At 35.9% G+C, this 1,053,556-nt stretch overlaps 19 protein-coding genes, 8 non-coding genes and 1 pseudogene across 30 annotated transcripts; 18 read left to right on the forward strand and 10 right to left on the reverse strand.

Annotated features, from left to right (window-relative positions):
- Positions 1 to 16,500: 16,500 nt before the first annotated feature.
- Positions 16,501 to 31,694, reverse strand: LOC128549002 (5-hydroxytryptamine receptor 3A-like). The gene is made up of 4 exons (XM_053524907.1): positions 31,566 to 31,694; positions 18,353 to 18,453; positions 16,859 to 17,380; positions 16,501 to 16,657 (listed from the first exon to the last, which is right to left on the reverse strand). Exons 1-4 carry the CDS (start codon positions 31,692 to 31,694, stop codon positions 16,501 to 16,503), a joined length of 909 nt encoding a protein of 302 aa, XP_053380882.1.
- A 1,815-nt stretch (positions 31,695 to 33,509) lies between these two features.
- On the forward strand, positions 33,510 to 365,974 carry LOC123562048 (uncharacterized). Its single transcript, XM_053524913.1, has 82 exons — positions 33,510 to 33,669; positions 39,939 to 40,103; positions 41,135 to 41,256; positions 50,976 to 51,072; positions 51,267 to 51,712; positions 51,958 to 52,057; positions 53,494 to 53,741; positions 56,298 to 56,409; positions 65,192 to 65,392; positions 68,945 to 68,974; positions 69,898 to 70,003; positions 73,578 to 73,912; positions 81,415 to 81,564; positions 82,437 to 82,466; positions 90,611 to 90,731; positions 94,872 to 95,041; positions 120,949 to 121,148; positions 122,635 to 122,731; positions 123,590 to 123,622; positions 128,742 to 128,847; positions 139,148 to 139,299; positions 142,626 to 142,778; positions 143,206 to 143,358; positions 143,989 to 144,042; positions 145,301 to 145,406; positions 145,975 to 146,242; positions 150,659 to 150,851; positions 153,695 to 153,709; positions 158,860 to 159,018; positions 165,522 to 165,692; positions 175,522 to 175,633; positions 177,045 to 177,177; positions 184,461 to 184,767; positions 186,057 to 186,216; positions 198,448 to 198,733; positions 211,513 to 211,790; positions 216,588 to 216,946; positions 227,053 to 227,214; positions 236,086 to 236,194; positions 237,500 to 237,810; positions 238,206 to 238,352; positions 240,313 to 240,366; positions 241,369 to 241,477; positions 242,639 to 242,841; positions 243,208 to 243,306; positions 244,339 to 244,482; positions 250,385 to 250,490; positions 259,225 to 259,385; positions 263,318 to 263,497; positions 265,789 to 265,965; positions 270,092 to 270,200; positions 270,542 to 270,693; positions 277,351 to 277,656; positions 278,200 to 278,311; positions 281,638 to 281,966; positions 283,579 to 283,737; positions 286,688 to 286,843; positions 287,284 to 287,445; positions 289,088 to 289,196; positions 292,854 to 293,302; positions 301,815 to 301,923; positions 303,111 to 303,433; positions 305,418 to 305,585; positions 307,200 to 307,307; positions 309,415 to 309,570; positions 310,962 to 311,126; positions 312,243 to 312,404; positions 318,853 to 319,020; positions 320,752 to 320,913; positions 327,999 to 328,166; positions 329,405 to 329,560; positions 333,021 to 333,185; positions 334,531 to 334,692; positions 335,961 to 336,122; positions 338,282 to 338,449; positions 343,983 to 344,147; positions 346,094 to 346,255; positions 348,818 to 349,090; positions 360,087 to 360,242; positions 360,813 to 360,974; positions 364,483 to 364,641; positions 365,775 to 365,974. The coding sequence occupies exons 1-82, from the start codon at positions 33,510 to 33,512 to the stop codon at positions 365,972 to 365,974; spliced, it is 13,872 nt and encodes a 4,623-aa protein (XP_053380888.1).
- On the forward strand, positions 199,493 to 206,231 carry LOC123547130 (uncharacterized). 2 transcript variants are annotated; one of them, XM_053533196.1, is made up of 2 exons: positions 199,493 to 199,791; positions 205,223 to 206,231. In XM_053533196.1, exons 1-2 carry the CDS (start codon positions 199,509 to 199,511, stop codon positions 205,252 to 205,254), a joined length of 315 nt encoding a protein of 104 aa, XP_053389171.1. In that variant the 5' UTR covers positions 199,493 to 199,508; the 3' UTR covers positions 205,255 to 206,231. The 2 variants fall into 2 exon arrangements, with proteins under 2 accessions (XP_053389171.1, XP_053389164.1); XM_053533189.1 differs by lacking the exon at positions 205,223 to 206,231 and adding an exon at positions 203,353 to 204,153.
- A 5,462-nt stretch (positions 365,975 to 371,436) lies between the features above and the next one.
- On the forward strand, positions 371,437 to 481,698 carry LOC123562051 (proprotein convertase subtilisin/kexin type 5-like). The gene is made up of 31 exons (XM_053533205.1): positions 371,437 to 371,591; positions 374,622 to 374,771; positions 376,535 to 376,690; positions 377,966 to 378,124; positions 378,751 to 378,912; positions 381,578 to 381,739; positions 385,764 to 385,925; positions 389,596 to 389,757; positions 399,470 to 399,631; positions 404,929 to 405,048; positions 405,792 to 405,950; positions 408,938 to 409,108; positions 412,359 to 412,526; positions 414,137 to 414,301; positions 415,598 to 415,768; positions 415,961 to 416,125; positions 416,597 to 416,752; positions 424,677 to 424,832; positions 430,735 to 430,887; positions 431,063 to 431,224; positions 433,827 to 433,976; positions 436,607 to 436,837; positions 449,852 to 450,061; positions 459,829 to 460,047; positions 463,177 to 463,353; positions 466,516 to 466,680; positions 468,322 to 468,492; positions 471,727 to 471,882; positions 472,913 to 473,042; positions 474,612 to 474,931; positions 480,583 to 481,698. The coding sequence occupies exons 1-31, from the start codon at positions 371,576 to 371,578 to the stop codon at positions 480,702 to 480,704; spliced, it is 5,088 nt and encodes a 1,695-aa protein (XP_053389180.1). The 5' UTR covers positions 371,437 to 371,575; the 3' UTR covers positions 480,705 to 481,698.
- Positions 481,699 to 492,817: 11,119 nt separating this feature from the next.
- On the reverse strand, positions 492,818 to 578,005 carry LOC123563563 (uncharacterized; the record flags this gene model as incomplete). Its single annotated transcript, XM_053524919.1, has 37 exons — positions 492,818 to 495,438; positions 498,767 to 498,793; positions 502,419 to 502,609; positions 504,219 to 504,333; positions 509,111 to 509,221; positions 509,779 to 509,922; positions 510,547 to 510,711; positions 512,357 to 512,521; positions 512,705 to 512,866; positions 514,010 to 514,174; positions 515,381 to 515,551; positions 516,326 to 516,499; positions 518,564 to 518,722; positions 519,536 to 519,694; positions 523,027 to 523,191; positions 523,965 to 524,126; positions 525,611 to 525,775; positions 526,592 to 526,753; positions 527,927 to 528,100; positions 529,024 to 529,191; positions 531,281 to 531,442; positions 537,523 to 537,684; positions 537,942 to 538,118; positions 538,995 to 539,091; positions 543,715 to 543,793; positions 547,140 to 547,434; positions 555,995 to 556,207; positions 556,886 to 556,981; positions 559,066 to 559,212; positions 559,610 to 559,941; positions 560,966 to 561,208; positions 563,953 to 564,118; positions 564,850 to 564,996; positions 568,496 to 568,612; positions 573,777 to 573,901; positions 575,759 to 575,955; positions 577,982 to 578,005. Coding segments are annotated over 37 exons (5,706 nt in total), but the record flags the coding sequence as incomplete, so codon positions are not given.
- Positions 578,006 to 578,061: 56 nt separating this feature from the next.
- Positions 578,062 to 707,377, reverse strand: LOC123562053 (uncharacterized). The gene is made up of 47 exons (XM_053524923.1): positions 706,831 to 707,377; positions 695,678 to 695,781; positions 692,956 to 693,059; positions 691,617 to 691,859; positions 691,418 to 691,513; positions 688,381 to 688,502; positions 687,523 to 687,739; positions 686,568 to 686,740; positions 683,951 to 684,158; positions 682,931 to 683,124; positions 681,428 to 681,587; positions 676,146 to 676,349; positions 675,455 to 675,631; positions 672,400 to 672,594; positions 663,699 to 663,881; positions 662,441 to 662,560; positions 661,049 to 661,249; positions 660,298 to 660,477; positions 657,318 to 657,512; positions 652,401 to 652,592; positions 651,821 to 652,003; positions 650,748 to 650,990; positions 649,243 to 649,503; positions 644,858 to 645,046; positions 643,203 to 643,466; positions 642,157 to 642,372; positions 638,009 to 638,272; positions 637,440 to 637,643; positions 634,757 to 635,019; positions 630,027 to 630,264; positions 628,365 to 628,517; positions 615,729 to 615,905; positions 615,359 to 615,517; positions 612,259 to 612,429; positions 610,948 to 611,106; positions 608,114 to 608,281; positions 605,883 to 606,062; positions 604,524 to 604,604; positions 602,232 to 602,345; positions 597,607 to 597,739; positions 591,454 to 591,602; positions 591,006 to 591,227; positions 590,164 to 590,415; positions 588,017 to 588,102; positions 583,510 to 583,684; positions 580,786 to 581,022; positions 578,062 to 578,105 (listed from the first exon to the last, which is right to left on the reverse strand). Exons 1-47 carry the CDS (start codon positions 706,909 to 706,911, stop codon positions 578,062 to 578,064), a joined length of 8,334 nt encoding a protein of 2,777 aa, XP_053380898.1. The 5' UTR covers positions 706,912 to 707,377.
- A 7,266-nt stretch (positions 707,378 to 714,643) lies between these two features.
- On the forward strand, positions 714,644 to 736,259 carry LOC123562630 (spermine oxidase-like). Of its 2 annotated transcripts, XM_053533212.1 has the most exons (6): positions 714,644 to 714,776; positions 716,160 to 716,294; positions 731,224 to 731,342; positions 732,255 to 732,382; positions 732,831 to 732,983; positions 733,368 to 736,259. In XM_053533212.1, the coding sequence occupies exons 4-6, from the start codon at positions 732,261 to 732,263 to the stop codon at positions 734,518 to 734,520; spliced, it is 1,428 nt and encodes a 475-aa protein (XP_053389187.1). In that variant the 5' UTR covers positions 714,644 to 714,776; positions 716,160 to 716,294; positions 731,224 to 731,342; positions 732,255 to 732,260; the 3' UTR covers positions 734,521 to 736,259. The 2 variants fall into 2 exon arrangements, with proteins under 2 accessions (XP_053389187.1, XP_053389190.1); XM_053533215.1 differs by lacking the exons at positions 714,644 to 714,776; positions 716,160 to 716,294 and adding an exon at positions 720,842 to 721,074.
- On the forward strand, positions 715,405 to 715,574 carry LOC128555410 (U2 spliceosomal RNA; annotated as a pseudogene).
- LOC123565106 (U2 spliceosomal RNA) lies at positions 716,956 to 717,149 on the forward strand. The gene has a single exon (XR_006689098.2). It is a non-coding gene; the product is annotated as a U2 spliceosomal RNA (small nuclear RNA).
- On the forward strand, positions 717,822 to 718,015 carry LOC128555409 (U2 spliceosomal RNA). Its single transcript, XR_008370048.1, has one exon. It is a non-coding gene; the product is annotated as a U2 spliceosomal RNA (small nuclear RNA).
- On the forward strand, positions 718,708 to 718,900 carry LOC123565104 (U2 spliceosomal RNA). Its single transcript, XR_006689096.2, has one exon. It is a non-coding gene; the product is annotated as a U2 spliceosomal RNA (small nuclear RNA).
- A 1,780-nt stretch (positions 736,260 to 738,039) lies between the features above and the next one.
- Positions 738,040 to 746,843, reverse strand: LOC123563566 (3-mercaptopyruvate sulfurtransferase-like). The gene is made up of 3 exons (XM_045356423.2): positions 746,173 to 746,843; positions 740,518 to 740,703; positions 738,040 to 740,003 (listed from the first exon to the last, which is right to left on the reverse strand). The coding sequence occupies exons 1-3, from the start codon at positions 746,750 to 746,752 to the stop codon at positions 739,870 to 739,872; spliced, it is 900 nt and encodes a 299-aa protein (XP_045212358.2). The 5' UTR covers positions 746,753 to 746,843; the 3' UTR covers positions 738,040 to 739,869.
- Positions 746,844 to 747,024: 181 nt separating this feature from the next.
- LOC123563565 (uncharacterized) lies at positions 747,025 to 763,975 on the forward strand. The gene is made up of 10 exons (XM_045356422.2): positions 747,025 to 747,173; positions 753,016 to 753,153; positions 754,099 to 754,203; positions 755,233 to 755,303; positions 755,479 to 755,551; positions 756,167 to 756,265; positions 757,842 to 758,078; positions 758,423 to 758,543; positions 760,108 to 760,174; positions 760,616 to 763,975. Exons 1-10 carry the CDS (start codon positions 747,042 to 747,044, stop codon positions 763,311 to 763,313), a joined length of 3,741 nt encoding a protein of 1,246 aa, XP_045212357.2. The 5' UTR covers positions 747,025 to 747,041; the 3' UTR covers positions 763,314 to 763,975.
- A 20,328-nt stretch (positions 763,976 to 784,303) lies between these two features.
- Positions 784,304 to 827,598, forward strand: LOC123562054 (uncharacterized). Its single transcript, XM_053533241.1, has 19 exons — positions 784,304 to 784,463; positions 785,142 to 785,231; positions 802,023 to 802,201; positions 802,535 to 802,702; positions 802,854 to 803,010; positions 803,759 to 803,894; positions 805,339 to 805,470; positions 808,509 to 808,588; positions 812,863 to 813,051; positions 813,435 to 813,613; positions 814,103 to 814,241; positions 816,624 to 816,792; positions 819,467 to 819,672; positions 820,059 to 820,173; positions 820,484 to 820,686; positions 820,968 to 821,150; positions 821,663 to 821,853; positions 824,925 to 825,105; positions 826,032 to 827,598. The coding sequence occupies exons 1-19, from the start codon at positions 784,388 to 784,390 to the stop codon at positions 826,133 to 826,135; spliced, it is 2,877 nt and encodes a 958-aa protein (XP_053389216.1). The 5' UTR covers positions 784,304 to 784,387; the 3' UTR covers positions 826,136 to 827,598.
- On the reverse strand, positions 787,132 to 812,010 carry LOC123563568 (galactose-3-O-sulfotransferase 2-like). Of its 2 annotated transcripts, none has more exons than XM_045356426.2 (3): positions 811,663 to 812,010; positions 792,889 to 792,957; positions 787,132 to 788,682 (listed from the first exon to the last, which is right to left on the reverse strand). In XM_045356426.2, exons 2-3 carry the CDS (start codon positions 792,927 to 792,929, stop codon positions 787,431 to 787,433), a joined length of 1,293 nt encoding a protein of 430 aa, XP_045212361.2. In that variant the 5' UTR covers positions 792,930 to 792,957; positions 811,663 to 812,010; the 3' UTR covers positions 787,132 to 787,430. The 2 variants fall into 2 exon arrangements, with proteins under 2 accessions (XP_045212361.2, XP_045212360.2); XM_045356425.2 differs by lacking the exon at positions 811,663 to 812,010 and adding an exon at positions 798,367 to 798,828.
- A 680-nt stretch (positions 827,599 to 828,278) lies between the features above and the next one.
- Positions 828,279 to 854,074, reverse strand: LOC123563567 (LIM domain-binding protein 3-like). Its single transcript, XM_045356424.2, has 9 exons — positions 853,975 to 854,074; positions 853,717 to 853,836; positions 838,185 to 838,333; positions 837,102 to 837,192; positions 836,115 to 836,523; positions 835,167 to 835,250; positions 832,467 to 832,556; positions 830,776 to 831,448; positions 828,279 to 829,335 (listed from the first exon to the last, which is right to left on the reverse strand). The coding sequence occupies exons 2-9, from the start codon at positions 853,819 to 853,821 to the stop codon at positions 829,065 to 829,067; spliced, it is 1,872 nt and encodes a 623-aa protein (XP_045212359.2). The 5' UTR covers positions 853,822 to 853,836; positions 853,975 to 854,074; the 3' UTR covers positions 828,279 to 829,064.
- Positions 854,075 to 858,958: 4,884 nt separating this feature from the next.
- Trnar-ucu (transfer RNA arginine (anticodon UCU)) lies at positions 858,959 to 859,031 on the reverse strand. Its single transcript has one exon. It is a non-coding gene; the product is annotated as a tRNA-Arg (tRNA).
- A 13,102-nt stretch (positions 859,032 to 872,133) lies between these two features.
- On the reverse strand, positions 872,134 to 872,206 carry Trnar-ucu (transfer RNA arginine (anticodon UCU)). Its single transcript has one exon. It is a non-coding gene; the product is annotated as a tRNA-Arg (tRNA).
- Positions 872,207 to 874,175: 1,969 nt separating this feature from the next.
- Trnar-ucu (transfer RNA arginine (anticodon UCU)) lies at positions 874,176 to 874,248 on the forward strand. Its single transcript has one exon. It is a non-coding gene; the product is annotated as a tRNA-Arg (tRNA).
- A 6,615-nt stretch (positions 874,249 to 880,863) lies between these two features.
- LOC123562055 (uncharacterized) lies at positions 880,864 to 882,432 on the reverse strand. Its single transcript, XM_045354710.2, has one exon. It carries the CDS (start codon positions 882,430 to 882,432, stop codon positions 880,864 to 880,866), a length of 1,569 nt encoding a protein of 522 aa, XP_045210645.2.
- Positions 882,433 to 883,777: 1,345 nt separating this feature from the next.
- Positions 883,778 to 883,850, forward strand: Trnar-ucu (transfer RNA arginine (anticodon UCU)). Its single transcript has one exon. It is a non-coding gene; the product is annotated as a tRNA-Arg (tRNA).
- A 5,821-nt stretch (positions 883,851 to 889,671) lies between these two features.
- On the forward strand, positions 889,672 to 889,747 carry Trnar-ucu (transfer RNA arginine (anticodon UCU)). The gene has a single exon. It is a non-coding gene; the product is annotated as a tRNA-Arg (tRNA).
- A 10,290-nt stretch (positions 889,748 to 900,037) lies between these two features.
- LOC123563569 (chymotrypsin B-like) lies at positions 900,038 to 909,056 on the forward strand. Its single transcript, XM_045356427.2, has 6 exons — positions 900,038 to 900,194; positions 902,722 to 902,872; positions 904,581 to 904,668; positions 906,505 to 906,667; positions 907,839 to 907,993; positions 908,792 to 909,056. The coding sequence occupies exons 1-6, from the start codon at positions 900,143 to 900,145 to the stop codon at positions 908,954 to 908,956; spliced, it is 774 nt and encodes a 257-aa protein (XP_045212362.1). The 5' UTR covers positions 900,038 to 900,142; the 3' UTR covers positions 908,957 to 909,056.
- Positions 909,057 to 916,046: 6,990 nt separating this feature from the next.
- LOC123563571 (uncharacterized) lies at positions 916,047 to 933,129 on the forward strand. Its single transcript, XM_045356429.2, has 5 exons — positions 916,047 to 916,233; positions 927,906 to 928,165; positions 929,252 to 929,407; positions 931,713 to 932,358; positions 932,901 to 933,129. Exons 2-5 carry the CDS (start codon positions 927,940 to 927,942, stop codon positions 932,908 to 932,910), a joined length of 1,038 nt encoding a protein of 345 aa, XP_045212364.2. The 5' UTR covers positions 916,047 to 916,233; positions 927,906 to 927,939; the 3' UTR covers positions 932,911 to 933,129.
- Positions 933,130 to 933,669: 540 nt separating this feature from the next.
- Positions 933,670 to 949,606, reverse strand: LOC123563570 (uncharacterized). The gene is made up of 5 exons (XM_045356428.2): positions 949,352 to 949,606; positions 938,906 to 939,515; positions 937,793 to 937,951; positions 937,354 to 937,687; positions 933,670 to 936,562 (listed from the first exon to the last, which is right to left on the reverse strand). The coding sequence occupies exons 2-5, from the start codon at positions 939,446 to 939,448 to the stop codon at positions 933,873 to 933,875; spliced, it is 3,726 nt and encodes a 1,241-aa protein (XP_045212363.2). The 5' UTR covers positions 939,449 to 939,515; positions 949,352 to 949,606; the 3' UTR covers positions 933,670 to 933,872.
- A 21,701-nt stretch (positions 949,607 to 971,307) lies between these two features.
- LOC123562631 (uncharacterized) lies at positions 971,308 to 979,051 on the forward strand. The gene is made up of 3 exons (XM_045355253.2): positions 971,308 to 971,593; positions 971,868 to 972,020; positions 976,451 to 979,051. The coding sequence occupies exons 1-3, from the start codon at positions 971,362 to 971,364 to the stop codon at positions 977,020 to 977,022; spliced, it is 957 nt and encodes a 318-aa protein (XP_045211188.2). The 5' UTR covers positions 971,308 to 971,361; the 3' UTR covers positions 977,023 to 979,051.
- An 11,752-nt stretch (positions 979,052 to 990,803) lies between these two features.
- LOC123562632 (neuropeptide FF receptor 2-like) lies at positions 990,804 to 997,713 on the forward strand. Its single transcript, XM_045355254.2, has 5 exons — positions 990,804 to 991,792; positions 994,546 to 994,979; positions 995,426 to 995,527; positions 995,753 to 995,918; positions 996,333 to 997,713. Exons 1-5 carry the CDS (start codon positions 991,441 to 991,443, stop codon positions 996,407 to 996,409), a joined length of 1,131 nt encoding a protein of 376 aa, XP_045211189.2. The 5' UTR covers positions 990,804 to 991,440; the 3' UTR covers positions 996,410 to 997,713.
- Positions 997,714 to 997,942: 229 nt separating this feature from the next.
- On the forward strand, positions 997,943 to 1,002,765 carry LOC123563572 (QRFP-like peptide receptor). The gene is made up of 5 exons (XM_045356430.2): positions 997,943 to 998,844; positions 999,346 to 999,740; positions 1,000,706 to 1,000,804; positions 1,001,274 to 1,001,445; positions 1,001,836 to 1,002,765. The coding sequence occupies exons 1-5, from the start codon at positions 998,493 to 998,495 to the stop codon at positions 1,001,991 to 1,001,993; spliced, it is 1,176 nt and encodes a 391-aa protein (XP_045212365.2). The 5' UTR covers positions 997,943 to 998,492; the 3' UTR covers positions 1,001,994 to 1,002,765.
- Positions 1,002,766 to 1,053,556: the final 50,791 nt, after the last annotated feature.

The following is a 1,053,556-nucleotide window of genomic DNA, read 5'->3' on the forward strand; positions in this document are numbered from 1 at the left end:
TTTAAAGGCAAAGAATTGTCGGGAAGCATGTTATTCCCATTACTCAGCGTATTTTCTGAATATGTACTTTCAATATAGGGCAAAATATATGTGTATTTCGAATCTCCTTGAAAAAAAGTGTCTTTTCAATTTAAAAAGTTATTTAATATTATGGATCTGTGGCCCACAAATGCATTTTACTTTACAATGATGTAAATTTCGATTTTGAACGGTAATATGATTTATCAAAAGTTATAACTTCATATCCGTGATTTAGATTTTTAAACGTTTAGACAAGAGCTGTGATAATTGTCCCTAGCCGCGGGGCATGTCAGACAATCAGACACTAATCCAATTATAATTACCATAATATACAGAAATACGAGATGTCAGCATTTTATATGACAATGCAAAAGTGATGCTTGATTGGATTTTATCATGTACAGATATGCAATAATTACAATAACTGCAGCCGAATAAAATATGTTTTCATATTTTCCCATTACTTTTAAATGAAGTATGTGAAAAAGAGGGAACTCGAAAAAAAAAGTTAACTGCAAATGTATGTTATAAACTACATATTACTTTTAATGTCCACGTGTTCTTTTTACAAGTACAGTATTCAAGTTTAAGTATGAACATGTAGTTCTATATGTTAATCAACTTCATGATATGAATGTTATTTTAATGCAATGAATAATTCAAGTAGAGTTAGTGAAAACTAGTATTTAAATTGATTAAAAATAAAATATTTTATATTTAAATATGTAGTTCAAAATAACATTTTTTTTTATTTAATCTCACAAAGTAATGACATTAAACACGGACTTAGAATCTAATTCAGAGACTTGTACCTGTTTATCCGGTGTCATCAGTACACGTGTACTATGACGGGCAAAATTTTCCAAATTAGTAAAATCAGTGATATTCAAACGTTTAGGGAAGCAAGAAGACATAAAAATAACTTAAAAATAAACTCATTGAAAGAAAAATTAACTTTTCCAGTTTACTTCAATAACTTAATAAATGTTGTGAGATGAGTATAAATATGAGAATATATCGTTTAAAAAGACCACGGAAAGCTTAAAATCTGTCATTTCCTACAGAAATCAATGGAACTCGGGATCAAAAATAGTTACTTATTTCAAACGCTCAGGGAAGCAAGAAGATCATATTTTATTTTATTAAAAATTATATTGAAAGAAAGTGCAAATATTGCAGATTACTTCAATAACTTAATAAATATTGTCAGATAATGCTTTTGATGTCATTTGATGTGTTAAAGTTTTTTCCCTGCTATATTTCAATAGGCGTAAATTGACCGATACTGGCTAATCGATACACTCGATAAGCTGTTTCAAGGGAGACAATTTCGTCAATAAGCCAGCAAATTGACTTAGATTTCTGGGTATGATTACAAAAAAAATTAAGAACTTTTAATACAATTAACAAGTATTTTCTAAAAAACAACAAGACCGGTCTCAGAATTGGTAGTCTAACGCCCTGGCCACTCGGGCATGGACACTGATGCTAATAATTTGATTGATAGACGGTATCGTAGGTAAATCCCTGTCTATTTTGGTTCCTATTTTTAATCGATGATTGAATGCCGTAGTTAAGTGTAAAGGTCGAATTTTTCTGACTTTCGTTGTTTTATTTTATTACTATCAGTATGTTTTACTGTATCGTCTGTAAATGGGAGCATCAATTGACTGATGTTTACCTTCAAGGGGCCTCAATTTCTGCGCATGCGCACTGTAACTGGAATTCCCCTGCGGTTGACAATCTCTTTTGTAAACATTACATCGAAGTAAGTTAAAACAACCGGGATTTTCAAATAATAAATAAGTTCGGTAATGCTAGGTTTTCACTGCTAGGTAAAGGCAACAAATGTCTAGATAATATGATATTGTTACCCAGATGTTTTACTACGGCGTAAAGTCTATACAGCACGAAATGTGAAAGGTCCGGAAAACTACTTCGGTCCGGAAACTACTGGGAAACCAGTATGTCAAATATAATAAAATAATATTTTGATTGATGACAGACTTATTCACCGGACAGGAAAAAAAACCCTACTGATCTTTGACTTCCGAGTGTGATCTTGACCTTAAAACTAGGGGTTTGGGTGATCCGAATGACATAGAACCAGCGTTTGCTGGTACTCCACGTACGGTTGAAAGAAATACTTGCCGCGTTAAGTAAATGTCAGTCTCTCATGAACAGATTCAGTCAAACTGAAACTACTATCATTTTGCTTTCATTGGTAGTATAGGTTAAAATGCAGTAATTCGGTCCAAAATGTGCTTCCGTGGTGTAGTCGAAAGAAGTCCCTAATAAATAGATCCTAATTTTTCCATTTTTTGCGGATTTGCGCGTAAATCGGGGGCCAGATGGGCATTATTTCACTCGTGGAATGAATTTTACATAAAATAGGACACCTTTCATGCTAACACTTGCATGTTTTCGAGTTGTTTACTTGAAAACGAAAGTAGGGTGTTTATTCTGCGGACCGCTTTCTGAAATGCGGCAGTATGAGGGTACCTGACTTCAGTTGACTTGCATTTCACTGCATACTATTCAACACCCCTTTTTCTTTTCGTTTTCTTGAAGCAAATGTATGGATATCTTGTGGAAAATAGGTCTACGACGGAGTGAAAATCTAGAAACTGTAACAAAATTGTTCTGAAGTAGCTGAATTTTATATGAAACAAAGAACAATTTCTTTTATTTGTATACATCCTATACACACATTAGTTTAACTGGAACAATGCAAGGGAAATAAACTCTGAAATCTGTTTTGTAGGGTAAAATGCAGTAATTCGGTCCAAAATGTGCTTCCGTGGTGAAGAAAGAAGTCCCTAATGAATAGATCCTAATTTTTTCCATTTTTCGCGCATTTACGCGTAAATCGGGGGCCAACTGGGCATTATTTCACTCGTGGAATGAATTTTACATAAAATAGGACACGTTTCATGCTAATACTCGCATGTTTTCGAGTTGTTTACTTGAAAACGAAAGTAGGGCGTTTATTCTGCGGACCGCTTTCTGAAATGCGGCAATATGAGGGTACCTGACTTCAGTTGACTTGCATTTCACTGCATACTATTCAACACCCCTTTTTCTTTTCGTTTTCTTGAAGCAAATGTATGGATATCTTGTGGAAAATTGGTCTACGACGGAGTGAAAATCTAGAAACTGTAACAAAATTGTTCTGAAGTAGCTGAATTTTATATGAAACAAAGAACAATTTCTTTTATTGGTGTATAGGCTTATAGCCAAAAGTTACTAGTATTTACCTTGCAGGCAAAAAAGGATAAGTATGAATTATAAATACCTTTTCTTTTACTGTTGGGAATTATGGTATAATAGTGTTACAGGATTTTTAATCAACTGAATTTTCTCAGTTAAATATTAAAAGAAACTAATGTGTTGTACTTTACATAAATTGTACTATGTTTGACTATAAATTGTACACATGTATGCAATTTTGTGTTAAATAAAATATATGTTATGTTATGTTATAATTTCCACAAAGTGTATAAAATATGTCGTACAACATGTTAAAAGAACGCATGTCGCACAGTGTATTGATAATTGTATGAATTTAAACATTAATAATCATCTGATGGCGGCTTAGACTTATAAAATATTCCACTCATGATGGAATGTGAACTGGACTGATCTCATCAATATTCAATATATCTGGGCCACACATGTTTAGCTCATCTGATTTTTGAAGGAAAAAAATACGAGTTATTGTCATCATTTGATCGGCGTCGGCATTGCCTGGTTAAGTTTTATGTTTAGGTCAGCCTTTCTCCTAAACTATTAATTTAAAGCTATTGTAACACTTGTTCACCATCAATAGCTGACTCTGTACAGCAAGAAACATAAATCCATCCTGCTTTTTGCAAGAATTATGGCCCCTTTCAAACTTAGAAAATATCAGATTTCTTGGTTAAGTTTTGCGTTTAGGTCAACTTTTCTCCTTAACGGTCAAAGCTATTGCTTTAAAACTTGGAGCAGTTATTTGCCATTAAAAGTTGACTCCGCACAGCAAGTACCGTAACTATACATTGCTTTTTGCAAGAATTATGGCCCCTTTTGTACTTAGAAAATCAGATTTCTTGGCTAAGGTTTGTGTTTAGGTCAGCTTTTCTCCTAAACTATCAAAGCTATTGCTTTAAAACTGCAACACTTGTTCACCAGCAAAAACTGACTCTGTACAGCTAGAAACATAACTCCATCCTGCTTTTTGCAAAAATTATGGCCCCTTTTGGACTTAGAAAATATCATAAAAACACACGGGTAGGACAATATTTCTATTATACAGAGACAAAAAAATCAGATGAGCATCTGAACCCGCAAGGCGGTGCTCTTGTTATAATAATGCTTTTACGTCTATTTTTCCATCAGTTTAGAGCCTTATACCTATGTGATTTGCTATAGAGCTACCGCATTACGTAAATGAAAGTATTTTTTGATCTAATGAATATATTCGTTACCCGAATGATTGTCTCTTAATTTAATAGACGGTACTCCTATAGCACAAGAAGTAATATTATTGTCAGATATTAGAGAGTTTGAGATTTCAACCTTCGCCTTCCCCTTCAACGTCTCTCATATATATTTGGGGTAAAACGTCACCGATATGCGTGTATTTTATTTATATCAGACGTTGCTACTAAAGTTTTCCATGTAATATCAAGTAAGCCTAAGACTTCGCTTTATTACTATGTGAAATAAAAAGCTTAGTTTCAGGATTTCTGCTTATTAAGTTATTCGATTATCCATATGTATAATTGGACTAAATTTGATGCGAAACACGATCAATAAGTAAAAGAATAATGAAATTTTGTTTGGCTTATGATTTTAACTAAATACATTGAATTGAACCTGGAAGTATGAAGTTATCAATTGATTTTGAGAAACTTTGAGATTTTGTTTAAACTTTAACTTCTACGGCATATTTGTGTCCTCAGGCGGTATTGATTATACCAGATGGGCCTTTTTGTCGTAAGAAGTGAAGTTTTGAACGTCCGAAGATGTGATATCACGAAAGTCAAAACTTCAGTCTTTGTACATATACTCTGTCCACATACTCGGCATCAAAGACTGAAATCTGGATGAAGGCACATGGCATGACAGTCATTTTACTTGAAAAATGAATGATAACGCGCGATTATCATTTGGTGGAACATTTTATTTTAACTTTCAAATAAAATCAATCCGTTTCTGTCGGACACTTAATAAGACAATTACGTTTTAATTATAAACATAAAATGGTACTAGTAAGACGGAAATTTTTTTCTGAAGTATCAGACAATTTCAGATCTATGATATCATGATGCGAGAAGTTTCCTGTTATCCGTATTGGATAACTCCATTCTTTACATGCACGGACCCAGAGCCTGGCAGAGGAGCATTGTGGGTCAATCCCCCTTTGATTCTTACATATTACATAGAAACTCGATGTGACTACCCCCCCCCCCCCCCCCCCCCCCCATGAATGGGTGACCCCTCTTTAAAGTTGGTATCCCTCTAATCAAAATTCCTATCTGCACATACTTTACTTATGAAATAGTATATTCAAACAAATACGTGCATATGCCCACATGTTATTTTGTGCGACAATTTTCGTCTCCACCTAGCAGTTCTTGACTGTTTCGCTAGACACATGGTGACTTGGCACGATTATATTGTGTTGTCTGAGAGTTTGGCATTGTACAGAGTCAAACTGAGTGTCATGATGCCAAAACGTATGATATCACAAGAGTATCTTACATTTGTTTCAAATCGCCTGTTAAATGTATTCATAAATTGCGTATATTGGCTCATGTTATAAACATATCTTTTAAAAGGTTAGGTTTTCAACAGGTACAGTCTACAAGTAAAACGCGTCTTTTAAGGAATTCGATGTACAAAGTACCAATTCAAAGTAAAAAAATAAAATTTAAGAAAAACTATGAAATACTAGTCAACAGCCTTTTGTGTTTGCTTTATCTCATATATTTAACTTAACTTCAAAGTATATCGAGAAATGCATTTGTAGTAGTTGTAGTCTCATGTTTTTGTTTAAAGAATATTAACTGTAATATATTTCAAGAACACCATCAACAATAGAATACGTTGATATGATTATCATTTTTATTTCCTCTCATGTATAATTTACAATCGTGCATTGTATACTGACATCATTTTATATAAAATGATTTTTTTTTGTAATCGCACTAATATCCATGCGATGATTATGTTAACTGAAATGTTTTTATTTAATTTTTATTTTTAAAACCTCTTGTAAAAGTCCTGCAATTTCGGACAATTGATATCAAAATGCACGAGAAAAACGATCATAATTACAGATAAATTGAATGGGCGGATTAAAAGAAGTAAGGTTCATTCTAAAGTTTGAAATCTCAAGGAATTTTAATCGAACTTCAACTTCATACGTTAACTTCGCAAGAGACGTTGAAGGGGAAGGCGAAGGTTGAAATCTCAAACTCTCTATTCTTAATAGTTCAACTTCCTGTATAAAAAATAGATTTTTTGGAATTTTGCAATATTTAGATAAACTTATCAGATACAGACAAACTTATCAGATACTTATCAGATAAACTTAAGGTAAGAAAGAGCTAATTCTCTCTCCATTTATACATCTTTTGAACTTTTATTGCTTTATGATAACATTTTAAGTTACGTTTGTTTAAAATAATATCATGAACTAGCTCTTGAACATTCAATATTAGCATGTATAAATTGCCATTTATCTCCATGTAAAGTGCTTTTAATTGTGTTCAATAGATGTGTTTCTCTATGTACTGTATGTTCAGATTTCTTTATTATGATGTGATTTGTATGTGATTTGTATGCTTCTCATCTTATGTTGGAATAAAAGATATATCTATGTATTTAAAGAATAAAACTTGACAAAATTTATGACGAAACAAACCATCCTTAAAGCATCACATGTGTAGTGATAAAGTATAGACGGGCCAGTCACTTAGTATGTATTTTACGATCCTTTTTAATACACTTTGCAGAGTTACCACAAATATTTGATCAAAATTAATTCTATTTGTGATTCGTCGTTATATACTATTATATCCCCGTAGTATTTTTGGTGTACAATACTAACTTTATTTTGTATAACTTTAAAAGTTCAGACTAAATGGTAAATTGAAAAGGCTTTCCGTAGTTTGTAACAGAAACATTGTTGTTACAGCATTTCTTATCATATAGAATATTTTATTTCAATATTCTAATTCGTGCTTGCTGTTGAAACACAAATTCCGAAAATGTAGATTCTGTAGGATATCATTCTGTGGGCATCTCCATTTAAGTGTGGAGAACTGACAATATGAGAGCTGAATTGTCTAATGGTAACAAGCTTGACTGTTAATCAAGAAGTCCGGGGTTCGAATCCATGTCCAGGCACTGGAATTGTTTGAGATGCTCTGCAGTGTCTCCCACTTAACTAAGAGGCCATTACTGACTCTTCCAAGGTTTTGTTAATCTGTTATTGTGCTGGATAAACATAGTTTTACATGTTTGAGAAGTAAGCGTTTTTAATATTTGAAATATCGATAGTGCGCGACTTTCATCGGGACCCTAAGAAAAAAGTCACATATGACAGGGAGTCTGTAAAAACAGTCTCAAAATATAATGTAATTTTTTCTGCAATAAAAGTAATACTGTTTACCAAGGTATTTTACACTACGAAGGAGTAATGATTAATACAATGTTATCTGTATACATTTTAATGCATTTATATAATATTTAATCATTTCACATTTTAGATTAAAGTGTTTTTAACAAATTTGCACTGTGATTGCTTATTTTACTATGGCCTATTAAAACAAGAGGACCATGATAGTCCTGAATCGCTCACCTGTCCCAACATGACCCAGTTTTGAACTGTGTATCACGTTGTTTTTTCTATTATTTGACATAGTGTCCTAGTTTTTGAGCTCATGTGATCCTGTTTTGAACCTGACCTAGATATCATCAAGATAAAAATTCTGAACAATTTTCATGAAGATCCATCGAAAAATATGGCCTCTAGAGAGGTCACAAGTTTTTTTATTATTTGACCTACTGACCTAGTTATTGACGGCACGTGACCGAGTTTTAAACTTGACCTAGATATCATCAATGTGAACATTCGGACCAATTTTCATGAAGATCCATTCGAAAGTATGGCCTCTAGAGAGGTCATAAGGTTTTTCTATTTTTAGACATACTGACCTAGTTTTTGACCACAGTTGACCCAGTTCGAACTTGACCTAGATATCACCAAGATGAACATTCAGACCAGCTTTCATACAGATCCCATGAAAAATACGACCTCTAGAGAGGTCACAAGGTTTTTCTACTATTTGACCTACTGACCTAGTTATTGACGGCACGTGACCCAGTTTCAAATTTGATCTAGATATCATTAAGGTGAACATGCTGACCAATTTTCATGAAGATCCATTCAAAAGTATGGCCTTTAGAGAGGTCACAAGGTTTTTCTATTTTTAGACATACTGACCTTGTTTTTGATTGCAGTTGCTCCAGTTTCAAACTTGAACTAGATATCATCAAAATAAACAGTCAGACTAAATTTCATACAGATCCCATGAAAAATATGGCCTCTAGAGAGGTCATCAGGTTTTTTTATTATTTGACCTACTGACCTAGTTATTAATGGAACGTGACCCACTTTTGAACTTGATCTAGATATCATCAAGATAAACATTCGGACCAATTTTCATGAAGATCCATTCACAAGTATGGCCTCTAGAGAGGTCACAAGGTTTTTCTATTTTTAGACCTACTGACCTTGTTTTTGATGCACGTGACCCAGTTTCAAATTTGACCTAGATGTGATCAAGATGAACATTCAGACAAACTTTCATACAGATCCCATGAAAAATATGGCCTCTAGAGAGGTCACAAGGTTTTTCTATTATTTGACCTACTGACCTAGTTTTTGAGGGAATGTTTCCCAGTTTCAAACTTGATCTATATATCATCAAGGTAAACATTCTGACCAATTTTCATGAAGATCTTTTGAAAAATATGGCCTCTAGAGAGGTCACAAGGTTTTTCTATTTTTAGACCTACTGACCTAGTGTTTGATCGCACGTGACCCAGTTTCAAACTTGACCTAGGTATCATCAAGATGTGCATTCTGACCAATTTTCATAAAGACCCCATGAAAAATGTGACCTCTAGAATGGTCACAAGCAAAAGTTTACGGACGGACTAACGGACGGACGCATGGACGACGGACGCTGCGCGATCACAAAAGCTCACCTGTCACTTAAAAATCTGTAATTTTTGTGTTATTTTTTTGGTTTTGGTATTGCCCAAGATAGTGGACAGTTCGTCGTCTAACTTTGACACTGCGATGCGCTGGTTGTTTTGCATATTTCTATGTCCGGGTTACACTCGATTGCTTCGGGTTTTATTTACTGTGGGCGATTTCTTTTTTATTTTATTTGTCAGGGACCCATTTTCATATGTTTACATAAAACAATTAAGTATCTAACCTTTAATCCCCCTGTAAATCGTGTTATTATCGTTTATTTGTATCTGTGCAGACCAGGAAGTGTTTTGCATCCGCCATATTTTTTTATAGCACGTTTTATGACGTCACGTAATTCATGACGTCATAGTGTTTCTAGCAGCGCGTGTTCTGTCCCTTAGGCTACCTACGGGTCGTGTGGAATTAAAGATTTAACTATTATACCCTTTTAGCGCATCAAGCTCACCCTACTCTTTATTCTGTAATACAATACTTGTTTGATTACATCGTTCGCATAATTGTTTTGAATCGAAAGTTAAATGTTTACTTTATATTATATGTATTGTGGGAGGTGTCGGATATGTAGGATCCCCGTTTTGTACCTCTTTCCCGCACCCGTTCAGCGATGTCGGATCTTGTGGGACGGGCAGATATTTAAGCGCCTGTCCGCTGTGGGAAGTCACTCCGCAGCTTGGAAATCCTAGTGTCAATAAGATCTAAGCCATTTTGAAATGTATTTAAATTTAAAAGCATTAGTCAAAGCTATTCCTTGTTTACCATTTTCAGTCTGGTAAATCATATCTTTATAATGGCTCTATCATACTTAAGTAATCAGCCTTAAGTAATACTCGCTACAATAAAAAGTTCATGTTTGAATAGCTAGATTTTTTTCTCTCTTTCTTTTCAAGTATACTTGTTGATAAGTAACTTGTAACAAGTAAAGTTTTCTTTTTTCATTTGTCTCTAAATAAATTTGACGCAAGTAGAAACTACATTTATAGATTTCTGGATCTTCATGAATTAAGTAATTTTATTAGTTGTTTCTAAGTCGCCGACACCTCCCCGTATTTACCAAGAATTTCATTGTTTTGCCTTTATAAAACGCACTTCGGTCTTTTCCTGAATAGCATTACGGTTGCTAAGTAGATCTTCGTGTATTTTTCGGTAGATTTTTCTATTTCTGCAAATGATCAATGCTTACTGGTATATAACATTAAAATTGATAGACCGAAACTTGGCTTCATTCTATCTTATAAAACATCCCAACATCAAGTACACTGCGAAGTCATCTGTTGCTTTCACAGCACTGGATTTCCAACACATGTGATCACTCTTTGTCCGTCGTCTATGTTAGTATTAGTTGTTGTACTAGTCAGCCTGTTCGTCCGTCCGTCTGACGACAAAGCAAGTGTTTAAATTAAATCATTAACAGAGGAACCACACCAGGTATTGCGTCCTACACGATATTTTTCTGGGCTCAACTGAGATCAGCGCATCTAGGTGCAGTAATTTAACTGGTATCTGGTTTTTGTGATCAACTCGCGTCTGTGACTGATTTTATATTGTGGTTGCGGGAAACGGACCAAGAGTCAACGCTACCCATATTATCCTTATCTACCCGTGCGGCTCGCAACAACACTAAATCCATAAATTTGATTTGACCTGTGTGTAGAGGAAAGGCCTTCAGCTGAGAGACCATGTTCGTTGCTTCCACAAGTGTAGGCACCTGACAAATATTTGAGGTTAAAGTCTAATCAGCCTCATCATCACTTCCACTTTCACAATCATTGCTTAGTTCAGTCAAAATCTCCTTTGATGGCCTGTCCCAGTCAATTGGGTTTGTTTCACATGTTTGTACGTGTTCATCAATGTGTTCATCAATTTTCACAAGATCATTAAATGAGCATCCAAACAGATCATAACTCAGTTTAATAACAGCAAGGGGTATATCATCATCAGTATCACCAATACTCCCTTCGTTATCTGAGTAACATTGGTTTCTTCTGGCGACATGAAATAGAATCCAGCTTTTCGAAAACATTTTTCAATTGTTGATTCCTCAACCTCTTGCCAGGAATTATGAATCCAATAAATGGCGTCCTAGACACTGATTTCTTTTAGAAGATACGGCCTAGAAACAGTTGGCTGCCTGTCCATCTCTTTCACCATATGTGTCATCTTAAAAAATATCAATTGTGGACTTTTTAATCTTTATTTATTTATTTTTCATATTTTTAATAATTATTATTTTTTTCTAAATTTTATTTACTTACGATACATGGTAAATATTTAGAATTGTCATTCTAAAGTTACTTTACATATGTTAAAACAATAAAGCGGATATTCCAATACAAACCTGTCGGTTTCTGAATTTCAGCTTCGTAGACTGAATGATCCTTGATCCATAGGCTGAGTAAACGATGTAGTGTTAGGTGGAAGGAACTTCACTGTAATATTGCTATTTTTAGTTTCTGGGTGTGACGGTGCGTTATCAACAAACAGCAAAACATGTCTATTATGTGATTTCATTTTGTGATTGAGTTTTTTTTTCAATTAGTCCTCATAGATTTTACTATTCATCCAGGCTTTAGAATTGTAATAGTAATGAACGGGCAAATCTTCTGCTTTTGCACATAAAAGAACAGTTATTCTCTCCTCTCCTTAGATCTCTTTCCACCTGCACAATCGTCCCTCTTGAAATGAAATGTCTTACGCGACGTGAACCTATAGAAAAGACCTGTCTAATCCATATTCAGAATATCTGTGGCATCGTACCCTTCACATATTTCAACTAATTTAGTTTTCCAGTCCTGTACACACTAAACATTTACATCTCCACGCTCACCACTCATAGTTCTATACACCAAATTATTTCTAGCTTTAAAACTTTCCAGCCAACCTCTTCTTCTTCTACGATAATGGCCTCGTTCAGTTACTGATACATTTTGGCCATGCGGGGGTGTTAAAAAGTGAAAGACTATCAGGTTTCCCAAGCTACTCAGTCCACCTAGAACTCCTTGACAGTTGTGATAAAAAAGTGCAAAACCTAACACCTTATAGCCCTAAATGTAAAACATGTACATACATAAGCTGTTGTGCAGGAAAAGAGAAATATTAGTAGGCTTAAAAACAGGATAAAAGCAAGTGTATATAGTAATTATGGTTGGAACATCGATGCAGCCAGTGCTGATTTGAATCCGAAGATTGTTTCAGCACTGACTACATGAGATGGTAAGATGTTCCACTCTGCCACAGTTCGGGGGAAGAATGAGTATTTGTAGTAGTCAACTGTGGTAGAAGGTATTTGCTGAGCTAAGTGATGGTAATGTCTAGATTGTCTTGTGATTGGAGCGAGCTATTGTTTAGGATCGACATCAACATGATTATGAACCATTTTATAAAATAAAACCAACCTACTATATTTCCTTCTGGATTAGAGGGAATTCCAATTTAAATTTGTTAGGATATTTGTGACTGTGCCCGAGGTCTTGCTATAACTATTAACTACAAATCTCGCAGCTTACCTCTGAATGTTTTCTAATTTATCTATATCCTTCTGATGATAAGGATCCCAAACACTGGAACAATACTCTAAAGTTGGTCTAACAATTAAGTGTTATAAGCAGCTGTTTTTGGTACAACTCTTAGCAGAATGTATATTACGTTTTATGAAACCAAGACTTTGACATTCTTTACTAGACATTTTGTTTATATGAGGGGACCAAGCTAAGTTAGATGCCTTAAAGTTTGAATTACCCAAACTCGATGCAAATTCCAATGCTTCTGTTTGAATAAGTGGTCCTGTAACGTTGATCCTTCTGGCTACTGCGTCTTTAACCTATGCTAAAGTAAGATCGTTTATTTCTTCATTCCCATTTAAATAACGGCGCCGTTTTGACTGTCCAGGCACATTATTTCCGAAGTCCGAAATTAGTTCATGTTTCCTTTTTCGTAACGACTGAATCTGTGTTTTGCCGACCCCAAGTTCTGTTCCTATTTTATATGCGGGAGTGCCCTGATCAAATTTTTCAATGGCTGTAATTTTCTCTTCTAGTTTGAGAACAACTCTCTTTTTCTTGTTTTCAGCCATTTTTTTTCAATCAGCTGATGAGATCTCGCGAGAAGCATCGGCCGACGCTATGACGATAGTTAAACACAGTTCCCTTAGCGAAGGGATCTTCTCAAAGACGTTTTGAATGTGGGACCGACTCAAAAGTCGTTTAATACGGTCAAATTCGCGCGACAGGACTGCAAAATTACGGTCGCTTGTCACGTAAGACAGGGAGTCGTTTAATTCAGCCAGTTTATATAGGAAATTACAATGGGCGGACTGAAACACAGTGACATAAGACAAAGAGTCGTTTATTTAACGGGGCCGCTCAGACAGTCTAGACTGTACTTTGATATAATTAAAAGTTGTTTCTATAATGTCAATTCAGTTACACATTTATGCATAGCAGTGTTTCAGTAAATCTACAATGAGGAAAATGCAGTTATTTCACGATGGAACATCTATTATTTGTAAATCTGTCTTATTGCTAAGTCTAATTAATGTTTTATCTAACAAACATCGCGATATGCTTCACATACCTGATAAAGTACATGAGATATATTAAAATTTTGTGAAATTAATAATTTGAAAAAAAAAACTTTTTCTCATTGCATACCAAATTATTGCAAATTTCCTTGATATGTTTATTATGTTGTCAAACAGTACAAAGGGTCGAACATTCATAATTGCATATTAGCGCACATTTATAATGTTTTTATAACTTATTATAATATCTCACATCGATATAGCTAAAGTCATATTACGATATTCCAGGTGCTCCTCCGGGCAATATCTCAGGGACGGATGCGCACCGGCGTAAAACCATCAAGTCAGCAAACCATGTCGAACACAAGCATGATTGTAAATAATAGAGAGTTTGAGATTTCAACCTTCGCCTTCCCCTTCAACGTCTCTTGCGAAGTTAACGTATGAAGTTGAAGTTCGATTAAAATTCCTTGAGATTTCAAACTTTACAATGAACCTTACTTCTTTTAATTCGCCCATTCAATTTATCTGTAATTATGATCGTTTTTCTCGTGCATTTTGATATCAATTGTCCGAAAGTGCATGACTTTTACAAGAGGTTTTAAAAATGAAAATTAAATAAAAACATTTCAATTAACATAATCATCGCATGGATATTAGTGTGATTACAAAAAAAACAACATTTTATATAAAATGATGTCAGTATACAATGCACGATTGTAAATTATATATGATAGGAAATAAAAATGATGATAATATCAACGTATTCTATTGTTGATGGTGTTCTTGAAAGATATTACAGTTAATATTTTTAAACAAAAACATGAGACACCAACTACTCATATGCATTTCTCGATATACTTTGAAGTTAAGTTAAATATATGAGATAAAGCAATCACAAAAGACTGTTGACTAGTATTTCATAGTTTTTCTTAAAGTTTCTTTTTTTTATTTTGAATTGGTACTTTGTACATCGAATTCCTTAAAATACGCGTTTTACTTGTAGACTGTTCCTGTTGAAAATCTAACCTTTTAAAAGATATGTTGATAACATGAGCCAATATACACAATTTATGAATACATTTAACAAGCGATTTGAAACAAATGTAAGATACACTCGTGATGTCATACGTTTTGGCATCGTGGCACTCAGTTTGACTCTGTATAATGCCAAACTCTCAGACAGCACAAAATAATCGTGCCAAGTCACCATGTGTTTAGCGAAACAGTCAAGAACTGCTAGGTGGAGACGAAAATTGTCGCACGAAATAACATGTGGGCATATACACGTATTTGTTTGAATATACTATTTCATAAGTAAAGCATGTGCAGATCAAGGAATTTTGATTAGAGGGACACCAACTTTAAAGAGGAGTCACCCATCCATGGGGTAGGGCGGGGGGGGGGGGGGGGGGTCGGGCTTAGTCACACCAAGTTTCAAGACCGATTTTCTTGGTAAAATGTTAAAAATCAAAAGGGGGATTGACCCACACTGCCCTTCTGCCAGGCTCTGGGTCCGTGCATGTAAAGAATGCAGTTATCACATACGGCTAACAGGAAACTTCTCGCATCATGATATCATAGATCTGAGATTGTCTGATACTTCAGACATTTTTTCCCCGTCTTACTAGTACCATTTTATATTTATAATTAAAACGCAATTGTCTTAAGTGTCCGACAGAAACGGATTTTTTTTTTTTTTTTTTTGGAAGTTAAAATAAAATGTTCCACCAAATGATAATCGCGCGTTATCATTAATTTTTCAAGTAAAATGACTGTCATGCTATATGCCTCCATCAAGATTTCAGTCTTTGATGCCGAGTATGTGGACAGAGTAGATGTACAAAGACTGAAGTTTTGACTTTCGTGATATCACACCTTCGGACGTTCAAAACTTCACTTCTTACGCCAAAAAAGGCCTTTCTGGTATAATCAATACCGCCTGAGGACACGAATATGCCGTAGAAGTTAAAGTCTGAACAAAATCTCAAAGTTTCTCAAAATCAATTGATATCTTCATACTTCCAGTCAAGGTTCAATTCAATGTATTTAGTTAAAATCATTAGCCAAACAAAATGTCATTATTCTTATACTTACTGATAGTGTTTCGCATCAAATTTAGTCCAGTTATACATATGGATAATCGAATAACTTAATAAGCAGAAATCCTGAAACTAAGCTTTTTATTTCACATAGTAATGAAGCGAAGTCTTAGGCTTACTTGATATTACATGGAAAACTTTAGAAGCAACGTCTAATATAAATAAAATACACGCATATCGGTGACGTTTTACCCCAAATATATATGAGAGACGTTGAAGGGGAAGGCGAAGGTTGAAATCTCAAACTCTCTAATATCTTTTCAATCTCTTACTTGGTGGTTACCTTTTATTTAATATGGATCTTTTGTTTCTGTTATTGGTTTTTCATTCAGTATTTGCTTCTATGAAAACCATTGATAAAAGAGCAACATTCCATGTTAGCGATAGCCAAAAACATGCTTTATCCAAACAATAAGACGCATTTCTCCATGCTACTTGCATATCGTCATTTTGATTTATTTTCGTCTTGTCCAGTTCGTCTAAATCAGTCACATTATTCCTATCGGTTTTGTTGTGTGTTCTTCTGATAGCAAAAACAAATCTTAATATTCTTGATTTTAAAATGTCCCGCTTGCTGTGGTAAAGTGCTAGACTACAGATCGTAAAGACAATAAAATAAGAGCACTTCCAATCATTTGCAAACCAATATACGCAACAATGACAGGCACACCGTCAGATGTCTGTGGCAGGGAGTTGTTTACTATTGAGAAAAACACAGCCAATGTAAGGGATATTCGTTCCCCACTGTCAACAGGGAGTAAGAACGACAAAGGATTCAGTAACGATGTTAAAACAACTGGTGCTATTAAGTTCAAAATCACGTATGACCATCTGCGTTTGACAGTAAATTTGTACTGGATTATAGTGTAATTGTTCGCATAATTATCGTATGTCTCCTTTAATCTATTCCTTTCTAGTTTTATAAGATCCCATTCCCCAGTTTACCTGAATTGTTGTAAAGAGTCATTACTTTCCACGGCTTCCTGAATGTCTAAAATGTCTAACTCACGGTCATTGTTCAACCACGAACTGAATTCGAATTCACATACTTGTGTGTCAAATGGATATTTATGAATGTCTAAATCTACTCCTACCTCAACATTTAGATACGGCCAGGCTTCAACAAGACCACTGTTATGCAGAATAACTTTTTGCACGTTCTCTGGTTTAATAAACGTCAACAAGTTTTCTTTATTACCTATAAACAAATCAGGCAGCCAAATCGACTTTGCTTCTATGGACAATTTAGAAGTGTTTCTCAATTCTGAAGGATTCCATCTTAGGTATTCGTCAATCCATGCAACACCGAATATAATACGAGCACTTGCAATCTTGTGTTTAATGTCCAGATGGTCTATAGACATATGATACAAGGATAGATTTAGTAACAAAGCGTCTTGAGTTTTTAAAACTGGCAACATATTTTTGCTGTATCCGTCAAACAACATATCCACGAATTCTTCACATCTTGAAATGTAGGAAATATTTTGTCACATAAACAGTCCTTGTATAAAATCCATGAACATATTATGTTGATTAAAAACAACATGTTGTAGATTAAGAAAATAAATATGAACATTAAGACATTTTTATATTTTTATTCTGATATTCTCTAGTTTTTTTTGTAGTGTGATTTCGTTTTCTACACTGTCGTTTCCTAACTAGGATAACATTTGCCCTCAATGACCATATTTGCAAGGCGAATGCAATTAGCAAATGACTACAACTACTCTATGTATTTACATATAAATATGGAAAAGAAGCATTATAAATCTTTGACCACATATCTGTTAACCAGCAATTTAGTTAATAGTTTATATTGATACAAGTCCCAGATGAGTATCAGTTGTCACACGGTCTTGACGGCTATTCAGAACACTCAATTTCTTCAGAATAATTGCCTAAAAGCATCCTCATTCAGTACACAAAGTTTAAAGAAATTCTGTTCGTAGGAAAATTTTTGCCCTTTATACATATAGGCAACTGTGTCATTTACCTTTAAATGATTTTATTCATTACACTAACGCGGAGTGATCATTACAACTATTTTGATGTGTATTTAACGATATTTGCGTGTTTTGGAGGAAATATTAGTCTTATTCCGGACCTTAACAGTGGCTTTAACCTGACTGATGTCATTTGATAACGAATAAAGACTAAAAATGATTTGGTGCACTATACCGTACAGAAAAATGTGAATATCACGAGATATTGAATTAACAGAGGACAAAATGTAGTTTGGCGTGTTCGAAAACATGGTTTCAACCAATTTTATTGGAATAATTAGAATTAAGAAGGAATTCACATTAACTAAGCAACGGATTTCATAAATTGGTACTCAGTTTTGAATCAACTCGCACCGTGTTCAACTGAGGTTGGCGTCGCCTTTATTTGACTGAGGACGGACACTTTGATTGCAATTTTCCAGTCTGCATTTACTTGGTTGTTGACAGATGTCCTGATTGGCAGTTGGAAGTCATGCTTTTCATGACATAGAAGGTTATTCTGATCCAGGTTCCCTTCTTTGAAAGTAATTGTGACTATAAATTAAAGCGCAGTTTAAATACAAGAATAAAAAAAAGATGTTCTGATGTCTTTTTTTTATTCACAACATAGTGTGATAATGAAAGAAGATAAAGTTTTTAATGATATTATACAGTTTATCAATAAAATAGTCATTACATTTATTATTTCATATTCGCCCTGGATTGTCGTATTTGGCAAAGTAAATATGAACTCACCTAATCAATAGCTTTATAAAACCAAGTAAGTTTTCGAATGACAACGTTAAGTTGAATTAAGAATGGATAATTGATAGTATTTAAAGGCAATCGAGAACTGGACTGTATTAACCAAACCAATAAAAAGGAAATCAGTCTTTGTAACTTTTAGGGTTTTTTTTGTGTTCCATGATGGACATCGTTCAAATAGCATTGTTGTGACTGAAGAGCATAATAGGCATTTTCTAGTATTACTAATCATTGATGTTTGTTAAGTATTAAGTAGTTTGTTTTTGCTTGATTGTTACGAGTAATAAATGTTCCAGAAATGAATGCGAGTTTAATTGTACTAATGGAAAGGTATGGATTTTCTTTGCAAACGAAGTCAAACATGACGCTTTAGACGGTGGCACTAGGATGTTATCGATACAAAAGCAAGGACATATTGTCATAAAGAGGCGTATGTAAAATTGATGACCTTTTTGCATGTAGAAAAATATCGACAATATTAATTTTATTAATATTCTTAATATATAGTAAAAAGTTAAGAGTTTATATTATACAAATAAAATATCTACTGGTGAGTTTTTAATACCTAAAGTATTTCAAAGTTTCATTTCTCGATTCAACATATTGTTATTATGTCAAATTGTTAGAAAGATGGGTTGCTGCACGAAACCCTTTTTTGTCGCCTGATTTGTATCTTTTCTTCCATATTATATAAAAAGGACTAAATGTTTTTGGTTTTTTACATTTTCCTGTCCGGTTTTCTTGGAGCACTGAGTCCATTTAATATATTAATTAACAACGTAGAAACGTTAAAACAAATGACATTTAAAGCAGTTTCTATCCCAACTAAAAAACAAATGAACCGGCTTGCAACTCATTAGAGAATATATAAATATATGTGGTAATTTCCCCATATTGCTGACTTTATCGAGGCATCACAATCTGTTAGAATTAATCTTACGTACCTACACACAATTCAGTTCAATTCAATTCGAAATTCATTTATTTATTTATTGACGGTGAACAATCTAACATTACAAACATAAGCTATGTATAACTTTTGACCGACATATTAAAGACAAACAGACCTGTCAATTTGCTTGTTTTCTAGGCCATTCAGTGTATAATTGATAATATAAGAATGTGCATTATTGAAATAAATAACTGTTTTATGTAATTAATCAAGCGATTTCATATTGGTCTAGTAATTTGTCCTTTGGCAGTCGTATTTGCCCAATACGACAACCCTTTTACAAACATCAAGGCCAGATTGAAATCACTTGATTAATAGCATTATTGGATCGATTGTCGATCCAATGTTAACAGTGTAGAAATTCCTTACAGCGGACCGAACAAAAATAGTGTCACATTCAAACAAATATAATTCCATGCGATACATTTTGTCAATTATCAAAATATAATTATTTTGGCACAACGGTATTTTCAGCTGTCGAACGTAAAAAATTACAAAAATTTTAACGTATTTTTCAATCAGTATGATATACATTTCAGTTGTTTTTTCTGACTGCAGTAACATATTAATGCGCGAAAACTAGGTCACCGAACAAACCTAGGTAAGGTAAGGGAGTTAACCCTGTTACAGTAGATATATATGACTTTACTTCATAGGATAGTTGAACATAGTGACTGAATCCATTAGGCAAACACATGCATTCCTATATCAAAAGTAAAGGTCATACACATGTGGCTAAAAGTCTAAATTTGTATACTCTTGTGTCTCCAGTTTATAACTTTAATCTTGTAAACGTTCTCCTGATATTAACACATATATGTGTAAAATCTGTGTTGTTCAGAGACAATGGATCCTCCAGTACTTCCTGTCCTTTGATATTACTTAATGCAGTTATAATATCCGCACGCGTGTATGGAGAAGGTTCAGCATAAAAACAAATATGTGACAAGAGGTGCACAGTTTGTTCCTATAGCAATACCAATTACCTATCGGTAAACTGCATTTCTTTTGAATAAAGTCAGTAAGTTCTGCGAAACACGTTTCGATACATATCTTGCACTGAAAAAAACTGAAAAATAAAATTACGGTTTGCAATTCGCATCGCAAAATTCAAAATTATTTTTGCTGTTTGCAATTTAATTACAAAGCGTTAAAAAGATTTAAATATTCATTTTAAGTCTAAAATGCCCTAAATACTATATTACTTGGAAACCGGATCGACGTTTAATATATATCTTGAATAGACCTAGAAAAAAAAACATTTTGCTATACGAATAGCAATCAGGGCGAAATATATAATTTAAACCCTAAAATGCTGTAAACAATACTATCTTTGAGAGAAACCAAATCAAGTATTGATACATCGTATCTAGAAAATTGAAAAATTACAAGGTCGCGAAACAAGGTTTTCAACGTAATACAAACTTACGTTAGCAACTGCGCATCTGTAATGTTCATCAAAGTTCAGAGAACAACTGAGGTTCAGGACACTCTCCAACTTTTGTCTCATTAAAAGCCATATACACACTAAGACTGAAGCAAATATGTCTACCCAAGCTAAAGATATCGAGTGGAAAATGTATTTTGTCCTTTATCTTGACTCGAGTGACCAAAAGTTACTGTCCTAAACTTTTTCTACATGAAGTTGTATACATAACAAGGCTAAGTTATGTACACACCAACTTTACACTAAATATCATTCTTAACTAAAGTTACTGAGCGGGAGCATTTTTTAAAAAATAGTGAACTGACCTTGACCCAAGTGACATAAGCATCAAGTTTAGTGACAACAGATGTACCCAAACTTAATGTACTGAGCGGAATCCATTTCTTAATTTAGTTACAGTATTAGTGATGTTGACCTTGACCAGTAACCTCAAATAAAATGAAATTTAACCGCCTTGGTAGCCTAGTGGTAGAGCATCCGCTTCGAGTGCGGGAGGTCGTGGGTTCGATCCCCGGCCGCGTCATACCAAAGACGTTAAAAATAGTACTAGTAGCTTCCTCGCTTGGCGCTCAGCATTAAGAGGGTAGTGCTAGGACTGGTCAGCCCGGTGTCAGTATAATGTGACTGGGTGGGGTATCATGTCACGTGTCTACGGCGTGATATTCCAGTGAGGCAGCGCTATAAATTTGGGCATTGTGCTCACTGCTACAAGCAGGCACCGTCGTTTATATGACTGAATAATTGTTGAAAAAGACGTTAAACCCGAACACACACACACACACACACACACACACACACACACAAATACAATTTTAACTGTCATCATCTCCACCTAAGCTACCTTAGGCCAATGAGGAGATACCGTTTTTTTCTATTTTAAGTAACAGTGATTGGCCTGGCTGACCCCAAGTACAATCGAAATCTTTTTTCTCAATAAAAGCTTTCTACATACAAAATTTAGTAACAACAGGTTTAATTGAGTGAAAATCATTTTTAACTATTACTTATTGTGACCTTGACCTTGACCCAGCGATCAACACTGCAGTTTCTACTTTCATTTCTACTTTAGTCACCTGCAAATACGTTTCACCTCTGATTCTCATTCCTAGCTAAAGTTATTGAGTGGAAACCGTTTATTTTCTACTTTTAGTGACCGTGACTTAAATGACAACAAACTCAAAAATGTATCTATATACAAAGTTTGGTGACAATAGGTATACCCAAAAATATATATATCACCTTTTTTCTATTTCAGTAACAGTGACATTGACTTTGACCAGAGTGACTTAGTTAGGTGCATCATTTTTGGTGCCGATATGTAAACCTAAACTAAATACATTTTGAATGTTAAGCGGAAATCATTTTTTTTTATATTTTTACTTACAGTAAAGCTTATGTTTAGACATTTAAGAGAAAAGCCACAATATTTTAAATATGCTGAAGTCAAATCAATGTTATATCTTGAAAGTCAAGAGGAAAGCCACAATTTCAAAATGCTAAAGCCATATCCATGTTATATATCTAGACAAAAATAAGGTCGCAATATTCAAACCATACTGGAGCCAAAACATCTTATATCAGAACAAGCGGATTACATATCCCGCTGTCAGTTTAAGAATTTCTTCAGGGTTTTTCTTTAAGTTCATTTGACTCGAACATGTCATTATTAGTATTTCATTATTCTTATGTAGAAATGCCCCTGTTGCTGGTGATGTAAAATTGTATCTATTATTGTCGATATCGAAATGTCTTAGTTACTGTCAATGTCGTTGTAAAATGTCTTTATTGCTGATTATGTAAAAATGTATATGTTGCTGTCGATATAGAAATGGCTCTTGTAAAAAGAAAAGGTAAAAGCACATTCTTAAACACTCATTCTTTTTTTTCAGACAAATATAGTAAGATTCCTCGAATAAAATACTTTCATTAGCGGAACATGAAAAGGAAAGAAATAGTCCACCGCTTTGGAACTTCGATGTCTGAGGAAAAAACCTGATACAAGATTTGTATCGTTCAAATTACGTTGATTATATTTTATAAATACATGACTGTCGATATAGTTGAATAAAACACAATAAATTTGGCCCTCGGGTAGGGATGGAACGTCAGTAATGTTAGATATTCAGATATATGATTATCTATTCACACATGATTCAAACGTATTCCTTCAAGCACATTATTTACTTGAATATAAATGACAACAGGCTGATGTTTCTGAATATCGATTTGTATATTGCTTATGTCACTACGTGCACCTTGAGACAGACAGGAATATCATTGTTTAAGCGTGTTGATTCACAAATATTTTAAAGGCGTTCCGTCTAGAAAGGATAACCACTGACTCACTCTATAAAGTTATATCATCCTGCTTTGGCAGACACATACTCGTACTTATACCTACATACATTTTTGATGAGACGGGTGTGGGTGGATAGGAGAACAATACTTATTAAAAGATGATGCTAGTAAAGGTAGAATACAATACTGATTCACAATACTGATTCACCTTTTATACAGCCGTTTTACATTATACCATTTAAAAATGTTAAACATTGGTTCCTAACATTATAAAATAAGAAGGAGAAAAAACGGGACCGGGAAAATCCACTCGAGATCCACTAGATACGAAATACTGAAATAACCGAAGTCGAGATAACGGTTTTTAGGCTGGCGATATTCGCCAGACTATTATAACCATATATCGAGTTTCTGTAAAGTTCAACAGGTGCTGAGACTGACAACACAAAATATAATTTCATGCGCAATTCAGATAGTCCGCCACGTTAATCAGTTTTGCCATAGAGTTGTATAAAGATTGTTAAACTTACCTATTTCAATAGATCTACTTGCGCAAACATGTTATTATAATGTTTTATTTTTCTAACGGTAAACACTTGAAAGATAACATTAGAAAACATTACATAATGATGGTAAATTAATTCGCCTCCATGAATGAAATTTCCGTATGAATGGAACTAACTCAACGTTGACCGCTTCGTTATAGATTATGACCTCCGTCTATAAGGAGCTAAGTAAACAAACGCTGGTTCCGAGAAACAATCGTCGATATGAATTATACTGCGCATTATTCGACGAACTGACATAACGTGGAAAATAAGAAATATGAAATATCAATTAAAATGAACTTATAGTGATATGAGTTATGTCAGGTCTTATATTTAGGGCTTAAGTTTTAAGAAACTATTCTTTCAGATCATTTGCTGTAGGTACTAAGGGACGTAATCGCTGCGTGATTGCCCCAGTAACGTGATAAGAAACAAAGACCACATTATACCTGTTTTAGGCTATTTTTATACTAAATTCGTTTTAAACATTCTGACGAATACTGAAAGATATAATGTAAAAAGCGCTTTGTCACCAATTTGCTTTAAGGGTGGGGGTGTAGATGTAGCGAGTTTTGTTTAAACACACGTTTTCAACTTTTTTCAGGTTATATTAAGATAGTGGACCCGTATTGGTAATGTTTAACAATTGCACTAACTTGATACAGTTCTGAAGTTAACATATTTCGCGCTGTGATTCATTTTTAAATGACTTTTACCGTGTCGTTGTTGTTTGCTTGTTCGTTTTTTATTTGATAAATTATGTCTTTTTTCCTCCAGCTGAAACAAAGACAAATTTCAAAGTGATAGCCATTGTGCAAAACGATCACAGAGAATTCATTTTACCAAATTTTTTTCTAAATGAAACCTCAAAATATTGCGTAACAATTATAAAACACAAAATAAAATTGGCGATAACAATTTTTCTGGGGAGCCTCGAGTAAAAGGATTTAATCGGAAAGAAATTAAGCTCCAACTTTTGAAAATTATGACCTTGCTCTATGCATAAAGAACCATAGGGCAGAAGTAAAACCTACCTATATACATTTATTCAAAACTTTGTAAAAATAAATGCAAAATCAAGAACTTTTACAAATGTAATTAAGTAATTTTCAAAGATGTCTAAACATTCACCTTTCAGGTCAAATTCATGTGAAACAGCAAGAAATGACTAATCGAATAAAACATTTCCGCTTTTGTACGACAGATCAATGATAATATGTCTTAAAAAACAACAGTTCATCTTGCTCGAAAAAAAGTTTGGTCCTAGTAGGATTTGAACCTACGCCCTCCTGAAAAATAGTTAAAGTAATCTCATGGTAGGAATTGAATACTCTTTAAAAAAATACATTATTACGGGTACGTCAATTTTCCTAACCATCGTATTAAGGAAGCAACATGACTAGACAATAATCATTAACAGTCCGGTTTATAGCAGGGTTCGAGCCCAAAATTTCCCTCATATCGACAAGAAAACCGACCCATTTGATCAATGTTCATACATTCACACATAATGTGTGTGTTGGGTGGGGGATTGCATATCGAAATATAGATGTTGTGTTTGTTACCTTTATATTTTATCTGATATTATGTCCCTCAATGTTGATTATCGCTTCGTAAGAAACATATATAAACGGTTATGGCACGCCAATTGTCCAATAATAACATTAACCCAGGTTTACGGTAAAAAAAGTAGAATTAACAATTACAGATAAACAAGGGTTTTCGAACGTAAAACCAGGTTTTTCTAATACTTACCCATATTTAGCGAAAAGACGCTCGTGAACCCAGGTTTCAACTAGGTTTTTCAATTGAACTTTGAATTTCGGCCGTTATTTTAAGTTCACGAGCGTGAACCTATGTTTATGGGAGTAAACCAGGGTTCTCGGGTGTAAACCATAGCTTACGAACGTGAACATATGTTAACGATCAAGAACTCAGGTTAACGACCGTGAACATGGGTTTACAATCGTAAACATAGGTTAACGCTGGTGAACATAGGATAATGACCAAAAATCATAGTTTTGTTCGAATAACCAAGTTTTTCGAACTTAAACCTACGTTTTCGTTCATAAACTATGGTTCACGCTCGTAAACCCAAGTTCATGGTCGTAAACATAGGTTCACGTCCGTATACAATGGTTCTCGGCAATCAAATTATCCAACAATTACATTCTTTGTCGAAAAATTATGATTATCGAATACTAACATAAATTTTCGAGCGAACACACAGTATAACGGGCTTAAACTATAGTTTACTCTCTTGAACCCATGTTTACGTCCGATAAACTAGGTTTCTCGATTGAACTTTAACTTGGATGCACAAGTTAATCAAGATCACAACAATACCCTATGCTCCCCTTAGTTTAATATGGAAAACCCATAATATCTAAGATTTTGCAAACATCTTTCCCGCACAGCTTCCATTCAGTGTTTTGTGGTAGCCAGCCTTTCTGTACTTTCAGTACTTTGATTGACATATGTTCTCAGCTGATATCAGTCAAAATATGGAGGTCAACAGTCGAAGGCATGTGCAGTGTAACAAGAAATGACCGTTTGGTGAATTTTCAACGCACTGACTCGGTAAATAGTTTGGGGCATGACCGTTCGGTGAATTGCATACGCATCGGCGGCGATTAAATAATTGACCACTAAACTATCTATTGTTTTGATAATGGATATTAAAGCATTTACATTAATTAATTTATGTACATAATCAATTCTGCAAATCTTGAAAGTCACTAAATATTTCATTAATTTGGCACCACTGTTATCTGACCAGAACATTTTATGTATTTCTAATATCGTAAAGTCCTATGACCTTCCACTGCAGCACTTTCTACTTTAAATGTATATGCAGTGTTGTAATAGTCTAGGTAAAGGATACTTTACGTTACAAAACGGCAATATTGACGTCACACCGACATATTATTTTGCGTCATACAGGCGTCCCACATTTGATCTACTAGTTTATACAAAAGACGTTTTAGAATTGAAATAGTATGAAGACACATAGTTACACACCGCATTGATTATTGGGCACGTAGAATAACTCACTTGACGTCTTCATACTTTTAAGTTATTTCGCAGCAGATGTTACTTCCCGTATCTTATAACTGTTACGATACGGTTACGCGAGGCGACATTCTATATTTGGCTCCATACATGCGCCGTGAAATAATGCTTCGAAATTTCATCTACTTGCTTACATAAAAGACATATTAGAGTAAACAAAATATATATAAGAACCATGTTTAAACATATCTCAACAACACGAATCGGCTACACCCCGCGTGTATAATTCACAGTGGCTACCCACTTGTGAAATTATTCCACAGTCATATAACGTCTTCGTATTAATTCGATATTTAAAACATGGCTCTGCTATGTGCCATTTCTTAATTAGGACACTTTTAAAAACTAAAAAAAAATGGTCGAATATTTAACTGTACAGATCATGATTCTAGTGTACAACATTATTTTTACAATACCATCAATTTGCAAAACGATATTGATGTTTTTTCTATTTTTTTTTATTCTGACAGAATAATAAACAATGTTCAAGTAGAAGTGTTTCCTCTGAAACTACTTTTACTAATATTCTTAATTTGAGAATTGTCTCAACGGTAATTTGAACTGCTGCTGTACTTCAGATAAGATTTTGGTATTTTCATGTATTTCTGTGTGAATGAATTTCATTTTCATTGTCAAGCATGGTGAGAAATTTCTCACACAACCTTAGTGGAAGACCACATCAATTATTGATAGATTTAAACTTTAAACATGTTTTTCTAAACTGAAAACTTATATTCACAACTGAAAGCGGAAACAATTTTGTGTTTTACAATATATGTCCGTTGGCAAAGTATCTTGTCCGGCTCAACAGGCAATGCAATCTATTAAATATTTATACGAATTAAACATGTACATTCTATTAAAATACTACATTAAATTATTTAGAAAGTCGCAACGTTGGTGTTTGGATGTATTTCTCGCCGCAACTTAACAAAATGAAGGTAAGACATTTTTTTATTAAATTAGATAGAAAGACATGTGAGGATATATTCACATATATAACTTAAAACTATTTCTGTACATTAAAGATTTTTTAAATCAATAGTTTAAAAGATATTTTAATATAGGGACAAAGCCCTAGTCGTGAAATACATTAAATGTTTTGTCAATAACTTTGTCTCTGCACGGAGAGTCCAGCGAAATAATAAGAATGTGGTTAGAACCTTGCAGATGGGTGTATAAAATGTTCTATTACAGTTTACTGTCATTTAGGCTATATTGAATAAGAAAGCGCTTTATGACATCCCATCATTTAGGAAAATGTTCAACCCTATGTAATGGTGTTATTTTTTACTTAAAATAAGATACCACCACGAAGACAATGTGTACAAATGCTGAATAAAAGACATTTAGTATTTCAATAGGTGGTAAAATATAAGAAAAATATGTTTAAAATAGCTTAGAACCCTTCATTTTATGATAATTGGTATTTCATACCTGTAGACTATAGATATCGGAAATTTCAAGATAACTTTCAATTTTCAAAAATGCTGCAATTCTTATGACGTTTCATTTTGGATGGAATGTTTCAGTCATACTATGGGCAGTGAGGAGCATTAGACCCGCCCGCGGGATGCTACCTCGTTGTTTTACTAAACTTATCCGTTGTGTACAAATCCATACATACATTTCTGTTGAGTTTATTTTTACGGGACTATTTTCAGTTATCTTAATATTAACAGTTTGAATGGCCATAGAATGTGTGTATTTTAGAAAACAATAGACACTCAGTCACTACAATATCATCCTATAGGTTACTCTTCTGTGTTTATAAATGTTAGGTTACTATGCTGTATCTTGAAATTTTGTTATAAGTTAGGTACCAGTCTGATAATGTATTAAGAATGAAGAAGTGAATTAGAGTACCACATGGGTTTTTCATCAGTTCTTACAAAATTATAGGGGTTTTTTTTTTGGTTGTTGTTGTTGTTTTTGACAAAGTTTTAAAATCAGAACCACGATATACCTTGCAATGTATTCAGGAAATCTAAATCTGTGAAAACTACACCATTAGTAGTACCAAAAATATACAATTATCTTGCATATGGTTCTATTTGACATAATAAACATGACTTATTTGAGTGGTATATTAATTCATGTGTTTGACTAATATTAGCAAGACTACCTGAAGTCGAAAATTATCTAGATGAATCTTAGTGGATAGAAACTGGAGGTCATCTGAACGAAAAATAATTCGTTCGAACTACGTTTCGTCCGCCGCATTATGATCATGATTATTTGAATATATTTTTGCCTTTGAATTTTGTTAGAACATCTTAATTAATTCTTGGCGACTTAAATGAAGATCAACTGAATATACAAAATAATAAGTTTCGTAATATTTTATTGGTAAATATTATAACCAAGCAAACTTGAGTGACTACTCACTAACTGACCCTAATTGATCCTATAGCAGTTTCAAATTATATACCTGCTATGAAATCAGGTATTAATATTACGCCTAAAGATATCCGTGATTACTTTACATTCGTTTTTAATCGATTTGGATAAACATCTTCTGCTCCAAATAAAGGTCGAATACGGAATTACAAACAGCAGATTTCCTATTAAACGATTTTCAAATCGAATTACAGACTGGTCTTTTCTTAATCTTAGCTTGCGTTTTATTCATAGCGAATCTTTCAGATTTAGCAACGCAATGCATACTTACTAGTATAATGTAACTGTTAAGCCCTATGACAGGCCGTGGAATGACTATGTGATTCGTCGTCAAATATCGCGTAAAAGAGATTGTCAAAATTCTATTAAGCCATTCGACTTGCCAGCTTTCAAACGAATAGGAATTTGAAAAACCACGCTCTGTACGAAATATGGTAATAGTAATTCATTTTAAATAAACATATTGTTTGAATGATTACTTTGCCTCTATTTCTACCATTGACACTTCCAATACAGTAATACCTTAAAAAATATAAATATACATGACAAGGAAATTATTGCTATTCAAGTTGAGCTCATTAATTAAAAAAGCAAGCGGACCAGATTAGTCACAGAATACTAAAAAACTGAGTTAACTGTATGCGTGCCCCTATATGTATCTTGGACAATCTATCTATCTTCCGTTACTGTCTAACCCTTAACAAGGACGTAGACACTTTCGTGCGCGTCAAGCCACAAAGATTGTTAGTAGAAAAGAAAAGGAAATCGGATCAAAATAACAGGGAAAGGGAAATTTGTTAGTGATTTAAAAGATAAAAACAGAGGTGAAGAGCAAGGTTACATGGTGAAGTGTGTTCAATGTTGCAAACAGCTGCATTGAACTGCTTAGGGGTTGGAAGAAAGGGATTGTCATGTGGAAGATTATTCCATAGGACTATAGTCCTCGGTAAAAAGGAGTATTTGTAGCAGTCAATGGTTGCAGCGATTAACTTGTAAGACAGTGGGTGATAATGGCGTGATTGCCTAGTTACGGGGATGAGGTAATCTTCCATGGGGATTGCAACCAGCTAATTTGAGATTTTATACACAAGAGAGAGTCGGGTGATATTACTTGCGCCATTTTAGACTGTATAGCATGTCAGTGACACTTGAGGTGCGGCCAAAGCCTGATATGGCCGAATGCGTGTACGTCTATAAACCGCTTCTATTTGGGTTTGTGTATACGGAGACCAGACTTCGGAGCAATATTCTAGCTGTGGTCTGACGAGGGTCTGATATGCCATGGACTTGTAAACCTTTATATTCCTGTGGAGGAATCCTAGTTTGTGAGTTGCCTTTTTGGTTGATCTATTTATGTGGACGTCCCACGACAGATCGTTTGAGATATTCACGCTTGTACTGTTTAGGATCATGGATTGAAGTCGGTTGTCATCCATTTAGGGTTTCACCACGTTGACCGTAGTTATGCATTTTAAACAGGACTTTCTCATAGCTCACTATATAGAATGCTTTGTTTAAATCTAAAAGTATCAGGTCAACATGTTGTTTGTTGTACACTGATTTGACAAGGTCATTCAAAAGCAAAATTAGTTGTGTCACACGGATATTTTTCTCGGAAAACATGTTCATGATGTTGGAGATTGTACAGAATGCCAAGGTTTGTAAAGTGTTTTGTAACTGATGAAGACACTTTATGCTCCATGGTTTTGCAAAGTACACATGTGAGGGATAAGTGTTTGATAGATTTTTGGTAGAAATAATTTATCACGATACTTAATCGGCAGTTTGTTTTGCCCAACGCAGTAAAATATTCCAGTTAATTGCATATCTATTTCTTTGATTTGAATTTGTGTTAATTATTCGTAAACATGTTTATAAATTTTACTTTGATAATCTTACGTATTTACCCGAAACAATTCGGTTTTTTACCTGGTCTAGGTAGACCATCCCACATGACTTTTGGATTCCGTCCACCTGGAGTTAACGTCTCGATTCAGCTGTCATTTTGCCTATATTTGTCTAATTACGTGGCTGAATTTCATAAAATAATGTGTGTCGAAGACAGCAAAAATGGATGCTATCCTCCACACAAAATGTCTGCAATCAGTTTTCAGTATTTTTCTCTAACACGTCGCCAATCTATACAGTTAGTGAAGTATAATAAGGAAAATATAGGCAAATTTACCTGAATTGGTACATTTTCTCCGTGTGTACGATTGGGTTGACTGCTCTGCTGGTCATTCCACTGATAAACAGTTGAAAGATAGTTATCGTCAGATATGTCAGGCTTTGACAGAAGACAATCCGCTTGCATGGCTCTAAAGCCGCTGATATTTGGTATGATATGCTAATCTATTAATTACGTCTATTTGAGATTGCAACGGACAAGTAACGACCTCCCTAACTTGAGTCAAAAACTAAAACACACAATACCCCGAGAATCAGTCCTCGATCCTTATTCTTTTTAGATTTTAGTATATGCACATTGCAGCCATAACTCGCCTTTTTGCCGCAAGTTCTCTACTAGCCACAAACTTTATAGAAAACACTTTAAATAGAGATCTTAGTATACTACAGGAATGGCCCCACTGGTCACACTGGTGGTTAATTAATTTTGATAAAAAACAAGAGCTGTCACTAATGGTGACAAATGCCCCCGCAGCACCTTGACCTTTGACCTGGTGACCCCAAAGTCAGTAGGGTTGATGTACTCATAAAGTACTATCAGTATGTAAAGTTTGAAGGTACTGGGTGAAGTGGTTCGCGAGTCAAGTGCCTTCATGCAAAAAGTTAACGTTGGCCCCTGTGACCTTGACCTTTGACCTGGTGACCCCAAAGTCAGTAGGAGTGGTGTACTCAATAAGTACTATCAGCATGTGAAGTTTGAAAGTCGTGGGTGCAGTGGTTCGCGAGTAAAGTGCTTTCATGCAGAAAGTTAACGTTGGCCCCTGTGACCTTGACCTTTGACCTGGTAACCCCAAAGTCAGTAGGGGTGGTGTACTCAATAAGTACTATCAGCAGTTGAAGTTTGGAGGTCCTGGATGCAGTGGTTCGCGAGTAAAGTGCCTTCATGCAAAAAGTTAACGTTGTGACTAACGAACTAACTAACTAACGAACGAACGAACGGACGGACGGACAGTTGAAAACTAATATGCCTCCCTTCGGGGGCATAAAAACCAAATCGGAATTCTCTTTGAGTGAGGAGTAACGTCTGTTTCTTCTTTTTTTGTAAGGACGCAGTTAAAAAATGCCGAATATTATAAGCATCTTTGAGTTAGGCGAATTGCACGAACATATACGTTATATTATGACAACTGCTTTTAAAGTTCTTGGTTCCGTTTAAACTAAATTCCTTAATCAAAGCTTCATTCCTTGCATGTGACTTATTCCTGAATAGATACTCTGATATATACAGACACTAGATAAAGTTGATCGCATAAATTTTGAAACTCATATTCTTGGGGACATTAACATTAAGTACATACCTAACAAAATATCAGACCATTTTGTTAATAAAAAATGGCAAGATGTGTTAATGAAATCTGGCTTGACACAGTCAACTTACCGACACGTGTTACAAAGGACAGCTCGTCTATCATTGATCACAATTACACAACTGCGATCTAATAACTTAAGTATTAGTACCCGCTTATAGTATTTATAAGTGATCACTTCCCAATATGTTTTACAAAATCACTAAAACATACAAAAACTAAAAACCAAAATAAAACACATAAAACTATAACTTACAGTTCTTTTAAAAGATTTGATGAAGTAAATTTTAGGAAAGAACTCTCTATTGCGCCATTTGATACTATTGAAACAGTGAATGACCCCAACCTGTCTTTACAATTATTCTATAACATTATTAATAATGTTCTTTCAAAACATGCGCCTTTAAAAACAAAAAGGGTTAAACGTGATACTCAGCCAGCATGGTTTAATGAAGAAATAAAATATGCGATTTTTCAAACCAACTGCATAAGAATAAAGAATTTAAAAAGTATAAAATTCTGCATAATAAGATTTCATCAATGAAGAAGAAAAGTAAAAAGGATATTTACAATCAGGCTGTAAAAGAAAACAAAAGCACAAACTATCTTTGGAAAAATATAGAAATATCTCAAACATGAGTACTGTAGACGAGGGCATAGCATTACCGGCTAAGTTAACGAGTAATGGTCGAGTTATGGAGGGACAGACTAAAATATTAAATATGCTACATGAACATTTCAAGAAAACAGCTTTTGTAGAATCAGATTTCACAAACCTAAAGGACTTCATTGATAGTAAACTTAGCACCAATACATATTTTGTTATTGAACCTATAACACCTTTCGAAGTTAAAAAATATATTGATAAATTAGATGTGCATAAGTGAACAGGATCGGATAGAATCGGTCTATATATATTGCGCTACTATGGTGACCATATTACAACGTCGATTGCTTTTATAATAAATACAAGCATTGTAAATGGTTTATTTCCCGATGCTCTCAAAGAGGCTTACGTTCTCCAAATATTCAAAGGTGGTGATAAAGAAGACCCAAATAACTACAGGCCCATATCTATTTTGCCAATAAATTCCAAAATATTTGAGAGACACATAGCCAATCAGATTCATTTATTCACAAAACTCAATCAGGATTTAGACAGTATCATTCATGTCATACAGCACTAACTAGACTAATAGAAGCATGGCTTTCAGATATAGATTCTGGTAAATATGTCGGGACTGTACTTTTAGATCTACGAAAAGCTTTCGATCTTGTTGATCATAACATTTTATTGCATAAATTGAAACTTTATCATTTTTCAGATAAAAGTGTTGAATTTTTCAAATCATATCTATCAAACAGAACCCAAATGATAAAAGTGGCAAACACAAAATCTAAAAGTATGCTTGTAACCTCTGGAGTTCCTCAAGATTCTATTCTTGGCCTCCGTTTATTCTTATTATACATCAATGATATTGCTTTAGCTTCAAAGAAAGGCAATATAGACCTCTAACAATTGTAACGAACTCTTTTTTAAGTATTTCCAAGCAAGTATAGAAAATGTCAAGGTTCAAAAACTATTAGGTATTTATATATACAACACATTGTCGTGGAATGTTCAAATTGAAACCGTTTGCACTAATTTAACTCAAAAATAGCATTGTTGAGACGTATATTGTACTATTGACAGATGAAATGGAAAAGTTATTCTATAATGCATATAATGTCAATATTTGGTGTCAAGGAAATAAGAGTTCCTTTAAGAAAACAATGAAAAAACGTTCCAAACAAGAACAAATGATATGCTAAAAGAACTTGGGTGCATGTCATTTAATGAAAGAAGTAACTTCCACACGGGCTGTCTCATTTACAAAGCTTGCAACAATTTAGCACCTTCATATATCTCTGAAATATTAACCTTTTTCAGCAATGAAACATACAATCTAAGATCTGCTGCTCATAATGACATAGTTATACCTAAATATAGTACAAATTATGGTAAAAAAAACATTTGTTACAATGGTGCAAATGTTTGGAATTCAATACTAAATGAAATTAGTTCCACATGTTCTCTAACATCTTTTAAAAAGAAATATAAAAAGTATATCTTGCAGCTGACTGCCTAAATAATCTCTTTGTTTATATCTGCTGAAATATAAATATGCCAATGTAATATAATTGATTATTATAACTAATTGATTGTCTAAATAAAAATTGTATAAATGGATACTTAAAGGCAATATCTGTTTTTAGGGGTATTTGTCTAAGAATTAATGTGATATTAATAAGGATGAATGATTAATTAGGTTATGTGATAGTGTAAATTGCATTTGGATGTTGTTGTTGTTTTTCAGAAGGCCACATTTAAAATTAAGATGTATCATTTGTACTTTGTACTGATCTATATCTTCATTTGCTACCTTCTATAAATAAAGATGTTATTATTATCATTATTATTATTATGTTATATATATACTCTGGGACGGCTGCACAGAAAATGGTAAGGTCGAAAAGTTATGGTGCGAAGCTGATGGTGCAGTGAATGGTCTCACTACATTCGTTGTAGTTGAAAGACTTCTTAACATCGTTGTCAGATAGTTTACTAAGACAGAAATTACCTTAGTGTTACGGTTTACATAGCTTATTGTGGCATTAACAAAGTAAATTCCACACGAAACGATAACGATCACGTGACGACTGATTATCGCTTTAATCGATAACTTGAATATTTCTGAACCACCTACTTTTCCCAGGTTTTTCCTAAATAGAGAAAGAAGTCTGACAGTTTACCATGCACGTGTACGAAATTGTTGTACTAATCTTAATGCAGATTTTTGCAGAAATAATTTGAGGATTAAACGCAGCCTGTAACCGTGAAACAGTAAAGTGGATGCAGAACATTTTTACCCTTTTTTCCCTAATGCCCTTTATATAATTATCAAGGAGTGCAACATTTTTTTATGCACGACAACCTCACCATCAAGTCTAAATACTGTCTTATTTGGAAAGAAACACTTTCTGGCGAGGAAATATTCATGATGCACTCAACGTTTTGAAATATATACATATTGTAATTAAACCCCGCTGTTTATGAAATATTTGCCTTAATATATATGTTTTATATAGAACATTAGTAAAAAGTAACGCTAAACGTAGTTTGGGCGGTAGCCTGGGAAGCTGTTGATAATATTTGTGCTTTGTCAGAAGAAATCATACCTAATATTTATGCATTAAAGATATCACTGAATTTGCGCTAATTAGTGTTAACTGGCATTCATCGAGTTTCTGATATTATCAACAATTTGCAGGTAGAAAAAAGTTAGAAATTGGCAGACTGGATTCCCAGGCTATTTGGGCGGCAATATTGTATATATAATATTAAAAATAAGTTTGTATCAAGTGATACGCTTGTCTGTACGTCCCAAGATGCTATAATCTGGGTTAAACTAGAAAATGCTTTTGTAAAAAAGCGCATGTCTCCCCCAATGCAAAGTCCTATAGGCAAGAAGTCAATAGGGGTCAGGAGCAAAAATCAAAGAGACACTGATGGTTGGCTGCAATAGGGATCATCTACTTGGTATGTCCAGTCATCCCCCTAAATTTCAACACTCTTGGCCTAGTGGTTCTCAAGTCACTGTTCAGGCTCCTGTGACTTTGACCTTTGATCAAGTGACCTCAAAATAAATAGGGGTCATCTACTCTGCATGTCCAATCATCCTATTAAGTTTCAACATTGTAGGTCAAGTGGTTCTCAAGTTATTTCCAAAAAAATGATTTTACATGAACAGGCCACTGTGACCTTGACCTTTAACACACTGACCACAAAATCAATAGGGGTCATCTACTCTGCATGTTCAATCATCCTATGAAGTTTCAACATTCTGGGCCAAGTGGTTCTCAAGTTATTGATCAGAACTGGTTATCAATGTTCAGGCCCCTGTGACCTTGACCTTTAACGGAGTGGCCCCAAAAACAATAGGGGTCATTTACTCTGCATGAACAATCATCCTATGAAGTTTCAACATTCTGGGTCGAGAGGTTCTCAAGTTATTGACTGGAAATGGTTTTCAATGTTCAGGCCCCTGTGGCCTTGACCTTTAACAGAGTGACCCTAAAATCGTTAGGGGTCATCTACTCTGCATGACCAATCATCCTATGAAGTTTCATCATTCTGGGTCAAGCGGTTCTCAAGTTACTGACCGGAAATGGTTTTCAATGTTCGGGCCCCTGTGACCTTGACCTTTCACAGAGTGACCACAAAATCGTTAGGAGTCATTTACTCTGCATGACCAATCATCATATTAAGTTTCAACATTCTGGGTCAAGTGGTTCTCAAGTTATTGACCGGAAATGGTTTTCAATGTTCAGGCCCCAGTGACCTTGACCTTTGATGGAGTGACCCCAAAATCAATAGGGGTCATCTACTTTGCATGTACAATCATCCTATGAAGTTTCAACATTCTGGGTCAAGTGGTTCTCTAGTTATTGATCGGAAATGGTTTTCCATGTTCAGGCCCCTGTGACCTTGACCTTTGACGGGGTGACCCCAAAATCAATAGGGGTTGTCTACTCTTCATGATCAATCATCCTATGAAGTTTCAACATTCTGGGTCAAGTGGTTCTCTAGTTATTGATTGAAAATGGTTTTCAATGTTCAGGCCCCTGTGACCTTGACCTTTGACGGGGTGACCCCAAAATCAATAGGGGTCATCTACTCTTCATGATCAATCATCCTATGAAGTTTCAACATTCTGGGTCAAGTGGTTCTCTAGTTATTGATCGGAAATGGTTTTCAATGTTCAGGCCCCTGTGACCTTGACCTTTGACGGAGTGACCCCAAAAACAATAGGGGTCGTCTACTCCAGCAGCCCTACAATCCTATGAAGTTTGAAGGTTCTAGGTCAAATGGTTCTCCAGTTATTGCTCGGAAATGAAGTGTGACGTACGGACGGACGGACGGACGGACAGGGCAAAAACAATATGTCTCCTGGGGGAGACATAATTATCTGCCGAAAATGTGGCAACTGACAAAGGTTTTTATATCGGTATGTGTTATATAATTCCTGGTGAAAGTAGTAGATAGTTTATGGTTGAAAATAATGCTTTTGATAGGCTAAATGACACACTTGGTGAATATTATTGTTCTTTATTTGGTGACTTTAACTCACGTACATCTACACTTTCTGATTATGTTGAATTTGACACCTGTATTGATGATATTTTGCCTGATGACTATCAGATTGATACTGGTATGCAGAGATTTTCTCAAGATCAAGGTCATTTAAATAATAAATGGTCGTTTACTGTTAGATTTGTGTAGGCAAACAGGTTTGAGATTAGTTAATGGCAGAATAGGTAACGATATGAAGGTATGAAAATATACAAGGGAATGCCATGTTCTTTAAAAACAGTCACACTACAACGTAAACCACAATAGCGCAGACACTCATGTACCAAAGATAAACACACAACTACGATCAACTAAATAACATAGAAAAACGAACAAGCAACACATAAGAAAACAGTAGGGCACCGGTATAGACTCACAACCTTACAAACACACACACACACGTAGGAAAAACAATCAAGTACCGTCTTGGGATTCGGCTGCCAAAACAAAGGAGAGCCACGAAAACTTACTAAAAGTAAAGGGGGAGGGGATGCAAAAAGTAGCTTAAATACAAGGGGAAAGAGAGGGCAATAGGGGGAGTGGGGCGGAGGGAAAACGCGTACAACAAACAAGAAAACATACGCAACAGACAATACAAGACAGACAAAACAACCAGTTGAAAATAGGGGCATCAGTAACCTAAATAAAGGAAACTGGGGGTTTAAACGCATGTCAACCTCGCACTTACCCTATTTTCAACAAGTTAAACAACACAATGTAAATAAAATCTCCGCTGAGAAAGGCTCTAACATCAGTACAAAAGTAGCAGACAGATAAAGCAAAACATAACATTAAGGTAAATTTAAGGTACAATTACAAAAATGTACTCAACAACTTGTCTGAAGTCAGAGCAACAAGAGAACTTTTAAGGGCACGACTAAGAAAACTGTAAGACAAAAATCAACTCCCTCCGTCCGTTGTATGTAGGATTTAGGAGAAAAGCATCATGGAGTCCTACACTTTATTAGTCATCGCACCATCAAATAAAGCGTAGCAATTAACTGTAGAGGGGTCAATCGCTAAACATGCACTGTGCTTCACGATTTTCGCATCGTATCCTCTTTTGATAAACTGTTTAACCAATTTTACAAAAATTGGATTAACATAAGGGGTATGTTTAATTTTCCAAATTTTATAAACTACATCTCCATAGTATTCCGGGTGTGTAAGTCCACGTTTTAAAAGTGTTTTAAGGGGCGTATTGTATTTTCCTAACAGTTCAGACGATCTGTAGTACAATTTACTAAAAGCTTTCCGTAGCTTATGATAACGGTAACCCTGTTGTAACAATTTCTTGGTGACATGAAGATTTCTTTCATTAAAATCATCTGTCTTTGAGCAAGCTCTTGCAAAACGAATAAGCTGTGAAATATAGACACCGTATGATGTTGCTCGAGGAACATAGAACGATGTAAATAGAATACAAATGATTAAAGCCTGATCAGAATATAAGAATGTCATTAGAAAATGTAGATTTATTTATGACAAAAATAAAACAGATAAACTATTATACGCTAAACAGAAAAATGCACGTTTCTACTGGAAAATGTTAAAAGAGGCTTCCGGTGTAAAACAGTGCAATATATCATTATCAACTTTTGAAAGGTATGTTCAAGCAATTAATGATCCGGAGGACAGGTTTTTCACCCCGGACGAAGATGTACTATATTTTATCGAAAATTACGAGAGAAATGAATATATGGTTATGTTTGAAGAATTGAATATATGTATTACTTTTGACGAAATTAACTTAGCAATTAAACAGTTAAAACAGAATAAATCTGCTGGGCCGGATTTGCTACTGAATAAGTTTTTATCGTAGGTAAAGATGTTTTATTACCTGTATTATATACTTTGTTCAACAACATATTTGAAAAAGGTTATTTTCCAGATAGATGGTCCGAAGGTTATGTGATACCATTGCATAAGAAAGGAAGTATAAATGATGTCACATGGGCAGAAAATAATCGTATATACATTGAAGCTCAGGCAGGTTTTAGAGCAGATATGAGTACAGTAGACAACATTTTTGTTGCCTGCGGCCTGGAGTCCGCAGGTATATTAGAATACAACAAGCAGTGTAGCACATGGAGACTGGGTGATTTCACGTAACTTTTTACCGATATGCGATTGGCTTATAGCATTTATGGAACGCCGTTTTTGCAATATAGCTGGCACTGTATTTGAGATATATAGAGAAATGTTTGTGACTTGAATTCCTCATTCATTATTTCATATAACTTATTCAAACATTCAGTAATGAACAATATTGATACCTAATTGTGCATAAGGGTTTTTGTGTGAATTGCTCTTCAATTTCCTGGATTATGGTTCTGTGTTGTCAAAGAAGTCCAGGTGAAGGCATGAATCACATTTGTGAAAGCTCTAGTAAAGTATTTCAGTAGTCAAGGAATGTGACCACTTGAGCTAAACGTTATGTTATACATGAAGGGAAATATAGTTATTTTTGCTCAAAACAATAACTTTCAGAATTAAGAAATACATGTACATATTCCATAGCCATAGATCTACTTGTAAATCATGTAGAATGGAGTAACATTTCCTACATTAAAGCGTAATGGTATAATAAAAAAAAAAAACAAACGCACGTCATTCACCCATAAGTTACTTTTTAGGCTGAGTGGTCACACATACGTCCGTAACAATTTCTGGTCTGTATAACTTCTGGCCGCAGGAAATCTTTCGACTTGTTTTAAATGGTTTAATATCACATGTTCTCAATCAAGGAAAAACACTTTTTACTCTTTTTGTTTACTTTACAAAGGCATTTGATTATATTGTACGTGACAATCTTTGGTATAAATAAGGAAAATATTTTGAACATTGTAAAGTCAATTTATGACTCAGTAAAATCACGGGTAAAGTATTGTAACAGTTTAAGTGAAGAATTTACATGTGTACTTGGTGTAAGACAGGGCGAATGTTTATCTCCCTTTCTCTTTTCAATGTTTATTAATGATTTAGAAGAGAAATTTGTGCATAACAATCTTAATGGTATAGATCTCGATATGTTAAAAATATTTATGTTATTATATGAGGATGGTATTGTTATATTTGCTAATTCAGCTAATGAACTACAAGATAGTATCAATTTGTTGCAACAGTATTGTAATGAATGGAAACTTCGTGTTGCTATTACTAAGACAAATATTATGATATTTAGAAAAGGGGGGTTAGTTTCACGTTATGTAAGTTTTTATTGTGAGGCTGAACCAATAGAAATAGTTTATAAATTTAGTTATTTAGGGGTAGTGTTTATCCCTGGTGGTTCTTTCGCTACTGCACAACATACATTTTCCTGTCAGGCCCAGAAAGCATTGTTCCAATTGAATAAATACTTATACAAATTTACATATATAACGCGAAAGCATAAATTAAAATTATTTGATAAATTGATTTCACCTAATTTGAACTATTGTTGTGAAGTATGTGGTTTTGCAAACTATTTATCAATAGAAAGAGTACATATGCAGTTTTGCAAGGAAATTTTAGGAGTTCAGAAAACCACACAGAACGATTTCATTTATGGAGAACTTGGTCGTGTGTCTTTTAAAACTGTACAACTTCTTAGATCAGTTAAATACTGGTTGAGAATTTTACAAATGAGTGAGCACAAGTATGTAGCTATTGTATATAACTTGTTAAAAAGATATGTAAAGATATCCTGATAAGACAAATTGGTGTACGTTACTTAAGCATTTATACTCCAGGTGTGGTAGATGCTTGGATTTTTCAAGGTGTTGGCAATGTTACAATGTTTTTTTCTATTGTAAATCAAAGACTGTATGACCAATTCATCCAAAATTGGAATTCTAGACTTAATAATTCTGATAGAGCCCGTTTCTATAAAACTTTTAATGCATTTCAATTTCAACCATATTTCGAATGTTTTACAGCCAATAAGTTTTGTCAAGCATTAACTAAATTACGAGTCTCATCACATAGATTACAAATTGAAGCTGGATGATGGATTAGACCTGTAAGAATTCCTATTGATGAAAGACAAAGTTTTGTTTGTAATCAATTGGAAGATGAATATCATTTTGTTATTGAATGTAGTTTATATAATGATATAAGGAAGCAGTATTTACCACGAAAGTATTGGAATAGACCGAGTATGGTGAAGTTTGTTGAACTTATCCAGTCAGATAATAAAAAAAACTTATAAGAAATTTAGGAATGTTTACTAATTATGCATTTGCCTTAGGAGATTCTACATTGTCCTTATTGCTCATAGTTATATGTGAAATAAGGCATGGATTATATTGGTCAGTACATGGCCTTCTCCGGTTCTGATACTGTTAACATGAATAAAATAACTTAAAGGAAATAGAAATTTGTTTACAGTTATTAGTTTATGTAAACGTTAAATGTTATAGTATACAAAATAACATATACGTAGTTAAAGTTCAATTTTAATATCATGATGTTAATAGTACTATCTATTTAAGTGTCCTGAAACATATACTGTACTTAAATGGACTGAAGTCACTGATTATGTCGATATGTTTTCATAACATGTTACATGTTTTCACACTGTTCATCGTGTATTATTGTGTGTTATTATCCTCATGTATTTAAAAATGCAATGGATCTATCTATCTATCTATCTAATTTTTATTTCCACTCCAGATAACTATAGGATAATGGACTCTCAAAATCATTTTGTTTTTGTCTTTTACGTAAATATGTTTTATCTAAGTAATTGCTATGTTTATTTGTCTTTTTGGTATGTATCAGTCCAGCTACAATACATTTGTGTGAAAGAACCGTTTACTGACTTTATCAGAGCTTGTGGTGCAACCCTTTTTGCTACTTTGAATGATGATACAATGTACATTCATAGTTATTATTGTACATGTATTAGCAAAAAAGCAATTACATATACGTTTTAATTAAATAAACTTGGTCTTTCTTCAGAATTCTATTCATTGGAAAGTGTTTATTGTATTGAAACTTATTCAAGTTTAGAGAACAGCACATTTTTGACATTTATGCGTCATTTCCTCGTAATATCCCCACCTAGAGAATGAATATTAGATGTTAGCCGCATGATTGATGTACGTCCATCCCGCCGGAAAAAACGTAAATTAAAGCGCCACATTAAGTTTTATATTTACGAAAATCAATTTTCATCCCCTAAAGGTAAAACAGCAAAATATTTTACCGCAGTTTCAAAGAATGACACATCGAGAGATACATCCAAACACGGAGGTTGTGACTTTCTAGAAAGTATTTTACTGGAATTAAAATACATCTTGAATTTTGTGATTTCGGGATTCATAGCTATATGAATTAGTAACAAATGCAGGTTGGTACATGAACAACATTATTATGTAAAAGTACTACAGTTAAGCCTACTGCAACTATATGGTCACATTAATATTACAAACCAGCCTGTTGAAAAAAAATAGTTCCAATGTCAGGGTTGCTTTTACTTACTTATTTATTATAATTGTTTTTGTCGTTATATATTTACATTCACTATCTATAAACTTTGTATAGAAAGAAAAAATCGTTTATTCTCGTATAAACAAATTGATGTTACGTAATGATATCAAGGGTGGCATTTACCCGGCGAGATTACACACGCAATCTGACGTAATTCACAAAGAAGCATGAGCATAATGGAGTCGTTCGAAACATTTTTTATTTTAATTGGACATCGGGTTTAAAAAAGAAATGTAGCAAACACTGACTACTTTTTTTTCTGACGGAAAAGATCAAAATTTGATCGGTATAAGGCGTAAAAATCGTTTGTTTCCGGTATCCCGACCTACTGTAATTTTTTGGCCCGACTCTAAAAGTTTTGTGGCCTTGGAGAATATTTTTTCAACTTTTTAACAAAAAGTTGCAAAACCTTTTTTTATGTTTTAAACATGGTCAGAGATGTTAGAAATCAACTTAATGATGCTCTAAAGGTATACCCCCTTATTCGCATTCATTTTTTGATGCAAAAATAATTTCTGAAAAGTCTCAATTAATAAAAATATAATTAAAAAAAACCCCAAAAAATCCGAGGTACATTGCATAATTTGACCTACATTTGAGCATGTTACCGGAAACAAAGAATTTTTTAGGCCTAACCGTTTGATTTTCCCATAGTGCGACTCATGGATTTGCAAGATGTGCCAATGTTGTTTATGCCTATATATTTTCTGTTTTAATCTGTACTGAAAATTTGCATTGAAAGAGCGTTAAAAGGGCGTATCCCGTGTTACACGAAAAAGAAAACAGAACTGATGCCCCCGAGATGAAAAGATATCCTAGACTATTTAATTATAATTACCTGATGACCAAAAGCGATTAGGGATTACTTGACTGTGACCTTGACCTACTGACCTACTTTCTTGTTTTTGTAAGATACAGCCTTAAAATTTTCATGACCTGTACAGTATAGCACACAAATCTTAAAACTGACTTTCGGTAACCATGAATGTGACCTACTGACCTACTTTCTTGTTTTTTATTGTTGTTGTTGTTTTTTAAGATACAGCCTTGAAAGTTAGATGATATGTACTTTTTGCACCCTAAACTTAAAACTGACTTTCTGTGAACATAAATGTGACCCACTGACCTGCTTTCTTAATATTTTAGCATCAGTTTGACATTTGAAACATTTAGCTCATATTACTCAGATGAGCGATCCGGGGTCATCATGACCCTCTTATTAGCTTTACTTCTTTAACTAAATATACCAAAAAAACAAAAATACGGCGACGCCAAGGTTTTTATGAAAGGCCTAAAAATGTTTGTTTCCGATATCCAGACCGACCCTAAATTTTTGGCCCGACCCTAGATGTTTTTATGGCCTTTGAGAACTTTTTTTCCACCTTTTTAACAAATCGTAGCAAAACTGCACTGTTTATGATTTAAACGTGATCAGTAATGTTAGAAACCAACTTAATGTTGATCTAAAGGCATAACCCTCACGATCGTATTCAATTTTTACATGAAAATATTTACCGAAAAGTCCCACTTTCTATATTATAGAAAAAAAATGCCAACCTACCTATTTCGCTGTATTCATGAGAACGTGTATGTCGCTGCATTCATGAGAAATTATTCGTACATGTCGCTATATTCATGAGAAGCAGATATTTCAACATTTCACTGAACTTTATGATTTTTAGTTTCTCAGACAATATATTATTCTGCATTATAAGCACTGAAGGTCGAAAACCAATATTAGCAAAATTAAAAATGAACATAATCATCATGTTTAGGCGCTGTTTAAAATTTATGGTGTTTACACGCACGTGCGTATTTTTGAAGCTGTCACTTTGACACGGTTCCGTGTCAGAATTTGTACCGGATGATTGACTTTAAGTGATACTAGTAGTATTATTAGCACGTGCCAAAACCGGAAAGGGCTTGTGCATGCACGTTTTTTTGTAAGTATTTAGTAGATCATTTAAAACTCAAAATGCTCGTATTTCATCACATAATTTAACCGCTCGACGAAGTCGGAGTGGTATAGTTTTGGCGTTGTCCGTCCGTCCGTCCGTCTTTCAGGGCGACTAAAATGAATGAGAGGGCCATCTTCCAGTAAAGAAAACAAAAGAGAACAATAGCTTCAATCCGTTCACAATAGAATAAAGGGCCAGGGCCCCCTACTCAAACAAAACAAATGACCCCTTTTCCATTTCGGCCGAGCAGACGTCCGTCTGTCCGTCCGGAGCCATATCTAGGAAGTGGTTAGGAATATTTAAATAAAACTTCATTTACGTGTTCACCACTATGAGGTTATACGGCCCTTCAAGTTTCAGTTAGATTGCCCAAGTAACGCCAGAGTTATGGCCCTTTGAAGTTTATTGTGCTAACTTTATAGGGTACTATTTAAATATATGGCAATTTCTGCTTCATAACTTGTGATATATTTGAGCTATGACTATGAAATATAAAATGAATTTATATCACCATAATGCAGTTGAGCACACACAATTTCATTTGGATCTCTTTACTAACTTCAGAGTTATTGCCCATTAATTGTAGAGATTTGTTCATAACAAATCAACCACTTGGTAGAATTTCATTTAACTTCTTTCATTCTTTTCCATGAACATTTATTATAAACATCTACAGTTGTGTACCCTCACCTGGTCACCCACTTGCCTTTGTCACACCCCCTCCCCCCTCCCCTTTAACATGATGTGACCTTGCACACTCTGCATTCTTCTTGAGAATCTAAGTGCTTATTACAGAGTTATGGTCCTTGAAATAGCCAAAATAGTGGATTTTTTGTTCGTGATGCTCATAGCTCAAAAAGTATACGGCCTAGAATAATGAATCCTTTTCATAAAATGTTTGTTGAGGCTATACCTCATTAATACTGCAAACATTTGATTTATTGACCCTTATTTATGACAAGTGTATGACACAGGCACATTCTAGTTTTGATGTAGCTTCACTATATCTTTATTATAACTTCAAGGATTTGCTTTAGACTTTAGATAGTTAATCCTCACCCACTCATATGACACAAGCGCCAGAACTTCCACACCAATGTTTATTGAATTATCCCCCTTTTAATACAGCGTTTTGATGCATATTCACTCAATATTTGTGATTACTACAAATAGAAATGAATTTAAGGTATCTAATCCAGACATGGATAACATTTTGACCCCATGATTTTTTGAAATCATTTGATCGAGCTGTGTCTGCTGAACAAGAATTCATAGCATAATAATATGCTTAAATAACTATAGTCATGTTTTTTTGACTGCAGAATGATTAATCATACACTGTAATAACTGGATTTCTGTTTAAGTATTATTGAAAAGTATAAAGTAAAAAAAACAATTCTATAGCATATTTTTTCAGTTGACAATACACTTTCAAATGATACCAAAAATATATGAGCTTACAAGGCATCAATATTTGATATATTTGATATATTTTGATAGCACTGTTATATAGAGAACTTGCTTATTTACAGATCGGATACCATGTGCAGAACTCATGAGTCAGCCATACATCTTTATGTTGTTGGGTTTAACGTTGCACCGACACAATTTAGGTCATATGGCGAAGTTCCAGCTTTGATGGTGGAGGAAGACCCCAGGTGCCCCTCCCCCAGGTGCCCCTCCGTGCATTATTTCATCATGAGCAGGCACCTGGGTAGAGCCACCGACCTTCCGTAAGTCAGCTGGATGGCTTCCACACATGAAGAATTCAGCGCCCCAAGTGAGGCTTCAACCCACATCGATGAGGGGCAAGTGATTTGAAGTCAGCGACCGTAACCACTCGGCCATGGAGGTCCCTGACTTAAGGTCAAGGTCACAACTTAGGGTCAAGTCAAAGGTCACAACTTAGGGTCAAAGGTTTGAGCCTTCCATTTTGCATCCGCTCTGTATCTCCTAAACCCCTTGACGAATTTTCATGAAACTAAGGTCAAATGTTCACCTCATCAAGACGATATGCAGAACTTATAAGACAGCCATGTTGGCTGAAGGTCAAGGTCACAGCTCTGGGTCAAAGGCTTGAGCCTTCTATTTTGTGGCAGCTCTGTATCTCCTAAACCCCTTGGAAGAATTTTATAAAACTTAGGTCAAGTGATCACCTCATCAAGAGTCAGCTATGCCCAATCAATGTCAAGGTCACAACTTAGGTCCACTCTGTATCTTCTAAAACCCTTCAAGCATTTTCATCAAACTTTGGTCTCATGACCATCTCATCAAGAACTCATGAGTCAGCCATGTCAACTCAAGGTCAAGGTCACAACTCAAGGTCAAAGGTTTGAGCTCTGTATCTTCTAAACCTCTTGAAGGATTTTCATGAAACTTGGGTCAAATAATCACCTCATCAAGACGATGTGCATATTTCATGAGTCAGCCATGTCAGTTCAAGGTCAAGGTCACAGCTCAATGTCAAAGGTTTACCCTTTCACCATTCATAATAGTGGCGGGGGATTTAGCTGTCTTTCAGACTGCCTTGTTTCAAATAAGTTGTCAGTTGAAAAGACAGACTAGTAGAGCATTAACCTTTTTCGCTTTTCGGGGCCTCCGTGGCCGAGTGGTTAGAGTCGTTGACTTCAAACCATTTGCCCCTCATCGATGTGGGTTCGAAACCTCATTTGGGGCGTAGAATTCTTCACGTGAGGAAGCCATCCAGCTGGCTTACGGAAGGTCGGTGGTTCTACCCAGGTGCCCGCTCGTGATGAAATATGCACGGAGGGGCACCTGGGGTCTTCCTCCACCATTAAAGCTGGAAGTCGCCATATGACCTAAAACTGTGTCGGTGCGACAATAAACCCAACAAAATAAATAAATTTTTCGCTTTTCAATGTTTTAGATATAATAATTCCAATGTGTATTTGATTCAAGCAATTTCATTGGTTAAGCAAAGCCTTTCACACATTGATGTACTTCTTGTTTGTCATTTTTAGCTCCACTATTTGTAGAATAGGGGTGCTATTCTACTTGCCCCAGCGTCGGTGTGAGCTTTCTTGGTTAAAGTTTTTCGGCAACCTCTGTTTTTTTTTAGTTATTGTGATTACTCGATGTCCGTTGACTGTCGTCCGTCATCTGTCTGTCGTCTGTCTCTTTGTCGTCTGTCAACAAATAGCTTGTGTATGCACTTGAGGCTGATCTTCATGAAATTTTGTCAGAATGATTACCTTGATGAAATCTAGGCCAAGTTCGAAAATGGGTCATCTGGGGTCAAAAACTAGATCTCTAGGTCAAATAAAATCAAAGAAAACCCTTATGTATGCGATAGAGGCTGTATTTTTCAATTGATCTTCATGATATGTGGGCAGAATGAATGCCTTGATAAAATCTAGGTCAGATACAAATATGGGTCATCTGGGGTCAAAAACTAGGTCACTAGTTCAAATAAAAGAAAAACCTTGTGAATGCAATAAGGGCTGCATTTTACACCGGATCTTCATGAAATGTTTGTCTGGATATTATCTAGGTCAAGTTTGAATATGGGTCATCTAGGGTCAAAAACTAGGTCACCCAGTCAAATTAAAGAAAAACCTTGTGTATATAATAGGGGCTGCATTTTACACTGGATATTCATAAAATTTAGTCAGAATGATTGCCTTGATGCAATCTAGGTCAAATTAGAATGTAGGTCATCTGTGTTCAAAAACTAGATCACTAGGTAAAATCAAAGAAAAACCTTTTGTATGCAATAAAGAGTGTATTTTTCAATTGATCTTCATGAAATTTGGTCAGAATGATAGCCTTGACGAAATTAAGGTCAAGAATGAATACAGGTCATCCGGGGTCAAAAAGTAGGTTGCTAGGACAAATGAAAGAAAAATGTTTTGTGTGTGATAGAGGCTGTATTTTTCAATTGAGGTTCATAGAATTTGATCAGAATGATTGCCTTGATCAAATATAGGTCAAGTTTGAATGTAGGTCATTTTTGCTAAAAAAAAAACAACAAATATAGGTCACTAGGTCAAATTGAAGAAAATACTTGTTTATACTTAAGAGACCGTATTTTTGGTCCAATTTTAATGAAAATTGATTAGAATATTTGTTTCCATGAAATCACTTGCTGAAACATGTTTAAACTGTTATGGTTTGTTTCTCAGGTGAGCGACCTAGGGCCATCTTGGCCATCAATTTTGTAATGGAAGTATGTTAAAGAGGTTGTACAATGTGAAACAAGTGTGTGAGAAAGTGCTTAAACACATTCTTACTATATCCTATGAGACTAAATATTTCCCAATTTGGAACATTTGCGCGTAAAAATTCCCAATTTTGGGGATATAGGCTATGTTCCCAAATTAGATAGAAAAAACCCTGCATCAAGGTGTTATACTTAGGTTATTTTTAAGGTTATAGCTTTTTGGCAACCTTTGTTTTTCTGTCATGTCTTTGTTACTATTGCTAATATCTTACTGTAGCTTCACATAAACATTGTCTAGCATACAAACAAAGTATGTGCATACTTGCAATTATTTTCATGTTAATTTTTTTCGAAAGCGTTTGAATGAAACATTATAAAGAGTGAGCATTTATTTTTATACGCCCGAAGGAACTTACTATGTTATGGTCCCGGTGTCCATCTGTCTGTCCGTCCGTTTGTCCATCCATCCATCCGTTAGCAATTTAGTGTCCGCTCTGTAACTCTTGAACTGCTTGAAGGATTTCAGAGAAACCTGGCACAAATGTTTACCACACTGAGACAACGTGCAGAGCGCTTGTTTCGGATGACTAGCTTCAAGGTCAAGGTCAAACTTAGCAGTGAAAGGTCATATATGACTTTGCTGTGTCCGCTCTGTAACTTTTGAACTGCTTGAAGATTTTCAAAGAAACTTGGCACAAATGTTCACCACACTAAGGCAACATGCAGAGTGCATGTTTTGGATGACTCACTTCAAGGTCAAGGTCACACTTAGGGGTCAAAGGTCATATATGACTTTGCTTTGTGTATATTGCTATGCATTGCAGTGCTCTTGTTTTTATTTGGCAGATCCCTTTTTGTTCTCTTACAGTAATTTTTTTTTTAATTACTTTCCTTTTTTGTTACTATAAATAGCTTATTTTGAAACTTTTTTATTATTGGCAGTAGGGAAAACCCGAGACCACTTGTCTGTGGTACAACATGGATGGTACATCCAATTTTTAGATGTATCTTGACATAACTTTGCCTGGTAAGAATTTTTGTGTGGACTTTTGTTGTTCCTGTCCTTTGGGCTTCAACAGTCAAGTTCTTTAAATTTTGCTACCATCCTCTGATGTAACCCTTCGGCGGTATATTGCCCCGCTTGGCGGCACTCTTGTTTTAGTAAGATCATATTCAGTTCAGTAATTAAGGTTTAGATTAAAATTTTGACCAAAAAGTTGTTTCAAAATTATTTGTGCAGAGAGCAAAAAAAACCTAGAAAACTTAAAGAAGAATGCTGACAGCTTGAAGTGGCAAGTAGATGAACAAAATGTTTCAGGTTCCAGGGTTTAGAACATCTAAATATAGAGAATGTAAGGAAAATGACCAGGTACCGCATGCATTGCTGAAGTCGTTGCTTCTGCTCAAACCATCAAGTAAGTGGTCGTGCCAGCCCTTTTGATCATACATCAATGCTGTATTAAGTGGTGGTGCCAGCCCTTTTGATCAAACATCAGTGCTGCATTAAGTGTTTGTGACAGCCCTTTTGATCAAACCATCAATGCTGCAGTATGTGGTGGTGCCAGCCCTTCTGCTAAATCATCAATGCAGCATTAAGTGGTTGTGCCAGCCCTTCTTCTCAAACCATCAATGATGCAGTATGCGGTGGTGCCAGCCTATCTGCTAAAACCATCAATGCTGCAGTACACAATGATGCCAGACCTATGTGATGGTGCCAGCCCTTCAGCTCAAACCATCAATGCTGCAGTGAGTTGTGGTGCCAGCCCTTTTGCTCAAACCATCAATGCTGCAGTAAGTGGTGGGGTCAGCCCTTATGCTCAAATTATCAATGCTGCAGTGAGTGGTGGTGCCAGCCCTTCTGCTCAAACCATCAATGCTGCAGTGAGTGGTGGTGCCAGCCCTTCTGTTCAAACCATCAATGCTGCAGTGAGTGGTGCCAGCACTTATGCTCAAACCATCAATGCTGCAGTAAGTAGTGGTGCCAGCCCTTCTGCTCAAACCATCAATGCTGCAGTGAGTGGTGCCAGCACTTCTGCTCACTCATTCAATGCTGCAGTGAGTGGTGGTGCCAGCCTTTCTGTTCAAACCATCAATGCTGCAGTGGTTGTGCCAGCCCTTCTGCTCAAACCATCAATGCTGCAGTAAGTAGTGGTGCCAGCCCTTCTGCTCAAACCATCAATGCTGCAGTGAGTGGCTGTGCCAGCCCTTCTGCTCACTCAATCAATGCTGCAGTGAGAGGTAATGCCAGTTAATAATACATTGTGTTGACACAACTAAATCTTTCTTTTTGTACCTTTCAGGTTCACAGAAAAAATTCGAGCAGTCTTATTGACAAACTTGTAAAATGGACTGGATTTGTGTTGCTTATAACATCAACTTCACTTCCAACAATACAAACAAGTAGGTGTGATAAAAAGTTATTAAATGTATAGCACTTTATTTTTGCAGCATTTGACAACAATTGTAGATTAATAGGCATTCTGTGATATTTTCATAAAATTACTTGTTCTAGCATATTAGTTAAACATCATCCAATTATTCAGCATCAAAGTTTTGAATGTGATCTGTCCATTTTTTATGCCTGTGTGAAAAACAGTAGGGGAAATTAAATGATGGGACACTGGTGCGCACGGGTGGCAGCGTATCATAAGAATTTGTCCGCTATGGCATATCTCTTCAGCATGGAGGATTTTGTGAAACTTGGCACAATTTTCATATGAGACTGGTGTATGAGAACCATGCCTAGTCTAAGGTCAGGTTACTTAGAGATCAAAGGTCAAATTTAAGAATGGCTTGTCAAAGCATATCTTCTTCATGAATAGAGGATTTTGATGTAACTTGGCAGTTGTTCCTCATAGACAGAGTGTCATGCAAAGACCAGGTCCCTAGGTCTGGTCAAGGTCCACTTAGATGTCAAAGGATACAATTAATGGTTCAACTAGATATCTTTTTGTTTACCTAGCATTTCTGTTCACATATTAGATACAATGCATTATGCTAGAGGGATTTTGATATAACTTGGCGAAAATGTTCACCACCATGAGACGGAATGTCATGCGCAAAAACCAGTTCCCTAGGTCTAAGGTCAAGGTCACACTTGGAGGCCTAAGGTCAGATACAATAGTGACTTTGCCCGGAGCATTTCTTCTTCATGCATGGAGGGATTTCGTTGTTACTTGGCACAATTGTACACCGTCATGAGACGGAGTGTCTTACACAGGTCCCTTCTTTAGAATTACTTCCCTTTGTTGCTACTATAAATAGCTTATATTGTAAATGGTAGGAAAAAATCGGGGCCACTTTTCTATAGTACAACATGCATGTTACATCCAATTTTGAGGTAGACTTGAATTTTTATTTATTATTATAATTTTTTTTAAAAGTTTTTAGGGAAAAACCAAGACCTCTTTTCTGTGGTACAACATACCGTAGATGTTATTTTCATATTTTAGGTGTATTTTAAGGTATCTCTACCTCAGGTTAGGAGTTTTTTGTAGGTTTAGAAAAATAAAAGAATTACAATAATTACTACACAACCACAGAATTAGAATTCCATTTGCAAATACTGGTGCTAGTGTAAAATAATTTGCTCTGATGGGCGTATATCGTGACATTCTGGCACTCTTGTTCTATTTTGATAGATTATATGACATGAAACTTTGCTTGAAAGAACATAAATATGCCATTGACCATTTTCAAATTTATCTGGTGATGTGAGTCCACAGTAAAAAGCCGACATAGGAGGTTCATACAAAGATACAGAATTCATAACTCTCTTGTTTTTGTTTGTCATTTAGTTTTAAGGTAAGGTAAATGAAAGTTTTATTTCTTTTCAGCTCCAATATGTTATGGCAAAATAGATATTATTTTTGTCATCGATGCATCTTACAGTATCCGTCCTGAAGACTTCACGAAGGTCCTTGAGTTTGTTTCAGAATTATATTCCAAGATCTTTGTGGATGTAGAGGATAAACTGCGTGCTGGAGTGATCCCTTATGCATCAAGTGTATATGAAGGGGACCAACAGATAAGTCTAAGTGGTGACCAGAGTAAAATTAAAACCATGCTGGCAACTTTCACACGAGTGAGTGTCATAAAATAATTTTTATGAAAGTAAAACATCAAAAACAAAACTTCAAATATATATCAGACATTTAGATTATGCAACAGTATTGTATGTATTGTCTGTATCTACTGAAATGATTAGAAATGAACAAAGAAAACGGATAATAAAATAAATCAAATAATAAATTTCAAGGGTTCAACGCAATAAGGGCGTATCTGCATATAATAATCATAAGTAGATATGCCTTATTGCGTTGAACCCTCATATCTTTTTGACATACTCATATATACCCAAGAGAAAGGTGCTTCCATGGCATAGAGGTTAAGGTGTCAAATCTCGATCAGATCAGTTGCCCCTCACCTTTCTTGGTTTAAGTAAGCTAGCCAGCTTTCAGGTGCTTGCCCTTTGCCAGAAATAATCATTAAGGTAGTTCTGCACGTTTGGATCAAACTTTTTTCTACAATGTAGAATTTGATTAAACTTCTGATTTTTCAAAACTTCAGAATATACCTAGAAAATTCTGCCAATGAAAAGGATAGGGCCGTGTGCTTGATGTTTTGCTAGACTGATTTGAAAAATTTGGCCCCCAAGCAATTTTTCATAATGGGAGTTTATGGGAAAATAGCAACTTTCATAACATCTTTGCAAACAAAATTTTCCACAATGTAGATTTTAATGAAACTTCTCACAGTTGTTAATAAACATATGGCCTTTAATAAAGTGAAATAAAATGTATAAGTCCCTAAGCTTATTTCTGAGATATTTGGCCATGATTAAAGTGAACCGCCTATTTGAAGCTAATTCTAAAACATTATTTTGAATTATTTAACATGTCAGTGTTTCAATATCCTATTTTAAATGCAGAAAGATAGTTACTGTTACAATTTCATATATTTATTCAAAGGTTGCCATTGATTTGGATTTCCATATGCCGAATCCAGGCTTTATTTTAGGTAACTTCCGGATAAATTACGTTACGCCATCACTTCCGGTTTATCAAACGTGCAGAACTACCTTAATGCTGCAGGGCACCTGTTTTATTTCCACCACTATTAAAGCTTGAAAGTTGGTATATGGATGTATTGTATGACTTAATAAATTAAGCATGCAAATACACCAGTCTGACACTATCCAGTATAATGCCTTTACCGTCACATCTAGGACGCTAAATGCCATACAGCCAAGAGGAGTGGGCAGCAAGATTGGGACTGGAACTGATGGCCTTGGAATACCATTGTGATGCTTTACCAAAAGTCCCAAAATACATTTTGATGTCACATTTTAACTTAACTACATGAATTTTTCAAGAAGACTTGTTATCATCCGTTTGTTATTATAAGGATCCACATTCTTGTCCGCATCACAGAATTTTTGCATGTAAGCAGGTTTCACAAAAACAACTCGGCCAAAGCTTTCAAACTTTGCACATATCTTCAGTACCAATTGTTGACCTTGCAGGACAAGTTTAATATTTCTAGCTTTTATTTTGATAAACCTATGCCTCTATTTTACATAATTTAATAATTTCAAGTTAAAGTTTTGCATTTAAGCGGGTATCTCAGAAACTTGCAACATACTTTCTAGTATCGTGTGATGACCTTGCTGGATTAGGTGCATATCTCTGTAAGGGTCATTTGCTGATCATGATTAAAATCCTTATCAGCTTTCATGATCCTAGGCCCAAACGTTCTTGAGTTATCATCCAGAAACTGTTCAATTGTGCCTGGTCACTGTGACCTTGACATTTGACCTACTAATCTCAAAATCAATAGGGGTCATCTGCTGGTTATGACCAACCTCCTGATCAACTTTCATGATCCTGGACCTTAGTGTTATCATACAGAAATGCATTGGTCTACATACTGATTGACCGACCAACATCTGTAAAATAATATACCCATCCTTTAAGGGAGGTGGGTGTGGGGAGGGGAATAAAAAAAACATGTAGGAAAAAAACAACAGTATTTCCTTGTTTTTTGTACATGGTATGTGGTTTCAGGTTGTCTGTCTGGCTGTCTGTCTGTAGACACAATCTTGTGCGCACCAACTCTTCTCATCTCCTTAATAGAATTTAATGAAACTTAACACAATTGGTCAGTACCAACTCTAGTTGTGCATGGGGCATGTTCTTTCAGAAAAAAATAGTACAGGTATGGGACTATGTTTTTTGTTACTATGCTACATACATAGAGTCTGTATATATGCAATCTTGTGCGTTCCTAATCTCCTGAACCCATGCACACAGTTGAATGAAACTTCACACCAGTTATCAGTACCAACCTTACTTGTGCATTGTGCATGTTAGGTTCTTTCTGAAAAATATTTTGCAGAGTTATTGGACTTTGTTTTTGTTAATTTACTATATACATAAGGTCTGTATGTATATATACATGCAGTCCACATAATTACGCAATTTTGTGTGCATCAAATTGCAAGTGTCAGTGTATGTGTGTTTGGTGGGGGTACATTCATCACCTTCAGTGATAGCTCTAGTTATAATCAAAAGTCAAAGAAATTGAGCTTTTCAACCATTTTTCTGTTAAACATAATGTAACAAACAGTATGTATTTACAGGACAATGGAAACATCAGGACAAACACAGGGGCAGCACTTGGAGAGGCCTATAAAATGTTCACTGAGGAGGGTAGGAGTGACGCTAAAAAAATTCTGTTTCTGGTTACTGATGGTAAGCAGATTAATGTTACATATGTTGACTGTTTTTTGTCTCATGAAAATACTTGACATGTTAAAGTCTTTGCTTTGGGTTTATCACTGTTTTTTCATCAGTATTTCAGTTAGGTAATGGTGGAAAGTTAACCTAACTATAGACTGTCCCTGGATTCTGTACTAGAACAAATCTGTTCTCTCTAGTAGCCTACAACTTCCCCACATGAATCAGTGATGGAGGACAAATGATTTCATCACAATGGCTTTTATTAAATAGGCCCTGTCCGGGGACCAAACTTGCAACTCCCTGCTCAACAGGTCTGCACTCTTCCTATTAAGCTAAACACATGGGCTGTATTAATTATGTCTCCCCCAGGAGACATACTGTTTTTGCCCTGTCCGTCCATCCGTCTGTCCTTCCATTCGTCCGTCCGTACGTCACACTTCATTTCCGAGCAATAACTGGAGAACCATTTGACCTAGAACCTTCAAACTTTATAGGGTTGTAGGGCTGCTGGAGTAGACGACCCCTATTGTTTTTAAGGTCACTCCGTCAAAGGTCAAGGTCACAGGGGCCTGAACATTGAAAACCATTTCCGATCAATAACTAGAGAACCACTTGACCCAGAATGTTGAAACTTCATAGGATGATTGGTCATGAAGAGTAGATGACCCCTATTGATTTTGGGATCACTCTGTCAAAGGTCAAGGTCACAGGGGTCTGAACATTGAAAACCATTTCCCATCAATAACTAGAGAACCACTTGACCCAGAATGTTGAAACTTCATGGATGATTGGTCATGAAGAGTAGATGACCCCTATTGATTTTGGGGTCACTCCGTCAAAGGTCACAGGGGCCTGATCATTGAAAACCATTTCCGATCAATAACTTGAGAACCACATGACCCAGAATGTTGAAACTTCATAGGATGATTGGTCATGAAGAGTAGATGACCCCTATTGATTTTGGGGTCACTCCATCAAAGGTCAAGGTCACAGGGGCCTGAACATTGAAAACCATTTCCGATCAATAACTAAGAACCACTTCACCCAGAATGTTGAAACTTCATAGGATGATTGATCATAAAGAGTAGGTGACCCCTATTGATTTTGGGGTCACTGCATCAAAGGTCAAGGTCACAGGGGCCTGAACATGGAAAACCATTTCCAATCAATAACTGGAGAACCACTTCACCCAGAATGTTGAAACTTCATAGGATGATTGTACATGCAAAGTAGGTGACCCCTATTGATTTTGGGGTCACTCCATTAAAGGTTAAGGTCACAGGGGCCTGCACATTGAAAACCATTTCCAGTCAGTAGCTTGAGAACCACTTCACCCAGAATGTTGAAACTTAATACGATGATTGGTCATGCAGAGTAGATGACCCCTAACTATTTTGGGGTCACTCTGTGAAAGGTTAAGGCCACAGGGGCCTGAACATTGAAAACCATTTCCAATCAATAACTTGAGAACCTCTCGACCCAGAATGTTGAAACTTCATAGGATGATTGTTCATACAGAGTAAATGACCCCTATTGATTTTGGGATCACTCCGTTAAAGGTCAAGGTCACAGGGGCCTGAACATTGATTACCAGTTCCGATCAATAACTTGAGAACCACTTGACCCAGAATGTTGAAACTTCATAGGATGATTGAACATGCAGAGTAGATGACCCCTATTGATTTTGGAGTCAGTCAATTAAAGGTCAAGGTCACAGTGGCCTGTTCATGTAAAATCATTTTTTGGAAATAAGTTGAGAACCACTTGACCTACAATGTTGAAACTTAATAGGATGATTGGACATGCAGAGTAGATGACCCCTATTTATTTTGAGGTCACTTGATCAAAGGTCAAGGTCACAGGAGCCTGAACAGTGACTTGAGAACCACTAGGCCAAGAGTGTTGAAATTTAGCGGGATGACTGGACATGCCAAGTAGATGATCCCTATTGCAGCCAACCATCAGTGTCTCTTTGACTTTTGCTCCTGACCCCTATTGACTTCTTGCCTATAGGACTTTGCATTTGGGGAGACATGCGCTTTTTTACAAAAGCATTTTCTAGTTTCATCTTACATGTGGTTGGTGCAGAAGCTTCTTCTTTGACCACATTTTTAAGTGGAATTCAATATTCTTTATTTTTGGAAAATGACAAATGTCAAATCAAGCCAGAAAAGTCTATTTTGGAAAATGACAGACTTTAAATCAAGCCAGAAAGTCTATTTTGATTATTATCTCCCAAGATACATATATTGAGTCATGGGCAACAGTCTGTCTGCCTAACTTTTAAGGTTTATGTCCTAGAATATTCGTCAAGAACAGATTTATATTCTATGTTAAGTTGTACTAGTCAAAATCTGTTGTTGTTTTTATTTTTTGGGGAGTGGGGATCTTACATTTGTTTGTACACTTTTTCGCCTTCCATTGTTTGTTTGTCAGTCTTTCAAAATTTGTGTTGTTCATATCTCACAATATAGGATTGTTGTTCAAGTTGTTCAGCATGTGAGGTATTGCACCTAGGGTTTTGTTTGGGATACCACACAGTCAGACTGGAGTTATGACCCTTAGAATTAAATGTGCATGAAAGGCTTAAAAGTGTGTGTGTGCTACATGTATCTTACTGCATAGTTAAAAGTGAAACCATATACTATTATTCAACATGTGGAGTTGTGCATCTAAGATTTTGTTTTGAATGTAGCTCTGCACAACCGGAGTTATAACCCTTGTCAAGTATGTATGATTGTGTGAAGTTGTATACTTGCAGTTTTATTTGAGATTTGCTCCCCCCACTCCCCACTTCCCCTCCTACAATCCAGCAAAAAAAAAAACAAAAAAAACTATCCAGCAAAAAAACCCCAAAAAACTTAAACCCTGGTGCAACATATTAAGTAATAAATTAAACCATCTCAAATGGCATCTAAAATATGGCAATAGTACTTCACACAAATACACGTACCTTAAGCATATGGCTTACTTAAGTTAAGTGCTGAAATTTGATACCAATTATCCTGTAAAGATTCAATATTTTGATATTCAAAAATCCCATTTTTGATGTTACGCTGATCCTTCATTCCCATATCTCGGTGTTATCTCATAAAAAGTGCTTGGAACACATTTTATCTATTCCCTTTCATTATTAAATGTCACAAGTTGTTCGACTCGTGTAATAAGCCATCACTGACTATAAAATGAGTTAAAATATGCAATAATGTATCAATGAAGGCTGACGAAACACAGAATTCGCCACTAGGTCAAATTTTTCAAATCCTAGGGTTAATGATCTACTAGAGTTACATAAAATTTTGTCAAAAAAAATTGTTTAAAAGAAATCTTGGTCAAATTTGATACTAGGTTGTCTGGGGTAAGAACTAGGTTAAGTGAGCAATGCAAGACCTTCAGGGCCCTCTTCTAAATATCAGTCTCAGTGAATTAAATGTTGGCTTGGAATTCATATGCTAAGAGTCGGCTTAAAATAATAATTTTACCATTTTGTTTATGTTTACTTGAAGTTCTATTTTTGTGCCCCCCCATGAGTGGTGGGGGCATATAGATTTGGTCTTGTCCCTGCGTCCGTGTGTCTGTCTGAGCACATGATTGGTACCTTAGGTGGTAGGAGGTGTGGTGCGGCCTAGGACAATAGAAATCCTTTGTATTCATTCCATAACCACTTAATTCTTTTGTTCCTTAGTTGGTCATTCTATTGTTTTCAAACAATGGAATGACCAACTAATACATGAATTGTATGGATGTCCGTCCGTCTGAAGTTCGTGACACGCCTAGCTCAAAAAGTATTTGATATAAATTGATGAAACCTTGCATGAGTCTTTATCATGATATGAACTTGCGCACCTCGATCCTATTTTTCGTCTAGCTTCGCCTCCTATTTTTAGAGTTATGGCCCCTGAAATAGTCAAAAATGCACATTTTTACCTTGTGACACTGTCACCTAGCTCAAAAAGTATTTGATATAGGTTCTTGAAACCTTGCATGTGTATTAATCATGATATGAACTTGCGCACCTCCTATTATTTGTTTGGGTCCACCCCCTATTTTCAGAGTTATGGCCTCTGAAATAATCAAAAATGCACATTTTCACCTTGTGACGAGCCTAGCTCAAAAAGTATTTCATATAAATTGATTAAACCTTGCATGAGTCTTTATCATGATATGAACTTAAGCATCTCCTATTTTTCGTCTGGCTCCACCCCATATTTTCAGAGTTATGGCCCCTGAAATAGTCAAAAATACACATTTTCACCTTGTGACATGCCTAGCTCAGAAAGTATTTGATATAGATTCATGAAACCTATTTTTCATTTGGGTCCGTCACCTATTTTCAGCACATTTTCACCTTGTGATGCACGGTAGCTCAAAAAGTATGATATATAAATAGTTACAAACTTGCATAAGTCTTTAACGTGATATAAACTTGCACACCTCTTTTTTTTTGGCTGGCTCTACCACCTATTTTTGAAGTTATGGCCCCTGAAATAGTAAAAAAATGCATATTTTCACCTAATTATGTGTCAAAAGTATTTGATGTAAATTCATGAAACCTTGCTTGAGTCTTTATCACGATGTGACCTTGCACATTTGGCATTCTTCTTGAGAATCTTATTACTTATTACAGAGTTATGGCCCTTGATATAGCCAAAATAGTGGATTTTTTTGTTTGTGATGCTCATAGCTCAAAAAGTATATGGCCTATAGTAATGAATCCTTTTCATAAAATGTTTGTTGAGGCTATTCCCCATTAAGACTGTAAGCATTTGAACTATTGCCCCTTATTTGTGACAAATGTACCAGTGGGGGACACACCCTGTGTCCTACAGACACATTCTAGTTACTATTAAAAGTGATAGTGTGTAAGTTGCTAAGAAAGCCATGTTATACTCCTTACAGTCCTTCTTGGGTTTTCTTCTCATAATTGAGCCTCACCATGAGAAAACCAGCATAGTGCATTTATGACCAGCAGTATCTTAAGTACAGTTGCGTTTCTAGTTACAGTTTTTTTTATTCAACTAAGAATATTAGTAAAAGCAGTTTCAGACTGAAACATTTTGCTTTGATATGTTTTATTATTCTATAAGAATTTAGAAATTGCAAAGAAAAACATCACAAAAGGTGTGCTAACAGTTTCTCTAATTAATCCCCCGCCATGGCGGAGGGATTATAGGAATGGTCTGCGTCCGTCCTTCCGTCCGTCCTTCCCTCCGTAACAAAATCGTGTCTGGTCCATATCTCCTAAACCCCTTGAAGGATTTTCATGAAACTTGGGTCAAATGATCACCTCATCAAGACGATGTGCAGAACCCATGAGTCAGCCTTGTCGGTTAAAGGTCAAGGTCACAACTCAAGGTCAAAGGTTTGAGCCTGCCATTTTGTGTCCGCTCTATATCTCCTAAACCCCTTGAAGGAATTTTATAAAACTTGGGTCAAATGATCACCTCATCAAGACGATGTGCAGAACCCATGAGTCAGCCATGCCGGCTCAAGGTCAAGGTCACAACTCAAGGTCAAAGGTTTGAGCCTTCCATTTTGTGTCTGCTCTATATCTCTTAAACCCCTTGAAGGAATTTTATAAAACTTGGGTCAAATGATCACCTCATCAAGACGATGTGCAGAACCCATGAGTCAGTCATGCTGGCTCAAGGTCAAGGTCACAACTTAGGGTCAAAGGTTTGAGCCTTCCATTTTGTGTCCGCTCTATATCTCCTAAACCCCTTGAAGGATTTTCATCAAACTTGGGTCAAACGATCACCTCATCAAGGCGATGTGCAGAACTTATGAGTCAGCCATGTCAGCTCAAGGTCAAGGTCACAACTGAAGGTCAAAGGTTTGAGCCTTCCATTTCGTGTCCACTCTATATCTCCTAAACCCCTTGAAGGAATTTTGTAAAACTTGGGTCAAATGATTACCTCATCAGAACGATGTGCAGAAATTATGAGTCAACCATGCCAGCTCAAGGTCAAGGTCACAACTAAGGGTCGAAGGTTTGAGCCTTCCATTTGGTGTCCACTCTGTAGATCTCCTAAACCCCTTGAAGGATTTTCATCAAACTTGGGTCAGCTGATCACCTCATCAAGAACTCATGAGTCAGCCATGTCAACTCAAGGTCAAGGTCACAACTGAAGATCAAAGGTTTCAGCTCTGTATCTCCTAAACCCCTTGGATTTTCATGAAACTTAGGTCAAATGATCATCTCATCAAGACGTTGTGCAGAATTCATGAGTCAGCCATGTCAGTTCAAGGTCAAGGTCACAGCTAAAATCAAAGGTTTACGCTTTCACTATCCATAGCAGTGGCGGGGGATTTAACTGTCTTTCAGACTGCCTTGTTGCAATAGACTTTGAAAGCAAACAGCATGGATCCTGCTATGTTGTTTTTTTCATGGTGCGGCTCACATACTTTCTGTATTATCAGGGAGTTTAGCTCTCTGTTTCATGGGTTTATAAACTTCAAGTCATAAATGTTTGTTGAAAATATGTCTTTCATGGTTAAAAACAATCTCCTTACAGCAGTTGTCAAATGAAAAAGTTACATTTTCTTTGCAAATGAAAACTTAAGATATTGGTGTACTTTTTAATATAATTTTTTTTATTTGCCTGGTGAGCTTATTTTACCCCCACAAATGAAGTTTGGTGGTGGGGGGCTGGGTATATAGGAATGAGCTTGTTGGTCGGCCAGTTCGTTGGTTTTCATGGTTTCTGGGCAATGACCTACGAAAGGCTTGACAGGTTTAAATGATTTTTGGGACACAGGTGTAGCATCTTAAAATACAGGTCTTGTTATTTATCTTTCCAAAATCACCAAATGACAATGTACGTATTTAGAAAGAGATTACTGTTGAATGAAAAATATATACTGGCGAAAAGTCAATTTGAATATTACCAGTTTAATGAAAGGCAGCCGTTTGGAACATTTAATTGTGACATGCATTATCTTTCACAATTTGGTTTCAGGTCAGTGACTGGAGATTCTTGGGTCTGAAAATGGTCAAACAAAAGTTTCTGCTCTATAACTTAAAGAACGCTACAAACTTAAAACTTCATATTAGGATGATTACATGTGGTCAGTAAATTACCCATATTGTTTCTGCAAAAGAACTTTTACCTGTAGCCTTCATAGGATGCTTGCTAATTGTTGGAAGATGATCCCTGTTGTTTTTGAGTCCCCATCTGGTCAAAGGTCAAGGTCACAGCATACACAATTACATACCCGCTTGTCTTGCCATGATTGAGACATAGGTGTTTTATAAACAGCTCTTGTTTTGCTGATGTTGATCAATGTGTTACCGTACTTTGTCCATAAATTGTTTGGTCACTCACATTGGGCATATTGTGGTTAACCTAATGCTACTAGGTCACAGTGATTTGAGACCAAAAACTGGAGAATGCATTGATATTCTTGTGTCAGTTGCCTGTGATCAGTAGATGACCCCTATTGTTGAGGGGTCACAAGATCAAAGGTTGAGGTCACGGTGAACTTTATAAAGAAAACCGGTTCAGACAAGTAACTGGAAAAGTCTCCAAACTTCATAGTCTCGTGCCTACGATCAGTTGATGAACTCAGTCGTTTCTGGCATCTGTAGTTTAAAGGTCTATCATGGTCATATTGATTTGAGATTGAAAAACAATCCGACCATTAAGAGGAGAGTACTTTAGCCTAACATTGTCAAACTTGATAACTAAAATACTTATCTGTTGACAGCAGATAAACCATTTGGGTCATTAGGTCAAGGTCAGTGTCAGTGATCTTGAGACCCAGTAACTGAAGAATGCCCGGTCCGATGTTTTGTTATCTATGGTCAGTAGATACCTGCTTACTTTTATGGTTCGATATGTGAAATATCAGAAACTGAAGAACGCATGGGTCTCGTAAATAGATAAATGAGCCGTGCCATGTGAAAACCAACATAGTGGGTATGCGACCAGCATGGATCCAGACCAGCCTGCGCATCCGCGCAGTCTGGTCAGGCTCCATGCTGTTCGCTTTTAAAGCCTATTGGAATTGGAGAAACTATTAGCGAACAGCATGGATCCTGACCAGACTGCGCGGATGCGCAGGCTGGTCTGGATCCATGCTGGTCGCATACCTACTATGTTGGTTTTCCCATGGCATGGCTCAAATCCTTTCGTTGTGATCATAATTACAAAAGTTGGGGAATACTGCTATGTTTGTTTGTCTAACTTCATTAGATTCTAGCCGAATGGAATTACAAAACCTCTGGTATTTTAGGGTTGGACCGTTCAGCATTTCGAAGTTAATGCCGCAGTGACTTAAAAATAAATACTATATTCGTTCATTTATAGTATTCAAGACTGACAGAGAACATTAGTATTTTTTTGCGGGAAACCTACTTACTTGAATTTATTACATGTACTTGTAATTTTCAAGACCATGGACGTTAACCAACACTGCTATGTGGAATCTACTGCAAGCGGCGTCTTCCTGCTGATTAACGGCAGTAAATATGAGGACTGAGGTCAAAGGTCAAAGTCACAATTAAATTGTTTCCATTTGATAATGGAGACAATTTGAGAACAGTGGCATTATAAATTTTGGTACACATGTGTAACATTATAAAATACAGGCCAAGTTCAACTTTGAGGTCAGTAGGTCAAAGGTCAAGGTCACAGTGACAGTTAAATGGTTTTCGGATGATAATTTTAGGGATCATAGATTTTGGTACTGGTACACAGGTGTAACATCATAAAATACTCAGGGAAGCATGGGTAAAGTGTCAATGGGGAAAGGTATTTTTAATGCATAGTAATATATTTGAATATATTTCCAGGTAGGGCAGATGACTTGGAGGTAATGAATACAAATGCTCGTAATATCAAAGGAATTGGGGCTCATGCAGTGGCAATAGGGATAGGAGAAAAGGTTGACAGAACGGAACTGAATACTATAGCATCCAGTGTGGATTCTGTTTACATCTTCACAGAAATAACAGAAGAACTTAAGACGAAGATACAGAAAGATATATGTGGACGTATGTGCAATTTATGTTTCTTTCTAGACAAGTGGAAAAAGATTAGAGAATAGAATAAAGCAACTTTTTTGCCTCGAATGGTTTACAAATATTTGTAAAAGATTTAATAAAATTGCAAATAATAGTAATTTTGCAGGTTATGTTCATCAAAGGGAATCATGTCTTTGCATGCGACAGTATGTATACACTTGAAAGAAACATGGGGTAATATGATATTTTGAGCAAAGGTAGTCATGCCTCAGATGTTTATTGTCAGTTACATAACTTTTACCTTTACAGCACAGGGCGACCAGATGTTTGTTATTGTCAGTAACATAGCTTTTACCAATACAATGCAGGAGGACCAGATGTTTGTTATTGTCAGTTACATACCTTTTACCTATACAACAGAGGGAGGTGGCATATGTTGTTATTGTCAGTTACATACCTTTTACCTATACAACAGAGGGGGACCATATGATTGTTATTGTCAGTTACATACCTTTTACCTATACATGTACAACAAAGGGGGACCAGATGTTTGTTATTGTCAGTTACATCCCTTATACCTGTACAACACAGGGAAACCAGATGTTTGCTATTGTCAATTACATACCTTTTACCTATACAACACAGGAGGATAAGATGTTTGTTATTGTCAGTTACATACTTTTTACCTATACAACAGAGGGGGACCATATGCTTGTTATTGTCAGTTACATACCTTTTACCTATAGCAGACAAGGGGGCCAGACGTTTGTTATTGTCAGTTACATACCTTTTACCTATACCAGACAGGGGGGCCAGATGTTTGTTATTGTCAATAACATACCTTTTACCAATACAACATGGGGTGGGAAACCAAATGTTTATTATTGTCAGTTACATACCTTTTACCTATACAATGCAGGGGGACCAAATGTTACATACCTTTTACCTATACAACAGAGGGAGAGGGGCAGATGTTGTTATTGTCAGTTACATACCTTTAACCTTTACAACACAGGGGGACCAGATGTTACATACCTTTTTACCTATACAACAGAGGGAGAGGGGCAGATGCTGTTCTTGTCAGTTACATACCTTTTACCTTTACAACACAGGAGGACTAGATGTTTGTTATTGTCAGTTACATACCCTTTACCCATACAACACAGTTGGACTAGATGATTGCTTTTGTCAGTTACATATCTTTTACCTATGGAGCCCATGGAGACGTAGACCTACATAGGGCCACATAGTTTTCGTCACATAATCTAAGTCATATGATAATTAACTTGACAGTTATAATGTAAGCAGCAGTGTTGAATTTTTAATAATTTTCATATTATGGTGTTTTGCTTGTCAGTCTGGTGGTAGAGTATTTGCTTTCAAATTAGTAACTAGAGAATGCTTTAGTCTATAGTTATCAAATGTCATAAAATGATTACCTTTGGCCTGTAGTTGACCTTTTTAGCTCAACATTTTGAAATACAGTTATTGTGGTCACATGTTTATCAATTTGCATGGTGTCATTAAGTTTTGTAAATTACTTTGGCAAATGTTCACACATACCTTCTGCATCATAGTATGACCTCAAAGAACAAGGGATACAAGTTAAAGCATAGCAAAAGTTCCTTCTAGGGCACATCTATATAAATATAAAATGATCATCTTGTAAAATTTTGGTTGCATTATGTCTGTTTTATACTGCCAAATAATGTCAGGTAAGTATTTACGCTAGTTATTTAACATAAATTGTTAAATCCAACAACAAATTAAATCTGTTACCACTTTCAGTAGAGTAAATACGGCAATGGACATTGACCCGGTCATTCCATTACGATTCGATGCATGAATTTGTTGCGCATAGTTAGAGGGTCGCAGTGGGGTTTGTTTTCACATATTAACCATGCATTTGAATGATAATATTTAGTTATTTACATTTAAATTTGCTGATACATGTCTATCTGGTCGACTGAATGTACATATGTTATATTCTTCAAGAATGGAGGAAATAAAAGAATCATGCAATCAATCATCCTCTGGTTTAGTAATATGTAATCCATGGAACGCGTTCAGTCAGAGAGTTGCCTCAATTAGGAAAGAATAGTTTAACGTCAGAGGTTATTTCTAAGGTCAAGGAGTTTAATTGGCCAGCTTGTAATTACAGCAGCTTTTGATATCAGTAGCTCAGTCAAATGTGACTTACCGAACTAAAATATTCCATCTCGAGAGATGGAACAATAACGCAAGCTTTTATTTTGTCAAAATAATATGCCTGTTTACTTTAGAATTTCAGGTTAATGTTTTGGATGTAAGAAGGTTTCATCATAGGATGACCTGACATGGCAAGTTTCATAACTCTGGCTTACATTCTAGTAAAATTATGCCCCTGTTTCAACTTCAGTTTGTAAGCCAATATTAAGTGGAAGTGCCTCAAATAGACAAGCTCACTGTCATTAAACAGCTGTTGTTTATTTTAAGGTGCAGTAAGTCTAAATTCAATATGACTGACCTTGAGACTGAAAACTTTTTCTGTCAAAAGCTGAAGAAAGTGTTTGCCTATATTTGTCTAACTAGGTAGGATGATTGAGGAGTGTCAGTAAATGACCGCTATACTGTTTTTGGATAACAGTAAGCCAAATATTAAGATTGAGACTGAAAAGAGCTAGAGAGTGCTTTGGTATACAGCTGTCAAACATTTTTAGATGATTGTTTGTGTTCCATAAATAATCCTATCATTTTGGGGTCAGTTGATCAAAGGTCAAAGTCTCAGTGACCTTGAGAAAATGGTTTCAAATCAATAACTGAAAAATGCTTTGGCATTTGAGGCCTGTCAAACTTCCGAGGATAATTGGATAATTGATTGTTTGTGGTCAACAGATGATTCTTGTTTCTTTTTAGGGCTTATCGGTGAAATGTCAAGGTTACAATGAAGGCTGAAAATTACGCAAACACACACTCAGTGCAAGTTCAGCTCATAGACAAGGGTTACTCTAGTAAATACTAATCATACCTTCTTCATAGAAGAGCTGAACTCTTAATTACTCTGCTATGAGGCAGGGTTGACTGGTTTCCAGCTTGAAATGCTCATGCATGATGAGCATGACAAAAGCAGTGAATTATTGCCAAGGTCAAGCCTGTGATTGGTATGTCACTTGATCGTAAGAGGCGACTAATAGGGTCTTAACACTTGGGTTTTGCTGTAACTCTGTGATTCCAGCAGGTATGCAAATTTTGATTCCATGCCTCATGTTTTTATTTCGATGTTAATGAGATGTGAAACCAAAATTTGTAGTCCTGTTTGGCGTCATATAACCTATACTGTGTTGGTGCGCCGTAAAACCCAAATACATAAATAAATTGTCACTTGGAGTAATTATATTAGCATACAGCCTACCCCACCCTAGAGTTTTTCAGTTGAACTCGAGGACAGGCCATCGTGGAGGGGTATACATGTATATGTTTTACATACAGTTCTTGTTATTTGTTATTTTTTTGGGCTTATTTAACTTATTTTAATCTTTGTTTATTCGATTTTCCCTGACATTGTATGCAGAAAATTAACTTGTATAAATGTTTGGTTTTCAGAGACCTTGGATAGCAAAGTGCCTCCTACAGGTGAGTGAAATTAATACAAGTCCTGTACTTTAAGGACATTAATATCATTATTTCTTGGGGAGTTGTCTTACTATTTATTCACTACATTGTGATATCCAAAATTCATTTTGTGATATCCTTAATTCTGTTTAATGATATCTTAATTTCATTTTGTTGTATTGGTGTAATTATTAATTTAAGGATATCATAAAATAGATTTGAAAAAACAATTAAATTTAACTCAGAATATCACGATATAGAACTGATTTTAAGATATCAGATTATTGAACTATAGATGTCTGTAAATTGTTTCGAGATATTGTTAAATGTATTTAATAATATCCAAAAGTAATTAATATACAAGATGAATTTGTGATATCCTTAAAGAATAAATGATTTACGAGTACAAAATGAATTTGTAATCTCCATGAATGATATTCGTAAATTAATGTTTGACATCACAAAATAGGGAATAATTAGTGAAATAGTGCCTCATAATGTTAAATTGTTCTGAGATGTAGGCATCAAATCTACAGTCTGGTCTTACAATTCTACTTTTCACTGCCATGGATAATGTAAAATTTATTTTCAGTCAACAAATATGTGAAAATTTACTTGAATTTGGTTGCCAATATGTATATTTATTTTCAGTTAACAATAATAATGTGAACTTTTATTCAATTTAAGTTACCAAGAATAATATGAAAATTTATTTTGAGTAATGTGAAATTTTATTTAATTTTGGTTGCCAAGTATAGTGTGAAAATTCATTTTGAGTAATGTGAAATATTGATTTAATTAGCCAGGAATGGATGAAAGTTTGGTTCAGTTAAAGTTACTATACATAGGAGCCAAGTTAGTGTAATTTCACCTCACAGGAAAAATGTTGTATTAATTCTTATTACTAGGGATTACTCAAATTTATTCACTTTCCTTTATTGTAGTTGAGAAGGATGATGTACAAATGGATATATACTTTCTCTTGGATGAAGCAATCTTACCCCAGGATTTAGATATAAGCAAACGATTCATGAAGAACATACTGCAGACGTAAGTGTTAGCATAATTATGTAGATGCCACTGTATGGCATATTATCGCATAGTGCGGCAGTTTTCCTTTGATCTTTGCAGTATGTTAAACATGGTAACACACATTTTTACTACAAAATCTGTGCTGATATTTTACAAAACTGTTACGATATATATCAACACAGAAATCTCTATAGAGTTTCATTAGAAAAAAAACTGTTGCGATATTATATCGGCACAGTAAAACTGTTATATATATCAAAACACTTTTTCTCTATTGAGGTCCTATCAAGGGAGTATAATTTTTCCCTTTCAAAGAAAAGATGATTTTAGCTCCAATTTACAGTTCACAGAGAAAGAATTATCACAAACACCTACATTTAAAGTAAAAGAATAAATAAACTAGTATATTTCAAAAACTCAATAGTTATCGCCAAATTCAGAAATACATGGAATATATGAAATTCTGAGATTTCTCAGTTTGATTTTTTTTTTACAAACAAAACAACAAGTTTTACAATATGTTTGGCCAATGAAATGCAAAGATTTAAAACCAATGCAGAAATCTGTTGGATACTTTTATCTGGGGAACACATTTTCTTAAACAGAAGTTTTAGTGTTTCAGTCAGCGAGGCGCAGAAAGGGAATCAAAAGAGTAAAAATAATAATAAACAAATTTAAATGAAAATGATATGTAAATTTTAATGATAAAACTATGCGATAAAACAGTTATAATATGTAATGCTTGTGTGTTAGGCGTAAAAAAAAAGTTGTTTGTTTCCGGTATCCCGACCTACACTAAATTTTTGGCCCAACCCTAAATGTTTTTATGGCCTTGGAGAATTTTTTTTTCATTTTTTTAACAAAAAGATGCAAAACTGCACTTTTTATGCTTTAAACATGGCCAGTGATGTTAGAAATCAACTTACTGATGCTCTAAAGGCATAACCCCCTTATTTATAATCATTTTTTGACAAAAAAAATAATTTCCGAAAAATCTCCCTTAATAAAAAAAAGTTAAAAAAAACCATATTTTCCAACCTACCTACCCTAATTTTTTTGAGCATGTTACCGGAAACAAAGAATATTTCTTTTTAGGCCTTATGAGGATATATCAGAGCTAGGGGTACATCTCGGTATTTTTCTCTGCACATATCTGTCTCGGCCTACCGGCCTCAACAATATGGGCAGACAAAAATACCCTTGATGTACCCCTAGCTCTGATATATCCTGGTAACACACTCTCACACATACTATAACTATTACAAATTCATGCAGAGCAGAACAGTTACTGTTCTGTCATTTGGCAAAAAAAACAAATATGTCGGTTTAAATTTGATGTGTTGAATTCATACATTTTCATTGAATTGATATGAAATAAACAGACAGTTTATGAATTATTTCACCTTGAGGCTTTTGTTATATTTAGCACACCAGATTTCAGGGTGCTCAAGGTGAGCTATTTTGATCTGTTGTCATTTGTCTGTTAACACTGTTTTCAGATGACACCTCTGAAACAATTTGATAGGAGTTGATGAAATTTAGCATAGATGTTTCTAGAATGATTTTCAAATAATTTATCAAAAGTTCTGTGTGGCTGCACATACAGCAAGAGCCAAAAAATAGAATGTATTGAAATAAAATCGATATTCCTCTTGTTATAACCCATCATCACATGAAAAATGATTTACATAGAAGCAACAGAGTATCTTTGTACTCACAGTTACATTTATAATGATATGCTGTATGAAAGGAAATTATTATTTGAGCCGCACCTTGAGAAAACCAAAATAGTGCATTTGCGACCAGCATGGATCCAGACCAGCCTGTGCATCCGTGCAGTCTGGTCAGAGTCCATGTTGTTCGCTAATGGTTTTTCTAATTATGTCTCCCACCACACAGTGGTGTGGGAGACATATTGATTTACTCCAGTCTGTCTGTCTGTGTGTGTGTCTGTCACAAAGCTTGTCCGCACTCTTAGTCGAACATTTCTCATCCGATCTTCACCAAACTTGAACAAAATGTGTTTGACCATAAGACCCCAGCCAAGTTCGATAACTAGCTAAATCTGCCAAGACACTTCGGAATTATGGCCCTTGACAATAATTTATGAATCACCTAGATGCATAAAAATGCTGAAGTCTTCATTCTCAAACATGCACCAAAAACCATTCATCTTGTCTGCACTCTAAGTCAAACATTTCGTATCCGATCTTCACCAAACTCGAACAAAATGTGTTTGCAAATAAGGCCTTGGCCAAGTTCGATAACTAGCCAAATCGGTTAAGACACTTCGGAATTATACCCCTTGACAATAACTAATGAATCACCTAGACTCATAAAAATGCTGAAGTCTTCATTCTCAAACATGCACCAAAAACCATTCATCTTGTCCGCACTCCAAGTCAAACATGTTTTATCCGATCTTCACCAAACTTAAACAAAATGTGTATGACCATAATCTTCTCCCAGGTTCGATAACTAGCAAAATTGGCATAGACACTTCAGAATTATGGCCCTTGAATTACTGAAAATCAGCCACTTTACTCTTCAAATGTGTATTTGTTGTGACTAAACAGTATAAAAACACTGACTTAGTGTTTAGATGATTAGGCAGTTGTGAGAGACATGCGCTTTTCTCAAAAGTAGCTCTAGTTGTAATAGGCTTTGAAAGCAAACAGCATGGATCCTGACCAGACTGTGTAGATGCACAGGCTAGTCTGGATCCATGCTGATCGCAGACACACTATGTTGGTTTTCTCATGGCGCAGCTCATTTTTTATGCCCCCGAAGGGAGGCATATAGTTTTTGAACTGTCTGTCGGTCTGTCAGTCTGTCGGTCTGTCAGTCAGTCGGTCTGTCCGCAATTTTCGTGTCCGGTCCATATCTTTGTCATCGATGGATGGATTTTCAAATAACTTGGCATGAATGTGTACCACAGTAAGGCGACGTGCAGTGCGCAAGACCCAGGTCCGTAGCTCAAAGGTCAAGGTCACACTTAGACGTTAAAGGATAGTGCATTGATGGGCGTGTCCGGTCCATATCTTTGTCATCGATGGATGGATTTTCAAATAACTTGGCATGAATGTGTACCACAGTAAGACGACATGCAGTGCGTAAGACCCAGGTCCGTAGCTCAAAGGTCAAGGTCACACTTAGATGTTAAAGGATAGTGCATTGATGGGCGTGTCCGGTCCATATCTTTGTCATCGATGGATGGATTTTCAAATAACTTGGCATGAATGTGTACCACAGTAAGACGACGTGCAGTGCGCAAGACCCAGGTCCGTAGCTCAAAGGTCAAGGTCACACTTAGACGTTAAAGATCATTTTTCATGATAGTGCATTGATTGGCATGTCCGGTCCTTATCTTTGTCATTCATGCATGGATTTTAAAATAACTATGCATGAATGTGTGACACAGTAAGACAATGTGTCGCGCGCAAGACCCAGCTCTGTAGGTCAAAGGTCCTAAACTCTAACATTGGCCATAACTATTCATTCAAAGTGCCATCGGGGGCATGTGTCATCCTATGGAGACAGCTCTTGTTTACTTTAGTATTTTTAATCCATACTGGACATATTCACATTTCAGTTTTGTAATTGGACAAGGCAAAGCACGTGCTTCAGTGTTCCTGTATGGGGCGTCGACAGGTCAGAACTTTGCTGTTGATGTCTACACAACCGAGACAACTTTATTCAATGGCATAGATAGGCTTTCACTGACCGCTGCCAATAATGATGAACGTAATGTTGCCAACATTTTCACTACAGTGGCGGCACGAATCACCAGTTCTTCAACAAGTGGTCCTGTTATTGTGGTGCTGTTCCTTACAGGATCTGTCGAGAATTCTGCTTTGGCTATACAGAAGGCAAATGTATTCCGAGAGTCATCCGGTCCAAGGATATATCTCATGGTGATAGGAATAGGTAACTTCATATCGTAGCACTCACTTTTTTTTGTTAGCATTTTTGGTTGCGGGTTTATCCCGCTACCAAAGTTAAGTGTATTTCTGACAATCATGTAGCATCTTTATTTGATTCCAAATCAGATCCAAAGGAATTTGTTCATGTGCTACACAAAGTAGTCCCATTCATGAACAGTGCAGATGAATTATCAATGATCAAGCAGTTCTTATTCATCCTCTGTCCATTCACTCTGGCCATTTAGATTATATAAGATCAGTCAATGATTAGGTATTCCAGCCCATGGTTACATCACTGACTTCCAGCTGTTCATGTAAGGTCAGGCAGTGTTTATCTTAGATATGAGGCACATTAGTATTTGTTTCTTATACATGTATATTTATAGATTGGCATTTAAAATGAAAATAACTCTAGCAAAACCCGCAACCATCAGACATCTCAAGGCTTTGATTTTCTCTGACATCTATTGTTTAAGGTTTCGATGGAGGCCTTGAGAAACAAAAATCAAACAACAACAAATCATAGAAAGAAAGAGTTGTTTGACATGAAAATTGAACAGCATGTAAAACATGTATATTACTTTACGAAACAAGTGTCAGTATACTGATATAAACATTGAATTCCGGAAAAGGGCTGCCTAAAGGGGCTCCACTTACGGACAGTTAAACGCCTTTAAAAACTCACCATTTTCAAAGAACTGTTACACATGTTTGTTTTGATGCATTTGCAATAGCGTGCGAGTGGTGAAATTTCACGTAACAAGGTGGAACATAGTTTTCAGCAATTGTTTATCTTTTTTTCTTTACAAATGGCATTCATTTTCAAAGGGAGACAACTTTTTCTCAAAGATTACTTTAAATAATCGGAAAAAGTTGTTTCCCTTCGAAAATGAATGCCATTTGTACTTAAAATAATCAGGAACAGTTGTCTCCCTTTGAAAATGAATGCCATTTGTAAAGAAATAAAGATAAACAATTGCTGAAAACTGTGTTCCACCTTGTTATGCGAAATTTCACCACTCGCACGCTATTGCAAATGCATCAAAACAAACATGTTTCATCCAAACTTCACAGGAATGTTCCTTGGTTGAAGCTCTACAAAAATTGTTCAAAGAATTGAATTCCATGCAGAACTCTGGTTGCCATGGCAGCCGAAAGGAAAAACTTTAAAAATCTTCTTCTCAAAAACCAGAAGGCCTAGAGCTTAGATATTTGATGTAAAGCATTGCCTAGTGGACCTCTCTCATGACCCCGGGGTCAAAATTGATCCCGCCCCATGGGTCACTTGATTTTACATAGGAAAATCTTAAAAAATCTTCTTCTCAAAAACCAGAAGCCCTAGAGCTTAGATATTTGACATGTAGCATTGCCTAGTGGACCTCTACTAAAGTTATTCAAAACATGACCCCGGGGTAAAAAATTGACCCCGCCTCAGGGGTCATTTGATTTTACATAGATTTCTATAGGAAAATCTTCAAAAATTTAAAAAAAAATAAACCAGAAGGCCTAGAGCTTAGATATTTGACATGTAGCATTGCCTAGTGGACCTCTACAAAATTGTTCAAATCATGACCCCCGGGTCAAAATTGACCCCACCCCAGGGGTCACTTGATTTTACATAGAAAATTTTCAAAAAAATTCTAAAAATAAACCAGAAGCCTAGAGCTTAGTTATTTCACATGTAGCATTGCCTAGTAGACCTCTACAAAATTTGTTCAAATCATGACCCCCGGGGTCAGATTGACCCAGCCCCATGAGGTTACTTGATTGTACATAGAAAAATCTTCAAATTTTTCTAAAAATAAACCAGAAGGCCTAGATCTTAGATATTTGACATGTAGCATTGCCTAGTGGACCTCTACAAAATTTTTTCAAAACATGACCCCCCAGGGGTCACTTAATTTTACAAAGGAAAATCTTCAAAAACTTCTAAAAATAAATCAGAAGGCCTAGATCTTAGATATTTGACATGCAGCATTGCCTAGTAGACTTCCACAAAATTTGTTCAAATCATGACCCCCGGGATCAAATTGACCCCTCCCTATGGGCTTACTTGATTGTACATAGAAAAATCTTCAAAATTTTCTAAAAAAAAACCAGCATTGCCTAGTGGACCTCTACAAAATTTGTTCAAATCTTGACCCCCCCCCCCCCTCCCCAGGGTCAAATTGACCCCAGACCCAGGGTTACTTGATTGTACATAAGGAAATCTTCATAAATTTGCTAAAAATAAACCAGAAGGCCTAGATCTTAGATATTTGATATGTAACATTGCCTAGTAGACTTCTACAAACTTTGTTCAAATCATGACCCCCCCCCCCCCCCCCCCCGGGTAAAATTGGCCCCGCTTCAGGGGTCACTTGATTTTACATAGGAAAATCTTCAAAAATTTTCTAAAAATAAATCAGAAGGCCTAGAGCTTCGATATTTCACATGTAGCATTGCCTAGTGGACCTCTACAAAATTTATACAAATCATGAACCCCGGGTTTAAATAAACCAGAAGGCCTAGAGCTTAGATATTTCACATGTAGCATTGCCTAGTGGACCTCTACAAAATTTATTCAAATCATGACCCCCGAGGTCAAAATTGACCCTGCCCCAGGGGTCACTTGATTTTATATAGGAAAATCTTCAAAAATTCTCTAAAAATAAACCAGAGGCCTAGAGCTAAGATATTTGACATGTAGCATTGCCTAGTGGACCTCTACAAAAAATGTTTAAATCATGACCCCCAGGGTCGAAATTGACCCCGCCCCAGGGGTCACTTGATTTTACATAGGAAAATCTTCAAAAATTTTCTAAAAATAAACCAGAAGGCCTAGATCTTAGATATTTCACATGTAGCATTGCCTAGTGGACCTCTACAAAATTTGTTCAAATCTTGACCCCCCCCCCCCCCCCCCCCAGGGTCAAATTGACCCAGCCCCAGGGGTTACTTGATTGTACATAGGGAAATCTTCATAAATTTGCTTAAAATAAACCAGAAGGCCTGGATCTTAGATATTTGATATGTAACATTGCCTAGTAGACTTCTGCAAACTTTGTTCAAATCATGACCCCGGGGTAAAATTGGCCCCACCCCAGGGGTTACTTTATTGTACATCGGAAAATCTTCCAAAAAGTTTCTAAAAATCATCAGTTTGACATTTGAAACATGTAGCTCATATTACTCAGGTGAGCGATCCAGGGTCATCATGACTCTCTTGTTTCTTTGATGTTAACCGTACATATACAGAAGATGCATTACTACAAAATCTAGCCAAATTTGATAACCAGCAGTTATGGCCCTTGAATTGGTCAGTGTTGCCCAATTGACAGTGTCCGCACAATAACAAGAGTAATTCTTTTTTGATGTCAACCATACTTACACAGAAGATTTGTCACTATAAAATCTAGAACAAATTTGATAACCAGCCAGTTCAGGCAGGTATCTCCAGAGTAATTACCCTTTAATTGGTCAAATTGCCAAAATTGACGGTGTTTGCTCAATAATTAGAGTACTTTTTTTTTCAAAACTAAACAAAATTTATACAGAGTGAATCTCTCTATAAAATCTAGTGCATGATTGATAACAATCCAGTTCAAATCAGTATCTCTACAGTTATAGACCTTGAATTAACCAAAATTGTAAAAATTAACAGTGTCTACTGTCTTACTTGAGTAGTTCAGTAACCAATCAATCTTTAGTTATGGCTCCTGAATTACTAAAAATTGCGAAAATTGACAGTTTCAGATTTTGAACTTAAGCATTTCATTTCCACAAACTTAGTTAGAATGTTTATTGGCATATTCAGAATGTTTTTTCTTGGCCAGATTTGATAAACAGGAAGATAGTCTTAGTCTCTCTGGAGTTATAGCCCTTAAATTAATCAAAATTCTCAAAATTGACAACTATAAATCTGGTCATTGAGTATATTGAGTACAGTATTTTAAAAGTAAAAATGAATTAGCTGTAAAGGGTGTATTTTGTAAGTTTGGCATCAAACCTTACAGGATTGATCAGTGCAGTCTTATTGTGCATAACGTCAGCCTGTTCCATTTCAGTGATTTTCAGTGGAATAATAGCCCTTTATTTCTCATATTTTATTATGTTTTTGGTACTTCTTCAACACCACTAGTAAGATTTCCAGCTAACCTTATAAGAGTTCTCAGTTTCAAGCATAGTTAAGTATGTCATTGACTTGTTCTGGTTCAGTGATTATCAGTGGAGTTATGGCCCTTGATTTGTTATATTTTTCAGTGTTTATACACTACTTGCCATATATCATTAGGCTGAATTTTACCAAGCATCATGAGTGTACTTGTGTATATCATTGGCATGTGTTTGCTTTATGATTTTCAGTGGAGTTTTGACACTTGTTTTGTCATTTTTTTGATGTCTGTGCTACTTCTTCTATACTACTAGCAGGAATCTGACCAAACTTTGCAGGAGTGATCAGTGCCAAGCCTAGTTTTGTGTTGGAAATTGTTATGTTTCAGTGACTTTCACTGGCCCTTTATATGTGACATTTTACAATGTCTTAAGTGTTAGGTGTACGGAGAGTTACATAACTATGTTGAAGTTTAGGGACGCCTGTTTTTACACTTGTAGTTACCTGATACGCATTGTAAAATTGAAAATGGGAAAGAACTCATCTGAGCAGATTTTTCTTACCTGACTTAATTCATTCTCTTAGAATTGCCTCTAAGGTTGATATAGGAACTCAGATTAATTATTAACCCTTACCATGCTGGACATGATTGGTTTTGCCTTTGCAACCAGTGTAGATCATGATCACCCTGCACATCCATGCAGTATGATCATGATCTGCACTGTTTGCTATTCAGCCAGCACCCCTTTTAACAGTTAATGGTACCGTCTAAAATGGAAGATGGACAAGTTCATTATAGAAATTTAGCAAGGTAAGGGTTAATGACGATTATATTAGTAAGGGTTGCTGCAAATGAGCAAAATTTGTGTAAAAATTAATGAATGCTTTAATTTATTATAACCTGATTTGTCAAAAATTGGCCAAAATGGGAATGGTCATCCATCCATCTAGGTTCAGCTTAAATTTGTGATCAAACAGAATTAAATAATTCACTTTGGTATAGAGCTGATACTAGACCATAAATGTTGTAGAAACACTCAACATTAATCTTTAATATTTTCTCATAAATCAAAGTTTTAGATGCTGGTCAGTCAGTTGAAGTTTGATATGGGATAGGTTTGACAAGATTGGCAATGTCGGTCACTTGTAAGGTTTGAGTAACCTGAAAGCAATATATATAATATAAACAAAGGAGCGTAACGTCCTACCATTTGGCACCATATGTGCACCTATAAACAGTTCTATCATATTTTATCTAAATTTTACAATAAAAGATAAATTAGAATCAAAATAATTTTATAGCAGAACCGTGTTTTAACACTTTTATGCACTTGGGCCTTTTATGTCATATGAAATAAGTTTTGCCCTCGTGAAAATATTACGCCCAGTGTATAACTGCTCATCATGAAATAGTGTTAAAACACAGTTTTGCTATAAGTTGTTTCTTAATTAAATACTGTTTAAATGACACTTTTATTATATACCGTATTTTCCCAAATTAAGGCCCCCCCCCCCTCTAATTAACGCCCCCCACCCATTTTGGAGGGGAAAAAAAGTCAACAAGAATGGGAAAAAAATCACCAACCTCATTTTTATAAGTCCATGTAATAAGTAATTTACAGTACTAAAGTCCAATGTATTAAAAATTAAACACACTTTTAAACAGTCTATGTACGGTAAGTCCAAAACATTTGTACTAAGTACGGTACGTATCCAATCATCAAACAGAAAATTAAACGGTAAATACAAGCAGCATGTCAAACCACTGACATTGTGTATTGCGCTATTAGCTACCCGCATGTACTAACGAAAATGTTATCGGAGTACACAGCTGTTTGGGTCATGACGTAATGTGTAGTGTCGCGAGCGTGTCAAAATACACGAGGTATCGATACCGTATTTAAATGCATAAAAGACACACTGCATTAAATTGGATGCCAAATAATTACGTTTTGGGGGGATTAAACAACACAGAAACACTTTACAGCTAGTTTGAACGATGTTTTTAAGTTTTGTAAAAATTTTCAATTTTTATTTTTTTACCTCAAATAAACGCCCCCTCTTTGGAAAATGTAACGCCCCCGGGGGCGTTAATACGGGAAAATATGGTACATATATGCCCTCTTGAAAATATTACGCCCAGTGTATAACTGCTCATCATGAAATAGTGTTAAAACACAGTTTTGCTATAAGTTGTTTCTTAATTAAATACTGTTTAAATGACACTTTTATTATATACCGTATTTTCCCGAATTAAGGGCCCCCCCCACCTCTAATTAACGCCCCCCACCCATTTTGGAGGGGAAAAAAAGTCAACAAGAATGGGAAAAAAATCACCAACCTCATTTTTATAAGTCCATGTAATAAGTAATTTACAATACTAAAGTCCAATGTATTAAAAATTAAACACACTTTTAAACAGTCTATGTACGGTAAGTCCAAAACATTTGTACTAAGTACGGTACGTATCCAATCATCAAACAGAAAATTAAACGGTAAATACAAGCAGCATGTCAAACCATTGACATTGTGTATTGCGCTATTAGCTACCCGCATGTACTAACGAAAATGTTATCGGAGTACACAGCTGTTTGGGTCATGACGTAATGTGTAGTGTCGCGAACGTGTCAAAATACACGAGGTATCGATACCGTATTTAAATGCATAAAAGACACACTGCATTAAATTGGATGCCAAATAATTACGTTTTGGGGGGATTAAACAACACAGAAACACTTTACAGCTAGTTTGAACGATGTTTTTAAGTTTTGTAAAAATTTTCAATTTTTATTTTTTTACCTCAAATAAACGCCCCCTCTTTGAAAAATGTAACGCCCCCGGGGGCGTTAATACGGGAAAATATGGTACATATATGATTATTTTTAGTGTTATGTTAGTCAAACTTGCTATAACTTCAGATAAATATGACAGAAAACTAGGGGGCCTTTGGCTGAGTGGTTAAGGACACTGACTTCAGATCACTATAAGACTTGCCCCTTTCCGATATTGGTTTAAGCCTTACTTGTGGCATAGAATTCTTTGTGTGAGGTGACAGCTCATGACTAAATAATGCCCCGAGGGACTTCTGGGGTCCTCCTCCAAATGAAAAGCTGGAAAGTCTTTGTATTTTTGTGAAGTTAACAAAAAAAAAAAAAATAACAACAGAAAACTCATTTGAGATTATAAATGTTTTGACAAATTGAAAGTCATTATATAATTTCTGATACCATATTTGACATCACAACTAAAGCAAGTAGTCCAACCATTGAATATTTTTTCGTATCCGCTTAGAGTTGAGTTATACTATATATAATTTGAATACAGAATATTGTTTTGTTAGTGAAATACATGCAGCTGTATTTCAGACAGAAAATTCATAAGTGTATAATAAGATATTTTATGGAAATTTTCAGGTGCAAGTACAGAAGCATTGACCAGTGAGCAAAACAGATTGGCCTATGATGTAGGGACAGCATTTCAGGCTGAGAATTTTCTCAGACTTGCTGGAGAAGACCAGGCATCCATTGATCTTGTATCTGATATAAGGAAAACTATTTTCCAGCGTAAGTATAACATTTAACCCTTAAATTATCATGCTGGATCTGCCTTTGCGACCACTGTAGATCTTGATCAGCCTGCACATCCATGCAGCCTGATCAAAATCTGCACTGTTTACCATTCAGTCAGTATCTTTAAGGTAAGCACCCCTTTTAACAATTAATGGTTCTTCAAAAATAGAAAGATGGACAAGTTCATTATAGAATTTTAGCAGACTAAGGGTTAAAGTCACACTTTCTGTAGCATACTATAAGAAGGAGGTCTTACACTTTTAGTTTATTTTGTTTTCCAAATTTTGCTTATCTGATTTTTCATAATGTTAATTAATGAAAACTTATTTATTTAAAATCAGCAAGATGAAATAGAAAGACAGCATCAAATTGTTCATCATTTATCAGTTACCATATAAGCAGTATGAAGTAATGATAAAATTATCATCTATAGAAAGCCTGATGCTGATGTGTCAAACTGTTAAGGAGTCATGAAATACCATACATTCTAATATACTCCTCTCTGTTAAAACACACTTATGCTAGAATGATGTCATGTTAACATGTGGTGACGTCAATGTTTTTGTTGCGACCAAGAAAGAGCGCTACTATATTTTATCTACTGTTTTAGATTAAGGGCATATTAGAATCGAAATAATTTATACCAAAACCATATATTAGCACTATTTATACACTAGGGAGGTAATACGTCATACAAATAATTTCACTCGGGATGCGCCCTCATGAAATTATTACACCCGAGAAATAACCACCCATCGTGCATAAATAAGTGTTAAAACACTCTTTTTGCTATAAATTATTTCTAAAGTAAAGTAAGTTGAAAGTTGTCATTGTTTCAATATTTAATGCTGTTTTCTTTTTTACAGTTGCCTCGGGGACATATGTCACAATAGGAGGTATGCTATAAACTTCTTAAATTATTGCTAATTAATGAATCTTTCAGTATAATGCAGTTAAAGTAAAAAAAAAATAATCGCTTCATGCAGACAGACCTTTTTGAGGCTGATTTAAAGAACATTTTTTTAAACACCTTTTTAGCTCACCAGAGCACAAAGTGCTCAAAGTAACCTATTGTGACCGGTCATTGTCCGGCGTCCGTCAACATTTGCCTTGTGAGCACTCTAGAGGCCACATTTGTGACCCAATCTTTATTAAACTTGGTCAGAATGTTAGTCTTGATAATTTCTAGGTCAAGATTGAAACTGGGTCATGTGGGGTCAAAAACTAGGTAAGTAGGCCATATCAAAGGAAAAGCTTGTGAACACTCTAGAGGCCACAGTTGTCAACCAATATTTATGAAACTTAATCAGAATGTTTGTCTTGATGATTTCTAGGTTGAGTTAGAATCTGGGTCATATGGGGTCAAAAACTAGGTCACCCGGTCAAATCAAAGGAAAAGCTTGTGAACACTTTAGAGGCCACATTTGTTACTCAATCTTTATTAAACGTTCTCAGAATGTTTGCCTTGATGATCTCTAGTTCAAGTTTGAAACTGGGTTATGTGGAGTCAAAAACTAGGTCAGTAGGCTAGATCAAAGGAAAAGCTTGTGAACATTGTAGAGGCTACGGTTTTGACCTAATATTTATGAAATCTGGTCAGAATATTTGTCTAGTTTGAATCTGGGTTATGTGGGGTCAAAAACTAGGTCACCTGGTCAAATCTAAGGAAAAGCTTGTGAATACTCTTGAGGCCACAGTTGTAACCCAATCTTTATGAAACTTGGCCAGAATGTTAATCATGACAATTTCTAGGTCAAGTTTGAAACTGGGTCATGTGGGGTCAAAAACTAGGTCAATAGGCCAGATCAAAGGAAAAGTTTGTGAACACTCAAGAGGCCACAGTTGTGACTCAATCTCTATAAAATTTAGTCTTAGAATGTTTGCCTTGATAATCTCTAGGTCAAGTTTAAATCTGGGTTATGTGGGTCAAAAACTAGGTCAGTAGGCCAGATCAAAGGAAAAGCTTGTGAACACTCTAGAGGCAACAGATATGACTCAATCTTTATGAAACTTGGTCAGGATGTTTGTCTTGATGATCTCTAGGTCAAGTTTGAATCTGGGTCATTTTGGATCAAAAACTAGGTCACATGGTCAAATCAAAGGAAAAGTTTGTGAACACTCTAAAGGCAACAGTTGTGACTCAATCTTTATGAAACTTGATCAGAATTTTTGTCTTGATGATCTCTAGGTTAAATTCGAAACTTGGTCATGTGCAGTCAAAAACAAGGTTAGTAGGCCAGATCAACTCTGGTGAGCGATATTGGGCCATCATGGCCCTCTTGTTGTATCATATGAAAGTTTTTGCATCAGTTAAGTGTAATCTGTATTCCCCTAAATTATGTGCAAACTCCGCCAACATTATTTCTTTAAAAGAAAAGATGAACTAAGACTACCCTTACAGAAGAAAAAGGCCTGCTGCGTACTCTTGCTGTGTACATACAGCGTATATGATGCGTACATGATGTGTACTGAAATCAAGGGCTTTAAATAGTACGCAGGATATACACCGCACATACACCGATAGTACGTTTGTAGTACACTTTTGACATGCAAATGAGCTCTGCCGCGTACTACTTGCTACGTACATGCTGTGGACTACATAGTACACAGGATGTACGCTGGAGGAATTTAGTATGCGGGAAATAGTACGCAGCATGTACGAGGCACATACACTTTTCACATGCAAATGAGCCTGCGGTGTACTACCCCTGCGGTGTACATGCTGTGTACTCCTGCGGCGTACATGCTGTGTACTCCTGCAGCGTACATGCTGTGTACTCCTGGCCCGAGTCCTGCGGCATACATGCTGTGTACTCCTGCTGCATACATGCTGTGTACTCGTGTGGCGAAACTGCTGTGATAATGTAAATTCCTTACCCCACCAACTTTCGTATGCAAATGCTGATCATTTGGACAGAAAAAAAACAGAAAAAAGATAAGTGACATGCATCAATAAGTATTTACCCTTACCAAAATAATGTAGATTGATGTTATCAAATAAATTAGTATGCTTTTCTTCATCCACTTTTCAATGAAATAAATCAATTTTTCTAGCATGTAATTTGGTAAACATTTAAAGAAAATGGCGTAACTGCATCAAGGGGAAACAACATTAATGCAACTAAATATAAGTGTTATGATTTATTATAGATGATGTGTACGTAGTATGTATTTATTTTGATTAAAATCCAGCTGAGAACAATCTAGGACTGGAATTATATAAGCATTTATACACTTTTACGTCCGTAAAAAGTAGCGCACCAAAAAATTTTGGATTGATTTTTTCCAATGGGGCGAGCGCAATTAGCCAAAAACGTTCTGAAAATATACGAGCGGCAAATCCGATGAACAACTTTTTAATTTGGTGAGGCCTTAATGAGTTAACATAATGAGCATTAAAGCCTTTATAAAACATGATAGAATGGTGTTTTGCTTAAGAGTATTCAAATAACAGTGAGAGCTATTAATTCTTCTCATTCAGGCGCTGTTGAGGCATTATCTTGGTAATTATTTCATGTATTACAAAATGTAATGCAACGAAGTTCAAATAAGGCTTTTCAATGATCCAAGTTAGAAAGCTCCAGGATTAATTCAAAATGAAAAAGAATATATTTTTACACTGTTTGCAAGGTGCAGCTCAGAAATCACTAAGATGTAAGCTTCACAAATGAACATTGCAAATAGTTTGGCAAATTTTCATTGTTCAGTATACCAGTAATCTGATCTATTCTATGCTATTAAGATAAAAGTTACTCGGAAATCAAGTTCTTGCTTCCAAAAAAAAAAAAAAAAATGTACAAATCCTTCCTGCATGAAGTGTACTTCAGACTTTTACCTAAAAAAATTCAAAGTATAAACACCAAAAGAAAATGAACAAGTCCCTCCCGCATATATGAAGTTTACTTCAGACTTTAACTTATAAAAAAAAAACTAAGTATAAAGGCCAAAAGAAATTGTACAAGTCTTTCCCGCGTATATGAAGTGTACTTCAAAGTATCTGCGGTGTACATGCAGTGTACTATTTTCTTGTACAAGTCCCTCCTGCGTACATGCAGTGTACTCCTTAAATTTTCAGAGTCTGTGCTGCGTACTTGAAGTGTACTAGTGACCTCCTGTGTACATGCTGTGTACTCGTCGAAATAGTACGCGGCATGTACGCGGCATGCGGTGTATGTAAAATGTACTCCTCTGGCGTACTACTGTGTTCGCTTCATATACACAGCAAATACGCTGCATGTACGCCACAGAGGCTTGCTTCTGTAAGGGTATTTGAAAAACGCCTTTAGAGCTTTCAACAGTAATGTGTATCTAATATACAATGATATATTAGAATTTGGAAAAGGAAATGGCCAAATCTCCCATGGGTCAAAACCCCCCATTTAGATTTATTGAGTCAAAATACTTGTAATATACAAAAACATATATTAGTTTATACTAATTTATTTTAGCTCGATTGTGATGAAAGCTTAAAGCTTATTTGAATTACAACCAAGTCCTCTTCCTGGAAAAGCCAGTACTGATGTCATATGAGAAGTCATGGTCAAGACCCCTCTGGGGCTCAAACCCATGACCCCCAGGTTGAGCGGCCGACACTTTAACCACTAGACCACTGCTCAAACAAAAGCTTAAGGAAATATTTTGAATATCATTAAATGACTGAAACTTCCGCAGCGGATCATTCTTGATGTATAAATATACCCCAGGTAAGGACAGTGTAGAGAAGTAATAATTCTCTCAGGATTACCTTTTGATATTTACCAAATGCAAGTACCCCGGTATAACTCCATGATGTGGAGGACACATCAAAAGCCTTCTGTACAAAAACAAACAACTAAGGCCTAAAAAAAATTCTTTGTTTCTGGTAACATGCTAAAAAAAAATAGGGTAGGTAAGTTGGAAAAAAAAATTTTTTGAACTTTTTTTAAGACTTTTAGGAAATTATTTTTATGTAAAAAAATGAATACAAATAAGGGTGTTATGCCTTTAGAGCATCGGTAAGTTGATTTCTAACATCACTGACCATGTTTAGAGCATAAAAAGTGAAGTTTTTCATTTTTTTGTTTAAAAGTTGAGAAAAAAATTCTCCAAGGCCATAAAAACATATAGGGTAGGGCCAAAAATTTAGGGTAGGTCAGGATACCTGAAACAATTTTTTTTTTACACCTTATGCAATTCTGGGACAGCTCACATATAAAAAGAATGGGAACCACTGTCTTACGAGGGGTGACTGATAGATTCTGAACACTAGGGTTTTACTGTATTTTTGTGATTCCACCAGATAAAAAACTTCATAATTTTATTGAGGTAAATGAAATACAAATCCAAAATTTTGGTCCTGTTAGCCACCATTTTAACCATTATAGCCTGCATAGAGTTGGTGCACCATTAAACCCAAATCAAATCAACCTACAAAGACAAACTTTTTGAATTTGGGAACAAAAATATCTTAGTTTTAGTTACTACATACTAACTCGTGATTCTTATTTGCTCTCACACCACCCACAAACCTAGACTCAAAATAATCTCCCTTTCAGCATATGTGCTCTTGTTGAACTTTCCATTTTAATTTTTCATCAAGCATCATTGCTGACAACTCTCCTTATTCTGTAATATGGAATCACCATTCATTACAGTAATGAAGTCTTCAGTATTCATTTATAGCTTAACTTGTATGAACTTTAGCAATGCATTTTACTTTCTAAAAATAACTTATTGAGGGAAGCCTTAATAATAAGAGCCTGATAGCTTCTTGATAATCTATTGGAGAATGCATGATTAAATTGCAATAACAAGAAAACAACTTTTTATGTGGGTGTTTTAAGGAAGAATGCAAATGCAAAATTTGTTATTCTGTTCATTTCTTAATTCTGTCTGCTTAGCTCAAGGGAGAGCTCATATCTACGGATCACAGGGTCATGACTTTGATCATCGGGTGAGGCGTATGTTCTCCCTGACAATTTGATGAAAGACATAAATTGTGTCTGACATCTTTCTTCCTCCACCTCTGATCCATGTGGGGAAGTTTGCAGTTACTTGCGGAGAATACATTTGTACTGGTACATAATTCAGGAACACCAGTAAGGTTAACTGCCACAATTATATAACTGAAATGTTGAAGAATGGCGTTAATTCAAAACAAAGCAGAACTGAATTCAGTCATTTTGTTTCATAAATCTTTCTGTAGTATGTGTCTATGTATCCTGTCAACATACTTGCTTATACATTGATGGCCAGTGTACCTGGGCTTGTTTCAACGATACATGTTATCCCTGGCCATTTGGCTATTTTCTACAAACCCTTCATTACTAATGTAGCTGCCATGACTATACAAAGTATATAGAGATCTATCTTAGTCAACACAGCGTCTGCGTACCTGTCACTGTCCGTTCAGTATTCATCATACCTTGATTAAAATTTTTTTACACTTTGGGATTATCTCTGTTATTATTTGATGGATTTGCTTTAATCTAAAAATAATTATTCATCATGATACACAAGAGTCATAACTCTTGCACCAATATTTCATGAGTTATCTTCCTTTTTACTTAGAATTTTCAGTTTCTTTTGATGCATTTTCACATTTGTTTTTGTTATTACAAAAAGGATAAATTGATTCAAACTTAAAGTAATTTTTCCACATCATCACCCACATCATATGATACAAGAGTCATAATTTTTGCACCAGTATTTCATCAGTTTCCCCCCTTTTTACTAAATATTTCATGTTAAAGTTTTGAAACACTTTCACTCCATCTCTGTTATTTATAATGTCTCCCCTCTTCCACCCTCCCCCCACACACACTTTGGGAGACATACTGAATTTGTCATGGCTGAACCGTATTTTTTGGGGGGGAGTGGGGGTCACTAAATCAAAGGTCAAGGTCATTGGGGCCAGAACATGGAAACCGTTTCCAATCATTAATTTGAGAAACACTTTACCCAAAATGTTGAAACTTCATAGGATGACTGGATATGCAGAGTAGATGAACCCTATTTATTTTGGGGTCACTTGATCAAAGGTCAAGGTCACAAAGGCCAGAACATGGAAAACCATTTCTGATCAATACCTGGAGAACCTTTTGCGCTATAACCTTCAAAAATCATAAGGTGATAGGGCTTACAGAGTAGTTAACCTCTAGTTTAGGGTCACTTGATCAAAGATCAAGCTCACAGAGACCTAAACATGGAAACCCATTTCTGATCAATACTTTGAGAACCACTTGACAGAGAATGTTGAAACTTTTGATGATTGGACATGCAGAGTAGATGGCTTGGCATGTCTTATTATTCTTATTGGCTTCTTCCCATTCACTAATTTTCAAGGGAGTTATGTCTCTTTTTCTCAAATTTTATAATATTTTGGCCATTTCTCTTACACTATTGGACAGATTTCCCCCAGATCTTACTGTTTGCTTAGCCTAGTTGTCGAGCCCGCTTGCAGTGAGCTTGATATAGTCGTCGCTTTTGGCAGGTCGGTGTATATGCGTCTGTGCGTGCATGCATTCGTCCAATTTTGTCCAGACCATAACTTTGACATGCATGGGCCAATCTTGTTTATATATGGCATGGATATTTACCTCAATGAGAAGAAGTGTCATGCAAAAACCCCATGTTCCTGTCTCCAAGGTCAAGGTCACAGTTTGAGGTCAAAAGTCAAATTGAAGTTTGTCCGGAGCATTTCTTCTTCATGCATGGTGGGATTTTGATGTAACTTGGCATGAATCTTCACCATTATGGGACGAAGTGTCATGTGCAAGAACCAGGTCCCTAGGTCTAAGGTCAAGGTCACACTTAGAGGCCAAAGGTGCTGGCAGGCTCGACATTCTGCCCGTGGGCATGCAGAATGTATTTCTAGTTATACATAGTGTTGTTATGTTCTGGTTTAGTGAATTTCAGCAGAGAAAAGGCCATACTTTACAGTGTTTACACTATTTACTGAATACAGTTAGGCAAACTTTCATGAAACCTCTTGAGTGATTATTTGCATAGTATGTCATGTTTTTCAATGGTGTCATTCTTTGATCTGTGCTATTTTTCCTATACCCCTGGTTGGAATTTCACTTAACTTCACTGAGTTACCACTGTGCCAAGCCTAGTTGTGTATATTATTGGAATGTTATGGTTCATTGATTTTCCTGGGAGTTATGAGCCTTAATTTACGGTAGTTTACAATTTCATCTTTGTTAAAGGTGGTCAATCACATTTAAACAACATTTAATGACATTTTTTACTTTTTGTATATTCTGGTAGAGAATTATTTAAGGAACAAAAAGACCGATTACATAGAGTTAGATTCCTATTTGAAATGTATATTTTATTATTTTTATAAAATTTTGTAATTACTCCCCTTTAATATGAAAGTATATAAAAAGCTGGGTATTTCTTTTTATTTCGATACAGTGTCTAGTTTTACATTTGCATTTGATAGACATATCAACTATTGAACAATCTGAACCAAAATGCAAGTTTTAAAGCTGTGTGTAACTTCTGAATTCATTTATATCCAATCTATCTTGGTTGCGCAACCAAGATAGGCAAAGGGAGGTAATAATAATTTTTCAAACTTTCGTTTCTAATGAATTCCATCTAAATACATAATTTTTAATGCAAATTTATTACAATATGTCTAATATTTATACATTTCCTTAGGCAAAGTATGTTTATCAAATTTATACTTATGATAAAATAACTCTATCTTGGTTGGGCAACCAGGATAGGAAAATGAAATTTTAAAAATACCTCCAGTGAAAATCTAATTTGTATTAAGTGTTAAGTGAACATAGATGAGTGTAAATGATCAGATGCTAAAGTTTCGAACAAATCCGTTACATGGCCAAAATCTGATTATTCACCTTTAAAGTTGGGAGACATATATTTTTAGAGAGAAAAAATCTCTATTTTGTAAGATGATTTTCATTTTCCAATGTCTGTTATGCCTATTTTTTATTTTTTTTTTTTGAAATAAATGATGTTACACCATAACTAACTATTTGCTAAATGTACAGAACTACCTTAATATGATGTTACATTTTACTTTCAGGTATATCTTATAGATGGGAAAGTATGTTTGATGTGGTCTTTATGATTGATGGATCCTCCAAGATGTCACAGTCTTTTAACCATCTAGTGGTGAAGTTTGTCATGAAAGAACTCATTGATGAGTATGTATTATTAGTATATACAGACAAACTTTGTTTGCTCAGACTCTGCGGAATTGGAAAAATTTGTTTGAGTTATCACTAGTTTGAGCCATCAAACAATATACATTAGACAGGGATTTTGCCCGACCTGTCAATGAGTTTGTGCGAAGGAAGGTGCACAGATTATACGAGTTCGAGCTAACGGAGTTTGACTGTATAGCATATATAATATACAGTGTTTAGGTGTTGGCACCAATAAACCTGTATGACCCAGATTCTGTACCAGTACAAATCTGTGTCCCGCAGGAAAAAGAATTAAAATATAAATTGCATTTTAAGTAATTTTCTTTGGAGTATGAAAGTACAAGCAGTGGCCTTTGTCAGTAAACATTTCCATGTATTTTGTATCCAAATGTGAACTACTGACTGCATTTTATTTTTCCCTTGCTGGACACAATTGATTCTGCCTTTGTGACCAGTTTAGATCATGATCAGCCTGCACATCTGTGTAGTCTAATCAAGACCTGCACTGTTTGCTATTCAGCCAGTATCTTTTTGGTAAGAATCTGTTTTGACAGAAAACTGTTAATGATACTGTCCAAATTTAAAGATGGATAAGTTCATTATAGAAATTTAGCAGAGTAAGTGTTAATGGAACAATATAGACCTTCAAATACAGTCAGATCTGTATTATATTGATTAAAAAGTAGGACTTGGATGATTACTTGGTTAAGGTAGTTCTGCACGTTTGAAAAACCGGAAGTGATGGCGTAACGTCATTTATCCGGAAAACGTAGAATAAAGCCTGGGTTCGGCGTACGGAAATGAAAATCAACTTATATATAAATCAAAAACTGTGCGTAAAATTATTACAATGGCACTTTTGCTATATTTCTAAAGTCAACATATGATATTAAAACATATGGTATGTTAAAATATTAAAAATGATGTCTTAAAATCAACGTGAAATGTCCAGTTCTCTTTAATCATGGTCAAATATCTCAAAAAGAAGCTCACGGACCTATACGTTTTATTTCACCAAATAATTTGCCGTATGTATATTTACAACTGTGAGAAGTATCATCAAAATCTACATTGTACAAAAAAATCTATTCGCGAAAATGTTATAAAAGTTTTGATTTTCCCATAGACTCCCATTATGAAATATTGCGTGAGGTCCAAATTTTTCAAACCAGTCTAGCACAAAATCAAGCACACGACCCTATCTTTTTTATTTGCTGAATTTTCTATGTATATTCTGAAGTTTTGAAAAAATGGAGTTTAATCAAATTCTACATTGTAGAAAAAGTTTCGATCCAAACGTGCAGAACTACCTTAATTGGATCCGATTCAATTTCTAGTTGAAACCGGTTTCAGTTTTGCAAAACCGCTGATCGCTCTTAAACAATAAGCATCACATATCATACTTTATCTTTATATACAGAGCTCCAGATAAGCTTTTGGTGCAATTGGGTATTTACCTATCACTTTTTGTCTGAATTGGGTACTGGAAAACTGAATTGAGTAAAAATAAAATTATTACCCAGCCTTTTCAGAAGTAATTGGGTATTTGCTAAAACCAATTGGGTATTTCACTAATTTCGCACAAACAGTTGAGTATTTTCTGCTTACAGTATATATCATCATAATCATTAACCAGGATTGACTAACTACATAAGTAGTTTAATATCACCCTTCCATGATTAATAGAAAAATTTGTTTAAAACTGTAATGAAATGTGATTAATTAAAACAGTACACTGTCTTTTAAAATGTTTTTACATGCCTGTAATCAATGTAAAAATGTGTATTTTAATTCATAGTACCAATCCGAAAGATGTGTACACTGCAATATGCGTTCTTTCATAAGATTTAGTTAAGTATCGGTGACACTACATCGTCACAAAGAGATCACTGTCATTGTTGAACAGCAAAATATCCCACTAATTTGTTTGTTTGTGCTGCAACAATGTTTTTTCTGCCCTCTTTTACATTTAATCGGCGTAGAGAAAAACTTTACAAAGCCTCCAAATAACACCGACCAGCCGATTGATTGGTCCTGTGATTTTTCCAATAAATAACAACCTGTTTTGCCGTACCGTATAACCAGTCAGTTGTCTAGCGTTAAAGTCTCGTTCTCGTTCAAGAAATAAGGAAATTGTGATACATAAGCGATTTTTTATGAATTGGGTATTAGGAATTTTAATTGCGTTTTAGTACGCACACTGTATGAATTCAATTGGGTTTTCTGCAATTTTAAATGCGTAAATACGCAAATATGCAGCTTATCTGGAGCTCTATATATATTTATTTGACCAGCACATTGACCCGCAGTTTATGTCCGCTAAAACACATCTATCAACATATTAATCAATAATCTCGGATTCGCCTGTCTTGATATATTTAAAATGAAATACACCAAAATATGACTTACTAATTATCAAACTGCTTGCAAACGATAAAGTCCGCCAGTTCCTAATGAAGTCAGAGGCTGGAAGTACCTTGATACAGCCATCAGGAAAGAAAAGAGCATTTTCAATATGGCGGCCAATTAACCGGTTCGATTGGATTTCATACAAATGATTAAACAGTTTCAAAATTTTGGTATCGTCTCGGCTCTATTAAAAAGAGCAGCTCCAATAAACAACACAGCTATATAACCTGCAGTGGAAGATTACCATTTTTGCATCCCATGTATTAAAACGCGATAACTTCCTTTATTTACTAATACCGGATCAGCCCATAACAATGAAATAGGGAATCAGGTGGACACATTATATGACAAATATATAATATCGCAAGACCGATGTACGTAGCAGAGTGGTCTAGTGGTTAACATGTATGATTTATAAACTTACGGTACCGGTTCAAATACAGGACAAGCTACTTTTTTATTTTTCCAGTATGTTTTTTTTTTCTTGATAAGGAATACAAGTAAAACTATTTGTATCATGATTTTATCGTGCACTTATACTAGGTACTTATTGACATTGTTTAGAGGATCTTATAATGGAAAAATATGATAGATATTGAATCTATTAACATTGCAAAATGAATACAAAAACTCTTGCAAGGAAAATAAAAAGAATAAATTAATGAAAAAAGAAAAGCAAAAAACAAAACAGAAAAGACAATATAAAAAGGACCTGCAAAAATAGAATTTTAAAAAAGAAAGGCTCGAACCTGCCCCATACAAACTTAAAAGGAATAGAGGTCCAACACTATCCACTAGACTACAAGTCTGTTATTGAATAACGCATCGACTTTGAGTTAAAGATACTACAGTATACAAATTAACACCACTTATCGGATAATACATCTGTTTTACCTGTTTTTGGATTTTACCAAGTACCGTTAGAACAAAATTATCGCGATCCATTAATACCTATTATTTGCAGTACAATTTTATCTACTATGAAAGGCCACCTATTGACAACTTGTTTTATTGCCCTGAAGAAGACTTGTGAGTGTAAAACTTGGGTTATTTTTCAGTAAACAAACCTTAAAACTATCCTGTGTTGATTGTTCGTTCTACTTTTCCCACTTTTATAGTAACTTATTTTATTGAAGGAACAGTAAAATCAGTAGTGCAGTTTGTTCTGTGAAATGGCTTGATATGTTAAATTCTTAAAACAAGTAAGCTTGTTTTTTGCGTCATTTTATTTGAAAAAGTTGGCTATATTGCCAGTTACCAAAACAAGGTTTTGTATTTCTGAGATGATACAAAATAAAATTTGCAAATACATCATTGTCTTAATAAAGATATATAGCTTCTGTACCAAATGTTAGAGATAAAAAAAGCATGGTGAGCCCGCCCGCTTAGCTCAGTAGGTAAGAGCATTGGTCTACGGATCGCGGTGTCGTGAGTTCGATCCTCGGGCGGGGCGTATGTTCTCCGTGACTATTTGATAAACGACATTGTGTCTGAAATCATTAGTCCTCCACCTCTGATTCATGTGGGGAAGTTGGCAGTTACTTGCGGAGAACAGGTTTGTACTGGTACAGAATCCAGGAAAACTGGTTAGGTTAACTGCCTGCCGTTACATGACTGAAATACTGTTGAAAAATGGTGTTAAACCCAAAACAAACAAACAATAAAAAGCATGGTCTTACTCATGAAGAATGTCTATGAAAATTAATTGGATCTTCTTTTTATATTCAGATTTGAACTTGGTCCTGAGAAGGGCCGAGTGGCAGTGCTGGTATTTGATGCAGCTGGTGTGTATAACATTATAAGATTTGGCACATATAACGATGATCATGCCACTCTCAACACTCGCATAGACAATCTACAATTGATACAGAGGGTCGATACTGTAGACAACACTATCGGTAAGTTTATAGTCTCATCAAATGAGCCATGCCATGAGAAAACCAACATAGTGGGTTTGCGACCAGCATGGATCCAGACCAGCCTGCTCAGGATCCATGCTGTTTGCTAACAGTTTCTCCAATTCAAATAGGCTTTAAAAGCAAACAGCATGGATCCTGACCAGACTGCGTGGATGCGCAGGCTGGTCTGCATCCATGCTGGTCGCAAACCCACTATGTTGGTTTTCTCATGGCACGGCTCAGATGTGTGTGTGTGTGTGTGTCAGTTTGGGTTTAACGTCTTTAGTGAAATAAACTACAGTGTCTACTTGTAGCAGTGAACACAGTGCCCATCATTATAGTGCTACCTCGGGCCATAGACATGTGACATGATACCCCACTCAGTCACATTATACTGACACAGGGCTGACCAATCCTGACACTATCCTCTTAATCCTGAGCACCAAGCAAGGATGCTAATAGTACCATTTTTTAGGTCTTTGCAATGACGCGGCTAAGGACGACCTCCCGCACTCCAAGCGGGCTTTCTACCACTAGGCTATTGAGGCAGTACTGGCACATACAGTAACAATTGTGCATCAGACAGAAATTATGATATAAAGATTTGATTCTGACAATGACATGCACAAGTTGTATGAAGTTTTTGCTGGTCTGCAGTTGCAATATAACAAAACTTGAAATGCAACAGTTTTTGTTTGCCAATATCTTTTAAATTACTTAATTAACATATTTTAAATTTTACGCAATGTTTAAAAGATCTGTTGTTGGTAATGTGTCAAAATTACAGGAGAACTATTGTGCATTCATATGATTTATTTATCTTAATACTTCAAGCCATTTTAAAAAGTCAACAAAAAAGTATTTATAAATATATTGCATTTGAGCCGTGCCATGAGAAAACCAACATAGTGGCTTTGCGACCAGCATGGATCCAGACCAGCCTGCGCATCCGCGCAGTCTGGTCAGGCTCCATGCTGTTCGCTTTTAAAGCCTATTGGGATTGGAGAAACTGTTAGCGAACAGCATGGATCCTGACCAGACTGCGCGGATGCGCAGGCTGGTCTGGATCCATGCTGGTCGCAAAGCCACTGTGTTGGTTTTCCCATGGCACGGCTCATTTATTAAAGTAAGCCACTTACATTTGTATGGTAAATTGGAGTTATGAACGATATTTCCAACTGCATTTTTGAAAGTGACATTCATGCCAGTTATTAGGACGTGAACTTCTGCAATCTGACCCTGTTAAGGTCAAAATATTTTGAAAGGGGGATAACTCAGTCATAGGCACCTTTGAAAGGAGGAATAGAATTAATGTTTCAGTGTTGCTATATTTTTCTGATCCTTTTGGATCATGGAATACATTCAATATCTAGATAATAGAATTCCACTTAAGCTAGTGCTAGGGGTCGTGAGACGTGTTGCCTATTTCATTACCTCTCATGAACAGACTCGATCAAACGGAGTCTGCTATTATTTTGCTTGGTTGCATTCTGTGCTTCCAAAGGATCTTATTGAATTCTCGGCGATATATGACCATTTTGTGTTGATTCGCCGTAAAGCCCAACTCACTCACTCTTATTGAATTTGTTGCACATGTTTGATAAGCATTTACTGAGGGATTTCACTTTGTTGTTTTCAAATAGAAAATATGCTTTCTGTATCAAACTTGGAGTATAGTTATGAAGATATATGTTATCTGGAACATAATATGGCATGCCTGTAATAAAGGGGCCTCTGGGGCAAAGCAGTTAATTTGGCTGACTTTGAAACACTTGTCTCTGACCAGTGTGTGTTCGAGCCTCACTTGGGATGTCGAATTCTTCATGTGAGGAAGCCATCCAGCTGGCTTACAGAAGGTCAGTGGTTCTACCTAGGTGCCTGCCTGTGATGCAGTAATGCACGGAGGGGCACTTGGGTTCTTCCTCCACCATCAAAGCTTGAAAGTCACCATATGACCTATAATTGTGTCGGTGCAACGTTAAACCCAACAAAAAACAAAGCTTGTGATAAAGTTTTTGCTGGGATTTCTATGAGAGACAATGAGAGTGTTGACAGAGTATCTGGTGTATGATATAACTTGACAGCTGATCACTCAAGCCTATTCTTTATCAAAGGACAGGAAACTTTAGGAATAATGTTAACCAGTCATAATACTATATAAATAACTGTAATACACTAGAAAACTTCATTAACAGCTAACAGCAATGATGTTGATAATAGAAAATACAATTTATAGATTGATTGTCATCCTGACATGTACAATGGACTGAGGCACTTTACTGCTAATTAGGGCAATTGAGGGTCCCTCTTGTAGATGTACAACATCTGATGGTTTTGAGGCTTCAGTGTTTTTTTTTTCAAAATTGATGAAGGCCTATTGTAGGCTGGGAATGGGTGGAGGCCAATACCATGGCATCATCTTATGTCCACGTTTTTGATACCACCTGTTTTAAACTACTAAATGGTGTATCATGTTATGATTAGAGAGCGCCTTTGTCCACAGTTTTATGCAACTTCTTCAAAATATTTTGATAGGTATATACCATTGGTTCTGTTCTATATAGTATGTAAAATAAGTAAAATTCTAACATGACCAGCTAATAACCTACATACTTGTAGAGCAAAATCTATTCTGCAATAAACTGACCTTGAACTATGTTCACTGTGTTTTGGCAAATGCTACAGCGGTAAAGCACACAGTTGTAATTTACGTTTGATGAAAATACTCCTCTGATTCTTGGTAAAGTCATACTAGAATCGAAATAATAAGTATGTAAATAATGTTTATCGTAGAATAACCCTCATTTGTCATTCTTATGCATAGAAATATAGCACTCAGGCATTTGGCCTTCATGATATATTCATATGCAAAAGAACTCCAAACCTGGGTCATTCCACAATAAACCTAATTTTGATACTTTCATTTCTTATATAATTGTCTTAAATGCTATTCAAACAGTGAATTGTGATGTAAAATGGCAGGACATTAGCTGTATTTTCTAGAGCACTCAGTTATTTTGTACTTAAATGATGATGACTTTTGAATATGATTTTTGTCTGGAAACATGTAAGTATATGCAGTACATTTTGTTGTGACAGTCCCATACAGTCTTTAATTCTCTCATGTGGACAGTATAAATGCTTTCCAATTAGTTTTGGTTCATGTTTATGTATAAATCAATCATGAACTACCATAATGGCCCAGCACAAGGAAATTATCTACATACATGTAATTGGAGAGGAATAACATCTAGTTGTATCCTGTACCTGTAATGAGTTTCGTATAAGAAGACATTCCGTTTTTCTTGTTCAGGAAAAAAAACCATCAGTCATGAAAATCTTATTTTCCATTACCCCTTTTATAAAAAAGAAATACCTTTAAATGACTTCTTTTAATGGATTTTCATGAAACTAAAGGTATGTAGCATCGTTATAAGGTCCTCTCCCAAGTTTGTTCAAAAGGGGACACTTAGCTTTTTAGGGGTTAGGGGTCGCTAGAGCTAAAAACAGAAAATTAATACATTTAGATTACTTTTTCTCATGAACTGGTTAATGGGTCTTCATAAAACTTGGTCTGTAGCTTGAAGGTCTTCTCCCAAACTTGTCCAAATGGTGACACAAACAACTCGTAAACCCTTCCTCACACTTTAGGGTCAAAGGTCATTCTTGTATTTTCTGGACTGTATCTAATGAATAGGGCAATCATTTTTAGCTCGACTTTTCGAAGAAAAGGTAGAGCTATTGCACTCGCCCCGGCGTCGGCATCGCCATTGGTTAAAGTTTTTGATAAAGTCAAATGTCTCTGTTACTATCAAAGCTATTGACTTAAAACTTAAAATACTTATTTACCATCAAAGTCTACACCAGAAGAAACAATCTCCATAACTCTGATTTGAATTTTGACAGAATTATGCCCCTTTTTAACTTGGAATTTTTGGTTAAAGTTTTTGATAAAGTCAAATATCTCTGTTACTATCAAAGCTTTTGACTGAAATTTAAAATACTTATTTACCATCAAAGTCTACACCAGGAGAAACTATATCCAAAACTCTGATTTGAATTTTGACAGAATTATGCCCCTTTTTAACTTAGAATATTTTGTTAAAAGTCAAATATCTCTGTTACTGTTAAAGTTTTTGACTTTAAACTCAAAATAGTTATTTACTATCAAAGTCTACACCAGGAGACACAATTTCCATAACTCTGGTTTGAATTTTGACAGAGTTATGTCCCTTTTTAACTTACAATTTTTTTACTGGCAAAGCTCTAATTCAGAGTCAAGCGCTGAGAAAAGTCGAGGGCGCAGTCTTACGGACAGCTCTTGTTTTATTTTGCTGAGAGGTTTGCTTCAATGAGAATCAATATTAATATATCTAAATATAGTCTCTAATTAAGGAAATCAGTTTCATTTTATTAAATCAAATCAATTAAATCAATTCTAATTTATCTGGACTCTTTTTAATGATATTATTAAATGAATTTTGTGATATCACTGAATAGTCTAAATTGTACAATAAAACTGTTGTTCATGAATTATTGATATCCATAATTTATTTTTTTTAATGTCATAAAATCAATGATATTTTGAGATATCCTCAAATGATTTATGGATATCATTGAAAGTGTTTTCAGATATAAAAAAAATAAATTAATGATCTCATTTAATCGAAACAAGGATATGAAATGATATTCATATTTAGTGATATCCAGTTGTCAATTTAGCATATCACAAAAATACAATTAAATAAATGATATCTTTAATTAAATATCATGGTCTCATTAGATATATCATATCTAAGATATCACAAAATATACTATTTAATGATTTAATGAATGATATAAGGATATCACAAAATGAATTTTAGATTACATAGTTAAATAGCACCCCCCACTATATTACTGGTGTCAGTGAGAATATTTCATAGTGGCCAACTGTCATACATGCCATATCTTCCGCTGGGAGTCTTTTTCTCCTGTATTTTCAGTATATCTCCCGGTCTCCCGCCGGGACATGAAAACCTCCCGTAAAAAGAAAATAAATAAAAAAAAAGTCCTCTGTCAATAAATCGTATCTCGGACCCAATGTAAACCTTTAGAAAATACTTAAAATTCAATATTGTGTAGCCCGGAAATACTCATCAAACATAATTTTGATAGTTGTCTATAATCCCTAGCTTGTTTATCGAGAGATACACGCCTGAGACATTAATTAACTTACCACCTACTGTCACCATCTGTAAACAAGCATTTAATCTTACCCGTAGGCAATTGTAAACATGTGCATGCAAGACTTTAGACTGATTCAATATACCATCAAAGTCCTGATATTTAGTTTTCAAAACAATATGTAAACCAGTCTTAAAATTACGTCATTTTACCGCCACCTCCCAAAGTGTACTTTCGTTTTCGCTGATGAGACAGGTTAGTGCTAACACCAAGTTTATGCTTCTCAATTTAAATACTTGCACAACATGCAAAAAATCAATTATGATTTAACAAAAATTGGCGAGTTAATGTCAGACTACACAGAATTTCCGACAGGCATGAATACGGATAAGTGAATTTTATGAAATAAATTGCAAACCATACTGCCTGAAGAATTGACTGCCATTCCTTTGTGATATTGTCATGTTGTAATAATTAACAGGAGAAGAATTCCCAGTTTAAATACATGTAGTTTTAATCTAAATATGGACAATCAAGCAAAGGAAGGACTTTCATTTTTTTTTTAACAACTTCATTTCTGAAAAGAAATGACTGCCCTTAAAAGACTGTTTTGACATAATATCTCTGCAATCTTTTGAGTATTGTATGCTTAAACATGTCAAAAAGATCACTCTCTCCAGATGCAGAAACATCAACACATAAAGCAAAAACAAAGTTCAATCTTTCATGGAATTCTGAATTTCCTTGGATTAAGTAAAGTGCTATAAGTAATAATCATGAATTCTGTACACAACTGTTGGCTCCACTCATCAATTCAATATAGAATACTTGATGATTTTTTCATGAAAATGGCTAATTAGCACGTAAAAATGAGCAAATAAAAGTCTCCCTTATTTTTACCCAAATCTCCCTTAAAAAAAGCCCAGTTGAGACAAATCTTCCTTATTGACTGTCTGAAAATATGGCATGTATGAACTGTTGTTTTTAGACACACTGCAGTTTTTTTTGCCAATAATTGGAATCTAATCCTAGGCTTCTGTAGGCTTTTAACTGCACTGTCAAGAAAATATTAGTGCAAAGGAGTAGCAAATTGTCTCTTAACTAGAGATTGCTTTTTAGAAAAAGAGCATGTTTACCCATTGTGTTATATTTAAATGAAAGTGAATGATAGTAATATCTGACCACTGCACAAGAAGACCTTAAACTGAAATTGCTAATTGTTATGTTCTGCACACCTCCACATTTATGTCGGGGGTATATAGGGTTGCTGCTGTTTGTCTGTCCGTATGTATTTATGTACATCTCAAAATCTTGTGTGTCCAACTCCTCCCACACTGCTAGCCTGATTTGGTTTAAACTTTCATAGACAACAAGCTTGATATGCAAATGACTATAAAGGAAGGACCATTTGCTGTGACTATTTTTAGTCCCCTACTGGTTAAAACTAGTTTCAGGGACTGTAGGTAGGTCAAAGGTCAACAGGGCTTTTTTCCTGTCTGGTTCGTAACTCTGCCATCCATGAAGGGACTTTAATATTACTTGGCACAAATGTACCCCATAATAAGTCAATGTGTCATGCACAACTTTAAGACCCCAAGCTCAAAGGTCAAGGTCACAATTGGCAGTCAGATGTTAACATGGCATGAACAGGGTCTGTTACGAGTCCAGTCCATAACTCTGTCATTCATCAAGAGATTTTAATATTACTTGGCACAAATGTTCCCCATGATAAGATGACGTGTCATGCACAACACCCAGAACCCTAGCTCAAATGTAAGGTCACAATTGGAGGTCAAAGGTCAACATGTCTTTTTAGCTCCACTATTCGGAGAATAGGGGGGCTATTCTACTCAACCCGGCGTCGGCGTGACCTTTCTTGGTTAAAGTTTTTCGGCAACCTTTGTTTTTCTGTCATATCTGTGTTACTGTTGCTTACATGTTACTGTAAGTTCACATAAACATTGTCCAGCATACAAACAAAGTATGTGCAGGGACTGGGCCCATTATACCCAAGGTCAAGGCCACCAAGGTGTTATACTTGGGTTATTTTTAAAGTTAAAGTTTTTTGGCAACATTTGTTTTTCTGTCATATCTTTGTTACTGTTTCTTATATCTTACTGTTAGTTCACATAAATATTGTCCAGCATACAAACAAGGTATGTGCAGGGGCTGGACCCATTATACCCAAGGTCAAGGTCACCAAGGTGTTATACTTAGGTTCTTTTTAAGGTTAAAGTTTTTCGATAACCTTTGTTTTTCTGTCTTACCTTTGTTACTATTGCTTATATCTTACTGTAGGTTCACATAAACATTTTCCAACATACAAACAAAGTGTGTGCAGGGGCTAGGCCCTAATATACCCAAGGTCAAGTCACAAAGTTGTTATACTAAGAATTATTTTCATGTTAAATTTTTTAGAAAGCTTCGTTCATAGACATATCTTTGGTACTTTGAAAGATAATTACTTGAAATTTAAAATATTTCTTTATAATCATCATTTGTATGTGTGGTTACAATCCCCATGACTAATTGTATTTTTGACCAAATTATGCCCCTTTCATACTTAAATTTTTTGACAAACTTTGTTTTCTGGACATAACTTTGGTACCATATAAGATAATGACTTGAAACTCAAAATATATTTTTACCATCATCATCTGCATGTGTGGTAACAATCCCAGTAACTCTCTTATTGAGACATATATTCATTTTACTGTCAAACCGCCGAATAGTGGAGCGCGCTATCTTATGGACAGCTCTTGTTTTCCTGTCTGGTCCATAACTCTGCCATCCATGAAGGGATTTTAATATTACTTGGCATAAATGTTCTCCATGATGAGATGACATGTCATGCACAACACCCAGAACCTTAGCTTAAAGGTCAAGGTCACACTTGGAGATCAAAGGTCAAAATTTTTTTTTCTGTCCCGTCTATAACTTTGTCATGCAAACAGGAGTTAAATATCATTTGGCACAAATATTCTCCTGGATGAGACAATGTGTTATGCACAAAACTCAGACCCTTAGCTGAAAGGTCACAAGGCTTTTTTCTTGTCTGGTCTTTAACTCAACAATCCTTTAAGGGATTTTAATATTACTTGGCACAAATGTATCCCATGATAAGATAATTTGTTGTGCGCAACACCCAGACCCTAACTCATAGGTCAAGGTCACACTTTGAGGTCAAAGGTCAATAGGGGTTTTTCCTGTATGATCAATAGCTTTGTCATCCACGAAGATATTTTAATATTAATGTTAAAAAATTTCATGATGAGACAACTTGTCTTACGCAAACCCTTATCCCTAACTCAAAGGTCAAGGTCACTGTTAGAGGTCAAAGGATTTTTTTCCTTTCTGGTATATAACTCTGTCATCAATAAAGGGATTTTAATATTACTTGACAGAAATGTCCACCATAATCAGACAATATGTCATGTGCAATACCCAGACCCCTAGTGTAAAGGTCAAGGTTGCACCTGAAGGTCAAAAGTCAACATTGATCTTTTCCTGTCCAGTCTGTAAAATATTTTTATATAAGCTCATGTGTCATATGGACCCAATTAAAAAAATTGTTGCTGTATTTTGTTCAGAATTGTTCCCCTTTAATATGATGATTTCTCATATTTTGCCACCAATCAAAATGAAATGTTTTAAAAATTGAAATTAAATACTTTTTGATACTTATAGATGTTATGAAACATCTGCAACTGTAGGTTTTTGTTGATGCAAATTTTAATCCAAGTGTTGTATATATAGTACAATATTGTTTATACATAATTGACAGATATCAGTTCATTATGTTACACTGCAGTAGAGAAAATTTAGGTGCCTTCCAGGGACGCATGGCAATACTTCATTCACTTGTTACTGCAGTTATTGCCCTTTGATAGTTTTACTATGTAGAACTTGGAGAAAAATCTTGTGTGTCCAACTCCTCAAACACTATTGAAATGATATGCTTGAATCTTTCACAGATGAAGGACCTTGATGTGAAGATGATCATAAATAATGTTCTATGGTTATTTGTTCTAGAATTATGGCCCTTCCTTAATTTCACAAAGAAAACCATATTGAAGAAATTAGGTGTGTTCAACTCCTCATACACTATTTGAAGGAATTGATTTGAAGTAGCTTTGAAGCACAACTTATCTAAATATGACCATAAAGGCTGGCACAGTATGTGAGGACATCCAAGTCCTATGGACACAATTCTAGTTAACATCTCTGACCTTTCACCCCCCAAATGTGACCTTGAACTTCCAAAGAGATAAAGATCTTTAATGTTTTATCTAATGACCTTAATTCTGTTTAAAGATATCGTAAATTTACTGTGTGATGTCAAAAAATATTTATTAATTAATCATTAATTTATTAATTATTTGAATTCAGGATAACATTAAATAAAACTTAATTCAACATATCAAGTAATCAAATTACAGGCATTAATAAATCCATTTGTGATATCATTAAATGAATTTGATAATATCCAAAAGTACTTAATGATGTCATAAATTAAATCTATGAGATCCCTAAATGAGTCCATGATATCCAAAATTAGTTTGTGGTATAGCATGATTCATGAACAAATGTGGTTCATACCCAAGTGGATTCTAAATGGGGGCCTCCATGGTGGAGTGGTTAATGTTGCTGACTTTAAATCACTCCCCCCTCATCGATGTGGGTTCGAGCCTCACTCAGGGCATTGAATTCTTCATGTGAGGAAGCCATCCAGCTGGCTTACCGAAGGTCAGTGGTTCTACCCAAGTGCCCGCTTGTGATGAAATAATGCACGGAAAGGCACCTGGGGTCTTCCTCCACCATCAAAGCTGGAAAGTCACCCTATGACCTAAAATTCTTAATGCAGAAAAAATAGCATTTAATTCTTAAAGGCACTGACTTCCAGATTTTGGCTGAAAATGATCTTTCTTTGAAATTGAAGAAAACAACAAAATCTGTGAGGACAGGTAAAAAGAGTAAGATTCCCAGCGTGCTCAGGCTTTTTCACTGCCAAGCTTGGCTCAGTCCCATATTCCGTTGGTTGAAAAAATGGCGTGAAAGCTACCTTGTCATATTTTTAATATACCGTAGATACCCATGTATAATGCGCAGTTTTTTGACCCCCGGGACCACCCCCGAATCGTGGGTGCGCATAATACACAGGTATAGACAATTTTCCAACTTCAAAACAAGTTTGTTACCGATGTTCGCCATTTTGGTAAAGGGAAACTACTCCCCGCGCTTACTGTCTCCGCTAAAATCTAAGATTGCCGTTACGTTCCGTAAAAGATCGAATTGTTTATTTTTCTTTCAAACAAAATTAATTTCATATAAATTTAAAAGTATTTTGACGAAAGAAATGTTTATAAATCACAAAAATTATGTTACTAATTAAAGATCGAGAATTATCTTTAACCGAGATCAAACTGTGAACAACATAATTGACACGAGGTGACACGTTGATTGCCGGTAATTACTGGCTTTATGATCGTGACAAAAAGACTATCACACCTTTTGTTATCAGTTTAAATTGAGAAGCTCATGTCATTTTGAAAGATACCGTTCCGAAATATTGAATCAGCTGCTATTTATTTATTCAAAATAGTGAATTAAAAAAGGTAAAACAACAAATATAACAATAATTTACTGGTTTTATTTTCGAGAAAACAAAAATCGATAGTACCGTGAGACGATGCTGCTCTCCGCTGTGGAGATAAAATTTATTACCGGTGTCGATGTAAACTCTACTTTCGTTTTCCATCCACCTCAAAATTGACCAAAATTTTTTTTTTTTTTTTTTTTTTTTTTCCCAGGATTTTGGACTAAGATCGGGGGTGCGCATTATACACGGGTGCGCATTATACACGGGTATCTACGGTAATCAGCAAAATCTGAATAATTTAAAGAAGCATTTAAATCAAAAGCCGTAGGTTATTTCATAACTATAAATGTAAAGAATTTCAAATATGAGAAATAATGGTCAAATCACAGTGGGTAGTCAACACGACAGCTGGGGGTACTTTTGGTTTACATGATTGAAGTTTTGCACCAGCAGGAATTTGGCATTAGATTCACTCAGTATGTACAAAATCATTGCTCTTGCATTTGACAAAATGCCATTTTTGAATCACACCTTTTCAACGAAGATTGTATACATGTTGAAGCCACCTTACTTCAGTCAGTTGAATAAGTAATATCAGTGGTATAATTTTGAGACATGTCATATAATTAGCTGAAATAACTATACTTAAGGGGTTTTTTTTATTTTAAATTTTATGAGTTTATGTATTGTACAGGGGGCTGGAGGGCAAAGGAAGTTTATTGGAAATTGTTAACCACTGTAGCAAAAACAAAATTAGTTATAAATTATTGCACCTTTTTCTAACCAATGAAACTAATATCAAAGTAATATTTAAGCCAGACAATCAATCATTTACCTATCCTTTTACTTGAATCAAATGTAACTGCAGTTTATTTTAGTATATAAGGCAGGAATATATTAAAATTTTGCAAGAAAATATATCTTGAATGCACTATGAAATAAAAGAAGGCTTCCAATTTAAAATGATAACATATAAAACAGTAAACAGACAAAATTACTCAGTCTTGAGAGCATTTTCCATAGTCTGGCAGCAGTGTATGCAAAGCTCTGTTTGCGATATAAGGTTCCAGCCTTTTGAACTAATATACATGACTTAACCGTCAAGTCTCCCCACTGGGCTCATAGAGAATATTCATACTGTAAAAGAATTTGCCTAAGCTGGTCACAGTTAGGGGGTGTGAGGGTTGTTCCCCATTTCAGTATCACTCATGGACAGACTTTAATAGCCAAACCAATTCTGCCGTTATATTGCTACGTTGTGTTCTAGGCTCTTTTCCCAGATTTTATTATGGTCCCTTACCAGCATGTTAACTTCTATCGTGTCCAAAAAATAGGCTGGGGAACTATTATAGTCCACTTCAAGCATGATAGTATTTACTAAAGCAAATGTTTTTTGTTTTCTTATCATTATTTACAAAAAATACACATCATGTGTGAAATGTGAAAATATTAATCACTGAACTGAAATTAATCTGAAATTCACGTGCATGAAAAGTCGCTCCTTGTAAATTTACCGGCTTCAGAGATTTAGATCGATCATCAGTAGATGATTTGAAAGATTCTTTACATTGAAGGAAACAAAATTGATGACAGGAAATTTGTTCTGGAAGTAATATTTCAAAATGCTACAAAATTTTCAAGTATTTTGAGCATGTAAATGCTTGTTTAAACTGTTTAAAGATGGACTTTTTTGGCTGTGTGAAATCCATGCTTTATACTGAGCTTGTTTGAGTTTAGGATGTTGATATGTTAATGATTGAAAGCATGTGATATAACTGACAACAGTCACATTATTGTCATAGGAGTGATCTCAAAAGTTGTGGGGGTGGCCAAATGGGTGTTTGGTTAGAGATGGCTTCAAATCCTTATCAGTGCATCTACATGCTCTCTGAAATTGGCCTTTTCCTTTATTCACTATTATTTCAAAGGAAAATCGGTTTTTGAAGTCAATATTTAGGGGTCCAAATCCCCCTTACCTCACCACCAACCCCCACAAAAATGCTCCGGTCTCGCTTTTCTTCAGACAACATCTGTGAAACATATGGTGGAAGTTGATGAAACTTAGCTTGAATGAACCTTTGTTAGTTTTTTCAAAGAACTTTATTTCATGCAGAACTCTCATTGCCATGGCAACAGGAAAAGAAAATCTAGTGAGGTAAAAATTTGCCCCTCTTTGGGGTTTACTTGTTTTATACAGACTTACCTAGAAAAACTTTCAAAATCTTCTTGCCAAAGACATAACTTCCTGAGCTTAGATATTTGGCATGTAGCTTTGTGTTCAGGTCCTTTATCAAGTTTGTTCAAATTAGGCTTGGACCTGTACATGAGGGACACTTGTTTTACATCACCTTATAAGAAAATCTTGATAATGCAAAATTTTACAGTATGATCATAAGTTGCATTATGTTGCATAGTCACCACCTTGAATGCATAAAATCATAAAAATTTGCTTTCATATATCAAATGTTAAAACCACCATTGAACTACAAGCATCATTACACATTTTAGTCAGGTGAGTGATATAGGGCCATCATGGCCCTCTTGTATTCCCTGATATCCAGATCTCTGCAATGCTTTTAAATACCAAATTAGTATGACCAGAGTTATTGCACCTAGATTAATAAAATGTGCATTTTTTTTTTTGTCCTTTTTGCATATCTTTATAAAGGAGAGTCTCATTGAGTTAGTTTATTGTATGCTTATAATTGCTTCCCTGTAAACAGTGTTAAATCAGCCATATGTTATCAGAGTTAATGCCCTTGATTTGGTTAAAGTAATCAGTTTTTTGTTGATATTTCATGCGAAATTCTATGAATTACACTGGATATTATTTGTTAATGTTTGTATAAAAATGTAGGGGACTGGTTTGCTTTTCAGCAAATCAGAATCAAATTTACACCACAGTTATTTCCCTTAACTTTCAATTTCAAACCTCTAGTTTAACCCAGTTACTTGCACACAAATATATCTTACTTGCCCTATTTATTTGACAGTTACAGTTTCTGAAAAGCAGAAAGACAGCTTTTTACCTGCCTCATATATATATATATATATATATATATCATGAGATTATTATTAATACCGTTTTGCGTTGGATGTGTACATATCCAACACATTTTGGTACTATTTTTTGTACATTTCATGGGGATAATAATTCGTAGTGACTCATGATAGTGACAAATGGAGTAAAAAACAATAATTGTTGAAAGCAGTTTATTTGTGTAAAATGATGACCATGGTTGACCATGGCTGACTGTGCTCATGACCATGTTTTCATCATGGGTTTTGATAGTTGACCAAGTTTTAACATGGTCAGCTATCAAATACCATGATGAAAACATGGTCAAGAGCACGGTAGGCCATGGTCAGAAAAGATGATCAACAGTTTGACCATGGTCTACTGAGATACATTTTACTGTTGCATTTCATTAAATCACAGAAAGTCATGTAATTGATAGCCATATATGTGTAATCTCTTTCAAATATCATGTCTTAAACAAATGACTTCTATGCCGATGATCCTTAAGGTATTGACAGATACCAGTTTCAAAACATTTCTTTTAGAACACTGCAAAAGAAATAAATGTAAGATATTTTAGTGTAATTATGCGTACATAAAAATAACTAAAAGTTGCATTGTTCCTGATGATCTCCGTCCATCATTGCTACTCTTGGGCTTTTACACTGTAGCTCCTGCAGTTCTATACTGTTGTCGTTCTGTTCCAGAAATTTCTGCCTTTGTGTGCTCAAGAGATATATCCGACTGACTAGAATCCCATTGTCAAACACTCCAATTTCTTTCTTTGGTTTTCTGCAGCAAACAAGATATATTACTTCCCGTCGAAATTTAGAACCACTGAGTATATACAGTACCATGTTGAGTGCCGCGTTCGTCTCCCATAGCCCATTCAGCATTGGTCCCCAGAAGCCCTTTAATGATGCCAGCTCCTGAGAGTTCAAATGCTTGAATACATAGGGATCTATAATTGAAAAGATATAGATCGGTCCGACAGTAAGTGTGAACACTATATTGACAGTGACAAGGATCAATGAAACCGACAAGTTTTTCATAACTTTGGATTTAGTGAGGTGTTTCCTCCTCGCACGAGTCACCGCCAGTTGACGAATTATGATAAAATTTCCTATAGATATAAATACAAATGGAAACGCAAAACATAGACAAAAATCAATCCATGGTAGCGCATACCTTCCAAAATTCATATATTTGATGGCAACCCATGCACAAACTTTGTTGTAATTATGTCCCATTCCTAACAGGAAATGTACGTTAACTGAATACAGTATAACCCATGTTACAAGAATAACAATATAGGTTATCCTAGTGCTACAAGAGGATCGAACCCAGTATGGATATTTTACGCTGATGGCCTTCTCTATTGTCACAGCAGCCAGTAACCATGACGACGTACATGAACTCGAATAATGCATAAATGTTTGAAGTTTGCAGGCAAAACTTCCATGGTCTCTGATAATCACTTTCCACATCACCTCTAACCAGTCGCAGAATGGACCAAAAATTAGAATGAGTATATCAGAAATAGCCAAAGCTGTCAGGTAAATTGCTGTTGATGACTTCCTGTTCCTTTTATTGGTTAGGATGATAATTGTCACTCCATTACCAACAAGTCCTATCAGAGTGATTAAAATTTTATAGATTTTCTCCACAAGAAATGTTGAGATGAATTCTTGCTCACCAGAAAGGGTGTACGACAAATAAGTCTCGGTACTCTGGGAAGTTGAATCGTTCATTTTGACTTATATAACCTTGTGAACTCCTGAATTTTATATATGTTACTTCAAACAAATAGTCAAAATTTACGTGAAATATTACCATACACAATATTTACTATCATTTTCTGTATGAAGGTTACTCATTTAAAGTTTTGACATCCAAGAAGTTTTATTGCTGTTTTGAATCACTTCGACTTCCTTGTCAGAATGTTTTACTGCCTGTACTCTCTAATAGTGTCTGCTCAAAGTAACGATGTCTGCACTATGTTATTATGTTATAATGTCCTCTCTATGTAACTGTATCCTTGCTATGTAAATATATCTTCTCTATGTAACAATGTCCTCTGATCATTAAATAATTGTCAACTCTTTCTTTTGTAGAAAAATAAATTATTTTTCTTCTTTAACTAACATCGCAGTATCTAATTCCAATTTGTCCTACTCCTTTTTTGATGCTACCTCTTTATAGGTAAAAACTTTGAAGATTTCTAGTGTCAGTGTTATTGGTAAATTACAGCTGTTAGTTGAATGGCTGTTTTGTCTCCAATTATAGGCTCATCGTCGATTGGTTCCAGGCTCAATTGATTCCACTGATAATTGTTATTTTATGGCTTTCGTAGAAAATGTCATGCAGAACAGTCACGAGCTGCACTTGCAGTCAGACTAAAATTAAAGAGGTAGTTGATAAGGCAAGCCCTGTACTTGCTAATGTGGCGCCCCCTGATGGCAGGGAGGTAATTTTGATAAGAGTATTCAGTGTAAATTTGGTTGGTCTTTATGAAAATCAGCTTCATGGTCATCAGCAGATTTGTCTCATTAAGTAATGAGAAACTGAATATATAAGAGATGTTAAATCGCATGGTCTAATTTGGAAAAGTAAGATCATTAGCTAATGAAAAATGTTAGTCTGTCTTTTATTGGGAAGGACATTTTTTTTTAACAGCAGTGAAGAGAATGTAAGAAGAGCTGTCATAGTACAGAAGGACTTGGCATTTCAAAAGCCTTGTCACTGAAAAAGAGTTAAATAGAATGAAAACATAGACATAAGCAGGTAGAAACTGGGCAAAATTAAGATGCAAATTGAGGTAACAGGTTACACCAAACAATTGCTGTGTTGAAAAAGGGGCATAACTTTGGGAAAATGAGAAATAGAGCTTTGGAACCTGTGAATCATATGGAATATTATCACAGCTTGTGAACAAGTGTTTGAAGTTTCAATCAACTGACAAAAGTGGTTACAGAGGTGCAAACCTACTGGTACATACAAAACTTAACAAAAAAAAAATCGAAGTTAAAAAATGGGCTTAACATTGTACAAATGCAAAACAGAGTCATGGAATCTTTGAACTGCATGACGGATCATCACATGGAACAAGTCTGAGAAGTTTCAGTCTATTCCCACAAGTCATTACTGAGACACCAGCTAACCTACAATAACTTGACCATCAATTGCCAAGTTGAAAAAGGGGCATAACTTTTTTAAAAATAAAAAAAATATAGTTATTAAACCTACACTTTACATGTCAGATAATCAGTGAACAAAATTAATGTGTGTTGTTTCAGTGTATTCAGCATAACATTGTTAAAAAGCACAAAGGGGGACTGTTTTCTTTTATTTTGGGAACATTTTACATTCACTTCACAGAAAAATTCAGTAAGGGCAATCTAATGAGTTAAATTTCATCATGTTTAAAGGTTAAGAAATAATTATGCATTTAATTAAGTCCTACTCATGTCAAATTTCAAGCTAAAAGTATCATCTTGTGTTCATGTTTTTAGCTCACCAGAGCACGAAGTGCTCAAGGTGAGCTATTGTGACCAGTCACTGTCCGGCGTGTGTCGGCATGCGTCGTCTGTCGTGCGTAAACATTTGCCTTGTGAACACTCTAGAGGCCTCATTTGTGACCGATCTTTATGAAACTTGGTCAGAATGTTAGTCTTGATGATCTCTAGGTCAAGTTTGAAACTGGGTCATGTGGGGTCAAAAACTAGGTCAGTAGGCCAGATCAAAGGGAAGGGTTGTGAACACTCTAGAGGCCACAGTTGTGACCCAGTATTTATGAAACTTGGCCAGAATGTTTGTCTTGATGATTTTTAGGTCAATTTTGAATCTGGGTCATGGGGGCTCAAAAAACTAGGTCACCCAGTCAAATCAAAGGAAAAGATTGTGAACACTTTAGAGGCCACAATTGTGACTCAATCTTTATGAAACTTGGTCAGAATATTTGTCTTGATGATTTCTAGGTCAGATTTGAAACTGGATTATGTGGGGTCAAAAACTAGGTCACTAGGCCAGATCAAATGAGAATCTTGTCAACACTCTAGAGACACAATTTAAGTTTGAAACTCATGAGAATTAGTCAGAATGTTTGTGTTGATAATCTATAGGTCTATTTTGAATCTGGATTATGTGGGGTCAAAAAATAGGTCATCTGGTCAAATCAAAGGAAAAGCTTGTGAACACTTTAGAGGCCACAGTTGTGACCCAATCTTTATGAAACTTGGTCAGAATGTTTATCTTGATTATTTCTAGGTCAGGTTCGAAACTGGGTCATGTGGCTTTAAAAACTAGGTCAGTAGGTTAGATCAATATCAGTCTTAGTGTTTCTCAGTTTGTTGTGTAGAGTTTTGTTTGGTACTGCATCAGTCTAAGTGTTTCTCACTTCACAGTATAGAGTTTGGTTTAGTACTGCATCAGTCTAAGTGTTTCTCAGTTCGCAGTGTAGAGTTTGGTTTGGTATTGCATCAGTTTAAATGTTTCTCAGTTTGCAACTTTGCAGTGTAGAGTTTGGTTTGGTACTGCATCAGTCTAAGTGTTTCTCAGTTCGCAGTGTAGAGTTTGGTTTAGTATTGTATCAGTCTAAGTGTTTATCAGTTCCCAGTGTAGAGTTTGGTTTTGTACTGCATCAGTCTAACTGTTTCTTAGTTCGCAATTTAGAGTTTGGTTTGGTACTGCATCAGTCTAAGTGTTTCTCAGTTTTCAACTTTGCAGTATAGTGTTTGATTTGGTACTGCATCAGTCTAAGTGTTTCTCAGTTTGCAACTTTGCAGTATAGTGTTTGGTTTAGTACTGCATCAGTCTAAGTGTTTCTCAGTTTTGCCTTTGCAGTGTAGAGTTTGGTTTGGTACTGCATCAGTCTAAGTGTTTCTCAGTTTGCAACTTTGCAGTATAGTGTTTGGTTTAGTATTGCATCAGTCTGAGTGTTTCTTAGTTTGCAACTTTGCAGTGTAGAGTTAGGTTTGGTACTGCATCAGTCTAAGTGTTTCTCAGTTCGCAGTGTAGAGTTTTGTTTGGTACTGCATCAGTCTAAGTGTTTCTCAGTTCTCAGTGTAGAGTTTGGTTTGGTACTGCATCAGTCTAAGTGTTTCTCAGTTAGCAACTTTGCAGTGTAGAGTTTGGTTTGGTACTGCATCAGTCTAAGTGTTTCTCAGTTTGCAACTTTGTAGTGTAGAGTTTGGTTTGGTACTGCATCAGTCTAAGCATTTCTGAGTTTGCAGTGTAGAGTTTGGTTTGGTACTGCATCAGTCTAAGTGTTTCTCAGTTTGCAGTGTAGAGTTTGGTTTGGTACTGCATCAGTCTAAATGTTTCTCAGTTTGCAACTTTGTAGTGTAGAGTTTGGTTTGGTACTGCATCAGTCTAAGTGTTTCTCAATTTGCAGTGTAGTGTTTGGTTAAGTATTGCATCAGTCTAAGTGTTTCTCAGTTTGCAGTGTAGAGTTTGGTTTGGTACTGCATCAGTCTAAGTGTTTCTCAGTTCGCAGTGTAGAGTTTGGTTAAGTATTGCATCAGTCTAAGCATTTCTGAGTTTGCAGTGTAGAGTTTGGTTTGGTACTGCATCAGTCTAAGTGTTTCTCAGTTTGCAGTGTAGAGTTTGGTTTGGTACTGCATCAATCTAAGTGTTTCTCAGTTTGCAACTTTGTAGTGTAGAGTTTGGTTTGGTACTGCATCAGTCTAAGTGTTTCTCAGTTCGCAGTGTAGAGTTTGGTTAAGTATTGCATCAGTCTAAGTTTTTCTCAGTTTGCAGTGTAGAGTTTGTTTTGGTACTGCATCAGTCTAAGTGTTTCTCAGTTCACAGTGTAGAGTTTGGTTAAGTATTGCATCAGTCTAAGTGTTTCTCAGTTTGCAGTGTAGAGTTTGGTTTGGTACTGCATCAGTCTGAGTGTTTCTTAGTTTGCAACTTTGCAGTATAGAGTTAAGGTTGGTACTGCATCAGTCTAAGTGTTTCTCAGTTTGCAACTTTGCAGTGTAGAGTTTGGTTTGGTTCTGCATCAGTCTAAGCGTTTCTGAGTTTGCAACTTTGCAGTGTAGAGTTTGGTTTGGTACTGCATCAGTCTAAGTGTTTCTCAGTTCGCAGTTTAGAGTTTGGTTTGGGCACTGCATCAGTCTAAGTGTTTCTCAGTTTGCAGCTTTGCAGTGTAGAGTTTGGTTTGGTACTGCATCAGTCTAAGTGTTTCTCAGTTTGCAACTTTGCAGTGTAAAGTTTGGTTTAGTATTAGAGTCTGTTTCTGAGTACCCAGCGTAGGGTTTGGTTTGGTACTGCATCAGTCTAAGTGTTTCTCAGTTTGCTGTGTAGAGTTTGGTTTAGTACTGCATCAGTCTAAGTTGAGGAGTGAAAACAGTCTAAGTGCTTCTTTATCTATATACACTTAGACTTCTTTTGTGTTTACCCTTCAAAGTGTTTGTTAGTTTTCAGTTTTGAGTCTTGTCTGGTACTGGGTCAATCTGTTTCTTAGTTTTCAAAGTAGAGTCTGGTATTGGATCAATCAAATTTTGTTTTATATTGCAACAACAACAGTAATTGTTATAATTTCCAGTAAAAATAAGTTACATAGAAACCTGATTGAACTTGTAGGTTTAGTTATATTTTGGGGATTGTCTAAAGCAGTTTATGTAAATAACTTTCTTAATGTAATAGAAAGTATTTGCGTAGGTTTTGTAACAACAGATAAACTTCCCTAAATTGTAAATGCAATTTATGCTAAAGAAGTTTCTAGACATTTCCATTAAGGTCTCCTGAAAGTCTCATGTGTTTATGTGTCAAGGGAGAATTTGCCAGTATGAAGAAATATTTTAGAAGGATGAGTAGATTGTATTACTAAAGTTTAAAGTATTTTGTAAATCACAAATTTTTATAATTGAAAATAATGTGTCACATTTTAAATGTTTTTAGCTCACCTGAACCAAAGGCTCATGGTGAACATTTGTGACTGCTCAATGTCGGTCGTCCATCCTACATCCGTCAACAATTTCTAAAACAACTTTCTTCTTGAAAACTACTGGGCAGAATTACACCAAACTTTACAAGAAAGTTCCTTGAGTGGTCTCCTTTCAAAATTTTTCAAAGAATTGAATTCTATATGGAACTCTGTTTGCAATGGCAATCAAAAGGAAAAACTTAAAAAATCTTCTTGTTCAAAACCACTAGGCATAGAGCCTTGATATTTGGCATGTGACATCATCTAATGGTTCTCTATGAAGAAGTTCAAATTATGCCCCTAGGATGAAAAGAGGCCCTGTCTCAGGGGTCACAAGTTTTACATAGACTTATATAGGAAAAAAATCTTCTTGTCTAATACCACAAGACCAAGGCCTTTGATATTTGACATGTAGATTGCCTTGTGGTCCTCTACCAGAATTGTTCAAATTATAACCATGGGGTGAAAAGAGGCCCTGCCCAGGGGGGTGGGGGTCTCAAATTCTACATAGACTTATATAGCAAAAACTTTAAAAATCTTCTTGCCTGAAACTGCAAGGCCTAGGCTTTTGATATTTGGTACTTTTGCATTGCCTTGTGGTCCTCTACCAAAATTTTACAAATTATTTCCCTGGGGTGAAAAGAGGCCCTGCTCTGGGGGTCCCAAATTTAACATGGACTTATATAGGGAAAATAAAATAAAAATATTCTTGTCTGAAAGTTCAAGGCCTAGGCCTTTGATATTTGGTTTGTAGCATTGCCTAGTGGATCTCTGACAAGATTGTTCAAATTATGCCCCTTGGCTGAAAAGAGGTCCCGCCCTGGGGGTCATTTGTTATATGAGTTATATAGGAATAAGTACTTAAAAAATTATCTGATCATATTTCATAGACTGTTTAATTATAATTACCTGATGACCCCAAGCGATTAGGGGTCACTTGACTGTGATCTTGACCTACTGGTCTACTTTCTTGTTTTTACCTCACCCAAGCATGAAGTACTCAAGATGAGCTTTTGTGATTGCCCTGTGTCCGTCATCCGTTGTCAGTTGTCAAGTTTGACTGTTAGCACTCTAGAGGTCACAATTTTGGCCCAATCTTAATGAAACTTGGTCAGAATATTACCCTTAATAATATCTTAGACAAATTTGATATTTCATCAACTAGGGTAAAAAACTAGGTCACTGGGTCAAATCACAGGTGGCAGTAACGTACCTAGGATACAGTATGGATCCATGAGCCATATGCACTTAAATTTACTACAATTATAATGTTTTCTTAGGGGAAAAATGACAAAAAGCCATTTTGAAAAAAATTTTGCTCCTGTGACAATGAGCCATGAGAAAGGTGATCAAGAACAATTTGACATGTGCATTGCTTCCAGGTCCGTATTTTTTTTTTAAACAATATTTCCTTATCAATGGTTGGCCGCCTTTTCGGCAAAAGATTAATCTTTCAGAAAAATCTTACTTCAAAACCCAGTTCCAAACCGTTAACGCATCACGAGCGAGCAACGGCATACGAAACGATAGTGATTTCTCCACCCGAATAAATCCCACACATTTTTCGCATCGAAGTCTCCCCCCTAAAACACATCAAGCTCACAATGCGAGTTTAAAATAACGTAATAACCGTTCATAACAGACTAAACACAAAGTAACAAGACCGAAAACTAGGTTCAATCCTACTTTGTTACTTACAAATTCGCTATTTAACATTTTCGCTTTCGGAAATTACCTTCGCCTGCCATGATTACCGTTGACAAGACGGTGGTTGTAAAGAACGTTTTCATTGGCGGAGACAGTTTACGTATTTCAAACGTAGCGATAAAATCCAAAGAGTACCCGAATATAAACAAGCAGCGATGGCTCACGAGGATTATTTACCAAATTCAAATAAATAACAACTGGTAAGTAATTAAGTAGAATTGAACCTTATTTTTAGTCTTGTCAGTTTACATTTAGCCTATTCTGACTGCTTGCAGTGCTATTTTTAACTGACATGGTGTACTTGATTTGTTTTACAGGGGAGACTTCGGTGCGAAAAATGTGTGGGATTTCTTCGGGTGGAGAAATCACTATCGTTTCTTATGCCGTTGCTCGCTCGTGATGCGTAAACGGTTTGGAACTGGGTTTTGAAGTAAGGTTTTTCTGAAAGATTAATCTTTTGCCGAAAAGGCGGCCAACCATTGATAAGGAAATATTGTTTTGAAAAAAAATACGGACCTGGAAGCAATGCACATGTCAAACTGTTCTTGATCACCTTTCTCATGGCTCATTGTCACAGGAGCAAAATTTTTTTCAAAATGGCTTTTTGTCATTTTTTTCCTAAGAAAACATTATAATTGTAGTAAATTTAAGGGCATATGGCTCATGGACCCATACTGTATCCTAGGTACGTTACTGCCACCTGTGGGTCAAATCAAAGGAAAAACTTGTTAACACGCTAGAAGCCACATTTATGATAATATCCCTGTAAAACTTAGTCAGAATGTTAATCTGACTTAAGCAAATAATCGTAATCTCAAAAAACGAGCAAAATAGGTAAAGCAGTATAATTGTTTAATTCAGTAACCAGCGACAAATTCAACGCTACATTGGTTACAATGTAAGATAGATCGCCAAGAAATCAGGTTGCCGAATATACTACATATCCTGCACAATAATGCAGTGGACCGCCGCGAAACCATGCCCCGCTAGTTCAATTAAAACGTACAATAACACTCTATAGACCAGATTTATGATCATATCTTAATGAAACTTAGTCAGAATGTTAATCTTGATGATCTTTAGGTCAAGTTCAAGTCTTAGGTGGGTTCAAAAACTAGGTCACACGGTCAAATCAAAGGAAAAGCTTGTTAACACTCTAGAGGCCACATTTATGACAGGTACTCTATGACACTTGGTCAGAATGATAATCTTGATGATTTTTAGGTCGAGATCAAATCTGGGTCAAGTGGGGTCAAAAACTAGGTCACCAGGTCAAAAAATCAAAGGAAAAGCTAGTTAACATTGTAGAGGCTATATTTATGACTGTATCTTCATGAAAGTTGGTCAGAATGTTAATCTTTATGTTCTTTAGGTCAAGTTCGAATCTAGGTCATGTGGAATATGACCAACTGACCTACTTTCTTGTTTGTTAAGATACAGCCTTGAAATTTGGATGACATGTTTAGTTTTGCACACTGATCTTAAAACTGACTTTCACTGACCATGAATGTGACATACTGACCAACTTTCTTGTTTTTTAAGATACAGCCTTGAAATTTGGATGCCATGTACAGTTTTGCAGACTGATCTCAAAACTGAATTTCAGTGACCATGAATGTGACCTACTGAGCTACATTCTTGTTTTTTTTAAGGTACAGTCTTGAAATTTGAATGACATGTACAGTTTTGCACACCAGTCTTAAAACTGACTTTCAGTGACCATACATTCTTAATATTTTAGCATCAGTTTGACATTTGAAACATGTAGCTCATATTATTCAGGTGAGCGATCCAGGGTCATCATGGTCCTCTTGATTAAGATACAGCCTTGAAATTTGGATGATGTGTACAATTTTGCACACCAATCTTAAAACTGACCTTCAGTGACCATGAATGTGATCTACTGACCTACTTTCTACTATTTTAGCATCAGTGTGCCATTTTAAACATGTGACTCATATTACTCAGGGAAATGATCCAGGGTCATCATGACCCTCTTGTTTTTGTCTGTGTTTTAGGTTAAAATTCTTGATATTTAACTTCCCTTGTAACATACACTGTTATAAAGGATTTCTGGTTATATTAGGAACATTGTTATAAAGGATTTCTGGTTATAAGGAACAAAGTTATAAAGGATTTCTGGTTACAAGGAACCATTTTAGTTGTCCCAATTTCCCCTTCTTTATTCAATGTGAAATAGTGTTAATAGTGAACATGCTTATAGCAAACACATTTTTAAGACCAATTTCTAAACAATACATTGAACTATCATCAGGTATGGTGAACACAAACAGTTGATAATCAGAATTTTGTATAAGCATTGTGTCTAATGTATGCTTATTAAGGTTTGATATTGTTTAGAGAAAACAGTGAATTATAAAAATACCTTGTGAAAAAAGTACATTGACAGTTACATGAGCTCAGCAAACTGTCCAATTTCTAAAGCTTAGACTTGCAGGTTAAAAAGCCTATGGTTTTAATATTTCACTTTTAAATTAATACTTGTTAATAATATTGTTCTGCCAGCACTCCTGCATAGGTCAAGGTACAGTTATTAATGTCAGGTAAGCAAATTCGGGCCACTATGGCCCGTTTGTTGAATTAACTCCCTTTATTTTACTCATTATCAAAATGTTTCACAATGTGTTTGATTTTTATTAGCATGATAAGGAACAGTTAAGGAGCTGAAGTGTATATAAAATATAACTGATGCCTGCATATTGAACATAGTAATCTTGATAACACTCTTCTCTTACTAAAATGCATACATTTCATCATTTCAAAATATTTGCTCATCTTGGCCAACTTTCTAATGAAACAGTTGTTAAGGTGCTGTCCAAGGTGACGCCGTCCAATGTGACACTGTCCAAGGTGCTGTCCAAGGTGACTCTTGTCTCTTGTCTCTAGCACTTTGACCTAATGGCCTTTATCAAAAAGATAAATTTCAAATTTAATAATTACATCTTGGCTTTCTTGGAATACATTGACAATTGGCATTTTGATAAAGGCTATGAAGTCAAAATGTTAATGAAAAAAGTGTGAAATAGAGAGCTTTTGTACATGATGGATCCTTCCATACCTCATGTTTTTATTTCGATTTAAATGAGATGTGAAACCAAAATTTGTAGTCCTGTTTGGCGCCATATAATCTATACTGTGTTGGTGCGCCGTAAAACCCAAATAAATAAATAAACATGATGGATCCTTCTTTAACCTTTAGCCTGCTGGCGGCAAGTGGTTCTACCTTTGCGACCAGTGCTGACTAAGATCAGCCAGCACGGATCATGGTCTACACTGTTCACTATTCAATCAGTAAATTTTCAGTGAAAACCCCTTCAAATGATGAATTGTGTTGCCCAGATTGAATGACATACCAGTTCATTTTAAGAATTTAGCAAGCTTAAGGTTAATTACTTAAAAGCAGGCAATGATTTATCATGACAAAGATTTTCCATTGCTTTACATCAATAAGCACTTCATGATTTCAGGACTGAAGGCCATGCTCAGATATTTTCTTGACAACAACAGGGAGTCTGCCAGCAAGCTAGGTTACCTGATAACCCTTGGCCAGGCCAGAAACAAATTGTTAGCTGAAGCAGAGGCTCGAGCCCTAGCTCTGGAGGGTATTCAACTCATGGTGATTGGTATTGGGTCTGGAGTATCAGCAGATGAACTCAACAATTATCAGGTATGCTAATAGAACTGTAGGCTGTTCCAGATGCACAAATTAAAACTAAATGCTAATAGAACTGTAGGCTGTTTCAGATGCACAAATTAAAACTAAATGCTAATAGAACTGTAGGCTGTTTCAATTGTACAAATTAAAACTAAATGCTATTGGAACTGTAGGCTGTTTCAGATGCACAAATTAAAACTAAATGCTAATAGAACTGTAGGCTGTTTCAGTTGTACAAATTAAAACTTAATGCTTTTTGAACTGCAGGCTGTTTCAGATGCACAAATTAAAATTAAATGCTATTGAAACTGTAGGCTGTTTCAGATGCACAGAATAAAACTAAATGCTATTAGAGCAGAAAGGGCTCTTTCAGTTACTTTTCCCTATATACACACATGGAAACTTTATAGAAATTGCTGGCCCAATTTCAAAACTGATTGCACACACTAAATCAAGATTAAACAAATCATTTCAGTTAATCAAAATGCATTACCACAATAGGGGTTGGGTCACTATTTTGAAATTTTAAGTCTTCATCAAATACTGCTGCTTAGCTTGATTTTATTTCACACAATTTTCTTATCATCAGCCAGAGTTGTTAAAAATATTTTGATTTTCACTAAAAAGATGGCCCCCAGATTGCATGGTCACTTTTTCCTATATTTAAATTTAGCAGAAACTTCAACAAATCTTTTGTAGGAAAACCACTGACCCAGTTCATAAATAACTTCAGGGCTATCTTTGTGGTTTGCTGTTCCACTAAGTAAATATTTTTCAAGCCCAGTTGATATTTCTGAAACAAGGGCCCTTTTGGGGCAGGGCTTGTTTTATCTCTGAGGCTAAATGAAATACATTTACTTAAATCTTCAGGCTGGCTTTCAAAGTAATTTTGCAGAAATGTTATTTTGATGACTACCAGAACAGTTTTTTGTTGCGGGTTTATCCTGCTACCAAAGTTAAGTGTATTTCTGACAGTCATGTAGCATCTTTAATTGATTCCAAATCACATCCAAAGGATGTTCATGTGCCACACAAAATAGTCCCATTCGTGAACAATGCGGATGAATTATCAATGATAAGCAGTTCTTATTCATCCTCTATCCATTCACACTGGCCATTTAGATTATATAAGATCTGTCAGTTACAAGGTATTTAGATTATATAAGACCTGTCAGTTACAAGGTATTCCAGCCCATGGTTACATCACTGACTCCCAGCTGTCAGTTAAGATAAGTTCATGTAAGGTCAGGCAGAGTTTATCTTAGATATGAAGCACACTAGTATTTGTTTCTTATACATGTATATTTATAGATTGGCATTTAAAATGAAAATAAATCTAGCAAAACCCACAACCACCAGACATCTCAAGGCTTTGATTTTTTTAGGAGAACGATATGGGACCACCATGACCCTCTTGGTAAAAATGACCTGACAGCATAGGGAAATGGCTGTTTTTACGAGCATATTGTTTACCTTTATGTATACAATCTAATTTCAGATGTTTGACCGTGTAGATGGACCTGTTTTGATTTCTCCAATAGCAACTTTAGCTTCCACACAGAACCTAAGGGAGCTCAAAGATGACCTTTTGAAATGTAAGCATACGTTTTGATTTAGCTACTTGTCCAGTAATTTAGCAATGTTGAAGTGAAAACAGTTCAAGATTTTGTACCTAATTCATTGTTTCTACATATGGTGCTGTGAATGGTGCACACATTAGTCAAAGAAATATCAAAGTGTAGAACATAGTCATGTCTCAATTTGTCTTTAGGCAGTGTGTGCAAAGTTTTCACTATGATGCTTTTATATTTGTGTAATTTGATCTGATTAAACTTTATATTAAAGGTGGTCAGTCACATTTGAGCAACATTTTATGACATTTTTCGTTTTTTTAATATTAAATATTATTGGAATATTTCAACTAACTGAAACAAAAGGCAAGTTTTTAAACAGCATATAAGCGTCTAACTACTCCTGTTCAGGAGAAGTCTGTGCTAAATTTCACAACTGGCTTATTTAAATTCTCTGTATTTATTAGTTGTTTGCACAAACCAATAGTTACATGTATACATGTTTATGATTTAGTACAATTTCAGTATGTAGACATGATTGCTCTTTGAGCCGACATGGATTTTAACCCTTACCCTGCTAAATTTCTATAATGAACTTGTCCATCATTCAATTTGGACAGTACCATTAACTGTTAAAAGGCGTGCTTACCAAAAAGATACTGACTGAATGGTGAACAATGCAGATCACGATCAGACTGCATGGATGTGCAGGCTGATCTTGATTTACATTGGTTGCAAAGGCAGAATCAGTTGTGTCCAGCATGGTCGGGGTTAAAAAATCTGCATATATCTGTACAAGTTGATTACTCATTTGATGGCATAAAGCTCTAGACTTGTGTATCTGTTTCAAGAAGACTTAGACTGTGTACTCGATATTTTCAGATGCTACGATCTCAAGACCAAGAGGGCTATATTGTAAGTTTGAGATATTATTACTAAAATTTGTCTTCATCTGTTCAATTTTTGTTCAAAGTATCACATTTAATTTTTTTTGACAGTGTAGACAGCAGCTTTTTACAGGATTTTTGTCATGTCTAATTTGACATCAGAAAAAAATTCTAGGATGGAGTGTAGAAGCAGCGCTATTTTTCCAGTTATGTAACTGTCAGTGTATTGATAAGAGTTTCATAGAAAACATGAATGCTGAGACCTATTTTTCCCTTATTTGGCTTCTATTTAGACTTGAATTGATCGAGAAAATACAGAAATCCACCAACCCACTTCCTCTTTTTTAAGAACCACTGGATGTTGGTTATCCATCAGTCCCTTTTGGCTAATTGATTTCCTACACCACAAGGCAAATTTCAACCAAATTTAGCAGAAATGTTACTTAGTAGACAGTCTTTCAAAATTATTCAATGAATTCAGATCCTCGCAGATTTCTCAGTGGTTGCTTTGGAAATCTAAAGGAAAAACTTTAAAAATCTTATTTTCCAAAAGCTTAGTTATGTACAGCATTGTCTAGTAATGCTCTGCTAAACAGCTCAATCCATTTTATATAGCGAAATAGCATTGTATTTCATGAAAATACAAAGTATGATTATAGACATTAATTCAAATTCAATATGTGTTCAAATATATTAAGTGACTTTATATACTTTTCAATTACCAAACAATGAAAGTCTTTTGCAATCTTGATGATATCATTACAAGCTTGAGATGATATCATGAAGTTCATTAACACAGGGTAATCATTTATGATTAAATGTATCAATGTTGACAGACTTTATAATGATTCCTTTGCTGGCCCACTGTCATTATTGGACAGTATTATGGTGTTTTGAATTATAAACAAAAGAAAAACATAAGATTAAGTCGATACACAAAGTTTCCAATGCAAAGAGCTTTTTCTTCGTTGGCCAAGTGGTAACACCATCCATTTCATACTTTTTCATCACGAGTTCAATTTCCAGACCCATACATTTTTATACGCCCAAAGGGACATATTATGTTATGACGCCGGTGCCCGTCTGTCCGTCCGTTAGCAACTTCATGTCTGTAACTTTTGAACCCCTTAAAGTATTTCAAAGACACTTGGCACAAATGTTCACCACATCGAGACGATGTGCAGAGCGTATGTTTCGGATGGCTCCCTTCAAGGTCAAGGTCACACTTAGGGGTCAAAGGTCATATATCTTTGTTTCGTGTCCGCTCTGTAACTCTTGAACTGCTTGAAGGATTTTAAAGAAACTTAGCACAAGTGTTCACCACATCATGACAACATGCAGAGCACATGTTTAGGATGGCTCGCTTTAAGGTCAAGGTCACACTTAGGGGTCAAAGGTCATTTGACTTTTTTCATGTGTATATTGCTCTGCATTGCAGTGCTCTTGTTTTTTATTTGGCAGATTCCTTTTTAGGTCGACTATTCGAAGAATAGGGGAGCTATCCTACTCACCACGGCGGCGGCGTGAGCGTGAGCATTAGTTAAAGTTTGCGTACCACCACTAATATTTTCAAAGTCCATTGAGATATTGCTTTCATATTTTGCGTACTTGTTTACCATCATGACCCCAGTCTGTTAAAAGGAGGAGGCAACTCTATCAAGCATTTTGACTGAATTATGGCCCCTTTTCGACTTAGAATAAATGTTAAAGTTTGCGTACCACCCCAAATATTTTCAAAGTCCATTGAGATATTGCTTTCATATTTTGCATACTTGTTTACCATCATGACCCCAGTCTGTAAAAAGGAGGAGGCAACTCTATCAAGCATTTTGAGTGAATTATGGCCCCCTTTTGACTTAGAATAAATGTTAAAGTTTGCATAGTGAAAAACCGAGATCACTTTTCTGTGGTACAACATGGATGGTACCTCCAATTTTTAGGTGTATTTTGACATATCTGTACCTGGTAAGGATTTTTTATGCCCCCGAAGGGAGGCATATAGTTTTTGAACCGTCTGTCTGTCGGTCTGTCGGTCTGTCCGCATTTTTCGTGTCCGGTTCATATCTTTGTCATCGATGGATGGATTTTCAAATAACTTTGCATGAATGTGTACCACAGTAAGACGACGTGTCGCGCGCAAGACCCAGGTCCGTAGCTCAAAGGTCAAGGTCACACTTAGACATTAAAGGTTATTGCATTGATGGGCGTGTCCGGTCCATATCTTTGTCATCGATGGATGGATTTTCAAATAACTTTGCATGAATGTGTACCACAGTAAGACGACGTGTCGCGCGCAAGACCCAGGTCCGTACCTCAAAGGTCAAGGTCACACTTAGACATTAAGGGATAGTGCATTGATGGGCGTGTCCGGTCCATATCTTTGTCATTGATGGATGGATTTTCAAATAACTTGGCATGAATGTGTACCACAGTAAGACGACGTGTCATGCTCAAGACCCAGGTCCGTAGCTCAAAGGTCAGGGTCACACTTAGATGTTAAAGGTCTTTTTTCATGATAGTGCATTGATGGGCGTGTCCAGTCCATATCTTTGTCATTCATGCATGGATTTTAAAATAACTACGCATAAATGTGCGACACAGTAAGACGACGTGTCGCGCGCAAGACCCAGCTCTGTAGGTCAAAGGTCCTAAACTCGAACATCGGCCATAACTATTCATTTAAAGTGCCATCGGGGGCATGTGTCATCCTATGGAGACAGCTCTTGTTTTTTGTGGAATTTTTTTCCTGTCGACTTGGAATTTTTAAAAATGTCTTCCCTTTGTTCTTCCTGTCCTTTGGACTTCAACAGTCAAGTTCTTGAAATTTTGCTCCCATCATTCTCTAATATAACCCTTGGGGCGTATATTGCCCCACTTGGCGGAGCTCTTGTTTGTTTTTAGCTCACCAGAGCACAAAGTGCTCAAGGTGAGCTATTGTGACCGGTCATATTCCAGCAACCGTCAGCATCCGTCATTGTCGTTCGTCAACATTTGCCTTGTGAACACTCTAGAGGCCACATTTTTTACCCAATCTTTATGAAACTTGGTCAGAATGTTAATCTTGATGATCTCTAGGTCAAGTCTGAAACTGGGTTATGTGGGGTCAAAAACTAGGTCAGTAGGTTAGATCAAACGAAAAACTTGTGAACATTGTAGAGGCCACAGTTGTAACCCAATATTAATTTATTGAAACTTAGAATGTTTGTCTTGATGATCTCTAGGTCAAGTTTGAAACTGTATCATATGGGGTCAAAAACTAGGTCACTAGACCAAATCAAAGGAAAATCTTGTCAACACTCCAGAGACCACAATTTAAGTTTGAAATTCATGAGAATTAGTCAGAATGTTTGTCTTGATGATCTCTAGGTCATTATTGAATATTGGTCTTGTGGGGTCAGAAACTAGGTCACCTGATCAAAGGAAAAGCTTGTGAACACTCTAGAGGCCACAGTTGTGACCCAGTCTTTATGAAACTTGGCAAGAATATTTATCTTGATGATTTCTAGGTCAAGTTTGAAACTGGGGCATGTGGGGTTAAAAGCTAGGTCAGTAGGCCAGATCAAAGGAAAAGCTTGTGAACACTTTAGAGGCCACAGTTGTGACTCAGTCTTCATGAAATTTGGTCAGAATGTTTGTCTTGATGATCTCTAGGTCCAGTTTTTAAGCTGGGTCATTCGGGGTCAAAAGCTATGTCACATGGTCAAATCGAAGGAAAAGTTTGTGAACACTCTAAAGGCAACAGTTGTGACTCAATCTTTATGAAACTAGGTCAGAATGTTTGTCTTGATGATCTCTAGTTTAAATTTGAAACTAGCTCATGTGGGGTCAAAAACTAGGTCATTAGGCCAGATCAGCTCTGGTGAGCAATTACCAGTAATTATGTTTATCTACATTTTATGTTAAATATAAACATAGGTCAAAAAGTATAAGATATAAATGGGTGATAACTTGCATGAGTCTTTATCATGATATAAACTTGCAAACCTCTTGGTCTTTGGCTGGGTCCACCCCCTATTTTTAATGACCCCTGAAATTATCAAAAAATGCACATTTTCACCTAATTATGTGCCTAGCTCAAAAAGTATTTAAGGTAAATTCATGAAACCTTGCTTGAGTCTTTATCATAATGTGACCTTGCACACTTGGCATTTTTCTTGATAATCTTAGCACTTCTTACAGAGTTATGGCCCTTGCAATAGCCAAAATAGTTGATTTTTTGTTTGTGATGTTCATAGCTCAAAAATTATATGGCCTAGAATACTGAATCCTTTTCATAAAAATTAATTAATTGATGTTAGTTAAGGCTATATTACCCCATTAAGACTGCAAACATTTGAATTATTTCCCCTTATTTGTGACAAATGTAACAGCAGTGTGTGGGTGGGGGCGGGGGGGGGGGGGGGGCACACCCTGTGTCCTACAGACACATTCTAGTTTACAGCTCTCCTGTATTATTTTCAAGCATAAATGGTTAGTTCTACAAATATTATGACCACTTTAAATAGCATTACCCTGCCATAATTTCTGTATTGATTAAAATAAAGATACTGCCGATTTTATACAAGAATAAGAACAAAACAATAAATTAGACACTGCATGGAGAAAAACCATCTTGCACAAAATAGGTAAAACAGAATAAAAACAGTTCTTAGGTGGATGCAAGATTCAAAGAAGTATCAAATACAAAATGATTAGAGCCGTATCATGAGAAAACCAACATAGTGGCTTTGTGACCAGCATGGATCCAGACCAGCCTGCACATCCGCACAGTCTGGTCAGGATCCATGCTGTTCGCTAACAGTTTCTCTAATTGCAATAGGCTTTGATAGCGAACAGCATGGATCCAGACCAGACTGCGCGGATGCGCATGCTGGTCTGGATCTATGCTGGTCACAAAGCCACTATGTTGGTTTTCACATGGCACAGCTCATTACATTTCCGCTACCAGCAAGACAACTAATGATCTGACTTTGTTTTTATTTCATTTTAAAACAAGAATGCTACTGATTGTTTATTACAAAATGCTAAAAATAAAAAGGCCATAATACTGTACAGTACTTCTAATATCTTGTTTTCATATCTTGTTAGTTTCTTGTTCACAGTTGCATAACCTTTTTCAAGACCTAATGAAATTTGATATATTCTAGTTCAGTGGGATGCTGCCTTTGATTTGATAGTGCTGGTGCATGATGAAAGTGGACGAGCAGACGGTGGAGCAAGGGTCAAGTATTTCCTTCAGGACATATTCCATAGGTACATCCTTGTCTATTTTGTTTACTGGTACTGATGATAAACCCGAACAGAAAATGAGTTTTTTTACCTGTAACTTTTTTATTTCTGCAATTTGTAATCAGTGGTTGGTATCAAAATAAAGCTTAACATTTGCTGAAAACTTTACATAATTCAAATTTATATTTAGTTAGCAAACTCACACGAAGCGAGGCCCTGAAACGGGTTAGTAAAATGGGGACTGTAAGCAGGCTGACTGATGATAAATTCGAACACTTTGTCATCTACAAAATTTTTTTCGTAGTATTATATTGAAATTTTCCCCAAAAAGCTGCAACAGTCATTCCTGATCAAGTAATGAAAAGTGACCCAATGTCAGGCCTTCATGTGGCGACAGTGAGTATGGGCAAAAAAACACCCTCTTCCCCAGTAATTTTGGATAAATATTTTTTATACAGATAAATGTAAGTCATTTATTTATACAGAATATTTACCAATTTTGTTTTTATTTACACCAGTTGGTGTTGTAAATGGAAACTATTAGATGGTGTATTCAATTTTATAAATAACTGATTGCAATAAAATATTTCCAAGGTGGTCGACTTTATCATCTGTCTGGGTTTATCATCAGTACCAGTATTTAAGAAATGATTTATAGCAAAAGAGTGTTTTAACACTTATTCATGCACGATGGGCTGTTATATGTCGAGCATGGTAATTTCATGAGGGCACAGCCCGAGTGAAATTATTTGTATGACATATTACCACCTGAGTGTATAAATAGTATTAAAATATGGTTTTGGTATAAATTATTTCGATTCTAACATGCCCTTAATCTAAAACAGTAGATAAATATAGAAGTGCTCTTTCTTAGTCGCAACAAAAACAGTGATGTCACCACATGTTAACGTGACCTCATTCTGGTGTAAGAGTGTTTTAACAGAGAAAAGCATACTAGTATAGTAATTACCCAATTATATGATTATATAAGTCAACCTAAATGCTACAAAATAAAACTTTGTTTCAGCGGCTTAATTGAAAGGAAGTTTTTGTATACAACACTTTTCTATAGGCCAGTGAAATGGTCTTGTCAGTTTTGTAGACTAGGTATAAAAACATTGAAATTAACCCTTACCCTGCTAAATTTTTATAATGAAATTGTCTATCTTCCACTTTGAACACTACCATTAAGTGTTAAAAGGGGTGCTTACCAAAAAGATATTTGCCGAATGGCAAACATTGCAAATCTTGATCAGACTGCACAGATGTGCAGGCGGATCATGATCCACATTGGTCGCAAAGGCAGAATCAATCATGTCCAGCATGATAAGGGTTAGTTTGGGAAAATGTGTGTAACATTGAGATTTAGGTCTAGAATATCATCATTGCAATGTTTTTGTGAACTTGCTCTAATGGTATGGTAACATGTCAAAATATCTCACTTGAAATATGTCTGAAATATGAATTGTCTGAATGTAGGACAATATCCCCGCAGGACTGAAAACCCACCCTGCTCAATTTGAGCAAAGTGGACATAATTCCCCCCATTGATTATGTGGAATAAAAGCTTTAAACTGATGAAAAACACATTAAAAACTACATTTTTGAACATGATAATTATCAATTTTTAAATGAAATGAGGCAAAAATTTGAATACAGGGGAGATCGCTGTGACGTCACACATTATCATTTGTTTATCTGGTGGTGGGCAAAAACTGTTTTTCCACCATTTGTGTATAGGATCAGAATCTTTTTTATTTTGATAACTTTTTTGCTCATTTATGGATTTTCAAAATTTAAAAAGTTTTGAAATACTATTTTCATATTTTCTTATTCAAATATCCTTTTTTAATGAATAACCGTTTTAGACGACATTTGATTTTAATAGTGATGATGTTCAAAACTTTTAGAACAACGCTGTAAGTTAAAAGTTCATAATTAATCCATTTTAATTTGAAATAATAATTTCTTTTTATTAAATTGCTTGTTTTATAAGCTTTCCATTGATTAAAGAAATATTTATATAATTTGTGTTTTAAGAAAGTTTAGGCTGATAGAAAAACATCACTTTTTACAAAAAACATGGACGTTCGGTGTCTGCCCACCCGATCAATGTCTTATCCATTCTGAAAATACAAAATGCTAATGATTTGTATACAAACCGATCTCTCCTATAATTGAAAAAAAAACTAACGGGAGTTTTTGTGTGCCTCTGTCTGATTAAGCAGGGGGAATTTTGTCAGGGGTTCGTATCCCATATAGTCTAACTACGAAATGCATGTAACTGTGCCGGGGGAAGCTGATTGACACAGTGAGATTGATATTTACTTTTTCATCATATAAAATGTTTGTTTTACTACCTCATCGTTCTTGTATCAATATAGAGCTAATTTGTTTCTTATGTTATCAGTACTTCAGTTCTGTAATGGGAGAACATTTTATTTTCTATATCTATACTACCACTAGAATCTTTCACAGTAAAATTTGCTGACTAAACGTTTAACAGTTAAACGGTTTCCGGATGATAACATGAAAACACTTGGGCCTAGGATCATATACTTTGGTACACAGGTGTAACAGCATGAAATACAGGTCAAATTTGACTTTGGGATCAGTAGGTCAAAGGCCAAGGTCACAGTGACTCGGAACAGTTAAATGGTTTCAAGATGATAACTTGAGAACGCTTGGGCCTAGGATCATAAATTTTGGTAAACAGGTGTAACATCATGAAATACAGGTCAAGTTCGACTTTGAGGTCTGTAGGTTAAAGGTCAAGGTCAAAATGACTCGGAACAGTTAAATGGTTTTCAGAGGCTAACTTGAGAACGCTTGGGCCTAGGATCATAAATTTTGGTACATAGGGGTAACAACATAAAATAAGGTCATGTTTGAGGTCAGTAGGTCAAAGGTCAAGGTCACAGTGACTTGGATTAGTTAAACGGTCTCCGAATGATAACTTGAGAACGCTTGGGTCTAGGATCATAAAGTTTTATACACTGGTGTAACATGATAAAATACAGGTCAAGTTTGACTTTGAGGCTAGTAGGTCAAAGGTCAAGATTATAATAACATGAAACAGTTAAATGATTTCCAGAGAACGCTTGGGCCTAGGATAATGAAAATTGATAGGGAGGTTGGTTATGACCAGCAGATGACCCCTAATAATTTTGAGGTCAGTATGTCACAGGTCGAGGTCACAGTGACCCGGAACATTTAAACGGAATTTGGACAATAACTTCAGAATGCTTGGGACTAGGATCACAAAACTTAATAGGGAGGTTGTTCATGACCAGCAGATGACCTGTATTGATTTTGAGTTCCAAGGGTCAAAGGTCAGAGTCACCCTGAACATTTAAACGTGAAACTTCATAGGGAGGTTGATCATGACCAGTAGATGACCACTATTGATTTTGAGGTCAGTAGGTTAAAGGTCAAGCAAGTTCAGCTTTGACATTGGCTTAGTTCTGTCACAAGGCCATATTGTGGGTGTATAATTCATCACACCTGTGACAAATCTAGTTTCAATTTCGGTAAGTCTGTTACAAAAAAAATTCTCGATGAAATAAGGAAATACAATTTCTGGACACATGTTTGGAAGCGAATAGTAGATTGATATGAAGCCACCCTGATCATGTTTCAGTATTATCAAATCACAATAAATTGGTTACAGTCTTGTTGAATGATTTAAGAATTTGTAAATTTCTAGGGAACCATGCTCAACATGCCTTACAATGTATTCATATTGTGTGAATTCAGTGTCACACTGTTTTGTTACAATATTTCGATTTTGAAATCTTTTTCATAATAAATACAGTTAAATATCGTTACCTCGATATCGGTTAGCTCGATACTCCGGTTAGCACGATGTGTTTGAGTCCGTCCCGATTTTTCCCTATTTATCTTAATGTAATTATTTATCATTACCTCGATATGATTAGCTCGATATTTCGTTTAGCTCGATGAGACTTTTCAGTCCCGTCAACTTACCTGTACTGTTTTTACACCTGTTTTCGTCGATATCACAGTTTGTCAAAAATATCCATGTTATTTGTAAGGCGTGAAAATTAACCTATTGTTGTCCGGCGATGTATTAATTATATTCAAGTTAGTTTGTGTGTTTGTTTTGTTTGTTATTTAATCTTTAATCCAATTTAAATGTCAGCAAGTTTTGCATTTAATTCCCAATAATTAGTCTTATAAAACACCATGCAAGCAGGAAAGCTGTTTTCCATTATAACAACTAATTTGGATGGAATATTTTCTGTTTGACGGAGTAAAAATCTACCATTTAGGATTGAGTAACAATATGTGTATTTAACTGGCAAATTTTCGTTATCGAAGCACAGTCAAATTGATTACTCAACTAGGAACTTTACCGCTGCATTCAGACTTGTTTAGGGAAGGAATCATAATACTAATGTTTAAATGTATATTTTCAAAAATTAAAAAGTTATCATACCCAACTTTTTTCTTCTTAGGCGTCTTATCAAGCTATCCGCAGCGGGGTGCGAGAACAGCCGCCCATTTGCATTTAAAAACGGCTAAAATTGCATTTTAGCCACTCTGCCCAAAATGTCCGAGTTATTCTGTTAGCTGATAAGAGTCTCTGCCTTGCCTGAAGTATTCCGTAGTAGAGGCAAAGATGTTAGAATGGCATTATCGTAGCTAGAATACAATTGTATAGCTTAAGTTTTTTGACTGATTGTTTAATAATAAAAGATAAAATATTGTCTTTATCACATTTTGCGTTACATATCGTTTATTTTATGTAAAAAATCTGGTGTCAAATATTACTCTGTATTGCGATCAATGTCAAAGCCACGTGTCATTGTTGCGGTCAAAATTGTAAACTGTCGCAACCACGTGTCATTAAAATATTCGGGGTCTTAGAATGTAACAGATTGTTACATGTGTAATGTCAAAATCACAGTTTATAGTTTTGTAAATTTAACATCCGCGCTACACTGTGACTGACAGAATTATCGGTTGCACATTTGTAAAAGTGAAATAAATGAGATATTATTTTATTACTCAAAATAAAAACCAATTATCTCATACAACACTCTTTATTCATCAAGAATATGCATTGATACTTACAACGATAGTTAAACATACGCATGATACATTTTGTAATAATTTAATTAAATTCAGTAAAAGTATATTGACAATATTGGGAGTTGATCGGCCACTCATGACTCAACAAGGGTCTCACCATGTAGAGTCGTTAAAAGCACAGCAAAATCCGTCGAACGAGAGGAGAACAGATGCACCAACCCAAGGCTTGCAAAAACAACGCAACTGCGCAATCCATCGAACTTCATATTGTGAATCCAACCCAGCCCGGGTGTCACCGGGATGCGGTCAAATGCACAACCCTAGCCAATGTAAAGCGAGGCAATATAACACAACGGACCACAAGGCAAAGCAATGCAAGACACTTTGTACTTTGTAACAGGTATCACTCAAACAACGCAAAGTAACGCAAGACACTTTGTACTTTGTAACAGGTGTCACTCAAAGGCAAAGCAACACAAGACACTTTGCACTTTATAACAGGTATCACTCAAATGCAAACACACAACAATTTCAATTGAACGTCGAGCTACCATTCCACCCATTTCGGGTTTCACCGAGAATGAGCGAAACCGCAACACGAGTCAATGAAAGGCAAGGCAAGGCAAGGCAAAGTGACACCACTGAGAGCAACGCAACATACGCAACACACGCAACACTAGGAATTGCCAAGTACTAGGGCAAAACCTTTTACTATCCAGTTAACACAAACTGGTGAACATATGATACCCCAAAGTACGCAACTTGAATGCAAACATACAGACACCGTATCCGCTCACCTCACGGCCGACAGAATTTTACCGCTAACATATTATAAGCGACAATATCCATCAAGCCAGTATTATAAATAAACACCTTGTACTTATAGTATTATGACAAGATGAAGAAAAACTAATATTAAGGTCTATCAAATGTCACAGTTAAAAAGCCAGTGTCCTACATAATAATTGTTACCACAAATAATAGCAGAATTTTCTTAGTGATATCCAGCTGTGAGCACAAAGTTTTTAAGTTCACATGAAATAATATTTACGACAGTCAATACTTCCTATAATTATTTTCCTGTCCTTGAATTTCATGTCAATACGACACATTTAACTTAAAAAGTGAAACTTATTCTAATAATTTTATTACTTCACTATTGTCTTCTTGTACATTTAGTTTATATATTTTAATACTAGAAATACGTATATTAATATCAATCAACTATCCCGTGCCTTTTTAAAGAAGTATAAAATCTTTCAAATTATACTGGAGAGTCTTATACAAATATAGTCACGCCCATGCTAAACCGTTTTCTTAAATAACAAAATTTATATACACTGCATCAAAATGTCTCAGTTTTTTCTTCATAACACGGTATGAACATCTCACATTTGGAAGTCCTTGGTCACGTAACAAGATGACATCTAGCCCCGTCATACATTTTGATGGCTGGATGTGTTATCTCCTGCGGTGTTATTGCTATCCGGTATATCACCCTCATCAATTTACTTTGGCACGGTTTAACCCTGCAATTGTAAGTAAAAAGACGGCAGTACCTAACAACTCAGTCGTCAAGACCGGGTGGACAATAACAATTAACTTGAACTAGAAGATCAACGTTAGCTATTGCTAAATAGATGGACTTTATGCAAATTTCCTTTACAACTTTGAACCAATTTCATAAAACATTCCACAGATGATGTAAGATCAACATAAATAGATCAGTAAAGTGTATATAAAATACTGACAAAGTATTCTAGCAAGTTGTTAAAACTACAATACTAGCCCGAAATTAAAGATGCAAAACTCTATGTTTCGAAAGTTTCCTATAAATACAGGGTGTGGCGGGCGGGTAGTTTTGACGTTACCGACGGTGTAGCTAGCAAAATGTGAGAGAACAGCACGAGATATTGGTATTTATATTATATCGACTGGGTACCAGTATCAATAGGAACCAGTTCAGATCAGCCAAGTGTAACAATATCGATGACACGTTTATCTACGAAAACAGACGACAATTTAATAAACTAGCAGACGGTAATTAACAAGCAACAATTTGAGAAAAAATAAATTAAATTATTTTAATTCTAAAATAATTATCATTAGTGCCTGCGAAATAAAAATAGCATAACTTTTGAGATTCAGTTTAGAAAATATAAAAAAAAAATGAGAATTCTTATAACCTTTACAGAGTTTTCGCTTCCATAGTTATTCATCAGAATCAGATTAATGCATAACAGAATAAATCACAGCTATATGAACATAAGACTATTATTAGCTCATCTGATTTTTTGAAAAAAAATGATGAGTTATTGTCATCACTTGAGCGGTTGTCGGCGTCGGCGTTGCCTGGTTAAGTTTTATGTTTAGGTCAGCTTTTCTCCTAAACTATCAAAGCTATTGCTTTGAAACTTGGAATACTTGTTCACCATCATTAGCTGGCCCTGTATAGCAAGAAACATAACTCCATCTTGCTTTTTGCAAGATTTATGGCCCCTTTTGTACTTAGAAAATATCAGATTTCTTGGTTAAGTTTTATGTTTAGGTCAACTTTTCTCCTAAACTATCAAAGCTATTGCTTTGAAACTTGGAATACTTGTTTACCATCATAAGCAGACCCTGTACATCAAGAAACATAACTCCATCTTGCTTTTTGCAAGAATTATTGCCCCTTTTGGACTTAGAAAATCAGTTTTCTTGGTTAAGTTTTATGTTTAGGTCAGCTTTTATCCTAAACTATCAAAGCTATTGCTTTAAAACTTGCAACACTTGTTCACCATCATAAGCTGACCCTGTACAGCAAGAAACATAACTCCATCATGCTTTTTGCAAGATTTATGGCCCCTTTTGGACTTAGAAAATATCAGATTTCTTGGTTAAGTTTTATGTTTAGGTCAACTTTTTCTCTTAAACTATCAAAGCTATTGCTTTGAAACTTGCAACATTGTTCACCATCATAAGCTGACCCTGTACAGCAAGCAACATAACTCCATCCTGCTTTTTGCAATAATTATTGCCCCTTTTGGACTTAGAAAATCATTTTCTTGGTTGAGTATTATGTTTAAGTACCGGTATACTTTTCTCATAAACTATCAAAGCTATTGCTTTAAAACTTGCAACAGTTTTTCACCATCATAAGTGGACACTGTACATCAAGAAACATAACTCTATCCTGCTTTTTGCAAGAATGATGGCCCTTTTTAGACTTAGAAAATCATGGGTAGGACAATATTTCTATTATACAAAAAAATCAGATGAGCGTCAGCACCCGCAAGGCGGTGCTCTTGTTTTTATTGTTATTACTAGTTTATGTATGACAAGACTGCTATATGATATAATTGATTGACAGATAAATTTAGCACTACTGGAAGTATATAAAATATGCTACTGACACACAGATTCGAGTACATATAATTTTATTATCAGGTTTACGAAGCTTACAGTTGAACAAATAATTGTCTAAACTATTCTAAGTCTAAATGAGAACGATGGACTGATATGATATATCTTTTAACTTGATATCTTTTAATTTAAAATGGATTTTAGTATTACAGTAATATTGCTTTTAAAATAAAAAAGCATATAGCAGGTTTGACTTTTTGCTTAGTATTCACATATATAAGCGTGTAATGTGTTTCTGATTAATAGCAATGTGTTAAGTATAGTAGCTGTCAGCATGATCATACCATAAAACTTCTGTAAACACAGCAGGTATCCGCGCCTGTATAAGGGTCAGTTATAAAAAGAAAAACTTTATGATGAAAAGAAATGAAAGAAAATTAACTAGATTTTTAAATAAATCATCATATTTCTATACTAAAAATCTATCCTATAACGTTGACTTTTTCGGAAATTTTTATGAATACTTTTGATCACAGAAATGCGAATTTACATAACTGCATGCAGTGTGCGCTATCCATACTGATATACAACCAGATGTTCTGTTGCGCAACATATTATACTTAATTAACTAAGCAAATGCAAATGAGACAGCGGCCAGATTAACCTAAAGATTTAGTACTTAATTATTTGACTGGTGTCTTAAATTGTCATTTCTTTCTGTACTGTTACATATTGTAAATACATGTGTTTTTAATTGCTGCAAGTAAAACTTTCCACAATGTCAGACTGCCTTAGTCCATTTCATAGCTTGTACTCAAAAATGAACTTTCATTTAATAACCAGGCATCTCCGCACCGAAAGAAAGCCTAGAAGCAAAACGTTATTGTAACACTAAATGTTACAAATCGAGTTTTAAAAGCTGTTGATGAATCAAAATTATCTTATCTGGATACCTATAATTCACAATTTGAATGTTTTCAATTAAAATGTCATTCGCATATCACTGCTGAAAATGATTTTTATGATTTTAATTTATATGACTATATTACATCATAGCTATGTTTTAATGAGGTTGGTTATTGATTCCGTTCATATTTGAGGTGATCGTGAAAATATTTTATCCAATAAATTCTTGCATTAAATATACGGACTCCCATTCCGTCCTTTCTATTCTTTTATGGATGATAATGACAACACTGTTTATTGGTGAGCATTCTCGCATACCAGAGGTCTACCATGGTTCTCCGGTTCGTGTCGGGTACCATGTCGAACATCTGATGGATCAGAATGATTGGTGATAACATACGTTACCTTACGGGCAGATAAGGGGAGAAACTCGCATATCTAATATGTCTTATCAACGGTAAATACAGGGTATTGTCCCTTGATGAAAGAAGACTTTAGTTTGACATGATGTATGTATTTGATTAACATGTTTTATTTGTCAATAAAATGAAAATCATATTTACGTTTAATATTATTTCTTTCCACTTTCAAGCCCTCTGGAAAAAAGCATTAGATATAATGACAATATAGACGTCCAACACAAGTAAAAAGTAGTCCCTAATAGTCGATATCGTTACGTCGAACTTCGGATACGTCGATGCAATTTTTACAGTCCCTTGAATATCGAGGTAATGGTATTCGACTGTAAATAAATGGTAGCACTCCTTCTTGATGTTTATTGGCACCAAACCTTTTTTACTGATTCTTAAATAAAGAAGATTCTTTATACTAAAGAAATAACATCATGGCCCAGATATAATGTTGTGTCCCTTTACAGTTTGTATCAGATTTTTGACACTATTTATTGTCCTTGAACTATTATATTGGTGATATTCACTGAACGTAACAGTCTAAGAAGGTGTATAGTATGAGGATTTGTAACTTATAGTACTTATTAAATCACTTATATTTATGACAGATACCCGATTGGTGTAAACGATGTACTAGGTGGAGTAATAACGTTTGGTAAAGACGTAAATACAGGAACAGGGAAAGAAATAGCTTTGGGAACTGACAAATTCTACTCCGCTCTTTATGTTAAAATTGCTCAGCTTGATTTGACACCTACAGGTAAATTTGATGAATATTTATCCTTGTTTGATATTTGTCAAACATGGGTTTTCAGCATTACCTTAAAATCTTTAGAATAAGCCATTTTTAGTTCACCTGAGCCAAAGGCTCATGGTGAGCTTTTGTGACTGCTCAATGTCCGTTGTGGGTCATGTGTCGTGCATCCGTCAACGATTTCTAAAAAAATCTTCTTGAAAACCACTGGGCAGAATTACACCAAACTTCACAGGAATGATTCTTGGATGGCCCCCTTTCAGATTATTCAAAGAATTGAATTCTATGCAGAACTGTGGTTGTCATGGCAACCAAAAGGAAAAACTTTAAAAATCTTAGGTCTAAAACCGCAAGGCATAGAGCCTTGGTATTTGGCATGTGACATCATTTAATGGTCCTCTATAAAGATTGTTCAAATTGTGCCCCAGGGGTGAGAAGAAGCTCCACAACAGGGGTCACAAGTTTAACATAGACTTATATAGGAACTTCTTGTATAAAACCACAAGACCTAGGCCTATGATATTTGGTATGTAGCATTGCCTTGTGCTCCTTTACCAAAATTGTTCAACTTATAACCCTGGGTTGAAAAGAGGCCCTGAAGAGGGTTTGAAGTTTTAGCTAGACTTGTATAGGAAAAAACTTTAAAAATCTTCTTGCCTGAAACTGCAAGGCCTAGGATTTTGATTTTTGGTATGTTGCATTGCCTTGAAGTCCTCTTATCAAAATTGTTTTAACTATGCCCCTGCGGGTAAAAAGAGGCCCTGCCCTGTGGGTCCCAATTCTAACATAGACTTGTATAGGGAAAAAATAAGTCTTCTTGTCTGAAAGTTCAAGGCTTAGGCCTTTGATATTTGGTATGTAGCATTGCCTAGTGGATGTCTAACAAGATTGTTCAAATTATGCTCTTTGGGTGAAAAGAGGCCCTGCCTTTGGGGTCACTTGTTACAAGAATTACAGGAATAAATACTTCAAAAATTATCATATCATATTTCCTAGACCGTTTAACTCATTAATACCTGCAGCCATATCGCCGCTTAATTACTGGTATCAATTTTCCGATACATTTCTGAGCCACTTATCAATTTATCTGCTTTGTATGCCCATGGATTTTCACTGATAATCAATAATCGATAAGATCTAGGCATCCTTTGATCAAAATTAGGGACAAACATCTGTTTATAAAAGATGAATAAAACTTAAGTTTTCAAAACTGATACTACAATTCATGATCTTATGAATAATTTAAAATTTACTATTATTTTGATTTGCAAAATTATTTTACAGGCCAACTGAAGTAACATGAATATGGAAAACTGCAATATTCAAGAAAAACAGCCATTATTTGATTATTTTATATTTATTCAAATATCATCTATTGCTAAACTTTAAAGCAAATGACATTATGAAAGAACAAAATTATACTTTATTTAATAAAATTAAAATTACTGAATAAAAAAGAAAGATTCTGCGGTATAATAGAATGAGAAGATAAAACAGGCAATACCTACAAATAACTTTCTTATCCCGATATTTAGTGATGAGCATATTTAAAAAAAAACGTGCTTAAATAATAAATATTTTGATTGTTTCGATCCCTTCCGGGTTTTATAAATCTTTAGAGTAAAATATTTTCATTGGTTGACTTTGACAGCAGTTCAATCGTTGGTACTTTTACAAACGTAAAATCACATCACGCGGCATACAGTACTATCAGGCGGATAGCGCATTTATGCGATCCTCAGCATACACGCCTGTTATCTTTTGACAGATAAATACGACATGCGGTACTCGATACGAGTTAAAATGAACGCATAAATGCGACTTGCGTCCTTAATGAGTTAATTATAATTACCTGATGACCCTGAGTGATTAGGGGTTACTTGACTGTGGTCTTGACCTACTGAGCTACTTTCTTGTGTTTTTAAGATACAGCCTTGAAATTTGGATGACACATACAGGTGTGCACACCGATATTAAAACTGACTTTCAGTGACCATGAATGTAACCTGCTGACCTACTTTCTAATACTTTAGCATCATTTTGCCACTTTAAACATGTGCCTGATATTACCCTCTCCCTCCCCTCATGAGTTGTGGGGGCATATAGATTTGGTCTTGTCAGTCCATCCGTCCGTTTGAAGTTTGTGACGGCCTAGCTCAAAAAGTATTTGATATAAATTGATGAAACCTTGCATGAATCTTTATTATCATATGAACTTGCGCACATCTTATTTTTCGTCTGGCTTCGCCCCCTATTTCCAGAGTTATGGACCTTGAAATAGTCAAATATGCACATTCTCACCTTGTGATGCACCTAGCTCAAGAAGTATTTAATATAAATTTATTAAACCTTGCATGAGTCTTAATCATGATATGAACTTGCGCACCTCTTATTTTTCATTTACGTCCGCCCCCTATGTCCAGAGTTATGGACCCTGAAATAGTCAAAAATGCACATTTTCACCTTGTGATGTTCCTAACTATAAAAAAAATTACGTATAAAGTGATTAAGCCTTGTGTGAGTCTTTATCATCATATGAACTTGCGCACTTTCTAGTTTTTGTCTGCCTCCACCTCATTGTTTAGAGTTATGGCCCCTGAAATAGTCAAAAAATCACATTTTTCCCTTGTTACACACCTAGCTCAAAAGTGTATAATATAAATGGATGAAAACTTGTTTGAGTCTTTATCATGAAGTAAACATGCACACCTTTTATTTTTTGGCTGGGTCAACCCCCAATTTTGAAAGTTATGGCCCCTGAAATAGTCAAAAATGTACATTTTCACCTAATTATGTGCCTAGCTCAAAAAGTATTTGAGAATCTTAGCGCTTATTACATGTTTTGGCCCTTAAAATAGCAAAATAAAGGATTTTTTTTTATGATGCTCATAGCTCAAAAAGTATATGGCCTAGAATAATGAATCCTTTTCATAAAATGTTTGTTGAGGCTATACCCCCTTAATACTGCAAACATTTGAATTATTTCCCCTTACTTTTGACAAATGTACCAGTGGGAACACACCCTGTGTCCTACAGACTCATTCTAGACAATCCTGCACTCCACAGATCTGCGCTCTCTGCTCTCCCTATTGAGCTTAGCTTAGATGATGTCTTTCTTGTAGGATCAGAGTATCATTGATTTGTAAAAACCATACTTTCAAAATGTTTCATCTTGTGTTAAACAAAACAGAATAGAACATAAATTTTATTCATGCAATGACAGATGTTTCGATTTTACTCTGAAACAAACATATATCCTAGCAGTATATATTTTCTGGCACAGTCAACATCAGATTCTGTGTATACATTATCTAATTGTTTCTTGTTCTCAGGAGGCACCAACATGCTGGCAGCTCTCGGTTATCTGACGACTATGTTCAGTCTTCATGGCCGACCTGATGTAGCAAAAGTTGCTCTGTTGTTAATGCAAGGAGATGTGGTTCTAGATGATCTTCATGAAGGAATACAGAAAGTCAGAGATGCAGGTATATCTTCAAGGGAAATGAGCCGCACCATGAGAAAACGAACATAGTGCATTTGCGACCAACAAGGATCCAGATCAGTCTGCGCATCCGCGCAGTCTGGTCAGGATCCTTGCTGTTCACTTTCAAAGCCTATTGCAATTAGAGAAACAGCAAATAGCATGGAACTGCACGGATGTGCTGGCTAGTCTGGATCCATGCTGGTTGTAAATGCACTATGTTGGTTTTCTCATGGTGCGACTCCAATAAATATTTACTTCCATTAAGTATATAGGGAGAATGATACTCTATGGTACTGAATATTCAGCACAGAGCAGCATTCAGTTTAAAAAAATGAAAGTCATTAAAATCATCTTATTGATTTAAATAAGAGGACTAACAGATAAAGATACTGTCAAGTAATGATATTCATTGAATTTTATTTCTGAAGGCATTGCTATGGCAACTGTTGGTGTTGGACCAGAGACAGATATGGTGGACTTAAAGAACATGGCTTATAATAGCGAGGCTGAGCTTGCATTCCTGCAGACCAGTTGGCAGATGTTACGTTTCACACCTGAAATGGATGCTGCACTCATTGCTTGTAGGAATATTTCATTGTTTTATCATTTACTTGTTTGTATTCTCCTGTGTGTTTTGTTTGCCTTAAATAACTTTCATAAAACTTTTACAGAATTTTCACTCAGAAGTCCTACTTGGGTGATTGGCCCTGGCTCATATTGAACTCTTTGTTTGTTGAAATGTTATCCTGTGTAACAATAATTTGCATGCTTACTCCTTCGTAAGTTTCAGTCCGATGGAATTGGAAATTGATATGTATCACCAGCATGAAGTGGACACACATATATTACTATGAACTTTATGCTTGTTTACTTTTCGTTATTTATGCCCCAATTTTGGACTTTATATTGTTTTATCAAATGGGAGCATATAATGTTTAACCCTTACCCCGCTAAATTTCTGTAATGAACTTGTCCGTCTTTCAATCTGGACAATACAAAAGGGGTACCTGCCAAAAACATACTGACTGAATGGCAAACAGTGCAGATCTTGATCAGACTGAACATATGTGTATATAATGTTTTAATCACTCTTGCTGACCATTAAGTTGACTTGATAAAAAAGATACAGTACACTCAAAATATTGACGATTAGGTAAAAATTCTTAAATGGAATTCTTCATCTTTCAGTAGAGCGTGATTTCTTTTTTCAGTGGCAAGGGGCAATTTTCAAGCCCAGGGAATTGGAGATATTCTTAGGTTGCCAAGTAAGTTTTTTTTTTAGCTCATCTGATTTTTTGAAAAAAAATGATGAGTTATTGTCATCACTTGAGCGGTTGTCGGCGTCGGCGTCTGCGTCGGCGTTGCCTGGTTAAGTTTTATGTTTAGGTCAGCTTTTCTCCTAAACTGTCAAAGCTATTGCTTTGAAACTTGGAATACTTGTTCACCATCATAAGCTGACCCTGTATAGCAAGAAACATAACTCCATCTTGCTTTTTGCAAGATTTATGGCCCCTTTTGTACTTAGAAAATATCAGATTTCTTGGTTAAGTTTTATGTTTAGGTCAACTTTTCTCCTAAACTATCAAAGCTTTTGCTTTGAAACTTGGAATACTTGTTCACCATCATAAGCAGACCCTGTACATCAAGAAACATAACTCCATCTTGCTTTTTGCAAGAATTATTGCCCCTTTTGGACTTAGAAAATCAGTTTTCTTGGTTAACTTTTATGTTTAGGTCAGCTTTTATCCTAAACTATCAAAGCTATTCCTTTAAAACTTGCAACACTTGTTCACCATCATAAGCTGACCCTGTACAGCAAGAAACATAACTCCATCCTGCTTTTTGCAAGATTTATGGCCCCTTTTGGACTTAGAAAATATCAGATTTCTTGGTTAAGTTTTATGTTTAGGTCAACTTTTTCTCTTAAACTATCAAAGCTATTGCTTTAAAACTTGCAGCTCTTGTTCACCATCATAAGCTGACCCTGTACAGCAAGCAACATAACTCCATCCTGCTTTTTGCAATAATTATTGCCCCTTTTGGACTTAGAAAAATCATTTTCTTGGTTGAATATTATGTTTAAGTCAACTTTTCTCATAAACTATCAAAGCTATTGCTTTAAAACTTGCAACAGTTTTTCACCATCATAAGTGGACACTGTACATCAAGAAACATAACTCTATCCTGCTTTTTGCAAGAGTGATGGCCCTTTTTAGACTTAGAAAATCATGGGTAGGACAATATTTCTATTATACAAAAAAAATCAGATGAGCATCAGCACCCGCAAGGCGGTGCTCTTGTTTAAATCTTACGTTAGTTTCAGTTTTATTTTCTACAATGAAAATGAAAGTAATGTTTTCTATCTTGTATTTTAATAGTAAAACTTTTTGTGATAATTTTAAGACAGTTACAAGCAGGTTAAGTCTTAATAACATCCAAATGCAGATCTAAAGAAGTTTTTTAAACATGCAAGTCACTTTATCAGATGAAAATTTCAGGAAACTGTTTTCATCCAATTTTCAGCTCAGTGTAGCGGAAATGCTGGAATTTTGTTTATACTGGATGCTTCAGAAAGTATAACCTCCATTTTTGATGATGTGAAAGCTTTTACTGCAGCCATCATGAGTGGGTATGTAGGGATCATAACATTATAGCTACGTGTTTGAAAGCGAAAAGCTCGTTCAATGTTATTCAGTGCAGCTATTGTTATACTGTAAGATGTCACTATCATTTAGCATAGACTTTTACCTCCATTACATGCAGAACACATCATCACCTCAACACAAGAAGTGGATAACTGCATAGACTTAAAGAAGGACTTATTCACTTCTTGCACTAAGGTGATGTCATGTGTGTATACTTCGCGGTTAATTGTTAATAAAAATCAACCAAAACTCTGTATTTTAATGATATATGAAATCTGAATATTTTGCCTTAAGAACTTATCTGATTCTATTTCTGGAAGTTCAGAGAGGTTAAAAACTCTATCCAACATAATATATATATATATATATAGAGAGAGAGAGAGAGAGAGAGAGAGAGAGAGAGAGAGAGAGAGAGAGAGAGATTTTTTTATAAAAAGCTGATGCATAGTATTTATATTTTTCAGAATTTAAAAACTTTGCTACTTTTAGAATAAGTGAAACAAACATAAAATATTTTTATTACAGGATGAATATATTCTGTTTTCTTTCTAGATTTACAATGCCGGAAGTAGATATGGGAGCTCTTGCATTTGCTAACATAGTTTTGCCAAATCATATAGCACTTGGACAATACAAGACTTATGTTGAGTTATATGCCCATTTCATGGAGAATATAAATATCAACCCAACATACAAGACAACCGGCACAGCTGCAGCAGTTAATAAGATGGTAGAATTGTTTGATCCGTCTGCCAAAGAGAAAAAAATCGCTGTGCTTTTGACAGATGGCAATTCTGATGAATCATCAGAAACAACAAAGGTATGCATTGGTTTGTTTTTGTTTGTCTAACACATGCAAAATACTGTCGGACCCTTATCAGCTAAACATAATGTTGTATAGCCTGATAAACTAACCAAAATTGTATACCTTAGTAGAGTGTATAACAAAATCCAGTCAGTAAAAACCCCCTTGGCTGGAAAATGACATAGTGGTAAAATCCCTTTGATGGACATAATCCCCTTGGCATTGAAAATGATGGTGTAGTCAAAAAACCCTTGATGTGTAGTTAAAATTCTGTAGATTCTTAGTCAAAATATCCTCGGCGATACAAAATTTTCAGGCAACATTTCATTCTTGAAACTGTGTTATCATTCTGATTTTTTCAATTTCAATAAAATCAAGATATAATTGCTGTTTCAACTTGTTGAAGAAATAATTGATACAGAAAAATATACAAACAAGTAATAGTAACTGTTTATCTGTTTACCTACAACCTTCAAACTTCAGAGGGTGATAACCTTCAAACTTCATAGGGTGATAGAACTTGTAGAGTAGATGACCCCTATTGTTTTTGGGGTCACACCTTCAAAGGTCAAGGTCACAGGTTGTTTTTATGAAATGGAGGGGGCATATAGTGTTACCCCTGTCCATAGGTGTTTGTGTGTTTGGAGAAAGGGTAGTGTTCGTGTCCGGGCCATAACTTTGACATGCATGGTTCGATTTCAGAATAATTTGATAGGAATGATAAGCATGGATAGACAATATGTCTTATGCAAAAACCATTTCACTAGCTCAAAGGTCAGGGTCACAGTCCTTGGTTGAACTTAGCCAATTTTCACTACTTAAGTGGTTTTCGTGTCTGGGCCATAACTTTGGCATGCATGGTTCGATTTCAGAATAATTTGACACAAATCATAACAACCATTTCATTAGCTCAAAAGTCAAGGTCACAGTCCTTGGTTTAACTTTGCCAATTTTCGCTACATGTACAGATTGCTAAATTTTCTGGTTTTCCTACAATATATTTTTTTGTAAGTAAATAGTACAAAGGGTCCTTCTTTTAGTTTGTGAGCAGTACCATGCCTATAACCTTTCTCATGTTGCGGGGGCATCAGTGTCTGTGACACATTTCTAGTTTTTAAATAGTTGGTGAAAACGAAACTCTTTTTATGGAGCCTAAATACTTTGTGTTTCAGTGTGTTTTTGTAATTAAACATAGTACCTTAGAAAATATTCATCTGTGGTAAATCTGCGCACCTTTTTAGCTCACCTGAGCACGAAGTGCTCAAAGGTGAGCTTTTGTGATCGCCCTGTGTCCGTCGTCGTCATCGTCAACAATTTGGCTTAACACTCTAGAGGTCACAATTTTGAGCCAGTCTTAATGAAACTTGGTCAGAATGTTACCCTCGATAAAATCTTGGACAGGTTTGATATTGGGTCAACTGGGGTCAAAAACTAGGTCACCAGGTCAAATCAAAGGAAAAGCTTGTTAACACTGGAGGTCACAATTTTGGCCCAATTTTAATGAAACTTGGTCAGAATGTTATCCTTAATAAAATCTTAGATGAGTTCGATATTGGGTCATATGGGGTCAAAAACTAGGTCAACAGGTCAAATCAAAGGAAAAGTTTGTTAACACTCCAGAGGTCACATTTTTGGCCCAATCTTAATGAAACTTGGTCAGAATGTAACCTTTAATAAAATCTTGGACTTGTTTGACATCGGGTCATCTGGGGTCAAAAACTAGGTCACCAGGTCAAATCAAAGAAAAAGCTTGTTAACACTCTAGAGGTCACATTTTTGGCCAAATCTTAATGGAACTTGGTCAGAATGTAACCTTCGATAAAATCTTGGACGAGTTTGACATTGGGTCATCTTGGGTCAAAAACTAGGTCACCAGGTAAAATTAAAGGAAAAGCTTGTTAACACTGTAGAGGCCACATTTATGACTGTATCTTCATGAAACTTGGTCAGAATGTTAATCTTGATGATCTCAAGGTCCAGTTTGAATCTGGGTCATGTAGGATCAAAAACTAGGTCACCAGGTCAAATCAAAAGAAAAGCAAGTTTACACTGTAGAAGCCACATTTATGGCCATATTTTAATGAAACTTGGTCAGAATGTTAATCTTGAGGCTCTATAGGTCAAGTTCAAATCTGGGTCAGGTGGGGTCAAAAAAAGTTCACTAGGTCAAATCAAAGGAAAAGCTTGTTAACACTGTAGATGCCACATTTATGACTATACACTCGAAACCCGTTATAACACTACTCAGTATACGTTATAACGCGGTAGGCCCTTGGCTCCGGAATTTTCGGGGGTTAAAAAAAAAACGAGTCCGCGGATGTTATTTAATTTGATCATAACCAGCGTTAAAACTACATGTAACTGTATACTTTGTACTTTATCACCTTTGCCATGACAACTGTGTCAGAAATCAATAATTGTCTGCTAGCTTGCTACTTGTTTGCATATTGCCTTCGTTAAAGTTTTAATACATATAGATATGTGACAATTAGGCAATCAGTACCGTGTCAAAATTAGATTGTTTGCATAACAAGGGTGTAACATTTGTCAGTCAGCTATCAAATCGTTTAAGTTTGCACCAATTGACATGAAGTGGATGACATGAACACTTGAGTGAATAAAAAATCGAACAACATGCCCAGTTTTGTAATAAAATGCAGCCGTTTTTCGTAATCATCACACTCAGTTCATCGGAATTAACGAAGATTCAACAAACTGAAAACCATATTGAGAATGTTCTCCCTTTTTAATATCGTATATTAACGACGGTGATTTAACAATTTTCAATCTTATTTATCGATTTTCTTCATGTTTTCAAAATTAAATTTTTTAAGACTGTCCGCGTTTTTTCTCTTTTAGTTACATGAACCCCCAGTGCAGTTGTATTGCATATGTAATTCTCACGACCGCGCATTCCTCACACAGCGTTATATATGTTTACTTCCGGGATACACAATTCCAACTTTCTTTTAGAATCATGACAAAATGAGAAGATGACACAGCGTTATAATTCTTTTAATGTATTTTTCAGTAGCATTTAAGGTAAATAAATGTCCCATTTATACGATTCTTATTTCTTATTAACAAAAAACAGTGTCCAAAATACGTCTAATACATTACCGATGGGTGGGGTATTGCATATACCGCTGATACGATCAACGCGCGTTATAAATTTAACCCTGCTAGATTCGCGGGTCTCGAACCTTGGACCCCGACTACAGCGTTATAACGGGTCCCAGTGTATCTTCATGAATCTTAGTCAGAATGTTAATCTTGTTGATCTTTAGGTCTTGGATGAATCTGGGTCATGTCAGGTCAAAAACTGGGTTACCGGGTCAAATTAAAGAAAAAGATTGTTAACACTGAAGAGGCCACATTTGTGACTATATCTTCATGAAACTTGGTCAGAATGGTAATCTTGATGATCTCAAGGTCCAGTTTGAATCTGGGATATGTAGGATCAAAAACTAGGTCACCAGGTCAAATCAAAAGAAAAGCAAGTTTACACTGTAGAAGCCACATTTATGGCCATATCTTAATGAAACTTGGTCAGAATGTTAATCTTGATGATCTTTAGGTCATGTTCAGATCTGGGTCAAGTGGGGTGAAAAACTAGGTCACCGAGTCAAATCAAGGGAAAAGCTTGTTAACACTGTAGAGGCCACATTTATGACTGTATCTTCATGAAACTTGGTCAGAATGTTAATCTTGATGATCTTTAGGTCAATAGGTCAGGTGAGCGATACAGGGCCTTCATGGCCCTCTTGTTATGCTTGGATTAAGGACATGGTTGTTGGAAGTTGTAACTCTAACAATATTTTTATGCCCCCCTTCAAGAAAGGGTCATGAAAGATGATAGAGAGGTTCATCATGACCAACAGATGACCCCTATTGATTTTGAGGTAAGTAGGTCAAAGGTCAAGGTTACAGTGACCCGGAACATTTAAACCAGTGCCAGGCAATTACTTGAGAATGCTTGGGCCTAGGATCATGAAACTTGATAGGGAGGTTGGTCATGACCAGTAGATGACCCCTATAGATTTTAAGGTCAGTAGGCCAAAGGTCAAGGTCACATTGACCCGGAACAGTTAAACTCTTTCCGGACAATACCTTGAGAACGCTTGGGCCTAGGATCACAAAACTTAACATTAAGGTTGATCATGACCAGCAGGTGACCCGTCTTGATTTTGAGGTCAATAGGTTTAAGGTCAAGGTCACATTGAACTAGAACTGTAGAACTTCTGTTTACAGTGAGCATATAATTTCTGTTCCTTGTGCAATTACTGAATGCATCACAGCGGGCATTTTTTGTTTGAAGAGCTCTTGTTGTTTTTGTTTCTTTTGAGCAGAAGAGAAGATATTGCTTAAATTCAGCCTGCAATTTACTTTAAATTAGATTGGAAATCAAACTTGTTTTGTCTTGATCTACAGGAGGCTAGAAAAGCTCGGGAGGCAGGTATAGACATGATAGTTATTGGTATCGGCAGTAATATATTTGAGGATGAGTTGGACACTATCACAGCAAAAAAGACAACAGGAGGTGTGCCACATAAGTTTATATTTTCAACAAGCGATCTGACTGATCCAAGCAAACTAGAAGATGTTCAGAATCTTATTTGTACTTGTAAGTATACTTTTATAGTACTTCATCGCTTTTCTGTTTTATCAAATAATGAGCAAGAAATGAGTGGCGCCATAAGAAAAAAACCAGCATAGTAGGTTTGCGACCAGCATGGATCCAGACTAGCCTGCGCATCCCCAGCTGGTTTTCTCATGGTGTGGCTCAAATGTCTGCAGACCTGTCTTTGTTTGAATCATAATTTTCAACGTTTCTTTTTGGGATAGAATTACGCCACAAATATGTTTATCTACTGAAGCCACTGTTTCTGACGATGGTCTCCAGTTGGTTCTGGGGTAAGGTTGTGCATAAATGATAAAGGGCATTATGGCCGTAAAACATCTCGTACATTGAAACCATTTCTATACTAATTAGGGAACTGTTAAATTCTCTAAGAAAGCCTTATAAAGCAGATGCATGAGATCTTCAAGTCAGGGGTGGCAAATTCAATTGTCCATATTGCCCAGGTTGTCCCAAAGCTTGTACGGACAAGTGAAATTTGACCAGAATTTACTATATAACTATCATACGGACAAGTACAAAAAAAGCAATTAATAAAAACAGACAAGCAAGTCAAAATCAGATTTCGCCATCCCTGAATTCTTGGCTCAAGATCAATGTCAATCTGGATGTCTTAGATCTAAGGAACCTTTTTTTTGTCTCTTGAATATCTTGATTTCTTGCATACCAGATGGGGATTTCCGGTATTTTTACTGGTGCTGGAAAAATCCATCTTACACCCTGGGGTGTAAGATGACTTTCGTGCTGTAAATGACGTATTACGAACTACATATATGTAGAAGATTTATGTAGTAATTTATGTTTTATTTAAAAAACGGAATAAAAGTTCAATAGCTTGACAGTTCCTATTGGTTCCTGATAGTATATTTGTCGATTCAAATCACGTTATTTGATCAAAAATTCATAACGTTACGCTGCAACCGATAAAACAAAGAATGTTTCTCATTGCAGAGTTGGTGCAGCCGTTCGGCGCATGCGCGGAATTATTATCAAATGGAACGCACGGCAAAAATACTCATTTTTTTGCATGTCCGCATGCATTTAGTGTATAATGTGCATAATATATTGACTAAAGGTTAGGGTTAGAATCACCATGGTTACAAAATATATACATTTAAGGTATTTTTGTTCAAATTTAGTTAATCCGGTATATACCGGAGTCTGTAATATATCACGGGCGCACCAACTCTGTATTTAGTCACAGCCTAAAACAAAACCGGGACTGAACATTGTTATTTGAAACGTCATGACGTCTTGCCTGTTTACGGACGTTTGTTTAAATACACTGCTATAAGAAATAGTTCTTAAAAGAAAGCTGCTCGATTGATTTTATTGTACCCCCCGACAACAAAGTTGTAAGGGGGGGTATACTGGTTTCAGGTTGTCTGTCTGTCTGTCCGTCTGGCCGTCTGTCCGTAGACGCAATCTTGTGCGCACCATCTCTCCTTATCCCCTTGACAGAATTTAATGAAACTTCACACAAGTGATCAGTACCAACAGTAGTTGTGCATGGGGCATGTTAGGTTCTTTTAGAAAAAATATTTGCAGAGTTATGGGACTTTGTTTTTTGTTACTATACTATATACATAGACACAATCTTGTGCGCACCATCTCTCCTCATCCCCTTGACACAATTTAATGAAACTTCACACAAGTGATCAGTACCAACAGTAGTTGTGCATGGGGCATGTTAGGTTCTTTCAGAAAAAAAATTTGCAGAGTTATGGGACTTTGTTTTTTTGTTACTATACTATATACATAGACACAATCTTGTGCGCACCATCTCTCCTCATCCCCTTGACACAATTTAATGAAGCTTCACACAAGTGATCAGTACCAACAGTAGTTGTGCATGGGGCATGTTAGGTTCTTTCAGAAATTTTTTTTGCAGAGTTATGGGACTTTGTTTTTTTTGTTACTATACTATATACATAGACACAATCTTGTGCGCACAATCTCTCCTCATCCCCTTGACACAATTTAATGAAACTTCACACAAGTGATCAGTAACAACAGTAGTTGTGCATGGGGCATGTTAGGTTCTTTCAGCGACAAAAATTGCAGAGTTATGGGACTTTGTTTCTTGTTAACATACTATGTACATACAGTCTGCATAATGCAATCTTGTGCGTGCCTAATCTACCAAACCCTTACACACAATTTAATGAAACTTCACACAAGTGATCAGTACCAACCCTAGTTGTGCATGGTGCATGTTACATTCTTTTAGATAAATATTCTGCATAGTTATGGGACTTTGTTTTTTGTTACTATACTGTATACATACAGTCTATATACATACAGTCCACATAATTATGCGATCTTGTGTGCATCAAATTGCAATGTACTGTGTCAGTGCATGCGGGGGGTACATTCATAACCTTTAGTGATAGCTCTAGTTTTTATTATTATTTCTTGAAATCGGTATGCAAGAAAAAGATTCTGTCACTGGTTATAGGTGCAGATGGAAATATCCGGCTCTCGGGTAACTGTTTAGGCGGTAACTCGGCAGGGAGCCTCGTTACCGCCTAAACAGTTACCCTGGAGGCCGGATATTACCATCTGCACCTACAACCAGTGAAAGAATCTTATATTCTTGTACATCTTGGATAATTTTTTTCTGCTGTTACTATTATTTCTAACCTGCCGTTGGATATTACATCATTATGAAAATGTATAATTTGCAAAAAATGTATTGAAAACATTAGCTTAATACTTATGTTCATATAGCATGGTAAACAAATTATAAAGTCACCTCCATAGCAAATTTTATCAATTTGAAAAAAAAACAACAACAACACACATTTATATTCTTTCTTACTTTTCAGTAATCAGACCTGGAGGTAAGTAACAGTATTTATTGTAGTTTCTGCAAATGGTACATACAAGGAAGCTGTATATTTAAAGTATCATTGTTCAAAGCCAGGCGTGACAGGAAAGGCCGTACCGGCAACAGTAACCATCAGAACAAATCAACACCCTTTACAATATTTACAAATTTATTTACATATTAAGATGATTATTTACAATGAATAGATGATATGAAGAAAAAAAACTGATTATAAGAAAAAAATAAAAGTTCAGTATCCCTAAAATATATAACATATGGTAAGCACCATAGCAAAACAAATAAGTCAGGGCATAAAACTGCTCCTTTGGGTACACCATACCTCCGTAGCCTCCCATAAATAATACGTGCTACTTATACAAAATATATGTGCTACTAAATTCAGACGTCACGTGATTAAAATACGTCACTAATTACTTCCATTATTACAAAAATTGCTTACTTAAAAGACTAAAGTCTAAAGTTAAAGTATGAAAAAGATATGAAAAGTATATGATGAAACATTATAGATACGGACATGATAAACTGCAGATATTATTTACAACTACAAATTAAAAAAATTCAATATAAATCAAACGTTATATCATAGTTGGTATCGATATAATATATAATGCCATACACTACAACGGACATTAATTAGATGTGCTATAGACTGGCACACAATTACAAATTACAATAATATATTACATACATGGTACTAGACTTGCCATATAGATTTATACATAACAATACAATGCAGTAATGGCGTTCCATAATTAACAAAATATTTGACATAAGTTTTTGAAACAGTGCTTTACAATTATCACGATACAAATTTCAGTATAAATCTAACATCTTATATAAACGAAACGTTTTAGACTCCTCGTTCTAAATAATTTACAAAAGTCTGAAAAATTTAATAAATTATCCTGACATACCGAAACTAGCCAAAATCATATGCCGAAAAGTAAATGTTACAGAATTCTGTAGAATGAACAAAAATTTACCAAATAAAAATCGTAATGCAAAAATCATACAAAAATCTAACAAATAAATTTCTTACCTCGATCGAGCATAAATTTCTAACAAGAAAATAATTCAGACATAGATTCGTCTATAATGTCGGAAGGTGGTGTGCGCAAGGCATATCTAGTCCAGTCTATTTAAAGGATAATGTCCCGCCAAATACTAAATTTCATGGGATTCACGGATAATCGGTGTGCTATGACTATTGTCATTTTCACGGGATTCACGATATAGCCGGGGAATCTAACTACTTTGGCGCAGATTTAAATTGACAATTTGAGGCCCATTATAGTGGTTTTGGGGATAAAAACATAAATTACAACTTATTATAAATATCAACTTTCTTATTACTGAACCAAATTTAATGAAATTTACATGGAAATTTAAGTTATGAAATACAGAAAAACATGAGAGGTATTTTATGCATGAAATCTGACATTTACCTCAATAACTCAAAAATTTACAAAAAGATGATGCAATACCTGCATTTACACTACAGATAAAATAAGGCCCGTATGTCAATTTGTGACACCAGGACAATTATGATATAATTATATTCCTTTTTGTGCTTTGAAGCTGTGATGCTGCTAATCCTCCTGTTGTCAGAACCTTAGAGAAGGCAAGTTGTGATTGAATTGTCTGTTTTCTGGCAAGTCTGTCCATCACACTACCTCAATATGTACTCAACCCCTACTTTTTCGGTCAAATTGAAACCTCACCAACATGAAGTAGACAAACTGTCGGACTTCCATTTATCTTTTTATCTTTAGATGAGTAAGTAAACCAAGAACAATAACTCAGAAGTATGGAGAACACAAGCATAAGTTTGTTGTAAATATTTATAACATATTGTTCTCAGTTTTTAGCTCACCTGAGCACAAAGTGCTCATGTAGAGGTATTGTGATCATGCTGTGTCTGTCGTCCATGTGTGCATCTGTGCGTCAAGTCATCCGTCGTCAACATTTGTGTTTAAATGACATCTCCTCCAAAATCACTGAATGGATTTTGATGAAACTTGGTCATTATGTTCCTTAGGTGGTCCTCTACCAAAGTTGTTCAAACAATTCTGCTTGGTTGCACATAGGGGCTGCCAGAGCTAAAAATAAAAAAAAATTTGAACGGCATCTCCTCAATGGTCCGATTTTGAAATAATTTCACACAAATAGTTCTTATGCTACCCTCTACCAAGATTGTTCAAATTATACCAATTCATCAATAAGCATGGCCGCAAGAGGGTATGGTAACTTTTCCCTATATGTAACTGTATAGAGGAAACTTTAAAAATCATATTGTATGGAACTGCTTGTCAGATTTTAAAATGTTTTTACACAAATGATCCTTGTGTGACCCTCTACCAAGATTGTTCTGATTATTTTGATTTGTCAAAACACATGGCAGCCACAGGGTGTGGTCACTTTTCCCTATATGTATATAGTAGAAACTTTAACAGTCTTCTTGTGTGAAACTGCAGGCCCAATTTTAGAATAATTTTACACAAATGGTCCTTGTGTGACCTTCTGCCAAAGTTGTTAAAATTATTTTGATTCGTCAAAAAACATGGCCACAAGAGGGCGTGGTCACTTTTCCCTATATGAATATAGTTGAAACTTAAAAAATCTTCTTTTGTGAAACTGCTAGCCCGATTTTATAATAATTTTACACAAATTGTCCATGTGTGACCTTCTACCAAGATTGTTCAAATTATTTTGAATCATCAAAAAACATGGCTGCCAGAGGGCGTGGTCACTTTTCCCTGTTTGTATATAGTGGAAACTTTAAAAATCTTTTTTTGTGAAACTTGGCCTGATTTTAAAATTATTTTGCACAAATTGTTCTTGTGTGACCCTCTACTTATACAAACACGCTTGAAGCCTTGTACGCAGGTGAACGCTTTAGGGTCAATGACCCTCTTGTTCAAACTCTTTTCACACTCAAATGAATACAGAAAGTAAATTTAAATTCTTCGAAGGGAATTTCATGTAACTTGATTCAATGATAAAATTGAAATAAAGGGAAAAGCACAAGAATCATAACTCTTTCTGGAATAAGTATAAAATTATACTCTTGATTGATTAGAAATGGTTCTCTTAGTAGTATTCAAAAGGATACATTGAGTGTTATTTATTACCACTGCAAGACTTTATTTGGGGAATGAATTACTTTTAATGAAGACTTTAGATTTGATATTAATCATTAAAACATATTGATGCAATAAAGATATCTGATCAAATGCTCAAAAGGTAAATAAATCAAGCAAGCTACAAAAAGCTAATCTTTCTTTACAGCATTTTCAAAAATTTCAGAAAAAGTAAATAGGAAATATACTTAGTGTTTGTTTATCTTCATCTTGTTTTTAGACATTAAAATTAGCTTTGCATTCATCAAATTTCTATTCAAACATTTTGCATTCAGTTACTAAAGTGTAACAGCCTTTTTTAGCTCACCTGAGCCAAAGGCTCAAGGTAAGCTTTTGAGACTGCTCAATGTCCGTCTTGCGTTGTGTGTCAACAATTTGTAAATAAAACTTCTTCTCCAGAACCACTGGGCAGATTTACACCAAACTTCACAGGAATGATCCTTGGGTGGTCCCCTTTCAAAATTGCCCTAAGAATTTAATTCCATCCAGAACTCTGGTTGCCATGGCAACTGAAAGGAAAAACTTTGAAATTCTTCTTGTCAGAAACTGTTAGCTGGATATCAAAACTTAATTTTGTAGAAATGATCTCTAGGTGACCTTCTACCAAAATTGCCTAAGCCATTCTGTTTCAGTAAAAAAACATGATCGCCAGGGGGCAGGGCTTTTTTCCCTATATGGCTTAATTAAAATTTCTAAAATCTTCTTCTTCAAAACCACTGGGCAGATTTACACTAAACTTCACAGAAATGATCCTTGGGTGCCCCCTATCAAAATTGCCCAAAGTATTGAAATCCATGCAGAAAGAAAAACTTAAAAAAACTTCTTGTCCAAAACCACAGAAGCTAGGGCTTTGATATTTGGTATGTGGCATCATCTGATGGTCCTCTACCAAGTTAATTCAAGTTATCCCCCTAGGGTCAAATATGGCCCGGCCCTGGGGGTGATAATTATAGTTTACGTAGTCTTATATAGAAAAAACTTTGAAAATCTTCTTGTCCAAAACCACAGGGCTTAGGGCTTTGATATTTTGTATGTAACATCATCTAGTGGTCCTCTGCTAAAATTATTCAAATTAACCCCATAGGGTAAAACATGGTCCTGCCCCGGGGGTCACATGGTTTATATAGACTTATATATGGAAAACTTTTTGAAAATCTTCTTGGCCAAAACCACAGGGCCTAGGGCTTTGATATTTGGTGTGTAGCATCATCTGTTGGTCCTTTACAAAGGTTGTTAAAGTTATCCCCCTAGGGTCAAATATGGCCTCGCCCAGACCCAAGTCACATGGTTTCCATAGACTTGTATAGGAAAAAAAATAAAAATGTTCTTGCCTGAAACCACAAGACTTAGGCCTTTGATGTTTCGTATGCAGTATTGCCTTATGGTCCTCTACCAGGATTATTCAAATTATTACCCTGGGTTGAAAAGAGGCCATTCCCTGGGGGTCCATAGTTTTGCATATACTTATAAAGGAGATACTTTAAAAATCTTCTTGTCTGAAACTGGAAGGCCTAGGTTTTTGATATTTGGTATGTTGCATTGCCTAGTGGTCCTCTACCAAGATTATTCAAATTATGCCCCTTAGTTAAAAAGAAGCCCCACCCAGGGTGTCCCAAGTTTTACATAGATTTATATAGGAAAAAAAAATCTTCTTGTCAGAAAGTTCAAGGCCTAGGCCTTTGATATGTGGTACGTATCATAGCCTAGTTGATTTCTAGCAAGATTTTTCGAAATATGCCCCTTGGGTGAAAAGTGGCCCTGCCTCTACCTACTTTCTTGTTTTTTAAGATACAGCCTTGAACTTTGGGTGACATGTACAGTTTTGCACCCTGCTCTTAAAACTGACTTTCAGTGACCACGAATGTGACCTACTGACCTACTTTCTTAAAATGTTAGCACCAGTTTGACATCTGATACATGTAGCTGATATTACTCAGGTGAGCGATCCAGGGTCATCGTGACCCTCTTGTTCATGTTAATACATGGATTTAACCTTTCACAGAATGCCCAGCTGGATCATTCAGAGACCCTGTTAGTTTGGTATGCAGTGTGTGTCCAGTTGGCACTTACCAGCCGTTAAGTGAACAGCTGTTCTGTAAGACATGTACACTTGGATATACTACGTCTGATCCTGGAGCAAGCATGGCCAGCCAGTGTATCCGTGAGTAATAATCTCTCTTTCATTTTCATTTCATCAATAATAGAAAGAAAAATGGCAACAAGTATTGAAACAGTCACTACAAAACGCCTAAAATCAGCAGATTTTACTTCAAGAAAAGGGAGCCTCTGCGGCTGCAATTATTAGTTAAAATGGCCGACTTCATATCAGTTGCTTCACCATTGTGGGTTTAAAATCTCAGAGCCCTCCAGCTGACTTTATGCAGAAGTTTAATAGTTCTACACATGTGTCATTCCATGCATAAAATAATACCCTGAAAGAGCACCTTGGGTCTTCTGAAAAGCTGGAAAGTACAATATAGACCTATAATTGTAGCAGTACCACCTCCCATAGAAAGAAAATTATTAGATTATTTCTCAAAATTGACTTTTTGTAAATGGACACATTTTCCAAAGAGAGAGCAGGATATTTTTCAAATTATGTATTCTAAGTATTTTCATGGCAGGTTTCTAAATAATAATACCAATATAAAGCCTACAAGTCTATGAAAGTGGTATAATTACAAAATAGTCTTTAAAAACTTGTAGGTTTATGTATTTCAGTTGTATGAATTTTCAGATTTGAGTGTATGGAAGTTCTAAATAATATTTATGTCTCCCCCAGGAGACATATTGTTTTTGCCCTGTCCGTCCGTCCGTCACACTTCATTTCTGAGCAATAACTTGAGAACCATTTGAACTAGAACCTTCAAACTTCATAGGGTTGTAGGGCTGCTGGAGTAGACGACCCCTATTGTTTTTGGGGTCACTCCTTCAAAGGTCAAGGTCACAGGGGCCTGAACATTGAAAACCATTTCCGATCAATAACTAGAGAATCACTTGACCCAGAATGTTGCAACTTCATAGGATGATTGATCATGAAGAGTAGATGATCCCTATTGATTTTGGGGTCACTCTGTCAAAGGTCAAGGTCACAGGGGCCTGAACATTGAAAACCATTTCCGATCAATAACTAGAGAACCACTTGACCCAGAATGTTGAAACTTCATAGGATGATTGGTCATGAAGAGTAGATGACCCCTATTGATTTTGGGGTCACTCCATCAAAGGTCAAGGTCACAGGGGCCTGAACATGGAAAACCATTTCCAATCAATAACTAGAGAACCACTTGACCCAGAATGTTGAAACTTCATAGGATGATTGTACATGCAAAGTTGATGACCCCTATCTATTTTGGGGTCACTCCATTAAAGGTCAAGGTCACAGGGGCCTGAACACTGAAAACCATTTCTGGTCAGTAACTCGAGAACCACTTGACCCAGAATGTTGAAACTTAATAGGATAATTGGTCATGCAGAGTAGATGACCCCTAACGATTTTGGGGTCACTCTGTGAAAGGTCAAGGTCACAGGGGCCTGAACATTGAAAACCATTTCCGATCAGTAACTTGAGAACCACTTGACCCAGAATGATGAAACTTCATAGGATGATTGGTCATGCAGAGTAGATGACCCCTAATGATTTTAGGGTCACTCTGTTAAAGGTCAAGGCCACAGGGGCCTGAACATGGAAAACCATTTCCAATCAATAACTTGAGAACCTCTCGACCCAGAATGTTGAAACTTCATAGGATGATTGTTCATGCAAAGTAAATGACCCCTATTGTTTTTGGGGTCACTCCGTTAAAGGTCAAGGTCACAGAGGCCTGAACATTGATAACCAGTTCCCATCAATAACTTGAGAACCACTTGACCCAGAATGTTGAAACTTCTTAGGATGATTGAAGATGCAGAGTAGATGACCCCTATTGATTTTGGGGTCAGTCTATTAAAGGTCAAGGTCACAGTGGCCTGTTCATGTAAAATCATTTTTTGGAAATAACTTGAGAACCACTTGACCTACAATGTTGAAACTTAATAGAATGATTGGACATGCAGAGTAGATGACCCCTATTTATTTTGAGGTCACTTGATCAAAGGTCAAGGTCACAGGAGCCTGAACAGTGACTTGAGAACCACTAGGCCACGAGTGTTGAAATTTAGCGGGATGACTGGACATGCCAAGTAGATGATCCCTATTGCATCCAACCATCAGTGTCTCTTTGACTTTCGCTCCTGACTCCTATTGACTTCTTGCCTATAGGACTTTGCATTGGGGGAGACATGCGCTTTTTTACAAAAGCATTTTCTAGTTGTCCTCAAAATTCAGGCTGAAATTAATTGTCATGCTAATGGTATGCATAAATAAAGATCATTTGTTAGTTTCAACTTAGGAGAAAATAAGAATAATCTCAACCCAAATAGAGGGGAATCAAACAGGGGCCTCCATGGCAGTGAAAACTTCCCCAAGGACTCGGACCAATACTCCCAAGGAGGAATGATTATTTATGTATTTGATGGATGTAAATATTCTGGTACCAGTTACAAACGCTTTTCAATTTTGTATTGGAAAATTAGTAAAACAAACTAATTTATCATGTGTTTCCATATAAGTTGTCCACCTTTTTTGAAGAAAAAAAGAGGTGATATAGGAATGGGCTGTGGCCTTCCAAGTGTTTGTCCATCACATGTTGTGTCCTTGTGTGCAGTCCATAACTGCCATCCATGAAGGGATTTGAAATAATATTTATCAAGGGATTTTAAAATGATTTTCAAAGTCCATTTAGATATTGCTTTCATATTTTGCATACTTGTTGTTTACCGTCATGACCCCAGTCTGTAAAAAGGAGGAGGCAACTCTATCAAGCATTTTGACTGAATTATGGCCCATTTTCGACTTAGAATATGCTTATTGTAATGTTAAAGTTTGCATACCACCCCAAATATTTTCAAAGTCCATTGAGATATTGCTTTCATATTTTGCATACTTGTTTACCATCATGAACATAAACATTGTCCAGTATGCAAACAAAGTATGTATAGGGACTGGGTCATTATACCCAAGGTCAAGGTCACCAAGGTGTTATACTTAGGTTATTTTTAAGGTTAAAGTTTTTCGGCAACCTTTGTTTTTCTGTCATATCTTTGTTACTATTGCTTATATCTTACTGTAACTTCACATAAACATTGTCCAGTATGCAAACAAAGTATGTACAGGGACTTGGCCCATTTTATCCAAGGTCAAGGTCACCAAGGTCTTATATTTAGGTTATTTTTAAGGTTAAAGTTTTTTTTTTTGCAACCTTTGTTTTTCTGTTATAACTTTGTTACTTTTGCTTATATCTTACTGTAAGCTCTCATAAACATTGTCCAGTATACAAACATAGTATATGCAGGGACTGGGCCCATTATACCCAAGGTCAAGGTCACAAAGGAGTTATACTTGGAATTATTTTTATGTTAAATTTTTTCGAAAGCTTTATTAATAGACATATATTCGGTACTTTAAAAGATAATGACTTGAAATTAAAAACGTTTGTTTATAATCATCATCTGCATGTGTGGTTACATACCCCATAACTCTAATTGTATTTTTGAAAGAATTATGCCCCTTTTGTACTTAAACTTTTTTTGCAATCTTCGCTTTCTGGATATTACTTTAATGCAATATAATATAAAGACTTGAAACTTAAAATGTATCTTTATCACCATCATCTGCATGTGTGGTAACAATCCCCATAACTCTGATTTGTATTTTTGACCAAATTATGCCCCTTTTATACTTAATTTTTTTTAACAAACTTTGTTTTCTGGACATAACTTTGGTACTATATAAAATAATGACTTGAAACTCAAAATATATCTTTACCATCATCATCTGCATTTGTTGTAACAATCCTAATAACTCTAATTTGTGTATTTGATGGAATTATGCCCCTTGTTGTATTTTCCTCTTACAGTAGAGGTCTCTTATTCAGACATATATTCATTTTACTATCAAATCCCCGAATAGTGGAGCGCGCTGTCTTACAGACAGCTCTTGTTATGGTTGGAATATCCCAGTTGATAGCCATCAAGAAGATGTTTAACTAAGATCCAAATAAATACTCAGCTTTTTAGCTCACATGTCACAAAGTGACAGTGTGAGCTTTTGTGATCGCGCAGCGTCCGTCGTCCGTGCGTGCGTGCGTCAGTGCATAAACTTTTGCTTGTGACCACTCTAGAGGTCACATTTTTCATGGGATCTTTATGAAAATTGGTCAGAATGTTTATCTTGATGATATCTAGGTCAAGTTTGAAACTGGGTCAACTGCGGTCAAAAACTAGGTCAGTAGGTCTAAAAATAGAAAAACCTTGTGACCTCTCTAAGAGGCCATATTTTTCAAGGATCTTCATGAAAATTAGTCAGAATGTTCACCTTGATGATATCTTGGTCAAGTTTGAAACTGGTCACATGCCATCAAAAACTAGGTCAGTAGGTCAAATAATAGAAAAACCTTGTGACCTATCTAGAGGCCATATTTTTCATGGGATCTGTATGAAAGTTGGTCTGAATGTTTATCTTGATGATATCTAGGTCAAGTTTGAAACTGGGTCACGTGCTGTCCAAAACTAGGTCAGCAGGTCTAAAAATAGAAAAACCTTGTGGACTCTCTAGAGGCCATATTTTTCAATGGATCTTCATGAAAATTGGTCATAATGTTTATCTTGATATATCTAGGCCAAGTTGAAATGGTCACGTCAGTCAAAACTAGGTCATAGGTCTAAAAATAGAAAAACCTTGTGACCTCCCTAGGGATATTTTTCAATGGATCTTATGAAAATTGGTCAGAATGTTTATCTTGATGATTCTAGGCCATGTTTGAAAGTGGGTCACGTACGGTCAAAAACTAGGTCAGTAGGTCTAAAAATAGAAAAATCTTGTGACCTCCCTAGAGGCCGTATTTTTCAATGGATCTTCATGAAAATTGGTCAGAATGTTCATCTTGATGATTTCTAGGCCTTGTTTGAAAGTGGGTCACGTGCGGCCAAAAGCTAGGTCAGTAGGGATAAAAATAAAAAACCTTGTGACCTCCCTAGAGGCCGTATTTTTAAATGGATATTCATGAAAATTAGTCAGAATGTTCATCTTGATGATATCTAGGTCAAGTTGGAAACTGGGTCACGTGCTTTCAAAAACTAGGTCAGTAGGTATAAAAATAGAAAAACTTTGTGACCTCTCTAGAGGCCATATTTTTCAATGGATCTTCATGAAAATTAGTCAGAATGTTCACCTTGATGATATCTAGGTCAAGTTTAAAACTGGGTCAGGTGCGGTCCAAAACTAGGTCATTAGGTCTAAAAATAGAAAAACCTTGTGACCTCTCTAGAGGCCATATTTTTCCATGGATCTTCATGAAAGTTGGTCTGAATGTTCACTTTGATGATATCTAGGTCAGTTATGAAAGTGGGTCACATGCATTCAAAAACTAGGTCATTAGGTCTAAAAATAGAAAAACGTTGTGACCTCTCTAGAGGCCTTATTTTTCAATGGATCTTCATGAAAATTAGTCAGAATGTTCACCTTGATGATATCTTGGTCAAGTTCGAAAATGGATGACGTGTGTTCAAAAACTAGGTCATTAGGTCTAAAAATAGAAAAACCTTGTGACCTCTCTAGAGGCCATATTTTTCATGAGATCTTCATGAAAATTGGTCAGAATGTTCACCTTGATGATATCTAGGTCAAGTTCGAAACTGGGTCACGTGCCTTTAAAAACTAGGTCCTTAGGTCAGTTAATAGAAAAACCTTGTGACCTCTCTAGAGGCCGTACTTTTCATGAGATCTTCATGAAAATTGGGGAGAATGTTCACCTTGATGGTATCTAGGTCAAGTTCGAAACTGGGTCAAGTGCCTTCAAAAACTAGGTCATTAGGTCAGATAATAGAAAAACTTTGTGACCTCTCTAGAGGCCATATTTTTCAATGGATCTTCATGAAACTTGGTCAAAATTTTTATCTCGATATCTAGGTCAAGTTCAAAACTGGGTCACATGAGCTCAAATATTAGGTCACTATGTCAGACAATAGAAAAAAACGACGTCATACTCAGTTCAAAACTAGGTCATGTGGGGACATGTGAGCGATTCAGGACCATCATGGTCCTTATGTTGAATACTGTCATGCTAAAAGTTAATGAGATTAAAATTTTATACAATATACATTTCCAAATAAGTACATAACTGAGTGCCGGGGTCTTTTTGTTCCTTTAACAAAATTTAATAGAATATATGAAACAAGAATAACATCTTAAAATATTTCTTAAATTTAAATGTGAATAACCACCTCTGAAGGTTGAAATCAAAGAATGCTTGTCCCTAAGAAAGATCTATTTTCTGACCAAAACAAAGACTAACAGTACTCGAAATACATCCATGAACACTGTTCATATTATCAGAACTTAATCAAAAGGCCATATAAAAAGTATTACACAAGAATAAAACCACAGACATGCCATACAGAATGGTAAAAACAAATAGCATGCAGAAAATATGGCAGCCAAGAAAAGATGTCAGTGGTGAGGAGCATTTCTACTGATTTGTTTTATGGCATGCCATTGTTTATAACGTCTGTAATTTTTTTGGTTTTGGTCATGCATGATTATCTCCCCTGTTTACTCTTCAACAGAAAGATGCAATGCTGGTTATTATCTGGACTTGACAAGTGGAACAGGAACATGTAAGAATTGTCCGATTGGACAGTACCAGCCAAAAAGTGGTCAGACAATGTGTCTGGTCTGTGATCCTGCAACACCAATCACAAAATTTGAAGGTTCCAGAAGCGTAGATGACTGCATATGTATGTATTTAAATTTATCTACAATATTCTGTTCAATGAAAAGGGGTTTTGGATCCCATTTCTTAAGAGAGCTATTATTTATAAAATTCTTTTTAAGGACAGACTGTGGAATCTTAAAGTAATCTTGACCAAGAATCCAGATGAAATCTTGCCCTATTCAGTTCCCAGACTAAATGCTCCAGGACAAGGCCTGTTCATTCATTATCCATTTTCTCCAGCAGAGGGATATAGTTTTTTGTCATTTTCTGTCTGGTTATTCTGTTCTTTTGCATCCATAACTTAATAATGGTTTGTCACATTTAGGTAATACTTGGTTATTGTTATTACATACAGCCGCTACCCTGCATTTGTTTTGAAAGTCAAGTCATTATTACCTGAGTAAATTTAAAACTGCAATGTTTGTCTTTCCACAAACATGTCATGATAATGGTTCAGTAATTAGTTTCTAGTTCTGTTTGAAGTATTATGTATGATATAGCTTTCATTGTTACCCCTTTTTCATGGCCAGTGTTGGCATCCATATCTGCATCATGTAACATTTTTAATGTAAGTAGGTTTGTCTAAAACTGCTAGGTCTAATGTTTTCAGACTTCAAACATATCCTTGGCATAGTAAGTTGACCTCATGGGACAAGTTACATAACTCCAACTTTGATGTTATTAGGTTTCTGAAAAAAAAAACAACAAGGCAAAATGTTTCAAATTTAACGTATGTCTTCAGCATCAGAAGATGATGTAACAGAAAAAGGGACATAACTCTACTGGTCCAGTGGCTAAATCCAGACACTGTTGGTGGTTTTATGATGATAACTTAGCATTCCGAAACCGCACATGCATCATATTTCAACTGTATAATTTTAGGGTCTTTATTAATCTGTGCAAAACAATAAAATCGTATATTGCTGATTTCATCATGAAAAAGTCATCCGAAGTGGGCCAGTAAAAGCTGTCAAAATCGACCTTCAGAGTGCTTAAATATTCAGACACTGTTTTGGTATGAAATGCAATGAATCAGTGCACCAAAAAATAATGAACATGGTTTATATAGACTTATATAGGGAAAACTTTGAAAATCTTCTTGTCCAAAACCACAGGTCCTAGGGCTTTGATATTTGGTGTGTAGCATCATCTAGTGGTCCTCTACCAAGATTGTTCAAATTATCCACCTTAGGTCAAATATGGCCCTGCCATGGGGGTCACATGGTTTACAAAGTCTTATATAGGGAAAAATTTTGAAAATCTTCTTGTCAAAAACCACAGGGCCTACTGGGCTTTGATATTTGGTATGTGACATCATCTAGTGGTCCTCTAGCAAGATTGTTCAAATTATACCCCTGGGGTGAAAAGAGGTCCTGTCCCAGGGTCCCAAGTTTTACATAGACTTGTATAGGAAAGAACTTTAAAAATCTACTTGTCTTAAACCACAAGACCAAGGCTTTTGATATTTGGTATGTATCATTGCCTGATGGTCCTCTACCAAGACTGTTCAAATTATTACCTTGGAGTGAAAAGAGGCCCCACCCCGGGGGTCCCAATTTTACATAGACTTGTATAGGAATTTTTTTTATAAAAATCTTCTTGGTTGAAACCACAGGACCTAGGCCTTTGATATTTGGTATGTAGCATTTGCCTTATGGTCCTCTACCAAGATTGTTCAAATTATTACCTTGAGGTGAAAAGTGGCCCCACCCCAGGGGTCCCAAGTTTTACATAGGCTTATATAGGATTTTTTTTAGCTCACCTGTCACTGGCGACAGGGTGAGCTTTTGTGATCACCCGTCGTCCGTCCGTCTGTCGTCCGTCCGTCTGGCAACTGAAAAGAAAGAGAGGGACATCTAACTGTAAAGAGAACAAAAGCTTTAATCCGTTAACAATAGATTAAAGGGCCAGGGCCCCCTATTCAAACAAAAGAAAGGGCCCTCTCTTTCATTTCTGTCAGACGTCCGTCCGTCGTCCGTCCACAATTACCTTGTGAACACGATAGAGACCACATTTTGTATTTGATTTTAATCAAACTTGCACTCAACTTGTATGGGCATAATATCTCGATTCCATTTGAAAACTGGCCAAATCCCCTCATGGGTTCCAGAGTTATGTCCCCTTAAAGGGACAAAATTTGCTTTTTTTGGCTTGTGAACACAATAGAGACAACATTTTGCAATCAACTTTAATCAAACTTGCACACAAGTTGTATTAGCATGATATCTAGGCTCCTTTTAAAAACTGGCCAAATCTCATCATGGGTTCTAGTGTGATGGCCCCTTAAAGGGCCAAAATATGCCATTTTTGGCTTGTGAACATGATGGCGATCACATTTTGCAATCCACTTTAATAAAACTTGCACTCAACTTGTATTGGCATAATATCTTGGTTCCTTTCGAAAACTGGCCAGATTTCCTCATGGGTTCCAGAGTTATGGCCCCTTAAAGGGCCAAAATTTGCTATTTTTGGCTTTTGAACACTATAGAGTCAACATTTTGCTATCAGCTTTAATCAAACTTGCACAAAACTTGTGTTGGCATAATATCTTGGTTCCTTTTGAAAACTGCCAAAATCCCATCATGAGTTTCAGAGTTATGGCCCCTTAAAGGTCCAAAATTCGTTACTTTGGGTTTTGCAGCCATATAGAGACTTCATTTATAGTTTGATTTGATACAAGCTTGCAAAATATCTACAACAATAAATCTTGAATGATGAATCTGTCAGATCCAATCATAGGTTCTGGAGTTATTTTATTTCTGATTACCTCCCCTGATTTTAATCAAAATGGATTTATATCAGTAAGTACTTATAGGACTCATTTGAAATTTCATTATTGTCATTAGTTAGACTCGGACAATCAGGGTAGAGAACTGTGGACTGATTTTATGTCAAATTACCTCCCTTTATTTCAAATTAAAATTGGTATATCTCCGTACCTCTGAAGATACTGATCTGAAATTTCATTTGTGTCATCAGATGGACTTGGACAATCAGTGAAGATACATATTGACTGAATTTATGACAAATTACCTCTCTTTATTTTTATGTAAATTGATATACCTTGGCAGCTTCTAATGAGATTGGTTATTCAAATTGTTTTGCATAAAACTTCACCATAATAATAACCTGTTGCATGCAAAATCCACACCCTTAGCTCAAAGGTCAAGACCACACTTAAGAATTCATTTTTTGGCCTATAATTTTTGCTTTGTTGCATTCAAACATTCACTATTATAAGACAGCGTGACAAGTGCTAGACCCCTAAATCAAAGGTCAAAATTTCTTTGAATTAAAAACTGCAACATTTTTCCTTTTACGACCACAACATTTAGTTGATTTCTGGTGTGTGTGTGTGTGTGTGTATAATCATGCTATCATCTTCTCTGTCAAATCAGCTCTGTGTTACCAGAGTTTTTTCAAATATTTGAATTGAAATGATCATTTTCAAAATATCTTTGTCATATTATATAATTTGTTAATATTTGTCAGATCATTTGCCCCCTCATTGATGTTTGTTCGAGAATAATTTTTACTTAATTCACAAAATATGAAATTGAAATTATTAAATTTTTTATTTATCAGGCCTAACAAAAAAAATTGTTTGTTTCCAGTGACATGGCCAAAAAAAATAGGGTAGGTAGGTAGGCATTTTTTTTTTTTTTTTTTTTTTTTTAAACCTAACACCACCCTAGTTTCAAACAGGGGAGATAATAAACCTTATAAACATGCATCCTATTGTTATGTTTGATTTACACCTGAATGTACAATGACTTTGATGATGTTTTAGCAATACAAAATGCCATTTGATTGTGTATTTAAATATTATGAAATAAATATATGCTTTATGTTTGTGTTTTGTTGTTGTTGTTTTTTCATTTCCAGCGTAGCCCATCTGATTAGCTCAATAGGTAGAGCAGTCGATCTACGGATCAAGTGGTCATAGGATCGTTGTGTCCTATATCATTCATTCTCCGCCGCTAATTCATGTGGAGAAGTTGGCAATTACTTGCGGAGAACATGGTTTATATTTGATTAAACATGAAACTTGAATGAAAACTTGTTGTGGATTCTCTCTTTAAATAATAATTTTAATATTGAATATTATTCAACAACCAACATTTATATTTCAAACTAAAACCAAGTAAAAGCACACTGGCCAGGAATATGATTTGCATCTTTGATCTGCATTGAGATTAATACCATCACCCCCTACCCCAGTCTAAAATTCTGGATTAACTGGAAATGCTAGACAATGGAGTTTTGACTGGTATGCCCAAATTGTGAATTAATAAAGCTGCAAGTGGTTGTTCAACGTCTCACTACTATAAATCCAGGGTTTTCCCTAGGAAATTTATTTTGAGGGACATCATGTCCCCCCAAATTTATTTTTCTGGAAAAAAGAGACTATTTTGGGGGACATGTTAGGATTTGCTTGAATACTTTGATACTCTTTTGGGCTTTTAATAGTTTAAATTGATTGAAATTAACTTTTAATTAATTTGAAAAATTGTTTTTTTTTGGGAAAACTCATGCCCCCCTTTGCTAAGAAAAGGGGGACATGGACCTCGAAAAGTGGTAAATTTACCACCTTTTTTGGGGCTAGGGAAAACCCTGTAAATCCCATCTAAAACCTGACTTTTCAAGACTCTGCAGGCCTCGACCTTAACTTTTTTCAGCAGGTCCACCAACTGCTGAAATCTAGGAGAGCTGCTCAAACTTTAGTGGACCTCCAATTCTATCACCTAAATTGTGATGTTGTAGACGTCATAACTTCATATGACTCAAAGAAACAGGACTTATTTCTAAAATAATTAAAAATGGAAGACTAGCAATCTGTTATCCCGAAAAATAATTATTTTGAAAAGTGTCCCAAAATATGGACACAATAATCATCATCCACCCGACGTCGACCCGTGTTAAAAGTGAAAAAAAAAAACATTAATAATTATCGGTAATTATTCTGATGATAAACTTAGTAATTAGCCTTGTTTTCATCCTCAATTAACACCCCCTCTAGGAGCTAAAAGAAGTGTGTCGGTTATTATGGCATCTGAAGTGGAGATCAAAGCGGTATAGTTGCCCGAGATTGTCATGGCATTACGTCATGTTTTCGCGCCATGTGACACATCACTGTCTGATCGTACTTTCTCGATTCCTTAAATTGTTGAGAAGAAATCAATAAAAAAGTTTTTTCTTTATCTTTTTTTAAAAGCGAATGTGCAATATCCCGAATAAACTGACATGTAAATGTGTCGTGAACGATGATAGTGGATAGCCTACCTCTGTGACCTATTTGCCCTCAAGGAATTTACATTATTGTTTGAAAAGAATATCTAGCAAAGTGTTGTGTCAAAAAATACATGTGCTATGAATAATTTAAAACTTATTAAAATCCGCAACAACATCATACTGCTTTATTTTAAAACCACATTTCTATTTACGTTCACGAGGTCACGTAACCTATTCTGCCGTGCTGACAGAAATCTGTTTGCCAAAAATCGTTTTACTCCATGTATTTAAATTGCTGCCGCTTTTTCATTATTTAAGATTTTTTAATTGTGTTTTTTGTACATTCTGGTCAAGAGTCTGAATTTTATTACCATAGTATGTACCGTTTATTTACTTTAAGAAAGAAGTAAATAATCAAGATCGCGCTGTTTGAAATTTTACAAAACATTATATGAAAATCTGATTGTTTTTAAAGAATTTTGCCTACATTCCTGTCGATATCTTATTAAAATTGTTATAGAACTCAAACTGTATTAGTTCTCAAGCGGTGTTGAAAATTTGAAGCGATTACATTGAAAAATGAATGCACCACGCGCGTTTATTGTGTCAAAAGTAACCGCGATGTAAATAAGATATTACCATAGGGCGCACGTGTTTGTGGAATGGAAAATTACCAGCATGACGTTTTGATATTTTTACGATTCGCGGGTAAATTCCAGTCAATCCAGGTAATTTTGCCTGATGTATTAATTTCTCAATTTGGTAAAGTTACCACGTAAAAACCACTCGCCCGATCGGTGGAGTAGTCCATTCGTGCAAAGAGCTATAAAAATAATAATATACTTATTTGCAAAAATATGCGGCCCGATTTTACCGCTAAAAAAGTTTAGGGTCGGCGGTAAAAAAATAGGGTAGGTCGGGCCACCGGAAACAAACAATTATTTTTGTTACGCCTCATTAAAATTTTATGAAAGAATTTGGCTGATTTAATAGCCTGGTTACACACACCTAGCTCAAAAAGTATTTGATATATATTGATGAAACTTTGCATGAGTCTTTATCATGATATGAACTTGTGCACCTCCTATTTTTGATCTCACCAGGCTCTGCCCCCTATTTTTAGCTCACCTGCAACATAGTGACAAGGTGAGCTTTTGTGATCACCCTTCATCCATCGTCAGTCCGTCCGTCCGTCTGTCCGTGCATCAACGATTTCTTGTCTGCACGATAGTGGTTTCATTTATGATTTTATTTTAACCAAATTTGCACACAACTTGTATCACCATAAGATCTTGGTTCCTTTCTTGAATTGGCCAGATCCCGTTAAGGGTTACAAATTGTGGCCCCTGAAAGGGCCAAAATTAGCTATTTTGACCTTGTCTGCACAATAACAGCTTCATTTATGATTTTATTTTAACCAAACTTGCACACAACTTATATCACCATAAGATCATGGTTCTTTTCTTGAACTGGCCAGATTCCAGAGTGATGGCCCCTAAAAGGGCCAGAATTAGCTATTTTGACCTTGTCTGCACAATAGCAGCTTCATTTATGATTTGAATTTAATCAAACTTGCACAAAACTTGTGTCACCATAAGATCTTGGTTCCTTTCTTGAACCAGACAGATCCCATAATGGGTTCAAGAGTTATGGCCCCTGAAAGGGCCAAATTAGCTATTTTGACCTTATCTGCACAATAGCAGCTTCATTTATGATTTGATTTTAACCAAACTTGCACACAACTTGTATTACCACAAGACGTTGTTTCCTTTTTTGAACTGGCTAGATTTCAATATGGGTTCCAGAGTTATGGCCCCTGATAGGGCCAGAATTAGCTATTTTGACCTTGTCTGCACAATAGCAGCTTCATTTATGATTTGAATTTAATCAAACTTGCACAAAACTTGTGTCACCATAAGATCTTGGTTCCTTTCTTGAACTGGCAAGATCCCTTAATGGGTTCCAGAGTTATGGCCCCTAAAAGGGCCAAAATAAGTTATTTTGACCTTGTCTGCAGAATAACAGCTTCATTTATGATTTGATTTTAACCAAACTTGCACACAACTTGTATCACTGTAAGGTCTTGAGATTCCTTTTTATAAGCCCGAAGGGACGTATTATGTTATTGCCTCAGTGTCTGTCTGTCTGTCTGTCTGTTGGTTCGTAATTTCCCTTCTGCTCTGTAACTCTTGAAGTATTTCAAAGAAACCTGACACAAATGTTCACCTCATCGAAACGACGTGCAGAGCACATGTTTCGGATGGCTCACTTCAAGGTCAAGGTCACACTTAGGGGTCAGAGGTCATTTAACTTTGTTTTGTGTGTATATTGCTCTGCATTTGTGTTGCATTGCAGTGCTCTTGTTTTTATTTGGCAGATCCTTCTTTTGTTCTTTTACAATAATTTTCTTTTTAATTACTTCCCTTTTATGTTACTATAAATAGCTTATTTAGTAACTTTTTTATTATTGGCCGTAGGGAAAAACCGAGACCACTTTTCTGTGGTACAACATGGATTTTTTTCTTTTTGGTTAAATTTCTTCCCTTTGTTGTTCCTGTCCTTTGGACTTAGATATTTTTTCTGAGAACTTACCTTCTTGTCCTTTAGTGCAATGATAAAGGTGAGTGATATAGGGCCATTATGGCCCTCTTGTAAGAGTTATGGCCCCTGAAATAGTCAAAAATGCATATTTTCACCTTGTGATGCACCTAGCTCAAAAAGTATTTGATATAGATTCATGAAACCTTGCATGAGTCTTAATCATGATATGAACTTGTGCACCTTCTATTTTTCGTCTGGCTCCGCCCCCTATTTCCAGAGTTATTGCCCCTGAAATTGTCAAAAATGAACATTTTCACCTTGTGACAGGCCTAACTCAAAAAATGTTTAATATGAAATGATTAAACCTTGCATGAGCCTTTATGATGAGATGAACTTGCGCACATCCTATTTTTCATCTGGCTCCGCCCCCTATTTCCAGAGTTATGGCCCCTGAAATAGTTAAAAATGCACGTTTTTACTTTGTGATATTGTTTCATATAAATGGATGATACCTTTCATGAGTCCTTATCATGAGATGAACTTGCTCACCTCCTATTTTTTGTCTGCCTCACAAAGAGAATTTTAGTGCTTATTGTAGAGTTACAGCCCTTAAAATAGCCAAAATAGTGGATATTTTGTTTGTGATGCTTATAGCTCAAAAATTATATGGCCTAGAATAATGAATCCTTTTTATAAAATGTTTGTTGAAGCTATATTACCCAATTCTAGACTGCAAACATTTGAAAAATTGCTCCTTATTTGTGACAGATGTACCAGTGGGGGGTAGGGCCGCACACCCTGTGTCCTACAGACACATTCTAGTTATCTATTATATTTTTATCGAAATCAGCCGTAACCTAAGTTTCAGTAACTGATTTGAACTAAATGTTTGTTTCATCAGCAATAATAATTCATTTGTGAATTTTGTTTATTTCATCACTATTAATGACAAAATTCAAAAGTAAGAAAAGAATGAAATATGAATTGGGTTTTTTGGCAGTAATTAACCCCCTTCCCCAACCCTGCAAACACACATCCCACTTCCTTGAAAAAAGATGGGTACTATAGTGTTTTACTCATGTCGCTTTGCTTTGTTTTTTATTCTGATGCTTATAGCCTTGAAACTTCTTAGAATATTTTCTTCTGACCAGTAGCTGATCAAATCCTCCTGCTTAGCTCAATAGGGACAGCCCTTACATATGGAAAATGGGGTCATGAGTATGATCCTTAGGTGGGCCGTATATTTTTCATGACAATTTGATAACAGACATTGTGTCTGAAATAATTGATCCTTCACCTCTAACATCTAGGGAAGAAGTTAGAAGTTTCTTGTTGAGAACAGGTTTGTACTAGTGTACAGAATCCAGGAACACCTACTGGTTAGGTTAACTGCCTGCTGTTACATAACTGAAATACTGTTGAAAAACCATGTTAAAAACAAAACAAACAAACTGAAGCTGATCAGTATTGCTTTTAGGGTAAATTCCCAAAATATCAAGATCTCATTGAAGTTGTCACTGAAAGTGGTTTCTGATCAATAACTTGAAAACACCAGTCTTAAATTTGGTAAAATGTTTTTCATGACATCTGTATTTTGGAAGACAGTATATCATTGGTCCGGGTTATTAAGGTCAAGGTCATAGCAACATACAGTCAATCATGAAATTTGATAATGCATATGTGGCCTTCAAACTTTATGGAATAATTTGCCTTGAGACTGCAAACTGGTTTAACAATTTTAGATGCTAGGACATCCTGATGTGATTATATATATGGGCCATATTACTTTTTTGGTCAATAGCTCAAAAGGCAAGATCACATCATAGATGATATATGAGTTCATATCTTTTTCAGATACCCTTGATTATGTCTCACCCATAACTTGGGGAGACATAATGTTTATGCCTTCGCCATCCATCCGTTCGTCTGTAACCATTGTATACTTTGCTGCAGAAAAATTAAAGTTGGTATTTAGTCTGCAAGTAATGAAAATGTGTGGGGTTTCGTGGGGGAGGGTGGAGGTACTAGCCTAAACTTACAGTAGGCAAAGACTCATTTTATGTCTCATTCTGTTTCAGTGGATACATGTTCAATCCCTATGGATCTTATTTTTGTTGTTGATGCGACTGCCAGTATTGGTGTTATTGAATTCAGCATGCTGAAAGCTTTCTTAATCAATCAGCTTGAGAGGTAATTCAACATCTTTGTAACAATTATAGATAGATAGCCATTATTTATCAACATTACATGATCCTTTTGGTGCAAAGAATGCGACTGACCAGCAGGGTAATAGTATAGCTAGTTTGACTGAGTTCTTTAAAAGAGGTACCACTACTTGTGCCCACTACAATTTATCAAACAGGAAAAATCAACAACAACATCTGTAGCATTTGTTCATAGATAATTATTAACTTTTTTTCACTATAAGTTAAGGCAGACTATTTAACAGTAACCTAAGGGGCCAGATATAATAGCAATGCAGAATACAGATAAGAGATGCATTTTTAAAGCCAACAGATGTGCTGAAGCAGTGTTGTGATTGTTAAATAAATCTGCAAGAAGATCCTTTGAAGTAGAAAAAGTTGAAACTCCACAGGTGGCTTAGCTGCAGAAGATTGAAAATTTTGCAGGTCTGGTTTGATTGAGCCTGTAAGTGGAAGCTAAGAATGCAACCAATAGAAATAAAACAGTTAAAAGCACACTTTGGTTGATCGAGTCAAAGAAACTTTTATTACTTTGACAAAATTATTTTTCATCAGGCTTAATTCTTTTCTGAGGAGGTCAGTGGTCAAAAACCTTATCTTTGTGACCACTCCACGTCTTCAAACTACTGGTCAAACTTTTCATAAAACTAGACCATTTGTTAACCTATTCAAGAAGATATACACAGAAAACAAACCACATTACTAAGGCCAAGGTGAAGGTCACACTTGGAGTTAACTGTGAAATAGCTCAACTTCATGGAAGATAATCGTAGAACTAGCATTGATCAGTTATTTAAATCAGTAAGATGTTGCACAGAGTACAACACAACAAGGGTCACTAGGCCAATGGTCACATTTAATGGTCTAATTATAATAGCTTAAAAAAAAATAATATAAGTTGTTATCATCAAGATGACATGTCAAGAGCACAACCTAGGTCATAAGGTCCAAGGTCAAGGTCATACTTAATGGACAAGGATCAAATAGCTTTAACATTGTTTCCTCTTTATCAAGGATTTTCATAAGATTAGTGTTTATTAGTGTTAAACTTTCCCAGTTGACTTGCAGAGTGTACAACTCAGGTCACTATGTCCAAGGTCAAGGTCACACATTCGTGAGGGGTAAGTGATATGAAGTCAGCAATCTTAACCACTCAGACCCCTATGCAAAATTTAAGTTAACTGTAAATGTTTTCATATTTTTCCATACATTCGTGACTGGAGATGCAAAAACCATTTCATTAGAGCAACGACAAACTTGGAATTTGCCTCATGGTTATAGATTTCCTTATTGGTTTAAACACATCACTCTGCATGGGCACATCAGGTAATCATGTGTGTATAAAACTGTCTGGTATGAAATGCATTTATGTTTTAATAGTGCATATATTATTTAAGGTTTGATATTGGGTCAACAGTGGATAAAACACAAATATCAGTGGTGAGGATTGGAACAGTGACTAAAACAACAGATGTTACAAATTTTCTCACTACTAGAACTAGTGTCATAGAAGCCATCAGAGATTTAGTGGTAAGTAATGAAATTGACTTAAGAGACGAGTGTGTAGAACGAGTGTGTGTGTGTGTGTGTGTGTGTTCAGGTTTTACGTCTTTTTCAACAATTTTTCAGTCAGACTAGTGTGTCAGGTCAGTAATTGTTCATTAGGTGGAACATTTTGTCACAAAGGGCAGTTTATCTTTCTGATGATGATTTAACAGATGACAGTGTGCCTCTAATTCTGTCAGTTGTGGAAAACAAATTAGTTCTTTAGCATAATCCAGGTTGTCAGTCCAGTGCATAATCCAGATTGTCCAATGCATAATCCAGGTTGTCTGATGCATAGTCCAGGTTGACTGGAGCATAATCCAGGTTGTGCAGTGCATAATCCTGGTTGTCCAATGCATAATCCAAGTTGTCTAGAGCATGATCTAGGTTGTCCAGTGCATAATCCAGATTGTCCAGTGCATAATCCAGGTTGTCCAATGCATAACACAGGTTGTCTGTAGCATAATCCAGGTTTTCTGGTGCATAAGCCAGTTTTTCCAATGCATGTAGAATGCTCAGTTTGTTTTACCCCCAGGACCACCCCCGAATTGTGGGTGCATATTATACACAGGTAAAGACGATTTTGCAACTTCAAAATAAGTTCTGTTTTCTGATTTTCGCCATTTTGGTAAAGGGAAATTACTCTCTGCGCTAACCTTCACCGCTTAAATCTAAGATAACTGTTACGTTCCGTAAAAGATCTAGTGGTTTATTTTTCTTCCAAACAAAATTAATTTCATATAGATATGTTAAAATCACAATTTTTTTTATACTAATCGAGCATTATCTTTTAACCTAGATCAAACTAATGAACAACAAAATTGACATGAGGTGATACGCTGAACATAGAAAACATGCACAGCTTCATGGATCTTGATCAAATTTGGTTTATGAAATCATGTTAAGGTCCTCTTTCAATTTTTAACTCACCTGAGCACAAAGTGCTCAAAGGTGAGCTTTAGTGATCGCCCAGTGTCTGTCGTCGTCCGTCGTCAACAATTTGACTGTTAACACTCTAGATGTCACAATTTTGGCTCAAACTTAATGAAACTTGGTCAGAGTGTTAGGGTACCCTCAATAAAATCTTGGACGAGTTCGATATTGGGTCATCTTGGGTCAAAAACCAGGTCACCTGGTCAAATCAAAGGAAAAGCTTGTTAACAGTCTAGAGGTCACATTTTTGGCCCAATCTTAATTAAGCTTGATCAGAATGTTATTCTCAATAAAATCTTGGACGAGTTCGATATTGGGTCATTTGGGGTCAAAAACAAGGTCACCAGGTCAAATCTAAGGAAAAGCTTGTTAACACACTAGAGGTCACATTTTTGGCCCAGTCTTAATGAAACTTAGTTAGAATTTTACCTTTAGTAAAATTTTGGAAGAGTTTGATATTGGGTCATCTGGGGACAAAAACCAGGTTACCAGGTCAAACCAAAGGAAAAGCTTGTTAACACTCTAGAGGTCACAATTTGGGCCCAATCTTAATGAAACTTGGTCAGAATGTTACCCTCAATTAAGTCTTGGACGAGTTTAATATTGGGTTATCTGGGATCAAAACCTAGGTCACCAGGTCAAATCAAAGGAAAAGCTTGTTAACACTGTAGAGGCCAGATTTATCACTGTATCTTCATGAAACTTGGTCAGAATGTTAATCTTGATGATTTCAAGGTCCAGTTTGAATCTGGGTCATGTAGGATTAAAAACTAGGTCACCAGGTCAAATCAAAGGAAAAGCTAGTTTACACTGTAGAGGCCACATTTATGACCATATCTTAATGAAACTTGATGATCTATAAGTCAAGTTCAAATCTGGGTCAGGTGGGGTCAAAAACTAGGTCACTAGGTCAAATCAAAGGAAAAGCTCATTAACAGTCTAGAGGCCACATTTATGACTGTATCTTCACGAAACTTAGTCAGAATGTTAATCTTGGTGATCTTTAGGCCAAGTTCGAATCTGGGTCATGTCTGGTCAAAAACTAGGTCACTGGGTCAAATTGAAGAAAAAGCTATTTAACACTTTAGAGGCCACATTTATGACCATATCTTAATGAAACTTGGTCAGAATGTTAATCTTGATGATCGTTAGGTCAGTAGGTCAGGCGAGCGATACAGGGCCTTCATGGCCCTCTTGTTTTCAAATGGGAGCACTTGGCCCCTTTAACTGGGTTTGCTAGAGCTCGAAATAGAACTACATGTAGAAAACTTCCTCCCATGATCCACTTGAAGCATCTTGATAAGGTCCACTTTCATATTTTTTTAAACAGGGGCATTTGGCTCCTTTAAGGAGCATCTACAGCTAAAAATAGAAATAACTTTGAACAACTTTTTTCATTTACCACTTGAAAGATCTACACCAGACTTGGTTTGTTGCATCATCTCCCATGTTTGATTAGCTGTTTCAGCTTGGTCCATTTAAAGCAGAATCTTGGGGTATTAATCACTTTTATTGATAGCTATAGTTATTCAAAACATTTTTAGCTCACATGTCACAAAGTGACAAGGTGAGCTTTTGTGATCGCGCGGCGTCAGTCGTCCATGCGTCCGTAAACTTTTGCATGTGATCACTCTAGAGGTCACATTTTTCATGGGATATTTATGAAAGTTTATCTTGATGATATCTAGGTCAGTTTCGAAACTGGGTTACGTGCGGTCCAAAACTAGGTCAGTAGGTCTAAAAATAGAAAAACCTTGTGACCTCTCTAGAGGCCATACTTTTCAGTGGATCTTCATGAAAATTGGTCAGAATGTTCATCTTGATGATATCTAGATCAAGTTTGAAACTGGGTCACTTGCCGTCAAAAACTAGGTCAATAGATCAAATAATAAAAAAAGCTTGTGACCTCTCTAGAGGCCATATTTTTCATGGGATCTGTATGAAAGTTGGTCTGAATGTTCATCTTGATGACATCTAGGTCAAGTTTAAAACTGGGTCAACTGCAGTCAAAAACTAGGTCAGTAGGTCTAAAAATAGAAAAACCTTAAAATAGAAAAACCTTGTGACCGCTCTAGAGGCCATACTTTTGAATGGATCTTCATGAAAATCGTTCAGAATGTTCACCTTGATGAAATCTAGGTCAGGTTTGAAACTGGGTCACTTGCCGTCAAAAACTAGGTCAGTAGGTCAAATAATAAAAAAACATTGTGACCTCTCTAGAGGCCATATTTTTCATGGGATCTGTATGAAAATTAGTCTGAATGTTTATCTTGATGATATCTAGGTCGGTTTTGAAACTGGGTCAACTGCGGTCAAAAACTAGGTCAGTAGTTCTAAAAATAGAAAAACATTGTGACCTCTCTAGAGGCCATATTTTTCATGAGATCTTCATGAAAATTGATGAGAATGTTCACCTTGATGATATCTAGGTCAAGTTCAAAACTGGGTCACGTGCCTTTAAAAACTAGGTCATTAGGTCAAATACAGTCAAGACTGCCTTAACGACCCCCTGAATTTAGCGACTCCCTGTCATATGCGACCCTATTTTATGCTCCAGACGCAATTTACTATTAAAACAGTCTGAATTAAGCAAGCCCCTGTCTTACGCGACAAGCGACTGTGCAATCAGGCTCCCGAATTGATATTTAGACCGTTTTCAGTGACTTTGAGACGCTCCCTCGCAAGATTTTACACGATTGAGTTACCGTTCTTTATCTCACGTGAAGTTGTTTCAGAAGAGAACTTATTTGTTTACAAAAATGGCTGATGAAAAACGTAAAAAAAGAACTGTTTTGACATTAGAACAGCGTGTTAAGGCACTTGAATTGCTCGATTAGAGAAAACCAGCGTTATAAGTCGCTGAAGAATTCGGTGCATAAATTAACTTTATTCCTGGTGAAACAAAATATGGCGGTATTTAACAGGAAAACGACGAAGTAAAAACACAGATTAAAGATGCAGTCATTAATCGAATAAATGTCAATGAACAATTAGTACAACAAAAATATAAATATCATAAACCTCAGTGTGTAAATAGTTCAAATGGAACATTTATATTTTACTGCTCCCCTTTATTTTCTTGCCAGATCATGAGCTTAAATTTGTTTTATCAACATCATACAAATGATGCAAATTATTTGAAATTTATATTTTATCAATATGCAATTAAAGAAATAGTATTTGATAATTTTCCACTCCTACCTTAAAAGAGGCCAATATATAAGTATCCGATATTCATGTACTTTAATTGGAAAAATATATGAAACCAGCGTCATCCTGTTAAGTGAGACTGTTTTAAGAGACTCCCTGTCATATGTGACCTTTTTCGCTGCTTCCCAAAGTCGGTCTCTTGAAACAGTCTTGACCGTAATAGAAAAACCTTGTGACCTCTCTAGAGGCCATATTTTTCAATGCATCTTCATGAAAATTGGTCAGAATTTTTATCTTGATGGTATCTAGGTCAGTTTCAAAACTGGGCCACATGAGCTCAAAAACTAGGTCACTATGTCAAATAATAGAAAAAAACGACGTCATACTCAGTTCAAAACTGGGTCATGTGGGGACAGGTGAGTGATTCAGGACCATCATGGTCCTCTTGTTTATCCAATGTTAAGTATTAAGCTGAAATGCATATAAAATTAGACTGTTTTATAGAGGTTTGCTTCAGGTAATTCTGCACATTTTCTAAATGGGAAGTAATGAGGTAACGTGATTTCTCCAGATATGATAGAATAAAGCCTCTACTCTGTATATGAAAATGAAAATTCTTTTATGAATTAATGGCAACTTATAAATTTTTTATCAAAACAGCAACAGTTACTGTCCTTCTAAAGGTAAAAATATGATAGTAAACATTTGACATGTCAAGGTCAGTATGTAGTGTGAAGATCTTCTTATACCTCAAAAACAGGACAGACTTGGTACATTTTATTCACTATGATAAAGAAGTTTGTTTATTACAACTGTGAAAAGTTTCATTAAAATCTACAGTATAGAAAAAATTTCTATTAATGGAAATGTTATCAAAATTGTGAATTTCTCATAGATGCCCATCATGTAAACTTGTTTTTGGTTAAAATATTTCATCTTTATTATTTTGCAATTATTAAGTGCATTGTAAAGTTTTAAAACATCAGGATTTAATAAAAGTCTACATTGTAGAAAAAAAAAATGAACTGCAGAACTTCCTCAACATGCTTGTTTTGTAAAATAATTGTGATATTAGAAAAGAAGAAGTTGCTGTATGTAATACAGTTGGACCTGCCCTTGTGACCACCTGAGTTAAGCGACTTCCTGACCTAAATTCCTCCCTTGCGATTTCAACAATAATGTATCCGAGACATTTAGCGACCCCCTGTAAAACGTGACCAGCGACCATTTATTTTACTTCCCATTCATCACATTTATCTGTTATCAAGCGACCAACTTGAAAATGAAATAGACAAAAAATGACATCAACTTCTCAATTCAAACCGATAACAAAAAGTGTGATCATCCTTTGTTACAATCTGTTAAACTTCATAGATCAAATGGCCAGTAATTATCGGCAATCAGCGTAACATCTTGTGCCAGTTTTGTTGTTCACAATCTGATATTGGTTAAAGATAATAGTCCATCTTTAATTAGTATTATATTATTTATGATTTTTTATATTTCTTTCCTCAAAATACATAACTTTATATAAAATTAATTTTGTTTAAGGAAAAATAAACTACTAATACCTAATAGTGGTCCTGCGTCGTATACAGATCATACGAACATAACGGCAATCATAGTTTTTAGCTTAGACAATTAGCGCGGAGAGTAGTTTCCCTTTACCAGAATGGCGAAAATCGTAAACAAACTTGTGTTGAAGCTGGAAAATCGTCTATACCTCTGTATAATATGCACCCATGATTTGGGGGTGGTCCCTGGTGTAAAAAAACTGCGCATTATACACTAGTACCTATGGTACTTTTTTAGTTCACCAGAACACAAAGTGCTCAAGGTGAGCTATTGTGACCGGTCATTGTCCGGCGTGCGTCGTGCGTCGTCCGTCAACATTTGCCTTGTGACCCAATCTTTATGAAACTTGGTCAGAATGTTTGTCTTGATGATCTCTAGGTCAAGTTTGAAACTGGGTCATATGGGGTCAAAAACTAGGTCAGTAGGTCAGATCAAAGGAAAAGCTTGTGAACACTATAGAGACCACATTTGTGACCCAATCTTTATGAAACTTGGTCAGAATGTTAGTTTTGATGATTTGTAGGCCAAGTTTGAAACTGGGTCATGTGGGGTCAAAAACTAGGTCAGTAGGTCAGATCAAAGGAAAAGCTTGTAAACGCTCTAGAGCCACATTTTTGACCCAATCTTTATGAAACTTGGTCAGAATGTAAGTCTTGATGATCTCTAGGTCAGATTTGAAACTGGGTCATGTGGGGTCAGATACTAGGTCAGTAGGTCAGATCAAAGGAAAAGGTTGTGAACACTCTAGAGACCACATTTTTGACCCATTCTATATGAAACTTGGTCAGAATGTTAGTCTTGATGGTCTCTAGGTCAAGTTGGAAACTGGGTTATGTTGGATTAAAAACTTGGTCAGTAGGTCAAATCAAAGGAAAAGCTTGTGCACACTCTAGAGGCCACAGTTGTGACCCAATATTTATGAAACTTAGTCAGAAAGTTTGGCTTGATGGTTTCTAGGTCAAGTTTGCATCTGGGTCATGTGGGGTCAAAAACTAGGTCACCAGGTCAAATCAAAGGAAAAGCTTGTGAACACTTTAGAGGCCACAGTTGTGACTCGATCTTTATGAAACTGGGTCAGAACATATGCCTTAATCATTACTAGGTCAAGTTTGAATCTGGGTCATGTGGGGTCAAAAACTAGGTCACTAGGTCAAATCAAAGGAAAACCTTTTCAACACTCTAGAGACCACAATTTAAGTTTGAAACTCATGAGAATTAGTCAGAATGTTTGTTTTGATAATCTGTAGGTCAAATTCGAATCTCGGTCATGTGGGGTCAAAAACTAGGTCAGTAGGCCAGATCAACTCTGGTGAGCGATATATATAGGGCCATCATGGCCCTCTTGTTTAATACATGTACTTGATAAACTCCATAGTAGTAGCAATTGTTCATGACAACTTCTTTACTGAAAAACATGCTAAGAAGTCTATCCTGAGTTAAGAGACCACCTGTCTTAAGAGACCAAAATCTCAGATTACCCAGTGCAATCGCTTAGGACAGGTTGACTGTATATTGTACATTTGTATGTCATAAGCAACTTTGATGTTTCATTTTAACCAAAAATGTTTGAATTGTCAGTTTAATCTAGTAGTTGTTACAATGTTTAACAGGGTGGAGACTTGAGTACAAACATTGCCAGTGCAATAGAGATGGCTAGCAACAAGTTTGAAAGTGATGGAAGAAGCAATATGGCTAAAGTAATGTTTATTGTAACCGATGGCAACTCAGAAAATCCCTATGCAACAAGATACCAAGCTCTGCTGGCTAAACAGAAGTACCAGATTGTTGTCCTCGGAATAGGGTCACAATATTTCATGCCTGAACTCAAAAGTTTGGCTTCTGTTCCAGAAAATATTCTTACTGAAAAGAACTTTTTTGAGTTACCAGCTTTAGATGCATACACTACAATTTGTAAAGGTAATTATGTTTCTAGCTTAAGTGCAATAGGTTATGCATTCTGTTTATTTCTTAAATGAAATTACAGTCGAAACTCGGTATCTCGAATTTCAAGGGACCGTGCGTTTTATTTCGAGATAACCGAAATTCGAGTTATGAGGAGAGACGTATATGGATGAAATAAGTGTACATTACGAAAAGATTTAATAAAAAACTGTTTCCTTGATGCCGTGTATACGCTGTCCGTTCTTTACGCATAAACGATTCCATACAGTTTGTGTTTATCGAAGTTTTCAGTTTTTCGAAGAATAAAAATGATACTAACCTCAAATGTTTTTTAGGCAAGCTTCCTTTTTGTACCACGTTTCTCTCCCTGGGTACTGACATTTGATCTGACATTTTAAATGAATGATGCTTTCCACTAAGAAGTTAATTTGTATACAACAACAACACCAACAACAACCTCTATTACCTCTAATTAATCCTTATCAAATATCCCAACTGTTCAAACTAATTAATTCATTAGTCAAATTAAAAGCAATTTTTATAACGTCTCAAAAACAAATGACTGCTGATTAAAGAAATCTAAGGTTTACATCAAATAATTATCATTATGGCACGTGCAAACAAGTATGACATTATTTACTTTGATATGTCGGCATCACGGCTTTCTTGTTAGGCAATAAACATGGACATTTTTTAAAAACCAACCACATTCACAATGAAATGTTTGAAATTCCATGGCATATTTTTCTCATTTCGACTTACCGAGTTCACAATGCACTTCAATTTTATTGACGGGTCTGAAAATCTCTTTCGACACATCCGGAGTCTCGGTAAGTCAAATTTTGACGTAACCGAGGTTGAATTACATATATGAAGAAGGAAATTTGACGGGACTTGAACATTTCTTCGACTTAAGCGGAATTTCGAGGTAAGCGAGTTTGAGATACCGAGTTTCGACTGTAGTTACTTTGCCAGTATTTTATTGCAAAAATTATGTGCAGGCTGATCATGATCTACACTGGTTGCAAAGGCAGAATCAGTTCTTATTGAATCAAGCTTGCTAGTGAATGTTTTGGCATGCTTATCAATTTATTCAGAGAGTGTGAATTAAGTGTAATAGAATTCTTGTATATCATTTTGATTCTGGAATGTGTTTTATATAGAATAGTAGATCAAATGTGGTAACATGCTTTCTTGGAACCTATTTGGTAGCAAGTAATATTGATGTAATGTTACTGTTGCTGTGTTTAAATGAATATAGATGGATTTTTGTGTGTAACAGTGTATGACATTTCTGGTTATAGCTGCTGCAAGATGGACTGCACCGACTGTAACTGTAGCTCCTGCGTTTAAATGTGACTTGAAATTAGACTTGATCCTCATTATGGACATGTCTTCAAGTTTAACTTCCCAGCCTTTTGAAGTAATGATGATGAAAGCTAGACTGCGGGAATTCATTGATCTGTAAGTGTACTTTTTATTTGGGCTCTTTGAAAAATAATGTAGGCTGTTGTACTATTGTTAAGTTTTTGAATGTAGTTGGATGAGTGGCAGCCACCAGTATGTGATGATGGCAGCCGGAAAATGGCCAAGACTGTTTCTTAAGTTCAGCCTTTATTATTTTGTAGTCTGAGGCAGTGTCTCTTTTTTTTTTAGCTCACCTGAAAACTGTTCAGGGTAAGCTATTAGTATAGGTGAATGTTCCATTTTCTGTCATCCAGCGTCCTTTGTCCTATGAAACATTTTTACTTAAAACATTTTCTCTTCTAAAATGACTAGTCAAAAATGCACATTTTCTTCTTGTGAAGCTTCTAGCTCAAAAAGTGTATGATATAAGTGGATGAAAACTTGCATTAGTCTTTATCATGATATAAACTTGCACCCCTCTTAGGTTTTTGGCTGGCTCCACCCCATTTTAAAAGTTATGGCCCCTGAAAAGTAAAAAAATGCACATTTTCACCTAATTATGTGCCTAGCTCAAAAAGTTGTTGATGTAAATTCATGAAATCTTGCTTGAGTCTTGATCATGATGTGATCTTGCACACTTGGCATTCTTCTTGAGAATCTTAGTGCTTATTGCAAGGGTTATTGCCCTTGAAATAGCCAAAATAGTGGATTTTTGTTTGTGATGCTCATAGCTCAAAAAGTATATGGCCCAGAATAATAATTCCTTTTCATAAAATATTTGTTAAGGCAATACCACATTAAGACTGCAAACGTTTGCATCATTTCCCCTTATTTGTGACAAATGTACCAGTGGGGGGCACACCCTGTGTCCTACAGACACATTCTATTTTTTAGCTCACTAGAGCACAAAGTGCTCAAGGTGAGCTATTGTGACTGGTCATTGTCCGGCATCCATCGTCCGTCAGTGTGTCGTGTGTTGTCCGTCAACATTTGCCTTGTGAACACTCTAGAGGCCACATTTGTGACCCAATCATTTTGAAACTTGGTCAGAATGTTAGTCTTGGTGATCTCTAGATCAAGTTTGAAAGTGGGTCATGTTGGGCCAAAAGCTAGGTCAGTAGGCCAAATCAAAGGAAAAGGTTGTGAACACTATAGAGGCCACATTTGTGACCCAATCTTCATGAAACTTGGTCAGAGTGTTTGTGGTGATGATCTCTAGGTCAAGTTGGAAACTGGGTAATGTGGGGTCAAAAACTAGGGCAGTAGGCCAGATCAAAGGAAAAGCTTGTGAACACTCTAGAGGCCACATTCGTGACCCAATCTTTATGAAACTTGGTCAGAATGTTAGTCTTGATGATTTCTAGATCAAGTTTGAAAGTGGGTCATGTTGGGTCAAAAGCTAGGTCAGTAGGCTAGATCAAAGGAAAAGGTTGTGAACACTATACAGGCCACATTTTTGACCCTATCTTCTTGAAACTTGGTCAGAATGTTTGTCGTGATGATCTCTAGGTCAAGTTGGAAACTGGGTCATGTGGGGTCAAAAACTAGGTTAGTAGGCCAGATCAAAGGAAAAGCTTGTGAACACTCTAGAGGCCACATTCGTGACCCAATCTTTATGAAACTTGGTCAGAATGTTAGTCTTGATGATTTCTAGATCAAGTTTGAAAGTGGGTCATGTTGGGTCAAAAGCTAGGTCAGTAGGCCAGATCAAAGGAAAAGGTTGTGAACACTATACAGGCCACATTTTTGACCCTATCTTCTTGAAACTTGGTCAGAATGTTTGTCGTGATGATCTCTAGGTCAAGTTGGAAACTGGATCATGTGGGGTCTAAAACTAGGTTAGCAGGCCAGATCAAAGGAAAAGCTTGTGAACACTCTAGAGGCCACATTCGTGACCCAATCTTTATGAAACTTGGTCAGAATGTTAGTCTTGATGATTTCTAGATCAGTTATGAAATTGGGTCATGTTGGGTCAAAAACTAGGTCAGTAGGCCAGATCAAAGAAAAAGCTTGTGAACACTTTAGAGGCCACGTTTGTGACCCAATCTGTATGGTCAGAATGTTTGTCTTGATGTTTTCTAGGTTAAGTCGAATCTGGATCATGTGCGGTCAAAAACTAGGTCACCCGGTCAAATCTAAGGAAAAGCTTGTGAATACTTTAGAGGCCACAGTTGTGACTCAATCTTTTTGAAACTTGGTCAGAATGTTTGTCTTAATGATTTCTAGGTCAGATTTGAAACTGTGTCATGTGGGGTCAAAAACTAGGTCACTAGGCCAGATAAAAGGAAAATCTTGTCAACACTCCAGAGACCACAGTTCAAGTTGGAAACTCATTAGAATTAGAATGTTAGTCTTGATAATCTATAGGTCAAGTTCGAAGGGAAATCTTGCCAACACTCTAGAGACCACAGTTCAAGTTTGAAACTCATTAGAATTAGAATGTTAGTCTTGATTATCTATAGGTCAAGTTCGAAGGGAAATCTTGCCAACACTCTAGAGACCACAATTCAAGTTTGAAACTCATTAGAATTAGTCAGAATGTTTGTCTTGATTATCTATAGGTGAAGTTCAAATCTGGGTCATGTGGGGTCAAAAACTAGGTCACCCGGTCAAATCAAAGGAAAAGCTTGTGAACACTCTAGAGGCCACAGTTGTGATCCAATCTTTATGAAACTTGGTCAGAATGTTTGTCTTGATGATCTATAGGATAAGTTCGAATCTGTGTTATGTTGGGTCAAAAACTAGGTCAGTAGATTAGATCAAAGGAAGAGCTTATGAAAACTCTAGAGGCCAATGTTTTGTCTCAATCTTTATGAAATTTGGTCAGAATGTTTGTCTTGGTGATCTATAGGTCAAGTTCGAATTGGGCTATATGGGGTCAAAAACTAGGTCAGTAGGCCAGATCAAAGGAAAAAATTGTGAATAGTCTAGAGGTCACAGTTGTGACCCAATATTTATGAAACTTTGTCAGAATGTTTGCCTTGATGATCTCTAGATCACTTTTGAAACTGGGTCATGCGGGGTCAAAAAGTAGGTCAGTAGGCCATATCAAAGGAAAAGCTTGTGAACACTCTATAGGCCACAGTTTTGACTCAGTCTTTTTGTAACTTGATCAGAATGTGTGACTTGATGATCTCTGGATCAAGTTTTAATCTGGGTCATTTAGGGTCAAAAACCAGGTCACATGGTTAAATAAAATGCAAAGTTTGTGAACTCTCTAAAGGCTACAGTTGTGACTCTATCTTTATGAAACTTGGTCAGAATGTTTGTCTTGATGATCTCTAGGTTAAATTCAAAACTGGCTCATGTTGGGTAAAAAACAAGGTCAGTACGCCAGATCAACTCTGGTGAGCGATATATAGGGCCATCATGGCCCTCTTGTTTCATTATTTCAATTGCAAGACCAGAGTTATGGCCCTTGACTGACTTAAAAAATAAAAGTTGTTGTCCCAAGTATAATGTACTTGATATAGAGTCATAAATAATGAGAGGATGGTTATATAGCACGTGAAATCTACAGGTGTTCGTTCTATTAAGGAATAAAGTCAGCTTAGCCAGACTTATGGTCCTTCACTTGGTAAAAAATGTACTTAAAGCTTGAATGTTTGTGTTGCATATATCTTTAAAACTATTTCACATAGCATCAGGAAAGTGTACAGTGACAGGAGTGTGGTCATGTGTGTCCTATGTTTTTTACTTGTTTTCTAACATCTTTTTTGAAACAAAAGTTGTTTAGCAGGAAAACAATTTGTCAATTTGAATTGCAGTAGCATAACTTGCATAGCATTTATAAGCTTAAAAGTCTGCAATTGGATCCAAAAGAGAAAAAAAAGTTACTCCAAATCAAAAGCAGTTTAAAAATGGGGTCAGCTAGCAGGCAATCAAAATCTTATAATTCAGTGACTGAGAAACCCATGAGAAATGAGCCATAGTCACATAAAAATAAAAAATGTCACATAAGTTTTAAGTGCTGATGAGCCCTGTGTCACATGGCTAAACTGTATTGAATGCAAAAATGAAACTATTTAATAGTGCAAATCTTATCTAAAGGAATGTAACCAGTGTGGGGATTCAAAGTGCTTTCAGTGTTTAAAAACATGTGTTAACATAGTATTTTATTTTAGACTTTGATTTTTATGTCAGTTTTCAATATTTGTCCCCAAGAAAGAGGAAGTTTTTGCTAGTAAAAGGGCAAAAAGAGTTATCTTTAAGTTTTACAAAAAGGATATCAACAGTAATGAGGAATTGACTTGCGATGAAAATAACAACACCCCATTTTTAGCTCACCTGTCACAAAGTGACAACGTGAGCTTTTGTGATCGCGCAGTGTCCGTCGTTAGTCGTAAACTTTTGCTTTTGATCACTAGAGGTCACATTTTTCATGGGATCTTTATGAAAGTTGGTCAGAATGTTCATCTTGATGATATCTAGGTCAAGTTCGAAACTGGGTCACGTGTGTTCGAAAACTAGGTCAGTAGGTCAAATAATAGAAAAACCTTGTGACCTCTCTAGAGGCCATATTTTTCATGGGATCTGTATGAAAGTTGGTCTGAATGTTCATCTTGATGATATCTAGATCAAGTTCGAAACCGGGTCAACTGCGGTCAAAAACTAGGTCAGTAGGTCTAAAAATAAAAAAGCCTTGTGACCTCTCCAGAGACCATACTCTTCATGAGATCTTCATGAAAATTGGTCAGAATGTTCACCTTGATAATATCTAGGTCAGGTTCAGAACTGGGTCATGTGCCTTCAAAAACTAGGTCATTAGGTCAAATAATAGAAAAACCTTGTGACCTCTCTAGAAGCCATATTTTTCAGGACCATCATGGTCCTCTGGTTAAATATATTTATTACTGTTGAAGTTTTTATAATAAGTAAACAAGCAGTTTGTCCTCTTAGTGTAATACCTAGTCTAAAACTGAGAGAATGTCTACTACTACACTTAAAGTTCTCTGTGCTTTTAAATAATTGTTCATAGAAGTAACGGTACACGGTATTAAATGTTGACAAATTTTACTTTTATCACATACAGGTACATTGCTGTAAACTTCTTTTAAGAATGTTATCCAGGGTATGATTAGAGCATTGTTTAGAAGACTTACATTTATTATCAGTGGTAAAAAGGAGTACTGTTTAGTTCTACCAGGAAAGTAGAGTAAACTAACTCTGAATTACCCGGTATCAAATATAAACTGCTTTGAATATTATTGACATTAAAGCTGTAAAGCTGTTACAGTTTTAGTTGCTATACTTGTATTTGATTAAGAGCTTCTTTAATCTGAAATATATACATACTACAATGCGAATTCCTAGCACACAAGCCGCAAATGTCCCATAGAAATTTCAGAATGTCACATAAAATGTTTAAATGTCAAATAATAAATTGTGTATGTTAGGCCATTGTCCCACAGATAAAAATTCTTTCCCTGTCACTGTTATATGCAAGGCAAAAGCATACAAGTTTGTATCCCATGTATCTCATAAAGTATTTGACCTAGAGTCGTAAAACATTACAGGATTGTTATGTAGCATGTGAAGTTGCACATCTAGTGTTCTGTTTGTGATATCTATCCTGTTAGTCATACCAGAGTTATGACCCTTGACAAATTAAAAATACTCATAAAGTGCTTAAGGGGACGCATATTGCTACATTCACAGTTCATACAGAAATGAGGAAGGGGTGCATATTCAAGAAATCGATAGTGGGAAGATAAAAAACATATTCCTAAACTGATATAATACTGATGGCATTGCAAGGGTATAACATGAGATTCTACACAATGAATACCTTAGAACAGATATCTAAGATGCTACACAGGTCAGGTGGGTTAAATGCATAACGTCGATCACTTGAAATTGATCTTAAAAATGTGGTTAATTTTAGTTTATTTACATGGTTTTTAATTTTCCCACAACTTCTCGGCGATTCACTGCAAAAAGTATTACTGCGCCGGACAAAAGGTAACTCTAATAAACAACGGGAGACAACTTAGGTGTCAGCACGTGTATGATTTTTATACGCCCTTTTGAAAAACGGGACGTATTATGGGAACGCCCCTGGCGGGCGGATGGGCGGGCGGGCGGCGTCCACAGACCTTGTCCGGAGCATATCTTCTACAAGCATGGAGGGATTTTGATGAAACTTGGCACAGTTGTTCACCATCATGAGATGGAGTGTCATGCGCAAGAACCAGGTCCCTAGGTCTAAGGTCAAGGTCACACTTAGAGGTCAAAGGTCAAATTCAAGTATGACTTTGTCCGGAGCATATCTTCTTCATGCATAGAGGGATTTTGATGAAAGTTGGCACAATTGTTTATCATCATGAGACAGAGTGTCATGCGCAAGAACCAGGTCCCTAAGTCTAAGGTCAAGGTCACACTTAGAGGTCAAAGGATACAAGAATGAAAACTTTGTCCGGAGCATATCTTCTTCATGCATAGAGGGATTTTGATGAAAGTTGGCACAATTGTTCATCATCATGAGACGGAGTGTCATGCGCAAGAACCAGGTCCCTAGGTCTAAGGTCAAGGTCACACTTAGAGGTCAAAGGATACAAGAATGAAAACTTTGTCCGGAGCATTTCTTCTTCATGCTTGGAGGGATTTTGATATAACTTGGCACAAATGTTCACCACCACAAGACGCAGTGTCATGCGCAAGAACCAGGTCCCTAGGTCTAAGGTCAAGGTAACACTTAGAGGCCAAAGGTCAGATACAAGAATGACTGTCCGAAGCATTTCTTCTTCATGCATAGAGGGATTTTGATGTAACTTGGCACAATTATACACCATCATGAGACGAAGTGTCATTCGCAGTTCCCTTCTTTAGAATTACTTCCCTTTGTTGTTACTAAAAATAGCTTATATTGTAACTTTTTCATTACTAGACGTAGGGAAAAATTTAGACCACTTTTCTGCGGTACAACATGCATGTTACATCCAATTTTGAGGTGTATTTTGACCAATTTCTACCTGGTAAGGATTTTTGTGTGGACTTACAAATTTTTTTTTTGTATTTTTTTTTTTTTAAAGATTAACTTCCCTTAGTTGTTACTATAAATAACTTATATTGTAACTTTTTTATAATTGACCGTAGGGAAAAACCAAGACCACTTTTCTGTGGTACAACATAGTTGTTACTTTCTAATTTTAGGTGTATTTTAAGGTATCTCTACCTGGTAAGGAGTTTTTTTTGTGGACTTAGAAAAACAAAAGAATTACAATGATTACTAAACAACCACAAAATTAAAATTACATCTGCAAATACAGGTGCTAGAGTAAAGAAATTTGCTGTGACGGGCGTATATTGTGACATTCTGGCACTCTTGTTAAAAAAACATGTCGATGATTATAATTTCTTATCAAATAACGAATCCTATTCAGAGATTCATCAAACTGGTTTCCGCTTCATTTGTGAGGCACTTCCGTTATATTTTTTGACAGCAATAACAAAACACAAAATGAATCAATAAAGTCACTTATAAACCGACTGCTACTTACATCATTTTAAGTATAGTTGTTGTTACATCATTATACTTGTTCATTACGTTATGAGATAAAGTTTATCTTGAACAGCATAATCCATTAATTACGTTTAGACGATATTGCATTTACAACTTATCCCTTACAGAAGCAAGCCTCTGTGGCGTACATGCTGCGTATTTGCTGTGTATATGCCGCGAACACAGTAGTACGCCAGAGGAGTACATTTTGCATACACCGCATGCCGCATACATGCCGACGAGTACACAGCATGTACGCAGGAGGTCACTAGTACACTTTAAGTACGCAGCACAGACTCTGAAAATTTAAGGAGTACACTGCATGTACGCAGGAGGGACTTGTACAAGAAAATAGTACACTGCATGTACACCGCAGATACTTTGAAATTTGTGCAGAACACTTCATATACGCGGGAAAGACTTGTACAATTTCTTTTGGCATTTATACTTAGTTTTTTTTTTTTTTGATAAGTTAAAGTCTGAAGTAAACTTCATATACGCAGGAGGGACTTGTTCATTTTCTTTTGGTGTTTATACTTTGAATTTTTTTAGGTAAAAGTCTGAAGTACACTTCATGCAGGAAGGATTTGTACATTTTTTAAAAAAATTTTTGGAAGCAAGAACTTGATTTCCGAGTAACTTTTATCTTAATAGCATAGAATAGTTCAGATTACCAGTATTCTGAACAATGAAAATTTGCCAAACTATTTGCAATGTTCATTTTTGAAGCTTACATCTTAGTGATTTCTGAGCTGCACCTTGAATGCAGTGCAAAAATATATTCTTTTTCATTTTAAATTAATCCTGGAGCTTTCTAACTTGGATAATTGAAAAGCCTTATTTGAACTTCGTTGCATTACATTTTGTAATACATGAAATAATTACCAAGATAATGCCTCAACAGCGCCCGAATGAGAAGAATTAATTGCTCTCACTGTTATTTGAATACTCTTAAGGAAAACACCATTCTATCATGTTTTATAAAGGCTTTAATGCTCATTATGTTAACTCATTAAGGCCTCGCCAAATTAAAAAGTTGTTCATCGGATTTGCCGCTCGTATATTTTCAGAACGTTTTTGACTAATTGCGCTCGCCCCATTGGAAAAAATCAATTCAAAATTTTTTGGTGCGCTACTTTTTACGGACGTAAAAGTGTATAAATGCTTATATAATTCCAGTCCTAGATTGTTCTCAGATGGATTTTAATCAAAATAAATACATACTACGCACACATCGTCTATAATAAATCATAACACTTATATTTAGTTGCATTAAAGTTGTTTCCCCTTGATGCAGTTACGCCATTTTCTTCAAATGTTTACCAAATTACATGCTACAAAAATTGATTTATTTCATTGAAAAGTGGATGAAGAAAAGCATACTAATTTATTTGATAACATCAATCTACATTATTTTGGTAAGGGTAAATACTTATTGATGCATGTCACTTATCTTTTCTCTGTTTTTTTTTTTTCTGTCCAAATGATCAGCATTTGCATACAAAAGTTGGTGGGGTAAGGAATTTACATTATCACAGCAGTTTCGCCACAAGAGTACACAGCATGTATGCAGCAGGAGTACACAGCATGTACGCTGCAAGACTTGGACCAGGAGTACACAGCATGTACGCCGCAGGGGTAGTACACCGCAGGCTCATTTGCATGTGAAAAGTGTATGTGCCGCGTACATGCTGCGTACTATTTCCCGCATACTAAATTCCTCCAGCGTACATCATGTGTACTATGTAGTCCACAGCATGTACGCAGCAAGTAGTATGCGGTAGAGCTCATTTGCATGTCAAAAGTGTACTACAAACGTACTATCGGTGTATGTGCGGGGTATATCCTGCATACTATTTAAAGCCCTTGATTTCAGTACACATCATGTACGCATCATATATGCTGTATGTACACAGGAAGAGTACGCAGCAGGCCTTTTTCTTCTGTAAGGGATCTGACCCTGTTTTTTACGTGAATGAAAGCATTCTCATGCAACTCGTGCAAATAGAGTTATGAAAAGTATGGTGGATAATTCAAGGACAAATTATAAATGACATCAAATCGAGAATAACTGTATATTCATCCAGTTTTGATCATTGACATCCCTGCTGTGTATTAGTAAGTTTGGTGAATAAGATTAAAATGTTACTTTTGCACATACACACATTGATTGGACCTCTCAACCAAATTTCATACCTTATTTTAGGATTTTTAAGACAATACATTTTCAAAAGTTTGTTCAATGTGTTTTGATATTTAAGTGCATTGTAATTCATGAATAACAAGTTGAAAATTAATAATGGAAACATTTCTAGGCCCTTATTGTAAGCTACTCGACTTCTGTAACGATAAATGTTTAATGTACATTCGAGACTGCCTTAACGACCCCCTGTCATATGCGACCCTATTTTATGCACTGGACGCAATTTACTATTAAAAGAGTGAGTTAAGCAACCCCCTGCCTTACGCAACAAGCGACTGTAAAATCAGGCTCCCGAATCGATATTTAGACCATTTTCAGCGACTTTGAGATGCTCCCTCGCAAGATTTTACACGATAAAGTTACCCTTCTTTATCTCCCGTGAAGTTGTTTGAGACGAGAACTTATTTGTTTACAAAAAAATGGCCGATGAAAAATATAAAAAAGAACTGTTCTGACATTAGAACAGCGTGTTAAGGCACTTGAATTGCTCGATTAGGGAAAACCAGCGTATAAAGTCGCTGAAGAATTCAGGGTCGGTGCATAAATTAACTTTATTCCTGGTGAAACAAAAATATGGCGGTATTTAACAGGAAATGACGATGTAAACACAGATTAAAGATGCAGTCAATAATCGAATAAATGTCAATGAACAATTAGTACACAAAAATATAAATACCAAAAACCTCAGTGTGTAAAAAAGTTCCAATGGAACATTTATATTTTACTGCTCCCCTTTATTTTCTTGCCAGATCATGAGCTTAAATTTGAGCTCAACAACATACGAATGATGCAAATTATTTGAAATTTATATTTCTTCATCTACGGACATCTACGGTGCTACTCCCAACAATCAATTTCTGATCATAACTGGGAGGTCGGGGCAGTTGTTAAAAGCATGTTGCTATGTTACATGATATTCATGTCATTAAAAGAGTAAGAGCAGTAATATATACAGCTAGTTAAAAATAAAAACAGGATGATGACATTAGTACATATCGTGGGCTAACGCGAAACTATTGTAACTGTATATAAATAAAGAACAAGATACAATAGTTTCGCGCTCAGCCCTCGATATACGAATCTAGGTCAGATGTGAAGCACTGAAGGTTCACACTGTCCTTGATGTTATAAGGTAAGGCGTTCCAGTGTCTGATTGTGCGGTGGAAAAAGGAGTTCATATTTTATCAATATGCAATTAAATAAATAGTACTTAATCATTTTCCACATCTACCTTAAAGGAGGCCAATATATTAGTATCCGATATTCATGTACTTTAATTGGAAAAATATATGAAACCAGCGTCATCCTGTTAAGTGAGACTGTTTTAAGAGACTCCCTGTCATATGTGACCTTTTTCGCTGTTTCCCAAAGTCAGTCTCTTAAAACAGTTTCGACTGTATTAAGGGGAATATACTCTTTTAGTTTTGGAATGTGGCATTCCTTGACCACCATATCTTTTCTTATGAACTACTTTGTAAACAAACAAAATAATGTGTTTTAGCTTACATATGCAAAATGAAAAGCAAGACGGTGAACTTATTTCACTTTTTTTCTTTAAATTAGAATCAGTAGGAGATTGATAAATGTTTGGGCAAGGTAAAGCACTATTATTTTCGCACAAAAAAATATAAATTGTTGACTTTGAATGTACACAATGAGTCTTATGTAATTCAACAATAACTTTCTTGTTTCAGTTTTTCTCATTTTTATTTTAGTGAGCAAACCTTTGTGTACTTATAACAGTTGAAACAGTATCCATTTCATGTACCAAAACTTTGTACTTTTTTGCAGGTAAATTTTATCATACCCCACCCACTTTTTTCTAATTTCAAAGTATGCGTCCCCTTAAAAGGTAAACAATAAACAATGCAGGAAAATTATTCATCAGGTGAATTTTTTCACCTGCTTTTTGTTTTGGATTTCTCTTTGCAAGACCAGAGTTATGGCACTTGAGTTAGTCAATAATACGTATTAAGTGCATTAAAATGTTTTATCACATGTGTCTCTAAAATTCTTTGACCTAGAGTCATAATACTTTTGCAGATTTAAGGGCGTTGGTCTATGGACCGCGGGGTCGCGAGTTCGATCCTCGGGCGGGGCGTATGTTCTCCGTGACTATTTGATAAACGACACTTTGTCTGAAATCATTAGTCCTCCACCTCTGATAATTCATGTGGGGAAGTTGGCAGTTACTTGCGGAGAACAGGTTTGTACTGGTACAGAATCCAGGAACACGGTTAGGTTAACTGCCCGCCGTTACATGACTGAAATACTGTTGGAAAACGGCGTTAAACCCAAAACAAACAAACAAACAAACAAACTTTTGCAGATTGTTTAAAATATAGCATGTGCAGTTCCGACCTGATGTTCTGTTTGGGATTTCACTCAGCCAGGCCAAAGTTATGATCCATGACATAGTTAGGAATACACATAAAGTTTGTAAGGTATTATTATCAAACTGTGTGGTAGGCTTAACTTCACAAAATGGTTTACATGAATTTTGACTGTTTCATGAATCATGTAAGCAAAGTTTCAATATGAATTTGATATGTATACTAATTGTGAGCATTTTTTACTTTTTTAGACTACAAATATCATCATCTAAAGTGAATGTGGGTGTGTTGTCCTTTGGAGAGGATGTGAATACAAACCAGCGCCTGCAGCTCTCTGCTGATAACGACAAAGATGCAATAAAAAATGCAATAATGATGCAGCAGCCAGCTGGAGATGGTACTGTTACTCATCTGGCTTTAAATGAGGCAAAAACCATGTTGCAATCTTCGCAAAGAACAGATGCAGCTAAAGCTATTACTATCGTAACTGATGGCAGATCCACCAACTATGCAGCCACTGTTGCTGCAGCCAAAGAAGTATGTGATTTCGTGTATTAATAAGTTTTTCCTTTAAGTGTGAAATACATAGTTATTTATAACGTAATGACACTTTACACACAACAGTTATATCTGACCACTTTGTGCAAATTGTTTTGACCTTGCTTAATTCATATCCTTTTTTTTCACTTTTGTTTCTTTTTCATTTTAACTATAATAATGGATAGTGTTACATACCTCTGAAGTCACAAATCTGTTATATGAGGAAAGTCTCCACAAACATTCTCTTGTTGCATTACAACATGTAAGTGCACACAAGAATGTAGGCACACCTTCCATAGATATAACAAGCAATCATGTGGTATCACATCAACAGTTCTTAGACTTCCTGTTCAATGTAATTCACTTGAAATGTAGTACTACAGCTATAGTGAATACTTAATAATTATTTGTTCTTCAACCAAAATTTCATAAATTTTTACCTTAGGTGCAAGACGAATAAAATAATGTAAATTATTTTGAATAAAAATAATTTTATTTATTTTCGAGAATTCACGTTATTGGTTGCTAAGCAAAATAATATCGATGAATAACTGGTTCCGTAGCTCTTCTTTATCTTCTGGGTACCGACGTACTTTAAACCGGTCTCAAGCTAATACGCATGAACAGGTAGTTTACTATAAATACCGCTAAACCCGTGCTCTTCGTTCACTTTGAATTGCTACACGGTTATATCAGGAGAAAACTTAGATCTACATGTATAATACTACACAGTTGTATTCAAGTGATCAGGTTTGACTTTAAAAGCTTGAAAATGCCACGCGGTCGCCGAAGACAGGCACAGGCTAGGCGTATGCCGAGACAGGAGAGAGCCGTTCGGCAGGAGAGAGCCGTTGAGCAGGAAAGGCAGGAGAGAGCCGTTGAGCAGGACGAGGAGCTGAATCTGCAGAATGCCCGGCGTAACTTGAGAAGGAACGCTGCCAGAGAGGAGCAGAATGACCAAGGTCACGGGGACGTCAGGGGCACCAGGGGGCAAAAAAGGCCTGCGGCTGACCTCGAGGATGCTGTAGACGAGAGGTTGCTACAAACAGATGCCGGTGAGTGCAATGTTATTGATTTCGAACAAATTATTAGAAATTCACAAATTATTCCTCCTACGGGCAATAGAGATTCAAATAATGCAAATAATTTTCAAGGGTGTGGCGGCGCAAATTCTATCGACCCACAATCTTCAGGTATTCAATGTAATGGGCCACTGAATGTACCGTCCAATAATTCTATATTGTCTATGGTTCGCTTAGCAGATGACGACTTAGCCGCACACGTTCCGGCTTCATTAAAACAAAAGATATGCAAAGGTGAATATGTCAACCTAGCATTATTATTAAAAGGAGCAGTAGAATTGTCAGAATTTTGTTCAGGTAGCGTTTTTCGCTTAAATTCGGAAGGCCAGATTGAATCAGCAAACAAAGAATGTAAAGAAAAAATTACAAACATAGAGAAATGGACAAACGCGTTCATAATCTATACATCCATTTACTTAGCTACACATGCAGATAAAGTGTACGAAATGTTACACTACATGTTCAATATAAGAGAATGTGCCTTACGCCAAGGCGGTTTCTCATGGAGGACGTATGATGAACAATTTCGCCTCCGTCAAGCAATTTCCCCATCCCCTTGGTCACAAATTAATAATGACTTGTGGTGGCGCTGCATGCAATTACAGCCTACCCACAACATTACACCAAATGCAGGTCGGTACACGTGTCAAGACTTTAACAGAGGCAACTGTGCTTGGCAAAACTGCAAATTTCCTCATGTTTGCTCAAAATGTTCGGGGCCCCATCCTGAGGTCACATGCACTAAACAAGGTTCATTTGTAATGAACCAGTCTGGTTACTCACGTGGTGGACAGTTTCGTCCCGCACAGCGAAATCTTTTTCGCGGCAGACCCTTTTTTAGACGGGGCAGTTACGGAGGCCCAAGAAAAAACTAACAATTCTAAAAAACAAAGCGCTTCCACCGAACAGAGTAATTTGGACATACACAATTTGGCCCAAACACCTGTAAACGTAATAGCCCTTAAAAAGCATTTAAGAAACTATGACGTCACTGAAGCGAAATTTTTATTAGATGGATTTATGAATGGTTTTTCCGTTACAATATACAGGTCCACGTACTGCACGCGATTCAAAAAATCTACGCTCAACTTTGTTAAACCCCGATATCATAAAACTTCAAATTCAAAAAGAAATTAAAGCTGGTAGGGTGGCTGGCCCATTCAATGAAAGACCGATGACTAATTTAATCGTTTCACCCATAGGTTTAGTTCCAAAGAAAACACCTGGAGAATATCGAATGATACATCACTTATCATATCCGTCTGGAGATTCGGTGAACGATTACATAGACCCTACTTTGTGTTCCGTACAATATACGCACTTTGACGAAGCGGTAAAATTAGTACAGGACCTGGGACGTAACTGCAAATTATTCAAAACTGATATTAAAAGTGCGTACCGGCTTATACCTATAAAACCGACTGATTTTGAATTGTTAGGCTTTTTTTTGAGAATAAATATTATTTTGATAAAGCACTTCCATTTGGTGCCTCAATCAGTTGTATCACGTTTGAAAGATTTGCAAGATTTCTTGAATTTTGTGTCAAATCGAAACTCAAATCAGGCGGACTGTTGCATTATTTGGATGATTTTTTGGGCGGAGACAAAACGAACGCATCATGTACTGCTGCACTTCAAACGTTCAGAGATACCATGATAGAATTAGGTGTACCGTTAGCGGAGGAAAAAACGGAGGGCCCAACAGAGGTTTTAGTTTTTCTTGGGCTGGAGTTAGACTCTAAGCAAATGCTCGTTCGTATCCCAGCTTCAAAAATTCAAGAGCTTATACAAAAAATCAATGAAATTTTGCTACATCCAAAAACAACTTTAAAGAAAATACAATCACTTATAGGTTCTCTGAATTTTTGTTGCCGCGCAATCACTATGGGTAGGCCTTTCATCCGCCGCCTGATAAACGCAACCTGTGGATTAACGAAACCACATCATCATGTTAGAATTAAAAATGAAATATGCTTAGATCTGTCAATGTGGTTACTTTTCTTTCAGAATTTTAACGGTATTTCTGTATTCCATGACCGCTTTTGGGTATCGAATACAGATGTCCAACTGTTTACGGATAGTGCTGGGGTGAAAACTTAGGGTTCGGCATATATTTTAAAGGCCACTGGTCCCACGCTAAATGGCCAGAAGCATGGCACAAATCGGGTATTACTGCAGATATAACAGTTTTAGAACTGTTTCCAATCCTAGCGGCATTGTATATTTGGGGCGCAGATTTGACCAATAAAAAGATAATATTCAACTGTGATAATCAAGCAGTAGTACACATTTTGAACAAATTAACTTCAAAATCAGAAGCAGTCATGTGCCTAGTTCGAGTACTGACGTTACGGTGTTTAAAATTAAATATCTTAATCAAAGCCTGTCAGGTACCTGGTCATCAGAACGAAATCTGTGATGCACTGTCTCGTTTTCAGTTGAACAGATTCAGAAAAATAGCCCCAGACGCGGATCAAGATCCATATCCCGTTCCACACTTCCTTTGGAAAGTCTTCGACGCCGAGCTGGACAGCTCATTAGATCAGGAATTTCATATAATTCCAGGTCAACATACAGCACAGCTATAAATGCTTTTACAAACTTTCGGTCTATTTATGGGCTTACAAATCAATTTCCTATTCCCGTTCAACAACTTACACTGTTTATAGCTTATTGCTTTGAGAAGGGACTATCACCAAAATCAATATCTACTTATGTAGCGGGCATCAATTATCATCATAAACTGCATGGATTTTATGATCTTAACAGTATTTTTATAGTTAAGAAATTGCTTGAAGGTTGTCACAGGAGTCGCACAACACGAGATAAGCGTGCTCCGCTGACCAAGTCTGTATTGTTAGCTGTTTGTAGGTCACTCCCTGAAGTATGTTATGACAACTACGAAGTAAAGCTATTTCATTCACTTTTTACCTTAGCATATTTCGGTTTGTTTCGGGTCAGTGAACTTGTCAATGTAAACAAACACCTGTCAGAAAATCCCCTACAACGCAATGATTTACGCTTCACAAAAGACGATTGTGTAATCATTCGGTTACGCCACTTTAAAACTAATCAAAGGGGTAAACCAGTATACTTAAAGTTGCCCAGACAGGCTGGTAATTTGTGCCCAGTTAAGGCAATTAAGGAATTTCTGTCTATGAGGCCAAGCATCCAAGCCCCACTTTTCTGTCATCGGGATGGGTCTGTAACAACTAGGACCCAATTTTCTGCAGTCTTAGCAAAAGCCATCAGTAAAACACATTTTTTAGGTGCACAATACAAAACACACAGTTTTAGGATTGGTAGAGCCACTGACCTAGCTTCCGATGGATACCCGTCGGAAATCATAATGAAACTTGGTAGATGGACATCCAACTGTGTTAATCTTTATGTTCGAACATGATGTTAATCTGCAGATCATATACGGTACATCACAATCAACTTTATTTCACAACGGTATTAATTACCATTCTAAACGTAATATTTTCATTAATTTATTTTACCAGCTATAAATGAAAACTATTTTTTATTCAGACGTATGGGTTCTGGGTGACTCTATCCCGTTCTGGGCCGGCGAACATGCAAAGACGACTAGGAAACCAAATCTTAGTATCCCGAACATTTCTATTGCTTGGTGGGCAGTCAGAGGTCTTCGTTGGAGAGGTTTCAGACATACAATTGAAACTCAGGTCTTACTTTCATCTCCTCCTTCAATAATATACATTAATTTAGGCGGAAATGACCTAGTATACGAAAATACTTGTGAATTAAGAGGAATGATTGAAACAGAGATAAACTATTTACGTGAAGCATTCCCAAATACAACAATAGTTTGGATAGACATATTAGAGAGACAAAACTGGCAAGGGGCATTAGGCGGTAAAAGGCCAATTGAAAAGAAAAGAAAACGCCTTAACCGCATAGCGCGGAAAATAGTAATAGAATCAGGGAAAAGTGACGTCATAAGCCCCGATATTGACGCAGAAACAGCCTTTTTTAGAAATGACGGCGTTCATTTAAATCTCGTAGGGTTAGAATTCTTCCTAGATTATTTAAGAGATTCAATTAGAAAGCTAATATAAGTATGACAATTTAGTAAACATAAATGCTGAAGATTCCGTGTTCAAGCATTGTATAAATTAAACATTTTTATTAGATAGAATTTTGGGGGATAAATTGTTTCAATTTATTGTGGCGGAAAATTCTATAAACCGGAAGGTGATCAGGCGTGTCTGCTTACATTAGTTTACAATAAACTGATAAGTATAATTTGGAAATAAATATTGTTTCATAAAAATACATCTATTGTCTGGCGAGAACTTACAAAGCACTGTATTTTCGGTGTGTGTTACTCTTATGTGGTTACTCTTATGTTGTTATGTGGCTAGGGTTGAATAGGTTTTGCCCATAGTACCTGGCGAAATCTAGTTTTGTATTGCGTATTGCTTTGTATTGCGTATTGCTTTGTATTGCGTTATCAACCCTCTAGCATGCAACTTACTGCTTTCCTTCACGCAGTGGTTTTGGTATGTGTTGACCCGTCATTCCCGGATACCTGGTCGTGTCTGGTAACTATCATACCGTGACTACTGGCACCGAAGTTGCCGTGAATTGCCACATTATGTTTAAGTTAGTCAGTATTGCTACCTCGTTATGTCCGACAGTGCAGAGTTACGTTATGTTGAAATTAGCTGGTGTTGCTACCACGTTATGAGAGTGTAAATTATGTGACAGTGCAGAGTTTCATTGTAATAGTTTGCAAATTTTAGCAGACGCGCCTGGTCTCCTTCCGGTTACTTTATTCACATACTTGGCGAGATACCTCGTCAAGTACATCTTTGTTTTTGAGCGGCCAATAACTACCCAACCTTGTATTCAATTAGTAAATATTTTATTTGTTTGATTTGTAACATATTGAAATATTAACATTACAATATAAAGTCCTATCGTGTAGTAATTAAAAGGTACAAAGCATGGTTTAGTTGTAATCTTTTCGAGTATTAAAATAATGTAAATTATTTTGAATAAAAATAATTTTATTTATTTTCGAGAATTCACGTTATTGGTTGCTAAGCAAAATAATATCGATGAATAACTGGTTCCGTAGCTCTTCTTTATCTTCTGGGTACCGACGTACTTTAAACCGGTCTCAAGCTAATACGCATGAACAGGTAGTTTACTATAAATACCGCTAAACCCGTGCTCTTCGTTCACTTTGTATTGCTACACGGTTGTATCAGGAGAAAACTGACCCGCCCGCCCACACCCCTGTACTAGAAATCATTTTTGTCAGATTGATAATGAGATTAAACATAATTCAGTTTTTGTATGAATATATATTCAAAATACAATGTATTAACCTTGTTACTTTAATATCTTAGACAAATTGACTGTTTCTCTGTAGTATTTATGCTTACAGGCAACTTCTCAGAGTAGTTGACAAAAGGCCTTATAGAAGAATGCACAGTCGTATACACAGGAACATTATGCCAGGAACTATCGCTGTGAGAAGGGATATCCGGCGATTCCAGGACATTCATATGAAGAAAATGTGTGGTAACCAATGAACTCTTTTGAGATCATTTTAAGCATGTGAATTACTGTTCCTGGATATTCTTGTTATAGTTACATGTAACTGTGCGTTCATTTGAAATGTGATAAGTACTATTAAAGGTGAAATAGACAATCACTGAACTGTTCCTGGAAGTTCTTGTTTAAATTTCATGTGATTTGTGCATTCATTTAAAATATGATAAGTACTGTTAAATGTGACATAGACAATCACTGAACTTTTGAGAAAATAGATCAATGTGACTGTAAATATTCTCACCGAGAAATATTTGAAGGCCATTTATGTAGCCATATTTGCGAACAATATTCTTTTCTTTGTATTTTATAATTAACGTCGCTCTATTTTCATATAGGAAAATTCTATAAACCGGAAGGTGATCAGGCGTGTCTGCTTACATTAGTTTACAATAAACTGATAAGTATAATTTGGAAATAAATATTGTTTCATAAAAATACATCTATTGTCTGGCGAGAACTTACAAAGCACTGTATTTTCGGCGTGTGTTACTCTTATGTGGTTACTCTTATGTTGTTATGTGGCTAGGGTTGAATAGGTTTTGCCCATAGTACCTGGCGAAATCTAGTTTTGTATTGCGTATTGCTTTGTATTGCGTATTGCTTTGTATTGCGTTATCAACCCTCTAGCATGCAACTTACTGCTTTCCTTCACGCAGTGGTTTTGGTATGTGTTGACCCGTCATTCCCGGATACCTGGTCGTGTCTGGTAACTATCATACCGTGACTACTGGCACCGAAGTTGCCGTGAATTGCCACATTATGTTTAAGTTAGTCAGTATTGCTACCTCGTTATGTCCGACAGTGCAGAGTTACGTTATGTTGAAATTAGCTGGTGTTGCTACCACGTTATGAGAGTGTAAATTATGTGACAGTGCAGAGTTTCATTGTAATAGTTTGCAAATTTTAGCAGACGCGCCTGGTCTCCTTCCGGTTACTTTATTCACATACTTGGCGAGATACCTCGTCAAGTACATCTTTGTTTTTGAGCGGCCAATAACTACCCAACCTTGTATTCAATTAGTAAATATTTTATTTGTTTGATTTGTAACATATTGAAATATTAACATTACAATATAAAGTCCTATCGTGTAGTAATTAAAAGGTACAAAGCATGGTTTAGTTGTAATCTTTTCGAGTATTAAAATAATTGCGATCTATTTTACTTTTTTTGGTCTTGGCTTAGGTAAGTCACATGGCCTGGCTTTTCAAGGAATTATAATTTAATTTATAATAGCGAATGAGTTGTTGTATACATTCCTAATTACTTTCAAATGATTAAATTCAAAGACAAACACAGATTGATACCTCAGAATTTGACTTTGATGTAATGTGATATATTTCTGCCAATCAATTGTATTCATGTATATTTTGACTTGGTATAATGTAAAAGATTGCTTCAAACACACGACATTCATGTGCATATAGTTCTGGCTTGGTCTGTCCATCCATCTTTCTGTCTGTCCATGTCCTTTTGTCTTTCCTTCTGACTGTCCTGTCTGTCCATCCATCCTAAGCCATATCTGAAACATGGTTTTACATATTTAAGTACACTGGGACCCTTTTATAAGGCTGTCGTTGGGGTCCAAGGTTCGAGACCCGCCGATCTCAATTTATAACGCAGGTTGGCCGTGTATGCGGTATATGCAATACCCCACCGACCCGCAATGCATTAGATGTATTTTGAACGCTGTTTCATGTTACATAAGAAATTCTAAGTGTATAAACGGGAAATTTATTTACCTTAATATATGCTACTGAAAATACATTAAAAAAATGTGTCATCATCCCATTTTGTCGTAATTGTACAAGAAAGTTAAAATTGTGTATCCCGGAAGTAAGCATATAACACTGTGTGAGAAGCGCGCGGTCGCGAAAATTACAATGCAATTGCAATACAACAGCATAGCAAAAGGGTTTTTTTAACTTGCGGAAATAAAAGAGAAAAACGCGGACAGTCTTAAAAAATGATTACATGTAGAAAGCGGATAAATTATGATAGAAATTGGTAAAGTAAACTAGATTTACGATAATAAAAAGTGAAAATGAGATGATTACGAAAAAGGGCTGCATTTTATTACAAAACTGAGCATGTTGTTTGATTTTTTATTCACTCAGATTTTCATGTCATCTGCTTAATTGGTGCAAACAAATGGTTTGATAGTTGACTGACCAATGTTACACACTTGTTATGCAAACAGTCTAATTTTGACATGGTACTGATTGCCTAATTGTCACATGTCTACATGTATTCAAAATTTAACAAAGGTGTTAACAGTTACGCAAACAAGTAAGCTAGCAGACAATTACTTTATTTTTACTTTTATTAGATTTTTTTGTCATGGTTGTCATGGCAAAGGTGTTAAAGTACACAGGTACATGCAGTTTTAACGCTGGTTATGATCAAATTAAATAACATTCGCGGACTCGTTTTTTTCCTCCGAAAATTCGGGAGCCAGGAGCTTACTGCGTTATACCGCATACTGCAGTATATCAAATAGCGTTATAAAGGGTTTTGAGTGTAATACTTTGTGGAAATGTTAACTGGTCTTTTTAAGGTAGATTCGGGTGTTTCACATCACACCAACAAAGTTATAGGTAATTTTGCAACTTTAGAGCTTAAGGTTGTTGGGGCAGACCTCAAGTGTTCCTTTGTGTATTGTTTCAGGCATAAGTATCAGTGTAATGTAAGACTTTACTGCCAACCAGAGGTCTTTACTTCAGTGTAATGTAAGACTTGACTGCCAACCAGAGGTCTTTACTTCAGTGTAATGTAAGACTTTACTGCCAACCAGAGGTCTTTTACTGCCAACCTGAGGTCTTTACTTCGGTGTAATGTAAGACTTTACTGCCAACCTGAGGTCTTTACTTCGGTGTAATGTAAGACTTTACTGCCAACCAGAGGTCTTTACTTCGGTGTAATGTAAGACTTTACTGCCAACCTGAGGTCTCTACTTCGGTGTAATGTAAGACTTCACTGCCAACCTGAGGTCTCTACTTCGGTGTAATGTAAGACTTTACTGCCAAACTGAGGTCTTTACTTCGGTGTAATGTAAGACTTCACTGCCAACCTGACTTCAGTGTAATGTTAGACTTTACTGCCAACCTGAGGTCTTTACTTCAGTGTAATGTAAGACTTCACTGCCAACCTGACTTCAGTGTAATGTAAGACTTTACTGCCAACCAGAGGTCTTTACTTCAGTGTAATGAAAGACTTCACTGCCAACCTGACTTCAGTGTAAGACTTTACTGCCAACCAGAGGTCTTTACTTCAGTGTAATGTAAGACTTCACTGCCAACCTGACTTCAGTGTAATTTAAGACTTTACTGTCAACCAGAGGTCTTTACTTAGGTGTAATGTAAGACTTTACTGCCAACCAGAGGTCTTTACTTCAGTGTAATGTAAGACTTTACTGCCAACCTGACTTCAGTGTAATGTAAGACTTTACTGCCAACATGAGGTCTTTACTTCGGTGTAATGTAAGACTATACTGACAACCTGTGGTCTTTACTTTGGTGTAATGTAAGACTTTACTGCCAACCAGAGGTCTTTACTTCGGTGTAATGTAAGACTTTACTGCCAACCAGAGGTCTTTACTTCGGTGTAATGTAAGACTATACTGCCAACCTGAGGTCTTTACTTCAGTGTAATGTAAGACTTTACTGCCAACCAGAGGTCTTTACTTCAGTGTAATGTAAGACTTTACTGCCAACCAGAGGTCTTTACTTCAGTGTAATGTAAGACTTTTCTGCCAACCTGAAGTCTTTACTTCAGTGTAATGTAAGACTTTACTGCCAACCTGAGATCTTTACTTCGGTGTAATGTAAGACTTTACTACAAACCTGAGGTCTTTACTTCAGTGTAATGTAAGACTTTACTGCCAACCTGAGGTGTTTACTTTGGTGTAATGTAAGACTTTACTGCCAACCAGAGGTCTTTACTTCAGTGTAATGTAAGACTTTACTGCCAACCTGAGGTCATTACTTCAGTGTAATGTAAGACTTTACTGCCAACCTGTGGTCTTTACTTCAGTGTAATGTAAGAATTTACTGCCAACCTGACTTCGGTGTAATGTAAAACTTTACTGCCAACCTGAGGTCTTTACTTTGGTGTAATGTAAGACTTTACTGCCAACCTGAGGTCTTTACTTCGGTGTAATGTAAGACTTCACTGCCAACCTGACTTCGGTGTAATGTAAGACTTTACTGCCAACCTGACTTCAGTGTAATGTAAGACTTTACTGCCAACCTGTGGTCTTTACTTCAGTGTAATGTAAGATTTTACTGCCAACCTGACTTCAGTGTAATGTAAGACATTACTGCCAACCTGAGGTCTTTACTTTGGTGTAATGTAAGACTATGCTGCCAACCTGAGGTCTTTACTTGAGTGTAATGTAAGACTTTACTACCAACTTACTGCTAACCTGAGGTCTTTACTTCGGTGTAATGTAAGACTTTACTGCCAACCTGAGGTCTTTACTTCGGTGTAATGTAAGACTTCACTGCCAACCTGACTTCAGTGTAATGTAAGACTTTACTGCCAACCTGAGGTCTTTACTTCAGTGTAATGTGAGACTTCACTGCCCACCTGACTTCAGTGTAATGTAAGACTTTACTGCCAACCTGAGGTCTTTGCTTCAGTGTAATGTAAGACTTCACTGCCAACCTGACTTCAGTGTAATGTAAGACTTTACTGCCAACCTGAGGTGTTTACTTCTGTGTAATGTAAGACTTTACTGCCAACCAGAGGTCTTTACTTCGGTGTAATGTAAGACTTTACTGCCAACCTGAGGTCTTTACTTCGGTGTAATGTAAGACTTTACTGCCAACCTGAGGTCTTTACTTCAGTGTAATGTAAGACTTCACTGCCAACCTGACTTCAGTGTAATGTAAGACTTTACTGCCAACCTGAGGTCTTTACTTCAGTGTAATGTAAGATTTCACTGCCAACCTGACTTCAGTGTAATGTAAGACTTTACTGCCAACCAGAGGTCTTTACTTCAGTGTAATGTAAGACTTCACTGCCAACCTGACTTCAGTGTAATGTAAGACTTTACTGCCAACCAGAGGTCTTTACTTCAGTGTAATGTAAGACTTTACTGCCAACCTGAGGTCTTTACTTCAGTGTAATGTAAGACTTTACTGCCAACCTGAGGTCTTTACTTCAGTGTAATGTAAGACTTTACTGCCAACCTGAGGTCTTTACTTCAGTGTAATGTAAGACTTGACTGCCAACCAGAGGTCTTTACTTCAGTGTAATGTAAGACTTTACTGCCAACCTGAGGTCTTTACTTCAGTGTAATGTAAGACTTTACTGCCAACCTGAGGTCTTTACTTTGGTGTAATGTAAGACTTTTCTGCCAACCTGAGGTATTTACTTCAGTGTAATGTAAGACTTTACTGCCAACCTGAGGTCTTTACTTCAGTGTAATGTAAGACTTTACTGCCAACCTGACTTCAGTGTAATGTAAGACTTTACTGCCAGCCAGAGGTCTTTACTTCGGTGTAATGTAAGACTTTACTGCCAACATGAGGTCTTTACTTCGGTGTAATGTAAGACTTTACTGCCAACATGAGGTCTTTACTTCGGTGTAATGTAAGACTTCACTGCCAACCTGAGGTCTTTACTTCAGTGTAATGTAAGACTTCACTGCCAACCTGACGTCTTTACTTCAGTGTAATGTAACACTTCACTGCCAACCTGAGGTCTTTACTTCAGTATAATGTAAGACTTTACTGCCAACCTGAGGTCTTTACTTCAGTGTAATGTAAGACTTTACTGCCAACCAGATGTCTTTACTTCAGTGTAATGTAAAACATTGCTGCCAACCAGGTGTTCATGTACAAATCAAGCAGATATCTGGTCACTTTACAGCCTGACAAGCTGACTTTATTCAGAAAGTATATTCCCAGTTTTTACTCCTTTTTTGGGTGATGGGAATTAAGTAATCTTATTATATATATATAGCAATAAAAGGTTTCTAAAGAGTAAAACTCTAACCAAGATTTCTTCACCTTATCATGAAAAATTAAGAAGATAATTATTAAGAGATTGAAGACATGTTTGGTCTATATGTTACCCATTTTGGAACACTTATTTCACAACAGGTTGAAAAAAGTGGAATATATGCTGTGGCAGTGGGAAAAGGAAGTCCAAATGACGAAGCCTTTAAGAAGGAACTTGGTGTAATAAGTACTTCAGGATCAGACACAACAGTCTTTGTGGATACATTAAGAGACCTCACTGGTGAGAAGTTGGAGACAAAAGTGTGTCCCGAAAATTTCAGATGCTCATACACTCTTCAAGTTGTATACATCTGGTACTTGAATGGTAATGTGGCTGTATTGGACAAAACCACAAAATTTTCAGCAGACGTCTCAGAAAGGTTTATATACTTTCACAATATGTGCTTTTGTTAGTGATTATTAATTATTTTGCCAGAGAAAAATAATGGGGACTTGACCAAAAATGGCTGCAGGGCAGAGAAATCCTTTTTGTCCTCATTTTACTGCAATATAGTAGTAAGCGAAATTGCATATCTTGGATGAAATTAAAATTTAACCGGGTGTAATGATACACTACTCTGGCTTAGGTTCGATGTTCGTTTTTCTATAACCCATAATTAATTGGCCTAAAACATACATATAAATGTATTTTAGACAAACATAAAAGATAACAAAAACAATACAATATTGTGCACAGATATTCAATCAGCCCGAACAAATACAACATACATAAATAATACATCAATATATTAGATAAAATTTTGTCTGTATTTATAAGTATTTCAATAGAAATATGAAATAAAGTTATTGCAGTTTTTCTCTTCTATGTGATATACGTCTACTCATAAGAGTGGGCTATAGAAAGTGCGGGGTTGGAAAAAAGATGTGTGCGCAGAAAAGACTGTTATTCAAGAAGAACCAATATATATTTCTTTCTCTCATTCTTAATCCCATACAAAAACATGAAACAGACAAAACAATCAGACATGTACAATTCAATAGACAGACAAGTGTTCACCAATTATACTGCTTCAGTGAACTTTGTCAATTTCCCCCACTGGCATACATTGACAAGTATCACCCATTCAATACCAGAAGTCAAACACTAATGAATAAAACCAAACAAATCTGATTATGATGCATACACATAAGGTTATGTTTTTAGCTCGACTATTCTAGCTATTCTACTCACGTCGGCGTCGGCATCACACCTTGGTTAAGTTTTTGCATGCAAGTACATGCAGCTATCATTTAAAGGCATATAGCTTTCAAACTTATTTTTTTCTTTTTCTAGGTCAATTACCAACCTCACTGGGTCAAGTTCCATAACTCATGTATTTTGAGCAAATTATGCTCTCTTGTGGACTTAGAAAATTCTGATTAAAGTTTTACATGCAAGTTACTATCTCCAAAACGAATGCAGAATATTGAATTGAAACTTCACGTGTCCTCGGGTTATAAAACTAGTTGATAGCACCAAGTCCCATAACTCTGACCTTCATTTTAGCCAAATTATGCCCCCTTTTGGACTTAGAAAATTCTGGTTAAAGTTTTGCATGCAACTACAAACAGCTATTATTTAAAAGCATATAGCTTTGAAACTTCTTTTTTCTGGATCAATTACCAACCTCACTGGGTCAAGTGCCATAACTCTGACTTGGACTTAGAAAATCCTGCTTAAAGTTTTACATGCAAGTTTCCATCTTCAAAACTAATGCAGATATTGAATTGAAACTTCACATGTGTCTTCGGGGTTATAAAACTAGTTGATAGCACCAAGTCCCATAACTCTAACCTGCATTTTAGCCAAATTATGCCCCCTTTTGAACTTAGAAAATCCTGGTTGAAGTTTTGCGTGCAAGTACATACAGCTATTACTTAAAGGCATATAGATTTGAAACTTATTTTTTCATTTTCTAGATCAGTTACCAACCTCACTGAGTCAAGTCCCATAACTCTGACATGTATTTTGGGCATATTATGCCCTCTTTTGGACTTAGTAACTTGCTGGTTAAAGTTTTACATGCAAGTTACTATCTCCAAAACTAATGCAGATATTGAATTGAAACTTTACATGTGCCTTCCGGTTATAAAACTAGTCCCATAACTCTGATATGCATTTTGGTCAAATTATGTCCCCTTTTGAAATTAAAACTCTTTGGATATTTTAACATTTTGAGTAATATTTTCCTGCTTTTGGGACAATATTTCGAATAGTCGAGCTTGGCTGTCTTATGGACAGCTCTTGTTAAAATATAGAACGCTGCATCAGACATTACAATTAAACCATAATAAATGTCTGACCTGTGACAAATGGAATAAGATAAACATTTTTTTGTGACCTGCTACAAGAATTAGCGTTTTGAAGTGCTTTTTTCACGATCCACAGCAGTTCGAGGGCTGAGCGCGAAACTATTGTATCTTGTTCTTTATTTATATACAGATACAATAGTTTCGCGCTCAGCCCACGAGTTGCTGTTTAAACATATTTCAAACCACTTATAATTCTACGATAAAATGTACTTGGCGATTACATTTATCCCCAATGATTATAACATAAGAAATTCTACCTCTCTTCCGCAGCCCGCCCGCATAGCTCAATAGGGAGATTCATTAAAAGTTAATCTATTTAAAAAGTTACTGGCTAAACAAAGAATTCAGTAGTGTAATATTATAAACACATTAAAATGACTGCCTCCATGATCAGCCATTTTCTTACAATTCAAACTGCCATTACTTCTTCAATAGTTGTCCAATTTTAAAAATCTTTCAGCATCATGAAAGACTTGCTTTCATATGATTCAACTTATTATCAGGCATTAACATCATAACACTGGGTCAGATAACAAATTTGCAATTTGATTTTAATTAATAATTCTAATCACAAATATTTTGCAAGGTAATAGATAACTAGCTGGTAAGTATTTCTCAAAATTCAGTTTAGCTGTGATAACTGGAACAGCCTATGAACTAAATGATTAAATGAGTCTTGCCATGAGAAAACCAACATAGTGGGTTTGCGACTAGCATGGATCCAGACCACCCTGCACATCTGTGCAGTCTGGTCAGGATCCATGCTGTTCGCTAACAGTTTCTTAAATTGCAATAGGCTTTGAAAGCGCACAGCATGGATCCTGACCAGACAGGGTGGATGAACAGGCTGGTCTGGATAAATGCTGGTCGCAAACCCACTATGTTGGTTTTCTCATGGCATGGCTCAAATGTAGTTTTACAGTTAGTGGGAAATTTATGCATGGCATGAATCAAAATAAAAATTTTATGTTTTCCTACAGTTGTATAAGTGACTATAAATATAGGCCGTCGTTCTGATTTGTGATACGATCATTTCACATACAGTCTCTAGCCTGTATGTTATTCACAGATAGAACACATGGACACAATCTATTATTTCATATTTAAAACTTATTTTTCAGAAATATTTTAGACAGGTAATTCTAAATGTAACATTGAACTTCTCTGGAACTTGAATTACAACAGATTTATTTAAGATGAAATGTAAATAATTGAGTCGCACTATGAAAAAAAAATTTATTATTAATTTTGCAACCAGCATGGATCCAGATCAGCCTTCGCATCCGTGCTGTCTGGTCAGGATCCATGCTGTTCGATAAAGGTGTCTCTATTTGCAATAGGCTGAAAGCAAACGGAATAAATGCTGACCAGACTAATTGGATGTGCAGGCTTGATCCATGCTGGTCGCAAACACACTATGTTGCTTTTAAGCTCACCTGAGCAATGCTCAGGTGAGTTTTTCTGATCGCTCAATGTCCATCATCTGTTGTCTGTCTGTCTATCGTCTGTCAACATTTAGCTTGTGTATGCGATAGAGGCTGTATTTTTCAACTGATCTTCATGAAATTTGGTCAGAATGATTACCTTGATGAAATCTAGGCCGAGTTTGAAAATATGTCATCTGGGGTCAAAAACTAGGTCACTAGGTCAAATCAAGGAAAAACCTTGTGTATGCGATAGGGGCTGTAATTTTCAATTGATCTTCATGAAATTTGGTCAGAATGATAACCTTGATGAAATCTAGGCCGAATTTGAAAATGGGACATCTGGGTTCAAAAACTAGGTCACTAGGTCAAATCAAGGAAAAACCTTGTGTATGCGATAGGGGCTGTATTTTTCAATGGATCTTCATGAATTTTGGTCAGAATGATTACCTTAATGAAATCAAGGCCGAGTTCGAAAATGGGTCATCCGGGGTCAAAAACTAGGTCACTAGGTCAAATCAAGGAAAAACCTTGTGTATGCGATAGAGCCTGTATTTTTTAATTGATCTTCATGAATTTTGATCAGAATGATTACCTTGATAAAATTTAGGCCAAGTTCGAAAATGGGTCATCTGGGGTCAAAAACTAGGTCACTAGGTCAAATCAAGGAAAAATGTTAGGGACTGTACTTTTCAACTGATCTTCATGAAATTTAGCCAGAATGATTACCTTGATAAAATCTAGGCAGAGTTCGAAAATGGATCATCTGGGGTCAAAAACTAGGTCACTGGGTCAAAACGAAGAAAAACCTTGTGTATGCAATAGAGGCTGTATTTTCCAATTGATCTTCATGAAATTTGGTCAGAGTAATTGCCTTGATGAAATCTAGGTCGAATTTTAATAGGGGTTATCAGAGGTCAAAAACAAGGTCACTAGGTCAAATTAAAGAAAAATCTTGTGTATGCGATAGAGACTGTACTTTTCAATTGATTTTTATGAAATTTGGTCAGGATGATTGCCTAAATGAAATCTAGGTCGAGTTTGAATATGGGTCATCTGAGGTCAAAAACAAGGTCACTTGGTCAAATCAAAGAAAAAACTTGTGTATGTGATAGAGGCTGTATTTTTCAGTTGATCTTCATGAATTTTGGTCAGAATGATTGCCTTTGATAAAATCTAGGTCCAGTTTGAACATGGGTCATCTAGGGTCAAAAACTAGGTCACTAGGTCATATCTAAGAAAATGTTTAATCGCAAAAGACCAATTTTTTGGTCCAGTCTTAATGAAAATTGGTCAGAATATTTGTTTCCATGAAGTCACTAGGTCAAACATGTTTTACACTGTTATGGTGTGTTTCTTAGGTGAGCGACCTAGGGCCATCATGGCCCTCTTGTTTCATAGTGCAGCTCATATGATAAATACTATGGTCAATGTTTACAGATTTTCTGATGTTCAAGCAAGAGTTATTGAAGTGAAAGCCGACACAACAATAGATACACTTCTAAAGGCAGTGACAGAAGCAGAGAAGCAAATGAATGAAGAACAGTCTTCTGAAACCATACATAATTTTGTATATATAACAAATAGACCGCCATCAGACGTAGGAAGTGATATGGCTGAACTAAACACGAAGACAGCTGCATTAAAGCAAGCAGGTGTGAAAATCACAATTGTTGATGCAAGAGATACTCAGGATACAGGTTGGGAACAATATGCCACTTCATCTGAAACAGTTTTTCGTGGGGCAAATTTCGATGAAGCAGTGCCAGCTTGGTATATCCATAGAAGTCTTTGTAAAGGTATGATAATGGTCTCATATGTCCTTTCCTTGTTATTGCGAGCCCCTTAACTGGTATTCCAGCTCTTAGAAATAGATTTTAGTTGCAGAAGATATTTTGATACATTTAAACACTCCAGCATTTAGACTTAAAAATACCGGAGAAGAAAATTTCAAAGAACAATCCAAGCGTTTGCAAATTCACCCTCATCCTCTCAAATAGCCAGATGCTTTTTTCGGCGAACTGAGGCTGATGATGGTTTGTACTAGCTCTCTAAAACTACGACCTTTTTTGATTTTTTTTTTTTTTGTAGAATGAAGATTGGGTACATAAATGTGTTTGCAAACAAATAATTTATACAGTAAGTGAATACTATTTCCTGTGAGAAAGTAAAAAAGTACTACTGGTTTCCCAGTAGCTTCCGGACCCAAGTAGTTTTCCGGACCTTTTACATTTCATGCTGTATAGACTTTAAACCATCGTAAAGCATCTAGGTAACAATATCATATCATCTAGACCTTTTTAGCTCACCTGTCACAAAGTGACAAGGTGAGCTTTTGTGATCGCGCGGTGTCCGTCGTCCGTCCGTGCGTGCGTCCGTAAACTTTTGCTTGTGACCACTCTAGAGGTCACATTTTTCATGGGATCTTCATGAAAGTTGGTCAGAATGTTCACCTTGATGATATCTAGGTCAAGTTCGAAACTGGGTCACGTGCCTTCAAAAACTAGGTCAGTAGGTTTAAAAACAGAAAAACCTTGTGACCTCTCTAGAGGCCATATATTTCATAAAATCTTCATGAAAATTGGTCAGAATGTTCACCTTGATGATATCTAGGTCAAGTTCGAAAATGGGTCACGTGCCATCAAAAACTAGGTCAGTAGGTCTAAAAATAGAAAAACCTTGTGACCTCTCTAAAGGCCATATATTTTACTAGATCTTCATGAAAATTGGTCAGAACGTTCACCTTGATGATATCTAGGTCAAGTTCGAAAATGGGTCACGTGCCTTCAAAAACTAGGTCAGTAGGTCAAATAATAGAAAAACCTTGTGACCTCTCTAAAGGCCATATTTTTCATGGGATCTGTATGAAAGTTGGTCTGAATGTTCATTTTGATGATATCTAGGTCAAGTTCGAAACTGGGTCATGTGCGATCAAAAACTAGGTCAGTAGGTATAAAAATAGAAAAACCTTGTGACCTCTCTAGAGGCCATATATTTCATGAGATCTTCATGAAAATTGGTCAGAATGTTCACCTTGATGATATCTAGATCAAATTCGAAAGTGGGTCACGTGCCTTCAAAAACTAGGTCAGTAGGTCAAATAATAGAAAAACCTTGTGACCTCTCTAGAGGCCATATTTTTCATGGGATCTGTATGAAAGTTGGTCTGAATGTTCATCTTGATGATATCTAGATCAAGTTTGAAAGTGGGTCACGTGCCTTCAAAAACTAGGTCAGTAGGTCAAATAATAGAAAAACCTTGTGACCTCTCTTAAGGCCATATTTTTCATGGGATCTGTATGAAAATTGGTCTGAATGTTCATCTTGATAATATCTAGGTAAGTTTCTTGAAACAGGGTCATGTGCGGTCAAAAACTAGGTCAGTAGGTCTAAAAATAAAAGAACCATGTGACCTCTCTAGAAGCCATAATTGTGAATGGATCTCCATAAAAATTGGTCAGAATGTTCACCTTGATGATATCTAGGTCAAGTTCGAAACTGGGTCACGTGCCTTAAAAAACTAGGTCAGTAGGTCAAATAATAAAAAAACCTTGTGACCTCTCTAGAGGCCATACTTTTCATGGGATCTGTATGAAAGTTGGTCTGAATGTTCATCTTGATGATATCTAGGTCCAGTTTGAAACTGGGTCAACTGCGGTCAAAAACTAGGTCAGTAGGTCTAAAATTATTAAAATCTTTTGACCTCTCTAGAGGCCATATTTTTCAATGGATCTTCATGAAAATTGATCTGAATGTTCACCTCGATGATATCTAGGTCAGTTTCGAAACTGGGTCACGTGCGGTCAAAAACTAGGCCGGTAGGTATAAAAATAGAAAAACCTTGTGACCTCTCTAGAGGCCATATTTTTCATGAGATCTTCATGAAAATTAGTGAGAATGTTCACCTTGATGATATCTAGGTAAAGTTCAAAACAGGGTCACGTACCTTTGAAAACTAGGTCAATAGGTCAAATAATAGAAAAACCTTGTGACCTCTCTTAGAGACCATATTTTTCAATGGATCTTCATGAAAATTGGTCAGAATTTTTATCTTGTTTGCCTTTACCTAGCAGCGGAAATCTAGTATTAGCGGTCTTATTTATTATTTGAATATCCCGGTTGTTTTAACTTACTTTGATATAATGTTTACACGAGAGATTGTCTACTGCAAGGAAATTCCAGTTACAGTGCCCATGCGCAGAAATTTAGGCCCCTTGAAGGTAGACATCAGTCAATTGATGTTCCCATTTAAAGACGATATTGTAAAAACATTCCGATAGTAATAAAATAAAACAATGAAAGTCAGAAAAAATCGACCTATTAACTATACAATGGCATTAAATCATCAATTAAAAGAAGGAACAAAAATAAATAGGGATTTACCTACGATACCTTCTATCAATCAAATGTTTAGCAGCAGTGCCCGAGTGGTCAGGGCGTTAGACTACCAGTTTTGAGAACAGTCGTGTTCTTTTTATAAAAAAGTTGTATTAAAAATTCTTAATTTCTTTTTTGTAATATTACCAGTCCGCTCAATACGTCCCGTCATTTTTAGCGTGACGTTGCAAACGTCATTCAAACGTAATTAGACGTAACTGTAATGAGCGTATTATAAATCTAGCGTTTGTTACATTTTTAGCTCGACTATTCGAAGAATAAGTAGAGCTATCCTACTCACCACGGCGTCGGCTTCACACCCTGGTTAAGTTTTTCGTACCAGTCCACATTTTGACAAAGTCTTTTGAGATAAAGCTTTGAAACTTTCAACACTAGTTTACCATCACAATAACTCTGTCAAGCATTTCGACTGAATTATGGCCCCTTTTTGACTTAGAAATCTTGCTTAAGTTTTTCTTACCAGTTCATATTTTGACAAAGTCTTTTGAGATAAAGCTTTGAAACTTTCAACACTTGTTTACCATCACCATGTCCAGTTGCAGGCAAGAGTCAAAACTCCATCAAGCATTTTGGCTGACTTATGGCCCCTTCTGACTTAGAAATCTTGGTTAAGTTTTTCGTACCAGTTTATATTTTGTGTAAAGTGTGTGACATATGGCTTTGAAACTTTTATATCTTGTTTAGTATTATAGTCTCTATCAATAGGCAAGAGTACATAACTCTGTCTTCTTTTTTGGCTGAATTATGGCCCTTTTTGAACTTGGAAATAGGTTCTGTTTTTGTATATGTCCGTGTTTTGTCAAGACTATTTGACATATGGCTTTTAAACTTTAAACACTTGTTTATCATTATGATTTCCATCTGTATGCAAGAGTACATAACCCTGACAACTATTTTGGCTGAATTATGGCCCTTTTTGGACTTTGAATTTTTTGTCAAAACTATTTGAACTGTGGCTTTGAAACTTTTAACACTAGTATATCAACATGATTTGCATCTGTAGGCAAGTGTACATAACTCTTTCAACTATTTTGACTGAATTATGACCCTTTTTGGACTTGGAAATTAGTTAAATTTTTTAAACACGTCCATTTTTTGCCTAACATATAGCTTAACATATTTGCCATCATGGTCACACAGTGCAAGACTAATCGAAATCCACGAATACAGGAACATTTTTTGTTTAATCCATTTTTTTCTTTTGTCTGAAAATCTGTGGAAATATTTTGACCCCATTCTTCAATCAATTCTTCGAATAGTCGAGCGCGCTGTCATCTGACAGCTCTTGTTGATATATACTTTTCAAATCGTCTTAGAATTACGTTCTAATTTTGAATATATATAACGAAACTGGAAATGTTTGCTTTTACAGAAAGGTTACAACTGTTACAATGAAAGGTCCAGAAAACTACTTGGACTTACTGAGATATTGATGGAATTAATTGCCCCTTTTGAGGCCTCATCTACATTTGTGTTATGAACACAAGTGTAATACAAATTCTGCATGGTGTTAATGAAGAACCTAGCTTTTTTCTGTGAAAATTTTATGTTTCTACTATGTTTTGTTTGAAAGTTACTGGCAAAAAAATAGCGATTTCGGTCCGGAAACTTTTGGGAAACCTGTACTTTATGGACTTCAAGTAAGCAAATTATATGCCAAAATTTTCAGATGAGCATTTTGCTTTCGATATGAATAATACTATTTTCTTTTTACTCATTTTCAATTGTTACAGTGTTGCATAACATGCATAAAAATTTAGAAATAGGAAATGCTTGCAAGTGTTAATTTTCCAAAGTCTCAGATCAGTGAAAAAGTTCAGTGTTATCAGAAGGTGGCATTCTAATTTGTTCAAGGATTCAGAAACTGTTCAGTTTAAGAGACTGAGACTTCTGTTACAACACTTCCTCCTTTCATGATGAAAATAACAGCAGTTTATAGACATGTACTGTAAACATAATTGTTACCCTCTAGATTTTTGGCCCTAGCCCATATTTCTTTTAATGGTGAGGTCAGGCACGTAGATTTCACTTGTCCATATGTCCCTCTCTCCATCCATCTGTCTGTTTTGTGCATACCTCTTAAAAATATTTGACCCAGAGTCATGAAACCTCACAGGATTGTCATTCAGCGTGTGAAGTTTTGTACTTGGTGTTTTAATTGGGATATCACTTTGCCAAATCTGAGTTATAGCCCTTGACTAAATAAAAAATGTGCAAACAAGGGCTTAAAAGTTTGTGTCACATGTATCTCAAGAAGTATTAGACCTGTGAGTCTGAAACATTAGAGAATATTATTCAGCATTTGAAGTTGTGCACCTGGGTTTTTGTTTGAGACTTCATTCAGCCAGACCATTGTTATGGTCCATGATTATAAATGTGTCACACATATCTTAAAACTTATTTGACCTAGGGTCATGAAACATTACAGAAGTACTACTCAGCATGTGAAGCTATTCACAAGGTGTTTTGTTTGGGGTTTGTTTTGGTCAGGAAAGAATTATGGTCCCAGAATAAGTAAACAGTATGCATAAAAGGTCAGACAAACTTGTATTGTGATCTGTCTTAAAGAACTTGACTGGATTCATAAAACATTAGAGGATTGTTATAGAGTATGTGAAGTTGTACACGAGGTGTTCAGTTCTGAATTTCACTCAACCAGACCATGATTATGGTATTTGATTTTAGTAGATCAAATTAGGCATTTTTAGCTTGACTATAAGTATATGGAGAGCTATCCTACTTACCACGTCGTCTGTGTCTTTCTGCATAGGTTAAAGTTTTCTAGCTCATCTGATTTTTGGAAAAAAAATTGATAATCGCAGTGTCAGCATTGGCGTAGCCTGGTTAGGTTTTATATTTAGGTCAGCTTTTCTCTTAAAGGATCAAAGCTATTGCTTTAAAACTTGCAACACTTGTTCAGCATCAATAGCTGACTTTGTACAGCAAGAAACATAACCCCATCCTGCTTTTTGCAAGAATTATGACCCCTTTTGGACTTAGAATATCAGATTTCTAGGTTAAGTTTTATGTTAAGGTCAACTTTTCTCCTAAACTATCAATTTGAAAGCTATTGCTTTGAAACTTGCAACACACTTGTTCAACATCAATAGCTGACTCTGTACAGCAAGAAACATAACTCCATCCTGCTTTTTGCAAGAATTATGACCCCTTTTGGACTTAGAATATCAGATTTCTAGGTTAAGTTTTATGTTAAGGTCAACTTTTTTCCTAAACTATCAATTTGAAAGCTATTGCTTTGAAACTTGCAACACTTGTTCAACATCAATAGCTGACTCTGTACAGCAAGAAACATAACTCCATCCTGCTTTTTGCAAGAATTATGACCCCTTTTGGATTTAGAATATCAGATTTCTAGGTTAAGTTTTATGTTAAGGTCAACTTTTCTCCTAAACTATCAATTTGAAAGCTATTGCTTTGAAACTTGCAACACACTTGTTCAACATCAATAGCTGACCCTGTACAGCAAGAAACATAACTCCATCCTGCTTTTTGCAAGAATTATGACCCCTTTTGGATTTAGAATATCAGATTTCTAGGTTAAGTTTTATGTTAAGGTCAACTTTTCTCCTAAACTATCAATTTGAAAGCTATTGCTTTGAAACTTGCAACACACTTGTTCAACATCAATAGCTGACTCTGTACAGCAAGAAACATAACTCCATCCTCCCTTTTGCAAGAATTACGGCCCCTTTTGCACTTAAAAGTCAGATTTCTTGGTTAAGTTTTGTGTTTAGGTCAGCTTTTCTCCTTAGCTATCAATGCTATTGCTTTAATACATGCAACCCTTATTAACCATCAAGAGTTGTCTCTGTATAGCAAGAAACATACTTCTGTCCTGCTTTTTGCAAGAATTATAGCCCCTTTTGGATTTAGAAAATATCAGATTTCTTGGTTAAGTTTATGTTTGGGTCAACATTTCTTCTTAATGGTCAGTTTTTAGCTATTTCTTTAAAGCTTGGAGAGCAGTTATTTGCCATTAAAAGCTGACTCTGAACAGAAAGTATCATACTCTACATTGCTTTTTGCAAGAATTATTGTGGCCTCTTTTGGACTTGGAAATTCATGGGTATGACAATATTTCTATCATACAGAGACAAAAAAATCTGAAGTCTGCACCTGCAAGGTGGTGCCCTTGTTTACACTTTCTCTTTTTTATACCTCCACAAAACATGTAGGGGGGAGGGGGAGTGCTAAATAGGAGTAAGTTTTGTCGCGTCCCGTCCCATGCTGAAATCTGTATCTCAGTTATTACTACATGGATTTGATTCAAACTTAAAACAGGTGTTCCACCTTATCACCGACAAAATATGACACGAGGTGCATAAATCTGACACCAATTTTTCTTGAGTTATGCCCCTATTTTCTTAGAATTTAAGGTTGATTTTGATGCATCTTCGCTATATCTCAGTTATTACTGAATAGATTTAATTCAAACTTAAAATGGATATTCCACCTTGTCTCCCACATCATGTGACACAAGGTGCATAACTCTGACACAAATATTTCATGAGTGATGCCCCTTTTACTTAGAATTTAAGGTTAATTTTGATGCATTTTTACTATATCTCAGTTATTACTAAATGAATTTGATTCAGACTTAAAATAGATGTTCCACCCTATCACCCACATCATGTGACACAAGGTGCATAACTCTGACAACAATGTTTTCATGAATTATGCTCCCTTTTTACTTTGAATTTAAAGTTAATTTTGATGCTTTTTCCCTATATCTCAGTTATTAGGAAATGCCTTTGTTTTAAACTTGAAGTAGTTCTTCCACATCATCACCCACATCATAAAACACAAGGTCCATAACTCTTGCACCAATTTTTCATGAATTATCCCCTTCTTTTACTTAGCATTTCAGATTAAAGTTTTGATGCACTTCCACTTTCTCAGTTATTTCTAAATGGATTTGATTCAAACTTAAAATAATTGTTCCACCAAATCACCCACATCATATGACACGAGGTGCATAACTCTAGCACCATTATTATGTCTCCCACCTTACAGTGGTGTGGGAGACATATTGATTTACTCCGGTCTGTGTGTCTGTCACAAAGCTTGTCCGCACTCTTAAGTGGAACATTTCTCATACGAATTTCACCAAACTTGAACAAAATGTGTATTACATGACCTCGGCTAAGTTCGATAACTACCAAATCTGCCCAGGCACTTTTGAATTATGACCCTTGAATTACTGATTGGGTCCACTCGTCCAAGCCATCTAATTGGGTCCACTTGCTAAACCATCTAGAGAAACTAGACATTTTTATGCCCCCGAAGGGAGGCATATAGTTTTTGAACCGTCTGTCTGTCGGTCTGTCGGTCTGTCTGCATTTTTCGTGTCCGGTCCATATCTTTGTCATCGATGGATGGATTTTCAAATAACTTGGCATGAATGTGTACCACAGTAAGACGACGTGTCGCTCGCAAGACCCAGGTCCGTAGCTCAAAGGTCAAGGTCACACTTAGACATTAAAGGTTATTGCATTGATGGGCGTGTCCGGTCCATATCTTTGTCATCGATGGATGGATTTTCAAATAACTTGGCATGAATGTGTACCACAGTAAGACGACGTGTCGCGCGCAAGACCCAGGTCCGTATCTCAAAGGTCAAGGTCACACTTAGACATTAAATGATAGTGCATTGATGGGCGTGTCCGGTCCATATCTTTGTCATCGATGGATGGATTTTCAAATAACTTGGCATGAATGTGTACCACAGTAAGACGACGTGTCTTGCGCAAGACCCAGGTCCGTAGCTCAAAGGTCAAGGTCACACTTAGATGTTAAAGGTCTTTTTTCATGATAGTGCATTGATGGGCGTGTCTGGTCTATATCTTTGTCATTCATGCATGGATTTTAAAATAACTATGCATATATGTGTGACACAGTAAGACGACGTGTCGCGCCCAAGACCTAGCTCCGTAGGTCAAAGGTCCTAAACTCGAACATCGGCCATAACTATTCATTTAAAGTGCCATCAGGGGCATGTGTCATCCTATGGAGACAGCTCTTGTTCATAGGGGCAGTTGTGGGAGACATGCACTTTTCTCAAAAGCATCTCTAGTTTTATGAATTATGCTCCTTTTTCATTATACTTACTTAGCGTTTTGATACACTTTATCTTTATCTCTCGAGCGTGTTGTTTCCTGTGACAGCGGTTGTTATGCCCCCTTCAAAGGTGGAGGGGTATATTGTTTTGCAGATGTCGGTCAGTCGGTCGGTCAGTATGTAGACCAATCCATTTCCGAATGATAACTCAAGAATGCTTTGGCTTAGGTTCATGAAAGTTGATAGGGAGGTTGGTCATCACCAGCAGATGACCCCTATTGATTTTGGGGTCATTAGGTCGAAGGTCATGGTCACAGTGACCTGGAATAGTTAAAACAGTTTCCAGATGATATCTCAAGAACGCTTGAGCCTAGGATCATGAAAGTTGATAGGGAGGTTGGTCATGACCAGCAGTTGACCCCTATTGATTTTGAGGTTGGTAGGAGAAAGTGACCCCGAACAGTTAAACAGTTTCTTGGTGATAACTCCAGAATGCTTAAGCCTAGGCTCATGAAAGTTAATAGGGAGGTTGGTCATCACTAGCAGATGACATATATTGATTTTGAAATTAGTAGGCCAAAGGTCAAGGTCACAGTGACCAGGAACAGTGAAACAGTTTCTGGACGATAACTTGAAAACGCTTGGGCATAGGATCAGGAAAATTGATAGGGAGGTTGTTAATGAGCAGCTGATGGCCCCTACTGATTTTGAGGTCATTAGATCAAAGGTGAAAGTCATATTGGCAAGGAACAGTTAATTGGTTTCCGGACAATAACTCAAGAACGTTTGGGTCAAGGATCATGAAAGTTGATAGAGAGGTTAATCATGACCAGCAAATGATTACTATTGATTTTGAGGTCAGTAGGGCAAAGGTGAAGGTTACAGTGACCCAGAACAGTGAAACTGTTTCCAGACAATTGCTTGAGAATGTTTGTGCCTAGGATCACGAAACTTGATAGGGATATTGGTCATGACTTGTAAATGACCCCAGAAGGCCAAAGGTCAAGGCCACATTGACCGGGAACAGTTAAACGCTTTCCGGGTGATAACTTACGAACACTTGGGTCTAGGATCACGAAACTTAATAGGGAGGTTGATCATGACCAGCAGATGACCCTTGTTGATTTTGAAAGGTCAAGGTCACATTGAACCAGAACAGTAGAACTTCCGTTTACAGTGAGCAAATAATTTCTGTTCCTTGTGCAGTTACTGAATGCATCAAGGGGGGCATTTCATGTTCTATGGGCTCTTGTTTAAAATAAATGGCATTGAAGTGAAACTTAAACATTTGAGGAAATACATGCTTTGAAATACAGTTGTCAGCAGGACATGTACAGTTAGTTTTGGGTGCATTCAGAGATAAAACCAATAGGTTTACATGTTGTTATTGGCTAATGTTATGTAATTGTTGATGTTCAATGTATTTCAGAACCATGTGACAGTGGTTATGAAATTGGGGCTGATGGTAGGTGTAAGGTATGTGATGTTGGAAAGTACAGAGATAAAACTGAGAGTTACTTATGTCAGGCTTGCTCAGCGGACTCAACAACTGAATCCACTGGATCTACTTCAGTGGCTGATTGTACTATAAGTAAGTTTGTAGTGAGATTAATTCTGTTTCTATTATTAGCTCACCTGAGCATGAAGTGCTCAAGGTAAGGTATTGTGACCATTTATTGTCTGGCGTCTGTGGACAAATATCGTGCATAGTCCTTAAACATTTGTCTTGTGAACACTCTAGAAGCCACAGATGTGACCCAATCTTAATGAAACTTGGTCAGAATGTTTGTCTTGATAATTTCTAGGTCAAGTTTGAAACTGAGTCATGTTTGTTCAAATTCTAGGTCAGTAGACCAGATCATAGGAAAAGTGTGAACACTCTAGAGGCTACAGTTGTGACTCAGTCTTTATGAAGCTTCGTTAGAATGTTTGTATGATTTCTAGATTAGTTTGAATCTGGGTTAGGTGGGGTCAGAAACTAGGTCACCCATTTAAATCAAAGGAATAGCTTGTGAATACTCTAGAGGCCATAGTTGTGAATCAATCTTTATGAAACTTCATCAGAATCTTTGTCTTGATGATCTGTAGGTCAGTTTTGAAACCTCGGTCATGTCGGTTCAAAACTAGGTCACTAGGCCAGATCAGAGGAAAAGCTTGATAACACTCTAGAGGCCACAGTTGTAATTCAATATTTATAAAGCTTAGTAAGAGTGTTTGTCTTGATAACTTCAAGGTCAAGTTAGAATCTGGATCATGTTTGGTTAAAAACTAGGTCACCCAATCAAATCAAAGAAAAGGCTTATAAACGCTGTAGAGGCCACACTTGTGACTCAGTCTTCGTGAAGTTTGTCAGAATGTTTGTCTCGATGATCTGTAGGTCATGTTTGAAACTGGGTAGTGTTGGGTCAAAAACCAGGTCACTAGGCCAGATCAAAGAGGAATCTTGTTAACATTCTAGAGACCACAATTTAACTTTGAAACTCATGAGAATTGGATGATTTCAGATCTGGGTGACGTAGGGTCAGAAACTGGGTTACTAGGTCAAATCAAAGGAAAAGCTTGTATACACTGAGAGGCCATGGTTTTGCTCCAATCTACTCGAAACTTTGTCATCAGAATGTTTGTTTTCAGGAAATTTTGGACTCAGTCTTTCTGAAGCTTGGTCAGAATGTCTGTCTTAATGATCAGTAGGTCAACTTTGAAACTGGGTCATATTGGGTCAAAAACTAGGTCACTAGGCCAGATGAAAGGGAAATCTTTTTAACACTCTAGAGACCACAATATAACTTTGAAACTCAAGAGAATTGGTCAGAATGTTTGTCTTGATGACTTCTAGGTTAACTTTGGAACTGGGTCAATTTGAGTCAGAAACTAGGTCACTAGGTCATACAAAAGGAAAAGCTTGTTAATACTCTAGAGGTCGCAGTTGTGACTCAGTCTTAATGAAACTTTGCCAGGATATTTGTCTTGATGATTTCTTGGTCAGGATTGAATCTGGGTCAAATTGGGTCGAAAGCTAGGTCTTAGATGATTTCAAATCTGGGTGATGTAGGGTCAGAAACTAGGTTACTAGGTCAAATCCAAGGAAAAGCTTGTATACTCTCTAAGAAGCACTTTTTTGCTCCAGTCTTCCTGAAACTTTGTCAGAATGTTTGTTTTTATGAAATTTTAGACATGTTCAAATCTGGGTTATGTAGGATAAAAAACTAGGTCACTAGGTCAAATCAGAGAAAATGCTTGTTTTCACTCAAGAGGCTATGTTTTTTGGTCCATTCTTTATGAAAATTTGTCAGAATAATTGTCTGCATGAAATCATTAGGTAAAACATTTTTACACTGTTAAGGTGTGTATTCAGGTGAGCGACCCAGGGTCATTTAGGCCTTCTTGTCAGTAAAAGCACTCAGAATACAACCAGATGTATTAATTGTGAGTAGCAAAATTAATGGTCCTTTACTGCCAGTGGTGGCCATATTTTCTGACAAACCATCTCCGGTTACTTAGTTGCCAATTAACTAGAGACAAAGAATAGGGTCATCTATACAAATACATTTAACTATAACATCCACAGTCTTAACATGCCTTCAAATTGATTGATATAAACAATAATCATTATATCAGCCCACAACCAAAATGACTGCACCCAGTAAAATCTATGAATATCAGCAGTGTGGCAATTTCCTTGACATGGGTAATAAGCCTAAAAAGTGTCTGTTTATGAAAACAAAAATGTACTGTAATGATTATTATAAGAATCAACATTAAAATTTTGTGGTTGTATATGTTTGAGTGGGCAAAGGATTGGTTATACAGTACCAAGAACTGTATGAAATGCCAGTCATATTTTGTACAAGGAACAAAGTCCTACATTAAACTGCTTGAAAAATCTAGATCTCACCAAAGCTGTCAGGCAGTTCATGAGGCCAAGGGCAAACCTTATAGTCAGTCTCGGGCAGCTAATGTTGTCCAGAAGTTAAATGATAAGAAGTTTAACCTTTACTCTGCTAAATTTCTAAAACGGACTGGTCTGTCATTCAATTTGGGCAGTACAATTTATTTTTCAAAGGGGTGTTCACTTAAAATTTGCTAACAGCAAAGGAAACAGTTCAGACCAAGGTGATAACTTATCCAGGAGGTAAAAGAATTGCCACTGGGTGAGATGAGGCTGTTGTTATCCTAGATGATGAGCATAAGAGCTACCCTCAATACTGACTTATCAAGGAGGTGAAAGAATTGCCACTGGGTGAGGCTGTTGTTGTACTTGATGATAAGCATAGTAGCTACCCTCAATACTGACTTATCAAGGAGGTGAAAGAATTGCCACTGGGTGAGGCTGTTGTTATCCTAGATGATAAGCATAGAAACTACCCTCAATACTGACTTATCAAGGAGGTGAAAGAATTGCCACTGGATGAGACTGCTGTTGTACTTGATGATGAGCATAGTAGCTACCCTCAATACTGACTTATCAAGGAGGTGAAAGAATTGCCACTGGATGAGGCTGTTGTTAATCTAGATGATAAGCATAGAAACTACCCTCAATACTGACTTATCAAGGAGGTGAAAGAATTGCCACTGGATGAGACTGCTGTTGTACTTGATGATGAGCATAGTAGCTACCCTCAATACTGACTTACCAAGGAGGTGAAAGAATTGCCACTGGATGAGACTGTTGTTGTACTTGATGATGAGCATAGTAGCTACCCTCAATACTGACTTATCAAGGAGGTGAAAGAATTGCCACTGGGTGAGGCTGTTGTTATCCTAGATGATGAGCATAGAAACTACCCTCAATACTGACTTATCAAGGAGGTGAAAGAATTGCCACTGGATGAGACTGCTGTTGTACTTGATGATGAGCATAGTAGCTACCCTCAGTACTGACTTATCAAGGAGGTGAAAGAATTGCCACTGGATGAGGCTGTTGTTAATCTAGATGATAAGCATAGAAACTACCCTCAATACTGACTTATCAAGGAGATGAAAGAATTGCCACTGGGTGAGGCTGTTGTTATCCTAGATGATAAGCATAGAAACTACCCTCAATACTGACTTATCAAGGAGGTGAAAGAATTGCCACTGGATGAGACTGCTGTTGTACTTGATGATGAGCATAGTAGCTACCCTCAATACTGACTTATCAAGGAGGTGAAAGAATTGCCACTGGGTGAGGCTGTTGTTATCCTAGATGATAAGCGTAGTAGCTACCCTCAATACTGACTTATCTAGGAGGTGAAAGAATTGCCACTGGATGAGACTGTTGTTGTACTTGATGATGAGCATAGTATCTGCCCTCAATACTGACTTATCAAGGAGGTGAAAGAATTGCCACTGGGTGAGTCTGTTGTTATCCTAGATGATCAGCATAGAAGCTACCCTCAATACTGACTTATCAAGGAGGTGAAAGAATTGCCACTGGATGAGACTGTTCTTATACCCCCACCAAACATGTTTGAGGGGGGTATATAGGAGTCAGTTTTGTCGCGTCACGTCCCGTCCCGTCGCGTCCCGAAATCTATTATCTCAGTTATTACCAAATGGATTTGATTCAAACTTAAAATACATGTTCCACCTTATCACCCACATCATGTGACACAAGTTGCATAACTCTTGACACCAAGTTTTCATGAATTATGTCCCCCTTTACTTAGAATTTAAGGTTAATTTTGTTGTATTTTCACTATATCTCAGTTATTACTAAATGGATTTGATTCAAACTTAAAATAGATGTTCCACCTCATCACCCACATCATGTGACATAAGGTGCATAACTCTGACACCATTTGTTTTATGAATTATGCCCCTTTTTACTTAGAATTTAAGGTTGATTTTGATGTATTTTCACTTTATCTCAGTTACTTCTGAATGGATTTGATTCAAACTTAAAATAGATGTTCCACCTCATCACCCACATCATGTGCCCACATCATGTGACACAAGGTGCATAACTCTGACACCAAGTTTTCATGAATTATGTCCCCTTTTACTTAGAATTTAAGGTTAATTTTGTTGTATTTTCACTATATCTCAGTTATTACCAAATGGATTTGATTCAGACTTAAAATAGTTGTTCCACCTCATCACCCAGATGATGTGACATAAGGTGCTTAACTCTGACATCAATTTTTTATGAATTATGTCCCCTTTTACTTTAAATTTAAGGTTGATTTTGATGTATTTTCATTATATCTCAATTATTACAAAATGGATTTGATTCAAACTTAAAATAGATGTTCCACCTCATCACCCACATCATGTGACACAAGGTGCATAACTCTGACACCAATTTTTCATGAATTATGCCCCTTTTTACTTAGAATTTAAGGTTAATTTTGATGTATTGTCACTATAGCTCAATTACTACTGAATGGATTTGATTCAGACTTAAAATAGATGTCCACCTCATCACCCACATCATGTGACACAAGGTGCATAACTCTGACACTATTTTTCTTGAATTGTGTCCCCTTTTACCTAGAATTTAAGGTTAATTTTGATGTATTTTCACTATATCTCATTCTGATTGGCTTAGAGCCAAAGGGAAGTAACCTTTTTTTACCTTTGTACTGAGTTTCTTCCCTTAAATTCAGGAATTAGTCTATTTTTAGAAATCCTATTTTTAGATTTTCAATATTTTAGGTATTTTTCTAACTTTTTTATTATAAGTCCTATGTAAAAAGGAAAAACATTTTTCCGTGGTAACATGGGTCGGTAAGACACTTTTTTGTATTCACTTTTAGTGTATCTCTAATATTAGAGATTTAATATATTTACTAGTATTACTATACTAGTATTATACTAGTATTACTTATATGTGGAAGCCCAGGATGAAGTCCTCCAAAGTATTTTTAAGATTCCTTATGGTTGCCATTCTTCTGTGACAAGACCGTATGGTGGGGGTATGAGTCACTCCTGTGACAGTTCTAGTTGTACTTGATGATGAGCATAGTAGCTACCCTCAATACTGACTTATCAAGGAGGTGAAAGAATTGCCACTGGGTGAGGCTGTTGTTATCCTAGATGAAAAGCATAGAAGCTACCCTCAATACTGACTTATCAAGGAGGTGAAAGAATTGCCACTGGAAGAGACTGTTGTTGTACTTGATGATGAGCATAGTAGCTACCCTCAATACTGACTTATCAAGGAGGTGAAAGAATTGCCACTGGGTGAGGCTGTTGTTATCCTAGATGATAAGCGTAGAAACTACCCTCAATACTGACTTATCAAGGAGGTGAAAGAATTGCCACTGGATGAGACTGCTGTTGTACTTGATGATGAGCATAGTAGCTACCCTCAGTACTGACTTATCAAGGAGGTGAAAGAATTGCCACTGGGTGAGGCTGTTGTTAATCTAGATGATAAGCATAGAAACTACCCTCAATACTGACTTATCAAGGAGGTGAAAGAATTGCCACTGGATGAGACTGTTGTTGTACTTGATGATGAGCATAGTATCCGCCCTCAATACTGACTTATCAAGGAGGTGAAAGAATTGCCGCTGGGTGAGGCTGTTGTTATCCTAGATGATAAGCATAGTAGCTACCCTCAATACTGACTTATCAAGGAGGTGAAAGAATTGCCACCGGATGAGACTGCTGTTGTACTTGATGATAAGCAAAGCTATTTCTCATACTGACTAAACAAGGAGGTGAAAGAATTGCCACTGGATGAGACTGCTGTTGTACTTGATGATGAGCAAAGCTATTTCTCATACTGACTAAACAAGGAGGTGAAAGAATTGCCCTGGATGAGACTGTTGTTGTACATGATGATGAGCATTGTAGCTACCCTCAATACTGACTTATCAAAGAGGTGAAAGAATTGCCACTGGATGAGGCTGTTGTTGTACATGATGATGAGCATAGTAGCTACCCTAAATACTGACTTATCAAGGAAGTGAAAGAATTGCCACTGGATGAGACTGTTGTTGTACATGATGATGAGCATAGTAGCTACCCTCAATACTGACTTATCAAGGAGGTGAAAGAATTGCCACTGGGTGAGGCTGTTGTTGTACATGATGATGAGCATAGTAGCTACCCTCAATACTGACTTGTCAAGGAGGTGAAAGAATTGCCACTGGATGAGACTGTTGTTGTACTTGATGATGAGCATAGTAGCTACCCTCAATACTGACTTATCAAGGAGGTGAAAGAATTGCCACTGGGTGAGGCTGTTGTTATCCTAGATGACAAGCATAGTAGCTACCCTCAATACTGACTTTTCAAGGAGGTGAAAGAATTGCCACTGGATGAGACTGCTGTTGTACTTGATGATGAGCATAGTAGCTACCCTCAATACTGACTTACCAAGGAGGTGAAAGAATTGCCACTGGGTGAGGCTGTTGTTATCCTAGATGATAAGCATGGAAACTACCCTCAATACTGACTTATCAAGGAGGTGAAAGAATTGCCACTGGGTAAGACTGTTGTTGTACTTGATGATGAGCATAGTATCTGCCCTCAGTACTGACTTATCAAGGTGGTGAAAGAATTGCAGCTGGGTGAGGATGTTGTTATCCTAGATGATAAGCATAGTAGCTACCCTCAATACTGACTTATCAAGGAGGTGAAAGAATTGCCACTGGATGAGACTGTTGTTGTACTTGATGATGAGCATAGTATCTGCCCTCAATACGGACTTATCAAGGTGGTGAAAGAATTGCCACTGGGTGAGGCTGTTGTTATCCTAGATGATAAGCATAGTAGCTACCCTCAATACTGACTTATCAAGGAGGTGAAAGAATTGCCACTGGATGAGACTGTTGTTGTACTTGATGATGAGCATAGTATCTGCCCTCAATACTGACTTATCAAGGTGGTGAAAGAATTGCCGCAGGGTGAGGCTGTTGTTGTACATGATGATGAGCATAGTAGCTACCCTCAATACTGACTTATCAAGGAGGTGAAAGAATTGCCACTGGATGAGACTGTTGTTGTACTTGATGATGAGCATAGTAGCTACCCTCAATACTGACTTATCAAGGAAGTGAAAGAATTGCCACTGGGTGAGGCTGTTGTTATCCTAGATGATAAGCATAGAAGCTACCCTCAATACTGACTTATCAAGGAGGTGAAAGAATTGCCACTGGATGAGACTGTTGTTGTACTTGATGATGAGCATAGTAGCTACCCTCAATACTGACTTATCAAGGAGGTGAAAGAATTGCCACTGGATGAGACTGTTGTTGTACATGATGATGAGCATAGTAGCTACCCTCAATACTGACTTATCAAGGAGGTGAAAGAATTGCCACTGGGTGAGGCTGTTGTTATCCTAGATGATGAGCATAGTAGCTACCCTCAATACTGACTTATCAAGGAGGTGAAAGAATTGCCACTGGGTGAGGCTGTTGTTATCCTAGATGAAAAGCATAGAAGCTACCCTCAATACTGACTTATCAAGGAGGTGAAAGAATTGCCACTGGGTGAGGCTGTTGTTATCCTAGATGATAAGCATAGAAGCTACCCTCAATACTGACTTATCAAGGAGGTGAAAGAATTGCCACTGGATGAGACTGCTGTTGTACTTGATGATGAGCATAGTAGCTACCCTCAATACTGACTTATCAAGGAGGTGAAAGAATTGCCACTGGGTGAGGCTGTTGTTATCCTAGATGATAAGCATAGTAGCTACCCTCAATACTGACTTATCAAGGTGGTGAAAGAATTGCCCTGTATGAGACTGCTGTTGTACATGATGATGAGCATAGTAGCTACCCTCAATACTGACTTATCAAGGAGGTGAAAGAATTGCCACTGGGTGAGGCTGTTGTTATCCTAGATGATAAGCATAGAAGCTACCCTCAATACTGACTTATCAAGGAGGTGAAAGAATTGCCAATGGGTGAGGCTGTTGTTATCCTAGATGATAAGCATAGTAGCTACTCTCAATACTGACTTATCAAGGTGGTGAAAGAATTGCCCCAGATGAGACTGTTGTTGTACATGATGATGAGCATAGTAGCTACCCTCAATACTGACTTATCAAGGAGGTGAAAGAATTGCCACTGGGTGAGGCTGTTGTTATCCTAGATGATAAGCATAGTAGCTACCCTCAATACTGACTTATCAAGGTGGTGAAAGAATTGCCCTGTATGAGACTGCTGTTGTACATGATGATGAGCATAGTAGCTACCCTCAATACTGACTTATCAAGGAGGTGAAAGAATTGCCACTGGGTGAGGCTGTTGTTGTACTTGATGATGAGCAAAGCTATTTCTCATACTGACTAAACAAGGAGGAATCAAAACTGCAACTGATCTAAAAAGCTACCCGTTATTGTTCTCGTAGCTAGTCTTGACAAATGACAGTTGCATTTGATTCATACTCTAGTGTGCCATTATTCTAGGAGCACATAGACAGGCTTAAAAACTTGTGACAAATATATTTGAATTACTGCTGAAAAATAAAGTATAACACAGTTAAAAGTTCTATTTACAGAAAATTTGTATACATTTTTCAGAAATCAGATGTGAAAAGCCAATGGACCTTATTTTTGTTATTGATGCTACAGCAAGTATAGGAAATAACTATAATATCCTCAAAGCCTTCTTTTGGAGCTTGGTAGATAAGTAAGTCATCTGTCATCTTTTTTTTCTAATAATTTGAATTTTTATAAACCACATCAAAGAATAGGGGTACTGTAAATTGGGAAGTAATCGTGATGCTGTATTTTTCATGAAATAATTTCACAAATGTCATGCAAATTCAAAATAATTGTGAATATTTATCTTCAGTATCCATTATTTTCTGTAAGTGTCTATTTGGTATATTCAGTATTTGAATCTGAATGATATAATGTTTTCCATTTTCAAGGTTTCTGAACTTGCCATTAGAATTTATATGTAATATTGTAAGGCTAAGCCTAGAATTTTCTAACAAATAAACCAAATGCTATAACTTCTTAAATATATTCTTTCTAATATACATCTAAACATAATAATTTGTTGTGCGCTAGATCCTGTAGTTTTTTTTTTTCAAGACATAGTTGTATTTTGTTCACTGCAACTTCATGGTTCGCACAGGCCATGAAAAGTCATTGAATTTGATGCCTACTCCTTGAAAACTACTTGAATTTTGTAACAGTCAGAAACTACTTGAAAACTACTTGAATTTAGGAAAAAACATACAAAAGATGGCAAATAGTCTTAAATTCGTCGGTTGCGAAGTGAAAACGGACAAACATTATAAACGGACCAAAATAAACTAAAAAACGACGAAAAAAAAACAACCGTTACCGCCATTAGGGCCTGCCACGGAGTCTGCGATAGTATGGTACGGTACTGTACTTTACTGGTTTTATGCTCTTTCAAGTAATTTTCACACTGTGTAATTTATCCGCGATGCGTTGAAGGTAAATCTTGTGTTATATTGTTGAATTTTGTCCTAAATTGGATTTAAATTGGTTATTTCATGTCTCAGCAACAGTGACATCGCGCCCATTTTAGTCCTTGAAAATGGAGGAAAACTACTTGAAAACTCCTTGAAAACTACTTGAATTTTTTTTGGGAAGGTCTGTATGAGCCATGGACTTACTTCGGCCATGACAGAACACTAATCAAACCACTCCCCATGCCTATATGGCACAAAATAATATGTCAATGTAATATTAACATTGCTGTGTTTTAACGAAAACAAACAGGATTTATCATACTAGAATATGACATAGCACTTCCAGAAGGAACCTGTCTACAATATTTTTTTGTTTAAGCTTCTTTTTGTTGTGGGCCTACTTTGTGATGCATTGCTCTCTGGCTGTTTGGGGTGCTCTGTACTTCCGGGATATCATCCCTTACCTTTTATCCTTTATTTCTTAAAATTGTTTGTTTTTACTTAAAACTGTCTGAGGAGTTTAATATTTTTCATTCTAAATGCAGGTTTCAGGTAGGGCTAGATGATGAAACACGTGTAGCAGTTGTAAAGATAGGAGATGGTGATTTACAAGATGATGACTTTTCGCTACTGTCTCAGTCTGTGAACGCAATTGCAGTAAAGGAAAGCATAATCCGTCTCCAAGGTAACGAGCAGGAGACAGACACAGCGGCATCTCTTAAGAAGGTTTATGATATCTTCAAGGCTGAAGGGCGTCCCCAAAAGGATTACCCACATATAGTTTTGGTTGCTACAGATGGGAAATCAAAAAATACTTTGCAGACTAAAAGATATAGCTCCATTTTAAAACTTAATGGTACGTACAAGTTGTCTACCTCATTATTTTTTTTTTACTTTTAATGATAAATCAAGATGTTTGAACTTACTTTCTTAAGCTGTTTGTAAAGACAAGATTTTGTATTACTTTGTCATGCACAAAAACTTTGAAACCAAATATATAAACTCAGAAATGAAATGAAATGAGCCGTGCCATGGGAAAACCAACATAGTGGCTTTGTGACCAGCATGGATCCAGACCAGCCTGTGCATCCACAGACTGGATCCATGCTGGTCGCAAACCCACTATGTTGGTTTTCTCATGGCACGGCTCAAATATGGAGTATAATGTTTTCCTTGCACTATTTCCTACACCATGTGGTCTTCATATAAGATATTTTTAAGAATAGTTTTATTAATGAATGACTGTTTCAGCAATTCACACACTAGTTATCCGCCTTGGTGATAACGTATTTCAACCGGAGATAGATGCACTGGCTTATGATGCAAGCTCTGTATACAAATTTGATACTTACACGGATCTGATCCAGTCTAATTATATACATGAAAGAATATGTGATGGTAAGTGTTCTAAAAATGCTTCTGCAATTTTTTTTGCTTTTATGTAAATTTTATCATTGATGAAACACGTAAAAATCCAGTAGATATTAATTCTTGAGAAGAAATCTTGTCATGACTGTTGTTTTGGTAGCATGCAAACATGCCATTTCCACCTTAATGCAAAGTAGGTCACTTCCTGCGTATTACTGTAGCAATTACTGTAAGTCATCTTAAATTTTCTACTTCCTTTTTATGTGAAAATGAGTGCGTCATTGATCAAAAACATTGTGGTTTAAGTAGGATTGTTCATTGTGTACATAAATGGGATAATAAAGAAATAAACACGGCCTACTAAAACTCATTAGAGTACAGTAAAACGTGATATTCTTCTTAAAATGTAACTATATAGTTACTATTCTACTGATTAGGTGTTTCCAGAGAGAACTCATTTTCATTAATTTTGAAAAAACAAAGATGTTTTTCTAGTCTTTTTTATGTACATTTAATATGCATGATAAATGAGGGTAGCATTATGGAAGTTTTTCTGTGCTCTAACATCCATGAAACTCTGTAAAACATATTGAACAGGTGTAAAAGTCGGTTTTGACTTGGTTTCTGTATTGCAGTGCTGTTGACAGAAACAAAAGCATTGATGTGAATATGTGATGTGAGATGCTATATATTACAATTTGGCCTTAAACTTCTTTACATTCTTCTAACCTTTGCCCTGCTTAAATTTCTAAAATGGACTGGTCCATTGTTCAATATTGGCAGTACCACTTGTTCTTCAAAGGGGTGTTCACTGAAAATTTACTGACTGAGAGCAATGCATACAAAGGTCAGCCTGTACAGATATGCATTTTAATTTTTTTTATGACAACAGCATCTCAGGTGACAAAGTATCACAATAGAAATCATCACATTTGATAAAGTTACTGAATATTATAATGATATCATAATTATATAATGATGATTGTACACATGTTGCAAGAATGAAATATTTGCGTTAAATGGATGTTGCATTTTTGGTTTTATATGGATCATGTAATTTTGAGTTTGATACCCGGGCAAAGCAAAATTTAATGTTCTTTAAGACAATATAGACATTGTGTCATAAATCACTTTTCTTCCACCTATGATCTGTGTAGAGATATTGGCAGTTACTTGTTGTTAACAGGTTAGTACTGGAACAGAATCAAGAAACACTGGTTACATCACTTAAATACTGCTAAAATTAGTGGAACTTAGGACATATCAGTATGTTTAGATCTGATTTAAGGCCGAATCAGAACCCTTTAAACTAGTAGGATGTGCTTCCTAGACATCCAGAGGGTATACCCAAGGAGCATAGCTTACTTGTCAGAGCATTTGTAAGAATGTCAGATCAAAACATTAAGGTAGTTCTGCATGTTTGATAAACGTAGAATAAAGCCTGGATTTGGCGTACAGAAATGAAAATCATTTTATGAATTAATCAAATTAATCGAAACCTGTGAGTAAATTTATTAGATTGGCACTGTTGCTATATTTCTTGAGTCAAAATACGATAATAAAACATATGACACATTAAAATATTTAAATTAGCGTGGAATGTCCACTTCTCTTTAATCATGGTCAAATATCTCAAAAATAAGCACATGGACCTATACATTTTATTCCACAAAATTATAGGTCATGTGTTTATTTACAACTGTGAGAAGTTTTATCAAAATCTACATTGTAGAAAAATTTCTATTCGCGAAAATGTTATGAAAGTTATGATTTTCCCATAGACTCCTATTACAAAATATTGCGTGAGGTCCACATTTTTCAAATCAGTCTAGCAAGAAATCAAGCACACAACCCTATCTTTTTTATTTGCTGAATTTTCTAGGTGTATTCTGAAGTTTTGAAAAATCGGATTTTAATCAAATTCTACATTGTAGAAAAAATTTCGATCCAAACGTGCAGAACTACCTTAATAAGTTTTTGTTTTTTTCAGCTGCAAAGAATTATAAACCTCTTCAACCAGACACAGGTGGTCCTGAACTTTCAGGTAAAGCAAAACTCTTTTCAAGCTGATATTAACCTAGGGATTCAAAGTCTTTTGTTGTTTGCCTTTGAAAACACATATAACAGTGGTCATTTAACTTGCCTCTCATACTAGGCCTGAAAGATATATGGTTTTTGTGTTCATATTACAGGCAGAACATAAAAGCTACATGAGTGTTGTGTTTATCACAGACATGTTTGACGTTGCAGGAACAAAATAAAGCTGTTATATGAAATTGATAATATACTAGTATAGTAAAGCTTTGACATCCATGTCTTTCAAAGTGCAGGAGACCTCGGTTAAGTTGACTTGTTTATAATGGATAAAGAAAGTAGAATTTCTCATGTTTCAGCAGGAAAAGCTATCATGTGATGAAACGAATATTAAATTTGTGACTTTCCACATTAAATTTATGAAACACTTTGAATAAAATTAATAAAATGCTTGACAGAGCCTCACATCTTATTTTATTTAACTTGTTAAATAATTTCAACATGAAAAGATACTCATGTTTTCATATGACAGGAAAATGTAAAAGCTATATGATACTGTGGTCATATTACAGGGAAATGTAAAAGCTATATGATACTGTGGTCATATGACAGGGAAATGTAAAAGCTACATGATACTGTGGTCATATTACAGGGAAATGTAAAAGCTATATGATACTGTGGTCATATTACAGGGAAATGTAAAAGCTATATGATACTGTGGTCATATTACAGGAAAATGTAAAAGCTATATGATACTGTGGCCATATTACAGGAAAATGTAAAAGCTATATGATACTGTAGTTATATTACAGGGAAATGTAAAAGCTATATGATACTGTGGTCATATTACAGGGAAATGTAAAAGCTATATGGTACTGTGGCCATATTACAGGGAAATGTAAAAGCTATATGATACTGTGGCCATATTACAGGAAAATGTAAAAGCTATATGATACTGTGGTTATATTACAGGGAAATGTAAAAGTTATATGATAATGTGGTTATATTACAGGGAAATGTAAAAGTTATATGGATATGGTATTTGTCATTGATGCATCACTGAGTGTAACTGAACTCACATTTCTAAAGATGAGAATCTTCATAGCACAGTTTGCACAGATGTAAGTTTTGTCTCTTAATACTATATTGTGTTCTTATGCATTTACTTATAGACATATTAAAGTTATTATTTAGGTTTTCTGATAAGTCCGTATTGATTTGGAACTTTTAAGAAACATTTAAGAGTAACAGAGGTATTCTTTAACTAATACGTCTAAGATGATTCTGTGTTGTTGTATGTACAGTAACTTGTGTATTATGTGCTGGGTAAGTCTACTTTGAAGCTGCCATTGCAGTGTAGTACTGAATGAGGCTCGCTGACTTCAAATCGCTTGCCCCTCATCGATGTGGGTTCGAGCCTCAATCGGGGCGTTGAATTCTTTATGTGAGGAAGCCATCCAGCTGGCTTACAGAAGGTCAGTGGTTCTACCCAGGTGCCCGCTTGTGATGAAATAATGCACGGAGGGGCACCTGGGGTCTTCCTCCACCATTTAAGCTGGAAAGTCGCCATATGACCTATCATGTGTCGGTGTAACATTAAAATCCAACAGCAAAAACAAAAACGAGACAATTTGCAACACTAAGGGTGGTTTGCTACAATATAAACTGAATCTGCTAATTGCAAGCAAGAAAACTTGGCTGACAAGTGAATATAGTAATATTTATTTGATAATTATAAGATCCCAGCACTGGTAGGTTTGCAGACAAAATGTGAATGTTGGAAAAACATTTTTAGTATCGTTAGTTGCTGCACATTTAACTATAACAAGCACTGGCATACCTGTACTTATGCACTGCAGGCAAGAAATGGTGTTTTCAAAACAATCTTTTGGTTCTAGGTATACGGAATAAACACTTCTAAATGCCTTCTAGACAAAAAAATAAATCCATGTGAAACATGTTTGTTGATCTGGCCGGTCATGCATAAGCATATATTTTGTAATAGTTTCAGCCCTGACATAGTTTTTTGATGTTAAAATTATTTAAAAATTTGCAAGATATCAGCCAGTTAATATAGTGGTGCATAATTATGTGGTGATAACAATTGTTGTGGCAGAACAGAAGATAAAAATTCACATCAGAGAATCTGATAATATTTTCTATTCCAAGATGGTTAATTCTAAGAAAAACAACACTGTTAGAATTTTTATTTCACAGGTTGAACTTATAATTGAAGTAATCAGCCCAGGTATATGACTTGATATATGAAAACAACTTTTCAGGTTGGATATAGGACAAGAGAAGATAAGAATAGGTATAGTAGCATTTTCAAGTACAGTTCATAGTGAGGTGTTTTCACTTGAGCAGTGCTTAGACCAGAAAACATTAGAGGTGAATGGCATTCAACCGCAAAAGCGGAACAGTGTTGGAAATACAAATACAGCTGCAGGATTGGCTAGAATGATTGACATGTTTACAACTGAAGGTAATTGTTAGTCAGATGTATGAATATACTTCCTCATTTAACTTTAGCTGACCTTTTGTGATGAAAAATTGTGCAAAACCGACTTTTTTGCACTTTCTAGCACAAGCATAAGCTTAACCTATCAGTCAAATCTTGTTACCCCTTGGGTTTCAAAGTTGCTAACATTCAAAATATTGCAATTATAATATTTATACTAACCTGTTGGGCTTAAAACTTGAAGTTGATTGAGTTTCCTGTAACTGTGTTGTTGATTTTCATTCGGAAGCATAAGTATAAATCAATAAGGACTTAAACATCTGTGCATTTGGATTAGTAAATAATACCATTTTGAATAAAAAGCTTTTTAGCCATTTGTTATATTTTCAGGCCGCCCAGATTCACCATATATTGGAATAATTGTGACAGATGGTAGATCAACTAATCCTACCCTTACAAAGCTTGAGGCACAGAAAGCTAAAGACAAAGGTCTGTCTGTCTGTGCAATGTCATATCATATAAATATATTGCAGTACTTGACATATGTATGATACATTACTAGTTCAGAAATTTAGCTCAGTATTAGATGTATATTTAATGCATTACTATTACAAAGCACAATACTGGATATGTATTTAACACTATACTATTTTAGACATTTAGCACAGTAATAATTTTTGATTAATTCTTTACTGTTGCAGACATTTAGCACAGTACTAGATGTATATTCAGTGCATTACTATTACCAATACTAGATGTATATTCAATGCATTACTATTATACAGTACTATATGTATATTCAATGCATTACTATTACACAGTACTAGATGTATATTCAATGCATTACTATTACACATACTACAAAACTCGACATTATCCTTTGAATATTCTGAACGAATGAGAAAATAAGATAAATTTATCAGGTGATTATATACTTGAAATGGTTTTATATTATACATATGTTTTACATCATTATTTGCAGACAGGCCTAAAAATCTCCAATATGCATTTAAGATGAAAACAAATATTAAGTAAGCTAGGTTGTAAATAATAGTATTGGCCTAAGTCTGAAAAAAGCATTAGAGGTGTAAAAGTTAGTGTCCCATATATCTCAAAATGTACTTGACCTTAGAGGATTATTGTATAGCATGTGAAGTTGTGCATCTGGAATTTGTTTTGGGATTTCACTCAGACCAGAGTTCTATTCCTTTTTTTTGTTACAAAAAAAAATAATGAAGTTCACATTGTTAATCCATTTTTGGCCAGTTTTCTTTACCATTTTTACCTAAATGGTCACTGAATAATTGGATCTCACAAAATCAAATAAGATTTATAATTGGCAAACAAAGATAAAAACATTGACTCTACCAGAGTTTTGGCCCTTGAATTACCATATCTAACCATAATAAAACCTTTTGAAGCCTTTCATACGTAATCATCAAGAAACTTGCGTGTCCTGTGGATGCACATCTAGTTCATCACTACTAGAGTTATGTATTTATATATTTTTTCACATTACAGGTATTCATATAGTTGCAGTTGGTTTTGGAGATAATGTATATACTCAGGAATTGTATGATATGGCCACAGATCCAGCTTCAGTGAAAGTTGTGAGCAGTTTTGATGATTTAACTACAGAAGAGTTACTGGATCTCTCATGCTCATGTATGTACTGTGCTGAAATTAGTTTTAGTTCTGTTTTGTGTTTTTGGATGTAACATACTTAAGGAGCATTTTTAGCTCACCTGTCACAAAGTGACAAGGTGAGCTTTTGTGATCGCGCAGCGTCCGTCCGTCCGTAAACTTTTGCTTGTGACCACTCTAGAGGTCACATTTTTCATGGGGTCTTTATGAAAATTGGTCAGAATGTTCACCTTGATGATATTTAGGTCAAGTTCGAAACTGGGTCACGTGCGGTCAAAAACTAGGTCAGTAGGTCTAAAAATAGAAAAACCTTGTGACCTCTCTAGAGGTCATATTTTTCATGGGATCTGTATGAAAGTTGGTCTGAATGTTTATCTTGATGATATATAGATCAAGTTTGAAACTGGGTCAGCTGCAATCAAAAACTAGGTCAGTAGGTCTGAAATAGAAAAACCTTGTGACCTCTCTAGAGGCCATACCCTTGAATGGATCTTCATGAAAATTGGTCAGAATGTTCACCTTGATGATATCTAGGTCAGATTTGAAACTGGGTCATGGCCTTCAAAAACTAGGTCAGTAGGTCAAATAATATAAAAACCTTGTGACCTCTCTAGAGGCCTTACTTTTCATGGGATCTGTATGAAAATTGGTCTGAATGTTCATCATGATGATATCTAGGTCAAGTTTGAAACTGGGTCAGCTGTGGTCAAAAACTAGGTCAATAGGTCTAAAATTAGAAAATTCTTTTGATCTCTCTAGAGGCCATATTTTTTAATGGATCTTCATGAAAATTGGTCAGAATTTTTATCTTGATGATATCTAGGTCAAGTTCAAAACTGGGTCTCATGAGCTCAAAAACTAGGTCACTATGTCAAATAATAGAAAAAACGACGTCATACTCTTAACTGGGTCATGTGGGAACAGGTGAGCAATTCAGGACCATCATGGTCCTCTTGTTTCAATAAGCTTACCTACCTGGTGTTTCTAGTTCCCTTCTAAATTTACGTAACTGACAATGTGTCCACATGACTTAGGGATGAAGGAGGAATAAATACGAAGAACATCCATCTTGCTTGGGTCTTGACACTGCTAGATTTCTGAGATAACTGTGTTGTCTTCTGTTAATGTCAAGATAAAAAGATACCTCTGTGACAAAGAATGATAAAGAAATGAAATATTCTCCAAGCAGCATGGTTATTTGACATGGTTGTTCAGAAAGGATCAGTTTGATTTAAAGACATGATTATTCAGTTTAATGGTCAAGTATATTGTAACTGAGTTAGAACATGAATGTGACTATATAAATTATATTGTCCCCATGTTTTTCGTAGTCCTTTGTTTGCTGAAAACCAGTTTCTGGTTCTATAGGAGTGTACTTTATTTGTCTGTCCATCTTTATCATTTTGTAGTCACTGTTTGTGTCTGGTTCATAACCACAAAAGTATGCTTACAAAAATATCTTAGGTGACCATCTTCAAAGTTTCTTCAAGCCTCTGTCCAAGTTATTCCTCCAAACCCTATCCTCCTAAAAAGTTACTTTTTTCTTATTGTTTTTAGCTCAACTTTTCGAAGAAAAAGTAGAGCTGTTGCACTTGCCCTGTTGTCGGCGTCACAGTTGGTTAAAGTTTTTGACAAAGTCAAATATCTCTGTTACTATCAAAGCTATTGACTTGAAACTTAAAATAGTTATTTACTATCAAAGTCTACACCAGGAGAAACAATCCCCATAACTCTGAATTGAATTTTGACAGAATTATGCCCCTTTTTAACTTAGAATTTTTGGTTAAAGTTTTTGATAAAGTCAAATATCTCTGTTACTAACAAAGCTGTTGACTTGAAACTTAAAATACTTATTTACCATCAAAGTCTACACCAGGAGAAACAATTCCCATAACTCTGATTTGAATTTTGACAGAATTATGCCCCTTTTTAACATAGAATTTTTGTTAAAATTTTTGAAAAAGTCAAATATCTGTTACTATCAAAGCCATTGACTTGAAACTTAAAGTATTATTTACTATTAAAGTCTACACCAGGAGAAACAATCCCCATAACTCTGATTTGAATTTTGACAGAATTATGCCCCTTTTTAACATAGAATTTTTGTTAAAATTTTTAATAAAGTCAAATATCTCTGTTACTATTAAAGCTTTTGACTTGAAACTAAAAATAGTTATTTACTATCAAAGTCTACACCAGGAGAAACAATCCCCATAACTCTGAATTGAATTTTGACAGAATTATGCCCCTTTTTAACTTAGAATTTTTGGTTAAAGTTTTTGATAAAGTCAAATATCTCTGTTACTAACAAAGCTGTTGACTTGAAACTTAAAATACTTATTTACCATCAAAGTCTACACCAGGAGAAACAATCCCCATAACTCTGATTTGAATTTTGACAGAGTTATGTCCCTTTTTAACTTTGATTTTTTTTGAGTCGGCTAAACGATGTAATCGTTTTGACGAGTCCTTGCTATCCAGCGATTCATTAAGTCTAAATGGACCAAATAACACAGTGAAGCGATGTAGTTCCATTAGATTTCTCAAACTTCAAACAGTTCACTGCAAGAATGAAATTAAGTTGCGTGAATTCCCTTTGCTCTGACCAATATACGATGTAATCTGTCATATTTATGACTTGTAATTGTGCAATACTCGAATGTAACTCATTAAGCATAAATGTGCATTTTATGAATTGCGCAGGCTTACAAAGCTTGCGTAACATCCAGCGAAAGACAAAAAATAGTTCCACAGGGCTCCAGATAAGATGCGTATTAGCGTAAATTACGTATAGAAATAATGCAAATACGCATGTCTAATAATTTCTAAACGTATATAAAATTACAGAAATGTACACAATGCTTTTTTAAAAACAAAATCTGAATCATCTGGATGCGTTAGGTAACATAGCCGATCCCGATCAGCCTTAATTCTCCCACATTGAACGTATACACGCATCGTATGATTCCTATAAACTTTGCGTGGGTTTCTACACACACACATGAATTTTGCAGTCAGTAAACGGATAAATTATCGGAAGAAGAAGCTCTTACTGGTTTGTTTAGTTACTACAGATATTAAAAATGATTTTAATTCTTATTTTTCGAGAAATAAACAAATCGTCGAAACATTAAATTGTATTTTCTTGTAGTTTTTGAAATCGAAAGTAGATCGTCTATGTTTGGCGAAATGAAACAACTTTTTTATGAAAAGATTTAAATAAGAGGTAATTTAACCGTAAACTTCAATGTCAGATACTGCCAATTGCTGCTAAATGTCTTCGTATCATCACAATTTGTAAAATATATTGTTCAAACTGGAGAAAAGTGTAATCGTATCCGGATATAATATTTTGGGTAAATATCGAGCTGTGTTATGAAATTTTAAGAAAAAAAACTAAAAACAAACTGAAACTGGTAGACTATACTGTCAGTACATCAATCATTAGCCGACTCAGGCCATTCAGGCCTTTGATTTTTTTTTACTGGCAAAGCTCTTATTCTGAGTCAAGCACTGAGAAACATCAAGCGCGCTGTCTTACGGACAGCTCTTGTTCTTCCTGCTCTTAGTTTTATGTTATTACAACCCCTCAACTCCCACCGAAAAAGAAACTGTTACTACTTTTACTGTGAATTGATAATGTTTTCCTCCCCAACATCCGCATGTATTTTGGAGGAAACTTTTAAAGCTTCTTGTCAAAAACACTGGTTTTGTTGAAGAATATTTTGTGGCCACTGCCAAAAACATATTCAAGTCAGTGTTCAAAATCAGATGTGCCCCTTCTTGTTCACGTTCTTTCCAACCTTTTTAAAAACGAAATGTTATTAACGTTTTTATTTCAAATTTCAGTAGTAATCTGTTACAAGCAATTAAGGGTAAATGACACAACTGCTTATATGTTTATAAGAAAAAAAATTGTAAGACAGAATTTCTTTAAACTTTGTGTACTGATGGAGAAATTAAAATGGAAATATGTATTTAAAGTCATAGGTACCCAGGCTTGATCTTGAATTATCTACCCTTCAAAATCAGAAAATACTAAAAAAAATCTTATTTTCAAGGGCAGATAATTCAAGATCAAGGCTTCCTTACTGTGCATGTTAATTTTATATTTCTGTTTTTGACTTCATTAGCAGTTTGTATACAAAGTTTAAAGAAATTTGGCCCATGGGAAAGAAAAGGACTTTGCTGTATTATTTTGTCAAGTTCATAGTTTAGGACATTTGCAACATTCTCTATATTGCCATTTGCCACAGTATCTATATTGACATGGGGCAAATTTTCTTACAGACAGAATTTCTTCTTTAAATTGTGTTTACTGACAGAGAATGAAATGAGAAACAGAAATATGAAATAAAACTCATACGTTCCCAGCCTTGGTCATGAATTGTCTGCCTTTGAAAGTCGGAAAATACTGAACAAATCTAAAATTTATTTTCGAGGGCAGATAATTCTAGATCAAGCTCGGGTACCTATAATTTTTGATACAGTTTTCCATTTTAAACTTGATTCTCAGTCAGTGCACAAAGTTTAAAGAAATTCTGTCCATAGGATTTTTTTTGTCGTATATACATATAAGCAACCGTGGTATTTACCCTTAACAGCAGTTTCTGTAGATTTTCAGGTAAATTTAAATTATACACTATTGTGTATATACATCATTTACAGGTATCAGAACATATACTGCAGTTTAGATCATTGATCATCTTCCAGTAGAGGACATTGTTGTTTTGCATGACACTTTTTCACTTGTTAGCTCCCCTGAGCAATGCTCAGGTGAGTTATTGTGGTTGCTCGATGTCTGGTGTCTGTCTGTCGTCTGTCACCTGTCAACATTTAGCTTAAGTATGTGATAATGGTTGTATTTTTCAACTGATCTTCATGAGTTGTAGTCAGAATGAATGCCTTGATAAAATCTAGGCAAAGTTTGAAAATGGGTCATCTGGGTTCAAAAACTAGGTCACTAGGTCAAATCAAAGAAAAAACTTGTGTATGTGATAGAGGCTTTATCTTTCAACTGATGTAAATGACATTTTGGCAGAATGATTAACTTGATATTTAGGCCAGTTTTAAATTGGGTCATCTGGGTTCAAAAACTAGGTCACGAGGTCAAATCAAAGAAAAACCTTGTGTATGAGATAGAGGCTGTATTTTTCAATTGATTATCATGAATTTTGGTCAGATTGATTGCCTTGATGAAATCTAGGTAAGTTCATATATGGGTCATCTGTGTTTAAAGACTAGGTCACTAGGTCAAATCAAAGAAAAGACTTACGTATACAATACAGGCTGCATTTAACACCGGATCTTCATGAAATTTGATCAGAATGTTTGTCTGGATGAAATCTAGGTCTAGTTTGAATATGGGTCATTTAGGGTAAAAAACTAGGTCACCTGGTCAGATTAAAGAAAAACCTTGTGTATGCAATAGGGGTTGCATTTTACAATGGATATTCATAAAATTTAGTCAGAATGATTGCCTTGATGAAATCTAGGCCAAGTTAGAATATGGGTAATCTGTGGTCAAAAACTAGGTCACTGGGTCAGATCAAAGAAAAGCCTTGTGTATACAATAGTGACTGCATTTTACACTAGATCTTCATGCAATTAAATCAGAATGGTTGCCTTGATAAAGCCTAGGTCATGTATGAACATGGGTCATCTGGGGTCAAAATCATAGTTGAAATCTAAATCAGGTTTGAATATAGTCAAAAACTATGCCACTAGGTCAAATCAAAGAAAAAAACTTGTTTACCTTAAGAGACCACATTTTTGATCAAATCTTAATGAAATTTGGTCAGAATATTTGTTTTCATGAAATCAATAGGTCAAACATGTTTACACTGTTATGGTGTGTTTCTCAGATGAGCTTGTTTTGTAGTTTTCTTAGAGATTTGTGTTCAAACTTTTGTTCTATTTACAGATAATTTTGAGTGTCCACATAAAATGGACATCATTGCAATATGGGATCTTGTGAACTTTGACACGATCAGAAGAGCTGAGATATATATTGAAAGTTTGAAGAAAAGGTGAATAATTTTGTTGGCAAGACTGTTTCAGTTCCAAATGCTGAAATAGTCTGTGTACTGTAAGTCTAGTATTTAAGTGGCCAAACAAAGGGAAAGGGCTATATTGGCTGCTGTTAAATGCAGGTAGTGACCTGCAAAAATTAGTGCAAAGCTTTCTTGTGTCTTCATTCAGTTATTACCAACTGGAAGATGATTTAGATTACGTTATTTTAGATTAATACAAAATGTATGATTATTTCTATAGTTTTGACTGTCAGTTGAGAATGAAAATTGACTGTTAACTGAGGTCAGAAGATGCATTAGGGATTGAAAAATGGTGCCCACTAACTGTATGAAGCAGGTGACCATTTAATTCAGTATGTTACAGAAGGATATTGTCAAGGGGAATACAGTCTGACTGTTACTAGTAGGAATTTAACTTAATGACAAATTACTGCTTCTGAAAGGTGACAGCACAAGTTGTTACTGTATCATTTATTCAGCCTCATTGATGGGCTGGTACATTATTTATGCTCATAATTTGGTAGACCAATTGGCTTCTGATCAGTAAGAAAAGATTGCTTCAGTTTGCCTTAGTCTAACTTCATTAGATGTAGTCAGTAGGTAATCCCTATTGTTTAAGGGTCAGTGGATCAAATGTCAAGGTCAAAGGTTTGATACTTGGATAGTGTCTGCTAAAAACTAAAGAATGCTTTAGCATATGGTCATCAAATATCATATGCTGAATGCTTATGTTTGATGCACTGAATTGTTTTGGAATCCTTATGTCAAAGGTCAAGGCTACAGTGACCTTGAGAATAAAAACAGTTTCTGCTCCATAACCACAGAATGCTTTCACCTACAGTATTCAAACTTCATAGTTGCTTGTGGTGAGTAGATAACATCAGCAATTTGGGGAGTATTTAGGTCAAAGTCATAATGACCTCAAAAGTGAAAATGTTTCTGGTCAGTATCTGGAAAATGCCATAAAACCTCATAGGATAAATGGCTTTAGTCAGTACATGACCACAGCTGTTTTCAGGTCATTCAGTCAAAGGTCAAGGTTACAGTGTGCAAAATTATATACACTGTAGCGTGTAACAGGACATAATTCGGGCCTAAATATTTAACTATACACTGTTACTTACTCCCAGAGACAAAGAATATTGAGGCTAATTTAGTGTCACACATGCCCATCCATCCACTGGGGTGTCTCTTGATCCATCCATCCATTGTGTCTGCGCCATATGTTCTTAATGTATGGGAAGATTTGTAAAACTAGCATCAGTTGTTAATGTCATCAACGTAACATGCACAGTGCACAGCCTAAGTCACTAGACCCAAGGTCAGTTTCACATTTTGAGGTCTGATACCTTATGATTGTGTCACCTTCATATAGGAGAGATCGCCATGACGTCACGCATAAATACCTGTTTATCTGGTGGTGGGTAAAACAAATGTTTTTACACCGTTTGTGTATGGGATCTGAATTTTTAATTTTTAATAACTTTTTCACTCATTTATGGATTTTAAAAATCAAAAAAGTTTTGGAATGCTTAGGATTTTCATATTTTCCCATTTAAATATCTTTTTAAAATGAATATCCGTTTTAAATGACATAAGATTTTAATAGCGGCGTAGCGATCCTCCAAACATTTTGAAAAAACACTGTAAGTTAAGCGTTCATAATTAATCCATTTAATTTCGAATTTATAATCAAAAGTAATCAATAAATTGCTTGTTTTATACACTTTCCATTGATCAAAAATTATTGATATTATTTGTGTTTTAAGAAAGTTTAAGCCGTTAGAAAAACATCACTGTTTACAAAAAACATGGACGCTCGGCGTCGGCCCACCCGGTCTTTGTCTTATCAGTTCTAAAAATAGAAAATACAATGGATTTGTTTACAAACACGATCACTCCTATTGTCTCAATTTCTGGGAAAGTTTTCATTAAACAAACAATTTTTACTGCACCAAGCTGACATGCAGAGTGAACAACCCAGGCCACTAGGTTTAAGGTCAAAGTCACACTTGGTTATATTGGAAATAGCTTAACTTGTGGTCCAATACAATATTTTTTAGCTCACCTGTCACGTAGTGACAGGGTGAGCTTTTGTGATCGCCCTTCGTCCGTTGTCCGTCCACAATTTCTCGTCTGCACGATAGTGGTTTCATTTATGATTTTATTTTAACCAAACTTGCACACAACTTGTATCACCATAAGATCTTGGTTCCTTTCTTGAACTGGCCAGATCCCATCATGGGTTCCAGAGTTATGGCCCCTGAAAGGGCCAAAAATAGCTTTTTATGTCTCCCCAAGGAGACATATTGTTTTTGCCCTGTCCGTCCCTCCGTCCGTCCGTACGTCACACTTCATTTCCGAGCAATAACTGGAGAACCATTTGACCTAGAACCTTCAAACTTCATAGGGTTGTAGGGCTGATGGAGTAGACGACCCCTATTGTTTTTGGGGTCACTCCGTCAAAGGTCAAGGTCACAGGGGCCTGAACATTGAAAACCATTTCCGATCAATAACTAGAGAACCACTTGACCCAGAATGTTGAAACTTCATAGGATGATTGGTCATGAAGAGTAGATGACCCCTATTGATTTTGGGGTCACTCCATCAAAGGTCAAGGTCACAGGGGCCTGAACATGGAAAACCATTTCCGATCAATAACTAGAGAACCACTTGATCCAGAATGTTGAAACTTCATAGGATGATTGTACATGCAAAGTAGATGACCCCTATCGATTTTGGGGTCACTCCATCAAAGGTCAAGGTCACAGGGGCCTGAACATTGAAAACCATTTCCGGTCAGTAACTTGAGAACCACTTGACCTCGAATGTTGAAACTTTGTAAGAAGATGAATCATGCAGAGTAGATGACCCCTAACGATTTTGGGGTCACTCTGTGAATGGTCAAGGTCACAGGGGCCTGAACATTGAAAACCATTTCCGGTCAGTAACTTGAGAACGACTTGACCCAGAATGATGAAACTTCATAGGATGATTGGTCATGCAGAGTAGATGACCCCTAACGATTTTAGGGTCACTTTGTTAAAGGTCAAGGCCACAGGGGCCTGAACATGGAAAACCATTTCCAATCAATAACTTGAGAACCTCTCGACCCAGAATGTTGAAACTTCATAGGATGATTGTTCATGCAGAGTAAATGACCCCTATTGTTTTTGGGGTCACTTCGTTAAAGGTCAAGGTCACAGAGGCCTGAACATTGATAACCAGTTCTGATCAATAACTTGAGAACCACTTGACCCAGAATGTTGAAACTTCATAGGATGATTGAACATGCAGAGTAGATGACCCCTATTGATTTTGGGGTCAGTCTATTAAAGGTCAAGGTCACAGTGGCCTGTTCATGTAAAATCATTTTTTGGAAATAACTTGAGAACCACTTGACCTACAATGTTGAAACTTAATAGGACGATTGGACATGCAGAGTAGATGACCCCTATTTATTTTGAGGTCACATGATCAAAGGTCAAGGTCACAGGAGCCTGAACAGTGACTTGAGAACCACTAGGCCAAGAGTGTTGAAATTTAGCGGGATGACTGGACATGCCAAGTAGATGATCCCTATTGCAGCCAACCATCAGTGTCTCTTTGACTTTCGCTCCTGACCCCTGTTGACTTCTTGCCTATAGGACTTTGCATTGGGGGAGACATGCGCTTTTTTACAAAAGCATTTTCTAGTTTGACCTTGTCTGCACAATAGCAGCTTCATTTATGATTTGAATTTAATCAAACTTGCACACAACTTGTATCACGATAAGATCTTGGTTCCTTTCTTGAACTGGCCAGATCCCATTTTGGGTTCCAGAGTTATGGCCCCTGAAAGGGCCAGAATTAGCTATTTTGACCTTGTCTGCACAATAGCAGCTTCATTTATGATTTGATTTTAATCAAACTTGCACACAACTTGTATCACGATAAGATCTTGGTTCCTTTCTTGAACTGGCCAGATCCCATTTTGGGTTCCAGAGTTATGGCCCCTGAAAGGGCCAGAATTAGCTATTTTGACCTTGTCTGCACAATAGCAGCTACATTTATGATTTGATTTTAACCAAACTGGCACACAACTTGTATCACTATAAGATCTTGGTTCCTTTCTTGAACTGGCTAGATTTCATTATGGGTTCCAGAGTTATGGTCCCTGAAAGGGCCAGAATTAGCTATTTCGACCTTGTCTGCACAATAGCAGCTTCATTTATGATTTGAATTTAATCAAACTTCCTTTGAACTTCCTTCTCAGTTCCTTTGTTGAGCTGGCCAGATCCCATAATGGGTTCTAGAGTTATGGCCCCTGAAAGGGCCAAAATTAGCTATTTTGACCTTGTCTGCACAATAGCAACTTCATTTATGATTTGATTTTAACCAAACTTGCACACAACTTGTATCACCAGAAGATCTTGATTCCTTTCTTGAACTGGCCAGATCCCATCATGGGTTCCAGAGTTATGGCCCCTGAAAGGGCCAAAAATAGCTATTTTGACCTTGTCTGCACAATAGCAGCTTCATTTATGATTTGAATTTAATCAAACTTGCACACAACTTGTATCACGATAAGATCTTGGTTCCTTTCTTGAACTGGCCAGATCCCATTTTGGGTTCCAGAGTTATGGCCCCTGAAAGGGCCAGAATTAGCTATTTTGACCTTGTCTGTACAATAGCAGCTTCATTTATGATTTGATTTCAACCAAACTGGCACATAACTTGTATCACTATAAGATCTTGGTTCCTTTCTTGAACTGGCTAGATTCCATTATGGGTTCCAGAGTTATGGTCCCTGAAAGGGCCAGAATTAGCTATTTCGACCTTGTCTGCACAATAGCAGCTTCATTTATGATTTGAATTTAATCAAACTTCCTTTGAATTTCCTTCTCAGTTCCTTTGTTGAGCTGGCCAGATCCCATAATGGGTTCTAGAGTTATGGCCCCTGAAAGGGCCAAAATTAGCTATTTTGACCTTGTCTGCACAATAGCAACTTCATTTATGATTTGATTTTAACCAAACTTGCACACAACTTGTATCACCAGAAGATCTTGATTCCTTTCTTGAACTGGCCAGATTCCATTATGGGTTCCAGAGTTATGGCCCCTTAAAGGTCCAAAATTGGCTATTTTGGCTTTTGCAGCCATATAGAGACTTCATTTATGGTTTTATTTGATACAAACTTCCAAAATATCTTCAACAACAATAAATCTTGGATTCCATGACAAATCAGATCCAATCGTAGGTTCCAGAGTTATTATGCCTCCCCCAGGAGACATATTGTTTATGTCTCCCCCAGGAGACATATTGTTTTTGCCCTGTCTGTCCGTCCGTCCTTCTATACGTCCGTCCTTACGTCACACTTCATTTCCGAGCAATAACTGGAGAACCATTTGACCTAGAACCTTCAAACTTCATAGGGTTGTAGAGCTGCTGGAGTAGACCACCCCTATTGTTTTTGGGGTCACTCCGTCAAAGGTCAAGGTCACAGGGGCCTGAACATTGAAAACCATTTCCGAATAATAACTAGAGAACCACTTGACCCAGAATGTTGAAACTTCATAGGATGATTGGTCATGAAGAGTAGATGACCCCTATTGATTTTGGGGTCACTCCGTCAAAGGTCAAGGTCACAGGGGCCTGAACATTGAAAACCATTTCCGATCAATAACTAGAGAACCACTTGACCCAGATTGTTGAAACTTCATAGGATGATTGTTCATGAAGAGTAGATGACCCCTATTGATTTTTGGGTCACTCCGTCAAAGGTCAAGGTCACAGGGGCCTGAACATTGAAAACCATTTCCGATCAATAACTAGAGAACCACTTGACCCAGAATGTTGAAACTTCATAGGATGATTGGTCATAAAGAGTAGATGACCCCTATTGATTTTAGGGTCACTTAGTTAAAGGTCAAGGTCACAGGGGCCTGAACATTGAAAACCATTTCCAATCAAAAACTAGAGAACCACCTGACCCAGAATGTTGAAACTTGATACGATTATTCGTCATAAACAGTAGACGACCCCTATTGTTTTTGGGGTCATGCCGTCAAAGGTCAAGGTCACAGGGGCCTGAACATTGAAAACCATTTCTGATCAATAACTAGAGAACCACTTGACCCAGAATGTTGAAACTTCATAGGATGATTGTACATGCAAAGTAGATAACCCCTATCGATTTTGGGGTCACTCCATTAAAGGTCAAGGTCACAGGGGCCCGAACATTGAAAACCATTTCCGGTCAGTAACTTGAGAATGACTTGACCCAGAATGATGAAACTTCATAGGATGATTGGTCATGCAGAGTAGATGAACCTTAACGATTTTAGGGTCACTCTGTTAAAGGTCAAGGCCACAGGGGCCTGAACATGGAAAACCATTTCCAATCAATAACTTGAGAACCTCTCGACCCAGAATGTTGAAACTTCATAGGATGATTGTTCATGCAGAGTAAATGACCCTTATTGTTTTTGGGGTCACTCCATTGAAGGTCAAGGTCACAGGGGCCTGAACATTGATAACCAGTTCCGATCAATAACTTGAGAACCACTTGACCCAGAATGTTGAAACTTCATAGGATGATTGAACATGCAGAGTAGATGACCCCTATTGATTTTGGGGTCAGTCTAATAAAGGTCAAGGTCACAGTGGCCTGTTCATGTAAAATCATTTTTTGGAAATAACTTGAGAACCACTTGACCTACAATGTTGAAACTTAATAGGATGATTGGACATGCAGAGTAGATGACCCGTATTTTTTTTGAGGTCACTTGATCAAAGGTCAAGGTCACAGGAGCCTGAACAGTGACTTGAGAACCACTAGGCCAAGAGTGTTGAAATTTAGCGGGATGACTGGACATGCCAAGTAGATGATCCCTATTGCAGCCAACCATCAGTGTCTCTTTGACTTTCGCTCCTGACCCCTATTGACTTTGTGCCTATAGGACTTTGCATTGGGGGAGACATGCGCTTTTTTACAAAAACATTTTCTAGTTTTATATCTGATTTCCTCCCCTGATTATAATCAAAATGGATTTATATTAGTAAGTACTTATAGGACTTATTTGAAATTTCATTATTGTCATTAGTTGGACTGAGCCAATCAGGGTAGATAACTATGGACTGATTTTATGTCAAATTACCTCCCTTTATTTCAAATTAAAATGGGTATATCTCCGTAACTCATGAAGATACTGATCTGAAATTTCATTTATGTCAACAGATTTATTTGGCAGATCCTTCTTTTGATCACTTACAATAATTTTCTTTTTAATTACTTCCCTTTTACGTTAATATAAATAGCTAATTTTTAGTAACTTTTTTATTATTGGCCGTAGGGAAAAACCGAGACCACTTTTCTGTGGTACAACATGGATGGTACCTCCAATTTTTAGGTGTATTTTGACATATCTATACCTTGTAAGATTTTTTTTTTCTTTTTGGTTAAATTTCTTTCCTTTGTTGTTCCAGTCCTTTGGACTTAGATATTTTTTGTGAGGACCTTCTTGTCCTCAAGTGCAATGATAACAGGTGAGCGATTTAGGGCCATCATGGCCCTCTTGTTGATTGATTGGAAGATTTTCATATAACTGGCATCAGCTGTTATCCTAGTAAAGATGATTTGCAGAGTGTGAAACCCAGGTGGCTATGTGTTAGGTAAAGTCCACGTTTGGAGGTCAAACACCTTAACTTTGTATCCACCATATATCTTCTAAACTGCGAGGATTTTTTTTTAAACTAGCATCACTTATTAAGTTCATCAAGACAACATGGAGAGCACAAAACTCAGGTGTATAGGTCCAAGGTCAAGATTCTGGTTGATTACTTTGTTATTTGCCCATTGATATTCATATATCTGGTACATTCACCATAGAACCTTAAAAGTCAAGGTCATCATTTTTTGTAGCCAGTCTATAAGAGGTATGAAGGAATGGATGTTCAGATAACTAGGCACAAATATTAAACATAACTAGACAATTTATTGTAAGACCTACCTATAGACCTCAAGTTATATCATTTGGTGCATACATCCACCATTACATCATGATGTGTTGAGTGTAAGAACAAGACCATTAGCACAAAAGTCAAGGACACAGGTAGGAGTCAAAGAGCATCAAATATTTTATGTCATTTTTTTTCTCTTACATTGTGCAAACTTCCACAAAGGTTGAATTAAAATGCAGTCATACTTCTTTTCCATTCCATAACTTAAGTACAAAAGTACTTTAGATAAAGGGCAATTTCTTTTACTTTGTACCCTAACATCCCATAATGGGGGCAATGGGGTACTATGTACACATTTCTTGTTCTTAGCTTGACATTTTGAAGAAAAGTAGAGCCAAGGCGTTGGCATCAGCGTTGCTGTTGGTTAGTTTTTGATAAAGTGAAATATCTCTGTAACTATCAAAGCTATCGACTTGAAACTTAAAATATTTATTAACTATCAGTCTGTACCAGGAGAAACAATCCCCATAACTCTAATATGAATTTTGAGTTATGCCCCTTTTTAACTTAGAAAGTTTTTATTAAATTTTCATAAGTTTTTGTTGGCAAGGCTCAAATTCAGAGTCAAACACTGAGAAACTGAGAAAAGTTGAGTGTGCTACAGACAGCTCTTGTTAATTCAAAGATTGTAAATATATTGGTTGACAAAACTGATGTTTATTTAAAGTATTGGGACTTTTGTCATTGTGTTTACTTTGGAAAAGAGGACCCTATTTTTTTGTTGTTTCAGTTTTCTGTATTCAAAGATCACAAATCTCTTTGTTGACCATGTTGATGATGTTGCTATAGCAATGGAAGAAGGCTTACAGAGTCACACTTCTAGGACAGACTTTCGTGTGGCACGTGTTATTTTGGTGCTCACAGATAAAGTGCTTGACACAGATGTCAAAGGTCTGTAGCTGCTGTTTATACTAGGCATGAGTTATGACACAAGTAATTGTATAGCTTCTGCTAAAGATACCTAGAATAGTTCCAAGTTCACCTTAGTTTCAATGTTTTCATTTATAGAGGTAAAATATATTTGAACATAAATATATATCATATATGCAAGACATACAGGGAGCAGACTTGAAGAAAAAGCATTTGAAAATTGATCTTGCATTTGCCATGGATATATGATTTTGTAGGTGAGCAGTATTTTGATTTTAAATGTCATTCCTGGTGCAAGTACAGGTTAAGCTGTGCTATGACCATTCCAGGCCTGCAATTGTAATTCAAAGACTAGACAATTATTTGCATAAACACGCCAGATGCTTGACTTGTACATCATTTAAAACTTTGACATAAATTACTTTTTTATCGCGGTGATGGGTAAAAATTATGTCAAAAATAACTTCATTAACCCCTGAAACCATAGTCCAGTAAGCAGTGCTTAAAAGAAGTTCAGTATGTAGTGATAAAAAAAGAAGTCCAGCTAGCAGTATTTTATGGAAGTCCAGTAAGCAGTGATAAACAGAAGCCTAGTAACCAGCAATTGACAGAATTCCAGTGAGCAGTACTTTATTTAAGTCCAGTAAGCAGTGATAAACAGAAGTCTAGTAACCAGAGATTGACAGAAGTCCAGTGAGCAGTACTTTATGGAAGTCCTGTAAGCAATGATTAACAGAAGTCTAGTAACCAGTGATTGACAGAAGTCCAGTGAGCAGTACTTTATGGAAGTCCTGTAAGCAATGATTAACAGAAGTCTAGTAACCAGAGATTGACAGAAGTCCAGTGAGCAATGCATGACAGAAGTCTGGTAAGCAGTACTTTATGGAATTCCAGGGAGCAGTGACTCACAGAAGTCCAGTAAGCAGTGATTGACAGAAGTTCAGTAAGCAGTGATTAACAGAAGTCTAGTTACCAGTGATTGACAGAAGTTAAATGAGCAGTGATTTATATAATCTGGTAAGCAATACTTCATATAAGTTCTATAAGCAGTGATTGACAGAAGTCCAGTAAGTAGTGATTCACAGAAGTCAAGTGAGCAGTGATTTAAAGAATTCCAGTTTTTAGTTGATCACAAGATACTGAGAAGTCCAGTAAACAGTACTTAATGGAAGTGCAGTAAGCAGTGATTAATAGAAGTCTAGTGATCAGTGATTGACAGAGGTGCAATAAACAGTGTCTCAGTAACAGAAGTCTGGTAATTAGTCCTTAATGGAATTCAGTGAGCAGTGATTGACAGAATTCCAATGAACAGTGATTCATAGAAGTTCAGTAAGTAGTAATTAACAGAAGTCCAGTAAGGAGTGATGGACAGAAGTCCAGTAAGCAGTAATTGACAGAGGTCCTTTGAGCAGTGATTGACAGAAGTCCAATAAGCGGTTATTCACAGAAGTCCAGTAAGCAGTGATTGAAAGAGATCAGTAGGCAGTGATTGACAGAAGTCAGTAAGCAGTGAGAAATAGTAATCCAGTTAGCAGTGATTGACAGAAGTACAGTGAACAGTGATTTGCAGAAGTCCAGTGAACAGTGATTGCCAGAATTCTAGTGAGCAGTGATTCACAGAATTTCAATAAGCAGTAATTTACAGAAGTCCAGTAAGGAGTGATTGACAGAAGTCTAGTAAGCAGCATTTTATTGAAATCCAGTAAGCAGTGATTGACAGGAGTCCAGTAAGAAGTATTTCACATAAGTCCAGTAAACAGTGATTGACAGAAGGTCCAGTGAGCAGTGTCTCAGTAACAAAAGTCTGGTTAGCAGTATTTTATGGAAATCAGTGAGCATTGATTGACAGAAGTCTAGTTACCAGTGATTGACAGAGGTCTTTTGATCAGAGATTGACAGAAGTCCAGTAATCTGTTATTCACATAGGTCCAGCAAGCAGTGATTGACGGAGGTCCTTTGAGCAGTGATTGACAGAAGTCCAGTAAGCAGAAGTTCACAGACGTCCAGTAAGCAGTGACTGACAGATGTCAGTAGGCAGTGATTGACAGAAGTCAGTTAGCAGTGATTAACATGAATCCAGTTAGCAGTGATTGACAGAAGAACAGTTAGCAGTGATACACAAAAGTCCAGTGAACAGTTATTGACAGAACAGTGTCTCACAGAAGTTCAGTAAGCAGTAATGTACATAAGTCAAGTAAGGAATGATTGACAGAAGCTGAGTAAGCAGTACTTCATTGAAGTCCAGTAAGCAGTGATTGACAGAAGTCAAGTAAGCAATAATTCACAGAAGTCCAACAAGCAGTAATTGACAGAGGTCAGTATGCAGTGATTGACAAAAGTAAGTAAGCAGTGATTAACAGAAATCAAGTAAGCAGTAATTCACAGAAGTCTAGTAAGAAGCAGTGATTAACAGGAATCCAGTAAGCTGTGATTGACAAAAGTACAGTGAGCAGTGATTTACAGAAGTCTAGTGAACAGTGATTGACACAGTTCTAGTAAGCAGTGATTCACAGAATTTCAGTAAGCAGTAATTTACAGAAGTCCAGTAAGAAGTGATTTATGGAAGTCAGTGAGCAGTGACTTGTAGAAGCCCCATAAGCAGTGATTTACAGAAGTCCCATACACAGTGAATTACAAAAGTCCAGTACGCACTGATAGACAGAAGTCAAGTGAGCAGTGATTGACAGACGTCTAGTAAGCAGTGCTTTAATGAAGTCTATTAAGCAGTGATCAACAAAAGTCCAGTAAGCAGTGACTGACAGATGTCAGTAGGCAGTGATTGACAGAAGTCAGTTAGCAGTGATTAACATGAATCCAGTTAGCAGTGATTGACAGAAGAACAGTTAGCAGTGATACACAAAAGTCCAGTGAACAGTTATTGACAGAACTTAGTGAACAGTGTCTCACAGAAGTTCAGTAAGCAGTAATGTACATAAGTCAAGTAAGGAATGATTGACAGAAGCTGAGTAAGCATTACTTTATTGAAGTCCAGTAAGCAGTGATTGACAGAAGTCAAGTAAGCAATAATTCACAGAAGTCCAACAAGCAGTAATTGACAGAGGTCAGTATGCAGTGATTGACAAAAGTAAGTAAGCAGTGATTAACAGAAATCAAGTAAGCAGTAATTCACAGAAGTCTAGTAAGAAGCAGTGATTAACAGGAATCCAGTAAGCTGTGATTGACAAAAGTACAGTGAGCAGTGATTTACAGAAGTCTAGTGAACAGTGATTGACACAATTCTAGTAAGCAGTGATTCACAGAATTTCAGTAAGCAGTAATTTACAGAAGTCCAGTAAGAAGTGATTTATGGAAGTCAGTGAGCAGTGACTTGTAGAAGCCCCATAAGCAGTGATTTACAGAAGTCCCATACACAGTGAATTACAAAAGTCCAGTACGCACTGATAGACAGAAGTCAAGTGAGCAGTGATTGACAGACGTCTAGTAAGCAGTGCTTTAATGAAGTCTATTAAGCAGTGATCAACAAAAGTCCAGTAAGCAGTGATTGACAGACGTCCAGTAAGCAGTAATTCACAGAAGTCCAGAAAGCAGTGACTGACAGAAATCCAGTGAGCAGTGACTGACAGAGGTCCAGAAAGCAGTAATTCACAGAAGTCCAGAAAGCAGTGATTGACAGAGGTCCTTTGAGCAGTGGTTGAGAGAAGTCCAGGAAGCAGTGATTCGCAGAAGTCATGTTAGCAGTGATTGAAAGAAGTTCAGGAACAGGGATTGACATAAGTCCAGTTAGCAGTATTTTATAGAGGTACAGTGAGCAGTGATTAACTGAAGTTAAAAGACCAGTCATTGACAGAAGTCCAGTGAGCAGTACTTCATGAAATCCAGTTAGCAGTAAGCACGAGAATGTATCCATTGTTTGAAACATCCTCTACTGTAAATGCATACTTTATAAATTACATCAACTGTTGATATAATTGTTAGAATTACTTCCTTTTCAGGGAGACTACAAACTGTGGCAACAAATGCAAAGAATGCAGGAATACTTGTAACTGTTGTGGATGCTGCAACAACAACAAACAACATTGCAAGCATTGCCTCTAATGATAAATTGAGCTTTGTTACTGAAAGGTTTGATATGCTGCCTTACAGACTGGTTCTTAAGAGGAGTTTATGTACAGGTGAGCTTTGTTACTGAAAGGTTTGATATGCTGCCTTACAGACTGGTTCTTAAGAGGAGTTTATGTACAGGTGAGCTTTGTCACTGAAAGGTTTGATATGCTGCCTTACAGACTGGTTCTTAAGAGGAGTTTATGTACAGGTGAGCTTTGTCACTGAAAGGTTCGATATGCTGCCTTACAGACTGGTTCTTAAGAGGAGTTTATGTACAGGTGAGTTTTGTCACTGAAAGGTTTGATATGCTGCCTTACAGACTGGTTCTTAAGAGGAGTTTATGTACAGGTGAGCTTTGTTACTGAAAGGTTTGATATGCTGCCTTACAGACTGGTTCTTAAGAGGAGTTTATGTACAGGTGAGTTTTGTCCTGGTTTATGAAGTTTTCTTAAAGTAGAAAAAAGAGAAACTGGAAATGCAAAATATTATGCATGCTGACTTTGAGATTAATTGTCAAAACCATTTTTAGCACGCCTGAGCTAAAAGTGCTCAAGATGAGGTATTTTGATCAAGCTATGTCCATTGTGTGTCATTTGTCCTAAATAGTTTCACTTTTTGACACTGTAAATGGCACAATTTTGGCCCAATCTAAAAAAACTTGGTAGTAATGTTTTCCTTAATAAAGTCTCTAAATTCAATACCAGATAGTCAAAGATTGAACACTAGTCCAAGTAATAGGACATTTACACTCTAGAGGCCACATTTTCTGCCCCATGTTCATAAAACTATTTGTGAATTCTAAGTCCAGTTTAAAACTTGTTTACCTGAGGTTAAAAACTAGTTCATTTGGGTAAATCATACAAAGACTTTGTTAACACTCTGTTAACCCTGTTGTTTTGGGGTCAGTAGATCAAAGGTCAAGGTCACAGGGACATGAAAGTTGATAATTATGTCTTATGGTAAATTGAAAACCTAGTATCTTCAAATTTGGAAGCATGATTGGGCTAATAAAGAAGATTACCTCTACTGATTTTTTAAGGATCAGTAGGTCAAAGGTCAAGGTCACAGGGACCTGAAAGTTGATAATTATGTCTTATGGTAAATTGAAAACCTAGTATCTTCAAATTTGGAAGCATGATTGGGCTAATAAAGAAGATTACTTCTACTGATTTTTTAAGGATCATTAGGTCAAAGGTCAAGGTCACAGGGACCGGAAAGTTGATAATTATGTCTTATGGTAAATTGAAAACCTAGTATCTTCAAATTTGAAAGCATGATTGGGCTAATAAAGAAGATCACCTCTACTGATTTTTAAGGATCAATAGGTCAGAGGTCAAGGTCACAGGGACCTGAAAGTTGATAATTATGTCTTATGGTAAATTAAAAACCTAGTATCTTCAAATTTGAAAGCATGATTGGGCTAATAAAGAAGATGACCTCTACTGATTTTTTAAGGATCAGTAGGTCAAAGCAACCTAAACATAGAAGACTATTTCTGCACAGACTCTTGAGAAGCCCTTGAGCAAAACCCTTCAGATTGATAGGATGATTGGCTTTAGGCAACCCTTATGCCCCTTAGTTATTTCTCATTCATTATTTGGTATTTCTTTGTCACCTCCGTTACTGACTGGCCACTGGGTGGGGGTGGGTGGGGTTCATACATGTTCATGGAACATCTCTTGTTTGTAGTTCTCTTTGTCCAGTCAGAGATTTTTTCATAGTTGGATGTGTATTCAATTAATTTGGCATTAATATTCACCATTGCAAGGTGATGTGTTGAGTGCATTGCTATCTCAAAGGTCAAGGTTACAGACATTTAAGATTATCAACTTTTAAAAATTAATTACCGAGTATACATTTCCAGACATTTTCAAAATCAATTGTTTGATGATTTGACTGTCTGAATTTTGAAAAGAATCTGTGAAATATTGTTGGCATTGGTAAAAATTTTAGTTAAGTCCACCTTTTCTCAAAAACTATAATAATAGCTACAGCTTTAAAACTTGGCACACTTGTTTATCGTCATTAGTTGACTATTTAGGCCATAATTCTAATCTGCATTTTGTCAGAATTATGACCCTTTTTATACATTTTTTGAAAATCTGATGAATAACTCTTTTATTAAATATTGTCCAGCACTTGCAGAAGAGCAATGGCACCCGCAAGCTGTGCTCTTGTTTAGTATGTTGCCCAAGGACTGTGTATTGGTTGCCAATATATTTTATGAAAACTGTTTGTTAAGGGTGATATTATACTTTGAAGTGGATGTTTTGAAGGGAAAAAAACGGGGTGTGTGGGCGGGAGCAGGTTTGTGGGGGGTGATGCTCGTAACTTTGTAACAATTTTTTGTATGCATTAGAGCCATGTAAGAGTGGTACAGAGGTTTCTGCTGGCTCAACTAATCCTGGAAGCTGTGAACCATGTGCTGTGAACAAGTACAGAGATGCAGACGAGAGCTTCCTGTGTACCACTTGTCCAACAGGAAGAACTACAGATGGCGCCACTGCATCAGACCAACTTTCAGACTGTCTGTTTGGTATGTGTTGTTATCCTTTCTAAAGCTGTAAACAATGAAAACCCAACCAAGATTCATACAGCATTTCCAATTGTCTGCAATTTTTGATATTTTCTGAGGGATAATACCCTTGTCACAGTTTATCAGACAAAGGTGATTGATGTTGATTTGCAGATCAGCTTTTGGATAAAATAGAATTTTATCAGGATTTACCAAATGTAACTTGTTTTAACCATAACCTGCTATATTTCTAAAATGGACTGTTCCATCATTCAATTTGCGCAGTACCACTTACTATTCAAAATGGTGCTGACTGAAAATATACTGACTGAAAAGTGAATAGTGCAGACCATGATTAGCCTGTACAGATGTGCACTTATTTTGGTCTGCACTAGTCGCAAAGGCAGAATTACTTGCCGCCAACAGGCTAAAGATTAACTGCTAATTAAATGTTTACATATGCACAAAAATTGAATTATATAACAATCAATTCAAAACTGAATAAAAAGGAAGCCATTATTTTTATTATTATTATTTATTATTTTGTGACCGTTCATTGTCTGTCGTGCATTGTGTGTCATTTGTCAACAATTTCTGTAAAAATCTTCTTCTTTTAAAGCACTGGGTAGATTTATACCAAACTTCAGAGGAATGATCCTTTGGAGGCTTCCTTTCAAAATTGCCCAAAGAATTGAAATCCATAAAGAAAGGAAAAACTTTAAAAAATCTTTCTGTCCAAAACCACAGATCCTAGGGCTTTTGTATTTGGTATATATCATCATCTAGTGGTCCTCTACCAAGATTTTTATGCCCCCGGCATCTACTGATGGGGGAGGCATGTAGTGATTTCCTGTCCATCCATTCGTTTGTTCATCCGTCCGTACATCCGTATGAAGTTAACCAAATGGGACCATTTCATCTAGCATCAATACCCCTTACTAGAATGACTTGATACTAATGTAGATGTAACCTGTGACCATTCCTTATCTTCAGACATCACCTGACCTCAGTTTGACCTTGACCTCATTTTGGACTTAGGTTGCTTTATATGGGCCGTCTGTTGGTTAACCAAATGGGACTGTTCTGTCTAGCATCAATACCGCTTACAAGAATGAATTGATACTAATACAGATGTAGCCTGTGTCCTCATCTTCAAACATCACCTGACCTCAGTTTGACCTTGACCTCATTTTGGACTTAGGTTGCTTTGTATGGACAAGGATGCCACCGGGGGCATCAAGCATCTATTGAACGCAGCTCCTTGTTCAAATTATCAATATGGCCCAACTCTTGCAGTCACATGGTTTACGTAGACTTGTATAGGGAACACTTTAAGAATCTTCTTTTCCAAAACCACAGGACCTAGGGCTTTGATATTTGGTATGTAGCATTATCGCGAGGTCCCCTACCAAGATTGTTCAAGTTATCCCCCTAGGGTCAAATATGGCCCCGCCCAAGGGGTCAAATAGTTTATATAGACTTGTATAGGGAAAAAATTTGAACATCTTGTCTTAAACCACAGGTCATAGTGCTTTGATATTTTGTATGTAGCATCATCTAGTGGTCTTCTACCAAGATTGTTCAAATATTTCCACTGGGGTCAAATATGGCCCCACCCAAGAGTCACATGGTTTATATAGACTTGTATAAGTAAAATTCTTGTCTTAAACCACAAAATCCAAGCCTTTGATATTTGGCATGTAGCATTGCCTTGTGGTCCTCTACCAAGATTGTTCAAATTATTACCCTGGGGTGAAAAGAGGCCCTGTGCCGAGGGTCCCTAGTTTTACATACACTTATATAGAAAAAAAAAACTTAAAAAACTTCTTGTCTGAAACTGCAAGGCCTTGGCTTTTGATATTTGGTATGTTGCATTGCCTAGTGGTCCTCTACCAAGGTTATTCAGATTATGTCCCTGAGTTGAAAAGAGGCCCAACCCAGACGGTCCCAAGTTTAACATAGACTTGTATAGGAAAAAACTTCAAAAGTCTTTTGCCTGAAACAGCAAAACCTAGGCTTTTGATATTTGGTATGTTGCATTGCCCAGTGATCTGCTACCAAAATTGTTCAAATCATGCCCCTGGGATGAAAAGAGGCCCTGCCCTGGGGGTCCCAAGTTTTACAAAGACTTACATAGGAAATTTTTTTAAAATCTTCCTGTCTGAAAGTTCAAGGCCTAGGCCTTTGATATTTTGTATGTATCATTGCCTGGTTGATCTCCAACAAAATTGTTCGAATTATGCCCCTGGGGTGAAAAGAGGCCCTGCCCCAGGGGATGGGGGTCATTTGTTATATCAGTTATATACATGTAGGAAAAAATACTTCAGAAATTATCAGATCATATTTCCTAGGCTGTTTAATTATAATTACCTGATGACCCCAAGTGATAAGGGGGTCACCCGACTGTGACCTTGACCTACTCTCTTGTTTGTAAGATAAAGCCTTGAAATTTTGATGACATGAATTGCATAGTTTTGCACACCTCTCTTAAACCTGACTTTCAGTGACCATGAATATGACCTGCTGACCTACTTTCTTGTTTTTTAAGATACAGCCTTGAAATTTTGATGACATGTACATATGCACTCCAGTCTTAAAACTGACTTTCAGTTGCCATGAATGTGACATACTGACCTATTTTCTTGTTTTTTAAGATACAGCCTTGATTTACTGTTTTGCTACTGATCTAATAATTTTCAGTGACCATGAATGTGACCTACATGCTTACTTTCTTAATTAATATTTTAGCATCAGTTTGACATTTGAAACATAAAGCTCATATAACCCAGGTGAGCAATCCAGGGTCGTTTTCCTTATATGATAAACAGTACTGTTCACAATGCCAAAAAGTGTTCATTTTTCCCAATCATCAGTAATAACATCCAAATTCCAAAAATTAAGACTGAAAGTAAATCTACTGTGAAATGTGCAACAATTTGTTTTTTATGACTGGGTAAATTTTATAGACACCGTAAATATAAATAATCTCCATAATTATGTGTTCACACTCAGACATTTCGTAACTACAGTTATAAAAGAATGCGAGATTGGGGACGAAGCAGACTATTAGTAAGTTATTAGAGGAGGTTACTTGCATCAATTCCTGTTTTACTGATAAAATGTCTCACAATGGCAAATACTACCGAAAAAGCAAATGGATGAAATGCTTTCAAAGTGCTAAAGACTGCTAAAAACAGAGAGATTGCAATGTAAAGTGATAAATGAATGACTGTATTAATGATTAAACAGAGTTCAGAGCCTTTTCAGTTGTTATGTTGAATTCATCACTATAAAAAGTGCTTTATAGAAATTTCCGAATTTGACCAAAAAAAACCCTGATTTTTCCACATTGCACTGGTACCGGTACCATTCCCTAAATACTGAAAAAATACCCTGTTATGCCCCTTTTTCTAATTGGCAGCTTTTGGTTAAGTTTTTGTATGTAGGCTGGTATCTTGGTATCCTCTAATTGGAATGGATTGAAACTTCACACACTTGTTCACTGTCATCTATAGGTTCAATAACTTTACTTTGCATTTTTTACAAAATTATGCCCCTGTTTTTGGTTCAGTTTTTGTATGTAAGCTGGTATCTCAGTATCGGCTAATGCGAATGAATTGAATCTTCACACACTTGGTCACTGTCATGATATGACTTGAAGTGCTTAGGTTCAATAACACTACTTTGCATTTTTACGAAATTATACCTCTTTTTCAACTTAGCAGTTTTTTTGGTTGAATTTTATATGTATATCAGAACCTACTAATAGGAAAGGATTGAAACTTCACACACTTGTCCACTGTCATAAACTTATAAGCACTGTGCAGGTTCCATAACTCTGTTTTGCATATCTACAAAATGATGTTTTTCGACTCTGTATTAATTCAATTGACAAGGCTGTTGAATGGTAAAGCATTGCTGTACTCTGGCAGCTCTTGTAGGTAACTGCCATGCACACATGGATATTGAATTACACTTTGTTTATAATTTAGTTAAATGCTGTGCCTGTCTTGGGTATTGTATTACACTTTGTTTGCATATTCGGTAATTACCATGCCCCTAACAGTTCAAATGTTACACTTTGCCTGTATTTCAGGTTATTGCCGTGCCCCCATGGATAGTGTGTTACAATGTGTTTGTATTTCAGGTTTTTGCCGTGCTCCCATGGATGTAGTGTTTGTTGTAGATTCTTCAGACAGTATCAGAACAATAGAGTACACCTTGATGAAAGTTTTCCTTCTCAACACAATTGGAAGGTAAGTGTTGATGGCTTCTTCACTTGCTGTTAAGAGTTTGATAAAAATAGTGTGTTAAGACACAAATGTAATATCCTTTTAATTACATATTTGCCTTTTCTGCTGAAATATTGAAATACTTTTTTTACTTTACATTTTTTAGACCAAATGAATTTGATCAATGTCTTCTATACATGGAACAACAGCATCATCAACATGTTATTACTCAAATAATTATAATACTAGAAATATGACATGGCCTTATTTCTTTCTAAGATGTGAAAACTATGTAGATAGAGCTTGTGAAATACCATTCCTCATTTGTAAAATATTTTCATTTGATCTTGTTTGTAATTTAACAGTATGGACATAAGTGAAGACCGAACACGTGTAGGAATTTTGCCGTATTCCTCGGAAATTCTAGTGGAGCATTTGTTTCAACTACAGGAATCTACCCAGCAAGAAACTGTCCTACAAGCTGTACGCAGTATGACTCAAGGAGGACTCCCTACAGGTATGAATATCCTACTGCTGCTTGTAAAGCTCAAATCGAGGGTTCAGCGCAATAAGGGTGTATCTGCATAATAGATATGCCCTTATTGCGTTGAACCCTCGAAATGTTGCTTTTGCATACTGTTGTTAAAATATCATTTTCTTATCCAAACTCAGTAGCCAAGTTTTGATGCGCTTCTTTAAAAAAAGTTATACTTCCCATGAAATTGTTTCATTCGCTTTCAGTTTTTAGCATTTGCTCTAAAATAAGTACAGTTGTATGTGTGTCTCTCACTATTATATTTCATTCTTCTTTTCTTATTGAACATCTCAAAATGTCTGTGCAAAGTCAATCTTGTTTCCTGCCACATGCAAATATTTTTATTTTTAGCTTGACTATATAAAGTAAGGGGAGTTGCATTGCGTCCATGCATTGCGTCTTCCAGCATGTGCACCTTGGTTAAAGTTTTGATGCGCATTCTCTTTATCTCTATAATTTCTTGATGGATTTCTTTCAAACTTATTATCATCCACACCATATGATGCAGGCACCAATTAATTATGTCTCCCACCACACTGTGGTGTGGGAGACATATTGATTTACTCCCATCTGTGTGTGTGTGTGTGTGTGTGTGTGTGTGTGTGTGTGTGTGTGTGTGTGTCTTTCTGTCTGTCTGTCTGTCACAAAGCTTGTCCGCACTCTTAAGTCAAACATTTCTCATCCGATCTTCACCAAACTTCAACAAAATGTGTCTGCCAATAAGTGCTCGGCCAAGTTTGATAACTAGCCAAATCAGCCTAGGCACTTCGGAATCATGGCCCTTGAATTACCAAAATCACTCAGATTTCTTGCGTAGTTTTACCTCAAAGCCGACCCCTATACTACTAGTAGTATAGAGGTCCTTTTGGTGTCAAGAAAGGGCATGCACATGTGGATTCAGTAAACAGTATATAAAGACTGACTTATTATTTAGATGATTAGGCAGTTGTGGGAGACGTGCGCTTTTCTCAAAAGCATCTCTAGTTTCTTTCAAACTTATTATCATCCACACCATATGATGCAAGCACCAATACTTAATCAATTAACCACCCTTTTCGTATTAAAAAAAGGTGCATAACTCTTGCATCAATATTTAAAGAATTATCCTCTTTTTTTCTTAGAATTTCAGTTTCAGTCTATCTCAGTTATTGCTAAATTGATTTGATTCAAACTTAAACTTGTGCAGTATTTCATGAATTATCCCCATTTTTAGAAATACCTTTAAACTTTCTCATGTATCACTTGATGGGTCATCACTGGTCTTGGTTTGTAGTAGATAGTAAGGTCTTTTGTCTGCATGTCTATTCATCCACTCTTTTCTTTAGAAGACATCTCTTCATGTAACATCCTCTCTCAGTTCTAGTGGTTCTGGACTTATTTTAAGGGTGGCCAGAGGTGAAAATAAGAAAACCTTTGAACAATCTCCTCTCGAACTGCTTGAAGAATCATCACCAAACTTGGTCTGTGTTATCCTTAATATAATGTTTTCTCTCTGAATTATTCAAATTGTTTGGCTTGTCTGATTTTAAGCCTAATTCCTCTGACAGCTTCACATGTAATGGTTCTATACACCAGGCACATTAAAGAACCAGACTGTCTATTCACAAAGAGGTTGGCTAAGTTAGCTGGACAGGCCTGTATCCAAAAAGGATTTCTCTCTATCTCTTCTGGGGGCTTTATCTCATGCTGTCTGTCTGCTCAGATCGTTCTGTGTCTGTTCTAGTGGAGGATGAATTCAACACCCTGTGTGGCAGTGTTTGCTATGTGTAAAGCGCCTTTGAGCATGTTTATCGTGAAAAGGGCATTATATAAATCTGGTTTTAAAATTTAATTAATTAATCAATTATGGATATTTCTAAAGCAAGGAAAGATATATTGCAATAATTTTAGAAAAAAAAATCCACCTGTTTTAATCTCACTTGAACTTTGTTCCATTTGTACATGTGTTTGGCCCATTGTCTGTCATCGGCCTCCATCATTTTGCATCAGAATTTTTACTTAAACAACATATTCTCTGAAACTGTTGCAGAATTACATTAAACTTGATCAATAGCATTCTGGCATGAATCTCATTTAGATTTAATGGTTTTGTTTGTCCCCTTTTCGTTGAACAACATCTTTGTATTAACCACTTGATGGATCACAAAGCTTGCTTGTAGCATCCTTGTAAGATCCTCTGTCAGTTTTGTAACATTTCTAAAAGAGAAGCATATTGTCGCTGCCTTGTACATAAGTCTGTTCTGCAATCCTTGTCAAGAGTATTTCGCAGCAACCATTGGTTGGAATTTAATGAAACTTTATAGTAACTTAATGTCATATTGAATGTTCTAGTTAGATGATATTTCACCGGGTTAATGCCCTTATATTATTTTATATTAGTATACTATAATGCCATTCTTGTCTCAAGTATTTCTCAGCAACCATTGGTTGGAATTTTCTTCATAAGAAGCTTTACTTTCAAGAGGAGATGTTCATAGTACCTTATGTTCCAGTCAGATAATTTTTAAGCCCCCGCCACAAATGGTAGGGTGTTATAGGAATGGTCTCCTTCCGTCTGTCTGTCTGTAACACTTTCGTGTCCGCTCCATATTTCCTAAACCCCTTGAAGGATTTTCATGAAACTTGGGTCAAATGATCACCTCATAAAGACGATTGCAGAACCCATGAGTCAGCCTTGTCAGTTCAAGGTTAAGGTCACAACTCAAGGTCAAAGTTTTGAGCCTTCCATTTTGTGTCCGCTCTATATCTCCTAAACCCCTTGAAGGAATTTTATAAAACTTGTGTCAAATGATCACCTCATCAAGACCATGTGCAGAACCCATGAGTCAGCCATGTTGGCTCAAGGTCAAGGTCACAACTTCGGGTGAAAGGTTTGAGCCTTCCATTTTGTGTCCGCTCTATATCTCCTAAACCCCTTGAAGGATTTTCATCAAACTTGGGTCAAATGATCACCTCATCAAGGCAATGTGCAGAACTTATGAGTCAGCCATGCTGGCTCAAGGTCAAGGTCATTACTGAAGGTCAAATGTTTTAGCCTTCCATTTCATGTCCCCTCTATATCTCCTAAACCCCTTGAAGGCCTTCCATTTTGTGTCTGCTCAGTATCTCCTAACTCCCTTGAAGGATTCATATGAAACTTGGGTCAAATGATCACCTCATCAAGGTGATGTGCAGAACTCATGAGTCAGCTATGCTGGCTCAAGGTCAAGGTCACAACTCAAGGTCAAATGTTTTAGCCTTCCATTTCATGTCCCCTCTTTATCTCCTAAACCCCTTGAAGGAATTTTATAAAACTTGGGTCAAATGATCACCTCATCAAAACGATGTGCAGAACTTATGAGTCAGCCATGCCGGCTCAAGGTCAAGGTCACAACTTAGGGTCAAAGGTTTGAGCCTTCCATTTTGTGTCCACTCTGTATCTCCTAAACCCCTTGAAGCATTTTTATCAAACTTGGGTCAAATGATCACCTGAAGAACTCATGAGTCAGCCATGTCAACTCAAGGTCAAGGTCACAACTCAAAGTCAAAGGTTTGAGCTCTGTATCTCCTAAACCCCATCAAGATGTTGTGCAGAATTCATGAGTCAGCCATGTCAGTTCAAGGTCAAGGTCACAGCTAAAGGTCAAAGGTTTACCCTTTCAATAGAGCTATCCTACTCACCACGGCGTCGGCATCACACCTTGGTTAAGTTTTTTGTACCAGTCCACGTTTTGACAAAGTCTTTTGAGATAAAGCTTTGAAACTTTCAACACTTGTTTACCATCACCATGGCCAGTTTATAGGCAAGAGTACATAACTCCATCGGGGATTTTGGCTGAATTATGGCCCCTTTCGACTTAGAAATCTTGGTTAAGTTTTTCGTACCAGTTCATATTTAGACAAAGTCTTTTAAGATAAAGCTTTGAAACTTTCAACACTTGTTTACCATCACCAAGGCCAGTTATAGGCAAGAGTACGTAACTCCATCAGGGATTTTGGCTGAATTATGGCCCCTTTCGACTTAGAAATCTTGGTTAAGTTTTTCGTACCAGTTCATATTTAGACAAAATCTTTTCAGATAAAGCTTTGAAACTTTTTAACACTTGTTTACCATCACCATGTCCAGTTATAGGCAAGAGCACATAACTCCATCAAGGATTTTGGCTGAATTATGGCCCTTTTTGACTTAGAAATCTGGGTTAATATTTCGTACCAGTTCATATTTTGACAAAGTCTTTTGAGATAAAGCTTTGAAACTTTCAGCACCTGTTTACCATCACCATGTCCAGTTATAGGCAAGGGTACATAACTCCATCAGGGATTTTGGCTGAATTATGGCCCCTTTTGACTTAGAAATCTTGGTTAAGTTTTTCGTACCAGTTCATATTTTTTGTAAAGTGTTTGACATATGGCTTTTAAACTTTTATCACTTGTTTAGTATAATAGCCTCTATCTGTAGGAAAGAGAACATAACTCTGTCATTTATTTTGGCTGAATTATGGCCCTTTTTGGACTTTGAAATTGGTTCTGTTTTCATACAAGTCCATGTTTTGTCAAAACTATTTGACATATGGCTTTTAAACTTTGAACACTTGTTTATCATTATGATTTCCATCTGTAGGCAAGAGTACATAACCATTTTAGCTGAATTATGGCCCTTTTTGGACTTTGAAATTGGCTCTTATATTGCCATTTAGTGCAAGACTTATCGAAATCAAAGTAATACAGGAACATTGTTTGTCTAATCTATTTATTTCTTTTGTCTGAATATCCTTGGAAGTATTTTGACCCCATTCTTCAATCAATTCTTCGAATAGTCTAGCGTGTTGTCATCAGACAGCTCTTGTTCACTGAGCTATTGCCATTTGATCAGTCAGCCATTGTATTCTTTAATACAATTCTTGTCCATACTATTTAACACCAGCCACAGGTTGGAATTTCACCAAACTTCATAGGAAGCTTTACTATCAAGAGGAAATTTGCATATCATATTCATGTTCTGGCCGAATGATGTTTCACTTAGGTACTGCACTTTGATAATTCAACATTAGTACATTAGTATACTGTAGCGCCATTTCTTGTCTGGACACTTTCTCAGCAGCCACTGGCTAGAAGTCATCAAAACTTCATAGGAAGCTTCACTCCCAAGAGGAGAAGTGCATATTGTATTCATATTCCAGTCGGATTATTATACCCCCACAAAATAAAGTTGGGCGGGGAGGGGTATATAGGAGTGAGCTTGGCAGTTGGTCGATTATCCGTTGGTTTTCACGGTTTTCGGTTTATAACTCATGAAAGGCTTGACCAGTTTAAATAAGTTTTGGTACACAGGTGTAACATTAGAAAATACAGGTCGCGTTCGACTTTGGGGTCAATAGGTCAAAGGTCAATGTCACAGTTACCCTGAACAGTTAAACGGTTTCCGGATGATAACTTGAGAACACTTGGGCCTAAGATCATAATTTTTGGTACACAGGTGTATCATCATATAAAACAGGTCAAGTTTGACTTTGAGGTCAGTAAGTCAAAGGTCAAGGTCACAGTGACTTGGAACATTTAAACAGTTTCCTGATGATAACTTGAGAATGCTTAGACCTAGGATCATAAATTTGGTACATAGATGTAAGTTGATAAAATACAGGTCAAGTTTGACTTTGAGTTTAGTAGGTGAAAGGTCAAGGTCACAATAACACAAAACAGTTAAATGATTTCAGGATGATAACTTGAGAACGCTTTTGGCCTAGGATCATGAAAATTGATAGGGAGGTTGGTTATGACCAGCAGATGACCCCTAATATATTGAGGTCATTAGGTGACTGGTCAAGGTCACAGTGACCTGGAACATTTAAACGGCTTTCGGACAATAACTTAATAATGCTTGGGACTAGGATAAAGAAACTTAATAGGGAGTTTGGTCATGACCAACAGATGACCTGTATATATTTTGAGTTCAAAAGGTCAAAGGTCAGAGTGACCTGGAACATTTAAGCCTTTTCTGGACAATAACTTGAGAAGGCTTGGACTGAGGATCATGAAACTTCATAGGGAGGTTGATCATGACTAGCAGATGACCTCTATTGATTTTTAGGTCAGTAGGTCAAAGGTCAAGCAAGTAGGCTTTGACATTGGCTTAGTTCTTTAACAAGGCCATATTGTGGGGGTATAATTCGATACTCCTGTGACAACTCTAGTTTTCATTGCATTGAGTTATTACCCTTTGCTTATTCAACATTAGTAAATTATACGTGCCCAGTGAGTGAATTCCACTTTTGTTCTTTTAAAACATGTATGCAGTAATCATATTTTTGGGAGCATCTATAAGATTTATCAGTATTATCTTGTTCAAATCGTTATGCTTAGTCATGTTTAGTGACCATCACAGCTAAAACTAGAGAAACATTTTAATGACTTGTTAGTTCCTTACTGGTTGAAAACTAGTATCTGGGATTATAGCATTGCGCTTTTCTGTGCATCTGTCCAATCCTTGTTGTATGCAACACCAAGACCCTAGCTAAAAGATATAATCACACTGTAGCAATATTGTACAGACATATTTTACATTTGTTCAAATGGTTATGCTTGGCCTCTTTCTAAAGGACATGTCTTGCCTCGGGTGAGTGACTTAGGCCCATTTTGACCTCTTGTTTTACATGTATTTAGGAACAAACACAGCCAGAGCAATTGATGTTGCTAAGAACATGCTCCTAACCCAGGGCCGCAGGACAGGTGACGTTATTCAGATGATTTGCGTCATCACCGATGGAATGTCCACAAACACCTATAGAACTGTTGAAGAAGCTAAGAAGGCTAAGGATAAATTTATACGATTATACAGTCTTGGAGTGGGTCCAAATGTATTCGCCACGGAACTTGAGAAAATTGCCAGTGACATGGATTCCATAATGATGGTGAACGATTTCTTTAAATTGGCAGCTATAAAAGATTTTACAAAAACAATTTGTGAAGGTAAATGAAATTTATTTTATATTATTACCGTAAGCAATATTTCTAAGATTGAAAATAAAATATTTAAGAAAAAAACGTAAGAAAAATGCAGGCTTGTTTAATTGATTTAAATTCAGTAATGTGATTTTGTTTTTGTGGTGCTTAATTATTTGTTACTCTCATAAGTTAACAAATCTATCATCTTCTTGTTTTTATGCCCCCGAAGGGAGGCATATTAGTTTTCAACTTACTGTCCGTCCGTTCGTTACTTCGTCACAACGTTAACTTTTTGCATGAAGGCACTTTACTCGCGAACCACTGCACCCATGACCTTCAAACTTCACTTGCTGATGGTACTTATTGAGTACATGACCCCCTACTGACTGGGGTCACCAGGTCAAAGGTCAAGGTACTGCGGGGGCATTTGTCATCATTAATGACAGCTCTTGTTTTCTCTAAATGTAACATACAAAATATTTTTCTAGAATGTCCCAAAGTGAAAAGTGCACTTTGTACCTTTCTGATTCATGTTTTTTTAAGTTGTGTTCTTTAAATCTCTTTCAGACTCATTTACATGTGGGAAGACAATGGATGTAGTGATCTTTGAAGACAGAACCACTGTTGATGCTACATTTGGAAATAGATTTAACAATTTTAAGGCCAAAATGACCAGCAGGTAATGTGCAATTTGTTTTTGCTTTTGGTTTACTGCACATGAATGACATTGCTGTTCAAATAGAATTAAGTGGTTGAGAGAAGAATTTACAACATCATTTCTTGCTGTGTTGTTTGGCTGGTTATGTTTATTTGTTTGCTTGTGTACTTTTTTTGCTCATAAAATAATTGTCCTTGTCATTGATAAACAAAAGCAAAACTGCCATGCAAATTAACATATAAAATCAATTTTAGCTATTACAATATCTGTGTGTCTGGTTGAGCTTCATCAAGAATTTTCCTTTCAACACTGTATTGGTTATAAATTTTGCTCGATCTGAAAGTTGGTCAGAGTGATTCTCGGAGTAAAAACCGGAATTTCCCTAATCAAAAACCATATAGCAATATTTTCCATTTTATCATCACTAATCTTTGTCAAAATGTTTGTTTTTAGCTCACCTGAGCCAAAGGCTCATGGTGAGCTTTTGTAACCGCTTGATGTCCGTTGTCTGTCCTGTGACGTGTTGTGTGTCTGTCAAAAATTTCTAATAAAAGCATCTTCTTAGAACTATTTACCAGAATTGCACCTAACTTCTCAGGAATGATCCTTGGGTGTCCCCCTTTCAAAAGTTTTCAAAGAATTTAATTCCATGCAGAATTCTGGTTGCCATGGCAACTGAAAGAACAAACTTTAAAAATCTTCTTGTCCAAATCGCAGGGCATAGAGCTTTGATATTTGGCATGTGACATTATCTTATGGTCCTCTATGAAGATTGATTGAATTATGCCTCTCTGCTGAAATGAGGCCCTGCCTCAGGAGTCACAAGTTTTACATAGACTTGTATAGGAAAAATCTTCTTGTCTAAAACCACAAGATCTAGGCCTTTGATATTTGGTATGTAGCATTGCCTTGTGACATTATGCATGTGACATTATCTATTAGTCCTCTACCAAAATTGTTCAACTTATAACCCTGGGGTGGAAAGAGGCCCTGTCCCAGGGGGTCTGAAATTTTACATAGACTTGTATAGGAAAAATTTTAAAAATCTTCCCTGAAACTGCACGGCCTAGACTTTTAATATTTAGTATGTTGCATTGCCTTGTGGTCTTCTACCAAGATTGTTTAAATTATGCTCTGGGGTGGAAAGAGGCCCTGCTCTAGGGGTCCCAAATTTAACATGTATAGGGAAAAAGACTTATATAGGGACAAAAAATAAAAATCTTCTTGTCTGAAAGTTCAAGGCCTAGACCTTTGATATTTGGTATGTTGCATTTCCTTGTGGATCTCTAACAATACTATTCAAATTATGCCCATGTTGAAAAGAGGCCCCACCCTGGGGGTCACTTGTTATACAAGTTATATAGGAATAAATACTTAAAACCTATCAAATCATATTTCCTAGGCTGTTCAATTATAATTACCCGATGACCCCAAGGGATTAGGGGCTGCTTGACTTTGACCTTGACCTACTGACCTACTTCCTTGTTTTTTAAGATACAGCCTTGAAATTTGGATGACATGTACAGTTTTGTACACCAACCTTAAAACTGATTTTTAGTGACCATGAATTTGACCTGCTAACCTACTTTCTAATATTTTAGGATCAGTTTGCCATTTTAAACTTGTGACTCATATTACTCAGGTGAGAAAGACCCGCTTGTCATGAAATCTTATCAAATTTAAAATTAGGTAACTAGGTCAAGTTATAAAAGCCTTGTTTTCAGTTTGATCTTAATCAACATTTGTCTCTATAAAAGGTGAAGTTCAAAACTAGGTTACCCGATGAAAAAAAGTCAGGACACTAGGATAGTACTTACACACAATCTAGATGTCATATTTTAGTCTTTATTATCATAAAACATTGTCAGAAGTACAGTTTAATGCTGAGTCACCTCAAAACAAAATCTTGGTCACAAGGTTAAAATAATTAGAACAGGTGAGGGGATTCAGACCCTAATAATTAGATTCTTACTATAGTTTGCCTGGAAAAAGGTTCAGTGTGATCAATTAGATAGCTTTATGATCTGGCTTTCAATGTCTGTATTAGTTTTTATTGATACTATAAAAGTCACAAATGTGCCCAAATTGTAATGACACTGGATCAGAATGCCTTTATTAAGTCTTGGAGGAGTTCCAAGCTGGGTCATGTTGGGTCAAAAAGTTGGTCACTAGGTAAAATCATAGAAAATGTTTGTCTCCATGAAGTCATAGTTTTGAAATTTTGTGATATGGGGATAAAATCTAAGTCACTAGGTCAGATCATAGGAAAAACCTAGATAGGACTCAACTCTTTTGAGTCAGTTAATTCCATTTTTGTTAGCTCACCTGTCTCGAAGTGACAAGGTGAGCTATTGTGACCCCTTGATGTCCGTCGTACGTCAACAATTTCTAAAATAATCTTCTTCTTGAAAACCACAGGGCAGAATTACACCAAACTTCACAGAAATGATCCTTGGGTGGCCCCCCTTTCAAAATTTTTCAAAGAATTGAATTCCATGCAGAACTCCAACCAAAAGGAAAAACTTTAAAAACTTCTTGTCCAAAACCACAGGGTCTAGGGCTTTGATATATGGTGTGTAGCATCATCTAGTGGTCCTCAACCAAAATTGTTCAAATTATGCCCCTGGGGTTAAAAGAGGCCACGCCCTGGGGTCACTTAGTTATTATGTGAGTTATATAGGAAAAATACTTAAAAAAATCATCTGATCCTATTTCCAAGCCTGTTTAATTATAATTATCTGATGACCCCAAGTAATATGATGTCACTTGAATGTGACCTTGACCTACTGACCTACTTTCTTGTTTTTTAAGATACAGCCTTGAAATTTTGATGACATACACAGTTTTGCACACAAATCGTAAAACTGAATTTCATTGACCATGAATGTGACCTACTGACTTTCTTAATATTTTATCATCAGTTTGACATTTGAAACATGTAGCTCATATTACTCAGATGAGCAATCCAGGGTCATCATGACCCTCTTGTTCTTTCAATATGCAAATTTCGGGAGCATCCATTGGTTTTAAAGATATTTCTGGTTTAACAATAACTTCACTCAAGATAAGATGACATGTGCACGAGATAGATGTGGTGCGCTGTAGATCAGATATTGTGCGCATGAGATAACTTAATCTTACAAAAAATGAATGAACGTGCTAAACATATCGATGAAAATTTGGAAAACATGCATATTATTTTATTTTTTTCCATCATTATCCATCCACTCGTCTATCTGTCTAACCTTCTGTCAATCAAAAATTGTGAACTCTGAGAGATCTGTTCATGAAACAAATTTTTACTGCAGACCCTATATTGTAGATGATTTTGTGGTATATGATTGTAGTTACAGCTCTGCTACAGTGACCAGTGCATCTTACACCAGTATGGCTGAACTTGACACACTTGTGCAAAGCCAAGATTTGTCCCAAAATCCACAAAACACAAAAGTATTCCTTTTCATCACAAAAACGGACATTGCTGATGATGGGGCAAAGAGCAGAATAGCTAGTGAGCTACGCAGTGGAGGTGGAATTGTGGCGATCATAAATGCAGACGACAACCTTGGAAACACAAACTTCATAACCATAGCATCTAGTTTGGAGTTCATATTCAATGTGGAGAATTTTGATGAATTGCCAGCTTACAGATTCATTGAAAGAAAGCTTTGTATAGGTAATTTTAATTCTATACTTCAGGGGCTTCCTTGGCCAAGTGGTTAAGGTTACTGATTTCGAACCACTTGCTCCTCACTGTAGGTTCAAGCCTCACTGTTGTTGAGGAAGCATCCAGCTTGCTTACGGAATGTCCGTTGTTCTGCCCAGGTGCCCACTCGTGATGAAATAATGCATGAAGGGGCACCTAAGGTCTTCCTAAACCACCAGTTGGGTCGGTGTGACATTAAACCTGACAGAAACAAAAATATACTTGATCAGTAATAAATAGAATTTATGGTTTAATATTTGCATTCTTTCTACATGCACAATGATTAGTGTGTATGCTAACAGTTCCTAATGAATCAGATGTGTAAGGCATCTCAATAGGGTTGAACATTCCAGAGGTTACTCTGGGATTTTTCTCAGCTAGGCCAGAGTTATGGTTCTTCACTAAGTGAAAAATACACATAAAATTCTTAAAAGTTTGTGTTGAAAACATCTTAAAAATGTTTAACCTTGAGTAATTAAACCATGTATTGTGACAAGAATGGGAGGCACTTGTGTCCTACAGACACACATCTAACTTTCTATTTTCTTTTTGCTGAAAATTCACAGTTAATTTACAATGTAAATGTACATAGTATTTTTTTCCCAAATTTCAAGGTCAATTGATAGCTCAAAGGTCATTTAAGATCTTGTGCAGGCCATAACTTTGATAAACATTGAACAATCTTTTAATTTAGCAGGAATATTTCCACAGTGAAACTGAGTATTGCCACAGAATAAAGGTCCCTATCTCAAAGGTCAGGGTCACATTTAATGTCAGATCTTGTCAGTGCTGTAACTTTGACTTGTTTTCCTGTCAGTCTCAGAAGTCAGCTATCCATCAAGGGATTCTTTCTCTTAAATATTCATGAAATTAATGTTAGCAATAAAAAAGATGCTATGTCTGGTTCAAAACCCATTCCATTAGATCACAGGTTAAGGTGGCTCTTTGAGGTTAAAGCTGAACAATGCCTGTGTACTCCATAAATACATCCAATTTTCAAATGTGGTTTCTATGTCATTAGATAGCCCAAAAATATGATATTATTTTATAATAACTTTAAATTTTTCATTTAAGTTGATAAACAGGTTGAAGATAGTTTGTTAAATTGCACATTATTTTCGGTTTGTCTCCCATTCAATTCATCCTGTCTGTCATTCTGTCAGTAGGAAATTGCAGATTCTGTCATCATTTTAAAAGCACAAGAGATTTTTTCACAGAATCTGGTACATAGTTAGAAAGCAATATGTAGAACATACAAATTATTTTACTAGTCCTTTCATTTATCCATTAATTTTGTCCATCTGTCTATCCATTCATCAGCCACAAAAGATAGATATTTTGTTATGGTTCAAAGTACAAGGCATTGTTTCATTAAACCTGATTTATAGATGGTAGCTATTTGGAGATTAGCAGGTTCTTCAATTAAGTTTCAGTCTGAAATATGTTCTTCGGTGTGGCAGCAGATATGACAATTCTCGTAGGGGTCTTTAATTGCTTAACAATAATCTTCTTATGTTAGATACTTATCTAACCTATGTTACACTAATTTTTTACTGTTACTGTTTTGTCTTGTGAATTAAAGACCCATGTCTTGATGGTGAACAGAGAGGATTGGATGGAGAATGTGAAAAATGTCCTCGAGGGAAATACCGAGTGAAAACTTCGTCACATATTTGTGAGAGTTGTGCTGGTGATAAAACAACTTTAAATACAGGAACTACTGAGGCTAGTGATTGTATACGTAAGTCTGCAAAGATGAACAGATTTTACTTCTAAACTTTTTTCACAAAAAATTGACAATAAACAAGAGTGGAGAGAGTTGACTGACTTAACTTTATTAGTCCCCTACTGGTTGAAAACCAGTTTCGGGGACTATAGGAATGCACTTTTCCGTCTGTCCGTCCGTCCGTCCACCATTTCGTGTCCGGTCCATAACTCTGTCATCCATGAAGGGATTTTAATATTACTTGGCACAAATGTTCCCCATGATGAGACGACGTGTCATGCGCAAAACCCGGACCCCTAGCTCAAAGGTCAAGGTCACAATTAGAGGTCAAAGGTCAACAGGGCTTTTTTCCTGTCCGGTCCACAACTCTTCCATCCTTGAAGGGATTTTAGTATTACTTGGCACAAATGTTCCCCATGATGAGATGATGTGTCATGCGCAAATCCCGGACCCCTAGCTCAAAGGTCAAGGTCACAATTGGAGGTCAAAGGTCAACAGGGCTTTTTTCCTGTCCGGTCCATATCTCTCCCATCCATGAAGAGATTTTAATATTACTTGGCACAAATGTTCCCCATGAGGAGACAACGTGTCATGCCCAAAACCTGGACCCCTAGCTTAAAGGTCAAGGTCACAATTGGAGGTCAAAGGTCAACAAGGCTTTTTTCCTGTCCGGTCCGTAACTCCCATCTATAAAGGGATTTTAATATTACTTGGCAGAAATGTACCTCATAATAAGACGATGTGTCATGCACAACTTTCAGACCCCTAGCTCAAAGGTCAAGGTCACACTAAGCAGTCAAATGTTATCATAGCATGAAAAGGGTCTGTTTTGTGTCTGGTCCATAACTCTGACATTCATTAAGGGATTTTAATATCACTTAGCACAAGTGTTCCCCATGATAAGACGACGTGTCATGCGCAAATCCCGGACCCCTAGCTCAAAGGTCAACAGAGTTTTTTTCCTGTCCCGTCCATAACTGTGCCATCCATGAAGGGATTTTAATATTACTTGGCACAAATGTTTCCCATGATGAGATGACGTGTCATGTGCAACACCCAGTACCCTAGCTTAAAGGTCAAGGTCACACTTTGAGATCAAAGGTCAAGAGGATTTTTTTCCTGTCCGGTCTATAACTTTGTCATGCAAAGCAGGATTTAGATATCAGTTGGCACAAATATTCCCCTGGATGAGACAACATGTCATGCGCAAGAACCAGGTCCCTAGGTCTAAGGTCAAGGTCATATTTAGAGGTCAAAGGGCAAATTCAAGAATGACTTTGTACAGAACATTTCTTCTTCATGCATGGAGGGATTTTGATGTAACTTGGAACAAATGTTCACCACCATGAGGCACCCTTGTTTTTAGAATTACGTCCCTTTGTTTTTACTATAAATAGATTTTATTGTAACTTTTTTATTACTGGCGGTAGAGAAAAATCGAGACCACTTTTCTGTGGTACAGCATGCATGTTACATCCAATTTTTAGGTGTATTTTGACCTATCTCTACCTGGTAAAGAGTTTCTTGTGGACTTATATTATATAGATTTTTTTTTTTTTTTTTTTTTTTTAAAGATAATTTCCCTTTGTTGTTACTATAAATAACTTACATGATTACATTTTTATAATCAGCCAAAAAAATTCAATATGAAAACAACTGTGGGTTTTTATATATGCACATTTTAATCCAAGTGTGTTGTTATAACATATTGTATATGTAGTACAATATTGTTTATACATCATTGACAGATATCAGTTCATTATGTTATACTGCAGTAGAGAAAATTAGGTGCCTTCCAGTAGGGGACTTTGTATTGCATGGCAATACTTCATTCACTTGTTTTGTATTGTATTGTATTCAATTCAGATTGTATTTAGTTTGTATTCTATAGTATTCTGTCATTTGTATTATGTTATATTGTAGTTATTTTGGTTGACCTGAGAACACTAGTTCAAATTATAGAACAACTTTGTTAAGACATGAGGCTACATTTTCTACCTATCATTCCAAGAAATGAAATGTCAATGAACAAAGTTCTCATTTTAACTTGTCTTTAAAAATCCACAAATTCATATCTACGTGAAGAAGCCATTTTGGCAAAGGTACAAAATTTCATGCTCAAAAATTAACCTTTACCCTGCTAAATGTCTAAAATGGACTGGTTTGTCATTCAGTTTAGACAGTACCATTCATTATTCAAAGGGGTGTTCAATGAAAATTTATTGACTAAATAGCCAACAGTGGAGACCATGATAAGCCTGCACAGTCTGCATTGATTGCAAAGACAGAGTCACTTGCCACCAGCAGGCTAAAGGTCAAATAATCTCACAGTATATGAAACTATCGGAGTTTCTTCGTTAAATCAAGGTCAAGTTTAATTAAAACTTGGTCATGTGGAACTGAAAAACTTGGTAAATAAATAGTCAGAGAAAAACTGAAGTATCTCTCTAGTAGCAATATTTTCTGCCTGATAGTAACAACTGATCAACTAGGTTACTGAGTCAGTCTGCCTGCATAGCTCAGTAGGGAGAGCGCAGATCTACGGATCGCGGGGTAGTGAGTTTGATCTCCAGGCAGGGCATATGTTTTCCATGATGATTTGGTAAAAGACATTGTGTCTTAGATCATTCATCCTCTGCCTCTGATTCATGTGGGGAAGTTGGCAGTTAATTGCAGAGAACAAGTTTGTACTGGTACAGAATCCAGGTTCACTGGTTAGGTTAACTGGCCGCTATTACATAACTGAAATTCTGTTGAAAATCAGCGTTAAACCCAAAACAAACAAACAGACAAAAGGTTATTGAGTCAACTCGTAGAAAACTAACACTCTAGTAGCCTCATTTTCTTCCTGATATATAGAACCATGCATTATGATCGTTGTAATTTATGATGAGCTATGAACTTTGATTCAAAGGAACTACTCTAGATACATGTTTGTGAATAGCTTTTGGTGTGTATTTTTCAGCTAATTGTGGCCCTGGATACAAGACTGTAGGGGACAACTGTGTTGAATGTGCCAAGGGAGAATACCAGACTGACAGCTTCCAGACAAACTGTGAGAGCTGTGATGCAGGTTACACAACAGTTGAGACAAAATCTACATCCCCAGATCAGTGTATTAGTAAGTGATTAACAGATAATGACTTTGACAATACTTTGTAGAAGACAATAGTGTGTTTTGTAAAACATTTTTTTATTATATCATGGGGTCTGTCTTACCTTATTTGGTAAAAAGCAGTTTACCACCATTATGGTTTAGATATACATATTAACTTCAGGTGGACATGTCATCATTCATTGTTATCACCACTATCATCATCATCATCATTATCATCATCATTTATTGACAGAAGGTATTCTAAAATCATTCATGGCAAGCGTCATCTACAAGAATTTTCAGTGCTCTGAAATGAGTTGTTCTGCTCCAATTTTCACTGAACTTGGTCAGAATTCTTATGGTCATAATATCTTGGCCAAGTTTGATAACATTCTGAATTGTTAATAATGACAGTGTTCCTTCAATATCTACAATAAGGGTTAATTTTTCTTGTTGTTTTTCAGAAAATTGTGATGAAGGAGAGAAAGTTTCATCAACAGACAAAGACACATGTGTAGTGTGTGAAGAGAACACATACCAGCCAGAGAAAGCACAGACTCATTGTATAGACTGTCCTATTAACCTCTTCTCAATTGCTGGGAGTGCAGCCCTCGATGATTGTAATGGTAATGTTAAGATTATCATGCCCCATAAGATCCACCGACTTAAGATTTAAAAACTATTTTTACAGTTTCAACTTCTTCTGTTGTCTGAAGAAAAAGTAACAGTATTTGTGTCTTTCATATGCTGTTGCATTTTTCATAATTACTTTATGTGTCCAGAATATATCACATAATAATGTCACACATGTCCATCTGTCCATTGTGTCCACTTCATATCTTCTTAACTGCTTAGAAGACTTTCATACAGCTAGCATCATGCATTAATATCATCGAGACTAAGTCAAGGATCTAGGTCACACTTAGAGGTCAGTTGTCAAATAGTTTCAACTTGTGTCTGCTCTATATCTTTTAAGCCACTGGTAAGATTTTTATAAAATTAGGACCAATCATTAACCTTATTAACCTCATAAAAATGGCAGGCAGAGCATATGAACTGAATCGCTAGGTTCAAGGTCATCACAGAGGTCAAAGATCAAATAGCTTATATTCATGTCCCATCCATATCTTCTTTACCACTGGGAGGATTTTCATCTAGATAATTTTCAGAGTGCACAACCCAGGTCAAAGGTTCAAGGTCAAGGTCACATTTAGAGGTCAAATATCAAATAGCTTATAATCTTGTTCAGTCCATATCTTCCTAACCACAAATGATTTACATAAAGCTTGCATCATTTGTAAACCTTATCAAGACGACTTGCAGAGTGTTAAATCAAGGTCTGTAGGTCCAAGGTTAAGGTCACATTTCAAGGTCAAAGGTCATGGTCGCAAGATTTTACTTTACTTTCTCTGCATCAAAGTGGCTTCTAGAGGTATTAATTGCCTTTAATGATAGTTTTAGTTAAGTTTATGTAACTGTTTGAAATTTAAGAATAAGTTCATGACTAATGATGAGTCATGTCCAATGAACTTTCAGTCTTTTCAGTGCCAAGACATACTTAGTATATATTTTAAAATAAATGTGCCCTTGACTAAACATAATGCTTCCAATAACATGTGTTTGTAGAAATGATGCTAATACATTATTCTACAATAAAGCTGTTCTACAGGTAACTATTAAGATTGACATATTTTCAGAATGTCTTGTTTAACACAAGCTGTAGTTCTTGACATTAATTTGTAAACATCAAGAATACCAGCCTTAAATGCGTATTAATCTCAGGCCATTTCATATGTTATGAGAGTTCCCTAGTGTAACCTTAGCGGAACTTTCCTTATACATATTTTGGCAGGAAAACTATGTGCACAGCAAAACTCTACCCAGTTACGATTGGCCTTCACACTTGTCATTACAGTGTCTTAGATGAATTAAAGACAGTGGCATATATTTTGGGGATATCAAACTATTGGTTATTGTTTAAAGTTGTTCAAAAGGAAGTATCAACAAATCATCAGAAAGAAAATGGTGTTCTTAATGCATAGTATGACCCAAGCTGGATTCATCAAAGAGACTGCTCTGTTGTGCAACTTTTCCCAGTACGGAGCTTCTGGCTGTAATTTCATGTTATTAAACCACATTTTTTTAGCATTAATATTTGGAAAGAAGCATATGATGACAATTTAACAGAGGTCACCTGGCTGAAAAGCCAGAATATGAAGTGTTAAGATGAAGTTTAATTTTGATTATTATTATATTTCCTTCCTTTAGATGCATGCGGGAAAGCCATGGACATAATATTTCTAGTGGATGCTTCTTTAAGCCTTAGCCCAATTAGTTTCCAGTTAATAAAAGTGTTTGTAGGAAATTCTATTACAAGGTAAGCTGTTATGTCTCCCACATGTAGTGGGTGAGCCATATTTATTTAGTGCTTTCAGTCTGTCTGTCTGTCTGTCTGTCTGTCACAAAGTTTATCCACACAACTCCTCTGTCACCACTGTATAGATTTACACCAAACTGCTCAAGGGTGATTATTGCCAAGCCTAGTTGTGTATGTTGTCTGCGTTTGCTGGTTCGATAATTTTCAGTGGATTTATGGATCTTGATTGGTCAAATTTTATGATGTTTTGGCCACTTCTCTTCACACAGTGCAAGTCTCATTATCAATAATTTATTGTCTGCATTTCTGGTTTGATGATTTACAGTGGAGTTATTGCCCAAACCTTACAAAAGTAATAATTGCTATGCTTAGTTGTGCATATCATGGACATTATTGTTCTAGTTCAGTGCTTTTCACCAGATTTATGGCGCTTGATTTGTCAAATTTTATGTTGTTTTACTCACTTCTCCTATATGATAGGGCAGATTTCACCAAACCTTTCAGGAGTGATTACTGCCAAGTTGTATTATGCATGTTATCAGTATGTTCTGCTTCAGTGATTTTCAGGTGAGTTATGGCCCTTTTTTGTCAAATTTTATGATATTTTGGCAACTTATCTAACACCATTGGGCAGATTTCCACCAAACCTTATAGGTTGCGCTGGTTCAGTGATTTGCAGCAGAGTTTGGGCCCTTGATTTGTCATATTTTATAGTGTTTACACTACTTGCTGTATTCATTTACGCTGAATTTCACCAAACCTCACAAGTAGTTAGTGTAAGCATAGTTGTGCATATTTTTGTCATGTTCTGATTAACCTTTAGCCTGCTGGCGGTAAGTGGTTCTGCCTTTGCGACCAGTGCAGACCAAGATCAGCCTGAACATCCGTGCAGGCTGATCATGGTCTGCACTGTTCGCTATTCAGTCTGTAAATTTTCAGTGAACTCCCCTTTGAATAATAAATGGATTGCCCAAATTCAATGATGGACCAGTCCATCTTAGAAATTTAGCAGGCTAAAGGTTAAATGATTTTCAGTGGAGTCATATCCCTTGATTTGTCAAACTCTTTGATCAGTGCTACATGTCCTATACCATTGGTTTGAATTCTGACAAACTGCAGAGTAACCACTGCCAAGCCTAGTTGAATATATCATTGGAATGTTATAGTTTAGTGATTTTTGAGTCGGCTAAACGATGAAATCGTTTTGACGAGTCCTTGCTATCCAGCGATTCTCTAAGTCTAAATGGACCAAAGAACACAGTGAAGGGATGTAGTTCCATTAGATTTCTCAAACTTCAAACAGTTCACTGCATGAATGAAGTTAAGTTGTGTGAATTCCCTTTGCTATGACCAATATACGATGTAATCTGTCATATTTATGACTTGTAATTGTGCAATACTCGAATGTAACTCATTAAGCATAAATGTGCATTTTATGAATTGCGCAGGCTTACAAAGCTTGCGTAACATCCAGCGAAAGACAAAAAATAGTTCCACAGGGCTCCAGATAAGATGCGTATTAGCGTAAATTACGTATAGAAATAATGCAAATACGCATGTCTAATAATCTCTAAACGTATATAAAATTACAGAAATGCACACAATGCTTTTTTAAAAACAAAATCTGAATCGTCTGGATGCGTTAGGTAACATAGCCGATCCCGATCAGCCTTAATTCTCCCACATTGAACGTATACACGCATCGTATGATTTCTATAAACTTTGCGCGGGTTTCTACACACACACATGAATTTTGCAGTCAGTAAACGGATAAATTATCAGAAGAAGAAGCTCTTACTGGTTTGTTTAGTTACTACAGATATTAAAAATGATTTTAATTCTTATTTTTCGAGAAATAAACAAATCGGCGAAACATTAAATTGTATTTTCTTGTAGTTTTTGAAATCGAAAGTAGATCGTCTATGTTTGGCGAAACGAAACAACTTTCTTATGAAAAGATTTAGATAAGAGGTAATTTAACCGTAAACTTCAATGGCAGATACTGCCATTTGCTGCTAAATGTCTTCGTATCATCACAATTTGTAAAATATATTGTTCAAACTGGAGAAAAGTGTAATCGTATCCGGATATAATATTTTGGGTAAATATCGAGCTGTGTTATGAAATTTTAAGAAAAAAACTAAAAACAAACTGAAACTGGTAGACTATACTGTCAGTACATCAATCATTAGCCGACTCAGGCCATTCAGGCCTTTGATTCCAAGAGTTATGGCCTTTAATATGTAGCATTTTACTAGATCTGCATGGTAAATGATGGGAGACATATGTTTTTCATGAAAACAATCTCTAGTTTAATATCAATAGGTGTAAAAAGCAATTGACAACTGTAGATTTTACATATGCAAATTTACGCCTCTAGTTAAAAACAGTTATATTCCTCTTCTACCTTACTACTAGTTGTAGGACTTTGAAAGATGACACTTAACTTAGTTTTAAATTATCTAAATTGATTTTCAAAAACTAGAATCTTCATTATTCATTTTTAGCTCATCTGATTTTTTGAAAAAAAATGATGAGTTATTGTCATCACTTGAGCGGTTGTCGGCGTCGGCGTCGGCGTCTGCGTCGGCGTTGCCTGGTTAAGTTTTATGTTTAGGTCAGCTTTTCTCCTAAACTATCAAAGCTATTGCTTTGAAACTTGGAATACTTGTTCACCATCATAAGCTGACCCTGTATAGCAAGAAACATAACTCCATCTTGCTTTTTGCAAGATTTATGGCCCCTTTTGTACTTAGAAAATATCAGATTTCTTGGTTAAGTTTTATGTTTAGGTCAACTTTTCTCCCAAACTGTCAAAGCTATTGCTTTGAAACTTGGAATACTTGTTCACCATCATAAGCTGACCCTGTACAGCAAGAAACATAACTCCATCTTGCTTTTTGCAAGATTTATTGCCCCTTTTGGACTTAGAAAATCAGTTTTCTTGGTTAAGTTTTATGTTTAGGTCAGCTTTTATCCTAAACTATCAAAGCTATTGCTTTAAAACTTGCAACACTTGTTCACCATCATAAGTTGACCCTGTACAGCAAGAAACATAACTCCATCCTGCTTTTTGCAAGATTGATGGCCCCTTTTGTACTTAGAAAATATCAGATTTCTTGGTTAAGTTTTATGTTTAGGTCAACTTTTTCTCTTAAACTATCAAAGCTATTGCTTTGAAACTTGCAACTCTTGTTCACCATCATAAGCTGACCCTGTACAGCAAGCGGCGTAACTCCATCCTGATTTTTGCAATAATTATTGCCCCTTTTTGACTTAGAAAATCATTTTCTTGGTTGAGTATTATGTTTAAGTCAACTTTTCTCATAAACTATCAAAGCTATTGCTTTAAAACTTGCAACCGTTTTTCACCATCATAAGTGGACACTGTACATCAAGAAACATAACTCTATCCTGCTTTTTGCAAGAATGATGGCCCTTTTTAGACTTAGAAAATCATGGGTAGGACAATATTTCTATTACACAAAAAAAATCAGATGAGCGTCAGCACCCGCAAGGCGGTGCTCTTGTTTTATTGTGTACTTCTAGTTGCAGTGTTAGATCAACCTGTATCTTATGATCGTGATCAGTAATTGTGAATTGCACCAGGTTTAATTTTATTATAGTAGAATGGCTCACATTTGTAATAATCTTCAGGTTTAAGGTTAGTCAGACAGCCACCCGAATCGGAATTATCCAGTTTTCAGACATAGCAGCAGTCAGTCCGCGCCTTGACTTGGACCAGTCGTTGGACCGTTTCACAGCCACTTCTCTAGCTAGAGCTCTGATACGCAGTGGGCAACCTGGAACCAACACAGCTGCAGCCCTTGATGCCGCTGTGAAAATGTTTGATGATCAGGGACGTACTGATATACATAAGAACATTGTGGTTGTTACGGATGGAATGTCAACTAATATGGCACTTACAGAGGCTGCAGCAGCAAAAGCAAAGAAAAAGTTCATCAATATAATCAGTATTGGTGTAGGCAATAATTTCTTCCTTGACGAACTGAAGAAAATAGCAACAGATGAATCAGCTGTCAAGACCTTTACAAGTTTCTATAGCTTGATAAACTTCAATGTCCTTCCAATTGTTTGCACACCAAGTAAGTTGTTTATATGATTCTTTCTTGTTGTTGGGATAATGAATGCATTTTTTTGTGACCCACTCCCACTAAATTTTTTGGGGTGGGGATGGGACTTAGAGTTGCCTTTGTTTATCTGTCTGTCCTTCCATCAGTCCAAAATTGTGTCGTGCATATATCAAAAAGTATTTGACATAGAGTCATTAAACCTCACAGGATTGTTATTCATTATGTAAGTTGTGCACCTGCTGTTTAAATAAGGATCTCACTCAGCCAGACCAGATTTATGACTTAGTCAAAAATTTGCATAAAAAGGGCCTAAAAGTTTATGTCACGTGTATCTCAAAAAGTATTTGACCTAAAATCATGAAACATTACAGGAAAATCATTCAGCTTGTGAAGTTTTGCACCTTGGGTTTTGCTAGAGATTTGATTCAGCCAGACCAGAGTTATGGCCCTTAGTAAAAAATATGCCTTAAAGGGCATAAAAGTTTGTCGCTTGTATCTTAAAATGTGTTTGACCTAGAGTTATGGAACATTATAGGAATGTTATTCAGCATGTAAAATTGTGCACCTTGGGTTTTGTTTGGGATTTCTGTCAGCCAGAGTTATAGCCCAAGATTTAGTAAAAATACATAAAAGGCATACAAGTTTGTGTTGCATGTATCTGAAAATGAACTTGACCTTGAGTCATAAAACATAAGAGAATTGTTACATACTGTGAAATCAATATTCGTGGGGGACTCATTTTCGTGGATTTCATGGTTGAGTCAATCTATGAAATCTAATCCCAACGAACAAGTAAAATTCCCATTTATTTTTATGCCCCCCTTCGAAGAAGGAGGGGTATATTGTTTTGCAGATGTCGGTCGGTCTGTCGGTCGGTCGGAATGTAGACCAATCCGTTTCCGGATGATAACTCAAGAACGCTTGGGCCTAGGATCATGAAAGTTGATAAGGAGGTTGGTCATCACCAGCAGATGACCCCTATTGATTTTGAGGTCTGTATGTCAAAGGTCAAGGTCACAGTGACCCTGAATAGTAAAACGGTTTCCGGATGATAACTCAAGAACGCTTATGCCTAGGATCATGAAAGTTGATAGGGAGGTTGGTCATCACCAGCAGATGACCCCTATTGATTTTGAGGTCAGTATGAAAAAGGTCAAGGTCACAGTGACCCTGAACAATTAAATGGTTTCTGGATGATAACTCAAGAACGCTTCAGCCTAGGCTCACGAAAGTTGATAGGCAGGTTGATCATGACCAGCAGATGACCCCTATTGATTTTGAGGTCAGTATGTCAAAGGTCAAGGTCACAGTGAACAGTAACAGTTAAATGGTTTCCGAGCAATAACTCAAGAATGCTTGGGCCTAGTTTCAGGAAAATTGTTAGTTAGGTTGGCCATGACCAGCAGATGACCCCTATTGATTTTGAGGTAATTAGGTCAAAGGTCAAGGTCGCATTGGCCAGGAACAGTTAAACAGTTTCTGATCTTCTTGTCCAAAACCATAGGGCCTAGGGCTTTGATATTTTGTATATGACATCATCTAGTGGTCCTCTACTAAGATTGTTCAAATTTTTCCCCAAGGGTCAAATATGGCCCCGCCCTGGGGGTCACATGGTTTACATAGACTTATATAGGGAAAAACTTTGAAAATCTTCTTGTCCAAACCACAAAGACTATGGCTTTGATATTTTGTAATGTAGCATCATCTAGTGCTTCTCTACCAAGGTTGTTCAAATTATCCCTCTAGGGTCAAATAAGCCCCGCCTCAGGGGTCACATGGTTCATATAGACTTATATAGGGAAAAACTTAGAATATTCATGTCCATAACTTACATCATTCAAATTTGGACCACATGTATAGTTTTGAGTGGCAAGATGAACCTTGACGTGAGTTGACCTTGATCTTGACCTAGTGACCTACTTTCACATTTCTTTAGCTACAGCCTTCAAATTTGGACCACATGCATAGGTTTGTGTACTGAAACAAACTTTGACCTTGTTATTGACCTAGTGACCTACTTTCACATTTTTGAAGGTACAGACTTCAGATTTGGACCACTTGCATAGTTTTTTGTTCCAAAATAAAATTTGACCTTGATTTTGACCTCGTGACCTACTTTCACATTTCTCAAGCTACAGCCTTCAAATTTGAACCACAAGCATAGTTTTGTGTACTGAAATTAACTTTGATCTTGAGATTGACCTAGTGACCTACTTTCACATTTTTCAAGCTGCAGCCTTCAAATTTGAACCACATGCATAAGTGAGCATATAATTTGTTCCTTATGCAATTACTAAATGCATCAAGGGGGGCATTTCGTGTTCGACGAGCTCTTGTATGTTCAAAAGTTGAAATCCACGAATTCATATCCCCATGAAATTGCTGTTTTGACCAAAACCACGAAATTTCATTCCCACGAAATTAAATCATTTTACAGTAGCATGTGAAATTGTGAACCTGGTGTTCTGTTTTGGATTTTGCTAAGCTAGACCAGAGTTGCAGTCCCTGACTTAGTGAAACATACAAATTAAGTTCTTAAAAATTTGTGTTGCATATATCTTAAAAAATATTTCAGTCATGAAACCATGACTGTACAGTGATTGGAAATGGGTGCATATGTGTCCAATGGACACACATATAGTTTTTAAGATATCCTGCTACTGTAAAAGCAGAAATTTTCATGAGGGTTTAATTTTCGCTATATTCTCAGGTCTCTCACCTCCCGAACATAAATTCTCACGAAACCATTTAATTTAGTATAATACAAATCAAGCAAATCTTGTCATAACACAAACCTTCCCCAACTTATCAAAATGGAAACAGCCATATTTAAAAAAAAAGATCGGCTATGTTTAGTGTTTCTGTAACAATTATAGGATAGTACTATTTTAAGATGAATAGAACAAACCACATAACTATTCTGATTTAGAATGATATGATAACTTTTGTGTTTGCAATGTGTTTATTTTTACTGACAAGCCTTTGAATAGTTGAGGTGCTGTCAGCTTTTGTTACTCAAACATTTTCTCCTCTGAAGCAACTGGGCAGAACTAAATTGAACTTGATCTGCTGTGTAATGGCATGAGACTCTAAACTTTGTTCAGATGGTTCCACTTGGCCCCTTTTATAGGCTGCCAACCTTAAATAAAGAACAAACATTAATTAACTTCTTCTACAGACCAACTACCAGTAAATTGATCTTAACAAAATTTGGACTGAAGCATCCTTTTATATACCTCTAAATTCTTTTAGGGGCTGCCAGAGCTAAAAATAAGAAATGTTTAAATGACTTTATCTTGTGAACTACTTTATGGATATTCACTGAACTTGGTCTGTAGCATTCTTTCATTTTTTTCCAAATGGGCTTGCTTGGCCCTTTTTTCGGGGCCACATAACCTTTAAATGACTCCTTTTCATAAACCTCTTACTGCATCTTCACCAGACTTTGTAGCATTCTGGTATGGATTTCTCTTGAATTTGTTCAGTTGGTTTTGCCTGGGCCCATTTATGGGCCACAGGAGCCAAAAAGAGAAAAAAAAATTCCAATGACCACTTCTCATAAACCTATTAATAGATCTTCACCAAATTTGGTCTGTAGCATCCTTGTTAGCTCACCTGTCACAAAGTGACAAGGTGAGCTATTGTGACCGTTTGATGTCCTTCTTGCGTCAACAATTTCTGAAAAAATCTTCTTCTTGAAAACCACTAGGCAGAATTACTCCAAACTTCACAGGAATGATCCTTGGGTGGCCCCCTTTCAAAATTGTTCAAAGAATTGAATTCATGCAGAACTCTGGTTGCCATGGCAACTGAAAGGAAAAACTTTAAAAATCTTCTTCTCAAAAACCAGATGCCCTAGAGCTTAGATATTTGGTTTGAAGCATTGCCTAGTGGACCTCTACCAAATCATGACCCCGGGGTCAAAATTGAACCCACCCCAGGGGTCACTTGATTTTACATAGGAAACTCTTAAAAAATCTTCTTCTCAAAAACCAGAAGACCTAGAGCTTAGATATTTGACATGTAGCATTGCCTAGTGGACCTCTACTAAAATTATTCAAATCATGACCCCAGGGTCAATATTGACACCGCCCCAGGGGTCACTTGATTTTACATAGGAAAATCTTCAAATTTTTTTTTAAAAATAAACCAGAAGGCCTAGAGCTTAGATATTTGACATGTAACATTGCCTAGTGGACCTCTACAAAATTTGTTCAAATCATGACCCCAGAGTTCAAAATTGACCCTGCCCGAGGGGTCACTTGAGTTTACATAGGAAAATATTCAAAAATTTTCTAAAAATAAACCAGAAGGCCTAGAGCTTAGATATTTCACATGTAGCATTGCCTAGTAGACCTCTACAAAATTTGTTCAAATCAAGACCCAGGGGTTCCCCCGGGATCAAAATTGACCCTGCCCCAGGGGTCACTTGATTTTGCATAGAAAATCTTCAAAAAATGTCTAAAAATAAACCAGAAGGCCTAGATCTTAGATATTTGACCTGTAGCATTGCCTAGTGGACCTCTATAAAGTTTGTTCAACTCATGACCCCCGGGGTCAAAATTGACCCAGCCCCATGGGGTTACTTGATTGTACATAGAAAAAATCTCCAAAATTTTCTAAAAATAAACCAGAAGGCCTAGAGCTTAAATATTTGATGTGTAGCAGTGCCTAGTGGACCTCTACAAAATTTGTTCAACTCATGACCCTGGGGTCAAAATTGACCCTGCCCGAGGGGTCACTTGATTTTACATAGGAAAATCTTCAAAATTTTTCTTAAAATAAACCAGAAGGCCTAGAGCTTAGATATTTGACCTGTAGCATTGTCTAGTGGACCTCTACAAAATTTGTTCAAATCATGACCCCCAGGGTCAAAATTGACCCAGCCTGAGGGGTCACTTGATTTTACATAGAAAAATCTTCAAAAATTTTCTAAAAATAAACCAGAAGGCCTAGAGCTTAGATATTTGACATGTAGCATTGCCTAGTAGACCTCTACAAAATTTGTTCAACTCATGACCCCCGGGCAAAATTGACCCCCACCCCAGGGATCACTTGATTTTACATAGGAAAATCTTCAAAAATTTTCTAAAAATAAACCAGAAGGCCTAGAGCTTAGATATTTGACATGTTGCATTGCCTAGTGGACCTCTACAAATTTTATTCAAATCATGATCCCCCCAGGGTCAAATTGACCCAGCCCCAGGGGTTATTTGATTGTACATAGGGAAATCTTCATAAATTTGCTAAAAACAAACCAGAAGGCCTAGATCTTAGATATTTGATATGTAACATTGCCTATTAGATTTCTACAAACTTTGTTCAAATCATGACCCCAGGGGTAATATTGACCCCGCCCCAGTGGTAACTTAATTGTACAATGGAAAATCTTCAAAAAAATTCTAAAAATAAACCAGAAGGCCTAGAGCTTAGATATTTGACATGTAGCATTGCATAGTGGACTTCTACAATTTTTTTTCCAAATCATGACCTTGGTGTCAAATTGGCCCCGCCCCAGGGTTACTTGATTGTACATAGGAAAATCTTCCAAAAATTGTCTAAAAATAAACTAGTTTGTTTTTTAAGATAGAGCCTTGAAATTTGGATGACAAGTACAGTTTTGCACACCGATCTGAAAACTGACTTTCATTGACCGTGAATATGACCTACTTTCTTAATATTTAGCATCAGTTTGATATTTGAAACATTTAGCTCATATTACTCAGGTGAGTGATCTAGGATCATCATGACCCTCTTGTTTACAAAATAATGCCCCTTTTTCGACTTGGAAATTTTTGGTTAAGGTTTTGTATGTAAGCTGGTATCTCAGTACTCACTCATGGGAATGGATTGAAACTTCACACACTTGTTCACTGTCATGATCTCACATGCACTTTGCAGGTTCCATAACTCTACTTTTTATTCTCAAAATTATGCCCCCTTTTCCACTTAGCAGTTTTTGGTTAAGTTTTTGTATGTAAACTGGTATCTCAGTATCCACTAATGGGAATGAATTGAAACTTCAAACACATGTTCACTGTCATGATCTAACTTGCACTGTGCAGGTCCCATAACTCTACTTTGCATTTTTTCAAATTATGCCCCTTTTTCGACTTGTCAGTTTTTGGTTAAGTTTTTGTATGTAAGCTGGTATCTCAGTACCCACTAATGGGAAAGGATTGAAACTTAACACACTTGTTCAGTGTCATGATATGACATGCAGTGCAAAGGTTCAATAACTCTACTTTGCATTTATACAAAATTATGCCCCTTTTTCAACTTAGCAGTTTTGGTTAATTTCTTATATGTAAGCTGGTATCTCAGTACCAACTAATGGGAATGGATTGGAACTTCACACACTTGTCCACTGTCTTGAGCTGATAAGCTGACTGTGCAGGTTCCATAACCCTGTTTTGAATAGTCAAACGTTGCTGTCCTCCGACAGCTCTTGTTTGACTTTAAGTTAGCAATTTTCAGTTAAGTTTTTGTATGTAAGCTAGTATCTCAGTAACCAGTTACGAGAATGGATCAAAGCTTCACACACCTATTTACTGTGATGATCTGATATTCAGTGCACAGGATTTGTAACTCTAATTTGTTCTATAACAAAGTTATGCCCCCTTTTCATCTTTGAAATTTTTGGTAAGCTGGTAGCTTAGTAACCACTTATGGGAATTAATTGAAACTTCACAGTTACCCACTGTGATAAGCTGACATGCATTGTACAGGTTCCTTAACTCTGTTTTGCATTTTTGCAAAAGTGTGCACCTTTTCTTCAACTTTTTAGCTCACTTGTCACGTAGTGACAAGGTGAGCTTTTGTGATCACCCGTCGTCGGTCGTGTGTCATGTGTCAGCAATTTCTAAAAACATCTTCTTTTTAAAAACCATTGGGCTGATTTACACCAAACTTCACAGGAATAATCCTTGGGTGGCCCCCTTTCAAAATTGCCCAAAGAATTGAAATCCATGAAATGCCATGGCAACCAAAACCGAAAGGAAAATCTTTAAAAGTCTTCTTGTCAGAAACTGTTTGCCAGATTTCAAAAATATTTTGTAAAAATGATCTCTAGGTGACCCTCTACCAAAATTGCCTAAGCCATTCTGTTTGGGTAAAAAACATGGCCACTAGGGGGTGGGGCTTATTTTCCCTATATGGCTATAATGTAAATTTTAAAAATCTTCTTCTTCAAACTCACTTAGCAGATTTACACTAAACTTCAAAGAAATGATCATTGGGTGGCCCCCTATCAAAATTGCCCAAAGAATTGAAATCCATGCAGGACTCTGGTTGCCATCTTAAAAAATCTTCTTGTCCAAAACCACAGAAGCTAGGGCTTTGATATTTGGTATGTGGCATAATCTAATGGTCCTGTACCAAGTTACTTTGAATTATCCCCATAGAGACAAATATGGCCCCGCCCTGGGGGTCATATGGTTTACATAGACTTGTATAGGAAAAACTTTGAAAATCTTCTTGTCCAAAACCACAGGGCTTAGTGCTTTGATATTTGGTATGTAACATCATCTATAGTGGTCCTCTACTAAGATTGTTCAAATTATCTCCTAGGGTTAAATATGGCCCCGCCCCTGGGGTCACATGGTTTATATAGACTTACATAGGGAAAAAAATTGAAAATCTTGTCCAAAACCACAGGGCCTAGGGTTTTGATATTTGGTATGAAGCATCATCAAAAAGTCCTGTACAAAGTTCATTCAAATTATCCACCTAGGGTCAAATATTGCCCTGCCCAGGCCCGTTTCACATGGTTTATATAGACCTGTATAGGAAAAAACTTTAAAATTCTTCTTGTCTGAAACCACAAGACCTAAGCCTTTGATATTTTGTTTGTAGCATTGCCTTATGGTCCTCTACCAAGATTGTTCAAATTATTACCCTGGGGTGAAAAGAGGCCCTGCCTTGGGGGTCCATAGTTTTACATATACTTATATAGGAAAAACTTTAAAAATCTTCTTATCTGAAACTGGAAGGCTTAGGCTTTTGATATTTGGTATATTGCATTGCCTAGTGGTCCTCTACCAAGATTATTCAAATTATGTCACTTAGTTGAAAAGAGGCCCCACCCAGGGTGAAATTAAAAAATCTTCTTGTCTGAAAGTTCAAGGCCTAGGCCTTTGATATTTGGTATGTATCATAATCATTGCCTAGTTGATTTCAAGATTGTTTGAATTATGCATCTTGGGTGAAAAGAGGCCCGGGGGGGGGGGGGGGGGGGTTCACTTGTTATATGAGTTATATAGGAAAAAATACTTCAAAAATTATCAGATCATAATTCCTAGACTGTTTAATTATAATTACCTGATGATCCCAAGTGATTAGGGGTCACTTGACTGTGACTTTGTTACTGACTTACTTTCTTGTTTTTTAAGATACAGGTTTAAAATTTGGATGACATGTACAGTTTTGCACACTGATCTTAAAACTGACTTTCACTTACACGTTTAAACTGATACTAAGCTGAAGCAGGAGATATACATTCTTCTTACATGTTTGTTTTTTACAGCTCAGTTTTCTTGTGACAAAAATATGGATATCTTCTACATCAAACATTATGACGGTAATTCCGGTATTGAAGCTAGAGTTGCAAAATTCATCAGTAAATTAACTGACAGGTATGTGCAAGTTTATTACCACTTCAGTGTGAAAGACCTGGGAGGCTTACAGTTTCCTTCTGTTCGTGCATCTGTACATCCATTTGTCCATCCATCCATCTTTCATACTTCCTTATGTACTCATCTCCCAAGGTCTTTACACAATTCAGATGAAATTGGTATACATCATAACATGAAATGGAAATACACCTGTTATTGGGACTTTCATGTTCAGTTACTATCTTTCGAGTTATGCTTTGTTTTAGCTCAACTGAGCTGAGCGTCTGGCCATCCTCTGTCCTTCCATCCACACTTTTCTTCAGGTGACATCTCCTCTGAAACTACTGGTCAGAATTGCACCAAACTTGGGTCAGTAGCATTTTGGCATGTTCCTCTATCAAGACTATTCAAATATTACAGCTTGGCCTCGTTTAGTGGCCAACAAAACTGTAAAATAGATAAAACCTTTAAATGACTTCTACTCATGAGCTGCCGAATGACTTTATAGGGTCATCTCCCAAGGTTAGTCAAATGGGGGAACCTTGTTCTTTAAGGGGCCACTAGAGTTTAAATTAGAAAAACAACAGCTTTTCATGATGTGCTTAATGGATCTTCATCAGACTTGTTCAATAGCATTATTAGGGGTTGATACAGCTAGAAATAGCAATACCTTTTAATGACTTCTGGTTGGATGATTTTTCACTGAGTTAATTCCCTTTGATTATTCAGCTTTAGTATACTGTAGTACCATTTCTTGTCTGCAGTATTCTCAAACTTCATAGGAAACTTTGCTTTTAAGAGGAGATGCAAATATTGTCTTCATGTTTTGGTCGTATGATTTTCACTGAGATATTGCCCTTTAATTATTCAAGATTAGTAAACTATAGTGCCATCCTAGTCAGGAGTATTTTTCAGCAACCACTAGCTGGTTTTCAGCAAAAATTCATATGATGCTTCACTTTTAATAGGAGGTGCATACACTGTCTTCATGTTCCATTTGAATGATTTTTCAAGGAGATACTGGCCTTTTATTATTCAACATTAGTAAACTGTATGTGCCACGTCAGTGAATTCCACTTTCCTTCTTTTAATATGCAATAATCATATTTCAGGGAGCATCCATCAGTTTTACAGATATTTCTTGTTTTTTAATGATAAGATATATTCATTTCATTATAAGCACATTTTTGATGATTTTCCTTTTACAGATATAAAACTGGTACAACCAAAACGCTGGTTGATGCTAACCCGAGCACAGAATCCCTTACTGATGACCTGACGGCTTTCTCAGACTCAGCTGATCCAACTCACACTAAAGTACTCATAATATTCACAAACAAAGAAAATAGTGGGGGAGTCACAGCAAATGATGTGAAGGATAAAGGAGTGATTGTGGCAGTGGTTTATGTGTCAGACACACAGACAGATGAAAGTTACAATACAGTCGTGTCACATCAAGATTTCCTCTTTTATGCTGAAAAGTTTGATGAAGAACCGTACATTGATTTCATTTTGAGGAGTCTTTGTATAGGTAGGCATGTCAAAACTTGTATACTTTTAACAAATGGTTATAGAAGGTGACTGGGTTGTGTTCAAAGTTTAATATTTTTACTGTATTTGAAATGTTTTGACCAACTTTGAGCCTCAGCCAGCAGAACATACTTTACAAATGTAGGTATATATCCTGGATACAGTGTGAAATTTGTAGTAGCTGTCTAGAGGCTAGGGTAGGTGATAACATTGTCAGGGGGTAGGACATGTAGAGTATCTATCAGTGGCTTAAGCAAGAAAAATGTGTTTTTAGCTTGACTATCCGAAGAATAGGCAGAGCTATTGGATTCACCTATGCGTTGGCGTCCATGTTTGGGTCAGCCTCCTGAATTGGATAAGTTTTTGTATGTAAGTTGGCATCTCATAACCACTTGTGAAAATGGACTCAAACTTCACACACTTATTCAATGTGATGATATGAGCATTGCACAGGTTTCACTACTCTACTTCGCATATTTACAAAATTATGCCACTTTTTCTTACTTAGCAATTTGTGGTTAAGTTTTTATAAGTAAGCTGGTAACCAACAAATAAGAATTGTTGAAACTTAACACACTATTCCTTTTTATGATCTGACATGGGTTGCACAAATTTGATAACTACTTTGCACTTTTAAAAAATTATGCCCCTTTTTCAACTTATCAGTTTTTAGTTAAGTTTTTGTATGTAAGCGGTTATCTTAGTACCCACTTATGGGACTTGATTGAAATTTCACGTACTTGTTCACTGTAATGATCTGACATGCACTGCACAGGGTTCATAACTCTGCTTTGCACTTCAACAAAATTATGCCTAGAAAGTTTTGTATTTAAGCTGGTAGCTCATTACCCACTAATGGGAATGAATATTGAAACATCACACACTTGTCCACTGTAATGAACTTTTGTATTTAAGCTGGTAGCTGATTACCCACTAATGGGAATGAATATTGAAACATCGTACACTTGTCCACTGTGATGAACTGACATGCATTTTACAGGTTCAATAACTCTGTTTACATTTTTACAAAATTGTGCCACTTTTCCCTCTTATATTTATTCATTTTACAAGGCTTTTGTAAGTCAAGCATTGCTGTTCGTAGACAGCTCCTATTAACTAGACCAGTTATATATGACTGGTCTAGTTAATTGTATAGACCCCTGATTAGAAGTCAGTGATAGATAATTAATCTTGCCACAACATGGACATATTTGTTATAGATATACAAAAAAACACAGACTGTGAAGAATTTTAATGTGTCATGGTATCGTGTCTACAAACATTCTGCTATTTTGCACCGAAAAACACATTTTTCTCATTTAACCACGAATAGATACCCATCCTACCACCTGATTGTTGTATGGTAGTCTATGTTCAAGTCCCTACATGCTGTTCAATGCATGAATTGTGTAGATAAAGTTATCCACTTAGTATTCAGGCATCAGTAATATAATTGATTAACAATTATAATATTTGACAGATGAACAATCAAATTTTGCAATACAAAGCCAAGAAACCAAGTCATATTCGGAATACGTAGCTTACAACTAGGTTTTTCAGTTTAACTTAAAACATTTTTTCCCCTATATATTCTTTTAATGTGAGGAGAAAAACCTAGTTGCAGAGAAATGTTGATCTCACAGTAGATATAAAATTTACTGTAAGAAATGATAGTGTGGAAGTTGAAAATTAAAACTTCAGATTAAATTTATTGATGAAAAGAGGGTGACAGATGCATTACTCTCATGCTCAATATTTTGTACATTATAGCTGTAATAGTGAGTCTCATATGAATTATAATAAATCACTTCAAGGAGAAGAATTCTATAAGACTAGTCTTCCATTCTTATCCTTTCCTAAGTTACAATATTCACTGTATGACTATGTATCAATGTATCTGTTAACTATTTGGGAATAAATATGTTTAAACTAAAACTAATAAATCACTGTATCATTTATTCATAATCATTTATATTAAACTACAGCACCATGTGTAGATGGTTCCGAGAGGACAGTATCTGGTGATTGTGAAGAATGTGAGAAAGGAAAATACAGGACAGCTAGCTCAAGCCATGTTTGTGTTGATTGTCCATCTTCACCCCAGCAAACTACTACTGCTGGTACTGGAGCCACAGATCAGAGTCAGTGTGTTGGTAAGTCTTAGCAAGTCTGCTCTCCTAAGTTAACTACTATACCCAGTATGGAAGCAACAGATCAGAGTGGGTGTGTCTGCCAAGTTACATATCTGTGTGGGTGTATCTGGGAAGCTACAGATCAGAGTGGGTGGGTGTCTGGGAAGCTACAGATCAGTGTGGGTGTGTCTGTGAAGCTACAGATCAGTGTGGGTGTGTCTGTGAAGCTACAGATTGGTTTGGATATGTCTGGGAAGCTACAGAATAGGAGTGTCTGTGAGTCTGCTAACCCAGCATTGAATTTAATTGTTAAATTGAACTAAAAGAAAATGAATGAGGAGGAAAAGTTTTGTTTTTAGCTCACCTGAGCAATATTGCTCGGGTGAGTTTTTGTGATCGCTCAATGTCCGGCATCTGTCTGTCAGCATTTACTTGTGTATGCAATAGAGGCTGTATTTTTCAACTGATCTTCATGAAATTTTGTCAGAATGGTTGCCTTGATAAATTCTAGGCCAGGTTTGAAAATGGGTCATCTGGGGTCAAAAACAAGGTCACTAGGTCAAATCAAAGAAAAACATTGTGTATGTGATAGAGGCTGTATTTTTCAATTGATCTTCATGAAATTTGGTCGGAATGATTGCCTAGATGAAATCTAAGTCAAGTTTGAATATGGGTTTTCTAGGGTCAAAAACTAGGTCACTAGATCAAATCAAAGAAACCTTGTGTATGCCATAGAAGCTGTATTTTTCAGTTGATCTTCATAAATGAAATTTAGGTAGAGTTTGAATATAGGTCATTTGAGGTCAAAAACTAGGTCACTAGGTCAAATCAAAGAAAATCCTAGTGTATGCGATGGAGACTGTTGGTCAGAATGATTGCCTTGATGAAGTCTAGGTCAAGTTTGAATATGGGTCTTCTTGGGTCAAAAAGTAGGTCACTAGGTCAAATTAAAGAAAAACCTTGTGTATGCGATATAGACTGTATATTTCAATTGATCTTAATGAAATTTGGTCAGAATGATTGCCTTGATAAAATCTAGGTCAAATTTGAATATTGTTCATCTGGGGTCAAAAACTAGGTCATTTGGTCATATCTAAGAAAATACTTGTTTATATTCAAGAGACCACATTTTTGGTCCAGTCTTAATGAAAATTGGCCAGAATATTTGTTACCATGAAATCACTTGGTCAGACATGTTTACATTGTCATGAAGTGTTTCTCAGGTGAGCGACATAGGGCCATTTTTGCCCTCTTGTTTGAAAAAATTTTTAGGAACAGATGTAAAACATATGTCAAACATATACTGCTTTATTTATCAATGTTTGTACAAATATGTTGGTTTGTTTCTGTTATAAAATATTGGTGAAATAGACATAGTGATATTGAATGTTGGCATAATAATTATATCCCCAACAAACTTTATTTGAGGGGAGGGCTATATTGGAATCATTTTCACTTGTCCCTTCCATCCTTATCCAATCTCATCACTTCTATGAAACCAGTAAATACCAAATTGAAACTTTGTACTTCAGTTATGTGATGCAGAAAAATAATTGAATGATTAATTTTGCAAAACTTTCTGTTAATAAAATCTAGGCAAATAACATAAAATATTTGTTTGCTGTTCAATTTTAGCATGCGAGTCTGATGAATTTCCGTGCTCAACTGGTAATACATGTATTGATGAGGCACAAGTGTGTGATGGTAGCAATGACTGCAGTGATGGCTCAGATGAGATTTGTAGTATGTATGATTTTTTGCTTGGCAATTTCTACTTTTTATAGATAGATGTTCTTTCAATGTTTTAATAGTGATATCTAAATCTATATTTATTCAGTGTAACTGTAACAATATTTACACTAAGTCTTCTTTCAGTAGCACAGTAGTTATATCTAGATGTACCTTTTACCCCATGACTTTTCATTAGATACAAGTCAATACCATTGATATCACAGGGCCCTCACTCTACTTTGGGGGAAGGGGTCCGCAGCCCTCAGGCGGGGGAATTTTCGCGTCGTTTTAGCCAAAAGGGGGAATTTTCATTGCCTTCAAAGAATAACATACTATGTAAGAACTATAACATGTATAACTCTCATTATAAACTAAAGTTGTTTCTTTTTCTCAACATACTACCGGTAACTGCAATTATATCATGTCAAGATCAGCTTTTCAGGGGTCAAGCTATACTGTTATTAATGAAACTTCCACAAACTTTACCTAAAACAAGTACATTTATCATTACAGATTTTTTTAATCAATTTATATTTTAGTTGTCTAAAAGTGGGTGGGGTTTGGTGCCTTTGCATTTTATTATCAAAAAATGCTTCAAAATAAGGGCTGCTTTTGCAATAGTGATCATATTTTTTTTAAATGCAGACTTTCAAATGGCTTTTTATTTAGATTGTACTAGAAAAATCTTGTAAGAAATGATGAAAATGTCCGAAAATCACGGTCGCGAAAACGGGTGACAAATATGGAAAACGAAAGTAAACATTTAAAATTCTTGATGAAATACCTGTTTTAAATTTCTTTTTTTTACCATACCTGTTCAATACTTACAATTTCTGCTTATTAAAGCATTTAATTTATTTTGGACCAAACAAAGCCTCGGCAATGATAATAAATTTTCTATAGACCGTAACGGTTGACCGGCTCACGTAATCGTATCAAGCAAACAAAATAAACAAAATAATGATTTTAATGATCCAATTTGTGCAAAGACGATAATCTAAAGCTGCATTGTTTATCAATTAATTTTTATACATTGATCAGTAAACACCTTTGATAATGACAGGGATTATTGTACTGAAATAAACCGCGAGATGACCACGTGTCAATCGGCGCGTGGCGTGATTGACATCTGTTAGCAGCTAATTAACATATGACGCTCCGCCTACTGCCATACTTCCGCGAATGACGGCGAACAATATTGAATTGACTGGGATTTTGATTGACAAGGGGCAGAACTTTCGAACTCGAGACGCATCAAACAAAATTTTCGCGAGTCCACCTGACGCAGGAAGCATATATTGTGCGGGTCAAATACGAGTTTTTCTCGATTTTCGCGGATCAAAAACCCGGGACCTCGGGTCAACCGAATGCCCAGTAAGGGGGAATTTTTTTCTCAGGAGGGGGAAAAAAGGGTACTATTTTGGCGGGGGAAGCAGCCGATATTCGGCGGTAAAAACGGCCGATCGAGGGCCCTGTATCATACATAAATTTTAAGACCTACAGGAGTGGTAATAGGAATGTGTTAAAGCTTGCTGGATAGAAGTATTAGATTTGAATTAATCATTCTAGAATAAAAAACTTTTGGTAGGGTATTATCCATTGTAAGTATCAGTCATTTCTGACATACACACACAAAAAAATATATATATATATTTTTAAATATCAGTTTTGACTTTATTTTTGACTGAATTGCTGTTTAACTCTCAAGGTGTTACAGTTAGTATCAAAAGTATCAGTGCTATGAAAAAAAGGTGTCAGAATTCTTTTTATTTTTAGAAATTGTGATTTTTTCCTGATTTTTACACTAGCTGTCAGGGAAAAATACATTTTTGGCTATAGGATTGAGAGTATTCAAGATGTCATATAAATTCAAAAGATCTTTCTTCTACCATCAGGGACCAGAAGAAGGATGAATAGTTTAATTATATCAGGATCTTACAAAATAAAGCCATAATTAAAAAAAACAAAACATGTTACAGATTTTGTGGATCAAACAGCTAATTGATTATAACCTTTCTGATAAAGGTGAAAGTGTGATGTTGCAGCATATTTATTCTGTTTGCACATGTTTGTTGTATTATGTACTCAAATATGATGTATTTATGCTTACTTTTAACAGATAATTGCTTGAAAGGAAGCAGATGGACTGGTTCTACCTGCGTTCAGTGTGAAAGAGGCACATTCCAGGATAAAGATGGACAGACAGTCTGTATCAAATGTCCCGAGGGTAAAACAACGGACGGTGTCGGAAAAACAGCGGAAGCAGACTGCACTGGTTAGAAAATACTTCTCACAGTTTTAGTTTATAGTTGCAATTAAGATGATTGCAGAGAATGTAAATTTTGGGACCTTGAAAAATTTAGCTTTCCAATTTTATGTTGCAGAAAACACATTAGTAGCTTATATACAGTGAAACAACAATTATTTCTGAAGGGAAAGAACAGAACATTAAGGCTACCCTGGGTTTTGATCTGTCAGACAGAAAATATGAGAACATCAACTCTGCTTGGACTGATTACCCTTGAATGAGAGTTGTTTTATTATGAGCCGTGCCATGGGAAAACCAACATAGTGGCTTTGCGACCAGCATGGATCTGGTCAGGATCCATGCTGTTCGCTTTCAAAACCTATTGCAATTAGAGAAACTGTTGGCGAATAGCATGGATCCTGACCAGACTGCGCGGATGTGCAGGCTGGTCTGGATTGGTCGCAAAGCCACTATGTTGGTTTTCTCATGGCATGGCTCATATATTCTTCCTCATTTAGAACAGCCTTTGAAACACGAGTTATAAATCTGAGTTTTGGATAGTATGGATGGGTATTATCAGAAATTTCGGATTGTAGTAGCATATTATACACAAGAATTTTCAGAAAAGTGATGCATCAAATGAACTCCAAAGAAGAGCTCAGTACATGTTTATTTCCTGTCTGCTATACCAGCACCATAACATGGTATAGGTACTTAAAAAGATCAGAATGTAAAGTTATCCAACAAACTTAAAACGCATTAATTGAACAAGCTGTCATAAGGGATATGATTATATTTGCAAACATAAGGCAGTTATATCTGAGTAATTGAGTAACAATCTACTGCATGTTTCCGCATTATTGTCCGTGAACATAAGTGAACCTGATTTTCTTTAGGCTAACTGGTGTATATGACCTACACACAAACCATGAATATAGTGAGGTATATTTTAATGTTAAAAAAATGTCATGATTTACATCATGAGAAATGCTACAGGCAGTGTGTATTTTCAGCTACAAGATTTATGTAAATTGTTAGGATAGCTGTCACATATACAGCCCGGTTCAAAGTATAATTTATTTTCCCATTTTAATGCATACATCTTGCATTATCTGCTTAGTATCAGGTGAATGGGAATATTGTTGTAGCTTGGCATTTTGTTTGTGAAGTTTCTTTTTTTTTGCAGCTGAATCCTACTGGTATATCTGTAATACTGTGCATCCTGGTTAATAAGAGCACAGTTTGTAAATTGAACAATGGGAAGAATGGTTTTCTAACCCAGTTCTATGATCCTTGTTATTAAATGTTGTTTTGACAAAATGCAAAATAAATATGAGTTTTGGGTTGTCAAAGTAAAAATATGGGTTTTGGTTTGTCAAAATAAAGGGATAATGATTTATTTTCAAATCTTGTTTTAGTTGTTTGCGATGAAAGTGGGCAAGAACTTGATTACCCTAATGGAGGATGTAGAGACTGTGAGATTGGTTACTATAGGAACAAAGATTTTGATGCCATATGTGTTAAATGTGATGATGATTTTACAACAAAACAAAAAGCATCAACTTCCAAGGGTGACTGTGTTCGTGAGTATTAGAACTTTACTTCTGTTGAAACTAAAACAAGACAAGTTGTTCATCTTGCTAATTAGTTTTGTAGATCTGAATGTCTGGCTCAAGGGTAGTTGGACTGTGTTGAGATACTGCTATTCAGCTACATGTGAATCGGATATTCAAATCCGTACCAGTTCTACAGCCAGTGGCAGATTCTTTTTCATACATATGGTGTTAATTTTTTCAAATAGTAGAAGAAAACAAAAGAAATGGTATTATTTAAGCAGAGTTTTTGAAGTAGCTGGCAAACTTTTACACCAACTCATCAATGTTGTGGCCTTCCCGGTTAGCTCAGTAGGGAGAGCACAGATCTATGGATTGTAGGGTCATGAGTTTCATCCTAGGGTGAGACTTATGTTCTCCATGACAATTTGATAAAAGACATTGTGTATGATATTATTTTTCCTCCACCTTATTTATATGATGGAAGTTTGCAGGTACTTGACAAGAATAGATTTTGTACTGGTACAGAATCCAGAAACACTCAGTTAAGATTAAATATCAGGCCTGCTGTTACATAGCTAAAATACTGTTGCTACACCCTACTATGTATACCTCGAAATAAACAACAAAAAATACACCAGCGCCCATCATTTCATACCTGTATTTCAAAATTTTCCAGGGGGAAGCCCCCTGATCCCCCCCACACACAAATTAAGAGAAGTACCCCTCCAGTACCTCAACATTTAGATATAAAGTAAGCACCAATGGCCACCATTTCATACCTGTATATCATCCACTTTCAGTGGGAGACCCCATTCTTCCCAACATGGACAAAGGCCTTACTCTGATTACTACCCCCGCTCACACTATGTACCTTGCCGGGGACGACCCAGGCCTGGTGGTGATGAAAAGCAACAATATATATGGTCAAAGGGCAAGCCCGACATGTTGCCCTTGGGCATTGAGTACTAATTTAGCCCTTATTTTTGACAAAAATAGCCCTAATTTTTTGCCAAGTAGTGCTTGAAAGCCTCTAAAAATGAAAGTTTGCTTATCATATAACATATTTTCATAGAAATTGTTTGCCATGAAACTATAAAAAAAAAAATAAAAACAGGTGTGATATTTTTTCATTTACTATTTCAGCTCCCTGTCAGGCAGGTGAGGCCTTAGATGATGCAACAAAAACATGTACAGATTGTCCCTATGGTACATACCAGCCGGAACCAAATCAGTATAAATGTTTGGATTGCCCTGATGGAACCACCACTCAGTCTGTGAAATCTACACAAAAAACTGACTGTCAAGGTTTGTTGTCGATTTAACCTTTCTAAAATGGACTAGTCCATCATTCAATTGGGGTAGCATCACTTATTGTTCAAAGGGTTGTTCACTGAACATTTACTTACTGGATAATGAACAGTGCAGATCATGATCAGCCTGCACAGTCTAAAGGTTAAGTCTGTCTAAGTTGAAAAATCAACAACAATATTTAAATTTGACCCACAGTAGTCATAAGAGGACTGACAGTAAAAGAGCCTTATTTTTTGGGGTCAGTAGGTCAAAGGTCAAGGACACAATGCTATCTGTTCAGTCTGTAAAGAATGCATTGTAGTTGGCAGACTTCTATGAAATCAGGTATTTCTGTGATCAGCATTGATGCTTAAAAGAAAGAATCTTCATTGATAAATGAGTCTTGAGTTTTAGGGAGATTACAACGTCTATTCTTAACAATATCAGATTTTTTAAATATAAGCATACTCTTAAAGTAAAGGTATACCCAAACCAAAATGCATCCTTTCCACAAGCTTGGAGCAAACTAGAACTTGTGCAGGTCATGCATGCATTTAAGAATAAGCCAGCACAAGCATGTACTTCCGCTTGCACAGCCTGAACAGGAATTTAATATAAGCAGATATAAGCTGGCCATTAATCCCTAAAAAGATAGCCTAAAAGGCTTACACAAGCTTGCTGCAAAGTTCCAAATGCTAGCTTGCTGCAAGCTTGCAATTTATGCTTGTGGCAAGCTTGGGAATTAACCTTGCAATTTTGGTTTTGGTAATTAAATAAGTTTTTTTTAACTAAATATCAAATACGTTTATGAAAACTTTTACGGTGGTACTCATTCATATTTGGTATAAATGAATAGTTTTCATAAAGAGAAATCAGGATGTAAATCGAGGTTATAGGACTTGGATGTTCAATTTTTATGTCCCTGGCATCTACTGATGCAGGAGGCTTATAGTGATTGTCCTGTCCGTCCGTCCGTACAAGGTTAACCAAATGGGACCGTTTCATGTAGCATCAATACCCCTTACTAAAATGACCTGATACTAATGCACATGTAACCTGTGACCATTCCTCATCTTCAGACATCACCTGACCTCGTTTTGGACTTCGGTTGCTTTGTATCGACAAGGATGCCACCAGGGGCATCAAGCGTTTATTGAACGCAGCTTCTTTTTTTTTTTTATTTAATTCTGGAGTGCAAATTGCTACAAGCTTCATCAGATTTTGCTTAGACCTGAGGAAACAGTCTAGTTGAGAATTTTAAGTGAAAGTTTTATCAGTACATTTTTAGCCTGTCTGCTTTTTGGGAGGTAATGGGTGGGGGAATTTGCCAGGTAGGCCTACTGTCATCACTTGATTGCAGGAGTTGACATGGTGAAGATTTTTGATAAGCTTAGGTCTGCTTTTTTTCTTAAAACCTATCAGATTTATAGCTTTGAAATATTGCAAACTTGTTTATCACCATTATATTAGTAAATAGGCTAAGAACCATAACTCTCACATGCATTTTTTAAAAAAGGACTTCGGACACTATCATATGCTTCTAGCCTACATTTTAAATGCAAATTTCTCCTTAAGTATTTAAACAATACCCAAATTGTTTCGAGTCAATGATAAACCAATGTTTTAGTTAATTTATTACAGCAGAAACTGATTTGTATCTGTTCCTATCAAGATGTTTTTCTTATTTTATCTGGGCCAGGGTATATTTTCTTGAAAAAATAAAATGTTTAATTTCCGTAAAAATATAATGTCATCACTTTACCGAAGTTTTAAATATTTGAATTCCAGTCGAAAAAAGTGACACAATCTGTTTATTGAAGGAAAAAATAACATTTTAAGATTAAAATCGTATAAATAAATAAAAAAGAGAACTATATTTTTGCAAATAACCTGTACTTCATTTATCTATACACTGTTCGTAATGTAAGTAATGTAAAGTTATTGACGCATTACATGTGTGAATAGGTATACATGTATAAGTGACCGGTCAGTTTTATTACAGTGGTTCAGGTAGTTATTTAATACAGGTATATGTCTGTATAGCTCTGTTATAAGCGATGGCAGATATTTGTGTGATGTATAACTTACATTAATACTAAGAAAAGGCAGTAATCTTATCAAGGCCGTAGGGTGGGTTCTTGCTTGGGATAAGTACCAGTGGCACACATAATATTTGAGCCGCGCCATGAGAAAACCAACATAGTGCAATTGCGACGAGCTTGGATCCTGACCAGCCTGCGCATCTGCGTAGTCTAGTCAGGATCCATGCTGTTCGCTAACGGTTTGTCTTATTCCAAAAGGCTTTGAAAACGAACAGCATGGATCCTGGCCAGACTGCGCAGATGCTCAGGCTGGTCTGGATCCAAGCTGGTCGCAAAGCCACTATGTTGGTTTTCTCATAGCACGGCTCATTTTAAACATGTAATCAAAATGTATCCGAAATGACAGTTCTTTCTGAGGCTTGCCTAAGGAAGCTGGATCGGAAAAAGTTAAATCAGGATAAGTCTGACAACAACCCATCTATAGATAATGTTGTCTATTCAGGGCTGAAGTTGTGGGCAAAACATATTCGAAATGTGTCATTTGTAGGGCTAAAGTAGAAGCAGGTCGCTGCATAAAAATTCCACCTGAAACTCGGCTGGACCGTTTAGTTTGTTTCCGCGTCTAGCCGTATTTGTATATGCCATCTGCATGGAAAGCGACTTGACACATCACTTTCGTGGCATCAGACTGAATGTGAAACCGTCACTGATATGACCTGCCAAGAAGCTACTGTTCTTGACCTATGCATCACAGGCATATCAATGCCAAGCTTTATTTCTGTTGGATAGACTATAGTCAGGATCAGATTAACTGCTGTACACATATTGCCCCTTTTTATACGCCCGTTTGAAAAACGGGACGTATTATGGGAACGCCCCTGGCGGGCGGATGGGCGGGCGGGCGGGCGGCGTCCACAGACCTTGTCCGGAGCATATCTTCTACATGCATGGAGGGATTTTGATGAAACTTGGCACAGTTGTTCACCATCATGAGACGGAGTGTCATGCGCAAGAACCAGGTCCCTAGGTCTAAGGTCAAGGTCACACTTAGAGGTCAAAGGTCAAATTCAAGAATGACCTTGTCCGGAGCATATCTTCTTCATGTATGGAGGGATTTTGATGAAAGTTGGCACAGTTGTTCATCATCATGAGACGGAGTGTCATGCGCAAAAACCAGGTCCCTAGGTCTAAGGTCAAGGTCACACTTAGAGGTCAAAGGATACAAGAATGAAAAATTCAAGAATGACTTTGTCCGGAGCATATCTTCTTCATGCATGGAATGATTTTGATGTAGCTTGGCACAGTTGTTCACCATAATGAGAGGGAGTGTCGTGCGCAAGAACCAGGTTCCTAGGTCTAAGGTCAAGGTCACACTTAGAGGTCAAAGGATACAAGAATGAAAACTTTGTCCGGAGCATATCTTCTTCATGCATGAAAGGACTTTGATGTAGCTTGGCAAAATTGTTCACCATCATGAGACAGAGAGTCATGCGCAAGAACCAGGTCCCTAGGGGTAAGGTCAAGGTCACACTTAGAGGTCAAAGGATACAAGAATGAAAACTTTGTCCGGAGCATTTCTTCTTCATGCATTGAGGGATTTTGATACAACTTGGCACAAATGTTCACAAGCATGAGACGGAGTGTCATGCGCAAGAACCAGGTCCCTCGGTCTAAGGTCAAGGTCACACTTAAAGGTCAAAGGTCAGATACAAGAATGACTTTGTCTGGAGCATTTCTTCTTCATGCATGTAGGGATTTTGATGTAACTTGGCATAATTGTACACCATCATGAGACGGAGTGTCATGCACTGGTCCCTTCTTTTGAATTACTTCCCTTTGCTGTTTCTATAAATAGCTTATATTGTAACTTTTTCATTACAAGTCGTAGGGAAAAATCGAGACCACTTTTCTGTAGTACAACATGCATGTTACATCCAATTCTGAGGTGTATTTTGAGCTATCTCTACCTGGTAAGGATTTTTGTGTGGACTTGTAATTTTTTTTTTTCGATTTTTTTTTTTTTTTTTTTTTTTTTTTTTTTTTTCTCTTTAAAGATTAACTTCCCTTAGTTGTTACTATAAATAACTTACGTTGTAACTTTTTTATAATTGACCGTAGGGAAAAACCAAGACCACTTTTCTGTGGTACAACATTGATATTACTTTCAAATTTTGGGTGTATTTTAAGGTATCTCTACCTGGTAAGGATTTTTTTTGTGGACTTAGAAAAATAAAAGAATTACAATAATTTCTAAAAAAAACAACATTGTAAACAACTAGAAAATTAAAATTCCATTTGCAAATACAGGTGCTAGTGTAAACAAATTTGCTGTGACGGGCGTATATTGTGACATTCTGCACCCTTGTTTGTTGTGTTTAGGCCTAGTCCGCCGCAAAGAACAATCTTCAATTCAGTTTTCACTGAAGGAAGAACATGAAGTAATGAATGCGTGTCACATGTAGTATGTGTCTAAAAGAAATAAATATAAATGCACAGAAAAAGATGAAGAAATAAAGAAATGAAATATATATATATAAAAAAATAATAATAAAAACAAAATGGAAAACAAATTACATCCTCATCGCTAGTGGCGTGCGCGTCGCGAGGAGGGCATGCAGAAGATTACCTGGTGTGTTGCTAGTATTTTACAGCACACATTTGCCAATCTACTACAACAAAGAACCAGGATAAGCCAATGAAAAGTTAACCCAACAAATAATAATGAATTAACAGTATTTGCTTCTCTCACTACTCTAGATGTATAAAATGCCTATATGTGCCCATTCAAACATTTGTATAGTATTTTAGTTACAAACAAATGTAAAAATATGTGATCATCAAATTATTAAAAATGAATATAAAAAGTATTGGTTACTTTACATTTGGGAACACCCTGTAGTTATATTTTTTGTTTAAAAGTACTGCTCCACCCCTTGCATCAACACAACAGTCACAGACAATGTGTATAATTAATATCTACATATGCTGGCCAAATATGGTTTTGATGCACGGGGGGGAACAATGTTCTTTAAAGCAAAATAGCTTTTATATGTATATAACAGGGCACGTAATTCTATTTAGAGCAAAAATTACCATTTTATGAAACAAATATTGAAAAATTTGACTTTAAGAAATAATCTCAAATATGTATTTTGATGGTATATGTAATTAAATACTTATTTCTTAGTGGTTTATTTTTCACTCTTGGAGTAGGCAAATTCATATAGAAAGTGTCCGAAGTCCTTATGATCCTTGTTCTTACAAAAATTGAATTTAAATTAATCTAAGATTTCTTTTATGAAAGTTTTTGTTTTGGTTCACTGTTTTGAATACTATAAAGTAGTAGCTTTGAAACCTTTCTTAGTTATCATTAGTTTAATACGTTGGTCAAGAACTATTACTCTTGCATGCATTTTGTCAGAGTTATGACTTTTTGTACTTTAAATGGGATTTTTTTGGTTAAAATTTTGATTTAGGTCCACTTAGCTTGAATGCTATCAGTGTTACAGCTTATAGCTGTTGACTTTTGAACAACTTTTATTATCATTAGTTAAGTGCATAGGGTAAGAGCCATAACTCTGATTTCCATTATGTAATTAAGAATTATGGCCCTTTATAATAAATAATGTACTAATTAAATGTCTTGTTTTTTGCACTTTCCTTACTACTTAATTTGTTGTTATTAGACTATCAAGTAGGTTGAGAGAATTAACTCTCTGTTGTATTTTGTTAGAATTATGGCCATTTTTAACATAAAAAGATGGTAATTCTTGGTTATGTTTTTGTTCAAGTTCACTTTTCTTCTAAATTTCTTGAATACTCAGTCTGTAGCTTTGACACTTCATACATTTTTTCATCATCAGTAGGTGAGAAAAAAACCTAGGAACTTTCATTCTTTTCTTGCATATTGCCTTACAATTTTATCAGGGGATGGTCTGATAAAAATGATTAATGGCTGATTGAACTCTTAGCAACATGCCAGTAAACAATGGCTGATCAGTTATCGCAAGGAGGTGTTGAGAGCAACATTGTTCTAACATGCATGCATGCAGAAATTACATTTGCAAGATTAGACAGATACACATTTGGATCAAATAAATCACTTAATCCTCACCAACGTGGGTTTGAGCCTCACTCGGGTCGTTGAATTCTTCATGTGAGGAAGCCATCCAACTGGCTTACGGAAGGTCGGTGGTTCTACCCAGGTGCCCGCTCATGATGAAATAATGCACGGAGGGGCACTTGGGTTCTTCCCACACCATCAAAGCTAGAAAGTCACCATAATTATGGCCTATAATTGTGTCGACACAACTTTAAAAATTATAATAACCAACTCTTCACAGCATATAAAACAGACATATTGAGTCACAGTAAAAACTATCTTATTCATCTATTTATTGTGAGTTTATCTGAATTTGTAGATCCATGCCCAGCTGGTAAAGAGCATCCTGCAGGAAGTACCAGTAACACAGCCTGTACAGATTGTCCGCGTGACACGTACAAGTCCAGCCAGGATACCACCTGTAAACCATGTCCTCCAGGCTTTATAACTCTAAATATTGGCAGCAAAACTTCAGCTGATTGTTTACGTAAATATATTTTACTTTTCCTGTTTTTATTACCAAGTTGTTGAAGACTGGGGATGCACACAGTCTATCAGTCTGTCCATCACATTTTTTTATGAACTTAACTCCTGCAAATTTGATTCAATTAAAGCAGGGATCAGCCTACAAGGCGATTTGAGCGATATCGTCGCTTTAAAGTCAGCCACTTCGCCTAATTATCGCCTCCGGGCGAAATCCAAATCGCCGAGTTTTTCAGCGAGTTATTATCTGTTTACTTAAAGTTGCAAAACTTGATGCATATTCTAGATTAAATTATCGATAAATCCATAGTCAACCCCGCCTACTCGCCTGTCAAACTTCAGCCAATCGTAGCGTTAATATCTAACAGCGTCAATCAATAATATTGTAAGCCGCCGCCATTTTGAAAATTTTCAATCGGCGTGTAAAAAGCCGATAAACTTAACGAGAGCATGATTTTATGCAACAATTGTATATTATTCTTTCATTTTATTAAAGATTACTTCAAAAATTATTTCAATTACCATAATTACGGTCAATTTCTGTAAATGAACGGCTCGGCTGGGTACTGTGGATAAAAAATGATTTCGCGGACGTCAGAACTGCCGTATAAAATATTGTAAAAAGATCGCCATTAACTACGAGTTTGGTATTATTTTCGAAAAAAATAATAAATAAATAAATTAAATGTATAAATCTGAACAAGTTGGTGCAAAAATCGGGCATTATAAAAGTACGAGAATCGAAACATTAATGAAAATTTTCACGCCGTTTTGATCGTGCACCTGTTAAATTTACGAATTTCGGACATGTAAATTTCGGATAAAAATTTAAAGGCGACTTTTTCATAGCTAAGTTTATACTTTATTTAGAAATTCATGAAAATGATAATGCAAGAATCAATTTCCTTAAATAATTACTGTTTATAAGTTACAGCTAGACCCACAGAAAGTGGATATATATAGGCAAGAAACTGAATGCTATGCCGATGCTTCTCCTTAAATTTTTCAACTTCTCCCTAAATTCTGTGGAGGGAGAAGTCACTTCTCCCTAAAATTTTGACCTAGGCTGATCCCTGATTAAAGTGAAACTTGGTATATACTTCATCAGCATGAAATGGACATGGGTATATTTTGATGACTTCCATGTTCGATTATGTTTTCTAGAGATACAGCCCTTTTACTGACTTCGTACTTATAAAACTACAGCAGAACATTGTGTACTCAGCTTCTTGTGCAGTTTCCATCCAACTGAAATGAAACCTGGTATACATTGTCAACATGAAGGGGAAATTTGCATCTTTATGGAACTTTCATCTCGGATTATTATTTTTTGAGCTATGTCCCATTTTTGACTCAGCCATGTTCGAACCACCTCTGTACATTATATACTTGTTATCCATGCTTGTAGTTTGGATGTTCATGTCAGATTTTTTTTATTTTGAGTTTTTATATTTTATTCTATCAAGCATTTGAAATGGGCTTGTGTTATTCAATGTTGACTTAATTCTTGTTATAACAATGTTTAGATCAAAGTTGATAAAATAAAGTTGATGTTGTGAAACAGTCTGAAAAAAAAGTGTGAGAAGTGTCTGACATTGTAAATAATATGCATGATATTCTTCTATTCAAGTAAACAAAATGAAAAGAAAAGCTTTTAACATATGAGATATGACCATATTTTTATTATAAGAAATATGATTTATGTACAAGATGTCTGCAGTTATTTTTATTATAGCAAATTGCGATCTTGGGACATACTTTGACGATTCTCTAAAGAAATGTGAGGAGTGTACATTTGGGCAGTATCAGGATCAGAAATACCAGAAAACTTGTAAAGATTGTGACACTGGTAAAACTACGAGAAACCAGGGCAGTGATGACATAACAGACTGTATTGGTAAGATTATATAAATGATTAGTATGTATGTTGCCATAAGAAAATAGAAAGGCCCCGGTACCCAGCTCTGTAGGGAGAGGACAAGAACATCAGTCTAGAAGCTGAGTTAGGTCCCCTGGGTTCCCTCAGCTTTACCTGGAGAGCTCTCTTAGTCACTCTGAAGATGTGGGTGTTGGTGTCCATGTTTGCAAATTTTTGATGCACTCTCTCTTTTACCCTGTTATGTCTTGGACGTAATACAGTTTTTCTTCATTATTACCTATATCTAATGGCAGTAGGGCAGCAACAATATTTCCTGAAGTATGCATTCTTTTGTACCCCCCGACAACAAAGTTGTAAGGGGGGGTATACTGGTTTCAGGTTGTCTGTCTTTCTGTCCGTCTGTCTGTCTGTCCGTCTGTCTGTCTGTCCGTCTGTCCATAGACACAATCTTGTGCGCACCATCTCTCCTTATCCCCTTGACAGAATTTAATGAAACTTCACACAAGTGATCAGTACCAACAGTAGTTGTGCATGGGGCATGTTAGGTTCTTTTAGAAAAAAAAATTTGCAGAGTTATGGGACTTTGTTTTTTTGTTACTATACTATATACATAGACACAATCTTGTGCGCACCGTCTCTCCTCATCCCCTTGACACAATTTAATGAAACTTCACACAAGTGATCAGTACCAACAGTAGTTGTGCATGGGGCATGTTAGGTTCTTTTAGAAAAAAAATTTGCAGAGTTATTGGACTTTGTTTTTTGTTACTATACTATATACATAGACACAATCTTGTGCGCACCATCTCTCCTCATCCCCTTGACACAATTTAATGAAACTTCACACAAGTGATCAGTACCAACAGTAGTTGTGCATGGGGCATGTTAGGTTCTTTCAGAAAAAAAATTTGCAGAGTTATGGGACTTTGTTTTTTTGTTACTATACTATATACATAGACACAATCGTGTGCACACCATCTCTCCTCATCCCCTTGACACAATTTAATGAAACTTCACACAAGTGATCAGTAACAACAGTAGTTGTGCATGGGGCATGTTAGGTTCTTTCAGAAAAAAAATTTGCAGAGTTATGGGACTTTGTTTTTTTTTTGTTACTATACTATATACATAGACACAATCTTGTGTGCACCATATCTTCTCATCCCCTTGACACAATTTAATGAAACTTCACACAAGTGATCAGTACCAACCCTAGTTGTGCATGGTGCATGTTACATTCTTTTAGATAAATATTCTGCATAGTTATGGGACTTTGTTTTTTGTTACTATACTGTATACATACATTCTATATACATACAGTCCACATAATTATGCAATCTTGTGTGCGTCAAATTGCAATGTACCGTCAGTGCATGCGGGGGGTATATTCATCACCTTTAGTGATAGCTCTAGTTTTACCTGGAATTACGGTATGTCCGTTGTTCTATACATCAATCCAATCATCCTTCTGTCACGCAACTGGTCGGACATCTCTTCACCAGATTTAAAGAGTGATCATTGCCAAGCCTAGTTATGCATGTCTCAGCATTTTCTGGTCTGATTATTTTAAGCAGAGTTATGGCCCTTGATTGATAAAATTTTATTATGTTTTGGCCGTTTCTCTTATATTATTGGGCGAATTTCCACCAAGCCATATGGAAGTGATCATTACCAAACCTAATTAAGTATTTTGTCAGCATGTTTTAGTTCTGTGAATTGGAGTTATGGCCCTTGATTTGATGCATTTTACCTCATCTGGGTAACTGCTCCCATACCACCAAAAGGAATTACACCAAACTTTACAAAATGATCATTGCAAATCCTAGTTGTGCATAGCTTGGGTATATTCCATTTAGGTAATGTTCAGCACAGGTATGGCACTTGATTTGGCAAAATTTATGATCTTTTAGCAACTTCTTTTGACCTATAATTGAGGGATTTCCACTAAACCTTACACAAGTGATTAGTGCCACATCTTTTTATGCATATTGCCACTGCCAAGCCTAGTTTTCTATTTTATGGGAATGTTATGGTTCAGTGATTTGCCCTGGAGTTATGACCTTGATTTGTGGCATTTTACAATTTCTGCATGGTAAGTGGTTGGAGAGATGTTTTTAGCTCACCTGAGCAATGCTCAGGTGAGTTTTTCTGATCGCTCAATGTCCGGCGTCCGGCGTCTGTCATCTGTCGTCCGTCGTCTGTCAACATTTAGCTTGTGTATGCGATAGAGGCTGTATTTTTCAATTAATCTTCATGAATATTGGTCAGAATGATAACCTTGATGAAATCTAGGCCGAGTTCGAAAATGGATCATCTCTGGTCAAAAACTAGGTCACTAGGTCAAATCAAAGAAAAACCTTGTGTATGCGATAGAGGCTGTATTTTTCATTTAATCTTCATGAATATTGGTCAGAATGATAACTTTGATGAAATCTAGGCCGAGTTTGAAAATGGGTCATCTGGGGTCAAAAACTAGGTCACTAGGTCAAATCAAAGAAAAACCTTGTGTATGCGATAGAGGTGGTATTTTTCAATTAATCTTCATGAATATTGGTCAGAATGATAACCTTGATGAAATCTAAGCCGAGTTCAAATTGGGTCATCTGCGGTCAAAAACTAGGTCACTAGGTCAAATCGAAGAAAAACCTTGTGTATGCGATAGAGGCTGTATTTTTCAATTCTTCTTCATGAATATTGGTCAGAATGATAACCTTGTTGAAATCTAGGCCGAGTTCGAAAATGGGTCATCTCGGGTCAAAAACTAGGTCACTAGGTCAAATCAAAGAAAAACCTTGTGTATGCGATAGAGGCTGTATTTTTCAGTTGATCTTCATGAATTTTGGTCAGAATGATTGCCTTGATGAAATCTAGGCCGAGTTCGAAAATGGGTCATCTCGGGTCAAAAACTAGGTCACTAGGTCAAATCAAAGAAAAACCTTGTGTATGTGATAGAGGCGGTATTTTACAATTGATCTTCATGAATTTTGGTCAGAATGATTACCTTGATGAAATCTAGGCCGAGTTCGAAAATGGGTCATCTGGGGTCAAAAACTAGGTCACTAGGTCATATCACGTAAAAACCTTGTGTATGCGATAGAGGCTGTATTTTTCAATTGATCTTCATGAATTGTGGTCAGAATGATTGCCTTGATGAAATTTAGACCAAGTTCGAAAATGGGTCATCTCGGGTCAAAAACTAGGTCACTAGGTCAAATCAAAGAAAAACCTTGTGTATGCAATAGAGGCTGTATTTTTCAACTGATCTTCATGAAATTTAGCCAGAATGATTACCTTGATAAAATCTAAGCTGATTTCGAAAATGGGTCATCTGGGGTCAAAAACTAGGTCACTAGGTCAAATCGAAGAAAAACATTGTGTATGCAATAGAGGATGTATTTTTCAATTGATCTTCATGAAATTTGGTCAGAGTGATTGCCTTGATGAAAACTAGGTTCGTTTTGAATATGGGTTATCTGAGGTCAAAAACTAGGTCACTAGGTCAAATTAAAGAAAAATCTTGTGTATGCGATAGAGACTGTTTTTTTTCAGTTGATATTTATGAAATTTGGTCAGGTTGATTGCCTTAATGAAATCTAGGTCGAATTTGAATATGGGTCATCTGAGGTCAAAAACTAGGTCACTTGGTCAAATCAAAGAAAAAACTTCTGTATGTGATAGAGGCTGTATTTTTCAGTTGATCTTCATGAATTTTGGTCAGAATGATTGCCTTGATAAAATCTAGGTCGAGTTTGAACATGGGTCATCTAGGGTCAAAAACTAAGTCATATTTAAGAAAATGCTTGTTTTATCGCAAGAGACCAAGTTTTTGGTCCAATCTTAATGAAAATTGGTCAGAATATTTGTTTCCATGAAATCACTAGGTCAAACATGTTTTACACTGTTATGGAGTGTTTCTTAGGTGAGCGACCTAGGGCCATCTTGGCCCTCTTGTTCATGAAAACAATCTCTAGTTTTAGGATGAAGTTTTGATGCACTTTCACTTTTTGTCTGTTATTATTAAATGGATTTGATTCAAACTTAATACATTTGTAGGCCATAACTCCAGCACCAATATTTCATGGATTATGCCCCCTTTTCACTTAGAATTTCTGGTTAATTTTTTGATGTTCTTTCACTATATCTCTGTCATTTCAGAATGGATTTGATTCAAACTTTTAAAATAGTTGCCCCACATTATTACACACACCATAATTATGACAAAAGGGCTGTATCTCAGGCAACAACTATGTCCCGAATTTTAGGAATAAGTTTCTGTGCACTTTAATATTCCTATTACTGAAAGGATTTGATTTGAACTAAATTGTTTATTCCTCGACATCATAGACATAAGGTCTATAACTCTGACACCAGTATTTCATGAATTATATCCCATTTTTAGCTCACATGTCACAAAGTGACAATGTGAGCTTTTGTGATCACGCAGCGTGCGTACGTGCGTCCGTGCGTGCGTAAACTTTTGCTTGTGACCACTCTAGAGGTCACATTTTTCATGGGATCTTTATGAAAGTTGGTCAGAATGTTTATCTTGATGATATCTAGGTCAGGTTCGAAACTGGGCCAACTGCGTTTAAAAACTAGGTCAGTAGGTCTAAAAATAGAAAAACCTTGTGACCTCTCTAGAGGCCATACTTTTCAATGGATCTTCATGAAAGTTATTCAGAATGTTCACCTTGATGATATCTAGGTCAAGTTTGAAGCTGGGTCACGTGCCATCAAAAACTAGGTCAGTAGGTCAAATAATAAAAAAACCTTGTGACCTCTCTAGAGGCCATATTTTTCTTGGGATCTGTATGAAAATTGGTCTGAATGTTCATCTTGATAATATCTAGGTCAAGTTCGAAACTGGGTCAATTGCGGTCAAAAACTAGGTCAGTAGGTCTAAAAATAGAAAAACGTGTGACCTCTCTAGAGGCCATACTTGTGAAAGAATCTTCATGATAATTGGTCAGAATGTTCACCTTGATGATATCTAGGTCAAGTTCGAAACTGGGTCACATGCCATCAATAACTAGGTCAGTAGGTCAAATAACAAAAAAACCTTGTGACCTCTCTAGAGGCCATATTTTTCATAGGATCTGTATAAAAATTGGTCAGAATTTTTATCTTGATGATATCTAGGTCAAGTTTGAAACTGGTTCAACTGCAGTCAAAAACTAGGTCAGTAGGTCTAAAAATAGAAAAACCTTGTGACCTCTCTAGAGGCCATACTTTTCAATGGATCTTCATGAAAATAAGTCAGAATGTTCATCTTGATGATATCTAGGTCTTGTTTGAAACTTGGTCACGTGTTTTTAATAACTAGGTCAGTAGGTCAAATAACAAAAAAGCCTTGTGACCTCTCTAGAGGCCATATTTTTCATGGGATCTACATGAAAATTGGTCTGAATGTTCATCTTGATGATATCTAGGTCACGTTTGAAACTGGGTCAACTGCAGTCAAAAACTAGGTCAGTAGGTCTAAAAATAGAAAAACCTTGTGACCTCTCTAGAGGCCATACTTCTGAATGGATCTTCATGAAAATTGGTCAGAATGTTCAACTTGATGATATCTAGGTCAATTTCGAAACTGGGTCACGTGCCATCAATAACTAGGTCAGTAGGTCAAATAATAAAAAATCTTGTGACCTCTCTAGAGGCCATATTTTTCAGTGGATCTTCATGAAAATTGGTTAGAATTTTTATCTTGATGATATCTAGGTCAGATTCAACACTGGGTCACATGAGCTCAAAAACTAGGTCACAATGTCAAATAATAGAAAAAAAACGACATCATACTCAGTTTAAAACTGGGTCATGTGGGGACAGGTGAGCGATTCAGGACCATCATGGTCCTCTTGTTACTTAAAATTTCTAGCTAAATTTGATGCACTTTCACTATATCTCTGTTACATCTGAATGAATATTAATTCAAACATAAAATACTTATATCACAACATCACCCACATTATATGACAAAAATTCAGCTGAAATATTTCATAAATAATGCCCCTTTTTTACTTAGAATTTCAGGTTATGTTTGTAATGCACTTTTCACTTTACCATGGTTATTAATAACTTTTATGAACAAAATTTATAAAGTAAACAAACCACATCACCACCCAAATCATATGACACAAATTCCATTACTCTGGCAAAAATATTCCATGAATTATGTCCCTTTTATATTTAAGAATTTCAGTTAAGTTTTTATATGATTTGTCTCTGTCTCTATTTTAAGTCAGATTACTGCGATTTGACACAGGCTCTAATTACCCAACCTCACCGTCCATATCTGATGCATTAATCACTTAAGTGATAGCTCTAGTTTCTTCAGATTATATGCTTTTCTGCTACCAAGCATCAAAATAGTTATGCGAACTTTGTCCTCTGCCAATTGTTTTCTAAATATTTTGACTCTTATTTAAGCACTGTGGGACTTAAGAAATGTATATATCTAAAGATGGACTTCCAATGCTGTTGCAGTACCACTGCCAAAATCAATGTAACTGGACACTCTTTGGAAATAATAAAAGCTTTCCTGTTTGTAGATAGGGTTAATTCACACTGGATCTACTTGAACCTGATTTTATCATCATGGCAGATATATATGAGCCGTGCCATGAGAAAACCAACATAGTGGGTTTGCGACCAGCATGGATCCAGACCAGCCTGTGCATCCGCGCAGTCTGGTCAGGATCCATGCTGTTCGCTTTTAAAGCCTATTGCAATGAGAGAAACCATTAGCGAACAGCATGGATCCTGACCAGACTGCGCGGATGCAAAGGCTGGTCTGGATCCATGCTGGTCGCAAACCCACTATGTTGGTTTTCACATTACCATTGCGTGTGCTAGTTTTAACAATGTCATTTATATCATGATATTAAATATATTGAAAACATGACATGATTGTCTTAGTAAATGGATAAAAGGTAAATGTTATTATTTATGGAACAAAAGTAATTACATGAGCAGCTTCTATGCTTCCGTTCAGACCAAATTCTAAAAACAAAAACACGAATATTTACTGAAATATTAACATTATATTCTTGATCCTTCTTAAATTTTATGATAGTATTTAAGTTGTGTCGTTTTACATGTTACAGTACCATGCCCTGCAGGATCATATCTCCCATTCCGTTTAAATGGACAGTGTACTCCGTGTCCCCAGGGTACGTATAGGGTGGATGATGAAACTGCTGCTACCTGTACACCTTGTGGAAGTGGTAAAACTACAGATCAAGAAGGATCTACAAGTGTAGCAGACTGTAAACGTATGTTTATTTTGTTCATTTTTTTTTCCATTAAATAGAAACTATGGATGAGTGATCAAAAATATCTCTTAGCTCTTAATGTTGCAGACATAAAGTATAACAATTATTATATGCGTGTTTTGGAAAATGGGTGCGCATGTCTGTTCCTCTGTCATAGCTTGTGTCCAGGACACAACTTGATGATAATTCAAGGTATGGACTTTAAACTTGGCATATAGGTAATTGGGTTAGAGATGATGTCCAGAAGTCATGAACCAGGCCAGTAAGTCAAAGGGAAAGGTCACAGTTGGAGCCAGGAGGTCAAATTTGTCTCTCATATTTTATATCTGGAGCTTAATTTAATAAACCATCTAAGGTATTGACTTTACATTTGACATATAGGAACATGGCAATAAGACAATGTGTGGAGTGCATAAAATGGATTAGTAGGTCAAATTTTACAGTCACAAATTTAGTTCAGAGGTCAAATTTGTCAGTCATATTTTATATACAAAACATACCTTGATAACTTTTCCAGGTTTCGACTTCAGACTTGGCATAAAAGTAGGTGGTGATGAGACAATTTGCAGTCTATGAAACTGATCAGTAGATCAAAGGTCAAGGTCAAAGTCATAGATTTAGCTTAAAGGTCAAATCTGTCTTTCATATTTTGTGTCCAGAGCACAACTTAAAAACTGTTCAAGGTATTGACTTGAAAGTTGGAATAAAGATAGATGATGATAAGATCTTGTGCAGAGTGCAGTAATCCAAATCACTCACACACTACCTCCTCCCCCACCCACTCTCCAAACTTTCCAAAAATTGCTTAGTTTCTTGTGCCAATAATAGTATCCCATCACCACTACACAGAAGCCCCCATTCATCAGGATGAAACCATAAAATCATGATTATCCATGCATTTTTCTTGGATACTTAAATTTTGGTTCATTTTTGCAAGGACCACAGCTCTACTCCAGAAAACTTGGACATGCTTCTGTTAATGTAGTCATTCTAAGCCGTACCACTCAAAACAACATTTTCTTTATTTTCGGTCGTCTGACTTGTAAACAGACCCTTGCATTAGCCTTTACTTTAAATAGAAACTTATCAGTTTGCCTTTATTGACTAAAACATGTTTACAATGTTTTTTGCCACTGCGCAATAGGTCACACTGTAACAAATATGTGAAATGTCCCAAATATTAAATTTTAGTTGCATTTTAATTTTTTTGAAAACATGTCTGCCTTTCTATTTTCCAGCTGATTGTAAACCAGGTGAGAAAATAGAGGGAGATATCTGTGTACTTTGTGAAATAGGGTCATACCAGACCTTGCCCAGACAGACATCGTGCAATCTTTGTGCAGATTATACCACTACCAAAGAAGAAGGAACTGACTCTCCAGATGACTGTGTGGGTGAGGAAAACTGACTTTTACTTTGCAATTTAGAAAACAAATGAATTAATAGGTCTATATTCTGAGACCTTGGTAATGATTGATAAACATTAGGGAAAATAGTTAAGGACCTTACTTTTTTAGCATTTTCTTTGGTAAATGAATTGTGTGTATGTGTGTGTGTGTGTGTGTGTGTGTGTGTGTGTGTTTGGGTTTAACATCTTTTTCAGCAATTTTTCAGTCATATAAAGACGGTGTCTACTTGTAGCAGTGAGCACAATGCCCAACTTTATAGTGCTGCCTCACTGGAATATCACGCCATAGACACGTGACATGATACCCCACCCAGTCACATTATACTGACACCAGGCTGACCAGTCCTAGCACTACTCTCTTAATGCTGAGCACCAAGCGATGAAGCTACAAGTACCATTTTTTATGTCTTTGGTATGACGCAGCCAGGGATCAAACCCACGACCTGTATGTGTTTGTGTGTGTGACATAGATAAAAAGGATCATTTTGCGGAATGTTTTTTTTTTTTTAGGAGAAATGTTTGAAATATACAAGTGTTCTACTTTTAGCTTGTCTGTTAAAGAATATATTAAAAGGAGGGGTATTGTACTCTCCCTGGTGTCAGCATTGCCTTTGCATTTAGGGAAATTTTGTGGAAAGCTTCTTAATTTCACTATATCATGTTATATGCCCCAGAAAAGTTCTACCTTGGGTCACACCTACCCCGACACCTCTCCTCCACATCCCCCTAAAAATGTATAGATAAAGAAATATTAGGTGTATATTGCTTCACTCTTGGATACAAAAAAAATATTCCTTTGAAACTTTGTAAACTTGTTTATCATTATGCAGCAAGCATGTAGGTCAAGAACCAAAACTCTTGACATACATTTTGTCAGAATTATGACTCTTTATGGAGTCAGAAAATTAGAATTTCTAGTTAAGGTCCACTGTTCTGAATACTGTAAGAGTTATAGCTCTGAAACATTTTACACTTGTTTATTATCATTTGATCAGAAAATATATAAAAAAAAACAACAAAGCTATCTATTACAGTTTGTCATAAATACTTTCCTTCTTAGAAAATTGGTATTTTTTTTATTTTTATGCCCCCAAAGGTGGGCATATTAAAATAGCACTGTCCATACGTGCGACGTCCGTGTGTCCAGTAAATTCTTGTCCTGGCTGTAACTCTTCCATCCATAAAGGGATTTTGAAATAACTTAGCATAAATATTTATCATAATGACACAATGTGTTGTGCGCAAGATCAAGACCCTTAGCTCCAAGGTTAAGGTCACACTTTGAGGTCAAAGGTTAACATGGTCTGTTTCTTGTCCGGTCAATAACTCTGCCATCAATGAAGGGATTTTGAAATAACTTGGCATAAATGTTTACCATAATGAGACGATGTGTACTGCACATGACCCAGACCCCTAGCTCCAAGGTCAAGGTCACACTAAGAAGTCAAAGGTTAACAGGGACTGTTTCTTGTCCGGTCCATAAGTCTGCCATTCATCACGGGATTTTGATATTATTTGGCATAAATGTTCCTCAGATGATGTGTCATGCCTAAGATCTAGACCCCTTGCTCTAAGGTCAAGGTCACTCTTAGAGGGTAAAGGGTAACATGGTCTGTTTCTTGTCCGGTTTATCACTCTGCCATTGATGAAGGGATTTTGAAATTATTTGGCATAAATGTTCCCAATAATGAGATGAGGTGCCATGCACAAGACCTAGACCCCTAGCTCCAAGGTCAAGGTCACACTTAGAAGTCAAAGGTGTTTCTTGTCTGTTCCATAACTCTACCATTTATCAAGGGATTTGAAAATAATTTGACACATATGTTAACCATATTGAGAAGGTGTGTCACGCTTATGACCTGGGCCTCTTAGTTCAGGTCAGGGTCACGAAATGATGTGTGACTTTTTTTGCGCATGCAACTGTAGCATTCTTGGGCATGCTTTGGGGGCATTTGTCACCAGTAGTTACAGCTCTTGTTTGTTATGTCAACTTTTCTTGGATACTGCAGCTTTGAAGCTTTATACATTTTTATGCCCCCGAAGGGAGGCATATAGTTTTTGAACCGTCTGTTGGTCTGTCAGTCTGTCCGCAATTTTCGTGTCCGGTCCATATCTTTGTCATCGATGGATGGATTTTCAAATAACTTGGCATGAATGTGTACCACAGTAAGACCTAGTGTCGCGCGCAAGACCCAGGTCCGTAGCTCAAAGGTCAAGGTCACACTTAGACGTTAAAGGATAGTGCATTGATGGGCATGTCCGGTCCATATCTTTGTCATCGATTGATGGATTTTCAAATAATTTGGCATGAATGTGTACCACAGTAAGACAACATGTCGCGCGCAAGACCCAGGTCCGTAGCTCAAAGGTCAAGGTCACACTTAGACGTTAAAGGATAGTGCATTGATGGGCGTGTCCGGTCCATATCTTTGTCATCCATGGATGGATTTTCAAATAACTTGGCATGAATGTGTACCACAGTAAGACGACGTGTCGCGCGCAAGACCCAGGTCCGTAGCTCTAAGGTCCTAAACTCTAACTTCGGCCATAACTATTCATTCAAAGTGCCATCGGGGGCATGTGTCATCCTATGGAGACAGCTCTTGTTTCGTCATCAGTAGGCAAGAAAGAAGGCGAAGAACCACAATTCTTTTTTGCATGTTGTCTTATGTTAAGGACTTGCATACATCATTGACATCTGCAGGCCATGATTTTGTGTTTTCAAAATCTGGATCTTTACTATTTCTAAGTGTTACTCCATCCTCATATTGCACCTTGTACACACATAAATATAAAATGAAAACCTGTTACATACACTGCTGCTTGCTGCTTTCACATCTCTGTTGGCAAATATTTTCAAGTAGACAAGCACCCTGTCTTTTCAACAACTAGGAGGCAGATAGTATGCAAACTGTCTGTTGCTTCAATCCAGCTGTCATACTTTCTCGAGAAGTCAATTTCTCCTGCAAGTTACATCAAAATGAAATGGAACTTGGTATGTGTCATTGTCACCAAGTGGACATGCACATACATACCCCTGCTGTATTTATTCCAGCATTGTCAATTATTGTCTCATTATTTGCAGACTTCTGGTGGTATCATGATTATGATTTCTTTTCAAATCTTAGAAAAGCTTGTTTCAAAGTAGCTAGTAGTAGCTAGTTGTAGTTCAACTTAAAAAGATTGCAAATGATTTTCAAACTATCTGTGTATGATTTTGTCCCTGAACAGAACTGTATTATAAGGATACACAAAAATAGGTACCAATACCCGTTTTGCCAAACATCAACTGCGATAAACATGTTTCCTTAATTACCAAATAAAATCAGTACTTTGAGAATTATAACTATAGTAAATTAAATTCTGAAATTATTCGTATTATGTGAGAAAAGTTCTAGTTTACAATGCTTTTATATATTTTATATATACCTTTAAAACATTTATAGATACCTGTCCTAGTGGTACAGAACTCACTGAAAAGAATCCTGTGAAGTGTCAGAAATGCGCAATGAACAGCTATAAGGAGGCTGGTGTTGACAAAAAATGTACAGCATGTCCAGCCAATCATATCACTCTATCTGATGGTGCTGTTAGTAAAACAGAATGTGTCCGTAAGTTTTGTTGTCTTGCTTTTATACACATTTCTTTAAATGACTGGCATTAACCATATTTAAATCATTGTTGAGATTCGATTATGTTTGTTTATCTTTGTATAGACTTAATTGATAAAATGTCCCAACTGAATATTGATTATAGTGGCAGAAAATAAGATTAAAAGTCCTGTAGTTTTTCAGAGCAAGTATTTCTAGTCAAATTAAGTTGAAAGGTACTCTTAATTGACTAAAACTGTTGTCAGTATTAGAAAATAGCCAGTAATAAAGATATTTGGGGAAAATACATTTAGGGTACACCTGTCTTTCATTACCCTGATTTCTAAGTTTATGATTCTGTTGTAAAATTTCATGTTACACTTTGAAGAAGAAGGCTTATATTGCTTTATGATGGTTAGTCTTTGGTTTGTTAGGCCATGTGTTGGTAGGCCATTTGGTTTATGATGATTAACTAGAGAATGCTAATCAAACTTCATAAGAAGAGAAAAGCCCGCCCACTTAGCTCAGTAGGGAGAGCATTGGTCTACGGATGGCGGGGTTGTGAGTTCGATCCCCAGGCAGGGCGTATGTTCTCCGTGATGATTTGATAAAAGACATTGTGTCTGAAATCATTCGTCCTCCACCTCTGCTAATTCATGTGGGGAAGTTGGAAGAGTGACAGTAAATGACCCCTGTTGTTTTTAAGTCAATAGGTTAAAGATCAAGATCATAGTGACCTTGTGACTGAAAATAGTTTCCATTCAATAAGTGATGAATTTTGTCTACTGCCATCAGACTTTATAAAATGATTGCCTGCCATCAAGAGATGGCCCCTTCTAATTTTGGTCTCAAGAGGTCAAGGTCAAGATCAAATTGGTCTGACCAATAATTGGAGAATACTTGTTTCAATGGCCACCCATTTTCATGTGATGATTGTCTATGGTCAGTAGATGATCCCTAGTCATTTTGTAGATCAGTATGTAAAGGGTCAGTGTGGTCTTGAAACTGAAAATTGTTTCAGATCAGTATCTGCAGCGTAGTGCCATCAGATTTCATAAGATGATTATCTGTGGTCAGGAGATAGCACTCTAATTCATGGGTTTATACCTCATAGGGCAGGGTTATTATGACCTTGAGAATAAAAATGGTTTTAGATCAGTTACTGGAGAACACTTGTGAGTATAGTTGTCAGCTTCATAGGATGATTGCCTTCAGTTAGTAGGTGACTGTTGTGTTTGAGGAAGTAAGTCATAGAATATTAAACACTGACAAATTGCATACCCAGTTTAAGCTAGCAGGTCATCATGGAAACATTTGTGTTTTACAAATAGCTGTTGTTAAAGAAATTTCTGCCACATTATTTTAGCTGATTGCACAGATGGTCAGAAATGGGATGCTGTAACTCTACAGTGTGAAGCTTGTGAGGCAGGCACCTTCCAGCCATGGTTTTACAAGGACACTTGTATTAAATGTCGAGACAAATGGACAACATTGGCAGAAGGAGCAAAAAAAGAGAGTGATTGTAAACGTAAGGAGTTCTTTTCAGAATCTGTTTAGAAGAAGTCTCAATGAGCTTTTTCTGTACTGGATCAGTAGGATACTTCAAAAATATATTTTGAATAGATTAGAAAATTTGAGATAAAAGGAAGTAACAGGAGATTATTGATCAGTGAGACATTGAGATTTTTCCTGAGTGTCTTTTCATGTTGAATTTATTGAACATTTTCAATAAAATAAATAAATGTGAGGTTCTGTATTTTATTCAATGAGTTTAATAAATTTGAATGTTAGATTCTTTAATCCCATGTAAGCTTTTTTTTCCTGAAACATTGGATTTTTTTCTTTGTTTATATGTACATGTAATAGAAGTCAGTTTGACCACATTCTTCTATGCAGGAAGCAATGTCAACATCAAAATGATATACTACGATATTATCAAAAATATGACATGGCGCTATTTCATTCCCGTAACATGATATACAGTGAAACACCGCTCGCTCGAGCATCGATGACTAGAGTACCCGGGCTCGCTCGAGCAATTCATGTGGTCCCGGCCGATTTCCTATTTTCTATGCGAAATTGCCAAGGCTGGGTCAAGCATCGATAACTCGATCGCTCGAGCATGACATCTGGTCCCTGTGTATTAATTTACTCTTTGTTGCTTCTGGCAAACTTGAGCAGAGGTGTCAAAATTTTTCACACCTTCGGTGGTCAGAATTTATCAGTTAATTAAAATTTTCCACACACCGTGAGAATTGCGTGGTCTAATCCGCGACTATCCTAAATGTTTGTTTGTCGGTATATTTGATCTGATAATGAGATTAATTATTGACAAAAGGTTGAACAAAAGTTTTATTGATCAGATATAGATGAATAACTGATTACTTAAATCTTCTTTTCTGCGGGATCGAGAAAACTGTCATGAGATCTTAGTATTTTAATCAGCAGTTGTTTGCAAGGAAATAATATAGCCTTTTCATAAAATTGAGATGATAATTTTGATATGCACTTGTTGATAAATAAAAATTGCCATTTACAAATTACGTATTGAAACGTCTATGATAGATAACTTTTGTAATACTTTTTTTAAATGTCACAAGCATGTTATTATTACGCAACACCGTTTAATCTGCAAATGGTCGCGATGACAATTGATATTGGTAAAACAAAAAATTTTCTTCTTATGTTGGTCAATGTTTGGGTCACTCGAAACCATGGATAACTCGAGCATTTTGCTCATCCCCTTGCGACTTCGAGTGAGCGGTGTTTTACTGTATTTGATAAATATATTTCCAGCTGACTGTACAGCAGGTGAGCATTGGGATGAGGCCTCGCTAAGCTGTGTAAAATGTAATAAGGACTCGTACCAGCCAAATCCTTACCAGTTTGTCTGTCTGAAATGTCCTGAAGGAACGTTCACTGATAATACTGGGGCTGTTGCTGAATCGGAGTGTAAAGGTAAAGATAATATCTACTGTTTAATCAGATCGCAAAGGTAGCGTTACATTAATGGCATCTGCTGAATCAAAGCACAAAGATATGAAAAAGTCAATGACATTTACTGTTGAATCAAGGCACAAAGATAGAGAAAATTTAACGGCATCTGCTGTTGAATCAAGGCACAAAGGTAGAGAAAAGTTAATGACATCTGCTGTTGAACCAAGGCACAAAGATAGATAAAAGTTAATGACATTTACTGTTGAAACAAGGCACACAGGTAAAGAAAAGTTAATGACATCTGCTGTTGAATCAAGGCACACAGGTAAAGAAAAGTTAATGACATCTGCTGTTGAATCAAGGCACAAGGTAGGGATAACTTAATGACATCTGCAGTTGAATCGAGGCACAAAGATAAAGAATAGTTAATGACATCTGCTGTTGAATCAAGGCACAAAGGTAGAGATAACTTAATGACATCTGCTGTTGAATCAAGGCACAAAGCCAGAGATAAGTTAATGACATCTGCTGTTGAATCAAGGCACAAAGGTAGAAAAAAGTTAATGACATCTGCTGCTGAATCAAGGCACAAAGGTAGAAAAAAGTTAATGACATCTGCGGCTGAATCAAGGCACAAAGATAGGGAAAAGTTAATTACATCTACTATTGCATTATAAATATAATGAATGATAGTTAGACCCATACCAGACTGTTTATCCACAATGTCATGAAGAAGCAACATTGAAAACAAAGACTGCTGAAGATAACCATTGTTGTGCCTGGCTAGAGCTAAATCACAAAGAAAATTTGGTGTTAAAGACAAAAACTACAGATAACTGTTAGTCAGTTGCTGTTTCAGTCTTAATGATGAGGTAATGACAAGTGAAATCAGTTGATGCTACAGACTAAACAGTGAGGTAGAGGTAAGTGAAGTCAGTGTCTGCTGCAGTCTAAATAGTGAGGTAATGGTGATTGAAGTCAGTTGCTGCTGCAATCTGAATGGTGAGGTAATGGCAAGTGAAGTCAGTTGCTGCTGCTGTCTGAACATTGAGGTAAAGGTAAGTGAAGTCAGTTGCTGCTGCAGTCTGAACAGTGAGGTAATGGTAAGTGAAGTCAGTGTTTCTGCTGCACTCTGAACGGCAAGGTAATTGTAAGTGAAGTCAGTTGCTGCTGCACTCTGAACAGCGGGATAATGGTAAGTGAAGTCAGTTGCTGCTGCACTCTGAACAGCGAGATAATGGTAAGTGAAGTCAGTTGCTGCTGCAGTCTGAACAGCGAGGTAATGATAAGTGAAATCAGTTGCTGCTGCAGTCTGAATGGTGAGGTAAGGCAAGTTGTCAGTTGCTGCTGCAGTCTGAACGGCGAGGTAATGATAAGTGAAGTCAGTTTCTGCAGCAGTCTAAATAGTGAGGTAATGGCGAGTGAAGTCAGTTGCTGCTGCAGCCTGAATGGTGAGGTAATGGTAAATGAAGACAGTTGTTGCTGCAGTCTGAAAAGTGAGGTAGTGATAAATGAAATCAGTTGCTGCTGGAGTCTGAACAGTGAGGTAATGGCAAGTGAAGTCAGTTGCTTCTGCAGTCTGAACAGTGAGGTAGTGATAAATAAAGTCAGCTGCTGCTGCAGTATGAAGAGTGAGGTATAGATAAATGAAGTCAGTTGCTGCTGCAGTCTAAAACAATGAGGTAGTGATAAATTAAGTCAGTTGCTGCTGCTGTCTGAGCAGTGAAGTAGTGATAAATGAAGTCAGTTGCTGCAGCAGTCTGAAGAGTGAGGTAGTGATAAATGAAGTCGGTTGCAGCTGCAGTCTGAACAGTGAGGTAGTGATAAATGAAGTCAGTTGCAGCTGCAGTTTGAACAGTGAGGTAGTGATAAATGAAGTCAGTTGTTGCTGCTGTCTGAAGGGTGAGGTAGTGATAAATGAAGTCAGTTGTTGCTGCAGTCTGAAGAGTGAGGTAGTGATAAATGAAGTCAGTTGCTGCTACAGTCTGAATGGTGATGTTGTGGTAAATGAAGTCAGTAGCTGCTACAGTCTAAACAGTGAGTCAGTGATAAATGAAGTCAGTTGTTGCTGCAGTCTATATGACAAAACTAATGATTTTTGTATTTTCAGTTTAGCTGTTTCATAATTGAGCTTACAGAAGCAAGTTAAAACTATGTATATAAATAGATTTTTTTTGCAGACCAGTGTCAGCTAGGTGAGGAGATGGGGCCAGGGGGAACCTCCCCTTCAGATTGTGTGAAGTGTAAAGTTGGAACATACAAGGATGCTACTAAAGCAACATGTGAGCCATGTCCGGATGGATTAACCACATTGACTGATGGCAAAACAGCAAGCACAGATTGTAAACGTAAGTGCTTATATTTTTTATGCTCCCAAAAGGGAAAATGTATATATGCTACTTTATCTTGTCCGTACAGCAATTCTTGTCCAAAGTATTTCACAGCAACCAAGAGTTACCTAAACATTAATTAAGTCTCCCACCAAACTTGAACAAAATGTGTTTGCAAGTAAGTCCTCTGCCAAGTTCAATTACCAGCCAAATTTGCCGAGGCACTTTGGAATTTTGGCCCTTGAAAATTGTTTTTGATAATCAAAGCACTGAAAGTCTGATAAGGCAGTTGAGGTCTTGCATGGTTGACTCATATACTACTATTCAAATGATTAGGCAGTTGTGGGAGACATGTGCTTTTCGCAAAAGCAGCTGTAGTTTTGAATTCTTTTCAAATAGAAAAAAATATGTGACATTACACAAAGGATGGGCTATTTATAGATTGAGTAAAAGTAAGTAAGTAAGTAAAGACTTTATTAATCCCCCGCCATGGCGGAGGGATTATAGGAATGGTCTGCGTTCGTCCTTCCGTCTGTCCTTCTGTCCGTAACAAATTCGTGTCCGGTCCATATCTCCTAAACCCCTTGAAGGATTTTCATGAAACTTGGGTCAAATGATCACCTCATCAAGACGATGTGCAGAACTCATGAGTCAGCCTTGTCGGTTCAAGGTCAAGGTCACAACTCAAGGTCAAAGGTTTGAGCCTGCCATTTTGTGTCCGCTCTATATCTCCTAAACCCCTTGAAGGAATTTTATAAAACTTGGGTCAAATGATCACCTCATCAAGACGATGTGCATAACCCATGAGTCAGTCATGCCGGCTCAAGGTCAAGGTCACAACTCAAGGTCAAAGGTTTGAGCCTTCCATTTTGTGTCCGCTCTATATCTCTTAAACCCCTTGAAGGAATTTTATAAAACTTGGGTCAAATGATCACCTCATCAAGACGATGTGCAGAACCCATGAGTCAGTCATGCCGGCTCAAGGTCAAGGTCACAACTTAGGGTCAAAGGTTTGAACCTTCCATTTTGTGTCCACTCTATATCTCCTAAACCCCTTGAAGGATTTTCATCAAACTTGGGTCAAACGATCACCTCATCAAGGTGATGTGCAGAACTTATGAGTCAGCCATGTCAGCTCAAGGTCAAGGTCACAACTGAAGGTCAAAGGTTTGAACCTCCCATTTCGTGTCCACTCTATATCTCCTAAACCCCTTGAAGGAATTTTATAAAACCTGGGTCAAATGATTACCTCATCAAGATGATGTGCAGGCCCCATGTTCACAAAACATTTTCAGTCTCGGCTGAGTTTGATAATGAAACTTTATTTGTCCTTTATATTTAAATGGCATGATTAAAACTAAATTTTAAGTTAATAACTATTTTCAAGTGAATATTCAGTAATGATGGTCAGCCTTAGTTGGGATTTTACCTTGAAGTTTTAGTAAAATTGATATTAAAATTTCAAACTCAAACTCAGCCGAGTCCGAAAAATGTTTTGTGAACACGGGGCCAGAAATTATGAGTCAACCATGCCAGCTCAAGGTCAAGGTCACAACTAAGGGTCGAAGGTTTGAGCCTTCCATTTGGTGTCCACTCTGTATCTCCTGAACCCCTTGAAGGATTTTCATCAAACTTTTGTCAAATGATCACCTCATCAAGAACTCATGAGTCAGCCATGTCAACTCAAGGTCAAGGTCACAACTGAAGGTTAAAGGTTTCAGCTCTGTATCTCTTAAACCCCTTGAAGGATTTTCATGAAACTTTGGTCAAATGATCACCTCATCAAGACGTTGTGCAGAATTCATGAGTCAGCCGTGTCAGTTCAAGGTCAAGGTCACAGCTAAAATCAAAGGTTTTACCCTTTCACTATCCATAGCAGTGGCGGGGGATTTAGCTGTCTTTCAGACTGCCTTGTTTAATGAGGCTACACATTAGGTTTCCCAATCTTCCATGTGGGCCTCAGAATATATACATAATAAACAGATGATAAAACATTCAACAATACAATGATACACAAGATTTACATAAATTACGAAAACAAAAACCAAAGAACAATTACATAGTACAATTACATATATAGAAAAACATGAATATTTTATACATTACTACTATCATACAAACTGAAAATATGCTACAACATACTTTGATACACTGATTTAGGATACTGAGGAGAAATGCCATTTGACACAAGATGTTTGAAATGTCCTTAGTGTCTCACACTTACGGATATTTGCAGGTAGAACATTCCATATTTTTGGACCTGAGTAAGACAGAGATTTCGGAAAGAATTCCATTTTTGAACAACTAGTTCTGAATTAACAACAGATCTTAGGTTTCGGTTATGTCTTTGATTTGTACTTTGAAATTTTTCTTTCATGTAAGCTGGGAATGACTGTTCATTTATAGACTTGAACACGAGTACTGCTTTTTTGTATCTCACTCGTTCATCAAATTTCTTCCAGTTTAATTCATTAAATAGAGCAGCAGATGGACTATCATAGCTTTTATCTAGAATGATTCTGGCAGCTCTTTTTAGCTCACCTGTCACAAAGTGACAAGGTGAGCTTTTGTGATCGCTTGGCGTCCGTCGTCTGTGCGTCCGTCCGTAAACTTTTGCTTGTGACCACTCTAGAGGTCACATTTTTCATGGGAACTTTATGAAAGTTGGTCAGAATGTTCATCTTGATGATATCTAGTCAAGTTTGAAACTGGGTCATGTGCGGTAGAAAACTAGGTCATTAGGTCTAAAAATAGAAAAACCTTGTGACATCTCTAGAGGCCATACTTTTCAATGGATCTTCATGAAAATTGGTCACAATGTTTATCTTGATGATATCTAGGTCAAGTTCAAAACTGGGTCACATGCCATCAAAAACTAGGTCAGTAGGTCAAATAATAGAAAAACCTTGCGACCTCTCTAGAGGCCATATTTTTCATGGGATCTGTAGGAAAGTTGGTTTGAATGTTCATCTTAATGATATCTAGGTCAAGTTCGAAACTGGGTCAACTGCAGTCAAAAACTAGGTCAGTAGGTCTAAAAATAGAAAAACCTTGTGACCTCTCTAGAGGCCATACTTTTCAATGGATCTTCATGAAAGTTGGTCAGAATGTTCGCCTTGATGATATCTAGGTCAAGTTTGAAACTGGGTCACGTGCCTTTAAAAACTAGGCAATCCACATCACCCTTCTGCCTGAGACCCCACCTTCCCAAACATTAAATGTCTCCCCCAACTCCCCCCTCCACCACATATACACACAAAAACATACATAAAAGAATCACTTTTAGCTTCTTTTGCCTAGGTATCATTAAACTCCACAGCTCTGTCCCCTCCCAGCCTCCAATTGCAGCCACATTTCATTACTCCTCTGACACACACACAGCCAAAAGGAAAAATCTTTCAAATTTACTTCCTCCCTCTCTGATCTAAAGCTCTGGGTGTATGTTGCTCCACTTAGTGGAGCTCCTGTTTAATAAAATGTAACTTAACTTTTCTATGAATTCTGTTGCATTGATTTTGTATTAAGTTGAACTTCAGAATTTATACCAATTCCAGTTTTCCTAAACTATATGTCTCTTGCTTTATTAGGTATAACATATTGATAAAATAGAGGTTTATTTCGTTTTCTTGACGTTCATTTTATTTTTGAAAAATAGCTTTAAGGTAGTTCTGCACATTTGATAAACTTGAAGTGATGGCATAATGTAATTTATCCGGAAAATGTAGAATAAAGCCTGGATTCGGTGTACTGAAATGAATATCATTTTATAAATTAATGGCAACCCGTGAGTAAATTTATTACAATGGCAGTGTTTATATCTTTCCAAAGTTGAAATATGATATTAAAACATGTAAAATGTTAAATAATTCAAAATAATGTCTTAAAAATAGCTTGAAGTGTGTGGTTCACTTTAATCAAGGTTAGATATCTCGAAAATAAGTATGCATACCTATACATTTTATTTCACAACATTACAGACCATATGTTTATTTACCACCGTAAGAAGTTTCATTAAAATCTACATTGCAGAAAAATTTCTGCCCACTAAAATTTTTAGCTCAACTGAGCACAAAGTGCTCAAGGTGTGCTTTTGTGATCTCCCTGTGTCCGTTGTCATCCGTCCGTTCATCCGTCGTCAACAATTTGACTGTTAACACTCTAGAGGTCACAATTTTGACTTATTCTTAATGAAACTTGGTCACAATGTTACCCTCAATAAAATCTTGGACGAGTTTGATATTGGGTAATCTGGGGTCAAAAACTAGGTCACCAGGTCAAATCAAAGGAAAAGCTTGTTAACACTCTAGAGGTCACAATTTTGGCCCAATCTTAATGAAACTTGGTCAGAATGTTACCCTCAATAAAGTCTTGGACGAGTTTGATATTTAGTCATCTGGGGTCAAAAACTAGGTCACCAGGTCAAATCAAAGGAAAAGCTAGTTAACACTCTAAATGTCACAATTTTGGCCCTATCTTAATGAAACTTGGTCAGAATGTTACCCTCAATAAAATCTTGGAAGAGTTTGATATTGGGTTATCTGGAGTCAAAAACTAGATCACCAGGTCAGATCAAAAGAAAAGCTTGTTAACACTCTAGAGGTCACAATTTTGGCCCAATCTTAATGAAACTTGGTCAGAATATTACCCTCAATAACATCTTGGACGAGTTTGATATTGGGTCATCTTTGGTCAAAACTAGGTCACTAGGTCAAATCAAAGGTAAAGCTTGTTAGCACAGTAGAGGTCACATTTATGACTGTATCTTCATGAAACTTGGTCCGAATGTTAATCTTGATGATCTCAAGGTCCAGTTTGAATTTAAGTCATGTAGGATCAAAAACTAGGTCAATAGGTCAAATCAAAGGAAAAGCTAGTTAACACTCTAGAGGCCACATTTATGACCATATCTTAATGAAACTTGGTCAAAATGTTGATCTTGATGATCCATAGGTCCAGTTTAAATCTGGGTCAGGTGGGGTCAAAAACTAGGTCACCAGGTTAAATCAAAGGAAAAGCTTGTTAACACTCTAGAGGTCACAATTTTGGCTCAATCTTAATGAAACTTGGTCAGAATGTTATCCTCAATAAAATCTTGGACGAGTTTGATATTGGGTCATCTGGGATCAAAAACTAGGTCACCAGATCAAATCAAAGGAAAAGCTAGTTAACACTTTAGAGGCTACATTTATGACCATTAATGAAACTTGGTCAGAATGTTTATCCTGATGATCTATAGGTAAGTTTAAATCTGGGTCAGGTGGGGGTAAAAAACTAGGTCACTAGGTCAAATAAAGGAAAAGCTTGTTAACACTCTAGAGGCCACATTTATGACTGTATCTTCATGAAACTTAATCAGAATGTTAATCTTGATGATCTTTAAGTCAAGTTTGAATCTGGGTCATGTGGGGTCAAAAACTAGGTCACCGGGTCAAATCAAAGGAAAAGCTAGTTAACACTTTAGAGGCTACATTCATGACCATATCTTAATGAAACTTGGTCAGAATGTTGATCTTGATGATCTTTAGGTCTGAGTTTTTACATATTTTTACAGCCGCATGTGAAGCTGGACAACAATGGGATTCTGACCTGAAGCTGTGTGTGGCCTGTGAGGCTGGTACATACCAGGATGAGACAAACCAGGAAGACTGTAAACAGTGCATGCCACTCGGCTTTACAACATTACAGACTGGGTCCACTGATGAGACAGATTGTGTTTGTGAGTTTTTGAAACTGTTTTAGCTCATATTAACTGGAGGTGCAAGGTGAGCTATTAGTATAAGTTGATGGTCTAATGTCCATAGTCTGTCATTCATGGTCCATTGTCTGTCATTCACGATTTACATAAACATCTTCTCTGAAACTGCTGGTCAGAATTACAAATGAGGGCAGTTGGCCTCTTACAGGGGCTGCTGGAGCTTAGAAAAGAAAACCTTTTAAACAACTCCTTAACAACTCCTTTTGAACTGCTGTATTGATCTTTATCAAACTTGATCTGTTGCATCATGGTAAGGTCCTTTCTCAAATTGTTTAAATGAGGATACTTGGCCACTTTAAGGGGCTGCTTGAGCCTAAAAAGAACATTTTATAAACAGCTTCTTCTCATGAACCACTTGATTGATCTTCATCAAACTTTGTCTGTAGCTTCATTATAAGGTCTTGTCTTATGTTTTATAAAATGGGGGCACATGTTTCTGAAACTTGAAATAGAAAAACCTTTGAACAACTTGTTCTCTTGAATACCTTGTTGAAGCGTCATTAAACTTGGTTAGTAGCACCATTATTAAGTGCTCTCTAAAAATTGTTTAAGTGGGGTTGCTTTAACCATTTTAGGGGTGACTAGTGCTAAAAATAGAAAAAAGCTTTAATCAACTTATTCTCATGAGCAGATTGATAGATCTTCATTAAACTTGGTCTATACATCATTGTAAGTTCCTCTCATAAATGTTGGCACTTGGCCCCTTTTAGGTGCCACTAGAGCTAAAAGAAAAACAAAGGGCCTCTAGAGTTAAAAATAGAAAAATCCTTAAACAACCAATGGACAGATTTTCAGCAAACTTGGTCTGTATCATATTTGTATATACTTCTCTCGGTGTTGTTCAAGTGGTTTGACTTGGCTCCTTTGAGGTACCGCCAGAGCTAAATGTAGAAAACTGTTTTTAAACAACTTCTTCTTGAGAACAGAATAATGGATCTTCACCCAATTTGGTCCGTAGCATTGTTCATCATTTTTCAAATGATTTTCCTTTGACCCTTCAGTGCCAGAGGTAAAAATAAAAAAGAACTCTAAACAATTTTTTTCATGAGCAAGTTGATGGATCTTTAACAAACTTGGTCTGTAGGATACTTGTATGGACCTGTCTCAAATTAATTCAGTTGGTTGTGCTTTGTCCCTTTTAGGGGCCATCAGAATTATAAATAGAAAAATGCTTTAAACAACTTCTTTTCAAGAAACAGTTGATTGATCTTCATTAACCAGAATTGTTGTATTTAATGATACAGTGTGTTATGACATATATTTAAGGCCAAGGTCAGGTCAGCGTCTTTAGGACCATAATTGCCCTCTTGTTTATTTATCCTCGGAAATTACAGAGACATCTGCCTCAATATACCTCAGCATCTTGAACTGAATACAAGACAGACTTGCTCAATTAAATCTTTTCTATAGGTAATGAAAGGTATACAGAAAGAACAAAGCATAAAAAGTTTATTCATGTTAAATTTCAGACAGACGCTGTCATTAGTCAACTGTTTTTAATTTGTTGACATTGGAATTAAACCAAAGTTGCATTATCTAACATGTAATATATTGCATTCAGTATTGACATACATGTTACAGTCACATGCTGCAAATACAAATCACTGATTTGAAGATAAAAGACAGGTTGAAAAGAATAAATATATGAGCCGTGCCATGAGAAAACCAACATAGTGGGTATGCGACCAGCATGGATCCAGACCAGCCTGCGCATCCGTGCAGTCTGGTCAGGCTCCATGCTGTTCGCTTTTAAAGCATATTGGAATTGGAGAAACTATTAGCGAACAGCTGGGATCCTGACTAGACTGCGCGGATGCGCAGGCTGGTCTGGATCCATGCTGGTCGCATACCCACTATGTTGGTTTTCCCATGGCATGGCTCATATCACAGTAAATGATATTTTCCAGCTCCATGTGCACCTGGTTCAGCATGGGACAGTGGTCTTGGGAGATGTAAACCATGTTTGCAAGGAAAATACCAGGATGAGCCAAACCAGAAAGAATGTAAACAGTGCCCTTCAGGGAGGACAACTCTTGGTGAAGGCTCAAAAAATGAAAATGACTGTATAGGTAATACATAATCTGTCATCTAAATGATGTCCAATATTTTACTATTGAAGGTTTTGCTCATATTATTTACAGAATTTTATATAGGGGTTTCCGACTTCAAATCACTTGCCCCTCACCAATACGGGTTTGAACCTTGTTTGGGACTAGAATTCTCCATGTGAGGGAGCCACTTTTTGAAAGGAACCAAGATATTATGCCATTACAAGTTGTGTGCAAGTTTGATTGAAGTTGATTGCAAAATGTTGTCTCTGTCATGTTCACAAACAAAAAATAGCAAATTTTGGCCCTTTAAGGGGCCATAACTGTGGAACCCATGATGGTATCTGGCCAGTTTTCGAAAGGATCCCAGATATTATGCCACTACAACTTGTGTGCAAGATTGATTAAAGCTAATTGCAAAATTTCTATCTGATCCTGTAGAATACATATAATTATTTCAAAACATAGTAACTAAATTTTTACATGTATTTAGAGTATAGGGCAGTCAATATATATGGCGGCAAGTGATTTTGCTTTTGCTACCAGTGCAGACCAAGATCAGCCTGCAGGTTGATCATGATCATGGTCTGCACTGTTTGCTGTTCAGTCAGTAAATTTTCAGTGAACACCCCTTTTGAATAATAAATGTTATTGCCCAAATTTAATAATAGATCAGTCCATTTAGAAATTTAGCAGGGTAAAGGTTAAATTTAAAACAGTTTCTGTAACATGTTTGAAAGGCTGCAGTACATAATTGATCTTGTACATTTATAATAAATACATGTTTGAAAATATGGACAATTACTTCATTGTATTTTTGTATCAAAACAAAAAGTCTACGTATTTGTGTGTATAAAAGTATTGTGTGTTAAGTTTGAAATAGGAGACACCTGATATATGTATAATCTAAGTACAGTGTAAATGCATACTACAACTCGAAAAACTGGAAGTTGTTTTAACAAGTGACTGTTTTTCATGACATTTAATCATAAATTTATCTCTTTAAAAGCGTTTTTATGCCCCGGCATCTACTGATGCGGGAGGCATATCGTGATTGTCCTGTCCGTCCGTCCATTTGTTCGTCTGTACGAGGTTAACCAAATGGGACCGTTTCGTCTAGCATCAATACCCCTTACTAGAATGACTTGATACTAATGCAGATGTAACCTGTGACCATTCCTCATCTTCAAACATCACCTGACCTCAGTTTGACCTTGACCTAGTTTTGGACTTAGGTTGCTTTATATGGGCCATCTCTTGGTTAACCAAATGGGACCGTTTCTTCTAGCATCAATACCCCTTTACTAGAATGACTTGATACTAATGCAGATGTAACCTGTGACCATTCCTCATCTTCAAACATCACCTGACCTCAGTTTGACCTTGACCTTGTTTTGGACTTAGGTTGCTTTATATGGGCCATCTCTTGGTTAACCAAATGGGACCGTTTCATCTAGCATCAATACCCTTTACTAGAATGACTTGATACTAATGCAGATGTAACCTGTGACCATTCCTCATCTTCAAACATCACCTGTCCTCAGTTTGACCTTGACCTTGACCTCGTTTTGGACTTAGGTTGCTTTATATGGGCCATCTCTTGGTTAACCAAATGGGACCATTTCGTCTAGCATCAATACCCCTTACTAGAATGACTTGATACTAATGCAGATGTAACCTGTGACCATTCCTCATCACCTGACCTCAGTTTAACCTTGACCTAGTTTTGGACTTAGGTTGCTTTATATGGGCCATCTCTTGGTTAACCAAATGGGACCGTTTCTTCTAGCATCAACACCCCTTTACTAGAATGACTTGATACTAATGCAGATGTAACCTGTGACCATTCCTCATCTTCAAACATCACCTGACCTAAGTTTGACCTTGACCTTGACCTCGTTTTGGACTTGGGTTGCTTTATATGGGCCATCTCTTGGTTAACCAAATGGGACCGTTTCGTCTGCCATCAGTACCCCTTACAAGAATGAATTGATACTAATACAGATGTAACCTGTGACCATTCCTCATCTTCAGACATCACCTGACCTCAGCTTGACCTTGAACTTGACCTCATTTTGGACCCAGGTTCCTTTGTATCGACAAGGATTCCACCGGCGCCCCATCAAGCATTTATTGAAAGAGCTCCTTGTTTAAATTTATATTTACATTATTTAAATTCCTTTGATGAGGATTTTCAACATGTAAGAGTAAGTAGCTACAATAAACTGTTTTAGTTAACCTTTAGCATGCTAGGTAAATTGTCGTCTGCTTGAAATGTCGTCTGCTAAAATTGTTAAGTTCATTCAATTTGCTCCAAAATTGGAAGAAATATTGTCAGAGTAGCAAACAGCTTGGAACCTGATCAGACGCCGATTTAATCGGCGTCTGATCTGGTTCCAAGCTGTTTGCAAAGGCTGTTAAATTCGCCTGCAGCAGGCTAAGAGTTAAGATCACCATTAGATATCTTTATGAGATAGTAGATTATGTAGTGCCTTATCTTTTCCCAGAAAAAGAGGTAGTTCCTATGTTTGTTTAAACAATTGCAATGCCCAATAAAAAAAAGGATCTATCTGCATGTTTCAGATGTAAATTGCTCTAATTTGGAATGGAAGTGTGATAATGGAGACTGTATTCCTGAGGTAAACCGTTGTGATGGCAGTAACGATTGTGCTGATCTGTCAGATGAGTCTGATACAAAATGTTGCAATATTGGTCAGTTCTACAGCTATACAACCAATCAGTGTGAGAGTTGCCGAGCTGGAACATACCAGGATATAGAAGGGGAGACAAGTTGTATTGACTGTCCAAAGGGCATGACGTCCGAAGAAGGATCAGATGCCAGCAATGACTGCAGAGGTGCAATATTTTTTTCTCTACTTTCTCTCATTCAATATTCTGAACTGCAATGCTGTCCATCTTAGTTGTTGACCTTTCTTTGTTGGATGCTTCTTTATGCTATAAAAAAAATTTGTAAGTATGAAAACAACAACAACTTAGGCTCATTAGAAACGATGATGTCTCAGTTTTGCTTAATTCTTTTGCTATCTTTTGGAAAATATCATACATAAGTAGGTGACATCTGTAGGGTTTTAGATCACAGTGACCTTGAGACTTTCGTGGGTCGCAGTGACCTTGTGACTGAAAAATGTATCTAATCAATAACTTAAAAAGGCTTTGTCTTACAGTGATCAAATTTCAGAGAATGATTGCCTTTGGTCAAGAAATTACAGCTGCTGTTTTAGGGGCCAAATGCTTTTGCCTTAGACTATACTAAGAGTTATTTGCCAACTTTGATTTTTGAAAACAGACTGCCATTTATATGTGCACTGGTAATGAGTAAATGTATACAATGGACCTTGTAGCTACAAATGAATAAATGACAGTCGGTCTTAGTCATAATACTGCTTGACATGGAATACTGATGACTTTGCGATACAGGGAGTTAACTAGTTTTTATACGCCCGTTTGAAAAATGGGACGTATTTTGGAAACGCTCCTGGCGGCCAGGCGGTTGGGCGGGCGGGCGGCGTCCACAGACTTTGTCCGGAGCATATCTTCTTCATGCATGGAGGGATTTTGATGAAACATGGCACAATTGTTCACCATCATGAGATGGAGTGTCATGCGCAAGAACTAGGTCTAAGGTCAAGGTCACACTTAGAGGTCAAAGGTCAAATTCAAGAATGACTTTGTCCGGAGCATATCTTCATCATGCATGTAGGGATTTTGATATAATTTGGCACAAATGTTCACCACCATGAGACGGAGTGTCATGTGCAAGAACCAGGTCCCTAGGTCTAAGGTCAAGGTCACATTTAGAGGTCAGATACAAGAATGGCTTTGTCTGGAGCATTTCTTCTTCATGCATGGAGGGATTTTGATGTAACTTGGCACAATTGTACACCATCATGAGACAGAGTGTCATGCGCAGGTCCTTTCTTTAGAATTACTTCCCTTTGTTATTACTATAAATAGCTTATATTGTAACTTCTTCATTATTAGTCATAGGGAAAAATCGAGACCACTTTTCTGTAGTACAATATGCATGTTACATCCAATTTTGAGGTGTATTTTGACCTATCTCTACCTGGTAAGGATTTTTGTGTGGACTTAGAATTATTTTTTTTGTGGGTTTGAGGGAGGGGGGGGATTTTTTTTTTAAGATTAACTTCCCTTAGTTGTTACTATAAATAACTTATATTGTAACTTTTTTATAATTGACCATAGGGAAAAACCAAGACCACTTTTCTGTGGTACAACATAGATGTAACTTTCAAATTTTAGGTGTATTTTAAGGTATCTCTGCATGGTTAGGAGTTTTTTTATGGACTTAGAAAAACAAAAGATTACAATAATTACTACACAACCACAAAATTAAAATTCCATTTGCAAATACAGGTGCTAGTGTAAAGAAATTTGTTATGACGGGCGTATATTGTGACATTCTGGCACTCTTGTTAACTGTAATTTCCCAACAATTGAAATCTTATTTAAACTGGTAAAATTTCATTGTTGAATTTGGACAAAGTTTGCTACTTTTGCTATTCGCCTGCTGCTAAAAAGGCAAACATAAAAAAGTTGGGTATCAAGATGTTTCACCTCCTAGACGTTTCTCCCCTAGACTTTTCACCTCCTGGTTGTTTCACCCCTAGCTGTTTCACCTCCTGTTTATTATATTGATTAAGTAGGTGTTAAATGTTCTATTGTTATACTGGATTGATCTCTGATTAATGGTAGGTGTTGAGCAGTCTCAGATCAAAGAAGTATAACAACAGAACTTTTAGCACATACTTAATCAACATATTCAGCAACTTAGAAAATTTATTATTATTTTGGAATTAAAAAATAATTTTGATTAAGCTTTTAAGAATAATTCTGTAGTCTTTAAACAAGAGATCACAGAGTGATCTTGGCACCCACCATTGAGCCATTTTTTAATGTTCCAAATTTCAAGACTAGCTCACTCAAAATCAAGATCAAAGTTCATTTTGGTACACAAAACTGTGCATGTGGTCCAAATTTGAAAGCTGTAGCTTGAGAAATGTGAAAGTAGGTCACTAGATCAATTTCAAGGTCAAAGTTCTTTTCGGTACACAAAACTATATATGTGCTTCAAATTTGAAGGCTTAGCTTGAGAAATGTGAAAGTAGGTACTAGGTAAAAATCAAGGTCAAATTTTGATTCAGAACACAAAACTATGCATGTGGTCCAAATTTGAAGCCTGTAGCTTGAGAAATGTGAAAGTAGGTCACTAGGTTAATCTCAAGGTCAAAGTTTATTTCGGTACACAAAACTATGCATGTGGTCCAAATTTGAAGGCTGTAGCTTAAGAAATGTGAAAGTAGGTTACTAGGTCAAAATCAAGGTCAAATTTCATTTCGGAACACAAAACTATGCATATGGTCCAAATTTGAAGCCTGTACCTTCAAAAATGTGAAAGTAGGTCACAAGGTCATTGTCAAGGTCAAAGTTTATTTGGGTACACAAACCTATGCATGTGGTCCAAATTTGAAGGCTGTAGCTACAGAAATGTGGAAATAGGTCACTAGGTCAAGATCAAGGTCAACTCATGTCAAGGTTCATCTAGCCACTCAAAACTGTACATGTGGTCCAAATTCCATTTTTGAAATTCCTGTGAAATCAATGTGTCTGAAATCATTCACCCTCCACCTCTGATTCATAAGGGGAAGTTGGCAGTTACTTGTGGAGAACAGGTTTGTACAGATACAGAATCCAGGAACACTGGTTAGCTTAACTGCCCGCCATTACATGACTGAAATACTGTTAAAAAATGGCGTTAAACCCAAACAAACAAATGTTTGAAAAACTTCCCAAAAATACAAATAGTAAATGAGTTTTTAAAAAAGCAACCTTTTTACATAAACAAAACACAAAAATAAAAATATAGATATAACAAAACAATACACAAATATACACTTATTAAAATCTTATGTGACTAGGATGAAATACCCTCTGTGCTTTGATATGAAAACAAAATGTATTGGTCAGTTTGCAAAATGTTGTAGTCTTAGTAAGTTTTTAGCTCGACTATTCATAGAATAGCAGAGCTATTGGACTCGCCCGTGCATCGGTGTTGCCGTCCCAATTTTGTTAAGGTTTTGTATGTAAGCTGGTATCTCAGTAACCACTTGTGGGAATGGATTGAAACTTTACACACTTATTTACTGTGAAAAACTGACCTACATTGCACAGGTTCCATAACTCTATTTTGCTTTTTTTACAAAATTATGCCCCTTTTTATACGCCCGTTTGAAAAACGGGACGTATTATGGGAACGCCCCTGGCGGGCGGGCGGGCGGCGTCCACAGACTTTGTCCGGAGCATATCTTCTACATGCATGAAGGGATTTTAATGAAACTTGGCACAGTTGTTCACCATCATGAGACAGAGTGTCATGCGCAAAAACCAGGTCCCTAGGTCTAAGGTCAAGGTCACACTTAGAGGTCAAAGGTCAAATTCAAGAATGACTTTGTCTGGAGCGTATCTTCTTCATGCATGGAGGGATTTTGATAAAATTTGGCACAATTGTTCATCATCATGAGACAGAGTGTCATGCGCAAGAACCAGGTCCCTAGGTCTAAGGTCAAGGTCACACTTAGAGGTCAAAGGATACGAGAAAGAAAACTTTGTCTGGAGCATATCTTCTTCATACATGGAGGGATTTTGATATAACTTGGCACAAATGTTCACCACCACGAGGCGGAGTGTCATGCGCAAGAACCAGGTCCCTAGGTCTAAGGTCAAGGTCACACTTAGAGGTCAAAGGATACAAGAATAAAAACTTTGTCCGGAGCATTTCTTCTTCATGCATAGAGGGATTTTGATATAACTTTGCACAAATGTTCACCACTACGAGGCGGAGTGTCATGCGCAAGAACCAGGTCCCTAGGTCAAAGGTCAAGGTCACACTTAGAGGCCAAAGGTCAGATACAAGAATGACTTTGTCCGAAGCATTTCTTCTTCATGCATGGAGGGATTTTGATGTAACTTAGCACAATTATACACCATCATGAGACAAAGTGTCATGCACAGTTCCCTTCTTTAGACTTACTTCCCTTTGTTGTTACTATAAATAGCTTATATTGTAACTTTTTCATTACTAGTCGTAGGGAAAAATCGAGACCACTTTTCTGTAGTACAACATGCATGCTACATCCAATTTTGAGGTGTATTTTGACCAATCTCTGCCTGGTAAAGATTTTTGTGTGGACTTACAATTTTTTTTTTTTGGATTTTTTTTTTTTTTTTTTTTTTTTTTTTTTTTTTTATCTTCCCTTAGTTGTTACTATAGATAACTTATATTATATTTTTTTTATAATTGACCGTAGGGAAAAAACAAGACCACTTTTCTGTGGTACAACATAGATGTTACTTTCAAATTTTAGGTGTATTTTAAGGTATCTCTACCTGGTAAGGAGTTTTTTTGTGGACTTAGGAAAACAAATGACTTACAATGATTACTAAACAACCACAAAATTAAAATTCCATTTGCAAATACAGGTGCTAGAGAAAAGAAATTGGCTGTGACGGGCGTATATTGTGACATTCTGGCACTCTTGTTGACTTAGAAGTTTTTGGTTAAGTTTTTGTATGCAAGCTGGTATCTCAGTATCCACTTATGTGAATGGATTGAAACTTCACACACTTGTTCACTGTCATGATCTAACATGCACTGTGAAGGTCCCATAACTCTACTTTGCATTTTTACAAAATTATGCCCCTTTTTCGACTTGACAGTTTTTTGTTAAGTTTTTGTATGTAAGCTGGTATCTCAGTATCCACTAATGGGAATGGATTGAAACTTCACACACTTGTTCACTGTCATGAAATGACATGCAGTGCAAAGGTGCAATAACTCTACTTTGCATTTTTCAAAATTATGCCCCTCTTTCAACTTAGCAGTTTTTGGTTAAATTTTTATATGTAAGCTGGTATCTCAGTACCCACTAATGGGAATGGATTGAAACTTTACACACTTGTCCACTGTCGTAAGCTGATAAGCACTGTTTAGAATTTTTACAAAATTATGCCTCTTTTTGACTTGTATTCATTCAATTGACAAGGCTGTTGAATAGTTGAGCGCTGCTGTCTTCTGACAGCCCTTGTTAATCCCCCGCCGTGGCGGAGGGATTATAGGAATGGTCTGCGTCCGTCCATCCATCCGTCCGTCCGTTCTTCCGTCCGTAACAAAATCGTGTCCGGTCCATATCTCCTAAACCCTTGAAGGATTTTCATGAAAACTTGGGGTCAAATGATCACATCATCAAGACAATGTGCAGAACCCATAAGTCAGCCTGTCGGTTCAAGGTCAAGGTCACAACTCGAGGCAAAGTTTGAGCCTGCCATTTTGTGTCCGCTCTATATCTCATAAACCCATTGAAGGGAAATTTTATAAAACATGGGTCAAATGATCACCTCATCAAGACGATGTGCAGAACCCATGAGTCAGCCATGCCAGCTCAAGATCAAGGTCACAACGTAGGGTCAAAGGTTTTGAGCCTTCCATTTTGTGTCCGCTCTATATCTTCTAAACTCCTTGAAGGATTTTCATGAAACTTGGGTCAAATGATCACCTCATCAAGATGATGTGCAGAACCCATGGGTCAGCCTTGTAGGCTCAAGGTCAAGGTCACAACTCAAGGTAAAAGGTTTGAGCCTTCCATTTTGTGTCGCTCTATTATCTCCTTAACCCTTGAAGGAATTTTATCAAACTTGGGTCAAAGATCACCTCATCAAGACGATGTGCAGAACCCTGAGTCAGTCATGCTGGTCTAAGGTCAAGGTCACAACTTAGGGTCAAAGGTTTGAGCCTTCCATTTCGTGTCCGCTAAACCCCTTGAAGGAATTTTATAAAACTTTGGTAAAATGATTACCTCAACAAAACGATGTGCAGAAATTATGAGTCAACCATGCCAGCTCAAGGTCAAGGTCACAACTAAGGGTCGAAGGTTTGAGCCTTCCATTTTGTGTCCACTCTGTATCTCCTAAACCCCTTGAAGGATTTTCATCAAACTTGGGTCAAATGATCACCTCATCAAGAACTCATGAGTCAGCCATGTCAACTCAAGGTCAAGGTCACAACTGAAGATCAAAGGTTTCAGCTCTGTATCTCCTAAACCCCTTGAAGGATTTTCATGAAACTTGGGTCAAATGATCACCTCATCAAGACAATGTGCAGAATTCATGAGTCAGCCATGTCAGTTCAAGGTCAAGGTCACAGCTAAAATCAAAGGTTTACTCTTTCACTATCCATAGTGGCAGGGGATTTAGCTGTCTTTCAGACTGCCTTGTTTACCAGGCTTTTGAAAGCAGCCAGTGTATCAGCTTCCCTAATCTTGCTGGGGAGGGAGTTCCAAAGTTTTGGAGCAGTGAATGAAAAGCTCTGATTACCATACATCATGGTCTTTGGCACAACCAATGACAATGTGTTTTGTGACCTTAGGTTTCTAACCAATCTGTACAATTTTATTATATCCATAATATAGACAGGGGACTTATTGTGTAGAGCTTAAAGGGATGGGTCAGAACAAGATGGTAGAGTATAAAGCCGCATTTACACTATTTAGCTATAGAAACTGCTATTGTAGCAGTGTGGTAGCGTGTACACCGTCAGTGTAAGAGGTCTTGGGTTCAAGTCCCCCACCTGACAGGTCAAGTACTGGCTTGAGGGGAAAGAACTGTCCGGTCAGTTTCTTCCCCCACCTAACAGGTCAAGTACTACTGGCTAGGGGGAAAAGAACAGACCAGTCAATTTCTTCCCCCACATGACAAGTCAAGTACTGGCTATGGGGAAAGAACTGACAGATTGGCAAGGGGGGAAAGAACTGACTGGTCAGTTTACTTCCCCTACCTAAACTGGTCAAGTACTGGCTAGGTGGCAAAAGAACTGACCAGCAGTAATTTCTTTACCTTAGAAGAAATTGAAACAGGAAAAAGGCCATCAATCAAAAAAAATGTAACAGAAATTGAAGTAAGTTCATTTAAAAACATTTCTTTAATTTACACAAAGTATGAAACATATTTCTTATTTTATATGAAATTTAAATGAAAACAGACTACCGGAAATAAAAAACAGGCAAGTTAAGAATAACCAAGAATAACCAGTTCCAATTCACTAACATGGGAAATAACTGACTAGCCAGGAAAATTGATGAGGGGGGAAAGAATTGACTAGTTAGTTTTTTCCCGCTATAAGAATGATCAAGAGTAACCAGTTGCAACTGGGGGGAAAAATTGACTGGGGGGGGGGGGAGAACTGACCAGTCAGTTTCTTCCCCGGGAAAAAACTGACTGGGGAAAAAACTGACTGTTACACCTGTAAGGTCTTAAATGTTTTGTCACACTGTTACTCTGTTGTACATTTTTAGCAAACAATGTATTGGTCCATTGTTTAGCAGTCCAAATCACTGTTGAATATGAAATGTCCCTTTCGGTTTCTACACTGCTTATCCAAGAAGAGTAACATTTCCTATATCAAAAATCAAAAAAATATATTTTATTTAAAAATATTAAATACTGATAACTGTGCACTTTTGGTTACAATATTCCAAATATATTTATTTTTTGGAAATGTACCAAGATTTACATGGATTTCAAAGCTTTTTAACTTCATATACATATGTATGTTTTGAAAAAATTAGACACTGTCTTTATAGGACTGTCAAACTTTATATGATGTTTACCCATTGTCAGAGGATGACCCCGATGTCAGTAGATGAAGACTTAAGTTTACAGTGACCTTTCACTTTTAATATGACTGTCAGGTTTGGTTGTCAGTAGGTCAAAGTCACAGTTAACATTCAGACTTAAAACTTTCAATAACTGTTGAACACTTTGGCCTACAGTTGTCAGACTTCATGGGATAATTGCATGTGATCAGCAGCTGACTCTTATAGTTTTAGGGTTTAGTAGGTCAAAAGTCAAGGTCACAGTAACCTTGAAGCTGAAAACCGTTTCTGCTAAATAACTAAAGAACACTGGCAGTACAGTTTTCGAACTTCATTTGATGATTGCTTGTGGTCAGTAGATGACTCCTATTATATTGGTGTAAGTACGGCAAAGGTCAGGTTCACAGTGACCTCAAGACTGAGAATGATTTCTGATCAATAGCTCAAGAACAATTTGACCTGCACTTTTCAAATGTCATAGGATGATTGCCTGTGGTCAGTTAATGACCTTATTGTTTTGAGGGTCATTAGACAAGATCTGAGAGTCCAGTGATCAGGAGACCTAAAGCAGTTTCTGCTCAATAATTAAAGAATGCTTTGGCTGTCAAACTTTATAGGATTGTTGCATTCAGTCAATAGATGATCTTTGTTGTTTTTGAGGTAATTTGGGTAAAGATCAAGGTAACAGCATAAAAAATTACATACAAACTTGTCTCTGACGTGCCTGCATCTGCACTGCATATGTGTTTTACAAGAAAGGCATAGAACAGTATGGGTTAAAAACTTCCACAAAATATTACTCTTTAGGGGTGTATTTGTACATGCTTTTTATACACCCATTTGGAAAAACACATTATATAATGGTGCATCTGTCTGTCTGGCTATCCGTCTGTCATATTTTGTGTCCTGAGCATTACTTAATACCATTCAGCTTGGATTATTATTAGATGGTAATAGCATGATGTGCAGAGTACATGAACCAATCTGGTAGGTCAAAAGTCAAGGTCAGATCACAGATGGAGCTCAAAGGTCTAATTTGTCCCTAATAGTTTATGTCTAGAGCATAACTTGATAACTTGTCAAATTATTGACTTCAGGCTTGGCATTTAGGTAGTTGGCAATGAGATGCAGAGTATAACTCATCAGTAGGTCAAAGGTAAAGGTCACAAATGGAGCTCAAAGGTCAAATTTGTACCCCATATTTCTAATCTGTGCATAAATTAATAACCATTCAAGGTATTGACTCCAAACCTGACATAGAGGTAAGTAGCAATAAGACTAGTAGGCCAAAGGTCAAGGTCACAGCAAGATCAAATCTGTCTGTCATAAGTTTTGTTGAGAGTTGATTTTAAAAGCCATTCAAGGCATTTACTTCTAACTTGGCATATAGGTAGGTGGAAATGAGACAACGTGCAGAGAACAACCAACTTGGTTGGTAGGTCAATTGACTTCAAATGTCAAATCTGTCCCTTGTGTTTTGTACCTGTAGCACAACTTCAAAAAAAACTACCAGAGATATTCAAATAAACTTGGAATATAGATGGATGGTGATGAGACAGTTTATTGAGTGCAACAGTTCACATTATTCCCATCTCTCCCCCACTCCCTAAAAAAAATTATGCAGATAATATTCATTTAAAGTTTTTTGTGCCTTAGTATTCCATTAGCTGCTGCACAAAACTCCAAAACACACCAATCACGATTTGACACCTTCCCCTCTGACACCCAGCCCACCAAAAGTATTTCTTTTAGTTTTACTCCTTTAGTTTTTAGCTTATCTGATTTTTTGGGAAAAAAAATGATGAGTTATTGTCATTACTTGATTGGTGTCGGCGTCTGCGTCGGCGTTGCCTGGTTAAGTTTTATGTTTAGGTCAGCTTTTCTCCTAAACTATCAAAGCTATTGCTTTGAAACTTGCAACAGTTGTTCACCATCATAAGCTGACCCTGTACATCAAGAAACGTAACTCCATCCTGCTTTTTTCAAGGATTATTGCCCCTTTTGGACTTAGAAAATCAGATTTCTTGGTAAAGTTTTATGTTTAGGTCAACTTTTCTCCTAAACTGTCAAAGCTATTGTTTTGAAACTTGCAACAGTTGTTCACCATCATAAGCTGACCCTGTACATCAAGAAACATAACTCCATCCTGCTTTTTTCAAGGATTATTGCCCCTTTTGGACTTAGAAAATCAGATTTCTTGGTTAAGTTTTATGTTTAGGTCAGTTTTTCTCATAAACTATCAAAGCTATTGCTTTAAAACTTGCAACACTTGTTCACCATCATAAGCTGACCCTGTACATCAAGAAACGTAACTCCATCGTGCTTTTTTCAAGAATTATTGCCCCTTTTGGACTTAGAAAATCAGATTTCTTGGTTGAGTTTTATGTTTAGGTCAGTTTTTCTCATAAACTATCAAAGCTATTGCTTTAAAACTTGTAACACTTGTTCACCATCATAAGCTGACCATGTACAGCAAGAAACATAACTCTGTCCTGCTTTTTGCAAGAATTATGGCCCCTTTTGGACTTAAAAAAATATCGGATTTATTGGTTAAGTTTTATGTTTAGGTCAGCTTTTCTCCTAAACTATTCAAGCTATTGCTTTGAAACTTGCAACAGTTGTTCACCATCATAAACTGACTCTGTACATTGAGAAACATAACTCCATCCTGCTTTTTGCAAGAATTATGGCCCTTTTTGGACTTGAAAATCCTGGGTAGGACATTTTTTCTGTTATACAAAAAAATCACATGAGCGTCAGCACCTGCAAGGCGGTGCTCTTGTTTTCATTTAGTTTTACTTCCTCCTCTGATCTAGAGCTTTAGGCATACATTGCATCACTTTGTGGAGCTGTTTTTATGAATAATAAAAAGGCAAGTATATGATTCAAAAGAGATGCTAACATATTGTCTGTACATTTTTGGATTCTGATGTAATGATTTAAAAAAAAAATGTTAAAAACAATGGAATTTATTAATCATTAAGATAATAAATGTTTTTAAAAGCATAATCTTTTCAACATATTCAAGCGTAAAGAAATTTCATATCATACATTAAATATCAATCATACACATCCCTTATATATAATAATTTATTCATTACAAAACATGAAATCACCCCACAACCCCTGAATTTCAGACTATTACTGTTTGTAATTAATTTCAGAGTGCTTAGAAGGGTTTGAGTTTATTGTTGGTAACACAGACTGTACAGAATGTCCGTTAGACAAATACAGGGAGATAGGGATGATGACATGCGAGGCCTGTCCCCCTAACTTTGGTACTGACCAGACTGGAACAACCAGGCTTACAGACTGTAAACGTATGTATACTTGTATGGATATTAAAACACTTTAACACTAGTGATATTTACAATCTGTAAGTGAGTTCCATGATTAAAAAGCTTAAGTTTTAAGACCAGCCTTAAAATAACAGTATCTGATTGGTCAATCCTGACATCAAATTAACCAATAGCATTGTTGCATTCTAAGACCTGTATTATAGCTTAGATTAGTAATTTTGGATCGCAAATCTTCTTTACCGACTGACTTAGCTGAATAAGGAAGGGCTAGATCTGTGGATTGCAAGTTCAGTCCCAAGGTAGACATAATTATGTTCTATGTGACAATGTAATAGGAGACATTATATCTGATATTATTAGTTGTCCTCAACCTCTGATTCTTTGAGAAGTTGGAAGTTTCTTTCAAATGGTACCGATTCCAAGACCACTGGTTAGGTTTACTGCCCATATCTAGATAACTGAAATGCTGTTTTGAAAACAATGCTAACCTGAAAGCAAACAAACTTTTATTAGTAGTAACACCAAAGCACTTTGCTACAGAATATGGCAGTATAATCATTTTATTGACTTCTGAAATGTAATATATTTCAGCAAAGTGTACTGCAGGGCAGTATTATGACAGTGGGCAGTTTCAGTGTGAACCCTGTCCAGTTGGTCAGTACCAAGATCAGGCAAAGCAAACCGAATGTATCAAATGCCCCACTGGCACAACTACCTCAGGAACTGGATCTATAAATAGTAACCAGTGCACAGGTATGTTAATTTTGCTCATTTGTAAGTTAAGAGATGTCAGCAGTAACTGTTTAGTTTCAGATATATTAATTTGTCCTTTGTGAACTGCAGCCCATGCTTGGTAACCAATTTATAATTATTATTATACCCCAACCAAACATGTTTGAGGGGGGTATATAGGAGTCAGTTTTGTCGCGTCCCCTCCCCTCCCATCCCGTCGCGTCCCGAAATCTATTATCTCATTTATTACCAAATGGATTTGATTCAAACTTAAAATACATGTTCCACCTAATCATCCACATCATTTGACACAAGGTGCATAACTCTTGACACCAAGTTTTAATGAATTATGTCCCCTTTTACTTAGAATTTAAGGTTAATTTTGTTGTATTTTCACTATATCTCAGTTATTACTAAATGGATTTGATTCAAACTTAAAATAGATGTTCCACCTCATCACCCACATCATGTGACACAAGGTGCATAACTCTGACACCAATTTTTTTATGAATTATGCCCCTTTTTACTTAGAATTTAAGGTTGATTTTGATGTATTTTCACTATATCTCAGTTACTACTGAATGGATTTGATTCAAACTTAAAATAGAATGTTCCACTTCATCACCCACATCATGTGCCCACATCATGTGACACAAGGTGCATAACTCTGACACCAAGTTTTCATGAATTATGTCCCCTTTTACTTAGAATTTAAGGTTAATTTTTGTTGTATTTTTCACTATATCTCAGTTATTACTAAATGGATTATATTCAAACTTAAAATAGTTGTTCCACCTCATCACCCAGATCATGTGACATAAGGTGCTTAACTCTGACATAATTTTTTATGAATTATGTCCCCTTTTACTTTAAATTTAGGTTGATTTTGATGTATTTTCACTCTATCTCAGTTTTTTACAAAATGAATTTGATGCAAACTTAAATAGATGTTCCACCTCATCACCCACATCATGTGGGCACAAGGTCCATAACTCTGACACCAATTTTTCATGAATTATGCCCCTTTTTACTTAGAATTTAAGGTAAATTTTGATGTATTTCACTATATCTCAGTTACTACTGAATGGATTTGATCCAGACTTAAAATAGATGTTCCACCTCATCACCCACATCATGTGACACAAGGTGCATAACTCTGACACTATTTTTTCTTGAATTGTGTCCCTTTTACCTAGAATTTAAGGTTATTTTTGATGTATTTTCACTATATCTCATTCTGATTGGCTTAGAGCCAAAGGGAAGTAACCTTTTTTAACTTTTGTACTGAGTTTCTTCCCTTAAATTCCAGGAATTAGTCTGTTATTAGAAAACCCATTTTTAGATTTTCAATATTTTAGGTATTTTATACTTTTTTATTTATAATCCTATGTAAAAAGTAAATACATTTTTCTGTGGTAACATGGGTCGGTAAGACTCTTTTTTGTATTCACTTTTAGTGTATCTCTTATATTAGAGATTTAATATATTAACTAGTATTACTATACTAGTATTATACTAGTATTACTTATATGTGGAAGCCCAGGATGAAGTACTCCAAAGACTAAGTATTTTTAAGATTTCTTGTGGTTGCCATTCTTCTGTGACAAGACCGTATGGTGGGGGTATGAGTCACTCCTGTGACAGTTCTAGTTACTACTGCTTTCATCTATTGCACATATATTAAAACACTAATTGCATGGGGGTGCAGTTGGATGAGCAAAATGTTTGAATTTTTCAGGGTTTCCAGTTAGCCAAAAACAGAAAATTACAGACCCCATTAATTGATTGAGTCTTGGTGCTGGAGCTAGTGCTTGAGTGAGGAGAGTTTCACTGTTAAAGGAATATTTAAGACTACCTTGGAAGCTCACTTGGGTAGGAGGCTCAACCCTCAGTACCACTGTAGTTGTGCCTCTCCCAGAGATGTCCCGCTTGAAATTAAACGTCATTTCAAGTAGCTTGTTTTTAGCTCACCAGAGCACAAAGTGCTCAAGTTGAGCTATTGTGACCGGTCATTGTCCTGCGTACGTCGGCGTCCGTCGTCAGTCATCCGTCGTCCGTCAGTATATGCCTTGTGAACATTCTAGAGGCCACATTTGTGACACAATCTTTATGAAACTTGGTCAGAATGTTAGTCTTGATGATCTCTAGGTCAAATTTGAAAATGGGTAATGTTGGGTCAAAAACTAGGTCAGTAGTCAGATCAAAGGAAAAGCTTGTGAACACTCTAGAGACCACATTTTTGACCTAATCTTTATGAAACATGGTCAGAGTGTTTGTCTTGATGATCTCTAGGTCAAGTTTGAAACTGGGTCATGTGGTGTCAAAAACTAGGTCAGTAGGTCAGATCAAGGGAAAAGCTTGTGAACACTCTAGACCACATTTGTGACCTAATCTTTATGAAACTTGGTCAGAACGTTTGTCTTGATGATCTCTAGGTCAAGTTCGAAACTGGGTCATGTGGGTTTAAAAACTAGGTCAGTAAATCAGATCAAAGGAATAGCTTGTGAACACTCTAGAGACCACATTTATGACCCAATCTTTATTAAACTTTATCAGAATGTTAGTATTAATAATCTCTAGGTCAAGTTTGAATCTGGGTCATGTGGGGTCAAAAACTAGGTCAGTAGGTCAGATCAATGGAAAAGCTTGTGAACATTCTAGAGACCACATTTGTGACCTAATCTTTACGAAACTTGGTCAGAATGTTAGTCTTGATGATCTCTAGGTCAAGTTTGAAACTGGGTTATGTTGGATTAAAAACTAGGTCACCTGGTCAAATCAAAGGAAAAGCTTGTGAACACTCTAGAGGCCACAGTTGTGACCCAATATTTATGAAAGTTAGTCGGAAATTTTGGCTTGATGATTTCTAGGTCAGTTTTGAATCTGGGTCATGTGGGGTCAAAAACTAGGTTACCTGGTCAAATCAAAGGAAAAGTTTGTGAACACTTTAGAGGCCACATTTATGACTCAATCTTTATGAAACTGGGTCAGAATATTTGTCTTAATCATTTCTAGGTCAAGTTTGAGTCTGAGTTATGTGGGGTCAAAAACTAGATCACTAGGCCAGATCAAAGGAAAATCTTTTCAACACTCTAGAAACCACAATTTAAATTTGAAACTCATGAGAATTAGTCAGAATGTTTGTTTTGATAATCTATAGGTCAAGTTAGAATCTGGGTCATGTGGGATCAAAAACTAGGTCACCGGTCAAATAAAAGGAAAAGCTTGTGAACACTCTAGAGGCCACAGTTGTAACCAAATCTTTATCAAATTTAGTCAGAATGTTTGTCTTGATCTTTAGGTCAAGTTCAACTCTTGGTCATATGGAGTCAAAAACTAGCTCAGTAGGCCTGATCAACTCTGGTGAGCGATGTATAGGGCCATCATGGCCCTCTTGTTATCAACATCTTCCTAGTTCAGATCTGCAGAGTATAATCTTTATATGCAAGCCTTTCGATACCGATTTATAATTGCAGACCAGGTATTTCCAGTTCAGATATTTCCAGCTTTCTTCATTTTTGTATTGTAGATATTTGTCAAGCAGGTTATACACTAGTATATGATACAAATGGTGAGCCAACAACCAACTGTAATCCATGTCCTGTGTCAACATACAAGGACACATATACCTGTAAACCTTGTCCAACAGGTTTCACAACTGCTGGTACTGGAAGCACGGAGTGTTTACGTAAGTTTTTCGTTTTGTTTTGCTTCAGTTTATTGGTCAGAAACTTTGAACCTTTTTAGATACTTTGAATCTGCTTATTTGGAAAATCAGACGTGAAATTCAAGATTATTAAACTGAGTAAGGAGGTCAGGCTCAGAAGTCATGTCTTCTGATTGGTTTATTCTTACAGCTTAAAAATTGACCAGTTATATGACTGTACTGGAGATAGGTCTCAAGACTCTTTATTTATAATCTTGAATTCGCATAATGTGTAAAATTCTTAAAGTGAGAAAGTCATCCTGCTGGCTTACAGAAGCTTAGTGGTTCTACCTAGGTGCCTATCAATGATGAAATAACGCCAAGTAACTTTCTCCACCATCAAAAGCTTGAAAGTCACTATATGACCTTTAATTGTGTCAGTATGATGTTAAACCCAGCAAAAGAATATCGCCTAATAAATCTTGCTACAAAAACTATCGGCATTGTCCTTGTCATTTCAAGTTTTTGTCAAAGATGAAATGTAATTAGTGGGGCCTCCGTGGCCAAGTGGTTAAGGTCACTGACTTCAAATCACTTGCCCCTCATCAATGTTGGTTCGAGCCTCACTCAGGGCGTTTAATTCTGCATGTGAGGAAGCCATCTAGCTGGCTTACAGAAGGTCGGTGGTTCTACCCAGGTGCCTGCTCATGATGAAATAATGCACAGAGGGGCACTTGGGGTCTTCCTCCACCATCAAAGCTGGAAAGTCGCCATATGACCTATAATTGTGTCGGTGTGACATTAAACCCAACAAAATGAATTATAAATAAATAAAATGTAAATAAATTGTAAACTGAATGGATTAAAAAAAAACACCTAATCAAAATATTTGAGAGAATCTGTTCCTGAAAGATTGTTTTAAATTTATTTAAAAAGTATGTACATATTTTTTACTTTATATAGGTTATATAGGAGATTTTGTTTATAAGGGGCCATAATGATCAAAACATTTTACATTTTATAATGTCTAAAATCCTATCATTAAAAAAAATTGGTTCTAAATACCTCTTTTTAACAGCTCTGCTGCTTTGAAATAATTCTTAAGAAAGCTCAGTTAAATTAAATCAGTTACTTCTTTTAAATATTTTCACCATAAAATATGTGAAATATTTCAGCCAACTGTGGTCCAGGGTATTTCTATCCATCTAAGACCAGTCCAGTATGCAAAAAATGTGCAAGGGGAGAGTACCAGACTGAATCTCTACAACCATCATGTGACTCGTGTCCACCTGGTCAGACCACACCAATACTAGGGGCAACAACAAGCTTCCTCTGCTACGGTAAGTCTTTGCTTCTTTCCTTTCTCCTAGCATAACACTGTCTAGCTTGTTTTAACCCTAACCCTGTACTTTCTATAATGAACTTGTCCATCTTTCAATTTGGACAGTACCATTAACTGTTAAAAGGGGTGCTTACCAAAAATCTAGCCACTGGTTGCAAAAGCAGAATCAGTCCTGTCCAGCATGATAAGGGATAATTATAAAAAATTCATGCAACATGTTCACTTATTTTGTTTTTATGCCCCCAAAGGGAGGCATATAGTTTTTGAACCGTCTGTCGGTCTGTCAGTCTGTCGGTCTGTCAGTCTCTCCGCAATTTTCGTGTCCGGTCCATATCTTTGTCATCCATGGATGGATTTTCAAATAACTTGGCATGAATGTGTACCACAGTAAGACGACGTGTCGCGCGCAAGACCCAGGTCCGTAGCTTAAAGGTCAAGGTCACACTTAGACGTTAAAGGTCATATTTCATGATAGTGCATTGATGGGCATGTCCGGTCCATATCTTTGTCATTCATGCATGGATTTTAAAATATTGGGCATGAATGTGTACCACAGTAAGACGACGTGTCGTGCGCAAGACCCAGGTCTGTAGCTCAAATGTCAAGGTCACACTTAGAGGTTAAAGGTCATATTTCATGATAGTGCATTGATGGGCGTGTCCTGTCCATATCTTTGTCATTCATGCATGGATTTTAAAATAACTACGCATGAATGTGTGGCACAGTAAGACGACGTGTCGCGCGCAAGACCCAGGTCCGTAGGTCAAAGGTCCTAAACTCTAACATCGGCCATAACTATTCATTCAAAGTGCCATCGGGGGTATGTGTCATCCTATGGAGACAGCTCTTGTTCTGATTTTAAAAAATCAAATGATCTTAGTTGTCACTTGATTAACAACATTGGTTTAGTTATGATTTTTATACAGAATTTTAGTGAATTAAACTCTGCTTAGCAACAATCTCTGCACATCAAACACATTTCAGTTGCCCCTGTTTATGAGTTTTAACAGTACTAAACGCAGTATAAATGTGTACTGCCACTAATAACTGGAAGTTTTTAGCTCACCTGTCACAAAGTGACAAGGTGAGCTTTTGTGATTGCGCGGTGTCCGTCGTCCGTCCGTCCGTGCGTGCGTCCGTAAACTTTTGCTTGTGACCACTTTAGAGGTCACATTTTTCATGGGATCTTTATGAAAGTTGGTCAGAATGTTTATCTTGATGATATCTAGGTCAGTTCGAAAACTGGGTCACGTGCCATCAAAAATAGGTCAGTAGGTTTAAAAAAAGAAAAAAAATTTTTGGGCCTCTTTGAGGGCCCCTATATTTCAAAGTTTCATGGAAAAAAATTTGGTTTAGAAAGTTTACCCAGCATATTTAGGTTTAAGTTCGAAAATGGGTCACGTGCCCTCAAAAAAATTTGGGCAGTAGGGGCTAAAAAAAGAAAATTTCCTTGTGAAAAACTCTGAGGCATATATTTCACAAAATCTTCATGAAAATTTGTCAGAACCCTTTTCCCCTTTATTTTTATCTAGGTTAAGTTTGAAATGGGTTTTAATGCTTTAAAAAAAATAGGGGCCCGTGGTAAATAATTTAAAAACCCTTTTGACCTCTTTAAAGGCCTATTTTTCATGGGATTGATGAAAGTTAAACTGAATGTTTAAATTTTATGGGTATTTGGTCGAGTTCCCAAAATGGGTCATGTTTCCCGTCAAAAAACTGGTAGTAGGTCTAAAAATTGAAAAAACCCGTGACCTTTTAGGGGCCTATATTTCATGAGATCTTTATGAAGTTTTGGGCGAATGTTTTACCCTTTATGATATCTAGGTCAAGTTCGGGAAAATGGGTTTACGTGCCATCAAAAACTAGGGTCAGTAGGTCAAATAATAGAGAAACCTTGTGCCTCTCTAAAGGCCATATTTTTCATGGGATTGTATGAAAGTTGGTTCTGAATGTTCATCTTGATGTTATCTGGTCAAGTTCGGAAAATGGGTCAGGTGCGGTCAAAAACTAGGTCAGTAGGTTCAAAAAATAAAAAAAACCCTTGTGACCTTCTAGAGGCCATATTGTGAATTGATCTCCATAAAAATTGGTCAGAATGTTCCCCTTGATGATGTCTAGGTCAAGTTTGAAATGGGTCCATGCCTTAAAAAACTAGGTAGTGGGTTTCAAATAATAAAAAACCTTGTGACCTTCTAGAGGCCATACTTTTCATGGGATCTGTATGAAGTTGGTCTGAATGTTCATTTTGATGATATCTAGGTGAAGTTTAAAACGGGTCAACTGCGGTAAAAAACTAGGTCAGTAGGTCTAAAATGTTTAAAATTTTTGACTCTTAGAGGCCATATTTTTAAATGGATTTATAAAAATTGTCTGAATTTCCTTGATGAATCTAGGTGTTTCAAAACAAGGTTCACGTGCAGTAAAAACTAGGCAGTAGGTATAAAATAGAAAAAACTTGTGACTTCTAGGGGCCCATATTTTTCATGAGATCTCTGAAAATTAGTGAGAATGTTCACCTTGATGATATCTAGTAAATTTTCAAAACAGGGTCGTACTTCGAAAAACTAGGTCAATAGTTCAAATATAGAAAAACTTGTGACCTCTCAAGAGACCAATTTTCAATGGATCTTATGAAAATTGGTCAGAATTTTATCTTGTTTAACATCTAGGTCAAGTTCAAAATGGGTCACATGAGCTCAAAAATTTAGGTCACTATGTAAAATAATAAAAAAAACGACGTTCTTTCCCCAAAAACGGGGTTTCATGGGGGGAAAAAGGTGAGCAAATTCGGGGACTTTTCTTTGGCCCTTTTTTTATTAAATGGCTTTTTTTGGGGGAATTGTAGCCCCTTTGAAACTTTTAATTTACATTTGGGAAAAATTAAATAAATTGGATGAGAATTTTTTCTTTTGAAGTAAATATTAAAGAAAAAATGACCCAATGCCATGAGAAAATCAAATTGTGGGTTTGGGACCAGCATGGCCCAGCCCAGCCTGCGTTTTGCAGTTGGTCAGGACCCGCTGTTCGAAAATGGTTCTCAAATTGCAGCGGTTTTTAAAAAGGGCGAAAGCATGGAATTCCTGACCAGACAACACCCACTTTGTTGGGTTTTTTTCCATGGACGGCTCAAATTTTTTGGTGGAAAGATGGTCATTGGAAAACCTTTAATTTCTTTTGCTAAAAAATTTATATCAGGCAGTTTTCCCCTGTATCCCCTTTGGTTTTGTTTTGCTGTACCTGTTAAAAAATTTTAAATTGTTTTGTTGTTTTTTTTTCCAGACAAATTTTTAAAGATGGTTTTAAGTATGATTCCAGCCGGGTTTTCTGGGGTGATTTTCCCAAAGGAACTTTATAGACAGAAAGATTGTTAGTAAAAGCATGTGGTGAAAAATTGGTTACACAACTGAGCTCCGGAAAATGTTTCCCAAGGGCCCGATGGGTTCGTAAGAAAACATTTTAAGGGGTTTAAAAATTTCAGCTGTTTTGCCCCCTTTTATGACTTTAATAGGTGGGCTGAGGGTTCTAGGGGTTTAACAGCTTGACTATCAATCCAGAGGTCTGGGGTTCAAATTTCCCGGCCCAGGCACTGGAAATTTCTAAAGATGCTCTTGAGTGTCCCCCCCCTAACTATGAAAATTGGTTATTCCCATAAAAGGGGTTTTTCCCAAAGAAAGAGGGTTTTCGTGTTTATCGTTGCTTTAAAAACCAGGCCCCTTTTAAAAAACCGGGACTGTCTAATTGAAAAAGAGCTGGGGGCTAAATTAGCGGGAAGGCCTGTATCAAAAAAGGATTTCTCTTCTTTTTTCTGGCGGTTTTGGTCCACTCTGTCCCTCTGGTCAGATCGTTTCTGTGTTTTGTATTTTTAAGGGGAATGGTTTGCTATATGTAAAGCACCCTTTTTAAAGTGTTTATTATGAAAAGGGCGATATATAAATCTGGTATAAAAATAAAGCTTAATGTAATAAGATGTGCTTTTTAAGGGGCCCGAAAAAGGGATTTTCCCAACAGTATGAATTTAAAAGTTTTATTACATAACCCCGTAATGATGGTAAAATTAAAAAATGTGGACTTAGATAGCGAAAGGACAAAATTTTTTGCAAATTTAAAATTTTATTTTGTATTTGGATAATCGCTTGAATAAGTTGGGCTTGTTTTTATGTTTAAATTTTTCTTCCCTCGGCAGGGTTTAAAAGTTGCCAAAACCAATCTGTTATCCTGAAAACTTTCTTTAAAAAAAACTCCTATAGTTTTTTAAAGGGGTTTTGCCAAATTTTTTGGGAAAGGATTTAAAGAAGTATATTGTGTTTTCATTTTAATTTAAAGGGTTTTTGCCGGGGTTTTGGGGTTTTTGCCCTTTAAAATATTTCCGAAAAAATTTTTTTTTGCCCGAAAAATTTTCAGCCTTTTTCTGAATTTAATGTCTACAGTTTTTTTAAAGGATCTGGGCCCCCAAAAAAAAAAAAACTTTTTTCGTATGAAAGGGGAATTTTGCATATTTTCGGACATAAATTTACTTTGCCCTTTATTTTGGGGGGTTATCCCCTTAGAAATTTTAAAGAATTCTGTTTTTTGCCTATTTCCTACAGAACCTTGTCCCCCAAAAAATCCTTTTCAGTATTTAAAGGACTTTTGTGAATTTTACATATTGCCAGGTTTTGTGGGTTTTAGCCCTTTTTTAAATTTTTAAAAAAGTGTTTAAATGTTTCTTAAATTTTTTTTTTAATAACTTTCCCTTTCATATATCTGGCCCAAAAATTACCCGAAATTTATCACAATTCCCGTGAACTTTTGATATTATTAGGGAAAAAAGGTTATGGGGCCCCTTTTAAAATTTTATTAAAAAAGCTTCCCAAAATTTTTGCTATTGTTTGTAAGCACTTTTTAAGGCCCAGCCAGTACAAACAGGGAAATGCAAACTCTATTGAGTTTTTACTTGAAATAGTGTCATAAAATGGTTTGAGGAAATTTTTACTAGCATGGAAAAAATTTTTGCACCCGGTTTTATTTATTTTGGATTTCACTCGCCAGGCCAGAGTTTTTGGTACTTGACTTATTTAAAAAAAACAAAATAAAGTGCAGGGGGGAAATTGTGTTGGGGATATATCTTTTAAAAAAAATGTAGGGGGACCAGGTCCTTTTTGGGCATAATCTAGTTTTCATTTTATAAAAAATTTTGAATTAATTGAAGGTGGTTTTTTGAAAACAGAGGGGGGTTTATTTTTGAAGGGAAATTTTTTGGTTTTGACCACTTTTGAAGCTCCCATAAGTATAGTGAAGATTTTTTGGGAAAATTTCAAATCATGGGCCCAGTAGCTTATTTTTTACAGGGGGAGACCCTTTTTTTCTGCAATATAAAAGGGTTTAAAAATTTCTTTTTTTTTTTACATTGTTGAATCTCTTGTTTTATTAGTGGGGAATCGCTTTTATACAAAGCTGTTCGGGTTTTTTATATTGAAACTGTCTGTTTTTTTTGTCTTTTTGTTTTGTTGTAACTGTCAACCAGGCCCGTTTTACAACAGAGCTAGTAGTAGATGTGAATCCTGTCCTCCAAATACGTACCAGTCAGAGCCATATCAATATGTGTGTGAAAAGTGTCCTGCAGGAACTAACATTGCAACATCAGGCTCAGATGAAATGTCAGACTGTAAAGGTATGGAAACTTTATTTATAGTAGCAAGAAAAATAGGTAGAGCTATTGCTCTCATCCATGCATTGTCAGCAGCATCCCAATTTGGTTCAGTTTAGTATGCAAGCTGGTATCTTTGTCAGAATATTACCCTAAATAAAATCTAGGACAAGTTTGTGTCTTGGTCATCTGGGGTCAGAAACTTGGTGGTCACTAGGTCAATTAATGGGAAAACCTTGCTAACATTCTAGATGACACATTTTTTACCTCATTTTTTATGGAACTGTTGTCAGAATATTTATCTTTATATTAAAATTGTGTTCCTTTAGATCAAAAACTAGGTCACTGGATCAAATCATAGAATAATCTTAACATTCTAGAGGCCACTTTTTCTGTTTCATCTTCTTAAGGAGGTAGGTTACCTTCATATTTGTATGTGCGCATGTCCAACCGGAAGCTAACGTGACGATTTACGACGACGTTTACGACAAACTAAATGTGTTTGTATATTCATTCTTCTGAAAACAAATCATGAACCTGTCTTCGATCTGATGCTTTATGGTTTAATTAATTCAGAAATAATGAATAAATTGCCGCAGAAACGCTTCAAAACAATGTTGCCCTAAATGACGTCACTGACGTCATGACGTTACGTGTCAGTTACCGCGCAAAATTAATAGTTTTTGTCTTGAAAGTACGTAATTCTGTGCATTTTTTTCTTATTTTAACTATTTTCAAATAACCATATTTGCTGAAATATTTCTATGAGTCTTTTGCTCTGAATAAAAATCAATATTTTTCTTCTTTTATGTAGTTATATTGAAATGTTATGCGGAATGTAAGAAAATGGATGATGGTAACCAATGTTATTTGGAATATAGTTGGGTGAAAGGTTACTTGTTACGGCCATTTTCAAATAAAAAATCTAGCAGTTTGATTTGTAATACCTATTTTTCAAGTTCCGTTGATAATTTGTTACTTATATACTAAAACTAAGATCTAAAATTGTTCAAATTTCGGTAGAAAATGTGGTTTCTTGAATTGAATTGATGTTACCATGGAAACGAAGCCGTGACCTATGTATCTAAATGTAAAATTCAAAAGCGTTGACACTGGTCTATTTAAGAAACACAGCTCGGCTTTTTATTTTCATTTCAACAATATCCATGAGAATAATAGCAGCATGCTGAACGTTTTTTCCATGAAAAATGCCAGACGAGGGGTACTGCTGTAAGTATTCTAAGCTGTGAAATTTGTTTGAATAATGCAAATAACACGAAAATATAACTTACGTTAGGAAATAGTATGTTTTATAGCTACATTAACTAGAAAGATAATCTTATTCAATATTTTTATAAGAAACTATGACAAAAAGCAAGATATAAGCTATTTTAAACATCTCTGTTGCCATGGTTACTTTAAACTTTAAGAAAATTAGGGTACCATGTAAAGTGCTTGGTAATTTGCTAATAATATTACCCAAATATTCCATGTTGGTCATTAACAGAATGGCACTGAAGCCGTCGAAAACCCCTATTTTTATACATAGTTGTTTAAAAATGAGAGAAAATGCGTTACCATGGAAACACGAGCCCCGCGACATATACATTTTAAGCTTTTATTAGAAATATAACGTGCATACTAGTAAAATTATCAATTATGCAGATTTCTACGGATATCAATGAAACTAAAGTACACTGAAAAGTGTTAAATATCCGTATTTTCCTTCTTCTTTCAATATGAAATACCTTTGTAGAGTCATGTTCTTCAAACCAGGATAAAAATTGAACTTGAAGGGACAGAGACAAACGAAATTGAGATTGTAGCAGTTAAAACTTCATATTACACGAAATACAAAAATGTGCTGCGGTACAACTAATTTGAATTTACCCTTGTAACAAGGTAACCTACCTCCTTAAAACTTACTCAGAATACTTGTCTGTGTGAAATCTAGGCAAGTTTAAAATTGGGTTAACACAGGTCAAAAACTAGGACATTGAAATAGATCATAGGAAAACCTTATTTACATAAAACACGATCGAAATGTTTGTCCCTTTGGAATTTTAGCCATATTAGACACTAGATCATCTTTACATGTATTACAGAAATAGCTTCACGGGGAAGTAAAGGATATGAATTATGTCTCCTACATATGCTGGGGGAGACATACTGATTAAGATTATTTGTCTGTTATGTCACAAAATCAGTCCATGCAACTCCTCCGCCACCTCTAAGGAGATTAACACTTTGTTGTACAATGTCATTGACATATTCCAGTTAAGTGTTTTTCAGCAGAGTTACAGCCCTTTATTTTTCAAATTATATGATGTTTTAGCAACTTTTCTTTCACCATAGGGCAGATTTTCACCAAACCTTACTGGAGTTATCAGTGCTAGGCCATATAATGCATGTTTGGGTTCAATGATTTTCAGTGCAGTTATGGCCTTTGGTTTGGAATCTTATGGTTCAGTGATTTTCACTGAATTTATTGCCCTTAATTTGTGGCATTTTACAATGTCTGCATGTTTAGTGATTGGAGGCATTCATTTTTCCTGAAAAACAATCTATAGTTCAAATTGTTTTTGCAGTATTGAATAATAACGCACTTTCATCTTACATATCGTCGTCAATAGATCGAATGACAACTTCCAAGGAAATTATAAATTGCAAGCCATGTATTTTAATGCTTTTACCCAGAATTTATCACAGAAGTAGAAAATATTTGTATGAAATCATGTGAGCTTTGTACAAGAAGTGCATGAGAGTTGTATGGACACAGGTTGACATTAGTCTAAGTTTGTATATGCACACAAATGCTCATTAAATGTGGTACTTGTATTCAAGATTTTAGATTTTACATAATAGTCTTAAAATCATACCATTGACATGAAGCCTGTGTCTCATCCAGTGTACACATCATGCATAACTTCCATTTCTAGTTACTTGTAGTGAACAGGTTAGTTCAGGAAAACTGATCAGATCTGCTGACTGCTAGTGTTAAAAAGAAGTTGAATAAAACAAATTTCAAACAAAGAAATGAATTACAAATTACAGATCCCTGCACTGTTCCTGGCGAAGAACTAAAGCCTGATGGTTCCTGCGGTAAATGTGAGACTGGTACGGCAAAAGTACCACCTAGCACAACCTGTGAAATTTGTCAAGCTGGTTTCACAACTGAAAGCACTGGGAGCACCAAGTGTGTGCGTAAGTAATTTTGTGCTGTTGATGTTTTGTTATTATGTCTCCCCCATAGACATATTGTTTTTGCCTTCGCTGTCTGTCCGTCCATCCGCATTAAGCTTGTCCAGCTTTCACAGGTCAAACTGCTGGCCAGTATTCAACAAAACTTCACAGGAGTGATCAGTACCAAGCCTAGTTGTGCATATCGCCAGCACGTTCTGCTTTGCTGCACAAAATGGCCACATGAGGTAAAAATAGAAAAATCTTGTCCGGCTTTCACAGGTCAAACTGCTGGCCAGATTTAACGAAACTTCACAGGAGTGATCAGTACCAAGCCAAGTTGTGCATATCGCCAGCATGTTCCGCTTTGCTGCACAAAATGGCCACCAGAGCTAAAAATAGAAAAATCTTGTCCGGCTTTCACAGGTCAAACTGCTGGCTGTATTTCAACGAAACTTCACAGGAGTGATCAGTACCCAGCCTAGTTGTGCATTTTGCTGGCACATTCTGTTTCACTGCACAAAATGGCCAACAGAGCTAAAAATAGAGGAAATCTTGTCCGGCTTTCACAGGTCAAACTGCTGGCTGGATTTCAACGAAACTTCACAGGAGTGATCAGTACCAACCCTAGTTATGCATATTGCTGGCATGTTCCGCTTCGCTCCACAAAATGGCCACCAGAGCTAAAAATGGAAAAATGTTGTCCAGCTTTCACAGGTCAAACTGCTGGCCGAAATTTCTACAAAACTTCACAGGAGTGATCAGTACCAAGCCAAGTTGTGCATATTGCCAGCACATTCCGCTTCGCTGCACAAAATGGCCACCAGAGGTAAAAATAGAAAAATCTTGTCCGGTTTTCACAGGTCAAACTGCTGGACAGATTTCAACAAAACATCACAGGAGTGATCAGTATCAAGCCTAGTTGTGCATACCCGCCGACACGGTCCACTTCGCTGCACAAAATGGCCGCCAGAGCTAAAGGTATACATAGGGGGGAGACATATGTTTTTGTGACAATAGCACCTTCTAGTTCTATTCTAATATAATGAGAAGTCATGTTTCTTATTCTTATTAGTATATTGGGACTATATTGGAGACATGCATTTTGGTTGGTCAGTTAGTCGGTCCTTGTATAATTACTAGCCCCTCTGTATCTTTTAAATGGCTGAGAAGATTTTTATGCTTCCCAAAGGGCCGGCATCTAGTTGCCGCTCAATTTGTCCGTCCGTCAGTCCATTCGTCACACTTTTGTCTGGAGTATAACTTGAAATGTATTAACGGCGTTTCACTGAAACTTCACAAAATGATAGAGGCCATTGACAGGAAGTGCAGTGTCAAAAAACCATAACTTTACCTAACCTAGTTTTTGAATTATCTCCCTTTATTCAATTTTCTTCTTTTTATTATCTCCATTTTTTTTTTGGTTTCTAATACGTTATTCCCCATATCGGGACAAGCACATGCATGGGGGAGCATCATTCAGTTTTACCGATTCCTTGTTATAAACTAGCATCTGTCTTGAAATGTGTTCATCTGGGTTCAGGCCCATAGATCAAATTATAGACAAGCTTTGCAAAATTCTATGAAATTCAGTGAAGAAGGTCAGATTATAACAAAATAATCTTATCTCTCTCAGTCTAATTTACTTGAAACTTGGTAATACAATGTAATATTTGCCTGTACAACTGTACAATAGGTAAGCATTGTAGAATAACTTGAAAGAGTAGTTTATAAGTATTAATGAATGATATAAGATAGATTGTAAATAGAGAAAATTCGTATTTCAGCTGACTGTAAAGAAGGAAGTTACTGGGATGGTACCAAGTGTTCTCTGTGTCCTAAAGCAAAATACCAACCAAATAAGTACCAGTACACCTGTGAAGATTGTCTAACAGGACTGACAACTGCAAACGTTGGATCTACCAGTGTTGATCTGTGTATTGGTATGTATATATATATAGGTTTTTGGAAAGGACTGACAACTGCGTCAATGTATTAGTAAGTATGGTTTTTTGGTAAGGACTGACAACTGCAAAGATTGGATCTACCAGTGTCGATCTATGGGTTTTCGAAAAGGACTGACAACTGCTAACATTGGATCTAACTTTACTAGGCAATGTATTGGTATGTATAGGTTTTTGGAAAGAACTGACAACTGCAAACATTGGATCTAACATTGCTAGTCAATGTATTGGTACGTATAAGTTTTTGGAAAGGACTGACAACTACAAACATTGGATCTAACATTGGGACTGACAACTGCAAACATTGGATCTAACATTGTTAGGCAATATATTGGTATGTATAGGTTTTTGGAAAGGACTGACAACTGCAAACATTGGATCTAACATTGCTAGTCAATGTATTGGTACGTATAGGTTTTTGGAAAGGACTGACAACTACAAACATTGGATCTAACATTGGGACTGACAACTGCAAACATTGGATCTAATATTGCTAGGCAATGTATTGGTATGTATAGGTTTTTGGAAAGGACTGACAACTGCAAACATTGGATCTAACATTGCTAGGCAATGTATTGGTATGTATAGGTTTTTGGAAAGGACTGACAACTGCTAACATTGGATCTAACATTGCTAGGCAATGTATTGGTACGTATAGGTTTTTGGAAAGGACTGACAACTGCAAACATTGGATCTAACATTGCTAGGCAACGTATTGGTACGTATAGGTTTTCGGAAAGGATGACAACTGCTAACATTGGATCTAACATTGCTAGGCAATGTATTGGTATGTATAGGTTTTTGAAAAGGACTGGCAACTGCAAAAATTAGATCTAACATTGTAGGCAATGTATTGGTATGTATAGGTTTTTTGAAAGGACTGACAACTACAAACATTGGATCTAACATTGGGACTGACAACTGCAAACATTGGATCTAACATTGCTAGTCAATGTATTGGTATGTATAGGTTTTTGGAAAGGCATTAAGAGCATGTAATTTAAAGTCACTGACCTTGAACATGGAGGCCTCGTTGTCAATGAGTAATAAATATAATGATACAGTGACACAGTCATCTAGATGTTTACACATCATCTTCTTCATTCTAAAGCCATATTTCTTTGGATAGCTAACATTTTGAATTAGTTATTTTCAATATTTAGTCAAGGGAATTCACATAATCATACAGTTAATTTCTATGTAAACTCGTTTGGTAACAATACCTATAAAGGAATTTTTTATATTTTTTTGCAGATATATGTCCTAATGGTTTTGAGCTGCTGTTTAATGGTGCTTGTGGACCGTGTGAAAAGAATTATTATCGAACTCAAGGAGAGCAGCTACAGTGTACTGCCTGTCCCAAGGACTTTATCACTTTATTTGAGGGTGCCGAAACCTCAGATGATTGTCATCGTAAGTTCTGTCTTCATGTCCTTTCCTTTGAGAAGTCCCTAATCTGGAAATTATTCCAGACTGAATGTTTAACTGGTATGTAAAGTATAAAGTATGGTAGTTTTTCAATCTATGAAGTTTGTTTGACATGTCATCAAAGAAGGACTATAGCGTCTGTAGATATGTTAAGTATATAAAGCCTTCAGTTTGGGAACTATGTATAGCACACATTTAATCCTTAACCTGCTAAATTTCTATAATGAACTTGTCCATCTTTCAATTTGGACTACCATTAAATGTTAAAAGGGGTGCTTACCAAAAAGATACTGACTGAATGGCAAACAGTGCAGATCATGATCAGACTGCACAGATGTGCAGGCTGATCATGATCTACACTGGTCGCAAAGGCACTGGTCTAGCATGATAAGGGTTAATCCAAATCTGATTCCAGCAATTTTATATTTATTGGAATCTGGTAAAGGGGTGTTTATTACCAAAACAAAAAAAGAAATGTAAACACCTTAAAAGTTCAGATGTTTTCTTTTGTTCACTGATGAGGATAAATAAAATTTTCCTGTTAACATCAACAATGTGCTGCTGTGTACAACTTTAAAAAATTGATAAAAATATGGAGTAAATGATTTTAGCTCCATGTGGTATTGGTGAAGAGTGGGATGCTACAGCCAGTGAATGTGATCCTTGCAAGCTTGGGTTCTACCAGGATCAGATGTATCAGAAAAACTGTAAGCAGTGTGACACTGGAAAGATTACATTAAATACAGGGGAAACTTTCGAGAGTGGATGTGTAGGTGAGTAACACATATAAAATACCATATTGTCTTGATATATGGCATCCCTCAGCACTTCAGTTATAATTATGTCTCCCCAGGAGACATATTGTTTTTGCCCTGTCCGTCCGTCCGTCCGTACGTCACACTTCATTTCCGAGCAATAACTAGAGAACCATTTGACCTAGAACCTTCAAACTTCATAGAATTGTAGGGCTGCTGGAGTAGACAACCCCTATTGTTTTTGGGGTCACTCCATCAAAGGTCAAGGTCACAGGGGCCTGAACATTGAAAACCATTTCAGATCAATAACTAGAGAACCACTTGACCCAGAATGTTGAAACTTTATAGGATGATTGGTCATGAAGAGTAGATGACCCCTATTGATTTTGGGGTCACTCCGTCAAAGGTCAAGGTCACAGGGGCCTGAACATTGAAAACCATTTCCGATCAATAACTAGAGAACACTTGACCCAGAATGTTGAAACTTCATAGGATGATTGGTCATGAAGAGTAGATGACCCCTATTGATTTTGGGGTCACTCGTTTCAAAGGTCAAGGTCACAGGGGCCTGAACATTGAAAACCATTTCCAATCAATAACTAGAGAACCACCTGACCCAGAATGTTGAAACTTGATAGGATGATTGGTCATAAAGAGTAGATGACCCTTATTGATTATGGGATCACTCCGTCAAATGTCAAGGTCACAGGGGCCTGAACATTGAAAACCATTTCTGATCAATAACTAGAGAACCACTTGACCCAGAATGTTGAAACTTAATAGGATGATTGGTCATAAAGAGTAGATGACCCCTAACGATTTTGGGGTCACTCTGTGAAAGGTCAAGGTCACAGGGGCCCGCACATTGAAAACCATTTCCGGTCAGTAACTTGAGAACCACTTGACCCAGAATGATGAAACTTTGTAGGATGATTGGTCATGCAGAGTAGATGAACCCTAACGATTTTAGGGTCACTCTGTTAAAGGTCAAGGCCACAGGGGTCTGAACATGGAAAACCATTTCCAATCAATAACTTGAGAACCTCTCGACCCAGAATGTTGAAACTTCATAGGATGATTGTTCATGCAGAGTAAATGACCCTTATTGTTTTTGGGGTCACTCCGTTAAAGGTCAAGGTCACAGGGGCCTGAACATTGATAACCAGTTCCGATCAATAACTTGAGAACCACTTGACCCAGAATGTTGAAACTTCATAGGATGATTGAACATGCAGAGTAGATGACCCCTAGTGATTTTGGGGTCAGTCTATTAAAGGTCAAGGTCACAGTGGCCTGTTCATGTAAAATCATTTTTTGGAAATAACTTGAGAACCACTTGACCTACAATGTTGAAACTTAATAGGATGATTGGACATGCAGAGTACATGACCCCTATTTATTTTGAGGTCACTTGATCAAAGGTCAGGGTCACAGGAGCCTGAACAGTGACTTGAGAACCACTAGGCCACGAGTGTTGAAATTTAGCGGGATGACTGGACATGCCAAGTAGATGATCCCTATTGCAGTCAACCATCAGTGTCTCTTTGACTTTCGCTCCTGACCCCTATTGACTTCTTGCCTATAGGACTTTGCATTGGGGGAGACATGCGCTTTTTTACAAAAGCATTTTCTAGTTTGATTTAACCTTTATACCCTGCTAAAATTCTAAAATGGACTGGTCCATTATTCAGTTTGGACAGTACCACTTATGATTCGGAGGGGTGTTCACTGAAAATATACTGACTGAGTAGTGAACAGTGCAGACCATGATCAGCATGCACGGATGTGCTGGCTGATCTTGGTCTGCACTGGTCACAAAGGCAAAATCACTTGCTGTCGGCAGGCTAAAGGTTAATGCTGTTTTTAGAGTTTACATTCATTGTTTAATGTTTAACTTTCAATAAATTTATAATACTTCAGTTTACTTGACAACTGTGAAAGGAATCCTTTCTCTCCATCCAGAGCCATTTCTGTGACATAGGTTAAAGTATCGTAGAAAGCAGGGAAACACTGCAATCCATAATTATGGTCCCAAACTGTTTCCCTTGCATTAACATTTTGCCCCTTGCCTTGCCACTTTGAGTAGCTGATGCTTTACTCTACAGGGAACTAAATAGGGAAATATATTGTTGCAAGTTCAGTCAGATTGCCTCAGGAAATTATGTTATTGCTCTTAATAATTAATATAGACTATGTTGCAGTCTACATAGGTCCATTTTAGCTTAATAACTAGTTGAGAATAAGATATTATGACCAAACTTGGTACATGCACAATCTTTCTGTGAGGCCAAGGTATGGATTTCAGTCATAATGATCAATTCAAAGTACCAATTACTAAAACGAAGAAAAGTTTTCTCTTAAATAAATTCATTTAGGCATTGGATATTGCCACTCTGTGTAGAAAGCTTTCCTAGGGACCAAGGTCACAGTTACTGTTTGGATTTGGGTTGCTTTGGTCAACAACAACGTCATTGTTATTAAAAACAGTATATGATTTTTACCCAATAACCAGTTATAAATGAAATAAGCCCTTTCAGCTTAATATCTTCTGGATTAGTAATTTACCTGTAATGCGTTCAGTAGGAGATTACAATTTATTGTATTAGCTTGTTGCAGTTATAAATGTACACATAAATACATAGCAAAGATAATTATAATGTAAATAACATATATTTTCTCATAGGAAACTGTGGTCCTGGCACATATTGGAATGAAGTTGCGGGTCAGTGTATGGACTGTGCAAAGGGAAGGTATCAGAGTGAATCGTACAAGGATTTGTGTGTACCATGCATACCTGGATTTACAACAGACTTCCCCAAATCTACATCACTTGCTGATTGTTTAGGTAAAACATGGTTTTTGAAAGACCCAGACTCCTCCTAAAAGGGCAAGGCCAAATGTTAAGGTCATTTTTCTTTTCTTCTGTACAGTTTTTTATGCATGCATGTACAGTGGAACTTCTGAATACCAGACATTCTTACAACTGGAAACTTTGGAAAAAAGGATGATTTTTTTGGGTCCCGATTTTTCAGCTTCTATTTTCTATATAGTCCATGCTTCTTAATACCAGAACTTCCAAATTCTAAACACCAGACAATATTTTTGAAACATTTGGCATACTTCAATTCGGTTTTCCTTTCAAAAACGGCATAACAAATATGCAAATCTGTACTTCTCCGATTTCATCAATGAATTCCATTGTGTATCGATTAGCAGTGACAGCTTATTCTGACACACATTAGAATCACAGCCTGTCAAAGAATCAAATGACAGCCAGAGATAATGATCTTTCATTAAAGACTTGATTAACAGATTAATTTTTGATGTATAAATCAAACATCTTCCTGGAATTTAATTGGAGTTGCGGTATCATTAAAAGCCTGCAATTAGTTAAGAAATTTAGAAGTCAGCGTTATGATTTGAGTTCAGACAATGGTTTGATTTCATAATTAGTCAAACAGTTTCACAGTCTGTTGCAGCTTCAAAGCTGGATGCAAGTAAATAAAATAATGTGTAAACCAAATAAAAATCACTACGGCATTTATGAAATCTCAATCATTTTCTTACGGTAATTAAAATGACTGAGACACCTTTGAAAAGTTGTAAAATTTAACTGTCCCTATAGGACAAAGCTTGAATAATTCTCAAGTCTGAATTTGCTCCAGATCACAATATCATATGCTGTTGTAAGTGTCCAAATTACTCAGTACTTCCATATAGAATCTAACTGAAACTTTAAAAAGAAACAAAAAATTCTTCTGGTCCCAAGGGTGTGTGGTTTTCTGAAGTTACACTGTATCTTCAAGTAACTTGGTACAAATCTTCACCATAACAAGATAATCTATTGTGTGAAAGACCAAGATCACAATCTCAAAGGTTAAGGACATGATGCTTAAAGATTTAAGGCCATTTTTGTGCCCCCAAATTTTGTGTTCATCTGTTCAAATTTATGTAGTGCATATCTCAAGAAGTATTTGACCTAGAGTCACCAAACCTAATACATAGAAAAATAAATACAGTAAACCTCACTTATAAGGAACTTGGATATAAGGAACACTCGGTTATAAGGAACAGTTTTCAATTCCCCGATCTAATTCCTTCTTTATTTAATGTAAAAATCCTCGGTTATAGGGAACTCGGTTATAAGGAACACTCGGTTGTAAGGAACACTTTTTCCAGGCTCAAAGTACGAAATGCAATGAAAAACCCCTCGGTTATAGCGAACAGACATAAAGAATAAAAATTATTGAAAACCGAAAATAAATACGAGAATCGCTGATGACGTGAGAGCAACGTCAGCACTATCACGTGCTTTCATGCACATGAAAATCGCTTTCATGCACATGAATAAACAAATTATTTCATTTCTATGATCTTTAGTTTGTTAATTCACGGATACGATAAAAAGAAAATATATAATATCATCAAATTACCAAATACTAAATATATTTACTCAAGATTATGTTCGACAGCTACATGTATTGGGTATTTCATGTTAACAATAGTGAACGAAAGTCCTAAATAAATGTGCTAATTACACGTGATTAACAATGGCAAACAGTCCAGTTTACCAAATTTCCAATTGTAAAAATTATAGCAGGTGCTCAAGTGGACAATAGCAAAAGTATAGGTATAATTTACACTTTAATCCGTATGTATGGCGCCATTGTTTAATCGAAATACACTGTATGTCATAAATACCCTACTTTTAATTTTAAATGGGTAGTCTAATTTAACATTTTTAGCTCACATGTCACAAAGTGACAGTGTGAGCTTTTGTGATCGCGCAGCGTCTGTCGTCCGTGTGTCCGTCCGTGCGTAAACTTTTGCTTGTGACCACTCTAGAGGTCACATTTTTCATGGGATCTTTATGAAAGTTGGTCAGAATGTTCATCTTTATGATATCTAGGTCAGGTTCGAAACTGGGTCAACTGCGGTCAAAAACTAGGTCAGTAGGTCTAAAAATAGAAAAACCTTGTGACCTCTCTAGAGGCCATATTTTTCACAAAATCTTCATGAAAATTGGTCAGAATGTTTATCTTGACAATATCTAGGTCAAGTTCGAAACTGGGTCAGCTGCGGTCAAAAACTAGGTCAATAGGTCTAAAAATAGAAAAACCTTGTGACCTCTCTAGAGGCCATACTTTTGAATGGATCTTCATGAAAATTAGTCTAAATGTTTACCTTGATGATATCTAGGTCAAGTTTGAAACTGGGTCACGTGCCATCAATAACTAGGTCATTAGGTCAAATAATAAAAAAACCTTGTGACCTCTCTAGAGGCCATATTTTTCATGGGATCTGTATGAAGATTAGTCTGAATGTTCATCTTGATGATATCTAGGTCAAGTTCGAAACTGGGTCAACTGCGGTTAAAAACTAGGTCAGTAGATCTAAAAATAGAAAAACCTTGTGACCTCTCTAGAGGCCATATTTTTCACAAAATCTTCATGAAAATCAGTCAGAATGTTCACCTTGATGATATCTAGCTCGAGTTCGAAACTGGGTCACGTGCCGTCAAAAACTAGGTCAGTAGGTCAAATAATAGAAAAACCTTGTGACCTCTCTAGAGGCCATATTTTTCATGGGATCTGTATGAAAGTTGGTCTGAATGTTCATCTTGATGATATCTAGGTCAAGTTCGAAACTGGGTTAGCTGCGGTCAAAAACTAGGTCATTAGGTCTAAAAAAAGGAAAACCTTGTGACCTCTCTGGAGGCTATACTTTTGAATGGGTCTTCATGAAAATTGGTCAGAATGTTCATCTTGATGATATCTAGGTCAAGTTTGAAACTGGGTCACGTGCCATCAATAACTAGGTCAGTAGGTCAAATAATGAAAAAACCTTGTGACCTCTCTAGAGGCCATTATTTTCATGGGATCTGTATGAAAGTTGGTCAGAATGTTCATCTTGATGATATCTAGGTCAGGTTCAAAACTGGGTCACATGAGGTCAAAAACTAGGTCAGTAGGTCAAATAATAGAAAAAAATGATGTCATACTCAGTTCAAAACTGGGTCATGTTGGGACAGGTGAGCGAATCAGGACCATCATGGTCCTCTTGTTGTAATAAAAAATTGAACATTTATTTTATATTTGTATTGATGACTATTCAGATAACATGCAGTCAAGCAAGGTAAGGGGAGTAACTGCACTATATCTTATAGTCATCATGTAGCGCTCTCTAAAAAGAAGATAGAAATGACGGCAAAAAATAAACATAAATTACGGTCATTCTTACCGACGAACATTTTGGCTTGGTTTAGGTTTAAAACGCCGCGTTTCAACACTCTTTCAGTCATATACATGCAGGCAGTTTACCTTACCATCTCTCCAGGATAGGACTGGTACTAGAAAAGCAACTTCCTCACATAAAGATTCAAGGTCATCCCGGAGTGTGAACACATAGCCCTTATGAAACGTCAGTCAAATAGTGTTTGCTATACAAATTGTGTTCGTTATACATACCTCGGTTACAAGGAATTAGTTCGCTATACGGATATAAGGAACCTCGGTTATAAGGAACAATTTTTAGAGGTCCCAAGCTGTTCCTTATAAGCGAGGTTTACTGTAGTCACAAAGAAATCTTACAGGAATTCTAGTTTGTAGGTAATGAAACTGTATATGGTGAAATCATCATTTTTATTTTTTTTTGGTGATCTTCATTTAATTTGTTTTTGAAATTTTGATTTCTGATTTTCAGAGATATTTTAAAGACGCCATTTTGTTGATTTTTTGTTAACAATATCATATCGCATGTTCATTCTCACAGAGAAGGTTATCCTTGATATTATTACACCAGTGTTATTTATACGAAAATAAACATTATTTTTTGTGTACAAAATACATATTGAATGTAAATATTTATAGATAAATGTCAGAGTGGATATACTTATGATTCTGCTACTGATTCGTGCAAGGAATGTGGTTATCACAAGTACAGGGATCGGGACAAGCATAATGTGTGTCATGATTGTCCACCTGGATTGATTACAGTGACTGCTGCAGCTACATCTGAAGCTATGTGTGTCTGTAAGTTATTTATTCATGTTGTGTAAAACCTATCTATGTTGATTAGACATGTATATCAAAATTTCAGATTTTTAACATTCCAGAGCATGCAGTGCTTTTCTTAAGAATGTAGTGCTACATCTGAGCATGTTGTTATACTCATGAGCATGAAATGATACTCCTGAGCATGTAGCAATACTCCTGAGCATGAAATGATACTCCTGAGCATGTAGTTATACTCATGAGCATGAAATGGATACTCCTGAGCATGAAATGATACTCCTGAGCATGTAGTAATACTCATGAGCATGAAATGGATACTGCTGAGCATGAAATGATACTCCTGAGCATGTAGTAATACTCATGAGCAGGAAATGGATACTGCTGAGCACGAAATGGTACTTCTGAGCATGTAGCAATACTCCTGAGCATGAAGTGACACTCCTGAGTATGATACTCCTACTCCTGAGCATGAAGTTGATACTCCTGAGTACACTCCTGAGCATGAAATTATACTTCTGAGCATGTAGCAATACTCCTGAGCATAAAATGGGTACTCCTGAGCATGAAGTGATACTCCTGAGTATGAATGATACTCCTGAGCATGTAGTAATACTGCTGAGCATGAAATGGATACTCCTTAGTATGATACTCATGAGCATGAAATGATACTCCTGAGCATGTAGCAATACTTCTGAACATGAAGTAGATACTCCTGAGCATGAAGTGATACTCCTGAGTATGAAATGATACTCCTGAGCATGTAGTAATACTGCTGAGCTTGAAATGGATACTCCTGAGCATGAAATGATACTCCTGAGCATATGTAGTAATACTTCTGAGCATGAAATGGATACTCCTGAGCATGTAGTTATACTCCTGAGCATGAAATGATACTCCTGAGCATGAAATGATACTCCTGAACATGAAGTTATACTCCTGAGCTGAAATGATACTCCTGAACATGAAGTTATACTCCTGAGCATGAAATGATACTCCTGAACATGAAGTTATACTCCTGAGCATGAAATGATACTCCTGAGCATGAAGTGATACTCCTGAGCATGTAGTGCTACACCTGAGCATGTTGTTATACTCCTGAGCCATGTTTGAGCTTTGAAACTAAATAGAGCAATCTAGGACCACAAAGTGTGAGCTTTGAAACTAAAGAGAGCAATCTAGGGCCACCATGTTTGAGCTTTGAAACTAAATAGAGCAATCTAGGACCACAAAGTGTGAGCTTTGAAACTAAAGAGAGCAATCTAGGGCCACCATGTTTGAGCTTTGAAACTAAATAGAGCAATCTAGGACCACAAAGTTTGAGCTTTGAAACTAAAGAGAGCAATCTAGGGCCACCATGTTTGAGCTTTGAAACTAAAGAATGCAATCTAGGACCACCATGTTTGAGTTTTGAAACTAAAGAGAGCAATCTAGGACCACCATATTTGAGCTTTGAAACTAAAGGGAGCAATCTAGGATCACCATGTTTGAGCTTTGAAAGAAAAGAGAGCAATCTAGGGCCACCATGTTTGAGCTTTGAAAGTAAAGAGAGCAATCTAGGACCACCATGTTCGAGCTTTGAAACTAAAGGGAGCAATCTAGGACCACCATGTTTGAGCTTTGAAACTAAAGGGAGCAATCTAGGGCCACCATGTTTGAGCTTTGAAACTAAAGAGAGCAATCTAGGACCCCTATGTTTGAGCTTTGAAACTAAAGAGCAATCTAGGGCCACCATGTTTAAACTTTGAAACTAAAGAGCAATCTAGGACAACCACGTTTAAGATTTGAAATTAAAGAGCAATCTAGGACCACCATATTTGAGCTTTGAAACTAAAGAGCAATCTAGGGCCACCATGTTCGAGTTTTGAAACTAAAGAGAGCAATCTAGGACCACCATGTTTGAGCTTTGAAACTAAAGGGCAATCTAGGACCACCATGTTTGAGCTTTGATTCTAAAGAGCAATCTAGGGCCACCAAGTTTGAGCTTTGAAACTAAAGAGAGCAATCTAGGACCACCATGTTTCAGTTTTGAAACTAAAGAGAGCAATCTAGGACCACCATGTTTGAGCTTTGAGACTAAAGAGAGCAATCTAGGGCCACCATGTTTGAGCTTTGAAACTAAAGAGAGCAATCTAGGGCCACCATGTTTGAGCTTTGAAACTAAAGAGAGCAATCTAGGGCCACCATGTTTGAGCTTTGAAACTAAAGAGCAATCTAGGGCCACCATGTTTGAGCTTTGAAACTAAAGAGAGCAATCTAGGGCCACCATGTTTGAGCTTTGAAACTAAAGAGAGCTATCTAGGGTCACCATGTTTGAGCTTTGAAACTAAAGAGAGCTATCTAGGGCCACCATGTTTGAGCTTTGAAACTAAAGAGAGCAATCTTGGACCACCATGTTTCAGTTTTGAAACTAAAGAGAGCAATCTAGGACCACCATGTTTGAGCTTTGAAACTAAAGAGAGCAATCTAGGACCACCATATACCTTAGTTGACAGTGAATATCTTTAAACAATAAGTATTTGACACATGAGCAAAAAAAAAAGTCAAAGGTTAGAATCAAGATGAGTTTATAAAATATTTAGAAATATTCTGACCAGTTGTACACGTGATCACAAATGGGAAACTCTATGCTTCAAAGTTATGGTAATTATAACAATTATATAAATATACAACTGCAAAAGGAATCTGTAAAAATGTGCGCATTCTGAAATTACATCACTGTACCTATACATGAACGCTCCCTTGTCCGCAATAGACCTCACGTGTTGCAGTATAGTATATCTGCGGTGTGTTCTATTTATAGAAAATTAGATAGGTAAGTAGGTCATGCTAAGGTCAGAAATAGAAAACTTGACTTACAGAGTAACCTCCCTTATCAATAAATCGGATCAACATTTTGACAAAATTATAGATAAAAAAAAATATTTTCTGCTCTACAAATAAAGAGAGAAAAGACAGATAACATTGTTTTATATCACATAATAAGTTGCATTACATACATTCCTTATGTTTTTTTGCCATTTCTTTTTGTTTATTCACTAAAATCTGTTGTGCAATATCGTGGGTCCTTTTACAAACTGTTCACTGTGTTCAGTTTATCATTACCATCTTTACAGGGTCCAAAATAAAAGTGTATCCCATATACTCGACACCGCAATCTGGCGGCGTCGAATCAAAGTTGTTGACATGGGTAATAGCACCTTAAAATGTTTTGATATTCAGGAGCCATAAGAGCAATGGGAAAATATCAAGGACTTCCAGAAACACTAGAAATTTTGTATTAAAGTTTGGACAAATTAGTCATAAATGCAAAGCTAAACGGAAGAATGTTTGTGAATAAAAATGCTTTCAAAGGCATAATTTGAAATGTTATTTCATGAAACTTGAAATGCATATGTTTCCTGCATTATTGATAAATCAGACTAGTTTTCTAAGAGTTAAACATATCTTTTGTCTGTCACAAACATAGTCTCTTTAGATTAGCTAACTATTAGTTCTTAGACTTGCCATTTACATTTATGCTGCTTTACTGTCGCTATAGTGTCTTTATTTGACAATATCAGAACAGTTTTCTTAGAATTGAACTGTTACAGTGTACCTGACACTTACATAGATCTGTATGGGTCCTGGCATAAGATTGCCTGGTTGGTTCGTTTGCCTTTATGCCAACTTGAAAAATTGTACATTTCAGCACGATGCTCAGCTGGTGAATATTGGAACAAAGATAAAAGAGTTTGTGTACAGTGTGACATTGGAACGTACCAACCGGACACGTCCACGCTACAATGTATACAGTGTGATGATGACTGGATAACCCTGACAACCGGTGCAACACAAATATCAGATTGTAAACGTGGGTACAAAGATAACACATACAAATATTCATTTACTGAAATTAATGCCTTTCTTTGATAGATTGTCAACATAACTTTCAAGAAAGTTACTAATGTAATGCATATTGTGAAAGTCTTGTAATGCATATGAAGAAAAGATGACTCAGATCCACAAAATCCGTAACAGGTTGTTTTTTTTTTGTGAAATGTGGCTTTATTTTACAAGATCCAGGTATAAATGAGGCATCATTATAAAGATCATCAAGGGTGGCTGTAGGATCTTTTTGAATTCTTAAAATATTTTTTAAATGACATTTAAGCAATATTTTATAATAACACTCATTTTTCTTTCATTCTGTGACATATTTATTTCAGAAGAAGAAATACTCATTATTGAAGTAACTTCCCTGTGAGGAATTTATGATTTGTTATTTTTATAAAATTTTATAATGACCCCCATTTGATATAGAAGTAGTTGAAGAAACTGAGACTCAGTATTTCTTTTGTTTTCAGTACAGTTTCTAGTTTTACATTTGCATTTGATTCATAATGAGATATTTCAACAATCTGAACAAAATGACAAGTTTTAAAATTGATGTAGCTTGGCAGTTCATTTATTTTCAACTTAGCTTTGTTGCACAACTAAGACAAAGGGAGGTAATAATAATTTTACAAAGTTTCATTATGTTTCATGAACTTTGGTCGAATATATCTGTCAATGCAAATTTTTGACAAATATGATACATTAGTCTTTATTTTATTGTAACTCACCAGGCTGAATATATTTATAAAATCTATACTTATACTAAAATAATTGAGTCGTGCCATGGGAAAACCAACATAGTGGGTGTGCGACCAGCATGGATCCAGACCAGCCTGCGCATCCGCGCAGTCTGGTCAGGATCCATGCTGTTCGCTAACAGTTTCTCCAATTCCAATAGGTTTTAAAAGCGAACAGCATGGAGCCTGACCAGACTGTGCGGATGCGCAGGCTGGTCTGGATCCATGCTGGTCGCACACCCACTATGTTGGTTTTCCCATGGCACGGCTCAATTTATCTTGCTAGGAAGTGTAACATGTATGAAATATTGAGTAGGCATATACTTAAGTATAATTACAACTATTACTCAATTCATAGATTTGCGCGTTTCTGGTTGGCTGCTTCAGCACATGTGACCAACTTTCATTTCTCAATGAAGCCATCAAGTATTCATTAGATATAATTAATATTCATAATTTTACGGACTACTTTTTTCGTTTCGGGAAAGAAGTTTGATTTTTTTTCAAATAGGAAACATTTTAATGGAAGAAGTTTTTATAGTTGTAATTATAAGAATTGAATGGTATTTTTCTGCGGTTCATCTATGTATGAACTATCAGGAAGTGTACACCTAATTTTTACATAAACACCAGTTATGCAAATTAGGTGTAAACTTCCTTACAGTTCATACATCAATGAACTGCAGAAAAATACCATTCAATTCTTAAGTAAATAATTAGATGCTAAAGTTTTTAGCAAATTTATTGCTTGACCAGAATCTGATTAACCACCTTTGATAATGGCAGTTTTATGACCAATATGTACTGTATAACACATTTTAAAAATTGGGAAGAAACTCAATTTCAAAATAAAAAGAATTTTAGTAATTTTACAAAATGTTTGCATGAAAATGTTGCTTTTATGCTTACTAAGATATCTTGAAAGTCTTGTAACAGTCCATTCACAAACACTCAGAATTGAAATCTTTTTTTTTTTTAAATTTGGTGTCAAAAATAGCTGAATTTATAATTGAAATACCCCCATTATGTATTTTTTTTATGATAAATTCAAAACTTATCAAGATATTTTAAAACATTCAAGAAGTTCCTATTACCAACCTCTTACTTCTTTAACCCTTACCCTGCTAAATTTCTATAATGAACTTGTCCATCTTTCAATTTGGACAGTACCATTAAACTGTTAAAAGGGGTGCATACCAAAAAAAGATACTGACTTAATGGATGTGCAGGCTGATCATCATCTGCACTGGTCACAAAGGCAGAATCAATCATGTCCAGCATGATAAGGGTTAAAATGTTGAATAATACCAGTGGTATTGAATGTGTTATATTGAATGAGAAACCAGATACAAACCTTGATACAGAAGAGGTAGACCAAACAACTGTTTCAGAATTGAGCTTCGAAATGGAAAGTAGTAAATTTTAAAATTTACACAAATCTTTTAGCTTTCAGTTCTGGATTTTAAATTCTCTTTCTGGTAAGTGTGCAAAGGTCACCAGGGTCACTTTGCAAACATGATATCCATAAGCTTACATAAGTAGTTTTCTTTGCTTACTTGATATTATTTCTGAATAATATTATACGCCCGTTTGAAAAACGGGACGTATTATGGGAACGCCCCTGGCGGGCGGATGGGCGGTTGGGCGGGCGGGCGGCGTCCAGAGACCTTGTCCGGAGCATATCTTCTACATGCATGGAGGGATTTTGATGAAACTTGGCACAGTTGTTCACCATCATGAGACGGAGTGTCATGCGCAAGAACCAGGTCCCTAGGTCTAAGGTCAAGGTCACACTTAGAGGTCAAAGGTCAAATTCAAGAATGACTTTGTCCGGAGCATATCTTCTTCATGTATGGAGGGATTTTGATGAAAGTTGGCACAATTGTTCATCATCATGAGACGGAGTGTCATGCGCAAAAACCAGGTCCCTAGGTCTAAGGTCAAGGTCACACTTAGAGGTCAAAGGATACAAGAATGAAAAATTCAAGAATGACTTTGTCCGGAGCATATCTTCTTCATGCATGGAAGGATTTTGATGTAGCTTGGCACAGTTGTTCACCATAATGAGAGGGAGTGTCATGCGCAAGAACCAGGTTCCTAGGTCTAAGGTCAAGGTCACACTTAGAGGTCAAAGGATACAAGAATGAAAACTTTGTCCGGAGCATATCTTCTTCATGCATGAAAGGACTTTGATGTAGCTTGGCAAAATTGTTCACCATCATGAGACGGAGTGTCATGCGCAAGAACCAGGTCCCTAGGGGTAAGGTCAAGGTCACACTTAGAGGTCAAAGGATACAAGAATGAAAACTTTGTCCGGAGCATTTCTTCTTCATGCATTGAGGGATTTTGATACAACTTGGCACAAATGTTCACAAGCATGAGACGGAGTGTCATGCGCAAGAACCAGGTCCCTCGGTCTAAGGTCAAGGTCACACTTAAAGGTCAAAGGTCAGATACAAGAATGACTTTGTCTGGAGCATTTCTTCTTCATGCATGGAGGGATTTTGATGTAACTTGGCACAATTGTACACCATCATGAGACGGAGTGTCATGCACTGGTCCCTTCTTTTGAATTACTTCCCTTTGCTGTTACTATAAATAGCTTATATTGTAACTTTTTCATTACAAGTCGTAGGGAAAAATCGAGACCACTTTTCTGTAGTACAACATGCATGTTACATCCAATTCTGAGGTGTATTTTGAGCTATCTCTACCTGGTAAGGATTTTTGTGTGGACTTGTAATTTTTTTTTTTTCGATTTTTTTTTTTTTTTTTTTTTTTTTCTTTAAAGATTAACTTCCCTTAGTTGTTACTATAAATAACTTACATTGTAACTTTTTTATAATTGACCGTAGGGAAAAACCAAGACCACTTTTCTGTGGTACAACATTGATGTTACTTTCAAATTTTGGGTGTATTTTAAGGTATCTCTACCTGGTAAGGATTTTTTTTGTGGACTTAGAAAAATAAAAGAATTACAATAATTTCTAAAAAAAAACAACATTGTAAACAACTAGAAAATTAAAATTCCATTTGCAAATACAGGTGCTAGTGTAAACAAATTTGCTGTGACGGGCGTATATTGTGACATTCTGCACCCTTGTATTAGTTACTATATTTTGAAGGAAATCATATTCAATTGGATGACATTTGATGTTAGCAGAATAAAATGTTTAACATTTTTAATTTTAGATGTATTGGATTGAAACTTTATATGAGGCTTAGAGAAATTTGATTTAGATATGGCCCTTTTATACTTTGGGTCAAAATTTGGTCAAAGTTTTGCATACTAACTATCATGCACAACTCTGTGGATTGAAACTTGGCACAATGCTTTCTAGTTATCAAACTTACATATATGATTAAATAATTATTTTTTTTTTTACTTAGAAAATTTGGTTAAAGTTTTTCTGAGATGTTATTATTGCCATAATAAAATCTTTAATTATATTAGATTGTAGAAGTCTTGTGTAAATCTAGCTAGCCTGTAATGGAAGTTACAGCCTCTATTCAACTTAGAAATTATCAAATAGTCAAGCATACTGACCCCTGGATAACTCTCATCAAGCCATACTATGTCTATCTGCCTTTTTTGGGGAAAAAAAACAAAAACAAAAAACAAACAAAACAATTCCACTTTATTGCATGTTTTCTAATTGTTATACATATAGGAGTCAGTTTTGTCCTGTCACGTAGTGTCGCGCCGCATCGCGTCCCATCACGTTTCACTATATCTCAGTTATTACTAAATGGATTTGATTCAAACTTAAAATAGATGTTCAACCCTATCACCCACATCATGTGACACAAGGTGCATAACTCTGACACCAATTTTTCATGAATTATGCACCCTTTTACTTAGAATTTAAGGTTAATTTTGATGCATTTTCACTATATCATTCTGATTGGCTTATAGCCAAAGGGAAGTAACCTTTTTTAACTTTTGTACTGAGTTGCTTTCCCTAGTCTATTTTTAGAAATTCTGTTTTTAGATTTTGGGTACTTTTTAGCTCACCTGTCACGAAGTGACAAGGTGAGCTATTGTGACCACTTGATGTCCGTCGTGCGTCAACAATTTCTAAAAAAAAATTCTTCTTGAAAACCACTGGGCAGAATTACACCAAACTTCACAGGAATGATCCTTGGGTGGCCCCCTTTCAAAATTTTTCAAAGAATTGAATTCCATGCAGAACTCTAGTTGCCATGGCAACCGAAAGGAAAAACTTTAAAAATCTTCTTGTCCAAAACCACAGGGCCTAGGGCTTTGATATCTGGTGTGTAGCATCATCTAGTAGTCCTCTACCAGAATTATTCAAATTATCCCCCTAGGGTCAAATATGTCCCTGCCCCAGGGGTCACATGGTTTATATAGACGTATATATGGAAAACTTTGAAAATCTTCTTGTACAAAACCACATGGCCTAGGGCTTTGATATTTGGTATCTAGCATCATCTAGTGGTCCTCTACCAAGATTGTTCAAATTATCCCCTAGGGTCAAATATGGCCCCGCCCCGGGGGTCACATGGTTTATATAGACTTGTATAGGGAAAATTTTGAAAATCTTCTTGTACAAAACCACATGACCTAGGGCTTTGATATGTGGTGTGTAGCATCATCTTATGTGGTGTGTAGCATCATCTTGTGGTCCTCTACCAAGATTGTTCAAATTATCCCCTTAGGGTCAAATATGGCCCCGCCCCAGGGGTCCCAAGTTTTACATAGACTTGTATAGGAAAAAAAGTTTAAAAAATCTTCTTGTCTGAAACCACAACACTTAGACCTTTGATATTTGGTTTTTAGCATTGTCTTATGGTCCTCAACCAAAATTGTTCAAATTGTACCCCTTGGGTGAAAAGAGGCCCTGCCCTGGAGGGTCCCAAGTTTTATATAGACTTACATAGGAAAAAGCTTTAAAAATTTTCTTGTCTGAAACCATACGACCTAGGCTTTTGATATTAATGGTATGATGCATTGTCTAGTAGTCCTCTACGAAAATTGTTCAAATTATTCCCTTGGGGTTAAAAGAGGCCCCGCCCTGGGGTCACCTAGTTATTTTGTGAGTTATATAGGAAAAATACTTAAAAAATCGTCTGATCCTATTTCCAAGACTGTTTAATTATAATTACCTGATGACCCCAAGTAATATGATGTCACTTGACTGTGACCTTGACCTACTGACCTACTTTCTTGTTTTTAGCTCATGGTGAGCTATTGTGATCACTCACTGTCCGGCGTCCGTAGTCCGTCGTCCGTAAACTTTTACTTTAAACAACATCTTTTCATAAACCGCTAGGCCAATTGCATCCAAACTTCACAGGAATGTTTCTTGGGTGAAACTCTACAAAAATTTTTCGAAGAATTGAATTCCATGCAGAACTCTGGTTGCCATGGCAACCGAAAGGAAAAACTTTAAAAATCTTCTTCTCAAAAACCAGAAGCCCTAGAGCTTAGATATTTGGTGTGAAGTATTGCCTAGTAGACCTCTACCAAATTTGTTCAAATCATTACCCCGGGGTCAAAATTGACCCCGCCCCAGGGGTCACTTGATTTTACATGGGAAAATCTTAAAAAATCTAAGACTTCTCAAAAACCAGAAGACCTAGAGCTGAGGTATTTGACATGTAGGATTGCCTAGTGGACCTCTACTAAAGTTGTTCAAATCATGACCCCGGGGTCAAAATTGACCCCGCCCCAGGGGTCACTTGATTTTACATAGGTTTCTATAGGAAAATCTTCAAAATTATTTAGAAAATAAACCAGAAGGCCTTGAGCTTAGATATTTGACATGTAGCATCGCCTAGTGGACCTCTACAAAATTTATTCAAACATGACCCCCGGGGTCAAAATTGACCCCGCCCCAGGGGTCACTTAATTTTACATAGGGAAATCTTCAAAAAATTTCTAAAAATAAACCAGAAGGCCTAGATCTTAGATATTTGATTTGTACGATTGCCTAGTAGACTTCTACAAAATTTATTCAAATCATGACCACCAGGGTCAAATTGACCCCACCCCATGGGGTTACTTGATTGTACATAGAAAAATCTTCAAAATTTTCTAAAAATAAACCAGAAGGCCTAGAGCTTAGATATTTGACATGTAGCATTGCCTAGTGGACTTGTACAAAATTTGTTTAAATCTTGACCCCCCAGGGTCAAATTGACCCAGCCCCAGGGGTTACTTGATTGTACATAGGGAAATCTTCATAAATTTGCTAAAAATAAACCAGAAGGCCTAGATCTTAAATATTTGATATGTAACATTGCCTAGTAGACTTTTACAAACTTTGTTCAAATCATGACCCCCGGGTTAAAATTGGCCCCGCCCCAGGGGTTACTTGATTGTACATCGGAAAATCTTCCAAAAATTTTTTAAAAATCATCAGTTTGACATTTGAAACATGTAGCTCATATTACTCAGGTGAGCGATCGAGGGTCATCATGACCCTCTTGTTAAAGATACAGCCTTGAAATTTTGATGACATACACAGTTTTGCACACAAATCGTAAAACTGAATTTCATTGACCATGAATGTGACCTACTGACTTTCTTAATATTTTATCATCAGTTTGACATTTGAAACATGTAGCTCATGTTACTCAGGTGAGCGATCCAGGGTCATAATGACCCTCTTATTTGTTTTGTTTTAGAAGTTTTAGCAAAGAAATTTGTTCAAGCAAGCAATTAAACAGGCTGTTAACATTGCCCGGTCGGGCTTTCGACATAAAAACTAATATTTCTTAAAAATAACTTGGTTGCCTTCAGTTTTGGTAGAATTATTTCACCTTTTCAGACTTTTCTGACGCATAATTTTTGAAGTCCAAAAAAATATGTTCTAATGCTAAGTTTAAAACAAAAAAGGGTTCAATGGCTTTCTAATGCTCTGATTTATTGCGCTAGTACATGACTGTATACATTTTACTGTGCTTTCACTAACAACATTATAGAAAAATGTTAATTGTAAAAAAATTGTTCATACATCTGCACTAGAAACAAAGTAAATATATAGAATAAAGGTGTTGGCGCACAAGTTTGGAGCAATAGAAAGCCATTGAGGTGAGCAATATATCTTGTTTATTATTAGTCCTATGTAAAAAGTAAATACATTTTTCTGTGGTAAAATGTGTCAGTAAAATACTTTTTTGTATTCATTTTTAGTGTATCTCTAATATTAGAGATTTTTATATTTACCTCATCCTTCATACTAGTATACTTATATGTGCCGCGGAAGCCCAGGATGATAGTTTTTTTTACGTTTTAGATTATTGTACCCCCCGACAACAAAGTTGTAAGGGGGCGTATACTGGTTTCAGGTTGTCTGTCCGTAGACACAATTTTGTGCGCACCATCTCTCCTCATCCACTTGACACAATTTAATAAAACTAAACACAAGTGATCAGTAACAACGGTAGTTGTGCATGGGGCATGTTAGGTTCTTTCCGAAAAAATAATTGCAGAGTTATGGGACTTTGTTTTTTGTTACTATAGTGTATACATAGACACAATGTTGTGCACACCATCTCTCCTGATCCCCTTGACACAATTTAATGAAACTTCACACAAGTGATCAGTAACAATAGTAGTTGTGCATGGGGCATGTTTGGTTCTTTCAGAATTTTTTTTGCAGAGTTATGGGACTTTGTTTTTTTTTTTTACTATACTATATACATAGACACAATATTGTGTGCATCAACTCTCCTCATCCCCTTGACACAGTTTAATGAAACTTCACACAAGTGATTAGTAACAATAGTAGTTGTGCATGAGGCATGTTAGTTTCTTTCAGAAAAAAAAAATTGCAGAGTTACAGGACTTTGTTTTTTGTTACTATACTATATACATAGACACAATCTTGTGCGCACCATCTCTCCTCATCCCCTTGACACAATTTAATGAAACTTCACACAAGTGATCAGTACCAACAGTAGTTGTGCATGGGGCATGTTAGGTTCTTTTAAAAAAAAAATTTGCAGAGTTATGGGACTTTGTTTTTTTGTTACTATACTATATACATAGACACAATCTTGTGCGCACCGTCTCTCCTCATCCCCTTGACACAATTTAATGAAACTTCACACAAGTGATTAGTAACAATAGTAGTTGTGCATGGGGCATGTTAATTTCTTTCAGAAAAAAAAAATTGCAGAGTTACGGGACTTTGTTTTTTGTTACTATACTATATACATAGACACAATCTTGTGCGCACCATCTTTCCTGATCACCTTGACACAATTTAATGAAACTTCACACAAGTGATCAGTAACAACAGTAGTTGTGTATGGGGCATGTTTGGTTCTTTCAGAATTTGTTTTGCAGAGTTACGGGACTTTGTTTTTTGTTACTATACTATATACATAGACACAATTTTGTGCGCACCATCTCTCCTCATCCCCTTGACACAATTTAATGAAACTTTACACAAGTGATCAGTAACAACATTAGTTGTGCATCAGGCATGTCATGTTCTTTCAACAACAAAAATTGCAGAGTTTTGGGACTTTGTTTCTTGTTAACATACTATGTACATACAGTCTGCATATGCAATCTTGTGCACGCCTAATCTTTCAAACCCTTGCACACAACTTAATGAAACTTCACACAAATGATCAGTGCCAACCCTAGTTGTGCATGGTGCATGTTACATTCTTTTAGATAAATATTCTGCATAGTTATGGCACTTTGTTTTTTGTTACTATACTGTATACATACAGTCTATATACATAAAGTCCACATAATTATGCAATCTTGTGTGCGTCAAATTGCAATGTACTGTGTCAGTGCATGCAAGGGGTACATTCATCACCTTTAGTGATAGCTCTAGTATTTTTAAAATTTCTTATGGTTGCCATTCTTCTGTGACAAGATCGTATTGTGGGGGTATAAGTCACTCCTGTTACAGTTCTAGTTTGATATTATTTTAAGTGAATACAAGTCCTGTTCAAATATTTCAGCTCCATGTTTGGAAGGAGAAGAATGGGATGCTACAAGTAAAAAATGTGTACCATGTCCTGTAGGGGAATACCAGGATACAAAATATGAGGAGAATTGTAAACCATGTGGTACAGGCAAATCTACACAATCCATTCGTTCTACACAGGAGTCGGATTGTGAATGTAAGATTTCATTTGAATCGGATTATATTATTTTTGTTCTCAACTTTTCAGGTATTTTTGTTATTCTTTAGGGCCTTTAAAGTTACCACTATTGTATAATATGGTCATTTTTGTATAGACTTATTTTAAAAATGGGTGAACAATTTTCTTTCTGTATCACATGGGATAAAAGTTACCAAGGGCAGCAACCCTTTTTGGAAATTTGATCTAAATTGAAAAATATCAGATGCTCCCTACCCAGATATGTATACAATATAATATTTACTTCACCTCTGTAACATTTTAAGCAGCTAAAAGCATTTCTAACCCACCCGTTTACCTCAATAGGGAGAGCGCACATCTACGGATTGCGGGGTCCCCGGGCGGGCCGTATGTTCTCCTTGACGATTTGATAAAAGACATTGTGTCTGAAATCATTCATCCTCGACCTGATTCATATGGGAAGTTGGCAGCTACTTGCGGAGAACAGGTTTGTACTGGTACAGAATCCAGGAACACTTGTTGGGTTAACTGCCCGCCGTTACATAACTGAAATACTGTTAAAAATGGCGTTAAACCCAAAACAAACAAACAAAAAAGCATTTCTTTCTATCATATGACAATACAATAAAAACCAGGATTGTACTGTGTGATTTAAAATGCATTCAATTTATTATGTCCCCAACATAAATTGTTGGGGCATTAAGTGTTACCCCTGTCCGTGTGTGTGTTTGTCTGTTTGTCTAAGGTCAAGGTCACACTTAGAGGCCAAAGGTCACATACAAGAATGACTTTGTCTTGAGCATTTCTTCTTCATGCATGGAGGGATTTTGATGTAAGTTGCCTCAGTTGTATACCCTCATGAGAGAATGTCATGTGCAAGAACTAGGTCCCTAGTTTAGAATTACTTGCCTTTGTTGTTACTATAAATAGTTTATATTGTAACTTTTTTATGCCCCCACTTTGCCTTGTCCGTCCGTCTGTCCTTCCGAGAATGTTGTGTTGCACCTAGCTCCAAAAGTATTTGACGTAGAGTCACAAAACTTTACAGGAATGTTGGTCAGCATGTGTAGTTGTGCACCTTGGGTTTTGCTTCCGGATTCATTCAGTCATGTAGGAGTTATGACCCCTGACTTTGTAAAAATTGGTCATTTTAGTGTTGTGTCGCGCCTAGCTCCAAAAGTATTTGACGTAGAGTCACAAAACTTTACAGGAATGTTGGTCAGCATGTGCAGTTGTGCACCTGGGGTTTCGCGTCCGGATTCATTCAGTCATATAGGAGTTATGGCCCCTGACTTAGTAAAAAAAATGGTCATTTTAATGTTGTGTCGTGCGACAATTAGCTCCAAAAGTATTTGACCTAGAGTCACCAAAGTTTACAGGAATGTTGGTCAGCATGTGCAGTTGTGCACCTGGGATTTCGCATCTGGATTTATTCAGTATTGTAGGAGTTATGGCCCCTGACCTAGTTTTAAATAGCAACATATTGTTTTCCCAAAGTTGGTCTGTGTCCTTTGTCATGTAGTGGGGGCATCTGTGTCATAGGGAAAAAACAAGACCACTTTTCTGTAGTACAACATGCATGTTACATCCAATTTTGAGAAGTATTTTAACCTATCTCTACCTGGTAAGGATTTTTATGTGAACTTAAGATTTTTTTTTTTTTTTTAAAGATTAACTTCCCTTAGTTGTTACTATAAATAACTTATACCTGTGACCTTTCTCATGTTGCGGGGGCATCCGTGTCGGTGACACATTTCTAGTTATGTATATATAACAACATCCAAAACCTACAGTTGAAACTCTCCATTTTTATATGTCTGAAAGAACGTGTTATATTATGGAGCCAGTGTCCATCCATCTGTCTGTTAGCAATTTTGTGTCCGCTCTGTACCTCTTGAGCCCCTTGAAGGATTTTGAAGAAACTTGACACAAATGTTCACCACATTGAGATGACGTGCAGTGCACATGTTCTGGATGGCGCGCTTCAAGATCAAGGTCACACTTGGGGGTCAAAGGTCATATGACTTCGTTTCGTGTCCGCTCAGTAACTCTTGAACTGCTTGAAGGATTTTAAAGGAACTTGGCACAAATGTTCACTACGTCAAGACAAAATGCAGAGTGCATGTTTCAGATGGGTTGCTTCAAGGTCAAAGTCACACTTAGGGGTCAAAGGTCATACCTGAACCCCATGATGGATTTGACATAAATGTTCACCACATCAAGACAAAGTGCAGACTGAATGTTCTGGATGGCTTGCTTCAAGGTCAAGGTCACAGGGGTCACAAAGGTCATACCTTCGGGCATGTATTGCTCCGCATTACAGTGCTCTTGTTTTATAATTCTGTACTCGGGATTGAAAAGATCAAAATTTCTTATTGGTTGAGACATCTCTTCCAATTCCTATATAAAGAGTCATTTGGAATTACTTCCCTTGTATATAATGTTTTGCCTGCAGGCAACCAGTGTGAAGTAAGGCAATTTAGCAGTGTTTAGTACAATACTGAATTGAATTGGACTCATAAAGAGCAGTTGTAATCCATATTTGGACTCAGCATTTGCCTCATCCAAATATAGCTTATTACAGCTCTGTACTCATTCTTGTTCTGAACACAGTGTTAAATAACCTCATGATATAGGCTGCAGGGGTGTAGCCACGTAAGAATATGTACCTGTAAACATGCCATATCTTCCGCCGGGAGACTTTTTCTCCCGTATTTTCAGTATATCTCCCCGTCTCCCGCCGGGACATGAAAATCTCCCGTAAAAAATAAATTCAGAAAAAAGTCATCTGTCGAAAAATCGTATCTCGGAGGATACAGTACATAAAATACTTGAAACTCCAAATCGAGTATCCCGGAAATCAATACTCTATTCTTCAAACATAATTTTGATAGTTGTCTATAATATCCTCTTGTTTATTGAGAAATACAAGCCGAGGCATTATTTATCTTACCACCTACTGTCACAATCGGCAAACAATTAACCGTTTAATCATACCCAGAGGCAATAATTTTGTAAACATGCGCATGTGAGATTTTAGACTGATCCAATAACATCAAAGTCGCTTATCCGTAGTGTTAAAAAAAATATGCAAACCAGTCTTAAAATTACGTCATTTTACCCTCACCTGCCAAAGTGTACTTCCGTTTTTGCTGATTTCAGTATTTATCGAGCGATCAGAGGATGAAGCAGATTAGTGCTTACACCGAGTTTATGCTTTTCAATTTAAATACTTGATGCAAAAATCGATCATGATTTAGCAAAAGTTGGCGTTTGTATGTCAGAACTATACAGAATTTCGGACAAACATAAATTTGGATAAATGAATTTTATGGGATAAATTGCAATTCATACAGCCCTAAGGAAATTTTAAGTTTATAAAAATTGATTAACATTCTTTTTATGATATTGTCATGTTGCAATAATTAACGGGAGAAGAATTCCCAGTTTAAATACATATAGTTTTAATCTACATATTGACAATCCAGCAAGAACACAACTTTCATCGTTGTTTAAACAACTTCAATTTCTGAAAAGAAATGACTGCCCTTAAAACACTGTTTTGACATGATCTTCCCACAATCTTTTGAGTATTGTATGTTTAAACATGTCAAAAAGATCACTCTCTCCAGATGCAAAAGCATCTACACCTAGAAAAGCTAAAACAAAGTATCTGATTCAATCTTTCATTGAATTCTGAATTTCCTAGGATTAAGTAAATTTAAGTGCTGTATAAGTAATAATCATGCATTCTGTACACAATTGTTGGCTCCACTCAATTCAATTGGAAATTCAATGATATTTTCATGAAAAGTGCTATTTAGCGTGTAAAAAATGAGCGAATTAAAGTCTCCCTTATTTTCACCCAAATCTCCCTTAAAAAAAGCCCTGTTGAGGCAAATCTCCCTTATTGACCTGAAAATATGGCATGTATGTACCTGATGGGTAATTTGATCAAGGTTTGTTCATGGGTATACCCCCTACCCCCATTCAAAAATATTTTTGATTTGATATGCTGAATTTTGGATATATCTTAGTGACCGGTAGTACCTTAGATTTCAGTGAAAGATGAGCATATAATACTTCTTTGAATCTTTTATTGAACTGTTTTGAACTCCCATGATTAATTCAAAGATATCTTATAAAATAACATACACAACACAAAATCTTTCAAGTAACTTTCCAACCAGTGGGACATTAAATAACCAAAGTGAGTTCTTGCAATCTTGAGATCGAACTGGTGACATCCGGGTCCAGGCTTTCTGTCAGCTGAGATAGCCAAACATGCATAAGTTCAAATTGTAGCTTGATTTTGCTTTTTGCATTTTGAATTATCTAAATAAAGATAATGAAAATTAGTAGTAAGCATAATCTTAACTAAAACACTTTAGCACAGGTTTCTGTTTCAGTCCTGAAATTTATAACAAGATTTTCTGTAGCAGAATTTTCCTTTACGCTAAGGTTTTTTTTTCATTAGTTCATCAGAAGCAATATGTTAGCTCACTGTCAGCATACATGAGAAATGAGTGAATATTTAACCAAACAATCAGTCAATTGATGATAAAACTAATTGTTAAAACCCTGTGTTGCCTAAATGATTCATAAAATAGAAGACCTAGGCAATATATTTATGACACCTCAGATAAGTCTAAATGATCAGTAATCTTCATTAGGGAATGACAGGAATATCGGAAACACAGAGCTGCTTTGACAAACATTTGTTGACAGTCAAGCTAAAAGTGCTTATTGTGTTTCCTCTGTTACAAAAAGGGGCATATATAAAAGAAAATGGAAAGACAATTAAAGTAGATTTCTTAGTTTTGGTAAATAGGAATGTTAAAAACATGAAGTGTCAAATTTTCATGGAGAAAGGGTAAATTTATATTCAAAAAAATAAGACCTTTATTTGTAAATGTTGCCTTCCAGCTCCAAACCTGCAATAAAGCTTTCTTGTCTTTACAGCTATCTGGCTACATACACAGTGTTGCTAAAGAATAGGCTATCACCACGGCACCAACAACTTTGGTGTAATTCAAAGCCAAAAGCCACATACTGATCAAAAATATCTGTAGCAGATGTACCTTCAGTTAAAAATACCCCCATTTTTGTTACAGTTGTGGGTGAGGGCACATTTTGCTCACTTAATCTATACAGCGAACCACCATACATCCTCCCAGCTCTACTAACAACATCAGTATACTTCTTACAGACAGTTTGGTTACATACTGATAAGAGTTAGAGGGCATCTAAGTACATGTCCTCAAGCTACATGTATTATGGGGATATACATTTAAATGATTCTGTTCTCTTTACAGCAACTACATGTGGGCCCGGAGAATGGAGATGTTTATCAGGGGTTGGCTGTGCTGACTTTGATGAGAGGTGTGATGGCATAGCAAATGATTGTGCTGATGGCAGTGATGAAAGTGGCTGCTGTATGTGTGTTCTTGTCAAACTTTCTTTTACCATATTAACTGTAAAATGCTGTTGGCTGAATCATATGAGCCGTGCCATGAGAAAACCAACATAGTGGGTTTGCGACCAGCATGGATCCAGACCAGCCTGCGCATCCACGCAGTCTGGTCAGGCTCCATGCTGTTTGCTTTTAAAGCCTATTGGAATTGGAGAAACTGTTAGCGAACAGCATGGATCCTGACCAGACTGCGCGGATGCGCAGGCTGGTCTGGATCCATGCTGGTCGCAATGCCACTATGTTGGTTTTCTCATGGCGCGGCTCATATATTTCAGAAGATTTGATATATTTAATTTCATGCAAAAGACTTAATGCAGTGGTGGATATTGTGTAAGAAACTGGCGCTTGCTCTTTCACACAGACACACGGGCATGCACCCTGCCACACACACAAGCCAACATGCACTTATTTTGGCAGTATTAAATCCTGTTTGGGAAATAGTTTTTAGAGAATAAAATTTTTTGCAGTGGTAGATTATTATGTAAGATAATCTAGGATACAGTAACTGGCACCTGCTCGTGCACACACACACTCATGCACACAACTTCACACAAACGCATGCACACGCACGCGTCTTTACTATATTATTTTAAAAAGTTGTCCTAGGGGCCAATACTTAGCTTTTAACAGGGCATGTTGTATTATTTCCTTTGTTGAATAAATTTTGTGTTGTTGGTAGTTGAATTGTTTATTTTTTATCTACAGCTTGCCAGTCGGGAGAATACTTTGATACAACATCATCACAATGTAAAGATTGTGAAAAAGGGACGTACCAAGATCAGTCTGGTCAGTTATCTTGTATACAATGTCCTGTAGGCTTCACAACAGCTGGTGAAAAAACAGACAGTAAATCTGGTTGTATAGGTGAGTAAGCTGTAGGTTTTACAACTGGTGGTATAATTGAAACAACACACAGTAAATCTGGCTGTTCAGAGAAATATCCTATAAGTTTCACAAAACTGGTAAAAAAACCCCAAAAAACTATATAGGTGAGTATCCTTAAGTTTCACAATAGCTTGTAAACAAAGAGTAGAATGATTTGGTTGTAAAGGTCAGCTTCACAACAACTTGTACACAAACAGACAGTAAATCTGGCTGTTGTACAGGTACAGCAACTGGTACACAAACAGACAGTAAATCCGGCTGTTGTACAGGTACAGCAACTGGTACACAAACAGACAGTAAATCTGGCTGTTGTACAGGTACAGCAACTGGTACACAAACAGACAGTAAATCTGGCTGTTGTACAGGTACAGCAACTGGTACACAAACAGACAGTAAATCTGGCTGTTGTACAGGTACAGCAACTGGTACACAAACAGACAGTAAATCTGGCTGTTGTACAGGTACAGCAACTGGTACACAAACAGACAGTAAATCCGGCTGTTGTACAGGTACAGAAACTGGTACACAAACAGACAGTAAATCCGGCTGTTGTACAGGTACAGCAACTGGTACACAAACAGACAGTAAATCCGGCTGTTGTACAGGTACAGAAACTGGTACACAAACAGACAGTAAATCCGGCTGTTGTACAGGTACAGAAACTGGTACACAAACAGACAGTAAATCCGGCTGTTGTACAGGTACAGCAACTGGTACACAAACAGACAGTAAATCTGGCTGTTGTACAGGTACAGAAACTGGTACACAAACAGACAGTAAATCTGGCTGTTGTACAGGTACAGCAACTGGTACACAAACAGACAGTAAATCCGGCTGTTGTACAGGTACAGCAACTGGTACACAAACAGACAGTAAATCCGGCTGTTGTACAGGTACAACAACTGGTACACAACCAGACAGTAAATCATTTTGTACCTGTACAACAGCTGGTACACAAACAGACAATATGGGTCATCTGGGGTCAAAAACTAGGTCACTAGGTCATATCAAAGAAAATACTTGTTTAAACTCAAGAGACCACATTTTGGGTCCAATCCTAATGAAGATTTGCCAGAATATTTGTTTCCATGAAATCACTAGGTCAAACATGTTTACACTGTTATGGTGTGTTTTTCAGGTGAGCGACCTAGGGCCATCTTGGCCCTCTTGTTTATTTGCTTGGGAGAAGTCAGCCAAGTGTCATAAAACTATGTGCTCTGTTGGGTTGAGTGGTAGAAGTCAGTCAAGGGTCATAAAACTGGTTGCTTTGTCTAGTTGCTTGGGAGAAGTCAGCCAAGTGTCATAAAGCTATGTGTTCTGTTGGGTTGCTTGGGAGAAGTCAGTCAATGGTCATAAAGCTTTTAGTTCTGTAAGGATGCTTGGGAGGAGTCAGTCAAGGGTCATAAAGCTGTTTGGTTGGATGGGTTGCTTGGGAGAAGTCAGTCATGGGTCATAAAGCTGTTTGCCTTATTTGGATGCTTGGGTGAAGTCAGTCAGGAGTCATAAAGTTGTTTGCTCTGTTGGGTTGCTTGGGAGCCGTTAGTCAGGAGTCAGCTGTTTGTTCTGTTTGGAATGTTGGGAGCACTCAAGCTGTTTGTTCTGTTGGGAATGTTGGGAGCACTCGAGATGTTTGCTCTGTTGGGAATATTGGGAGCACTCAAGTCAAGAGTCATAACCTGTTTGTTCTGTTGGCAATGTTGGGAGCACTCAAGTCAAGGGTCATAAGCTGTTTGTTCTGTTGGGATCACTCAAGTCAAGGTTCATAAGCTGTTGGGAATGTTAGGAGCACTAAAGTCAAGGGTCATAACCTGTTTGTTCTGTTGGGAATGTTGGGAGCACTCAAGTCAAGGGTCATAAGCTGTTTGTTCTGTTGGGAATGTTGGGAGCACTCAAGTCAAGAGTCATAAGCTGTTTGTTCTGTTGGGAATGTTGGGAGCACTCAAGTCAAGAGTCATAAGCTGTTTGTTCTGTTGGCAATGTTGGGAGCACTCAAGTCAAGGGTCATAAGCTGTTTGTTCTGTTGGGATCACTCAAGTCAAGGGTCATAACCTGTTTGTTCTGTTGAGAATGTTGGGAGCACTCAAGTCAAGGGTCATAAGCTGTTTGTTCTGTTGGGAATGTTGGGATCACTCAAGTCAAGGGTCATAAGCTGTTTGTTCTGTTGGGAATGTTGGGAGCACTCAAGTCAAGGGTCAGAAGCTGTTTGTTCTGTTGGGATCACTCAAGTCAAGGGTCATAAGCTGTTTGTTCTGTTGGGAATGTTGGGAGCACTCAAGTCAAGGGTCATAAGCTGTTTGTTCTGTTGGGAGCACTCAAGTCAAGTGTCATAAGCTGTTTGTTCTGTTGGGAATGTTGGGAGCACTCAAGTCAAGGGTCATAAGCTGTTTGTTCTGTTGGGAGCACTCAAGTCAAGTGTCATAAGCTGTTTGTTCTGTTGGAAATGTTGGGAGCACTCAAGTCAAGGGTCATAAGCTGTTTGTTCTGTTGGGAATGTTGGGATCACTCAAGTCAAGGGTCATAAGCTGTTTGTTTTGTTGGGAATGTTGGGAGCACTTAAGATGTTTGCTCTGTTGGGAGCACTCAAGTCAAGAGTCATAAGCTGTTTGCTCTGTTGGGAATGTTGGGTGCACTCAAGTCAAGGGTCATAAGCTGTTTGCTCTGTTGGGAGCACTCATGTCAAGAGTCATAAGCTATTTGTTCTGTTGGGAATGTTGGGAGCACTCAAGTCAAGGGTCATAAGCTGTTTGTTCTGTTGGGAATGTTGGGAGCACTCAAGTCAAGGGTCATAAGCTGTTTGTTCTGTTGGGAGTTTTTAAAAGTCATTAAGGGGTTATAAAGCTGTTTGTTCATTTGTAAATGACCACATTATCCTTGCCTGCACCACTTAGCCTCTTAAATTTACCTGTTTTAGTTTTAGCAATTGTTTTGTTCAAAAGACTACACTACAGACACTTTGACTGTTGCAGAGATCTGTGATGATGGTGAGAAGTTTGACCCAGCTCCCCCTGGTGCTTGTGTACAATGTCCAGTTGGCACATATCGGAAAAAAGGAACAGACAACCCAGAGACATGTACAACATGTCCAACACCATTCACAACAGAAAACACTGGAGCAGCAGACATTGGAGATTGTGTTCGTAAGTAATTTCTAATTGGATGTTTCATTGATATCAGTCAAAGATTTTTAGCAATCAGTGACCTAATGCCACATAGCATGTTCAGATATAACAAGTTATGCTGTTTCTTTTTTTAAGTGACCAACCCGGGACCCCTTCCCCATCTAACACACCTTTTGGGTGGCTTATAGTCATTGTAGCGTCCATTCTTCCATCTCTATTTCCTGTCAGTCTTGCATGGATTAAAAAAAATTAGCATACGTGATCACCATGACATGATGATGTGGCATGCAAGAATCATAACTTTACCCCTCTTACTTTTTGAGTTATCTCCCTTTATAAAATGCCCATCTAGGTTTCGTTTGCAGTCTGTAACTTTGTCATTCAAGGAGGTGAGTCATTGTGATTGCTCCATGTCTGGCGTCTGTCTGTCTGTCTGTCTGTCGTCTATTCAACATTTAGCTTGTGTTTGCGATAGAGGCTGTATTTTTAATTGATCTTCATGAAATTTGGTCAGAATGATTGCCTTGATAAAATCTATGTCAAGTTCGAAAATGGGTCATCTGGTGTCAAAAACTAGGTCACTAGGTCAATCAAAGAAAAACCTTATGTATGCAATAGGGACCGCATTTTACACCGGATCTTCATGAAATTTGATCAGAACGTTTGTCTGGATGAAATCTAGGTCAAGTTTAAATATGGGTCATCTGGGGTCAAAAACAAGGTCACTTGGTCAAATCTAAGAAAACCCTTGTGTATGCAATAGGGTCTGCATTTTACACTGGATCTTCATGAAATTTGATCAGATGTTTGTCTGGGTGAAATCCAGGTCAAGATTGAATATGAATCATCCGGGGTAAAAATCTAGGTCACTAGGTCAAATCAAATAAAAACCTTGTGTATGCAATAGGGACTGCATTTTACACTGGATCTTTTTGAAATTTGATCAAAGAAAAAACTTGCATATGCGATAGAGGCTGTATTTTTCAGTTGATCTTCATGAAATGTGGTCAGAATGATAGCCTTGATGAAATCTAGGTCAAGTCTGAATATGGATCATCTGGGTTCAAAAACTATGTCAAATCAAATAAAAACCTTGTGTATGCAATAGGGACTGCATTTTACACTGGATCTTCATAAAATTTGATCACAATGTTTGTCTGGATGAAATTTAGGTCAGGTTCGAATATGGGTCATCTGGGGTCAAAAACTAGGTCACCTGGTCAAATCAAAGAAAAACCTTGTGTATGCAATAGTGGCTGCAGTTTACATGGGATATTCATGAAATTTGATCAGAATATTTGTCTTGATGAAATCTAGGTGGAGTACAAATAGGGATCATCTGGAGTCAAAAACTAGGTAACCAAGTAAAATCAAAGAAAAACTTAGTGAATGCAAAAGAGGCTACATTTTAGGCAGGATGTTCATGAAATTGATCAAAATGTTTGCGGTGATGAAATCTAGGTCAAGTTTAAATATGGGTCATGTTGGGTCAAAAACTAGGTTACCTGGTCAAATCAAAGAATAACCTTGTGTATGCAATAGGGGCTGCATTTTTGAGTGGATCTTCATGAAATTTGATCAGAATGTTTGTTTTGATGAAATCTAGGCCGAGTTCAAATAGGGGTCATCTGGGATAGAAAACTAGGTCACCCAGTAAAAATCAAAGAACAATTTTGTGAATTCAATAGGGGCCACATTTTAGGCAGGATGTTCATGAAATTGGATGAAAATGTTTGCTTTGATGAAATTTAGGTCAAGTTCATATATGGGTCATGTTTGGTTAAAAACTAGGTCACCTGGTCAAATCAAAGAATAACCTTGTATTTGCAATAGGGACTGTATTTTTTTAGTTGATCTTTATGAAATTTGATCAGAATATTTATCTTGATGAAAGCAAGGTCTAGTTCAAATATGGGTCATGTCGGGTCAGAAACTAGGTCACCTGGTCACTTCAAAGTAATACCTTGCCTATGCAAAAGGGGTCGCATTTTAAGCAGGATATTCATTAAATTTGATCAAGCTGTTCTCAGGTGAGCGACCTAGGACCATTTGGTCCTCTTGTATAATAGTTTGGCACTGATGATCAGCATGACGTGTTGATGTTGCTGGAATCATGACTTGTACCCTCCTTATATTTCAGTTCTCTCCCTTGGTCCAGGACATATTTAAAACTGTTGAGAAAATGTGTACAAATTACATAAAGTGATAAAGACCACTAATTTATCCAGATATTATATACTAGTTACCACTTTCATTCAAATGACAGTATAGGGGAGGAGGCATATGATTTATCAAAAGCATATTCGTGTTATAATACATTGTACATTGACATCACGTCAACCTACTTGTAGGGACCAAGAAATGGTAAAAAACTTTACCTAAAATTGCACATAAAGATCAAATTATTTCCTATCAGAAGTATATTTAAGAGCACTGTTATAAATCACTCTGGCTATGTGAAATTAGTCTGTTAGAATTTTAACCTCCTTTTTGTGTTGAAATTTATTAAAATACATATTCTTATATATCATTTCTTCACTAAAAGCATTTCTGATATACTATAGTGGACGCAACTTGACCCCGATGGTTGACCTTTGCATTATAATACATAATGAGGCACAACCTATTATTGAAAAGGAGTGTACGTAAAACACAAGCTGCACAAAAAAAAGAAATATAAATTTATGTAAATATAAACTGGTATATTTGAAAGTTTTAACTTATCAAATGTAAGTATATATACTTTGATACTGCAATGTGTACAAACTTATTCAATATAAATATACATGGCTACCCTAAGCACCCTTGATTACTATAATGAAATAATCGATATGAATAATCAGCCGAAGGTCAACCATCACGGTCAAGTTGCGACTACTATTCTGTATACAAACTAATTCCATATAAATATACACGGCTACCCTAAGCACCCTTGATTTCTACAATGAAATAATCGATATGAATAATCAGCCTAAGGTCAACCATCGCGGTCAAGTTGCGACAACTATACTCCCACACGATAATTTAAACGACAGCATGTTTATATTATTGTTTGATTGTTATGGTTTTCATGCATCATTGAACTCAAAAAGGTTGTCAATGATAGAACTTAAGTGCATACTGTAATGTTATACAAAAATATTTTCTGTATTGAAACATTTTAATGAAGAAAAATCATAATTATCAAACATGTTATCGTTTGAGTTATCATGTGGAATTTATACACGTATGCTAATTATGAACATATCTCTATATTTCATATTTACAGCAAAGTGTGCTAAGGGAGAGTACTACAAAGAGTTACCAAATGCAGGCTGTACAGAGTGTTCCCTTGGTTACTATCAAGATCAGGAGTATAACCAGTACTTGTGCACCAAGTGTTCCCCTGGTACCACCACTACTACAGTGGCAGCTCAAGACCAGAGTCAATGCACAGGTAATCTTATAAGGATAACCTTTTAACTGTTCATATCAGTAACTGTGGTTCATGTTTGTAGTTGCAGCATGACTTCTGTTAACAGTGTCGCTTAAGTTAGTGCCACCATAATGACAATCAGGGGACGTGGGTTCAAGCCCCACTGGGGCAACAACCACACCTTCTCATATGACACCAGTACAAGTTTTTCCTGGAAGCAGACTCAAGAATTTTTCAAATAAGGTTTAAGCTTTCATCAAAATCAAGCTAAAATAAATTAAAGTAAATATGTGTTTTTAAAGGCTCTGCAATGGATCAAACATCTGTCCTGTTGGCCCAAGACCACAGGCCAAGATAATATCCATATGATTTATGATTTGGTATTCTCATGTTATTTCCTCATTGTTTAGTCATAAATGTAACTCATATGAGCAATGGTTTCCATAACAACTGGAGAATGCTCAAACCACATACAGAGATAACAGAAGAGGAATTATTACCAGTTTATATTTGGGGTGCACTACCCAAACAGCAAATACCACTGAACTGGAAACACTGTCTAGCCAATCTTTCCAGCCATGTTAACTGTACTCAGAGGGCTTACTCCATCCAGTGGTTGTCACTGATCTCAGATCACTTGCCCCTTGATCCTTTTGATGTCATGATCTGAGGAAACCATCTGGCTTGCTTGCAAAAGTTTGTTGCTTCTATCCAGGTACCCACCCATACCGGTACCTAAATAAATGGCCGGAAAGGGCTATACATAATGCTGGTGTGTCAGAGGGGCATCTAAAGCTGGAAAGGGCTATACATAATGCTGGTGTGTCATAGGGGCACCTAAAGCTGGAAAGGGCTATACATAATGCTGGTGTGTCATAGGGGCACCTAAAGCTGGAAAGGGCTATACATAATGCTGGTGTGTCAAAGGGGCACCTAAAGCTAGAAAGGGGTATACATAATGGTGGCTCATAGGGGCACCTAAAGCTGGAAGGGGCTATACATAATGCCGGTGTGTCATAGGTGCACCTAAAGCTGGAAAGGGCTATACATAATGCTGGTGTGTCATAGGGGCACCTAAAGCTGGAAAGGGCTATACATAATGCCGGTGTGTCATAGGGGCACCTAAAGCTGGAAAGGGCTATACATAATGCCGGTGTGTCAGAGGGGCACCTAAAGCTGGAAAGGGCTATACATAATGCCGGTGTGTCAGAGGGGCACCTAAAGCTGGAAAGGGCTATACATAATGCCAGTGTGTCAGAGGGGCACCTAAAGCTGGAAAGTGCTATACATAATGCCGGTGTGTCAGAGGGGCACCTAAAGCTGGAAAGGGCTATACATAATGCCGCTGTGTCAGAGGGGCACCTAAAACTGGATAATGCTGGTGTGTCTTAAAATCCAACACAAAAAATACTGTTCTCTATTCTACCTCCTTCTTATCTCTTTATGTTCACATTCAATTTTATCTTACTAATGTTTAAAATATGTAACAGATTGTCTTTTTCTATGTAATTACTTACATAGTATTGTATGTAAGGCGCCTCTGAATGTGTTTTGTCATGAAAAGGCGCTATATAAATCTGGTATGATATAATATATAAATATAGTCTTAACTTTCCACACTATATGATTAGATGTGTGTGATCTTGGTGAAGAACTTCCTATTGATGGTACAATGAAAGCAGACTGTAGGCAATGTGCAGCTGGTTACTATAAAGACAGTACTACTTATCTCTGTAAGAGGTGTGGGGACAGTTTCACATCTCCTGTTGGATCAGAATCATCTACCACTTGTTATAGTATGTATATAGTAGTTTTACCTAAAAATAAAATCTAGATTGTGTAAAAAGGCATGTTCTATTTTTTAGCTTGACTACAGAAAGAATCAGTTGAGTCATAGTATGCACTCGCTCTTCTGCATCGGCATCCGCAAACCTGGTTGGTTAAGTTTTTATAATTTTGCGTAGATGCTTGTATGCCAGTTTGTTTTGGTGGGAATGGACAGAAGCTTGTCACACTTGTTCACTATCATGATACAAGTACCATAACAATATTTTACATTTCCACAAAGGTTTGACCCATTTTTGACTTACCAGCAGCTAATTTTATTAAGATTTTTTGTTAAAACTGTTTTTTAAAAGGGACAGGTCTGTGACTTACATTTAAGCAAAGTTGTTGATTTTTTTCCGTACTTGTTATTATCAATGTATTTATTAAATTAACTTTTTATTTGACCTAAGCTCAAAGTGCTCATTTGCTAAAGGTAAACTATTGTGATCACCCTATGTGCATTGTCAGTCTATGTAACCATTGTGCATCATCCTACATCAACAGTTTGACTTTTTGCATTCGAGATATCACAATTTTAGCCCATTCTGAATGAAACTTGGTCAGAATGTTATTCTGAATAATTTACAATTTCTTGACAATTTTTTTTTTCATCATTGTCAGGGGTCAAAAGCTAGGTCACTAGGTCAGTTAATAGGAAAACCTTGTTAACATTCTAGACAACCCTCATTGTCTACCTAATCTCCATAAAACTTTAGATTCTAGATACCACATTTTCCGTTTGAGTTTCATAAAACTTGAATAGTGTCACAAAATATCAAGCTGAATAGGTTAACATTCAAGGCAGCTTGTGTAACATTGTAGGAACCCTTTTCCTGCTAAATTTCTTTAATGAACTTGACCATCTTTCAGTTTGGACAGTACCATTAACTGTTAAAAGGGGTGCTTACCAAAAAGATACTGACTGAATGGCAAACAGTGCAGGTCATGATCAGACTGCATGGATGTGCAGGCTGATCATGATCTACACTGGTCGCAAAGGCAGAATAAATTGTGTCCAGCATGATAAGGGTTAAGATAGTTCAGTAGTATTTCTGGTTAAATGATACTGAAAACTGTCAAATTAAAGTGCAAGTTAAAATGTTGAAAAATATGGTAAATTCAATATAGTTCCAAAACATACTTTTGAAACACATGAGATCTGCATTTATTATGATCTGTAAATAGATTCAAGATCATAAATCTCACATTGGATATCACAAATGGTGTTTTTTCTGTCACATAATTGCACATTTTTTGGTCTACAGAGGTTTGTAAAGCTGGTGAAGAGCTTCTGACAGGAAATACTGGCTGTAAGCCATGTGACAGAGGCTATTACAAGGCAGCCCCACCTACCAACACAGATAGATTGTGTAACCCCTGCCCAGCTGGAGAAACAACACAGTATACTGGGACAATATCACCTCTGCTGTGTCAAGGTAAGGATAATTCTTAAATTTCTTTTGTTCTAAATATTAAATAATTTTATGTAAAAGAAAACATTTTCTGTGGATTTCTTTATTGTTTTTTTTTTAAGAACCTGGTTTTTCCCTGTTTATTGATATAATCTGTTTAAATTTGTACAAATAAAAGTAAAGTCATTTCATAAAACCAAAAATTTTGAAATACAGATTTATGCAGTGATGGTTTTGAGTTGTCGGCAGACAAGGATTCCTGTGAGCCGTGTCCAGTAGGAAAGTACCGCGCCCAAGGGTCTGGCAAACTTAAGTGTGAACCTTGCCCAACTGGAACCACAACTAGCACTGCAGGCTCCGCTACAATAGCTTCTTGCAAGCGTAAGTTTAAGAAATATGTGTTGCAGTTTTGTGTTTCTATAAATAGTACGTGTCCTGTATGTTCTAACAACTTAAATTTCTGAGCTGTATTTGGAAAATACCATCAGACGTCAGGATAGGTTGAATTCCATCACTTTTTGATGACCTCTTTTTAATCTTCAATATTAAAATGAAGTTAAATTCATTTTTAAGTTGATTTGCTTGTGGTTAGTGCATGAAGTCTTCCCTTTAGATGATTAATTAAATACCAAGTTCACCTTAAATATAAACCTGACCAATAACTTGAGACTAATGTTCAAACTTTACTTGATAATTACCTCAGGTAAGTATAATTATGTGCTTTATTTTGATTTTTGGTCAGTGAGTCACAGGTTAAATTCACAGTGATAATAGGTCTGCACACTTTCAAATTCACTGAAGTAATTGTTTGGTATAAGACAATTTTTTCATTACCCGCCCCCTTTGTTTTAGGTGACTGTACCCTTGGACAGAAGTCTGATACAGATAAATGTGTGGATTGTGAGGTTGGAACATATCAAGATGTACCCCTTCAGGATACCTGTAAAGAATGTCCATCATGGAAAACAACACTAGCTATCCGTTCTACTAAATATGAAGATTGTATAGGTAATATGGGTCATCTTGTATTTTTATACCCCATCTCAATGTATATTAACAGATATAGTAATACAGATGTTATATAGAGGCTAATCTTATGTTTTGATGGGAAGATTAAACGAGACTTACCTTAGGAAGTTGAAGTTTGATCGATATTTTATCAACCGCAATCACTTTTGGGATCACACAGAGAGAAGCTGGCTTATCAGTAACACTGGTCAGTCTTTAGAGTCACCACTAGGTCACGGTTTAAGCGTTAAACCATGACCCTGTGGTAAGTAAATGCTGCCGGAGAATCAAATTATTTAAACTTGGGTGGGTGTGTGATCCCAAAAGTGATTGCGGTTGATAAAATATCGATCAAACTTCAACTTCCTAAGGTAAGTCTCATTTAATCTTCCCAATTTATCAACCGCATATCCCTTTAGGGCCTCACACAGAGATTTTAGAGTTGATTCTTCGGAGCATTCAAAATACTGTTGTTCGTACTATATGGTTAAACGTTTTGGGAAATAAAATGTAAAATGCTAGTTTCACTAATCTAAGTTTAATATGCTTTATCTAATCTAAGTTTATTATGAACTATGTAGCTATGAATGTTATTATGCCCATACTTTGTTGCACTGTGCTGTCCCGAAACAGTTTGTTTAATTCAGAATAGCTTCCTGAACAGTTTTTTCATTGCTGTCTATTGTTTTGTTATAGAAACGTGCGAATGTCTCAGCTCCTTTCCATCCTGCTGTCTTTATGATGGTTGCCAGTGAAACCCCTCGCATATTAGCTGCTGAAGTGGATGCTGCTCTTGTGCTATGTGCCCCATACTTGTTATGAATGCCAGACTTCTTTAAGATAATTTTTACCCATCGTGAAACAGTCTGATGTGATACTGCATTATGTGGTTTTTGTGTGCTTATGAGTAATTTTTGTTCGTTGTTACATATTTCTTTTGTCCTGTCTATGTATTCTTTCAGTACCCTTACAATGCATATATTTGGGTTTGCGTCATATTTTTGTAATGCGATATGTTGAAGGTGATGTCCTGGTTTAGTTTGTTTCAGTATATGATTAGCATGAATTATAACTTTGTCCAATTGAAATTCGATGTCGTCTAATTCTAATAGATGCAAAGTCTGGCATCTTTGGGCTGTTAGCACTAAGAACAGCACCGATAATTTGCAGGATAACTGGAGAAGTGTGGTATTCTGTAATGTTCCAATGTATCTTAATACAATATCGACATCCCAGACTGTTGTGTATCTTGGTAAACTGGGTCGTTCAGTGAAAATTCCTGTCATAAATCTTTTTATTAAATTGTTGTTACTGAAATCAAAGTTTCCACATATTTTGGTTAAGTTGTTAATTGCTGATCGTGCTGTTTGAAAAGCGCTGTATTTGAGTCCTTGTCGATGTAATGTTACAAAAAATGCTAAGATGGAGTTCACAGATGGCCGAATGGGATTGATGCGCTTCCCACAAAAAGTAATCCATTTTTGAATATATGTGTTGTACTGTGTTTTGGTGGAATTACGCCATGACTGTAGTATGATGTTGATTGCTTCTGTTGGTACTCCCTGGCTTTGGAGCGATTGCCTGATAGTCTGAAAACCCCTAATCGCATCTTTTTGAGGGGATGGATTCTGTCTGGTTTGTGCAGAAGATAAAGAATGTTCTGGGGATTTGGAAGAAGGAAGCACTGTCCGCAAATCAATTTTGTTAGAGATGCCCACCAAACTTGTGTTGGCCAAATTGGGCACACCATCACTGCTTCGGATTGTTCTTCCTCTAACTTTTGTAGAATTTTTGGTATTAAGCTGAAAGGAGAAAATATGTAATACAATTCATGAACCCAGTGTAGGGTGAATGCATCTGTTGCACAAGAGTTTGCTTCAGGTGAATACGAAACATACTTTTCTAATTTGTGATTAAGCCTAGAAGCAAACAAATCTACTGACATATTTGGATACTGGTCCCTAATTTTGCAAAAAATATTTTCTTTCAGCGTCCATTCTAAATCATCATTGAATTTTCTTGACAGTGCATCCGCCTCATTGTTTTCAGATCCTGCCACGTGTGCCGCACTTAAAAATATGTCTTTATCTATGCACCAAAGCCAAATGTCTCTAGCAATGTTGTTTAGTTCATCTGTCTTGCCCCCAAATTTGTTAATATAAGCACAACTTGTGCTGTTGTCCATGAAAATTCTGATGTGGCACTGATTAGTATCTTTACATAAAGAGGTAAGAGCTAACTGACATGCTTTCAACTCCAAAATATTAATATGTAAATTTTGTTCTGCCAAAGACCACTGACCATTTGTTGAAGTGTTTGTAGTTTTATTTATGGCGCCATATCCCTTTTTTGAGGCATCAGAATAGATAATATACTCAGGTTGTCCATGAGACACTAGCTTTTTGCTTGTAGGGAGATGGCTTATCCACCAAGTAATAATTGGCCTGACTGATGATGGAATTTTCATATAGTTGTCAAAGTCACCTTTTGCAATTTTGATGCATTTGTCTTTGATTTTTAGCTCATCTGATTTTTTGAAAAAAAATGATGAGTTATTGTCATCACTTGAGCGGTTGTCGGCGTCGGCGTCGGCGTCGGCGTTGCCTGGTTAAGTTTTATGTTTAGGTCAGCTTTTCTCCTAAACTATCAAAGCTATTGCTTTGAAACTTGGAATACTTGTTCACCATCATAAGCTGACCCTGTATAGCAAGAAACATAACTCCATCTTGCTTTTTGCAAGATTTATGGCCCCTTTTGTACTTAGAAAATATCAGATTTCTTGGTTAAGTTTTATGTTTAGGTCAACTTTTCTCCTAAACTATCAAAGCTTTTGCTTTGAAACTTGGAATACTTGTTCACCATCATAAGCAGACCCTGTACATCAAGAAACATAACTCCATCTTGCTTTTTGCAAGAATTATTGCCCCTTTTGGACTTAGAAAATCAGTTTTCTTGGTTAAGTTTTATGTTTAGGTCAGCTTTTATCCTAAACTATCAAAGCTATTCCTTTAAAACTTGCAACACTTGTTCACCATCATAAGCTGACCCTGTACAGCAAGAAACATAACTCCATCCTGCTTTTTGCAAGATTTATGGCCCCTTTTGGACTTAGAAAATATCAGATTTCTTGGTTAAGTTTTATGTTTAGGTCAACTTTTTCTCTTAAACTATCAAAGCTATTGCTTTAAAACTTGCAACTCTTGTTCACCATCATAAGCTGACCCTGTACATCAAGAAACATAACTCTATCCTGCTTTTTGCAATAATTATTGCCCCTTTTGGACTTAGAAAAATCATTTTCTTGGTTGAATATTATGTTTAAGTCTACTTTTCTCATAAACTATCAAAGCTATTGCTTTAAAACTTGCAACAGTTTTTCACCATCATAAGTGGACACTGTACATCAAGAAACATAACTCCATCTTGCTTTTTGCAAGATTTATGGCCCCTTTTGTACTTAGAAAATATCAGATTTCTTGGTTAAGTTTTATGTTTAGGTCAACTTTTCTCCTAAACTATCAAAGCTTTTGCTTTGAAACTTGAAATACTTGTTCACCATCATAAGCAGACCCTGTACATCAAGAAACATAACTCCATCTTGCTTTTTGCAAGAATTATTGCCCCTTTTGGACTTAGAAAATCAGTTTTCTTGGTTAAGTTTTATGTTTAGGTCAGCTTTTATCCTAAACTATCAAAGCTATTCCTTTAAAACTTGCAACACTTGTTCACCATCATAAGCTGACCCTGTACAGCAAGAAACATAACTCCATCCTGCTTTTTGCAAGATTAATGGCCCCTTTTGGACTTAGAAAATATCAGATTTCTTGGTTAAGTTTTATGTTTAGGTCAACTTTTTCTCTTAAACTATCAAAGCTATTGCTTTAAAACTTGCAACTCTTGTTCACCATCATAAGCTGACCCTGTACATCAAGAAACATAACTCTATCCTGCTTTTTGCAATAATTATTGCCCCTTTTGGACTTAGAAAAATCATTTTCTTGGTTGAATATTATGTTTAAGTCTACTTTTCTCATAAACTATCAAAGCTATTGCTTTAAAACTTGCAACAGTTTTTCACCATCATAAGTGGACACTGTACATCAAGAAACATAACTCTATCCTGCTTTTTGCAAGAGTGATGGCCCTTTTTAGACTTAGAAAATCATGGGTAGGACAATATTACTATTATACAAAAAAAATCAGATGAGCGGCAGCACCCGCAAGACGGTGCTCTTGTTTCTAGAGGTTTATAGAATAAAGGAGCAGCTTCCACTCCTGGTTCAGCTGCCACCATTTTTCCTATGAGTTTAGCAAAAAGACGTATTGTTACAGACTTTTTTGAAAGAACAGAATAACAGAGGCTAATCAACTCTTCCTGTCTATCTGAGGTTAATCTTATGGACATTGTTTCAGAACATAGGATAAAACCTAGAAATGTGATTTGTTTACATGGTATCAAAACTGATTTTGTTGGATGTATTGTCAATCCTAGCGAATCCATGAGTTCCACTGTATCTGAAATATTTGTCTGGCATTCGGTAAATGTGGATCCTTGTAAGCAAGAATCATCTATATATGCAGAACTGATATGACCTTTCGCTCTGAGTGAAGCAAATACAGGTTTCATTACTTTGGTAAAGACTCCTGGTGATGTTGTTAAGCCCATGACTAGCGCAGTAAATTGATACTTTTGATTGTCATAAATAAACCTGAAATATTTCCTGTCTTGAATTCAAATGGGAATTGAGTAAAATGCCTTGGAAAGATCTACAGATGCGAAAAAACAATCTTTTCGCATGGAGTTGATCGCATGTTGTAATGTTTCCATTTTGAAATGAATATTTTCCATAAAGTTATCATTAAATTGTTTAAGATTAAGTATAATTCTAATTTTACCATCTTTTTTCGGTCGAGTGAAAATGTTTGAAATGAATTCACCACTTTGTGGCTTATTATCTACCTTTTCAATAATGTTGCATTTTAGAAACCTGTTTAATTCAATTTTAATTAAGTTATGTTCTAATGTGTTAAATGATAAAGCTTTTGGGATTGTATGTTGAAAAGGTGTCTCAGCCAACTCTACTTGATATCCAGTTATGGTTTTAAGTATCCACTTATCATTTGTAATTGATTTCCAGGTATCATAATAATACTGTGTTTTCCCTGCAACGAAATTGTCAGTGGTATTTGTCAGATTTGATATGCTGCTATTTACATTTATTTTTTGTGATGTCTTGCTGTTGTCTGCTGTGCCTTCTTCTGCTGGAAACCCTGTGTTCTTGGCTGATACTGATTTCGGTTGTACATCTGAGGTTTTTTGTAATAAGCTGTTTGATGACCCCTGTCCATTACAAAATGTTTGTGGCTCAAAGTTTTAAAGAAATTCCCGTGAAACTTAATGGATACAATAAAGTGCAGTAGAGTACCACATTTTTTGTTCAGGATCAATATCATTGCAGAGTTACCTGTTCTTGGACTTGGACAAAGATGTAATATACATGTACTTGGATTATATTTGTGGGACAAACGTACTTGCATTTTTAGCTCGACTATTCAAAGAAAAAGTAGAGCTATCCTACTCACCACGGCGTTGACGGCAGCATCACACCTTGTCTCAGTTTTCCGTACCAGTCCATATTTTGACAAAACCTTTTGAGATAAAGCTTGAAACTTTTAACACTTGTCTACCACCACCATGTCCAGTTTTAGGCAAGAGTACATAACTCCATCAAGGATTTTGGCTGAATTATAGCCCCTTTTAACTTACAAATCTTGGTTAAGTTTTTCTTACCAGTTCATATTTTGCATAAACTGTTTGACATATGGCTTTAAAACTTTTATCACCTGTTTATTATAAAAGTCTCTATCTGTAGACAAAAGTACATAACTTTGTCAACTATTTTGGCTGAATTATGGCCCTTTTTGGACTTGGAAATTGGTACAATTTTCGTACAAGCCCATGTTTTGTCAAAACTATTTGACATGTGGCTTTGAAACTTTGAACACTTGCTTATCATCATGATTTCCATCTGTAGGCAAGAGTACATAACTCTGTCAACTATTTTGGATTAATTATGGCCCTCTTTCGACTTGGAAATCAGTTAAATTTTTCTTACCAGTCCAAATTTTGCCTAACCTGTTTGTCATATGGCTTTGAAACTTTGACCACTTGTTTACCATCATAGTCTACATAATTGTGTAGGCAAGACTACATAACTAGGACAAGGACTTTAACTCAGTTATGGCCCTTTTTTGACATAGAAATTAGTTAAGTTTCGCATACCATTCCATATTTTGTCTAAACTGTTTGATATATGGCTTTGAAACTTTGAACACTTGCTTACCATCATGGTCACACATTGCTATAAAATAGTGCAAGACTTATCCAAATCCACAAATACAGGTACATTGTCTTATCTATTTTTCTTCTTTTGTCTGAAAATTTCTGGTAATATTTTGACCCCATACTTACATCAGATCTTCGAATAGTCGAGCGCGCTGTCAACAGACAGCTCTTGTGAAGGATTCCAATGAAGCTTCATACACATGATCACCAGTGAACTGTAGATGAGCATAACTGTTTTTATGCAGGGTTTATCGTATTATTACAGAGTTAGACACCCTTGTTTCTTCTGTTTTATTTTATGTTTCTGGTACCTGCTGTTCAGAACTTTATTGAATATTTTACAGAGCACGTCTGAATATCAGATAAAGTATAGTATCATGATACTGAGCCATTTTTGAATGTCATATAGGAAGTTATTGTTCTTGTTTATTAAGGCTTAGCATTACATTTTGAGAAACAAAAATCAAACAACACCAAATCATAGAAAGAAAGAGTTGTTTAACATGAAAATTGAACAGCATGTAAAACATGTATATTACATTACCAAACAAGTGTCAGTATACCGATATAAACATTGAATTCTGGAAAAGGACTGCCTAAAGGGGCCCCACTTCCAGACAGTCAAACGCCTTTAAAAACTCACCATTTTCAAAGAACTGTTACACATGTTCGTTTTGATGCATTTGCAATAGCATGCGAGTGGTGAAATTTCACATAACAAGGTGGAACACAGTTTTCAGCAATTGTTTATCTTTATTTCTTTACAAATTAATGGCATTCATTTTCAAAGGGAGACAGCTTTTTCCAAATATTTTAAGTAGCTGTCGTATGGGACAGTACGGCAGAACATGTAAGGTTAGATAAAATATTGGTTAAGATGGTGTTTGTTTATCAAATATTTCTGTGTTTTGACCAAAATAATTGCATTTATTGATAAGATACTCCAGTGTCTTTTGTACTCGCATATGAGCCGCACAATGAGAAAACCATCATAGTGCGTTTGCTACCAGCATGGATCCAGACCAGCCTGCACATTGTGCAGTCTGGTCTGGATCTATGCTGTTCACTTTCAAAGCCTATTGCAATTAGAGAAAACGTTGGTGAACAGCATGGATCCTGACCAGACTGCACGGATGCACAGGTTGGTCTGGATCCATGATGGTCGCAAAAGCTCTGTGTTGGTTTTCTCATTGTGCGACTGAAAAATTTTCTTTTCTGACATTTCAAGAAAGTAAACTTTGCATAGCGAAACATGTATATAAGAAACCCTTGAAGCCACCATATAATTACTACATATATATTTTCCAAGGAGGCCTCCATGGCTGAAAGGTTAAAGTCACTTATTTTGACCCAACTGCCTTTCACCCTTTCTAACCTGTTGGTTAGAAACCACACTTGGGATGTAGAATTCTTCATGTAAGGAAGCAGTCAGACCTGCTTATGGAGGTTGGTGGTTCTACCCAGATGCCTGGTCATGCTTGTAGGGCCACCTAAGGTCTTCTTCTGTCATGAAAAGCTAGAGAAGTTGCTATATGACCTAAATTGTGTTGATATAAAACAAAATAAATATTTTTTCAGATCCTTGTAAGGATGGTTACCAGTCAGTGAATGAACGTTGTGTACAGTGTGAAAGAGGCTCTTATAGACAGCAGAATATACAGCCAAGCTGTCAACTATGTCGAGACAAGTTTACCACCCTGGCCCCTGGTCAGGATACCGTTGACAAGTGTGTTCGTAAGTGGTGTTTACAGAATAAAGAATAACAGAACTTTCATTAAAGTAAATGACTATCACACAAAGTGGGATAACTTTAAAAGTACAAGGTGGTTTTTCATAGAACTTGGTACACGGATAGGTTACAATTATAGAGAATACGAGGGGCGTTCAATAAATGTTACTCAGTGTGTAGTTCCGTAACTGGTTTTTGTTTTTGAATGCAGTTTTCAGCACATTATAGAGCAATTTATTGGGAACAAAATGCCATTATGAATGAAAAAAATCAGTTGATCATAGTAGTGATATAATTATTTTAGTGAGGTGTACACGGGTATATTGGACCATGATAGCAAAAATAATTATAATTTAGCTTTGTCCTGGGCATCGAGGGTCTCAGAAAAATAGAATAACTTGTAAAATCACAAATTCTATCATTTTTCTACAAGATACAGCAAACTGGGACGAGTTTGAGTTTGTTTTTAACTACGTTTTTCATTTTACAAAACTGCTAAAATATCTAAACTCAAGGTTGATTCCATCAAGAATGAGTCTTGAGAGTTATTAATCAAACTTGTAAGAACTTGTTTCGCAGTCGAGAATTAAGAAATTAGTATCAACTTAAAATAAAAGATTTTTTTTCAATAATCATCAATAAACATCACACCTGACAAAATTGAAGAGGCTTATTGTACTCAGCTAATCAATTTTCGAGTAAAAATATGCACACTCCATTTAATACTTTTATCATTTTTTTTTTATTTTGATTGTCAAATGTTTATGCAGAAATGATGATTTGTTTCAACTATCTAAACTGAAAATTGAACTACAGTTCTAGTTGTTGAATAGTAGAATCAAGGAATTGCATGTTACAATCTCAACATTTTGGACATAAAATGGTCCAGTATACCCGAGTACACCTCACTCAAATGTTTATATTTTTCCTTTTTTTTTACTGATTTACTGATTTTTATACGCCTGTTTAAAAAACGGGACGTATTATGGGAACACCCCTGGCGGGCGGGGGGTTGAGCGGGCGGCGTCCACAGACTTTGTCTGGAGCATATCTTCTTCGTGCATGGAGGGATTTTGATGAAAAATTTGCACAATTGTTCACCATCATTAGACGTATTGTCATACACAAGAACCAGGTTCCTAGGTCTAAGGTCAAGGTCACACTTAGAGGTCAAAGGTCAAATTCAAAAATGACTTTGTCCGGAGCACATCTTCTTCATGCATGGAGGGATTTTGATGTAACTTGGCACAATGGTTTACACTCATGAGACGCAGTGTCTTGCACAAGAACCAGGTCCCTAGGTCTAAGGTCAAGTTCACACTTAGAGGTCAAAGGATACAAGAATGAAAACTTTGTCCGGAGCATTTCTTCTTCATGAATGGAGGGATTTTGATATAACTTGGCACAAATGCTCAACAACATAGGCGGAGTGTCATGCACAAGAACAAGGTCCCTAGCACTAAGGTCAAGGTCACACTTATAGGCCAAAGGTGAGTTACAAGAATGACTTTGTCCAGAGCATTTTCTTCTTTATGCATGGAGGGATTTTGATGTAACTTGGCGCAATTGTACACTATCATGAGACAGAGTGTCATGCTTGATGTCTGTCGTGCGTTGTGCGTTGTTCATCAGCAGTTTCTAAAAAAATATTCTTCTTGAAAACCACTGGGCAGAATTACACCAAACTTCACAGGAATGATCCTTGGGAGGCCCCCTTTCAAAATTTTTCAAAGAATTGAATTCCATGCAGAACTCTGGTTGCCATGGCAACCGAAAGGAAAAACTTAAAAAATCTTCCTGTCCAAAACCACACGGCCTAGGGCTTTGATATCTGGTGTGTAGCATCATCTAGCAGTCTTCTACCAAAGTTGTTCAAATGATCCCCCTGGGGTCAAATATGGCCCCGCCCCGGGGGTCACATGGTTTATATAGTCTTATATAGGGAAAACTTGGAAAATCTTCTTGTACAAAACCACATGGCCTAGGGCTTTGATATTTGGTATGTAGCATCATTTAGTGGTCCTCTACCAAGATTGTTCAAATTATTTCCCTAGGGTCAAATATGGCCCCACCCTGGGGGTCACATGGTTTATATAGACTTACATAGGGAAAATTTTGAAAATCTTCTTGTACAAAACCACATGGCCTAGGGCTTTGATATTTGGTATGTAGCATCATCTAGTGGTCCTCTACCAAAATTGTTCAAATTATCCCCCTAGGGTCAAATATGGCCCTGCCCTGGGTTTTACATAGACTTATATAGGAAAAAAAAGTTTAAAAATCTTCTTGTCTGAAACCACAACACTTAGACCTTTGATATTTGGTTTGTAGCATTGTCTTATGGTCCTCAACCAAAATTGTTCAAATTGTACCCCTTGGGTGAAAAGAGGGCGCCCTGGGGGTCCCAAGTTTTATATAGACTTATATAGGAAAAAGCTTTAAAAATCTTCTTGTCTGAAACCATACGACCTAGGCTTTTGATATTAATGGTATGATGCATTGTCTAGTAGTCCTCTACCAAAATTGTTCAAATTATGCCCCTGGGGTTAAAAGAAGCCCCGCCCTGGGGTCACTTAGTTATTATGTGAGTTATATAGGAAAAATACTTAAAAAATCATCTGATCCTATTTTCAAGACTGTTTAATTATGACCCCAAGTAATATGATGTCACTTGACTGTGACCTTGACCTACTGACCTACTTTCTTGTTTTTTAAGATACAGCCTTGAAATTTTGATGCCATACAAAGTTTTATACACAAATCGTAAAACTGAATTTCATTGACCATGAATGTGACCTACTGACTTTCTTAATATTTTATCCTCAGTTTGACATTTGAAACATGTAGCTCATATTAATCGGGTGAGCGATCCAGGGTCATCTCTTGTTTATAATTGACCGTAGGGAAAAAGCAAGACCAGTTTCCTGTGGTACAACATTCCATTTACAAATACAGGTGCTATTTGCTAATTTGCTGTGACAGGCGTATATTGTGACATTCTGGCACTCTTGTTATCATTCTTATGGCATTTAGTTTCAAATGAATTGCTCAATAATGTGCCAAAAACTGCGTTTTAAAATAACCACCGTTTACAGAACTACGTACGGAGTAACATTATTTAATGAACGCCCTTCATATGTTCATCTGTTTTGTTTCTATGGCATAACATATTGCTGCTATGGCAACAAATAGTAACAAAATATAACAAAAAGTTGTAAAGTGGGATCCTGTGATAAAAGTACAAGACATTTATCACGAAGCTTGCTTCATGGATAGATGGCCATGCAGAGGTTACTTTTATGGAGTAACATTTTGGCATGGACCTCTGCCAAGTTTATTTTTCAAGTGGTTCAGCTGAATGTGGAAAGACATGGACTGTTTGATAGATCATCATAAAACTTAGTCTGTAGCATCATGATATGGTCTTTTAATTTTGTTTGGATTGGGGCATTGTCATTGGCTCGAATTTGGATTATGTGGGGTCAGAAACTAGGTCACCCAGTCAAATCAAGGGAAAAGCTTGTTAACAATTTAGAGGCCACAGCTGTAATCCAATCTTTATGGAACTTGGTCAGACTGTTTTTCTTGATGATCACTAGGTCAAGTTTGAAACTGCGTTATGTGGGGTCAAAAGCTAGGTAAGTAGGCCAGATCAGAGGAAAAACTTGTTGATGCTCTAGAGTCCATGGTTAAAATAATAATATAAGTTTGAAACTCATAAGAATTGATCACAGTGTTTTTCTAGGTCTAGCCTGAATCCGGGCGATTTTTGGTCAAAAACTAGGTTACCAAAACAAATCAAAGGAAGCCACTCGTTGTGACCCAATTTTTATGAAACTTGGTCAGAATGTTTGTCGTGGTGATCTCTAGAGCAGGTTTGAAACTGGGTCATGTGGGCTCAAAAACTAGGTCAGTAGGCCAGATCAACTCTGGTGAGTGATATAGGGCCATCATAGCCCTCTTGTTTAAAGGATATTAGACCTAAAAAGGAAAGAATTTTTCTCATTACAGTTCTGGTGCAGCCATTCTGCGCATGGTTGGAATGATTATCAGTTGGAGCGCACAGCAAAATTACACAATTTTTTGCATGTCCACACGCATTTAGTGTATAATATGCATAATATACTGACTAAAGGTTAGGTTTAGTATCACCATGGTTACAAAATATATACATTTATAATAAGATATTTTTCATTCAAATTTAGTTAATCCATAGTCTGTAATATATCACAGGTGCACCAGATCTGTTTTTAGTCACAGCCAAGAAGAAATACAGTAAACCTCGCTTATAAGGAGCAGCTTGTGACCTCTAAAAATTGTTCCTTATAACCGAGGTTTCTTATATCCGTATAGCGAACTAGTTCCTTGTAACCGAGGTTTGTATAACGAATACAATTTGTATAGCGAACACTATTTGACTGACGTTTGAAAAGGGCTCACCCTCACACTCCGGACCGACCGTGACTCTTTATGTGAGAAAGTTGCTAGTCTAATACAGGTCCTTTCCTGAAGAGATGGTAAGGTCTGCATGTATATGAAATACTGTTGAAACACGACATTAAACCTTAACTAAACCAAAATGTACGTAGGTGAGAATGACCATAATTTGTGTTTATTTTTTGTGGTTTATTTCTATCTTCTTTTTAAAAGAGCGCTTTATTATGACTATAAGATATGTTGCAGTTACTCCTCTTACCTTGCTCGACTGCATGTTATGTGAATAGGCATATAAAATAAATGTTCAAATTTTTATTTTCGTTCACTATTTTTAACATGAAATACCCTAATACATGTAGCCCTAGTATATAATTTTGAGTAAAGATAAGTCTACTATCTTGGTAAATGTTAGTGATGCTGTTATATTTATTCTTTTTATCGTATCCATGAATATCATAGAAATGAAGTCATTTGTGTTTATTCATGTGCATGAAAGCGCGTTAAAGTACTGGCGTTACTCTGATGTCATCAGCAATTCTGCTGTTTATTTCCAATTTTCAATTATTTTATTCTTTATGTCTGTTCGCTATAACCGAGGTGTTTTCCATTGAATTTCATACTTTGGGACTGGAAAAAGTGTTCCTTATAACCGAGTGTTCCTTATAACCGAGTTCCCTATAACCGAGGATTTTCACATTGAAAAAAGAAGGAATCAGATAGGGGAATTGAAAACTGTTCCTTATATCCGAGTTCCTTATAAGTGAGGTTTACTGTACATTTGAATGGCTTTTTCACATGAGCTGCTTGATAGTTAGTCTAGATAGAATCTTTATCAGGCCAAAATTAGTTAAAATAGGTTACTATTCCCCTTTTAGGTGCGATTAGATCTCAAAATACAAATACCGTTCAATAATCCTGAAAAGTTTATGGATCTTCATCAAATTTTTATTTTATAAGGTCCTGTCCAAATTTTGTTCAAGTGGGTCACTTGCCTCCTTTAAGGGGCAGTTATTTAAAGAATATAAATATCTTTAAACACCCTCTTGTCATGAAAGGCTTGCTGGATCTTCACCAAACTTGGTTTATATTGTCCTTAATGGAATTCTGTCACATTTATTTGAATTGTTTGGCTTTGTCCCTTTTAGGGACTGCCAGGGCTAAAAATAGAAAAGCCTTTAAACAACTTCTCATGAACTGCCTTATGGACTTTCACTAAATTCAGCTTGTAGTATCCTTGGCACAGAATTCTCTCAGTTTTGTTTAAAGGGTTCTGCTTGGCCCCTTCTGTGTACCATGATAGCTGAAAACAATTGGTTGATTGTTTTGTTGAAGACTTGTCAATATGAATGTTATTGCTATGTTATCCTTACGGAACAGCTTTCATGTGGTAATATTTTAAACTGCCAAAATGGTTATAATTATTATATACTTATTTATTACTATTTATAACAATTAATTTTGTTATTTAAGCAATATGTAGTCGAGGCAGACACTGGGATGAGAACAGTGATTCCTGCGTTCAATGTGAAAGTGGCACATATAATCCAATTGAATACCAGCTGCAGTGCTTGCCATGTCCACCTGGAAGACCAATTAGTGCAGCTGATTTCTTGTCATGTCAAGGTAAACTATTTCTTTCAATATTTCTGTTTTATGCATTGTTTCTCTGGACGCATGTTCCTTAAAAGAAAAATTAATGCAAAATGATGTTATTGAAAAGATGGGCCAAACAGTAGAGTTTTTTATTGTCCTTAATTTGTATTTTATGTAATCAATCACCTATTGTTTGTGTTGCTAGCTGACTGTCAGCCAGGAGAATCATGGAATGCAGACAGACAGATTTGTAACTGGTGTTTGGGTGGTACATACAGTCTAGGGGGAAGTACAGCTTGTGTATCTTGTCCAGCTGGTACCTACTCATATATAAAAGTTGGAGCAACTATTGCCGATTGTGTCACAGGTAAGAATTGTGCATTGTTTTGCTCTCTTTGCTCCTGTTTCTTGATTAAAATTAATGTAGCACTTATTTTTCTGGTGCATCAAAGATGGGATGGGTTTGGGAGATATTTAGACATTTGCTCAATGGTTCATATCTGAATATGAAAGTTTTTAAAGTCTTGAGTTATTCTTAAAATCTTGAGTTATTCATAATGAAACATGATTGGTTCAAACTTTTACAGGTGACCGCCACATTAGTAGATATTTTAGGAGAAGTTTTGTTTGAAAAGGCTTAGTTCTCATTTAAATATGAATTAAGCAGATATTTGGCCCCATTCTACCTAACAGGCAATATCATTTTTATCCCCATGTAAGCAGATGGATAAAATCTTGGTGTGGGTTCTTCTGCAGCTGGATCTTTATCTTGGTAACAACATGAGATGCTAAGTTTATATTTTGTTTGAGTGTTTGTATTAAGTCAGAGTTGCTACCTTGGAACTGTTTTTAAATCAACCTAGTATGAGCAGATTTGTTGCCCCTAATTCAGGTTTGCTTATATCTCCATCATAGAATATAAAGGTAAGTCAGTATAATTTGAACATTTTTGAATTACAGTAGTGTAGAAAGGTATTCCGAATATAATGTAATTTTCAGAAAACGTATAGAGTTACAGGCCCTTGATAAATATCCTGTTTTTGTCCATCTTGTGAGGTCGCTTTATATATGGTAGGTTACAAGTAGGGCTCCGGAAATTTTGAGAACTCAGTCGGTCCGAAACGAAAATCACGACATCGGCGCTACCCCACCCACCGTATTACCAATATACCATAGTTGTAAAACGTGATTAGAGTAAAGAAATAAGTATGTCATGCATTAAAAATGATTACCGGTCATCGTGAGTTACCACACAATGTAAACAGTCATTCAGTGTTATATGTGATCGTTACTTTGTTTAAATTTCGATGTTTTTCTAGAAAATACTTGACAGGATAACATTGCCGAGGCTTTGTTTTCTTGGCGCCGTGTACCTAACTAGTCTAAAGCCAACGCACGTGACTTCGGTACCGTATAGACGGCAGATACTTTGTGATCTTTTCCTCATTATTTGACGGAATTTTATAAAATACAATGCGTCAAAGTGATTTGCTTGACACAAAGTCTCTGCCAAACATCCTCAGTAATTTTAGAATACTCTGCCGCGGACCAAATGTGTACGTTATGTGAATGCTGAGATCAAATTTCCCATGTGTATGATACCAAAAGGTCACGTGGGTTGGCCGCGGATATTTAATTTCACTGGCGTTGTACTTCAGTAAGCAAACTGCATTTTATAAAGTTATATGTCTCTTCTGATGTAAACAAAATTTCATTTTGAAACATTTTTAAGACCGATTTGATAAGCTGGCCTGGTCCGCCACTCCAGTTTTCATTATCATTCGGGTTTGCAAATCCTTTTTTTTGTACAGTCGGGTTGCAAAGACGATTTTCTGTACTTGTTTCAACTGGACTGCCAAATGAATCATGCAATTTACAAATCAAGTGATTATAAAAAAATATTTATATCGGCTTCCCGTGTGATGTCTCATTAAATGCAATGACCACTTGTTTCTTTTTACCCATCTTCAAAATAAAGCAATCTGTCGGCTAATGATCTAAATAAAAAGAAGTGGGTCCCCATCAAAAGCATTTGGATCCAGTCAGAAGCATTTGGAAACCATTCAAAAATGTTTAATACGTTGCACTCGGCTGCCTACAGACATTAAAGGACGTGCCGCGCGAGCACTGTTGTGTCACGTGCTAATTACGGACCGATTACCAAGGTGACAATCAGACCGTTTGACACGTTTATTTATTACCTGAGGGTGCGACCAACAATTTCCTGCTTGGCAGGTGATCGGGTATTGAGATTTCAGACCGAAATATATACATTTTCTCCATTTTTTCAGGACCGATTTTTTTCGTTTTTTCACTTCATGAATCGGTCTGTAAAGTCAAAAATCGGTCCAAAACCGACAAACCGGCAAATTTCTGGAGCCCTGGTTACAAGAGTTGGTTTTATGTGGTAGGGTAATGGATATTCCTCAAGTTTGTTAAAATGGTCCTGCTTGACTGCACTTAGTGTTGGCGAGAACTGAAAATAGATAAACTGTTTAAAAAATTCTTTGAACATGAGCTCTTTGAAAGATCTGCACCAAACTTTATCTGTAGCATTCTTTTATTTTTTTTTTCTCAAATTTGTTAAAATAGTTCTAACTGCACTAATGGAGCTGCCAGAGATTAATATAGAATTAACAACTTCTTCTAATAAACTGCTCCATGGATGTTATCCACACTTCGTCAAAGGAATCTTTCCATGGAGCTGATTTTGATCAAATGGTTTAGCTTGGCTGCAAAAGCAAAATGATATTTTACACTTTCGCTTGCACTATTCAGTGGATGTTCATCAAACTTAGTCATGGCAAGGCCAAGGTCAGATGGGTGAATTACGGCCTTTTTGGTCTCTGGTTTTAGATATGTTCCTTATTTGGGCTTGATGATATTCTTTGAAACATTTTCAGTGGGCCTATGTGATATGTCCTTGACATCTTTTTTGTTTAGTAATTTATCCTTTTATATTTTTGCAGTATGTAATGCAGGTTACTTCAGACCGACGCTAGCTTCTTCTTGCCAGATGTGTCCCTCTTCTCGAGTTTCAAATCCAGATAGAACAGCTTGTGTAGCATGTCCTGTAGGCCAGGAACCATCTTCAGACAAAGGCAGTTGTGTTGAAGAAGGTATATAAACAACTTGAGGGTCCAAACCCTACAAGAGAAGCAGATTTCTTTCTTGTGATAAAGCCACTTAGCTGGATTACAGTCAAGAAGTAAATGGTTCTATCAAAGGGTCTGCCTATTGGAAATTGTGCTCAGTGAGCAGCAGATATTTTGGTCTTCCTTCGATATACAGTGCATTCGCGATGCTACAAATCGCAATTTAACGAAATACCGGTATACTACGAAGAGGTGCTGTGGTCCCGGTTGCTTTCCTTCTTATTTCTATGAAACAAAGTCGCGGTTTTACGAAAATGCAATTTTACGAAAAATGCGCTCCAACGAATGTATTGTGATCCCCTTCAAGCCTGTTTTCAAATGGTTTCAGTTGCGATTTTACGAATGTATCGTCTACGTTTTCACACCTTCCATGTCGGCGTGAAAATGCTTTAGAGTGGAAAGTATCACTATCATTTAGCTGGGCGTACACAGTGATTAAAGTGTGAAAACTTAGTAATTAAATTCAAAACACATATGCTGTATACTATGACACAAGTTAGTTATTCTCCTATAACTGTCCGATCGGATGGCATACAAGACACACTTGCTTCGATATCTATACGTCTCAAAGAATCACTGCATAAATAAAATAAAACATTATTTAAGGCCTGCATATTGTTGTTTTGTTATACCAAAGAATTCAGTAAAGGGTAGCTGAGGGTATCGGAATATGCAATTGCGATTTTTTTTCTCGTGCAACAATGTACCCTGTATATGTTTTATGTACAGTGAATTAAAAATGAAGAAAATAACAACCCGTTCTACATTCTACATACCATCTAAGTTTAGATTCAAGTAAGATTTGTAGTAAACCCAGATGTACATATAAAATTGGTATACATGTACTCCGATACGAAAATCACATGTAAAAATATCACGAGTTACGACGTGTAGATATTAAGGTGGTGTATAGCGAAATTTCCTATGCTACGCTCGAACGAAAATGCTATATTACGAAAAAATTGGCCGGTCCCTTGACTTTTCGTAGGATCGCGATTGTACTGTACAAGCTTAAAAGTTGCCTACCCAAATTATGTCACTGTTAAACTCAGTAAATTAACAAAGGTACTTTAGAACTGTTGGTATTTTCATACTTAGGCCTCACCAAATTAAAAGTTGTTCATCGGATTTGCCGCTCGTATATTTTCAGAAACACAAAAAAAAATCTTTTTTTTTTGTTTTTGGCTTGCGCTCGCCCCATTGAAAAAAATCAATCCAAAATCTTTTGGTGCGCTACTTTTTACGGACATAAAAGTGTAGACATGCTTATAATTCCAGTCCCAGATTGTTCTCAAATGGATTTTATTTAGTTGCATTAAAGTTATTTCCCCTTTATGCAATTACACCATTTTCTTCAAATGTTTACCAAATTACATGCTACAAAAATCGATTTATTTCTTTGAAAACTGGAAGAAGAAAAACATACAAATTTATTTGATAACATCAGTCTACATTATTTTGGTAAGGGTAAATACTTATTGATGCATGTCACTTATCTGTTTTCTGTTTTTCCTGTCCAAATTATCAGCATTTGCACACGAAAGTTGGTGGGGTAAGGAATTTACATTATGAGTTGTTGAGAACAGTTTCGATTTTCAAATTTTCCAATCATTTAGTAGACTAATGTTAATGCACGTTAATCTCCATTTCAGACCTTAATTGAGACTTTGTTTCAACAAATTTAATATGTTATGAAAGTTTAAAGTTAGAAAAAGAGCTGTACATAAGACATCATGCTCGACTTTTCTTAATCAGAGCTTTGCCAGTAAAAGGGGCATAATAGTCAGAAGCTTTGAAAGTACAGAGCTATTGGTCATTATATAAAACTTACTTAAAAATATTCTATGTTAAAAAGGGGCATAACTCTGTCTAGATTCAGACTTAAGAGTATTGTTTCTCCTGGTGTAGACTTTGACAGTAAATAACTGTTCTAAGTTTCAAATCAGAAGCTTTAATAGATCACTCACAGATATTTGATGTATCAAAAACTTTGTAAAGTCAGCTAAGAATGCTACATTTTCATAGCAGTAAATATTCAAGTCACATATGTATGTGATATGTATGGTGTAAGGTTATGCATTGTTGTTTATTACATATTTTCTAACAGCATTTTCAAAAGCATGCATAATTGCATTATTTGATTACAGTGTATTGTATGATAATGTTATTACCTTTTTCTCACTAGTTCGCTTTGTTGTGCGTCTGCAGGTCAGATTTTCTCAATCCCTGGGGACTTACTTTTTAATTTAAAAGGGCTATACATTCTATTTTAAGGTTTTTATTTGTCAGTCAAGAGCCAAATGAAGACAAATATATTTCTTCGCTCTTCGCTCGCTCCTGATTTTCTCAAAAACAAAAAAAAATATTTAGATTATTTTTTCGCTCGCCACCTCAATTTTTTCAGAAAAAATTCCATTGAACAACTTATCAATTTGGTGTGGCCTTAGTGCCTATTTATTCCATAAATATTTCTATAAAGTGGTCAGCATTAAAAAAAAAAAAGAAAATTGTAAACTTAATGACCTAGTTTGAAGGCCAAATTTTGTCTAAGTGTAAGTGGGGGGTGTTTTCACTTGAATTCTCTAATATGACAGGATCAGACTGGTGTGATGGAGGCTACGAACCAAGCCTGGCACGGAGGAGGACTCGTTGTGTTCCCTGTCAGCCAGGATATTTTAGACCTTGGGGAAGTAGAGAAAGGTGCCAGCAATGTGCAAAAGGTTTTTACCAGCCATTGCCAGGACAAATTTCATGTATTTCCTGTACAAATCCGCTGTATACAACAGAAGGAAAAGGTTCAACATCTGCAGATCAGTGTAAAGCTGGTAAAGTTCCATTCTCTTTTTTTGTATATACTATTTTGGTATAATTCAACATTTTAATGAAACTACCTAAGATGTTTTCAGTGTTGTTATATATTCTGGTCCTTTGGGATCATGGAGTCCATCAGTAGATGTGTAACAGAGTTCCACTTAAGCCAGTCCTAGGAGGCGCGAGAGGTGTTGCACATTCTATTACCTCTCATGAAGGACTCAATCAAACTGAGTTTGCTGTTATTCTTTTTTGGTTGCATTCTATGCTTCCAAGGGATCTTTTTAAAGATTTTATTCAAAATGTTTTATAAAGGATTTATTATCACTTCTACAGGAGGTGCCAGGAGGATTGAAATTAAAAGTCTCGAGAGATTAGTTATGTCTCTCCCCCCCCCCCCCCCCCCCCCCCCCCCCCCCCCCACCAACTAGGGGAGACATATTGTTTTTGCCCTGTCCATCCGTACGTCACTTCATTTCGGATCAATAACTGGAGAACCATTTGACCTAGAACCTTCAAACTTCATAGGCTGGTACGGCTGCTGGAGTAGACATCCCCTATTGTTTTTGGGGTCACTCTGTCAAAGGTCAAAGTCACAGTGGCCTGAACATTAAAAACCATTTCCGATCAATAACTTGAGAACCACTTGACCCAGAATGTTAAAACTTAATAGGATGATTGGTCATGCAAAGTAGATGGCCCCTATTGATTTTGGGGTCTCTCTATTAAAGGTCAAGGTCACAGGAGGGGCCTGAACATGGAAAACCGTTTCCGGTCAGTAACTTGAGAACCACTTGACCCAGAATGTTGAAACTTCATAGGATGATTGGTCATGCAGTGTAAATGACCACTATAGATTTTGGGATCAATTCATTAAAGGTCAAGGTTACAGTGGACAGAAAATGGAAATATTGTTTTTGGGGTCACTCTGTCAAAGGTCAAGGTCACAGGTGAACATTAAAAACCATTTCTGTTCAATAGCTTGAGAACCACTTGACCCAGAATGAGAACCACTTGACCCAGAATGTTAAAACTTCATAGAATGATTGGTCGTGCAGAGTAGATGACCCCTATTGATTTTTGGACCACTCTATTAAAGGTCAAGGTCACAGGGGCCAGGTCCTATAAAATCATTTCTGGACTGTAACTTGACAACCACTTGACCCAGAATGTTGAAACTTCATAAGATGATTGGACAGACAAAGTAAATGACCTCTATTGATTTTGGGGTCAGTTCATTAAAGGTCAAGGTTACAGTGGACAGAAAATGAAAACCCATTTCTGGTCAATAACTTGAGAACCATTTGACCTAGAACCTTCAAACTCCATAGCGTGATAGGACTTGCAGAGAAGATGCATGGCCCCTCTTGTTTTTGGGTTCACTCTACCAAAGGTCAAGGTCACAGGGGGCTGAACATAGAAAACTCTTTCCAATCAGTAACTTGAGAACCACTTGACCCAGAATGTTGAAACTTATTAATAGGATGATTGGACATGCAGAGTAGATGACCCTATAAATTTTGGGGTCACTTGATCAAAGGTCAAGGTCACAGGAGCTTAAAAAATAACTTGAGATCCACTAGGCCCAGAATGTTGGGGTGACTGGACATGCCAAGTAGACGATCTCTATTCTCTATTGCAGCCAACCATCAGCAGTGTCTCTTTGACTTTCACTACTGTCCCCTGTAAACTTCTTGCCTATACAACTATGCACTGGGGTGACATGCACTTTTGTGCCCCCCACCCCCGCACAAGTGAGTGAGGACATACAGATTCTGTTGTCCGTCCAAAGTTCTTGACGCACCTAGCTCAAAAAGTATTTGATATGAATTGATGAAACCTTGCATGAGTCTTTATCATAGTATGAACTTGTGCACCTCCTACTTTTGGTCTGGCTTCGCCTCCTATTTTTAGCTCACCTGAGCCAAAGGCTCACGGTGAGCTTTTGTGATCGCTCAATGTCCATCGTCAGTCGTGCGTCCATCAACATTTTCTAAAAAAAATCTTCTTCTTGAAAACCACTGGGCAGAATTACACCAAACTTCACAGGAATGATCATTGGGTGGTCCCCTATATTATTCAAAGAATTTAATTCCATATAGAATTCTGGTTGCCATGGCAACCGAAAGGAAATTTTTAAAAATCTTCTTGTCAAAAACCGCAAGGCGTAGAGCCTTGATATTTAGTATGTGACATCATCTTATGGTCCTCTATCAAGATTGTTCAAATTGTGCCCCTGGGGTGAAAAGAGGCCCCGCCCCGGGGGTCACAAGTTTTACATAGACTTATATAGTAAAAAACTTTAAAAATCTTGTCTAAAACCACATGACCTAGGCCTTTGATATTTTGTATGTAGCATTGCCTTGTGGTCCTCTACCAAAATTGTTCAAATTATAACCCTGGGGTGAAAAGAGGCCCTGCCCCAGGGGGGGGGGGGGGGGGGGGGGAGTGGTCTCATGTTTTACAACCCGCCCACTTAGCTCAGTAGATAAAGCGTTGGTCTATGGACGCGGGGTCGTGAGTTCGGGCTGGGCGTATGTTCTCCGTGACTATTTGATAAACGACATTGTGTCTGAAATCATTAGTCTTCCACCTCTGATCCATGTGGGGAAGTTGGCAGTTACTTGCGGAGAACAGGTTTGTACTGGTACAGAATCCAGGAACACTGGTTAGGTTAACTGTCCGCCGTTACATGACTGAAATACTGTTAAAAAACGGCGTTAAACCCAAAACAAACAAACATGTTTTACATAGACTTATATAGGAAAAAAACTTTAAAAATCTTCTTGCTTGAAACTGCAAGGCCTAGGCTTTTGATATTAAGTATGTTGCCTTTCCTAGTGTTTCTCTACCAAAATTGTTCAAATTATGTCCCTGGGATGAAAAGAGGCCCTGCCCTGGGGGTAACAAGTTTAATAAATACTTATATAGGGAAAAAAATCTTCTTGTCTGAAAGTTCAAGGCCTAGGCATTTGATATTTGGTGTGTAACATTGCCTGGTGGATCTCTAACAAGTTTTTTTCAAATTATGCCCCTGGGATGAAAAGAGGCCCCACCCTGGGGATCACTTGTTATAATTATGAGTTATATAAGAAAAAATACTTCAAAAATTATCAGGTCATATTTCCTAGACTGTATAATTATAATTACCTGATGACTCAAGTGATTAGGGATCACTTGACTGTGACCTTGACCTACTGACCTACTTTCTTGTTTTTAGCTCACCTGTCACAAAGTGACAAGGTGAGCTTTTGTGATCGCACAGCGTCCGGCATCCGTGCGTAAACTTTTTGCTTGTGACCACTCTAGAGGTCACATTTTTCATGGGATTTTTATGAAAGTTGGTCAGAATGTTCACCTTGATGATATCTAGGTCAAGTTCGGAACTGGGTCATGTGCGGTCAAAAACTAGGTCAGTAGGTCTAAAAATAGAAAAACCTTGTGACCTCTCTAGAGGCCAGATTTTTCAATGGATCTTCATGAAAATTGATCAGAATGTTCATCTTGATGATATCTAGGTCGAGTTCGAAACTAGGTCACGTCCAATCCAAAACTAGGTCAGTAGGTCAAATAATAGAAAAACCTTGTGACCTCTGTAGAAGCCGTATTTTTCATGGGATCTGCATGACAATTGGTCAGAATGTTTATCTTCATGATATCTAGATCAAGTTTGAAACTGGGTTGACTGCGGTCAAAAACTAGGTCAGTAGGTCAAATAATAGAAAATCCTTGTTACCTCTCTAGAGGTCATATTTTTCATGGGATCTGAATGAAAATTGGTCAGAATGTTCATCTGGATGATATCTAGGTCAAGTTTGAAACTGGGTCACGTGCCTTAAAAAACTAGGTCACTAGATCAAATAATAGAAAAACCTTGTGACCTCTGTAGAGGCCATATATTTCATGGGATCTGCATGAAAATTGGTCAGAATGTTTACCTTGATGATATATAGGTCAAGATCGAAACTGGGTCAACTGCGTTTCAAAACTAGGTCAGTAGGTCTAAAAATAGAAAATCCTTGTGACCTTCCTAGAGGCCATATATTTCAATGGATCTTCATGAAAATTGGTGAGAATGTTCACCTTGATGATATTTAGGCCAGTTTTGAAACTGGGTCACGTGTGGTCAAAAACTAGGTCAGTAGGTCAAATAGTAGAAAAACTTGTGACCTCTCTAGGGGTCATATTTTTCATGGGATCTGCATGAAAATTGGTCAGAATGTTCATCTTGATGATATCTAAGTCAAGTTCAAAACTGGATTACATGCAGTCAAAAACTAGGTCAGTAGGTCAGATAATAAAAAAAACCTTGTGACCTCTGTAGAGGCCAGATTTTTCATTGGATCTTCATGAAAATTGGTCAGAATGTTCATCTTGATAATATTTAGGTCAAGATTGAAACTTGGTCACATGTTTCAAAAACTAGGTCAGTAGGTCAAATAATAGAAAAAACTTGTGACCTCTCTAGAGGCCATAATTTTCATGGGATCTTTATGAAAGTTGGTCTGAATGTTCATCTTGATGATATCTCGGTCAAGTTTGAAACTGGGTCAACTGCGGTCAAAAACTAGGTCACTAGGTCTAAACATAGAAAAAGGTTGTGACCTCTATAGAGGCCATATTTTTCAATGGATCTTCATGAAAATTGGTGAGAATGTTCACCTTGATGATATCTAGGTCAAATACAAAACTGGGTCATATGCCTTCGAAAACTAGTTCATTATTTCAAATATTAGAAAAACCTTGTGACCTCTCTAGAGGCCATATTTTTCAATGGATCTTCACGAAAATTGGTCAGAATTTTTATCTTGATGATATCTAGGTCAAGTTCAGAACTAGTTCACATGAGCTCTAAAACTAGGTCACTATGTCAAAAAATAGAAAAAACGACATCATACCCAGTTCATGTGGGGACAGGTGAGCGATTTAGGACCATCATGGTCCTCTTGTTTAAGATACTGCCCTGAAATTTGGATGACATGTACAGTTTTGCACACCAATCTTAAACCTGTCTTTCAGTGACCATGAATGTGACCTACTGACCTACTTTCTAATATTTTAGCATCAGTTTGTCATTTGAAACATGCGGCTCATATTACTCAGGTGAGCGATTCAGGGTCATCATGATCCTCTTGTTAGAGTTATGGCCCCTGAAATAATCAAAAATGCATATTTTCACATGGTGATGCACCTAGCTCAAAAAGTATTTGATATAAATTGATGAAACCTTGCATGAGTCTTTATCATGAATTGAACTTATGCACCTCTTATTTTTCATCTGGCTCCAACCCCTATTTTTAGAGTTATGACCCCTGAAATAGTCAAAAATGAATATTTTCACCTTGTGACGCGCATAGCTTAAAAAGCATTTGATGTAGATTCATGAAACCTTGCATGACTTTTAATCATGATATGAACTTGCGCACCTCCTATTTTTCATCTAGCTCCACCCCATATTTTTAGAGTTATGGCCCCTGAAATAGTTAAAAATGCACCTAGCTCAAAAAGTGTTTAATATGAATGGATGAAAACTTGCAAGAGACTTTATCATGATATAAACTTGCGCACCTCCTATTTTTTGGCTGGCTCCACCCCCTATTTTTAAAGTTACGGCCCCTGAAACAGACAAAAATGCACATTTCTACCTAATAATTTGCCTAGCTCAAAAAGAATTTGATGTAAATTCACGAAACCTTGCTTGAGTCTTTATCATGATAATTATGACCTTGCACACTTGGAATTCTTTTTGAGAACTTTAGTGCTAATTATAGAGTTACAGTCCTTGAAATAGCCAAAATAGTGGATTTTTGTTTAAGATGCTCATAGCTCAAAAAGTATATGGCCTAGAATAATGAATCCTGTTTGTGCCTCCACCCCCCACCCCCCACACCTCCCCATGAGTGGTGGGGGCATATAGATTTGCTCTTGTCCGTCCTTCCATCCATCCTTCCGAGAATGTTGTGTCGTGCCTAGCTCCAAAAGTATTTGACATAGAGTCACAAAACTTGACAGGAATGTTGATCAGCATGTGTAGTTGTGCACCTGGGATTTCGCGTCCAGATTCATTTAGTCATGTAGGAGTTATGGCCCCTGACTTTGTAAACATTGGTCATTTTAATGTTGTGTCGCGCCAAGCTCCAAAAGTATTTGACGTAGAGTCACAAAACTTACAGGAATGTCAGCATATGTAGTTATACACCTGGGGTTTCGCATCTGGATTCTTTCAATTGTGTAGGAGTTATGGCCCCTGACTTAGTTAAAAATTGGTCATTTTAATGGTGTGTCACGCGTATCTCCAAAAATATTTGACCTCGAGTCACCAAAGTTTACAGGAATGTTGGTCAGCATGTGCATTTGTGCACCTGGGGTTTCACGTCTGGATTCATTCGGTTGTGTAGGAGTTATGGCCCCTAACTTAGTTAAAAATTGGTCATTTTAATGTTGTGTCGCGCGTAGCTCCAAAAGTATTTGACCTAGATCACCAAAGTTTACAGGAATGTTGGTCAGCATGTGCAGTTGTGCACCTGGGGTTTCGCATCTGGATTCATTCAGTATTGTTGGAGTTATGGCCCCTGACCTAGGAAAAAATTGTCATTTTAATGTTTTGTAGTGCGTAGCTCCGTAAATATTTTACCTACAGTCATTATTTCACTACACAAGACCAGACTTCTTGTCCAGACTTACTCAAAAACAAGTTTGTGAAACTTGTATGTTAAAATGTACTTGACCTAGAATCATAAAACATTAGAGGATTGTTTTATAGCCTATGAAGTGTTCTCTTTAGGATTTTACTCAGCTAGGCCAGAGTTATGGCCAACTAAGTGAAAAATACACATAAGGTTCTTAAAAGTTTGTGTTGCAAACATATTAAAAATTGAATCTGAAACTGAATAATTAAACCATGTTACAGTGGCAGGAGTTGGGGCACCTGTGTCATATGGACACATATCTAGTTATAAAATGTTTGTTGAGGCTATATTACCCCCTTAAGACTGCAAACATTTGAATTATTGCCACTTATTTGTGACAAATGTACCAGTTGGGGGCACACCCTGTGTCCGACAGACACATTCTAGTTAACAAAAGCATCTAATTATCCCCCGCCGATGAAATCGGGAGGGGGGTATTGAAATGGCGTTGTCCGTCCGTCCGTCCGTCCGTCCGCAGCCATTTCTCAGTAACTACTTGGTAGAATTTCATGAAACTTGAAATAAACATGAACCAACATACTGCGATGATGCCCGTCAAGTTTTTTTTTTGATTGGTCAATTTCCCTCAGAGTTATTGCCCTTGATTTAATAAAAAATGTCCGTCTGCAGCTATTTCTCAGTAACTAACAGGTAGAATTTCATCAAATTTGAAGTAGACATGAACCAAGATACTGTGCTGATGCCCGTCAAGTTTTTTTTTTTGATAGGTCTATTTCCGTCAGAGTTATTGCCCTTGATTTAATGAAAAATGTCCGTCTGCAGCCATTTCTCAGTAACTAGCAGGTAGAATTTCATCAAACTTGAAACAGACATGAACCAAGATACTGCGACGATGCCCTTCAAGGTTTTTTTCGATTGGTCAATTTTCCATATAGTTATTGCCCTTTAATTGTTTAAAAATCCACAGATCTGTACATAACAAACCAACCAATTGGAAGAATTTCATTAAACTTCTTTCATTCTTTTCCATGAACATTTATTATAAACATGTGATGTTGTGTACCTACACCTGGTCACCACCTTACCTTGGTCCCCCCCCCCCCCCACCAGTTTTTTTTTTTTCTTTTTTTTTTCATTTTTCATTTTCTATCAATATTTATAATCAACATGTAAACTGTTGTGTCCTCACCCCCCCCCCCCCCAGCCCCACCCAAACAAACCATTCATTTTCTTTTAATTTGATTTTGACTAATGAAATTATTTGCTTCTTGGTAACATTCTTAACTTTTTGCTGGATATATTTTTTGCCGTTCCTCAACTCTGACCCTTTCGGCGGGGGATTCCAATTCATCGAATTTGCTTGTTAAAATTTGTTTTTACAAAATCCAGAAAAGTTATGCTACAAAGATGAATTAATTTCAATTTTAATATGACAATCATGTTGATATCTGATAGTATGCACTAACAGTTATGTCCACCTACCTGTTGGTACCAAGAAATGCTACAATATTTTTTCTAGTATTTAATATTTTAGAGGGTCAAAGTAATATAAAGCAGATGGTTATTACATCTCCTCTCTATGGTGTGGAGGCAGTGATTTAGTGCTTTCTATCTATCTGTATGTGACAAGGCTTTTCCTAAGAACTTCTCCAACACCATCAGGTGGAATTACACTAAACTTCACAAAAGTGACAATTACCAATAGTTTTGACATGTTCTGGTTCAGCGATCTTCAGTGGGATTATGGCCCTTTGTTCATCAAATTTTATGATATTTTGGCAACCTCTTTTGTATTAGGAGTGATCAGTGCCAGGCCTAATTAGTCCCTTAACTGGGGACTCACTGTGATGGGGCTGTGTCTGTTGTCTGGTGTTGGCATTTCATCTTTGAACAACTTCTTTTAATAAACACCACTTGATAGATCATCACCAGACTTGCTTCCGCTTGACTGAGCTTAAAATAGAAAAACATGTAAATGACTTCTCATGAACCGCTTGATCAGTCATCACCAAACTTGGTCTAAAGCATCCTTCTGGAGTCCTCTTTCAGTTATGTTTAAATGGTTCTGCTTGACTGATTTTAGGAGCTGCCAGAGCTAACAGTAGAAAAACTTTTAAACAACTTCTTCTCATGAACCGTTAAATGGATCATCACCAAACATGGTCAGTAGCATCCTTGTAAGGTCTTCTCTCAGTTTTGTTTATATAGTTGCGCTTGACTGAGTTTAGAGGATACCAGAGCTAAAAATGATAAAACTTAAAACAACTTCTTCTCATGAACAGCTTGACGGATCATCACTAAACTTTGTCTGTAGCATCTTGTAAGGTCCTCTCTGCATTTTGGTCAGATTGTTAAGTTGAACTAATTTTAGGGGACACCAGATCTAACAAAAAAAAGTCTTTAAATACCTTTTTCCTGTGAAATACTTGATGATTTGTCACTGACGAAAGGCGTAATGGAGACTTGCCAAACTTCTAAAAAGTCTCCCAAGTATGTTCAAAATGATTACACTTTACTGATACTAGGGGCTGCTAGAGCTAAAACAAGAAAAACCTTTAAACAACTGCTTTTCATGAGCAGCTGGATGGATTGTCACAAGACTTGGTCTGTAGCATCCTTGTAAGGTCTTCTCTCATTTTTATATGCCTGTTTGAAAAACGGAACGTATTATGGAAACGCCCCAGGCTGGCAGGTGGTTGGGCGGGCGGGCGGTGTCCACAGACTTTGTCTGGAGCATATCTTTTTCATACATGGAGGGATTTTGTTGAAAGTTGGCACAGTTGTTCACCGTCATGAGACGGAGTGTCATGCACAAGAACCAGGTCCCTAGTTCTAAGGGCAAGGTCACACTTAGAGGTCAAAGGTCAAATTCAAGAATGACTTTGTCTGGAGCATATCTTCTTCATGCATAGAGGGATTTTGATGAAACTTGGCACAATTGTTCACCATTATAAGACAGAGTGTCATGCGCAAGAACCAGGTCCCTAGGTCTAAGGTCAAGGTCACACTTAGGGATCAAAGGTCAAATTCAAGAATGACTTTGTTCGGATTTTGATGTAACTTGAAACATTTGTTCACACTCATGAGACGCAGTATCATGCGTAAGAAACAGGTCCCTAGGTCTAAGATCAAGGTCTTATCTAGAGGTCAAAGAGTACAAGAATGAAAACTTTGTCCGGAGCATTTCTTCTTCATGCATGGAGGGATTTTGATAGAACTTGGCACAAATGTTCACCAACACAAGATTGAGTGTCATGCGCAAGAACCAGGTCCCTAGGTCTAAGTCAAGGTCACACTTAAAGGGAAAAGGTCAGATACAAGAATGACTTTTTCCAGAGCATCTCTTCTTCATGCATGGAGGAATTTTGATGTAACTTGGCACAATTGTATACCATCATGAGATGAAGTGTCATGCGCAGGTCCTTTCTTTAGAATTACTTCCCTTAGTTGTTACTATAAATAACTTATATTGTAACTTTTTAGCTCATCTGATTTTTTGAAAAAAAATGATGAGTTATTGTCATCACTTGAGCGGTTGTCGGCGTCGGCGTCGGCGTCTGCGTCGGCGTTGCCTGGTTAAGTTTTATGTTTAGGTCAGCTTTTCTCCTAAACTATCAAAGCTATTGCTTTGAAACTTGGAAGACTTGTTCACCAGCATAAGCTGACCCTGTATAGCAAGAAACATAACTCCATCTTGCTTTTTGCAAGATTTATGGCCCCTTTTGGACTTAGAAAATATCAGATTTCTTGGTTAAGTTTTATGTTTAGGTCAACTTTTCTCCTAAACTATCAAAGCTATTGCTTTGAAACTTGGAATACTTGTTCACCATCATAAGCAGACCCTGTACATCAAGAAACATAACTCCATCTTGCTTTTTGCAAGAATTATTGCCCCTTTTGGACTTAGAAAATCAGTTTTCTTGGTTAAGTTTTATGTTTAGGTCAGCTTTTATCCTAAACTATCAAAGCTATTGCTTTGAAACTTGCAACACTTGTTCACCATTATAAGCTGACCCTGTACAGCAAGAAACATAACTCCATCCTGCTTTTTGCAAGATTTATGGCCCCTTTTGGACTTAGAAAATATCAGATTTCTTGGTTAAGTTTTATGTTTAGGTCAGCTTTTTCTCTTAAACTATCAAAGCTATTGCTTTGAAACTTGCAACACTTGTTCACCATCATAAGCTGACCCTGTACAGCAAGCAACATAACTCCATCCTGCTTTTTGCAATAATTATTGCCCCTTTTGGACTTAGAAAATCATTTTCTTGGTTGAGTATTATGTTTAAGGCAACTTTTCTCATAAACTATCAAAGCTATTGCTTTAAAACTTGCAACAGTTTTTCACAATCATAAGTGGACACTGTACATCAAGAAACATAACTCTATCCTGCTTTTTGCAAGAATGATGGCCCTTTTTAGACTTAGAAAATCATGGGTAGGACAATATTTCTATTATACAAAAAAAAATCAGATGAGCGTCAGCACCCGCAAGGCGGTGCTCTTGTTTTATAATTAACTGTAGGGAAAGACCACTTTTATGTGATACAACATAGATGTTACTTTCAATTTTTAGGTGTATTTCTACCAAGTAGAGAGTTTTTGTGTGGATTTAGAAAAACAAAAGAATGACAATATTCACTAAACAACCACAAAATTAAAATTCCATTTGCAAATACAGGTGCCATTGTAAAGAAATTTGCTGTGACGGGCGTATAATGTCACATTCTGGCACTCTTGTTTAGCTCGACTATTCATAGGATAGTAGAGCTATTGGACTCACCAGTGCGTCAGCGTTTGCATCCGCGTCCCGATTTGGTTAAGTTTTTGTATGTAATCTGATATCTCAGTATCCGCTAAGTGGAATGGATTGAAACTTCACACACTCATTTACTGTCCGATCTTACATGCTCTATGAAGGTCCCATAACTCTACTTTGCAGTTTTACAAAATTATGCCCCTTTTTCGACTTAGAAGTTTTTGGTTAAGTTTTTTCAATGTAAGCTGGTATCTCAGTATCCACTAATGGGAAAGGATTGAAACTTCACACACTTGTTCACTGTCATGATATGACGTGCAGTGCAGAGGTTCAAGAACTGTACTTTGCCTTTTACAAAATTATGCCCTATTTTCAACTTTTGTATCCATTCAATTGACAAGGCTGTTGAATAGTCGAGCATTGCTGTCCTCTGACAGCTCTTGTTTAAGAATAATTTTACTTGATTGGTTTTAGGGGCCATTACAGCTAAAAATAGACTTCTTCTCATGGACTGCTTGATGAATATTTACCAAACTTGGTCCTTACATGCTTATAAGGTCCTCTCTCAGTTTCTTTTAGATGGTTTCACTTTACTGATTTTATGGGCCACCAGAAGTAAAATAGAAAAAAACTTTGAATAACTTCTTCATTTGAACTGCCTCTTGGATCATCACCAAACTAGGTCTGTATCATCTTTATAAGGTCCTCTCCCAAATTAACTAAAATGGTTCGACTTGACTGGCTTTAGGGGCTGCCAGAGCTGAAACTAGAAAAAAACTTTTATTCTTTACTTATTTGTTTTCATTCATGATTCAGTGTGTCATACATGTATTCTGTGTCAAATAGTAAGTTTGAGGTGAGCAATTCAGGTGAGCGACTACATGAAAAATTCCCTCAAAAGCACATGATCTCATTGTTAGTAAACGTTTATTCTCCTGTATGGAGGCTATATTGGACTCATGCATGGCTGTTAATTCATCTATTCATATTTTGTGTCCATTTTTGTGTATCTTCTGATTGGTAGATTTTTATACAACTTGCTTCAGCCATCAAACCCATCAAGATCATGTGCAAAATCAAGGTCTCTAGATTCAAGGTCAAGGTCACTCTTGGAGGTCAAACGTGAAATAGCTTAACAATGTGTCTAGGCCATATTGTTTAAAGCACTTCGAAGATTTTGATAAAAGTAGCATTAGTTGTTAACCTCATCCAGCCAACATGAAGATTGCAGTATCCAGGTCATAAGGTCCAAGGTCATGGTCACACTTTGAGGTCAAAGATCAGATAGCTCAATTTTGTGTCAGCTCCGTATTTTTATCACTAGAAGGATTTTGATAAAAGGAAGCATCATTTGCTAACCTCATCAAGATGACACAAGTGTGCAACCTAGGTGTATAGGTCAAAGTTTAAAGTCACATTTGAAGGTCAAATGTTATGATCACAATATTTTACTTTCAATGTATCAAAAAAGCATCTGGAGGTGTTAATTGCCTTAAATGATAGCTCTGGTTCAGAAAGTTTTGAAACTATTTTGAATATTTAATTGTAAACTTTTCCACCACCAATTTTTATGTATCACAATTGATAGATCAGTGTTTCTGGAATTACTGCCATTTCAGACTTTTGCGACGGAGGTGAGGAACCAATTGGTAGTTCCTGTGAGCCGTGCCCCCCTGGCAAGTACAAACCTTCTGGAACTACAGGAAATTGTCTCCTTTGCCCTAAAAATTCTTACCAAGATGCTACTGGTCAGACTTCATGTAAAACCTGTCCTCCAGGAGAGGACACTAAGGGTGAAGGATCAACTAAAGAAAGTGATTGCAAAGAAGGTAAAACATCTTATTATTTACCTACTAAATTCTGTCAGATATGCAGCTTGTATTTCACAAGTAAATACGAACAGGCAGAAAAAATTCCATATTTCACTGTTAGCAACAAATATTCCAAAAATATGAAAAACACTTTGCAAAGTGAGATCCAAGTACAAAAATAAAATTTCTCTTGGAAATTGATAATTAGGCTGATTGCTTTGTTATAAGTTATTAAGAAGATGCACATTCTTTTATTTTGTTGCTATGGCAGCAAAAATATAGCTGTGGCAGGATATTGTCACAAAAAATATATATGAAAAAAGCGGATTCTGCATTAACTTTGAAAGTACAATAGGTTTTCATGAAAGTTCATTAAAAAGGTAGGAGACAATATGGAGAATACTCACATTATTTTATTATACCCCCACAAAACGAAGTTTGGGGGAGTATAATGGAATGAGCTAGTTGGTCGGTCTGTCTGTTGGTCTGTTGGTTTTCATGGTTTTCGGACGATAACTCATGAAAGGCTCGACCAATTTAAATAATTTTTGGTAGACCGGTGTAACATCAGAAAATACAGGTCAAGTTTGACTTTAGGGTCAGTAGGTCAAAAGTCAATGTCACAGTGACTCGTAACAGTTAAACAGTTTCTGGATGATATATTGAGAACACTTGGGTCTAGGATCATTATTTTTTGTACAAAGATGTAACATGATAAAATACAGGTCAGGTTTGACTTTGGAGTCAGTAGGTCAAAGGTCAAGGTCAAAGTGACCCTGAACAGTAAAAAAGTTTCTGGATGATAACTTAGAACACTTGGACCTAGGATCATAAATTTTTGTACACAGGTAAAACATAATAAAATACAGATCAAGTTTGACTTTCAGGTCAGTAGGTCAAAGGTCAAGGTCACAGTGACTTGGAACAGTTATACGGTTTCTGGTTGATAACTTGAGAACTCTTGGGTCTAGGATCATAATTTTTTGTACATGGGTGTAACATGATAAAATACAAGTCAAGTTCGACTTGAAGTTAGTAGGTCAAAGGTCAAGGTCACAGTTGCACGAAACAGTTAAACAGTTTCCGGATGATGACTTGAGAACACTTGGGCCTAGGATTATGAAAATTAATAGGGAGTTTGGTTATGACCAGCAGATAACTCCTTAGGATTTTGAGGTCAGTAGGTCACAGGTCAAAGTCACAGTGACCTGGAACATTTAAAATGGTTTTCGGACAGTAACTTCAGAATAATTTGGACTAGGATCACGAAAATTCATAGTGAGATTGGTCATGACCAGCAGATGACCCCTATTGATTATGAGTTCCAAAGCTCATTGGTCAGAGTGACCCAGAACATTTAAACCTTTTCCAGACAGTAACTTGAGAACGCTTTGGCTGAGGATCATGAAACTTAATAGGGAGGTTGATCATGACCAGTATTGATTTTGAGGTCAGTAGGTCAAAGGTCATGCAAGTTTGGCTTTAACATTGGCTTAGTTCTGTGACAAGGCTATATTGTGGGGGTATAATTCGTCACTCCTGTGACAACTCTAGTTTTCTCAGTTTATAGCTTAACTATACGAAGTATATGGAGAGCTATCCTACTCACCCCAACATCGGCGTCCTTTTGCGTCCCCACCTTGGTTAAAGTTTTTTTTACACTTTCTTTTTTCTCCTTATCTCTGTAATTACTTAAAGCTTAAAATAGTTATTCTTCATCATCACCCACATCATATAGCTTAAGGGCCATAAATCTCACACCAATATTTCATGAATTATCCCCCATTTTACTTAGGAGTTTTGATGCACTTTCACTATATCTCAGTTATTATGGAATGAACTTGAAGTGGTTGTTCCACATCATCACCCACATCATATGACACAAGGTGCATAACTCTTGCACCAATATTTTATGAATTATGCCCCCTTTTTGCATAGAATTATACTTGTATAGTATTTTGATACACTTTATCTGTACCTCTATTATTACTTACTATTTTTGACACAGACTCTATTGTGCAATATCTTCATCCACCATTGGAGTCTTTAAACACTCCAGTGACAGCTCTAGTTTCCTCAGGTGTGCCCAGTTTCACTATCCAGCATCGAAATAGTTGAGCACGCTGTCTCCTATGACAGCTCTTGTTTATCACCTTCTTCATGAGACTTGAGGCATAAATGGAACTAAATTAACCAGGCTGTAATAAAATCGGCCATATTCTTTCACAAACTTTTTATAATAAATTAAAATCTTATTATTCTAATTTCAAATTTTGTGAATTAAGTAAGAATTATTCAAAATTGATTTTTCTAATTTGTAACATTATTATACCCCCACAAAACTAAGTTTGGGTTGGGTGGGTATATAGGAGTGAGCTTGTCGGTCTGCCGGTCCGTTGGTTTTCATTGTTTCCAGATGATAACTCATGAAAGGCTTGACCGTTTTAAATGATTTTTGGTACACAGGTGTAACATCAGAAAATACAAGTCAAGTATGACTTTGAGGTCAGTAGGTCAAAGGTCAAGGTCACAGTGACCCTGAACAGTTAAATGGTTTCCGGATGATAACTTGAGAACACTTGGGCCTAGGATCATAAATTTTGGTACAAGGGTGTAACATCTTGAAATACAGATCAAGCTTGACTTTGAGGTCAGTAGGTCAAGGTCATAGTGACCCAGAACAGTTAAATGTTTTCCAGATGATAACTTGAGAACGCTTTGGCCTAGGATCATAAGATTGACTTTGAGATTAATAGGTCAAAGGTCAAGGTCATAATGACACGGAACAGTTAAATGGTTTCTGGATGATAACTTGAGAACGCTTGGGCCTAGAATCATGAAAAATAATAGAGAGGTTGATCATGACCAGCAGATGACCCTTAATGATTTTGAGGTTAGTAGGTCACAGGTCAAGGTCACAGTCACCCAGAACACTTAAACGGTTATCGGACAATAACTGCAGAATGCTTTGGCCAAGGATCACGAAACTGAATAAGGAGGTTGGTCATGACCAGTGGATGACCCTTATTGATTTCTAGTTCCAAAGGTCAGGGTGACCCAGAACATTTAAACATTTTCCATACAATAACTTGAGAACACTTGAGCCGGGGATCATGAAACTTCATAGGGAGGTTGATCATGACCATCAGATGACCTCTATCGATTTTGAGGTCAGTGAATTAAAGTTCAAGCAAGTTCGGCTTTCACATTGGCTTAGTTCTGTGACTAGGCCATATTGTCGGGGTATAATTCGTCACTCTTGTGACAACTCTTGTTTGTTTTGACATATGTTACTTAACTTATTATTTTCCTACTTAAACATGTCAGAATTTCTACTTTATCACTTTCTAAACAATTTGGTTATAAAACAGATTTTGCTTTTAGCACTTCGCATATGGGCTATTGTAACGAAACACCTTAGCTTCCTTTACTGATTAAGTGTGAAGCCCAAGCAACATTGTTCTTGAATAAACTTCTGTATTCTTAAGTAAATGATTTCGCCTTTTTGTTGGCGCTCAGCATTAAGAGGATAGTGCTAGAACTGGTCAGCCCGGTGTCAGTATAATGTGACTGGGTGGGGTATCATGCCACGTGTCTACGGCACCATATTCCAGTGAGGCAGCACTATAAAGTTGGGCATTGTGCTCACTGCTACAAGTAGACACCGTCGTTTATATGTCTGAAAAATTGTTGAAAAAGACGTTAAACCCGAACACACACAATAATTTTCATTGGTTAAATACAAAATTAATTTTCAAATTTGATTAGCTAATATGATTACCCTAGAGATTGTCCTTGAAAACTTATAATTTGTTTTAGAACAAAAAAAACTCAGTATTCATTACTATTTCGAACAAGAAACATCTAAAATAATTTGACATTAGAATACAATTTTGATGCTTGTCTTAGATGTGTACTTCTTGGATAATATTTGAAATCTATGTCTTTAATAATATTTGAAAAGTACATCTTTAATGATATATTGGAATATTGGACTATTATACTAAATTATTTATAAAACATTACAAATTGGTGTCCATCATAAAATAAAAGAATGAACAATTGAACCAAAATGGAGTTTGTCATTCGTGCAATCATACTGGGGCAATGACCCTTCTAGATATCTATTGACTGATCGGTCATCGGTGATCAGTTACACTTACCACTTGAGTAGTATTTCCCAACAAACCAACAAAGAACTATTTGGTGCCACTGAACCAACGCACATAGAACACAATAAGTAGAATATTCACATCCTTTTATTTTGTTACAATGGCAACAAATGTGCTGTCTTAACTTAGAAAATGAAAGAGATTTTTAGCTCCTTTTAACATAAAATGCTCATGGCCAGCTTTAAGGATCGTTGGATGTCTGTCTGTCTGGCGTCATCAGTTTCTTTAAGAAACACCTCCTCGTAAACTACAAAGCAAATTTCTATCAAACATCACAGAAATGTTCCTTGGATTGTCCCCTTTCACAGTACTTCAAATCCGTATTGACCATGCAGAAATGTTAGATGCAATGGCAACCAAAAGGAAAAGGTGCATCATTTTCACGCAAAGATATTTTTCCACAAGTCATTCTGTTTCCATAAAAAACATGGCCTCCAAGGAGAGGGGCTAGTTTTTCCTATATGGCTTTATAGAAAAGTTAGAAAGTCTTCTTCTTTAAACTGCTTGCCCAACTGGAAAATAATTTTACAGCAATGTTCCTTAAGTAACCCACCACCAGATTCCTTCATTAAGAGACATGGCCATTAGATTGGCGAATGTCATTGGGTGGACTGGCCTACAGGTGATCGGGCAGATGGCATCAACTTTTGGTTTCTGCTTAGTAACTTGCATTAAGAGTGACTGATTCAAATGAAACTTGGTATATAGGTAGCTTACATAGAGACAAAGTTTGGGATTGAATTTGAGGTCACTAGGGTCAAGGTCGTTATTGCTAAGTTTAGAAAAAAAATGGTTTCTGCTCAATACTTTTAATTTGTGTTGATGTATTGAAATTAAACTTGGTCTGTAGGTAGTTTATAGAAAAACCAAAGTTGGGATTATATATGGGTCAAGTTCAAGGTCAGCATAACTTAATTAATCTTCATACTTGTAAAATTCCACCATGATGCTGTGGTCTAGAACATTGCTACTTTTTTGTGTTGTGGAACAAGTGGGTCCTGGTTCAAACACCACAGAGATCCTAATCTTTTTTTGTTTTGTGATAAAAAGGTCATTTTAATGTCATTGGGTCAAAATCAAGGTCACAGTTACTATAATAGATTTTTTTCTCAGTTTGATCATCAAAAAGGTGGTTTATTGTTTATAATTTTAGTTTGGACTCGCATACTGTCATCAAACTTTATGTAATGTGTTTTGAGAATTCAAACAGCCACAGCAGAGTAATGGCCCTTTTCTCAACCAGAAACAGTGGTATACACATTATGAAACTAGGCTCTTTAAGAACCTGTGGTATGCACTTTGTGAAACTGATATCTTTCAGAAACATTGGTATGCACATTTGAAAACAGGTCTCTCTGAGAACAAGTGATAGACACATTCTGAGACTAGTCTCTTTCAGAAACACGTTCTTAAACGTGTATCTTTCAGAAACAGTGGTATACACATGGAACAGGTTTGTCTACCTGTATACACAATCTGAAACTGGTCCCTCTCAGAACCAGTGGTATACACATTCTGAAACTGGTCCCTTTCAGAACCAGAAGTATACCCATTCTGAAACTGGTCTCTTTCAGAAACCTTTGTCAGAAACAGTGGTATACACAATCTGAAACAGCTATCTTTCAGAAACAGTGATATACACAGAAATTTGCCTCTTTCAGAAAGATTTTTATCAGAACTAATGGTATACACATTCTTAAACATGTATCTTTCAGAAACAGTGGTATACACATGGAACAGGTCTACCTGTATACACATTCTGAAACTTGTCCCTCTCACAACCAGTGGTATACACATTCTGAAACTTGTCCCTTTCAGAACCAGAAGTATACACATTCTGAAACTTGTCCCTTTCAGAACCAGAAGTGTACACATTCTGAAACTTGTCCCTCTCAGAACCAGTGGTATACACATTCTGAAACTTGTCCCTTTCAGAACCAGAAGTATACACATTCTGAAACTTGTCCCTCTCACAACCAGTGGTATACACATTCTGAAACTTGTCCCTCTCACAACCAGTGGTATACACATTCTGAAACTTGTCCCTTTCAGAACCAGTGGTATACACATTCTGAAACTGGTCCCTTTCAGAACCAGAAGTATACACATTCTGAAACTTGTCCCTCTCAGAACCAGTGGTATACACATTCTGAAACTGGTCTTTTTCAGAAGCAGGTGTACAAACATTCTGCAACTGTTGTGAAACCAAAATTTGTAGTCCTGTTTGGCGCCATATAACCTATACTGTGTTGGTGCGCCGTAAAACCCAAATAAATAAATAAAGTTCTCTGTCAAACCCTATTGTGTACATGCTCTTAAACTTTGCCAGAAACAGTGTTATACAGATTCTGGTTCGAGCCGTAAATTTGGCCAGGTCGTAAATATTTGGCCACCCATTTTAAAGCTTTTTTTCAAGCCAGTTACTGGAGAACACATCTATGTCATCACAAGCATTTGCGTTAGCAACAAAGTTGGCAAAAAAAATCAAGTTAAGGTGAGTAGAAAAAACGTTGTCCTTCCCTAAAATTATGTATTCTAAATAGCAAATATTTTGTCTCGCGGGTCGCTTGACGTCATTGCAAGCGCTCGTTTATTCTGAGGCCCGGCAAGGGTTAATTCAAATCTAAACTTTATAACACGAAAAGAACATGCGCTAACTAGCATAAAACATATTTAAACCAAGTAAATGATTATATTGTCCCTCAACGCCATTGAATTTCCATGTCTACGCTGTTTTTTCACTTTAACATCATTTCCTTTCTAATTATCCGTTTTGGGGCTGTAATACGTTTATGTTTGCCACGGAATGCGCATATATAAAAGGGTGTTATAACAGCATGTGAGCGCGTGAATCTCTCTTATAACACGCATTTAGTCTCCAGTTAAAACGCAACCCCGGAAAAGTAACAAGAACAGCAGTTTTATGCTAGAATGTGTAATAAAAAGTAACGTTAAAATTAAACTACGTCATGCTGGTGTGAGGAGAATGACAGGTGCTTTTAAATCTCTGTTGGCAAATATTTCCCACGTGGTATGCTATTGAAAAGTGATTGCAGTTTATTAAAAAAGGAATGAGTTTGGCTGTAACATTGATTTATTTTAATAAGTGGCCGAATATTTACAACCTCTAGCGGGTAAAATGTGGAGTCAAAACCTGTCCATTATTTTAAGCGCAGTGTTACTGTTTACCATACTATAAACGGTGGTTAATGATAACAAACAATGTTGCTTGTATTAAAGCATATATGGTAAAAGTTTTGTACAAATCTGTTGTATAAAGAAAGAAATATTTATGAAAAGCCGGAAAAAGTGGCTGAATTTACGACTCGAACCAGTACACAATTTGAAACTGGTCTCTTTCAGAAACAGTGGTATACACTGAAACTGGTCTCTTTCATGAACAGTGGAATGCCCATTTTTAAAGTGATCTCTGTCAGAACCATTGGAATAAACATTCTGAAACAGTTGTCTTTCGGAAACAGTGCTATATACATTCTGAAACAGGTCTCTCATGGAATCAGTGATATACACATTATGAAACTGGTCTACCTGTATACATAGTCAGAAACTGGTCTCTCTCAAACCAGTGGAATATACATTCTTAAACTGGTCCCTTTCAGAAACAGTGTTATATGCATTCCAAAATAGGTCTCTGTCAGAAACAACTGTATATACATTCTGAATCTCTCTCCTCCCTTACAGAAGAAAAAGGCCTGCTGCGTACTCTTGCTGTGTACATACAGCGTATATGATGCGTACATGATGTGTACTGAAATCAAGGGCTTTAAATAGTACGCAGGATATACACCACACATACACCGATAGTACGTTTGTAGTACACTTTTGACATGCAAATGAGCTCTGCCGCGTACATGCTGTGGACTACATAGTACACATGATGTACGCTGGAAGAATTTAGTATGCGGGAAATAGTACGCAGCATGTACGCGGCACATACACTTTTCACATGCAAATGAGCCTGCGGTGTACTACCCCTGCGGCGTACATGCTGTGTACTCCTGGCCCGAGTCTTGCGGCGTACATGCTGTGTACTCCTGCTGCATACATGCTGTGTACTCTTGTGGCGAAACTGCTGTGATAATGTAAATTCCTTACCCCACCAACTTTTGTATGCAAATGCTGATCATTTGGACAGAAAAAAAAACAGAAAAAAAGATAAGTGACATGCATCAATAAGTATTTACCCTTACCAAAATAATGTAGATTGATGTTATCAAATAAATTAGTATGCTTTTCTTCATCCACTTTTCAATGAAATAAATCAATTTTTGTAGCATGTAATTTGGTAAACATTTGAAGAAAATGGCGTAACTGCATCAAGGGGAAACAACTTTAATGCAACTAAATATAAGTGTTATGATTTATTATAGATGATGTGTGCGTAGTATGTATTTATTTTGATTAAAATCCATCTGAGAACAATCTAGGACTGGAATTATATAAGCATTTATACACTTTTAAGTCCGTAAAAAGTAGCGCACCAAAAAATTTTGTATTGATTTTTTCCAATGGGGCGAGCGCAATTAGTCAAAAACGTTCTGAAAATATAGGAGCGGCAAATCCGATGAACAACTTTTTAATTTGGTGAGGCCTTAATGAGTTAACATAATGAGCATTAAAGCCTTTATAAAACATGATAGAATGGTGTTTTGCTTAAGAGTATTCAAATAACAGTGAGAGCTATTAATTCTTCTCATTCGGGCGCTGTTGAGGCATTATCTTGGTAATTATTTCATGTATTACAAAATGTAATACAACGAAGTTCAAATAAGGCTTTTCAATTATCCAAGTTAGAAAGCTCCAGGATTAATTTAAAATGAAAAAGAATATATTTTTGCACTGCATGCAAGGTGCAGCTCAGAAATCACTAAGATGTAAGCTTCAAAAATGAACATTGCAAATAGTTTGGCAAATTTTCATTGTTCAGAATACTGGTAATCTGAACTATTCTATGCTATTAAGATAAAAGTTACTCGGAAATCAAGTTCTTGCTTCCAAAAAAAAAAAAAAAATGTACAAATCCTTCCTGCATGAAGTGTACTTCAGACTTTTACCTAAAAAAATTCAAAGTATAAACACCAAAAGAAAATGAACAAGTCCCTCCCGCGTATATGAAGTTTACTTCAGACTTTAACTTATAAAAAAAAAGATTTAAGTATAAATGCCAAATTAAATTGTACAAGTCTTTCCCGCGTATATGAAGTGTTCTGCACAAATTTCAAAGTATCTGCGGTGTACATGCAGTGTACTATTTTCTTGTACAAGTCCCTCCTGCGTACATGCAGTGTACTCCTTAAATTTTCAGAGTCTGTGCTGCGTACTTGAAGTGTACTAGTGACTTCCTGCGTACATGCTGTGTACTCGTCGAAATAGTACGCGGCATGCGGTGTATGTAAAATGTACTCCTCTGGCGTACTACTGTGTTCGCGGCATATACACAGCAAATACGCAGCATGTACGCCACAGAGGCTTGCTTCTGTAAGGGCTGCTCTCTCACAGATCCATATATAATTAGCATGTTAAGGTGTTAAAACTTAATTTGTAGTGAATAAGTGTAAAATATGAAAGTTAACTTATAATTCACTCTGTTAGACTGGTGCCCTGGTGGCCAGCAGCCAAAGTCTGGGACTGATAAGTGTGAAGAATGTGGACTTGGTAAATTCAAACCTGATGGTGACACGGGACCATGCAGAAAATGTGATACGTTACATTACCAGGATGAAACCGGAAAAACAAGTTGTAAACCCTGTACACCAACAGGGTTTCATACAATGAATGAAGGTTCAACACAAGCATCAGACTGTTCTGCAGGTAATTGACCAAAATTGTTGTTTTTATACCCAGTCACTATATTGAGAGGAGGTATTATATAACTTTTCTGATCCTCTGTGCATTATGAATACTTCCCGACAATTACTGTTTAATTACAGAAGGAAAATAAATTTAATGAGCAGTGAACTGTTTTGACCTTTTTTTTTGTGAAATTTTATAAATTGTTTACATGAAAATGTTGCAGTTATGCTAACTAAAATGTCCTGACAGTTTTATTACAAGCCATTAAAATGAAATTTTGAACAATACTTGTACTGAATTTACAATGATAAAATATTTCTACAATGGAAAATACTGAACAAAATATTTTTTAAAGATGAATTTCAAGTTACTGGATATATTCTTTTTATCACCCCTTGGAAATTTAGAATACTATATGCTATGAATTGTATTAGTTCTTGTTGAAAGAGAATCTAAGGAAAAACTTGTTTTAGGGAATAGGCATTAAAAAATAATTCTTAAATTTTTGCCGAAGCATTAACTTTGAAAGCATTGCTTAAAAGAATTTAACCTTTAGCCTGCTAAATTCCTAAAATGGACTGGTCCATCATTCAGTTTGGGCAGTACCATTTAGTATTTAAAGGGGTGTTCACTGAAAATTTATCGACTGAATAGCGAACAGTGCAGACCATGATTAGCCTGCACGGATGTGCAGGCTAATGTTGGTCTGCACTGGTCGCAAAGGCAGATTAACTCGTTGCCAGCAGGCTGAAGGTTAAAGGAACTTTACACTTGTTGAAAGGAAGGTCAAAAGGGGCTGATGATGTTTACATTAAACAGTAATGATGATATATCTTCACAATCTGCTTTAACCTTTGCCATGCTAAATTTACAAAATGGACCGGTCTATCATTCAATTTGGGCAGTACCATTTATTATTCCAAGGGGCGTTCACCGAAAATTTACTGACTGAATAGCGACCAGAGCAGACCGCATGATCAGCCTGCATGGATGTGCAGTCTGATCTTGGTGTGCACTGGTCGCAAAGGCAGAAAAATTTCCTGCCAGCAGGCTAAGGGTTAAGTAAGTTGCTGTGAATGAGTTTGTAATGCCACTTGAAAACAATGAAAATTTTCTCACCTAGATTTCAAGGGAAAGGGTCTAGATGCTTCTTTATTTATATGCACTTGGACCTCTTTTCTTCCTTACCTCTAAAAATGCACTTCCAGGTAAAAATATTTGTTTCAGTCATAAGCATATCATTAAATGAAACATGTTTGTAAGTGTAAGTATTTGTTGTCAAGTTGGAGAGAAAATCTTGCAGAAAAATTTCTCATTGCAAGAAGATGTTTAGATCTGTAAACATAATGATTTATTATACCCCCACAAAACGAAGTTTTGGGGGAGTATATAGGAGTGAGCTTGGCGGTCGGTCGGTCTGTTGGTTTTTGTGGTTTCCGGATGATAACTCATGAAAGCCTTGACTGATTTGAATAATTTTTGGTACACAGGTGTAACATCAGAAAATACAGGTCAAGTTCGAATTTGGGGTCAATAGGTCAAGGTCACAGTGACCCTGAACAGTTAAACGGTTTCTGGATGATAACTTTAGAACGCTTGGACCTATGATCATATATTTTGGTACACAGGTGTAACATGAAATACAGGTCAAGTTCGACTTTGGGGTCTGTAGGTCAAAGATCAAGGTCACAGTGACTTGGAACAGTTAAGTGGTTTCTGGATAATAACTTGAAAACACTTGGGCCTAGGATCATAATTTTTGGTACACAGATGTAACATCATGAAATGCAGGTCAAGTTCGACTTTGAGGTCTGTAGGTCAAAGGTCAAGGTCACAGTGACTCGGAACAGTTAAAACGGTTTCAAGATGATAACTTGAGAATGCTTGGGTCTAAGATCTTAAATTTTTGTACACATTTGTAACATGATTATTATTATTATTATTATTATTATTATACCAGATTTATATAGCGCCCTTTTCATGATAAACACTTCAAAGGCGCTTTACAGCAACTGCAGCCACAGAGGGCGCGAAATCATCCTCTACTAGTACAGACACAGAGTGATCTGACCAGAGGGACAGAGTGAGATAAAGCCCCCAGAACAGACAGAGAGAACTTTTCAGATACAGACGTGTCCGGCTAACTTAGCCTAGCTTTTTTCAAATAGACAGTCTGGTTCTTTAACGTGCCCTGTGTATAGCACCAAATACACACGAAGCCGTCTTTCCTGGGAAGAACCAGTACAGGCCTCTAGTTAGGTGGGAGACACTCGAGAGCATCTCAGAAATTTCCAGTGCCTGGACCGGGATTTGAACCCCGGACCTCTGGATTGACAGTCAAGCATGTTACCACGTGTAGACCAACTGCCCACCTATATGATAAAATACAGGTCGTGTTCGACTTTGAGGTTAGTAGGTCAAAGGTCAAGGTCACAATAACACGAAACAGTTAAACGGTTTCTGGATGATAACTTGAGAATGTTTGGGTCTAGGATCATGAAAATTTATAGCGAGGTTGGTTATGACCAGCAGATGACCCCTAATGATTTTGAGGTCAGCAGGTCACAGGTCAAGGTCACAGTGACCTGGAACACTTAAACGGTTTTTGGACAACAACTTCACAATGCTTGGGACTAGGATCACGAAATTTAATAGGGAGGTTGGTCATGACCAGCAGATGATATTTTGGGTTCCAAAGGTCAAAGGTCATTTAAATCTTTTCCAGACAATAACTTGAGAATGCTTGGGCCAAGGATCATGAAACTTTATATGGAGGTTAAACATGACCAGCAGATGACCTCTATTGATTTTGAGGACAGTAGGTCAAAGGTCAAGCAAGTTCAGCTTTGACTTTGGCTTAGTTCTGTGACAAGGCCATATTGTGGGGGTATAATGCGTAACTCCTGTGACAACTCTAGTTTGTGTTTTGTGGGCACTTGCACTCAGTACTTATATACAGGTAAGTAGTACTTATATACAGTATTTACCTGTGTGTTTCAGCAGTAAGAATATTCTTCAGAAATAAAGACTTTGAAACATTTAAAATTGAAGGCCCTCTTTTATATGAGAATGAAAAAGAAGTTTAAGTCAGATTGGTTTAATATGGTAGGAAGGTATGGATAACTTTATACTTATTGTTTACAAAAGAATGGTGTGACCCTGGACAATCAATGATTAATGGATTAAAGAAGCCTGGACAAACAAAGAAGATGTGTTCAGATTGTGGTTATGGCAAGTACAGGACGAAGATGGATATTGGATGTCAAAATTGTTCTAGTGGTATTACTTACTCCTTAACTGCGAAAAGTCCAAATGAATGTAAAGGTAAAGTAAAGTTTATTCCATGTAAATTCTATTATATATCTTTTATATTTTTAGCTCACCTGAGCACAAAGTGCTCAAAGGTGAGCTTTTGTGATCACCCTGTGTCCGTCGTCCATCCGTCGGCAACAATTTGACTGTTAACACTCTAGAGGTCACAATTTTGGCCCGTTCTTAATGAAACTTGGTCAGAATGTTACCCTCAATAAGATCTTGGACGAGTTTGATATTGGGTCATCTGGGATCAAAAACTAGGTCACCAGGTCAAATCAAAGGTAAAGCTTGTTAACACTCTAGAGGTCACATTTTTGGCCCAATCTTAATGAAACTTGGTCAGAATGTTACCCTTAATAAAATCTTAGACGAGTTTGATATTGGGTCATCTGGGGTAAAAAACTAAGTCACCAGGTCAGATCAAAGGAAAAGCTTGTTAACACTTTTGAGGTCACATTTTTGGCCCAGTCTTAATGAAACTTGGTCAGAATGTTACCCTCAATAAAATCTTGGACGAATCCGATATTGGGTCATCTAGGATTAAAAACTAGGTCACCAGGTCAAATCAAAGGAAAAACTTGTTAACACTCTAGAGGTCACATTTTTGGCCCAATCTTAATGAAACTTGGTCAGAATGTTACCCTCAATAAAATCTTGGACGAGTTTGATATTGGGTCATCTGGGGTAAAAAACTAGGTCACCAGGTCAAATCAAAGGAAAAGCTTGTTAACACTCTAGACGTCACAATTTTGACCCAATCTTAATGAAACTTGGTCAGAGTGTTATCCTCAATAAAGTCTTGGACAAGTTTGATATTGGGTCATCTGGAGTCAAAAACTAGGTCACCAGGTCAAATCAAAGGAAAAGTTTGTTAACACTGTAGAAGCCACATTTATGACTATATCTTCATGAAACTTGGTCAGAATGTTAATATTGATGATCTTAAGATCCATTTTGAATCTGGATCATGTAGGCTTAAAAACTAGGTCACCCGGTCAAATCAAAGGAAATGCTAGTTTACACTGTAGAGGCCACATTTATGACCATATCTTAAAGAAACTTGGTCAAAATGTTAATCTTGATGATCTATAGGTCAAGTTCAAATCTGGGTCAGGTGGGGTCAAAAACTAGGTCATCGGGTCAAATCAAAGGAAAAAGTAGTTAACACTTTAGAGGCCACAGTTATGATCATATCTTAATGAAATTGGTCAGAATGTTAATCTTGATGATCTTTAGGTCAAGGTTATATCTGGGTCAGGTGGGCTCAAAAACTAGGTCACTAGGTCAAATCAAAGAAAAAGCTTGTTAACACTCTAGAGGCCACATTTATGACTTTATCTTCATGAAACTTAGTCAGAATGTTAAACTTTATGATCTTATGGTCAAGTTCAAATCTGGGTCAAGTCGGGTCAAAAACTAGGTCATGGGGTCAAATCAGGAGAATAGCTAGTTAACACTTTAGAGGCCACATGTATGACCATATCTTAATGAAACTTGGTCAGAATGTTAATCTTGATGATCTTTAGGTGAGTAGGTCAGTGATACGAAACATTCATCTATAGGTCAGAGACCACCAATTCAAAAAAGTACAGGGAACTTACTGGGAATTAGGTAAGTGTATACCTGGGAATAAGGTAACGTCTGTGCATTCTGATTGGTCAGTCATGTAAACAAACCCAGGAAGTGATTATTTTTTCAAAATTGATATTTTTTCACTGCATTTGCAGTATTTCATTATACATTTTGACAAAATTTGCTACATTTTATGTGTATTGAAAAAAGTTTTATCAAACGGATTTCTCCCGCCATGTCAATGATGTAAACAGGGGGTCATCTCATTCACACGAAAATTACTTAAATAAAGTATCACTATTCATATGTTTTTCGTCCGATATTTTGGTAGAACTAAGATAGTTCTTGAAAAACTTGTAATTAGATATACATATTTCGATGTATGGAAGGCCGTACACGCCATAATGTTACAATGTAAGTCTATGGGAAAACAATTGGTGGTCTCTAACCTGTATGTCTATAAAATTTGAAATTCTTCTCTGAAACTGCTTGCCCAATTTCAAAGTAATTTCATTACAGGCTTCCTTTAGTGACCCTTTGTCATTCTGTTTCATTCTGCACATCTATGCAGGCTGATCATGGTCTACACTGTTCGCTATTCATTCAGAAAATTTTCAGTAAACACCCCTTCGAATAATGAATGGTATTGTCCATATTAATGATGGACTATTATAGAAATTAGCAGGGTAAAGGTTAAGTAACTTATAGTAAGATCAAGTTTTGGATAGCATTTAGGGTTAATTGGCTAAATTTCAAGTTAGGAAAAGTGATTCAAGCCAAACTTCGGAGATAGGGAGCCAATAACAATAATAACAAGTTGGGATTGGCCAGTGAGGTCAAGGTCACTAAAAGAAATAGAAAAACTACCACCTGATCAGTTTAAGTGAATGAAAGTTAGCCCTTTGGCTGTAGGAAGCGTATATCGATACCAAGATATAGGATTACATTTCAGTAGGGCCAGTTAGGTCAAGGTCAAGGCCACTGTTACTAAAAATGGAGAGAAAAACTTCTCTTTGTTATTTTCTTGACAGATTGAATTTTTCCAACAGGATGGCTTTTATAAGCCCAGTTCAGAAGGGTATTACATCATATAAGTTAACATGGGGAAAAATTCAAGAGGTTATTTAAGTACTAATTTTCCCCTGATGATTACTAGTCAGCAATCTAGTTCAGAGAAGAAGGTGGGGAAACAGGAAGTATTTACATAATAAATTTGAAGTCATATTAAGAACTTCAGTCTAACCAGCATTAATTTGACCCTGATTATAATGGTTATGTTTAGGTACAACTGTTTGAATTCTGTAACTGAATTATCTAAACTTTGTATTTGTTTTTCAAGAGAGCTTTTAATTATAACTTGATGATAAAGTCATACTTCATATGAAACAAAAAAAATCACAAAAAAACCCATATATTTGTACATAATATGTAAATTGAAATTTTAATCAAACAATGAAAAGTTTGATAGTGTCCAGCTTTCTATAGAGGTTCATTTTAGTCAGTCCCTTCTGTGATTCCTACAAGCAGGTTGATCTGTATAAAAAGAAAGAAAACTTCATGCTGCTGATCGTAAAAAAAAAATGATATTGTCTGTTTCAGGTACTTGTCCAAAAGGTTCTTTCATCAATTTTTTTACTGAATCCTGTGATTTATGTGACATTGGTGAATACACAGAGGAGGACAATCGGTTTGAGTGTAAAAAGTGTAGAGATGGACTAAGGACACCAGGAAAAGGAGCAAGTAGTTCAGCTATGTGTAAAGAAAGTATGTACTTTCCCATATTTCTATAGAGTATCACTTGTATCATTAGGTAGTGTGGTAGTTCATCAGATGCACCTGTCAGTACTGGCAACTTACTTGTAACTAACTCACTGCTGAGATGCAAATTTGCATATTTACTGTACATGTAAAATAAGACAAACATTAGTTAAGGTTTCAGCTGCTAAATACAGGGGTCGTGGGTCAGAGCCTTATTCAGGACACAACTGTGCATTCTTATGTGACACCGGTACTGGTTTTTCCAGGAGGGGTCCAGAGAGTGGTTCATATAAACTTAAAGCTTTCATTACAATGAAGCTAAAATAGATAATAATATTATTTGTCTTCCTGAAGGCCTAAAGGCAGATTTGTTTTAAACCTGTAATAAATGTACAAAGACAAAATGTCAGACATTCTTATGAGTCTGAGATAAGGTCATGGTTACAAACAGCTGCAACAAAAAGATTTTCTAAACTCTTAGGCTTTGATGATTTGTGTATTTGAGCCATGCCATGAGAAAACCAACATAGTGGCTTTGCGACCAGCATGGATCCAGACCAACCTGCGCATCCACGCAGTCTGGTCAGGATCCATGCTGTTCACTTTAAAAGCCTATTGCAATTAAAAAACCGTTAGCGAACAGCATGGATCCTGACCAGACTGCGCGGATGCGTAGGCTGGTCTGGATCCATGCAGGTCGCAAAGCCACTAAGTTGGTTTTTCCATGGTGTGGCTCATTTTATTAGCTCTTTGGAACTTTGTTCAGGGTGAGCTATTAGCTCTAGGTGTTCGCTTTTTAGCTCAACTATTCATAGAAAAGTAGAGCAATTGGACTCACCTGTGCGTCCGTGTCGGCGTCCAGTTCTGCGTCGGCGTCTGCGTCCCAATTTGGTTAAGGTTTTGTATGTAAGCTGGTATCTCAGTAACCACTTGTGGGAATGGATTGAAAGTTCACATACTTATTTACTGTGATAAACTGACTTACATTGCACAGGTTCCATAACTCTATTTTGCTTTTTTACAAAATTATGCTCCTTTTTCGACTTTTGTATTAATTCAATTGAGAAGGCGGTTGAATAGTCGAGTGTTGCTGTCCTCCGACAGCTCTTGTTTAACATAGACTTATATAGGAATGATATGAAAAATCTTCTTGTCTTAACCTTCAACCGAAAGATCTTAGATATTGGCTTGTAGCATTGTTTAGTGGTCTTCTGCCAATTTTCTATTTTTAAAAGAACCTGGGTTGTAGCATTGTGCATTTGTCTTCTACCAACTTTGTTCAAATCATGCCTCTGGGCTTAAAACTCTCTCCAACCAGAGGCCACTTGTTTTACATAGGCTTACATAAGAAAATCTTTAAAAATCATGTTAACTGAGGAGCTTAGATATTTGGTATGTAGCATTTAATGTCCTTTACAAAGTTCATTTAGGTCTTGCCTCTTGGGTCAGAATTGGCCAAGCCCATTTTGGGTCACTTGTATCACAAAAACTTAAGAAACATGAGAAAAAACTTAAGAAGTTGTCTGTAACCTCAAGACCTAGAGCTTAGATAGTTGGCATGTAGCATTGTGCAGAGGTTCTCAATCACCAAAGCCATGTATCCATTTGAGTGTGGTGAGTGAAAAAGGACCTTCTTGTATTTTATAGATTGGTGCCCAGGTGGATTAACATTTGATGAAGGGCAACAGATCTGTGTGCCCTGTGGTTTTGGAAAGTACCGAAGGTTTAAGATGGATCCTAAATGTATAGAATGTCCAGAAGGGCTATCTACACTGACTAACACAGCTTCATTACCTGATGATTGTGTCAGTGGTGGTGGTAAGTAAATATGCATAGTATTTTTATTCCCCCTAGATACAAAGTATATGGAGAATGTATTGCAGTTATTTGTTTTCTTCAGTCCATTCATTCCCCCTCGTCCATCTGTGTGTTATGTGTGGCTGCTCCATATCTTCTTAACTGTATGAAATTTGCATCAGTTATTATCCTCATTGAGAAAATGTGGAGCATGCAGAACCAGGTCATAGGGTCAGTGTGCAGCATGCAGAACAAGGTCAAAGGGTCAGTGTGCAGCATGCAGAACAAGGTCAAAGGGTCAGTGTGCAGCATGCAGAACCAGGTCGTAGGGTCAGTGTGCAGCATGCAGAACCAGGTCATAGGGTCAGTGTGCAGCATGCAGAACAATGTCATAGGGTCAGTGTGCAGCATGCAGAACCAGGTCGTAGGGTCAGTGTGCAGCATGCAGAACCAGGTCATAGGGTCAGTGTGCAGCATGCAGAACCAGGTCATAGGGTCAGTGTGCAGCATGCAGAACCAGGTCACAGGGTCAGTGTGCAGCATGCAGAACCAGGTCATAGGGTCAGTGTGCAGCATGCAGAACCAGGTCACAGGGTCAGTGTGCAGCATGCAGAACCAGGTCATAGGGTCAGTGTGCAGCATGCAGAACAAGGTCACAGGGTCAGTGTGCAGCATGCAGAACCAGGTCACAGGGTCAGTGTGCAGCATGCAGAACCAGGTCAGAGGGTCAGTGTGCAGCATGCAGAACAAGGTCACATGGTCAGTGTGCAGCATGCAGAACAAGGTCAAAGGGTCAGTGTGCAGCATGCAGAACAAGGTCATAGGGTCAGTGTGCAGCATGCAGAACAAGGTCACAGGGTCAGTGTGCAGCATGCAGAACAAGGTCACAGGGTCCATGTGCAGCATGCAGAACTAGGTCACAGGGTCCAAAATGTGCAGCATGCAGAACCAGGTCACAGGGTCCAAAATGTGCAGCATGCAGAACCAGGTCACAGGGTCCAAAATGTGCAGCATGCAGAACCAGGTCACAGGGTCCAAAATATGCAGCATGCAGAACCAGGTCACAGGGTCAGTGTGCAGCATGCAGAACAAGGTCACAGGGTCAATGTGCAGCATGCAGAACAAGGTCACAGGGTCCATGTGCAGCATGCAGAACAAGGTCACAGGGTCAGTGTGCAGCATGCAGAACAAGGTCAAAGGGTCAGTGTGCAGCATGCAGAACCAGGTCACAAGATCCATTTGCAGCATGCAGAACAAGGTCACAAGGTCAGTGTGCAGCATGCAGAACAAGGTCATAGGGTCAGTGTACAGCATGCAGAACAAGGTCACAAGGTCAGTGTGCAGCATGCAGAACAAGGTCACAAGGTCAGTGTGCAGCATGCAGAACAAGGTCACAGGGTCCATGTGCAGCATGCAGAACAAGGTCACAGGGTCAGTGTGCAGCATGCAGAACAAGGTCATAGGGTCAGTGTGCAGCATGCAGAACTAGGTCACAGGGTCCATGTGCAGCATGCAGAACCAGGTCACAGGGTCCAAAATGTGCAGCATGCAGAACCAGGTTACAGGGTCCAAAATGTGCAGCATGCGGAACCAGGTCACAGGGTCCAAAATATGCAGCATGCAGAACCAGGTCACAGGGTCAAAAATGTGCAGCATGCAGAACCAGGCCACAGGGTTCAAAATTTGCAGCATGCAGAACTAGGTCACAGGGTCTAAAATGTGCAGCATGCAGATCCAGGTCACAGGGTCCAAAATGTGCAGCATGTGGAACCAGGTCACAGACTCAATGTGCAGAATGCAGAACCAGGTCGCAGGGTCCAGCAGCATGCAGAACTAGGTCACAGGGTCCAAGAACACACTAAATCATGGAGGTCAAAGGACAGTATCTTAACTTTGTTTCTGCTCTTAATTGTCTGTGCCACTTCAGACATTTTCATCAAACTATTGTCAGTTGTTTACCTTGGCAAGATACTGGTGACTAGGTTAAGGTCGTACTGAGAAGTTCAGTTGTCAAATAGTTGATTTTTGTCATTTCTGCATCTTTCTAAATAACTTTCATAAAACTAACATAAGATATTTTGCCTCATCAAGACAATGTGCAGAGCACAAAACCCAAGTTTCTAGGTCAGTGTACAAATAGCTTTATTTTATGTCTGCTCCATGTCTTCCAACCCACTGGGATGATTTTCATAAAACTAGTGATTACTCTGTCCAAATGACATGCAGACCACATAACCAGGGTCACTAAGACATGATCAAACATGAAATAGATTAAGTTTGTGTACCATCCATATCTTCTAGGAATTTTAATGAATTTTATTAATATAATTTCATTTATAATTGTTCTTATTTGTTTTTATCACATGTATGAGGTGGGGGTGAAATAAAAGCCATTGCATAATTTTGATATTACACTAGTGCAAAAAAGCTTAGACGTATTTCATGTTTATCTTTTCTCGCCTTTTGATTATCAGTAGTCAGGGAACTATTTTTCAGGTGATTGGTTGTCAGTCTATCTGTCCTTCTGTCTGTTTGTCATATTATGATGTCAACTCTGTTTCTTCATACATCCAGTCACATAAATTGGCACATGTATATTCTAAAATGACATAGTAGAAACAATTTTCATTCATGTCCATACAAGGTCATGGTGGGGTAAAAGGTTGAATAGGAGTAATTTCATGTCGGCTCTATATCTTTTTACCCTGTTGAAGGACTTTCAAATAACTTGGCAAAAGTGTTTGTTATATCGAGTTGATATGCAGAATGCAACTATCAATCATATTATATATGGTCAAGGTCATATTGTGAGATCAAAGGTCAAATAGACAGTATTTTGTTTTCCCACTGTATATTTTTTTTATTCCTTTGAAAGTTTTTCAAAATAAATTGTACATAATTATATGTGCCTTGATGAGATGAAATGTATTATGCAACTTTAAGTCTTGCTGGTTCTTTGTCCAGATCCTTCCTGGTGATTAAAATTTAGATAGACAGTATATCCTGCCAGCCTAGGATCTTTTTAAGCTCTTAAAGATAAGCATACTGACAAATAAGCAAAGATGCTTTTCAAAATAAAAGACACTTTGATTTTTGTGTAGTGATCTTTCTATATGGTTCGTCAGTTCTATTAATCTAGTGGGGTAAAAAAGATTAACAAGTATTTGCCAGCCAAGAAATTATTCAGTTGATTTAATTTTCAGGCTTGTATTTTGACAGCTGTACATATTATTGCCTATTTTATTTACCTTACAGCCAGGATGTGTAGGGAAGGATATTTGTATAGAGACGGCATGTGCAAGCCATGTCCAATTGGTTCATACAGTACAGGAAACAGTTCTGGCTGTATTGAATGCCCTCCTGGATTTACTACAAGAAGGGCTGGTGCACATGATGAAAGTCTGTGCATAAGTTAGTATTATCTCTTTATCATTGCTGTTAAATGTAACCTCTGTATAAAATATAGCCTTTGTTTCTTAGCTGTATATAATATAAACTCTGTATCATTGCTGTATAAAATATAGGCATTGTTTCTTAATTGTAAATAATATAACCTCTGTATCATTGCTGCATGAAATATAACCTCTGTATCATTGCTGTATAAAATATAGGCATTGTTTCTTAGCTGTATATAATATAACCTCTGTATCATTGATGCATGAAATATAACCTCTGTATCATTGCTGCATGAAATATAACCTCTGTATCATTGATGCATGCAAAAGATAACATCTTTGTCATTGCTGCATGAAATCATTGCTGTATTAAATATAACCTACATCACTGCATGAAATAACCTCTGCATAATTGTTGCCTAAAATACAAACTCTGTATGATTGCTGTATCAAATATAACCTCTGTATCATTGCTGTATCCAGTATAACTTCAGTATTATTGCTACATCAAATATAACCTCTGTATCATTGCTGTATCCAGTATAACTTCAGTATTATTGCTACATCAAATATAACCTCTATTATTTCTTTATCAGATATAACCTCTGTATCATTGCTTCCTGAAATATAGCCTCCTTTAACTCGCTTCTAAAGTTATAATTGTCTTAATAAAATAGCATTATCTTTACCATCAACAAAATTATGTCTTCACAGTGATGTTCACACTGGAGTGCTTAGTAGTACTTGTGAGGTGTTGATCAGTAAATAACTTCCTAAAATTTTCTTATTTCTTCATGCGTCATCAAAAATTAATAAAGCAGTTACATACTGTAGATATGGGAATTTAGTTTATATGATCTTTTTGAATTTATTTAACATTTTCAATAGTATTATTTAAAAAAAATTGGAATGAAATCGTAAAAAAAAGTTTTTGAAGATGAGAATGAGTTTTGTTAAACTATGATAATATGTGTGATACAATTAAGACATTGTGGGTAATAAGAAATAGATAAATTTAAACCAGGAATATGTCTTTCCTATTTCAGCAATGAGTAGCCAGTGTGAGAGTAAATTTGACCTAATTATTGCTGTTGACTTGTCCAACAGTTTGTACCATGATTCAAGCCACCATATCTACCTTCACCTTAAACCTTGGCTTAAATGTTTGATCAGAAGGTAAGTAAATTTCATACTGTAACAGGGGCCCAAAGATATTTTAGAAAAAGGAAAACAAGTTTATAGGGAAAATATTTCTTCTTCTTTGCATATTTTTTAGCTCCACTATTCGGATAATAGGGGGGTTATTCTACTCACCCCGGCATCAGCGTTACCCTTCTTGGTTAAAGTTTTTCGGCAACCTTTGTTTTTCTGTCTCATCTTTGTTACTATTGCTTATATCTTACTGTAACCTCACATAAACATTGTCCAGTATACAAACAATGTATGTGTAGTGGCTGAGCCCATTATGCCCAAGGTCAAGGTCACCAAGCTGTTATACTTACGTTATTTTTAAGATTAAAGTTTTATCCAGGGTCAAGGTCAACAAGGTGTTATACTTAGGTTATTTTTAAGGTTAAAGTTTTTCGGCAACCTTTGTTTTTCTGTCATATCTTTGTTACTATTGCTTATATCCTACTGTAACTTTACATAAAAATTGTCCAGCATACAAACAAAGTATGTACAGGGGTTGGGCCCATTTTATCCAAGGTCAAGGTCACCAAGGTGTTATACTTAGGTTATTTTTAAAGTTAAAGTTTTTTTGGCAACCTTTGTTTTTCTGTCATATTTTTGTTACTATTGCTTATGTCTTACTGTAAGTTCACATAAACATTGTCCAGCATACAAACAAAATATTTGCAGGGGCTGCGCCCATTATACCCAAGGTCAAGGTCACAAAGTTGTTATACTTGGAATTATTTTCATGTTAAATTTTTTCAAAAGCTTCTTCTATAGACAAATCTTTGGTACTTTAAAAGATAATGACTTGAAATTAAAAATATTTCTTTATAATCATCATCTGCATATGTGGTTACAAACCCCATAACTCTGATTATATTTTTGACAGAATAATTCCCCTTTTGTACTTAAACTTTTTTTGCAGTTCTTTGGATATTACTTTAATGCAATATAAGATAAAGACTTGAAACTTAAAATGTATTTTCATCATCATCATCTGCATGTGTGGTAACAATCCCCATAACTCTGATTTGTATTTTTGACCAGATTATGCCCAATTTATACTTAATTTTTTTTAACAAACTTCGTTTTATGGATATAACTTTGGAACTATATAAGATATGACTTGAAACTCAAAATATATCTTTACCATCATCATCTGCATGTGTTGTAACAATCCCAATAACTCTAATTTGTGCTCTTGACAGAATTATGCCCCTTGGTGTATCTTCCTTTTAAAGTACAGGTCTCTTATTGAGACATATATTCATTTTACTGTCAAATCCCCAAATAGTGGAGCGCGCTGTCTTACGGACAGCTCTTGTATTCATTAGTGTTTCATTAATAGCAAGCAATATTGTTCTGACTTTCATGTAATGTTTATATAACTGTCACTTTCTTTTACTTCATAGTTTAACACCCTTAAACAAGGTTGCATTTTAAATGGAATTCCTTTTCAAAAGATCTGAAACAGTATTACAGAAATGTTTAAATGATTCAGCATGCTTTCATTTGAGTTTGTCAAATGATCGGGAATTAAGGTTAGTTGTTAATTGTTGGCTATTTCAGATTGGACATACATCCCTATAGAGTAAGAGTGAGCATTCTAAAATATGCTGGCGGAGTATCACCACTAGTTGACCTCAACGATAGATACAGTGCAGAAAGAATCTGCAGCTTAATCAACAGAGGTCTTAAACCAAGTAAACGGATGAGCGTAAACACAGCAGGTGCTCTGAGTAGGGCCTATGATATGTTCCGCCATCAGGGTCGTCCAGGGGTCCAGAAACATGTTTTGTTGATAACAGATGATACTTCTGATAACCCAACACATGCTGCACAGATAGCCAAACATCTGAGAGATAGACAAGTCCATATCACTGTAGTAGGTAAGTAAGAAGGAATGACAAGAGCATATTTCTATAACAGGTAATTAAGAATTTTAAACAACTCCATACCATTGTTATAGGTATGCAAGGATAACCATCTCCATATTATTGTAACAGGTATACAAGAAGAACAGAAAAGTTCATATCACTTTTATAAGTAAACAAGAAGGATAAACATCTCTATATGAGGCCATACCAAACTGATTAATAGTTCTTCGGAAAATTTTCAAAAAAAATTGGAGCGGGCGAGCGAAATTTTTATTTTATTTTTTTTTTCTCAATTTTGATTTTTTCAGAGGCGGGTAGATTTTACATGGAGCGAGCGGGCTTTTTTTATTTTTTTTTCCCAGCTTGGACCCTTGAGGAGGCGGTTATGATTATACATGAAGTTAACATTTCTTTAGAAATAACACAGAAATCAAACATTTACAGTGTCAGTAACACAGTATATAGCTTTTCTATTATGTTTTAAAGACTACATGAATGATTTTGCAAATAAATTCTTGCCAAACCTCACTGAATCACTTTGTTTTTTTTAGTTATAATTTCTAAGGGATGAGTGTCTTATTTTTAATTTTGATTTTTCTACATTAATCTGAAGGCCTGCCTATTTAATGGCACAGCATGAGGAATATTTAAGACAAAACAGGCACATGTGTGGAATAACATTTCTTCTGAAGCACAGTTAGATGGCTTCGGCACATGAACAACTTTGTGCCCCTAGTGGAACTCCAACCCATAGAGGTTAAGGGAAGTAACAAACCACTTGACCAGTGAGACCAAACAGAGTTGGTCATACAGATGCTTCGACATTGCTCGAATCCCTTTGGAATAATTTCTTAACAGATCAGGCTAGCTTATGTTTTTGTGGTGGAGATTCATTTCAGGCAAAAATGATAACAAGACTGACAAAGAATGCTCCCAATATGGCCACCCTTAAAGTGTTATATGGCCACCCTAAAAGTGTTGTTTGTTTTGCTTTGACTGAACTAGAAATTTAGAGTTGGGGAGGTCTGTTTTTTCCAGTTTTTTTTTTTCGTTTTATCAATTCACAGCCAAGTAATAGACAAACAGGCAAAATTGGGGTTACAAAAGGACATATTTTATATCTGCACTACTTATTTGAAAAGCTTAACAATTTTTAAATTGACTAAATGCGTTTCGATAGAATATCTGACTGCTGTACTAAAGAAGTTATGTTCAAAAAGATTTGGCCAAGACAATGTCGGTCAGGATCTGTGAACAAACATTTTTTTAAGATAGTAGTCGGCCTCAGCTTTGGGCTCTAGATATAACATACAGAACTAAACAACTGATAACAAATGGTTTGAAAACTATATCTGAACAATATTTCCAAATATTTTTAACTTTTAAATTGCATCCCCGTGCACGTCTTACAAGTCGTGCTTCGTTCCTTTCACTGTATTGAACAAAAGTAGAACGTGCCTACTTCATTACCTACCGACACATCGAAGGCCATGTGTGGCACTAGCACAGACACTCCAGATTTAAAACAAATGATGAACAACACCATAATTCCTGACTTTTTGAGTTTTGGTCATCAGTAACATGTATTACGGATGCATGAAATCCGATCAATATCACTTTGACGCATTAAAACAGCGATAAAACCTGCTTTGCCGTTATTATTCCGGACCGCGTAATCGGGAAAAAAAAATTTTTTTCGGAGATTTTTATGTACGTGCGGGCGGGTGATTTTTATTTTTTTTTCTCGGGAATGAAATTATTGATGCGGTAGTTCCGACGAACGACATATCAATTTGGTATGGCCTGACTGTAAATGGTGTGCAGGAAGTATATGAGTGAAAATCACCTTAAATAGTAAGCAAGAAGAACAGCATAGTTGATATCACTGTAATAGGTAAACAGTGGGGACAGGCACGTCTATATCCCTTAAATAAGCAGGCAAAAGGGATAATTTTTTCCATATCACTGAAATAAGTATGCAAGAAGCATAAACAAGTCCATGACCCTTTAAGCAAGAATGATAAATCTGTCCATATCACTATAATAGGTAGGCAGGGAGGATATACAAGTCCATATCCCTTTAATAAGCAAGCAAGAAAGATAAACATGTATCACAGTAATAGTTGTGCAAGAACAGAAAAGTTGATATCAATTTTATAGGTAGGGAAGAAAGGTAACAAAGACAATGCTTTATTCAATAGATTTGATATGCGCTTACTTTCTGTACATGTAAACAGTAACCAAAGATATAGATATTTGAGCCGCACCATGAGAAAACCAACATAGTGCATTTGCAACCAGCATGGATCTAGACCAGACTGCTTAGATCAGGATCCATACTGTTCACTTTCAAAGCCTATTGCATTTAGAGAAACTGTCAGGACATCTGGGGTCAAAAACTAGGTCACTAGGTCAAATCAAAGAAAAACCTTGTGTATGCGATAGAGGCTATATTTTTCAATTAATCTTCATGAATTTTAGTCAGAATGATAACCTTCATGAAATCTAGGCTGAGTTCGAAAATGGGTCATCTGGGATCAGAAACTAGGTCACTATGTCAAATCAAAGAAAAACCTTGTGTATGCAATAGAGGCTGTATTTTTCAATAAATCTTCATGAATTTTGCCTTGATGTAATCTAGGTCAAGTTCGAATATGGGTCATCTGGGATCAAAAAGTAGTCACTGGGTCAAATCAAAGGAAAAGCTTGTATATGTGATAGAGGCTGAATTTTTCAATTGATCTTCCTGAAATTAAGTCAAAATGATAACCGTAATAAAATCTAGGCCGAGTTTGAAAATGGGTCATCTGGGGTAAAAAAGTAGGTCACTAGTTAAAATCAAAGAAAAACCTTGTGTATGCAATAAAGGCTGTATTTTTATGCCCCCGGCATCTACTGATGCGGGAGGCATATAGAGATTGACCTGTTCGTCCGTCCGTATGAGGTTAACCTAATGGGACCATTTCGTCTAGCATCAATACCCCTTACTACAGGGGTTCCACTAGACCCGAAAACCCAAGAGTCCCAGGACCCTTGGGCCCAAATTTTGAAGGGTCCTTTTCCAAAATACAGGAGTCCTGTCCCAACACGTCAATATAATTTACTATATTTTTTATTCAGTAATACGTAGATCTTTACCTAAGAAAACAATAAACCCAAGATCATGTTACAGCATAATAAAAATGTCAGTCTCAGGTCATATAGTCTCATATTGTAAACTAATATTTATCAAAATTCATGTTATTTTAATTAGGTTTTTCTTCAATATTTCATTTCATTTTTAATAACAGAACAGTGCTATAACACTCTAGAAAAATGTATCCAAAATGTACTATCCGAATACTGTTATACTTTCAGAATGTCATCGGAAAGTAGTTTTTTCTCAGTTTATTTGGCAAACTAAGCTAAATCAGCGATAGTTCCTCAAATAATGATGCTACTTATCATAAAAAACTGCATTGAAAGTCAGGTTTTTTTTTAGGAATTTTGGATATATGCATATGACATCGGGTGTAATTAGACCCGTGAACGGACATTCTAAACTTATTTTTGCTTTCGAAATTCATCAAAATTTGTTAAGTTTCTTGTTGAAATTACGATATGATCACTAAACAATGGTCTAATGCAAAGTTGGCATGAAAAATCTTGCAGGGCACTTTTCACATGCTCGGTAATCAGCTGCTTACGATAATTTAATAATTGGCGCCTTTTTTGACAGTACACAGGATTCGCTTTATCAATTAATTTCAACACTTCATTGATTTCTTGTTACCTATGTGCACTCGCCGTGACGTAACTTGCTGATAAAAAATCAGCGAGGCATGTCTACAGGAGAAAGGGCGGGATTTAGCAGAGATCAAAGGCAGGAGAGCATGACCGCGAGTGTTTATTTTGAATACACGTGTCTATCGTGGAAATAGTTTTACTGAAGGAAATTAACGATAAGAGAAAGGATTATCAAAGGAAAATGCCCCCCGGTCCTGAAGGACGCACAGGCAAGTATTCTGCCGGGTCCTTTGAGCGTCTTTTGAAAATCTCCCGGGTCCGGACCCGGAGTCCCGGGTCAAATGGAACCCCTGTTACTACAATGACTTGATACTAATGCAGATGTAACCTGTGACCACTCCTCATCTTCAGACATCACCTGACCTCAGTTTGACCTTGACCTTGACCTCATTTTGGATGCTTTATATGGGCCATCTCTTGGTTAACCAAATGGGACCGTTTCGTCTAGCATTAATACCGCTTACAAGAATAAATTGATACTAATACAGATGTAACCTGTGACCATTCCTATTCTTCAAACATCACCTATCCTTAGTTTGACCTTGACCTCGTTTTGGACTTCGGTTGCTTTGAATCAACAAGGATGCCACTGGGGGCATCAGGCGTTTATTGAACACAGCTCCTTGTTCAATTGATCTTAATGAAATTTGGTCAGAATGATTGCATTGATGAAATCTAGGTCAGGTTTGAATATGGGTCATCTGGGATCAAAAATTAGGTCACTAGGTCAAATCAAAGTAAAACCTTGTGTATGTGATAGAGGCTATATTTTTCAGTTGATCTTCCTGAAAGTAAGTCAGAATGATTGCCCTGATAAAGTCTAGATCAAGTTTGAATATGGGTCATCTTGGGTCAAAAAGTAGGTCACTAGGTCAAATCAAAGAAAAACCTTGTGTATGCGATAGAGGCTGTATTTTTCAATTGATCTTCATGAAATTTGGTCAGAATGATTGCCTTGATAAAATCTACATTGATTTTGATTATGGGTCATCTAGGGTCAAAAGTAGGTCATTAGGTCAAATCAAAGTAAACCCTTCTGTATGCGAAAGAGGGTGATTTTTCAATTAATCTTCATGAAATTTGGTCAGAATGATTGCCTGGATGAAATCTAGATCAAGTTCGAATATGAGTCATCTGGGTCAAAAAGTAGGTCACTAGGTTAAATCAAAGAAAAACCTTGTGTATGCGATAGAGGCTGTATTTTTCAACTGATCTTCATGAAATTTCATCAGTGATAGCCTTGATGAAATCTAGGTCAAGTTTGAATATGGGTCATCTGGGTTTAAAAACTAGGTCACTAGGTCAAATCAAGGAAAAACCTTGTGTATGCAATAGGGGCTGCATTTTACACTGGATTTTCATAAAATTTGGTCAGAATGGTTGCCTTGATAAAATCTAAGTAAAGTTCGAATATGGGTAGTCTGGGGTCAAAACTAGGTCACTAGGTGAAATCAAAGAAAAACCTTGTGTATGCGATAGAGGCTGTATTTTTCAATTGATCTTCACGAAATTTGGTCAGAATGATAGCCTTGATGAAATATAGGTCAAGTTAGAATGTGGGTCATCTGGGGTCAAAAACTAAGTCACTAGGTCAAATCAAAGAAAATACTTATTTATACTCAAGATTTTTTTCTCCAATTTTAATGATAATTGGTCAGAATATTTTTTTCCATTAAATCACTAGGTCAAACATGTTTACACTGTTATGGCGTGTTTTCTCAGGTGAGCGGCCTAGGGCCATCTTGGCCCTCTTGTTTCGTTTTATAATAGTTAAGTTCTACATTATGTTTTTATATAAGAATATACATTGTGATTAAGAAAAGATATAAAAGTATTGTAAAATATTGCTAAAACCAATGTTATATATATATTTCTAGGCCCTGATATGTTGGAGGGGGCACAACTGGCGTCAAGTACTTACTCACAGTTTATAGCTCCTGATTATCTCCACCTTCCTTCGGATTACAATGTGGTGAGAGCTGTTTGCAGACCAAGATAATAGACAAAACATCTCTTTCCTGTGCCTAGTTAGACTACAAATATTATGAACAACTTCTATATTTTTCAAGTTTTATTAATTGAAATTTGTCATAATCTTTTTTATCTGTGTAGTATTTAATAATGTAGATCTGTCATGTAAACTGTTTACAAAATTTCATTTTTATACCACCTACAAACTTTGTATTCAAGGAAGTTGAGGGTGCTATATTGGAATGACTTTGTCCCACTCTTTCCTGTCCAGTCTCTTCTTTAAAATCTATACAAATATCATTTTAAACTTGCAACAGTCTTTTCAGATAAATTCTCATATTAGGTCCCATAACTCTGACTTCTGTTTTGACAAATTTTCACTTTGAAAATGTTGTAAAAATCTCATTCAGTATTCCTGAAATCTGTTGAAAACTTTTCACAAACCAAAACAATAATATCACTTTATGTATTTAGTTCCATAGTTCATTTTGACAAAATTATCCCCCTATTTGCTTAGGTCAGGGTCATATTTTGAGGTCAAATGTACAAAATTGTTGATTTAAAACCAATGGATGGAATTTCATCCATACAATGATTTAAATAAAATCAAGAACCATGACTTTTGAAGTAATATTTAGAAATAATAAAACAGATAGTATTTAATACTGATAAACCATTTCTAAACAAGACTTTTAGTGGGGGTATGAATCACATGTAGCTCTAGTTTAGAAGTTACTCAGACAATTTTTCATTTGTAGCAAAATGTAATGTTTATTCACTATTCTATTCTAAACTTTATGTGAATGATTGTTATATAAATATTCATATATTTCTGCCTGAATTTCTCATATTTGGAAGAATTTAATTAGGAAATAATGGATAGAAAAACTGTGTTTTAACATTATAAATGCACGAAAATAGGTTGTATGTCCGCGCAATAACTTCATGAGGGTGTAGCCTGAGTGAAATGAGCCGTGCCATGAGAAAACCAGCATAGTGGCTTTGCGACCAGCATGGATCCAGACCAGCCTGTGCATCTGCGCAGTCTGGTCAGGATCCATGCTGTTCGCTAACAGTTTCTCCAATTCCAATAGGCTTTAAAAGCGAACAGCATGGATCCTGACCAGACTGCGCGGATGCGCAGGCTGGTCTGGATCCATGCTGGTCGCAAACCCATTATGTTGGTTTTCTCATGGCGCGGCTCAAATATTCTGGAGACGTATAAATGATTTGAGTGTATCAATACGGTTAAAACACAGTTTTTCTGTACATTATTTCGATCCTAATATGCTCTTAATATAAAACAGTAGATAAAATATAGTGGCGCTCTTTCTTGGTCACAGCAAAAATATTGACATCATCGCACATCAATGTGATGTCATTTTAGCTTAAGCATGTTTTAACAGAAACAAGAATATCAGAATAAGAAATAATTATATTCTTCTGTTTCCACTCAAGAACTTATTTAATAAGGAAAGTTTTTTTTAAAAGATTTTCATTATTTTGGGTATTTTTGTTTCTTTCAAAGGTAAACCTTTTACACCTGTCCCAGTTTTTGTCTTTGTAATTTCACATACTTTTTATAGCGGCTCTTTAGTTTTCTTTTTGTAAAGTTTTACAGTTTTTGCTGTATTGTACACAACTATGGCTTGTCTTTGGAAAACAGATGGTATATTAGGCTTAAAATTTCACTATAATTTTGAACAGTTGAAAGTACATACATATCAGGATGTACTCAATACAAAGTAACCTGCCCAATTAGCACAGTTGGTAGAGCAAATGACCCAGAATGGAAAGGTCACAGGTTTATCCAGGGTGAGTCCTGATTCATATGGATGGGGAAGTTGTTGTCTGCATGCTGAGAACAACCAAGTGCTGGTACAGAAAATAGGAATACTGGGCAATGTTATATAACAAATTATACCAACATCCTGAAAAACCAATACAAAATGTTTACAGAATTAAGTATGATATGATGCATCAAAATATATTCTTTCTTTTGTCTCTTTTCCTCTGTTCTATATTTTACTGGCAAATATTACATAAGTATAGTGAGACAAAGACATTTTAAGATGTGGGCAATTTTGTTGATACAGCTCCCTTGACAATAGTAAAAATGAATAAACTAGGTTTTTATAATATAATTTGTTTACAAAAAACTACTGCTGTTTCAAGGCTGATGGCAGCATTTTCAGTCAATGGAATATGAAAGGTCTAGATATCTATCAATATTGTATTTTTAGCTCACCTGTCACAAAGTGACAAGGTAAGCTTTTGTGATCGCGCGGTGTCCGTCGTCCGTGCGTCCGTCCGTAAACTTTTGCTTATGACCACTCTAGAGGTCACATTTTTCATGGGATCTTTATGAAAGTTGGTCAGAATGTTCATCTTGATGATATCTAGGTCAAGTTCGAAACTGGGTCACGTGCCATCAAAAACTAGGTCAGTAGGTCTAAAAATAGAAAAACCTTGTGACCTCTCTAGAGGCCATATATTTCACAAGATCTTCATGAAAATTGGTCAGAATGTTCACCTGATGATATCTAGGTCAGGTTCGAAACTGGGTCACGTGCCTTCAAAAACTAGATCAGTAGGTCTAAAAATAGAAAAACCTTGTGACCTCTCTAGAGGCCATATTTTTCTTGGGATCTGTATGAAAGTTGGTCTGAATGTTCATCTTGATGATATCTAGGTCAAGTTCGAAACTGGGTCACATGCAGTCAAAAACTAGGTCAGTAGGTCTAAAAATAGAAAAACCTTGTGACCTCTCTAGAGGCCATATATTTCATGAGATCTTCATGAAAATTTGTCAGAATGTTTACCTTGATGATATCTAGGTCACGTTCGAAATTGGGTCACATGCCGTCAAAAACTAGGTCAGTAGGTCAAATAATATAAAAACCTTGTGACCTCTCTAGAGACCATATTTTGTATGGGATCTGTATGAAAGTTGGTCTGAATGTTCATCTTGATGATATCTAGGTCAAGTTTGAAACTGGGTCATGTGCCTTCAAAAACTAGGTCAGTAGGTCAAATAATAGAAAAACCTTGTGACCTCTCTAAAGGCCATATTTTTCATGGGATCTGTATGAAAGTTGGTCTGAATGTTCATCTTGATGATATCTAGGTCAAATTCGAAACAGGGTCATGTGCAGTCAAAAACTAGGTCAGTAGGTCTAAAAATAGAAAAACCTTGTGACCTCTCTAGAGGCCATACTTGGGAATGGATCTCCATAAAAATTGGTCAGAATGTTCACCTTGATGATATCTAGGTCAAGATTGAAACTGGGTCACGTGCCTTAAAAAACTAGGTCAGTAGGGCAAATAATATAAAAAACCTTGTGACCTCTCTAGAGGCCATACTTTTCATGGGATCTGTATGAAAGTTGGTCTGAACGTTCATCTTGATGATATCTAGGTCAAGTTTGAAACTGGGTCAACTGCGGTCAAAAACTAGGTCAGTAGGTCTGAAATTAATAAAATCTTTTCACCTCTCTAGAGGCCATATTTTTCAATGGATCTTCATGAAAATTGATCTGAATGTTCACCTTGATGATATCTAGGTCATTTTCTAAACTGGGTCACGTGCGGTCAAAAACTAGACCAGTAGGTATAAAAATAGAAAAACCTTGTGACCTCCCTAGAGGCCATATTTTTCATGAGATCTTCATGAAAATTAGTTAGAATGTTTACCTTGATGATATCTAGATAAAATTCAAAACAGGGTCATGTACCTTCGAAAACTAGGTCAATAGGTCAAATAATAGAAAAACCTTGTGACCTCTCTAGAGACCATATTTTTCAATGGATCTTCATGAAAATTGGTCTGAATTTTTATCTTGATAATATCTAGGTCAAGTTCAAAACTGGGTCACATGAGCTCAAAAACTAGGTCACTATGTCAAATAATAGAAAAATTGACGTCATACTCAAAACTGGGTCATGTGGGAAGAGGTGAGCGATTCAGGACCATCATGGTCCTCTTGTCTTTATATTTTTGATAGGACATGTCAAAAGTGGTTAATACTAAAATTCTGATCTAAAATTATTTCTCAGCAAGTCAATAAACTAGAATTTAACATCTGTTTTGTTGGGTTTCTTTTATAATACAATACTCCCAAAATACAAAGTAAATGGTTACTTTAAGGAAAACAAAGTGAAAGGTTGCTTTAACCTTCAGCTTGCTGGTGGCAGGTGATTCTGCCTTTTTGACCAGTGCAGACCAAGAGCAGCCTGCACATCCAGGCTGATCATGGTTTACACTGTTTGCTGTTCAGACATCAGTCAATTGTCAGTTAACACCCCTTTGAATAATAAGTAGTACTGCCCAAATTGAATGAAGGGCCAGTTCATTTTAAAAATTTAGCAGGTATTGTGATGATGACAGATACCAAGTTGCCATTTCATGGAATTTGTAGGAGTTGAATATACAAGGTAAAGATGTAGTTAACCATAACCTTGCTAAATTTCTATAATGAACTTATTCATCTTTCAATTTGGACAGTACCATTAACTGTTCAAAGGGGTGCATACCAAAAAGATACTGACTAAATTGCAAACACTGTAGATCATGATCAGACTGCATAGATGTGCAGACTGATCATGATCTACACTGGTCTCAAAGGCAGAATCAGTTGTGTCCAGCATGATAAGGGTTAAGGTCAAAAACATGGACACAATAAAAATGGCATGAAAGTCCCGTGTCCACATGGGTTGACCATGCATACCAAATTTTATTTGAATTGGCTAGAAACTATGGAGCTGAATAATCAATATACAGTGGCATTTATGTCTCACAGATGTAGTGGGAGAAACACACAGATTTGGTGCTGTCAGTCTGTCACAAAGTTTGTCCATGCAACTGCTCTGGACATCAATAGTTTGAATTACACCAAGCTTCACAAGAGTGATCATTGCTAAGCCTAGTTGTACAATAGCTTAGCATTTTCTGGTTTCATGTTTTCCAGCAGACTTATGGCCCACAATGAATCGCCGCTTGCTGGATCTTTTTCAACCAAACCCTACAGGAGAGATCAGTCCCAAGCCTCATTGTGCACATTGTCAGCATTTTCCAGTCTGATGATTTTCAGCATAGTAATGACCCTTTACTGTGCAGGATCAATCAGTGCCAAGCCTAATTGTGCAGATTGGCATCATTTTCATAGAAGTGACCCTTTATAGGGTCAGTGCCAAGCCTAGTTTAACATATCACCTGCATGTTCCAGCTTAGTGATCTGTGGAGTTCTGGCCTATGATTTCTCATATTTTTAGCTCACCTGTCGCCAAGTGACAATGTGAGCTATTGCGACCGCTTGATGTCCATCGTACGTCGTCCGTCAACAATTTCTAAAAAAATATTCTTCTTCAAAACCACTGGGCAGAATTACACCAGACTTCACAGGAATGATCCTTGGGTGGCCCCCTTTCAAAATTATTCAAAGAATTGAATTCCATGCAGAACTCTGGTTGCCATGGCAACTGAAAGGAAAAACTTTAAAAATCTTCTTGTCCAAAACCACAGGGCCTAGGGCTTTGATATCTGGCATGTAGCATCATCTAGTGGTCCTCTACCAAAATTGTTCAAATTATCCCCCTAGGGTAAAATATAGCCCCGCCCCGGGGATCACATGGTTTATATAGACTTATATAGGGAAAACCTTGAAAATCTTCTTGTACAAAACCACATGGCCTAGGGCTTTGATATTTAGTGTGTAGCATCATCTAATGGTCCTCTACCAAGACTTTTCAAATTATCCCCCTTGGGTCAAATTTGGCCCTGTCCCGGGGGGTCACATGGTTTATATAGACTTATATTGGGAAAACTTTGAAAATCATCTTGTACAAAACCACATGGCCTAGGGCTTTGATATTTGGTTTGAAGCATCATCTAGTGGTCCTCTACCAAGATTATTCAAATTATCCCCCTAGGGTCAAATATGGACCCGCCCAGGGGGTCCCAAGTTTTACATAGACTTATATAGGAAAAAAAGTTTAAAAATCTTCTTGTCTGAAACCACAACACTTAGACCTTTGATATTTGGTTTGTAGCATTGTCTTATGGTCCTCAACCAAAATTGTTCAAATTGTACCTCTTGGGTGAAAAGAGGCCCTGCCCTGGGGGTCCCAAGTTTTATATAGACTTGTATAGGAAAAAGCTTTAAAAATCTTCTTGTCTAAAACCAAACGACCTAGGCTTTTGATATTTGGTATGATGCATTGTCTAGTAGTCCTCTACCAAAATTGTTCAAATTATGCCCCTGGGGTTAAAAGAGGCCCCGCCCTTGGGACACTTAGTTATTATGCGAGTTAGATAGGAAAAATACTTAAAAAATCATCTGATCCTATTTTCAAGACTGTTTAATTATAATTACCTGATGACCCAAAATAATATGATGTCACTTGATTGTGACCTTGACCTAGTGACCTTCTTTCTTATTTTTTAAGATTTAAGATTGAAATTTTGATGACATGCACAGTTTGCACACAAATCATAAAACTGAATTTCATTGACCATGGATGTGACCTACTGACTTTCTAAATATTTTATCATCAGTTTGACATTTGAAACATGTAACTCATATTACTCAGGTGAGCGATCCAGGGTCATCATGACCCTCTTGTTACTTGATTTGGGCAGTTGCTCAAAAACACAGTGGAATATTACACCAAACTTCACAAAAATGATCATTGCAAACCCTAGTTGTGCATATCTTGGGCATGTTCCTGTTCGGTGTTTTTTAGCAAGTTACTGACCTTGATTTGTCAAATTCTATGATGTTTCAGCCACTTTTTAGCTCACCTGAGCCACAGGCTCATGGTGAGCTTTTGTGACCGTTCAATGTCTGTCGTCCCTCGTGTGTCCATCAATAATTCCTAAAAAAATCTTTTTGAAAACCACTGAGCAGAATTACACCAAACTTCACAGGAATGATCCTTGGGTGGTCCCCTTTAAAAAATTTTCAAAGAATTGAATTCCAAGCAAAACTCTGGTTGCCATCACAACTGGAAGGAAAAACTTAAAAATCTTCTTGTCCAAAACCACAGGGCCTAGGGCTTTGATATTTGGTATGTAGCATCATATAGTGGTTCCCTACCAAGATTTTTCAAATTATTCCCCTGAGGTCAAATATTTCCCCTCCCCGGGGATCACATGGTTTATATAGACTTGTATAGGAAAACACTTTAAAAATCTTCTTGTCTGAAACCACAAGACCTAAGCCTTTGATATTTGGTGTGTAGCATTGCCTTATGGTCCTCTACTAAGATTGTTCAAATTATACCCCTCTGGTGAAAAAGGCCCTGCCCCGGCGGGTACCAAGTTTTACATAGACTTATAAATGAAAAACTTTAAGAATCTTTTTTGACCACCTGTAGGTGGTATAATTTTTTAACAGATTTCAGTACTTATCTTGAAGAATCTTTACCATGACCTTCTCGCCTAGTTTTTAGCTCACCTGTCACATAGTGACAAGTTGAGCTTATGTGATAACCCTTCTTCCGTCATCAGTCCGTCAACAATTTCTTGTCTGCACTATAGTGGTTTCATTTATGATTTTATTTTAACAAAACTTGCACACAACTTGTATCACCATAAGGTCTTGATTCCTTTCTTAAACTGGCCAGATCCCATTATGGGTTCCAGAGTTATGGCCCCTGAAATGGCCAGAATTAGCTATTTTGACCTTGTCTGCACAATAGCAGCTTCATTTATGATTTGAATTTAATCAAACTTGCACAAAACTTGTGTCACCATAAGATCTTGGTTCCTTTCTTGAACTGGCCAGATCCCATAATGGGTTCCAGAGTTATGGCCCCTGAAAGGGTCAGAATTAGCTATTTTGACCTTGTCTGCACAATAGCAGCTTCATTTAGGATTTGAATTTAATCAAACTTGCAAAAAACTTGTGTCACCATAAGATCTTGGTTCCTTTCTTGAACCGGCCAGATCCCATAATGGGTTCCAGAGTTATGGCCCCTGAAAGGGCCAAAATCAGCTATTTTGACCATGTTGCACAATAGCAGCTTCATTTATGATTTGATTTTAACCAAACTTGCACACAACTTGTATCACCACAAGATCTTGGTTCCTTTCTTGAACTAGCCAGATTCCATCATGGGTTCCAGAGTTATGGCCCCTTAAAGGTTCAAAATTTGCTATTTGGGCTTTTGCAGCTATAAAGAGACTTCATTTATGGTTTGGTTTGATACAAACTTCCAAAATATCTTCAACAACAATAAATCTTTGATTCCATGACGGATCTGTCAGATCCAATCGTTGGTTCCAGTTAGTTTATATCTGATTACCTCCCCTGATTGTAATCAAAATGGATTTATATCAGTAAGTCCTTATAGGACTTATTTGAAATTTCATTATTGTCAATAGTTGGACTGAAACAATCAGTGTAGATAATATGGACTGATTTTATGTCAAATTACCTCCCTTTGTTTCAAATTAAAATGGGTATATCTCCATAACTTGTGAAGATACTGATCTGAAATTTCATTTATGTCAACCAGTGGACTTGGACAATCAGTGAAGATACGTACTAACTGAATTTATGACAAATTACCTCCCTTTATTTTTATCTAAATGGATGCACCTTAGCAGCTTCTAATGAGATTGGTTTGAAACGTTATTTATGTCTTCCATGGTAACATATTAGATAACTATTGATTGAACATATATCGATATGAATACTTACCAATATATTGTTGTAAAGGCTTGTACTCTGTATCTTCTACATGCATATACCAATACATGATTGCCTCCCCTGATTTTAATAAAAATGGATTTATCTCTAAATATTTATAGAACTCGTTTGAAATTTCATTATTGTCTTTAGTTGGACTGAGGCAATTAGGGAAGATAGCTATGGACTGATTTTATTTCAAATTCCCTCCCTTTGTTTATCCCCCCGCCAAAGGCGAAGGGGACATTAGAAATGCTCTCCGTCCGTCCGTCCACAACGATCTTTGTCTGGAGCATAACTCAAAAAGGGATTTTCTTCAAACTTCATACACTGATAGAACACATTAGGAGGAAGTGCAGTGTGCAAGAACAATAACTCTACCTTGCCTATTTTTTGAGTTATTCCCCTTTATCATATTTTCTTAAAAAAATTTGTCCAGAGCATAACTCCAAAAGTACTGGAGGGATTTTCTTCAAACTTCATACACTGATAGAACACATTGGGAGGAAGTGCATTGTGCAAGAACAATAACTCTACCTTGCCTATTTTTTTAGTTATTCCCCTTTATCATATTTTCTTAAAACATTTTGTCCGGAGCATAACCCCAAAAGTGCTGGAGAGATTTTCTTCAAACTTCATAGACTGATAGAACACATTGGGAGGAAGTGCAGTGTGCAAGAACAATAACTCTACCTTGCCTATTTTTGTAGTTATTCCCCTTTATCATATTTTCTTAAAAAAATTTGTCCGGAGAATTTCTTCTTCATGCTTGGAGGAATTTTGATATATCTTGCCACAAATGTTTACCACCACGAGGCGGGGTGTCATGCGCAAGAACCAGGTCCCTAGGTCTAAGGTCAAGGTCACACTTCGAGGTCAAAGGATAAAAGAATAAAAACCATGTCCAGAGCATTTCTTCTTCATGCATAGAGGGATTTTGATATAACTTGGCACAAATGTTCACCACCATGAGACGGAGTGTCAGGCGCAAGATCCAGGTCACTAGGTCTAAGGTCAAGGTCACACTTAGAGGCCAGAAGTCAGAAACAAGAATGACCGTCCAAAGCATTTCTTCTTCATGCATGGAGGGATTTTGGCACAATTCTACACCATCATGAGACGAAGTGTCATGCGCAGTTCCCTTCTTTAGAATTACTTCCCTTTGTTGTTAAATACTTTAAATAGCTTTTATTGTAACTTTTTCATTACTAGTCGTAGGGAAAAATCGAGATCACTTTTTTGTAGTACAACATGCATGCTAAATCCAATTTTGAGGTGTATTTTGACCAATCTCTACCTGATAAAGATTTTTGTGTGGACTTACAATTTTTTTTTTTTTTTTTTTTGAAAAAAACAAGACCACTTTTCTGTGGTACAACATAGATGTTACTCTCCAATTTTATGTGTATTTTATTATATGTAAGGTATCTCTACCTGGTAACAAGCTTTTTTGTGGACTTAGAAAAACAAAAGACTTACAATGATTACTAAACAACCACAAAATTAACATTCCATTTGCAAATACAGCTGCTAGAGTAAAGAAATTTGCTTTGATGGGCATATATTGTGACATTCTGGCACTCTTGTTCCCTGTTAGCTTTCCATTCCTTCTTTTTACAGTAGCCATATAGAAAAACATCATAGCTATACTGTTCATGAAAATTAATAAAATTTAGCAGTAAACCACCTCACTACTGACTTATTCTTTCTTCCACATCTTAAAACCCCTGATGCAGACCACAACTAAACGGTTCTTCAAAGCTTTCCCCAAAATGAACACTTTTAGACACTAACTTGCCACGAACTTTAGCCTTCAATTATAATATGCCCGGCGGGGGGATTAGTCATGTGTAACATGGCTCTTGTTTCAAATTAAAATGGGTGTATCTCAGTACCCAATGAAGATACTGATTTGAAATGTCATTTGTGCCATCACATGGACTCTGACAATCAGGGTAGATAACTTTTGACTGAATTTATGACAAATTACCTCCATTTATTTTATTTAAATGAATATATCTCAGCAGCATCTAATGAGATTGGTTTTAAATGTTATTTAAGTCTTCCAGGGTAAGGAATAGACATGTTAGTACAAAAATGCAGCATTTCAGCCTAGGACCCTCAAACTTTGTATGGAAATTGGCCCTGACTAGGTCAAAAGGGACTGTTACAAGAAAATGTTTATCCTGATAATATTTAATGTGTATGCCTATGTGCTCTATGTCAAAACTTAATCATATCATTTTGAGCAATGGTACTCAGATGAGCGATACAGCGCCATCATGGCCCTCTTGTTTCTGTTTTTAAAGCTTTAGCAAATAAATTTGTTAAAGCAAGCAATTAAACTCAGGTAAGCTATAAAAGGGCCATCATGGCTCTCTTGTCTTACTTAATAGGACAGATTTCCACCAAACCTTTTCAGTATTAAGTCTTTTTATGGATATTATAAGCCTGTTCTGTTTCAGGGAAGTTGTGGCCCTTTGTCAAAATTTTATTACATTTTGGCAACTTCTCTTACACCATTGGGAAGATTTCTACCAAACTTTACAGAATTGATCAGTGCCAAGCATTGTTATAGGGACATATCATTGGCATGTTTTGGTTCAATGATTTTCGGCAAGTTACTTTTTATTGATATTATAAGCCTGTTCTGGTTAAGTGATTTTCAGGGAAGTTATGGCCCTTTATTTGTCTCTTCAAGAGATCTAACCTGCATATACATTTTTATTGATTGAGCTTCAAACACCTGTGTTTATATAAAACATGGTCAAAATGTTTGTTTTTATGAACTCTAGGAAATCTGGGTTAAGAACTAAGGTCAGACGAGCTATATAGGGCACTCTTGTTTTATGCCTTTATGTCCTTAGACATAGCTAAATTCTCTAATCAACAATGCCAGTATTGATGTATGGCATTTATGATGAAGTTACAGGACTTTATTTTTTAATCAAACACAAGGAGCAAAATTTTGTAAAAAATTAAAGTAGAGTTATGGAACCTATGTGGCAGATGTCAGTTGATTGTAAACCGGACAACATCATCCCAGGAATCTGTAGTGGATGTTTACTGATTGTATACTGGACAACTTCATCACAGGAATCTGTGTCGAATGGCGACTGATTGTATACTGGACAACTTCATCACAGGAACCTGTGTTGAATGGCGACTGATTGTATACTGGACAACTTCATCCCAGGAATCTATGGCAGATGTCAATTGATTGTATACTGGACAACTTCATCCCAGGAATCAGTAGTGGATGTTTACTGATTTTATACAAGACAACTTCCTTGTAGGAATCTTTGGTGGAGGTTGACCAATTGTATACACCAGACACATTCTCCTTGTCCTGGAAACTGAGCTCCAGATTTAGTATTCTGTTCCCCAGTGTAAGCAAACTGGTCCAGGTAACACTGTAAGGGCCATTACTTACACAAGCCATCAAAAACAATTTTTGTCATATAATTTTATTTTCATACAAAAGTATGTATATATCATATATCTTAATGTTGTATAACGTCTTTGATTATATAATAATTACTCAAAAGGAAACTATTTTCTTTCAGTATAAGAGATACTGTGATTTAAACAATTTGTGACAATTGGTGAATTTAACACTACATTTAAACATACTTTATGAAACATTAACGATGGATTTGAATAAATGAGCCGTGCCATGAGAAAACCAACATAGTTGGTTTGCGACCAGCATGGATCCAGACTAGCCTGCGCATCCGCGCAGTCTGGTCAGGATCCATGCTGTTCACTAACTGGTTCTCTAATTACAATAGGCTTTGAAAGCGAACAGCATGGATCCTGATCAGACTGCGCGGATGCGCAGGCTGGTCTGGATCCATGCTGGTCGCAAACCCACTATGTTGGTTTTCCCATGGCATGGCTCAAATGTACTGTTTCATCTTAACAAAGACAATCAAGACACTCAATAGCTCGAAAACATGAAAAATATTAACAAAATGAAATTAAACAGTTTATTTTGACCATGAAATCTTTAAAATTCTTTTTCTAAAATAAGAATAATGTTAAAGTAAAACTTATCATTTAAAGTAAAACCATAAAACAATAACAGAATGATGCAAGCTGGTCTAAGATTTAATATAAAGTTATAATTACCTGGTTCAAACAATATCACAGTTACAGATGGCAGACGGCAAGAACATAGTATTACAACAGTTACTGAATAAAACCAAATTTGTATGTGATATATAATTTACACCTGTGATTTTTCATGGTGGTATATAACTTAAACGTCATTTGTCAAGGTAGTATAGAATTTACACATGTCATTTTTCAAGGTGGTATAGAATTTACACCTGTGACTTTTATTATGCATCAGAAGAATAAACGATTCACAACTATGAGTGCTAACTGAAAGAAAATAGTTTTAAAACAACCAAATTTTAAACAATGAGTTTTAACAGTAACAAGCACATTTATCCTATGCATATATGTATCTTTAAGAAAATATACAAAAGCCAACTCAATCATAATGTTTTCTTAACATACATGACACACACATTATATACTCCTCACAAACTTGACACACACAAACATATATATTCCTCACATACTGGACAAACACTTAATATGACAGAATACAGAATGCTGGTATTTCATCAAAATGATACAACCATTTTACACAGAGCTTGTCTTGCATACATACACAATTCAGTTGTTCAAAAAAATGTTTATATATGTATATTAGCTGTCAACATGTAGAATGAGAATACATACAGATAAGTATATACATAATTATATTTATTTTTTTGAGTATTATAAACATTGCTTACCTGGAATTGACCCAGATACAAATTACATGTGTACTGGTTGGGAACCATTTTCCGGACACATTTTCATATTTCGGCTCCATTATTCCATGAAAAATTATTTGACATAAATGAAGCCCACATTGAACAAACTTCAGCTCCTTCCACATCCGATGTTGTAATCAGCATCGTGTTGTGACGTAAAATATGGGTTCCATGGGGCCTCAAATGGATTCACTAAAATAAGTTATTTTTCCCGTCAGGTAAACCTGTATCCTGACAAAAAATTTGACAGTGTTTTGTTTTTAATTTGATATCAAAATAAGTAATTAAACTATTTCTACACATTTCTTTATCATTCATCTCTTCAAAACTGCACATGAAACATAACCTGACATTCAATAGCAGCTACAAACGCAAACCCAGGTTGACTATAAAAACTCGAATTTTGTCTTATACAAATTCTTAATAATTCCAATATAGAATAAAATTAGTGCAAAATCGACAGCCCTGCATCTTATGTAATCTTTAGCGTGAAATTAAAAGTAGAACATGTTATCAGCAAACAATCATTATGTAGTTTGATTATTTCTTCCCTACTTGATACCTCGGCATGTGTGCAATACTGTGCATGCGCAATGCTATCTTCATGCCCTGTTAAGACAGAAAGTTGTTTTGTAAACGCAGGTGAGTTATCATCAAAAACCCAAACATTATACAGCCTAATAAAATAGTGGTTTGTTGTAGACATGAAGAACAAACATCTGAATGATCTAGATAAAACAATTACATTAATAACAAAGAAATAAAGCGAATATTACATGTGTCTGGAAACTGGTCCTGTCCGGAAAATGGGTCCCAACCAGTATACATACAATGATTCTTTCGGAATTCTACAAGGATTCTTGTGGAAGTCGAGGAAACTGTATTTCACAGAATATTACCTTCTAAATGTCATGGCAAATAAGACAGGTTTATTTTAACATCTAATGCTATATAAATGTACCCTGGATTAGTTATAATGTACAAAATTATGTAACTTTCCAATTACACAAGCATTTTTGCAACCATCCCACCCCACTAAAAAATTATCAATCAATATTTATCCAAATAAATTTTTTATAAATTCCTGTCTTTTAATTTCCTGAACAAGGGTGAAAATGTATTTTTAATTTCTATAATAATGTAGCTAATGAACATCATGAAGCACTTGTCGATTTAATCTATCTACAGATGAAATAATCTCAGAAACGTGTACATCTTGTCTATGCTTCATACACGGCCGGTTCTGAAAATAGAAAAACCAAAACAATATATTTATTATAACAAAAATATGGCTAGCCTTTGAATTATGATATTCTTAAATATTTTGAAATGAAGTACTGAGATTTTTATCATAAAATACTAAATGAAATGTAGGTAAAAAAAGACTCAAAATAGAATCCTAAGCCATACTGATGTATTAAGTAATGCCTCAAGATACTTTCTTTCTTTCAGAAAAATAACCGGTTTTCTTTACAATTCCTTATATCTATCAATCATTTCAGCTGTTAAAAGAATCTAAGATCTTGATAAATATCTTGATTTGTCACATTTTACAGTTAAAAATTTACACAACCATTTTAAATTCACTGTCACCAACTTAACCCCTGAAAACTGCCACTGACAAAATACATTTTTATTGTTTCTGAGGTATTTTCAGGAAATGCGATATATCATTGTTCTTAGTACTAAACATAACTTCTCTTAGGCATTTGTATATTTCCTAATTCCATTAATTTAAATTTAATTAACATTAATTTGTTGACAAGAACATGCAAGTTTTTCAAACATTTTATTAAAATATTATAAACCTAGAACATGGAACTTTATCGTACCAAGTTTCGCATTTTTTTCTTTATCAAAATTGTGTTAATGTTCATGCTGTATACTCTTATGGTCAATGACGTAATTACACTACATTGTGCAAACATTCCTAAATCATACTTAGGTGCCAAAATTTATACATTCTACTTAAGAAATTTTACTAAAAAAACATAACTGAGCAACGCCATGAGAAAACCAACATAGTGGCTTTGTGACCAGCATGGATCCAGACCAGCCTGCGCATTGGCACAGTCTGGTCAGGATCAATGCTGTTCGCTAATGGTTTCTCTAGTTGCAATAGGCTTTGAAAGCGAACAGCATGGATCCTGACCACACTGAGCGGATGCGCAGGCTGGACTGGATCCATGCTGGTGGCAAAGCCACTATGTTGGTTTTCTCATATCATAACCTCATTTAAATACATTCAACTGTCAATGACTGTAGAAAAGTAATTACAATCTACAAAAATAACTGCAGTTTAGTTCTACACTACTAGAAATCATTAAATTTTTATGTTTTTTTAGACTGCACTTAAAGCAATGAGAATATTTGTTGAATATTAAAGGGCAAAATTTAATCTCTGCCACAAAAAAATTTAATTCTATCAGACATGTAAAACATTTATTTAATTTCTTCTGAATATACGATATATATTTTTTAACACAAAGTCAGATCTTCACCTCCGTGAAAAATGTGAATAACTGCACTGACAGAAAATGGCATTTATTCACTTTCTGCACTGAGCTGACAAGAATTATTACAAAACCTTCTGAAAACAAAACCTAAACTTTCCTGAACCTTCTAAACACCATTCCAAACACCATTCTAAACACCCTTCCAAACACAATTCTAAACACTTCCTTCCCAAAAAAGCAAACCAAATTCATCAAGCACACATAGCACGTCCCAGTGACATGGGAATTGTTTAAATGCTTGTGCAAGCTACATCACGGTCAAATGGAAATTGTTCAAATACTGTTGCAAGCTACATCTCGGTCACATGGAAATTGTTCAAAGACTGGTGCAAATATTCGCCCACTCACCCAAAAAAATGTTCACAAAGTAAATGCCCATATTCTAACCATAAGGCTCTAATCCTTTATTTCAAATTTATGTATTTAACCAAAATGTTCAACATAACAAAATGCAGTTGAGAAAACCAACATAGTGGCTTTGCGACCAGCATGGATCCAGTCCAGCCTGCACAGTCTGGTCAGGATCCATGCTGTTCACTTTCAAAGGCTATAGCAATTAGAGAAACTGTTTGCAAACAGCATGGATCCTGACAAGACTGCACGGATGCGCAGGCTGGTCTGGATCCATGCTGGTCGCAAACCCACTATGTTAGTTTTCTCATGGGGTTGGCTCAATTATGTTTCTATTTCATGCTTTTTTTCTGTGGATCAACCCATGCAGTATCTGTTTCAAATTGAGATTTTCATTAAAAAATTTAAAATTATCGAAATAACACAGAAGAATAAGATTTAAATACTTGTATACTATAAACACACTTTATTATATGTGAATTTTTTCAGATGTAAATGCAATTATAAATCTGATAGAACTATTTTAGCTTTTTCCGAAAGAAACATGCTGACATCATGAAGTTGTGCATATATTGTTAGTTTTTGGATTTGACACTGTACTGGTAAAATATGGTTAAAATCACAGAAAAAAAAAACATGAAAAAGAAAAACAATATACATTTGGTTGTTTTACATGTAAAACAAAAACATCTTTCACTCCTGAACCTAAAATATTACATTCTCATTTATGGCTGTGCCAGGTCTGAAAATATTTATTCTACTGTTCACCCAGTGAGATATTTTGATCAAACAAATATCTTCTATAATGATGTCATGTTCCAAATTAGTTATCTTATCAAATAGTTTGACTGTAATTTAATGAATACATTATTTTATTAATTTTCATGCAATTCAGATTTTTCTACTTCAGTAAAGATTTATTAATTGTAAAATCATTTATATACTGGTCATAAATGAAACCAATTAACTGTTTTCCAGTGAAATTTTCAATTTAATACTTTTTAAGTTACTATTTTTGTTTTTATTAAGAAAATAAAAACACTATTTGACCATACATAAATGATTTTATAGTTTTTACACATGCATCAACAGAATTTCTTTTGTAGGATGGGTTGAAACTGTCATAGTATGATGTATTAGGCGATGAAATATTTATTTCTGGTCACTTTTGGCAGACAAAAATATCTACTTCAATTGTGATATTTTAAAACATGCAGCTGTCATATTCATCTACGGTAGCACCACTAAATTGTGCTACTCATTTTTATATCAATTTATGTCTAAGATAATAAAGCCAAGTTTTGGACATCGGCTTCAAAACTTCTGCATCAATTGGCTGTTTTTTAGCTCAGTCATGAAAGTGACCAGTGGCCTAGCAGTATACCAGTTTTGGAATCTTGCCTCAAGCTTTATAAAACTGTGTTTGAAGGTCAGTCCTGAAATTCTAACTTGCCATTGGCCAATTTTAAAACTGTGCTCAGAAACGACCAATCAAATGCTTCAAATTTGGGACTGGTCTCTAGATTCTATGACCTCAAACCCTCAGGAACAGGAGCAGCAGCCAACAGTTTGAGAATGTTTTACTTTACACACCTCTGTTATTCATTAAATATATGTGACCAGAAACAAACATTACAAATATCAGCAAGCATGAAAAAAAAGATGACAGCAAAAAGAACATCTACAAAGAAAAGATGGGGCTACCTAATATACTGCCATCGAGTACAGAATCTGAAACAAAATATTACCATAAAGATATAGATTATTTTTTTCTACATGCTACGATAAAAATAGGAACAGTTGTTGAGTAAGTGATATAAACATGGACTTATTATATAATGATAGGAAGTGTAATGATGTTCTATTTATTTTTTGAAGTTGTCATCAACAATGTCATTATGAATTATTTGGGGAAATTAACATTATTTTTTTATTTTATTTTTAGTGTATTTTTTTAACCAAGAGGACCATGATGGTCCTGAATCGCTCACCTGTTCCCACATGACCCAGTTTTGAACTGAGTATGACATCGTTTTTTTCTAATATTTGACATAGTGACCTAGTTTTTAAGCTCATGTGACCCAGTTTTGAACTTGACCTAGATATCATCAAGATAAAAATTCTGACCAATTTTCATAAAGATCCATTGAAAAATATGGCCTCTAGAGAGGTCACAAGGTTTCTCTATTATTTGACCTAATGACCTAGTTTTTAACCGCACGTGACCTAGTTTTGAACTTGACCTAGACATCATCAAGGTGAACATTCTCACTAATTTTCATGGAGATCTCGTGAAAAATATGGCCTCTAGAGAGGTCAAAAGGTTTTTTTTATTTTTATACCTACTGACCTAGTGTTTGACTGCACATGACCCAGTTTCAAACTTTACCTAGATATCATCAAGGTGAACATTCAGACCAATTTTCATGAAAATCCATTGAAAAATATGGCCTCTAAAAAGGTCAAAAGGTTTTTCTATTTTTAGACCTACTGACCTAGTTTTTGACCGCAGCTGACCCAGTTTTGAACTTGACCTAGATATCATCAAGATGAACATTCAGACCAACTTTCATACAGTTTTATGAAAAATATGGCCTCTAGAGAGGTCACAAGGTTTTTTATTATTTGACCTACTGACCTAGTTTTTGATGGCACGTGACCCAGTTTCGAACTTGACCTAGATATCATCAATTTATTTATTTATTTGGGTTTTACGGTGCACCAACACAGTATAGGTTATATGGTGCCAAACAGGACTACAAATTTTGGTTCCACACCTCATTTACATCGAAATAAAAACATGAGGTATGGAATAAAAATTTGCATACCTGCAGAACCAAGTATTAAGACCCTATTAGTCACCTCTTATGATCATGCAAGGGTAAGGCAGTGGTTACCTAGATATCATCAAGATGAACATTCTGACCAACTTTCATTAAGATCCCATGAAAAATGTGACCTCTAGAGTGGTCACAAGCAAAAGTTTATGGATGGACTGACGCACAGAAGGACGACAGACGCGATCACAAAGCTCACCTTGTCACTTTGTGACAGGTGAGCTGAAAACTATACAAGCATCAAAGCTGTCACACTCAACCATTAAAGGTTCAACAGAGATTCATGATAAACCATTACAAAGATAAACCTCTAGTGTGCCAGAATACAAAATTGTTTTCCAGGACAGAATTCCCAAAATACTCAAGGACTGGATATCATTTTTGGTGGATTTTGACAGATATAAACCATATTACAACTTCCAGCAAATATCGATATTATTACAGTAACTTGTTACAGAAGAATCATAACAGATGTCGTATTATTTATCTTCACAACGTATAGTTAGGAAATTCAAAACCACCGGCCCACATTACATGGTAATTTGTCTACCAACAGAAATACAGCTCATGACTTTTAATTCAAACATCCATTTATCAAATAAAACAAGCAGGGAAATATACACACGAAGGGTTATATCAGAGGAGAATGGGAGCAAAATTTAAAGAACTTGACTGTTGAAGCCCAGAAGACAGGAACAACAAAGGGAAGAAATTCAAAAAAAAGTCCACAAAAATTCCTTACCAGGTATAGATATGTCAAAAATACACCTAAAAATTGGAGGTACCATCTATGTTGTACCACAGAAAAGTGGTTTCAGTTTTCCCTACGGCCAATAATAAAAAAGTTACAAAATAAGCTATTTATAGTTACATAAAAGGAACAAGAGCTGTCACTGGAGACAGCATACTCGACTATTTCAATGCTGGAGAGTGAAACTGGGCACATCTGAGGAAGCTGGAGCTGTGACTACAGTGTTTAATGACTCCAATAAGACTGAAGATATTGGACAATAGCTTGGGTCTGTGTCAAAAACATTAAGTAATAAGAGATACAAAGAACATTAAATAGGTCTAATTCTAAGTAAAAAGGGAGATAATTCATGAAATACTGGTGCAAGAGTGATTTTTGCACCTTGTGTTATATAATGTGGGTGATGATGTGGAATAACAACTTCAAGTTTGAATCAAATCCATTTAGTAATAACTGAGATATAGTGAAAATGCATCAAAATTAACCTGAAAGTCTAAGTAAAAGGGGGCATAATTCATGAAATATTGGTACCAGAGTTATAGACCTTGTGTCATATGATGTGGGTGATAAGGTGGAACAACTATTTTAAGTTTGAATCAAATCCATTTAGTAATAACAGAGATAGAATGAAAGTGCATCAAAACTTAAACCTGAAATTCTAAGTAAAAATGGGGGATAATTCTTGAAATATTGGTGCAAGAGTTATGGCCCTTGTGTCATATGATGTGAGTGATGATGTTGAATAACTATTTTAAGTTTGAATCAAATCCATTTAGTAACAACTGAGATAGAGTGAAAGTGCATCAAAATTTTAACCTGTAATTCTAAATAAAAGGGGGGCATAATTCATGAAATATTGGTACCAGAGTTATAGACCTTAAGTCATGTGATGTGGTTGGTAAGGTGGAACAACTAAATTAAGTTTGAATCAAATCCATTTAGTAATAACTGAGATAGAGTGAAAGTGCATCAAAACTTTAACCAGAAATTCTAAGTGAAAAGGGGGGATAATTCAGGAAATATTGGTGTGAGAGTTATGGCCCTTGTGCCATATGATGTGGGTGATGATGAGGAATAACTATTTTAAGTTTAAAACAAATCCATCAAGTAATTACAGAGATAAATAGAAAGTGCATCAAAACTTTAACTAAAGTGCGGATGTGGAAGGACACCAACGCTGACGCCCATGCAAGGTCGAGTAGGACAGCTCTCCATACTTCGTACAGTCGAGCTAAAAAGGGATCTGCCCAATAAAAACAAGAACACTGCAATGCAGAGCAATATACACACGAAAAAAAGTCATATGACCTCTGACCCCTAAGAGTGACCTTGACCTTGAAGCAAGCCATTCGAAACATGAACTCTACATGTCGTCGCAATATGGTGTACATTTGTGCCGAGTTTCTTTGAAATCCTTCAAGCAGTTCAAAGAGTTACAGAGCGGACACGAAATTGCTAACGGAGGGACAGACGGATGAACGGATGGACAGACGGACACTGCGGGTATAACATAATATGTTCCTTCGGGCATATAAAAAGTCATAAAGTCTTGTCCATTCAGTTTTGATCTTTACTGCAAGAAAATAGGAATTTTTGCTATATCAAAAATATCAAGAGTTTCAAAGAGTTTTGAAGATATTTTCCACATGGGGCCGTACTTTCATTTTTATTAGTTTCAATCATTAATCAGATAGTTATTACTACGAAGAATTCTAGAAAGCTGCAGAATAAGATTCAAAATAAACCTATTGTATGAAAGTTTACTCACGATCTTTCATGGTATAAGCCGGGTTTTCATAGACCATGTCAGGACCTGGAGCAAGCATCATTAGACGTGACGGAGGTCTGCTACCATACGGCATCGTATATTCTATTGGATACGAGTGTAGACTTGCTTTATCAATCCTCTCTCCATTGAATTCACTGTACTGAGTTTGTGGTCCCTTCACAGCTTGTCCTCTGGTTATTGAAAATAAACATAATATCAATAAACAAACGATGACTAGGTCAATAAGGATAGAAATCATTGTTTTAATGAATATTTCTTATTTACAATTATAGCTTTTTGATAAAACTTTTAAAAATAAAATGTTCAAACCAATTCAAGGACTGTAAACGGACATGACATGTGTAACATTGGTTTATTTTTATGCACTCAATGACCTTTGAAATCATGTCCATCAGAAGAGACCCTACAAAGCGAAAGACCCTTTAATTTCATGTTTGATCCTAAGGATTACATTTATACTAACATACAGGCATTAACAGAAAATGCAATTAGAGGTCATAATTTTCTGAGATATCAGCAAACAATACCAGATAATGCTCTGCAGCTATTCTTTACTATTTTGTGTGATCATTTCAGATTTGTATAAACTGCTATCATACAAAATTAAGTTTTCAACTTCGTTTTTTATCCCATCTCTGAGAATGCATAACAAGAGGTCCATGATGGTCCTGAATTGCTCACCTGTCCCCACATGACCCAGTTTTAAACCGAGTATGATGTCTTTTTTTTCTATTATTTGACATTGTGACCTAGTTTTTGAGCTCATGTGACCCAGTGTTGAATCTGACCTAGATATCATCAAGATAAAAATTCTAACCAATTTTCATGAAGATCCATTGAAAAATATGGCCTCTAGAGAGGTCACAAGATTTTGTATTATTTGACCTACTGACCTAGTTACTGAAGGCACATGACCCAGTTTCGAATTTGACCTAGATATCATCAAGGTGAACATTCTGCCAATTTTCATGAAGATCCATTTAAAAGTATGGCCTCTAGAGAGGTCACAAGGTTTTTCTATTTTTAGACCTACTGACCTAGTTTTTGACTGCAGCTGACCCAGTTTCGAACTTGACCTAGATATCATCAAGACCAACTTTCATAAAGATCCCATGAAAAATGTGACCTCTAGAGTGGTCACAAGCAAAAGTTTACGCACGCACGGACAAAGGACGACGGATGCTGTGCGATCACAAAAGCTTACATTGTCACTTTGTGACATGTGAGCTAAAAACAAGATTCATATAAAATTTTATTTATTTATTTGGGTTTTACGGTGCACCAACACAGTATAGGTTATATGGCGCCAAACAGGACTACAAATTTTGCTTCCACATCTCATTTACATCGAAATAAAAACATGAGGTATGGAATCAAAATTTGCATACTTGCTGGAATCACAGAGTTACTGCAAAACCAAGTGTTAAGACCCTATTAGTCGCCTCTTACGATCATGCAAGGGTAAGGCAGTGGTTCCAATTCTTTTCATACACAGATCGTCCTAGAACCACATGGGGCTCATATAAAATTTAAGATTATCTCTCTCCATTCCAATCAGCCAATTTCTACAGCAACAAAAAAAAAGCCTGGTTAATACAATACTTTAATATTCAACACTAGTTTCTATGGATCTGAAAAATGTCTATGAAGCCCAGCAAATATGTTTTAAACAAAGTTTATTTGAAGTTTTCATTACAGAGTTGGACCAAAAAATCTCCAGTAGTCTAGAATGGTAGCTCCCTCATGTTAATGATTTAGATAAATATTAGACTGGTTTACCTTCTCCAGCACAGACAGCACACAGCAAGGATGATAAGGAAGAGTATCAGTCCACCAACTGCTATAGAGACTGGGATCACAATGTCCAAAGTGTCGTCTGACAAATCTTCTGCTTCTGCAAATTGAAGGAAAATTCTTATAATCATAAAAATTCAAGATTCTGCCAATTAGTTAAGTCCTGTGTACTTTTAAATTTTAATTAACAGTAAAAAAAAACTAACTGCTTGAGGTTGCAAAGGGAGGAGCAAAATTCCAAGCATAGAAAGTAATTAGATGGCTGTCAATAGAACACTGGTGCCCCTAAAACTGTCACTGTACACATACTTTTGAAAAAGTCAAGGGCCATAACTCTGACTGTGTGAAATTACAATTGACAAGGGCTGTCCGTAAGACAGCCAATGCTCGACTATTCGAATTTTTGTCCCAGAAGCAGGAAAATATTACCCTAAATATTAAAATATCTATAGAATTTCAATCCAGTATCTGCAATAGTTTTGGAGATAGTAACTTGCATGCAAAACTTTAACCTGAAGTTTTAAGTTCAAAAGGGGACATAATTTGACCAAAATGCATGTCAGAGATATAGGACTTGATGCAATCAACTAGTTTTATTACCCTGAAGGCACATGTCAAGATTCAATTTAATATCTGCATTTGTTCTGCAGATAGTAACTTGCATGCAAAACTTTAACCTGAAGTTTTAAGTTCAAAAGGGGACATAATTTGACCAAAATGCATGTCAGAGATATAGGACTTGATGCAATCAACTAGTTTTATTACCCTGAAGGCACATGTCAAGATTCAATTTAATATCTGAATTTGTTCTGCAGATAGTAACTAGCAAGCAGAACTTTAACCAGAATTTTCTAAGTCCAAAAGGGGGCATTACTTGCCCAAAATTCATGTCAGAGTTATGGCACTTGACCCAGGGAGGTTGGTAACAGATCTAGAAAAAGAAACAAGAGGGCCATGATGGCCCTATATCGCTCACCTGTTATCATTGCAATTGAGGACAAGAAGGTCCTCAGAAAAAATATCTAAGTCCAAAGGACAGGAACAACAAAGGGAAGGAATTTAACCAAAAAGAAAAAAAAATCTTACAAGGTATAGATATGTTAAAATACACCTAAAAATTGGAGGTACCATCCATGTTGTACCACAGAAAACTGGTCTCGTGTTTTCCCTACGGCCAATAATAAAAAAAGTTACTAAAATAAGCTATTTATAGTAACGTAAAAGGGAAGTAATTAAAAAAAAATATTGTAAGTGGACAAAAGAAGGATCTGCCAAATATATCTGTTGACATAAATGAAATTTCAGATCAGTATCTTCATTAGTTATGGAGATATAACAATTTTAATTTGAAATAAAGGGAGGTAATTTGACATAAAATCAGTCCATAGTTATCTACCCTGATTGTCTCAGTCCAACTAATAACAATAATGAAATTTCAAATAAGCCCTGTAAGTACTTACTGATATAAATCCATTTTGATTACGATCAGGGGAGGTAATCAGATATAAAATAACTCTGGAGAACATATGATTGGATCTGATTTGTCATGGAATCCAAGATTTATTGTTGTTGAAGATATTTTGGAAGTTTGTATCAAATAAAACCATAAATGAAGTCTCTATATGGCTGCAAAAGCCAAAATAGCCAATTTTGGACCTTTAAGGGGCCATAACTCTGGAACCCAAGACGGAATCTGGCCAGTTGAAGAAAGGAAGCAAGACCTTGTGGTGAAACAAGTTGTGTGCAAGTTTGGTTAAAATCAAATCATAAATGAAGCTGCTATTGTGCAGACAAGGTCAAAATAGCTAATTTTTGCCCTTTCAGGGGCCATCACTCTGGAACCCATAAAGGAATCTCGCCAGTTCAAGAAAGGAACCAAGATCTTATGGTGATACAAGTTGTGTGCAAGTTTGGTTAAAATAAAATCATAAATGAAGCTGCTATTGTGCAGACAAGGTCAAAATAGCTAATTCTGGCCCTTTCAGGGGCCATAACTCTGGAACCCATAATGGAATCTAGCCAGTTCAAGAAAGGAACCAAGATCTTATGGTGATACAAGTTGTGTGCCAGTTTGGTAAAATTCAAATCATAAATAAAGCTGCTATTGTGCAGACAAGGTCAAAATAGCTAACTTTGGCCCTTTCAGGGGCCATAACTCTGGAACCCATAATGGGATCTGGCCAGTTCAAGAAAGGAACCGTGATCTTATGGTGATACAAGTTGTGTGCAAGTTTGGTTAAAATAAAATCATAAATGAAACCACTATCGTGCAGACAAGAAATTGTTGACGGACGGACGCACGCACGCACGGACGGACGGACTGACGACGGACGACGGACGAAGGGTGATCACAAAAGCTCACCTTGTCACTATGTGACAGGTGAGCTAAAAATAAGTTTCAAATCTGTATGCCTTTAAGAATAGCTGTATGTACTTGCACGCAAAACTTTAACCAAGATTTTCTAAGTCCAAAATGGGGCATCATTTGGCCAAAATGCAGGTCAGAGTTATAGGACTTGATGCTATCAACTAGTTTTATAACCCCGAAGACACGTGAAGTTTCAATTCAATATCTGCATTAGTTTTGGAGACAGTAACTTGCATGTAAAACTTTAAACAGGATTTTCCAAGTCCAAAAAGGGGCATAATTTGGCCAAAATGCAGGTCAGAGTTATAGGACTTGATGCTATCAACTAGTTTTATAACCCCGAAGACACATGTGAAGTTTCAATTCAATATCTGCATTAGTTTTGGAGACAGTAACTTGCATGTAAAACTTTAACCAGGATTTTCCAAGTCCAAAAGGGGGCATAATTTGTCCAAAATGCAGGTCAGAGTTATGGGACATGATGCTATCAACTTGTTTTATAACCCAGAAGACACAATGTGAAGTTTCAATTCAATATCTGCATTAGTTTTGGAGATAGTATCTTGTATGTAAAACTTTAACCAGGATTTTCTAAGTCCAAAAGGGGGCATAATTTGTTCAAAATACATGTCATCGTTAAGGGACTTGATCCAGTGAGGTTGGTAATTGACCTAGAAAAAGAAAAAAGTAAGTTTCAATGCTATATGCCTTTAAATGATAGCCATATGTACTTGCATGCAAAACTTTAACCAAGGTGTGACTCCGACACCAGGGTGAGTAGAGTTCTATGTATTGTCGAGCTAAAAACCCAGGTGCACAACTTCACAGGCTAAAATAAGGATTCTGTGAGGCATGATGACTCTAGGTCAAATACTTCTTGAGACATGCGTTTCACAAATACGGACAGACAGATGGACAGACAAGGGTAAATCTAAGTGCCCCCCACCCCCCTCCACCATAAAAAAAATCAAAATGGAGAGGGCACGATAAGATTAGGGCAAGGTACAATATAGATTGCTTGAAAGAGTCTGGGTGCTCCTGCCAGCAATGTTAATGCATATGCAAGTTGTGATTCATTGTATCATATAATGATCTACAAAATACATCCCTAAAAGTGACAAAAGCTTAAGATATAAAACCCAACAAGGAGATCTATACAAGAGGCCCATAATGGTCCTATATCGCTCACCTGTCATCATGGTACTTAAGAACAAGAAGGTCAAAAAATCATAATCAAGATCAATCAAAAGAATCATGAGAAAATATAGTTGAAATTTTCTTAAAGGTACAGATATGTCAAAATACGCCTATAAATTGGAGGTACCATCAATGTTGTACCACAGGAAAATGGTCTCAGTTTTTCCCTACGGCCAGTAATAAAAATGTTACTAAAAAAGTTATTTATAGTAACATAAAAAGGGAAGTAATTAAAACAAAAATAAAGAAGAATCTGCCAAATAAAAACAAGAGCACTGCAATGCAAGGCAAATGCAGAGCAATACATACACAAAACAAAGTCATATGAACTTTGACCCCTAAGTGTGACCTTGACCTTGAAGCAAGCCATCCGAAACATGCACTCTGCACATCGTTTTGATGAGGTGAACATTTGTGTCAGGTTTCTTTGAAATCCTTCAAGGGGTTCGAGAGTCACAGAGTGGAAGGGAAATTGCTAACCAACAGACAGACAGACAGACAGACAGACGGACACAAAGGTGATAACATAATATGTCTCTTAGGGTGTATAAAAAGGAACCAAGATCTTATGGTGACACGTTTTTGTGCAAGTTTGATTAAATTCAAATCATAAATAAAGCTGCTATTGTGCAGACAAGGTCAAAATAGCTAATTTTGGCCCTTTCAGGGACCATAACTCTGAAACCCATAATGGGATCTGGCTGGTTTAAGAAAGGAACCAAGATTTTATGGTGACACAAGTTTTTTGCAAGTTTTTTTAAATTCAAATCATAAATGAAGTTGCTATTGTGCAGACAAGGTCAAAACAGCCAATTTCGGCCATTTCAGGGGCCATAACTCTGGAACCCATAATGGGATCTGTCCAGTTTAAGAAAGGAATCAAGATCTTATGGTGATACAAGTTGTGTGCAAGTTTGGTTAAAATAAAATCATAAATAAAACCACTATCGTGCAGACAAGAAAGTGGACGGATGACGGACGGACGGACGAAGGGTGATCACAAAAGCTCACCCTGTCACTATGTGACAGGTGAGCTAATAAAATGTCTACTAATGGAATATACCAAAATTAATTCTGCAAACAAGTTTTCTGAAACTTCAAGAAGTTTCAATATTTCTAACTCCATAAATTAACTTGATCATCAATAAATAAAATATATTCAAGCTTATAAACCAAATTTCTATATCCTCTCATAACATAAAACATTATACTCTTCTAATCTGAAAATAAACAGATTGCAGTTATTACATCATGTCCAACCTTATATATGGTAGCCGGTGAAAAATTTTGTAAATATTAGAATGTTACTTACTGACTCTGGTCTGGCAGAAATCTCCCTTGTACCATTTAGTGCAAACACAGCTTGGTCGAGGCTCTCGTGTACATGTGGCTCCATTCTTACAGTAACCAAGGTCACATTTGTCTGAAATATTCATTTCTCCTTCAATCTTTAGGCTTATTTATTTTATAGGCTTTGTTTTATTGTTTTATCATACTTATTGCTGACATATGTGTAAACTGACATGTATATCCACATAAAAGCTACAAAACAGAAAAAAAAAACATGTTTTTTTTTTTTCAAACAGCCCTCCCAAAAGAAAATTAAACAAAAATTTAAGGCAAAGAATATAAAGCAAACAATTCTCTCACAAAACTTAATTAATTCTTTACAAAAACACATAAGGTTTTCATTTTTAATTTCTTCAACATTCAAGTCAAATTTTTGTTAATGGGTAATACAGGGTGTGCAGGGGGTGGAAGGAGCAGTGTTAACATCATACAAACACATCATTTATATATCAACTTCCCAGCTTTTGGAAGAGTATCACTTCATCACAGGGGGCACCTGTCCAGAACCACTTACCATCCAAACCAGCTGGTTGGCTTCCTCACATAAACAGGTATTAGAAGCCACCAAATCATTAGTGTAACAACTATAAATGAACAGAAATAGTATAAAAAAAATCCAGATCTACTCACGGATACACTGTCTGCCAGTGACTTGCCCTACACTAGGCTCATAGTTTGTGAAACATGTGCACGAGTAACCAAGTGCATTTGTGTCATCGACAGAACATGTTGCATTTGAAGAACAGTCATTGGCAGCTGCCGCTGAACAATAACCTGTAAAAAGAAAAAAAAAAAACTTGTGCAAGAACCTACATTAAATACTAAATACCATTTTGTTACTTAATTATTAGTAGCAGAGCCTCGTTAACTGCCTAAACAGTTACTCTCAAACCAGGCAGATATTCCCATCCACATCTACAAAGCTCGGAAAAAATCTTACAATGCAAAAAGACACTGTTATACGATATATTTCGACATAAATGTGTAAACATACAGTCAATCAGACCTCTTCATACATAAATTGAAAGACACTCAGTAGAATTTTTTGGTCATTATTATATACTGAGGTAGTCAGATGGATTTCTTCAGACATATCAGTATTAAGAGACTGTCAACCAGACCTGAATATACAAACTCTGTCAATCAGATATCTCCTGGCTCAAAAGCACACATAAACTGTTTATAAGACCCCTTTAAAAAATAAATTGTACTTTTTAGTATCAATAATACTGCATAATTATATTTTGAGTACTGCTGTATCTGGAAGCCAATATGTAATGAGCTAGTCATGCTTTATTACCAAGGGATATGTCAAATATACCATACTTGGTTTAGGTATTGGACTGTAATCATAGAGAAATGCATTGGCAAAGTAAATATTCAGACTTCAGTTCATACTTAGGCAGTCTTCAATCTTCCGAGAGCCGGTAGCTGTAGTGAATTTTCTCCCAGCTGGACACTGCATACAGGTGAACTGGAATGCCTCAGGTTGGAATGTACCACTTGGACATGGCACACAGGTAGAGGATGCAGCATTAAACTGCTCACCAGCATTACATGGACCTATAAATATACATCGTTCTCTTGAGTATGTACACAGTATATGGATTTTGTTTACTAAACATGTACCATGTACATGCTCTACAATCACAGTATCACACTAATCAATCATAATAATCATCCTTCTGACCTATCATCATCACAATTGTCATCATCATCATCCATTTGGTCTATTATTAGTATAATCTACAGTATCATCATCATCAGCAATAACATGTTTATCATCATCATCATCATCAACATAATAACCATTGCATTACTTTGATTTATAACGATCTTTATAAAAACTGAAAAAAATGCTTTCTGAAAATCATAATTTCACTCCCACAGTACTTTGTTGCATATTGATTTTGATGATAACCATCATGATTTTGTTAAAGAAGAAACTGAATAACGTTTTATACAATCTATTTTCATCTTTATGAAAGAGGAAATGAAACAAAAAATAAGCCAACAATAACTTTAACAGTTTGTATTAACAATATCATATTGTATCTGCACGACAAGTGTGTCACTGCCTGAATATTCCCCCTATCCAATCTTTGTTTGTTATCTTCCTTAACCCTTAGCCTGCTGGCGGCAGATGATTCTGCCTTTGCGACCAGTGCAAACCAAGATCAGCCTGCACATCCGTGCAGTCTGATCATGGTCTGCACTGTTCGCTATTCAGTCAGTAAATTTTCAGTGAAAACCCCTTTGAGTAATAAGTGGTACTGTCCAAATTGAAAGATGGACCAGTCCATTATAGAAATATAGCAGGGTAAGGGTTAAATTGTTGACCTGTGTTATTGCCAATCATACCTTAAAGTTTAGGAATTAGCCAAACAAACAAAAACCTCTAGCTCTTCAGATAATCTCACAAGCAGTTTTAATGATATGGAACAGCCACAAAGTTAACTTATTTGACCTTTGACCTTTGACCTTCAAATGCAACCTTAACCTTGGACCTAGTAACCTTGGCTGTGTGCTACTGATGTCACCTTGAAAAGGTTAATAATTGATGCTAGTTTAGTGAAAGTCTTCCAAGAGGTTTAAAAGATCTAAATTTAAGGTATTTGACATATGTGACCTTCACCTTTGACCAAGTGACCTGGGTTGTGTAATCTGCATATCATTTTTTTAGGAGGAAAACACATTATGTTTAGTTTTGTGAAAATCTTTCAACTAATTTTTCTCAACGGTCAGTACACTACTGTAGACTAGTTCATATTTTATGTGTCAACTTAAGCTAAATTCAATCAAACTCACAAAACCCTAAGACTGTACCATACCCTTGCTTATTTCTTTGTCATTCATTTACATGTAAATTATTTTAAATTCATAAAGTGCTCAATCAAGTTGGCAAACTTTCATTTTGTAATGAAACAGAGCTGTATTTAAAGAAATCATAAAATGAGACGTGCCATGAGAAAACCAACATAGTGGGTTTGCGACCAGCATGGATCCAGACCAGCCTGCGCATCCGCGCAGTCTGGTCAGGATCCATGCTGTTTGCTAACAGTTTCTCTAATTCCAATAGGCTTTGAAAGCGAACAGCATGGATCTAGACCAGACTGCGTGGATGCGCAGGCTGGTCTAGATCCACGCTGGTCGCAAAGCCACTATGTTGGTTTTCTCATGGCATGGCTCAAATAAGTTCGAAACTTACTTCTGCATAAGTCCTCTGATGTAGCACCTTTTCGAGGAGTGTATTTGATCGAAAATGGACACTCAATGCACTGGAAACTGCCGGCGTTTGGTTGGTAGGTACCTATTTCACAATCTACACATTGGCGACTATTTTCCACATAACTCTGACCAGCTGCACATGGACCTGGACAAAAGAAAGTAATAACATCCGACTGTTGAAATACTCAAATTTAACACATTGTCAAGATGTTTTTATTCTTTATATTAACATTGTGCGGATACAAAATTTCAACTTAAGGTTAATAGCAAAAAAGAAAGAAGTTCAACAGATTAATGTTAAAATGCTGATATAAAATTTGACACTTACTGACAGTACATTTACTTTCACTGTCTGCACCTGTCTGAGGGGTAAGACGGCCATTTGGACACTGTGTGCAAGTATCGGCAGCCACGTCACTTCTATACGTTCCAACAGCACACAGTTCACATTTATTGTTTGTTCCAACAAACTGACCAAGTGGACAAACAGCTGAAAATAATAAATGTAACAGTTAATAAGTTTGTTTTCTAAATGGGAATTTATACTTAGTAAACTCCATGCCAATTAATGCTTTAGTGATTTTTCATTCACTTTGATAACATGAAAAACAGATAGTTGGGGTGGGTTTACCCTGCTAACAAAGTTATACATTAATTATTCCTAATCACATCAAAAGGATGTTCATGTGCTATGTAAAATAGTCCCATTCATGAAAATTGCAGATGAACTATCAATGATCAAGCAGTCCTAATACAGCCTGTCTCCATTCAAAGTCAAGGTGAGGAAATTATGCAATAAAATTTCACACATCTCATTGTGAATGTGGTTGGTTTTGCACGTGCCATAATTATAATTGTTTGATGTAAACATTAGATTTCTTAATCGGCGGTCATTTGTTTTTGAGACGTTATGAAAATTGCTTTTAATTTAAACTAAATGAATTAATTAGTTTGAACAGCTGAGATCTTTGATAAGGATTAATTAGAGGTAATCGCAATGAGAATGTATAAAAATTAACTTCTTGAGGGAATGTATCATTCGTTCAAAATGTCAGATCGAAATGCTGTCAATCCTCTGGGAGAGAAACATGGTACATAAAGGAACTTTGCTCAAAAACATTTGAGGTAAGTATCATTTTCATTCTTCAAAAAAGTGAAAACTTTGGTAAACATAAACTGTACGGAATCGTGTACGTGTATAGTGCCGACAGCGTATACACAGCATCACGGAAACAGCCTTTATTTTTTATTAAAACTTCTCGTAACTAAACCAACTTTTTTCATTATTCAGTCCATACGTCCCTTCTCATAACTCGAATTTCGGTTATCTCGAAATAAAAAGCACGGTCCCGTGAAATTCGAGATATCGAGTTTCGACTGTATTTCAATAATCTGGTATTTGCTTTGTTTAAAAAACAGCCTGTTACAAATAGATCAGAAGTATATTATCAATAGGGCAATTTATAAGTGAGATATTTATATATATTTCACAGTGAAGTTTGCTTTTTCATTTGCATTGCAAACTGCTTGTTATTTCTTGTTTTTAAAAAGTTGCATTTTGTACAGATGACATGACATTTTTTATACATAAAATGTAAATCATTTAGTCTAGCTAAAAACTGATTCTCCTTACATCTGCAGTCAGCAACTGAAGTAGCCCCTGTGAATTTTGTTGAGTTTCCAAGCGGACAGTTTGTACAAGAAGTGACCCAATCCTGTGAGTTGTATGTTCCAAGTGGACATTTATTGCATGTATTTGTAGTTGTTTCTCTGTAGTAACCATCTGTTGTGCAGTTTGCTGCAGAATACAAAATACCACTTAGAATGAGAAGTCATATTAGACAGCTACATTATCATTCCCGTAATGTTTCATACTAAGTAATTTTTTTGTGAAATAGGTTTTGAGATACACACAACACAAAAGTTTTACTCCTTTTTTATGCATATTTTTTACAAAGTCAAGAGCCATAACTCTGGTATGTGTAAAATCCTTTTAATGAATGGATGGACAAGGGCAACTTAATGTGCCAACAAATGTTTTTGAGAGACACAAAAAAACCCCACTACATTCAGTCGAACTTTGTTAAATGAGCCAAGCCATGTGAAAACCAACATAGTGGCTTTGTGACCAGCATGGATCCACACTACCCTGCGTATCCGCACAGTCTGGTCAGGATCTATGCTGTTCACTAACAGTTTCTCTAATTGGAATAGGCTTTGAAAGCAAACAGCATGGACCCTGACCAGACTGTGTGGATGTGCAAGTCTATATCCCTTAAATAAGCAGGCAAAAAGGATAATTTTTTCCATCTCACTGAAATAGGTATGCAAGAAGGATAGACAAGTCCATAACCCTTTAAGCAAGAATGATAAATCTGTCCATATCATTATAATAGGTAAGCAGGGAGGATATACAAGTCCATATCCCTTTAATAAGCAAGCAAGAAAGATAAACATGTTCGTATCATAGTAATAATCATGCAAGAATAGAAAAGTTGATATCAATTTTATAGGTAGGGAAGAAAGGTAACAAAGACAAATGCTTTATTCAATAGATCTGATATGCGCTTACTTTTTGTACATATAAACAGTAACCAAAGCTATAGATATTTGAGCCACACCATGAGAAAACCAACATAGTGCGTTTGCAACCAGCATGGATCTAGACCAGACTGCTTGGATCAGGATCCATACTGTTCCTTTTCAAAGCCTATTGCAATTAGAGAAACAGTCAGCAAACAGCATGGATCCTGACCAGACTGCGCGGATGCACAGGCTGGTCTGGATCCATGCTGGTCACAAAGCACTATGTTGGTTTTCTTATGGTGCGGCTCAACTCAAACTCGAGGGTACCAGCAAAATTTGTTCCAGTGATCAGCTGCCAAGTTATCGAAGGAATTTTTCCAAGTTTGAGTTAACGAAGTTTGACTGTATATATAATTAAAGTAACAAGTATCAAATCTCAATCTTCAAGAAAGATCACTCTAAAAGAAGAGATATTTACCAATAACACACTCCGAGACATCCTTGCCACCTTCCCCTGCAGTCAGTTTGTCTATGGGACACAACTGACATTGAGGTTGTTGGCGATCAGCTTTGTTTCGGTAAAACCCAATAGGACAGAATTCACACAGACCATTAGTGCTGTTGTACTCCCTTCCAGACTCACAATCCACTACAAAAATCAATAAAATATGACAGTGTAAGCTAAATGCAACTCTATGTACACATAAAATTCTACATATGCTGTATGCGATGGATAATTTCATTTTAATGATACTCAACACTTAAATGTAGATGTAGATCATTTTGCTAGCTTATCATTTAATTTCAAAAAGTTTAGTGGTAACACTGATATAAGACATTTTTTGAAAATGTATGCTTTTCAGATTGAAATTAACTGTAAGTTTAGAGACTTCCTCAATATGATATAATTACGTAATCTAATTACACTCTCATGCAACCAGTTTGAGCCAGTACTACTAATCCCTATTAGTCAATGCGTTACATTGAAAATCTTACAAGACGTAAGGTTTATTGAAATGTTTATAAGACAATAAAGGAATATCTATGCAAGTTAGAACAGTTCTAGATGTTAATCCCAGATGTTGCTAAGGCTTAAAAAAACTGTTTAATTCCAGTATCCCAAACTCAACTAAATTTTAGACCCAACCCTAAATGTTGTTTTTTTCAACTTTTTAACAAAAAGTTGCAAAACTGCACCTTTTATGCTTTAATCAGGGTCAGCAATGTTAGGAACTGACTGATGCTCTTCAGGAATAGCCCCCTTTTTTTGTATTTCAGCATGTTACCAGAAACAAACAATTTTCTTTTTTAGGCCTAAGCAAGCTGCCAGAATGGTTTCTGATTATTTCTTTTACATTTTTGTTCAATAACTAAACCAAAATTCAAAATGTATATTAATGAATAATTAATAATGTTCACTTACAAACACAGTCTGACTCTTCATCAGCTTTCAATGATAAAGTGACTTTGTTGTCTGGGCAAGTCTTGCACTGTTCCTGCCAAATTTCGTCTTGATATGTGTCATAATCACATGACCTACATACAGGACTCAAGGGATTTGTGACTTTGTCCAAGTATTGGCCAGCAGTACATGCCGCTGCAATGTGCAAGTTATTTCAATTTTTTTTTTATCTCTAAGTCATTGAAAGACAAAATTTATATGGATTTATCTTACACTTAATCACAAACAACCTTAACATGTACAAATCTGTTAAATCATACTCAAACCTAGGTTTGTAGAAATGCACATGACCAAATGTAATTTAGGACTAAAATGGTTATGAATTCCATTTACATTAACTTATTCTCAATCCAAGCTTGTAGAGATGCATTTTACTCAAATTTATATACAGCCTAAGTTTGTCAAGATGTATTCAAATCAAATAATGCACAGTCTAAATTTGTTTGGATTCATTTAACTAAAGAAACATGCATAACCTTAATTCATAATGGTTCATTTTACTTTCTGTCAATATCTACTCACTGTAGCTTGACCAATTCCAATACTGTAACAGTCAATTCCACTTATTTGAATACTGGTTATTGGAATATTCTGCTTATTTGGATAACAAGAGCTGTCCGTAAGACAGCCAAGCTCGACTATTCGAAATATTGTCACAGAAGCAGGAAATTATTACCCAAAATGTTAAATATCAAAAGAGTTTAAGTTCGAAAGGGAACATAATTTGACCAAAATACATATCAAAGTTATGGGACTTGATGCTATCAACTAGTTTTATAACCCCGAAGAAACATGTTAGGTTTAAATTCAATATCTGCATTAGTTTTGGAGATAGTAACTTGCATGTAAACTTTAACCAGAATTTTCTAAGTCCAAAAGGGGGCATAATTTGTTCAAAATACATGTTAAGAGTTATGGAACTTGACCTAGTGAGGCTGGTAATTGACCTAGAAAAGGAATAAATAAGATTCAAAGCTATATGCCTTTTGGTAATAGCTGTATGTACTTGCACGCAAAACTTTAACCAGAATTTTCTAAGTCCAAAAGGGGGCATAATTTGCCCAAAATACATGTCAGAGTTATGGGACTTGATTCTATCAACTAGTTTTATAACCCCGAAGACACCTGTGAAGTTTCAATTTAATATCTATATTAGTTTTGGAGATAGTAACTTGCATGTAAAACTTTAACCAGGATTTTATAAGTCCAAAAGGGGCATAATTTGCCCAAAATACATGTCAGAGTTATGGGACTTGTCCCAGTGAGGTAGGTAATTGATCTAGAAAAAGAAAAAATAAGTTTCAAATCTATATGCCTTTTAGTAATAGCTGTATGTACTTGCACGCAAAACTTTAACCAGAATTTTCTAAGTCCAAAAGGGGGCATAATTTGGCCAAAATGAAGGTCAGAGTTATGGGACTTGGTGCTATCAACTAGTTTTATAACCCCGAAGACATATGTAAAGTTTCAATTCAATATCTGCATTAGTTTTGGAGATAGTAACTTGCATGTAAAACTTTAACCAGGATTTTCTAAGTCCAAAAGGGGGCATAATTTGCTCAAAATACATGTCAGAGTTATGGGACTTGACCCAGTGAGGTAGGTAATTGATCTAGAAAAAGAAAAAATAAGTTTCAAATCTATATGCCTTTTAGTAATAGCTGTATGTACTTGCACGCAAAACTTTAACCAGAATTTTCTAAGTCCAAAAGGGGGCATAATTTGGCCAAAATGAAGGTCAGAGTTATGGGACTTGGTGCTATCAAATAGTTTTATAACCCCAAAGACACATGTGAAGTTTCAATTCAATATCTGCATTAGTTTTGGAGATAGTAACTTGCATGTAAAACTTTAACCAAAATTTTCTAAGTCCAAAAGGGGGCATAATTTGCTCAAAATACATGTTAGAGTTATGGAACTTGACCCAGTGAGGTTGGTAATTGTCCTAGAAAAAGAATAAATAAGTTTCAAAGCTATATGCCTTTAAATGATAGCTGTATGTACTTGCATGCAAAAACTTAACCAAGGTGTGACGCCGACGCCGACGCCGACGCCGACGCCAGGGTGAGTAGAATAGCTAGACTATTCTTCGAATAGTCGAGCTAAAAATGTAGGAGTTGTTGACAACAGACATCAAATATCCTAAAAGTTCACCAAGACCACTTAATGCTCAGGTGATCCTAAAAAAAATACACTCACGTAAAGAGCAAGAACCAGGGTTTGTTGCACCAGTAGATTCTGTTGTAGTCCCACCCTGACATGGTTTACACTTGGCTGCAGCAGACTCTATCTTGTAAAAGCCTCTGGGACACTCCTGGCAACTCCCTCCAACATCTTCAAATCCAGGGCTACACACCACTGTTCAATGATCAAATTTAACATTACAGACAAGGTTTAGCAGCATCACTATATTCAATAATATAATGGATTAAATTACCTTAGCGCAAAAAGTAAATAAGTCCTTCTTTGAGTCAATGCAGTTATCCACTTCTTGCATTGAGGTGATGTAATGTTAACCCTTATGCTGGACACAACTGATTCTGTCTTTGCGAACAGTGTAGATCATGATCAGCCTGCATATCCATGCAGTCTGATCAAGATCTGCACTGTTTGCCATTCAGTCAGTATCTTTTAGGTATAAGCACCCCTTTTAACAGTTAATGGCACACTGTCCAAACTGAAAGATTGACAAGTTCATTATAGAAATTTATCAATTTAAGGGTTACTATTAGACTAGTGCCTACTCAATGTTTCCATTCATACTGCAGGTTGCAGTGATGCTCAACAAATAACACCTCCCCTTACCAAAATTAATCCTTACACGAGATTTGAGGATAAACCAGCAGTATTTAAGAAAAAACAGTTAAACTTTTATCAACACAATTTTAAAATATCTGTCACCAGTCACTCTGATCAGTCACCTTGACCTTTGGTGTACCTGAAATTAATAAAAAAAAATGTCTGCCCTTTATCAAGGGCAATTAATCCTTATGTGAGGTTTGATTATAAGTAGGGCAGTAGTAAACAACAAACTGGTAAAATGATGAGCATGCCAATATACTTAATCCTGGAAACAATTACCACACTGTTGGCTACTCTACTGCCAACCTCCATGTTAGAACAGACAGGCTATAAAGGTATTTATTTTCACTGTCAAAAGCCAACACTTACAAATACAGTCGGAACGTGCATCTGATCCCTCATTTTCAGTAGTTAGGTCTTTTCCACACTCAATACATTCAGTCTTCCATTTCTCTGGTTGAAATTCCCCTTTCGGACAAAGGTCACAAGTTTTGTCAGGTTTTAGGTATTGCCCGGCACTACAGTTACCTATAACAAATATTGTGCATAAGACACGGCACTTCACTATTTTGCAATTATTGAGATGAAAATTTCTTGGTACTGATTTATTTTATCACAATTTACTTCAAAATAAAATTTTATTACGGCAATGATAAAAGCATGCATGCAAAACTTCCACCAAAGTGTGTTATTCAAAAGTAAGGACAATAACTGTGATAAACTTCAACCAAGAGTTCTCTAACTTGAGTACAGAATGTAAACAGGTTTGATAGGAAGGATATCTTGTAAGAAGTTTCTAATGTTATGGAGGTAATTTAAGCTTGATAATTAATTGCATGTAAAATTTAAATAGAAACTTTTAAGTCCAAAACGGCAATAATTTGAATTAAATTCAACCAAGAGTTATCTAACTTGTTTATTTCTATTTCAGCAGGTGAAAAGCAAATTTCATCAACTTGGCACAATGTGGAATTTTATAACAAGCTCAATTTTTTTTATGCAAGGTTAATTTGCATCACTGAATTCTAGCCAGTGTTTACTGAGGAGTACTCTTGACAAGTTGTGGTGTATGGTTCTGAAGTTCAATAATCAAAGGACAATAATTCAGTGAAAAAACACTGGACCAAAATACGAAGACAAGAGGGTCATGATTACCCTGAATGGCTCACCTGAGTAATATAAGCCACATGTTTAAAACGGCACACTGATGCTAAAATATTAGGAAGTAGATCACACTCTTGGTCACTGAAAGTTAGTTTTAAGATTGGTGTACAAAACTGTACATGTCATACATATTTCAAGCCTGTAACTTAACAAGAGGGTCATGATGACCCTGGATCGCTCACCTGAGTAATATGAGCTACATGTTTCAAATGTCAAACTGATGATTTTTAGAAATTTTTTGGAAGATTTTCCGATGTACAATCAAGTAACCCTTGGGGCTGGGCCAATTTTACCCCGGGGTCATGATTTGAACAAAGTTTGTAGAAGTCTACTAGGCAATGTAACAAATCAAATATCTAAGACCTAGGCCTTCTGGTTTATTTTAAGCAAATTTATGAAGATTTTCCTACGTAAAATCAAGTGAACCCTGGGGCGGGGTCAATTTTGACCTCGAGGGTCATGATTTGAACATATTTTGTAGAGGTCCAATAGGCAATGCTACATGTTAAATATCTAAGCTCTAGGCCTTCTGGTTTATTTTAAGAAATTTTTGAAGATTTTTCTATGTATAATCAAGTAACCCCAAGGGGCAGGGTCAATTTGATCCCGGGGGTCATGATTTGAACAAATTTTGTAGAGGTTCACAAGGCAATGCTACATGTCAAATATCTAAGCTCTAGGCCTTCTGGTTTATTTTTAGAAAATTTTTGAAGATTTTCCTATGTAAAATCAAGTAACCTCTGGGGCGGGGCCAATTTTACCCTGGGGATAATGAATTGAACAAAATTTGTAGAAGCCTACTTGGCAATGTTACATATCAAATATCTAAGATCTAGGCCTTCTGGTTTATTTTTAGCAAATTTATGAAGATTTCCCTATGTACAATCAAGTAACCCCTGGGGCTGGGTCAATTTGACCCTGGGGGTCAAGATTTGAACAAATTTTGTAGAGGTCCACTAGGCAATGGTACATGTCAAATATCTAAGCTCTAGGCCTTCTGGCATTTAAATTCATACACAAAATCTGTTAGTGTTCATGAAAATAATAATGATAATGCATTCGACATTGCTTCTGACATTCTTATGAGAAAAACAACAATTCAGTTCATGGATATTTAGCATTAAAATTCTTTTATAAAATGTGTAGTATGGCCAAAATTTGGAGATCGCCGTTCACATGTAGGCTATATGTATTATTTGCCTTGAAGAATTTCGTTTTCTCGAGTGCAACATCGAATGAAAATCCTGCGATACCTGTCTTAGAACCAATTCAAAAATAATTTCTTAAAATGATACACTTGATAAATTATCATCCTACATGGGGTTTCGAAATTATCTGTTACATGTGGTCACTTCTTTTCTTATTTCTAGATGTCATATTTACATTTAATATGTAAAGTATCTCTTTTTACACACATTGTCATGTCGACAACGTAAAAGAATACTGTTTTTATTTAGAACTTTACAGTCTGTAGATACTTAGTTACGGTAAGCTTGTGAGACACAATGGCGGCATAGCAACAAAGTCTGCGGATCGACGGATAACGCTTTATCTTATTGGCCAATATTATTGGTTTGATTGACAGATCGGATCCATCCACTGCTTGTGGTCATCAGGTAATTATAATAAAACAGTCTAGGAAATATGATCTCAAAATTTTTTAGGTATTTATTCCTATAAAACTCATATAACAAATGACCCCCAGGGCGGGGCCTCTTTTCACCCCAGAGGCATAATTTCAACAATCTTGTTAGAAATCCACTAGGCAATGCCACATATCAAATATCAAAGGCCTAGGCCTTGAACATTCAGACAAGAAGATTTTTTTCTCTCTATACAAGTCTATGTTAAATTCGGGACCCCAACGGTCTTTTCACCTCAGGGGCATAATTTGAACAAGGACCACAAGGCAATGCAACATACCAAATATCAAAAGCCTAGGCCTTGCAGTTTAAGGCAAGAAGATATTTAACGTTTTTTTCCTATATACCAGTAAGTCTATGTAAAACTCGAGAACCCCGGGGCTGGGCCTCTTTTCACCCCAGAATTATAATTTGAACAAGTTTGGTAGAGGACCACAAGGCAATGCTACATACCAAATATCGAAGGCCTATAAGTCTATGTAAAACTTGTGACCCTGGGGCGGGGCCTCTTTTCACCCCAAGGGCACAATTTGAACAATCTTCATAGAGGACCATTAGATGATGTCACATGCCAAATATCAAGACTCTATGCCTTGCAGTTTTGGACAAGAAGATTTTTTGAAGTTTTTCCTTTCAGTTGCCATGGCAACCAGAGTTCTGCATGGAATTCAATTCTTGGAATAATTTTGAAAGGGGGCCACCAAAGGATCATTCCTGTGAAGTTTGGTGTAATTCTGCTCATTATTTTTCAAGAAGATTTTTTTAGAAATTGTTGATAGACGCACGCCGCATGACGGACTACGTACAACAGACATTGAGCGGTCACAAAAGCTCACCATGAGCCTTTGGCTCAGGTGAACTAAAGAACCACACATCTCCTTTTGAGTGTTAAGCTACCTTCAAAGTTTCGCTCAATTCCAGCCTGTGGTTGCTGAGAAATATTCTAAACAAGGACGACACTATAGTTTACTAATGTTGAAAAATCAAAGGGCAATAACCCAGTGAAAAATCATCAGACTGGAACATGGCTCCCCCTTCAGGGAGGACACTTACCAACATTACACAGACTCCTTGATTCAGTATTCTTATTTTCAGTAATATTCTGGAGGGGACATAGTGTGCATGGAGCAAAATAGCCGTCATTGTTGTCCTTGTAATAGCCTATCTCACAACCAACACATCCACCATTTATCTTCTCATAACCCGATGGACAGTAACCTGTAAAATAATTATGAAACTAGAGCTTCTTTTGAGAAAAGCGCATGTCTCCCACAACTACATAATCATCTGAATAGTAGTATGCACCAAGACCTCAACTGCCTAATCATCTGACATGATTGAAATTTGGGGCATAAACGACCCATATACATTTGTATTACTATTCACAGTAGGAGTATATTGGTCCTTTATGTCCCTAAGACCTGAGCAATTTTTGATACTTCAAGGGCTATAATTCTGAAGTGCCTTTGCCAATTTGGCCACTTAGTTCAGACAAGATTTGTGACAGACACACACAAAGACAGTAGTAAATCAATATGTCTCCCATGCCACTGTGTGGTGGGAGACATAATTACTTCATACATTCACAATTAAAAGGTTAATGTACATACAGTTGGTATACTTACAGTTGATACAGTTCAGGTTAGTAGACTAACAATTGATACACCTAGGATTGATTTTTTTAGATTTTAGATTTCATTGATTATTTATGTCTCACCACTGTACACATATATAATACAATTTGAAACACCTTAATTGATAGATTTCAGGTTACTTCTGGCTAATAGACTGAAAACTGACAGACTCAGGGTTTACAGACTGAAGGTTAACACTTAGTTGACAAATTGAAGTTTAACAGGAAGTTCATAGGTTGAAGGTTAACAGAAGGCTGACGGACTAAAGGTTAATATTGACTTGCTCAGATTGTAGGTTAACAGTCAGTTGATAGAATGACGGATAGACTGTGAATGTGACTCCTGATTGACACTTACTCTCACAATCGGTTTTAGCAGTTGAGTTGACATTGCGTGTAAAGGTTCCATCATCACATGATATACAGTCTTTCTGGTAGGCATCAGGTTGGTAGGTCCCCCTAGGACAAGACACACAACCTGTATCATCAGCATTCCTCTTTGTTCCTGGAGCACAGGTTCCTAAACACAAGAAAAACAGGTCCAACATCTCATTATTTACTATTCTCCTCACATGTTTTACAGCATTACCTGTTTATAAACTGAACACAGAGTAGAATGCCCTGAAATGATTAATTCATTATATCTACTTTACCCAATAAATTAATGAACATAGACTATGAAAAAAAGTTCACATACCTAGAAAAAATCCTCTTAGCTCATTTTGATCAAGGTGGGAAAAATGTCTTTTCAATTAAAAGAAAAAAAGAGCTGTTACTATTAGTAACAAAGGCACACCAAGCATTCCTAAGTACACTACAGTTGTCTGCACAAAATATGCCAGTGGTGAAGAGATACTGAGTTTACTTACTGACTTGACATTCAGCATCATTATCTGAGTGAATTCTTGCAATGGTGTAGAGACACTGAGTTTACTTACTGACTTGACACTCAGCAATAGAGACACTAAGTTTACTTACTGACTTGACATTCAGCAACATTATCTGAGTGAGTTCTTGCAATGGTGTAGAGACACTGCGTTTACTTACTGAAGTAACATTCAGCAATAGAGACACTGAATTTACTTACTGACATGACATTCAGCAACATTATCTAAGTGAGTTCTTGCAGTGGTGTAAAGACAATTACTTTACTTACTGATGTGACATTCAGCAACTTTATCTGAGTGAGCTCTTTAGTGGTGTAGGGATAGTGATTTTACTTACTGAAGTGACATTCAGCAACATTATCTGAGTGAATTCTTGAAGTGGTGCAGAGACACTAAGTTTACTTACTGAAGTGACATTCAACAACATTATCTGTGTGAGTTCTTTCAGTGGTGAAGAGACAATGAGTTTACTTACTTAAGTAACATTCAGCATAGACACTGAATTTACTTTCTGAAGTGAACATTCAGCAACATTATCTGAGTGAAATTCTTCAGTGAGTGCAGAGACATGAGTTTACTTACTGAAGTACATTCGCATATAGACACTGAATTACTACTGAAGTGATAAGCATTATCTGCAGAGTTCCCGAGCAGGAAACTGAGTTTACTTACTGAAGTATCATTCAGCAATATAGACACTGAATTTACCTACTGAAGTGACATTAAGCAAAATTATCTGCGTGAGTTCCCACAGCAGTGTAGAGATACTGAGTTTACTTACTGAAGTATCATTCAGCAATATAGACACTGAATTTACTTACTGAAGTGACATTAAGCAACATTATCTGCGTGAGTTCCCACAGCAGTGTAGAGAACTGAGTTTACTTACTGAAGTGACATTCAGCAATATAAACACTGAATTTACTTACTGAAGTGACATTAAGCAACATTATCTGAGTGAGTTCTTGCCATGGTGTAGCGACACTGAGTTTACTTACTGAAGTAACATTCAGTAACATTATCTGAGTGAGTTCTTGCAGTGGTGTAGAGATACTGAGTTTACTTACTGATGTGATATTCAGCTATATTATATGACAATAATATTGAGTTAACTTACTGATGTTACAGGCAGCAACATTAGTAGAGCCAATATCAATAGTGGTGTAGATACTGTTACATGGCTTGCAAGGTTCAAATACACCATCATCATTGTTCTTGTAGTAGCCTCTTTTACATGGTTTACATATTCCATTTATCTTTTCACTTCCAGACTCACAATATGCTGCAATAACGAGACAATTAATCTAAAAGCTATTTACTAAGGGCATACACAAACACTACTTCATAAATCCGACAAATTTTCCATCTTTGAATGGATCACAAAGACACACATAAGAAATGAGGCACTTTTATAGCTTTAAATGGTTCCAGCTTTTAGTCGTTTAATAGTATTGCATCATCAGCAACTTGAAAGAACAAATATTGCATCATCTGCAACACGGCATCATCTGCAACTTGAAAGAAAAAGTATTGCATCATCTGCAACTTGAAAGAACAAGTATTGCATCATGTGCAGCTTGAAAGAACACATATTGCCTCATCTTCAACATAAAAGTACAAATATTGCATCATCTGCAACTTGAAAGAACAAATATTGCATCCTTTGCTGGTAAACTGTAATATTTAGTTGCAGGTTTATCCCGCTACCAAAGTTAAAGTGTATTTCTGACAAACATAGCATCTTTATTTGATTCCAAATCACATCCAAAGGATGTTCTGCTACACAATATAGTCCCATTCATTAACAATGTGGATGAAATATCAATGAACAAGCAGTTCTTATTCAGCCTGTCTCCACTTGCACTGACCATTTAGATTATATAAGATCTATCAATGATAAGGTATTTTAGCCCATGGTTACATCACAAGCTGGGTCAGGCAGAGTTAATCTTCGATATGAGACCAATTAAATTTGTATTTGTTTCTCATTCATGTATATTCATAGACTGGCATTAAACAGAAAATAAATCTACCAAAAACCCGCAACCATCAGACATTTCAAGGCTTTGATTTATTAACATAAATGAGGAGTACTTACTTTCACAATCTCCAGCAGATGTAGATTCCACCTGTCTAGTACTGTAACCATCCTGGCATTTCTTACAGTCTTTGCTATACTCCACATCTTGGTACTCACCAAGAGGACATTTCACACAGCCTGTATTGGCACCGTTTGGCCTGTTGCCCACAGGACATTTATCTGTTTATAATAAAGCATAAATTTTCTTACCACTCAACCTTGGACAAATAAGACATCTTGGTACACAGTTAACATTTACCTATTCAATGCATCAACATTAAAATAAAAAATACAATTTTCAGAAAGTTTCTTTTCATATATTTATCCGTTATGTATAGGTTATATATAAGTGGAATACAGTAGTTTTAAAACAGTAATTTTGAGCAAGTATCAGCAAACGTCTTACAGTTGGCCATACAGTTGATGTGACAACTGTATGTGAAATAGAATGGCCAAATTTGAACCAATTGAAGCAAATCTATTGGCAGAGCAACTTTGGCCAACAGTTACTGTAAATTAACTAAAAGATCATTTCTTTCAGAACTTTTCTATACCTTTAGCATGCTGGTGGCATGTGATTCTACCTTTGTGACCAGTGCAGACCAAGATCAGCCTCCACATCCCTGCAGGCTGATCATTGTCTGCCCTGTTCGTTATTCAGTCAGTAAATTTTCAGTGTACAGCACTTTAAAAAATAAATGGTACTGCCCAAACTGAATGATAGACAAGTCCTTTTTAAGAAATTTAGAAGGTTAAAGGTTAAAACACAACTAAAACAACCCAAACCCTTAAAATAGAAAGAAACAGCAAAAATCATAATGCTGATGATTTATTTTTTGATACTGGTTTGCCTGTTCAGTCTGCTGGGGTGTCAAGTGATTCCGCCTCTGCAACCAGTGAACAGACCTTTGAATAATAAATAGCTTGTTTGTTTGTTTGTTTTTTTATTTAACACTGTTGTTCAGCAGTATTTCAGTCATGTAAAGGCCAGCAGTTAACCTTACCAGTGTTCCTGGATTCTGTGCCAGTACAAAGCTGTTCTCCGCAAGTAACTGCAAACTTCCCCACATGAATCAGAGGCGGATGACTAATGATTTCTTACACAATGTCGTTTATCAAATAGTCAAGGAGAACATCACCCAGCCCAAGGATCAAACTCACGACCCCACAATCCCTAGATTGACACTCTACCTACTGAGCTAAGCAGATGGGTTATAATAGTGAGTGAGTGAGTTGGGTTTTACGGCAAATTGACTCAAAATGGTCATATATTGCCAAGGGTTATAATAAATAAATAGCAGAGTAGTCAGACAAGTCCATTTTAGAAGTTTAACAAGGTAAAGGTAGACTTACAAATGGTGCATTCCAAAGCAGATTTTGCTCCTTCATTTTCACTTCTCTTGTTGCCAGGGCAGGTTTCACACATTCCTTGTATATCTTCATTATTATCTTTGTATGTTCCAATCGTACAAATTTCACACCTGTAATTTGGGTCCTGTTTTACTTGATATCCTGATGGGCAGTAATCTAAAAGTAGGAGAAGATTTTAAATCTGCAAATTCTTTATACATCCCTCCACTGTTATAACTCTGAAACAAGAGAGTCTTAAAGACCCTAAGTCACTTACCTGACCTTAAACGCAACAGAAAATGTTTTATAAAAAATTATTTTAAAAAAATCTGATAGAGCTATGCTGTGACAGACCCAGAGATTTTCTGTGACCTGTTCTAGTACACTAGTTAGTCTTTGACCACAGTACACCTAGTCGTTTCATATAGACAATCATATTACTCTTTTCATGCAGATAAATTAGATAACAATTAGCAGTGTTGACAAGGCCTTTTGTTTTTAAATTTGATCATGATTTTAAACCAAGATGACCTTGTCTCAACTTTGACCTAGATTTTGTTCAAAGTAAATAAAAGTTTATCAAGTTTCATGAAGATTGCTTATGAAATGTGGCTGTTCATATATAAAAATATACGTTTTCTCTTACCACTTAAGAAATGCCACAAATTAAGGGCCATAGTCCATGAATAAAAACCACTGAACCATAACATTCCAACAATATACACAACCAAGCTAAACAGTGATTACTCCAGGAATTCCAACCAGTAGTACAAGAGAAGGGGCCCAGATGTCATAAAATTTTAATCTTCAACCAGCAGTAAAGGAGAAGTAAAATCATACTAGATGCCCATGGGCAACAGTGTGCAACTTTATAGAGCTGTCTCACTGGTATATAATGCTGATATGCTACAAGTTACTCCATCCAGTAACATTATATTGACACCAGGCTGACCAGGTTGCCATAACGGGAAAAGTAATACCATTTTTTCACATCTCTGGTATGACCCAGCCTGGGGATGAACCCATGACCTTTGCACTTGAAGAGATGCTCTACCATTATGCTAACAACGTGGTTACAAAAATGAAATAAAGTTACTTACATTTGCATTCTGACTTAAATATGGTCCCGACTGTCTCCGTCCTCCATCGTGCTGGATCACCGCATAGTATACAAGACGTCTGCCATTTATCTTCTTGGTACTGGTTCAAAGGGCAAGGACTACATTGATTTGTAGTTTCATTACGGTAGTTTCCAGCATTGCACGCAACTACAAATGTAAGTTTGATATTAGTTTACAAACAAGATGAAACTTTAATATCATCAATTATTTAATTTTTGGACATTCTGGGATGATGTTGGCAATAATTTCTTGGACAACGCAACATAAGAAATTATGTATGTGAAAGCCTTTAACTTACTTTAAAAAAAAAAAACACATCACATGTTCCTGTGTTTTTTGAAACATGCCCCAATGGTCATTCACTGAAGTCTGTCTGTTTGTTGGTTTGTTTTGGGTTAAGCACCCTTTATGAACAGTATCTCAGTTATGTAGCAGTTGACAATTAACCTAACCAGTTTTTCTGAATTCTGTACCAGTACTAACCTGTTCCACCAACCTGTTCCTCGATTCTGTACCAGTACCAACCTGTTCCTGGATTCTGTACCAGTACCAACCTGTTCCTGGATTCTGTACCAGTATCAACCTGTTCCTGGATTCTGTACCAGTACCAACCTGTCCCTCGATTCTGTACCAGTACCAACCTGTCTCTCGATTCTGTACCAGTACCAACCTGTTCCTGGATTCTGTACCAGTACCAACCTGTTCCTGGATTTTGTATCAGTACCAACCTGTTCCTGGATTCTGTACCAGTACCAACCTGTTCCTGGGTTCTGTATCAGTACCAACCTGTTCCTGGATTCTGTACCAGTACCAACCTGTTCCTGGATTCTGTACCAGTACCAACCTGTTCCTGGATTCTGTACCAGTACCAACCTGTTCCTGGATTCTGTACTAGTACCAACCTGTTCCTTGATTCTGAACCAGTACTAATCTGTTCTGTACCATTACTAACCTGTTCTCTGCAAGTTACTGCCAAGTCATTCAATGAAGTAAATTGATTTGTGAATACCTAAGACAAAATTTAGAGCTGATACTCGTCACTTAATTTAATAAAAATATATCAATTTATCTCAACATGGCAAGAACATTTTACTGGCAAATTCATTTTTAACCCAAATCAACACTTTGGTTAAGGTAAGGAAGACGATAACTTGGCAAGGTATTTACCACTGTGATTACTGTATTAGTCATTCAAAAGATAACAGGTTTGAGTCAAGTCAAATGAATGACTAGTAATGTCACACATTTTTTTAATTATTTTTAAACAGTTTTATTTAACAGTCCCCAGTTTAAGTAAACAGAGTTCCTGCATTTTGTTCCCTACTAAAATGTTGTTTGCCAGCAACTGTGGAAGACTGATGATTTCAGATACAATGAATTCTATAACATAACTCAAAGACTGAACTGCTACCTGATCAATTACAGATTCACCTTTCCGTATTTAGTTAAGTGGGCCAGAACTATCATACCTGTGCAGTCCATTACAATAACAGAACAGTCTATTCCCATTCCAGTAAAGTCTATTCCCACACCTGTTCAGTCTATTCCTATATTTATACATTCTATTCCCATATCAGAATAGTCTATTCCAATTCTAGTTGTCTATTCCCATTCTAGTCCAGTCTATTCCAATACCAGTACTGTCTATTCCCATACCAGTACAGTTTATTCCCATACCATTCCAGTCTATTCCAACTCCAGTCCAGTCTTTTCCAATACCAATACAGTCCTTTCCAATACCAGTACAGTCTTTGCCCATACCAGTCCATTCTATTCCCACAGCAGTACAATATTTTCCAATACCAGAGGAATCTATTCCAATACCTGTTCAGTCTATTCCCATACCAAAGTTTGTTCCTATTCTAGTACAGACTATTCCCATTCTAGTCCAGTCTATTCCCAATCTAGTCCAGTCTATTCCAATACCAGTACAGTCTATTCCCATTCTAGTACAGTCTATTCCTAATCTATTCCAGTCTATTCCAATACCAGTAAAATCTGTTCCAATACCAGTATAGCCTATTCCCAATCTAGTCCAGTCTATTCCAATACCAGTAAAATCTACTCCAATACCAGTATAGCCTATTCCCATTCTAGTACAGTCTATTCCCAATCTATTCCAGTCTATTCCAATACCAGTAAAATCTTCTCCAAAACCAGTACAGTCTATTCCAATATCTGTGCAGTCCATTCTTATACCAGTATTACAGATATTTTGAATAAAAAGCTATCTTACCTATGTTACAATCACTGTCAGATTTTGATGCAATATTAGCTGTAATGTATCCCGGCCTACAGGAAACACAGTTTTGAGACACTGTCGCATCTCTGTACTGACCAATCTTACACGGATCACAGTTTCCTTCGCTGTTCAGCTCATATCCACTATCACATGAAACTATGAAAATATGAAGAATTAATGTCAGTATACCTCTTTCAAACAATGTTTCTAGTGACAATACATGATAGAACACTGTATAATACAACAAGCTAATTCGATGAATCGGTATCCCCCGCCAAAGGGGTTGTGGTGAGGAATGTCAAAAAAAATATATCCAGCAAAAAGTTACTAAGAAGCAAATAATTTCAATAGTCAAAATCAATTTAACAGAAAATGAATGTTTTTTTTTTGTTTGGTTGATGCGGGGAAGCAGCGGGGGTGACCGGATGAGGGTACAATACATCACATGTTGATTATAAATATTGGTGGGAAATTAAAAATGAAAAAAAAAAAAAAAAAAAAATGGGTGGTGGTATTGTGTGTGTGTGTGTGGGGGGGGGGATGCATGATCGGGGTGGCGGGCATGACACGGTGGGGTGGAGGAGTGAGGTGGGGGAATAGTACAACTTTGAATGCTGATAAATATTCATGGAAGGTTTGAAAAAAATAATAAAAAGGAATGAAAATTGTTTTGTTTTTTTTGGAGGGGGGGTGGGTGACCAAGGCAAGGTGTTGACCAGGTGTGGGTACACAATTTTGCATGTTTATAATAAATGTTCATGGAAAAGAATGAAAGGAGTTTAACGAAATTCTGCCAACTGGTTGGTTGTTATGTACAAATCTGTAGAATTTTAAACTATTAAAGGGCAATAACTCTAAGGAAAACTAACCAATTAAAAAAACAAGAGATCACAGAGTGATCTTGGCGCCCACCAATGTGCCATTTTTGAGTGTTTCAAATTTCAAGACTTATTGACTAGCTCAAGGTCAAATTTCATTTCCGTACACAACACTGTGCATGTGGTCCAAATTCGAAAGCTGTAGCTTGAGAAATGTGAAAGTAGGTCACTAGATCAATTTCAAGGACAAAGTTCTTTGTACACAAAACTATGCATGTGCATCAAGTTTGAAGGCTGTAGTTTGAGAAATTTGAAAGTAGGTCACTAGGTCAATCTTAAGGTCAAAGTTTATTTCGGTACACAAAACTATGCAAGTGGTCCAAATTTGAAGGCTGTAGCTTGAGAAATGTGAAAGTAGGTCACTAGGTCAAAATCAAGGTCAAATTACACTTCAGAACACAAATCTATGCATGTGGTCCGCATTTAAAGCCTGTACCTTCAAAAATGTGGAAGTAGGTCACTAGGTCAATGTCAAGGTCAAAGTTTGTTTCGGTACACAATCCTATGCATGTGGTCTAAATTTGAAGCCTGTAGCACAGAAATGTGAAAGTAGGTCACTAGGTCAATCTTAAGGTCAATGTTCATTTCGGTACACAAAACTATGCAAGTGGTCCAAATTTGAAGGCTGTAGCTCGAGAAATGTGAAAGTAGGTCACTAGGTCAAAATCAAGGTCAAATTTTATTTTGGAACACAGAAATATGCATGTGGTCCAAATTTGAAGCCTGTACCTTCAAAAATGTGAAAGTAGGTCATTAGGTCAATGTAAAGGACAAAGTTTGTTTCGGTACATAAGATTATGCATGTGGTCCAAATCTGAAGGCTATAGCTTGAGAAATGTGAAAGTAGGTCACTAGGTCAAAATCAAGGTCAAATTTCATTTTGGAACACGCAACTATGCATGTGGTCCAAATTTGAAGCCTGTACCTTCAAAAATGTGAAAGTAGGTCACTAGGTCAATGTCAAGGTCGAAGTTTTTTCAGTGCACAAAACTATGCATGTGGTCCAAATTTGAAGGCTGTAGCTACAGAAATGTGAAAGTAGGTCACTAGGTCAAAATCAAGGTCAACTCATGTCAAGGTTCATCTTGCTACTCAAAACCATACATGTGGTCCAAATCTGAATGTTGTAGGTTATTGACAAGAAGATTTTAAAAGCTTTTCCCTATATAAGTCTATATGAACCATGTGACCCCCAGGGCAGGGCCATATTTGACACTAGGGGGATAATTTGAACAAACTTGGTAGAGAACCACCAGATGATGCTACATTACAAATGCCAAAGCCCTAGGCTTTGTGGTTTGGACAAGAAGATTTTCAACGTTTTTCCCTAAATAAGTCTATGTAAACCATGTGACCCACGGGGCGGGGCCATATCTGACCCTAGGGGGATAATTTTAACAATCTTAGTAGAAGACCACTAGATGATGTCACATACAAAATATCAAAGCCCTAGGCCCTGTGGAAGAACAAGAGGTTTTTCAAAGTTTTTCCCTATGTAAGTCTATATAAACCATGTGACCCCCGGGGAGGGGCCATATTAGACCCCAGGGAAATAATTTGAATCATCTTGGTAGAGGACCACTAGATGATGCTTCATACCAAATATCAAATCCCTAGGCTCTGTGGTTTTGGACAAGAATATTTTCAAAGTTTTTCCCTATATAAATATATGTAAATTATAGAAATAAACAAAGGGCCATAACTCACTAAAAAATTGTTGAACTAGTCTGATTTTCAGGGGGACACAACTAAGGTATCAATACATCATTCAGACAAAGTTTGGTCAAAATCCCCCTAGTAGTTTATGAGGAGATGCGATAACGAGAAATTGTTAACGGACGGAAGGACGGACGGACGGAAGGACGACGGACCACGGACGCAGAGTGATTTGAATAGCCCACCATCTGATGATGGTGGGCTAAAAATGACAGGCATCATTGAAGTATGTTGGTTCATATTTATTTCAAGTTTCATGAAATTCTACCGGCTTGTTACTGAGAAATGGCTGCAGGCGTAGATTTTTCATTAAATCAAGGGCAACACCTCAAAGAGAAATTGACCAATTAAAAAAAAAATTACAGACATCATTGCAATATGTTGGTGCATGTTTATTTCAAGTTTTATGAAATTCTACCTGATAGTTACTGAGAAATGGCTGTGGATGGACATTTTTTGGCATTTTTCATAAAATCAAGGGCAATAACTTCAAGGGAAATTGACTAATTAAAAACAAGAGGACCATGATGGTCCTGAATCGCTCACCTATCCCCACAAGACCCAGTGTTGAACTGAGTATGACGTCGTTATTTCTATTATTTGACATAGTGACCTAGTTTTTGAGCACATGTGACCTAGATATCATCAAGATAAAAAATTCTGACCAATTTTCATGAAGATCCATTGAAAAATATGGCCTCTAGAGAGGTCACAAGCTTTTTCTATTATTTGACCTAATGACCTAGTTTTTGAAGGCACGTGACCCACTTTTAAACTTGACCTAGATATCATCAAGATGAACATTCTCACCAATTTTCAAGAAGATCTCATGAAAAATATGGCCTCTAGAGAGGTCACAAGGTTTTTCTATTTTTCGACCTACTGACCTAGTTTTTGACCGCACATGACCCAGTTACGAACCTGACCTAGATATCATCAAGCTGAATATTCTCACCAGTTTTCATGAAGATCCATTGAGAAATATGGATTCTAGAGAGGTCACAAGGTTTTTCTATTTTTAGACCTACTGACCTAGTTTTTGACCCCACGTGACCCAGTTTCGAACCTGACCTAGATATCATCAAGGTGAACATTCTGACCAATATTCATGAAGATCTCATGAAAAATATGGCCTCTAGAGAGGTCACAAGGTTTTTCTATTTTTAGACCTACTGACCTAGTTTTTAACCCCACGTGACCCAGTTTCGAACTTGATCTAGATATCATCAAGGTAAACATTCTGACCAATTTTCCTGAAGATCCATTGAAAAATATGGCCTCTAGAGAGGTCACAAGGTTTTTCTATTTTTAGACCTACTGACCTAATTTTTGACCGCATGTGACCCAGTTTCGAACTTGACCTAGATATTATCAAGGTGAACATTCTGACCAATTTTCATGAAGATCCATTGAGAAATATGGCCTCTAGAGAGGTCACAAGGTTTTTCTATTTTTAGACCTACTGACCTAGTTTTTGATCCAACATGACCCAGTATTGAACTTGACCTAGATATCATTAAGGTGAACATTCTGACCAACATTCATGAAGATCTCATGAAAAATATGGCCTCTAGAGAGGTCACAAGGTTTTTCTATTTTTAGATCTACTGACCTAGTTTTTACCCCCACGTGACCCAGTTTCGAACTTGACCTAGATATCATCAAGGTAAACATTCTGACCAATTTTCATTAAGATCCATTGAGAAATATGGCCTCTAGAGAGGTCAAAATGTTTTTCTATTTTTAGACCTAATGACCTAGTTTTTGACCCCACGTGACCCAGTTTCGAACTTGACCTAGATATCATCAAGGTGAACATTCTAAACAATATTCATGAAGATCTCATGAAAAATATGGCCTCTAGAGAGGTCACAAGGTTTTTCTATTTTTAGACCTACTGACCTAGTTTTTGACCCCACGTGACCCAGTTTCGAACTTGACCTAGATATCATCAAGGTGAACATTCTGACCAATTTTCATGAAGATCTTGTGAAATATATGGCCTCTAGAGAGGTCACAAGGTTTTTCTATTTTTAGACCTACTGACCTAGTTTTTGATGGCACGTGACCCAGTTTCAAACTTGACCTAGATATCATCAAGGTGAACATTCTGACCAACTTTCATAAAGATCCCATGAAAAATGTGACCTCTAGAGTGGTCACAAGCAAAAGTTTACGGACGCACGGACGCACGCACGCACGGACGGACGGACGGACAACGGACGACGGACGCCGCGCGATCACAAAAGCTCACCTTGTCACTTTGTGACAGGTGAGCTAAAAAAATTGACGGGCATCATCGCAGTATGTTGGTTCATGTTTATTTCAAGTTCCATGAAATTCTACCTGCTAGATACTAAGAAATGGCTGCAGACAGATGCACGCACGTACCAACAGACGCACTGATGGATGGAAAACGCCATTTCAATTACCCCCTTTCCCGAATTTATCAGCGGGGGATAATAATATTGCTGCTGAAAATAAAGAATAATTCATGGTAACTGCTAAAGGGGAAACATCACAGGACACAGTTAACTGAGAAAAGACACCTTAACAAAATTATAAACTAGAAGATGTTTTTGTCACAAAAACATATGTTTCCCCCCATGTATAACTTTAGCTCTGGCAGCCATTTTGTGCCGTGAAGCAGAACGTGTCGGTGATATGCACTACTAGGCTTGGTACTGATCACTCCTGTGAAGTTTTGTCCAAATCAGTTTGACCTGTGAAAGCTGGATTAGATTTTTCTACTTTTTTTAGCTCTGGTGGCCATTTTGTGCAGTGAAGCGGAACCTGCTGGCGATATGCATAAGAAGGGTTGGAACTGATCACTCCTGTGAAGTGTCATTGAAACCCAGCCAGAAGGTTGACCTGTGAAAGCCTGACAAGCTTACTGCGGATGGACAGATGGACAGCAAAGACAAAACCAGTATGTCTCCCTCATTTTATGGGGGAGACATAACTAAAATGATACTGCAAAAGAAAAGGCATCACAAGACTGTAAGATACTAAGATACAGTGAATCTGCTTCAGCAAAGGTTCCACTGAAAGTCTGTAAGGTATAAGGAGATCGCTTGAAACAACTGAAAAAAGGCACTGAAAGAAACTGTTAAATACAATAATAATGCCACAGAAAAGATTTCACAAGACACTGTTAAACACAGCAATACTGTGTAGGAATAGAAAACATCCAAGCAATCCAAGTTTTTCTTTTAGAATGTGGATACACTGTCAGTTTCATTGACTAACAAATGGCTTGCTTTCTATTCATGGTATGTCGTTCATTCATTTCTATATTAAACATTTGTGATTTATTCTGTGTTATCTGGAAATACGTTTAAAAAACATGCAAAAAACTGAAGAATCACACTGAAGTTAATATTTGAGCCACACTATGAGAAAACCAACATAGTGGCCTTGTGACCAGCATGGATCAGGACCAGCCCGCGCATATGCACAGTCTGGTCAGGATCCATGCTGTTTGCTAACGGTTTCTCAAATTGAAATAGGCTTTGAAAGGGAACAGCATGGATTCTGACCAGACTACGCAGATGCGCAGGCTGGTCTGGATCCATGCTGGTCGCAAACGCACTATGTTGGTTTTCTCATGGTGCAGCTCATATTATCATAAAAGCAAAGTACCTGAGCACTGTGCTGATGATGTTGACCCCTCGTCTTTTGTGATGTAGCCTGCCTGGCACCCTTTACATCTGAACTGACCTTCTTCATCCTGGTAAAATCCGATGGCACATTTTGCACAGTCATTAATAATAGTATTGAAATATTCTCCAATGGGGCAGGACTCTGAAAAAGTGGAACAGTTCATTATCATCATAGTCTGAAATAACAAGTGAAAAATAGGTTTTCTCAAATCAAAATCGCTGTTATGCCTTTGGGCAGTCTAAATAATATGCTCTATTGTAATATAAACCAGTAAAAATACTTTTAAAAAATCATTAACAAGCTTAAATTTTAACCAAAAGAATCTAGTTTGAATTCAGAATTTTTTTTTTTTTTTTTTTTTTTTTGATAAAGAGAAAATTGAATTAATCATCACTTACTTTTACAACTGTTCTGTTCATATTCACCAGTCATTTGGGTTGTAAAACCATTACCGCAAGGCTTGCAATTCATTGCATGGCTTTCATCCTGGTATGATCCCAGTGGACAGTCATCACAGATAGCAGTAGTGTTTGATGTGTCTGTGTAGCGGAAATAATTACCTGGCCCGCATTCAACTGAAATTTTATTTATCATATGAAGCAGCTGACAATAAATGCATCTATTTTGTGAACATCAGATTTCTGAAAGACAGCCCCACTGCAATTCCATGCCAAGACTGTTCTCATGTGTTTTTAAAACTCATTTCCAAACCAAGTTTTAAAAACTTGGCACTTGTCGCCCTATATTGTGTCTGGATGCTGCCATTTTAAAACACAGAGTCAATAAGCTGCTGATTACTATTTTACACATAACTAGATGTGTGGCCTTTAAGGACGCTGATGCCCCCCCCCCCCCCCCCCCTCCCATTCCTATTATTGTATGCATATCTTTGACAAAGTTAAGGGCCATATCTCTGGTCTGGCTGTGTGAAACTCCAATTAAAACACCAGGTGCACAGCTTCACATGCTGAATAACAATCCTGCAGGATTTGATGACTCTACTTTTTGAGATATGCCTGACAAAAATCAGAAAGAGGTATGGATGGATGGAGTGCCTCCCTCCTCAAAAATTTTGGGAGCACAAAAAATAACATACTGTGTTTTGGTAATTGTTGAAGTTGAATGTTACTATACTCTTGATAAACATTTCATATATATAATGATATGAAAAGCAAATTTTCCAAGAACAATTTGTGGTTTCTTACTTAACCAAATAACTCAGATCAAATATGTAGTTGTATTGTTTGAAACATGGAAGGAAGTATTTTGAAAAAAATAAATTGCAAATACCGAATGCTAGCACATTCAACCTAATGGTCCTTGTTTATGTGGCACAAGAACTTTCTTTAGGGACAAAAACCAGGCATTAATTTACAAAACAAGGTATCTTTAGTTGTGTGACCTGCCATAGATATGTAATTTTCATACTGAAATAAGTAAAGTACACATACCACATTGCCCATTCAGTAGAACTTCACCAGCTGGGCATATATCTGTCATCGCTATCTCAAATTTCTCTTCAAGGAACTCTAGACCAGGAATGGTGTCCTTAAAATATAAATAAACTAGAGCTGCATTTGAGAAAAGTCTCCCATAACTGCCTTATCATCTTGATTGGCATTTCTTCTCCATTATGTAACTGAGTCAACCATGCACCAAGACCTGTATCACTGGCATCAGTATTTTCTGTATTTCAAGGGCCATAATTCCAAATTGCCTACGCCTATTTGGCTACATATCGAACTTGGCTGAGGACTTATTGTCAAACATATTTTGTTCAAGTTTGATGAAGATCGGATGAGAAATGTTTGACTAAGAGTGTGGACAAGATTTGTGACAGACTGACATATACACACACATGTACGCATGCACACAAGCATCGCGCATGACCAAGCTTCAAGAAGATATTTTCATATATATGGCCTCTAGAGTGTTATCAAGCTTTTCCTATGATTTGACCTTATGACCTAGTTTTGGACCCCACATGACCGAGATTTGAACTTGACCTACAGGTCATCAACATGAACATTCTGACTAATTCTCATGAGTTTAAAACTTAAATTGTGGTCTCTAGAGTGTTAACAAGATTTCCCTTTGATCCGGTCTAGTGACCTTGTTTTTTTGACCCCACATCACTCAGTTTCAAACCTGACCTAGAGATTATCAAGACAAATAGCCTGACCTAGTTTCACAACTGTGGCGTCTGGAGTGTTCACAAGTTTTCCTTTGACTTGACCAAGTGACCTAGTTTTTGACCTCACATGACCCAGATTCAACCTTGACCTAGAGATTATCAAGACAAACATTCAACCAAGTTTCATAAAGAGCCACAACTGTGGCCTCTACAGTGTTCACAAGCTTTTCTTTTGATCTGGCCTACTGACCTAGTTTATGACCCAACATGACCAGTTTCAAAATTGATCTAGAGATCATCAAGACAAACATTCTGACCAAGTTTCATAAAGATTGGGTAACAACTGTGGCCTCTAGAGTGTTCACAAGGCAAATGTTGACAGATGATGCACAACGGACGTCGACGGGTGCCGAACATTATGACCAGTTACAATAGCTCACCTTGAGACCGAATCTCAAGCTCTCTTATCTGGAAATTCTGGCTATCTCAAAGGAATTTTTGACTTGCATTAAAATTCATTTTTTTCATATATGAGCCGTGCCATGAGAAAACCAACATAGTGGGTTTGCGACCAGCATGGATCCAGACCAGCCTGCGCATCCGCGTAGTCTGGTCAGGATCCATGCTGTTCGCTTTTAAAGCCTATTGCCATTAGACAAACTGTTAGCGAACAGCATGGATCCTGACCAGACTGCGTGGATGCGCAGGCTGGTCTGGATCCATGCTGGTCGCAAACCCACTATGTTGGTTTTCCCATGGCACGGCGTATATGTATTTTCATCTTGTATAGGTCAAATGCCATAAACAGTCAAACTTCATTAATTCAAACTTATCGGGGAAGACAGAACTGTCTTATCAGCAGTTCGCGCCAATAAACAATATATGTTACACAGGGATTTTGCTCAGACCCAACTTGAGTTCAAGTGTAGGTGGCTTTTGAATTATCTGAGTGAACAAAGTTTGACTGTACTGTGACTTTGGTTGTTTCAAAGTGAATTTCATGTTGGCCAAATTCCCATGTAATTATGTACCAAAGTATCAAAGAAAGAAATACATGTAGTTATCTACGTAAAGAGATTATTACCCACCCATATTCGCTAATAAGATGCATTTTTAGGAGTCACATTTCTAATGCAATAGTGGGACATGTGTGTTATAAGCATATACTAAAAGGAAATTAAAAGAAGAATTAAAACTAGAATGCCCACGGGCAACATGTCAAGCCCGCCAGCTGTCAAAAGGACTATGAGTTGCACATGACACCCTGTCTCACTGAGGCAAACATTTATGCCAAATAAAAAATGATTGCAAAAAGTTACAATATTAGTTATTTATAGTAACAACAAAGGATAATAAATCTTTAAAAAAGTCCACACAAAAAAAAATCTTTACCAGTAGAGATAGGTCAAAATACACCTCAAAACTGGATGTAACATGCAAATTGTACTACAGAAAAATGGTCTTGAATTTTCCTGACGACCAGTAATAAAAAAGTTACAATATAAGCTATTTATAGTAACAACAAAGGGAAGTAATTCTAGGTTCTTGCATTCCGTCTCATGATGGTGCACAATTGTGCCAATTAAGTTACATCAAAATCCCTCCATGCATGAAAAAGAAATGCTCTGGACAGAGTCATTCTTGTATCTGACCTTTGACCTCTAAGTGTGACCTTGACCTTAGACCTAGGGTCCTGGTTCTTACGCATGACACTCCGTCACATGTTTGTGAACATTTGTGCCAAGTTACATCAAAATCCTTCCATGCATGAAGAAGAAATGCTCCGGACAAAGTCATTATTGAATTTAACCTTTGACCTCCAAGTGTGACCTTGAACTTTGAGATAGGAACCTGCCATTTGCGCACTCTGTCTCACTGAGGTTAACATTCATGCCAAATATAAACGAGATTGCTTCATGCATGTCAAAGTTATGGTCCGGACAAACAAATCCGGATGCATGCACGGACGAACGCACGCACGCACATACACCGAACAGTCATTTGGACAACTATGTCTTCGCATCCGCAAGCAGGCTCGACAAAAATCTTCAAGTTACAACTCATTCCATCTTTATTTCTGCCACTGCTAACCGTTACTTTTTTTTCAGCAGTCATTTGCATAGCAGTGATAAAATCTGTAACGGCACGAACCGTATTTCAACCCACTAAAAAAATCGATATTAATCTATTTTATGATTCAAAGGCGTATTTTTTTACAAATGTATTTTTTCCTTTTAAAACACCAAAATATATATGCTTTAAATTAGCTTGTAAACTATAATGGACATTAACTGTACATAGAAAAATTCACACCCTGCAAACCGAACATAATAAAAGGATAACTGGGGCTAATTGCAGAGAACTGTTTAAGGGTGTTAATTGTTAAAACGCGCTCGTTATGAAATCTTTGATGCTTCAAATCGGCAAATAAACACTTACAAATAAATACAGATTTATGATTGACAATGACTGATGTCAAACTTTGGAATCTTCGAAGATTGGTCAACGGCAATTATTTTGGACTAGTCTTCTTGCCAAATGACAGCGATGTAGAGATGCCTAGCTCCTCGAAACCTGAACGCGATTGTGTAATTGATCAAAGTGGGCATACCTGTATTAGACTAGCATGTTTCAAGCTATAATTGATTGACACATGTCATATCATTTGACAGCCTAGCCATAAAATCTGCAATATTATTTTGGCTGATTTGTAGACCTAATCTGGCCGTATCCTAGTAGCTAAAATACATTTTATTATGTACAAACAAGAGTGCCAGAATGTCACAATATACGCCCGTCACAGCAAATTTCTTTACACTAGCACCTGTATTTGCAAATGGAATTTTAATTTTGCGGTAGTAATTACTGTAATTCTTTTGTTTTTCCAAATCCACATAAAAACTCCTTACCAGGTAGAGATACCTTAAAATACACCTAAAATTTGAAAGTAGCATCTATGTTGTACCACAGAAAAGTGGTCTTGGTTTTTCCCTACTGTCAATTATAAAAAAGTTACAATATAAGTTATTTATAGTAACAACTAAGGGAAGTTAATCTTAAAAAAAAAAAATGCCCCCCCCCCCCCACCACAAAAAATTGTAAGTTCACACAAAAATCCTTACAAGGTAGAGATAGGTCAAAATACACTTCAGACTTGTATGTAACATGCATGTTGTACTACAGAAAAGTGGTCTCGATTTTTCCCTACGACTAGTAATGAGAAAGTTACAATACAAGCTATTTATAGTAACAACAAAGGGAAGTAATTCTAAAGAAAGGACCTGCGCATGACACTTTGTCTCACGATGGTGAACAATTGTGCCAATTAAGTTACATCAAAATCCCTCCATGCATGAAGAAGAAATGCTTCGGACAAAGTCATTCTTGCATCTGACCTTTGGCCTCTAAGTGTGACCTTGACCTTAGACCTAGGGACCTGGTTCTTGCGCAAGACACTCCATCTCGTGGTGGTGAACATTTGTGCCAAGTTATATCAAAATCCCTAAATGCATGAACAAGAAATGCTCCGGACAAAGTTTTCATTCTTGTATCCTTTGACCTCTAAGTGTGACCTTGACCTTAGACCTAGGGACCTGGTTCTTGCGCAAGACACTCCATCTCATGATGGTGAACAATTGTGCCAAGTTAAATCAAAATCCCGCCATGCATGAAGAAGATATGCTCCGGACAAAGTCATTCTTGAATTTGACCTTTGATCTCTAAGTGTGACCTTGACCTTAAATCAAGGGACCTGGTTCTTGCGCAAGACACTCATTTAAATGTGTTTATCATAGAAAAATAATTAAAGCCCGCCCGCACTAAGGTGAATTTCATTTATCTCACAGGAAATGGCTGGTCTCTAAGAATTCAAGTTTTGGCTCTACAAAAGAAACATATTGACCTTGATCTTCAGGTCTTCAGGTCTTGACACAGTTTGCTTTTGTTCTAATTGTTTTTGCTAAGGTACTTACAACTCACACCAAATGTATAAAACACGAAGAACAAGATAATAGCTACTGAAAGTAGGTTGTACTTACAAATTTAAGAACTTGCTGACCAAGTAAGAAATAAATCAAGAATTCCTCTGTTGATATATCTTCATCATCTAATTTGGTCCTGAAATATAAAGTGTTAATGATAAATATCTAACTGACATATACTGATAAAGATTAAACTGCATTATAAAAAGCTTTTTTACAACTAAAATATATTGTGAAATTGATACTGTCTAGCTAAATCTTAACAATGAGCAGTATTCTGAATAGTTCATGTGCCTGAAAAAAACACTCAGCTGCATGCAATTATATGCTCAAAATCACTCAGTTGCATGCAATTATATGCTCAAAATCACTCAGTTGCCTACAAACATGATTAAAAGCACTCAGTTGCATGCAAACATGCTCAATATCACTCAGCTGCATGCAAACATATGCTCAAAATCACTCAGCTGCATGCAATTATATGCTCAAAATTACTCAGTTGCATGCATTTATATGCTCAAAATCACTCAGTTGCATGCAATTATATGCTCAAAATCACTCAGTTGCATACAAACATTATTAAAAGCAATCAGTTGCATGCAAACATGCTCAATATCACTCAGCTGTATGCAAACATATGCTCAAAATCACTAAGCTGCATGCAAACATATGCTCAAAATCACTCTGCTGCATACAAACATGATTAAAAGCACTCAGTTGCATACAAACATGATTAAAATCACTCAGTTGCATGCAAACATGCTCAAAATCACTCAGCTGCGTGCAATTATATGCTCAAAATCACTCAGCTGCATGCAATTATATGCTCAAAATCACTCAGTTGCATGCAATTATATGCTCAAAATCACTCAGCTGCATACAAACATTATTAAAAGCAATCAGTTGCATGCAAACATGCTCAATATCACTCAGCTGTATGCAAACATATGCTCAAAATCACTAAGCTGCATGCAAACATATTATGCTCAAAATCACTCAGCTGCATACAAACATGATTAAAAGCACTCAGTTGCATACAAACATGATTAAAATCACTCAGTTGCATGCAAACATGCTCAATATCACTCAGCTGCATGCAAACATATGCTCAAAAGCACTCAGTTGCATGCAAACATATGCTCAAAAGCACGCAGTTGCATACAAACGTGATTAAAATCACTCAGTTGCATGCAAACATGCTCAATATCACTCAGCTGCAGGCAAACATATGCTCAAAATCACTCAGCTGCATACAAACATGATTAAAAGCACTCAGTTGCATGCAAACATATGCTCAAAAGCACTCAGTTGCATACAAACATGATCAAAATCACTCAGTTGCATGCAAACATGCTCAATATCACTCAGCTGCATGCAAACACATGCTCAAAATCTTTCAGCTGCATGCAATTATATGCTCAAAATCACTCAGCTGCATGCAATTTTATGCTCAAAATCACTCTGTTGCATACAAACATTATTAAAAGCACTCAGTTGCATACAAACATGATTAAAATCACTCAGCTGCATGCAAACATGCTCAGTATCACTCAGCTGCATGCAAACATATGCTCAAAATCACTCAGCTGCATGCAAACATATGCTCAAAATCACTCAGCTGCATGCAAACATATGCTCAAAATAACTTGGCTATTTGGAAAAATATGCTGAGAATCAAACATAATTATGCTGACTGTGTGAACTAGCAGCTCAATTTACAGATGGCTCTGTGGGTATGAGCAATAAAATTGGACTGAATTTGCATTCTGCTGGATTTTAAACATAGAAAAACTGTTGCAATAATCTCTTAACCTGAGGATATTGTAGTTTATATGACAGACAAATATGCATTCACAGTACACATTTAACACTTTCTTTTTCAAATGAGCCACGCCACGAGAAAACCAACATAGCGGCTTTGTGACCAGCTTGGATCCAGACCAGCCTGCGCATCCATGCAGTCTGGTCAGGATCCACGCTGTTCGCTTTCAAAGTCCATTGCAATTAGAGAAACCGTAAGCGAACAGCATGGATCCTGACCAGACTGTGTGGGCTGGTCTGGATCCATGCTAGTTGCAAAGCCACTATGTTGGTTTTCTCATGGCATGGTTCAAATATCACATTTCACACATTTCATACTTATATAATTTATAGGTCTTTGCTATGATTTGAAACCCAGATTATTTACCCAAAACAGCCCTCGGGTCAATTAAGGTTGTACAAGGTGATCGGATAGTGTACAAACTTGAATTATTTTCCTATTTTGAAAAGGTGTGGAATGTTTTCATTTTGGTTCTAGACTTCTGACTACCACATACCCATTTGATATATGGACTTGTAGGTGAAGGTGCTGGCTACAGTCTCAGGTCATGATCAGGTACCCTGGGTAGCTCACAGTATGAATCTATTCTTTTAAACAAGGTATCATTTATGACAATTGGACATCAGGTTACAAAGATATTACTTCAAACAAGGCCCATCTGTACTGCAGTTATACATACTTCCTTTAATGTACAGACAATCTAAAACTACTTAAAGGCAGGTCTACAATCTAGTTCACAAAGCTGTACAAATATATGTCTCTAAGTAACAAAATTACCATTGAAACCAAAAACCATTATAAGCAGTTAAACAAGAGCTGTCACAGGAGACAGCGCGCTTGACTATTTCAATGCTGGATAGTGAAACTGGGCACATCTGAGGAAACTGGAGCTATCAATGGAGTGTTAAATGACTCCAATGGTGGATGAAAATATTGTACAATAGCCTGAGTCTGTGTCAAAAATATTAAGTAATAAGAGAGGTAAAGATAAAGTGTATCAAAACACTATATAAGTGTATTCTAAGCAAAAAGGGGGCATACTTTATTAAATATTGGTGCCAGAGTTGCATCATATGATGTGGCTGATGATGTTGAACAATCATTTTAAGTTTGAATCAGATCCATTCAGTAATAACAGAGATAGAGTGAAAGTGCATCAAAGCTTTAACCTGAAATTCTAAGTAAAAAGGGGTAATAATTCATGAAAATTTGTGCCAAAGTTATGCTTCTTGTGTCATATGATGTGGGTGATGATGTTAACAATTACTTCAAGTTTGAATCAAATCCATTCAGTGATAACAGAGATAGAGTGAAAGTGCATCAAAACTTTAACCTGAAAATCTAAGTGAAAAGGAGGATAAATCATAAAATATTGGCACCAAAGGTATGGCTCTTATGCCAGATGATGTGGGTGATGATGAGGAATAACTATTTTAAATTTGAATCAAATCCATCAAGTAATGACACAGATAAGTAGAAGAAAGAGAAAGTGTAAAAAAAACTTTTACTAAGGTGGGGATGCGGAAAGACGCCAACGTCAGGTTGAGTAGGATAGCTCTCTGTATACTTCTTACAGTCAAGCTAAGAAGTAGTTCCAACTCAAGCCACATGAATAAAATGTACTTCAAACTAGTTTGAAATATAAAGTAGATTTTTTTACCTTGCATCAGCAGACAGAAGAGTGACTTCTAAGAACATAGATCTGACAGATTCAGTCTGTCTCCTCCTGCGCTTCCTGTTTGGTGAAGTTATACTGATCTCTATAGTCAAATCACTACAGTCAGGATTTTGGCATAGCTTACGAACATTACTAGTATCCCGGAACAAGATGTCCATATCTCTAAATTCTTCACGTGTACGAATGCGCACATTTCTCTTGACAGCATCATCAGCTGAAGTCACTATTCTGTATGTCAAACGCATATAGGCCTTCACTCTTGGTGTAGCCTTGACAACTAGAATAAATAAGATTTTCACATCAGATAAGCATGTTAACAATACACAGATCACTAGAAATCACACAGATCACTGGAGATCACACAGGAGATCACACAGATCACTGGAGGTCACACAGATCACTCACACAGATCACTGGAGTTTACTCTGGAGGTCACACAGACGAATGGATGTCACACAGGGATAAGCAAAATGATAAAGTTAGTCTGGGCCTTGAAATAGTATAGAGATGGAGTGTAGATGATTGGGACAAGAATAACAGTCAGAGTAATCTGACACAGGGAATGGGATGTTATACACAACAAGTTTTGCCTGTAACCAAGACAAAAAATTTTTTGACAGTTGAGATTAAGATTTAAGTTAACTTTCTCATTAGGCATGAAAAATGTTTGTTTCCAGTAAGATGCTCAATATAATTAGGGTAGGTGGGGTCGGATTTTTTTTTTTTTTTTGGATTTTTCTAATTAAGCGGGACTTTTCGGAAATTATTTTTGTGTCAAAAAATGAATAAAATAAGGGGGTTATGCCTTTAGGCCATCAGTAAGTTGATTTCTAACATCACTGACCATGTTTAAAGCATAATAAGTGCTGTCTAAAAAGTTTTAAAAAATCTCCAAGGCCATAAAAAACATTTAGGGTTGGGCCAAAAACTTAGGGTAGGTCCAGATAACGGAAACAATTATTTTTTAAGCCTAATGGTTAAGCTCAGTTGGTACAGAAATAGACACATGAGGTCCAAGGTTGATATCTGGCAAAGCAGGACACAATACTCTACATCACAGAAATCAAAGTATGTTAAGGTACTGTGAAATCATTTAAATTCGCTGGCATGAAATTTCGCGCAAACGTGAAAAAGGATTGTTTTGCACGGGCTTTAATTCGCGCATTTTCAATTTTAGAAATGAAATAAAAAAATAACAATAACGCGGTCTTAAATTCGCGCATCGGTCCTAGTGCGAAATACGCGAAAATTCGTCCTACGTGAATAAAAATGATTTCACAGTATTAGACCCCTTATAGTAATGTTTAAAAAATGGCATTTGCTTGATATATTCTTACAGTTGATCGTGTTTTGCACTGTGTTGCAATTTTTAAACAACTTTTACCATGAAGTTTTTTATAAATTTTGTGTAATTTATGGTATTTCCTTAAGCTCAAGTAGAGACAAATTTGAAAGCAATGGCCTTTGTCCATAACATTTGCAGAGAATTCATTATACCATTATTTTTTTATAAAAGAAACATCAAAGTATTGGTAAACAAGTATAAAACATAAAATAAAACTGTCAATATCTCTTTTTCTAGGGTGCCTCAAGTAAACGGATTTAATGAGACAGAATTCATACTCCACTTAACACATGATATTTTTCCACTTTTGTACAATAAATCAATAATAAGTCTTGAAAGAAGTAAAAACTTACTAGAAACAAGAGCTGTCACTAATGGTGACAAATGCCCCCACAGCACCTTGACCTTTGACCTGGTGAGCCCAAAGTCAGTAGGGGTGGTGTACTCAATAAGTATTATCAGCATGTGAAGTTTGAAGGTCCTGAATGAAGTGGTTTGCATGTAAAGTGCCTTCATGCAAAAAGTTAACGTTGGCCCCTGTGACCTTGACCTTTAACCTGGTGACCCCAAAGTCAATAGGGTTGGTGTACTCATAAAGTACAATCAGCATGTAAAGTTTGAAGGTCCTGGGTGAAGTGGTTCGCAAGAAAAGTGCCTTCATGCAAAAAATTAACTTTGGCCCCTGTGACCTTGACCTTTGACCGGGTGACCCCAAAGTCAGTAGGGGTGGTGTACTCAATAAGTACTATCAGCACGTGAAGATTGAAGGTCCTGGGTGCAGTGGTTCATGAGTAAAGTGCCTTCATGCAAAAAGTTAACGTTGGCCCCTGTGACCTTGACCTTTGACCTGGTGACCCCAAAGTCAGTAGAGGTGGTGTACTCAATAAGTACTATCAGTATGTGAAGTTTGAAGGTCCTGGGTGCAGTGGTTCGCGAGTAAAGTGCCTTCATGCAAAAAGTTAGCGTTGGCCCCTGTGACCTTAACCTTTGACCTGGTGACCCCAAAGTCAGTAGGAGTGGTGTATTCAATAAGTACTATCAGCATGTGAAGTTTGAAGGTCCTGGGTACAGTGTTTCGCGAGTAAAGTGCCTTCATGCAAAAAGTTAACGTTGGCCCCTGTGACCTTGACCTTTGACCTGGTGACCCCAAAGTCAATAGGATTGGTGTACTCATAAAGTACTATCAGCAGGCAAAGTTTGAAGGTCCTGGGTGAAGTGGTTCGCAAGAAAAGTGCCTTCATGCAAAAAGTTAACGTTGGCCCCTGTGACCTTAACCTTTGACCTGGTGACCCCAAAGTCAGTAGGAATGGTGTACTCAATAAGTACTATCAGCATGTGAAGTTTGAAGGTCCTGGGTGCAGTGGTTCGCAAGTAAAGTGCCTTCATGCAAAAGTTAACGTTGGCCCCTGTGACCTTGACCTTTGACCTGGTGACCCCAAAGTCAGTATGGGTGGTGTACTCAATAAGTACTATCAGCACGTGAAGTTTGAAGGTCTTGGGTGCAGTGGTTCGCAAGTAAAGTGCCTTCATGCAAAAAGTTAACGTTGTGACCAACGAACGGACGAACTAACGGACGGACAGTTGAAAACTAATATGCCTCCCTTCGGGGGCATAAAAACATTTGGTCCCAGTGGGGCTTGAACCTACGCCCCCCGTTTATTGTAGGAATTGAATACTCTTCAAAAAGGAGGTACTCTATAATGGGCCTAATAACTTACGTGGTATTAACAACTTGTTATGACCTGATATTTAATCATGTCAAATCTAATATAAACTGGGAGGAGTGAGGCTTGCTAACCCCCTTCTGCCATTATCTACAGAGTCTGGTAAGAAATGATGTGAAAGACAATAGAATATTATTCAATTTATCATATATCCAAAATAATCTGCCAAGCAAAAGATATTTCTTAATTTTATTTCATTAAAATAGATTTGTTTTAGCAATAATAATTTTGTTCAAATCCTTTTAATACAATGATCTGTAAATTTGTTTGCTCCTGAAACATTTGAATGAAACAATACAACAGCAATGTCATAAACTTCAACAAAGCTAATTGTCTATTTCATAAAAATTATTTCTCTCAACTGAAATATGCTATCCCCTTGGTGGACAAATCTGTAAAATTATCTTAAAATCTTGCTAGCAATTTCACAAAATAAGTTCTTTAACGTGTCAACTATGTCAACTATATACATGTCCATGCCCTCTGGAGATGGCGGGGGGGGGCAAGATATTTAGGCATCAGAAAAACTTGAACAATCTTGGTACAGGGTCATACAATCATACAAGGACCATCTAACAGTTATTATTTTAAAATTTGGCCAGCAGTTTCATAGATTTTTTTTCAGGTTTCCACTATATACTTATAGTGAAAAGTGACCATGCCCCCTTTGCGGACACATTTTTTGACAATTCCTAATAATTTGAACAATTATTCTAAAGGGTCACTAAAGGAACATTCATATATATTTACTTTAAAATTGAGCTTGCTATTTCTGACATGATAATTTCTAAAATTTCAACTCTGAGATCAGTATTTCCACACCCAAGTCTCACATCCCCAGAATATGAGAAAAGTAGGGATGGGAACGAATACTGAAATCAATATTCGAATATTCGGTTTGCCATATTCGAATATATTCGAATATTCGGTTTGTTTTAATGGAAGCTTTAAATTCTTATTAAGTGATTGGCATATACACAACGTATTCATTTGTTTAAAGCGTGGATCATCGTAAGTAATAAGGCCAAAAAATATTTGTTTCGGGTAACCCGATCCTACCTAGCTAAACCCGCCGATCCTAGCGTTTTATTTCACGATTCTGTCAGTATAACCATGAATATATTTAACTAATTCAGTGTTTTAGCTTCAAAATGATACAAAAAATCAAAACGATTATAATTTAGACCGTCGCAATTTTATCTAAAAATAGCAGGTCGTCCCATTTAAACACGTGACGCGCTGTTGTATTACCACCGCCATTTTGAAAATTTTCAATTGGCGTGTAGGAATAAGGTCAGTAATTCGGTCGAAAATGTGCTTCCGTGGTGTAGTCGAAAGAAGTCTATAATAAATAGATCCTAATTTTCCCATTTTTCGCGCAAATTCGTGTAGAACGAGTGCTTTAATCACCATTTTTCACTACTAGAATACATTCTGCATGAAATGAGACGGTTTTCATGTTCATATACCCCACCTGGCATGTTTTGCAGATCGAAACCGGAAGTAGGTGTTTATTGCGCGGACGAGAGCAAATATGCGCCATTTTTAGGGTAGCAGGCCACAACTGACTGGCATTTCACTAGGAACTACATAACCCCCTAATTTCTTTTCATTTTTTCGTTAGTTTGTGATAGAACTTTCATGAAAAATAGGTGTAGGAAAAAGTGATGTTCTCTAAAGATACGTAAAGACGATCTGAAGTTGTCGTTTTTTATATGAAACAAAGAAGGATTTGAATTACTGACTTTTAACCTGTAAAAAGCAAGTAAGGCAGACATAAACCTCCTTCAACATGAACGTATGCATCAATCATATGTTATTTCTTGATCTTCTTATAAAGTACTTCAAAATTTAATTCGAATACGGCCGATTGCGAATGAAAACCGATTCTGCGGATGGTTTGAAACGTCGTACAAAATATTGTGAAAAGATCAGCAATATCTACAAGTTTGGTATTGTTTTCGAAAAAAAAAATCTACAATTACATAAAACAGGCGCCAATAAAAATGAACAAAAGATAAAAAGATATGCATTTACGCCTATACAAAACTGTTAATCCTTAGCGATGACCCCAGGTAATTATGCATTGCAGTTTTTTTGTTAATTGGACATCTTTTGACATTCATCTGACACATTGACCCCTGTTGCAAACTGTTAATCCGTAACGATTGCCCCTGCCAATTATGCATTGCTATTTTCTTGTTAATTGGACACCTTTTGATACTCGATAAACAAACATGACATGGTTTTATTCTGTAGAATTAGCATGCTCATATTGCCCAAAATCAATGATACTTATTTTGAAAAAAAAAAAAATACAAAAATTTACGAATATTCGAATTTGATTTTCATATTCGAATATTCGACCGATTTCCGAATATTCGAATATTCGAATATTCCTTCCCATCCCTAGAGAAAAGTATTCTAACACCCAGACTTCACCTTTGCAGGACATGAGAACAGTTTTAAAGGTTAGAGACCACCGACTGTTTTCCCATAGACTTACATTGTAACATTATGGCGTGTACGGCCTTCCATACATCGAAACATGTATATCTAATTACAAATTTTTCAAGAACTATCTTAGTTCTACCAAAATGTTGGACAAAAAACATATGAATAGTGATACTTTCTTTAAGTAATTTTCGTGTGAATGAGATGACCCCCTGTTTACATCATTGACATGGTGGGAGAAATTCGTTTGATAAAATTTTTTTCAATACACAAAGTGTAGCAAATTTTGTCAAAATGTATAATAAAATACTGTAAATGCAGTGAAAAATTTTGAAAAAATAATCACTTCCTGGGTTTGTTTACATGACTGACCAATCAGAATGCACAGGTAAACACTTACCTCATTCCCTGTACTTTTTTGAATTGGTGGTCTCTGACCTATATGCCAAGGTCTCACATTCCCAAAACACGAGAACAGTTTTCCCATGCCCAGGTCTCACATTCCCAAAACACAAGAACAGTATTCCCATGCCTAGGTCTCACATTCCCAAAACACGAGAACAGTATTCCCATGCCCAGGTCTCACATTCCCAAAACACAAGAACAGTATTCCCATGCCTAGGTCTCACATTCCCAAAACATGAGAACAGTATTCCAATGCCCAGGTCTTACATTTCCAAAACATGAGAACAGTATTCCCATGCCTAGGTCTCACATTCCCAAAACACGAGAACAGTATTCCAATGCCCAGGTCTCACATTCCCAAAACACAAGAACAGTATTCCCATGCCTAGGTCTCACATTCCCAAAACACTGGAACAGTATTCCAATGCCCAGGTCTTACATTTCCAAAACATGAGAACAGTATTCCAATGCCTAGGTTTCACACTCCCTAAACATGAGAACAGTATTCCAGTGCCTAGGTCTCACATTCCCAAAACATGAGAACAGTATTCCAATGCCCAAGTCTCACATTCCAAAAACACCAGAACAGTATTCCAATGCCCAGGTTTCACATTCCCTAAACATGAGAACAGTATTCCAGTGCCTAGGTCTTACATTTCCAAAACACGAAAACAGTATTCAAATGCCCAGGTCTTACATTTCCAAATTCCAATGCCCAGGTCTTACATTTCAAAAACATGAGAACAGTATTCCAATGCCTAAGTTTCACACTCCCTAAACATGAGAACAGTATTCCAATGCCCAGGTTTCACATTCCCTAAACATGAGAACAGTATTCCAATGACTTGGTTTCACACTCCCTAAACATGAGAACAGTATTCCAATGCCTAGGTTTCACACTCCCTAAACATGAGAACAGTATTCCAGTGCCTAGGTCTTACATTTCCAAAACATGAGAACAGTATTCCAATGCCCAGGTCTCACATTCCAAAAACACGAGAACAGTATTCCAATGCCTAAGTCTCACATTCCAAAACACAAGAACAGTATTCCAATGCCCAGGTTTCACATTCCCTAAACATGAGAACAGTATTCCAGTGCCCAGGTCTTACATTTCCAAAACATGAGAACAGTATTCAAATGCCCAAGTCTCACATTTCAAAAACACCAGAACAGTATTCCCACACCCAGGTCTCACATTCCTAAAACAAGAGACCGGTATTCCCACGCCCAGGTCTCACATTCCCAAAACAAGAGAACAGTATTCCCACACCCAGGTCTCACATTCCAAAACACAAGAACAGTATTCCAATGCCCAGGTTTCACATTCCCTAAACATGAGAACAGTATTCCAGTGCCCAGGTCTTACATTTCCAAAACATGAGAACAGTATTCAAATGCCCAAGTCTCACATTCCAAAAACACCAGAACAGTATTCCCACACCCAGGTCTCACATTCCTAAAACAAGAGACCGGTATTCCCACGCCCAGGTCTCACATTCCCAAAACAAGAGAACAGTATTCCCACACCCAGGTCTCACATTCCAAAACACAAGAACAGTATTCCAATGCCCAGGTTTCACATTCCCAAAACATGAGAACAGTATTCCAGTACCCAGGTCTTACATTTCCAAAACATGAGAACAGTATTCAAATGCCCAAGTCTCACATTCCAAAAACACCAGAACAGTATTCCCACACCCAGGTCTCACATTCCTAAAACAAGAGACAGGTATTCCTACGCCCAGGTCTCACATTCCCAAAACAAGAGAACAGTATTCCCACACCCAGGTCTCACATTCCCGAAACAAGAGAACGGTAGTCCCATGCCCTGGTCTCACATTCACAAAACAACAGGACAGTATTCTTTGCCCAGGTCTCACATTCCCAAAACACGAGAACAGTATTCCCACGCCCAGGTCTCACATTCCCAAAACACGAGAAAAGTATTCCCACGCCCAGGTCTCACATTCCCAAAACAAGAGACCGGTATTCCCACGCCCAGGTCTCACATTTTCAAAACAAGAGCCCGGTATTCCCACGCCCAGGTCTCACATTCCCAAAACACGAGAACGGTATTCCTACGCCCAGGTCTCACATTCCCAAAACACGAGAACAGTATTCCTACGCCCAGGTCTCACATTCCCAAAACAAGAGAACAGTATTCCCTTGTCCAGGTCTCACATTCCCAAAACAAGAGAACAGTATTCCCACACCCAGGTCTCACATTCCAAAAACAACAGAACGGTATTCCCATGCCCAGGTCTCACATTTCCAAAACACGAGACCAGTATTCCCACGCCCAGGTCTCAGATTCCCAAAACACGAGAACAGTATTCCCATGGCCAGGTCTCACATTTCCAAAACAAGAGAACGGTATTCCCACGCCCTGGTCTCACATTCCAAAAACACGAGAACAGTATTCCCACACCCAGGTCTCACATTCCCAAAACAAGAGAACAGTATTCCCACGCCCAGGTCTCACATTCCCAAAACAAGAGAACAGTATTCCCATGCCCTGGTCTCACATTCCCAAAACAAGAGATCAGTATTCCCATGCCCAGGTCTCACATTCCCAAAACATGAGAACAGTATTCCCACACCCTGGTCTCCCATGCCCAGGTCTCACATCCTAAAATAGGAGAACGGTATTCCAATGCCCAGGTCTCACATTCCCAAAACACGAGAACAGTATTCCAATGCCCAGGTCTCACATTTCCAAAACACGAGAACAGAATTCCAATGCCAAAGTCTCACATTCCCAAAAAAGGAGAACAGTATTCTAATGCCCAAGTCTCACATTCAATACATCAGAACATTATTTCCAACAACCAGGCCTCACCTCTGCTATGAAAATGGTTTTAAATGACACTAGTACATAAAAGTTATATAAAACAAAGAACACATACGTCCACAGGATGGGTATCTGAATTTGCGGAATGGTTTATCTTGGTTCCACCATCCGGACGGTCCACAGGTATAAAGTTCAGGTTGAGCCCTATCTATCATGTACATGTTGGAGTTTTGGTTTTTACAGGAGGTCATGCAACCTTTACGTTCTGACACATTACTGCAAGTCTGCTCTCCAAGGTAAGGGTCTGGGGGAGTGTCACACTGTCCAGCTGAAAAAATAATAGTACAAAGCAAGTTAATATAGCGGAAACAAACCTCTTGATTTACAGTTAACAGAATGTGGATATCAGGTACGTATTTTAAAACCTTGACATTGATGCATGAAATGATTTCACTGAAATGCAGTTATTGCTATTGCAAAGCCGCTTTCTGTCCTTCTTACTGACAGATAATATGAAGTTTCTACTTCCATTGCAGTTATAAACAAAAGCTGTCTGTAAGAGCTCATGTTCGACTTTTTTCAGTGCTTGACTCTGAATTAGAGCTTTGCCAATAAGGACATTATGAAACTTTAACTACACAATTCTTAGTTAAAAAGGAGTATATCTCTGTCAATCAAATCAGAGATTTGAGGATTGTTTTTCCTAGTGTAGACTTTGATAGTAAATAATTATTTTAAGTTTAAATTCAAATGCTCTGATAGTAACAGAGATGTTCGACTTTATCATAAACTTTAACCCACTGTAACTCAGACACCAACACTTGCGTAAGTGTAATAGCTTTACTTATTCTCCAAAAAGTCGAGCTAACAATTACGGATATCTTTAATAACTGGCGGCACAAATATGAATCTTTTTGAAAATAATTTGACCAGTTTAATCAAATACCCTAGGTAAAAAAACTAATTTACATAAACAGTAAAACTCTTTTTAGTACAGGACTCTTACCATTTACATAAACTGTAAAATGACAGTAAGCCTTGTTATTGCCTCCGTCTACCCCAATGTATGTGTTCTGGTACACTCCCCAGGTAAATGAGCTTCCTGTAATAACACAATATGGTATTAGGAAACATACAAAATAAACATAGTGAAACCTGCAATGATCTCCTCATAAAAGTCCACATATAAAACCCACATATAAACAGTGATCACTGAAAAATGACAACTAAGACCTTCTTTTTTGCTATCCTATAATTTTAGGTCAGAAAAACAACTAAAAGGAATGGCCTGGTGCAAACTGCAACTTGCCCCGTAGATAAAATCCACAAGAAACTGTATGGAGGCATTGAAGATCTGCACAGACCACAAGTTTCATCGAAGCTACTGGTCAAACAAAGAAGAAGTAAAACAACATTTTGTTACACTAGTTGTGAAATGAAGTATGCATTTTTATTTTCATGGCAACCCTTTAAAAACTTTTATTATATACCATTCCATATCAAAATGTAAACAAATCTTTAAATGTACACAAACTTATTTTCACGAACATTACTTTTATGACAGTATAATGCTGCACAGTCAAAACTGTTATAAAGGTTTTAAAACCACTGCAAAGACATACATCTGGTTTACATGTAAGGAGAAACTAATTTAGAAGAACAATGCTGATTACTCAATCAGAGATAGATAAGTAAACTGTTAATGAGTTATTCAATGGTTCAATCAAACCAAGAATATATTGAAATTATTTATTTGTTTGTTTTGAGTTTAATGCCATTTATCAATTTTTCAGTTATGTAACAGTGGGTTGTAAACCTAACCAGTGTTCCTGGATCCTACACCAGTACAAACCTTTCTTCACATGTAACCGCCAACTTCCCCACATGAATTGAAGGTTGAGGAAGAACGACTTCAGACACAATGTTTGTTTGTTTGTTTGTTTGTTTTGGGTTTAACACCATTTTTCAACAGTATTTCAGTCATCAGACACAATTCTTTTATCAATCATCGCAGAGTACATACACCTGCCATCGCAGAGTACACACACCTGCCATTGCAGAGTACACACACATGCCATCGCAGAGTACACACACCTGCAATCGCAGAGTACACACACCTGCCATCGCAGAGTACATACACCTGCCCTGGGATCAAACTCTTGACTTCACAATATGTAGATCTTCTCTATCCCTATTGAGCAAATTGGTGAGCTCATATAAAGTTTAAGCTAACTGCCTGGGAACTAAATGAGTTGCTTAACCCATAAGCTGCTAAAATTCTATAATAAATTTAGGAAATAAATTATAGCAAAAGAGTGCTTTAACACTATTTATGCACGATGGGCGGTTATACATTGGGGGTAATAATTGCACAAGGGCACAGCCCGAGTGAAATTATTTGTACGACGTATTATCGCTCGAGTATGAGGGGCAAGTGATTGGAAATACTGAAGATCAAAAATTACTTGATGATGTGAAGAATGAATCAGCTGGGAGCCATTGTTAGTTTGACCCTGGTACAAACAACTTGTATTGTTGCAATACAGTAATTGTCACCAGATTTAATATCTTTTCTTCATTTGAGCCGTGCCATGAGAAAACCAACATAGTGGCTTTGCGACCAGCATAGATCCAGACCAGCCTGCGCATCCACGCAGTCTGGCCAGGATTCATGCTGTTCGCTTTCAAAGTCTATAGTAATTAGAGAAACTGTTAGCAAACAGCATGGATCCTGACTAGACTGCACGGATGCGCAGGCTGGTCTGGATCCATGCTGGTCGCAAACCCACTATGTTGGTTTTCACATGGCGTGGCTCAAATAATCCTTAGCTGAACCTGGTAGAATGATGTACTGCAGTAGACTGGTTGGGTGTTGGTTCCCATGACTTTCAGTCTGAACACAATGTGCAAAGCCGTTGAGGACCATCCCACTGGACCACTTTTTTGGCTGAGCATAATCCATAATATCGGCCATACCAGTTTTGTTTTTTTTTCATTAAATTTCATCTTTTGATTTGATTAAAAGTGCCGGAATATTGCCTTGTTAATGTAAATACAGCGAGGACAAACTATGTGACAGACAGACACACACACACACATATAGACAGGAATAAATGAACATGTCTCCCATACCACTGTGTGGTGGGAGACATAATTATAAATTCCATAAAGACTATTGACACTAACCTGGTAGTCTGCTTGGTTTAAACACTTTTCCCTGGCTTCCAAGGTTGAGGAAAACTGGTTCTTCCCATGTTACCGAAACAATTCGATCATTAGAATACACAATCTTGTCTTCAGGGCATTTAGTCACTGATGGAAGAAGCGTTGTTTCTGTAATAAGTACATTAACCCTTAGCCTGCTGCAGGCGAATTTAACAGCCTTTGCAAACAGCTTGGAACCAGATCAGACGCCGATTAAATCGGCGTCTGATCAGGTTCCAAGCTGTTTGCTACTCTGACAATATTTCTTCCAATTTTGGAGCAAATTGAATGAACTTTATAATTTTAGCAGACGACATTTCCAGCAGACGACAATTTATCTAGCATGCTAAAGGTTAAACTCAAATATCAATACAGGTAAATACATTCAATTTAAAATTTACTAGTGTTTGAAATCATCATTATCATTCAGGTTTCTACTTCCTGTACTAATAAAAAAAATAAAAATATCTAAATCTTTCAGTTATTTCTTATCATTTAATTTTTATTCAGATTTGAATATACTCACGTGTGTAGGAACTACAGGGTGGATCCCTGAGTATCTTACTGCACAAGTCACCTTTGGCCTCGGATGGGGACATTCTGCCGACACCACTTCCATAAACATACTCATTCCAAACAAGAATGTTTTCATCCTCTTTATTTACATCATAAAAAACGTGTTGTGGAAGGCGATATATTTTGGGAATATCACCTTCTATAAGGTCCCGAAACTCAAAAGAGAGCAAGCGCTTGTACCAGTTCACCTGACTGAGGTAACCATGAAAACCACTGCCACTTTCGGAACACCTGTGTTCTTCATTGTCAAACTCACAACCCAATACAACCCACATGCTGAAACTATAATATGGTGTTTTCTATACATTTGTGTCACTTTCAGTAAATATTCTGAAAAGTCATTAAAGGGTTTGCCGTATATGCAATACCCAGCACCCACCCATAATGTATTAGATGTATTTCGAACGCTGTTTCATGTTGTATGAGAAATTATATGCATATAAAGCATAGGTGAAAAGGTTTTTAAACACATGGAATAATAAAAATATTCATAGAGAAAACAAGTGGACAGTTTTAAAAATTGTTAAAAATAGAAAATGGTAAAATAAACAAGATCTGCGATGATAAAAAGTGAGAACAATCTCAATATGGCTTTCAGCTGTTCAGTGCGTCAAATCTTCGTTAGTTCCAATGTTCTGAATGGAATAAATGTGTAAAACTGCTGCATTTTATAACAAAAATTGTTAAGATTTTTCATTTTTTATTCACTCAAATTTTCATGTCATCCACTTAACTGGTGTTGCATGCTTTTTATGCTAACAATCAAATTTTGACACGGTCCTGATTACCTAATTGTCACATTGCCTATTCAAAGTTTAACAAGGCAGTCTGAAAGACAGCTAAATCCCCCGCCACCTTTATGGATAGTGAAAAGCTAAGCCTTTGATCTTGAGCTGTGACTTTGACCTTAGAAATTTTGGGAGCTAAGTGCATACAGTGTTTACCGAATACCATGGTATATTGAATAGCGTTATAAAGGGTTTCGTGTGTATCCAGTCAAATACTGAAAACTGAAACTGCTTTATTTGATTAAACGCCTAATTTTACTCATAGTATATTCACTGGCGTTGTACATTAAATTTTACCAGATTTATATAGCAAGGGCCGTAATACTTCTGCATTCAATAAATTAAACATAAAAAATAAAATAAAACAATATTTTAGTCAAGCGAAATCAATAATCTCTACGAAAATAATTAGAATAAACTTGTCAGAGAAAAAACTTATGTGTTAGTATTCTATTAATTATTTAAGATATTTGTGTAACAGCTCAGCAAAATTAAAATCTCAATTATAATTTCATTACTTTGCTGCAGGCATCACCAAATCAGGATGTGTTTTTGTATCGTGAAAGACGGTGTCGAGGATAAGATTTGCCTCCCCTGTCAACATATCACATAGTACTGTAACCAAATGCCAGTGTCCATCGTTTACTCTTGCTGTGCGATCATATTCTAACTGAAGGTAGTTTGCATTGGCTGTTGGAACATACAACTTCACACCCTTTTCTTCAAATTCCATAAATCTGTCAGCCTCTTCTAAAGATTGCCTGTTTCAATAAAAAATGTATAACTGTATTGTAACTCAAGATTTAGCTTAGCAAAAGAAAAATTAGAAAACATTACATGTGTTACTTAATATTTGCCTACCAGTTTCGTTTATTAAGTAGGCAAATATTAAGTAACTTGTGTCATGTTATTTATTTTTTCTTTATAATTTACTTGATCCAGCACAGACTTATACATTTTATATAAATATATGTGCATTTATGAAACATAGATAGATCAAAGGCCTGAAGGGCCTGAGTCGGCTAATGATTGATGTACTGACAGTATAGTCTACCAGTTTCAGTTTGTTTTTAGTTTTTTTCTTAAAATTTCATAACACAGCTCGATATTTACCCAAAATATTATATCCGGATACGATTACACTTTTCTCCAGTTTCAACAATATATTTTACAAATTGTGATGATACGGAGACATTTAGCAGCAATTGGCAGTATCTGACATTGAAGTTTACGGTTAAATTACCTCTTATTTAAATCTTTTCATAAAAAAGTTGTTTCGTTTCGTGAAAGCAGCCGAACATAGACGATCTACTTTCGATTTCAAAAACTACAAGAAAATACAATTTAATGTTTCGCCGATTTGTTTATTTCTCAAAAAATAAGAATTAAAATCATTTTTAATATCAGTAGTAACTAAACAAACCAGTAAGAGCTTCTTCTTCCGATAATTTATCCGTTTACAGACTGCAAAATTCAACCCACGCAAAGTTTATAGAAATCATACGATGCGTGTATACGTTCAATGTGGGAGAATTAAGGCTGATCGGCTATGTTACCTAACGCATCCAGACGATTCAGGTTTTGTTTTTAAAAAAGCATTGTGTGCGTTTCTGTAATTTTATATACGTTTTTATACGCTTAGAAATTATCAGACATGCGTATCTGAATTATTTCTATACGTAATTTACGCTAATACGCATCTTATCTGGAGCCCTGTGGAACTATTTTTTGTCTTTTGCTGGATGTTACGCAAGCTTTGTAAGCCTGTGCAATTCTTAAAATGCACATTTATGCTTAATGAGTTACATTCGAGTATTGCACAATTACAAGTTATAAATATGACAGATTACATCGTATATTGGTCATAGCAAAGGGAATTGACACAACTTAACTTCATTCATGCAGTGAACTGTTTGAAATTTGAGAAATCTAATGGAACTACATCCCTTCACCTGTTATTCGGTCCATTTAGAGAATCGCTGAACAGCAAGGACTCGTCAAAAGGCTTTCAGCCTTTAGCCGACTCAATAAATAATAAATGAAAGGAAGCTTTTTGCAAATTGCATAAATATATATAAAGATAACATACATCACATGACCTGCAACTATTTCATTACGTGCTTATTTAGTGGGAATGTTTTTTTTAGATCATGTACTGTATTAATTATATTAATCTCAAGTTTACATTATCAAATATTTAATGCATGGGTAAATACCCTTCCTAGTTGGCCTGCTGTTGATAACTTGCATTTCACAACTGATTACATATCACCTTTGATGTTACCTTGACCTTGAAGCAAGCCATCCAAAACATGTGCTCTGCATGTCATCTTGATATGGTGAACATTTATGCAAAGTTTCTTTAAAATCCTTCAAGCAGTTCAAGAGATTCAAAGTGGACACGAAACAAATGATCTTTGACCCCTAAGTGTGACCTTGAACTTGAAGCAAACGATCTAAAACATGTGCTCTGCATGTCACCTCGATGTGGTGTACATTTGTGACATTTTCCTTTGAAATCCTTCAAAGGGTTCAAGATTTATAAAGCGGACAAAAAATTGCTAACAGACATAAGGAGACGAGCATTATAACATAATATGTCCTGGGTTTTAAAAAATCCCGACATGAAAGTCCTTACAATAAGTGCACTTCAACTTCATGTAGAATGATAGACTAGACACCAAGTTCAATTTGAATATCAAATTTCACGAAGTGGTGTCTGAGATGATGCCACAAAAAGGCTGATTTTTCGGTAATTCAAGGGCCGTAACTCCAAAATGCCTGGACTGATTTGGCTAGTTATCAAACTTGGCTGAGGTCTGATGATCAAACACATTTTGTTCAAGTTTGGTGAAGATAGGATGAGAAATGTTTGACTTAAGAGTGTGGACAAGAGTAAAAAGGCCGATTTTTCGGTAATTCAAGGGCCGTAACTCCAAAAAAGCCTGGACCAATTTGGCTAGTTATCAAACTTGGCCGAGGTCTCGTGGTCAACACATTTTGTTAAAGTTTGGTAAAGATCAGATGAGAAATGTTCGACTTAGAGTGCGGACAAGAGTAAAAAGCCAGAGTTTTGGTGATTCAAGGGCCATAACTCCAATTTGCCTGGACCGATTTGACTAATTATTGAATTTGGCCAAGGTCTTATGGTCAAACACATTTTGTTGAAGTTTGGTGAAAATTGGATTAGAAATGTTAAACTTAGAGTGCGGACAAGCTTTGTGACAGACAGACAAACGGACACACAGACTGGAGTAAATCAATATGTCTCCCACACCACTGTGTGGTGGGAGACATAACTCCTTTGGCAAAAGTGAAGTTCACAAGTACCAGAAACATAGCTGATCTAAAAGTAAACAGTGACTAGAAAAAATTATTTTCTGTTTGAAATAATATCTAAAAAAAGAAAATGTTTGTAGTTAATAGCAACATAAATCTTGTTTTCCTTTCATTTATTCATTCATTCCCTTAGTACCATGAAAATAGGATCAAACAGACTACATACCCAACAAACTGAGTCATGTATACTCCGGTGCCATCATTCATTGAATATCTCACCCAGAGTGAAACTGATATAAAGTTACCCTTTACCACCTCTATGGGATATGGAATCCATGCATAGCCACGTCCTTGTGGATGGTTGAAATACAGGTCATAATTCACGTCCGCAACTGTAGAATAACAACCAAATCTTTAAGTATAATCTTTTCTTAACAAAATGTTAAGATCCTCCTACCCCATGTTCACTTACATACTCAATGTGCTCAAATAAGTCAATACCAATTCAGACACAAGGTAAATGTGCTCAAAAAAGTACCAATTTCTTGAATGCAAAATGTAACATTTTAAATAAAAACGCTTTTTTCATTATTTCCAAAATGTGCTTAAATTTCCAAAAATTAAAGGCTAGTTCTTTTTCCCAATTTCGTGAAGATATCATGAAGACATCAATTTGACAAAATAACAGCTAGAGTTATGTAACTCGTCTTGGAAGGTCACCTCAAGATATCAAAAACATGTGAACTTTGAAAGCATTTGACTGTGTGGTTGTTGAAAAACCTGCTTACATGCAAAAAATTTGTGACACTGACATCAATGCCTACAAGAGGTTAATTACAAAAGCTCTACAATCAAAAATTTCAAATACTGTAAAATCTTTTAATTTCAAGGGCATGAAATTTTGTGGTTTTGGTAAAAAAAGGCAATTTCGTGGGAATATGAATTTGTTTGTAGATTTAAAATTTTGAACATAAATGAATGGGAAATTTACTTCTTTGTTGGGACTAAATTTTGTGGATTGACTCAACCATGAAAATTAGTCGCCCACAATTTTAATGATTTCACTGTACTGTATAGAATATTTTGTATATATATTTGTTGTTAACAGATATGAATGAATTACCTTTCTGACAATCAGTGCCTGTCTTTCGAATTGGACATCTACAATAGTACTTGTTAAGGGCATCAAGGCAACGTCCTCCTCCAGGGCACCTAACATTATTTTCTTCACATTCATTTATTTCCTGCTCACATCTAGGACCGCCATAGCCTGAAACAAATTTTACCCCTTACCCTGCTAAATTTCTATAATGTACTTGTTCATCTTTCAATTTGGACAGTACCATTAACTGTTAAAAGGGGTACTTACCAAAACTGTAGTGAATGAATAGCGAACAGTGTAGATCATGATCAGACTGCATGGATGTGCAGGCAGATCATGATCTACACTGGTCTCAAAAGATAGAATCAATCATGTCTAGCATGATAGGGGTTGATTAAAATCCTCATAAATGATAATGTAAAGTAAATTAAAGTTTTGTGCTATACCATGAATACATCACTGTTCTACTCTTCATAAAAATCTTAAAATGTTTACCATTAACCTAGTTCATGATGATATTTAAAGAAGCATGAAAATATTATTTACACTTTGACCTGTATACAACAAGGCTAATGGTGTGTACCATTCAATGTTTACTCTTAGACCAGTTTACATAAATGTGCTTAAAGATGCATGCATACATTGTTTAACACTATGACTACTTTATGTATGTGCTTAAAGTTGTATGTCTACATCGTACTCTGACTACACAGCTACTTTATGTATGTGCTTAAAGATGCATGCCTACATTGTACTTTGACTACACAGCTACTTTATGTACGTGCTTAAAGATGCATGCCTACATTGTACTTTGACTACACAGCTACTTTATGTACGTGCTTAAAGAGGCATGCCTACATTGTACTTTGACTACACAGCTACTTTATGTATGTGCTTAAAGATTCATGCCTACATTGTACTTTGACTACACAGCTACTTTATGTATGTGCTTAAAGATGCAGGCCTACATTGTACTCTGACTACACAGCTACTTTATGTATGTGCTTAAAGATGCATGCCTACATTGTACTTTGACTACACAGCTACTTAATTTTTATTATGTACATGCTTAAAAATCCATGCCTACATTGTTCTTTGACTACACAGCTACTTAATTTTTATTATGTACATGCTTAAAAATCCATGCCTACATTGTACTTTGACTGCACAGCTACTTTATGTATGTGCTTAAAGATGCATGCCAACATTGTACTTTGACTACACAGCGACTTTATGTACATGCTTAAAGATGCATGCCTACATTGTTTTACACAATGACTACTTTATGTACATGCCTACATTGTTTAACACTTTGAAAACTTTTTAATGTGCTTAGAGACACATGCCTACATTGCTAAACACTTTGACTACTTAAATATGTAGGTGCTTAAATATGCATTCCTACTTTGACTTTTTTATGTAAGTTCTAAAAGACACAAGCCTATACTGTTTAACTTTTTGACAACTTTATATCGGTGCTTAAAGATGTATGCATACATTGTTTAACACTTTTTTTACTTTATGAAGGTGCTTAAATAGGTATGCCTACATTGCTTAACACTTCGACTACTTAATGTAGATGCTTTAAGACGTATGTCTACATTGTTTAACACTTTGTCTACTTTATGTAGGTGCTTAAAGTGCTTAAAGATACATGCATACATTGTTTAACACTCTGTCTACTTGATATAGGTGCTTAAAGATATATTTCTACATTGTTTAACACTTTGTCTACTTGATGTAGGTGCTTTAAGATACATGCCTGTTTTAAGTTTTTGACAACTTTATGTAGGTGCTTAAAGATCAATTCATACACTGTTTAACACTTTTCTAGTCTACTTTATGTAGGTACTTAAAGATGCATGCCTACATTATTTAACACCTTAGCTAGGTCAGTTTAAGGATGCGTGCCTACATTATCTAACACCTTAGCTAGGTAAGCTTAAAGATGCGTGCCTACATTACCTAACACCTTAGCTAGGTCAGCTAAAAGATGCGTGCCTACATTATCTAACACTTTAGCTAGGTCGGCTTAAAGATGCGTGCCTACATTATCTAACACTTTAGCTAGGTCGGCTTAAAGATGCGTGCCTACATTATCTAACACTTTAGCTAAGTCGGCTTAAAGATGCGTGCCTACATTATCTAACACTTTAGCTAAGTCGGCTTAAAGATGCGTGCCTATATTATCTAACACTTTTGCTAAGTCGGCTTAAAGATGCGTGCCTACATTATCTAACACTTTAGCTAGAACAGCTTAAAGATGCGTGCCTACATTATCTAACAGCTTAGCTAGGTCAGCTTATAGATGCGTGCCTACATTATCTAACACTTTAGCTAGGTCAGCTTAAAGATGCGTGCCTACGTTATCTAACACTTTAGCTAGGTCAGCTTAAAGATGCATGCCTACATTATCTAACACTTTAGCTAGGTCAGCTTACTACATTATCTAACACTTTAGCTAGGTCAGCTTACTACATTATCTAACACTTTAGCTAAGTCAGCTTAAAGATGCATGCCTACATTATCTAACACCTTAGCTAGGTCAGCTTAAAGATGCATAGCTAGGTCAGCTTAAAGATGCATGCCTACATTATTTAACACCTTAGCTAGGTCAGCTTAAAGATGCATGGCTACATTATTTAACACTTTAGCTAGGTCAGCTTAAAGATGCATGTCTACTTTATTTAACACTTTAGCTAGGTCAGCTTAAAGATGCATGTCTACTTTATTTAACACCTTAGTTAGGTCAGCTTAAAGATGCATGGCTACATTATCTAACACCTTAGCTAGGTCAGCTTAAAGATGCATAGCTAGGTCAGCTTAAAGATGCATGCCTACATTATCTAACACCTTAGCTAGGTCAGCTTAAAGATGCATAGCTAGGTCAGCTTAAAGATGCATGCCTACATTATTTAACACCTTAGCTAGGTCAGCTTAAAGATGCATGTCTACATTATTTAACACCTTAGCTAGGTCAGCTTAAAGATGCATGTCTACATTATTTAACACCTTAGCTAGGTCAGCTTAAAGATGCATGCCTACATTATTTAACACCTTAGCTAGGTCAGCTTAAAGATGCATGTCTGCATTATTTAACACCTTAGCTAGGTCAGCTTAAAGATGCATGTCTACATTATTTAACACCTTAGCTAGGTCAGCTTAAAGATGCATGCCTACTTTATTTAACACCTTAGCTAGGTCAGCTTAAAGATGCATGTCTACATTATTTAACACCTTAGCTAGGTCAGCTTAAAGATGCATGTCTACATTATTTAACACCTTAGCTAGGTCAGCTTAAAGATGCATGCCTACTTTATTTAACACCTTAGCTAGGTCAGCTTAAAGATGCATGTCTACATTATTTAACACCCTTAGCTAGGTCAGCTTAAAGATGCATGCCTACTTTATTTAACACCTTAGCTAGGTCAGCTTAAAGATGCATGCCTACATTATTTAACACCTTAGCTAGGTCAGCTTAAAGATGCATGCCTACATTATTTAACACCTTAGCTAGGTCAGCTTAAAGATGCATGCCTACATTATTGCAAAACAACAAGCCTTCAAATGGAACAAAGCATACATTCATTGTTTACATTTTGACATGTAACCAATATGACTCAGATGATCTTTTATACATATCATATACACATTGAACATGTCTCACCCGGTTTGCATGTACACTGATATCCATTACTGGTGACAGAACACATAGCACCATTCTCACATGGATTTGTCTGGCCACAGTAATCTATCAGGATTTGGCAACCATCACCAGTGTATTCTGAATAGAAAATTATATAAAGGGTTGATCAATCACAACATAACTATCTGTTATTCTGGAACATGCAAGTCAAGATAATTACAGAGTAAATCAAATATATGGTAGATTAACATGCACTTCCTTTTTGCTCCTAAAGACATGAATATCTAAATCTTGGATTTTCAGCAAAGAAGTTAGAGCTATCACTTAATGTGTTTAATATCCCCTGATGGCATTTTCATTTTTGAAAAGTAGAACATTATGATCATGACCTTTAACCTTCAGGTATGACTTAGATCTTGAACTTCATGAGACATGGAATGTGCACTCTAAAGGTCATCTTGATGAGGTTAAAAATTGGTGAGAATTTATGAAAATACTTCCAAATGTTAAAAAGACATAGGACAGACATGAATTTGCGCTCTCTGATCTTTTACCTCAAAGAGTGATCTTGACCTTGGATCTAGTGACCTGGGTTGTGTGCTGTGTGTGTGACCTTGGACCTAGTAACCTGGGTTGTGTGCTGTGTGTGTGACCTTGGACCTAGTGACCTGGGTTGTGTGCTCTGTGTGTGACCTGGGACCTAGTGACCTGGGTTGTGTGCTCTGTGCTTGACCTTGGACCTAGTGACCTGGGTTGTGTGCTCTGTGTGTGACCTTGGACCTAGTGACCTGGGTTGTGTGCTCTGTGTGTGACCTTGGACCTAGTGACCTGGGTTGTGTGCTCTGTGTGTGACCTTGGACCTAGTGACCTGGGTTGTGTGCTCTGTGCTTGACCTTGGACCTAGTGACCTGGGTTGTGTGCTCTGTGTGTGACCTTGGACCTAGTGACCTGGGTTGTGTGCTCTGTGTGTGACCTTGGACCTAGTGACCTGGGTTGTGTGCTCTGTGTGTCATTTAGACAAGGCTAACAATTGATGCTAGTTTTATCAAAATCCTTCCAGTGGTTAAAACAGTGTTTAGTGCATACAAATCTTTGCTATTTGATCATTTACCGGTACCTGGATGAATGACCTTAGCCTTGGACCTAGTGAACTGGATTGTGAATTGTGTATGTTGTCATGATCAGGTTAACAAAATGTATTTGCAACCAGCATGGATCCAGACCAGTCTGCACATCCGTGCAGTCTGGTTAGGATCCATGCTGTTCGCTAATGTTTTTTATTTTTTAATTGCAATAGGGTTTTGACCAGACTGCACAGATGCGTAGGCTGGTCTGGATCCATGCTGGCTGCAAACACACTATGTTGGTTTTCTCATGGTGTGATTGTCACCTTGGCCATGCACTCTGCATGTTTTCTTGATGAAGGTATTAAATGATGCTTATTCTAAGAACATTTTTCCACAGGTTAAGAAAAAATGGAGGAAACAAAATTTGAGCTTTTTGAAGTTTGACCTCAAGGTGGCCTTGACTTTGACCCTATTGGCCTTGGTCATGTGCTCTGTGTGTTGTCTTGATGAGGTTAATATTTGATACTTGTTATATGAAAATCTTCTTAGCAGTTTAGAAGATATGAAGCTGACACAAATTTAAGCTATATGAATTTTGACCTCTGTGACCCTGACCTTGGACCTAGTGACTTGGGTTATGCACTGTGCATGTTGTCCTGGTAAGATTAATAACTGATGCAAGTTCTGTGAAAACCTTCCCAGCAATAAAGGTGAATGGAATATGGACAAATGGAGGTATGAATGGTGGAACCAACATGTGTGACTCCAACACGGACTCCTTATACTATGTATCTGGGGGGATGACAAGACCATTGTCAAATGCTACAAGTCTAATACTGGAATGGGCATCACTGTTGTCACAGGAACCATGTTTTAAATTATACTTCAAGTAAATGCTTTATAAATTCCCTACATTACATTACATTATATTCCTCATTAATGTAATGCCTCATTTGCAAAGAGCTACTTCTGTTTCTTGTGAATTTATATAATCCCTTATATTATTTCCTCTTAACAAATGAAATTAACTTTGAAATAATTGCAACATCCTACTTTGGCATTTGAAGAATGGACAATAAAATTGCAAAAATATATAACCTGAGTACTCCTCATGTTGTCTTTTATGTATGTACAAAATTTTGTGGAGAATATCTTTTCCTTTTTTACATTATCAAATTTATCCATCTTTTAAAACAGATGGACTGACACAAAGACAAAGGGCAAAATCAGCAGTCTTTAAGACAACTAAATTGACCTTTGGACATTGCTTTTGACCAAATTTTGTGAATATTCATCAAGTGGCTCATGTCTGTTGGTTCTCATGACTTTAATTCAGTGCAAAGCCATTGAGGACCATCCCACTGGACCACCTTTTTGGCTGAGCATAATCCATAATATCGGCCATACCAGTTTTTTGGTTTTTTTTCATTAAATTTTATCTTTTGATTTGATTAAAAGTGCCAGAATACTGCCTTGTTAATGTAATTATCCACAATGAGCAGTATCTGTCATGATTGCCCATAGGTGTAAAAACAACTTCGGTACACTTCGTGTCAAATTTATCGACCTTGCTTGACTGGATCAAAGAGTTATAAAAAGAATTTTTATACTTCTTTGACTGGATTAATCATAATTAAATGATTACATGATGATCTTTAATCCGGTATGTTTTAAAGGATGATTTCTTTAATTATAATCTATAATCATTGTTTAGATAACAATAACATGTCGTATTTTCAAAAAATGGAAACATTTGTGTTATTTCGCGGCGTTATAAAACAAAACTAACAGAAAGTAATTTCTTCTGATTATTTGGGCTAAAAACAAAAATAAACTAGAGCTGTCACAGGAGTGACGAATTATACCCCCACAATATGGCCTTGTCACAGAACTAAGCCAATGTCAAAGCTGAACTTGCTTGACCTTTGACCTACTGATCTCAAAATCAATAGAGGTCATCTGCTGGTCATGATCAACCTCCCTATGAAGTTTCATGATCCTCAGCCCAAGCGTTCTCAAGTTATTGTCTGGAAAGGTTTAAATGTTTAGGGTCACTCTGACCTTTGACCCTTGGAACTCAAAATCAATAAAGGTCATCTGCTGGTCATGACCAACCTCCCTATTAAGTTTCGTGATCCTAGTCCCAAACGTTCTCAAGTTATTGTCCGAAAACAGTTTAATTGTTCCGGGTTACTGTGACCTTGACCTGTGACTTACTGACCTCATAATCATTAGGGGTCATCTGCTGGCCATAACTAACCTCACTCCCAATTTTTCATGATCCTAGGCCCAAGCGTTCTCAAGTTATCATCTGGAAACGGTTTAACTGTTTCGTGTTACTGTAGCCTTGACCTTTCACCTACTAGCCTCAAAGTCAAACTTAACCTGTATTTTATCCTGCTACACCTGTGTACAAACATTTATGATCCTAGACCCATGCGTTCTCAAGTTATCATCTGGAAACCGTTTAACTGTTCCGAGTCATTGTGACCTTGACCTTTGACCTACTGACCTCAAAGTAAAACTTTACCTGTGTTTTATGATGTTTCACCTGTGTACCAAAATTTATGATCCTAGGCCCAAGCGTTCTCAAGTTATCATCCTGAAACCATTTATCTATTCCAAGTCACTGTGATCTTGACCTTTGACCTACAGACCCCAAAGTCGAACCTGACCTGTATTTCATGATGTTACACCTTTGTACCAAAATATATGATCCTAGGACCAAGGATGAGTTATCATCCGGAAACCATGAAAACCAAAGGACCGACAGACCGACAAGCTCACTCCTATATACACCCCCCCCAACCCAAACTTCGTTTTGTGGGGGTATAAAAATGAAATAAACAAAACTATCTGCATCTCAGACTTAACTGTTGCATTAAGTTTGATGCCATTGCCTGATGAGACTCAAGGAGCGGTCAAAATAGTTGTTTTCTATGTTTTGGCTGACACTCAGAAACTGAAATACACCAACATTTATAGCAATCTGCTAAAATTGGGCAAATGTTGGATAGTTATCTTTGAAAAATATCATGAGGTAGACTGAAAATCTTAACTGAAAATGCTTTCAAGATGAAAGAACAAGACACGCTCGAATTTTCTCAGTGCTTGGCTCTGAATTAGAGCTTTGCCAGTAAAAAAAAATTCCAAGTTAAAATGGGACATAACTCTGTCATAATTCAAATTAGAGTTATGGAAATTGTGTCTCCTGGTGTAGACTTTGATAGTAAATAACTATTTTGATTTTCAAGTCAAAAGCTTTAATAGTAACAGAGATATCTGACTTTTAACAAAAAATTCTCAGTTAAAAAGGGGCATAATTCTGTCAAAATTCAAAAAGAGTTATGGGGGTTGTTTCTCCTGTTGTAAACTTTGATGGTTAATAAGTATTTTAAGTTTCAAGTCAAAAGCTTTGATAGTAACAGAGATATTTGACTTCATCAAAAAACTTTAACCAAAAAATTCTAAGTTATAAAGGGGCATAATTCTGTCAAAATTCAAATCAGAGTTATGGGAATTGTGTCTCCTGGTGTAGACTTTGATTGTAAATAACCATTTTCAGTTTCAAGTAACAGAGATATTTGACTTTATCAAATTTTTTTTTAAAAATTCTAAGTTAAAAAGGGGGATAACTCTGTCAAAATTCAAATCAGAGTTATGGGAATTGTTTCTCCTGGTGTAGACTATGATTGTCAATAAGTATTTTAAGTTTCGAGTCAATAGCTTTGATAGTAACAGAGATATTTGACCTTATCAAAAACTTTAACCAAAAATTCTAAGTTAAAAAGGGACATAATTCTGTCAAAGTTCAAATCAGAGTTATGGGGACTGTTTCTCCTGGTGTAGACTTTGATAGTAAATAACCATTTTAAGTTTCAAGTCAATAGCTTTCATAGTAACAGGGATATTGGACTTTATCAAAAACTTTAACCAACAGCAACAGCGATGCCACCACCGGAGCAAGTGCAATAGCTCTACTTTTTCCTCGAAAAGTCAAGCTAAAAATGCACTTACTGGCATCCCGAATCTTAAAATTTTCTCGGGGAAAAAAACCCTAAATCCTCCTTAAGAGATGGGGAAAATACCCCACACATGCTCTCCCCGCTCCCCCTACCTTTGGCACTTGCTGTCCAATGGCCGGACCACTTCTTCAAAGCTGGTGGTGGCCTTGATGTGTCAGAGTGAACCAGTCTACTGTAAGTCTATACATGTACAGGTTTAGGTATACTTACTACCAGGACAAGTGCAGTTCATCATTCCATCATAGGAACATACAGCATTATTCTGACATTTGTTGTAGTCTCTGCAGGGATTTGGCTGGTTTTCACAATTTGTACCAAATGTGTTGGCTGGACATCTGAAACATAAAAATAAACATGATACTTCTGTGTGTGGGAATGGAAATATCATCATCATCAGAAAAATAAGGTCCCTAACTCTATGAACTTTAATTCTTGTGTAAATATTAACCATTAGTATAATGCAAATCAGGTAAATCTTGTCATTACACAAACATTCCACCAACATATCAAATGAAAACAGCCAGTCGTGACCTTAACATTGAGCCGACATGGCTGACTCACGAGTTCAGCACATATTCTTGATCTTTTGACCCAGGTTTCCTGAAAATCCTTTAAATGGTAAGGAAATACTGATAGAATACAAAATGGAAAGCTCAAACCTTTTACATCAAGTTGTGAAATTGACCTTAAGGTAGTTCTGCACGTTTGATAAACCGGAAGTGATGGCGTAACATCATTTATCCAGAAAACGTGGACTAAAGCCTTGACTCGGCGTATGGAAATGAAAATCATTTTATGAATTAATAGCAACCTATTAGTAAATTTATTACAATGGCACTGTTATTGTCTTTCTAAAGTTAAAATATGATATTAAAACATCTGACATGTTAAAAATTCAAATTAATGTCTTAAAATTAGCATGAAAAGTGCGAATCACTTTAATAATGGTCAAATATCTCAAAATTAAGCACACTGACCTATACATTTTATTCTACCACATTACAGGCCATATGTTTATTTACAACTGTGGGAAGTTTCATTAAATTCTACATTGTAGAAAATTTTCTATTCGCGAAAATGTTATGAAAGTTATGATTTTCCCATAGACTTATGAAAAATTGCATTAGGTCTAATTTTTTCAAATCAGTCTAGCAAAAAATCAAGCACACAAACCTATCTTTTTTATTTGCTGAATTTTCTAGGTATATTCTGAAGTTTTGAAAAAACAGAGTTTAATCAAATTCTACATTGTAGAAAACAATTTAATCCAAACGTGCAGAACTACCTTAAGCAGACATGGCTGACTCGTAAGGTCTGCAAATCCTCTTGATGAGGTGATCATTTGACTCAAGTTACATAAAAATCCTTCAAGTGGTTTAGGGGTTTAGGAAATACAGGGTGGACACAAAATGGAAGTCTCAAAACTTTGACCTTGAGTTGTGACCTTGACTCAACATGGCTAACTCATAAGCTCTGCAGATTGTCTTGATGAGCTGATCATTTGACCCAGGTTTCGTGAAAGTCCTTTATGGGGTTTAGACCATTCCTATAACCTCCCCACCACTCGTGGCAGAGGATCAAAAAACATGTCCAAGTGGAGGATCAAACACAGGTCACCAAGGCAATAAAGTCTTTCCTACCTTCTTGACCAGTACACCACAAAGAAATTGGTACTTAACAACCTTTAAATATAAACTTTATTTAGACAGTGAACCTTCGGTACCTCATTACAAACAGTTTTCTATTTTGAAAGAAAAATTGGTAAAAACAACTAATTCCCATGTTTCCAAATATAGTAAACCTGTCAGTAACTTAGTTTCAGAGCCATCTTTAGAAATATAGCAATAATTTCCTGATATCTGAATGTTTTTTTGTTGTTGTTGTTGTATGAACTGGAGTTCAGTACCTTTGAAGACAACATTCAGAAAACTTGGTCATATGTAAATATTTGATAAAACAGTAAATGTTTTTGGTTTCTTTCACTTTGCAATGTGTACATGAAACACAAAAATTAGCAAAACTAAACCACCACATGATGTCCCAATCTACATCAGTGATTCAGATATATTAGTATTCTATTTACTCCAATAACATTACAGTATTATTGGAAATACATTTACAATATTATAAATTCTTCTTTTCATAGGCATGACAAAACACCATAAAATGTTCTGAAGATGCTAGACACTTACTGGCAACTGTAGCCATTGAAGATGTTGAAACAATCTCCCTGACACTGGCGTCCCGTCGCTAGCTCACACTGCTCAACAACAGCTTCACAGTTGGTTCCTTGCCAACCTTCAACACATTCACATGTGTAACCTCCCAGTCTTTTTTGGCAGGTACCGCCATGCAGACAAGGATTGCTCTCACAGAAATCTATTTCAATCTGTAACATACATCAAATAATTTGTGAAGCAGATTAAAGCAATACAACAAGAACTGTCTAATGGAAGTACTGCACATTTTCAAACCTTTCTAACAGCACTACCATGGTTACCAAATTTGCAATCTACACTATGAGAGATTAGCGAGTTATCATGTGCAATTAAACAACTGCGTTATCTATAATTATACATCCCCTAATTTGCAAAACTTAATAAAACTGAAATATTCAATAAGAAAAGTTGGCGTCAATTAAACAAGAGCTGTCTGATGACAGCGCGCTCGACTATTCGAAGAATTGATTGAAGAATGGGGTCAAAATATTCCCACGGATATTCAGACAAAAGAAATAAATAGATTAGACTAACAATGTTCCTGTATTACTTTGATTTCGATAAGTCTTGCACTAAATCGCAATATATGAGCCAATTTCAAAGTCCAAAAAGGGCCATAATTCAGTCAAAATAGTTATGTACTCTTGCCTACAGATGGAAATCATAATGATAAACAAGTGTTCGAAGTTTAAAAGCCATATGTCAAATAGTTTTGACAAAACATGGACTTGTATGAAAACAGAACCAATTTCAAAGTCCAAAAAGGACCATAATTCAGCCAAAATAGATGACAGAGTTATGTTCTCTTTCCTACAGATAGAGACTATTATACTAAACAAGTGATAAAAGTTTCAAAGCCATATGTCAAACACTTTACAAAAAATATGAAGTGGTACGAAAAACTTAACCAAGATTTCTAAGTCAAAAGGGGCCATAATTCAGCCAAAATCCTTGATGGAGTTATGTACTCTTGCCTATAACTGGACATGGTGATGGTAAACAGGTGTTGAAAGTTTCAAAGCTTTATCTCAAAAGACTTTGTCAAAATATGAACTGGTACGAAATATTAACCCAGATTTCTAAGTCAAAAAGGGCCATAATTCTGCCAAAATCCTTGATGGAGTTATGTGCTCTTGCCTATAACTGGACATGGTGATGGTAAACAAGTGTTGAAAGTTTTAAAGCTTTATCTTTAAAGACTTTGTCAAAATATAAACTGGTACGAAAAACTTAACCATGATTTCTAAGTCAAAAGGGGCCATAATTCAGCCAAAATCCTTGATGGAGTTATGTGCTCTTGCCTATAACTGGCCATGATGATGGTAAACAAGTGTTGAAAGTTTCAAAGCTTTATCCCCATAGACTTTGTCAAAATGTGGACTGGTACGAAAAACTTAACCAAAGTGTGACGCCGACGCCGACGCCGTGGTGAGTAGGATAGTTCTACTTATTCTTCGAATAGTCGAGCTAAAAATTGTCAAAACCGTAGCACCTGGTATATAGTCTTATACAATATGCATCCATAATCAAAACAAATATAAAGTTCATCACACTGATCATGCTGTTCGCTTTCAATGCCTACTGGAATTTGAGAAACTGTTGGTAAACAGCATGGATCCTGACCAGACTGCGCCAAAGCGCAGGCTGGTCTGGATCAAAGCCACTATGTTGATTTTCTCATGGTGCAGTTCAACATAACATCTTGAAACAATACAACAAAATCCAATGCTTCATTATAGACATTTGGGTGGTCTCTTAATGCTAGTTGTACTGTACACTGGATTTTATATGAGATAACCTACACTGGATTTTATTCAGACAGATAACATTGGATTTTATATGTCTAGATAACCTACACTGGATTTTATTCAGACAGATAACATTGGATTTTATATGGCTAGATAACCTACACTGGATTTTATTCTGACAGATAACATTGGATTTTATATGGCTAGATAACCTACACTGGATTTTATTCAGACAGATAACACTGGATTTTATATGGCTAGATAACCTACACTGGATTTTATTCGGACGGATAACATTGGATTTTATATGGCTAGATAACCTACACTGGATTTTATTCAGACAGATAACATTGGATTTTATATCGACAAAAACATTATAGTTGGATTCTATACAGACAAATAAAACAGATTTATAAGACAGATACATGTCAGTATGACAGAAATACTACTCACAATCTGTACCATTATCGAGAAAAACACATTTTAACAATGCCAATGACGTTGAGCATGTCCATGTCTGTTACACTATCAGAGTGCAGAAATTCGGATTTTCGGACTGGCACAGTTTCGGCCTACAATCATAAAAGAGAGAATTAAGTACTATCCTGACCACTCCTAGTCATTGACAACCCCACCCCCGCCCCTTTGAAAGGCAAGTCTATTGCCAATCACTAATAAAGTAAACTAGAATGTGTCTGAGTGTGTCCCAACTAGTTCATCTGTCACAAATAAGGGGCAATAATTCAAATGTTTGCAGTCTCAAGGGAGTGTAGCCTCGATAAACATTTTATATAACAGGCCATTATTTTTTAAGCTATGAGACTCACAAACAAGAGGGCCAAGATGGCCCTAGGTCGCTCACCTGAGAAACACACAATAACAGTGTAAACATATTTTACCTAGTGATTTAATGGAAACAAATATTCTGGCCAATTTTCATTGCATTGCTCAGGTGAGCTAAAAATATGACATGCATGGTTTCATGAATTCATATCAAACACTTTTTGAGCTAAGCACATCATAAGGTGAAAATGTGCAATTTTTTTCTATTTCAGGGTCCTTTGGAAGCAGCGGGTGGAGTCAAAAAATACGAGGTGTAAGTTTATATCATGATAAGGACTCATGCAAGTTTTCATCAATTTATATCAAATACTTTTTGACCTAGATGCCTCATAAGGTGAAAATATGCATTTTGACTATTTTAGGGGCCATAACTACAGAAATAGGAGTGGAGTCAGACGAATAATAGGAGGTGAACAAGTTCATATTATGATAAAGATTCATGTAAGGTTTCATCAATTTACATGAAATACTTCTTTTAGCTATGCGCATCACAAGGTTTCAGGGGTCATAACTGTATAATTAAAGGGCAGTCCCAGATGAAACATAGGAGGTGTATAAGTTCATATCATGATTAAGACACATGCAAGGTTTCATCAAATTATATCAAGTAATTTTTAGTTAGGCACGTCACAAGGTGAAAATGTTTATTTTTGACTATTTCAAAAGCCATAACTATGGAAATAGGGGGAGGAGTCAGATAAAAAATAGGAGGTGCACAAGTGCATATCATAATAAAGACTCAAGCAAAGTTTCATCAATTGATATCAAATATTTTTTTAGCTACGCACGTCACAAATTTTTCAGACGCACAGATGCATTGCTAGTATTTATAGGTAATTAGCTTTGTATTAGGAAATATGTACAACTTCTGCTCCTAAAGCTGTGCAATATTTTTCCACTAACAAACAAGTGCATATTTCCCAATGCAAAGATAATAACCTTTTTATTCCATACGTATTTACATTTATAAATGTAATGTTATTAATATTGTATGTGTTCAATAGCCTGAATAAGACTGACAATACTGAACTTAATAAAAGACTCAAGGCAATGACACACATTCATTTTTGTCACGCACCCCATATGAAATTCAGGCGTCAGTGTATGGAAAAATATTGATGTTTGTGGTTTCACCTTAACTTAACGGGGAATAGAAACTAGTTTGTAATAACTTACAAACCATCATTTGATGTAATAAGAAGATGGTTACTAACACATTCTAAAATGTTTCATTAGTTGGTTCCATTTAGAGAAGTAGGTAGTGGAATGATATAAAGCCCAAAAATGTTCAATGTTTCAAAGTTCCAAAGAAAGGGGCTCATTCTGCAGAAAAATATGGAAATATGACATTTGTTCTTAGTTATGAAACACCCTTTGAATGATAAATGGTACTGGCCAAACTGAGTGATGGAGCATTCCATTATAGATATTTAGAAGGTTAAAGGAGACTCCTTATATACAGATAATTATGGTCTCATGTTACAAAAGATAATAGGTAAGGGTAGATTTCTCAGAAGCAAATAGCACCATAAACACAGCCTCAGAGCCACACATTTGCATAGTAGACCCATAACAAAAAGAAGCTGTAACTGAAAACACAAAAATCCTTACCAGCAAAGATAGGTCAAAATACACATCAAAATTGGATATAACATACATCTTGTACTACAGAGAAGTGGTCTTGATTTTTTCCCAATGTCCGGTATTAAGACAGTTACTCTGTCTCATGATGGTGAACATTTGTGCCAAGTTACATCAAATTCTCTTCATGTATGAAAAAGAAATGCCCAGGACAAAGTCATTCTTGTATCTGACTTTTGACCTCTAGTGTGAACTTGACCTTAGACCTAGGGAACTGATTTTTGCGCATGACACTCCGTCTCATAATGGTGAACATTTGTGCCAAGTTACATCAAAATCCCTCCATGAATGTAGAAGAAATGTTTCGGATGAAGTCATTTTGAATGTACTGAATTTAACCTTTGACCTCTTAGAGTGACCTTGACCTGGTAGATAGAAACCTGGGGTTTGCACATGAAAATCCACATCTCACTGAGGTTAACATTCATGCCAAGTCAGAACGAGATTGCTCCATGCATGTCAGTTATTGTCTGGACAAACAAATCAGGATCAAACACACGAATGCGCAGACAGACTGACTAACATAACTGAACAGCCATCTGGACAACTTTGTTTTTCCTTCTGCAAGCGGGCTTGATAAAAATTTGGTTGCTACAGATTTCACTGTACCAAGGTCATCCGAGTTTCGAATAACAACTGCAGACTGTAAAGGCAAAATAATTTCAATGGTGGCTAATTGTAAAGACTGAAATGGAAAAGGTAATCTCTGAAAATCTACATTTCTGCCATTTTCATGTGATGACCAAAACATATAAGGTATGTGCCTACCTTCATAGGTATCCGTGCACCTGCAGTTATAGTCATTCACTAAATCCTCACATGTTCCTCCATTGACACAAGGGCTGTTTGCACAATCATTAATGTTCGTCTGACAGTTCCTGCCTGTGTAACCGTTCAAACAGGTACATGTGTACCCGCCAAAAATACTTGTACATCGTACACTATTTACACAAGGATCAGGATTACAGTAGTCCAACTTCTGACTGCAGACATTGTTCTGAAATACTGGAATAAAATGGAAAAAAATTAGTCTTAACTTTCTATCTAAACACAATCTCTTATAATGAAATAATACTTCTGTTAACCAATACTAATAATTTGAGCCATACCATGAGGAAAAAAACAATGACCTTTGATTTTATTTATCACTTTCTAGTCTGTTTCATGACCTAAGCAGAGCAGGACTGAACCCACAACCTCCTGACAATCAAATAAATAAAGCATCAGCTCTTAGTTAATCACTGCCATTAGTTTTCAAAAAAATTGCAGAGTAAGAGCCGTGAAACAATTTGGGTAAAACACACCATACAGTGTATAATATCTGACCGCATTTAGGTTCCTTTTCATACATCTTTTTAAATTTTTCCTGATAATATATAGACTTCATACATCATTTCAAGGTTATATTCGTGAGTCTTTTTTAGAACTATTTTCTCTTTTCTGAATTCATGATCAAACAGATCTATTCCCTACTGTCAATTATAAAAAAAGTTACAATATAACTTATTTATAGTAACAACTAAGGGAAGTTAATCTTAAAAAAAAAAAAATACAAAATTTTTTTTTTAAGTCCACACAGAAATCCTTACCAGGTAGAGATTGGTCAAAATACACCTCAAAATTGGATGTAACATGCATGTTGTACTACAGAAAAGTGGTCTCGATTTTTCCCTACGTCTAGTAATGAAAAAGTTACAATATAAGCTATTTATAGTAACAACAAAGGGAAGAAATTCTAAAGAAGGGAACTGCGCAAGACACTTCATCTCATGATGGTGTATAATTGTGCCAAGTTACATCAAAATCCCTCTATGCATGAAGAAGATATGCTCCAGACAAAGTTTTCATTCTTCTATCCTTTGACCTCTAAGTGTGACCTTGACCTTAGACCTAGGGACCTGGTTCTTGCGCATGACACTCCGTCTCATGATGGTGAACAATTGTGCCAACTATCATCAAAATCCCTCCATGCATGTAGAAGATATGCTAACCCTAACCTAAACCTAACCCTATTTTTAGTAACATTGACCTTGACCTTGATCCCAGAAACCCCAAAATCAATCCCAAGCTACAACTTTATATAAGTTTTCTATACACCATGTTCCATCATGATAGCTCATTCCTAAGTTAAGTTATTGACCGGAAACCCTTTTTCTATTTTAAGTAACAGTGACCTTGACCTTGACCCCAGAAACCCCAAAATCAATCCCAGCCTTTGTCTTGATATAAGCTACATACATACCAAGTTTTATTCAAATATCTTTACCGAAACAAAAGTTATTGACCGGAAACCCTTTTTCTATTTAAAGTAACAGTGACCTTGACCTTGACCCCAGAAACCCCAAAATCAATCCCAGCCTTTGTCTTGATATAAGCTACATACATACCAAGTTTTATTCAAATATCTTTACCGAAACAAAAGTTATTGACCGGAAACACCAGTTTGATGCCGCCGCCGCCGCCGCTGCCGCCCGCCCGCCCGACCGACATCTACCCCAATCTAATAACTCAGGTTAATAAAACTTGGGACCCACAGGGCAGGGCCTCTTTTCACCCAGGGGGTACAATTTGAACAATTTTGGTTGAGGACCATAAGACAATGCTACAAACCAACTATCAAAGGTCTAAGTGTTGTGGTTTCAGACAAGAAGATTTTTAAACTTTTTTTCCTATATAAATCTATGTAAAACTTGGGACCCCCGGGGCAGGGCCATATTTGACCTTAGGGGTATAATTTGAACAATCTTGGTAGAGGACCACTAGATGATGCTACATACCAAATATCAAAGCCCTAGGCCATATGGTTTTGTACAAGAAGATTTTCAAAGTTTTCCCTATATAAGTTTATATAAACCATGTGACCCCCGGGGCGGGGCCATATTTGTCTGTAGGGGGATAATTTGAACAACTTTGGTAGAAGACCACTAGATGATGCTACACACTAGATATCAAAGCCCTAGGCCCTGTGGTTTTGGACAAGAAGATTTTTGAAGAGTTCTGCATGAAATTCAATTCTTCAAAAAAATTTTTAAAGGGGGCTACCCAAGGATCTTTTCTGTGAAGTTTGGATGAAATTGGCCTAGCAGTTTATGAGGAGATGTCGTTTAAATTAAAAGTTTACGGACGAAGGACGAAAAGCGATCACAAAAGCTCACCTCGTCACTCTGTGACAGGCGAGCTAAAAACATGATTAAAGGACACAGAAGAGAGAGTCCTGTCGGAACTGCTACTTCTACAATAGAACATGTATACTGAAGTTTCAGAATTGAAAATAATGTAACTGTACATATTTATTCTGCCTCTACATCATCTAGCCATGGTGGAAGTTTATACTCAGTAATCTGACTATCCTTCTATGCATATGAAAGTTAGAGACAAGACAAGAAAAATGAAAGAAAATCTTTGACCTCTAGCTGAGGTTTTGATCTTTGATTTGAGAAGCTTTATCTAATTATTTAGACTACTCAAAGTCTGTAGCAGTACAGTACTAACCTCTGTTCACTGAGCACTTGAACTGGACATCATAATCTTGTAACGTATTCGGATAGTCAAGTCCACTTGGCGTGCACACACCTAGTGGAAGGCCTTCATTATCAAGACAGGTTTCATCAACATTACAACATCTTGTGCTCAATGGAACCGTTCCAGCACAAATGTTCAAACCATACTGTAAGAAAGAAAGATCATTTCAGTGTTTTCTATTAATCTTAATCTGTATTTTGCTGTAAGCATACCTCATAACAGTTTTTATCACAGACTGCTTGTAAAACAAATGAGCTGCGCCATAAGAAAACCAACATAGTGCATTTGCGACCAGCATGGATGCAGACCAGTCTGGTCAGGATCCATTCTGTTCACTTTCAAAGCCTATTGTAATTAACAATGGATGCGCAGGCTGGTCTGGATCCATGCTAGCCGCAAATGCATTAAGTTGGTTTTCTCATGGTGCAGCTCAAATATACCTGAAATGGTTGCCTGTTGCAGGGAAATGGGAATCTAATACCAAATGCATGGCATGATTTTGATTTCTGACATTATTCAAATATCCCCAAAATAACAAGGTTCAACTAGTGACCACAAGCAATCGTCCTATGAAAGTTGACAACTAGAGACTGAAGCCTTCAATAATTATTACCTAGAAACCACATGGCTTACTTGCTAACCACTGTATCCTAAACACACAATGTTATGTTAACTTACGCAAAGCCTGTATATTTAAAGCTAATTTCTGTCAACTGCATCAGAGAGCAGATTCTTTGGCTCAGTGATTACTGGTAAAGCACTTTCATCCAAGCAACCAGAGTTCAAATCCCGACACAGGCAATTTGGATTTTTCGTCGTAAAATGCTATGCTCTTTGATTTGTTATGCTTTAACCATTAAGATGGGGGCTCTACTGGAAACAACCTTATTAACTAGAAAATGCTTTTGTAAAAAAGCGCATGTCTCCCCCAATGCAAAGTCCTATAGGCAAGAAGTCAATAGGGGTCAGGAGCAAAATCAAAGAGACACTGATGGTTGGCTGCAATAGGGATCATCTACTTGGCATGTCCAGTCATCCCGCTAAATTTCAACACTCTTGGCCTAGTGGTTCTCCAGTCACTGTTCAGGCTCCTGTGACCTTGACCTTTGATCAAGTGACCTCAAAATAAATAGGGGTCATATACTCTGCATGTCCAATCATCCTATTAAGTTTCAACATTGTAGGTCAAGTGGTTCTCAAGTTATTTCCAAAAAATGATTTTACATGAACAGGCCACTGTGACCTTGACCTTTAACAGACTGACCCCAAAATCAATAGGGGTCATCTACTCTGCATGTTCAATCATCCTATGAAGTTTCAACATTCTGGGTCAAGTGGTTCTCAAGTTATTGATCAGAACTGGTTATCAATGTTCAGGCCCCTGTGACCTTGACCTTTGACGGAGTGACCCCATAATCGTTAGGGGTCATCTACTCTTCATGACCAATCATCCTATTTCAACATTCTGGGTCGAGAGGTTCTCAAGTTATTGATTGGAAATGGTTTTCCATGTTCAGGCCCCTGTGGCCTTGACCTTTAACAGAGTGACCCTAAAATCGTTAGGGGTCATCTACTCTGCATGACCAATCATCCTATGAAGTTTCAACATTCTGGGTCAAGTGGTTCTCTAGTTATTGATCGGAAATGGTTTTCAATGTTCAGGCCCCTGTGACCTTGACCTTTGACGGAGTGACCCCATAATCGTTAGGGGTCATCTACTCTTCATGACCAATAATCCTATTAATTTTCAACATTCTGGGTCAAGTGGTTCTCAAGTTATTGATCGGAAATGGTTTTCAATGTTCAGGCCCCTGTGACCTTGACCTTTAATGGAGTGACCCCAAAATCGATAGGGGTCATCTATTTTGCATGTACAATCATCCTATGAAGTTTCAACATTCTGGGTCAAGTGGTTCTCTAGTTATTGATCGGAAATGGTTTTCAATGTTCAGGCCCCTGTGACCTTGACCTTTGATGGAGTGACCCCAAAATCAATAGGGGTCATCTACTCTTCATGACCAATCATCCTATGAAGTTTCAACATTCTGGGTCAAGTGGTTCTCTAGTTATTGATCGGAAATGGTTTTCAATGTTCAGGCCCCTGTGACCTTGACCTTTGACGGAGTGACCCCAAAATCAATAGGGGTCATCTACTCTTCATGACCAATCATCCTATGAAGTTTCAACATTCTGCGTCAAGTGGTTCTCTAGTTATTGATCGGAAATGGTTTTCAATGTTCAGGCCCCTGTGACCTTGACCTTTGACGGAGTGACCCCAAAACCAATAGGGGTCATCTACTCTTCATGATCAATCATCCTATGAAGTTTCAACATTCTGGGTCAAGTGGTTCTCTAGTTATTGATCGGAAATGGTTTTCAATGTTCAGGCCCCTGTGACCTTGACCTTTGACGGAGTGACCCCAAAAACAATAGGGGTTGTCTACTCCAGCAGCCCTACAACTCTATGAAGTTTGAAGGTTCTAGGTCAAATGGTTCTCCAGTTATTGCTCGGAAATGAAGTGTGACGTACGGACGGAAGGACAGACGGACAGACGGACGGACGGACAGGGCAAAAACAATATGTCTCCTGGGGGAGACATAATAATGTCGTGCTGAAAATGGCACTTTCTATGCCAAAATGGTTTATATGTCATCATAAATTACGACTTCCTTAAAGAGGGGAAGTGTTATGGTTGCTTACACATTGGACTAGTACCCATGTGACCCAGTTTTAAATCCTGCTACAGGTAGTTTGGATTTTTTGTCATAAAATGCTATGCTCTTGAATTTCTGTTATGGCAAAAACTCTTCACTCATTTTAACTCATCTGTGAACAGCCTATATCTCATGTTGAAAATGACACTTTCTATACCAAAATGTCTTACATAATCATCATAAATGATGACTTCTTTGATGAGGAGAAGTGTTACGATTGCTAACACAAAGCTCATAAAATGCTATGCTCTCCAATTTGGTACAGCTAAAGGTTGTAAGAGCATAAATACAGGTGTCCAATGACATTAGTGAATCAATATTCTCCATGGTCTTTTATTCACAGAGGGGCATAATGTATGAGATTGCATGTATTCACCTATATGGTAATAGGTTTGTCTGACTGTAAAAAAAAAATGTCAGCATCTTCTTATGTGCAAGTGTGATATAGGCGCAAGTGAACTTACGAACTTAAAAGTTAAAGGTGCCCAGATTGTTATAGTCTCTGATATAGGTGAAGGTTCGAGTTGGTCAAGTATACTTACACTATTTAAGGTAGCGAGAGTTTTTAGGTCTGATCGCTATATAGGTGTAGAAGTCTTCAGAACAGACGTGTATACTACAACTATTTACATAATATATAACATAGTCTTCGTCTGAGTTTCATATTTATGTATGTGTCTCTAAGTTATACTTGTAAACTAAAACTATCAACAGTGGCTATAAGTTCTGGTAAGATATAGGTGTATTATTATGACTACAGACATACTAGTATATTCACTAAATTTAGGGTGGCTAAGTGTGATATAGGTGTAGGCTTCTTAAGGTTATACCAATACAGATACAATATTCAGGCTAGCTTAAAGACCGTAGCTTCACTGTAATATGAGCCGCACCATGAGAAAACCAACATAGTGGCTTTGCGACCAGCATGGATCCAGACCAGCCTGAGCATCCGCGCAGTCTGGTCAGGATCCATGCTGTTCGCTTTCAAAGTCTATTGCAATTAGAGAAACTGTTAGCGAACAGCATGGATCCTGACCAGACTGCGCTGATGCGCATCCGCGCAGTCTGGTCAGGATCCATGCTGTTCGCTTTCAAAGTCTATTGCAATTAGAGAAACTGTTAGCGAACAGCATGGATCCTGACCAGACTGCTACAATGATACTATATTACAGATACAGGTTTCATCATGGTTTACGGGTAATTAGAGGTATTCAAACATTCATACAATTAACTGTGATCAATCTAACTGGTACCAGTATCATAAATCAGTTTAACAATAAAACATACTGTGTATTATGATGTGTAAGTTTTATGGACAACCAAGCCAGAAAAAGGATGATTTTCTATTTTACTATCTCCCAGATATAAAACCTCACAAACATATTCAAAATTTCAAATTAGCAAAATTTTGTCCCGGTAAAAATAATGTGCTTTTACAGTAGCAGAAAGAGGTCTTAGACTGTAATTCAGGTGTACATATACTTACGCTATTTAGTGTAGCTAGAAGTTCTCTGTCTGACTGAGAGAATACAGTAGGTGTGTTAAGGTGACTGTAATTCAGGTGTACATATATTTACGCTATTTAGTGTAGCTAGAAGTTCTCTGTCTGACTGAGAGAATACAGTAGGTGTGTTAAGGTGACTGTAATTCAGGTGTACATATACTTACGCTATTTAGTGTAGCTAGAAGTTCTCTGTCTGACTGAGAGAATACAGTAGGTGTGTTAAGGTGACTGTAATTCAGGTGTACATATACTTACGCTATTTAGTGTAGCTAGAAGTTCTCTGTCTGACTGAGAGAATACAGTTGGTGTGTTAAGGTTATACCTCGGTGTATAAAAGTCGTCTGTAATAAAAAACGGGAAAGTTAAATGTAACATGCTTGTAAAAAAACACTTGAAAGTCTACAGTGTCTGTTCATTTTCTAATTGCATGATAATAGCAATCGAGAGCTGTTGGAGAACAGCAATACATAACAACATCTTTGTCACAAAATTAAGTAAATTGACTGTGTTCTTTAACCTTTACAACACAAGTCAGTTAAAGTGTGAATAAATTTGAGAAGTTTCAATTCAACCCATTAGTAGGTACTGAGATACCAGCTTACATACAAAATCTTAACAAACAAGAGCACCACCTTGCCAGTGCTGATGCTCATCTCATTTTTTTTTTGTCTCTGTATAATAGAAATATAGTCATACCCATGATTTTCTAAGTCCAAAAGGGGCTATAATTCTTGCAAAAAGCAGGATGGAGTTACGTTTCTTTTGTACAGAATCAGCTTTTGATGGTGAACAAGTGTTGCAAGTTTAAAAGCAATAGTTTTGTTAGTTTAGGAGAAAAACTCACCTAAACACAAAACTCTACCACAAAGTCTGATTTTCTAAGTCCAAAAGGGGCCATAATTTTTGCAAAAAAGCAGGTTGGAGTTATGTTTCTTGTACAGATTCAGCTTTTGATGGTGAACAAGACTTAGTGTTGCAAGTTTAAAAGCAATAGCTTTGATAGTTTAGGAGAAAAATTCACCTAAACATAAAACTTAACAAGGAAATGCAGATGCAGATGCTGATGTGGACAGTGATCAAGTGATGACAATAACTCCTCAGTTATTTTAAAAAAAAACTCAGATTAGCTAAAAATTGCTCAGCCTAAAAAAGGCAATAATTTTGTAACAATGCCAAATTAAGTTATGGAACCTATGCAATGCATGTCAGATCATCACAGTGAACAAGCTTATAAAGTTATATATACATTACATATCATGTACTTAATACAATTTTAAAATGCATGTACATTTAATTTATATTATACACATTTTTTTTTACAAAAATTATGCTTCAAGATGATGTCTGTTTGTTGACTGTTCCGTAGGTTAACTGTAAACTGGCAATCAGGTGGGTTCCAAAACAACCAATGGGCATGTTCACACACATTATGGTTTGACAGATATTATTAGACAATGTCATCATGTGAGACCACTTAGAAAATTTACTATCTGGATAAATCAAACTCTGTCTATGTTGGCAGTGAACCTTTTTAAAATTCATTTTTGATGAATTTTCAGAAACACATGACTTTAGTGACACCTAGCCCATCTGCTTAGCACAGTAGGTAGAGCACTTGTCTATGGATCACGTGGTTGTGAGTTCGATCCACAAGCGGGGCGTATGTTTTCTGTGACTATTTGATAAACGACATTGTGTCTGGAATCATTAGTCCTCCACCTCTGATTCATGTGTGGAAGTTGGCAGTTACTTGCGAAGAACAGGTTTGTACTAGTACAGAATCAAGGAACACTGGTTAGGTTAACTGCCCGCCGTTACATGACTGAAATACTGTTGAAAAATGGTGCTAAACCCCAAACAAACAAGTTTAGTGACACCCAGTTGTACAAAACAAATGAAATGTAGAGTTTGATTTTTTTCATTTCTATTCCATGAGTTCAATAAATTCATTATGGAGACACACTTATAAACTTTCTCTATGTAAAATTTACAGCCATGTCTGAAAACAGTGACAATAATGAAGCAGCTAGTGCGAGTGTATAAGCTATTCTAAACACTGAATTTTAAGATATGATACCCAAACAGGGAGAAAAGAGAAATTGAGCCACACCATCAGAAAACCAACATAAAGCATTTGCAACCAGCATGGATCCAGACCAGTCTGTGCATTTGCTGTTCGCTAATGGTTTCTCTAATTGCAGTAGGCTTTGAAAGCGAACAGCATGGTTCCTGACAAGACCTCACGGATGCACAGGCTGGTCAGGATCCAAGCTTGTCGCAAATGCACTGGTTTTCTCATGGTGTGGCTCAATTTATAGGAAGTTCAGACCATTTTCAATCTGTAACATCTAGTATCTTAAGACAATGCATGCTCATTTAAGATCTGGATAGATTGGACTTACCATCGGGATAAATCACCATCTTTGTGTACATGTTGACACCGTTATAGGTAATAAGATTCAGCTGAACAAATGAACTCCACACGTAACATTTGTTGTCTGCCGTGCTAAATGCAAATTTGTCACAGCTTACTCCGAGACTTGTGCATCTGTCCCGGCAACCTGCGACTGTGTCAGGTGCAGCAGCCGTATAGGTTTCAAGGTTGCTGGGTGCCCTGTCCAGTCTGATCTCGTACTGGGAATAGCCATCATTATCTACATTCATGGAAAGTACAAATTTACATGCAAATTATAACACACCTACCAAGCTCAATCACATCTAAATATCTCCAATAACTCCTAAACAAATCTTACAATGTTAGACAGCTTTATAGCGAATAACAACATTGATTCTAGAAAATCTTGAAGACAAATGTATTTCTATGATATCATCTTAGAATTATTTACTATGTGCATACTAGTATGTTTCCTCACAAAGGCGTATTTATTTCTACAGCACAACAGGAAGGCACTTCTACAAAACAATGTAAGGGTAACCAGGCTTAAAAATACTGGTAAGAAGAAACTAACAATGTAAATAACAAAAGCTGTCACTAATGGTGACAAATGCCCCTGCAGCGCCTTGACCTTGTGACCTTGACCTTTGACCTGGTGACCCCAAAGTCAATAGGGGTCGTGTACTCAATAAGTACTATCAGCATGTGAAGTTTGAAGGTCCTGGATGCAGAGGTTCGCGAGTAAAGTGCCTTCATGCAAAAAGTTAACGTTGTGACGAACAAACTAACGAACGAACAGACGGACAGTTGCAAACTAATATGCCTCCCTTCGGGGGCATAAAAACATACCATAAGAATATCCTGGATTACATATACAAGTTGGCTGGTCTCTGCTGTGTACGTCAACACAGGAAGCTGATGTATCAGATTGTTGACAGTTGATTCTTGAGCATGTGCTGGAGCGTGATTCACAGTAAGTACCGCCGTAACCAGTCGGGCAATCACATCTGAATGCATTCAGCAGATTCTGGCATGTGCCACCATTTATGCATGGGTTAGATGCACATTCATCTGAATAATTAAAATTTGACAGTTATTGTGAAATTTGACCATTAGTGTGAAAATTAAGCCCTCAAAGTGTGCTTTTAATCATCCTCTATATTATTCGTGTTACTATCATCAATTTATGTATGAAACTTGAAACAGCAGCACTTTACTATTATTCTCGATCATGCAGCATAAATAATTGTTAAAAAGGTTGTTAAGTGAGACAAACCATTCTCAGTATCTGACGTACCTACATCCTCACTACACGTCTCCCCAGTGTATCCTGATCGACATACACAAAAGCGGCGCAAATCATTATCTAGACTAACGTCCTTGCATTCCAAGGTTCCTGTTAGTGAACATGGATTTGTCTGACAAATATCCCTCTGATCTGCACAGCTATAATGATAGCAAACAAATTCAATATTCAAAAGTGACGATATTTTCAATACATTCGGAACAGTTATAAAACAGCCCCCAAATGATGTTTGGCCATTGGCTGACTTCAAAATATTGACAAAAATCAACAAATCAATGCTGAAACTTTTAGAATATTATTTTGACACCATAATATCTGACTCAGCAGCTTGGTGGCCATCTTACATAAATTAACTTATCCTTATCAGACCAATATCAGTGAGAAGAAAATGGTTCTAAAATCTGAAACCTTAACAACTTATTTGTGAATTCTTCTATTAATAGATTGTAAGTCTAGAAGAGATTGAAAACATTGTAAAACCAACAGTTTACACAGTGATGAGGCTGTGCCAAGGCACACTGATGGTAAACACAGTTACTGTAATGCAGCTGTGCCAAAGCATACAAATTTTATATAAAGTGATGCAGCTGTGCCAAAGCACACTGAACATATAAAAATAGATGTAGTTGTGCTGAGGCACACAAATTTTATACAAAGCGGCTGACCTCTTGAGAGATTACAAGGGGCATAAAAACAAGCTGACCTCTAGAGTGTTGTAACCTGGGACATAAATATGAATTGACCTCTGGAGTGTTTACAAGGGGCTTAATAACAAGCTGACTTTTACACTGGACATGAAAACAAACTAACCTCTGGAGTGTTTACAAGAGCTGTAAAAACAAGCTGACCTCTAGAGTGTTTACAAGGTGCATAAAAACAAACTGACCTCTGGGGTGTTTACAAGGGGCATAATTACAAAACTGACCTATGGAGTGTTTACAAGAGGCATAAAAACAAACTGACCTCTGGGTGTTTTCTAGGGACATAGATACAAACTGACCTTTTGGAGTGTTTACACTCTGGAGTGTTTACAAGGGGCATAAATACAAACTGACCTCTTGAGTGATTACAATGGACATAAGTACAAACTGACCTCTAGAGTGTTTACAAGGGACATTAAAAAAAATGACCTCTGGCATGTTTACAAGGGACATAAAAACAATCTGTCCTCTGGAGAGTTTACAAGGGAGATAAATACAAACTGAAGCATTTACAAGGGACATTAATACAAACTGACCTCCGGAGTGTTTACAAAGAACATAAAAAGAAACTGACCTTTGGAGTGTTCCCAAAAGACATAAAAACAAACTGTCCTCTGGAGTGTTCAGAAAGGACATAAAATCAAACTGACCACTGGAGTGTTTGACAAGGGGCATAAAAACAAACTGACCTCTGGAGTGTTTACAAGGGACAGAAATACAAATGACCTCTTGAGTGTTTACAAGAGGCAATGTTATGGAGCTTCTTCTATCAAATCTGCCGTGTAAGAACTAAATGCATATTAAGACATTACATTATGTAGCACAGAACTAAATCACTGAATGAATTCATCGAAATGTCCTTTCTATAGAACAGTTTACAATAGTTTGAAGTTTATTTTTAAATTTTTCTATGTAGCATGTCATCCTGTATCATCAATGGCCATGTACAAAAAGTTTGATCTTAACGTTTCAATAGTGATACTAAATGCAACCATACTACTATGCTTTTCATGACAACATAACCCTACTACCACTTTTATAGTATTCTGTATTTTTCATATCCTGTTGCTCAGCAACATCAAGCAGAAGAAGCAGGCAGGTTACAAGTTGTGAATGAATCTGTTTTGCCTCATGTGTACGGGTTGATGATGGGAGCTAACTAATGGTGAAAGGCTGTGTTATGCCTGACAAAAGACGGTAGCTAATGATGAATGAATATATTATGCCTTATGTGTATTCGATGACAAAGAAAAGTATTGAATTAAATTTTGCTGTGACCCTATATGATTAAATATTAAGTCTGGAAAGCATATTATGTTAAATCGCCAAATCAAGAATCTGACCATCAAACTGTGACGATCTTCCTTGTTGATGGGAAAAATGAGAAACTAATATTAAAAGGAAAAAACAAAATGTGACATTTTATATCAAGGTGTTATCGTCCCGGCATACACAAGTCATTGTAGCAAGGGCATGAAAATTGCACATATACATCATTAAAGAATGAACCATATATCTATTTTAACTAAATTTGTCTCTACAAAGCGTGAAAAATATTGTTTATACATTGATCTAAAGGATTTAAATTTTTCATCCCCAATTTAACCTGTGTATCCCTTTTCAACTGGTTTGTCTGGTATTCCCAAACAGGAAAGTATAATGTCTGGTATTCCCAAACAGGAAAGTATGATGTCTGGTATTCCCAAACAGGAAAGTATGATGTCTGGTATTTCCAAACAGGAAAGTATGCTGGTATTCCCAAATAGTAAAGTATGATGTCTGGTATTTCCAAACAGGAAAGTATGCTGGTATTCCCAAACAGGAAAGTATGATGTCTGGTATTCCCAAACAGGAAAGTATGATGTCTGGTATTCCCAAACAAGAAAGTATGCTGGTATTCCCAAACTGGAAAGTATGATGTCTGGTATTCCCAGACAGGAAAATATAATGTCTGATAGTCACAGGCAACAAAGTGGGGAAGTTAAACTTAATGTCTTATAGTCACAGTCAGGAAATTATCATGTCTTGGTGCCCTACTGTTTTTTTTATGTGTTGCTTGTTCGTTTTTCTATGTTATTTAGTTGATCGTAGTTGTGTGTTTATCTTTGGTACATTTGTGTCTGCGCTATTGTGTTTACGTTGAAGTGCGACTGTTTTTAAAGAACATGGCATTCCCCTGTATATTCGTCCTTGTTCAACTTTCCCCTTCGGATTCCTTCCCTCCCCCCATTCCCGACGCCATTTCGCCCCTTGCCATTTCCTTCCCCTTCATCAATATTTAGCATAATTTAATATGTACTTGTTGGATGTTTAAATAACCCGTCTGATATATTTTTCCATTACAGCTTCTTTTTGTTGTGGGCCTACTATGTAAATGCGTGGCTCTGGGGCTGTGTTTTTTGGTGCTATGTGCTCACGAGAAATCTACCCTTACCTATTATCTTTTGGAGAACCATGTCCCAGACATGAGAGTGTAATGTTAAGCCTAATGTGTATGAAAGTTTAGTGTCCCAGACATGAGAGTGTAATGTTAAGCCTAATGTGTATGAAAGTTTAGTGTCCCAGACATGAGAGTGTAATGTTAAGCCTAATGTGTATGAAAGTTTAGTGTCCCAAAAAGGAAAGTGTAATGTTAAACCTGTTATATATTATAGTTTTTGGCACGAATATGATATGTTTAATATGATATGTCTGGTATTTCCATGACCCAAACAGGAAAATGTTATGTTTATTTGTTATGTCTGCTTGTCTGATGTATAAGAAATTAAAGTGAAATGTTAAACCAGTTATTTGATTGTCTTGTAGTGTCAGACAGAATGTTTAATGTAAACTTGTTATGTCTTTTAGTTCTAAACAGTAAAAAGTTATGTCTTGTAGTGTCAGACAGGAACATGAAAAGTTAGACCTGTTATGTCTTGTAGTCCAGTAAAGATTAATAATAAACCTGTTATGTCTTTTGGTGCCAAACAGAAAATTGTAATGTTAAACTTGTTATCTCTTGTAGTCCCAGAAAGTAAAAGGTTTAATCTTGTAGTGCCAGACAGGAACATTTAATGTTAAGCCTGTTATGTATTGCAGTGTCAGAGAGAAATGTGTAATTTTAAACTTGTTATATCTTGTAGTGCCAGACTGGAACCTATAATGTTAAAATTGTCATGTTTCATACAGCAGAACCTTGCTAGAAGCAAGATGCAGAAAGCATGCATTATGATCTCTTATACAGAATCTCACAACTGTGTAAATATATGTCTTGAATAAAGCTAGCATTGCAAAATAAACTGATTCATCAGAGATTCTTGAACCATTTAGTCAAATGCCTCAAAACTAGATGCCAACGGACAACATCTCGAGCCCTTCTTTTGACCCATAACTGTGACCTTGACCTTTGAGAGAGACTCTTTCTCAGTGAGTTAAACATTCATGCCAAATATAAACAAGATTCCTCAATGTATGTCAAAATTATGGGTCAGACAAGATCTGACATCACCTTTGACCTCCAACTGTGACCTTGACCTTTGAGAATGGAACCTTGGGTTTGTGCATGATACTCTTGTCTCACTGAGGTTAACATTCATGCTAAATATAAACAAGATTCCTCAATGCATGTCAAAGTTATGGGCCAGACAAGACCTGACATGACCTTTGACTTCCAACTGTGACCTTGACCTTTGATTTAGGAACCTCAGGTTTTCGCATGACACTCCGTTTCACTGAGGTTAACATTCATACCAAAATATAAACAAGATTGCTCTATGCATGCCAAAGTTATGGACAGGACAAACAAATCGGATGGGCGCATGCACACACGTCGGGATGCACACTCACACATACACCAAACAGCCATTTGGGCAACTATGTCTTTGCTTCTGCAAGCGGGCTCGACAAAAACTAGAATAAAGTTACAAGAAAATAAAATACCCAAACCTCTAATGAATCAGAAATCAATAATTTTAAACAAGCTATAAACATGCACCTCAGTTCATTCCATACTGGTTATATGCCTCTAAAATACAATATGAATGTTGCACAAAACTATACCTACTTACTGATTTCAGTGCGAAAGACAAAGAAAATATTAATGAATTATATTTGCATTGATTAATAATGAACATTTGCAGCAACTTTTTCACATTTTAACAAGTTTTAAGTCCATTGAAATCAACATTAAAAGAAATAAGCCATGCCATGAGGAAACCAACATAGCACATTTGAGCCAGCATAGATCCAGACCAGCCTTCGCATTCGGACAGTCTAGTCAGGATCCATGCTGTTCACTAATGGTTTTTCTAACTGCGATAGGCTTTCAGCACAGGCTGGTCTGGATCCATGCTGGTCGCAAATGCACTATGTTGGTTTCCTCGTGGTGCGGCTCAAATACAAATGAAAACATCTTTAAAAATCCACTCATTTAAACGAAGTGGCTAAGATATAATATAGTACATGACATCATTAATCAGTCAGTTTTCTAAGTGTTGTAAAAAGACATGGAAAATACATTTCTCACAGGCTTTCATAAGAACTGAGCTGCAGAGTTCTTCTGAAATTCTGTTAGAAATCTATTTTCCATTTCTTTTTTTGATGAATATGTTTAATAGATTTAGGTGTCATGGTAACTGAGCATATGTGCTCTTACCAACATTATAATTTCTTAACTTGTGCAATGTTTTTTTTACCCTCAAATTTGTCAATTTGGAAATTATCAGCATCCGCACAGTCTGGCCAGGATCCATGCTGTTCGCTTTCAAAACCTATTGCAATTTGAGAAACTGTTAGTGAAACAGTATGGATGTGCAGGCTGTTCTGGATCCATTCTGGTCGCAAATGCACTATGTTGGTATTCTCATGGTGCGGCTCAATTATTAAGGATTAGAGTGTGTGCTCCCACTGTCATAAAATCTCAGTAAGCTTGATAAGATATGAATTTCTGAATTTTTCATGTGGTATAATGTCAATGCTGATTCAAAATTTATTTCACTTTCACATTTCACAACCATTTATCATTTAAGGTGTAGTGGCATTGACACAGTAATGTTGGCCCCCTCATTCTCTAATTTGTGAGTTAGAAAGGACCTCCTCACCCCATATACTGCCAAACACACTCTACTCCTTTGCCTATGTTATTCTACAGAGGACAAACAAGTTATCAACCTTTCACCTGCTAAATTTCTAAAATGGACTGGTCCATCATTCAATTTGGTCAATACCATTTTGTATTCAAAGGGGTGTTCAATTAACATTTACTGACTGAGTAGCGATTAGTGCAGACCATCTTTGTCTGCAATGGTTGCAAAGGCAGAATCACTTGCTGCCAGCAGGTCAAAGGTTGATAAAGAAATCAATTAAGCACTACAAATGGCCTATATATACTAATGTCAGTAAATACCTGCACTAAATGAATACAAAGAAAACAACATTTTAAAATGTCCTTCATAAAAATACCTACTTTGACTCAGTGAAACCCTCTTTACATAAGCATCTTGTGCCATTGAGTATATTAACACAATGGCCTTCATTTAAACACGTATCACTGTTGCATTTCTTGATTATATTCTCACACCTGTCTCCTGTAGCCACACCTTAAATGCAAACTTCAAAAATCAAAAACAGGCACCACATCTTATAAATAAACATCCAAAACAAACACCATAAAGATTTTCTAGGGGAATTCAGAAAATGTTGATACAAATGTGCTTCTTCTGTAAAAACTATTTAAGTCCATTAAAACTAGAATGTGTCTGTAGGACACAGGGTGTGCCCCCCACTGGTACATTTGTCACAAATAAGGGGCAATAATTCAAATGTTTGCAGTCTTAATGGGGTATAGCCTCAACAAACATTTTATGAAAAGGATCCATTATTCTAGGCCCTATACTTTTTGAGCTATGAGCATCACAAACAAAAAATCCACTATTTTGGCTATATCAAGGGCCATAACTCTGTAATAAGAGCTAAGATTCTCAATAAGAATGCCAAGTGTGCAAGGTCACATCACGATAAAGACTCCAGCAAGGTTTCCTGAATTACATCTAATACTTTTTGAGCTAGGCACATAATTAGGCGAAAAAGTGCACTTTTTTACTATTTCAGGGGGCCATAACTTTAAAAATAGGGGGTGGAGCCAGCAAAAAAATTAGAGGTGTGCAAGTTTATATCATGATAAAGACTTATGCAAGTTTTCAACCATTTATATTAAATACTTTTTGAGCTAGGTGCGTCACAAGGTGAAAATGTACATTTTTGACTATTTCAGGGGCCATAACTCTGAAAATAAGGGGCGGACCCAAATGAAAAATAGGAGGTGCGCAAGTTTGTATCATGATTAAGACTCATGCAAGGTTTCATGAATCTATATCAAATACTTTTTGAGCTAGGCGTGTCACAAGGTGAAAATGTGCATTTTTGACTATTTCAGGGGCCAAAACTCTGAAAATAGGGGGCGAAACCGATGAAAAATAGGAGGTGCGCAAGTTCGTATCATGATTAAGACTCATGCAAGGTTTCATGAATCTATATCAAACACTTTTTGAGCTAGGCATGTCACAAGGTGAAAATGTGCATTTTTGACTATTTAAGGGGCCATAACTCTATAAATAAGGGGCAGACCCAAATGGAAAATAGAAGGTGCTCAAGTTCATATCATGATTAAGACTCATGCAAGGTTTCATGAATCTATATCAAATACTTTTTGAGCTAGGCGTGTCACAAGGTGAAAATGTGCATTTTTGACTATTTCTGGGGGCCATAACTCTGAAAATAGGGGGCTGAGCCAGATGAAAAATAGAAGGTGCACAAGTTCATATCATGATTAAGACTCATGCAAGGTTTCATGAATCTATATCAAACACTTTTTGAGCTAGGCATGTCACAAGGTGAAAATGTACATTTTTGACTATTTCAGGGACCATAACTCTGAAAATAGGGGACGGACCCAAATGAAAAATAGGAGGTGTGCAAGTTCATATCATGATTAAGACTCATGCAAGGTTTCATGAATCTATATCAAATATTTTTTTAAAGCGTGGATCATCGTATGTAATAAGGCCAAAAAATGTTTGTTTCGGGTAACCCGATCCTACCTAGCAAAACCCGCCGATCCTAGCGTTTTATTTCACGATTCTGTCAGAATAATCATGAACAGATTTAACTAATTCAGTGTTTTAGCTTCAAAATGATTATAATTAAGACCGTCGCAATTTTATCTAACAAGAGCTGTCCGTAAGACAGCCAAGCTCGACTATTCGAAATATTGTCACAGAAGCAGGAAATTATTACCCAAAATGTTAAATATCAAAAGAGTTTTAAGTTCGAAAGGGGACATAATTTGACCAAAATGCATATCAGAGTTATGGGACTTGATGCTATCAACTAGTTTTATAACCCCGAAGAAACATGTTAAGTTTCAATTCCATAATCTGCATTAGTTTTGGAGATAGTAACTTGCGTGTAAAACTTTAACCAGAATTTTCTAAGTCCAAAAGGGGGCATAATTTGCTCAAAATACAAGTTAGAGTTATGGAACTTGACCCAGTGATCTTGGTAATTGGCCTAGAAAAAGAATAAATAAGTTTCAAAGCTATATGCCTTTTGGTAATAGCTGTATGTACTTGCACGCAAAACTTTAACCAGGATTTTCTAAGTCCAAAAGGGGGGATAATTTGCCCAAAATACATGTCAGAGTTATGGGACTTGATTCTATCAACTAGTTTTATAACCCCGAAAACAAATGTGAAGTTTCAATTCAATATCTGCATTAGTTTTGGAGATAGTAACTTGCATGTAAAACTTTAACCAGGATTTTCTAAGTCCAAAAGGGGGCATAATTTGCCCAAAATACTTGTCAGAGTTATGGGACTTGACCCAGTTAGGTAGGTAATTGATCTAGAAAAAGAAAAAATAAGTTTCAAATATATATGCCTTTTAGTAATAGCTGTATGTACTTGCACGCAAAACTTTAACCAGAATTTCTAAGTCCAAAAGGGGGCATAATTTGCCCAAAATACATGTCAGAGTTATGGGACTTGACCCAGTGAGGTAGGTAATTGATCTAGAAAAAGAAAAAATAAGTTTCAAATATATATGCCTTTTAGTAATAGCTGTATGTACTTGCACGCAAAACTTTAACCAGAATTTCTAAGTCCAAAAGGGGGCATAATTTGCCCAAAATACATGTCAGAGTTATGGGACTTGACCCAGTGAGGTAGGTAATTGATCTAGAAAAAGAAAAAATAAGTTTCAAATCTATATGCCTTTTAGTAATAGCTGTATGTACTTGCACGCAAAACTTTAACCAGAATTTTCTAAGTCCAAAAGGGGGCATAATTTGGCCAAAATGAAGGTCAGAGTTATGGGACTTGGTGCTATCAACTAGTTTTATAACCCCAAAGACACATGTGAAGTTTCAATTCAATATCTGCATTAGTTTTGGAGATAGTAACTTGCATGTAAAACTTTAACCAGAATTTTCTAAGTCCAAAAAGGAGCATAATTTGCTCAAAATACATGTTAGAGTTATGGAACTTGACCCAGTGAGGTTGGTAATTGACCTAGAAAAAGAATAAATAAGTTTCAAAGCTATAGGCCTTTAAATGATAGCTGTATGTACTTGCATGCAAAAACTTAACCAAGGTGTGACGCCGACGCCAGGGTGAGTAGAATAGCTAGACTATTCTTCGAATAGTCGAGCTAAAAATAGCAGGTCATCCCATTTAAACACGTGACGCACTGTTGTATTACCGCCGCCATTTTTAAAATTTTCAATCGGCATGTAAAAATCGTCGTGTAAAAAGCAAGTAAGGCAGACTTAAACCTCCTTCAACATGAACTTATGCATCAATCATATGTTATTTCTTGACTTTATTATAAAGTACTTCAAAATTTAATTCGAATACGGCCGATGGCGGATGAAAACCGATTCTGCGGATGGTCTGAAACGTCGTACAAAATATTGTGAAAAGATCGACAATATCTACAAGTTTGGTATTGTTTTCAAAAAAAAAATTCAACAACTTTTTACATAAAACAGGCGCCAATAAAAATGAACAAAAGATAAAAAGATATCACATTTACGCCTAATACAAACTGTTAATCCATAGCGATGACCCCAGGTAATTATGCATTGCAATTTTCTTGTTAATTGGACATCTTTTGACATGCATCTGACACACTGACGCCTGTTGCAAACTGTTAATCCGTAACGATGGCCCCTGCCAATTATGCATCGCTATTTTCTTGTTAATTGGACATCTTTTGATACGCGATAAACAAACATGACATGGTTTTATTCTGTAGAATTAGCATGCTCATGTTGCCCAAAATCAATGATACTTACTTTGAAAAAAAATACAATAATTTACGAATATTCGAATTTGATTTTCATATTCGAATATTCGACCAATTTTCGAATATTCGTTGCCATCCCTAATTAAAAGATACAGTCTCTACTGCAGACACATTTTTTTTCTTTTATTTGACCTAGTTTTTGACCCCAGATGACCCAATACAGCTTCTATCGCATACACAAGGTTTTTCTTTGATTTGACCAAGTGACCTACTTTTAGACCCAGATGACCCATTTTCAAACTTGGCCTAGATTTTATCAAGACAATCATTCTTTCACAAACTAAATATTGACAGACCACAGACGCCGGACATCAAGCGATCACAAAAACTCACATGAGCATTGCTCAGGGGAGCTAAAAACATACAAAGTTTAAGATATTAAAAAAAATGGTCCAATGAATTCATATGAAATCGTACCAATACAATTTTGCAGCTTTCTGGCTAGATAGGATATCCAGCATTTTTTGCAAAATATATATATTAATTCTTAACGACTGAAAAAGATTTGTTCAGAAAAATGAATATATGAAATTATCGATGCAAGTTGAAAGTAGACAGTTTTCATCAGTCACAGTACTATAAAGTTTTATTAGCTAGACTTCATTCACTTCATTCGCTCCTCTGCATGCACTGGTTCTGGCATTGGCAGGCATCCCTTTGAACTAAATAACAGTAACAACAATGTATGAACATATTCAATAACAATTACAATCGCAGTATTACACCTACCTCGACAATTACACTGGTATGTAGAAGCTGTGCTGGTGCAAATACCATCATTGTAACAAGGATCAGACGCACAGTGGTTCACAGTTAAGGTACATTGTGGTCCATAGTATTGTCCTGTAATCAAAAAGTAGTTTAAGAATGTTCAATAATCAAAAATTGTACTGAACTGTCTTGTATTCAAATACCAATTAAGGCCTATTAGCACAGAACTGTCCTTTGATCAAATGACAGTACAGAACTGTCCTTTGATCAAAAGACAGTACAGAACTGTCCTTTGATCAAATGACAGTACAGAACTGTCCTTCGATCAAATAACAATACAGAACTGTCCTGTGATCAAATAATAGTAAAGCACTGTCCTGTGATCAAATAATAGTAAAGCACTGTCCTGTGATCAAATAATAGTAAAGCACTGTCCTGTGATCAAATAGTACTAAAGAACTGTCCTTAAGGTTTTGTTTGTTTGTTTTGGGTTTAATGCAATTTTCAACAGTATTTCAGTCTTGTAACAGCGGGCAGTTAACCGTAAACCAGTGTTCCTAGATACTGTAACAGTGCAAACCTGTTCTCTGCAAGTAACTGCCAATTTTCCTACATGAATCAGAGGCAGAGGACTAATGATTTCAGACACAATGTCATTTATCAAATAGTCATGGAGAACATACGCCCCGCCTAAATCAAACTCACAACCCCGAGATCCGTAGACCAACGCTCTACCTACTGAGCTAATCGGGCATGAAGTTCTGCACTTTTGGATGAAATTTTTTTCTACAATGTAGAAATCACAATTTTGATAACAGTTTCACTAACAGAATTTTTCTACAAAGTTGATTTTAATGACAATTCTCACAATTGTAAATAAACATTATGATCTACAATATGGTGAAATAAAATATATAGGTCCCTGTACTTGTTTTTTTGAGATAATCTGCCCATGATTAAAGAACCCAACACATAACATGCAGATTTCAAGACATTTTTTTGGTGTTATTTACCGTGTTAAATGTTCTAATAAAATATTCTGCTTTAAGAAAGATAGCAACATTGTCATTTTAATAAATTATCTTATGGATTGCCTTTATTCATATGACAATTTTAATTTCCGTATAACTTTATTCTACTTTATCCGGATAAATGGCGTTACACTATTACTTCCAGTTTATAAAATGTGCCGAGCTTCCTTAATAAAATATCATTACAGAACTGTCCTCTGATCAAACAGTAGTGTAATCTATCCTATAATCAAATAGTAGTATAAAACTGTTGTATAATCAAATGATAATTCAGATCAAATAGCAGTACACAATCTTCCTCTAATCAAACAGCAGTATCTTGTACTCAAACAATAGTACAGAACTGTCCTGTACTCGGACAGTAGTACAAAACTGTCTTGTAATCAAACAGTTGTACAGAACTGTCCTGTAATCAAACGGTAGTACAGAACAGTGCTGTAATTAAACATTAATATAAAACATATTTTTTCATTCACACTAAAAGTTGATGAAACTGTTAAATGAACTTTTAGTTGCTATTTCAAAATTATTATCATTTTCAGACGAGTAATAGATAAATGCTAGTCCTTGTGGTAATGTCATGCAAAGCCGTTCAACCCACATTAGTTTCCTTCATTACATTGCATTTTTAAAGCCAAGTTTTCTTGATTAAGAGTTTACATGAAATATTAGCATAACCAAAATACTACAAACAGGAATCATTTAAATATTTGGCAGGCATTATTTTGCTCTTCCTTGCCAAAAAAGGCGGTAATGAACAGGAATATGTGATATCATTTTGTGTTTTAAATAAAAACTCAAAGACACAATTGTAAAGATACTTAAGGTTTAAGGGACCATGCCCTGAATAAAACAGTATTATGATTAATGGTAAGCAATGTTTAAGACTGGCAACGAGATAATCAGCGAGGACTCAAAGTTATCAGAAGAAAATGTCTTTCAGTCATGTTTTAAAACTGAGGAATTCCTTGATATGGATCATTTCATCACAGTTCATGTCTCACTTAACTGACAGTTTGTATAATTTTGTTTGAAGGAAAATGTAGAAAATGCTGGACACAGCTGATTCTGCCTTTGCAGCCAGTGTAGATCATGATCAGCCTGCACATCCAAGTCTGATCAAGATTTGCACTGTTCACCATTGTCAGTATATTTTTGGTAAGCATCCCTTTTAACAGTTATTGGTACTGTTCAAATTTAAAGATGGACAAGTTCATTATATAAATTGAGCAGGGTAAGGGTTAAATTCGTTAAAATTACAGGTAACTGTAAAACATACCTTGTGGGCACTGACAAACAGACAAATTATCCTGTATCACACAGTTTCCGCCATTCTCACAGTAATTGTCACATTGGTTACCTGAACAAAGAGGAGATATTAAAGATGATAGCAGCTTAAAGTTACACTGAAATGACAATTTTTAAATGGGTAGCTAAGTTTATACATAACCATATCAAACTTATCTATTTAAATATCGTATAGCAGGTTAGTTCTGCAGGTTTTTATTTCTGCTTAATTTGCAGGGTCGAGGCTGTCACGCAGAAATTAATTCCACGCATTTAAACTATTTGCAGAATTTTTTGACGCAGAAAAAAACTTTGGTATATTTCACTAAATATAAAGACACGTTACCTTTATCTCACGAGTTTTTTCGTCTGTCTGCTGTCAAGTTATTCACACTGTATCGATTGTGATTGATTGCTTTTTTTATTTGTAACAATCTATTGTCTATGAATGAATGGTTACCAATTCGGGCATGTAATCTTTACAAGCGCATATCACAAAACACTCTAGGTTTATGAAAAGTGAAACAAACTAATTAATGTGTGTTGTAACTGTTGTAACTGAATGGACTGTGAACGGACTATGTACAAGATTTTGCATTTGTATATATTTGTAAATAAATCATAAATTTTTCTAACAGCAGTGTTACATTTTATGAAAATGTCTTTCAAAATAAATTACCAGTAGTAGACCTACAGTATTTATTTTTAACTCTGATTTATGATCATGCATGGTAATGAAAAGAAATCAGATTTAAACATAAATCAGCTGCGCCAACTTTACTGTCCTAGATTCCAACTTAGATAATGCCACCAAGACATAACTGATGAGAATGATATGCATTCGAGTCTTTAATTATGACGTAGTAAATGCTGTAGCTATTTCCCATGCACAGAATTTACTTTCAGTTTATGCAAACCGCAAAAATTAATTCCTGCATTTTTCAAATAAAAAACGCAGAAATAAACTAGGCCCATTTTTAGGACAAAACCGCAGATTTTTTTGCCCGCAGAATTAACCTGCTATATGGTAGCAATTTTTAAATTCAGATATACATAATAATAACATTGAAAAAGTAAAACTTGACACAGTCATTAATATTCATGTTGCTGCATAATATCATGTCATAAGAAACCCTTATTTTAATCTTTAGCCTGCTGGCGCCAAGTGACTTTGCCTTTGTGACTAGTGCACATCCATGCAAGCTGATTATGGTCTGCACTGTTCGATGTTAAGTATGTAAATTTTCAGTGAACACCCCTTCAAAAGAATAAATGGTACTGTCCAAACTGAATGATAGATTAGTCCATTTTAGAAATTCAGCAGGGTAAAGTTAGCACATGTTGTACTTACTAAAAGATATACAATCATTAGGAGATGTACGAGCACCACTTTCAGTGTAGCTGGAACTCCCATCACACTGTATACATCCTGTTGACCCTTTCAGGCTTTGGTAGTGATTACGGGGACATTGCCTGCATGCATTATTTTGGTTATAACCACTGAATGAGAAATAACCCTCGTCACATTTTGCTACAAGATAACAAAAATAAAATATAACTGCCACTCTGATGAGCTGTAATAAACTTCAAATCGAGTATTTTGTAATGTTATTTTTTATCAAACTTTAATCTAGCTTACAAATGTACTTGAGGAATCTCTACACAGACACTTCAATCTAGCTTTCCTAATAATTGAGGAATCTCTAAACAGACACTTCATTCTAACTTACCTATGTTCTCAAGGAAATCTCTACACAGACACTTCAATCTAGCTTTCCTAATATCTGAGGAATCTCTAAACAGACACTTCATTCTAACTTACCTATGTTCTCAAGGAATCTCTTAACAGACACTTCAATGTAACTTACCTAAGCATTCGGGGAATCTCTTCATAGAACTTCAATCTAGCTAGATCTATGCATCTAAGGAAATTGCTCTAACATATCTATGCACTCAAGGAATCTATGAACAGACACTTCAGTCTAATTAACCTATGTACTCAAGAGATCTCATCATAGGACTTCAATCTAACTTACCAATGCACATAAAGAATCCCTTAACACACACCTCAATCTAACTTACCTATGTGTTTGAGCTATGTAAAAGACATGTCAACTAAACTTACCTAAGCACTCACTGAATCTCTTCATAGGACTTCAATCTAGCTTACCTAAGCTCTTGAGGAATATCTTAAACAACAATTCAATCCAGTTTACCTAAGCTCTTGAGGAATATCTTAAACAACAATTCAATCTAGCTTACCTAAGCTCTTGAGGAATATCTTAAACAAGTTCAATCTAGCTTATCTAAGCTCTTGAGGAATATCTTAAACAACAGTTCAATCTAGCTTATCTAAGCTCTTGAGGAACATCTTAAACAACAGTTCAATCTAGCTTACCTAAGCTCTTGAGGAATATCTTAAACAACAGTTCAATCTAGCTTATCTAAGCTCTTGAGGAATATCTTAAACAACAGTTCAATCTAGCTTACCTAAGCTCTTGAGGAATATCTTAAACAACAATTCAATCTAGCTTACCTAAGCTCTTGAGGAATATCTTAAACAACAGTTCAATCTAGCTTACCTAAGCTCTTGAGGAATATCTTAAACAACAGTTCAATCTAGCTTATCTAAGCTCTTGAGGAATATCTTAAACAACAATTCAATCTAGCTTACCTAAGCTCTTGAGGAATATCTTAAACAACAGTTCAATCTAGCTTATCTAAGCTCTTGAGGAATATCTTAACAATTCAATCTAGCTTACCTAAGCTCTTGAGGAATATCTTAAACAACAGTTCAATCTAGCTTACCTAAGCTCTTGAGGAATATCTTAAACAACAGTTCAATCTAGCTTATCTAAGCTCTTGAGGAATATCTTAACAATTCAATCTAGCTTACCTAAGCTCTTGAGGAATATCTTAAACAACAGCTCAATCTAGCTTATCTAAGCTCTTGAGGAATATCTTAACAATTCAATCTAGCTTACCTAAGCTCTTGAGGAATATCTTAAACAACAGCTCAATCTAGCTTACCTAAGCTCTTGAGGAATATCTTAAACAACAGCTCAATCTAGCTTATCTAAGCTCTTGAGGAATATCTTAAACAACAATTCAATCTAGCTTACCTAAGCTCTTGAGGAATATCTTAAACAACAATTCAATCTAGCTTACCTAAGCTCTTGAGGAATATCTTAAACAACAATTCAATCTAGCTTACCTAAGCTCTTGAGGAATATCTTAAACAACAATTCAATCTAGCTTACCTAAGCTCTTGAGGAATATCTTAAACAACAATTCAATCTAGCTTACCTATGCTCTTGAGGAATATCTTAAACAACAATTCAATCTAGCTTACCTATGCTCTTGAGGAATATCTTAAACAACAATTCAATCTAGCTTACCTATGCTCTTGAGGAATATCTTAAACAACAATTCAATCTAGCTTATCTAAGCTCTTGAGGAATATCTTAAACAACAATTCAATCTAGCTTACCTATGCTCTTGAGGAATATCTTAAACAACAATTCAATCTAGCTTACCTATGCTCTTGAGGAATATCTTAAACAACAATTCAATCTAGCTTACCTATGCACTGTAAATTAGATGTTGATGTAGTTGTGGCCGTTATTTGATCGTTACCCAAACTGCATGGTGTGCATGCTTGTGCTCCATATGTTGATGAATATTTCCCAACACCACAAGGTGTACATGGAGCCCTTCCAGTTGCAGAATAGAATCCAGGAGGACATTTCACTGAAAAACATAATATCTAGTCATTTTTTTATGTTATGTTACATTAAATTGCTTTCAGTGGAATCAAATATAAGAACAATTAGAAAGGGAGACAGTTATGTAACAAAGCTGATAATGTTATGTGACTTGTAATTATAACTTCCTGTACAAAATCCAGAGGCTATGTAAGTTCCAAGAAATATTTTCATATCCGAGAAAGTTCATATTTACATTTTCTGTGAAAAAGGAGGCATAATTCTGTCAAATAAAATTCACAGTTATAGAACTGGATTTGGCTGGTATTCTTACATTATCATCAAGGTTTGTGTAACATTTAAATTCGATGTATGCAATAGTTTAAGAAATATAATACTTCTAAGACATTTTCAAGGTGTAAAATGGAAAATAATTTTGTCATTTTTCACCTCGTTTTGTCATCCTTAGAGCCTGCTGTGAAGTTCCTATGCAATACCTTCATTGGTTTCAGATACGTTCAAAGAAATAAACAATTTTGCCCCATTTTCTAAATCATAAAAGGGAATATTTTTATCTAAATAAAAAACAAAGAGTTATGGAACTTGATATGTAGACTAATAATACACAGAATAATCGCAGAAAAATTGTAAGATGAGTAGATTTCCGGATATTTTCCAAGTGAAAATGGGAAATAATTTTGCTAAAACAAATCAAGAGTTATATAATCTGATATATGAACACCTGTTTTTACTCCCAAAATGATATGTAACAAGACAGGGCAGGTCCCTGTATAGTTCAATGCCCATAACAAACTTCTGTGGTGGTATTATTACCTATCATTTAAATTTCCCTGTACCTATACAGACTATAACCTACAGGCAGGATGCTATTTATTTATTTATTTTGTTGGGTTAATGTAGCATCAACACAATTATAGGTCATATGGTGACTTTCCAGCTTTGATGGTGGAGGAAGACCCCAGTTGCCCCTCTGTGTATTATTTCATGAGCAGGCACCTTGGTAGAACCACCAACCTTCTGTAATTTGAAAAATCTTTGTACAGGGTCATAAAAGTTCTTATTACCATAGATACCCATGTATAATGCGCACCCATGTATAATATGCATCCCCAATATTAGCCCAAAATCTTGGGAAAACAAGAGCTGTCACTAATGGTGACAAATGCCCCCGCAGTGCCTTGACCTTTGACCTGGTGACCTTGACCTTTGACCTGGTGACCCCGAAGTCAGTAGGGGTTGTGTACTTAATAAGTACTATCAGCATGTGAAGTTTGAAGGTCCTGGGTACAGTGTTTCGCGAGTAAAGTGCCTTCATGCAAAAAGTTAACATTGTGAATAACGAACTAACGAATGGACGGACAGTTGAAAACTAATATGCCTCCCTTTGGGGGCATAAAATACAGTTTTGGTCAATTTTGAGATGGATGGAAACTGACAGTAGAGTTTACATCAACACCGGTTATAAATTTTACCTCCACGGCGGAGAGCAGCATCGGACTCGCATTTCTGTTGATTTTGTTTTTTCTCAAAAATAAAACTAATAAAATATCACTATGTTTGTTGTTTCTTTCTTATTACAAATATTTTGAATAAATAGAAAGCAAATGTTTTGATATTTCGGAATGGTATCTTTTCAAAATGACATAAGCTTCTCAATTCAAACCATTAACCAAAGGTGTAATCATCTTTTTGTTACGATCAAATGGCCAGTTATTATCGGCAATAAGCATGACAATGGTGTAAATTTTGTTATTCACAGTTTGATCTCAGTTAAAAATAATACTCAATCTTTAATTAGAATCATAATATTTGTGATTTTAATATTTCTTTCATCAAAATACTATGAAATTAATTTTGTTTGTAAGAAAAATAAACCACTCAATCTTTTATGTAACATAACCCCAATCTTAGATTTGGGTTCGGGAGAGGGGTTCCAGTCAATACCTTTAGTGCTTTTTTTAAGTTATGCTCTGAGCACAAAATATGATGGGCAGATCTGACCTAGTGGTTACCTTGACGTTTGACCTATCACCCTGTTTCATACACTGCACATCGTCTCATCACCATCTACCTACATTCCAAGTTTTAAGTCAATACCTTGAATTGTTAATACAAAATATGAAAGACAGATTTGACCTTTGGGCTCAATTTGTGACCTTGACCTTTGACCTACAGACCCAGCTCATATGCTCTGCACTTCATCTCATCACCACCTACCTACATGCCAGTTTAAAGTCAATATCATGCGTGGTTATACAGTTATGCTCTTGACACAAATATGATGGACAGTTTTGACCTTTTAGCTCAATTTGTGACCTTGACCTTTGGCCTACAGAGCCTTTTTAAGCACTCTGCACATCCTCTTGTTGCTATCTACCTATATGCTAAGTTTAAAGTCATTATCTTTAATGGTTATAAAGTTATGCTCAAGACACAAATTATGATGGAAGGACAGACAGACTGACAGACACATGCAGCATCAAAGGTTTGGCCCAATTTAGCTTGTTGATAGACGGTAGTGGAAATGCAAGCTACCGTCCGCACCCTCTAGCCCCTGGTTAAGTAGAACTCAACACCAACACATGCTGCAAGTACTAAAATAAAATTTAGAGACACCTGCAGGTGCATTAACACGGCGGAATAAATAGAACCTTTAATGGTACATAGAGTGCAATTCCATGAGAAACTTACATCTGCACATGGTTGCAGCTGTTGCTCCTTCAAAGAATGTTGTATAAATATTATCACATGAGATACAAGAACCCTCCTCAATAGAGTTGTATGTGCCTTCTTCACATTTATCACAGGATCCAGTGTTAACATTCCTTGATGTTCCTTTTGGACAATTTACTGAAAGACGAAAAACAAAAATCATTTTTATCTTTGTCATAAGACACTGAGTCCTATCGAATGTTTGTCTAACCATTATTACTGTCAGTTCAAAAATGCATGGTTAATCATAATTACAGCATTTCTCATAGGTCATCAGCTTTTTATCATAACTACAGCACTTCTCATAGGTCATCAGCTTTTTATCATAACTACAGCACTTCTCATAGGTCATCAGCTTTTTATCATAACTACAGCACTTCTCATAGGTCATCGGCTTTTTATCATAACTACAACACTTCTCATAGGTCATCAGCTTTTTATCACAACTGCAGCACTTCTCATAGGTCATCAGCTTTTTATCATAACTACAGCACTTCTCATAGGTCATCAGCTTTTTATCATACAGCAGGTCATCAGCTTTTTATCATTAAATGCCAGAGTTTTGTTGCAGAGATACTGACATTGATGTAGAATATTATACTGCAACAGAACAAGTGTATCCTTCATCGTGGAATAGTAATAACCTTTTGATCACTTGCCCATCAACTCTAATTAATGTACTATAAGATTAATGATATATGAAACTGTTCTGTAGCCTTAGTAACACTGAAATATCTTAGTTAATTAACTTTTTAAGATTATGTCATACATTAGGCATAAAAAAAATTGTTTCTTGTATCCCAACCTAACCTACATTTTTGGCCCAACCCTAAATGTTTTTATGGCCTTGGAGAATATCTTTTTCAACTCTAACAAAAGTTGCAAAATTTCAGTTTTTTATGCTTTAAACATGTTCAGTGATGCTAGAAATCAACTTACTGATGCTCTAAAGGCATAGACCCCTTATCAGTATAATATTTCTGACATAAAATAATTTCCGAAAAATCTCACTTAATAAAACAAAAATTTCGACCAACTTACCCTAACTTTTTCTAGCATGTTACTGGAAACAAAGAACATTTTTAGGCCTTAAAGGTGGTCAATCACAATCAACGTATGCAACAATGTATAATATTGGGTAGTCTAGTCCAATCAATGCTATGAAATTCAATGTTTTAATGCCCATTTAATGATTAACTAGATCAAAGGTTCCTAGATAGTTCAATTGCCCTTAATGAAAATTAATTTTTTAATTTTTTTTTTGAGATGCAGTCATGCTGAATTACTCACATCTGAGAGAAGACTCTGAGACACAGCCAGTAGTTGTTGCACCATCTGTTATAGTTGTGTAGTCCAGGGGGCAGTTCAAGCATGTTGTTGTGTTCACAGCATACTGACCTTTAGGACAAGGTTGGCATGGAGCTCGGCCATTAGATGAGGTATAGCCAGGACTACATTTTGCTGAAATTTTCAACACATTGTTTAAATTAACTGATACCAAGGAAATGAAATGTTACATCACAGATATTACATAGCAAATATCTAAATCAAATAAAACTTAGTTTTTAGTATAATTTCAGATTAGTAAAAACAGTAAATTAACCTTCTTGTATGCCATACAGAAACAGCTTTATCCTACCTTCATGAGAAATAAAGGGCAACATCGATGGGTAAAACAAATTCCAGTATATTAGGTCAATGAAATTTTGCAAGACTTTTTTTTTTTATAACTTTTTTCAAAACAACTACTATAGACATAATTATGCTACAATTTTTATAAAGAAGCTTTTATCAGGTATGCAAGACCATCAAGTAATGTATTTGCAACCACTATAAAAAGTTTTTAACAAGGTAATTGCTTAAGAAAATGGCAGCTAACACATTCATAGCAGGATTTTAGCTTTCTGCACTTGAATCAAGGAATATAGCATCTGGAAAGGAATGTTATTGAAGCAGGTCATTGAGAAAATGGTTATCTACTTTTTTGTATCAAGTGTATAAATTTTACCTAGGCCTTATGTTTGCTAGATGGGGTATACAACTTGCAACTGAACTTCAGACAGAACTTCACTTGGCAGCAAATTAAAATTACTGGTATTTAAGGTAGTTGTGCACGTATGGATCGAGTTTTTTTCTACAATGTAGAATTTGATTAAACTCTGATTTTTCAAAACTTCAGAATATACCTAGAAATTTGGCAAATAAAAAAGATAGGATTGTGTGCTTGTTTTGTACTTTTGTTGACCCCATTTTCATATATCTAGTAAAATCAACTTCACATATCGCGAATAAATTTTACAATGTAGATTATGAAACTTCATACTATCAGATACAATGGACTATAATTTGTGATAAGCATAGGTCCATGTTATTAGTATTGAAAGTATACATTTCAGGGAAGAATTAGGGGCATTTTAACCCTTTGATATAGCAACAGTGCCATTGAATGTACTGCAACTAAGTTTATTCTCCCAATCATGCACTACGTTGATAATGCTGATACTTCCTTTAAAACTATAGAAATGCCTGAATCATTTTAAAGCAAGAAAAAGAAGTGGAATAGAAAATCGTACCAAGTTCTGCCAATCAAGTTTTTACCAAACTACATAGGGAATGATATGACAGTGCATACGCTTTTAATCAATTTTGACCGTAATCTAAAAGTACTTTTTATTTACTCCAACTGCCATAAATTTAATAAAGTACATCACAACCAATTGATAAATATATGACACTAAAAATAATAACAATAAGCAAATCGGTAAATCTATGCAATGAAGAGCATAACTAAATGTCTGTAATAAAGATATGACCCCCCGCTACATGCTCTGATTTATTGTACCTGATTTAAATCAAATATTTGGTTTTACCACAACACATATAGTTCATAATGGGAAGTCTATTGGTAAATCTAACTTTACATAACATATTCGCGAACAGAAATTTTTCTACAATGTAGATTTTGATGAAACTTCTTACAGCTGTAAATAAACACATGGCCTATAATTTGGTGAAATAAAATGCATAGGTCCGTGTGCTTATTTTTGAGATATTTGACCATGATTACAAAGATCCGGACATTTCACGCTAATTTTTAAGACATTAGTTTGAATATTTTAATGTGTCATATGTTTTAACATCATATTTTGACTTTAGAAATATAGCAACAGTGCCATTGTAATAAATGTACTCACAGGTTTCGATTAATTCGTAAAATGATTTTAATTTCCGTACGCCGAATCCAGGATTTATTCTACGTTTTCCGGATAAATGACGTTACGCGATCACTTCCAGTTTATCAAACATGCAGAACTACCTTAATCATGTTTAATTAGCAGAACAAAGAAGTCCGGTACATAGAAAAGGTTAGTCATAGTTCTTCCTCTTTTATTTTATCATAGATTTTTACCAAATACATGTACATTTAAGGCTGCATATTGGATATATACATTAGTGGAGTATTACTTTTTTAACAAAAATTTAGACTCTGTTAATCTAAAAGCCTTGACTTTTATACTTTCTTCAACTTGCCTTATAAATTTTAATTTATAAGACAATCACTTAATATTTTCTATTTACAAGATGAATAAAATATGATGGACAAAACTATGAAAATTAATAACAGATAATTGCAATAAGTAGGTAATTTCATCTATGCATTATTATATCAGCAGGCATATTACTTAATAGTTCTGTAATAACTAGGCATTATAACCCCCCCCCCACCCTACAGCCTCCAGTATTTACTTGTATTGCCTGGGTGTATTTACCAAGTCAATTTATTTATTTGGGTTTTACGGCGCACCAACACAGTATAGGTTATATGGCGCCAAACAGGCCTACAAATTTTGGTTCCACATCTCATTTACATCGAAATAAAAACATGAGGTATGGAATTATTACCAAGTCAAAAACAGCTTTTTCTTATGATGTGTAAATACCCAAAGCCCAAGGAGCTTCCACAAATATATATATATATAGATTATTTCATTTACATGTAATTATCTAATCTGAAACATTTTCAACTAATCATGTCGTAAAATTGTGAATAAACATGAATTTTCAAAATTACTCAATTGCCTCAATCGCATATTAGCCATAGGCAGCCATTATGGTAACACATGTTTATTAAGACAGTAAATCTTCTTTCCTTCAACACAGAAAATGTTTTTTCTAGCACAGATCAATATCCCAGCCTTAAAGAATATTCTTTTCTTACCTGGCTGAAACCTGCGGCCTCCAGCTTAGAAGTCTTATGCTGCCCTTGCTGAGCCCACTGACCAGACATTTGAGGTCACAGGTGCTAAGCTGATATATATGATCAGCAAGGTCAAGTCTCAATTTATAAAGTTATTGTCAAAAAACTGTGGTATCTGGAATTGAAACTTACCTAAACACTGAGAACTTGAGACACTACCCCTGAAATATGTACTTGTGTCAGAGTTTGGACAAGGTATACATGTTGCTGTATTTATGCTTCGGTAAGTCCCGACAGAACATAGTTCACACTGGTTGTTACCAATATCTTGAGTTCCAATGGTACAAGGTTCTGAAAAGATTCATAGTAAAATCATTTTAAAACTGGCATTACCAGAGCTTCAAAATGAAAATGTATATTTTAGCGCCAAATGGAGGATATCCGTCCAATTGCACTAATATTCTAACTTAAAGGGTTCATAACAGAAGAAATGTTAATGAATTTGGAATAAGATACAAGAGAAAAACAATAAATGAGTACAGATAAATGATGAAATGTCTACCGTCATTGATGGAGGAACTGGCTACACAGGCATCGGATCCGCTTGCACCACGACTTTCTGTAGTCTCACCAGAGCCACATGACTGACATTGTGTGTTACTAAGTTTATACGATCCTACTGGGCAAGAATAACAAGGACCAAACCCTGATGGTGACACCTGACCTGCGCCACAAGGTGCTGTAAAAAGATTGTAGAGCATGTAAAATATACTTAAATAAAATGAAATGATTTGTTTTTACGACAGCACTGCAACATAGCATATGATACCTTGTATACTCAACGAATTCATAATATACTGAGAATTTTTTTTTTAACATTTAACAATTAACCTTAAAGGCTCAAATCTGAATTCTACTAACACTTCAACAAAAGGGCCATGGAAGCCATGACTCGCCCACTAGAGAAATTTTTATATTGCTGGTAGTGTGTTAACTACAGTCTTTTCAGAGTTATGTTCCTATGTGTATCCTGTGACTTAAATAGACTGTCCCTTATTTTGCAGTTTTCTTCCAAGTTCGACAGGGAAGTTTTATTTAACAATTCTAAAGCCTCATGAAGAAAATACTTATTTCAGCACATCAATAATAAGCTACTTCAACAATGATTTCTTATATTTTATTTACTAATCTTAAAACAACTATTCGAGCACATTTCATAATGTAAGCTACTTCTACAATGACTTTTTCTATTTTTTTTTTATTTGCTCATCTTAAAAAAAGCTCACTGAAATTCCTGTTGAATGTGAACCCATCCAATCTGGTCAACTATTAACGAATTCCAAGATATTTTGATCGCTTGAAATATTTTTTACCTTTGATAAAGAATGCTCAAGAAATAAAATATTGGTGTTAAAATGGTAAATTACAGTGTTTCTCAAGGGCCAACTAGATTTGACCAATTATCAACCTAGTCCAATACTTTCTGTGTTATTTATCAAACTGTACTTGTTGGATTTAATGCCAGCTTTGATGGTAGAGGAAGACCCCAGGTACCCTTCCTTGCATTATTTCATCATGGGCAGGCACTTGAGTAGAACCACCAACCTTCTATAAGCAAGCTGGATGGCTTCCTCACATGAAGAATTCAACACCCTGAGAGAGGCTCGATCCAACATCAGTGAGAGGCAATGGATTAAAAGTCAGTGACCTTAACCACTCGGCCACAGAGGCCCCTTAACATATTTGACCGAACAATAAACTTTCCTCTAGCTTTTGTTCATTCATGGGCATATACAGTCAAACCTGTCAAAAAAGGTGGTTTTTATTCACAGGTTAAAATACACTGTAAATGTTACAATGGGAAACAAAACATGTGGTCTTTAAAGCCAGGTGGTCTCTGTTCAGAGGTGGTCTTTAACACAGGTTTGACTGTACTTCAAAATGGCTGCACCCTCAACCCCCAACCCCACAACATTATCTGTTTTTTCTTAAATTTCGGAATATAACATTTTTGATAATGATTATAAATTTAAGTATTACAAAGGATAGGTAGAGAGACTTCAAATGAGTTTAGCTTGTCTCCCTTTAACTCTTGCTTTTATTTTTAATATATGGAAATGTTTCTTTTATATGTTGTCAGTCTCATTTTGACAACTTAAAGGTTTTAATATATTAATATTTTTAGTGTACAAAACAGCTAATTACCAATATACCAATACTAAAGATTTTATTCGCATAAAACATGTCAGAATGTTTATAGCAAAACAAAATACAAGAGATCACAGAGTGATCTTGGCGCCCACTATTGAGCCATTTTTTAATGTTCCAAATTTCAAGACTAGATCAAGGTCAAAGTTCATTTCGGTACACAAAACTGTGCATGTGGTACATGCATGTGGTCCAAATTGAAGCTGTAGCTGTAGCTTGAGAAATGTGAAAGTAGGTCACTAGAACAATTTCAAAGTCAAAGTTCATTTCTGTACACAAAATTATGCATGTGCTTCAAATTTGAAGGCTGTAGCTTGAAAAATGTGAAAGTAGGTACTAGGTAAAAATCAAGGTTAAATTTCAATTCAGAACACAAAACTATGCATGTGGTCCAAATTTGAAGCCTGTAGCTTGAGAAATGTGAAAGCAGGTCGCAAGGTCAATCTCAAGGTCAAAGTTCATTTCGGAACACAAAACTATGCATGTGGTCCAAATTTGAAGCCTGTACCTTCAAGAATGTGAAAGTAGGTCACTAGGTCAATGTCAAGGTCAAAGTTTATTTCTGTACCGGTACACAAACCTATGCATGTGGTCCAAATTTGAAGACTGTAGCTACAGAAATGTGAAAGTAGGTCACTAGGTCAATGTCAAGGTCAAAGTTTATTTCTGTACACAAACCTATGCAAGTGGTCCAAATTTGAAGACTGTAGCTACAGAAATGTGAAAGTAGGTCACTAGGTCAATCTCAAGGTCAAAGTTCATTTCGTTACACAAAACTATGCATATGGTCCAAATTTGAAGGCTGTAGCTTGAGAAATGTGAAAGTAGGTCATTAGGTCAAAATCAAGGTCAAATTTCATTTTGGAACACAAAACTATGCAGGTGGTCCAAATTAAATGTGAAAGTAGGTCACTATGTCAATGTCAAGGTCAAAGTTTATTTCGGTACACAAACCTTGCATGTGGTCCAAATTTGAAGGCTGTAGCTACAGAAATGTGAAAGTAGGTCACTAGGTCAAGATCAAGGTCAACTCATGTCAAGGTTTATCTAGCCACTCAAAACTATATACATAAGGTCCAAATATGAATGTTGTAGGTTACGACAAGAAGATTTTCAAAGTTTTTCCCTATATAAGTCTATATAATTAAACCATGTGACCCCAGGGGCGAGGCAATATTTGACCCTAGGGAAATAATTTGGACAATCTTGGTAGAGGACCTCTAGATGATGCTACATACCAAATATCAAAGTCCTAGGCCCTGTGGTTTTGGACATGATTTTCAAAGTTTTTCCCTATATAAATCTATGTAAATTATAAAAATAAACAAAGGGCCATAACTCACTCAAAAACTGTTGAACCAGTCTGATTTTCAGGGGGACACAACTAGGGTACCAATACACCATTCTGACAAAGTTTGGTCAAAATCCCCCCAGTAGTTTATGAGGAGATGCGATAACGAGAAAATGTTAACGGACGGAAGGACAACGGAACACGGATGCAGAGTGATTTGAATAGCCAACCATCATCAGATGGTGGGCTAAATAGTATTCAAAGAAAGAAAACTAAAAAATACGTTTTCTGAAGAGTAAGATGCTAATTTATTTAACAGTTGTGGAACTCTGATTCAATTTTGATTCATATTACAGGATTTACAGATTCTGTAAGCCCTGGGTGTGTTATTATTACTCCCAGTTTCTATATTAAACAGATTATGCCCAGATACACAGAATTCAGAAAGTGACAGTAAATACTTCCTGTCTTGTATACAATCAAGATACTGTTCGTGTTCGAACTTATTCTTAAACCTGCAATATGCCTGGAGACGCGGTGAATTATTTACTTCAGCATGCCACGACTGATAATAGTTATCAAGAATTTGTTGTTAAATGGATAAAAGTGTACTTCTATTTATATTCTGGGCCTGCCATATATAACCGAAGCCATGTTCCTCTAGTATGTTTTTCACATAAGTGGCCCAGTTTTTGTTTTTATATGATACGTTGCTATCCGCATCGTTTTTCAGCATCGTATACACTTTAAAAATCAGTGAAGAATTTTACTTGGATATCACTTTATTTCAGTATTTCAAAATAATAATTTTTCGGAATACGTAAAACTGTACTCGGCTAAATTCTCCATAAAGGGTGGAGGTAATAGTTGATTTCTTTACGCCTAGTATACGTCTTAAAAATTTTAGGTGTATCAATTCTATATCAGTTGCATGATGTGTCCCCCGAATTTCTGAACAAACATTTAGGATGGACCCTACTAACGTATCAAATAAATGAATTTGTTTAGATACTGGAAGTTCAATTTGTTGAAATATTGAAAACAAATTATGTAATGAAAATGAAGCATGCTGAGCAATCAGTTTTTTGGTTCGAGCCTAGTTTCCATTTTTGAACAGATTAACGCCTAAGTATTTAAATGAATTTACGTTTCCTAACTTAACTCTGTATATAGTGGAGCAGCTTAGTGAGAAAATCTAAGGAAATACTTCACTTGATGATACAAGTATGAAATTTACACTAAATGTTCATCATATGGCCCAGATTCAAAAATGATCGAGGGCCACCTAAAAATCATCCATTTTCAAGATGGCCTCAGAATTTCAAAATGGCTGCCAGAATTGAGGCATTTTTCGTATAATCAGGATCTGTAAGTTACTAAAATATCATATCTGTTGGGATATAACATGTTTTTCCCTATCAGTTTGTTCCCATAAGTTGATAGTTTTATTTCTAATGTTGCCTTTTCCAAATATCGACCCATTTAAGAAGGTCGCCATCTTTAAAATGACCGCCAGACTTTTAGATAACGTTCTTATCACGGCCAAGTTTGAGTTTCCTAATTTCAGTGCTATAACCATCGACTATTGATTAGATCCTGGTCCCAGATAAACCTGAAAGCATATTATTATGATATTGGCCTGAAATAAGCTAATATGGTTTATATGGACGTCTCTTCTTTTCAATCTCTTCTCTGTTCTATCCTTCATTTCTTGCTTTGTTTCACTGAGAAACAGTCTCAAAATCATAGCAATACTGAACCATTGCTTATCAGCTGAAACAAAATCTTTAATTGAATGATATGTGTAATGATTCTATAGAATGAACTACAAACACTACAAGGGCACACTGATATAGTTCATAATGTCATCATGGTTCAGTGACAACTTCAATACGTGTATGTATTCAAAAAAAATAATCAAAACAAGTCGTATCCCATACAGCAAAATGTTAAAATATATATTGAAGGCAGTAAAAGGATAGTCCCTTGGCCTTCAAATTATAATAGTACATACTTTGTATTAACAGATACCAAATTTGAATATATCATTGTAAGTTTAAGGATCTGTGCTTTTGTTTATGTTCTATTTCAAACTCTTGATAATGTCGAAAAGAGTTTAATAGAAGACCCCCTAAACTATGGAATAGCTTTCTTAGATGCGTTGAAAATAAAACTAAACTATTTAGTTTTCGTGCGGATAAAACAAGACGTACCACTAATGGTGATGAATACCCCCAGACATCAGCTTATTGTCAGAGGAACAGGGTTATTGAAAATATGATACATTGCTTTGTATATTGTACAGGGAGAAAATATACAAAGACGCACAAAAAATGGTATGCAAAACTGTATAAGATCTCCAAACTTCACTGCTGTACCTTAAAAAGAAGAAAGTAGGTCAAGATCAAGGTCTCTGAAAGTCAATTTTGAAATATTTGTTCAAAACTGTACAAGTGGTTCGAATTTTATGGCAATATCTTAAAAAAAGAGAAGAATTAAGTCAGTAGGTCAAGGTCATGGACAAGGACCATGTAATCTGCTTTTTAATCTTGTCTTTTGGCAGTTTCTGTGATATGCAGGCTCCATAACCACAAATCAAATCAAGCCTGCAACATTTTCGTTTATGTCGTGTTTGGAGACCTGTCGGTTTCCACTTTTTTTATTATATCACCAAGGGTCATCAAATAGTTATACTTAACATATAAAGTATGTTAAAAAGTCCAATGTAACTCTGTTCGTATTTGAAACAAATAAAGGGCCACAACTTAGTCAAAAATCATTCAAATGGAACGTGTTTTGCACATGCATAACTACACTTGGTACCGATGATAATAGTAATAACAAGGTGTGATAAAAGTCTGGTATACAATGACTGATAAGTAGCGCGGACATTTTTTTCCATATACATTTATAGAAAAAAATAATAAAGGGCTATTACTATGTGAAAAATAATTCAAATGGAACATGCTTTGCACATGTACAACTTGACTTGGTACCAATGATAACTGTAAGGTTTGATAAAAGTCTCGCATATGATGACCGAGAAATAGCGCGGAAAAAAGTTTTCCATATACAAATAAAGAAAGAAAATTAAAGGGCCATAATTAAGTGAAAAATCATCCAAATGGAACCCGCTTCGCACATACGCAACTTGGCTTTGTAGTGATAATAATTACAAGGTGTGATTGAAAACTGGCAAATAATTGCTGAGAAATATCGCAGACAAATTCCGTATACAGACGGACGGACCGGAATCCAGAATAGGCCCTAGATATCTCCGGGTATAATGATAACTGTGCAAACCAATAAAATGATCATAGCAACAAAAGGTGCCGATATTGTTTGCAATTTATATATAAACAGAAATGCGCTTGCTCCATGTAATCACGAAGAAGCCGATAATCGTATATTTGTTCATGAAAAGCATGCCTTATTGATTGGAAACCGAACAATTACAATTATTAGTTAGTTCTTGCTATGGCAGTGTATTGATGTTTTGTGGCTTGCTTACTTGTTCCTCACTCAAAGGCATTGCCATTGTTTCTTGCTTTTACCCGTTGCGACACTGTTTTTGCATTTGTCGGCAAGGGCAAAAACATCTGCAAGGCAGGAATGGAATGTTTGTGAAACAGCTACAGTTCAAAGTATTTCATAGTCTCAGCGTTGCCAAATACACAATAATTGAGTAGGAAATGGATACATTAGAAATTGTTTTTAGTTATATTGTATGCTCGATCAAGCACGACATGCAAGATGGATGAAACTCGACTTGATTTGTTTGCCCGGAAAAAAAGAGCGTATAATGCGATTCCACCAACAAAAGGTGCTCTGAAACAATTCATCAAGCGAGCAATTTTTCAGGCAGGCCATGTCTGTGGTAAAGCAGCTGTTACCATGCACAGCAACTGCCGCCTCCGTCAAACTGGGGATGGCTGAAGCAGAACAATGTGTGGATCCCTTATCGGATGGAATTGTCGGTTATAGCTGAATGCTTCCAGGGCCTTCAAAAGTGTGTTTGCAAAAGGACTTCCTATACTGGAAATTGCAAGTGCCACCGCTTAGGTCTGTTATGCACAGCAATTTGATGTTGCAACTGTTAAGAAAATGACTAAATGCAGTATATGCATATTTTTTTTGTTTCGGTTAGAACACAATTTCCGATGTGTATAGTTTCATGGGTATAGTAAATCAACAGAGATAGTTACTTAAGGTTTGCAGTATAAGAAAATGTTGCTATTGACTGTGCAAGTGCTCACGCTGTCCTATTTCTTTATCCCCTCGTGGTTTATAAGACACATTTTCTAACGATGTTAATTTATTGCATTGAATGTAATCTGAGTGTAATGTATATAAAACTTATATTGGTTGGTGTGCTTCAGATTTTACCATTGTTCGAAAACAAAACTGCAAGTTATAAAAACTTAAGTGTTGAGATGTCTACGATCATGAGCTTAGTCAGACAAAATTGATTACAAATTAAAAGAATATGAATACTACAGATTGGTATTCTGTTCTAAACTGAAACGAAAGTGTATAAATAAAAACAAGGAGCTGCGTTCAAGAAACGCTTGATGCCCCCAGTGGCATCCTTGTCGATAGATTTTGCACCTAAGTCCAAAACGAAGTCAAGGTCAAACTGAGGTCAGGTGATGTCTGAAGATGAGGAATGGTCACAGTTTACATCTGTATTAGTATCAATTCATTCTTGTAAGAGGTATTGATGCTAGACGAAACGGTCCCATTTGGTTAACCAGGAGATGGCCCATATAAAGCAACCTAAGTCCAAAATGAGGTCAAGGTCAATGTCAAACTGAGGTCAGGTGATGTCTGAAGATGAGGAATGGTAACAGGTTACATCTTCATTAGTATTAAGTCATTCTAGTAAGGGGTATTGATGCAAGACGAAACGGTCCCATTTGGTTAATCTCGTATGGACGGACGGACGAACGGGGGAACGGATGGACGGACAGACGGACGGACAGGACAATCACTATATGCCTCCTGCATCAGTAGATGCTAGGGGCATAAAAACGCTATCGTTTTAATGTATTACATGCTTGCCTCAAATAAAGTACTGAAAAGTAAATACAAAATGGTGGCCATTTTGTTTTTGCGGCGGCCATCTTGAAAACGACATTATTTCAAGTGGCCCTTGATCTTATGTTAAAGCGCATGCCAGGTAGTTACTGTCCTGTAAATTTGATGCTTGTATCATCAACTGAAGTATTTTTGCAATATCCTGCTTCACTAATATGTAAAAATCAGCTGTTGTGGGACGACCTAGTTTGAAAATCATAGCTTTAGTTTTTTCTAAATTAATTTTCAAACCCCAATGTTGCAGTAATTGACTGCAAAGAGTCTGGTGACAATGCAAATAAGACCATATCCTCGGCATAAAGTATTAAAAACAAGAGCTGTCTGATGACAGCGCACTCGACTATTCGAAGAATTGATTGAAGAATGGGGTGAAAATATTTCCACAGATATTCAGACAAAAGAAATAAATAGATTAGACAAACAATGTTCCTGTATTTCTTTGATTTCGATAAGTCTTGCACTAAATGGCAATGTATGAACCAATTTCAAAGTCCAAAAAGGGCCATAATTCAGTCAAAATAGTTATGTACTCTTGCCTACAGATAGAAATCATAATGATAAATAAGTGTTCAAAGTTTAAAAGCCATATGTCAAATAGTTTTGACAAAACGTGGACTTGTATGAAAACAGAACCAATTTCAAAGTCCAAAAAGGGCCATAATTCAGCCAAAATAGATGACAGAGTTATGTACTCTTTCCCACATATAGAGACTATTATACTAAACAAGTGACAGAAGTTTCAAAGCCATATGTCAAACACTTTACAAAAAAATATGAACTGGTACGGAAAACTTAACCAAGATTTCTAAGTCAAAAAGGGCCATAATTCAGTCAAAATCCATGATGGAGTTATGTACTCTTGCCTATAACTGGATATGGTGATGATAAACAGGTGTTGAAAGTTTCAAAGCTTTATCTCGAAAGACTTTGTCAAAATATGAACTGGTACGAAATATTAACCCAGATTTCTAAGTCAAAAAGGGCCATAATTCAGCCAAAATTTTTGATGGAGTTATGTGCTCTTGCCTATAACTGGAAATGGTGATGGTAAACAAGTGTTGAAAGTTTCAAAGCTTTATCTCAAAAGACTTTGTCAAAATACGAACTGGTACGAAAAACTTAACCAAGATTTCTAAGTCGAAAGGGGCCATAATTCAGCCAAAATCCTTGATGGAGTTATGTACTCTTGCCTATAACTGGCCATGGTGATGGTAAACAAGTGTTGAAAGTTTCAAAGCTTTATCTTAAAAGACTTTGTCAAAATATGAACTGGTACGAAAAACTTAACCATAATTTCTAAGTCAAAGGGGGCCATAATTCAGCCAAAATCCTTGATGGAGTTATGTGCTCTTGCCTATAACTGGCCATGGTGGTGGTAAACAAGCATTGAAAGTTTCAAAGCTTTATCTCAAAAGACTTTGTCAAAATGTGGACTGGTACGAAAAACTTAACCAAGGTGTGGCGCCGACACCAACGCCGTGGTGAGTAGGATAGCTCTACTTATTCTTCAAATAGTCGAGCTAATAATTTCAAGTCATCAATACATATTAGATCATCAATATTTGTATTAATATTTTGTATGATATCATTCACGAAACAAGAGGGCCAAGATGGCCCTAGGTCGCTCACCTAAGAAACACTCCATAACAGTGTAAAACATGTTTGACTTAGTGATTTCATGGAAACAAATATTCTGACCAATTTTCATTAAGATTGGACCAAAAAATCTCTTGCGATAAAACAAGCATTTTCTTAGATATGACCTAGTTTTTGACCCTAGATGACCCATGTTCAAACTCGACCTAGATTTTATCAAGGCAATCATTCTGACCAAAATTCATGAAGATCAACTGAAAAATACAGCCTCTATCACATACAGAAGTTTTTTCTTTGATTTGACCAAGTGACCTAGTTTTTGACCTCAGATGACCCATATTCAAATTCGACCTAGATTTCATTAAGGCAATCAACCTGACCAAATTTCATAAAAATCAATTGAAAAAAACAGCCTCTATCACATACAGAAGTTTTTTCTTTGATTTGACCAAGTGACCTAGTTTTTGACCTCAGATGACCCATATTCAAATTCGACCTAGATTTCATTTAGGCAATCAACCTGACCAAATTTCATAAAAATCAATTGAAAAAAACGGTCTCTATCGCATACACAAGATTTTTCTTTAATTTGACCTAGTGACCTAGTTCTTGACCTCAGATAACCCATATTCAAAATCGACCTAGATTTCATCAAGGCAATCACTCTGACCAAATTTCATGAAGATCAATTGAAAAATACATCCTCTATTGCATACACAATGTTTTTCTTCGATTTGACTTAGTGACCTAGTTTTTGACCCCAGATGACCCATTTTGGAACTTGGTCTAAATTTCATCAAGGTAATCATTCTGACCAAAATTCATGAAGATCAATTGAAAAATACCGCCTCTATCGCATACACAAGGTTTTTCTTTGATTTGACCTTGTGACCTAGTTTTTGACCCAAGATGACCCATTTTCGAACTCGGCCTAGATTTCATCAAGGCAATCATTCTGACCAAAATTCATGAAGATCAATTGAAAAATACAGCCTCTATCGCATACACAAGGTTTTTCTTTGATTTGACCTAGTGACCTAGTTTTTGACCCGAGATGACCCATTTTCGAACTCGGCCTAGATTTCATCAAGGTTATCATTCTGACCAATATTCATGAAGATTAATTGAAAAATACAACCTCTATCGCATACACAAGGTTTTTCTTTGATTTGACCTAGTGACCTAGTTTTTGACCCGAGATGACCCATTTTCGAACTCAGCTTAGATTTCATCAAGGTTATCATTCTGACCAATATTCATGAAGATTAATTGAAAAATACAACCTCTATCGCATACACAAGGTTTTTCTTTGATTTGACCTAGTGACCTAGTTTTTGACCCGAGATGACCCATTTTCGAACTCGGCCTAGATTTCATCAAAGTTATCACTCTGACCAATATTCATGAAGATTAAATGAAAAATACAGCCTCTATCGCATACACAAGGTTTTTCTTTGATTTGACCTAGTGACCTAGTTTTTGACCCGAGATGACCCATTTTCGAACTCGGCCTAGATTTCATCAAGGTTATCATTCTGACCAATATTCATGAAGATTAATTGAAAAATACAGCCTCTATCGCATACACAAGCTAAATGTTGACAGACGACGGACGACAGACGACGGACGACGGACATCGAGCGATCAGAAAAACTCACCTGAGCATTGCTCAGGTGAGCTAAAAAATGAAAAGTAATGGCAAGCTCTGGTCTCCCTGTTTTAAACCGACATCAGAGTTGAAGAAGTTAGAAGTATCTGACTTAAATCGCACACACGACTTTAAGGTACAATTCATCACGCGTAATGCTTGTACAAACTTTCCACTGACATTTTCATTTAATAATTTTTGCCATAGATGAAGTTTGTTGATTTTATCAGAACATTGTTGATAGACAAGAAATATACAATAAACCTTTTGTTTTACACTAAGTGCTCTGGCTATAATTGCTTGGAGAATAAATATGCAGTCAGTAATGGATTTTCCTTTTTGAAATCCAAACTGATTTTTTGACAGTTTGTCATACTTTTTGTTCCATTCATTTAGCCTGTTTAACAGAATTTGGTAATATATTTTCGCTAATATATTTATCAAGGTGATACCTCGGTAATTTCTTGCAATGTTAACGTCGCCCTTTTTAAATATTCGTGTAATTATACCTTGTCCCCGTGATACTGTCAGTTCATCAAATACTGATTTAAATATTTTGGCTGGTAAATTTTCTATTCCTGGGCTCTTATTATTGTTTTGTGAGAAAACTGCCTCTCTGATTTCGACCTCAGAAATTTCTGCATCTAACTCTTGATTATCTAAATTTGAATTTTCCTTAATTGGGTCATCATACGCAGAGGATGTACCCCCAAACATTTCTTTAAAGTGAGTGAACAGATTTTCAGTTGTAAGTGATTCTGCGCTTTTAGCTTTCTTTTTTTATGTCTTCTTAATGTTAATTACATAACCCAGTTTTACTGTCTTGTTTAAAGTTTGAAAATTATTTTTTCTATATAATTACTGCAGAAAAATAAACTCTTGGTGTGTGTGTGAATCTTTGACAAGACAAATACAATTAACAGCTTTTCAAATATCTGGAAGCCTTCAGCAAATTTACTGAATACTACTTTTGATGCTTAACCAAATGAAGTATCATCAGTCGAAAATAAACATTTATTAAGAAATCTGACAATATAAATAAGTATAAAAATCCATGATAATCAAACAAATCCAAATGAGCCGTGCCATGAGAAAATCAACATAGTGGGTTTGCGACCAGCATGGATCCAGACCGGCCTGCGCATACACGCAGTCTGGTCAGGAACCATGCTGTTCGCTTTTAAAGCCTATTGGAATTGGAGAAACTGTTAGCGCACAGCATGGATCCTGACCAGACTGCGCGGATGCGCAGGCTGGTCTGGATCCATGCTGGTCGCAAACCCACTATGTTGGTTTTCACATGGCACGGCTCAAATGACTATCTTTAATCATTACCAGAATTACATGAAAGTCCTTACCAATACACTGTCCAGAGTCAGTTGCCCCTGGATAACGTGTTGTATACCCATCTAGACATGAAGTGCAAGATAGCCCATTGTATGTCCTGTAAGTACCTACCGGACACACCGAACACTGAACCCCATTAGACTGGGTCCCGGCAGGGCAGCGCACTGAAAACAAGATGAAGGCATCACAAATAAAACTCAACTACAAATAATATGTCATAACCTCAGGGCAAAACCTGGAAAACTGTTTCTTTTATGTGAGTGAAGTTACACAGTATTTGTACTGTGGAAACAAATTATATCATGGGCAAGTTGATAACACAACTACTTCATCTTTCACTATTCATCTCATGTGGTGAAAAGGTCAGCTGATTTCTTTTTTAACCTTTGGCTTGGTGGCAGAAAGAGATTTTGCCTTTGCGACCAGTGCATACCAAAATCAGTCTGCATGTCCGTGCATGCTGTTCATGGTCTGCACTGTTCGCTATTCAGTAAGTAAATTTTCAATTAACACCATTTTGAATAATATGTTGTACTGCCCAAATTGAATGATAGACAAGTCCATTTAAGAAATTTAGCAGGGTAAAGGTTAAGTTCCTCTTTAGTAATCTCTTAGTGTTGGTTACTTGTTACAACATCATTAAAAAAAAATTAAAGCTGTTAATTGTGAAATCATTTAATATCAGTAACAATAAGAAAGTCACTGTGAATTTGGGTCAAATGAATTCTTTTTCAACTATCTGTATTCTGTTGACAAAATGGAAAAAATATGTAAGTACAAAAAGGGATATAATTTCATCACAATGACAGCAAGAGTTATGTCCCCTACATCATAAAGTTGGTATAACCACAGTGACGAGGAGAGTGAAGTTTCATTCAGTTGTGATGTGTACTTACTGAGAATATTACCTTGCTGGCAATTGTGAACAGAATTTTGTTGATAAAAATAGCTAAGGGACATAATTTCATCAAAATGAATACAAGAGTTATTGAACCTACACCATCCAGTTGGTGTTACCACGGGGAAGGCATGTATGAAATTTCATTGGTAACAATGTGTCTAAACATAACATCAATGCTGATACTGGGAGTCTGTCACAGTGAGCTAAAAATTGAAGACCAGCAATCTCAAAGTTTCAGACAATTCAATATATCAATCTTTGACTGTTTTTTCTTTAACAAATGTGATATTTTCACAAATCTGCTAAAACAGAAACTTTTAATTAATAATGAGCTAAAACTTGAAGACCAACAATCTCAAAGCAGCAGACTCAGTTTTATTGAAATTCAATACTGTATTTTCGTTAACAAAAGTGATATTTTCATAAATCTGCTAAAACAGAAACTTTAATAATGACATCAGCCATGCCTTATTTAAAGGGTCTTCACTCAAAGAAAAGTTGAAAGTTTTAATCCTCATCAACCCTGACTTTTACATAAAATGTTTCCCTTTCAATCAGAAATAACAAAAGCAGTTAAAACAAAATTGTATACTCAAACACCCATTGAAAGTGTTGATTTTTGTTTTAATCATCTTCAGGTTATCTTATGACACAGAAATGGAAACATCAGTCTCAGACACATGCAAGTCCACTTCAACAGATCTTAGACTTTTTTTTTGTATCATATTTACATGAAAATCTTTGAATGAAAGAAACTAAAACATATACTTGCCACATTGATCGCCATTAGTCAGCGACGCATAGAATGGTGCTACACAAAATGAGCCATTTTCTAACACCTTAGCAAAATTATTCCACTTCAATTCCGGGCACTCATTACTACCAGGTATATTAGAACTGAGGGCAAATGTGTTGCCAGCTTCTCCTATATCTTTATCAAACGAGTTGGTGCATGTGATGTAAACATCTGGATCAGTGTATAACATTGTGTATGCAAAAAGCATGTTCACCTGCAAGATATAGAAAGTACTTTTTTGTTTCCAAGGTTGAGACAAGTCCTTAATCTTTCCCCTGACAATAATTAAAATCTGTTGGCCACTTTGAACTGTAAAAAAAAGCTGTTTTGACAAACTAGGAAAAGGTACATGTGGTGATGCTACTCAGTTTGGACAAACTAGACCAGAGTCATGTGGTGATGCTACTCAATTTGAACAAACTAGGACCAAGTACATGTGGTGATGCAACTCAGATTGGACAAACTAGGACAAAGTACATACGTGGTGATGCTACTAACTGACAATTGACCATGTGTGATGCTACTCAATTTGACAAGCTGGACAAAGTACACATGGTGATGCTACTCAGTTTACAACTAGACAAAGTACATAATGTAGCTACAATTTGGACAATAGACATAAACATGGTGATGCTACTCAATTTGACAAATTAAGACCAAATACATGTGGTGATGCTACTCAATTTGGACAAGCTAGGACAAAGTACATATGGTGATGCTACTCAGTTTGAACAAACTAGGACAAAGTACATGTGGTGATGCTACTCAATTTGGACAAAATAGGACAAAGTACACATGGTGACGCTACTCAATTTGAACAAACTAGACCAGAATAAACAAGGTGATTCTACTCAGTTTGGACAAACTAGGACAAAGTACATGTGGTGATGCTACTCAATTGGTGATGCTACTCAGTTTGAACAAACTAGGACCAAGTACACGTGGTGATGCTACTCAATTTGGACAAACTAGGGCAAAGTACACATGGTGATGTAACTCAGTTTGGACAAACTAGACCAGAATAAACAAGGTGATTCTGCTCAGTTTGGACAAACTAGGACAAAGTACATTAAGTCATGGTGATGCTACTCAATTTGGACAAACTAGAACAAAGTAAACAAGGTGATATACAAATGGTGATGCTACTCAATATGGACACATTAGGACAAAGTACATGTGGTGATGCTACTCAATTTGGACAAATTAGGACAAAGTACATGTGGTGATGCTACTCAATTGGTGATGCTACTCAGTTTGAACAAACTAGGACCAAGTACATGAGGTGATGCTACTCAATATGGACAAACTAGGACACAGTACACATGGTGATCCTACTCAATTTGAACAAACTAGGACCAAGTACATGTTGTAATGCTACTCAGTTTGGACAAACTAGGACAAAGTAAACATGGTGATGCTACTCAACTGGGACAAAACAGGACAAAGTACATGTGGTGATGCTACTCAATTTGAACAAACTAGGACCAAGTACATGTGGTGATGCTTCTCAGTTTGAACAAACTAGGACCAAGTACATATACTGATGCTACTCAGTTTGGACAAACTAGGACAAAGTACACGTGGTGATGCTACTCAATTTGGACAAAATAGGACAAAGTACATGTGGTGATGCTATTCAATTTGGACAAACTAGGACAAAGTACATTTGGTGATGCTACTCAATTTGGACAAACTAGGACAAAGTACACATGGTGATGTAACTCAGTTTGGACAAACTAGGACAAAGTACATGTGGTGATTCTACTCAATTTGGACAAATTAGGACAAAGTACATGTAGTGATGCTACTCAATTTGGACAAATTAGGACAAAGTACATGTGGTGATGCTACTCAGTTTGGACAAACTAGGACACAGTACACATGGTGATGTAACTCAGTTTGGACAAACTAGGACAAAGTACATGTGGTGATTCTACTCAATTTGGACAAATTAGGACAAAGTACATGTGGTGTTGCTACTCAATTTGGACAAATTAGGACAAAGTACATGTGGTGATGCTACTCAGTTTGGAAAAACTAGGACAAAGTACATGTGGTGATGCTACTCAGTTTGGTCAAACTAGGACAAGTACATTTGGTAATGCTACTCAATTTGAACAAACTAGGACAAAGTACATGTGGTGATGCTACTCAATTTGGACAAATTAGGACAAAGTACATGTGGTGATGCTACTCAATTTGGACAAATTAGGACAAAGTACACATGGTGATGCTACTCAGTTTGGACAAACTAGACCAGAGTACACTAGGTGATTCTACTCAGTTTGTACAAACTAGGACAAAGTACACTAAATCTTAGTGATATTACTCTGTTTGGACATACTAGGACAAAGTAAACTTGGTGATGCTACTCATTTGGACAAACTAGGACAAAGTACACATGGTGATGCTACTCAGTTTGGACAAACTAGGACAAAGTACACATGGTTATGCTACTCAGTTTGGACAAACTAGGACAAAGTACACACGGTAATGCTACTCAATTTGAACAAACTAGGACAAAGTACATGTGGTGATGCTGCTCGGACAAAGTACATAACTTGTGTTGAAGATACTCAGCTGGAACAAATTTAGAACAAAAAAATATCAGTACAACCGATAGACGCTTCCCAAAGTATGATCATTGCATATAAAAAGAACAAAAGTGGTATTCACTGACTAGGCACAAATAGTTTACTAACGTTGAATAATCAAATGGCAATAACTCAGTGAAATATCATCCCATTGGAACATGAAGATAATGTGCACACCTCCTTTAAGAGAGAAACATCCTATTAAGTTTCAATGAATTCCATCCAGTGGTTGCTGAGAAATACTCTAGACAAGAAATTGTACTATAGTATACTAATTTTGAGCAAGGTGCATGGAAATTCCACAAAAACCAGGTTTTCAAACTTTGCATCATGCTAACAGGTTTTGTTTAGAAAAGGGTCAAGTTCTATTATACATATCTGACTGCATCCAATCATGCCATTCTTAAGTACAAATATAAGAAAAGTAGATGTGTCATTGCTACATGTAATTCCTGATTCTTTGACAAAAGCTACCTAAACACAAATTTTGCTCACAATTTGTGTACCAAAACTAAAGATATTGAGCTGGACCATTTCTATTATTTTTAGTAACAGTGACCCAAAATATAATACAAAACTATTTCTTCAGATAAGCTTGCTGTACCCCAAGTTTGGTGACAGTAAATAAATCCAAACTAAAGTTATTATTCAGAAACCACCTTTTTGATGATCACAGTGAAAAAATCTTTTTTCAGTAACTATGTAACAATTAATGACCTTGACCTTGACCCAATGGCATTAGAATAACTCTTTTATCCAAAAAAAATTTAGGTGCTCAGTGGGACCATGATACATCTGTTCCACAGCACAAAAAGTAGCTTTGGTCTAGACCACTGTGTCAAGATGGAATTTTCTAAGTATGCAGGTTAATTAAGTTATGCTGACCTTGAACCTGCACCCACTGACCCAATATACAATACCAACCTTGGTTTTTCTATAAGCAACCTATAAGCCAAGTTTAATTTCAATATATCAATGTAAAGTTATTGAGCAGAAACCATTTTTTCTATTTTTAGCAACAGTGACCTTGACCATGTCCATAATGACCTCATATGCAATCACATACACTGTCTCTGCTCAAACTACCTATATTTAAAGTTTCATTGGAATCTGTCACTCCTTACTCCTAAGTAAACAGTGAAAACCAAAAGGTGATACTGCCCACCTGCTTGCATTCGCTAATCTAATAACCAGTTTTTTTGAAAACCTGGTTAATAATCAAAGGGCAATAACTCAGTGAAAAATCAACTGACTGTAAAATGAAGACAATGTTCCCATTTCCTCTTAAGAATGAAGCTTCCTATGAAGTTTCAATGAATTCCAGCTAGTGGTTGCTGAGGAGTACTCCAGACAAGAAATGGTACTGTAGTAAATACTACGTTAAATAATCAAAAGGCACATCAACTCGGTGAAAAATCATCTGACTGAAACACAAAGGCAATATGTGCATTTCCTCTTCAGAGCAAAGCTTAATATGAAGTTTCATTGAATTCCATCAACTGGTTGCTGAGGAATACTCCAGACAAGAAATGGTACCATAGTATACTACGTTGAAATTAAAGGGCAATAACACAGTGAAAAATCATCCGACCGGAACATGAAAACAATATGCGCATCTCCTCTTGGGAGTGACGCTTCCTACGAAGATTTGATGAATTCCAGCTTGTGATTGCTAAGAAATACTTCTGACAAGAAATGGTACTATATGCAGTGTCATATGAGATAATATCACATAGATATAATAGCACACTTGAACTCACAATGGCAGCTCTTGAAATACATACAGAAAATTACGCATAAGCTCCTAACTTACTATTACAATTTAGATTTTTAATGTGGACAAACTCCAAAAGAAAAATCTCTTCTAGTCAATTTGACCAAGACAAACAAATCTAATCATTGATTTTTTAAATACACAATCATCCTTATTTTCAATTCACTCCATTTAAAATTGGGTAATTTTCACTTTAAAGAAAGTTATTCTACAACTTACATTAAAAACATGTTAATTTAAAACTTTTTTTATTTGACAAAATCTAGTTGACCTTGGTCAAATATAGCAGGGAGCATTTTATCCATGGTGCGTTTTAGTCCTACATTCATTTGACTAACCTGTCTCTGGTTAACAACAGATCCTTCTGTGTTTCCTGGGAGGAATGAAAGTTGTAGGTTTGGAAAAGGTCCAAATACGGAATCACAACTTCTTAAAAGTCTGGATGACATACTAGCAAATACAGACTCTCCAGTGCTAGATTGTGAAACAGCATTTGCGTAGTAAGTAATGCACGATGATGGAACAGTAGTTACAGTATCATCTGCTGGCACATACTGATAACTGAGCTTAGCAATAAACTGTTTGTCTGTCACATCATCATCTGTCAAAAAAAGACAAAGAGAAATCCATTCACATATATTATATAACATATTAGTATTTAACATACCAAAGATATAGCACCCTTTCCATCATTAAGATGTTCAAATGTGTATTACCGGTACATACCAATGTAGCCCTTCAGGGTACAGAATTCATCCTCCACCTGTACTTTTATCAGAGGGACACAGAGTGAGAAACTCTCAAGAATTGTACATACAAACATTTCCAGTAAACACATAGAAAAGATAGTCTGGTTCTTTAACGTGCCCAGTGTAGAGCACTGATAAAAGAGTTCCTGGCCCCTGAGGGATTAGAAACAGTACTAGTAGTAAACACGATTCCAGTGCCAAGGCTAGGAATAGAACCCAGGTCCTCTGGACCGATAGTCCAAGTGTCATTCTACTGTCCACTAACATGTTAGTAAGTCATATACTAGAAGAAAAAAAACTGTCACTGAATGTTATTTTATTGGGTTTCAAGTCACACCCTTACAAATGTTGTCATTACAGAACATTAGGATATAAACATTCAAAACAGTGCTATGGTCAGAAATGACATTTAAGATCAACTTGATTTATTTCTGGGACTGTAACTGCAATGTCACTGAAGAAAAACATTGTATATAAACATAAAAAAGCTGAGATAATGGGAGAAAGAGCAGACACAATGGTCCAGTGACAACACATTGAATTAAAATAGCAGGGGTATTGTTCTGTCCCACTCTTCTGAGAGAAAACACTTGCATTGGGATAAGAATTCTGTATATGGGTGCTTTACACCTGGCATCCTGATGAACAGTGGAAGATTCTCAAAATGAAGAATCTGCTGTATCTTGTACATCTTATTTACTTCCTTCTGCAAGAGATGCAAACACATAGGCACACACATACAGACTCACATGCACACACCAATATTATTCCAGAATGTTAATTAAAGATGTAACAAAGGTCCAAGGTTATAACATCAGCTGTTGGAGGACAACAACGCTCAACTATACACACACATGTAAACACATGCACACACACACGTGCACGCACGCAAGTGCACAGACAAGCAACTATGACAAACTAATCATTAGTCCAGATTGTGAAATATGTAACAATGGCTCAACATTATAACAAGAGCTGTCAGAGGACAGCAAGACTCAACTATTCAAAAGCCTACTACAAAAAGTTAAGATTATAAAAACAGACATAAACAAGTATAAATTGGGCAATTATTTTGAGCAGAAGAACTTTCTCCTTTTATGATGTCTAATGAGACAACAAATTACACCAAGAAAATTGTTACATTAAATAATGGGCATAACTTTGTGAAAAAAACAAACCAAGAGATATTGGACCTGTGCACAGCATGTCAGATCATCACAATGAACAAGTGTAGATACCAGTTACATAAAACTAAACCAAAATACTGCTAAGTCAAAAAGGGGCATACCTTCATAAAAATAAAAGTAAGAGTAATGAAACCTGTTCAATGCATGTCAGATCATCACAGTGAACAAGTGTGTGAAGTTTCAATCATTCCCCGTTAGTTGACACTCAGATACCTACTTACATGCAAAACTTATTACCAAATCAGGACACTGACGCAGACGCTGCAAGCATGGGTGAGTGCAATAGCTCTACTTGTTCTAAGAATAGTTAAGCTAACAAGAGATGATGGCTCAACTATTCAACAGGCTTGTAAATTGAATGAACATAAAAGGCACGAAAGGGATATAATTTTGTAAAAATGCATAGTAGAGTTATGGAACCTTTAAAATGCATGTCAGCTCATCATAGTGGACAAGTCTGTAAACTTTCAATCCATTCCTTGTAGTGGGTACTGAGATACCAGCTTACATACAAGAACTTAACTGAAAACTGCTAAGTCGAAAAAAGGGGCATAGTTTTGTAAAAAAGCAAGACAGAGTTATGGAACCTGTGCACTGCAGGTCAGTTTATCACTGTAAATTTATGTGTAAAGCTTCAATCAATTTAACCAAATTGGGATGTTGATGCCTACACAAACGCTGACGCACAGGTAAGTCCTGGATAGCTCTACCTAGTCTTCGAACCGTCCAGCTAAAAATGAGTTTAAACACTAGTTTCAATATTCAGCATTTAACTGGCTGTTTTCCAACCATAGTCTTAACCCTAAGCCTGCTGGTGGCAAGCTATTCTGCCTTTGCGACCAATGCAACCCAAGATCAGCCTACACATCCGTGCAGTCTGATCATGGTCTGCACTGTTGGCTATTCAGTCAGTAAATTTTCAGTGAACATCCCTCTGAATGATAAATGGTACTGCCCAAATTGAACGATGGACAAGTTCATTTTAGAAATATAGCAGGATAAAAGTTAAAAACTGACCAATAGTAAGGCTGCTTCTGAGATTGGTGTCTGAAGTACAAAACACAATATCATAAATAAGTACCTACCTCTTGCACAGTCTGGAATGAACTGAGAAAACTGTCCGTTATTTACATTCGTTTGACATGTTGTTGTAATCTGTTGTTGTGTTGTCCCATAAAAATGATAGTTAGCATTACAAGTAATGGTGCATCTGTAACCATTCGTAACTGGTTCACATGACTTGTCTCCATTAATTGGGGAAGGTAAAGTTAGAGGTGAACATGTCTCAGCTGAAAATAGGCAATACATTTTAAAGTTATAATCTGACTGATTAACAGAAATAGCTAATACTCCTGTCATGTACTTTTTGTCTTGTATGTTAATGTCCAAAGTTTGCTTCACACACATCTCAAAGAATTTTTTTTTACATCAATATTTGTAAAAAAAAAAATGTGTTTCGTTAAAAATGTTTTCTACAAAGTTATTGGCCAATGATTTTTTAGACTTCTACCAAACCAATCTGCCTTGTTATTTAACATTCATGTTTATTAAAAGGTAGCAATTGCTTTCCTCTGTTATATTAAAAATTTATGTCATGTGTATTAAATATTACCACACAATCAGTAAATAACTATCATTTCAGCTTTTCACTTACGCGCAACAAGAACCTCGAAAGAGCAGAAGGCAACATTGTTAGCATCATCAGTAGCGAACATCTGAACTGTCTGTGCAGTATTGAGAATTGCCTGATTCAGGGTCAAACTTTGTGGATTAAACACAAGACTCTTGATAGGGCTGTAGTCTGTTTCTGTGTGAGGATAACTAGGATTGTCCGCAAATTCAATCTCCCGTACTTCATTTCCAGTGGAAATTCTTTCCTGTCTTGAAGGTGGACATACTAAAACTGGTGGTTTTTTATCTGAAACCAAAAGTTATAAAAGTTAATCCTTCAAAAGCTACTTCTATCGACCTTGTGCAGTAACTGATACAACAAAAGCTTGAATAAACAAGCTAGGATGTTGATTAAAAATAGTATCCTGTCTTTGGAATATAGTATTTGTAAGCTGTCAAGATTTTTGAAAGTTAACTTGGAAGAAACTGAACTGAAAGTAAAAAATACCCAAAGGAACAGTGAGGTGTTATGTGTGGGTTTGGGTGAAATTGATAAGAGATATCATGAAAGTGAACTGCAAGTAAAAAGGGGTCATGACGACCCTATATCGCTCACCTGTTAATCTTGACCTTGGAATCATCAAAATAAACATTCTGACCAAGTTTCATGAAGACAGGGTATAAATGTGGCCTCTACAGGGTTAACAAGCTTTCCCTCTGATTTGACCAGGTAACCTAGTTGTTTGACCCAATATGACCCAGATTCAAACTTGACCTAGAGGTCATCAAGACATACATTCTGACGGATCATGAGTTTCAAACTTAAAATGTGGTCTCTAGAGTGTTAGCAAGATTTTCCTTTGATCTGGCCTAGTGTCCTAGTTTTTAAACCCATATTACCCAGTTTCAAACTTGGCCTAAAGATCATCAAGACAAATATTCTGACAAAGTTTCATGAAAATAGGGTCATACATGTGGCCTCTAGAGTGTTAACAAGGCAAATGTTGACGGATGACACACGACAATGACAGCTCACCTTGAGCACTTCGTGCTCTGGTCTGGTGAACTAAAAAGCCAAATATAGTTATGGAACCTGTACATTTTATATAAGTTTATAACAATAAAGAAATGTGTGTAGTTGTTATTCATTCCCCCAAGAAGTTACTGAGATACCAGCTTACATACAAAAACTTAACCAAATGGGGACGCTGATGCTTACACTCAGGTGAGTCCAATAACATTTAACATTCTGACTAAGTTTCATGAAGATACAGTCATAAATGTGGCTTCTAGAGTGTTAACACGCTTTTCCTTTGATTTAACCTAGTGACCTAGTTTTTGACTCCATCTGACCCAGATTTAAACTTGACCTATAGATCATCAAGATTAATATTCTGACCAAGTTTCATTAAGATATGGTCATAAATGTGGCCTCTAAAGTGTTAACTGGCTTTTCCTTTGATTTGACCCAGTGACCTAATTTTTGACCCAACATGACCCGGATTCAAACTTGAACTAAAGATCATCAAGATTAACATTCTGACTATGTTTCATGAAGATACAGTCATAAATGTAGCCTCTAGAGCGTTAATAAGCTTTTCCTTTGATTTGACCTAGTAACCTAGTTTTTGACCCCACCTGACCCAGATTTAAACTTGACCTATAAATTATCAAGATTAACATTTTGACCATGTTTCATTAAGATATGGTCATAAATGTGGCCTCTACGGTGTAAACTAGTTCTTCCTTTGATTTGACCTAATGACCTAGTTTTTTTTTATCCTACATGATCCAGATTCAAACTGGACTTTGAGATCATCAAGATTAATATTCTGATAAAGTTTCATGAAGATACAGTCATAAATCTGGTCTCTACAGTGTTAACAAGCTTTTCCTTAGATTTGACCTGGTGACCTAGTGTTTGAACCCAGATAACCCAATATCGATCTCATCCAAGATTTCATTGAGGGTAACATTCTGACCAAGTTTCATTAAGATTGGGCAAAATATGTGACCTCTAGAGTGTTTACAAGCTTTTCCTTTGATTTGTCCTGGTGACCTAGTTTTTGACTCTAGATGACCCAATATCAAACTCATCCAAGATTTTCTTAAGGATAACACTCTGACCAAGTTTCATGAAGATCGGGCAAAATTGTGACCTCTAGACTGTTAACAAGCTTTTCCTTTGATTTGACCTGGTGACCTAGTTTTCGACCCCAGATGACCCAATATCAAACTCATCCAAGATTTTATTGAGGGTAACATTAAGTTTCATTAAGATTGAGCCAAAATTGTGACTTCTACTTCTGGAGTGTTAACAAGCTTTTCCTTCAATTTGACCTAGTGACCTAGTTTTTGACCACAGATAACCACTTTATCTCAATCTTACGGAAACTGTCAAGGTTTTTAGTACACAAGAAAGTGTGGAGGCTGAAATATGTATGGATGCTATAATGCTTTATGTCTCTTTGGTCTTAACACTTGGGACATAAAAATGGTTTTGGTGGGGTATTTTTCTTTGTAAACTTCAGCAATTTTGGACACAAGAAAACTGTAAAATTTAAATTACGGCTTTATTAAATTTTGACGATGGGCTGTTTTAAAAACTTTCGAGAAATGTTATTTGGCATAAAAGGTAAAGGTAAAGGTACATTTTATTTACCGTTGCTTTGTGAAACAATTAACATAAGCTCTGTAGAGCTTTCGAGCCACCCTATTTTTGGTTGCGGGTTTATCCTGCTACCAAAGTTAAAGAGTATTTCTGACAATCATAGCATCTTTATTTTATTCCGAATCACATCCAAAGGATGTTCATGTGCTACACAAAATAGTCCCATTCATGAACAATGCAGATGAAATATCAATGAACAAGCAGTTCTTATTCAACCTGTATCCATTCAAACTGACCATTTAGATTATATAAGATCTATCAATGATAAGGTATTCCAGCCCATGGTTACATTAAAAGTTGGGTCAGGCAGAGTTCATCTTAGATATGAGGCACATTAAATTTGTATTTGTTTCTCATTCATGTATATTCATAGACTGGCATTTAAACAGAAAATAAATCTACCAAAACCCACAACCATCAGACATTTCAAGGCTTTGATTTAAGAACAGTTAAAAACAATTATACCTTACCCCAGCAATTTGCTGGTACCCATTTACAGCTGGGTCAACCGAGGCAATCGTGATAAAGTGCCTTGCCCAAGGACACATCGCAATGGGAGTAGCCAGGATTCAAACCAGGGGCCTTCACCTCCATAGAAAAGCGTCTTAGCCCTCTCAACCACTGCGCTCAATAAAAGCAATATCTCCATGCAAAATCATTTTTTTACAAAGGGAAAATAATATATATTTTTAGCCATACAACTGACATACTAAAAAGTTTTTAAAAACTTAGAGAGATCCTGATTCCAACTACACTGACCTTCAGAATGCTGTTCAGTTTATTCTGGAATTTGTAAAATATGTGCACAAATCGCATAAAACCCTTTTATGGATTATAGGGGCCAAACAGTACACCCCCTGTTTCATATTCCAGTAGTCATACATAATCTATATTCATTTAACATTTACCCCCTCTACCTTGCAAAATGTAAACTCTAATTACTATAGAAATTTCCAGAATTAAAAATTTTAAGGAATTACTGATAATTTCACTTTTTGATGAAAAGGTTTGTTTTAAACATAAGACAATATCATTCACGCTATATTTCATAGAACTCCAAGGTTGGTAAAAGGAACTGTTTAAATTTTTGAATTGAAATATCTTGATCAGGTTTTATTAAAAAAAAAAAAAAAAAAAAAAATTGATGGACAAAAGACCTGTATCACTGGCATCAGTATTTTCGGCAACTCAAAGGCCATAATTCCGAAGTACCTGGGCTGTTTTGGGTAGTTATCGAACCTGGCTGAGGACTTATTGGCAAATACATTTTGTTCAAGTTTGGTGAAAATCAGATGAAATGTTTGACTACGAGCGTTGACAAGATTTGTGACAGACAGACAGACAAACACACACACACATACACACAGAGGAGTAAATCAATCACCACAGTGGTGTGGGAGACATAACAATGTGTTACTCTTATGGATATCTGAATATGGAAACATTTGGCCTAGTTGTGAAACCTGCTTGCAGCAGAGCATTAGTAACGTGGTCGTGTACAAAGAATATTAAAAACTTACCATCAATGCAAGTAGGAAAGATTTTACTGTCAGACCAGGGAGTGCCATCATTGCAACTAACTGTGGTCGTTGAACCGATATTGCGTAGAATTTTCCCCGTATCACAAGTAATAACAACATCCCATCCTGCACTGCGTGTAAATGTTGCCTGTCGTCGAGTGCCTACAACACTTCCAAACTGAGTCCTTGGCAGTGACAGTTCAGAGCAAACAGGAGCTGAAAATAAGAAAATGTTTGAACGTGAAAAACCCTTGCATTAAGGTATCCAATCCACAAACAAGACTGAGCCATGCCACGAGAAAACCAACATAGTGGGTTTGCGACCAGCATGGATCCAGACCAGCCTGTGCATCCATGCAGTCTGGTCAGGATCCATGCTATTCGCTTTTAAAGTCTACAGCAATTAGAAAAACCGCTAGCAAACAGCATGGATCCTGACCAGACTGCATGCATGCACAGGCTGGTCTGGATCCATGCTGGTCACAAACCCACTATGTTGGTTTTCCCATGGCACAGCTTAGTGAATTCTGATGCCTGGTGACACAATGTTTTGTTTTGGTATCATTTGAAAGAGTTGTGACTGCTGAACAAGAATAAGTATGTTTTAAGATGACTATAAATAATATGCAAGAATCATAACAGTCATGTTTTTTGACTGTGAAATGGTAAATCTTACACTGTAATAACTGGATTTCTGTTAATCATTTAAAAGTATAAAGCAAAAAATAAATATTCTAGAACATATTTTTGTCATGTAATTTATATTCTCTTTTTCAGTAGAGGATTATACTTTCAAATGATACCAAAATTATAAAGAGTTTACCAGGCATCAATATTTGATATATTTTAATAGCACTGTTACATAGAAAGTGCTTTTTTTGATCTGATATCTTAATATCTGTCATCATGTGTCGCTTACTTGAGAATAATGTAAAATTATACAAGTATAATTTAGTAATGCATGTTGTTTATATATCTGATATCTTAAGTTGAACAAATTTCTACATCGAGTAATAAAGGAAATGTCTGAGTAATCATATACTTACGAACAGCTGTATACTGGAAGCTACAATAGCCTGTGTTTGATGCGTAATCTGTTACTGACACCGTTATATCTACTGGTCTGTATAAGTCACTTTCTGTGAACGTATATCTCTCAGGTGAAAATACAGCATCATTATATGTATTTAAATCTGTTATTATAACACTACTTCTCAGTGAAGTGAAATCAACCTGGTGTGTATCACCTGCTTTGGACAGCTGATTGATCTGCAATGATTGAGGGCATCTGACCACAGGACTAAACTGATCTGAAAGAAAAACACCCAAAATTGACCAATGGAAAATGAATCCTTAGAAATTAATTTGTACCAGATGAGAATCTTTCTTTTTCATTTTTTTGTTTTTTTTTAGTTGATTTTATATTGATTTTAACCTTATTATGCTGGACACAATTGATTCTGCCTTTGCGACCAGTGTAGATCATGATCAACCTGCTGCTAATCTGTGCAGTCTGATCAAGATCTACACTGTTTGTCATTCAGTCAGTATCTTTTTTTTTTGGTAAAAACCCCTTTTAACATTTAATGGTACTGTGTATAAACTTTACCTCTACAAGTAACTTTAAGTAATCTTTGTAATCTTTACACTACTAATAATAACTTTAGTATAACCATCTCGAAATGCAGGCCAAGTTGCCATTTAATGGTTCACACTAAGTCCAAATCTTTTCTAATTCAGTTAGTTCCATGGACAAAATGTTGAATAGAAAATTTGAAACTACACAGGCTGCCTAACACGACAAAACTGGAAATGTTGCAGGCTTGGTTTGAACGAGACAGCTCATGGACAGTAGTGGAAATGCATGCTACCGTCAAAGCCCTCAACTTCAGTTGAGCAGAACTCAACATTTGCACATGTTACAAGTACCACAAACATTTCTGAAACATCCACAATGCTTCATACAGCAGTGTACATTGGAACATTCAATGATAAACAAAGTGCAATTCCATGAAAAAATAAATGATGAGTTTGTCCAACCAAGAAATTAATGGGCAGAACTAAAACAGAGGGATCTGAGGTAATAGATCTTCTACAATATATAGAAACTGCCAAAATACAAAATTAAACAGCAGGCACCATATCAATGAGGTGAGCAGACAATATTTTAATTTATGAAAGCAGGAATATGGGAACCTGTGACCTAAGCCGAAATGTTCAAATGTTAGTACCACTAACACAACATAATTTGAGCCGTGCCATGAGAAAATCAACATAGTTGGTTTGCGACCAGCATGGATCCAGACCAGCCTGTGCATCCGTGCAGTCTGGTCAGGATCCATGCTGTTCACTAACGGTTTCTCTAATTACAGTAGGCTTTAAAAGCGAACAGCATGGATCCTGACCAGACTGCATGGATGTGCAGGCTGGTCTGGATCCATGCTGGTTGCAAACCCATTATGTTGGTTTTCTCATGGCGCGGCTCAATTTTGGACTCTAAATTTAACTTTTTGTTATGAGGATGTTTGTATTTGAAGGAGTTAAATAAGAAGTACTGATCCCTTTTCTCAGATTTTTTTTTTATTATTATTATTTTTTCTTTCCAAGGCCTTGACAATTTTGATAGATATAGCATTAGAATAGAAAGACTAGTTTCAGGATTTACATTTTGTGTTTTTTAACACTTAAAATTTAGTATTACCTTTAACACAGGCTGGAATCCAATCAGTATCCCATGTTTCACCTATGCATTGTATTGTCTTTGTTTTCCCATCATCAAAAGTGTATGCAGCCTCACATGTTAGTGTGCATGTTAGCCTATTATTAATGTTTACACATTCTTTATCTGCATGCAACGGTGTTGGGAATGACAGTTCACTGCAAGCTTTTGCTAAAAAATAAAACAAGCACATTTCAAATTACAGCTGGTATATACATATATATATAAATTAACAATTCATGTCATATTTTATAAGTAAACATCTAAATTAGAGATTGTTTTTTCACAAAAAAACTTAGGTCTCCCAACATTAACCATATAGAAATTGTAAAAATGCCACAAATTAAGGGCCATAACATCACAGAAAGTCTTAAAACCATAACAGTTTAACTGTATATACAACAAGGCTTGGGAGTGGTAACTCCTATGAAGTTTGGTGGAATTCAACCCAGTGGTATTAGAGAAGTAGAACAGACTGAAAAATTGGACAAATCAAGGGTCATGACTGCTGAAAATAATTTAATCAGAACATGACAAAAATATGCACAACTACGCTTCACACTTATCACTGGTAAGGTTTGGTGAAATACAGTCTAACTGTATACAGCAAGTTGAGTAAACACAGTTAAATATGACAAATCAAGGGCCATAACTCTGCTAAAAATAACTGAATCGGAATATATCAATGGTATGTATAACTAGGCTTGGCACTAATAATGCCCTAAGGTTTGGTGGAAATCTGCGCAATGCTGTAATAGAAAGTGCCAAAATACCATAAAATTTGACAAACAAAGGGCCATGACTCTGCTGAAAAACAAAAAACAGGAACACACACAAGATATGCACAACTAGGCTTGGCAATGATCACTTTTGTGAAATTTGGTGTAATTTCTGCAGGTGGTATCAGTGCAGTTGCCCAGACAAGGTAAAATACACATTTTCAAGGGCCATAACTCCACTGAAAATCACTGAACTGAAACATGCAGATAATATGCACCATAAGCCTTGGCACTGATCACTCCTGTAAGGTTTGATGGAAACTGCCCAATGATATAAGAGAAGAGGCCAGAAGATCAGACAAGAGCTGTCAACTAGTTCGATGCTGGATAGTGCAACTTGGCAAATTGAGGAAGCTGGAGCTGTCACTGAAGTGTTTATTTACTCCAATGTGGATGAAGATATTGGACAATACCTTAAGTCTGTGTCAAATGTATTTAGTAATAACAAAGATAGAGAAAAGTATCAAAACATTGAAAAAGTATATAAAAGGGACATAATTCATGGATTTTTTTTGCAAATGTAATGCACCATGACATTGTGTCACATCATGTGGCTAATAATGTGGAGCAACTGTTTGAAGTTTGAATTAAATAAGTGAGACAGAACAGAAGTGCATCACAACTTGAACCTGAAATGGAACAACTGTTTTAATTTTAAATAAAATCCATGTAGTAACAACAGATATATAGTGAAAAAGCATAAAAATTAAACTGAAATTCTAAGTAAAAAGCGGATATAAGTCTCTTAATTTTGCACCAGAAATATGGACCTTGTGTCATATGATGAGGATGACCATGTGGAAGAACTATTTTAAGTTTGAATCAAATTCATTAGGCAATAACAAAGATAAAGTGAAAGTGCACTAACTTTAACCTGAAATTCTAAGTAAAATGGTGCATAATTCATGAAATATTGGTGCCAGAGTTATGACACTTGTGTCATATGATGTGGGTAATGATGAGCTACAACTACTTCAAATTTGAATCAAATCCGTTTGGTAACAACAGATATAGAGCGAAAGTGCATCAAAACATTAAGTTATACTTGAAGTTCCATGTAAAAAGGGGGCCTAATCAATGCAATATTGGTGCCAGAGTTATTACCCTCGTGTCATATGCTGAGGGTGATGATCATTGTTTTAAGTTTGAATCAAATCCCTTTATAATAACGGAGGTATAGTGAAAATGCATCAAAATTAACCTAAAATTCTAAGTAAAAAGGATGCATAATTCAAATAAAATTGGTGCCAGAGTTATGACCCTTGTGTCATATGCTGTGGGTGATGATGTCTAAGAATTGTTTTGAGTTTGAATCAAAAACCTTTGTAATAAAAGAGATATAGTGAAAAAGCATCAAAACTCTAACCTGAAATTCTAAGTAAAAAGGGGGATAATTCATAAAATACTGGTGCGAGAGTTATGGCCCTAGTGCAAGATAATGTATCTCTTAAGTGATTACAGAGATAAAGAGAAAAAAGAGATAGTGCATCAAATCTTTAACATGCAAATGCAGACGCTGGATGCAGAAGGACGCTGACGCCTATGCCAGGCAAGTAGGATTGCTCTCTATATACTTTGTACAGTCAAGCTAAATATTTGATGAATCAAGAGCCATATCTCTGCTTACAATAATCAAACTGGAAAATACTGATGGTATATACAACAAGAATTGCCAATGATCTCTCTTGTGAAGTTTAGTGTATATCTGTCCAGTGGTGTCAGAGGAGTTGAGTGGACAAACTTTGTAACATACAGACAAACAGACAGACAGATGGACAGCAGTAAATCAATATGTCTCCCCCACTACATGATGGAGACTTGAATAGATATGTGTTAATTAAAACTCCAAAATCCAGGGAAATAACCTCTTTCTCAAAATCCTGAAATAAACCTTGCCTTGAGACAAAAAATTTAAAAATTCTAAATAATATCAACAAAAGTAAAACTATTGTCAAATGTCATAAATAGTTAAACTACAACAGTAATTATGCCTGCATATTGAATTTTTGTCCAACTATAAAAACAGATACGCCTGCACACTGATATTTTTTAAATTAGTGGAAAACTGATACAAAAACACATGCATTGTACTTTATCATATAAAAGGGAAGTTATTTCAGGTACCAACAAAGAAAAAGAAAGTTAACTTTGGTGCATGTGACCTTGATCTTAGCACATGACAGATTGTTCTGTAATGGTGAATATATATTTCTAGTGGACGCATTGGTCGAGAGGGCTAAACCACTTTCCTACCGAGGTGAAGGCCCGGGGTTCGATTCCCTGCTACTCCCACTGTGGTGTGTCCTTGGGCAAGGCACTTTATCACGATTGCCTAAGTCGACCCAGCTGTAAATGGGTATCAGCAAACTACTGGGGGTAAGGTATAATTGGTTTTAACTGTTTTTAAAATAGGGTCACTCAAAAAGCTCTACAGAGCTTATGTTCAATGTTTCACAAAGCGACGGTAAATAAAATTTACATTTACCTTTACCTATATATATATGCAAAGTTATCTAAATATACATCCATGCACAAAAAAAGTTACAGACCAGACAAAAAATACCAAAAATTTTTTATCTGTACAGGTGACCTTGACCTTAAGCTAGAGGTCTGATTCTTACATGCAACAAATCATTTTGTTATGGTGACTGTTTGTGACAGGTTACTTGAAAATCCATCCATGCAAAGTAACATTACTGACCAGATCCCCCAAAAATGACCTATAATCTTTGAACTTTTAAGTGTGACCTTTATTTTTGAGACAGAGGCCTGGGTCTTGCATGTGACACATTGTATTATCATTGGAAACATTTGTGCCAAGTGATTTTGAAATCCCTTGATGAATGGTAGAGTTATGGACCAGACATGAAACTGATGCTCTGAACCTGTAACTTCCAAGTGTGACCTTGACCTTGGAGCATGGGGTCTGGATATTGCATATGACATGTTGTCTCATTATGGAAAACAATTGGTAAAGTACATGTAATTTCAAAATCCCTTGATGAATGACAGAGTTATGGACCAGTCAAGAAACATACCATGTTAACCTTTGATCTCTATACGTGACCTTGACCTTGACTCTAGGGGTCTAAGTCTTGCACATGAAATGTTGTCTTATGATGGGAAACATCTGTTCCAAGTAATTTAAAAATCCCTTGATGAATGACAGAGTTATGGACAGGACAAGAAACGGACCATGTTAACCTCTGACCTCTAAGTGTGACCTTGACCTTGAAGCTAGGGGTCTGAGTCTTGAGCATGACAGTTTGTCTCATTCTAAGGAACATTTATGCCATGTAATTTCAAAATCCCTACATGGATGGCAGAGTTATGGACCAGACATGTAGTGAGATGGACAGAAGGATGCAGCCCATTTCCATGTCCACCATTTTTTCTTTGAAGAAGGTGGGGGACAATTATGCCTGCTAACGAATTTTTCAAATATTACAACGATTTATACCTGCATACTGATTTCATAGTCCATAAATAACAGTAATTTATGCCTGCATATGGATTTTTTGGTCCAAATATAATAACAATTTGCCTGCTTATTGATTTTCTTTAGTTAAGTATAATGCTGTTACTTACGTCTCACGAAAATTTGTCCCTGGCATGTGGCAGAATTGTCTGCTTGATCTGTCACAAGTACTGTATATGTATATGTTTTGTATACATCAGAAGCTGATAGTTGCCCTGGTTCCTCTATGACCTGAAAGTTTTTTATAGAACTGCGCTCACTGAATGGTACTACCTCTTCCAGAGTCAGTCTGGTGTACTGTACTGTGCTTCCAGTTGTCTCCAAGTAAACAAAGCGATCAGATGGGCATGTAACTGTTGGCGGTACCTCATCTGAAGCAATTGTTGCATCACAATATAAAAAATACTATAATAATTAGGCCTAAAAAAAAATTCTTTGTTTCCGGTAACATGCTCAAAAAAATTATGGTAGGTAGGTTGGAAAAACTTTTTTTTTTTGGATTTTTTTTTTATTAAGGGAGACTTTTCGGAAATTATTTTTGTGTCAAAAAATGAATACAATTAGGGGGGTTATGCCTCTAGGGCAGCAGTAAGTTGATTTATAACATCACTGACCATGTTTAAAGCATAAAAAGTGCAGTTTTGCAACTTTTTGTCAAAAAGTTGAAAAAAATGTTCTCCAAGGCCATAAAAACATTTAGGGTCGGGCCAAAAATTAAGGGTAGGTCGGGATACCGGAAACAAACAATTTTTTTTTTTACGCCTTATATGATTAGAATAAGATTGTAAATGATCATATATCAATATAATTATCATTCAAAGTTGGAATCATCAACGATGTATTAAATAAAAAGTTCAATGATTGAGATAAACCTTGTAACTTAGCCTTATCACAATTAAAGGCCCATATATCAATACAATTACATGAACTTTTGAAAGTTAAGCAACAACATACCTAACCCTTAGCCTGCTGGCGGCAAGAGATTCTGCCTTTGCGACCAGTGCAGACCAAGATCAGCCTGCACATCCGTGCAGTCTGATCATGGTCTGCACTGTTCGCTATTCAGTCAGTAATTTTTCAGTGAACACCCCTTTGAATAATAAGTGGTATGGCCCAAACTGAATGATGGACCGGTCCATTTTAGATATTTAGCAGGGTAAGGGCTAACAAGATGTATTTGTAAAACAGGCATGCCCCTATGATGGCCTCCTGAGATCACTATCACCTTTTTCCTTTGACCAGCAGACAGCATAAACAATAATGGCTATCTATTGGCCACAGACTGTCATCATAAGAAGTTTGATGCCTGTAGGCCAAAGCATTCTTCATTTACCTATAGGAAACCCATGGTCGACAGACAGACAGGCTCTGACACAAACACTAGCATTCTTAAGTTATAGGTCCTATTAAGTTTGATGCCTGTAGACCTAAGCGTTCTTCAAGTATCCATCGGAAGTGGACAAACAGATGGACAGATAGAAGGACGGACAGGCAAACAGTCTGATTACTACATGCCACCTGTTTGGGGGGCATAAAAAGCTTATCTTTAACAGACACATTTGTTTTCATTAGTAAATTTCTATATTAAGATATGAAAACATAAGAAATAACTAACCTTCTATTATAATCTGAACCTCACAGACCTCCTGGTTCCCGGCATGGTCAGTAGCTCTGTATATCACATTAAGGTTAGTACTGACATACAAAGTGGTATTAGCATTTTTTGGTTCAATAGTGAAGCTGCGCACTCCAGTGTTGTCAGTGACAGTTAACTGGGGTAACTTTGGCTGTAGGAGCTCGTATTTTCCAATTATAATTGGATCTGTAGGGCAGTTGTTGATGACAGGTTTTTCTGTGTCTGAAAGAAGACATTAAAAGAAAGATAACATACAGAGAATAGTGTCACAAATGAGCCGCGCCATGAGAAAACCAACATAGTGGCTTTGCGACCAGCATGGATCCAGACCAGCCTGTGCATCTGCGCAGTCTGGTCAGGATCCATGCTGTTCGCTTTCAAAGCCTATTGGAATTAGAGATACTATTAGCGAACAGCATGGATCCTGACCAGACTGTGCGGATGCACAGGCTGGTCTGGATCCATGCTGGTCACAAAGCCACTACGTTGGTTTCCTCATGGCATGGCTCAAATTTTGAAGCCATCTATACTGACAGGTCAACAAAAAATCCATTTAATTTCCATGAGTTACGGTGTTCCAACTGCCTCTTTTGACTGGTGTGATGTCACTGGATAAAAGTAATTGTACTACTGTAAAGAGTTCTGGTTATAAATAAAACACAGACAAAAATAACCCAATTTTGACTGCTGGGATTCCAGTTAGTGATTAAACTAAATGTGTGTCCATAGGACATGGAAGCCCCTACCTCCAGTCACTGTATATGATTTCATGAATCCAGGTCAAATATTTTTAAGATATATGCAACACAAACTTTTAGGCACTTTATGTGTATTTTTCACTCATTTAACACTAACATACCACAATATTAGAGTTTAGTTAGACAATGATACAAATTTTCATCTATTTTACAATGGAATAATGTTTTTTACAATGCTAAAAGTCTTGTGTTGGTTACAGTTTTTATTTCCTTAAAGACAGGCAGTTGGTGAATAAAGCAAAAATTCATCCCCTTCGTAAAACTCCATATTATGCAGCATAAAAACAAACATACCTATACACTGTGGTATAGTTTCACCACCAGAAAAGAAATTAGTTCCTTGGCAAGTCAGTGTAACATTATTAGAAAGTGTGTAGCCTTCCCGGAGACACCTGAACATCACTGTACTTTTGTCAGCGAAACTGGTAGCAATAATCTCCCCTCCAGCTGGATGGCCAGGATCCTCACATGAATTAGCTATAGTCAAGAACAGTACAATCATACAGTAAGGAAAAACTCAATTATAGAGAGAAAACAGAAACATTCTGTTGATGGCATTATTAATTTTAAGCATTTTGTTACATGTATTTTTAAAAAATGTTATATTAATATGGCTGTATATTGAATAAAACGTTACATTGCTATGACCACAGAATGTGTCTTTAAAATGTGAATTCTTCTAATGTAGTAAAAAAAAAAAACCCCTGATTTTTGCTAAAACCATAGAAATTTATGGCAACAAAATTTACATGATTTCCCAGCATCATTTAAGTTGTTATAGCAATCAACAAAAACAATATATTCAAGTCACTGAAGTTGAAAAGTGCAAAGTACTGGCATAGAATGCCTTGTATTGATGCCTGGAGGCTATTACCTGTACACTGAAGACTTCCAAAGTCCCAATATCCTTCTTTTAGACAGGTAACAGTACTCGCTGAGCCTGCATTTGTTTGTCCCTTCCGTGTGTTACTTCCGCAAGTAAATTGAAATGAATTTCCAAACAAGGTATTAGACACAACACCGTAGTTGCTTCCTGGCTCTTGTTTCGGTGTACCACAGTCCACAACTACAAAATATACAGAAGCTGGAAAGTTAAGTACCAGGTATATAACTGAGTTCCCGGTTTCTTTACCAGTACTAACCTGTTCTCTGCAAGTCACCACATGAATCAGAGGTGGAGGAAAAATGAGCCGGAAAAAAATGTATTTTATCAAATTTTCATAGACAACGAATGCCTCACCTTGGAATCTAACTCCCACATTCAATACATCTCTGCACCCTTTGTATTGATCTAAGGAAGTGAAGAAGCTGCTGTTGTTAATATAAACCCAAAGGTCAATGAATTTGCTTTTTGCTTTTTTTTTGGTCTTTGTTTTTGTTCGGTTTAATGTTGCACCTACCCTAGGTCATACTGCTTTCTAGCTTTTATAATGGAGGAAAATCCCATGTGCCCCTCCATGCACTATTTCATCACAAGCATGCAGGCACCCAAGTGGAACCACCATCCTGTAAGCCAGCTGGATGGCTTCCTCACATGAAGATATCAATGCCCCGTGTGAGGCTTAAAACCTACATCGATAGGTGCAAGTAATTCTAAGTCAGCAACCGTAACCACTTGGCTAGGGAAGCCCCTCAATGAATTTGTCTTACAGTTAAAGTTGGTTATTTGATATGGAATCACATTGTTTAGCTCTTTATCAACGACATAAAATGTCTCATGTATAGGCCAAACCAGGTATGATGTGTTTATATATTTCATTCATTCAATGAACTATAAATAACAATTCTGTACATAACAAGAGGGTCATTGACCCTAAAACACTCACCTGTGTACAAGGCTTCAAGTGTGTTTGTACAAGTTCTTCTATGTAAGCCTATATTATATACATGTCACACACACTTTTAAACCTTTGGCAATAATTTGAACAATTATGGTAGACATTACAAATCTGATATCACACACCAAATATCAAGGCTCTAGCTATTATTCAGAGAAGGAAAGTGATCATGCCGCCCAGGCAGCCATGTTTTTTGACGAATCGGAATAATTTGTATAATCTTTGTAGAGGGTCACACAAGAACCACTTGTGTAAAATAATTTTAAAATCTGACTTGCAGTTTCAAACAAGAAGATTTTTGAAGTTTCCACTGTATACATATAGGGAAAAGTGACTATGCCCTCTGGCGGCCATGTTTTTTGACGAATCAAAATAATTTTAACAATCTTGGTAGAGGGTCACACAAGAACCATTTGTGTAAAATTATTCTAAAATCGGCAAGCAGTTTCTTACAAGAAGATATTTTAAGTTTCCACTGTATACATATAGGCAAAAAGTGACCACGTCCTCTGGCAGCCATGTTTTTTCACAAATTGGTATAATTTGAATAATCTTGATAGAGGGTGACATAAGGACCATTTGTGTGAAATGATTTCAAAATCGAACCATCGGTTTAGGAGGAGATGTCGTTTGAAGTTTTTTCTATTTTTAGCTATGGCAGCCCCTATGTGCAACCAAGCGGAACCGTTTGAACAACTTTGGTAGAAGACCACCCAAGTAACATCATGGCTGAGTTTCATCAAAATCCATCCATTGGTTTTGAAGGAGATGTCATTTAAACATAAATGCTGACGATCGATGGGCAGACAACTTGATGGGCGGATGGAAGGACGACAGACACACAGTGATCACAATAGCTCACCATGAGCACTTTGTGCTCAGGTGAGCTAAAAATATACCCCTGTGTATGATATGCAACCAAAATTTTAGCTCAAAATTCTGGGAAAAAACATTTTTAACAATTCTGAGGCAGATTGAAATCTACATGGTTAAAAATATTGCAACAACAGCAAGGAGCATAACTGGTTTTAATTGAGACATCTACATAATTACTTAATGTCCATACAGCAAGTCTATACATTAATATGACGTCATGTCAATACAGAATATCTCAATATAATTAATGTCCACATAGCATGCCTATGAATTAATATAATGTTATATCTATATAGAATATCTCCATATGATTAATTAAATGTCCATATAGCATGTCTACACATTAATATGACCTCATGTCTACATAGCATTTACCAATATTCATAAGATTACATCATGTCCATATCTTACCACATTAATATGATGTCATGTTGATGCAGAATATCTCTGTATTACATAACTGATTAATGACCATACAGCATGTCTATGCATTACTGTGAAATCATTTAAATTCGCTGGCATGAAATTTCGCGCAAACGTGAAAAAAAGATCTTAAATTCGCGCATTGGTCCTAGTGCTGAATATGTGAAAATTTGTCCTATGCCACATAATGCGAATAAAAATGATTTCGCAGTTATATGATATCATGTCTGTACAGCATATCTCCATATTCATTACTTCATTTATATGGTAACTTCATGTCCATATTTTTCTACTTCAATCATTACTTCATGTCTGTTTGACTAAGGCCATAATAAATTAATTCCTAGATTATCATCCTGCCCGCCTCTTTATTTTTATGCCACCCTGAACTTTTTTATATCTCTCTCAAAAAAAACAAAAATACAAGAGGGCCATGAAGGCCCTGTATCGCTCACCTGACCTATTGACCTAAAGATCATCAAGACAGTTTCATTAAGATATGGTCATATATGTGACCTCTAAAGTGTTAACTAACTTTTCCTTTGATTTGACCCAGTGACCTAGTTTTTGACCCAACATGACCCAGATTTGACTCTGACCTAAAGATCCTCAAGATTAACATTCCAACTAAGTTTCAATTTGTTCTCAAGTGAGCTAAAAATGTACGAACCATGATACAGTCCTGTATAGTTTTTTAATGCTCTCTGCCCTTACTGTCTACGCTAAATCTAAGATTGGTGTTACGTTCAGTAAAAGATTAAGTATTTATTTTTCTCTCAAACAAAATTAATTTCATATAAAGCTAAAAGTATTTTGATGAAAGAAATATTGAAAATCACAAATATTAGGATACTTATAAACTAGATGTGTGTCCATAGGACACAGGTGCTCCCCACCCTCTTGCCACTGTAACACGGTTTTATGACTCCGGTTAAATAATTTTAAGATGTTTGTAACACAAACTTTAAAGAACGAAATGTGCATTTTTCACTTAGTTAGCCATAACTCTGGCCTAGCTGAGTAAAATCTAGCCTGGGTATCCAGTCTGACAATTTCTAACTGTTTTTTCTACCTGCAAATTGACAGCCTGGGGAAACCTGTTTTCCAACCGCAGCGCCACCTTTATTACACCCGAAATATGCGGGTGTCAAATAACAAAAATCGCGGATTATTTCAACCTAGAACAACAGGTGAACAACAAGAGCTGTCTCCATAGGATGACACATGCCCCCAACGGCACTTTGAATGAATAGTTATGGCCGATGTTAAAGTTTAGGACCTTTGACCTACGGACCTGGGTCTTGCGCCTGACACGTCGTCTTACTGTGCCACACATTCATGCGTAGTTATTTTAAAATCCATGCATGAATGACAAAGATATGGACCGGACATGCCCATCATTGCACTATCATGAAATATGACCTTTAACGTCTAAGTGTGACCTTGACTTTTGAGCTACGGACCTGGGTCTTGCGCGCGACATGTCGTCTTACTGTGGTACACATTCATGCCCAATAATTTTAAAATCCATGCATGAATGACAAAGATATGGACCGGACATGCCCATCAATGCACTATCATGAAATATGACTAACGTCTAAGTGTGACCTTGACCTTTGAGCTACAGACCTGGGTCTTGCGCGTGACACGTCGTCTTACTGTGCCACACATTTATGTATAGTTACTTGAAAATCCATCCATGGATGACAAAGATATGGACCGGACACGCCCATCAATGCACTATCATCAAAAATGACCTTTAACGTCTAAGTGTGACCTTGACCTTTGACCTACGGACCTGGGTCTAGCGCGAGACACGTTGTCTTACTGTGGTACACATTTATGCCAAGTTATTTGAAAGTCCATCCATGGATGACAAAGATATGGACCGAACACGAAAATTGCGGACAGACCGACAGACGGTTCACAAACTATATGCCTCCCTTCGGGGGCATAACAAAAGTGACAGGCTAATTGCCGATAACTACTGGCGATTTGCTCGCAACAAAAAGATAAGCACACCTTTTGTTATCAGTCTGAATTGAGAAGCTCATGTGATTTTGAATGATACCATTCCGAAAAATTGAAACAGTTGCTTTCTAGTTATTCAAAATATTCAATTAAAATAAGAAAGAAAAAAAACAAATATAACAATATTTTACTAGTTTTATTTTTGAGAAAGGGTAAGTTTATCAAAAACGCAGGTGGATCCAGCCCCTAAGTAAAATGCTGAATTGTTGATAAATGTAATATGAGAGAAAAAAGAAAGTCTACGTCAAGTTTGTTTTTATTTTATTCTGTTTTTGCTGTTAGTCTTGACTTGTACTCAGGGGTTCTATTTTTTAATATATAATTAAGGCTTGATTTTGTGAGTTTAAACTGAAATAAATAACATGTTGATAAAAAGGACCCTTCAGCTGAAATCCTAGAAGTCTGTATGTAAAATTTAATTTCAAGAGTCAAAATCCCAAGTCCGGGTCAAATGGAACCTTGCAAACAACTGTTTTAAAAAAAAAAAAAAGTCTCACCCCCCCCATGCCCCCTTTCTAAACAAAATTTGGATGATAATCTAGGAATTAATTTTTGATGGCCTAAGCATAATGTATTTATACAGATTTATAAAATTACTTCAAGATACCCTATTCAGACCATACCTCCACAATCATATAATGATCCCTGCATTTCATAGGTATCTGTATCCTTGTTGTATGTGCAAAATCTGTACTTGTTGAACTTTCGTCCTGCCACATCACATTCAAGTGTTAGTCGCTGACCGTAGGCATAGGGGCCATTTATGTAAGTAGGCGCTGTCTGAACGAATCCAATGTTCTCTGTAGGGCATGTGGCAGCTGAGAATACAAAAGAAGACTATGAACAATAAAAAATCACTAAATTGCATATATTTTAAGTGTAATATATCCCCTGTAACTTACAACTTAAGAAAACTGACATTTTACCTCTAACTGTGGCCTTGACCTTTATGCTAGTGGCACAGTTATGGACCAGACAGGAAAAAAGCCCTGTTGACCATTGACCTCCAATTGTGACCTTGACCTTTGAGTCAGGGTCCCGGGATTTGCACATGTCACATTGTCTCATCATGGGAAACATTTGTGCCAAGTGATATTAAAACCCCTAATGAATGACAGAGCTATGGACCGGACACGAAACAGACCCTGTTCATGCCATGTTAACATTTGACTGCAAAGTGTGACCATGACCTTTGAGCTAGGGGTCTAAAGGTTGAGCATGACACATTGTCTTATCATGTGATAATATTAAAATCCCTGTATGGATGTTAGAGTTATGGACCAGACAGGAAAAAAGCACTGTTGACTTATGACCTCCAATTGTGACCTTGACCTTTGAGCTAGGGGTCTGGGTTTTGCACATGACACATCGTCTCATCATTGGGAACATTTGTGCCAAAGTAATAATAAAATCCTTTCATGGATGAAAGACTTATGGACAAGACATAAAATTGCAGATGGACAGACAGAATGAGGGATGGATGGACATTTTTTTTTTTTTTTTTTTTTGGATTTAACGTCGCACCGACACATGATAGGTCATATGGTGACTTTCCAGCTTTAATGGTGGAGGAAGACCCCAGGTTCCCCTCCGTGCATTATTTCATCACGAGCGGGCACCTGGGTAGAACCACGGACCTTCAGTAAGCTAGCTGGATGGCTTCCTCACATGAAGAATTCAACGTCCTGAGTGAGGCTCGAACCCACATCAATGAGGGGCAAGTGGTTTGAAGTCAGCGACCTTAACCACTCAGCCACGGAGGCCCCTGGATGGATGGAAAAGCACACCTGTAGTCCCTAAACTGGTTTCCAACCAGTAGGGGACTAAAAATCCACAAAAACTTCATTGCTATAACTACAACATTAAGTCTTAACATGCTGAATTTCTATAATGAGCTTGTCCATCATCCTATTTGGGCAGCACTATTAACTGTTTAAAAGGGGTGCTTACCAAAAAAGATACTGACAGAATAGCAAACAGTGCAGATCATGATCAGACTACATGGATGTGCAGGTTGATTATGATCTGCATTGGTCGCAAAGGCAGAATCAATCATGTTCAGCATGACAAGGGTTATATAGCATGATTTCACATTAAACTAGTCTTGATTAGGCTTGTATTTATATAAACAAGGCAGTGTGAGAGACAGCTAAATCCCCCGCCACTATTTTAAAGAGTGAAAGGGTAAATCTTTGACCTTTAGATATGACCTGGGCCTTGAACTGACATGGCTGACTGATGAATTCTGTACAACATCTTGGTAAAGTGATCATTTGACAAAAGTTTCGTGAAAATCCTTCAAGGGGTTTAGGAGATACAGAGCTCAAACCTTTGACCTTAAGTTTAGACCTTGACCTTGAGGTGACATGGCTGACTCATGAGTTTTTGACGAGGTGATCATTTGACCCAAGTTTGATGAAAATCCTTCAAGGGGTTTAGGAGATACAGAGTGGACACAAAATGGAAGGCTCAAACCTTTGACCCTCAGATGTGACCTTGACCTTGAGCAGGCATGGCTGACTCATAAGTTCTGCACATTGCCTGGATGAGGTGATCATTTTACCCAAGTTTCATAAAATTCTTTCAAGGGGTTTAGGAGATATAGGGAGGACAAGAAATGGAAGGCTCAAACCTTTGACCTTGAGTTGCAACCTTGACTTTGAGCCAGCATGACTGACTCATGAGTTCTGCACATTGCCTTGATGAGGTGATCATTTGACCCAAGTTTCATATGAATCCTTCAAGGGAATTAGGAGATACAGAGCAGACACAAAATGGAAGGCTCAAACCTTTGACCCTCAGTTGTGACCTTGACCTTGAGCCAGCATGGGTGTCTCATAAGTTCTGCACATTGCCTTGATAAAATGATCATTTTACCCAAGTTTGATCAAAAATCCTTCCAGGGGTTTAGGAGATATAGAGCGGACACAAAATGGAAGGCTCAAACCTTTGACCCTAAGTTGTGAACCTTGACCTTGAGCAAACAAAGCTGACTTATGAGTTCTGCACATCGTCTTGATGAGGTGATCATTTGACCCAACATGAAAATCATTCACAGGGTTTATGAGATATGGAGCGGACACAAAAGTGTTACAGACAGAGGTACGGATGGAAGGACGGACGGAAGGACAGAAAAACGGATGGAGACCATTCCTATAACTCCCACCACTTGTGGTGGGGGATTGAAAATCTAAGTCTTAAAGCTGGACTAAAAGTGCTAAATATTAAATATCTTATAAATTTGTTTATAACTCATCAATTCAAATGAATTTTTAAAGAGGTTTTGATGTCAGTAGGAGATGCATTACTGACAAGTTTAATGAAAATTTGTTTACATTTTGTAAACATACAGCAAAAGTAAAACTTTACTTTTACCCTTACCCTGCTAATTTCTAGAATGAACTTGTCCATATATCAATTTGGAAGGTACCATTAACAGTTAAAAGATCTTGATCAGACTGCACTGTCGCAAAGAAAGAATCAGTCGTGTCCATAATGATAAGAGTTCAAATTAAAGTTCAAATTCAAATTCTGAGAAATGATGGATATATAGGACTAGATTCCTTGATTAAGACAGTAAATAAAGAAGGCTGTTATGCTTACCTAAACATGTTGGGGGTAACCTGTTCCAGGTGCCGCTTCTACCACAGGTAAGAATGGTCCTACGAGGGATGTATCCTATATTGCACTGATACTCTACACTGTCCCCATAGCGATGGTAATTACGCTTTGTCAGAAGTTGTCCGTTATCAATAGTTGCTGCAGGGGAGTTACATGTAACCACTGTAAAAATAATGTAATGGTAGTCCCTGTTCAACCTGAATGTTCAATAGTCTTGTCACAAAAGAAAGAACTTTGTAGGAATGTGTACAATCCATGTCAGATCATCAATGTGTAATGAGATTTCAGTTTACATACAAAAACTTATTATATATAATAAATAACTGACAATTTTTAAAAGGGGCAAAATTTTATTTAAAAGAAGCAAAATAGAGTTATGGAACCTATACCCAGCAAGTGTTTTCATGGCAGTGAATAAGTATGTGAAGTCTCAATCCATTCACATAAGTGGGTACTGAGATACTGGCTTGACAAAAAGTTGCTTAGTCGAAAAAGGGGCATAATTTTGTAAAATTGCAAAACAGAGTTATGGAACCTGTGCACTGTATGTCAAATTATCACAGTGACCCAAGTGTGTGAAATTTAAATCGATCTCCGTATCCGTAAGTGGGTATTGAGAAAGTAACTTACATACAAAAACTTAAATTGGGATGTCGACGCCGACAAATGAGCGAGTGGAACAACACTATGTTGGATTTCTCTTGGTGCGGCTCAAATATACATATACACTTACAGACACAAGTATGATTAATATGGAAGGTATCAGTGCTTAAGTCTCCTCTCTCGCCAGCAGATGTTGGAATCCTATAACCAGATGTCATGTCGGCAGTGTACAACACATATGGCTGGCTGCATGAACAAGTGTAAGACCCTGCAGGTATATTGGTGCAAAAACCATCACAACTGTGTGTTCCCTCCGTGCACTCATTAATATCTGAAATAAAAATATATTAACGTATCATCTATCTGTGGTAAATTTACTGACAAGTATCTGTACCATTTAATACGCTGTCATGTATCTATCTATACAAGTACATAATGTTGTATATCATGTGTATGTAAGTATGCTGTTAATGTCTTATTTGTACAAGACAATTTTTACTCATTTATACAAGTAAATTTGCTGTCAAGCAATGCTGGAACTCTTCAATGCAAGTCAGTCATGCATGCTGAATTTCCATTTCATGCGTATTTTTGCAAAAAAACAAAAATGTTTGATCAATATTTGACCTCTGTTATATCTATGATAACTTAAAAAGAAATGAATACTACACTAATAATTAGTTTAGTTTATACTAATTTATTTTAGCTTGACTGTGATGAAAGCTTTACGCTTAGCAAATTTTGAGCCACTCTCAAGTCCACTTCCCAGAAAAACCAGTACCAGTGTCTATGAGAAGTCACTGTCATGACCCCAATGGAGTTCGAACCCACAACCCCGGGGCTGAGTGGCCGACACCTTAACCACTAGACTACTGCTTCCCTTTTTTACAAACATCTTTATCAAACACCACATAATTACTTTTACAATTCCCACTGTGATATGAATTTCAGTAATTTTTGGTACATTGTGTTACTGATTTCACAATAATTCAACCCTAGCATTTTGAGGAACAGTGCATTATATCAAGGTGTGCCAGTGTATATCAGTAGTTTTTAAATATGTCACAAATGAGCCATGCCTTGGGAAAACCAACATATTGGCTTTAAGACCAGCACAGATCCAAATCAGCCTGCGCATCCGCGCAGTCTGGTCAGGATCCATGCTGTTCACTTTCAAAGCCTATTGCAATTAGAGAAACTGTTAGTGAACAACATGGATCCATGCTGGTCACAAAGCCACTATGTTGGTTTTCTCATGGCGCAGCTCAAATTTAGTTTCGTATGGGCATGTTAAACAGGTATTTTTCTAGATAAAAACCACTACTATTTGCCATCAAATCTTGAAAAAATGGCAGTTTTCTGTATTGTAATTTCCACACATTGCTATTACAAAAATGAAAATTAAAGAGTCACCATTATGAATATACAAATTACACTTTATGACTGTAAACTGATGAGTTACAATAGAAACTCATACAAGAAATAGTTGAATTAGAACACTTGTTTCAAAGTACAGACATACCTGTGCAGGAGGACTGATCAAAGCTCAACCTATAACCATCATTGCAAGAACAATAGTAGCTTCCCACAGTATTATGGCAATTGTGTTGACATATGCCAGGTGTGAGGCACTCATCCTGGTCTGAAAATAACAAAACATGCATGTATATGAATAAAGATATAATTTCTCAGAAATAAGCCATATAAAACTTAAATTATTTTTGTCTAAGCTCCATAGTTACTTAATTTTAGTTGCTTTGACTGATCCTTGTCTTCGTCATCGATAACCAAAGCCATTGATGCATGCTTCTGATCAGTTTTACAGCACAAATTAAACTTCGTGTTCATGCAATAATGTTGATACTGAAAGTATAAGTAAAATTTAACCACTTGTAAAGAGTTTTGCACAATACTGAAATAAGCTATAGACCTAAAATGGTAACTAATAAATTATTTGAGTAAATTATTAAATTATAAATTCAAATTATGAAATTATTTATATAAATTACAGCCATATGCTTTTACGTGTGTAAAGCAGGCCAGCATGTTAAACTATCTTAACAGCGCTCTGCAAGTCACTTACAATTTCTCCACATAAAAAAGCCATATTGAAATACTGATAAGCCAGACTTAATCAGAATTCTCAAAACAATATCAGCATTCAGACAGATTGGGCGAAAACAAAAAATTGTTAGATTCTGGTTTCTCAACCTAAGCTAAATTTTTGGCCTGACACCTAAATGTTTTTTATGGCCCTGGAGAAAACTTTTTTCAACTATTTAATAAAAAGTTGCAAAATTGCACTTTAAACATTGTCTGTGATGTTATTACTGATGCACTAATGGCATGGCATAACCCACTTATCTGTACTCATGCTTTGATGAAAAGTTCACTTAATAACACCCCCTACAAAAAAAAAATAATCCAAACCTACATACCCAAATTTATATTTATTTCAGTAGCATATTTCTGGAAACATATAAAAAAAATTAAGACCACTATCTTGGACATCTGAGTAAAACAACTACTTCTCAATTTTCTATGGTATCTGAGCTTTTCTAGGTCATCTAAGTATAAAATACTCAAAGGTTTCTGAGAGTTCCAAAGTTATTGTCCAAGCACTGACCATAGAAATATTATGTCCTGTCATCCTTTTAATTTTACTTGGGAATTTCAGCTTGGAAAGTTTGTAACCAATACTCCTGGGCAACTTAGGGTTCTCCAAGGCTGTCAGCAGTTCCTCTTATTTGAGTAGCCTTATAGATATAATTTCTACTTACCAACACACTGTGGCTTTTCAGAGAGTTCTCTGTTGTCATCACACTGAATAGTTCTTGGGCTACCCTGGGCAAAACCATAACCAAGCGAACAAGTGGCTGTTGCAGAACTTCCAGCATCTATAAAGTCTCCCTCCAAAAAGTTGAAGCTACCATTGTCAATGTCTGGTAAAAGGCACCTTAACCCTGAAAATAAGAAAAGACCTCAACCTAGACTATAAACCTGTTGTCTATAACTCAAGTGTTTATGCAGAAAGCGAATGTTATGTTACTTGCTGAAATCCCAACATGAGAAAAAGCAATATAGTGCAGCAGGAATGATATCTTCATGCACATACCTGTCAGTATATTCTTATTTCAACTGGTATACAGCCACCTTAAACCAATTGTGCTTTCTATTTTTACTTAAACCAGTTTTCAGTATATTTTCTCCTTACAGGTCCATGCCATAATTATAGTGATACTGTTTCATATACAATTACATGTATAATTATGGTCACTTTTTTCTAAATCTTATTTAAATGATGTCTTGTACCTATTGGGACTTCACAAGCTTAGCAATTAGTAATTAGGTGATAAATACTTATGTTTGCCTCCTATTTGAGGGTCTTTTTATTGCAGTTTTGCTTGCATATTGTATCATCTTTTAAATAATTGGTTTGCACCTTTAAACTATCCAGTATTAGACTGTAGCTTAATTCATAATTTTTTCATGATTCTTGCTTTTTCGCTGCAGTCATCAGGGCAGGGTTGGTCAATAGTTTTAATATTTCAATTTACCATATTGATTGTGTATATGGTTTCTAGAACTTTCATAACTTTTACATTACTTTTACTATGACTCTCGTTTTTGGCGGGAATGTTAGGCTAATAAATAGGCAGGTTTGCATCGCAGTGGGTTTGTTCTGTGTTTGGTCGCGGAAACAAAAGGTAAAGTGTTTACCTCCTTTCACTGACCTGCCTGAACCACTCCCTCTCTCTCTCCCCCAGATATTATATTAGAAAATTTTAGTTGCTTATTTTTGGGTTTTGTAATTGAGAAATTGTTATTATTGAGTTGTAAAATTTGAACAATTTAGAAAGGGTAACCAATAAAAGAAAGTGTGAACTGTGGATTGTTTTGTTTTCTTCAAAATATATTCCGAAACTAAAAAATTGATCGAACCTGGGACTTTCAGAGCTCATAATTTTGGGTCCTGTTACAATAGCCTTATTTTACAATTAACCATCTGTCTGTATGAGCATAGATGTTTATGTGAAATTGCAATGAAATACTTCACAGGTTTTAGAATGATCCCCATACCTTCATATTTTCTATGTTGAAAAGTGTAATAATCTTGACAAAGTAAAGGGCAGATTTATGGAACTTGCTGTGTAACTTTGTATTATGATCTTGCAGTTTCAATTTAATACATGCACAGGTTTAAGGCATACTGAAGGAAATGCTAATTTTGAAAAAAATTTCCAAGCAAATAATGGAAATATGTTTGTTAAAGTAACAAGTTAAGTTATGGGTATAAATATAAATGAAGTGGCTGAGTATTCCCATTCTATCCGTAAATATTGATCCCAACTGGGTTGAGAGTACAAAGCTCATGGAACCAAGAGTATTACCTGTTACATCTTATATTTTTGTGTTATTTGCTGTCTCTGGGTCATTCTGCATGATTTTGATTAGATATACTTATGCTGCATGTTTAGTGTGTAGTCTTTAATGACTTGAGACTTTACATATATACTTAGGATCTATGTTGCTTCTTTTTAAAGCTGCATACATATATTGTATATGTCTAAGGTTATCCTCATCTTTTGAGTTGTTTTGCTTTCTCTCTCTGTTCTGGGGTGCTGTATTGTTAGTGCCCGCGGTAACTGTCATGCTGGCGTAGCTAGGGGCAAGTGTATGGTTGCATAGATAGTTGCCGATGCTGGAGTTACTCCCAGAGGTGGGATTGGCAGTTGGAGTTGCAGCGGAGCAGGTCTCCATGACCCAAGTAGGGTTACTTCTAGTATATTGTGGCTGGGTGTGAGCCATGGAGGACATGCTCCCTTGTTGATTAGATATCTTCCCTGACCGGTTTCGTTCAGTAGTTGTGAACTTTTTCAGAGGACTTGACCGTAATGACTAGGCAAGTTTGGTTTGCATTATGTGCAGTGTGACGCTGCATTCCGCTTATATACTCTCTGGTGCCGGTTGGTGCCGGTGCCGGTGCCGGAGCCGGTATGAGGCCGGTTTGGCTTTTACATGGCTTTCTGGGATACTCCTGGTGCCGGCTTGGTGCCGGTTTCTATTTTTAGCGATGCTGTGGTGCCGGTATTGATCTATCTTTAGGTGGTGCCTGTATGGTGCCGGTATGGTAATCTATAAATAGATTATAACCGGCACCACTAAAAATAGATCACTGCACCAGCGGCACCCATCTGAAAATCTGAAAATAGATTAAACCTGGCACCATACCGGCACCACCTAAAAATAGATCAATATGCGCTTCGTACTCTCAACCCAGTTGGGATCAATATTTACGGATAGAATACTCAGCCACTTCATTTATATTATGTTTTTTCTTTCATTCCCATGCTACCCGTAAATATGTAAGTACAAAGTAAGCATTGGTAACGAACCGCTTATCTTCCAGGTGCAAAAACACGCACTTTTTAGCTTAATCAGTTATACGGAGATATAACTAACCACAAAACAGCAAATTAATAATGCCATAAAAGCGTCTAGAAAACGTCCATACTATACATATGATTGAACGACGTCAAGAACGCAATGTCATGGGACGTCAATGCCATAACAACTCCTACAACAGAGGCGCGATGCACTACTAAAGAAATCTGTTACAAATAATACAAACACTGAATCTTTCAACAGACACAAGATACAATACACTTGTTACAAATGTCGAAAATGCATTCAGCATTCTACCAGGAAAGAAGATCTGGACAAACATTCATAAAGCTGCAATTCTGGCGATATATCTACTATCAGAAAGGACGCCCCTGATACATACAACCACTGGAAATTATACCACTGAGAATGCATTCTAACTACTAGACCAACTCCTCATAACAATCAAGGGGGAAACATTAAAAACTATACTATATCATGTATATACATGTTGAAGACGGACTGAACAGTAACAAAATATAACTGATTTACACACAAGTCGCCACACCAGAGAGACACGTGGAGAAGCTGTACATCAGCCTTGCAGTACTGAACTATGCATCCATCTTGCCCTGAAAATAACTGCAAAATAAACAAGAGGACCATGATGGTCCTGAATCGCTCAACTATCCCCACATGACCCAGTGTTGAACTGAGTATGACGTCGTTATTTCTATTATTTGACATAGTGACCTAGTTTTTGAGGATATGTGACCTTGATATCATCAAGATAAAAAATTCTGACCAATTTTCATGAAGATCCATTGAAAAATATGACCTCTAGAGAGGTCACAAGGTTTTTCTATTATTTGACCTAATGACCTAGTTTTTGAAGGCACGTTACCCACTTTTGAATTTGACCTAGATATCATCAAGGTGAACATTCTCACCAATTTTCGTGAAGATCTCATGAAAAATATGGCCTCTAGAGAGGTCACAAGGTTTTTCTATTCTTCGACCTACTGACCTAGTTTTTGATCGCACATGACCCAGTTATGAACTTGACCTAGATATCGTCAAGCTGAACACTCTCACCAATTTTCATGAAGATCCATTGAGAAATATGGCCTCTAGAGACGTCACAAGGCTTTTCTATTTTTAGACCTACTGACCTAGTTTTTGACCCCACGTGACCCATTTTCGAACTTGACCTAGATATCATCAAGATGAACACTCTGACCAATTTTCATGAAGATCCATTGAGAAATATGGCCTCTAGAGAGGTCACAAGGTTTTTCTATTTTTAGACCTACTGACCTACTTTTTGATCCCACGTGAACCAGTTTCAAACTTGACCTGGATATCATCAAGGTGAACATTCTGACCAATTTTCATGAAGATCTCATGAAAAATATGGCCTCTAGGGAGGTCACAAGGCTTTTCTATTTTTAGACCTACTGACCTAGTTTTTGACCGCACGTGACCCACTTTCAAAACTGATCTAGATATTATCAAGCTGAACACTCTCACCAATTTTCATGAAGATCCATTGAGAAATATGGCCTCTAGAGAGGTCACAAGGTTTTTCTACTTTTGGATCTACTGACCTAGTTTTTGACCATACGTGACCCATTTTCAAGCATGACTTAGATATCATCAAGGTAAACATTCTGATCAATTTTCATGACGATCTCTTGAAAAATATGGCCTCTAGAGAGGTCACAAGGTTTTTCTATTTTTAGACCTACTGACCTGGTTATTGACCGCATGTTACCCAGTTTCAAACTTGACCTAGATATCATCAAGGTGAACATTCTGACTAATTTTCATAAAGTTTCCATGAATAATATGGCCTCTAGAGAGGTCACAAAGTTTTTCTATTTTTAGACCTACTGACCTAGTTTTTGACCGCACATGACCCAGTTTCGAACTTGACCTAGATATCATCAAGATGAACATTCTGACTAATTTTCATGAAGATCCATTGAGAAATACGGCCTCTAGAGAGGTCACAAGGTTTTTCTATTTTTAGACCTACTGACCTAGTTTTTGACCGCACGTGACCCAGTTTCGAACTTGACCTGGATATCATCAAGTTAAACATTCTGACCAATTTTCATGAAGATCCATTGAGAAATATTGCCTCATGAGAGGTCACAAAGTTTTTCTATTTTTAGACCTACTGACCTACTTTTTGACCGCACGTGACCCAGTTTCGAACTTGACCTAGATATCATCTAGTTGAACATTCTGACCAATCTTCATGAAGATCTCATGAAAAATACGGCCTCTAGAGAGGTCACAAGGTTTTTCTATTTTTAGACCTACTGACCTAGTTTTTTACCGCACGTGACCCAGTTTCGAATTTGACCTAGATATCATCAAGATGAACATTCAGACCAACTTTCATAAAGATCCCATGAAAAATGTGAGCTCTAGAGTGGTCACAAGCAAAAGTTTACGCACGCACGGACTGACGGACGGACGGACGACGGACGCCACGCGATCATAAAAGCTCACCTTGTCACTTTGTGACAGGTGAGCTAATAAAAATTAAGCTATTTAAAACCCAAGATAAGTGTCCTGTTTGCATAAAATACTCTACGTTTTTTCCCCATACTCTTGATCAAATTTGCCCGTGATCTAATATAAACGGCGCCATACCGGCTCCACCGATAACAGATCATTAATGTCACCACCAGCACCAATCTAAAAATCTAAAAATAGATTATAACCGGCACCATGCCGGCACCACTAAAAATAGATCACTGCACCAGCGGCACCCATCTGAAAATCTAACAAGAGGACCATGATGGTCCTGAATCGCTCACCTCTTCCCACATGACCCAGTTTTGAGTATGACGTCGTTTTTTCTATTATTTGACATAGTGACCTAGTTTTTGAGCTCATGTGACCCAGTTTTGAACTTGACCTAGATATTATCAAGATAAAAATTCAGACCAATTTTCATGAAGATCCATTGAAAAATATGGTCTGAAGAGAGGTCACAAGGTTTTTCTATTATCTGACCTATTGACCTAGTTTTCGAAGGTACGTGACCCTGTTTTGAACTTTATCTAGATATCATCAAGGTGAACATTCTCACTAATTTTCATGAAGATCTCATGAAAAATATGGCCTCTAGAGAGGTCACAAGGTTTTTCTATTTTTATACCTACTGGCCTAGTTTTTGACCGCATGTGACCCAGTTTCAAAATTGACCTAGATATCATCAAGGTGAACATTCAGATCAATTTTCATGAAGATCCATTGAAAAATATGGCCTCTGGAGAGGTCAAAAGATTTTAATAATTTTAGACCTTCTGACCTAGTTTTTGTCCGCAGTTGACCCAGTTTCAAACTTGACCTAGATATCATCAAAATGAACATTCAGACCAACTTTCATACAGACCCCATGAAAAGTATGGCCTCTAGAGAGGTCTCAAGGTTTTTTTATTCTTTGACCTACTGACCTAGTTTTTTAAGGCACATGACCCAGTTTCGAACCTGACCTAGATATCATCAAGGTGAACATTCTGACCAATTTTTATGGAGATCCATTCACAAGTATGGCCTCTAGAGAGGTCTCAATGTTTTTCTATTTTTAGACCTACTGACCTAGTTTTTGACCACACATGACCCTGTTTCGAACTTGACCTAGATATCATCAAGATGAACATTCAGACCAATTTTCATACAGATCCCATGAAAATTATGGCCTTTAGAGAGGTCACAAGGTTTTTCTATTATTTGACCTACTGACCTAGTTTTTGACGGCACGTGACCCACTTTCGAACTTGATCTAGATATCATCAAGATGAACATTCAGACCAACTTTCATACAGATCCCATGAAAAATATGGCCTCTAGAGAGGTCACAAGGTTTTTCTATTATTTGACCTACTGACCTAGTTTTCTAAGGCACATGACCCACTTTCGAACTTGACCTAGATATCATCAAGGTGAACATTCTGACCAATTTTCATGAAGATCTCATGAAATATATGGCCTCTAGAGAGGTCACAATGTTTTTCTATTTTTAGACCTACTGACCTAGTTTTTGACCGCATGTGACCCAGTTTCGAACCTGACCTAGATAACATCAAGATGAACATTCAGACCAACTTTCATACAGATCCCATGAAAAATATGGCCTTTAGAGAGGTCACAAGGTTTTTCTATTATCTGACCTACTGACCTAGTTTTTGATGGCACGTGACCCAGTTTCGAACTTGACCTAGATATCATCAAGGTGAACATTCTGACCAATTTTCATGAAGATCTTGTGAAATATATGGCCTCTAGAGAGGTCACAAGCTTTTTCTATTTTTAGACCTACTGACCTAGTTTTTGAAGGCACGTGACCCAGTTTCAAACTTGACCTAGATATCATCAAGGTGAACATTCTGACCAATTTCCATGAAGATCTTATGAAATATATGGCCTCTAGAGAGGTCACAAGGTTTTTCTATTTTTAGACCTACTGACCTAGTTTTTGAAGGCAAGTGACCCAGTTTCGAACCTGACCTAGATATCATCAAGATGAACATTCTGACCAATTTTCATAAAGATCTTGTGAAATATATGGCCTCTAGAGAGGTCACAAGGTTTTTCTATTTTTAGACCTACTGACCTAGTTTTTGATGGCACGTGACCCAGTTTCGAACTTGACCTAGATATCATCCAGACAAACGTCCTGACCAACTTTCATAAAGATCCCATGAAAAATGTGACCTCTAGAGTGGTTACAAGCAAAAGTTTACGGACGGACGCACGGACGCACGCACGGACGGACGGACGACGACGACGGTCACCGCGTGATCACAAAAGCTCACCTTGTCACTTTGTGACAGGTGAGCTAAAAATAGATTAAACCGGGCACCATACCGGCACCACCTAAAAATAGATCAATACAGGCACCACAGCATCACTAAAAATAGAAACCGGCACCAAGCCGGCACCAGGAGTATCCCAGAAAGCCATGTAAAAGCCAAACCGGCCTCATACCGGCTCCGGCACCGGCACCGGCACCGGCACCAGAGAGTATATAAGCGGAATGCAGCTTCACACTACACATAATGCAAACCAAACTTGCCTAGTCATTACGGTCAAGTCCTCTGAAGAAGTTCACAACTGCTGAACGAAACCGGTCAGGGAAGATATCTAATCAACAAGGGAGCATGTCCTCCATGGCTCACACCCAGCCACAATATACTAGAAGTTAAGTTATGGGACCTGAAATGTGCACTAGTCATACTACTGATTCTTAAAATCTGTTTTTACCTTTAGCCTGCAGGCAGGTGGTGCGTTTGCCTTTGTGACCAGTGCAGACCAAGATCAGCCTGCTCACAGTCTGCACTGTTAGCTATTCAGTCAGTAAATTTTCAGTGAACACTCCTTTGAATAATAAATGGTATTACCCAAACTGAACAACAGACCAGTCCATTTGAGAAACATAGCAAGGTAAAGTTGTGTTTCAAAATAGCCTCTATATCAGTTCTTTAAATACTTTACAGGATGGCCAGTACAAACCGGGGTAGTTCTAATATAGCCACCCAACCTACTCCACTACTGCAAAATTAAAGTTTAGTGGGAGTAAAATCAGACATGAAATTTCTGACAACAGAAATGTGCATTTCCACTTCATTAATGATAATTTATACTATGTTTCAATTGAACTGGATGAACACTCCATAAGGAGATGAATTCACAGTAACAGTTCAAATATATGTGTACTTAGGTCTCTGACACTGGCAGAAATATCAGAACAATTATATTATTCTATCAGCTCAATACAGACAGTGGATAAGTGCTCCTTAAATTAAATGCAGTTATTCACATGGAGCTCTTATCCTACTAAATTTCCATAATGTAATTCTCTATCTTTCAGTTTTGACAGTACCACTTAACTGTTAAAAGGGGTGCTATTCAAAACGGATACTGGCTGAATAGCGAACAGTGCAGATCATTATCAGACTGCACATATGTGCAGGCTGATCATGGTTTTCACTGGTCACAAAGCCAAATCAATTGTGCATGGTGAGGGTTAGTGCTAAAACATTGAGTTCTAAATATAAGGAATGTATCAGTACTTACTCTTGCAAGATGGTGCTCTGAGCTGAGACCAAATACCATTTTCGTTACAGAAAACATACGGCTCACCAACAATCTCCCAGCCAGCGTTACATTCATACTCATAGATAGTGCCAATTGATGTCCCATCTCCAGTCTTACGGCTACCTTGCCCATTATTAATTGTTGTCGAAATTTGATTAGCAGGACATCTTGCAGCTATTTAAAGGAATTAAAGCAAAAGTTTTTAAGGATATCCAATCTTTTACTAAAATAATTAATATTTAGATCCTCACAAGATATATTTAACTTTACTAAATATACAGTTTAATGGTGTATGTAGATCTCGAGCTACATTCATAATCAAATGTCATGCAGTAACAGTAGATATGTTTTAAAAAACTTCCAGTTTTTTACTGGTATTACACATTTTGTTCAGCTATACATTTATACACCATGTACTATTTTTTACCTAAAGCATAGTGCTGTTAATAAACATACTTATTAATTTTATGTTTACATAAACTATTTGTAGGAAAGTCGACACTGTACTTACGACCACCTCTATTAAGCGATTTTTGTATTAAACGACCGGTCAAAATCCCTCCTGAATGTTTTTAGTACATAAATTCATTCCATTAAACAACTTTTTTGTCAAACGACTAGTGACCAAATCAATGTAGTCCCAACGGGTATAATATTTGACAAAGTATCTATTAAGCAACTGGGTACCAAATTTCTACCGTACATTTCTTCATTTGTGTAATTAGCGAGTACGTTTTGCACGTGACTGAAAGCAATTAACCTTTGTATCAGTCAAACTGACAAACAATCTAGCCTTAATTTTCATGGTTTGTGGACTTGGAAAAGTTTTCACGATGTTAAAACAGATTTTTAATCCATACATGTATGTTCATAATAAATACAGTTACATTAACACATTTTTCTCACCCTGTGACATTTGGCGCCCAACATGGGACCGTGGCATGCTTGCTTGGTCAGTCTAACAACGCTTGCAATATTATGTACTTCCGGAATTCGGGGATGAATTTCCAATTTGTGGGGTTGTATGTCACAGTACGGACTTGGTCACGTAAGGGGAGATTATGTGTCAGGCAGTCGGTTTGCTCAGTTGGTAGAGCACTCGCCCTGTAAGCGAGGGTCCCCGGTTCAAGCCCCGGACTGACTGCACATTTTTCTCACCCTGTGACAATAGTTTAGGAGAAAAGCTGACCTAAACATAAAACTTAACCAGGCGACGACGCCGATGCCGACGCCGATCAAGTGATGACAAAAACTCATCTTTTTTTCTCTCAAAAAATCAGATGAGCTAAAAACAAGAAAGAAGGTCAATAGGTCAAGGTCACATTCAAGTGATCCCTAATAGCTTGGGTTATTAGGTTATACACATGTATAATTAAACAGTCTAGGAAATATGATCTGAGAATATTCTAAGTATTTTTTTCCTATATAACTCATAATTATAATAAGTGTCCCCCAGTGTGGAGCCTATTTTCACCAAGAGGCATAACTTGAGCAAACTTGTTAGAAATCCACCAGGCAATGCTACATAACAAATATCAAAGGCCTAGGCTTTGAACTTTCAAACAAGAGCTTTATTTTTTTCCTATATAAGTCTGTGTTAAATTTGGTAACCCCAGGCCCCTTTTAACCCTAGAGACATACTTTGAACAATTTTGGTAGAGAAACAATAGGAAAGACAACATACTTAAAATCAAAAAGCTGTGAAACTTGTGACCCCCAGGGCAGGGCCTCTTTTCACCCCAGGGGCACAATTTGGAAAATCTTGATAGAGGACCATAAGATGATGTCACATGCCAAATACTCTATGCCTTGCGGTTTTGGACAAGAAGGTATTTGAAGTTTTTCCTTTCGGTTGCCATGGCAACCAGAGTTCTGCATGGAATTCAATTCTTTGAACAACTTTGAAAGGGGACCACCCAAGAATCATTCCTGTGAAGTTTGGTGTAATTCTGCCCAGTGGTTTTCAAGGAGATTTTTTTTAGAAAATGTTGAAGGACGGACGACGGACAACACACGACAGACATTAATCTGTCACAAAAGCTCACAATGAGCCTTTGGCTCAGTTGAGCTAAAACTTGATGTTTGAAATATACTGTTTCAATTCTAACACAATATCAAAAGTTATTATCTATATCCATGACAACATCCATCAAATTTTAGCCAAATGTGTGGTTTCTTTCAAAGAGCAACTCTCTGATGTTTGACACTATGACATAATATATTGTGAAGTACTAACACTGATTTTGTTACATAATAATAGACGGTTTCAGTCTTCTTATTTCAATAGGAAAATACAAATGGGCACATCAGAGTACACAATAAAATCATTGTGTGCACAGCATATGAGCTATGCCATGAGAAAACCAACATAGTGGGTTTGCAACCAGCATGGATTCAGACTAGCCTGTGCATCTGCGCAGTCTGGTCAGAATCCATGCTGTTCGCATACAGTTTCTCTAAGTGCAAAAGGCTTTAAAAGCAAACAGCATTGATCCTGACCAGACTGCGGGGATGTGCAGGCTGGTCTGGATCCATGCTGATCACAAACCCACTATGTTGGTTTTCTCATGGCGAGGTTCATATAGTAAATAATCACAGCACAGTGACAAGCATTATAGCAGAACAACGAAAAAGAATACAACACAAAACAAGTCAAATTTTGAACGACTGCATGGTAGAAATGAGATGATATGTTTCAAACAGAGATTTATTGTTGAATAAATCATTATTTTTTGGATGCATAGAATTATAATATTCTGTGCTATTGATATTATCCATGCATATCTTTACTCCAAACAATGATTTTATTCAACACAAAAATTGCTGTTTGGGATGTATTTTTTCTAACTAATCTTCCCTCTTGAAAATACTAAAACTGTACACAACTGGGCAAGCAGATAAAAAGTTATGGTATCTACAATGCACAACACAATTACACTGAAAGATAGAAATATTGAAAAATGTATAATAAAATTTACCTTAAGAAACTTTCATCACACACAAGTATTAACAAACGATAAATGTATATATTAACCTGAACAAGTTGGTCGAAACTCCCAAGCACCGTTAGACTGGCACGAGATTTCGAGGGATCCACTAGACAAGGTGGAACCAGTGTTACATTTGTATGTGGCCTTGCTTCCAAACACTGACCCGTTAGAGGATACAATATATCCATTGTTTATATTAGGCACGTCTCCACAATATCTTGCTACATTTGAAATAAAAAATGGAGGTTTTCTTTTTCCTCTGTATTTTATATACATTCATTTCATATTGACATAGTTTCTATTGTAAACTGTATGGTAAAGAAGAACTAACAACAGCTTTTACACAATTTTCAATGGTATTTCAGCTATGTAAAGCAACCAGTTAACCTAAGTAGTGGTCCTGGATTCTTTACTAGTACTAATTACTGCTTTTGTCTGGTATACTTTTATACTGACGACACTGTCCCTGAAACAGTTATATGTCATGTAGCAACTTTTAAAAGCATGGTAATGTGCAACCACTGCCGTTACATGAACTTGCATTTCAGAAACAAAAGACTCATCAATTTCAAGCTTCAAATATTTTTTGGTCTCTATAAAAAGTAACAACCGAAAAAATTCTAAGCACATAAATTCTCACAGCTATAAACATGCTGGTATGGTTAACTTTGGGAACAGACCTATCTTTATTAAATAATGAAATGTAATAAGCTAAGACCAGGAAACTATACATACGAGTACATCTTGGAATTTGCAGGTAATTTTTCCATATTCCTTTGAAACCACATTCAATGGTGACTGAAGGAGTATTTACAGGGATCTGCTCCTGTTGGAAGGCATATCCTTGTCTACAGGTAAGAGTCATGGAGGATCTATAGTGCCATGCACCTGGTGATGGGGTCACCACTGTATTCTCATCATAATTTGGGTTCATACAAGCTGAAAACAAAAATACAATTGTTAATTATATTATTTTGACAACCACCTGCATTTGGAGATCAGTCTCAAAATGGAGTCTTTCCAGTGGTCATTTTTTAATTTGAGTTCAAAACCAACCAATCAGATGCTGGTGTTATGAGACTGGTTTACAACTTTGGACCAAAGTTAGGTATGGTGGTAAGTATACCTACAGGGTGATCCATAAATTTGTTACCATTACAAGCTAATAGAAAACATACATGTAACCACGTTATATAGTATTCTAAAAAGGAGACAGAATGAAGTTTAATGTAATGTAAAAATAATGGAAAAAACATTGATATCATCATGTAATAAACCAAATCATCAAAACACTGATATCATCATGTCATCATAAACCAAATCATCAAAACATTGATATCCTCATGTAATAAACCAAATCATCAAAACACTGATATCATCATGTCATCATAAACCAAAGCATCAAAACACTGATATCATCATGTCATCATAAACCAAATCATCAAAACACTGATATCATCATGTCATCATAAACCAAAGCATCAAAACACTGATATCATCATGTCATCATAAACCAAATCATCAAAACATTGATATCATCATGTAATAAACCAAATCATCAAAACAAGTCATATTTTCATGATGGTGTTGCCCAAAGAAAAGTTTTATGAGAATTATTCACAAGTCACAGTCATTAGATCAATGCAAAAACAATATCCTGGATATTAGAAACTTAGCAAGATGCAAGTGCACAAAATAGTTAAAAGGTCTGAACAGTCAGTGTGAGTTATCGACAGACGACATGGTAACACTGGCCGACCAAAAGCAGTCAGGTCTTCAGAGAGGACGTCATGTTGAGCACATGTTGTAAAACTGAACATTATCTCTGAAGGGACATTGAGGACAGCATTATGTTAAGCATTTGATGGTATGTATCAAATAAAACTTTATTATATTTCCAATCACATGGTGAAATACATTCCATATTTTGAAAAAATTAAAACAGCGAAATGGTAACAGATATTATGAAACATCCTGTACTTACCTGTATCCTTGGAATGCTTTCATAAAGTAATTTGTTCTCTTCAAGTATGTGACAACCTCCCCACATAAAAGAGGGGTGGGGCTTAAGCCTTTACATTGTTTGAAGTCTAAAGACCATGTCATACTGGCCATACATACATAGCTTGTACTCTTAACAATAACTAAAGTTTAAATCTGTTCTAAGCACGAAAAAGTGATATATCAACAAGCAAATTCACAAACAGAAAGAAAAGTATTCAATGAGTATATATGTAGGAACAAGATCAACTTAGTTCTAAAGACAGTTAAAAAAATCAGATGTTACAGTATTTCAGTTATGTAATGGCATGCAGTTAACTTTATCAGAATTGCTGGATTCTGTACCAGTATAAACCTGTTCTCTTCAAGTAATCACCAAGTTCCCCACATAAATCAGAGGTAGAGGATGAATGATTTCAGACACAACGTCACAAAGCCTTTTATCAAATCATAACAGACAACATACACCTCGCCTGAGGAATGAACTAAGGTTCCTGCGGTCCATAGGTCTACCCTTTTGAGCTCAGGGGATTGGCAAAAATCAGATATGTGTTGATGAGACACTGGTGCTCTGACATCCTGTAGATTTATGGTCATACATGTTACTTGTTAACAATGAATGACTAAATAAACTTTTATATTACTGTGGGTTGGGGATTGGAGTCATGAGGTGGTGATGGCGGGAGGGGTAGGGAAGGGTAAGGATCCTGCAAAATAACATCAAGAACAGAAGATAAACAAGAGGGCCATGAAGGCCCTGTATCGCTCACCTGACATGTTGACCTAAAGATCATCAAGATTAACATTCTGACCAAGTTTCATTAAGATATGGTCATAAATGTGGCCTCTAAAGTGTTAACTAGCTTTTCCTTTGATTTGACCCGGTGACCTAGTTTTTCACCCCACATGAACCAGATTCAAAAGTGACCAAAAGATCATCAAGATTAACACGCTGACTAAGTTTCAAGAAGATATATTCATAAATGCGGCCTCTAGACTGTTAACAAGCTTTTAGTTTGATTTGACTCGGTGACCTAGATTTTAATCCCGCATGACCCAGATTCGAAATTTAACTAAAGATCATCAAGATTAACATTCTGACCAAGTTTCATGAAGATACAGACATAAATGTGGCCTCTAGAGTGTTAACAAGCTTTTCCTTTGATTTGACCTGGTGACCTAGTTTTTCACCCTACATGACCCAGATTTAAATTGAACCTTGAGATAAAAAAGATTAACATTCTGACCAGGTTTCATGAAGACATAGTCATAAATGTGGCCTCTACGGTGTTAACAAGCTTTTTCTTTAGTTTGAAGTGGTGACCTAGTTTTTGACCCCAGATGACCCAATATCAAACTCTTCCATGACTTTATTAAGGGTAACATTCTGACCAAGTTTCATTAAAATTGGGCCAAAATTGTGACCTCTAGAGTGTTAACAAACTTTTCCTTTGATTTGACCTGGTGACCTAGTTTTTGACCCCAGATGACCCAATATCAAAATTGTCCAAGATTTTATTGAGGGTAACATTCTGACCAAGTTTCATTAAGATTGGGCCAAAATTGTGACCTCTAGAGTGTTAACAGTCAAATTGTTGACGACGACGGACGGACGACAGACGACGGACGGACGACGGACACAGGGCGATCACAAAAGCTCACCTTTTGAGCTAAAAATACTAAAAGTAAAACAACATTTGTTTGAGTAGGATTTGAGGGGTTATATCCCAAATAAAACCCCAAATGCACAACACACACAAAAAGTTTCATAACTCTATGATAAGTTATTTCTAAAGCAGCATGCCTCCAGATTTGGCTAAAAAATAATCTTTCTTTCAAATTGAAGTTTGATCATATTATGAACATTAGAATATGAATTTTTGTTTCTAACATATTTTAAAAGTTCCAAATCAAGAAAAAAAGATGACAGTGTTGGGAATAGAGCCCCGGACCGCCGCGGCAATAAAGACATTTTCCCATCGTCGTAACCAATAGCACTATAGCTGAAGTAGTGAATAATGACTCCAAAATATAGATATTTATAATCGAGACAGTTTACCTGGAGTAAAAGCATGACAAATGCTTTTCAATTTTCATTGTAAAAAGTAGTAAAAACAGCAAATTCTTAAGTGTTTCCGTAATATAAAGTTTGTCAGTAATTAAAGTTTAAAGCGTTCTTAAGAAATATAGCATTTATTTCAAGATATCTAAAAAAATTTTATTTTTGTTGTTGTCGAACGATCTGAAGGCAAGCTGCTTTAACATACATGTGACAAAAACTTTTAGGCCCTTTAACAACATTTCTGACTATTTCAAGGACAATAACTCTGGTCTTGCCAAGTTAAATCCCCAACAAAACCCCAGAAGCACAATTTCACATGCTGAATGAGATGGACATCATGATGGGTGAACATAGGTTTGGACAAGGGTAAATATAACTGCCCCATCCCCACAAGAGAAATTTCAGGTTGGGGAACACAAAAATGTAGAAAGAAAAAACAATTTTCCCAGCACACAAACTTGGTAAACATACAACTAGTTCAATTATTATACATGAAACAATACTAGGAGAATAGGAAAACATACCTATCATAAAAAATATCCAAAAGTTTAAGATGGGAGAATCTTTCACTTACCTTTCAATATTTCAAAACACATAGCAAAAATATAAACAAGAGCTGTCCGTAAGACAGCCAAGCTCGACTATTCGAAATATTGACCCAGAAGCAGGAAAATATTACCCAAAAAAGTTAAATATCAAAAGAGTTTTAAGTTCAAAAGGGGGAATAATTTGACCAAAATGCATATCAGTTATGGGACTTGCTGCTATCAACTAGATTTATAACCCTGAAGACACATGAGAAGTTTCAATTCAATATCTGCATTAGTTTTGGAGATAGAAACTTGCATGTAAAACTTTAACCAGAATTTTCAAAGTCCAAAAGGGGGCATAATTTGCCCAAAATACATGCCAGAGTTATGGGACTTGATCCAGTGAGGTTAGTAATTGATCTAGAAAAAGAAAAAATAAGTTTCAAATCTATATGCCTTTTAGTAATAGCTGTATGTACTTGCACGCAAAACTTTAACCAGAATTTGCTAAGTCCAAAAGGGGGCATAATTTGGCCAAAATGAAGGTCAGAGTTATGGGACTTGATCCTATCAACTAGTTTTATAACCCCGAAGACACATGTGAAGTTTCAAATCAATATCTGCATTAGTTTTGGAGATAATAACTTGCATGTAAAACTTTAACCAAAATTTTCTAAGTCTAAAAGGGGGCATAATTTGCTCAAAAAACATGTCAGAGTTATGGAACTTGACCCAGTGAGGTTGGTAATTGATCTAGAAAAAGAAAAAATAAGTTTAAAATCTATATGCCTTTTAGAAATAGTTGTATGTACTTGCACGCAAAACTTTAACCAGAATTTTCTAAGTCCAAAAGGGGGCATAATTTGGCCAAAATGAAAGTCAGAGTTATGGCACTTGCTGCTATCAACTAGTTTTATAACCCCGAAGACACATGTGAAGTTTCAAATCAATATCTGCATTAGTTTTGGAGATAGTAACTTGCATGTAAAACTTCAACCAAAATTTTCTAAGTCCAAAAGGGGGCATAATTTGCTCAAAATACATGTCAGAGTTATGGGACTTGACCCAGAGAGGTTGGTAATTGACCTAGAAAAAGAAGAAATAAGTTTCAAAGCTATATGCCTTTCATTGATGGCTGTATGTACTTGCATGCAAAAACTTAACCAAGGTGTGACGCCGACGCCGACGCCAACGCCAGGGTGAGTAGAATAGCTAGACTATTCTTCGAATAGTCGAGCTAAAAATGACTTTCTCCTAACATGTAAGTGTGTAGGATTTTAAACTTTTATTATTGATTTATAAATGCCCAAATTCTGTTAAATTTTCTATGTTCTGAAGTTTTAACATTTGTAAAATATTTAATAAAATATACACTTGTAAAACCTCATATTTTTTAATGTTTTAACAGGAAAAAAGTTCCATACCCGTAGACCAAGTAGCGAGGAATCCTCTAGCAGATCTTGTTACTGATGATTCAAGCTCCAACATATAAATACCGCTATTCAGTTTGAAAACTTTTCCCACGATGTCACTTGACGATAGTCCACGTTCTAATGAGCCAACCATTGTATCATTATCATACATCTTTAAAAAATAAAAATAATTAGCAGTATTCTAAGTAACTACAAAATCATTTAACTTCAATGACATAAAATGTTAAAGTTTTGACCCAAAAGGCTGTTTTGTGGGGTCTTAAATTCTCACACTTCAAGTTATGTTGATTTGAGTTTAACCCTTAGCCTGCTGCAGGCGAATTTAACAGCCTTTGCAAACAGCTTGGAACCAGATCAGACGCCGATTAAATCGGCGTCTGATCAGGTTCCAAGCTGTTTGCTACTCTGACAATATTTCTTCCAATTTTGGAGCAAATTGAATGAACTTTACAATTTTAGCAGACGACATTTCCAGCAGACGACAATTTATCTAGCATGCTAAGGGTTAATAGCACACCAACACAGTACATGTTAAAATGGTATCAAATTTGGTTGCTCATCCCATTTACATCAAAACAGAAGCAAGGTATGGAATCAAAACTGTGATTCTGGCTAATATAACAGAGTTGCTGATTACGATTCAAAAAGTCAATATTTCCTTTTCAGTGAATATTCATAAGAATTAATAATACCGGTATTCCATAAATTTGAATCATAAAAATTCATTTGGAATACATATTTTGTGGATTGAGCGGCTGTGTCAGTCCTAGAAATCAAATCAAAATGAATTAAGTAATTTTGTATTTAAAGAATATATTTCAAATACAAAATTTCTTAATGGACATAAACCTTGACACTTGTAGGCAATCTAACTATAACTAACAAGGCTGCATCTCTCTAAAGCAGTTAAAATTTAAATTGTCTACCATGTTTTCTTTAAATACTCAAAATCTTGCTTTACAGAATGACAGACACACAGAAACATGAGTGAACAGACAGCATCAAAACTAAATTCCTTGATCTTTTTTTATATTTGGGGGAGATGGGGGGTGGGGGGGAGGTTTATAACATACTCATAAGCAGGATGGAAAATGACTCTACATATCTTAATGTAAGTGTTCAAAGCATCAGTCTCGAGTACATAAATCTCTAAATCTCAGCAGATCTACATAGAAATATCCTTTCACACTTCCCTAAGTAAATTTTTTTCCATTCTTGTTAAAAGGTGTCAAATAATGATTTCCAATCCTAGTCATGACTTCATTATAATATCCATTCATTTTCGCACATACCATTAACTAACACATGATATTCACAAAATCAATCAGAACTATCCACAAAAAACCCCCAATAAATTCAAACAGATTTTATTTTGGCATCTGAGTTTCTTGAAGTTTCTGAAAAGTTTGTAAATGCAGACCAAAATTTGCCTGAATTAGATCTATTTCTTTCTTTTATCAAAACTGCTGACAGTCTATAGTCATGCTCTCTTACCTTCAGAAAGTCTCCGTTAACTATCCGGTTGTGATCAACCGATTGAAGTCGAGATTCTGGGTCAAAATAAATGGCAATTGGTTCATTAACCGTTATCTTCCACGTACACTTAACGAAGTTTGGATAGTTGATTTTGCCAGTAAATCCAGGTGTATATATGGTGCCCCAGCGATCTGTGGTCTCATAGTAGCATCCTGTTTCAATAACAAGATAATTAAATACAATTCTGACAGAAACTTAAATCAGAGTTACAGATGACATTTGTAACATTAAGTTTTCCCAACAGATAGACAACATGACCACACTTAAATCACAAGAAAAAATAATCATATCAACAATCACCACCACCAACAACACCATCATCATCATCACATCCTCCTCCTCCTCCTCCTCCTCATCATCATCACCCTTTAAGTCAGAGAAGACCAATAAAAATAAGTACAGGAAACTTACTGGGAATAAAGAAAGACTTAGTCTGTTCTCACTGGTCGGTAACAAAGACAAATCCTAAGAGTGTTTTTCTCCTGAAAAGCCTTTTTTCCCCTATTTGCAGTAAATGATACATACACTGATACAATATTTGCTGTGCGAGATGTGTGTTTGAAGAAAAAGTTTTTTATTAAACACTTTTCTCTGAACAATGCCAGAGAGTTGTATTAGTCACACAAAAAGTACTCAAATAAAGCATCACTATTCATATTGTTTTTATCTGTTATTTCTGTGGGGATTTTCTTCATGTATGATCAGACATACATGTTTTCATTTATGGAACACCGCGCATCTCATGTTAAAGTGGAGGTTCTATGAAAAAAAAAATGGTGGTATTTAACCTATCAATGTTGTTGTTGTTGTCATCCATCAGTCGATCATCTACACTATCTTAATCATCATCACTATGTATCATCATCATCATCATCATCAACATGATCATCATTGTAATAAAAAAATAAAATCTGTACTTCCGAACAGCAACAACATTAAGCTCTTACTTTTAACAAACTTTTTCACATAACTTATTACCTTGTCTATATCTGAATCTAAACATAACACTATTGGAGACTGTTCTCTGTGTTCTCAGAAGGATTGACAATTTCTTCCCGGTAGAATAAATCAGCTTGTAGTTGTCACAATCATCATCATTGTTACAGTTTGATGCTAGCACCTTATCATTGCTGCCGCCATCAAAGAACATGACAGACTCCCCATCATTAATCTGAAGGTCCAGGATCTATTAGGAAAAAAATGCAGGTTTAAGTTCTTGAAATACTAGACCTTCCATAAGTTCATGTATCACAATGCATTGTTTATACTGAAGAAATAATATATGTTAATTATGTGATTTGTCACTGGATGAAAGCAATGGAGTTTCAGATGTGAAGGAATTATTTCAAGAGGATTTCTATCTACAAAGGTTATAAAATTCAAAATTGGACCTTATTTTTAATAACCTACTGTAAAATCATTAATATTCGTGGGGGACTAATTTTCGTGGATTTCGTGGTTGAGTCAATCCACGAAATTTAATCCCAATGAACAAGTAAAATTCCCATTCATTTTATGTTCAAAATTTGAAATCTACTAATTCATATCCACACGAAATTGCCGTTTTGACCAAAACCACAAAATTTCATGCCCACGAAATTAAATGATTTCACAGTATATGTTTCCCTGAGGAGGGAACAAAAAGGTTATAATAATACTGAAACTTCTCAAGAGTTTTTGGAAGTTTTTCTTGTATGCCTGTACATTTAGTCTTGTATGCCTGTACATTTAGTCTTGTATGCCTGTACATTTAGGCCTCTGTAAAGATCTGGAGTTTGACCGAAATGACCTGGCTTGGACACACTGTTAAGCATAGTTAAGTATTTTAGTTAAGAAGAAGAAAACTTTCACTATTAAATCTTATATTGACCCTACACAGCTATATGTAAATTAACTAGATGCCCACGGGCACAATGTCGAGCCCACACATGACACTCCTTGCCTCACTGAGGCAAACATTTATGCCAAATAAAAAGAGATTGCAAAAAGTTACAATATAAATTAAAAATAATAAATTAAAGGAAGAACAAAGGGACGTAACTCTTAAAAAAATTCCACACAAAAATCCTCAGTAGAGATAGGTCAAACTACACATGAAAATTGGATGTAACATGCATGTTGTACTACAGAAAAGAGGTCTTGATTTTTCCCTATGACCAGTAATAATAAAGTTACGAATATAAGCTATTTATAGTAACAACAAAGGGAAGTAATTCTATGATCTTGCACATGACACTCCCATCTCATGATGATGAACAATTGTGCCAAGTTACATCAAAATCCCTCTATGCATCAAAAAGAAATGCTCCAGACAAAGTCATTCTTATATCTGATTTTTGACCTCTAAAGGTGACCTTGACCTTAGGCCTAGGGACCTGGTTCTTGTGTATGACACTCCGTCTCATAGTGGTGAACATTTGTGCCAAGTTACATCAAAATCCCTCCATGCATGAAGAAGAAATGCTCCGGACAAAGTCATTTTTGAATTTGACTTTTGACCTGTAAGTGTGACCTTGACCTTTGAAATAGGAACCTGAACTTTGCGCATGACACTTCATCTCACTGAGGTTAACATTCATGCCAAATAAAGACAAGATTGCTCCATGCATGTCAAAGTTATGGTCTGGACAAGCAAATCCGGATGAACGAACGCACGCATGCACGCACATACACTGAATAGCCATTTGGACAACTATGTCTTCGCTTCCGCACACGGGCTCGACAAAAATGCTTTGGTTAGGTCTTAAGAACAGTCTATACCAGCTGTACCAAATGAAAAAAGCATAGTATCAAAATAGACACTTTTGGAGAATGTGTTTATTTACTTGTAAGCTTACTTAGTCACCAGCAATAACCCAAGCGGGTGAAGCCTTCAGAAGACTGTTAGTGGGAGGATAGTGCAAGATACAGAAGACACTCCAGTTCAAGAAGCTACCTTGGTTCTTTAATATGCCAGGTGTAAAGCACCAATAAACTGGAGGCCTGTAAAGGGCCCCTATCATAGATGAAAAAGAGCCATGATCTGGCAATGCTTTATGTCTATGAGCTAGTAAATCAAGCAACTGGATATATCTGAAGGTTTTATGCCAGGTCTAGTAAGCTAGATTTGGGCAAAACATCACAACCAGTTAATGAGCATCCTTGCGTTTATTGGAAAGGATAACAGCCTTCTGTTATGTACAAATCTAAAGAGAGGATGAATATGCTTGTCATGATTTTGATTTTTTGGGTTTAATGCCGTTTTTCAACAGTATTTCAGTCATGAAATGGTGGGAAGTTAACCTAACCAGTGTTCCTCGATTCTGTACCAGTACAAACCTGTTCTCAGCAAGTAACTGCCAACTTCCCCACATGAACTATCAGAGGTGGAGGACAAATGATTTAAGACACAATGTCTTTTATCAAATCTCACAGAGAACATACGCCCCCCTAGGAGATCGAACACGTGAACCCGGGATCCATAGACCAATGGTATCCCTACTCAGCTAAGCAGGTGTGTGGGTCAAACAGGCGACCTGCAAACATCATTAGAAAATGTGCATCCTCACACCATTTTTGTGTAAATGTACATGAACTAAAGGAGATTAATAATTACCTCCAAAGTAATCGTTTGACCAAACTGGTATCCATTTTGTGTCTCTATAACAATAATATAGTCTCTCTGTCCAAGGAAAGTATTGGTGTTAGAAACATCAAAGGTGTTCACACTGTATTCTTTTGGTGTATTAGTTGCTACCAGATTTACTTGGAAATTTGTACTCTCTTTCACTGTAACAGAAAATTTAAGTGTAGATAAAATTAACTTTCACTGTCAGATGTAGAAAATATATCGAAGAAATTTTGTTTTGGTGCCAGATAAAAATATCTATTGATGGAATGAACACCAGTTACAATTTTTTTATGCATCCACAAGTGAAAATGTAAGATATGATTTTCACAAGTGAAAGATAATTTGATCTTACATGTTTAACAAAACTTTTCCTTATATAACATTAAATTTACTTTTCATATTTTCACTGGGGCAATCTTTTTAAGAAAAGTTAATTTTCATGCAAGAGTTGCTTCCCTTCAACTCCAGAAATCTCTACCTATAGGTAAGGGAGATCACTGTGTAGAGGATTGAAGAAAAGAACTATTATTTTATTAGTCCAATTTCTTTATTTCTAAAGCATCAACTTCAAAACCCTATGCAACATTATCATTAATTTAACAAATTTTAAATGCACAACAACCAAAACTGCTTTTATAGAACATTCACCAAAAACACACTATGTGCAGTAAGGTGTGCATAAGACCACTTTAATTTTCACTGATACAGAAAATGTAAGTAAGAATAGAGCAAATTTCCACTGACATAGAAAATTTTAGTGCGTAAAAGTTAAAAAGAATTATCACTGACATAAAAAATATATAAAGTGAGGATAAAATAAAATTTCACGAAATATTTCCTGAATTGGGACATTTTCTTCATGTGTTAGGGGTACAAAATTCACATGGGTTGGCGACCCCGTGTTAATGAGATTTTAGTATATACATTGTAAGACACTTACATGAACCATAAGTCCCACTGAAGCCGGTCATGAGGCCAGTGTTGCTAACAGAAAAGTCAGAGGAAAACTTCAGGAACATAAAGTTGTTGTAACTGCGGTACGACCTTGTTCCGATGTCCCCAGAGATACGGTCAACAAGCATAGCTTTGGTCTCACTTGTACTTCCAATATATATTGTCACAACATCTGCTTGGTATTCTGTGTTGAAGTTGTTAAACTACAGAGAAATAAAATAAAATAATTGAATCATAAGATGCATAATTATGTTTAACATATTTTTCTATTTAAATTTCATATATCAGCCACATCATGAGAAAACCAACAAAGTGGCTTTGCTACCAGCAAGGACCCAGACTAGCCTGCCCATTCGCGAAGTCTGGTCAGGATCCATGCTGTCTGCTAACGGTTTCTCTATTTCCAATAGGCTTTGAAAGCAAACATTATGGATCCTGACCAGACTGCGCGGATGCGTAGGCTGGTCGCAAAGTCACTATGTTCGTTTTCCAATTGCGTGGCTCATATAATTACATTTACTAATAGATTTCTTTGTGTTCCTCCCAGAGTGGGAATATCTCACAATTAAAGGCAGTGGAAATAACTTACATATTTGTAAAGTGGGAATATCTAACCTGTACATCGGAAATAACTCACATGTATATGGACTGTTAATAACATTATTGTACATAGAGTGGGAATATCTCTAATGTATCTGGAGTGGGAATACCTCACCTGTATATGGAGTGGGAAGAACTTACCTGTAACTGGAGTTGGAAGAACTCTAATGTACACAGAGTGGGAATAACCCCCCTTTATAAGGAGTCGGAAGAACTCAATGTACACAGACTGGGAATAACTCACCGTAACATATGCATTAGTTCCTGGGGGTGTCTCAATAGCCCAAGTACATGTCATAGTATCTCTGTACATCAGTGGTCCCAAGGCACCATTTTCCCCATTGTGGTAGTAACGACAGTCCATTGCTGTACAATATATTGAAAAGATTCTCATATTGGAGAACAAATTATCATGGAAATGGTAACACACAAGCTGTAACAATTTCATAGTTTTGTAGACTCTGGTTGTTACATTCTCAAAAGTTATCAATATGTTATCAATATGTTACAATAGATTTTAATCTTTGGTCAGACAATATGAACATCACTGAGGTCATTAGTATTGGCTACTGTGCAATAAATTAATATCATTAAGCTACATCCTAATAAAATGAATTGAAACATACAATACTTTAAATATTAATTAAAAGAATATCAGTAAGCATTAATCATACAATCAAACAAATAACAGATATGATACACGACTTCTTGATTCCTGGAGTTGCTCAATTTATAGATGTGAAGCTCATAATGTCAAGCAAATGCATAACTATTCATAATAGCACTATTTCAGAGGCATAAGCTTTGAGGTTTTGTTCAAGGATATTGAAGGGATTTGGCATTGTCATACATCTGAACATTTCTATTTCAAACAAAACAGATAAAACATTCAAACACCACCAAAAGTACATCAATATATATGTGTATCATAAACTGCTTTGATAGGTTTAGAACTGCTCATTTCTGTTTGTGTAATCAGGTAGGGCTTTGTCCTTTAAAAATATGTCGTAAAAACATAGCTGAATTGTGACAGAAAATTGATATTTGCAAATATTGTAGCTCATATTGGCAACGTAGTTTTCAAATGAAATTATTTTAATAAAATCAGCTATTTCTATTACATATGCATCTATGCCTGTATGATAAACTTATTCTGATACTGATACCAAAAAATGACTTCTCGCAACCTCTCGCATCAAATTTTAGAGTATATTTATGTCATATGATGTACATTTATGTTATAATGTGTCCTCATGTGTAGTTCTGAAACATACGTTACCAAATTTAGATAAAGGTAGTGACTAGACTTAATGTTTTAAACACAGTTATAAACCGAGGTAATCTATATGTAACAGTTGAAATACATCATCTTTTGAATGAACTAATTTGTTTGCATTTGTTAATAGTTTTAAAAGTAGAATACTGAATTTTAGTAAGAACTCAGAATTGACAACCACAATATGAACAAGGAGTCTCATCTATGTTTTCGTTAAGGAAATGTAATATGATTAAATAGTTCCGTAACTGCGTCCCACAGTATAACTGATATTTGAAAATCACTATTGTCAAATGGACAAAATTATTTGAAGAATCATGTTTTACCAAAAGGGACATTTGTTTCACTACCCATGTTGTACTGTATATGTATGATGTTCTGTAAGTTCAAAAAGTGCAGTGTTTATTTACATCAGGAATTACATTAGCACATAATGCATATAAACCGATAATTTCAGTAATGAATACAATCTTTCCTTCCGTAGATATCAAAACACAAACGCATTGAAATTATAAAAAAAAATCCCCCTGTTTTGAAACCACCACAGTCCATCGAAACCCCAAACCCAAAACCTATCCTGGCTTTAATGTTACTTAATGTAACGTTTGTTTCATAATGTATGTTTCATTTCATCTTTGTAATGCTGTAAAAACTGACTGAGTAGGTGCTTTGCAATGCCAATAAGCACGATTTATGCATTAGTCTGGAATAATAATACACGAAATATGAAATAGGTGACCTTTAAAACCTAGGTAACATATATTTGATTCCTAGATACCCTCATGTCCTGTATTGCTTTTGAATGAAAGTAAAAAAAAATTCAGACTGTGCACATACTGTAACCAAGTCTATGGTGAATCATCAATATGCTATTTTGAAACAGAAGCCATAAAAATTGCCAATCTGTGCTATTTTTACAGTAATGCTGAAAGAGGCATCAATGTTTTACTATAGCTTGTCGACTTGTCGACATCCTATATTTGAAAATAGTAACAGGGTAAAGTGCATCAAAATTATAACGGTCACGTGTATATGTTCAGTAAACATGGTTTATTCAAATTAAAAGCATACAAATGCAATTGTTGGACTGTTTTCAATGTTGCTTATTCTTCAAGGTGGAAAATTTGAGTGGCGACTGTGAATCTTAATACAATTATTTGATGATGTCCTGTTAAAAAATACAGTAATTTTGATAATTTTATGAGTTATTAAAACTGGCGAAAATGTATCTCGGGTGGGTGGGGTATTTTAACCCCTAAATTTTGGTAGATATCGTCAACATTTGGAATAAATTGTTACAGTGAGCCTTTAATTGATTTAGAGCAGTTACATCAGCAAAACGCTAATATCTGACAGTCAGTATTGAAACGATCTACTAAAAATTCGTGTGTAGCCAATCATATTTTCAAAAAGAGAGAATTTCCCATTTTTCATACACAAGGTTTACTCAAATATGTATAATTTTTGTTTGACATACGGTAGAAGGCGACATCCGGTCTTAAACAATCCAGGAATAAATGTTTTAATGGCTGGAGTGGATGAACCTTTGCCTAATTTCTGGGTTACGAAATCGAAAAACTAGAGGACTTACAGAAACTGGCCCACAGACCATATCATTGTCAATTCCAAGATTACCTACATATTCAGCAAAATGAGTTTCTGTTTCAGTGACTAGTAGTAACTTATCGACGTAAGATTTTTGCAAGATATTCCTATAAATAACCAAAAATATCGAGTAGGAGGTAGTAAACCATTGCAATGCTTTTAAAATAATGCAGAAAGTTTACATTCTTCTTGTATTTTTACCAATATCTAACTTTTATTTTCACCCACTTTATCATTTTTCAGTGTTATATATGCATGTCAAAATTGGTGGAAATTTGAACATGTTGAAAAAAAAATCACTCAAACTGTGGGGTAGTAGCTTTAAACAAACATATTCAATTTTGAAAACAAGTTATACTAAAACTTACCACCAAGAATTATAAACAAAAAATGTACTTACGACAATTAAGTTCATCAGAGTTGTCTTCACATTCACTGTTACCATTACACACATTGTCCTTGTTGATGTATCCACCACTAAAACATTGGAAAGTATCTGAAACACAAGTAAAACATTTCTTGTCAAGGCAAACTATCCATTACATTTATACCATACTGCATAACGAAATCAAACTATGAGAAAAATAAAAATATCTTGCCTTCAGGTGCAGCCATTTTTTCACAGACGAAGGACCGGATGACCAAACAGTTAGAGTAAGACCATGTATATGGTCTGTCATATACATATTCCTGGCTGTTATTCCTTGAAAAGACACAACCACCATCAGAATCATCTGGCTCAGAATCTGACCAGAATGCCAGGTAGTCGGTCGCTTCTTCACCATTACTCCATCTCAGCTCGGTACATGTATCACAGGCATCTGTCTTCTCTTTAGATAGCCCTACATTGTAAAACAATAGTGATGGTACGTATGTACTACATGCACTGCGCATAATTATGTCTAAAAATTAAAATGTGAAGAATGAACAGAGTAAGGGTTTATGGTGATCCTTGGACTATGCCTATTATATATTTACAACTGTTTATTTTAGTTCAAGAAACATTAATGGTTTTATTTTTATAACTTGAGCTACATAACACTATAACTTTAAAATAATGCATTGTTTTTTGGGTTTTTTTGCAAGAAAGCAGCTTCCAAGGTTTTGGAAAAAAGAACAGAAATGGTTCTTTTCAAAAATGCAGATAACTTTAGTTTATTTTACAATTAATAAGAAATGGACACATTCATCAAGATGACACATTTTATAAAAAAAAAGGTATCTTACAACCTTTAGAAGGGGAACTGCCCTTTTTTAATTATGCATCTCATAACAAAGCCTAACCAAATCACCTTAATATGCTTAAATCTGAAGTTTTCTTGCATACCAGACGGGGATTTCCATTATTTTTACCGGTGCTGGAAAAATCCATCTTACAACCCGGGGTGTAAGACTCTCGTGCTTTAAATCGCGTATTACGAAATACACATATATGTAGTAATTTATATTTTATTTAAAAAAACGGAATAAAAACCCAATACCTTGACAGTTCCTGATGGTATATTTCTCGATTCAAAACACGTTGTTTTATCAAAAAATCATAACGTTACACTGCAACTGATAAAACAAAACCGGAACTAAACACTGTTACTTGTCTTTGAAACGTCATGACGTCTTTCCTGTTTACGGACTTTTGTTTCCTGCGCTTTGTTTAAATACGCCTCTATAAGAAATAGTTCTAAAAAGAAAGCCATTCGATTGATTTTTTTAAATATTATTTCTTGATATCGGTATGCAAGAAAAAGATTCTGTCACTGGTTGCAGATAGGAATATCCGGCTCTCGGGTAACTGTTTAGACGGTAGCACGGTAAGAACCTCGTTACCGCCTAAACAGTTACCCTCGAGACCGGAAATTCCCATCTGCACCTACAACCAGTGAAAGAATCTTATATTCTTTCACTAAAACTCCGGCATAAGAGAAAGGATAACACACTCACCAATATAATAAGTGAAAGTTTCATTTCCAATAACTGTCTTAACCATTTCACCTATGAGATCATTTTCAAGCTGGTCCTTGATTGTGACTAGTCGGGACCCATAACTGAAATGATTAGGTAATTGTATATGTTATAATGATATTTTAAGCATATTTAAACTAGAAAATGCTTTTGTAAAAAAGCGCATGTCTCCCCCAATGCAAAGTCCTATAGGCAAGAAGTCAATAGGGGTCAGGAGCAAAAGTCAAAGAGACACTGATGGTTGGCTGCAATAGGGATCATCTACTTGGCATGTCCAGTCATCCCACTAAATTTCAACATTCGTGGCCTAGTGGTTCTCAAGTCACTGTTCAGGCTCCTGTGACCCTGACCTTTGATCAAGTGACCTCAAAATAAATAGGGGTCATGTACTCTGCATGTCCAATCATCCTATTAAGTTTCAACATTGTAGGTCAAGTGGTTCTCAAGTTATTTCCAAAAAATGATTTTACATGAACAGGCCACTGTGACCTTGACCTTTAATAGACTGACCCCAAAATCAATAGGGGTCATCTACTCTGCATGTTCAATCATCCTATGAAGTTTCAACATTCTGGGTCAAGTGGTTCTCAAGTTATTGATCGGAACTGGTTATCAATGTTTAGGCCCCTGTGACCTTGACCTTTAACAGAGTGACCCCAAAAGCAATAAGGGTCATTTACTCTGCATGAACAATCATCCTATGAAGTTTCAACATTCTGGGTCGAGAGGTTCTCAAGTTATTGATTGGAAATGGTTTTCCATGTTCAGGCCCCTGTGGCCTTGACCTTTAACAGAGTGACCCTAAAATCGTTAGGGTTCATCTACTCTGCATGACCAATCATCCTACGAAGTTTCATCATTCTGGGTCAAGTGGTTCTCAAGTTACTGACCGGAAATGGTTTTCAATGTGCGCGCCCCTGTGACCTTGACCTTTCACAGAGTGACCCCAAAATCGTTAGGGGTCATCTACTCTTTATAACCAATCATCCTATTAAGTTTCAACATTCTGGGTCAAGTGGTTCTCTAGTTATTGATCGGAAATGGTTTTCAATGTTCAGGCCCCTGTGACCTTGACCTTTGACGGAGTGACCTCAAAATCAATAGGGGTCATCTACTCTTCATGACCAATCATCCTATGAAGTTTCAACATTCTGGGTCAAGTGGTTCTCTAGTTATTGATCGGAAATGGTTTTCAATGTTCAGGCCCCTGTGACCTTGACCTTTGACGGAGTGACCCTAAAATCAATAGGGGTCATCTACTCTTCATGACCAATCATCCTATCAAGTTTCAACATTCTGGGTCAAGTGGTTCTCTAGTTATTGATCGGAAATGGTTTTCAATGTTCAGGCCCCTGTGACCTTGACCTTTGATGGAGTGACCCCAAAAACAATAGGGGTCGTCTACTCCAGCAGCCCTACAAACCTATGAAGTTTGAAGGTTCTAGGTCAAATGGTTCTCCAGTTATTGCTCGGAAATGAAGTGTGACGTACGGACGGACGGACGGACGGAAGGACGGACGGATGGATGGACAGACGGACGGACGGACAGGGCAAAAACAATATGTCTCCTGGGGGAGACATAATAACTGCAATTGCAAAAATAAGACAAAACCTGAAACAGGATGAAGCATGCAATAATCAAATTTAACAGAATCTATTCATACCATTACCAGTCTGGATGTAAATAATTGGAATATCAGTGATCAAAAGGACTATCTGGTGTAACTTTTCAAAAACATATATCCAGTCCAGTCTTGGTTCCAGAGAGAATACATTTTGACATCCTAAAATTGAGACCCAAGTTCTATATAGAATCCCAGGTGTACAACTTCATAAGTTATGCTTCTCAACATTATAATAAAGTTTCATGATTTAAGGTTTGAGTAAGTCAAGGGCTATAACTCTATCTTGCAGAGTGAAATAAATAATAAATAATAAAACACCAGAAGAACTGTAGTATGGTAGAACATAAGGGTGCACTTATACTTCCTTGCTATTGAGCTAGCTTTAATAGCGACCTGGTAGATTGTTCGCCTTAGGTGTGGGAGGTGCCGGGTCGATTTCCAGTCAGGCCTGAAGTATTTTCAGCCTGTTACAAGCACAACTTCTCATGCTGAATAATATTCCTGTAAGGGTTCATGACTCTAAGCCAAGTACTGTGTACTTTTTGAGATACATATGACACAACTTTTTATGCCATTTATGCATTATATTATTTAGTTAGCAATGCATGGCCATCATACTGGTCTAACTTGACACAAATGCAGAGGAACAGACATCTGGATGGTCAGACAAATTTGACGCGATCCTAGGATATATCAGACCCTGGATATATTGAGATATTTTTTTATATGGGCAAAATCCCCACTCGTTTAGATTGCCCCGTCACAAATATAAAACAATCTGAACGTCGCATTATTTTGACTACAGGCCAACGCCTGCATGTTTATAATCCGGATCCTGAACTCTGCAGGAGACCTCTTTGCACGTCTACAGTAATATTTTGGATTAGAAAAGACTTGTACACGTAAGACTGATATGTTCATGACGAGTAACTGAAACTTGGGACTACGTAATACTCTGAAAAACTGTAAATGGCGCAAGCACCAGTAAAGGGGCATAACTTTCTTTTCTAAAGAATTTTGTCTACATTTGGCAGACGCTGTGTATCCGCCTACACCGTGTGCTGAAGTGTTCTTACTTTTCGCACATTTCCCTCGCTCTTGCATAGGTTCTTTTGTTGTCACCATGAAACACTTTGTAGCATTTGTCATACCCCAGGATCCATCCATCTGGGCATTCCAACTAAAATAGAGAAATAAGAATTATTTAGATTCTATTTCAGATTCATATATATATGAAAGGCATTTGTATACATAGATCCAGTTTTATTTTTATGTTCTTTTTATTATTATTTACTCATACCAAGTGTACGTGTTAACTTGGTATGCTTGGTGGATGACTATAGATCTATGCTGGCATAGATTTGTTTGTTTGTTTTGGGTTTAACGCCGTTTTTCAACAGTATTTCAGTCATGTAACGGCGGGCAGTTAACCTATTAAACCAGTGTTCCTGGATTCTGTACCAGTACAAACCTGTTCTCCGCAAGTAACTGCCAACTTCCCCACATGAATCAGAGGTGGAGGACTAGTGATTTCAGACACAATGTCGTTTATCGAATAGTCGGAGAACATACGCCCCGCCCGAGGACTGAACTCACGACCATGCGATCCGTAGACCAACACTCTCAGTACCTACTGAGCTCAGCGGGCGGGGGCATAGAAGCTAACTGGAATAATTAACTATTCTAGAAAGGAGACACTTGAAGAGAACTCGTGTTAAGCCTACTTTAAATGTCTCTAACTACAGATTTATACTACACGTGTCACAGATCTCGAAGAAATTTTGCTTGTTTTCAAATGATCCTTTTTAACATGTATACATCAGTTATAGATTCTATATATTCTTGCAGATACACTGTCCTATATTCTTCAAAAAAAAAAAAGATATACCAATAGAAATGACACTGGTAGGTATTTACAACCGTTGAACAACAACAACCTCCGTTCCCCGCAACATCATAAAATAATATGCGATTCAGCTGACCCATATAATTAATAATGGGGGTTTCTAAAGTTTGAACAAAAAAAAAATATAGTAAAACAGTTCTGACTTTTTTTTGTATAAGTGTTAGTTTTATTTAACATTAAATACAGAAAAAAAAACTAACTTGTGCATTTAGTCTCGGCTTATTGTATATTTCTCTAATCCTCTTATATTACGTGAATAAGTAATATTTAATGCCAGAAATCTGAGAAAAGGGCAGTATATTCAAACAATTGTTGATGACTACACCAATCTCCTTCATGGAGAAGCTAACAGGCACACAGCCGTTACAAGACAGAAGACATGCAAAGGTTCTGCTTCAAGCAGAGAAGTTCAGGTCTTTTCAAGACCATCCCATGAAAGCCAAGCTAGATGGCTATACAAAGAATCGGCTCAAACGTAGCAGCTTCGTACATGAGGCAAAGAAACTCAACCGAGAGTTCAAAACTGAGCTGAGCATTCCAACGACTCCCTTAGGTAGTGAAGACATCATAAACCCACTAGCGACATTCTCGCATACCAGAGGTCTACCGTGGTTCCCCGGGATTTTGACGAACATCTGATGGATGAGAATGACTAGCGAATGATCTGTCCTCAGTGACTGTGAGACTTGCTGTTCCTCGTCTTGACCGCGGGAAGCAAGAGGATGAAGGCATTCGGAAGAGCCTCACACTTGCTATGATCAATGAAGACTATCCTCCGGAATTATGGACTCATGTCTATACAGACGGATCAGCCACATGCGCCGTCAAAGATGGAGGAGCAGGAGTTTTCATTCAGTACCCATCTGGCAAGAGAAAAACTCTACATGCAGCCACAGGAAAACACTGCAGCAACTATAAGGCAGAGACTGAAGCACTCATGAAGGCCGTCTCAATGGTTGAAGACTCGGCAGAAGAAAGCTCCTCAGTCGTCTTTTTCACAGATGCACTGTCTGTCATGAAAGCTCTGATCAACAATAAAGCTCCGCAGCTAGCCAGGAGAATGCAGAGCCTGAGTATGACCTGCAAAGTAGCACTTCAGTGGATTCCATCCCATTGTGGACTTGCAGGCAATGAAGAGGCAGACAAACTGGCTAAGCTAGGAGCTCAGTCAGAACAACCAACAGTACCTGTGAGTTACAAGGAGAAAGTCACTATCATCAAGGCACTAACGAGACCAAGGATGGAGGAAGATGCTTTTCATCTCCTTGATCGGTCTGAACAAGTGATGATGGTCAGGCTCCGCTCAGGGCACAACAAGCTCAATGCTCACATGTACAAGAAATACAGATAGACATCATCGCCAACTTGTCCATGTGGTGAAGAAGATCAGACTGCGGAGCATATACTTCAGAGATGCAAAAGGCACGACCAGGAGCGAGCTGCGACTTGGCTAATAGATACCTCAATCCACCAGAAACTGTATGGAGGCATTGAGGATCTTAGGCAAACCACAAGTTTCATCGAGGCTACTGGTCTGAAAGTGTAGATGCGAACGACAAGAAGAAGAAGAATTGTTGATGACTAATTCAGTCTTTCGCAATATTTTCACCACTAATTAGCCCCACCCAAAATTCATCATGACTGTTTCTTTATATAATCCTTTAAAATCGCGCATGTTTTTGAATGTTTCGCTCTACTGAGTATATACCCTGGGTACTAATGGTATTTTCAATGTCATTAAAATTCAAGTCGCTTGGTAAAATGATATTAAAATTACAAAGGAAAATATTACTAAGTCGCATTTAAGTTGTTTTTCGTGTTGCAACGAAGGTTTCTTATAACCGGTTTCGAAAATAGTCTCATAGCGGGTTATATATGGCATATAGTCATCAAATACATGTATTATGTGTCTGAGTGGTTACAAAAAAAAATCCGAAATGCATGTTGCTTTACAACATGAAAAGTCAGTAACACGCCATTTGTATAACACATTTAAGCACGATGCTGCGGCTACAAACTCTTTTGAATTATGCTGACCGCGTTTGCAACTCACCGTCGTCAAGTTTTTCTGACGGTCAAGGAATGGATAGTTTCATCGCCGCCGGCGATAGTCTTTAACAGCTTAATACTAGAATAATATTTACATTAAAGACTTAAATAGCTACCAATATCAAATGTCACTACCAAAGTTCAGCAAAGGTTACAGCCATAATCACGACAGCCTAATGTTTTCATATTCGTGACACCCGGATATTATAGTTATCGCCCAAGTTATTTTTAGTCGGGTATATATATTAAATAATGAGTAAGTATTAAGACGAAGCAGTCGTTCAAAACATTTTATCGAGAGAAGATCTGTGTTTGTGATTCGTAAGTAGAAGAAATATAGGCCAAATGTAATTTTGTCATTGCATTTGATTAAACTTTTGAAACGTGAACGAGGGAGATCTTTATGTTTCTTTTGAGCTGTTAGGGGTTTCAAGGCTGCTTTCACCTCTTGTCCTCTACTGTAACAATATGCCCTGTATCATTTTTCCAGCCTATATCGTTTTTCACACTCTATACACAGAAATACATTTTTTTTTTTGTTTTAAGATGTCCGACTTCTTTCCCCCTTCTGTTTTATCTTTTTCTCTACTGAATTGCATGTAGTAGCAAGATTTAAGCGTAATTAATACTTGTTCATCACTTATTCATATTTGATAGAGTTATTACGATGCATATAAAGTGCATTAGGGGTAAATAAGGTATTAATTAACTAGTACACAAGATTTTATGTAAATCAACACTAACTATCGTCATACTTCTTGAATTTAATACTGTTGATATTCTACACTCTTTAATCATTGTTCGTAATCATCGGAGATGGACTTACATGTAAGTGACTGAGACAGAGCACAAACGTTTTTATTTTAAAATGACAATACAGAAGTTCATCGTTGTAGTTCACATTATCATTTAAAACTAAGGTAAGTTGCGGTCTTTCTGCATTCAGTATTTGTATGGATTTAATATATGTAGGTACCAATTACGTGCTGTAAAATTTAATTTTGACCCACATAATACTTCAAAGAAGCATGCCGCCTGATATACATGTATGTTAGTCTTACTTATTAAGCTTATCGGGATGGCTTCCATGCTGTTCGCTAACAGTTTCTCTAATGGCAATAGGCTTTGAAAGCGAACAGTATGGATCCTGACTAGACTGCGCGGATGCGCATGCTGGTCTGGATCCATGCTGGTCGCAAACGCACTATGTTGGTTTTCTCATGGTACGGCTCATTTTATCAATTTTGAAACATTTAGTGACATAAATCAGAAAATAATTATGCTCTCTTTGAACAGTATAAGCTGTGCTTCTGTTCGTATAAATCACTATAACTTGTAATGTTAAATGTATGATTTATTCAGTTATTGTTTAACTATCTTTTACATGAAGCTTGGCTATACGACGAAAACATGAAATTAATACCTGTTTACGAAACAGTAGACCTAGCTTTAAAAATAAAACGTTACAAAAGACCAAGAGAGGTCAGACGCCGGTTATTGACCTTTAAATACATGTGTTCTTATTTTACATTTTAATATTGTCAAAAAAGAATGAAAAATCGAAAATATCATCATTACTGGTATGAACAATATTTTTCATCATTCAACTATGATGACATTTTGTTTACTTATTCGAGCAATATAAAACATTATGAGCGTACAAAATGCCCAAATCTGCAATGTGTCTGTATCTATAATTGCAGAACATTATGACATTTTGATTTTTTTAATGCATCTTTTTTTGTTTGTTTTCTCAGTTTTATCCATCATATGTAAGATGTAAAAAATACCAGACGACAAAGAATGTTCCGACGACAAGTAATGTTCATTTCTTAAAACTGCTGACTGAGTACTACGTTCATTATTTTGTTTCTTTCCATAGAAACAACAGATCACACAAAAGAATTTTAACAGGACCGCACCCTTCATATATATGTTCTCATTACATTGTATTAATATAATTCGGAGACGGTGGTCATAGCTGTATAATACTCTAGTTAAATATTTGCTGCTTGGACGGGAGTAAACATTACAACATTACAGACGAGCTCAATTGACATTAGTATGCACAAACGCTTATAGCCTGCTAATTCTACTGCATATTACGCTTGGATGAAAGTTATGTTTCACGGCACAGCCATGTATACGTAGTAGTAAAGTCGTTTCTCTATCATACGTGCAAACGGAACGGCTTACAGACGATATCAGCTAGTTAAAATGGAAACGTTTTGAAAAAAAGTGTTCCAACGTTCCTCGTTTGCTCGAGCAGTATATGCTGTCGGTTTCATGTAAATTGCATTTTTAATGAATTCATAAACGACATCTATGATAAACATATGAATTAAATCAAGACACAACCATATATTAAATGTATAAAACACACTGCATGTCCAGACAACCATGAATTTTCAAACATAATAACTACATGATTCATTCCTAATTATTTTTTCTTTGTTTCATTTTTTTTGTGAAATACGACATTTTCATCATTAAAACAAATGACTTTTATCTGTCATTTTATGTGATGGATTTATATCTTTTGCACTACAGTTAATTTTTTACGTGATAATTAATTTCACAAAGATTTTACGCTAGCGTAATCGTGAATATACTTATAATGAATTTTGCACTCCTGGGTTTTTCTTTTACAATAATTAAACATGTTATTTAGTGTCATAATGTACATATTCATATGTATGGAAGTACTAGTACTTAATAACAAAATGTATTTTTGACCTGTAACCGGTTGCCGATCCTCTATTGCATGCCATCTGTATTGTACCGCATGATCGATACTATAGTTTGTAATATAATACGTTTGTATTTTAATCATGTACTTGATAAAGTGCTCTGTTGTCCTAATAATTTTAACTGCAGTAGCATCGCACTGAGGTCAACCGAGATCAAATGGAAGTAACGGAGCCACGCGAGGTACTGCCCATAGATCTATCTCCTTTATCATTTTTTTTTTTAATTTAGACGTTACTTGAGTGACGGAGGCTCAGATTTCTCTACGTGTCTTTATTTTACCTCAAAGTATAAAATACCAGGTGAAAGGCGATGGGGTGATAATTCTAGATCTAGCAAGTATGTAAGGTAATACATAAAATGCTGTAAGTAAAAAATAATAACGATGCTATCATACACTGATAAAAATCATCAGAATGTTCTAAAACGAATATGTCACTCGTTAAGTTTAAATACCAGTTATAAACTTATTTGGTATAGTCATAATAGTGAAAACTTTTGTTGACATCCACTGCCACTGTGATATAACATAATGGAATAAAATCAAATTATTGTGTTTTCATCTTTAGCAGCACTTAATATGCTTCTTAAAATACTCCTAAATCTGAAATTGGAAACATTATGGCTCGGGTAACCAGATTTATATCTCAGATGTCATTGACGGCAAGAGAAAGATTCGCTTGGCGTCAGTTAATAACAGTGGTAATAATGTTTTTCATATATTTACAATATTGTCATTTAAAACGTAGAATTTGACATCACCGAATTAAGATGAGGTAAAAATAATTGTCCTATCAAATTCAACAGCAATGGGAGGATGGTACCTAGCTTGATCATATATTTTACGGATATATTCCTTTTTGCGAGCAAACTACTATAATAGAACAGAATAGAGCAGAATAATATATGTACGCCATGTAAGAATTTTCATGCAGCCATGAATATTTGTCATTCCGCACACATTTCGCATTCAAGACACCGGACGGACTGAACGACGCACTTTTTTTTCGGCGTTGTCACAGCAACGAAAACGATATCGCGGAATGTGACAAATGCCCCGCTTGGAAGATTTTGAATATAAACTGTAATTATTTTTCATGTGTCCTCAGTTTTATATTTCACGCCGTGTGATCCGAGGTTCACGAAAATAATACCAATACAGTTTCTTAAGATCTGTATATTACAGTAATTTACATTATATATTATTATATTATTATACCAGATTTATATAGCGCCCTTTTCATGATCAACTTCTCGTTCAAAAGCGCTTTACATAGTTCAAATGCAGCAACACAGGGCGCATAATTCATCCTCTACTAGTACAGACACAGAGCGATCTGACCAGAGGGACAGAGTGAGACAAAGCCCCCACGACAGAAAGATCAGAAATCAAATACAGGCTTGTCCGGCTAACTTAGCCTAGCTCGTTTCGAACAGCCTGGTTCTTTAACGTGCCCAGTGTATAGCACTTATACACGCAAGGATTGCCTGGGTTCCTGACCAGTACACCTCTAGTTGGGTGGGAAACACTGAAAAGCGTTTCTGAAAATTCCCGAGTATAGCTGCCGGGGATCGAACCCCGACCTCAGGATTGGAAGGCCAGTGTGCAAACCACTGAGCTATCCGTCCACCCTTATCCATGAACGGACACATGAAATACTACAGACAGTGACTCTTGCTGACTAATTCTTCTGTTTATTTTACAAATTGCATGCTAATGCAAAACATTAACTGGGAAGTATCGAAGAGACCAAAAGATGATAAAAATCGCATAAACCGGGGCATTTACTTGTGTAAAAAGTACTCTGATCATATGTTAATAATTTCTCATACTTTTAGATTTAAAATAAAATACCACCTTGATTTTTCAAATAAAAATATTGAAAGTAACGTAAAATCGAGATAGAAGATATCCCGTCTGTAGCCAGACCAAACCCTACACCTCAGCCCCTCTAATTATCTGTAATCTATAGTGTACCGTATGTTAATGTCGAAAAACCTAAAGATATGTTTTAAAGAAACATGTACTATCATAGTTTGATGAAATAAAATAACTTAAAACGATATTAACGAGTTAAACAAGCCATTTATTAGCTTACAAAACTTATTGTATCTCAAAATCAGTGATGTTGTAATTGATTCAGCCGCAGGGCGGGCAAGTGGTTGCATTCAATTGCGCAAGAATATGTTCTCTGTAGACTTATGTAATATATAATTTATACAAACACATAGGTAAGTGATATTGTCTTCGTACCCACTGGCTGGATATGACACGCTAAAAGGTTTTGCGTAGCGTGATATAACTTAGTGTAATTATCTACTGGAGCGTTGTCCCAATGGGTGGTGAAACAAGTCATTTACCTGACCAATACTTATATAAATGTGGATTTGAGTAATGTCTTTTTAAATATTTATTTTAGCAAATAAAAAAACGAAAGCTTTATCAATGTATTCGAACAGTGTGCCGAATCGTGCGAAGTAAAAAATAAAGACTGGTGGAAATGCCTACCCGGCTGATATTTACTAACACCCGACTACTGAAACTGGTGAATCATAAACTCGTGATAAAAACTAAATAAACATATTATAAAACGTGCAATGAAAATAAAACATCTCTTGATTATGCACCATTAAACCGCTTCTGAAGACGATGTTTTTTTAGAACTTTCATTATTATAACTGCAATATATAGAATACTGTAAATTTTACTATCTAGTTTTCTTCTTTACGTAGAAATATGGCCGTTTCATTTCATACTTTAATATATGTATCTATGGTTGCTTACATTTTATAGTGAAACGTAAACGCCTGTCAGATCATGAAAAACGGGCTATATATGAAACATACAGAAATGGCGGTGTCAATATTTTCTAACTGGGAGTGGGAGAAATGGCGGCGTCAGTATTTTTTAATTCTTTTAAAAGGCATCATTCAACTAAAAACGTACGCTACGTACTAAAATTGGCATCAAAGAACCCGAGCGTATACTTACAAGCGTACGTGAGAACACCGTGCACTGACTTTGTGTTATAACCATGACTCTGTTTATAAGTCAGCTGCATATATTAAGGAAAGAATAAGCTAAAATTACGCAGTAGTCTAGGTTTGACACAGGCATAAGGCTAACATTCTACTGTAGAATCTAGTTCTGTCTGGCACAAACATTAGGCTAATACAATCTGCAGTAGAGTCTAGGCCTGACACAGAAATTAGGCAAACATTCTGCAGTAGTATCTAGATATGACTCGGAAATTAGACTAACATTCTCTGTAGTGTCTAGATCTGACACTGAAATTAGGCTCACATTCTGCAGTAGTGTCTAGGTCTGACACAGAAAATAGGCTAATATTCTGCAGCAGAGTATAGGTCTGACGAAAAACTAGGCTAACATTCTATAAAGGTGGCTAGGTCTAACACAGAAATTAGGTAAGTATTCTGCAGTAGTGTCTAGGCTGGACACAGAAATTAGGTTAAAATCTGCAGTAGTGTTTTTTTTCTAAACACAGAAATTAGGCTAACACTACCTCTGACACAGAAATCAGGCTAACATTCTCAGAAGTGTCTAGCTCTGACACAGAAATAAGCTAACATTCTGTGGTAGTGTCTAGGTCTGACATTGACAATAGGTTAACATTCTCCAGCAGAGTCTAGGTCTAACACAGAAAAATAAGCTAACTTTCTGCAGTAGAGTCCAGGTCTCACACAGAAATTACGCTAACATTATGCGGTAGTGTCTAGGTCTAACCAAAGAGCTATAAAAATAATGTACTTTATAGTTCTTTGGTCTAACACAGAAATTAGGCTAACATTCTGCAGTAGAGTCCAGGTCTGACACAGAAGTTAGGCTAACATTCTATAGTAGTGTCTAGCTCTGACACAGACATTAGGCTAACATTCTGCAGTAGTGTCTACAGGTCTGACATAGACTTTATGTTAATATTTTAACAGAGTTTAGGTAAAAGGTCATCAGCAGTAAAAATAACAAAAAAAAAACAAACAAACAAAAAACAGGATACAATAAATTGACCAAGATCCTAGTAAATGAAACAAGATAAAATAATATATCAAAACTTAATGGTAGCCACTATTGCTGAATAGAATGGGAACTTAAAATTTACATAACTTATCAATATGTTACGGCCCATTAAGCCAACATCATTATAGTTTCATAAGAACCTGCTGTGCAGATATTCAAGCAATTTAGCACGCGTTTATACGCTCTACATGTGTGTCCGCCACTGGCTTATGTTATATAACCTACTTTATATAACCTATTTTGTACAATTTACGTTAGAAAAATGAAAAGCACATTTTCCATTGACATATCAATGCTTGAAAAACTTGGGAGTTCAATTCTCAAAAGAAATTTCAAGACTCTTTAATATTTAACATTTGAAAGCACATGATTGCACTCAATTATTACCACTCCGGTAGTTTACCTTGGGCAAATATAAAGAAATGTGTTGATTTTATCTTTGATCCTAGAATATGATATTGTTATTGATCAACGATAAATAATTGATGACAAAAATCATGTTAATAAACTTTGATAATGTGGCGTTGACCAATAATCGACACGTTTATTTTGAGTACAGTAAATCAATAATTGCTTTGGCATATTTCATGACAGATTAAACTTTGAACACCCCGGACTTTTGGACTCAACTGCCACATATCAAAGTTATTAGTACCTCCGATTTCAATCATTTTGTCAGATGTATATCTGGTTATTGTTCTCCTTCATTATCATGCTAATATATCTTCACCCTTGTTTAAACTTCTTCGTTTCGCATACAGTAATATTGAAATTTTGGAAAAGTAAACATAATTAAACTTCATGTATACGCAGGATAATTCAGTACTTGTACTGGAATGAGACTGGTCTTGTGTTTCTGTGAATATTTATTACATATTCTGAATTAAGAGTATTAAAGCCGCAAACCTTCGTGTATTTTTCTCAGTACACGAATTACTAGATTACAACCGATATATGATTCAAAATGCTGTAAGATGTGCAACACAATATAAAATATTATATTGTTTGATCTTTTAATTAATTGTACGCTCCATAATCTTCAGTAAACACAGGACCAGCAATCGTGCAGCCCTATAACACATGCTTTGATAGGTTGTATCACAGGAATTTGTTTCTCAATCAGAAAAAAATAACAATTGATCTTCCAATTTGTTTTTTTTTTTTTAAATGACCCCCTCTATATAAAAACAGAAGGGGTCATTTTTCAGAAGATACATGGTTCTGCTTTTGTTTTTAATTACAAAAAATCTGATTGAGTATTAAGTTCCTGTGACTGTATGTACACACACCCTTACGTTTTAAAAACTAATTCTTCAATTGGCTACCGTTCCTTTTAGCATACCAATGATATATACATGTACACAAAGTGGGCCTATTTATATGTCTATTGAATTCGATCACTTCAATGCATACAGTACATATAATCTGATAATCAACTTTAGAAGCTATTCATAGAATGATACATGAAGAAAACATGTAGTAATACTTACCCCCATTTCATGTCCATCTGCAGAACACGTTACAAAAAGGACGAAAGCCACTGCAGCCGCGAACGGCACGTAACACTGCATTATTTCAATTATTTTCAGGAAGTTCTGTCAACTTTCAGAGTTCCATTGACGTTTATTGAGAAAATACGTCCTATAATAGCTCCATATGACACACACGCTTCCGTGTTTAGAGGCGTGGTCCTTGAACAGTTGAACGTTTGAAATTACTATAAATACACCTTTAAATTTGGTGTTATGAAGCGAAATTATCCAACGATCACAGAAACAAAATGTCCTTGTAGGAAATTAAATACGTCCTGAAATGAAGACGCCCCGGGGGTCAAACATCAACTTCTGGGCTTCCCTACAGCTGAATTTCAACCCGTATTCAACCACTACACGAGGATGACTGCTCTATTTTTAAAAGCTTGAGAAGTGAAAAACCATTAAAATCATGCTTGAATGCTTGGATAGACCGTTCTCAATGAATTAAAATAGCAAAGATTTCACGCTGTCAGCGAGGTGTATCCAGACACCTTGTTCAACAAGTATATTGCAACAAGACAGTAGTAAATCGATTGCTATATTAGACAAAAATAATCAGCAGGTAAGTGGATCGATTTAAGCTTACAAGAGTTGTCCCATTGGGTATGATCAATGTCGTGGATAGGACGCGGCGTGTCATGAAGTGTCATGGAACACTTATTAACAATATAATACCGCAAATAAAAAAAAAATCGCAAACCGACCGTTACTAGCGATTCTATGTTGCGACAGTAGACTGCGCATATCTTTTTGTGTACTTTAGAAGTTTGATAAATACATGTTTAAACAATGCAATTAAATAATATGTAATTTAACCTTTACTTTTGTGTAAATTATATATTTTGACATTATAACATATTAGATATTGTCAAACATGTTTGTATAGAATAGGAGCCATCTAAATGAATAATGTATGTGTTCTGTTCTGTTGTGTTGCTTTAATTTCGACTGTGGCAATAACACACAGGCCATAGCTTTCGCAGAAATGGTGGTTCCAACGACGCGACGGTAGAGGATTCGTCGCAGCAACGGTGGATAAATTTGACCGATTGAGTATTTTCGCTTTTCTAACGAGTTTTATCTTGATTTTTCAAGTTAAGCTGGAAACCAGCAGTGAGATAGGGACCCATATGTGTACTCTTCAGACACAAACACTAGTTCAGAGCAGTTCTTTGTAAACACTTCTGTACAATTTTATAAGAGACTGCCGTTTTGGAAGAATTCTATTAAAACATTTTACGGGTAACATCGAATGTTTAAAATTTTTGACCCGATTCGATTTTTACATCATATGATATACCATATCATCTTGACTATATGTACAATACAACGAACAATACGCAGAAATATAACAATACCATATTATAACAAAGTGATATAGAGCTGCTGCGTTATTTGAGGTTTTTTTTTATTATACTTTCTCTACTTCTACAATATCCTTTTCTATTCACAAAAATAGAATTTCAAAATGACAAGAAAAAAGATAAGATTTTTTTTTGTTTCGACATTGAAAAGTAAACAAAGGAACAGATTACCAACGTCTCATAAAAGACAAATGAGCCGCGCCGTGAGAAAACCAACAGTGCATTTGCGACCAGCATGGATCAAGACAGCGCAGTCTGGTCAGGATCCATGCTGTTCGCTTTCAAAGCATATTGCAGTCAGAGAAACCGTTAGCGAACAGCATGGATTCTGACCAGACTGCGCGGATGCGCAGGCTGGTCTGGATCCATGCTGGTCGCAAATGTACTATGTTGGTTTTCTCCTGGCGTGGCTCAAATAGAAAACCTTGATACCACTGTGTGACAAGTTAAAGACTTAAACTTTGTTCAGTTCACCTCTCATAAAGGTCACAACGCCAAATAAATATTAGAGACACTCAACTGCTTGCTCTAGTGCCCAGAAGACTGATCCATGCGCCATCAGATAATAAGGAAAGATTTGATAATTAAGAGAATAAGTAATGTTTTATTTGATGAAATGTTAGAGGAAACATCAGTAGATGAAAAAGAGTTCTTAAAGATAGGATATGGTAAAGAAGTTCTTAGAAATGTTCTTGTTATATTTTTCTATGATGTTTCTTAACCTTGTGAAAAAGGACAAATACCCCTTATATAAAATTGCTCTGCTTCTTTGGTTGGTGACGGTAAAGTGTTGAAATTGTTCCGCACTAATTAAGGCGAGGATTTGGAAGATAACTAAGGACTTCTGGAGGATAAAGTGGAACCAGATAAATAAAGGAATTTACAATACGCATAGAATAAATATTCAAACTGATGATCAATATCACAGACACATGGGGTCAGGAGCATTGATGGTAAAAAAGTGCATTTTTAAAACATGCAGAAATTGTAACAAAACCCGTTTTATCATCTATGCTCAGTACGTGTTATAATGCTGAAAGTTGACATGGGTGGAGTGGGGGGGGGGGGGGGGGGGGGGGTGAGTAGGTGGGGAAGTCCTGACATCAAGTCTCTGTGATCAATATAATTTTTGTCAATTACAATAAATAAAGCACGAAAGGGACAAGAGACTCGCCATTTTGGTACCCGTAACAGTTAGAGTCAAAATGAAGTATCATCATACATGTACTTTGATAATAAAATACATGAAAAACACACAGTAAGATGGAAAGTGAAATCTTAAATCACAAGTATAATAATAGTTTCAAATTTGAGCCGTGCCATGAGAAAACCAACATAGTGGGTTTGCGACCAGCATGGATCCAGACCAGCCTGCGCATCCGCGCAGTCTGGTCAGGCTCCATGCTGTTCGCTTTTAAAGCCTACTGGAATTGGAGAAACTGTTAGCGAACAGCATGGATCCTGACCAGACTGCGCGGATGCGCAGGCTGGTCTGGATCCTTGCTGGTCGCAAACCCACTATGTCGGTTTTCCCATGGCGCGGCTCATTTATTGGCATATCGACAATATAAATAGCCTTTGGCCATTTACATCCGCATAAATTAGGGCAAAGAAATACTGTTATATATAGACGATACAACAGACTATAAAACAGACACAAATTTACATAATTATACAACACAAATAACTCAAGTACGTGATATTTAGAAACAAATAGACTTTTAGGTTACAACACACTAAATAGCTGTTCTTCTTTATTCTATATAAATGTAGCAGTGTGTATATAATGTATATAATTAGTTTATGATATCAATTGTCCGATTAGCTCAGTTGGTAGAGCATTTGACTTGCAAGCAGAAAGTCACAGGTTCGAGTCCTGTATCGGGCTGCACATGTTTCCGCACCTTTTATATTGGTGCTGTGAGTGTGGTGGCTAGCCTTGGAATCCTACAGCTAGGGTGAAGCAATGTTTGGGTTATTCAAAAGAATCTGAGTTTGTCTTTGTAAAAATCTCCCTTGCCGCTTAGCTCATTGATCACTGCCAACACAATGCTTTCATCTAAAATTCTGCTAATTGGTCTTCTTTTAGTTATATAATTATTTAGTTACTTTTTCCTCAAGGTTTTCGAAGTTAACACTTCTTTTAGCACAGGCGAATGTTCCATAATGAAAAAAATAATGATTCTGAATGAAAATAGGTATTAATTTACACGACCATTAAGTATTCTGAAACGAAACTGGAAGTCAAGAAACGAGTATCGACGTTAATCTTTGACGCCGTTCACTACTATAAGGTCATAATGCAGTAATTCGGTCCAAAATGTGCTTCCGTGGTGTAGAAAGAAGTCCCTAATAAATAGAAAGAAGTCCCTAATAAATAGATCCTAATTTTTCCATTTTTCGCGCATTTGCGCGTAAATCGGGGACCAAATGAGCATTGTTTCACTCGTGGAATGAATTTTACATAAAATAGGACACTTTTCGTGCTAATATTCGCATGTTTTCGAGTTGTTTACTTGGAAACGAAAGTAGGGTGTTTATTCTGCGGACCGCTTTCTGAAATGCGGCAATATGAGGGTATCTGACTTCAGTTGACTTGCATTTCACTGCATACTGTTCAACACCCCTTTTTCTTTTCGTTTTCTTGAAGCAAATGTATGGATATCTTGTGGAAAATAGGTCTACGACGGAGTGAAAATCTAGAAACTGTAACAAAATTGTTCTGAAGTAGCTGAATTTTATATGAAACAAAGAACAATTTCTTTTATTGGTATATAGCCTATATAATGCTGCCATTTGACCCAAGCTGAAACTACGGTGTTCCGTTTGGACAGTCGTGACTTTTATTTAATACTTAACCGCGATGCACGATGGTACGATGACGAAAACGCGATGGCGCGATGGCACGATGATGAAATAACGATGGTACGATGGTGAAAACGCGATGGCACGATGATGAAATCACGATGGTGCGATGGTACGATGGTGAAATGTTGATGTATTATCGCGTTTTCATCATCGTACCATCGCGTTTTCACCTTCGTATCATTGTACCATTGCGTTTTCATCATCGTACCATCGCGTTTTCACCATCGTGTCATTGCGTTTTCATCATCGTACCATCGCGTTATCACCATCGTACCATCGCGTTATCAACATCGTACTATCGCATTTTCACAATCGTACCATCGCCTTCCGGTGGTCATGCTCAGTGGTACAGTATATATGTCAATAAAATACAGGCTTGATATAATCTCATTTTCACATTGCACTATGTTCCTTCTACATCCTAACAAGAATAAGCTGAGGTTGAATAATACCATGTGACTATTACACCCAGCTTTTTATTTACTTTCAAGCATACGTAAAATATAAAGGATGTGGCCTTGAAAATTTTACAGTTTTAATGAACTGAGCACTGAACATTTTGTAAAACATTTTGCAAAACAGCATAATCTAAATGGTAAATTTTTTCTCACAGTATACATTGAGATACATTCATCTATTGTTGACAAAAATACAAGTGTACGGGTCTACGCATTTCTAACCGGAAGGCGATGGTACGATGGTGAAAAACGCGATGGTACGATGGTGAAAACGCGATGGCACGATGGTGCGATGTGAAAACGCGATGGTACGATGATGAAACGCGATATTACATCGACATTTCACCATCGTACCATCGCGATTTCATCATCGTACCATCGTTGTTTCATCATCGTGCCATCGCGCCATCGCGTTTTCGTCATCGTACCATCGTGCATCGCGGTTTAGTATTAAATAAAAAGTCACGATTGTCCAAACGGAATACCGTACGAAACAGATGGAAGCTTTTGAATATTTTCCTGCTGGCCAAGATATGTTATTGTCAAAAGTTTGGTATATCATATTAATATATAAGTTAATTTTTAAACCGATCATCACGTGATGAACCATGGTCAGGTGAATGTTGTGGTGGCAGTGATCAATGAGCGGAGTGGTAAGGGAGATCGAAGTGGCAAGGGAGATCACTGCGTCGGAGTTTGCTGTCATTGTGTAAAGTTTTAGCAAAATTCTTCCAATAGCTTTGAAATAAAGCTTTGGATAAAACTATGCTCTGTTATTATGTAATCCCCTTTTGTTTTGGAATTATGCCCCGAACCAAATAAGTAATCAAGGTGAGATCATTACAAAAATAAGCCAGACAGGCTTACAGTTTTTTACACTGCACCTTTTTCGCGATATCAACCATCATTGTGTATAACTTTAACTAGTTTTGAAGTTATACTCCAGACAAAAGTAGGATAATTCAAAAAGTAAGCAAGATAAAGTAATTGATTAATGGACTCGTGGATATCATAGTGTGAATCCTTTCAATAATTTTGGAGTTATCCTCTAAACAAAATAAAAAGAGAGATCATTCAGAACGTACTCAAGGTAGAGTTTTAGTTTATTCGTAGCGCATCCGTGTTAACAATATCCAAAGTCCTTTGATAATCGATAGAAATAAAACATAACTTTGATTTCTTTACCACCACTTTTGTATGATAGCGAAAACCAAACTGAGAGTCAAAAGAATCAAAGCACAGTGATGACTGATGTGGGCAGCGGTTGAAAAGCTTCTGGTAATGGGTATGAACAGTTAGCTTAAGTTTGGTGATTCTAGTAAAAGTACTTTTGATAAATAAGCATTTTCAACTTTTTTTTTTACCAAATCAATGGGTAAAACTCTGCTTTTACTCTGTCAAAGGGGATAGAATAATATATGAGCAAAGCTCATGGGCTTATTCAAATTTTTGTGAGGTTTGGTTAATCTTGCTCAAAATCTTTTTTGAATCATATGCATTTTTTAACAAATCAATGGGAAAACACTCTGCTTTTACTGGATCAAGGAGAATAACAGTAAGTGTGAGCAAATTTCATGGACTAATTGATAATTATGTGATGTTTGGAGATTCTAGTTATAACAAGAGCTTGTAGAACACTTGCATGAAGTAACTGACAAGGAACAGAAATTATTTTGCCACTGCCCACTGGCCATTTACGTATTGACCTTAAATCAATAATTATGGGTCATATACCAGTCTTAAGTGACCTTCGTATCAAATGTGATCTTAGACCAAAGCATAATCTAGTTTTCTGGCAAAAAAGTTCTATTGTCAATGTGATCTTGTCCTTTGACCTACTGAACTCGAAATAAATAGGAGTAATCTGCTGGTCATGATAAATCTCCCGATCTCATGATCCTTGGCCCAAGCGTTCTACAGTTATCATCCGGAAACCGAATGGTCTACAGACCGACCAACATCTATCATCAAACAATAATATTTACAATACACCCATCCTCCTTCGAAGGAGGGCAATTAATTTTCAAATTAGAAGATGCCCATATCTCCCCAATGCATAGTTGTAATATGCAAGAAGTCAATAGAAGATAGGAGCGAAAGACAAACATACACTACATGGTTGGCTGCAATAGAGATCGTCTACTTGGCATGTCCAATCACCCTATGAAGTTTCAAAATTCTGGGTCAAGTGGTTCTTAAGTAAACCGTTTTCCATGTTCAGGCGCTTGTGAACTTGGTCTTTGATCGAGTGAGCCCAAAATCAACAGGGATCATCTATTCTGCATGTCCAATCATCCTATGAAGTTTCAACATTCTTGGTCAACTGATTCTCAAATCATTGATCCAGTCTTCAGGCCTCTGTGACCTTTCCCTTTAGTCAAGTGACACTAGAAACATTAAGGGTCATCTACTCTGTAATTCCTATCATCGTGTTTGAAGGTTCTTGGTCAAATGATTCTGAGGTTATTGGTTAGAAACTGTTTTCAAAGTTTTGCCGTAATGTACCGTACATGACGTACGTTACGATACGTCTATCGTGATTTTACTTTTTATGATTGTATATATGTTTTTTTTCTAATTAAATGGAGTGTGTGTCAAGAGTGAATGCTGTATTTAAATGTTCATCATTCTAATTCTATCTTATATTATAATTAGATAACCAGTTTTAATCTATTTTTGTGTGTAATATTACAGAAGGCCACACTGAAATTTAAAATATATAATATGTTCTAACACTGTTACATATCTTTATGTGTTACCTTCTTTAAATAAAGTTATTATTATTATTTTTATAATCAGTTTTTATCTATTTTTTGTGTGTTGAACTGTGTTAGGCCTATTAATATTACAGAAGGCCACATTGAAACTTAAGATATTTAATATGTTCTAACGCTGTTATATATCTTTATGTGTTACCTTCTTTAAATAAAGTTATTATTATTATTATTATCAAACGTCCGATTGTTACGTCACAAACGCAACGTCTGTTTCTATGACGCTGACTTACCAGTTGCAACACGTTTCGGAGATGACTTCTAACACATTGATGCAAAAATGACATTTATCTTATTTTCAGGCAGTAAAAATGAGCTTACTGGATGTTAGTAACGTACAGCTATAAACGCTCAGCGTCTGTCTGTTACGTCAGAACTGTGACGCTGGTCTCCTAGACGATGGCGTCTTTAAAGAAACACAGAATGCGATCTCTCTGGTAAGAAATCCTTTTATTATTATTATGAAAGAAAGAAATGCCGCATTAATAACAACAACAACAATGATGATGATGATGATGTTTATGATAATAATAATAATAATAATAATAATAATAGTAGTAATAGTAATTATAACAACAACGACAACGTTAAAATTTTATTCCGATGCACATAATATCGTGCTACGAAACGCGGTAAATTTGTTTCCTTTCTTTGCGCATGCGCAAACACGTTTTTATTTCTTCATAATTTTAGTAATAATAATGTCTGAAGTAGTCAAATGTGTTGTTTCGTTATCAATAAGAAATTGTTCACAATATAGAGCCTCCAACTGTACTAAGTATTTCTAAATGTGTTCACGTAGTCGCGAAAACATAGTAAAATACGCACATAACGTATGGAAACGTACTGAAAACGTTTCAACTAGAGTAATTCACTCTGTCACCAAGCTAAAACAGCTGCATTGGTCGCACCACCGCCGGTGATCCTCAAAATCAGCAGCTTTTGGTGGTGTTAAAGCCTAATAGACGGAGACAGAGCGTATAAGTCGGGTGCATGCTATTTACCTGTCACCGCGAGGTTGTCATAAAGGCGCTGAATAAATAGCTTGGACGAGAAGGGAGCACTATCGCTTCTCGGCCTTTTGGCTAAGATCAAAGTGTAGTATCTGTTCTTATCAGCTTAATATCTGATACGTCCCTCCAATGGGGGACTTCGATATTAAACTGATTTTTAACGGGCCGTTTGCTGATGTTGATATAACTCGTGGCCCAATCCATTTGTATATGTTACTTTTGTGTTCATACTATTGTACATATGCCTAATAACAAATACAATAAAATATTATTAAACTAAACTGATTTTTGGACACAGGCGAGATGTTAGGGGCTTGCTCCGCTCTCGCCACGGGTTGGCCCGGTATTGTAGTACCTCCGGGATCGGCCCACTCCCCTTAACGGGGAAAAACATGAAATCAAATAATAAGAAAAAAGTAGTCAGCGCCAGGGCATTCTGTCCGTCTCAGGAATATTTACAGAAATAAAAGGCTCTTGAACAAGCTCAAGACCATTTGCGCAATTACGTCCAAGGAGAGCTGCTGCGCTGCTCGTGAAATACAATGGAGACATATCAGTATTGCAGTAAATTGCATAAAATCGAATCATAATTTTAGTGTTAACGTATCGCAATATCCAGCCTCTACAGGACGGGAAATGGCTATAATGTACCGTACATGACGTACGTTACGATACGTCTATCAAACGTCCGATTATTACGTCACAAACGCAACGTCTGTTTCTATGACGCTGACTTACCAGTAGCAACACGTTTCGGAGCTGACTTCTAACACATTGATGCAAAAATGACATTTTTCTTATTTTCAGGCAGTAAAAATGAGCTTACTGGACGTTAGTAACGTACAGCTATAAACGCTCAGCGTCTGTCTGTTACGTCAGAACTGTGACGCTGGTCTCCTAGACGATGGCGTCTTTAAAGAAACACAGAATGCGATCTCTCTGGTAAGAAATCCTTTTATGATTATTATTATGAAAGAAAGAAATGCCGCATTAATAACAACAACAACAACAACAACAACAACAACAATGATGATGATGATGATGTTTATGATAATAATAATAATAATAATAATAATATAATAATAATAGTAGTAGTAATGGTAATTATAACAACAACGACAACGTTAAAATTTTATTCCGATGCACATAATATCGTGCGACCGAAACGCGGTAAACTTGTTTCATTTCTCTGCGCATGCGCAAACACGTTTTTATTTCTTCATAATTTTAGTAATATTAATAACTGAAGTAGTCAAATGTGTTGTTTCGTTATCAATAAGAAATTGTTCACAATATAGAGCCTCCAACTGTACGACGTATTTCAAAATGTGTTCACGTAGTCGCGAAAACATAGAAAAATACGCACATAACGTTTGGAAACGTACTGAAAACGTTTCAACTAGTGTAATTCACTCTGACACCAAGCTAAAACAGCTGCATTGGTCGCACCACCGCCGATGATCCTCAAAATCAGCAGCTTTTGGTGGTGTTAAAGCCTAATAGACAGAGACAGAGCGTATAAGTCGGGTGCATGCTATTTACCTGTCACCGCGAGATTGTCATAAAGGCGCTGAATAAATAGCTTGGACGAGAAGGGAGCACTATCGCTTCTCGGCCTTTTGGCTAAGATCAAAGTGTAGTATCTGTTCTTATCAGCTTAATATCTGATACGTTCCCCCAATGGGGGACTTCGATATTAAACTGATTTTTGGACACAGGTGAGATGTTAGGGGCTTGGTCCGCTCTCGCCACGGGTTGGCCCGGTATTGCAGTACCTCCGGGATCGGCCCACTCCCCTTAACGGGGAAAAAACAAGAAATCAAATAATAAGAAAAAAATAGTCAGCGCCAGGGCATTCGTCTCAGGAATATTTACAGAAATAAAAGGCTCTTGAACAAGCTCATGACCATTTGCGCAATTACGTCCAATAATAATAATAATAATAATAATAATAGTAGTAGTAGTAGTAATTATAACAACAACGACAACGTTAAAATTTTATTCCGATGCACATAATACCGTGCGAACAAAACGCGGTAAACTTGTTTCATTTCTCTGCGCATGCGCAAACATGTTTTTATTTCTTCATAATTTTAGTAATAATAATGTCTGAAGTAGTCAAATGTGTTGTTTCGTTATCAGTAAGAAATTGTTCACAATATAGAGCCTCCAGCTGTACGAAGTATTTCTAAATGTGTTCACGTAGTCGCGAAAACATAGAAAAATATGTACATAACGTTTGGAAACGTACTGAAAACGTTTCAACTAGTGTAATTCACTCTGACACCAAGCTAAAACAGCTGCATTGGTCGCACCACCGCCGGTGATCCTCAAAATCAGCAGCTTTTGGTGCTGTTAAGGCCTAATAGACGGAGACAGAGCGTATAAGTCGGGTGCATGCTATTTACCTGTCACCACGAGATTGTCATAAAGGCGCTGAATAAATGGCTTGGACGAGAAGGGAGCACTATCGCTTCTCGGCCTTTTGGCTAAGATCAAAGTGTAGTATCTGTTCTTATCAGCTTAATATCTGATACGTCCCCGCAATGGGGGACTTCGATATTAAACTGATTTTTGGACACAGGTGAGATGTTAGGGGCTTGCTCCGCTCTCGCCACGGGTTGGCCCGGTATTGCAGTACCTCCGGGATCGGCCCACTCCCCTTAACGGGGAAAAACAAGAAATCAAATAATAAGAAAAAAGTAGTCAGCGCCAGGGCATTCGTCTCAGGAATACTTACAGAAATAAAAGGCTCTTGAACAAGCTCAAGACCATTTGCGCAATTACGTCCAATAATGATAATAATAATAATAATAATAATAATAATAATAATAATAATATTAGTAGTAATAGTAATTATAACAACAACGACAACGTTAAAATTTTATTCCGATGCACATAATACCGTGCGACCGAAACGCGGTAAACTTGTTTCATTTCTCTGCGCATGCGCAAACACGTTTTTATTTCTTCATAATTTTAGTAATAATAATGTCTGAAGTAGTCAAATGTGTTGTTTCGTTATCAGTAAGAAATTGTTCACAATATAGAGCCTCCAACTGTACGAAGTATTTCTAAATGTGTTCACGTAGTCGCGAAAACATAGAAAAATACGCACATAACGTTTGGAAACGTACTGAAAACGTTTCAACTAGTGTAATTCACTCTGACACCAAACTAAAACAGCTGCATTGGTCGCACCACCGCCGGTGATCCTCAAAATCAGCAGCTTTTGGTGGTGTTAAAGCCTAATAGACGGAGACAGAGCGTATAAGTCGGGTGCATGCTATTTACCTGTCACCGCGAGATTGTCATAAAGGCGCTGAATAAATAGCTTGGACGAGAAGGGAGCACTATCGCTTCTCGGCCTTTTGGCTAAGATCAAAGTGTAGTATCTGTTCTTATCAGCTTAATATCTGATACGTCCCCCAATGGGGGACTTCGATATTAAACTGATTTTTGGACACAGGTGAGATGTTAGGGGCTTGCTCCGCTCTCGCCACGGGTTGGCCCGGTATTGCAGTACCTCCAGGAGCGGCCCACTCCCCTTAACGGGGAAAAACAAGAAATCAAATAATAAGAAAAAAGTAGTCAGCGCCAGGGCATTCGTCTCAGGAATATTTACAGAAATAAAAGGCTCTTGAATAAGCTCAAGACCATTTGCGCAATTACGTCCAAGGAGAGCTGCTGCGCTGCTCGTGAAATACAATAGAGACATATCAGTATTGCAGTAAATTGCATAAAATCGAATCATAATTTTAGTGTTAACGTATCGCAATATCCAGCCTCTACAGGACGGGAAATGGCTCACGGTTCCTGTGGCCTTACCTTTTGATCAAGTGATTCAAAAATCATTAGGGGTCATCTACTCTACATGTTCAGTCATCCTATGAAGTTTCAACATTCTGGGTCAAGTGGTTCTCAAGTTATTGATCAGAAACGGGTTTCCATGTTCAGGCCCCTGTGATCTTAGATGATTTTTCAAATATTTTTTATTAAATGAGATCTCATTTTGGTAAAATCAGGCTATGAATATATTATACATAACTTACACTTCAGAATAGGTCTTAAACTAAAAAAGCAACCATAAAAGAATACTTACAATGAAATTAAATGTTTCATTCAATTTTAAAACAACCAAAACAACTACTACTGTCTCCAGTATCAGTACACATCATGATCTTCAGGTTGCATTCAGTCATTAAAATTTTGTCAGCTGTAGGTAGATATGTAATATGCCTCATAATCATGACTACACGCATGTTTTAGTGTTGTTATATTTTCTGGTCCTTTTGGATCATGGAGTCCATTCAACATATGTGTATGCCCCTAATATAGTTCCGCTTAAGCTGATGCTAGTGGGTGTGAGAGGTGTTGCACATTTCATTACCTCTCGTGAACAGACTCAATCAAACCGAGTCTGCTATTATTCTTCTTGGCTGCATTCTATGTTTCCAAAGGATCTTTTTACGAATTTTATTGAAAATTTAAATTTTTCAAACTTGTCTCTGAATTGTCTCAAATGATTTTATTGCAGTCCTCCGAATCCCAGTATCGTACAATTATCCAAGAAAAAAAATCGTACGCCAGTACGTGAATATTTGGGGACGAAAACATCGGGAATCTACCGGCGATTAAAAGTTTTAACTTGTTAAAAAGAATGTTTCTTTCAAATTAGTTATACCCTTTAATGATATGTCAATCACAAACACCAGCTAGAATGTAAAATTAAATCAAATTGAAGTTCATATGTTCGTATTTTCGGGAAACAGGCCCTTTTTTACGCCCCCTCCGTTACGGCTGCAATTATTTTCCTAAGTCGTGCAAATAGAAATTATTTACGTAAATATTATGAAAGGATGGTATCTTTCTTTATGAAAAATAAATAAGATAACACCTCTTCTGTTGAGTTCATGCAATATGTCTTTTCATAAACCCATTTTTATGCTACAAACTTCGACGGATACAGGCTGATCACTACCAAATAGAATGTAAGCCTCCGCAGGTCTATCACAAGTAGTCCAAATATAAATAGTACTAATCTTTTTTCCTGTCCTAGTGCATTTTCTCGGCAGCAACGTGCTTACTTTTACTCTACCGCGTTTCAGAATGTATCACTTTGCATTCTAATGAAATCGGCATGTTCCTCTCGCATGCTAGATAAAAATGGCGGCGTAAGAATTTAATGTCACGAAAAGAGAAATTGAAAGAAGCGAAAAGTAGTAAATTCAGCGGGTTGTATTTAACGAACTGTAGTTTTCTTATATAAAAGTTAACACCTCCTTTTCTTGTTGTTTTTCTAAAGTAGCGATCTAGTTCTTTATGGGAATATAAGTCTCTGAAAATCTGATATGCTAGAAAATGTCGAAAAACCGTTATGAAGTGAGTGGATTTTATATGAAATAAAGAACAGCTGGATTTAGTGGTGTTCAGCCTACACGGTTGCAATTTTATCATTCAGTAGAACGCACGCCGTATCATAGGGCGCTTTTGTTTGTAACAAACTCAGTTCGGTTTCAAACCGGTTTGCCAAACTTTCGATTTGTTTTGTAAAACTGGTTTTGATCTCGAAAAGGTCTGTGTCATTTGTTTTCAAAAACCGCTAACCGGTTTGTCAAACCGACCAAACTGCCCCCGGAGGCGGTTTGTTCGGTTTGTTGTATCCGAAATTTATTGCAGTTCGAGAAAAAATGGCGGACCGTGTGGACCAAAATGGAAACGGGTAAAGAAAAAAATTAAGAATTGGTTCATTTCTGGTGAAAATCCGTGGTAATCTTTATGCTCAGCCGAATTCATTTGTCAATAATTACTTCTAAAAACATTCTCTTTGATTGGCATACATCGTTTTCATCTGTTTCTCTAACCATCGAAATATTCCATTGATTTCGTTCCAAAATTATTCGACCCCCAACAGTCCAAAATCCAATTACTGTTATAGAATAAAGTTTTAATTTATAGTAAATGTGTCTGTTTCTGAAGGATAACATACATATGCAATATTTTGTATTTAAATAAATGTCTCTGTTGCTAAGCAAGGGATCACTTCTTGTAGTGTAAAGAAACACGCTAATTGTTGTCAGAATTCTAGGTTCAAGTCCTAGCAAGAAGCCCTATGCACATTGACATAACTTTATATGCACATAAACATCATTAGTATATAAATACATATGCAAAGCAGTTCTCTAGCTTGACAAAAAGATGCAGTTTTAAATTTTAAGAGCAAAATGAGTATTTTTTTTCATGCATACAACTATTCATATCAATGAAATTTCATTTTCCAACTAAATTTTCATTTTTTTTTATCCCTGACAAGATATTAATTGAAAATAAATTGACTGGCAGCTTTAGGACCTGTTAACTTATGCAGAAAAATGGCCGAAAAACACTGCAAAGTCATAAATACTTGTGGGGGACTAATTTTCATGGATTTCATAGTTGTGTAATTAATTTCTAACAAGCCCATAAATACCATCGTTTTTATCTTCAAAAGTTGAATTCCACAAATTCGTGTCCCCATGAAATAGCCATTTCAATATAGACAAAGCAGTTATCAACAACAAAAATAAAATGACTATTAAGTCTGTAAAAAGAGCTGATCCTTGTTGTCAAATGTTGTACAATTTATTACAATGCTAACTTCGGAAACAAGTGTGCACAAGTTTGTTTCAATTGATAATGCATTGTCTCATTAGTGTCTTGATGATGGTGACTTTCCCCTTGTAACTCACAGGTTCTGTTGGTTGTTCTGACTGAGCTCCTAGCTTAGCCAGTTTGTCTACCTCTTCATTGCCTGCAAGTCCACAATGGGATGGAATCCACTGAAGTGCTACTTTGCAGGTTATACTCAGGCTCTGCATTCTCCTGGCTAGCTGCGGAGCTTTATTGTTGACCAGAGCTTCCATGACAGACAGTGCATCTGTACGAAAGACGACCCAGAAGCTTGCTTCTGCCGAGTCTTCAATCATTGAGACGGCCTTCATGAGTGCTTCAGTCTCTGCCTTGTAATTGTTGCAGTGTTTTCCTGTGGCTGCGTGTAGTGTAGAGAAATTTTCAATTCACCGAAATACATATAATTATATACATAAGTATCAATCATGTTTAATAATGTATATCCATGGTTTCTGGTTCCCCTTAATACAGTGACATAAAAGTTCAAAGTATTATTAAAGTATTGTCTGATCAAGTCAGGGGTGTCATTGGATGCCATCCAACTCATTGTTGCCAGATTTTGGATGTACAGTGTGTCATCAGAAAAAAAATGTCAGAGATTAAATATGTCAACCATATTTTGAAGAATCTTAATTAATATTTATTTAAACAAGTTTTTGTGAGGTAAGATACACTCGCTGGCCTAAAATACAACTGGTTACTTAAATCAGTCCAGCACCAGAGTCAGAGTATATGTGCTTTGCTTGAACCTTGAGTAGTATAACATCATCTATTTTTGCACATTAACTACGTCACAACTGTCAAACTTTGCTGAGTGTGTCTAAAACAAGGAAACAGCAATGATTTCAATTTAGGAGTTATCCCTGTTACAAAACACTTAATCTCTAATTTTCATCAAATTGAAATAAAAAAAAGTCTGCTGGATAGTGGATACAGTTAAATGATTACATCTCAGTCTTAGTCTTTGTGGCCGGGTGGTTAGGGTAGTTGATTTTAAATTATTTGTCCTTCACTGCTGTGTGTTCGAAACCTTGCTCAGGGTGTAGAATTCTTTCATGTGTGGATTTTTAAGTAATCCAACTGACTTAAAAGACAGTGGATTAACCTAGCTGCCCGCCCATGCCTTAAATAATGCATTGAAAGTTGATATATGACCTATAATTCTGTCAGTCTGACATTAAACTTAACAAAAACAAACATTTGTATTAACTCAATTGGTCTAATGGCTTATGTTGTTGAGTGTAAAAGGCAGTGACTCAACTGTCTGTGCCATAGTTAGCCTTGCTATATACACATGTTAAATAGTGTCGGCACATGAGGAGTAGTAATAGTAGTACATGTTATTTAATATGTTTGGCTCTTAGATACAAATCTGTCATTTATCTCCATTTAGAATAAAATTAATCACCAGTTTTTCTAGATTCGTAATTTTGTTCATACAAACCGCCTGTTTGTTCAAGAACTCATTTTAACAGAAACCAGTTTAAGTTTATCATTATTTTTTTATCCAAACCAAAACCTAAAACCCAAACCGGATTTTTGCAAACAAAAGCGCCCATAGTTTGATGATTTCTGACCATGTGACCAAAAACAAGTTCTTTGGTGTTGTTATAATAATAAAATTTCGATCAACTTTTCTAGCAGGAACTGAGTTTTAATTTAAAATGTTTACAAAAGACGCAACTTGGTTTTTAGGGCTGTTATATTTCGATCTTCTCAGAATCAGGGCTGTTATATTTCGATCTTCTCAGATTGTTCAGCACGACTTTTATGTCGTGTTATTGGTACAGTTTAGTTTCTGAACATAAGCATTTCGGCCTGGGTGGTTCCAATACTCCCGATTTTATAGCTTTGGGTATTGTAAAATCACACTTTGGGTATGGTGCCTGCTTTTTAATTTTGTCTTTTGGCAGTTCCTGTGATATGCAGGCTCCATAACCTCAGATTCCCTTTCTAAATCCCAGTTTGTTTAGTTCTGGTCATTGTTTTCTCGTTTAGGGCAAACCCATTATTTTAACTGGGGACCATACGCCGCTTTTCATGGGATTACACACTAGTGTAGCATTGAAGGTTCCATGTGCACCGCCGTATGAACACATCTGCGGATGTCTATAAATTGTTTTTTGTACTTTTAACATGTGTAAATGTTGAGTTCTGCTCAACCTGGGGCTAGAGGGCGTGGACGGTAGCATGCATTTCCACTACCGGCCATGAACAGGCTCAATCAAACCGAGCCTGTAACATTTTCGTTTTTGTTGTGTTGAGCGACCTGTGGAGTTTCCACTTTTTTTATTTAGTACCGATTATAGATCTATGCGGATGGTGCTGAACTGCTGTACTATTTTTGTAGGTTATTTATAGTTTATTTTGGTCACGTGATGAAGAATTGCTTTGGTCATGTGATCAAAGCAAGAGCATGCTCATTTTCATACGCTTTGTTTTTGTTATAAAATATAGATTACGACAAATATGTACTTAAGCATTGCATTTTTTTGATAAAGTTGAATCTCGGAAGCTTCCAGACTTAAATTACGTAAAATTTGTGGAGGACATGGAACTACTTGTTCGGTTTCGAATAAGCGTATCAGCCGTAAATTTGTGGTATGGTAAATCTGTGTGCACGCTTCGCTGCCTACAAAAATATTAAACTGGAAATGGCGGGCCTGAAGTGGTTATTAATTTACCACGACTAAACCTGTATTTGCACGACGGTAAACTGAGCGCAAAAATGCTTATTAATAACCACGTAAGGCACGCCGTTACTTAAAATCAGGGATATTCCGATCAGTTTTTGCATCTATACTTGTGCGACACGGGTACAATGACTATAAAACTAACAACATCTCTAACCATTAGTAGTTGACTACATGTTACAAGGCTGTCTTAAATAGGAATATCGTAGAATGATAATAAATATTGATAAGTTTTTCATCAATTTCATAGTTGATACCCTGGTTTTAGATTGTATTAACATCAGTATCGTCGACTGACAACTAGCAATTTATGTGGTATAAGTTATCAAATCGGATTATAGAATACAAGACAGTGGTTGTTCACTACAAGTCAAAAATTTGAACTTGTCTGAAACAAGTTCTTATGTCCTTTGTCAGAATATGTGAATATGTCACACATTAAAGAAAAATAGGCACATTTTTAAAAACTATGTGGTTTGAAGCATGGATCTAGCTACAGGGATCCCCACTCATCACGTGTAACTCTAATTTGCAGGTTGGCGGCATTTATCCGTGGCGAAAGTATGTTGTTTTCTAGGCGGCTCAAATGACAATTCACCTCAACCTCACATATTTGAACGCATTTTTTATGCTATTATATACAAGTATTCTAGACAAAAAGAAACAAGAAAAAATTACATGAAAAGATTTTTTTAACTTAATAATATGTTTTCACTATTTTTTTCACTGACAATTCACAAAATCAGACAATCATTTATTTCATTTGTACCATTATTGTATTGCTATACAAATATGAACTGAATAGTTATAATATATTAATCTTCTATAAATAACTAAAGGAAAAACCATTGTGACTGCATGAGTATTTTTTGCTTTGGATTGCAAAAAGAGAAACGCCAGCGAGGAAAATTCATTTTTAATTTTAAAAATGCTACATTCAGTCAACAGTGGGGGGTGATTTCAAAATCATGTTGTTAACAATAAAAAACATGGTGCCTAACTGTTATATATGATGTCACTGTATTTCAGCAATTTGTATAGATATACTATGAATTAAAAAAAGTTTTGATGAAAGTAACAAAAAAATATAGGACATTTTTATAACACAATAGTTACGATTACTCGATTGCCTGAATCAGTTTTGATCATATAAACTATTGATGTTAACGACACGGGGTTAAATGACATTAAAACTTAATCACACATCCCTCGGTTAAATTGCCAGTTATGTACGTGCCGCTTCCGGTTATTGTTACCGTTTCCATTTATTGGCTTTGTCAAAGGTAGATAGTCAGGTAGAGCTATATAATAAATCATGATACCGTTTTTCATAAGGCAATTTGCGTATACCGGTTGATATCCCCTTCCTTAGGTCCTTGTTTTGCTGAAGATAATTACTTACACATCACGTGACCGTCGAAACTGGACAACAAGCAAGACCTTTGATGTCGTAATAAAAGTATAGAAAATGGTAAAAGAACTACTTCTGAAGACACTGGTTGTCACTACCAAAGCTTACCATAAAAAACTTTGCCAAAGAAAAACTTGTCTGTTGCCACTATCAAAGTTCTTTGTTGGTTTGTCAAAGAAATTGGCTGAAACTATGGTCGCGTACACAAAAGAAAAAATGAGCCGCACCATGAGAAAACCAACATAGTGGCTTTGCGACCAGCATGGATCTAGACTAGCATGCGCATCCGCGCAGTCTGGTCAGGATCCATGCTGTTCGCTAACGGTTTCTCTAATTGCAATAGGCTTTGAAAGCGAGCAGGCTGGTCTAGATCCATGCTGGTCGCAAATGTACTATGTTGGTTTTCTCATGGTGCGGCTCAAATGACACTTCATCGCCTCACACTCACAGTGATTGAACGCATTGCTTTCTCTGTATATGTAGTTTATGTATACAAGTATTCTGAGAAAAAAGGAGGAACAACGTAAGGTCATGAATTACATGAAATAGATTTTCTAATTACCTTTGATTTGATGTTTTAATTACTTCTCTTTTCTCTACCAATTCACCAAACTCAGCAATCATTTCATTTATTTCACGTTCATTTTGTTTTGCTCATCACAAGAATTGAGCAAGCTGGGAATTAGTTATAATATATTAATCTTCTCTGAACATAACAAAGGTAACATAACATGACTGCAAGGAGTATGTTCTTTGCTTTGGATGCAAGAAAAACGAGAAACGCCACTGTCGAGTGAAAACTCTCATTTTTCAATTCCTTAAGGGGACGCATATTGCTACATTCACAGTTCATACAGCAATGCGGAAGGGGTGCATATTCAAGAAATCGATGGTGGGAAAATAAAAAACATATTCCTAAACTGATATAATACTGATGGACACCTGTAATATTCAGTATTTTGTGGATAAGGATGTGATACTATGAATGTAATAGGAAAACAGAGGTCTTTGTGAAAGTACATTCAACACAAAATATTGAGCTTTTGTATAAGGAAAATAAAGGTTTTTTACAATAACAGTGTTCCAAAAAATGTTGAAGGGATGAGATTTTCTTTCTAACACACCAGGTTTGCTTAAACATGTAAAAATTTAACGCCATGTCTGTTCATCTCGGGATGGACGCCATATTTCTCATTGATAAAAAATGTAAACAAAAAAATCAGAGTGGGATTAGCATTGCAAGGGCATAACATGACATTCTACACAATGAATACCTTAGAACAGATATCTAAGATGCTACACAGGTCAGGCGGGTTAAATGCATAATGTCGATCACTTGAAAAAGGTGGTTAATTTTAGTTTGTTTACATGGTTTTTAATTTTCCCACGACTTCTTGGCGATTCACTGCAAATGTATTACTGCGCCGGACGAAAGGTAACTCTAATAAACAACGGGAGACAACTTAGGTGTCAGCACGTGTACGATTTAAAAAAAAAAACATGTCGATGATTATAATTTCTTATCAAATAATGAATCCTATTCTGATATTCGTCTTTAATATTAGAAAATTATTAATTTCTGTGGATATTTGTCAAATAATATTACTTACAGTGGACTACTTTGCGCATCAAACTGGTTTCCGCTTCAGTTGTGAGGCACTTCCGTTATACTTTTTGACAACAATAACAAAACACAAAATGAATCGATAAAGTCACTTATAAACCGACTGCTACTTAAATCAGTGTAAGTTAAGTTGTTGTTACAACATTATACATGTTCGTTACGTTATGAGATAAAGTTTATCTTGAACTGCATAATCCATTAATTACGTTTAGATGAAATTGCATTTACAACTTATTTGACCCCGTTTTTTTACGTGAATGACAGCATTCTCGTGCAACTCGTGCAAACAGAGTTATGAAAAGTATGGTGGAGAATTCCAGGACAAATTATAAATGACATTAAAGTGAGGATAACTGTATATTCGTCCAGTTTTGATCATTGACATTCCTGCTGTGTATTAGTAACTTTTGTGAACAAGATTAGAATGTTGCTTTTGCACATACACACATTGATTTGACGTCTCAACCAAATTTCATACCTTATTTTAGGGATTTTTAAGACAATACATTTTCAAAAGTTTGTTGAATGTGTTTTGATATTTAAGTGCATTGCAGTTCATGAATACCAAGTTAAAAATTAATAATGGCAACATTTCTAGGCCTTTATTGTAAGCCACTAGACTTCTGTAACGATAAATGTTTAATGTATTAAGGGGAATATACTCTTTTAGTTTTGGAATGTGGCATTCCTTGACCACCGTATCTTTTCTTATGCACTACTTACAAACTAAATAATGTGTTTTAGCTCAAATATGCGAAATGAAAAGCAAGACAGTGAACTTATTTCACATTCTTTCTTTAAATTAGAATCTGTAGGACATTGATAAATGTTTGGACAAAGTGAAGCACTATTATTTTCGCACCAAAAAGTCTTAATTGTTGACTTTGAATGTACACAAGAAGTCTTATGTAATTCAACATAAACTTTCTTGCTTCAGTTTTTCTCATTTTTATTTTAGTGAGCAATCCTTTGTGTACTTATAACAGTTGAAACAGTATTCATTTCATTTACCAAAACCTTGTACTTTTTTGCAGGTAAATTTTATAATACCCCACCCACTTTTTTCTAATTTCAAAGTATGCGTCCCCTTAAAATGGTATGCAATTTTATGAGACATCTAAAGAAACTGTCATCAAACTGTTCACTGTTAGTTAGTGCTTTCTCTTACAAATCGGTTCAAAGCAAAGGTGGGCCAGTAAAAAACGCCTAAGATGCAATCCAAATGCATTGGCCCATCCAACCTTCTTGAAGCACGTTTTGTCGGAAACGTTTATATTGAAGTTTTTTGTTTTGCTCATCATTTTTTTTTTGTCATGTGTTTTTATATTTGGTAACTGCAATTCTAAATGATTTCCATCACAAAGTCCTTCGAACTTTGAAGTAAAATAGGATGTTTATCAAAAGTTTATTAAAGGTTTTGATCAAAATTATGCTTGACCGTAGTGTCGCTGTCAAAAATTGTCCAAGAAACCCGTGATAGTGAGAACGACAGGCCCAGCCTCTTCACATGTGAAATACACTGCGCGACTGCAGCAATGCCAGTAAGTAGATAAAGATAGCACGAGTTATTTTTCGTTCAACATTACCAACTTTTAGTAACATCTCGTAACCGATAAAGCGGGACAGATCTACCTATCATAAAAATCAATAAAACCAATAATCCGATATCATCGCTATCGGACGGATTCGTTGATTTCCGTACTAATTGTTGTTGTTGTAGTAACACGAGGGAAAAATCGATAATTAACATCTTTGGTCATTATCTGTTGCATTTACAGGCGGGCGGTTTGCTAAACGATGTACTTGAATTGAATGAAGTTTTGGTAATTATTAAAGTGGAAATCAGATCAGATTCTGGGATATCCTTGCTAGAATTTAAGCAGTTATAATATTTTTTGTTTCAAAATGAAGTTGATTAAGCTTTGTATTATAAATACGGAAGTCGAAAAATTATATAATACTTTATAAATTGTCAAATAAAAGTAATATTTAAGAATATAAATATGTTATCTAAAATATTTAGAAATCGTTACATTTTATACATCGAACACATAGATTTACTTTCTTTTTAATACATGAAACATCATGCTAACGTATATCTATGTACAGAAAAGAAATATTTACGCACAAGAAACCGTCTGTAAATAAAATAAATATTCAAGAATATGAATATGTTATCTAAACATCGTATATACTTCCTCTATACAAAGAAGTATAAAATACAATTTATTTTTATAGCTCTTTGCTCTATACGCGCTTTCTTTCACACATTATGAACATTAGAATATGAGCTTTTGATTCTAAAATATTTTCAAAATTCTAAACCACTAACGTTTTTCGATTTTCATCGCAAAAGGTAGTAAAAGCAGCAAATTCTCATGTATTTCTAAAACATAACGTTTGTCAGTAATTAAGTTTTGAAGCCTTCATAAGAAATATAGCATTTTTTTTTCAAGACATCTAAAAAATATTTTATTGTCGAACGATCTGGAAGCCGGTCGCTTTAAAGAAAAAGAAATATAGAAATAAAACTAAATACTTAACCCTTACCATGCTGAACACGATTGGTTCTTCCTTTGAAATCAGTGTAGACCATGATCAGCATGCACATCCGTGCAGACTGATCATGATCTGCACTGTCTGCCATTCAGCCAGTAACTTTTTGGTATGCACCCTTTTCATAATTAATAGTAATGTCCAAATTGAAAGATAGACAAGTTCATTATTGTAATTTAAACGGTTTTTGTTTTTCACCACTGTTTTATTTTTTATGTATGAAGTGCATATGTTTACTTTGCAATTCAAGCTAGTAGCGTAGATATCGGTAGAGGTATTTGTCAAATATATAGAAAGGGGTGGTGGTGGGGCGGGGAGGGGGAGGGGGATACTTTGACAGGTCATGAAAATATGTAGCTAAGCTGATTCTCAACTTTTTTTTTTTTAAGTATTTGATTTTTTTTAATATTAAATATCGAGATTGGCCTGTCTGAACCCAAAGTGCTTGTGATATAACCACTGGGGTAATCACCTGTAGATAGATACACGGAGCATGATTCAAAATTATCTTTTATACTTCTGATAATCTGCAAGACAAAACAGGCATATATATATATACACAAGAAATTTCTATCTACGTCAGTCTACGTTCATCAGATTTAGTAATTGAGATATCAGTCTCTAGGGTATTTTAGATATCCATCTACAAGGTACTATAGACGAAGTATTTGAGATACCAAATTTAATTTATATCACTTGTATAATAACTATAAGAGCAATGTGTGTATGTAATAAAATATTTTAAAAAATATGCACTCGTTCTTCCAAGGAGAAGCATTGCGCTCCTAAAGTCGCACAATATTTCCGCTGCGGAACTCGTGCATATTTCACGATACAAATCTAATAACCTAAAATTATATGTCCAGTTGAAGATTTACTGTTACTCATATTAATTACTAAAAGTCATCCCCTTTCCAGAACACTTTCTGTCTACGTCCTCGCATTCGTTGTCGAGATAGATAAGTTCAAGGGTTAACAAGTGAACTGATTACACCAGCAATATACAGTTAATATTACTTCTGGATTTTGGAAACTAAGTGAGTATAAATGTTTAGTACGTATGTGTAAATGGAACAATATTACAAAATTTAAAAATATTCCGTTCATGTTTAAAGTTCATCTGTAAATTGAACTAATTTCTGATAACTCGCCAATAGCGGATCACTACCTACCTAATACAACATCAAATCAAGCATTGATTTGTATTTTAAGCAGAATAAACAACCTTTTGATTATCCCTGAAATGGGTGATCCTCTATTGGTTGAATGGCCGCTCTACTTGATGGCACTTTTTTCATCGAAGTCAATCAAAAATTCAAAATCACATTATTCATATGAAAGTGTGTATTTCACTCTTCAAAATCATGAAAATGGTATCAAAGTGTGGTTTTGCAGCCTTGTTTTACGGCGCTTGTTTACATTATCGACGGGGGTAAACCAACATTTCTACAAACGTAGTGTAATAATATTTTATTTGGTCATAAATTTGTCTGCACTCAGTACTAAAAGGATCAGGAAATAAGCTTTTTTTGCACACTCACTTTCTCATTCCGTCATATTGTTCGGTCCCCCCGATTAGGAGGTGGTGTGAAATTCTGAGCGGAGAACAGTATTCTTGGGCCTTGTTCGTGTCGTTAGGGCGATTCTATCTCTGGTCGGACACAGAAGAACGCCCATGCATTATAGGTATTCGAGTAACATAGCATAAACATTCACTTTTACAAAAAAACTGCAGGACTTAATCCGTATCTAAACGGTCACACTAATGGTTCAGTCTTAACGTTGTCTTGTCAATGTGATATTACTCGCAGGACACACACTTCTGTGTCCTCACATTCTATAGCAGGGGATGGATGAGTGGGTGCGCCCGTGTCAAACGGACATATTTCTAGTTCAGAAATAGCAAAGATTTGTATTTTTGAGAAATGCTCCGAGGTTTTAAATTTCAGAGAAAGATGTATGTCCGTAAACAGCCGAAGGTCGTCATTATTGGTGCTGGTATTGCGGGAATATCTGCTGCAAGACGTCTGGTAGATGCTGAATTCAAAGATGTTATCATACTCGAAGCTGCCAACAGGTGACTTATTGCTTATTAACTAATTCAGCTAGCTGTTTAGAAATATTAAAAGCATGTACATGTATGTTAAAAATCTATGGGGAAAAAAAACACTTCTCAGATTAGAGTTTTTTTGTCTTTAACTGATGTTAAGACATCAACTTTCGTCCTGTTATAGGTTGTTTGTTTACAGATGACCATCAATATTTCAAATAAGCTGTACAAAAAGCCTGTCTGGGCTATTAGTACATAAATACTAGTTTATTCTACGTGTTTTGCTAACAAACTTCCTGTGGGCAACTAAAGAAGTTTCTATTTTTGAACTAATTGTATGATCGGAGACCAATTGACCCGAGTACATGTATTTATTTATTACATCCGAATTGGTATTTCGAAGCCCGTTTAATCGGGTTTGAGATATTATAAAGGAATGGAAGTTTATTCTGATATGCAAATCATTTATTTGCAGAATCGGTGGTCGAATTCACACAGTTAAATTTGGTGACGGTGACATGCCGATTGAAATGGGGGCTAACTGGATACATGGACCTACGGTGCAGAATTCAACATTCCAAGTGGCCGAAACCATAGGAGCACTACAACCATATCGAATTAATAACAGGTTCATTTTTTATTAATGAAACATTACTTTCCTAAATAAAATTTGCAGTCAGCAGCCACATATGCTGATTTCAGTCAAATCAGCATGCAAGGGAAGAATCGTCGCACAAGAGAGGGACCCTAAGCGCAAGGTTGCATTTAACCTCTTGTCCGGTATCAGGTACATAGTGTACACATGTAGGGAGATAACTTGATTAGAACATTTAAGGCATTAACAAACGGTCTTTAATTTGTTTAGCATATATGTTAACCGTTTACCACATTACGATTCGTTGTACGATAGATATTTTAATCGGACAGGTTATCATGTTTTGCTTGGCAAAATTACTTTCGCTTGATTAAGGTTAAACTACACATTTTACACACGCTTGTTGTTTTCTGTCAGGATGAGTGCAAGGTTCATGAGAGAGGATGGAACTGAAATTAGGAGAGAAATCGTTAAAGAAGCAGTTCATATTTATAATAAGGTGATGGATGACGTCTATCGAACACTTCCCCGCGAGCGAATTAAAAATAGCAGAATTGTTACCATGGCACCGCTAATATATGAATGTCTAGACAAAGAAGTCAAGAAACTTGAACAAAATGAAGATTACATTGAAGATATGAAAAGAGTATTGAATGCAATGCTAAATTACAGCAGATTTCACGAAGGCGAAGAACTAGAAAAAGTAACATGGGAAAAGGATATAGAAGAGTACAACGTTCCAGACGGAGGTGATGTTCATATTCCAGGAGGGTATGTACAAATATTAAATCATCTCATGAAAACTGTTCCGAAGGAATCGCTGATTTTGCAAACTGAAGTTGTGAATATTAATTGGGAGAATTGTGAAAATGAACAGCTCAAAATTAAGACAAAAAATGGAACTACATTCACGGCTGATCATGTCATTGTGACGTCATCTATCGGTTATCTGAAGAAGCATTGTGAAACGCTTTTCAAACCACTGCTGCCGGAAATTAAAATTGAAGTATTAAATTCTATGGCACTAGGGCGGGTGGATAAAATATTCTTGGAATTTGATACGGCTGTCTTGGCACCTACATATAGCAGCGTGGCGTTTGCTTGGGACGATACAACGATCGGTGGCGACAGCAGTAAATGGTATAAGCGTATTTTTGGTTTTGACCAAATTTTTACTAAGAACAAAACGATTCTTGGATGGATATCGGGCGACGGTGCAGAATATATGGAAACACTATCAGATGAAGAAATTGGGAAAACATGCGTGCAACTTCTACGCCAGTTTTTGGGAAATAAAGATATTCCCAACGCGAAAGCCGTTTTAGTTTCAAGATGGTGTAGTAATCCGTTTGTTTTAGGGTCGTACTTTTACCAAACGAAAACCATGATCCCGGGAGAACAGAAGATACTTTCTGAACCACTGACTACGACATCTGGTAAACCAGTGGTGATGTTTGCGGGAGAGGCTTTGACTAATTGCTGTACTCACGGAGCACGGGATTCCGGAATCCAGCAGGCAGAGAAGGTGATAGATCTATATCAAGGAAAAAGTCTAGAAGCAAAACTTTAAACACTCGGACTTTCTTGCATACCAGACGGGGAGTTCCGGTATCTTTACCGGTGCTGGAAAAATCCATCTTACACCCCGGGGTGTAAGATGACTCTCGTGCTGTAAATGACGTATTACGAACTACATATATGTAGAATATTTATGTACTAATATATATTTTATTTAAAAAAACGGAATAAAAATTCAATACCTTGACAATTCCTATTGGTTCCTGATAGTATATTTCTCGATTCAAATCACGTTATTTTATCAAAAATTCATAACGTTACGCTGCAACTGATAAAACAAAACCGGAACTAAACATTGTTATTTGTTTTGAAACGTCATGACGTCTTTCCTGTTTACGGACGTTGGTTTCCCGCGCTTTGTTTAAATACACTGCCATATGAAATAGTTCTAAAAAGAAAGCCGTTCGATTGATTTTATTTTTATTATTATTTCTTGAAATCGGTATGCAAGAAAAAGATTCTGTCACTGGTTATAGGTGCAGATGGGAATATCCGGCTCTCGGGTAACTGTTTAGGCGGTAACTCGGCAAGAAGCCTCGTTACCGCCTAAACAGTAACCCTCGAGTCCGGATATTCCCATCTGCACCTACAACCAGTGAAAGAATCTTACATTATTCAGTAGGGAAGACTGGATCTTGCAGCTGTACAATTAGCAGTTGATAGAACTGTTATTTTGCACCATATCTGTTAACACGATGTGTAATTACAGCACATCAACTATTTGAAACCGTCTGACATACAAAAGCTTAACTAAAGTTTTGTAAATCTGAGCTATTGAACCTGGCTGAGAGCGGTCATTTCATGATGTTAAAAACTTATGAACTGTTTGCCTATATGCAGAACTTTCAATTATTTCTGTATTTAAAAAGGTACATAATTTGCTAAATGTAAGCCAGTGTAACATGAAACCTGTCATGCAAGGTCTTCTCATGATGTCTAAGATAGACGTGTGTTGAGTCTGAAAACATTTAGTTTAGTAGTTTCTCAGTAATGTGCTTATAATTATGTAAAACTTATCCAACAAATTCTACGTTTAAAAGGGGCATACCTTGTACAAACTGTAGTCCACAACATTGAAACCTTTTTCTGTGAGATCATCTCGTGGTGCAGAAGATTTATGGCGGGTTTTAAGGCATTCAGTCAAGCAGTTTTTTTAGAAGCCTGCTTACAAGCAAAACTCTATGCTAAAAGTGGGACAAAATAAAATACAGTTACGTAATTTGCCTCATGAAATCATTGCAGGATGGCAAAGACTTGGTTTTGGCTCTAAAAGTTTCCAGATAAAACATGCTTACACGCAAAACTAACCAACCTTTCTAAGTGAAAAGGTGGCATAAATCTGACAAAATGAAGGCTACATTTATGTCACTTTTCATGTGAGGTAACCATATAATGCCGAAGACATGTGTGTACTTTTTAAGCATTAAGCCTGCTTTAATGTAAAATTTTGTGACGAGGACGCGACGTGAATGATATGTTTCTTCACTGTGTCATTTTAATGACCTTTCATATTCTAGTTACACTATTATATTGGGTTAAGTTTAGCTAGGTGTATGTAAACAGATATGTGCTCTTCCGTGTGTCTGCACAAGTATTTCAAAAACTATTTGTATCTCTTCCAGTTTCTGGAGAGACATACATGTATATATTTGTTTGTCTTTGTAAATATGCTTTGCATGCGTTGCTTATGATGTACTTTGTACAAGTCACAATAAACTATACGTTCTGTTCTGTTCCGTATATTTATTTTCCGTTCGGACATCCGACTGTCTGTCCTCCACTTTATACATTTTTTACCGTACATGAAGTATGTTTAGATAATTTGGCACACAAAACTGCCATATTCACGGGTGGTAAACGCGCAATCCAATTCCCACTGGGAATACGCTAAAAATGGGTTGCGCGACTTCCGGTGCTGGTGTTGCGCATCAATATATACAAAATCGAGGTAGGTGGGTTTTTGTTTTTGTAAATAATTACACATTTACGAGTGCTTTCGAAAAAAAGCAAAATGCTATTCGACACAAGAATGAATAAGGATCATATATGTGAAATACCAAATTATTAATTTAAGAATCAGCTCTGTTATCACGAAAACTCTGATGGCTCGAGCTGTCAAAAAAGCATGGAATCATGAAAAATGCAAATTTTCTAACTCTTGTGCCTTCTTTCTGGAAATGTGACGCTTCGAATGATCAAACACGTGTAAAACAGTCATGAATATTACATATACTTGAATGAAATGTTGCTTTTAGGGGAAAGATTGGCAAAAAAAATAATCGGGAATGGGGTTGCGCCCCGGGAATGGAGTTGCGCGTATACATTATTTACATTATGATGTATTATGAGCAACTCCATTCCCGGTGCGCAACCCATTCCCGATGATTATTTTGTTAATTATGTCCCCGTAAGCAGGATTTGAAACAAATAATTTTGATATTCGTTACTTTATAACAGTTGAGTTATCATAAAAAGCATCAGATGTCCTCAGATTAGGTATATGAGGTCAGAAACTGCCATTTTTGTTGATTTCATACTTTTTTCACGTTTCGTGTCGCCAGAGTTTTTGTGATAATAGAGCCGAATCATAAATTACAAACCAGATATTTTACACATATGATGTATTATCATATCTGTGTCGAATAGCATTTTGCTTTTTTCGAGAAAATTTATTCATGTCTCATACTAAGCAAAATCATAACTTCACATACCTCAATTTCCTCTTTTTTTTACGCGCAACACCAGCACCGGACGTTGCGCAACCCATTTTAAGCGTATTCCCGGCGGGAATTGGATTGCGCGTTTACCACCCGTGCATATTGAGACGACCTGCAAAATGCAACTTTCAACTGCGTGGTAAATGTCGACATCGGATGGTGAAGTCCGTATCAACTGGTTGATTTGTTTGACTTCTTGAAACGATTTGCAAAGAAAGTTGCACAAACTTTTGCCATAATGAGATGATGTGCACAACGCAACTTTCAGTCATGTCGGTTCAAGGTCAATATCGCATGCCATGGCAGAATCGATGATCATATATTCAGAATTTCATGTCCACTTTATTTTTTTTTTTTCGTCCCTCAAAGGATTTTGTAACGCTTTCTATTATTTGGCGACATACAAAACGCAACTTTTAGGTATGTTGGTTCTGGGTCAGCGTCGTAAGGTGAAGATAAAGGTACAATACACTCAGTTCCAAAAGAAAGTGTGCACATAGTTTTCTGTTATTTTTTCTCGGTTATTTTCATGAAAACTTATAATGTTTGGTACCAAAATTTAAATCAGTTCGTAAACAAATTGGTGTGCATTTTAGATTGTGGGTTATACCTGAGAGTTAGTGTATGAACAAATGAAACAAAAAAGTCGGGGAATTTTTTTGAAATATTTAAACTTAAAAAGTGCACACTTTCTTTTGGAACTGAGTATAGTTAAATTTTTGTGTCCGATCCTTCTCTCTTGAAATAACTTGGCACAAGAGTAAGACCAACTTGAACTACGTATAATACATACAGATTGTATTATTTGTGTTTTATTGGTGCTTCTATACAGATTTTTGTTGCAGACATCGGTTTTTGTGTAAAACAACCATCTACCATTTAAGTGTTATTAGACATACTTATTATGTCAAGTATAAAAGGGATTCTGTTAACAAGAGCTATAGAATGTTTACAACTGTATCAAAGTCAAGATCTAAATCAAAGGTCACAAAACGAATTCCTACGTAGAATTACATGTATTTCAAACACATATCTCGAAGAGTTGTAACTTATATATGAGCCGCGCCATGAGAAAACCAACATAGTGGCTTTGCGACCAGCATGGATCCAGACCAGCCTGCGCATCCGCGCAGTCTGGTCAGGATCCATGCTGTTCGCTAACAGTTTCTCTATTTGCAATAGGCTTTGAAAGCGAACAGCATGGATCCTGACCAGACTGTGCGGATGCGCAGGCTGGTCTGAATCCATGCTGGTCACAAAGCCACAATGTTGGTTTTCTCATAGCGCGGCTCATATCATACGTCAACAACAACTAAGTCTACTGCTGGTTCCAAATTAAGTATGTGCTTGCATTTTCTTGATACTTTACAAATCAAAATCAAATTTTAACATCAATTTTCCTTTAGTTTATTGTAACTAATGTAGGGATAAACATGTTTTCTTTGTTTTATAACATCTGCAGTATTTCGAGGTATTGATTGGTGCCAGAGCCTAGTAGGGCGAGGGTACCAATTTATCCCGAGGGAGTCTGCAGATGTTGAACAAGAAAGGAACATGCGTTAATGTTATTCTAGCATAAACATGTAAAAAGCTAAAATATGAATATTTTGTCCGTCAACGTTATTAAATGCGGCAACTTCAGCATTTTTATCACGTTCACGTTATACGTTTACGCTTTGCCACGGAACGCGCGTATGTAAAATGTTGTTTTCACAACGCACGAGTGTGAGAATCTCTTAACACACGTTTTCTCTTCTGTTTAAACACCCCCTGAAAACGACAAAAACAACAGTTTTATGCTAGAATTCCATATTTGTGCATGAATGCAAAACTGATCACAAACATATCTGCATATATGTATATCTGCATCACTTCCATTACATACTCTAAGCTCGTAGCGCACGTGGGCAATAATAATTGGTATTATCAGAGATATGTGATAGAAAGTTATATAATTGTTGGCGCGGGAGTGTTGCATATTTCATTACCTCTTTTGAACAGACTCGGTGATGCCGAATCTTCTACTTTTATTATTATACAAGATTTATAAAGCGCCCTTTTCATGATCAATTTCACGTTCAAAGGCGCTTTACATAGTTCAAATGCAGCAACACAGGGCGCATAATTCATCCTCTACTAGTACAGACACAGAGCGATCTGACCACAGGGACAGGGTGAGACAAAAACCCCACGACAGAGAGATCAGAAATCAGATACAGGCATGTCCGGCTAACTTAGCCTAGCTCGTTGCGAATAGACAGCCTGGTTTCTTTAACGTGCACAGCACTGATACAGGCAAGGATTGCCTGGGTTCCTGACCAGTACATCTCTAGTTGGGTCGGAAACACTGAAAAGCAATTATGATTGGTTTCGTTTTATGCTTTTCAAAGGCTCTAATATATTACAAAAGACCGTTTCAGAATTTACTTCTGTAAGATTGGAGAATGTGATATTGGACGTTAATGTGTACATGTACATTTTAAAGCTTCGGTGGCGCCTAGGAAGATTGCTGTAGTTACAATAGTGTGTGAAATACATGTAAGCCGGTGCGTAAAATAGTTTTGTAAACATTAATTTGACACCGAAACATCTTATTTATCAATTTCACAGCGGATAAATAATTGTCAATCTACAGGACTCTCTTCTCTCTGTTCTGGTGATGACCTCTTATACCATTCCACCCAGGAACCATCATAAACACACGTGTCGTTCTTCCCACATAGGTAGGCCGCTAAGACAAGACAACATGCCGTCACACCTGAAACACAACAATACAATCGAAATTACATAGTCACCATGGTAATGGTAACTTACTACTTACAAAAAGTTTTCCCTTTGTTTCAGGAAAACATAGTTATATAGCGACAGAAAGTAATGCAAAATCATCACTACCGTCATCATCATTATCATAATCATTATTTTACAGGGGCTATGTACACTATTCAGCCATAACTTCGCCTCCTAATGATTCTCAGTAAACTATGTATACATTTTGTTATCTCCATCCCTTCCTGGAAAGGCACCGCTGTGACCAGTATTTTGCAATGCAAGTGGACCGAACCTCTTTCCAATGTGTTCAGCCAATCGAATATGTCCCGACTACGAAGGCTGCTCTTGTGAAAAAAATATCACTCGCCACCGTTTCATTCAGAAAAAACTGACATCTTTAAGTTAGTCTTCAATAAAAATAAAAGCTAATATCCAAACGTTTATAATTTTAAGCCACTAACACTTTATTAGGATGCTCTAAATCTGTAAATAGTTAGTCTAACCTGAACCGCATGAAGTTGTCAATGGTCTGTTCAGATCCACACAAGCTTCGGTGAAAACTTTCTTTAGGTCATCTGTGCTTTTCACAGCTCCACCATTCACAATTTTACCATCCGGACTTGTATAAGGGTCGAGTATTCTTGTGAAAGGTATACTAGCAGATCCAGGGATATGACCTGGTTTGCAGTCTGAAACCGGTAAGATTGAAAAACCATTTAATTGAGTAAGTCATATAGACAACTATGACGACTTCCCAGTGGAGAATATAAGATTATTTCACTGGTTGTAGGTGCAGTCAGGAATATTAAGCCCAGGGGTAACTATTTAAACGGTGGCGGTACTTGTTCATTCAATTTAGTAAATTTCGGCTTAATAAAATTTAGAAACGAGGATACACTGCGCTATTTGCAGTCTCGGGTAAAATTATTTACCCAACTTAAAAAAAATCGGCATTAGGGATGCAAGTTCATTTCTTCGTAACCCTGAGGGAGTACCAGAACACATGGCAGACAGTCACGATTACAGCACTTGTTGGACGGACATTGAAATGCCAATATTGCAGTATTACACGGGAGTTTACTAGAATCGCGCGAGTGTTGCACGAATGAGACGAACAGATCCGTGGATAATAATTTTGAAGTTGTGTGTGCGTGTGTGTGTTTTTTGTCATCTAACGAGCTTCGCATTTGTACCGTCTTCGTAAAACTGACACCATATATAATTTAGAAAAAGGAATAAGTCTGCTGAGGACTTTGTAGTTCTGAGGACTTTGTAGTTTCGTGTAAAAAAAAACTCCTAGTGATTTGTAAATATACCTTGCTGAAATGTTTCAACCCAGTTTAATTGCATCGGTGACATCGCAATATGCCAATATGGGCATAACTTTCGGGTGAACTGCCATCTATTCATCTAATGGTAACACTTCAATTTTTGCAATTGAGATTAATGAGCAATAGCAGAAACATCTTGCCCATAAGGTAAAAAGTGTACAGAGAGCTGCGGTCAGGTACGTCTGTAACAATTAGGACTTCACGAGCAGCACGTGTTACTCAGATGTTAGAAGAACTACACTGGAAAATATTATATCAGAAAAGGGTTTATAACTCAGTAATATTCCTTTATAAAATACAACACCAGCTAGTTTTTGTTGATCATGATCACCTGACCCACACTAGAAATCTGAATTTCCTCATACCCCAGTCTCGAACACAGTACCATCTAAACTCTTTCTTCCCTAGAGCTATCCGCTACTGGAATACTCTTCCAGGACACATGCAAGCCAGTCCCAGCCTCAATATCTTTACAGAGGGGCTGGCGACGGTCAATTATCTCCATTCTTATTTTAATATTAATTTTGCACTCTTTATTTTATCTTATCATATTTTAACTAATGCACTTAACTATTTTATTTTAAACTAACAATGTTTCCCTGACTAGCACCTCCCAGTCATAATCTTCGTTGATTGTTGGGGAATAACCCGTAGAAGTAGTTTCTTAAATTATTTCCTTTGGCTTCTCATACAGGTAATAGACATTTACGGATTACGTCTACGTGGACTGTGGACACCTAAGGCGACAGATTTTTCAAGGGGACCGTCTCTACATAGTTTAATTATATTATGCGCAATATGAAAAAGTGTTTATAACGGTAATAGGGTTTGAGTTATTATATCATCACTATGCGGTAGGTGATATAAATTTGGATGTGCATGTTTTTAGCTCGACTTTTCGAAGAAAAAGTAGAGCTATTGCACTCTCTCCGGCGTCGGCGTCGGCGTCTCCGTTGGGTTAAAATTTTTGATAAAGTCAAATATCTCTGTTACTGTCAAAGCTATTGACTTGAAACTTAAAATACTTATTTACTATCAAAGTCTATACAAGGAAAATCAATCCCCATAACTCTGATTGAATTTTTACAGAATTATGCCCCTTTTTAATTTAGCATTTTTGGTTATAGTTTTTGATAAAGTCAAATATCTCTGTTACTATCAAAGCTATTGACTTGAAACTTATAATATTTATTTACTATCGAAGTCTACACCAGGAGAAATAATCCCCATAACTCTGATTGAATTATGATAGAATTATGCCCCTTTTAACTTAGAATTTTTGGTTAAAGTTTGTGATAAAGTCAAATATCTCCGTTACTATCAAAGCTATTGACTTGAAACTTAAAATAGTTATTTACTATCGAAGTCTACACAAGGAAGAACAATCCCCATAACTCTGAATCGAATTTTTACAAAATTATGCCCCTTCTTAATTAAGAATTTTCTGTCAAATTTTATTATAAAGTCAAATGTCTCTGTTACTATCAAAGCTACTGACTTGAAACTTAAAATAATGATTTACTATCGAAGTCTACACCAGGAAAAACATTCTGCGTTACTCTGATTTGATTTTTGATAGAATTATGTCCCTTTTTAACTAAGAAATTTTGGTTAAAATATTTGATAAAGTCAAATATCTCTGTTACTATCAAAGCAATTGACTTGAAACTTAAAATACTTATTTACTATCGAAGTCTACACAAGGAAAATCAATCCCCATAACTCTGATTGATTTTTTTACAGAATTATGCCCCTTTTTAATTAAGAATTTTCTGTTAATTGTTTTGATCAAGTCAAATATCTTTGTTACTATCAAAGCTATTGACTTGAATCTTAAAATACTAATTTACTATTTAAGTCTACATGCGTAGAAACAATCCCCATAACTCTGATTTGAATTTTGTTAGTATTATGCCCCTTTTTAACTTAGAATTTTTGGTTAAATTTTTTGATAAAGGCAAATATCTCTGTTACTATCGAAGCTATTGACTTGAAACTCAAAATAGTTATTTACCATCAAAGGCTTCACCAGGAGAAACTATCCGCATAACTCTGATTGAATTTTAATAGAATTATGCCCCTTTTTAACTTAGAATTTTTGATTGAAGTTTTTGATAAAGTCAAATATCTCTGTTACTATCAAAGCTATTGACTTGAAACTTAAAATACTTATTTACTATCGAAATCTACACCAAGGAAAGCAACCCCATAACTCTGTTTTGGATTTTGACAGAATTATGCCCATTTTTAACTTAGATCATTTTGTTAAAATTTTTGATAATTTCAAATATCTCTGTTACTATTAAAGCTTTTGACTTGAAACTTAAAATAGTTATTTACTATCGAAGTCTACACAAGGAAAATCAATCCCCATAACTCTGATTTGACAAGAAATTATAACTCTATGTGGTCACACCTTTGAATTACCTCCCTATTGACACTTCTTGACCGGATGATAAACTAAATAAGTATTGAAGATACCAAGTCGTAACTTTATACAATGTTAGACCTCATTGAAAGGAAGTGCAGTGACAAGGAACCATAACTGTAGTTGGTCCCATTTTTAATAATCTCCATTTTTAAACCTCTCTGGTGCATAACTCGAATACTATGCAAGATAGATTTCATACTTTACAAACTGATAAAAGTCAGTGAGAAGGAGTGTAGGGACAAGGAACCATAATCTAGGTCGTCCCATTTTTTAATTATCTACCTTTTTTGGAAACTTTATACTTACTCTAGATGCCACATTTTCTTTATGAAATTTAGTCCAAAGACAGAACATTTCACTTTTTAAATGTATAAAAAATTAAAATACAGTTAACTGGGATATAAAAGTCAGTCGATAGTCATATCATAGAAATACCTTTTCAACAGTCTGAAGGCCTAGTTTCTACGTACATGTCTGTGCATCCCTTGTGTGTAGAAGAAAACATAACGGATTGAGTGTATTAACTGAAAACTGTCAACAAGAAATGAATTTCATTTAATTAATGTTTATGCCATAATACAGTATAAATGGGAAGATTTTTTTATTTTGATTATTTTCCTATCTTCCGTTCATTTATCTAGTAAAAAAGCTGTCCATCTCTTCGTCCATCCACTACTGATAAATTAAAACAATAAAGTTATACGAATACAAAGTCTTTAACGCGGCTAATACAGAAATAACAAGTGCTCCGCCAAGCGGGGCAATATACGCCCGAAGGATTATTTCAGGGGATGGGAGCAAAATTTAAAGAACTTTACTGTTGAAGCCCAAACGAAAAGGACAACAAAGGGAAGAAATTACCCGAAAAACTCTAAGTCCACTAAAATCATTACCAGGTACAGATATGTCAAAATACACCTTAACTTTGCAGGTACCATCCATGTTGTACCACAGAAAAGTGGTATCGGTTTTTTCACTACGGCCAATAATAAAAATGTTACAAAATAACCTATTTATAGTAACATAAAAGGGAAGTAATTCAATAAAAAATTATTGTAAGTGAACAAAAAATGGGTATGCCAAATAAAACCAAGAGCACCGCAATGCAAAGCAACATAAACACAAAACAAAGTCATGTGACCATTGACCCCTAAGTGCGACCTTGACCTTCAAGCGAGCCATGCGCTCTGCACGTCGTCTCAATGTGGTGAACATTTGTGCCAAGTTTCTTTAAAATCCTTCAAGCAGTTCAAAAGTTACACATCGCACTCGAAACAAAGTTATATGACTTTTGACCCCTTAGTGTGACCTTGACCTTGTATATAGCCATCCAAAACATGCGCTCTGCACGTCGACTCGATGTGGTGGACATTTGTGCAATGTTCCTTTAAAATCCCTCATACAGATCAAGAGTTACAGAGCGGACACGAAACAAAGTCATATGACCTTGACCTCTAAGTGTGACCTTGATCTTAAAGCAAGCCACCTGATACAGGCGCTCTGCACGTCCTCTTGATGTGGATAACATTTGTTTCAAGTTTGTTTAAAATCCTTCAAGGAGCGGAGTCGACACGAAATTGTAAACGGACAGACGGACAGACAGACAAACAGACAGACAGACAGATGAACACCTGTGGTATCCCAAAATACGTCCCTTCAGGCGTATGATAACAACAAAGGAATGGAGACGCAAGATATTACGTTTTCTACAGTTTTCACAATGTTTTACCTGCTGACCTACATTTTGATCCCAACTGACCCAGTTTAGATTTTTTCATGTTGGACGACGCCGACGATGGAATACGGATACATTGCGATCAGACTAGCTCATCTTTTCAACTTTGTCGCAGATGCGCAACTTATAATATTGAAGAACATTTCAGGAAAGTGTTATGACGCTAGATCAAATACTTTTTGCGATATGTATAACAAAACATTTCTCTGGCGAGCAGACGGACGGACAGACAAATCCAAATACTATCCAGTGCAGTGACATATTAAGCCAGACCTTACCATCATTATAGGAATGTTTTCCTACCAAACATAAATTAAAATTATCATGTTGAGACGGTCCCCTTGAAAAATCGATCGTCCTAGGTGTTCACAGTCCACGTAGACTTAATCCGTAAATGTCTAGTTAAAGGAAGTTAAAAGAAAACGATAATAAATAATATAAAAATGTAATATAAAGAGTGGTCACTACTCTATAGTAAATAAGTATAATGAAATATGAGTTAGATCAAAATTCTTCTCGCAAACATTTTCATTATTACAGCTGACTTTTGTGATTCCGAAAATATCTGCCCATTGACTATATTTTCAAATTACACGTGCCTGCTTATGAAGTTATGACATTTCCAAGAAGTATCAACAACTGTTGATTGTAAAAAGTATACCTTCTCTTGGCTCTGGATCAGTACCATGAAATCTGCCTGCTGATCTAGCGTCAACTACTTGAAAGTTTTGACTAGCAATGTTGTCAGCCACTTCTTCAAATGATTTAATATGATTTCTATTCAATTTAGCTGTAAATGCTTTCTTTTGTGGTGTTTCTACACCAGTAGCTATTGGAAATCCTGCATCTCTCCATGACCTCAAACCACCATCCAGTAAATGAACACCCTCGTGGCCGAAAACTCGGAACGTCCACCAAACGCGTGGGGCTGAAAATTGTGCAAAGTCTGGATGGTCGTTATAAATAACTACACTGGTATCATTGTCAATTCCAAGATTACCTACATATTCAGCAAAATGTGTTTCTGATGGTAGCATATGTTCATATTCCGACTTTGTCGTGCATGCATCAATATCAAAGAATGCTGCACCCGGTATATGACCCATTTTGTAATTGTCAAACCCCTTCTTTCCATAGTTAGGCAGGAACCATGTTGCGTCTATCACTCTCATTTTCTCGGGAAACTTTGTTATGCATTCGAATAAATGTTTAGCAGTTACCAGTGTATTGAGTTTCAGCATGCTTTATGTGGCCGTGTTAAATCCTAAATTAACCTGAATGTCACTTTGACAGCTTACTGTTTACAATTTGGCACATGTATAATAATATCGCTTATAACATTGATATATCTTTAATTATTAATGGAATTTCATAGATGAATGAGAAAACTGAAATATTTTTGTTTTGTTTGATAGAGTCTTAATATGTTATTTGTTCAATTTCATCACTTTTATGCAAATTATTAAATGAAAAAACACAAAAAATGTATTAATTATTTTGTATTTGGTGGAAGCAAATTTTTCAATAAAAATGTCCGACAAAGACGACGATGAGCCCAAACTTGAACCAACCAAATCGCCAGTTTCTGCAAGAAGGGCCAAAAAACTTCTTTATTTGTCTGAATATTTATCGAAACAAGAATCTCGCACAAATTGCAAAAAGGTATAAAGTTAAAACAACTACACTGTTGCGAAAATCATGACAATATTTTGTGGGTCAAAGTGAAATAACTTTCGGATACCAGTGTGTAGAAAAGTTTATGAACAATATTTATTGTTTCTGTAATAAATCGTTTAACTTTTGTGTTCTGTTACTTTTTACATTATTTTTAAGATCGCCTTAACTGAGAAACACCACTTGATTGACAACACATTATCCACAGGAAGAATGTCTCAAAAGTGGCTAGGTGTCGGTAACCATTATGGCAGTGGCTACGATTACGGTACCGTAATCCTAGCCTCCGGTTCTAGGATTACGGAAGTTCCGTATTCCTAGACAACCCTATGAGGACAGGCTAGGATTACGGAAGTATTTTAAGAGTCATAAAGTATATGTTAACACACGCATAAATGATGTTGTAAACTTACTTATTCCATTAATTTTTCATGCCTGCCTTATTATTTCATGTTTTCTATCCGCCGTTTTGGGTTAGTATAATCTTAATGGCGGCGCGCGGAAATAAATTAGAAATATGAGTGTCAAAGTTAGATTTAAAAAAATCTATACTTTGAATTTTATGATTTATAACCATATTGTAAGTTATTAAAGACCATTTGTGTTGACTTGATGAAAAAAATGCAGGTATATATGAAACATGTATAATTCTATATTTCCGTGCACCGCCATTAAGATAATACTAACCAAAAACGGCCAATCGATAGCACGAAATATTAGTGAAATGAGTAAGTTTACAATGTCATTTATGCATGTCCTAACATAAATTTGATGCCTCTTAAAGACTTCCGTAATCCTAGCCTATTCTCATAGGGTTGTCTAGGAATACGGAACTTCCGTAATCCTAGAACCGGAGGCTAGGATTACGGTACCGTAATCGTAGCCACTGCCAACCATTATTATAAATTATGTGGCACTAGCTAGGTGTCCAATAAGCTGACCTTTAGACCTGTAGTCTAGACGTCCGGTTACCACTAGAGTTAAAGAATGGCTTTAATGTCACATTTAATCGGCATACAACACAAGTAGTCAAAATAATTTGTTTTATATTTGTGAAGGTGCAATCTGGATATTATTTAATAGTTTTTACATAAATCAATGAGGAATTGAATCCCCTTTTGATACATGTAAGTTTTATTTGAATTTATGGCCAATTCATAACATAATCGGCATTTAAACCTCTAGCATGTAAAGGGTCGACAGTGATAAAAAATTTCATCGGAAATTGCTTCCACTATTTTATATAATATAAGGTCTTTTGAGTGTTAATTGATGCGAGTGGGGATATTGCCCATATGAAAAAATTATCTCAATATTTCCAAGGATCACGTCAAATTTGTTGGATTAACAAAACAAGCTACAAAGCTCTTTTGTGACAACTAGGTATCCAGTAACAGATACTTACCTTTACTTATTTTCCTCCTCATAAAATTAACCCCATGTTTTACATGCCAAAGGCCTCTTGATTGCTGCAGTTTTGGAAAAATCATCGTAAATGACTAAATTTAGCATTACTTTCTCGTTCTGATTGGTTCTCCATCTTGGTCTTTGCTAGACAAGCTTACTGTCGCTGAGTGGCTGATTTTTAATATCTGACATTTTGAAGCCACCGCATCGTTACAGTTTGACCGTCACAAATAAAACAAACTGTATGCGTCAGACTAGTTCAACTAGGTCTTTGCATGATTTTGCACATGGTAACTTAACGGATAAAAACTGGAAACATAAACATTTCTCGCAGTTTTATACACTTTTGCTGTTAGAACTTCGGCCGCTAGGCAACAGTCAGGCAAAAATGACAATCAAAAGCACAGACATCGCGTGTGTGATTCACAACGATTTACGTTTCAAGACTCTTCATTTTCTGAATTCAGGTGGCTTTGCACTGGTAATGTTTCAGGCATGGCATTTTGTTATTCTGTATCAGTTAAATGTTCGCAAGCCTCATGGACACAACTTCAGCATTGTGTACTGGAGCTTTTTTAGCTCACCTGAGAATGAAGTGCTCAAGGTGAGCTTTTGTGATCGCCCTGTGTCCGGGGTCCATTGTCCTCGGTTGTCCGTCGTCGTCAACACTTTGACTGTTAACACTCTAGAGGTCACAATTTTAGCCCAATCTTAATGAAACTTGGTCAGAATGTTACCCTCAATAAAATCTTGGACAAGTTCGATATTGGGTCATGTTCGGTCAGAAACTAGGTCAAATTAAAGCAAAAGTTGTTAACACTCTGGAGGTCACAATTTTTGCCCAATCTTAATGAAACTTGGTCAGAATGTTACCCTCAATAAAACTTGGACGAGCTTGATATTGGGTCATCTGGGTTAAAAAACTAGGTCACCAGGTCAAATCAAAGGAAAAGCTTGTTAACACTGTAGAGGCCACATTTATGACTATATCTTCATGCAACTTGGTCAGAATGTTAATCTTGAAGATCTTTAGGTCAGATCTTCAAATTCAGTCTGGGTCAGGTGGGGTCAAAAACTAGGTCACTAGGTCAAATAAAAGGTCAAGCTTGTTAACAGACCAAATTTTAAGGCTGAAACTCATGGGAATTGATCAGATTGTTTGTCTTGATGACCTCTAGGTCAGGTTCGAATTCGGGTCATGTGGGGTCAAAAACTAGGCCACCCGTTCAAATCAAAGGTAAAGCTTGTTAACAGTCTAGAGGTCAAATTTATTACTGTATCTTAATGAAACTTGGTCAGAATGTTAATCTTGATGGTCTTTAGGCCAGGTTTGAATCTGGGTCATGTGGTATGAACAATTAGATTACCAGGTCAAATCAAATGTCAAGCTAGTTAACACTTTATAAGCCACATTTATGACCGTATGTTAATGAAATTTGGTGAGAATGTTAATCTTGATGATTTTTAGGTCAAGTTGAAATCTGCATCAGGTGGGGTCAAAAACTAGGTCTCCAGGTCAAATCAAAGGAAAAGCTTGTTATCACTCAAGAGGCCACATTTATGACTGTATCTTCATGAAACTTGGTCAGAATGTTAATCTTGATGATCTTTAGGCTAAGTTCAAATCTGGGTGATGTGGCATCAAAAACTAGGTCACTAGGTCAAATTAAAGGAAAAACTAGTTAACACTCTAGAGGCCACATTTATGAACATATCTTAATGAAACTTGGTCAGAATGTTAATCTTGATGATCTTTAGGTCAATAGGTCAATTGAGTGATACAGGGCCTTCATGGCCCTCTTGTTTTGTTACAGTTACAGTAATACAGTTTTATGTCTGCTTTTGTAACTACCTGTAGATCATTGTCTGAAATAAAGTATTATATTCATGGAGGTTTTAATGTTGAAAATCCAGACAAGTGAATTTTGGCTGCAGACAAGTGGATTTTTAAGTCTCACTTGCCAAGTGAAAAGTATTGGGTTTTTCACACCCCTGCACTTGATGGATCTTCATCAAACTTGATCTGTAGCATCATAAGGTCCTATCTTAAGGTAGTTCAAATGAGGGCACTTGGCCAATTTTTAGCAGAGTAATGGCCCCATTTCTTCTTCAAATTGGGTCGTATCTTCAGTATGTCTTTAACAGATAAATTGATTTAATTAGTGGTAAGTATGGAGTGATATGATAATAAAATTCAGATCAGGTCAAATTTTGTTACAGTCCACAAATTTTTGGCAGAACTATGGCCCTTTTCTTAGAGATGGTACCTAAAAAATTCAAATTCATCTTTACATATTTTTTACAGAGTGAAATGATAGCTAAGTGCACCAAATTACTAAACATATTAATGGTTTTCCTCCTCACCATGTAAAAATAGAAATATCTGATATTTAAAAAATGGCTTTCTCAAAATATCTGAAGCAAAATGGACAACTCTTGTATTGACCGTTTTTCAATGGTTTTAGGACATCCCCAATTATAGTCTGTATTAAAAGGATCCACATCTACATAAATTCAATAGAATATAGTGTAAGTTTAGTCTACTTTCAACACTTTGAAAGAGCCTATACTGAACTTCCTTTTGTCTTCTAATAAAGTCAAAGTCCAAGACTAGCCAAGAGTCTAAAACTAATGAAAAAAATCTGAGTGAAAGAGAATGACATGCTCTTTATTATAAGCTTACCAAAACCATACCAAAAATGTACCTGAAAGAAGATATTAAAGATTTTATAATGTAAACAAACCCCTACACCATTTTGCCATCAGTATTTTTCATTCATGAAAGCACTCAATTCAGGTGATAATTGCTGATATATTATAAATGAGAGGCCGTAACAAAATCTTTTTTTTTTCAAGTTGTGTAAGCAGTTTAAGTTGTAAATTAATGTTGATATCTGAAGTTACCCACTTACATTGTTTACAAGAATAAATAAACACCTTGTAGTTTTTTTTTAAGGGTAGTTGACCAGTATCGAAAATCATCAAAGTAATCTCCATAATATTATGCTTTTTCAGCATTTATTCGATTTTCATGGAAAAAAATGATTGTGAGAGTTCCATCCAGAAAATGTTGAACTGCTAAAAATACATTGCAGAGTCATTACATATCGCTACCTTAAAATGTTTGATTTCATTTGATGATTATGACTTTTTGTGTTACATTATTTGCAGCAAAGAACATCAGATTATATTCTGATAAGTATAAGAAAATTCTTCAAAATTACTAAAAGATAAAAATTAATTCCAAAATGATTGACTGAAATGACTAATATAACGAGTCTGGCTCGTTGTTACACAAACGTGATACCAATTTAACTTTTTTGTAATTTTTCATTGTTGGATACATATATTTTATGTTTTTAAAATTTAGTATATAAAATTTGAATAAGCCAATGTATCATCATTTGGAACAATAAATAACTTTGGCTTAAAGATCAAATCTTAATAACGTTTCTTAATGTCGTAAAATTTCATTAATGGAATTTATGCATAATATTTTACTTTATTTTCATGCACTACCAAACTTTCTATCAGGGCCTTACTACAACTTATAAAATAACTGTCAGTGTAAGCCATGAGAAAAGTGTGCATATTCATGATATTGTATACTGAATACAATGAGATTTAAACAAATGTAGGTCATATTTTGTCTGACTCATCAGTTGTTGATAAAAGGACCTATTTGATTTTTCTTTTACGTTTGACCAATGATTTATGTTGGCTTCAGTTTATTGGTCAATTCAGAGTTGTTCCCCTTAGATTTTGTTGGGTAGGTACCATCTCTACTTTTCTAACTTAAAATTTTTCAGTATTTTGATTAATATCCTTTCCATATTTAACTTAATAGAATGAACGAATTGAATTCATTTTTGGTATATAAGTATTTGATTATAAATTACAAACCAGGTTTGATTTCATGCAAGTTTTGTCCCCATTCTAACTGATAATTTGGTTCTCTGTTTAATATGAATGGATGAATTGATTGAGTACATTTGAGCCGTGACATGAGAAAACCAACATAGTGGGTTTGCGACCAGCATGGATCCAGACCAGCCTGCGCATCCGCGCAGTCTGGTCAGGATCCATGCTGTTCGCTAACAGTTTCTCTAATTGCAATAGGATCTGAAAGCGAACAGGATGGATCCTGACCAGACTGCGCGGATGCGCAGGCTGGTCTGGATCCATGCTGGTCGCAAACCCACTATGTTGGTTTTCCCATGGCACGGCTCATTTTATCCCCATATAAACCTCATACAAAGTTCTAAAAAATCAGGTTCTTTACAGACATTTTACAACTTGAAAGCAGGTATTTATTCCACAGAGGAAGTCTTTGGTACAGGAGTATTATTTACTCTGTGGAAAGGCTATCAGTTCTTGTTTACTTCCAAGAACTAATAAAATCCTGTTCTTTATGACATTTCAGGTATCAAAAATTTTAAAGAAATCAGCACATGAACATACAGAAGATGAGAAGGCAACACTTGCCAAGCACCAAGATATCGTGAAGAGAATCTCCAAGAACAAAGAGAAAAGGGAATTGAATCAACAGAGGGTGTTAGAGGTTTGTAAATTGTTTGAAGTTACTTTCACAAAAAGGTTGCAGAGAAGTCCTGGTGATTAAGTTTTATATAGAGGATATTTGTTTGCTTCTTTGTAAGATTATAATGCGTTTCAAGAAGTGAACACCATATTTGCAGTATTTTCACAATTGGCTATGCAAATTGTGAAAATTTAAATTATTACATTCATGGGTGAAATATATTCGATCTTAATGCAAAACAAACAAATTTTGTTTTTATTTTATGGTTTTCAACACTTTTAACCAAATTATATACATTTTATCTACAAACATCAAGTGCATGATGTCACAATGTTGTGATGTCACAATATTTCTTTGAAGTTTTTATTACATTTCTTTTATATTTTGTTATGATGGAGTGTATGTCTTTATTATCATGGAGGGATATACATCTGTATCTTTAATGAAGTTATTTTGCAAAGATTTTCCTATTATTTATAAAATTTTCATATTCTTTCGCATTCAAGTGTAATTCAATTCCAGTAAAATGAAAATAATATTTTCACAGACTCTGCATTGAAACAGTGAAAATATCAATTTTATTTCACTTACATAATCCAGTTTTTCACTGAAGTGCATAAAATAAAGGCTGGTACTAAAATTATGGTAACCACTATGGAAAAAAGAAAAAAAAACAGATTTGAAAGAAACTTTGCACTACCCCACACTTGCAAATTGCAAATGGAAAACGAAAAATGCAAATATTTTTTCTATATACTGGCAGTTTTAGCATATAGTGTATAAAATAAGATACAGAGTGGACTTCTATAAGCCTACTTGCTCCCAGTCCAGTCCAACATTCATGTATGTATTTTATTATCTAAAATGTACTACATATTAGGAAATAAGAAATGTTTAAATCAAAATAAAAGAAATGCAACAATCTTCAATTCCTGTTTCCTATCATATGGCTTGTTTATATTTTAGACAGAAGATGGTGAAGAAGTGTTGCAGACCAAATGTGAGAAGTTGGCAAAAATCATTCAGCAATCCAAGAAAACTGTGATATATACTGGAGCTGGCATAAGTACTGTAAGTTTACCCTGTGATATATACCGGAGCTAGCATCAATACTGTAAGTTTACCCTGTGATATGTACCGGAGCTAGCATCAATACTGTAAGTTTACCCTGTGATATATACCGGAGCTAGCATCATTACTGTAAGTTTACCCTGTGATATATACCGGAGCTAGCATCAATACTGTAAGTTTACCCTGTGATATATACCGGAGCTAGCATCATTACTGTAAGTTTACCCTGTGATATATACCGGAGCTGGCATAAGTACTGTAAGTTTACCCTGTGATATATACCAGAGCTAGCATCATTACTGTAAGTTTACCCTGTGATATATACCGATATACCAGAGCTGGCATCAGTACTGCAAGTTTGCCCTGTGATATATACCAGAGTTATTGGTTTGATCAGTTTAAAATGATGAATTTAACTGCCATAGGGTTACTTCACTGTTAGTTACTGTAATGTTACATACTAGGTATAAATTAAATGAAAAAGACAAGGAGCTGAGTCAACATTCATAAAATAAGCAATGCAAACTTTATTCTATGATAAATGAAGTACTTAACTAAAGTTATCAAGAGGTTATATAAAGAAAGATAAATTATAGGCATGCTTCTTACATTCTTGTAGTATTCTTATCTAGATCAACTTTAGATTCCAGTTTTAAAATATAAATGAATTGATGTGATGAGGAATGCATGAATTAGGGACTGTTAAGTACCTCTGCCTGTACCTTTATCACTGTTTGTGTACATGTAAGCTTATTTATAGTTGCCACTGGTAACCTATATGATCGTGTCCTCAAGAAAACTGTAAGTAATGTTAGTGGGAGGATAGTGTTCCAGTTCCAGAAGCTTCCCTGGTTCTTTAACGTGCCAGGTGTAAAGCACCCATATACAGGACTCTTATCCCAATGTTACTAATTTTTAGTTGGAAGAGCAGTGGCTTGAACTCACGACCCCTGGTTTGGTAGTCAGACAGTTTTACCACAGGACCACAGCGTCTGCTCTAATCATTTTCTTGACTGTCTTGTTTTATAGGCTGCTTCAATACCAGATTATAGGGGACCACAAGGAGTGTGGACACTTCTTCAAAAAGGGGAACAACTCAAGTAAGATATTTTGATTTACCACTTTTCTTTTATACAAATACTTTAAGTCGTTCTGATAATTTTTTAAGGAATTAAGTAACCATTACCAATTTTGCAATGGCAACATTTTTCGGAATGTACTGTAGCTTATATAACATAAAGAACAATATTTGCACCAACATATTTTTTGTTTTAGACCTCAGGATTTAAGTGATGCAGAACCAACTCTTACACATATGTGTATAACACAGCTACACAAGCTTGGTCATGTAAGTTTTTACACATTCATGTATTAAAAAAATTGCTTTAGATGTGTTCAAATTACTTTACTTGGTACTACTATGGTCTAATAAAAGATCACACAGAATGTTTCTGTAGTCTTAATGTTTGATATGTAAATGGTACTGAATTATTTATAGTTTTGTCTCCTACACTACTTGGGGTTTTCTTACATATTCATACAGGTCAGTGATTTTTCAGGTCCCGATTGTTTACATTACGTTGAAACATTTCATATCCCAGAATTCCTTGTTTGTTCCTTTCATTACTGTAATGTTTGTCTCTGCCATTTTCATTCATAATAGGTCCTACATAGTCACTGGATAAATCCAGGTCGATATCCGGGTTGTGAGAATGATTTCTGTATGCATCAAGCCATATCCTCTATGAAACTTTCTTCGTTTGTATTTTAAACCTCTCATAATTAACCTTTAGCCTGCTGGCAGCAAGTGATTCTGCCTTTGCGACCAGTGCAGACCAAGATCAGCTGGCCCAAATTGAATGATGGACCAGTCCATTTTAGAAATTTAGCAGGGTAAAGGTTAATGTTTTCTTCTAGATTGCATGAGCTTCACCAATTTACATTTTGCAATAATTAATTCTAGGTGAAGCATGTAGTATCCCAGAACTGTGACGGCTTACATTTAAGAAGTGGTCTACCCAGGCAGGTGCTCTCTGAAGTCCATGGAAACATGTTTATAGAGGTAATAATTGATAAGTATGTTGCTTTTTGTGTACACAATTGCTAAACTCTGTGATCTACTTGGTTTGAGTACTTGGTAGTGTTTTACACTGTGAGCTCTACTCTTGTTTGCAAATTGATTTCCACAGGGAATAAATCACAATCTATTTTGGATTCATATTTTCACTGAGGTTTGTAAATATTGGTGCATATTTGATCATTTAAAGTGAGGAACATTGTAATTATTCAGATACTGCAATATCATTATACTGATAGGGAATCATTTTTAATCCCTGCATGAGTGGTTGGGGGTTAAAGGAATGGTCTCTGTCCATCCGCCTGTAACACTTTGTGTCCGCTCCATATAACTTAAACCCCGGGAAGGATTTTTATTAAACTTGGGTCAAATGATCATCTCGTCAAGATGATGTGCAGAACTCATTAGTCAGCCATGTCAGCTCAAGGTCAAGTTCACAACTCAAGGTCAAAGGTTTGAGCCTTCCATTTTGTGTCTGCTCTGTATCTCCTAAACCCCTTGAATGATTTTCATGAAACTTGGGTCAAATAATCACCTCATCAAGATGATATGCAGAACTCATGAATCAGCTGTTGGCTCAAGGTCAAGGTCACAACTCAAGGTCAAAGGCTTGAGCCTTCTATTTTGTGTGTACTTAACAACGTCAATGCTTCAACCCAATACTATCAACCCTTTCACTATCCATAACAGTGGCGTGGGATATAGCTGTCTGTCAGACAGCCTTGTCATAATTGCATCAGTCTGTTTAAATTAATAACTTAATTTTTGTTATGGATGATTTGTCACAACTGAAATTTAGCTATATTTTATTTAATGATGGGTATGTGGCAGTGAATGTGTATGGACATATTTGTCGCAGTTGAAATCTAAAGTTTATTTTGTTTTTGGACAGCTCAAGTTTATTTTGAAACTTCATTTTGTTAATGGCCAGATGTTGTCACATCTGCAACTGAACTTCATTTTTGTTAATGGACAGATTCGTCCCTTGAGAAATTGAACTTCACTTTGTTTAGGGACTGATTTGTCACAACTAAAACTAAACTTTATTTTGTTTAGGGACTGGTTTGTTACAATTGAAACTTAACTTCATTTTGTTAATGGACATGTTTGTACCAACTGAAATGAACTTTATTTTGTTAAAGGACAGATTTGTCAGAACTTAAACTTGACTTTATTTTGTTTATCCACATATTCATCACAAGGTTATGTTACTTATTTATTTGATATAAACATTGAAATATTAAGACCTCATTTTTAATAACATGAGAGCATTTCAATAATATTAAATCTATATATAGCCAGCTGGTATAGCATGTCTTCTTACTGAAAATAAACATATATTTAGATGTTATGTTACATAATTACATGTATAAGAAAAATAATCTGTTTTGAAAAATGCACAGATTTGTCACACCTAAAATTTCACTTGTCATAACTGAAACTTTATTTTTTGTGCATAGATTTTTCACAACTGAAGCTTTACTTGTCACAACTGAAACTTTTTTTATTTATGAACAGATTTGTCACAATTGAAACTGATCTTTGTTCTGTTTATGGACAGATTTGTCACAACTGCAGACCTCACAGAGAGTATGTTAGGCTTTTTGATGTGACAGAGAACACAGGTGTCAGACGTCACTTGACAGGGCGTCACTGCCAGAGATGTGGTGGCAAACTGAAGGACACTATTGTGCACTTTGGAGAGAAAGGAGGCATGAAATCTCCATACCGCTGGAAGGAAGCAGTGAGAGCTGCAAACAAATGTGATCTTATTCTGTGTCTCGGATCAAGCCTCAAGGTTTGTTTAATATGTGCTACCTTGTTGTGATAGCTGCAGTCTAGGACTGGCAAGGCTTGCTTTGTAGATTCTGCATATTACAATTTCTGATGTATGTAACCGGCTTGGGAAGCTCAACTGCTAGAACACTGTACTACAAAGTAAGCAGTGACAATGGTTATTCACAGGGCAAATATTTTTGGCACCAGTTTGTAAAAAGATAGTCTGTCTGAAATATTTTCCCCCTTCTCTGATTCCTGCAGAAAATGTGGTGAACTGGTCATCATACAAAATTTAAATACTGCTCAAAAACAGCATGATATCTATAGCTGTCAAACACACTTGATAATGTTATTTAATTTCAGATTTTGAAGAAATATGCATGTCTGTGGTGTATGGACAGAGTTAAACATAAAAGACCAAAACTTGCCATAGTGAACCTACAGTGGACCCCAAAAGATGAGTCTGCAACTTTGAAAATAAATGGTTTGTAAATTATTAATACACCATACTCATATAAATACATGGGGATATCTTGAAGAAGTCGATGCCAGTCAGTCAGCCAGTCCATCCAACAATCCGATTGTAAATCTCTCTCCTTAATGTTTGATAGGTTGTCAAATAACTTAACATTGATATTTCGTAATATGAAGAGAGTCATGTTATGTATGACCCAGGTCAGAAGATTCAAGGTCAGGGTCAGACATGGAGGTCCAGTGTCAAAGAACATACGTTTATGTCTGCTTTGTGTCTCTTAAACGACTGGAAATATTTTCATCAAACTAGCATCAGCTTTTTAACCTAATCAGGATGATGTGTAGGTCACTAGTTAAAAGTCGCGTTTACATCTTTTAATTACATGTGAATGTTCTTCATCTTAGAACAGTGAAAATCACATATGATAAAAGTCACTTACTCCAAGGTCAAAGTCACACATGGAGATAAAATTTCAGAAAGCTTAACTTCTTGTCTACTGGAAGGGTTTCCATCAATCTAGTATTGTTTCCCTAATCATGATGTGCAGAGTGCATGACCCATGTTACCAGATTGAAGTTCAAGTCACTCTTTGAGGTCAAAAATCAATTCAAATTGTTCAGTTGAATTTTGGCAGGTCTGATAAATGGGAATCCCTAAACTGAATATCACATAAGTAACCATGCTACTATACCTACTGGAAAATAATTGTAAATGTGATAAATGTTTTTACTTGTCAGAACTGTTGAACTTTCAATCAGAATCTGTTCTGTATAATACAATATTCAAAATAACTTTTTTTTGACTTGCAAGTTAGAATGTAATTCAGACAAATTTACTTATGGTTAGACAATAATTTCAAAATTTTCTGATCAAATACAGCAGTTTTGCAAGACCTGCACTAGGTCCAATGTCAGTGCCACACTTGGTCAGAAGTCATTACATTTTACCTTCCCTGTACCAAAGCGGCATCTTAGGGGAGTTAATGGCCTTTATTGATACAAATATACCTCTAAGTGAATATGATTTTTATTTTACAGCCATATTTTTCACCCACTTGGTATCTCCAACTTTTATTTTTATAAATTCAATCAGAGGAACTTTTTACTCCTTCAAGAAGAAATGCATTACACAGCATTTAGGCATATTTGTTAAACATTAAGTCGATGTACTTATTTTTGTGAAGCCAGTACTCGTAGATTTCAATTGTAGATGTGTAGAATTAAAATGCAGTCTTCTAGCATTATTTGTGATTGACTATGCAACTGTTAACCATATGTAAATTAGCTCTTGTTCAGGTTTGAATTTTTAGATATGTTCAAATACATGAGCCGTGCCATGAGAAAACCAACATAGTGGGTTTGCGACCAGCATGGAACCAGTCCAGCCTGCGCATCTGCGCAGTCTGGTCAGGATCCATGCTGTTCGCTAACAGTTTCTCCAATTCCAATAGGCTTTAAAAGCGAACAGCATGGAGCCTGACCAGACTGTGTGGATGCGCATGCTGGTCTAGATCCATGCTGGTCGCAAACCCACTATGTTGGTTTTCTCATGGCACGGCTCACATTTCTTTTAGGAAGATGTGATGATGTGTTGGAAAGAGTGATGAAGATCTTGAAGTATGACGTTCCTGAATATTCAAGGTAGGTATTTGGATAAACCATTGGCTTAGGTAAATATACGTACACTTGTCATCAGCAGTTTCAGCAGATGGAATGATGCGGTTAAAGTGAATGTCTTTCTTTTAAGTAACTATTACCATAAGTCTGTGTACATGTAGATCTAATAGTCTGTTCAACTTGGTTGTCGGCATGAATACCTGTTACCATGGTAACTTATGGATCTTATGGTAATTTCATTTTACAAAATTATATGAATAGACCCTTCATTTCGAATAGTTCTTCACCATTATTTCAGTATTGTATAATATTTCAGTTTATTTTGTTAGTTTTTGACATCTATAAATGTTAACATTTTGAAATTATTCAGTGTTTATGAGAATGCAATATTTTTCTTGTAGTCCTTGTTGCTTTTACAAACTGTTTACTCCTGTACAATAATTCCTGTTTATTTCTGTTATAAAGGAAAGAAGATCCAATTTTTTCCTTGGCTACATGTTTAGCTGAGGAGGAGGAAGAGACGACAAACAAAAAAGTTCTACAGATACCTGATATTTTACCTAGACTTCGATCACACGGAATCTCAAGAACACCAACACCCAGTGATTCTTCTGACAGCCAGTCCTCCCTCACTTCGTCCACAGACAGCTGTGATACACCTGAAGATCTGACTTGTGTGAATACTGCTAGACCAAGATCAATTAGAAATTTCAATTTCAAAAATTTCAGATTCGATCCTGACCCTGATACAAAGGTTGAAACTATAAATTCGGAGGAAATGTGTTTTTCTAAGTCAGAAAGAATTTGTAATGAAGCCAAAATTGCTATGCAAGAGAGACTAGTTAATGCAAAAATAAATGAAATGTATGGTGTGTGTTCAAATATGCAAGGTGAAAATTCAAACAATAAAACCTTTGGATTAAATGGGATGGTAATGATTGGGAATCACCAGTCAGATGGTTTTGTAGAACAGCAACCTAAAGTACAGTATGACCCTCTTAGAGGTGGCCCATTTGATCCAGGCCCAGCCTCGCATGAGGAGAAGTTGAAATATCTCCAGATGTTGCAGGTGCAGTTAGAGGAACTGAAAATGAAACAAAAGGTGCTGAAAGAGCAAGAACAGCAACACTTGAAGAAACAGCGACAACCTCAACAGAAACAAGACGTTGTTAAACAGGTTAGTCAAGTGGGAAAGTTGGAGAATACTCTGCTGAAACAAGAGCCTGATAAACCTAGGGCTGTAAAACAAGACAAAAACAAAACCACTCTTTTAAAAACACAAGACATAGAAAAAGAGAAAATAAAAGCAGAAGTGCAGAAATCAAATTTAAAACATTTTTCTGCTGAAAAAACTAGTCCACATCAACAAAGTTCACAGCATACAGACCAGGTAAACATTGACTTCAATTCTGCAAATAAGGCAGTTACTAAGAATCCTCGGATTATTGCAATGGAACAGAAACTTACACAAAATACAGCTGAACAAAAGAAGCTAAAGAAAACCTTATCAGCAATGTTGACAGATCAACAGAAAGCAGAGGAGCAAACGAGAGTTCAGCACCAAAATGAGCAGCTTAGGCTTCACCAGCACTTTCTCATTCAAGAGCAGCTGAGACAACAGACAAAAGAGAGTAAGAGTAAGAAAGAAGAAATCCTGAAACTTTTTGTATTTCAACAGCAATCTTTGCTAGCTCAACAGAATTTACAGCTGCAGTGTTTGAGACAGACTTACACGACGGAGGTGCAAAAGTTTCAGACAGTTTTGAATGATCTTAAAACTGCGCAAGATGAAACTGTGAAGAAACTGAAGGCTTTGAAAAGTGAATTGAGAAATAAAGAAATGCCATCTGTGATTAAAAACCCTATTGCAACTAATACTGCTGGTAGTTCACTTTTGCAAACCAAAGATACAGTGAAGCTTGTGACACAGGTAGGTGAAAGTCCTATGGTTTCTCCGAAATTAAAAAGTCCGAAAAAGGACCACAGTATTGCATCTATTCTGGAAGGAAACACTGACCATATATCTCCAAATAAAAGTAATGTAACTTCTGATACAGGCACTGCAGGAAATGTACAGGATCAGTCAAAGACTTGTGAATCATGTAAATTCTTGAATGATTATGGAATGCGTAAGAAATGGTGTACAAAATGTGATGAACTGAAGTGTTATCAGGGTGCCGCTTCTAGTAAGCAAAGTCTTGCCAATCCTAAATATAGGGTAGACTCTACATTCCTTGAACATGTGAGTGTGCCAAAATTACAAAATACTCCAAATGATGTTTCTAGTACATTGGAAAATCCAAATGAACAAGACTTTCCTATTTATAATTATGTTTTAGATTTAGAAATTCCTGAAGTATATGAGCCAAAATCTGAAGGTGTGGTCTCCTCAGATGGTGGTAAAATTGAACATACTGACCATGACTACCTCATATCAAAGAACAACTCTGAACAAAAAGTTAAAGATAATTCAGGTATAACTGTATGTGTTAACAGTGAAAAACATAAATCCATTGATCATCCAAAAGGACAAGCTGTCCCAATTTCTGTATCTACCTCAAATGCAATTGTTACTGTATCTGAAAACTGTAATCCTAATTTAGTGTCTCCAATAATACCACATGCAAGTGAAAACTTTTCTGTCAAAGTTTCTGACACTAGCAAGAGATTGAGACATGTTGCAGCTGATTCAGAAAAGAATGTTACCTATAAAACTGATAAAAGAAATAGTGTTTCATCCAGTAAAATTCCTGAAAGAGTGACATTTAGTTTGGGTGACAACATTAAAGATGTTAGTGATAGGGGCATGTCTGAAGAAATTGATAGAAATAGTGAAAGTAAAGTAAAGCCAAGCTGTGCAGTCAAGCATGTAAGATCTCACTCCCAGTCTGAAATATATGACAAAAAGCAGGACGAAGAAACGCTAAAACCATCTGGTGTAAGACATACTCGTTGTTGGTCTCATAGTGAAATCAGTGCAGCCGAAGAAGGCAGTGGAGTTGATAATGAAGACAGTAATGATGTAGCTAGTGGTGCATCAGAAGAAAAAGAAGAATCAGAAAATAGTGTTAAAGGGGGAAAGAAACGAAAGCTTGCAAGATGCTTGTCTGTACCTGGGTGGTTTGGTAAAGGTTTAAATATAAAAAAGCGAAGGAAATACTAATGTGTTTTTATTTTTTAGATGTACTGTCAATATAAAGATACTTGTTAGGAAAACAGTATGTGATAAAGGCATGATTGTTTTAATAATGAAATGAGACATGAGTTTATATGTTAATAATTTCCAGTTTTCCATAATAGATAGATTTTAGAGGAGTTGAGATTTCATTATATGCAGTTTTATAATATGTGTAAGAACTGTGTCAGAATAAAGTTGAGAGTGTCTATACAAACAGTCAGTAACATATCCTTGTAGGTATAAATAAAGGACTTCGAGTCAGTTGATTTTCCAGACATAAGTTTACGAGTTATTACAATTATTGAAATACTCAGAATCCATACAAGAAGTGTAGAAATAATAATGTAAGTGTAATACACACTAGTTCTTTATTTTAACAACTTAATGCAACATGTCTAGAGCCTTTTAAACACATCATGTCACATCTCTGTGCTGATATACCAGTAAAACAACCTTGTTATGATGGTTAAAAACTATTGCATTAACATATTGAACCTGAGGAAAAGTATAGCTCACTCATAATGAAACTGTATTACGAAATAGAAATGTTCATAACAGGAAGATATAACTGATGTGTGTACATTAAGATAAAGGTATTAAACATTTTCATATGAGCCGTGCCATGGGAAAACCAACATAGTGGGTGTGCGACCAGCATGGATCCAGACCAGCCTGCGCATCCGCGCAGTCTGGTCAGGATCCCAGCTGTTCGCTAACAGTTTCTCCAATTCTAATAGGCTTTAAAAGCGAACAGCATGGAGCCTGACCAGACTGCGCAGATGCGCAGGCTGGTCTGGATCCATGCTGGTCGCACACCCACTATGTTGGTTTTCCCATGGCACGGCTCATATCATTACATTGACAGTAAAAATTTCAAAATTGAGACTGGAATTTTGTTCAGATTCTATGTTGAAAACCTCAACCCTACGTATAGACATATATATGCATGCAGACACTGGAATTTTGTTCAAATTCAATGTTGAAAACCTCAACCCTACGTTTAGACATATATATGCATGCAGACACTGGAATTTTGTTCAGATTCGATGTTGAAAACCTCAACCCTACGTTTAGACATATATATGCATGCAGACACTGGAATTTTGTTCAAATTCAATGTTGAAAACCTCAACCCTACGTATAGACATATATATGCATGCAGACACTAGACAGTAGTAAGATGTTCTATAATAGAATATCATGAATAAGAATTGTTCTTTTGTATGAGTTCCTCATAAATTTTGTGACAGCAGATAGGCAATTTTAAAACTAGTCTGTAACCTTTTTATTATGCAAAGACAAATGAAAAGAGCATGGTCTTTGATATATACTGAAAATAAAAAGTTAAATCAGTTACAGGGTACATTCAAAGAGGAATGTCAACCTTGGTACTGAAATGATATTTTGAAGTTGCAGTCCGAAATTGAAATTGTAACAAGCAAAATCGATGATTATATCAAGGATATCAGTTTTCATTGTGGAGATACCTGTTATCTTAATTTGTTCTTATTTCAATGTAAAGGGAGGTAATTTATTGACTTGTTGACCTTCAAGAAGAAATACAGGTTCTGTGATGACATGTTATGATATTTTTACCAGTTTTTATTTTATGATTTACTATGTCATAATTTACTCATTTTCACTTAATTGCCCTGAAGATAGTACTTTTATTTGAGATAACTTTTGGATGTAAAAGGCAGTAACCGTTCAGCCAGACTATAGAATACCATATATTCCCCTATTAATGCACCTGGGGACATAACATTTTGCAAATGGGTGTTTATTAAGGCTCTAAAAATGGGGTATTTTTTATATCTTATAGTAAATATATTAAGACAACTTATAATAACAGAATTTTAAACTACAGAATTACCATACTGCTGGTATTCACAAACTCAATTTAATTACTTAATAAAAAAAATACAGTTAATAAGATATTATCTACAGACTTTTTCAAATGTATTTAAATCTGTAAAAACATTCAAATCTTATTTTGTATTATTATTATACTTGCATGTAAGTACTGACTTAAGATTTTGTTTTGAGTATATATATTGTTTTTTTTTACAAGGGGAGGGCACCTAGATTTACCTATGCATCTGTACATCTGCCTCTCTGATTTTCTGTCCTGCATATCTCAAAAAGTGTTTGACCCAGAGTCATGAAACTTTGTAGGGTTATTATTCAGCATGTGAAGTTATGCACAGGGTTTTGTTTCAGATTTTTCTCAGTAAAGTAATCTAGAGTTACAGTTATTGACCATCAAGAATATCCACAGAGGGCCTTAAAATTTGTGTAGCATGTATCTCAAAAGTTATATGACCTAGAATCATGAAATATAGGATTGTTGTTCATCATTTGAAGTTATATACCTTTGGTTTTGTATGCGATTTCACACAACCAAACAGAGTTATAGCCCTTGACTTATTAAAAAATGTGCGTAAAGGACCTAAAGTTTTGTGTCTCATATATCTCAAGAAGTAATTTAGCTAGAGTCATTCAACTATATGCAATATTACTCAGCATATAAAGTTGAGTACCTAGGGTTTTCTTTTGGGTTTCCCTCAGTTTGTTTTGCATATATCTCAAAAAGAATATGACCTAGAGTCATGATACCAAATAGGAATAATATTCAACATGTGAAGTTTTGCATCTTGAGTTTTTTTAGGGGATCTATAAAAATAGCGTTAAAGCCCATGATTGAGTCAGAAATATTCATTAAACCCCCCACTTCCTTCATATATACTCATATACACCCCCATACTACATTACCCTCTGGATTTTCTTTTTTACTTGTTGAGTTCTTGATCATGTTTTTGTCATCTTTTCCGTAGGACTCACAGCCCCAAGCTAACGTAATATGAAAGTCTAACCTTTGCATTGTCAACATGTAACTGTATAAACTACAATGACAGGAAGTTTGGGAACCAGTGTCATATGGACACACATCTAGTTGTGTCCGATTGATTAATATTTGAGCCGTGTCATGAGAAAACCAACATAGTGGGTTTGCGACCAGCATGGATCCAGACCAGACTGCGCATCCGCGCAGTCTGGTCAGGATCCATGCTGTTTGCTAACAGTTTCTGTAATTCCAATAGACTTTAAAAGCGAACAGCATGGATCCTGACCAGACTGCGCGGATGTGCAGGCTGGTCTGGATCCATGCTGGTTGCAAACATATTATGTTGGTTTTCTCATGGCGCGGCTCATTTATAAGTGATATTGTTAATCTAGGTAATATCCTTTTTTTGTGAGGGATAAACTGAGTGGAGCTGTGTAACTATTAATTTTATGCTTGTTATATCACATTTGTTGCTTGAAAAAGTCCCAACATCATGCCGAACACATATATTTTATTTAAAACTTTTCATGTAATTTTAATCCCACCTATCCATAAATCTGTGATTATAACATGTTTGTGCTGATTCAATATATAAAGATCTCTAAATATGTACCAGTACATCTAGTGTTAGTTTGTTCTATGTTTGTAACTCTTTGTCTTAGATTTGTCTTGTTAACATATATGACCAGATCATGTTAGATATGTCTTGTTAACATGTAAAGCCAAATCAATGAACAACTTTATTTTAGCTTTTGTAATTTTACATATCGGTATTATCCTGTTGAAAAATATTAATGGGAAACATTAGTTTCAATGATAATATTGAATATTGATTGAAGTTTATTTACTTTTTGATTGTTTGGAGAAAAGGCTGTCTGATTATAGTAATCATGGGAAAGGGTCACTATATTTTATATACTTTTGCATTTATCCTGTTTATTACTCAGGGTTCCCACGCTTCCAGGTAAACTGGAAAAGTCCTTGAATTTTTCATTTCATTTCAAGGCCTTGAAAGTACTTGAATGTTAAAGAAAGAGCAAAAAACCTGGAAAAAGGCAGGAATTTTGTTCTTTCTGTATGCTCACAATATTGCCAGTGTACATAAAAAGCAAACATATTTATATAGAGAAACACCGGCATTGCTATCCCTGTTTTTGAAAAATTCGCGTCTTCAACTCTTCACATCAGTTGAGATTTTAGTGGTGTTACACCTACTTAGTCTATATGGAGTTGTCTTTCTTTGTAAAGCGTCTGGTGATTAAGATGAAAGAAAAACGTGGCACACTTTGAAAAATGATTTCTTTCCTACAAAGAAGAGAAATTGGCAAAGCTAGTGTAAAATACGACCTAAATCTGAAAATTGATATTGCCAGATGACTGCATTATCCATGCTTATAATCTGACTGAAATACATCTGACAAATTGCAGAACACCCTTAAAACTGAATCACAAGGTGAAGAGATGCTTATCAGCACAAGAAGTCAATCTAGAAAGCAACCTACTGACAACTTTGAAAAGTCTTAAACGCTTGGTGAAAATTGAGTCCTGTTTTTTAGTTTAATTAAATTTACATGTATTATACCCCCACCGATGAAGTTCAAAGGGGGTATATTGGAGTCTGTCCATCTGTCCATTTATGTCTGTCCATGATTCTTGTGAACCTTACTTTAAACTAATCGAAGTGTTTTGTTGAAACTTTACAGACTGGTAATATATGACATGAGGATGTCCATATTACAAGATAATCTAGCTAAGGGAAGATAACTCGGACCTAGATATTTTCCATTATGTCTCTTAAACAGTACTACTTTAACCAAGTGACAAGTATTCATCCCCTTTAGGGACAGCTCTAGCTTATTAGCTCACCTGTCACACAGTGACAAGGTGAGCTTTTGTGATCACCCTTCGTCCGTCGTCAGTCCATCCGTGCGTCCGTCAACAATTCCTTGTCTGCACGATAGTGGTTTCATTTATAATTTTATTAGCTCGACTATTCGAAGAATAGTCTAGCTATTCTACTCACCCTGGCGTCGGCGTCGGCGTCACACCTTGGTTAAGTTTTTGCATGCAAGTACATACAGCCATCAATTAAAGGCATATAGCTTTGAAACTTATTTTTTCTTTTTCTAGGTCAATTACCAACCTCTCTGGGTCAAGTCCCATAACTCTGACATGTATTTTGAGCAAATTATGCCCCCTTTTGGACTTAGAAAATTTTGGTTAAAGTTTTACATGCAAGTTACATGCAAGTTACTATCTCCAAAACAAATGCAGATATTGATTTGAAACTTCACGTGTCTTCGGGGTTATAAAACTAGTTGATAGCAGCAAGTCCCATAACTCTGACCTTCATTTTGGCCAAATTATGCCCCCTTTTGGACTTAGCAAATTCTGGTTAAAGTTTTGCGAGCAAGTACATACAGCTATTTCTAAAAGGCATACAGATTTGAAACTTATTTTTTCTTTTTCTAAATCAATTACCAACCTCACTGGGTCAAGTCCAATAACTCTGACATGTATTTTGAGCAAATTATGCCCCCTTTTAGACTTAGAAAATTTTGGTTAAAGTTTTACATGCAAGATATTATCTCCAAAACTAATGCAGGTATTGATTTGAAACGTGTCTTTGGGGTTATAAAACTAGTTGATAGCAGCAAGTCCCATAACTCTGACCTTCATTTTGGCCAAATTATGCCCCCTTTTGGACTTAGCAAATTCTGGTTAAAGTTTTGCGTGCAAGTACATACAGCTATTACAAAAAGGCATATAGATTTGAAACTTATTTTTTTTTTCTAGATCAATTACTAACCTCACTGGATCAAGTCCCATAACTCTTACATGTATTTTGAGCAAATAATTCCCCTTTTTGGACTTAGAAAATCCTGGTTAAAGTTTTTGCGTGTAAGTACATACGGCTATTTCTAAAAGGCATATAGATTTGAAACTTATTTTTTCTTTTTCTAGATCAATTACCAACCTCACTGGGTCAAGTCCCATAACTCTGGCATGTATTTTGGGCAAATTATGCCCCTATTTGGACTTTGAAAATTTTGGTTAAAGTTTTACATGCGAGTTTCTATCTCCAAAACTAATGCAGATATTGAATTGAAACTTCACATGTGCCTTCGGGGTTATAAAACTAGTTGATAGCAGCAAGTCCCATAACTGATATGCATTTTGGTCAAATTATGCCGCCTTTTAAACTTAAAACTCTTTTGATATTTAACCTTTTTGGGTAATATTTTCCTGCTTCTGGGACAATATTTCGAATAGTCGAGCTTGTATGTCTTATGGACAGCTCTTGTTTTAACCAAACTTGCACACAACTTGTATCACCATAAGGTCACGGTTCCTTTCTTGAACTGGCCAGATCCAATTATGGGTTCCAGAGTTATGGCTCCTGAAAGGGCCAAAATTAGCTATTTTGACCTTGTCTGCACAATAGCAGCTTTATTTATGATTTGATTTTTACCAAACTGGCACACAACTTGTATCACCACGAGATCTTGGTTCCTTTCTTGAACTGGCCAGGTTCCTTTTATGGGTTCCAGAGTTATGGCTCCTTAAAGGGCCAGATTTAGCTATTTTGACCTCGTCTGCACAATAGCAGCTTTATTTATGATTTGAATTTAACCAAACTTGCACACAACTTGTATCACCATAAAATCTTGGTTCCTTTCTTGAACTGGCGAGATTCCGTTATGGGTTCCAGAGTGATGGCCCCTGAAAGGGCCAAAATTAGCTATTTTGACCTTGTCTGCACAATAGCAGCTTCATTTAAGATTTGAATTTAATCAGACTTGCACAAAACTTGTGTCACCATAAGATCTCGGTTCCTTTCTTGATCCGGCCAGATCCCACAATGGGTTCCAGAGCTATGGCCCCTGAAAAGGCCAAAATTAGCTATTTTGACCTTGTCTGCACAATAGCAGCTTCATTTATGATTTGATTTTAACCAAGCTTGCACACAACTTGTATCACCAGGAGATCTTGCTTCCTTTCTTCAACTGGCCAGATTCCATCATGGGTTCCAGAGTTATGGCCCCTTAAAGGTCCAAAATTGGCTATTTTGGCTTTTGCAGCCATATAGAGACTTCATTTATGGTTTTATTTGATACAAACTTCCAAAATATCTTCAACAACAATAAATCTTGGATTCCATGACAAATCAGATCCAATCGTAGGTTCCAGAGTTATTTTATATCTGATTACCTCCCCTGATTGTAATCAAAATGGATTTATATCAGTAAGTACTTACAGGACTTATTTGAAATTTCATTATTGTTATTGTGCCTGCCCGCTTAGCTCAGTAGGTAGAGCGTCGGTGTACGGATCGCGGGGTCGTGAGTTCGATCCTTGGGCGGGGCGCATGTTCTCCGTGACTATTTGATAAACGACATTGTGTCTGAAATCATTAGTCCTCCACCTCTGATTCATGTGGGGAAGTTGGCAGTTACTTGCGGAGAACAGGTTTGTACTGGTACAGAATCCAGGAACACTGGTTAGGTTAACTGCCCGCCGTTACATAACTGAAATACTGTTGAAAAACGGCATTAAACCCAAAACAAACAAACAAACAAATCATTATTGTTATTAGTTGGACAGAGACAATCGGGGTAGATAACTATGGACTGGTTTTATGTCAAATTACCTCCCTTTATTTCAAATTAAAATGGGTATATCTCCATAACTAATGAAGATACTGATCTGAAATTTCATTTATGTCAACAGATTTATTTGGCAGATCCTTCTTTCGTCACTTACAATATTTATTTTTTTAATTACTTCCCCTTTTACGTTACTATAAATAGCTTATTTTTAGTAACTTTTTTATTATTGGCCGTAGGGAAAAACCGAGACCACTTTTCTGTGGTATAACATGGATGGTACCTCCAATTTTTAGGTGTATTTTGACATATCTATACCTTGTAAGAATTTTTTTTTTCTTTTTGGTTAAATTTCTTCCCTTTTTGTTCCTGTCCTTTGGACTATGATATTTTTCTGAGGACCTTCTTGTCCTCAAGTGCAATGATAACAGGTGAGCAATATAGGGCCATCATGGCCCTCTTGTTTTCTTAAAGTTCTAGCACCTATTAAAGATCTTAGAGGCAGTGAAAGAATTTCACTTCTGACGGGACTTGAACCTACAATGTCTGGATTAGGTTTGGGCGCTCTACCTTTGAACCACGAGGCGCTCTATTAGTCCTTGAATTTTGTGAAAATGTCCTGGAAAAGTCCTTGAAAAGTCCTTGAATTATTTCCACTGAAAAGAGTGTGAACCCTGAAATTTACTGATCAATGTTTAGACTTAAATTTGTTATGGTTTTGGAGTGCAGTGCACTGGTGAATCAAGTCATGTTTTCTGTATCAACATTGTACATTATTTGTTTGTATGAAACTGTCTTATGAATAATACTCACTGTCTATGTGAGAAATAAAGTAACTAGAAAGAGAATTGGTGTTACTTGTATCATCTATTGCATTTTGACCAAGACAAGTGTGTCTTGTTTTGCTGTTATTCTACATACTGTTTAACACATTTTTCTACACCATATTTCTTTGGACAGAGTTTGATTCCAATGCCATTTAGTGGCTCTTTATTATTAACTGAAAAAGGTGAATCTGCATTGAATTGCTCGGGTCATTTTCTCTGTCTGTAGGTATAGACCTTCTGGTTTCCGATCATACCTGGAGAATGTTTGTGCCTTTGGCTGTCAAGCTTCATTAGATGGATGCTTTTAGATGTTTTTAGTCCCTTTATCAAAGTTCAAGGTCATTATGACATTGAAACTTAGTGGTTTCTGATTTATGCTGCCTATAGCCATAAAATTTCATAGAATGATACCTTTTTTTAGCTCACTTTGTGCTCCGGGTGAGCTATTGTGATCACCCGGCGTCCGGCCACATTTTCCTTTAAACAACATCTCCTAAACCACCAGGCCAATTACGATGAAACTTCACAGGAATGTTTCTTGGTTGGTCTTCTTAGAAATTATTCAAAGAATTGAATTCCATACAGAACTAGTTGCCATGGCAACCCAAAGGAAAAACTTTAAAAATCTTCTTGTCCATACCACAGGTCCTAGGGCTTAGATATTTGGTATGTAGCATCATCTAGTGGTCCTCTACCAAGATTGTTCAAATTGTCCCCCTAGGATCAAATATGGCCTCGCCCTCGAGTCCATGGTTTATATAGACTTATATAGGAAAAACTTTGAAAGTCTTCTTGTCCAAATAAGCACAGTGTCTAGGGCTTTGATATTTTGTATGTAGCATCATGTAGTGGTCTTCTACCAAGCTTTTTCAAACTATTACCCTAGGGTCAAATATGGCCCCACCCCGGGGGGCACATGGATTATATAGGGAAAAGCTTTAAAAATCTTTTTGTCCAAAAGCACAGGGCCCAGGGCTTTGATATTTGATATGTAGATCATTTAGTGGTCCTCTACGAAGATTATTCAAATTATCCCCCTAGGGTCAAATATGGCCCCACCCTGGGGTCATATGGTTTATATAGACTTATATAGGAAAAACTTTGAAAATCTTCTTTTCCAAAACCACAGGACCTAGGGTTTGATATCTGGTATGTAGCATCATGTAATGGTCCTCTACCAAGGTTTTTATATGCCCAAAGGGACGTATTATGTTATGACGCTGGTGTCCATCTACCCGTCCGTCCGTCTGTTAGCAATTTCGTGTCTGCTCTATAACTCTTGAACCCCTTGAAGGATTTCAAAGACACTTTGCTTAAATGTTCATCACATTGAGACGACGTGCAGAGCGCATGTTTCAGATGGCTTGCTTCAAGGTCAAGGTCACACTTAGGGGTCAAATGTCATATGACTTTGTTTCGTGTCCACTCTGTTACTCTTGAACCACATGAAGGATTTTAAAGAAACTTGGTACAAATGTTCACCACATTGAGAAGACGTGCAGAGTGCAGGATGGCTCGCTTCAAGGTCAAGGTCAAACTTAGGTGTCAAAGGTTATATGACTTTTTCATGTGTATATTGCACTGCATTGCGGTGCTCTTGTTTTTATTTGGCAGATCCCTTTTTTGTTCACTTACTATAATGTATGTTAAAATGTGCTTGACCTAGAATCGTAAAACATTAGAGGATTGTTTTTATAGCCTGTGAAGTGTTCTCTTTAGGATTTTACTCTGCTACTGGCCAGAGTTATGGTTAACTAAGTGAAAAATACACATAAGGTTCTTAAAAGTTTGTGTTGCAAACATCTTAAAAATTATCTAACCTGAGTCATAAAACCATGTTACAGTGGCAGGAGTGGGGGCACCTGTCTCCTATGGACACACATCTAGTTTATTGAATTACTTCCCTTTTATGTTACTATAATTAGCTTATTTTGTAACTTTTTTATTATTGGTCATAGGGATAACGGAGACCACTTTTCTGTGGTACAACAGGGATGGTACCTCCAATTTTTAGGTGTATTTTGACATATCTATACCAGGTTAGGAATTTTTTTGTGGACATATTTTTTTTTCTGTCGACTTAAAATTTTTATTTTTGAATTTCTTTTGTTCTTCCTGTCCTTTGCTGGGCTTCAACAGTTAAGTTCTTTAAATTTTGCTCCCATCCTCCTCTGATATAACCCTTCGGGTGTATATTGCCCCGCTTGGTGGAGCTCTTGTTCAAATTATCCCTGTAGGGTCAAATATCTCCCCGCCTCTGGGGTCCCATGGTTTATTAGCTCACCCAAGCCAAAGGCTCGGGGTGAGCTATTGTGATCGCTCACCATCTCGCGACTGTCCGACCGTCCGTACTTTCCTTTAAACAACATCTCCTCCTAAACCACCAGGCCAATTTTGATGAAACTTCACAGGGATGTTCCTTGGATGGTCTCCTTTAAAAATTATTCAAAGAATTGAATTCCATACAGAACTCTGGTTGCCATGGCAACCAAAATGAAAATCTTTAAAAATCTTCTTGTCCAAAACCACAGGTCATAGGACTTTTGTATTTGGTGTGTAGCATCATCTAGTGGTCCTCTACCAAGATTGTTCAAATTATCTCCCTAGGGTCAAATATGCCCCCCCGGGGGGTCACATGGTTTACATAGACTTATAAAGGGAAAACTTTGAAAATCTTCTTGTCCAAAACCACAAGGCATAGAGCCTCAATATTTGGCATGTGACATCATCTAATGATCCTCTATAAAGATTATTCAAATTATGCCCCTTGGGTGAAGAGTTGCCGCTCTGGGGGGTCCCAAGTTTTACATAGACTTATTTTATATAGGAAAAAACTTAAAAAATCTTCTTATCTGAAACCATTAGACCTAGGTCTTTGATATTTGGTATGTACCTTGTGGACCTCTACCAAAATTGTTCAAACTATGCCCGTGGATAGAGTGAAAAGAGACCCTACCTCGGGGATCCCAAGTTATACATAGACTAATATAGGAAAAGGCTTCAAAAATCTTCTTGTCTGAAACCACAAGACCAAGGCCTTTGATGTTTGGTATGTAGCATTGCATTGTGGTCCTCTACAAAGATTGTCAGAATTATGCCCCTGGGGGTCCCAAGTTTTACATAGACTTATTTAGGATTTAAAAAAAAATCTACTTGTCCGAAAGTGCAAGGCCTAGCTAGCTAGGCTTTTGATATTTGGTATGTAGCATTGCCTGGTGGTCCTCTAACAAGGTTGTTCAAATTATGCCCCTAGGGTGAAAAGAGGCCCCGCCCCGAGGGTCACTTAGTTGTTATATGAGTTATATAGGAAAAAAATACTTCAAAAATTATCTGATCATATTTCCTAGTCTGTTTAATTATAATTACCTGATGATCCCAAGTAAGTAGAGGTCACATGACTGTGACTTTGACCTACTGACCTACTTTCTTGTTTTTTAAGATACAACCTTGAAATTTGAATGACATACAGCTTTGCACACCAATCTTAAAACTGACTTTCATTAACCATGAATGTGACCTACTGACCTACTTTCTAGTATTTTAGCATCAGTTTGACATTTGAAACATGTAGCTCATATTACTCAGGTGAGCGATCCAGGTTCATCATGACCCTCTTGTATAGACTTATTTAGGGAAAAACTTTGAAAATCTTCTTGTCCAAAACCTCAAGGCCTATGCCTTTGATATTTGCTATGTAGCATCATCTAGTGGTCCTCTACCAAGATTGTTCATATTGTCCCCCTAGGGTTAAATATGGCCTTGCCCCGGCTCACATGGTTTATAGACTAATATAGGAAAAACTTTGAAAATTTTCTTGTCCAAAACCACAGGGCCTAGGGGCTTTGATATTTGGTATCATCTAGTGGTCCTTTACCAAGATTGTTCAAATTATTCCCCTAGGGTCAAATATGGCACCGCCTGGCCCCGGGGGTCACATGATTAATATAGACTTGTATCGGGGAAAATCATCTTGTCCAAAAGCACAGGGTCTAGGGCTTTGATATTTGGTATGTAGCATCCTGTAATGGTCCTCTACCAAGTTTGTTCAATTTATCCCCATAGGGTCTAATATGGCTCCGCCCCGGGTGTCACATGGTTTATACAGACTTATATAGGGATAAACTTTGAAAATCTTCTTGTCTAAAAGTGCATGGTCTAGGGCTTTGATATTTAGTATGTAGCATCATCTAGTGGTCGTCCACCAAGAGTATTAAAAGTAACCCCCTAGGGTCAAATATGGCCCCACCCTGCGGGTCACATGGTTTAAATAGACTGACCTACTTACCTATTTTCTTGTTCTTGAAGCTATGGCAAAGAGATTTGGACCATTTGAATAATTTTGATACAGATTTCAACACTCATCTTGAATAGTCTTAATCTTGACTTTGATTCTCTTGTTTTTGAAGTTACAGCAAAGTAATCTGGACCACATGTATAATTTTTGATACAAATTTCAATAGTCTCTTGAATAGTCTTAATTGTGACATTATAACTGATCTATATTCTTGTTCCTTAAATTTGGACCACCTGTATAATTTTTGATACAGATTTCAATACTTATCTTTGATATTCTTACCCCTGACCTACTGACCTACTTTCTTGTTTTTTAAGCTACAGCATAGGGATTTGGACCACCTGTATATTTTTTTCATACGGATTTCAATAGTTATCTTGAATTATCTTTACCGCGACCTACTCATCTACTTTTAAGCTCATCTGATTTTTTGAAAAAAAAATGAGTTATTGTCATCACTTGGTCGGCGTCAGCGTTGGCGTTGCCTGGTTAAGTTTTATGTTTAGGTCAGCTTTTCTCCTAAACTATCAAAGCTATTGCTTTGAAACTTGGAACACTTTTTCACCATCATACGCTGACCCTGTACAGCAAGAAACATAACTCCATCTTGCTTTTTGCAAGATTTATGGTCCCTTTCGTACTTAGAAAATCAGTTTTCTTGGTTAAGTTTTATGTTTAGGTTAACTTTTCTCCTAAACTATCAAAGCTATTGCTTTGAAACTTGCAACACTTGTTCACCATCATAGGCTGACCCTGTACATCAAGAAACATAACTCCATCCTGCTTTTTGCGATAATTATTGCCCCTTTTGGACTTAGAAAATCAGTTTTCTTGGTTAAGTTTTATGTTTAGGTCAACTTTTCTCCTAAACTATCAAAGCTATTGCTTTAAAACTTGCAACACTTGTTCACCATCATAAGCTGACCCTGTACATCAAGAAACATAACTCCATCCTGCTTTTTGCAAGATTTATGGCCCCTTTTGGACTTATATATCAGATTTCATGGTTAAGTATTACGTTTAAGTCAGCTTTTTTCATAAACTATCAAAGCTATTGCTTTAAAACTTGCAACAGTTTTTCACCATCATTAGCGGACGCTGTACATCAAGAAACATAACTCTATCCTGCTTTTTGCAAGAATGATGGCCCTTTTTAGACTTAGAAAATCATGGGTAGGACAATATTTCTATGATACCAAAAAAATCGGATGAGCGTCAGCACCCGCAGTGCGGTGCTCTTGTTTGTTTTGAAGCTTTAGCAAAGAAATTTGAGCCACATGTATAATTTTCAATACTCATCTCAAATAATCTGGTTAGAATTACACCAAAGTTGGTCAGTTGCATCCTGGCATGGACCTTTATCAAAAGTTTGTTCAAATGGTTTACACATTTGTTTTATAGAAACAAGCATTTAAACTCAGGTGAGCGATGTAGGGCCATTATGGCCCTCTTGTAATAGATGACTCTTTTAGTTTGTCACTAGAAAACGTTGCATATCAGGCACGTAGCCAGGATATTTTTCATAGTACGCAGACGTAATGGGGTGGGGGTCGGTATATCATCCCATTGATTATTTATCAGAGAATGGCAAATGGTGCATTTTAGCGTGAAGCAAAAAAAGTGCACGAAAACCTTATTCTTTTTTAATTGTTTAAATAAAATGTTTTTTACTAAGTATGTGCGTAATATTCACGTGCAATCTGTGGTTTAGTGATCCATGTTATGTATGTGCAAGTATTAAAGACTTCAGTCTTACCTTTTAACATTAAATTGTCATTAATATTGAAAAAGCATGAAAATCCTGACTATGAACAGTGACGCCTGTCAAAATAGTCTATTTTATATAAAATTCTATATAAAATACCTGTGGTTTTGCGTGCCTAAGTGTGGCGTGTGGCCGTTAGCTGTTACCTATTGTAATCATGGGTTGCATACACACAATAGAATTTGAATAGCCGCGGAGCAGGGCTTTAATTCAAAACAAATGGTTAATGGTGACACCTTTTGAAAATATCATTATGATTGGATATATCATTCAAGAGATATATCTGTAAGTAAGTATATATACGATAGTTGTTACAAGGAATTTGCCATAACTCCAAACTGAATACTGGACTAGTCAACATTGCTAAGTTTCATGATACTGATACAAATGTACCAAATTTGAAACTGATACCTTGCATAGGGAAAGCATTCCGGTATAGCGACGTCTTCATTACGCTAACTTCGTTATAGGTATTTCCTGATCTTTTTGGGTTTTTTTTTATCTGAAACAGTATTCTGCAAAATGTTTCTTACACCTTTTAAATTTATTATTTCGCGGTTTCGACATCGTGATCTCGCGCTTCGCGCTTCATGCATCGCTTTCTCTAACGATATGCGAAGCGCGAGATAACGATGGCGAATGGCGAGATCGCGAAACTTTAGCAATTTCGCGCTTTGCCATCGTGATTTTGCGCGTATGAAAATTCTCGATTTCACGCTTCGTCGTCGTGATCTCGCGCTTTGCCATCATGATCCCGCGCTTCGCGTATCGCCTGCTCATGATGGAGAAGCGCGAGATCACAATGGCGAAGTGTGAAAAAACGAAAATTTCAGGCTTTAACATTAGCATTGGGTAGACATTTTACCAACAATATTGAATCATAAAAAAAATGTTAAAAACATAGCGTGATTGTTGATATAATATTATCTCAACGACATCTAAAACCAAGTATTACACTGAAATCTTGATTGGATAATTTTTTAGAATGTTGTTTAAGGTCTTCTGAAATATAATACATATAATCAAAGTTAGTTACCTATAAGGCCATTGAAAAAAACTGTAATCACCAATTATAAAGAAAGAACATATTTATCTCACTGTGAATTGGTTGTCAGATACTGTAATATCGTATGACTTGTACCGGTGTCAAACCTTGGCAGTACGCATAGGATTTAACTAGGTGTAATTACATTTGTACTAGATTTAGCATAGACGGCGTACGAATGTAATATTTCACAAGGTCAGGATTATTACAAAATAAGCAATCAAATAGTAGGATAACGACTGTACCTGAATTGTTATAAAACTACAAAGACACTTATTGGTGAATTTCAATGCACGTTAAATCAACTAATTATATAATCCAGTTTGCTATTACTTCAGTTTACTGTACTTCAAACAAAATATGAAGCAAGCAATGATTACGTATGAAGCAATCTCCATTGCACGATTACTGCTTCCTGATTTCACGATTTCCACTTCATGAATTCACGATTTCAGGATTTCTGCTTCCTGATGTCACGATTTCCACTTCATGAATTCACGATTTCACGATTTCCACTTCATGAATTCACGATTTCATGAATTCACGATTTCACGAAAAAACTTCACGATTTCTTGATTTCATGAGTTCACGATTTCTTGATTTCACGATTTCCACTTTATTATTTAACGATTTCACGATTTCTGCTTCCTGAATTCATGATTTCCACTTCATGAATTCACGATTTCACGATTTCCACTTCATGAATTCACGAATTCACGAAAAAACTTCACGATGTCTTGATTTCACGATTTTCACTTCATGAATTCACGATTTCACGATTTCTGCTTCCTGAATTCACGATTTCCATGAAGTGGAAATCTAGAAATCGTGAATTCATGAAGTGGAAATTGTGAAATCGTGAATTCATGAAGTGGAAATTTTGAAATCGTGAATTCGTGAAGTGGAAATCGTGAATTCAGGAAGCAGAAATCGTGAATTCAGGAAGCAGAAATCGTGAAATCGTGAATTCATGAAGCGGAAATCGTGAAATCAAGAAATCGTGAAGTTTTTTCGTGAAATCGTGAATTAATGAAATCGTGAATTCGTGAAATCGTGAATTCATGAAGTGGAAATCGTGAATTCATGAAATGGAAATCGTGAAATCAGGAAGCAGAAATCGTGAATTCGTGAATTCATGAAGTGGAAATCGTGAAATCAGGAAGCAGAAATCGTGAAATAATGAAGTTGAAATGTCACCACGGGTCTTTCGTATGATATAGACTTCTTGTTGCAACCAAATAAATTAGCCAGTTTAATTGTGTATGCTTGCCAGATTTTCACTACGCAGCTGCATACGTATCTGCGTAAAAGCAGCTACGCGCCTTCACATGGCTGCAACTATCTTCATAGAATGAATTCTATGGAGTGCCATTTTATATTTTATTCACTTTTTGTGGTACTCCATATTTATTTTGTGATATATCCTAAAATGAACTGAAAATATAAAAATGATTTAAGGATTTTACAGAACAGAGTATTTGATATCTTGGAATACCACATACATTTATATCACCTGAAAATTGTTCAGGGTGAGCGATAGATATTGGCCAACAGTTTAGCGTCCATTTTCAATACTTTGATTTAAACAGCTCCAAAACTACTGGTCAAAGTTACCAAAACTCTTGTAAGGTACTGTCTCAAGTATATTCAAATGGGTGCACTTGTCCCCTTGCAGGAGCTACTAGAGCTAAAAATAGCAAAAATATTTAAATGTCTTATTGTCATGAACCATAAGATGTAGATGGATTTTCATATAATGTTTTCTCCCAAGCTTGTTCAAAAGGAGGAACTTGGTCCCTTATATATATATATAAATAGTAGTATCTTTAATTTTGACATGAATCGTTTTGTTTTCCTATTAACCCTTAGCCTGCTGGCGGCAGATGGTTCTGCCTTTGCGACCAGTGCAGACCAAGATCAGCCTGCACATCCGTGCAGTCTGATCATGGTCTGCACTGTTCGCTATTCAGTCAGTAAATTTTCAGTGAAAACCCCTTTGAGTAATAAGTGGTACTGTCCAAATTGAAAGATGGACTAGTCCATTATAGAAATATAGCGGGTTAAGGGTTAAACAAAGAAGACTGAAATGTGTGTATTATTATGCAACAAATCACTGAAAGTCACAATTATTTCGGGCCTTAAAATTTTGGAGGAAGATTGTCTGTGGTTAGTTTGTGGTAAGTAGATGGACAATATTCTTATTAACAGTTTTAAGCTTCATTATCCAAAAATTCAACGCAAAAAGTGCAACCAAGATCAGTAGGCCCAAGGTCAAGATCAAAGTTGACGGCCAAATGTCTTAATCACAATATTTTACTTCCCTGACTGGGGTTATCACTCGCCAGTAATACCTATAAAGTATGGTAGCTCTACCTTCTGTCTTTTTGTCACATTGCGCCGTCGATTCAGACTTGATTTTATGCCTCTTCTATGGGGTTTGCAACCTCCTCTGTGAATAGCAAAATTTTCGGAATACATTCTTGACATGTTCAATTTCATATATATATTTTTTAAACTCTACCTCTTCCGTCACAATTGATTCAGTTCGATGAAAATATATATAAGTACTGCTTGCTAGTAGTTAAATTGATGATCTGAGTTAAAAGTTCAGATATTGATCTGTTTAAGTGGACTTTCTGTAGACCGTCACTTTGATACTTCGAGCCATTATCTTAAACATTGATAGAACATTTATTCGTGACTTCGACAATATCACCATTATTATCTTAGCTACGAATCAACATATTATGACTTAACTTTTCGTTTAAAAATAATGTATTTAAAACATTTTCTTACCTAAAATATTAAACTGTCCGAAATATATACTGACAAATCTTGCCAAGCGTGTATTATTCGTTTCCGTGTAAAAATAAACCAGAAAGAATCAAAATATCTATAAAACAAGTATGACAAAGATGGACATGTGTTCTATATTTGCAAAGGATCTGCCTATATATTTTATTTAACAATTACAATAGCAGTCTGTGGCGGTCTAAAAAAGTCTCTCTTTACTTCGACTCAGTGGAGAAAAATCAGTGCAATGATATGATAATGCAATATACTTTGTCATAAATAATTTCCCAACCAACTCACTTTACAGAATCCTCAAGTTCACTTATAGATCTCTTTCTTCTTTCGTCAACATGTAAATTAACTCTATTTGTGGAGTTGGGGAACCTTTCCTCGATTAAAATATTCGTTACCACTGTCCTATCTTTTGCTGTCAAACCAAAGACTTCGTGCTTCAAGGGAAATTTATGGAAGTTTGATAATGCTGATTATGACGATTTGATTGCGACGGGAAGCATCTCTTGTAGACTGGGATTCACTTTTTCACAACTACATTGATGCACTCACTAAGACATAACTGAGAACATTAGACATATATCAGAACAGTTTATACCACATAAACAAATAACACTTCGCCAGAAAGACCCACTATGGATGCATTACGAAATTCGAAAACACATTAGGAAAAGAAAACGATAAAAGTACACAGAATCAAGAACACTGAAAACAGTACAAACAGATATAAAACAAAGCTGTCGATCTGATTAGAAATGCCAGTAAAACATGTCTATTAGACTTTCTGACAAATTGAAATCCAACCCAACGATAACTGAAAAACACAATTTATTAAATCAAGCTCAGACAACAGTTAGTCTCAAATACCAGTACTTAGTTTATACATATGAATCAAACTGCGCCACGCCTAGATTGTATTTCAATCACCCGAGGGGAAGTTGCAATGACACTACAGTCAGTTACATTAGGAAAAGCTTCTGGTCTGGATAATATTAACAACAGGATTCTTAAAGAATTATCTGGAGAATTAGCTAAGTCCCCCTCCCCCCACTGTGACTTATTTAACTACTCCTTCAAAGTATCGTCAGAGTGGAAGTTATCACATGTGTGCTATTTTTTTTAAAAAAAAGAACGGCCATCTAGAAGTCTTAAATTACAGATTAATATCATTGCTTAGTACAATTAGCAAAGTGACATAGAAAATTATCCATAAGCATATATTCAACTCTTGTTATAATGTCTTTGCAATCTTGTTCTATTTCTCGTGACTCAACTGTACATCAACCAGTTATTATATAATTATAATAACTAACTAAACTTCTGCAAAGCTCTTGTCGAAGAAAAACAGGTCCGTACATTGTTTTGGCGATAACAACGTAGGACCTGGCATAAACAATGTTATCTTCAAGTATGTCCAAGAATACATCAAGGTAACAAAACGTTTCACTGAGAAGTTAGATTATGCCGTTCTGTCCGTTCTGTTCATTCAATTTTTCTACACACATTTCATTAACCATTAACAACTGTCATTTTAAAATGAGCCTATTTTCTAATAGATATCTTAATCTATAATCTAGATCTACTAGTTATTAGAAGAGATCAGTAGCTACAACACTTGGATTATTTCTAGTACAACAATTAGTATCGTTCTCTTCTTTCTTAACCGTATATATATACCGATGTATATAATTATAATAATATATATTTATGTTTGATTTTCTACATTTTTGTAACTGTACAAATAACACCTGATTAGAGCTACTGCTTACAACTTCATAATTATGTGTACTATTTTGCAATTAATTTCAAAATTTTGTTGTTAAATTAAATACATGTATGTATTATTTTCTAACTATAGGAAAGAGGTTTTAATACAAGCGTATAGCTTAAACATCTTAATCCTATCACATTAAAAAGATTAATATGTTTGTATGAACTGCATATTTGGAAAAGAATATTGTTTAAACCAATAAAAGTCGTTGCAACGATTTGAGATTTCGTCATAACAACATAAGATATGTATTAAGGTATCAATATAACAAATCAATATTTCGCTATTTGTGATCTAAGATTTCAACAGATCGAATCAGAATTTCGTAATTACCAATTAAAATTTTGTTTTAGCAGATTGAGTTTTTTGTCAAGTTTAAAATTATGAAAAGGGGCTCTGTGTTAACGAGTTAAATTTTATTCGTTATAACGAAAGGCTGATTCATTACATTGAAATCGTCATTTCGGTAAATGTCTTCAGTATGTCTATGTCGCTTAAAAAGCTCTGTAAAATCTGTCGAGTGGTTTATTTGTATTTGAGCCGCACCATGAGAAAACCAACATAGTGCATTTGCGACTAGTATGGATCCAGACCAGCATGCGCATTCGCGCAGACTGGTCAGGATCCATGCTGTTTGCTTTCAAAGCCTATTGGAATTACAGAAACCTTAAGCGAACAGCATGGATCCTCGCCAGACTGCGCGGATGCGCAGGCTGGTCTGGATCCATGCCGGTCGCAAATGCACTATGTTGGTTTTCTCATGTTGCGGCTCATATCTATTTCACTTTTTTAAAACAACATTTCCTTTATGCAGAATAATTAAATCAAAAAGGATTTTAAAATGTCAAAAGACGTACAAGGGTTTTTATCTATATAATAGCTTTGTATATATTTTTTCAAAGACTTCCGTATAGTATGTAAATAATTATAAATCTTTGGCAAACATTGCACAGATAAACTCTGGGCAGGTTGTCTATCAAATCAGGAAGTTTAAATCCTAATATCGATTTGTAATCAATAAAACAGGTAATTATATACAAACCCATTTTTGAAAACATTCCAAAACTTTTAAACGATAGGAAACATGGATTTATAAACAAATGATATTTGCAAAAATGGATTTTCAGTTAATATTTTTCGTATTCTACGGAATTTTGTCAACTGCTACGTCCGAAAGTAAGTTTATTTTCTACTTTTACAGTACTTGATGACAGTGACTTTTCAATTTAATCAGTCGATGTGTTCAATGGTGCCTATTGATGCTTGTAACCATTGAAACCGACATGTATATTATATCAAAACTTCGTGTGTATTATGAGAATTTACGATTCACCTAAACAACTTGAAAATACTGACGAACATTTTCTTACGTTATTCCATTTCTGAACATTACAATCAAACCTTTGCAAAAAAAAGAGCACCTTGCTGTAAAAATCATTAGTTTTCATTCCGATCTAAACAAAAGCAGTGTTTATTCAGCCTTTGAAGAAAGAACGCCAAGATGTCAGCTGTTTTAAATAATTAAATTTTACATGCATGCCTCTTATGACCGTTCAGTGATTGGAAGTGTGTGACTGGGGAGTAGGGAAGGGGCACCAGTGTCATATGTACACAGATCAAGATTTTCATCTTGACCCATTTAAATATCAATTGATTTACCATTTACTAATTAAAGTAGTGCTCTACAAAGCAAGTTCATTTTGAAGACGTTTCTGGCCGCCAGACAGCCCACGCCAAACATGAAACACAAACGTGAATAGATGTTATCAACAGAGGTCATATTTTAAGAACTCGTAAAAAGCAACATGGATATTAATTGATATTCGAAACTTTGATTTCTGTTATTTTCTTCAGAGTATGTGTTTCCGTCAGGGGACGAGTTTACCCTAGTGGACGAGAGCACTCTGCCTGACCCCAGCCTGTATGCTGATGTGCAAAATACTGGTAAGCTTTTACTCTTTTTATTCCTTGGGCATGTCAGATTGTTGTCAGTATATAAGTGGTCGGAGAAGGACCGACAGAAGCCAGATGTATGTTCGATATAAAATAATGAACCACATCAATTTTTTTGTGTGATATTGTTGTTATGTTGGATCAATATTAATGTTTGCCTTCTATTTCTTCCTTACATTAACCTTTATAAAGCAACAGTATGATTCAGTACCAACTAGACGTCTGTTCTTGGAACTAACTGGCAAAACGTATAAATTCTATCGATTCAATAATGGCCTTAGTACTCTTCAGCTTCGTTATGCAAGGTCCAGTTATACTTCATTTTTTAAGATTTCCGCTTGAGATTTTCTTTAAAACTTTATTTTTCCGTGTAAAAAATCAAGTACATTGTATATCTAACGAGATATTGAAAAAAAAAAAAACATTGCTACGGAAAAGGCGCACCAGTAGATACGCAATGGGCTTTGCGGGCATGCTTTTTTCGTGGAGTTATACCACTATTGCGTGCATAATTATTTGCCGGGGGAAGTGTGACTGTATGTATGTGTGCGGGATGGGGGAGGGGAGTTGGGGAGGGAGGGGCTACATTTTCTATACACCTATTTCATATATCACGAGTTTCAGCATTTTTGCTTTTCAGAGATTTTAGCAGTAATAAATGCATAACATCCTTTCCATACTAACTCATATAATGAAAGTATAAAGACATAGATCTACTAACTTTTTCTTTAATCATAGTTTTCATTTACATTTGTATAACACGTTTAAAATCTAAATGAACACCAAATAACAAACATGTTGCTAAATAGAAAATATAGCAAGACTAGCAAATATAGTTGCTGAGATTGTCCCCTTTTACAAGTAATAAAAAATAAAATTAAAATTATATATATCATAAATAATCTATGTATTACAATTCAGTCGGAATGGCCGACGTTTACACACTATAGAAATAGGTTGTGTTCATTCACATCACATTTATGAAAAAAATCAAGAGCACAAGGCACAATGGCGATACTGCACTGCACTTCCTTGATGTTAACAACAAAATTGAAAAACATAAAGAAATAATGAGCTTCCTTTTTAATAACAAATACTGTACGTAGATATTTTTGTTTGACCGTCTTAATTTAAACGTCAGGGATCCCCGCTGGGCGTGACTTTCGAAATAAAAGGACGCGAAGCCTTTGAGTCGGACTTTGGGTAAATTAGATGTTATCTGCATAGTAACATAAAGTAACATTTATCATATCTCCAAGCAGCGTCATTTGACTTGGTCGTACTAGCTCCCGTGGGTGTCGCAGTTTCGCATATGTCATGCAGCACTATTGTATTGCGGTTTTACTGACTGTTTGTCCTTTCGAAGTAATCCTCATATGATGCGTGATGAGATATATTAATTAAAAGACTTGTGTTGGCGGCTAGTTTGAACGTGGCGACTCGCATCTTCTTCACATGACTGGAACACATTTTGTGTATATATGAATATAACAGTTTGGTCGCGTGGCCATTGCAATTTGGTAAAAAAAAACCATAACAAAATTATTTAAAGTGGTTGATATTGAGATAAAACAGACAGCGATGTGTATAAACTATCAAAAACGTCAGCACTATTTAAGGTGATATTTTATGGATATGATATTAAATATACTGCATGATGAACGTAAAACATATGAGCCGCACCATTAGAAAACCAACACAGTGCGTTTGCGACCAGCATGGATCCAGACCAGCCTGCGCATCCGTGCAGTCTGGTCAGGATCCATGCTGTTCGCTTTCAAAGCCTACTGGAATTATAGAAACTGTTAGCGAACAGCATGGATCCTGACCAGATTGCGCGGATGCGCAGGCTGGTCTGGATCCATGCTGGTCGCAAACGCACTATGTTGGTTTTCTCATGGCGCGGTTCATATATCTCTTCTATAAGTTTCACCGACTAAACATACATGCTACGCGTATCTCAATGAAATATGTTTAATTTATTTCATTTACAACTTAAAAAAATATTTCTTGACTTTCGGATACAAAGGACAAAGTTCAGGTAACGTGCCCTGGTATTAACGTTTTATTCAGAATTTCAAGAATCGTCGGCGGCCCTGTCGGCTATATCGTCGGCTGTATTTCTAGGTACACTTGACTAGGATCTGGCTTGAACTGTATTGCTGTTTCTGTAAAACAGTAGGTTAAATTTTAAGATTTTTTCAGCGGCCCCTTTACAACCCGCTGAACACCTGTCCAAGTGGCAGACCCATACTGATTTTTTCTGATCATCTGTATAAATTGGATTTCACCTAAATGCATTAGGTTACAGTCACTTCGAGTGATCTCAAAACTATCAGTCCATTTGCTTCTGTCAATTTTCACTGACATTATATGTCTAGGAACTACGTGACAGAAATTTTCCACATACTTCCGTATTTCTTTAAAGTTTTCAACTTCTTCCTGAAAACCTACACCCTCACTTTCTATTTGTTTGTTTAATCGTTCTTCGAAGAACTCAAATAACATATAATCAAATATGGAATAATTTCTATGTAAAGCCTTGTGCTCATCCTTCAAAACGTATCGGTCCGCCTTTGCTGCACTTCGTACATTTTTCATTGCGTACATGATATCCCGGAAAGACCAATTCAGTTTACGTTTCATCAGGACTAGAGAGTCGTCATATTTTTCAGCAAGTAAAACTACTGCAAACTGTTTGTCTAACACGTCTCTGAGATATTCGTCGAATGCTATAAGATCTCGTTTTATTATAATTTCCGGGTTCACACCATATTCAAATGCTAGACGGCTGTTTGTGAACGAATGTCTAACGTTTTTTGCCGCCTCATATTTTGTGGGATTTTGCAAGAAAGTGCCTACTGGGTCTACTGGATCTATTGTTGATTGCACAAATGCTATAGCTCTTGGATTAAAGTAATTTAAGACAGATTTAAAATGTCCGAATGGTTCTCTAATAGTTCCAATCATAACCGTGTCAGGAGGTAATATCGAGGACCATTCTTTTTGTCCATAGACCACGTGATTACACAAAATATCAAACGTCTTCCCCGGAGGTGGAGATAGAGTGTTATATTTAGTTATTGATTCGTTTGTACTTATTATATTCGGATATCCAAATTTATTATATTCCGGCGACAGTACAAATGTAAGATTCCGACGCCATCCAAAACGCAGAAATATTGCTTGGGTTGTGGTGCTTGCCGCTTTGTGCACTTTTAAAAATCCGATGTGGGTAACTGGCTTAGATTTTGACTCGAGCATGGCACCAGTGGTAGTCTTATTCTGGTGGTTAAGTGTAGAATTTTCATGGTAGGCGTGTTGTATTCGACTTTCTCTCTCGCCACGGGCAGGGGTAAGGATCTGTATTCTAACCCTCTGTCGCATTGCTAACTCGTGCAGCGATACCATTATGATAACCAGCATTCCGACCGCAATGATCCTGAAAAACAAAATACTTCCTCAAAATGTGTTCACATACATACATTTTTCGTATATCTTTATTTTTGGTATTGATGTTAATAGCTTCAGAATTTGGTTTAATTGGAGTTTGGATTTGTAAAAGTTACTATGCAAATTGAATTAAATTTACCATTACCTTTGTTCAGGAAGGTCTAATACGGGGAGTAGAAACTCCGTATAATAGGGTTATTATAACAGTAGCTTGATCTGGGATGCAGTATTCGGCTCGAGTGGATTTTGACAGATCGGATCTCACGAGGCGCGCGAGCGCCGAGTGTGATCCGACCTTGCAAAATCAACGAGAGCCGAATACAAAGTCCCAGATCTAGCTACTGGTATAATGACCCTTTTATTATATACCTTTACCATTTTGATTCTTGGTTTTGTTATTGAACGAAATCTTCAATGTTTATCGATATTAAATGGAACTTAGTGCAGTTTTTATATGCGCTATTTATAGAAATGTGCCGGGTCATGCATATTAATGAAAATAGTCCGGCAGCATACAATACGGAAGGCACAATACGGAATTTAAAAGGTACAATACGGAATTTATGTCTGTCTGTTCATATTTAATTGTGAAATACAAGTCGATTTTTTACAGAATTTTTATAGGTATATAATAAAAATCAATACATTTGTCTGTACTATGCTGTCGTCCATACCTGTAAATATCGACCAGTCGTTAGCGATCGATATTTTGTTTTCGCCACTATCCATTAGCGCGTATTTAGCATATTACCTCATGTTAATCATGGAGCTGTAACACTTATTGTTCAAAGGGTTTACCAGTCACATGTTAAGTGGCGATAATTAGATGATCAGAGATTGATCTAAAGGGATTCTGAAGCAAAAACAGCATGCGACTGCATGTGGTGATATGCTTAATTATTATGAATCAACTCGAGCTCACTTCCCTGAAGAAATATTTTACCACGTAACTTCAAACCTTTATCAAAGGGCCGATTTTTGTTGGATTTGAATAAAAAAAAGGAAAATAACAGAAAGCTGACACTTTTCTTAATCTTGTAGAGCCATAATTATAATTAGTGTTTATAATGTCAGATTTCTACATACAGAAACAAACATTCTTCTTGAACGTAGGGAATGTTTCAAAAGAAATTGTTGTTTAAACTCCAAAAATTAGTTTAATAAATTTAATCTTAAAACTGATGTGTGAAAAATACAATGTATTTAAATTAAATTAACAATATTTTTTTTTAAAAAGGCGGACAACGAAGTTACATTTAGTATTCCGAACTTTTAGATAAAACTGCAGAAAATCATCTAGGTTTAACACGCATTTAAATGGTGAAGAACAGAGCAATATCATAATCAAATATTTTCAGGCAACAGTTTACAGTTTTGACTTGCTATTTTCATTAAAATATTTCCTATTTTTTTTTATTCTAAATACTCTGAATCAACAAGGCAAATATCATGTAAAAAACGACAGCTTTCTCTCTGAGTAAGACAAGTCTAGATTTAGCCATTTTCATAGGGCGAAAAGTAACATTAATGTAGATATTTTCCATTTAAAAACAGATGCAGGCAATAATTTCATGGCAGAACTTTTGTTTTCAACAAAAAATTCAACAAATGCTTTCCCAGATTTTCACTGAAAGGACGAGTTAAACTTTAAGGCGTAAGTGTTTGAGTAATAGCAGAATAACCTACGGCATACGCTTCGATTGGACGACAGCATCAGATAAGATAAATGCCGGTTTCCAGTCCCCGTATCAGTTGTTCCAGCTTTGTTTACGTGCTAAAGAACCCCGACAAGATGGATGTTATATTAGAGAGCATATTTTTATCTATTAAATCGCATTTTGGATAACTATGAATAAAAAAATACTGCCGACAAAATTATACGTTATTTGATCGTTCGTCGTCATTTGTTTTCTTCGTACAACCCAGTTTAATGCAATATGTCATATGAAGCCTTTGAACAGCGTTATTTATTAAAAGATAATGTAATCACACATAAATCATTTCTACATTCAATGGAACTAAAAGGAAAGACGCTAGCAAAGGAGAGTAAGAAATGAAAAATGCATGCTTGCGAATAACAGGATTGCACCAGATGTTTTGTACAATGATATCTATACTATTTAATTCAAAGATATTTTCGTCGCTTTATCTCCCGATATCGATCTAAACACCGTTACAGTAAAGATACGAATCAGTAAAATGCGTTTCTGCATTATTATGGAAGAACAAAGAGTCCCAGAAACGTTAAATCATCATATGAGCCGTGCCATGAGAAAACCAACATAGTGGGTTTGCGACCAGCATGGATCCAGACCAGACTGCGCATGCTGTTCGCTTTCAAAGCCTATTGCAATTAGAGAAACCGTAAGCGAACAGCATGGATCCTGACCAGACTGCGCGAATGCGCAGGCTGGTCTGGATTCATGCTGGTCGCAAACCCACTATGTTGGTTTTCTCATGGCGCGGCTCATATGTTAAATTAATCTGAATTGATTACGTTATCCCGGCAAGTCGTCCGATCAGTGATTTATTTTTTTAATTTTCAACAGTTTATACGTTCTAAGCATCTTAATGCCTATTACGCACAGCAGCATACGGTCGTCGCATCGTCCGCCAGTTCGTCTGTCCTTTTGTTCTAGCAACAACCGACTGGAATACAACGAAACTTTTTGGAAGGTATTGCATATGAGAAACGCACTTTGTCACCAAATCCAGATCGAATAAGTGTCCTTTAAAAATCATTTTAACCAAAATTTGCACTTCTTGTCATATAAATTGTGTGAGATTTAAATGAAACGTTATACAAATGATCACTTATTTGACTTATGTAACGGTGGGCAGTTAAACCAGAGTTTCTGGATTCTGTATCAGTACTAACCCGTTCTCCGCAGCCTGGTAACTGCCAGTTTCTGCTCATGAATCAGATGTGAGGGACGAAATGACTTGAGACACATGATCTTTTATCAAATTGTCATGGAGAACATGCGCATCGCTAGGGGTCGAATTCACGATCCCGTGATCCGTTATACACCAGTCACACATACGGCGCGGATAGCTACGTCTGGTCACGGATACAAAGAGCCGTACCTTAAAGTAGTAATCAGTATCAATCCGTACCAACACTTGGTCAAAACATATTCGAGAATTATCCCAAACTTGCAAGTTTCTCCAACTTTTGAACATGCACAAAAGTTTGAGCGAGACGTAGCCATTTGAGCGTGACTTTAGTCAAACTTGGTTGAAACTTATTCATCCATAGTTAAAAGTACTAATACCCCAGTCACACATACGGCGCGGATAGCTACGTCTAGCCACAGATAGAAACGTAGTAATCCGTATCGATCCGTACCTGAGCCGTACCTTAACACTTACCCTGCTAAATTTCTAAAATGAACTGGTCCATCATTCAATTTGGGCAATACCAGTTATTAGTCAAAGGGGTGTTCACTGAAAATGTACTGACTGAATAGCGAACAGTGTAGACCATCCGTGCAGGCTAATCTTGGTCTGCACTGGTCGCAAAGGCAGAATAACTCGCCGCCAGCAGACTAAGGGTTAAAGTAGTAATCCGTATCAATCCGTACCAATCCGTAAGACTCAGGTACGGATCGATACGGATTACTACGTTTCTATCCGTGGCTAGACGTAGCTATCCGCGCCATATGTGTGACTGGGGTATTAAACGTAGTTATCCCGGTACTGAAACGTACATTGCCGTATTGATCCGTAGCTGAACGTAGTTATCCGGGGCTGCCCGTGCTAAAGCGTAGTTCAACGTATTTCACCGCAGACCCGTCCACGCACTGGACAAGTTGCCAGGCGCAGTAAAACGTAGTTCAACGTAGTGATTCGCGTTCTGTATTTGTTGTTCCCCATTTCTCACCATTTTTCCCGTACTAAGACGTACTGCTCCGTACTTATCTGTGTCCACCCCCACCACAGACCAATCCAAACATCACCGTACCTCAACGCACGGACATATCCGTATGTGTGACAGTAGCTTAACTCCGCGCTCTCCTTATTGAACTAAATGTGGCCGGTGGGGGGGGGGGGTAACCAATGTACATGTGTTTATCAAAACTAATCAAAATGGGGCGGATTCTGCAAGCAATACGTTGAGCGATATGGCATTATCCAGTTATTGATTCAATTTTTATCCAGTTATTGATTCAATTTTAGTAAGTAGTTAGCTTACCATACGAAGCTTTTCAAGATTCGTCTGCTGACAACCTTCATGACACTTCTTGACGGTGATAGCGGTGGTCTGAAAGAAACGAAACAAGAATATATAATTATCAAACTGTCAGTAACATTGTAGTTTTCAGGGTTTAAACCTCTTCTTCAATATTTTTATTAGATTAACGGCGATATGGAAATGTGACTCTCTTTTTTCTTTCCGTTTGTTACAGTAGTAAACTAAGATTGTTTTTCACGAAAAACGTTTGTCTCCCACCATGCCATAACTACAGGAAAAAATCACTGAACCGTTACATTCCAACTATATTTACATGGCAGTGGTAACTCCTGTGAAGTTCGGTTGAATTCAAACTAGTGATGACAATAAAATGCACAACTACACTTCACACAAATTACTTGTGAGGTCTGGTGAAATTCAGTCTAAGTCAAGGGTCATACATCACTTAACCGGAACATACCGCTGTTATGTATAACTAGACTTGGCACTGATAACTCCTGTACGGTTTGGTGGAAATCTGCTCAGCGACGAAAGTGAAGTTGCCAATGTGTCATAAATTTGACGAATAAAGGGCCCCAACTCCCCTGAAATCACTGACGCAGAATATGCCGATAATATTTATAACAAGACTTGGCACTGATAAGTTTTGTTAGGTTTGTTGGGAATCGGTCCTATCATATATTAGAGGAGTGCAAAAACACCACAGAATTTCACAAATCAAGGACCATTACTCCGAAACGCCGAACCGGAACATGCTAACGATATGCACAACTAGGCTTTGCAATGATCACTTTTGTGAAGTTTGGTGTAATTCCTCCAGGTGGTATCGGAGCAGTAACTCCACTGAAAATCACTGAACCGGACATGCCGACAATATAAACGATGCAGCTAATGCTATACACTGATCACTTCTGTAAGATTTGGTGGTTATCCGCCCAATAATATAAGAGAAATGGCCAAAACATCATATGATTTGTTGATTCAAGGGCCATAACTCCGCTTAAAATCATTGAACCGGAACGTATTGATAATATGCGTTTTAAAGCTTGACACTGATCACATATGTAAGGTTTTTGCGAAAATGTGCCGAATAATAGGACAGAAATAGCCAAAACATCAATGTGATGAATAAAGGGTCATAATTCCTTTGAAAATGATCAAACTGAAAAATACCGAAGATATGCACAAAGAGGCTTGGCAGTGATCACTGAGGGACTTACAGACAGACAGACAGACGGACTGCACCTAATCAATATAAATAATATATAATATAAACACTACGTAGGACACATAAATGCGTCGTTCCATTATTCGTCGTGGACATCTCGATTTTTTGTACGAATGTATGTCATATATTAATTATGTAATAACCATCTCCGCTACTCCACTGATTCATGTCAACCTTTGTATATATTATAACATATGACGACAAAATGTATGGTTTCTTTATAAAACCATAAAAGACATGTTCTGGTAAAAAAAAAAAAGTGACTGTACAAATACTAACATGTTATCATTTGTTTTCTAGTGTACCATTGGTGAAGAAACATTTATGTTTAACTATACATATTCTAGAGTTCGGATATAGAAATCGTTACGGAGCTATTGTCATTTGAGAATTGATCTAAAACAGCAATTATTCCATCTGAATTGAAGAGTGGTCGTTTGATGCAAAAGGTTGATTAGAAATTGCCATTAAAATACTTGATACGAATCTACAGAATCTGGTCTGGGCCATAGTGGTAATAACCGGCTTTAGTATATACATGTAGAAGACATTTGTTTGTTTTTAGTGAATGTTGTTGTTAACCATGGAATGAGACAGTTGTTATATTTTCACAAACACTCGCAAAAAATATACATGTATAAATAAAAATGAACACAGTCATGTATGTTGTCGTAGGAATGAAATAAAGCCATATGACATGTTTTTGGTTCGCACATGTGTAATTATATTTTGACGTTGACGTCGTTAATTAAGAAATAATATATCTCATCCAGTGATTTGTCGTTGAATAAATCATTGTTTGGAGTTCAGATGCGAAGGAATTATGCGCCCTCGTGATATAATAATACGCATCTGAACGACAAGCAATGATTTATTCAAGAGCAAATCACTAAATGAGATATATTATTTCGATTCTAACACGTAACCAAGGATTTTCAAGTACATCCTTGATGGCATTCATTAAATATTTGCCCGTTTTCAATCGGTTTCTTTTCCAGCGCGCCGCTATGCCGTTTGACGCCGTGACGTAATAATTGTGAGGTCAGAACTGTGATTTGTTGTATAATAATTCACTGTTTTCTGCCTTATTTGTTCAATAGGAAATTGAATCGGATCGTGTTAGAATTCGATATTTCTGACGAAAAAAGCTAACATGTGTTACAATGAATATTGGCTCCAGTAGTCACCTTTGGGAAGTTATAGATCACTTCCTCGTTGTAATTTTTGAACTAAAAAGAACCTTTGATACTTTGAATAGAAATAAACACTTTTAAGTATTTGCGAAATAAGGGTGTTGTACTCCTCATAAAATAAACAAACGTGTTTGTAAACATGGACGGTTCCAAGCTAAAAGAGATCCATGCTAAAACATAATGACAAAATACAATACATATCGCATATCCGTAGCCCTGACCAACCTATAAACCGGGCCAGTCTATTTTGTAAGTACAACAGCAATGTTGAGCCATTTAAACAAGGAGTAAAAGATATAGTGCATAACTAAATTTTTGTTGAGAAAATGGTGTTCATTCTTATTAGAATTAAACCAAATATTGAGGTATTGCCGATGAAGTATGAAACATGTTTTTGTTGTAAAATGTATAAAATAGTAACCGTCGATATGTCTCGTCTAGGAGCAAAACTGTAATATGACTCTACGGGTACTCCATATACAACTGTAATCATTGAAACTCGGTGTTCTGTGACGGAAATACTTGTGATAGGAACCAGGAGATCAATAGTCAATACATAAACAATTAAACCATAACAGGAAAACTCAATAAATCCAGCCTTAATAGCAGTGTAGGGTTATTATTTTTCCGGTCGGCTGGTGAAAATCAATTAATTTTCGCAAATATATATATAAAAACATTTTCCAAAATAAACAGTATAAAGAATAAAAAAGAATATTAGTAAAAAAAAAATAAATTAATGTCGTCTCTTCCTTAATAAATTCAAACCCCTTTTGTCAGAGTTTAAGTCTAAAACTTTGCCATTCATAAAGATATACATTAATATCATATATAGTTCAACCTTATAATGATACTTCCGAGTTTCATGATTGTTGGCATAACCATGATTTAAGCTAAAACATCTTTATACGCTGTGACATGGTATGAACAGCTCGACTATTTCGTTAGTTTAACATGGAATCCCAACCCTCTTCTAGATATGAGGAATACCTAACAAGAAACTGACAACTTAAATATCTAAGGACATACGAATAAAGAAACATCTGTGCGCTTTTGGGAACGTTTATGCGATTTGAGATCTAAAATTGTTCTTAGTCCTTTAATAATTAGCCATATTATCACCGTTTCCAGTATTTAACTACGTAAAAGTACCTTCTCACACTCACTGAAAAGGTTTCTGTTTTGTTTCATAGATTTTGTAGACATATACGCGAATTCGTGCATTCTTTTCATATTTATGACTATTTGACTGCCGGACACCAATAGTCGATTATGCTAACAAGAAAAACTAATTACGTTGTATACTATATGTATCACTCCTATTGTATGTTTAATTAACTAAATGTATAGTCAATATTTTCAGCAGTTCTCGTTTGTATGGTTTGAATAATTAAAACATTTCCTTCATTATTAGTACTTCTGGTCTCCGTGCGTCCAATCCTAGTCTTCTTTCTTCCGTACATTGTGCTATTATCTCCGTGTATTCGTCTTCTTAGCCTAGTCTTCCCTTTTTCCGTGCATGTTGCTATCGTCATTTTATCTTTTGGCTTCCTTTCTTCCGTACATTGGGATGTCGATCTATTCCGGTATTCTATTTTTCCGTGCACTGTTATCGTCGTCTTATCCCGGTCTTCTATTTTTCCGTGCACTGTTATCGTCGTCTTATCCCGGTCTTCTATTTTTCCGTGCACTGTTATCGTCGTCTTATCCCGGTCTTCTATTTTTCCGTGCACTGTTATCGTCGTCTTATCCCGGTCTTCTATTTTTCCGTGCACTGTTATCGCCGTCTTGTCCCGGTCTTCTATTTTTCGTGCGCTGTTATCGTCGTCTTATCCCGGTCTTCTATTTTTCCGTGCACTGTTATCGTCGTCTTATCCCGGTCTTCTATTTTTCCGTGCACTGTTATCGCCGTCTTGTCCCGGTCTTCTATTTTTCGTGCACTGTTATCGTCGTCTTATTTTGTGTTCCTTGTACAACGCTATAGCCGCATTATTAATGTTTCCTCAGTCGAACTCAGAACCTCAGTGTAAATTTAGACTATAGTTATCTGTTTCGATTGGGCTGACTCTTACAGCTCCTTACAGTCTTATTCAGTTTTTGGCCTGAATGAATACAAATCCTGCAAAGTATCCATTGAAGTACATTTTCTTTTTACACTGCTACATATGATTAAGAAACCGTGTCGTTAAAAAATCAATTTAACATTTTATTAAAGTTTTCATGGTCTTAAAATCGACATAAATAAACGTGCATGATTTCTTATCATGGCTGAATATGCTACTGTAAAAATAATACTTTTTTGTAAAATCTGTTGGATGTTTAACTCATGCATACTTGTTGTCTTTGAAGTTGCTTTCATCATTGTCTCTTTTGACGTTTATACATATTGTAAACTATTGTTAACTATTCAGTCGATGCTTTAAAAAAAATTAAATATTTGAAAACATACGAGTATTTTATCATTACAAAAACTGCAGAAGCTCATGAAACCTCGATGTTGACTTTTTTAAGATGCCATAAGAATAGACTGGATTCGTTTATTCAATCAAGCATGGCTGTGGTTTCGAAACTTGCCGCTATAATAAATGTTTGTAGGTAGCGTTTATACAGCTTAAGTCAGGTTAATAAAGAACTACGTTTGATCTCAATTTTAAGCATAACGGAAATAAATATTTCGCAAACTTTTCATTCAAACTTAACCATGGGTAACATTTAATCATGAATGTATATTTATCAGGGATTAACGCAAAAGTCATATTTATTGCCATTTCCATTGATTATATATAAACAATTGCACGCTCTAAATGTGTATTATGTTAAAACAAAGAAGGTATTACGTGTCATAAGATCTGCACACCAGAAACTGTTGTAAAAAGTTAAAAAATAGGCTAAACATGTTTCGCGGTTCCTTAATATGAAAAATCACCACTAAATAACGATGTACAAGCAAGAACGAAGAAGAAGAAGCAAAACAGTTTAAACAGCAACTAAAAATGGACATCATCAGCTAAAGCTGGAAGAAATATAAACAAAAATATATATTTTGTGAAGTACTACCTATGTCTGTGTATTTATCCTTTCCTCACACAATATCTTGTGATATACCCAACACTCTTAAAGAAGCGTCCAGTTCTACCGTCCGTTTATTTTATCAATTGTTGCACACTTAATACATACGACGGTTTGTCACAGTTAAACAAATATTTCAATATTTTAAAATTGATCGAAAAAGCACATTCTTTACTGGTTCTGGCTTTTATGCAAAATATTTCAATTAGTTTGTAGATTCCAATGTCATTTATAATATTTAGAAAATATTCCTTTAGTTGTCTTATTCCGCGATTGTCAGAAAGCGTGCCGATCCTTTCACAGTTTCATCCTTTTCCACCCGAACCTTGCATGGTAGAAGAAGCAATAATGTAATGCAACTATCTGAACTTATTTTGCTACGTCCACACTATTAAATAACGTTCGATATATAACTGCTAGCTATAGGTGTGTTGTATGATATGATAATTAACACGCTAATACTTATTGATTCGGATTAGCAGAACGTCACAGACTGGCGAACTCCATTCATACATGTTAGAACTTTTGGTATATAAAAATCACTGTCAGAAGTGTAACGAGGTAAATATCTTTAAATGGGTACGCAAATAGTCAGTTAATAAGTGCATGGAAAATGACAAGACTGTACTTATTTATAAAGAACTGCTTCCGCTGTCTATGAAATCTCTGAACCTCATCAGTCGCACAGTGAATATGATAAAAACGACTCGAAATTCAAAAATATATCTGGTATATTCATAAAATACCTTTTATTCTGATCTCGAATAGTTAAATCGGGACTCGAATCCGGTGGCTCGTGGCATGCTTTCGACGCGTTATAGCTCAGCTATCACGTTACGATCAATACTTTTATACATTTCCATCACGTTAAAATTAACCGGCACATTGTATAATGAAATAATATATGAAGGCAGTACAGGTGCTAGATAATGATGCCGAAGTGTTCAATTACTTAGCTTTAAATGACACAGGGGCGAGACAAAGGCGCATTAAGACAAAGACTCGAACCTTACACCTCGTATGCGATTCATGTGCTGTATCGACTCAAAGACTCGAACCTTACACCTCGTATGCGATTCGTTTGCTGTATCGACTCAAAAACTCGAACCTTACACCTCGTATGCGATTCATGTGCTGTATCGACTCAAAGACTCGAACCTTACACATCGTATGCGATTCATGAACTGTATCGACTTAAGGACTCGAACCTTACACCTCGTATGCGATTCATGTGCTGTATCGACTCAAAGACTCGAACCTTACACCTCGTATGCGATTCATGTGCTGTATCGACTCAAAGACTCGAACCTTACATCTCGTATGAGATTCATGTGCTGTATCGATCAGATATCAACTTTGAAAACATTTTATATTCGGATTAATACGAATATATGATTCCTACGGGAATATGTTATGTAGATCACATGTGAAGTAGTTGTAGTTAAAATCAAATTATTGGAGTAATATTATAAAACATATACCCTTTTGTCGCGCATGAAAAACCCCAGATAGACTCTGTTACATTCAATAACTGAAAAAGACAATAGTGAGGAAGAACGCATTCAAATCATGAATAAAAGAAAATATTTGTTCGCGGGATTCAATAAATATGTGTAATGCACACATGGATTATAATGTTTTGTTAAGAGATTAAACATTTATGAAGAAGTCACCAGAGTCAGAAAACTCCTTTCAAGTCAAAAGTCAGTTTATTAGATCCTAATCATAAATATAATTTGCAAACAAATATTCTAAATTTCCCCATATTATAGTTTCTTACCCGTGAAAAATATATTTAATATTTTTCACAGTGAAACTACTAGATATATTTCACACTACTGATATTTCGATAATTTACTGAAAATCTCTAATAATACTTTTGTATTGGAATGGACTTCTCAGTTCACATATATGTCATTCTGTCAATATTATTTATTTCTATACAATAATCTCATCAAAGTAGACTGGATAAGAATAGAATTAGGAATTTAAACCGCTTATATTTGTTTGTTTGAAGAATTTAACTCCGTTCAGACAAGTAACAGTTACAGTCAAACGTGTGATAATGAGCACCCCTGACCAATGACCACCGGTGAACGCCAAGAAGAAGAAGACCAATGACCACCATATTTATGAGACTACTAAGTTTACTTCCCGATTTTAAACATCTGGAGTGAATATATTTTCACTTGTAACTAGCGACCGCGTGCAAATGAATAACTAAAATCTGTGAAAAGATCCTTTGGAAGTATAGAACGTAGCCAAGTAACGATTTGATTGATTCTGTTCATGAGAGATAATGAAATGCACAACACCTCTCATGCCCCTAACGTCCCTAGTACCGTCTTAAGCGGAAAACACTGTTGTTGTGATAGGGTAATAAAAACTGTGAAAAGAGACACCGTCATTTCACTGCAAATGATGGTCTCCAGACCCAGGTTAGACTGTATTATTTTACGCATTACTGTAAATATACAAAATGTATATGAAAATATTATTGTTCGGACGTTTTGAATTTGAAAACTGGGCTAATAAGATTATAAGTTTTCCTCACCAAAGAATACAGGTAGAAATATAAGGGTTCGGAACAAGATTTTCCCGACATACTCTACTTTTTATGCTCAATATGCAGTATAAAAATTGAAAAGATGTTTCAAGAAAATAAGCTCCAAATATTAATGAATGAAGCTGATTAAGTTTAGTTAATAATTTATCATTTTTCAGCAGACAATTGATCAAGTGATGGAAGCGAAGAAATATTGGAAGTATAATCTTTTTTTCGTGATGAAATTGTCAAGCTGGTATTGATCATTAATCATTCGGGTTGTTAGTGATCCTCCGCAGAAATATGTGGGGTCAGTATGATATATTGGGAAAGAGGCCTTAGGTCGCTAACAAACCCTATATTTGCTTTGTTTTATCGACTACTTATTTTGATCTTACAACGACATGAAAATCTACCGACCCTCCAAAGTAATATAGGGGATCACCACGTGATCACCTTATATCCAATTAAAATGCTAGAATCTTACAGGAGGTAAATACCTCAGGTAAAGGTCTGACTATACTGAAGGAACCAACGCAGGAGCCATCTGGTCTTGTCTGATATCGGACAGGTTATTGAACTTTTTTTTTTTTCACTTCGGATGGTCAAAGATTAAAACTGTTTTTTTCCTTAAATTTCATTGTGGATATATTTTTGACATTTTGACAGAAATGTGGAACAGAATGTTGTATTTTGTGAAGTAAAAGTTAATAGTATGATAAGTACTACCAGGTCACAGTGATGTGATTTTACAATAAGCAAATGCCTCCTTTTTTCTTCCTTTTATGTCAGTTTTACCAAAATCCGTTAAAATGAGATAAAGATTTGTTCTCTAAAATGGCATTAGCTATGAGTGACAGCTCTGAGAAAATTGTCAGTTTAGATTATTGTGGCCTAAACAAAAAAGCATCTCTATGCTCTATGGGACATCGTATTAATTAAAACAAGCTAAGTATCTGATCACGAATTGACCGACAATGCATCGTCCTTACTAAAACTATAAACTTAAGGTATATGCATGCAGAACTAAATCACTGTAAGTGTTTTCAATAAGAAAAAAGGTTATTTAAATAATATATATATTCTTCTGAAATTTCAGGGAGTTTATTAATCGACTCGCAAGAATCGACAAAAACATTAGAGAAACGTCTCGGGAAGAATGTCCCGGTGTCAAAGTTCATGTCAAAGGTCTCCGGAGCACGTTATGTTCGTGCACACCCAACTTTTATGAAATGTCTGCAACAAGTTATTATGAAACTTCGACAGCGAGGAATCATGGTAAGTAATATAATCAGTCTGTAAAGAGGCTCAAAGATAGTATGATGTGCGCTCGAGATAACAAGCCAATGATAACATATATTTTCATTTTAAAACAAAAGGACCATAGTTCCAGACCGACCGCACGAGAGTTTTATTAAGACCAATCTTAGTAAAAAAGGTTCCCAAGCTTTAAACGGCCTTTTAAATATTTGCACGACACTTAAGATTTTATGTATACACTTGTTTGTTGCCAGCAATTGAGCCTAAATTTGTTGACACCGAAGCTTTGTAAGTCATTTAGCAAGGGTTGTCAAATGTTAACATTTTTGTTAGTTCCTCTATTTCTCCTAGGTGGAATTACTGAAAGGATTCATCACGAGCTCCGAGTCTACCGGAAGTGTAGAGGATCAGTACCTGCAGTCCGGGTGTGGTGCCGAGCTCGCTATCGCCAGTGGTTCTTCTGGAACAGTTACAGACATTGCAGAGACTGCGTTCAAAGTTTGTCCGGTCATTGTAGAGGTAAAATAAAATAAATTATTTTTTTTAAAACTTGCACTAAAGAAAATCTCTATTTGTGGGATACTGTTTGTTATTATTTGTTGCCTACCATACTATAACACCTAGAAGACAGTCTGATGAAAAAAGGTACAAACTTTTAATACTGTTTCAGAGGGAAATGCGAGACCTGTATGTAAAATTGATGTCAGGCAAGGTCCATTTCCACATGGCAGGCCCGGAGCCTACAGGTCCTACATTCATGATTGATGGAGTAAATGGTATCACTGACCCCAAAACCCAAGCTGAGGTTTGGACTAACGAGGGTCTGGGTAAGTTCTCTATGTTATAGTCAAGTGTAACGCAGAATTTTGCGTAACGCACGTCGTCAGCATTTGCTGAGGCACCATGTTGTTTGCTTATCGTCGGATAAAGCATGTTTTTGCGCGTTTCACATTTGCATAAATTCTAAGGATTGGCTGGTGTTCTAGTCCGTTAATATTTTGCGATAAGTGATATTTTCCTCTCAGGACTCGTTTTAATTATACTTTATAGTGCTGGAAAACGCATGCGCTTAGCCATGGATCGCGCATATATAAGAGTTGTATATTACAGCGGAGGCAGTGATTTAGTACTACACAGGTAGTATTTATACACAGGTCTGACTAATTCAAAACCAGCGGTCTTGAGTTCGAGCCCCATCTCTTCCAACTAAGAATCACTAACATTAAGATAAGAGTCTCATGTAAAGGTGCTTTACAATTATCTCGCTTAAGAACCGGGAAAGCTTCTTTCTAAATGTGTACTATCCTTCCACTATCAATATTCTAACTGGAGTTGCTCAAAATATGCGTTACCGGCGGCGACAGACAAACAAGCATGTTGTATCCATATTTACAGATATTTACTCTCCTGTGAAAATACAAGACTTCCATATACCTGTATTTCTGATATTCAGTTTCAAAGAAACTATCAAAGCAATATGTGTATATCGATACATTTGTTTACATGTGCAATTAAAAAAGAGGGTTCGTTCCTCAATTGTTCACTTCCTGTCCAGCAATATATTTATGCTTTTAGAGCCTCCAGCGGACACTGACTGCAGTAACTTTAGTACCTTGGCAAGCGGCGAACACTACCCGGCGAGGTTCAATCATGAGCGTGTACTGGGCAACATTGATGTCAAGGTCACAAGGAATATGACAGAGTTTGGAAGGTTTAGTACCTGTTACTTTATGACAGTTTGCTGTCTTATCTACGAATCTTTAACTACACGCCTAGTTTATACTAATTTATTTTAATGAAATTTATAACGCCCCTTTGATATATTTTAATATCTTTCATATTAGTATGCACGTATTTATGAATTTCTCACATGTTAAAAACAATTGTTTTAAACAACATATTCAACTGTCAACGAAATTGAAATTACAAGTAGTATATGTATGAATTTCTCACATGTTTAGAACAATTTTTGAATTTCTAGGAAATTGAAAAAAGAACTTTATATTTTTTATATTATTTTGCGACTTCAACTCAATATAAAGACTCACAAAAATACACATAGAAGTCGTATGATTAAAAAACGAAATGGTCAAATATTCAAACACGCGATATTTACTTTTTTATTTTTCAGTCGGTCTTTCGATTGAATGCTACGCCATTGAAACCGATACGATAATATCAGAGTATTTTTGTGCGAAACGATGCGGTTCTGTCGGAGGTTTGTCGTTATTGGCCAATCAGAAATTGCGTTTAAAAATACCTTATGAATTCTGTTCAATGGCGTAGCATTCAATTGAAAGACCGTGGAAAAAATTAAACGCCAATATCGCGTGTTTGAGACGCTACTGACGATTGTGAGTTGCCCTAGTTTAAGTATTTATTTGTACTATTTAGTATTTTTTATTGAATTTGACCCTGCTAGTCTGACAAACATATTTTAGTCCGTGATTTCGTACCGTTTCGTTGTGCCACATTTCTGTCTACCTGGAACTTGCAGCAGAAAGGCACTCGTTTTCTGGTAGATATTTCATGAATGGGAAGGGCTAGAGACTTGGGGTCGGTCTCATTTTGTAGCTAAATGTACACGTGAAATGGTGATAGGTAGTTTGTTTAACTGTCTAGAGAATTTTTTTCACAACGGCCCGGGATGTGAACCCACTGCTCGCAGGGTCGATTCTCGAGATTCTGGCCTTCAGTAGACATATGTATATAATAAAAAAAAAACAACTATATTTTGAAGGGGGCTCATATTTCACTACATATTTTTCATTTTGAACTCATTTAGGATGAAAACAAACATATTTTTGTCCCAGGTCCGATACTGATGCCTGTGTATTTGCCTGGTATTTTCCTGAAGCAAACAATTCAGGTACAATTTTGTGTCTTTTTAAAAACGGATAGAAGTCGTAAATTATATCATTGCAATTTGGTTCCGTTAAAATTTTGATACGATATTAACAATATATTGTTCTAAATATGTGAACAATTTAATAAATGTGCTGCCTGTAATATGAAAGTTAATGTAATAAATATTTTAAGAGAGCGTTAGAAATTTCCATTAGTATGTAATTAAAGCACTGTTGCTATCAAATGTTCAATTCCGAATTACTCTGGATAGCTACTTTTCATAATATGTATGTAAGTTATTTTTACAGGCTAGTTCAGTACCAGGGGACCAATATTGAATTTGAGAACAGTGAAGCAATGGCGTCTTGGTGCGGTCAGGCAGGGAACACGTGTCCAAGCACGTGTGCAAATGGTTTGCAAGGGAACACGCTAAACGAAAGGTACTTCTATATTTAACTTTTTGGCTGTTCTGATGCAGTTAGAATCGCACGAATACCTCGAGAGAAATATCAGTCAATTCATTTTTAATGCCACAATGTATCTGACGATTTTTTTCCCGTGAAGCTGTCGATAAGCTTCATTTTGTCGCAATAATGGACGCATGACGTATTCGCGTAAAGGACAGGTAAGACCTTTCTGTTGTTTTTTTTCTGGTTTGATACACGAGATGTAGATAAATAATACAATTCACACTGCGTCAATTTACATACAGTTGTCAAACCGTCAGTTCCTTTCAGTTTATTTCGAACTATAGCGTGTTTCCACAGAAATTTTAGTTTTCTGCATTTCAAAATGATTTGAAAAGTGCGCTACAATTGTCGTGCATTGCGAGTCTTACTTTTAGTGACGACGGAGCCTTTATATCAGACGGTATTTCAGCTCTGCCGGAATCAGTCGGAGTGAACTTTATTAATATTGTTTTAATGCTTGTCGTGTTTTTGTCATGTTGTATTGAAACATTGTTCTGTAAAAGCTCTGTTGCACCTCAAAATGGTACCAACGCATTTTGGTAGTCACTACCAAAATTCGGTCGAGTTTTGGTAGTCACTACCAAAATGCATTACACTCAACGCAATGTGGTAGTTTACAAAACTCTAGTACCAAAATACGTTGGATATGTACACATCCAACGCAAAACTGTATTAATAACAATTTCATGATTTACAAAAAGAATGTTTTGTGACGAATAGACAATCTTATTTCAAAGAGAGTCATGATGAAATACCTTATTGCAGAGGAAGCTTCATTTCTGAGTAAATGATATATCTCTTACCCACCTAAACACACAGAACCCACCATTTCCGTGCGTTGCCCGGGGAGGACCCCAAAATACCACTCGCATGCATACACCAAAATAAAAATCTAAATCTAACGATGGAGAATTTAGTTTTTTGAAAATTATTCGAGTAAGCCCACATTTTACCATTCTTTCACGTTGTGGTTTCAAAGGTATCTGTGGTGGGCTATCGAAACCCTTCACCGTGCTTTGAAGAGAGAAATAAAAATCTTTTTTGCCGGAAATATTTATGTAAGACCCCTAAAACACGCAAAGAATTCACTATTTATGTTTATGTAGAATGAATTAAAAAATATCTAGGTGGTGGACCCACGTGCCATCCTTACATTTGTACTTCGTTTTACAGAATTCAACATTTTCGTGCTTTAAAAAATCACGGTGGATTATCCCTCTGACAACACTAGTACATTACAACAACAAAACAATTCAATGTTATTGCATAGGAAGCGTCGTTTGAGGCCCCTTTCACACTCTCAGGAATCTACATTTTGGTTGTTTTTATACGAAAACTATATCTCGGGAGGGGAACTCCGACCCCCCCCCCCCCCACACCCACCACCATTTTCATAGGAGACATTCCCTCCTTTCATCTCTCTTTTGTGCGTAATGTAACAATGAGCACAACCCCTGATGTAGAAAAGGCTACCAAAATACGTTCCATTCCATGATACTTAACACATCGTATGTACCCTTGCAACGCATTTTGTCGCAACCAAAACTCGACCGAATTTTGGTAGTGACTACCAAAATGCGTTGCTACCATTTTGAGGTGTAACAAAGCTCGAATATATTTGCTCTGAAATAGAGTTCTGAAGGATAAGCAAATGCCTATTTTAGGCGTAGTCGAAATTAAGACAGATATAAATCAATGTATGTTGGAACAACATATTTATAAAATTCGGACAGATATGCATAATAAATGTAAAAATAAACGAATAGTTTTTACTTGTTCAAAATAAGGTAGTATTCAAGTGATTTGAAATTGAACGAATATTCCGCCTCAATGATAAACAGCTGAATGTGTATTTTACATATGATTAATTTTAGGTAAACTATATCAGATTTCGGACCGATCATAAGCTAGTGTTCTTACATAGAGTTTTTCATACAGCAGTTTAAAAAAAACACATAAAAAGACTTATTTCCTTCAAAACAATAAGGTTTGTAGGTAAGCTATTTTACATTTGAAAGTATTTCCCCTTGGAGCAAGCTAACGTAAGATTTTTTTTTCCAAAATAATGTTAGACTTAAAAGTAAGATATTAGTACAGTGTACATGTATTTGATACGCAAGAGGAGATTTGAGAAGTGTGCATTGACCTAGTCTTGAGGTCGTGCCATCAAGGTCACGGTAACATAGCTCTATGTCATGTCTGTCATATTTTGGGTTGAATGGTTTAGATGCTTAGTTGTTACTTATTTGGATCGAAAGGTTACGGTCACTTGGGGCCTTCGGAAAGACAACCTCCTTTGGGTTGTTTTAACGCTGCTTTTCAGTTTAATACGGCAGTTAGTTAACAGAACCATACTCAGTATCAACTGCTTATATACATGAATCAGTATTGAAGGAGAATAAACTGAGTTATAAAATTCCCAGTGAGACAAATGTTGTTTTTTTCATTCCGAAAAAAAGATAAAAGATTCTTGTTTAACGTTGGTAGTCCTCACTTGGAATGGATGAGACAAGTTAATTCCAGCTGAGCCCACGGCAGGCGTCATATTTACCTCCCAAGCATCCAGCCTAGGCCGATAATGCTGGAAACAGCAGCAATTTAAGTAAGCAATTAAGTAAACCCAGAACTAAACACTTATCGGAATACCAGCCGCGACCGGGAATCGAACCCGGACCGTTGGCGTTATAGTCCAACCAGCTAACCACTGCGCCACTAACTCCCTTTCGAATATGTTGGGAATATAATTTGGTAAGTTAATTATTTATGCTACACAGAAAGCCCGGTGTACTTCCAGATAAATCTATTTATGTCCTTTCCAATTAAGGACATAAAAATAAATTTCAAGACATTGCCAACATCCACATAAAAACTTCAATACTAGAGAAATTTGACTTTTGCACAACGGTTTTGGGCAAGAATATTTCGTAGAGTTTTCGTTTATACCCTAATGTCTGACAGTGAACGAACAATGGGTAAGTGTTTGGTATTAATTTATTAATTATTTGCAGGTGCGCAGACAGAATTATGTCCAGTAGACTGTTGGCTGTCCTCAACAAGTTACAGAGGAAAGCAAGAAAAGCATTAAATGGTAATTTTCTAACACTTAGGCCTTCGTATTTAAAACTCTTTCGACAGTATCAGCCCACAGGCATCAGTATCGGACCTGGGACAAAAATATGTTTGTTTTCATCCTAAATGAGTTCTAAATGAAAAATATGTAGTGAAATATGAACACACTTCAAAATATACATATGTCTACTGAAGGCCAGAATCTCGAGAATCGACCCTGCGAGCAGTAGGTTCACTTCCCGGGCCGTTGTGAAATAAATTCTCTAGACAGTTAAACAAACTACCTATCACCATTTCACGTGTACATTTAGCTACAAAATGAGACCGACCCCAAGTCTCTAGCCCTTCCCATTCATGAAATATCTACCAGAAAACGAGTGCCTTTCTGCTGCAAGTTCCAGGTAGACAGAAATGTGGCACAACGAAACGGTACGAAATCACGGACTAAAATATGTTCGTCAGACTAGCAAGGGTCAAATTCAATAAAAATACTAAATAGTACAAATAAATACATAAACTAGGGCAACCCACAATCGTCAGTAGCGTCTCAAACACGCGATATTTACTTTTTTATTCTTCAGTCGGTCTTTCAATTGAATGCTACGCCATTGAAACCGATACGATAATATCAGAGTATTTTTGTGCGAAACGATGCGGTTCTGTCGGAGGTGTGTCGCTATTGGCCAATCAGAAATTGCGTTTAAAAATACCTTATGAATTCTGTTCAATGGCGTAGCATTCAATTGAAAGACCGTGGAAAAATTTAAAACGCCAATATCGCGTGTTTGAGACGCTACTGACGATTGTGAATTGTCCTAGTTTAAGTATTTATTTGTACTATATAGTATTTTTTATTGAATTTGACCCTTGCTAGTCTGACAAACATATTTTAGTCCGTGATTTCGTACCGTTTCGTTGTGCCACATTTCTGTCTACCTGGAACTTGCAGCAGAAAGGCACTCGTTTTCTGGTAGATATTTCATGAATGGGAAGGGCTAGAGACTCGGGGTCGGTCTCATTTTGTAGCTAAATGTACACGTGAAATGGTGATAGGTAGTTTGTTTAACTGTCTAGAGATTTTTTTCACAACGGCCCGGGAAGTGAACCCACTGCTCGCAGGGTCGATTCTCGAGATTCTGGCCTTCAGTAGACATATGTATATAATAAAAAAAAACAACTATATTTTGAAGGGTGCTCATATTTCACTACATATTTTTCATTTTGAACTCATTTAGGATGAAAACAAACATATTTTTGTCCCAGGTCCGATACTGATGCCTGTGTATCAGCCTTGTAAGGATACATTTCAAAAGAACGTAAATAGCGTTTAAATCAGTTATAGCTTGACAGCTGTCAATTGCAAACACATTCGACATTTGACCTGGTCAGTTAACTTCCGGGGTTCTTAAATTATTTAGTCCAGGCCATAAATGATTATATTTGTTTACAGAAATGCATTTATTTTCAAAATAATGATTTTGAATTTTACGCTCTAGACACCATTATATATCAGCACCAAGTAAAGTCTTTTCGTAAAATATTTAAGAGTGACATCATGGAATTTCCTTAACTTTCAACCTCAATATAAGAAATATTTTTATTTAACTAAAATAATGGAAATTCTATTTTGACCCTGTTATCGTATAATTATCATTACAAACTCAATAATCCATTGTTTTCTTGTAAGATTTCATACCTCTTTTCTGTTCCATTGTGAAATAATCCATTTCCTATTTCCATTGTTATCCCTCTTATACACTGTTACCGTCAATGTCTCACCAAAACAAAACAAATAAATACAAAAACTGACAATAACTGAATGAGGTGATGCAGAGAAAGAACTAAACCGTGTCTATTTTTATCTTGCCGTCATCTTTTTGATATAAGTTCATAAGTCCCTGCAGCTAAAACCTCACTCCCGACCTTTGTCATTTAACCTTCAAATAAACTTAACATAAATGCAGTTTTTGTCAACGGTATTTACTTTTCACAATTAAAATTGTTTTTATTTTGGGGAAAAACTTGTTTTAGTAAATGCAACAGCTCTAAATTCGTGTTAAGCTGACATAACTTCATGACAGCCTCGAACACGTGCTGCTGGTCTGTCGGATATATATAACTTCCTAAAGCCTCTGTACTACAATATCTCATAATCACATATGTACTTCACCTAGACATATTTAACTTTAATTGATTTAATGGCCGCTCAAATGATTTTGAACATTTTACTAAAAAACGATGATCGGTCACTATTTTTTAAGATCAGTCCTAAATAAAACGTAAACTACTTTTCTGAAAACATGTTTATTAATTTTCACGCACTACACTTTATGTAGACTTACAAAGTCTGTTGAGATCAAATAGTCTGTAATAATATTAATTTCTTCACACTGACATTAAATTATTTTCTCAGAAAAACATTTTCTCTCTAGGCTCATCTCAACAGAGACAGAGGCAAGAGATATTGTAAATTTTTTTTAGAAAGTGGTTTCAGAGAGGATTGATTTTATGGCCAGGTGCTTTACATTCAATGACTCTAACGACTGATGCCAGTCTACACTTTATGCAGACACGCGGGTCCACAATCGTGAAACATCGGGTATTTCCGTAAATTCTCAGTATTGCTTAGCATAAAGGCCGAGGTGATCAGATTGGCGGATCCATTTTAACACGAATCGCATTAAAGCGTTTTTATGTGCAGTTCGCTATCAAAGTCACATGTTCTTTTTTATGTGCATTTAGACCACTCGCATGAAATTCGTCAATGAAAAGGAGTCAACTTATTCACATTTTTGACTTCAGGCACTATGAATGTTTTGCAAATACATTGAGAGGACAACCGTAAGCTGTTAAAGCTTTCTGTCCAATTCCTTAACTAATGTTTTGTAAATGTTTCATGTAATTTTGAAATAAAATATGTTTAAACCAAATACATTGTCTCAAAAATAATATGCAAAATCTTAAATGAACCAGATGGCTTCGAAGGGAATAAAAAATGTTTTGTCTTTTGCTTTGTGTAAAGAATTTAGTTGTTTGAAATATTGTCAAAACGTGTTTTTATACATAATTTCTAATAAAAAGCATTTCTCTAACCTTTAATATGCATCCTAGATATATAATTCTCCAACAGCAGTATATATGCTGCTAGTGTAGGCATACATAAATCAATTACGCGTTGTTATTTTCCTGTTTTGTTGCGGAACTTTAAATCACAGAAATGCCATTTAAGAATTAGCGTTCAGAATGCTGCTAATTATTGAAACTATTCGCGGAATGTCGCTGAATATCACTCTTATTAACATCAAATGAAACAATCAGTAATTATTTCAGACATAGACAGAGCTACATGCGGTAACATTGCAGTTTTTATATGCTGTAGGGTATTTAACTTTTTATTAGCGGATCATTCATGTCCTCTGTAACAGATGTTTATAAATTACGCGCCAGTTGCTGCTGAAGCTAAAATAGGCGGAAGCAGTAAAAGAGCGCCACCTGCAAGCCTCAGCAGACGGCATAAGTTACACTTGTTGTCGTAACTGTAATTACAAGGTTTGCTTCCTGTAAAAGCTAGTCAACGGCCCGTTTATTCCGCTAATGTCCTACATAACTGAGACTGAAAGATCTGTCAAATACATGTACTTGACAAGTTACACACTGAATATTTTAGAAAGAGTCTCTTTTGGTTTATATATTGCAAGCTGGTTCTCAGCTAGCAAATGCATGTGCGAATTCCCGCACAGTGAGCATGGTGAAATACGCTTCCATGGGATTCGAAAGCTTCTGTCTTTTTCGTTGTTTTTAAACAAAGTCGTAATTACGACCGAGACGGACCGGAATAAACAAAAGGAACTAGTTAAATGTTACCAATAATGTTGAGATTAAATGCTACAAAGCTCATGCTGTCTGTACCTATTGTTTTACTTAATCTAAAATTAATAGCATCTGCCGGAAAGCTGTAACATAACTTAGCACATTTGCCGTTTACTAAGTGTAATTTTTCCTGAATGCTCATGCAACAGCAATGTAACAGATGACGCTGTCACAGGCAGTGTGCACTGTCTTATTCTTGCTTAATTTATATTCGTCGTCTATCTTCCATTTGGACAGTCTTTTTTATACTAGTTTAGTATACAAAGAGAAAGCTAACAATGGCTGTGAACTTTCCTCTGCCCCGTCGGCCAATCGTAGACAGAATTAAAATAAACGCCCAGGTTTACCATCTGTTTTGGATGCACGGACCCTTTAATTTTATGATTGTATATTTTTGGTATAGAGGGACTCTCATTTATTCAGATAAACTGAAGGTTCTTGAAGCTTGGGATGAGCCTTACGACGGGCAGGACCAAGGAGATAGTGCAGATGACCCATTGCACTATGAAGGTCGTGCTGTCAAGGTCACATTGTCGTCCGGCAGTACAGTTAAACTGGGTGAACTTTCGAAATATGCTATTTGTGCTGGAGCAGACTATGTGGAACACAGAGGTTTGTACAACTTTGTATTTGAATGTATGCGAGTATTAGAAATTTGTAATTAAATTGAAATAAATTAAGTTGTGAATACACATGATTAAAGCGGTTACGCTCGCTTGAAACTTTTGAATACGAAAATGTCTGAAAATTTCAAAATACATGTACTTTGAATCCTATGATGCCAGTTTTTATATTACATTTTCATGTACGTAAAGTGCTTCTTAAATACTGTTCCAAGCAAGTACCCACGTCTTTGAACTCGTGTCAATTTATCCTTAATATTATTCCATTCAGTGTTACCCGAAGTTGGAAACATTTAACGCAAGCAAGTATAATTATAATCGACTTGGTTTGAGTTTTTTCATGGTCTGTTTAGTTTTATCTATTTCGTTCAGGTACATATCTATACATTGGCGCCAAAGCATATACGAAAGGAGGAGCTAAAGTCTTATTCCCAAATATAGAACTTCTGGAAGTTGACGTACCGATAGCAGTAGAAAATTTGTACAAACTTCCATCAGCGTTCTCAGAAAAAGAGAAAAGCCAATACCCGCTGTTTGACGGAAGTGGAAAGGTGTGTATATACATATGTATATCTGAAATTTTTCGCTCAAAATATTCATGTAAAAATATCACTCTAAAGTAATGGAGAAAATGTCTATCTCTTTATAGAATTATACAAATCTTCATTTTCTCACATCTCATGTCCAGTCGTTTGTCATCTTGCTCAGCGCAATTTAGGAAAAACCTACAAAAAGCCTTGAAAAAAATCCTACAAAAAATCTACAAAAATCATTTTTACCTATTTTACCAAAGACATTTTTGTCAAAGGTCATTTACAAAGTTGCATTACAACTTACTCAAGCTTAAATGCATTAGTCATACATCCGAGAATATGCTTCAGTTTCTTGAAAACCATTACATATATCATACATGTAAGATTTCTTTCTGCATCAGTTAGTCAAACAAGAAAATGGACATTTCGCGGTAACTTATAGCTGGAAATAGGTATTATTACAATGTTATATGCAGTCATCATTTTCTTTCCGTCCTTTCTTTTCAGCTGAATGCAACCTTATCTTCCGGTGTCACCGTAGGTCAGTTCGTTTCCAAGAATTATCGTTACTTCCGATTGAATCCCCGTCTTCATGATTGCTACATTGATATTGTATATCACGAGAATAAGAGGCAGAAATCAACAGGTATTCTATTGCTTTAAACTGATCTGACGCATCGCCATTTAATAAAAGAACCGTTTTACTCCCATATCTATGATATGAAACATATCTGAAATTCTCCTAAAACATAGACCAAACGTGATAGCCAAATACTTTTAGATCGATGTTCGTATATGTACATGCTACGATTCTGTTTTGTATGCTGTAAAATTTTCAAATGTTAGAAGGATTAAATTCATTTTTAACTTTAACAAATACTAATACAAACTACAGTAAACATAAAATGTCTTTGTTTTAAAATGAATTGTTTGTAAAATTACAGACGGATATGCACCATATGTACCATCAGTCCTATAGAGATATCATAATATTTAAATACTTTCACAGATATAAACTGATTGTATGAAAATATTGCCTTTGACTGTTCAGATATTATTGATACAGGTCGTGTGCTTGAGGGGTAATTTTATACAATATCGTGACACGACCTGGTATCGTCTTGTTTAGAATCTACAGATTAATATCTGGATATAAAATATTGCTGAAGGCAAACTATTAGAGCAATACATCAATTTGTTTTAGTATAATAAACCCTAAATAACAGTTAATACTTTGTTATCAGAATTCTGCCTTCAGTCTTCCAAAAGGATGTCATGCCCATTTCTTAAATTTATACTATTGATTTCAATGTTTCCCAAAAATAATTGTAATGTCACGGCATTCTAGATAAATGTCATTATGTCCTATTATTGATATGTTTAGAATTACTTTCCTACACATTTTCGTGCATTACATCAGCTATGTGCGTGTCACTTTCCTTGACTCGTCCTCTATTGGATTCACGTTTCCAATAAATTATTTTGGCCACCCCGGCAGCCATCGTTCTGAGTTACCAAGAACATATACTAACACGCTTAACTGTCAATCCAGAACTCCGGGGTTCGAATCCCGGTCCAAGCACTGGAAATTTCTGAGATGCTCTTGAGTGTCTCCCACCTAACTATGAGGCCTGTACTGGTTCTTCCCGGGAAAGACGGCTTCGCGTGTATACACCGGGTACGTTAAAAACCAAACTGTCTATTCGCAAAGAGCTAACCGGATATGTCTGTATCTAAAAAGGATTTCTCTCTATCTGTTCTGGGGGCTTTATCTCACTCTGTCCCTCTAGTAGAGGATGAATTTCGCGCCATGTGTGGCTGCGTTTGCTATATGTAAAGCACCTTAAAACGTGGGTGTTATATAAATCTGGTATAATAATAATAATAATAATAATAATACACGTATGTTTTCCATGTCTCTACAGTTGGAGCGTGTGAACTTTTATATCTATCATTATTTACAAGTTCATTATTCACAAATCAACATTGCGTTCATATGCTTATACCTAAATATAAAATATAACTAAAAATACATATAACTCAAGTAGGCACTACTTATTTAAGATACTGCATCAAAATTCGCAATCTGATACATCAATAAAATGATGACTTTCTGAAAAAAAAGTTATTTGAGCCCCCCAAAATACGATCCTCTCTATTTCGTAAGGATGAAGCTGAATCTAAAGTGTTTTTTTTTTATTTATTTTTTCCCACATGGTTTAATACTTAAGATATTATTTTTTTAGCTAACTATATTATGATACAGGCGTACGTCTTGTCGTCCGGCCGTAGTTAACAATTTTAATCTTAAAACTCCAGAGGTAAGCATGTGAGTACATTCTAAATGAAACTTGGTCAGAATGTTTGACTCAATAAAGTCTCGACCGAGTCTAATACTGATTTTGCTGAGGTCGAAAAGTAGGCAAATACGTCAAACAAAAGAAAGACATCATTAACACTTACCATCTGATCATGAAACTTGGTCAAAATAATTGTCATAATAAAATCTAGGCCTGTTCAAAACGTGGTTATATGAGGTTTAAACTAGGTAGCTAGATCAAATCACAGGAAATCCCTGTTAATATCTAATGGTCATGTGTTCTACTTGATCTTCGTGAAACATGGTCAGAACAGTTTGAAATTTGAAAAGAAGAAGATAAAACAAAGTTTAGCAAACTAAATCATTTCTGGTGCCAAAGAAAGCTACAGTATCTGAATCAGCCCTACCGTTACAAAACATACATGTCCGAAGTATTTACCATCAAACCCATACAGTACATAACCGTCCAAACATTCTTCATTTTTCTTTGTACCGCCCCTTGATAACGGCCATTCGTCTGAGCAATTGTGTTGGGACACGTCCAAACACAGACAAGATAGAACATATATTATCGTGTGGAGGTACATAGAACAACAAGTATGAGCTCAATGGAGGAATATAGAATTACAAGATGTTTGTTGGATTATGAAAGCACATCGTATTTTGTATATACTTTGCTTTGAACATACTTTGATTTCATTTCACTAGATGCTAAGATAGAGATCGAGGTGGTGAGAGGGTTTCTCACAAATATAGAGAATAACAGAAAGTTCGATGTGATTAATGACAAACGATTTAACAGACACAATCTCGGCCTTGCTTTACAGTTGAAATACAAGGAATCGCCAAATCTACCAGCTACACATACACCTTACAGGTAAAATACTAGTAATCAACCGGTCTACACAAACACTTTGCAGGTAAATTACGAGTTATCAACACCGCCTCGGTAGCCTAGTGGTAGAGCGTTCGCTTCGAGTGCGGGAGGTCGTTGGTTCGATCCCTGACCGCGTCATATCAAAGACGTAAAACGGTACTAGAAGGCGCTAAGCATTTAGGGGATAGTGCTAGGACTGACCAGCACGGTGTCAGTATAATGTAACTGGGTGGAATATCATGTCACGTGTCTACGGCCACTGGCACCAGACCAGAAAGAAAATGCCTCTGTATATGTTATACCCTACCCCTAGGTATTCTGTAAGAACCCCGTCGTTTATATGACTGAAAAATTGTTGAAAAAGACGTTAAACCCGAACACACACACACACACTCTATAAGAACCATGGTGATAAACGGGAAAATATACTAACCCATTTCATACCTAAAACACGCAGTTCTGTAAATGTGTACTATTGATGTTGAACAAGTGGTAATTTATCTTCTGTTGTGTATCGGTCACATTTCGATATTTCTTATCTTAGAGAAACAACGTGTAGTTTATAGTTTCTTCAACGTTACAGAAAAAAAACTTGCTTGAACTTCCCTGGTTACAAAACTATTCTGATTGGTTGATGTGAAAATGTATGTCATTCGTCGTTTAACTACACGTGTTCGCTAAAATGTGTATATGCAGCATAAATGTGCAATATGAATTAACTAAACAGTACAAATGTGTATCAATGTATGACTTCAAATTCAAAATCATTTCTAAGATGAATTTCATTCATCATTTCGAGGTGAGTTGTATAACTGTGATTTTTTTGCATTCTGTTTTTGTTTGTTTACATTTCGCTTAACATGTGCACACTGCTGTGACCTCTAGACCGGATGTTCATTAGGGGAGTTCACTCAAGTTTCTTCTGTAACGTTGACGAAAGCATAAAATATGTGTAGTATCTCTGCAATATGAAATATTGAGACAATGTGACTGGTGCATGATGAAAGATAAATTACCGCTTTTTCAATATGCTTGGTAGCCATTCACTGAACTGCGCGTTATAAGTGAGAAATGTACGATTGAAATGGGTTAGTGCATTTTCCCGTTCATGACCGTGGTTCTTATAGAATACCTAGGGGTAGATTATAACATATACAGAGGCATTTTCTTTCTGGTCTGGTGCCAGTGTCTACGGCGTGATATTCCAGTGAAGCAGCGCTATATAGGTAGGCATTGTGCTCACTGCTACAAGTAGACACCGTCGTTTACTAGTATTTGTCTGAAAATATGTTGAAAAGACGTTAAACCCAAACACACACGAGTAATCAGCCGGTCTACAGTACCCTAACAGGTAAAATATGAGTAATCAGTCAGTCTACACATACACCTTACAGGTAAAATACGAATTATCAACCACTCTACGCATACACCTTACAGATAAAATACGAGTCATCAGCCTATCTACACATACCCTTAAAGGTAAAATACGAGTAACCAATCAGTCTACACATACACCTTACAGGAAAAATACGAGACATCAATCGTCTACACATACACCTTACAGGTAAAATACGAGGCATCAGTCATTCTACACGTACCCTTACAGGTAAAATACGAATAATCAACCAGTCTCGCATACACCTTACTGGTAAAATACGAAACATCAATCTTCAATCTTCTACACATACACCTTACAGGTAAAATACGAAACATCAATCTTCTACACATACACCTTACAGGTAAAATACGAGGCATCATCCAGTCTAACACATACATCTTAAATGTAAAATACAAATCATTCCCAAATCTACCAACTACACATTCACCTTACAGTTAAAATACAAAGAATCGCCCTTTCTACCAGCTACACATACACCCCTGAAACAAAGAATCGCACAAACTGTCAGCTAAAAGTCAACAGAACAACAGTTAAAACTCATCCGTTCAATATTTTGGTACTATCAACAGACAAGCATAAGGTGGTGGAAAAGGTAAATATTTAAGGTTTATGTTATGAGTGTATCATCAGAACATAGAAATATTTGGTAAACAAACATTGTCTTATCAACAATTTACCTATCCATTTTATGTTCTACCGTCCTGTCCCGTACGCCTGTCTGCTTAAAATATTCTAAAAATTGTCTCTCATTAAAAATGAATGTCATGTGTAAAGAAATAAGAATAAACAATTGCTGAATACTACGTTCCAACATGTGAATTTTCAGCACTTGGACACTGTTGCAAAAGCATTAAAACGAAGATATGTAGCAATTCCTTGAAGATGGTGAGTTTTAAAGGTGTTGAACTGCCCGAAATTGTGACCCTTTTATACAGTCCCTTTTCCGGAATTCAATGTATATATCAATGAATTGACAAATGTTTTGCAGAGTAGTATACATGTTTTAACTTCTGTTCAATCTTTAATGCAAAACAACTCTAAGACTTTCTTTCTATGATGTTGTTTGATTTTTTTCTCTCTCAAAATACGGGGCTAACTGTTAAACAAACCACGAACCGCTCATACTTTGTCTTGGTTTTCCTATGATGTATAAGTCAGAGCGGATTGTTACATTGCTGATATTTTATAAGCACTGTTTAAAATTATGTTTAACATGCCTTATGTTTGATTAGACCAACAAATATAATACTTTTTCTAAAACGTTTGTGTATTCAGGTTGTTCAAAACCGCTATAGATAAATGTGCACCAAGGTTCTACATGTCAAATAACGCTATGGGTATAGGCTTATACAAGGACAGTATATTTGTCGACATGCGAGCAAAGTTTCATATTATGAAGCAGAGCGTAGAAAACCTTCCTGTTGGTGTTAACCCTAATACGTTTGAGGACGAAATGGAACGGAGATTTTACTTGGCAAGAGGTAGTGTTGCTTTCAGCGGATCAGTCCCTCTATTTTCTTTATATTATGCAGGAGATTTATCATGTACATTTTTTCCTATTTATGACATGTTTTTCAACCGACTTGGTATCAATTGTTAAACTTTTTTCATTTACTGTAATATTTCCCGCAGCACAAAATGCGCTATAAACGTTTAGTTCCATATTTAGATTATCCTTGAAAAAAACTATGGTTAACAAAGTAACAGTTAAGTGGTAGATACAAAGAGCGATTTTCCAAGGACGTATGTACGTTCATGAATATATACAAAATGTATGTCGAGGGGTTTTCAGAAAAAAATTAAAACGAGTATTTGAAATTCTATTGGCACTTCAAAATGATACAACCCCATGACAAATATCTTTCAGGAGGAAAGATAGTGGACCCAGAGAATGTTACAAGCGCCTGTTTATTTCAAACAGCTCCTAAACCCCAGTCTCAAGATTTCAAGCACGTACATTCAGAGGTCGTAGAGCGGAAAAGGTTTGTTCGTGTAATTAATACCAGTACAACTACTGCCGTAAATACTCTTCAACGATTTCCGGTTGAACGACGCTTTAGGTTTAATTAAATTAGACGGGTTATTACGCGAAAGTAAGGGTAAATATTTTTATTTTCTGTAACAACAGAGCTTTTCTTGTTGGTCAAAGTGCAACCTTCTTCGCTGGCTCCAGTTGCTCAATGAATACTGTATAGAAGTATACTAAATTAATTTTACAAAACCGAAGCCAAGTATCAAGTATTTCAAGCACTTTGGTAACACTTAAATATTTATAATGCTTCATGTTTTTAGACGCCGCAAGAGATCTGATGACGACAATTCCTGTGTACCAACACGATACACAAAGTTCTGTTCATCCACAGAGCCACACCGCCAGGCTGTTATTGATGATATTACTGGTATGCTGGACCGAAAACACTACAGGGGTAGAACAAGGAACGAAATCATGGGTGCGCTCAAAGGATGCTTGTTGGATTGTGGAACGTGTCTGGATGGTAAATTTGAATATCATCTCATCTTTTTAATTTTTGTTTTTGAGGTTGCACAGATCTCAATGGAATATTGCCTCTTGACAATTTTACTAAAAACTAAGCGACAGATAAGCCGTTTGATCGAGTTTAAAGCAATTGTGTTCTTTATCATAATTTAAATATTGTTTTTATTTGCCGGGAATTATTTATTCTATATGTATTGATATAATATTACTACATATTATTTCTATAACATTTGAAGCTTATACAGTCTTAATTAAAATATTTCACATACTATAATTCAGGTGAGATATACTTCAGTAAGACAGAACATTGTAACAACCTCCTCCACTGGGTTGACTGGACCCTGCTCAATGACAAACCGGATGTCAGCAATTTCTTTGTCAGGTCTAATAGGAACGCCAACATTCATGCTTGTGAAGGCGGGAATGACTGTATAGAGAACGCCCCTTTGTTCTCTTTATTCGGTAAGTTACAATTTTTGTGGAAGGTGACTACCAATACATTCATTTGATATTGTGTCACATTCCCGCCAGCTTACTCCTGTCGTCCTGTAGTGTTGCATGAGTCAAGATGGCCAAGACGCTTCCGACGGAGTTGAAGATAAAGCTTTTGTTTCACAAAGTTACTGTTAATAAAATTTACCTGCTGCCTCCATTAACACAAAATCACATTATTAAGTAATGTTATTATTTTTTCAAAACTGTCAAGCACTATTAGACAAATACTCTAGAAATGAATACGAGGTAGCATACATCCATAGTCTTGACACCTTTTCTCATCTTTAAGATTGACTATAACTGATCTCAAAGACACGAGATCAAGACCTTATATAATAGCAGTACATATCCTTTTTAATTAGATGAACATATATACACTTTAACGCAACAAATCATATCGTCGGAGACTAGCGTTTGTCATGGAGAAACAAGACGATGGATCCAGGTAGTTGGTCATAGGCAATTTTTTCTTCTTCTAGCTCCATCGGTTGAAACGATATACCGTCCCGATCCAAAGAAGAGTGTTGAGGCGGAGTTGTATTCCATTGCTAACAACCCGAGCCCGGTATTCCGGTTGATGGAAGATATATACGCCATCCAGGCATCCGGTATTGTCAAGTTCTGGGTAAGAGATGACACGGAGATGACGGCACTCACACGACAACTTGAGGTATGTACTGTAATGTGTTTATACATTACCGTTGCAGAGTTCTGTTAGTTTTTGTATAACTTAGATATATTGCTTTACCATAATATCGCCAGTCCATAGTTTGACATGTCTAGTTTCAACAATAAATTTTAGTGGGATATAGTCAAAACTTGATGTAAAATATCTGAAAAACTGTTTCAAATGACATGTAAAATGCCTTGCCAGTCAATAGTCAAAACTAATGTCCATCGGTCTTTCGGACCTCAGGATATTGACTATTGACCGGCATTTAATAAGTATATATACTACTGATGTCATTTAATATCAATTCCAATATCACTCTGTATGTATTTGACTGTATAAAACCTTGGATTCAAGTGGCTCACAAAAGTCATGCAAGGTGAGCTATTACAATTTTCATATTTTTGAAAATATGCTTTTTCTAAACGAAAAACACGTAATGAATGGCAGTATTATATACAAGTTTAAATGTTTGCTTTTAAATTCTTTATGATGTGCCTCTTTAAGAAACACTGATTAGGCAAAGGCATGCATATTCATTACAAAGCTTTTCAGTGAATTATCGAATTAGCAGAGTGAAATATATATATCTGGTATTATTTTCACAGTGAAAAATATCAAATATATATATATTTTTTTATTTTTCACTGGTAAGAAACTTTTTAATGGATAAATTTAGTCAAATCATGAAAAAAAAATAAAGAGAAAATTACTTTGTTTTACATGTTAGATCAAAATTATCATCCAGTCATGAACACCATATCTTACATTCTCACCCATGGCTATGCCACTTCTTGAAAGTATTATCTGGAGTTCACTTGTGAAAGATATTTCAATCTTACACTGAAACATACAAATATCCCATTAATGTAATATTTACTGGTACATTGAGATCATATTTAAAATTTCATTAATGTTTTATTTTCTGGTACAATGGGACCATAATTAATTCACTGTTGTTTATAAAAAGTTTTGCTTGGGGTCATACTTAATATTCTCATTGTTGTTGTATTTGCTGGTACATTTCGGATTATATTTAAAATCACCTCACTGGTGTTTTATTTTCTGGTACATTAGGGTCATATTTAATATCTCACTGTTTTTCGTAGTGACCTGAGAACACTTTACACTGTGTAAACCAATGATGAAGGACATCAGATTGTGTCTGCCTTGCATTTAAAAAATAATACGCCCTCATACTGCACTGAAATAGTTCTTTAAAATCCCAAATATTATAAAATAAAAACGCAAAAACAACGGCTAATCTTGTGTTTTGTACCCGACATCTCTGTTCTGCTGAACATGAAAGAATGATTTTAATTTGCTGCCAAGTGAAATTTCATCCAAAGTTCAGTTGCAAGTCGGATACCTATTCTCACCAAGCAAACGTTAGACGTGTCTTAAATGCACACGCCATAACGCCGCTTGACAGAAGAAATAGGCATTACCGTTTCCTCGATGATTTTTTTTCAATAACATTCCATTCTAGATGCAATATTTCTAGCTAAAATCCTGAACAAACGCTTTACATGAGTCATTTTCCGTTTCTACGAGCGTTTCCGTTATAAAAAAACTTTTTTTTTGTAATTGCAAATACGCTAGGCAGTGACATGGTCTCACGTACCTAATTAGGGCGCGTTTATAAAAATAATTGCATAAATTTGTCTTTTAGCCTTTATTCTCAAAAACAAGAAGCACCATGTTTAACGTATACGTCGCATTTGGGGCGGGTACGCTAAATACACGGTTTATTGTACGTTCCATTACCGGCATTTCTTCTGCATGGTGAGGTAAGAAAAACTACTTATATTTATTGAAGTTCAACGTGTTTTAAGAAGCGATATATTCAGTACGAGCTGCAAATTATTCACGCTTCCCATGGTAATGTGATTTTGACTGGCAATTCTCTAGTTTCTTCAAACACTTGAGTGAACTGACGTGTGGTGTATGTTTCCAACGCGGATACTGGTAATAAAACGTACAGTAAACCGTGTATTTAACGTGCCCGCCGTAAATGCGACGTATACGTTGGACACGGTGAGATGGCGTCGTTTTGAGAAAAAAAGAAGTCCGGCAAAACAGCAAAATTTATTCTACCCCTACGTTTTGCTCTTTATTTCGAATGAAGGTAGGATAAAAATTGTAAATAATGGCATGATAAATAGAATTACAGGTAACTGTCTTTTGAGAAAGGGATTTCCCAGACTCGGCTAGATATGGTCCGCATCACTGCTTCCAGGACCATATCTATCCTAGTCTCAAAAGACAGTAATCTGTTATTCTCTATTTCTGGTATATTTTGTTGGTATATTTTATATTGGGTACACTTGGGTCATATTTACTACCTAATTCTTTATATATTTTTGATGTATTGGGATTATATTTGATATATCGTTGTTATATTTACTGATACATTGGGATCATTTTTATATCTCATTTTGTTATACTTTCTGAAACAATGCGATCAGCGAGTCCTTTCAATGCTTCTATATGAAAGAGTTCCGCTTAAGTCGGTTCTAGGTCTCATGAGGTATGTTTCATATGTCATAACTTCAGTCAAAACGAGTTTGCTATTTCTTATACTTCACCGCATTCTGTGCTTCAGTAATATTTTCACGTCGATTTCATGAACAGTTAAAACTCATACTTCTTTCTTTGTACTTAATATTGCTTTTGACCATAATTGGTTTAACGGCTTTACGTTTGTGTTTCTTTTCTGTAGTATCTATGATTTAAAAGCTAACAATGCCTTTGTATATAATGTGGCTGCCTTAATTTATATTAGCATTAATATGTTAATTTCTTGTTAAAACCAAATTCCGACGTTTTTTTTCTCAAATGTTTGTCAAAGATTTGAATACTGATTAATCAGTGAAGCCATTGTTTTTGATTACCACACTCCGTCACTCTAATTGTAAAAGTTTATGTGCAGTATTGAAATTAGTGTTTTTTTCTAACTATGTGATTATGTATACCATCAATTTGGCCAGTTGTTGCATCTGTTTTTAACATAAAATTAAAACCTTCAGTTTTAGCACTTCAGTTAAATTCAGTTAAGCTAAATCTTTCAGGTTGTGATGCTATACAACAAGAATGTGACACTCGTGCAGATACACGTGGAGAGATATAGAATTGCACGTGATGCAGTTAAGAGTGTTGTCGAGAAAGCAGCAACATCCATGGCAATCAACGGATGTCCGGAAGTTGCTCGAGAAACATTGACTCCGTACGAAATTCTGGAGGTTCCCGCGGGTAAGTAACATTGAAGCATTGTCAAATAGTACTTAGTAGATGTTCTCTCATGTTGGTAACATTGATGCATTGTCAAATAGTACTTAGTAGATGTTCTCTCATGTTGGTAACATTGAAGCATTGTCAAATAGTACTTAGTAGATGTTCTCTCATGTTGGTAACATTGAAGCGTTGTCAAATAGTACTTAGTAGATGTTCTCTCATGTTGGTAACATTGAAGCGTTGTCAAATAGTACTTAGTAGATGTTCTCTCATGTTGGTAACATTGATGCATTGTCAAATAGTACTTAGTAGATGTTCTCTCATGTTGGTAACATTGAAGCATTGTCAAATAGTACTTAGTAGATGTTCTCTCATGTTGGTAACATTGAAGCATTGTCAAATAGTACTTAGTAGATGTTCTGTCATGTTGGTAACATTGATGCATTGTCAAATAGTACTTAGTAGATGTTCTCTCATGTTGGTAACATTGATGCATTGTCAAATAGTACTTAGTAGATATTCTCTCATGTTGGTAACATTGAAGCATTGTCAAATAGGTCTTAGTAGATGTTCTCTCATGTTGGTAACATTGAAGCATGGTGAAATACTAGAAGCTCCCGCAAGGGTAACTTTGATGATGGTGAAATACTCGGGTGTCGTATATAAAAGTAAGACTGATAAAATAAATTAAATATAAAGGTATGTTCACGTAAATTGTATAACCACCCTACAAGATATTAATTAGAAAGCATGTAGTCTACATATACTATCTAATCCTATGATTAAATGTTGAGCGGTATGATTCAAGTCATGAAAAACTTTTGTCATCTATGCAAAAATGCACGCTGTTAAAACGTGTCTTGGGTATTTCTACGACTTGACTACTAGCACATATTCTTTGTGTAACTGAAAACCTATTTTAAAACATATATTGTTGGTTTTAGAAAAGAAGAAAAGAGCTGCAGAGCCCGCTTCTCTTCGCTATCAAATACGTGATTACCACAAGAACTTCGAGGCCAGGTGGGCCAACAGACATATCTTACTCTGAGCAATTTCAACGTATTTGTTTCTTTATGAAATTCATTTTCTGCCTCTTCTTTATTCACGATATTTTTATTTGTAGACAGTAGACGTGTCATTAATGTTTAAACAGAACAGTTGTACTTTTGTTCCACCATACTGAGATCCTGATGTGAAACCTCTTCATCTCTAAAGTGCCGTATTAACCTGATCTGAAAAAGAACACCGAGACAGGTCTTTTTCCTGGGGAGGGTTGTACAGGGGCTTATGCACATAGCGAAAGTAACAAGTCAACATTATACTTTTTCATACATATAAAGTTACATCGATCAGGAACCAAGATCTACATGTCATATGTTATGGTGTGTGTTTGAAGTTTAAAATTCTAAAAGACTTTTGTCCTAATGCAGAATACAACAACCATAACTCTTTTGGTCTTCAAATCAGTGACAAAAGTAAGTCATAGAATATGATTATGTGGCATATTACAATGGGTTTACCATTCAAGCACAGGGCATTTTTCATGAAAACATAGGGACAAGTAGCAGACAAATCAGATATTCCTCATATATTCGTGTGCTAGGTGTTTGTATAAAATCAATCTGCCTCACGGTGGTATGTTTCTTTTTGCAAAACAAAAATGCGATTTTCTTAAAAACAAATGCATTTTAGAATGTTTTTTTTCATTTGTTCAAAAAAGCAAACAAACACACCGAGGCATTAGTTACGGCACTGCTCTTCTACACAGACATTATTTCCTTGATTAATCCTTACTTCTTTACATGTTTGCTGTAAGGCATACAGACTTCGCATGAAAAGTTCCGATTGATATGAAGACATCTGTAGTTTTGACATTTAACTAAGTATTCTTCCACGTATATTGCATTTATTTTAATTGTTATATCATTTGCACATTGTAGACGTCGTCTTTTGTATACGTTTATTGATTATTTTCTATTTCACTGCTGTTCTTGGTATTATATGAGTTTTGAAACCTGTTCTTCTTAAACACTGATACATTTTATTGTCTGTAAACAATGGTATTACTCATGTATGTTCATATTTTCTGTATATGATTCATTGACCTGACTAAAACAACACTCTTCTAGCTGTGTTTGCACTAAAACCACTCTTTGTGTTGCATGTATCGAACCTTTCGGTAAAAAATATATGTGCAGATTTGTTTACTAGGAAAAAGTATGTAAACACAGCACATCGGCAAGTCGACGAAAATCTAGAATATGTACATGGAATAACTCATTACAGGGCATATAAATGCTAATTCAGTACAATTGGCTACTGTTCCTTTTGACTGGTTGATAGACAATTCAATGGCGTTTATTGCCACAATCATTGTATTCAAAATGACCAGAATTAACTACATGATTAAGGCTAATGCCAAACCATATCACTGATTAGTCTCATGATATATACTATGCCAAAATAATATTTATCTTTTCTTGACACCGCCAATAAAATTCCTTTGTTAGATGTATGTGTTTTATATCAAATGTTATCATTATTATAAACAATGGTGTTATTATTGTCGCATGCCTCATTATACATGATTTTCGTACTGCAGACTTAAGGTAAATATATTTGATATCACTATCAAAAAGGAATTAATGCTTTTTCTTTCCGTCCGGTGATATTATTTATAATACATAGGTTAAGTATATCGTTTGTTCTGTATGTATGCGTTACCTCTGTCATATCAACTTTCACCAGCAACAAGAGGTGATACACGTATATACATAGATCAAACAACATGTAATTCCTATTTACTGACTGTGTAAAGTCCATTCCAGTTTAAGTCTCAGTAGACAAAAAATATAGAAGCATACGCACAGATCAACATAAGCACAAAATTCCTTTCATATCTCTTGCTTTTTGTATAAAGTCTATACAGTTTAGGTTTCATAAGACGACATTTTTACACAAACAACAAGAACTGATAACTTTAAAAAGGTAAACCAATTAACATTGAATTACCTATATACTTTTTGCTGCTTGTGAAAAGTCCATACAGATTTTTTTAGCCTCGTTGAACATTAACTTTACACAAATAACAAGAGTGGATACATACACATAGATTAACCAAATAACACAAAAGCTCCTTAGTTACACTGGCGTAAGAATAACTTGGTGAAAAAAACAAGTGCAAACAAAAGTTACGATCACAGACGTTTATTGTCCTTGCACAGACGGCCGCTCTTAAATATGGGTATCCCTTTCGTCCATTAAACAAAACAAACAACTTGCAATCTAGATGCTTTGGCACAAATGGAATATATAAATACACTCATTCTAACATTATACGTGTAAAACAGTCCCTAAAAAGCAATATTTAATGACAATTACTTACAGAGGATAAGTTAACAACCAAACTAAAATCGTTTCACTGTTTCTAAATAACATGGTATATTACACTGTGCACAGAGTTTTCATATAAATTAGCAACAGAATAAACTATTGAAAATAAAACAAAACAGATCAAACGGGATTTGTGATTCAAATATCACCTAATTTCATTTTAGAAATTACAATCAACAAAATTCCAGTGAAAAAAGGCACTCGTTGTTTTTGTAAGTTCTATTTAAGGACAGTTGTAAATATACGGAACGAATTTCCTTAAAGATACAAAATATTCGAAAAATATTTTGCTATCATACATGAATATTTAAGGAAATCGAATCACGCAAGTTTCGTGCACATGACCACTAATGATCTTTCTTAAAGCCCTCAGAACACAACAAGCGCATGAATAATGGGCGTTACATGATTACTTCAATCTTCTCATCATATTTATATTGCACAAGTCCGGCTCGTAATATATTACGAATAAATTTTACAATTCCTTAGAATTCGAAAATACATAACATTCGCATGACTCATTTGCAAACAATGTTATTAGAAAGCTATAACTGTTAACTATCTATCTATTAATTCGGATAGTTCTAGAAATCGGACAGACCGATTGCGCTATCGAATTTATAATCTGGTATCCCGCTTCTCTGTACGGTCTCGGTTACTCGCCTCTGTGGTTCCTGGCCGGGGAATTTAGTTTCATGTGTCACCCTTGATGTAGTGACTGTTTCACCTTTAGGAGGTTGTCCAGTACCTTCTTGGTAATTAGAGCTAGTTGTCTTCTCTGACGAATGAACCATCTGGTAAACGTACGAGTCGTTCCAGTCCCGTTCACCCGGTACTGCAGGCTTCTTCGGTTGGCTAATTGATCGAAATATAAAAAAAGATATTTTTACTCATAATCGATATATATTGTAAATTAAAACATATTAAATGTTAGCGGAACCGATTAATTCCATGGAAATCGATCATTTTGATCATAATTATTTTGAAAAATAAACAAAACTTTAGTCAATAAACTGAAAAAGATATCTAACTAAATAATAACACTTGCGAGTGTTGAGAGCGAAAGTATTTTAAGTGCATATAAACAAAGAAACACTAAGAATTGTTTCACGTTCACTCTTCAATATGAAGTGTTCAGAGTAAAACATTATACAATACAATATAATACTGATAAAGAATTCTTAGAAAAGCTCATTACCAAGTGTACATACATGGTAAATGTAATGGTGTATAGATAATAACCGAAATTTATGCACACGAGACAGTTTATCTGGGGGATAAATAAGAAGTGGGTACTGGACTGTTCTACTATGGGTGCCTTAACATGTCGTATATCACCAGGCCGGGTTCGAGTACAATATCTAAGCAGGCAACAAAATACTAATAACAATGCGTTAACATCACTTAAAACGAAAATATCTAAACAAAATAAAAACAGTATTTGAAACATGCAAAAACACTATTCTAACTTAAACAATGACAATTTTTACAGAATCTGCAACTAGTGTAATGCAGTTACACAACATTTTACCATTAATTGTAACATCACTATGCATATATATGTTTTCATGTATTTACACACAAACATGGCAAACAAAACGAAATTTCATGTTCGATGCAGTGCTAATAATAACTAAACTTCGCCGGATGAGATGAGAGGATGAAAAACAAAATGACACTTACAAAAGGAATACATTTTGAAAAACTTACAGAAATGAACAGTCTGACATTATGACATGCCTTGTATTATTTGCAAACTGCTTTTTCGCTTTTATAGTTCAGCATATATCCTATTACTTGATGACATAGATACAAGTATAACATGAAACAACTAAACATGTAAAACACAACTCACTGGGCGCTTTACGACCACACAGTCTTCTTAGCCACAGGATATTAAAGTATCATACTGTTTAAAATGATATATATTTCGAACAAGTGCACCTATGCATGGTAAAGACGAATATTTTTATGATTTCATAAGATGAAATTGCTACGAAGAACACAAAATATTCGAAAATTGGCAAAATGACACGCTACGATCAGCTTCAACTGTAGATCACAAACTCGAGCGAAATTAATATCTTTTTTTTAAAATCAGTAGTAATTTTAAGATTTTCGTTCTTTACTTTTTTCCAAATATTAAACTAGAATACAATACAGTTGACTGCGCTTAGAAGACCATAGAGAAATCATTTTGCCTAGAAAATATTGATATCAAGCTATGCTTTGAACACAGTAAACGGAAATAGCAAGCAAACAAAGTTTTAAATATGCCATGCAAACAGCACTTACGACGGCGACAGAGCCCGGCCTTTAGTTTGACCAATATATGTATCCATTACATTCGCATTTGAGTACATGCCAATGGGAGAGTTGTACTGCAAATGGACAACATTTGGAGGAGCTGCACCGTATCCGGGACCACCTGAAACATCATTTTGGGCAACATTAGGTGACAAGTGTTGAAATGACGGCGATTGATAGGGGAAAGTCTCAGGGGGAGGAGCTTGGGACCTATACGGTTTCGGTGGAACAGTGGGAGACACAGACCTATAGGCAGCTGACGGTGAATGCTGATCCTGTGACTGACGAACAGTTGACTGTGCAGATATTTGTACTATTTTTGGTTTCGGAGCTGTAGGAGGTTGTGGTTGAGTATGCATGTAGGGACGATATGGCTGATCTGCTGTTGCACTTTGATATCTCTCCGCTTCTAATGCTTCTCGTTCCCATGGCTTCAACATCTTGCTTTCGGCACGCAGAGTATTGCTCCATGGTTGCCCGTCTAGGTCATCCTCATCACGTCTTGCGTTGACTGCAGGTGGCCTTGGTCTAGAGGAAGTGGGTTTAGGTTGTGACTGAAGTTGTGGTTTTGTGTAATCGACCCCAAAACTCGTGTATGAGCTGTCACCTTGAGCCCGTGCACGACCGAAACTAGGTGCGGGTTTACGGGATCTCTGGATGGCTGAAGAAAGGAAAGAAGGAAAACAAGCATGAGTGGTTTGGATAACTTTAAAAGACTATCTACAGGAGGGGTTGTAACAAATATTAACAGCATAAAACAACGATAGTTATAACGATCAAAGCAATTGCATTTATAATTTAATCAGACAAACTGACATTTAGTATCTTCTAATAAAAATCATTTATAAGCTATCGAACATTTTGACTTTGTAACATTTAAGGCAAGAAGAACTTATCAAAATATACAATTACTGTAAATTAAAAAGTTAAAACAACTCTTTTATTGCAAATTAAGCATATGCGGGGAGGTGAAAAAGGTCTCAATATATGGTACAATTAACTGTCACAGTATTTAATTATCTTTTTTAATTAGAAATAACAGCGTATTAGTATTATTGCTCTTGTAGAAAAGACAAAAGTGAGAGTATAGTGATAAATAACGACAGAGTTATAAAACAAAATATAAAGTAAATTGAATGCACTCGGGGTTAGGAAAGCTAACTGTATATGAGGCTAACATATATAGGAAAGGTAAGGAATAGTCTACGAAATAGTGTTATGTTGATACAGTCTTTATAACTACATGTATATAATTGTACTTCAATTACATACAACTCTAGTTGAAACCCGTAGTTTTCTAAAAAGGGCGTTTAGCTAGAACACTGCAAAGTTAACCTACAAAGAAGAGGCATGAAATTCCATATTCAAACGTTTAAGTTTCTAAACATTTGAGCCGCACCATGAGAAAACCAACATATTGCATTTGCGACCAGCATGGATCCAGACCAGCCTGCGCCTCCGCGCAGTCTGGTCAGGATCCATGCTGTTCGCTTACGGTTTCTCTAATTGCAATAGGTTTTGATAGCGAACAGCATGGATCCTGACCAGACTGCGCGGATGCGCAGGCTGGTCTGGATCCATGCTGGTCTCAAATGCACTATGTTGGTTTTCTCATGGTGCGGCTGATTTGGTTAGCTAGCGTATATAATGTGATCAACATCCAAGCATTTCTAAATCACCTTGGGGTGGGGCCCTTTGTTTGCCAAATAATTTTCTTCGTTCCCAAACAGGAGCGGTGGGATAATCATCTTCATCGGAACCCAGGGCATCTAACAAACGAATGAAATGGTGTCAAAACATTCATTTATAAAATGCTAGGATATTCTAATGTTGATACATTTACAAAGAGTACAGCTGAACAAGACTATAATGGTAATGTGAATATAAACTACCTAAATATTGGAAGTTTCCTGCTGAATCATTTTGGTTGGTCGTAAACACTTAATAATATCGTAGACCAATTAGTTGGTAAAGTATCGGGGCATTTTAAGAGAAAATGATACGCTACGTTAAACTAAAGATGAAAAATACTTTACAAAGATGCGTGTCAAAGTTTCATCAATGAAAATTGTATTAATACAATGTTAATGTTATATTTTCAGTTGTTTCACATCAAAGTCAACTGTACCCGATTTCTTTGTCTTTAAATTTTTACAAGAAGAAATTTAAAAAAAAAAGAAAAAAATTCAAACAGATGCAAGAAATCGTTTGTCAAAGTAAACACATTATCATAATAACTTATCCTGGAATCATCATTATTAGATTTTTAGATTTTCATTAGAGTATGTTTAGTGGCGAAGTTATCATACTTTCCCCAGATACTAGTACCGGTAATTGATACTGTTAATTCTGAATATACATGGGTGATTTAAGTGTTCCAGGAATTAGAAACAAAATATGACAATACAAAGGTGCCTTAACAAATGTCAAGGAGCACAAGGTGTTGTCGGTAATAAAAAATCGAGGTTATGGTCGATATTGGGAACTCAAATATGCGGTCGACGTTAAAAACATAAGGACTGTGGTCAAAAATGAAACATCCGGTGGTCTGCATTCATTTGTTACCTTTTGGTCTAGGTAATTTTGGCAACTCAAAATAAAGTTCTGTCTGGTATTCTATTTATGGAATTAAAGTCACATTGCTAACATTTCATGATAAAGAGGTAAATGAGTTGTAAGCATCTTTCTACAAACAACAACCGACGTAAATGTCTTGAAAGTGTGTATAATGTATATAGATAGTCTAGACCCTATCACCATACATTGTAGCTTTACTTTAATATTTAATATTAAACATAGATTGATGAATAGCTTCATATATTTTGAATGCATCGACGGGATCTAAATTCCACAAGTGTACATATAATATATGTCACATCTGTGCGGTAGCTAATTAAGAAATGAAATTTCCCTAACAGTGACTTGTCGTTGAATAAAACCATTGTTTACAATTTAGATGCGAAGGAATTATATCACCAGGGCGCAGCCTGAGTAATATGATGATAGGCATCTAAATCACAATGATCTAATTCAAGAGCAAATATCACTCTTGGAGATAAATTAATTCAATTCTAACACGTTTTCAATGATTATTTTGTACATTCTTGGTCAGGGTGGCCAACCCACGTGACTTTCGGATACCGTACACACGTAGAAAGCTTCTCAGTTCATGTAACATATTGTCTATATTTTCCTTATTACTTCAGTATTTTCATAAAATAAAATGCGTCGAAGACAGCAGAATGATTACTTTCCTCCTAACGTTTGTATGTCATCAGTTCTCCGTGCTTTTCTCAAACACTTCGCCCAAACAATTTTCGTGGGCTAACTGTGTAGATAACGTACACTCTCAGTTGGGTGAAGTGTTTCAAAAGTACTAAGAGGTGATTGCAAACAGTTACGTGTGGAGGAAATATCACGATTTGCTATTTTCGACACTCATTATCTTATGAAAATCCGCCAAGTAAATTACTTGAATCGGGACATTTTCTCCGTGTGTACGATATCCAAAAGTCACGTAGGTTGGCCACCCTATTTACAACATCAAACTAACATTTGCCTGTTTTGTGTGGATTTCTTTTCCAGCGCGCCACTAGAACGTTTGATGCTATGTGTGATTTACGTAATAACTGAGACAGTGAATTGTTGCATACTGACACAAATTCTCAGTCGTCTTTGTTTAAAAAGAAAACAATCGGGTCGTGTTAAAATACATATTTCATGTTAGTTAGATTGATAATTTCCAACAAAAAGAAAGAAAAAAACTAAACGAAGTTCGAATATCCAGGAATGTGAACAAACATGTATTTAGATATAATTATTTCGAATCCTTTTTGTTTTCAGTACTACAATATTTTACATATTGTGATGAACTATGAACACCATTTTATTGTCTGTTCAAAATAATATAACATTCAAAAGATAAGAGCTAAAAGAAAAAAACAACAACATATTTTCAAATACGCGTTGTAGTTTATACAAATGGAGAATGGTATTCAAAATACATACAGAACAAGGAGGAAACTGGTTACTTTATAAATCATTAACAAACTTGATTAACATGACTTGTTACCGTATGAACATGAAGAAGAAATAGTTGAAAAGAACGTTTCAAACAAATCCGAAGCTATCAACATGATTAATCGAGTAAAGTTAAGCAGTAGCAGCAGCAGTAGCAATAGCAGAATACTTAGTTAAAAACGACAAAGCGATGAATGGTGAAGTTTGGGAAATAAAGAAGCGAAATAAATTTCATTTTTTCTTAAAGAAAAATGAAAACCAAATAAAGATAATCGAAGTTTGTCCTAGCAGTGAAAGACGACTTAGATATATTGAAAGTTGGGATAGTGAAAGACGGTGTTTTGTGCTGGAGTACTTACTCGGTGCTTGTGGCGCCCCCTTCATAAAGTGTCTCCTCCTTTCATTAACACCTCCATATTCTTCTTCCTCCACACCCCTCTCCTCTTTAAATCGAAGAAAATAATTTACAGAATTAACAAATGGCTTAAGAATTAAAACTTCTGATTTTGATGAGTTAATGCTTTTGACCATTTCTGCGGGTGGGTTAACCCGCTACCAGAGTATATTTCTGAAAATCAAAGGATCCTTATTTCATTCCTAATCACAAGTAGATCTACAAAACCCGCCCTGACGGACGTCCCAAGTAATTTCTATATATAAAAGACATGAATGGGTTGAAAATTTCTCAACTAAGCTATCCTAAATAGCTTCAAACTTTCTTCAATTTGTATAAGTTGCCTTCCTTCCATCAATCATAACCAAGTTCTTAAAATGTACGTACTTCCTTTCACAAAAGATAGAACCACACCTAGCTGCTAAAAATTCATTATACTCAATAGATCTTACCGAGGTTGCCTTAATCGAGACGAAACATCCACTTATTGTTTTTTTAAATATTACAGCTGAAGTGTGGAGGAAGAAGAAATGGCAAAAAATGTCATTAGTAACAATATCTTATAGACGTTTTAATTTCATAAATTACCGATATAAAATGATGTTTTTAATTACAATGCTTCAATATTATTTTTAGAATGATAATTATGAAATGGATGCAACAATAAATTGATTTGAAAATAAATGTAACGCTTAAAAGGTATAAAAATGCAAAACCACACTGTAAAAAGGTATCTATATTCTCAGAAGTATAGTAATTATTACTAAAATCAGACTATACATAACAGTCATCTACATAAAAGGGTATGGTGGTGTTTTATTCTATGAATTAAATGGGCAGTAAATACCATGCTTATAAAGTCAAACATTAACTTGAAACAAAAGAACAAAAAGCAAGCAACTTTGAACAATACCTGTTGTTTGCTGCTGCTGAGGGCTCTGTGGAGCCGAGAACTGTGTCTGACTCTGGAAGCTCTGTTGTTGCTGCTGGTAGCTATGTTGCTGTTGCTGCTGACCCCCATAGTCATACTGGTCTCTAGCCGGATGAGGCGATACTGGTGCGGCTACAGGCCTGTACTGAGTTTGTGGCTGCCTGTGAGGTGCCGCGGCACCGCCGTAAGCCGAACCGAAGTCTGGACCACCTCCTCCAAATTTGTTGAGAGTGACCTTCTTTGGCATAAATCCGGCCGACATATCTCTATTTTGCTCTGTATTTTGTACTGGTTTTGCTGGAGGTTTAGGAGGAGATGGTTTATGTGGCGAGATGGGGATAGTACGTGTCGGAGATTGGGGACCGTGTTTTCTTTGAATTGGAATAGTTATCTGAAATGGTTCAAAATCCTCTTAATCATGTGACACACTTATTGATATCAGGATTTATCGATCTGGGAAGATGCTCACGGGGTTGATCTCACTTTTGCCAGGTCGGTAAATTTTCATTTTTAACCGAACCTAAAAAGCAACAATTAATTTATTATTAAATCCAACAACTCATTGACTCATAAACAATAACAGAGGTTGGTCATTTTCCCCATCTTTTTAGTCTTGTTTAGTACGACAACATCTTGTTATGACGTCACAATATTACGTCATTATGGAGATCAATATATGTATTCCTTGCTCCACCTACGAGTCAATACGACTTTTTATCATTAATCAGCGACCTTGCTTAGACGAAAGCAAAGGACTACAGATTTAGTAATTGTAGTCGATATATTTGTGTCTAATATGTTAAGGAATAATACAGTTTTAAACCAAGTTCTTACAGAATTCGTTGATAAAGTAAAACCTGATACCATTAAACTTTATTGTGGCCTTCATATAAAATTCTTTGTTGAAATTGAACTGTTTATTCTCCATTATAATATTAATGTGAAGGTGTTGCAAGTAAATGAACGTACCTGTGGGGCTCTTGTAGGTGACTGTGGTAGACTTGGTGCCCGGGTATCAGCTGCTGGCGTCAGTGGTTTGATGTTGATATTTCCAAAGGGTCTGTCAAAAATAGCCGAAATAAAAATAGTTTATTAAAACTTATTACTTTATTTTAATTTATTATTAATTTATTGTTATTCTAAGTTTATATAAGTGCATAGCAATAAAATAAGTTAAAGACCGTTTTCAGATTCAGCTTCCGATGTTCAATTTCCACTGGTTCAAGTGAAAACAGACCAAAAGCATTGGTCGCATGTTAACTAAGAACAGTCCATAAATACTTCAGATAAACCGTAGTGATTGATAATTGATCTGTATTCAGCTTAAAACATGTAAGTTAAACATACATACATATAGATAATTGATTAATAAAAGGTAATTTGATCATATTCGTCAATTGTACTATTGCATCATCGGATAAAATCAGTCAGTTCATTGTAAGAAATAAGAAGGTATTTGTATCTGAGACTGTTGTTTATATGTATCGATTCGACATAAACTAAGGATACATCGTGAAAACAACTGTAGAAACTTCTTATGTTTTCTAAAGAATAGCCAAAGAAGTACTATGCATGTATGTAATAGTGTACAATAACCATGAATGTGAAGCTAATTTCAAATAAATAAAATTTAATAAACGACTACATTTATTGACACTTGCTCTTTCCCGTATCATCAATGAAAACGTGTTTTCATCTGCGCGTTGATCCAAAAATAACACACTCGCTTTTTCAACATGCAAGGACAATTTGTTTTCGGTAGCCAGGATGAAACATTTCCGAGTTTAATAAGTATGTACATGTATTGTAAGAAAATGTTTCCTTTTTCTACTTCCTACTATATTTACAAGTGCCATTGATGGCGATAGTGAATAGCTGCCGCCATTATTGCGACTCGCGGATGAGTAGGACAGAACAAACTTTTTATTTTACAAAAGTAGCAGGGACAATTTGTCCAAACATTTTTTTTCTAGTTTTGTAGTTTTGGCATGGTTTACTACCAATCATTATAAGAACATGGATGACAGATATGTCTTTAGATAAATGTCTAACCTTTGAACGAGAAACTCTATTTGTCCACCGCCTCCACTGATAGCATCCTGCGCTTGCTTGTGAGTAAGGTTGCTTGTATCGCGTCCGTTGATGGCAACAATGACGTCACCACGGTGCAGCTCACGTTCCGATGGAGTATTGGCGAACACCTGTCAGTACAAAAACAAATGGTAAGTTAAGATAATTTGTTAATGTAGTGGCCAGAAGTTCATGTTAGACAATATCATTATGAAAGACAGCAGACAAATGCATTTTTAAAAATGGTTTGATATGTAAGAATGTTCATGTAGTGGCAATGGTTAAAAGTTATGTAATAAGTGTATCAACCCGACCGCACGTATTGCATTTATTACTTTGTATCATGTACACAGATGGCTAGGATAAAAAATGTTAGCGGATATTTTTAATTTATTTTATTTTCAGCAGTTTGGATTAATTTATAAGTGGGCAGATTTTATCATTCTATTGTAAGATTATATTAACCATACAATCGGCGTCAACGTAATTTCTACGTTTGGAAGCATTACGTTAATACTTTCCCGATTTTGTTAAACTTTTTTCTTCTGATTAATAACCTTGATTGAACATAATGATCTTCCCCTACTTGTAATTGCTGAACGTTAATAATAGAGTTGTTTGTTACCTTGGTAATTCGTGTTTATCATTCTCTTTGGCAATCTGACAGTGCTTAGAGAATTATCCAGAATATGTGTGCCTTTTCCGTGTATAATTATACGCAGAACGTCTGTAAAATGCATTTTGCATAGGAATTTGAGTTTTGAAATTGCGTTGTATCGACATGAAAATCAGAAAGTGTCAGAACAGGTGTGAATAATTTTCAGGTAATTCATTCTAAATATCAGGGCCTTCAATTACTGCTATCATTTCGAAATATACAATTTGCACACTTTTAAAGATAAATTCCACCTTGTTATCCCCTGACAAAAATATGTTTGTGCAATGGGACACGAAGTTGTAAACACCAGCATCAACAAACAAATCATACCTATCATAACACCTGAAATATAGTATACAATCTTGTGAATATTTTGGTTTTAGCCATTTTGTGTGTTAGGGATTCACCTGGCGGCGATAAATTGTATTTACACTGTCCTCTGACTTTGGAACATGGTGAGAGTAAAAGTGAAGTTAGGTGCACCATAAACGGCTTTAACCTGCCCAGTCGTGTTTTGCCACTGACCGCTCCAAGGCGGTGACCCATTGTGTTCCTTTATCTGTTCCTTTTTTTCCTCGTGTGTTTGCTTTGTGTTTGACTGTGTGTGTAATGCGGTTTGGGGAGGCTGCCTTTTTGGAACGTGGCTTTCCATTTTAGATATTTATCTTCGTTTTATTTTTATTATAATATACACTCATTTAGACAACTTTTGAAATAAATTAAAACTATCTAAATGAGAAACTATTGTAAATCGCCATGTTAACGAAGTGAATATTCCTGGCATAACAAGAAAACAGGGCCTCTGTCTCGTTTAATATACATACGAAATTGTTTTAAGTATTTAACCGACGTTTTAAAAGTTTGAGGGACAAACTCTTTGCACCCATCGCGCTCAGTCTAGAAATGGCTATTTTCCACTTGGCTTATATTACTCATAGTGCTTAATGCGTTATCAATTGTAAGAATCCAGTTCCTTAATACATTAGTAACTGATAATTTTAAGTGTATCAAAACTTGAGCATACATCTGATGTAGAAATGTGTGGAATAAAATTATTGTCATAGCTATATGTAACTAAATATACAATTTATAAACGCCTAATTATCACCCATATTGTTTCCTTTTTTCTTGCATCAAAAAAATCGTTTGTGTATACAGCATATGTAGCAGAAATCTATGCAAACGCATGCTTAAAAGAGAAAGCGGAAATGGTCTTTGATACATCTGATAATAAAAGCAGTTTCTTTGAAAAAATATTGAATTAACTAATTTTCAAATACAGCTGCCCGAAGGATTCTCTTAAGAAGCATCATAAAATTGATAAATTACAGACTCACAAGGAACACGTTTTATTGCACGAATAAATCACAATTAGAGGTGAAATACTTGTTATATACATTCTTTGAGTGTATATATGTAAAGGTGTGCTTTGATGTTGTAATTGGTAGAACAACACCTGTGGAAACTTATTTTTAGATAAAATGTTGTTGGCAAATAAATACATTTCGTTAGCTCATGCAATTAAGAGAAATTCTTTCAATATCCCCATAACATATATATAACTAATTATAAAAAAGACAAATTGTTGCAAAAGATAAAATGTATTTGTTGCAAATCTATTTCCAGTCTTTAACAAAGTATAAATCTAAAAACATCCATGCTGAATATACGTAATGTTAATATGCTTTGGCATTTACTAATATTCTCGCGGAATTATGCCAACTCTGACATCATTATAGAGTAGAAGAAGATTCCAAAGGACAAAATGTTCCCGTTTTATGCGTGACTTTAAAATACCATTCTACTAGTATATAGGAAAAATCAATTTCCTTCTAATAGTAAAAGCGTAACAAGCGTGATATCAAGAAAATATTCAATGTTCAAAAACAACATTTAAAGCAGTGCTACGTGTACGTACATGAATTGTTACCGGTGCACTAGACCGACGAGTTGTCAGAACTACATTAGCCATAATCCAAAAGGAAATGGTCCCCAGGAAAGAGTAAATCACACGGAAGGTCACTCACACACAACCGATTATATTATAATATCACAAAATCGTATCACATCTTAACTATTCGCAATATAAATATAGCATCTACCTGCTAATCTGCAAGTGGTGGTTGTTTATTCTTGGCATAGGTTTACACTGTTAATGATAGCGTTCGTTTTTACTCATACATTCTGCCCTAAATTGTTGTATGTCTTTTGAAGATGATTGTTTTAGACATTCAGTGTGTTTATAAATGTTTTCCTGGTTTTCTCATCCAAATAACTGTGAAAGTCAAGTGACTTTTGTTCTTTCCCAAGGTTGCAATTTTGTTCTGCTTTCCTTGGATGTGGCTTTTCGTGTTGGATTTTGTCCTGTCATTTTGTTTTTGAATATATATAGTGAATGAATTCGATTGAATCTGAAGCAACTGTATGAGAAATGCCTTTCACAGCCAGTGTATTGTATGTTTCAATCTTTTTACAGATTTTATTAAGCTAACGAAAGCTTTAAATACTGCCACTGCATTTTCAAATCGTCAGTTATAAAAATTAACAAAACACTACAGCTGTTGATCAATGCAACAAAACAAAACTAATTTCGTCAAAGCTGTGATATGAAATCAAACACCACGCAGTCCTCCTCAAACCGTAACACCATAGTTGTGTATATACGAATCTGTACACGGCTAATACTAATAGACAAACAGGACGACGAAAATGATTCGTGGTTAAAACCAGAGGACAGAGGACGGGAAAAAAACAGAGGACCGGATTGATTCGTAGCCAAAAATACAAAGACAAATATCAAACAGGGAATGCCACGTACCAAAAACGCAGCCTCCCCAAAACGAAACCAACAGCACGCAGACGTGTACATCACAAATACACACACACACACACACACATACACACACAGCCAACACACGAGGACAAAACGAACAAATAAAGGAACACAGTGGGACACCGCCTTGGAACGGTCGTGGCTAAAATACATTGTTCTGTATTCCCGTCAATTTTAAATATTGTTTTTGTTGCGGTGTTTAACGTCGCACCGACGCATTTATATATTATTTCTTTACGGATGGGCACCTGGGCTGGGTAGAACCACCGTCCTTCCGTAAGTCAGCTGGATGGCTTCTTCACATTAAGAATTCAACTCCCTGAGTGAGGCTCGAACCCACATCAGTGAGGGAGGAGCAAGTAATAAGAAGTCTGCGACCTTAAACACTCGGCCGCAGAGGTCCCTATTCCAAAGTATGCAAATATTGAAATACCCGCCAGAATCTGTGTATCGTTTAGGCATAGGAAATAGAGATCAATATAATTGCACCTTTACTAATCCTACCAGGTGTTCTGTATTACAAAAGTGGATCTATTGTGACATTTTGATACAAGCAAAACTGTATTATCTGCACTATTATTTACCTACTGGTACTTCGTTTTATTATTGGCTTGTTAAAAGTTAATTTTTTACCATATGTAAGTTGACAGAATCATAGGAACCATGTCTTGAGGGGTAAATCAAACACAAATGAATAAATCCTTAATGATTTTGTTGTGCAAAAAAGTATGATATTGTGTCTTAAACAGTTTTCATTTTCCACTCAATTGTGTAATTGCAAGGGAAGTAAACTAATAGATCTCTACTTATAAGTACTAGCCCAAGGCAAGAGTTGTCATTCTTTGTGGATCACAACTTTAAATTAAAAATTAAAACTTCTGTTATTGATATTAACAAAAGTATCATAAACTTCACATTTGTGAAATCATTTTTGGTTATTTCAAGGACTTGGAAATTAATTTCTAGACTTTATTTAATGTAATTCTATCATTGAAAATTTTAGGGCCTATCTCTATATCGTTAGACAAACTGCCAGACAATGATTAAAACGCGATCAATCTTGTAGCGTGAACAGGTTTGAGCCAAGGAAACGGAAATGTTCTGGCACTTAAATATATGGAAATAAACAGTTTTGAGATCTGAGAAAAAAGTGTAAGCGACCAACAACAAAAACATTTAAATTAAACTAAACAAAGTCACTGACAACAAAAACGGCATATAATACTAATATAATATCAGTGAAACCTTGATGTCTGAATTTCTGATTATCAGTTCACAAAAAGAGCAGCAAAAGTTAGACTTTTCATTACTTTGTATAAACTAGGCCTTACGTGAGTTTTGCCCAATTTTGCATATACTGTAAGTTGAAGTTTTGAATTTAGCTGTTTAATTAGATGATCAACAATACACGACAGGCTATGTAGGTACCAAATAAATTAGTCTATAAGAAGTGAACAAAAGCAGAACAGGAGAAGAGATTTTCTATGTGCATAAATACCATAACAAAAGCTTGATAGGAAAATGATACACCCTGCTTGTCAAGTAATACATTTCAGTATTTTAGGGGTACAATACATCTTTCACCTGTGGTATTTGCAAGTAGTCAATGGTGAGAAAATATTGGCCGCTTTCATAGATGACTTTGGAAAAGCAATGGTATTTGAATATTTTTTCTTTTTAATGAAAGCTGAAAGAATATATCTGAAACTACAAACAATACCGCTCAAGTAGATCTCAAAAGACGCTTTTGCAACGGTCAGATACTTGATAGACAGAGCCTCATATCATATGAAGTTAATCAAGGTCTGAATTTCCAATCTAGTAAAACTCGTCTTATACCTGACCTCATATCAACTTTTTTTATGACAATCATCCGAATGCAAAAAAGTTGGCCAGAACTTGTTCACACGATCGCAACAAACATCAAAAGACGTTAATTTGAAAAAGGAAAAGAAAGTAAGTCTTCAAAAAAGGCCAATGATTCAGTTGCAAAAAGGTCTTGACCTCATTGTATCACTGCAAAAGTAAATACTGGTAGCAGTTATCGTTATCAATAAAGCCACAATGTTTACTTGAATCTAGAAATTTATTTTCTGAATCTTTAACGAGCTTATAAAGTATCTATAGTGACCTTGCAAATGCAAGAAAGTTCAACATATATTCATTATGGCATCTTCTACTTAACTTGTTTTCAACAGAGACAATTTGCTATTTGATGTACTTTACGCGAAACGAAAACTTTTTCCTTTGATACTGATAAACAAGAAATATCTTTAAAAATGATGGTCGGCGAATTGTAATAAGGAAAGAAGTTTATGATTTTTTCATCTAATATTCATCTTTCATCTAACATTTTTCAAATTGCAAAACTAAACACCGCACTTTAACAATTTAAATGGTTCTCTTTTAATTTTTCGCAAAGGTTTCGTAGGGTTGCAATTTTGTTTCGTTTATCCTTAGACGAATAATTACAGCAGTAGTTTGATGAAGATTCATGAAGCGGTTCATGAGAAGAGGTCATTAAACGTGTTTATATTTTTAGCTAAATTGGTCCCTATCCCCATTTGTAACAAAATAGCAGGAGCGTACGATATTGTTACACATCGAGTTTGATAAAAATCCATTACATTTTAGTGGTTAATGCGAAGAAAGGCATATCTACTTTTAGCTATAGTGGTCCCTAATAGGGCCCAAGTTCCTATATAAATAAATAAATCTGGAAGAGGATCTTATAATGATGCTCCAGACCAAGTATGACAAAGATCCACCAAGCTGTTCATGACACGCTGTATAAAGGCATTTCTAGTTTTAGCTCTAGCAGCCCCTAAAAGGGGTCAAATGTCCCAGCTGAACAAAGTTGACTGCGGGCCTAATAAAGATGCTACAAATCAAGTTTGATTAGAATACATGAGAAAAAATCAATTAAAGGATTTTTTTATTTATTATTTTTATTTATTTCTAAAATAGGCCAACTGATCCCGCTTTAACAAATGCATATTCGCTATTCATGAATCTTTGGACAATGACGTCACACCTATAAAAAAGTGAAGATCAAGCAAAACATACAATTGTAATTAATTCAATATTTCTGTTTCATAAGCAAAGGTTGACCGTAGTCATATCACATAGATAAACTGTATGCAGCGTACCTTCATTTCAGTGTAATGAGATTCAGTCATTATATAGCATATATATAATGAAACAGATTTCAACTGAGTTCAATATTTGCATACCATACTAAAGAAAAATATTCATATATAATAAATCAGTTAAATAATTTATAACAAATATATCAAAGCAAACAAGTACTCATTTTAATATGCAATCTGAATAAGTCACAAAAGCAAGAAACCTTTTCATATACAGACGACAATTGTAACAAGGAAAATCTTTTAAAAAGCACTTCTCTACATAAAAGACTCTTATCACACCCTTATTCATGTGATACGCAGACCGTATTCAGCTCTTTCTTTAATTTGATATATATTGGTATTTGAACAGGTTTTTATCATATTTATTAAACTTACTTATCATTTTGAGATATATCAATATTCTTGCTAAATATACTGAGCCAAAGTTAGCTTTAAAACTGTAAACAGCGTCGTTTAGGATAAACGCTTTGTCTACATTTCACTCAGCGTAGCACAATCAACAGAGTGAAAAAAATTGACACTCTTGTCCAATCAGGCAGAGTGTTGCATAAATCTTCCATTTTGATAAATTATCTATAATGCGTTATCAAGCAGTTTGATTTGCAAACTGAAGTCACGTGGCATAGGTAACGAAAACGAATTTAGACGGCGTTGCCGAAAAAACAACAACACATTTTTACAATAAAACTCGAAATGATGAATGAAAGATAAATTACCACTTGTTTGATATCCATAGTACACATTCACCGAACTGCGTGTTTTAGGTATAAAATGTGCGATTGAAACGGGTTAGTATATTTTTCCCTTCATGACCATGATTCTTATAGAATACCTAGGGGCAGGGTATAACATGTACAGGGGCATTTTCTTTCTGGTCCGAAAACGGATTTAGACGGCGTCGCCGAAAAAATTCCTAGATAAAATCGGTAGGTTTACACCTTGCAATTTGAAATCTCGAGTGTTTCAAAGCGTTCTCGTGAAACATCCTGCACTGTAATAGTCATAACTATTTAGAAGTTTATAAACACTTACATAACAAAGGTATATAACACAAATAAAATAGCATGTGATTGCAAACAGCTGTTTTATGAAAGCAGAATCGTATGGTCTATCAATCAATTTGATAAATTACCGCTCAGCTAATGCTTTTCCACTATATACCATTGAATAATTGCAGAACAATATATATACATGAAATCTGCAAACATATCTCTTATTATTCTAATGAAAGTAAAAGAAAGAAATCCATCATTTTAATTTCGGATGCCTGCTTCTCAGAAAGGAATAATCCATACTGATGTTCTGTTATGCGAGTGGTTGAGAGTCCTTACTTGTACCGATACAAGTTCAACCCTGATTAGAAGCTAAAATCGTCTGTGGCTATAACAAACTCTTACATATATATTAATAAATTCGGAGAATTGACCAATATTTTCATTGTTTGTTTCAATAAAGAACAGACTAGCTAGTAACCGTTATCAATTTTTTTTGAAGGCAAACATTCACAGAATTACTGCCATTCTTAAAGCCACCACGCTTGACGTGAATTTATGTATGTCAGTATATTAGAAGTGTAACTTGATATTGCTTGAAATGAACACTTAGCAGTAATAAATGCAGATTATCAATACAATAAACTGCCATCATAATGTTTCCACCCCTGATAAATCTATTCAGAAGCTGATTTCAAACACCTGAAAGTTGAATTTAAAACTTGGATTTTTTGGCTTTACCTTATTCTGGAAATTCGTGTTGATAATGGAGTAGCGATCAGTTAAAGAAAATATGTATCTCAACCATGATTACCCGGCAACTTAGATATTCTTTAACAGAAGAGATGACGACAAATGACATTTAGTACCAAAACATTTGCTACAGGGTAAGTCTGTTCGCCAAAAGCTGTTCCTACATGCCTTGCTACATGGTGAAGGTCTAAACTAACTATAGATAAGCAACCAAAGTAATTCCACCGGTGTCACATATAAAAAGCGTTATAATCGTGAAAGTTTACTAATTTCCTTCTTTTCTATCAAGTACAGCGCATAAACCAAGTAAGTCAAAACAATGGCATACTAGTAATCCCTTTAAAAAAGTTATCCTTTTAGCTAAAAACAGTTCATGTATTGACAAGATGAAAAATTAATCTTAAATCCAAAATAAGCACTTTATTGATGTTGTATTTTGTGAATATATTTGCTCGAGCAAGAGACATTACCTTCTTGCAAGTCTTAACCACTTATGATGTCTCTGTGAATACCTTTCTGGCACATATGTGTATGTTACATCAAAATCTAATAAAATACTCGTGGAATGCATACTCATTTAGTCAGGCTTATAAAACATCTTATCAGTTTTCAATATTTCATTGCAAATTTATGATTTCGTAAATTTTAATTCTGTTTTGTCTTATTTACAGTATAATACTAAAGAATTATAAATTTTTCCAAATAGCCAACAATATTTAAATATACTTTTCTTTTATCAGTGTTAACCATAATCGCTGGGTAGGCTGTAATTATGCTTACAAGCAATTAAGCAATGCATATTTCAGGTATTATGTGTGGAGATAGGATCGGCTGAGAAAGAACAGTGGTTACAGAGCTGGGACTTATCTGTAGGTAAATCTATTGATGTTACGATACAGGTAATGCATAAAGGCATCTAGAAAATAGCTAGATTATATATTGTTTGCTCAGGGAAGTGAGATCAATTGTTTTATAAACAGAATATGTAATGTTCGTAACACATATATGCACACACTTGAAGCCGACTGTTAGCAATGTGTTACTCTTACATGTTGTTGATATATATAACTAAAATGCTAAACTGTTTTACCTGAATATTGCAAATAGAGGTATTACATGAATGTGTTTTCATACTGAATTTATTAAACGAGTTAAATAAAGTAATAAAATGCAAGGCTCTGACGAGAATTTTATCTCGTTTAAACAATTTATTGCGGAAAGACACAAATGCAATATTCATTTTATCACATGTAAACTTTTCCTACTGAAGCATCAAACGTTCTTTTTTCTTTACCTATTACAGACCAAGTCAATTCGAACAACGTCTCCAATTATTTAAAACGACGTCAACGTCAAAACTTTATTACAGTAGTGCAATTAACAAATAATCAAGACCTTCGAGTGGTTTATCGTCTAGTTTACCACGGTTCAGAGTTCAGATGCGTAGGATCTAAACGATGAACCGTAGTAAATTAGACGATAAATCACAAGAAGGCCTTGACCGTTTTCATTCTAACATGCTCATTGACATATTTTAATAAATATTATGCTGGACTTCATTTACCCAAGGAGTAATGTATCGGACGTCATGCGGCAATTTGACGTCATAATTGACGTCATAATGCTCTCTTACCGGTCCGCGCGTCAACCGTTGTTTATCGCAGAATATACAGAGCTTGATTTCCTTCTTTGTTTAACTGGAAATCAAATCCAGTCATGTTAGAATCAAGTTTATGTAATGACCTTTTTCATTCCCACGACGTCAAACATGTGATAAATCATATTTATGGTAAAGTTTAAAAAAATTGAGATACTGTAGTGATTATAATGGGAAACTGATGACCAGCTCCCCTGCCCTCCCTAAAAGATAACCCAACATTAACCACCCCCTCGATATTAAGACATAATAACCAATTTCATAGTAAAGGGTACGCCCCCTCCCCCAACCCCCCCTCGAAATTAAGACAAGATAACCAATTTCATAGTAAAAGGTACGCCACCCCCTCGATATTAGGACATAATAACCAATTTCATAGTTAAGGGTACGCGCCCTCCCCCACCCCCCCACCTCGAAATTCAGACAAAATAAAAAAATTCATAGTAAAAGGTACGCCGCCCGCTCGATATTAAGACATAATAACCAATTTCATAGTAAAAGGTACGCCCCCTCCCCCCACCCACCTCGAAATTAAGACATAATAACCAATTTCATAGTAAATGGTACCACTCATTAGACCAATTCAGACCTCTTTGTACGGAACTCTATTACTAAACACAGGGAAATTACTATTTAAAGTCTCATTCGAAGGACGTTACAGATTTTCAGGTGAAATATTCAGGAAAACAAAATCCGCAATATTTTCTTACAACTGTATACATGTATTGTAATTCATGTTGCTGTATCATTCGTTTCACCTTGCATTAGCGTTTATTCATTTTACGTATTTTTTTTTATAATATAAGATGAATAATTTCTCTAATATAGCCCCAAAAAGGTCCAGTTCATATTTGAGACACATGTAGAAGTGATGCAAGCTTATATCTGTGTTATTAATTTATTCATATATTAAATTTATTGCGTGTTTTTGGTTAGATCATGCATTCTTTACTAAACAGTCAGTTCGTTTCAACAAAGTATAGCACTGTGTCGAAGTGTGAATATTGAATGCGATCAAGTTTATTAAGCTCAGTTTACTAAAGTGTTACTTCATTTGTTGATCAGCGTGACATGCATTTGTTTTGCATTAGGCAACTATCATTATCATATATATGTATGTGCAAATAAATATGAAGCATGAATGCACGATTATTGATCACTGAACTCCCAGAAGCATAACCCGGCTTGAACGATCCATTACTTTCCTTATCTTTTAATTGAAAATAGCACGTCAATTAACGTCTCGGTGTATCACTATAAGATGTAGAGCATCTAAAATATTTCAGGTGGAAAATGATCACCTCGATATAAATAGCTACTCTTTTATGAATCACGATTTGAAATTCACAGGATGAAGCATTGGAATTCAGGTAAGTTCAATGTAGACAATCACTTAATTTCTTAGCAAATACGTAAGTACGCAGGTATGATGGAAGTAATTCGCCGGATGTGCCTCCGTCGTCCACAGTTTTATTTGAATGAGATTAGAACCGCTATGATATTTTATTGATCCAATGAAGTGAGCTAAGATGGTCTAATCATATAATTTAAACAACATTCCTCTAGAACATTGGCTTTTGTCTCTATGGAATGAATTAAAAAGAAAACGAGAAAAATCTTTATCATCAGTCTAGTGACTAGTCTAGTCTAAAGAGGAACATCTGTGTATTATTTTAAGCATCTTTATATACTTCCAAGTTTGTGTCTAAACTGCTTGTTTAAAAATGCATTTCCTGATGTCTACGTACGCAATATTAGCGCTTTTGTCACATGTCTCAGTCACACGATCATAACGTTATTGCATAATGGGCAACCCCATATTGTTTGGTATTTTTCAACTGCATATAGACAGACCTTCAAGACAAAGGTGGTCTCGCAAGAAGTGAAAGTCTTGAAATGCTGATGAAAAAATGTTATACATTGCCATCCTTATACAGAATGTAGTAGCGGAAACATTTATTCATTTCTAACCTGTATAAATTCATATCAAAAACTGCTGTTTCTCTAAAAAAAATCATACACGTTTTCTTACGCAGCAAACGATTTGAAACAAAGATATACTTGTATATATTATGTTTACCTGTTATTGTAACTGACAATATGATATATCTGTATTAATATAACCTGACTTATGATGCAAATTAAATATCTGTCTGACATAATCTACCAATTGTACATAATGCCATATGTCTTCAAGATGTGTAGTTGTTGGTGTATTATGCAACATTATAGACCAAATAGATCTGAATCTAAATGCTTATGTATAAGGACCATTCAATGTTGTATATTATACATGCTTAGGCGTAAAAAAAAAATTGTTTGTTTCCGGTATCCCGACCTACCCTAAATTTTTGGCCCGACCCTAAATGTTTTTATGGCCTTGGAGAATATTTTTTTCAACTTTTTAACAAAAAGATGCAAAACTGCACTTTTTTTTTGCTTTAAACATGGCCAGTGATGTTAGAAATCAACTTACTGATGCTCTAAAGGCATAACCCCCTTATTTGTAATCATTTTTTGACAAAAAAATAATTTCCGAAAAGTCTCCCTTAATAAAAAAAAATCCAAAAAAAAAAAATTTTCCGACCTACCTACCCTAATTTTTTTGAGCATGTTACCGGAAACAAAGATTTTTTTTTTTAGGCCTAGCTATTTGTATCAAAATATCTGGGTAAAATGTTTTACTGATTGGATTTGTGGTCTTGAATAAAAGAAATTGAAACTGACATTCTATCACCAACTCAGATAAAAAGATCAAAAAGTAAAGAAATAATCAAAGAAAATCAACAGTTAGTTCTAGAGTATGTAGCTTATCTGTGCCTGTGAGCTTTTGCTTCCAGTCTCAGTTACTTGGTTATCTAAACGCGAGTCAATCTTCTACCTTTGAAAGTGTGATGGAATGTTTTTGCGTGTACAATAAATTCCAAAATAACAGGTGAATTCATTTAATTGCTTTGAAATATTTCGGCAAGTATACAATAGTACACAATGATGTTTTAAAACGAATTTCTTATGAAAAGTAAGATAGGTTAATCATTACAAAGGCGTTGATTATAAAGTCCAGAAAATCAGAAATAATCTACCTATGAATGAACTTTAGATGTTTTCTTAACATTCCATTTGATCATGTTATGTGATATTATCTGCGTTAAAGGTGGCCAATCACATTTGAGCAACATCTTTTGACATTTTTCATTTATCAGTATATTCTGTAAGATATTTATTTAAGGAGCAAAAGAACCAATTTCATAGAGCGAGTTCCCTATGGGAAATATGTTTTATTACTTTTCATGAGATTTTGTAATTACTCCCCTGAATATGAAAGTATTATAAAAAGTGAACTATTACTTTTCATTTCAATATGATTTCTAATTTTACATATGCATTTAATAGATACTGGGACATTTCGAGCATATGAATGAAAAGGCAAGTTTTAAAATAGCGTGTAGCTTCGGAATTCATATATCCCCAATCTATCCTGGTTGCGCAACCAAGATAGGTAAAGACAGGTAATAATATTTTACACACTTGCATTTCTAATCAATTTTGGCTATAATATTATATATATTATATCGGTTGGGCCATTATTTGATCGTCATCTGATTAACCACCTTTAAATTTGTATTAGCCATTTTTATCGCGTACACATTTGACCTAGGTTTTTAATTCCACCTATAAATTTGATTTTATAAACACTGGTTATAGAGTGTCAAAGTATAAAGCTTTCAAGACCTTTAATTCGATACAGTTGCAAATATTAGATGTTAAAAGGATCATTTAAATAATATTTTAATTTTGCATTCTATATATTTGATAAAAGCTTGAGCAGAATTAAAATAACTTTATTTGAAGAGCAAATTCAACTATTATCATTTTGCTTACCTCCTTTAAAAATATAGATCTGATGCAGACACTTTCTGATCTTTCAAAGGGAAAGAGTCGATTTTTGAGGAGAGAAGTAGGTTTAATAAAGCCGGGCATGGCTCAAGACTTTTTTTGATGTTTTGAAAAAAAAGAACGTTGGTCATTTCAGAAAAAAAAGAATAAATGCAGAACGTGTTATTAAAAGTATAGTCTAAGATATGAAGAAAAACCATCCGGCGTCCGGCACGAATAAAAAGTTATTCTATAATTAAATGTACATGCTTATCATGTTCATAAACCATTCTTAAAATGTCTTTAAATGATATTAAAACACCTCTTGAAAATACTATCAACGGTTTATGATGTGTTACAGACATGCTTTAGGATATTTCACATTGTGCTGTACCACTTTCATGATGATTTTGAAAGATGCTTTTTTCAGTCTTAAACACTGATGACAGGAAGTGAATTGATTGAAATCATCAATGTGGAGCGCTAGCTCTAAGTTGCTTCTTTAAAAACTGATAACAACAAAATTCATTAAGTTGTCAGCACAATGTCTTTAATCCAGTATATGAGGTATTTTTAGCACCAACAACGCCTTGGTTTATGCATAAAATATGGATCGTATACATGATAGAGCACCTCTGTAAACCACATAAACAATCATACATTACTTCATCTGAAATACACCTGTTTACAATTAACACATTATCCATTTAACTTTCCGGAACTCTCAGAAATACGGTTTAAAGTTGTATACACCGTGCCTTGTTGGGCAAAATACTTTGAAAAATATTGCTAGTCCAGTATAAGAAATAATATTAAAATAGAACATTATATATATATATATATATATATAAATAAAAAGTAGAAATTGTAATCAATATTGCAGTAAAGGATATATTTACATCCATAGAATTTTAATTAAATAATAAAAAGAAAAAATAAGTTAAAAGTAAAAAGCGGGAGAGAACTAACAGCTCTGCAAGATTAATTATCATCGATAACCTTTGGCTATAAGTGCGATCTTTAATGTGAGATAATTAGTTCCAGACCCAAATTATGCTTTAGCCCCGCATACGAGACGTTTTATCGTGCCTCATGTTACAAAAATAAATAAACGGCACGAGTGAATGGTATAATCTCGTCGATTCTATTATTAGATAGATAAATACATGAAATACCTGCGTTCATGGTTTGTCGACGGTATTTATCACGTTTAAACATCTAGACCAGAAGTAGATCCAGAAATACAATCTATTCATGGCATATTTAAATTCCTGAATCCGTGCCCAAAAATCAAATTGAAACCAATGAGTTAAAAGTACACCTACCGGCACGAAAAATTTACTCCAGACTCGAAATCCAAAGCACCTTGACACTAACCCTGCACAAAGCTCTCGAGAGCACAGAAAACTCGATTATACACGGAAGTAATGTGAAAAACAGAGGTACAGTATAAGAAGTTTACATTTATTAGAATTACTACCGACAAGTGAACAACAAACCCGCGCTTGCTTCCATTGATACTAGACAGCTGACTATATATGGCACGAGAGCCCCGCCAGCTCATGTACCAGGTGAAATAAAAGCAATACTCACACGTTGAACCGTCAGTTGCTGGTTTAAATCCTTTCCTCCTTGCAGCCGGAACCCCCAAGGGGTCTGCATGCAGTCCCGGGCTAATCGCACCTGCACAAGGGACATTCTTATTATGCCATCCTACAAATATAAAAATGTAACACTATATCAGCCGGAACGAGACAAGCGTTCGAAACGAGGCGGAGAGCAGAGCGTTGTAGAAGAGAATACTCAGTACAACAAATACATCTCTGTGTGAATCAATGCGAATATACTTACAGGTAGAATCACAGACAATATAGAACTTTCATAATGATAGTCATGTGGTGAAGGTAAAAGAAACAGTGTATATAATGGCTTAAAAGATAGTGGGAACCAGCTCAAGTCAGAGTTTTACTGCAGATAATGCATTTAAGAGATAAATATCATTTAAGCGTGCGCAAAATATCAAAGTAAAAAGTCTACAAATCAGGTACATAACATATCTCTAATGCTTAAAAATGAAATAAAAAGGAACAACTTCAAATGTTTTAAGTTGTTCATTTTTATTTCATTGTGAGAATCAAAGACACGGACGGACAAAAACGCCACGTATCTATTGTGAATTTATAAACCAAACATTTGGCACAGCGAACACGTAAACATAAAACAAGTACTTTATTTTTGTTTTGTGCAATTACTTGTCGGAGTGAGTTAGCAGGCACTGCGAGCTGAAGGCCGGTAGAAAACATATGTACAGGTATATACAAGTTTCTCTACAGGTAGTTGTGTTCAACGTGTTTTCCATTTTTCATGGCAATGCAATTTATGTAGGTACAAAATATTTACATGTGTCAGAGAACGTAAAACATTCTGGAAGAAAATAACAAGATATAACTTGATGTAATAATATGTTACAAATTGCCAATGTGACATCTATTTTTGAAAGAATATTAATATTTTTTAAATTCATGGTCTCTTTTAAGCCTTTGTGACTAGTTTGAATTTTTATACAAACAATATTCAACTGTTCTTGTGCTTCATTTTTAACCTTGGTAGACTGTCCTTGTCAGTTTTAGAGATACATACTACAACTTACAACACCCTTGCATACATTAAACATTAGACTTTATTTTTACTTTATTTTCATTGTCAATAATACTAATCCACTTTTTCTTGTGCTTCCCAATTAAAAGTATGAAATCATTTTATAATTCAATCTGTCAAATGACGCAAAAACACAACTAAATAATACCTAAGTCCGCAAAATATCAAATTTGCAAATTATCAGATAAAATTACATTGCAATTTTCGCATTCAACAATAAGTCACTGTTCGGACAGTAACAAGAAACAATTACAAAATAGTAATAAAAAAACAGCAGCAGCTAGCTAAATGGTTCTGAAAATTTACAATTTATGTTTTAGGAAGGGGGAAAGGCAAAGACAATGTTTACCGTGAAGTTATTCCATATATTTACTGTGACCTCCAACAGACGTGTAACAATAACAGACTGGTAAAAATGCGGTTCAAGGGAGACCACTTTGTATTAGCACTTTCTGAAAGTGATGATAGCCATTGCTGATCGTGCCGAATATTTCAGACAATGATACGCCAATAGGATACCGCGTAAGATTGCATTGCAACAATACATGATTCAATGTATCCAAGTTTAACTGACCTTTTTCATAATTACATAAAAAATATGGATTTTTTTTCAGAAAAATATACTTTGATTTTTAATAAAATACTTAAAACAAAAAGAAAATATAATCATGCGAGTGGTGACCAAAATCTGTAAGAAGATCCTTTCGAAGCATAGAGGAATAAGCACCGGTTTGGCTGAATCTGTTCATGTGAGGTAATGAATTTTGCAACAACTAATGCCCTCTGGCACCGACTAAAGAAGAATTTTTATCAGAGTTGTAAGTTTAGTGACATTAATAATGCATCCAAATGCATCCACTGTACGATAATTCTTGCCAACAAATCGACCGTGTTCATATTGACGAACTAATTTTCATATCAACTGAATTTCATATGGGATCCTACTTCAGAAATTTATCATTGCCTGATATTTTTAACAAAAACGAGGGTTTATTATTCCACCGAAAACTTGACTGCCGTTCTAAACTAAAATACCTCATTATGAAACGGCACTTTGACGGTGATCTTGTCGCCATTTTGTAATAAACCTTTATTCAGTTGGTTAGAAATTTAGCTTCTTGACGTGATTAAATAAAACATTCGTTATAGACAGATTTTCTCAAAGTTCACCGTGATTGTCGTGGCGGAAATGGAGAGAGCGTGTATTTGTTTTCTGAATAAAGCGTCGCTTATGGTTGTATTTATCTTAGCTTTAGCATTTCTGCTTAGTTTACACGAATGCCAGATAATTAAGCACTTATAATTTCCCCAAACAAATTATTTATTAACATAAGTCTAATTTTTTGTAAAAAAGTCATTTGAAAGAAATATATGTAATTGAGAAGCAGTCACAGCAGGGGCGGAGTAATTTACAAATAAGAAACACGAAAAGGGATTTTTTAAAAGGAAAAACTTTTACGAAATAAGATACAATAATGTGCCCTCGGACTGTTACATGTGTTGTACGTTACATAAAATTACAGACTACAGCCTTTTCTTAGTTAGATATTGTTACCACTTGACCACTGCGTCCGTTCTATCATTGCAAATGAAGAAGCAATTTAAATACCTATATAGGTATGACTGACACACGTGGTCATAATTCCCTACCTACCGGCCCTTCTTACAACACGCTAACTGATAGAATATATATATTCATCACGTACAATTAGAAATAGTACTTTCTGAATGGCCTTTACAACCTGCGATCACAAAAGGACAGTTTGATCTGTAAAATAAGTATTTATAAAACTTTCTTGCCCTACTTAAACTGTGCGATATTTCTGCTCTATTTCTTTCTTTTACCAAAAAGAATAAAACATAGTACATTATATATCTGGACGGTAAAACAGCATACATGCCTGCTTACTTTTCAATAGTCTTTTGTATTCTGTTGAGAAAATATCAACAGCTCAACAAACTCGATTTTGAAAAATTATTTTGTCTATAAAAGTAAACCTCACATAACCTATTTCTCCAGGTAGTGTCATCATTTAAAAATATGAATGCTTTAAATCACTGCAAAATTACCAAACTGAAAGTGAAAGCATAGCTGTAAAGGTATTTTATATTCATATTTATTTCACATTTTTTTAGAAATAAACTCGTTTTTTTGTGTCTTTTGTGATATATGCTGTATTTAAAGCATAAAATATATGAAAAGAATGTTCTATGTAATTGTGGCTTTATAATAATAATGATGATGATGATGAGGATGATGATGATGATAATAATAATAATAATAATAATAATAATAATGATAATAATAACAACATCAACAACAACAACAACATAATGATAATACTTAAAATACTTGAGTACAAAGCAACGTCTGTGCGTAGGGGAAAGTAATTAATGTGAGAATTTCACAAATGTTAAATGTTCGTGTGCTCGGTTCATGTCACTGTCTGTTGCTGAAGACATTTGTTACGTTTATCATTGCGAAGAAAATTCAACCAAATGTTGACACTGAGGTTATCTCATCAGAACTGGCTGTACAGGGAAAATATAGCAACGTAAGTATAATGTGCAATTCCAGTTGACTGTCCATTTGGACCAGGAGTACAGAAGAAAGAGCTATAATGTTATACTTACCCTAGGACTAGAACATGTCAGAGAAAGCTGGATATCAACACCGTTTTAATCGTAAATTTCTCAGCTTAAACGCACAGTTCGGTGAATGGGTACCTAGTATATTGAACGAGCGATAATTTATCTTCCATCGTGCACCAGACACATTGTCTCAATATTCCATATTGCTGAGATTATCAACATATCTTATGCTTTCGTCAACGTTACAGAAAAAACTTGCTTGACCTTCCCTAACGAACATCCGGTCTAGAGGTCACGGCAGTGTGCACATGTTTGGCGAAATGTAAACAAACAAAAACAGAATAAAACAAGAAATATCTTTAAAAATGATGGTCGGCGAATTGTAATAAGGAAAGAAGTTTATGAATTTTTCATCTAACATTCATCTTTCATCTAACATTTTTCTAATTGCAAAACTAAACACTGCACTTTAACAATTTAAATGGTTCTCTTTTAATTTTTCGCAAAGGTTTCGTAGGTTGCAATTTTGTTTCGTTTATCCTTAGACGAATAATTACAGCAGTAGTTTGATGAAGATTCATGAAGCGGTTAAGGTCATTAAACGTGTTTATAATTTTAGCTAAATTGGTCCCTATCCCCATTTGTAACAAAATAGCAGGAGACCTTACGATATTGTTACACATCGAGTTTGATAAAAATCATACCATACTAAAGAAAAATATTCATATATTATAAATCAGTTAAATAATTTATAACAAATATATCAAAGCAAACAAGTACTCATTTTAATATGCAATCTGAATAAGTCACAAAAGTAAGAAACCTTTTACAGACGACAATTGTAACAAGGAAAATCTTTTAAAAAGCACTTCTCTACATAAAAGACTCTTATCACACCCTTATTCACGTGATACGCAGACCGTATTCAGCTCTTTCTTTAATTTGATATATGTTGGTATTTGAACAGGTTTTTATCATATTTATTAAACTTACTTATCATTTTGAGATATATCAATATTCTTGCTAAATATACTGAGCCAAATTTAGCTTTAAAACAGCGTCGTTTAGGATAAACGCTTTGTCTACATTTCACTCAGCGTAGCACAATCAACAGAGTGAAAGAAATTGACACTCTCGTCCAATCAGGCAGAGTGTTGCATAAATCTTCCATTTTGATTAATTATCTATAATGCGTTATCAAGTAGTTTGATTTGCAAACTGAAGTCACGTGGCATAGGTAACGAAAACGAATTTAGACGGCGTCGCCGAAAAAACAACAACACATTTTTACAATAAAACTCGAAATGATGAATGAAAGATAAATTACCACTTGTTTGATATCCATAGTACACATTCACCGAACTGCGTGTTTTAGGTATAAAATGTGCGATTGAAACGGGTTAGTATATTTTTCCCTTCATGACCATGATTCTTATAGAATACCTAGGGGCAGGGTATAACATGTACAGAGGCATTTTCTTTCTGGTCTGGCGTCAGTGGTATGTCCTAGCATTATCATTTCCATCGAGCACAATAACTAATTTAAAACAGATCAGAATACCAATAGGTCATCAAAAATAAAAAGCATCCCCGGCGGGATTCGAACCCGCGACCTCTGGATTAGAAGTCCAGCGCGCTATCCACTGCGCTACGGGGACAGCTTACAGAAGTGACGTCTTGGTGAGGTGGTCGTTACATGGAATAAGTGATGACGTGTTTCGTTAATTCTTAAGTCGAAAGAAAAACGGTGTTTATAGTAAAAGAAACGCCACAAGTAGTGTACTGTAAAAAGAATACAGAACTTTGTAGCAAATTTTGGTAAAACTCATTGTTTTAAGGAGCAAAACTAAGATTGTGTACTACCGTGATACGTCGCAACAATAACAGTTGATGCCGCGCAACAAAAGAATGGTTAGTTTAGTAGTCATACAACTAAGATATTATTCACAGTAATTTTTACCCGAGATAATTTTGTTTTGTTTTTGAGTTTAACGTCAAATCTACGCAGTCATAGGTCATATGGCGACGTTCAAGCTTTTCATTGTGGAGGAAGACCCGGAGCCCCTCTGTGCATCATTTCATCAGAACCACCCACCTTCCGTAAGGCAGCGAGGTAAGATTAAATTAGTATGTGCTTGAGCACGTGCATACGCGCCCGTGTCTGTTTGCATTTGTATCGATTATTGGAAGGGTTTATATTTAGAAACATAAGACAGGTCATATTTGTGTAGACTGTACAGCTAAAATGTAATTGCATTTGTACATCTCCGTCATATTAACCATTGAAACGAAATTTGAACGTTGTATTTCCAGTTTTGCGTTTAAGTGAACGGATCATACAGTAAAGATGTAATATGCTGATGGATTTTTGAAACTCTTCATATACTTTGTCATAGGATTTTTGTTTAAAAAATACAACGAAAAAGACTTTCGAAATTCCGTGGAGGTTTTTGTAACCTTGCTTCCTGTGCAAGTAATTGTAAATGCATTCGCAAGCTGAGAACCAGCTATTTCAATACATCAACCGAAAGAGACTCTTTCTAAATGAAAGTTGTTTCCTTTTCGCGTAACTGGCCTGTTTTACCAGAACATGTACTTTACAGAACGTTCAGTCACAGGTATGTTCAACATTAGCATGATAAAAAAGTGTGTGAAGTTGGCGAGAAGTTCGACATTAAACTTTGGATAAGAGAACGACATTGGACATTTAAAGCGTGAAGTTGGCGAGAAGTTAAACATTTTGCATTGGACATTTGATTTCAGAACGACATTGGACAACCCAGAACGACATTGGACATTCGATACAAGAACGACATTGGACATTCGATTTCAGAACGACATTGGACATTCGAACCTAGAATGACATTGGACATTCAATACAAGAACGACATTGGACATTCGTTTTCAGAACAACATTGGACATTCAAACCCAGAACGATATTGGACATTAGATACAAGAACGACATTGGACATTCGATTTCAGAACGACATTGGACATTCAAACCCAAAACGACATTGGACATTCGATACAAGAACGACATTGGACATTCGATACAAGAACGACATTGGACATTTGAACATAGACATTGGACATTCTAACCCAAAACGACATTGGACATTCGAATCCAAAACGACATTGGACATTCGAACCCAGAACGACATTGGACATTCGAACCTAGAACGACATTGGACATTCGAACCCAAAACGATATTGGACGATCGATACCAGAACGACATTGGACATTTGACTTCAGAACGACATTGGACATTCGATACAAGAACGATATTGGACATTCGAACCCAAAACGATATTGGAGAATCGATACCAGAACGACATTGGACATTTGATTTCAGAACGACATTGGACATTCGAACACAGAACGACATTGGACATTCGAACCCAAAACGACATTGGACATTCGAACACAGAACGACATTGGACATTTGAACCCAAAACGATATTGGACGTTCGATACCACAACGACATTGGACATTCGATTTCAGAACGACATTGGACATTCGAACCTAGAACGACATTGGACGTTCGAACCCAAAACGACATTGCACAGTCGAACACAGAACGACATTGGACATTCAGATCCAAAATGACATTGGACATTTGATACCAGAACGACATTGGACATTCGAACATAGAACGACATTGGACATTCGGATCCAAAACGACATTGGACATTCGATACCAGAACGATATTGGACAGTTGATATCAGAATGACATTGGACATTCGAACCTAGAACGACATTGGACTTTCGAACACAGAACGACATTGGACATTCGGATCCAAAACGACATTGGACATTCGATACCAGAACAACATTGGACAGTTGATATCAGAACGACATTGGACATTCGAACCTAGAACGACATTGGACTTTCGAACGCAGAACGACATGGGACATTGGAACACAGAACGACATTGGACATTCGAATCAAAAACGACATTGGACATTCAATATCAGAACGACATTGGACATTCTTTTTCAGAACGACATTGGACATTCGAACACAGAATGACATTGGACATTCGGATCCAAGACGACATTGAACATTCGATACCAGAACGACATTGGACATTTGATATCAGAACGACATTGCACATTCGAACCTAGAACGACATTGGACATTCGAACACAGAACGACATTGGACATTTGAACCCAAAACGATATTGGACGTTCGATACCAGAACGACATTGGACATTCGATTTCAGAACGACATTGGACATTCAAACCTAGAAAGACATTGGACATTCGAACCCAAAACGACATTGGACATTCGGACATAGAACGACAATGGACTTTCAAACCCAAAACGACATTGGACATTCGAATCCAGAACGACATTGGACATTCGAACCCAGAACGACATTGGACATTCGAATCCGAAACGACATTAGTAGACTCCTTTGGCACCGATTCCTGAAAGTCTGCGAGTTCTCTTGAAAGCGTCGCAGACCGTTTTAAATTATTTAAAAAGAAACAGGAACTTCTTGGTTAGTGTTATCTCTCCTGGCACTGGTTCTTGAAAGTCTGCGAGTCCTGCTGAAAGTGTCGCAGACCATTCTAAATGATTTAAAATGAAACATGGACTATTGTGACGATATTTTCTCCCTTGGCACCATTTCCTGAAAGTCTGTGAGTCCTCCTGAAATGGCCACAGACCGTTTTAATGGGTTGAATTGATACAGAGGCTACTAGGACGGCGTTTTCTTGCCTACCTAGCGGGGAAAGTATACATTTATCCGAGCACGCGCCGGGGATAGATATTCCTGTCTTTCCCTAGGGAAAAACCTTGTCTAAAATAGCGTGCACTAAGGTGACGTCACATAGTACTGGTACCATTGTGACGTCATAAACTTTATAAATAATGTCAAGAAATACCCAAACCTATTTGTCTCAACGAGCTATTTTGAACATGATAGGCAAGAAAAATGATCTAACATGTCTGCCTGTGTAAGACAACTGTTTTCCCTACCCTCGGGACAGCATGGATAAAAAACCTCGCTAACGCTCGGTTTTCCATTCCACACTGTCCCTCGGGTAGGGAAAACCCCGTCTTACACAGGCAGGCATGTAAGATCTTTATAATCTCCCTTGGCACCTATATCTGAAAGTCTGCGAGTGTTCCTGAAAGTGTCGCAGGCCGTTTTCTAATGATTAAAAAGAAACAAGAACTACTTGGTTAGTGTTATCTCTCTTGGCACCGTTTCTTGAAAGTCTGCGAGTCCTCCTGAAAATGTCACAGACCGTTTTTAATGGGTTGAAATGTAACAGAGGCTACTGGGACCGTTTTTAATGATTATGAAAGAAACAAGAATTACTTAGTTATTGGTATCTCTCCTGGCACCGATTCCTTAAAGTCTGCGAGTCCTCCTGAAAGTGTCGCAGACCGTTCTAAATGATTGAAAAAGAAACAAGGACTATTGGGACGATGTTTTTCCCTTGGCAACGGTTCCTGAAAGTCTACAAGTCCTCTTGAACGGTCTGTGACACTTTGAAGAGTACTCGCAGACTTTCAGGAACCGGTGCCAAGGGAGAAAACATCGTCCCAATAATCCTCGTTTCTTTTTCAATCATTTAAAACGGTCTGCGACACTTTCAGGAGGACTCGCAGACTTTCAGGAATCGGTGCCAGGAGAGTTAACATTAATCAAGTAGTTCATGTTTCTTTTTAAATCATTTCAAACGGGCCGCGACACATTCAGGAACACTCGCAGACCTCCAGGAACCGGTGCCAAGAGGGATAATACCGTCCCAGTAGCCTCTGTATCATTTCAACCCATTAGAAACGGTCTGTGACATTTTCAGGAGGACTCGCAGACTTTCAAGAACCGGTGCAAAGAGAGATAACACTAACCAAGTAGTTCCTGACACCTTCAGGAACACTCGCAGACTTTCAGAAATAGGTGCCAAGGGAGAAAGCACCGTCCCATTAGCCTCTGTATCAATTCAACCCATTAAAAACGGTCTGTGACACTTTCAGTAGGACTCTCAGACTTTCAGGAAACAGTACCAAGGGAGAAAACATCGCCCCAATAGTCCATGTTTCTTTTTCAATCATTTAGAATGGTCTGCGACACTTTCAGGAGGACTCGCAGACTTTCAGGAAACGGTGCCAAGGGAGAAAACATCGTCACAATAGTCCATGTTTCTCTTCAATCATTTAGAATTGTCTGCGACACTTTCAGGAGGACTCGCAGACTTTCAGGAATCGGTGCCAAGGTAGAAAACACCGACCCAGCAATCCATGTGTCCTTTCAAACCATTCAGAACAGTAGTTCCTGTTTCTTTTTAAATCATTTTAAACGGTCTGCAACACTTTCAGGAGGACTCGCAGACTTTCAGGAATCGGTGCCAAGGGAGACTACTAATGTCGTTTTGGATTCGAATGTCCAATGTTGTTCTGGGTTCGAATGTCCAATGTCGTTCTGAATTCGAATGTCCAATGTCGTTTTGGGTTTGAAAGTCCAATGTCGTTCTAAGTTCGAATGTCCAATGTCGTTCTGAAATCGAATGTCCAATGTCGTTCTGGTATCGAATGTCCAATGTCGTTTTGGATTCAAATGTCAAATTTCGTTCTATGTTCGAACGTCCAATGTCGTTCTTGTTTCGAATGCCCAGTGTCGTTCTGGTATCAAATGTCAATAATGCCGTTTTAGATTCGAATGTCCAATGTCGTTCTAGGTTCAGATGTCCAATGTCGTTCTGAAATCGAATGTCCAATGTCGTTCTGTGTTCGAATGTCCAATGTCGTTCTAGGTTCAGATGTCCAATGTCGTTCTGAATTGGAATGTCCAATGTCGATCTCGTATCGAACGTCAAATGTCGTTTTTGGTTCGAATGTCCAATGTCGTTCTGGGTTCGAATGTCCAATGTCGTTCTGGTATCGAATGTCCAATGTCATTTTGGATTCGAATGTCCAATGTCATTCTGGGTTCGAATGTCCAATGTTGTTCTGGGTTCGAATGTCCAATGTCGTTCTGGTATCGAATGTCCAATGTCATTTTTAGATTCAAATGTCCAATGTCGTTCTGAAATCGAATGTTCAATGTCGTTTCGGATTCGAATGTCCAATATCGTTGTGGATTCGAATGTCCAATGTCGTTCTGGGTTCGAATGTCCAATGTCGTTCTTAAATCGAATGTCCAATGTCGAATGTTTAACTTCTCGCCAACTTCACGCTTTAAATGTCCAATGTCGTTCTCTTGTCCAATGTTCAATATCGAATGTCGAACTTCTCGCCAACTTCACACAAAAAGCTTGACTCAGAAGAATTTATTTTATCAACTGCATTATGTGTATAAACTTTGGCAGGCATATAATGCCAAGTAGCTGTATGATAATATGACTAGTGCACGAGCCATTTAAACTCAGAACATCACCATTTTTACAAGAAAGTATATAACTTTAGAGCAAGCCTGCAAGCTCTCCGGAGGCTAAAATATTTCAATTTTCATGGTCAGAGTAAAACAACTCACATGGCTTCTGATTGGTTAAAAAGTATATAACTAAAAAAGGTTTTACTAGTGTAACATTTTAAAAAAATATTAAAAACTCACTGTCTGACAATGAGCAACCGAGTTCAAAGAGAAAAAAGTGCCCAAGAGTGATAGTCAACAGGTATATTTCTTGAAAGTTCATCCAGGGTAGATTATCCAAAGTTTAATGTTAGGAAAGGCCTATAACAAAAAACATTACCATGTGGGCCTATGGAGGTTCAGTTAGTTCCCTTTAACCTTAAGACTTATCCTTTGGAACATAACGGTTAGCGGAGGCAAAAAAATCTTCATGTGAGACAGGGCGCCTTAAATAAAGCATCGCACTATATACTGATTATAACTAATTTGACAGGTAATTATTTCCAGTCAAATAGAATAGCACAATTGATAGTGAAACAACATCTAATCTCGTATCTTCGTACGATTGTACGACGTTTCAGCTTTTCCTCGAATATAATAGAAACATTTGAAATTGTAGTAAGGTATAACATGAATATGTTTCTGTTACTGTGTTGTTATCACAACCTGTCTACAAGATTGAAAACATTACCTGCCAAGTAATGTTTACTCGTAGAAAAATGTTCGTGAACTTTCTATGTGTCATACATTCAGACGTGCAGTTCGTTGTTTTCAAAAAGCTTGATTTATATAACTATGTTACTTTTTTTCTCAAGCGCTTTCCATGGGCAATAAGTTTAGATTTCTAAGTCCTACATAATTGTGACTTCCAACGCCACATAATGACATCAAAACTAGAAATTAAAAGTGATATATGATATTATCCAAAATGTTTTCTAAACATGAAATGTGAACTATTCTGAAGAAATGAAAGCGTATATTCCATAAAATATATTTTCTTTGAAGTCGTCTCAGCATAAAGAAACTTTTGGAAAATCTGATTAGATTATTTAATCCCTGAAATTAAATGAGGTATATATAAGTTATTCTTATGTGGAATTCTGAATATCTTTTTTTTCTTCCCGTCACAGACCTTAAACGAATATCGCGTTAAGCATTAGACTGACCAGACGTTTACCTCTTTGAAAATATTACATAAATATTGCATTCCTGAGAGGGTGATATGAAAAATGTTCACCACGAGATATATGAATATCGACCAAGGCGCCAGCCGAGGTCTGTATTCATATTTCGAGGGGTGAACATTTTTGATATTGATCACCCTCTCAGGAATGCAATATTTATTTTATTATACCTAAATGACATAAAGGTAAAAACCTTTACTGGAAGATCAACATCATGATTTAAATGATTTATCTAACGTTAAAAGGTAATTACTAATATAACTAATAATGAAGACAGAATTAAGGAGTCTTTACTTAGGAGAACTCGTAATACTTTTTGATAGATAAAGTCGGGACGTTTGCATATCGCTGACCCCTATATGCACATATTTCAACATTGCGACAGTCCTGAAATCGCCAGCGTAACATTCGAAAAACGGCGATAACTTTATTATTTCTAAACGAAACATACAAGTATGAACACTTATTTTCTTAGTTAGATCATTTCCAACCTGATGGTGATAGTTTCGATTCAATATTTGATAAAAAGTTGTTCTGGAAATTTTTATGCACGTAGAACAAATCATTTAAAAAAGAAAAATCGGCCGGGTTCACACATGAAAGAAATTTAATCCTAAAGTATATAAGCGCCGCGTCTGAAAAGTAAGTATCAGTCTCTCAGCGGGAGATATGAAAAAATAATATCACATGCGCAGAAAAACAAAATAGCGCTTTTGCGCATGTGATATGAAATTATGGATCATATCACCTGCGCAGAAACGAAAAATAACGATTTTGCGCATGAGATATAAAATTACTAGGGAATATGATATATTATTCAAGTTAAACTAGTGGGAAATTTGCATTGGACATTTATGTGAGGTATAATAAAACAATTTATCACATGGTAAAAAGAGCTTTTAACAGACAAATATAAGACAAGTGAGAAAACTGGTAAGTACATCAGCATTTGTCTTTACAAAGTCTCTTGACGGAATTGTAATTGAAAACACTTTCACAACATGCTTGCTTAAAATATTGACAATGCCTGATCCTTAGATATTTAAGCCGCGCCATTAGAAAACCAACATAGTGGCTTTGCGACAAGCATGGATCCAGACCAGCCTGCGCATCCGTCAGAGTGCGCGGATGCACAGGCTGGTCTGGATCCATGCTGGTCGCAAAGCCACCATGTTGGTTTTCTCATGGAGCGGCTCATTTTTATTGAATCAAAGTAGTGATCGGCAATTTCCTTGTGATTACGTATTTTCATGTCCTTAGGACAAGCGGTCCATTTCCTGAAAGCCGCAGAGTAGTCTGCCCTTGGTATTCTATGCAGACACTGGTACACTGTGCTATAAAAGGTGCTTCTGTAATTGTAGCGATGCCCAGTCAGCACTTACCTCAGCGAAGGAAAGAGAAAAAATCATGGGCGAATATGGATGGTGTGGTAATGACTTAACATGCTTGTCCTGTAAATACTGCTTAACAACATTGCTCTTGTGTGCAGATGCATTGACATGAATAAAACAGATGCAGCGTAAACCAGCTTTTAGGCGATATTTAACGTAAAGTTTCTGATTGATTTTAGAACCTTGTACCTGTAAAATTTTTCATTAACAGGTTTGCCTTATGCAAAATTGTGTAAATAACCTGTTTACAAATTCAAGTTTTTTTTTTGCGATAACTAGTCGTCCCTTTCTTGTTCATCCGCCTTTGCGGTACGAAATAATATACTCATGTCTAATCCCCTGTAACCTCATTAAATTTCCTTTCATCTGAAACATTGCGCCATTTCGGTTTTCTTCTTTGATAAAAAGATTGGGTACGAAGCTTGTACACACCTGCAATAATTTTAGTGTTTAGTCAGATTTTCTATGGACACTTCCCGATGAAATGCCAACTGATGCAGCTATTTTGGAAACTTTATGTTTTCAGTTTCAGTTTTATTTTATTTATTCCATAAGGCTATTAGCCCATCATGGCATAACAAGCATACATACAGATATGACGAACAGTGAAAACATATATATAATTACATACACTTCAATGTGGAGAAGGTCTGACAAATATTTTTTTCAGCCTTTTAATTTAACATAAATAATTTAGATTATGTTAATACAATATTTCTTTTAATGTATCAACTACACTTGTATATAAAATATTGATATAGTAGACACATTCAAAGCAGCTGTATAACATTTATATTGTCAAACGACAAACACACTAATATACATATGCACACACAAAAATACTAACTGCGGCTAAGCGACCGACCTTACCGAAACGAAAAGTAAGAAAGGCTACTTATTTTAACATCAATATACTATATCCACAAATTTATCAGTCTTACAAAAACATACATGCAAGACAGAATACCATGGATAAATTTCTTCAAAACACATAAAGTAAAGATAATGAAATAGCCTCAGAATGATTGACTTAAAGATGGTTATTTTCTTTTATACAAAAACGTGATTGTAGTGAAATCTTATTCATGTCTAAAAAAATTTATTCACGTGTACCATATAACCTGTCGTTTCTTCTTTGAAATGCTTTATATACATAAATTCGTAGTTTTCTTATATATATGGTATTCTCTAGCGTTAACAACTCAATAAATTTGAACATATTTGGATGTTTCCAATACCTTTTATGTATGTAAAGTTTTCTTAAATCAGAGTACATTGAACATTCAAGTATGAAATGATATTCATCTTCTAGCTTATTACATATTACACATTTTCTATCATTCACTGGGATTCTTTCTGGTCTTGCCCATCGACCTGCTTCTATTTGTAATCTATGAGATGACACTCTTAATCTTACAAAAGATTGACAAAGTTTATTAACCGTGAAAAAATCTAAATAATCTTGAAATTTAAAATTTGCAACAGTTCTATAAAATAATGCTCGAGTCGATTCTTGTAACCTTTCATGCCAATTCTGTACAAAATTATCTTTTAGTCTTTGCATTTCTAAAAACATATCAGCATTACCTACACTTTGTTGCAGCCAAACTTCGTAAAAGCCAAGAGAACATAAAAGTCCTTTTAACTGAGAACACCAGTTCTGTCTTCCTGGGTTAGTTTCAAAATCATTTTTCAATACCTGATAAATTCTACTTATATACTTGTTCTCTTTACTACCTAAGATTTTTATCCAGTATTTAATAACATTAAATAAGTGTCTACAGTGAAAGGATATTCTACCTAGTTCTCCATATATAAAATCATTCTGTGTTGTTTTTTTAACACCTAAGACTTTTTTACAATATTGCATATGTACACTTTCCATGGATTGACTAGAACTAAAACCCATAACTTCACTTCCATAATTCAGTATTGGGGCAATTAAAGTATCAAATAAATCCATCTTATGTCTAGGTTTAATATACGTAAATTTATATAGGTATTTCTCTAAACTAAAAATTGCTTTCTGCGCTTGTCCTGCTAACGTTGTTTGCGCAGTACTAAAAGAGCCTCCACATGTAAAAACAATACCTAGATATGTAAATTTCGTAACAATTTCAATTAAGTTTCCGTTATAATAAAACGCCAGATCCCTGGCCAATCTACCACCCCTTTTGAATATCATCACTTTAGTTTTGGATACATTTACTTTTAATTTCCAAGTATTACAATAATCATTTAACAAATGCATACATTGTTGCAATTCTTCAGCAGAATTGGCGAAAATGGCAATGTCATCGGCGTACAAAAGCAGAAAAAGTTTAAACATATGCATATCAAGACCCTCAATACCACTATGTATAAATGTTTCTTCCAGATCATTCAGCAGCATAGAAAAAAGAAAGGGAGATAAGCACTCCCCCTGTCTGACACCGAGTGAACATGTAAACTCTTCGCTCAAGTTGTTCAAGTATTTTACCTTTGATTTCACACAATCATACATCGATTGAATTATATTTAAAATGTTTCCACGTAATCCTAATCTAATAAGTTTGTACCAGAGATTTTCTCTAACAACATAATCAAATGCTTTACTATAATCAACAAATAGACAGAAAAGTTGCTTCCCTTGACTTAAAAAATTGGAAATTAAACCATTTAATACAAACACATTATCTATAGTACTCATGTTTGATCTAAAGCCAGCTTGAGCCTCAACATATACACTATAGGACATAGCCCAGTTTTTCAATCTAGTATTTATGACACTTGTAAATAATTTACCTAGACTACTCAATAGTGTAATTCCTCTGTAGTTTTCAACATTATTAATACTTCCTTTCTTATGTAAAGGAATGACGTAACCTTCTGACCATCTGTCAGGGAAGTATCCTATTTCAAAAATTTTGTTAAACAGAATATACAATAACGGTACAAAAATGTCCTTTCCTGCAATGAAAAATTCATTAAGTAATAAATCCTGCAAAACGATTGTCTCGAGCCTTCTACTACAATGGCTGCTACAGCAGTAATGTAATTAGAATATGTTGAAGTTTTAGGGAATTCTGCTCGAAGAAGATCTTGGACTCTCCTTTATTAGATATCCTTACCCGCTTTGGATGGGGAATACTAACCAAAATTCTTGCAAAGTCTGCTTTGCAGGTATATTCAGAGAGTAATGCAGCTTTGTGTAGGACCTAATTTCCTTCGTACCTGGAGCCTCCATGCTTACGACAAATGTCCAGAAAAAATCGTGCTTGTACATATAATAGTTTCTACGAAAGCGCGTTAGTCTCAATATTTCCTGAATTCCCCTCGTAATAGACAACAGGAATGATATGAAGACAGCGTGATTATCAGGAATGGAATTAAGACAAAGAAACTGTCAGGAATAAAATGAAGACAAAGTAACTGTCGGGAATGAAATGAAGACACCGTGATTGTTAGGAATGAAATGGAGAAAACGTTACTGACGGAAAATGAAATGAAGTTAACGTGATTATCAGGAATAAAATGAAGACAACGTATCTATCTGGAATGAAATGGAGACAACGTGATTGTCAGGAATGAAATGAAGACAACGTGATTGTCTGGAATGAATTGAAGACAACGTGATTGTCAGAAATGAAATGAAGAAAATGTAACTGTCAGGAATGAAATGAAGACAACGTGATTGCCAGGAATGAATTGAAGATCACGTGATTGTCTGGAACGAAATGAAGACAACTTAACTGTCAGGAATTAAATGAAGACAACCAGATTGTTAAAGACAGAATGAAAATAATTTGATAATTAGGAATGAAATGAAAACAACGCATAATTTATTAAGGACATACAGACCATCCCTGTTTAACACTTGTGGAAAAAAAGTTGTACGGTGGTATGTGTAGGACGCGCACTTAACGTTTTAGATATTGTGTTCGACATAGTATGTCGTACGCTCGTAAGTAGACGTCGTGTGCTCGAGATAAGTTATGGTCCGATAGAAACAAGATGTCATGCTCTCGAAATAAGATGTGGTACGGCCATGTATATTTACAAATGAAAGTTGTGAATAGTCTTTGTGCAAAAGGTTCTATATATATATATATACAGTATAGAAAAAATAAGGCACGACCAGGGCGATCATACTTTTATTTGATATATCAACATGCCATAAATAACAATTGTATTTGGTTATTGTAAAATCGAGAAAGCGATTTACGACACGAATAAATTCATTGTTTACTTAACACATATAGAGAATATGCTCGCTCTTGGTCCCAGAATTGTTACTGTGCTTCTTTTCCCTTATGTATAAACTGGATGTGTGCAGGAACCTTTATTTTCGAACAGATCTTTATAAAACTTGTGATGTATGATTGTCTTGTCAAAGCAATAGGACTTTCAAGATTCTTCATTGGATCTTTGCTTTGATTTCGATAACTTTATTTGCTTGTAAATAACATCTCCACTAATGGACATCCTTTCCATGTGTCTTATTATACATCGTTTATCTTTAAACTCCAAATGATCGATCTAGAACCTTAACGGCTATCTTTCTGATCAGGAAACACTACCATATGTTTACATATACTAACCTACATTTCCGATAGCAAGAGATTCCTTTAGTTTTAAAAGACGGCTCCACTCGATGACCTATCTGGAGCCCTTATCTTATTACGTCGAACACTTGGCATCTTATCTCAAATGCACGTGAGATTAACGAACGATTCTCTTGCGCGACAATGTAATGATCACTATGATCACATTATGGTCCCGTCTTTTAATAGTAAACGTGATAGTGATAATAATAATAAGAAAACATTTCATCCCCGGAGGGATTCGAACCCGCGACCTCTGGATTAGAAGTCCAGCGCGCTATCCACTGCGCTACGGGGACGACTTACACAAATGAATAGATTTTAAGTTGGTGGTTATAAGAGATTAAAAGTGTTGTAATGACACTTGAATTGTCAAATTAAGGCTTAGTGATAAGCGCCCGACTTCTATAAACTGGCGGTAAAATTTCTAGCGGTTTTAGATGGACGCTACTGGCCACCATATAATCACACTTTGTTTCTACGGTGTAAGATACATGTAAAAATGTATTGAAAGGAGATTGGCTGAAAAAGATTGCAGTTTGTGGTATGTCTTTGATTTGAAGATTATTCTTTATGATAAGTAATTAAGTGTGTGAAGTTGGCGAGAAGTTCGACACTGGACACTGGAATAGAGAACGATATCGGACATTCAAAATGTGAAGTTGGCGAGAAGTTTAACATTCGACATTGGACATTAGAACTGTTTTTTCCCAACTTCAAACTTTTAGGCCAATCTCTTTTTAATATAGTTTTGAAAAAAATTGATGAATAACTATCTTACACCGGAGAAACAAAGTGTGGTGTTAATACATCAAGTATTCTGCACACTGCTATATTGATTTAATAATATATACTTAGACATTAAAAACATTGTCTTGGCCTTATATATGTTATTGTCAGTTTATAACTAGATACTTGCATTTCTCGTTTTCTTAAGAAAATTATGTATAATTATTATAATGGAAATACAAAAGAATCTGCGGCGCGTAGATCAACGTAAACACCTTTATAAAATTGTTGTACTGAGATAATATCTTCATTTTATTATCTACTTGTAAATATCTTGGAAGTATCTTTCCATTTATTAAACTTCGACATAACTTAGTCTATATCAAATTAAAACACAACACAACTTGCATTTCAAATTCAATTTGTAATTTGTAAATGTAGCACTTGGGTGACCCGATGAATTAACATGGTTGATAAGCACTGTTAAATAATACATCAATGTTTATCATCATAAAATTAACAATCATTGTTCACATCATCAGCATAATATATTTGTGTTCACGATTTCGCAATCTACCAGCTATATCATATATTAATACTACTGTTTATTATCTACTCTATATTTTTAATGTAAAAACTGTCTATGTTAACCGGTCGGTTACCCAAAGCTGACAATCACCGAAAATATCGCGCAAACCTTTTCACGCTTCGCGACCAATCTGACTAAAGTACTTGATCTTCTAAACGAAGCGTATGCGTAGCGTAATAGGAGATGTAATTCAGTCAGATTGGCTTCGCGACGTAACCTACCGGTGATTACATTACACTTAGGAGAAAATAATTTTCTTCTAATTCGTTCCTTAAACAAAGAAAGTTATATTTTGTACTCGTAGAACATTTCTCAAATTCCTCAAACACTGACATAAAGGTTGTCAATATCTTTTTTATATCTGATCACAGTCGAGTAAATGCCATATCATATTATTTGTTTTAGTTCAATTCACTTCAATTTTTTAAAGTTACAAAAATACACATAAAATGTTTAGATCAGTGCAAATTTCTTTATAAGGCTGATAAAAGCCTAATAAGATAGAAATAATAATTTCTAAACCCCTGTATCCTTACTTCAAGATGATTGTAAAACAAGTTCTACAACTTATTCAAGATGTAATCCATTGGAACTAGGATATGACAGTATAAGAATCTTTCACTGGTTGAACTGTTTATAAATTGTCGCGGATATCTTTCAAATCCGTTTCAAAGTGTTCCTTACTGTTTCCAACAACTATTATAAAATATCGCGGTTTAAATGCTCCTCGCGACATTTTATACAATGACGATTAATTTATCGCGGGTTTTAAATATCAACAACCGGCCACCATAGATTTACATTATTTTGTTTAAACAGCGATGGTATCAGGTGCTTATCACTAAGTTTTAATTTGACAATTCAAGTGTACTTACAACTGGGATTATTTGATTAAATACAGCTTAACCTCTTATAACCACCAACTTTAAATCTATTTTTATATGTAAGTCGTCCCCGTAGCGCAGTGGATAGCGCGCTGGACTTCTAATCCAGAGGTCGCGGGTTCGAATCCCGCCGGGGATGAGATATTTTCTTATCATGATCACGTTTACTAAGATAACATTGTTGACACATTGTTGACACAAGAAATCGTTCGTTAGTTTTGACCTGACCCTAATGAATATTTTCGTAGAATATTTTTCGGTGTCCGTAAGTAAAAAACTGTTGCATATGTATTTCGTATCAGACATAATGTCGCATGTCCAGGTAGCTGCCCGGACAAACTGTTTAGCTACCAGTTCTGGAGTTACGGGGTCGATTCCTATGTCTTACCGTATTTTGTTTCACATTTAGGGCTGCACACTTAACAGCAGGAAAACTACTACTCTTATCTGATCATGATGTTCACATTTCTTTAATTCAAAGAACTGCAATTGTATTAAAGTTAACAGTTGAAAGAAATGTCGGATAAAATCTTTAAAAGTATCTTAGAGGACTTGTCATCAGTGTTTCCAGAAAATAAATACTACAAGGGAAAACAATTCAAATTCGTGAAATGTGTTACATAAAATGATGACAGAATAAAAGCAATATAGATAACATTACATTTTTTGAACTAAAGAATGATGGTAACCCGTGGTAAAGTACATGCCAGTTAGACACCCAACCACCGTGTCATCGGTTATCTATACAGGTTATTTTAGTAATACATGTAGATATTTTCAGGATACAACAATTGCAAAAACTAACGAAAATGCTCGAAAATATTGGCGAAGATAAGTGCCAGCTCAATACGGACAATGCACACAGGTGCATTAATCTGTCCTCGAAATACTCGCAAAATCCCTCTTCACAAGATATCAGACATGGAAGGTTAAAACAATCTATCAGATGTTATCATCAGAAAATGTTTAAAGATGGCAGCTATTCAAAACTGGGTTATGAAAACCTTTAGTTAAACTTTACAAAAACAGACAAATTTATTCCAAGAAAACTGTCTTCTGTCTGGGATAAACTACAATGGGTCAACAAAAAAAAACCTAAAAATACTCATTAGAAGGCGGGACAGAGCCTTTAAAAACACAAAAATATACAAACAAATCCTGTGACCGTAAAACATTTTTAGACCTTACCTTACCTTGGTTAAAAAACTATCAACATTATTTACAAGACATTCTGAATATAGATCAAACTAAGCTCCTGTAAACATCAACCCAAACACCAGAAGGTTATATTCTCTCCTAAAGAGTTCCAAACAAGATTCAGCATCACTCCCACCACTTAATTTACAAACATTTACATCATGACAGTGTCAAAAGTCATAGTGCTAAACAAAATTTTCAATCTGTCTTTATCAATAAGTCACCACTTACTGTAAGTACCCCTACTGTAAGATATAAGTTCAGGATATGTTTGACTCAAATCAAATGTCATCACCTGAAAAAAGTCAAAACTGTCCTAGAATGCCTAACATTATCATCAGTGCAAACGGCATCGAAACACTCTTGGTCAAACTCAGTCACATTAAGGCGAGTGGCCCGCAACACTCGCATGTATTAGAGGAGTCCTACCTCAATTATTGAAGACTGCAAATGTAACGTCAGTTTTCAAGAAGAACGACAGGTCAAATTCAGCTAATTATAGACCTATATTTCTGACATGTGTTGCGTGAAAATTCCTTGAACATTGTCTCCTTCCTCGTCAATAATGAAGCATTTTGCCAACCACGGTATTGTGTTTTACCGCCTACGTGGTTTTCTTTAAAAACGGACCCTGTGTGACTCAAATTGTAACGCTAGTAAATCATCATCTTAAGTGTCTACAACGAAAAACAAAAAGACCTAATTCTTTTAGACTTTAGTAAAGCCTTTGATAAGGTGAGTCATGAAAAAGTCCTTCTGAAATCCATAACTATGACATACGTGGTCAAACGCTTAAATTGCTCAGAAGCTTCCTAGATAATAGGCTTCAGTCAGTAGTGTCAGATGGCTATTTTTCCGATCCAATACCGGTTTCCTCTGGAGTACCTAGGGGCCAGTCCTCGGTCCCCTCGACTACCTACCCGACATATATGACCTCCAACAAGACGTCCAATCAAAAGTTTGTCTATTGGCAAATGACACTGCCATCTATATGACTCATACATCTATAAAGCAATCAAATACCGGACGGAATGTTTGAGTATCATAGAAAAGTTGGAGCTGGATTGGGACATAGAATTTAACCCATCCAAATTTCAAGTTATCCGCGTCCATTAAGAAAGCTTCGATTTTATGTGAATGACGCATTTAGGGTAAACCAGATATATCTTGCATTTTACCTGCAGTTGTGTTCGAAATCACAAATATGCTAAGCGTTTGGAAACGCTTGACCAAGGCGTCTTTGTTTTCTTGCAGTGAAAATAACATAATAAAGTAAGCCGTTCGAAATCACTGAAAACACCATCGTAACATACGAAATATGAATCTAACATGCAAGATGTATACAACTGACTGCACGTTTATTTTTCTAAGAGTAAACAACATTTGGCAGAAAATGCAATCAATCTTTGTAGACAGGTTCTGATACAACTTTTGTATTCGTTAGTGAGGGGAATCAAGATTAGACACAGTTTTACCGATAAGTTATAAACCTTTTTGTGTTTTCTTTTCTCTCAGATTAGGAACAGTGGTTTGTCCTGATAGCGTGTTTAAGTTGCTTATTCGACTAGTTTCGTGTGTCCCACAATAAGTAACCAATTAATACCCACGTGATTTGTCTTCTACAGCGCACATACACAGTATGTATCGTTTGAAGTTAAGAGAAAATGATGGCAGAACCTATAATATTTTCAGTTTGTGATTTAGTATTCTAATATGCTTTGCTCTGTTAAAACACTCTAAAGCTAGAATGACGTCACGTCGATGTTTTTGTTGCGACCAAGAAAGAGCGGTACTGTATTTTGTCTATTGTTTAAGAATAAGGGCATATTAGAATCGAAATAATTTATAGCAAAACCGTGTTTTAACACTATTTATGCACGATGGGCAGTTATACGTCGGACGCAATAATTTCACGACGGCACAGCCCGAGTGAAATTATTTGTACGACGTATTACCGCCCGATTATACACTCTTTTGCCCTAAATTATTTCTTAATTATTATTATTTTTAGATCCATTATTTTTATTGCACCACAGTTATACAGCGTTCTTTTCATGCATTTAAATACGTTCAAGAGTTCTTTACAGCATGTATTTCAATTTATACCTAAAAATGCTATTGAAAATAATAACTAAAGGTGAAATATAAAACAGACGTCAAATGGATAAAAGGTCGGACACTAACAGCAAAATGTCATTAGAGTCCTGCTTGCTGCGTACATTTTCTGATGTTCTGAAATAGTTTAATTATGGAAAATTCGGTTTACTTTCATCAGAAAATCTAAAATGACGATTTAAGATCTCTTATAAATGGAGGCTTCAGAATGAAAACAAAAGTTTTGGTTCTGTATGAAAGTTTACTTTATGCTCACGACACATTTTGAACATCGGGTCAGGAAATTACTTTGATCAGTTTTAATTATCAAGTTGATTTTTGTATTTCCTAAATCATAACATTCTGAGGTCATGCAGTGATGGTATGTTGAAATAAGTGTTGGGTTTTCGGAGCGCGAGCGCTTGACTAGGGTGTAATTCTTTTCTTGTAAATATATTATAAACAAAACCATAAGAAACAATAAAGCCAGCAAAACATAAAGCACACGTGTGTAGACATTATTACATGTTTACTTTTTTCAACAACCGGCAGATAATGCCTGACAGGTTGCGATTACTCCGCAGTACAAAAATGCAAATGGGATTATAAACCTTTTTTTGCTTTCGGTACCAAGAGAGAGCCGTTTAAGCAATTAGTCACGTTTTATGTTTTCCTTTATGTTCTCTTCTATAAGATTGGATAGACATTTCATTATCTTTCATTATATTTCGCAAAAGGTTCGTGTTTTCAATGTTTTGACATGGAAAGGAACAATATTTAGCATTTCATAACGTGATACTGTATTAAAGACGCGTTATTATAGTGAATACTGAAAAACTGGAACTTCTTTTAGTTTTCGCCGCTCATTAAAAGAAAACATTACTTTGTACCAATAATCAAAGTTTCACACTCGTATTTGAAACACAGATATACATTTACGATGCACGGAATAAACGTAGATTTTCAGTATTTGCATATTTTTCAAGACTAAAAACATTTCTTAACAGTTAGAAAACGCTACAGCAAATTTGCTTTCAGTCGTTTTACATACAGTTGAAACCTGATAACTCGAACTAGCTTATCTAAAAATTCCGGCTATTTCGAAGACATCCCGGAAAAACGTGCGCAAAATATCACTGTATTTAGTGATTTTGGTATGTACAATAATGCAAACAAAATTTTCCAGCTTTTCAAATAAAAGAAAGCCGGTAAAACGGTAGTAGATATTGTTGTTTTTCATACTTTTCCATTATACAAAAGTGGCTTGTTGGTTTTACTCCTAAAAACGACACTGTCAATTAAAAAAAAAATCTTTACACTTCTTGTCGCATTTTTTTTCTATAAATATCATTTTTCATTCCAACACGATTTATCTTTCAACTGCAGTATAATTAAACACGTCATTTGTCATTTCTAACCACCTTACCAAGAGGAACCTTTCAAGTTTAATAGTATTTTAGTTTAAACAATATTTTATTATTTTTTTAAGCAACATACACATAACATGTACAACAAATTTTTACATGTCAAATACATGGATTGGAAAACAAGCTGATAGCTTATGTAAATTCCTTTCCAATAAACAGATTTACAACAATAAATGTACAAGGTTACGATCAGTATGACATTTATGAACATTGTAACGAGGTAATTCAATTTATACTTGATTAATGTTTCAAGAGTTGGAAAGTTGTTTGGGGCAGAGCGTCTTGAGAAATGACCTAAGTAGACTCTTTAAAACATACATGTGTATATGTCACGTTACTACAATCAAATAAAAATTTAATATGAGAAATGAGTTAGAACGATAAAACCGATATAAAAGAAAATAAGAGAAAGGAGGGGCTCACACAGCTCTTGACATCAGTCCAAAATACGAATACATTAACTGAATCGTTTAGAAGAAGATATAAAGCTTTGCACTTTTAGAAACACCTGACTGTTTTGTTCGAACGTGAGGTGCTCATCTCCATAAAGGAGATTGCTAACTGTTTTTGCACATGGGAGATTGCCAAGGGATTCTTGTCTATGCATGGTGTAAAGAGGACATTGAAGCAAGAAATGGGAAACAGTCTCAGGGGCTCCGCATCTGCAGAGAGCGGTATCGGTAATATTTTTCCTGTGAAGGTCAAAATTTAAAGAGCTGCAACCGAGGCGTAGACGAGTATGTAATATCTGGTTTTTACGTGTTCCAACGTTAAAAAGGGCGGGAGACTTTGTTTGTTGTTTCGTGATTTTGGTTTTGAAGGTGTGAAGAGTGTTACAATTTCGAACATCAGACGGGAGAGAATTCCAGTCACGAATAGTTGCTGGCAAAAAGGAAGAGTTATAAAGTTGCGTTCTAGATGGTATCGTAGGTATGTTATCGGAAGTCCTTAAAGGATATCAATTTTGGTTGTTTTCAGGAATCAAACTAACTGAAATAATGAGGAGTAAGACCGTTTGTCATTTTGTAGAATAGAACGAGCCTGTTTTTCTTACGCCTTATTGGAAGGGTCTCCCACCGAAGCTCAGACAGCATAGTTTGAATATTGCATAGTTTGGTCGCACCAGTAACGATCCTCGCAGCCTCGTTTTGAACGGCATCTATATCATTTTTTAATTCTACAGAACAATTGTTCCATATAACATCTCCGTACTCAAGAAGAGGCCTAACAAATGAAAAGTACATTCTTTCCAGACTGGAACGTGACAAGATAAATTTCAGTGATCGCATTATGCCTAACCTCTGCCAGGCTTTATTTACAGACGAAGATATATGCTCCTTCCACTTAGCGTCCTCGGAAAATGAAATACCAAGATGTTTGTGAGTTTTAACAGAAGAAATAGGGACGTCATCCATGATTAGACCGGGGTGGTTTGCACGATCTCTCTTCCTAGAGAATAGAACAGTTTCAGTTTTTTGGGGGTTAAAATCCACAAGCCATGTTCTTGACCAATTTGTTACTTTACGAAGATCAGAATTAAGGACAATAGCGGATGCATCCGGGGAATCAATAGTTATGTAAAGTGTAGTATCATCGGCAAACAGCCGGATATTGGCCTGGAGATCATTTACAATATCGTTAATATAGATTAGAAACAAAAGAGGTCCAAGAATTGAACCCTGAGGAACGCCAGCGGAAATGTTACGCCAGGACGAAGAAGTATTTGAAATAACAACTCGTTGCCGACGGCTCGAAAGGTATGACGAGAACCACTTTAGAAGCTTTCCCTGGATTCCAAAAGAAGAAAGTTTGTGAAGAAGACCCCGATGCCAGACTCTATCGAAGGCTTTTGATATGTCACAAAACACAGCGCGCACTTCCTTGCCCTCGTCCAGTGCTTGACATATTTCATTGTAAAGGAAGGTCAGCTGGTTAACCGTTGAATCACCTTTTATGAAACCAGATTGATTCGGAGTTAGGAGGTTATTAGCAACAATGTAATTGTAGATGTGCTTGTGAATACAGCGTTCCATAAGTTAGCCTATGCAGCTTAAGAGCGAGACAGGGCGATAGTTTGGTTTGGATGGGTCGGACTTCTTGAATATTGGCGTGACATTAGCGAGTTTCCAAGAAGAAGGAAAGAAAGATTGCTGAAGGAGCTTCGTGAAGTAGATGGACAGGGGTTCAGCAAGAACATTGGATCCTTCCCGAATAAGACGGGGACTGACCAAATCTGGACCGCATGCCTTTCCGGGGTCGATTGAATTTATACTGTCAATCACGTCTTGGACTGATATAGATATGTCCTGAAGTGAGCATCTGCTGACAGGGATATTTGGTAACTCGTGACCTGTATCATCTATGCATGACTGGGAACAGAAATATTGATTTAATAAGTTTGCTTTGTCTACATCACTTGAAGCTTGAGCATTGCCACTTACCAAGTTCGGGATAGATTTTGAGGAATCCTTTTTGGTTACCTGTTTGGCCAATTTGAACCATTCTTTAGCTGTTGTATTATCAGAGTTCATTTTATCGGTGAGTTTTGATATGTATTCAGATTTCGTTTTTCTTATTAGATTTATAACCTCATTTCTTATTTTCCTAAAATTAGCCCAGGTAGTAGGATCATTGGAGGTTTCCGCTATCTTATGGATTCTGTTGCGTTTGCGTATTAATTTTCTAATTGAGCCATTCATCCAAGGTATATCATTTGGTCTTACAGTTATTACTTTATTTGGAATTGTTTTCGATGCTGCAGAGGTAATGATATCTGAAATGATGTCAGCTGTTGCTTCTATGTCATTATTGTTTAGAACATTCCAGTCACATGTTTCCAGTTCTTGCCTAAAATCATTAAAATTACAACGGTCGTATTGCCAAATTCGGCGTTTAAAACAAGACTGTCTCGGTTTGTTGAATTTGAGGACACAGACGACTGGGCAGTGGAAACGAACGAGGTCTGGAACAAAAGGATCGGCAACAAAACTAGAAATAACATTATCGGGATGTTTTATAAAAATCAAATCTATAAGAGAAGAAGATCGTTCTGTGAAGTGAGTAGGAGTGTCTATAAGTTGATGTGCATTATATGATGACATAAATCTGTCCAATCGGTTGGATGGATTTAAAAGAACGTCAGTATTGAAATCGCCGGTGATCAAAATATCATCACAAGGTTCATTAAAGGCCTGATCAATACTATGTTCTAGAAGTTGCCAATAGTTGTTATTAGCACTAGGAGGTCTGTATATACCGCCTAAAAGAAGTTTACGATTATTTACATGTAACTCTATCCATACAGCTTCGAGACCATTGACCGATAAGTCTTGGCGATGAGTAACGTTAATGTTCTGGCGTACGTATATCGCCACACCGCCACCTAATCTGTCATCACGATCGCATCGAACAGGTTGACTAAAGCCGGGAATGAGAACATCTTCATTAATCACGTCATGGCTTAGCCATGTTTCTGTAAGAACCATGATGTCATAAGGGAGAGACTCAACTGCAAGAATATCTAGTTTGGGTTTCAAACTTTGGATGTTAAGGTGCATAATGCTTAAACCACTATTGAGAAGATCAGAGTACATTGATGTTGACATGTTGACTGATGAAACTGATTCTGGTCCTGGGTTCGGGTGAACATCACCTGATATTAAAAGAAGAAGAGTCAAGGGAAATTTAACAATAATGTAAAGTACGACTCGCATGGAGAAGAGCTGGTTCACTAAGGCTCTATTGGCTTCTAAGACGCGTTCAAATGTGAATGTCATGGTGGGTGATACCTTTCACTTGCGAGAGCCTTAAGTGCGTAAGAACATGTGTGTGAGCAAAACAGTATAGAAAATTCGTGTTGGGAGATGATAGAGTGTGTGAGCACCGTAGAGAAGAAAAAAAGCAATGAGAAAAATTGATAAAGTGTTAACATTGTTAACCAGTAGAAAGTATTGAGAGTTCGGACAAAAGTTACTGAAAATTTAGGATACGTACTAATAAATGCAATGAAAAACGATAGCATTACAATATATTTTGAGTTTCAAGTCATTATCTTATAGAGTACCAAAGTTATATCAAGTAAACGAAGTTTGTAAAAAAATTAAGTATAAAAGGGGCATAATTCGGACAAAAATACAAATCAGAGTTATGGGGATTGTCATCACACATGCAGACGATGATGATATAGATACATTTTAAGTTTCAAGTCTTTATCTTATACAGCATTAAAGTTATGTCCAGAAAACAAAGATTGCAAAAATGTTTAAGTACAATAGTATTTTATTGCATTTGTTTTAGGCTTATATACAATAATATGTAACACAAAAGTAACATATACAAATGGATTGGGCCACGAGTTATATTATCATAGCAAACGACCCGTTCCACATGGAGTCAAATTAACAGATCTGTAAACAAAGTGATAGCTTATATGTCTACGATAATTTTTTTCACTATGGACTATGAATGGAAATACATGATATGCTTTAAAACTAGTTAATTTATGATCGAAAAAATGAGATATTCTGAGAAAAAATAAACAGTAAAGAAGGTAAGAAAATTAACTTTGAACTGAAATTAGATACACATGATCGATACACAAATAATAAGTTATTTTAATGATTGAAAATAATCGGAAATCTAGAAAGAGGAAAAAAGAGACGATTCCTCTGAATTGTTCGACAGCCAGCACCCGCACCAACCCAAACACCACATGGGCCCATCATCTACATTGACTATAACATAAGGGACGGCAGTAGTTAAACATTAGTAAAAACGTTAAAATGTGTTCTTTATAAAATTTTGTTAGTATTTTCCGGATGAAACGGTCGTGTATTTCAAAATAATATTACTTTTTGGTCGGCAAATAAGCGGCTTCGGAAAAAATAATGTTCAGCATTTTCGAAATTATGACCACAGTGTCTTTTTGGAGAGGAACCTTTTTAGTAAGTCGTCCCCGTAGCGCAGTGGATAGCGCGCTGGACTTCTAATCCAGAGGTCGCGGGTTCGAATCCCGCCGGGGATGTTTTCATTTTTGATGACGTATTGGTATTTCTGTAAGTTTTAATTCAGCTGGTGTGTTTGAAGGGTTGTGGTTGGAATTGAATCAATTACTATACCTCGTCTCGGGTTCAAATCTACAGCTTCCTTTACATTCACAAAACTCTCTTCGAATATAATTTAAGTACAATATACTATAAATACAAACACTTTATTTAGCATTAAACATTTTTTAATGTTTCTAGCTACAAAAGTCGAAAAGAACACAAAGAGAACATGGGATTTCCTTTACAATATAAATGAGAATAAACAGTATTAACGTGGCACCTGTATTGCATATACTCGTAAATAACAAATTCAGTTATTTCAATCAGTTATTTCAAATAATTCAAGAAACTGACGTCTGTAAGAACGAAGCTTAGCCTGATAGCTAAGACCTAATACGGAATTTAGGTTAATCCTAACCATGAGTACTTCATATTTTACAAATTTTACAACTTTTACTGTGTTTGCAAAGTAGATAAATTTCGTAACACTAAATAATGTTTTGTTTGATGCTCAAAATATGATAGTTTCAATTTTTTTGATAGCTGGCCAATGTCAAAAATAGGGATTTAGAAATTTACTTCGTAATTCCCGGTAATATGGGCAAACTAACAAAAAGTGATACTCATTTTCAATTTGGTTCATGTTGCAAAATCTACAGATCCTTGCCTTCCCAGCTATGTTTTCAGTATCTACCGGTTTCTCTGTACAGATTGTGAGAAGACGTTCTAAATTCTATATTTTGGTAGAGATCACTTTTAGGTATTTTTCTAATTAAAAGTCATATTTTAATATTGCATACGACTGAAGACGTCGTGAATTGCTTATTTACAAAATGTATCTGGTTCCGCGTTTGAATAAAAGAATAATATATTCTTTTTTTAATAGCATCAAAGGGCATGACAATTTGGAACTCATAATCCCAAAAATAACTAAATTCATGATCATCAAGAATGCACTATAATTGGAGAGCCAAATTATGCCCAGTGTATAACCTAACATTTTCTGCGTCTTGCTTTAGCATTTTGAAAGTCTGTTTAACAAGAGAATCATCATTTTCCGATAGCATTTTAACCCGTATTTAAGCATATTACCTTTACGAATAACTAATAGTTGGACTGGACCCGTAGAGGGCAGATATGCTTGTGACATTTTTACACCTTGGATGCGCCGAATATGTTTTGTGAGCAGTTTCCCATTATCAAGAGATTTTTGGTACCCCCAAATTTCTGAGCAGAAATTGAAGACAGAGCCAACTGAATTACTGGATTATAGAGAATTCAGCACTGTTAAATAAGCGAAACGAATTAAACAAGACAAAAGATGCGTGTTGAGATGTGAATTTCTGGTTTCTACAGTGTCGTTCCCAAGTATTTAAAGCTCTCCATGACTTGTGATGTAAAAATTGAAATATATATGCCTTTCTTCCTCAAATATCAAAACTTTCGTTTCCGAGATATTTAATTTCAAACCAGTACAGTAACGTACAACATCATTGAACATTGATTGTAAAGTTTCGGGGAATTCGGCAAAAAGGACTTGATCATCTGCATAAAGAATAAGAAAAAGTTCCATTTCGCCTAGTGCAAAAATAGGATCTAGGTCTGAATTCATATTGTGTATTTTGTGGTTCACAAGAAGCACAAAAAGTAACGGCGAGCTCGGATCTCCCTGTGTCAAATCGATATCATAATTGAAAAATTCTGAACATGTATCTTTATAACACGCAAGCTTTTACAGTACTATACATCGAATTAAAAGTAAAAAACTGTCAGCGACAAAGGAATGCAAGTGGTTTTGTTGCTATCAACAAAAAAGCAGCAACTGTGGAAAAAGTTGGAAGATACTATACTGTATTCAACCATGATCATTATTATTATGCCACAATTATATATAACATTCTATAGACGTTCAAAGGTGCCTACAAACGATGCAGACAATTTCAATCTATAAAACTGCTATAAGAATAAAAGAAACATGAATTATATAGAATTTTTCGATGGTCAGGGTTTCACATTTAGTTTGATTTTTTTTGCAATGATATAAAATGTTCATGTCTTATAACATTTTTACTGTCGAGACTACCTAGAGAAATAGGCAATGTGAGACATACTGGTCACAGGTCAAATTACTCTTGAAAGTTTCGGACATCCTTCAACAGATTTGAGGAAACATGTTGTTTCAGATCTAAATGGTTTTTGACAGTGAATTGACATAGCACAGGTGGAGAGATATTTAAAAGAAACTTCTGTTGTTAGCAGAAATCGCGAGGAACAAGGTCGGAACTGATAATTTTATTTCATTTAACTTTGTCCGAAAGAAGAAAAAATAATCATTTGTTCACTTCGTAGATTCATGATCTTCTAGATTCTGTTAAACAGTCGAGCGAAGACTTTTGGGTGTAATAATATAAAAGAAGCTACTGACAGCAAAGGAATAAATTGATCTTCATCCGTCGGTACATCAAAGAATCCAAGTGTACGAGTTCTACGATATGACTAGCAACTTGAAGAAATCACAAGGGTGAAGAAAAAATGCTTGAAAGTTCTTCAGGTTTATTTTCTGCAGTTTTTCGCAGCTTTCAACATCAAAAACAAAGCTTCTGTGGCGGGAAGGCAGACTAACTTCGTTTCTTTTTGGCTTTAAATGGGGCACGATGTAGGCAAAAAGAGACACGCATCCTTTTCAAGTGTGAATTTTAGACTATTTCATGTTCTTCACAAGTATTTCCAACAGAGCAATACACAATGCTCCTCAATTTAGAGTGCATTTCTTGTTATATTTTCGGGTATGACGGGAACACATAGCAAATCTTAAGTTCACGTTACTTTCGCGTGAAGGGTGCATTTAGGAAATTTTGAATATATCCGACATTTTAAAAGAAATAATTTAACCATATGTCCTGCAGTACTGTTCAAAATAACAAAATTACAGTAAATCGTTTTGGCGTTTTGAAACGCTTGACCAAAGCGTCTATGTTTTTGGCAGTAAAAGTAACATAGCAAAGCAAGCCGTTAAAAATCTACGACGCACGATGTGTACTACCGCTTGCACGTTTATTTTTCTGAGAGTAAATAACAAACTGTTGACAGTAGATGCATTCAATCTTGTGAACTTATGTTATGATTTCAATACAGTATTGTGTGTACGCTTTCCTAAAAGAAAATGCGCAACTGGCTGAGATTCGCAGTTCACATAGTAGTTCACGCAGTAACACTATATTCATAACATCGATGCATGAATTTGGCGAAAAATGACTCAAGTGATCGCAGTTTATCGCTTAAGTTATCTGAAGTTACACTTAAACATAATAATTCAATGGATGAAAATACAAATGCAAAATGGTTATGGAAAGTACATCGGCATCACGTACAAAGCAAGAGTAAACAGTACGCATTTGTGAACAGTTGAAAATCAAAATTGGGCGAAATAGTAACTTACTATTTTAATTGATAGAAAATAATACACAAATGTAAATTATTTTCAGGTATATCTAAGAACAACTTCTGTCTTAAAGCTAAATATGTTAAAGAAGAGAATGGTTTTAGAGCGTACGAAAACTAAATTGAGCCGTGCCATGAGAAAACCAACATAGTGGGTTTGCGACCAGCATGGATCCAGACCAGCCTGCGCATCCGCGCAGTCTGGTCAGGCTCCATGCTGTTCGCTTTTAAAGCCTATTGGAATTGGAGAAACTGTTAGCGAACAGCATGGATCCTGACCAGACTGCGCGGATGCGCAGGCTGGTCTGGATCCATGCTGGTCGCAAACCCACTATGTTGGTTTTCTCATGGCACGGCTCAATTGATGAAAGACAACATTGTTAATCATTTTAAAATACACTTCTTTTGATTACCAGTCACCTTAACAAGTAGCCATTCGTGTAAAAGGTCCTTGTAGCACAGTGAATAGCGTGCTGGACTTCTAATCCAGACTTTGCGGCTTCGAATTCCAGTTATCGGGTTCGAATCCCGCTGTTGATGTTAATCTATTTGTATTCCTATATGTAACGCAATCATTCGGCCTGAAGAGTTTGACATAGAATAGATAGAGTTCGGACGACAATAGAAACAATACTCTGAGCCACATCTGGCTGAACATGGTTCTGAAATATCATGATAATTTGATACAATGGCAGCAACAAACAAATATGTCTTTTTTTCAACAGAATACAGCAGATGGGAGGGGAAAAATGTTGGCAGAAACTATAATGTTTTTTTTTTACTTTGTGATTTATTATTATTATCATTATTATTAGATCCATTATTTTTATTGCACCACAGTTATACGTCGTTCAATTCATGCATTTAAATACGTTCAAATGTTCTTTACAGCATACGTTTCACTTTAAAATCTAAAAATGCTATTGAAAATAATTACTAAAGGTGAAAATGTAAAAGCAGACGTCAAATGGATAAAGGTCGGACAATAAGAGCAAAAATGTCATTATAGAGTCCTCATATATGAATTTTACATTTTCTAATAATGCTTGCTTTGTACATTTTCTGATGCGCTGAAATAGTTTATATTAAGATAATTATTATTACGGAAAATTCGGTTTACTTTCATCGGAAAATCCATAATGACGATTTAAGATTCCTTATAAAAGGAGGTTTAAGAACGAAAAACAAAAGTTTTGAGTCTGTGTGAAAGTTTTCTTTATGCTCAAGACACATTTTGAACATCGTGGCTAGAAATTACTTTTATACCGGTAAGTTTTATATCTGTATTTCCTAAAATATAAAAGCCTAATGTCATGCAGTGGTGTTTGAAGTTAATAAATAACTATGTTGAAAACAAACTTTTGCGCTTTCGGAGCCCTTGACTAATGTATACTTTTTTCGTAAGAAACAATCAAAGAAGCAAAAAAATAAAGCACACATGCGTAGACATGATTACATGTTTACTTTTTTCAACAGTTGGCAGATAATGCTTTCAATTATTGTTGACAGGTTGCGATTATTCCGCAGTAACTGACTGGTATAACAGTACGAAAATTCTCATGGGATTATAAACGTTTCGCTAAATCACTACAGTACTGAGCAGACGTTATTGTAGCAATTATTTCATTTTTGTTCTCTTCTGGTAGGTTCGATAGACATTTTCTTAATCTTTCCTTATATTTCACACCAGATTAGTGCTTTCAATCTTTTGACATGGAAAGGAACTATATTTAGCATTTTTATAAAGTGATACTGTATTAAAGAAGAACATATTGAAAAAGTGGAATTTCGTTCAATTTTCGCCTCTGAAGTAATGTCTTCTTTAATTAAAACATTATATTTGTACAAATAACCTAAGTTTCACTATGACATCAACAAAAACATCATATTTGAAACCATGTAATACATCACACATAAAGTTTGCTAAACATTTACGATGCATGGGATAAGCAGTACATATTCATTACTTGCATGTTTTTCAAGAATAAATAAAAACATTTCTTACCAGTTACGAAACGCTACAGCAAATTTGCTTTCAGTCGTATATGATATTTTGGTGATTGATACGTACCTCAATGCAAATATATATACAATATTTTCCAGCTTTAAAATTAAAGAAATCTGGTAAAACAGTAGTAAATATTGCTGTTTTTTATTCTTGATGTTAATGATGTTGTGTTTACTCCTAAAACAATTCTTTGCCCAAAACTTGCTTCAAAGTTCTGTATTCTTTTTACATTGCACTTCTTGTTGCATTTTCCCTACAAATATCAATTTATTCATTCCACAACAGAATAATGAAACATTTCTAATTTAGAATGTAACAGCTACCTCTCCAAGAGAACGAGTCTCCAAGTCGTCCCCGTAGCGCAGTGGATAGCGCGATCCTGGACTTCTAATCCAGAGGTCGCGGGTTCGAATCCCGCCGGGGATGTTTTTTTTTATATTCAACGACCTATCGGTATTCTTATCTGTTTTATTTCAGTTATTGTGCTTGATGGAAATGATAATGCTAAGACATGTGATAAAAATATGTACAGTATCCTTTTGTTCATTTGTCGTTATGTCAGTTCTTAGTTTAACTTTGCTGAATGTCGAGCTCTCAGATTCGAATCTAGATTTGGTTGAAACTTTCTCACAATATAATGTAACAAATGTCAGTAACAAACATGGCAGAAAACAGCAGACCGGAAAATTTTAATGGAAGATAGTCATTGGATGTTTTTAAATTAACATGAATATAAAACGTTTCACAACTATACATATATTTTCAGTTTGACAATTTTGAAGTGATCTGAACAGTTCGTGTTTTACTGTCAAGACTATCTGGAGAAACAGGTTATGTGAGGTCTATTGTTATAAGTAAAATATTTGTTAAAACTGCGATAGTATTAATTTTAACGTCTCTCACACTTATGCTGTCTCACAAGATATGTGCATTTTAATATTTTATAACAGCCACCTCATGTTTTGTAGATACCTGCGATTGGTCCCCGTATCGCTGTGGATAGCGCGCTAGACTTCTCATCCAGAGGTCCAGAGGTCGCGGGTTTGAATCTCGCTAGGATGCTTTGATTTTTTGATGACGTATGGGTATTTCTTTATTCTTTAATTAATCTAGTGTGTCTGAAGGGTTCTGGTTAGATTTGTTTGTTTGCTTAGGGTTTAACGCCGTTTTTCAACCGTATTTCAGTTATGTTATGGCGGGCAGTTAACCTAACCAGTGTTTCTGGATTCTGTACCAGTACAAACCTGTTTCTCGCAAGTAACTTCCAGCTTCCCCACATGTGACCCGGTTCGAATCCACAGCTTGCTTGACTATCACCACAATTCCTCCGAATACAAAGTAATAAAATGTCAGCTGCAAACGAATGCACGTGGTTTTTGTTGTTATCATCAAATAGCAGCAAGCTGCGAAAACGTTGGAAGATACTATACTGTATTCAACCTTGTAAAACAAGCATTATCATTATTATTACGCCATAACTATGTATAACATTCTATAGACATTCGAAAATGCCTTACACCATACAAACAATTTTGATCTATAAAACTGCTGTAAGAATTTCAGAAACATGAATATATAGAATTTTCTATGGCCAACTTACACAAACAGTTTGACTTTTTAAAACATTTGCAATAATATAAAGTGTTCATGTTTTATAACATTTTTACCGTTGAGGAATAGGCTACGTGAGGCATACTTGGCACAGGTCAAGATTAGTGTTTAAATTTAAAGTGTCTTGTCGGCTCAGTTAGCCTCTACTCACTCATCCTTCAAGTGATTTAGATATTACTTTGCATAAAAAAGTTCCTCGCAATGGGTTGATGTGTCAGCGCTTCTGAAAAGTCAATGTCAAAATTGATGGCCTATATTTTGGTAATTTTTCTTAGGTTTCGTCCATGCTGATATTTGAATAACTTCAACATAACAAACAAATGTGTGCGGTATTGCATTAAGTCAAACGCCGCATATTTTGGGCGGAAACAATAAAAGGACGTAGAAAGGATATCACATCATTAGATAATGCTACATTCTAACACGACTCGATTTGATTTCAAGTTAAACAAAGAAGGAAATCAAGCTCTGTATATTCAACGGTTGACGCGCGGACCAGTAAGAGAGCATTATGACGTCAATTATGATGTAAAATCCGATGCATTACTCCACGGGTAAATGAAGTTCAGCATAATATTTTTTAATTTTTTAAAAGTATGTCAATGAGCATGTCAGAATGAAAACAATCAAGACATTCTTGTAATTTGTCGTCTAATTTACCACGGTTCAACGTTCAGATGCTTTAGTATTTAACCACTCGTGCTAACGCCCTCGTTTTTCAGTTCCTACGCATCTGAACTCTGAACCGTGGTAAATTAGACAATAAACCACTCGAAGGCCTTGATTATTTGTTAACTTGAGGTCAAGTAGCAATGTTTGTTATATGAAATTTATAGTCTTGAATGTGTTAATGATAGAACCTTATTATAGGGAAATACACGTATCATTGTGTTAGTAGGGGTAGACATGGCGCAAGTGTTGTTGACTATTTGATCACTAGTGCGGACAATTTTAAAATTATTTCTGATATGAGTGTGCGGGATTTGAACGAATTTTCAGATCATTGCCCTATATCATTTAATTTGCTTTGTGAAAATAAACGCATACAAAAAGAGAATGCACAAACAATAACAAAATTAAAATGGGACCCAAATGCAAAAGGTGATTTATTAGATCTGCTTGAATCAAAAAGAAATATTTTTAATGACTTGACAGAAAATATCATGGAAGATAGAGGTGAAATTAGTGATAATATTGTATCTTTTACAAATACTATTAACGAGTGTTCGTTTCAGATGTTTGGTAAAGTTATTACTGTCAAAAATGATAGTACCCAGAAAAATAGAAATCCATGGTTTTATAGTGACTGTAGAAATGCAAAACGTCAATTTATGCAAGACAAACGTACACTTAAATCAAATTATTCAGAGTTTAATAGACTTAAGTTTTTAGAAGGTAGACGATTATTCGTAAATGTAAAGCGTAAAACCAAGAAAGCATATTTTTCAGATGAAAAACGTAAGCTATCTGAAATGAGTAGAAAATCGCCTAGGTCGTTTTGGAAGAAAGTTAATTGTTACAGAAACAAAAATTCTTGTAATGATGATATAAACTTAGATGAATTTGCTACATATTATAACAATTTGTTAAACGCGGATAATGCATCCGCATCCGATACAGAAACACTGAATTTTGATATTCCTGAGAACAATAATGTATATATTGATTGTCTAGACAAGTCTTTCACACAAGATGAAATAGAAAAAACTATTTCTAGCTTGACGCGAAACAAAGCACCAGGATATGATCAAGTAGTTTCGGATTTCTTTATTGATTCAAAACAATTCATTTCACCATTCTTAGTAAAGATATTTAATAAGTTATATTCAGATGGAAATTACCCCAGTTGTTGGACAAAGGGTATTATTATTTTACATAGTATTATTAAGAAAATAATTTCAAGTAAACAATCTTTACATTGTTGTTTTGTAGACTATGAAAAGGCATTTGACACTGTAAATAGGGAAGCTTTATGGTATAAACTTACACATATTGGATTAAGTTCTAAAATTTTGAAAATCATGAATTCAATGTATGCACAGGTAACAGCATGTGTCAGAAATTTTACGACACTGTCAGAGTTCTTTGACGTCTCTTTGGGCCTTAAACAAGGAGAACCCCTTTCTCCGATTCTCTTTCTCCTTTACGTGAATGACGTCACATGTAATATGAATTTTAATGCATTGACGGAAACCGACTTAAACCAACTATGTATGTATATGCTTTTATTTGCAGATGATATGTTATTATTCACAACTACGCCAGAGAGCCTACAGGCTCAGATTGATAGTCTGTATATGTATTCACTAAAATGGGGATTGAAAATCAATATAAATAAAACAAAAATTTGTATTTTTAATAACAAGAGATTGCAACCTAATGTACAATTCTTTGTAAATAACGAATCGTTAGAAATTGTTGATTCATTTTGTTACCTTGGGGTAAAATTTACCCGTAACGGTAATTTTTCAGAAGCTATCTCAACATTATCCGATCAGGCATTGAGAGCTTTGAACGGTCTTTATTCAATTTTTTCAAGGGTAAAAATGGACATTAAAACTAAGCTTTTACTGTTTGACCGAATGGTTATGCCTATTCTTCTATACTGTGCAGAAATATGGGGAGTATATAATGTAAAAGATATAGAAAAAATACACATGAAATTTTGCAAAAGAATACTAGGGGTAAAAACTCAGACATCAAATATGGCTGTCCTAGGAGAGCTAGGTAGATATTCTTTGTCAGTTATGTGTAAAGAAAGAGTAATAAAATACTGGTTTAAAATTATGAAAAATAAACAGTCTATCATGTACAAAATATTCATAAATGAAAGAGAACATGTGAATCGAACCAATTGTTTACCATGGGTTAAATCTGTGAAAAAGTTTCTAGACGAATTAGGTATTGGGTATATTTTCTATCAGAACGATATCGATGGCCAGTTATTTCCTATGTTAAAACAACGATTGAAAGACCAGTTTACTCAAGAATGGCGTGCCTCCATAGACAGCTGTACAAAACTAGAGTATTATAGAAAAAGTAAAACATCATTTGGTCTTGAAAATTATTTGACTTTTTGCGAAAATGATCACCTAAGGAGATTAATCACATGTTTTCGTTTATCATCTCATCGTTTAGCTATAGAAAAAGGGAGATATAATGGTGTAGAAAGAAATAACAGAACATGTCAAAATTGTACCAATTTAGTTGAAACTGAGTACCATTTTTTTATGTGTTGTCCCAAATATAGAGAGCTAAGAAAAATGTTTTTACCAAAATATTGTATGAATTGGCCAACAATTGAAAAGTTTATTACACTTATGAAAACAAAAAATCAGAGAACCATTGTTAAGTTTGGAAAATTTTTAAAAGCTGCATATAAGCTTAGAAATAACACAGATTAATAAGTAATAAAGTTCATGTTCTTCTGTTCTGGTAATACGTACATAACGCTTTAGTTATAATACGTATATCTCTGCGTGTCTGTCTTATATTACACAAGACATACAACAGTGAGATATGTTGCTATTATATGCATGTTCACATGTCATTCTTGTTATTTCGTTTCGAACAAGTGTGGTACTTGTGAATCCTGCATGTTTTTCAGATCATAGTTATATATTTGTAAACATGTATATCTGTATAAGTTATTAGAATAAAACTATTATGGGTAACATGTAATTATATGGTAAACCTTCCTTTACAGATCGTGATACCTTATTATACATATAGATCTAAATCATTATATTTAAATTCAAAATACTTAGGAGTATGCGACCACGTTGTCTATGACAAATGTTTCGTATTATATAATATATGATGCATTTTATGTTTGTAATAATTATTTTGTTTGTAATGTTCGTTGCCAAAGTCATGTGAATGATGATGTGCAATAAAAGTATTTGTTGTTGTTGTTGTTGTTGTATTATGATTTTGACTTGTACAAAATTATAATACAATTGATGAAAAGCACGTGTAGAAACACTTGATTTTCGTGTGAAACAACTGATAGACAGCTAAATTATGAGCATTTAAGTATCGTATTCAAATAGTTCAAATTAATACGCAGCCTGACAACAGCTCTTCACAAATGTTATATGCTACAAAAATATGACTTTTCTCATCATTTTGAAATGTTTTGTACGTCGTTTTTTCTTTCTGGCTAAGTTGGAAAGTTTCCGAATAAACGTCAAAACGTTTCCACAGATAAATACAGCAAGGGCTGGGCAAAATGTAAATCTGCAGTGATAATATCCAACCTGGCTTTGCTGCATATTACAAACAGTACCAGTAGAAGTGTAACGGTAGTAGTTTACCATCAACTTATCAAATTGTATGAATTTAAAACGTAAAATGGCAGGGCAATAACATGAACTGTTGATACATTCAAAAGAAGTAGAAGACGAAATACATATCAACGCAGTATCATAACTGTCAGTAGCACCAGCAGAAACAGCGGAAGTAGTAATAGTTGTATTGCAACAGCTTTAGCAACTATAGCGGAATAGTATAGAAGTAGTTGTAGTAATAGCAGCAGCAGTAGTAGTGGTAGAATCAGCAGCAGCTGAAGTGCTGGCAGTAGTAGTGAAAGGGGTAGTAGTAGCACAGGAGCAGCAGCAGCATTAACAGTCGAGATTTGTAATTGTTGTTTTTGTTAGGTTTAGCGTCACACAGACACAGTTATATGTCATATGGCGACTTTCCAGCTTTGATGGTTGAGGAAGACCCCAAGTGACATTTCCTACATTATTTCATTACGGGCGGGGACCTGGGTAGAATCACTGACCTTCCATAAGCCAACTGGATGGCTTAGTCACATGAAGAATTCAACGCCCCGACTTAGGCTCGAACCTACATCGGTAGGGGAGCAGTTGAAGTACTCGCTATAGCAGTTGCTGTGGATGAAGGTGGTCGAAGTATAAGAAGTATTAGCGTTGTATTGTTTAGCAAAAACGCATTAGTAACAACATCTATATCGCAAACAGTAGATATAGCAGCACTATAATGATTTTAAACAGTATGCGTATTTATGTATTTATGGCTGAGAACCGTTTAACTATAGAACTAGAAAGCATACTGAAATTTCTCCATGATTCCGGAAGGCAATATCAGTGGCTACAAAATGAAACATGCATAGCTAGACTTGTAGATATTTCTCCGTAATGACGGTAATGAATATTACATATATACTCAGCATTATCCTGACAACTACAATTTATGTTAAAACCACTGTAAAAACATAGTACATGCAAGACGTAAACATGTATGCTTTTCTAAGACAAACCGTACTTGCATATTGTGAAATAATATAAACAGACTTACCTTCGTTGGAACAAGGAGCTCCAGTTTTGCAATCTATTTTTTCATCAAAAAGTGTAAACACCTTAATATTCACCATATACTCCGTCCCCTAAAAGTACCCTAAATCCCCTTTCCCGACTGGGAGCGCTCACTTGTCCGATGTTATCTGTGCGGTAAATCCATTAAAAAGCGGTGCCAAAAATCACGAGTTTCAGGTAGCATATAAAACACTCAGTTGGTTTTGCTGATTCGGAGCGTAAGGCATAAGCGTAGCTGGATGTTGATTATTGCGTGTAGAGAAAAAGTAAAATATATGCATATATCTGTATATTTTTACCTTTTGATACATGAACACCTTCGTATGCATAACAATATAGTAGAACATGTATTTTTCAGATAAAATTGTCACCTTCATCTCTTTGATATGCATTTCAAAATGACGTTCAACCTCAATTCATCTCAATATAACTGACATGTTCTGGATTAATTTTTATTTTAATTTGTTTTCAAAAAAATGGTTCTTATCTCAATTTTAGGTATCTACTTTGTTTGAAAAAAAAATCAGATTTGCTTTGCCCTAAATGATGTTGCTGCTACAAGTATTTCTGATTAGCTTTAAAATTAAAATTGTGAAAAAAAAGTAAAAGAAAACTAAATAAAAAAGCAATCTACCAGTAGAGGGTGTCCTGAACTCGGACACAGTGAATAATCCGCACATTTTGGTTTAGGGAGAAAATCAAGGTTTTCCGTTATTGTACACATTTAACCTTTCATATTCAGACTGAGTCAAATCAGATCTGTTATTATTGTGCTCGGATGCGTTCTATGCCCTAAAAGATCTTCTCATTCATCTGATTATTATTAACCCACAGTACAATACTGAGTGTTGAATACCTACGAACACATGCCAAACTGTAGTAGAATACTTCAAATGATATAGTTCAAGCTGCCGAGAAACGTGAGGCAGACACTTCTCCGCCAGTGAGCTGTGTTATGCTTCAAGGTAAACTAGTCCAATTTTCTTCTCTCCAATTCTCATGTGCAGTAAACATGATCCGTAATGCAGTTAAAAAGCTTTGAAAGAGATATAAACTTTCATGAAGAATAAACTGTATACATTTAATTTTGCTTTGATGTACATGTGTACAACGTAACTAGAAAAGAATGTACATTAACACAAGCATATTATTTCATAGAACATGTTTCAGGATGATTTATGGACTAATTTTCAGGAAGTAATTATGTTTCCTGTTAACTAAGGAACAATATAATATGAGCCGTGCCATGAGAAAACCAACATAGTCGGTTTGCGACCAGCATGGATCAAGACCAGCCTGCGCATCCGCGCAGTCTGGTCAGGCTCCATGCTGTTCGCTTTTAAAGCCTATTGGAATTGGAGAAACTGTTAGCGAACAGCATGGATCCTGAACGGACTGCGCGGATGCGCAGGCTGGTCTGGATCCATGCTGGTCGCAAACCCACTATGTTGATTTTCTCATGGCGCGGCTCATATGCTTTTTTTTCTGCCGAGAACGCGTACAGAAAATGAGATCATCTTACATACAAACTACATGGAATAAGGCTGCTGCCAAGCATCACGTACTACAAAACAAGTTCAGTGCAAAACTGTTCTTAGAGAACCTTGACTTTGTTTTACTTATTCATAGACGAAAGTTAAAAGATCGGACCACAACCCTTTACGAACTGCGGGTAAATATAAATATGTATGAACAATAAGAAATTCAAAGCATAATAACAGCTTGATCAACAAAAAGTAATTGAAAAAGATACAACATTTATCATTTTATATGTTTGCAGGCAACACGGGGACATAATACTGTGTTTCTAGTCCTTACCAGTAACGTTTTGTTAATTTGTCTATTGAACCATTTTTGAGTATTATCAGTACATCTTTCATCTATGAATTTATTTTTATCTATACCAAAGATTCAATCATCAGTACGTATGAAAGGATATCAGTTATATTTATACTTACTTAAATATGAATTCCTAAACATTTCATAACGTGGTTACTGAAAATAATCCAGGACGAATGAGTCTACATGTTGTTTGGAGACAATCGTGTTGAGCTTTGTACTAAATCGTTGCTTCACTTACATACGGGTAAAATACTAACGTTCTAATTTTTGTACGATGCATTTTATTCAACTAGTAGATCTATATAAGAACGTGTCAAAAAAAAAAAAAGATAAAAAAAGGATATACAAAACATTTAACCACTGGAACATTAGTTTAAGTGAGCATTTATCGAGTATTCTAACACGACCAGCAAATAGCCTACATGCATGTAGAGCAAAAGCTATCTCGTGTTATTCTGCAATAAACCACTCGCGTGCAATGACGTCATCCGATCCAGGTGCGTAGCACGGTCGTAAAAAGTAGTTACCATATTTCTAACACTGTTGATACTAGTATGTCGTATTAGAATCGAAATAGTAAGTTCCCAAGTGTGATTTATCGTAGAACAACCCGAGGTTTTCATTCTTATGCGAAACTTAGTGATATATTCTTACGCATAAGAACTCAAAACTCGGGATATTCTACGATAAACCACGTTTGGGAACTTATTATTTCTTAAACAGACAAACAAAATTAAAATAAAAATTGAAATAGATATTGCTAGTAAAAAAGTATTTGCAAAGTACAAGAAAAAATTTACTAATTTAATTTTGTATGTTTAATATTGCATTGTCATGAACTTACCAAATATTACACAGTTACAATAACCTCTGTATGATAAGACATCATAAATAACCGTTGCTGAAATTCATTAAGTATGTTCTCGTGACTTCTTAAGAAATTTTCAAGTACATTTAGTTACAATTTAAAATATAAGAGTTTTTAGAGTATGCTTCGGACATGAAATATAACGGACAGTTTGACAAGTAGACAGGCAAACAGATGCTCGCGGCATCACGTAATACGTCCCGTATTTCCAAAACGGGCATATAAAGTTGTTCAAATGAATATTTATGTGATATTTATTAGCGTTTGTCATCTGATGTTTAAAGTGTTTACAATACAGTTACACTGCGTATTCATTTTTATACAATCCCCGTAAAACAAATAGACGAGATGAGTTAATTGGAGGAGGATAACCTACAACGACATCAACGACAAAAAAAAAAAAAAAAAAAAAAAAAAAAATCAACAAGATCAACAACAATAACTTCATTGCACTCGCAATTTATTGCAACAGAAAACGCATCTTCTCTGGTCTAGTGACCTGAAATTGTAAGGTTCGTGTTATATGCTTTTGTTAACTGAACCGCAGTCATCACTCATGATGTGTCTACAATACATTTTATAGTTCATTACGCGCTGTAGCAATATACCTGGTTGTTCACGCGCACGAACGCACGCACACATACACACTACTGGAAGAGGGACACTGATTAACGCATGCTCATATGTTCACGTACCAATTTCTCTTCCGTAGTACGAATTTCTGAACCAGTGTCTGATTCTATTGTGTTTGAATCTTTTTTTCCTTGCCGAGCTTTCAGCGTGTCTCATTGTCTATAGTTTCAGCACAATACATTAAGTTTTTTGAGTAACCGAAAGTTTAATCCATATCTGTTTCAACCAAAAGTCATTGACATTTGAAAAATACAACTTCGTCTAAAATGTCAGTTGAGATATTTTACAGGCACCTAAAATCTTCAACAGATGTTGTAGTGGCACGAAAATGGATGAAGTATACACGATATGTGTAACGAGTGTTAACATTGCGAAACATGAAGCACTCTTACTTCAGTTTGACACTTTGAAAAGTCTTTTGAAAACATCTTAAGAAGCCAGATGGGTGTTTCCCTCAGTCCGGGCCCATGCAGAGCTATATATAAGCATGTCTGAAAAAGCAATTTACTGTAGGATATACAACACAAGATGCATTCTTTTCTTAGACTGACGGTGCTCCTGGCGATTTTCATCTGTTCCGGTGAGTCTTTTACTTTAACGTCTTACAAATATTTTTAATTCTGTTGTTTATATGTGTGCCTCTTACAAAGCATTATTTGAATAGTGCACAACTATCTCATCATTCCTGTTGTTGAAATATTGTTTAAATTGAGGTTGAGTCTCGGTTTATCTGCTGTTTAACATTTACCCTGCTAAATTTCTAAAATGGACTGGTCTATCATTCAGTTGGGGCAGTACCATTTATCATTCAAAGGAGTGTTCACTGAAAATTTTCGGACTGAACAGCAAACATTGCAGACTGAGATCAGCCTGAACGGGTGTGCAGGTTGATCTTGATCTGCACTGGTCGCAAAGGCAACATTACTTGCCGCCAGAGGTTAATGGTAATGATAATTGCGCTATTGCTAGTCTCAAACTATCGCTGTAGTTACTGAAATGAGTTCACCGAATGAAGAAATATTTGGATCTGTACTATTTCTGTCATTTTTATCATGAAAAATAACACGAGTAGTTATATTATTATTTTTCCATTTTTATATACAGCTTTACATAGTTGTATGTATGATAAAGACTTTTTCATCGATATCGCTTTTATTGATTGGTAAAACAAAATGAAAATGAAAACATATTCGTAATAATAAGTTGAATTTATCAACACCGTTGTATACATTCAAACCTAGCAACCAAAATAACAGTATGTTTTCCGCAAATTGGTGTTGGTATGTAATAAGCCATGTCTTTGAAATGTTCCCTGGTAGTTTAGCTATAACTAATTTTGCCTTGTTTGGGTTTACTTTTGCATTTTTGGTTGTAGGTTTATCCCGCTACCAAAGTTGAAGTGTATTTCTGACAATCATAGCATCTTTATTTTATTCCAAATCACTTCCAAAGGATGTTCATGTGTGCTACACAAAATAGTCCCATTCATGAACAATGCAGATGAATTATCAATGAACAAGCAGTTCTTATTCAACCTTTATCCACTCACACTGACCATTTAGATTATATAAGATCTAACAATTATAAGGTATTCCGATGGTTACATCACAAGCCATGTCGGACAGAGTTCATCTTAGATATGAGGCACATTAAATTTGTATTTGTTTCTCATTCATATTCATATTCTCACATATATTCATAGACTGGCATTTAAACAGAAAATAAATCTTCCAAAAACCCTCAACCATCAGACATTTCAAGGCTTTGATGTTTGAACGTATTGATAACTTAGGCTCCATTAGGGAACACGATAGACTACTGCTACAAGCTATGTTTCTGGTATCCCAATGTATAGAAGAAATCACAATATATGAACACTTTGAATAGAATGATTGTATTGTTACGAATATGTATACATTTCGCATTTCAGATATTTACATTCGTGCTGGTCAGTGGTTTCCTAATGTGGGTCAAAAGTAATTTTCCTTTAATTGTTGCCCAAGTAACAAATACATATTTTTTTCATAATTCAAATTCGTATTAAACTTTAATCCGGGACGGAATGTCTACGACGCCACATTCACGGGTGGTAAACGCGCAATCCAATTCCTACTGGGAATACGCTAAAAATGGGTTGCGCGACTTCCGGTGCTGGTGTTGCGCATCAATATATACAAAATCGAGGTAGGTGGGTTTTTGTTTTTGTAAATAATTACACATTTACGAGTGCTTTCGAAAAAAAGCAAAATGCTATTCGACACAAGAATGAATAAGGATCATATATGTGAAATACCAAATTATTAATTTAAGAATCAGCTCTGTTATCACGAAAACTCTGATGGCTCGAGCTGTCAAAAAAGCATGGAATCATGAAAAATGCAAATTTTCTAACTCTTGTGCCTTCTTTCTGGAAATGTGACGCTTCGAATGATCAAACACGTGTAAAACAGTCATGAATATTACATATACTTGAATGAAATGTTGCTTTTAGGGGAAAGATTGGCAAAAAAATAATCGGGAATGGGGTTGCGCCCCGGGAATGGAGTTGCGCGTATACATTATTTACATTATGATGTATATGAGCAACTCCATTCCCGGTGCGCAACCCCATTCCCGATGATTATTTTGTCAATTATGTCCCCGTAAGCAGGATTTGAAACAAATAATTTTGATATTCGTTACTTTATAACAGTTGAGTTATCATAAAAAGCATCAGATGTCCTCAGATTAGGTATATGAGGTCAGAAACTGCCATTTTTGTTGATTTCATACTTTTTTCACGTTTCGTGTCGCCAGAGTTTTTGTGATAATAGAGCCGAATCATAAATTACAAACCAGATATTTTACACATATGATGTATTATCATATCTGTGTCGAATAGCATTTTGCTTTTTTCGAGAAAATTTATTCATGTCTCATACTAAGCAAAATCATAACTTCACATACCTCAATTTCCTCTTTTTTTACGCGCAACACCAGCACCGGACGTTGCGCAACCCATTTTAAGCGTATTCCCGGCGGGAATTGGATTGCGCGTTTACCACCCGTGACATTTTGTTCACTTTGCCTGTTACATATGGCTAACTGTTTCGTTTGTTATCTTTTAGAGGGGAACTCTCTCTCCCGTATCATAGGAGGGCAAAGCATTCCTATATCGGATGTTCCATGGCAAGCTTCATTGCAACGTCTAGGTTCACACATTTGTGGGGCGTCTTTCATTCACAACAAATGGCTGGTTACTGCTGCTCACTGCGTCAAGTAAGTCAAAAGCACGGCGTTTGAAAAACACAGAAGGGGCTGCTTTTTAAAACGAGTACATCGAAGTTGGTAGGGTCATTGTACGGATAATACACGTTTTTTTGTGTATTAACGTCTGCAGAAGCCCGCGGGATTGTTTGTGACCGAGATCGAAGGTCGAGGTCACAAACATATCCCAAGGGCTTCTGCAGACGTTAATACACAAAACAAACGTGTATTGTCGCTATTCTTGCATAAAAAACATTACACGACGACTTTATGTATTGTTTTCATATATAATGACTTGACGATTCCGGTACATTTTTTATTTACCATTCTCTGTTGTTCTTGGAAACGGTAAATATGTTTTAAATATCCGTATCCAGGGCCCAGAAATAAACAACACTATCAAAAGCACATCCTGAAGGTTTTTAAACGATTGTTTTATCTTTCGTTATTACAAACATAAAATTACCAATAACTGTTCACATCACTTCACAATTTGGTGCACTCGAGCACAATTTCAAGAATAATAACTTTACATTTGAGTTATATTGAGTACGGACACAGTTGGAGTACGGATGAGTACGAACGTAGTGTCAAGCTTCCAAGCTGTTTATATAAATTCTTCGAGAAAAAAGATAAAAACATACCGACTGATACTTACCAAAAAATGATTATAAATATGATTCCTAAAAACAAAGAATCGCACAGGTTACACGCGATTCTTTAACATTCACGGTTGTCTACAAAATCTGAATTGACGCCGAGTTCTAAAAGGCGAGTAAACAAAGGAAGAAACGAGTACGAACATTGTTGGGGGTAGCGCATTTGGCGTTAGTTACCGATACAGCAAAACATTCTATGGTTTAGATTGCATCTTTTATGCTTTAAGAAGAGGTTTTTATGAAAGAAACAAGACGCAGATACCAGATGACAGTCTGCGCAGAAATACATTTACGTCCTAGGAAATCATTTCAAAAATAAAAATCAGGTATTAACAGCACGTGAATTGCCTTGTTTGCACACGATTTTTCTCCCGTTAATACATGGGCGGATCCAGTGAAAAAGGTAGTTTTTATGGAAGAATACGCATTTTATTCACAGGGCGTTCGCAAGGCAATTACGTCCGGCGTTTTCGCCCACAACGGTGTGCACAAAACCGTTCCGGTCAAATTGCAACGTCTTTAAACTTTAAAGGTTGAGGAAGACTTGATGTGCCCCTAATGCACGGATTGGTAGGAAGACACCTAGATGGAACCACGGACCGTAAACGGATAACTTTCTCATATGAGTCGAAAATGATGAGGAAAAATAGTTAGAAATGACGATTTTGATAAGTTCAGATTTCAAAAATTAAACTTATTTTACTTCAAAATTAGTTTTTAAGGACAATGTCATTCTGTGATTTTTCACACATTGATTTGCCTTAGTCTTTTTGGATTTGGTAGCAACGCTGAAAATATTCCAGCATTTGTCTTCTGATAATGTTACTCCTATATAGTGACTGCCATGTGGAGGGTTTTATCCGCTATTACGTATTCGTTCTCTTGTATGACAAATTATAGCCTACATAATGTAAGATTAGGTTGCAATCTTTTAAGGTTAACTTAATTAGGCATATCTAGGAAATATATATGGTTATCGACGGGCTTAGACCTACATATTTTCTTTGACGATAAATAATTTTAAGATGAAACAGTTATAGCCTCTTTATATAAAATTTCAGCAACCAAAACAAGAATGATCTCTCAGTTGGGTATGGCGATGCTGACAAGAGGAACCACAAAACAGCCTCTATTTTAAGCATAACCATGGTAAGTTGTGTGCCTGCAAGATGTACATGTAAAAAGCATCATAACTATATACGCATTTTTTTTTACCTTAAACACGCGTTTTCCTTAAACATCCATAAAATTATCACATTTTGCGGAACAACTTTGAGATCATGCAGTTATTGTTGTGATGATTTTATATTTTTTCATACAACTTCAAGGAATTAAGCATTTATTAAAAAGGAACGTGTATTATGATTATGTTTTGATATTATGTGCCTGTTATTGAAAAAGAACTCGATCTTTGTCTGCATATGTCATTAAGAGGTCAATTATGAAAAGAGCGGACACAGTAGTCCGGTGATAGCACTGTCTTACTACGCAATAAAGGTTCGTGAATTCGACCCCGCCCCCCATCTCTTCTAACTGATAGTTGCTAACATTGGGATAAGTGTGACGTGCAATAGATGCTTTACACCTGGCACAGTTTTTGTTTATTTCTCATCTCTGTAAAATATTTGAAACATATAGAAAGTGTATCATTTTGATAAACTTTGCTAAACATGAATTATAGGGGCATATATTAAAAAAAAAATTAAATATGCACAATAGGCTAAAACATGAACAATTTTCACATCATAAACTTACTAAAATGTATAGTTATTGTGGAGGGACAACCTGCTATTTTATAGTTAACTCTTCAGTGAATTCCGTGCAATAATATACGAATATGAACATGTGTTTTTGTTTTATTATCAAAGGCTCACTGTTGTCACATATATGGTGTATGCACCACATAGTTCTTTGATCTTCTGGATGAAAATGAAACTTAATTTAGCTTTCATAATTTCGCAACTAATATGTAGTGCATAAAGGAGTGGACACACAGGATGAACAGTGGATGCAATCGGTGGTTCTTATGTTTTACTGACACTTAATTAAAACAAATTGATTATTTCTTACCTTGAATGCAAACGTGCAAAATTTTCATTATTTAGCTAACGTTAAGGTCGCTTAATTCAAATTCTTCTTTGTGTCATATCAAAAACGATCTATTCAGGTCTCATTTACGTATGCCTTTATAGAACAACACTTTTTCCTACACGTAATTAGGGACTGAACTGTTCTTGGAGAAATGCCAGTCAGCGGTGGTCCAATACACAAGTAGCATTTAAAGAGGCATATTGCTCTTGTCCGCACAATCATCAGTTTCTATCGGCAAAACTAGCCATCGTGTGAGAGACTCGAAACACACATGAAAACTATCACATTTCATGGTTAATGAATTCTATTGAAAATATGCTATTAAAGCAACCATTCTACATGAGAATGTGCAAAAAACTGGAAAATCCATGAGCTGTTTACTATGATATTGTTTTATTTTGACCGGATAACTAACCTTATTCCGTATTCTGGCTTTCGTATATCGATTTATTATGATCGGACGATTTGTAATATGTTTTCGCGACCTCACGTACACTCAAAAAGTAATCACCATAACAAGATTTAATTCGATAATACAGCCTTTTTGTGTTTCTTTTAATTGTTGAGTAATATAGTATAGATAAGTCGTTGACCTATGTTTTTTAAAAAAATACCCTTGCATCCCTTTAATATTTGAATAAGAAGTAATCTCTATATTGCCTCGGATAAAACCATAAATAGGTTGCACCAGCATTTTACGCAGGATAATAAGCAAAAACGATTCATTTATAAAAAATTCTTTACACGTATTACTTTTAATTACAACTTATGTGATCCTAATGAATAATAGTTTCTACATGCTTGTATATAGGTTTTACTGCAATGAATTGTCAAGGCTTGAAAATGCTTGAACAGATAAATCTTTGAAAATAACCATTTGATTTATTTTTCAAGCATCCACAGTACGAGGAAAATGGATCGAAAGGATATCCGAACGATGTTGCCTTGCTCGAACTTACTAGCCCTGTGTCATTTGACAGCAACACAAACAAGGTCGCTCTACCACGCAGCAGTAACACACTGACAAATTGCGCCATTACCGGATGGGGTTGCACGAGTGAGTATTGCTGATCGCTAGAAGTTAATAATACCAGTTTAAGTAAAAAAAAAAAAAAAAAAAAAAAAAAAAAAAAAAAAAAAAAAACAAAAAAAAAAAAACAGAAAACATAACGACGTAATAATTGCACAAAAATGTCTGTCATTTATCCTAGTTGAATTGTTTTAAAATAATATCTCTATCTTAAATATTTCTTTCCACTGTTGGAAATAAATATAAATAAATTGTAAATGGCCGATTTTGAGACGAGCGATATTTGTTTTACTTTACACAGAAATAAACTGTAAAAATAAAAAATCAGAAAAGCTCATGTTCTTTACAGGAGTTGACACGACAACATGTTACGTTTTCTGTTCTATATTTCTTAAATTTTCTGTCAGTGGAATCAATTTTTAATAAGGAAGAGTAAAAAAATGATACCTTGTTTCATTTCGAAAAACAAGTCTTGAACAAATTTACTTTATACCATTTAAAGGCAAGTTGGATTTTAAAAATGTATACTGTAGTCAGTTATAATAGTTTATTTTATCGTAACCAAATGTCTTATACGGACCTTATAGATTTTTATATGAAATATATCAGGGGAGACAACTCTTAAGCCATATTAGAAAACAGTTTACTGGAAACTTCTGCCTTTGTAACGGGAACGTCCTCAATCAGTTTAAGATTTACAGTTTGAAATACCGTGACAAATCATTGGGTATATGTCAAAACATATACACATATTTAATACTTCTTTTACACCTTTTTTTTCAGTTGTTACCACTATCATGCCAATATTTTAGACCAATGGATTAATGTTAAAATGTTTAATCAAAAGTATGACCCATTTTATTTTTAGTCGTATAAACTGCATGAGTATCAATGAACCTTATTGTCTCAAGTGTTAAAATTTCTATTTGATGCATAAAAATGCCCAATCATTATTCGTAGAAATAAAGCAGTCTACTCCAGTTTATATTGAAATTAAACGTTATTTGACAAATCCCTATTTACATTCTTTGAAAATATCCATGGCAACAAATATGAATATAATATATCCTGCAAAAGAGTCAGTGATAAAAATATCTTTATTTGTCTAAAGCTCGGATTTGGATTGTATGACTTTTACATTCGAAACCAGAGGGAACTAATGAGCACATTCATTAAAACACAATTTAATATGTTCCAGACAATATTCTTGGATTTTGCACCAGTACGCCAAACCTCCTGCAAGGCACGACAATAACTAAAATACAGCCAGACGCTTGCAAGTCCCTGTGGAGCGATACCCAGATTCAGGCGATACATGTCTGCGTCAATGAAGCCGACAAATCGGGATGCAACGTAAGCTCCTAAATATTGAACAACGTTTTAAAACAGTTTCTCCTAATCGAAAGCAATACTCCCGAAGCTTCAGGGAGAACACTGTATGCCTTGATATAATGTAATAACAATGCAAGATTTGTTTTTCTTTACTTCGTTCATATCGTCTTAGTGTTGGTTCAGGTTTTGTCTCTCGACATACTTCTGCCTATTTTTTTCAACTTTGTATTCTAAGAAATAATGCATTCACTACCCTTATCTAACCCTTATCATGCCGGACAAGCTTGTGCCTTTTCGACCAGTTTAGATCATGATCAGTATCTGCACTGTTCGGCATTCAGTCAGTATCTTTTTGGTAAGCACGCCTTTTAACAGTTATTAGTACTGTCCAAATTGATAGATGGGTAAGTCCGTTATAGAAATTTAGCAGGGTAAGAGTTAAGGTACATAATGATAATGGTGTTTACTATGTTTCACGGTGATAAAATGCCCAAGTCACAGTAACATTATGATTTGCAAAACGATGTATTTTACTTTGTCAACAGGGTAGATTCGAATCTATTGAACCGTAGCAATTTCTCATATTTCGTGTAATTTCATGTTTGAGCTTCTATAGTCTTTATTTCACTTTTCTCTGTCTTCATCGGGAGATTTTCTTGTCCATAGTTGGCGTTTGTTTCTTTTTAATAAGGTATATATATTTTGGAATGCAGAATCTACTTCTAGGTTGATTAACTTAAACACAATATACTTACCAGGTCTCTGCCTTTCGAATGTGAATTTGCCCCTTTAATGTGTAGAAATACTTATAAATTTTAGGGTGACTCTGGTGGACCTTTGTCATGTTACCAAGATGGTGGCATTGTACTTGCTGGAGCAACATCCTGGGGATCCAGCACCTGCTCTTCAGATTATCCTACAGTCTACGCTCGCATCAGCGAGTTCGTCGGATGGATTGATGCAACTACTGGATATGTACTGTAAAAGACATGCATGTTTTGCAAAAATTATTGGGAAAAACAATTTCCTTTCTTTTCTTTTCTGATCTGAATTGATAAAATAAACTCGTCGCAAAACAAATAAAGATGTGTTTTCTGTCATTTGTGTGCCTGCTAAAACAAGTGAAATCCTTGATTTCATTGAATCCAAGAATATTTCTACACAAACGTTACAACGTATAAAATCAAACATTTCAGAATCCACGTCCTTGACCAATTGTGTTTTAGTTATCTTGAAGGTGGCACATAACGCGTTAATATATTCACTTAAATCTTTTACAACAAGTTTTGTTAATTCAATGTGGAAAATCATTATCTCATATTAGCTTTTCCTATCGAAACATCAGAAAATTCTGCCTTCTATTTTCTATCATAAATCAAGTCAATTTGACCAACGACACCCTCGCTACGTCAAACATGTGATAAATGAAAATATGTATACCTGTACAGTTTTGGAATGTCTCTCCAATTTCTAAACACATAAACAAAACCGGTTAGGAATAAAAATACCTTGTCCATAACCGGTGTTAAATCAAGGCTTACAGCTGGGACAGCACAATATACCTTTTACTTCAATTCAAACAGTAGTACAAGCTCGTGGGAATGGTGCCACTGAATTTCTATATCCGCCTATGCCTGTCACGTGCACGTGCTTGTTTGTGTTGTTGTGGTTTGCGGTATAGATTGACTGCAGTTTTGGAACATTGAATTTCCTTCCAAAACATTCCAAACTTTTCATCTACCCCTCAATCCGTTTTTTATATTTTGCATTTAATTAAAATATACATTTTGGATTTTTGAAGCAACCCGACTGATAGATTTGTCCGTAACTGTTTTCTTTTGTTGCTTGCCTACATTTGAATGCATGTCTCAACGGCTGTACTTGGGATGCTCTGTGCTTCCGGGAAATCTACCCTTACCTTTTACTTTTAATCTGCAGTTTCGGTGGATAAAATCCCCTAAGAAAGAAAGGTGATAAAAATGAAATAGTCAAAAAAGTATGTGACATAGATCACTCAAGCATTGAATAATGCATAAAGAGCTGCCTAATAAAAACGCGCTCGACTATTTGAAGCCATTACACCCACTGGCGCCAGACCAGAAAGAAAATGCCTCTGTACATGTTATACCCTTCCCCTAGGCATTCTATAAGATCCATGGTCATGAAGGGGAAAATATACTAGCCCGTTTCAATAGTACATTTATCAACTTAAACGCGGGTACCTAGTATAATGAACAAGCGATATTTTTTCTTTCATCGTGTACCAGTCACATTGTCTCAATATTCCATATTGCTGAGATTATCAACATATTTTATGCTTTCGTCAACGTTACAGAAAAAAACTTGTTTGACCTTCCCTAATGAACATAGAGGTCACGGCAGTGTGCACATGTTTGGCGATATGTAAACAAACAAAAACAGAATTTAAAAAAATCACAATTTTACACTAAAACTCGAAATGATGAATGCAATTCATCTTGTATATGATCTGTATTTGAAAACGTACATTGGTCTGCACCTGTTCTGTTTATTTTATTCATTTTACACAGTTATGCTGCATTTTCACATTTTAGCAAACACGTGTAGTAAAATGACGATTGACATACATTTTCACAACAGCCAATCAAAATGGTTTTGTAATCTAGAACGGAACTTCACCAGGGAAGTTCAAGCAAGTTTTTTGTATAACGTTGAAATAACTATTAACTACGCGTTGTACCTAGGGGTAAGGTATAACATGTACAGAGGCATTTTCTTTCTGTTCTGGTGCCATTGATTACACCTTATACTAATTTACCAACTTCTGCAAAAGGTGAAAAGGGAATGGTAAATTGGAGATATGAAACCTGACTCAGAACGGTCATTATCAGAAGCTGAAGATGAAAGTATGCTTGCATGTAAAACTTTAACCAAACTTTCTAAGCAAAAAAGACACAATTTTGACAAATAAAGTCCTAAGCTTTAAAACAAAATTTTAAAACATTTGGTCAGGTCGTCTTTGAAAAATATGCTTACACGCAAAACTGTTACATAACTCTAACAAAATGAAAGCTAGAGTTATGAAACATGCCTTGTGAGGTCTTCTCATGATGTCCCTAACTTTTTTGGCGTAACATTGTCATAGAAACCTGGTCGCTCGTTTACTAGTCCAATGTTCTAATAACAGAGCCGAAGAGTCTACTCTCTGACGCAGTTGTCAGAAATTGGTTTTAAACGTGCAGGTTATGCGTAAGTGAACGTAACACTTTCCCTCTTCAAAGTCATCATTCATGGCGTTAAGTAAGCCATTTTGGCATAGAAAGTGTCATTTTTAGACAGAGATAAAGCCCGTATCCTAGAAGAGCAACATCCTACGATGGAAAGGTTAAACAAACCAAAGGGCATAGCATTTCATGACAAAAATCTCAACTGCCTATCCAATGCTCTAACCACTGAGTCAAGGAGTCGGTCGACTCCCTAGATTGGCTTTAAAGGTACAGGCTATTTGTAAGCGGCCGTAACAATATGTTAAGAACCTTCTCAATGTTAGATTTTAGATTGGGAACTTTCGAAAAATTGACTCTAAATATCAAAATACGAAGTAGATACCGTTAACATAGAGATTCAAGAAACAGCAAAGATTCTACGGGCAAAATAGTGATATTCAACTTGTATGTATACAACTCATACCTTCTAAAATCAAAGTACTGAAAGTACAGAAAGGCTGAATACCACAAAACTGGATGAAAACTGTGCGGGAAAAATGTTTACAAAATCTTAGATATTAGGTTTTTTTTCTATAACTAAGACGAAAATAGGGTACTGTTCTGATGAATCATCTTGATTAAATTGAGAATGTAGTGTAAGGATATTACAGACTAAGATGGTGAAAAATACATTGTGTTTGCTCCATTGGGGATAACATGATAAGAGAGACAAACGGCACATAATTCTTATGATTTAGTTGTTTTTGAAATAGTTCTATTCTATGTTATATCTGTCTTAATATCTTTCGATATTGTTCTGTGTTACTGCATTTGTCATTGCATATACATCCTTTGTAAATATTGTAACATATCAAGTATCTGGAGGCCCACATGGAAGATTGGATAATCCAAATGTGTTAGCATAAAATAAAGTCGTTATGATTATTATTATTATTATTATTATTATTATTATTATTATAATTCTCACTTGGGAATCTGAAAAACACAAATATTAATATCTAACAAAAAATGTCAGGTTCCGAGAACGCAATTCAATCAAACCATAACCTCATAACAGTGTATGTTTTGATTTGTACACATAAAGATATCTTCAAAATATAAATGAAGTAAAAAGTATAGACAAACGGGGGCAAAATGAACAACGAAAGGAAAACAGTCGGGCACCGTTCTGTAAATGTCAGTGGCAAACACCACCAGTTAATCTAAACCGGTTTATACTACGTTTGTAATCCTATCATTGGCCCCACCATAGGTCAACGTTAACTCTAAAAAGCCAAGGTGATTCATTGACTTTAAAATAGCATGGACTTGCATATAAATAAGTAAAATCTCATATCAATATACCGTCTTTAATGGACTACTTTAGCTGATTTTTCAGGAGGTTGTAGGTTCAAGCCCCACTAGGACCAAACCTTGTTTTCATTATATTTCTTTTTTATCTAGTATGATAAACTGATTTTTTTTCAAGACTTATTATCATTTATTTGTGGATTTTTTTTATTTGATTAGCCATTTCTTGCTGTTTTAAGCGAATTTAACCTCTGATACAGAATGGTGAAGATTCAGACATCTTTGAAAATACTTAGTTACATGTTGTAAAAGTTCTTGATTTTGCATTTATTATTTTGATTACAAATTTTAGAGAAATATAGGCAGGCTTTACTTCTGCCCTACGGTTCTTTTTTAATGCAGAGAGCAAGGCCACATTTTTTCAGTGTTGGAGCCTAATTTCTGTCCGATTAAATCCTACTACTTGAAGCTCCCCAGAGAAAGTTGTTATCGACAGTTTTATTGTGTGTTTTATAATTGTTACGCAATACTTTGAGTTCTCTTTTAGCAAAATATTTGGTAAAATGAATTCTCTGCGATCGTTTAGCGCTGTTGTTATCACTTTGAAATTTGTCTCTGTTTGAGCCAGAGGAGATAACATAAATTAAACAAAATTAAAGAAAAAGACACGGTATAATTCCCTTTAAAGGTGCAACACAGAGCGAAACAATGTTAACTTCAGGACTGTATCAAGTTAATGCAATTGTTAAACATTACCATTACAGGTCCACTATCTTAATATAACCTGAAATACAGATAAAAATGTGTGTTTAAACAGAAATCGCTTACATCATGACAAAAATGAAAAAATTGATTGAACTTGGTCATGGATGGATTTGGAAATTTTCATTCTGCAATTCCAAGATGTTATCTGAGGTAACAGTTATGGAGCCTGTATTTAACAGAAACTGCCATAAGACAATATATTTAATATCCAAGAGATGATTATGACTTACAGATCTTTTTTACAGATTTTATTAGCCTTATATTTTGAGAAAAAACACCATATCATAGAAAGAAAAGGTAGTTTCAAATGAAAATTGAACAGCGTATAAAACATGTATACTAGTATTACTCCTCACGACAACTTTCTGTTTACCGAGATATACATTGAATGCTGCTGCAATAAACCCCTGATCCAGCCTCTCATCTGTTGCGTTCTGTTGCTAGATATTGCTGTACTAAACCCCTGATCCGGCCTCTCATCTGTTTTGTTCTGTTTCTAGATGCTGCTGTACTAAACCCCTGATCCGGCCTCTCATTTGTTTCGTTCTGTTTCTAGATGCTGCTGTACTAAACCCCTAATCCGGCCTCTCATTTGTTTCGTTCTGTTTCTAGATGCTGCTGTACTAAACTCCTGATCCGGCCTCTCATTTTTTTCATTTTGTTTCTAGAAGCTGCTTTTTGTTTTCTAGAAGCTGCTGCAAAAAAACCCTGATACGGCCTCTCATCTGTTTCGTTCTGTTTCTAGATGCTGCTGTACTTAACTCCTGATCCGGCCTCTCATTTGTTGCGTTCTGTTTCTAGATGCTGCTGTACTAAACCCCTAATCCGGCCTCTCATTTGTTGCGTTCTGTTTCTAGATGCTGCTGTACTAAACCCCTGATCCGGCCTCTCATTTGTTGCGTTCTGTTTCTAGATGCTGCTGTACTTAACTCCTGATCCGGCCTCTCATTTGTTGCGTTCTGTTTCTAGATGCTGCTGTACTAAACCCCTAATCCGGCCTCTCATTTGTTTCGTTCTGTTTCTAGATGCTGCTGTACTAAACTCCTGATCCGGCCTCTCATTTTTTTCATTTTGTTTCTAGAAGCTGCTTTTTGTTTTCTAGAAGCTGCTGCAAAAAAACCCTGATACGGCCTCTCATCTGTTTCGTTCTGTTTCTAGATGCTGCTGTACTTAACTCCTGATCCGGCCTCTCATTTGTTGCGTTCTGTTTCTAGATGCTGCTGCACTAAACTCCTGATCCGGCCTCTCATTTGTTTCGTTCTGTTTCTAGATGCTGATGTACTAAATTCCTGATCCGGCCTCTCATTTGTTGCGTTCTGTTTCTAGATGCTGCTGTACTTAACTCCTGATCCGGCCTCTCATTTGTTTCGTTCTGTTTCTAGATGCTGATGTACTAAATTCCTGATCCGGCCTCTCATTTGTTTCGTTCTGTTTCTAGATGCTGATGTACTAAATTCCTGATCCGGCCTCTCATTTGTTGCGTTCTGTTTCTAGATGCTGCTGCAATAAACCCATGATCCGGTCTCTCATCTATATCGCCCTATTCTCGTGATACTGCTGCAATAATCCCCTTATGCAGTCTCTCATCTATATCGCTCTGTTTCATAATGCTGCTATTATAATCCCCTAATCTGGTCTTTCATCTGATTCATATTCTTGTGATACTGCTGCAATAAACCCATGATCCGGTCTCTCATCTATATCGCTCTGTTTCGTGATACTGCTGCAATAAACCCAAGACCCTGTCTCTAATCTATATCGCTCTGTTCCGTGATGCTACTGCAATAACCCCCTGATCCGGTCTTTCCTCTGTTTCGCCCCGTTCGTGTGATGCTGCTGCAATAAAAGCAAGACCCGATCTCTCATCTGTATAACTCTGTTTCGTGATATTTTTGCAGTAACGCCCTGATCCGGTTTTTCAACTGTTTCGCCCTGTTTCGAGATGCTTCTGCAATGAACCTTTGATCCGGTCTCTTATTTGTGTTTGTTTACGTGATTCTGCTACAGTAAGCACCTGATCTGGTTTCATTAGTTTCGCTCTAATTTCGGGATACTGCTGCAATAAACCTTCTTCCTGTCTCTCATCTTTTTCGTTCTGTTTCTAGATTCTGCTGCAATGAGCCCCTGATCTGGTCCCTCATCTGTTTCTCTCTATTTTATCTTATAATGCTACAATAAGCCGCGGGTCCGGTTTTTCTTCTGTTTTGCCTTGTTTTTTAAGATGCTGCTGTAATAACCCATGACCCGGTCTATTTCGTCCTATTTTCGAGATCAGCGGGCTCACCTGTTTTGCCCTGCTTTTGCGACTCGGGGTTTCGTTTATTTTTCCCCGTCCTCGAGATGTTGTTGCAATAAACACTCCATTCAATGTCTCATCTTTTTCGCCCCGTCTTTAAACAAAAGATCATAACAAAGTATATGGAATTATTTTTACTGTCTATACATTATAATAACAATATGAATGATTGCCGAATACATAATTTTATGTTGATGCTATAAGAAATAACTTCAAATTGACAAATTAACATATAAACATTGGAATATTCAATCTTATCTTGTGGGAGTTTGCAAAATTTAACAGTTTTTTTTCCAGAAGCGACCGCATGTGTATTTTTCATAAATAAAGCATTTATACTGCGTAAATGAAGTCACTAGACTTTTTGAATAATCTAATTAAAAACTTCAGTTTGGTATTTGGTCATTGATCAGATCTTCGCAGATAATCGTTTTACAGTTAACTGTACCATGAACAATTAGACCTAATCAACAAAGACAAAGTATTGTTATTTTCACAGTCGCTTTCATCTGTCTCGGCGTTGAAGATGCTTCGAGCTATTTTTGGTTACTGTCATAAATCGTGCGAAACGTACAATATATAAAACAAAAAGATATAACTTCATTTGTAGCCGTTAGTGACACAGTTGACAAATATTTTCTTTTCGAAGTCGTATTGAAATGTAAACACAACTGTTTTCGGAATATTTGCGGCCAGCATTCAAGGTAATAAAGCATCTTTTTTTCTAACAAAAATGAGAATTAATAAATAGACAAATTAAGTCTCATCCAGTCATTTCAGTCATTTGTCAATTGTCAAGTCATTGTATACAATACGTTACTTTGACTAACAGATATGGTATAGGTGTGAAAACTCGTATGTCGGCCCAATATCCACAATACTAGTGCTGTTTCAACTTGAACAGTGTACAAGTTTTTTCACAAAATGATCTTTAGGCAAAGAAGTGATAAGAAAAATATCAAAATTGTGATCTATATTTACCAACATGCAAAGACTGATGTGTCGAAAATACCAGAGCAATGTTACAACTCGTGCAAAAGTAAAGTCAGAACTGCGTGTTGTACACACTTTTAAATTCTTACGAGCATTTTTGTATTAGATAGTCAATGACTTAAAGAACTTCTTATATACTTAGTCTCATGAAAGAATTTACGTGTATACAGAAATAAAAAAAGTTTGGATCCCACAGGCGTGTGTATGATAAATATAGGTAATTTATGATGTCAAAAACTGCACTTGACAAGTTCACATGATTGGTGCATGTGCCAAAACATTACTTTAACTGTGTCGTGGTGTCATATGCCAGATGTCTGAATGTTTATACGCATGAGTAAATTGTTGAAGCTGTGTAAATGGCTTAACCAGCCATTTTTCCATTTTTACAGCTGCGGTGGATTTTTTCTCGACTCCTTGGAACTCGATCACAGCACCATAAATATTCTATAGTTTCATTCAAATACCGTGAACGAATCATTTTAATTCATTAAATTCATTAAAATCCCGAGCACAGATAATACGATATAATGCAGTTTCATCAGAAGTATATAGTATTACGAGAAGCAATAATAAAAATGCTAACCTTTATTATCTACTTGCAAAACTAGTGATATAACTGTGGAATGCTTAAAGGTCCATTACTAAGGGAAAGTGAATTGGCAATTTTTTTCATAGCCAGTGCATAGACCTCTGCAAGACACTAGATAATGAAGATTGGCAGGTCAAAATTTACAGAAGGTCTTTGGAACTCAAAGAAATGTATGTGTATTATGTTGAAATTTCAATGAATCGACAGAATGACCCCCCAGGTCTTTTTAACTTTCTTCATACTTCATAGAAAAATAATTGTACATATACTGCGATTTATTTCGAATTTCTACATACCAACTTTCATTTTCCAATAAAATGAAATAGTTTCTGTGCTTTTTAAAAGAAATTAAAATGTTCACTTTCCTAAGTATTTGACCTTTAAACAATTGTTTACAAATGGCTGTGATTATTTAGTTTATATGAGACAAAGTATATCAAAACAGAGGTGTGGCTGTTGTTTAATTCCTCCACCGTTTTATCGTTGTTCACATCATTTTCATTATTAAGTACATTAAGTATGGTATGTTGGATAATACGATATGTCAGTTACATATGTCCCTGAGCTAGACATGTGTTTATTTGTTTCACGGGCTTTGACAACATCGCGTTAAGTACAGTATCACGTCAATTTGAATGTAACAGATACGACGCAAAAATATTAATGTATTTATCATTAATGTTTACTTCTCAAACAGTTGATTCAGTTAAGGAATAAGTATGCAGTGTTTTCAATACATGACCCATGTCTTGAGATTTTATATAGGGGTACTGTATTGTCTTTATTGCTCAGTGCGTAGCGAATGAGCAGTAAGAGTTACGTCAACTTACGTAATTATAACCTACTTGTTGCAATATCAATTAATTGACAGCTAACTACTTTTGGACGTTTTTTTTTTCTGAATCAATATGATATCGTCTTTTGAGAATCCTTGTTATCTCTTGTAGCAACATTTTAAGGTTTCAGCTATTAACTGCACGTAACATTATGAATTTAAGTATTTTGCCTGATTTTTTGTCAACGGTAAAAAGAAATAAAATTTGAAAAAATAAAGACAAAAATCTTTTCTTAATACTTAGATGAACTATTTGCATGAAGATTTTACACGGAGGTAACAATATTAAGACTTTATCAAGATTGTTATTGTTTTGTGCAATCATAAATATCCATGTTCATTGAATTAGCAACTTTATTTGATTACACGGTGTCATTTTGAAAATGGTCAGTCAATTCAAAGCGGAAATGATATTTGTTTATCAAAATGATTATCCTTCAAATGGAATAGACAACATAATTAACTATCGTTTCTACAATGTATATTATTATTTTTTGTTCCTTTTTCGACATTAAATTATGTCATTAACAGAAATATGCTTGACAAATGAAAATCCACAACATAACGGTGCGTCAGTAGAGAAAAAATGCATTCTTCGGATATTTAAGAAGTCAAAATCGTATAGTTTTCTTTCATATAAAAATTTAGCAGTGAAAAGGTGTGTTCTACACAGAAGTGCGCAAAAATGGGGTAAAAAAAAAAAAAAAAGTGCGCAAAAATGGGGTAAAAAAAAAAAAAAAAAAAAAAAAAAAAAAAAAAAAGCCCCCCCCCCCCCCACACACACACATTCAATTTACTATGCAATTATTTCGACAACAAAACTCAAGCACATTTTTTGACCGAATTACTTACGTTGTTCCTTGTATAATATTTTGTTTGAATCAATGCTACTGAGAAATTATTAGAAATCGTAGAAGATATATAGTTTTATCTTTTAATTTTTTATTTTAAAATACACCGAGTATCTGGCTCTGTAAATTTTGTCTTCGAACCGTACCCTTACCGTACACAAGAACCGAATAGACATTATTTCCAAATTAGCCTTTTTATTATTGCTACAGTTTCTTTCGTGAGCGGTCATTATTTGAATTATAACGCATTTATGAAAAACCTATTTATTTTAAGCCTCATGTTTTTATAACACCACATGGACGTACGACCTTTCACTGGGTTCGAGCCCCGATACCATCGGCTTGTGAATTAGGCCGCAAATTAACTAGCGAATTAGTTACTTTATCATAAAGGGGGACAAACACGGGGCCCGAAGCTATTGGTGGCGGATCAATGCATAATAATATACTAGAAATTACTAAGAAAATCAACAACAATTTTTTCAGAACTTCATATATTATTATAACTGTTTATTTATACATACATACGCACAAATGTAGTAATAATTCAAGCTCGATATCATAAAATATAATATGATCTACTGTGGTTCCATTTAGGCAGCTGTTAGATCAGATCCTTAAATGTCTTTATATTTATTGTCTTTCTAAGTCTATATTCCGTGAAATAGAATATTCATGTGATGTGATATCAATGTGGGATATTATCATCTACTGAGGTTCCATGTAGGCAGCAGTTAGATCAGATCCTTATGCGATATAAATGTGGAGATATAAGGCCGCTAAGTCAAAGTCGCGATGGTACCATTAAGGCGTAACTGACTGACACGAAAAATCGGAAAATCCAGCTTTGGATGTTAAATATCGTAGGAAATTTGAAAATATTAAAATATTAAAAGCTCTCCCCAGTGTTACGTAAAATACCGGTCCATATCACGCACTAACGTGCTATCTTAGGTAATAACATGCACTAACGTGCTACACCACGCACTAACGTGCTATACAATGCACTAACGTGCACCATGCACTAACGTGCTACACCACGCACCAACGTGCAACACCGTGCACCCGTGCTACACCATGCACTAACGTGCGACACCATACATCATGCACTAACGTGCGACACCATACATCATGCACAAACGTGCGGCACCATACATCATGCACTAACGTGCTACACCACGCACTAACGTGCGACACCATACACCCTGCACCAACGTGCAACACCGTGCACCCGTGCTACACCATGCACTAACGTGCGACACCATACACCCTGCACCAACGTGCAACACCGTGCACCCGTGCTACACCATGCACTAACGTGCGACACCATACACCCTGCACCAACGTGCAACACCGTGCACCCGTGCTACACCATGCACTAACGTGCGACACCATACATCATGCACAAACGTGCGGCACCATACATCATGCACAAACGTGCGGCACCATACATCATGCACTAACGTGCGGCACCATACATCATGCACTAACGTGCGACACCATACATCATGCACAAACGTGCGGCACCATACATCATGCACAAACGTGCGACACCATACATCATGCACAAACGTGCGGCACCATACATCATGCACTAACGTGCGACACCATACATCATGCACAAACGTGCGACACCATACATCATGCACTAACGTGCTACACCATACATCATGCACTAACGTGCGACACCATACATCATGCACAAACGTGCGGCACCATACATCATGCACTAACGTGCGACACCATACATCATGCACTAACGTGCGACACCATACATCATGCACAAACGTGCGACACCATACATCATGCACTAACGTGCTACACCATACATCATGCACAAACGTGCGGCACCATACATCATGCACAAACGTGCGACACCATACATCATGCACTAACGTGCTACACCATACATCATGCACTAACGTGCGGCACCATACATCATGCACTAACGTGCGACACCACGCACTAACGTGCGACACCATACACCCTGCACTAACGTGCTACACCATGCACTAATGTGCTGCACTATGCCCGACCTACAGCACTAACAAAAATGTTAGCCAAACATCAAGGCTCTCTTGAGAGACACCAAAATATGCACGGGGGAAACTCAAGGCCTTGTATTTTGCCGAATTAATAAACAAGATTAGAATTTTGAATTTCGTTTTTACGTAACAGCAGGGGAAGCTTAAACTATTTTTACTTTAATACGATAAATGATAATACTTGAAACACTTAATTGTAAGTGTAAATGAATTTAGATTAACTTAAGATCAATTATACACCTCTGAAGCTAGAATTTCCGCCACAAATTTTTCGAGAAAAAAATCCCCAACTTCTAGCCTAAGTATTCCATAAGAGTATTTCCAAATGGTAAACTCCAGACCCACGTCCGATAAATGAATTCCGTCTGGGCGAAAGAAGCCCGCCGTTTTGTAATCAATATCAACATGGAAAAACCTTCCTCGGCTATTTTTGGCAACTTCCCTATGACCTATAAGACTGATACGACGACGCTTATTTTCAAGTGTCTTATTTGCCCTTTTGCACGTGCACGTCAAATATACGTTGCAATATATCTAACCACACAATTACGGTAGACTGGAATGTTGAAAACAGATAGGCAATTTCACGTGAAATAGTCCGGCGCAAGCTATAAATGCTAGCGGATGCATGGTCGTTTCCCCCAATATTTACAAGTATCAACCTAGGATTTCTGTATTGTAGCTTTCGGCGCTGGATTTCTCTATGAAAGTGCTTCCATTTCATTCCTCTAACGCCAAACCAACCAATGGAAAGATCTTGCGGCAGCTTAAGGTTGTCTTTACCAGTGTTCGCCGCACGTACACCAGCCCAAAACAAGACTGAATCTGATATGATCCAGACAAAAATGAATAAATAAAACTTGAAGGTAAAAAAGGAAACACTAACGCGATCCGTAACTGGCTTGAATATTAAACGCGTATCGTATGATCTACTGAGGTACCGTATTGGCTGCAGTTAGATCTGGTCATATTCAAAGTACTGTTGTTAGCATAATTATATTGACATTGCGTTAATCAAGTTGATCAGCAATATTAATTAAAAAACGCGTTTTGCATGATCTACTGAGGTACCGTATTGAATGTAATTAGATCAGGTCATATTCAAGGTACTGTTGATAGTATAATTATATTGACACTGCGTTTATCAAACTGATCAGCAACATTAATTAGAAATCCTGCACGATATGCCTTTATGTAAGTTTTATACGCCTGTGACCTCCAACTCCCTAACCGTTGAATAACTTTCATTGGTACGCCGTCGCATGCGAGTTGTGTGGCACGGCCTATCCGAAAACTATGGGACCTGTAATGACTGCTGGGTAAACCTGCATAGGCAATAGCTTTCGCTAAAACGCCCATAAACTGAGACCTTAGAACCGGTGCGCCGTCCCTGTGAACGAACAGTAAGATAGTGTGGCCAAGCCGTATCAACCAGAAAAAACGTAAGAGGCAGACTGGACAATATTGCTCGTTCTTTTCGCATGGCATACTTAAAATTGTTGGCGAACCAATCTGAGATGATTTGATTGTCTAATAGTAACTTGGATTGCCGAATTATTTTGAACGAATTTGATTGTCTAATAGTAACTTGGATTGACGAATTATTTGTCACAAATCATCAAAATCCTTTGTTGGGAATTAGCGCTAGTATTCACTAATTCACTTACTCAGAAGAGATTGAAAAAAGCCAAAATGTACAAAGCTTGAAATAAGCACTGTTCACATTTATCTCTACAAATGGCGGGCAGTATATCTACCACTCTTTTAAGTATGGAAAAAGTTATTGGGACATCTGTACTTTTTCTCAGTCTACGACATCCCTCAAGTAGTTTTCTAACTAAAAATGACACCATTGGATCGAGAAAACCGTTGATTTTATGAAAAAAGCTAATACCGGCAATGTATGTACAAATGGTAGATGCAGCACACCCAATTTCAAAAACAGTATGAGATGAAAAGAGACACTTGCTTGGAATGAAATGGTAAATGGAATAGTGTCGAGTATTTTAGACAAAAGGCCTGAAAAATCGACAATGATGTTTCATATGTTTTCATTGTGTTTGGAGCCACACTCCCCTTCAGTAAAAATAGGATTTTTTTTTGAATACGTCCCAAAGTTGGCTTGGTACCGGACAATGCTCTACACTTACTTCTGGGGCCAGACGTCGGAATCGGCACCACTGAAATCGAGACAATGCGTCACAAATATCTTTTTTTTTTTCCAGACACGTGCTCTGCTTTTATCAACATGTTATGTTTCAAGCAGTGTATTGTTATAGCGCGCACAAGGGCCATTACGCGCTCCGATTTAGAGGTCATTGAATTTAAAATGTGAACAACCGCCTGATTGTCGCATTTAAAGACAGTTTTCTTGTCTTTGAGGTGTTCGCCCCAGATATGTAAAGATACAAAGATTGGAACAAGTGCTGGTACAGTAATTTCATCTGTTATGCCGCATTTCTTCCATGCGTCTGGCCATGAAGCGCTACACCACCGACCTTGAAAGTAAACACCAAACCTAAAAAACCTCCGGCGCTATCACTGAACAGTTGATGATCAGCATTTGCTGACCAGTTCCGGTCATAAAAACTGAAATTCCATGGTAATTTTTGAAAAATTCAAGCCACATATTCAAGTCAACCTTCATGGCCTTCGTTACTCGGAGGTGATGAAAAGACTTTGTTAGACCGCATGTCGCATTTATAAGGCGCCGACAGTTTACGGAAAAGTTAAAGGGGCATTAACAATTATTGAAAGTCACACATTCGCTAAAATAAACCTGTTTATTTGAGAAGAATAACCATAATTATTTATTATAGCTATATCATAATAAGTTTCTAAATTATAAAAGGCCTTTAATGTAAACACAATATTTATCATGGTGAATTGTTCAACAATGTTTCGAAGAAACGACACATAGTTTTAGAAAGATCTGGATCATACATTTTAACACAATTTATTTTATGTTAATGTTTTCCTATGTGCATGTCACTGTATAGTTGTGTAGGCGGCCGGGTAGCTCAGTCGTTAGTCGTTTGGCGCCCAACGTGGGGCCGTGACGGCATAACACTGGTTAGTCTCCGACGTCTGTAATTGTTTATATATAAAGTACCCGCTGAAATTCGAGGACGAAAAGGTTGGAAAATTTATCACGGTATAGACCTTGAATATTAAATCGGGGAGAAGATGTGTAGGCGGCCGGGTAGCTCAGTCGGTAGAGCATCGAAACGGTATTCTTAGGCCCCGGGTTCGAGTCCCTGTCTTGCTGCACATTTGTCTCACCCTATGACATTCACGGATTAATTCCATTCATAAAGAAGATAAAAAGCATAATATACAACAAAACAAAATAAAAAATAGAGTCTGTTCATGAGAAGTAATGAAAAGAAAACGTATGTATCCTCTAACCCCAGCATCGGCTTCTGTAGACCTATATTATACAGAATACAGAAACATTTAATAGACTGTATGATCCCCGAAAGACCAGGACAGATAACAGTGTGACGAGAGTTTTAAGGCCGCCACGCGACATTTAAAAGCTGCTTTTGTGCTGTAACATAATCTTTTGGTAGCACAGGATGCAACAAAAGAAAAGACATTTGGTTCTATTGAGCTTTTTTTCAGGGAATCATGCGTTGTAGTGAAAAGTGCAACACTACTCGCACTCCTATCCTCGACTCAGGCTATTACAATCTTTTTCTGATTGAAGTGTGGCTCGCGGGAAACTGTTTAGGCGGTAACGAGGCTCTGCCGTGTTTCCGCGAAACAGTGACCCGAGAGCCAGATATTTCTATCCGCACCTTCAAGTAGTGATATATTCTTTTTCTTTTTTTCTTGCATGCCGTTTTCTTCATCTAATAGAGGAAATAAAATGAAACGAATGATTTATTTTATTTATAGTAGCGTATGAATTTGGGTATTCATTCATAGATTTCAGCACATGAGTCATCTTACACGATGCATTTTTACAGCACTGACAAAACATGGGAAAATCCTGTCTTGCATGCAAGAAAGAACTCTGATATCCTTTCCGCACTTGTTACCTGTGCGTGAACTCTGGCTGTAGACCAAAACAAATGCGACTTTCATTTTCAGTTTTAGCCCTTGTACTTTATTTTCATTACTTCGGGGGAATGACGCAATTTTCTGTGTTGTCAAAACACACTCATGCTTCGCTGAAGTGTTTTAAATGTGCAAGCAATAGCACTCCGTAATTTTATTAACAACAGATAGTGGTTGAAAACCTCCAGTTAAGTAAACGGATATTTAAGGTGATGTCACTTTTTGAATTTCCGGTGAATAACAAAAAACCAAAGAATATTCAGTTCTTTCCAAAAACCGTTATGTTATGATTCAACCAAATAGTTTCCTTTGTCTACCAGAAAGGAACAACTCTTATATCTTAATATTGAGATTTGGTACCTTTATAACAGACATTAAACTAAAACAATAGACATTCATATGTGACGTCGGTGAGCTCAACAAAGCAATTTCAAGCACAAATATTAATGTGGAATGTAAAGTAAGTTACACACAACAATATCCGTCCAAGATACTTTCAAAAACAATGCATTTGCAAAATAGAGAAATAAAAATAAATTTGACAGCTCGTGAAAACTAATGACAAATTTTGATTCGTGACCTAATTAATTTTTTTCTGTTATTTCTAACTTCCAGTTTGATTTTCATAAAAATGGTATTCTTTATTGTAGCTTTCAACTCATACATTAAAACAATAAAAGAATATATTGTTACCTCACTGTCGTTTTGTCTATCCATCTCTCGTACGAATTCCTATTGTTTCAGTCATTTGTCAGTAATTAGAGCAACTCACAGTTGCAATCATACAAAACACATTCCTTACGTTCACATAGATGTTGAGGATTTATCTAATGAGCACATGTATTGGAAACACAATTTCAATATCGACTGTGTACTGTAATAATGCTAAACGACCTCAGCCGTGACGTGTCCTTAAAACCACCGAAAGAAGAAAGACATAATTATTACTAAAGGCCATTATACCAAACACGGCTGATATAAAACAAGTTGACTTAACAGCCCGATAAATATAGAGATAGCGAACGTCAGTCGACGAAGGAACAATTATCATATCTGCGACGAGTTATTCCAGTAGAAAATCAAATCAAGATCTGTTATGTAGAAAATGTTGTAGTTCTACTATTTGCTATATGAAAATGAAAATTTATATACATTTCAAATGTAGGGACTGTAAAAAGTTAACAAAGTTATGCTATTATTTCAATACAGACTTTTAATCAAAGCAACACATTTCTATTTGAATCTTCTTCTGATACATCAGTTGTATGTATTAAACTTTCTCTGGCCTGTAAACAATTGACTAGTCGAATAGATCCAAATAATGGTAGTCAGCAAAGATTAATTAAATGTATTTTGAAGGTGTGTGTCTTCAAACTTCATATATTTTCAAACACTGTACGAATACGTAATGTTTTCCCAGCGTGTTCAAGCCAACAGATATTAACTGTTACAGTAAGAGAATTTTCAACTCAGTTAATTATGAATCTTTTATCAAAATGTGTTTTTGTCGGTGTTTGTACACAAATACATTTATTCCGTCATTTCTAATATTTTCATGGAAAAAACTGCCCCTAGACATGAATTAATGGAGCTCGTTTGATTACATTACAAAAATGTATATTGTTTAATAATTGATCCATTTTAATTGAATGTGAGGACAATATCTCATGTACTTCAAAGCGAATGTCTTCGTGCATTTTACTTTTTGTTTTTATGTATAATTACTTGATGTACAATGTTGAGACATAAGTAAATTAATAAACATGCATCGGTATAGAATTCGTTCTCAATATAAATTTTCCATTCAGGAGAAAATCTTGCACTCAGTGTTTCTTATAAAAGCGATATGTATAAATTTAATTTCCCCTCAAAATATTTAGTATGAGACCGATGAAGACAAACATAAGGAATGAGACATCTTTCTTGGTTGTTTCTCAAACAATTGCACGGGTATAGCCAAACAAACACACACATAACATGAACGAAAACACATTTAAACGACTGCTTCAATCAAAAACAATTTTAAAAAATCGTATCAAAATAAGGACACTTGACTGTGGTCGAAAAAACTCAAGCTAAATTATATCTCAAAAAGGAAAGATAGATTTATTACTAAACGCCATTTACCAAAGACGGTTAGCTAGTATATAAAACAAAATGACTTTCATAGCCTTCTTAAAACAATTTATCGATAAATATAGAGATGGCTATCGCTTTTAGTAGAACGCCATTCTGATATCAGCTACGAGTAACTCAAGTGAAACATCAAAACAAGATCACCTTGCAATTCAACTTTATGTAGGCACTGTAAAAAAGTTAACAAAGGCCTTGATCAAAATATGCCATCATTTTAATATACACTCGGCATGGTCAGCTTGTATATAAAACTGGACCAACTCAAGATTAGAATGGGGCCTTTTATACGTGCTGTTATTGGACACCAAGTTCATGGTAAATCCCAAATGAACATGCACATATGAGGGAAAGTAATTACACTTTCACATAACATATGTTAACATAACATTTAAACTGATTACACATTGGTAAGAAAGGTGTAGATTTGTTATCGAAATATTTCGCAATTTCAAGTTTTGGAACGAAACTGTATATGACAGAACTATAAAATTGCCATGGATGATCTATATCTTTACCGTCTATATCTCGTCTATACTCACCCAGAAAGATAGCAAACACACATTTTATTATAAAAATAGGACACAACTTTCAATTCATCTTCATATTCTAGTTTGTTCGTAACTGGATGAACACTTCCGACATATACTGTATGGCAAAATGTGTATCACATTATTAGTAGAACTACTTTTACTTTACCAGGAAGTTGATCTCTTAAATAATTTAAATTCACACGTGAATGAAAACCGTAAAATTATGGTGATTTATATGCTCGTGGGACCGAGTGTAATTATTTCTTTATGTATAATACAGTATTGTACACGATATATACACATTTCGCTATAGTTAACTATTTGACTTACAGGGCCATCTTTCAACAACAAGAACAATAGCTCAACATGCGATGTCGAGCAAGAACAGCGTATTCACTGACTATCACATCTTTTCTATTGATACTGGTTGGCTGGATCATTCCATTTTGGTTTGGACGATTCTACGAAAGTAGCCAATCAAAGAAGCAGTGGGGATTGTTTTATGTCATCTTGTGTGAGATTGGCAACTGTACAAACGTCGCTGGTGTTCTAAACAAAGCAAATGTTGACTTTGGAGGTGCTAAATCGCCAAGTAAGCTTATTGTAAAAGTATTATCGGGTCTTAAATATTCAACAAAATGTAGATTAAAGTACTTTAGATTTGTACTTATTTGTAGTCTGACATAAAAGCGTATATTTTTAACCTTGGAAAATATAAAAAAAGTAACGTACTCATATGCCGATTTATTGAAGAAATAATATATCTCATCCAGTGATTTGTCGTTGAATAAATCATTGTTTGGAGTTCAGATGCGAAGGAAGTATATCACGAGGGTGCAGCCCGAGTGATATAATAATATGCATCTGAATGACAAACAATGATTTATTCAAGAGCAAATCACTGGATGAGATATGTTATTTCGATTCTAACACGTTACCAAGGATTTTTAAGTACATTCTTGACGACATTCATTAAATATTTGCCCGTTTTCAATCGGTTTCTTTTCCAGCGCGCCGCTATGCCGTTTGACTCCATGACGTAATAAGAACAGTGATTTGTTGTATAATAATTCACTGTTTTCTACCGTCTTTGTTTAACAGGAAAATGAACCGGATCGTGTTAGAATTCTTCATTTATTTCTAAAGTTCCTTGCCATTAATAATAATCCCCATTTTGAACTTTTATGGGCTTGAAGGAGTCAAATTGCAGAAGTTCATGTCGAAATAATTATGTCGCACATAACTCCAGTGAACAGTAAAAATGTGAGTGGTTTACTTGCTATGCAATTCAGTTCTTTTTCAAATGTATTAAGGTTTTATTGTAAATGTAATAATGAAACGTTTGTAAAATATTTATGCAGTCCTAAATTATATTCATTTTAGGGCTACAGCCATTTTAAATAGTGAGAAAAATATCAAAACATGCTGAATTTTAACAAGAAAATTTGATATATTCTCAATATCCTGAATTGTTTTTGAAATATAGAACGATTAATATAGCCAGTTCAAAGAGAACTGTTTTTTTGTCCTGTTTTACATTATTTATTTCATGTTACACGTCTAGTTATTTTCTGTTTTACATATTAATCATTATTTTGTCAGTACAGTTATAACATTTTGTGTTATCTAATCACCCAGACTTGGCTGGAAAGTTCGTTATGTTTTGATTATATTTCAGTCATTTTGGAAGCGATATCAGTTTTAGCAACAGTTGCATTGGCTCTTTGTTTTCTTGGTCTAGTGATAGTGATAATATTCCATTGTCACGTGTGTGGAAGGAAATACAGTTATCATAACTATGTCACTGGTGCGGCCATTGTACAATTTATAGCAGGTAAAATCAAACATACAAAAAACGATGATACGCTTTTTCATATTGTCTACTCTAAAGAAATGTGTTGATGGTAATTCATTAGGAAGATTTAGATTTTGACGTTTAACGCCTCTCGGGCTGGGGTTTCGAGTGATTTTATCCATGCCGGCAAAACAAATCTGGCACCGATGCAAATGACTGTTGTATATTGTTAATGACAACTTACGATTCGTACATTGATTATATATTATGTAAAATTCGTTATCATTGATAGTTGCTCTTTGTACCTTATAGCATATTTCTTGATGATTCAAAACAAGTTATTTCACGAAGAATGAACAAACAAACAAACAAATAAAGTACAAAAAGAATTACGCTATGAATGATTAAACTAAACCGGAACTTCGTTGTTGTGCGTCATTAAAACGTCATTTCTGTTTATGAAAGTTAATTTCGCTTGCTTTATTTAAATACGCTACTATAAATAAGGGTGCTACAATGAAAGTATTTTGTTTAGTATCAATTCTACCATTTGTAAAATATGGTATGCTAGAAAAATTAATTTATCACCGGTTGTAAATGCAGATGGGAATATCCAGCTCTCGGGTATCTATTTTTGCGGCAACGAGGCTCTACCGACAGTTACCCTCGAAGTGCAAATATTAGATATATTGTTATATCTAAATATTTGTTTAATACGGAAGGAGCTGTCCGAAGCATTTGTATATGTAGGAATCTTTAATGAACACCATAGCTCACCTGTGCTGTCCTGTGCAAAATTCAGTGCTTTCTGTTGTTAAGGCGTTGTTGGGTGACTGTTACGTCCTGTGCAACCCTAATTTTGCTTTGTGGTTTGGTTGTTTTGTCCTGTGCAACCATAATTTTGTTTTGTGGTTGGGTTGTTTTGTCCTGTGCAACCCTAATTTTGCTTTGTGGTTGGGTTGTTTTGTCTTGTGCAAACCAAATTTGCTTTTTTGGTCTGGTTGTTATATCCGGTGTATATCTTATTTTGCTTTTTGGACTGGTTGTTATGTCCATTGTAAACCCCAGTTTGCTTCGAGTTTGGTTTTTATGTCCTGTATAATCTACATTATGATTTGTGTTCTAGTTGTTATGTCTTGTTTTTGCATTTGGATGTGATTGTTATGTCAAGGGGAAACCTCAGTTTGCTTGAGTTTGGCTGTCATGTCCTGTATAATCTACATTATGTTGTATGGTATAATTGCTAAGTAATGTGCAAATTGTAGTTTGCTTATATGTCCTGTGCAAACCTCATTTTGATTTGTGATTTGGTTATGTCATATAAAACTGCATTTGCACTGTGGTTTTGTTGTTCTGCCATGTGAAAGCTATATTTATTAATGTAGTATATGCCAACTAAATGAGGATTTTTACTTGAACCCGTATGTCCTGTGCGAACTTAACTTTGCTTTTAGTTAGTTTGTTTAGTCCTATGAACTTTATTATGCTTTGCGATTTGGGCGTTGTGGTTTGGTTGTTATGTCCTGTAAAAGTTGTATTATTGTCTGTGATTTGGACACTTTACAATGTACTGAACTCATTATGCTCTGTCATTGAGTCATTGTGTCTTTGCAAACCTCAAGGTTCTGTGTTTTGGACACTATGTCCTGTACAATCTGCATATTACCCTGTAATGTGTTCGCTGTTTTATGTGCAAATTGTATGCTTAGTCTTTAAAACATGCATTATCATCTGTGGTTTGATAGTTAAGCATTGTACAAGCCTCTTGTGTTGTTACATTTAGTATATCAGTCTCATTTCATATCGGCAAGTTAAGGTTTCACAGCTTAATTTTGTGACGACAGGCTGTATGGTGTAAACAGGCAGTTTGGTAAAAACATGTCCTTTTTATGCGACAGTTACTCCGCGTTTAACGTTATAAAGATATAAATCGCATCGGCAAAATAATCCAAAACTGTTTGCGCATAACATAATTGTGTATTGACAGAGCATAATGCAGTTTTTACAAGACATAACATCCAAATCACAGAACAAAATGAAGTTTGCTCTGGACAAAACAACACCACCTAAAAGCGCAAAAAAGTGTGCACAGGACATAACACCCGGACCACAGAGCGTTATGAATACATTACTCAACAGAACAACCAAACCACAGAGCAGGCTTGCACAAGATATAACAGAAAACAGCGACCAGAACACAGAGCATATCAAATTGTGCACAAGATAAAATGATCCAACCACAATATAATCAGAACGCACAGGTCGGCCTTTCCATACATGTAGACACCATTAAGCTTTCAAGGGAATAATTATAATTGTGAAACATGTTATTTTTTTATTTCAGCTACTTTCGTCTTCCTGACAATTATATTATCGGCCATTTCAACAAGTGTGTTCTTCTCACAAACGCCAATGGATGATGTCATAGAATTTCCATGGTCTTTATTGTGTTTCTGTATTGGAGAAGTGCCACTGATTTCATCGGCTGTTATTTATTTGTTGATAACTTGCCGATGGAAGAAATATAGACATATTTATGCAAAGACACGTTACATGTTCCATACCTTAAATGGCCATGGTAACGGTCTACATAGAAGCAACGAGCCACTTCCTGATTATACTTTGGACCATAGATACCGCTATAAACCATACAACCGCGATTCTTTTATAGGATATTACCGAGGAAGTCGAGACGATAACGATTCAGCAAAAAGAAGTACGCATCAAAGAGATTATTACTTTCCGCGAAGAAGTCCGTGGGAAAAGAGCAGATATTACTATACCTATCCATATAATCCAGCTAAGATTAACAGCTCAAACAGAAAACAAAACAGACATGTTCCAAGCAATACTATAAACTCAGAGTATCGAAGGTCACGTCCTAAGAGTTTTAACGGTGATAACTCAGAAAATCCAAGGGTGTGGCATACTGCAGGAAACTGGGATACTTCTTTGGAGAAGAAAATGGAAGCACATAGGGATATTTATATGTAGGTTACACAGCAATTAGTTGACAACTTACATGACTGTATGTTCACACTTTTAAAATATAGATGATTTATTTAATTAAACTATTCACAAACTGTAACAATATAAGTGTCGCACTTGTGCAGAAGTAAGATTACAGATAATATGAAAATAATGAATAATAAGAGAGCAATCTTTTATTCATCCGGTATATCAGTGACCTGTATTTACGCAGATAATTGATTTGTTAGGTGTTTTTACGTCTGGTCATCATGGGACACTTCATTATGTTAATTTTCTAAACTTAGATTTTTTTGTCCTGGTTGTCCACTAAGATAGAATTATTTTAGCACAAGATAAGTATTAATTTAATTTACATATTTTGCAAAATTCAATAGAAACGCAACATTGTTAAATTATCAAGTTAAACGTAAAATGATTATTATCTCCCTTTGCACATCTAAAATGTGTAACCAAAATGTAGGCCGGTTATCTTACTAGAAATATTGTCAGAACCTTACACTAATTCCAACATAAAGTTTTATTGATGATTTGTCATCTTTAGGTACTTGTAGAATACAGGAAAATAGTGCTCAGAAGACATACCAGCCAAACTCTGAAAATGAAGTGATTCCTTTAGGTTTTAGACAAAGTGGCAAGTATCTAATATAAAATGAATTAAACGAAATATTAGTACTATTTCTTTATTCAAAGTATGAATTACATGATAAAGCAGTTCAAAAAGCAATTTACAAGTGATTGCTGTAACTGGCAAGAACTTATGTTATCAAGTACCCCACCTACCTACAGTAACCCTGTGAATACATATAATGTATGTTATTTGTTTTTGTTTCTAACCTTGAGATACACGTGTTAGGTGTTTAATACCTTTTAGCTCTGATGCCGATAAGTTTGTTGTAGAAATATATGTGCATGACTTTGGGTAGAAGTTTTGTGTTCTGAATTTTGAAACCCCGACACTGTTTGACAAAAGATGGTAAAATATTAAACATAGCCCACCAGTGCTTGCTAGAAGTACTACGATTATTTGTTTTTTGCTGATATTCATAAGCAAACATTAATGCTGTAGTATCCCAGTAGTGGACAATGCACAATATGTTATACAGTAGCGGTCACAATACATATTAAACATTACTTTGATATTTTTGAGGATCTTTTTGTGTATGTTTCACTTCCTGATATACTATTTATTCCATATCAAAACAAAAAGCTTATGTTGGAATTATTTCAACCCCAACAGCCAAATGCTCAGTTTTAAAACTTGCCTTTTGCTTCAGATTGTTTAGATATCCAGATAATATAAACAGAAATACTCAGCGATCTAAATTCTTTATTATTAAAGGTTTTACAATACAATTGTTTGCGTATGCAAATAATAAATCAGTTGGTTTGTAATAGTATGATCTAATTTTATACAGTTTTTTACTTCTTAAATATATATCTTAAGTGTTAAAAAAACTAAAAATTCCTAAGTGTTGCTCTTTCGTGTGTCTATCCTGCATATCCTAGGGACATTTCATGGTTGATCGTTAGGTATAGATTTAAAACTATATTGTTTACTTTGCGATTTAAGTACGCCATCAAACAGAACCAAAATGAGTTCGTCTGCTTTTATTTCCTTTTTCACTATCTCATACTCGTCCTCAGTGGTCACATTACAGTTGAACAACACTATAGTAACTGACTGTTTGAATGTTTTAATTATCTTCACAAGATTGCGCAGTAAACAACATTTCATTGTCGCTTCTACTAAGCGTACTAGTTCAATATTTGACATTTTACTAGAAAGAAGGTGTTCTCTTTCACCGAAATCAATATATAATATCCCAACATATCTTAAATGAGACATTTCGCCCATTATGTTGACCATTTCGTCTATTTGATTTGTTGAGTTGAAATTTCTGCAAGTAAATCTGCGCACTCGCGTTGCTGTTTCCAGCGCTGTCAGGAATGATGATAAAACGCTTGAACTTGATAGTCGTCCGACTACACTTTCTTCCAAGACAGACACATTCACTGACAAATGTGAAATAGGCAGATTATCGAGTGACAACAATCTTAGACTTTCATGTCTAGATAAGTCAAGTTGGTAGCCACTACACGCACTGTTGTGATCACGGCATTTTAGATTCAGTAGTGCTATGTCTTTCATCTTAGTTCTTTGTACTATATACGTCATCATCTCATTCAGCTGCGCGTGGTTCATAACAAAGGCATACAAGTGCAAAGCTTCTAACTGGTGCATCCTTTGAAATGTGTTTGATATTGCATCTGTCCAGGGTACGTATTTCAGTGCAAATGTATTGCCCAGCCATTCACTTGATAATACTTCAACACATTTCAAATTATCAGCCGCCCCAGATAACAGACTTTGAATATCATTGCTAGAACACTCTCCCCTAAAGTTTATTTTATCAAGAGAAGTATCTTTACTAAGCTGAAAGGTTTCAATAATTTCACCCAAGTTTGTAATGCCTTCTGTTCTAATACTAATTGACTTTACTGATCCTTCGTTCATTACCTTTAATTTCATCAAATTCGATCTGTATGCTTCTTTAGAGAAATCTTCATCAATAAATATATCCTGCAAACACAGTCTCAATTTTTCATGATTTTGCATTTGAATTTCCTTCATGCAATTTATGTACATATTTTGAATGTCTTTAAGTGGTTTAACTACAAAACTGTAGTTAGAGGTTGAACTAATACACCCATGTCTGTATTTCTGTATACTTTCATCTTTATTTACTATAATTGCCAGTTTGTCTGATAAACATTCAAAAGTTTTATAGTTAAGGCCACTCAAAAACACAAACACACTAGACATTTCAAGTAAACTATCAATAGACTTACAAATATTCAGCGTTTTCTTAACTATGTCATCTCCTTCTTTTGTCGCTTGCATATATAATGCAGCCAAATATTCTTGCACAGTTTTATGACAAAACGATATTTTACATTTCTTAACTAAAAGGGACCCTAGGTTTTCAGTTTCCGTTAACATGCCCGAGTCAAGACTAACACGCAAACATTCTTTTGACAAAAATCCATCGGCTTTAGTTTTGTCAAACACAAGAGTATTTGATCTTGATTTATCAAACAGTGAGTCAAAAGCTAAATGTCCAAGCGCTTTGAATAACTGATAGTACTGTAAGCATAAATCATGTCCTTTTAAGCACCACGGAATCTCGTCCTGATCATTGGCATTCAAAGCTAGATTTTCAGTTTCCATATCTCTGACGGATTTTAATTTCGATTTTTGCTCGGCACGATTTAACAAAAGCTCAACAATTTGACTGTAAAGCTCAGATTTGGATTTTCCAAGAGGTTTTCCCTCACACCATAAACATATTATATACATGAGAAGTGTAGGATTGGATTCAAGATTTGCTAGTTCTTTGTCTTTTATTTCTGCATTAAAATTACCAGTGGCTGCTTTTCTGTCAACATAGTCTCCTAACAACTTTGAAATCGCCATGTCCTTAAGCCGACCGATGTTAGCCTCGCTAAGTCCACACAGTTCTACACGCTTATCAATCTGACTTGCTTTGATATTGATAATGCCGAGCTTCCAAGGCCTAGTAGTGGTTAAAACTGTGCACTTCCGTCTTACTTTCCTATGTGGGATACTATTCAATTTTGCATGACATGATGACCCGGAAGGATGCAACCATTCGTCTAAACCATCAAGGATTATCAAACAGTTTTCTTGATGCAGTACGTTTTGCAGAAACGGAAGATCAATGTGTGAAGGACGAGATAGTTGTTTAATAATATGTTCAATGATCATATCATCAACATCACATTCAATACTCACGTCTCGCAATTGAATTAAGAATACAAGATCAAACTCTCTCATGAGATGTAAATCTTTATCGCAAAAATATTGACTGGTTAGTTCATCCGAGTGCGCATAGCACCATGTTATTACAAGAAATTTGCTGAACGAAGTTTTTCCGAAGCCGGCATCAGATGTTAAATAAATTTCATTGTTTCTCTTCTTTTCTTTGTAAAACATCTTGTTTAAGTCAGCCAAGGGAGTTCTTATTTCTGATCCTAGCAATCCAAAACTTTGTCGTTCGATAGAAATTAGTTCCGGCCGCACGTAGAATTCAGTGATAAGCACATCAGTTTCTTCAAATACGGGCGTTATCGGAATTGCGCTATGCTTCTGGAAATTAAAGTCCAGAAGGTCATTCTTGAGCACTGAAATACAATACTTTAATGAATATGCATTTTATATCAAAATATGCAGTGGAACCTTATTCTAAATAATTTCACACAAAGAATGGTATGTTGTTTGGGTTTTCACAATATATTAACTTATATGTATTTGTTTCTTATCATTCGTTAAAATAATACTTGTATTACAATTGTTTACCTTATCGAAAATGCTGCATCACCAACACAAATCCTCCTTGTACTTTAAAGGAGTCGATATTTTACATGAATTGGCAACAACAGAGAAATGCCAAACAAAATTAGCATAAACTTAAATGTCACGCTAAGAAAAAAAAGTTTTTTATGTACTTATCTTTGTTATTTTGAAGTGATAACGCATTTTGTTCGTGTTATAACATCTGCAGAATCCCGAGGGATATGTTGGTGCCCAAGCCCGGTAGGGAGAGGGCACTAACGTCTCCTGGTTGGTTCTGCAGATGCAGTAGTTCGAAATAAACATGCGCTAAAGCTATTCTAGCATAAAATATGAAAACATCTAAAAAATGAATACTTCATTCATCAACGTCATTAAATTTCCAAGGAATGCACGGGAATGTCAGCGTTGTTTATCACGTTGACGTCATTTCATATTAAATTGGTTGCTATTTGGCAGTAATATGTTTACGCTTTTCCACGGAACGCGCATATCTAAAAAAAGTGTTTAACTGTTAACAAACGTTTATTTACTTGTTAAAACATCCCCGAAAAGTGACAAGAACTACAGTTTTATGCTAGAATACAGAAACACAACAAATAACTACAAAGCATTTACATACTGTCCATGCGTTGTTCATAGCTGAGTTCACTCTGACCAGTGGTTTGTTTCTTAGAAGCTTCTATTTGAGCAAGTGCATCAAGCTTTGAACTCTCTATTTTGTCTATGCCGGCTGATATAATTGTTGATGCTGCAGCGTTTATATTTCCAATGGTTGTTTGTTCTGCAATTCGGATTTCGTTTTTTACTTCTTCTAGTGCTTCTTTTAAAGCCTGTATTCTAGTTTTAGTTTCTTTTGCTATTTCTGCAGTTGATCGTTTCGTTTCCTCTTCGACTGATTTTTCTAAAACCTTTGTGATATCACCATTTGAAATAGAAAGTTCTTCATTTTGTATCTATATGAAAATAAGAAAATAGATTTTGAAAGGAACACAATAATTCTAGGTAAAAGATAAGAGAAATCACAAATAATTTAGACAATATAAGCAGTCATTTGATACCTTTTGTATAGCTTGAACAGCCTGTTTCGCCTTCGCATCATTTTGCAAGGTACTGGAACTTTTTAGAAATTCAACAAGTGTGTTGAGATAAACTTTTAACGATTTGCTGCTTACATGCAGATTTGCAGAATGTCTAATATCATTTCCATACTCTCTTACCTGAAATGCAGTAGAATTAATATAGAAAATAAAATGCGCAAAAGCAAGGCCACAAACCTCTATTTTATGATTAATTGTTTCACAAACCTTACAATTAGTTATAAAAATATATAAATGAAATACCTACAATTAAGAAAATGTGTTTTTGTGTCGAGTAGAATCTAAACCGAACCTTGCAAAGGAGTATATACAAGGTATTTTGAAATGTCCTGTTCCTTAGAGTTCATTTTACCAAAATCCGCTGTAAGACATCTTGTCACATTTGAGGGTTTCTTTTATTTAAGAAAATTCAAAATGGCTGCCATCGTCAAATTTCATTGTTGGTTTCTTTAAAAGGAATAGAGTGAAAGGTTGAAGTAGAGTTTATTCAATGTTTTGTTACTTTACTTGTTCATTAGTTGGAGTACAATATCTGATGGCTTTCATTCCGTGGACCTCGGGCTATTTTCCATTCATAGCAATCGAAACTGTAGGCTATCTGAACCAAATGATCGCGTATTTTTCATATTTTACTTCAGTTGATTGCTTAAACAGATAAAATCGTTTTTGTTTTGCAATATCATTTTTGTAAAATATTTCGTGTTTTTCGCAATATCATTTTTGTAAAATATTAACCGCCTGAAATAAAATTATTAAAGAACAGAAAAAAACCCAGTTCAGACGTCACAAACTCTAGCTATAACTGTTATATATTCTAAATAAATAAACATTCTGTAACATTAAAGATATCGAAATAAAAAAGAAAAGGAAACTAATGTATGTTTCGTCGAAAGATGAGGTTTTCAGATAATAAATTTAAAGAATATGCTGACTATTAGAAAATCTGACAAGTTTTACACAGTTTTATCGTAATATATTCTCTTGGAATAAAATTTAAACTTCAAAGGGTTGTTTTCGTATCGTATTTTCAAGACCGTTACTTAAATGGAACACAAAAACAAAATTGCAAAGTACCTTGATACAAATATCTTTGTCAATGATATTCTTAAACCCTGAATGGTTTAACATCACACTGAGTATCCCGTTTAAGTCTGTTTCGCCTACACTGGTTTTATCAAAATATCCATCAGGCGGCATGAAACACTTTGCTATCTCCCATGGGTTTTTACACCACTCCTGTGCGTCTGTATTTCTCCATGAAGGTTTGTTGAATCTATGGCTTTGTCTTATTTTCTCTTGAATACGATTACAGATGTTTTTGGGGCACGGTTGAAAATTCTTTTCCTTCGAATTGTGGGAAAAACAGCGACCCTGTCTTACTTCACAGAAATTATTCGTTCTGCATGGTAATACGTTCTCTAGTGTACATTCGTAACATAAGTCATCATTTTCAATCTGCTGTTTGGTTGCTATAGCGTTAAGAACATCTCTCAGAAATATGTTAATTTCTTTATCTACAATAACCTCAATGCATTCTTTAACGGTATTTGAGGCAATACGTGCTTTTATCCAGTTGATAAACATTGGATCTGCTAGTTTAGAGTTGCACCCAGACATCCTTTCTGCTGTATCGTCGTAGAATATGTTCAGGTATAACAAACAGAGTTATATATTTTGCATACGCCTGAAAGATAAAAAGTGAAGAATATTACTAAAATGAATTAAGGTTGCAATAATGTGTCTAAGCTGAAACCTAAGGCGCTCCACTAATACCTCTAACAGACCGAGTGTGCCGTCTTCCATACGAGTACCTTAAGGATAAAGAGTTCACCCCGTAACGACAATATCAGTTCTGATTTACAATAATTGTAAATCATTTAAATTATTCAAATGCATGCAATTACTAATTATATCAATTGTACCTAAAAGTAATTTGTATTTACAATACAATTTGAGCTGCTAGTGTTAATCCTGAAGAACTATATATTTTTAAAGCATTACTGCAATAAGCATGGAATTACAAATTGTATAAAATGTATGAACAACATTGGTTATTAAAGTGAAATTTGAGCTGCTAGCATCTATCCCGAATTAATTTATATCCTAAAGGCATTTGTACAAATTACTGAAATCGTACCGTAACACTTACAATGTATTTTTGTGTAACATGTAAAGAGTACTTCATTGTCTTCGTCTGTGTTCAAAGTAGTTGTTAATGTCTTCACTATTTCTTTACGTTTAAATTAACCTAATAAGCAAAAATGTCAGCACTTAAAATGCTATTTCTTGGTATTTCTTGGTATAAAACGTTGGCATAGTTATAGGTCATATGCCTTTTGATGCTTGAGGACGACCCAAGTGCCCATTAAAGCATTGTTTAAGGCACGGGTGGGCACCTGGTTAGAACCACGGGCATTCCGTAATGGAACTTGATAGCGTCCTCATATTAAAGAACGCTACACCCAATGCAAGGTTTCTAGGCCAAAGCTGTTTAAGGGAAGTGATTCGAAGTCAGCTATCTAAACCACTCGGCCACGAGTTTAGTGATCAGGGTGACTATAAAACAGAATGTTGGAAAGTGCAGATAATTTCTAGAGGAAATTCCAGCCGTACGCGTAATGAAAAAAAATGATACTTGTTATTAAACATTTTACAGCTCGTTATCTCCTCCATAGATTTTATTTTAATTTTCTGAAAATGTTCCTGAAGTGTTCTTGAAAAAAATAAGATTATAAAACTCCTTGACCACCGAGTTCATTTTCAAGCTACGATGCTGTGAATATTGGGAAGTTTAAGCACAGTTCAAACGTTACGTCTTTTTCTCGCGTTTTCCCACCAGATTCACATTGTCTGTTTGAAGAATTTATTTGCAGTCTTTATTGAACGGCTTATTCACCGAGTCTCAACGTAAGCGTAAGTAGTAAGCACAGTTAACAGTATCCTTTGTCTTTTCGTTTCCGACTCTCGGACGAGTTACATATCAGAATTCACTAACCCACCCATCTCACCCCATGCAGACTTCATAGTGTTTAAGTATCTTAGAGTTAAATCTATTTGTGCTGTGACATTACTTTCATCTGTTTTAACCTTTTGTATTTTATTAAACTCCTGCTTAATGTTTGAAAAAGATACTGCTGTAGTTATAAATTGCAGGGTGTACAGAAGCGACATGTGATGGTCGTTATGAAACTCTCAACTATGATATGGCAAGAAGCGACATGTCATTGGTGTTTATGATGTGAAGACGGCATGAACTATTAGCCAACCTGCTACATTTCGTTTATTTTGTTCAGCATGGAACTTTATGATGACATTAACAGTTGCTGGAGAGGCATATATATAATTTTTCTGTTGTCAGTGCGCAATTTAAATATTTCCTTATATAAAAAGGAGAAAAAAGTCGCAGAGCGGAAACTTCTAGTCAACAGTTGGTCGAATCGTCATTTGTCCCATAGTTTAAGGTTAGTCTCGTAAACCAAGAGAGATCATTTAGGCGATATTTATTCTTTTAGGGCTTGGATGTATTACTTCCCCTGATCTTGGTTCACTACGGTGAAGTAATTTGAGTGGGGAGGAAATTCCATCCAGCATTTTCAAATTCAATGGTAACAATTAGAGGCCAGGGTTTGCTCGATCAGCTATGCTAGGAGGTAAACCTGTGTATCCTCTAATTTTTGGCAGACGCGTTTATTTTTTTTTTGCGATCATAAACATATATCACAGTTATTTTCATGTTCGTCTATGATAATAGTGGTCATAGACATGTGCGTTTATGGTTATTGCGATAATAAACAAATATTTGTAATGGTGCGCGTTAATGGCCGCTGCGACCATAAACAGAATGATTAGCGATCATATCCGTTTATTTTCATGTGCGACTATGATTAACGCGATCATAGACATAGGCGTTTATGGTTATTGCGATCATAAACAAATATGTACAATGCTGCGCGTTTATGGCCATTGCGACCATAAACATAATGAGTACAAGATTTAAATGGGCATGACCTTTCGATCTTCGGTTGGCTTTGAATTTTCATAAATCTCTCTACTCGGCAAATCTGTTAACCGAGAGAGATGTCTGCGATCAAATTTTTCCACATATGATTTGTTCGTTTATTTGAATCACATGTTCCATTACAAAAAATATTTAATTCTTGTCATTTGGTATGAAAATATGCATAATAACAATAATGAAATTATAAAAGTTGTTTATTGTTCATTGGCAAATACTTGTCATAAAATAATTAATGGTTATCAAATGCATAAGTGCAATAACTTATTTATTTCATGTCCATACATTTTTAACGTCCGAGGTTAACTTCATGTCGTTTTGACTGTGCATATTTTGGCGAACTTAAAAGTCAAAATCAGCCGGGAATAATTATTGCTTGCTTTGGCGTCTTACGCCCGTTTTCGTCAACATTTTATTATTTTACAAGCACTAAACTCTTTCCACAGTATCTTACAACTGTCCATTTGAACAATACTGGTCACGGATAGAGTGGCTGTATCGGACACCAAACCTGACGGGCGAACGCTTCGACCAGTTTGTCATTCGGTCCGACATGAGGGGTGGGGGTAACTTTTGACTGGATGAATGTGACAAGAAACTATTTTCTAAGGGTCAGTTGTATTTGAAGTTTTCAAAATGGGAATTGTTCTAAAATCTGAATTGCACATATTTGTTAACCATGATTTAAAATGTCCATTTAAAAAAGACGAAAGTTAACATTGTGGGAATAACTGTATGTACCGATTTTGAGATAACATGTAGCCCGACCTAACGGTTTTGTTTTGTGTTAAAATGATATACTTGTATTATTTTATGTAAGAATCAAATATGATTAAAATTAAAAAAAAAATGAAGTTAGCAATTATCTATTAAAACGCGAAAGCTCATTGTTATCGCTAACTCCCTCCAATTTATTCATATTAAATTTTTACTTTTTTATTTATTTATTCATTTATTTATTTTTATATAGTGACGTTTTAAAACAGACTCTGAGCAATCATATTTCGAGGGACCCGTGTTCTAAATTTTTGGAAACGGCACCGATCTTTCATATATTATACTTCAGCTCATTCATATCACATGGTTTTGTTTCAAGCTAAAGTTGAAAATGCCAGCGATTTAGCGGCTATATCCAGTTATTTAAATTTGAAAAAAAAAGTAAATACCCATACTGATAAAAACGGTAGACGTTTTATCCGAGTGTTAGATATGAATACGGTCAAATGCCATATTTTTACTCTAAACATAAATAAATATTTAGTTATATCCACTCCTTTTCTGAACTACAAGTAGATATTTCATTGTTTTAATATGACGAAAAGCTTGATGCGAAATGGAATTTTATATATATTACTTCAAGTCGTTCATTCTAGCTTTGATGGAAAAGAATACATCAGAAAATGTATTTAAAGTAGGCAGTAGTTATATCTACTACTTTTCTGAACTACAAGTAGAGATTGTATTGTTTAAATATGACGAAACGCTGGATGCAAAATGAAATCTTCAGCACAAAACTGTTTACCGTCAACGCTTAGAACGCAGAGACGTGACGTAGTCAAGCATAATGTTTGACGTTACGCTAGATGGCGCTGAAGTATGCCTTCTTTACCTTAAGGACGTATGTACCATGTTGTGGAAACAGACAGGAAAAGTCAATTTTCAAATAATGAATCACCAGTTGTTATTGTGAAATTACAAAGTGAAAACGATAAAAAGAAAATGTTAGGTGCTATGTGCAAAGAAAAAATTGAAAAACAACAGAAGATATGAAGGTATATAAATTTATTTATTCGGATCAGACAAAAGATGAAAGACAAATGGCGTCAAATATGAGGGTGCTAGTCAATCGCTCTTAAGGAAGGAAACTGTGATGGCTAACGTGTTCATGGCGGTCGGGTAGTTAGGGAGGAAACTGATGGCCGTGGGAAATAACACATTCAGACAGAACAGCAATTAATTGTCAACCGGATTTTGGAATGTAAATGGTTGGACAAAATTAGTAACAGTGCTGAGTTGACAGAAAACTGTATTCAAGCTCTTAATTTAGATGTTATAGGCTTAGCTGAAACACATTTAACTGGAAATGACATTATTGACGTTCAAAATCATAAATGGTTTGGAAATAATAAAAAAGTGTTTATATGTTAATGCTTTGTCAGGGTCAAATGGCTTTGTTTTTTTTTAACAAAAGATGAGATTTTGGATTATTTTAATGTTATTGTAGTTGACACTACTGACGGGGGTATTTTATGGATTTGTTAACAAAATATGTCTAGTTTAACATATGTATACTTTTGTATTTGTTATTTACAACGGAAAGTGTCATCAACAAGGCAAATTGGTGCGACTATGTTTTATGATAAACAGTATCAGAACTATGGTGTGATAAATATTTGTGGCGATTTTAATAGATTGTTTACAGAATAGAGATGTAGTAAATTTTTCAGACAATGAATATATTGCTGCTTTAATTGATTGTTTTAATAAGTTCAAATTTTTGCATGTTAAATGGAAAGAATTACATAAAAATGATTTAGACTTGTATAAGACTTGCTCTGTACTTGATTACTGTTGATTATTTTCAGGATTTTAATGTTGTAAGATCATCAGAGCTTGTAAAGTCTGTTGGTATTGAGTGATCTTTGAAAATCCAGGATCATTCTTTTATATCATGGAATATTTCACATTACCTTTTGGACTGTGTAAACAGATTATTTTCTTCTGACTCTTTTGAAAAATCTATTAAATTTGACATGAGTTCTATGCCAACTGATTTTTAACATGTGGAGATATAAGACTGGATTTGCAGAATACAGCTGTTCATCTCGAACTGGGGTTTCGTACATAGAGTGATATTGGTGACACTTATTCACTGTGTCAGTCAATTAAAAGTGAAATGTTGCAAAATATACGATTTAAATCGATTAGTAATAGTTTTGATACATCTCTAAGAAACCGCAGGCGTTTACGAAAGCCCTGGTGGAATGATACTTTAACAAATCTATGGAATGATGTATGTATAGCTGAGAAAGAATGGTTGAAATGTCAAACAAGAAATCTGAAACAATAACTGAAGTAAAAGTTTGTGCAGTGTCGTAAACTGTTTGATAAAGGAGTGTAAAAATCTAAAAGAAATTAAGATTATGTTGAGAAAGATGAGACTAACTTCTGGAAAACTGTTGGGAAAGTGGGAGTAGTTAATGATAAAAAACAAAACAGTACCAATGAAAATAGCTTCTGAGCAGGGCTTAGTTGTATCTGACACAAATATAATTTGGAAAAAAACTAGTTTTAGTAAACTATTTGGTGAAAATTTTGAGATGAATGAAGCTTAAATTTTGTTTCAAAATGTAATGATAATATCTCTATTCTCGAAGTGAAGACAGCTGTCTCAAATTCAGGGAGAAACAAAGCTAGTGGCATTGATGAGCTACCATATGAAGTTTTTCAGAGTGAAACCGCAATCTCGTTTTTACATATTCTTTTTAACGTTTGTTTTACTACTGGCAAAGTTCCCACTGATTGGGGCAAAGGGGTTTTAAACCCTAATTCCTCTACAACTAACCTTAGACATCCGATGTGCTATCGTGGTATTAATTTGGCACGTACAATGTATAAATCATTTTGTTCAGTATTAAACAACGTATGGAAAAGCTGGGAAGTGTTTTAAAACTGTAAATAACATATTTTATATTGGTTTTAACACATAAAATTATTTTAGAAACTAAAAATACAAATGGAGTTAAGCGTTTTATTTCAAATCCATTGTGAAGTGATACAAGTTTTAAACTCATACGTAAAAACGGCATGTATCCATCAATAAGATTATATTTTATTGTTGTAAAAAGACTACTATTTTATCTAAGGTAGGTTTTAACCAAATCGTATTATGTAACTCGACTAACATCATTTGCATGGTAAAGGTAAATTTAAGATAGTTTTATATATGTGTATAAATTGTTACTAGTCTCTTATACTTCAATAAGCGAATGACAGTGTACTGTATTTTATGCTTTCACTTTTATTATGATATGTTGAATGTGTGCATTGATGAGACTATAATAAATAAAATACTAACCTTTGGCATTGATAAACAAACAAGTGTTTCAAGTTAGCACCGATATAATTATTAAAATTACTATTGCCAAAACAAATATTCCAATACCGTCTTCAATAATTGTTTGAGAGAATCATGTGATATTTTCTCCAATATACATGTCTTAAGATCGGTTATTAAACTATTAAATCTAATGACCTGTTTAACAAATAAATATATTTTATTACAGTTAGATATTTATCAAGTAACGATTAATGGAATACCAATTTAAAACCTGATAGTTATCAAACTTAGATAGCATTGATTTAGCGTGTTCTTTTGATGTTTTAACATTTCTGTTGCGTATTTCTTGTATATTTATAATTTACGTTATTATAGTTTTTGACATTTACCTTAAACGCTTTTATACAAGTAACACGCAATGCAATTGAATTAAAAACAATTTTGCCTAATTTTAGTTCTGCAGGCTTTGTGCTCCGGACATCAGGGTCAAAAGGTCATTATCACTGAAGTAGCAATCAGATAGTCTTAAGGCAAGCATTTATTGATTTTCCCGCTCGATCTTTAAGTGTCTATCGAAGCGATCAAGTAACGCAACACATACTTCATAATTCCAAATATAGAATTAATTTCTGTTTCAGTTAAATCATTTTTATAATGGAATCTCAAAATATTTAAGAAGACATTAAAAAAACTCTTCTTTATACGCCCAAAGGTGATCGCACTGGTTGCCCGTCCGCCCGTTCGTCATGTGTTAGCAATTTGGTTTCCGCTCATTTACTGAATAATGTTTCGATAGGTAATCCTCAAACTTCGTATACATATACCTCATGGCCAGTGGATGACCTCTATTGATATTGAAGTCAGTGAGTAAATGGTCAAAATCATAGTGACTGTTCTATAGAAACATTATTTGCTCATTATCTTGAGGGAGGAAATATTGATCTTCAAACCAAACAGACTTATTTTTTATGGAATGTGAGTGATTCCTTCTATTTTGAAGTCAACTGGTTAAAGGCCACAGCCACTGTTATTAAAAACTGTTTCTGCTCAAAATTTTGAGGAGATATCAATCTAAAATCCTCAAACTTTACAGTCGCATTGCCCATTAGCAGTGCATTAAAGGTATTGATTTGAGGTCAGTAGGCGAACAGGTCACACTAACTGCTATAATAAAACATTTCCCCTCAATATCTTCAGAATGCCTTGATTTACTGAACTCAAACTTGGTAGGCATATTGAGCATGAACATATTTGCTACTAATTACAAATGTATGAGGTTTCTGAGTCAAAAGTCAGGGTTGTTTCCGTCCAATATCTTAAAAAGACTTCATCTATATTCTTCTAACGTGTGAAGCAAGGTGTCTATAGGCAGTAAATAATTTATATTTTGAGCTCAGTGGACCAAAGCTTGAGGCCACATTGACTTTTAGTTGAAAAAACGTATCTTCCTTCTTTTACAATCCATACCCTTTATATCCAAATTGCTCAGATATTTGTGATACGTATTGCTTTTAAGGTCAGTAGTTGAAGATTATAGTGACTGGTACTAATCCCCAATGATAACGAGATTCACGCCGAAATGCGAGGACGACTCTATTTCATGATAACCGATGAAATAACAATTCATAATGCTTGCACATTACCTGACAAGTAAATATTAGTATTTCTTTCATCTTAAATATTGTATGATTATATGGCAACATAGCTCAGTCGGGTAAAACGTATAGCAGATAACAATTGGATATAAGCAAATCATTTTGTGGGTTCGAATCCTCATGAAGGTTTTTTTTTTTATTTTTTTTTCTATTCGTTTTCAATTTTGTTCCCGTATTTTGTTTCTTTCTTTGATGGTTTGTGATTGTATGTATGTCTTTATATAACACAACAGTATGTTTATTATTTGCATGGCTTAAATGCATGCATTTACTAATAAACTTTGATAATGTGGCAGTTGAGTCCAATTATTCTAGGGTGTTCAAAGATAATCCGTCATAGATCTTTGTTAACTAGATGTTGGATTTATGTATGCAAAACAAACAGTGTCATTATTTGCACTGGCTTAAAATTATTATAATCAATATCATCTTTGATATAATGCTAAACTTTTCTGATCTGTTATATCGGCTTAAAATACATCTCTTTTGTGTTGTCATAGAGGTCATGAAGGAATCTAAATGTTTATGCGAAAGTGAAATAAAAATTTAATGTCGATGCTGAGTTTCGAACCCACACGGCAAAAGATCTGTTGAACATGGACTGTATGCTTTACCACTGAGCTAATTTGCAATTGGTACAAAATCTAGAAATATTTAGATTGTAACATGTTAGAAAAATGTTGAATTCCCCATGTTCCATTTTAATCTATTCATCAGTCATGTTTGTAAATATCAAGTTATCGTTGGGGCATAGTATTACAATAACATTTTCCGCTGCATAATTTGAGAATGACGTACTAAGACATTTAAACTTCGCAGAAACATAGCCCTTATAAATTTTAGATCAGTGGGCCAAAGGGTAAGGTCATGGCGACCGTTAGTATTAAAAATATTGTGATCACTGATTCCTCTTGAGTACTGTTTCTTTTGCAAAGGTCATGGTCATTGCTATGTTATTATTAAGGGTTCAGATAGACGTATAGTGTGATTTTGCTTTGCAGTTTAGTTTCCGTTTACTAAGCTAAGAATGCTTTAACATATGATCCTCGGACATGATAGGAGCATTGCTTTGGGCTTTTCTCTGTGTAGCGGTGGTCATTGTCTTGTACGAATTTTGGCATTCCCATAGTCTGAGATTTCCCCTGCAAAGATTCATACTATCTCATATTTATATGCAGCATCATCATAAAGATGAACCATTTATATTAACACTTAAATTTATTACACAAACGATTTAAAACAATTGTTGTCAATTTTAGTTATTAATATGAAAGTCATTATCAAAAACTTTACTTAGAACATAATGCATTATTTTTATGACTGTCAACTAGCGTTGCGTTATAAAATTAATGCAGAAGGCATCGACAGACTGCTATAGTTCAAAGGAATTATACGGAAATTATTTGTATTAAGGACGATCGGAGCCTATGAAAATAGCACAAATATGTTCGCTCATTTTCTCTACTTTCAATTTCCTTTCCAGGAATTGATTCAATGGCTGATTGCCGTGTATGTACTAAGAGATTCCCAAATCGATACTCCTGTGGTAAACCGTGTAGGGAATAAATGAATGCATAGAAATTGGCGACGATAAACATAGATATCATATATTATAAAAAAACAACAACAACAGAAAACACTGCGTCCATTGCACTGCAAAAGAAACCAGCACTTATCTCAACACTACCTGATTCGTTAAAGAGTATTTGTTCACATGGTATTTATAATATACACATACATTGCTAAAATTATTTAGTTTGATTTGTACTGTTATATCATAAAAGCTTTACCTGAGAACAATAATCCTATGTAACTTCCCCATAAATTCCTAGGAACTGGTTCACCATGTTTGTTTGCTTCTTTTTTCAATCACATATGGCCAGACAGCGTAATTCTCTGTAAAACTGTTCATTGATATAACATTGTAATCCGACACCTCACAATTCATTTCATATTCTACATAAATGCGTTTACCTATATTATGCACTTTGCAGTAATTGTTTATATAATACAGATCTGTCAAACATAAGACGGAAGCTATATTGATTTTAGCCGGAGCACGGCTGGCAGATATGCAAAATCGATAACATTAATGTAACAGTGAGGGTACTCCAAGACAGTTTATTCTTACGTGAGGAATAGAACTATGTTTTGTTTAATTATACCGAGATTATAAAGATTGAAAACGGCTAGGTAACAAGATATTCAAACAATTATGGAAGCCCTGGAGGGACAATTGACTTTCGTACTTCCAACTTTTGATTCCTAACTTTTGCACTTCTCGCTTCAACTTCCTGTCTTCCTACTTCTAACTTCTGCACTTTTGATTTCTAACTTCCGCACTTCTGACTTCCGACTTCTTGGCTTCTTACTTCCTTCTTCTAACTTCCGCACTTCTTACTTCTGACTTCCAACTTCCTGAGTTTCAACTTCTGATTTCCAATTTCCACACTTCTTACTTTAGACTTCCAAAGAGGGAAAGTTGGATGTCAGAAGTTTTGAAGTTGGAATTGCGGAAGTTGGAAGTCAGAAATAAGAAATTTTATTGTTAGAAGTTAAAAGTCAGAAATCAGGAAGTTGGAACTTAGAAGTTTGAAGTTAAAGAGTGGAAGTTAGAAGTCAGAAGTGGGGCGGGGATAAGTAAAAGTAAGGAAAGTAAGAAGTGTAGAAGTTGGAAGTCAATAAGTTAGAAGTTAGAAGTATGGAAACTGTAAGAAAGAAATGAGAAGTCCGTAAGCTACAAGTTAGAAGTGAAGAAAATGGTAGTCTGTAGTCGGAAGCGAGGTAGTTAGAAGTAAAAAGTGAGGTAGTTAGAAGTAAAAAGTGAGGAAGTTAGAAGTAAGAAGTTGGAAAGGTGGAAGTCAGGAAGTTAGAAGTCAGAAGTGCGAAAGTTAGAATTGGAAGTAAGAAGTCGAGAACTTGCAAGTTTGAAGTGCAGAAGTAAGAAATTAAAAGTAGGAAGTATGGAAGTCAAATGTCCCTCCAGGGCTTCCATAAACAATAGTGATCCTAAATAGTATGAAAATTACCAGTTGACTTTGCTACAGTTTAAATTAAATTATGCCTACATCTCATTTGCACTTATTAAGGTGAACACTTCATTACCGATTTGTTCGTCCGTCTGCCGTTTTCGCACGCAAGTCTATAGCATGAATGATCAATCGTAAAAAATAAATGATATTTGGGTTTAGTTTGTCAATATATAATATTTTCTTGTACAGAGAACATAACCATTAAACTTTGTGATATTTCACACAGCTCCTTAACGTTGTGCAGCCACCGGGGACCGTAACTCCTGTTTGTTTATTTATTTATTTATTTGGGTTTTACGGCGCACCAACACAGTATAGGTTATATGGCACCAAACAGGACTACAAATTTTGGTTCCACATCTCATTTACATCGAAATAAAAACATGAGGTATGGAATCAAAATTTGCATACCTGCTGGAATCACAGAGTTACAGCAAAACCAAGTGATAAGACCTTATTTAATAGTCGCCTCTTACGATCATGCAAGGGTAAGGCAGTGGTTCCAATTCTTTTCTTACACAGATCGTCCCAGAATCACATCATTGAATTATTGTTGACTAAACATGAGTCAAATATTCATATCATTAAAGTAGCAGTTGGATAGTTTAATTTCCACGCTCAATATTTCAGGGTCTATCGAAGTAATCAAATAACGCAACACATAATCTAAATAATTCCAGTTTCAAACGTAGAAAACATTTCTCTTACAATTGAATCATTTTGATAATGAAATCTCAAAATATTTAAGAACTTTTCTTTACACGCTCAAAGGTAATGACGTTGGTTGCCCGTCCGTTTGTTCCTGCATGTGTTACCAATTCGGTCAATTCATACTTAATACGCTTCATATACACATTGCTCATAGCCAGTAGATGACCGCTATTGATACTGAAGTCAGTGAGTAATAGGTCATGGTCAAAGTGACTGTCCTATAGAAACAGTATCCGCTTAATATCTTGAGGAAATCCTCAAACCGGACACGCGTTTTTCTCACTGAATGTGAATGATTCCTTTTATTTAAGGAGATATTGATCTACAATCTTCAAACTTGGCAGAACCATTGCCCATATTAGCTGTGCATTAACATAATTATCGATTTGACTCTGGGACCAATAGGCCAGAAGTCAAGGTCACACTGACTGTTCTAGCAAAACATTTCCCCTCAGTATCTTCAGAATGCCTTGATTTACTGAACTAAAACTTGATAGGCATACTGACCATGGACAGTATATGTTTGCTAATAATTTTGAGTTTAATGGGTCAGAAGTCAGGGTCGCTGTGACAGTACAAAAGTCGTTTTCGTCTAATATCTTAAAAAGCTTTGTTCTTCTAACGTGCCGAGCGCGTTGTCCATAAGCAGTAAATAATCATTTCATATTTCGAACTCAGTGGACAAAAGCTTAAGGCCACAGTGACTGTAAGTACAAAAACCGTGTTGCTTTGTTCTACATTCTCTTATCTCACACTTTTTGCTTTTGAAGTCAGTAGGTAAAAAAAAAGGTCATAGTGACTTGTAGTACAAAACATTTTTCGCTAAAGAATGACGTTCTAAGACATTCAGAACATATCTCTAATGAATTTTGGATCTGTATGTCAAATGAAAGAACAGTAATCATGGATCCATCTTGAGTTTCATGTTTCTTTGGCAAATGTCATTGTCAGTGTCATGTTATTACTTAATGTTTATATAGACGTATGATGTGATTTTGCTGGTCGTCCGTCCGTCTCTCCGCTAAGATAAGAATGCTTTTACATATGATCCTCGGACATGATAGGAACATTGCTTTTGGCGTATTTTGCTCCGTACCGCGGGGGGTTTGTAGTGCATTGCCTGGTAAATTTTTGACATTCCTATAGCCTTTGTTTTCCCCGCAAGGATTCATACTCTTTCATATTGATATGCCGCATCATCACGAAGATGAAACATTTATATTAACACTTAAGTTTATCACACAGACGACTTAAAATTGTTGTCATTTTTACTAATTTTAAAATATTAAAGTTGTTACCAAAAAACTTTACCTAGAACATACTGCATTACTTTAATGACTGTCAACTAGTGTAACTTTTGCATTATACTACTGTAAATAACGTTGAAGGCCTCGGGAATAGCAAAACTATGCTCGCTCATTTTCTCTACGATCAATTTCCTTTCCAGGAATTTATTTCAATGGCTAATTGCCGTACATGTATCAGGACATTCGAAATTGGCGATGATAAACGTAGATAATTATAATAATCATATAGTATTGAAAAATTGCACTGCGTCCATTGCACTGCATAAGAAACAAGCATCTTCCTCAACACTACCGGTTTCGTAAAATAAATATTTGTTCACACGGTATTTATAACATATACGTATATTGCTAAGATTATTTAATTTGATTTGTACGTATCATTTAATAAAAGTTTTACCTGAGAACAATAATCCTATGTAACATCCCCATAAATTCCTAGGAACTGGTTCACCATGTTTGCTTGCTTCTTTTTTTCGATCACACCCAGATCACCAGACAACCTGAGTGTCTGTAAAACTGTTCAATAATATAACATTTTGTTTCTTTTTTGGACCGTTTCCTTCAATTTGATTGGCTAACAGATTTTTTTTACTAGTGTGTAAAACAAATTTATTCGGATAATTTTTGTGCTGCTCACGATGTTTGCCAGTACAGAGATTTGAAATTAAAAATGATTGACTTGAAAAAAATGACTATAAAAGAAACAAAAGTAATAAATGTCATATTTTTTTGTTTTTGTGGGCAGCGAGGCGGGACAACAGATTTACTTCCATACTTCCTACTTTTAAAATTCTTATCCGAAACCGAAGAACAAGTAGTTCCATATCCTCCATAAATTTTACGTAATTCAAGTCTGTTTAACTTTCAGAAAGCTTCTGAGATTCAACTTTATCAAAAAATTCACTGCTTAAGTACAAATTTGTCGTAATCTATATTTTATAACAAAAACAACGCGTATGAAAATGAGCATGCTGGCTTTGATCACATGACCAAAACAATTCTTCATCACGTTACCAAAATAAACTGTAAATAACCTATAAAAATACTATAGTACTTCAGCACCATCCGCGTACATCTATAATCGGTATTAAAACCAAGTTGCGTCTTTTGTAAACGTTTTAAATTAAAACTCAGTCCCTGCTAGAAAAGTTAATCGAAATTTTATTATTATAACAACACCAAAGAGCTTGTTATGGTCACATCTTAACTAGCATTGCGTGCGTTCTATTTTCGGATAAAATTGCACCCGTGTATCCGTTGAACTTTGTAGCATAGAAATGGGATTTTGGAAAGATATATTGCATGAAATCAACAGAAGAGGTGTCACCCTATTTATTTTTCTTAGAGAAAGATACGATCCTTTCATAATATTTACGTAAATAATTTTTATTTGCACGACTGAGGAAAACAATTGCAGCCATAACGGAGGGGGCGAAAAATTCGCATCTGTTTCCCGAAAATACGAACGTATGCACTTCAATTTGATTAAATATTACATTCCAGCTGGTGTTTGTGATTGACATATCATTAAAGGGTATGATTAATTCGAAAGAAACATTATTTTTAACAAATTCGCCTTTTAAACGCCGGTAGATTTGCGATGTTTTCTGGCGTATGATTTCTTCTCGGATAATTATACAATAGCGGAATTCGGAAGACTGCAATGAAATCATTTGAGATCATTCAAACTAAGTTAGAAAAATTTTAGTTTTCAATTTTTGAATTTGAACAATAATATTCGTAAAAAGATCCTTTGCAAGCACAGAATGCAGCCAAGAAGACTAATAGCAGACTCGGTTTGAATGAATCTGTTCATGAGAGGTAATGAAATGTGCCCCCACCCTAGCGCCGGCTTAAGCAGAACTCTATTACACATTACACATATGTTGAATGGACTCCATGATCCCAAAGGACCAGAAATTTAACAACACTAAAACATGCATATTGTCATGATTATGAGGCATATTTTATTAATCTACAGCTGAAAAATGACTGAATGCAACCCGAAGATCATGATGTGTGCTGATATTGGAGATAGTAGTAGTTGTTTTGGTTGTTTTAAAATTGAATGAAACATTTAATTTCATTGTAAATATTCTTTTATGGTTGCTTTTAGTTTAAGAACTATTCTGAGGTGTCTTTTATCTATGTAATTTATGTATAATACATGTATATTCATAGTCTGCTATTGCCAAGATGAGATCTCATTTGAAAAAAAAATCACCTGTCAATGTCACAGGGGCCTGAACATGGAAACCCGTTTCTGATCAATAACTTGAGGTTCACTTGACCTTCTATGTTGAAACTTCGTAGGATGATTGGACATGTTGAGTAGATGACTCCCATTGATTTTTGAATCACTTCATCAAAAGTTAAGGTTACAGGAACCAGAACTTTGAAAACGGTTTCCAACCAATAACTTTAGAATCATTTGACCCAGAACCTTCAATCACAATGATTGGAATTACAAAGTCGGTGACCCTTAATGTTCTGGGGTCACTTGACTTAAGGGAAAGGTCACAGAGGCATGAAGTTGGAAAAAAACTCTTTCTGGATCAATAACTCTAGAATCAGTTGACCGAGAATGTTGAAACTTCATAGGATTATTGGACATGCAGAGTTGATGACCCCTGTTGATTTTGGATTAACTCGATCAGAGATCAAGGTCACAGGGGCCTGAACATGGAACACGGTTTACTTGAGAACCATTTGACCCAGAATTTTGTAACTTCATATGGTGATTGGATATGCCAAGTTGATGATCTCTATTGCATCCAAACATAAGTGTCTCTTTGTCTTTCGCTCCTATCCTCTATTGACTTCTTGCCTATTACGACTATGCATTGGGGGACTAGGGAGACATGGGCATCTTCTAATTTGAAATTTAGTTGCCCTCATTCGAAGGAGGAGGGCTATATTGTAAATATTAATGTTTGATGATGGATGTTGGTCGGTCTGTAGACAAATCAGTTTCCGGATGATAACTGAAGAACGCTTGGGCCTAGGATCATGAGATCGGGAAATTTGTCATAACCAGCAAATGACCCCTATTGGTTCAGTAGTACGAGTTCAGTAGGTCAAAGGTCAATATCACATTGACAATAGAACTTTTTGCAAGAAAACTAGATTATGCTTTGGTCTAAGACCACATTTGATACGGAGGTCATTTAAGACTGGTAAATGACCCATGATTATTGATTTAAGATCAATACGTTAAATGTCCAGTAGGCGGTGACCAAAAAAATTCTGTTCCTTGTCAGTTAATTCATGCAAGTGTTCTACAAGATCTTGTTATAACTAGAATCTCCAAACAACACATAATTATCAATTAGTCCATGACCTTTGCTGTTATTCCTCTTGTTCCAGTAAAAGCATGGTGTTTTCCATTGATTTGTTGAAAAAAAAATGCTTATAATTCAAACAAGATTTTGAGCAAAATTAACCAAACCTCGCCAAAATTTTCAATGAGCACACGAGCTTTGCTCATACACTATTTTATCCCCTTTGACAGAGTAAAAGCAGAGTTTTACCCCTTGATTTGGTAAAAGAAAGGTTGAAAACGCTTATTTATCAGAAGTAGTTTAACTAGAATCACCAAACTTAAGCTAACTGTTAATGCCCATTACCAGAAGCTGTCAACCGCTGCCCAAATCAGTCCTCTCAGTGCTTTGATTGTTTTACAGACTTTTAAAACCCGAAACCTCGTACACATATCCGGCCTTTATCGGATATGTGTACTTCGGTTTCGGGTTTTACAAATATATAAAAGAAAAAAATATGACATCCATTCCTTTAGTAATCCGACACCTCACGATTCATTTCAAGTTCTACATCAATGCGTTTACCTATATTATGCACTTTGCAGTAATTGTTAATATAATAATACAGATCTGTTAAACATAAGACGGAAGTTATATTGATTTCAGCCGGAGTACGGCTGGCAGATGTGCAAAATCGATGTAACAGCGAGGGTATTTCCAGACAGTTTATTACTGTCTTCTTTAATTTTACTGACATGATAAAGATATTATTGTTCTCTTGGAAAACGGCTGGATAACAAGATATTCACATAATAACGATCCTACACAGTATGATAACTACCAGTCTGACTTTGCTACAGTTTATACTAAATTATGCCTACATTTCATTGCCGATTAATTCGTCCGTCTACCGGTTTCGTACGCGAGTCTTTATATAGCATGAATGATCAATCGTAAAAAATAAATGATATTTGTGTTTAATTTGTCAATCTATAATATTTTCTTGTACAGAGAGCATAAACATTAAACTTTGTGATATTTCACACAGCACGTTAACGTTGTGCAGCCGCCGGGGACCGTAACTCCTGTTTGGATTCATCTTGAATTATTGTTGAATCATGCCGGCTTCTTGTAACATTAGCCCGCCCGCTTAGCTCAGTAGGTAAGAGCGTTGGTCTACGGATCTCGGGATCGCGAGTTCGATCCTCGGGCGGGGCGTATGTTCTCCGTGACTATTTGATAAACGACATTGTGTCTAAAATCATTAGTCCTCCACCTCTGATTCATGTGGGGAAGTTGGCAGTTACTTGCGGAGAACAGGTTTGTACTGGTACAGAATCCAGGAACACTGGTTAGGTTAACTGCCCGCCGTTACATGACTGAAATCCTGTTGAAAAACGGCGTTAAACCCAAAACAAACAAATCATGTAACGTTATTTCTTTGACTTAATCATGGCTTTCATTGAGTTAGATATAATTTACTGCTGTTTGCATAATATATATTCAGTAATGGTTATTGTACGAGGAAAATGTCTGCATGGTGTTTATAGACCAGCGAGGGATTTGTGAATCAAATGAGCGTATCGAGCGAGATTTTTAAATCTCCTCACTTTTCTATAAATGCTACGCAGACATATTACGCGAATGGAAAGTAACTTACCTACATGTTCTTTTGTTTTAAAAGTCCAATCTTGTTTCAGATTTGCATAACGTTTTGTATGTATAATTAAAGCCATACAACACCGTCTGCTTAAAATTGTGTACTATAAATAAAGCAAAATGCCCAACTTGCTACGCATCTGTAAATTTGTTTGTCAGCAATTGTGACAAGACATTTGTATTACATGAAAAACCCGTGCAAATTTGTAATTCATTGAGAAAGGTATCTCTTTCTGATGTCAGCAATGTGTGTCTAGTCAATTGTTAAAGACCAACAACAACCTAGTGACCTACGTTTTGCTTCCACATGAACTTTGCGAAAATCATTCTGTTAATACTGGTATAATACAGATATATTGCTAGATGACTGACCCCCCTGAATTAATTTGTTTTCACAACTGCATCTGTAAACTTATTCCGACAATCTCTTTCCAATATTGGTTTAAATAATTGATAAATAACTATCTAACCCTGTAGAAATAAAGTGTGGTCTAAACTCAGCTTAATATATCAAATACTGTGCATAATCTAATATCCATTTAATAAAATGTTTGGACACTAAACATATTGTCTTGGCTTAATATTTATTTATTTATTTTAGTCTCTTCCATTTACAAACTACAAGTATATACAAATATACAACATAGCATTAAAACATATGTAAATGTCCATTCAATTTTAGAATTATAAGAGACATATAAAACGGTAAAAAATAATATTACAAACATCAAAATCCACTAGATGACTTAAAACAGTACAGATTTATACGTATAAGCATGTGTGTGCTCGTGTGTGTATATGTATGTGTGCTTGTGTGTGCTTTCTGTGTGTGCGCGTGTGTGTGTGCTATGGTGTGTGTGTTTGTTTGTGTGTGCTCGCGTGTGTATGTGAGTGTATGTCCATTACTTAAAAAAGTATACAGACATGTGTAAATGTGTTTGTGCATGTGTGCTTGCATTTGTGCCATGTGTAAATGTGTGTGTGTGCATGTGTGCTTGCATTTGTGTGTGTGTGCGTGAGTGTGTGTGTGTGTGTGTGTGTGAATCTGGTGAGATAAAGTTACTTCAAAGTGTACTAATATGCTACGCTTTTTCTGATATGTTGCAGCTCCAACGTGCTCATAGATTTTGTTTGAAATATATTCAACATCTACATGTTTATACAAACACCGAATTCACATTATGGGCGATAGGTGCACGCCCGATTGAGTGCGAAATTGACTATCGAAAATTACAATTCCTTGGTCAGCTATGTCGCCTTCCATCACTTTATCTTGCTAAAAAGTTATTCAATCAAAGACTAGTTCATTATATTAATTACGTTAATCAGATGCAAGGATTCATACCGGATATATATCGAGTCATGCAAAAGTGTGACCTTACCTGTGGTATGGGAGGTTCCCAAATAAGTACAGATGGAAAAAGACAATCAAACAGGCTATTACGCAAATGTTAAGACGTCAAATAAAAGAGTGTCTTACAGAGAAATGTGCAGACTTTAATGAATTAATGTTGAACGATAATGGGCCGTATGAACTTTGAAAATTAAGTAAAAATAACCCATCATTAGCCCCCTGCTGTATATCAGTTCTAAGAGCGATGGGGATGTTCTTTTCGCAGAAATTTATACGGTCATATACTGGGTGTAACGCAATCACTAATGACACTTTGTTACATATTGTATGTTATTGTCCAGAGAGAAATGGTGATAGGTATAAGATGTGGAAATTTCTCTTGCAGACGCATGGCGTCCATTTTTACCGAAATTGGATAACCTTAAATCCTGAGGACCAAATTAAAACACTGTTATTCCAAATCACAAGGTTAAATGAGGACTGTCCCAATGAAAGTAACAAATATATTAAAACTGATGCACAATATTCTTAAGCCTTTTTGATATAAGACTATAGTTTTCACTCAGTTTTATTAACGTTTCGGCCTTAAGGCCTTTATCAAAATGACAAATTCCGAGAATTACTCTACATCATGGCGTCTAAAAATTTAACATTTGAAATACAAAACCAGAATTGACGTAACGTTATTAAACGTCAACGTCAAATCCCGCTAAAAAGCGATACACATTTATGATGCACAAGGACTGTCTACTGGCCACATGATTAAAAAGTTATAGACTTAATGTGCAGAAATACATCAAGCTAGTGAAGTCCCCATGCTATCATGGGAGACAAATTAAAATTATATCCTAATCAATTCGTTGCTCAGTTCAGTTCACTTCAGTTATTTGTGTTAAATAAGGGCCCATCCGCCCTTTCAGGCACAGTATAGCATTTAAGCTATGCAGAGTATAGACACCGGCATGTCACCAAGCATGCCGTTAAAGATAAATTTTTGAAGCCAAAGTGGTGAAAATTTACCTCTACGCAATATCCGTAGAGTATATGCCAAAGAAAAATAATTTTGATGCCAAAAGTGAATCACTGTCACGGCCAATGAGACCTAAACGACAGAGACCCGTAAAGAGACGTAGTTGCTCGAAGGCGCCCTTAAAAGGGCGGTAAGTGTTGCAAGCCGCTGTCGCTGGAATCCTCCAGTGTGGGTGGTGTGCCCCTCCCCGCTCGTCCCCCACGTTGAGCGCGAAGTTTGAGCAGCTCTGCATGCCGTCAGTATTCTGCAGGCCGTCTGAACAGCAAGCCGTCAGCCAAGTACGTAGCTCCTTGTCACAAACAGTCCCCTTTAGGGCCACCCCCGCCAGCTTCAGTCAGGACATTGACAGAAAAATGCTAATGACATAGTTCTGTCAATGTCCTGTGCCTTCTCGAGACGTGCACTCACTGGCGGGCTGGAGAAGTCGTCGGTAGGACAATGAAAGTTTATATTCCATAGATATATTACAAAAAATAAGCTAAAACAAACAAAGAAACCCATAAAATTTTGCATTCAACCATTAGGTCATTACTAAAAAGAACAAAAATAAAAATAAAACGAATAATTTATCAAACGAAATAAAAACTATAAAAAGTAGGCAAATTTTACGTACAAAGGGAAGTAATTACAAAAAAAGTTATTTGTAACGGAACCAGTAGAATATGACAATTATGTATTTGAAACTCACAATTATGCGTTAAAAGCAGAAAAAAGGACATGATAAATGAAAGAAATACATATTAAGAACATATTAATGGGCCGCAACGACAATCAACCAAAATTAATTGAAAAACGCTCACTTAAAACCAAAATACCTCCGGAAAAATCAATGGTACTTAAGCATCAGTTCGAATGAGTTTATTTATATTCTCTCCAAAGAACCCCATGTTTCGCTTTCGTGTTAAGTCCATTTGGCGCCTCTGTCTGCAACTCGTGGCTCCACTCAAGCTCCTTGATCTGTCGGTAGTATTTACTATTTTCCTTCATGTGTTCTAACACCGACACCCCGACATCATCTGTGCTATGACCAGGCATATTGAAATGTTCTGCCACTGGTTTCGTACGTTTCAGCCGTATGTCCGCTTCATGTTCTCGCAATCTCTCCTTCAGCGATCTTGACGTTTCACCAATATACACAATTTTATCGCACTGGATACAGTTTATCCCATATACCAGGTTCCATGCCTGACAGGTTTGAGTTTGCTCTATCCGTGTCGCTATAGCTAGCCTTGCCATTATTGTGCCTCCCTTTGTCTATCATTTCGCACACCACGCACCTTCCGTTACATCTTAGTTTCAAATCGCCCGTTTGGTATTGCTTCATAACCTTGTTTGTCTTTCCATGTACCAACAGGTAAGAAATGTTCGTGTCCCTGCGGTAAGCCACAGTTGGGGTGTCACTGAATATATGTTTCATTTGTTGTGATTTGTGTTCATATGTTTACGTACAATATTATGTAAATTAGGGAGATGTCTGGAGTAAGTCACTACTATAGGTACCCTCTTCATTTTCTCTTTTTTGAGTTTCCGTGGTGTTAATAATTTAGCCCTATCTATCCTGTCTACTCTATTCAGTTGATTTTCAATAAACTTTCCGCTGTAACCCCTCCTCCTTAGCTGGCCTCTAAGTTCCTGTATGTGTTTGGCGTAGTCTGCTTCCGTCGAGCAAATCCTTTTCAATCTTACTCCTAATCCATAAGGAATTGCCTTTTTTACGTTTTGAGGGTGGTCTGATTTCCAGTTTGAATACAAGTGTTTGTCCGTCGGTTTCGAATATGTCTGTTGTAATTTCATTATTTCTTTCAATTCTGACAGTCGTGTCCAGGAATTCTATTCTTGTTGTATGCCACCTTAATTCCACTTTTATGTTCGGGTGTATCTGATTCGCAAAATCTCTAAATTTTAACAAATCTTCTAGCCCATGTTGCCACAGTCCAAATCCGTCATCAATGTAACGCTTGTAAAACATTGGTACTTTTTCATTCTCTACAACTTCTCGTCCCATTTGCGCATGTTGCAACAAGCAAAATTACGACCTAGCTTTGACCCTATCGCAACTCCTTCCTTCTGGACATACTCGCTATTATTGAATGAAAAAACATTGTTCGTTAGTACCATATTTACCATTTTCATAACCGCTTCTGTTGTGACATTTGGGTGAGTTCTGCATTGGAGAGCTTCTTCACAAGCTGCTTAACCTTCTCGCCTGGGTATAATAGTAGATGGATATAACTTGACTACGTCAAAACAAAATAAAATTACTCCTTCTGGGATAGGTAGGGGAATCAGTTTCAGTTTGTTTAAGAAATCTGTGGTATCTTTTAAGTAGCTAGGACTATTTTCAACATACTCATCAAGCTCCTTCTCCGCTACTTCTGCCATACGCTCTGTTGCAGTTCCAATTCCACTAACAATTGTTCTGTATGGATTCTCACGCTTGTGAATTTTGGGATTTCCTTTTAATTTGCCAGTAACTGGATGTTTCTGTATTAAATAATCTTTCAACTTCTTGGAAATAAGACCATCTCTACACATCTTGTTGGCTATCTTCTTTACTTCTTTTTCCGCTCTATATTGTGCTCCGCCATCAGTTTCCATATAAGAAACATTGTCCTTTACTTCCTTTTCTAAACTTTCTATATAATCTTCCGCGTTCACTATTACAATACCTGACCCCTTGTCCGCCGGTCTTATAACTATATTGTTGTCATTTAGGAGTGCTTTAATCGCTTTCCTTTCTGACTTGGATAGGTTCGATGTGCATTTATCATGAATGCCATTGACAATCGCATTTTTTACTTCTTCTATGCAAGCATCTAAATACTTATCTCTTCCTTGTTCTGGTGTAAAGTCACTTTTTTTCTTCTCACACCATGGTTCTTCATCGAAATCTAAACTATACGTGTCCTCCTTGTCATGAAAATATTCCTTTGAAAGCAATCTCCTTTCCCATTCAGCCAAGTTACTGTGAATTTTTGTCATATCTACTCTATGTCTGGTTGGTACAAATGATACTAGTAAGCCTTTTGAAAGGAGGGACAGCTCGCTTCCGTTAGAATCCTTGACGACAGATTTGTAACAACCATTTTCTCTCTCTTTAACGCTCTTGGACCTATCTATAACAGGTTTTACGAACTGTTTTTTGTTGTGAATCTCCATGTTTCATATTTTCTGGTTTTATTTCACTAGTAACATCATCAACCATAGATTGTTCAATAATGTCCTTATTGTTTACCATACTTCCTTTCATAAGTTCATAGGTCTCATCTACCGAAGTGTTATCTTCCATAAGATCAATCATACTATACCAGTCATACCCAGTCGTACTACCTTTAACATTATCCAGCTTTTTAAGGTTTTGATGGTCACATTCATATTCGCTTTTCATATTTGATTTTAACCTCAGAAAGTCAAAATGTTCAATTAATGTATAACTCGGATAAGTGGTGTTAATTTGTATATTGTAGTATTCTTAACTTTAAATACGAAGCGTAATTAGGTGACAGCTTTGAAGTCTAGTGGATAGTGTGTCGGACCCTTTATGCTTTTTATGTTTGTATGGTGTAGGTTTGAACCCTTCCTTTTAAAATATGTTTGCTTATTCTATTTTGCATGTCTTTTTAATATCGTCTTTGTTTTAAACATAACATTTTATTAAACTCCATAATGTTTTAACGATCGCAACTTTGGTTTCATTTTCCTTGCAAGAGTTTTTTTTATATTCATTTTGCAATGTTAATAGGTTCAATGTCTATTCTAATATGGGATCCTCTGAAAAATGTCAATAAGTACACAGTATTAGTGCACGAGAAAATCGTAATAGAAATAGTTTTACCTGTATTCCTTCTCCATGCAAAAACATGCTGGAAAAATAAAAAAAAGTAGCTCGTTCTGTATTCGAACCTGCACCATAAGCTTACAAATCATACGAGGTAACCACTGGACCACGCCGCGTCTTATATCGGTTTGCGATATAAGATATTTGTCATATAATGTGTCCACCTGATTCCCTATTTCATTGTAATGAGTTGATCCGGTAATAGTAAATAAAGGCCACAGTTATCGCGTTTTGTTATAGTGCGTTTTATTTGACCTGGCGGGGCGGAGTTAATCTCTTGCTTATGCAAATAATAATGGTAATCTAAAAAAAAAAAAACCAACAAAAAAAATCGAGCAAAATAGGTAGAGCTAGAGTGGTTACAGTGTAAGGTTGATCACCAGTGAATAAGAAATCAAGTTGCCGAATAAACTACATATCCTGCACAATAATGCAGTGGACCGTCGCGAAACTCCGCCCCGCCAGGCTATAATTATAGATCTCTTCCAAACAAAGCACCCGGTAGGTAAATACGGTTACACAATGTACGAATAATCGGATAACCTTCAAAGATCTTTGAGTTATATGACATTCTGCACCACCGCCGTACGGTTTTTACAGCTATACAGTATGATACACACATAGTATGTTTAGTCGTGCGACAGTTGGGATAATGGAGAGTCCAACAAATAATCACGATAGTGAATTGTCTATATCTCTCATATCTTTTCTTGTGACTCACTTGCTTTGCCATATGTAGAGATAGACCGATAGGAAAACATTAATTAAAGACTAGAAATTGATTTCCAAGTCCTTGAAATAATCAAAAATGATTTTGCAAATGTGAAATTTATGGAAGTTAATAACAGCAGTTTAGATTGATCCGCAAAGAATGTAAACTCTTGTCTTACTTACAAGCAGAGATGTCTACTAGTTTACTTCCCTTGTAATACTAGTAACACAATTCAGTGGAAAATGAAAACGCTCACAACAAAAATATTAAGGATTTATGCATATGTGTTTGACTAGCTTTATATGATTTTGTCAGTTTACTAATGGTAAAATGTTTAACGAGTCGATAATAAAATGAAATACCAGTAAGTATTTTATAGTGCAGATAATACAGTTCTGATGCGTGGATTTACTTCTTAAGAGGAAAATAATAACTCTTTGAAATAGTTGTCTTCTGCAACGAATTTTGGGTCTATAAAAACATTACGATTATAAGAAAAATTACCGCGCTCCTATAAAAGTCGATTCGTGGTTAATCTTCTTTACAAAAAAGAAAGTTTCATGTACATTGAAAGAAACATTCAGCGTACGAGATGTAATGGAATCATCTGTCTACAGCTGGTTAAAGCATTATTGTGTATAAGTTATGCAACAGTTTGTCAGTATGGTCATGAGAACACACTAAAATCTCAACATTTTACTACATGAAGAGACTTAACAGATATTTCTTTTTTACCTTTTATTAGCTTAATGCTATTCTAATACTGTCTACAGTTTTATAATCATGCACCAAATGTGGTCAATGTAAGTACTGTTTGAATGTTATAAACAAATAAACACTCAACACACATGCATTAGAATTACGCTATTATAAACCACGCCATGTACCCGGATAATCTTAACCCTGTTCAGCGACCCTAACTCAGTGCCAATATGGCGGATGTAAAGCCGATACAACTTTGTTTTCTGTGTAATTACGATGTATAAAGGAATGTTTCTGTTGTTATATCTATCTCCATTGATCAAGTGTATATTTATTTCAAAATGTATCATGTTAAATATATCAGCCCTTGTGTTTTCAGGTAGAAAAACGACGAACAAGGCAACTTTTTCAATGAAAACATTTACAAAAAATCTTTAAAAATACTTTTATGCTTTTGATGCCTCGACTATTTTGTTGTTTGAAAGCAAAGATATACTGCTTTATAGGCCCGTTTACACTATGTCGTTAACCCATTACATGTTGACACAATGCATGTTCAAATGTACTGACATCGAGAAAAGGGATAAAAACCTAACTTTGATTTGATAAAAACCGAACTCAGTTTACATGAGGAATGGATAAAAACCTTACTTACACGAAATTGTGTGACGGATAAACACCTAACTGACTAGTATACTATAGTAATGAATGAGCTGACATGTACATGGTCTGATTATTGTAAACATTACTTTATAAGCGGTATTGTTTTCAAACTTTTTCATTAATTTTACAAGATGTTATATGTATGCCCACTACAGTCAAATATTTTTTTCATAATTTTAATATTATGCAAATAGCAATGTTTGGAAAAATCTGGATAAACCCTCAAAAATAACTTAGTATAGAAGTCAAAACTATTATGTTATTATATAAGAAATTATTTAATACCACCGATGTTCGAAGTTCCGTACTCCCCACCCCCCTCTCTCTCTCTCTCTCTCTCTCACGCACGCACGCACGCACGCACGCACTGTTTCAGAAGAATTGTGTTTGTTTCAAATCTTGTATATCGTATAGTGCAAGAGATTTTTATAGAGGTGCTAATGAAATATTTTTGATATTGTTTAAATGGGATTAGATTTATAATTATTTGTTAAATATGATATATTTCAGACGGTAAATAGGGAAGAAAAGTGTGTGTGTGTGTGTGTGTGTGTGTGTGTGTGTGTGTGTGGGGGGGGGGGTGATGCACGGACTGACGGGACAGGGATGTGGGTATCCTTACATTTTTCACTTGTCCACGGACACTTAAAAATCCACTTGTCCATAGTCAAATTTCACTTGCTCTGATTTGTAATATTAAACCTTCATGAAAGCGCAAATAGACTGGAGATCGAGTTCTTTATGTAGGACAATGAAAAGAAAAGCATATCACAGTAACTGTGATAAAAAATAAGCTGTTGAAATATTTGTCTTTTAACGTTTGTAAAAGTCTGAAATCGCGTAAGCAGTGTTCGGAATCTTTTGAGGTCATGCCCGAAACACTGCCCACGCAATGGTACAAAGCCAGATGAATTCTGAGAAAGACTGTTAAAATGTTCCGACTTGTTTTAGTCATACTTGCGATCTCTGTGTGTTTTTGGTTTTAATTTGGCTGACTACTTCCTTTGACAGTGACTTATTGTCTCAGCAGTTGGAATTCTACTTACAAACTTGTCATAATACTGTTTTAAGTTGTTTACCTTTCTGATGTCTTTAAATGTCCTTTTAGTTCTGTGTGTGTAACCCTTGTTTTCCTTTTTTAGTTTTTGTTACAGAATGCTATATGCTGATGATGCAAATATTTTTCTTCAGCTGCTTTAAGTAGTTCTTATTCTCCCTTTAGCATGTATATGATTTCTTCTTTTATGTGTGTTTTTAATGCATGTTGTAAAATGCGACCCTTCATATTTTTGTGTAGTGTCAGCAGTAGTAATAGTAATTGTTTGTGCGAGCATTATTTGGCCCACCTGACCCTTTGCCCCTCTTTTAAAAAATTCAACACCGGCCAGTTCAAATTTAAAAAATCCAAAACCAGCCAGAGTGGGGCCAAATAATGCTCGCACAAACAATTACTATACTACTCATGTATGTGAATAATTTGTGATTTGTTTCTTATCTACTTAGAGCCAGATGCTTTATTTGCTTTAATGTGCTTTAACATATTTGCATTTTATTACAGCGGTTTTACTTATGTTGAGCTTATTTACATGTGTTTGTCGGAAAATAGCTTTAAGCTAGTGTTATATGTTTATATTTATTCGACGTTAAATAATCTTCGTGTATCTAAATCTTCTCTGATATTTTATCATAGTCACCGAGTTACAGTATGCGCGAGACCTAGTCAAGAACCCATTATCTTTATCACCTCCATACACTTGAAGCAACACACAATCTAAATAATATTTTATGTTTTCTCATTTTATACCTGAAAAAGTATGCTTGTCCGCGGACACACAGACTGAAAAATGCACTTGTCCGCCGGCAAAAAATCACGAGTCGGATAAGTTGGACATCCAATATCCCTGCAGGGGTGGGTAGGTGAAAGAACTTCGAGCATCAACAGTCCATAAAAAAAGCACAGACGAACAGCCGTTTTCGTTTGGTTAGGTGTTTATCCATTCTAAGTTCGTATTTATCCAGCACTGTATCCTATACCAGTTAGGAATTATCCGCAAATTTAAACTCACCTCATAATCAATACATTTTTAAGCTATAAAATCAATTTCAAACTTTGATACTGTTAAACATTGTCAAAGAGATGTTTATGGAACTAATACATTTAATAAGTAAGGTCTTACTGCAATTTCTGGTACTTTAAAACAGTTAGAAACATAAAACATGTTCATTTCGAAGACTTCTTTGAGTACATTTAATGAATTCCAGCCACATAATGTGACATTTCGATTGAAATATTTAGTACACAAAACATGCTATCAATACATGATATTATGACTATCAAAAGTTTTACGATAACATTGCATACTAACATAAAAACATAAAAAAAGACAAGGAAATTAACTACATACATCGTCTTTATGTCAGCCATGTTGGCACTGAGTTAGGGTCGCTGAACAGAGTTAGGATTATCCGGGTACATGGCGTGTAAACTTCTTAGTAAAAGGGAATAAAACAGTGAATGAATCACCTAGGCGCCTGATTTAGAAAATCAATATTTTGCGTGCTTTGCAGGGTTACATTTATGCATATGTGACGTGTTGGGCAAAATGACGGCAGTTGGGTGTACGTCTTTATTGACAGAAATAGCGTCTAAAACGTACGTCAATTCTGTTGTGTCGGATTGCCGCAAATAAACGCGTAGATACCTTAAGTCTCAGTCACACTTCACCATATAGCGTTAACGGACGTCTAACGTATAACAAAATTTTTAATCCGTTCGTGTCCGTTCGCATGCGTTTCTTTTCCGTTTTTCATGCGGCATCTGCGCTCCTTGTGCAGCGATGTTCGTTCAATCCGGTGGATGGTTTTGAGCATGTTCAAAATTTAGAACGTACACCACCGGACAAAGTTGTCCGTTAGATGTACTGTAGCAATGCGCAGATATGCGTTTTGTTCGTTACTCTTGCGTTCCCTATTCTGAACTTGACCGGTTCGCATCCGTTCTTGTCCGGTTCGCATTCGTTCTTGTCCGGTGGACCTGATTCTCAGCCGGACTACTACCGGACAGGCAACGGATATAACGTATGTTCAACGGACGATAACTGACAAGAATGTTTTGTCAGTTGCTCATGTGTTGCGCTTTCGTTTTACGCTGTACGCAGTTATCCGTTAATTGAACGTTGTTCGTCCTGTATATGTGCGTTAATCTTGCGGTCATTGTGCGTTTTATGCGCCTCATACACCGATCGCGAGAGCATCGAGCAACAGCGGGGGCTGCCTTTCATCTCCGGATAACTTTCTGTCGCAAATTTTTCTATACGTTTGGCGTCCGTTAACGCTATACGGTGTAATGTGACTGACACATTAACTCTTCATTTATACACTGGTCAAACAGACTCAGATGATAGGCTTAGTGGCCATTATCAAACATTTAGAATGATACATCCCTAAAATCTTTTAATGCAAAAACGTTTGAAAACAGGTTTGGATAAATATATTATACACGAGGTTTTGTGATCTTGCTACCTCCACAATCATATACTTTAACGCAACGCTGGACACGACCGATTCTGCCATTGCGTCCAGTGTAGATCATGATCATACAGCACGTAGACCTGCACTGTTTGCCATTCAATCAGTATCTTTTTGGTAAGCACCCATTTTAAAAGTAAACGTTACTGCCCAATTTGAAAGATGGCCAAGTTCATTATAGAAACAACAAGGTATTGAGGTTAAGGTATTGAGGGATAAGCAGTTGTATAAATGGCAGTTGACAAGTATAGATGCTCAGATATTCTCAGGTAAGTTTATTTTTTATCGATATTTGACTTTCTGTATATCCTAAAAAATTAAATAACTAATATGAAAACGTCTTTCACGAGCGGTATTCCTTTCATACCCTTAACTATACCCTCACAAAACGATGTTTGGGGAGGGGGAAGGTAAATATGAGTGACCTAGTCGGTCGGTCGGTCTGCCAATCCGTTGGTTTACGTGGTTTCTGGATAATAACTCATGAAATGCTTGACAGTGTTAAATATTTCCGGTGTAAAATCATAAAATACAGGTCAAGTTCGACTTTGAGGTCAGTAGGTCAAAGGTCAAGGTCAAAGTGACTGGGAACAGTTAAACGGTTTCCGGATGATAACTTGAGAACGCTTGGACCTAGGATCATAAGTGTAACATCATAAGATAACATGATAAAATACAGGTCAAGTTCGACTTTGATGTCAGTAGGTCAAGGAGCAAGGTTACAATGACCCTGAACAGTTAAACGCTTTCCGAAATATAACTTGAGAATGCTTTGGCCTAGGATCATACATTTTGATACACGGGTGTAACATAATAAATACAGGTCACAATCGATCTGACGTCAAAGGTCAAGGTCACAAGGAACGGTTATGCGGTTTCCAGATGATAACTTTAGAACGCTTAGGCATAGGATAATGAAAGTTGGTAGAGAGGTTGGTCATAACCAGCAGATGACCCCTATTGATTTTGAGGTCAGTAAGTCAAAGGTCAAGGTTACAGTGACCCGTAACAGTTAAACCGTTTCTGGACGATAACTTTAGAATGCTTTGGCTTAGGATTACGAAACTTGATAGGGAGATTGATCATGACCGGCAGAAGACTCATAGACTTGATTTTGAGGTCATTACGTCAAAGGTCACCCAGCACAGTAGAACCTTTTTGCAGGGTTAACAGTGTTTCATTTTTGATAAACAGGTGTAACATTATAAACTATAGGACAAGTTCGACTTTGACATTGGCTTACTTTTGTGATAAAGTCGTATTGTGGTGGTATAATTCGTCAATCCTGTGACATCTCTAGTTTATTATGCAAATATCATAAACACACAAATTAAAAAAAAGTTCAAACGTACCGATGTTGTCTTTCTAAATTGGTTCAATGTACTTTGAGAAACATTGGATAAATAATGAATATTTTGAACTTCAACATCTTAATGCTGTTAAACAGTGTATACCTTACGTTTAAAATGTAATTATATAGGCGTTCAAATACACTTTAATGGAAAACATCTTTCTCGTATTAAAGCAGTTTGAATATTGTGGTTGAAACACCTCATTAAGTAAGAGATTTTTGTCAATTAAATAATTGTCAATGGCTCAGTAGCTACAGACGTACTCGTTATTATGATCATTGTAAATCAAACTGAAAGTGTTAACTACCTTTGAAGCTTATACATCTTACCCACAGCATCGAAGATGCTGCATCACGTTTTTACGTCAAAATGAATAAAAAACGGAAATTAATCAAACATAGGTGCGTTAATTTTTGTAAAGTGACAGTCATCTATATCGCACCCAAATGGTTACAAACGCAGAAACAACTCTCAAGAACGGCAGACAGCCATAATATCGAAAAATCTTGAAGCGTACTCAACTCAAACCACTATTACGGTTTCATATGATTATAATAATACAAAACTATACACAACGAAAAAAATAAAATAAATAGAAGCAATAGAAAATATTATATATATGATAAGGGGTAACTTGTAGTAATAACGGATTATGGGTAAAATGACTTGTCTTACAAGAACTTCGTTTTGGATGGCGGCATTTTCACTAACATTAATGCTTATAGCATGGTTTATGCCTCTGTGGCTAGGCAGACGCGATGAACAGGGATTCAAGCATTACTTTGGATTGTTTTATCGTATGTACTGTTCTGATAACGGATGTATGACATCAGCCGACGTATTTAGCTCAAAGACTATTCTGTTGGATAGTGGAGAGTGGCACTGTAAGTTATTTTGAACGTGTTTCCCTTTTTACCTATTTGAATTGTTACGAAATGATTTAGGTTTCAAGAATTAGAATGAAGCCAATCTCTATATAGATAATCAGATGCAAATAATATTTATTATGTAACTATGCATGCAGCATTACGAATGAATATAAACAAAACTGAAATTTTGATGTATATATTCTGTTATTAAGCTAAAAAACTTTGCAAAATCTTAAAATGTTCATAAATATTACACTTAATTAGTAAAACAATGTTTCCTTTTTTTCAGTTGATATCGTTGTTATACCGATATTATCAACATTATCTCTAGTTTCATGTGCCATTGGAATATTGATTTTAGAATTTATCGTCTGCGGCTGTGGAAAAGACTTTTCTCTACGACCACTTATTGGTGCATGCATTTTTCTTTTTATTTTATCCGGTTAGTATATCTTTTCTGTGAAATTATTCCTTTAATATTTTGAGCTCTAATAAATAGTTCAATTTTAAGAAGTAGAGCTAATATAATGTAGCCCTTCCGTCGAACAAAGTGTGCATATAAGATGGGTATATTGAACTAAACGCCACCGGGTCTTTGACATCACGAAGTGGCCTTACAGGTCGAATTTTAAACACAAAATTATATTTTATAAAGGAACTGCACCTTTTAATGGAAGTTTTGCATACTAGCAGGCAAGCTAATATCAGTTTCCCCGATTGCAAAGTGACACAGACCAAGATCTATAGCTTTTACAGAAATTTCATCAGTCTTCTAGCAAAAAGAATATAGCGAAAGTGTCAAATAAGTATCAATTTGATAAACCCTAGCCTAGGGAAGCATATGAATATAAGAACTGCTATATTATATTTGTTAACGAGACGAAAATGAAACTTCTGAAGCCATATGGAATTTTAAAACTTGCGTTTTGCTTCAGATTGCTTAAATATACAATTATATGTCAAACAGAAATATATAAAACTATAAATCATATTGAAATCAAAAGAAAGACTCAGCTTTTTAAAACCTTTGTTGTTATTACATAATTTTATAAAACAATAAAATGTTCACTTATAATAGGGATCTAAATATATGTATGGGTCTTTTTGCTTCATAATTTAATCTTTATAGAATATAGGGAAAGTGAAAATGTTGCTTAAGGTAAAGAATGTGTAATGAGCCGGAATTTCAAAAACAAGTTGCATCCTTGATAACATGTTTAAATAATAGCAAAAGCTGATCTTAACCCAATGTACAATTATTAAAAAAAGTCAAATGCACACTTTTTACACAAATGGCGTCGAAAAATCACATTTTAGCCTTGCCGTAAATAGTTGTGACGTTGCCTTTCTTACTGTGATTAATTTGGTTTCGGGTGGTCCATTTAATTCAAAAAGTTTTTTTTTCTTTTAATATAACAAGCCCGTTGAAACCTATAAGGTGATGTAATTTACTAATAAGTTCTCCAACTATTCGCCGACGGAAAGCTTACTTTATGCAAAAATCATGCCAAAATCTTTCTACGGAATTATTGTTTTCGAGCGGAATGATTAAGTAGTGTAAAAAAAAACAGTCCCATAGATTTTTTTTAAAAAACTGAAATAATCATATAAATTTATTTTACTGTAAAATGGGCGAAAAAAATAAGGGGGTCTCCGACTTCGTTTTCACTGTAATGTCTTCAATTTTCCCTCTACCTCCATTTTGACGCGCAGATTTTGTGCATCGAAATTTCACAAAATAACTGTTTGTATTAGAGAAAAATAAGTTTATCCGCACAAAAGAATTTACAACAAAAGAAATTTCATTTTAAGCGTATTCTAATTTTGTAAGCCATTTTTCGATTTCTTTCAAGTTTTTATTGTCACACTTGTATACATGAATAGATGTTACATACACAAAAAAATGCGTAATGAAACAATGAAAAAATGATAGTTCTTACTAAACATTTTATTGCTCGTTCTCTCCTCCATAGATTTGTTTTTAATTTTCTGAAAATGTTCCTGAAACGTTTTTGAATAAAATAAGTTTTAAAAGTCCTTGACTACCAAGTTCATTTTTACGCTACGATGCTATGAAAATTGGGAAGTTTAGATACAGTTAAAACGTTACGTCTTTTTTCGCGTTTTTCAACCAAGTTCACATTGTCTGTTTGTATGATTTATGTGCAGCCTTTATTGAACGGCGTGTTGCATTATCAATTGGTTTGTAATCCTTTCCAACTGTTTCATAAATATTTAAATACAATTTTCCCCGGAATCCGGAGATGTTAGTTAGGGCCCGACTAGATACAGTGGGAAAGTTGTCAATTTCTTACGGAGAGTGCCTACATGGTTAGAAACTATAATGCGGTTGTGTAAGCAAACCGCCATGACATAATAGAAGGTCGTTGAGGAACGGCGTAAACCAAACACAATAAACGGTTATCAAATACATAAGTGCAATGACTTATTTATTTCATGTCCGTACACTTTTAACGTCTGACATTAATTTCATGTCGTTTTGACTGTGCATATTTCGATCAACTTAAAAGTCAGAATTAGCCGGGAATAATTATTGTTTGGGGTTTTACGCCCTTTTCGTCATCATTTTATTTTTTACAAGCACTAATCTCTTTCGCAATTCCCCACAGTAACTTGCAACTGTTCCATTGAAAAATATTAGTCACGGATAGAGTGACTATACCGGACATCAAACCTATGACCGCTCGATTGGCGGGCGAACGCTCCAACCAGTGTGTCATTCGGTCAGACGTGAGGGATGGGGGTAATTTTTGACTAGATGAATTAGATAAGAGACTATTTTCTAAGGGTCAGTTGTATTTAAAGTTTTAAAAACGGGAATTATTCTAAAATCTGAATTGCACATATTTGTTAACCATGGTTTAAAATGTTCATTTAAAAAGATCAGTGTAAATTAACATTGTGGGAATGGCTGTATATACCGATGTTGAGATAACTTTTAGCCCGGCCTAATTTTTTTACGTGTAAAAAGATGATATGCTAGTATTATTTTATGTATGAAACAAAGAGTTAACAATTAATTATCAAGACACGAAAGCTCATTGTTGTCACTACCCGCTCCCGTTTATTCATATTAATTTTTAGTTTTTTTTTTAAATTTTAGCGATTTTGACTTTGAGCGATCATGTTTCGAGGACCCCGGATTTAATTTTTTTTGCGTCAAAGTTTGGAAACGGCACCGATCTTTCATATTTTATACTTCAGTTCAATTATATCACCCCGTTTTGTTTCAAGCTTAAGTTGAAAATGACAGCGATTAAGCGGCTATACACAGCTATAATACTCGCGTTATTCAAATTCGAAAACAAATACACATACTGATAAAAACGGTGGAAGTATTAGATATGAATACGGTCAAATGCTGACAAAATGTTAGCCATATTTTTTACTCTAAACATAAATAAATATATGGTTATATCTACTCCTTTTCTGAACTACAAGTAGATATTTCATTGTTGAAATATGACGAAAAGCTGGATGCGAAATGGAATTTTCAGCGTACAAGATATTTACCGTCAACGTTTAGAACGTAAAGACGTGGCGTCGTCAAGCATAATGTTTGACGTTACGCTAGATGGCGCTGAATTACGCCTTCTTGACCTTAAATATGACTAGCCACCTAATGGCTGATCTGTATGGGTCATGAAAGCAAAATCGAAAATATATAACACGCACATAATCCATGTAATTAATGTACCTCAGAATAGTTTGATGTAGTCTAACGTCAAGCATTCTACACTAGATAAGTTTGGAGTATCCTTACTTCCAGACCCTAATATCGAGAGATCTACTCTTGCGATAGTTCAGTTTGATGTGTCCGTACGTCTTGTATTCTACACTAGAATAGTTTGATGTATTCTAATATTCAGTATTCCACACTAAAATAGTTTGATGTATTCTTACTTCCGCAATCATACTCTAGAATACTAGTAGTTACATGTATTTTATTATCAAACATTCTTTAATAGAATAGTTTTATGTATCCTTACTTCAAACATTCTACCTTAGAATGGTTTAATGTATCTTAATATTTAGCATTCTAATCTCAGTTAATTTGGTGTCAACAGATTAATTTCACAAGTGAGTGATATCACATTGTTGCATGATATGCCATCTTAAAGTAAATTAACGTCGATAACTTTCAAATTTACCAAGGCAATAGAAAAGAATGTGTGTAATTCTATGAGTAAAATGAATGTGAAGTTAAAAAAAAAAACAAGAAATTTGCACAAGTATTTTTTTTCGCGGATTAATATGGTGCTGAAAAAATGTAATACTTCAATAATGCACACTTGAAGTGTAATGTCCGATGTCAGGATAAGTTTAGTTTTCATTTAAATATGTCAGTATTTTACAGTTGACAAAACTAGAATAACTGTGCAATTAGTAAAATTGTTGAGTATAATAATGTTTGTATGTGTCTAATGAGAAGAAATCACACAATTATTATATTTATATTCTATTATATAATTGTTTGATCATAGATAAATTTTAACATCAGATATTATCAAAGTAATTTACAGCTTTTTTGAAACACATGCTTAAAATATAATTACTTTATTCATTGATTATACACTTTAAAGACAGAACATATTAAGTTTAATATTTTGTAAATTGCTTTTAATTTTCTACTTGAGTAGCTAAAGATATTTTTGATCGAAAAGAATATCAACATTTACAGGGCTTTACTCGATTAACATATCAGACTAAGTGATTTTTTATATTACCTTTTTAAAATGTCATCGAATTATTTTTCATTAAGTGAATGGGTAGGGACGAGAGTATATCTTTCAACAAAAATTTGAAAATAAAACCCTGGATAATTTTGACTTTAATCTTGGTCGTTTTCAGGAATTCTTGGAGCTATTGCAGTCTTTCTATCAATAGACGTAGCCCGAATGTACAGCCATCAAACATCTACTGATGCTTCAGAGTTCCCCTGGTCTGTTCTTGTCATGGCTATAGCTGTGTTGCTCGTGCTCTGGGCAGGAATTTCATACCTTTATATAACGTGCAGATGGGCAAAATTCCATGACACTTTGAGATATAGAACGTTTTCAAGAGTCGACCATAACAGGTATACAATTGATAAACGCCAAATGAGTGACAACACTAACATACGGCGGTATAGGAGACATTTCAATACAGGTGCTTCAGACAGTCCAGCTCTTTCAAGGTATGGTGCCTCAACATTTACAGATCCTGCATACGTTCGAAGTTCTGGCTATAATTCTTATAACGGACTCCATTCAAGCTTTAGCAATGGAGGATCAGCATATAGAGTGTCAGATGGCTCATATTATGGTGGTTTTAGAGTGCCAAGAAAATCCAAAAGTCTTAACAATCTTGACGATTTGGAAGAGGACACTACTGGCAACAGACTGTACGGAGAATCTACAAAACAGATATATAAAATATTTTGAGAAAGCAAACAGCATTAATTTCTTTAGATAAGTGGTTCCGATATATAGAATTAACGTGACATATGAATTCTTTGAATATTTTCAACGGTTGACAAGAATTGTGATTATTAAAAGATAAACGTTTTACTTCATTAGAAAGACAAAAACAAAAGCAAAAAAAGCAAGAAAAGAAATAAAGGTCTAAAGTCCAACTGGAAAACCCATATTAGAAACTTATTTGAAGTTAGTTGCATAGTAACGCATTCAACAAAGTATGTTATGCACATTAATTGTTATACAAGTTAAAGCATAGCAAAAGTTCCTTCTAGGGCACATCTATATAAATATATAATGATCATCTTGTAAAATTTTGGTTGCAAAAAATGTCAAGTAGGTATTTACGCTAGTTGTTTAACATAAATTGTTAAATCCAACGACAAATTAAATCTGTGTCCACTTTCAGTAGAGTAAATACGGCAATAAGACTCCGTTATGATTCGATGCCTGAATTTGTTGCACATAATTAGAGGGTCGCAATGGGGTTTGTTTTCACATATTAACCATGCATTTGAAGATAAAGATAATATTTAGTTGTTTACATGTAAATGTGCAGATATATGTCTATCTGTTTGTACATATGTTATGTTCTTCAAAAATGGAGGAAATAAAAGAACCAGACATAGTAATATGTAATCCATGGACGCGTTCAGTCAGAGAGTCTCCTCAGTTAGGAAAGAATAGTTTTAACGTCAGAGGTTATTTCTAAGGTCACGGAGTTTGACTGGCCAGAATGTAATGACAACAGCTTTCGATATCAGTAGCTCAGTCAAGTGTGACTTACCAAACTGTAATATTCCTTCTCAAGAGAAGGAACAATAAACTGTGCTCAAAAGATTCGGGCCAATTATCTCAGACAGAGATATTACCTCTCATACTTCATAGTGAACGTATGAAGAAAATAATATCATGTTACTTGCCCTCTGACAGACTGTGTTAACCAACTTATATACTCTAGTTTTATTAGTCGCCGGTAGAACAACTATACTTGATACGCTTTAGGATTCTGCCACTGGTTTAGAGAAGTTATTAAAATGTGACAACGAAAAAATGATATTGTAAATAAAAGAAATATAAGACAGTTAATGAAATGCTTACATAAAGGAATTAGGAGCTGAAAACTGAATAAGATTTTTATTATTTCAAAAGATAGCATTTCTAGGACAATAAGAAAAATGTATAAAGAACTTATCCCTATCCTATTCTGCTCTAAATAATTAACGACTGCTAGAGATTTCCAGCGAGCACTGATTGGCTGAGTCTTTACCTGTGTCTACGTCACGCTGCGTGTATTTAGAATATACTATTGCAGACGGAAAATAAATCTACATGAGCGCATGTAAGACAAGGGAAGTAACACAGTCTAAGGGCATATTTTGTGACTGTCTCTTGTTTGTAAAAACACTTTTTACTTTATTGTCAAACTATGGGCCTTTCATTAGAAGATATATAATATAATTTGTCGAAATGTTTTGGTTACAAGAAATCTTTTGCATTCATTATTTGAAAATGTGAAAAAAATATTTGCCGTCGTAGATTTCCGTTCCGTGAGGATGCTGGCGCATGGGTTTCAGAACGAGGCTTAGCGAGTGTTTTGTAAACAAAGAAAAAAGATTAAGATGGTAAGAGGGTTTTGGGGTAACTTTCATAAAGGATCCGACATTTTTCAGCGTTTCAACGGCATGCAATGCACCGCAATAGCAGTTATAGCTTTATTAGCCTATTTTTTACAATCCAATCTTCAAAATATTAGCTGACAGCTCTCCGGCGACTTGATGCTCTGCATCAAATTTTACTTGTATACTGATATCATTACTTTTATATATGATCTTGACATGTGTATGTATATGTTTATGTGGATGATAAACTATGTTTAATTCCAAAATATCTAATAAATATTGTCTGTTGTCTATAAATTGGACTGAATTTTGAACAATACTATATTTTTGCTTGTAATACGACACAAACATAAAGGTGATATAGAAATTCTAAATTTTCTTCTTTTTCAGGCTTTGTCTCGCGCACCGCATAATTTTGATTTAAAAGGCATTGTCAAGCGTGTCGCTTTCGCTCATAGCTTAACCATTCGAAATAAAGGTCCAAGTAGTGAAAACTCTGTTCTTGGTATAATTTCTTGTTATTTGCATACTTGCGCATGGTATGTCTTAACCATATTTGAGAATATATAGTAACAGAAAATATCTTTTAAAATGATGGTCGGCGAATTGTAATAAGACAAGACGTTTATGGGGTTTTCATATCATTTGTTTATTCTATCATCTATCGGACATTTTGCAAATAGCAAAACTAAACACGACACTTTAACAATTTAAATGGTTCTCTTTTAATTTTTGGCGGCTGCTTCCACCAGTTTCAAAAAGAATACTAAGTTTGAGAAATCTTGTCAACCAAAAATAGTTCCAGGCTTTCCAGGGAAACAATTATCTACACAACGTGCAGAATAATTATGCAATGCTACAATGTATGCCTTAATACCATTTTTAATGTAAATTCGGCGACTAATATCAACATAAACTGAAGTCAACGTTTTAATTAAAACAACCACGTGTATGAATACAAATTTATGGTCACGTGAATAAACGATGACCTCATGTCACCTGAACTGGAGCGATGATATTTAGCTATTGCATAGTACTGTCCTAGAGGTCACGTAGCTTATAACGTAGAAAAGGTAGAAACCTAGCCTGGGAATCCAGACTGACAATTCAAGTCCTGATCTGGGAAAACCTGTTTCCTAACCGCAGTATCACACATAACTCCCGAAATATAAGACTGTATTTGATAAAGAACGATGACTTCTGATAGTGATAATCCACTAAAAATAGAAACGGAGTTTCAACGGAAATTTAAAGACACATCACGAAGGTTTCCGAACATTTCCGGTCCATAGAAAATACCAGTTTGTACCTCCCATATCTTTTCCAGGAAGTTGTTACAAATGTCAGAATAAACTTAAATGTTCGTCATAGCTATCAAAATATTGTCAATGCAACCCTAGTGATCTAAGAATGTTGCCGAATTTTCGGCAGCATTGTCTCGTTTTCGTTTCAAACACGCGAAAATAAGACCACATGTTAATTAGGCTATTTGTAGAAAATCAATAATCAGCAGTGACATGGATTTCCTCAGGCGTTGAAACTGAACACTAATACGCAAATTTAGTGAGATCTTTAATGAACAGAACAGAACCGTAATTTATTGATATAACTTCACATGTACAGTTCATCGTTATAAGAACAAAATGTACTAAAACATGCATAGCAATGCGAGAGTGAACAAAACAAAAGAACATTCAGTTAAAATTCATTCAATATCAAGTTGTTTGCAATGTGACCTGCCGACATATATGTAGTGTATCTCACGGATAATCTTCCTTCAGCGAATGTACAATATAAGATATTACAATTATGAATAGATACACATGTATTAGGTACAATATCGTCTGACAAAACACGAATTATCACCGTGGAAACCCACAGGTCGCCCAAACTGCTCGCTTTGACTAAGTGGTACAACTGTCTCACAATTTTATCAACTTGTAAGCTCGTGAAAATACTTGCCTTTTTGAAACGGCAATCTGTAGCAAGTCGTCGGATAACAGATTTGATCAACTGAAAAATTAAGATCTTGAGATCTAACTAAATATTAAACTTAATCTCCCGTGAAAACTTGGCAATGATAAACAAATACCTGTTTCGTCCTCACCTTATTCATAAATAACTTATTTTGTTAGATGAAGACCTGTATTATTTAACGGTTACACTTTTCGTGTCAACTGTTCTCAAAATTAAGAAAAATCTCATAGATATTTACGTTTCTTGACAGTGGTGTTAGATGTTGGATTTCTTTCCGTGTAATCCTCTTTAATTTCATAAAAGTGTTTTTAAATTTTAACAGTTCCGTAATTTTTCCTAAAAATATGAACATTTCAATTTCTTACAGCCTAAACATGAGAACTAAAAATTCATGCCTCCATTACGTTTTCTCATTAATAGAAATATTGAAACTTTCAAATTATTTTATGTCAGATTCTGCTCACTTCAGCTAAATTCATTTGAGTCGCACCATGAGAAAACCGACATAGTGCATTTGCGACCAGCATAGACCCAGATCAGCCTGCGCATCCGCGCAGTCTAGTCAGGATCCATGTTCTTCGCTAACGGTTTCTCTAATTGCAATAGGCTTTGAAAGCGAACAACATGGATCCTGGTCAGTCTGCCCTGATGCGCAGGCTGGTCTGGATCCATGCTGGTCGTAAACGCACTATGTTGGTTTTCTCATGGTGCGGCTTAAAATGTCTGGGTTGATACAAATATATGTATCAAAATTAAAACGGTTTGTTTCGCCAGTTACATATTTTTGGAATTGTTTTCTCGGTCTGACTAAAGTTTTAAGTTTGTCTGACTGAATGTCCAGCATTTTTGCGAAGCCTGCTGTTATGTATAGCGGACTTTTGAGTATAAGAGAAGGAGTAATAATTAATGCACCTCTAAAATACACTGGCTGCAGAACTAATATTCTGAGATACATTTGTGGTGCATGTCTGTGGTATTTTCTTTGACAAAAAATCTCATGAAAACCACAGCTATCTGATAAGGACTAAATCAGTTCGTATATAATTAATGGTAGGCACTGTCCAAGAGCTTTAGAAAGAAATCTGAAAAGCTGAATGATTTGGAAAAAAGCTTATATTATTTATTTATAGTAAAACACCGTCGATGTAATTTATGGTGTAGTTTTCACCACAAATAATCCAAAAGGACCAAAGCTATTCGTTAAAGACTCAATCAGTGTGTATGTAAACAATGATTGGCAGTGAAAAAGGATTAATTTTGAAACAAAGGCTGAATATTTTGCAAAAAAGTTCTTCTGGTTTATAGACCATTTTACCCAAGCCACGGTAACTATGCAAATTCCACGGATGTTTTGATTTTAACGCGCATGCGCTCTTTACGTGTGGCAAAAAGACTTTCAACGATAAGAAAACCTACATAAAATCATCATTTTATTAAGAATTGTTTTGCCACTATAAGGTTAATTTCAGTCAAGTAATTTATTATACAGTATGCTTTGATTAAAGAAAGACATATATGTTTTTAATCATATCTTACCTGAAAAGCCTGTTATATTCATATTTTCGTCAAAAAAGAACAAGCATTTCCAGTCCATTTCGGAATCCACACTTCATACACACATAAAACTTGTTCCTTACATTTAAAAAATGTCATATTTTTCATTATATCTATTTTTCCCACAGCTTCATATAGTTGTTGTATATATATTTTTCTCCGGCCTGGATGATATCTACATACTTAGGGGTCGCGGCTCCATGTCACTTAGGTTGCTGTTTTAAGTGATCTACCTGAAATCGTTACGTAACTATTATGGCAATGACATGATAAAACATATTAGTTTATTTTATTTCATATGTATATATTGTTATACTTTCTCGTATACACGCATGCATGTACAGTTTATGTGACGATGAACTTCTATGTTCAAGTCAAGTTGTTAATAGAATTTCTGTTCTGTTCTGTTCTGTTCTGATAAGACATAGGACACCGGATCCTTTCAGAGGTGTCCCCTAATTAGAGCGGATCATAAAATTAACTGAAGCATATAAGGTGGTTTGATGTGATGTATTTGACAAAAGCATTCGGTCATCAATTAATGCCATATTATAAGAACGCACTCACATTAATATATCACGTGACGGAGCCGTTTTGTGAATCAAAAATAAATATTTAACGAGGCACCTAGTATCTTAAGTTCAATAAGAATAAATTTAACGGACATTTTCATTTAAAACTATAAAGTGTAGTTACAAAAAAAATCTAAGTTCGTAAGATATGAATCAAATCAAGGACTAAAACTGCACACTGAAGGAAAATACCTAATATAAATCTCTAATTATTTTATTTACATGCTAGATCATTTTCATATCGAAAATGCATAGTGAGCAGGTCATTATCCGTAATTTAATAGAATAATTATAATAAATTTGATTTCCGCAAAAAATAGAACAGATGAAGAATGTAAATGTAGAACACCCTTCATCGCTACATGCACCCACTATATTAAATCTGACCGCATCCGAACCAATTCGATATTGTCATATAAAAAACTTTCAAATTCGAAGAATCAAAAGAAATAAAAAAAAGAAGTTTTAAGATAACTTTTATCCTATTTATGGTTTTTATTTACTTATTATATATTTTTTTCTTCGAATTCGGAATAAATTGATCAGTATAATTGGATAAAAATGATCAAAGGCTGAATTATATTAATTGAACATATTATTTTCATGTAAGCTAATTGCGACAGGTTGTAAGTTATGTGAGGTCATGTAAGGATATTGAACAAAAACTTTATTAATTCATGGAAAAAAAGCATTTCTTTTCATTTTTCTTAACCTGAAATTGTCGAGAATAACATTGCTGAAAAAATGTTTATTAATCCAAAATCATCAAAGATAATGCGCATTAGTTAAACTATATCAGCTGTGGGTTTGCAAAGATCTACATATATTTTCCTTTGACTTTCAGTGGATATTTACTATAAAACAAACTCATTAATTATCGAATAGATTGAAATACAGTATAACTCTAACGTAATTGATATTGTACATTCATGTCTTTTTGCCCTACGTTGAGTGCGCATGCGCGAAAATTGTTTCCCGTTGCTAAGTAATTAGCTCGGTGTAAAAAGGTCTATATTGAGAATTCCTCAGATGTCACTTTCTTTCTAATATTTTGCACATTGATTAGTAGCCTACATCAGCGCTTTGAGCGCTTTGATTCATTAAGGTTTCGTAGGGTGCAATTCTGTTTCGTTTTTTTTTCTACGACGAAAAATTACAGCAGTGGTCTGGAAGCCACTTCTCTACCTAGAAGACTTTAATCGATCGGCTAATCACACCGTGTGATACACAGACCGTATTCAGCTCCCTCTGTAAATTGTTATCTGTTGGTATTTGACCAGGTTTCTATTATATTTCTTAGACTTACTTATCGTTTTTAGATATATCAATATTCTTGCTTTATATTCTGATTGAAACGTAGCTTAAAACCTGTAAACAACGTCAGTAAGGATAAACGCTTTGTCTGACATTTCACTCAGCACTGCATAATCGACAGAGTGAAAAAATAGATGCTCGTCCAATCAGGCAGAGTGTTGCATAAATCTTTCATTTTAATAAATTATCTGTAATGCGTTATCGAGTAATCAGATTTTCAAACTTAAGTCACGTGGAATATGTCACGAATTCGTTCTTAGACGGCGTTCGCCGGAAAATTCTTACTGTCGATTTTCATGATAGATACACTGATGTATATTTTGTTTTGACTAACAAGTTTAAGAAGCTAAACAAGATATTTTTATATAAAATGATAATTTCAAAAGGTCACACTTAATGCTGAACTGTCCGAATAGTAAGACAAAATTAAGGCAAAAATGTAATAAAGTGTTAAAGCAAACGCCCGAAGAAAAGAAGGAGCGAAATTCTGCTTTGCCATAAGAGTCCATGCATTTAATGAATGTTATGTGTCAATTCAAGAATATATGATTACATTAATGCAAGGCAACATATAAAGTTTAAAGAAATATATAATTTCAACTTTTACTGCACAGGTAACTGAGTGTAAAGCTAGCTAGATGGTTTAACATTTTTATATCCTCTCTCTCAAAAAAAGAAAGAAAAGAAAACAACAAAAAAAAAACCCCAAACTAATTGTTACTTTGATCATCCTCAATGAAATAAGGATATTTACATTTTCTGTTGACATTTCAAGAGGTGTGTATCAAACATTATGCTAATTGTCGGGCCCACACTCCAGTGACGTCTCAAAATACCTCTTCCGTGATATTTTAATTTAGACATGATTGATTGACAGCTTCGTAGGATATTCGATTGATTTTCCATATGGCCACTGATACGTTTAATCGTACTGACACATGCGGGAATGCAGAGAGCCTGTCTGTGCATCAAAAACTGGTGTGCAGAGAGACCGCCGGTGCCCCGACAAAACCGAAAATAAGGTGTTTTGAATAATTCCATTTACATTTCGGCCTATTTGTCAGTATTGTTTGGAAGAATATTGAAAAATGAATACAAATAGTGCGCTTGATATGTATGATATCAAAGCAAAAACTCGTTAAAGATTGTGGAAAAGGTCGGGCTAGTGTTCCATGTCAGTACACCATCAACTAATTTCGTCGAATTTGAGAGAAAAATGGCTGATAATTAAAAAAGTAAACACAACAATACATAGTAAAGACATTCTAATGTTCCGTGCTCTACTTATTTTTGAGCAGCATACCTACTGTCATGGATGGCAGCTCGATTTTTCGACTCCTTTACCGACCTGGACATTGTTTATAGCAAAGAATAGCCGGTGCTGACGCAAAGAAACCGCCGATATAGCAGATTTCGCAAAGTCCGACGATATGGATATGCACCGTGAAGCTGCATTTCAAATATATTTTAATGATTCATGTTACAAGAAAAGTGCAAATGTGAAATTGATTTAGCATAATCTATATTAGAAAACGAGCCTGATGGCCAGTCAACTTGATATATCTTACATGGCAAATGTTAGTATAAAATCGTGATTCTATGTTTAATTTAGTACATTTTGAATCAAGGTCATATTTTAGTTTATAATGATATTACATTTGTACAACTGATCAAGCTACATCGTCAACTTGATAAAAAAGATAAAGATCTGTTTAATGAACCGCAAGGTGCTACATCATTTTTCAAGAGCTAATCCTTCTAAGAATTTGTCAGCGCATTATTAAGCAATATACATTTTTATTGTGTTATTATGTCTCGGTTTTAACGTTTACGCTTTAGTTCTCCCACACGATCGTTTCGCAATACGCCACAACAAACGAAAAATTAAACTAATTAAGTTGCCAATTATCATGACAAATGAAAGTGAAATCGATAAAGATACGGTAACATCGTCAAGCTATTACAAACCTGACAACTTTGAATACGGATTGCGCTGTAACGATAATCTACTAATGAAGCTTTTTTACACATAAAATATATAGATTACAAATCTATGTATGGTTTAAGTTCACTTGCTAACTTAATCAGTATCTCAGAAAAACAAAAGACATTAAGGGTCGTATAATGTACATGAATAAATGAACCCAGATTTTAAAAACGCCAAAACTTTGCATATATGATAATCGTAAGAAACAAAATAAATTAGGGTGATAAAGTCGCAGTTCTCACGAAGCTATTTATTCGGATTAATTTTATTCAGATATATAGAGGTACGGTTGTCGTAGCCGGAAAAGAATATAGAAATGGACCAGTTTTGTCCAAAAAGAAAGCTACGTAAATATTTTTGTTGCAAAACACCAATGTAGGTGACGTTTAATTAATTTAAAATGTACACGCGGTTGCGTCAAATGTGGAACTCTAGAGCAGCAGCCTGTCCAGTACAATCTTGACGAATCTCCCATACCGAAATAACTGGATACTGTTTGATATTTTCGCTTTATAATGCTACCAGAAAGTCTTCATTTAATAAAAGTAGGGGCGTAAAAATATATATGATTTTTCATGAGTTTGTAACCGACTTAAACAATAACATTAAATTTTATTCTTTTTGGTAATAAGTGCTGTGAATTTTGTATGACGTGAAGTACAGCACGAACTACACATGCACAGGTGGCAACGGTCATGAATGAAATCATCGTAATGGATCTGATTTTAATAATGATGATAATAATAATAATAATAATAAGATATTGTAAACAGAGCATGTTTTATATCAAATAAGGTTAAGAAATTCAACAGTTTTAGTTGTTTATTTCAGCAGAACACCAGGGAGAATTTAAAGTCAATAATAGTCTAAAATCATTTACCAGAGATTTGTCACAAGTTTTTACGACCTTGTTTGTCAACCAAGTTGAAAAGTGTCCCAAATGACCAGCTTGGCCACTTATATAAGCTCTGAAAGTGCCAGGACTGTCAGAATTCACCAATCATATGGTTCCATTTGTCCTGTAAGTCTGGCAGGATGACAGGATTGCCAGGAATATTTTAGAAAAAGTGAATTTAAATAAATAATATGAATGATAATATGCTAAAAACTTTAAAATACAAGCCTTACTAGTCATTTCAAATGTTTAACCAAAAGCTTTAATAAAAACTCATAAAAGGAAAGAATTATTAAGGAATATAAATTCCTAGCTGCAAGGATTTTGAATATTCCCGCCTGCCAAACTTAGATGTCATAGCTGGACAAATCATTATTACAAAATACTGCAAGAATAGCTGAAAGATAGAAAAGTTACATAGTTTCTAGATGAGAAAACATTAAAAGGTTTCATGTGACACATAATATGTGAAGAACTAGCAATTAATTATTTATAAAGAGGCCTTGGAAATTTGACCCAAGGTAGACAACTCTTGTCGGCCATTTTGAAGCCAGTTTACAAAAAGGTAAGAAAATAAATGATGTATCATATATGTTCAAGATGTCCTATTACATTGTATTAATATCTTAATTTGTGAGATATTGTCTTATAAATAAAATAGTGGAAAAATGTCACAGTCTCGAGAAGTTCAGAAATCCTGGCAGGTAAGTGCCTTAAATATTTCCAAATATAAGCTTCATTATCAATTTATTCTGTTAGTAAATTATCTTACATTGTCATCCAAAGTTGATATATTATGCTTCATTTAAGATATACTGTCTAGATTGTTTATTTATAAAAACAGCCATATGTAAGCTTGAGGTTAAATTTGGTATTGAAATTCTGAGTCTATTACAATATCATCAAAATATTTGAGGAAAAGTTGCAAGAATGAAATAATTGCCATAATGAATGAGGTTTTTTACGTCATTGAGTGTATATATACATGCAATAAACAATACCAATAAAGGCCATTAAAATGGAAATATCGTAAACTCGTCTATAAAATTGACTTTGGAAATTAGGTAAATAAAAATTGACCAATGGAAATTAGGTAAATACGAAAAAGAAATAACCTGCATAGTTCGTTCTTAAGATAACTATACTCATGTAAAGCACATTTACGTCATCGAAGTGAGGAAGAAAATATTTTATCTAAATAATCAGATTGGTGTTTCCCTTTAAATTTTTGTTCCATATTTGACCTGTCAGTTATAACAAGTGTTTATATCACATTTGCAGAGATACTGCTCTAAATCAAAATTAAGCATTATCTCTGATGACGTAGCTTCTTATTTAAGTAACCAATACCTTGCGCACACAGACATTTCTGAGTGTAATAAGAACCATCAGTGTTTAAAACATCGTATTAAATGTCACTCTGGTAAAATAAACATTACTTTTCAGTCCGTAAAAAGTAAATAGTTCACACGTTAACAGAACTACGTACTGAAAAGAAAAGAAAACAAAACAACATTAAGTATAAAATTACTTCTCTATACCCTCGAAGTTATATCACACCGGTTAACCGGTTGCGAGCAAAACAGTTCGTGGCGGACAAAACAGTTCTCCGATATTTTTGACGGCATCTATATTGGGTTAAGTATTTTCGATCCAAGAATCGGTTAGTGCAAGATACTACTTTTTACAGAAATAAAGATCTTTAACATATTTTGCACCAACCGATTCTAGGATCGAAAATACTTACCCCTATATAGATTCTGGCAAAAATATCGGAGAACTGTTTTGTCCGCCACGAACTGTTTTGCTCGCAACCGGTTAACGGGTGCGTATATGGAAAGGAGAACGGTGTCGTGTGCATGTATCGAACTATCAAATGAGCATATTCTAGGACGGTATTTAACTTTATATATATTTTTTGCACTTTTATGCTCCCCCACAAAAAAAGGACTGTTACATTATGTAGAAATTAAAATTTTGATCCTTCCAGCCCGCCATGAGAAACGGTTGCTCCGTAGAGGGAAAATTCGCCTGAAGGTTGTAGGCCTTCCGTAAAAGTCTTTACACATCGTAACCTCGGCCCAAAAAGCTGATAGGTGCTTCGAATTCTTTATGTAAATGCAATCATTCACATTTTGGGTTTAGGTGACGATATGTTTTATTTATCTGTGAAGTACCTAAAACCGACTGAATTTAACAAAATGTATATTTTGCACATCGAGCTTTCGCATCATCGTAGTATCAGTATTATGCGTCATAATATTACATCGCGAACTATAATGTTGATCTCGATGACCTACAAGAGCCCAAAGAACATTTGGACGACAGTAGAAGACTACGTGACAGGCATTTATTAAAGCCCACCGGACTGGGTTACTTTCATATTATTTTGTCTTCCGGCATAGTTATTTAAGTTTCTTTGTTAGTATTTTACACACCTAATTTTGTGTTATCACAATGTATGTAAGACATTCAACTGACGGGACACATATTGACATCGTCTTATATCTTTGGAACATGATCGCGAAATTAGTTGCTTTAAACTAACTCTAAAGTGGCGATTTTGCCATTGCTAGTTCCAAGGTTTCGTACTAGTCCAGGGATTGGGGCTGCGTTCTTGAATCTTGTTTATGTTTTGCTGTTAAAAATATATTGACATGTATCTTCCTTGCTTACGTATGTTTTGAATCAATTTTGAATCTCATTCGATGTTGTATACATGAAAATACAACTCAATCACAAAGTCACCGATGATTAAGCTATTTTTATAGCATTATCTAACGTTGTAAAAACAGTACTTTCCGTGACACTTCACGTGCATAGAGTAGATATTTAAGGAGGGTATCTGTTATATAAAGTACTTGACGTTTTAAAAACCAATTTTATACTAAGAAAATGATGAATGTTTATTTTCCGGCGTCACATAACAGTACTAAAATCTTGACTTAAAGGATTATCTCCCTTGTTAATATATTTTCACCTTGTCGTTAAACATTTTAGCTGTATTTCCTACTAATATAATATCAGTTGGTATAGGTATCTTTTGCATACGTCAAATTACAAAAATACAAGTGATTCCATAATTAATAATGGCATAGAATAATAGGCTAACGAAAGTAAATGCATACTTTAAGTCAGAGGTGAATAGTCTCACAGATGTTTTCATCCATGAAAAGAACACACAACAAGCAAGTAATCACCAGGATATGTGTCATTGTTTACAGACCAAAATGACTGACTTCATGTATAAACAGAAGCAAGGTCAAAATAATGTGCCAGTGTTTTTTCCTGATTGGATATAAAATGTATTTCAATTTCTATTGTTCTGATAATAAGCTTATCATTGAGTACATATTATTTCGTGCTGATATTGAATATTGATAAATGTTTAGCTTGATATTGACATTACTAAATAATTCATAGCAATAACACATATATTCATTGTATTTATAAAACAAAACAATTTCGCTTTAATGAGTGTTATTAAAAAAGGCCCCGATTGGTATCCCCTTAAAAAGTAGACACTATTTACAAATCAGCAACGCGCAAGAGATTTTTTGTCTCAAGAAATCAATAAGCTTAATTAAATATCTACCTCAGATCTGGTACAGACAGAGCATTAATTCCAAAACAAGAAAAACGACGTTTCCTTAAGCCTGCTGACATGGCTTCCCAACCTTAACCTTTAACCTGCTAAGTTTCGAAAATGGACTGTTCTATCATTTAATTTAAGCAGTACGATACATTATTCAAAGGGGTCTTCACTGAAAATTTACTGCCTGAATAGCGAACAGAGCAAACCGTGATCAGCCTGCACGAATCGTGGTCTGCACTGGTCGCAACGGCAAAATCACTTGCCGCCAGCAGGCTAAAGGTTTAAAATGTCGAAAAACTTCAGCGTAAAGGGAATTTTGTAGAAATGTGTGAAGTAGACAACATCATGATCGTGTTTGTGATATTCATGGATTTGACATAAATAGATCTGTACAGATTAGATATTGAACTTAAGAAATTTATCTGTATGTGTCCATTTATATTCAAGTTCGTTTTATCAATGTCCTGACATATTTGTCTAAATACAGCAATATCTGAATAGCGTGTCATGATTTCTGATTTTTGTCTTACTTTTTTCCAAACTGATTTTGTAAAAATGTGGCATATGTAAGATAAATGAGCTTGGATGCAATGTAAACAATCACAGATATGAGCGGAAATTAAATGTCATGAAAGTGACAGTGTGGTTCATTATTCTGGGAAATTAAGGTGGATATAGCCAGTGAAAGCTAATAGGTGTTTCGGATTTCTAGAAACATAATCATAGAATTACTTCAATAGAAAATATATGTACATTACTTTATATTCTTTTAGACTGTTTAAATATGTTTTTCATCATCACAGCTTTCTAAGATTTCTTAGAAAAGTAGAACGATCTCATTTTGTTTTGAAAACTGTGACAGGTAGAAAATGGCATGTGAACCAGGAACAGAACAGACGGTTTCCGAGGATTATGATCCATATCTGGTACAAAATATGACGGCTTTAGATTTGCCGAGGGATATTCCAAAATGGGAGATAGGCTTGAAAGTAAGCTTCTATCTCTTAGCGTTTTTAATGGATATTGTCGGAAACAGCATAGTGATCCTTATAGTTTTCATTAATAAACGTATGAGAACAACGACAAATGTTTTACTTTTGAATTTGGCAGTAAGTGACATAATGGTCGGATGTTGCTGCATGTGGGTACATGCTGGAAATAGTATAACAAAAGAATGGCCCTTTGGTCCAAATGTTTGCAAAGTGAATACCTTTATGCAAGGTACGTATGTTGTTATATTTTTACAATGCAAGTACATACTCTATGTCCAGTGTGACTAGTAATATTTAAACGTTTTAAAAATTTCACAGTCATTGAATCAGTATTTTTTCTACGTTTACATTTAATTGTTCATAGTAATTAATAAGAACAAGTAATTTGAAAATGTTTTTTCGTAAATCAAAGCATACTTTGGTATGTTTTAATTTTGTGAAACAAAAGTATATCAAAACAAATAAGTTGTTCAAGGATATCTTAATTTATGGTATAATCACAAGAAAATAATCTTCAAATTCTACTTAATTTAATTTTGATAACATTTCTCGACTGCTTTTTTTCGACTGTTTTTACTTCTGGTACATGTCTTTATTTACTTCGTGTTTTTAGTTTAAACATATTTATTCTCAAAATGAAGTGCATATATTGACACAAGTGTCATACGGTGATAAAAGCAAAACAAGAAAAGCCATGATAAGAATGAAAGACAAGTCTTATGAATTCTTCTCCTTTGCGGACAAAATATAACTGTATGAGCATATCGAACTAAAATCTGTAACGGGACTAGAAATATAGTCTTAAAATGTGTAAGAAAAATATGGATCATTATTGATGACGAAAAAAAAGGGGGGAGGACAATATATGGTGAAGAGAAATATTTACATAAAAGTGGAAGTGAATTTTATTTTCGTGTTTTTGTAAAGCGACTTCCAAGTATTCCGAAGATTAGAGCGAAGACCTTCTATTCCGAACGCTAGCATTGATCACCGATCCTCCCGATTGTCAGTCCGAATGGCCTTTAGTATGAAGGCCCGCTAGTCCAATAGGCAACATTCATAGCAGGTCCGTCCAATTGTAAAAGAAAACCGCTAGTCCGACATTTATTAGTGTGTAGTATTGCTAGATATATTTCAAGGCTCAATAATATATAACAGTCATAGGCATGTGCTTGCTTATTATATACGTAGTATGCCTTTACTGACACATGTCAACTACCGTCTTAACATCGATAACATTATTTTTCCATAGAGGTGCATTAAATTGTTTTAAGTTTCAAATTTTGAACCGATTCCTCGTTATGTTAAAATGCAAAGCTTTTTTTAAGAAATAAAATAGAAAAAAAAATCTAGCACTGTTTTATCTCCGTAACATAATCTTATTGTAAACAGTTTCTGTCAAGTTCTATTTTCTGCTATCTTTGCACTCTTACAATTATAAATTCGATGTCAATGTATGGCCTCGACTTCCCTCTTGTATGAAGAGAACTTGACATATGTTTATGAATCGTACTGAAATACGACCTCTTTCAACTGCGAAAAGCCGGATCAGCTTGATAAACAAGCAGCCTTTCTTTAGTTTTTACAATCATTATCCTTAAACTGTAATGCGGAGTTCAGAATACAAAACTCCTACCTCATCATTTATAAACACTTTAGCTAAGTTCTTCATTTAACATCTTTTGGTTCTGTCGAAACCGTAATAAAATAAAGAGGAATTTTATTTCGATATTTCCAATAGAAATACTAAATCGTTTTATCGAAATTTTATTTAGATTTTCGAAAATGATCTTTTTTTATAACGACAAAAGGACTGTTTAAATCATATAGGAACCGACTTCTCATTGTTATACGCGAAGTAGTCCGATATATTTCCCTAAAACTATGGTTTAATGAGTCATTAAGTGATATGACAGTTACATTTTCGTTTGGTTTAATATGATATGATCGCTTTCACTGTTCATTTCCAGGTTTTAATTTCATTTATTGAGTAAATATCTAAAAACCTTTAATTTTCTGCGGGTGTTATTCAAAACATATTTTCGTGTGGAACAATATCTCATTCTAATATGGCTAACAATGCTTTAATCATCACAATGTTATGTTGACGTCACGTCAACGTGATATTTAGCGCCATGTACGCATCAAGAAATAGCACTTTCAAATTTCATGAAATATTTTACTTAATAACATGTTTTAAACGAAATGTCACATTGCACAAATATTTTGATTAATTTATACACATACTGAATTAATTATTCGCATTGCTGTATAATTCGCTATAATTTTCGCTCGAAATGAATTCTGCCGCAAGACGTATTACCGTTTCCGGTCCTGGTGTGTTTTAACAAATACCTACTACCGGCGCCATGCTTGCTTGAGGAAACAGTTCCATCATATTTGATATAAATTTTACATTAAAACACATATTAGAATCGAAATAATTTATAGCTGCCCCCTCGTGAATTTATTTCGTCCGACGAATAACCGCTAATCGTGTTTAAATAGTGATAAAGCACTGTTTTGCTATAAATTACTTCTTAATTAAAATTGTTAGAAGACCGTGTTATTATAAATGACAACATATGGATAACATGTCAATGAAATAGTCTGGAGTGCTAAAATAATGTCTCAAGATTTAATTCTTTATAAAAAACAAAGAATGAATCAAATAAGCAACGAAATATTAATTCGCAAAAAGGAAATAATAATTCGCGAAATTGAAATATATGTTAGTTGAACGAAATCTTAATTCGTTAAAACGAAGAATTTTTTTTTCAAAATTTTGACAAAATATGCAGAAAATATCACTCGGCACTTTTTTTACGATCAAGGTCACTCACTTACATTTTGAGTCGAACAACTCATCGATTTAGGGGGACGTGTTGTGCGTAAATTATGACCATCTAGTTTCTTTAAATTTTATATATAAATGCACTATTTAAATTTTTTAATGATAATTATTGTTTCGGAATGTTTTAGTGCTTGCAGTAACATCTAGCGTTCTAACACTCACGGCTATATCTGTAGAACGTTTCATTGCAATCATGTTTCCTCTGAATCGACGTCTGACCCCAGTATTCACAGCCATAGTAATTGTTACAAACTGGATTATATCAGCTGGAATGGCTTCACCGCATCTTGTTGTACGCAGACAGTTTGAGTATTTCTGGGCAGACAGACATGAAATTTGGTGTGAAGAAGTGTGGCCAAAAGTGATCATAGACGAAGAATGTCATACGGAAATGCCAGGCAGAACTATATATTATACAGTTGTGTGCGTGGTTCTGTACTTTATTCCAATATTCATAATGATGTGCACCTATACGCTGATATTAGTAAAATTGATGTTACGTAAAAGACCTGGCACCGTGATCACAGCTACAAAACAAGCACTGGATAGGTCTAGAAAAAAGGTAAGTTAGCTGTATTCAAGATGGATTTAAAATGCAAACTAACAGAAAATCATAACAACAAAACTATGTTATCTTCGAAATAAAAATCAAAGTATCACAGGACCCATATTCATGTTAGTCATTGTACATCATTTTACATTATTTGAGCCGTGCCATGAGAAAACCAACATAGTGGCTTTGCGACCAGCATGGATCCACACCAGCCTGCGCATCCGCGCAGTCTGGTCAGGATCCATGCTGTTCGCTAACAGTTTCTCCAATTCCAATAGGCTTTAAAAGCGAACAGCATGGAGCCTGACCAGACTGCGCGGATGCGCATGCTGGTCTGGATCCATGCTGGTCGCATACCCACTATGTTGGTTTTCCCATGGCACGGCTCATTTGTTTATTATCTTTAAATAAAAATTACCATTTATTGAATTTATATCCAACTAGTGTTTCTGTAGGTGATTCGAATGTTGGTAGCGATACTGGCTGTGTTTATTATATGTTGGACGCCTCAGCAAGGCTTCATTTTGTGGGACATATATGGTGTGAAAGACAAAGAAGTATGTATAAATATCTAGTTGTTTGAAATTTAATATTTGTATTTTCACTTTTTTGACATCAAGTGATTATATCATCTTTGATATAAATATATTGAAATACATATATTTTATACTCTATGTCATCTTTTATTAAGCACAAGTTATTCCAGTTCAATTAGATTATTATAAATTGTAATTAAATTCGTTAGGTTAGACATTATTATCAATATAACCTTTCGTTCATAGATTGATGATAACGTGCTAAGAACAAAATACGCCGCGGTTTATATCGCCTACTTCAACAGTGCCTTAAATCCCATACTTTATGGCGGTTTCAACGAAAACTTCAGAAAGGGCTTCAAAGATGCATTTAAATGTATTTTATGGAAGCGGAGAAATACCATTGCACCTTGTAAGTGTTTATGAAATATATATTAGCTACTTGCATAGTAAATATAACTGAAGTGGACATAGATAAAGAAATGAGTGGGAATTGACTGTCTACTAAAACCATTTATTATACTTTATCATGTGATTTCCCTGTGGATGATAGTTGTAAAAACCGAATAATACAATAATTTGTCGACATAAAAGTTGACTATATAATCATTTGTAATGAGCCTATATATATATTTCACAAACTACCGTGTTTAATGTACAATTTCTTAAAATGAATTATTTCTAAAGCATTTCAATACTGTCTCGATGAACAATAAATCACTTAATAAAAATGAATAATATACTTAAAACTTACATTAGTGCTAAGATAATACAAAAGCAGTCAAACATAAGCGTAACTATACTTAATCTATATTTCTGTTTTCAGTGTTGCCAGAACAGGATATCCCACGAAACAACCAAGGCTCTGTGAATACCACCCCCTTTGGGACGTCAGTTGTTTGAATTCATATGATTGTATTGTATATCATTATTTGAAATATGTGTTTAAAGGAAAAACATTGTGTATAAATCAGTAATACTTAGTTTTACGGAACCGTTTTGTACTAATGTAAGAATAAGTGTAATGGTATCAGTACAAATGTTTACAACGTAAGCGACATTAACATAAGTTAAAACGACTATTATTTAAGGATGTAGGAGCGATTTTTTTCTTACGTTAAGATTTTTTTCATACTCTGTGAGCTTGAAGAACATTAATTTCTAAGACAAACAAGATAAGAAAAAACACAGGTCACCGAACTCGTTTTATTTTTATAGGGCATTTTCTTCACCCACTAAGCATTTCTGAAATTTTGTAAAATTGAAAAAAATGGTGGGACGTTATAAAACATATAATATCCCATTTAATGTTATAGGGATTTCATGTCTTACAGGTTAATATGAATACAAGGTGATGTCAGTATTATATCATCAGCATAAATGTCGCTAACAATTCTCTTTCATTTTTACATGTTGACAAACTTACCCCACCCACTTTATTTTCAGTGGAAAAAGTGTATTTAGATCTGCAAAAAAAATTCTGACGGTAAGAATTTCAAAATATTTTGCAGTTTTAATGACACACAAAAATGCTTCAAAACGGAAAGAAAAAAGGTTGGGGTCACCGTGCATCTAAGAGATTTATTAGGAAAATACTGTTAAAAACTGGTGAATTTTGATATTTTTTTGTTTGTTTTGTTTTAATCTATATTTTCTAGATAAAAAAAAATGCTATCTTGAAAAGTTTAATTTCGATTATTGCTTATTGTTATATGTATCAGTCAGGAAAATATCAAAACCAAACCTGATCTACTTTCATAGATATTTGAAATTACCTACCCCTACCCCACTGAAATCTTACGTCAAATTTAGGCAAATGCCAGCCAAAAATAAGGGTGAATTTTTTTTTGCAAAAAGTAGAATTTATTTGGTTAAATGGTACATTATTAGTCATATTTTAATTATTTAACGTTAATTTTTGGCAAAACTTTTGTTAAAAAACAATATTCTAAGAAACCTTTTTCAAGATGGCGGATATCATGAAAAAACAACAACAAAAAATCGCTCGTACATCCTTAAGCAATAAGTATTTAGTATCTGAGTATTTAGTATCTGAGTACATTTATCAAATTGATATTTACTCCTTTCGTTTCGGTTATTTGATTTCAATCTTCGTATCTTGAAATACATACAACAATCATTTAGATCTAGATGTTGTTACGGTGCCCCTAAAGTGACATGTTACACACTTTTTTCCAATTAGGTAATGTGAGAATTTTTTTTGATTTCGTTTAAACGAAATGTTATTTCGTTTAAAATGACTTTCGTTTAAACGAAAATACAACTATTTTCGTTTAAAAACGAAAATCATTTCGTTTAAACGAAATAACTTATTTTCGTTTTTAAACGAAATACATTTCGTTAAACGAAATCATTTCGTTTAAACGAAATAAAAAAAAGTCTCACATTACCTAACTGGAAAAAAAGTGTGTAACATGTCACTCTAGGGGCACCGTAGTTTCTCACCTTTGTGTCGGTCTTTTCATGAAAGTTTCGCCGTAGTTTCGATTTTTTTAACCTGAGGGCAAAGAATTACTAGCGGCTATTACGGCGAGACAACAACGGTATGTTTATTTTCTGTATACGACAGACTTTCATAAGCATTTGTACAACGTCGTAAATAAAAGCATAAACGCAAACCCTATCGACATTGCAAAGAGATAAAATTTACACTTGTGTATGTCATCTGTCTGAAATGTTTATGACCTTTCACACAGTAATGCAGAGTAGAGAGATATCATGTATCAGTGACCTTTACTTATGATAAGAGAAACGTTTAGGTTAACAGATCTCTAAAAATGTTGACATAGTTCCAAAATTGTCCTATTACCAATTTTTACATATACTGTGCTAAAATTCTTCAATGAAAAGAAGCATTCAAGGGCCGGAAATGCTCTAAGCAACAAGTTTTAGTTCAAATATGAGAGAAAGAATATGAGAGTACCAGAAAAATTCTTTAAAATCGTTGTTGGACATTTTAATCATCATGAAAAATGAAACGGAGTTTTTAAATTCAGAAGCGAGTGACTACGGTATCAATGATACCTATAATTTTGATGAATTCTTCAAAAAAGAGAATGAATCAGACTTTGATAGTGGCATGAAATATGGATTTTACATATTGTCATTCGTTGTTGCTATTATAGGAAATTTATTCATAATAATTGTTATATTGAAAACTAAAAGTTTAAGAACAAAATTCAACATGTACATTGTTAATTTGGCGGCAGCAGACTTCCTTATGCCTACAGTTTGCATGTGGATACATTTAGCGAACAGTGGTAGTGATAAATGGCTCCTCGGCAGTTTTCTATGCAAAATTCACACATTTGTACAAGGTATGATATTTCGTTCTGTTTATTTTGTTTATAAAAACTTTCAAGACAGTGACTTAACATACAATATATAGCAGTCATTCTATTGGACATGATTTGACGGATCCATATTTTGTAACAAACAAGCTGGACAATAATACATTTTAATGAGTAATACAATAACAAAATATAAATCTAAAATTGTAGTATTAGTTTTGTTTAATAGAATTCAGAGATAATTTCGCCAATAACGTGATAAATTTGAGTTGATTGTTAGCAAACGAAAGATAAATACTAAATCGTAAATGTGATGTTTCCTCATCTTGTTTGATCATGTTGATGTTTTCGCTGAATTTCTCTCCTGCTCTGATTTGTTCTCCGGCTTGTAATTTTGACCCTTTATATTGTACTAATCTAATGCTATAGAAATGCCAATTATTTCACGTAATTCGATTGAAATGGATATTATCTAAGGTTAGATCAATCTTGTGGATGAAATAATTCTAATTTCATTATATTTTGCAGTGACGATTGTTTGCACAAGCGTGTTTACATTAACAACCGTAACATTGGACAGATTTCTGGCGACAGTTTACCCATCGGCAGTTTGGATCACTCAGAAGTGCCAGCCGCTCGCTATTGTCATTATATGGATCTGTGCCTTTAGCATCGCCGTCCCTTGGATAATATATCAGTTGTATGCTGAGTTTGATTGGATTGGCGGGCACGAAATTGTTTGCCAATCTAAATTCCCATCAGAACATGCTCGCAGAACTTATTATGTAGCGTTTTTTATAATTGTTTTTATTATTCCGTTGCTTTTAATGTTCACATTAATCGTAATTACAATCATCAAAGGCGATAGGACGCCCAGCAATGTTTCCATGGAGATAGAAAACTTTCAGGAAATGCGCAGAAAGGTATCTAATCCTATTTTAAACTGGTTCCTAGGTTATAAAACTGGTTTAGAAGACAAATCTTAGAATGCAATCTTGCCATTGGTCAATTTCAAGATTGATTCTTGAGTACCCAACCAGATGCTATAGATATGAAGCTGGAAACCTTTGACCCTACGTTTTGTCAGGCTGTTACATGTTTGTCTCCTGTAATCTTTAAAGAAGACTTTAAACCAGAGTGGAAACCTATCCAACTATCTTAATCTATTTTCTTTAAAATTTAAGTCAGATAATTAACATGACAAAGTCTCAGGACCGGAATATTTTTCTGACACCCTAAAACCCGATTCCGGTTGGTAGTCCAGTAAGGTTGTATGATACTTCTGTATCAGTTATTTCTTTCGACTGCTGTAAATGAGACATCGGATCTTTGTTGAACCTTTCGTTTACTTATGAGAGAGGACTACAGGACTTATAGCAAATATATACTTGGGGTATTTATTTCAGCTTATCACCTTTATTCCTTAGGGAACTGTATCTTGTAAGACGGTCAATCATTCTTGAAAGCCATTTTGTCAATGTTATGGTAGAAATATATATACTTATCAAAAAACATTCTACCAGTAACAAATATATACTACTTGTACTTTCAACTTCTTGAGTTCTATGCAATTACCAATGCATTTAACAAACTAATTACTACTACAATATTCGTATACATTTGTTTATAACAGGCAAAGCATATGACACAAACTGTTTTTATAGTGCTTTTATATATTAACAAACCATATGGCACAAACAAGTTTTATAGTACTTTTATATATTAACAAACCATATGGCACAAACAGTTTTTACAGTACTTTTGTATATTAACAAACCATATGACACAACAGTTTTTACAGTACTTTTGTATATCAACAAACCATATAGCACAAACAGTTTTTACAGTACTTTTGTATATTAACAAACCATACATTTGTTTATAACAGGCGGTGTATATGACATTAACAGTGGTCATAGTATTTTGCATATGCTGGACTCCGCAACAAAGCCTACTTCTCTGGGACGCATACAGAGATAGATTTAAAGTAATTATAATTTTCAAGCATTTGGTTTCGTCTTCTAAGATGTGTTGTGGATTATAAGATTCTTTCATTGGGTGGAGATGGCAACATTCGGTCGGAGGAATATAGATTTTGTCCACCGGGCTGTTCGGCCGTGGATACGTGCGTGTCTCTTTCCGAAATTGAAACTTCTTATAATTTCAAATATATTTTAGCTAAACCTCACAACACAAAACATAATTAACCAGTACATGGCGCGCAATTTCATCAGGTTCACTGAGTAATTGCCCTTTACTGAACCAATAAATCATGGCACTTACCTATTGTACATAACATCTTAATGATCTTTCAAATCTTTCCTCATTCACAAAATAACCGGTTTGGCAGGGGGTATAAATTTACTGAATTTGCTTATTTTTATGGTGTTTTTCTAAAAGTACCTACCTAAGCATTTGGAATGTAACGTAACTAGTACATTTTTATCTTATTTCAGAGGCAACCAGATATAAAGAAGCTGCATTACATTACATTGTATATGGCGTACACTAGCAGTGCTATTAACCCTGTGATCTATTATCTGTACAACAAGTGTTTCCGGCACGCACTATATACATTGTTAAAGACAAGATGCAAAGGAGAGAACTCCGAAATGTCTATTGCACCAGGTAGACAGAACTTTACTCCCTTTCACTTTAAGTGCCTGAGTGCCTTTACTTATTATATAGTTATATTGTTTTAATTATGCCGATCAAAAAAATAGTTATAGACTCTTGACAATGTAGACACCTCAGATAGAAACAGCTTCTTTTTGTCGCCTATTTCTTAAAAGTAAATTGCAGCATCTTAACCTAGAGATAGGTCACCTTAGGAATATGTCTTCCTCATTAAAACCTTGGAAAATACTGGCTTATTGTAATTCATTGATTATAAACACGATTTCAATATATCTCAGATATTTTTAGGAAATAACGTTGGAAAATTATGGTTATAGTGACCAGCAATAAGAGGCTACAGGAACTTTGTATCAGATAATATATATTTTGTTGTTTCCATAGAAACAGTTCCTGAGGAGATAGAGATGAGTGTGACGGCTTCTACTAGCGCAGCAACAGTTGCCGACAGTAACACAAGTAATGATGAGCACCAGCAAAGATCCGCAATGGACGAAAGTTGTGATTCTGAGTCTTTTACAACCGTGTCTTTATCAGAATGACGCATACTGTAATGCACGTGGATAAAGCTTGTTTAGTTAAGAAATGATATATAGAACAACCATGTTGGAACATTACGAAGAGGTTATACGCCTACGGAATAATGTCAAGAGGTACGCGGCCTGTGTGAATTATTACACGTGACGTATAACCGATTTGGAGTGAACATGCTCCTGCTATATTGCATTTCGATTGTATCTTTTATATAAACAAATAGATGAAGTTGGGAAGCACAAAACTCATGCTTACTGTATGGCGCCAAACACAGTAGCTTGACGTGACGTCAACGCAGAAACGCGAATTGTGCTAAAATACGTGAAGTGACACGTCCCGCGGAATAACTTGAAATGCGCAGACTTCAAGTAAGATATTCTGTGCGCCCAATGTGTTTATTAATGTGAATTAAGCATAACATCAGTTCAGTTCTAAAACTACGGTTTTTATGTAAAATAATAAATAAGATTTGGAAGTACGTCTTTTTCGACGTTAAAATGACGTCAAATATATCAACGTGATGTCACTGTTGTCGTATGAAATTAAATGTGCATGTTTTAAATATTAGAATAATCGACGAATCATAATAAACATATACACACTGATCCTATTGTTGTGACACAAGTACTCTCTGTGATTTAATCTGTGATGGCTTTAAAACTGTGCATATGTGTTTGTAAACGAATAATATTTAATTAGCAGATTTCGAAATTATTAATTAATTACACCAATGTCTTGTTTTCCATTTTTACTTGCACATTAGAAAGAATAAAGATTAGAAAAAAACCCATAGCAACTCATTAAGTTTTTGATGTGATTCAAACAATATGATAGTGCCTAGTGTGACTTCAGATCCCCTTTCGAAATTCCTGTTGTTTTAGTTCTGCCCATTGTTAAACAAATTATTTTAACTGGGGACCATGCGCCGCTTTTCATGGAATTACACGCTAGTGTATCATTGAAGGTTTCATGTGCACCGCCGTATGAATACATCTGCGGATGTTTCTAAATTGATTTTTGTACTTGTAGCATGTATTAATGTTGAGTTCTGCTCAACCCGGGGCTAGAGGGTGAGGACGGTAGCATGCATTTTCACTGTCCATGAATAGGCTCAATCAAACCGAGCCTGTAACATTTTCGTTTCTGTCGTGTTAAGCGACATGTGGAGTTTCCACTTTTTCTATTTCATTTAAACATCAAACATTAGACTTAAATGTAATAAAATTTTAGATAGTGAAAGAAACATGCAGCATCAGGAAGTCTTCAAGAACTGAAATACGCATATGATAATTCATAAGATTACATATCTCCAGTCAGTTTGTACAATATGTCCGCAACGATCTTTGTCCGGAGCATAACTCCAAAAGTTCTGGAGGGATTTTCTTCAAACTTCATACACTGATCGAACACATTAGGAGGAAGTGCAGTGTGCAAGAACAATAACTCTACCTTGCCTATTTTTTTAGTTATTCCCCTTTATCATATTTTCTTAAAAACTTTTGTCCGGAGCATAACTCCAAAAGTACTGGAGGGATTTTCTTCAAACTTCATACACTGATAGAACACATTGGGAGGAAGTGCAGTGTGCAAGAACAATAACTCTACCTTGCCTATTTTTTGAGTTATTCCCCTTTTCATATTTTCTTAAAAAAATTTACTCCGAGCATACTCCAAAGTACTGGAGGATTTTCTTCAAACTTCATACACTGATAGAACACATTGGGAGGAAGTGCAGTGTGCAAGAACAATAACTCTACCTTGCCTATTTTTTGAGTTATTCCCCTTGCATAGAGGGATTTTGATATAACTTGGTACAAATGTTCACCACCGCAAGACAGAGTGTCATGCGCAAGATCCAGATCCCTAGGTCTAAGGTCAAGGTCACACTTAGAGGCCAAAGGTCAGATACAAGAAAGACTTTGTCCGAAGCATTTTTTCTTCATGCATGGAGGGATTTTGATGTAACTTGGCACAATTATACACCATCATGAAACGAAGTGTCATGCGCAGTTCCCTTCTTTATAATTACTTCCCTTTGTTGTTACTTTTAATAGCTTTTATTGTAACTTTTTCATTACTAGTCGTAGGAAAAAATCGAGACCACTTTTCAGTAGTACAACATGCATGCTACATCCAATTTTGAGGTGTATTTTGACCAATCTCTACCTAGTAAAGATTTTTGTGTGGACTTACAATTTTTTTTTTTTAAGATTAAGTTCCATTAGTTGTTACTATAAATAACTTACGTTGTAACATTTTTATAATTGACCACAGGGAAAAAACAAGACCACTTTTCTGTGGTACAACCTGGATGTTACTTTCCAATTTTAGGTGTATTTTAAGACATCTCTACCTGGTAAGGAGTTTTTTGTGGACTTAGAAAAACAAAAGACTTACAATGATTACTAAACAACCACAAAATTAAAATTCCATTTGCAAATACAGCTGCTAGAGTAAAGAAATTTGCTGTGACGGGCATATATTGTGACATTCTGGCACTCGTTTTCCCTGTTAGCTTTCCATTCCTTCTTTTTACAGTAGCCATATAGAAAAACATCATACAGCTATACTGTTCATGAAAATTAATAAAATTTAGCAGTAAACCACTTCACCACTGAATAATTCTTTCCTCCACATCTTTAAAACCCGTGATGTGGACCACAACTAAACGGTTTTTCAAAGCTTCTCCCCCAAAAAAATGATACTTTCAGACACTAACTTACCAGGAACTTTAGCCTTCAATTATAATATGCCCGGCGGGGGGATTGGCCATGTCTAACATGGCTCTTGTTTTATATTAAACTATTCTATGCCCCTTGAAGGCTTTTGATTCTTTTAAGGACCTTTACCATCCCGAAAGCGACTGCCACCGCATTCTAAAAGTACAACCTCATAAATTGCACTATCATGTAGACATAGTGCTAAAGACGTACTTTTATACCAGTATATAAATATGACATTTTGACCAAACCAGTTATTTGCATGGTTAAACACTGGGTGATACTTTATTTTATTTCCGAAATCTGATTGTTAAACACTGAATTATATGTTATTTCATAACCGAAGTCTGATTGTAAGTAAATAGTCTCCCAGAACCTTAAAACTTCATAGGATGATTGGACATGCAAAGTAGATGACGCTTACTGATCCTGAGTGGCCAGAACATGGAAAACCAATTCAGTTAATTTCTTGAGAATCACTCGACCAAGAATCTTAAAACTTCACGAAATTATTGGGTATGCCAAGTAGATAACTCCTCATAATTTTGAGGGCTCTCTATCTAAGGTCAAGGTCACAGGTGCCAAATCACGGAAACCCGTATCCGATCAATAAGTTGAGAACTTAATGAGTACTATGTCTCTCCACAACCCCAGACCACAGGGACATAAACACTGAAAACCATTTCCATGTAGATTACCAAGATGATCCATATTGTATTTCAAACGTTTTGCCAACCATCAGGGTCACTCTGACTTTGGCTCCTACCTATAACTATGCTTTCAGGGGAGACATGTGCTTTTCTACAAAAGTTTTTAATGTTTGTGACAGCGCCTAAGTAATTTATTTTAAAAATCCCCGCATCACATTACATTTAATAAATACTTACTCACGGGCTGTAAACACTGGCTCCCACTCTTTGTGGAGGTGAGTTAAAAAAAGAGCCAGTGATACTTCCGAGGCGGCGCTAATGACCGGAACTACACGATAAATGTAAACAAAGACAGAGGGTGAGTTTAATGTTTACTTTCTGTAACAAATTTAAGACCTTATTTCAAAAAAAGGGGCAATACTCTTCCACTCAGAATTGGTTAAACTTCTTATGTATGCAGGTCGATCTGAAGAGCGAAGGCATTTCTTGACGTGAGAACTTTTGAAAGTTGTGAAATAGGACCAAATTAAACCGAAAGTAGACATATGTCTATGTACTTCGCCCTAATTTACACAAGTCAGATATTTCAAAGTCATCGTTCGGATGTTGTTGAAAAGAATGTCTTATTTCTGTATAACCTACGTGATTTGGTGGCGGATTACTACCGTCTATGTGTATTTTTGGCCAAGATGAGGAGCCAGCGACACAGAGAAGGCGCTTAGAACAAGAGTGGGAGCCAATGCACATTTAATATCAGGGTGTTCGGCGCTTTTAAGTTATTAACAAACGTTCTGCTTTCCTTGAGCTGCATTAAGATATATATCTTGTCTCTTTTGTTACATGTGTAATGGAACTCGGAACACAGCGTCATTTGTTGTATACATTTGATATTTGCAATGTAAGGGGACTTTCCCATACGACAACAGTCTTCACAACCAACGAAATTTAGAATTTAATTGAATAGTGAAAGAATTTTGGCAATCGATATGATTACAAATTTTGTTTATTCTCTGAATTTCACTTTTATTTTCAGTATTTGCTTTGCTGTGGTTTTAGTCACGCTTTTAAACTTAAAGGTTTTACTAAAAGTTTTACTGGTGGACTTGTAACAAGTCTTGTTTTAATAAAAAAAAATGAAACAACTTGACTAAATTTTACAGCTAAAAGCTATTATCCTACATATTCGGAAGGTAATAAAAAATTTAAAACGGCATGTTCTGCAGATACTTATTCCCCGATTCAAATCGAAGGAATTTTGTTTTGTCATTGTCCGTATCCGTCCGTCTGTCGTTCTGAAGCCATAGCTGTGTTTTCAAAATTCATATTGAGTTACAAATTTTGTTATCGTTTGTAGGGTAAATAAAAACAATGCCAAAACATGAATAAATATCACCAAGACATGTCATTTTATTTTTTTTTATTACCTTTCGAGTATGCGGGATAATACCTTTTAGCTATAAAATTAAGTGATGTTGTTTCATTTTTTTATTGAAACAATACTTTTTATAAGTCCACCTGTAAAACTTTCAGTAAAACCTTTAAGTTTAAAAGTGTGACTAAAACACAGCAAAACAAGTATTGAAAATAAAAGTGTAATTCCGAGAATAAACATAATATGTAAACATATCGATTGCCAAAATAGTCCACGGAGATTTGTTATGATAAGCACACACCGCACGGCCACCACAGGGCCGCATCACGGCATTTAAAGATTGATGATATGTTGCAAGTCCCTAAATCAATCAAAACGAGTTTTATTAGTCAAATAATAACAGAGACACCATAGAAATAATTAATGGCTATTTATCGTAAAGATAAAATATGTGATAAACAGTATAAGTAGTCTGTCGTCTAAAATATATATAGTGGGAGGTTGTTATGAAATTCTTCCCCAATGTTTTAGCTTTATTTTTGTTGTGTTTAATGTCGCACCGGAACAGTTGAGGTTATGTGGCGACTTTTCAACTTTGATGGTGGACGAAGACCCCAAGCGCCCCTCTTTGCATTATTTCATCACGGGCGGGCACCTGGGTAGAACCACCGACCTTCCGTAAGCCTGCTGGATGGCTTCCTCACATGAAAAATTCAACGCCCCAAATGAGGCTTGGACCCACATCAGTGAGGGGCAAGAGATTTGAAGTCAGCGACCGTTACCACTCGGCCGCGGAGGCTCCCTCTTTCCCAGTGTATCTTAAGCGATTTAGTGGTTCATTCCAATCGGCGAATGGACTTGTAAAGGGTGTTGATTTTTTAAAATGTCTGTTCAACTTCCCTAGTTTTAGGGCTATTTATCTGATTAACATAAATTCGTCATTGATGTTTTTGTTGGTGGTTGCTTAAGGTAATTGCAGATGCAAAATAACTTTTAATTTAAAAATGAAATTTTAAGTAACTGGTAATTTAATCTCCTCAGGGAAGCTTTGAAATATTACATGACAATTGAAATGACGTTTCAAAACATCAATGTGGATTGCTCCCACAAGCAAGAATGGAAAGACAATACTGTTAGTGTAGGTAGAAATCTTGATGATGGATATTGAGAGGAAAAGGAAACATGTTAAAAACTAAACGTATGAAAATAAACAAATCACCATAATTTTTCATTTTCCGATAGTTTGATATATATCCCTCTAAACGTGATAGATTCAACATATCACAACAATATGCGAATATACTTTATGCTGAAATATAATGTTGTATCTTTAATCCATAGGCGAACCGTGTATCTTATTAAAGTTTTATGGCAATATTGTACCTTTAATCAACCCCACGGTGAATGTTGTACCTTTATTCTATCGACCAATGTTGTATATTTACTCCACGAACCCGTGTCCGGCCCGTGTCTCCCTTTAATCACACGGCCAATGATGTACCTTTAATCCTGCGGCCAATGTTTTGAATAAATTGTCGCAGCAAAGATTTCATCAAGCATTGTCAACTTACAAACCTGTTTAATTTAGAAATTAATGCGACTTCAGCGACTTGTTCTTTATTCCAATTACTTAAAGACGAGCTATAAAACTGTCATGAATGGAAAAATGTTATCTCCTGCTCTCCTGGAGTTCCCTTAAATATGTCACATCTTTAAAACTGCAATAACTTTCTCTCAAAGTCCCCCTAATGTTATTTACTAACTAATAACTAGTGCCAGTTACAATCAATTGGCACTCATTTACGACTAACATGACAAATGGAAATAGTAATATTAAACACTTAATTTTGTTGGTTTAACATGCCAACTTCCCATTAAACGACAGTTCGAGATCGGTACTTTTCTTTTCATCATGATATCTCTTACGGTCGTTTTGTTTTGGTAAAAGTTGTGATGTACTTTTTTGTCATACATGTACACCATCGGCACCTTGTTGATTAATATTTCAAGTACCACATACGGTTCAACCGATTGTACATTTATATGTACGGTGTGGACGTTTGTTTGACTTTTTTCAATACATCCGTAGCATTTTTAATATGCTTGTTAAATGCTTTATGGCTATTATAGAATGTTTGTTCATATGCATATATTGATGTTCTACAGGTGAAAAATTATTTGCTTATTGTTCAGAATATCTGGTCCTTCAACATGCACCAACTTTAAACTCTTGAAAAAAGTGACAAGTAAAAAGCTGTATTAAGCACATATTTAAATGGGTTTTTACAACATGGAACAACCTACTACACATATGGACTGGAGCTTTCGAGAAACATTTATTAAATATTTAGTACGTATACACTTAAATATGTTTTACACATGTTCTAATGTAGAACTGTATAATTTAAAGGATACGTATTACTACGAAGTCATTTGTTATAATTTCAGTTACGTAAGCACAAAGCTGTCATTTCCTTTGAGTAAATTGTTGCTACTGTAATAATGATTGTTATGCTCTGACACAAAAGATAAAACGGAGGAAATGATATTATCTGTTACGAAAATGGCTTTTAAAGCATGTCAATTTCTCATTATTCTTATAGCAGTATTTTATATCGGGAATATTTGTATGACGAATAAAATTACAACTGGTCCTGCAAGAGACAGATAATGACATTTAATGAAAAGATTAACATGATTTACTTTTAAACCAGACAATTCACAGTTACATATTAAATTCTTAATTATTTCACTAAATGGCGGAAAATGAAAGCAAAAATATCATAAGAAGTTGCTAGTCGTGACTTCCTTCTATGGACTTAAACAGTGACACATATATTCTTCTTAGAATAATAAAGCTAGCTGTATTCCATATAAACTCACTTTAGGTTCTTCATTTACAATTATATTCATACGAACTTGGAAATCATTTTTCAAAAGTATTCATTAATTGAGAAAAAGGCAATCTATACGTCCGATATTTCAACAGAAGATGAAATAACCATACTACGTATATCTAAAGTACATTTTAAAGCATTTTGACAGCCATAACTGCATTGTGTTTGCATCAGTTGAGAATTTCTTAAAACCCAAAGCTTTTAAACAGTGAAGTATGAGAAACCACAGTCTCTTGACAATGAATGTCCATTAACTTCGTAGACATACTATTTCAGATTAAAATTTATGACATTTCTGCGTTACTTCATAGGGAACGAGTAGAGTGACACAAGCTCTTATAGCCCTGTAAGATAAATCCCCCTAACATACAATACCCGTAAATAACACTTTCTGATATTTATTACATTATTGTCACTCTGTTCAGAAAGTGAATTGTCAGTGTTAGAATGAAGAAGGAAATAAACATTACTTAGGATTTTATTAATCTCAGCATACATTGTAATAAAATCTGTTACAAGATCATTTGGAAACATAGAACGCAAACAAACAAAGTAATAGCACACGCGGTTTGACTGAATCTATTCATGAGAGGTAACAGAACAGAAATATAATGTGCAAATATCGGTCAGGTTCACGCGCTTATCACCGGATTATTGCAGGTACGGACTTCTTGATCCATAAAGATCAGAAAAAAATAACAAAAATATGCCCATGTTTGGAAAAAAGCTGACCATCGTTTTCCTCTTAATGAAAGTACAACAAAATCAGCTCGTCGGCATTCTAAACGTAAATATAGACTTCAACGTTAAAATGATCTCCACAAATTATACACGATTTCAAAGACATTTTTAAATAAAATTATGATGAGAAACAAGCAAATCGATACTTGTTGACTGAACAGAACGATTTAAGAAAACAGTCTGACGGACGCGAAATCATGGTTCATCAAAAATGGACGTCAATGGTCGTGTTTGAAGGTTTATAGAGAAAAAAGTTACAGAAATATCAAAAAAGTTAAATACGCATTCTATGAGGAATATGCTGAATTTTATATTAAACAAAATTTCGAAACGGAACCTAAGAACTTCAAATTAGGCGGTTTCTACCTTAATTAAGCCTTTTTTGGCCTAAACAATTTTGAAAATTTTCAAAATGATGATAATTGAAAAACATTATACATTGTTTGCTAAAAGAATATTTATTTTCTATAAAGATCTGAGCCTTTTTGAAACAGATTAATTATTTTGTTCCAAAAATGTCACTGAATATTGCTGAAAACACAGGATTTTGAGAAAATATATAATTCTTTTCGCTTAAACGTAGTGAATTAGAAAAGAATTGGTTCCCCTCGTATTGTTCCTGACGGACCACTGCGGGGCGCTATTTCGCGCTCTGTTGAGCACGATTTTCTCACATTGCGGAGTGGTTAGTTCACTTCAGCGCTTGGTCACTCGACTGTCAACATGTCCGTAGAAAATTCTTCTTCGTCAAATCCGGCAACAGATAATAATACTTTGATAACGGAACATTTGGCTGAGATTTCCCGACAACTTTCACAGCATAGGGAAGAAGTTACAGCCTTGAGAGAAGAAGTACGTGGTACTAACGCTACAATTGGAAAAGAAGTCAAAAAGTTGAAGTCGGACATTGATATTCAGTGGAAACGCCTGGGAAATAGAATACAGTACGTATTTAACTCTGAAATAATTGACTTTTTGAAACAAGCTGTTTGGGCTATTGACAATAGCAAACCACAATATTGCCGAGAAGTTCTAAATGAGGCATTGGAAAATGTCGCCAAACGCCAGAAACTTATTCGTATCGCCGACAGCTCTGAGGAAGGCTGGGACACAATCAATTGCTACACTTCTAACCCACTGGCTAGCGATTCCGAAGACGAATCTAAACTACGCAAGGCCGAAAATCAGGCTCTCAAGAAACGGAAATCAAAGTCGGTCAAACGTTTGCAGTCAGCATGTAAAGCACCTCCAGCTACTGTTACTTCTGGTGCTTTGTTCAACTATCTTTCTGCTTTTCGTAACTACATACCAGAAGGGAATATTTCAACATTTCCAACAAGGGGAGGAAGGTTTTTTCGAGGCTCCGGCAACTTCTCAGCTAGACCAGTCGCCTACGGCTCATGCTTTTCATGTGGCTCCTTCGAACACTTCCGACGATCATGTCCCTATGCCGCTACAGGGTTCGACAGCGACAGATCCGGTCAGGTTCCCGCCAAAAAGTAGAGATTCTGAAGGTTACACTATGGAAGATGAATATTTTTCACATTCTGTTAGTTTCCGTAAAAATGCAGATTCAAAATCGACAAAAGACTATTTTGAATATGAATCTGGACAAAAAGACATTTAGTCAGAGGTCGTTTGAGAGATAATTTATCTTTTTGGCAATCTATAGGTGCAAGTAATTTTATACTTGATACTATTTTTCAAGGCTATAAAATACCTTTCTATTCAGAACAATAAATCTGCTTTAAACAACAGCGATTTTGTAAGTGAAGCTATATCAGAATTATTGGATAGAAATTTAGTCGAGCAATGTGACTGCATTCCTTACATAGTTAATCCGCTCACGGTTTCAGTCCGAGATAATGGTAAGAAACGTCTGATCCTTGACCTTAGAGTAGTAAATAAACATTTATGGAAACAGTATTTCAGGTACGAAGATATCAAAGTAGCGTTATCTTTTTTGGATAAAAACTTTTGGATGATTAAATTTGATATACATTCAGCTTATCATTTCATTGAAATTTTTCCATCACATACAAAATTTTTGAGTTTTTCATGGAAAGACGAAAACGGAATTACCAAGTATTATAAATTTTTAGTATTACCATTAGGATTATCAACAAGTCCTTATATATTCAGCAAGGTTACAAGACCATTAATTTCAAAGTGGAGAGCAGAAGGTAAAAAAGTACTTATGTTTCTAGACGATGGTTTTGGGTGCGATTCTAGTTACGAACGTACTTTATCACTTAGGGTTTCAGTCAAACAGGACCTCATTCTTTCAGGGTTTGTTCCCAAGTCAGAAAAATGTATTTGGGTACCAGTACAACATTTACAATTCCTAGGAAATGATATTGATTCGGTATATGGAATGATATCCGTACCTCAAACTAGAATTGACAAATGTCTAAAGACATTGGATAATTTGTCAAATAGCATTGTGAAACATAGCAGAGTCCATGTTCGATCGCTGGCTAGTTTTGTTGGTCAAGTGATTTCAATGTCTATCGTCCTAGGTAAAATTTCTCAAATTATGACCAGATTTGTTAGTATGGACATAGCTACAGTCCCTCACTGGGATTATTATGTAAAATTGTCTCCAGAGAGTAAAGACCAGTTAGAATTCTGGAAAAGAGAAATACTTCATTTGAATTCTAGAAAGCTTTTTGATTGTTTTTCTTCTACAAAAATTGTTTATTCAGATGCAAGCTCTCTAGCTTACGGTGGTTACAAAGTAAGTGCATATAATAATGTAGCACACGGTGTGTGGTCACCGGTGGAGTCTTTACGGTCCTCCACATGGAAAGAACTCACGGCAGTTTACAGAGTTTTGAAATCTTTAGATCATTTGCTACGGTATCAAAGAGTTAAATGGTTTACAGACAACCAGTCAGGTTCGATGGTTTACGATTTGCAGACTATAGCTTTAGACATATACAAATTTTGCGTAAATAATTCGACTATCATTGATATTGAATGGATACGTAGGTCAGAGAACGAAAAAGCAGATTTTCTTTCTAATATTTGCGACTTTGATGACTGGGGTATTTGTTATACCAATTTGGATTTAGTACAGAGTAAATGGGGCCCGCTAGAAGTTGACTGGTTCGCTTCCGATCACAATGCTAAATTGCCAGTTTTTTATTGTAGATTTTGGAATATTAATTCAAGCGGTATAGACGCATTCACAGAAGATTGGTCCGAAAAGTTCGGACTTTTTGTTCCACCTATATCATTAGTTCATAGAGTACTTAAGAAAATGGTGACAGACAAAGTTCAAGGTGTTCTTATTATTCCCCACTGGACATCTGCTAATTACTGGCCAATTTTATGTCCAAAAGGTTTTTTTTACGAACCATATTCTTGAATGGACGTATTTGCCAACAAAAAAGGAATTTTATGACTTTTGTAAAAATGGCAAAGGAATTTTCGGGTTTTAATATGCTGGCTATCCGGTTTAGTTATAATATGGGAAATTAATTCTGGAATAACAAGTTACTAAACAATTACGATTTATCCCCCTTTCTCTTAAAAAGGTTGTATTGTTGAAAATAGTATCGACTGGCATTGCAGCCATGATAATAGCCTGATTTTGTAGCCGTGATCATATTTTGGCTTTGCAGCCATGAGAATAGCCTGGCTTTGCAGCCATGAGAATAGCTTGGCTTTGCAGCCATGAGAATAGTTTGATAATAGCGTTGGTACACTGCTGGTTTTGTCATTTATACATTAAAATAAATTATAAAAGTTTGTAAATTTAATGAAATAAGAAATAGATGAATAGTGAATCTTTTTCTTATGTTATAGACATCTTTTGTTTCGGTGTTAAGCTATAACTGTTTTGTTACAATGTTAAAGGTTACTTATATCGTAACGGTTGATTTTATATACATGTACCATAATGTACAATATTAAATTACTAGAAAAATGTTGAAACATATAATTTAAAATTATGTAACACGTTTATTTTTACAGTGTCACAAGAACGAAATTGAAGCATTGCCGGATGTTCTGGCGGACAAAGTGACCCTACTGCCTGAGATATTACAGCACTCCAGAGCTGATAGTACGCGTAAAGGTTACAACAGTGCGTTTAATAGATGGAAAAAGTGGGCTTTTTCAAATAGTCTTGGTAGTGGGGACATTTTGCCCGCCAGGGCATTACCGGTATCCATTTATCTAACTTCATTAATGCAAAGTGCTTCTTCGGCAAAACCGATTGAACAATCTTATTACGCTATAAAGTGGGTTCACGAAATTAATGGTTTAAGTTCTCCTACTAATTCTTCATTAGTTTATAATGTATTACAGGCAGCAAAGCGTTTACTTGCTAGGCCTGTCGTAAAGAAAGAGCCTGTAACCGTAGATCTTCTTTCTTCAGTTTATAAGATTTTATATACGCATGGTAATATTATGTCTCAGAGAACAATATGTGCTTTATTGTTATCATTCGCTGGATTTTTAAGAAGTTCTGAACTGTTGAAAATAAAAAAGAAATGATTTAGTTGTTCGCGATACTCATTTGGAAATATTTATTGAATCTAGTAAGACAGATCAATACAGAGACGGTGCATGGAGCATTATTGCTAAAACAGGAACATCCTGGTGTCCAGGAAGAGAATTCAGATAATTTTATATTTTGCAATTTGAGCGTTACAAAAACAGGTTTTAAGTGCAGGAAAGTTAACAAGCCTATGTCATACAGTACCTTGAGGGGTATTTTTAAACATGCTCTTGCTCCACATGTTATAGACATATCAAAATTTTGTTTACATTCATTACGTTCAGGTGGCGCCACCGCCGCTGCAAACAAGGGTGTTAAAGGACAGAATTTTTAAAAGACATGGTCGTTGGACCAGCGAACAAGCAAAAGACGGTTATGTTAAAGACAATTTGGAGGAACGTCTTATTGTTTCGCAATGTCTGGGCTTATGAACATTTGAATTATTTAGTAGATCTATTGTGTTGTCATGTTTTATGTTTTTAAGGAACACGTACATCACATTTAAGCAAGTAGATCATTAATTCTTGAATTAAGTATTATATTTCTCTAGTCTATTTAACCTAGGTTTTCCCGTTCTTTAGGTTCAGTTGACAACCAAGTCGCTTACAACAAATTAAACTATTATTCACTGAAATGTTGTTCGTAGTATATTATGATACTTAACATTATGGTAACGTTATATTGTGATAGCTCATGTCCGTTGGGTACGATTTGAGGGGAGAGAATTTGTTGCCATATTTAGATCACGAAGGAATATTTTAGTAGTGAGAACAGTCAAAGACCATAAATATAATTTGACCATAGGCCACGCTTCTTTCACAAAATGTATGGTAATTTATTGGTTGTAGTCGGCAGCTGTGCCCATATTGAAAATTTCAGATTTGTTTAAACATTCAATTAAAAACTGAAGATTTCTCATACCCGTAATGTTAAAAATATTTTCATTTACGTCAGATATTTTCTTAGATAATGAATAAATTATAAAATATTGCACGCAGTTTTATAAAAAATACTTCTTGATGAAAGAAAACTTGGAATTTGCTCCATTTAGAGACTTTCAGTTTTTAGACCATTTTATGGGTATTAAATATAAATGTCTTAGAATAATTCGCTGAATTTTTTTATTTCATCAATACCTGGCCACAATAAAAATTTAGACTTATTACCAAAGAAACCAAAGATACTTTTTCAGCTATCTATTATTGCTATTGAAGTACTGTTAAGAGTTAAATTGCGACTGAAGAGCATCCTAGTCGATTAGGATGCTAAGTTAAATAAAACATAACTTATCTAGTAATAACATCATTTGTTAGCGACCTATTTCACCAAATATTAACGGAAAATGTTAATATTCATTACCACGCCGATATACAGCCATTAGAATGATAAATATTCATTAGCTTTTGCACTATATCGGAGATTTATGTACTCGATAACAAGAACTTACGTTTTCTTAACCCTAAGCATAGTCTCATCACAGAAAATATCATAGCACTAATTGTGAAACATTTGTTACCATTTTGCATGCAATGAAAAAATAGCGAGTTTAGAAATGGTTATTTTCAGAAACGCGTCTTGTGAACCGGTGATTACTGAACTATACCTTTTAACAATATTAACGAAAAGAACTGCTGGAAAAATCAGTATTTTACGTACACAAAAGATGTATTATCTTTTGAAAAAACCTTGGGATCCTGTGCTCCCTGGTCCTTAACTTCGAAAAGAAAGATAGATATGTTGCCGAGGTAAGATCATTTTTCCATATCAAGTTTTCTCCCTTGTTGAACTGTCGTCTGCAAATGCCTCGAGTGATCCCATCGGATCGATCTTTATCCTTGTTTTACTACTTCAAGGTAATCCGAGTACATTACGTCAAGTGACGAATTCGCTTTGATAAACAAACAGAATTATCAGTATTATCTGTATTTGGTTCCTGACTTTTTCGATCTTTTTTGTTTCGCTATGATAATGCTTATAAGCAATTTAAGGTGATAAAACATTGTTACACAGAAAAAAGTAGAAAATCCTTACCCTAAAGGACTCTAGTCAACAGTCTCGTTGTTGATATAATTTTCGATTTGAATTTGTTTTACCTTCAAACTTCTTATCTATTTAAATGCGCTCAAAAGCTGCTTATTGGCAAACTGCTTCTTAATGGTGCGTTCTTCATGATTCCCCAAAAAATCAGTAAGAACCCGGTTCTTATTTCGTAATTTTTAACTGACAGGTTTAATTGGGAAGGTCATGATAAGACCACAATCAAGGGATAAAGGCAATTTATTTATCAGACTCATTTATTGTGGTGTACTTTACAGGAATGCAGTGACATACTGATATTATGAAGTGTGAAAATATTTAATTGAACATTAGGAAGGTCAGATTTCTTCACCCCCACATATTTGCCAATAAGTAGGTAAGACGCTCCGCCCGGTTATCAGAACCTCTTACCTATACTTACATTTCTTAGATATAATAAAAAAAAGGCGGTAAAAAGTATAGGTAAGAGGTTCTGATAACCGGGCGAAAACCGGTTATCAGAACGTCTTACCTGCTTATTGGCAAATATGTGGGGGTGAAGAAATCGGACCTTCCTAATTAACCATGAAATTGCTGTTGTCAAACAAATTTGTGTCTTCAGAGGTAAAAGCTGAGTGTGAATTATTTTGTCTGTAATTTGGAGCCAAAACAGATGTGAATGTCTAGCAAAATGGTGGACCGTTTTCAGTTTGTTTCAAAGGATTATGTTGAGCAAAGAATTAAATGTTTAATTAAATATTTTCACACTTCATAATATCAGTATGTCACTGCATTCCTGTAAAGTACACCACAATAAATGAGTCTGATAAATAAATTGCCTTTATCCCTTGATTGTGGTCTTATCATGACCTTCCCAATTAAACCTGTCAGTTAAAAATTACGAAATAAGAACCGGGTTCTTACTGATTTTTTGGGGAATCATGAAGAACGCACCATTAAGAAGCAGTTTGCCAATAAACTGACAAAGTGATCCAAGATTTTTTGGAGGGAAACATGAGTTACCATCAGCCATCTTTTGGTTTTTTTGGTTTGCAGGATATAATCGAAATTCCAATAGACACAACATCCTTTATGTTTTGGAATTTCAATTGTAATGGAGTAAGTCTAATTGTTTTTGAATGTCTTTATGATCAAGTTTAAGCAATCTTAGAAATAATATGGCTCTTTTGCAATCTTCTCTTCATGATTCCGCATATGCCATTGGCTATCCATTATTTATGAATCATTTCTATCACTTTTAAAATTATTTCAATAATTTAAAAGTAAAACATTTCCTCAATAGTATGTCTTTTTGTCGGATGTTGAAAACACTATCGATCATGGGGTTTCTGTGGCCGAGTGGTTAAAGTTGCTGACTTCAGTTTTTCTATTTTATTTTCTAAATCTAATTCATTCTCTTAAGAATTCACAATTAAGTAAAAGGAAATTCAGAGTTATGGGACAAAAATTGTCATGCTGATCTATAACAACAAATTATGCCAAACTCCAAAGCAATACCTTAATTGGTTTCAGAGCGATTATTGAAAACAACTATATTGCTACATTTTCAATTCAACAGGGCTTTTGTTTTGTTTTCAAAATAAAAGTAATGGGCTGATATGCAAACATTACGTATGATCCCATGAATTTGCCCTAATTTTTAAGTCCAAAAGTGGAATGATTTTGCCGAAATCAAAAGCAAAGATGTAAAATTTGATGTGTAAACTGGCTTTTATGATCCCAAGGTTTGAGTGAAATGCATAATTAGGTTCCAGAAATATCGAAGGCAGTGCCAATTTTCAAAGTAAAACAAGAGCTCGTCGAACACGAAATGCCCCCCTGATGCATTCAGTAATTGCACAAGGAACAGAAATTATTTGCTCACTGTAAATAAAAGTTCTACTATTCTGGTTCAATGTGACATTGACCTTTGACATATTGATCTCAAAATCAACAGGGGTCATCTGCTGGTCAAGATCAACCTCCCTATTAAGTTTAGTGATCCTAGGCCCAAGCGCTCTCAAGGTATCGTCCGGAAAAGGTTTAACTGTTCCGGGTCAATGTGACCTTGACCTTCAGTCTACATGCCTCAAAATCTATAGGGGTCATCTACAGGTCATGATCAACCTCCCTATCAAGTTTTTATGATCCTAGGCCCAAGCGTTCTCAAGTTATTGTCTGGAAACCATTTAAATGTTCCGGGTCACTGTAACTTTGACCTTTGACCTACTGAACTTAAAATCAATAGGCGTCATCTGCTGGTCATGATGAACCTCTCTATCATCTGTCATGACCCTTGGCCCAATCATTCTCAAGTTATCGCCCTGAAACCGTTTAACTGTTTCTGGCCCTGAACTTTGACCAAACGACCTCAAAATCTATAGGGGTCACCTGTTGGTCATTATCAATCTCCCTATCAATTTTCCTGATCCTAGGCCCAAGCGTTCTTGAGTTATCGCCCATAAACCGTTTTACTGTTCATGGTCACTGTGACCTTGACCTTTGATCTACTGACCCCAAAATCAATAGAAGTCATCTGCTGGTGATGATCAACCTTCCTATCAACTTTCACGATCCTAGGCCCAAGTAATCTTGAGTTATCATCCGGAAACCATTTAACTGTTCCGGGTCACTGTGACCTTGAACTTTGACATACTGATCTCAAAATCAATAGAGGTCATCTGCTGGTCATGAACAACCTCCCTATTAACTTTCATGATCCAAGACCCAAGTCTTCTTGAGTTATCATCCGGAAACCGTTTAACTCCTCAGGGTCACTGTGACCTTGACCTTTGACATACAGATCTCAAAATCAATAGGGGTCATCTGCAGGTAATAACCAACCTTCCTATCAACTTTCATAATCCTAGGCCCGAGCGTTCTTGAGTTATCATCCGGAAATGGATTGGTCTACATACAGACCGACCGACCGACATCTGCAAAACAATATACCCCTGCTTCTTCGAAGGTGGGCATAAAAAGAAAAATAGTTTACACATTACAACGTTCAGAGACATAGGATCTGTTACATGAACTTATGATGTATGATCCTATCATCTGATATTCAGGGGATCAATTCTCGATGGACATTATGAGACGCAGTGATTCTTGTATCGCCGATCCTAAAAGAAGTTTGGCAGTAAATGTGTCAGAGAAAAAGCACAAAACAATAATTTAATTGCAGTTTAGTTTTATAAACGCAATGAGACGTTGTTATATTGTATATCCAGAAGTGTTATGTAAACTTCTCTAAGAATTTAATTAATTATCTGTCCAACACACAAGACTAATACGGGTTTGAAGACAATAAAACTGTTATGGATTTAATAGTTACCATTGAGAGAAGGAACAAAACAGGTTGGATTATCAAATCATTCACACTTGGATTCAAAAGTGCAAGATATAAAAGGTAATGCATTCGTTTATGATTTTAACAACAACTCTTTCCGACTTATAAGACTACCATGCCGAGTATACATTCACCTCGGGATCCCATCCTTTAACGCAAGGCACAGTGCATGAAGGCAATCAGTAACCATTCCCTTTGTAGTCTATGTCTCGCCAAATTGACCTGTCGGACCAGCTCCCAGTCGACGCCAGGCACAAGGCAAAAAAAATAGCAATAGGTATTCATTCTTTAACTAGGCTGTATCGCGCGAACTTGTCACGTCGGAAAGGCTCCCAGTCTAGGCAAGCACACGGCTATAAGGCAATACGGTTACTATTTTTACTAGTCTTTATTCCGTCAACTTGTCACGTCGGTACGGCTCCTAGTTGACGCCAGGCAAAACAAAAGGCAAGAAGGCAATCGGTATCCATTTTAACAACTAACGCGTGTCTCGCGTATCTGTGACCTCAAAAAGGCTCTCAGTCTAGACAAAGCACAAGGCAAGTAGCAATCGGTAATCAGTCTTTAACTAGCCTGTGCCTCGCTTACTAGGGAACTGCTCCAAATCGACGCCAGGCACTAGGCAAGAAGAAAAATAGGTAGCCACTCTTTGACTAGCCTTTATCATGCCAACTTGTTACTTCAAAACGGTGCCCAGTCGAATTCGACATTTCGACTTTCTGCCAAGAAGCGAAAGCCTAAACAACTAGACAACAGTGCACTGTAAATGCACACAAGTAGTTCTGTCTGGTTAATAGGACATGTATCTTAAGGATTTGAAGCAATGCTGCTGTTATGGACTGTTGTGATCTTTCGTCCTTGTCTTTTTATCCTGCACTGAGGTCATACTTCTTTTCTTTGCAGTTACATTAGCATCGCTGCAGAAAATGAAATACTGTTCAGCAGTCTGACGCTTAACTGTAGCAAAAGGCAGCAATTATTCTGTCAATGCAACAGTGCCTTAAATAATTACAACACGTCTTAATTTTCAGTCATCAGAAAGCAGTGAGGCATTTTTGCGAAATCTTAGAAACTGTTGAAATACGGCGACATGTGTGTTTCCATGTAATGTTAGATTGTATCATACGTGCGAATGTTAAATGTCAAATTTCATGAATAGCAAACAGTTGTAATGCTGCCTGGGCAAAATTGCAGACATTGTTTTTTTCTGTCGCTGGCATTTATCTCTCCGACAAAGTTAATGAATATAGTAGCTATCTATGAAAATAAATGTTTTTCAATCCACGTCAGTTTTCTATTTTCTACGGAGTTAATGAAGAACGCTGTATCTAATGAATTAATGATTTGATAGGATAATGGTCGGATAAATTCATACTAATTAACTGAGATTGTATCAATTTATATAACGAATTTAGGTCAGATATTGTTATTAGATGATAACATTTTGTTAAATGACTTTAGGTCAAATGTTTCTATTCAGTAGCTGCGTTTCATTGGTAAAGGTCATTGTAGGGAAACCCGTTAGATTCAATGAGATATTGCTTGTCTGGTTAGAAACGTATTGTCCGGAGCAGGAAAAACCATGAAATATACTTTCTTAAGTTAGTAGTAGTAGTGTCACTTTGAGTACTAAATTACATTTGCAGTTGAGAGAGAGTCGAGTCTATTTGATTGGAAAATTGATAGAATATTTTGAAGGATTCTAGAGAGTTATTCCTCACCATGTAACTGTATTAAGATCAATAGCCGTGCATGACTATTTTAAGGTGTTGGCAAACGTTTTAATTATGACTTATTATGTTGCTTGGTTACGTTCTATGTTTTCAAAGTATTTTTGTAACATATTTCGTTTTATACCATGTTACAGAAATTAAAAATTCTTAAAACGCAGCCTCCCCAAACGCAAACCCAGCACGATCAACGCACGCACACAGGCACGCATGCACGCACAAAGCAAACACACTAGGGAGCTTAAACCGGCTTATGGTGCACCTCATTCTTCACTCTTACCCTCACCATGTTCCAAAGTCACAGGACCGTGTAAATAAAAGTTATCCCCGCCAGGTGAAAGGCAACAGAAGGCATGTAATGTAAAACACAAAAACATGCTCTTATAAGTAGTAGAGAGAATTTATACGAACTAAATCACCACCACAATATATCAGACCAATTACGGCAAAGCGCCTAGCAGTACAAACGAACACGCACATGCCGCAGCAAGTCCACTAACCCAAATAAGATTACTTTCGGTGGTGCTTTATATACGAGCCCGAATTGTACTACACATTCGTACTGGTTTAACATTTGCATATATATACTAAAATCTCTGTTTTCATGTCTCATAAATCAGCAGTGAAATTTTAGTATTTTTAACTGATTGGGACCAGAGAAGCTATATTTTCTCTCTCTGAAAGTTAACTGGATCCCAAGGAGACATTGAATATATATATAGATAATTTGCAATCCTTAAGAACCTAAACCGCATGTACTCAATGCCTCTGCAGAAGACAGAGCAACAAGGAAAAAACCCTTAAGGGCCCGACGAAACAGGCCAGAAGACAGATATCAAAATAGCTCTTGGTGGGATTTAAGAACTACCTATCATAAATCTTCATAGAGTCTTCCAACTGTTCCGTCAAACACAATCAAAGTGGAAAGCGTAGCGTCAAATTGTAAAAGGGCTGGACATGCGGTGTGTCTCAAAACAGTTGGGTCATAACCTCTTTTAATCAAACGTTTAATGACTTTACTAAATACAATTGGAAAATTGCTATGACCCAAAATCTTACGAAAGTTGTAAACCGCATCCCCATAAAAACGGGTTTTGATATACTTTCTCGCAGAAGTGTCTTTAAATTGCTATTGTATTTTAAAACCAAATCTGAATTACGATAGTAAAATTTAGTAAAGCAGAAACGTTCCATAATGATTCTTTTCAGATTGACAGGAAACATGAACGTATCTTTCGGTTGTCTCTAGAATTGCAAGATACAATAACGTTTCCATGAATTTTTTACATACTTACAGGACACAATAACGTCTCCGTACATTTTCTCATGAAATACAAGCGTAAAAACATTTGAGCCGTGCCATGGGAAAACCAACATAGTGGGTTTGCGACCAGCATAGATCCAGACCAGCCTGCGCATCCGCGCAGTCTGGTCAGGATCCATGCTGTTCGCTTTTAAAGCCTATTGGAAATGGAGAAACTGTTAGCGAACAGCATGGATCCTGACCAGACTGCGCGGATGCGCAGGCTGGTCTGGATCCATGCTGGTCGCAAACCCACTATGTTGGTTTTCCCATGGCACGGCTCATTTGTATGAATACCCTCAAGACTTTCAGCACACAGAAAAGTCTCAGACTAAAAGGACACAATAACGTCTATACAGATTCCCTCCAGACTTACAAGACACTATAAGCTTAGGTCTCTACAGTCTCTCTACAGACTTCCATGATGCAATAACGTCCCTACAGATTCCCATAAGATTATTAATAGCCTTGCAAAATGTTGACAATCAACTTACTTTTTAATCTGTTATCGTACTTGAAATGTAATTTAACAATATGACCGGAAGGAAGTTTGCATATGCAGTTGACAATGCATATCTATCCACGACTTAATTCTGGCACTCGGAGAGAAAAACATTTGTATTATTCTATGCCTATATTTGCTAGGTAATGTATTGATCCGTTTTCGGGTAACAAAAGTAAAAATGTCTAATAACAAGCGGTTGAATAGGACCTACATTTAGCTCATTAGGCAGTCACATGATTTCATAAAATGCTTACGCCTATAAAGAGAGAAACGTCAACTTGTTAAAGCAAATAGGAACCGGGGATATATAAAATGTAAACGACAACAGGTAACTATCACTTTGATGGCAAAATCTTTGGACTTTCATTTTCTAAATAAATCTCGCAAAATCAAATTTCAGTCATTTATTTATGTCAGTTAACACATGGATACCATTACTACGAAAGACCCGTGGTGACATTTCAACTTCATTATTTCACGATTTCTGCTTCATGATTTCACGATTTCCACTTCATGAATCCACGATTTCACGATTTCCACTTCATGAATTCACGATTTCACGAATTCACGATTTCACGAAAAAACTTCACGATTTCTTGATTTCACGATTTCATGATTTCACGATTTCTTGATTTCACGATTTCCACTTCATGAATTCACGATTTCACGATTTCTGCTTCCTGAATTCACGATTTCCACTTCTTGAATTCACGATTTCACGATTTCCACTTCATGAATTCACGATTTCCACTTCACGATTTCACGATTTCAACTTCACGAATTCACGATTCACTTCACAATTCACACGAATTCACGATTTCACTTCACGAATTCACGATTTCCACTTCACGAATTCACGATTTCCACTTCACGAATTCACGAATTCACGATTTCAACTTCACGAATTCACGATTTCCACTTCACGAATTCACGATTTCAACTTCACGAATTCACGATTTCACGATTTCAACTTCACGAATTCACGATTTCCACTTCACGAATTCACGATTTCCACTTCACGAATTCACGAATTCACGATTTCCACTTCACGAATTCACGATTTCCATTTCACGAATTCACGATTTCAACTTCACGAATTCACGATTTCCACTTCACGAATTCACGAATTCACGATTTCAACTTCATGAATTCACGATTTCCACTTCACGAATTCACGATTTCACGATTTCCACTTCACGAATTCACGATTTCCACTTCACGAATTCACGATTTTCACTTCATGAATTCACGATTTCACGATTTCAACTTCATGAATTCACGATTTCCACTTCACGAATTCACGATTTCAACTTCATGAATTCACGATTTCACGATTTCCACTTCACGAATTCACGATTTCAACTTCATGAATTCACGATTTCCACTTCACGAATTCACGATTTCCACTTCACGAATTCACGATTTTACGATTTCAACTTCACGAATTCACGATTTCCACTTCACGATTTCACGATTTCCACTTCACGAATTCACGATTTCAACTTCATGAATTCACGATTTCACCATCGTGAAATCGTGAATTCGTGAAGTGGAAATCGAGAATTCGTGAAGTGGAAATCGTGAATTCATGAAGTGGAAATCGTGAAATCGTGAATTCATGAAGTGGAAATCGTGAAATCATGAAGCAGAAATCGTGAAATAATGAAGTTGAAATGTCACCACGGGTCTTTTTTTTCACAACTTTAAAATATCATTCAAGCACTTACCATTTTTACGTGCAATGTGATTTTAGACTACCCCCGTCTGTTCCATGTTAGCAGTTAATAATTTACTGGTCTGAAAAGAACAATATAAAAGCTAATAAACCGAAACAGCGACGGTTTTAACCAAACGCGATAACTGTGGCCTTTATTTACTAATACCGGATTAACCCATAACAATGAAATAGGGAATCAGGTGGACACATTATATGACAAATATCTTATATCGCAAAGCCGATGCAAGTTGCGGCGTGGTCCAGTGGTTAACGCGTATGTTTTGTAAGCTTACGGTGCTGGTTCGAATACAGGACGAGCTACTTTTTATTTTTTCCAACATGTTTTTACCTGGAGAAGGAATTCATGTAAAACTATTTATATCATGATTTTCTAGTGCACTTATACTGAGTAATTATTGACATTTTTCAGAGGATCTCTTATTTTAATAGACATTGAATCTATAAACATTGCAATAATAATTAATAAACAAATACATAAATAAAAAGAATGAAAGAATAATACAAAAGACGATATAAACAAAAACCTGCTAAAAAGACATTTTGTTTGGCTTTATCTAATTATTTCTTATACCTCGTATTTTTAATTCTTGGGACTGGCGGGTAATAATTGCAATGCGGGTAGTGTGAATCATGGTTAAATCTAGCATAAATTGTTTGCCAAAACAGAAGTACAAGTCTGTCACTCATTTGAGATTCTGCTTATGCGCGATAAAACTAAGGAAAAGTTTTACTGCCTATATACAATACAGTGGTTTAGAAGTAGTTGACCAGGAATTTTAAAATAAAATACAATCGTGAATTTGCATAATACTTTAGTCTTGATACTATTCATATTATTTTCAAACGTATTTATACTTTTTCATATACATGTATATTTACAACGTTGATTAATTAAACCTAAATAACTATTTTGTTTAAGTTTCCTAATCTTTTTAATCATTATTTCCAGTGCTACGTAAAGTTCCAGATGTTTACACACTGGATAATTTCTAAACTATGCGATAATATTAATAGTTTCGTTTTGCTGAACTTCCGGAAATTGAACAATAGGATGAGGGTAATAATATCATCAAAAGTCACGTGCAGCTTTAGAGATGAAAGATTACCTGTAACAATTTCAAGATATTGTAAACATTTACAGAAATATCCCACGGGTAAGTTAGTATTTCAAAACTAGAACCAGTTTAATCAGATTATAAGAAATTATGGATATATATAATTAATCCTACAGTCAATGACAATCTTATGACGTTAAATGTTTCCAGTTGTGTTTGGAGATTGTAAGCATCAAAAGTAAAGACTTTGTAGCTATGAATAATTAAATGACATTACGTCTGGCAATAGAAAGGGTTCCTATTCAGAAACACATATTTTGAGCACAATCAGTCTGTATGTATTATTTACTTTTACTTACCATAACCTGAAATATTTACATAACCCCCATTTGATCTAAACTACATGTATAAACTAGGCTTTGTAAACATTTGCACGTTTTTATGAGTCGTTCTTTGGAAATGTACGTTTTGTCTTAAAAGCACAAGTATTGTTAGCAGTTCTGGTATAAGAGCCGTACCATGGGAAAACCAACATAGTGGCCTTGCGACCAGCATGGATCCAGACCAGCCTGCGCATCCGCGCAGTCTGGTCAGGATCCATGCTGTTCGCTAACAGTTTCTCCAATTCCAATAGGCTTTAAAAGCGAACAGCATGGAGCCTGACCAGACTGCGCGGATGCGCGGGCTGGTCTGGATCCATGCTGGTCGCAAACCCACTATGTTGGTTTTCTCATGGCACGGCTCATAAGATTAATAGTTCTATAAGTGCATATCAAAGAATGTTTCAACGTTAATCATCCAATACATAGCAAGGTTGCTTAAAACGTTACATTATTAAGAACTAAAATTCAAAGTTGAGGAAATATCTTAAGATAAAATGGAAAATGTGGAAACTCCACAGGTCGCTCAAACCGCACTTCAAAGTTTTACATGTACGAAAATAGCAGTCATAACTATGAAATACATTTTATGGTTTATAGCAAAATTAGATTTTAAATCAATTTAACCTACACACAAAATAAGTGAAAGATAGGAATTACAGAATTGTCACCAAGTCATTTACATTTTTTTGTGCAGATATAAAGACGAGAATGATACATGGTATATATACACACTGAAGAACAGCTAATTCTGTGTTTTTCACAGAGTGAAGTCTCTATCTAATAATGTAGATATGAAGTGAAATGAAAAGGAATTTGGTAAAAGTGTATGTTTATTTATTTTATCAACCTTCAAAATGTAAGTTGTTAGAGCGTGCATATTGGTGAAACACTAAGCAGTTCCTTAGCGTCAAAAGGCTTAATTACTAGCTCATTGTATCGGTGACCTACAGGGTACGGCATAACGACCTCTAGATAACCTTTCATGATCGTACCATATCCCCCCATGCCAAAAAAGGGAAAACGCCTCTCTAAATAGATACATTATGTTTTAAGATTTAATTTGTGTACTGGAGGTGCAATAATGCAGCAGCACCAGATGAGGCGGTTAGTTTGTTGCTGAATGTAAAGATCGGACTATTTTTCGGCGACGCCGTCTAAATTCGTTTTCGTTTTCCAATGCCACGTGACTTCAGTTTGCCAACCAAACTACTTGATAACGCATTATAGATAATTTATCAAAACGGAAGATTTATGCAACACTCTGCCTGATTGGACGAGAGTGTCAGTTTCTTTCACTCTGTTGACTGTGCTACGCTGAGTGAAATGTAGACAAAGCGTTTATCCTAAACGACGCTGCTCACAGTTTTAAAGCCAACTTTGGCTCAGTATATTTAGCAAGAATATTGATATATCTCAAAATAATAAGTAAGTTTAATAAATATGATAAAAACCTGTTCAAATACCAACATATATCAAATTAAAGAAAGAGCTGAATACGGTCTGCGTATCACATGAATAAGGGTGTGATAAGAGTCTTTTATGTAGAGAAGTGCTTTTTAAAAGATTTTCCTTGTTACAATTGTCGTCTGTATATGAAAAGGTTTCTTGCTTTTGTGACTTATTCAGTTTGCATATTAAAATGAGTACTTGTTTGCTTTGATATATTTGTTACAAATTATTTAACTGATTTGTTATATATGAATATTTTTTTTAGTATTGAATGTAAGTATTGAACTCAGTTGAAATCTGTTTCATTATATATATGCTATATAATGACTGAATCTCATTTTACACTGAAATGAAGGTACGTTGCATACAGTTTATCTATTTGATATAACTACGGTCAAACTTTGCTTATGTGGTCAAAATTTGCTTATGAAACAGAAATATTGAAATAATAACAATTGTATGTTTTGCTTGACCTTCACTTTTTATAGGTGTGACGTCATTGTCCAAAGATTCACGAATAGCGAATATGCATTTGTTAAAGCGGGATCAGTTGGCCTATTTTAGAAATAAATAAAAATAATAAATATAAAAATCCTTTAATTGATTTTTTCTCATGTATTCTAATCAAACTTGACTTGTAGCATCTTTAATAGGCCCGCAGCCAACTTTGTTCAGCTGGGACATTTGACCCCTTTTAGGGGCTGCTAGAGCTAAAACTAGAAATGCCTTTATACAGCGTCTCATGAACAGCTTGGTGGATCTTTGTCATACTTGGTCTGAAGCATCATTATAAGGTCCTCTTCCAAATTTATTTATATAGGAACTTGGGCCCTATTAGGGACCACTATAGCTAAAAGTAGATATGCCTTTCTTCGCATTAACCACTAAAATGTAATGGATTTTTATCAAACTCGATGTGTAACAGTATCGTAAGGTCTCCTGCTATTTTGTTACAAATGGGGATAGGGACCAAATAAACACGTTTAATTACCTCTTCTCATGAACCGCTTTATGAATCTTCATCGAACTACTGCTGTAATTATTCGTCTAAGGATAAACGAAACAAAATTGCAACTCTACGAAACCTTTGCGAAAAATGAAAAGAGAACCATTTAAATTGTTAAAGTGCGGTGTTTAGTTTTGCAATTTGAAAAATGTTAGATGAAAGATGAATGTTAGATGAAAAATTTATAAACTTCTTTCCTTATTACAATTCGCCGACCATCATTTTTAAAGATATTTCTTGTTCAGAATATAGTCAACAAATTCCTTGATAAATTTTGAATTTCTGGTCAAAAGTTAGCATGTTGGATTAAGTTGTATCAAGGGATCTGTATTGAACATTGAATAAATTGTTCTGATCAGTTAAAACTAATACAGTTAAAGACCAACTCTGAACAGAGACCATCTGACTCTACAGACCACATGTTTTTTCCCATTTTAACATTTACAGTGTATTTTAACCTGTAAATAAAGACCACCTCCCAATAAAGACCAAATTTTGGCTCTCCAAAGGGTGGACTTTATAGACAGGTTTGACTGTAAATTGTGTCGGAATTATTTTGCAAACAATATCGTTTCTCAAAGTGACACTAATATCTCCACAGGAAAATCGGTCAAAGCAATAAAGAGGCACAAACTGAATCGCTGTTCAGTCTTACTGTCACAGTGTTGACCAGCAAAAAGCCAACATTTTACAGCTGAAAAAGCCAGATGTGTATCCATAGGACTCCAGTGCCTAAACCTGTCAGTGTATGGTAACATGTTATTATTGCAATGCAAGATCAATTTAAATCTTAGTTGTAAAGAAATCAAAAGTGGAAAAATGATGACTAGAGGATGAGCTTAAAAGTGTACTATGGGAATGGGACTACCAGTGTATGTATTAGGCGAATGGTAAACAGGGGACAGGGATAGTACAAAGCACTATGAAGGAATTAAACACAAGGTACGTGGAACTAAAAAATATTTTATTGATGGTTTGTTGGAAAGGGAAATGGATTGGCGGGGTAAATCCAAAATAATACTCTAGGTGCGCAACTTTACATACTAAATAATTGGTTTACTTAGCGGTCTATGAAATACCTTTTTGAGATACAAACTACACAAACTTTTGCGTATTTTATGCATAGTTTAGACTTAGTCAATGGCCACTGACTGAAATTCCAAACAAACCTCCCTGGTGGATAATTACATTTTGATATTTGATGACTCTAGGTCAAATGATTCTTGATATATGCGCGACAAAAGTTTTGACGGTTGGACGGACGCATCTAAGTACCTTTTCCCTAAAATAATCTAGATTGGACAGAAATATGATATATTTCAGGGAGACTTGATTTTTTATGTACGCATGGAAACTGATGTGTTTTACTAAATTTCGACTGCAAATTCAAGCGTTTTCTGTCATGTGAATATACTCAATGACTTTTATTTTCGAATTAATAGCACCTTCTTCGCAAAATCAAATGCAGTAGAATGAAAACCGTTTAAAGTACTGCATTTTCAAGTAAATCTAGGAGTCTATATTTTGTAATATTATTTCGGGAACAAATGTTGGTATTGTATAATCACCCCCTGGATATGGTGCCTGCTTTTTAATTTTGCCTTTTGACAGTTCCTGTGATACGCAGGAACCATAACCTCAGATCCCCTTTCTAAATTCCAGTTTGTTTAGTTCTGCCCATTGTTTTCTCGTTTGGGGCAAACCCCCCTTTACTTTATCTGGGGACCAAACGCCGCTCTTCATGGAATTACACGCCTCAACACGTGTATCATTGAAGGTTCCATGTTCGCCGCCGTTTGAATACATCTGCGGATGTCTCTAAAATGCTTTTTGTACTTTTAACATGTGTAAATGTTGAGTTTTGCTCAACCCGGGGCTAGAGGGCGTGGACGGTAGCATGCATTTCCACTACCGTCCATGAACAGGCTCAATCAAACCGAGCCTGCAACATTTTCGTTTTTGTCGCGTTGGTCGACCTGTGAAGTTTCCACTTTTCTCTATTTTGATATTTATTTTTTTTGTACAGTTTAGAATCACACCGACACAATTTAAGCCATCTTTGTTGGGAGAGGAATCCAAGCATTGTTCCAGGCATGGACGGGCATCTCAGTAGACCACCTTAAAAATTCTGTTCTCTATGTGAGGGTACGAACCCACATCAGTTAGATGCAAGTGATTAGGAGTCACCAATCTTAACAGCTTGTCGTCGTTCATTGCCTCCTTACATCTTTAAAAAGAAAAATAATGTTCTTTGATAGTCGATGAATTTTTGTTTTTTATATGCTCCGGTCTGAGTATTTAACTCTACTAATACGGTACTTGCACATTAGGTAGCAATTTTAATCTCGTGGTGGTGAACATTTGTGCGGAGTTATATCCTTTGACCTCTAAGTGTGATCTTGACCTTAGACCTAGGGACCTGGTTCTTGCGCATGACACTCCGCCTCGTGGTGGTGAACATTTGTGCCAAGTTATATCAAAATCCCTCCATGCATGAAGAAGATATGCTCCGGAAAAAGTTTTCTTTCTTGTATCCTTTGACCTCTAAGTGTGACCTTGACCTTAGACCTAGGGACCTGGTTCTTGCGCATGACACTCTGTCTCATGATGATGAACAATTGTGCCAACTTTCATCAAAATCCCTCCACGTATGAAGAAGATATGCTCCGGACAAAGTCATTCTTGAATTTGACCTTTGACCTCTAAGTGTGACCTTGACCTTAGACCTAGGGACCTGGTTTTTGCGCATGACACTCCGTTTCATGATGGTGAACAACTGTGCCAAGTTTCATCAAAATCCCTTCATGCATGTAGAAGATATGCTCCGGACAAAGTCTGTGGACGCCGCCCGCCCGCCAGGGGCGTTCCCATAATACGTCCCGTTTTTCAAACGGGCGTATAAAAATCTAAAGTGTGTTGGTGTGTTTAAATATAGCTACCTTCCTATGGAATTTAAACGACTAATAACAATTTGAGCCTAACATTTTATTGCGTTGGACCAACGCAATACAGATATGTGTAGCAGATGTTTTAAGGATGAACTCTGTATAAATTAGATATTACCTATGGAGACTCATATTGATTATTCCAATATAATAATCATAAAACTGTCATCCGCCTGATATAAAACTTATTTAGCGCAGTTGGCATCCGTAATGACCATTTTATTGCTCTAAGGTAACAATTACATTTCCAGAGATAATAATTATAGTTTTCCTATCGTCATTTACAAAATGTCTTGTAAACATGTCAGTTTCTCATATTCTATATCGCCTCCTGTATATAACGCTTGCCGTGACTCCACTATCCGGAAATACAATTTACTACCAGTATTAACATTTCCTTGCTATTTGCTTTTATCAAAATGTCCATACATCTGTGTAATTTGATTAAATTCTCGTTTACACTAATGGTTATGGAATAAATGTTCACGGAAGACTCTGAAAATATTACGTAACTGTCCCCTCATGGTTTTGTTTGTCTGCATTTTCTCACGTTTTGTATGTTTCTTTATGTATGTTTGTGCATATTACTCAGTTTTATGCTGAAGAAGAGATATATCATGCGATTTGCTGTTTTTTCTGCTTCTCAAAGTGTGTGTGTGTGTGTGTGTGTGTGTGTGTGTGTGTCCGGGTTTAACGTCTTTTCAACAATTTTTCAGTCATATAAACGACGCTGGCTACTTGAAGCAGTGAGCACAATGCCAACTTTATAGTGCAGGTTCTCAAAGAGTACATTCAGTTTTACTATGATGGAATTCCGCTTAATTAAGCTGCGCTTTCCATTACCTCTCTTGAACAGACTCAGTCAAACCGAGTCTGTTGCTATGTTGCTTGGTTGCGTTCTATGCGTCCAAAGGATCTTTTTACAGAAATAATTAATATCACAATACGTGGTGCAATATCGTCCATATTAAGATTCATTACGTTACAATTTGTAGACACACTGACAGAGTTGAACTGGAGCATTGGATATCTGATACTTGATTTTTGTACTTTTAATGGCATTTCAGACTTCAAGTTTTCATGCAGTAAATGAGGTACTTTGATACTTCATCTCTTTCTCTTGACACCTGTTTTTTAGCTCACCTGAGCCAAAGGCTCAGGGTGAGCTATTGTAATCACTCACAGACCGTCGTCCGTCAGCCGTAAACTTTTACTTTATACGACATCTCCTCATAAACCGCTAGTCCAATTTCACTCAAACTTCACAGGAATGTTCCTTGGGTAAAGCTCTACAAATTTTTTTCAAAGAATTGAATTTCATGCAGAACTCTGATTGCCATTGCAACCAAAAGGAAAAACTTTAAAAATTTTCTTCTCAAAAACCAGATGCCCTAGAGCTTAGATATTTGGTGTAAAGCATTGTCTAGTTGACCTCTACCAAATTTGTCCAAATCATGACCTCGGGGTCAAAATTTACTCCGCCCGAGGGGTCATATGATTTTACATAGGAAAATCTTAAAAAGATCTTCTTCTCAAAACCCAGAAGCCCTAGAATTAGATATTTGACATGTAGTATTGCCTGGTGGACCTCCACTAAAATTGTTCAAATCATGACCCCGGGGTCAAAATTGACCCCGCCCCAGGGGTCACTTGATTTTACATAGATTTCTATAGGAAAATCTTCAAATTAAAAAAAGCAAAAAACCAGAAGGCCTAGAGCTTAGATATTTGACATGTAGCATTGCATAGTAGACCTCTACAAAATTTGTTCAAATCATAACCCCCAGGGTCCAAAATTGACCCTGCCTCAGGGGTCACTTGATTTTACAGAGGAAAATCTTCAAAATATTTCTAAAAATAAACCAGAAGGCCTAGATCTTAGATATTTGAGGTGTAGCATTGCCTAGTGGACCTGTACAAAATTTGTTCAAATTATGACCCCCGGGGTCAAAATTGACCCCGCCCCAGGGGTCACTTGATTTTACATAGGAAAATCTTCAAATTTTTTTTACAAAATAAACCAGAAGGCCTAGAGCTTAGATATTTGACATGTAGCATTGCCAAGTGGACCTCTACAAAATTTGTTCAAATTTTGACCCCCAGGGTCAAATTGACCCAGCCCCAGGGGTTACTTGATTGTGCATAGGAAAATCATCATAAATTTGCTAAAAATAAATCAGAAGGTCTAGATCTTAGATATTTGATATGTAACATTGCCTAGTAGACTTCTACAAACTTTGTTCCAATCATGATCCCCGGGGTAAAATTGGCCCCGCCCCAGGGGTTACTTGATTGTACATAGGAAAATCTTCCAAAATTTTTCTAAAAATTATCAGTTTGACATTTGATACATGTAGCTCATATAACTCAGGTGAGCGGTCCAGGGTCATCATGACCCTGTTGTTTCTTTATCACAGGTGATGAATATCTACCGATAATCCCGAAATATTATCAGTCGCAGGTTATCGGAAAGCCATCTCAATTGCATGCAAGTAAGTAATTTACTACATTCTTGTAACATTAAACAATTTTTAAAACATCATTTTGTCATTAGTTTTATCATAATTAACGTTCATATTTTTGCGTATTAAAAGAAAACACAATGCACTTGAGAAAGGGCACAGGGAAAGGAAGAATGATAAGTACTCTGTTTATAGTGATTTAGACTAATCGTGACTAGATGGGCGTAGGCGTACATTTGATTTGATAGTGATAAGCATTTTAAGAAATGACATGCATAACCTCCTTTTCCATTTCTTCTCTATTTTGAAGGTAACAGAATGTTGTTTATTAAATGTTGCGATGATAAGTCACGTTGTATTATTCAACTCTCTCCTCCTGGGATGTTTCAAATATTGAAATTCTGATTTATTGACAAATTTATCCTCCCCATGCGTATTTTGTGGATTTTTTGTAAAATGTTTAGGGTTTAGATCCTCCATGGAAAAGCTTTGATCTATAATTAGATTCTAGTATGCCACACAGATTCCATCATATTTCTTACAAATTGAATTATGTTTGATGTAATATGTTACAGAAGAGCCATTTGAAATATTTTCTAACATGAGGGCATCTCGTTTTTATATAAAACTGTTTGTCAATTATATTAATTGACAGAGTTTTGAGTTTCTACGAATATCGTATATTCAGTACTACTGCCCTTATGTTAATGAAAATAGTTTATTATCTTTAATTATTATAAAAATGTTATTAATCTAATGATTCTGTTTGTTTGAGAGTAATCGTATTGGATAAGGCCGAAGTCCCAAGGGCAATACGATTGCTAGAGAATGCAGATTGAGCTAATACCAAACTGAACCTGTATAAGAAAAGCATTGTCAATATGAATCAGCACCAAGACGAGAAAACAGGGCAAATACAGGATTCAAGCACATTGACATTTAAAAATACAATGAGAAATAAGAAGTTTAATAATAAAAACAATATTAATCAAGCGATTTCATAGTGATCGTATTATTTGTTTTCTGGTAGTTGTATTTGGACCATAGCCTTGTGCCATGGACCCCTACAACCAACTCCCCCCCCCCCCCCCCCCCCCCCAAAAAAAAAGCAATAAGACATAGTTTGACAAATGACATTATAGTTTGTATTAAACACTTGGTTTATTCATATTGACCTGAATTGGGGTAAAAGTCAAATATAATTATCTAATGCAATTTGGTATGCTGTCGATTTCAAATTTGAAATTATAAAATCGCACACTTTCTGACTATACTGTTACACAACTGGAGTATCTTACTTTAGTACTTAAGTACACGGACTTAAATATTTTATTTACTATTTTATAGGCCATATGTTTATAAACAGCTGTGTGAAAAAACATTAAACCAAACATCTATTTGCGAAAGTGTAATCAAAATTGTAATTTTCCAATAAACATGAAAACTTGTGTGAGGTCAATTTTTCAATTCAGTATTGCAAATCAGTCTCTTTTCTATTTGTCAAAGTTTTTAATTATGTTCTGAAGTTTTGAAAAATCAAGGTTTGGTTAAATTCTACATTGTAATTTTTTTTTGCATAACTTATTTATTTATTTATTTGGGTTTTACGGATCACCAACACAGTATAGGTTATATGGCGCCAAACAGGACTACAAATTTAGAACTATAAACATAATATAATCCAACCGCCTCGGTAGCCTAGTGATAGAGCGTCCGCTTTGAGTGCGGGAGATCGTGGGTTCCATCCCCGGCCGCGTCATACCAAAGACGTAAAAAATGGTACTAGTAGCTTCCTCGCTTGGCGCTCAGCATTAAGAGGGTAGTGCTAGGACTGGTCAGCCCAGTGTCAGTATAATGTGACTTGGTGGGGTATCATGTCACGTGTCTATGGCTGATATTCCAGTGAGACAGCACTATAAAGTTGGGCATTGTGCTCCTTGCTACAAGTAGACACCGTCGTTTATTAACTGAAAAATTGTTGAAAAAGACGTTAAACCCGAACACACACAAACACACACACACAAATATAATCCGGCAGTCTGATATAACATGTCAAAATGAGTCATTTGATGAAACAGTGTAGATGTATGTCCTTTAAGATGTGTAGTGATACTCAGTCTTCAATTATTTCAAAAATATTTGTTGTATGATAAATATTTTACTGTGAATCATATTAAAATGTATCAAAAGGATAAAGAAAAACATAAAATGCATGGGCGAAATACCTGGTCAAGGTATCTTGCATCAAATATGAAAAATAAAATACCAGTGTGATCGAGTAAAAACTAAAAGTGCTTGGTTGAGAGTCACAGAATGTAAACATAGCTTTCCATTCATTTTAAACAAACACAGTTGCTCCATCGATTTACCATTGAAACTGTTTATGTTTCTTGGGTGAAACTTCTGTATAAGTAATACGGTTCTACACAGCGACTGTTAAAAATCTAGGTGTTGCAAATGACACATCCACTCATTATGGAGAACTTTTTTTTCCAAATAATATTAAAATCCCTCGACGGATGGCAACAATTATGGACCAGACACAACAATGTGGACAGACGGACGGAATGACAGGCGGAAACACGCAAACATATAGTCCATAAAACTTGTTTCTGAAAAAGTGGGTGGGAGGGGGGTAATAAATATGACAATATGACACATTTAGAGAGATAACTCTTTACAAGTTCTTTGAAAGCAAAACTCTGACTAAATAGATTAAGCTACTGCGAAGACGATACATTCAAATTCCCCTCTTTGAATAACAGGATTTTCTATACCGGTTATTTCAATCCAACCAATGCGAGTACCTGTTTTAACAGCCAAGCCTTGTTGGCGTTTATACCTGGACTATCTAATTAACTGTCTTGAACATAATTGTTATTTTCTGCTGTAATGATAATTGTGGTTTGCAGGTCTCGGATTCACATTTTGAATAATGCATGCTTCTCCTTGTTTTTGTATCATAATAAACATGTTTTATAGAATTTATTTTTGAATATAGACCTTTACTTCAGCTTACAAACTTTAAAAGTTAGGTCCGCGAAAATTTGGTGGAACGTGATCCTGTCATGGCTGTCTTCAAATCTTCAAAATATAGTTTCCCAAAGATTTACATCTATGAACAGAACAGCACCATTCAGTTTTAGCTTTATAACAAGATAAACTGAGTCATGTTCAAAACGTGTATACGACAGCACAGATCTCCGTCACGTCCGAATAAAGACAAATCAATTACCATTTCATTTGTATGCCTGTAACCAAACAGATTTATCTTAAGGCCCGTTTATACGTCAACAAATAGTACAAAAATAAAGCTCAACAACTTATTGTAATTAGTTTGTGTAGAATGTGTTTCGTTCAATATCTACGGCGAGACATCTTTTATAACTCGGTGTTTAAAATATGTGTTCGAGAGTGGTTTCAATAAGCTTGAAGCTTGCATCACAATCGAGCTAAAACAAATTAGTGTAAACTAAATATGTGTTGTTTCATGTAGACAGCACGAAGTAAATCTAACCATTATGAAATGGATACATGTATACAATCTTAAAAAAATATCAAACATTTTTTTTCATATGTATGGCAATAAATAAAAATTACATTTGAAGACTATAACGGTTATTTACAGCTGACCAAGTTAACACAAATTGAAACCATACTTACCTATAAACACATACAATTACTAAGCATGCTTATCGTCATATAAAGCAAGAGAATAAGAACACATTAAAAAATGATATCTACAAACAATCTAAACGGTTGCTCCTGTCTTCTATAAAAAGAAAAGTAAACTTGTACGTTATGTAACTGAATTGTACGAGTGAGGTCGCTGATTTGATAAAATACAATAAGGCTTTTTTAAATATACAGTATTAAACAGCAGAGTAAAATGCGCTTAATTTGAACATTTTTGATAACTTGCCTTTCATTGATCCAAACGCAGTGATATCCTGAATCATGTCCAGAGATGTCCGTCACACGAAATGATGATTTCTGTCAAGCAAGTGGCTTGGATTCCAGGACGAATTCTTTGATATTTTGCCGCCACCAGAAATGAAAGTAGGGTGGCATTTCGCAGAGGCGATACGTCAGTGCTATAGTTAACTTCACTTTGATAACATAATGTTACTTTGCCTCAAATAAGTGTCTACCATTGAACAGATTATGTAAAGAGCAAAATAAACCTAATGTCATTGTGTCTCCTAAATGCCACATATTTCGTGACGACACGACATTCTGTCTACAGTATGACAGAATTTGGGTGATTTGACACTTCCTTTATTAAATATTTTACATGACATTCATTACCAGTAAATGAGTGCATTTTGGTTACCAACAGGTTTTTCATGTTATTCAGGTAATGTTGGTGATAGCAAATCCGGTTCAAATCTTTTACCACGTATTCAAAACTACTTTCGAAATTGCCAGCAATAGAATTTCAATCGCATGAATTACCCGGACTCTTGGATGCATTTTCTCTTCGCGCGGACGTTTTACATTTGGACAGTCAAAGTTGACAGAGTCCGTTTTTTATTTCAAACCCATGTGTACTTAATATGTTACCTTACTCCGAGCTCTCAAAAACCCATTTATACGCTACCATTTTGGCTTAATTTTACAACGTTTCAAACAATAGGATGCCGACTTGTATTTGATATGCCTAAGAAATAACCTTCCGAAAGACGTTTACAAGTATATGCAGAACATTCATGTGTCCATTGTCCTTTCGACAAAATGCGTCATAAAATCTGGAAACAATATTTCCGATGTCAAAACTGCATGTTGTCTAAAGGAGACACAATTACAGTACCTTTGATAGTAAAGGTCTACTTTTATGAAAATTTGATAGTTCATACAAATTCAAAGTCGTGCGGGGTTTAAATGCTTCAGGTAAGGTTACTGATAACGTACATACAGATTTGAAGAGAATCTTTAAACTTTGACTGTCCAGCCATAGAATGTTTGAGCTTGAAGAAGAGATGTCATTATTCCGAATTTTGTTTTGTCAAACATGTAGTATAACTTCTAAATTATAAATAACGTTATAACGATTTTTTTGGCATTTTGTATTTTTCATCTTATTAGTTTTAAGTTACAAAGCTTGCAAGACTTGATTGCAAATCATACACCTGGTAATTACATTTTGTCACATGACGATAATCTGAATAAAAACAATGTTGTGAGATAATCTTGCATTTCTTGTCGCCAACAGGTCATAAATTAGTTAGAGAGGGTTTTATAGTTTGATTGCATTATTTACGCACTTTACTAGATCTATCATACACAGGATCTGATCGAATATGCATATGTCATGAAAACTTTGTTGAAGGACATTAATGTTATATGACACGTTATGCTGTGGTTTATGGTTCCAATTACATAACAATCAGTTTGTTTGTTTGTTTGATTGGAATTAACGTCGCACCGACACATGATAGGTCATATGGCGACTTTCCAGCTTTAATGGTGGAGGAAGACCCCAGGTGCCCATCCGTGCATTATTTCATCACGAGCGGGCACCTTGGTAGAACCACCGACCTTCCGTAAGCCAGCTGGATGGCTTCCTCACATGAAGAATTCAACGCCCTAAGTGAGGCTCGAACCCACATCGATGAGGGCAAGTGATTTGAAGTCAGCGACCTTAACCACTCGGCCACTGAGGCCCCCTTCATAACAATCCGAGTAATATAATTGTTATTACATGGTCAAAACGGTGTGAATATCAGGCCAGTTGAATTATAATAATTAGGAAAGGAGATGAATTAAAGATCCTCGGTAGATCCTTGGCTTTTGACAAAAGAGTTATACCCTATCAGCAAAACTTAGCGTATTTTGTGTTGATTCGCCGTAAAACTCAACTCACTCACTCGGCGTATTAAAATTTACTGTGTCTGAATTCTTTTGGTGTTTCATTCTGTGACTAGGTTTATGATTATGCGAAAGATTTCAATTACAGCACAAAGACGGGTCATATTCCGCTTTCTCGAAGATCGGTAATAACAGCTGAAACTCAGTACCTCGTAGTCAAAGTGATCGAACGTTTTTCTTCGGGACAACCAAAAGTCTGTTTAAAATGATATTTGGGACCGGGCTTGTAAATTTCTTAGAGATAGCCGAAATGTTGAGATAAAAATTCGAAATATCGAGTTTCAACATTTTTTATATAAATTTTATTGATCGTTTCACTGCCACGAAATGGTATAGATGTTTATAAATCAGCTTTATTTCAAGGTATGTGATAATATACGCAATCTGTGAAGAATTTCATATTCAATTTACAGAATTTCAGGAAGCTTTAATTGGATAACCGGATGCGTATCATTATATCATCAAAATTAACTCGAGATGATGGATAACCTTTCAGAAGATAATTATAAACATTAGTTATATTCTACTTGTAAATTAATTCCTCAAGATTGAAACCATTTTAATCACTTATCAAAAGATTACTCGTAAATAACTTTAGAGTACATATAAGTTTAATGATCAGTCGAATATTGCGAGTTGCTGGCTTGTTGATTAGTTGATTATGTAAGATTTGACTATACAACAATATACTACTGCATTGGACGATTGAAACCGTTTTTGCTTATATATTAAACATTGAAAAAAGTATTTGAACAAAGTCATTTAATTATTTTTTCTTCCTCGACATCTTTCAAGTAACACGCTAAACAGTTAAATTAAAACAGCTACTTGTATCAAGGAAAGGTGGACTATGACGCATTAGATATATTACCACTTTCGATGTTTTTCCTCACCATGGATGCCTCTCTCAACTCCTGTTCCCTGTCTGTATCCATCATGTTCCACGTCATCTCTGCAATAGTTATTGTTCGAGGGATAGGTCTGCATTGTATTTATAGACCTGTTAGGAATTTGTGAACCGAGCGAGCGTAGCGAGCGAGCTTTTCAAATCTCTTCGCAGGTCTATAAACACTATGCAGACCTATTCCGAGAATGATAACTGACTTACCAACGATTCCCGCTATAGGCACTTGAGATTTTTCATCATAAACATTTTCGTGTAAACAGTAGAAGTAGGACAGGTCTGGTAATTGCTATAGACCTATTACGTGGTCGATAAGGTGTTTATAGACCTTAACGAAACAAAGAAGCCGGTAGGTAAAGAAATTTATCTTATCAGTTTTTGAAATGAATGTATAAAAACTTCACTTGTAATGCATCGTTATATTACTTTACACTTACCCGTTCCTGAATATTTATATTTCACTCGCAATGTATCCCCCATAGGACCCTGTAAGATTCGTCCACTTATAGATCCAAAGGGGAATATAGATGCAAATGGGAATAACCGGCACGAGAGAGCCGGGTATTTGTAGGCGGTAAGGAGGCTTTGACGTAATGGGTTCGGACACCAACAAATACCTCAAGATCCTGCAGATGTTACAAAACGAAATGCAGTAGTATCGTTCAAAAGTGTGTCTTACACCTAATTTTAGGACTGATTTAACTTTGTAAAAACATATGGAAAAGAGGATGTTTTACGCTGAAAACTCCGTAACATTAAAGCGGATTGATGGCATCTAACCCCCACAGTTAATAATTTACTCAATAAAGTAGCAAATTTATGAATTCAGTATAACCACCTCGTGACCTTAAATGTCGATAACATTAAACGATTTAACTCTTCTTTGCATTCTACTTTGTCGGTCATGTCCTGAAATGGCTTTGTAGATTTCTGACGACTTGCGATTTCAATTTTTCTTATGGCGATAGTACGTGTCATAATTGAAAAACTCTGCTATCAATTAGAAATGAATTTATATACCAAGTACGCGATAACGCACAAAATCGGAATTTTATTTCGACTATACGCTAATAGATTTTGATTTGTTTAAAGAAATTTCTGAAATTTTCAGCAAGTTTGCCTAAGCTAAATATCCAACTGAAAAAGTAGCTATGCTACATGAATGTTCAAACACAACGACGAGTTGACTTCTTTCGGAATCATTTGGCAAACAAAATTACATTCTCAAAGTACAAACAAATTTGGTGTATCAACATGTTTAATTTAAAATAATGGCAAAAACTAGAATCGAATATCTAATAGTAATGTCAAGTTGTTTTGAAATTTATATACAGACTTACAACGCTTACAGTGTATGTCAGCACCAGTAAACATTATACAAATGGATAAAAATCACAAATATTGCAGACCACGTCTTGTTATCATGTTTGTACCAAATTAATTCGGAATCAATAAACCCGTCCCTTACTTGCATTATCAACTGTAAGAGAATGATTGAGAATTGTTCTTGTGCAATTTAGCATGTTGAGTAAAAATCTAAGCGTCTCTGTATTTTGTAGTAAATTTATATTCGAAAGCAAATCGTTGTCATGCTGACTTAGATTTTACGGATGTCAGTTTTGGTTATATTGTGAATAGCATACAGACGTAATGACTACAAGAGTCTAGTACTAATACTATTTCAGTACAAACTGACTTACTTCATGTATATTTTTGTATATGTTTGTAACGTCTTTGTTATTAATGCGTTCGTTTGTGTTACTGTGTATTGTGCTCAGTTACACATACACATGTGCTGTATGGGCGGATACGTTCTTTGAATGTGGCTGTTTCTACTGGACATTTATCCTTGTTTTTTTTTTTTTAAATGTTTTAGCTTTCTCCTATATCAGAAATGTATGTATACATTACACAGTGATGTTCAAGCACAAAAGACCGGATAATGGGATCCAGTAGGATGATGATATCCAGTAAACAGATTAACATTAAGTATATCGCCTTCAATCAAACCGAGCCTGCAACATTTTTATTGATGTTATGTTGGGCGAACTGTAGAGTTTCAACATTTCCTATTCCTTTTGCACAAAACATTTATTTTTATTCTTTGAGTAAGTGTGGTAAAAGCAATCCCATCTTCCTCTTCCGGAATACAATTAAACGTTTGTATTTCTCTTTGTTCCATTTTAAGCCATTTGCTTTTATCACATTGTCAATAATTTGATTTAATCCTCATTTACACGAACATCGTCCCTGAAGAGGAATCGAAGCAAACGTTCAAGCATTAATTTCCAAAGAATATTCTCCCAAAGAACTCAAGATAAACTATTTAACTGTTTCTTTTACTAGTATTCCTTTTGTTCATTTTCGTTTCCGTGAGCTTTATATGTTCATATTTTTATTATGTGTTTATTTCTAAAGTTAAAGATATTCGGGGTTATTTGATATGGGGTATCAGTATTAGATTATGTTATATAATATTAAGAATAAAGAGGAGATATAATATGGGGTTTTGAAATCATTTTATGTTGTGTGATATTACAACAATTAAGATATCAATACGCATACATGACAAAACGCATGCCTCTAGTGTTTGTCCTCTATAGTTACACATATACTGTTACCATGCGAGTGTTAAATACCTTTAAAATCAGGTTCATACAAATCTATTTATCTAGTTACACATTACCTTTGTAAATGTCATAATATCCCATCTCAGGTGTAACTTAACTGCCATTATATCATAGTTCAGAAATGGTTTATACATTTTAAAATATATACTAATTTAGAAACAGCGTTGCGATGGGAACTTCGTTTTTAAGTTTGCTCATAAGATCATGTTATCTATATGCGATTGAGGTGTGTCCCTGACTGCATTTGCTGCTTATTGCTTTCATGGATTTTACTATTACTTTTTCTATTTTAATGTACTAGAAATTAGTAGGAGAACATTGCATAATTACATAACGAGCATAGATAATGATTGATAAAAGAGACTATGCCACAGATCCATTTATTACAAGTATGTATAATATTACATTTTTTTACTATTCCGATCAAAAGCATTTATAACAAGGTCAGAAAATATAAAAATTGCCCGAATTCCCCGGGTTGGTTCCATTTCTTTCTGTTTCAGATCCTGATTTATCTGTGTATGTGTGCTAAGTATTAAAATAGGTTTTCTTTGAACTTCCTTAACTCGAAATTCAGGATCTCAGTAGTTAATGATAATTCAATGAGCTGATTTCATATAAAAAATAATTAAAAGCTCTTTGGATTATTTGATAATATAATCAGCTTCTGCATTTTCACCGAATGAAATTAAATGGTCGGACACACAGGTAAGGAGATTTACAAATGTATGCCTTTCATCAATCAATATGGAATATGTATGACAAATTTTAAGAGAATTAACTGTGTTATTTTATGAGAAAAAAAAATACATGTGATGTCTCGTAAGAACGAGACGTTTTCCATTTCATGTTCAAAATGTATTAGTTTTAATAATAAAGAATAATAAAATCTATAAGAAGATCCTTTGGAAACATAGAATGTAATCAAGAAAAATAATAGCAGACTCAGTTTGATCGCGTCTGTCCATGAGTGGTAGGTGAAGTGCAACACCCCTCACGTCCCCTAGCCCTTGATTAAGTGGAATTTCATTACAGTTATATAGACTGGACTCCATGTTCTCAAATGACCAGAAAATATAGCAACACTGTATGAACAATATCAATAATTGAAAAATGTAATGCATAAATGATAATATACTAGAATCACGCCTACTTTGCCTTTTAAATTTCTAAAATATGAAAATCATTTGTTCTATTCATACCCATTTGAGATCATTAACTTGTTTAATTGCTACAAAAAAGCCTTTAGCGTTTTAGTTATCTTGTTTAATTTCAAACGATGAAATGCTGACCGGTGTTAACTTTGACATCTGCATGATTTCAAGTATATTTGTATCCTACACACTTACAAAACATTGATTTAATATAGTAAAATATTTCAAGTGTTAGAACCATATAAACCTGTATTCTTGTCAAAGTATTTATATTTTCATTTAAGTGTCTTAATGTTTCTGATATAAATACAATCCTCAGTTGAAAAGATTATATATATCCATTTGACTGAAACATCGCTTACACGTAAAACATAGCATAAATTATTTATTTGTAATACAAAACGTATTGGCACGATGGTCTTGTTCTATTTACTTGATTAAATAGAACTTCGACTGCAGAAATAATGGTATAAAGGTTATCAGGTTAAGTATGATATAAAGAAGATAAAACTATCTTGCAGTCTATAGTTAATGACACTTAAACATTATTTTTATACGGACATATTGATTTTGTTCTGGCAGTAACTGAAATACGTGAATATTCCTTCCCCACCTGTTCTCGATTTTCAGCCGATAGTTCATACAGATAATCAGTTGTAGCCTATCAGAAAAGGCATTTTTTATGAATGCGATTGGCTTAGTGATTACAGTACAATAACTTCAAGTCTTCAGTAACAATTGACTGTATTTATTAAAGTACTGTTATTTATGTAGCGCTTATTAAATGTGATGTGTTTTTACAATGAGTGCATAGTATTGTAAACAAAGGTTCATGAAATTTCACTAAGGACCTCACCTATTTACTTTGTAGAAACTTTGTACACATTTATTACCTGGTCAGTTGAATCCTATCAGACAGCGAACAATGTTTATTGATTTCCTTTTATCAGTTCTGAATTATGCTCTGAAAAAATATTTATATTCAAAGTGGACAATTTATTTAAGACAAACTGCTTCTAGAAACCGTTTACTTCACAGTTTGTATCCAACTTTAGGCATGTCGTGATTGCTAGAAATTAATTATTGTCTCGGGTTAAAAAGTATGCACTTATTCAAATTTAAAATAATTTCAGTTGTACATTTTGTCGTTCGGGAAACCATAGACCCCCAATAAAACGTTACAAACTCATTTCATCATTTTGTGTATACCTGAGCATTAACTTACTTTTTTTAATTTATTACATTATGGGTTCCTCGTTAAGTTGTCAAAATTTACAAGAAGTGGAGTAGGATTTAAAAAAAAGTTATTTATTTCCACATCTATAGTACAACATGCAGAGATAACCAATGGAAAAGGCAAAAAATTAATCTTAACACAGCATAATTTGATTTGTAATTCTAGAAAAAAGAACTAATAAAGTGTTCTCATATTGCAACTGGTCTCTAAATAGATGATCTTTGGCTGTATTCATTTACTATAATTGTTATAAATGCTACAGAAAATGCCATGTCTTCGGTTTTAGAAAAAACACTATTATAAACGATCGCCATGAATGCAATGCGGCTTTTGACTTATACAGATTCGATCTTATCTTACAGTTTCTATAACTTATGTCAAAATAATCTACTTTGATCGTTTGAGAACAATGGTTTGATAATATGGTTTATATATATATATCTTGAATATGCTTCCCTTCGATTATTTGATGCTTGGAGATAAAGCCATGTCGTAATCCTTTGACGCACAGTGATCCTGGCAGCATAATGCTCTTGCTTTGCTATCATAGAGCGTTACATAGAACTCATACCAACGAACAATGTATTATACAGACTGGCCTGTCAATACAACATTTTCGTTATACCAGCAGACACAACAAAATTAAAATATTTCAGTTTTTCAAACAGGGGCGTATTTAATTTTTTAATTTTCAATGTTGATAGCCTACGAAAAATATATGCATTGTAAACCACCTGAAATTATTTCAAAAACCTCACCAAAAGGTACAGAAATATAACAAGAGGGTCATAATGTCCCTTTATTGCTCACCTGTTAAACTTAGCCAGATAAACATTCTGACCAAGCGTCATGAAGATAGGGTCATAAAAGTGGCCTCTACAGTGTTAATAAGCTTTTCATTTGATTTGAGTGGGTGATCTAGTTTTTGACCCCACATGACCCAGTTTTAAATTTGGCATAGGTATCATCACGATAAACTTTCTAACCAAGTTACATGAAGATAGGGTCAAAAATGTGGCCTCCATGGTGTTAACAAGCCTTTCCGCTGATTTTACCTGATGACCTAGTTTTTGACCTCACATGACCAAGTTTAGAACTTGGCCTAGAGTTCATCTAGATAAACAGTCTATGTAAGTTTGTGTTAAATCAAAGCATAAATGAAACCTCTATATGGCTGAAAGGGAAAATATAGAAACTCTAGAACCCATGACCAAATGTAGCCGGTTTTTGAAAGGAACCGAGATATTATTGTGACTGAAGTTGTATGTAAGTTTGGTTAGGCTCAAATGTAAAATGTCACTTCTATTGTGTTCACAAGGTAAAATTAACAAATTCTGGCTCTTTCAGGGGCCGTAACTCTGAAACCTATAATTGGATCTGCCGGATTTATCATGAAATCTAAGATCTATTGTTGTTAAAGATATGTTGCAAGTTTGTATCAAATCATACTATAAGTTAAGTCTCTATTTGGCTGCCAAAGCAAGAATAGCAAATGTTGGCCCTTTAAGGGGCCATAACTCTTGAACCCATGATGGGATCTGGTCAGTGTTCGAAAGGAACCGAGATATTATGCAAATTACAGTTGTGTGTAAGTTTGATTAAAATCAATAGCAAAATATGGTCTCTATCATGTTCACAAGCCAAAAGTAGCAAATTCCGGCTTTTTAAGGGGCCATAACGCTTGAACCCATGACGGGATCTGCCCAGTTTTCTAAAGGAACCGAGATATGATACCAATTACAGTTTTGTGCAAGTTCGATTAAAATCAATTGCAAAATGTGGTCTCTATCATGTTCACAAGCCAAAAATAGCAAATTTTGGCCTTTTAAGGGGTCATAACACTGGAACCCATAATGAGATCGGGCCAGTTTTCGAAAGGAACCGAGATTTTAGGCCAATGTAAGTTGTGTGCAAGTTTAATTGCAATTGATTGCATAATATGGTCTCTATCGCGCACACAAGCCAAAAATAGCAAATTTTGGCCCTTTAAGGGGCCATAACTCTTGAACCCATGATAGGATCTGGCCAGTTTTCGAAAGGAACCGAAATATTATGCCAATACAAGTTGTGTGCAAGTTTGACAAAAAATGATTGCAAAATGTGACCTCTATCGTATTCACAAGCCAAAATAGCAAATTTTGGTCATTTTAGGGGCCATAACTCTAGAACCCATGATGGGATCTGGCCAGTTTTCGAAAGAAACCGAGATATTATGCCGATACAAGTTGTGTGCAAGTTTAATTAAAATTGAATGCAAACTGTGGTCTCTATCATGTTCACAAGAAATTGTGGACAGACGACGACGGACGACAGACGGACGACGGACAGACGACGGACGAAGGGCGATCGCAAAAGCTCACCTTGTCACTACATGACAGGTGAGCTAAAACACGTTTAAGATCTAAAAATACGCTTTATCGTTTCAAAATATCAAAGAAATCCTTTAACATTGTGGCATTCTCGTTTTTACCAGTGACGGTGCCCAATGCGGGTAAAACTGCTTTACTTAAAATAAATATATTCTTAAACCATTTAACAGGCATGGAATAATAAAAAGTGGTTTTTTTTTTAAAAAAAATATATATTTAACATTCACCGAGTGAACATCAGATACAATATTCTTACGAAGGGCGCAATAACGAGTGAAAATTTGAAATCAAGTATCCACAAGAATCTTTTTTACTCATATATACAATTCTTTTTTACCACTGAAACAAACAAAATGTTTCTGTGACTTATATATAAGGAATAACATATAAGCTACGTGTTACTATATAAGCCATTAGAGATATCTCTTGTAAGTATAAATCACTTTTGCTCCAACATAATCATGTACTAAACATGAACTGGAATCCATAGACATACCAAACCTACCGTAAATGGCGAGAGACATAGCGGTAGGCTGCAGCAAAAATGATGAAGTTCTCCAAAACCAGGTCTCTATAGATCATAAAGATAAAAGACATTTTTGATAATCGAACACATAGCATACCAAACAAGTAAACATTTCCTTGTCTGTTCTACTGTTTAATGTTTGAAGTAGTTTTCAATAAAATCATATGAAAATATCTTGTACAGTTTGTAAAATATATTTTATCAGAAGATCATTTTGATCGCTTATCTTTAATATAATAGGATTATTATAACAATATTCAGCTCGAGTGGATTTTGCCAGATCAGATCCACGAGGCGCGCATGCGCTGAGTGTGATCCGTCCTTGCAAAATCCATAAGAGCCGAATACAAAATCCCAGATCTAGTTACTGTTGTAATGACCCTTTTATTATATACCTCCATCTTTTTGTTTGCATATTTGTAAAAGAACGAAATCTTAAATGTTTGTTGATGTTAAAATGAAATGAGTGATGTTTTTGTGTGCGCTATTTATATAACTGTGTCAGCTAATGCATATTAATGAAAGTAGTCCGGCAACATACAATACGGAAGGTACAATACGGGATTTTGGAGGGTGCAATACGGGATTTTTTCAGCCTGTTCGTATTTCCTTGTTAAATGCAAGCTGCACTTTTGACAAAATTTATATACTAGGTATATAATAAAATTTTGTATCGTCTGCGGACAATTGCTAACTGAAAACGTATTAATGTACATTTAAAGGAGTATAGGACCATTCTATCCCGTTAATTTCAGTTTTGGTTAAAACTTTTCTATTTGAAAATTTATCAATTTTTGCATGGAATTTCAAATCAAATATGTATCAAATCTATGCAATTACCAATGGCTGCTGTCTGGCTCTCCATGCAGCCCAGTATTAGGACAATAAATGCTCAAACTGGTATATTGCCTCTACATTTTAGCTGACGATTTTCTCTCTTAGTTACTTAACTTATGGTTTTGCTTTAACAGGTCATTTTGTCTTCCTGCCTAGACATTGATGTCACAATGGAAAATCTGCATATTCTGATAGTTTTCTATCAGCTATCACTATTATTCTAAAGTAAGCTCTTTTTCATATTCTGTAATATGTTTGATTATATTCTAATGAATTTTCTTCTTTCTCGCAAATGAATACAGAACACCGTATTCAACTTCCATTGGATGCGGAAATTTAATTAAAGCTATGATTACTTGCTTTAGTAGTGACGTCAATAAAGACGTAAAACGATGTATTGATGGCGTCTCGACCTGCCTTACGTCAAAATATTCAGTGTTTCAATTGTATGTTTTATTTGCCTAATGTTATGGTCAATTTGGCTGATGTAACAACAGAAATATGCAGAGTTATAGAATAAAAGAGTCAGTAAAATAGTCCCTTGATCTACCATAATATATTCAGCTCTCGTGAATTTTGCCAGGCCGCATCACACTCGGCGCTAGTGCTTCGTGATACCCAGGCCTGCCAAAATCCACTTGGGCCAAATACCACATTGCAAATCAATATACTGTAAAGTTTCAATAACCCTACTACATTGTCTTTTAACTTTGTATAAATCTAATTTATTAATAAATCTGGCAATGTTTTCATTGCTTAATTCGGTTGATTCTAACTTTAGTCGGAAAGTTTCTAATTAAATTTTGTATAGTGGACGCAACTTGACCCCGATGGTTGACCTTTGCATTATAATACATAATGAGGCACAACCTATTATTGAAAAGGAGCGTACGTAAAACTCGAGCAGCGCGAGAAAAGGGAAATATAAATTTATGTAGATATCAATTAGTGTATTAGAAAGTTTTAACTGATCAAATGTAAGTATATATACTTTCATACTGCAACGTATACAAACTAATTCAATATAAATATACACGGCTACCCTAAGCACCCTTGATTACTGTAATGAAATAATCGATATGAATAATCAGCCACGGTCAAGTTGCGACGACTATACGTTATCAGTAAACATAAATGAGATTTTTGTTTTTGTTCTCTGTTGTTTTTCCTCCTTAAAATGGCTTAATGAATTTATGTGTTTTTCAGTTACAAACTACCAGATAATTTTTGGATGTTCCTTCACATGCTTGGACATAATGTTTTGTCATACTCTACTGTAGAACTTGTAGATTTGTATAATATGTTATTAAGTGTCATCTCGTTACACTCATGCTTTGCTTTATTTTTGTTGTTTTTAGATTTTCATTTTCATATACATATTATTTTGTTTGTTTAAGAAATAAAGAATAGACGATTGAGCAAATATATCAAAGGACTGAAAGTACTGGAGGATCGATTGTCTTTGAACAACACAGATTGTACAATATTTTGACGATTAGCATTTATCATTTATCAATTAACATTAGGTATTTGACATTGACGGAACCGGTTACCTAGCCACTGCCTTCTCCGCATGTAAAAATACGACTGTTTAATACATACTCCTCGTCAATTATTTCTCGAAACAAGTTTATTAGCCTCTGATCTGTTATCCGTAAGCTATACTCTGTGTACATAAAATACTGTAACTAAGTTAAGACAGAGCCCTTTGCAATATTTTGCGTGACCGATAAAATCATAACCCGCCATCAGTATTAGCCCGTAATTGCATTCATGAATAATTTTGACCGTTTAACTGAACTTGATGCTTTAAAGCATTTAGAAACAAATTATTGTTTGATTTGCTAGTACGTAATATATCTAAAAAAATAAAATAAAATAGAACAAGCTTTCTATACAAATTTCCAAAATGAAAGTCTGTAAAGCCAGCGGAAGACGTAGTACCTGAAATAATTTCTGTTCCGTTTTGAAAACGTTTCAGCACTTTATAAAAGTCAAATCCAGTCCATATCTAACCGTCCTTGGACCAATATCTCCTTTTTATAAGATAGATGTCGTAAAATGATGTCTGACCATTACAGTTTTGCTCAATGGTTTTAAGTCGGACCGATATCATGTCTAGGTCCGATATCGATCAGGTATCAAACCGTCTATCAGTCACTAGGGTTACTCCGTCTTTTACGCAGTTCACTGTTATTAACAAAAGAAAATCATCAACGTTGGAATCGGCGTGCCACACAGCTTACATTTATTACATTATTTTATTAAAGTTTAATTTCTTACGACATCTGGCCAATACTTGACCTTTGTTGTTTTTGATGTGTTTAACATATATGAATGGTTAGGTACTGACTAAGGGGATTTTTTTAAAAATCATATCTTACACACATAACACTATGTCTAATCGTTAGGAAAAATGGTGTGGGTCATATGTTTATATCGGGCAGACATAGCGACTACCCGCCAATATTCCGACTGCTGTCAATCAAATATAAGCATGCAAGCTGAATGACATATGTATGAATAAGGCGCGGAGAATAATCAATAGTAAAGTGTAACAATACTAACATGCTATTCAAGGTGAACCTTTGATTTAAAAATAATGTGTAATGTTCCTAACGCCGTCATTTCATTACTGTATCAACATTCTGATGGAATACATGTACATTTGTATTTAAAAGCTAGCTGACGGAATGAATAATTGAGAAAAACCAAAAGAAAACATTTATAAAATCGAACAAATATTTCTCATTCACAAATATTTACAGCTCACAACTTTCCCGTGTCTCGCTATGCTATGCTACTACAATCGTAAATGTATTAGCCAGAAATCCAAAATAGTTGTAAATATATTAGCCAATAAATCTATTTATATCTTCGGTGTTAGTCCGGTGACCTAGTATTCGCGCATTAAAATGTTACTACAGTCGAGAGAGAGAGAGACAATCGATCCAAAAATGCGTGTTGTTTACATATAGCAGGGTATTATTTCTAAGTAAATAATTTAAGAGATCGACCTATGTTTTGTTTAAAACTGTCAATATACAAAGGGTGTTATGAATGGTCTTTCATCTCATACGATGAAGCTAAGATCAATTACGATCCCTACATTTTTCAGCCTAATAAATCCTTCATGACTGTTTAATTAACAATCTTGAGTACTTCTTGTTAAACTAACGACAAAACAACATTTTTACACCTAGCTGTTTAGGCGTAAA

The sequence above is a fragment of the Mercenaria mercenaria genome, chromosome 2 (genome assembly GCF_021730395.1).
Source record: "Mercenaria mercenaria strain notata chromosome 2, MADL_Memer_1, whole genome shotgun sequence".
Taxonomy (NCBI): Eukaryota; Metazoa; Mollusca; class Bivalvia; order Venerida; family Veneridae; genus Mercenaria; species Mercenaria mercenaria.

Excerpts from the sequence above, each read along its gene's own strand:
- LOC123563572 (XM_045356430.2), top strand. The coding sequence starts at position 998,493 with ATGAAAAATGAAACGGAGTTTTTAAATTCAGAAGCGAGTGACTACGGT. Across the intron at positions 998,845-999,345 it reads AATTCACACATTTGTACAAG|TGACGATTGTTTGCACAAGC; the intron begins GTATGATATTTC and ends TATATTTTGCAG. Across the intron at positions 1,000,805-1,001,273 it reads CATACAGAGATAGATTTAAA|AGGCAACCAGATATAAAGAA; the intron begins GTAATTATAATT and ends ATCTTATTTCAG.
- LOC123547130 (XM_053533189.1), top strand. The coding sequence starts at position 199,509 with ATGCCACGCGGTCGCCGAAGACAGGCACAGGCTAGGCGTATGCCGAGA. Across the intron at positions 199,792-203,352 it reads GTTGCTACAAACAGATGCCG|ACGTATGGGTTCTGGGTGAC; the intron begins GTGAGTGCAATG and ends TTTTTTATTCAG.
- LOC123563568 (XM_045356426.2), bottom strand. The coding sequence starts at position 792,929 with ATGAAGGTTGTCAGCAGACGAATCTTGAAAAGCTTCGTATG. Across the intron at positions 788,683-792,888 it reads ATCTTGAAAAGCTTCGTATG|GATCATTGCGGTCGGAATGC; the intron begins GTAAGCTAACTA and ends TTTGTTTTTCAG.
- LOC123563571 (XM_045356429.2), top strand. The coding sequence starts at position 927,940 with ATGCGATGTCGAGCAAGAACAGCGTATTCACTGACTATCACATCTTTT. Across the intron at positions 928,166-929,251 it reads TGGAGGTGCTAAATCGCCAA|TCATTTTGGAAGCGATATCA; the intron begins GTAAGCTTATTG and ends ATTATATTTCAG. Across the intron at positions 929,408-931,712 it reads CATTGTACAATTTATAGCAG|CTACTTTCGTCTTCCTGACA; the intron begins GTAAAATCAAAC and ends TTTTTATTTCAG.
- LOC123563565 (XM_045356422.2), top strand. The coding sequence starts at position 747,042 with ATGTCCGACAAAGACGACGATGAGCCCAAACTTGAACCAACCAAATCG. Across the intron at positions 755,304-755,478 it reads CAAAAAGGGGAACAACTCAA|ACCTCAGGATTTAAGTGATG; the intron begins GTAAGATATTTT and ends TTTTTGTTTTAG. Across the intron at positions 760,175-760,615 it reads GACGTTCCTGAATATTCAAG|GAAAGAAGATCCAATTTTTT; the intron begins GTAGGTATTTGG and ends TCTGTTATAAAG.
- LOC123563567 (XM_045356424.2), bottom strand. The coding sequence starts at position 853,821 with ATGTCCCTTGTGCAGGTGCGATTAGCCCGGGACTGCATGCAGACCCCT. Across the intron at positions 838,334-853,716 it reads AGCAACTGACGGTTCAACGT|GTGTTCGCCAATACTCCATC; the intron begins GTGAGTATTGCT and ends TTGTACTGACAG. Across the intron at positions 835,251-836,114 it reads TCAGCAGCAGCAAACAACAG|AGGAGAGGGGTGTGGAGGAA; the intron begins GTATTGTTCAAA and ends TTCGATTTAAAG.
- LOC123562630 (XM_053533212.1), top strand. The coding sequence starts at position 732,261 with ATGTATGTCCGTAAACAGCCGAAGGTCGTCATTATTGGTGCTGGTATT. Across the intron at positions 732,383-732,830 it reads ATACTCGAAGCTGCCAACAG|AATCGGTGGTCGAATTCACA; the intron begins GTGACTTATTGC and ends ATTTATTTGCAG. Across the intron at positions 732,984-733,367 it reads CCATATCGAATTAATAACAG|GATGAGTGCAAGGTTCATGA; the intron begins GTTCATTTTTTA and ends GTTTTCTGTCAG.
- LOC123562632 (XM_045355254.2), top strand. The coding sequence starts at position 991,441 with ATGGCATGTGAACCAGGAACAGAACAGACGGTTTCCGAGGATTATGAT. Across the intron at positions 994,980-995,425 it reads TGGATAGGTCTAGAAAAAAG|GTGATTCGAATGTTGGTAGC; the intron begins GTAAGTTAGCTG and ends GTGTTTCTGTAG. Across the intron at positions 995,919-996,332 it reads GAGAAATACCATTGCACCTT|TGTTGCCAGAACAGGATATC; the intron begins GTAAGTGTTTAT and ends TTCTGTTTTCAG.
- LOC123562055 (XM_045354710.2), bottom strand. The coding sequence starts at position 882,432 with ATGTCAACATCAATGTACTCTGATCTTCTCAATAGTGGTTTAAGCATT.
- LOC128549002 (XM_053524907.1), bottom strand. The coding sequence starts at position 31,694 with ATGCAAGCGGATTGTCTTCTGTCAAAGCCTGACATATCTGACGATAAC. Across the intron at positions 17,381-18,352 it reads GGACATCTGTCAACAACCAA|ATGTGAAGAATTCGTGGATA; the intron begins GTAAATGCAGAC and ends CTACATTTCAAG. Across the intron at positions 16,658-16,858 it reads GACTCTTTACAACAATTCAG|TGGGGAACGAATATCCCTTA; the intron begins GTAAACTGGGGA and ends CCCTGTTGACAG.
- LOC123563566 (XM_045356423.2), bottom strand. The coding sequence starts at position 746,752 with ATGCTGAAACTCAATACACTGGTAACTGCTAAACATTTATTCGAATGC. Across the intron at positions 740,704-746,172 it reads TGATCCAGAGCCAAGAGAAG|ACTGCAAACCAGGTCATATC; the intron begins GTATACTTTTTA and ends TACCGGTTTCAG. Across the intron at positions 740,004-740,517 it reads GACAACTTCATGCGGTTCAG|GTGTGACGGCATGTTGTCTT; the intron begins GTTAGACTAACT and ends GTTGTGTTTCAG.
- LOC123562054 (XM_053533241.1), top strand. The coding sequence starts at position 784,388 with ATGATATTTGCAAAAATGGATTTTCAGTTAATATTTTTCGTATTCTAC. Across the intron at positions 784,464-785,141 it reads GTCAACTGCTACGTCCGAAA|AGTATGTGTTTCCGTCAGGG; the intron begins GTAAGTTTATTT and ends TATTTTCTTCAG. Across the intron at positions 803,011-803,758 it reads TTGGACTAACGAGGGTCTGG|AGCCTCCAGCGGACACTGAC; the intron begins GTAAGTTCTCTA and ends TTATGCTTTTAG.
- LOC123562048 (XM_053524913.1), top strand. The coding sequence starts at position 33,510 with ATGAGTACTGTAGACGAGGGCATAGCATTACCGGCTAAGTTAACGAGT. Across the intron at positions 128,848-139,147 it reads CTTCAGGACATATTCCATAG|ATACCCGATTGGTGTAAACG; the intron begins GTACATCCTTGT and ends TATTTATGACAG. Across the intron at positions 278,312-281,637 it reads AAGGCCAAAATGACCAGCAG|TTACAGCTCTGCTACAGTGA; the intron begins GTAATGTGCAAT and ends ATATGATTGTAG.
- LOC123563569 (XM_045356427.2), top strand. The coding sequence starts at position 900,143 with ATGCATTCTTTTCTTAGACTGACGGTGCTCCTGGCGATTTTCATCTGT. Across the intron at positions 904,669-906,504 it reads CTATTTTAAGCATAACCATG|CATCCACAGTACGAGGAAAA; the intron begins GTAAGTTGTGTG and ends TTATTTTTCAAG. Across the intron at positions 906,668-907,838 it reads TACCGGATGGGGTTGCACGA|ACAATATTCTTGGATTTTGC; the intron begins GTGAGTATTGCT and ends AATATGTTCCAG.
- LOC123563570 (XM_045356428.2), bottom strand. The coding sequence starts at position 939,448 with ATGTCTGGGTGCAACTCTAAACTAGCAGATCCAATGTTTATCAACTGG. Across the intron at positions 937,952-938,905 it reads ACAAAGATATTTGTATCAAG|GTAAGAGAGTATGGAAATGA; the intron begins GTACTTTGCAAT and ends ACTGCATTTCAG. Across the intron at positions 937,688-937,792 it reads CTGTTCAAGCTATACAAAAG|ATACAAAATGAAGAACTTTC; the intron begins GTATCAAATGAC and ends ATTTTCATATAG.
- LOC123562051 (XM_053533205.1), top strand. Across the intron at positions 405,049-405,791 it reads CAGTGATGAAAGTGGCTGCT|CTTGCCAGTCGGGAGAATAC; the intron begins GTATGTGTGTTC and ends TTTTATCTACAG. Across the intron at positions 430,888-431,062 it reads TGATTTCTTGTCATGTCAAG|CTGACTGTCAGCCAGGAGAA; the intron begins GTAAACTATTTC and ends TTGTGTTGCTAG.
- LOC123562053 (XM_053524923.1), bottom strand. The coding sequence starts at position 706,911 with ATGCAGTGTTACGTGCCGTTCGCGGCTGCAGTGGCTTTCGTCCTTTTT. Across the intron at positions 691,514-691,616 it reads AAAAATGGCTGCACCTGAAG|ATACTTTCCAATGTTTTAGT; the intron begins GCAAGATATTTT and ends CTTGTGTTTCAG. Across the intron at positions 597,740-602,231 it reads ATACCAGTGTAATTGTCGAG|GTGTGGCTACAGGAGACAGG; the intron begins GTAGGTGTAATA and ends TTTGCATTTAAG.
- LOC123562631 (XM_045355253.2), top strand. The coding sequence starts at position 971,362 with ATGGGTAAAATGACTTGTCTTACAAGAACTTCGTTTTGGATGGCGGCA. Across the intron at positions 971,594-971,867 it reads GGATAGTGGAGAGTGGCACT|TTGATATCGTTGTTATACCG; the intron begins GTAAGTTATTTT and ends CCTTTTTTTCAG. Across the intron at positions 972,021-976,450 it reads TTTTCTTTTTATTTTATCCG|GAATTCTTGGAGCTATTGCA; the intron begins GTTAGTATATCT and ends GGTCGTTTTCAG.